A 1,101,683-nucleotide genomic window follows, 5' to 3' on the forward strand; every position below is an offset into this window, starting at 1 on the left:
TTTGTGATGTAATGCTAAGTTAAAAAAAGCAGGACATTAGTGTCATGGTTTTTCTCACCCATCTTACTTGAACATTTTCCAATGATATTAATCATTCTACAAATATTTTTAAAATCATAATAATTAGCTCATCTAGGTAAAATGAATTGTGTGAAGGAGAAAAGTCCCCCCCCACCCAGTTGTTTAAATTTAGCCTGGCAATGGGGCAAAATATACCCTCCCCAAAAGTTTACCTTTGAGAATGATTTAGCTTTGGTCATATGCTGGTAGTAGCTCTGGTCTGCTTTATGTGTAAGAGGTTAGACTCCTGAAGTCATGTATTTAATGCTTATTTTTTAAAGTATCTGAACCCCTTCTCCCCTAAAATGGTTTTCTTTTTCTGGGATTCTCTGTGTTTCATAGGATGTTTCCGTTTTATGAAACCTCAGGTATCATTTGGCTTAAATTCCTCATAATGTAGATGAAGAAACTGAAGTTTAGAGTAATAAAGGGGAAATAGAGAATTATCACTTATTGTAAATTAAATACGTGCTGGACATTATGCTCTGCTCCATGCATATATTATCTGTTTTATAATTTCAAGTTAACCTTCATTTGTAAATGAACATCTAGTTAACCTTTTACTCCCCTGGCCAAGAAGAAAATACTTTAAAACTTATTAACGTACATTAATTGAGAATTATTTTAATCACCAGAGGGATTAATATACCTTTTTCAGAAACCAGATAAAAATTAATGGTGATTAAAAGCCAATTAAAAGAGTTAAGATTTTGATTGTCATACTATTCTTTTCCCAGTTTCCTTGATCTACGAGGCAGCCTTAACGTTCCTTTTACTCGTAAAACACAATGACATTTAAAAATTACCATGTGGAAGGTGATTGCCTAGCATAATCTATTCTCTCCTTCCACAGTAACAGAACTCTTACTTAATTCCAGGAAGAAACACATCCAATTAAAAAGTTACATTTCTCAACCACCTCCGTGTCTAGGGATGAATACTGAGATGTTAACAGAAGATGCTCGGTGAGGCTTAGCAGAAAGCAATTTTTTCCCCTTGCCGTCCCCTATAGTTTTCTGTCTGGATCATGAATATTATGAGTAGAGCTCCAGAGGACAGAAATAGCGTGGTTTCCTGGTGGCATTGGAGAGCTACCATACTAGTCTCAGCTGCCCACTGCTGAACTTCTAGATGAGAGAATACATTTGTATGTGTTTAAACCGCTGTTGTCAGATTTCTGTGACTAGTCACAATTCCCAACTGATACACAGCTTATGACAGATTTGGAAGAAACCATTAGTGTTTTTAAACTGTGCTCCTTCGTTTTGTTGTTTCTTGGTGTTGTTCAGGGCGTTACCTGGGAAGGGTTGGAAAGAAGGAAGGCATGATCCTCAACTTCTCTGTGCTGGTCTGTGAAAACATCTCTAATAACATCTGTTTTATTATTTGGATATCCATGTGGCATTTCATTTGAACTGGGGTCCCAGAGCTTAAAGTAATTTGAAAACCGCTGAGTTCTAGTTCAAAGTTCTCATCATATAATTGCTAAAACAGTCACCATGTTTCAGGCATTCTTCTAAGTGGTTAACATATAATAAATCATTTAACTCTCTCAATAACCCTGTAAAGTAAGTGCTATTACTATTCCCATCCTGCACACAAGGAAACCAAGGCACAGAAATATTAACTTGTGCAGGATTACAAATCTTGTATGTGGCACAGCTGAGATTCAAATGTGGGGCAGCTTGCTCCACGATCCAAGCTTTGAACCACCATCCTGTCTCTGCACATGATTCTTAAATTAATGCTCATGGAATGTAAGTGATTTTCTCAAGTTCAAGCAACAAGTTTGTGGGACACCTGAAGAAGCTCTCAGATCATTTAACTCTAATGTTCTTTCCAGAACACCAAGCAGAATCCTCCTTCTCTTCTTAACAGTTTTTTCCATGTGACACAATAAATTGTAAGTCGCTTTTCTAGGGGCTGCAGTTGCAAATGAATGACACCCATCACAGATAAATTTAACTTTCAGCTTCTAGCTTCTTTGTAAAAAACAGTTCTCCTGAATAGCGTAACAGTGACACCATACTTGACTGAAATCTCTTCTACCCCAGAGCTTTCTTTTGAACGTTAATATCATCTTTCTTCATATACTTCAAACCTTCTATTAATCACAAACTTTGAAAAGTTTTAAGAATTCTGGAGTGCAAGTTGTCTAGTCTCAAATAGCTGGTAAAATCTTTCTTCAAACCTTGCTGTATTAGTCCTACTTAAATCAAATAAGCATCAACTAAATATGGCTCCATTGCTACCATTGCTTCTGCTGACACATTAAAAAAAAATCTAGCCTCATGACTGTTTCCTTATAAGCCACCAATGCACAATATTATAGATATGTTAAACCTTTTTTTAGTCATATATGATACAATTACTTTCCTAGTGGTTTCTTTTTTACTTTTTAAATATTCTTTTCTTTACTATATATATTTCATTCTTATGTGGTTGTATTTACTATTCTTTATGGCTTCTGCTTTTGCTTTTGCTCCCTGTTCATGCCAAGATGAAATATATTCACTGTATACTTTTTAAGCCTTTTGTTGTTGTTGTTGTATATATTACATATGACTTCTAATTACCTGAAATTGATTTTGGAGTATAGTTTGAGGTATGGTTCTAATCATATTTTGTTCCCAGATAGTTTGCACTTGGCTCAACATTTTCTGTTGAATAATATATGTTTTTCCCCACTGATACAATATGACAACTTTAGGGGAAAGTATAAGTCATTAGAAAGCAACTCCAGCATGCAATCGCAACTATTTTTGTTCGTTTCCGCCTCCAGTACTACGGAGGCAGCGTCCATGTTCCTATCGCAGTGTCATCTCCTCTGGGAGATGCCTGTAGCATCACTCTCATATCCCCGCAACACAGAGTAGCGATGCTTTCTTCAGCTCCCGTTCCTCCATGTATCTTCAATCTGTCAGCTTCTCTGCTCTGTCACCTTGTCATACAAGCCAGCAACATTTCTTGCTTAGACTACTATAAAACCTCCTAATTGATCTTATACCTGTAATTGTCTCTTTCTCCAAATCATTCTCTACATACATCTCTATTGCACTATATATATATATATATATATATATATATATATATATATATATATATATGAAGGTTTGTACTTTGATTCTACTAGTCACCTTTATACTGCCACCTTTTAAAAAATATCCTTAATCCCCTTGTTTTTTGCTATCGTCTATTGGTGTCCGACTAAGAGCATTGCTGAAGTTAGCTAGTATCATCTTATTCTCCCTTCAACATCACCTCACTTAGAATCTGATATGAAGTAAGACTAAGTGGTGATAGGTCTCAGACACTTCCAAATATTTACTTCCAGAATGAGAATTATCCCTTCCTAAGTTGGAACTTCTGTGAACAGAATTGGAATTACTTAGGTCACGAGTACTTGGGAAAGCAGAGAAAGAGTGTAACGGAAGTCCATAGAAACATCCCAAAATGGCAGATCTCAGAGAGCACCTCCTTTTAGAAGAAAATGAATACCTTTGAAAGGAAGTTGTATCCCTTCATGATTTCATCCAGGGATGGTACCAGGGAAGCCAGTGATGAGATAAGCCCTGTGAACTAGGTTAGGTTCTTGGATGTAAAAGTGGCATGACGTGACTACACAGAAAATATATAATATTTATATGTTAAAAATGTATATAGCAAAAATATGGCAAATATATATTTAAACGATATAAATAAAGACATATTTTTAAATTAAAAAACCTTTTAATTGTGGTAAAATACACGTAGTATTTACAATCGTTACCATTTTTTAGTGTACTGTTCAGTAGTGCTAGGCATATTCACACTGTTGCACAAACAGTCCTCAGAACTCTTTCCATCTTGCAAAACTGGAACTCCATACCCATTAAACAACTCCCCATTCTGCACCCCTTACAGCCCCAGAGGGGTTATATTTTAAGGAAACTAAAGAGAGATCCCACAATCAATGAAACCTGGGCAGGTACCTTGGCTTTTTCCCTCTGTTCCAGGAAATTCTTTCTTTCTTTCTTTCTTTCTTTCTTTCTTTCTTTCTTTCTTTCTTTCTTTCTTTCTTTCTTTCTTTCTTTCTTTCTTTCTTTCTTTTCTTTCTTTCTTTCCCACACTGTGTGGCATGCAGGATCTTAGTTCCTTGACCAGGGATTGAACCCAGGCCCTCAGCAGTGAGCCCAGAGTCCTAACCACTGGACTGCCAGAGAATTCCCAGGAACTTCTTGCTAACGGCTGGCTTAAAAGAATTCAACTCCTTCAAAGATGAATTATGTGAAGGGATAAATCCAATTTTTGTAAGCTGAAACTATGAACAAATAGTATGTAGAAAAACTTTGTATGTGAAAAAAAAATGCCAGAAAAATATTGCCACAAGGTAGGAGAAAATAATAACCTAATTCTAACTTGAAAAGAAAAATGTAATGAAGTAATTGCAGCTATGAAGGCAGACTGAAAGAAATAATACAAGAATTTGGTGGACGATATGGCCAGGCCATGGGAACCAAGACCAGAAAACAGGAGAAGGAAAAATGGGAAGTGTCAGAATTCAGGAAAGAAATAGAAGAAAATGAGATCATTTCAGGAATGGAGACTAAATTGCAAGGACATAAGAGTGAATAGACATTACAGAAAGCATGGCAAGAATGAGATGGGTTAGTGGTAAAAGCAAACAAAATGAGGCAGAAAATAAGAAAGATTTCAACAGATTAGAGGGAAATTTTATCCTTAGGAGACTGACAAAAGCGATTTAACATGTACATATTGGAAATTCCTGAAGAAGAAAACCAAAACATGGACCAGAACAAATATTTTAAAACATAAATCCAAAGACTACTTCTGAATAAGGAAAAATAACAATTTATATTAAAAAACACTAGAAGAAAGTACAGGAACTAAGGAGAGTGGTAACTAATGGGAATAAATTAGAAGAATGGGGAAGATGCGGACAGGGGTGGGAGCAAGATTTCCCTGCTTCTATCTTTTTACATGGTTTTGATTTTGAAACATTTGAATATATCATCTATTAAAAATATGAAAAAATTTAAAAATGCCTGTCACATGGTAGGTCCCTTAGATTATAAAGCATTTTCATAGACCTCATATTTGTTTTCTTTTTTAAATTTTTATATGAGGAAAGGTTTTTCCAGGCCTGATCTGTAAACTGACTGTGTGGCTTGGCCTTGGCTCCTCACCAAACAGTTATTTTCTACTATGTGCCAGTCATCATGCTAGTAATTGGGCTACATCACTGAAAACATAAAAAAGACAGATCTCCCATCCTCATGGAATTTATATTCTTGTTGCAGAGGAAGGGGAAAGAGAATCAAATACACATCAGTAAAAGGCATAGTATGCTAGACGATGCTAAATATTCTGGGAAAAAATGCAGAACATGATGGTATAGGGAGTAGGGGGGCTGTGAAGGTGCTTGTAATTTCTGACAAGGTCTTTAGGAAAGGCCTGCTGGGAAAAGAGATTCCTCCATTATTTTAACCTGTAGTGCCCCTAACTAGATTTCTGCTATTCTGAAGGTATTTAATTTGAATATTTTAGGCAGAAGGAGGAATTCCTGGTTTTATTTCTTGAGCTTATTTTGGTGAGAAATTTTATTTTAAAAATATTCTTAAGCTTTTTGTGATTCTTTATTAGAAATGGTGAATTAAAACAAACTAACTCCCCAAACAAACCAAATTGTAATTTCTCAAGTCCCTCATTCCATGGATCTTCTTGGGTCAGCCAGATACCCACATGTAAGTACCTTTTAGAGCAAGTATATTACCAGGAAAATTATTTCCAGAATTTGTGCCCAAAAAGTTATTACAGGGAAGGATGGGGAGGAGGTTATTAGAAGAGCTGTGATTCTACTAAAAAGCAGCTCTCATACCCTAGGTTGGAGGCTTCTCTCTTTCTGATAAGTGAAGGGAATCTGTGTCCAAAATGTGGAAGATCTGCTCTGTGTTCTCTACTCCTACATCCTTCCCCACCCCCAGGGGATTCTTCCAAGATTTTACTAATTCCATTACTATCTGACTTTGTGATAATGGGTGGCATTTACAGATTAAGTGTCCACTACTTTTGAAATTTTCAATCTTAAAAAAACTGCTTTCATAACTAAATGAGAAGGTGAGGGTAGATGAATTAGATTCTGTCAGATTCTAATTGACAGAATCAGATTCTGTCAAGAGAACCTAGAGGCTTCTTTATCTTTTATTTTAAATTTAATCTAATTTCATTCCAAGTATTTTGTTATATAATTTAAAAAGTCAAATAGTTCTTCAAGAATTATAATGAGAAATGAGAGCCCTCTGCTTTATTCTGCCACAATCTGATCATTATATCCCAGTGGAAATCATTTTCAGTATTTTAGCTCTTTATTTGTGTTTTCACCTCTACATTTCTAAATGGCATGCTCAGATTGCTGTTTTTGACCTTTGAACTTCAGATACTATACATAGATTCCTACTGTGAAAGATGAGTATTTAGCTCTCTTATATCTGCTACCCCACTACAAAGTTTTTTACATTTTTATAACATTATTAATATTATTTATAATTGACACATCCATTGTACATTGCTTTGCTTGGTCATCTTTTTATTTTTTGAGTTGATAAGTGATTCATTTTTCTTCTGCCCTGTTTTCTTCTACACACCTATTATTAATTTATCTCCAGATTCTTGCCAGAAATAGGAATCTCTTCTCAAAGAGGCCAAGCATATCAGGTAATATATCAGTTTTATTTATTTATTTTTTGAGATATCACTTCTGGGAGCCTTCCGTCCCCTCAATTTGGTTTTTTGCTTATTGGCTTTGCAACAGTGTGGTCCAGAGCTACCCCTTCATCATCATCAATGTGAAAATTTCATAAGACTCTTTTGTCTGGATCCCATGATTCTTGAATTTCTATTCTGGATTTAGTCCCTTGATTTCATGGGGAACATATTCCAGTAATATAAAAAACTGGTCATTGGAGTCAAATTGTTTGAGACTTTGCACATCTGAAAATATCTTTATTTTCACACTTGGGTGCAGAATTCTAGATTGGAAATCATTTCCCATCAGACTTGTGAAGACTTTGCTAAGTTAGTTCATTGTCTTCTAGCTTTCAGTATTGCTGTTGAAGTGTCTGACGCTATTTTTAAAACTTTTTACTTTGAAATAACTATATTCTCACAGGAAGTTGAAAAAATTGTACAGAGTCACATGTGTCCTTCTCTCAACTTACCCCAATATTGGGAAGTTGATCCATCCCAGTGGGAACAACTATATAGCTGTAGTATAATATTAAATGATGCTATTTTTATTCCCATTCCTTTGCAAATGACATATTGGTTTTTTTCTGAAAATTTTTGAACTTATAGGTACCACCCTTCAGATATTCTGAAATTTTATGATAATGTACCTTGGTATGAATTTTCTTTTTTTCCCATTCAATGTGCTGTGTATTCAGTGGGTCTTTTCTTCCTGGAAATTTTATGTAGTTTCTCATAGTTTTTTTTCTTCCACTTCCATTTTATCTGCTTTTTTTTCTTGAGTTCTATTGTATGTGTCATAGACTTTTTGAAAAATAATCCACTTAAAAAAATTTTCCCTTCTAGTTTTCTTTATTATTACGAGAGCTCTCCTCAAATTTATCTTCCCATCCTTCTATTTAATTTTCATTTATTTTTTTTAACTTTCCATGAGTGTTTTTGAACATCATCCTCTTCTTTTCTTAAGGATACATTAACTTTCTAAAAATTTCTCTGAAGATATCGATTATATTTCCTTTGAAAATATCTTTACCTCTCTGCCTCCACTTTGTTTTCCCTGGGTCCATTTTCACATTAAAAGTCTGTCTCATGTGCATAGGAGGATGGAGTGGACATACAGGACTTCACCCTTTTTTTTTAAATAGAAATTCTGTTGGACCCATTAATAGCTCCCTCAACGTTAGAAGCACCTGAGGCCTCTAATTCCTGGCTGACCTTAGGGAGTGTCCGGCCTCGTTTCTTGGCTTCTCCTCCCAGACGCACTTTGCTTTTTATCTTTTCTTGACTGGTTCCTTTCTCCTTGAGTCCTAAAATTCTGTGATTTTTCTTTGTCTGCTTCCATTTCTCATTAGTCTCATTCTTTTTGTGCTTGTAAGTTAATGCCCTAAACTTTTAAATTACTGCCATTTTGAGAGAAGGTGGAGGTAAACAAGTATATTTAACTGTGTGATTCATCTGGGAATTTCTGCCATAATGTTTAATAACTAATTATTGTAGTTACATAGAAAGGTTCTGATTTTGTGTATACCTGTTTTATTTCAAATCACCTCATTAAATTCTCTTTGTAAAAATAATTTTAGCCAATTATCTTGGATTTCCTAGATAGGTAATGAATTTTCTCTTTTACAAATTTGAAAAAAAAATTTCTTACTTCATTTGCTGGTGCTTGTAAAAATATTTATATGTAATTTTAACCAATTATTTTTTGTTATCTTCATTGGCTAATACTTTAAAATTATTTAAACTAATTTCTTAGACTTTCTCAGTAGGTGATAATTTGACTACTTTAAATCTGAAAAATTCTCTTGCCCTACTTCACTATCACTTTAAAAAGATATTAAAGTGTGAGCATTCTTTTAGTGTTCCTCAACTTAATGATATAGCCATAATTTTTTTCTCATGTGTACAGTGTGGTTGTTGTTTTTACATAGATATCCTGGGTTGTATTAATAGAATATTCTTCTATCTTTAGTTTAATTCTACTTTTTCTAACTTTGGAAATTTAATTTTTTCAATTAATTTAATAATTTCAATTAATATTTAACTTTTTCAACTCCCACTTTGACGTTCCTGTTTTAATCATGTGATTGTTCTTCTTTATTCAGTAAAGGCTTATTTATTTAATAGGTCCTACTCTTGAATAATATTTATTTCTCAATTCCTTTTTTAATTTTTTTGGCTATGCTGGGTCTTCCTTGCTGTGCGCGGGCTTTCTCAAGTTGCGGTAAGCGGGGGCTACTCTTCGTTGTGCTGCACGGGCTTCTCATCGCGGTGGCTCCTCTTGTTGCAGAGCACGGGCTCTAGGCATGTGGGCTTCAGTAGTTGTGGCTTGTGGGCTCTAGAGTGCAGGCTCAGTAGTTGTGGTGCATGGGCTTAGTTGCTCCATGGCATGTGGGATCTTCCCGGACCAGGGCTCAAACCCGTGTCCCTGCATTGGCAGGCAGACTCTTAACCAATGAGACACCAGGAAAGTCCCTCAATTCCTTTTATAGTTAACATTTCTACATTGCTTTGTTAAACTAAATGGTTTAACTAAATTGCTATATCTGTTGTATGGTTTGAAAGGAATTTAACAGAGAGTTTAAAATTTTCCAGTAAACCCTCAGCTAACTCCCTGAAACACTGCACTGCTTTCTCAAAAATAAAAGTTTTAAATCGCCTTACAGTGTTTTCTTTTCTTTTGGCTCCCTCAGCACTGATGTGTTTCTTGAATTTTGTGATATGAATAGCCCCTTGCCTATTTTCCAGTGCTGGCCCCTTTTTTCTTATTTACATATTCTTTTCATCATTTTGGTCAGAATCCTGGAACAATTAAGTATAGTTACTTGTGTTTACATCTTATTTTATGCCAGATTTGGGATATAAAATCTTCTTATATTATATTTATTTCTATAATCTACCATAAATCCTTTAGAAGAATATAAAATATAAGTATATGCATTTTGAAGAAGTTAGAAAATTACATTATAGATTTAAGAAATAGTCATACTAAACTTAAGAATTATGATAACTCTTTTACAAGAAAGTGGAAAATGGTGGGTAATATTCATCTATTATCAACATTCTAATAAATATTCTCAAATTTTCATTGAATTTCTGGACAACAGGTCAATAAAAATGCATACAGTTTTTATACAACCTGTAGTTCTCCAACTAGGTGGGTTTTCATCTTCACTCCAGTCCTATGTAAAACACTATAAAAGTAACATCTGAAAACAGTAGAAAAGAACTTATATGTTTTGAAAATACCTTTGCTTTCTTGGAAGATTCTTATTCTATCACAAATCTTAATACTCTCTTATGCAAAAGGGACTATTTTCCTTGAGGAAAGATTATGGTTAGCCTAACGATTTTCTTATAAAGATATATTACAGCTGACTTGCTACTCTTTCTTACCTTTGGAGCCACCTGCTTGAGTGAGGGCACGGTGAATAATAATGGCAGAAAATTAGAGAATTTTGCAGTTTTGTTAAAATCTTAATTTTCTTTTTCTCCTCGTAAATTGAAGGCATGATTACCGAGCAGCTATACAGTATTTTAGATATAATTCTTATTTCAAAATGGGTTAGTCATCAGAGAAATGTAAAAGATATGCATCAGACTTGGGTACTTATTTCTACTTGATATATCCCTAGTAGATGAACACAGATAACCATCAATTGATGTGCAGGAATTGTAAGCAAAAAATAAAACGAAACTCTGTCCCTCATTAGTCATAAGAAAATGTTCATGTTGATGTGCTAGGAACAAATGGACAGCTCTGAAGTCTGACAACTGTACAAAAAAACACATTTTCGTGACTCATTCTGCTTTAGCCTATGATAGCCTCTGTCTCTCGGCTCTCTTTATTCTCTGTGAATTGCTCAGATGAGAAAATAGATGGGACATCGGGAGGATACAAAAAGGAAATACATTGGTCAGAAACTGCCTTGTTCTACACGCATTTTCTTTCTCAATAAGGAAATAAATCCTCCAGACTTCTTTAAACAGAAATACTCAGTTTGAAGCGTTCATTTTCTTTTCATTTCCTTCTTGTAACTTTTGTTTTTCTTTTGCATGTTGTGCCAGTGAGTTTCCATGACATGTAGAATTTAGGACTGGACTGGGAATCATAGAGGCAGTGAAGAGAGTACAAATAAACCTAGTATTTCTGAGAAGGCTTTGGGACATCTTGCATGTTACAGAAGGCATAGGAGAGCCGGCAAGCATTAAGTACACTCCTGTATTTAGTGAAACCTTCACTGGCACAGAGCAGGATACTTTGACCACTCTAAACCTCATGTTCTCAATGTGCCAGTGGACCCTCAGCTTTGAGGATGCAGTGTGATCAACAATACGTTAAATTGGGATGCTGCACTCTGCATCCAAAAAGCGTGTGTCTCTTCCAGCCTTCCACAAAACTAAAGAAAACATGGGAAAAGCTGACAATTCCTTACAGAGCTGAAAAGTACAAATAACCTATAGTTGGAAACTATGAAAATCTTTCCTTCCTATAAGGCAGATAGAACTAACTTTTTAAAACCCCAATCTGGCTTAACATCATAGCACACTGAGATTTTTGCCTCACTATTTAAAAAAATCAGAAAGATAATTTATAACATTCCCACTCTGTCAATGGACTGAAAAATTCAAGGTCTGAGCTAACCAAAAGAAAGTATTATTCTTCCTCTACTCTCCTACTTTGATCTGTACGGTGTAAATACTTTCTTGCCTCTGACCCTTGGTTTTTTCCGTCTTCTTTTTCACCATTGACACTGACACAACCATCCAGAGACAGTGACTTTCAGAAAACAATCAGGTAGGAAATAGAGACTAATGGTAACAGGTTATGTTCCCAGCAAAATCAATGAAAATAAATCTATATTTACATTCACCTTGGGAAACATTTAAACAACAAAGATAAAGAAAAAAATACCATAAAATATCTAAGAAAACAAAACAAAACCAACAAAGTTACCTACAGAAGAATAAAACTGAAGCTAGTTTCTTTTCTTCCAACAAAAGGCACTAGACAGTTGTGGCAGAGAATTTACTGCTCGACAAATATCCGTATTCTTCTGTATGTCTCCCAGCCCCCTTGTAGTTAGGTGTGGGCACGTATTTGGACTCCTAGTGGAAGTGACAAAATGTCACTTTTGTATTGAAAATTTTACAAGCTTGATTTCGTCTGCCAAAGGGCCCAGTAGGCCCACAGACCCTCCCTGTAGTTATCTTCTCAGATCCTGAATGCAGAGTTGGAATAAACATTCTTGGCCACTGAAAAATCTCCACGTTGCCTCCCTATGTGTGAAGTGAGAGCTATTATGATAGGAATGCAGGACAAGAGAAACCCCTGGAGCTGCCCCTTACCTCCAAAACAGTAAAACGAAAGGTTATCATAGCCCTTCGTATCATTTTTAATGGCTTCTTCACAAGTCAGACTACGTAGAAAGATGGTGAGAGCAGAAACTTTAAGGCCTCTTGAGACTTAGATTTAGAAGTCTTACAGCATCACTTTATTTCATTCTGTTGGTCAATGCAAGTTACAAGGCCAGTTCACAACTGAGGGGTAGAGAAATATATGCTCCTTCATGTGAAGAATGGCAAAGTCCTATTGCCAAGAAGTGTCATATACGGATGTGAAGAATTATTGCGTCCACGTTTGCAAGAAATCTACCGCATCATAGGAATTGGCAAAATGATGAGAAGTATATCATTTTCACCTGACATGAATAGAAGCGCACCTTTACTGTTTCACCTCAAGGTTATGTCTTTTCAAATCTCTTTCCTCATACAGTCTAGTGGGAAGTTGATCACTGGGAAGGACAGTCTCATATACTCAGTCTTTCGATGCCCCCTCAGCCAAAAGTAGGCCTTGGGCTTGCAGCACTTCCTTACCAAGAGATAAATAGTTCACACAGCCTATGCCAAGATCTTCACCTTGTATAAGAGTATCGTTCCCTGCTTCAGGCTCAAAGAATGCTCTTTTATCTTTTCTTGAAGTCTGTGCTTCAAATAGCACCTGGTCAACCCCACTGTCATATCTGTCCTCCACTGGGAGGGGATGGGGTCTTTCTAGCATGGCACAGACTGCCCTGCATTGGCCACGGGGAGTGACCCGCTGGCCACGGGGGACTGTTGTCCACTGTAGCAGCTGATGTGGCTCTGGCTGTTCCCTATGTAAGTAAAGCATTGTTCCACCCCGTGCTTGACTGGACTGTGTTCTTCTTGGTGATTCTGACACCAAGATGCGATGCACAGAGTCCTCCCCTGGGATTGGTAACCAGTGCATGGTAACCGGCTCCAACACTGAGCATTTGAACATCTTTCCGAACATCATGGTATGGAGCACTATATTGATGACATCGTGCAGATTGGAGTTTTGAGAAATAACAAGTGTACTAGATACTTTGGTTGGAGGCATATGTGCTAGAGTTTAAGAAATCAGTCCCATCTGGGGGCCTGCCAGTACAGTAAGTTTTGGGGAGTCCAAAGTCTTAAGCACTTTGTGATATATTTTCCCAAGTAAGAAGGTAAGATGTTGTGCTTTGTACCGACTATCATTAAAAAAATAGTACAACACTTGGAAGACTCCTATAGAGGCCTTCTGGGAGTGAAGCTCTGATCCATTTATTGAGTGATTCATAATACTTCAGGTTTTGAGTGAGAACACAACAAAAGAAGACTCTGCAGCAGGTTCAGGCTATTGGAAGTGCCCTGTCGTCTGTAAGATTAAATGGTGCTCCAAGTATCAGTGATACATAAAAATGCCATAATATAACCTCTGGCAACGACATTAAAAGATGCATGACACAGTTCCCTAGTGTTTGGGGGAAGTCTTCTGCTGATAACTATTTCATTTTGAGAATCCACTCCTGACTTGCCATTGAGACCTGGTAGAGGCCGAGTGCTAGAACACTGGACACCAAGACACTGAGATGTCTGCCATGCATTAGGGGTTATCAGATTTATCCATAAGATTGTGCAGGATCAGTCATGATGAACTTGAAATATTATGGTCTGTATTAGACTCATGAAGGCATGGAAAGAACAAGAAAACTGTATGGACAAGTGGCTCAGGCTCTCATGACACCTACTCATGCTGCATTGTCACGATTTCTTCTACCCACACTTATGGCCTCATAGAGAGTTTCTTGCAAATAGCTGACATATAAGGAAACAAAAACTCAGGTCTTGTTTACAGAGAGTTCTGCAGGATAAGCTGGCACCAGCTGGAAATGGTCTATTGCTGTTTTGCTTGAGCACTCAGAGGAGGCTGTCTGGTGAATGGAAAAAATCAGGCAATATATAAACTTTTCCACTTTGCCTGGAAGGAGGCATGGCCTAAGGATCTTACTCATGGGTAGCAACTAATGGCTTGACTTGGTGATGAACTTGGAAAAACAGGATTGGATGATTGATCTAGAGGGCTCTAGAGAAGATGTTTGTGAATGTTCCTGTTGTAATGGGTACAGAGAGGGATGATATTGTGTCCCATGTGATTTCCCATAAAAATATAGCCACTGCAGAGGAGGCTTTCAAAAGTCATTTGAACAAGTTGGCTCATCTTATGAATGTTGGCTAGTCTCTTTCCCCAGGCAGCCTATAACTTTGTATAAAGTGACTATGGTGCCGGGATGGAAACTTTGCATGGATTCAACAACATGGCCTCCCTCTCATCAAGGCTGATATGGCTATTGCGCCTGCTTGCTGCCCAACTTACCAATAGCAGAGACCAATCCTAGGGACCGGATGTGGCTCCATTTCCCAAGGAGACCAGCTAACCACTTAGGGGTAAGTTAATAACATTGCTCTCTTCCATCATGAAGAAGGCAGTGATTTGTTCTCAATGGAATAGATACTTATTCTCAGTTTTGATTTTCCTTCCTTATTCACAATACTACTCCTGCAAACAACAACTGAGGACTTAGAGAAAGCTTTATTCATCATAATGGTATTCTACACATTGCTTTTATCCAAGGAACTAATTTCACCACAAGAGTCATGTAGCAGTAAGTTCTTTATTCCCATGGTGGAATGTTTGTAGTAGAAGAAGAAATAGCGGTCCTATCAAACTAGAGGTTCAGACTACCACCTAGGTATTTGGGGCCTTTTCAACCACAAAATTAACAGATAGAGAAGGAATCTAGGTGATTGATCTCAATTACAAAGGCGACAACTGGATTGCTTTTACAAATGGAAGCAGTTGATATTATTTCTGCAAACCCAGGAATTAACTGAATTACCTCTTAGTAATTCCGTGTCTGATAGTAAATGTCAGTGGAAGCATAGAGCAGCCCAATAAGGGCAGGAACCCTAAGGACTCAGACACATCAGGAATTAAGGCTTAGATTATCCCATTGTTAAAAACACCAACCACCTGAGGCATTGTTGGGAGCAAGAGAAACAAAATAGCAAGAGGAAGAAAAGTCTTATGAATATGGCCTTGGAACTAGGTACAGACTCTAGAATTATAGCAGTTATGAATATATCCTTAACGTGTATATTTCTCAGTGACTGTCCCCCTTTTCCTTCCACTATTATTTTGTATGAGATGTGATGTTGACACTTAAATTTATTTAAGTCGTGGCCATAAGGAAACATATGTAAGTCTTCATGGTAAGAACCGGTTATCTTGGAGATCCTGAACTTGAATTTGATTCAATGACTAATAGTCCTTAGTGTCTCCCTTTTTTAGGGGGAAGAGGGTGATATTATCTATATTTGTACAATGGATAGGCATTTGATGTTAGGTGAAAACATTTAGTTATTAAATATGAGAAGAATAATGAGAAGAGATGCTGAGTAATAGAAGTAAGTGGACAGTGGAAGCCCTGGGTCTCTCAGTCCTCAGATCCATTCCTTGCCCTCTCCTTGCTCTACCATATATCATGGGTCTAATTCTTGTCAATATCCCTTGTCGGCCCACTTCCGGTTGAGGTTTAGCCAATGATAGGCCCTAGAGGAAAATTAAATGAATGAAGGAAAAGTAGCTTCCTCTGCGTCCTCTGCAGTATAACTGGCAGATGCTGCATTTCCTTGATGATTCCAGTCCTTTCTGGACAGGCCTACCATGGTTACCACGGGTGACCTAGGCCAGTGTCACTGCCTCTTCCTCTTGTTCCTCCAGTCTGGGGACAATAGTGGCTCCTAGCTTTTGCTGATCTCTGCATTACTTCACTGTCTTTTACTTGGCTTCTCAGCCTGCCCTTCATCTGTGCAGCCAGTTCTCTAAAGATGCGTTCTTTGTGTCTTAAGGCAAAGTGGTTCCTACTTTTCTTTGTTGTTGTTGGACTCTGACTGATAAACTAAATCAATAAAACTCAAATTGCTATGAATCTGTTTAAACAGTGAATAAAGTGAACAAAATTATTCTCGAAATAAAAATAAATACAAAGAAAAGATGATAGAACATTTACCTGGATTTAAAACCCTAGTTTAATCTAACACAGATCAGGAGGAGATTGGTGGAAAACCGTTTGGTCACATGTAGTCAGACAGAAATTTAACACATTAGAAGGAAGAAGGCAATATACAAATTATGCCGTTTCATTCTTGACTCTGATTTTAATTGCAATACAAATTTAATGCAGCCTTTCAAAGCCTTAAGGTCAATAAATAAAGAATGGAAATGAGATACACACTTCACAGAAACAAAACATAGAGGCAAAAAATATATATTTCTATACAGAAACACTGGCAACAAAAATAACATCAAGGCAGCATTCAAAACATATGTAAAATTATATGTCAGATATAAGTAAGGCCAGATGAATCACTTATTTTAAAAAAGATAAATGAATTAAGCCAGCATGTGAACAGAAAAAAAAAAGTCTCAGTTTGAGTCAAAAGCAAATATACTTATGTGCATATATATATATTTATGAAATATATTCAAGTAAAAATAGACCAGAAGATGTAGCAGTGTTCTGAGACTAAGATTTTACATAAAAAGCAGCTTGTAGTTCTCAGCACTCGTGGTGTAAACACATATAGTCCTCCTGCTTCCTCAGCAATACCTGCTATTTCCTGGTGTAGAGGCCTTCTGCCCTACTCTCCAGAGAATAATCCTTCAGTCTTTACTGGAGGCCCTGGTGGGAGAGAAAAAGGTGAGAGGCAGGCAGAAGCCGGGGCGTTTACTTGGTGAGGGAGCAGTTGCCCACTGCGTGAAGCGAAGTAAGAGATGGTTCAGTCTGTTGTTTCCTAAACTGACTTTAAAAGAATCTTCCATTTTAACTCCATCTTCAGCCTCAGCTCCTGAGCTACCTTCAGCTGCCATTCTTAAGCCTCCCGGGAGGGTTTGCAGCCAAAATAGTGATGTGTTTCAATTTCCCCCACTGCTCACTTAGGATTCAGTTTACTTAGGATTTCTTTACCACTGTCCCTGGCTTTCCAGCTTCCAAGGTACTGTTGCTGGACTCTTCTCCTGATCCTGTTGCCTTTGTGAGCTGAACCTTTTTTCCCTCTTTTTTGAATCCCGTCACTCTTGTTTATTTGATATTATGGGCAGTGAAGGGAGGACTGGGAGGGGAATTCACTGGTAATTCATGAGTTCAATTGGCCATCTCTAGCCAGAAGAACCCCGTTATTCTACTGAGTTGTTCTTTCTTTATGTTTTTTACTTTTAAAAACTCTCTGTGGATTCTGGATATTAATGTTTTGTCTAGTATGAGTAGACAGCTGTGATTCAGTTCTATAATTGAAGAAGGGAGGAAGGGAAATTAGTGGACAACTAGCTGTCACTGCCCCAGCCTGCTCTACTTGGCTCCCACATACCCAGGCCTGTCCTTTCCAACCTGGAACATACTCAAGCCTCCCCAAGGTAAACAACGCCAAGTCCTATACACTGATTGTGTCCAGATCAAAGAATTGCTCCCTGTGGTCCTGTGATTGATGTGTTATCTGCAGCCCTTCTAACACACCTTATGCACAGTGGTGAGTTTGAACTAGTTAACTTAAAATAATTCTTATATAGAAGAGAGAAGAACAGGAAGCACACACTTCCTGCACGATAGCAATAAAGAATTCTTGCAGGGAAGGACTTGCTCTGACTCCCTGCTCTGGTCACAGAGATTTCTTCCTTTAGACATTGATTCTGCTCCTTGGGCAGAACTCCCTAAGTCCATTATTCAGTGTGGCCTCTGGATGTGCCCTCTGAGGGCAAACATTACTCCATTTCCTTTTGTAGCCACGTCAGAAGTAGTACTGGAAGTTGAACAGCTTTCACCACCTGCTTCCTACTGACGTGGCTTGGCTCTAGTGGGATTATTTCAGGGAATGAAACAGTCACATGCTTTTGAGTGTCAAGTATATGATTTTTTGGTAATATAATTGGCTTCTCTGACTTAGTAAGGTCCTAGTTTGTATGTTCAAAGATGTCCTTTAGAAAAATTAAAACCTCCAGGTTTCCTCTTTTATTACATCAGGACTTTTGCCTGACCCATTGTTTTTACCTCAGTTTTATTTTGGCTACCTTAATGCCACGTGAAAACTTACGCTTCGGGAGGAGCTTCAAGATGGCGGAAGAGTAAGACGCGGAGATCACCTTCCTTCCCACAGATACATTAGAAATACATCTACATGTGGAACAACTCCTACAGAACACCTACTGAATGCTGGCAGAAGACCTCCCAAAAGGCAAGAAACTCCCCACGTGTTGGGTAGGGCAAAAGAAAAAAGAAATAACAGAGACAAAAGAATAGGGACGGGACCTGCACCAGAGGGAGGGAGCTGTGAAGGAGGAAAGGTTTCCACACACTAGGAGCCCCTTCGCGGGTGGAGACTGCGGGTGGCAGAAGGGGGAAGCTTCGGAGCCACGGAGGAGAGCGCAGCCACAGGGGTGCGGAGGGCAAAGCGGAGAGACTCCCGCCCAGAGGCTCGGCGCCGAGCAGCGCTCACCAGCCCGAGAGGCTTGTCTGCTCACCCGCCAGGGTGGGCGGGGCTGGGAGCTGAGGCTCGGGCTTCGGTCGGATCGCAGGGAGAGGACTGGGGTTGGCGGCGTGAACACAGCCTGAAGGGGTTAGTGCACCACGGCTAGCCGGGAGGGAGTCTGGGAAAAGGTCTGCAGCTGCCGAAGAGGCAAGAGACTTTTTCTTGCCTCTTTGTTTCCTCGTGCGTGAGGAGAGGGGAGTCAGAGCGCCGCTTAAAGGAGCCCCAGAGACAGGCGCGAACCGCGGCCATCAGCGCGGACCCCAGAGACGGGCAGGAGACGCTAAGGCTGCTGCTGCCGCCACCAAGAAGCCTGTGTGCAGGCACAGGTCACTCTCCACACCGCCCCTCCCAGGAGCCGGTGCAGCCCGCCATGGCCAGGCTCCCGTGATCCCGGGACAACTTCCCTGGGAGAACGCACGGCGCGCCTCAGGCTGGTGCAACGTCACCACGCCTCTGACGCCACAGGCTCGCCCCGCCTCCTCCGTACCGCTCCCTCCCCCCGGCCTGAGTGAGCCAGAGCCCCCGAAGCAGCTGCTCCTTTAACCCCGTCCTGTCTGAGCGGGAACAGACGCCCTCAGGCGACCTACACGCAGAGGCGGATCCAAATCCAAAGCTGAACCCCGGGAGCTGTGCGAACAAAGAAGAGAAAGGGAAATCTCTCCCAGCAGCCTCAGAAGCAGCGGATTACAGCTCCACAAACAACTTGATATGCCCTGCATCTGTGGAATACCTGAATAGACAACAAATCATCCCAAATTGAGGTGGACTTTGGGAACAACGATATATATATATTTTTTTCCCCTTTTTCTCTTTTTGTGTGTGTATGTGTATGCTTCTGTGTGTGATTTTGTCTGTATAGCTTTGCTTTTACCATTTGTCCTAGGGATCTGACTGGTTTTTCTTTTATTACTTTAAAAAATTTTTTACTTAATAATTATTTTTTATTTTAATAACTTTATTTTATATTATTTTACTTTATTTTATTTTATCTTCTTTCTTCTTTCTTTCTTTTTTTCCTCCCTTTTATTCTGAGCTGTGTGGATGAAAGGCTCTTGGTGCTCCAGCCAGGTGTCAGGGCTGTGCCTCTGAGGTGGGAGAGCCAAGTTCAGGACACTGGTGCACAAGAGACCTCCCAGCTCCCAGCTCCACGTAATATCAAATGGCAAAAATCTCCCACAGATCTTCATCTCAATGCCAAGACTCAGCTTCACTCAATGACCAGCAAGCTACAGTGCTGGACACCCTATGCCAAACAACTAGCAAGACAGGAACACAACCCCACCCATCAGCAGAGAGGCTGCCTAAAATCATAATAAGGCCACAGACACCCCAAAAAACACCACCAGACGTCGACTTACCCACCAGAAAGACAAGATCCAGCCTCATCCACCAGAACACAGGCAATAGTCCCCTCCACCAGGAAGCCTACACAACCCACTGAACCAACCTTAGCCACTGGGGACAGACACCAGCAACAACGGGAACTATGAGCCTGCAAAAAGGAGACCCCAAACGCAGTAAGTTAAGCAAAATGAGAAGACAGAGAAACACACAGCAGATGAAGGCGCAAGGCAAATACCCACCAGACCTAACAAATGAAGAAGAAATAGACAGTCTCCCTGAAAAAGAATTCACAGTAATGACAGTAAAGATGATCCAAAATCTTGGAAATAGAATGGAGAAAATACAAGAAACGTTTAACAAGGACCTAGAAGAACTAAAGAGCAAACAAACAGTGATGAAAAACACAATAAATGATATTAAAAATTCTCTAGAAGGAATCAATAGCAGAATAACTGAGGCAGAAGAATGGATAAGTGACCTGGAAGATAAAATAGTGGAAATAACTACTGCAGAGCAGAATCAAGACAAAAGAAAAGAATTGAGGACAGTCTCAGAGGCCTCTGGGACAACATTAAACACACCAACATTTGAATTATAGGGGTCCCAGAAGAAGAAGAGAAAAAGAAAGGGACTGAGAACATATTTGAAGAGATTATAGCTGAAAACTTCCCTAATATGGGAAAGGAAATAGTCAGTCAAGTCCAGGAAGCACAGAGAGTCCCATACAGGATAAATCCAAGGAGAAAATCTCTAAGACACATATTAATCAAACTGTCAAAAATTAAAAACAAAGAAAAAATATTAAAAGCAGCAACAAATAAAACACAAGGGAATCCCCATAAGGTTAGCAGGTGATCTTTCAGCAGAAACTGTGCAAGCCAGAAGGGAGTGGCAGGACATATTTAAAGTGATGAAAGGGAAAAGCCTACAACCAAGATTACTCTACCCAGCAAGAATCTCATTCAGATTTGATGGAGAAATGAAAACCTTTACAGACAAGCAAAAGCTAAGAGAATTCAGCACCACCAAACCAGCATTACAACAAATGCTAAAGGAAATTTTATAGGCAGGAAACACAAGAGAAGGAAAAGACCTACAATAACAAACCCAAAACAATTGAGAAAATGGGAATAGGAACATACATATCCATAATTACCTTAAATGTAAATGGATTAAATGCTCCAACCAAAAGACATAGACTGGCTGAATGGATACAAAAACAAGACCCATATATATGCTGTCTACAAGAGATCCATTTCAGACCTAGGGACACATACAGACTGAAAGTGAGGGAATGGAAAAAGATATTCCATGCAAAAGGAAATCAAAAGATAGCTGGAGTAGCAATACTCATATCAGACAAAATAGACTTTAAAATAAAGACTATTACAAGAGACAAAGAAGGACACTACATAATGATCGAGGGATCAATCCAAGAAGAAGATATAACAATTGTAAATATTTATGCACCCAACATAGGAGCACCTCAATACATAAGGCAAATACTAACAGCCATAAAAGGGGAAATCGACAGTAACACAATCATAGTAGGGGACTTTAACACCCCACTTTCAACAATGGACAGATCATCCAAAATGAAAATAAATAAGGAAACACAAGTTTTAAATGATACATTAAACAAGATGGACTTAATTGATATTTATAGGACATTCCATCCAAAAACAACAGAATACACATTCTTCTCAAGTGCTCATGGAAGATTCTCCAGGATAGATCATATCTTGGGTCACAAATCAAGCCTTGGTAAATTTAAGAATATTGAAATCGTATCAAGTATCTTTTCTGACCACAACGCTATGAGACTAGATATCAATTACAGGAAAAAATCTGTAAAAAATACAAACACATGGAGGCTAAACAATACACTACCTAATAACCAAGAGATCACTGAAGAAATCAAAGAGGAAATCAAAAAATACCTAGAAGCAAATGACAATGAAAACACGATGACCCAAAACCTATGGGATACAGCAAAAGCAGTTCTAAGAGGGAAGTTTATAGCAATACAATCCTACCTTAAGAAACAAGAAACATCTCAAATAAACAACCTAACCTTACACCTAAAGCAATTAGAGAAAGAAGAACAAAAAACTCCCAAAGTTAGCAGAAGGAAAGAAATCATAAAGACCAGATCAGAAATAAATGAAAAAGAAATGAAGGAAACAATAGCAAAGATCAATAAAACTAAAAGCAAGTTCTTTGAGAAGATAAACAAAATTGATAAACCATTAGCCAGACTCATTAAGGAAAAAAGGGAGAAGACTCAAATCAATAGAATTAGAAATGAAAAAGGAGAAGTGACAACTGACACTGCAGAAATACAGAGGATCATGAGAGATTACTACAAGCAACTCTATGCCAATAAAATGGACAACCTGGAAGAAATGGACAAATTCTTAGAAATGTACAATCTTCCAAGACTGAACCAGGAAGAAATAGAAAATATGAACAGTCTGATCACAAGCACTGAAATTGAAACTGTGATTAAAAATTTTCCAACAAACAAAAGCCCAGGACCAGATGGCTTCACACGCGAATTCTATCAGACATTTAGAGAAGAGCTAACACCTCTCCTTCTCAAACTCTTCCAAAATATAGCAGAGGGAGGAACACCCCCAAACTCATTTTATGAGGCCACCATCACCCTGATACCAAAACCAAACAAAGATGTCACAAAGAAAGAGAACTACAGGTCAATAACACTGAGGAACACAGATGCAAAAATCCTCAACAAAATACTGGCAAACAGAATCCAACAGCACATTAAAAGGATCATACACCATGATCAAGTGGGGTTTATCCCAGGAAGGCAAGGATTCTTCAATATATGCAAATCGATCAATATGATACACCACATTAAGAAATTGAAGGAGAAAACCATATGATCATCTCAATCGATGCAGAAAAACCTTTCGACAAAATTCAACACCCATTTATGATAAAAACCCTGCAGAAAGTAGGCATAGAGGGAACTTTGCTCAACATAATAAAGGCCATATATGACAAACCCACAGCCAACATCATCCTCAATGGTGAAAAACTGAAACCATTTCCACTAAGATCAGGAACAAGACAAGGTTGCCCACTCTCACTACTGTTATTCAAGATAGTTTTGGAAGTTTTAGCCACAGCAGTCAGAGAAGAAAAAGAAATAAAAGGAATCCAAATTGGAAAAGAAGAAGTTAAGCTGTCACTGTTTGCAGATGACATGATACTATACATAGAGAATCCTAAAGATGCTACCAGAGAACTACTAGAGCTAATCAATGAATTTGGTAAAGTAGCAGGATAAAAAATTAATGCACAGAAATCTCTAGCATTCCTATACACTAATGATGAAAAATCTGAAAGTGAAATTAAGAAAATACTCCCATTTACGATTGCAACAAAATGAATAAAATATCTAGGAATAAACCTACCTAAGGAGACAAACGACCTGTATGCAGAAAATTATAAGACATTGATGAAAGAAATTAAAGATGATACCAACAGATGGAGAGATATACCATGTTCTTAGATTGGAAGAATCAACATTGTGAAAATGACTCTACTACCCAAAGCAATCTACAGATTCAGTGCAATGCCTATCAAACTACCACTGGCATTTTTCACAGAACTAGAACAAAAAATTTCACAATTTGTATGGAAACACAAAAGACCGTGAATAGCCAAAGCAATATTGAGAAAGAAAAACGGAGCTGGAGGAAATCAGGCTCCCTGACTTCAGCCTATACTACAAAGCTACAGTAATCAAGACAGTATTGTACTGGCACAAAAACAGAAATATAGATCAATGGAACAGGATAGAAAGCCCAGAGATAAACCCACGCACATATGGTCACCTTATCTTTGATAAAGGAGGCAAGAATATACAGTGGAGAAAAGACAGCCTCTTCAATAGGTGGTGCTGGGAAAACTGGACAGCTACATGTAAATGTATGAAATTAGAACACTCCCTAACACCATACACAAAAATAAACCCAAAATGGATTAAAGACCTAAATGTAAGGGCAGACACTATCACACTCTTAGAGGAAAACATAGGCAGAACCCTCTATGACATAAATCACAGCAAGATCCTTTTTGACCCACCTCCTAGAGAAATGGAAATAAAAACAAAAAGAAACAAATGGGACCTAATGAAACTTAAAAGCTTTTGCACAGCAAAGAAAACCATAAACAAGACCAAAAGACAACCCTCAGAATGGGAGAAAATATTTGCCAATGAAGCAACTGTCCAAGGATTAATCTCCAAAATTGACAAGCAGCTCATGCAGCTCAATATCAAAAAAACAAGCAACCCAATCCAAAAATGGGCAGAAGACCTAAATAGACTTTTCTCCAAAGAAGATATACAGATTGCCAACAAACACATGAAACAGTGCTCAACATCATTAATTATTAGAGAAATGCAAATCAAAACTACAATGAGGTATCACTTCACACCAGTTAGAATGGCCATCATCAAAAAATCTACAAACAATAAATGCTAGAGAGGGTGTGGAGAAAAGGGAACCCTCTTGCATTGTTGGTGGGAATGTCAATGGATACAGCCACTATGGAGAACAGTATGGAGGTTCCTTAAAAAACTAAAAATAGAACTACCATACAACCCAGCAATCCCACTCCTGGGCATATACCCTGAGAAAACCATAATTCAGAAGTAGTCATGTACCAAAATGTTCGTTGCAGCTCTACTTACAATAGCCAGGACATGGAAGCAACCTAAGTGTCCATCAATAGATTAATGGATAAAGAAGATGTGGCACATATATACAATGGAGTATTACTCAGCCATAAAAAAGAATGAAACTGAGTTATTTGTAGTGAGGTGGATGGAGCTAGAGACTGTCATACAGAGTGAAGTAAGTCAGAAAGAGAAAAACAAATACCGTATGCTAACACATATATATGGAATCTAAAAAAGAAAAAAAAAAAAGGTCATGAAGAACCTAGGGACAAGACGGGAATAAAGACACAGACCTACTAGAGAATGGACTTGAGGATATGGGGAGGGGGAAGGGTAAGCTGTGACAAAGTGAGAGAGTGGCTTGGACATATATACACTACCAAACGTAAAATAGATAGCTAGAGGCAAGCAGCCACATAGCACAGGGAGATCAGCTCTGTGCTTTGTGACCACCTAGAGGGGTGGGATAGGGAGGGTTGGTGGGAGGGAGATGCAAGAGGTAAGAGATATGGGAACATATGTATATGGATAACTGATTCACTTTGTTATGAAGCAGAAAATAACACACCATTGTAAAGCAATTATACTCCAATAAAGATGTTATAAAAAAAAGAAAGAAAAAACAAAAATAACCTTAAGCTTCAGTGGGAACACAGCACTCTTCAGTGGATTTTCAATGCTGGCTTGCCTCCCATTGCCTCTCACTGTCTCGTAGAAAACTCTAATTTGAGGTTCTTTTTTACAATGGTGCAATAGAAACATGTATTTTTTTTAAAAAATTATATTTGACATACAATGTTGTTTTACTTTGAGGTGTGCAGTATAGTGATTTGACATTTAGATACATTATGAAATGATCACCATGTTAAGTCTAGTAACCCTTTGTCATCATACAAAGTTATTATGGCATTATTGAACCATATTCTTTTTGCTGTGTATTACATCCCCATGATTTATTCATCTTATAACTTGAAGTTTTTAATCTCTTAATCTCCTTTACCTATTTAGTCCAGTTCCCCATCCTTTTCTCCTCTGGCAACCACCAGTTTGTTCTCTGTATCTATGAATCTATTTCTGTTTCGTTTATTCATTTGTTCTGTTTTTTAGATTCCACATAGAAATGAAATCATATGATGTTCATCTTTCTCTGTCTGACTTATTTCACTTAGCATAATGTCTTCTAGATCCATCCATTTGCTGGAAATGGCAAGATTTAATTCCTTTTTATGGCTGAGTAATATTTCATTGTGTATATATATCACATCTTCTTTATGCATTCATCTATTGATAGATGCTTAGGTTGTTTCTATATCTTTGCTGTTGTAAATAGTGCTGCAATGAATGTAGGAGTGCATATATCTTTTTGAATTAGTGTTTTTGTTTTCTTCAGAAAAATGGTCATAAGAAGTGGAATTGCTAGATCACATGGTAGTTCTATTTTTAATTTTTTGAGGAACCTCTACTGTTTTTCAAAATTGCTGCATCAATTTATGTTCCCACCAATAGTGCATGAGGGTTCCATTTTTCCCACATCCCTGCCAACACTTTTTATTTGTTGTAATTTTAATGATAGCCATTCTGACAGGTGAGAGGTGGTATCTCATTGTGGTTTTATATTTCCCTGATGATTAGTGATGTTGAGCCTCTCTTCATGTGTCTGTTGGCCATCTGTATGTCTTGGAAAAAATATCTCTGCCTATGTTTTAATCTGATTTTTATTTCTGTGATTTTGAGTTGTAGGAGTTCTTTATATATTTTGGATATTAGCCCCTTATTGGGTATATCATTTGCAAATATCTTCTCCCATTCAGTAGGTTGCTTTTATTTTTGTTGCTAATGGTTTCCTTCACTGTGCAAAAGATTTTAGTTTAATGTAGTCCCATTTATGTTTCCTTTTGTTGCCCTTGCCTGAGGAGACAGATCCAACAAAAATATTACTAAGACCAATGTCTTAGAGTTTACGGCCTATGTTTTCTTCTAGGAATTTTATGGTTTCAGGTCTTAAATTTAGGTCTTTAATCCATTTTGAGTTCATTTTTATACATGGTGTAAGAAATTGATCCAGTTTGATTCTTTTGCATTGTAGCTTTTCAGTTTTCCCAACACCATTTATTGAAGAGGCTGTCTTTTCCCCATTGTATATTCTTGCCTCCTTTGTCATAGATTTATTGACCATATAATTGTTGGTTTATTTCTGTGCTCTCTATTCTGTTTCACTGATCTATGTGTCTGCTTATGGTACGATTGTCAAAACAGTATCGTACTCTTTTGATTACTATAGCTTGTAGATAAGTTTGAAATCAAGGAACATGGTGCCACCAGCTTTGTTTTTCTTTCTCAGGATTTCTTTGGCTCTTTGGGGTCTTTTTTGGTTCCATACAAATTTTAGGATTACTTGTTCTAGCTCTGTGAAAAATGCCATTGGTATTTTGATAGAGATTGCATTGAATCTGTAGATTGCTTTGGGCAGTAGAGACATTTAACAGTATTAATTTTTCCAATCCATGAGCAAGATATAGCTTTCCATTTATTTGTGTAGTCTTCAACTTCTTTCATCAGTGTCTTATAGTTTTCCAAGTACAGGTCTTTCACGTTCTTGATCAAATTTATTCCTAGGAATTTTATTCTTTTTTATCAATTGCAGATATTATGGGGGGCTTGTCTTCAGGCACAGGCCCCTTGGGGCTGGGGTGCTCAAGGTGGGGTTTGAACCCCTCACTCCCCAGTAAGGCTCTCCATAGTTGTGATATCCCTCCAGCCTGTGGGTCACTGAGCTGGGACGGTGGGTCCCGGCTAGACTGCCCCTCCAGTTCTCCCACTGGTCTCAGTGTGGTTTTTTCCTTTTTCTTTTTAGTTGTGGAAAATCTTTTCTGCTGTTCTTCAGGTCATGGTCAGACATGGTTGCTTTATGTGTTGTTGTAGTTCTGGTGTAGTCCTGTAGTTCTGTGTCTGTGGGAAGAGGCAAGCCCAGGATCTTCCTACTCCACCATTCTTGTCCCTGTCCTTCAGCTAATCTGAGGTTCTGAAGGCTGAGACTTTGCCTCCAACTGTGCCTTTTTTTTTTTTTTTTTTCCAGAGCCATGTCTTTTAATTAGCCTGAGTAGAAATTTGTTGAAAGTATTAAGCTGTTTCCAACACACACTAATAAGTTCTGCTAAAATTATAGAACTCTGTGGGCATATAGTCCAACTTTCAGTCTATAGAACATGACAGTTTATCATAGCACAATAAATATGATCACCTTTCCATCCGATACCTTTGCCATCACTATCTACAAATTGATAGCTAATCTAATGTTCTTAGGTTTACATGTTGACATCACTATACTTTCATGTACTTATTTTGTGTTACTTAGGTAGTGGCTAAGTAGCTATAACTAAGACAGCCTGAAATACAGTGGCTTATGCCTGTGACTTGAGGGTGGCAGAGCTGAAGACAGCTGAGCTGCTTACCTCAGGACTACTACAACTCTGAGTCTAAAGTTTTCATCCTCTCCCAGCCAGTGGAGTACCTAAACATTGAAAGGCTTGATCAGTATGTGACAATAAACTCTTTTATTTTTATTCCATTGGCCAGAACTTAGTTATATGTCCCCATCACCTTGCAAGGAAGACTTTGGAAATATAGTGTCTAGTTGGATATCCATCTACCCAGTAAAACTAAAGTTTAAAAAAAATTTTTATTATTAAAAAAGGGAGTATGAATATGTGGGACGATTAGAAGTCTCTGCCAAATGGAGGCCCAATTACTAGCATATCACCACTGACCTTCTTCTACCCTTCTTACTCATTCTTTTCTTGGGGAGCAACTTCAGTAACTGTTGATTTAGGGATGAACTGGACATGCACAGTTCTGTTTCTTCTTTCCTTTTTTCATCACTGCCCTTTCTGTAGAGACAGTGTGTGCTCAATTGCTCATGGATATGTGATGAACTTAGTGGTAAAGAACCTTCCCTTACAGAGTAGACCTCCAGAGTCTAATGATACTGGTGATTGATTTGATGTGAGTGTCTACTATCAGGATTCACTCACCTATGTGTCCATAGAAAAAAATCCATTTCCCCCAATATCAGCTTTGCTAATTTAGTCTCATTTGTCTGATGCTTCTTCTATTTCTGAATTGGTTAAGAACATGTAAAGAGAAGAAAGGTGCTATCAACTGAGCATTATTGAACCTTAACAAGTTGGTCCAAAGAGAGCAGAACTCATATGTTCTCACCAAAAAAAAAACAACAAAAAAAAAAGTTGGCCCATACAATTAAATATTATTATTACTGCTATTATTATTTTAGTAGACGCTACTTATCCTTCAATGTACAATTGCTCTCTTGCTTTTTTGATTATCTTTTTAAATTGAATTCTATTTTGTTTTCTTAATCTTAGTATTTTTGTGGTATATCCATTTACTTAAAATTTTTCTTTGTCATGTTGTTTTAAATATATCTCTTATAAATGATATAAAAATATATTTCCCCCCAACTTAACATGTGATTACTGGCTTGCCTAAAATTATTAATGTCATATTTTTTATATTTTTTTTTACCTGATTTCTTTTTACTCCTCTCTATTATTTCTTGTTGGATTTATAAACTTTTTTCCTTCCAGCCCTGGGGATTTGTAGATTTCTACTTTATTTCTTTTTTAAAAATTAACTTAAAATTTTTCAACATTTTTATTGTATAACATATATATAAAACGCATAAATCATATTTTACTACTCAATAAATTTTTACAAAGTGAATTACTGCTTACAGCTGTATAACCAGCACATAGATTGAAAAACAGAATATTATCCCAGAAACTATCCTCATACCTATTACTGTTGCTATCCACCCTCACCCCCAAGATATAATGACTATCCTGACTTCTGTCACATCTGTGTCTTTTTGTGACTTGATAGCTCATTTCTTTTCATTGCACATTGCCTGACTTATAAAATATTTTTGCTGATTTTTGTGGGTATATATTTATATTCACTGTGGTTTTAATTAGCATTTCCTTGATTACATAGATGAAGTTTGCATGGATTACATTAAGTGAGGTTTAGAATCTATTACATATGTTAATTGACCATCGAATTTTGTTTGTTTATGAAATATCTATTTATGTCTTTGCTCATTTTTCTGTCAGATTTTTTGCCATTTCCCCATTGATTCCTTGATATTCTTCATGTATTTTGGATGGCAATCTTTTGTCAATTATTTGTATTAGACATACTTTCCTCCAATTTGTTATTTTCTTTTGAGTCTGTTTATGATGACTTTTGATAAGCAAAAATTCTTAAATTTAATGTGGTTGCATTTTCCAGTCTCTCACTATATGACTTCCACTTTGCTATGGACTGAATTGTGTCTCACCCAGCCTCAAATTCATTTGTCGAGTCCCCAATCTCCAATGTGATGGTATTTGGAGAGGGGGCCTTTGGAAGATAATTAGGTTTAGAGGAGGTCACAGTGTGGGGCCCTCGTGATGGGATTAGTGCCTTATAGGAAGAGACACCAGAGAGTTTCTGTCTCTCTCTCTGTCATGTGAGGCCACAGTAAGAAGGCATCTACTTACAAGCCAGGAAGAGAGCCCTCACCAGAACCTCACCATGATGGTCCCCTAATCTTGGATTTACAAACTACAGAACTGTGAAAAAAATTAATTTTTGTTATTTAAGCCAAATGGCCTATAGTTATGGCAGCCTGAGAAGACAAATAATAGAATTTTCTAAAGAAAGTCTTGCTACAGAAAATCTTCTATATCCTAAATTCAAACAGAGGATCACCTGTATTTCCTTCTAAATATTTTAGATTTTTTCATTTAAATTAAGCTGAAGAAATCTAGGAGTTTTAGGCTCCCTGGGATAATGGTAGCCACCTACATTGGAATTACCTGAAACCTCCTACTAAAATCGACATATAGTAAAAGGAGAGGGAATTAAAACTCTTACAATTACGTCTGCATTGTAACTGGGAGACCTAGAAGACTAAAAACTTCAATTTGCATGTAATTAGGGAAAAGCACACAAGACAGGCAGAGTTGTTGCCAGAACCCCTAATATTGCATAGAACCCAGAAAAAGATTGCACAGAAAAATTTTAAGTCCAGAGGCATGCTGGCAGTGGCAGAGGCCAAATAACATCAGTACAAAGATGACCTTGCTGTATGAAGTAGGGAATCCCATCCTAAGGGAACTGCTGAAAGCAAAAGTGAGATGGAGTAGTTCAGAGGACTCACATGGAGGAGCTGAATGGAACAGGCTTCAAAGTGCATGGACTGGAATCAATAGTCCTAGGAAGGCACCAATTCTTGGGTAGAAAGAGAGGAACAACCTGGAAATTGGAGGTGTCCTTTGAAAGCAGCAGCCAGTGATTAAAAAGTAGGCTTTTAATCACTGATAATCAAGAATGAAGAACCATAAAACGACTGGCCACAAAATGGTACCATGTATTGAAACAACTTCTCTTTGTTGTAGCAACAAAAGAGGGAAACCTTGAGCTGAGAAACCAGAAAAGCCACTTCAATCACCTCCTGTACCTCACTCCGTCGAATCCCCCTTCTGACTAAAATACTAGGAATATCTAACATCTTTAAAAATAAAAAACAACAAGCCAAAACTAATATTCAAGTCCCACAGATATACTATAAGGAAAGAGTAGATAATAAACTTTAAAATTGTTTTGCAAATAAAAGTACATAAGAGGCCTGAACCAAGATGGTGGAGTAGAAGGACATGCTCTCACTCCCTCTTGAGAGAACACCAGAATCACAACTAGGTGCTGGACAGTCATTGACAGGAAGACACTGGAACTCACCAAAAAAGATACCCCACATCCAAAGACAAAGGAGAAGCTACAATGAGACAGTAGGAGGGGTGCAATCACAGCAAAATCAAATCCCATAACTGCTGGGTGGGTGACTCACAGACTGGAGAACATTTATACCACAGAAGTCCACCCACTGGAGTGAAGGTTCTGAGCCCCACGTCAGGCTTCCCAACCTGGGGGTCCGGCAATGGGAGGAGGAATTCCTAGAGAATCAGACTTTGAAGGCTAGTGGGATTTGATTGCAGGACTTCGACAGGACTGGGGGAAACAGAGACTCCACTCTTGGAGGGCACACTCAAAGTAGTGTGTGCATTGGGACCCAGGTGAAGGAGCAGTGAACCCAGGGGATACTGAACCAGACCTACCTGCTAGTGTTGGAGGGTCTCCTGCAGAGGCAGGGGGTGGCTGTGGCTCACTGTGGGGACAAGGACACTGGCAGCAGAAGTTCTGGGAAGTACTCCTTGGCGTGAGCTCTCCCAGAGTCTGCCATTGGAATCCTGCAGCCTGTGGAACAAAAACCACATTCACAGAAAGATAGACAAGATGAAAAGGCAGAGGGCTATGTACCAGATGAAGGAACAAGATAAAACCCAAGAGAAACATCTAAATGAAGTGGAGATAGGAAACCTTCCAGAAAAAGAATTCAGAATAATGATAGTGAAGATGATCCAGGACCTCAGAAAAAGAATGGAGGTAAAGATCGAGAAGATGCAAGAAATGTTTAACAAAGACCTAGAAGAATTAAAGAACAAACAAGCAGAGGTGAACAATACAATAACTGAAATGAAAACTACACTAGAAGGAATCAATAGCAGAATAACTGAGGCAGAAGAACGGATAAGTGACTCGGAAGACAGAATGGTGGAATTCAATGCTGCGGAACAGAATAAAGAAAAAAGAATGAAAAGAAATGAAGACAGCCTAAGAGACCTCTGGGACAACATTAAACACAACATTCACATTATAGGGGTCACAGAAGGAGAAGAGAGAGAGAAAGCACCTGAGAAAATATTTGAAGAGATTATAGTTGAAAACTTCCCTAACATGGGAAAGGAAATAGCCACCCAAGTCCAGGAAGTGCAGTGAGTCCCATACAGGATAAACCCAAGGAGAAACACACTGAGGCACATAGTAATCAAATTGGCAAAAATTAAAGACGAAGAAAAAATTTTGAAAGCAGCAAGGGAAGAACGACAAATAACATACAAGGGAACTCCCATAAGGTTAACAGCTGATTTCTCAGCAGAAACTCTACAAGCCAGAAGGGAGTGGCATGATATACTTAAAGTGATGAAAAGGAAGAACGTACAACCAAGATTACTCTACCCAGCAAGGATCTCATTCAGATTCAATGGAGAAATCAAAAGCTTTACAGACAAGCAAAACCTAAGAGAATTCAGCACCACCAAACCAGCTTTACAAAAAATGCTAAGGGAACTTCTCTAAGTGGGAAACACAAGAGAAGAAAAGGACCTACAAAAACAATTAAGAAAATGGGAATAGGGACACACATATCGATAATTACCTTAAACGTGAATGGATTAAATGCTCCAACCAAAAGACACAAGCTTGATGAATGGATACAAAAACAAGACCCATATATATGCTGTCTACAAGAGACCCACTTCACATCCAGGGACACATACAGACTGAAAGTGAGGGGATGGAAAAAGACATTCCATGCAAATGGAAATCAAAAGAAAGCTGGAGTAGCAATACTCATATCACATAAAATAGATTTTAAAATAAAGAATGTTACAAGAGACGAGGAAGGACACTAATAATGATCAAGGAATCAATCCAAGAAGAAGATATAACAACTATAAATATATATGCACCCAACATAGGAGCACCTCAATACATAAGGCAACTGCTAACAGCTCAAAAAGAGGAAATCGACAGTAACACAATAAGAGTGGGGGACTTTAACACCTCATTTACACCAATGGAGAGATCATCCAAAATGAAAATAAATAAGGAAACAGAAGCTTTAAATGACACAGTAGATCAGATAGGTTTAATTGATATTTATAGGACATTACATCCAAAAACAGCAGATTACACTTTCTTCTCAAGTGCACATGGAACATTCTCCAGGATAGATCACATCTTGGGTCACAAATCAAGCCTCAGTAAATTTAAGAAAATTGATATCATATCAAGCATCTTTTCTGACCACACGCTATGAGATTAGAAATGAATTATAGGGGAAAAAACGTAAAAAACAATAACACATGGAGGCTAAACACTACGTTCCTAAATAACAAAGAGATCACTGAAGAAATCAAAGAGGAAATCAAAAAATACCTAAAGACAAATGACAATGAAAACACAACAATCCAAAACCTATGGGATGCAGCAAAAGCAGTTTTAAGAGGGAAGTTTTTAGCTATACAAGCCTACTTCAAGAAACAAGAAAAATCTCAAATAATCTAACCTTACACCTAAAGGAACTAGAGAAAGAAGAGTAAACAAAACCCAAAGTTAGCAGAAGGAAATAAATCATAAAGATCAGAGAAGAAATAAATGAAATAGAAACAAAGGAAACAATAGCAAAGGTCAATAAACCTAAAAGCTGGTTCTTTGAGAAGATAAAAAAAATTGATAAACCATTAGCCAGATTCATCAAGAAAAAGAGGGAGAGGACTCAAATCAATAAAATTTAGAAATGAAAATGGAGAAGTTACAACAGACACCACAGAAATACAAAGCATCCTAAGAGACTACTACAAGCAACTCTGTGCCAATAAAATGGACAACCTGGAAGAAATGGACAAATTCTTAGAAAGGTGTAACCTTCCAAGACTGAACCAGGAAGAAATAGAAAATATGAACAGACCCATCACAAGTAATGAAATTGAAACCATGATTAAAAATCTTCCAACAAACAAAAGTCCAGGACCAGACGGCTTCACAGGTGAATTCTATCAAACATTTAGAGAAGAGCTAACACCCAACCTTCTCAAACTCTTCCAAAGAATTGCAGAGGAAGGAACACTCCCAAACTCATTCTATGAGGCCACCATCACCCTGATACCAAAACCAGACAAAGATACTGCAAAAAAAGAAAATGACAGACCAATATCACTGATGAATATAGATGCAAACATCTTCAACAAAATACTAGCAAACAGAATCCAACAACACATTAAAAGGATCATACACCACAATCAAGTGAGATTTATCCCAGGGATGCAAGGACTCTTCAGTATACACAAATCAATCAATGTGATACACCATATTAACAAATTGAAGTATAAAAACCATATGATCATCTCAATAGAAGCAGAAAAAGCTTTTGACAAAATTCAACACCCATTTATGATAAAAACTCTCCAGAAAGTGGGCATAGAGGGAACCTCCCTCAACATAATAAAGGCCATATACAACAAACCCATGGCAAACATCATTCTCAATGGTGAAAAACTGAAAGCATTTCCTCTGAGATCAGGAATAAGACAAGGATATCCACTCTCACCGCTGTTATTCAACATAGTTTTGGAAGTCCTAGCCTCAGCAATCAGAGAAGAAAAAGAAATAAAAGGAGTACAAATTGGAAAAGAAGAAGTAAAACTGTCACTGTTTGTGGATGACATGATAGTATACATAGAGAATCCTAAAAATGCTACCAGAAAACTACTAGAGCTAATCAATGAATTTGGTAAACTTGCAGGATACAAAATTAATGCACAGAAATCTCTTGCATTCCTATACACTAATGATGAAAAATCTGAAAGAGAAATTAAGGAAACACTCCCATTTACCACTGCAACAAAAAGAATAAAATACCTCAGAATAAACCTTCCTAGGAAGACTAAAGACCTGTATGCAGACAACTGTAAGACACTGATGAAAGAAATTAAAGGTGATACCAACAGATGGAGAGATATACCAAGTTCTTGGATTGGAAGAATCAACATTGTGAAAATGACTATACTACCCAAAGCAAGCTACAGATTCAATGCAATCCCTATCAAACTACCAATGGCATTTTTTACGGAACTAGAACAAAAAATCTTAAAATTTTTATGGAGACACAAAAGTTCCCGAATAGCCAAAGCAGTCTTGAGGTAAAAAAACGGAGCTGGAGGAATCGGACTCCCTGATTTCAGACTGTACTACAAAGCTACAGTAATCAAGACAATATGGTACTGGCACAAAAACAGAAATATAGATCAATGGAACAAGATAGAAACCCCAGAGGTAAACCCACGCACCTATGGTCAACTAATCTATGACAAAGGAAGTAAGGATACACAATGGAGAAAAGACAGTCTCTTCAATAAGTGGTGCTAGGAAAACTGGACAGCTACATGTAAAAGAATGAAGTTAGAACACTCCCTAACACCATACACAAAATTAAACTCAAAATGGATTCGAGACCTAAATGTAAGACCGGACACTATAAAACTTTTAGAGGAAAACATAGGCAGAACCCTCTATGACATAAATCACAGCAAGATCCTTTTTGATCCACCTCCTAGAGTAATGGAAATAAATAAAAAATAAACAAATGGGACCTAATGAAACTTCAAAGGTTTTGCACAACAAAGGAAACCATAAACAAGATGAAAAGACAACAGTCAGAATGGGCGAAAATATTTGCAAACGAATCAATGGACAAAGGATTAATCTCCAAAATATATAGACAGCTCATGCAGCTCAATATCAAAAAAACAAACAACCCAATCCAAAAATGGGCAGAAGACCTAAATAGACATTTCTCCAAAGAAGAAATACAAGAAGCACATGAAAAGCTGCTCAACATCACTAATTATTAGAGAAATGCAAATCAAAACTACAATGAGGTATCACCTCACATCAGTTAGAATGGGCTTCATCAGAAAATCTACAAACAACAAATGCTGGAGAGGGTGTGGAGAAAAGGGAACCCTCTTGCACTGTTGGTGGGAATGTAAATTGATACAGCCACTATGAAGAACAGTATAGAGGTTCCTTAAAAAACTAAAAATAGAATTACCATATGATCCAGCAATCCCACTACTGGGCATATACCCAGAGAAAACCATAATTCAAAAAGACACATGCACCCCAATGTTCATTGCAGCAGTATTTACAATAGCCAGGTCATGGAAGCAGCCTAAATGCCCCTCAACAGACGAATGGATAAAGAAGATGTGGTACATATATACAATGGAATATTATTCAGCCATAAAAAGGAACGAAATTGGGTCATTTGTTGAGACGTGGATGGATCTAGAGACTGTCATACAGAGTGAAGTAAATCAGAAAGAGAAAAACAAATACCGTATATTAACACATGTATGTGGAACCTAGAAAAATGGTACAGATGAACCAGTTTGCAGGGCAGAAATTGAGACACAGATGTAGAGAACAAATGTATGGACACCAAGGGGGGAAAGTCACGGGGGGTTGAGGGGGTGGTGTGATGAACTGGGTAATTAGGATTGACATGTATACACTGATGTGTATAAAATTGATGACTAATAAGAACCTGCTGTATAAAAAAAATAGAAAAATACCTATTTATTAGGTTTATAGACGTGTGCAATTTAAAAAGAAAAAACACACTACTGTTACCTTGAAAAAAAAATTAAAAAAAAAAGTAATGCTGCTGCAAAGTGTAAGAAAATTGAAACAAATTGAAACAAAAATAAAACACAGAAATAAAAATGAAGCATTCAAAAATGGAAAAATCCATTATATAGCCTAATTGCAAAAATTCAGAAGAAATGGTTTAAACAGAAAGGAGATATAAAAGGATATCTGAGAGAATTCAAAAAAATTTTCAAAAAGGACAAAATCACCTTTTGTCCTTTTGACAGAAAGGACACAAATGGAGATGAATTATTGACACAGAAATGGAGAAATGGAAACGATTGGAGACGAATTATTGATACACAGGGATCAAAATATGAGTGTATAATACAGGGGCATAGATGACAGAAATGAGGAAGGTCAAGAAAACTATGCAGATATAAGGAAAAAGAGAGCCAAAAAAATCTGAGAAAAATTGACAGGTATAGAAGAAAGATAAAGTAAACCTAATAAATATAAAAAGACCACCCCAAAAAAAGAAAAAAATTGGAACAAAACTAATATTTCAAAATATAATTCAAGGAAATTCTCCTGAAATTATAGAAACCTGAATCTACACACTGAATTGTCAACTTGGAGCATATCCTGGCATTAATTAGACACTAAAGATAAATTTCTCTGGGTTTCTGACAAAAGGATCAAGTTCTTTCAAAGGAAATGAAAGCAGGTTGGCCTCTGACCTCTCACCAACAGTATTTTATCAGAAAATAGTATAGCAATGTCTATAAGATGTGCAAGGAAATAATGAGCCAGTGATATAATATCTAGCTAAGCTATCCTTCAGGGATCAAGACCAGAGAAAAACTGTTTGAACATGCAGGATTTAAGGGAATATTATGCTTGTGAGATTTTCCTGAGAAATCTGCCAGAGTGATAATTGGGGAAAGTTTGATGAAAGAATTAGTGTTGAACAGTGGATATATAATTAATGGTCTAAACAACTATTGACATAATGTGTGAAGTATTCTTCTGATAGTGTAAAAATAACAACTTATGAAGGAAAGAGAGAAGACAGAGCTTGAAGGAGAAAAGTAGGATAAATAATTGATTAAGATAATTACATTGCCTCATAGGTAAGAAGTGGAAATCAACAGGTATTATTTAAAACTGACAAATTAAACAGAAGAAGCCTAAGTGTATTTCAGAGTGCAAAAAAAAAAAAAAAAAAAAATCAAAACGATGTTATTGTTTCAAATGGGATGTTTCATGTTAGATGATAGGGAAAAGGAAGGTAAATAATAGAATAAGTTTGTAAGCCGGTAATTTGTTGCTCATAGTAGGGAACTAATAAATATTGTGTGAAGAAAAATGGGGCTAAGGGTAATGTATAAGGGCATAGTTGCAAAAATAACTTTTCATTATACATTCTTAGTGGGATATAGTCTAAGAACAAAAAAAATACTCTAAAAGTTTTCAACTTTTAAAAATAGTTTTATTATTTGTAGTAAAACTAGTATTACTTTTTGAAATTACTTTATGTATTTTGTAGATAAGGCAAGAAAGTCGTTGTGTTGATATCATTACAAAGTAAATAAAACAAATATTTTTGGTATAAAAGAAAAATTATTTAAGTATAAAAACAAAATGTTAGATTTGAATTGGAAATATCAATATAAACTCATGATTTTAAATATATAGATTATTTAGTTCTATGCACTGAAAAGACCTAGAGAAATGACACCTCAATATCAATAAACTCTTCAAGTGCCCAGATTCTGATCTCTAAATGCCATTCCTTGCAAAGGAAGTAGAACCTTTTGATAATTGACTGATTTCAAGTTTGGGCTAGGAAATGTAGACAAGGCATCTTTTTGGCCAGGAAACAAGGAAACTTGCCAAGATCAAAGGGTTTCCATCAAAAAGGATGCAGGAACAACCTTGAAGGGGTTCAATTTGAGTATGAAAATAATATAGACAAAACAACAGGTATACAGTAATCCATTAATCTACAAGGAAAAATGTGAAAACAATAGCAAATAAACAACAAAATTCAAATTAACAAAATGTACTTTAAAAATCATTATAGATTACTATTACATTAATTCTGTAGTAAAAATAAAATTGTCATTAGAGGGACATAAATAAGCAGCAATTCAGTCTTTCTAATAGGAGCTTACTTTTAGACTTACCAAATAACCCTGGTTCATGAGAGTAAGCTCTTCTGAACAGAAAAAGGTCAGCTAAGAAATGATAGTCAAACAATCACCATTTTATAACCCTATTGTTTAAATGGTTTAGGCAAGAATCATCAGTGGATGCAAAGACCATCAGGTGAAGCAATGATGGAGAACTGAATAATTTCATGTTTCCAAGGTAGCAACCTACGTATTTTAGCTGCATACTTGAGGAAAAATAATTTTACAGTGAAAGGATTCATCACCACCTTAACCCTGTGATCAAGTGAGACAAGCTGACGTTAGGAGTATCATTATGTGATACAAAATGAAGTTCACAGCATCACTTATGAGGTATTTTTGCAAAAATAATCTGAATCAAATTAATCTTTAAATCTAACTTCCATTTTACAGAAAACAAAGACAATGGAGGAAGAAGTTAAAATGATTTATGATTCAATCAGTCAGATTTTGAATGTGGGAAATCCTACAGGAGTAGGATCAGTGAGAAACATGAGATGGGCTGGGAGACTTTCTAAATTAAAGGAGGTTGAAGAGACATAACAACTGAATTCAGTGTGTGGTTTTTAATTGGATCTTGGTTTGAACAAACCAAATATAAACATCACTTTAAGACAATTGGGGAAAACTGAATCTTGACTTGGAATTAGATGTTACATGTGAATTATTGATAATTTTGTTAGTTATAATAATGTTAGTGTGGTTATTACGGAGGATAATGTCCTTCATTTTTATAAAGGCATGCTGAAGTATATAGGATGAAATATTGTGATGTCTGTAAATTTACTTTAAAACAAGCAAAAAAAAAAAATGAAGCAAAAATGGCAAAATATTAACAGTTTTAAATTTATTCAATAGATTATGGCTACAGTGATGATAACTTTAGGTGTCAACTTGCACTGATATTTGGTCAAACATTATTCTGGACGTTTCAGTGAAGGTATTTTTGGATGTGATTAATGTTTAAATAGGTGGACTCTGAGAAAAGCAGATTACCCTTCATAATGTGGGTGGATCTCATCCAATCAGTTGAAAGTCTTAACAGAACAAAGACTGACTTCCCCTGAACAAGAAGGCATTTGGACTCAAACTGCAACTCTTCCCTGAGTCTCCAGTCTTCTGGCACCCCCCATCCTATTTTGGACTCACTTTTTCTGGAGAATCATCACTAATACAGGGATAAAGGTAATCATTTTACTATTTAAAATTTTTCTGTATGTTTAAACATTTTAATAATAAAATAATTTTACAATTCAAAGTACAGGCATCCGCTCTCCTTGTTATTGAATAACCCATCCCTTTTGCATTGATCTGCAATGCCAGTTTTGTTCATAAACCAAGTTTACATGTATGCATGACACCGTTTCTTCCTTATTCTGCCCTTTCACTTATTATTTGCCATGTTCCAATACTACACTGTCTCATGTAAAATAATTTGAAAACAGACCCTCATATCTGGAAAGACAAGTCCCCTCAGATTATGCTTCCTTTTTTAATGAGCTTTTTGTTATTCTTGGATAATCTTTTACATTAATTTTAATATTTAAAATTTTCAAGTTTGCCTAAGCCCTGTTGAAATTTTAACTGTATCTTTAGATCAGTTTGGGAAGAATTGACTTCTTTAAGATATAGACCTTTTCTATCTTACTGTATGTTATGCTGTTGCATTTTATAGTGCCTTCTTTAATGTGTTTTAACAAAGTTTTATAATTGTCTCCATGATAAGCCTGAATATGTTTTTGGTAAATTTATTTTTTATTACTTTTTATTTTGTGCTATTTAAAAAATGTCATCTTTTTAAAACGCTATTTTCTAAGTGATTTTTAAAGTTATATAAATATGTAATTGGATTATGTACATGAACTTAATGTCTAAGAAACTTATAAATCTCTTTTTTATTCAAATATTTTTTGAGTTTCTTTTGGGTTTTTATATTACTGGTTATATCTACTGAAAATATTAACATTTTTTCTTTATAATCTTTCTACTTTTATTTCTTCTTCTGTTTCTACATTTCTAGCCAGGACCTCCAGGACAATTATGAAAAGAGCAGTGATATGCTTAATGCATTCCTAATATTAAAGAAAATTCTTGTTGTTTTAAAAATTTTATTATTAATTATGATATTCACTATGGGAGTTTTATAAATTTACTTTTATATTAGGAAGCTTTTCTTCCTAATTCTTAGATTATGCAAAGTTTCTATCATTAATATATGCTGAATTTCATCACTTTTTTCCTGCACAGTTGAGATTGCCAAGTTTTTCTCCTCTAATTTGTTAATGTGTGAATTAAATTAATCAGTTTCTGATATCAAGCCAGTGTTAAATTATTGGGATAAAGTTATGTTGGTCATGATATATTTTCTTTTATATAGAATCTTGGATTTGGTTTAGGATATTTTGGTCTGGATTCTTATATTTATGTTCATTAAAGTCAAGTGCTTGTAATTTTTCTTTGTTGTGCTTTGCTTTTCAAATTTGGAGTATCAGTAAAATAGGTTGAGATGTTTTGCTCTTTTTACTAGTTTCTGTAAAAATTGTAAGATTGGGATTACCTGTTCCTGAAATATTTCCTATAGTTTGTTTTGTAAACTTGTCTAAGTGTGGTGTTTTCTTTGTGAAAACATTTCAATTACTCACTCAGTTTTTTATCTGTTTTTTCTATTTATTATTTAATCAGTTTACAAATTTGCTTTTATTGGTGGGGGGAATAAAATGTTTTATCTGAGTACAAAAGTAGGCAAAACTGTAGTCTTAGCATCAGGATATTGATTTCTCTTGATGAGAGTAGTATTGGAAGGGAACTTGGAGGAGTTCTCTAATATAGGGAATGTTCTCTTTCTTGATTTGGGTGCTGGTTACAAAGCTGATGCAATCTATGGAAATTCATTGAACTGTACACTTACGAATCGTGCACTTCTACGTTCATAGATTACATTTTATTATATATTTTAAAAATATTTAATCCAACAATGTAGTTAAAGAAAAATAAGTAATTACAAAGTGAGATTGGTTTTAAGATATGTAAGAATTATTAAATAATAGGATCTGTATTAATATAACTTATTACTTTAATAGGTTCAATAAAAATATATTATTTTCATATATGCCAAAGGCATTAGATAAAATTCAATAGTGATGCCTACTAAGCTCCAAAAAGTAGAATATTTCTTTAACATGATAAAGACAAAATCCATTTCAGAATAGGTTTATTTGGCTACATAAAACTTAAAATTCTTTTCATAATAAGTAAATCAAAGGGCAAATGATAAATTGTGAAAAATACTTGCTGCTGTAATGTCAGATAATGGATCAATATCATTATGATAAATAGACCTTTTACAAGTCAAAGAGAAAAAGTTGGTACTCCTAAGTGATCCACAAGAGAAAAATTTGAGTATTTTCCATAGTTTTATTATTTATAATTTTTATATTTATATTTTATATTGTTTTGATCAAAGAATTAAGGCTTAAAAGTAGCCTATTAAAATTTATCATTTGTGGGAAATACAATTCTTATGCACTATCTGTGGGTATATGGAGCAGCATAAACTTTTTGGAGGGTAATTCAGCAATATAAGTATATAAATTGTTTAAAAATGGATTTATTTCTGATTTAGCAATTCTATGAATAAAGCCTAAGTAAATAGTCATTAATGTATAGTGACATCTGTCAATTGCTTTGTTATATTATTTTTACACAGCAAAAATTTGGACTCCAATTACATGTCAACAACACAGGATTGATAAAGTTATTCAAATTACAATCATAAATTTGGAATATAACTAGACATTAAGATTATGTTATTGATGAAGTAAATTTCTATTTTATTGTTAAGTGAAAGAACAGGTTAGCAATTAGATTTGTATATGTATACATATACATATACTCATTCATATATATATGATATATACATCTATGTGATATATACATATGGATATATATACATGTAATATATATAGATTATATATCCATGGATATATTCTTATCAAGTTTTTAACAGCAGTGGTTGTCTCTGTGTGATAGAATTATAGGCTATGACTTTTACTCACCTGTAAATTATATATTTTCTAAAACGAATATGTATTGATATTTTTATTTGTAATGAAAGGAAGCACAAAGTTATTACCTACATGCCATAAGAGACTATTTTTAAATTTGCAGAAAGTAACAAGGAATGAAACCTATTTCTTAGATTTTTTAAAAAAATTTTATTGGAGTACAGTTGATTTACAATGTTGTAAATTGTAAAGTTTACAATTTACAATTGTAAAGTTTCAGGTGTACAGCAAAGTGAATCAGTTATACATATACCTATATCCACTCTTTCTAAGATTCTTTCCCCATATAGGCCATTACAGAGTACTGAGTAGAGTTCTCTGCTGTACAGTAGGTCCTTATTAGTTATCTATTTTACATTATATATAGTAGTGTGTATATGTCAACCCCAATCTCCCAGTTCATCCATCCCCACCCACACCCTGGGAACCATAAGTTTGTTTTCTACATCTGTAACTTGATTTCTGTTTTGTAGAAGTTCATTTGTACTCTTTTTTTTTTGGATTCCACATATAAGCGATATCATATGATATTTGGCTTTCTCTGTCTGACTTCACTCCGTATGACAGTCTCTAGGTCCATCCATGTGGCTACAAATGGCATTATTTCGTTTTTTTAGATTTTTGTATTGGGCACAGCGGTCCCAGGGCCGCCATGTCTGGCAGCCTTCTCTGCCTGACGATGCACCTCACCTCCATGTCTCAGCGAAGCCATGCTGTTTCACGTGCGCATGAATAGGCAATGATTGGACTGGAAATGCACCTGTCCAAATGTGCTCAATGCAGGCTGGTGGGACTCCATAACTTGTCATAGCACAAAGGATTTTTCCTAAGGGAGTCGCTGGTAACTAGCTCTCTTAATCATTGTAGTTCTCTGTGGAATTTACTCAGAATGTGGTGGGTGAATGGCTGTTTTTGTTTTTTTTTTTTCTTTTTGAGAAGACAGATCGTATACTCAACAGGAGGCAGAGAGGCTAAAAAATAAAGATTAGATGAGAATAAGGGAGAAAGGGAAGAAGGGAGAGAGAGGGAGAGGCTTGAGTTCATCTCCAGCAACGTCTTGCCCTGACAACTTGCCAGCCCTAATGTACATATACCCTCAAGTTGGCCTGTGTGAATCATTGCATCCTTACAGCCAAAAATTGCCTAGTCTTTACCCTCAGTGATGAGGAGGAAAGTTGATGATGCAGTCACTCCTTGGATACTACATTTACTTCATTCTTGTTTAGTCACATGTTACTAAATGCTGCCTGTGGACATTATAGCAGAGGAAATTGTCTTTTAGACATTTTGCTTTACATTCTCGTGTGTGTGTGTGTGTGTGTGTGTGTGTGTGTGTGTGTGCGTGACCTAAATATTTCACTAAAGGAGAAGTTATAATATTTTGAAAGTGTAGGAATCAAAAGGAATTGGGAGTTTCTAGTATTTCCTGATTCTATATTTTTTATCCCTCGTCCAAATAAATAAGCTCAGATTAAAAGCAACCATGAAAAAAATATACATTGAACTCATTAAATATACTGTAAGGAGGCTTGCTAAATAGAGATGTATTGATGCTGTCAGGAAAGGTCTCTAAAATTTGGAAACAAGCAAAAGAGATTGCTGAGTGTGCTTTTAGGGCAGTGCCGGCTGGACTGTCTAGCAGCTGGGTTCTCTTACAGCTCTGTGGGGTTGAGGTTAACTTGTAGATTTTTGTCTGGTAGGGATGCAAATCATTTCTTTCCTAAAGAAGAGACAACCCCAAATCGTATGGTTAACTACTCTGTAAGACATAAATCTGTTTTCTTTCTTTTTTTAAAAATAATTAATTAATTTATTTATTATTGGCTGTGTTGGGTCTTCGTTGCTGCACGCGGGCTTTCTTTAGTTGCGGCGAGCGGGGGCTACTCTTTGTTGTGGTGTGCGGGCTTCTCATTGCAGTGACTTCTCTTGTTGTGGAGCATGGGCTCTAGGCGAGTGGGCTCAGTAGTTGTGGCTCGTGGGCTCAGTAGTTGTGGCTCGTGGTCTCAGTAGTTGTGGCTCACGGGCTGTAGAGCGCAGGCTCAGTAGTTGTGGCTCACGGGCTTAGTTGCTCCGCGGCATGTGGGATCTTCCCAGACCACGACCCGTGTCCCCTGCGTTGGCAGGCAGATTCTTAACCTCTGCACCACCAGGGAAGTCCTTGGTTTTATTTCTAACCTAGCTATTTTATCCTCACAGTTCTATATTTTATTGCACATATGACTAGCTTCTCAAATGTTCTTTGACCTGGTTATAACAGTTTATTGGTTCCCCCGTTAATTAATGAATTGAATAAAATCCTTGATGTTTTCATTTCATATTTTCATGAAAATACTGATTTTACCTTTTTTTAAAAAAATTATACTTTTACAATGCTCTTCCTCTAAATCTTTTTTTTTTTTTCTTTTGGAGAAAATATTCTGTATGGTGTAAGCTAACTGTTGTAATTCCTAAGTGGGAGGTTTAATGGGTTGTAAGATTATTTATCCTTAAAAATTAAACAAAATAATAAATGCCCCAGAATTCTTCCTTAATCCCAGATTTACCAATTTCTTCCTTACTATGACTACTTTTATATTTAAATAGAAATATTTTATAAAGTTTTCTGTTGTATTTTACATGTTATTTTTTTAAGTATTTTGTTTGACACAAAGCATCCAGTTCTTCTGAGCTTCTTTTCACATATGCTTTAAAAACAATAGGTGGTAAATAAATGCTTATCAATACAAGCATTTAAGAGTCAATATCTCCTTGATGTTTACTCCTTCAAAATGTCTTTTAAAAATTCATTTTAATCTACAGGCCACTCTATATCATCTACTTTTAGTCACCTGTAGTAATGAGTAATTTCACTGAGTTTTTCTCATTTTTTTACTTAGTCTTCCCACATGAGAAATGGTGACATGTCAGATGAGGCCACTTTTAATATACTCTTTTATTCCTTTTTCCTGTCAACAAATATTTGTTGAGAACCCTTCTGTGCTATGCACAGTTCTAGGAGTTGAATATGTAGATGAATTCAGGAAATCAAATAATAACTAGGAAGGACTATTTGCTAAGTATAGATTTGAAGCAAAGGGACTTACCTGCTAAATTTCCCATTTCTATTCTAAGATTATTTTTGTCTAAGAATCAGGACTAAGAGTTTAGAATAAAAACATCTTCCTCCTCGAACGGTTCTCTTGAAAAATTAACAAATTCCTTGTAATTCTTCTATTTCATAGATTATATGAAGACTTGTGCCTTATGGTTTACTACCTCCACTCCGACTTAATAATAAACTTCACAATTCCTCTACTCAAGGTAAATACTCTTAGTTAATTTCCATTGCCATTTCTCAAAGGAATGCCTCTACCAGAACTAATCTTTGTTATTCTTAAATAAAATCAACCAAAAAAATTTAAAAAGCTATTTATACTAATTTTTATAAAAGACAGTAAAAGTTTAAGCCAAGAGAAAGCTGGGGGTGAGAACTTGAAGGGAAATATTTCACTTTACATTATTATTCTGCTGTAAACAATGGAATTGGTCATTCACTATAGATGAAACACAGTGTGAAAAAGAATGCAAATAAAAAGTAAAGTAAAATCATCCAATATTATGGTTGACGCACTGATCATTCCTTTCAATCCACAAACTGACAAAGGGGTATTCATATAAACTGACGGGACATGATGAGTCATGGACCAAAAAATGTCAGTTAACTTGCATGAGTTCATACAGCAGATTAAGCTGCGCCTACATACAGCCTCTGACTCAAAGATTTTGGGCAGAAATGTCCTTTGGCAACCATGTAGGAGAGGGTAAAAAATATTTTCAAAGTTAGGCAAACACTGTGGGTGGATCCATCTACATGCCAAAAATATTGAAGTCAGTAGTCATATTTCCATTGGCTTTGTGTGATTTCTGGGGCTAACTGGAGGGCAGGGGGTAGGGAATATTGTGGGGTAAAATGGCAGGGACTTTGGAAATGAAACCTGGAAAGGAAGCCCAGAATATCCCTGAGTATTGAGAGAGTATTTTTCTGATAGTAGTTAATCTGGAAGTTGTGCTCTTCCTACTAAAATCCTGAGTGGTCTAAAAATAAATAATACTTACTGATGCACAAGATATAGAGCAATTGTGGCAAGCAATTCTGTGTAGTTTACATTGACAGAATATCCTCATTCCATGCAAATAGGGCGATCTATGGATTATGAAATGGTTAGAGCTTTCCAAGTGCTGTTTAATTAAACTCTTCCTTTAGAAGTCTGAACTATGAGCAAAAGAGTGTCAGTTCTGGTGTGAGAGAGTAACCGTTGTTCCAGGCTGGTGTGTAATGCTGACCAGATGAAAGCACACAGGATGGTGATGATGAAAGAGATCACAAAATAAGGGGCTCCAGCATAAAGGGAGAGTCTATTTCTCTTATCACATTTAATCTTTACAATAAATCTTTCTGTTAGGTATTAGGCCCATTTTCCAGATGAGGAAATTGAGGCTTAAAGAGAGTAAAATATTTATTCAAAACTTAAGGACTATTACCATCTTCTTTTTTCATGGCTGAATCCCATTTGGCTACTTTTTCATCATTTGTCTAGTGAGGAGGGACTATATTTGCCAACAAAGCTATTCTGTGATGACAGCCATACATAGTATAGGCATCTATGCATGTATGTGGATACATGGCTCTGTTGAGGAGTTCTGTTCACAAGCAACAAACTGACTCTAACTCACTTAAGGAAACCACAAAATATATAGGCAGAATGCTAGGATTTGTCCAGAACGGGTAGACAAGCTGGAGAAGCCAGTGGAGGAATTAGGCCTGCTCTGGGGAATTCAGCATCAGAGGCTTACGTATTTCTCATTAGACTTTCAGTCACTTGAATTTCCATTCAAATTTTCACATTCCCTAGTGAGAAATTCTTAGTAGCTTCAGGGTTGTATGTGAAGGTCAAGCAGATTATGAGGTATGTGAGAGGTGGTATTAGCAGCACTGATGATAACTGAGGGGATGGTTGTTACTTCTCTATGTGACATACATGTATGTATGTATGTATACATGTTTTCTCTATGTGACATACATGTATGTATGTATGTATGTGTGTATACATGTTTATATACAGAGGGTATATTTGTATTTGATTTTGGTAAACTATAGAGACAATTACAATGGATAGGTCTGATTATTCTTGGCTTAAGGTTTTTTTTTTAAACTAGGGTTTATTCCTTTAGATATTATTAAGAAGTGTATGAACTAGATGGGCGAACAATAATATTTTACAGTAAAGGCTTTTCTGCTCAGAGTGAGCGAATCTAGTCCCTAAGACATGAGCTTGAATCTTAAACGTGAACAAGACCTAGTGTTTTTCAGGGAATTTATACTTAACTATACAAAGTGCTAGACAGACTGTTAATATCCTTCATATCCATTCATCACCTTTTCCTCGTAAAACGAGCAGAGGAGCTTAGCCCAGGAGAAAACAAAGGAGCAGTACTAATGCTTCTAATTTAATGAGGCTGGATTTTTCAGTAAAAAGGTTTTGGGCATATCAACAACCACTGGAGACTTTGCTACATGTTTCACTTTTTAAATACTTAAGAGTTATGTCATAGGCACAAATTTAGTTGCTTCCTCAGACCTATTACTTACGTGACCCTTCTAATCTCTAGGAACAACTTCTCACATTTTCTAGAAAGGAGAATGTAGAGTCATTGACATTGAGAGGATCAATTTGGCTACCCACTGTGAGGGACCACGTTTACTAATTTCACCATCTTCTATCCTTCTAGTTGCTTCTTCCTGTAGCTTCTTGTAGAAATGATAGGTGCAAAACCAAAAAAGTCTGCTCATAGTAAATACTGTGAATTTTCCCCAAACACGAAATTATTTGAAAACAACTTAAGAAAGGAGTAGAAATGAGTTAGTGTTCATTACATTTTGAGGAGTTTAAGAATGGAATCCTGTGGAAGGATTTTCTTTTTTCCTCATGGGCAAGAACACATGGCTGTACTCCTCTGAGCTCTGAGAGGAGAAATAATTAGGAGCTGGTTTCTCATCATTTGCATATGCTCTGCTGATTATCACAACAACCCTCACAAGGAAGTGAGCAAGAATTATGATCTGTCAATTTCATGTTAAGGAACCTGGAAACACAGAATTCTGTGCCCCAGACATTTTTATCCAGTGTGCCAAGCAAATGCCTAGAACTTGAAGCCCGTAGGCAGATTTCCCTAGATACAGCTCCTGCTCTTTCCTTCTTGCAGTTCCGGAAAACTGCAAGAAAGCAAGATGCCAATCACATGGTAACTGCCCTTTGAGATACCATGTCCCTTGAGGCTCTACTTTCCTTTCTAGGCTGTGCTTCTGATGAAGGTTGCTGCATTTTCTGAGGACTTCTGAGTTCGTTACTAGTAAAAAATAAGTACTAGTTAAGTCAAACTTTAATTGAATACACTCGATTTCTGAGAGCTGTGTGTACGGGGCGTAAGGGAGGAGGTGACTTCCTTAGCCAAGTTTTACAATTGTCACATGTGGGAGTCTCCAGCGTCTTAGAAGGCAGTGAAGGCATCCTCTATGTAAACTGTGTTTTAAGTAGGTGAAGACTACTTCATCCATGAAGGGAAAAGGAAGAAAATATTCATGTTCTTTCTATCTCAGTTGAAACTGCAAAATATTCAGCAGCCCAGGAGCTTCCCACTTGATACACTCTTGCCAGGAGTACTGGCCCGGGATCGTGTCTTCCTTCCCCAGACAGCATCCCCAGGAGGAGAGCTATTCCTGCAAATGGCTCAGCACGCTGCCTCACCGAAGGGAGAACAGACAGTGTCTCAATTACGCACAGTCCTTTTGTCCTTCCAGATGGATGTGGTTTATGATCTAAGTCCCACATGTAAAAATAGTATATTTATGATGGAATTTTACATAATCTGGCTTTTCACCTGCCAAGGGGTGGGAGTGCAAACATTTCCACTCTCAGAAGAACTTCTCCGTGGAAAGGGACTCTGTCCATCTGTTCCCTATAGGATGGCCTGAGGAATACAAGGGCACCTCTGAACCCACTATACCATCGTCCCTGTGGCACAGGGAAGAAGACATATAAATAAATGCAAAACAAATGTAGCTGCTCTACAGACTCCAATAATATAAAGTAGCTTTTAAGAATTCAAACATGTTCATCCAGCAAAGTCTGGGCTGTCACCTACTAGCTAGCTTTGCAATGCTAGGCAATTAATTTAGCCTCTCTAAATCTTAGTTTCCCCAAGTATAAAGATGATATCATGTATTACATAGGTATTTGGGAGAAAAAATACATAAAACAAATAGTGTTATGTCTAACATAAAATAATATTAACTAGATTATTGTTGTTGTTACCAGCATGACTATGTTAAAATTAGAAGTCTGAATCTAATGGCCCACTCTATTGGTCACCCTTATTATACCCACACACACATGGTCTTTGTGTGCATTGTACAACAATGACACTTTCCACTTTCTAAGTAATTTGTCTAACCATGATCACTATTGATTCTACTATGTATATGTTCTTATCTGGTTTCAACTGAGCATATCATTAGACTGTTTTATAAATTAGCTTGTGGCTCTATTGATTTCTGTCCTTAAAAGTTTAGAGAAAACTGTATGAAACTTTGACCTGTTAGTTCATACTATTTTTTAAATTAATTTTGATTGGAGTATAGTTGATTTACAATGTTGTGTTAGTTTCTGCTGTACAGCAAAGTGAATAGGTTGTACATTTACATATATCCACTCTTTTGAAAATTCTTTTCCCATGTAGGTCATTACAGAGTACTGAGAAGAGTTCCCTGTGCTATACAGTAGGTCCTTATTAGTTATCTATTTTATATATAGTAGTGTGTATATGTCAATCCTGGTCTCCCAATCTATCCCTCCTCCCCTTTCCCCCCAGGTAACCATAAGGTTTGTTTCCTACATCTGTGACTCTATTTCTGTTTTGTAAACAGGTTCATTTGTAACACTTTTTTAGATCCCACATATAAACAATATCACATGATATTTGTTTTTCTCTGTCTGACTTACTTCACTCAGTATGACAATCTCTAGGTCCATCCATGTTGATGCAAATGCTGTTATTTCACTCTTTTTTATGGCTGAGTAATATTCCATTGTATATATGTACCACATCTTCTTTATCCATTCCTCTATCTATGGACATTTATACTGCTTCCATGTCCTGGCTATTGTAGATAGTGAAAATTGGGGGGCCTGTAGTGCTGCAGTGAAAATTGGGTTGCATGTATCTTCTAGAATTATGGTTTTCTCTGGGTATATGCCCAGGAGTGGGATTGCAGGATCATATGATGATAACTCTATTTTTAGTTTTCTAAGGAACCTCCATACTGTTCTCCATAATGGTTGTATCAATTTACATTCCCACCAACAGTGTAGGAGTGTTTCCTTTTCTCCACACCCTCTCCAGCATTTACTATTTGTAGATTTTTTGATGATGCCATTCTGACCAGTGTGAGGTGATACCTCATTGTAGCTTTGATTTGCATTTCTCTAGTAATTAGTGATGTTGAGCATCTTTTCATGTGCTTTTGTCCATCATGTCTTCTTTGGAGAAATGTCTATTTAGACATTCCACCCATTCATACTATTTTTTAAATTTAAAACTTTTTGGCTTCATATTACATTTTATGTTAGTCCTTTGTGAAAACTTAGCTTATTGAATATTACAACTTCCTGTGAAATAAAGAGGACAAATTGCCATCTCTGTAGGGAGAATAGGTGTTGTAGCTGTGGGTCAATGTACATGTCCAAAAAATAAGAATTGGAAACAGAATTAGTAATAGTTCTTAAGGCCTCAGACTGGGTTCAGTTTTCAATGCAATGAAACAATGATCACCCAATTTTTTCTTCCAGGATCTCTTTCTGTATTTTAACTAGATTCAGTGTAGCAACTTTCACTAAACATTCAGCTTCTCTTTCTCAGATCTTTCCGCTAAGTCCTAGGAATTAGGGCTTTGTTTCTTCCTCAAAATTCTTCAGTTGCCTTTATTGAAGCAATGCTCCTCGAACCTTCCCTAACCTTTGGCCTGGAAAATTACTAAAACCTACAGGATGGGGATGGGAAACAGATGGCAAGAAAAGATATGAATTGACCAGGAAATATTGGAGTAAAGATATTCACAAGTCAGAATAAGAGGAAGAGGAGGAACGCAGATATCAAACATAGTAACATGATACCAAATTCAAAAGCTACCAAAAAAAAGTGCATAGTAAAAATTCTGTGTCCTCTCTCTGTCTAGCCACCTAGATTTTTTCCCCCAGAAGTGAACAGGGTGATTAGTTTCTTATATACTTATATATTCTTCCATATCTATGTCTTTTTCTATACTATTTTAACAAGCGGTAACATACTATATACACTCTGCACTGCACCTTGCCTCTTTCACTCAAGATACGTAACTTGGAGATTATGTAGTATTAATACCTGAAAATCCCTCTGTTTCTCTGTATGCTTCAGTGCTATCTGCTTAACCAATCTCTACTTATTGATATTCAGCTTTTTGCCATTGCTAACAGCACTGCACTGAACAACCTTGAACACATCTCTTTGCACATATGTTAGTGTGCATTACTCAGGACTCAGTTCTGAAAACAGAAACCACTCCATTTTAGGGAGACAGGAGTTTCATACAGCCAGTCTGGTACTTACAGATCATTAAAGGGTTGTTGGCACAGTTGGAAAAATGGGCTCTTAGGCTGATGTTCAAGGAATGTCTCAGAATTGATGGGCCATGGAACTTTTCTGCAACCTCTGTGGCTACTCCTGCAATACTGAGTTTAAAAGCATATCTCATAGCTGTGATTCAGGGAGCAGGAAGCCAAAATAGAGAAAAATTGCCTCCATTGAGACTGCCTATTCATCAAACAGTCAAAAGAGGTAAAAATGGCTTCATTTTTACTTTGGCTGTCTAAATCTTACTTGATTACATTGAATTAATGGAACCTAATTTGCTCTTAGAACCTTGATTCCATAAGAGTCTGGAAAATATAGATTTTTATTTTCTAGACCCTGTGGCTCTGTAAAAAAGGCATTCTAGAAAAAGGCAGAAAAGAGGGTATGTGAGACAATCCAACAGAGAAAACAACTGTTGCTTTAATTGACTATATTGTTCTAAAGAATTATAAAATCTTTTACATTGAAGGTAAAACATTGAAGGTAAACATTGAAGGTAAAACATTGAAGGTAAAAGTCCCATTAATGGGAATAATTGAAATGAATGATTTTTACTGACAGGTCGTGTTTGACTGCCTTCCATCACTTCCACTCTTCCCAATCCCCACCTCCTCAACATATTCTTCTTGGCCAAAGAAAATTGTCCCAGAGGAGCAGAGTTTCCTCCAGAGCAGAGGAGCCTACACATACACATCTAGCTCAAGCCATGGTTATTCACACAGAAAGGTAAAGAGGCAGTGAGATTCAGGAGTGACATCAAGGCCACATGCTCCAAGTGGGGGAAAAACAGTGGGAAAAAAAAGGAGAAAGCAATACCAGAAGGCGAGTTAGGTGATAAAATGTTCGGTTGTTGGAAGTAATAATATTAAGAGGATTTTCTTATAAAAGTTGACAGGAGTCACTATAATGGGCAGAAGTTACAATGCAGTGTAAGCAAGAGGGCATTGTAAGCAGTTGTTTGGAATAGACGATAATGGCCATGCTGTTCATAAGCCATCAAAATGTAGAAATAAAGCAGAGTGGGTGCTGTTATGCATTGGTAGGTATTAAGAATTGCATTATGCTGATATTAAATTAGCACGGATTAGAGAGCATATATTTACTCGCTGTTTCCACGTAGAAGACAACAAAGCATGGTATGAACAGGAGCACTGCGGGAGAACTCCCAGAAAGAAGATATGTTAAACTCTCTTCTTAGAGGAAACTTCAACTATAAGTAACAAAACTACAGCTTTAATGGAAAATAAACATTCCTTGGATGGTAGAGAATTGTGGTCCGATTTTTTGAGGCTTTCTTAGAGGGGTAAGTACTATCACCTGAGCTAGGTTTTAATCTAAGGCTGGCAACTCCATTCTTTCCTTTATTCAGACCAAAATACTTGGAGTCATCTTTGACTTAATTTCTTTCCTTTCTGAAATTAAAAAAAAAAAAAATTCTTAATTTGGGTAAAATACACATATTCTAAAAGCTACCATCTTAACCATTTTTAAGTGTACATTTCAGTAGTCCTAAGCACCTTCACACTGTTGTGCAACCGATCTCCAGAACTCTTTTCATCTTGCAAAACCAAAACTCTACATCGCTTAAGTAACAATTCCCTATTTCACTCTGCCCTGGCTAGGTCACAGCAACACCGTTCTACTTTCTGTTTCTGTGAATCTGACTACTGCAGGTGCCTCAGATAATTGGAATCATACACTATTTGTCTTTTTGTGACTGGCTTGTTTCACTTAGCATATGGTTCATCCATGTTGTAGCATATGCCAGAATTTCCTTTTTAAGGCTGCTCGTTTGCTTTCTTTGGGGCTTTCTTCTCTTGCAGTCTACATCTAATTATTATGAAATCCTTTGAATCTGCCTTCAAAGTGAATGCAGAGCCTGACCACTTCTCACTACTGCACACTGCGACCACTGTCGCAGCCACCATCGCTTCTCCCCTGCATGTCTGCAACTTGGTCCCTATCTTCTCTTTTCAACCCAGCATCTACAGCCATCTCTTAAAAATCAGGTCACCCCTTTGCTCAAAATCCTGCAGTCTCTCCTCATTTTGCTTAGAGAGGAAACCAAAATCCACGCCTCAGCCTGCCAGGCCCAGGAAGCCTGCTAGCTCCCCAGCTTTTCCTCCTACTGCTCTCCCTGCCTCCCCACCCTCCACCCACATCATGCTTGCTTCCTTGCTCTTCCTTGAACTGGCAGGCAAGATCTAACAGCAGTGCCTGTGCCCTGACATTTCTCTTCCAGATATCTCTGTATGCTAACTCTATTATTTTCTTTAAGCGTTTTGTCAAATGTAAGCTTAAAACACTCTAACCTGATCACGTTGTTGAAAATACAGCCCACCCTACCACACACACTTCCTTATCCCCTTCACCACTCCTTTTCCCCCCTGACAATTAGTGGCTTCTAAACTGTTATATAACATACTTATCTATGTTGTAATAGATTATTGTCTGTCTCCCCCTGCTAGATATATACCTTTACCAGCTTTGTTCAGGGATGTATCCCAAACATTGAGAGCCATGCCTGGCACAGAGGGAGCATTCAACATGTGCATGAGAGGAAAGGTCACCTCTGTGCACTGAGAGCAGGTTGGGTACGTGCTTCCATAGGTCATCTGAGACTGTAACAGTGTGTGAGTAAAGAAGGAAGCAACCAAAGGATCCTGATTTCTAGTCCATCTCCCCCTTCCCCCCACGTTTTCACACCAACAGAGCTTGTTTCTAAGAGTCCACCAGGAAGAAGTGTGGTGCAAGCTAGGAGCCTGGAGTCGAACACTCTCCAAATTCAAACCCCATTATCTACTGACTGAATGGCTTGGGGGGAAGTTAGTCTTTTTACTCTTCAGTTTCCTCATCTATGAGATGGGGATACTATTAATTGGGTATTCCTCATAGGTTATGAGCATGAAATGAGATAATTCATATAAAATGCTGAGCGCTTGATAAATTACTTGTTGGTAAATATAATTATAAAGCACTTAAAGACAATGCATTTACGATGTTATGCATTCCTCTGTAATCTCACTTATTATTTTAATTTGCTTAATAAAATTCTCTTTATATAAGTAGTATAAAGATAAAGTTTGAGTTCAGTACTGAATTATCAAGAACTCTGAGATACCAGTATATGAATTATTTTACCGTATTGTGAATTCTCAGAAGTTAAGTCCATATTCAAGTGAAAGTACACAACAGCATATGATAAAATATAAGAGAGTTTTGATTGTTTATTTAGCTTTTCCACAGTACTGATTATCATGATATGACTCACTATATCTCTAATTCAATGGTATTTTCTCAAAAAAATTATTACAAATAGATACTGAGCTTTTCATAGTTTCACCTTTCAAATAATACTTTATTACTTGACATTTATATTCTATTTTTAACAAAGCTTTTCTCTTTGTTAGGTTATCTGGACTATACCAGTTAAAATTTTAAAATTGGATACTTCCAATTAGTTTCAATTTGTCAGTTACACATCTGAATTAAGACTTGTACTGGATTTTAATTGCCTTTTGGGAACAAATATTTGAATAGTTGATTAATAACTCTTGATATGTGGTAATTTCTTAAAGAACATCTTTTCATTAAATGTGGAGGTTTAAGCCAATTAGAAATCACCCTTTTTGTTATATAAATCTGGCTTCAATTTTTGAACCCGTTACCCTAATATTCAGTGCTATTTCCCATTTTGAAAACTCATTTTGTGTGTGAGTATTTGAAATGATCAGAGATATTACCAAGAAAATGACCAATAAGCCATAAAACTGCTCAACTCATTACTAGTATACTTTATTTGTTACCGGGAAAGTTTCATTTTAGATTACTTTGGAAGAGAGTATGAGTGTATGTGTAGCAGTTCCCTGGATGTATGGTCCTATTGTCCTGTTCTTAATTTATTTAGTTTCTGCACTTGCTGTTGAGCAAGTGTGAAATTAAGGCCACTGTGTTTAAAAATGTAGTACAGGAAGCTGAGCTTTCAATGAAATCAGATAAGAAACCTGAGAAAAGTACAAAAGAGCAAAGTGTTTATTTCATTCTCCTTACTTGCGCGTAAGAAAGCAGTCCACCTCCAAGTAAGGCATTCACATCTACAACTTCACCAGCATGTGGAACTGGCAAGGAAAAAGACCCAAGGGAAGCATTCTGTCAACAGCCTTCCCCAAACTGGATACACTACCTCACTCTACCAAGGCTGAATGAATTGAACCCAAACCAAGAACTTAACAAATTTTGTCTGCCCAGAGCGATTTTAACTTGAATTTGAACTTTTCATCATTCTCTGACACCTCCAGAGGATTTTAAATCAGTTACAGGAGATCTTGATTAAACTCTTCTATCTAAAACATCTTTTTAAACTTGTTAAACAAAGGCAAAAGAGTCACATGGTAGAGTGGACTCCATGACCTTCTGTTGGCTATAAAGACAGGCCTTGTCTCTTAGTCTTTGGAAGGCTTTGGGTAATCAAGGAAGCAGATTTTGGGTACACTTCAGAGGACATTTACTTTTCACCTTTGGTGAAAAGTGGTGTGATAGTACAGCCTATTTTTCTTTGGTTTTCAGTGGGATTAAAAGCCCTCCTTGAATGTTTCTAACACTTGTAAGAAGAAGGTGCTTTAGAGGAGCTAGTAAGATTTATAAGACTATAGAAAAGCTTAGTTAGCTGTCTTTTATAAACACTTAAAGATCTTCGGATCAAAGGAGCATTCATAGAAAACATTTTTATTTGCTAAAGTAAAGTATATGTTCATATTTGGATTTTTCCAAATATGCATTCCTATTTTTATTTTAGTTCATAAAAACTCTTTGTGGTAAATAAGGGAAAAACAGAAGATGAATGTAAGATGTTCTCTTCCTAGAAAACAAGTGTTGAGGATGGGAACAGTTTCTAGAAATGAATAAGGTAAGGTGGGAGCACCAAGCCTTTGAGTCATTTAAACCCTAAGCTAATGATAGCTGTGATTGTTTATTGTGAACTCACTGGGCCCATGCAAATGGGATGTGACTCTAGATTTTGTAAGAAAAGGTGTTAATGGATGATAAAAACTCAACTCATTATGCTCACAAAAGAGGACATGAAATAGTTGTCTCCAGGGAAGTTTCACAGTGCTACCTAGGGAGTAGCAGTGCATCCAAATGTCCCCTAATATAAGAACATACTTTTTGCCCAATCAGTAAATTATTCTTCCTGACAAAATTGATGGAATATAATCCCTTCCCTTACTGTGGTGCAGATAGAATAATACAATAGAAAAGATACAGGAAGTAGAATTATCAGTTCATGGTGGAGAGACACAAAAACACAACACCATGGTAGAAACCAAGAGATAAAGCATTTCCCAGCATAGGCTGCAGATTTGCTTGAAAGAAGGAGGACAATAGAAGGGTTAAGAACAATGATTTTATGATCAGTAGAGACGTATTTTCATTCCAATTTGTAGATTTAGGCAGGAACCCGAAGCCTCCATTTCTTCTTCTATACCTGGGAAAAATAAAAAGATAATAAACTAACTTATACAGTTGTTGTGAGAGTTAAGTATGGTAATGCATGTAGAGCAGGGGTCCCTAACTCCCAGACCACAGACCAGTACTGGCCCACTGCCTGTTAGGAACCAGGCCTCACAGCAGGAGGTGAGCAGCTGGTGAGCAAGCGAAGCTTCATCTGTATTTACAGCCGCTCCCCATCGCTCGCATTACCGCCTGAGCTCTGCCTCCTGTCAGCATTAGGGTGAGTTGTATAATTATTTCATTATATATTATAATGTAATAATAATAGAAATAAAGTGCACAGTAAATGTAATGTGCTTGAATCATCCCAGAACCATCCCCCCACCCTCACCCCCAGTCCGTGGAAAAATTGTCTTCCACAAAACCAGTCCCTGGTGCCAAAAAGTCTGGGGACTGCTGATGTAGAGAGATGAATGAAATGCCAGGTATGTAAGTGCCCAGGAGTTTGTGGCTGCTGTCATTAGTCCCCAGCTCTTTGTCCCTCACTGTTAAATAAAGGCTGTAGTTAGATTTTGAGCAAGCAAGTGTACAGTACCTGAAAGCAAAAACCTTTCTATCAGGAAACAACACTGAAGTGTGAGCCAATAAGAGAAAAGAAATGTGTGGTAAACAAGAATGTCATCAGATTTAGAAAGAAAAACAACATGGCCTGAACTAGAGACAGGGTTAAAGGTTTTCAGTTTTCCTAAAAATTAATATAAGATTTGTCCTTACTTTGTTGTCAAGATTTGTGACAAAATTAACTACAGAGTGACCTACAGATGGTTCTTATTCTTAAGTGTGTATTCATTTATTTTCAGTCCTTACTTTTCACCTTTCTTGAGTTAATAAAACATCTCCAGTCTGGAAGATCATTCTGGTTGGTTTCTGTACACTTACTGCAGTCTAGATTTTGGAGCCCAGAAAGAAGAGCTAAAAAGGACGACCCCTGTATAGGAATTTTGCCTTAACAAATCTCTATTCTCTCTCTCTGAGTCCGTGTTATATACATACATTTAAATGTATGGTCTTATAATACTATATTCTTAAATATGGCTACATATGTTATTTCAGACTTCTCATGAACTTTCATTCAACATCATGGGTCTTCAGGGAAACAAAAGAAAAAAATTCCCTCTCTCTGTTCAGCTCTCATCATCTTTCTGACCAGAGAAACTGGAGAAAGAAGTGTTGGATTTGTTTCTCTCCGATCGCTTACTTCTTGGCTATAGAACCCCTTTTAAGGGAGGTAGTGTTCTTGGATCAGTCAGGTTTGATTGGGGACGCAGAAGCCACTGTCGGTATATTTAGGGGAAAGAAAATTAATATATGCAAAGTATTTGAGGCTTAGATAATTATTGGAAGAGCTGCAAAAGCAAAGATCCAAAAGGCCCTTTACAGGAAATCTAGAAGTATAGGCTTTCATGGAAGCCTATACTACATTGATATACCCAATAGCAATGATTCTAGTTGCTAGCAGAGCTGAAATAGGAGCGTAGCAGAATGTCCATAATACAAGTGAGCCAGACCTCATCTATTTTCCTCTCCAGATCTTGTCTTCATTTCTCTGCTTTTATCCCCAGGAGTCTGACTTGAATGAACTGGTGGTCCTCCTTTGTCTTCTAGCTTCCAGTTGGGTTTGGCCAGCAAGGAGTACCGATAGGAGATCAGATAGAGGAGAAGAATAAGGTTAGGGTAATTATTCTCCTTCCTCCCTTCCTTCAAGGTAGTTCAGGAAGTCCGTGTCTCTTGCAGCTGCTTTCAAGTTAGCCTCCTCTCCCAACATACTCCTTCCAGGTTTTGGTAACTGTTCCTTCCTCATCTTTTCTGGCTGAGGAATGATAATATCTCTTACTAACCCTTGGATCCTGCGTTCTTCCTTGTGGTTCCATTACATCCTGCAACATTTTTGTAAATAATCCTTTAGTAAATAAACACCCCGTGAGTTATTCTAACATGAGCGTGCCAACTGTTTCCTATTGGGAACCTGACTGATATAACAGTTTATACCATAAGTGTTTCCAAGAAAGCCACCTTAAAGATGGGTGTCTGGAATTGAGAGATTTATATTTAAAGGAGGTCAGGGATAACATCCTTGCTGGGATGAAAGGGACATGGGTAATCCATGGCATGTGGTAAAATCTCCCTTTCTCACCTTGTCATGCTTGTGAGCATAAGATACAGTACAAGTGACAGGCGAGACATAGTTCGACTGGCTGAGGAATTTGGCTATTTTGTAAACAATGAAGATTATAAGGGATATGGAATCACCCATTTTTCTCTTTGGGCCTCAGAGAACATATACAGAAATTAAGAATCATAAGCATATAATTAAAAGGAAGGATTGGAAGTCTCCACGACAGCTGTGAAGGCTTTCTTCCTCTCCAGAGGTTGCAATCTAGAAGTGTGAGGGTAAGGACTGCAGAGTTGCAGCTCCAATTAAAAGCTCAGTCTTGTCCGATCTCTCACTCTAAAAGCAAGGACACTGCTGCTGGAAAGCAGCGGGTCCTTGAGATCTGGGTTGAGGACATTTGAGAAAATGTGGGCTGAGACTGAGATCTTTAATCTCAGCTTGCCCTGAAATTCCCTTTCTTGTGGAGGGAAGGGTCTCCTCTCTCCATCATCCCTCCTCTTTAGTCTTTACATGACAGACAGCTGCTTCAAGAGCTAATACTGATTCTCCTCCAGGCCCACCCTGACTACGTCTCACTGATTTTGATTTGCCTTATTAATTATATACGAACAAAGCCCTAAAAAATTAAAAATTATCAACAGCTGTTAAGTAAAATATTTTGAGATGTTTGATGAAAGTGAAATAAAATTAATAAAAAATGTTTTTGTAAAACTACTAAGATGTCATTTACGCCTGTACTATCTTTGAGTTTCCCAAAATGGCCATTAGGTAACACAAAGGTTTCATCCTTCACCCTACAAAAGAAAGGATCATAGGAATAACTAGGGTTTTTCTAAAAATTCAGCAAATTTTAATTTATTCAAAACTGTTATGAAAGCTTTCGTCTACCAAACTTAATATGTATTTTTAAAACCCCCCAAAATCAATGAACGTTTGTCTCCCTAGTAAATATGTGAATATAAATGATCTAATGATTGAATATTTTTCAAATAAAAAAATGTATTCCTATTTCAGTTCAAAGATGGGTACAATAACTTTGACCAAAGTGATTTGTTTCCAAGATTCTAGATTCATAAAACTTTTTTTTTCATTCACTTAAAGTCTGGACAAGTCTTAGAGTATGACTCAATAACAAGTAAATTGTCAGAGGCTTATTGATTATTTCAGTCTTTCTTTAGGTTCAATAGCCAACACATATCCCCTTGACTAAGAGTGATACAGCAGTAGAGAACCTTATGAAAACTTCAGTTGGTATAGTTATAAAGTACCAAGTAAGCTTCATGGTTTCCCATATTATACAAACTCTTCCATTGACAGAATAACCTTAGAGCTTTTCGGCCAGTTGTCAAACTATGAAATAGGGTTTTTTTTCCCCATTCACATACAGCTGTCCATCACTGCAGTACTCTAAAGCCAGCCACCTCTTTCCTTCACTGGAGGAAGGAGAATTCCATGATATTTAACCTTTCTAAGGGAACTATCCATCCCTTGTACAGAGCTCTTAGACAGAGACTCCCTTGGATAATTCTGATTTAAATACTTATATTTATGGATCATTTCATTCTTAAAAAGAAAAAATTAAAATTTTCCAATAGGTTGTGCTATCACAGATGTGAATTCATCCTTAAAATTTAAGCTTCTCACAGAATTTAATCAATTCAGATGGCTAAATTAATTGCTATTGTTCAGACCCTTCTTCTGAAAAAAGGTAAAAGACTGAATATTTATACTGATAGGAGATATATGGTTTTGGGTTAGTCCATGACTTTGAAATGCTTGGATTATAGAGATTTCCCAGCCTCCACAGGAACCCCTAGAAAATGGATGGCAAGTTATAGAAATTGGAGCTTTTTTGCTGTTACCTAAGGAGATTGACATAATAAAAGTGGAATTTCCCAAAAATCCTTCGTAATATTAACCTCAATAGCAAAAATAAATTTACCATGATACTGAACCAACTTTGTGAATATTTTTAAAATACTGGTGAGGAGTTTTCCAAGGCATGTCCTACCTGCTAATAACAATCTCAGTGAGTTCTTAGATGTAGGATACGGACAGGAATGTATCAGGACCCTTTTGAATATCTCCAAATATGCTATGAATAAGTTCTAATTAGTGTTATTTATTTTTTGGGTAGTTTGAAGCTTCACCTTGATAGAGAGCTATGTTGTAATGGTAGAAAAAAAAATAATGTGGTTTTATACTCCCAGCTTGGGGAATTCCAACTTCTCTCTCTAATAATAGGGACACACATTTCACAGGTACTGTTGTTTAAGAATTCTGTAACTTATAATTACTCAGAATCTCCACAGTCCTTTTCATCCCAAATGTCAAGAAAGATAAAGAGAAGCAAGGGAATTCCAAAACTATAATGAACAAAGCTCTCAGGAATCTCAGACTATTAAGGCCCAAAGTACTGCCAATAGCCTTGAGGACAATAAATCAATCCTCTCTAGTATCTATAAGTTATCTCCTTTTGAATTAATAACCGGCCTGTCTAATATTTTTGAGAGTTACTTTCTATCCTAGATTGTACTCTTTCAGAAGCTGCTATGACTAATTATTACAGGAGACTCAAATGATACCTCTAGCTTTATCACCAACCGGTAAAAGGGAGATTTCCAAAATGCCTACCCAAGCAACCTTTACATAAGCTGAAACCTGGAGATCTGGGTTTCAGAAAAAGGCATCAGGAAAAAAAAAAAAAAAAAACCAACAACAAAAAAAACTGCCCTCAAGCTTCAATTAAAAAAAGCTTTATAAGGTACTGTCATAACTGACACAGCATAAAACTCCAAGGTGTTAATTCTTGAGTTCATGTTTCCCAAGTTAAAAAAAATATACAGCAATTCCTACTGACTACTGGACTTCTGTTCCATCAGGAGACCTTGAATTGATGATGTTTAGGAATTCTCCGAAGATGCTGAATATATAAGTGGACAACTTCTACCCAGAATGACAGAACAATCTGCTGACCACAGAAGTAAACAGCTTCTGCTCAAGATGATGAAACAAGATTAATTATATGATTTTCCAGCATTTTTTCCCTTTACCACTAATCTTGCCTATTGTTCTTTTTTTGTTATTCACCATTAACTAAAGGTTCTCAATATGATCCCCTTTATCTTTATCCTGCTACTTTGGACCCCCCTCTTCTGCCACTTAGGAAAAAGCAAAACTCTCTGGAGTGTTTTTCTCAGACTATAGCTATTGCTCTGATTACTGACAACATTTAATAACTGTTCTTTTAGACACTTCAGAAGTAGATTCATTATTATAGGAACCTCTCAGTAACTTATGTTTACTTCATATATCACACACTTCAGTGTGATAAAAATTAGACTTCGACCTCATGTCAATGAATGCTTCAGCTAAGGTTATTACAACCCTATCAGTAAAACCTAGCTCATCAGGAGGGGGTTCTAATTGGGGGCCATTCTTGCTACAATCATCAGTTTGTTTTCTTGAGAGACCTGTTTTGTGGGAACTCTTTAACTCTAGTCAAGGAATCTGTCCCTCTTGAGGGACAAAATTGGTTTACTTCTGGTGCTAAGTGATATCACTACTCCCAATGCAGTCTGCGTCCCACTAGATTACCAGTTCTCATGTGGACATTGAGTTTACCCTCACCTGTCACAGGCTAACTTATCCTAAGTATTCAGGATACCTGCTAGAGACTTTTAGATGGTTATAGTTGCCAGCCTCCAGTGGATCATGTTTCTCTGAAAAGAATACTCATAAACCTTCCAAAAGAGGCCAACACAGGCTGCTTAGGAACACTTCTAGGAGGGATCCCTGACTCTCTATGCATACTATAGGATGATACAACTGGAAAAAGTATTCTGACCCTAGAAGACATGCTAAATGACAAATTCTGTCTGGAAGCCCCCCCAAATCATTTAAAATTATTCAGAGCTATCATGGTTGATCACACAGGCCTTAATTTCTATGCAGCTATCCAAAGAAAACATTTATTCTATACCAAACACTTCTTGTGGCTCCTATGATGCAATAGGTCAAGGAGAATAGTGCAGGACTAGCCTAAAAAGAAAGATAAATAAATAAAGCCACCTGGTTCTCTAAAACAGACTCAGCTGAATTCTGGAAAATGCTTTTACTGTCTGGGTTTTATAATCTTGCCCCTGACTTTGAAGTTTTTTACTAGTAATAGCACTGAATTTAACAATTGGGGGGAGGGGAGGTAACCATAACGTAACTGAAGCTGATGGAGTAAGCCATACGAAATCCAACTATATTGAAAAATAAGAATTTATCATGAAGACACTTTAGTTTGATACGGTGAGAGCAGAAGCTAAATTACAGTGGTTTGAAGAGTCAGAAAGTAGAAATCAAGATAACTTTCTAAATTTCAAAAAACCCAAATCATCGCTTTTTCTAAAAGTGTGATTTTGAAGGAATGTGAGAGATACAGAGAAATCTAGAGATGTGTGTTGTGGAGATGGAGATGCTATCCCGTGCCCAACCCAGGGATGAGCCATCCACAGGAGAGAACCACATCTGATAACACATGAGGAAAGTGGGCTAAAGGATGGGTGATGAGGTAGGCAGGTTGTAGGAAGGACAGACAGGGAGAAAGTAGTTATTGTATGACCTCACTGTTTTCTCTGTGAAGTAGGTATTGAGACTACATTGAGACTAGGTGTTGGGACTAAAGATGAAAGTGAAATGAGAGAAGATTTGAAGGGTCAATGGAAAACAGATGTTGAGGGACCGAAAGAGGTAAATGAGGGCACACAGCAGGTTTTTCTGAGGAGCCTCAAGTACTACCTTATATTGGAAACTATGAATTTATAAGGGAACCAACCTGCAGGATTCTGTAATCCTCTCCAGTAGGACTTAGAAGCAGGTATCGTTTAGAAACAGAAAAAGTGAGCTGTTGGATTGATACAGCTGAGATTACTTTTTATACATCTGTGTGGTGAAATGACAATGGACAGGGAAAGTAATCAAGTAGACAAGAGTGTATTTAGAGAGGTGGGCCATAGGATCAGGGGTGTCAGTGGCACAGTGTGGAGAACTTGATAACTCACCTAGGGAGTTATGCTATCTTTGTCAGGCCTCCAGCAGAAATTCTCCGTGACTGAAGGAATGAAAACATGAAGTGAAGCAGAGTTGAACTATCCTGTGTTTGAGAAAGTCAAGGAATTTTGAATCCATTCTAAAAGGCAGCAATGCATACATAAAGAACAAGGGAGGAGAGGAGGGAAGGAAAACAGAATTTGTGGGAGAGTAACATTTCAGTTAAGGCAGAGAGGTGTTAATAAGTTACATGGTAAATTGTATTCTATGAGACATAAACATTAAAACCCATTTAGAAAAACTAGGAAGATGTCTAGAAAATAAATTGTTTTACCAAGATTATTTTTAAGCATCTTGTCCACACGTTGTGACTTTTAGAAAGTTAAATAATTTCCCTAGACCTCAGTTTCCCTATTTGTAAAGTGGTGGCAACAGTATCCTCCTTGAAAGTTTTAGGGAGAGGATTAAAAAAAAAATTGTAGGAAAGTGTATAGCATAATGCCAGGCACAAAACTAATGTTAAATTTGCTTTAGGGAATTCCCTGGTGGTCCAGTGGTTAGGACTCCACACTGTCACTGCCCAGGGCCCAGGTTCAATCCCTGGTTGGGGAACTAAAATCCCACAAGCCACATGGCGTGGCCACAAAAAAAATTGCTTTATTTTTTCCATTGTTAATACTTAAGTAGTGCTGGTTTAGTGTTTTAAAAAGCAGTTGGCCCTAAATTAGAAAATATCCAGGATCATCTTTTCAATTTGTTACCATCAGGAGAACCTTAAACTTAAGTGTATGATTGTTGATCTGGGAATTTTATAACCAAAAATGTAAATGCCAATAGCAAGAATAATTTATTTAAATATGGAATTTGGCTTTGCCTGAAATAAGCAGGGATCAAACCACTCCCTGAATCTCTGTAACTTCCTTGTACCTCCCTTCCACTAGGCAAAGAGGTTGTGTGATTATGTCAGAGCTTTGGAGGGCTTGGGTTGAACTGTTATGACATAGATTGATAACTCCCAAGATGTACATCCAGGCCCGATCGCACTTCAGAACTGCTTGCTGCACTTCTCCACCTGGGTGTGTCTCTCCATATATATGACATTGTGCAGAAATACACTCAAACCCCAAACATGCTTCTCAGCCTATGTTTCCTATTGTTTTGGGGGGCAACACCATATATTCAGGCACCCCAAGCTAAAAAAAACCCCTCAATTTCATCTTGAATATTTTTTTTTCCTCTCCAAGTATCCAATTACCTAAGGCCTCCTAAATCTTTCTCAGTCGATTCCCCCCTTTCATCCCTACCACCAATACCTGACTCTCCCTCAGAATCTCCTACACGGACCACTGCCTATCATTGCTACTCACAGAGCCTCACCCTTAACCCATATCTGCGGCTGTGTCCTTCTCCCCCATCACACTATAAACTTTTCTATGCAGGTCCTGATAAAGTGCCTGGTACATGGTGAGCACTCAGGAAACATCTGTTGAACTAAACAGAATTGAGGGAGAATTGATAGTCTATCTGAGGAGACTGAGGGCTACCATTGCAGATAAAAACTCTTCTTGAGAGGCTGAGCCCAGCCTACATTTCCACCCTTAGCTTTCACTCTTCTCTTATAACTCATTCTGATTGGATTTGTGACCAATCCTCATGTCAGACATTCTCACCTCTGGTATAGCAGAATGGGATGATTAATGCCTTTTTTAAAGAACGAGACACACGTGGATTATGAGCCAATGACTATCTTCGTGCTTAAAAAACTCTCTGCAAACCAGATTGTTTAGTGAAAATGGGGGTAATAATAACTACCTCATGGTGTGAATGTGAAGATTAAGTGAGATGATATACACAGAACAACTGGCAAAAAAATTACTGCTCAATAAATGTTAGCTATTATTAGTGTTATATGGTCCGGCCCTACCTGCTCTTCTCTTTCTCTCTGAATCCTATCTACTCTTTTACTTCTTTCTGGATAGCTCATTCCCACCTTCATAATAAAGCCTTTCCTGTTGGGAATTAATTTTCTTCCCCCATTCTGTTAATCACTCCGTTGATGATATTAGCTACTTAATGTATTAAGAATACTTTATGTATTATTTTATTTAAAGAAGTAGATATTATCATCTATATTTGACACATAACAAGACTGAGAAATAGTGTAGTAAACTTGTTTGCCCAAAATCACATGAGAAGGAACGGGCAGAGTGATAGTATGAATCCAACCAGTGCTATCTATATTCTTTTCCAAAGCCAAAGAGACTCCATTGCCTGAAATTATTCTGCTTATTTTAAACTTATAAACTCTATAGTATTTTCCATTATACAGATCTTCCTCAACTTATGATGGAGTTAGTCCTGATAAACCCATCATAAGTCAAAAATGTAAGTTGAAAAATGCATTTAATATACCTAACCTACCAAACATTATAGCTTAGCCTGGCCTACCTTAAATGTGCTCAGACACAGTAGCCTACCATTGGGCAAAATCATCTAACACAAAGCCTATTTTTAAATAGCTTGTTGTAATTTATTGAACACTGTGCTGACAATGAAAAACAGAATGGCTGTGTGGGTACAGAATGGTTGTAAGTGCATCAGTGTCTACCCTCATGCTCGCATGGCTGACTGGGAGCTTTGGTTCACTGCCCCTGCCCAGCATCGTGAGAGGGTATCGTGTCACATATCACTAGCCCAGAAAAATATCAAAATTCAAAATTTTAAAGTATGGTTTCTACTGAATGCATATCACTTTTGCATCATTGTTAAAGCTGAAAAATCCTAAGTCGAAGACTACATGTAGAGTGTGACAGGTTAAATATGTCCACAAATTTTTTGCAGCTCCTCCCATCAAGAGTTTATTTCTGTATGTATCTTGAATCTGAATTGGCCTTGAGACTTGCCTGATCAGTAGAATATGGTGGAAGTAAAGATGTGTGAGTGTGAAGCCTGGGTCTCGAGAGGCCTTGAAGCTTCTGGATTTGCTTTCTTGTACTGCTCCCACCACTATCTAAGGAAACCCAGGATAGCCTACTGAACGGTGAGAGACCACGTGAAGAGAGCAGCCCAGCTGACAGCCAGCACCAGTTCCCAGACATGTGAGAGGGCCACCGTATACCCTCTACTCCAGGCAAGGTACCAGCATACTCAGTCACATGAGAGCCTGGCAGAGAACCTCCTACCCCATCCAAGAATCATGAGCAATAATAAGTTGCCATTTTATGCCTCCAGTCTTGGGGTGATTTTTTTATGCACAAATAATTAACTGAGACCAAAATTGGCACCTAAATGTGGATTGGAGCGATGACATAGACCTGCAAAAGTAGCATTGGCTTTGAGCCCAGTGGTAGGTTAATGAGAGAGAGTGAACCACACGGCTATTAGAGGAGCTGGAAGATCAGTGAGGAAATTGCTGCTGGAGGCTGGAGAAGGGACTCCTGTGCTATATAATTCCAGGACAAGCAGCATAACTATTGCCTGTGGTAAACTGGAAGATAGAGAATATACCTAATGTACTTGTGCACTTGGCAAAAGAGATCTAGAGACAGAATGGTGAATGGGCCAGGCTGCCTCTCTTAGTAAAGTATGACAAGATACAGGAAGAAAGATATAAGCTACAGGAGACTGGTCAGTTTGTACGAAGAAATTAGGGGAAATACAGAAGACCCAGGACTTTCTGGGTTGGAATATAAACTACCTCCCACCCTGTCTCTCAGCTGGTAAAAAAATTCTCAAACGAGGCCTGTGGATAAAAATCAAACTGTGTATGTGGTTGTGCAACCCTTTGCTAAAGGGAATTGCTAAGCCAATGCCTAATAGATTCTCTCATCTGGAAAAAAGAGGGCATCTAAGAATCTTAAAAGTGCCCTCTCCACAGCAGTCACCCACACACACTAAAGTAGAAATTTGGGAGCTATCAGCAGGTAGATAGAATGTCAAGCCACAGAACTGGATGAACTTCATAGGGAAAAAGTTATGGGGTCAATGAATAAGAGGAATCAACACAATCAAAGTGTTACAGCAGTTGGGATTTTATAATAAGCAGGTAAATACAAGATGGTAATCAGTACTGACTTGCCATTGAGATTTCAGAGGTGCTACTCTAGTTATTGGTGATGATAATGAAAGTCTGTGGCAAAGGAGGGGTTAGAGGAAAACACGGGTGGATTGAGAAGCCACAGTGCTTGATGACTTCTTTGGGGCAGTTGACATCACCAAGAATGAAAGCAGGTTTAGTGGGGAATCCCACGCTCTTCTGTTTTCATCCCCTGTTATAGCAAGATTCAGGTGTTTTGTTTTTCTCTTTCGAATGTTTTAGATTCTTTAGAGAAATAGAATAGATTGAAGAAAGCAAGTTCCTAAACTATAGCAACCCATGACGGGTTATTTTGGAAGAAAATAAGCCCAGAGTTTTGGTGATCAGAGGGATTTGATCTAAGGAATCAGGTGGCAGATCTCTCACTTCATCAAGTATGCCCTTAGAGTGTGAGCTCTTCTGGAGAAGGGGAATCTGAAAGCAAATATTGGAAAATATCAACAAGTGATTTTGTATATGGACAGTATTCTCTCTGCCTGATGCATGAATTTTGAGACTTAGCATATTTTCCAGAAACAATGGTATAAACTAACAAAAGAGGTAAAATAAGGTATTGTCTATTCAGCTCTTTGTTGCTAGAAAAAAGGTTTTTCTAGGGTCACTGAGAATTCATATTTCCCACCGTGATCATTCAAATTCAGTAGCAGAAGCAGTTCAGGTAGCAATGTATCTGTGGCATAGTTCCATACTTAATATTATATGGTTCTACATCTTTATGCTGAATAGACATTAAAAATGATCTGACCGCTATTATGCAAGAAGATCCGTTTTTAACATCGCCTAATTTCAAAGGTCTCCACAGAATTGCTCCATTTATTGAGAAAATACAAAATGTATAAAAGCTACTTAAAATTTAGATGCTTTCAAATAAATCTGTATTTAATAGCCATGACAGCCACCTATATTTAAATATATACCAAATACTTATTATATATAAATAATATATATTATTAGTAGTAATATGCATAGATTTAATTCAAGTACTTTTATTTACCCGACATAAAATATTGCCGGTTATTTGGATTTGAAGAGTTTCCACGGTTGTCCAGGAAAATTTGGACATGTCTAAGAAAAATTGCACAGGACAAAGTTAAACAGGCAAGTAAGACTTTATTCAATCCTATTGCAATAGGGAAGAGAGATTGAAATCAAGTCCACAGAAACAAAAGGCAGGAGGGATTTTAGGCGTTGGGGTGAGTTGACAGAAAAGTACTAAAGGATGTTGGCGGAGAGGTTGACACATGGGAGGTGCCAAGCACATGGAATCATTCCTGAATTTGCAAGTGTTCTTCTCTGTGATCTGGCCATCTGTATTCGCTAATTAATGGCACAGTAGCCTCCTACCCTCCCACAGAGATGGGGATGTAGGGTACTCTCTTCCTTGATGATTATATTTCAAAGAGATGGTTGTTGGTCCTTGAGAAAGATATTCCTGGGTTGTAAAACTGGAAAGAGGCTGGGCAAAGATTTATATACATTTCAAAGGGGCAGAGAAAGAATTTTCAGCTACACATTTTATAAAGTAACTCATCTAAGAAAAGTGAGATCAGAGGCCTGTCATCAAGAAGAAGCCTATCTAGAGTTTGGTCAAGCTAAGGGGAACTTTAAGCTCATCTTGGTCAATCTCCAGGTTGGAAAACACCAATTTCAAGACCACTTGTTAAAAGAAGCCCGCTGGACCAGAACCAAAAGTCCTGAGTGTTAGCCCTGGCTTTTCCACGGCTAGCTATAGCTCTTAGACAGATCAATTAACCTCTCTAACTTTAAAACAAACCTTGTTTTTAGTTTGTTTGTGTGTGTGTGTGTGTGTTTAGGACACTTAAGATCTACTCTTAGGGAATTTCAAGTATACAATACAGTACTGTTAACTATTTTTTTAAATTATGTTAACATTGTTGTACATTGGATCACCAGAACTTTTTTATTTTGCATAACTGAAACTTTGTACCCCTCAACCAACATCTCCCCATTTCACTGCATGTGGTGATAGATATGTTGATTAGCTTGATTGTGGCCATAATTTTAAGATGTATATGTTTATCGAAACATCAAGTCATATACCTTAAAAATATACAATTTTTATTTGTCAATTATACCTCAATAAGGATGAGAAAAAAGAAATTAAAAAAAACCCCAAACATCAAATTTAGGCTCTGAAATATGAGGGAGAAGAAGGAGGTCTTGGCTGGGTGTCCATGGATTCATGTTCTAATCCCAGCTCTACCACTTGTTTCTCCAAAGAAGGTGTTGGATAAGATCAAGTAGCTGATCTAATACCAGTTGCATTTGCACCTGGGAATTTTGCTAACCATTTTTTGGAATTCATTCCATTTACTTCCATATCCTTCTCTGCATGAGGTGACTTCCTCTTCTGACTTTACTGGTCATAGTTTATTTGTGACTTTGGCAAGTGGACACCTAGGACATAGGATGTTCCCATTATTATTTTATTGATCTTTGCCTCCCTGCTTATGTCTTTCTTTATGTCTGTTAAGCCCATCTTCCAGGATGCTCAAATTTCATCCCTCAGTTAAGAGTTATTTGTGAAGACATGGCCCCGAACTTTAGATGAACTTGAAGTCACCTACAATTTTATTTTTCTATAACTCTAAGTTTTCTATATCATGATGAATATAAAACAGTTGCTTTTTTCTTTGTTGAATGTTATGAGAATTTATTTTGGGGCTATAAAAACTCTTCCTACACCTCATGGATAATGTGCACAAAATTACTGCCTCCTCAGTTCTCCTGCCTAAGTCTTCTTCAGGTTCTACCTTTAAAAAATATTCCCCTAACCTTGTCCTATTTGCTCCTCAGTTTTGACTTTAAAGAGAAGAAAGCAAAACAAGTTTTTGTATGGCTATAAATAATAAAGAGAGGTCATAGGAGAGATTAGTTTTCAGTGTAAAAATGGCTGGATTGTTGTATGTAGAGAAATGGAGACATTGAAGAAGCTTGGTGTTTCAGCTTCACGTGACACACTTCTGCGGAAGTTGGCTCCATCTCACTCCAAATGGTCAGCATCACTAAGGTAAAGATGAGTGCTCAGTGATGACTAGACCATTCTATCGTTCTGTATTTCTCCCTCTTCTACCCTCCCTCCCCCTCCCCTCTTCCCTTTCCCTCTACATCCTCCTCCTCCTTCCTTTTCTTCCTCTCTCATTTTCTCTCCCTTTTTTTTTTCACTGCTCAAGGTTTATTTGGTGTTTTAGTTGGTATGACACTTGGATACTTGGTTGCATTGTTTTTATGTACGTTTTTCTTTTTACATTATGTGGCAATGTACATTACCCTGATATTGATACATATAGTACACAACATAAGATCCTTTAGAACAGTTATGCACAAAGCATGCAATATTGGGTGTCTCTCCCTCTCTCTTTCTCCCACACACATATATCTCATACTAGTGTTTTAGAGATTTCAAATGAGGACTGCTAAGAAAAACATTTGCTGAATAATATCCTCTTTTAGTTGATGCTTGAAATTCCACTATCGGAGAATTATTCTTCCATGTTGGGCAATTTTTACTCTAAGTTCTTCCTTTAAATTAACAAAATTTTATGCACTATTATAAGAAAAATAAAAATTAGCTGAGTTACTGCCACTCTGAGAGAACAAATGATTTCTCTGTCAATAAGAGAATTAAATTTGTGATTAACTCTGCATTATTGGATTATAGTTTCTTTCTTGAGATAGCCCCAGGAGAGAGAAATTTTTCCTATGAGATTGTGAACATTTCTTATGCTGATAATACTGAATGTTTGTTGCTTTCAAATAAGTCAGTATCTTCTTTATATTTGGGGGGACCATTTTCTTGATTTTCTAACTTCAAGAAGACATGAAATACCTCGTATTTGTTTTACAACCAGAATTGAGTGTTCTGCTTTATAACCAAAATTGATCAAACATAACTCCGGCACCCATTACCAACATGACAACGTTTGTGAAAGTTAGAGAGGGGATAGCTTCCTTTTCACACTATCAAATCTTTCACCCTTATTCTGTTCATTTATGTATGTATACATATTTATCTTCCTTTTATTTATTATTCCTTTATTTCCTTATTATCCTTCAGACTACACACCATTAGAGGAAAGGAGTCATGTCTGTCTTGCTATGTACCTGTATGTCCAGGACTGCAAAGTAAAGAAAGAACGATGTAAATGCCTCAATGCTGTGCACATATGTATGTACATATGTAATATACATACATATATATAACATATACCTTTTCCATATACATATATCTTACACATATACATATATACACACATATATGTACACACGTATATTTGTTTGCTTATTCCAACTACACACTTAATTTTTAGGAGTTTCTCTTATGGGGGAGATGACAGAGGGTAAATGTATGGAGATAGAAAATAATTCAGGGCTAAGAAAATAGTTCAGGTTTAATAAAATTTACAGATATTCCCCAAATCTCACTGTAAGCAATAGTTTAAGCATCATTTAATCCCTAAATCTTCATTTAGACTATTTTAAAAACAGCATAGTTTCTAAATATTTCCATATTTTGTCTTTGAGCCTAGGGCAATCAGTTTACATATACTGCCAGTAGATCAGGGCAGGGGAAGCAAGAACAAATAACTGTCTGTGTATAGCATACACTAGATTATCATCCCCCCAGTGAACGTTAGCCAGGTGGAGAGGGAAGTGCACAGGCTTTGGAGTCAGTGAGATTCAGATTTAGATGCTGGCCAAATCACATTTTTCAGATGAAAAGCCTTGGTCAAGTAACTCTGAGCTTCAATTTCCTCTTTGGTAAAAGAACGATGAGAAAAACCTAATTCAAGGGATGTTGCAGGGATTAAATGGGATGAAGTACAAAAAGCACCCACCCAGCATATTACATAACATATGGTAGAAGGTCAATAATTGTTCCCTTTGTCTTTTTTACTCTTGTCAAGGAGGAAGTGCTTTTCTAAATAGACTCAGTTACATTGTTCATATGTCCTGATGGATCTTTGAACACAGAAGGTGACTGTATTTAGCAGCTTCCTAATATCTCTGTTAAGTGTACACCACTTTCTGTTGTACTTGTTCATTGAGGGCCTGCTGCAGGTCTACACTCTGAACATCTCTAGGGGTATACTATCTCCTTTCATCTCTATATCCCACTAGCTCCATGCCTAGCATATGGTGGGTACTTGATAAAAGTTCTTTGAGCAAATTTATTATAAACAGAACACTGAGGATATAATAGGACTGAACTGACATCATTACAGAATTTATTAAGGTTCCATAGGCAGTGATTCCCAAATATATATATATATATATATATAAAACTGAGTCATTTTACTATACACCAGAAACTAACACAACATTGTAAAGCAACTGTACTTCAATTAAAAAAAAAGAGTTGGCCATTGTATTCTATTGCTGCTGTGAAAAGTCACAAACTTAGTGGCTTAAAACAGCACAAAATTATTATCTTACAGTTCTGGAGGTCTAAAACACAAAGTGGATATCACTGGGCTAAGTCAAGGTATTGTCAGGCCTGCATTCTTTCTAGAAGCTCTAAGGGAGACACTTTCATGACGTTTCTAGCTTCTAGGGCCACCTGCATTCATTGGCTCATGGCCCCTTCCTCCATCTTCAAAGCCAGCAACATAGCATCTTCAAATCTCTCTTTGACTCCAACTCTTCTGCCTCCCTCTCCCACTTATAAAGACCACTAGTATTACATTGGGCTCACTTAGATAATCCAGGATAATCTCCCCCCTCAAGATCCTGAACTTAATCGCACTTGCCAAATCTCTTTTTGTCATGTGACCTAATATAATCGCAGTTTTGGCGGTTGAATATCTTCTGTGGTGGGATGGGCATTATTCTGCCTACTGTAGTTGCACTTCTGTGAGCCTCTTCCTGGTTTCTCTATTCTGTTCCATTGATGTATGTGTCTTTCCATCTGCTAATACCACATATCCAGATTACTGTAGCTAGAAGTCCTGAAATCAGGTAGACTGATTTTTCCCACTTTATTCTTCTGTTTCAAAGTTATTTGAGCTCTTCTGATTCCTTTGACATTCTCTATAAATTTTAGAATAATCTTGTCTATATCTATGAAAAATTTCACTGAGATTTTTTCTTTTAAATTAATTAATTAATTTATTTATTTTTAGCTGTGTCGGGTCTTCGTTTCTGTGCAAGGGTTTTCTCCAGTTGCGGCAAGCGGGGGCCACTCTTCATCGCGGTGCGCTGGCCTCTCACTATCGCGGCCTCTCTTGTTGCGGAGCATGGGCTCCAGACGCGCAGGCTCAGTAGTTGTGGCTCATGGGCCTAGTTGCTCCGCGGCATGTGGGTTCTTCCCAGACCAGGGCTCGAACCCGGTCCCCTGCATTGGTAGGCAGATTCTCAACCACTGCGCCACCAGGGAAGCCCTCACTGAGGTTTTAAAATAAATTGTGCTAAACATCTATATCAAACTGGAGTAGAATTGACATTTTAGTATGTTGAGTCTTCCAATCCATGAACAGAGTGTCTCTCTGTTTATTTAGATTATCTTTGATTTCTTTCCCTCAACATTTTGCAGTTTAGCATTCAAGCCTTTTATGCATTTTGTTAGATTTACCTAAGTATTTCATTCTTTTTGAGCAACCTTAAATGGTATTATATTTAAAATTTTGATTTTCACATATACGTTGCTTGTATATAGAAATAAAATTATTTTTATATGTTAATCTTGTATCCTGTGACCTTGGTGAACTTGCTTTTTAGTTTTAAGAGTTTTTGTTATTGATTCCTTGGAATTTGTATGCCATCTGTAAATAGGGATAGACCTTTCCTGATCTGTATGCCTTTTGTTTCTTTTTCTTGCCTTTTTGTACTAGCAAGAATTTCTAGTACTATGTTGAACTAAAGTAGTGAGAGGGGAAATCCATGCCTTCTTCCTGATCTTAGGAGGAAAATTCCCCTCTATTTCCAGTTTTCTGAGAGTTTTTATCATGAATAGGTGTTGAATCTTGTAAAATGCTTTTTCTGTACCAGTTCATATGGTTATGTGACTTTTCTTCGTAAGCTGTTAATGTGATGTAATATATCAATTGATTTTTGAGTGTTGAACCAGTTTTGCTTTCCGAGGACTTGGTCCATTTCAAGTAGATTGTCTAATTTATGTACGTAAAGTTGTTGGTGGTATTCCTTTACATCCTCATTTTATAGTTACCTATGACATTTTATATATTTACTAGGAATATATTATTGTATCATAAATATCTCCTTGGAGTACCTGAAACATGCATAACTATGTGATCATCCCCAAACCTTTGTCATGCAGCACTAGTGATGAATAGGAAAACAAAAACCATTTTATTCTGTCTTTGGTGTAGACAGTACAATTAAAGACAGCAAAAAATTTGTTATAAGTCCTGACAGCCAGAAATATTTTGCAAAGACTTTTACTAGATTACATTCTAATCCTTTATACAAAAAGCAACCAAATGCTTTTTATAATATATAGTACATTAATATTTACTTACCTTTGTATTCCAAATATATCAAATATATCAATATCTCCCTCCAAAAAGTTATATCTCATCTTGTTAAAGATGAAAATATTTTTTGTATTAACAACCATTAGGTGTAGCTGTATTTTTCGGCTCTACAGAAATTCTATTTCATAACAAATCACAGGGTGACATAGTTTCATGTTCTGCAGAATTTTGATTTCTTATTATCATTTATAGTTATTTTCAGTGTTGCCTAAGGCCAAATTGTTGCCTTGGTAGCACAAAAAATGTACACTTTTATTCTAGGCCAGAAAAGCTGAAAGCCTTGTAGGTTTATACCATGCCTATTTCAGAGTATCTCGGGATGAAGATGGTAGATACAGAGCATGCATGTCCCCACTCCCCATTTCTACACCCATAAAGACAGCATTAATCAGCCAGGGCAGTCTATTCCAGAGATTAAGGCAAAAGATTCCTCTTCTTTTTAACATAATCTTGCAGGCAACTATTTCCTATTCTGCAGCATTACATACAAGATGAAGCCCACCAGCCTTCTCTATTCTAGATGTTTTATGAGGAAATTATTTTAAAATAATACTTAAAAAAAGAGTGATCTAATAGTTTCTTGACACCTATAGCTGGTCATTTATAGGCAGCCTTTAAATGAGAGATTATTTGGAAATGAAAGCTTCTTTAAAGTATAAAAGTATTATTTCAACACCATTATTTTTAATAGCCATATTGTATAAAATATGCTGAAAATCAATGTCACCAGCTTTCTGTGGTTCTCTTTGGTTCATAATTTGTTTATTTATTTTTTTGCCCTTCTAAATTTTTTAAATAGTGAAAACATTTAAAATAGTGCAAGTGGTTTTTTAAATTACACTGTAACTTTATAAAGGTTTATTTTAAATTGGATAAGGTAGTAATCATTAGATTCATTCATTCACTCATTGCACAGATATTTATTAAATGCCTAGTAAATGTCAGACACTGTTCTTACCCCTAAAGGTAAGTAGGGAACAGGAAAGCCAAAGTTCTGCTCCTACAGAGGTAGGATGCAGACGGACAGCTAGAAATGTACAAGCATTCCTACATAACTTTATGCAGAGTACTTGGTGACTAATTTTGATTGGTGGGTGAGGGGAGGCTTCTCAAAGAAGCTGACATGAATCAGCTTTCTGAAGCTGGGGACAGGGGAAGAACACTCCATGCCAGCAGAGCTGACTACAGAATTTGCAGGGTCCATTGCAAAAAGAAAATGTATGATCCCTTGTTCTAAAAACAGAAAAAAAATACCATTAAGAGTACTAAAATATAAAGCTTTCTCATTTTTTCTGTGGTGTTTCTCTTCACTTATCCTATTATTTTTTAATTTGTTATATTAATATTATTAATGTTATTTTAAGCAGGGAGAATTAAAATGTCAAATTATTAGCGTGAACCTTACCATTCATCTTTGTATTGTGCAGTACTAGTTTTCGGTGCAAAAATAAGAGCATTGAACTCATAGGTGGCATCCCCAAAATTACAGTTTTTAATTTCATAGCTTGTACATACCTATGTTTTTCATTTTTACCAGAAACATTGTACAAAACTGACCCAGTGTCTTAAATTTCACTTCTCCATAGGCATACATTCTATCAACACTCTCTACCTTGAGCTTCTTTATGAGTAAGGAAGGACTAAATGAAAATGCGAAAATGAATTCTGGTTGCCCTATCTTTCTCTGTCTATGTCATCATTTTCAGTGTAGGTGGTTAGCTAATACTGAGAAGTTACATGAACAAGAAGGGTTATGTTAGGGCTCTTTGATCATTCATGTTTCTTAGAACAGCATTGCTTCCTTTCTATGTTTGAAGCGAGTTCTGGTTCTCAATAGAAGGTGTGGCCTCTCAGAGTTGTCGGTGCCCCTTCTTACTCAGTTCTGGACATAAAATGCTCACTTTGTACTCACTCTGAGTCACAAGGAACTCCTACACATAGTAGGTCCACCAGAATTCTTTGCTCATGGGACATTGCAAACGCCATATGCAAATGAGGTGGTGATGAGTGATGGAAATATTGCATGTATTTTCTCTGCTCACCCAAGTGCTCCACTGTCCCATTGGATTTCACTTATAAAACACAAGTTAAAAATTGAAATTATTAAAAAATATTTGAGATGGCAACAGCAGAGCATCAAACCAACAGTGGGGCCCTTCTGATGTCAGGGCTCCGTGTGACTGCAAGGGCCATACACCTGTGAAGCTGGCCCTCCATGCAGACTAAGAATTCGCTGTAAGGGCCTTAAAGCAGAAATAAACTTGGCACTTTTTAGAACGAGAAAGAAGACCACTGAAGCTTGGTTGGGGGGTGGGGAAGAGGATGGAGATGAGGTCAGTGAGGAAGGAAGGAGCAGATGACTTAGGGCTTTGAAGGCCATGGTGAGAAGTCTGACGTTTATTCTAATTTTGATGGGAAGCTATTGAAATGTTAGAAACTAAGAGCAGCATGATCTGATTTACATTTTTTAAATATCACTTTTATGTGGGGTATGAACTAGAGAGTGGGGTGGTTGGAATTATTTTGGAAATAGTATAGATGGAGAGATGTACAAGATTCAGGATACATTTTATAAATTGAATGGACACAGCCTCTGTTGCAGTGGATGTATAGTGTGATAGAAAGAGAGCAAGAAGAGATAATTAGGGATTTTTTTTTTCCTTGTTCAGTGAAGTGAGGAGGACTTATAGCAGGGCAGGTTTGGTGGAGACAGAATATCAATAGTTCTCTTTTGGCCAAGGTGGGTCTGAGTTGCCTGCTAAGCTTCCAAGTGATTTTGCCAAGTTGGCTATTTAGAATTAAAGGCCTCGATGAATAAATAAAAGTAAATTGAAGCAACATGTAGAGCAAACTTATGAATTACAGGTCATTTGCCATTTTTCTCTGCATGAGAGGTGACTGGCTCTTCTTCAGATGGTCACTTTCAGTGCATAAACTAACAAGATCACAAATGTCATCTTTCTTTTTTTCCTCCTCTTAATGATGGGTCACTGTACATCCCTAGGAAGGTCTGTAGGTTCATCCATTAAAGAAGAAACAAAATCTTATTAGTTGCAAATGACATAGATACTTGAATTCATGAAGGTGCTATAACATTTTATTTTAATAACTACTAGCAGCTCACATATTAATCCAACAGAAATGGCCTCAGATGAGGTTTAAAAGGTCCTTTACTTTTGTTGGTCTTCTCTGTTCTTTGCATTTTATTTCTCTGCTTTTTGGTTCTTATTTAAATGGTCAAAGTAAATGGGTCAGAGCTGACCCTGGGAGGTACCAATCAGAAGACTAGTACCCTGACTTCATCTTTAGCCCCTCATGTTATGGTTACTCATGCTTAGTGAGAGTTTGCTTGGGCTGTTTGGAATTCTCAGGAGTCACTTATAGAGCAGTAATGTACCATTCCTTTACTAATATCCATCACTTCTCATCTCACAGCATCTATGAACTCTTATGCAAAGACCCACTTTGCTACCACAGGTGAAGGTATGAAAGAACGGAGGGGTGATGGAGAAGAGTGCTCTGTTATACCCCAGAGCACTACAATTATTGAGCATCTATTATATGCTAGCAGTTTCCACATGCTGCTTCTAAAGCTTATGACACCTATGCAGGATAAATGTTTATTTCTTCATTTTACAGCTGAGGTCAAGATCAAATAGCTAGTACATTTCAATTTTGGAAATCAAATTCATATTGTTAAGTGACAAATCAATGTTCTTTCCATTATACAATACTGCCTTGCCAAAGAAAACTGTAGTTTGAAAATTTTCTTTTCACATTCCAAATATCCATTTGCTTTTGAGTTCTACCTGGGATCACTAGAATGTCACTTTTATAGACTAATTCAATAACTAATTTTATAGGGGAGAAAACCAAAGCACAGAGAGGTTAGCTGACCTGTCCAATATCACACAATAAACACATTTAATTACAGTAGCTTAATAGTGTTATATGCCAATTATTTCATAAGGTTTGCAATTTGTCCAGCTTAATCAGAAGTGAAGTGTCTCAGAGTTGTAAGAAGCGAACAAAAGTTAAACTTAACTTTTCCCTAAGCCTCTGTGTGAAATACAAATATTTTATTTTGCATGGTTTAAGTGAATCCTGATAGATAAATGCAATCATAGGTAGGACTAGATTGTACTGTCTTCTACTTCACCTGATTCTACGTCTTGGGACAAGTACAGTTTGGTCTTATTATTTATGAAAATTAGTGCAAATGCAATCTCATTATGTTTTTTCTCAAATGGGAAACAAACATCAGAAAGTACACATCCAACATGCAAAAGGCATTTTCTTTTTGAACACAAAACAAGAAAAGGAGACCATAGAACTCTCCTGTAATGCAAATTAAACTGACACAATTTACTTGGGACCATAGCAGGATCCACAAGGATTTGGATATGCTTTAGCCTGGGCATTTAGATATAACGTTAGCCACTGGGTGAATGAGGCTAGATAGGAGGGTTTTTCAGATGTTACACAGCCGAGAACAAAATTAGAATCTGTTTCATTAAGGAAACAGGTTAAAAAATTACTCTCTCATTTTTTTCCAGTCTCCAAAGATTTCTGAGACCTAGATAAGTGAACACTGCTTCAAGATTCGTAATACTTAGGTATAAACTCTACAGGATGCGGACTACTTGGTTAGAAAATCAGGAGGAAGAGGCAATATTTTGCAGCATTATGAAATTCATCCAGGACCAAAGTGGCCTAATGCAGCTAAGCATAATACTGTTTTAGTGGCTTATGTAAAATATATTGCTAATTTGTCCAGAGCTTAATTGGAAAAATCTATTCTTCTCTGAGAATAATGATACCGTTTAAGCCAAAATGCAGGAGGTAGATGGAACATCAAGTGATGACGCCCATTCTGTATGCCAAGGGAGCTGTGTGACGACTGAAGAGTAAGTAAAAAATTGGAAGAGAGAAAATGTGCTCATACTGCACTCTTCTGTGAATAAAGGTAATACATATGCTTCCATAAGGAGAGCTGTGCATAAAGTAGTTGAGACCACCATTCAAGGTCTTTCAATAGGCAGTTAGCCAACAAATATATCACAAGAATCTGTGTGCTCACAGTAGGGCCAGTGGGGAATACACTGGTCCATGTATGCTTCCCGCCTTCAAGGAGTGCCCCGAGTACTCACAAGTAAAAGATGCTACACTAGTAAGCTGTCAAAGGCTTTTGTGGTGGTAGAGCCAACATATACAGTGATGTCTTTCCACTAGAGGTCAAATGTGATTTAAGGAGCCCCTGTTGTATTCAGCTTTGTAATCTTTACATGGTCGCTTCTTTAGAAAATGCTCTGATGAATGTCTAGAGCACATTGTATGGACGTGATAGCTGCGTTGGGGCAAATACTTAATCTCTCTGTGTTTCACACGTGTAAAATGGGGATTATAACAATACTTGCCTGTACTGTTGTGACACTTAAAAAAAGGTATGGACCAAAAATACTTAGCCTGGAAATAACAAATCCTCAGTCAATGTTAGCTGTTATCATCGTCATCATCATCATTATCTAGGGAACCTTCCAAAGAGATTTTCTTAATGGCTAGAGTTGAATGGGAATAAAAATAGACTTTTGTCTCCTTTTTTGCAGTAGTATTTCTTCTGGGGAAAACTGCGACTATTTTAATATCTTAAAAGAGAGCACAAGTACCCAACATTGTAATTGCATTCCCTCCAAATAAAAAAACCCCTCTAATTCAGTTCAATAAATAATCACTGAGCATGAGAATATGTTAGGTATATTCAGTGTTAAGCATGGGCATGCGAGATAAATAAACTACATCCCACTCTCAAGGATTTTAGAGTATAGATGGGGAATTCAACAAGTAAAGACATTCAGTAGCTGGTGACCAGTGTTCTGATAGAGCCATCACTGGACACTATGGGAGCAGATTGGAAGTAGGCCTATCCCAGTCTGGAAGGGAAGGGGAGCATCTGTGAAGTCTTCTTGGAAGAATTATGCATGAGTTTGAGTCCTCAAAGATGAGTTATATTTAGATAAAGCAGGGGTTGTAAGAACAAAGCAGGGAGGCTTGCGTGGGTATTGTGTTTGGAGGGAACTATAAGTAGTTTTGAGTGTCTGGACTAAAGTATGGTGTGGCAGACTTGGAAGGAAAAGTCTGCAATAAATGTAAGCAGGTTCTAGGTCATCAAAGATCTTCGATCAACTAGAAAGGGCTAGCCTGGATTTGATGATTGATGAGAATCACCATTCAGATCATGTTCAAATTTGCTTTTACTTCAATAGACGATCAATATCAGCAAATGATTCATGCAAAGTGCACATTATGAGGAAACAAGTGAGTAACTAGCCTCTGGTCCCCGACCTACGGAAAATTGATGGGCAGTGTGGGCCTTGGAATAAAACATCAGAGTGGCAGGGAAACTATAGAGGCTGCTAGCTTTTATCACATTGGGCTGCAGGGGAGAAGAAGTCACCACTCAAGGGTTTATTTCCTCCCATGTAATGCAATCCTAGCTGAAACTTGATGACACTCTTTGGGTTTCCTTTTCTTATTGAGTTATCAGAGTTAAAGACTGGTCACGGCCTAGCACAGCCTTCTATGCCAAGTCAAGGAATTTGGACTTGATCTAAAAAGTAATTTGGAGTAATCAGCAGTTTTAAGTATAAACACAATATGATTCCTTACATTTTAGAAATCGCCCCATCAGCATGTTTTCCAGATACCATTCTAACGTACAGAAGGTCACAATAGGAAGACGTTGAAGGCTACAAGTACAGTGGAAAGACTTGTCCAAGTCTTGCGAGAGAAAATGAGAACCTGAAGTAAGTCAGCTGCAATGGGTGTGGATTGTAGGTGATCCTGAGAAAGATATGTCTGAGACAAATTGTCACGACTCATGACTGAGGAACTGTATAGAGAGCAAAAGATAAAGGACAGGTTTTATGTGTTTTGGGTTATTTCTAAGCTTTGGAATGTACTGGAAATTCCAATCCCAATTGGCTTAATCATTAAGGATCAGTTCTACCTTTTCAGTGTGGAAGTAGATCCTACAGCTCTCTTTGAACTGTATCATGTTTCTCTTAAGGATGCTCCAGCAGCAGGTCATAGGGATTATACCAGTTTTACATCTCACTGTCTTGGACTATGAGAAATCAGTATTATAATATCTGATTATATTCTATATTTTATATCACTCTTTCTCTGTACCGGTCTCCTTTCTCCATTCTCTTTTATCAGTGTCCTTGATCATAAGGCAGAACAGATCTTTTTGTGTATATATATATACATATGTGTATATGTATGTATGAATATGACATAAACTCATAATAAAGACTTGAGCAGACTTGAAAATCATCAAAAAGTACAAATAAATATAGAATAATTATATTCACCAATATCTAAGTGCTGAAAAGACCTCAATCAAACACATAATTATTGATCAACTAAGATGCTTAAACAGCAATATGTTTCCATATAATTCATGTTCAGCATGAAATTTCATTACAGGACTTTCAAAATTAGTAAACTTTTTCTATTTTTATTTTAATATCAACTTCTGTTCCAGTGAGATGTGGCAAACAATGGGAGTTCAGGCCTGGATTAAGAAAAAGCAGAGCAGCCTTCTCTGTAAATATTCTGATTTTATAGGTCTGGAATAGGAGTTGGAAAAAATTCTATTAACAAAAGAAAACTTCTCAGACGGTTTTGATGTGCCTCCAGATTTGGAAAGACTGTTTTCTAGATAAAGTCCAAATTCTTGTTATGACATATATGGTCCTCTATCCTTTGACCCTTGCCTGCTCCCCTAGCTCCATTTCCCTATTACAGCCCACTTTCCACCTGTACCAAATAGCCTGCAGTTCTCCAGACATGTCAGACTGAGTTGTGTCTACCTGCCATGTCTGCTGGCATAATTCAAGAATCCAGGTTACAAATGATTATTAACCCCTCTTGGTTTCTCTTCTCTTCTGTAAGGACTGGAATAACAGCATGTGAATGCTTTGTATCAGGATCAGAAATATGCTCTTTGAAAGTTGCCTGCAGGCTGCACCTATTGCACCAAGACTATTGGCAAAATTTAGTACTCAGGAAAACTGTTCCTTCGTTTAAGGAAAAATATTTTAGTAGGACTTCTGCTTATACAAAGGAAAGATCCAAATCCCACCCCGAAGGGGAACTGTTGAGAAAGAGGGGAGCTAAAAGCCTCAGTATAATAGGGCTGTAAGAACTCTTGGTTTTATGGGGGAAGAGATATTCTGACCAGGCAAGGATAGCTCCAGATTGATAGGATGCAGAGTCCTGGATTTCAGAGAGTTCTTAGAGGGTCTTGAAGCAGCAGACTGAATTCTGGTCCTGGAGCAGAGGCTCTTAGCCCTATCTACAGCTTGTTTTGGTGCTGACTTCTTGGTCTAAGTCCACAGAGGTTTATTGAAGAAAGAAAATTAGGGACTTCCAGGTGCCCCTTGCTTCTTGAGTCATAAACAGCAGCACTAGAAAATGTTCAAATAACCATCCACTCTCTGAAAAAACTGTAAAAGGTGTTTATTATCAATGTATCCAAAACCTCTAAAAATCCCTGAGCTGGAAGGTGGAGTAGGATATGTTACCACACAATGAATTGGAAGTAGAAGCATATCATAGGGTGGGTTTGGTTGTGTTAATAACTGATAACTTTTATTGAGTGTTGACTATGTATACTAAGGGCTTGATGTGTCTTGGCTCATGTAATCCTCACTACAGCCTATAAAATTAGTCCTATCCTGGAGGGAAGTAAGGATGTGGAAATAGAGACACAAAGAATTTAGGGTCAAAACATCCGGCAAGTGGCACGCTGAGTTTTGACCCTTGCTCTGAGTCTAGCTAGAGCCCACTCTTTTAAACACCATGCAACTTAAGACAGTGTAGTCCACAATGACAAAGGCAAGGAAAACGTATCGAAAATGCTTATTATGAATAGGAAGGAAAAGGAAATTAGAATAGAAATTTTACCAAGTATACATTTAAGTACACCACGAGACACTAAAAAAAACACATACGTGATACAAAACAAAAACAAAAAAAACTTTTTCAGGACCTATTCCAAAGTAATAGCAACATCTTGTTCTCTTTGTGGCTAATTTGTTTTTGCAGTAATACATTTTTCAGCGAAGTCAAAGTTCCTAGTGCTTTACCTGTATCATTATAGATTTTTATTGTGTTGAAATGTGTCTTCTTCCTTGTTCCATTTTGTTCCACTTAATGATTTTTTTTTTATAACATCTTTATTGGAGTATAATTGCTTTACAATGGTGTGTTAGTTTCTGCTTTATAACAAAGTGAATCAGTTATACATATACATATGTTCCCATATCTCTTCCCTCTTGTGTCTCCCTCCCTCCCACCCTCCCTATCCCACCCCTCTAGATGGTCACAAAGCACCGAGCTGATCTCCCTGTGCTATGCGGCTGCTTCCCACTAGCTATCTATTTTACATTTGGTAGTGTATATATGTCCATGATACTCTCTCACCCTATCACATCTCACCCCTCCCCCTCCCCATATCCTCAAGTCCATTCTTTAGTAGGTTTGTGTCTTTTTTCCCATCTTGCCACTAGGTTCTTCGTGTCCTTTTTTTTTTTTCCTTAGATTCCATATATATGTGTTAGCATACTGTATTTGTTTTTCTCTTTCTGACTTACTTCACTCTGTATGACAGACTCTAACTCCATCCACCTCATTACAAATACCTCCATTTCATTTCTTTTTATGGCTGAGTAATATTCCATTGTATATATGTGCCACATCTTCTTTATCCGTTCATCTGATGATGGACACTTTGGTTGCTTCCATGTCCTGGCTATTGTAAATAGAGCTGCAATGAACATTTTGGTACATGACTCTTTTGAATTATGGCTTTCTCAGGGTATATGCCCAGTAGTGGGATTGCTGGGTCGTATGGTAGTTCTATTTTTAGTTTTTTAAGGAACCTCCATACTGTTCTCCATAGTGGCTGTATCAGTTTACCTTCCCACCAACAGTGCAAGAGTGTTCCCTTTTCTCCACACCCTCTCCAGCATTTATTGTTTCTAGATTTTTTGATGATGGCCATTCTGACCGGTGTGAGATGATACCTCATTGTAGTTTTGATTTGCATTTCTCTAAAGATTAAGGATGTTGAGCATTCTTTCATGTGTCTGTAGGCCATCTGTCTATCTTCTTTGGAGAAATGTCTATTTAGGTCTTCTGCCCATTTTTGGATTGGGTTGTTCGTTTTTTTGTTATTGAGCTGCATGAGCTGCTTGTAAATCTTGGAGATTAATCCTTTGTCAGTTGCTTCATTTGCTAATATTTTCTCCCATTCTGAGGGTTGTCTTTTGGTCTTGTTTATGGTTTCCTTTGCTGTGCAAAAGCTTTTAAGTTTCATTAGGTCCCATTTGTTTATTTGTGTTTTTATTTCCATTTCTCTAGGAGCTGGGTCAAAAAGGATCTTGCTGCGATTTATGTCATAGAGTGTTCTGCCTATGTTTTCCTCTAAGAGTTTGATAGTGTCTGGCCTTACACTTAGGTCTTTAATCCATTTTGAGTTTATTTTTGTGTATGGTGTCAGGGAGTGTTCTAATTTCATTCTTTTACATGTAGCTGTCCAGTTTTCCCAGCACCACTTATTGAAGAGGCTGTCTTTTCTCCACTGTATATGCTTGCCTCCTTTATCAAAGATAAGGTGACCATATGTGCGTGGGTTTATCTCTGGGCTTTCTATCCTGTTCCATTGATCTATGTTTCTGTTTTTGTGCCAGTACCAAACTGTCTTGATTACTGTAGCTTTGTAATATAGTCTGAAGTCAGGGAGCCTGATTCCTCCAGCTCCATTTTTCGTTCTCAAGACTGCTTTGGCTATTCGGGGTCTTTTGTGTTTCCATACAAATTGTGAAATTTTTTCTTATAGTTCTGTGAAAAATGCCATTGGTAGTTTGATAGGGATTGCATTGAATCTGTAGATTGCTTTGGGTAGTAGAGTCATTTTCACAATGTTGATTCTTCCAATCCAAGATCATGGTATATCTCTCCATCTATTTGTATCATCTTTAATTTCTTTCATCAGTGTCCTATAATTTTCTGCATACAGGTCTTTTGTCTCCTTAGGTAGGTTTATTCCTAGATATTTTATTCTTTTTGTTGCAATGGTAAACGGGAGTGTTTTCTTAATTTCATTTTCAGATTTTTCATCATTAGTGTATAGGAATGCAAGAGATTTCTGTGCATTAATTTTGTATCCTGCTACTTTACCAAATTCATTGATTAGCTCTAGTAGTTTTCTGGTAGCATCTTTAGGATTCTCTATGTATAGTATCATGTCATCTGCAAACAGTGACAGCTTTACTTCTTCTTTTCTGATTTGGATTCCTTTTATTTCTTTTTCTTCTCTGATTGCTGTGGCTAACACTTCCAAAACTCTGTTGAATAATAATGGTGAGAGTGGGCAACCTTGTCTTGTTCCTCATCTTAGTGGAAATGGTTTCAGTTTTTCACCATTGAGGACAATGTTGGCTGTGGGTTTGTCATAGGTGGCCTTTATTGTGTTGAGGAAAGTTCCCTCTATTCCTAGTTTCTGCAGGGCTTTTATCATAAATGGGTGTTGAATTTTGTCGAAAGCTTTCTCTGCATCTATTGAGACGATCATATGGTTTTTCTCCTTCAATTTGTTAATACGATGTATCACTTTGATTGATTTGCGTATATTGAAGAATCCTTGCATTCCTGGAATAAACCCCACTTGATCATGGTGTATGATCCTTTTAATGTGCTGTTGGATTCTGTTTGCTAGTATTTTGTTGAGGATTTTTGCATCTATGTTCATCAGTGATATTGGCCTGTAGTTTTCTTTCTTTGTGACATCTTTGTCTGGTTTTGGTATCAAGGTGATGGTGGCCTCGTAGAATGAGCTGGGGAGTGTTCCTCCCTCTGCTATATTTTGGAAGAGTTTGAGAAGGATAGGTGTTAGCTCTTCTGTAAATGTTTGATAGAATTCGCCAGTGAAGCCATCTGGTCCTGGGCTTTTGTTTGTTGGAAGATATTTAATCACAGTTTCAATTTCAGTGCTTGTGATTTGGTCTGTTCATATTTTCTATTTCTTTCTGGTTCAGTCTCAGCAGGTTGTGCATTTCTAAGAATCTGTCCATTTCTTCCAGGTTGTCCATTTTATTGGCATAGAGTTGCTTGTAGTAATCTCTCATGATCTTTTGTATTTCTGCAGTGTCAGTGGTTACTTCTCCTTTTTCATTTCTAATTCTATTGATTTGAGTCTTCTCCCTTTTTCTCTTGATGAGTCTGGCTAATGGTTTATCAATTTTGTTCATCTTCTCGAAGAACCAGCTTTTAGTTTCATTGATTTTTTTTTTTTAATTTATTTATTTTATTTTTGGCTATGTTGGGTCTTCGTTTCTGTGCGAGGGCTTTCTCTAGTTGCGGCAAATGGGGGCCACTCTTCATCACGGTGCGTGGGCCTCTCACTGTCATGGCCTCTCTTGTTGCGGAGCACAGGCTCCAGACGCGCAGGCTCAGTAGTTGTGGCTCACGGGCCTAGCTGCTCCGCGGCATGTGGGGTCCTCCCAGACCAGGGCTCGAACCCGCGTCCCCTGCATTGGCAGGCAGACTCCCAGCCACTGCGCCACCAGGGAAGCCCCAGTTTCATTGATTTTTGCTATTGTTTCCTTCATGTCTTTTTCATTTATTTCTGATCTGATCTTTATGATTTCTTTCCTTCTGCTAGCTTTGGGGTATTTTGTTCTTCTTTCTCTAATTGCTTTAGGTGCGAGGTTAGGTTGTTTATTCGAGATGTTTCCTGTTTCTTGATGTAGGCTTGTATTGCTATAAACTTCCCTCTTAGAACTGCTTTTGCTGCATCCCATAGGTTTTGGGTCGTTGTGTCTCCATTGTCATTTGTTTCTAAGTATTTTTTGATTTCCCCTTTGATCTCTTCAGCGATCACTTCGTTATTAAGTAGTGTATTGTGTAGCCTCCATGTGTTTGTATTTTTTACAGATCTTTTCCTGTAATTGATATCTAGGCTCATAGCTTTGTGGTCAGAAAAGATACTTGATACGATTTCAATTTTCTTAAATTTACCAAGGCTTGATTTGTGACCCAAGATATGATCTATCCTGGAGAATGTTCCATGAGCACTTGAGAAAAATGTGTATTCTGTTGTTTTTGGGTGGAATGTCCTATAAATATCTATTAAGTCCATCTTGTTTAATGTATCATTTAAAGCTTGTGTTTCCTTATTTATTTTCGTTTTGGATGATCTGTCCATTGGTGAAAGTGGGATGTTAATGTCCCCTACTATGATTGTGTTACTGTCGATTTCCCCTTTTATGGTTGTTAGTATTTTCCTTATGTATTGAGGTGCTCCTATGTTGGGTGCATAAATATTTACAATTGTTATATCTTCTTCTTGGATCGATCCCTTGATCATTATATAGTGTCCTTCTTTGTCTCTTGTAATAGTCTTTATTTTAAAGTCTATTTTGTCTGATATGAGAATTGCTACTCCAGCTTTGTTTTGATTTCCATTTGCATGGAATATCTTTTTCCATCCCCTCACTATCAGTCTGTGTGTGTCCCTAGGTCTGAAGTGGGTCTCTTGTAGACAGCATATATATGGGTCTTGTTTTTGTATCCATTCAGCCAGTCTGTGTCTTTTGGTGGGAGCATTTAATCCATTTACATTCAAGCTAATTATCGATATGTATGTTCCTATTCCCATTTTCTTAAATGTTTTGGGTTTGTTATTATAGGTGTTTTCCTTCTCTTTTGCTTCTTGCCTAGAGAAGTTCCTTTAGCATTTGTTGTAAAGCTGGTTTGGTGGTGCTGAACTCTCTCAGCTTTTGCTTGTCTGTTAAAGTTTTAATTTCTCCATCAAATCTGAATGAGATCCTTGCTGGGTAGAGTAACCTTGGTTGTAGGTTTTTCTCCTTCATCACTTTAAGTATATCCTGCCACTCCCTTCTGGCTTGCAGAGTTTCTGCTGAAAGATCAGCTGTTAACCTTATGGGGATCCCCTTGTGTGTTATTTGTTGTTTTTCCCTTGCTGCTTCTAATATGTTTTCTTCATATTTAACTTTTGATAGTTTGATTAATATGTGTCTTTGCATGTTTCTCCTTGGATTTATCCTGTATGGGACTCTCTGTGCTTCCAGGACTTGATTAACTATTTCCTTTCCCATATTAGGGAAGTTTTCAACTATAATCTCTTCAAATATTTTCTCAGTCCCTTTCTTTTTCTCTTCTTCTTCTGGGACCCCTATAATTCGAATGTTGGTGCGTTTAATGTTGTCCCAGAGGTCTCTGAGACTGTCCTCAGTTCTTTTCATTCTTTTTTCTTTATCCTGCTCTGCAGTAGTTATTTCCACTATTTTATCTTCCACTTACCCATTCTTCTGCCTCAGTTATTCTGCTATTGATCCCATCTAGAGTATTTTTAATTTCATTTATTGTGTTTTTCATCGTTGCTTGGTTCCTCCTTAGTTCTTCTATGTCCTTGTTAAATGTTTCTTGCATTTTGTCTATTCTGTTTCCAAGATTTTGGATCATCTTTACTATCATTATTCTGAATTCTTTTTCAGGTAGACTGCCTATTTCCTCTTCATTTGTTAGGTCTGGTGTGTTTTGACCCTGCTCCTTCATCTGCTGTGTGTCTTTCTGTCTTCTCATTTTGCTTATCTTACTGTGTTTGGGGTCTCCTTTTCACAGGCTGCAGGTTCATAGGTCCCGTTGTTTTTGGTATCTGTCCCCAGTGGCTGAGGTTGGTTTAGTGGGTTGTGTAGGCTTCCTGGTGGAGGGGACTAGTGCCTGTGTTCTGGTGGATGAGGCTGGATCTTGTCTTTCTGGTGGGCACGTCCACGTCTGGTAGTGTGTTTTGGGGTGTCTGTGGCCTTATTATGATTTTAGGCAGCCTCTCTGCTAATGGATGGGGCTGTGTTCCTGTCTTGCTAGTTGTTTGGCATAGGGTGTCCAGCATTGTAGCTTGCTGGTCGTTGAGTGAAGCTGGGTCTTGATGTTGAGATGGAGATCTCTGAGAGATTTTCACCATTTGGTATTATATGGAGCTGGGAGGTCTCTTGTGGACCAGTGTCCTGAAGTTGGCTCTCCCACCTCAGAGGCACAGCCCTGATGCCTGGCTGGAGCACCAAGAGCCTTTCATCCACACGGCTCAGAATAAAAGGGAGAAAAAATAGAAAGAAAGAAAGAAAGAAAGGGGATAAAATAAAATAAAGCTATTATAATAAAAAATAAGAAAAAAATTATTAAGAAAAAATTAAGAAAAACAATTTTTATTTTTTTAAATACGTTTATTAATTTTTTATAATAAAAAATAAGAAAATTATTAAGAAGAAAATTTATTAAGAAAAAAATTTTAATTTTTTAAAATAAAAAATAAGGAAAAAATTATTCAGAAAGAATTTTTTTAAAATAAAAAATAAGGAAATAGGGCTTCCCTGGTGGGCAGTGGTTGAAAATCTGCCTGCCAATGCAGGGGACGCGGGTTCGGGCCCTGGTCTGGGAGGATCCCACATGCCGCGGAGCAACTCGGCCCATGAGCCACAATTACTGAGCCTGCGCGTCTGGAGCTTGTGCTCCGCAGCAAGAGAGGCCGCGATGGTGAGAGGCCCGCGCACCGAGATGAAGAGTGGCCCCCGCTTGCTGCGGCTAGGGAAAGCCCTTGCACGGGAACAAGGACCCAACACAGCCATAAAATAATTAATTAATTAATTAATTAATTAAAAAAAAAACAGGATACCCAGTTAAACTTCTGGATATGTTTTAAAAAAATACGGAAATAATTATTAAGAAAATATTTATTAAGAAAAAAAAAAAAGAAAAAAAAAATGGACGGACTGAACCCTAGGACAAATGGTGAAAGCAAAGCTATACAGACAAAATCTCACCCAGAAGCATACACATATACACTCACAAAAAAGGAAAAGGTGAAAAATTAATATATCCTGCTCCCAAAGTCCACCTCCTGAATTTGGGATGATTCGTTGTCTATTCGGGTATTCAACAGATGCAGGTACATCAGGTTGTTTGTGGAGCTTTAATTCGCTGCTTCTGAGGCTGCTGGGAGAAATTTCCCTTTCTCTTCTTTGTTCCTACAGCTCCCGGGGTTCAGCTTTGGATTTGGACCCTCCTCTGCATGTAGGTCGCCTGAGGGCGTGTGTTCTTCGCTCAGACAGGACGGGGTTAAAGGAGCAGCTGCTTCGGGGGCTCTGGCTCACTCAGGCCGGGGGGAGGGAGCGTTACGGAGGAGGCGGGGCGAGCCTGCGGCGTCAGAGGCGTCGTGACGTTGCAGCAGCCCGAGGCGTGCCGTGCGTTCTCCCGGGGAAGTTGTGCCCGGATCACGGGACGCTGGCAGTGGCGGGCTGCACAGGCTCCCGGGAGGGGCGGTGTGAAGAGTGACCTGTGCTCGCACACAGGCTTCTTGGTGGCGGCAGCAGCAGCCTTAGTGTCTCATGCCCGTCTCTGGGGTCCATGCTGACAGCTGCGGCTCGCGCCCGTTTCTGGAGCTCGTTTAGGTGGCGCTCTGAATCCCCTCCCCTCGCGTACCAGGAAACAAAGAGGTAAGAAAAAGTCTCTTGCCTCTTCGGCAGCTGCAGACTTTTCCCGGACTCCCTCCCGGCTAGCCGTGGCGCACTAACCCCTTCAGGCTGTGTTCATGCCGCCAACCCCAGTCCTTTCCCTGCGAGCCGACCGAAGCCGGAGCCTCAGCTCCCAGCCCCGCCCGCCCCGGCGGGTGAGCAGACAAGCCTCTCGGGCTGGTGAGTGCTGCTCGGCGCCAAGCCTCTGTGCGGGAATCTCTCCGCTTTGCCCTCCGCACCCCTGTGGCTGCGCTCTCCTCCGTGGCTCCGAAGCTTCCCCCCTCCGCCACCCGCAGTCTCCGCCCGCGAAGGGGCTCCTAGTGTGGAAACCTTTCCTCCTTCACGGCTCCCTCCCACTGGTGCAGGTCCCGTCCCTATTCTTTTGTCTCTGTTATTTCTTTTTTCTTTTGCCCTACCCGGGTACGTGGGGAGTTTCTTGCCTTTTGGGAGGTCTGAGGTCTTCTGCCAGCGTTCAGTAGGTGTTCTGTAGGAGCAGTTCCACGTGTAGATGTATTTCTACTGTATCTTTGGGAAGGAAGGTGATCTCCGCGTCTTACTCTTCCGCCATCTTGTCCAGACCCCCCTTAATGATATTTTATAGCTTTAATTATATTAAAAAACCTCCTCCACCCAATTAAGTCAAACATGTGAGTTCACAGAGGAAATCCAAACCCCTCTTTGATGCTAAGTAATTCATTTTTCCTATTTTTAGGGAAAGAAATATTTCAGCAACACTTTTGAAAAGAATTGGCAGTGGGATAGAATTTCTTCTAATTTTAAAAAAGGTAAGTACTTTTCCCACTGAAAATACAGATTCTTATAAATATGAGATATAACTGTTGGAACCACATTATGTAAAGCCATGTACATAAGTACAGACACCAAACTCACATTAATAACCCTTTAAGAGATATTCTTTATGTAATATTCATAAAATGACCTATCTGAAGAATAAGGGGCTTTTGCTTTTGGGGTTATATGATTCAAATTAAATTTGAATAACATCCTATTATGTTTACCCAGAAGTTTCAGTAGCTGCCAGTAAGCCCATATTCATTTTGACAGAGCAGTACAACTGTAGCCTCCATCTGGTGGTTTTGGTGAAGAAAAACTATTAGAAGGTACAGTGCTATCAATGGATTTCAACTGATAAAATCAATAAGAAGTTATTTTTGGCTAACTCAGAACTACTGGAAAATGGTGTGTAGAGTCCTAAAGAGTAGGAAAAGGATGAAGAAGTTTTCCTATTTCCTTACAGATCCAGATGTGAGGAAGCATTCTTTGGCCAGTACAATACTCCAAGGGTTAGTTTTGGTAATTAAAACCATTCACCCTTATTATGAATGTTTATCTATATTTAAAATCTGAAGTCAGCCAGCATGAAGAGCTCGAATCAGAATTAGTTTAATAAAACCATCCAGGGAGGCTATGTGATCTTGTAGAAAACACTAACAGTCAACGAGACGGGTCTTAGTCACAGCTTTGTAACTGAGATCTATGCCTTACTCAGTGCCTCAGCCTACCCTCTGTAAAATGAGAACAATAAAGTTCCCTTCATCACAGGGTGGGCAAGACACCAACAATTCAGTACTGATGCCTTCGCTGCTGTTGTCTGACCTACAGTGTGCTATGGCGGTGTGTTTGTGTATTTCTTCTGCTTGCTCTAATGCAACTGGTCTTCCAGTTTTCCCCATGGATACATCAGCTCCAGACTCCCCTGCTACTCCCATTTTCCATGTGGGTCTAACTCAAACGGCTCTGACGTGAATAACTTTACTTTTGGAAAAAAAAGTTTGATTTCCCTTTAAAGATTTTTGGATTGTTAATATGTTGTGTGCTTACATCACAGAGCCTGCCATATATTAATGCTTTCTGAGAAGGTGAACATTCTCAGGCACTGATATTTAGTTAACTATTTCATTTTATTTTTATTTAGCCTTCCTAAATATGTATGCTCAGATTAGTATTAAAGTAGGCTTGTGAGAGATTACATTTCCAAATACCCAATTGCTGGACAGATACAGAAGTCAGCTAAGTAAAGAAGTGACAAATTTAAGGCTGATATAAATCAAGTGGATGACTGAGGATAGATTTCAATTCTCAGATCAGTAAATAAGGTATCAGTAAAAAAAAAAAAATCTTTTGTTTATTTATTTATTTCAGTTTTTCTTTTAACAGACTTGGCTATTAAGTATCCATAAGCCCTAATTAGTGGAAAGAGCACTGATTTTTGGAGTCAGACAGATTTGAGTTTGCATCTAAGTTTTGCTATTTATTAGCTAGGAGACCTGGACAATCTACATTTATTAATTATCATTCCCATGATTGGTGAAAGAAGTGTAATAGAAGGTTGTGAAATATAGTGTTGACATCTGCCCCCAACTTATCTTGACTTTCTCCTCTCCTAATTCACTTTCTCCCCCTCATTCGCTCATTCCAGCACACTGGCTTTCTTGCAGTTTCACAAAAACATCAGGAATGTTCTCAATTAGGGATTTTGTGTTGACTGTTCCATTTGTCTTAGATTCTCATTCTTTAGATATCCACATGGCTTTCACCTTCACTGCCTTCATGTCTTTGTTCAAAGGTCTTTTTGTGTTTGGAGTCAGCCTTGATTCAAACCTATTTGCACTTGCAAACCCTGTAGCTCTATTTACACTCTTAAATCTTTCTCCTTGGCACTTTCCACTACCCTTTTTTTCTTTTTTTTCTTCCATTTTTATTGAGATATAATTAATAAACAGCACTGGGTAAGTTTAAGGTGTACAGCATAATGATTTGACCTATGTGCATTATGAAATTATTACCACAGTAAGTTTAGTGAACCTCTATCATCTCATATGGATACAAAATTAAAGACAAAGAAAAAAAGTTTCTCCTTGTGACGAGAACTCAGGATTTACTCTTGACAACTTTCATATGTATCGTACAGCAGTGTTAATTATATTTATCCTGTTGTTCATCATATTCCTAATACTTATTTATCTTATAATTTGAAGTTTGTACTTTTTGACTATCTTCCTCTAATTCCCCCTCTGCCTCTGGAAACCACAAATCTGATATCTATTTCTATGAGTTTGTTTGTTTTTGAAGTATAAATGATCTACAACACTATGTTAGTTCCTGGTACACAACATAGTGATTTGAATTTCTATACATTTCAAAATGATCACCACAATAGGTACAGTTACCACCTGTCACCATAGATATTACATAATTATTGACTATATTCCCCACACTCTACATTTAATGTCTGTGACTCATTTATTTTATCACTGAAAGTTTGTATCTCTTAATCTCCCTCACCTATTTCTCTCCTCCTTCAATCCCCTCCTCCCTGGCAACAACCTGTTTGTTCTCTGTTTCTGTTTAGTTATATTTATTCATTTGTTTTTTTTTTTTAGATGCCACATATAAGTGAAAATGTATAGTATTTGCCTTTCTCTGACTTATTTCACTTAGCATAATATCTTGTAGATCTAACCATGCTGACACAAATGGCAAGATTTCATTCTTTTTATGGATGAGTAATATTCCATTGTATATACATATATACCACATCTTATTCATCCATTCATCTATTGATGAGCACTTAGGTTTCTTCTGTCTATTGGCTATTGTAAGTAATGGTGCAATGAACACATGAGTACATATATCTTTTTGAATTAGTGTTTTTTTTCTCTTCAGATAAATACACAGGAGGGGAATTGCTGGATGATATAGTAGTTCTATTTCTAATTTTTTGATAAATCTCCATATTGTTTTCCATACTGGCTGCACCAGTTTACATTCCCACCAACAGTGCATGAGCGTTCCATTTTTTCCACATCCTTGTCAACACTTGTGATTTGTTACCTTTTGAGAATAGCCATTCTGACAGGTGTAAAGTGATATCTCATTGTGGTTTTGATTTGCATTTCCCTGATGATAAATGATATAGAGCATCTGTTCATGTGCCTGTTGGCCATGTGTAAGTCTGCTTAGGAAAACTGTCTATTCAGTTCCTCTGACTATTTTTCAATTGGATTGCTTGTTTTTATTGATGTTGAGTGGTATGAGTTCTTTGTATATTTTGGATATTAACCCCTTATCAGATATATCATTTGCAAATATATTCTCCCACTCAGTAGGCTGCTTTTTCATTTTGTTGATAGTATCCTTCACTATGAAGAGGCTTTTTAGTTTGATGTATTTATTTTTGATTTTGGTCCTCTTGCCTGAGGAAGGGAAATATCAAAAAAAAAATATTGATAAGACCGATGTCAAAGAGAATACTGAATATGATTTCTTCTAGAACTTTTAAGTTTTCAGGTATTTCATTTAAGTCTTTAATCCATTTTGAGTTTATTTTTGTATCTGGTGTGATGAAGTAGCCCAGCTTGATTATTTTGCATGTAATTGTCCAGTTTTTCCAACACCATTTTTTGAAGAGGCTGTATTTTCCCCATTGTATATTCTTGTCTCCTTTGTTGTAGATTAATGGCCCATGTAAGTGTAGGTTCATTTCTGGGCTCTCTATTCTGTTCCATTGATTTATGTGTCTGTTTTTGTGCCAGTACCATACTGTTTTGATTACTGTAACTTTGTAGTATGCTTTAAATCAGGGAGAATGATACCTCAGCTTTGTTCTTCTCTCTTAAGATTGTTTTGGCTATTTGGGGTCTTTTATGTTTCCATACAAATTTCAAAATTATTTGTTCTAGTTTTGTAAAAAATACCATTGGTATTTTGATAGGGATTGTATTGAATCTATAGATTGTCTTGGGTAGTATGGTCATTTAAACAATGTTAATTCTTCTAATCCATGAACACAGTATATCTTTCCATCTTGTGTGTCATCTTCAATTTCTTTCCTCAGTGTCTTACAGTTACAGGTCTTTTACCTCCTTGTTAGATTTATTCCTAGGTATTTTATTCTTTCTAGTGCAGTTGTAAATGGGATTTTTCCCTTAACTTCTCTTTCTGATAGTTCACTGTTAGTGATAGAAATGCAACAGATATCTGTATATTACTTTTATTTCCTGCAACATTACCAAATTAATTGATGAGTTCTAGCAGTTTTTTGGTGGTATATTTAGTATTTTCTATGTATAGTATCATGTCATCTGCCAACAGTGAGTTTTAATTCTTCCTTTCCAATTTGGATGACTTTTTTTTTTTTCTTGTCTGATTGCTGGGTTTAGGACTTCCAATACTATATGGAATAAAAGTGGCAAGAATGGGCATCTCTGTCTTGCTCCTGATCTTAGAGGAAAAGCTTTAAGCTTTTCACCATTGAGTATGATGGTAGCTGTGGGCTTATTGTATATGGCTTTTATGTTAAGGTATGTTCTCTCTATATCCAGGTTGTTGAATTTTGTTGAAAGCTTTCTCTGCAACTATTGAGATGATCATATGATTTTTATTCTTCAATTTGTTAATGTGCTGTATCACATTGATTTGTGGATATTGAACCATCCTTTCACCCCTGGGATAAATCCCTTTTACTCATGAAGGATGATTAATGTATTGTTGAATTCAGTCTGCTAATATTTTGTTGAGGATTTTTGCATCTATTTTCATCAAAGATATTGGCCTGTAATTTTTATTTTTTTGTGATATCTTTGTCTGGTTTTGGTATCAGGGTGATGCTGGCCTCATAGAATGAGTTCAGAAGTGTTCCTTCCTCTGCAATTCTTTGGAATCGTTTGAGAAGGATGGGGGAACTCTTCTCTAAGTGTTTGGTAGGATTCTCCTGTGAAGCCTACTGGTCTGGAACTTTTGTTTGTTATTGTTGAGAGGTTTTTTTAAAATTAATGATTCAATTTCATTATTGGTAATTGGTCTGTTCATATTTTCTCTTTCTTCCTGATTCAGTCTTGGGAGATTGTATACTTCTAGAATTTTATCCATTTCTTCTAGGTTGTCCATTTTATTGGCATATAATTGTTCACAGTAATCTCTTTTGATCCTTTGTATTTCTGTCGTGTTGGTTGTAACTTCTTTTTCATTTCTGATTTTATTTAATTCTGCCTGCTCTGTTTTTTCCTTTGAGTCTGGGTAAAGATTTACCAATTTTGTTTATCTATTGTTTTTTTTTTTTCTTTTTAGTCTTTATTTCATTTGTTTCTTCTTTGATCTTTCTATGTGGATAGAAATGGTTTTACTACTTATATGTGAATATAAATGATTTCAGTACTTTTGACTTTTAACCTTTCTGCTAGCTTTATATGTGGTTGATCGATTACCTTTACTGTATATTTGCATTTACCAATGGGAGTTTTCCTTTTGTAATTTTTATATTTCAAGTTGTAACCTTTTCTTTTCTGCTTAGAGAAGTCCCTTTAATATTTCTTGTAAAGTTGGTTTCTTGGTGCTGAACTCTTTTAGCTTTTGCTTGTCTGTAAAACTCTTGATATCTCCTTCAAATCTGAATGATAGCCTTTCCAGGTAGAGTGTTCTTCATTGTAGGTTTTCCCTTTTTTCACTTTAAATATATCTTATAACTCCTTCAGGCCTGAAGAGTTTCTGCTGAAAAGTCAGCTAATAGCCTTATTGAAGTTCTATTGTATTTAACTTGTTGGTTTTCCCTTGCTGTTTTTAATATTCTCTCTTTATTTTTAATTTTTGTCATTTTAATTACAACGTGTCTTTGTGTGCTTCTCTTAGGGTTGATCCTGTTTGGGACTCTCTGTGCTACTGGACCTGGATGTCTGTTTCCTAGGTTAAGAAAGTTTTTAGCTATTACATCTTCAAATATGTTCTCTGCCCCTTTCTCTCTCTCTTCTCCTCCTGGGACCCCTAAAAGGTGAATGTTAGTATGCTTGATGTTGTCCTAGAGGTTTCTAATACTGTCCTCATTTTTTAAATTCTTTTTTCTTTTTCTGTTCTGCCCTAGTGATTTCCACTATTCTGTCTTCCAGTTTGTTGTTCCATTCCTCTCTATAATCTAATATATTGTTGATTACTTCTAGTGTATTTTTAAAATTTCATTTATTGTATTATTGAGGTGTATTTGGTTCGTCTTTATGTTTTCTAACTCTTTGTTAGATACTTCTAACTTCTCACTGTGTTCATCCATTCTTCTCCCAAATTTTTTGAGCATCTTTATGATTATTACCTTGAACTCTTTATCAGGTAGATTGTTTATCTCAATTTCACTTAGTTCTTCTTCTAGGGTTTTATCTTGTTCCTTTGTTTGGAACATGTTCCTCTGTTTGGAACATGTTCCTCTGTCCCCTCATTTTGCCTAATTTACTGTTTCTATTTCTATGTATTTGGTAGGTTGGTTATGTTCCCTGATTTTCAAGCAGTGGCCTTATATAGGAAACGTGCTATGGCATCCAGCAGCACACTCCCCTCTGGTCACCAGAGCTATATGCTTTAAGGGTGCCCTCCATGCAAGCTGCATGGGCCCTTCTTTTGTGGCAAGCTGACTACTGTGTGTAGTCTGGTAGGCATGGCTGAATCCAAGTCTGGTTGGTTGCCAGGCCCTGCCTTGGCCAGAAGCTACCAGCCACTGGTGGGTGGGGCCAGGTCATGAGTTGGCTGGCTATGGAGCCCTGGGGGGGCATGTCTCAAATCTTGTGTTGGTCTGTTAGTGGATAGGGCCATGTCCTGGGGTGCCCCGGGTCTGAAGTCCACCTGCTGGTGGATAGGGCTGGTTCCTGACATGGCTGGCTGTGGGTCCAGGGTGTCTTGGAGCTGGTGTCAGCCCACTGGTGACCAAGGCTGGAGCCCAGGTCATCCTGAGGTGGTGCCTTACAGCTGGTGGATAAGCTGTGTCTTGACACAGCTGGCTGTAGGTCCACAGTGGTCCAGGGCTTGTAACTATTCCCTGGTGGGCTTGGCTGGGGCCAGGTGTTCCTGGAGCTGGTGCTTGCCCACTGGTGGGCAGAGCTGGGTCTTAGGGTCTCTGGCTGCAGGATCCATGTGTCCCAGAGCTGGTGTTAACCTGCTGGTTGATGGGTCCAAGTCCAAGGGCTGGCTGTGGAGCCCCGGATGTCCTGGGGCTAGTACTGGCCACTGGTGGGTAGTGCTGGGTCCTGGGCCCTCTTGTAGGAAGGACTGGGTCCTGGGGCTCATGGGGGCTCAAGGATTCCTATGGCAGCTGGCCTGCTGGTTGGTGGGGCTGCGTCTGCACCCAGCTGGCTGTTTGGTTTCGGGTGCCCCAGGACTGATGCTGACGAGCTGGTGGGTGGGGCCGGGCTCCAGCACTAATAAGCTAGAGGGAGGATTTCAAAATGGCGCTTGCCAGCACAAGTGTCTTCATGGCAAAATGAGCTCCCCAAAATGTCTGCTGCCAGCATCTATATCCCCAGGGTGAGGATCCTAGTTCCCTCCTGCCTTTCTGGGAGGCTCTCCAAGATCAAGCAAGTGGATCTGACCCAGACATCTTTAAAATTGCTGCTTCTGCCCTGGGTCTTAGAGCATGTGAGATTTTGTGTGTTCCCTTTAAGAGTGGAGTCTCTAGTTCCCACAGCTATGGGAACACTGGCCTTCAAAGCCAAACGTTCTGGGGCTTATTTTCCTGGTACAGGACCCCTGGCCTGAGGCATCTGATGTGGACCACGCTCCTCGGGGAGAACCTTTGCAATTGTAATTATCCTTTTGTTTGTGGGTCACCTATCTGGGGGTGCGGGTCTTGACTATACTGTATCTCCATCTCTCTTACCCATCTTGTTGTGGCTCCTTCTTTATATCTTTATTCATAGAAGATCTTTTCTGCTAGTCTTCAGATCATTTTCATTGATAGTTGCTCTGTAAATAGTTGTAATTTTGGTGTACCTATGGGAGGAGGTGAGTTCAGGGTCTTCCTACTCTGCCATCTTGGCCACTATTCTGCTTTTTTATTTTCATAAGATTTATCACCTTCTAAAAAACAAAACTTATTTTATATATTATGATTATTATTTGTGTCCCTTTAATCAGATGTAAGTTCAATGAGGGCAGGACTTTGCTCACTACTGAATCTTTACAGACTGCAATAGTTCCTGGCACATAGTAGGTGATCAATACATATTTTTAAACGAATGAATGGATATTTTAATATTACAGATGGACATAATAAAGTCCATATTGTGAGATGCCAATAATTAAAGAAAAGACTGCATACTTCTTACCAATTATATGAAATAATAAGTGCAAAAAGATCTAGAGAAAGAAGTCAGTGTAATATCCCTTGTAGATCATACACTCTACAAGGACTTTTGTTTGTTTACTGCTCAGAGATTGAACATACAAATGGTTAATGGTCAGACCATATATGAAAAAAGAACTTTGACCTACAACCTGCAGCAAACTGCCTATGAAACCAATCTTATCTATAATAAACAACCCAGGAAGCCCACCTGCAATAAGTCACACTTGCAGAAAGCCTGATTGTTACCTCTAGTGACAGTCTAGGAAGCTAAACAATAACTTCTGCAACAATCAGCCCAACATGGCCAGGACCTGATTAATAATTGACAGCTTCCCTAATTTTTGTCCCTGCTTCCAACTTAAAATCAACCATAGAAAGTCAAATATGTACCCCTAACCAATCGCAGAGGATGCCCTGCTTCTAGTTGGCCCACCTGTAGCTTCCCCATGCCAACAGCTTCCAATCAGGGCACACCTGAAGCCTTCCCCTTTAACATGATAAAACTTTTCCATTTGTCTTTGAATCTCTGCCAAAGTGCAGGTGACAGGTGACAGTGGCTGACTCCCTTACTCTAGCAAGCTCTGAATAAGCAGCCGTTGCTTTACTCCTTTGGTTGGTCTTTGTTTATTTCCACACTAGTATATCCTGAACTCCTAGAACAAAGCCGAACACATAGTAGGTACTCAATGAACATTTGTTAAACGAATACATGGATGGAAGACTAATATCTTGATGAAAATTTCATATAATGTGGTAACTTTTTTTTTAACTTGCCTTCAAAGGGAAAATAGGAATTGTTGCTATACACTTTTTTTCTTAGGTTGTTCAAGGCTGTCTTACCTCTCTCGAAGAAAAAGAGAAAACTGTGCCATAGTAGTAGAAGATAGAGCTTTTGATGTGACTCAAGAAAGTATGATAAAGTATAGCATCTGAGGGCAAGTTTTCCTTTCCTTTGCATTCTGCTCATTGATTTATCTTTGAGATTCTGAGCTTTAAAGTGTATGTGGTGAAAAAGTATCTCCTTCTCTCCATTCCTTCCTTATCCTATCTCTCAGAGTTCTCATGATCCGTATGTGGTCCCAGGAAGCTAGGGGTTTGGAGTCAAAATCCCAGTTAGTAAAAGAATGTGACTGTCTGTAGTCTCTGTGTACTGACTAGACAAGTGTAAAGAAAGGGTGTCTGTGGCCATAGTAGGTGGCAGGTAGGAAATTCAGGGACTGTGGAATATTGGTTATCTTTTTATTATTTTCTACTGCAAATACTTTCTCTGCTTTTTCCAGTAAAACTTATGGAGAGGTACGGGGCTAGAAATGAAAAAGGTGACTGGGTTGAACACTGGGAATCATTGAAAACTATGGTCTGTAGATGGCAATCAGATTTTTAAAAGGAGTTTGTATATGATATATGTGCACTAGGAAGCAGGGAAACAAGTTCTTAAGAAAGAAAAGACTACAGTATAGTGGTGTTTTAGGAAGTCTTATCTGGCAGCCAGTGGCATTTGCTTTAGCGCTCATGATTTCAGTAAAATTAAACAGAATAGGTGGCATTACCTCAATTTAATTTATCTTAAATAACTTTCTGGTGACTGTTTTGGATCAAATGCAAGGAGAGAAATTCAGAGAAGATAAAAATAAGTCAATCTTTTACTTTCAACATCAATCTTTTCTCATAAAATATTATGAATTCATTTTATATTACAATGTAGTTTAATTTTTTGGCAATGAATTAGGGCAGGCAACTCAGGTTGTATCCCTAGGAAAGAGGTTAATGTGTATTTCAGACTATTAGGGAGTTTATGCAGTGCACAAAGTGAGTTTTTCAAATATTAATTGTGTGTGTATGTGTGTGTGTGTGTGTGTGTGTGTGAGAGAGAGAGAGAGAGGGAGAAAGAGAAAGGGAGAAGAGGGTGAAAAATGCATCACTGTATTTCTTCTGAAAATTCAGTTAGAGATAGTTAATGGCTTAACAGGGAATAGAGTTTCAGATTTGAGAAAACCAGTATAGCTCACCCACCATATCCTTTTATATACATTTAGTAAATGTCTATATAACTGAATTTTAGGATCTTTGTTCGTATTTTTGAGACACATTCAATGGCAAAGTAGAGAGAGGAGCTTGCTGAATGACTTAGCAAATCTAATTGCATTAAAATTTGTAGTTAGTATCAAAAGATAATTCTCCTTTCACAGGTAGTGTTTAACAACTTTTTTCATAGGCACACCAGAAACTCAACCCAGATAACTTTCATTATAGATGTTTTCTGGAGATACCATTATAAAAAGGAACATTTGATCTACTATAGTTGGTTTTCAGATATTAAATTGCTGCTCTGAGGTTTTGGGCTCCTGGTAATCAAAATACTAAGAACTGCAAACAACAGCATTCTTTGCCCAGAACCCCCCAGCAGCTATTCTATACTGAGAAGAGCATTGAAGACTCATTTATCAGTATTCATAGTTGGGTTGAGTTAGGTATAAACATTTTAATGATATTAGAGATTATATTGTAATAAGAATTTCTTGGGAAACCTGAAGTTAGGTGTGGCATAAGGCTTGTTTGAAAAGTATATAGAATGGCTGTAATATCATCTAAATTTTATTTTTTGTTCAACATTTATGCTACACATCTCTGGGAACTTGTGATCAAAAGAACTAGGTTTAAACTAAACCATCTCACCTTCTAGCTGTGTGAACCCTGATTATATTTCCTCCCCTTTTTGAGTTTGTGTGCTCCTTACTCCTTAAGGGTAAGACCTGTGGCCTAGGGCAATGGTAAGCATGGAATAAAGCAGTTTTTTAAGTACTAAAGTAGTATCTGATATGTAATAGCATCTTAGTAAATGAATTAAATAGAGTAAATAATGTGAACATCTGAATAAAAGAATGAATCAGCAAAATAAGTCTCTTGTAATGAATACTGGTAAAGTGCCAGGTTCCCTTACTTCATTACTGTGCTTCTGACACCACTTAAGAGGCTCACAGAGTTTAAAAGAGCACAATGTTTTGGGAAGACCTGGATTCTCCGAAGTTTTTAATCCCACTTTTGTGATTGAATTAACATGCATTTATATCACTTATCAAATACTGTATATATTTGTTTATGTTATTTGCCTCTCCCATTAAAATACCAAGCAAAAGTGTTAATAACTATTTGTGGAGTAAAATATTTTATGGTTCTCATCATTGAGCACAGTTTGAATCATATAGTAGGAACTAACCGAATACTTATTGGAGTAACATCTCGCAGGCAAATAGTAATTAACTGAATGAATAAAGTTTTTGTTTGTGCATTTAACTCAGGTGTGTTAACTCATAATATGAACAACAAAAACCTCCAGCTTTGTCTAATGGATATGTACAGAAACTTAAATCTGCAGAATATATGGAACTTCTGCAAAATTATTTCATTAATTTCAAATGATTAGGAGTAACCAAACCACATTATATGACCACATTGACATTAATTTTAAAAAAACAACAAAAACCAGAAAAAAACATTTATCTTTCAATTAAAAAAAGCTTTATCTTATGAGTAAAAACCATAAAGTGAGTTAGAAAATATTTTTAAGAATAATGTAAAAGCTATATATTCAAGTGTTTGGTATACAACCAAAGCAATACTTAGAGTGGAATATAAAACCTTAATATTTTTATTATAAAAGAAGAAAGTTTGAAATTAATTAGGTAAGCATCTTACCTAAGGAGTTTAAAATTAATAGAATAAAAAGAAGAAAAGAAATAATAAATATAAAATCTGATACTAATGAAGGAGAAAATAAATATCTGAATGGTCTATAACCTTTAAAGAACTTAAATCACCAGTTAAAAAAGCTTCTCCCATAGCAAATTCAAGGATGAGCTTGGTTTTTTTTTTTTAATTTTTTTTAAAAATTAATTAATTAATTTATTTATGGCTGTGTTGGGTCTTCGTTTCTGTGCGAGGACTTTCTCCAGCTGCGGCAAGCGGGGGCCACTCTTCATCACGGTGCATGGGCCTCTCACTATCGCGGCCTCTCTTGTTGCGGAGCACAGGCTTCAGACGCGCAAGCTCAGTAATTGTGGCTCACGGGCCCAGTTGCTCCGCGGCATGTGGGATCTTCCCAGACCGGGGCTCGAACCCGTGTCCCCTGCATTGGCAGGCAGATTCTCAACCACTGCGCCACGAGGGAAGCCCCATGAAGGCCATTTTAACTTGGTGAAATACTGGCATTCTTATGTTCACTAGTTTAGTCCTCTGGATAATAGAGTTATAACATTCCTCCACCTCATAAAGATGTTGACAAAGTAAATTAACTTATTTCATCTTAGAAATACATATTAAAATATCAGTTCTTAAAATTGTTATAAGAAAATCAATCTCTGTTGCAAACAGACAAAAAGATAGATTTTCCTGCATCTCTTGACAGTGATTTTGGGGTTTTCATTAATTTTGAAAGCTTATGAATAAAGAAAAGGGTGTAATCCCAGCAGTGAGTAGGAAGTTTATGATGACATATGGATGGATGTCAGCAAGAATCAAGAACATTCATGCAGAGATAAGGGAAGGCATCGTGTGGGAGGAACTCACTCAGCTGTCTCAGGGTGCTGTGGATAGACCATCTTGAGTATCACCGAAGTTCTGGATTCTGCCATATATTTTTCATATACTAACCATGATAAAAAGCCCCTTGGGGACTTTAATTTTTAAGTGTCTTTCATTCTGATAAATTAAAACTCCTCCCTTCAAGTAGAAGAGTTTTTGTACTACTATGAATGGTAATAAAAGCAACAGCAGCAAAAATAACAATAAAAATGATATCAGCTTAATACATTGCCCTCCTGTGTCAGGCCCTAGTCATCTCATTGTGTCTCAGAAAATTTGTGAAGAAGATATTATTATCCTTATCTTAACGTATGTGGAAATGGGGGCTCAGGAAGTTAAGAAATCTCACCACAGTCACATAGGTTGGAAAGGATAGGACTAGGATTCAAACACAGATTTACCGCTTTTCAAAGCTGAATTTTTAATCCCTGTACAATGCCATAAACAACTGGTTTATAGTTTCCATTTCTTCATAAAACAATAATCTTAAAGTGCTTTTTATAGTTAACATTCGGGATTGTCTATCAGCAATAAGAATAATGGACATAAAACTTATGGATTCTATTGGCTTCAGTTGCTACTCACTGTTTATCCTTTTGGAAATGTTCCAAGAAAATACACCAAGAAAGCCAAGTTGCACAGAAATAACAATAGAATATTGGTTAAATATGATTACAAAGCACTTCTCTTTTATGATAAACAAATCACATTTTTTAAGATGGTACAAATTATAAACGTTTTTGAAAAGAAATTGCTTGCTTTTAGTGTTTCCTGAAATATACTTAAGTTTCAAAAATTCTGATACAAACCCCTGAATCTTTAATTAGAAGACAGAAGATATGCTGACATGACATATACAGGTTAAATTATGAATTATCTTTTAATTCTTCCTTGTTTTCCTCTTAGCCCCCAAAACATCCTTTTTTACATACTTTCATTTTAGACTTTAATTTCTAAAATGCTTGGCTGAGACTTTTCTTGATGTACAGAAAAGCAGGTTTATAATGGCAAGATCCTCAGTTTAGAGTCTCAAATATGTCAAGTACATAAAATCATATGCAAGGTGAGTGAGAAATTTTCATAAATAATTATGGTGTCTTATTATCAGTCTCAGAAATCCTTCTTACTTGTAAGAACACTTAAGATACAGAAAGAACCAAATTAGTTAATGCACGCTTCACTTATTTAACTCACAAAGACATATGAACAAAGATTATGAACACTGATTCATTCTTAATTGAAAATTTAAACCTAACAGAGAATAGCTTGCTTGATATCTTTTAATTTTACTTTTTAATATTAAGCAAGATCATTATCACCATAACCATGTATGCAGAATAACACCCCACCCACCTTTAAAGAACTACTTTTCAAAATATTCAGATTTTTTGGCCTGTGTCAGTTTTTCTGCTAATATCTCAGAAGAGATGTTCCTTTACGTAGTTATTTTCTCTTAAAATGCTTTAAAAATGATCTCAATGAGCTTTAACAAGTTTATTTTCATTTGTTGAACCACCTAGTCAACCTACCTCAGAATGCAAGTGAAGTAAAAAGTGAAATAAATTTGAATAGCAGCATGTAAGGCTACGCTTAAAGTAATAGTCTTTAAGGTAAAAATTACATGTTCAGGCTATGTTTTTATTGTTCATGGAGGCCAACAAATTTTATTAGGTGAAAAGAGGCAAGACAACAACCCATGCTATGTTATATGCTAATCCATAGCCATAGAAAAACTTAGTTACTGGCTAAAAGTGAGGATTGACTATACCAGCTTCAAAAATGACATGTTTTATTGACGATTTTGCCCCAAAATTCTAGGCAAATCATATGCATTTTTTGACCATAATAATTCATGAATGTAAACATGGATGTTAAGCAGTGGTTCTCACCTGGGGTCAATTTAACCCCGCAGGAGTCATTTTTGTTGTCATGACTTGGAGACTTCTGTTGGTATCTACTGGGTAGAGGCCAAGGTTGCTGCTAAACATCCTCTAGCGCACAGCTCCACACAAAACAGAATTATCCAGTCCAAAGTGTCAGTGGTGCCACTGTCACAGTTACTGTGATAGGGTATGAAAAGCATCAATAAGCAGGGATCTAGAGTTCAAAATTCAGTTAGTGTATTTTGGGAGGATTAGAGTATAAGAAGGTATGTAAGAGTAAGGAGGAAGAACAATAAAGCATTGAATATGCAAACATCATAATCAGAAACTGAATGCAGTGAAAAATTAACTGAGCCAAGTTATCTGAATAATAGTTATCCAGTTACATAAAAACTAGAGAAAAGAAGGAAAGCATTAATTATACACAAGTATTGCAACTTTAAGGTGATGGGATAATTCAGGGGGAAAAGGAAAGTCTTTTTAATAAAAGTGATTTATTAAAAAGTGGTTTAATAAAAACTAGATATCTGTATGAATAAAACTGAATGTAAATACTGACTTCACAGCACACTCGAAAATTAACTTGAAGTAGATCAGACTTAAATGGCAACCTAAAACTATAAAAATTCTGGAGGAGAACCTAGGAGAAAATCTTTGTAACTTTGGTATGTGCAGAAGTCTCTTAAATAAAATACAGAAAACAAGAAGCAAAACAGATTTTTTGTTGTTGTTGTTAAATTCAAGTTCATCAAAAGTAGGAATTTTGCTCTTTGAAAGACATCATTAAAGAAACAAAAGATAAACCACAAGTTGGGAGAAAATACTGACAAAATTTATATCACTGTGTAAACCTTTAAAACAAAAAGATCAGCGTTTAGTCAGCAAAATTGAGTTTATGTGGGAGTAGCAGAGGAATTGCAATTTGGAACATGCATAATAAGGTGAACCACAGGAAAGTCCAGAGAACAAAGAAGAGGAGCATTCTTTGATAGAGGAAGGGAGAAAGTTGAGAGGGGCTGGTTTGAATGAAAGTTTATTGAAGGAGACTGAGGGTTGCGGGTTGTGGGGTTGTGGTGGCTTCTCATTGGCTACTTTGTAGCGATTTATCATTGGCTGAGCTGTTGCTGGGCCGAAAGAAAATCTTCCTTCTTTTTGCTGGGGTATGTAAATTAAGCTGTGGCAGGCAGTACAGGTGTAAGGGCTCCCTCTTCACTTTATTTATTTATTTATTTTTTTAAACATCTTTATTGAAGTATAATTGCTTTACAATGGTGTGTTAGTTTCTGCTTTATAACAAAGTGAATCAGTTATACATATACATATGTTCCCATATCTCTTACCTCTTGCATCTCCCTCCCTCCCACCCTCCCTATCCCACCCCTCTAGGTGGTCACAAAGCACCGAGCTGATCTCCCTGTGCTATGCAGCTGCTTCCCACTAGCTATCTATTTTACATTTGGTAGTGTATATATGTCCATGCCACTCTCTCTCCCTGTCACATCTCACCCCTCCCCCTCCCCATATCCTCAAGTCCATTCTCTAGGAGGTCTGTGTCTTTATTCCTGTCTTGCCACTAGGTTCGTCATGACCTTTTTTTTTTTTTTTCCTTAGATTCCATATATATGTGTTAGCATACTGTATTTGTTTTTCTCTTTCTGACTTACTTCACTCTGTATGACAGACTCTAACTCCATCCACCTCATTACAAATACCTCCATTTCATTTCTTTTTATGGCTGAGTAATGTTCCATTGTATATATGTGCCACATCTTCTTTATCCATTCATCCGATGATGGACACTTAGGTTGCTTCCATGTCCTGGCTATTGTAAATAGAGCTGCAATGAACATTTTGGTACATGACTCTTTTTGAATTATGGTTTTCTCAGGGTATATGCCCAGTAGTGGGATTGCTGGGTCGTATGGTAGTTCTATTTTTAGTTTTTTAAGGAACCTCCATACTGTTCTCCATAGTGGCTGTATCAATTTACCTTCCCACCAACAGTGCAAGAGTGTTCCCTTTTCTCCACACCCTCTCCAGCATTTATTGTTTGTAGATTTTTTGATAATGGCCATTCTGACCGGTGTGAGATGATACCTCATTGTAGTTTTGATTTGCATTTCTCTAATGATTAAGGATGTTGAGCATTCTTTCATGTGTCTGTTGGCCATCTGTATATCTTCTTTGGAGAAATGTCTGTTTAGGTCTTCTGCCCATTTTTGGATTGGGTTGTTTGTTTTTTTGTTACTGAGCTGCATGAGCTGCTTGTAAATCTTAGAGATTAATCCTTTGTCAGTTGCTTCATTTGCAAATATTTTCTCCCATTCTGAGGGTTATCTTTTGGTCTTGTTTATGGTTTCCTTTGCTGTGCAAAAGCTTTTAAGTTTCATTAGGTCCCATTTGTTTATTTGTGTTTTTATTTCCATTTCTCTAGGAGGTGGTTCAAAAAGGATCTTGCTGTGATTTATGTCATAGAGGGTTCTGCCTATGTTTTCCTCTAAGAGTTTGATAGTGTCTGGCCTTACACTTAGGTCTTTAATCCATTTTGAGTTTATTTTTGTGTATGGTGTCAGGGAGTGTTCTAATTTCATACTTTTACATGTACCTGTCCAATTTTCCCAGCACCACTTATTGAAGAGGCTGTCTTTTCTCCACTGTATATGCCTCTTCACTTTAAATGAGGTTTTCCTTTATTTATTTTCACATTTCCCCTTTTAATTAATATCTTTCCATGAAAACACTGCTAATCAAGAATTGGGTTTTTCATATTTAGTGGTTTGGTCCCTCGGTGTTAGGAAGGACCTTTTCTGGTTGTCATGGCCCACATCAGAGGAAAAGTATACAGACTGGAACTGTTGAAGGCACATCTGAGTAACAAGGAAGGGTAGGAAGGAGAACTCTCAGCCATTTCCCATTTAAAGTCTGTATCTTATGAAGGTCATAAGCATTGGAGATCATCTCAAAGCATTGAGCTAGCATCCCCTTATTGGGTACATCATTTCCATAAGGGTTTGGCAGGCAGTAGGTACAAAGCTTAAAAAATAATTACACAAAACAGGATTAAAAGTAATATGACAAATCCAGTTTGTGTGATGGTTCTAAACCAGGATCCTAGACTTGAAGGTAGCCAACTGAACAAATCGAAGGACCGTGGATAATCAGGTGAAATTTGTTATAACCAGTGTGCTTGTTCCCTGATCTTGTGTAATTGAATTTCTACTTCTCCAGAGGCATTTATCCATGTACAACAGGTGATATTTACTATTGCATAAATGCCTCCTTGTTCAGCAGGTAAGTAATCAAGGGCTATGTAGTTGTCCAAAACTACTTTAACCAATGAGTCAAGTGATTGTTTTTGGGCTGCTGTTGCTTTGGCTGTGGCCTTGACCAGCTCTCCTAATATTAGGGAAAGATTTCTGATCACATGTTCATTGGCACTTGATCTGACGCAAGGGAGAAAGACTCTCCCTATGGAGGCAAGCCCAGAGTCATGTATGTCTCTGAGTTGTTCTTGTCTGAATCTATGCCTCAGGATTGGAAAGGTAACAGTCATGGAGGCCAGTATAATTTTAAGGGTCTGTAGGTCACACAGGCAGTTTTATTCTGGTTACTCTTACCTTGTATCCCTTTCTTTAATAAAGCCTGGAGACAAAATTTCTCAAGTTTGGGTGTTAATCAGAGACAGGGAAATGGACCAGGGAGTCTCTAGCATCATGGACAGATCAGTTTTTGATGACAATTCGAGCAGTCTGAAAGGTTATCCCTCCCTCCCCTTAGCAATGGCCTGAGAGATACAGATGATGACATCTTTCCAGGTCAATGCCAGAGTAAAGGAAAGAAAGGGAAGAAAAAAGTGTTTTATGTTTAGCCAAAGTATGAAGTCTTGATCTAGCATTTTGAGAGGAAGTAGTCTACCTCAATATCAGCTACTTCTCTTCCTACTCAGCTTTATTTGGAGGTCTCCGGCTTTTGTACACGAGGTCAAATGTAGCCTTTTTCAGCTGTAAGATGTGTATCTAAGGTTCAAGTCCCTGAAGTTTGGTTGCTATCTGAGTAGTGAGGAGGACCTAATACGGTCCCTTCCAAGGATATTCAAGAACAATCTTTGTTCTTAGTGGTTGAAATGTTAGTTTGGAGATTTGTAACCAGATATTTGAGGAAACTAGAAGAATTCAGGATCTAGTACAGTTTACAGGTAGATAACAAAACCTCAAGGACAATTAACAGGGTTAGAATCTAACATAGACAAAGGTGTGAAAATAATTTTTCTCTCCAAAATTGCCCCCATTTTTATCAAAGATAGTGACAGTAAAACTAATTTATTTTCATTGAACTTGGCCTGTTTATTTACTTAAGTGCACCAATAATAGTGATGGGCCATATAAGCTCTTTTTATGACTGCTTTGTTAGAACTTTTTATAAGGAATCTCAGATTGAGCTCTTAACAACCTCTCAAGACCAGGAAGCCAAGTCCAAGTCCAAGCCTAAGTAGTTCCTTAAAGCTATCTGGTTATATCTGAGTCTATGCATGCCTCTCTCATATGTGATATTCCAGTCAAAGCGTTGGTAATATAGCCAATATTTCTAATTGCCTTGTTACAAGGAGAATAGATTCTTATGGAATTCATGTAAATAACTATATTGTTGTGAAAAGAATGCTCCAAATTTCCAAATTTTGAAGGGATCAGGAAGAGAAAAAAAAAAAAACAAATGTTTTATCTTTGTCTACATAATGTCTACCTAAGTCATAGATAGCTTAAGAGAAAAGTTTTCCTTAAATCTGAAAAAATAAACCATTAAGAAGCCAGCATTCTTTCAAACAAAAAAATGATAAAAAGTTATAATCCTCCTCCTCAGTTCACTTAGTCCCATGTAATTAATATTTGTTCTGTTGAATTCAGTTTTTCCATTAGTTGTGGAAATTCTTACTCAGTTCAGTTTTATGATCTGAAAGTTTTCAGAAGTCTATACTTGTCAAAAGTCCTGTCCTTAAATTTCCTTGACATTAAAGTACTTTTGCGAGAATGCTTTTGTAAAAGCGCCAGAATAAAACGATACCTGTCTGTAAATGACAAAAGACTAAAAATGGCAATGGTTAAAGATCTGATGAGAGTTCATTATATGGCAATTGGCAAGGAAATTTGGTTATTTCTGTGACATGCATTTAAGATAGTAACTAAAATTAAGACTGATAATGTCACACGAGGACATATCAGAATTTTAGGAATTTTATACAATTTCTAGAACACATATTAACATTCACCCATTCACCAATGCTTTCTCACAGAAAAAATTCTCACCATGACACAAAACCTGTACTAATAGAATCAAAAATCTTCAGTTTCTCTGTAAAAGCTTGCCAAAGTGGATAAACTTATGTTCAGTATTTAATGTTTCAGTGCTTTACCTTATTTGGAAATCATTCAGATACTCAGTGAATTTAGCTCATGATTTAACTGAACATAACAAAACTTTAATAAATGTATTATTATTATTTTTATTGAGGTAACCTTGGTTTATAACATTATATAAGCTTCATGTTTACAACATTGTATTTCTACTTCTGTGTACTCTATAGTGTGCTCATCACCAAAAATTTAGTTTCCATTTGTCACCATTCAGCTGACCCATTTACCGCCCCCCCCAACCCCATCCGGTATTCACTACTCTATTCTCTATATCTACGTGTTTATCGTTGTTTGGTTTGGTTTGTTAATTTATTTTGTTTGTTTCTTTGCTTTTTATATTTCACATGAGTAAAAGCCAACAGTATTTGTCTTTCTCCAACTGATTTATTTCTCTTAGCATAATACTGTCAAGGTCCATCTATTTTGTTGCAAATGGCAAGATTTCATACTTTTTATGGCTGAGTAGTATTCCACTGTATATATACCACATCCTCTTTATCCCTCTTCAGGGCTTCCTGATTTCATTTGAAATGAAATTTTCTTTTATTCATTTTCACAAGACAAAAACTTATATTCATAATATATGAAAAAGCCCTTTAATTACAGGAAGACAAAAAACCTAATTAAAATACTGACAAAATATTTGAATAGACATGTAATCAAAGTAGAATAACTAATAAGCACATGAAAGGATGTTTAGCATCTGTAGCTATTTGAAGAATTCAACTTAAAACTATAATGAAATAACATTACACATCCATTAGAATGGCTAAAATGAAAAAGGGTGACAATACCAACTGTTAGCAGGATATGGAACAATTGGAATTCTCATACGCTGCTAGTAAAATGTAAAATGGTATAACCACTTTGGAAAACGAGTTAACATTTTCTTAAAAAGTTAAACACATATCTAATGTACAAACCAAGAGAAATAAAAAGTATATGTCTCTGCAATGATTCATATTTGAATATTCATAGCAGCTTTATTTGTAATAGCCCCATGCTAGAAACAATTCAAATGTCCATAGACAAAAGAATGGATAACAAGATATAAGATAGCTAAATAATGTAATACCACTTAATTAAAAGGAAAATAAACTCTTAATATGTGCAACAAAAATGATGTATCTGAAAATAGTTATGCTTAGTGAAGGAAGCTAGAGAAAAGCAGTGTATACTCTATGATTCAATTTGTATTAAATTCTAGAAAATACAAGTAAACCATATGGACCTAAATAAGTCAGTGGTTGTCTGGTGATACAAGTAGAGGGAAGGATGATTTGAAAACAGGTATGACGAAATTTTTGCAGCAATGGAAATGTTTGAAGTAATGATTGTGGGTGAAATTTCATGAGTATGTATGTGTGTATATATATATATTTATATATATATACACACATACATACATTATCCTGCACAGATTTCAAGTATATAATTTGATATCTATCTATCTATATATATCTACTTGTATCACCAGGCAACCACTGACTTATATATATATCAAATTATATACTTAAAATCTGTGCAGGATAATGTATATACATTCTCTTTCAGTAAAGTAGTAAAATCTAAAAACATGTATTTTATGGAGTAACTATTGACTAATGTGGTAGAAGAGGTGGTGAATAGATGCCCCCAATTCAAACCATAGGACAGAAAATTCTGAAGCACTTCTGCATAGTGAGAATTTTGGGGATGCTGGCCCAGGGAGTACATCCACAGCATCTTCCAAGTTTGCTCCAAGCTGGTGTGCTTCTCCTGGGATGGACCTGACTCATTTACAGGGAATATCTGGCCCAATCCTGGGTCAACCCTTTCACCCTTTACCTGCCACTAGTCACCCTCTCCTAAACCCTCGTCCTGGGACGCCTCTGCATCTGGCAATGAGGCAACAGCAGCTACAGCGCTCACTTCTTCATCCTCCGGGCTCTGGTCCCCAGGCAGCTGCTGTCAGCGTTCAGACGCCGACTCAGAATGTGCCCGGTCAGGCCTGCCTCAGGTGCACCCCCAGCTAGAGCACCGCCCCAGCCAGAGGAGCAGCTCCCCCGTGGGCCTTGCCAAACGGCGTGGCTCAGATGTGCGACAGAAGCCCCTGCCCTCCACGCCCGCCAAAGTCATCAGTGTAGCTGAACTGGAGTACCGACAGTGAGCAGGGCAGCAGGCTTGCCTAAGCCTGGACCTTATGGTGGCACCCTGGTCAGGACGCTGCTTCCTCATCTCATGTTGGTTTGTGGGCTTTTACTTTGTAGCAGTCTGTGCGAAGCTGTTTAAGGGCACCCAGGCACCTGGTGTTGTCTGCATTATGACGGAAGGAATTTATTAACCAATCGAGTGGAGCCTACATGGTCTGAATACAGGATGCAGTGTTGTCAGTCCTGAATACAGGGAACAGTCTTTTTTTGTAAGACATGTGAATGAAGTGTTGGTGCCTTCACCAAGAGGTGGCACCTTAAGGGTTCTGAGGAAATAAATGTATAGACCCTTATGTACAGACCTGTGTATAAACAACTTTTGTACATACATATAGGATAGCATTTCTGGACTTACACAGCTGTACATGAAAGTAGCTGATATTAGTTAAGCCTGTGTCAACAGTTTCAATTTTTTTTCACTTGTACATTTGGGACTTTTTCTTTTGGTTGATTAAAGTTGCATATGCTAAATGTGTGAATGAAAAAAAAAAAAAGTTGCCTAAAGCATTGGTCAGCTTGATAACATGCCCCAATATTGGTTTCCTTCTTTCTCTGTTACATTATTTCCCATCCTCTGCTCTTGTGCCCTGGAATCACTCCTGGAAATAAACTACTATATGTAAGCCTTTTTCTCATAGGCTGCTTTCTGCTGGCTACTCAAGGTAGGGTATATGTCTTTTCTTCAAAGTCTCTCTGTACTATAAATATGGCTGATGATATAAATGGTGAAGGTCTGGTAATATCTTTCAATACAGAAGGTATTTTTGAGTGATGCCTTCAGGAAAGGAAGAACTGTCTTCTGTAGAGTTCTAAATATGTTCAATTGAATTATTCATCTGAAACTTCTCCAACTTTAAGTTGTTCCCCAACTTTACTTTGTGTAAATGTAGCATGTTAGATATATTTCCAGCCCATATGAGTGAAAGGAGTCACTTGAGCTCCTGTGTTAAATGAGAATTTGCAAACTTGCAACCTACTTTAGTGCTAAGTGAAACAGATGTGTTTTGTGCATTTCATTTAAGGATATTAGCTTGCACATTTATTTCCCCAAGGTCAAAACAAATGGGTACTGTGTATCTTTTCATCTGAATAGGAGAATGTTACCCAGGAAAGCTTTGGTTTGGTTTGTTATTAAGGCATCATTTTAAATTGATAATGGGTACTTCTCATCTACAGCTTGAGACTAGCTTTAGATCTGGAGAATGGAGTCATTTGTGTGCTGGAACCTGCTTGTACCAGTTCCCGAGAGCTAAATATGCCCATTTCTTCTCAACTTTGTGTTCAGTGTCATCACATAGACAGCTTGAAATTGACAACGGTGGGAATATTTACACCACGGAAATTGGCAAATGCTGTAAATCAGGGTTTCCTTCATCCCCTTGCCTACTCAGTTTATCAGGCCATCACTGATAAAATCAGCTAAAAGGCACATGGTACACTGTGACAATCACCCTCAAGTTATTTCCTCCAACTTGCTTCTCACTAAGCTACCTATACAAGGTAACCATAATTTTGAGAGAAAAGGGAATGAAGACCTCCTTTAAACCTTTCTTACTTTGCAGATGAGAGAATGGATGTCTAGAGAGGTTAGTTGATTTACTCAGCATCACACAGTTGGTTTCAGGGTTGGGGCTAGAATCAGCCTCTTGACTCTAGCTACTTGGTAGGAAAATGATTTTCTAATTATTCAGATTTGAAAGGTGCTCCTACAGTTGTGTGGACTCAACTTGACTGTAGGATCCCAATCAAAGCCTTAAACATATTTGGGTCCAAAACCTGTATTCAACCTATTCATTGTGGAAAATCCTAAACAAGCCTGTTGAGATTTTTTGGTTGTTTGTTTCATTGGCAATTTTAAGCCTTTTAAGAGCAGAAGAGTTCCAAGTGAACTTTTTTTTTTTTTTAATTGCATGATTACCTTTATCAGTGTTCTTTATTTCTTTTTTTTAAAAATTTTTATTTATTTATTTTTGGCTGTGTTGGGTCTTCGTTTCTGTGCTAGGGCTTTCTCTAGTTGTGGCAAGCGAGGACTACTCTTCATCGCGGTGCGCGGGCCTCTCACTGTCGTGGCCTCTCCCGTTGCGGAGCACAGGCTCCAGACGCGCAGGCTCAGTAATTGTGGCTCACGGGCCTAGTTGCTCCACGGCACGTGGGATCTTCCCAGACCAGGGCTCGAACCCATGTTCCCTGCATTGGCAGGCGGATTCTCAACCACTGCACCACCAGGGAAGGGAAGCCCCCAAGTTAACTTTTTATAAGCACTTATATACATATACAGACTCGGATGAAAATTGATGTGCTGCTCCATATATGTCTCTTGGATTTAGGTGTTTTTAAACTCACGTGATTTATTGGATCTAATGATAAGAGAGAACTATGAAGTTGATCTGATCGTTGACCATCTTAATGCTTAAACAAATGATTTAAAAGATACAATATAAAATATCTAAGACCAGAAAGACACATTTGTAAATATATATAAAAATAAAGGCAAAATATAAACAACATACTTTCAGAATCTTGGACTCAGTGCTAAAAGAATTTTGAGAATGCCTTTAGTACAACTTAATTAGTGATTTGCAAATTGGTAATTATTGAATTTAATTGAATGTCAGGATATTCTTTAACTTAATGTAGCAACTTTGTTAGCACATTTCAGTTTCACTGAAACACATTTCAGTGTTTCTAAGTGTTTTACAGACTGTGGGGACCACTTTCAGTGTGGAATGAGAATGTTAATTCTCATAACAGGTATATGCAAAGCATCGCATTAGTTGAGGGAAGGTTTCCTGAAAGGAGTAGTTTGTTCCTCCTCCTTATCTGTGGATGGGTTTGGGAAGTCTGTTTCCTACCCTTCCACGGTAAAGTTTTGAGATGCAAATACTTCTAGGTATGTTTTGGGAAGAATATTCACACTGTTCACTGGCTTTACAAAGAATTCTATGAATCCTCTGAAGATAAAGGTAAGGGAAAAGTTAATTCATTTTTATGTGGCATCTACTATGTGCAACACTGTACCATGCATTTAAATACCTGGTTGCATTTATTTAGTCTTCACAGTTTGAAGAAATAATGTTACCTGGCTCTGATCTGTCTGACTTACCTTCCTGATCTGCTCCAGCAAGTTCTTAACCTCTTAACCCTCAGAGTTATTGCTAGTGGATTCTAGAGTTAATCTGGTAAATCTATGTATTAGATGGTAGGTAGTTATTTTATTTATTTTACAAATCCTTATTGTTCACTTTGCTTCCTTGGATTTATCATTGTTTACCCACAGTGTTCTATAGGATATTGCCATTTTCTATCAGGAGCTCCCTTGGGCAAAAACATATAGTCACCTAAATAAGTGAAGCATCTATCTGTATATGAAGGTAAAATATCATGCAAACTTTTTGTAACTGGCCTATGAAATGAACATGTAGAATTCTATATGAAAATGGCCAGTTTTCCCTTTGAGTGTTCAGATTTTGGATTTCTTTTTTTTAATGGGTGAAATATGTGGCTGTAGTTTTCCAACAGTCATTTGAAGGCTTTTGTCTGGACACAAAAATCAGTAAAAACATTTATTGTAGTTTGACTTGAAGTTTTCATCAAGTGAGCTGATGAGAAGGCAGGTGGTTACAACGAAGCAAGACAAGCCTTAGATTGCTACAGGCATGACTCACTATGAAATACAAGTGAGCGATATATGAAAGCAGCAAAGGATTGAAAGGATGGAATAATTTCATATTTCAACACAAAAGATTGCCTGGGATTTTTTCCTATTCAAAAGGGGAAATATGACCTTCTGTCCTGGCTTATAAACAAATCTATTCAACAATTTTTAGCATGCCTGCTCTTTCCTACATTGTTGAAAATGTATCCCACAGCCTCCAGAGAACCCAGCAAGCTTAAACCTGGCAAATACATTAATCCCTCCCTAGCCATTTGAGAAGAACCTGAGATCCCAAATTTCTACTCTTGTTACTGAAGCAGTTTTCAAAACCCAACTGAAAGCAACTGAATTTTTTTACAAGAAAAATAGAAGGTGAACTGAGTGAGATATGGGCACAGAGGTGGATTTTCGTGCTCTTAATATGCCTAAGAAACTGTGAGGCAGAGAGTAGGAATATAAGTACCCGTGGTGAATTGAGTTACATCTTTGAAAGTCAGGCCATTGAATTCTTTGTGGTGTTTAAGTCCCTTCATAATGAGTTAGGTCATTAGGGAAATATGCTATCCTAATTACCTTTATAATCTTATTGACCTTTACAGATTTATGGGTGCATCATCTTTATTCTGTAGAAATTCTCATGTGATATGGCATAGGATAGTGTTTCAAGGCAAGGGCTTTGGAGCTAGAAGATCTAAATTCCCATGTGGCTCTACTACTTGCTAGTTGTGACACCTTGGGAAAATTTGGTAACTTGTAATTTCCTTGTGTCCCAGTTTCTTCATGGATAAGATTAGAATTGTAACAGCAATTGCCTTTTTAAGGTTATTTGCCAGGATTGCATGAATTAATGGATGTAAAGTTCCCAGCACAGGACCTTGCATCTAGGAAGCACTCTGCATGTTAGTTCTTGTTAGGAGGCTGTTCTGTTAGTTATAGGAAGAGGCCAGTACTGGGACAAGTCCTGGCATCCTGATTCTGCCAGATGCTGCCCAAGTTGTCAAGGCAATTAACCTCTCTCAATTTAGAATTTTCATGTGGCACAGTGAAGGGAGTGACTGGCTATAGCTTATATGACCAATAAGGAAGGGTTTAATGAATTGTAGGATAATAATCACTAACATTTATTGGTTACTGTTTTAAGTGATTCACATACATCAATTCATTTAATTCTTATAATAACCCTATGAGATAAGGACTATTTTTTCACTTCCCATTTTATAGATGAAGAAATTAAAATACAGAGAGATTAGGTAATTTAACACACAGCTAGTAAGTGGCAGATCCGGGATTAAGTGTGTTAAAAAATTGTGTATATAATATTATCCCATTTTGGGGAAAAGCATTATATATATAAACTGTATTATAAACTGTATTATATATACAAACTATTTTTAATATATAAACTGTATTATATATGTATATATTTATATATGTGTGTATATATACACACACACATACACACACATATGCATACACACATGCACACCATGTCTAAAAGAAAATTAAGAGAGTTTCACATGATATGAATATTTTATTGGGTGAGAAACATATTGCTGGTGAACAGGGAGACTTCAAACCTGAAAGTGGTATGAAGCTCAGAGGCATGATATTATAAGGTGTCTTATAAAGAAAGAAGGAGGAAGTTGTTTAACCTTTGCAGTGATTGATTATTACAGTGGGGGTTTCGAGACAAAAGAGAAGTGGTTAAAAGAGATTATCTTGTACCATGTTAAGAAGACAACTTAGGTTTTATTTATGACTATCAGAGGCATTTATAAGAAATAACCTAAGTTAAATTTCACTTACATTCATGGAATACGCAAGATTAAATTTTGCTTATGTGGCATAACTGGTTTTGTCTGCTCAGGAGTCTTCAAGCCTGTTCTCCTTTTTATTTTATTTTAACAATTCCCTCCTTCTGGTCACTCTCTCAGCGAGCTGTTACTCTTGGATACCACTGTTGAGGTAGTCGCTCGGATGGATGGGTGGTCATATAGTCACTATTACCAAGGGATATTCTCCGGATTGTTAAAATGTTAAAAGGAAATATACCTAGGAGGTGAAATTTAGGGCAACCTTACGTTTCTTCATTTTGCTGATGATGTTTTTAATCCTTGTATAATTGTATTCCTTGAACAATAAAATAAATTTTATGCAAAAATAAATATGTGGGTTGGACTAGATGAACTTTCAGGTCCTGCCTGAAAATTATATTCTGTGATTCTACATACCAAATTAACGCAGCAGCAGGGAGTTTTTGCTGTAGGAAGGTGGACAGTACCTCACCTGCCACTTGTTTTCGAGAGATTCCAGGGATACACCTATGTGGGGAGTGTCACCATTGCCCATGCTGCTGGCGTCAGGAGAATTGCTGATATGGAAAGCCTAGTACTCTGTTGTGATTAAAGCAACCAGAGGCTCACTCTTGCCTCCTCTTTACTGGTTTCCAAAGCAGCAGTGGAGTGACAGAAAGACCTAGGGGAAGCAGTATGTGTGGTGTGTATGGAACAGTCATTATTTAGTGACACACAGTTCCTTTCCATCTGAATGGCAAAGTATGCTTATATTAGGTAATTCAAATGTTTCTGTTAAAATGATTGCTAATTAAAATATTCAAGAAGATGGGGAAAGATGAGATATAGATTAACTGCTAGGGTCTGGTTCTACTGCAGTGTTAATGTTTGAGACATTGTCACTCTGAGACACCCAAGAGGCAGGTCAAGGTTGTGTGTAGGGCTCAGCAAACAAAAACACCAAATCTGTTCTCAAAATAATTTTATATATGATATTTTAAAAAACAAAGTAACTGGGAAAAATCAGAAACTTGTTGCAATTTCTAAGACTTATTTTATGGTTCTGTACTAGTCATTGTTTAAATGTGTATGAGCTGTGTTCTCTGAACAGTATTTAGTGTCTCTAAAGGTCTTAAACTAGCCTTAGCATTGTCACACCATGTGATTAAAATGACTCTTGGAGACAGAGAAGACAGAATAATGACTGGATGAGCAAAATATGGGCAGTTGCAAATAATTCTAAGCTGATGGCTGGGATGTTTACTCAAGCATAAGTCACTGATTACTGTTCACTGCATATAACTCTTTACCAAAGGTCAATGCCCTTTTCCTACGGGCTTCACTCTTTGTTTCTGGAACGGGAAAGATAAATGTACCTGAAAGTAAGATTTTTTTATATATAACTGAATAAATCTTAAAGTTTCTCTCCTTCAGACCTGAGTAAAGAGGGAAGATATATCTCGTAGGGATTAAAGTTATTTGACTATTCAATTACCATTTTAAGCTCTCCTGTGATCCTCTTCTTTACCATCAGAGGATAATCTAACCTAGAAGAGGCAAAGGGGGTTGTCTTAGGTTGTTTTTGAGAAAAACGTATCTTTCCTAATTATGTACTTGAAACACAGACCATTCCTCTTTATTAACTAAATACATTAATTTTCAATTTGGTATGCAAAAATTAAATTTTTCCCATCTGAATGATGGTTGGTCTCTGCATAATATGTACCATCTGCTCCAATTGTTTAACAAAATAAGCATGAGATATCTATTTCTTTTTTAGAAGAAAAAGAAGGCTTAAGAGTCAAGAGACATTTTGAAGCAGGATTCTATGGAAGAACAGGATCCTTAGTTTAGAAGAAAAGGAGTTGGATTCAGTTTTCCTATTTCCTTCCTCTTGTCTAATATGTAGGAAGCCAAAAATCAAGGAGCAAGTATGTGCTAGGAGAAACGGGCTTGATCTAGAAGATCTAGATTATGAATAGCTGGTGAAACACTCGACGAATGTTTAAGGGTTAATAAATAATGACAGAAATGGAAATCAATTAACTTTGTTTTAATTTGTACCTTGATGAATGATTTGCATACACTTTGGAGCAAGAGACTCAGCTCAGCATTCCCCTGGGCTCCTTTTCATTTTCACTCCTTGGAACGGCAGCTGAGTCAAGTCGGGAAGCATAGAAGTCTTGCTTGCTGGAGAGAGTGCCCTCTAATCACTGTATCCTAACCCTACCAGGATTTAGAAAGAATAAATTTAAAACTGCTTAGAGGGAGATTTAAAGAGTTGCCAGAGCAAAGCCAATTAAGGTAAATGGACTTGCTCTGTCAGTGATGCTTGTGATTGTTTATTTCATAATGGAACTAAGCCCTAGCATGGCAATACCAGAGCACCAGACCTTTATGTTGGTAGATAAAGAGTATCGAGGTCTCAGTCTCTGGTTGTTAGCAAATCATTGGCACTCCCCAAGTGAAAACGCAGCTTCTTAAAATTTTGAAAAAATATCAGCATATAACTCATTCATTCGATAAGTGTTTGTGGGTACTTCCTATATGCCAGGTAAACCGGTTTTCTCTAATAAAGGATCAGGAAAAAATTAGTGAGATTAGTAAGTCTCCAGATATGGGGACCTAAGTCATTCCTTCTCTCTAATTTTGAGAACCATCTCTGATTGGACTTTTTAAAATTTGCCCGATTGATTCCTGCCCAATTAAATTATAAAGATACAACAATCTTTCTCAATTCTTGACTCTGATATAACACAGGAATCTCTAAGCCTCAAGTTTTTTCATTATCGATTGAATATGATTGTGATTTTCTTCTAAGAAACTGAAAAATTCACTGAATAAGTAAGTGTCCCAGAAATGGGGTGCTCTGCAGTTGGTTCACAAAGTAAGATTAATGACAGCATGTAGTTGGTGATGCCAAGGCCATGTGGAGCAGTCATGGGAGATTAGGTTGTAACCATCTGTTTCCCATGTGATGTCTTAATAAACACCACCACCTGCACTGACGTGTTATTACAGTTGGCCCCCTGGGTATTTGTAGATCTGCGTACTTGGGCACAAGGAAGGAATTGTTGCATCTCCTTGAGTTACCACATGGAATGTTTGTGGCGTATATTAAAACAGTGGTCCCATTTTAAGGTTTTTGTCTTTCTCTGTCTGACTTAACTTCACTTATGATAATCTCTAGGTCCATCCATGTTGCTGCAGATGGTGTTTTCTTAAATACAGACAGCATTATGACAGCTTTGATCAGATGCAGATTAGAAGGGAAAAGCTCAGGGGGAAGAAAAGGAAAGGAGACAGAGTGAGAGCAGTAAGCGAGAGCAAACAGACTGACAAAAGGAAGAGAAAATGATTAAAATAGTCACAATAAAGAAAAAGAAATCAATCTTGACCCATTTAGTTTAGGCGTAAAGATCTTGCCTACCTCAAGTGTAGTAGTATTTTTTTTCAGTAGCAATATTTTTTTTAGCAGCTATATTATAACTGCTGCTTTTTTAAGAAATAAATTTATTTATTTATTTATTTATTTTTGGCTGTGTTGGGTCTTCGTTGCTGCACGCAGGCTTTCTCTAGTTGTGACGAGCAGGGGCTACTCTGGTGCATGGGCTTCTCATTGTGGTGGTTTGTCTTGCTGCGGAGCATGGGCTCTAGGTACACGGACTTCACTAGTTGTGGCATGCAGGCTCAGTAGTTGTGGCTCGCGGGCTCTAGAGCTCAGGCTCAGTAGTTGTGGCCCACGTGCTTAGTTGCTCCATGGCATGTGGGATCTTCCCAGACCAGGAATCGAACCCGTGTCCCCTGCATTGGCAGGCAGATTCTTAACCACTGTGCCACCAGGGAAACCCCATAACTGCTGCTTTTAATAATGAATTTTAGCTACAACAAATGTTGTTAGGTTTATTTGTTTAGTAAGACAGGATATGTGTAATCATTTTAGCTATATTTCCAGCTAAAATTGTGAAGAAAAATTAAAAGCTTGGCTCGAAAACTATTTGTGAAATTTGCTTTTTGAGAAAATCTTATCTTTGACTATGCAAGGTAAATGAGTTTTTACTATGCAATAATTGATCTTTAAAGCAAACTCAAAAACTGTTCTTCTGTAGCCTGTCTTATTCTTTCAGATTAAATGACTTTTAGGTGCCATGAATTCAGACTTGATTTTGCTAGTACACAAAAGGCAGGTCTCCTTTTGGAGATTATTGTAAGAAAATTCTGTTTGTGAGATCCTAGTGTGGACAAAAAAGTATTGCCTGCTTTTTCAGTAAACAAAGAATGTTGCCTGCCATCAAGCCCTCAGCTGCTGCAGCTGCCCCCTATGATGCTCCCTGAGGGGAATTCAGGATAGAGGAAAAGAGGATACTGGCCCTAGATAGTTAAGATACATATCAAAGGAATACTTTCAATGAGCCCAGACTCTTGCATCTTCCCATACATAGAAAAGCACTAAAATTATTAGCTTGAGATGTCTGTTTTTTGTGATGAGCAGTAATCTTTTGATGTTCAACTACTTGTTTTTTTTTCTTTTTCTTTTTTTTTTTTTTCTTTTCCCTTTCAAAAAAATCCTATGTATCATGGCTCCTCCCTTCCCTCTTTGGAACAGCCCTTAGAGCTCTCTGAGAGGCTGTCTCCCAGGCTATAGTCCTCAGTAAGTTCCCCAAATAAAACATAACTTGCAGTTTTAGGTTGAGCATTTTTTTTTTTTTCAGTCAACACTGAATTTGGAGATGCTGCAGTGTCATGCAAGTGGCCAATGACATTTACCACTTTCTGTTCTAAAAGTCCAATTCAAATGGGGAGGGCAAGGCGAGGCCAGTGAGAAGCAGAAATTTTGCTGCATCACTACCTGTGTTTACAGACATCCTCTACTCCTTGTAAGCCACCTTGCTTTGAGCAACTTCATACTTATACACCTCCCTGCCATTTTTCTACTCAATTTGATATCATTTGGTCTTTGCTCTAACTCAGTACAGTGCTCTTAAAATGCTTCAGGTCCATTGTTTTAAAGGACACACTAAAGTAACTCATGTCCCAATAAGAAAATGCTAAATTCTTTGCTGCCTTTCTGGGCATTGCATTCCACATTTCTTTGCAAGCAAGAAAACAGAGCCTAAAGCCTAAAGCTCATTTAGGGGATTGAGAGAATGAAATTTCCTTCTTGATTAACAGTTGACTAATTATGAGTTCCTGTTTTGCCTGGAAGGATATAGCCACTGTTTGAGCTTTTATAAACTCTTAAGTATCTATGTTCCTTTTCGAAAAACCTCATCTAAATTCCAATGAAATCTCCTCCTCTGTTAGTTCACTGCCCAGATTTTTTAAGTGGGAAAAGGCAAAAGCAAAAGCAAACCAACCAACTGGAAAAAAATTCAGTGAGTGCCTTGAGGCTTTGAGATAAGCTAGAAATAGATCCACACCCTGCTATCCATGTGCATGATACACAGGAAAAATTAGAACAATTAAAATTTTTTTGAGTCTTTTTCCTTTGAAAATTTGATGTGTATTCTAAGTTCATAAGGCATGATAAATACTGGGAAGGGAAGTTCTCTGTGTGGTGTGTGTGTGTGTGTATGTGTACGTGTGGGTGTTTTCTTTTTCCATGTAGTTTCCTGAAAGGCTCTGGAAGTAAACTAGCTTGCTTTGCTGTTTGTGTTGTCACAACTGCTTTCTTGGAAAGATAAGCCACAGGTCCTTTTGAGAAATGGGTAACCATGTTATTGGCATTTACACAGAGGCTTCTGCAAGGATGTTGGCAACCTCAGCTGAAAATCTGACTTCTGTGCTGAAAGTGGTGCTATCAAGGCCTATGGAATTGCCGCAGCCTTTGCTAAGATTTTAGTTCCTTTTGTTTATTATTTTCACCCTTTTCTACTGGAATACAATTCATGGTACTTGTAAAGCATTAGAATATTAACCCTCTCTAAAAAGACAGAAAGAGACCTGATCCTATTAAAAATATTTCTCAAATTCAAAATGCCAGGAAAGGCTACTTGTCCTTCTCCGTATGAAGTTATTTCAATAAATAAAACTCATTGTGCTTTCCGATATATAATTCAAAGTACCTCATTTATGGTATTTTTTAAACAACGTGTTTGGGCATATTGTGAAGCAAAGATATTAACGGCTCAGCATCTCTAAAATCTGAAATCATTTCCAAAATAAAGTTTGAAATATTCCTACTGGTTTGGTGTTCTAAGAAATAGCAAATGAGAACTACCATTCCAATTTTATTTTAAAATTATTGGGATTTGTTAGAAATAATTGTGTGGTGTTGATTACCAAAAACTATAAAACATCTTGATTTTTTTCATTATAATAATTTGTAATAAAATGCCATGAGTTTTATTTTTCAATGCACCGTATGGTTTTTAGTTCTGAAGTTTTAGCAAGACATAATTCAACAGCAAGTAGTAAAAACAGGCCATTTTAATGACTATTTCAAACAAGTTACTTACTTTCAAAAATGATTGGCCCTGAAATGTTCTCCCTTGAATATTATACACATAAAATGTAAGCAGAACTTTATATTTTAAAAAAGTGAGCAAAAGTAGATCAATAGTGATGAAAATCATGAAAAATAAAATATTTGGCTTTATTGTGTTATTGCAAACTTTAGAGAATATCCCAAGTTCTGAGTCAATTGCTTATTAAAACAATTATAATTGTCATGAAGTATTTAAGTAGGTATTATGTGTATGGCTTGTAATAGAAACTTTGTATCTATGCCTCTGAGCTCACATTGTAGTAGAAAAAAGAACACATCGAAGATCACCATTTATTTTCCCCCAAATGTTATATTGAACCCAGTCCTGTAGACTGTTAAAGGTTATAAAAATAAAGAGTTCTGTGGTGAAGTACACTTTGGAAATTCTGTGTAACATTTAAACTTGTCCTCTAATATAAAGCTTCTCAGTTCCATTGCTATGCTAATGTGAACTCTGGGTCTACAACAGAATGATCATTTATCAAATTTGTTTGACAATTGTATTAGTCAGGGTTCTCCAGAGTAACAGAGCCAGTAGGAGATATCTGTCTATATATCTGTCAATCAATGAATTTATTCTGAGGGATTGGCTCACCTGAATGTGGAGCCTGAGAAGTCCCACCATCTGCTCTTTGCAAGTTGGAGGTGCAGGAAAGCTGGTGATGTTGCTCCAGTCCAAACCCAAAGGCTTGAGGACTAGGGGAGCCAATAGTGGGAATCATTAAAAATAATCGTGGAGTATCCCAGGGCCCACGAACCAGAGGGCCTATGGTGTAGATACTGGTCTGAATCTGAAGGCCTGAGAACCAGGAGTGCCAACGTCTGAGGGCAGGAGAAGGTGGATGCTCTGCTCAAGTAGAGAGCAAATTTGCCCTTCCTGTGCCATTTTGTTCTGTTCAGCCTCTCATTGGATTGGATGATGCCCACCTGCGTTGGTGACTGGACATCTTTTTTTACTCAGTTTACTGATTCAAATGCTGATCTCTTCCCGAAACACCCTCACAGACATACCCAAAAATAATGTTTTACCAGCTATCTGGCATCTCTCAGCCCAGTCAGGATGACACATAAAATTAACCATAACAACTCTGGAACTCTTTTCTCATGACATATTCATGGGATTCCCTGGATGTTCTTTATAAGCTGCTGACATATACCATATATATATATATATATATATATATATATATATATATATATATATATATATATATATAAAGTTGATCCTTGAACAATGCAGAGGTTAGGGGCACCAACCCTCACGCAGTCTAAAGTCTGAGTATAACTTTATAGTCAGCCCTCCATATCTTCAGTTTCACAGCCATGGAGTCAACCAACTGTGGAACATGTAGTACTATAGTATGCAGTTATTGAAAAAAATTCATGTGTAACTGAATTCATGTGTAACTGGACCTGCACAGTTCAAACTTGGGTTGTTCAAGGGTCAACTGTATGAAGGAGCTAAGCTTTGCCATTAAAATGGTAGAAGTATTTCAAGGATGAAATTTTTAGATAACTAAATTAAAAAAATATATAGCTCCCTCATTTTTAATAGCATATTTTTATTTTATTTTATTTCATAAGATGTCTTTTCTTTCAACAATTGTTGATCATTTATCTAAACTTAGACCATTTAAACTTGACCTAAGGGTCAAAGTATATTTTCCTATAATAGTGTAACTCATGAAACCAATAGAATAATGTATTGAACTGGCAAAAGACCTATTGCTGTTAGGGAGAATACCAATTTGACTGAGTCTTAGAAAGGAGACCATCTACAGCAACAAGACAGAGCTATTAGCACTAAGAACTAAATGATCTGTGCCAGCCTGACTTCATTCCAATAAATATTTGCTCTGAAAAGATAAGATTGCAAACCAGTAAATACTTTCACTGTTTGCTTTAGGAAATTCGTGTAAATCATTTTTATCTGAGATAACAATCTGCTTATCTGGGTAAATAGCTCATTTATCAAATAGCAATTTACTTATGAAGACTTACTTCAAGACCTTCATCTCACTGTATTCACCAACACCAAACTATTAGGAACTTTGCCCATTCCCATTTTATTCCTCTCCCTAGAAAACCTTGAAAGACCCACCTTAAAACCACTTGAGCTCAGAAACCAAAACTCTATAAATCTCTCCCTCTGGCTTCTCTCTTCTGAGACACTAACATGGTATTCTGCTTTACTGTAGTGAGTTCTAATAACTTTAGCTTTATTGATTCTTTGCTTGGTGATATTTTGAAGAATTCAACAGTGGGATCTCAAAATAGGGGAAATTAAGAATATTTTTAGGGTTTTAGATTCTGAGTAGGGTGATTTGAGGGACTGGGCAGAGTTTACATGTAATAACTTTGTATTGGTAATGATAGCAAAGCAAGGTTTTGAAGCAAATCTTGATAAGCAAACTATAACACTAGTCTTAATACATATGCTCTTTTCATTGGCTTATAAGAGCAAATACATTTCACTGAGCAGGCAGATAATTGTTTTTAACTTGGTCTCAGCATTGTTTAATATAGGGACAGAAAAGTATGCCTCATCCTTGTGTTTAACAAAAGGACTGAAAATTATGTTTGTTTTAGTTCTCACTGATGCAGATAGAGAATGAACATGTATTTGTTCATTGAAATAACTCATCACAAAAGCATTTAAAGATTGAATTAAAATAAGGTAGCTAAGTTAGCTATAAACAATTGCTAATATCCTATGGGACTATAACACTATAACCTTTCAGATTATCTTTTCTACTGAACAGAAATCATGTAACTTGTGTCAACTGAAAGAAAAATGCACAATATAAGAGCTGTAAGTTGAGTTTTAAGTGTCTTACTGAGGACTATAGCCTGGGAGACAGCCTCTCAGATAGCTCTGAGAAACTGCTCTGAAGAGGTAGGGGGAGGCCAGTATTTATGTGATTTTGGCTAAGGAGTATGTGCCATCCAGCATACATTGCAGTAGAAGGTTACTGCTAGTTAGAAGAGCAGATATCTTAGTTAATGATTTCAGTTAATGAATTTTTTTTTTCTAATAGGGAGATGCAAGAACCTGGGTTCATGTAATTTTTTTTTGAAATATAAGTATCTGAGGGCCTATTTTGCCTGTTTACCCAAAGCACAGAGTGCGTCAGCCTGCTCTCCACCCTGAATTCCTTTCGGGTGTCCTGTAGGTCAGCGACTGCTGTGGCTAGTGACTTAATCCTTGTAGAACTGGATATCAGCAACATTCTTTGTTTTATGCTTCACAATAACTGAATTTTTATCCATATAAAAATAGCAATTTAAACAAAGATACGTTCGCCTAGATAACCTAATAGTCCTTGGCTGGGCCTTTTTAAAAAATGCTTCAGTATGACATTAAAAGAGTATGCTACCATTACTTGACTTATTTCAAGTTTTAGATAATTTTTAAAATATTGATGATGTGTCATTGCAAAAAAAATAAATCCCCTTATTTAACTACCCACTCCACAAAGCCAAGGGCTGTGTCTCGTTAAAAGTTTTAGACTACTGCACATAGCACATGCTCAAGGAATTCCTGCCGAATTGCCTTCCCTTCAGTCTCTAAAATTCTGTGGTCCTATGTATTTAAATGTAGCCTTATTGATTTTGAGCTTTATGATTCAAAGTATTTACTATATACTATCTCATTTTGTGCCTTGCTTTTCCTCTTCCCAGTGACTGCCATTATAGTTAAGCAGAATGCTTTAGCATCAACAAGTTAAAGAGAGATGAATGAATCCTAATGGTGCCTAAATGAAGTAATTTTCATAATTTCATCTGAATAACTAAAATATAATTTTAAATAGGGAAGACTGCAAACTAAGTGGATAGTTATCTAAATATTTTAAATCGAGAAGAAACACTCATAGTTTTATTTTTTTCAGGGTATAGCCATCCCTGGGACGGGTACAAAGTTTAAGGTATGGCTAACAACTGTTAAACAAACTAGGAAGAGAGTGAAGCAATAGAGGTGAAAATGGTTTCAAGCCAGAGATATTTGTTTTGGATTGGATTTTGATATGTGATTTTAGTCTGAAGAAAACAATTATAAAAAACTTGAAGACAACATTGAGCATGGGATGTTTGTGTACGATGGTGGTAGGAGGGGAATATTGGGCAAAAACTGGGGGGAAGTGGTGAGAAAACATAACTGGAGAGAATTTTATGTTTCAAAACAATGAAAGTTTGGAGAAGTAAGTGAAACTGCTTTTTCATAAACTAAAAAGCCAGAATGAGAAATTTGATTTGATTTTACAATATAACTGTTGAAAATAGGACTGTCATATATTAGAAAAGTAAACTGAACACAGTATTCAGGACATAGAAGGAAAGAGATCCTTCTTTGACCAGTTGAGAAGCCACGGCAATAACTCAGACAAGAAGCTATGAGAGTTTGGGTTAAAATTAAAGGACACATCTTAGACATTTTGATGGATATGTTTTCAGAATTTGATGACTGATTGGATATAAGGAATGAAGAGAAGATAAGAATCAAAAATAAATCTAGGAGTTTAAATATCCATCTCTGAAATGAGCAGTTTGGGCTGTGGAATGGGGACAGAATTGTAAATCCAATTTAGACATAGTAGGTTCATAGTTTGGGGCATTCATGTTGTGAGATGGATGCTGGGGGTGGGGGGAAGGCTCAAATTTCACATAGAAATCAGAGCTTAAGATAGAGATTTGAGAATCAGGCATCATTCAACCTGTGAATGTGGGTGATGTTTCTCATGGAAATAATAAATAGCATAGAAAAATAAGAGCAAATGGCAAAGTTTGAGGCCACAAGAAAAGATGGAGGATCAAGAACAGACATTAGTTTATTATAAGGAAGAACAGAAGAACAGGTACTGAAGAAAGAATATTAGATTTTGTGAGAAGAAAACCATTCTTGGCCTTAGAAGTTTCACTTAGAGAAAGTAGCTTGCAAATGAGTTCCCTCAGCAGTAAGGAAAGAGTAGGACCTGGATAATAGAATTAATTTTAGAGAAAACATATTATTTCTCAAGCTAGATGGAAAGATGAGGATCAATACAAACTTATACATTGATGATATATACCATGTATATGGTATCTGAGAAAAAATTATGTAGATTGCGCTTAGGTAAGACAGGGTGTACACTTTGGTGTTATGCCATATTAGGGAGATGAAAGGAAGTGTGAAGGAAAGAGTTTTTTTTAATAGCGAGAGTGTATTTGAATATATTTAGTAAATCAGCATGGAGAGGTGACCCGATGCCCTTTCTTCCTGCTCATTGCTATGGGGAGCTGGTAGTTCTTGGTGAAAAGCTACAAAGCTTTGTTTTATGAGCATAGAGGTCTTGGGACAGGAAGGGGTCAAGACCTGAAGTACTTTGTTGTAAAGTGAAAAGTTATCAAAAAGTTTTGAATAGATCAGGAGTCTTTTAACAAGGTTGTATGGTGAAGAAAGTAATAAGACAGAGGAACACTGGGCTGGTGCCTGAACTGAAAGCTGGAAGGCTGAGGGTCTCTTAGGTGGTTACAGTGGAACCTGCTTTGACCCACTGTCCTGCTGGCCACCTAATGTGCTAAGGAGGAACCATGCAAATAAGTAAGTAAAAATTCAAGTTATAAAGACTATAACTCTGGGGCTAGATCTATGGGACACTTGTTGCTGAGCATAACATTGAAGAGAGGTGTATCCTCCTTAGCACCTGAGAGAACACTGCAAGACCAGCAGTTGCACTGAAAGGGCCTCACACCAAACTGCTGGACTATCCTAGGTTTAGCAATGACACCAGCCCTACTCCTTACAAGTATTAGAGCTCCATTGTGAGAAACTGAGGTAGGCCAGCAGGGGGCACTGGTCTAAATGTCAGGTCTGACAGAGAATGGTCGCAATGGGTACATCTGATTTAGTGCAATAGGTAATAAGCCCTAGAAGAATATGTTCAAATGATTAATTGGGGAGGAGGGGTGTCTTTATGAATCCTTGGAGAGGAACTCAGCAAAAGATTGTTCTTCCTGCCAGTTTGGGCATATAAAGCAGAGTTTTTATAAATTCAACATCAGAACACTTGTGACCTCATTTTGTATCTCATCCTGGAGAAGTGGAACAATGGTACAGGAGTTTGTACTGTTACAACAAAAAGCTTGTATATATGCCTGATGTTTAGAACACAGGCTTTGTTTTGACAGATTATACTTAAATTCTGGCTCTACTGTAAACTAAAAAGTTGTGTGCTTTTATGTGAATTATTTAAACTCTATGAGAGATTACATGAGAAAAATAATACCTGCTCTGAGATATTTTACTAAGTAATATAGATAGAGGATACAGGTCAACGCCTGACTCAGTGTCTGGAAGTGTGATTGTCATGATGGCGATTATTGTTATGGTTAATTCTAACCAGGTCAATCATCTACCATACTGAGTAAATTTCTATTTCTCATAGCGTGCAAATTTTGGAGTTGAATAGGTAATTTTTTTTTGGTAACTTGTCTATGTTCATTAACTAAAATATGTGTCCCAATCAGGGGTTAGTACGTTTGTCAGTTTTGGGTGAGGGAGTATTTCTTTCCTACCCTTGATGGTCTCCTTTAATGTGGAGAGATCTTTAACAGTGGAATTCTCCTGATCTCTGTCCACTCCCTCGCACGCTTTTCTTTATAGAGGATGATTTAATGACTTAATTTGATGGGTGAGTTTGATAGCAGGAATTGTTTATGCGTACCTTCCCCATTTCTGCTCACTGGCATGTGAACTGCATGCAAGGATCATGCATTTCCCTCTCCTCACCCATGCTGTGTGTACATTCTGTGGATAGCCCTGCAGGTGAGGAGGTCAGGACCAGTGTCGGGGGGACTGAGTGGTCAGTCTATCCGATTCTGGAGGTCCATTTTACATAGCCCACTTGCCCACACATTGAAACCAGATTTTTCACTTTTTCTTGCTCATAGAAATGTTAATTTCCTCTTGGAAATATTCACCATCACATGAAACAGGTGGTTAGTTATCAAAGATTCACATATTTTGGAAATTAGGAAAATTTGAAAAAGCTACCAGTGAGAGAGAAACCAAGGATTTTGAAAGCAGCCCAGCCGTAAATATTTCTCCCAAAGGAAAGCACTTTAGACCTAATCATGTGTCTCATGTAATAGCAGCTAAAACTCCAGCCAAGGGCAAGCTTATGCTGCTATCATTGCTAGCATTTTAGAATTTGCAAAGTAGGTCCATAACAGCTTATGTCTTTGGAGATTAACCATATTAGTTTTGAAGAGGCAAAAGTAATGAAAACGATAAGTGACTTGTTAGCTATTGTTTTACATGCAATATCTCTAATTTCCATAAAAATTCTGCGAGTTAAATAGTATGGATCCCATTTTGCAGATGTGGAAGCTAAGGCTTGGAAAGGTTAAGTAACCTCATTAAGATAACAGATTAGTAGGTGTTCAGGTGAGGATGTTTTCAGCTCAAACCAGGCTTGTGTTCCAAAGCTCATGTTCTTTCTACTGTATCATACTTTCTCTTTAAAACTAATATATTGTGAATTCAAGTCCTGTTCTACTTTCATTATTTTGCTTAAGGTATTGAATTGGTTTTCATATTAGTGACATGTGTTTACTTTAATCTGATAGTACCTACGGAGTTATTGCAATTCTTTTTCTAATTTTAACCTCAAAGAATGGAAACAAGAAATGCTCAAATATCTTCATTTCCTCAGCTAATAAGTTTGTGTTGCATAGACCACAATGCTGAGCACACCAAATCTGAGGACCAAAAGAATTTTAAATCCTACGTTCTTTAAAAGTATGCTTTATTTTAAACTCCTAGTGCCATTCGTGTGGTTAGCAGCATGACTAAGTGCAGAGGGCTGTTTTAATGGCTACAACTGGTCCTTACTGAGGTGGGAAATGCGTGCAAGAGAGAGAAATTATTTTCTAAGAGAATTATCAAAAGAGGAGTATGAACTAATAGCCCAAATAAAATTTGGGATGAATCTGGGTCTGCATGGGGTTAGTTTCGTAAAAGGACTGTAGAGACTACACACAACATTGTTCTGAGCCCTAAACGTAAACTGCACACGAGAATAAACAAAAATGATATTTAACCTTTTTTTTTTTTAATTTTATTTAGTTATTTATTTTTGACTGTGTTGGGTCTTCGTTTCGGTGTGAGGGCTTTCTCTAGTTGCGGCGAGCGGGGGCCACTCTTCATCGCGGTGCGCGGGCCTCTCACTATTGCGGCCTCTCTTGTTGCGGAGCACAGGCTCCAGACGCGCAGGCTCAGTAGTTGTGGCGCACGGGCCTAGTCGCTCCGCGGCATGTGGGATCTTCCCAGACCAGGGCTCGAACCCGTGTTTCCTGCATTGGCAGGCAGGTTCTGAACCACTGCGCCACCAGGGAAGCCCTTAACCATTTTTTAAAACTTTTCAGAACACTGTCACTTTTACTATCACTGTCACTTTCTACTATCTAACAAGAAATGAATGAAATTTTAACTCTCCGGGTTTGGTGAAATATTTTGAAAAATTTTCCAAGGAGAAATCTGATAGGTTGATTATCCTTGCTCTTATAAAACTGGCTATTCCCTTGCAAATAGTAACTTTTACTGTTTAGTTCGGATAGCTTCGCCTGGGGGAGATGGTCTTGAATAGCTTATGAAACAAGTTTATAGAATAAGGATGATTTTTCATAAAATGGGCATGATTGTTTCCTTTTCTTGAGAAACAGAACTACATCTTGAATGAGACGAGTTGAACACAAGCAGGGAGGCATTGGAGCATTGTTTCTGAGAGGACAGGCCGTGGCTCAGTTCAGGTGCCAGCTCTCTTGCTAGTGACTGTACAACCTCGGACACTGTACAACCTCAACAAATTCCTTCTGATCTGTGAATCTTGTTCCTCACCTGTAAAATGAAAACAATGATATTACCTATTTGTTATATATATAGCTATTATCAAGAATAAATTAAACAGTGTTTTTAACACCTCAGGCACATGGGAATGACTCAAAACATGTTGGATATTATGATAGTGCTATTGGCTATATTGTTTAACATTGCTATTAAAACTATGTTATAATTTATCAAGCTTTTAGGAAAACTGAAAAAACTGGGTATCGCTCAAAGTAATCATTTACTTACTGTAGGGCTAACTAAGTAGCTTACACAGCCTATTCTACATCCTTCAGCTATTTTAAATTTAAAAAAAATTAACTCTTTATTGTTAGAAATTCCATTTCTCTATTGTTTTAACAATTTAGCTCTCTTAGAGGTTAATTTGACAGTTGTCTAAGATAAATTTTGAAATTTGGTTTTACTATTTAATTGGAATGTATTGTTAGTTTTAAAATGAAGTATTTTAAATAAAAAATGTATTTCAAAGAAAAAAGTAATCATTAACTTTTACCAATTTATCATGATTGCCATTCTTATGTATAATCCTCAATTAGAATTGACTTTTTAAAATTTTTATTTTTAAATTTTCTTTAGTTTTTTATTGAAGTACAGTTGATTTACAATATCGTGTTAGTTTGAGGTGTACAGCACAGCAATTCAGTTATATATATATATATATATATACATACATACACAAACACACATATATATAAATATATATCCTTTTTCTGATTCTTTTCCCTTACAGGTTATTACAAAATATTGACTAGAGTTCCCTGTGCTATACAGTAGATGCTTGTTGGTTATCTATTTTATATATAGTAGTATGTATATGTTAATCCTAACCTCCTAGTTTATCCCTTCCCCCAACCCCCTTTCCCTTTTGGTAACCGTAAGTTTGTTTCCTATGTCTGTGAGTATCTTTCTGTTTTGGAAATAAGTTCATTTGTATTTTTTTTTTTTTTTAGATTCCACATATAAGTGATAATCATATGGTATTTCTTTCTCTGTCTGACTTACTCGGTTTAGTATGATAATCTGTAGGTCCATCCACGTTGCTGCAAATGACATTGTTTCATTCTTTTTATGGTTGAGTAATATTCCATTATATATATATATATATATATATATATACCACATCTTTATCCATTCATCTGTCGAAGGACTTTTTGGTTGCTTCCATGTCTTGGCTATTGTAAATAGTGCTGCAACGAACATTGGGGTGCATGTATCTTTTCGAATTATGATTTTCTCTGGATATAAGCCCAGGAGTGGGATTGCTGGATCATATGGTAGCTCTATTTTTAGTTTTTTAAGGAACCCCCATACTGTTCTCCATAGTGGTTGTTCCAATTCACATTCCCACCAACAGTGTAGGAGGTTCCCTTTTCTCCACACCCTCTCCAGCATTTATTGTTTGTAGATTTTTTATGATGGCCATTCTGACCAGTGTGAGGTGATAAGTCATTGTAGTTTTGATTTGCATTTCTCTAATAATTAGCAATGTTGAGCATCTTTTCATGTGCTTTTTGGCCATCCATATGTCTTCTTTGGAGAGATGTCTATTTAGATCTTCTGCCCATTTTTTGATTGAGTTGTTTGTTTTTTTATTATCAAGTTGTATGAACTGTTTGTATATTTTAGAGATTAATGCCTTGTCAGTTGCATCATTTGCAAATATTTTCTCCCATTCTGTAGGTTGTCTCTTCATTTTGTTTATGGTTTCCTTTGCTGTTCAAATGCTTTTAAGTTTAATTAGGTCCCATTTGTTTATTTTTGTTTTTATTTCCATTACTCTAGGAGACAGATCCAAAAAGATACTGCTGCGATTTATGTGAAAGAATGTCCTGCCTATGTTTTCCTCTAGGAGTTTTATAGTATCCAGTCTTACATTTTGGACTTTAGTCCATTTTGAGTTTATTTTTGTGTATGGTGTTAGAGAATGTTTTAATTTAATTCTTTACAATAGAATTTACTTTTATTAACCACAGGATGTGTCTGTTATTTGGGTGTTTCTACGCAACAGAGGAAGTACTTTCATTTGAATCAACTTCACAGCTTTCTGCTTTTTTCTTTCCCAAGGGTGTAAAAGACCTTGTGGTGGCATATAGTGATGCTACTGAAAAGACAAAATTCTAGGACCATTTTCCCCAGCACAGATTTCTTGGCTTCTTTTCTTGCTGGAAGATAAGTGAGAGACATTACTGTGTTCCCACCTTAGCTTTGTCTTCTTTAGCTTGAAATTTGCAATGGAGAAACTCACTGGAACTGGCTCATTTGTCCAGCTGCCCTCAATGTCGGGATCCGAATGAAGGCCTGGGACTCTAAGAGGCTTTGCCAAGTTCATACAGCCAGTTGGGGCAGAGCTAAGATGCAGCTCTCCTGACTCTCAATCTAGTGCAAGTCTCACTAATTCCCTGAGGCATCTCAGCTGGCTTCCCAGCTGTCATTCTTCTCCCAGTTTTGGCCTAGGTGCAAACTTTTCTGTTAAAATGAAACAAGCCAAAAATGAAACTTTGACTTTTTCACAAACAGTATTTTTCCTAGCCATCCCCTCTCTCTTTATACCACTGCTTACTGGATGAGAACGTGAGTGGAGATGTAGATGTAGATGTAGATGTAGATGTAGATCTTGAAAGTAGATGTAGATCTTGAAAGATCTACTAGCTGCTCTTCCAAAAACCTGTAAATTAGGAATTTTAGGGATGCAAATATAAGTGCATGCTATGGCTCTGAGAAAGTTGTTGGATAGATTAGGTTCTCCTCTTTCTCTGATAAGATCCCTTAGAGTCTTGGCTTTCATCCTCCTTTTCTTTGCTATAAGAATCTTTTAAGTCATTGATCAGGAGAAATTCTCCCAACCTAGTCCAATTAATTAAGAGAAATTCCTGCACATGTATTTGGAATGAAAGGAAAGTTTGATGTTCAAATAATACATTTGGGGGCTTTGGATCCAAATGTATTTTTTAAGGAAAAATATTTTATGAAAAGGACCTCTGGTCATCCTAGCCTTAACCTTTTTTTTTTTTTTTTTTTTTTTTTGGAAATTTTAGTTCTCTATAGTCTAGTCTGTGTAAAAATGAATTAGCAAAAACAGATTGCTCAAAGTTAATGAAATTTTGAACTCAACTTTGAAATATTGGTATGGGTAGTTAAATTTCCTAAACCAACTTTCTGAGTCAAAGGTGAAGGGCATCATTTCCCAATTCTGGTTTATAAAGTGTCATCCTCATAATGTCTTCCTTCAAAAAGGGAAGCTACTCAAAATGAAAAGGAGGGAGGAGTATTGAGTGGAAATGATGATTCATTACCACAACTCCCAGCAATAGAGTAATCCATTCACACAGTTCATGGTCATCTGTTTTTCTACGTCATTATGCTAATGAATCACTGCTGTTTACTGTTTGGGGAGTAGCACCTTTCAACACCTGTAAGAAAGAAACACTGTTTGAAAGCTGGCTTCTTGGTTAGAATGCCAAAAAGTTTTGTGACATGCTCTAGTTCCAAAAACCTAGTAGTAGAAAGGACTACATTCATATTCTAAATGTGAAGAAACTGTGCTTCTCTTAGCGAGGGACCAGGTCCTTCCTGCAAGTGTCTCACTGGAATGAGATCTGAACGTGCTTGCATCACTGTCACTGTCAGCAAAACAGACTTAATCTGTAATTTGTCCATGTTGACCCTGGCTTATTTAAAATACGCAAGGACAAATAAGGAGCTATAATGCTGTTTTTGCATCTTAAAGAGTATTTGTTATGTTTTGAATTTACTCTCTTGGCTTTAAACTTTCCAAGAAGTTTTGGGTCAAGATAGTAGTTACCTTTTCTCCCAGTTAATTTTGGTCTGCAAATTCAGACTTTTGAAATTAACTCTAAAAGCAGTTGATTTTAAAAACATGTTGGAAAATAAAATAATTTAATCTCTGGGGATATCACATTTAACTGTACTAACCTAGAATTGTTTTGCTCAGATGTTTTGTTCAATCATTTTTTTTCTAATGCTGGTATGATGAGGAATAACATTCTCCATGTTCAGGTCCTTTGGAGCTTATGGATGAGGTACTTTGCCTCACTACTTTGAATGTTTATGAGTATGGTAATTCACTTTTTGTTTCTCTAATAACGTATATTATTATCGCCTCAGCTGAGCTTCCTGGTCTATTATCTTTCAGTCTATTGTCATTTAGAGATTTGAAAATTCCATCTATATGAAGGTACCTTTGAGTGATGGGATTCACTTTGAGAGTAGGATGCAGTCTTTGCAAAAGAAATAAAGAGGATTAGACTATAAAATGGGAGACTAGAACAACCATTGTGTTTCTCTAACAATGCTGGCATAGCTGAGTAGTCCTAGAATTCTGGCTTCCCAAGTCCCACAACCAGCAGAAACAATTCCCCAGAGAGAATCACTGTTTCCAGTCGGAACTGTAAAAGCGTAAGTAATACAATGAAATTGTTAGGGATTAAATGGCAGCTCAGATAATCTCTTTCCTTTTAGGTTGAGTACATTTGTTTTCTCAACAAATGGAAAATGGGTCTTAGACATATTATTTTAGTTAGTGTGGCATTTTTACTTAAAAACCACTTTAAGCCTAGGCATAGTTCCAGATGGTCAGAATGAAAATCACTCAACTCACTATAGAGGTTAAACTAAGATCGATAGCCGTGAATTTACCAGGATGTTGCTGTATTCTAGAAATTCAGAACGTTTTAGAACCTCTTATATGTCTGAATACGGGGCAAAGATATAGTAAGTAGGCCTGATATGGCTATACTATGACAAAAGCTATTTTATGTAAGACATTCATTGTCAAGTGACATAAGTATGAAAGATGTCAGCCACATCAACACTTGGTCACCCATAATTCAAGTGGATTCTGTGGCAACATAAATTTTTCATTCATGCTTGCTGGGGTAGATTCATTCTTTCGGAGAGTATTTGTAACAGAGTAACAAAAGGTAGAAATATTGACCATTTCCATGGGGATATTACTTCCTAATCTATTGCTGTGGACTGTTGCTCCAGGGCTGATAAAAATATATGGAATTTTGTGGTTCTTGCTGTTTGCTGAAAATCAGTACGACATGGCGACACATCTCAAATTGCAATAGTCTATATAAATCTTTTTCTTGGGGATTGACGTGTGTCTAAATTTCCCATAATTACTTATCATTCCAAGATATATTAAGGCATCTAATGAATTACCTTGTGGGTTGCTTTCAGTCCAAATATAATGTTCCTGCACAGGATGAACTTTGATTTCATTGAATTGAATAAATATTTATGTAGCGGTAAATACATAGCAGGTATTTTCCAGGTGCTGAAGACACCACCTAGGTCTCAGTAGTCCTTGTGAACTTACTAGAGCATAGAAATGAGGGAGGACAAAAGGCTTTTGTGTCTTCAGAATAGATGTCTTCATGGGGGTTAAAGGGACGCACAAAGTCTCTGAAATATCTTTGAACTATGGGATTTTTTAGCTTTGTAAACTATGGAACATTATGTTCCTTCTCTGAGCCTCATGTCTATGTGAAAGTGGAGGTAACACCTACATTAAATGGTGGTTCTGAGGATTAAACTGAAAATATATAAAGCACTCTGTACTAACTGGCAGAGAGGATACTCCGTGAAAGGCATTTATTCTTATTATTACTCTAATGTTCTTAGGAGGACCATGTTCATATAAGAAACACTAGGAATTTAGAAAAGAGCATCATGGTTTTAATTTGCTTAGAAATCTTCGTGCTAACTGAGTCAGATTATGAAAGATCTGGGTGGCAGAAAGGACGCTGGCACCAGCCCAAATCTCTTACAAAAAGAAAGGGGGATGAAGTTTTCCTAAATTCTTTTGGAGGTTGAATCACTGAATAGGGAGACCCCTGCTGAGGTAGAGAAGATGCAAAGCGCTGTGCTTCCCTTTGGAGGATTCAGTGAAGAAGCTCTGCTGATACCAAATGGGAGAGTGCATTCTTTGCTTCTCAGCCAACTCCTGAAGAATCATGCATCAAGCATCCATTCTACGAATACATATTTATTGCATGAGTACTGTGTACTGGACACTGTTCTGAGTGCTGGAAATAGAGAAGTGAAAAGGTAATTGATAAAAATCACTGTTCTCATCATGGAACTTACCTTGTTGTAAAGGGAAGAAGGCAATAAACATGGTCTATGAATAATGTATGAGGTATGTTAGAAGGTGATAAGTGCTAGTGAGAAGAATAAGTCTGAGAAGAGGGTAAGGAGTGCTGGCAGCGGTTGCAGCTGTCAGTGGAGTGGCCAAAGTAGGCTTCAGTGAGAATGTCTCCTCTGAGCAAGTTTTTGGAAGAAATACAGGAATGAGCGAGGCAGAAAATCAAAGTGAAGAGTATTGGAGGGAAGGGGGCAGGCCTGGTGTGAAGACTCTAGGGTGGGAGCATGTTAGTGTGTTCAGCATCAGGGTCTCAGACAAAGAGATTAGAGCAGAGTAAGCAAACAAGAAGAACATTGGGAGGGATAGTAAGAAACCTGATCCCACAGGACTGTGCAGACCTTCCTAAGAAAGTGGCTTTCATTCCCACTCATGCGCGGAGCCAGTGGGGGACTTTGAGCAGATGAACATCATGCTTTGACTTAATTGTTTTAAAGTCTTACACAAACTACTGGATGACAGTAGACTTTGGGGGCGGGAGGCAGGTACACAGCGGGGTAATGAGCAATAGTAAGGCACACTCTTGGGAAGCGCTTTCTGTTGAGGCAATTGAACACCATAATAGTTGGGTTATCTTGATGATCAGCATCTTATAGGTCAGGCCATTCAAGGTCAGCAGGAAACCTATTCTTCTTGAGCAAGGGAGTGGTGACTTGGAGGAAACACGACAGCCATCCTGTTTGGAGTTCTGATGGGCCATGGTGAGCAACAATGGTAGCGGTGCTTCCAGAGCTGAATAGTCACTGTTCACTTGGTACTGGGGAGCAGAGCAGTGGTAGCTGCAGGAAGCAGAAGCACTGCTACAGCCCCTGTGGAATTGTGCATCATTCAGCAGGAAGTTGGGGGGTGATGTCTAAAGGAAAGCATGTCTAGAAGTGCTCACCGGGTAGCCCCAGTACCAGAGTAGCCTCATGTTCGGATGTATCACTATGGATGGTTTTAGAGTCAATGGGAACAGGCATTATGGCAGGGTGATATCTTTTGTAATATTAACCAGTAATTTAGGCATCTAGAATATGCAGCATGTGTCAATACCACTCTCTCACTTTGTCCCAGCTTACCCTTCCCCCTCTTTGTGTCCTCAAGTCCATTCTCTACATCTGCATCTTTATTCCTGTCCTACCCCTAGGTTCTTCAGAAACTTTTCTTTCTTTTTTTTTTTTTAATTCCATGTATAAGTGTTAGCATACGGTATTTGTTTTTCTCTTTCTCACTTACTTCACTCTGTATGACAGATTCTAGGTTCATCCACCACACTACAAATAACTCAATTTCGTTTCTTTTTATGGCTGAGTAATATTCCATCGTATATATGTGGCACATCTTCTTTATGCATTCATCTGTTGATGGATACTTAGGTTGCTTCCATGTCCTGGCTATTGTAAATAGTACTGCAATGAACATTGTGGTACATGACTCTTTTTGAATTACGGTTTTCTAAGGGTATATGCCCAGTAGTGGAATTGCTGGGTCATATGGTAGTTCTATTTTTAGTTTCTTAAGGAACCTCTATACTGTTCTCCATAGTGGCTGTATCAATTTACATTCCCACCAACAGTGTAGGAGGGTTCCCTTTTCTCCACACCATCTCCAGCATTTACTATTTGTAGATTTTTGGATGATGGCCATTCTGACCAGTGTGAGGTAATACCTCATTGTAGTTTTGATTTGCATTTCTCTAATGATTAGTGATGTTGAGCATCCATTCATGTGTTTGTTGGCAATCTGTATAGCTTCTTTAGGAGAAATGTCTATTTAGGTGTTCTGTCCATTTTTGGATTGGGTTGTTTGCTTTTTGATGTTGAGCTGCATGAGCTGCTTGTATATTTTGGAGATTAATCCTTTGTCAGTTGCTTCGTTTGCAAATATTTTCTCCCATTCTGAGGGTTGTCTTTTCATCTTGTTTATGGTTTCCTTTGCTGTGCAAAAGCTTTTAAGTTTCATTAGGTCCCATTTGTTTATTTTTGTTTTTATTTCCATTTCTCTAGGAGGTGGTTCAAAAAGGATCTTGCTGTGATTTATGTCATAGAGGGTTCTGCCTATGTTTTCCTCTAAGAGTGTGATAGTGTCTGGCCTTACATTTAGGTCTTTAATCCATTTTGGGTTTATTTTTGTGTATGGTGTTAGGGAGTGTTCTAATTTCATTCTTTTACATGTAGCTGTCCAGTTTTCCCAGCACCGCTTATTGAAGAGGCTGTCTTTTCTCCCTTGTATATTCTTGCCTCCTTTGTCAAAGATAAGGTGACCATATGTGCATGGGTTTATCTCTGGGCTTTCTATCCTGTTCCATTGTTCTATATTTCTGTTTTTGTGCCAGCCCAATACTGTTTTGATTATTGTAGCTCTGTAGTATTGTCCGAAGTCCAGGACCCTGATTCCTCCAGCTCCATTTTTCGTTCTCAAGACTGCTTTGGCTATTCGGGGTCTTTTGTGTTTCCATACAAATTGTGAAATTTTTTGTTCTAGTTCTGTGAAAAATGCCAGTGGTAGTTTGATAGGGATTGCACTGAATCTGTAGATTGCTTTGGGTAGTAGAGTCATTTTCACAATGTTGATTCTTCCAATCCAAGAACATGGTATATCTCTCCATCTATTTGTATCATCTTTGATTTCTTTCATCAGTGTCTTATAATTTTCTGCATACAGGTCTTTTGTCTCCTTAGATAGGTTTATTCCTAGGTATTTATTCTTTTTGTTGCAATGGTAAATGGGAGTATTTCCTTAATTTCTCTTTCAGATTTTTCATCATTAGTGTATAGGAATGAATGAGATTTCTGTGCATTTGTTTTGTATCCTGCTACTTTACCAAATTCATTGATTAGCTCTAGTAGTTTTCTGACAGCATCTTTAGGATTCTCTATGTATAGTATCATGACTTCTGAAAACAGTGACAGCTTTACTTCTTTTCTTCCAATTTGGATTCCTTTTATTTCTTTTTCTTCTCTGATTGCTGTGGCTAAAACTTCCAAAACTATGTTGAATAATAGCGGTGAGAGTGGACAACCTTGTCTTGTTCCTCATCTTAGTGGAAATGGTTTCTGTTTTTCACCACTGAGAAAGATGTTGGCTGTGGGTTTGTCATATATGGCTTTTATTATGTTGAAGTAGGTTCCCTCTATGCCTACTTTCTGGAGAGTTTTTATCATAAATGGGTGTTGAATTTTGTTGAAAGCTTTCTCTGTATCTATTGAGATTATCATATGGTTTTTATCCTTCAATTTGTTAATATGGTGTATCACATTGATTAATTTGCGTATATTGAAGAACCCTTGCATTCCTGGAATAAACCTCACTTGATCATGGTGTATGATCCTTTAAATGTGCTGTTGGATTCTGTTTGCTAGTATTTCGTTGAGGATTTTTGCATCTATGTTCATCAGTGATACTGGCCTGTAGTTTTCTTTCTTTGTGACATCTTTGTCTGCCTTTGGTATCAGGGTGATGGTGGCCTCGTAGAATGAATTTGGCAGTGTTCCTCCCTCTGCTGTATTTTGGAAGAGTTTGAGAAGGGTAGGTGTTAGCTCTTCTCTAAATGTGTGATAGAATTTGCTTGTGAAGCCATCAGGTCCTGGGCTTTTGTTTGTTGGAAGATTTTTAATCACAGTTTCAATTTCAGTGCTTGTGATATGTCTGTTTATATTTTCTATTTCTTCTTGTAGTCTCAGAAGGTTGTGCTTTTCTAAGAATTTGTCCATTTCTTCCAGGTTGTCCATTTATTGGCATATAGTTGCTTGTAGGAATCTCTCATGATCCTTTGTGTTTCTGCAGTGTCAGTTGTTACTTCTTTTTTCATTTCTGATTCTGTTGATTTGAGTCTTCTCCATTTTTTCCTGATGAGTCTGGCTAATGGTTTATCAATTTTGTTTATCTTCTCAAAGAACCAGCTTTTAGTTTTATTGATCTTTGCTATCATTTCCTTCATTTCTTTTTCATTTATTTCTGATCTGATCCTTATTATTTCTTTCCTTATGCTAACTTTGGGGTTTTTTTGTTTTTCTTTCTCTAATTGCTTTAAGTGTAAGGTTAGATTGTTTATTTGGGACATTTGTTGTTTCTTGAAGTAGGATAGTATTGCTATAAACTTCCCTCTTAGAACTGCTTTTGCCTCATCCCATATGTTTCGGGTCGTCGTGTTTTCATTGTCATTTCTGTCTAGGTATTTTTTGATTTCCTTTTTGATTTCTTCAGTGATCTCTTGGTTATTTAGTCGCATATTGTTTAGCCTCCATGTGTTTGTATTTTAAGCAGTTTTTTCCCTGTAATTGATATCTAGTCTCATAGCGTTGTGGTCAGAAAAGATACTTGATATGATTTCAATTTTCTTAAATTTACCTAGGCTTGATTTGTGACCGAAGATATGATCTATCCTGGAGAATGTTCCATGAGCACTTGAGAAGAACTGTATTCTGTTGTTTTTAGATGGAATGTCCTATAAATATCAATTAAGTCCATCTTGTCTAATGTATCACTTAAAGCTTGTGTTTCCTTATTTATTTTCATTTTGGTTGATCTGTCCATTGGTGAAAGTGGGGTGTTATGTCCCCTACTATGATTGTGTTACTGTCGATTTCCCCTTTTATGGCTGTTAGCATTTGCCTTATGTATTGAGGTGTTCCTATGTTGGGTGCATAAATATTTACAATTGTTATATCTTCTTCTTGGATTGATCCCTTGATCATTACGTAGTGTCCTTCTTTGTCTCTTGTAATAGTCTTTGTTTTAAATTCTATTTTCTCTGATATGAGAATTGCTACTCCAGTTGTCTTTTGATTTCCATTTGCATGGAATATCTTTTTCCAACCCCTCACTTGCAGTCTGTATGTGTCCCTAGGTCTGAAGTGGGTCTCCTGTAGACAGCATATATATGGGTCTTGTTTCTGTATCCATTCAGCCAGTCTATTTCTTTTGGTTGGAGTATTTAATCTGTTTACACTGAAGGTAATTATCGATATGTATGTTCCTATTCCCATTTTCTTAATTGTTTTGGGTTTGTTATTGAAGGTCTTTTCCTTCTCTTGTGTTTCCTGCCTAGAGAAGTTCCTTTGCCATTTGTTGTAAAGCTGTTTTGGTGGTGCTGAATTCTCTTAGCTTTTGCTTGTCTGTAAAGGTTTTAATTTCTCTGTCAAATCTTAATGAGATCCTTGCTGGGTAAAGTAATCTTGGTTGTAGGTTTTCCCCTTTCATCACTTTAAATACGTCCTGCCGCTCTCTTCTGGCTTGCAGAGTTTCTGCTGAAAGATCAGCTGTTAACCTTATGGGGATTCCCTTGTATGTTATTTGTTGCTTTTCTCTTGCTGCTTTCAATATTTTTTCTTTGTGCTTAAGTTTTGATAGTTTGATTAATATGTGTCTTGGCATGTTTCTCCTTAGATTTATCCTGTATGGGACTCTCTGTGCTTCCTGGACTTGATTGACTATTTCCTTTCCCATATTAGGGAAGTTTTCAGCTATAATCTCTTCAAATATTTTCTCAGTCCCTTTCTTTTTCTCTTCTTCTTCTGGGACCCCTATAATTCAAATGTTGGTGCATTTAATGTTGTCCCAGAGGTCTCTGAGACTGTCCTCAATTCTTTTCATTCTTTTTTCTTTATTCTGCTCTGCAGTAGTTATGTCCACTATTTTATCTTCCAGGTCACTTATCCGTTCTTCTCCCTCAGTTATTCTGCTACTGATTCCTTCTAGAGAATTTTTAATTTCATTTATTGTGTTGTTCATAATTGTTTGTTTGCTCTTTAGTTCTTCTAGGTCCTTGTTAAACGTTTCTTGTATTTTCTCCATTCTATTTCCAAGATTTTGGATCATCTTTACTATCATTATTCTGAATTCTTTTTCAGGTAGACTGCTTATTTCCTCTTCATTTGTTTGGTCTGGTGTGTTTTTACCTTGCTCCTTCATCTGTTGTGTTTTTCTCTGTCTTCTTATTTTGCTTAACTTACTGTGTTTGGGGTCTCCTTTTCGCAGGCTGCAGGTTCATAGTTCCTATTGTTTTTGGTGTCTGCCCCCAGTTGCTAAGGTTGGTTCAGTGAGTTGTGTAGGCTTCTTGGTGGAGGGGACTGGTGCCTGTGTTCTGGTGGATGAGGCTGGATCTTGTCTTTCTGGTGGGCAGGACTGTGTCCGGTGGTGTGTTTTGGGGCGTCTGTGAACTTATTGTAATTTTAGGCAGCCTCTCTGCTAATGGGTGGGGTTGTGTTCCTATCTTGCTAGTTGTTTGGCATGGGGTGTCCAGCACTGGAGCTTGCTGGTCATTGCGTGGAGCTGGGTCTTAGCATTGAGACAGAGATCTCTGCGAGAGCTCTCACCGGTTGATATTATGTGGGGCCCGGAGGTCTCTGGTGGTCCAATACCCTGAACTCATGTATCCCACCTCAGAGGCTCAGGCCTGACCCCCAGCCGGAGCACCAAGACCCTTTCAGCCACATGGCCAGGTACGTGAGGAGTTTCTTGCCTTTTGGGAAGTCTGAGGTCTTCTGCCAGTATTCAGTAGTGTTGTGTAGGAGTTATTCCACATTTAGATGTATTTTTGATGTGTTTTTGGGGAGAAAGTTGATCTCCACGTCTTACTCCTCTGCCATCTTGAAAGTCGTCTTCAGAGAATGTTTGATGAATCAGAACAAGCCTTCCAACCCCCTGAGGCTTCAGGATTGGGGGTTGGTGAGGAGAAGAGGCAAAGGCAAAGCAAGAAGGGTCGTTGCTGTGGGTGTCTGAGAGAAGAGAGACCTAGTCCCTGCTCCACACAAGCTGAGGTGCAGCAGTGATGATCAAACCCTGGAGAAATTTGGGGATATGTGATAGCAGAAGTTACTTGTGCCTCTTTGGCCGTGTAGACCCAAGGAGAGGACAAGACCCCTGAGAGGAAAGGCCTGCTTAGTTTTTCTAGGCAGATATGTGTGCCATAGTCACGAGTTGTCTGTACTGCAGCATGGGGCAGGAGCAGAATGAATGTCAGAGTTTCAAGGGAACCAGCAGATACAGAATTGGTGGGACGACTGTGTGGAGAGCCCTGATGAGTTCTAGTGAGGCTTATTGGGCCCTTTAGATTGGCATGAGGAAGAATGCATCTGTGACCCACATAAGATAATCACCGAGGTCCATTTTGGATGGTGGACATCTCAGAAAGTGGTAACTAATGATCTGATTTCCCCCACTCCTTAAAACTCAGAAATAACACCGCTAAAAATGGAACTGCATGGGGCTGGGGTGAATGTCAGGGATTTGTTGAACTAGACATAGAATTTCTTGAACAATTCAATTTTTGAATTGAGGCTTGTATTTGTGATATATTTGTAGAACCCACCTTCATTTTGACCCTCAGGGTTAAGAAATATGGAAGTAGGGAATTTATTTTTCCCAGTTGTTTATATCCACTCCACAAAATCCCAAAGTGGCTTCTATTAAAAATAAACAAACAGCATACAACAATATTGGGTGGATGCTTTAGGCAAAAGATTTCTTAGATTATAACTTAGGCTCTTGATAGTTTCTTTTTTTCAGAAGTGAAAAAAGAGAGTAGAGGGATGTGGGAAGAAAGTATGACTCTATTAAAGACGGAGGTGCAGGAAGCACTTGGATAAGGGAAGATGAAGATGCCAGTGAGGGGAGTGAAATGAAGGCACAGAATGACCCAAGTTAGGGAGGAGCTGGCTGAGTAGAATTAGAGTGATGGAGTGAGGAGAGCAAATGAGGGAATTTGTGATGGATGCACCCTTCTATTTGGTGAAGCAGGAGTCAAACCATCTGCTGTGGGAGGGGGTGGAGAGAGGTGGACCGGGAAGAGTGGGACGGGGACCTAAGGAAAGCAGAAGGGTTAAAACAGCCATTCTGGAGAATGTATTATGAAGTCAACAAGGAAACATGATTTGCCAAGAAGCAGCAGTGAAACCTCCGTTGAAATTAGATGACATGAGTTTGTAATATGCCAAGGTAGATGTTTGTCTCTTTATTTCCTAAATTAAATTTTGCTTTATTCTAATGGTAGTTCTTTAACTTGTTTTACCACATGAGGAAAAGATTGGTCATTTGTTTCTTTTTAAAATATACTTTTTTGTTCTGTAAGAATCTTAAAACCAAATTATGTTTTAATTCATGGAAAGAGTGTAAACTATAAGCCTTAGGAACTTTTCATGTAGGTTTATTGGCTTTTGTGTATAATAGATTTACATAGATCCCTTTTATCTTTTAAATATATTAGTCATGTTATCTATGTTAGTAGTGCTGCAGGAGCCTGGGACAAGAAAGAAGGAAAGACAGAAAAAGAAAGAAAGGAAGGAAGGAAGGAAGGAAGGAAGGAAGGAAGGAAGGAAGAAAGAAAGAAGAAAGAACGAAAGAAAGAAAGAAAGAAAGGAAGGAAGGAAGGAAGGAAGAAAGAAGGGAGGGAGGGAGGGAAGGAAGGAAGGAAGGAAGAAAAAGGAAGGAAGGAAGGAAGAAAGAAAGAAAGAGAGGGAGGAGGGAGGGACGGAGAGAGAAGGAGAGAGGAGGGAAGAAGGGAAGGAGGGAGAGAGGGAAGGAGGCAGGAAAGGAAAAGAAGAGGAAGGGAAGGAGGGGAGAAAAAGGGGGGGAAAAAACAAAGGGAAGGATGGAGAAGTAGCATGGTCTAGGAATTTGGGGCATCCTCCTCACAACTTTTCTCTTGGATATACAAATATTCATCCACAGTTTAAATGGGTGAAGAATTCTTGAGTGAAGGAGTGTCTTTAATTTTATACTGCTCCTATACAGGTTTACAGGTTAAACCTATAACCTGTAAGAAAATATTAACCAAAAATAGCATATGCTGTTCAAGAGCAAGAGCAGGGCATTTGGACTTGGATGGACCTGAGATTGGCATATAACAAGCTCTCAATATATAACGATTATTAGTAATTTTTAACAGTTTTTCAGGCCCTCTCGTTTGAGGCCAATTCTTGTATATAGTAGGAGTGGAGGTGAAGGGGAGGAATAGGAAGAGGTTGTTGAATATTTAGTGGTCTGAGTTCCACTCTGTGACTACTAGGACATATCAGGGGCCGGTCCCTCTTCCTGTAAGAGCGACAAGTGGATGCACTAGCTAGAGCTGTGGGATGAGAAAGGTGAGTGGGTGCTCAGATCAATGCTAGGCAAAATAATGAAGAAAACAGAATGTATTACTGATAGATTTTTTGTCACAACAAAACCTCTCTGCCAAAAAAACACATCTTTTCATCCTTAACCACTCTTCTATTGTTGCCTTCACCCCATCCTACACACAGAATCCATGTACTCTTGCCTTTCACTTCTTCAATTTCTGGCCAGACTAACTCAACGGCAACTAAGATTTTCATGTCATAGCAGCATATTGACAGGGAGCACCAGCCTGTAGCTTGGACTGCTTTCCTCCCTCACCTTGCCCAGGGCATCACTTTTATTTTGTTTCCAGGGCCTGATTTAGGAAAATTTGGCTTATCTTTACTCATGGTTTTAAGGATGGAGGGAGAGAGGCTTAACGCCATTTTACAACCTTCCTCTTTGAATCATATTTACTTTAGAAAGATAGGAAGGTGGCCTAGAAGGCCGATCCTTAAACGTATGAGTTCAATATTCCCTATTTCTTTGTGCTCAGCCCTCCTCTGCTCACTTCACAGTCCAGCCACGTCCTGTGTCTTCATGCAACATGCTTTCGTTTGAAGGCAAAATAGATCCTGCAGCTCAGTTTCTAGCAACTCATGACTAGGCAAAGGAGGCCGTTGGCCTGGGAAATCCATCACCCCCATTTGGTTTCTAAAAGTCGCTGGAAACTTGACAGGGAAGAGTACAGGCCAGTAGAAACTTTACTGGAAACAAAATTCAATTTCTTACTAGAACCTTCTTTTGTGAAAAGAAGTCTGAAAAACACCTTGTGAGCACACACTAATGCCGAGTATGTAAATAAAGTATACATAATAAGTTCTCAGAAGGCTATTAGCTTCTCTCCAATCCAATAAAAGATGCCTCATTCTTGCACTGGGCACAAAAGATGATGTTCCTTGGAAATTTTCCAGGTAAACTAGTTTGGAATTATGGGAAGGGCTTTCATGGCGTTAATAATACCTTCTGTTAATTCCAGGAAAAACACATTTCCCAGCTACTTCTCACCTGGCTCATTTCAAGAACATTTTTTTTCCTGAATGTCTAATTTAATATCTTTCAAATAGCAGCACATACAAATGCTTATGATAGGGACTTCCCTGGTGGTCCAGCGGTTAAGACTCTACGCTCCCAATGCAGGGAGCCCAGGTTCGATTCCTGGTCAGGGAACTAGGTCCTGCATCCCACAACTAAGAGCCTGCATGCTGCAACTAAAGATCCTGTGTGCCGCATCTAAAACCCAGCACAGCCAAATAAATAAATAAATAAATATATTTTTTAAAATGCTTATGATATAGTAGTGAAAGAAAAATAAAATTCAGTCTCTGCTATGATTTCAAACTATTTATAATTCTGCCTGAATAAGGATTAAAAGGACTAAAAGACAGCATGGCAAGTCCCCTGGGATATAGAAGGTTATCAATAAACATTGATGAGTGAACTATTAATGCACACAAAAAAAGAAACAATGGTAAATTGACTATACTTCAATAAACTATATATATATATATACACATAATGGTTAGAGTGGTGATATTGTTGATAAAATTATTCAATTTTCTTTTAAATATTATATTTATAAAATAAGTTAAAAATCAACTGGTTGGATGACACCATTATTAAAACCCTTTATCTTCTTTATAACTTCACCCTTTTCCACACCGGAGCTGTTTTTATCCCTTTTATGGACAGTCTCTAGTGATAGAAAAGCAGATCCAAGCACTGGAAATGTGAGAGGTGTTCAGCTGATGGACAGAATACCACATATATATCACTGCATTCTCAAATTCAATATTGGCCAATAGGATGGCCTAATTAAGGGATTATGTGATATGTTTCCAAAGAATTTTAATCCCCCCAAATACCTGTAATTTAATACTGATGCTTAAATTTTATAGATGTGTTCTATTATTTAAGGCTTGGCCCCAAATGAATGCAAATACCTAGAGAAATAATACTTCAAGAATTCTTGGTCTTTGGAACGTTAGTGCAAATCATTTGGGTAAAGGAGAGAAAGAGAACATGAGAATTCTGGGGGTGGAAGTGGGTTTAAGAGAGGACATGTTGAAGGGAGAAAGTGGTGAAGGAAGGAGAGGAGAGAAGGCTAAGTGCTACTTCCCAGGTTCTTCCCAGAGTTCGCTCTGCTTCCAAGAGTGAGTTTTATGGCTGGGTTGCTGCTGGGACCTGGAAAGGTGTTGCCACCATAGTTCAGTTGGTGAGAATATGATCAGGGGTTTACAGTTTGGATGCAGCTGTGATTGGGGTTGAAAACGGTCATGTCCAAAATGCCTCGTGGTCTGTGAGATTCCTGAACCAGTAGTGAGTCCATCGAGGGATTAGGACTTTATACATTTTCAGATGGGATTTGCAGTCATAATATGAAGGCAGGATCACAGCACAGCTATTAAGAGAGTAGTAGGAGAATATTAAGATCAAATGTCAGGGCTTTTAATACCATTTTCTGCTACAGATTATGAATCTACAAATTCCTAACCCTTCATTCTCAATAACAAAAGAAATATCTTTGGTATTAATTGCAAGGTTTTTTTTGTTTTTGTTTTTTTTTATAAATGTATTCATTTATTTTTGGCTGCATTGGGTCTTCTTTGCTTCGCGCGGGCTTTCTCTGGTTGCTGCGAGCGGGGGCTGCTCTTCATTGCAATGCGCGGGCTTCTCATTGCGGTCGCTTCTCTTGTTGCGGAGCATGGGCTCTAGGCGCGTGGGCTTCAGTAGTTGTGGCACATGGGCTCAGTAGTTGTGGCTCGCGGGCTCTAGAGCGCAGGCTCAGTAGTTGTGGTGCACGGGCTTAGTTGCTCCGTGGTATGTGGGATCTTCCCAGACCAGGGCTCGAACCTGTGTCCACTGCATTGGCAGGCAGATTCTTAACCACTGCACCACCAGGGAAGCCCAATTGCAAGGTTTTGATTGTGCATTACTACACAGTCTCAAAGCAATCCAAATTGTTTTCTTCCGGTGATCATTAATCTGGACTTCCTTTTTAATGATAAACATTTTAGTATTAAACAGAAACAGTATGTTGGCTTTACTTGTGAGAAGTTTATACTTACCTGCTTAATTAATTATGTAACTGACCCTTGTTTGAAGTAATCAAAAATGAGACACAGACAGAACTCACACATCAAGGAGGCTGTAATAGTTGTGTTCCTGGGTTTAAAGAAAGTGAGTGAATGTGTGTGTGTGTGGGAGAGAGAGAGAGAGAGCATGCATACACATATGCATGCATAAGTGTGCTACTAGGGTGAGAAAACAAGACAGGTGTAATATATAGTAACATTTTTAAGTGTTTACCATGTGCCAGACATTGTTAGGTAAGCACCGTTATTTTTTCTATTTCATAGCTTATGAAACTGAACAGTTAAATCACATGAATATGTTTTTTTTTAAACTATAGAAAATGAGAGATTAAAACACGAGAAATAAGAAGGGAAAGGGAGCAGCAATTCTGTCATGTCCTGTCTTTTTCAGAACTGTGTTTAAGCATGATAAAATGAAAGCAGACAGATTTTCTGGGAGCAGTAACCCTTCCCATGGTCAATATTGGAAAATTAGGTGAGCTATAAATGGATTTTGAATTGCAGGTTGACTTCTTTATCCATTTTATTTGAATCTCACAAATTGTTTGATGGTTGTTTATTTTCTTTGTAGTAGATGGTATTGTTATGACATGACGTTGAAATCCATACCAACTGAGAATGTTGTTTATAATCATGATATTTTTTAATAGAAATAGCCCAGAAAGGGTCTGAAATAAGGGACATATTGCTTTTATAGGCAAAAGAGCACCATGTATTAACGTAGAGCTACATTAAAAAATTACACCCCCAGACTTTGTGTCAGGTCCAAAAATGGGGCATTCAGTGAATAAGTTTTGCTATTCATTATCAAACAAGCAAGTACATAATCAGTTTGATTCCATTTCACATGCACAACACATAGCATACACCCCCCCCCACACATCTGCAAAAAAGACTACACCAAAAAATACTAAGTGGTTATTGCTGAGTGGTGAATTGATTTCTTTTCCTCTTTTTGATTGACTTTTTAAAACTGTCTGAAAAAAAACAGGCCCCCATTTGCAATAAGAAAACTAATAGAAGTAAGTTTTAACCAATGTTTATCACACTGCTATCAAATAAATGGTATTGTACTCGGATCTTTGTAGAAGATACAATAATGTATTAGGGAGCCTCCTGACCTCTAGAAATTATTTATTGTGGAGATAGGCATAAAAAATGAAGACAGTATGCTAGTGTCACAGATACTGATTTCTTAATAGAAAAGCAATCCCTAAGAGTTGTGTTGTTCAGGGGAGACTGAAAAGAGAAATAAACAGATCAGACTGGCATTAAAAGCTAGGTCCAGTCCAAGGGGACATGTGAATAGGAGACCAGAAATGCCTGCAGAATGTAATGGCTTCCATAAAAACATAGAGATTAGAAAGTACTATATTTATTTGAAGCTCAGAGATGAGATTAGTGGTGAAGATAAACAGTAAGATTGGTCCCCATATGGTAGCCCTTGAACGTCAGATTAATATGTTCTCAGGGCAACCTCTTTACGTGCTTCTAACAAGCCCTTTTCAGAGGGCACAGAAACCAGGTAAGGCAATCCCAAAGTCTCAGAAAAGATTCCATGCTCCATTCCCCCATTCATTGTGAATTTTGTCCTTCATACTATCTTTTTGCCATGCCTGTTTGATATTAACGTCTTGATTTCAAATTGTCTGATTTGTTTTCATCTATAACTTCTTCAAGATACTGTTTCTTGAAACCTAAAGGCACCACAGGTTAGCAATGCCATGCCCTCAGGGCTATAACATACTGTGCACCAGCCGAAGCCTCATTTCGTCCTGGCATGCGCTTGCCAAAGGAAGAAGATAAGAAAATTTGTTATTTTTTGCTATGTAATAAAACACCCCAAGGCTTAGAAGCTTAAAACAACAAATATTTATTATGACACCAGTTTCTAGGGGTCAGGAATCTGGGAGTGTCTCGGGTGGGTCGTTGTGGCTCAGGTCTCTTAGGCTGCAGGTGTTGACTGCATTCTCTGAGGACTTCGACGAGGGCTGAAGGATCTGCTTTCAAGGGCATTCAAGTGGCCGTTGGCAGGAGCTTCATTTCCTTGCTATGTGAGCCTCTTTCTAAGGCTGCTCACAAGTTGATGTCCCCCAAAACAAATGATCCAAGAGCGAGAGAAAAAAAGCCACCAAGGTGAAAGCCGCAATGTCTTTTACAACCTAATCTCAAAATTGACATACTATCACTTCTACCTTTTTCTATGGGTCACAAATCCCTGGAACAACATAGGAGGGAACTACACAAGACTGTGAATACCCGGAGGTGAGGATCATTGGGGACCATCATGGAGTCTGGCTACTATGGATAGTTAGGTAATTTTTCTGAATCATATTATGGTATAAACAGATCATTTATGAAGATGAGTTTGACAGCTACGTGCACCATATTTGTGGATTTAACATGATGAAATGGGATCTTTAAAAAAAACAGATCTGGTCTCTTTGGCATTATTTAGTTACACTGAGAGACACATACTTCCTTGAAATACCCATTGCCAAAAGAATGGCACAATGCTATAGGCAGAAATGCCAATTATGAAGCAAGACCTACATTGTGAAGTCTTTGTGAGCAGAGAGCTCTTCAGTGCCCCTGAGGTTGGGCAGACTTTCTGGGGAACATGGAGCAGGAGAAGTGTGGGTTACCGCATAGCCCCTGGAGGCATGCCGCACTGCTTCAGAGCCCCACGCCAGGGGTCCAGACTCTCTACTGTCGTGCGACTCTAAGTCACACTTTCTGGCTATCTGATAAGTAACTTGAGTGCTTTAGAGTAGATAAAACATTTTAATTCTCTAACAACTTGGGATCTCTTCCCTCTTTTCTCATCTAATGGCCTTTGAGGCAGAAGATTGGTCCCTGCAGAGTTTTGGCGACACAATAATGCACGCTGGAGGGCTGATACTGGTGATTAGCCTGCCCTCGTTATTCTTTTTGGCTGATGAGTTTAATCATGGAAGTGGAAACTGAAAATTGAAGAAATAAGAAATTGAGGCTCAGGAAGATTCAAATAAGGCAACCTTTGAATTTCAAAATTTTAAAGCAAAAAAGGACTACAGATAGTTTACACGCAAAGAAATAAGTCTATTCGATCATAAGTAACCAGGAAGTTATTTCTAGTGAATTTTTGAAAGCTCAGAATCCACTTGCATAAATAATATATATTTTTCAATATAATTCCCATAAGAAATAATGATGTCATAATAATTTCTACCACATATTTATAACCTAGAATTCTTTGATCAAAATGAGTCACCATATGGGGTCAAGTTTTTCTTTAATATTTGCAAAAATATCATTAATGGTCCTATTCCATACCTCATTGGAAAGCCACTATCTTTTCTATGATTTCTGGAAATTTTCAAGGATGTATGCATCCCAATCCAATTCCCAATTCCCACCTCAGTCCGATTAGCATGTTCTTCTGTGACTGGGTTTATCCCTCCATCCAAGATCAGCACAAACATGGACCACAGGTTCTTTTCTGTGATTCCCCCAAAGCCTACAGGACAAGCAGTATGCAACATGTAGTTTTCAGGAGGTTATTTAATGGGGCAGGGGAACAGGTGCTACTGTCAGCCATCACATAGCAAAGAAGACAACTTAAGATGTAAAATTTTTCTTAAAGAATTCTGCAGGGATTTCTACTACTAAGGATCCTCTGACCGCAGTCTCCTACCATGTTGCTGGGCTTATTTTCTTTCCAACTGTGGCACCATTCTCACTTCTGCTTTACCTGTTGTTATTATTCTAAAGTTCTAGATGCTTCACCCCTCCCCTCTCCCCCGCCCCACATTCATCTTACTTTTATTCTATATTCTCCTTCAAGACAATACAAGGAAGACTTCTTTCATACCCAAAGCAGCCACCAAGGTTTTTTTTCCTAAACAAAAGGCCCTTTCTTCTCATATGAACTAGAGCATTCCCTAGTATGCAGAAATCCAATACAATCCACACTTGTATTACAGATCAAAGTTTCTTCATTCCCAAATGCAATATAAAAGCATGAAATTACGGGCAAAATATTAAGATAAATATGGTTATTGCTCCGTTATTTCTGACACTGGTACTTAAATGCTATTATTTTATTAATAATAATGTATTTAAACTACTCAAGTTCATTGGAGGTATAACACTTTAAACATTGTACCTGGTTTGTTTGATAAAAATAAGCCTTTCTAACAGTTGACAACTCATGTAACTGCAAGTACCTAACAACTTATTCCTGTTTTGAATAATCATGCATTATTACTTTAAATACAGTGAAAGTCACTCAAAAGGAGGTAATTGGCAGTGAAATGTCATAGTACAGGTTTTTATTATTTGTTACAATAATTCTTTTAAATGTGCAGTCACCTGTTAATATATAACATTTATTCAGTACATTTCATTTTCAAAATACTTCATCCATATGAATTAATTTATTTCCATAAGCACTTCAGTGAAACAGATGAGAAATATCCTCTTTTCCAAGTGGGAGTTATGAAACAGAGATAAAGTGCCTAACATCATACAAAGAGAGAATTAGGACAAAGATATAAGACTTTCTACTGTATTCTAACCTCGCTTATTATAATATCTATGTAGTTTTCTTTTGAAAGAAAAGGGACGTTGAGTCTGGAGATTACAGCTTTTCTCAGAGACAGTGACGTTGGCTTCACTCTGTGGTACTTCCTTGGATCTTTTTGGTGATATTGCTTATCCCTAACCTTCACTTTGCTCTGTTTTATTAATGTGGAAGAGAGTGACAGTTTTAGATTCTCATGCCAAAATATCTGTACAGATAAACGTAAAAAAGCAAAAGCCAAGTTTAGTTATATTTTAAAGCTTCAAAAAGCATCATGGAGACTCGCCGTGCATCAAGAACTCATCAAACCAGATGAGCCCCAAACCAGAGGGGCCCTAAAGTCCAGGCTTTCATAGCTGTGTTTCTACAGAGTATGTTTTGGGTCACTGAAAATTCTCTCTTTATTTAAATGTAGATAATTCTCCAAGTATCAAAATTTAATTTTTATTGTGTAAGTAAGTGACTTGAGTGAGACGAAAACTTACAATTGTTTTTTACTCAGGTAGCTAATAATTGATGATTGTTTTGAACATTTGATATATTTTTTATATTTTAAGTCAGATTACCTCACTCTTCTCTTCAAAATCCTCTGATGACTTTCCGTTCCACCCAGAATAAAATGTAGGCTTTTATCACAGCCTGTGAAGCCCTCCTACAGCTCTCCCTCTGCCTCTGCCTTTATTCCAGCCACTCAGGCCTTCCTGCCCTTTCGTAGAAATGGGAGCACACCTCTCCTCCCCATCCTGCTTAGGGCCTGCATACTTGTTTTCCCCTCTGCTGTGATTCTCCAGAGGCTGGCTGGCTTTTGGGTACTGTGAACTCTCCAAAGTGAGCCTGCTTTAAATACACATTGAGCCTTGTTTCTTGACAAAAACTTCTAATACATAGTCCTTACTTTCACAATTACACTCATGTCTGAATGTCTAAAGGTAAGGCTATGGGTTCTTAGTGTGAACATTCATCTGGAAAGGATAGCATTCCCATCTAGCACTGAAAATTATATCCTTCTTAAAATTGAAAAAAGACACCCAAATTCTATAAACAATTTTCTGTGTAAAACATCTTTTGACACTTTTGCCATAAAAATACTCTAAGGGGTTTCCTAGTTTGTCTCCAAATTCCATGAAACCTTTGCAACTGGATCAATCAATCTCCAGCTACAAATCAGAATATTTATTGAGCTACTACTTATGTTCAGAGTGAAGAAATAAAAGCTGCAGGTCTGACTTCAATGTCTATCCTCGTTTCAAGTTACTGTCTCTTTGGAGACATAACATAATGAAAACATAAACAATTAAGAAAACTTCTACTTTTCCCAATGATAAATAATGTCCCAATATTCTTAAAGGTTGACTTTATCTCTGAATACCTATTAGGAATAAAGTTTACCTATGCTTATGCATTCAAGTGTTTGGGGCTAAAACTATTTGATACAGATTTACTGACCTTTAATAAAAATGTATTTAATCTGAATGTTTGCTTCCAGATATGGTGGTTACATTCTATCAGTGTATAAATGTATGATATTCTGAAAATGGGAATGCAACATGGTAAAAATAGGAATATCAATTAGCACATGCTCTAACTACACAACACATGGTATGTGGACAAATGACTAGCACAGGTACTTATAAAATTTGAGTTTGCAATAGTGATAGCTTCTTATTCAGTCTTGCAAATCCCTAGGGATGCTGTAGCTGAAAACCATCTCAAGTAATGTAATGCTGCTCCGCACTTTCCTCGAAATGACTGCTGCAATAGACCCATTTAACGCTACAGGTGTTTATATACTGCTTTTCAAAGAACAGGCTCAGGAGATTTGTGCCAAGACCTCACTGAATGAAATTCTACTGAGCAGCATCTTCCAGGAACTTTGAGGATGTCCATTGCAGTGTGATGGATTTAATTGTTCAGCAAAGTGGAAATGCTTGCTTGGTTAATGATGTCTCTTTAAAGCAGGGTCAGATTATTGTGGAATATTTCCAGGAAACCCACCTTTAGAAACAGAAGGAAAATTCTGATGCTATTAATTAACGAGAGGTGGAGTATTCAGCTTTAATGTCTTGAGAAATTAATCCATTACAGTTAGATCTCTCAACCTTTGTTTTTCCCACTGGGACCTCTAATCAGATCCTAGATATATCAGTAAACTGGGATTAAGAAGATAGGCTCGGACAGCCAGACTCAGTGATAACTCTGTTATGGTCTTCTCTGAAGAGCTGAAAAATGGAAATATTGGTATTTATTGGGTCATGCAGATAATAATGTCAGGGATCTGTTCTATAATTCATAGGTTACAAATTAAATAAACTTATGTCTGAAACACTAGAGCACAGCATTTGCAAATATGACAGTGGTAACCAAATTCCTCTTCTCTGGGAATCTAGAAATCTGGTTTTCTTAGGCTTTTCTTTTGAACGAAGTTTTTCTCTAAAACCAAAGGAATGATTCTTTTTCTAGTAAATAGTTGTAGTTGATTTTAATAGTACTGCCTATATTTATTTTATAAAGACATTTGCTTAATAAATCAAAATGAAATGGACTTAACAATGAGTTTTGCATTGAAGACCTGCATCTGATAGGATTTCTGCTACTTCAGAATATAGTAAGACAACTGTCTGTGATTTGATATGACCCTGGCATGAGAATATCACGGAGATTGTGGCGGTCTTATGATTGTGCTGAATGGCCATGGGGAAGAGACGACAGTTAGGTAATTGAATGGCAAATCCAATTGGAGGGATGTCTGCAGCATAGTTTCACCATCATTCCTAGGCATTAGTTGATGCACAGCACGAGTGAAGTTTAGCAATGTGATGACAGAGATGGGAGAGTGAAACGAAAGGCTCAGGAAAAGTCCTAGAGCTATTTCTGTGAAATTTTATCATTTGCTCCCAGGTTCCATTTATGTGGTCCTCATGTCATTCATTGAGTTGGGCCTCTTAAAGAGAATGGCCAGTGTAGGCAAATCCATATCTTGTGGGGGCATCTCACGCAGTCTAGGAGAGAGCAAAGTTTCTTAGGTTTTTCCTAGTGAGGCATGCTATGGTGACTCGGGATCCCAATTGAGCTTCAACCCATAGCTGCCACTCAATCAGATATTTCATTTGAATTCTACAATACCAAGAAAATAAATAATATTTAGTATTCCAACTTTGTTTCCTTGAAAGACAGAATGGGCCATAGGCATGTATTAGGATGCTTTCAGCTTCAAGTAACAGGAAATATATGGAACAATAAGGAAACTATAAGGAAACTCTATTATGACATGGAAGGTTTGGGGTATGGCATTTTTAACGTTGGTTAAGCTAGTAGCTTAATGACAATATCAAAGATCCAGGATTTTCCCCCCATTTTGCCTTTTCTGCTCTGTCACTTTCGTGTGTCATCTACTTCCTTCATGGGTGCAGGGCAGTTCCACCAGCTCAGGAACGACACCCTGCACAATATTGACAGGCCAGAAGAGAACACGGTGCCTCCCTTTGTTTTTTTTTCAAGAGTAAGGGAGGTTTCCCCAGAAGCCTCTCAGCATTTATATTGACATATCTCATTTGACAGAATTGCACTTTTCTTCTAGTCATAAACTACAGCAAGAGAAAAAAAAAAAAATGGGTATAACTTGCTTAGACTAATCAACGGGCCCAGAACCTGCTTAAGCTGGTCTGAGGGATGAATGGATATTGTGTAGGCTGACAGGTGGCAGTTTCGTTGTACTCAGCTTAACAAAGAATACAGTGAAGGGTTTCTCAATACTGGCACTTACTGACATTTTGGGCCAGATCGTTCTTTATTGTGGGAGCTGTCCCGTGCATTGGGGGATATTTTACCGTACCCCTGGCCTCTACTCAATAGATGTCAATAGCAACACCCCCCCCCCCAACTTGTGACAACCAGATTGTATCCTCAGTCAGATGGGAGGAGGGGGTCAAGATAACCTCTCACTGAGAATGTAAATTGGTGCAGCCACTATGAGGAACAGTATGGAGGTTCCTTAAAAAAATTAAAAATAGAATTGCCATATGATCCAGCAATCCCACTCCTGTACAAATATCTGGAAAAAATGAAAACTCTGATTTGAAAAGCTACATGCACCCCAATGTTCATAGCACCATTATTTACAATAGTCAAGACATGGACGCAACCTAAATGTCCATGAAGTCATAAAGAAGATGTAAGATATATAATCTTATATATGTGTGTATGTGTGTGTGTATATATATATATATATATATATATATATACACACATATAAAATAGAATATTACTCAGCCATAGAAAAGAATGAAATATTGCCATTTGCAGTGATATGGATGGACCTAGAGATTTTCATACTAAGTGAAGTAAGTCAGACAGAGAAAGACAGATATCATATGATATCACTTATAAGTGGAATCTAAAAAATGATACGAATTAACTTACTTACAAAACAGAAATAGACTCACAGACATAGAAAACAAACTGATGGTTATCAAAGGGGAATGGGGCGGAGGGATAGGTTAGGCGTATGTGATTAACAGATACACACTACTATATGAATATAACAGATAAACAACAAGGACCTACTGTATAGCACAGGGAACTATATTCAATATCCTGTAATAACCTAGAATGGAAAAGAATGTGAAAAAGAAGTTATACACACACACACACACACACACACACACACACACACACACCAGAATCACTTTTCTTTATACCTGAAAATCAACTGTATGCCTGAGAATTGTAAATCAACTATATTTCAATTAAAAAAAGTGAAAAAAAATCACCTCCCACTGAGATGCACTGCTATAGTGGGTGGGCATGAGAGAGGAAAATTGCCAATCAGTAGGCTATCGAGTGATGATTTTTGGCTTGACCATGGGTCTGTGAGCCTGATCGCATGCTGGGCTAGGTTTTGCATGAGTGACTTGAGGCCAAGTATGCCTTATGTCTCCTCCTGAAGGCTTCTGCCTGATGTATGGAGCTTGCTGGTCACAGATTTGAAGCTTCCCTTGACTCTCCGTAAGATGACCTGTGAGCCCTCTGGTGTATGGAAATCCTCCAGGTAGTGGTCAAAGGCAGGGAAGGTGCTGGTTCAGGGTTCAGTGGGGAAAAAGCAGAGGCTGAAATCATGATTTCAGTGAGAAAAACATACTCTGCGTGGGAATGTGGAGTTGATAGGATGTAATTTCATTTGGCCTGCTTACCATACAAATGTCCTAGTACTTGATGAATTCTCCTTAACAGCTGATTTAAATGCTGTGGAAGGGGTGCACCTGAACTACGGAACTTGAAAAATGGTCCTCCAAAATCAGGGCACGATCTAGAGCCCTTGGTTTGAGATACACTTAACTGGAATTGGTAGAGTTTAAAAGTTCACATTTCTTGAGCCTGAAGGTGAAAATAGTCTCCATATTAGATAAACTGAATAGCTAAAATTAGCCAGTTTAGAGAGTGTTACTTCAAACTAAAGTAATTCTGTCTGCTTAGGATCCTCTCTCCCTTTATTTATTATATTTTCTCTCTCATTTCCATAAAGGAAAGCAATTTAAACTTTACAAAATTATGGCAAATTCAAAAGAGAGACAATTTGGGGATAGAAATAAGCAAAGATATCCCTGGAGGGGAAATAAAATGATGAAAAGGAAGTGAGGCACAAAAAATGAATAGTCGGAAGGAAGGAGAGAAGATATATGGACAGAGAGATACACAGCAGAATACCAATGGTACCATCCTGTGCATGATTTTTTCAGTTAATTCACAGATTTTTTTAAATGTTGGTATTTATATTTTACAAATGATAATCCACTACATGTTTTGTACATTGACAGTTCGGTTGATTGCTCTGTGATTTTAACATTCAGTTCCGTATGGCATAGTGGGTAAGAGTAGGAGTGTGAAGCAGTAACATCGTCACTTAACAACTGTGTGACGTTGGGAAATTATCAAATTACAGAACATCTCTGTGCCTCAAATCCTGAAAAGTGAGGCTGCTAACAGAACCTAGTCCACGGGGCAGTTGTGGGCATTTTCCGAGTTATTTCAGGGTAAATTACTTATCATTCTGGCTGGCATAGAGAAAATGTTTAACAACTGTTGTTGCTGTTTTTAAAATAATTTTCTTTTTTTTTTTTTTCCTATTTTATTTTTGGTATGCGTTGGGTCTTCTTTGCTGTGCGCGGGCTTTCTCTAGTTGCAGCTAGTGGGGGCTACTCTTCATTGCAGTGTGTAGGCTTCTCATTGCGGTGGCCTCTCTTCCTGTGGAGCACAGGGTCTAGGCGCGTGGGCTTCAGTAGTTGCAGCACGCTGGCTCAACTGTTGCGTCAGGCGGGCCCTAGAGCACAGGCTCAGTAGTTGGCGGCGCACGAGCTTAGTTCCTCCGCGGCATGTGGGATCTTCCCAGACCAGAGATCAAACCCGTGTCCCCTGAATTGGCAGGCAGATTCTTCACCACTGCACCACCAGGGAAGTCCCCTAAAATATTTTCTTGATTTCTCTCTATCCAACTGATCTTGGTACTTTTCTCAATTTAACCACTAAATTGAACCAGCTAAAGGTGTCAATTCCCCACTAATTGAACACATGCTTAGTGCTTCTCATTCTAATTCAACACAGTGGAGAGCAATATTGTAGTGAAAATGTCTAGATGGGAAACACTGAAAAGTTACAGAATCTACAATGATTAAATTTTGGGGTATTCAGATGTGAAGAGATGACAGAAGCTCAAGAAGAAAAACAAAATTCTGCTAATTATTTTGATAATTGAAACTGACTTTGTTCAATTATAAAAGAGTTCATATATAAAAATTATATAATGAATGAATACATATATATATTCATAAAGCCTAGTAAAACAAGTATCCATGCACTCATGATACCTTAAAAAAAAAATAAAACATGCAGTGTTGTTCAAGACCCCTCTGTGCCTCTTACTAAATTTTGTGTTTATCATTCTGTTGTTTTGCTTTATAAATTTACAATATATTAGTAATCCCTAAGCAACACAGTTGTTTGGTTGTACTTTTATTTGAACTTCCTACAATAGTATCTGCCCTCTATATTTTTCCGAGACTTGCTTTTTGTTAAAAATCAGCATTGTGAGCATTATGTTTTTGACATTCATCCAGGTGGGCATACAGAGATGTAGTTCATTTATTATCTTTGCTGTAAATATTTTATTGTATGACTTACCATTTCCTATTTGTTTACCATTCAATGGTCATTTGGGTTCTTTCTAGCTGTTTGCTTTCACAAAGATGCTGCAATGTACGTGTCTTTTGGAGCACATGGGCAAGAATTTTTGGAGTAGAATTACTCGGTCAAAGAATTTAAATATCTTTGTGGTTACTAGATAATGTCAATTGTTTTCCAAAGTGAGTACACTAATTTATATTCCCACCAGTAGTGTATAAAACTTTCACTTGCTCTGTATTCTTACCAACCCTTGATATTGTGAGACTTTTTAAGTTTTACAAATATGAGGTGTGACGTGCTGTCTTATTTTAGGTTTCTCTGCAGCAAATTTGAGCATTTCTAATTCTTAATTGCACTTTCATCCTTTTTTTCCTGTAAAATTCCTCTTCCTATGTTTTGCCCATTTTAAATCACATCATTAGTCTTCTTATTGGTTTGTATGATATGTTTTTATATTTGGGAGGCTAATGCATTGCCAGTTATATGTGGATAACTAGATATCGTCACCCAAATTTTGATTTGCTTTTAATATGGCTTAAGATATTTGTGGTTGATAGGAATATTGGTGCCAGTTCTTCACTCACCTGTAATAGGGTGATATGTTCACAGCCTTTGTCCTGTAGCCATGGTTTCCCACTCCAGTGGGATTATGACACCCAATGAGATAGGAGTAGATATGATACAAGCAGAGGCATTAAATGTGCCTGTGTGGTTCAGCCTCTTGCCATCTTGTGTTCCTGCCATTCTCAACAAGAAGAGCATGCCCTGGTTTAGCTACTGGTCCAAGGAAGATACCTGGAGCAAACGCAACCCAATCCCAAGTCTGGAACCAAGCCCAAGTGATATGTAGCTTACCTGCAGACCCACATACAAGAAAAAGAATGCTTGTAGTTATGAAATTTGATTTGACATGATTTATTACACCTCATTACTACAACAACAGCTGAGTCAGAACTAATGGTCAAAGTCATTAATTTAATATTGCTGAATTGATCATTCCTTTCCTTTAGAGTTTGCATATTTTATGTCTTGTTTAAATCTCATTTCTTCCAGTCATAAACATGTTCTTTGTATGTTGCTCAGAAACATCTTTGCTGTCCCAAGTTTATCAAGATAATCTATTACATGTGCATTTAAGCCTATTTATAGTGGGGAATTGATTTTGTGTTATGTGTGAAGTAGGGCTCAAATTTACTTATTTTTTAACCTGAATACCACAGTTGCTTTGGCACAATTTATCCATTCTCCACGATATACAATGCTGTCTTGTTTCCACATAGAGTTATTTATAACTGTGCCTATATCACACTGTCTTGATACCTGGAGCTCTTTAGTATGTCTTGACATCAGGTAGGGCAAGTCTTACCTTCCTATTATAGGAAGTTTTAGCTATATTTCTTCCTTCATTTATCATATACATATTATAATCAGCTTGTCAAATTCCTTGAAAACCAGATTCATATTGGATCTATAGATAAATTTGGAAACATTGGACAGGTTTTTTTTAAACTAATTAATTTATTTTTTGGCTGTGTTGGGTCTTCGTTTCTGTGCGAGGGCTTTCTCTAGTTGCGGCGAGCGGGGGCCACTCTTCATCGCGGTGCGCGGGGCTCTCACCGTCGCGGCCTCTCCCGTTGCAGAGCACAGGCTCCAGACGCGCAGGCTCAGTAATTGTGGCTCACGGGCCCAGGTGCTCCGCGGCATGTGGGATCCTCCCAGACCAGGGCTCGAACCCGTATCCCCTGCATTGGCAGGCAGATTTTCAACCACTGCGCCACCAGGGAAGCCCCAACATTGGACAATTTTGCAACATTGTTTCATTATCCAAAAAACCATTTTTAAATCTATATCTATTTTATTTAATGTCTCGTAAAGTTTTATTATTTAATTCGTGAAGGTCTTGCACATTTTTAAAAAGAATTATTCTTGGTTGCTTTTAATTTTGTCACTATTTTGCAGGTATTTTTAAAAAACTACATTTTCTAAGTGTTTGTAGCTATTGTATAGAAATGCAACTGAGTTGTGTATAAAGAATTTTTTACTCAACAACCAGATTAAAATCCATGATTAAATCTAATAATTTATCTGTATAATACTTTGTTTTCTAGCTAGAAAATTATATCATCTGGGATAATGATTGGATTTTTAAATTCTTTTCCAATATTCACAACGTTTCTTTTCATTTTTTCTCCATTATTGCCCTCAAGGGGACCTCTAGTACAATGTTGAACAGCAGTAAGATAGTGGACTTCTTCCTTATTCATGAATTTAAATGAAATGATTTTAATCTTTCACCACTTAGTATGTTTGCTTTATGTTTTTTGATTTTGTATTTCTATCAGATTAAATACATTCCCTTTGAAGGCTCCCTACATGGTTGATGAATTTTGTTAAATGCTTTTCCTGCATCAACTGAGATGATGATATAGTTCTTCTCCTTTGATTTGTTAATGTGGTGAAGTACATTAATAGATTTTTTAAAAATGTTAATCTAACCTTTCACTCCTGGAATAAACTTAATTTGGTCATGACATAGTGTATATTATACAGACATTTATACATACAGATATGTGGCCAAAGTTTGTTTTGTTTTATCTTGTTTGCAAAATTGGTTTATATTTTTTCTTCCTTATCCTGTCCTCTAGCTTTTTAATCACAGTTATGTTAGCCTAACCAAATAAGTGGGGTGTTTTTCCTGTTTCAGACTCCAAGAAGAATTGGTGTAAAATCAGGATTATTTGTTCCTTGAATGTGAGGTAAAATACATTTGCAGAAGTCATTTGGATGTGCTGTTTCTTTTATGAAAAAATTTTAAAATATCGATTTAATATCTTTAAATGTAATAGTGTTACTCAGGTTTTCTTTTTTTTTTCTTTTAGTAAATAATACTTTTCTGAGCATCTGTCCATATCATGCTAGTTTTCAAATCAATTGCCTTAAAGCATTTTAAAAAATCTCTGCTCATTTGCAATTATATCCTCTATTTATTCACCAAATTTTGTTTGTTTTTACCTACTTCAGTGTTTCCCCTAGAATAACTTTTGACTTATTTGATATTGTAATTTTTAAATTTTATTTTATGTATTTTATATTTGTTTTCTCTCTCATTAATTTCCCCTAGGAGTTGCTTTACATATGTCTGCTATAAATATCATTTAGCTGATATTTATAGTTTGTGTGAATGTCTGAAAATCTTAGTTCCTTACCTGAAATATTCAGGCCATTCACATTTGATTGTGATCTCTTATGTGTTTGGACTTATTTCTATCATCTCAGTTTAGGCTTTCTATTTTTTATTACATGCTCTATTTTTTCCCCAGTTTTTTCTTACAAAACTTATTTTGCATTAACAATGTTTTCCACATTATTACATTTTTTTCTTTCTATTTGTTTGGAAGTTACACAGTATCTTAAATATTTTTTATAGATTATAGGAATTATGATGCTCAAACTTAACTTTGTGAAGTCTAAAATTAATCAATATGTTTACCTTTTCTTTCAGAGTGCTTTAGCTACACACAACTTACCCAGTTTTATAACCTTTAGATTTGTAAAAGTTCAATCCTGTCTTTTTTTTAATCCTGTCTTTTTAATACTCACAAATTTTATATTATTATTATTATTGCTTTATACTGTGAACCTTCCATTAGATTTAACCACATCCATACTTTCCTTAACTCACCATTTCATCTTGAATTACAAACCTGTGTCCTGGGATCATATTCCTTCTTCCTGAAGTACGTCTCTTAGAATTTACTTTAGAAAGGCTTTTGATGGTAAAAGCTCAGATTTTGTATTGATTACAAATATCTTTTGTTGAGTATAGAATGCTAGGTTGACAGTTATTTTTTCTCAATGCTTTAAAGAAAGTTTTGCATTCCTTTCTGGTTTTCAACAAGTTAAGTAATCAGCTGTCACTTAAATTGTGATTTTGTTCTACATAATCTCTTTTTTCTTTGGTTGGTTATAAAACCTTTCCTTTGTCATTTGTGTTCTGCAGTGGTGTTGCATTATGTCTAGGTGAAGATGTTTTTAAAATTTACTTATCCTGCTAGGGATTTGGTGAGCTTTCTAAATTCAAAAGTGTATTAATTAATCAATTATGGAGAACTGTAAGACATAGGTTACAATTTCCCAAGTTTCTGCATTACCACTTTCCAGAACCCTAGACAGAGATTTATTACATCATTTTCTACACTTTCCCCACATCACCTAACCTCTCTTTCAAACTTACTGTTGCTTATCTCTCTGTTTTACATTCTAGCTTCTTTCTCTTTTTTTAACATCTTTATTGGAGTATAATTGCTTTGCAATGTTGTGTTAGTTTCTACTGTATAACAAAGTGAATCAGCTATACGTATACATATATCTCCATATCCCCTCTCTCTGTGTCTCCCTCCCACCCTCCCTATCCCACCCCTCTAGGTGGTCACAAAGCACCCAGCTGATCTCCCTGTGCTATGCAGCTGCTTCCCACTAGCTATCTATTTAACATTTGGTAGTGTATATATGTCCATGCCCCTCTCTCACTTCGTCCCAGCTTACCCTTCCCCCTCCCCATGTCCTCAAGTCCATTCTCTACGTCTCTGTCTTTAAACCTGTCCTGCCCCTAGGTTCTTCAGAACCTTTTTTTTTAAAATTTTATTCCATATATATGTGTTAGCATATGGTATTTGTTTTTCTCTTTCTGACTTACTTCACTCTGTATGACAGTCTCTAGGTCCATCCACCTCACTACAAATAACGCAATTTTGTTTCTTTTTTTGGCTGAGTAATATTCTATTGTATATATGTACCACATCTTCTTTATCCATTCATCTGTCGATGGACACTTAGGTTGCTTCCGAGTCCTGGCTATTGTAAATAGAGCTGCAATGAACACGGTGGTACATGTCTCTTTTTGAATTATGGTTTTCTCAGGGTACATGCCCAGTAGTGGGATTGCTGGGCTGTATAATAGCTCTATTCTTAGTTTTCTAAGGAACCTTCATATTGTTCTCAATAGTGGCTGTATCAATTTACATTCCCACCAACACTGCAAAAGGGTTCCCTTTTCTCCACACCCTCTCCAGCATTTATTGTTTGTAAATTTTTGATGATGGCCATTCTGACTGGTGTGAGGTGATACCTCATTGTAGTTTTGATTTGCATTTCTCTAATGATTAATGATGTTTGTTTCTTTTTGTTTTTATTTCCATTTCTCTAGGAGGTGGGTCAAAAACTATCTTGCTGTGATTTATGTCACAAAGTGTTCTGCCTAAGTTTTCCTCTAAGAGTTTGATAGTATCTGGCCTTACATTTAGGTCTTTAATCCATTTTAAGTTTATTTTTGTGTATGGTGTTAGGGAGTGTTCTAATTTCATCCTTTTACATGTAGCTGTCCAGTTTTCCCAGCACCACTTATTGAAGAGGCTGTCTTTTCTCTATAGTATATTATTGCCTCCTTTATCAAAAATAAGGTGACCATATGTGCATAGGTTTATCTCTGGGCTTTCTATCCTGTTCCATTGATCTATATTTCTGTTTTTGTGCCAGCACCATACTGTTTTGATTACTGTAGCTCTGTAGCATAGTCTGAAGTCCAGGAGACTGATTCCTCCAGCTCCATTTTTCTTTCTCAAGATTGCTTTGGCTATTCGGGGTCTTTTGTGTTTCCATACAAATTGTGAAATTATTTGTTCTAGTTCTGTGAAAAATGCCATTGGTAGTTTGATAGGGATTGCATTGAATCTGTAGATTGCTTTGGGTAGTAGAGTCATTTTCACAATGTTGATTCTTCCAATCCAAGAACATGGTATATCGATCTATTTGTATCATCTTTAATTTCTTTCATCAGTGTCTTATAGTTTTCTGCATACAGGTCTTTTGTCTCCTTAGGTAGGTTTATTCCTAGGTATTTTATTCTTTTGGTTGCAATGGTAAATGGGAGTATTTCCTTAATTTCTCTTTCAGATTTTTCATCATTAGTATATAGAAATGCAAGAGATTTCTGTGCATTAGTTTTGTATCCTGCTACTTTACCAAATTCATTGATTAGCTCTAGTAGTTTTCTGGTAGCATCTTTAGGATTCTTTATGTATAGTATCATGTCATCTGCAAACAGTGACCGCTTTACTTCTTCTTTTCTGATTTGGATTCCTTTTATTTCTTTTTCTTCTCTGATTGCTGTGGCTAACACTTCCAAAACTATGTTGAATAATAGTGGTGAGACTGGACAACCTTGTCCTGTTCCTGATCTTAGTGGAAATGGTTTCAGTTTTTCACCATTGAGAATGATATTGGCTGTGGGTTTGTCATATATGGCCTTTAATATGTTGAGGTAAGTTCCCTCTATGCCTACTTTCTGAAGGGTTTTTATCATAAATGGATGTTGAATATTGTCAAAAGCTTTCTCTGCATCTATTGAGATGATCATATGGTTTTTCTCCTTCAATTGGTTAGTATGGTGTATCACATTGATTGATTTGCGTATATTGAAGAATCCTTGCATTCCTGGGATAAACCCCACTTGATCATGGTGTATGATCCTTTGAATGTGCTGTTGGATTCTGTTTGCTAGTATTTTGTTGAGTATTTTTGCATCTGTGTTCCTCAGTGTTATTGACCTGTAGTTTTCTTTCTTTGTGACATCTTTGTCTGGTTTTGGTATCAGGGTGATGGTGGCCTCGTAGAATGAGTTTGGCAGTGTTCCTCCCTTGCTATATTTTGAAAGAGTTTGAGAAGGATAGGTGTTAGCTCTTCTCTAAATGTTTGATAGAATTCGCCTGTGAAGCCATCTGGTCCTGGGCTTTTGTTTGTTGGAAGATTTTTAATCACAGTTTCAATTTCAGTGCTTGTGATTGGTCTGTTCATATTTTCTACTTCTTCCTGGTTCAGTCTCAGAAGGTTGTGCTTTTTTAAGAATTTGTCCATTTCTTCCAGGTTGTCCATTTTATTGGCATAGAGTTGCTTGTAGTAATCTCTCATGATCGTTTGTATTTCTGCAGTGTCAGTTGTTACTTCTCCTTTTTCATTTCTAATTCTGTTGATTTGAGTCTTCTCCCTTTTTTTCCTGATGAGTCTGGCTAATGGTTTATCAATTTTGCTTATCTTCTCAAAGAACCAGCTTTTAGTTTTATTGGTCTTTGCTATCGTTTCCTTCATTTCTTTTTCAGTTACTTCTGATCTGATCTTTATGATTTCTTTCCTTCTGCTAACTTTGGGGTTTTTTTGTTCTTCTTTCTCTAATTGCTTTAGGTGTAAGGTTAGGTTGTTTATTTGAGATGTTTCTTGTTTCTTGAGGTAGCCTTGTATAGCTATAAACTTCCCTCTTAGAACTGCTTTTGCTGCATACCATAGGTTTTCGGTCATTTTGTTTTTTAGCTTATTTCTTTAAATCCAATTTTCTGTTTACTTATATATTTTTAACCTGATATTTAAGATTCTTATTAAGACACATGTTCAAGGAAATGTACCAATTATGCATATTCATTTCAAGAAATCATCCAATCCAAGAAATATTTTCTTAAATAGACTTTATTTTTTAGAGGAGTTTTAGGTTCACTGCAAAACTGAGTGGAAGGTACAGAGATATTCCATATATGCCTATACACAGAGACACACACACACATATAACCTCCCCACTGTTGACCTTCCTCACCACAGTGGTATATTTATTACAGTTGGTGAACCTGAATGACACATCATAATCACCCAAAGTCCACAGTTTACATTATGGTTTATTCTTGGTGTTTGTATGTTCTATAGGTTTGGCCAAATAAATAATGATATGTATCCAGCATTATGGTATCATACAGAACAGTGTCACTGACTTAAAAGCCTTTTCGAAATTGTTTTTTACTTACTAATATGCATTTCAGTTTCCTCCATGTCTTTTCATGGTTTGATAGCTATTTCTTCTTAGCACTGAATAACATTTCATTGTCTGATATACCACAGTTAATTTATCCATTCACCTACTGAAGGACATCTTGGTTGCTTCTAAGTTTTGGCAATAATGAATACAGCTGCTATAAATACTTTTTGTGCAGATTTTTGTGTTGACAAAGTTTTTAACTCATTTGAGTAAATACCAAGTAGTGTGATTGCTGGATCATATGGTAAAAGTATGTTTAGTTTTGTAAGAAATTACCAAACTGTCTTCCAAAGTGTCTCACTCTTTTGAATTTCCACCAGCAATGAATGGGAGTTCGTGTTGCTCCACATGCTCAGCAGCATGTTCTCAGTGTTTTGGATTTCGGCCATTCTAATAGTGTGTAGTGGTATCTCACTGTTGTTTTAACTTGCATTGTCCTGATGACATAGCATGTGAAGCATCTTTTCATATGCTTATTTGCCATCTGTATGTCTTCTTCGATGAGGTGTCTGTTCAGGTCTTTAGCCCATTTTTTAATTGATTTGTTCATTTTCTTATTGTTGGGTTTAAGAGTTCTTTTTATATTTTGAATAAGACTCCTTTATCAAATATGTCTTTTGCAAATATTTTCTCCCAGTCTATGGCTTGTCTTCTCATCCTATGGATGCTGTATTTTGGACAGCAGAGGTTTTTCATTTTAATGAAGTCCAGAGTATCAATTATTTCTTTCATGGATTGTGCCTTTGATGCAGTACTTTAAAAAGTCATCACCATAACCAAGGTCACCTAGATTTTCATCTATGTTATCGTCTAAGAGTTTTACATTTTATGTTTATGTCTTTCATCTATTTTGAATTAATTTTTGTGAAGGGTGTAAGGTCCGTGTCTAGATTCATTTTTTTTTTTACGTGTGGATATCCAGTTGTTCCAGCATCATTTGTTGAAAATACAGTCTTTGCTCTACTGTAATTCTTTTGCTCCTTTGTCAAAGATCAGTTGACTATATGTATGTGGTTCTATTTCTGGGTTCTCTGTTCTTTTCCATAGACCTATTTGTCTATTCTTTTGCCAATACCACACTGTCTTGATTACTTTTGCTTTATAGTGAGTCTTGAAGTTGGGTAGTGTGAGTCCTCTGACGTTCTTCTTCAATATTGTGTTAGCTATTCTGGGTATTTTCCCTCTCTATATAAACTTTAGAATTAGTATTTTTGCTATCCATAAAATGACTTGCTGAGATTTTGATTAGGATTGCATTGAATTTAGAGATCAAGTTGGGAAGAACGGACATCTTGACAATATTGAGTCTTCCTATCCATGAATATGGAGTATCTCTCCATTTACTTACTTTAATTTCTTTCATCTGAGTTTTGTAGTTTTCTATATATAGATCTTATACATATTTTTTTAGATTTATACCTAACTGTTTATTTTGGGGGGGTGCTAATATAAATGATATTGTGTTTTGAATTTCAAATTCTTGTTAATTGTGGTATATAGGAAAGCAATTGACTTTCCTATATTACCTTTGTATCCTGCAACCTTTCTATAATCCTTGCTAATTCCAAGAGTTTTTATTTTGGATTTTTTATGTAGATGATGATGTCTTCTATGAACAAAGAAAGTTTTATTTCTTCCTTCCCAGGTTCCAATCTGTATACATTCCCACCCCCCCCCCCTTTTTTTTTCTGGTCTTATTGCATTAACTAGAACTTCCAATATGATGTTTAAAAGGAGTGGTGAAAAAGAGCATCCATTCTTTGTTCCTGATGTTAATGGGAAAGCTTCAGATTTCTCACCATTAAGTAGTGATGTTAGCTGTTAACTGTGGGTTTCTTGTAGATGTTGTTTATCAAGATGAAGAAGCTCCCCTCTATTCCTACTTTGCTGAGGGTTTTTATTGTGAATGAATGTTGGATTTTGTCAAATGCCTTTTCTGTATCTATTGATAGAATCATGTGATTTTTCTTCTTTGGCCTGTTGATGTGATGGATAAATTAACTGATTTTTGAATGTTGAACCAGCCTTGCCTACATGAAATAAATTTCTCTTCGTCATGGTGTATAAAAATTCTTTTTATACATTGCTAGATTTGATTTGCTAATATTTTTTGAGAATTTTTGCATCTTTATTCCTGAGATATATTGGTCTGCAGTTTTCCTGTAATATTTTATCTGGTTTTGGTATAAGAGTAATGCTGGCCTCATAGAATGATTTAGGAAGTATTCCCTCTCTTCTCTCTCCTGGAAGAGATTATAGAGAATTGGTATAATTTATTTCTTAAATGTTTGGTAGAATTCACCAGTGAACCCAACTGGACATGATGCTATCTGTTTTTGAAGGATATTAATTTTTGGTTCAATGTCTTTAACAGATATAGGCCTATTCAAGTGGTTTTTTCTTCTTATGTGAGTTCTGGGAAATTGTGTCTTTCGAGGAATTGCTTCATTTCAACTTGTGTATCAAACTTGTGTGCATAGAGTTGTTCATAAGATTCCTCTTTTATCCATTTAATGTGATGTCCCCTCTTTCATTTCTGATATTAGTAGCTTTTGTCTTCTCTCTTTTTTTTTTTTTTTTCTTAGTTAACCTGGCTAGTGCTATCAATTTTATTGATCTTTATAAAGAAACAGGTTTGATTTGATTGATTTTCTTGATTGATTCCCTGTTTCCAATTTCATTGATTTCTGCTCTAATTTTTATTATTTTTTTTCTTCTGCTTACTTTGGATTTAATTTGATCTCCTTTTTCTAGTTTTATAAGGTGAAAACTTAGACTACTGATTTGAGATCTTTCTTCTTCTCTAATATGTGCATTCAATGCTGTACATTTCCCTCTAAGCACTGCTTTCACTGCATCCCACACATCTTCATAAGTTGGGTTCTCATTTTCATTAAGTTCAAAGTATGTTTTAATTTCTCTTGAGACTTTTTTCTTTGACCCATGGGATATTTAGAAGTGTGTTGTTTGATCTCCAAATATTTTGGGATTTTCAAGCAATCTTTCTGTTGTTGATTTCTAGTTTAATTCCATTGTGGTCTGAGAAGAGACATTGTTCCATTTCTAGTTTTTAAATTTGTTAAGTTGTATCCCTCCATTCATTTATTTTTAATATATATGTGTCTTTATATTTATAGTGGGTTTCTTGTGGACAAAATATAGTTGGGTCATGTTTTTTGATCCACTCTGGCAATCTTTCTTTTTTAATTGGTGCATTTAGACCACTGACATTCAAAGAGATTATTGATATAGTTGGATTAGTATCTACCATATTTGTTACTGTTTTCTGTTTGTGGCCCTTGTTCTTTTTTTCCTATTTTTGTTTTCTGCTCTTTTCTACCATTTGTGGTTTTAGCTGAGCATTTTCTATGTTTCCATTTTTTTCCTTTCTTGGCATACTAATTATACTTCATTTTTTAAACCTTTTTTAGTGGTTTCCCTGGAGTTTGCAATATACATTTACAGCTAATACAAGTCCATATTCAGATAACACTATACCATTCACAGGTAGTGCTAGTACCTTATAATAAAATAATCCTAATTCTTCCTCTTTGGTATCATTACTGTCATTCATTTCACTTATATGTAAGTATATATATATACATATATATATACACAAGATATATACATAAGCACACATAATCAAATACATTTTTACTATTATTATTTTGAAAAAACTGTTATACTTAAATTAAGAACAAAAAACCCAGAAGTTTTTATTTTACATTCACTTATTCCTTCTCCAGTGCTCTTCTCTTCTTTATGTAGATCTGAGTTTCTGACATATATTATTATCCTTCTCTCTAAAGAACTTCTTTTAACATTTCTTTCAAGGCTGGTCTGCTGTAAACAAATTATCCTAATTTTTATCCTAACTTTTCTGAGAATTTTGTATATTCCTCCTTCACTTTTGGAGGAAAGTCTGTAGGGACAGAATTCTGGGTTTATTTCTCCTACATTTTAAATATTTCACTTCACTCTTTTTGCTTGCCTTGTTTCTGGTGGAAAATTAGAGATAATTCTTATCTTTGCTCCTCTATATGTAAGATATTTTTTTCCCATGGCTTCTTTCAACATTTTCTCTTTATCTTTGATTTTCTGCAGTTTGAATATGATATACCTAAATGGTTTGTTTGTTTGTTTTTGAATTTACCCTGTTTGGTGTTCCTGGATATTTAATTTGATGTTTGACATTAATTTTGGGAAATGCTGTTATTATTCTTTTCTCTCTTTCATCTTCTTCTGGTATTGCCTTTACATGTATGTTATACCTTTTGTAGTTACCCCACAGTCCTTGGATATTATGTTCTCTTCTTTTCCTCTTTTTTCTTCTGTTTTGAAAGTTTCTATTGATATATCATCAAGGTCAAAGATTCTTTCCATATTCCTGTTCAGTCTACTAATGAGCCCATCAAAGCATTCTTCATTTATCCTCTAGATTTCCTTTTTGCTTCTTTTTTAAAGAAAAAAAGAGATTTCCATCTCTCTGATTACATTTCTCATCTGTTCTTGATGCTGTCTATGCTGTCTATTTTATCCATTAGTACCCATAGCATATTAATCATAGTTTTAAAAAAAAATTTTTTCTCGTCTGATAATTCCAACATCTGTACCATATCTGAGTCTGATTCTGATACATGTTGTGTCTCTTCGAACTCTTGATTTTTGCCTTTTAGTACACTTGTGATTTTTTTCCTGATAGCTCTGCATGATTTATTGGGTAAAAGGAACTGTGATAAATAGGCCTTTAGCAATGTAGTAGTAAGGTGTAGGAGGAAGAGAGTCATTCTATAGTTCTATGATTAGATGGCAATCTGCCAATCTTTTAGTGGGTATGTGTCTCTGAACTGTAAACTACGCAAGTGTCTCTCAGCTCTCCCTGTCCCCCTCCATGGAGCGAGATGACCACAGTGGGCTGGAGTTAAGTATTTCCCTTCCCCTGGTCACTTAGGTCTTCATAAAACCCCAGTAGTATAAGCTCTGGTAAAATTGTTTCTCTTGAGAGCAGTCCTTGTTTAGGAAAATAGAATTCTCTGGTGTATTTCAAAATAGTTCTTTTTCTCTTCCCCTTGCCAGAATCACAAGGGGACTTTTCTCTGATATTCACTAGGAGAATCTGGTTGAGCTCCTGGAGATAAAAATCACAGAGTGCAGGAGCACTTCTCTGTCTGGGTCCCCCTGGAGTTTTTACCTCTCTGACTTGTCTACATGGAGCTTCCATCAGTTCACCAACTATAATTCAGGTTTCCCAAGCACTGGTTCCTATGAGAGATTTTCCTTGGGGTTCTCTGCTCGGGTAAGTTGTGATTATTTGTATTTGCTTGTCAGTTACTCCAGTTTTATTGTAGATGCAGTGGTTTGCCCTGTGACATCGCTTCTATGATGGATCCAAGAAAAGCTATTGATTTTTCAAGTTGTTCACCTTTTTACTTATTATTAGGATGGAGTGACAACTTCCAGGCTTCTTACATGTTGGTCCAGAAGCCTGCAGCTCTCTCCATCTGGTACATTTTACATTTCATATTTTTTTATTTCTAGAATTTCTATTTCCTCTCAACCCAAATTTTCCTGCTGAATGCCTATGATGTTTTTTATTGCCTCTATTATTTTGTTATACATCATAAGTATACTTATATTGTTTTCTACCTTTAATAATTCTGAAAATTTGAAATATTTATGGATCTAATTCTATTTCTTTTTTCTACTTATCCTTGCTCGTGTATTCTTGTCATCTTGTGGTTTTACAAAAATCTCATTGTGAGCCTATGTTTGTTGAAACTTTATTTGTGAGGAGTTGTGAGGCTTAGTTTGAGGGTATATATTCCTGCAGAGATGATTTGCTTTAATTTCTGCCAGCCACACGGAATCCCTTCGATAACTGAGCCACCGTAATTTCTTTTCTTAGTGTTTTCGTTTTCATTGTACAAGTACTGTAATTTCAGACCTACAATTACTACATAATGACTGACTTCTACTTATAATTTTCAGGGACTATTTCAGCCATCCAACCCCCACTCTCCCCTCACATACCAAGAGGCAAGATTACACTAGACAACTTCCCTTGCTGAGTTCTCTTGCAAAGCAGTTTTCTTCTAGTTCATCATTTCCCGGGGGATATAGCACATTAGGGCTGCTAGATTCATGCGTGGGTGTCCAAAACAACAACTATCCAAATGCCCTGTCTTTTATCTCCCATGTGGTTTTGGAAGTTACAACTCCATGTTGCTGGAGATTGGCAGATACTACCTGGAAGCTTCTGGCTTTAGCCCCTCTTTTCCTCTCTAGAGTCATAGAGCTGCCTCATGTTTGGCCTTAGTGAAGGAGTTTCTTCATTTTCTTTCACATATATAGTTCAGATATGTACCCAAAATAATTTTAAGTATATTTTGTATACCAATTTTAGATATTTTGTAGTGAACTGCTTTTTAGGTATGTAACTACGTATTTAACTGGAAAGGAAAGCTCCTTGACAATTTAATTTTGATATTGTGTATTTCTTTTTCATTTTTTTCCCCTTCACATTAAAAATTAAATCATTCTGTAAAGCAGGTATTTTAACTGAGTCACACTCCCTATGTACCAATAGTTTGGGGTTATTTTTTATTTCCTTTTCATTTACTTCCTGTGTATTTAACTGATTGTATCTTTCCTGCAAAACACACACACACACACACACACACACACACACACACACAAACACACTTGTTTTGTGATTGAGTTAAGGCACAGTACTACTGAACTGCATAGAGTCAGCTTTTTGACCTGCATGTGTATTGCACAATAGTGCTGCTGCTTTCATATCCTTATATCTCTAGTGCAAAATTAGAAACTTTGAAAAACATTATGTACTAAATACTCACTTAAATGTGTTGAACAGTTGAACTAAAAGCCTTTAGTGTTGAACACAGGAAAAACGATGGATATGGAGTACTCGTATGCCTCTAAAAATTTAAATAAAATAAGTAGATCACCTAAAATATAGGTATGTAATATTTTGTCTAACATTTTTTTTGGTCTTAATTAGTTTGATGTTTATCAGGTTTAATGTGTGTGGGAGGAAGTCTGTGGATATTTGTTGTAGAAGCAACAGCACAAAACAGCAATATTTAGGAGGGAAAGGGAGGGATTAACCCTGGTTAATGTAGAAGCAAGTAGTAAAATTTTCATGGAAATATAATTGTAAAAGAGCAGAAACTGTCCCTTCCTTAAAATTCATTAAAAGTTCTGTAATATATATGATCAAGGACTATCAAGGAATTTTTTTTAAAGAAACTATTTTCAATGCAGGCAAGGTTAGTGACATCCTGTTTAAAAAATCTGCATTTTGCACATTTTTAAGAAATCCACTACATTGACCATTCAGTATTTGATCATGTGTTAGGCATTCACCAATGTCAATTTCTCTTCTATTTCCTTGCCCTGGGAGATTTTACTTCCTCATCCTCTTAAATTTATGCCAGGCAGCCGTGACTTGCTTTGGCCAGTTAAACGTGAGCAGGAGTGATATGTGTCACTTCCAGGCAGAAGGATTTCATGGTAAGTCTTTTGGTCTTCGAGCCTCTTCTCTGTCCTGGTGCTCATAGGAGCATGGGGTGATTTGCAGCTATCTTGAGTCTGATGCAGCCCAGAAATCCAAATCAACACAACACAGCTGCCCCAAGAGTTGCCCAGATCTGCAGATTTGCATGTGAAAAAATTGAACTTTTGTTATGTAACAGCACTAAGATTTGGAGTTGTTTTTAATTGCTCTATAACCTAACCTACTCTGGCTAATACAGGTGGTAAAATATGAAGTACTTTAAACAAATACAAAGAGAACACTTAACAAATGCAAGCAAAAAGAGAACAATTGAGATGACATATTTTATATTAGGAAGCACTACCCCTGTTTTAAAACACACCAAGATTTTCAGGTAAAATTAAGTTTTTAAGAGTGCTTATAAAAACAAGTTGAAATCTAATTCACCCCATTTTCTCAAATTTTTGAGCTTAAAATATGTTTTTGTATATTGTAGTATTTTATCCTGAGGGAAGACCTTTGAGTATGTACTAAATATTTTAGTATGCTAGTATTCTTTGCTAAGTACAATCATTAATTACTGAATTTTATTCGTTTGGTCTGTTACTTGTATCTTAGTCTTCCCAGCCCTGGGGTTGGCGCTGGAACAAGCTTCACCTGAAATTTTGGAGGGGGTATGATCGGGAACAATATGATTTCGTAATTATAAGTGGAGAAGACCTTCATTTTTGTTTTGTTTTGTTTGTTTTATATTTGCTTGTTTGGCTGGCTGGCATTCGAACTCCCTGTCCATGTTGGAAACTTTTTTACTGTTTATGTCTTGCTGGGGGAGATTTATTTGCTGATGTAGCCCAGTGCTGGCCGTGGATTCCAGTGGCTAACAGTGGGACAATAGGGTTCTCTCCAGACCTTTCCCATAGTAGGAAGTTGGCCATTGTTTCCCAGTTTTGCTGCCTTGACTTCATTTGCCACTTATTTTTCAAGCCAGGTTCTCCAGACATGTAAATGGTTTTGGAAGGCTGTAAATCCCTAATTTAAGGAATTTAAATAAATTCCTCTTCATAAATTAGTCAATCAGTGTCTGTCTCTTTTAACTAAGAACACTGATAAAAAACTTTGGCTATAGATGCTGCATCTTTTTTTTCAGGCACACATTTCCTAGCTCATTTATTCATTCATCTATGTATTCATTAAAGAACTATGCATTAAATGCCTTATAAATATCTTTTTACTGAGATTAAAATTGTGAGCAAGATAGATAGGCAGGAATGTATGAGTTCTTTCACATTCTTAAATCTGCTATTTTCTGTCCTGTATCAGAGCCTGTTCAGATGCCGCTCCTTCTATTTGACTGTCTCTGCACACCACTGCTATTCTTACATGTAGGCCTGTAATGCTTTCTGGCCACTGCTTCTGTTCTTGTACATACCTAGTAAACTCCTTTTCATCCATCAAATCTTAGCGCTAAAGGAAACCATCCCTAATGGTTCATGACGCTCTGTAAATTTCATTCATGCATTTTATACATTCCTTAGTTCTGTACATGTGGACTCTTTTCTGTTCCTCTCCATGTTTCCTTTTGCTCATAATGTTATCCTCCCGACCTAGTAAAACTATCCCTTTCATGCCATAGGTACTCAAAACATATTTGCCCAGAGAATGAAGGAAGTAGACAATCAAAATACAGTGTGCTACATGGTACAATTGGATTAACTACAGAGTGCTATGAGCTGATGAGGTGGGTGATCTAACCCAGCCTTGGGGGACCAGTGATGTGTAAACTGAGATCTAAATGTAAATCAGCTAGGTGAAGCTGTTGGGGGTGAGAAGAGGGAGAAAAGGGGAACTGAAAGTGTGCTCTAGGTAAAAGAAACAACACATAGGAAAGCCAGGAAGCAAGATATCTGGAATTCCATGGAACCCCACAGAACATACCACATTTGGTCACCTGGGACACACTCAGGGCACATGCTCAGTGGGAGAGGGTGAGCTCACATGCCCGACATAGAGTTCACATTCAGTCTCAGTGCAGAGTGAAAACAAGTATCCTAGGTTAATCCCAGCAAAGTTTCTGTGGTTTTCTCCTTGCAATGGTTGGTTTTCCTTTTCTCTGATCTTTCCATCCCATCAAGAAGAGGCAGCTATGAAATTGGTATCATAAGTGCACACCTGGCTAGTCCTCTTCTAAGTGAATAGGGGATTCTTGCTCTAACCCTCCAGGGTTACATGATGATTAAGCTGACATATGTTTCATCCTGCAGCTCTTCACTCACTCGGAGGCAGGCCCAAACGCCCGGGTGTGCAGGCTACGCACATGAACCATGGTTGATCCTGGTCTCAATCACCTCTTCTGTTGGAAATTCTGCATTTATTTTCAGTTTAATTTCTTCCATGTATCTATATAAGGTGTTTCAGTTGTGTATCAATATTTGTGGCTCACATATTAATAGTGACTTTTCACTTTGAATATCTTTTTTCTAAATTGAAGTATTACATATATAGTACTGATAGTACGATTTCTTTCTTTCTTCCTTCTTTTCTCTCTTTCTTTCTCTCTCTCTTCCTTCCTTCCTTCCTTTCTTTCTTTTCTTTCTTTCTCTCTTTCTCTCTTTCTTTCTTTCTCTCTGTCTCTTACATCTTTCCTGTTAACTTATTAACCGTAATAAACGTCCATGCTACAAATCAGAAAGCTGGGAATTGATTCAGAGTGTGCAGACAGTGGTTTCCTAGTGAAGAAGAGGCAGCTGGGTTTTCAATGTGGGAAGCCAAATCCTTTACCTATTGACATCCTTTACCTGGTGTTCTGAAGTTTATTAATGCCCTCCAGATGCATGTTGAATTTTTCATTTTATTTTATATATTTGGAGACAGTGTTGGACGGCAGAATGAATAGTGAGAAGACTTGTTTTAAAATCTTACTCATGCAGAGACAATGCAATTGCTGGAGGGTATCTGCTAGGAGCCTCAGTGGCCTTCTCGGCAGAAGGGGACTAACAGTCCTCACCCCATGGGTGTCATAAGGATTAAATGAGATACTAGCTCAAAATACGGGTTTTAATTCATAGTAGGTACGTAGCTAACTTGTTGCTTTCTTTATCTCAGTTATTAACATCATGCTGATTAATTCATATATATGGTTTACCAATATGGGCATTCATTTTTGTAGAAAATTTTGATAAATTCACCATGAAATATATTTCCAGACTTTCACACTTTGATTATGAAGTTCCTGAGGCTTATAAGTAGGAGATTTATTGTTTAAAAATAGGCTCGCTTGATCTCAATTTCCCTGGAATAAGGTTCTGCTACTTTGGGTATTATTTTTTTACTCTCCCACTTTTTTTTTGCACTGTTTTCTATCATTCATTTTCATTACTTTAAAGGCCAAATATTCAAAGAAAGAATATACACTTCTGTGCCACTTTTACCCTTATATTTCTTTAAACCTGATCCTGATTGGCAAATACCTGTGAGAGTGAAAATGTGCATTCTCCCTGAGAAAGGACACCTCATTTTAATCAGTTATTCTTCTGCAAATAATAGCAAATGGAAAAGAGTTTGAGGGTCAGAAGATGTTTGTTTTAGCTCTCTCTGAACTTCATTTTTCTTCTCTGTATATTTAGAACTCATACAATTATTTTTAATCAAAATAATATATGTCAGAACTTTATAACTTAGAAATGACTACATAAATGTTATTTTTTTTGTTACAAAAATAAGAATTGGCCCATGTTGCTAGGATAAAATGAAAGTAGAAAAAGACCTAATTAGTCTTTTGTTTGATTAGGATGCTCTTCCAATCAGAATTGAGAAAGCAAGCCCACTGAGTAATTTATTGCCTACTTTGCTTTTCCTCTATTTATTTAATTTGATTTTTTATTTAGTTTTAACAGAACCTGGATATTGTATTTTGGAGAGGACAAGGTCAACCTTAATACCTCTGTTAAGACTGAAAAAGTTTAAGACCAGGCCTTCAATCTCTGTTTCCTTTTAGTTTGTCTGCCTTGGAGTGCTAGTATTTTTAGTGCACTTTGGACCATCAGGGTTTTCCACTCTGGCACTTTAACTGAAACAATGTAGTTTCTCTCCTCCTTAAGCCAATCAAAGTTAACCTTTTTATTTGCGAATTGAGAACTGGTGCAGAAAATTATTCTGTTGAATGTCAAGGTGTTAAGACAGTCTCAGGCTAGGGATATAGGAAGAACAGCATTGGATACAGAAAGTTAAGTCCTATAGGAGGGTAGATGTGACTAATATTGGTAAATATGATTAAGGTTCATGGGGGATATGTTGAGACCTAGCATTTTTAAAGGTAGAATTGTATTTGAAAATAATTTAACATTCTTAATATTAAATGTTAAACTTGCCAGTTGTGAGGATGTTGAAAAAAGCTATTTTCTTGGTAGAAAGTATCAGACAGTATTATTTTTTTGTTTGTTTGTTTTTGTTTGTTTTTGTTTGTTTTTTATACTGCAGGTTCTTATTAGTCATCAATTTTATACACATCAGTGTATACATGTCAATCCCAATCACCCAATTCAGCACACCACCATCCCCACCCCACCGCGGTTTTCCCCCCTTGGTGTCCATACATTTGTTCTCTACATCTGTGTCTCAACTTCTGCCCTGCAAACCGTTTCATCTGTACCATTTTTCTAGGTTCCACATACATGCGTTAATATACGATATTTGTTTTTCTCTTTCTGACTTACTTCACTCTGTATGACAGTCTCTAGATCCATCCACGTCTCAACAAATGACTCAATTTCGTTCCTTTTTATGGCTGAGTAATATTCCATTGTATATATGTACCACATCTTCTTTATCCATTCGCCAGACAGTATTATTGAGACTACAGCATCATTGAGAAGATGCTTTGCTAATCCCCCCTCAGGGTAGAAGCTGAACCTGCAGAGTTTTAATATAGACTGAACTCTTTTGCTTGAGCCCAGGGTAATGGTTTACTTGCTATCTGGAAGAAAGAAGAGAAAAGCTGAAAAAAGTGGGAAGGGAGCTAGTGAAGTAGTAAAAGGCCACACTCTACATCAGGTTATATCAAGTTACTAAAGTCACAGAAAGTAATTTTTTGAGAGTAAGAGTAAACATAGAGCCTGGACTGATATGAGGCATCATGTCCTGAGGAAAAATGTGATTCAGAGAGGAAGGAAGTGGCTGAGAACTCACAGAAATCAAAGGCCAAGCTCTAGACCAGTAAGAGCCCATGCTAAGTTTCACCAGGCCATAGGGAGCTAGGGGACACCTAGATAGTATCTAAGCTAATAGTAGAAGTTATTTCTGCTTATCCCTTTCTGAGTTCCCTTTCATGGGAAAGCAGTGTTCCTATATACTAAAACTCTTCACCGGATACTTTTTTCCATCTCTTGCCTTGACTGACTACTCATTTCCCTTATACTTTTCAATCCACTACAACTTGGCTTCTACCCCTAATAATTCTGCTGGAACCATTCTTACAGGAACGGGAGGATTTGCAATATAAACTCACAACAATTCTGTGATTTAGGTACCATTATTATTCTCATCTGTATCATGGGGATAATAATAGAACTGACTACATAGAGTTAGTTGACCCTCAAATATGCAGTTAGTTTCCAACAGACACTTGCTATTGTTATTATTATGTTGTTGTTGTCATCGTCTATTCCCTTCTTCTGGAAATGCTATTTTTCTTAGTTGCTGGGACAAGCTTCTTTCTGGATTTTCAGTCTTCTTGCCTGGACACTTCCTATGTCTCCCTTGCAGCTCCTCTTCCTTTACCAATCCTTGAAAAATTAGTGTTCTTTGAGGCTCTTCCTGAGTGATAAGCCATAAGCGGTAGCTTATCTTCCCACCATTTCAACTATATCTACTTGTCATTTTTTTTCAAATCTTTACCTCCATGCTAACTCCACAAGATCTAGAATCATGAGTGCAATCACTATGTTTATTTTCCCAGCTCAGTGAATGGCAATGCCTGCTAGTTGCCCAAGCTAAAAACTGGGTGTCATCAGTGAGTCTCCTCCATATTCAATCAATAATTGGACTGGCCAATTCTGTCTTCTAAATATTTCTGGAATCTGTCTACCTTGCTTCAACCTCTGTGTCACTAACATTTCAGGATTGCATAGTCTCCTAATTGGTCTCCCTTTCTCCAGTAAAGAGCCTTTTAAATCCATTCTCTGTGTCACAATGAACTTATCACAAATTGACCCCAGATTAATCTCCTACCACCTTCTCCTTAAATGGGTCCAGCCCTGTTAAACTATTCTAAGTTCCTTCAAGATGTCCGATTCCCAGTTTAGCTCAGGGCTTTGCACATTCTTTTCCTTCTGCCTGGAAAACCACTTCCTTTCCCTGTACCCTTCATTTGGTTGATTCCTTCTCATTCTTCAGGTTTTAGCTCAGATGTTATTTCCTCTAGAAACCCTTTCCTGCATCACTCAAACTCTGAATGAGATCTTTCTGCTCTATGCACCTAGAGTGCCTGTTGCAGCTCTCACCACAGTGCCGTGTGATTGCCAAGATACCTGTCTCTCCCACTAGCCTATAAGCACCCTTCAGTACAGAAATTGTATTTTATTATTGTATCTCTAGAAACCAGTGCAGCATCCAGCATATAATAAGTACTTAAGGAATGTGTGTCAAAAGAATAAGAATGGGGAATAAAAGCTCATTTAACATTTAAATGCATTTTCTAATAATGCATCCCCATAATGGTAGCACATCCTAATTAAAGTATATAGAAGTATATAGTGTAACAAGTCACTCTGTTTCTCAAGTTGCCCGATCTGTAAAATAAAGAGGCTGGATAAGTGTATATATATATATATAATACACCCTTTTCAGCTCTAACATTGTATTATTTTCTAAAGACTCCTCAATGAGAAACTACCAATAATACCACCAAAGAAACCCATTAAATGCTACCTTCCTAGATACTGAATGTAGAACAACTGTCTAATTCCAGATATTCTAGGGTACTTTCAAGTCAAAGATCTATAAGGAACATTCTAGACTGAAGTCTAGATCTTTCTAAAATAACCAGGACCATGTGCATTTTTGAATCCTGGTTTTACACTATTAGTGGTTTAATGCTGAACCAATATTACAAGTTTTGTGTCTTTACTTGAAAGTTACAGCAGATGTAGCATAGAGCAGTGAGTTGAGAGTCAGCCTGCCTGGACACAAATCACTGCTCCTCCAGTTATGCCGCGACTTTGGCAAATCTCAGTTTTCTCATTTGCAAATTAGAATAACAGTGGTAACTAACATGGTATTTTGTGAAGATTAATGCATTAAGACATGCAAAATTATTAAAACAGTGTTTGGTGTATAGAATATGAAGTCAGCGAATGTTATCTATGACTGTATTATTAACTTACCATTATTTCAATTACTTTTGTTTATTTAGCTTTCAGTTAAGGGGATTTTCAAGATGAGAGGGTCTTCTGCTCTCTGTGATCTCTTTCCACCTGCCTTTGCAGGACAACCCCCTCACTGGACCACCAGATGTCACTGTTTCTGACAGTTTCCAACTTCTTGGCCATCATAAGATGTTATGCTATTTCAAAGGAGAGATGTGTGAAGTTTCGAAGAGAGAAAAAGTTTTGATATTATGGAACTTTTAATAAAAGTTCCCTAAAACCGTATATAACCATCTTTAAAGCATTTTTTTCATGTATTATTCAAGGAGTTCATATTACACTCGCCACAGCTGAGATGATGTTGATGATCATGAGAGCCTGAGAATGACTTCTAAATGGATCACTTGGGGTTTATTCATTATTAAACCATTCAACAAAAAACATTTTCATGAGTAGTTATGTTTAAGATAACTTGATAGAAAACGAAATTAAATTGGACATGGATACCACCACTAGATAGAGGCTAATAACAGAGACAAGAGTTACAAATAGCTTAAACCAGGTTAAGAGTGATAAATGCTATTTAAACAAGGAGAAATATTATGCTAGGAAAGGGCAACAAAGGAAAAGATGTCTCTTGGTAGGGCATTAGGGACAATTATATGGAGGAGAAGTATTTGAGTGAGATCTTAAAGAACAATTAGGATTTGACCTAGGGAAATGGGCTGGGGATGATTTGTATGTGCAAAGATATGAATATAGGAAAGTACAGAAAATATATGTAGAACAGTAAGAGGTTCATTTAATCTCACAGGTAGGGCATATAATAGAGAGTGATAAGAAAAAAATAGTGAAAATATACATTGGGATCAGATTGTGAAGGCCCCTGAGTAGGAGGAAATAAGATTTAGAAGTGCAGCAAAATAAAGTAGAGCACTGGGGACGTACATAGTGAGTTTGAATCCTGGTTTAGGCTCTTAACTATTTAAGCTCAGACCAGAGAACCTCCCAGCCCCACACTGAAGAGGGGGGAGAGATAGAAAGAGAAAGGGAGAGAAAGGTATCGGGGTAGGGGCTCCCTGAACTGCAGTCAGTTTCTTGACTGGTAAATCTGGGCAAATAACACAGTTGGGAAGTTGGGAAGATTGAGGAGAACGCACTGCAGGCACTTGGAACCTGTAAGCTGTTACTCTAATACTTTGTAGATGATGGTTCCTCTGTTATCAGAAAGAGCATTTCTATATTTAGTGGATAGTAAGAGATAATTGAAGTAAAGGTGCCTAAGAACAGATTCTCCCCTCTTCCCTGACAGCATGTAGAGACCTGCCTTGGGACACCCTGTGTCTGTGGTTGAACGAGGTATTTGTATAAATGGAACAAGTGGCCCTGTGACTCTTGATATATTCTCAGAGGTGCTTAAGGATTTGTTGAGATGCTTAACCTGCAATGGTCGGGCTTAAGCCACAGGCACCCCTACCGTGTTTCCACAGAGGGTGTTAGAACTCTGCTAGGCTCCCAAAGACACTGCTCCTGTGACAGTTATTAGGCTCTTTACCACTTTCACAAGCTCAGAAAATGGGCCCTGTTTTGAGAGTTTGCAGAAGTCTGCTTATTTTGTTTTTAAGAATGAAAACCAGTTCATTATTATTTGCTTTCCTTTAGAGAGATCCTATGGTTACATGTTTTGTCTTTTCAATTAAAAAGATAATTATTACAGATCATGTGAACCAAACAGTCATACCAATTAGAGGCTGGAAAAGAGAAAATCTTCACCCTCCTTTTGGAATAGTATGGCTGCTCTAATATTGCCTTTAATGTTTTTGTTTTTTTTTTAAACATCTTTATTGGAGTATAATTGCTTTACAATGGTGTGTTAGCCTTTAATGTTTTGCAATGATTCACTTTTCCATTGCCCTGAAGGACAGAGTTTTGCCTGACTTCTTTTCAGAGACTATTCTGGAATATTGTAACTGAACTACTAACTCATTTTTTCTCTCTCTGGGATATTTCTCCTGACAGACTAAATTTTCTTTTCTGAATTTCAAATCTACCTCTCTTCCCTTGAACCCAGTTAAACAATTCATTTCTTCCCCATTTTGGCCTTTTATAACACATAACCTGTTATACTACTCCCAGTTTCCTCTGCTTTAACCAAACTGCCCACATTTAGGGGCTTGAATCTTCCCTTATTTCCTTCATCATTTTACTCTTAATTTTGTTACTTGTGCCACTGGAATATCTACAGTAAAAAAGGCACAAAGAGTTCTCTGAGTTCGAAAATTACTTTTGTAGCTATTGTTGCCAAGGAAACCACTTCCACTGTATCTTAGTTTTACTTAGCACATTGAGTCCTTTATGCGCTAGATTTTGAGGAATCACTGTTAGATTTCTTTGTCTCCCTATCTTTTTCTGTTAGAAAGCTGGACATCAGTTTCAAAAAGAAGTAGAGGAAAACGGTAACTGTCCTAAGCATCAACTTTGAATACACAGAGCTTACGAAATACCCAGAGGTAGGCGAAGACACTTGCTGGTGAAATATTTGGAATAAGAGCTGGGGGACTCATATTTCTCACTGAATTTCTGAGTGAGCCTGAAGGATTTAACCTTTATTAATATTATTTAAGTTTCATTTTTCAACATGGCCTATCTCACCAAATTATTCTTCATAATGCTATCCATTCTTTGGCATGATAGCAGAATATTCTTCCCCATAAATACATGCTTTATGTTACTGTATCTTAGGAAATGTTATACAATTATGAAAATACTATGCAATTGTATATTTGCATATTTATATTAACTTTCTACACACATTCATTTTTTTAATATATGTATTGGAGTATAATTGCTTTACAATGTTGTGTTAGTTTCTGCTGTATAACAAAGTGAATCAGCTATACATATACATATATCCCCATATCTCCTCCCTCTTGCGTTTCCTTCCCACCCTCCCTATCCCACCCCTCTAGGTGGTCACAAAGCACTGAGATGATCTCCCTGTGCTATGCGGCTGCTTCCCACTAGCTATCTATTTTACATTTAGTAGTGTATATATGTCCATGCCACTCTCTCACTTTGTCCCAGCTTACCCTTCCCCCTCCTTGTGTCCTCAAGTCCATTCTCTGTATCTGTGTCTTTATTCCTGCCCTGCCACTAGGTTCATCAGTACCGTTTTTTTTAGATTCCATATATGTACACACATTCATTTAAAATTTACCTTGTTTGGTTTTCAGTTAATTCAGTTCACTGACCAGATGCTAGGTTTCTTTTGTTTGGTTTTTTTTTTTTTCTGTCAAATTCTTTAGGAGAAAACTACAGAAACCTAAGAAGTATATCTAACACTTGAAAAAAATAGATATTTGTTGATTGCAGTGCCTTCTTATGAAACAAATCACTACTCTCAGCCTTTAGCTGCCCAGATTTTTAATATATCTGCTTCAAATAGCCAGAGGCAGACGAGATTAAAAACAAATGAAATAAGCCTTCTTCGGTTATCACCAAGCACGAGTAGGTGTTCACCATGGGCAGGCCGCTACGTGCAGGGCGGAAGTTGGAAGTTCCTTCTGGCATTCTCATCGCACTTCCCACCCTTTATTATTCCTGTCTGTAGGCCTGCATGCTCAGCGGGCAGGGGTGTGGTATTTCTGCTCACAGGATCTGTTTGTTTTCGCACGGATGAGTATTTAGATAAACTGGCAGGCCCTTGTTAAAACTGCAAAGGAGTAGAGAGCGGTCCATTTTAACCCTGCTCCGACTCATCTGGGCACACCCATCCACGCTCTTTAGATGGCCTGCTGCCAACCTCTCCCCGCCCCAAACACCTCACGTTGTGCTTGTCATGGAACCACACAGTACCGTACACTTACACTAGCGTGTATTTGCCCTCATTTACATTTTTACTTTTCAATTCCAGAAAAATTCCATTTCACTTGCTGCTTTGAATTTCATTCTGTCTGAGTCTTTCGTGTCCATTAACATAGCGGTGAGATTATGAAAAAAATGGTTTATCTACATGAAAAAAAATCACTTTTCTGAAATCTTTTTCAGAGGCTAGCATATGTGTGCACCCAGAGAAACAGTTTTCTCCTTCTCTCCCCACCCCGACTCTGAAATGTGAGACTCTAAAGCTTTGGGTGGTTTGTGGGAAAGGGCACCTTCTAACTACTTTTGCTTTAGTTTTCTTTGAAGTTGCACAGGGGTGAATAATGTTCTCTCAGCCCCGCCCCACTCCTGATCCCTCCCTAACCGTACCCAGGGAATGAGAAACCCCAGATGTGGTTGTGTATGGCTCATTTCCCAGAGCTGATAGATACATAGGAATATGTCTCAGCATCTAGTCTTTAAGTGTTTTACCTGGCCTGGCCCTTCTGTTATCTCTTAAACTCCCTGTTCCCTATTCTACACCAGCTCCCCTTCTTTCCATCCTCTCTGCAGACATCTAGCAGCACTTACTACAATCTTGCTTCAGGCACCATGCTGAGCATTGGCATAAGGACAAAAAAGAAAATTGGGTCCCATCCCTTATGAAAGTGACAGGATAGTTGGAGACAGGGACATAAATAGGTATTTGCAATGTGCTGTACAACAATAGTACTAAGTTCAGAGTGTTATGGAAGCTGACTTGAAATGAGTCATGGAGAGTAAATTAGAGCTAGCCAGAAAAAGTGGGGACTTGGTCAGGAATGACCTGTGAAGAGGGAACAGCAAGTGCAAAGGCCCAGGGGTGAGCCAGTGGGAGCCAATGGGCAAATTGGTCAGGAGCTAGAGGTATTTCACTATGACCAGGCTTTTCTGTTCACCGTGAGAAATGCTTATTATTAACTTAGTTGCATTATAATTTTGTTACAGTTATAAACTCTACATTCACACTTATTTTCAAGATGGAGTATTTATGGGACACAGTTACTTGTTCACCCTCAATTACTCCTTTTCTCCAATTGAAGTGGTTATAAAATAATCATCAGTTATAGAGCTTCTTTTATTTTGGGTTGTTCCTATTCCAGTGTTGTGCATGTAATTTGGATAGCTGAAATAATGCTCCCAAGTTTGCAGTGAGATGTGGACCATGAGTTATCAAAATGAATCTGTACAAGTAGAGTGAGAATCCATAAAATGCAATTCTGAAATTAATCAGTCCATTGGAGGGCTTTATAATGATAGAAGCAGCGTTTGCATTATTTAAGCATTATTGTTGGCAGATGCACCACACTGTGTTTTAAACAGGACTCACCCTAATAGAGAATAAGATTAACCATTTAGTGAAATAGTAAGGATTGCACTAGAGCAGAGCAAATGGAAAAAAATCTCAAGAGAAACCAAATGGGTATTATATGGGCCAATACCACAAGTTAATCCTCCCCCTTTTCAATCCTCAAATGCAAATGGCAAGTTGTTTTAAGGCAGAGTCTAATCTCTTTTGCATCTGTTCTCTAAAGCCTTGTGTTAGACAGATATTTCGCTACAGAGCTGGCATCCAAACAGGTTCAGGAAAATGAAAATCTAGCAGTAGAATTAAACCAAAGAATTGTGAAACTTGTTAATCATTTTTTTCCCCATTTTTGTATTTCTGATTGCAATTTCCTGAATTGAGGAAGCAAGACTGCAGTAAAGCCACCCGTTGTCATTAATGGGCAACGTTTCATTCTTGCAAGGCCTTTTTCTCAGTAAAAATATATTGGAAAGCTATGGAGAGGAACACAGATCCTGAAATACAGACTACCTGAGTGGCAGGTCCATATCCTTGACTAACCACAGACCACAGTGTGCAGTCCCAAAGTCAAAAAATATATACACAAGGTGAAGGAAGACAGGAGTAATATTTAACACTCCATTGCTAGATGGGGCATTACTCCAAACCCTAATTTAGTTTCCTAGAAAGCTAGGCTGAACCACGTGAAAACTTCTCTTTGCTTTGACATAGATGCCTTTTACCTAAAACTAAATTTCTTCAAAGGGACTTTGTATCTCACTTAAGCTCATTCTGAATCTTGGCTCTTCACATTCTAACTGTGAGGAAAAGCTGGCCTAGAAAGATGAAATCAGTAGGAAGAGGAAGCCGGAAGAAGTGCAAAGGAGCTGGGACAGAGATGCTAGGACTTGTCTCAAGTGTTAATTTCCTGTAAGATACCAGGGCTCTACCCTTCTGGAAGGAAGAGCATTCAATGAGCCAGAAAGACACATTTATCCTCATGCAGGTTTGCTTATATCTATAGTACTTTTGTCAACAAAGTACCCTTAGCCCCTAACCGGGACCACCCTCAGGGCAAGAAGCAGAGCAAATCCTTGATCTCTCTCCCCTCAAGACTATTGGAGTACAAGATGAGGATAGCAAGCTAGGATTAGTGGTTATCAAAATCTCAGTGCCATGCTTAGGTTTGCGTAAAAGCTAGCATTGACTCAGCATCTGGTGTGCGGGCCTGTGAACCACTCTTACCCACCTACTTACTTCTGGAATTAGAATCATAGGTTCACAGCATGTCAGAGTTGGAAGGGACCCTACAAGGTAGTCTAGCTAATGAAATGCTTGGATCCCTTTTACTCCATGCTTGCAAGTTATCATTTCTCCTTGAATACTTCTTGAAGAGTGAATGAAGACAGGAAAGATGGAAGGAAAAGGACATTACCTGGTACTAGATAGCAGGCTCTGTGCTGAATGTTGTATATATTTTACCATTTAAAACGTGTATCATTTCTGTGAGTCATTGTTGTAGGCGATAAAAATCAACATGTATGAAAAACTCAGCTTGCCAAGAGGTACAAGTATAAGCAGTCATGCTGGGATTAGATATCCAGTATCTCTGGACCCCAAATCTCATCCTTTGTACACAGCAACTTTTACATTTTAATCCATGGAGCACTCATACTTGACATATTTAAAGGTATTACTGAAAAGGGGTGGTAAGGCAATTTGGGCAAACACTGAGGTGAATAATGTGAATACATTCTTTTTACTGCAGGAATTCAGTCTTTAATGTGGTGATGTGCTCTGTTTCTCTCAAGTGTGATAAAAACATTCTGAATTTATTGCCTTTTTATTTAACATTCACAACGGCCCTGTGATCAGGTAGTGTTATCCCCATTTTACATATACAGGAACAAGGGGAGATTGCTTTGCCTAGAGTCACCAGTTGGTAATGGTAAAGCTGTGATTTTGAACCTGGAGAGTGAGACTCAGGAATCTGAACTCTTATCCAGTACATGGAACTAGTCTTCTCTATGGCATTTGATGTGTCCTTAGTTTACTTATCACAAACATCACGAGGACCCACCATTCCTTACGACAGCTCAGTGCCCAGTGCAATTCCAGAGAAATCTTGAAGGATAGGAAAGGTACCAGTGTATTCAATAAATTCCATATAGGCGAACAGAGACTGTGTGGTAGATACTCATTATTTAATCTTTTATCAAGTAGCTGACCATTTTGGCCATAAAGTATGTTAATAGTTACATTTTCAGAAGATAAAAAAAATATTATGATAAACATTAAAGAGAGAAAGTTTAATGTAATGATTGTTTAAGGAAGCAAATATTTCACTAATAGCCTGTTCTTCTTCCTGTGATTAAGAACTTTTAATTTTAATAAAAGTGGAGGCAAGTCCTGATTTAATTGAAACTTTTAAAACTTTATTTTTTTCAGTAAAAAGTGATAGAAGTTCATTTTATAAAGTTAAAAAAAAAACGTTCCTACTTCTACAATCTAAAGGCATCTGTTTCAAATCTACTTGTATTTAAAACATAATTAATAACATTATTAGAGCAGCAATTATATATGTATATAACTACATGACAATTATTATTGAGCTCTTGCTAGGTACAAAGCACAATGGAAGCAGCTTTCAGAGAATCTCTAGGAAGTTGATGTTTTATGTCTGTTTTGCAGATGAGGTACCAGGCCAAAGATTTCTTTGTTTTGTTTTTAAAAATAAGAAAGAAGAAGAACTGGGAATCAAATCTAGATTTCTTTGAGAGAACGCTGAAATTTGTCTACCTAAGGAAAACTCACGGCCTAAATGAAGTCATAATAGTAGGTGAAGTGTATGTATGTGTATGTGTATACATATATGTGTGTGTGTATATATATATGTAAACACACATATATACCTAATATATATGTATATGTACACACATACATACCCATATATGTATATGTATACAAATATATAAAAGAACATATATGTAAAGAACATATATATGTGTGTACATATATGACAGCTTACAAGATCATCACTAGGATCTATTAATAGACTTGGTGAATTGGGATGAGGAGAGAAAGGAGTTTAACTTAACTGGGGATAAGCTTTAGGAGTGGAGGGTGCTAAATTTAGTTCTAAATACAGTGTGTTTGTGGTTTCTATGAAATTTACTGATGGAGATGTTTGGTGGGCAACTGAAATGTGAATCTTGGTTTAGAGGTTGCTTGTGCAGTGCTCAGCATGTAGACAATGGCTAAAACCATAAATTTAATTGCATCATGAGAAGTGAGGAAAGAGGAATGAAGATCGGACACTAGCAAGAAAGAACTCATTAGATATTATAATTTCTTATGGAATTATTGACACATAGTACTGCATATAGATAGTGCACAATCAAAGGGATATTTGTTACAGTATGCAATTCATGTTACATAAATATGCTAACATAATTTTTTATTCACAGTAAAAATATGCTAAGGAAAGAAATCATATGGGGTTTTTATCCTCACATCCAATAAATCTTCAATGAAAGCATAAAATGATAAAACCTCAATATCTTTAATTCATTCACAACAAAATATATATAATCAAAGTAAGAACTTAGGTCTAGTTACAGCAACCATGAACAGGAAATATGACTTTTTAAAAAAATTTCCCACCAACACTGGAGTGAGATGAACCGAAAGAAAGAGGAACCTAACATACAATATTTTTAGTGTTAAATGCAAATGATAAAATAGTAGCAGAACCTCTGCTTGAGTGTAGCCTAATCTCAACACAGTAGCCAAGAGTGACGCATTAAAACTTAAGTAAGCTTTTCTCGCTCATCTCAGATCCTTTAGTGGCTCTTCTGGCTTTATCCAGAATAAAAGCCAAAGTCTTTACATGCACCTCTAAGGCCTCCCCTGAGCAGACTCCCATTAATCCACTGCCTTCCACTCTTTCTCTCCTTCTTGCTAGGTGTGCTCCAGCCACAGGGGCCGGGGAGCTACTATGGAAAATGCCAGGCATGTTTCTTCTTTTTTTTTTTTTTTTAACATCTTTATTGGAGTATAATTGCTTTACAAAGGTGTGTTAGTTTCTGCTTTATAATAAAGTGAATCAGTTATACATATACATATATCCCCATATCTCTTCCGTCTTGCGTCTCCCTCCCTCCCACCCTCCCTGTCCCACCCCTCTAGGTGGTCACAAAGCACAGAGCTGATCTCCCTGTGCTATGCGGTTGCTTCTCACTAGCTATCTGTTTTACGTTTGGTAGTGTATATATGTCCATGCCACTCTCTAACTTTGTCACATCTTACCCTTCCCCCTCCCCGTATGCTCAAGTCCATTCTCTAGTAGGTCTGTGTCTTTATTCCCGTCTTGCCACTAGGTTCTTCATGACCTTTTTTTTTTTTTTTCCCTTAGATTCCATATATATGTGTTAGCATACTGTATTTGTTTTTCTCTTTCTGACTTACTTCACTCTGTATGACAGACTCTAACTCCATCCACCTCACTACAAATAACTCCATTTCGTTTCTTTTTATGGCTGAGTAATATTCCATTGTATATATGTGCCACATCTTCTTTATCCATTCATCTGTTGATGGACACAGGTTGCTTCCATGTCCTGGTTATTGTAAATAGAGCTGCAATGAACACTGTGGTACATGACTCTTTTTGAATTATGGTTTTCTCAGGGTATATGCCCAGTAGTGGGATCGCTGGGTCGTATGGTAGTTCTACTTTTAGTTTTTTAAGGAACCTCCGTACTGTTCTCCATAGTGGCTGTATCAATTTACATTCCCACCAACAGTGTAGGAGGGTTCCCTTTTCTCCACACTCTCTCCAGCATTTGTTGTTTGTAGATTTTTTGATGATGGCCATTCTGACCGGTGTGAGGTAATACCTCATTGTAGTTTTGATTTGCATTTCTCTAATGATTAATGATGTTGAGCATTCTTTCATGTGTTTGTTGGCAATCTGTCTTTCTTCTTTGGAGAAATGTCTATTTTGGTCTTCTGCCCATTTTTGGACTGGGTTGTTTGTTTTTTTGATATTGAGCTGCATGAGCTGCTTGTAAATTTTGGAGATTAACCCTTTGTCAGTTGCTTCATTTGCTAATATTTTCTCCCATTCTGAGGGTTGTCTTTTCGTTTTGTTTATGGTTTCCTTTGCTGTGCAAAAGCTTTTAAGTTGCATTAGGTCCCATTTGTTTATTTTTGGTTTTACTTCCATTTCTCTAGGGGGTGGGTCAAAAAGGATCTTGCTGTGATTTATGTCATAGAGTGTTCTGCCTATGTTTTCCTCTAAGAGTTTGATAGTGTCTGGCCTTACATTTAGGTCTTTAATCCATTTGGAGTTTATTTTTGTGTATGGTGTTAGGGAGTGTTCTAATTTCATTCTTTTACATGTAGCTGTCCAGTTTTCCCAGCACCACTTATTGAAGAGGCTGTCTTTTTTCCCTTGTATATTCTTGCCTCCTTTATCAAAGATAAGGTGACCATATGTGCGTGGGTTTATCTCTGGGCTTTCTATCCTGGTCCATTGAAATATCACCATTTTAATAAGTCAGGGCAAGGCCTGCCCAGACCATTCTAGTTAATATTGCCGTCTGCTCCCTCCCACCTACCCCCAGCCTGGATCCCCCTTACTTTACCAGCGTTTTTCCCCCAAACCATTTATGTCTTCCAATACGCTATATAATTTTTATAATGAGCAAATCTAAGAATCAACAACATTAAGATGTACCATTTTTTAATGTATAACTAAGAAGGAAGAAACGCTGCCAATCAAACCATGATAGATATGTCAACTGTTAGATGTACCCAGATATTACAGTTGCTAAAAATGTGAAAAAATTTCTATCTCAGACTTAATGAAATGCATATTTATTATGTCTAGTTTGGTTTTTTTTCTTTCCATCTCCCTATGTCAGGATACAAGGTTATAGCAGCAAAGATCTTTATATGGTTTCTTCACTGATATACTCCAGGTGCTTAGAACAATGCTTGGCAAGTAATAGGGTCTCAATAAATGTTTGTTAAATCAATTGTTAAGTTTATCACTTAGAGAACGGTCACCCTGGACTAGGTAAAGATTAAATCAGAGGTATAATGGATGTCACCCAGAGATTATAAACTGGCAGCAAAGTAGCTCAAATATATTATCTCTGGATGAAGAATCAGTTCATGACTTCAGATGGTCACCTTATAAGTTTGGGGATGAGCATATTTGCAGTTGTAGATGGGATAAGTAGATCATATTATGTACATTAGTTATTGCTGTGTACCAGCTTGCCTCCAAACTTAACAACTTAAGATCACACACATCTATTGTCTCATAACTTCTGTGAGTTAGGAATCTGAGCACAGCTTAGCTGGGCCTCTGTTTCAGGATCTCTCACAGGCTGCAGTCAAGGTATTGCCTGACCGTAGTCATCTCAGAGTTTGACTGGGGAAGGATCTGCTCTCAAGCTCATGTGACTGTTGGCAGGATTCAGTTTCTCATGGATCATTGGACCGAGAGCCTCAGTTCCTTGCTGGTTATTGGCCAGAGGTTACCCCTCAGTTTCTCACCAATTGGGCCTCTCCAATATTGCACCTTGCTTCATCAAAGTGTGCAAATCAAGAAGGCAGTAGAAAGAACCTCCTGGCAATACTGAAGTCAAAATCTTTTGTAATTTAATCACAGAAGTGAGATACCATCACCTTTGCCATATTCTATTGGTTAGAAGAAAGTCACTACACTCAAGGGGGATGGATTATACAAGGACAAGAATATCAGGAGGTGAAAATCACTGGGGACCATCTTAGAAGTCTGCCTACAACATTATGTGAAGGCATCTTTGGAATTGCTTGTCTAGGAAGAATGGTGTTTTTGCCTATGAAGGAACTGAGGAGGATGCTTTAGTAGACACATTCCAGAGTGTATATTAAAAGATGTTTTTAAGTGGGCTTCCCCTCCCTCACTTTCCATCGTAGTGATGGGTTTCTGATAATAATACCTCTCTGACCATAGCTGATTGGTTAAAGGGTAGATACCTGACTCAAGCCAATTAAATTCTACTCTGTAATTTTTGATTTTGGGCTAACGGACTCTAGTTCAGTGTTGCTTTGAGAGATTGTATAATCTTGGGAACTGTGACTTGATCATCATATATCACATGAAATGGGCAGCCAGAAAAAAGATCTGCAGAGAAGAAAGGACACAGATGTTTAGAGAACCACCGAGACAAAAACAGAGTGTCTGATGGTTTTCTGTTCACATTTCCAGGCATTTCTATAATAACCTTTCATGAGCCTCTTCTATATTGTTATAAATTTCCACTTTTTTTTTAACTAAAGCAAGCTCAAGTTGGTTTTGCAACTTACAACCAGAGTTCTTACTAATTATCTCTTCATGAAGACCTTCAAAGTACCTTTGTTACTGTGACTACGAATATGACATATTGTGATGACATTTTCTAACAAAGACATAGGAAAAACTTGAAGAGAAGGAAAGAAGTCCTTGAGCCTTCAGTCCAAATTACAACACAATTTAAATTTTTGGCAAAGTGGTTATTATTTCACTACTTCAATCTTTATAAGATTTTAAAAGAATACATGTCAAGTAGGGATAGGTTTATAAGACCCCCTGTGGAACTAAAGAGGCAGGAGTCTGAATGGTGAGCGTTGTCTCAAAGCACATCTAAAGCATAATGGCTTCTGTCTAGTCATCTCTTATTCATGGTAATACATTTGTTTACTCAAAAACCTGAAACAAAAGAAAAATAGCAAGGTATAACACTAGGTTCTTAAAATATTGGCTGAAACTAACAAAATAATATTATTATGGTTGAATGCTAACTTTATCTGTTACTATGTTTTTGTAAAGGTTTTTCAGTTTTGCTGCAATGCAGAAGAAAAAAATCACAGCATGTTCTAGGAATCTGGAAATACTTAGACTATAAAAGAATGAGTCATAGATGAAGTGTTGTCTGTATTACCACTTCCTCCATTTGAGTTGTTTAATCAGCCTCTAATCTTATTTTGAGACACCATTAGACACCCAGTCATCTCTTAAAGCAATGCTGAGCCAAGGGCTGAGTTTGGACCCTTTTTGGTGACGTGTCGGTTCTCTTTCTTTTCGTTCTTGTCTTGGCTTGAACAGGGTTTATATGTGTGGCTCCTGTTTCATGCTCCGTTCTCTAACGCACAGTGAGTACCTAGATCCACAGGCAGTAATCTTCCAGGTCTTTAGTCAGTGACTTCTCAGTGGATGGTCGCTGCATAGAATTGACTTGTTTTCCTATTGTTGGCTCAAAGTAGACCTCAACAGGTGAGACCACATGCCAAGCTAAAGTAAAATATTAAAAGAAGGAATAAAACCCCCAAATGGAACTCTTTCAGAACTCAGTGAGTTAGTTATGTTAGAGAGCTTTTCCCTTTGTTCACATTCTCAGCTAGAACAAATGTGTTGTCCTTGTTTGCTGGAAGGGCTCTGCCAGGCCAAGAGCGCAAGTTTCGGTTAACAGATCTTGCACTAACTGTGTGTTCCTGAGCAAGTCAGTTCAGGACAAAGGTTTCCTAAGAAAAAGCTCTGGGCTTCATTCACTGATGATTGACATAATCACATTTGTGTGGAAAACTGGCCATCTGTGAGTGGCATCCGCTGGGATGTGTAGGTGTGAGTGGGTTGCACACGAGCCTCCTGGGCAAATTTCTGCCAAGCTGTCCTCAGCTCAGAGGCTAAATAAAGATGAAAAGCTGCCATGCAATATTGAGATAGAGCCATTGCAAGACCAGGAAATATTGTTAGCTTCATCATAAATCAGAATTGTTATGGAACATGGCAATAACACTTTAATACAGTAATGTCTTGAAGCAAAGTCTGCTAATTCACAATTTTCTCTCAACTTCCAATGCTACCACCTTAGTTTCAGATAATTTCATGTGTCCATCACTATAGACATTCTAGTGGTTGTACCCAACTGCAGTTTCTAGTATTTCTAACTCAGATTGCAAGGTTCTGCCAGATTAGTCTACATTTATGAAAGCTATTGCGCAATTCGGGGCCACAGTTTACTTCCAAAGAATGTTGATGGCATCACACACAGGGCTCTTCTGTGTCAACCCCACTGCCCTCTTCCTCCTTCCCATTTATTTCACTTTCTTTTTCTTCACTGCTCATTTTGCCCCTCCCCTCCCTAGTAGGTAAACACCCTATTACCTTTATAAAATCTGGGGGAAAAAAATCTGAGTTCTAAAAGACATCTGGCCTGGAGGGTTTTGGATGATAGATTTGAGACCTGTACAGCTTTTACTATTATTACTTCTATTTCTAAAGCTGCCACTGCTTTCTCTTTTCCATTAACATGTTACATTTTTTTCCAAATGTCCTTCTCAAAAACTCTTTGCGCTTTCTTTTCAGAAAAGTTTTATGTTTGGAAATTAATAGCATCTCCCCACAAACATAAAGGGAAAACCACCTATAATCCTACATTTTAACAAAATAAGAAATAAAAAGACAAGTCTCTGTCCCCTCTATCCAGTGCTATTCACCAGAATAATTACTATAAGAATTTTGGGTGTAGCATTCTATTTTCTTCATATTTACATAAACATGTGTCTATGCATTATAAATACTCTAAAATATACGTATATTTATGAAAATTAAAACATAACTTTGCTACTTACCTTTTTGATTTGATATTCTATTATGATCATCTTTTCAGTTTACCACCAACAAATCTACTCAATTCTTTTTCATGACTGCCCAATATTCCAATATTGCATTTGTGGCATAATTTATTTCATTGTTTTCCCACAGATAAACAAAATAAGCTGTGTAAACAACCTTAAACATGTATTTTTAACTGATAAGGATAGATTTATAAATGTAAAACTGCTTTGTCAAAAATATGTAAATTTTAAATGTTAATTAAATGTTAACTTAAAATTACATTTCAAGAGATTATATCAATTTGCATTCTCACAAATAATATATTAGAGGGCCTACCTCCTTGCCAGAACTTGATGTTATAAAACTTTTTATCCCTTGCCAATCTGATAAGTGGAAGAAGATGTCTCATCCTTGTTTATATTTTCATTTTCCTAATTAGTGCTCTGGCAGACCATATTTTTTTTTTCTGCTCCTATCTTGTTCCTCCTCCTCCTCTTCCTTTTTCTTGAATTTCTGGTTTCTCCTTTAAGGAGTTCACTTTTCATTTCTTTTTCTTATTAATTTTTAGGAACACACTGTAAAGTACTAACATCAACTCTCCTATCTTTTGTAAAGTAAAATTCCTGTAGATTTTCCATTGGCCTCTTAACATTCTTTATGTTCACCACAGACACTTTCTTGTGACTAACATAGTCAACTCTCTCTATTTTCCACTATTTATGGCATATGGATAGCCTGTTTTATTTAGGAAAGCCACTTCTATTCAGAGCATGTGTAATTATTCTCCTATATTTTATTCAAATAATTTTAGTTTTATTTTTTTAATTTAGGTTTTTGATTTGTCTTGAATTTAACTTTTTCAAATAGTGCAAGGATTTAGTTTTTAACAGCAGCATAAGGTGTCAACCAGTAGTGCTGGAACAACTGGACATCCACACATGAATTAATCTAGATACAGACTTTACACCCTTCACAAAAATTACCTCAAAATGAATCATAGACCTAAATGTAAAACACTAAACTATAAAATTCCTAGAAGATACCATCGGAGAAAATCTAGATGACTTTGTGTACGGTGATGACTTCTTAGATACACCATCAAGACACGACCCATGAAATAAATAATGATAAGCTGAACTTCATTAAAATTAAAAACTTTTGATCTGTGAAAGACAATGTCAAGAGAATGAGAAGATAAGTCACAGACTGGGAAAACATATTTGCAAAAGATACATCTGATAAAGGACTGCTGTCTGAAATACAGTAAGAGCTCTTAAAACTCAACATAAAACAGCCCAATTAAAAATAGAAAAAAGATCTGAACAGACACCTTTCCAAAGAAGATATAGAGCTGGCAAACAAGCATACGTAAAGATGCTTCACATCCTATGTCATCAGGAAAATGCAAATTAAAACAACAATGAGATACCACTACACACCTATTAGAATGGCCAAAATCTAAAACATTTAAAATACCAAATGCTGGTGAGGATGTGGAACAACAGAAAGTCTCATTGCTGGTGGGAATGCAAAATGGTACAGCCACTTTGGAAGACAGTTTAGCAGATTCTTAGAAAACTAAACATACTCTTACCAAACAATCCAGCAATCACATCCCGTGGTATGTATTCAAAGGAGTCGAAAACTATGTCCACACAGAACCTACCATGGATGTTTACAGCAGTTTCAGTCATAATTACCAAAACTTGGAAGCAACCAAGATGTCCTTCAGTATGTGAACGGATAAATTCCAGACAAGGGAATATTATTCAGTGCTAACAAGAAATGAGTTATTAAGTAATGAAAAGACATGGATGAATCTTAAGTGCATATTACTAAGTGAAAGAAGCCAATCTGAAAAGGCTACATTCTATATGATATCAACTATGTGACATTCTGGAAAATGCAAAACTATAGAGACAGTAAAAATGTCAGTGGTTGCCAGGGGTTAGGGGAGGGATAAGTAGATGCATCACAAAGGATTTTTAAGGCAGTGAAAATACTCTATATGATACCATAATGACAGATACATGTCATTTTAGATTTGTTCAAATTCATGGAATGCACAGCACCAAAACAAACCTTAATGTAAACTATGGACTTCGGGTGACTCTGATGTGTCAATGTAGGTTCATCAATTGTAACAAATGTATCAGTCTTGTGGGGGGATGTTGATAATGGGGAGACTATGCTTACATGGGAACAGAGGATATATGGGAAATCTCTGTACTTTCCTCTTAATTTTGCTGTGAACCTAAAACAGCTCTTTAAAATGTCCTGAACAAAACAAGTATGCTATGAAAAGGGGAACCTTGGACATTCATTTATTTATTCAGCATATAAACATTAGATGAACGCATACTGTGTGTCAGACACAGAGAATAAGGTGCATAATAACAATCTTTGCTATAAAACATCTTACCATCTAACAGGGTTTAGAAAATTAGTGCTCCAAAATAAAGTAGTATGGTTCAACACACATACAGAACTGATATAGTACAATGAGTGCTATTCCCATCAAAGGTGAAATCTGGGGAAATTACAAATTTATTGCTGAGATGCTGCTATTTCCACAAAGCATTTTGAGAAATCTTCTGGAACTTCCTTCAGAGCCTTTGACACATTGTAAACATTTTCAGTGGGATAAATTTACAGCTTTAGAATGAATGAATGATATGACTTTTCAAAATAGTCATGTGGATCTATTAGTTCAAATACTTCCCTCCTCTATTGCTATTAATTTTCCTTTAGAGACAGTGTTAAATTTCTATGCTATGACTGTAGATGCTTTCTGTTTATTTTCCCTTTATATATTCCCAGACTATGTTATTGGTACCATGCAACTTCATGTTTACTACAGATTCTTGAAGAGTTAAATCATCATATTGTATACCTGAACTTACACAGTGTTACATGTCAGTTATATCTCAATAAAGCTGAGAAAAAATTATTGATGGATTATCTCATTTATTGCTGTGAAATATCCCTCTGTCTCCCTTTTAAGGCTTAACTTGTTTTGTATTTATTAATTAGTATTGTATGCCCACAACCATGGATTCAAACAACTGCAGATCAAAAATATTTGGAAAAAAATTTCCAGAAAGTTCCAAAAAGCAAAACTTGAATTTGCTGAGTGCCAGCAACTATTTATGTAACATTTACATTATATTAGGTATTATAAGCGATCTAGAGATGATTTAAAATGTAAAGAAGAAACAAGGTAGAAATTGTTGCCTTAAAAATACTGCCTAGATAATAATATAAGATGTTAACAATAGGGGAAACTGGGTAAGAGATATATGGGAACTTTTTGTACTGTCTTTGCAAGTTTTTTGTCAATGTGAAACTACTCTAAAATTAAAGTTTATTTAAATAAAACAGAAAAATAATAAAGTATATGGGAGGATGTGTATAGGTTATATGCAAATACTACACCATTTTATATAAAGGACTTGACCATCCACAAATTTTGACATCTGTAGGGGATCCTGGAACCAATCCCCCATGGATACCGAGGGATGACTGTATATATATAATTATAATCCCTTGTTTTATATTTGCCTTTTACAAATAGCCATAGCTGGATTTTACACTTTTTATTTAGCTGTAGAGTTGCCATCTTTTAACTGGGGGTTTTAGCCCATGTGATTTTAATGTTTTTTATCTATTTATCTTTTGAACTTATTATCTACAATTTTATTTTGTGCTTTATATTTGCCGTATTTTCTCTCGTATTTTTTTCTTTATTCTCTTTTTTTCTCCTCTTACCGTCGCGTTAATTATACAGAATATTATCATTCTTTTACTAGTTACCCCTAACTTTCATAGTATAAATATTTAAATTGATATTTTCCTACCCAAATCTAAAGTTTTGAAATATAAAGTTTAGAAATAAAAATATAAAGTTCAGAAATAATACACCTTAGCAATAAAGTTTTGGGATTTTAAATTGAGACATCTCTGAAGAATCATCTCAGCTTCCAAGTTTTTGGGCATTGACTGAATTTGCATGGCAGCTGCAATTGCATCTCAGCCCAGCTTCCTCCTCTGCTCAGTCCTGCTTCCATTGCTTCCTCATAGCACTCCGCAAAAACCTTCCAGAACACAAATCTTAGCAACTCAGAATGTGCTCCTGGAGAAGCCAACCCACAACACTCAGGTTGTCCTCACTCGGAGCAGTTTTATACTGTCTTATAATGGTTTGCACCTATTTTAGCATTTGCGTGGAGTCTTTACATAATTGACCGTCCCTCAGTTTAATTTGACATAAATTCTCCCTTCAGACTTGATGGTCTTACAACATGAACCCAAAACAATAAAAGTCCAATTTTAAATGCCTAGATTTCCAAGAGATTGTTTAAAGATTAAGTGATTTTTTTTTTTTTTAATTTATTTATTTTTTTATTTATGGCTGTTTTGGGTCTTCGTTTCTGTGCGAGGGCTTTCTCTAGTTGTGGCAAGCGGGGGCCACTCTTCATCGCGGTGCGCAGGCCTCTCACTATCGCGGCCTCTCTTGTTGCAGAGCACAGGCTCCAGTTGCACAGGCTCAGTAATTGTGGCTCACGGGCCCAGTTGCTCCGCGGCATGTGGGATCTTCCCAGACCAGGGCTCGAACCCGTGTCCCCTGCACTGGCAGGCAGATTCTCAACCACTGCGCCACCAGGGAAGCCCTAAGTTCATTTTTGTGTTTAACATTATTTACAAAGATTTCATGCTCTGCATAAAGTACACATAGCAAGGGCAAATCAGCAAGGATGCAGAATGAAATAATTTGATTTACAATAATAACAGACGGTGACCACCGGCTGTTTGTGTTAAATATGGATCATGTTCAGTAATGCCATCATTTATGAAAGTAGAGATAGTCTCCTATTTTCTACTTCTAATACGCAGAATAGGCATAAATGGATAAAGACATGACCGGTTTGGTGATTAAAACAGTGGCAAAGTTCCAAATTCACCACCTTAGTGAGTTCATTATAAGTTGTTACTTTGTAGCCTAGTGATACAAGGACAGTCAATATGGATTAAACATGGATATGTACAGTTACCATCCTTTTGACATAAGGGCTACCTAGTGGGCTAACACCTGCTTGACTTTACTAAAGAAAGTGTAAGGGAAACATAAAAGAATAGGCATAGAAACATATTGAAAACTAAAAAGTAGATTAAATATTATTTTAAGCTACATTACTTGGTCAAGCACCAAGAGGTGATTATTGTAACTAAGATGTCAGAGTAATGGATGCTAAACCTAAAAAGTCTTCTAAACATAAGTAAATTATTTCTGTTATAAGCCTGATTTTATTGTGCAAATATAAAGTGAATCTGAATTAATTCCAAAGGAAGCTATGGATTTAGTGCCAAGAGTGCTGGGCCTTGAGATTCTGTTCACCAAGGAAATAGTTCTGTTCCATAAGCAAGTTACTTAACATCCCCGACACTGAATTTCTTCACTGTAAAATATATGATACCTAAATTACAACAACATTTTAGTGGATAAGATAGGATAGTAAAAATCATTCTTCCTAGAACAAACTGGGGGCCTACCGAATATTTGTTTAAATAGCAACATTATTTAAAATAAAGGAATATTTATTATGAATTTCCTTTCAAAACAAGATTATACTTTAAAGTGATGCATAAAATATGACAAAAGAGAATACACTGCAACTGAGGAGAGAGAAATTTAAAACAACAACAACAACAGGGTGGAGAAAAAAGGAGCCAAGATAAGACTACAATGACAACTACAAGGGCCCATACACAGCTCAAGTGGAGGCCTCAATTTAGCTCGAACTTTCTGGAACTCACATGCAAAAGTAAATCTCGTTTGTTACACAGCCCTTTGGTCAGGACCGGTAACAATGATCTGTTTTTGGTACTAAGAGCTGACAACGATTTCTCCTGAGGTTCTTCATAAAGAGGACAGTGTTGGAAGTAATAAACAGCATCCTCAATGGTATCCTTAAAATCGATGCAGTGACAACAACTTTATAGAATTGTTTCTTGGGTTCCTTGCATCATTCCAAGGAGTAACTCAGTCAACATACTTCTGTGGATAGCAAGGCGAGGGCAAGACTGTTAAGTCTTGCTTATTTTCTGAAGGGTACTGAGAAATATAGGGGCAAAAAAGCAATTGCATTCTAGGTAACTAGCTTAACATAGCGTTATATTTTAGGAGATCTGAAAGAGCGAAGGGCTTGTGCCCCTCATGTCAGTCATCTTGACCACTGTTTCTCTCATGAAGAAATTTTAAACAAGTAAAAAGAGCAGTCAGCTTAAATTGTAATCCTTGGAATACTCAAAATGAGAAGCTATTCTATTTTACTTGTTCTGTTCATTTAACAAATGTTTGAGCATTGACTCTGAGCCAGGTACTGTGCTGGGGGTATACACCTCAGTACTGTAGTTTTGAAAACTATATTTATGTATATGTATACGTATATCTCTATAGCTGTCTCTGTACCTAACATTTATACTTGTATCTATTTCTATATCTATACACCCCCCCAAACACATAGATATGAAGAAGCATCAGGTGTTGGTGTCTGTCATCATCAAATTTGATACAGACATGTAAAGAGGCAACGGTAGGTGAGTTTCACAAACCATATGAAACTATCAATCTGCAGGCTGTATTATCATTCTTTTAAGGACATGTGAATAGCTTGACAAGATTTGTACGTGAATGGAAAGCCATTGTATCTGGGGCAAAGAAGGGAGATGACTACTTTTTGCTTCCCTTGTAGTATCAAAATGCACCCCACCATTCTAGACTGATACCTCTGTTAAGGTCAGTTAAACATGCAATATTTTAAGAAGTAATTTCCTAGTAAGTGAAGCTTATCCCTTTAATTGATAATAACATTTAATCCCCTTAGATATAAACCTTTATAAAATTGAATAGATGTATTATATGGACAACATTAAACGTTGTGAAAATCTCTAATCACGTGATTCAGTAAAATTTGCCAAGACGACTGAGGTGGGTTGGCGTTTTGCCCATGCCTGTGTTGTCCAAAAATGATGAAATTTTGTATACTTTGTCTACTATAAGTCTGTTGTCTCATTTTTCACTCCTGTCATATGCGTCTGATTATAGCCTCTATTAGTTGGGAAGCAGTCCAACCTTTTAAAAACCATACAGAAAGCGTTAAGAAGATCTGAAAAGTGTGTGGAAGAGGCTTTCCTATGAAGACTATATGGGTTTAGGGCATAGATCCAATTGCATCAATATTAACTGTTTGAAAAATTCTGTATCTTCTCACTTGAGGGGCTTCGCACGGATAGGCAGATGTATTGGGTAAAGGACATTTGGATACATATCATAGTCATAATTGCACATTTTTCTTATTTAACTTAGAGCTTTGCCACTTATTTTGCTAAGGAATAAAAGAACTAAACTAATTCAACCTTTTAAGGAATAGAAGTTGCTAAGGGAGAGAAATATTCTTACTTAAGATAGTAATAATAATAATGATAATAATAGTAATTATCATAATCATAATGAAGTCAGTAATGGTGGCTTGGTGGCTGGCCAGTGCCAGGCACTATGTTAGGCACTTTAAGAATTCATTCAGTCCTCTACAAACACACAAAGTTGACACCATTTGTCTAAAAAATGTCTTTATAATGCTCTCATTCTTAAAGAATGAGACAGTTTTACTCAGTGTTAAATTCTAGGGGAAAGCTGTTACAACACAGTTTTACTGAATGTAAATATATATATCACTGTAAAAATGGCTGATGCGTCCTGTTATCCATTTAAAAGAATGCATACACCTGTCTTCTTTCATTTGGTATTATGTTGTGAGATCTTATTGCATGCATCAGTAATTGACTTCTATTGATGAGTAATGTTTCATAATAAGAATATGCCACAATTCGTTTACTCATTCTCTTGCTTGATAGGCATTTGGGTTGGTTTTAGTGTCTAGCTAATATGAATAAAATTTCTATGAGCATTCTCATGCAACTCCGTTAATGGGTGTATATTTTCATTTCTCTAAGTAATACAGTTGATGGGTTCTAGGTTAGGTATATGTTTAACATTAATAAAACAAACTGTTAAAACTTTTCCCGAAGAGATTGTACCATTTTACACTCCTGTCAATGTATGAGTTTCAGCTGCCTTATATCCTCACCAATATTTGGAACTGTCAGTCTTTAATTTTAACCATTCTACTAAATATGTATTAATGTTTCAGTGTTTTATTTTTTTGTTTCTCTGATACATTTTCATGTGCTTATTACTGATTTTTAATATCTCTTTTGTGAGGTTTGTTCAGGTGTCTTGACCACTTTTAGTTTTCTTGATTGTTTCTTTTTTATTATTGAATGGTAAAAATTTTTTCTTAATGGTGTCTGTTCATTGGCAGAAGTTTTTAATTTGGATGAAAGTTATCTATCATTTTTTTCTCCTTAGAATTGCTGCTTTCTGTGTCCCTTTTAAGAATTTGCCTACACTCGTGTCATGAAGATAGTCTCTGATTTCTGTCTTCTAGTAGGTTTATAGTTTAGCTTTATGTTTAGATTTTTAAGTCTAGGCCCATAATCCATTTCAAATTATTTTTTGTATAGTGTAAGGTAGACACTGAAGTTCACTTTTTTTTTTTAATATAAATTTATTTATTTATTTATTTATTTTTGGCTGTGTTGGGTCTTCATTTCTGTGCGAGGGCTTTCTCTAGTTGCGGCGAGCGGGGGCCACTCTTCATCGCGGTGCACGGGCCTCTCACTATCGTGGCCTCTCTTGTTGCGGAGCACAGGCACCAGACGCGCAGACTCAGTAGTTGTGGCTCACGGGCCCAGTTGCTCCGTGGCATGTGGGATCTTCCCAGACCAGGGCTCGAACCCGTGTCCCCTGCATTGGCAGGCAGATTCTCAACCACTGTGCCACCAGGGAAGCCCTGAAGTTCACTTCTTTTCACATGGATATCCAGTTGTAACAGCAACATTTATTGAAAAGACTTTCTTTCAGTTGCTTGGTATCTGTCAAAAGTCAGTTGACCATATAAGTGAGGGTCTATTTCTGGAGTCTCTCTTCTATTTTATTTATCATATTTTCAGTTCTTATGCCAATATCATCATGAAGTTTTGATTATTGTAAATTTATACTAAGCCACAGTCTACCTAGAGTCAATATGCCACTTCACATAACATGTAATACTCTTTCAACAATAAAACTCCATTTACCTCTTTCCTTTGTGCTACTGTTGTCATATATATTATTTACGTATTAAGCCCCACAATTCAATACCATAATCTTTATTTTAAAGGGTCAGGTGTTCTCTAATAAATAGTGAAAAGAAAAAATAGTTTAGTGCCCTGTATTTTCTTAGATACCATTTCTTGTGCTCTTTATTCCTTCCTATAAATGCAACTTGCTGTCTTGCATCATTTTCTTTCATCCTGAAGAAATTTCCTTGACATTTTTTAAATAGGGAATATATTCTGGCAATGAATTCCCCCAATTTTTATCTAAAAATATCTTTATTTTACCATTATTTTCAAAATATATTTTGCTAGGTATGTAATTCTGGATCAACAGGTATTTTCTGTTTTTGTTTTGTTTTGTTTTTTGCTTTAAGCATGTTAAATTATTCTATTATTATCACTGTTCCCATTTATGTAATGTGTCATTATTTGCTGAGTGCTATCATAATTATCTTTTTGTCTGGATTTTAGTAGTTTAAAAAAAAATTTTATTGGAGTATAGTTGATTTACAATGTTGTGTTAGTTTCAGGTGTACAGCAAAGTTAATCAGTTATACATATACATATATCCACTCTTTTTTTAGATTCTTTTCCCATATAGGCCATAGTGGTCCATTGGTTTTTAGTAGTTTTATTGTGGTGTGCCCATGTGTGATTAGTTTTATATTTATTCTTCTTGGAGTTCACTTTGTTTCTTGGGTATTTAAGATTATATTTCTTTGACTAAATTTGAGAAATTTAAATCATTATTCTTTTGATATTTTTTCTACTTATTTTCTTTCTCTTCCTTTTTCTGAGATTCCAGTTAAACATAAATTAGTGTGCTTGATGTTATATATATATCACTGAGGATCTGTTATTTTTGATTTTAGTATTTTTCTCTCGGTTCTTTAGATTGGATATTGTCTATTGATCATTCTTCTGATGATTTATTATGCTACCTTCATCTGCCAGTAAGTCGTTCATTATACTTTTTATTTCAATGTTGTACATTTTAGTTCTTTGATTTTCACTTAGTTGTTTTTTATTGTTGCCGTTTTCTGCTCATAGATCTCATTCATCCTTTTCATTATGAAAATATTATCTTGAACATATAACGGCTGCTAATTCCAACACCTGGATAATCTCTAGGTTGTTTTTCCAACGATTGTTTTTACCTTAATGGTGTGTCTTATTTTCCTATTTTATTCACATTTCCCTCAAAAAAATTAAACTTAACATTCTAGAAATTGAGGATATGCTACACAGACACTGGATTTTGTTATCTTCCTCTGAAGAGTGTTTATTTTTGCTCTAGCAGGGAAATATCTTAACTGGACTCAAATTCCAAACTGAATCTCTTCTGCAGAGGGAAACAGAAGAAATTTGTACTGTTCTTTCAGTCTTCTAGCTAATGCTTTTCCCTATGATCCCTAGATTCTCTCTGTCTCCCTCAAGTGCATTTCGGGTGTCAGCCAAGGATTTTGCAAAAGTGTATATGAAGAGTTTGGGTCTTCCTCATCTGTGGTTTATTTATTTCAAAACTTTTTCTCTCACTTTACGTTAATTCGCACAACTTTGAACCCCACCCTCCGACTCCTTGAGACAGTAAAGCTGTGGGTCTCTGCTCTTGTATTCTAGCTACTCCATGCCACACATACTGATATACCCTAATGAGAAAAGTATTTTTAAAAATATATATAATATATACTCCAGAGTTTATAATTGTTATCTGTGAGAGGGTCAGTCCAATACAACATCTCTGCCTTATTTGAAGGAGAAAGTCTGACTTTGATTGTGGCCTCTGAATGTATCTAGTTATTTATTCTTTTCCTATTCAGCAATAAATTTTTTAAATACTCATTTTTATATTGGCAGAAATTTTATAATGTCCAGACTACTCTGAAAATAAAAGTTACTAAACTACTTTTAGCTTGATAATATGGTGAGGCATTATTATAATGCATTTACCTCAGGAAAAAAAATAAAATTTCTATAAAGCATTCCTATAACTTGATTTGAGAATTACTATGTTCTGGAGTGTGCACCAAGCTAAACTATTTGTGAAATGGACATCAAGATAATTAAATGAGAAAGCTTGGTTATGGAATTTTCCTGGCTCTGTCATTTACTAACATTTTGACCTTGGGCAATTTAATTACCATCTATACCCCAGTTCCCCATCTGAAAAACAGAATAGTAATGCCGAACTTGGAAACTTTTGTGAAAATAAAATGAGTGAATATGTGGAAACTATGATGTGTGCATAGCACATAGTAAATATTATATAAGTTATAGATCAGTTATAAATTGGGGAACACCTACAAAAATAATTTTACTTTTAGAATAATTGATTTCTAGTTATTCATTCTAGGTGTAGGAAATGAGCAGTGTCAGTTGGTGAATATTCAGGCCACTTTTATTTGTAGTAATAGGACAATGGTGTCCTGTTAATTCGAAGTATACTTTTCAATTTCTCATGGTTTATGGGTATATATATCTGGCTTATCCTGTAGTGATCATTAAAGAAGAATTTTGAAAGAAGAGAGAACTGAACACACCTTCTTTCTTCCTGTGAGAAATTTTTATTTCTCTGGAGATATTTTCTATGGGATCTGACTACTGAGAAAATATTACCTATTGGAATCTATATGATACTTAATAAGTAAGGGTTACTTGTAATCAACTATGCTTTGGGTCCAGTCAAGCAGATCCCTGCCCAAAAAGTAAGCAAAGGTTAACATACATCGACATCATAAAATCAACATCAACATACATCACTTGAATGGTCCAATATCAGTTCTAAGGGGAACAAATTTTTTTCATTGTTTATTCAATTTTTTCTCTTCTCAGTTGCATTGCGTGAGGGACTCTTACTGGGAATTAGCTGGGAATTTACAAAATTGCCTTAGTTTACAGAACTTGGAGTGCCGAGTCTATCAGTATCAGTGGCCTCTAGACTCTATCATTTCACTCACCAGATTCATGCTCTGAGTCACTATGACTCCAAATCTGCTTTTATTGCCTAATCAATTGGCTACAAATTCTATCTCCACATGATATGATTGTAGCTAAGCTTTGGCTTTATTGCTTTTGAGAAATAGAGAAACCTATAGTAATATACTTTAAAAAGTATAGCCTTCAGTAACTTCTACTGACTTTTGTTTCAAATGGAATCACACTCAAGTTTTTGGTTGTTTGTATTTTTGTTTTAACTGACATAGAAACCTTTTCACATCAGGCCCTAGAAAAGTGAGACTGGTATTTTTAGTGACATTTGGAGCTCAAACGAAATAATATATATCTCTCATCTGCTGGAGAAACAGAGGAAAACTCTCCTTGAAACCTGGATTTTAAAAAGGGGAGGAGGGGGAACATGAGAATTAATAGTATAAAACTCAGATTTCTTACAAGCATTTAATGTTAACTTTCTTCAAATAGCCCAAACTTTAGATCCTTAACTCTCTGGCCAAAATTGATCACATTTTAGTAGAGAAATCCTAATCATTGTGGAAAATATGCAGTGATGGGTATCTCGTCATTTTCCAACTCCTCCGTTGTGCAGACTCTCACCCCTTGTTCCTTTCGATCCCATCCTTCTTTGCACACGGGATCCCAATTTTGTTCATGTACTGTAGGCCTGGTTCCTTCAGGGGATAAGGACCAGTCCTTGAGGTGTGAATCTACATGAAGTCTAACAATCACAGCTATTCCACAGTAGTGGCAGTAGTCCCACAGTAGTCATCTTCTCCTTTCCAGTGACTGGTTTAAGAGTAGAAAAATGAATACAATGCAGTTCTGTCCAACGTGAAGAGAAGCTTGTTGAGAGGCTACTGGGAGATATTCTTTACTCTTAAAAAGGGTCTAAAGCAGGGGTCCCCAAGCCCTGGGCCGCAGACCGCTACCAGTCTGCAGCCTGTTAGGAAACGGGCCGCACAGCAGGAGGTGAGCGGCTGGTGAGCTAGGGAAGCTTCATCTGCCGCTTCCCGTCGCACCCCATCACAAGCATTACCGCCTGAACCATCATCCCCCCACCCCCCGTCTGTGGAAAAACTGTCTTCCATGAAACCAGTCCCAAGTGCCAAAAAGGTTGGAGAACAATGGTCTAAACGAAAATATATCCTTTCTTCTGCCCTTGAGAAATTATTGTGCAAGGAACTTATACCTCAAATTGCTGCAGCCTTCTTACAACCACAAAGGAATTAGATATTAAGTTCAAGGTGGCAGAGCAGAAAGGTCAAATGATGATATTGGGTCTCATTACATTAATGAATCCATCAATTGCCTTACCTCTGGACTTCTTGTTATGTTTATGTTATGTTTTTATGTTTAAGTATTTCCTTGGGTTTTTTGCTATTTGAAACCAACTGCATTCTAAATAACACAAAAATAACAAAATAACTCTGTATCTTATATACTTACTGGAGGGAGAGCTTTTTCAGTGAAAGACCTTTAAAAAAAAGTAAGATATTGGACAGGTCTTGAAAATTAGCACGAACTATTTACTTCTGAACTTTTTGAATCTGGCATACTGAAACATTCATGAGTCTGAAAAGCATCATTAATAAATATTAACCTAAAGCATTTTATTCAGGAAAGGATGGAAGGCAAATGGAGATTTTATTACTCATCAAAGTTTTTAAAAAGTTATTTTTTAATTCCATGACAGCTAAAATGTTTAGAGACAATTTTTTTGAATCCCCGAACTTGAAGTTTTTGGATGAAACTTGGACCTCTTTCTTTCCAAGAACTTTTCAATACATATGGGATTCTTATGGGCTTTTTGTGATCGGTTTTAGGACTTTCTTCAAGTCTTACTTGAGGTTAAGGGCCACATCAGATCATCAGAGTTGCATGTTATATTAGGCAAAATCAGTAACTTCACTGTCTTACTTCATAATCTTGCTACACTTCAAACACACCTCCGCATCATGCTTCTGCACCTGCTGCCCTGCCATCCTCATTTACACAGATTAAAGTTGTTCCCAATGAAAGGTAAGCCACTCATTCCACTGTGTTTTCAGGAAATACAAATTGTAACTGATTTTCCATATGCAAAATTATATAGAGAGTTTAGAGGCACCAGAAGAGAGAAACAGTGTTGAGAAAATTGCCGTTATTAGGCAGCCAAAAGAGATTCTTTCATAATAATAAAACAATTTTATTTATGAATAATTGATTACTAAGATTTTTCTATTTGTAGTTACTCCTGTATTCTGAACTTAGCCTTTCAGAGGATGGAATCATGATTTTTCTTTCTAAATAAAATGAGAAAGAATTTAATGAAGAAGAAAGTTTTGGTGCTCAGTGAGTTATTGATCTTACATACATATACTATGTACTAGGAACGTGCTAAAGATTTATAAAACAGTCTCTTTGCCATTTGAGAGTTAGACTACATTGCTTTACTTCTTACATGACTAAACATATTTAAAATCCGGGAGAGTATAACTATATGTTGAGGTGTTTTAGAGTAAGCCCTCCCTAACATTACAGTTCCTACTTGTATTCCCTTCATGATTTAGGGACAAAATAAAAAAGCTTTCCCCATATACTGACTAACAGTAATAATGGAAACCTTGAATTTGTAAAGTGGTAGGCATTTGTGGAAATGTTTACCTTCCACTTACATTTAGATATTTGAGCAAAATATAATGTGTACTTATTCACAAATGAGTTTAACATTGAATTTCCGAAACTTGAAGCCAAGTTTTATTTTAAAGTAGCTTGTAGGAACAAATTTAAGAGATATCAATAGTTAATAATTGAAAAGATCAAATCCTTTGAGTGCCACTTTAATCCCAGATCAAACGAGGCCTACTGGTCCAAGAACTAAAATCTATTTCATTACACATATCAGAGCAGGCTCGTGGTTATTTCCACACTTGGTGGAAGGAAGATGCTATATGTAGGAGATAAATATTCTTCTTAGAGCTAATTTTACCATGCCAAGACTGAATCAGCATTTCCAACAATTTCTGTATTTCTTATTCACGGTTTTAAATGCCCTTTGCCCCTCAAGGCTAGAGTCACCCCATATAAGTCTTTTTACTTTAATGGAAGGATACATCCAGAGTTGCATAGGAAAAGATTTCTCCTCACAACAGTGTTATTCATTTATATGCTACCTTGTTCCAGGAAGAGGTTTTTTTTTTTTTAAATTTTATTTTATTTATTTTTTATACAGCAGGTTCTTATTAGTTATCCATTTTATACATATTAGTGTATATATGTCAATCCCAATCTCCCAATTCATACCACCACCACCCATCCCCCCTACCGCTTTCCCCCCTTGGTGTCCATACATTTGTTCTCTACATCTGTGTCTCAATTTCTGCCCTGCAAACCAGTTCAATCTGTACCATTTTTCTAGGTTCCACATATATGCGTTAATATATGCTATTTGTTTTTCTCTTTCTGACTTACTTCACTCTGTATGACAGTCTCTAGATTCATCCACGTCTCTACAAATGACCCAATTTCGTTCCTTTTTATGGCTGAGTAATATTCCATTATATATATGTACCACATCTTCCAGGAAGAGTTTTATAGCAGCTTTGTATTAAGGAGGCATTGCAGCCATGTCACTGGGGCCCTGGGTAAAGTGACACAATCTGGGTTACACAGACATCAGAACCTATGGGGTGGGAGGGTGCTGAGTGATGACAGAACAACACTGGAAGGGGACAGTATACCTCCTCCCTCTCCCCTTTTCCTGAAGCTCTGCAAGAGTGACAATGGGGCTATGAAAGTCAAGGCACTGTTCGTGGGTCTAAGGGAAGAGCACCAGTGCAGTGTTGTCAGGAGAACCGAGCTGTCTCTTCAGGCGCTAACTCGAACACTATAAGCTTCTTTAGAAAATGAAAGCTTAACTCTCACCTGTCATTCAGGAAGAACAGTTTCTTCAAATTCTGTCAGTAAGAAGTGATGTCAGGAATGCAGGCTCGGCTCTTTCTCTGCCCAGCATGGTTATGCGGCAGCAATGGAGGGATGTCTGTGAACAGAGGTAGCTCTGTGCAAAGTTGTGAATTAGAAGCTTATCTTCAGGACAGTTTCCTCAAGTTCCTAATGCTGTGTGTTTCAGTGTTCTCCCTTGCAAAGCCCCACTCAGGCTTACTTTCCATCCAGTAAAAACTGACCTTTATCATTCCCCAATTCCTGGAGCCCCCCTGTTCTCTACATTAGGCTGGTTAACCTGTTTAGAAAATTATTAATGAAGATTTATATTCATGGTTATATAAGCGCTGGAAGGGAACTGAGAGCCTCTTTAGTCCCACAGTCTCACTTCACAGGTAAGAGACTTGGTCTGCAAGTGACCACATAATTACATGACAGGGGAGGGCAGTGGGTTATGCTTATTACCACTAGTATGATATCATATGTAATTAAACAACTTGTTGAAATCGAGAGATGGCAGGTAGTGAGATAGAGTTGTCACCAGGGAAGGTTGATAGATTGACTTCGCAGAGACTTCCCTCATACCCGATATATTTTCTTTCTTTTTTTTTGTTTGTTTTGTTTTGATTTTTTAAAATTTTATTGGGGTATAGCTGATTTACAATGTTGTGTTAGTTTCAGGTGTATAGCAAAGTGATTCAGTTATACATATATATATATTCATTCTTTTTTAGATTCTTTTCTCATATAGGTCAGAACAGGATATTGGGTAGAGCTCCCTTGCTATGCAGTAGGTCCCCGTCGGTCATCTATCTTATATATAGTAGCATGCGTGTGTTCATCCCAAGCTCCTGATTTACCTTTCCTCCCCACGTTTCCCCTTTGTTAACCATAGGTTTGTTTTTGATATGTCTGCTTCTGTTTTGTAAATAAGTTCATTTGTATCTTTTTTAAAAATTAGATTCCACATGTAAGTGATATCATGTGTATTTGTCTTTCTCTGTCTTATTTCACTTAGTCTGATAATCTCCAGGTCCATCCATGTTGCTGCAAATGACATTATTTCATTCTTTTCTATGGCTGAGTAGTATTCCATTGTATATATATACCACATCTTTATCCAGTCCTCTGCTGATGGACATTTAGGTTGCTTCCATGTCTTGACTACTGTAATTTATGGCAATATGGAGTGTTCTTCTCAGCTTGCAGAGTCTCATTGCTGCAAGTGTCAAACAGTTGACTAAATTCAGGGTTTCTGGCTTACACAAGCCAAAATTACAGAAGAGTCAAGTAGAAAGCTGAGTGTCACTGTATTATTTAACAGAGAGGAATATAACTGTCAAGTAGACTGGGAAGAATCATTGATGTTTTAAAGAGTATAAGTTAAATTAATAATAACAATTAATTAAAATAATAAAACATTATGTGCCAGGCACTGATTGATGTGCTTTACAAAAGTAGTCATCTAAGCTTCTCAACAACAAGTAGATACTATCTTTGTCCCCAGTTTAGAAATAAGGAAGCTGAAGCACAGAGAAGTCAAGAAGCTTGACCGTGACCATGTAACTAATAAATGGTACAGTTGGATTGTGACCCCAGGTAATCTGGTTTTACCCACTCTTTAGTAGTGCCTCAGTAATGGTTTGGTAAGCACAAAAGCAGAACATGTTTAGATACCTTTTTGGTGGTTGGTATAAGGAACCAACCAATCCCAGTTGGTTCTCCACCGGGAGATATTTTGCCCCCCTCCCCTCCAGGGAGCATTTGACAACATCTGGAGGCATTTTGTGTTGTCACAACTGGAAGCGGGGTTACTACTGGATTCTAGTAGAGAGAGTCCTGGAATGCTGTTAAACATCTTACAATGCACAGGGTATCTGCCAACAACAAAGAATTACTCGGTCTAAAATGCCAGTAGTCCTGAGGCTGAGAAACCCTTGTATAAGGCAGTGAGAGCTGCATCCACCTCCACAATGGAGATCATGTCCCATTAGGCCGTTTGTGAGGGGTTCTTGGGTCAGGGTGCCCTGTTATTTGCACAGTGATTGGATGTGCATTCCAAATTTACCCTTCTGACTTGTATTTTTCCATATTCTAAAATGGTTAATTCACAGTATAGTTAATAATTTATCTCATTAGATATTATAAAACAATGGTGTGCCCTTTCCATTCCCTCCCAAAGTTATTTGCAACTCTAATACTAAACTATCAAAATTAGTTACAAATATTGAATTCATCTACATGTACTGTGTGATTTAAGCGAGAGCTATTTTTTCATAGGCAAAAATCACATTTTTTTCTTCAGGACTGAAAACAAAACTAAGAATGATAATGAGCACCTTAATAACATTCAACCTAGGATATTTCACTCATGTAATCTATACCATGCTACTATTTTCCCCTCCAGACTGCAAATAGGCCTTCCTGATTAACTTAGAGCTAAATCCCAGACTGTGTTTGAAAATCATTTGTTGAAATGGGAAGAGTCTCTAGCATGAAGCAGAGCTATCATGGACTGGGAATTTCTGCCTCTGACCCAGAACTGTGACATGAAAAAGAAATACAGATTTGAGGGTTATTTTTTTTTATGCTTTTAGCTATCAAAGTATGAGTTCTACTGATTAAAGCTGCTAACTTTCACCAGTAAATACAAACTTGTTACCCACGTTTATAATGTGTTATGTTTAAGTAGAACTCAAGTGTCAAGGATGTTTGGCTTATATACCAGCTTAAAATATCAAAGCCTTACGTTTGTATATTATTCTTATGTTTCATAAATGCTATTTTATTTAATTTCTACCATAATCCTTGGAAATAGGTATGGATCAGCATCTATATTTTAATATGTTTTCATTATACAAATATTTAAAGAACTCAGAAATCTAAGAAGTAAAACATACCACCAATCAGACATATCACATTAGCAACTAGTTACATATGCAATACTTTTGACTGCATTTTTGACAAAAGTAAAGTGCATGCAATTAATTGTAACATATCTTTACTTAACAATATACAGTATTTCCCATGTTAATATTAATTTTCTATTCAACTTATTGAATAGATACTTAGTATTTTTTATTTAAATTTATTTAGCTAAACCCTTAATGAAGGACATTTGATTTTTTTGTACTTTTCGTTCATTTAAAGAAATGTAATTATAAACCAATAGTTTGTTTTCTTTTAAATTTTTATTGGAGTATAGTTGCGTTATAATATTGTGTTAGTTTCTACTGTACAGCAAAGTGAATCAGCTATACATATACATATATCCCCTCTGTTTTGGATTTCCTTCCCATTTAGGTCACCACAGAGCACTGAGCAGAGTTCTCTGAGCTATACAGTAGGTTCTCATTACCTATCTATTTTATACATAGTATCAATAGTGTATATATGTCAATCCCAATAGCTTTATATATACATCTTTATGTACTTTATTGTTTCTTCAGTCTATCACAATATTGTTGGGTCAAATGGTATGTTTTTGTTTTTATTTATTTATTTATCTATCTATTTACTTTTTATTTATTAATTTTTGGCTTTGTTGGGTCTTCATTGCTGTACGTGGGCTTTCTCTAGTTGCAGCGAGCGGGGGCTACTCTTCATTGTGGTGCGCAGGCTTCTCATTGCGGTGGCTTCTCTTGTTGCGGAGCACGGGCTCTAGGCGCATGGGCTTCAGTAGTTGTGGCTCGTGGGCGCTAGAGCGCAGGCTCAGCAGTTGTGGTGCACAGGCTTAGTTGCTCCGCGGCACATGGGATCTTCCCAGACCAGGGATCAAACCCGTGTCCTCTTCATTGGCAGGCAGATTCTTAACCACTGCGCCACCAGGGAAGTCCCAAATGCTATGCTTAAAATTGTGATGCATATTGCCAAATTGCCCTGAGAAGGCACTAATCAAGAGTCCTGACTGTATTTGGTATATTCCTTTATTCTCTTTCTAATACTAGGGACTATTAATCGCTTAAATATTGGGCAATTGATATTTCATATTATTTATTTTTTCCTTTGCATTTTTTATTAATAATGTTGAGCATCACTTCCTTTTTACAGGCAGTCTATAATTACACTTTTTTAAAATTAGTTTTCTAATCATTTCCAAATTTCTTCAAATTTTTTTCTTTTCTATTAATTTTATTTGTTTTCTTGATTGCTTTATAGGAGTTCTTTATATTTTAGGGATAGTAAAGTCTTTCTTTTCACATATTGCTAATGACACCTTTGGCTTATAGAAAACAAGAAAGTAAGGCTTGAAGGAGTTAATGGATGTGTCCAAGGTACAAGTGGCAAAATTATGACTAGTTGCTAGGTCTTCTGATGCAAATTTTTTTTTTTTAAATTCACCTTCATCATTGCCTTTCTTAAATGAAACAATTAGAAATTCAAAAGTAGATGCAAGAATAATTGCATTTTCAGGATGCATTCGTCCTGAAATATTTTTAGAGTGCTTACTAGAGTAGATTATATGCTGCCCTATAGGAAATTAATATTTCTTGCTTTCTCCTAAAGATCATGTGCCTGATCATTCTTGGCACATAGTAGGCATCCTATAAATATTTGTGAATGGATGAATTAGCATCCTGTATCCTGTGGTTAGAGAGAAAAGACACAGTCTCAGCATTCAAAGAACTCTTAATCTTGTGGAGGTGACAAATGAAAGATAGACAAAATAACCCAAAATGGGATGAATGTTATCATGGAAATGCACATAGAATCAATCTGATATCTAAGTAAATGTTAGAAATAATTGACAACGACTCTCAAATCCTCTTCCTCGAATATATTCGCTAGGAGCACATCATCTTATAATGTGGCATTTTTCTTTAGCGAGAAGTTATGACGTAATGAAAAACACAGTGGCTTTGGAGTCAGATATATCTGGGTTTAAGGTCCAGCTTTACTACTTTCTATCTGAATAATTCTGAATGAGGTAGCTTCTGTGAACCTGAACTTTTTACCTGTTGGTATCAATGACAGTGTCTATATTCTAGGCCATTAGGAAGACTAAATGACAATATATTCAAAGTGCTTAGCTCTTAGATGGTGCTCTAGAGACATCAGTTCTTTTCCATGTTCCTCAAACAAATTATGTTAAAAATTACCCATTTGAAAGATTACTTGCCACTTTATGTCCATGATTATACCTTTTTAAAAAACTATTAATAGTTTATTATCTTATCTGGACCTTCCTTCTTAGCAGAGCTTTGGACAGTCAGCAGCAGACATTTACCATGAGACTGTATATTTCTGTCTCACACAGAACAATTTAGAGACAGAAAGTATGTACTAAGGGTTTAAATTCTTCAAAAAGATATATAGTCCATGACTTTGATGTTCCCAAGATAGAAAACATTAAATAATAATATAAAATATCAAAATGCTATTTCATGGAAGTTATGTAAATGCTGAAGAAATGGATTTCAATAAAGGTTACGTGGTGTTACACAGCCTGTTCTTAAAATCATAATCTGACTTTCCAAGTGGGTGTTGGAGACATATTCTTGACTTGGGTATACTACGCATAATACGTAACCAGTGGCAATTCACTGAAGCTTGTTTGTGTTGAAATCTCATGTTTGTCCTGCTGTGGGAGTATGACAAGACAGCCCTTGGAGGCCAATGTTCACATTTCCCACGATGTAACTATTCTAACTTTACAAGGAACTGGTCTCCCCTCCTCCTTTGGTACTCCATAGTAACTGATACTATAACTAATAAGATCTCTTCTTACTTCTGTTACTTTTCCAGGAAATTTTGGACAACCCTGATTTATGTTATCAATTACTTATGGTTCATGTTGCCAAACTAAAGAAGAATTTTAATAGTTTACTAATTTTGTGGTGGAATAAATGAAGATGATTTTTAGAGAAAAATATAATCCTTTTTTTTAAACTGAACTGGTCTTATCAAATATCCTATAGTCAACATTTTGTTGAACTTTAGAAACCATAATTTTCAGATTATTTTCTTCTTTACTAAAGGAGAATTGTTTTGGATTTCTTTCCCTAATATGGTGTGATTACAAGAGTTACAACAGTATCTAGAGCTAAAGATATATTTCTACAATTGTATTTATAAATATAAAAATATGGCAGGCTATCTTTTCATATCTTTGAAATATTTTTCCTCAGGAAATTCCATTTTATGGTTCAAACTAATTTAATTGACAATAGCCTCAATGCCTCAAATTTATGAAGACTATGCTGATATTTTTGAAACAAGATAATATTATGAAACTTTCCTTCAAAAACAAGTTAGAAATTTCTTATGATTCCTTTATTTGAAGACAGCAAACTGCATTCCTCTAATGATATAAAATGAAAAAACTCAATTACTGAAGCAAATGACAAGGTTTTTCTCTTCCTTCTGGTAGAGAGAGAGTATCAGAAATATAAAAAGAATATAACATTTCTTTTTCTTGAACTATTACTAACAAACAGTACAAAGAAATATAAACAAGTAATAAATCATAATGCAATCAATCAGAACAATACAGAGACCATTTATCCATATGTAAATTTTTCCTCTCTTATCTAGAATAAGAAACTCATCCGATTTTCTCTATAAGAATTGTCTTTTCCTCACTTTCTATTTGTCTTTCTTGCATCTAACCTTGAGTGCCTTTTTCATGATTTAAAAAGGGTAGATAAGTACTGAAAAGAGCCAAATAAATCTCAGTACACAGCAGTTGTATTGTCCTGGGTACTACCAAGAGGGGTTGGAAAAACTTCTGAAAACTTTGCAAGAGAAACTATCAAAAGTCAAGTCCAAAGAGAAATATAACCAAAAATTAAGTTGAGAGTCTCAATGACCTGGAGGATAATATCAATTGGTCTACCATATATGTAATTTGAGTCCCAGAAGAAGGGGTGGGAGAAAGAGAGTCAGAAAAATGTATTTTTAGAAATAATGAAAAGCTGGGAAATTTCCAAATTTTATTAAATCTATAAATCCACAGATCCAAGAAATTCAATAAAACTCAAGAAGGATGAATAGAACAAAAGTCACACAAGACAAATTATAATCAAATTCACTTTATCTTTTAGTGATAAAAGAAAATATTTAAAGCATCCAGGAAAAAATGGTATATTACATACAGAAACTCAAAGAAAATGATGACCACAGACTTCACATCAGAAACCATGCAAGCCAGAAACATAATGATATCATTCAAGCTCTGAAAGAAACTGTCAACCCATAATTCTATTTCCTACAGTTTCTTACAAAGCTTAGCAGTTTTACCACATGATTCATCAGTCATGATGCTAGCTATTTACCCAATTGAGTTGAACATTTATATCTACATAAGAAACTGCTCACCAGTACTTATAGCTGCTTTATTTATAAGCACCAAAACCTGGAAGCAACCAAGATGTACTTTAATAGATGAATGGGTAAGCAAACTGTGGTACATACATGCAAGGGAATATTATTTAGTGATAAAAGGAAATGAGTTATCAAGCCATGAAAAGACATGGAGGAACTTTAAATGCGTATTGCTAAGTGAAAAAAGCCAATCTGAAAGGCTACATACTGAATTATTGCAACTATATGATATTCTGGAAACGGCAGAACTATAAAGACAGTAAAAAGATCAGTGGTTGCTAGGTGTTTCATGAGTAGGGGAGAGTAGACTAAGATGAACAGGTAAAGAAGCATAAAGGATTTTTAGGATGGGGAAACTCTTCTGTATGACACTATAATGGCAGATACAAAACACTATGCATTTTTTAAAACCCATAAAACTGTACAGCACAGAAAGTGATCCTTAATGTAAATTATGGACTTTAGTAGTGATAGCGCATCAAAATTTGTTTATTAGTTGTAACAAATGTGCCGCACTAATGCAAACTGTTAATATTAGAGAAAGCTATGTATTTTGTGGGAGGAATATATGGGAATTCTCCATACAATCTGCTTTTACTTTAAGTACATTTTAAAAATACATGGAAATGAAACTTTCAGGTTCACTGCACTAGAATGGAGAATGACTTCCTTTAAATTTTAATAAAACTTTTCCATAAATCCACCAGAGTTTGATTTCTTATGTATAGTTTGATTATAGATTCAAGATCTTTGAAAATCATTTATCTGTTAGAGTTTTCTATTACAAAAATTTTTGGTGATCTATACTTCGAAAAAACAAACAAAACAAACAAAAGATAACAATGCAAAACAAGAAACTTCTATTCTTTGAAAGATTCCATAAAGAAAATGAACTGCAAGCTTTAAAAGATTTTTTAATCTGATAGGAATATAAAAGGAATAGTCTCAGACTTAAAAGTGCTGGCCGGATGAAAACACAAAGGCCAGCTCATGAAGCTTTAACCTTCAAGTTTGGAAAGTAAGGGCACTCTAGCTATTAGAAAGTTGTGATGATTTCTATAGATATAGATTCAGACTTAGGAAAAAATTACCCAGCATTCCATCATCCTTTTGATTAAACTGAATTCTGACTTTTCATAAATAATAATAATAAATTTTAAAATATAAATCATAAACAATAAATAATAGTTAAACTGTATAGTTACTTGAAACAGGCACTAATGCTAACTGATTTAAATGTAAGGTTGCCTTAACTCATTTTATTCCTACAATTTTATAAAATACCTACTATATTATTATAACTATTTTGTGAATGAGAAATGGAACTTTATTTTAAATTAGGAGGTTGGGATTAACATATACACACTACTATATATTAAATAGATAACCAACAAGGACCTACTGTACAGCACAGGGAACTATACTCAATATTTTGTAATAACCTACAAGGGAAAAGAATCTGAATCACTGTGCTGTACACCTGAAACTAACATGATACTGTAAATCAACTACACTTCAATTAAAAAAAAAGAAATGGAACTTTAGAGAGGTTCTATAATGTGTCTAAGAAAACACATTTATAAACATAGTAGAGCTGTCATTCAAGACTAGGATGGCTGAGCCCAAAGACACTGTCCCTAAATGACAGTGCATTGCTACCATTTCTTATCTTAAATGACTAGGCTTGCTCACTTGAGAGGCAAAATGGTTGAAATAGAGAGGTTTTTTTTTTTTTTATATTTTAATTTATATTGGAGTATAGTTGATTTACAATGTTGTGTTAGTTTCAGGTGTACAGCAAAGTGATTCAGTTATACATATACATGTATCTATTCTTTTTCAAATTCTTTTCCCATTTAGGTTATTACAGAGTATTGAGCACAGTTCCCTGTGCTATACAGTAGGTCCTTGTTGTTTATCTATTCTAAATATAGCAGTGTGTACATGTCAATTGCAAATTCCCAATCTATCCCTCCCCCTCCCCCTTCCCCCTCCAGTAACCATAAGTTTGTTGTCTAAGACTGTGAGTCTGTTTCTGTTTTGTAAATAAGTTTATTTGTATCATTTTTTAAGATTCCACATAAAGGCAATAGCATGTGATATTTGTCTTTCTCTGACTTACTTCACTTAGTATGATGATCCCCAGGTCCATCCATGTTGCTGCAAATGGCATTATTTCATTCTTTTTAATGGCTGAGTAATATTCCATTGTATATATGTACCACATCTTCTTTATCCATTCATCTGTTGATGGACATTTAGGTCGCATCTGTGTCTTGGCTATTGTAAACAGTGCTGCAATGAACATAATGGGGCAGGTATCTTTTTGGATTAGAGTTTTGTCTAGATATATGCCAAGGAGTGAGATTGCTGGATCATATGGTAGCTCTATTTTTAGTTTTTTAATGAACCTCCATACTGTTCTCCATAGTGGCTGTACCAATTTACATTCCCACCAAGAGGGTAGGAGGGTAACCTTTTCTCCAAACCCTCTCCAGCATTTATTGTTTGTAGATTTTTTGATGATGGACATTCTGACTGGTGTGAGATGATAACTCACTGTAGTTCTGATTTGCATTTCTCTAAGAATTAGCGATGTTGAGCATATTTTCACGTGCCTCTTGGCCATCTGTATGTCTTCTTTGGAGAAATGTCTACTTAGATCTACCCATTTTTTGATTGGGTTTGTTTTTTTGATATTGAGCCACATGAGCTGTTTGTAAATTTTGAAGACTAATCCCTTGTCAGTCGCATCGTTTGCAAATATTTTCTCTCATTGTGTGCGTTGTCTTTTTGTTTTGTTTATGGTTTCCTTTGCTGTGCAAAAGCTTTTGTGTTTATTAGGTCCAATTTGTTTATTTTTGTTTTATTTCCATTACCCTAGGAGATGGATTGAAAAAGATATTACTGCGATTTATGTCAAAGAGTGTTCTGCCTATATAGTAAACTTTTATAGTATCCAGTCTTACATTTAGGTCTTTAATCCATTTTGAGTTTATTCTTGTGTATAGTGTTAAAGAATGTTCTAATTTCATTTTTTTACATGTAGCTGTCCAGTTTTTCCAGCACCATTTATTGAAGAGACTGTCTTTTCTCCATTGCACATTCTTGCCTCCTTTGTCACAGATCAATTGACCATAGGTGTGTGGGTTTATTTCTGGGTTTTCTGTCCTGTTCCATTGATGTATGTTTCTGTTTTTGTGCCAGTACCATCATGTCATCTCTAAACAGTGACAGTTTTCCCTCTTCTTTTCCAATTTGGATTACCTTTATTTCTTTTTCTTCTCTGATTGCTGTGGCGAGGACTTCCAAAATTATGTTGAATAAAAGTGGTGAGAGTGGACATCCTTGTCTTTTTCCTGATCTTACAGGAAATGCTTTCAGCTTTTCACCATTGAGTATGATGTTAGCTGTAGGCTTGTCATATATGGCCTTTATTATGTTGAGGTATGTTCCCTCTATGCCCACTTTCTGGAGAGTTTTTATCAGAAATCGGTGTTGAATTTTGTCAAAAGCTTTTTCTGCATCTATGGAGATGATCACTTGGTTTTTATTCTTCAATTTGTTGATGTGGTGTATCACACTGATTGATTTGCAGATATTGAAAAATCCTTGCATCCCTGGAATAAGTCCCACTTCATCACGGTGTATGATCCTTTTAATGTATTGTAAGATTTGGTTTGCTAGTATTTTGTTGAAGATTTTTGTGTCTATGTTCATGAGTGATATTGACCTGTAATTTTCTTTGTTTGTGTTATCTTTGTCTGGTTTTGGTATCATGGTGATGGTGGCCTCATAGAATGAGTTTGGGAGTGTTCCTTCCTCTGCCATGTTTTGGAATAGTTTCAGAAGGAAAGGTGTTAACTCTTCTCTAAATGTTTGATAGAATTTGCCTTTGAAGCCATCTGAGATAGAGAGTTAATGAGTCTTGGCATTAGGGACAACAGGTGTTGTAAAATTTTAACTTGCAGTGGGTGAAGCCATATTGTATATACCTAAGATTTAATATGGGAATGAACACAACAAACACACATTAATTGTTTGGGGAAATTGTGTTCAGAATTGCTTTTGGTTTTCCTTCTTAATGTTCTTAACCTAAGATTTCCTCTAAACTGTCATTGGTTAAAAGTGTTAACTCATACTTCTAGATGAAGCCCTAGCTCCAAAGGTATAAAACTAGTTGACTTTGGCAGATACTAAAATAAAACTTAGTATTGACATACATGTAAATTAAACACACTGTATTCAAGGTCTGTTTCAATTGTCTTTGATTGTTCTGGCTCTATAATCTGTTATCCATAATTTCATGGTATATTATGATAATTCATAACACAAAGGGTCCCAAAGTAGATGGTAATCCATTTTGCCACTAATGAAGATTTAATGTATTTACATGCTCTTCTCCAGACTGATAATAAGAAGTAGAATAATAACTACTGAGAATAAGCTGCTAATAAACAAAGGACTTGGTAACTTTCTGTGCAAGTAGTTGAATTTTAAAATTATTTTTCTGCAGTGTTTAACAAATAATTAGATTTTATTTGATTCATCAGAACCTTGATTGCCAAGAAGGATTATTGGATGAACTTGCATATTCTTTACTTTGTAAAGAATATTTTATCTGTTTTTTAATTAGAAAAAGTAACAATTTCAATAAACTTTTCAGTTCAGATGTAATGAAATACTTCATTTTAAAAATCCTTTGATTTAAAAAATGGTGTGTTTCTCCCATAAAAATTACTTTTTCCTCAACTTTCATTGCTTCTAATTATGCTGAAAGTGAAATTTCCTATTCCTCATGTCTTCACTAAGAGTTATCTTTTCAGATAACATTTTCAGGTAGCTTAGATATCAAATAAGATGTATAAAAACTGATAAGATGTTAGAAAACCCAGGCAAATGTAGTCTATATAATTCTAATCATTTCGAAACTGTTAGATTTCTGGATTCTTATGAGCCCTGGCATTAACTTCCTCTCTCTTCTTTGTTGACCTCTGTCCGGGAGCAGATAAACGAGGTGAAACCCAAATCCATCCATTTTTTTCAGGATTTTCTTTTCCTTACCATTTCATTGTCTTTTCCAGCCATGTGTAGCTACTTACCTGTTTTTATCTGTAAAATCTGGGTAGTTAACTCCTCACAGAAAGTACGTTACCTTTACTGAGGTCTTATCACCATGGGTTTCTTTGTCTGCCCTGACTTGGTGCCTTCATTCTGATATCTGGTGCCCTCAGCATGGGTTTACTGTTCTTTTTGATTCCTGCTTCCTATCTGTCTACAACTCGACTTTCCCCCTTGCTTCCCCCTTGCCTGTTGGGTCCTCATAGTTATTGACTACATGGATGCTTCTGACTTTCTCTACTCCTCTGAACATAGTACTGTGTCTGTGTTTGCCCAAATTCTGGACCTTTGCTTCTGTTTTGACCATTGAGCTTCTGGCTCTTTCCTGCCAGTTTCCTTTCTTAGATGCTCCCTTTGCCCTTACTCACTATCTGTTTGCTCTTAAAAATTACATTTTTGGAGAAATCCTAGCAAAAGTTTTAGTGAGAAAAAGGAGGGTTGAAAGTAAGAGTTATCACAGATAAAAGAACTGTCTAGTTTTAACAAGTGAAACTGTGACTCTGGATGCCAAATGATGCCAGTTGAAATTGTAGTCATTTCCACCCTACCAGGAAGTACTAGATTCCTGAAAATACCCCATGGTAGCAAAACACATAGTTGGGAAATACAACAATTTATGGGGGGAAAATCAACAGTAAGGGATTAGATGTCACATATGAAAACTTGCAGAATATTAAAATATTTGTATTTATTAAAAGATAACATGATAAATAATGTTGGTGACATTTTACACATATCAGAAGACAAAAACTGCAAAATTACTTTCCATTGATAATCTCTTGCCTTCTAGAAAATGTAAAGATCTATTCTCCTGAAGTCTACATATGTTCTTCATAAAAGTGTTTTATTCTTAAGTCATTTTCTAAGATATTGGAAGATTCCATTATGTTTTTCCTTATGTCTTTTGTCCAGATATTCAGTACTTGTACTAGCTCTGATTTCATCCGTGGGCACTTAAAGTGCCATTATGAATAGTCCAGTGATTCAGTCTTAAGCCAATTTTACTGTTTCTTATTATGAATTTATCCTCCAATTCAACAGTACAATTCTTACCTTAATTCTGTGATCATACCCTCAAATAATATCCTAGTAGATGGATCGACTTCCTAGCTTATTTCACTTCTGCATGATTCTGGACTGTAATAACCTACTTGTAGACTATTATTTTCAAAATGTGGTCTTATCTTGCTTTCTCCAGACACTCCCCGTAATCATTGTAATTACTTATTGAAAGATTATTGAACAGAGGCTTTTCAGAAAGTGTTATACAGTAAACATCTTGCATTTCCACTACAAAATTAAGAGGAAGCCTTATTTTGATTGAGACATTTCCAATGAGTAAGCTCTTCTTTTAACACTGTCTCTACAATACCAAACATCAAATCGAAAATGGAAGCATTCAATTAGTTATTCAGACATTTCTTAGATTCAAGTCAACTACAAGAGCAATAGTTTCCTTCATTATTTTCAGTCATAGTGGAGCAGTTGGTAAATTACTTTTTGGGTTGTTGAAGAAGCCCTAAATGATATTAAACAAAATAAAGACTTTTTTTTCACATGTATTTCCTTTTTTATTTGTTTATTTTTCTATATGATCAGAGAGTGAGTTAGCCTTCTGATGTTTCATAGGGAAAAATTGTCTTTTTAAAAAATACCCTTATGTTTAAAATTTGTGCCATTTCTTTCTTTGAGTGGATCTTAATCTATATTTAAATTATTCAATCAAAATAACATTTACCCTTAATTACTGAAGTAATATGTGTTCAAATCAGAAAATTTGGAAAATACTGAAACTCAGAGAAGAAGAGAAAACTCTGAATGTCTCATAAACAGTGTTAGAAGTTTTGGTGTGTGTCTTTTTTTCTATTACACTTTTTGTCATATTGCATATGTAATTTCATATTATATCATATAGCATGTATAGTTTCAAACTCTTTCTAGTTTGCTTTTTTCCTTTTTCCTTAGCAATCACAAACATCTTACTATGTCAATAAATATTCATCTATTTGTAGCATTTAGATTTTTCCAGAAGTATAAAAATGCATTGAAATGTGTAAAAATACTGTAGATACTTCTATTTTCTAAGCATAAATTACTGAAATTGGGAGTTGTGGACAAATGGTATGTTCAGCGTAAAGGTTTTGTGTGTGTGTGTGCAATTTTTCCCATGATGTGGCTTTGAGTAATTTTTTTCTTTGTTTTTCATGATTGGTTTTATAGAAGTTCTTGAATTTGTGGTTTGATATCTTTCATTTGTTTTGGAAAATTCTCAACCATCATTATCTTCTCAAATATTATATCTTTTCTTTCCTCTTTTGTCATTTCCTGGGACTCCATTGGCTTTTAGGAAGTTTTATCATCACTATGTCTCCACTGCCCCTTTTTTCTGTCTATTTTTCAATCAGTTTTATATAAACCTATTTTCTTTCTATTTGCTGAAACCTTAATCTGTAGTTAAATCTATTTAATTATTAATTTCAGATAATTTTTGAGCTTTAAGGTTTAACATTTTTCAGCTTTAAGATTTTTATTTTATTTATTTTATTTTACAGAGATGCAGTTATTCTGAGGAAAATTTTTATTGATTAATTTTTTAAACATATTAATTATAGGTACTTAAAGGTCCAAGTCTATAACTCAAAAAACGAGATTAACCTAGCATGTTTTCCTATTGCCTTGCATGTGTGTGTTTTCTCTTGGTTTTGGACATTTGTTCCTATTTCTTGATAAGACTGTTAAACTTTATTACATACTGGATATTGCTTACAAAAACTTGTAGAGGTTCTGGTTGACACTATCTTCCAATGGGTAGAATTTAGGGTTTTTTTTTTTTTTTTTTTTTAGTAGTCAAACTGAGTAAGGTCAGTGTACCTTGAACTAGTTAAGGCTATTTCCAAGCTGCATTTAGTTAAAAGAAATAGCTTTTCTGGATTCTCAGTGTAAAGCCTGAGGTGTTTCTCATGGCTTCTTTTCTCCTGCAGACCCAGAACTCTAATTTTTATCTCCTCAGTACTTGGAGACCATGAGAATTCCTGCTTGAAGTTTTGCCACTTAGCAGCCACTTTCTGCTTGGTTTCTGAACATAAAGTTCTGTGCATTCAGTTTAGGAATTTGTAAATGTATCTAGGAAAAACTGTGATCTGTGATCTGTCTGTTGGATTCGTTTTTCTGTGACTTCATTTTTCTGAAATTTTAGCCATCAGTCTCAGTAAACTTGATAATCTTGAACTTTGAATTCTGTTTCCCAGGCCCAGTGAGATGGTTGCAAGCTCTAACTTACTTCCTGCTCTTCTGTACCTATACTGTATGGTGAAAAAAGGCAAGTCCCCAAAAGGGTGTGTGGCATCTAATATAGAGCTTACTGCTCTCCTACTATTCTATTCTCCTAAGGATTTGGTTCCTCATGTACATATTGTCTTATTCTCCAATGTCCTGAAAAAAAACAAAACCAACCAACCAAACAAAAAACAGCGTTTAAAGTACTTATTTAGATTTGCAGTTGTAATTAGTAGGGGTGTAGGGGGTTAGTCTGATTCAGCTACTATGTCATGGCCAGAGGTGGTATTCCTACCTCAGTAATTTTTACTTTAATTTTAAACTTCATCACTTCTGCTTTTTGAGGTTCATTTTCTTGCTCTTTTTCTGACTCATTACCTTGAAAGCTCTCTTCATCTATTTGCATTCTTTCTTGTATTTTTTTTTAAGACTGCGCCTCTTCTTCTCAGCTTCACTTTAGCTGTATTCCACAGGTTGTGGTTTCTGGTTTGCACCACCCCCTCCACCTCCCCCACAACCTTCCTGAATGTTCTGGAATTTCCCTTTGGGTTTCTTATTTAAACCAAGATAAGAAAAGTTGTATTGTTTCAAAACATCTAGATGCTAGACTGTTTTTGATTTCTGGTTTTGTTAATAATTTCCAATTTTATTATATCCCAGATAATGAATACATTATTTACATTCTGGAATTTGTTGAGGCTTCTTTTTCAGTCTAAGATAGGAATTTTAATGAGTGTTTTCATGGCACTTGAAAAGAAAGTGTATTCTCTGTTTTCAAATTACTAACCTGCCACCTCCCAACCCCATCTCTCTCTCTCTGTCTCTGTCTGTTTCTCTGTCTGTCTCATTGACTGTTTTCTGGCTTGAATTCAACATTGTTATGATCCTTACTTTCATTTTGTTTGTCTTTGTACTTTGCCCAGTATTTTATTTTTAATCTTTCCAAATCAGATTTTTTTCATTGCTTCTTGTATATAGCTCACAATTTTATTTTTCATTGTATTACAATATTTTACTTTAAAGAAGTTAGGCCACTTACTTTCATTGATATTTTAGAGAAATTTGAGTTTAATTTGGCATATTATTTTATACTATGCTTTCTGCTTATATAACTTTGCTTTTTAAAAATCTTTCACTCTGTAGTGATTTACATTGTTTCCTCTGAAAAAAGATTTTTTATTGTATCTATAAGTTTATATATTACTTTTATACACTGCATATTTAGATTGCATTACTTCTGTATTAGTAACAATGATAACATTTCCATGTCCTCCCTTCTTAACCCTCTCCCAATCTAACAAATTGAGTTTACTATATTATTTTTGGTTTTAGCTACCTTTGTATTACTATATTTACATTTTTAAAATCAACATTAAGTGATATTATTTGACTTCCAGGTACTATAAGTTAGGAAATAATTGCATGTACATACATGCCAAGAACAAACGTGCTACTCCTTGCCTGTGGACTTTTTCTGATCTGTTGGCAAAATCTGGCTGCCAGAAGTGAGTGCTTTTATTTTGAAAAATATTTGTTTATTGCATTTATATTAAAGGACAGTTTGGCTGTGTATGACATTCTTGGGTGAAAATTAAATATATAACACCCTTGTCTTCTTGTGTTTAATATTGCTGAGGAAAAATGTGAAGGCAGCCTGATATTTCCACCTCCCCTTTTACATGTATTAAACTTTAAAGGAATACTTTCTATCTTTGAAGTTTAGAAACTTTATTCCAATATATCTAGTGTTTTTTTAAATTTAAGTAGAGTTGATTTACAATGTGTTAATTTCTGCTGTACAGCAAAGTGATTCAGTTATACATGTATATACATTATTTTTTAATATTCTTTTCCATTATGGTTTATCATAGGATACTGAATGTAGTTCTCTGTGCTATACAGTGGACCTTGCTGTTTATCCATCCCATATATAATAGCTTACATCTGCTCCTCCAACCCCTCTCCCTTGGCAACCACAAGTCTGTTCTCTATGTCCATGAGTCTGTTTCTGTTTTGTAGTTAGGTTCATTTGTGTCACATTTTAGATTCCGCATATAAGTGATATCATATGGTATTTGTCTTTTCTTTCTGGCTTACTTCACTTAGTATGATAATAAACAAATGAGACCTATGTATGATACCTAGTACAATAATAAACAAATGGGACCTTAGTATGATAATAAACAAATGAGACCTAATCAAACTTACAAGCTTTTGCACAGCAAAGGAAACCATTAAAAAAAAAAAAAAAGAAAAGACAACCTACAGAATGGGAGAAAATACTTGCAAATGATGTGACCAACAAGGGCTTAATTTCCAAAATACACAAACAGCTCATAGAACTCAACAACAAAAAAGCAAACAACCCAATCGATAAATGTGCAGAAGACCTAAATAGACATTTCTCCAGAGAAGAAATGCAAATGGCCAATAGGCACATGAAAAGATGTTCAACATCACTAATTATTAGAGAAATGCAAATCACAACTACAATGAGGTACCACCTCACGCTGATCAGAATGGCCATAATCAAAAACTCTACAAATAACAAATGCTGGAGAGGATGTGGAGAAAAGGGAACACTTTTACACTGTTGGTGGGAATGTAAGTTGGTGCAGCCACTGTGGAAAACAGTATGGAGGTTCCTCAGAAAACGAAAAACAGAACTTCTGTATGATCCAGCAATCCCACTCCTGGGCATATATCCAGACTACACTGTAATCCAAAAAGACACACACACCCTTATATTCATATCAGCACTATTCACAACAGCCAAGACATGGAAACAACCTAAATGTCTATTGACAGATGAATGGATAAAGAAGATGTTATATATATATACACATATACACAATGGAATACTACTCAGCCATAGAAAAGAAAAAATAATGCCATTTGCAGGAACATGTATACAACTATAATATATCTAGTTTTGATTATTCTCAGATATGGTATGCCATTTCAACATGTAGTTCCAATACTTCTTTGATATCTGGAAATTTTTCTTCAATGGAATCTTTAAATATTTATTTGTTCATTTACTTTGGGACTCTAATTATTCCTATATTGAATATTTTTCTTCTGGCTTTCCTAACTAAAGTTTTCCTTCTGTATTTTAACTCTTCATTTCCATTCTTTTCAGTTTGTTTTACTTATTCCTGTTCTCTATGTACCTTACATATTTTCAGCAGCTTTTATTTTTTATATTGCTTCCAGTTTTACTTTTATTTCAATTATGATTTAAGTTTTTCCTTTTACTTCTTTCCTTAACATAGATAATCTATGTTATATCTTTTCCTCATATCTTAATATCTTTTCTGAAGTCTTGTGTCCATGTTTTATATTCCTAATTAACAAGAGGATTACTACATTAAGATTCTGGAATATTAATTCCAAGATATTTTGTTTCAATTTTCATTGTTTCTTGGCAATATTTTTCTGGTGAGTTTTCATTATCTGTCTTGCTTTCTATTCCTTTTCTCCTGTTTTACTCATTATTTTTGTATGTATGCATCCTTATGTGAGGTGATTTTTCTTGTTCATATATTTGAGGAATTTCACCTGGGAAGGGACCTGTGATTTGATCTGGATTAATGATTACTTTACATATGATACAAAAGTAGTCTTTATTTCTCCCAATCCAATACACAGGAGATATTTTGGCAGATCTTTTTATAGTGCAAAAGTCTTATCTGCCCCTTCTCCTATTTACCCTGTGGACAGACTGTTTCTTCTCAGTGGGGCTTTCTAACTAATTCTTTGTTTGACCCTGTGTTCTCTGCTTCTCAAATATATGACATATTCATGTCAGGGAAAATTTTCTTGCCAACCTTTTCTCCTATGCCCAACAGTTGCAAACAAGAGTAGTTTATATTCAGTGTGCTCTTTTTACCATAAAAATATCATCTTATGGTTTTTTTGGTGACCAACTGCTGTAAATACCCTACCTCTACTTTTTTCTCCACAGCTTATTTGTGGTTTTGGGTTTTGCTGACACATAATTTATTTGAAGCTGGGCTTTGCCTGTTTCTTACTTTCTTTGATGCATTGGTTGATATCTAACTGGAGAAGGGGAAACTGTTAACTTTTCATCATCAATTTCAAATTGGATGTCTGACCTACATTTCACTCTTTAAGAACATAAAGGAAGCATAGAAAACTCCTGGTCCAAGCATCTCATTTTGCAGAAGGTGAAATTCAGGCTAAAGTAAAATGATTCCAAAGGCCAATACCAAACTTATTATAAATAGCAAAATAAAAATCCCTCCCAGATCTCTTAATTGTCAATCCAATGCCATTTAAGCTACACAAACTATTGCATTTCAAAACTTCTAGTGAAACATGTCTCAAAGCAAGTAACTTGCTAGCAAGTTAGGAAAACATTTGCAAACATTGGAAATATGGATGAATTTTCTCAATAAGCAAGAGCCAACTTTCATCTAACATTTCCACTAGAATAAAAAAAAGGTATTCTGAGGGTCCAAATTAAATATTAAAGTAGTTTTAGGGATTAATGGTGTGATGATCTGAGGTTTTGGAAATGATGGTGGGATTGTTACTATTGAACACTGTGCTAGTCAGTGGACGGAGAATGCCTGATTCTGTACTGCCTGCTTTATCACTCTTCCTCAGGAGTTATCTGAAGGAAGCAAAATCAAGGGCATTTAATTATTATCTGACACTTTGCTCAAGATACCCATGGATTTATTCTGGACTTCTGGGCTACTGTGTGTTTTAGAATAAAACCTCGTTTTTCTCTCTGAACCCAAATTTTAATATATTAATTCATCAGTCTACATTTGTGCTAGATGCAGTTCTATGCACTGGGTAGGGAGTGATTGAAAAAAAAAGAAAAAATCTCTGCCTTCATAGAGCTAATGCTTTGATATGGGAGACAGACAATAATCATATTCATAGGTAAATAGATTGATAGACAAATAACTGATTGTTGCCATAAAAAAATGAAATGAAGTAGTGAGTGAATGTTTCTCCTTCATGTTCCTCCTGTTACTAAGAGGTGTGCCGATGTTTGAAGAGCTCTGGAGGCCCTAAGGGAATAGGTTTAAGGATTGTAGAACTGCAGGCTCACCTATATACCATTTCAGGTTGGAGGTAGGTGGTATTTTAGCACTTAAAGGTCTACCTTATTAGCATAACCTGAACTTCATCTTGCCTTACGGTTATATATTTTAAAATTTATTTCATAACGTATTTCTGTGCCATTGGGTCCGATTAAGGTACCAGTTCAATTAGACTTCCCATGAGGTACTACAGAGAGTGACAGGGGTGGGAACAACAATATAATGGAAAAAAAGAAACTTCTGTAGTGACATTTGAGTTGAAATTTAATTGATGAGAAAATGAAGGCTTGCAAAGACTTCAGTGTAGAGCGTAGGAATAACAGGCTTGACATGTTTGAGGCATAGAAAGGAGGATAGTGTAGCCGGAGTGTTAAAAGGGAAACAGAGAGTGTTGAAAGATTACATTTTGGTGATGGGCAGGACTCAAATCTCAGAGGTCCTTGAAAGCCTGGAAGGTCTATGGACCTTTTACTTTCTCTATAATAGGAAGCCGTTGGTGGTTTTTCATTTGTTTGCTTGCTTAGTAAAAGAGAAACAGGATTGGTTATGTTTAGCTAATGTGTAGAGAATTAATTGTAAAGGACAGGATGGAAGCAGCAAGATCAGTTACAAGCCTTTCGTAATAATCCAGGCTTGTGCTCACGGGATAGCAGTGGATATGGAGCAATGTAGATATACACAGGATATTCAGAGATTTCAAAATATCTGAAAACATAGGGGAAGCATTTCATTATTTTTATTACACATTTTCCAGGTTAGTCGTTGTATTTATGACTTTAAGTTAAGAAGTTTTTCACCTGAAGATTTCTCTAGAGGTTGAAGGAAACTGTTCCCTGATGAGGGAAATTTGGCTCTGGCTTGAATTCTTCCACAGGCCCCCACCCTTAGCTCCTGCCACAGATGGTCCACCCCATAGACTTTTATTACTGGGGTCTATCATTTCATGGGCATCTCTCCTGAGGAATACTGGAAAGATGGTTCAGTGTTACCCAGGTCTATGGTGACCACCCAACTTCTGCAAAATTTTAGATACATTTGTATGAAAAACATAGGGAGTTCAGGATGCTTTCCTGCCACCTCTTCTCCACTCTGCCATCATTCTTTTTTTTTTTAATTAATTAATTAATTAATTAATTATTTTTATTGGGGTATAGTTGTTTTACAATGTTGTGTTCGTATCTACGGTACAGCAAAGTGAAGTAGAGTTCCCTGTGCTATACAGCAGGTTCTCATTAGCTATCTATTTCATACATATTTGTGTATATATGTCAATCCCAATCTCCCAATTCATCCCCTCCCCTCCCCTCCCCCTTTCCCCCTTTGGTTTCCATATGTTTGTTCTCTACAACTGTGTCTCTATTTCTGCCTTTCAAACTGGTTCATCTGTGCTATTTTTCTAGATTCCACATATACGCATTAATATACCACATTTGTCTTTCTCTTTCTGCCTTACTTCACTCTGTATGACAGTGTCTAGGTCCATCTACATCTCTACAAATGACCCAATTTTGTTCCTTTTTATGGCTGAATAATATTCCATTGTGTGTGTGTATATGTGTGTGTGTGTATATATATATATATATACATATATATACCACATCTTCTTTATCCATGCATCTGTCAATGGACATTTAGGTTGCTTCCATGACCTGGCTATTGTAAATAGTGCTGCAATGAATATTGGGGTGCATGTGTCTTTTTGAATTATGGTTTTCTCAGGGTATATGTCCAGTAGTGGGATTGCTGGCTCGTATGGAAGTTCTATTTTTAGTTTTTTAAGGAACCTCCATACTGCTCTCCATAGTGGCTGCTGTCATTCTGATGCCTCTTTATCTACAGCACAGCTTAGCAGCATAAGTTCCTCTGCAGGTTGAATGGTGAGCCAAATTTCAGAGGTGAGATAGACATTTGCCTTGACCTAGTAGAGGATGAAAATGATCAGGGTTTTCACTTAATTTCTGGTAGGAGATGCACCCCATGGGAAAAAGTAAGGGGAGGAAAAACAGCTATGTTCTCTATCTCTCTCAGCTCTCTTTTATTGACTGAAGTAGTAGTGAGGTGGTAATGAGGATGATTTTTGGTGGTGGGGCCAGTTCTCTGCCCAAGCACACATCAGAAAGCCCAACAGGGCCTCTTTCTCAATGTTCAATTATTAATTCAACAAATATTTATTGAATATCTACTTTATTTTAGATACTACAGGAGGTGCTAAGGCCACAGAAATGGAAACACAACCATAGTCCCTACCCTCAATGTCTGAAAACATCAACTGCTTTAGTTTATAGTATAAACTTTCATTTCTTATTGTTTCTACCGGAAATCAAATGTTTTAACTTTTTAATGATTGTATATGCTTATGTGGGTTAAATAATTGGAATATGAAAGTGAATTATTTCTTTTTCTATGATTCTATTTTCTTGTTATCTATAATCATATTTACCCTATTTATTCAGTTTAACTCCTCCTCTTTTATCCCAATTCCTTGGCCAATACAAATTTTATCATCTTTTTAATGGAATTTTAACTCAGGACATTGAATAAATGATGGCTGTGATCTTCTTATACATGGGAACTTGCTCATTTTATAGCTCAGATCCCTGGAAGCCTATGCTATATTTTAAATTAGACTGGGAATTAAGTACTATGCTTAAATGACTCCAGTCTGTCAATAACCAACTATGTTATTTTCTGTGCCTGCACTATCCACAGATCTTTATAAAAGTGTTTGAATTATTTATTGCTGCATAAACAAACAACCTCAAATCTTAGTGGCTTAAAATTTGTTATTTCTCACTATTCTGCAATCTGAGCTGGGCTTAGGTGGGTGGTTCTTCTGTTCCAAATGGTGACTACTGTTGCTTGAATATCCAGAATGGCTTCTTTACTCATGTCTCACTCCTTAGCTGTGATGGATGGAATAACTAGGGATTGGCTGGATATTTCTCTTTATCACATGGTCTATCTATCAGGGTAGCTGGATCTCTTTAAGTAGTAGCTCAGGGTTCTAAGGGAGAGCATTACAGTACAAACCCCAATATGCAAGCCTTTATTAAGCCTCTGCTTGTATTTAGTTTGTTAATGTTCCATTGGTCAAAGATAGTTAAATGGCCAACCCCTGAGTCAATGTTGAAAAGAACTAAATGAGGGCATGTATACCAGGAGGGCTGGTGCATTAGTGGGCCACCAATATAACAGCTACCATAGGTGTCCCTCTGGCCTCTGATGATTCATATTCCCCTAACATGAAAAATATATTCAGCCCTTCCTAAGATCCGCAATGTCATTCCATGACAGCCTCAGACATAGGCTTGAAACTTAGGCTTAATGTTCAGAATATCATCAACTAAACTGAGTCCAAGTATGGCTGAGGCTCCTGGTGTGACATCCCTCAGATAACTTTTTAAGTTCCTTACCTTGATTACAGAGCACTGTAAACTAAAAATTATCGGCTCCCTCCACCCACCCCAACCCCAATGCAAACATACAATCATGAGATAGGAGCAGGTTAATTTAAATTAGTACTTCTATTCAAGGGTGGTGGTGGTGTGTGTACAGCATAGCAGTCATTCGTTCATAGCAATTCTGAAATCCACCTGGGCAAATATTTTCAGTTCCCCATCCTCTGAGATTTAGGGGAAAATCTACTCTCATATCCAAGGAAGAAATCCCATTTAGCTTCTGATGAACACATGTAATGTTTAAATCAGTGGTGGTCTGCATTGCCTGTGAGTTCAGTAGAACACTCAAGAATTTCTCCAGCACACAATACCTACGTAAATGGCTATAGGATAATTTGGACAAGGACTAGGGGAATCATTACCATGAAAACTTGATTTGATGATACAGGGTTCTTCCTTCTAGGTATCTCTTTCATTCAGTGGTTTCCAAATCTGTGAAATGGCTCAGGTCTGAAAGCTATTTTTCTTCAATATAGTTTGAGCAATCTATAGATTGAACAGTATCTTTGTTGGCTGCCAAGTTTTTTCGTCCCAGGAGCTCTATGTGCTATTAGTCATCTCCATAGGTCTCTGAAGGTCAGGCTCCCCCATTTGTCATGCCAGTTTTGCTGCTAATTACATTTATTGTGTCCATTTTGTTTCTGGTGGTTAAAATATTGGATTGATTATTTGGGGATTTTTTTAAAAATTATTTATTTATTTATTTATTTATTTTTGGCTGTGTTGGGTCTTTGTTTCTGTGCGAGGGCTTTCTCTAGTTGTGGCAAGCGGGGGCCACTCTTCATCGCGGTGCGTGGGCCTTTCACTATTGTGGCCTCTCTTGTTGCGGAGCACAGGCTCCAGACGCGCAGGCTCAGTAGTTGTGGCTCACGGGCCTAGTTGCTTCGCGGCATGTGAGATCTTCCCAGACCAGGGCTCAAACCCGTGTCCCCTGCATTGGCAGGCAGATTCTCAACCACTGAGCCACCAGGGAAGCCCCTATTTTGGGATTTTATCATCCCCTTTACTTCCTGGGATCCTCCTTATGTAAAAGCCCAGGCCTTTGGAGGACAACTGCTACTAAGCTTCTTAACAATTCTGGTTCCCCCCTCAGTAACGCATTCTTTATCACTCTGATAAACAGAGTGTCCCCTGGGCCTCTCTATAAAACATAGTCCGCTCTTGAGTTTCTGTCTGCTGTAATATATTCTCTCTAGCAAGCCTATCTGAACTTTTAAGCCTCTTGTTCTACCATTTGCCATAGCAGTTCTACTTCATGTAATAAGAGCCATCAATTTTTCCAAGCTTCAAAGTTCCAACTAAGCAGTGTAGTAGCACCATCTCCATCTCCCGAGGCTTTCCAGAATGTTAAATACTATATCACAAGAAGATGAACCCATATTGAAACACCCTCCATTATCCAGCTTTATGTTTCACTTGACTTCATTCATCTCCTTTAGGATCCAGTCCTGAATCTTGCTGGTATATGTTGGCTAGGTCTTCCAACTCCTTTGACTTATAGACCCTTTCTTCCTTTAGGGGGCCCACCTCTTCCTTTACCTGGTTATGTTGTAGCTAGACCCTGCTTATTAATATGGTGGCCAAGAGAGGAGTGGAGATGAAACATGAGAAGGCATCTTACCTTCTAAGGCACAAGCTTGTGTATTATTGTCAAGCAAGGAGGAAGTGCTGGCCTTTATCCTGAGAAGTGGTGTACTTCTCTGAGCACAGAGAGTTCAGAGGAATCCAGAGGTTAAAATTTTCTAGGTGCATCAACCCAGAGACTCAGATATCATCATCTCAAGTTTCAGGGTCCATTCATTCCCAATTAGAGCCCTGATCTTGGCATAGCAGACTTGTTGGGATTGAGAATTCAAACTTCTCTGGAGTTCTGCTACTCATAAAATTTAAGTGTTGGCCCTGATCCTAAGCCTTCTTTGACCTTCAGGTACAGGAGATGAGAATCTCTTTATTCTTTATATGCTGCCTAGGAGGCCCTCTGTCTTTCACAATTTGTTTTATATTGGTGATTAATCACCCTCAGCCTTTGTTTTCTTCTTTCAATGCACCAATGGCTCTTTCTACAGCTATCCGATTTCATAGTCCTTATCATTACTATTTTTCCTGAACCTCTCATGTGCCTGAGGTATTGTACTCATCAATTCATCCTTTCCACTGGCATCCCATCCCAGTTCACCACTGAAAAAAAAAAATGAGCAATTACACTGAAACCACATGCCAGGAGCTCTCGGTGCCAGTGATGATGTCCTCAGGCCTGGAGTGAGATCCAGCTCCAAATTTTACTTTTAGGTCTACTTCCTAGGGCCATTCCTGGTACCAACTGTCACAGGTTCTCTGGGGAATACATTCTGATATTTACATGCAGGAGGTTTGTTGAGAAATAGTCTTAGGAACAATACATGCAAGTGGGAAGGGAAGTACGACTGGGCAAAAGAAGAAGCTGAACAAAGAAGCAGTTGCAACAGAGACCTCAGGCCATACTTTGGGGAGTTCTCATGCTAGATGACCCTTCAAAGTTTTCCCACTTGGGTAAGGAGTCTAGCCCTTGCACTTCCACACTGAACTTCCAATGGAGCTATTGTACTCCTGGATACAGGTTGTCTTGTAGGCAAGATGAGTAACCTTGAGCAAGGCAACTTCTTTTTGCCAAGGACAATTCCTGGAGAGAACACAGTTGTGAGTTGGCCTTAGCCCATACTCCCAGGAGTTGAGAGGTGAGTGCCATAGAATTAAGAAGTGTATGTATGCTACAGCATGCAGTAACTGGGCCAACTGCTAAAGTCACTGGGTTTTTCAAGCTGATCTTTTATAGTAGACATTTATTTTTTAATCTACCCACATCCCTTCTTTCCTCCTTCTGGGACTAATGTCTACCTTCTCCTGGGAAATGGTTTTCTCTGATCCAACCATGTGCTCTGAATTTGTGTGACCCTCTTTTAACATATCCTAACTCCTCCTCCAACTATTGTGGATGGTCTCAAAGACAAGCACCTGACCTCAGCAAGATGAATCAGCATGTTCCATACCTCCCTCCCTAACTGCAAAGATTAGCTCTGGAATTAATTTAGGTCTTGAATTAATTTAATTAAATTAAAGCCCTTCTTTATGAATTTTTTATAATAGTTTTATTGAGATATAATTCACATACCATAAAATTCACCCTTTTAAAGAGTATAATCCAGTCATTATTAGTATACTCACAGAGTCCCACAATCACTTCCAATATCTAATTTTAGAATAATTTACATCACCCTGAAAAAAAACCCTGGACTCAGCATTCACTCTCCATCTGCCCCTAAGCCCTACCCCTTGGCAATCACTAATCTACTTTTTGTCCCTAAGGACTTGCCTATTCTGGACATTCCGTATAAATAGAATGATAACAGCATGTGGTCTTTGGCGAGTGGGTTCTTCAACTTGACATAATGATTCCCTGTTATAGTAGGTATCAGTACTTCATTCTTTATATTGCAGGGTAATATTCCATTGTATGTTATACCACATTTTTCTAATCCATTCATCAGTTGATGGACATTTGGGTTGTTTCCACTTTTTGACTCTTATGGATAATGCTGCTGTGAACATTTGTGCCTCATGATTTTCTAAACTTGATACCAGAGAGCAACTCTCAATCCTACTCATTTTGCCTCAGCTGGGCAGGTTTTCAACATTTCGAGGCAGCTATTCTAGAATAAGAGAAAAGAAGTAGAGGGAGAGAGAACAGTCCCTTATTTCAGTTTTCCACAAGGCCCAGGTACACCACTCCTCCTCCCACAGTTTGGTCACATGATCTGTTAAAATGTCCCATTTTACATAACCTGATTTGGGCTGGGATTCTATCATGTGCATACAAAAGAGTTCAGGCTAATACATGACTTCTGATAAAACCTTAAACCGTGCTACCAGCAGTGAAGCTGTTTAAATAATAAAAGTCCAAAGTTTAGAAATAACTCACAGCTTCTCCCTCATTGTACCCCTCTCATCTCTGTGGAAATAAGCTGCCTGTGGAAATAAACCCCAATCTTACTGCGCCAAACTCCAAAACTTACTTTGCTCAGAAGTCTCCCTAATGATATTTAATCACCTCTTCCATTTCAGGCTTAAACAATTTGTTTGCACCTTTATTTAGGGTTTACTTCTATGTGAATTAAATTATCATTAGTTTACATATCTGCCTTCTTCATTAGGCTGTAAGCTCTTTGAGACCTGGGGCTCTTCTTGTTCAACTATGTGTTTCTAATAGTTCTCACAGTAATTAATTCAGCAAACACATGAATTTTTACATTATCAGTCACCTATTCTATGCTTAGAACTATGATAGTCCTGGGGATAGAAAAATGAATAAGATCCTTTGAGGGGCTTACATTTTATTATAGGAAGGCTATATTAAAATCAGTAAGAATAAGCTATATGAGTGTTGTTATGGTAAAAATTAGAATAAGCACGGGGGATAGGATGTCACAGGAAGGTGTAGTCCATTCTGTCAGATCCTATAATCAGGTTTATAGGCAAATCCACTCTTTTCTTTTTTTTTTTTTTTGACTGCACAACAATGTGAGTATGTTTATTGCCACTGAAGTGTACATTTAAAGATGGGTAAAATGATTAAGTGGTACAAGCTACTATGTATAAAATAAATAAGCTGTAAGGATACATTGTACAGCACAGGAAATAGGGCCAATATTTTATAATAACTATAAATGGAGTATAACCTTTAAAAATTGGGAATCACTAGGTTGAAAACCTGAAACATATAATATTATAAATCAACTATACCTCAGTTTTTTTTAAAAAAGGGAAAAAAAGACCCAAAAAATGGGTAAAATGGTAAATTTCATGTCATGGGTATTTTAGCACAATTAAAAATAAATAAATAATTTTTTTAAAAAAAGGGAACCAGGGTCTAAGTGGCACAGGTTTGCCCTTAGCCATTTTTCCCAATACCTAGTGTCACCCTTTCGAGATCACTGTCATTTTACATGGTGGTGAATCCACTCTTAAGCCCAAGGAGGGAATCCCCTTTAGCTTCTGACAAACAGATGTAATGGTTAAATCAGGGTTAATCTGTACCGTAGGTGAGTTCACTAATGAGCCTATTTCAGGGTCACGAAGTGGCCACAAGTCTTCCACTGATCTGTACTGTGATTTCTAGTGCAGTGGGACACATGTCGGAGAGTGGATCTCTTCTCCCCTTGTGTCTGAATAGGAATTAGGTAGCTAGGCCTCCTCCAGGGAATAGAAAGCATCCTAAGAGACTCCTACTAGACCATTCTCAGTGGTTTTCTTGTGTGGGAGGGAACCACCATACCCTTGTGTAATATGTACTTCTGCAAAGGGTGAAAAAAAAATAACTCGCTTACCTCATATGTAACTTCACTCTTTCTTCTTTAAGGCAGTATTTTTGATGAAAAAAGAAGTTGGTAGCAAGATAAATTGCATTCTACCAGTTAGTCACTGAAATCAGATCCCATTTTACTAAGTACGAAAGGTATAAAAGGGGAAACTATCAACCCTGTTGGTACCTGTCCACTTTATTCAGTTTCAAGAGAAGACTGAAAAAAAATTACCACTTGCTAAAGGTATCATAATAATGAAAAAGTTACAGTAGATTTAGAAAAAAAGTGACATATTTAGCTCTATAGTACAGTAGCTTTACTGATCTGTTATAATTGTTTGTTTGTTTTGGTGTAGGTTGGAATTCACTTGTGAAAATAGTTTCATTGCACCAAGGAGCACTTGCCTTTTCCTGAACTGAGCTTACCTTTGAGATTATATGTAATTATTTTAAATTGGTCAGGCATGGGGATAATTGATCCTCAGGGAGAGTTTTCCTCACTATAATGCTAAGCTAACCTTCCTATGCATGCCCTAATCTTCTAAATATCCCAAATAACCCAGTGCCTGCTCTATAATAATATTATATTTTCTCTATTATAATGTTGGAATACTCTATACTTTATTATAATTTCTATTATTTGTCTTATGGAACACACTCTAAGAATAGAAATTATGACATATAGTAGGTACTCAATATATAGTTGCTGACTGACTGGATAATAATCCATTATAATTGTTTTGAATATTCACTTTATTTTTCAAATTCCTTAGTGCTATTTCATGACAAGTATTCACTGTGCCTATAAAACAAAATTCTTTTATTTTTAAGTTGAATTTTTGTTAACTTAATTATTATACTAATAGGATAATTTTATGAATTATATACTTTAGCATATGAAATGTCCATCATTTATATATCATTATTAGAATATTATACACATAGAAGATGCTCAGTATGTATTTATAGAGTGAAAAATAACTTTTATTTTTAATCTTAAATTTTTAAATTTATTTTCTTCTATTTGAGTTACTTTCAATATTACTTTCAGTAATTTCCAAAATAAAAGGCAGATTTTTTTTTTTCAGTAGGAAACAAATGTAAGAAAACTTATGCAAAATATTTGCAGTGGCACAAGACTAAATATATTTCTTAGATCCCTCAGCAAAATTTTTCAGAGTGCTCTCCCATTCACATCTCTAGCCATTAGACAAATTTATCATACCCCTAACTTCCTCTGTTTCTGTGGCTATTCAAGCAGCCTCCAGGGAGGTAGCTATACCCGTGACTTAAACTCTTATCTATCTTTTCTCAATATAGTTTTCAACATCCCTCTCCTATGTATATTTGACCTAGAGTCACAAAGAAATCACCCCTTAATAATGTCTTCTCTTTCCTTCAAAAGCATACATGATGTTTTGGATTCCAGGAGATCTTAATGAAGAAATATTTTCCATTGATCCCAATAAGGATGGCCTGAGATTTCCCATAGCTATTCTCAAAGGCTTGGGATCCATGAACTCTACTTGAGGTCTAGCAAGAGAATGTAGAGCCTGTGACATTGAGAGCCCTCTGTCCTGAAATCTCAGATGACTCATGAGGGCAGAAGTCCTCCATGGCTGTCCTCTTAAAAAGATGAATTGGGAACACACAGCTGGTCTCTCGGGAGGTGGGGAATGCACTAGCCACAGGAAAGGAGCAAAATGAACTCTCAGAAGATCTACAATTCTCTTGGTATTGGTTTCATGGCACCAACATTTCTGTTATTTGCTTTTGGAAAATGAAAACTCAATATTTTGGTGAGAATTCTCACCATAAAATGCCATTTTCTATTCTGATATCCCTTTTTAGCTCTTTGTAGAGTCAGTTATGTTAACTGCTTTTTCTTCTCTGAATGAGTGTTTCAGACATTGATTGCAATGACTTACTTTTCACATCATAATCCAAGATGATAGGGACTTTAGCAGGAAACTTACTTCACTTCCCTCAAATAAATGTCTGCATTATCTTCTCTTCTAAACTGTTAACAGGCTATTCACTGCCCTCTGAAATTGTGTGGTAGATGTGGGAAATACCTTCTATATGCTCTTCTAATTTTTGGACGGTGTCAGGGGGCACAATTCTTAGAACCTGCCCTAAGCACACTAATAGCTAGTTACACCATTGGCTGAAACATTATCTTTGCTTCTTTCCCTGTTGAAATTTGCTTCCAAACCACCTCCTGTTGTTGTCTTCTAGTTCCAAACTCCCAAATTCAATGTTTCTTTACTATGATTTATTTATAACAGAAACTGCCCCAATAATCACATTACTTACAAGAATATCCTTGACCCATCCAATTGTCCAAAGGTATTTTTCAATTACTATAGAACCATTTAGTATTACTTTATCCGATACAACTCTCCACACAATATCTAGAAGCACAGTATCTAGAAGGCAGACTTTTTGAAAGCAAGGGCTGTATCTTTTCATCACTGTATGTCCAGTGTCCAGCACTGTATCTTGGATATGGTAAGCACTTACAAAAATCTCTTTGAATGACTTAATAAATGAATAAATAAATGAATAATGAAAATGTGAAGAACAATATCTCCTTTTATCAATCCTGTAGATTGAAGCTAACAGGTTCAGCTATTGAGAGACCTGTGGTGAGTTAGGTGCTAAGGAAAACATAAGTAGGGTACGGAGTGGGACTGAAAACCTTATCTAATCAATAATTATAGGGTAAACACAGAAGCAAATTATCAGAGTTCTCAAAGAAAGCCAAAACAACCAAAAAGAGAAATAGAGAATTTTAGAATTTTTTACTTTTAAACATTTTATAGTATTGTTTCTTAAAACTCAGATATAGTAATCAAGCTCCATTCCAGCAAACTCACTTTCACTTGTTAGCACAGGCAGGGGTGAGGATGGGCGGGGGTGGGTGTGGTGGTATCAGCCAAGGTATAAGCAGAAAACAACTTGGTTAGTTCCACAAGTCATCCTCAATTGAACAGAAAAGTGAAGATTCAGCACATCTACTCAACCAAGAAAAGAAACAAGCACATGATGCAAACAGCCCTGAAGGAAGGCATATCAAAGAGCTACCACATCCACCAATTAACAGTGAAATATTACTCCATAGGGACTTAGTAAATTAATGCTAAAGGGAATTGAATATTCTTTAATATATGTTCATTTAGAAGAATGTAAAATTCCTTATTAATGAATATCTCCAAACACTCAATTTATCACCGTAGGTTGGTGTCAGTTTTCTTTTGCTACTCTAACAAATTACCACAAACTTAGTAGCTTAAAACAACACTAATTTATTATCCTACAGTTTGGGAGGTCAGAAGTTCAAATTCAGTCTCACTGGGCTAAAAGACAGGCGTCAGCAGAGCTGGTTCCTTTTGGAGGTTCTGTAGGGGAATCTATTTCCTTGCCTTTTCCAGCTTCTAGAGGAGACGTACATTCCTTGGCTTGTGGCCCCTTCCTCACATTATTCAAAGCACATTACTCCAATCTCTGCTTCCTCATCCTGTCTCTTCTCTGACTTTCCTGCCTCCATCTTATAAGTGCTCTTGTAATTACATTGGCTCACCTGGGTAATCCAGGCTACTGTTCCCATCTCAGTATCCTTAACTTAATTCCACCTTCCATGGAATGTAAGGTAATAAATACACAGGTTCTGGGGATTAATATGTGGACATCTTTAGGGGGCCCATCACACAATTAGATTAGTATGAAAGAAGTCGGTTAAATGTGAGGAAGGATAAGAAAATGAAGAAAGCCTCCCAGTAACAACAACAAAGAAAGTATTATTGCTAGGAAATTCCTTCATACCTTCCTAGTATTTGGTCTAGTTTTGAACTAGAAAATAAGACGTATAATAACACTCTATAAGAATAATATAATTCAGTGTCTAAAGATATGGACATGTCCTTCAAGAGGAAAATTCTCCAATAATAAATAGCCATGAAGAAGCAAAGTACTCTTTCACTCTTTCACTTTTACAATAGTTTGCTGCATTAGGAAAGAACCCGTTTTGTTCTTTAAAGGGATCCAGAATCTAAAAGTAGAAATGAAACCAGCAGAATTAGCAAAAGCATCCAGTCTGCAAGGGCACGAGAAATCAGCCACGGCAATTGCAACAGGGCAACAGCCAAAACAGCTGTTATTGTTATTATCAGATATCCAGTTATTGGAACATAGCATCAGCGTGAGACCCTTGTAATTTCTACCGAGTAGAGCAATAATACTGAGGCTGTCAATATGCTGCTAGAGAAAAAGAATGCAAGGGAAGAAAATCAATGGATCCAAGAGTTTGATATATTGAGAAACTAGAAACCAACTGTGGCTAGCATTTTTTGTCATTCTGTAACAGAGGAAAAATCAGAAACCTGCGATTACACGCTGCTGGTAGCATTCTGCCTGAAAAAGCATCTCAGTGTGAGAATTACTAAGTGCCTCTTCCCTGAGAACAAGTGTGAACCAAGAGATAACCCAGCATTTCAGACAGTATCATTTCCTTAGGGGAGAAAGTAGGGGGAAAATAAAGTCAACTGTGACTAAAGATGTGTTTGACACTAAGAAACAAGACCAAAATGAGTGAAAACATTTCTAAAATATCTTTTCGTAAATGCATAGGCAAAGTTAGAATACATGTAAGACTTAGGTCACGGCCTCTGTGTGTGTGATCTCCACACATTTTCTTTTCTTTGTGAAAACAATGTCTACATAGTCTCAACCAATAGTGCCAATATTGTAATGAATTATGAGTACGGTTCATGCCTATTTTTAAGGAGATAGATGTTCATTTCTATGAGATTTTTGCTCTGTGGGAAAGTGAGTAGGAAAACAAAAGCAATTTTTTGATATGTATATGTATAACCTTGCCTATGATGTCCATGTAATTTTTAGCAATAACTTTATGTGACCTTAAAAGGAAGAGAAGGCTTGTAACTAAGAGGGAAGGCTATAGGGTCAGATCTGGGATTGAATTCCAGCTCTGTCACTTAAAACTTTTAAAACCCAGATTCCTCATTTGTAAAATATAGTTAAAGCTACATTGTTTTGAGAACCAACTGACATGAACACTGTGAAACGCTTACATAATGCTTGGCACATAGAATACTTAAAACAGAGTAGCTGTTAACAGCAACATTAATAAAACAAGAGTGAACGAATAAGTAAAGGGGCTAAGCTGTTACCTCATACCTTTTGAACAAGAGCTATGTTCTCATTCCGTACCTGAAACAAAAACAAACCTAGAATAATTTTTGAACTTTAGTAGAAGATTTTTAAAGATTTTCTAGCACAAAGTCTTAACCAATGAAGTAGTTTTAAAAAACAGCCCATAATTTTAAACACATTTTTGTTTTCATTTTTCCATTTACCAGGATCATATGGATATAAATTGTGGAAGTGAGCATCTGAAAACGTACTTAATTATCCTATGTACTGTAAGTCTTCTATGTGTATTAGAGGAGATGGCGTCATAAAATTGTATAGCTGGCAGAGACTCGAATATAATTATTCCAATTTCCTCATTTAGCTGAGATTATGCAAGGCTCAGAAATATTGAGAATTGCCCCGCTTGTCCAGATAGCGAGGTGGAGAGTCAAGATGGCATCCGCAGCCTTCTGACTTCCAGTCGGGGGTTCTTCAGACATGTGACAGATACAGTTTGCTATCTAAAGACTATCCTTCTTTGCAAATCCTTGTGTGCAGGGAGGGAATAAGCATTGTGTATTTCCGTAGAACAAACTGGGATGCCTTTGAAGATGTGGAGCGTAACAGGGGAGCAGGAGCTGGAATGTGTGTATCACTTTCTCCTCAAAATCTTTGTCAAAGTATCTTTTGTGAAGAAGATACATCACTTAGGGCATTGTCTCCCCAATGGATTGGTTTAAGGAGACTTATGCTTTCCTGAGAACTGAATTCCTGGAACTATTGACCAAGAGTTTATATGCACCCTGCAATCCAAACCCTCTCTGTCTTTACCTTATTGTACTGCGGTCTGTTGGTAAACAGGCATTTGTAGAAGACAGTAAACAGGTCAATATGATATTATTTCATAAATTAGCTAAAATCTTTTGCTCCATTGTTTCAAATACAGGAAATCAACTTAAAGTTAATAATGAGGTTAAAGGAACAATTGGAAAGCGGATAAAGATACCTATAATAGTTTTCAAAATTTGCTGACACTTCTCCAAGTTTACTTCATTATGGTATAAAATGTAAAAAAGTACAGTTATGTGAAAAAAAAGTTTAACATTTTGATACTTTGATAGTTGATTTTATAAAAAAGACTTTGTGAGATAAATAATTGCTCGCAAGCCTCCCTCCTAGGTTTCTTTTCTAAAAAAGAGGGAGAGGGACATTTAGGCATGAACGATTACCAAAACTTCAAATTGATCTTCAAAAATATTTTTAACTTCAGAACGTAAATTACTAATTTAGAGATCCTTGAGAGAAGAAGGGACATTTATTTTAAGGCTCTGGGGGAAACTCTTGAGTATTTCACAGTCTTTAAAGCAAACAAGCAAACAAACAAAGGACCTATTTAGATCCATAACTTATTATTTTTTTTTTTTACTAGGCCCGGTTCTGACTTGGAGCAGGAGTAGGAAATAAATTTTACATAGGATTTAAAAATCATTTTATAATTTATGGCTCTAGCTTAAAATTTCTGGGCAAAATGCAATATCAGAAACAAACAGTAAACCAACCAAAAAAACCCTCCAAACAAACAAAAAAAAACCCAACTATGTATCTACATCTACATCTTTATACCTTTACTGATACATCCATATCTGTATGTCTGTATCTCTTAGTCCCCTTTTCCAGCAAGTGTCTACTTCTGGTATCCCTGTTCCTGGAAGTGGGAGCATCGTGGAAGCCCTTGAATGGCACAAGAAGGGCTACAGGAACAGGTAACCTAGCTCTAAAAACGCCCTGAGTGAAAAGATGAGGCGGGAACAGGACCAGAGAATGTTAGGAGAAACCAGAGCGGCCTAAAAAGGAGGCCCGAGCAAGCCCTTGAGCAGTTTCACTTCCGCGGGGCGCCCAGCGTCGCGGGCCCTCGCCCTGCGGCCCGCGCCCCGGGGCTGCGTTTCCGGGACCTCGGCCGCAGCCGCCGCGGTGGGAAGCGGGCTGAGGACGGTCGGGGGCCCAGAGACCAGCTCGCGGAGAACCTCAGACCGGGAGAGGCCGGGCTCGGCGGGCACCTGTCCAGGCGCGCGGGCTTCAGCGGCCGCGATGCTGCCAGCAGCGCCGGGCCGGGCGGGCGGGAGTCGGGAATGGCCCGCAGGCGGCCCAGCGCCCCGAGGTGGGTGTGCGCGCGGCCGGGCGGCCGGAGGGAGGCCAGCCCGCCCCGGGGTCGCGCGGAGACTGTGCGCCTCGCGGCCGCGGGACCACAGCTGCCACTCCGCCGCGCAGCCGGCTTCTGTCGCGGGCTCCTTGCCGGGGGAACCGGGACGCGACGCGGTGGGAGCGCTCCTTGAGTCTGGGCGGCGTGCCACCGCCGGTGCCGCATTTTCTGAGTAGCTGAAACTTTCCAGAGCACCCGGGACAGGCTCCTCTAGTTTCTAAAATCAGCTTGGAACGTGTTTTAGAGTTATGCATCAGCCTAAAAATTCTGTCAACATGGCAAAACTGCCCTTTGGTAGCATCGCCCGTTTACCTGCCGGGTCTCCCAAAATCCAATCCGGTAAATTTGGCCTGTGACCTGCTAATCAGACAGGTTACTTTCTGTAAAAACTCCTCGAAACACAGATTTTCTTAACTTGTTGAAAGGAAAAGCAGTCCGTTCGGTTGAATACATAAATGCATTTACGGGTCAAACGGAAGTTAAGGCACTTGTTTTCATTCCTTTTTGAAGTAATTCAAATGCATTTGTGAATTGTATAATGATTATAAAAAGTGTTCAGTTTTGAAAATTAAAAAGAAAAGGCTTCACTTGGATATTAAGATTACTGGAGATGTTCACACTGAGATATGCGATAAGAAAATCTGAGTGAAATTCCGTTAATTTGCTGAATGGAGTTTCTCATAGCTTATTAGCATTTTGTTAAGTAATGACATTATGGCTTTAGCTGTTTCTCTTGGCAAGTGTTTTTTTTCATATATAAATTTTAAAAGACTGCTTTTCAGTTAAAATGGGGGTATTTGTGGCAATGGAAATGACAAGAAAGGAATTACATCTTAATCCTTCAGTAAATAAACCAGCCATGTCTTTTGAACCTTGAGCAGGTTAGCTCTTTTGTAATTTCAATTGAACAATTTAGTTAAATAGAATCAGCTACAATTTGTTTCAAACTTCTAGATTGAGCACTTTAGCCAGAACATGACTATTATTTCACTTAATACTCAAGTAATACTTTGAGGTATTTGCTATTGTGAATAATGCTGGAGTGATGTGAACCAACTTTTGTCTCATCCTGAGTATTCCTTTTCCTCCCATGCATTTCTCCCCATCTCCTTTGGTTCTTCCAATATGGTATTTATTACTTGCTTCATTTGCCTCCTCATTTGGCTCAGGTAATGACACTTTTCTTATACTGAGCTATCTCTTTGTTATTAACCCATGCCATTCCTAGATGTGAATAGTATTCTAAAAGAACTAGTTCTGATTAATCCTTTTTTTTTTTAAAATGGATACCTTTCCGTGTGACCTCTGTCTCTGCTTTGGGCAAGTGTCTCCACAGAATCTTAGACTTTGGCTTGATGTGACACATTAAGGGTCAGTTAGTCCAACTGCCTCATTTTAGACATGAGAAAACTGAGACTCAGGGAGTGATTTGCCCACAGTCCCATAACCAGTAACTATTTGAAGATCCCATTCATCATTTCACCGACAATCTTTACCTACCCACCCCCAAGACTTGTGTAGTAATATGAGTGTAAACTGGGCAAACACAGTTTAAAGTGGTAAATACACTTTCATGCCTATGAAGATTATATTTCTAGCATTAGGTGTATTGTGTATTTGTAATGACAATATCTTGTGTTTACTGCCATCAGAGAAATCTATGAGTGTCCAACTTGTCCTTTAATGGAAGCAGAAAAGATACGATACCCAGAACTAAGACAGTGTGAAAATGATGCACAGTGGTGAAAATTCCATTTAGACTTTATTTTCTGGCTTATGTTTAACTAGATACTGTCCACTAATGTCCAAAAGAGAAATTCCTTCTTTGTTTTATTTCAAAATTAATGATTGTTTAAATTTAAACTGCTACCTTCAATAAGGACTGTTTATTATAAAGCACAGATTGCTCCCTACCCTGTAGTTTTTGTATTTTTTATTAATATTATTTGATGCCTCTGATGAAGAGAGAGATCAGTTGTTAGGTTAAAAGCAGAAAGCATCTGTCCTGTCTCACATCTTAATATGTTAACTTTCTAAATGTTGAACATTAACATTCTGAAAACTGTGGTCTGATGGACTGCATCTTTGCTTGTGAGAAACATGGTTTGTCTAAGTCTTTCCTTTGTGTCCTAAAGTTCTTGAAGATTTGAAGCTTTTTACTCTGACTACAGTCTTCCAACATAGCCAACAACCTAGATTTCTCCTACCAGGGAAATACCCTTATTTAACTCTAATGGCTGGTAAAACTTGCTTTCTTCAGACCAGTGAGAAAGGTTCTGATAAGCTTACTTATGCTGAGATTTTAAAGAGAGGTAGCTCTCTCAGGGCCTTTTTACTTTAATATGGGATAATTCTGTAATATTTACTTGCTTAGGATTTCAGGCATACACAACAGCATACTGGGCGTCGTACTTGGGGTAGCAGAGGGACCTTTTTTTCCACATGTATCTGAACACGTGCTATAGGTGATCATGCCCTACTTATGATGGCCTCTGGGCTCAGACTGCTTCAAATCCAGTCCAACTTCATTGCATATCTGCTTTGTCATCTTGGATAAATAAATAAATCTGTCATTATCCCAACTGGTCCATTAAAAAAGCAAAAGTGGGTACAAAGCAACATTTATTTGAAAGAATGTTTTTGAGGATTAAAGGAGAAAATGCATGTGAAGTGCTTTTCAGGGTGCCATAGCAAAGAGTAATTGCTTGATACGTGTTAGTTATTGTTTTACTTCCTTGGTCATTGATCAATAGTGTCATATTTACATGTAAAAGATAGAGTTCTTATTGAGAAACTGCCTCATGCTGACTTGGGGAAAAACTTAAAAGAATGAAGCCATCAAACTCCCACACCAAAAAAGTTTGGGAGTGTGACTTCCTGTAGTAAGATAGTGTCATAATCTTGGGGAAATAGTGTGGTTAATAGTTCTGAGAGGAGAAAAAAAAGGAATCCACAATGAGAATAGCTAAGGATAGATGGATTAAAAGGGTTTAAACTAGGGCAGTTACAGGAAAGAATAAAATGGGAATTTAAGAGGACAAAATGAGAGTGTGTTTTATTTCCCCATATCACAGAGTACCAATTGTGACCCAATTAAAAAAAAAAAAATGTATGTGAAAAAAATAAGCATCAAACATAAAATTGTGGGATACCTCATCAAATTATAAGAAGATGGAAGATCTATTTTACCAAAATATTTACTGTTGGGTTAAAAAAAAATCCAATGTAAAGAATATCATTCCTGCCAAATATAAATCACATGTTTTGAGAAGGTAAATGGCTGTTACCCGATCATCTAAGTTACAGTTGCTATTTTATTACTTTCTTTATAAATTATAGAATATCTTATAGTAATTTTGGAGACAACTATGAAATAAGAATAGGAAGGATAAACATTCTGGAAGTTATTATTTAAAAATAAGTTATTATATGGCCTTGTAATTCTTTCCTGTTTTAAATATAAAGAATGGTATCTAAGTTTTACTGCAGACACTGAAATAGTCCAGGTGGTGAAAATAACAGATATTGTATGGAATTATACCCTCCTGTATTTATTTTTGACTCAGAGAAAAATAATGAGCCTTTTAGACCTTTACCACTGAACAGAAATATCTTTGTTGCTTCCAAGTGCTCCAAATTGAGATAATCCAGAAAGACCACTTCCCTTTGTAATCATGAGAAGTAATTCATCATTGCCTTGTGGTCTTTTATAAGATTTTCTTTGCTCCAGGTTATTAAAGTAAGTTTTGTTTTATCATATTAACTATGTGCCATATTTTCCTTTCTTTTAAGCTCCTGTACCTCTTTTCCATATTAGTAATTCTCATTGCTTCATGTTTTATGTGTTCCATTTTATAAGGAAGACATACTGAAAAGTGTAAGAACAGTTCCTGACTTAGAATTTCATTTGCCTGATTTCGTTTGGTCATGATCTATGCTGAGGTGTAAACCTCATCCTTTGGTCAGGATCAATATCCTCATTCCCTTTTTGTTTGAATTTATCCGTAGGATCATGTCTAACTTTCAGAAGAAAACATAGTGTCAGACCACTTGAAATTTTGGCCTTCTTTTAATAGCTACCATTTATTACGTTTCTACTTTGAATTCATATTATATGGATATCCCATTACCTTGATAGGTGAGAGCATCAGAGGATTAGCACCTGCTTTGGACAAGAAGTTATATTGTTCCATATAATCATATGAAAACATTTAATAATTCATTGTGTTCTTTCATGTCCTAAAAAAACTTTTCTAAACTTTTAATTTTTTTTTTAGGGGCTGGGGTGGAGGGTGAAACACCAACATCAAAGATACGGAGAAACAAATCATATCAAAGTGGTAGGATTCTATAAAATCATGGAACTGGAATGACGCATTGTAGAGCGGGGGCCCCAACCCCCAGGCCGTGGGCCACTAGTGGTCCACAGCCTGTTAGGAACTGGGCCACACAGCAGGAGGTGAGCGACAGGCGAGCAAGGGAAACTTCACCTGCCTCCCCATCACTCGCATTACCGCCTGGACCACCCTGCCCCCCGCCCAGCCAGTGGAAAAATTGCCTTCCACGAAACCGGTTCCCTGGTGCCAAAAAGGTTGGGGACCACTGTTGTAGAGTATTTCTTGTGACTGTATGAAGAATCCCTAAAATTTATACATTTTCTACATTGGCCAATCACATTTTATTTAGATTTAGTAGAGCCATGTAATTAAAAAATCTCAGGAGACAACTACAGGTTTAATACAGTTCGTGAACTATTGGGTCACAATTGGGAAAGTGAGTGAGGTAAAACTGAAGCAAAAATCTACTTTGATTTCAATTAAGGAGATAATTTCCTTTATTTCCTCATTACTTTTCAGTAAGAGTTTAGAACTTTCACTACTCCAGGCACTTCTCTGTAGACCAGAGGACCAGAAACCCTTCCTTTATCATATCCTGTCCATCCATACCTATGTAAAATGGGTAGAACCATGGATAGCCCAGATTCCAGAAGCAGTTACTTTGGCCAAGAATAGGCACTTGATTCAAAGGCAGACAGTCCCTGGACTGCTTAATGACCAGTGATGTGTGTTGTCTGGCACACACATTTAAAGATCTGTTGGACTCAACAAAACCCTTCTTTCAAACAAGAGATAATGAGACTGTTGTCAGTGGAAGGTCGATGTTTGATGATATACAGTAGAGGATGACAGCTAGTTGACTCATGTGCAAGGTGGATAATTAGAAAGAAGACGAGAAGAGATAATTAAGGAGGACTGAAAGACAGAGGGAGGAGTCTTAGTTTCTGATTTTCCATTTCCAGGCCAAGTTAAGACCCAGCTGCACTTGTTGTTCTGATATTGTCTGTTCATGAAATGCCTGTGGTGTCCTTGCAATGACCTTCTCTTTACATGGACTAATTTGAATGAGTTTCTCTTCTTTGGAGGAAAAAAAGAGTTTGGCTTAGAATACCTTTATTTCTCAAACACTGCCACTCCTGTTCACATAAGCTTCTCCTCTTTTAGAAAGTTGTTACTATTGTTAAAGTGATGTCTTCTATGCATCTTCCACTGAAAGTTAAACAATCTGAGAATTAGGTCTATTCCTTTTATGTGCTGAAAGTAGGGTGCCTTATGAGTAAGTCTTGTGGTCCTCTAGATAAGAATATTTGGAGTTTTCTAGCTTTATTGTTGATATTTGAAGAAACTGCATGCAGTTATTTTTGTCTCTAAATTGTCTTTCAGTCGCTATAGTTGGTGAGGAAATACTTCATTCAAAGGTTAATATTATAAGAGTTAAGCACTGTTAAGAAGTCTAGAGTTTTGCATTATGTACTATCGTTACAGAATTATGTTAATTATAAAATTTAGCATAGACTTATTATATCTTGTTAATTCTGTGTTTTGATTTATCTGAAAAATTTACAGCATACTGTTTCTGACATTTTTAAAATGTATTTAAATTGAGGCACACAGAGAGGACGCTTATGACATTTATCTTTGTAAAAAAGGAAGAGAAGACACAAAAGCAGCATAATTTACTGGCTATTATTGCAATCTCCCAGCATATGATGAAAAATAGCATCACTGACAGGCAATTGTGAAAACTTTATACACACTATCAGTGGATTAATATCAATCTGAAGCAGTGTAATCAGCATTGTACTTCAGAGATTGGTCCTTGATTAAGATGTTTTTTAGTAATAGAGTAGAAAGTTTAGTATCCTCATTAAGTTACAGATGATATGTTAATAATGGGGTTAATTATCATCTTGGAAAACAAGATTAAATTCAGTGTGCCCTTACCAAACTGGGGAGATAGGCACAAATTAATGAAGTTCAGGTGTGATCAATTAAGTGTAGTGATGTAGATGAAGGAATTAGGCTCAGAATGATAAGAGATTTTCAAGTTTTGACAAGGGTACATTCACAGTCTTATAATGAGCAACGGGGAGAGTTGCAGAAGAAGAAGCTGGAAAAGTAAACGGAAACTAAATTACATAAATCTGTGAGAAAAGTCCCCTAAGTAAATATAATGAGTAGCTATTGAAGAGTTTTAAAACAGAAGCATGACATCACTAGATTTTGGTTTTTAGAAGATCACATGAAAGGTTATTCTTCTTCTGAATCACCTTCTAAATCAATAAAGGTGAAAATAAAAAGAGAATTTATAACCTAAAAAAAAAAAGATCATGTAAGCTGCTTTTGGTACAACGAATTGGAAGAGGTCAACAATGGAAAGGTTTTGAACAATTAGGAGTTTATCAACCAGTTAAATACAGGGAGAAGTGGACATGTTTGTTAAGAACTATTACTTACATACTTTTTGTGGTATAGTAGGAGATATAGAGCCTGAGGGGAAAGAGATGTGAAGAATCAATCTTAGGTTTGTGGCATGGAAAAGTTGGAGGGTCATAAAGCTGTCATTTACTCCAATGGAAAAGATTGAAAGAGCAGGAGGAAACGGTAAGGGCATGAGAACATCCAATTTCAATTTTGTGTATGTTATATTTGGGATATCTGGGAAATATTCAAGTAGCCATGTCAAGTAAACATTTGATATTATGATCTGGAGCTCAGAAAGGCAGTTCAGGCTGGAGATATAAAATTGGGGAAAATACAGTCTTTAAAACTGCATCAGTAAATAAGATAACCGAATAAAAGACTTTAGAGTAGAAAGAAAAGATGACCCAGGATAAAGAACCATGTAAAGCAAACATTTAAAGCATTGATAGAGCGAGAGGAGTTACCCAATATGATTGAGGAGAGGCTAAAAAGAAAAGGAGGAAAATAAGAGTAAAATGGCAAGAATTCAAGAATAAAATGTTCGGGGAAGGCAAGAGTGGTGAACTGACTCAAATTCTTTGAATAGGTCAGGTAAATTGAGGACTGAAATTTAGCCAATGGATCTGGCACCATGAAACTTAAGATGACCTTAGAGAGAGAAGTAAGTAGCTTTAGTACAGGGGATGTGAGTTGAAGGGTGAAGGTAGATGAGGATGTGGACGCCATGTAGACAACTTTTTAAAGCGCGGCTGCCAGAGTGTAGAAAGAAAGTAGCCACTGCAGGAGATGTGGGTCAAGGAAAGAATTTTATTTATGTATTTATTTTTTGTTTTAAGATCTGTGCTGCTATAATGATTTATTTGTACTCAAAAGCTGATAGCACTACACCAAAGGGGATTTTCTCCTGTGAAAACTTTCAAAGACAAGTTCCATAAATTCCATTAGGAACACATTTTAATGTACAGATTTTCTTATGTGTTTAAATATTCTGTTTCATTTTTTCCCTTACTTCTTTCCTTCTTTTTTTCCATGTTTCCAGCGTTCTTCTTCCTCCTCCTCTCCTCCGCTTCCTTCTCCTCCTTCATTCCTTTTCCCTCTCCCCACCTCCTTCTCTCCCTAAGCATCAATGTTAATGGAAAATAACTTATATTCCTTTTTACAGAAACTTTGTTTCAATGCTAGATTATTCCATAGCTTTATTTTTTATTGATCATCCCGTCCTTTTTATCCAAATTGGAATCAATGCATCACTATTACAATCATATCTTTGCATATGCTTCAACTCCCACCCACCTCTTTTTGTCATACCCGCTTGATAAAACAGCAGCCCTACATAAGTCTATCCAATTGTATTCTTCTTGTCTGAATCCATGTAACTGAATGTTGCTAAATAAAAGCACATTCAAGCAGGTTGGTATAGTTATAAATTTGGACAGTTCTTGTTACATGTTAGTTGTGTCATAGAAGATTTTGATAATAAATGACAGTGAGCTCAAAATTGCATTCCCTGACAAGGGTGTAGAATGCAGATTCGTTCTGTGATGTCAGATCAGTGAAATCTTACATACTTTCTGTCTGCTGATGGGCAAAAAACACTGTACCATGCTGCCTAACACTGTATACACTAGATAATGTGACTCTTGAGCACTTGAAATACAGCTGGTTCAAACTGAGACGTGCTGTAAATCTAAAAACACACACTAGTTTTCAAAGATTTAGTACAAAAAAGTAGAATATAAAATCTCTCAGTCATTTTTATATGGATTACATGTTGAAAAATATATTGAATTTATTGGATTAAATTAAATATATTACTATAATTAATTTTACCTGTTTTTACTTTTGAAATGTAGCTGTTACAAAATTAAAATTACATATGTGGTTAGCATTTGTGACTTGTATTGTATTTTCTGTTGGATAGCAGTGCTCTAAGCTTTCAAAAAAAACCCCAGTGACATCCATTAAAGGTTTGATTTCTCCCTTATAAAATATTGTTATATAAATATTACCAGATAACTGTCATAAAAATGGTAACATAATTCACAGTTCCTCCAGCAGTTTAAAGAGACCCTCTTCCCATTCATGCCCACCCACAGAAGGTATTTTAATAGTGACATTTCATTATTATTTTAATGCTAGGTAAAATTTAACTAGCATTTTTCATATCATTTACTCATATTTCTATTATGTCTTCTGTCTTAATAATTTGTAAGAGCACATTGTAAGATCATACTGTAAGATCATATTATATACTTTATCTTATGGATCACAGATACTTTTCTTAATCTATCTTAGTCTTTCTAAATGATTTAGATTATGGGGTTTGTTGCCACTGAATATATTTTAATGCTCATTGGTTCAAATATGCTTATATTTTCTTTCCTAGTTCTGTTTCCTGTCTTGGCTGGAGGAGTCTTGTAAACCCCTAAATGACCAAAGTCACTTTCTACATTTTTTTTCTAGGATTTAAATTTTTATAGTTGCGTGTAGTATGCTTGGGATTTATTTTTGTTTATAGCATGAGGCTGAAATCCAACTTAAGTTTTTCATTTTTTTTAAAATAAGGGCAGCCAATTGAGAAATCAACATTTATTAAAGGAACCCTACTCTTCCAAATGAACTGAAATACCACCATTGCCATACAGCAAATTTTCATATATCTTGGAATTTGCATTCGGAGTGTTCTGTTCCACTAATGTATTTGTTTATTCCCAAGCCAATATCTGCTAAGGAAAATTCTCCCAAGAAATCTCCTTTTCCTTTATTTTCTTGGCTATTAATAGATATTTATTCTTCTATTTTTCCACTTGCATTTAAAGATTATTTTGTCCACTTCTCCTTCCCATGAAACAATTGGGATGCTGTGTAACACGTAGTTTAGAAGCATTTGATAGAAAATAATCTAGGAGTTTTAAGCAGAAAGAACTTTAAGATAGGGAATTGAGTTTTTACATAATTGATGTAAGGAGTTTGGAAATAGGCTTGGACAATTTTCCTAAGTGTCCTGCTTGGGGGGGGGGGCTGGAGTGGGGGGTAGGGGCGAATGGGGTGGTGACTGCTTTCTTATCACCATCAGGAAGCTAGGGAATCTGGAAGGCACTGAACCAGATGTTGGCACCTGAAACGCACTGGCGTCAGGACCCTAAGAATTTCTGGCTTATAAGCCGTCTCCTGGTTGCTGGATCTGCACTAACAAAAACAGATGCCTTTCATTTCTTTGGAATTGCATTATATGTATATACTGATTTGGGGAGAAGCAACTTTAAATTCTATTAAATATTCTATTGGATTAATTTGGGAAGAAAATTCTGTGTGAAAAAGGTCCTAGGTTTCAGAAGTATATAGTAACTTGGGTTACTTAAATCAATTGACAAAGTTGGAAACTTTCCACTCACTCATGTTACAACCACATGAAGGTTGAACTTTCCTTATGTGCTTCTGTGAACAAATGTAACAAGACATTACTTTCTATATTTGAAATGTCTTTCCAGGTAATATTTTATCACAAAATTAGTTCCTTGAATCATTAATTGGAAAAATGTGACCTCTGCATTGAAATTATGAGAAGGAAAATATCTGAAATTTTATTAGTATTAAACTGTATAAGATATTAAAATTTTAAAAAGACACACAATGCCTTTTTAAAAGGAATTTAAGATAGATCTTTGGATATGCCTATAGAATATTAGTTTACAATTTATCAAAAATTTTATTTGTATTATAGATGAAACTGATTTCCTAATCTCTCACCTGTTTCCTATACATTTTTCCAATTTAACATTGATAAATGTTATTTTACATGATAACTAAGGCTACAAGTTGTGTTCACCTTTGTGGGTTGATTATCTGTACTGATATCTATGTCTTATCTATATCAACTCAGATATGGGATCTGTCACTTACTTGTGTGACTTTGAACAGATTACTTATCTAGGGTCCAATTCTTTTATATCTGGAATGGGTAACACCCTATTTTATAGGATCATGATGATTAAATATAATTCTGTGTGTAAAGTGCCTGGAGCATTCATAACAGGTGCTTAGCAAAAGGCAAATATTATTACATTCAGCATAAGCTGGTATTCAACTTTCACTTTTTTTTTTTTTTTTTTAATTTTTATTTATTTATTTATGGCTGTGTTGGGTCTTCGTTTCTGTGCGAGGGCTTTCTCTAGTTGTGGCAAGCGGGGGTCACTCTTCATCGCGGTGCGCGGGCCTCTCACCATCGTGGCCTCTCGTTGTGGAGCACAGGCTCCAGACGCGCAGGCTCAGTAATTGTGGCTCACGGGCCTAATTGCTCTGCGGCATGTGGGATCTTCCCGGACCAGGGCTCGAACCCGTGTCCCCTGCATTGGCAGGCAGATTCTCAACCACTGCGCCACCAGGGAAGCCCCAACTTTCACTTTTGTTAGAAGAAATGTGTTTACATGGCTCATTCCCTGCACTTCTGGTGTCACATACATATGAATCTCAGGATTGAGAGCCTCATATAAATGTTCTTTCAGTTCTCCTGTTTAATTTTTCTCAACACTACATTAAACACTGTAATATCTCAAACACATGATTCTCTGGGTATTCACTACAAACTGAACTTGATGAAACCTGTGATCTGTTATGAAAACAAATGCTGTGTTTCTATATGTGAATTGTGTGTTGTCTTCAGGAAAAATAGTTAATGGGTAAAGAACATTTTTCTCATTTTGAGAATTTAATTCTGTTTAAGCATCATATTTTCAAAAATAAAAATGTAGTTAATGTTCATTGCTTTATTCTTGGAGGAGACTTGGTCCACAACTATATCGCAGATTATACCTCCCCCTCCCCGGCCCCATGAAGAAAAAACAACACACAGAAAAACTGGATCATAGTGTAGTTGACTCATAGGGTAATTGACCCAGATCATAGTGTAGTTGACTCTTAACTTTTGTGATAAAGGCATTTCTAATATCATCATATAGTTAAATAATAGTTGATATAGTTGTATAGGTAAAGCTTTAGTGATATATTTGAAATTGTTTAAATTATGTCTGAGCAGTGTATTCCTTATAGGGTATAAATCTATACAGTGTTTCACCTAGACCTCTAAGGGTGAGGAGAATAACAGAAAGGGGCCCCTAAGCAAATTTCTAGTTTTAAGTAACCTACAGTTCCTATAATTACGGAAAGAAAGGGACAGCTTTTCTATTTTTTTTTATGAGAGCCAGTCTTCCGAGAAGTTAGCAATTAACACACATTTCATTTCTGCCTCTCCTTGGGAAAATATAGAAGATTTGTTAGAAAGTATGCTCATATGTAGTATTTTATTATATGACCTCTGAGAATAATTTTCTGATCTGGTGCATATGAAAATCTAGGCTTAGGTTCCTCATTCTGAGTTTAAAGCCTACCTGAATCACCTAGTAGTTAGTCATATGACCTTAGGTAACTGTTACAGGACCTCTCTGTACCTCACCAAGAAATGAGGAAGGAACATTTAGTAATACTTGCAGCAGAGTGGGTGCTCTGTAATTGATGGCCATCATGGCTGCTGCGAGGTGAGTAGGTGAGTGGCCATGTGAGACATTATGAAGGGTGACTCATACTTCTCTTACCTGATGGTCAATACCTCGAAAACCTGAGTTCATACTTCCAGGGCTTTATTCCTTTAATACTGTGTTGCCCATATTGCTCTATAGCAAAAAGTTTTGAATATACATATTAGAACATTAAAATGGCCTGAGAAATTCTGCAATAAACAATGTCTCAATTTCCTTGAAGCTATTGTTTCACAAATATATTTAACCGTGGGATGCTTTGTCACCTCAACACTGGTAGAGAAGTCAGTCCTTCTGCACAAAGTTATCACCCCTGTTACATGGCAAAGAGTTCTTGAGAGGATGACTCTTTCAACCAGAGATTGGTTGCACCCCTTTTAGCTGTCTTCCTCGGTCCCTTCATTCCATTGTGTAAATAAAGTTCTGACCCTTTGCTGATGACCACATTTTGAATGAGTGGGAGGGAGGGAGGCTTATAATAGAAATAAAAGCAGAAGGAGCTATACAGTAGGGAAATGACATTGGTAGACTGAGCAGGGCACACACAATTTGCCGATTTCTTTCATTCTCTTATTTTTAATTCTGACCATTCAGGTGGGACCTTTGATTACGGGATGTGCTAGAGAAAATGGGAGGAAAATCAGAAGGTGATTCTCTGTTAGGGAAAGGGAAGTGTATGAATGAAATGGAACTGGGAAAGTACACAGGGAATTCTAACATAATAATATTTTGGAATGTATTTATGAGGTTGATCTTTAAATAACGTGTGCATCTTAACTGAGCAAATGATTTTACAGATATTTTCACATGTTATATCTGTAAACCTACCACTATCTCAGTAATCATGTAAGCTATGTAAATGCCTTCACATTGTTTAACTATTGGGATTTCATTCATCAGAACATTCTAAAGTTAAGAGCATCTCGACTACATTGGCATAAACAGATTACTTCATGTTAGAAATGTCTGTCAATGAAACACATGTTTGATGCAAACGTATGGGCTATTAAGAGTCACCCAAATAAATTTTTGCTGAAATATTTTTCAACCTAAAACAACAGAAACTGATATAAATGCAAATAATTTAGACAGAGAATGAATTTTATGTCTTGGAGATTGACTAACTTAACAGCCCACATAGAAAACATTGTTAATATGACAATGACTTTTATTACTGAAATAGATTGGATGCTATCTAAAGGAAGGGGTAACCTCTGGCATCCATTCAGCAGAGAAAAACACATTAATAGATGCTTCCTGATTTGCTAGTACAAAGTGTGACATTAGAGTAGCCAATTAAGTTTATGAAAAAGGATAAATAAAGGTGAAGCCATTTCTGAATGCCCTGTTTCTGAATATCCTCGGAGTCCTATATCTATCCTTAGATAACCACCCTGGTTTCCAAATTCTTTCTCAATTGTTTGGTTTGCGTATGAGCTGCCTTTGATTGTGAAAAAATGTCTTAAAAATTCACAGAACTATTTTTTTATTTTTTATAAATTTTTCAATTAAAAAAGAATTTTTTTGCTACATTGGGTCTTCATTGCTGCATGTGGGCTTTCTCTAGTTGTGGCGAGCAGGGGCTACTCTTCGTTGTGGTGTGCGGGCTTCTCATTGTGGTGGCTTCTCTTGTTGGGGAGCACAGGCTCTAGGGCGCACAGGCTTCAGTAGTTGTGGCACGCAGGCTCAGTAGTTGTGGCTCACGGGCTCTAGAACGCAGGCTCAGTAATTGTGGCGCATGGGCTTAGTTGCTTCGCGGCATGTGGGCTCTTCCTGGACCAGGGCTCGAACCTGTGTCCCCTGCATTGGCAGGCGGATTCTTAACCACTGTGCCGCCAGGGAAGTCCTCACAGAATTTTTTACACAAAGATAATTTTAAGGCATTTCTCAATATTATATTAACTTTTAAAATCTGGTAACTAATAGTTTAGTTATTTTTACTAAGATTTCTATAACCGTTTAATATAACTAAGAATATTTAATTAAAATATATTCTGGGGCAAATAGAAAGAGTATGATTATGGTCTAAAAGCAAATGAAATTTAATATCCTCCATGTATGTCTAGAAGATTAAATCATTGTGCTTCATTATTTTTTCTAAAATAATACATGCACATAATTGAAAATATGTAACAAAGACTGAAAAAGTAGAAAAAAGCAGTGTATGTACTTCTAGTTTTTATTTTTCTATGTTTACTTTTAATAGTTTTACTCGTTTAGCATTGTAGCTTAATATATTTGCTATTTGTATATGCACTTTAAAATTACATTTGTATGGCTATTTGGTGACATGACATTTGTAAATATGTCAGCTGTGCTCTCTCCTCATATAAATCTGTTGCACAATGTTTTAAAACAAAAGAAAACAGAATAAAAAGAAGAAAATCCACAATGATTTATTGGATAGAAGAATAGATCATTGTCCATACAAGATTATTTTAATTAATTTAAAGAAAGACTGAGAAAGACAAATTTGGTATGATTTCACTTTTATAAAAAACAGAACAAATTAAGCAGCATAACAAAACCGAAACAGAGTCATAGATACAGAGAACAAACAGGTGGTTGCCATAGAGAAGGCGGGTGAGGGGATGAGTGATTGGTGAGAGAGATTAAGAGGTACAGACTTTCAGTTACAAAATAAATGAGTCATAGGGGTGAAATGTACAGCAAGGGGAATATAGTCAATAATATTGTAATATGTTTGTATGGTGACAGATGGTAACTAGACTTATGGTGATCATTTTGTAATGTACAGAAGTATCAAATCACTATGTTGTGCACCTGGAACTAACATAGTGTTGTAGGTCAATTATATTTCAATTAAAAAAGATGTATACTCTCTTAGTCAGTTTTAAGTATACAATATGGTATTGTTCCCTATAGTCACCATGTTACCTTTAGTCACCATGCTGTACATTGCTGAAGTTTTAACTCTCATTTAAGTTATGATTATAAATGAGAATTATAATTTAACCTTCATTTAAATCATGATTCTCTTTCCCAGACATTTTTCTTAGGATTTCTTAAGTTATATTGCCAGTGTTCTCAGACATTTTCCAATGCTTATGTCACTTTAGTCCCTTGAATGTATCATGATACAGTGGAAAGAGCACAGTTTTAATATTTGCAAAGGGTTTTATAGCCAAGCATGTCCCTAGTGTTGTCAGCCATATTGTTTTTTAAACATTGACAATGTAAATTAACACTTCCAAGATGCTTATGGGCCCTGCAACAACAACAAAAAAATTTGACTTTATTAACTCTTCTAAAACATATTGGGGATGGTTTTGATTGTAGAAAATTTGGGAAATATAAGGAAGAAACATAAAATTCCATTTCAGTGTACTGCCCAGACTTCATCCTGTTTACATATTGGTACATATTTTTTAACCTGTATGTATATAACATTTTTAAAAACAAAATTGGACCTAAAAATAATAAAGAAATAAAACAATAGTTTTTAGGAACATAGGAAATTTTTTTTTATAGCACTTGATTTGAAGTCAAATAAGCACAGGATCAAATCCTGGCTCTGTCACTGATGGGCCTTCCTCTTTTGCAAGCTATTCAACCTCTCTGATGCCCAGGAGGCATCATGTATATTGATGATGACATCAATTATTCAGGAGAATGATTGGCTCATAACAGTAATTCAATTAGTATCTCTTATCTTGAAAGAAAAACACTACAGAAATTAAAGTTGCTTTCTCTAGGCACTTGGGAGTGAGGATATTTGTCAAGGAAGAGTGGACTAATGCCTCTATATTCTTGTGTAGGAGGAATTATCCTTCATTTATTCTGCATCTCCTGTGCTAGGGTCCAGGGATACACACAAAGTTGGCTCCAGCCCTCAGGGACTGTATTTAAGTGAAATAGGATGGGACAAGCTGAATAGCTCTATTTCTTTTTATCTTCACTCTAATTCAACATCAGGTGACTCAGAACCCTTCAGCCTGCATAGATCTGAATAATTCAGTCATGAGAACCAGTTAGCAGGCCGAGCAACGGCTAAGAGTGTTTTCTCTGACTACTCAGGGTGACTCCTGATGCATACCTGATATTCCAGAAAGTCACCACTCATTTTAGAATGCAGTCATGAGTACAGTCTCTAGGGACAGAGTTTTGCAAATTTCAGTCATTCTCATAAGACCTTCCCCAATTTTTGGCTATACTACCAATCTTCTTCCCTTTTAAGAAAAAACTTTTCTTTAGGCTAAATTTTTTTAGCTTAAATATGATATATTTTAAAAAATTATATCACTACCGTAAATGAAAAATCATTATCACTTGCCGTAAGTAGAAGGTGACCATCCAAATAAACAGATTGAAAATCAAATAATTTTGAAAAAATCGTAGCTAAGGATAAGCTCTGGGCACATGGGTCACTCTGTCTTTGATCGTGTTGGAGTTCATGAAGTCACAGGAGCTCCAAACTGAGACATAGCCCTTGAAGGGATCGGGATTGGAGAAGTACTCTAAAGGGAATGACTTGCCCTCTATGACTTCCTGTCACAGTGTCCCAGGAGTTTGCATCCCACCCACTGGCAAATGCTGTCTCGAAAGACAGATTTCACCTTCCAGTAGATTGAAAGGAAGTTGTATTTAGAGCCAACAGGTGTCAGGCACTATGATAAATGCTCCACATACTTCATCTCATTTAATTCTCACAACAACCAATTTCGTAAGTGGTATTATCCAAATGTTACAAGTGGGGAATCCAAGCTCAGAGATGTTAATTATTTGCCAAATTTGGACTCATGACAGCCTTACCCCAAAGCTTGGTCTCTTGACCACTGTATGCCTCTCTGAAGTAAACTCATTTCATTCTCACACAAACCCATATATACATCCATGTCAGGCAGATATTCCTCCCATTTGAGCATTTCCCATTTTTTAATCAGTAAAGTAGCCATGTATGTAGAATGTCATCTTAATAGAAACATGTACAACATAGAAGATGATATCGTTACTTATTAGTAGATCCACTTAGAAACATTCTTTACAAGAGATAGAATAGATAACCACAGTTTCCAACCGATAATCATAAAAATTTAGAAAGTTTTGCTACTTTCAAGGTCCTTGGAGATGAATGAAGTAATAGGAAGTGAAATATCTACAATGAAATGCTAGAAAAAATGTCTTTAATGAAGGCCGTCAGGGTATTTAAAATAATGAAAGCTGTAATACATATGTGATTAAAATATATTGTAAAATGCCTGCAGTAGAGTACTTTAAGAATGCAAGGCTAATAATTTGCATCTGCCTAATGCTTTGCACCCTCAAAGGAATTTTCAAACCCCTGCTAATTGACTCTTAGAAAATTCTTCTAATGTATCATTTGCTTTGACTCAATAAGAAATTTAAGCAATGATCTTTTAAGCTTTTAAATCAAGGTTATCCTACAAACACTGTGTGAGGAGAAGCAGAAAGTATACTTGCACATATTATCTATCTGTTTTACTTCAGAAGGCTTTGGGAAAGGGAGAGATGGAACCAGAGCTGAAAGCAGTATTCAGATGTTGTGGTGGACAGAATAATGGGACCCCAAAGATATTTACATCCTAATCCTCGAACCTGTGAATATGTTATTCACCTGGCAAAAAAGGATTAAGATTGAAGATGAAATTAAGATTACTAATCAGTTTACCTTGAGAGGGGGAGAGTATCATGGATTATCCAGGTGGGTTCAATATATTCACTAGGGTCCTTATAAGTGAAAGAGCAAGGCAGCATGTCTCTTGCTGCTGGAGACACGTACTGTATTCCGTAACATCTTACGGAAAAACTCGAACGAACTTTTTGGGCAACCCAATAGCATGAGAAGGACTCAGCCCAATGTTGCTGGTTTGAAGATGGAGGAATGGGGCAAGAGCCAAGAACTGTGGATTGCTTCTAGAAGCTGAAAAATGCAAAAGAATGGATTCTTCTCTGGGCCTCCAGAAGGAACATAGCCCTGCCTATGTCTTGATTTTAGCCTAGTGAGACCCATTTCAGACTTCTAACTTCCAGTACTGTAAGATAATAAATTTCTGTGGCTTTTAAGTCACTAAGTCTGTGGTAATTTTTTACAGCAACAATAGGAAACTAATACAGATTTCTAAACACATGTGGACTCAACAGGAGCAAAGAATTGCATTCTTTGCATGAATACCACAGATAAGACCCTATCCATCAAACATTCATACACCATCAGCCTAGTTAAAACACTGGATGTAACCATGAAAAAATTAACTATTATAGAACATGATATCAGTGTAACCCTTTAGTAGTTATCCTTGGTAAGATAGATACTTATTCATTATTGAAACATCTCTCTGGAATTCACTGTTGTTTTAATAGAGAAGCAAAAAAAGAAAGCCCCATTATTATTTGTTCCCATTCGATGGTTTTACCAGTTTAATAATCCTTGTTGTTAATGCTACTGGCTACTGCTGCTATTACAGTTTTTACTAGTACAGATATGTGAACTTCTGCAAGGTGTTTACTTTTTCAGTGCCTCAGTCACCTCAAGTGCAAAATGAGGTAAGAAGAGTACTTGTTCACAGGGGTGCAATGAGGTTAAAAGAAATCAGTGCTTGTAAAACACCAGAACAGTCGTTGGCACGTATTAGGCACTCACTACATTTTGGTAGCCTTAATTATAATTATCATCATCGTCGTCATCATCCACTGCCATGCATATCAATGACTGCTGGATGCCAGGCCTGAACCCGGCATTCAGATTTAGCATTTTATCTCTAGGAATTTGGGATCAGTATCTCCACGTTTTCAGGTAAAGAAACGGAAATAACTTACCCAAGAAACAACCTAACCAGGTTGAAGAACTTTAAAATGACGGAGTGAGGACTGTTCCTGAAATATTTGCCTAAACTTCTGCTAGGCTTGGTGCTAGATGCCTTCTGCTTTCAATACGTAAAGCTCTATTCCCTCTCAAACCCTCAGAGGACAAATATAGACTGAAAGACAACTGATTTAGATGGGCACTCCTTGTAAAAGGTCACTAATGTTATTCTATGCTGCCACTTTGTTTTAATATCTGAGAACATGAACCTTTTTTTTTTTTTTTTGAACATCTTTATTGGAATATAATTGCTTTACAATGGTGTGTTAGTTTCTACTTTATAACAAAGTGAATCAGTTATACATACACATATGTTCCCATATCTCTTCCCTCTTGCATTTCCCGCCCTCCCACCCTCCCTATCCCACCCCTCTAGGTGGTCACAAAGCACCGAGCTGATCTCCCTATGCTATGCAGCTGCTTCCCACTAGCTATCTGTTTTACATTTGGTAGTGTATATATGTCCATGACACTCTCTCACCCTGTCAAATCTCACCCCTCCCCGTCCCCATATCCTCAAGTCCATTCTCTAGTAGGTCTGTGTCTTTATTCCCGTCTTGCCACTAGGTTCTTCATGACCTTTTTTTTTTTTCCCTTAGATTCCATATATATGTGTTAGCATACTGTATTTGTTTTTCTCTTTCTGACTTACTTCACTCTGTATGACAGACTCTAACTCCATCCACCTCATTACAAATACCTCCATTTCATTTCTTTTTATGGCTGAGTAATATTCCATTGTATATATGTGCCACATCTTCTTTATCCATTCATCCGATGATGGACACTTAGGTTGCTTCCATGTCCTGGCTATTGTAAATAGAGCTGCAATGAACATTTTGGCACATGACTCTTTTTGAATTATGGTTTTCTCAGGGTATATGCCCAGTAGTGGGATTGCTGGGTCATATGGTAGTTCTATTTTTAGTTTTTTAAGGAACCTCCATGCTGTTCTCCATAGTGGCTGTATCAATTTACATTCCCACCAACAGTGCAAGAGTGTTCCCTTTTCTCCACACCCTCTCCAGCATTTATTGTTTGTAGATATTTTGAGAGTGGCCATTCTGACCGGTGTGAGATGATACCTCATTGTAGTTTTGATTTGCATTTCTCTAATGATTAATGATGTTGAGCACTCTTTCATGTGTCTGTTGGCCATCTGTGTATCTTCTTTGGAGAAATGTCTGTTTAGGTCTTCTGCCCATTTTTGGATTGGGTTGTTTGCTTTTTGGTATTGAGCTGCATGAGCTGCTTGTAAATCTTGGAGATTAATCCTTTGTCAGTTGCTTCATTTGCAAATATTTTCTCCCATTCTGAGGGTTGTCTTTTGGTCTTGTTTATGGTTTCCTTTGCTGTGCAAAAGCTTTTAAGTTTCATTAGGTCCCATTTGTTTATTTGTGTTTTTATTTCCATTTCTCTGGGAGCTGGGTCAAAAAGAATCTTGCTGTGATGTATGTCATAGAGTGTTCTGCCTATGTTTTCCTCTAAGAGTTTGATAGTGTCTGGCCTTACATTTAGGTCTTTAATCCATTTTGAGTTTATTTTTGTGTATGGTGTCAGGGAGTGTTCTAATTTCATACTTTTACATGTACCTGTCCAGTTTTCCCAGCACCACTTATTGAAGAGGCTGTCTTTTCTCTACTGTATATGCTTGCCTCCTTTATCAAAGATAAGGTGACCATATGTGTGTGGGTTTATCTCTGGGCTTTCTATCCCGTTCCATTGATATATATTTCTGTTTTTGTGCCAGTACCAAACTGTCTTGATTACTGTAGCTTTGTAATATAGTCTGAAGTCAGGGAGCCTGATTCCTCCAGCTCCATTTTTCGTTCTCAAGATTGCTTTGGCTATTCGGGGTCTTTTGTGTCTCCATACAAATTGTGAAATTTTTTGTTCTAGTTCTGTGAAAAATGACAGTGGTAGTTTGATAGGGATTGCGTTGAATCTGTAGATTGCTTTGGGTAGTAGAGTCATTTTCACAATGTTGATTCTTCCAATCCAAGATCATGGTATATCTCTCCATCTATTTGTATCATCTTTAATTTCTTTCATCAGTGTCCTATAATTTTCTGCATACAGGTCTTTTGTCTCCTTAGGTAGATTTATTCCTAGATATTTTATTCTTTTTGTTGCAATGGTAAACGGGAGTGTTTTCTTAATTTCACTTTCAGATTTTTCATCATTAGTGTATAGGAATGCAAGAGATTTCTGTGCATTAATTTTGTATCCTGCTACTTTACCAAATTCATTGATTAGCTCTAGTAGTTTTCTGGTAGCATCTTTAGGATTCTCTGTGTATAGTATCATGTCATCTGCAAACAGTGACAGCTTTACTTCTTCTTTTCCGATTTGGATTCCTTTTATTTCTTTCTCTTCTCTGATTGCTGTGGCTAACACTTCCAAAACTATGTTGAATAATAGTGGTGAGAGTGGGCAACCTTGTCTTGTTCCTGATCTTAGTGGAAATGGTTTCAGTTTTTCACCATTGAGGACAATGTTGGCTGTGGGTTTGTCATAGGTGGCCTTTATTATGTTGAGGAAAGTTCCCTCTATGCCTACTTTCTGCAGGGCTTTTATCATAAATGGGTGTTGAATTTTGTCGAAAGCTTTCTCTGCATCTATTGAGACGATCATATGGTTTTTCTCCTTCAATTTGTTAATATGATGTATCACGTTGATTGATTTGCGTATATTGAAGAATCCTTGCATTCCTGGAATAAACCCCACTTGATCATGGTGTATGATCCTTTTAATGTGCTGTTAGATTCTGTTTGCTAGTATTTTGTTGAGGATTTTTGCATCTATGTTCATCAGTGATATTGGTCTGTAGTTTTCTTTCTTTTTGACATCTTTGTCTGGTTTTGGTATCAGGGTGATGGTGGCCTTGTAGAATGAGTTGGGGAGTGTTCCTCCCTCTGCTATATTTTGGAAGAGTTTGAGAAGGATAGGTGTTAGCTCTTCTCTAAATGTTTGATAGAATTCGCCTGTGAAGCCATCTGGTCCTGGGCTTTTGTTTGTTGGAAGATTTTAAATCACAGTTTCAATTTCAGTGCTTGTGATTGGTCTGTTCATATTTTCTATTTCTTCCTGGTTCAGTCTCGGCAGGTTGTGCATTTCTAAGAATCTGTCCATTTCTTCCAGGTTGTCCATTTTATTGGCATAGAGTTGCTTGTAGTAATCTCTCATTATCGTTTGTATTTCTGCAGTGTCAGTGGTTACTTCTCCTTTTCCATTTCTAATTCTATTGATTTGAGTCTTCTCCCTTTTTCTCTTGATGAGTCTGGCTAATGGTTTATCAATTTTGTTCATCTTCTCGAAGAACCAGCTTTTAGTTTCATTGATTTTTGCTATTGTTTCCTTCATTTCTTTTTCATTTATTTCTGATCTGATCTTTATGATTTCTTTCCTTCTGCTAGCTTTGGGGTTTTTTTGCTCTTCTTTCTCTAATTGATTTAGGTGCAAGGTTAGGTTGTTTATTCGAGATGTTTCCTGTTTCTTGAAGTAGGCTTGTATTGCTATAAACTTCCCTCTTAGAACTGCTTTTGCTGCATCCCATAGGTTTTGGGTCGTCGTGTCTCCATTGTCATTTGTTTCTAGGTATGTTTTGATTTCCCCTTTGATTTCTTCAGTGATCACTTCGTTATTAAGTAGTGTATTGTGTAGCCTCCATGTGTTTGTATTTTTTACAGATCTTTTCCTGTAATTGATATCTAGTCTCATAGCGTTGTGGTCGGAAAAGATACTTGATACGATTTCAATTTTCTTAAATTTACCAAGGCTTGATTTGTGACCCAAGATATGATCTATCCTGGAGAATGTTCCATGAGCACTTGAGAAAAATGTGTATTCTGTTGTTTTTGGGTGGAATGTCCTATAAATATCAATTAAGTTCATCTTGTTTAATGTATCATTTAAAGCTTGTGTTTCCTTATTTATTTTCATTTTGGATGATCTGTCCATTGGTGAAAGTGGGGTGTTAAAGTCCCCTACTATGATTGTGTTACTGTCGATTTCTCCTTTTATGGCTGTTAGTATTTGCCTTATGTATTGAGGTACTCCTATGTTGGGTGCATAAATATTTACAATTGTTATACCTTCCTCTTGGATCGATCCCTTGATCATTATATAGTGTCCTTCTTTGTCTCTTGTAATAGTCTTTATTTTAAAGTCTATTTTATCTGATATGAGAATTGCTACTCCAGCTTTCTTTTGATTTCCATTTGCATGGAATATCTTTTTCCATCCCCTCACTTTCAGTCTATATGTGTCCCTAGGTCTGAAGTGGGTCTCTTGTAGACAGCATATATATGGGTCTTGTTTTTGTATCCATTCAGCCAGTCCGTGTCTTTTGGTGGGAGCATTTAATCCATTTACATTTAAGGTAATTATTGATATGTATGTTCCTATTCCCATTTTCTTAAATATTTTGGGTTTGTTCTTGTAGGTGTTTTCCTTCTCTTGTGTTTCTTGCCTAGAGAAGTTCCTTTAGCATTTGTTGTAAAGCTGGTTTGGTGGTGCTGAACTCTCTCAGCTTTTGCTTGTCTGTAAAGGTTTTAATTTCTCCATCAAATCTGAATGAGATCCTTGCTGGGTAGAGTAACCTTGGTTGTAGGTTTTTCTCCTTCATCACTTTAAGTATATCCTGCCACTCCCTTCTGGCTTGCAGAGTTTCTGCTGAAAGATCAGCTGTTAACCTTATGGGGATTCCCTTGTGTGTTATTTGTTGTTTTTCCCTTGCTGCTTTTAATATGTTTTCTTTATATTTAATATTTGACAGTTTGATTAATGTGTCTTGGCGTGTTTCTCCTTGGATTTATCCTGTATGGGACTCTCTGTGCTTCCAGGACTTGATTAACTATTTCCTTTCCCATATTAGGGAAGTTTTCAACTATAATCTCTTCAAATATTTTCTCAGTCCCTTTCTTTTTCTCTTCTTCTTCTGGGACCCCTATAATTCGAATGTTGGTGCGTTTAATGTTGTCCCAGAGGTCTCTGAGACTGTCCTCAGTTCTTTTCATTCTTTTTTCTTTATTCTGCTCTGCAGTAGTTATTTCCACTATTTTATCTTCCAGGTCATTTATCCATTCTTCTGCCTCAGTTATTCTGCTATTGATCCCATCTAGAGTATTTTTAATTTCATTTATTGTGTTTTTCATCGTTGCTTGGTTCCTCTTTAGTTCTTCTACATCCTTGTTAAATGTTTCTTGCATTTTGTCTATTCTATTTCCAAGATTTTGGATCATCTTTACTATCATTATTCTGAATTCTTTTTCAGGTAGACTGCCTATTTCCTCTTCATTTGTTAGGTTTGGTGTGTTTTGACCCTGCTCCTTCATCTGCTGTGTGTTTTTCTGTCTTCTCATTTTGCTTATCTTACTGTGTTTGGGGTCTCCTTTTCACAGGCTGCAGGTTCATAGGTCCCGTTGTTTTTGGTATCTGTCCCCAGTGGCTAAGGTTCGTTCAGTGGGTTGTGTAGGGTTCCTGGTGGAGGGGACTGGTGCCTGTGTTCTGGTGGATGAGGTTGGATCTTGTCTTTCTGGTGGGCACATCCACGTCTGGTCGTGTGTTTTGGGGTGTCTGTGACCTTATTATGATTTTAGGCAGCCTCTCTGCTAATGGATGGGGCTGTGTTCCTGTCTTGCTAGTTGTTTGGCATAGGGTGTCCAGCACTGTAGCTTGCTGGTCGTTGAATGAAGCTGGGTCTTGATGTTGAGATGGAGATCTCTGAGAGATTTTCGCCGTTTGGTATTACGTGGAGCTGGGAGGTCTCTTGTGGACCAGTGTTCTGAAGTTGGCTCTCCCACCTCAGAGGCACAGCCCTGATGCCTGGCTGGAGCACCAAGAGCCCTTCATCCACACCGCTCAGAATAAAAGGGAGAAAAAAAATAGAAAGAAAGAAAAAAAGAAGATAAAATAAAATAAAATAAAACTATTATAATAAAAAATAAGCAAAAAAAATTAAGAATAAATTTATTAAGAAAAATTTTTTTTTAATTTTTAAAAATAGATTTATTAATTTTTTATAATAAAAATAAGAAAAAATTAAGAAAAAATTTATTAAGAAAAAAATTTTAATTTTTAAAAATAAAAAATATGAAAATACTTATTAAAAATTTTTTTTAATTTCTAAAAATAGGAAATAAGAAAAAAATTATTTAGAAAACATTTATTAGGAAAAAAATTTTTTTAAGTGAAAAAAAGAAAAAAACCAATTAAAAAAAAAACGGACGGACCTAACCCGAGGACTAATGGTGAAAGCAAAGCTATACAGACAAAATCTCACCCAGAAGCGTACACATATACACTCACAAAAAACGGAAAAGGGGAAAAATTAATATATCCTGCTCCCAAACTCCACCTCCTGAGTTTGGGATGATTCGTTGTCTATTCAGGTATTCAACAGATGCAGGCACATCAAGTTGTTTGTGGAGCTTTAATCCGCTGCTTCTGAGGCTGCTGAGAGAGATTTCCCTTTCTCTTCTTTGTTCATACAGCTCCCAGGGTTCAGCTTTGTATTTGGACCCGCCTCTGCATGTAGGTCGCCTGAGGGCCTCTGTTCCCCGCCCAGACAGAACGGGGTTAAAGGAGCAGCTGCTCCGGGGGCTCTGGCTCACTCAGGACGGTGGGAGGGAGGGGTACAGATGTGGGGCGATCCTGCGGCGGCAGAAGCCGGCGTGACGTGGCACCAGCCTGAGGCGCGCCGTGCGTTCTCCCGGGGAAGTTGTCCCCGGATCACGGGAGCCTGGCAGTGGCGGGCTGCTTCGGCTCCCGGGAGGGGTGGTGTGGAGAGTGACCTGTGCTCGCACACAGGCTTCTTGGTGGTGGCAGCAGCAGCCTTAGCGTCTCCTGCCCGTTTCTGGGGTCCGCGCTGATAGCTGCGGCTCGTGCCCGTCTCCGGAGCTCGTTTAGGCGGCGCTCTGAATCCCCTCTCCTTGCGCGCCACGAAACAAAGAGGTAAGAAAAAGTCTCTTGCCTCTTCGGCAGCTGCAGACTTTTTCCCGGACTCCCTCCCGGCTGGCACCGAAGCCGGAGCCTCAGCTCCCAGCCCCGCCCGCCCCGGCGGCTGAGCAGACTAGCCTCTCGGGCTGGTGAGTGCTGGTCGGCCCCGAGCCTCCGTGCGGGAATCTCTCCGCTTTGCCCTCCGCACCCCTGTGGCTGTGCTCTCCTCCGTGACTCTGAAGCTTCCCCCCTCTGCCACCCGCAGTCTCCGCCCGCGAAGGGGCTTCCTAGCGTGTGGAAACCTTTCCTCCTTCACAGCTCCCTCCCTCTGGTGCAGGTCCCGTCCCTATTCTTTTGTCTCTGTTATTTCTTTTTTCTTTTGCCCTACCCAAGTACGTGGGGATTTTCTTGCCTTTTGGGAGGTCTGACGTCTTCTGCCAGCGTTCAGTGGGTGTTCTGTAGGAGCAGTTCCACGTGTAGATGTATTTCTAATGTATCTGTGGGAAGGAAGGTGATCTCCGCGTCTTACTCTTCCGCCATCTTGCCTCGTCCCTCTGAACCGTTTTTTAACACTAGTAGGGAATTATTTTGACGCCATTTTCTCCTAATGATAAAAATTGGGTTGGTGTCAGGCTACTTTGCCATGAAAGGAACCATATGGAATAGTTTTAGGGGTATTCTCTTATAAAAGTAAATTGTAGAACATTTGAAAAATAGAGAATAAGATAAGAATAAAATTATAGTATACCACGCCCTTCACTAAGAAATAAGTATTGACAATATTTGCCTGGAATTGTAAGTTCATGTGTACATATGTGAAAGAGCTCACATTTTATGTATGGTTTTATACTGTTCACAGTGGTTTGCATATTGATTCATGATACATTTTCAGATTTTTTTTTATGTCAAACAGAGACTTTGTAAAATTTAGATCTTTTTTTGGATGTGTAAATTGTTCAATTCTGCATTTTATGATACTTAAGGATTTATTGGCACTTTGTTTCCAAGACTGTGTTTCTAATTAACCCTAGGACAAATAAGAAGATTCTTCAGCCACAGGTCTTAATGAAATACTAAAATAAACTACCTTGTATTAAGGTAACTTGTCAAAATCCATTTCCTTTTTTTAGTACATAAATCCCATTAAGGGTAGGAATTGTGCTTCATAATCTTTATATTTCTTAAAGTCTGAACAATTGTTTTTTATAATAATCATTAAATGATTTTTAAGTAAACATATAAAAAGTATAAATGATTAGGGAATTGATATTGAGGCATTTTAAATCAGCATTATGGTACTTATGGATAATTGTGGTAAATTATCCTGTTGAATTTCAAAATAGCCGATCTGAAAATCCAAGTGATGAGAGAGAACTATAAAATGTTCGAGTAGTGAGGATCAGGATCATTGAAGGGTAAGGATGATGTCTTGTTAAATATGACTATCCAGAAGTACTAAGAACTCCCAATGAAAGAACTGTACCCTCCAACTGTGTCTATATTTTCAAGTATCTGTTGCTGATTTTCAACTTTGCTTACAGTTTTAAGCTATATTAATATATAGGAATTCCTCAAGTTCAAGTGGTAAAATTTTTAAATACTAATATTATCTTACTCTAACAAGCTCAGAGAAAAAATATAAGGGACAATTCAGTATTTGAATAGCTTTTTCTCTACACTATATTTAAGTGTAAGTAATTAAGCAACCAGATTCAATACATAAAATAGATTACTAAAATTGTTTAAGAATAAATGTAAAACATTTATTTTCATATATTCTTGACATAGCTCTGTGTTTAAAACTTTTATATGACATAGAACTTCAGTTTTTGATGGACAGTATCCTTATACATTTTAATAAGAGAGAAGAAATATAGAAAAAATTGTAATAATTCTTCCCAGTTCTTCATTTTCTAAAATCATCTTTCCTTGTCTAGTAGTTTACATTTTTATAAGAATTTATACATAGATCTTATTATATTATACACTTCCAAATGTCGAATATTAATGAAAGCAGTTCCATTAGGAATTCTCAAAGCTTCATTATTTCAATTCAGAAAAGAGTTTAGAATTCAATCTTGTACAAAATGTTAGCCATAGGTAAAGTAATTGAACATTAATTTTTTAAACGTTAGCTTTTGTAACCTGGTTAGTGCCTGAGTTCTAGGCTGTTAATTTTCCTAATATGACACGTGGTACATGAGAATAACAGTAAAATAGCAATTTTTATAAAAGTATGCAGTAGAATACTCTTAAAATTACTTTTACTTAACCACACATTATATTATAAAATCTGCCCCCATCACTATCTATAGTACTTTTTATAGTTTTGGATAAACATCATAAAATGTTCATTTCAGAATTGCAATCTAAATTTTAGATACGTAATTTCAAATATTGTGTTCTTTGTATGGAAATAAGTGATTTGGCCCTCATATGACAAAAATCATTTTGGTAAAATAAGACAGATTTTGAGCAAACAAGTTAATGATTTTAGTGAATTGAAATACGCACATGCATTTAGTTCCTTAGTAAATAACATTGTAAGCCACTTGGAAATTTTTTTTTTCCTCATTAGGAAAGACTAAAATCTTCATTTTCTTTTTTTACATCAGCAAAACTCGAGTTGTCATTATCAAGTATGGTACTAGAAATACTAACAGCATAAAAAAGACTCTAGAGCAGTTTTCAAAGTTGAGTGGACATAAGAATTTCCCCAGTGTTTAACTGCACAATGGGTGATTCTTTCCTGGGTACCAATCCCAGGAAATAATGATTTTATCAAACTCCCAAAGTGGTTCTGAGACAAGTATGCCCTTGACCACATGATGAGAAAAGAATGAAGTTGCAGTGGGGCAGTGTGGCTGTTACTAAGTGCTGTAATGGAGTTGAGGACTTTTATAGAGGCACCCAGTATTTTGATCATTTGCAATTGTTTGATCGCTACACAGAACTCATGTTTACTGTGAGCATATGCCCCAAGAGACCTTGGGTTGCTTCCGCAAGTGGCAGGAGACATACTTTGCTCTGTCTGCTATTTCCCTTCTGGTCAAGAATGGTCACAGGAGGATGCAGACATCAGGAAGGGGTGGGGAATTACATGCTTGCTGGTATTGCTTTCAACGAATGAGCAGAAATTCATTCTCTTCTTTGTTTCAGTATGTCCATGTATTCTAGTTTTCTAGCCATTTCTAAGATATTTTACAATGCCCACAGAAGAATGTGAATTTTAAGATAAACTTTCCACAGAGGGTTTTGCTAAAGGTATGTTCTTACTCAGTTATATTCTTATACTGTGACCTCATATGTAATTCTGCACATAACAAAACTGTTGAAAGACATTAGTGTCTTTCTGATAAACACTTGCCAGTATAATTAAGTTGCACGATTCCACTAAAGATTGAGGACATGGAGTGTATTTACTGTGGCCTTGGTTTATATACTTCAGTAATAGCGACTAAAACGCATTCATTTTCATGAAAGGGATTCAGAAAGAAAATTATAAACTATTTGGTCATTGCTCTCAAGCCATGATTAGCCATGGCTAATTAATCATGGTTCTTTTTTCCTACCATTGCCACCATCTTGTGTTTTGTAAAGAAGAGGTAGAGATGGGAAGTGAGGGAGACAAAGAAACAAGGGAATGCCAACACAGTTTTCTCCTGCTCAGAACTAGGACAGCAAAATTAGATTTGCCAGTGAAACTGAAGTCAATTCTCTTTTTAATCTGATGAACTGATCATGTGCTTCTGTCCACTGAAAAGCCCAAGGAAAGGACTGCAGTTTTATTTCATTTTCTCAATAACATTGCCTGCAGTGTGCTTTGATACCCAAACCAGAGTTGGCAGTAGATGATGTGAATTTAAGGCCGCCTCTGTGACCTACCATTGGTGTGACCTTGGGCAACTCTCTCAAACTTTCTAACTTGTGTCTTCTCAAGTTTAAAATTTTGTTTTTGACTTAAATTGAGTTAAAATACTTTTCTTAAAACTGTAACACTATGAATAGCAAAAAACACATCGTAATATTCATGTGGATGCACTTTGTATATTATTACAATTGAATGGAATTTCAGTGTATGTTACTTTGAAATGTGGCACATTTACAATCAAGTGCTGTTACCTGATTAGATGCGAGGCTCCCCTGTATCTGCATTGAAGCCCCTCTGGCTTGGGTCAGCGAATTCTTTCCTGCTCGGGCTCCAGCTGCCGATAACGAAACTGAGTTTGGTGCGAGCAAGACAAGCCTTTATTCAATGGCTTGAATGGGAATGGAGAAGGGGAGCTCATCCTCTAAAGGCACCTTCTCCCGTTTAGAGAGAGGGGAGGGGAGTCGGGTACTTTTAAGGGGTAGGAGGCAGACAGGTCATCAGGGCTTTAGAAAAGGGGCGGAGATTTCCTGGGGGTAGCTGGGGGCCGCTGGGCACACACCGGCTTCCAAGTTACTTCCGTGTGTAAACACGGCATCCATTGTGCCTGGCAGAGCACAGATCCCTCCTTTGGGCAGAGATTGTAGCATGGTAATGAAGCAAAGGTAACTTTCAGACACCTTCAGGTTCCACCTGCGCAGGCACGGTCCTGTGGTCAAGTCAGAGCTTGTTCCAGGCGGTTGACCACTGTGTATCTCTCAAAGCATATATCTCTCAAAGTACAGCTGCAAAACATCTCTGCCAAACACCATGTACTTTTGAAACAAACACAGAGGTAAATCAGGGAAAGTGTCCTTTAGCTCTCAGGGGTTGGTATGGAAACACAGAGATAAATCAAGGCTAGGAAAGCAGTGACTTTCAGCCTGCTTTGCCCACTATATTGAATCTAGCCAGTTCAGTATGGTTTTGTCACTGGTCTTTGTGGCATCCTGTTGATAAAACACAACTAGACTGTATGGTTAAAAACAATTTCTGCGCTTGGGGGCTGGGCTGCTTAGCATGGGTGACAAAGCCACTTTTCAGTAAACAACGTCAGGGACTTGCATTAAGGATGGAGGTGGGGATGGAACAATAAATAGCCTTCTTCAATGCTTAAGTTATTACACAACTGAAAAAATAAGACAAAAGAATAAAGCAGAGGGGAAATCGTATATTGTCTTTATTATTGATAAAATTTGCATTGGCTAATGTGGTGTATATCTAACTTGCTTTTGTATAAGCCACAAAGAATATAAGGATATCACTGCATGGAAAAAAAAGTAACTTGTAGTCTCATGTTTCCAAGGTATATTTTCTTAATTAGTAACCTAATTAGGGTTAATAAAATGAGCATATTCTTTTCTACTCTTTCTTCTTTTACTCAAAGTAGATCCATAGTTCAGGCCTTTTCTTCAAAGCAAGTGGACAGTTAGAGATACTGCCCAAAGTTCTGCCACCTGGGAGACTTTCCTTTCACCATTCTCTTCCAGGGACGACCATGGGTTCCAGGGTTGTAATGCAGCAACCATTCACTTTGGACTAGTGCCAATATATTTTCAGACCCAAGGCACGTAGTATTTGGTTTAGTTTGCTATTTTGGGGTTGAACAGTTCCAGAGACATATTTTCTCCCTTCCTCCCAAAATATCCTCATTCTCTGCAAGGAAGGATTCTGCCATTTGCTATGTATATGTATTGCCACATACATTCCGGGCTTTAAAAACCCACAGGATATCTCTGTGGGCCCACTGGAACAATGATTAGATACACCCCCAAGGCAAGAAGTTACTTATCATTACACCTGACTTCCATAAACTCCCTTTTACCAACGTGCTATTGGGCATTTTGGGTCCACGAAAATGGTAGTATACATGGCTGCAAGTCTCTGGGGAATGCTTGGGAAAAGATTTGTTGTATACATGTTTAGCAGCACAGAAGAAGAAGAATCCTTTCTCAAAGGGACTTGGTCTTCCCTAAGTTAAAGGGCTCTGAGTCTATAAACCAGATAGGAGGCTGTGAATCTCCACTATTGCAACTTAAGTCAGTTTCTGCACTCAAACCTAGAATTGTTTTGTTTATAAAAGTGAAATCGAACCTTCATAGGCTATGCAGATATTTCATTCCTAAGGACCCTCAGATCAATTAGTTACCATAACAGATCCCTGCAGTGAAAAACACTTTGATTACTTAAATTGCCTGTAATAATGAAGTGCTGCCATTTATTCTCTGCCAATCCAGACTTCATTATTCCCCCACTGACATCAAAAAGTTCAATTTGGAGGTCCAGTTCTCATCATTGTCTCCAGGCTACAGAGGACAGACAGTACAGAGCTTCTTGTGATTGAATTTCTTAATGCTTAGTGAAGGGAATGTCAGAATACTCTAGAGCAAGGGTCAGCAAACTATAGCCAACAAGCAGAATCCAGCTGGTGGCATATTTGTGTACAGCCTGTAAGCTAAGAATAGTTTTTACATTTTAAAGAGTTATAAGAAAAGGAAAAAGAAGAGGAGGAGAAGAAAAAGAATGAAGAAAAGAAGGAAGGAAGGAAGAAAGGAAGAGAGGGAGAAAGAAAGATAGAATAGGTGAAAGAAGAAAGGAAGGAAGGAATGAAGAAAGAAAGAAAGAAAAAAAAAGAGGGACAAAGAAAGAAAGTGAAGATATCCTATGTGGCCCACAAAGCCTAAAGTATTTATTATCTAGCCCTTTACAGAAAAAATTTGCCTGCTTGACCTCTTTTCACCATCATGGTAGGCAAGTTCTAGCATTGTAATCACATTGATTGTAGGCCATTACAGAGTCCAAGCTTTAATTATACATTCTATCGACTGTTAATGCCACTCAGGTACTGGAGATAACACATTACATTCTGACTGCTGTATGAATATAACCATATTGATGAGTTCAGTTGGCTTCAATCCTCTGTTTTGCCCTCCTTGGTCTAATAACTCTTAAAATCCATTCCGTACATACTTTCCAGACTTATGCTGATATATATTGGCAAGGCCCTGTAATAATTTCTGTGTTTGAAATAGTTTCTCTAGAATATTCCTTTCACTTATGGGACCTAATTTTAGTTATTGATATTAAAGGCAATCAGTGAGGGATGCTGGCATGGTTACTGAGAAAAGTTGACATAGCTTGTAAGGCAATCGCCTCAAGTGAAGTTCCTGAAAACTTTTAATTTTATTTTGTTTTTGTTTATTTGTTTTTACAAGGAGTACAGGTTCACTTGGTTAAAAAAGATCCAGGGACATTTGGAGGGTTTTGCCTGCTACTGGAATTGTAGCTCTGTCTTTGTATGATTGCATGCTCTCTAGGACAGAGAAACCAAATACCAACCCCCTCCATATCTGTAATCCCTATTGCCACCACAGACACTCAATCTCCTAAAACTTTCCCCTCCATTGACACTCCATCCAATTATACCATTATGCCGTTATGGTGCTTCTGCATGCCATAAATTGCCAGTGTACTATTTTCCCTTGATGAGGGCTTGCTTGTGTTCTCCACAACTATGAGAGCAACCCAATTCCAAAATCCATCTTATAGAGTCTATTTCCTGTGGTCACTCCTAGTACCTGTATTTATTAGGATCCCAGCAAGAAACAGTGCCACCATCAAAGATTTTTAACTGAAAAAATTTAATAAAGTGATTATTTATTAAGATGTGCAGGGCTGAAGAACCCAAAGAGGGATAGTGAAGCATTTGAAGAATAAGCAGGAGTCCTTTACTCTGCCAGTGAGGGAAGTGGAGGAAAGATGGTTGCTAGAGATGCATGAAAATTGGAACCACGGAAGAAAGACCACGGAAGAGCCACAAAAGAAAACGGCCACTGCTAAAATTAGAATGGGGGAGTGAGTGACAGGACCGATAAATAACCCTATCATTCCTTTCTTTCACCTTCTGGTGTTCTGATGGTGCTTTCCATTGGAGTGGGCATGGGAGCCTGGGTGATGTAATCCATAGGGAAGAAATCAGTCTGGAGAGATCACAAAAAATATTCAGGTCCTAAGGAGATCATTCTTTTTTTTTTAATATTTTTAAAATAAATTTATTTATTTTTGGCTGCGTTGGGTCTTCGTTGCTGCATGCGGGCTTTCTCCAGTTGCGGTGAGAGGGGCCCACTCTTCACTGCGGTGTGTGCGGGCCTCTCATTGCAGTGGCTCCTCTTGTTGCGGAGCACGGGCTCTAGGCGTGCAGGCTTCAGTAGTTGTGGCATGCAGGCCTCAGCAGTCGTGGCTCGCGGGCTCCAGAGCGCAGGCTCAGTAGTTGTGGCTCACGGGCCTAGTTGTTCTGCAGCATGTGGGATCCTCCCAGACCAGGGCTTGAACCCGTGTCCTCTGCATTGGCAGGTGGATTCCTAACCACTGAGCCACCAGGGAAGTCCCAGGAGATCATTCTTGAGTGTGAATTGGAGAAATGAGAAGCGCCTAAGATACTGTGTGAGATGATACTACTCCCATATTTAATTGATTCTGATAATGTTTTTTTGTTTCAGGCTAGTCAAATTCTCTGAAATCAGAATTCATCTTAAAATTTGTAATATATCATAGTTTATTTGATCACAGTATTCTTTTCTTAGAGGAATATCAAATAATAGGCTGTCTTATGGTCAGTGTTGTCCAATTCAGTAATCTATAGAGTAATGGCAATAAAAGGAGGGAGAGGGTATGGACACTGCAGAAATAGAATTCCATAAATTTGAACTAAGTAAGTTTGAAACATATTAAAACCTCCTTACAGATCTAGTATCTTTTATGTTTTTAATTCTTTAAATGAACTATCAACAATTTGTATTAGTGATAAAAAGTGATAGAGGTGAGAGCTGAACATCTGTAGTTTATATATGAAGGGGTAGGAGGTCTTTGCAAAATAATCCTGTAACAATTAACACCATGCTTTCTTTACAGAAAAGAAGAAAAAATTCTCTTTCAAGGTTGTTCTGTGAAGCATAGAAGCATTTATTTGCATCTTAAAAGGAAAAAGAAAGGGGAAGGTCTGCATTTGTATAAAAATAATTTTTGCTGGTCGTTGTTCTTCACCATAGCTGAAAAGTGTAATCTTAAAATGTGTCGGTACCTTCCTGTATTTGAAAAGAAGAACTAAGTTAATTAACATATATGTTTATAGAGATTTCCCCTGAAGAAGACCCTAAGAAATGGACATGAGTACAAGCAATTTATTTAAAGATGAGTCCATGAAGCACTAGTGAGAGAATTGGGAATGTGAGACAAGAAAGGGAGAAAAGCCGATACTGTGTATATTAATAAGCAGAATAATATGATGAGCAGTTATAATTCAGTACCACTGGGAATCCTCTAATTACTGTGTAGAACAAACCTCAGAACTGTCCCACTGAAGGATGGGGAAGCTGACCTGTTTACACCTTGACTTCCATCCCTCACTGACTGAGGGTTGCCTCCCAGCCCTCCGTGCACTAAATCCCCAGCACTTCTGAGCTGCCAGGCAGGCACACGGGCTGAGGAAGCTCCCTCAGCTCCAGAGAAAGTCCTCAGGCAGCAGAGCAGAGGTTGGAAGTGGTCAGTGTGCTTAAGAGCTGAGCATCAAGGTGAAGCTAGTGGGCCAGGAAGATGTGGGTTGTGTATCAGCAGTATCTGCTACACGGAAATATACAGAAAACACCTGGTACTTTTTGCCACTATGAATAAGTGAAATTAATCAACTTTTCTGGAGGAGAAATATGAGTTATAGTGTATTTTGCTACCTTAATACCTTTGGAAAATCCTCAGTTTTGTTCCCCTGTTGTACTAGTTAGAGTACAAATTAGAGTATAAGACCAATTCAGTTATACTTACTATATAATTTGAGTAATGATATATATTTGTGTGTGATTAGATCAAGATTAATGTTCATGTTATCACTACTGACTCCATTATGGCTATAACTCATTTCTTTGTAATTTTGTTTTTTCTGCACTTTGGTTACCAGTTAGAAAAATACAATGTTGAAAACGTGCATCATGCCATTTTTCTCCATTATGCACAAACATGGGTAAGAGGTGGGATCTTATTCAAAAAGAAGAAAATCTGCCATTTCGAGCTGTGCATGTATAATAGGAAGGATTTGGATTTATGGCCAGTCTCATTCTTTTGGCAATATGTAGTATAATTTATTCTCATAACAAAAACAATTATTGATATCAATTATTAATACACATTTTCTTCAAGCTTGGAGACTTGTTCAGTATTTTGTAAGATAAATAAATAAGGCATCATTATGGAATCTGAAAGAACACTTTATAGTAGTTAGATCTATTTTGCTCCTACCATTGTAGTATAAGCTGTCCTTTATGTTGCTAGACTTGAGATTTACATTTTAAATAATTTATTTGCAGACCTTAATGGCATCTTCAATAGCAATTTCCCTTTATCTTGATGACGCTTTCCAGGAATGAACATTTTGTGCTTCTATATTTCAGGTTCATCCTTTATTGTTTCCTTTCACAGCCTGTAAAATCTGGCCAACATTAATGACAGTAACCCTCCTTAAACAAGTAGAATAATGATTTAGGTTTGATTTAGTTCAAGTGTATAAAACAAGTGCATTGCAAGGCCAGTAGGCTCCTCTTGAGAAATCATAGAGAACTACTGTTGAGTCTACAATGTAAATGTTACTCAAGGACAAGCTATTTTCTAGAATAAGGCCCCTTTATTAACTTTTTGTGTTTTGACTCAACATGGTTTCATACAACAAGATTGGAAGGTTAACATAAAGACCAATTACTATCTTCATAACCGTGACAAGTTAATCAATGTGATCATCAGTAAAATAAAAATAACAAGGCCAACTCCGTACAGTTTTATGAATATTAAACGAAGTAATGCATGTTAAATGCTTAGGAACATACCTGGTACATGGAACATCTCAATAAATAATATTTGAGAAAATTAAAGAGTAAAAACCTGAGATCATTTAATCCATAGAAAAGAAAGGGCTAACATTTAATGCTAGTCTTAGTTTCTGAAAACTGTCAAACAGGAGTTTACTAAGTACAAGTCAAATATAAATTTTAAAGGAAGGCACAATTTCAGCACAAGAAAAAATGGCCATAGAGTATTGCGAGAGACTTCCTGTCTAATTTTCTTGGGAAGTTTTGAAAGATGGGTTATGATTGTCTTTAGAATTGATTTCCTGTGGTTGTCTTCCTATGGTAGTGTGATATCCAACCATGTAATGTGGCGGTATTCATTCTGTACTTCAACACATCCTCGTAGCCTAATGTATAGTTTTATTGATTTAGGTTTCAGAGTCAGGAAGGAAGTTCTGTGAGTTCTTCATAGACAACGATACTCTTGGAGTATATGGTTTATTTCCTCTTTTTTCCTTGATGGGAAACCAGAGTCCTAGTGAGCTTTCACATACTTTGCATACTTGATTTTAACTCGTAGGCTGCTTAATAGAGACTAATCTAGTTCATATCACTGCAAAGAATCTATTTTAATCTTTTAGATAATGTTATTGTGTCCTCTACTGTTAGAGGTTAAAAGTACAGACTGTAGGGTCAGACTGCCTGCATTGGAGTCCTAATCCCGGTACTGATTCAGTTTTCCCATCTGTAAAATAAGAGTAACATTAGTACCTTAAAAGGGTAAATTTTGAGAATTAAGTGAAATAATATGTATAAAACAGCAAGAGTCCTAGTTTATTTTAAGCACTCAATAGTTTATTATTAGTTTTATATTTACCCTAATTATTCTATAATTAAACAGCAGCTTACTCTGGCTATATGTAATATAAGGAAAACTCTTCCTCTGCTGTTCCTCAAACATAAAAATATTGCATTATGATACTATGTTTGTGTTTGTTCAATAACTATTTATTTATCATTGAGGCTAGGTGAAACACTACATAGAGAATAGCAGAAATATGCCGATGATTCCTACACAACTTGTGTATGATTCCCATATGTTTTCTGCCAGATATTTTTTCTCATTCTGTATATGTAAATCTATTTTTAAATTTTTGTTGAATATCTGTTCAAAAATTGTGCTAGGCATTGTGTAGGAATCAGTGAGTTGAAAGAGGAAACATCTTCCTTGGGGATACTATTTATATCATGAGAAAAGATATAGATAATTCAATAAAAATGCAAAAGCTCTCAAAATCATTGTGGCGTTAATTGCTACATCAGTGGTATAGAAAATACATGCTCTATATCCAGAGTGAGAAAGATAAGTGTGGAATGTAAGAGTTTTGGTGTTTTGTTCTTTGTACTCATGATAATACCTTACAAACTAAATTTTTAAGAATGGTTACTTTGTTTTATACAGTAATACAATTTTACAACAAAAATATAAGCTATATGGAAGAGTAAGAAAAAAGGAAATCATACCTCTCTCAAAATTTTATCTCTCACAAACAACTGTTGCTAACAGTCAATGGAACTATGGTGTATTTTGAGTAGATGGGCAGGATTATTTAAAAGTGAGAATTACTCTATGTGCTCTTTTTTAAATAAAATAAAGTAATGTAAAGTAAAACCAAAGGACATTCATTTTCAGATAAAAATTTTTTTACTCAGAATACTTTCCAAGTTTATTATTGCTTAAGAAAGATGATGATACAAAAAATAGTAGAAGAATTGAGTCACTTTTTATTCAAATTTAGGCAGTGTTAAATAGCTGAATTCTATGAAAGATGGTGTTAGTGCTTTATACTTTCTCCTCCGCAAATACTCAGTTTTCCCATTCTATGGATACTTTCATTTCCTCAAGATTTTTAACATTTGCATTTTGTAGTGCCATCATAATCCCCTTGATACTTAGTCTTTGATCCATATGTATATGTATTCAACTTACCATGTGTTCTTTTTTCCAAAGTTTTTACATTTTCATTTTGCTTACTTTGGTTCTTCTATTTGCTGACTGGTTTTTTTTCTTTATTTAAATTTTGATTATAGTTACACAGGCATATTGAACAATGATAAAACACCTATAATGAAAATCAGCAGTTCTCTGCTCTCCCCCTCCCCAAACACAATTCCATTCCCTCTGGGAAACTTAAGAACCTTCATTATTTCAAATTTTGTTGTTGTTGTTCTAGTCCATGTTTCTAAAAGATACATTTATACTACTATTTCTTGATTTACTAATTCTAACTATTATCTATTGTCTTCTGTAATATGCTGGATAAGGATTTCAATCTATTAGTCTATCAGACTCTTTCCTTGTTCTCCAGTATATTTAAGTCTCAACTTGTAGTTAAGTCATTAATCATATTTTACATTATTATGATTGTCTTAGTTCATTTAGGCTGCTTTAACAGGATACCATAGACTTGGTGGCCTAAACAATAAAATATTTATTTCTCACAGTTCTGGAAGCTGAGGTCACGGTGCCAGCAGGTCAAATTCTGGTGAGGTCCCTCTTCTGGGTTGCAGATGGCTGACTTCTTTCTGTGACCTCACGTGGCAGGAAGTGCAAGGGAGCTCTCTGGAGCGTCTTTTATAGGGGCACTAATTCCATTCACGAGGGCTCCACCTTCATGACCTCATCACCTCCCATTGGCCCACCTCCTAATACCATCACACTGGAGGTTATGATTTCAACATATGGAATTTGGGGGAGGACATAAATATCCAGTCCATACAATGTACACATTTACACTGTTGATCCAAATAGTATATAATGATCCTGCTTTCTTTTTTGTTTTGCTTTGCTTTGTTTTTCTGCAATTAATTTTTCTTCTTTCTTTTGTAATTTACATGTAAAAGATTATAATGTACCTATCTTTAAGTTTTTTCAAAATGTCCAGTCAGAACTGTCAAACTTCTGTTAGCATTTTTTCTCAAGTTTTCAAATATATGATACAATCTTACGATTGTTTTATTTTCTTTGGATCTCCCTCCCAAAATGCTCCATTCATCTATTATAAGTCCCTATGCCTCCTGAATAGCTACCATCCTGAAACTTCCTTTTTTCTTTTGATATTTTAATTTACTTTTTAATTGCCATATAATTTACATGCACAATCTAAGATATACAGCTGAACAGATTTTTATATATGTATACTTTGTGTAACAACCACTCAGATCAAGATATAGAACATTTTCAGAACCCCAGCAGGCTCCCTTTTATCTGCTTCCATTCATTAATCCCACTCCCAAATATTCTGATCTGTATTGCCATGAATTTTTTTTTCTATTTTTGAACATTTTATAAATACAATCCTTCAGTATATACTTTTTCTTCTTTCAGTCAACATTACATCTTTGGATTCATCCATGTTGCATGTAGCAGTGGTTCATTCTTTTTTATTGCTGTGCAATATTCTGTAGTATGAATACACTATAAAATTATTTTTGTAAGATCTGTTTTATAATTTATTATAATATGCCTTTGAAATTGCTCTGAAAAAATCTACCAACCTAATATTTTTCTCCTCTTGAATGACTTGCTTTTCTTTCCTAGATATATGAAGAGGTTTTATAATAATCGTTAAACCAAGTGAAATTTAATCAAGATGTTTTCTCTAACATTTTTTCCATAGAATTGGTTCATTTTTCATCCATATTTTAAGGATTTAAAAAATTATATTTTAAAACTTTTAATGCATCTTTTGTTCTCTTCTACTTCAGGTTTTTGGATTATCTTTATATTGAATCTTTTCCTTTTTTGGCTCTTATCCATATATATCAGATTTTTCACCAATTGCTTTAATTTTGTTCTCTCTTTTTGTGTTTACTATGAAAATATGAAGCTTTACTTTGAGGCCAGAAATGAAAATATTATCTGTGTCTAATCTAGTCATTGCTTTTTCTAATTTTTTATCTGGGCAATGGTATTGCTTTGGCTCTCAACTTGTCTTTTTATCTATTTATTGTACCCTTTCAAATGATTCTTTTAAAAATATCAAATCAACATGTCTTTAAACTTTGGTTTTATTTAATCAATGGTTTTTTAATACTGTGTGGGACTTTTCTTGTGTTTTTCTTCCCTGCTTATGATTTCTGCTAGTCTTTTCATGCTGTGTTACTTTCATTATTATGATGATCATATTATTACTGTTAATTTTGTTGTCATCGTCTCTTTCAATAACTATGAATTTGTATTGCTAATCCTTTCATCTTGCTCATGATTCTCTTAGCTCAGTCTAGGCTTTCTATTTGCTTAATATTGTGTGGGTAAATTATTCCTTAAATTCCCCTCCCTAATTGCTACTTTTTATTTTCCCTCCAAGTTGTAGTTTGAGAGACAAAATCTACATTCTAGTCAGTTGTTATGGCCTGAGAGAAAAGAGGAGGAGAAGGAAGATCTGTGAGTGTGACTCTCAAGTTGGAGGTGGTGGACTGTAGTCTCTAATGGGACCTTGTCTGCAAGGCCCCTCTCCAATGCCCAGGGATGCTCTTGAGTTCCTGTGCAATTTGACTGGCTTTACTGACTCAGCCTTGAGCCTTGGCTTGTTTAGGATTCAGCCTTTCCCGCTTCTGCAGACACCCCCGATCAGTTTCCAGCTGGGGAAGAGATTCATGACCACCCTGGCGGTTTTGGTGGTTTAAAAGTTTTTTCATCAGTGCTGGTTTAGGGTAGGAGATAGGTTTAGGATTAGTACTGCCTCACCAGAACCTCCGATTTATTTCATCAACAACAACTTTTTAGTTTATGGCATGAGATAATACCCCCTTAATTTGGTTTTTGCTATTGAATTTTGTTCTTTTAAAAAATTTTTATTTTGTTGGTTTTCTGGACATGGAGTTATGTAATCTGTCTTGATGTACCCATCTTTACCTGGAAGAAGGATTTTAAAATCCTTTAATGTAAATTGTCTTATTTCTTCTCAGAATAATCTGATTCATTAGGTAGGGCTTATTTTTTTTTTTAAACCTTCATTTAGTTGGTGAAGAAACGATGGCTGAAAGGAATTAAGTGCCATAATCTAGGTAAAATTTTGTGGTTACTGGCAGAGCCATGCCTAGTAGCCCAGCATCCCTAATCCCACAGAATATTCTTTCCATTCTGTCTCAAGGCCTCTCATTTATTTCCATTGAGCTTCCTAGATTAACATTTGTGCAGTGAGTACCGTGTACCCTTGCACAGAGCATGAACTCTGTGTTGCATCTGAAGGATTACTTTACTCCCATAGGATTCTGATGGGGATAATATGAATTATATTATTGGTCTCTGGTATAAGCAAATTAATATATTCCCTAAAGAGTACATTTAATTCTTTGAAAAATAATAATATAACCTGCTGTTAGCATGTCAAATATATGAAAATTAATTTATTATTTTCTCCTTTCCAGAAAATGCAAAAGACATCATCATGATATATGAAGAAGATGCTGAAGAATGGGCTCTGTACTTGAGAGAAGTTTTTTCACATGTTGTGAAAAGGGAAGCAATCCTGTTATATCGCTTGGAGAATTATTCTCTTCGGGATTTGGAATTGCTAAATTTAAACTCTTACAAGTGTAAACTTTTGATATTATCAAATAGCCTGCTTCAAAACCTATCTTCAAAGAAATGTCAGTTTCTAGAAAACATACTGCATTCGCCAGAAAGTGTGGTTACTCTGCTGTGTGGGATGAAGAGTTCAGATCATCTTTACAAATTATTAAATATCTCCGGAGGCGGATGGGAGATCTCAACTGAGCAGGAGCCTGAAGACTACATCTCTGTAATCAAGAGTATCGTATTCAGAGGTAGTGTTGCCAAACTTTATTTGTTTGTTTTTATTTACTTATTTTTATAATAAAAAATCGGAAGTTTTTTTGAATCAATGAATATCTGATGTTGGGATTAAAAAAAAGAAAAATGAAAGCCAACTTTATTTAATGGTATGTTACACTTTCCTTGAAATGCATGAAGGTTCTTAATTTTTAGCTTTATTCCAGCCAAGGCTTATCAGTTGTTCAAAAAATGGTTTAAAATTATATTTCTTAGGGCAGCCTGTATGAGATCATACTTGGTAGAACAAATATGGTATGCTAGGTTATATGTCAGTTTGGTTCTGGAAACTGATTTCTTAGTTAAGTAGTGAGGCTTGAGTTAATGTTGTCTACCCTAGTATTGGTACCAGTCAGTAGCAGTCCAAGGTTTGAAGGTCTGAGTTATTATAGAACTGTAGAATTTCCCTTGTGCCGATAATTGTATGATATCATTACTGTGGTATGATATACTGTTATTTTCATTAATTTTAAATAACAAATTTCGTTTTAATCATTGAAGCATTACGTTAAAGGGCAGAACACAGGGACCTGTTCATTAATTAATTACAGTTTCATGTCATAGTCAAAACTCTGAAGCTTCCTAGTGTTAAAGCTTCTCCCTCCCCCAGGGCTTCAGCCTTGGTGTGGGAGGGGTGCTGTGCTCAGCTGCTTGCCTGGTTTTCTCACCTTGCCTCTTGCCTTTAACTTCCAGGGTTCCAGCTACGGTTTCCTCTCCCACAGAAAAGAGGTGGGGTTCTTATCTTCTCCTGGCCATGTCACATATGAAGTGCTGGCTCTTTTTCTTGGAGCATGTTTCTGGGCTCTGTGGAAATCCCCTCATTCCCTGGGGGTGTCTCACCTGCAGTTCCTTAATGAGACAAACGTTTCCTCCTCTAAGCTCCTAGCTGTGGTGGTCCACCCCATATAGAGTCTTAATATTAATATTAACAGCTTCTTCATGTGTCTCTTTTGATCAAAGTCACTCAGATATCTCCCTTCTGGCCCTTTCTCACACCTGGCCTACATCTGTCTGTAAAATCATTCGTTTTTCTTCTGTCGTGACAAACTCGGGGCACACAAGCCATTCCCAATAGAGCCACCACCATCCTGCCCTCAGAGCAGCAATGCACCACAGCCTCTTGCCTTTAGTCATTTCCAAGCATGGGTCTAGCATGAGTCTTGGTGTCCTGTAAAGCCAGAGAACACCTGTCAGTCCCAAAGGCTCTGCTGGAAACCCTTGTCCCTCTGCTTGAGGATGATGATATCCCTCAGTCTTCCCTGTGGAGGATGGTGGGACTCACAGCACATCAGCAACTCTCTTTAAAAAATCTTCTCCCTATTCTCCAGCATTCCAGCCTCTTCAAATTCAATACTTCTTAAGCCTTGTTTTGGTTCTCTATTGTTACATAGCAAGTTACCTTAAACTTTAGCACCTTCAGACAATGATGCTATCACAGTGTCTATGGCCGAGGAATCTAGGAGCAGCTTAGCTGGGAGGTTCTGGATCAGGGTATCTCCAGAGGTTGTGGTCAAGCTGTCTGGAGCTATAATCCGCTGAAGCTTCCAGTGTTCACTTGGGGAAGATTTGCTTCCAACAGGAGCTTACATTGTTGTCAAGTTTGTTATTGTTTTTTAACCAACTCTTGGATGAAAGTCGCCTCTAGTAGATTCCTGAGGAAAAGCAATGTTTCTGAAATCTTGCATCTTCCAAAGTGTTTGTCTCTTGTCTTATACTTGAAGTGCAGTTTGACCGAGGACCATGTTGCTCTTCTTTCTTCTAGCATTGTAGAATTTAGGGAATTCTTATTTGCCTGGCAGACTGAAGGATTCTTCATTTATATGTGAAGTCTAGTGACTTCACTAGAGTGTTATCCTTGTGCTGACTGTTCAGGACTGTGTTGCCCAGGGATGTGGTTACTTTTTTGTTTTTATTTTCCTTTCTTTTGGGGGGTCTTTTCCCCAAGATGTAGATTCAGTATTCTTTTATTTCAGGAACAATTTCTTGACTCATATCTTTAAATGTTTGCTCTTTCTTATTATTATGGTTTTCTTTTTCAGGGATTCCTTTTACATGTATGTTGGATTTATTTTTGTCTGTAATACGCTCTACAATTTCTCTCTAATTCTTTTTGATTCTTTATCAATATCCATTTACTTAGCTTGTATTTATCATTTCAATCCTTGCTACTTTCTTGTGCTTTCAGTACTCTCTCTTCCCCTGTATTATTTCAAATTTCTCCTTCATTTTTATGTTGCTTTTACTTTTTTGTGTTGTAACATTTGGTTGAGCCCTGGAAGCTTACAATGCATTTCTTGTTCTTGTCTTACCAACCTCACCTTGACACCCTGTATTTCTGCAGTACATAATTGCTTCAAAAAGGTAATTGCAATGCATTACATTTAAAAAATTCACAGTGAAATGTTTGGTCACAATTTTTCACTTCTTTTATGGCAATATGTTTTTAGTATGTGATTCTTTATGTGTAATTGGTTTTCTCTCTTTCTCTCTCCTAGCATCTTTATATAGATCCTGTGCTGGTCCAGTTTTTCTTTTGTATCGCTGAACAAAGTGAGTTTTTCTTGGTCTAGCTAAGGGAGTTAGAAAATGTGGGTTTTGTTGTTTGTTCTTTTTTTTTCTCCCCCCACAATGAAAGACTTTACTTCTCTGTTTGTTTTCACAGATAATAGACTACTTTCTACACATATGTCTTCTCTATATAGTTCCTCATTTAGCCTCACTTTTTCTGCTTTTTGGAACCAAACCACTTCCATAGATGCTTCTACCTGAAACTATTGCATCATGTCTACGGTATAAAAAGGCATGGCCCCTAGCCTTAGTGAAAGCTATGTTTGTTAGTTCTTTTTGAAATCTGATTTTGGAACCATTCTTTTGACCTGGAGGTCTAAGAGTTCACTGTTTACCATTTTCAATAAATAGGACATTTGCATAATTGTTTCTCATTCTCTATGTTTTGGGATGATTTGCAGGAATAAAAAAGGGGAAATGTTGACTCTACACTATAATTTTCAAACTGGCAGTCGTCTAGTTTCCAATCATCTCTGTTATTTTTTATTTTTGTTTAGTATTCCACAAGTACATTGAGTTAGTTTTTTTGGTTGCAAATGAAAAATGTTACAATTGGAAATTATAGACAATTTATTACAGTAAAATGCACATAAGATACAAGTAATTTCATGTTAATTGTCTCCCCTGAAACAGAGGAGCACTAAAAATTTGTGGCAAAATTTTGAGTGATTCTCCACAGCCATCATTTTTATTTCCTTGAAGAATTCAAATTTTATTGGCCATTTAAATTATGATATCACTATTGTGTAAAAATATTGAGGAAATACATTTTATCTTCAAATTGTATTCCTATTGATATTTGATAGGAGAAAATCTTATACATTATGAACAACATGGGACTACTTATGAAGACACTCTTAGCTCTCATCTTCCCATATTCAATTTTTAGACTCTGATTTCTTATAATAATTTAGATGCACCTACAAAATAGAAAATATAACAGTGTTGTGTGGAAAAAAAATCCAAAGATGATAAATCTGTCTGAGCTACAAGCATGCAACCAAAATGTAGACCTATAAGCAATTTGTAAACCATGCATAAAATAACTTTTATGTATAGGTTGTGTCCCTTGACAAAATTGGTATTAATTGCTGTGGTCTATGCAATGATAATTTGTTTTCATAAACAGCTTAAATGTTGTGCTACATTATTTTATGTTTCATATTGCCATTTGTGTTGAATACATTAAGTCTGGGGTTTTAAAAAAATGGGTGAATTAGTATGAAAGATGTGAAATTCAATTTTACTGTCCTTTTCCTACTTCCCCTCTATCCCACAGAGAAATTATTCAAGGAAGAAAGGAAACTTATTATTCAGGAGCATTATATGATATAGGGAATAATAAAAATGCCAGAGAAGTCATGGAAATAATTAAATGTTCTAATATATTCACATAAGAAAGGCAAATCAGAGGAAATTTTATAAAACTTAATGAAAGAGAAAGATATTTTATAATTAATCAAGGCTACAGGAAACTTTTTAATGTTAAAAAATATGAAAAAGATACAGTAATTCATGTTTATTATGAGTATTTTATTTCCTTTGAAGGAATGAAGCTAAATTTCCTGTCTCCTTAATTTGCAGATTGGGAATAATACTAACCTGTATCTGTTTTCACCTTTCTGTGTGTAGAATGGGCAATTTGACCATATTTCTTCCCTTTTTTTGTCTTCTATTTATTTCTTTAATTTTGGATCTTTACCTTGTTTTCTCCTTCTAATCTTTTCACATGTATAGGTTTCATACAGCATAGTTTATATGTAATATAAATTAATCTGATCTCAAATGTATATAAAATCAGCTAACATTTCTGAGTGCTGCCATTGTGTATTTTGTTGTTTATAAATCCTTCCCTTAAAAACAATGTGTACCAGTTCCTGTGATCCCAGCACATCTACTGGGTCTCCTTCCTCCCTTTCTCCTGCTTTCTTCTTATATCTTTTGCCGTTGGACCCTTTCAAGCTCTCTGGTTTATTCTCAACAGTTAACTCAGCTCTCTCCAAGCTTTATTTTATCATATTTTATATGTATATGAAAATATAATATTCATATTTGTCATACTTTCTTCATTGTCAAATTGTAGATGCAGTGGTGTTGGGAAAGCTGCTAATACTTTCATGAAAAACTTTAACATTTTAATTTTGTTTTCGTATTATCAAACCAAGGCTTTGAAATTTTTAACTTCATTAAACCTAAAATAAGAATCCTTAAATTAAGAACAGCAATATAACAGTAGAGTTGTTGGAAAAACAAAACAAGAAAAACACCAGCACCACAATGCACTGAAATAAACCACACAGAAGCATTTGTTTTTCTTTCCTCTCATCTGAGCTATGTATTGTTGTAAAAGCTCTGGTTTGTTGGTCAATGAGGTCTCATGGCTTTTCAAATGAAGTCCATCGATTTTACATGGCCTTTCAGCTCCTCAAAAGTATGGCTCTAGCATAGATGTCAAGGCCATTTCTTTTTTTTTTTTCCTTTTTATTTTTAATATTTATTTATTTATTTAGTTTTGACTGGGTTGGGTCTTCGTTGCTGCGTGCGGGTTTTCCCTAGTTGCAGTGAGCAGGGGCTACTGTTCATTGCGATGCGCAGGCTTCTCATTGTGGTGGCTTCTCTTGTTGTGGAGCATGGGCTCTAGGCACACAGGCTCAGTAGTTGTGGCATGTAGGCTTCAGTAGTTGTGTCTCGCAGGCTCTAGAGCGCAGGCTCAGTAGTTGGGGTACTTGGGCTTAGTTGCTCTGCGGCACGTGGGATCTTCACGCACCAGGGCTCAAACCCATGTCCCCTGCATTGGCCGGTGGATTCTTAACCACTGCACCTCCAGGAAAGTCCCAGGCCATTTCTGTCATTACCATTAGTATAGGCATGTGCTGTACACTAAGGTAATTGTGTCACCTCCCATTGAACACAATCTCCCATTTCTGCCATTGTTCTTATGCTGCCTTCTTTATGTGGAGTACCTTTACCCATATTTTTAATTGAAATCCTGGCCATCCTTCAAGGTCAGTTGAAAGTCTGCTTTATCAATGAATTCATCTCAGATCCTTTCTGGTTGAAAATATTCTCCTCATCTCCAATTCTATTAAACTTTTATTATTGCTTATTTATGACTCTCCTTATATTCTTTGTAATTATTTTTGACAATTTCTTTTCTTCTCCTTATTACTTCTGTTTCAAAATTTAATGCTGGTAACTTTCTTTCTAAAATATTTCAGCACTTTAAACATCCAAAAAATAACAGAAGAGTACAAATTGTGTTTTTAAGTTCAGGTTTATAAATGTTTACTGGTGCAGTTGGGTTTTCACTTTGTTAATGATGCAAAGGTTTACTGTGGTATTCTTGTCAAGATTACATAATCTGAAATTTGGGAGGGTTCAAGATAGCAGTGTAGGAATATCCTAAACTCATTTTTCCCATGAACCCAACAAATCTACAACTATATATGGAATAATTCCATAAGAAAGGGACCTGAAAACTGGATGAACAGAGCCTCTACAACAAAGGGTAAAAGGACAGTACACTTGGCTCAACAGGGACTATGTCCAAGAAAACTGTTGAACTGTAAGAAACAGAAAACCTGCTCATAAAGGGCTCCCAAACAATGCACTCGACATGAAAACCATTGCAAAAATACCAGATTGAAAAGCCCACTTACTAATGGAGAGGCCATTAGTGGAGTGGAGAGGGTACCCACTTACTAATCTTAAAGCATCTGAAGCATTTGCCAGAGAGGCAGGAGCCAGTTCGGATGCTCCACAGAGACTAAGACACTGGCAGGAGGCTTTTTTTTTTTATCTCAGGCTACCTTTCTAATGCTGGCACTGGTAGGTGCCATTTTTGAATTCTCCTGACCTGTTACCACCAGTGGGCACACCCTGCTGAGAGCCACACCTACCCCTGTGCCTCAGCTTGACCTTAAAGTCAGGCCAGGGCTAGCCCTGCCCACCAGTGTGCTGTAGCAGTGTGGCTCTGCCACAACAAGAAGGTGCACAAAGCCCACATGGGGGCATCCCTTGAGCACCTGGCTCTCTTGGCAAAGAAAGACTGTGTCTAAGCCCCACAGGACGTCTCCTCAATAAGGCCACTCCTTCTAGACTGGGAGAGATAGCTAATTTACCTACTACATAGAAACACAGAGAATTAGACAAAATGAGGAAAAAGAGGAGTATGTTCCAATCAAAAGGACGAGACAAACTTCAAAAAAAGATCTAAATGAGATGAAGATAATGAGATGAAGATAATATTTTATAACGAGCTCAAAGTTATGGTCATAAAGATGCTTACTGAACTGAGGGGAAGATAGGATGAACACAGTGAGAACTTCAACAAAGAGAGAGAAAATACAAGAAAGTACCAAAAAGAAGTTATAACTGAACTGAAAAATAAACTGGAAGGGTTCAACAGTAGACTGGATGAGGTAGAAGAGTGAATCAGCGAGCTGGAAGACAAAACAATGACATTCACCCAGGTAGGGCAGCAAAATGAAAAAAGAATTTTAAAAAGTGAAGATACCTTAAGGGACCTTTGGGACAACATCAAGAAGATTAATATTGATATTTGCATTATAGGAAACCCAGAAGGAGAAGAGAGAGAGAAAGGGCCCAAAAATTTATTTGAAGAAATGGTGGCTGAAACACTTCCCTAATCTGGAGAAGGAAACAGACAACCAGGCCCAGGAAATCCAGAGAGTTTCAAATAAGGGAAATACAAAGGAACTCATACCAAAAGACACATTATAATTAAAATGGTAAAAATTAAGGGTAAAGAGAGAATTCTAAAAGCAGCAAGAGAAAAACAACTTGTTTCATACAAGGGAATCCCATTAGGCTATCAGCAGACTTTTCAGCACAAACTTTACAGGACAGAAGGGAGAATGGCATGACATTCAAAGTGCTGAAAGGAGAAAACTCCCATCCAAGAATTCTCTACCTAGCAATGTTATCATTCAGAATGGAAGGAAAGGTTAAGAGTTTCCCAGATAAACAAAAGCTAAAGGAGTTCATCACCACTAAATGAACCCTATAAGAAATATTAAAGAGACTTCTTTAGGCTGACAAGAAATGGCATTAATTAATAATAAGAAAACATACAAAAATAAAATTCTCACTGGAAAAGGTAAATATAAAATAAAGGTAGTGGATCAATCACATACAAAAAAAAGAATGAGGGTTAAAAGACAAAAGTAGGAAAATTAACTAAATTTACAATAATTAGTTAAGGGATGCATAAAATAAGATGTAAAATGTGTCATCAAAAGTATTAAGTGTGTTGGGATTTGGAAGGCCATTTTTCTTTCAGTAATAAACCATTATCTTGTCACAGTGGGAAAAAAAAGTATTAAGTGTGTGTTGGGGGGGTGGATAAAGAGATAGAGCTTCAGAATGTGTTCAAATTGCAGTTGCTAGCAACTTAAAAAGGCAACTACTTACTTAGAATTTTATACGTGTACCTCACAGTAATAGCAAGGAAAAAACAGTAAATACACAAAAGAAATGACAAAGGAATCTAAGCATAACACTAAAGAAAACTACCAAACACAAGGAAAGAGAGAAAGAGGAGCAGAAAGGAAGTTAGAGGAACTACACAAACATACAGAAAACAATGAACAAAATGGCAATAAGTACATGCCTATCAATAATTATTTTAAATGTAAATAGACTAAATTTGCCAATCAAAAGACATAGAGTGCTTGAATGGATATAAAAACAAAATTCACCTATATGTTGCCTACACGAGGCTCACTTCAGAAGAAAGGACAGACACATACTAAAAGTGAAGGAATGGAATAAGATAATCCATGCAAATGGAAATGAAAAGAAATCTGCAGTAGCTATATTCACATCAGACAAAATAGACTTTAAAACAGACTGCGATAAAAGATAAAGAAGGGCATTGCATAATGCTAAAGGCATCAATCCAGCAAGAAGATATAATGTTTGTAAATGTATATGCATCCAACAGAGGAGTAGCAAGATATATAAAGCAAATATTAATGGACTTAAAGAGAGAAATTGAAAGAAATACAGTAACAGTAGGGGACTTTCACACTGCACTTACATCAATGGATAGATCATCTAGACAGAAAAAGAAATAAGGAAACACTTTCCTTAAATGACCCATTAGACCAGATTGACTTGATAGATATATATTGAACATTACATTCAAAAGCAGCAGAATTAACATTTTTTTTCAAGAGCACATGGAACATTCTCCAGGATGGATTACATGTTAGGTCACAAAATAAGTTTCAGTAAGTTCAAGAAGAATGAAACCATATCAAGCAGCTTCTCCAATCATAATAGTATGAAACTAGAAATCAATCACAAGAAAAAAAAATGAGAAAAAAACCCCCAAAACCTGGAGATTAAACAACATGCTATTGAACAATCAATGGGTCATCAAAGAAATCAAAGGAGAGATAAAAAATACCTAGAGATAAATGAAAACAGAAATAGAATGTATCAAAATCTGTGGGATACAGCAAAAATGCTTCTAAGAAGGAAGTTTATAGCAATATAGGCCTACATCAGGAAACAAGAAAAATCCCCAATAAACAAGCTAACTTTACACCTAAAAGGAACTAGAAAAGGAGGAACAAATAAAGCCCAAAATTAGTAAAGGGAAGGAAATAATAAATATCAGAGAAATATATTAGAGACAAAAAACAATAGAAAAGATCAACGAAAGTAAGAACTGTTCTTTGAAACAATAAAATCAAAAAATTTTAGGTAGACTAACCAAGAAAAAAAGAGAGAGGACTCAAATAAATAAGATCAGAAATGAAAGAGAAGTTACAGGTGATACCACAGAAATACAAAGGATCATGGGACTACCACAAAAAATTATATGCCAACAAATTGGGCAACCTAAAAGAAATGGATAAATTCCTAGAAACATAAAATCTTTCAAGACTAAGTCATAAAGAATAGAAAATCTGAATAGACTGATTAGTAGTAAGGAGATTGAAACTATTAAAAACAAAAACAAAACAAAAAAAAAACCCCAGGACCAGACAACTCCACTGGTGAATTCTACAGAACATTCAAAGAAGATTTAATACCTATCCTTTTCAAGCTCTTACAAAAAATTATAGAGGTGAGAAACCTTCAAACCATATTTTACAAAGCCAGCATTACCCTGATACCAAAACCAGACAAGGACACCACAAAAAAAAGAGAAAATTACAGGCCAATATCCTTGATGAACATAGATGCAAAAATTCTCAACAAAACGTTAGCAAGATTAATCCAACAATAAATTAAAAGGATGATACACCATGATCAGAGGGATTTATTCTAGGAATGCAAGGATGGTCCAATATCTGCAAATTAATCAACATGGTACATCACATTAACAAAATGAAGGATAAAATTCATATGATCATTTCAATGTGTACAGAAAAAAATTGACAAAATTCAAAATATATTTATGATAAAAACTCTAAACAAAGTGGGTAGAGAGAGAGCATACCTCAACATAATAAAGGCCATATATGATAAACTTGTAGCTAGCATCATACTCAACAGTGAAAATCTGAAATCTTTTCCTCTAAGATTAGGAACAAGACAGATATGCCTCTTTTGCCACTTTTATTCAACATAGTACTGGAAATTCTAGCCACATATTTAGGCAAGAAAAAGAAATAAAAGTTTTCCAAATCAGAAAGGGAGAAGTAAAACTGTCACTATTTGCAGATGACATAATGCTATATATAGAAAACCCTAAAAACTCCACCAAAAAAATTCTAGAACTAATAAATTAATTCAGTAAATTTGCAGGATACTAAATCAATATACATAGATCTGTGGTGTTTCTATTGACTAATAAAGAAATATCAGAAATAGAAATTAAGAAAGCAATCCCATTTACAGTTGCATCAAAAAGAATAAAATTCCTAGTAATAAATTTAACCAAGAAGGTGAAATACCTGTACACTGAAAACTATAAGACACTGATGAAAGAAATTGGGGAGGACACAAATATATGGAAAAATGTTCTGTACTCATGGATTGAAAGAATTAATATTGTAAAAATGTCCATACTACGCAAAGCAATCTACAGATTCATTGTAATCCCTATCAAAATACCAATGACATATTTCACAGAACTAGAACAAATAATTCGAAAATTTGAATGGAACAACCAAACAACCCAAATAGCTAAAACAATACTGAGAAAGAAGAACAAAGATAGAGGTATCACACTTCCTGATTTCAAGCTATACTACAAAGCTATAGTAATCAAACCAGTGTGATACTGGCACAAAATAGGCACAGATCAATAAAACAGAATTGAGAGCTCAGAAATGAACCTACATATATATGGACAATTAACTTATGATAAGGAGCAAAGAACATACAATGGAGAAAGATATTATCTTCAATAATTGGTATTGGTAAAACTGGATAACCACATGCAAAAGAATGAAACTATCAATAGATCACTATCTTACACCATACACAAAAGTTAAATAAAATGGATTGGAAACTTGAATATAAGACATGAAACCATAAAATTCCTAGAAGAAAACATAGGCAGTAACATCATTGACATCTGTCTAGACAATGTTTTTTTTCCATTTTTTTTAACAGATTTATTGGAGTATAATTGCTTTACAATGTTGTGTTAGTTTCTGCTGTATAACAAAGTGAATCAGCTATACATATACATATATCCCCATATCCCCTCCCTCTTGCGTCTCCCTCCCACCCTCCCTATCCCACCCCTCTAGGTGGTCACAAAGCACCAAGCTGATCTCCCTGTGCCATGTGGCTGCTTCCCACTAGCTATGTTTTATGCATCTGACTCTATAAAGGCAAGGGAAACAAAAGCAAAAATAAGTAGGATTACATCAAATTAAAACACTTCTGCACAGTGAAGGAAACCATCATCAGAACTAAAAGGCAGCCTATTAAATGGGATAAGATAATTGTAAATTATATATCCAAAGAGGGATTAATATCCAAAATATATAAAGTAACCATACAAGTCAATAAAAATACAAATAACTCAATTAAAAATGGGCAGAGGATCTGGATAGACGTTATTCCCAAAAAGACATACTGATGGCCAACAGGCACTTGAAAAGTTGTTCAACATCCCTAACTATTTGGAAAATGCAAATCAAAACCACAATGATATATTACCTAACACCTGTTAGAATGTCTATTATCAAAAAGACAAGAAATAACAAATGTTGTAGATGTGGAGAAAATGGAACTCTTGTACACTGTTGGTGGGACTGTTAATTGGTGCAGCCAGTATAAAAAACAGTATAGAGATTCCTCAAAAAGTTAACAACAGAACTGCCATCTGACCCACCTGTTCCACTTCTGGATTTTTATCCAAAAAATACAGAAACACTAATTGAAAGATACATTCACCCATATGTTCATTAAAGCATTTTTTACAATAGCTAAGATATGGAAACAACCTAAGTGTCCATCTGTGCATGAGTGGATAAAGAAGATGTGGTATATTCACAATGGAATACTACTCAGCCATAAAAAGGAGTGAAATTCTGCCATTTGTAACAACATGGGTGGACTTGAAGGTGTTAAGCTAAGTGAAATCAATCAAACAGAGAAAAACAAATACCACATGATCTCAATCATATGGAATCTAAAATAAAAACCTAACAAAATAAATCCAAAACAAACTTGTAGATACAGAGATCAGATTAGTGGTTACCAAAGGGGAAGAGAGGGTTGGAGGTAGGTGAAAGTCAACTGTATGGTGGTGGATGGTAACTGGACTTGCTGTGGTGATCACTTTGTGGTGTATACACATCATGTTATAATGCTGTACACCCGGAACTTATATAATAATAAAAAAACTGAATCTAATCATAAGGAAATATCAGACAAGCTCAAACTAAAGGGAATTCCACAAGATTATTTCTTTGTACTCTTAAAAATATTAAGTTCAAGTACCTAGGAATAAACCTACCTAAGGAGGCAAAAGACCTGTACTAAGGAAACTATAAGATACTGATGAAAGAAATCAAAGATGACACAAACAGATGGAGAGATATACCATGTTCTTGGGTTGGAAGAATCAATATTGTCAAAATGATTATACTACCCAAAGTAATCTACAGAGTCAATGCAATCCTTATCTAATTACCAAAACCATTTTTCACAGAATTAGAGCAAAAAATTTTACAATTAGTGTGGAAACACGAAAGACCCCAAATAGCCAAAGCAATCTTGAGAAAGAAAAGCAGAGCTGGAGGAACCAGGCTTCCTGACTTCAGACTATACTAGAAAGCTACAGTAATCAAAACAGTATGGTACTGGCACAAAAACAGAAATATAGATCAATGGAACACGATAGAAACTCCAGAGATAAACCCATGTAATTATGGTCACCTAATCTATGACAAAGGAGGCAAGGATATACAATGGAGAAAAGACAGTCTCTTCAATAAGTTGTGCTGAGAAAACTGGAGAGCTACATGTTAAAGAATGAAATTAGAACATTCTCTAACACTGTACACAAAAATAAACTCAAAATGTATTAAAGATCTAAATGAAGGACCAGACACCGTAAAACTCTTAGAGGAAAACATAGGCAGAACATTCTTTGACAAAAATCGCAGCAAGATCTTTTTTGATCCGCTTCCTAGAGTAATGAAAACAGAAACAAAAATAAACAAATGGGACCTAATTAAACTTAAAAGCTTTTGCACAGCAAAGGAAACCATAAACAAAATGAAAAGACAACCCACAGAATGGGAGAAAATACTTGCAAATGAAACAACCAACAAGGGATTAATCTCCAAAATATATAATGCAAACAGCTCATGCAGCTCAATATCAAAAAAACAAACAACCCAATCAAAAACTGGGTGGAAGATCTAAATAGACATTTCTCCAAAGAAGACATACAGATGGCCAAAAGCACATGAAAAGATGCTCAATATCACTAATTATCAGAGAAATGCAAATCTAAACTACAATAAGGTATCAGCTCACCCGAGTCAGAATGACCATCATCAAAAGGTCTACAAACAGTAAGTGTTGGAGAGAGTGTGGAGAAAAGGGAACCCTCCTACACTGTTGGTGGGAATGTAAGTTGGTACAGCCACTATGGGGAACAGTATGGAGGTTCCTTAAAAAACTAAAAACAGAGCTACCATATGATCCGGCAATCCCATTCCTGAGTGTATAGCTGGAGAAAACCATAATTCTAAAAGATACATGCACCCCAATGTTCGTTGCAGCACTATTTACAATATCCAAGACATGGAAGCAACCTAAATGTCCATCGACAGAGGAACGGCTAAAGAAGATGTGGTACATATATACAGTGGAATATTACTCAGCTATAAAAAATAACGAAATAATGCCATTTGCAGTAATGTGAATGGACCTAGAGATTGTCTTAGTGAAGTAAGTAAGTCAGACAGAGAAAGACAAATCATATGCTATCGCTTATATGTGAAATCTAAAAAAATGGTACAAATGAACTTATTTACAAAACAGAAATAGAGCCACAGATGTAGAAAACAAACTTATGATTACCAAGGGGGAAAGAGGGGAGAGGGATAAATTGGGAGATTGGGACTGACATATACACACTACTATAAATAAAATAGATAACTAATAACCTACTGTATAACTTAGGGAACTCTACTCAATACACTGTAATGACCTATATGGGAAAAGAATCTAAAAAAGAGTGGATATATGTATATGTATAACTGATTCACTTTGCTGTACAGCAGAAACTAACAAATCATTGTAAATCAACCATTCTCCAATGAAAATGAATTAAAAAAAACCTAAAGGATGAGTTATTGTTCCAGATGAAAGGAATCTAAAGTTACATGAAAACTATATACAGTGCATAATCCTGACTTGAATGCCGAACTAGGAAATAAGGAAATTAATAAGACAATTGATGAAATTTGATTATGGACTATATATTAGATAGCAGCATTGCACAATGTTCAATTCTCAGAGTTTTAAATTGTTAGATGATATGCAAGAGAATATCCCTGTTTTTAGGAAATACACATTGAAATGTTTAGGAGTAATGGGGTGTGATGTCAACTGTCATGCATACACACAACACACACACACATACATACACACATAGACAAAAACATCTATTTACAAGGACATGTATGTATACAAATGTGTGTGTATGATTATTGGCTAAATATCCTGAGTTATCTCCTACACATACCTGTAGCTCTAAGAGATGAACAAAAAGCAAAGTAAGCACATGCTTGTGATATGTGCTGATAGTTGTGCGTATTTGAGAGGTGGTGGCTTTTGAAGGAGGACGTAGTTCAGTGCATGCACTGTGACGCTAGACCTAATACCCTGTGGCTGGCATTCATGGAGCCTCCAAATGTCTATTTTGTATGTAATAATATAGCCATTCTTACCGTGGGATGGGGGAGGGGGGTCACTGGCATGAGAAGTCATGTTCACTCTGTATTGTTTACTGATTTTTTTCTTCCACATAATATTTTAGCCCTTTATGTCAAGTACCATGTCTTATGTCTCATACTCTGGTTTATTGTGTATTGTGTTTCTTAGTTGAGTAGTTCAAAATCATAAGATGAAGATTAAGAATCATAAACTCATACTGAGTTTCTCCCCCAGATTTCCTGCGTTAGGGTGAATGTTTAAAGGAAAAACTTATTATTTTCCATTAAACAAATGTTAAATAAATATATTTCCCACAGAAACCCTATTACTTGCCTTTGAGCCTAGAATAGTAGGCATAGCTAAGAGCTGACTTAATTAATAATACTTTCCACCTGATATTATTGTGATGCTTCAATTATTTAATACATTTAAAGCACTTACAAGAGTTCCTCGCAGAGAATCCATGCTCAATAAATATAAGCTAGTTTTATTACTTTTCTGTCTATACATTAATTTAGAGGAAGGGAGGGAGGGAGGGAGAAATGGAGGGAGAAAGGACAAAAGAGGAGAGGGGAAATAAGGGAGGAGGAGGAGAGGGGAGGAAGCATCTGAGAGTGGGGGAGAGATGCAGAAGGAGAGAGACGGGTACTCTAGGACTGCAGATAGAGGCCAAGGTGTTATTGATTGGGCAAGTAAGAGAAATCAGAGCTGTGAATGGAAAGCTCAAGGTTGAAAGAATATCAAGGAAAGAAGTGAGTCAAATACCAGGTAAACAGTAAAAAATCTAGGAGAGGTTAGAGTTCAGGAAACAGAAAACAGGTGGGAATTGAAGTAGGATGAAATAGGAAAAAGAGAATTGATTTAAGTCACCAAAGCTGATAACAAAGAATAGCTTCATTTATTTTGGAATTTACACCTACTCCTTGGGTAGGCCCAAGCCAATCAGCAGGTGAGGGCCTGAAGGCTTTGGACCTGCTCAGAAAAATTACCTTCAGGGAGTAGGAAGGAGGAGATTGGAGAGAAATGACGTTTCTGTTTCTGTAACTGGTCAGTTAGATAACAGCTTGTTTTTCTCACTAGCTAGATGCGGTAAATATGGACAAAAAGATATATACGTTAAAAGCAAGCAGGAAGTCTGTTTTCTAGTGGTTCTAGTTGTTCATTTTCACAATTTGATGTGTTTGGGCTTTCTGTAATAAGATGAACGGATTAGAACCACACTCCTCCTAGTTTATATTGTTTGTAGTTTTCAAAGTTTAACTTTTTTTGGTAAGAACTTACAAATGTTAAATTAAGTGTACTGGTTTTATGAAGTAAAGGAAGTCTTCTCAAATTGTTGCATTAAGTGAAGGGAGCCTTCCTACCTTGTTCCAACTTTGTGTACTAGCAAGAGAAATAAATACGCATCATTATTCACTGTGTGGGTCTCTGTACATCTCCATCATATTCTTCAGAGTAGTGGGGAGGGGGCTGGCCAAAACTTCAGATACCTGGGTCCCTCTAGTTCTAGTGAGTAAAATCTCTGGGAGTGAGTTGTGAAGAGCAAGTAGCAGAGGCCATGGAAATAAACAGTAAATGAGTGCCCCTGTGGCTAGTGCACTCCGAAGCTTAAGAACGACTGATCTGGACTAATTGTCTCATGAATATAATCCTTGTTGATGGATAATTAAGTATCACTCAAAGAATTAGAAATAGTGGCTTTGTGGATTTTAAATCAGTAACTCTCCTCTGTTGTTTGAAATAGTTGGAATGCACCTTAATTTATCTATCAGTTTTATTATCCACATAAATTGTGACTATAGAGGTTTTTGGTTTTGGTTTTGTTCAATTAATGTGATTGCAAGTGTTGTTCTATGAACATTTTTTGCACAGGTGTTAGCTTGGGGGCATAGGTCCAGGAAGAAAGTTGTGGTCACAGGGTTTGTGCATATAAAAGTTAATGCAAATTGTCTCCCCAAGGCAGTTGTACCAACTTACTTGATAGCAGTATAAGTCCTCGATGCTTCCCATCCTCTTCAATATTTGGTACGCTCAGAATTTTTAGTTTCCAATTTAGTGGATGTGAAAGTGTATTTTATCATAGATTTAACTTGCATTTCCTGGTTACTAGTGAGCATTTTCTCATATATTTACACATTTATATTTTCATATACTTCAGTCTCTAATTTTGTTCTATGAAATGCTTCCTCATGTCTTTTACTCACTTTGTCTTTTGGTTTATTGGATACTTTGAAAATATTTGGTTATATAGCTTACGAATATCTTCTCAGAGTTTGAGTTTGTGGCTTAAGTTTTTAACTTTAATAGTTTTGATAAACAAGTTCTTAATATAGTTAAGTGTATAAATATTTTTCTTTTAGCATACTATTTATTATATCCTAAGAAATCTTTGCCTCTTAGATCATACAGATATCTTCTAAAAATTGGAAACTTTTGACTTTCTCATTAAATCTGACATCCATCTCCATCTGGAATTAATTCTGTGTGCAATGTGAGGTTGGACTCCAGATTATTTTTTCCATTGTGAATTAATTACCTGTTCTTTGAATGTTTCAGTTGAATATATTTAAGAGTATTGCAGTCATTCAGGTTTTCTATTTGAGTCATTTTTGTTGTTTTATTTTTGTAAGAATTTGCTGATTTCACTTGTTTTCAAACTTTACCATTATAAAATTGTTCATAACATTCCTTTATTTTTAGTGTCTGCTCTATATAAAATTGTGTGCTCTCTTTATTTCGAAGATCATTTATTTCTGTCTCCTTTTGTTTTATATCAGTTAATCTTCCCAGAAGTTTGTCAATTTCATTTGTTCTTTCAAAGGACAACCTTTTAAATTTAAAATATTATTTTCTATTATATATTTTTCTATTTTAGTTATTTTTTATATTATATTTAATATTTCTTTTTTCTACTTTCTCTCAATTTTTAGAATACTTAGCTCATGGATGTGTAACCTTTATGTTTTTCTATGATAAACATTTAAGGCTATAATTTCTCTCCAAGTACTTCTTCATCTATACCCAACAAGTTCTTACAATGCTTTTCATTACTATTCAGTTCCATATGTTTTCTAATTTTATTTTGATTTCTTCTTTAGAAGTATTATAAATAAACAGAAGTACGAGCTTTAATTTATCTTCTTGTCATTTATTTCTAAATTTTGTTGTGTGATCAGAGAATGTGGTCTCTATTATTCAGGTAGTTTGAAATTTATTGAGTTCTGTTTATGGCCTGGTATTTGACTAATTTTTTAAAAAGTTCCATGTGTGCTTGAAAAGAATGCTTATCTCTATATTTGGTATGCACTGTAATTTATGGCCATTAGACCAAACTTGTTATCTATATGGTATAGCTTCTTACATTCTTTTATTTTGTGCTATCTTTATACCTGTGCTCTGTCTTTATATATTAGGTGTATATTTTATAAATGGTGCCTAGCTGGATTTTAAAAATTCAGTCTTAGAATCTTAGTCTTTTAATGTATAACAATAAATTTATATTTATTGTGATACCTAATGATATGGATTCAATTCTACCATCTTATTCATTGCTTTCTATTTGTTCCATTTTTTCATGTTTCTCTTTTCTTTCATCTTTTTTTGCCCTTTTTTGGCTTGAGTCCCTCCCCATTCCATTTGCATGCTACTTTATTCTTTCAGTGATATTCTAGAAATTTAAAGATGTATACTTTACAATTAAGTTATTTTTTTAAATTAATTTTTATTGGAGTATAGTTGCTTTACAGTGTTGTGTTAGTTTCTGCTGTACAGCAAAGTGAATCAACTATATGTATACATATATCCCCTCTTTTTTGGATTTCCTTACCATTTAGGTCACCACAGAGAATTAAGTTATTATTAATAATTATTTTTAACTACTAACTATTGTCTTTATTATCTTTCTTTTCCACTGAAAAATAAAAGCACCATTTGTAATGTTCTAACTGTAATCATCTCCATTTCCAGCTTTTCAGGATAATTATTCTTTCTTAGTTTTTTCCACATTTTTGATGTTTATAGAATCAATATTTGTCTAACTTGAACCATCGATTTACAATTTTCTTTCTATGCCATTATTTCTTGCATCTTAAACTATCTTCCTGGTATCATTTTTCCCCCCATAAAGTATATCTTTAAAGCTTCTCTTTAGTGAGCTCTGTTGGCAATAAACCATCTCAATTTCAATTTGTGCAAAAATGTCAGATTTGCATCATTATTGAAGATAGTCTCACTGGATATAGAAGTTCAATTATTTTCTGTCAGTTCCTGAAAATATTATTCTACTCTCATTTCACATCCATTTTGCTGTTAAGAAGTTGGTTAACAACTGTTCTTCTGTAGGCAATCTATTTTTCTTAATAGCCAACTGTTAAAACCTTCTTGTTGTATTTGGGTTTCTTCAGTTTTATACTGATGTGTCTAGATAATACCATTTTTATTTATCCTGTATGTACTTATTTGAGCTTCTTAGATCTGAGATTCTCTGTCTCATCATAATCTGATAAAGCCTTTACACCTTCAAGTATCTTCCCTCTTCTCCATTCCTCCAGTTATCTCCTGCAACCTGATTAAGCACACGTATGACCTTCTCATTCTCTGTGTGTCTCTTCACCACCCTTTCACATCTGCCCTCACTCTGTTCCTCTTGCTTCATTCTACTTAATTTCTTCAAATTTATCCTTTGGATAACAGATTCTTCAGCTGTTTCTCATCTGCCTTTGAAAATCTTCATTGAGTTTTTAATTTCAGTTATTATATGCCATTACATTTTTCATTTCTTAGAGTTCCATTTGGGTGTTTGATCACAGCCTGGCCCATATTAATAGTCTTTGATTTCTTTACAGCCTCATTTTCTTTTTAAAATTTCTTTTATTAACACTTTTTTTTTTTTCTAAAAATAGTAATATGTGGATTGCTGGCCTGGTTCCCTAAGACTTTTCTTCTTTAAATATTTTTTTCATTGTAATTGTTGTAACATGGAACTTTATCTATATAAATCCACTGAGCCCTGATTTTAATGTATTTTGCTAAAAAAAAAAAAAAGATTTAGGTCTGTTTCTGCCAGGAAGTTGTATTTCCACCTGGGATTACTTTAAACTAAATTTTTGGCTTGCAGTTTTTTGGCAGTTTTTAAGGTAGACTCTATCCAGGTCCTAAACCCACGTGAATGCTCTTAGTTTGGAAAATTTCAAGAAACAATATTTCTACTTTTCTATTCCACCCAGGACCAAGGCTGAAAAAGAAAATTGAGTGTCTCAATTTACAAGAAGATTCCTGGTCTGATCTCTTTCTTTCCTCATGCCTTGACTTTGTCTCCTTTGCAATGAGTATGGTGCTCCTTAGAACACAGTACCGCAGGGATCAGCAGAAAAACTCAGAGAAAATATGGGTTCCTGTGTATTCCCTTAACACTATGAATTTGTGCCTATTTATTGTTTTGGCCTCTGAGAAATTTTCTTATCTTACATTCCGCCATTCATGAATGAAAGATTGTTATTATTAATATTATTACTTGAAGTATTTGAAGTAGGTTTGGCATACAGGGGTTGATAGAGAATGAATCTCTAATCTGTTATATCTCTGTAAACAGATTACTAGAAACACTATTTAAAATTGGAAAAAAAATTATCAGTTACAAGTATAACAAGGAGTGTGAACAATTAGAAATTTCAACTAAGATTTCTGCCATGCATCTTGAGACATGGCCTCCAGGAGCCTTTGAACCAAACCCCTAAAACTGCCTTTTTTCCTTGGTTTACCTTTACATGTTTCATTTTCATTGTCAAAATCCACCCATGAAATAAAAAATCTGTAAAGCTTCAGTGGATCAGTAGTGAGAAAATTTTAGACATTCCAATTTAAGTGGAAAAACATGTTCTTAGTGATTCTAAAAGGCTGTAAATAAAAATTATTTTTAAAAACTCCAGTGAAACAGGAAGTTATACTTAAATATGTGAGATAGGGATTCCTTAGAAACAGTTGAGATTTAATCAGTTTTCAAAATAAACCATACAAGGTTCTTTAACTGAAAAGTAAAAAAATATTTTAATAAATAATGACTGTGTTCTACTTTTCCCATCATATGCCAGTTACCAAAGATAATAAGTAGGCACATATCATTATAGAAAAGATGTGATTTAATTAATTTTCATGTTTTGTTGGCATGCATGACCCTGGATTAGGTGTTTGAATTCAGAGTCATATCAAAGAAAAGACTAATTTTTTATAGTGGACTTCATGGTGTAAGAAAACTTACTGATTTATGTTTACAATAACAGCAAATTAGAAATAAGTTTGGTATGGAACATTAATTAAATTGAAACATTTGAATTATGGTTCCTTTGCAAATTCATACTCTGGGGATACCTTTTGTGGGAGCTTCTTTTATTAGAAACTATGGTGTTCTGTATTCCCAGTAATAAACCCCCTGGAAAAGATGTCCATTAACTGTGCTTCTGTGTGCTGGCCTTTGGTCAGATGTGGTTAGGGAAAATGTGGCATAAAATCTACTTTTGGCTTTACTGGATGTTCTTCCTTCTAATGCCTTCTCCTTCAATTTAGTGAGTCATAAAGGGGTTGGGACAGGAGAGGCCATATTATGGAATAAAAGCATAGCCGAAAAAGAATGTTGTAGATAAATCCATCAACCTTAGATTATGTTGGTTACATAAATAGTAACAATGAAGTTCATTACCTCAGTCCATTACAACTTTTCAGTCAATTGCAATGATCAGAAAATGTAAACCTTATATAGGGTGATTGTTTTTCAGCCATTTAATCGCCCCATTCAGATCATTTCTGATCAGGTTTATTGTTGTATAATTGCTTACTAGCTTAGAAAGAAAGCCTTTGAGTAACTCTTGCTACTCACATATGTATAATAATGTCTGTTACTCATAAATATGGGGTGATAAAAATGACTCGAGAAAAGCCCAATTACTTGTTTTTATTTATTTAAACTCTTCCATTTGGGGAGTATGTGACAAGATGGACAAGTACTTTGAGGCTAGTGAAAATCTATTTCACTGAGAAAACTCCATGTAGCTCTGAATGACAATAATTCATGTGTCTGTGTTCTTGTGTAATGAGGCTGGAGAGACAGCCTGAGCTAGATGCAGTCTGAACGGCTTTCTCATGCTTCTGTGGAGTTTGAATTTTAACTGCTAGGCACTGTTTTCAAATCCCTTTCAAATGTGGATAAGATATAACCAGACTAGGGTGTTAGAAGAATTATTCTGGCAGTGTGGTATACAGATAATAGCTACAATGACTAGACAAGAAGATACTGTTATGGTATAGGAGAGAAATGATGAGGGCCTGAATTAAGGAATTAATGGGGATATGGATCCGAGAGGACAAATTAAGACGCTACTTAAAGGATAAAATAAACATGTCTTAAGGACAAATTGGATGTACAGACATTTGAGCGACAGTAGGAAGGTGAGGGTATTGCTCAGATTTCTGTCCTTGGCCCTTTTAGCTCTCCCCAAATGTGGCTTAAAACATTTTCTCTAAGCTAAGGACATATATGTATGTATGTATATATATATATATATATATATATATAAAATTCTAGGCTAGAGATTGTTAAACTTTTAGTTCTCAAGAAACTTTATATTCTTTATATTCTTTGATAACCCCAAAGAGCTTTTGTTTATGTAAGTTAAATTCATTGAGTTTTATTATGTCAGAAATTAAAATGTAGAATTAAGAATACAGATTCATTTTAAAATAATAAATTCATTACATGTTAACATAAATAACATTTCTATGTAAAATATTTTGAAAAAAATTAATGAGAGAAGTGGCATTGCTTTACATTTTTGCAAAATTCTAATGTCTAGTTTAATAGAAGTCATTTAGTTTATCATGCTGGCTTTGGCAACGTGCCGTATTTGAAAAAAATTGACTCACTCCAATTTTTAGTTAGAAAAGAGAGGAGTTATTATTCTTTAATACTACACTCAAACTTGGCAAGTGATAGTTTCTTAAAGCTTAGTTGCAATGTGGAATCTAAAAATCTTATCAGTGGACTTTTGTACTCTGTTGAATGTACTCAGTTCTTTGGCCTGCCTTGCACCTTAAATGCCTCTTGTATCCATGCATGATTTTGTAACATTATACACTGGTCACGTAGAAAATATTGATTTACTTAGCTACAGATCTTCTAAGTATTGGCATATTTCATTATAAAGTATCCCTAAATCACATCCATTAATATCACCATTGATCTAATCAGAAGAGTATTAAGTATTGGGAAGCTCTCAAGTTCATGGTGTGGACATAAGTTTGCTAATGTTCAATTTTTTGCTTGAAGTACAAATTTTTTGCTCGAAGTACAAATTTCTCATTGCCAACCATATTGTCAATGAGTTTTCCTTGAAGTGACAAGTTCACTTCGTTCACTTTCAAAAAAATGTCTGCTAGTGGTCAAGTCTGGATAACCATTGTTTGTCTGTTAGTTGTTCTTTCAAGTACAACCGTTGTTTCATTGGGAAGAAGGAGGAGCCTATTGACTTTTTTAGCAGCAAATCAAATCACACAGACACTTTTCCTTGAGATAACTACTGAACTTCAATATGTAGCAGTATACATTTTGCCGCACAGAATTTTAAAAAGACATGTACTGGACTTTCCCTTCTCACCAAATGGAGTAATTAGGATCCAGTATGGCTAAACAAAATGGACAACATATATGAAACAACCATTTTCAGATATTGGATGTGAGGCCGTTCCGGAATATCAACGCTGAGACGGGAAACAGGAAGGTGAGTCCTATAATTGCTCCAGCTTACTACCTGGAGAAAGTTTCCAGGCCACAACAGGGGAAGGGGTAACCCAGGTGGAGTCACTGGTTTCCTAGAGTTCAGGAGATGGAGGTGGGAGTACAGGTAGGCTGAGGCATCTCGAGTTCACCAGGCAGGGTACTGAAGTGTAGAGAGCTGCGCAGAGAGGAGCTTTGGAGAGCTGCAGAGGACAGAAGCTGCTTGAGTCTTCAGCTGAATACTAATCAGGCCATGCCTGCAAGGAAACTACTCAAGACTGAAGAAAGAACCATCCTGAGGAAGCAGAGGAACCTCTCAGGAGTTCACTCAGATCTGGGAATTGCTTGTGTATCCACCACCAAGAGTGGAAAAACCTTATAGTCCAAGAAACATCAGGGAGGACACTTAGCAAGGTATTGCCTGGCCAGTGAGGGCAAAATCAGCCCTAAATGAAAGACTGTTCTGGTCATGCCTAACAAAATTTAAAAGCAAATCTTAAAATATCAAACTGTTTTCAAGTAATGTAGCTGCATCCTAGAACAAAGTTCAAGTATATCTATAGGAATACAGCACCCAAGAAGATAAAGTTCATAATGTCCAAGAGCAAATGAAAAATTATCTGGCATGCAAGGAAGCAGGGAAGCTTTATGCGTAATCAGTAGACAAATCAATCATAAAGGACTTCTATGTAGAATATATAGAGAACTCTTAAAACACAGTAATGAGAAAACAAACAATCCAGTGGAAAAACTGGGCAAAAGATTTAAGTGGATACTTGACTAAAAGAGATATCAGGATTGCAAGCAAGCACATTAAAAGATATTCAATGTCATTAGTCACTGTGGCACAAACCACACAACTATTTTCCAAAGTGGTTTTACCATTTTCCGTTCCCGCCAGCGGTGCTGAGGGTTCCAGTTGCTCACCACCCTTACCAACGCTTAGTCAGTCTTTTCAATTTCAGCCATTCTGATCGTTGTGTTGTGGTATCTTACTGTTTTTTTTTTTCTTATACAAAATGAACATTTATTGTAAGAACAAGTGCATGGTGGTTAATAGCACCATTTGGTGCCACTGCCTTTATTATTCATGCTTAGGCAACAGTTGTCTTACTCTCCATTACTTTTGCACCATCTTAGGCAAACTGTATCTTAGTATTATTATGAAAATTGTTTTGACCTCATGGACCCCTTGAATCACGGTTCTAGTCTGCACTTTTCACCCAGACTTCACATTGTTAATATATGCTCCATCTTCAGATTTGCTAAAATCAATATTTTCTTCTGCCTTCTCAACAACAACAAAAACTTTAGCCCTATTCATGTGTTTCCTATCCTAGTTAAAAGCATCACTACTACCCCTAACACCCCAGGGCTATCACAGAGCCCTCTCTTTCTCCCACATTCAATGAACTTCTCTGTCTCAGAAATGTCTTTGCTTTCCCATTCTCCATCCCCATTGGCCTGGATGATCATCTTCTCTTTTACAGTCTGCTGCTGCTGGTGGCCTGTCTCCTCACTGTCTTTCTAGATTTCACACTTCATTATGGGGCTCTACAATGCCTATAGAATAAAGTCAGAATGCCTTAGAGTAGCTGACAAGGTTGCTCAAAATCCTATATTACGTAAATTTTTAAAAATTAACAGCATGATTTAAAACAGCGACACTGGCCACTAATTTAGACAATAATTAATTCTAACAGTAAATGTGTAATGATAACAGTACGTTTAGGACAAAGACCAGTAGAACTGTTTTTGTACTTCTAGAATGTATTAAAGTTTGAAAAATTATTAGCTGCCAACCTTTAGATTCAAGGATTGGATAGCTGCTTTTTTTCTTTCTCTAAGAAACTAATAATTCATTATAACTTCAGAATTCCAATTAAAATGATGGATTGTTTGAAAAGTACACTACTCAAAAAGTCTGAATTATAAATGTGAGTTCAGGTATGTGATGCTTTACACAAAGGTTTTATTTTGTCCCAAAGAGCTTCTGTGACTTGCATGATTTAATAAAGCAGCTCAAATTATTTCTGAGGCTGCAGAGACTAAGGTCTCAAAGTGTTTTCCTCAATTTATGATACATATTGAACTTCTCTTTGAAGAAGTTAATCTTTTTTATTTTAATCAATTTATCTTTTTGAATTCTATTTTTCATTATTATATTATACTTTGTTTGCTAAATATCATTTTTTGTCATTCTTATATATATTGAAGAATGAAGCTCAAACAGCAAATTGTTAGTAGAAGCTTATTAGTCTTAGACCCTAGAGTGTAATTACAAGTTATTTATTGCTAATGAGATAAGATAAAGGCATTTGGTCAGGATATTTTTAGTTGTACTGGTAATGGCATTTTGAGTAGCTTTTTACCGTATTCATATTATGAGTGTAATGCCCCCATTCCAGATTTTTGCCACGTCCCTTTTTGTATCAAAACTAAGGTGTGCTGTTCCGTATTACTCAGGATCATTATGCTGCTAACCACATAATAGCTAGCTTATGTCATTCCTTGCTGCTCCAAAATATCCCACCTCCCCTTAGATGATTTTCTCTTCATTTTTGCTAAAAGCTGGTCTTCTTTTTCATGTTTCAATTCCTCATGGGAAATGGTCATCCGCTGCATTGACAGCACCATTCGAAGGCATCTCTGAACATTAACTCTAGTGTTAAAAGGAAGAAACTATGTAAAGAGCCCATGAAAAAAGCAAAATACCACTGTGTCTTATTGAATAAAATATCTAGCTCTGAAATCTATGTCAATACAATCAATATCCTGAAACCTATGTATCTGAGGTCCATAGAACTCCATCCTCAAGTGATCTTCATCAAATTTGGAAGGAAATGTTACATATGAGCTGTGTTTGACTTAAACACCCCTTACTCTAGCTAGTAACCAAACATTTCCTAGTCTCAATAATTATTTTTCTAGACAGACACTTGAAATTTTATTTTCTTAACATCAGTAACATTTTCTCATTCATACTCAGGTTTATGCTAGAAGATAATAAAACATAAGCTCATATCAGATCAACAAACAGCTTGATAAAAAATGATGCCTCTAACACTAATTTACCATATGTTTATATTTCACATAGAGAATAGAGCAAGATGCCCTTATATTTTAATTCTTAATTCTTCTCTGAGAAACACAATAGGCAGTTTAAATTATATGGAGAAACAAGTAAAGATTTAAAAAGTCAGACATTTTATGTTACCACCAAATGGGAATTCACTTACATTCATATATTTAGGATATATAATTTTCACTTTAAGTTTGCATAAGACATTTCAAATTACTTTTACTAGTGTCTTAATATACCTATATATTGGGAGAGTTGAATTTTTTTTTTAATTAATTAATTAATTTATTTTTTATTTTATAGCTGTGTTGGGTCTTCGTTTCTGTGCGAGGGCTTTCTGTAGTTGTGGCAAGCGGGGGCCACTCTTCATCACGGTGCACGCGCCTCTCACTATCGCGGCCTTTCTTGTTGTGGAGCACAGGCTCCAGACGCGCAGGCTCAGTAATTGTGGCTCACGGGCCCAGTTGCTCTGCGGCACGTGGGATCTTCCCAGTCCAGCGCCCGAACCCGTGTCCCCTGCATTGGCAGGCAGACTCTCAACCACTGCACCACCAGGGAAGCCCGAGTTGAATTTTTTTAAATCCCCATTTACAAATTGCATAATAGCAGAGTTGGAAGTACATTTGTTCCCAGGAACTATATTTATTCGTTAAATTTTTATGATTGTACAATTTACTAGGCAGTTATGGTTTTCTTTTGAACTGTAATAGGAATGCTGGGAGCAGGTGGAAATTGACACAAGTTCATCTTGTATCTGTATTTTTTTTTTTTATTCTTAATAGTATCATAGTGCTGTAAAATTTATTTGTAGGGATATAAATAATGCTCATCAATTTCTTTAGTAGCTTCCCATATGAAGAAGCTTAGCTTTTATTCAACTTTTTGTTAATTCAACTTTTCCTTTTATTCAGGTACCTCAACAGGAATTCTCTTTGACTAATGTTATGGTAATTGAGAACATTAAATTTTCAGCTCTACTAGAATGCCACCCAATACCCTAACAAATACTTTATCATTCCTTCCTCTAGTCTGGAGCTTCTTAAGCAAGGGGAATTTTCTCAATCATTGTTCCATTAGTCAAAATGACTAGAACCATACACAATAATTTTCTTATTCAGTTGGCCAAGTTCTTTACAACGCATTGAAATTCTTTTAAAATATGAGAAAATGTGGTTTATATCTAATCTGTAATTCTTTGTTAGTCTTTCAAAGATGTTTAGAAGCTAGGAAAAAGGAGCTATACAATTTTTTTTCCTACTTTCTTTCTTAAGAAAGATACTATATGATTTCAAATATTTAATTTTATAGATTATTTGATCTCAACGAATATATGAAACCAACTTTGAATTATGGATAAGAATTTTTAAATCCAATGAAAAATATTTTTTAAATTAAAATTTTTTCTCTAATTATGAAAATAAGATATGCTCATTATAAAAAGTCTAAATTGTACAGAAAATATAAAAGAAGCTAGAAAAATATGTCACTCAGAATGACAATACCTGGAGGTAATCACTGTTGACATTTTTTTTTTCTTTTTGATTGCTTTTAATCTTAGATAGCATTTGAAATTGTAAAATTTTTAAAAATTAATTTTTATTGGAGTATAGTTCCTTTACAATGTTGTGTTAGTTTCTACTGTAAAGCAAAGTGAATCAGCCATACATATACATATGTCCCCTTTTTTTTTGGATTTCCTTCCCATTTAGGTCACCACAGAGCACTGAGTAGAGTTCCCTGAGCTATACAGTAGGTTCTCATTAGTTATCTATTTTATTGTTAACATTTTGACATTTTCATTCCAAAGATAAATTCTTATAAGTGTAGAATACAGGCTGTTTAATAGTTGAGAGAGTACTTGCCAAATATGTATGTAGAATCACTTTAAAACAAAATCATAGTTTATGTTAGAGGAAAAGGCGAAGTGTAAGTGGCAAGTATCTGACTATACTGCTGAATGAATGTGGGAATAAAATTTCTTAAAACTCTGAAATGATAAGCCAGGATGTCAAATTTTGTCTTTGGCTCAGGAATGATATGTTAACGACTGTTCCATGAGAAAATGAAAATCTCGCCAAAATCAATGTCACACTCTAATGAAAGATTCTAGTATGGGCCAAATACCTCAAAACAATCACACAAAATATTAATATATGGAAGCATAGATTTAAATGGTAATGATAATCTTAGTTACACAGAATTGGGCAAAATATTGATGTAGGGAGAAGCAAAAATAAGCTATAAACAGATGAACTATTAGAAAAATGGAAGAAGATACAAATTTATAATGAAGATTTTTCTGGTACTTCCTATAAAGAATTCTTTTAAAAATCCTCTTTTATAAAGAAATCATAGACTAGTTCTAGAGTTAAAAATGGTCTCAATATCTTGTCCAACATTGTTATTTGACAGATGATATAATTGAGACCTTGAGACATTGCGTTGTTTATGTAGTACCCATAATATGCAAGTGGGCAGGAGTCTGGGAACATCTGTGCTGACTCAGGGTGCTGACTCCTTCCCTCTGAATTCCAGTTCTCCAATGGCACTAGTGCTTGCACAGAAAGCGTATTACTTCTCTTCCATTATTTGTTCATGACTGATCCAGTCCTTTACGCCTTACATTTTAAAAGTACTTATTTTCTAATATTCAATGAATTTCTATGAGTTATGGACTTCTTTGAGTCAAGCACTGTTATAAGAACTTTGTGCACATTTTTAATTTAACCTACACAAAAACAGTGAGGTCTGCATACTAGTACCATTCTGATTGTTAAGTAAAAATACAAACATGGGAGGGTAGGCAACTAGGAAATGACAGAGCGGGAACGTGGATCAGATACATCCAGCACCCAATTTTAAATAAATAACTACTGAACAAATTTTTGTTTGATTTGTAAAAATTATTTTTAGGGTCTTTTGGGGGTACCAGCCCATTTTTAACTTCTTAGATGGTTACATAGTCTCAAGTCTAATCAACGTGTTCTTAAAATTGTCAAGGATTTTCTATTTCAGAGTCTGAGATGAAAACCTGAGGTGGCAATAATTGGAGTGAGCTTTGCTGAGGATAATGCTGCCACAGGCAGTGAATCCTCTTCTTCTCCATCATCTATAGCTTCAGTTGTAGAAAGATTTTAGGCTTTCATAAAACACCTCCACATTCTAGATTTAACAGGAGGGTCACACTTGAACATATTTTACATCTTAGGCCATGTGTCTTAATTTACATGTACAAATTTACAATATATTTTATTTGAAGACAATATTATACAGTCTTTCCATTCCGTTACTTTCTCATGCTAAATGAAATTCCAGAGTTTTCCTCTCTGGAATAGTGTAGCAATACTTAAAAACTTAAAACTTTTAAAGTAAATAAGTTTCTGAGTTTTCCATTTGAAACATTTCCTTTTTTATCCAAAATGTATTCTTTTTCATTTTCGGCATCATATTTCAAAATTGCAACCAAAAATCATTATTCTCTTGTCCTGATCTATCATCTTTCCAGTATGCATACCTCTTTTATTGGAGTTTGTTTTCATGTTTCCTTGTCAATATTACCTCCCTATTTTGTGCTTTTTATGATAAATATTCTATGATATTACCTTGATTTAATAACATAAACTGATACCCCATAGTGTCTTCTTCATCAGCATTTTAGTCATACCAGATTACTCTGATCTTCATGAATGTAGACACTTTTTTCATATTAGCCTTTTGATCGCTAGGACATATTTTCACGTTGTTAATTGAAGCATTTTTTTTTTAAAGATTTATTGATTGATTGATTGATTGCTATGTTGGGTCTTCGTTTCTGTGCTAGGGCTTTCTCTAGCTGTGGCAAGCGGGGGCCACTCTTCATCGCGGTGCGCGGGCCTCTCACTATCGCGGCCTCTCTTGTTACGGAGCACAGGCTCCAGACGCGCAGGCTCAGCAGTTGTGGTTCACGGGCCCAGTTGCTCCACGGCATGTGGGATCCTCCCAGACCAGGGCTCGAACCCGTGTCCCCTGCATTAGCAGGCAGATTCTCAACCACTGCGCTACCAGGGAAGCCCCTGAAGCATTTTATCATTTTCCTCCTTTACTGTTACATTCAGATATTAGGAATGCTTTTTTTCCCCACAGTCCTGAAACATTTAGATATTAGGAGTGCTTTTTCCATAACCCCCCAAATTCATATACTCCATGTCTAATATGTTTCCCCAGTTCCCATGCTAGTTAGTGCCATATCTGTATAATTTATTTTTCCTCATTATTCAACTTCGCATAATTTTCTTTTGAAATATATGTATTGGATATAAGGAACAATTACCTTCCTTTGGAATACATGGTTTTTCCTTTGTCTTGGTTCAGTTTCCACTAAATAATGGTTTTAGCCAACTGACATTTATTGAGCTTCTACTTTGCGGCAGGCTTAGAGTTGAGGTGGAAACAAAGATCATCAGCTTCTGCTATCAAGAGCTCACTATCTAATGAAAGAGAGAGGAAAACAAATAACTTGTAAATAATATGATCCATGTGACACTTTCTAATGAAGTATAGTACATCCAAAAAGCTATGATCATAGGTGAGTTGGAAAAGGTCTTCCACCAGAAGCAACTGTATGATAGGAGTGTTGAAAATTAATTAGGAGGAAAAATGGGACTAGGCACAGCAGGCAAAGGAAAAGAGCATACATGAACGAATCTGAAAGACGATGGTTACGTTCAGGGGCTGGGAGATTGGAATGGCTACAATGGGAGTGGAGCATCCTCACAGATGAAGCAAACAAAGTGAGTCATTAGCGCTCTTCTCCACTCTTAGCAGAAGTGGGTCTGCTGATGAGGCAAACTTGCTAGAATTTTTTGTGTGTGAGACTGGGGACCAGCGAGATATATGTGGACCAGCCAAAGGTCTTTTACCTTCAGTGAAAAGTATACCTCTGTGGCAAGAGCGCAGGGTTTGGAGTTGGATACTCCTGGATTTGAGCCCGGCTCTGTGACCTATGGCAATTTATTTAACTTTTTAAAAACTCCATTTCTTTATCAGTGAAATGAGAAAATAAGAGTATGCGTTTTAGGACAATTGTGAGGATTAAATGCGATTATGTGTAGAAATCTCTACCTAGGGCACTTGAGACTTAGTCTGAACTAAATACATATTACCTCTTATTTTTACCCCAACCCAAAAAGCTTCTTTTAGGGTCTTATCTATCAATAAGGTGAGCCCCAAGGCAAACTTTCCTAGGCTTAACTGCAGAGTCCTCTCATATTAGTAGGTCTCACTGAATAAAAGGGGAAAAAAAAAAAAACCCAAACCTACTTTGGCCCCAAAGGTGTACAGACTCAGTTTCTATAATTTTTATTCAAGTTGAAAAAAAGTTATGCTTATATACACTATTTCTGAGAGAGTGAAAGAAAATGAAAGTATCCTTTAAAAGGTTGCTTTTATATGGAAGCAGGCAATTTCAAAGTCATTTTGTCTAGTCACATGAAAATATGACACTAAAAACTATAATACATACTAAAATTATTTACATTTTATTTAATTTGGAAATTAAAATAAAATCCTCACGTACAGAGTCCTTGGTATTTTATGGAAATAGTCTTGGATATCAGTTTAAGTGCTGATTACTATTTAAAATATGTAAAACGCTGGTGGACATTTTTTTAAAAAAACATACCGAAGAAAGTCTGCTGTCAAAGTTCATGTTCTACTCTAGATGATTGTAAAGAACTTGAAGATACTTGAAGGAAAGAAAAATCAGAACTGTATCTGCTCCTTCAAATCCAATTTGGAGAAGAATCATCATTACCTACTGATAATGATTCCACATGTTTGGCACTATAAAAAGAGTCATTTTCTCTTGCAGTGAGAGTCAATCCAACAACATACAAACAACCCCTGGGAATTCTTTGTAATATAAAACATTCTTGTGAGATAGTTCAGTGAGCAACAAGACTGGTAAACATATACACTCACATATAAATTGCCCTTTCTATGTAAATTAAGGATCCTTACCAGAACATCAATTTAATGTCAAATGGAGTATAATCTTACAGTATCATAGGAATTAATGCCTTAGACATTTTCACTGGAGTTTTGGGCCATATGTTGTTTTTAACAGCTCTGAAAATTGTGTGTCTTTGATTCTATCAGATCATTCCCGTGATAAACTGACTGTCTTATGCAGGGATTTAACTGTGGGTGGCGAAACAATATAGTGTAGTGATTATGGGTCTTGGAAGTCTGACTAGCTATTCCTCTTTAACTTCAGCAATAACTAGCTGTGTGGCCTTGGAAGAGTTCATTTATTGCTCAGAACCTTATTTTCCTCATTTAAAACATCTCCTCCCTCCCTATCTCCCTGAACTCCCTACCAGCCTTCCTGGCTTTAATTACCTTCCCAGCACTTGCCAGCATTGCTACACTCCATATTTTATACCTGTATTTTTTGCCTCCACCCCTTTAGCTTGCAAGTGCGTGGAAGGAAGGCTCACCTTAGCTCCCTGTATATCATCTGGTACTTAGTTGGTGCTTCATAAATATCTATTCAAAGAATAAATGAATTAATCTATAAAATGAGGATAATATTAGCACCTACCTCATGGAATCTTAGACATTAGAACACATTAATTGTGTGTTAATGTATGCAAAGCACCAACAACAGTACTTAGCACCTAGTAAATGTTCAGTAGTTTTAGCTGTTATTAATTAATATTCCCGAGGAAGTTTGTTAATAAAATCATGGGTATTCATTTCAGAACAAATCTGTATTTGAAATTCTTTTCCTTTTAGCCAATGAATTGATTATAGCATCCCTTTTCATTTGCTAACCTAGAAGACATCATCACTAAAAACTTTTCAGCTTCCTGATGGTAACTTGCGGCTGACTTTGCTACATTGGGAGTGGAAAGGTCAGGAGTTAGATCCACTTGTTAAAATAATGTAGTCACTCACTGAGGACTGAACAGAAACTCAAGTCCAGTGGCAAGGGCAAGGGATTTGAAGTGAAGGGTAGTCTTTCATGCTTTTATTATTTAATTAAATTATTCATTCACAGGAGTTGAAAAGCTATCCTATTGTTATTTAAATTTAGGTAATTCAAATATGAAGCCTCTTTTTCTTATTCTTTCCAAGGGCAGAGGTCTCTCATTAGGCATTCTGGGATCCTGCTCTCATCCTTCTAGTATCTTCCCTCCTTTCCTTTCAGCCATTGAGTCATTCACCAAGTCTAGCTACTCCATTAGCTGATGCCCTTCTCCACTGAGCCGTTGAGGAGATTAGAATAGACGCATATGCCTTGTTCTTGCTTCCCTGTACTTACCACTCTGAATTCTCCTGAAACACTAGGATCTGTAGCCACGTCTAAGTACCTGTACTGAGGGCAACACCAAAAACAGAAACTTTAAAATTGTCATCAATATGGATGGTTCCCTGAGTCTTAAAGGGAAGACAATTACAGTTCCTTTACAAAGAGAGGTTGTCACTTTGCCACTGTTAATCCACTTCCCCTAATCACATTTCCTTCAAGCATCTCCAATTGAAATATATTAATTCATTCATTTTACAAATAATTTTTGAGCACCTATCATGTGTTCAACAATGAACCAGATAGTCAATTCCTCAGTCTCATGGGGATTGAAGAAAAGACTGATCGAGCATTGTTTCCAATGACTAGAATGTTCTCTCTCTCTCCTCTTCACCATTTTACATTTAAAGCGCACTTCTGAGAAGGCCAACCTGAATGCCTGACCCTCACAGTGGTCTTTATCTAACAACTAACCTGTGGTGTTGGTGGCAGTGTTCTTGGCTAGGTAATGGAGCTTTATATACACAAAGAAAGTAATGTCTCCTTAATTAAATTAAAGCTTCTTAGGAGGAAAATAAAATCCATTCATTCTCTAAACAATATTGAAATTTTATTTTCTATCCAAGAACCAGAAATTCCTCATCATTTACTTTGCAAAATTTAAGATTTTGCTGTTGAATTTACTACTTAGGGATCTACTACGTTATTCATTGGTTAACTGTATCTACATTTAATTTTTTTAACCTTGTTTGATAAAAAGTAATGTATTGTCTTCACAGCTTTGAAACACATTAGAAGAGGAATAGAAGATTCTATTTGGCTAAGCAGTTTATGGGGGAGGAATAGAAATGACTCACAGAATTTTAAAACTATCTGCAAATGATTTTAAATGGTTGACAGAAATTCAGTAATCCAGCTTTGAAAAGGGATTATAATTTTAAGTGTGTATTCAAAGTAAAATACAGTGTATCTGAAAATCTTGATTGCAAAGAGCCATTAGAATATAAAGCATTCTTATTGCACCTAATAGTATAAATACATATAAGATTATCCCATTTTAGTTTTTTTCAAAAATATGCATTTGTATTCTTCAAACAAAGACTATAAGGTATATGTCAAAAAGTTAGCTAGGGTTATCTCTAGGAAATAATATTATAGGTGATTTTATTTTCTTCTTTTTCTTTATGTGTGTGTTCTAAATTATAATGAATATTTATTATGTATAAATACATAAATTTGATTATGAAAAATGGAATTGGTGCTGTCCTGTCACCCACTGAAAATGATGAATAATTTTTTGTTGATGTTCATTTTTGTCTGATTGATTGGATAAGTAATATTTATGGGTTGTTAAAAGTTTAGTTTATATTATAAAAAATGAAGAAAAAAATGTTGAAAATGACTTTTATTCCTACCTCTCAGAAATAATCACTGTTAAAATAATAATATATATATATTTTTAATCTTTTTTCAATTTTTTTTTTTTAATTAACTTATTTATTTATATATGGCTGTGTTGGGTCTTCGTTTCTGTGCGAGGGCTCTCTCTAGTTGTGGCAAGCGGGGGCCACTCTTCATCGCGGTGCGCAGGCCTCTCACTATCGCGGCCTCTCTTGTTGCGGGGCACAGGCTCCAGACGCGCAGGCTCAGTAGTTGTGGCTCACGGGCCCAGTTGCTCCGCGGCATGTGGGGTCTTCCCAGACCAGGGCTCGAACCCGTGTCCCCTGCATTGGCAGGCAGATTCTCAACCACTGCGCCACCAGGGAAGCCCAATAATAGTTTTTTTATCCCATATTATATATACACATATATACCAGTATATTTATAGATACATATGACTTACGTATATGTGTGATACATATATATGTGCATATATCTACACACATGTACATATATATGCTTTTTTAGTCAGCTAACATTATAACAAAAATTGTCTCATTCATCTGGAACACTGCTCAAACCATACATTTCATGAATCTCTATTCAGATTAATCTATGCTTTTTCTTAATTGTAAGAAAAGATACAGAAAAAGAGACTTGTAAATTGCTGAATTTAGCTGGGTTGAGTGTACATTATCATGCTCTAGGTATTTCAATGGAATATTTTATAAGACCACAAGAAGTCATTTCCCTACTCCTGAATTATAGGTCCCATGAATAATTTAGCACTCAAACTTGGAATGATCAATTCATACACAAATTTTTGCTTGTAGCCTAGACTTTAAAAATACAGCAACCAGAATGGATTCAAAACTTTAGTGTCTTTCATTAAAGGAATAATCAAAAGTCTGAGGGTCAGTTTTTGTTTGCAATTTTATTCAATAGATATTGATTTTATTTCACTCTGGATAATCTGTTGAAAGTGATTATCATCGATACATCTTGAACTTCTTTAGAGAGGATGTAATTAGGGTTTGTTTCATTAAGTGACATTTCAATTCTTTCATCTAAGTGCTTTGTGTATGCAGTTGCAGGAAATAACTGTCCACAGCATAGGTAATGCTAATATTGCCTTAGCAACTCTCAGAAAAAGTAAACAATGAAAATGTGTAGGAGAGCAAGAGGCAAGCTTCGTGCTTTCTAAGCTTTGGTGATTTTCTCTAGTTTAGTTCTTTGTTCTGTCTTTAGGGTTATACTGATGGAAGTACAGATGTACTTCCTTAAGACAGTCAGGCAAAGACTGTGGTAGATAGAACAAATTACTGTCCTTCAGATAAAAGCCACTCCTTCCCCCGCCAAAAAAAAAGAAGCTAGGTAAGGATTTATTCAATCATTAAGTCAGGCAGCAAACATTTACATCTGAGATGTATATGAATACACAACATATTATTATGTGTACTCACATAAATATTGAGCATCTACTATGTTAAAAGCCCTGTTGTATGCATCAGAGATAGAGGGGGAAAAAAGAACTAATTACTTGACCTCAAAAACTTGCATTCTAGATGGATGGACAAGAAACAAGGAAACAGATAAATATTTACATGATATGATTTCAGTTAATGGCTTATGCTGTGATAATGTTATGGAAAGTTAATCATATCAAGGTACACATTGTTACTGCACACTGTTTCTCAAACTTCAGCATGCACTCAAATCACTTGGGATCCTTTTAAAAAGCAGATTCTGATTCAGTGGGTCTAGTGTGGTGGCTAATAGTGTGCATTTCTAATAAGCTGCTGGTCTGAAGACAACTTGAGTTGCAAGATATAGTACCATTTCTGTGTAGCAATTTTGACTGAGAGGTTGGTAGGAAAAAGTAGCTTAAAGAGTGGGTAATGGGTGATGGAATAGAAGGGGAAAGGGTAGGAAAAAGGAGAAAATATAATAAACAGAATAGAAATGGAAATGCAGGTAAAAATGGAACACACAGGCCACCAAAAACAGCATCTCCTTACATATACTCTGCCTTGGAACTATTCCTGCATGTTATGAACTAAAATTAAAAGACTAAAGTACCAAGAGTAAAATATAAATATACATTGATGCTAACGTTTGAGAGAACTTTAGCTGGTAGAGTTTGTGCAGTTACAGTGCTAGGATGAATGTGGGTGTTTCAAACAAAGAGGATTTATCTTATTATTGGAAACCAACATTTGCTTGGCTATATTGAGTATGTTCATTTTTATATATATTTGTTAGGTAAGAAGTTTTATTATGACCATTATTATTTTTCTTTGGATGTAGCCTTAAATGAAATATTCCTTATTTTGTGCCCCTTATACCACAGACAACAAAGGTTGTTTAAGAAAGTTGAGGACTAGACTAAACAGTTGGTAAAAATTACATCTTTTTGTACAGTTTGTTTTCTTTACCTCTTGGAGAAATACCTGTTTAACTTACCTGAGTGGTGCAGAGTGCTGTAGTCTTTGGTATGACATTAAAACTCCAGGAAAGCATGCTAGAATCTGTACTGCCTTAAGCATACTTAATAAAATCAGTTACATTGTGATTATAGAATCATTTACTAAATTATAAATTTGACAAAAAGATGTTCACTGTTGAAATTCCAGGGGTATGTTGCAGTCCTTTCTGAATCATAGTTGGCTATACAAACTGAGAAAGATGGATTTATGATCTTTTGAAAATAAACAAACATTGCTTTTATTCAATTTGATATCAGAAATTAGAAAAGAGAAGGAAACTAATATTGAGTGCCTGTCCTAGGCCTGACACATTATACATATTATTAAATGTAATCAAAACAATCCAACAAGGAAGTCATATTTACCCCATTAAATAATTGAGGAGATTGAAGCTTAGAGTGCACAGTACTTTTTCCAAGGTTGCATGAGAAGACAGGAAGTTTCTCTTTTACCAGGAGACATGTATCTTCTAGATTATTATTTGTCTATCTCTCTTTCTCTGTTTCCAATTCATTTATGATGAAAGCTGAAACCTGCTTTGTCTGTTAACTATTGATAGGTTTGAAGGGTCATTGGGCATTGAGGAATAACTTCTTTTTTCATCAAATCACTATAATGAAAGCAGTTCAAGTGTGATAGCAATAAAAGATTCTACCTTTTTGCAGTCTTCACCTAGTTTTGTTAATTATCAGAAAACCTGTCCTCATGCCAAATGAGGATTTAATCAATTGAAAAACAAATAAAAACAAAGTATAAAAAAATCTACACTAAAATTATATTTTTTTGAAAAAACAGTATTAAAAAGTTTTGATTTTGAAAAGCGTATGGCATGCTTTAAAAAATATATAACAGATTTTGCAACTTAATTCATAAAGGAAAATTTATTTTCTAATGCTTAACTATTTTATTATTTTACTCAGCTTACAATGTAATTTGATTGGTTGCTAAGAAAATTACACAAAATTATCTTACCTTAGGATATCTATGATTTTTTCCCCTAACATTATATTTATTTTACAAGAGGAGAGACACCTTTATTCCGGGTGATATTTTTGGAGATTGCTTAGATCACCTGAACATGAGGTGATTTGTGATAAGCTGGTTTATTTCACATATTATCTGCAGAGCAGTGCTTCCTAACGATTTTTACATCATGATACATAAAGAAAATAATAAAGAAAATAATCTTTTCTGTAATTTCATTTGCATGTTGTAGAGGAGGGGTAAAGACACATGTGCTCAGTCTGTAAACTTGATCAGTTCATTCCTCTATTTGAGAAATGTATATAGTTCAATCTGTAAAACAAATATATTTTCATTATAGAAAACCAGCATAAATATATGTATATTATATATTAATAATAACTGATATTATTAGTAATAAATATAGATATAATAAAATTACTCATAACTCCACCAGCCAGAAATAACCACTCTTGCTATTTTGGGTTTATATAGCTAGTCTGTTCTTATGCATTTAGTAATGTGTCTTGAATTTCTACCGCATAGTTCTGTATACGTATACTTTTTAAAAGACTGTATTTTAGAGCAGTTTTAGGTTGACAACAAAACTGAGAGGGAGATAACAGAGATTTCCCATACACTCCCTCCCTCCCGCCCCCAACAGTATGTGTAGCCACCCCAACTATCAACATCACTCATCACAATGGTACATTATTTTTTTACCGTTTAGGGATAAACCTACTTTGACACGTCATAATCCCCCAAAGTCCATAGTTTACCTTAGGGTACACTCTTGCTATTGTATAATCTATGGGTTTGGACAAATGTATAATGACATGTACCCATCATTAATGGTATCATACAGAGTATTTTCACTGCCCCCCAAATTATCTGTGCTCTGCCTTTTCATCCATCCCCCTTCCACCCCAGACCTCAGCAACACCAGACGTTTTCACTGTCTCTACAGTTTTGCCTTTTCCAGAATGTCATGTAGTTGGAATCATACAATGTGTAGCCTTTTCAGATTGGCTTCTTTCACTTAGTAATATGCATTTAAGTTTTTTCCATGTCTTTTCATTGTTTAATATCATATTGCATTTTAGTGCTGAATAATATTTCATTGTATAGATGTACCGCAGTTTGTTCATTCACCTGCTGAAGGACATTTTGATTGCTCCCAAGTTTTTATGAATTATGAATAAAACTGCTCTAAATATCTATGTGTAGATTCTTGTGTGGACATAAGTTTTCAGCTCATTTGGATAAATACCAAGGAGTGCATTTGTTGGATTGAATGTTAAGAGTATGTTTAGTTTTGTCAGAAACCACCAAACTGTCTTCCAAAATAGCTGTACCATTTGTATTTCCACCAGTAATTGTTGAGAGTTCTTGTTGCTCCACATCCTTGGTAACATTCAGTATTGTCAGTGTTCCAGATTTTGGCCATTCTGATAGGTGTGTAGTACTATTTCATTGTTGTTTTAATTTGCATTTCCCTGATAACATACAATGTGGAGCATCTCTTCATATGCCTATTTGCTACCTGTATATCTTCTTTGGTGAGGTATTTGTTAAGAACTTTGGCTGATTGTTAAATTGATTTGGTCATTTTCTTATTGTTGAGTTTGAGTTCTTTATAAATTTTGGAAAACAGTCCTTTACTAAAAGTGTCTTTTGCAAATATTTTCTCCCAATCTATGGCTTATCTTCTAATTCTCTAGATATTGTCTTTTGCATACATAAGTTTTTGATTTTAATGAAGTCCAGCATATCATTTATTTCTTTCATGGATCATGACTTTGGTGTTGTGTCTAAAAATGTATCATCATACCCACGGTCATCTATGTTTTTCCCTTACGTTATCTTCTAGGAGTTTTATAGTTTTGTATTATACATTTAGGACTATGATCCATTTTCAGTTAATTTTTGTGATGGTTGTAAGGTTTTGTGGTGGTTGTAAGGTATCTAGACGCATTTTTTGCATGTGAATGTTTAGTTGTTCCATCACTATTTGTTGAAGAGACTGTTTTTGCCCCATTGTATTGTTTTTGCTCCTTGGTCAAATATTAATTAACTATGTTTATGTGATTCTGTTTCTTGGCTCTTACTCTCTTCCATTGACCTATTTGATTATTCTTTTGCCAAGACCTCACTGTCTTGATTACTGCAGCTTTATAGTAGGTATTAAAGTAGGGTAGTGTCAGTCCTCCAACTTAGTTCTTCACCTTCAATATTAAGCTGCCTACTCTGGGTCTCTTGCCTCTCAATATAAACTTTAGAATCAGTTTGTCCATATCTGTAAAGTAACTTGCTGAGATTTTGATTGTGATTGCATTGAATCTATAGATCAAGTTGGGAAGAACAGACTTCTTGACACTATTGAGTTTTTCTATCCATGAACATAGAATATCTTTCCATTTATTTAGTTCTTATTTGATTTTGTTTATCAGAGTTTTGTGGTTTTCATCATATAGATATTGTACATATTTTGTTAGATTTATACCTAAGTATTTCATTTTGAGGGGGTACTATTGTAAATGGTATTCCATTTTTAATTTCCAATTCCATGTATTTATTGTTAGTATATAGGAAAGCAGTTGCCTTTTGTATATTCACCTTATATCCTGCAATTTAGCTATAGTCGCTTCCAGGAATTTCTTTGTTGATGCCTTTGGATTTACTAGACAATCACGTCATCCCAACAAAGTCAGGTTTATTTCTTCCTTCCCAGTATGTGTAACTTTTCTTTTTCTTGCGTTAATTGCATTAATAAGGACTTCCAGTATGATAATGAAAAGGGATGGTGAGAGTTACATCCTCGCCTTGAACATGATCCTAGTGGGACAGCTTTAAGTTTTTCACATTAACAATGATGTTAGCTGAAGGGTTTTGGTAGATAGTGTTTATCAAGCTGAGAAAATTCCCCTTTATTCCTAGTTTACTAAGAGTTTTTATTATGACTTTGTGTTGGATTTTGTCAAATGCTTTTTCTGCATCTATTGATATGATGATATTATTGTTTTTATTCTTTTTTGGCTTTGATTTGCTAAAATTTTGTGAGGATTTTTGCATGTATTTTTATGAGTGATATTGTTCTGTAGTTTTCTTGTAATATCTTTGTCTGGATTTGGTGTTAGGGTAATGCTGGCCTCATAGAATGAGTTAGGAAATATTCCCTCTGCTTCTATCCTCTGAAAGAGATTATAGAGAATTGGTATAATTTCTTCCTTAAATGTTTGGTATAATTCACCAGTGAACCCATCTGGGCCTGGTGCTTTCTGTTTTGGAAGGTTATTAATTCTTGATTCAATCTTTAATAGAAATAGGCTTTAGGCCTATTCATATTGTCTATTTCTTCCTGTATGAGTTTTGGCAGATTGTGTCTTTCAAGGAATTGGTCCATTTTATTTAGGTTATCAAATTTGTGGCATTGGCTTGTTCATAGTATTCCTTTATTATCCATTTAACATCCATGGGATCTAGAGATCTAGAGTGATGTCCCCCTCTTTCATTTCTCATGTTATTAATTTGTGTCTTCTGCTTGTTCACATGCTTACTTGCTCTCTGTCTCTCTCCCTCTCTCTCTCTTCCCCTTCTGTTAGCTTGGCTAGAGGCTTATGAATTTTACTGATCATTTCGGAGAACCAGCTTTTGGTTTCATTGTTTTTTTTCTTTTATCTCCAATTTTCAATTTCATTGATTTCTGTTCTAATTCTTATTTCTTTTCTTCTGCTTACTTTGAATTTAATTGGCTCTTCATTTTTAGTTACCTAAGGTGGAAACTTAAATTTGGTTTTAGATCTTGCTTCTTTTCTAATACATGCACTCAATGCTAACAATTTCCCTCTAAGCACTGCTTTTGCTGCATCTCACACATTTTGCTGTTATATTTTTATTTTCATTCAGTTCAAAATATTTTTTTAATTTCTTTTGAGATTTCTTCTTTGACCCATGTATTATTTAGAAGTATGTTGTTTAATCTCCACATATTTGGGGATTTCTCAGTTATCTTTCTGTTGTTGATTTCTAGTTTAATTTTATTGTGGTCTGAGAGCAGACATTGTTCAATTTCTATTCTTTTAAATTTGTTAAGGTGTGTTTTATGGCTCAGAATGAGTTCTGTCTTAGCGAATGTTCCATGTAAGCTTGCAAAAAAATGTATATTCTGTTTTTGTTGGATGAAGTAGTCTGTAAATGTCAATTATATGCAGTTTATTAATGGTGTTGTTGAGTTCAATTACATCCTTACTGATTTTCTGCCTGCTGTTTCTGTCCATTTCTGAGACAGAGGTGTTGAGGTTTCTAACTGTAATAGTGGATTCATCTATTTCTTTTTGAAGTTCTACTAGTTTTTGCATCGCATAGTTTCACACTCTGTTGCTAGGTGTACGCACATTAAGAATTGTCATGTTTTCTTGGAGAATTGACCCCTTTATCATCATGTAATGTCCTTCTTTATCCCTGATAACTTTTCTTACTTTAATGTCTGCTCTGTCTGAAATTAATATAGCTACTGTTGCTTTCCTTTGTTTGGTGTTAGCATGGTGTATTTTTCCATCCATTTACTTTTAATCATTATATGTTTCTATATTTAAAGTGGGTTTCTTGTAAACAACATATAGGTGGGTCTTGTTTTTTGATCCACTGTGATAATCTCTGTTTTTTAATTGGTACATTTAGACCTTGACATTCAAAATGATTACTGATATAGTTGGATGAATATCTACCATATTCATTACTGTTTTCTGTTTTGTTCCCCTTGTTCTTTATTCCTATTTTTGTCTTCTACTCTTTTTCTGCCATTTGTGATTTTAATTGAGCATTTTATATGATTCCATTTTTCTACTTTTTTAGCATATCGGTTATACTTAAAAAATAATTTTTTTTTAGGGTTTATCCTAGAGTTTGCAATACGCATTTACAACTAACGCAAGTCTACTGTCAAGTAACACTGTATCACTTCATAGGTAGTATTATTACCTTATAATAATAAAATGATCCTAATTCTTCCTTTCTATACTTTATATCATTGCTTTCATTTATTTTATTTATATATAAACATACACAAGCATATATATGTAAATATTTATATAAGATATGTACATAAGCATACATTATCGAATATATTGTTGCTATTATTATCTTGAACAAACTGTTATCTTCTAGATCAATCACAAATAAGAAAAATATTTATTTTACCTTCAGTTATTCCTTCTTTGATGCTCTCCCTTCATTATGCAGATCTGAATTTCTGATCTATATTATTTTTCTTCTCACTAAAGAACTTCTTTTTTCTTTCAGGCAGGTCCACTGATAATAAATTATCTCAATATTTGTTTGTCTGAGAAAATCTCTATTTTTCCTTCAGCTTTAAAAGATAATTTCACAGGGTACGGAATTCTGGGTGGGCAGTTTATTTCTGTTACACTTTTAAGTATTTCACTCCACTCTCTTGCTTGCATGGTTTCTGAGAATAAGTCAGATGTAATTCTTCTCTTTGTTCCTCTATAGGTAAGGAATTTTTTCCTCTAGGTTTTTCTCAAATTTTGTTTATTTTTGATTTTCTGCAGTTTGAAGATGATATCCCTAGGTATATCTCATTTTGGGGAGGATTTTCCTAGTTGGTGTTCTCTGAACTTCCTGGATCTGTGATTTAGTGTCTGACATTAATTTGGGGAGATTCTCAGACATTATTTTTTGAAATATTTCTTCTGTTCCTTTCTCTCTTTCTTCTACTTCTGGTATTCCCGTTATGCATATGTTACACTTTTCGTAGTTGTTCCACAGTCCTTGGATATTCTGTCAGTTTTTTTCTTTAGTCTTTGTTCTCTTTGCTCTTCAGTTTTCAAGGAGTCTATTGATATATCCTCTAGCTCAGAGATTCTTTCCTCAGTCATGTCCAGTCTTTACTAATAAATCCACCAAAGACATTTTCTACTTCTGTTACAGTGTTTTTAATCTCTAGCACTTTTTTATGCCTCTTCTTAGGATTTCCATCTCTGTGCTTACATTGCCTATCTGTTCTTGCATTCTAATTTTTTTTTTTAAACATCTTTATTGGAGTATAATTGCTTTACAATGGTGTGTTAGTTTCTGCTGTATAACAAAGTGAATCAGCTATACATAAACATATATCCCCATATCTCCTCCCTCTGGCATCTCCCTCCCACCCTCCCTATCCCACCCCTCTAGGTGGTCACAAAGCACCGAGCTGATCTCCCTGTGCTATGCGGCTGCTTCCCACTAGCTATCTATTTTACATTTGGTAGTGTATATATGTCCATGCCACATTATAGCTCTTAGCATTCTAATCAGAGTTGTTTTAAATTCCCAGTCTGATAATTCCAACATCCCTGCCATGTCTGATTCTAGTGCTTTCCCTGGTCTCTTCAAATTGTATTTTCTACCTTTTGGTATGCCTTGTAATTTTTCTTGATAACTAGACATAATATACTCTATACAAAGAACTGCTGTAAATAGGCCTTTAGTAATGCGGTGGTGAGGTGTTGGCGGAGAGGAGGCTTTCTAGAGTTCTGTGATTAGGTTTCAGTCCTTTAGTGAGCCTATGCCTCTGGACTGTGAACCTCACAAGAGTTTCTCAGTTTTTTTTCTCCCCTTTAGGTGAGAGAGGATTATTCCAGTGGGCTGCAGTTGGGTATTTCTCTTCCTCTGGTCAATTAGAATGTCCTAATACCCCAGTAGATTTGGCTCTGATTAACTAGTTTCCACCCAGGGCAGGCCTTGTTAAGAAGATCAGTGTCCTGGAGTATTTAAAGATGTTTCCGGTTCCACTGAAGCAGGAGGGCATGTTCCCCAGTATTTGCTGTGGGAATCTTGTCAAGCTCCTAGAGGTAAATTTCAAAATAATGTGTTCCCCCCACCTTTTGGCTGAATTGCCCTGGAGTTTTTAACTCTCAGACTTGTCCTCACTGAGTGTCCAGCAATTTTTCAATTACAGTTCCCGTTTCTCTACCCTGGCACTGGCTGCTGGGGCCGTTTCCACTCCTGAGTCTCTGCTCTGGTAAGCTGAGACTCTCTCTCCACCTGCCTGTCTCTCCAGCCTTGGGGGCAGCAGTTTGTGCTGTGTCCACGCCTCTCTTAAGAATCAAAGAGAAGTTATTGATTTTTTAGTCTGTTCAATTTTTTGTTTGTTAGGTTGGAGTGGCAACTTCCAAAGCTCCTTAAATATGGAACCTGCAGGAAGTCCTATACTTCTTATTTTACTAAAATGGGAACCTACAAAATTGACTATTTTGTAACTTGATTTTTTTTCATTTATATCATAAACTTGTTCCTTGTTGTTAAATATTCTTTGATGGAATTTTAATTAGTGACAGTATCTTTTATCACATTACACATTTTTTAATCTGGTCCCTTATTGCTTAAACTGCTCCCAGTTTTCTGCATTATAAACAGTGCTTCTGCGAACATTGATAGAGGTAAATCTTTTGTACATCCATGATTGTGTCCTCAGGGTAAAGAAAATAGCTCTTCTTAACCTAATACCACAGATGAATTAGCAGAAAACATCCTAGATACTGCTGCAGTGGAACAACTTACACCTTTTAAGATATATAAAATGAAATCAGTTTCCTTGTTCTTTCATCAGTTCACAAAGTGATTGAGCCAGTTCTATACAACCTTTCACTAATTTGGGGTGTGTGTGTGTGTATGTGTGTGTGTGTGTGTGTGCGTATGAGAGAGAGAGAGAGAATGAGACTGCTTATGGAAGTGTTTAAAATTGTTAGAGAAATAAAGGCTGTTTTTCATTTCATTTCAAGCAAGACTAGTACTGGGAGAATCTGGAAATCCCAGGTGCTTTTGTACTTTTATTCTGTAACTTTCATAAGACAGGAAAAAAAAACCCCAAAACAAAACTCTCTCCTTCTTAGATGTGGCATGGAGACAGCCCCTCTCCAGAGGACATCACTTTTGTTACTCTGCTTTTCTGATAGAATTACCTATATGAAACTGCTGACTTAACTTTCTGGATGCAGTGAAACCAGAATTCTAGCCAACTTCATCTGTATTGCCTTGACACTTCTTCCTTTTTATCCTGTCAATTCCCTTTTGCCAAAGACCACTAGGACACACCTGTCCTTGAACTATTTTTTTTTGCTAGTTGCAATGAAGAGAAGGCCACCATGGAGAACCATGGGACACCTCAGGAAGACTGTATAAAGAAAAGACTTATTGTAGGATTTAGGGTTGCATTAAATGATTTGAGGAAGGGTTCATGGAAGCAGGGCTTTGCTATAGTTTGCTTGCTGTCGAAAAGCACATGTAATTTTATGGTTTTGTGTATTAATGACTTATTGGGAAGCAGGTTAACCAGCTATACCAGTATACTTGAAACTGAGGGGGTTTCTGGGACACAGCGTTTTCAGTGCCCAAACCAAAAATATCCCAAGCAAACTGGGAGGAGCTGGTTACCCTACCTGGAAGGCGAGAGAAATGAAAAGAGGCTGAGACAGGAATTGGTAAAGAAGCAACATCACTCACAGGAGCCAGGATTCAGGATGTTTGGTTATTTTGTGGTTTGGACAGTATTCATGTTTTTGCCTGGATTCAGACATGATTACAAAGTGGTCTGATCTCTGACTTGATCCATCATGGTGACAGGTGGCCTTGTCCAATGGTGACGTTCTGCAAAATTGTTGACGTTCAGTAGGAGAACAGGAAGCCACCTCCTAGCAACACCAAGGCCTTCACACAGTATCAGGCCAGTATCTAGCTGTCAGGAGCTGCTTTCCTTTTCTCCAATCCCCTTCTTTGAGGATTTGAGAGATACATTTGAGGTTGGCCTAAGATGACAGTTGTGAGAGTCTCTAGTGGTGAGAGCCTTGGTTCCAGTCATATTGGTTCTGTGCCCTAGTAAAATGCTCTGGGCTTTGAAACATTGAGTAATAAAAGTATTATCCATCTCTCTTAACACAGCTCTTCTTCAATAGAGAAAAGTGTCTTAATGATTGAGACGATGCTAAGTTAATAAATGTTAAATGTTTTAAAAATCAAATACTCTTTTCCCTTCTCTGAGATTCAAAATTCACATTAGAATATTTTAGTGTTCTTAGTAATACTGCCATAAAGAAACCCAACTTATTTAATTTAGGACACTTTTTTCACAGAACACATTAACATTTTGATGAACACTAATATTTCACTATTAAACTAGTGTTTCATAGAAATATGAGTTTATTTAGTGATTGTCTCCTAGTTATGCTTTTTGTTTTTAAAATTAGAAATATATGTGAAGGGTAAATAATTGTTCTGATTTAAAATGAATAAATTTTCTTAATTATAGGCATTGAAAAGAAATAGTTTCATGTTTTTCAGATTTATTGTTTTAATATTAAGAGACAATATTAAATGGTGGTTGTATTTTTTTGGGGAAAATACTTAACTAGTGGATGAAAATATTATTATGTATTTGATTTAGTTTAGTAGCTTAAGGTTATAATACTGGTTAAATTATGAAGCATTATTTTAATTATTAACATTGGTTCATTTACTTTAGCTGTCTTAAACTCAGTTTGGTTGTCCCACATATTAATTGTTTAGCAATTATAAATAAATCAATTGTTTAGCAATTGTTTTTATAACAATGGAGGAAATAATACGGCCTTAGCTATATTGTAATCTGCATTCATGAACTTTCCTCTAGGTTCTGAGGACTACCTTGAGGTCATTATTCCAACAGACCTAAGAGTGGAACATTCTGGGCAAATAAGTGAGAGAAAGGAAATTGAAGAATTATCAGAAGCTTCCAGAAGCACCATATCACAGGCAGTGGTGCTTCCTGCTGAGATTCCATGTGAGGTCAGTAAAGACACCTTGTTATTTAAGTGACTGCATTATTTTAACGGATACTGCATTTGACTAGAATGTAACTAACACTAGAAGCTACAACACAGAGGCATTTTTGTCTACTCTGTTCATGGCCATGTCCTCAGAACCCAGAACAATATCTGGTAGTTAGTAGGCATTTGATACATATTTGTTGAATAGTAAAGTATTGAAACATATATGAAAGCATCATTTTATTAAATGTTACTTGACGTGTTACAAACAGATTTACAATTGCTATATATATCAAGCTATTTAAAAGAAAGTTGGATTCATATTAACCATATCAAGGATTTTATTTTCATAAAAGGAAATACATTCTTGAATAGAATTTGAAAACACTTATTTTTTATGACCACTGATTTTTAAATTATAAAACATATATCAAAGGCCTACATTATGAAGTGGGACTATCATAGAGCTAGAAGAGCTGGTCCTTTGGGGAATAAAAGTATAATGTTAGAGGGAGTGGATTTCTCAGGAGGTGACTGTATGAACACATGTTGCCAATATTTCTTCCTTCTAAGTCTTCATCGGACTGAACCACTATAATAAGCCTACTGCTGGAGCTTGACCAAAACTTGGACTACGTAATCTCCAGACAATAAAAAGATGCTGGTCCTCAATGTCTATGGTGTGCTTGAGCAGGAAGAGCAAAAGATACAGGACGACCTTGAGAGTTGCATGAGAGGGTCCTTCAGGTGGACGCCAGTAGGTTAATGTGACAGGAGCTGCACTTGTCTGCTTACTGGGAGGCATGTTTTGGGAGAGAATCCACTGATCCTGATGGTACCAGCAGCACTGGGAGAAGCAGAACGTTCTGCGCAGTTTGGGAAAGCTTAATTCCCTCACCTCCAGACCCCATCCCCAAGCAGGAGAATCGCCGTTTTATTATGTTATCAGTTCCAGAGGAACAAAAACTTCTTTGACACTCCCTTAAAGACCCCAGGAACTGAAACTGTACAGGTTTGAGGGAACTGAGATAGAGGATCAGGCAAAGAACAATTACAACCTACTTGAGGAAGGGCGATCAGTCCAAACAGTCAGAACCAGTGGCTCCTATTGAGTCAGAAATAATGGAAGAGACAGAAATAAATAGAAGAGACGATAAAATGGAAATCAGAACTGTTCTCAAGTAGGTAAAGTCAAAGCAAAAAAAGCAAAACAAAAAACAAAAAAATCCTCTGGAACTAAAAATTGCTCACCAGGAATTATGCAATGAGTCTAAATAGCTGCTTTCAAAAATATCTGCAAGAGTAAAATTTGAACGATATAAAACCTTTCCATTATTAAATTGCAGAGAAATCAAAATCCAAAAATTAAACCCCACTGCCCTCCAAGCAGAGATAGCTCACTCAGATGGCTGAGTAGGATGAGGGTTCTTTCAGTAACAGAACTGTGGGCTTTTACGGACATGGATACAATTCATTCAGACCCTCTGCAGTTAAATTATTTCAATTCCAAATCTCTCTTGGGTACCCCACTTTTTAAACAGTCCTAAGAGTTGAAAGGTCATATAAGATTATTTTAGCATCAGACCTACACATTAAAAAATTGAAATAAACAAATCCCTGGACCAAAAATAGTCATCCCAGTCAAAACCTTGTATTCTCAGAACCTAGATCTTAGTATAGTCTGAATCCAAGTCCCAATTTCCAAGCACCACAGGAAAGATTATTTGTATCCAAATGAGTGAAAATCATGTTTCAGATTTGCCAGGATAACTAACGTTCAGTCTATGCCAATTGTCTGAAAGCACAACCTTTGAACATTTCTGAGAAGTCTTTGAATTACTGGGTAAGTAGAGTCCACTTAAGGATACAGCCTCCTTTCTCTGGAAGTGATGTTTTGAGACTTCCCTGCCATCGTATAAAAATCTAGAAATTTACAAGGCTATCCTTGCCAGTCACCAGGTCATATTTGAGATGTGCCTCTTTCCCACCCAGTATCTTCAAAATCTATGAATTTCCCCTTATGGTTTTATGTTTCCAGCATGCCAGGGCTGAGTTGACTGGTTCAATCTAATGGCATCGTCTTCATTCTCTCTGATGACCAGAGAATTAGTTTTAATCTCACCTGTTGCCTCTTGCTGCAGAACTGCTTGGGTCTGTGGACCTGCTCCTGGAGAAGTGCCCTCCCCATTCCCTCCTCTGCTCTGGAGAAGCAGCATAAGTAGATAGTTTAACTGAGGCAGCAGGTAAGGCTGCTGTTGCTTTTGACCCCAGGAGCTCGGCAGTATTGATTCCTCTGCTGAGTCATCTTTCCCAGCATTGTTCCTTTCCAAGGATTTCGGATTTCCTGGACCTTGAAATTTTGTGCCCCTTCAAAAACTGCAGAAAAAAGGTTTTTTTCTTCAACAGATTTTTTTCATGCCCTAGTGAAGATGTGCCTCCAGTGTTCTATTTATGTAAGTTATTCCCTATCTTTTTAAGAAATACCTAAATGAGTTTTAACAGTTTAATTCTGCTGCTTAATTTTGCCTCTTTCCTAGGATTAGCAATATTTGTTCTATTTTAGTATGTGTTAACCTTTTTTTTTTTGGTTGGTATGGGCCAGGATATTTGCTTTTCTAGCATATTCTTCCTGATTTTGTCTTGTATAGGGTAACTGATCATGAGAGATATGAAATCAGTGAATTCTAAGCCTGCTAATAATAAGCACATCCATTGTTCAAATGAATCTTATCCAGTTTTTGGTCCTTGATGAATAATCCACCTGGGAGGCATTCTTCCATTGGAATAACATCTAAACCAGAACTGGACCTGGTCTGTTATTTGCTAACTTCTTTTCCCTTTGCTGTGTATTTACTCCAAAGTCCTAATTTCATTAATTTCTCAGGCAGATTCCCTCAGAGCAGTGGTTCTTATCTGGGACTGATTTGGCCGTCTCTCCCAAAGGGATATTTGGCAAAGTCTGCAGTCAGATTTGTTGTCATAACGGGGGGGGCTGCTACTGGCATCTGGTGGGTAGAAGCCAGGGGTGCTACTAGACATCCTGCAACGCACAGGGCAGTCCCCACAGCAATGACTTCTCTGGTTCAAACATGTCAGTACTGCCCAGGTGAAATCCTGCCCCAGAGGATAGGAAATACATTCATGCCTCTTGATAATAGGTCACCTTCAAATCACCTAGTAATGGCATCAAGGAGGCAGTGCTCTTCTTCAGAGGCTTGTCTGCAGTCCTGCCAGTTCTATGATCACTTGTTAGAGCTGCATCATCTCTAAAAAGTGATTCAGTCACTGGATATTTTTTTTTAATGGATTTGACCTGAATCTTTAAGAGAGAGCCTATGAATGTTTTCCTCAATGGCCCTCTGGGAAGTACTGTGGTTTGCTCCCGGGTGCCTCTTGCCTCTCCTGTGATTTCTCTGAGCCCCAGTCACGGGTCAGGAATGACCTCTCTATTGCTTCTTCAGTAGCACCATCCTAAAGAGTAGTCAAGAGTGAGCTTATTTTTTCTATCTTGTTTTATCTGTGTAGGCAGGACTTCAATATGTCCTTCTCCCTTTTGATAGAATCTGCTGCAATCACAGCTTTTCTCCACCCCAAACCTCTTACTTCCTTTGGTATAATTAACTGATATTTCTTTATATTTATGTTATTCTCCCACTGCTGCTGTTCTGATAAGACTGAAATATGCTTTTAAAAGTAGTCTGGTCACTTGTTGATTTCTTGAGCAAATTTAGTTCTGAAAGTTATAGCATAACCAGAAAAGGCCTTTTAAGGGGCCTTATCAGCATTTGAATCTATATTAATTTCATTGAATCATTTTTCTATCTGAATCCTAGAACATGGCATATTCCCTAATAAAGACCTTCATTTCATTTGACCTTCACTGATGTTTAGCTTTGTGGCTGCAACCATAATATGAGACTCCAAACCTAAATCTGTATAGACCACAGCTTATATAACCAGTGAATCTAGAGAAACCCCGAGAATATATAAAGGGGTGTGACTTGTAGAAGGGCCCACAGGCAAACTACAAAAACCTCAGAGATTAGCTCCTATCTGTTCACTCCTTGGCACTGAATACAGTTTAAAACAATACACAGAAGCTAACAGCACTGCCCACTTATTTCTGACACCAAGTCACACACTAGTCCTTGGTAGCCAACCTTAACTTAAAGTCAAGTCCTGTGATTTAATTGAAAAATACAGTTAAAGCAGCAAAAGATTATTGTGTGTATCAATGCCTAAAATGTCTATGTTGTGAAGTATTACCCCTTTCGAGATAAGGTTTTACGATGACAGATGTTTTTTCCCTGTAACCAAGTGGTTCTTAAACTAAGCAGCATATAGAGATTACTAGGGGAGGTTTGAAAAAGTAATAATGTCTGAATCCTACCCCCAGAGATTCAGATGTAAATGGTCTGAGTTATGGCCTGGAGATTGGGAGTTTTAAAAGCTTCCCAGGTGATTCTGAAGGGGAGAATTAGCAGCCAAATTTGGAACCATTGCCATAACCTAATCCTTGCTGTGCTGTCACGGGGCAGATCAGGGTCAGCTGCAGGGACTTGCACAGTGCTGGCTTAATGAGGCCCATGCACCTGTGCTTGTAGAGCTAGTGCCTATTAATTATGAATATGAAAAGAGCCATTTGTCTGTGTGCAAGTCATAGTAAGCTGATATGATCCACTAAGATCAAAATCCTTTGTTACCGGTACTTAATGATTCATTAAAACCTAAAGACACCCATCCTGACAGTCTAGAAACTCCACTACCTGTGTTGTATTGTAGACAGAGTTCCAGCCCTTTTGGTGAGGTCTCAAGGGTTGTGACCATTGCAGCGAATCTGTAGAGTTTGGAAGTGATAATTATTATAACTCTTTCTCTTTCTGAATGGTCAGAGCCAAATAAGGGATAAACAGAGAAGTCAGAAAGATTGAGAGCAAAATAACAGCTTCATAACTGATAACACTAAATTTATGACCACTTGAGTATCCTAATATTTCCTCCTTTGAATTAAATGTGCCCAAATAATTATATCTTTAATTAAGATGCCCATAATAATTAAGGACAGGGCTGGACGAGTACAGGCCTTCCCTCCTCCGAAGCCCCCTTCGTGCATGGAGATGCAGGAAGCAGATGAAGCTGGAGTCCTGAGGGGGATAAGGAGTAGAGCTTGCTCAATGGAAAAAATGTCATATTTTTATAGAGGTATTCTATCTGAATTGAAAAATATATACAGATTATCTCTTATGTACCTAATTCTTGCAAGATGCCGCAACGATATGAAAAAGTAAAAATACCTTCGGGATGTTTAAAATCTATCTGGGAAGCCTAGACACAGGCATGAAAAGCGTATTAAGACCAGAGGGCATGGCTTAGAAAGGGTCAAATGAGGAGTACAGGTGCGAAATGTTTCATGATTCCTTCAGAAGTTGTGCGCGAAACCTGAGTTGGACCTCGATGGAGAGGATACACATGGGGAGATGGAGGGAGAGGAGGAACTCAAGGGCATGCCAACATATGTACAAACAGGAACAGCTACCTACTCAGCAGGGCCCGGTACAAAATGAAAAGGTAGGGACCCCTGTTCAAATTATTAAGCATTTCAAGCTGCAACAGCAGAACATTAAGACAAGTGCAGCGCTCTTCCAAGTGCAGGGCCTGTGAAGCTGCAGAGGTTACATGCCCATGAAGCTGGTCCCGGGTACAAATGAGGTGTCAGTGCCTCCTTGGGGGTGGTCTGTATGCTTGTGTTTTGTTGAGAACTCTTCTCTGGAAATGGTTGAAAGGTGGAGTCCTGCCCTCTATTAGGGAGAGAATCTGACGCGTAAGAAGCAGCCTGTGTGAGCCCCCGTGAATGAGAATGAGTTCTCTAGGTGAATAAACACTGGGACAGGATGCTGAGGCTCACTAAGTTTGGAAAGCGAGAGGTCAAAGTTATACAGGAAGAGAAGTACTCAGGGAAGAGAACTCCGAAGAAGTTTGAAGCCGAGGATCTTGGGGATCTGAGCCAAAGTGAAGTGGGAAGTCATTAAAGCTTCGAAGAAAGGAGTGAGATGTGAGCGATGGAGGAACTGAAGCACTGCGCTGGCAGTGAGGTCCTGTGAAGAGGAGGTGGCAGATGTGAGCACCAGGAGGGGCTCCCATTCCTGACCTCAGCTCTCAGATGAAGCAGTGCGTGGGGAGGCACAAGCAAAGAAACCGAGAAGTGTTTCCGACATGTAGGGTGTGTGAGGCCAGAGCAATGGGTGGAACTGTGGGATCTTTTCTCGATGAGCAACTTACTTGGTGTGGAGAAGTTTAGTTCAAAATAATCTGTGGACAAATATTGGAGAGTGCTAGACTCCGATGGAGAAATGCCTGAAGTGGATGTGTATCCGCTGAAATGATTTTTTTAACATCAACATATTTGTAGAAACTCTTTTTTTTCAGAGCTTTAAAAATGTAAGTTTTATTGGTGGGATTTATGCTTAGGGAGATAATATTTAATAAGAGAACTTTGAAATTAATGACTTTTGGGTAAACAGAATTTTATAAGAGCATGTAAATGAGGTTTCTGTTTATTTTGTGAAGGACTGATACTTAGTTTGACTTTGAAGAAAGCCTCTGAAAGGTGATAGCTGAGATAATCATAAAAATATATTTCATTTTAGTTATTTTGAAGGGTTAAACAGCAAGATGTAAAGAGTAGTACAGATTTTAAATTTAGATAGTTCTGGTTGATCTTCAGAATGTAACTCACTGTATTAGTTACCCTATTTGTAAAAGAGAAAAATGATAGCCTTCCATTTTGGTTTTGGGGTATGTGTGTATGTTTGTGTGTATATGTATGTGTGTGTTTGTTTTGGTTAGGATTAAAGGAAATGACTTTATATAAAAAGCATAATTCCTGGTATAAAATAGATGCTCAATAAATGTTTATTCCTTCTTTTTTTCTATATTAATTCTAATCTTCTTATCCTTAATTTTCTTTCTGGATTGTTTTTAATAACTCTTTATATCTTATGTATATAGATTTAGCTTTTCCACCTTAATAAAATCTTGAAATTTTTAGATTTATAACCTTTGTCAACTCAATAGCCTTCACTGATACTCATCGTAAAGAGTAACCAGAGAACCTCTATTAGGTAAGATTAAAACTACACTTGACCCTTGAACAACAGGGGTTTTGAACTGCATGGGTCCACTTAAACATGGATTTTTTTTTTAACATCTTTATTGGAGTATAATTGCTTTACAATGGTGTGTAAGTTTCTGCTTTATAACAAAGTGAATCATCTATACATATACATATATCCCATATTTCCTCCCTCTTGCATCTCCCTCCCACCCCTCTAGGTGGTCACAAAGCACCGAGCTGATCTCTTTGTGCTATGCAGCTGCTTCCCACTAGCTATCTATTTTACATTTGGTAGTATATACAAGTCCATACCACTCTCTTACTTCATCCCAGCTTACCCTTCCCCCTCCCCCTGTCCTCAAGTCCATTCTCTACGTCTGCGTCTTTATTCCTGTCCTGCCCCTAGGTTCTTCAGAACCATTTTTTTTTTTTTTTTTTTAGATTCCATATATATGTGTTAGCATACAGTATTTATTTTGAACAGGGGTTTTGAACTGCATGGGTCCACTTAAACATGGATTTTTTTCAATAGTAAATACCCCAGTACAACATGATCTGTAGTTGGTTGAATTGTGGAGGGCCTAATATCAATTATACATGGATTTTCTACTGTGCATAGGGTCGGTGCTCCTATGTTGTTCAAGGGTCAACTGTATTAGACATATAAAACAATTCATCATAATTAAATTATAAGAGGTCTTAAAGCTAAACCTGTTCAGTCCTCTCATTTATAGATAAATACACCAAATTCTGGAAAGGTAAAGGAAAGGGATTTGGGAAAAAAAGGCTTTGGTTAGCAACTGAATTACATTCCTTGGAGGTCTGTGAACTGGTGCTCATCACCCTCAGATAGAACCTCACACACAGGGATGAGATGAGAGGAAAAGGGAGCAGCTCTGTCCTCACTGTCTTTTCAGTTGCAAAATCTGGTGTTGGGAAAAAAAAAACTGAGTATTCAATAGACATCAAGTTGATACACTTAAATGCTGTGAGAATCCCCTTTATATATTTCATTTCTGAATATGGCTGAAACTACGGACACAATGGAGATATATAATTATCATGTGTGACCTTTATCATTAATAAATGCACTGGGTTCTTTGGTTAATGAAAACTTTCAAAAATGCCTAATTGGGTTATATTTTTCATCTTATAGAATCCTGGTGAAATATTTATTATTTTGAGAGATGAAGTAATTGGTGATTCTGTGGAGGTTGAATTTACGTCAAATAGTAAATGCATTAGAACACGGCCAGCTCTCTGGAATAAGACAGTCTGGTGTATGAAAGCTTTAGGTAAGAAATTTTTTTATGCTTTAATAAATATAAAACACCATTCTGAGTTTCTTTCAATAAATTTATGGTAAATGGTTTCACTTCCCTACAGAAACTAATATTGTTCTGCAGGTGTTTCCTGTGTTTAGCTTTCACATACCCAAGGCTGTTATAATTAATCTGGATTCGCAAAAGCATGAATGTGTAAATTATGAGAAATTAGTTTGTGTACCATGTGGTAAAATGACAGCCAGTAACATCCCATACTTTATGTCAGCAGAGAGCACTTTAATATGTCAGCTATTAAATATGGAACTAAAATTATTTGCTTTATTATAACAGGATTAGCAGACTTTTGGATTTTTATTCATGATTTTCTTTTTTCTTCTTTAATTTTTTGCCATGCAAAAAAAGTATATTTTTTGAGTATATTTTTGTTTTGGAAAGCATAGTTCTTTTTCACTATTTTATCATCATGGTACCATTTCTATATACAATCTTCCCTCTTTTCCTTATTTAAATTATGAACCTAACCATTTTATTATCCAACTTTGCTTCAGCATGATAAATTGCATTGGATTTAAAATTCCAGTTGGAATAGACACACTTGCTGTGATAACTGTACTAAAATCAAAATTTAATATATTAATTTCTGAATGTTTTGATATAAATGTAGGACTACTTGGTTTTTGAATTTATGGTGTCCTTTTATAATTAGAGAATAAAATTACCTAACTTTATAAATGTGAACTTCATAAAATATTTTAAAGTGCAAAGATATTCAATCTTATTATAAATTTGGAAATGTAGTAAAAAATATTTAAAATTGAAGAGTATATCAAATGCATCCTGAGATTTTTTGTTTTCTTTTTAGATTGTAGCTATAATGAAATCCATTTACAGGGCATTTACAAATCTTTTCTGTTGTGTTGTGTAACGCATGTGTCCCCTCTATGGATTTCCTTGCACAGCTTAGGTCAGAGTTGGATTATAGAAAGGAAAGACTTTACACCAATCATTTATAAACATCTTAGACACTGCTTCCTGTCATGGACAAGGATATGCAGAAGTGAGATGAGAAAGAATTCTTTCTGTTTCTTTTCCTTTTCTTCCAAAGCCCCTTAGTTCCTTATGCCACATTTTTAAATGATTTAATGAGCAATAATTTCTAACTAATTAGTTTAGAAGTTAAACTAAATCTAGTTAGACTAAAATCACTACAGAAAAATCAATATTGCAAATTAAGAAGTACTTAGATAATACTTCCCAAATAGCAAATCAAAATGTCAAATAAAATTGTTCACATTAAGATTTTATGTTCAGTTTACCTAGTAGCTAAGAGCAGCACAAAGAATAAAATGTTAAAGTTCAGATGTTTTTCAGAAAAGGAGGAAACTGTAATTCCAAGTTTTCCAATATATACCAGACCATAATATTATCCATGTGGTTGAACAGCAAATTTGTAGTAAAAATCAACCAACCAACCAACCATTATTTACCAGTTATGCTAATTAAACCTTTCCAACTCTTTTTTTTCAACTGGTGTATTCTCTAAGTTAATGATAGATTGTCTTACAAAATGTTGGCTGCTATGTAGTAATATACAGGATAGTTCCATGAATAATTATGGGAATATGTATGGGACATGCCTCAGAAGAATTGGTCTTACTTTCCCAAATGGGGTTTGGGTTATTCCAAACCCCAGATATTTGCATGACAATTTTCCAGGAGAATTTGGGAAGTATCTCTGTGACAAAGAGTGAAAGTTTTTAAAGTGTGTTCTGTGAATGAATTTAAAGAGCTCAATTTTGTTTAATTTTGTTTATTTTGTTACCTTTTCATTGAAGTGATTATTTAGTGTTATTCTTTCATAGAGAGCACAACAGTCTCTGGTAACTTTAACTTTGTTGATGTGTTACAGCAAAATTTACAATGAGGTGTATCAGTCACCTTGAACAACTTGTTCACAAAAAAGATGAATGGATGGGGTAAATAGTACTTAAATAACAGGGCATTAAACCTTGCCTTCCTAAGGGTTTTTCATTGTTATCAATTGAATAAAAGTTCTATAATTTCAATCAACTCTACTCTTTCTTTTTCCAATTTTAAGAAACTTTCCTGTAATTAATGGGAACTTTCTTCCTCAGATTAATAACAAATACTTAACTTTTAATGAATGACTTTACTGTTGTAAATTCAAAGTATTACGTAGAGATGATTATACATTACTACAAAAAATGGAGGTTAGAAGATAAGGAGAAAAGATTTAGTGTTTTGCTTTTATTATAATTTTAACATATGTTTTAATCCTTTAAGTTTTTTTAGACAATTAAGTGCAAAATTACATATTCTATTTTGTGGTTTCTAACTACTAAGGATAAAAAAAGAAAACAATTAAGTGTTAAAAGCTAGTAAAATTGTTATGAATTCTTAAAGCCTGACTTCATATTCTCTAAGAGATATAATACTGTGGTACATGCATTTGTAGACTCAGCTCCTAACTCTCTCTTTGTTTTATAAGATTTCCCTGCTGGCTCTGTCAATGTCAGTGTCTACTGTGATGGAATCATTAAGGCCACAGCAGAGATTACATACTATTCAACCCCAAAGGCTATGAAATGCCTATTGGGAGCGGCAGGTCCAGGAGATGGTGTGTACCAGGTAAGTCGATCTTTCCATGAAGTCGATAATAAGCTAAAGAGCTAATGTGGAATAAACGAATGCGTACTTTGGTATAAAGTCTGAATGTTGGTTGAATAAGAATGAATTACTGATCATTAGGAAAGGAAGAAATTGACCTATGTGTTGCAGAGATGTAGATGAATTAGTTTGTGTAAGTCAAGTCATTCCAAATGTCGTCACTGGGAGACAGGTTATCCATTACAAAATAGCTGTTGTCATGGGTTCATTTTCAAGCTGTTGCAGACCAGATAAAGAAAGACAGAAGGATTAAAGAGAACTCTTAAACAATGAATTTCCTCTTTATCCAGATGTGGGCAATACAAGATAAAAGAAGGTTTGAGGTTAAGGACTCAGAAAAAAACAAGAATACCACCACCAAAAAGGAAGTGTGTGGTGTTAATCTAGAAATTGTTATTTTCATGAGGAAATTTCCAAGCTCAGTGTATGTTTTTCGTCGTTTCATTTACCATTGTTGTCTGACAGTGAAAGTTATTCCTTTAAATTAACAACATTTATTTGGAATTCCAGAAATGCTAAACTTTTCTGGGAACTCTGCAAAGTGGCCTTGCAGGTTTTTTTCTCTAGTGTGACAAAGTATACTCAGCAAGGATGACTTGGTGAGAAGTTTCTAGTCCTCTCCAAGGCCCTTAGTTTGGACATTCTCCAGTGAGTGATAGATGATGTGAGTGCCCTGCCCTAAGGGACTCATGGACTTAGAATGTAAAAAGTGCATTTTGATTGACTGTAAGCCATTAGTTTAATTTCTGAATTCTGTTTTATTTTTTGTAACCTGACCTACTTTCAGTGGAGAGAAAGCTTGCTTAATGTGGAACTTCTTTATGTGCTTATTACATCAGATTTTCAGAGTAAAATAAATGTCATTTCTTTTAATAGCTGCTTGATAATTAGAATTATAACTTTGCTTAATTGCCTTAGTTTTTCTGTGGGCAGGGAAGGAGACCAGAGGAGAGGCGAAGAAAGAGGTAGTTGAATTGAACATGCAATCTTCAGATTTACCACAAAACACTCCATAAGACTTGTAACAAAACCATCAATGATAGGAATGTTGACAGGTTGTCGTGAAGCCTTATTGTTTAAACCAGTTTGGAATTGGAGGTGTTGTTATTTATTTTGTGTGACACATTTTTCTATTAGAGTTCTCCTTTATGAATGATACATTTTAGAACAATGGAAAAGGTAAAAATGTTTTAGAGAAGGACAGGGAGTAAAATACCATTTGTCAAACTGAGGAGTCTGAGGACATTTGACAAAATATCTATATTGTAACTGCAAAGCAAGAATAAAAGTAACAGCTTGAAATACAGATCGTTTCATTTTCCTGTGACACATCTACCTTATCCTCTACTTAAAAAACTTTATTCATTACAAAAAGACTAATAACAGCATTATATTGCATTATCAGTATTCAGTCAGCATAGAAGTAAAGTAGTCCCCAAAACACATTTTTGTGTTGGTTTTGCCTTTGGGGAGGAAAAAAAATCTTTGTATATAGTGAAAATTAAATGTAATTTTTGACTCGAACAGTTTTTCAGAATGTTGTAACATGCAAGTCATGATTTCTTCTACAGCTTTGAATGAATAAAAACTTTTTTGAGTAGTTTTTAGATAACTATGAAATACTCTGTTTCATTTTTACCCTCAGTGTCAGAAATGAGAGGTGAGGAAGGGTTTCTCCCCTCCACTGAGCCTTGGTGCCTATAGTGAAAGGAAGATTGTTGGACAGTCACAGCTTGATTCAGGCTTTTACTCTCAGGAAAGAGGCACTTTAAACCTGAGGTTTGAGTATGGAGAGGTAGAATTATTCTAAGTTGGTGACAGCAGACCACAGCTTGGTAAGATGCATTAAGAGATTTGGTTTAATATATACAATTTAAGATGGGTTTAGAGGTTTTGCTATTGTCATGAGGGGACCTACACATGTTGTGGAATTAGATTAAACAAATTCTGAGTCTGAGATCTCAGACCCGGCAGAGCTACACTATCACAATCCTGACACATGGAAAAGGCTGCAATTCACTCAGTCTCCATCACATCTTGGACTAGGTATGACACGGGGTTCGTCTCATCCACTGGCATCTGGACCACATGAGGTATCCCTACCTTGAATTTACCAAGATGGTGAAAGTTGGACTCCACCCTTGATTAAAAAGAAGGATCTGCAGGGACACAAAGGAACCTTGTTGTGTTTTAGGGTTACTTGGCCTCAACGGTGGTGCCCCAGCCCATGCTGTGCTTCTCCTTGTTGGCATTTGGTTGTTCCTTTGACATTTGGCTTTGCTCTCGTGTACATTACATTTTAAAAGTTGGGTAAAAAGCTGTGCTTTTCCTCTCCAGCATACAACACTGCAGTAATTGTTTCCTTCATGTGCTTCTCTACTACTTTAATTGGGCGATTTGGATATGTTGCACATAGGCCGCTGAACATCTCTATTCAAAGAACAGTGTACGTTGTAATTTTATTCGCCATAGTTATTGTGTATTTGTCAGGACATATACCAGCAGATTTAAGGTTGTGTTTTTTTTAATATTCCACTTACTTAGCTGAAATGGTATACTATAAGAGCTATTCTGAGTTTTCCTGTAAATTTTAATGGCAGATATGATTTAAGTAATCCTTAAAATTAGTAATCAGATACTTCCTATAATCATTTAAAAGCTATTGGGCATATAATAACATGAACAGTCTGTAAATTTGAGGAAATAATAATGAGAAATCTATGGATTTTATTTTTCAATAATCCTCAAACCTGTGATGAGACTTTCTATTATCATTTAAAAGCTGTAGGGCATAGAGCAAAATGACTATTCTGTGAATTTGAGAAAAGAAATGATAATGAGAAATTTGGTTTTCTTAGTTTATTTTTAATGATGTCTATTAGGTTTTAGAAGACTTTACCTAAACCAGCTTAATTATCTAACTGCTTCCTAAATTATTTCGTCTTTTTTGGATAAATACTAAATCCCAGCTCATAACCTCAAAAAGGTAAAATTTCCAAAGCCTCACCTAGAACAGTGAATTCAAATGAAAAAATACAAAGCCCAATTTAGGAAGATATTAGAATTCAAGTACTAGTGTTAGAAAAACTAGTAACTCCTATTTGACTGAGATAATTAAAACCTTTGAGACTTCCATCTTATTTACAAAAGAGTCTAGGGGCAACAATAAAGTTAACTTTGTATAGGAAAAACTAGATACAATATAAAAACCAAATTAGGTCAGAATGCTAAAAGAACATAGCAATTATTGATCAGAGCATTAGGATCCTATTTATTCAAAGAGTTTTTGAAATGGTACCAAATAATTTTTATTAGTTGTATTTTGTGTTAGTAAAAAGGTATATTCTGTTGCATGTATTTATCATCTTGCATATTTTACTCTATACCTGTTGAAATCTTATTTTCATCTTCATGTTAGGTGCACATCATTGCCAGTTTTCACTAAATTGTATGAATTATTCAATCTTTGGTTTACTGCCTGCGAATATTTAATACAATGTGAAACCAGATGGGGTTGAGGTGAGGGAAGGTATGGACTAAGGGAACTCTCACATCATGAGGAATTTCCCAGTTTTTTATTAATTCCCTTAAAGGTTAGTTTCTTCATTAAGTTAAAGCTCAGGCATTAGAGGTTATCTCCCTAAAAGAGTTCTTCAGAAGATTCTTCCTGAGAGATGCTGGGAACTCCCCAGCCTTTCAGCAGTTTTTTTCAGGTCCTTGCCTCGCTCAAAAGGTTGATGGACACACAAAGCTTCAGGTCAATCTTTTCCAACACTGACTCCCTACCATAGCATGCCTCCTTGTCTCCTTAACTCTCTCCATGGTTTCTATGTTCTAGCTATCCAGGACTGCTCCTTCTTTTATCAGTAGAACATGTTAAGCCGTTTACTCCCTGCTGCCCCATCTAGAAGGCATGGGCATTGTGTTTTTCGTCTTTGCATACCCAGTTTCTTCACATAGTTATCGTTCCCGATACATACGACCCAACTGATAATTATTGTTTAAAAAATGGGAAAACAGTGATTGCTGGTTTTTTTCCAGTGCTATTTGAAAAAATAAGTGAAAAACTATAGTATAAGTATATAAATAAGAGAAAAATGAAAACTGCCCTTTTAAAATACACTGTTACTTATTTATAAAATTGAATAAATGAATCTGATGCTTATGATAGTAAGGAACTCTCAGAGGTTCATGATACTAGAAAAATGAAGAATTTGTGCTATAACTTGATTCTTCATACCCTACCTCAGTCATGAACTCCATGTTAATATACTTCATTACCAACTTTTAACAGCTGTAAAGAGCTGTTAAAGGTAAGATTCCAGTCTTACCTTTCTTTAGAATATTAAAGAAATGTTTAGTACTCGAATATGCTTAAGATCTTACCTCTCTTTCAAAAGCCTGCTTATTATCTTTCCTTTTTCTTACTGGGAAGTGGCAGTGTAGCATAAGGGAAATAGTTAGAAATAGAAATAGTCTGGATAGGGCAGGAGCAGGAGTTGGATTCTTTTATTGAGTTAGCTGCCACTTCATGAGAGCCCATTTTCCTTAGTGCTAAAGGAATTTCCTCATGTGAACAATGAAGAAGCTAGAGTATATAATCTCCAAGGTCATTTCCAACTCAAGTATTCCATAATTGTAAGCCAAGAGAAAAAAAGTACTTAGATTATGAATTATGACCTTTCTTATTTAGAGGACTGACATGCAAATACATGGGCTCTCCATGTAGCCTTTATTTCCATTTTATTTGTGCTTACTCTTAATTCTTCCCCCAGAGAAGAAGAAAGTGATTTGAGTTTCGTGTACCTTTGATTGGTTTTTTTTACTTGTTTTATATTTCTGATCAAAGATTTGTAATCAGACAAAGAACAGTCTAATAAGATGCAATCTTGAGATTTATTTCTGGATTCATTTTTCATATTGCTTGTGCTCCTAATTAGGATGGACCAATAAGAATAAGGCAAATCTATTGAAGCTTGTATTTTACTGATAAAACAAGCAACATTTCCTTTGTGCTGTGTCTCCTTTATGCTAGGTCAAGCAACAGTTAATGATGCCTGATTAGGATAGTTGAGACTTAATGATTATACTCACCACAGTTACAAATCATTGAATCAAACAGGAACACACAACTTAGTACACTCATCCATTTATTTAGAGAAAAACAAATAAATTAGTTAACTTTAACAGCAGATATAACAGCTTTTATGAGAAAAAAATAAATATTTCTGAGTGCGGAAATAGCCATTAACTTAGCCATTGACATAACTATACTGTTGTTTCTCTACAATTCTTATCTTATAAGCCATCTCAGTCCATTTTCATAGTTATTGGTCCCATATGTTTTCATTTATGTTTAGCTACTGCTTAGAGTGTATTTTATTAATGATTTCTTAATTTATAGTTTCTGCTCACTTGATGGAAATAAATACTTCCTTCATTTTTTTATTTCTCCCAAACTGAAGCATCTCTCTTGCTTCTTACATTTCCCTCTCTTCCTGTTCCTGGGGCTGGCTTTGACTGCCCTTTGCGGAGGTTGTCTGTGTGCTGGTGTGAGTACTACGTATAACCACCCCCATCCAAGAGCAGCCTTGTGCTTTTACTATCCAGTTCTTTAGAGCATCCAGATCTTCAACCATAAGGAATATTTTTAAACAATCCTGAAAAGCAAAGCACAAGTCAAACACAGTTAACAATGCTCACTCCTAAGAAGGTAGGAACAAACCCCAAATCATCAATAACCCTTTGGAAATTAGAAGACTAAAAAACCTTGTGGCAAAATGTGTTTGTTTGCATTTTCTAAAAGTCATTATGCATTCTTGTGGGTCTCTTTACTAAATAGTATCAACAATAAGATAAAGAAATAAAGTGGAATAGAATTTGGGAAGTCTAAATTGTGTTTAGCATTCATGAAATGTGCTTGTACACTAAACTGTATCAAGACAAAGGACATGAAGTAAAGTAAATCTTTGACAAGTAAAATTCAATTTCTGAGAATTTATTATTTTTTTCCAAAGATCAGCCATTTAGTGTCATCAACCTTATTAAGTAGCAACACACAAATATATGTCAATTATGCTCAAGTCCCTTCCAACAAATCCAATGAACAATTTTTCATTCAATTTAACTTGACTTTTCAGCAGCAATTAACGCCATTGACCAAACTCACTTTCTTGATATAATCTTTTTCCTTAGCTTCTAGGAACACATATGTTCTTGGTTTTCTTCCTACATCCTTCACCTTTCCTCCTCAATATCCTCTGCAATCTCTTCTTTCTAGATCTAGAAAATAAAAATTTAAATCGATTCAGTTTTGGTTCTTCGATACCCTTCTTTTGTTGATAGACATTTCCTCTGCAGGTTATCTCATTGACCTATGAGGTATACTCCAAATGAGGATTTCCTTTAAGCCCATCTCTCACTGTTCTCTTAACTCATGAAATGCATCGTCATCAATCTAGTTTAAAAGCCAGAAACACAACTGTCTCCTCATACCTTGTACTCTCTTGCCCTATAAATTCAATCCATTACTAAGCCGTATCAGTTTTACTTACTAAATATTGCTCACTTCTCTCCACATCTCTCCAGTTCTGACACTTTAGTCTACATTTTCCTCTTGCCTACACTGCTAGGCTAGCCTCCTAACTGGTCCCCTACTGTAGGTTTTTGCACACACCCTAAAGTCCCTGGTCTGTGAGGTTATTTTAAAAAGAAAGACCTCAGCATGTAATTCTCCTGCTCAGATACTTCAATAGATTCCAGTTGTTTTATGGATTAAAAATCTTTAACATGAACAATATGACCTTGCTGTCACTGTCCCCTCTCTTTCTCCAGCTTAATCTTAATCCTCTGCCTCACCTCTGCATTCCAGGAATGCTGGTCTGCTTTACTTCCTGAACTTTTCCTTCCTAATCTCCTACCCCAGGGCCTTTATATGTGCTCCTCTCTCTAACTGAAACACTCTTCCTGTCCGCCTTCCCTAGCATGATCTTCATCTAATTAATTCTAACTCCAAGTTTTAATCCAGCATCTCTACCTCAGTGGAGCCTGCCCTGCTCCGTACTTCTCCCTGCATATCTCGTTGTGATACCAATCACATTCTAATTTGACATCTCTGTGTGTGATATTTCTCAAATTACCTCTCATTATCTGCCTCTCATTAGACTCCAGGGTCAATAAGGGCAGAGATGCTATCTATTTAGTTCCCCGTTTCATGTCCAGAACCAAGAACACTGCCAGACACATCGGCTACTCAGTACGTATTTTGTTGGGTGAAAGCATATCACACATTAAGTTTCCCACCCAACCTCAAGTGATCCATCTGTCAGAGACCCTTGTTCCAACAGACACTGGCTTCCTGATAGCATAGGCACAGCCCTTTTGGAGAAGCTTATTGGGCTATTGGATAAAGCAGTGCTGCTTTTGACTGAAGTAGAAAGAGCTGGGCAAAGAAGGGAAGGACAACAAAAGAAAAAAAAACAAACGAATATAAAACGATGAGACTAATTCTGTTGTCTGTCTTGGAAACTAGCATCTAAAACAACCCAAAAGAATAATTTCCAAAAATTTTCAGAAAATCATTGCATCATTTAGAGAAGGCTTCTTTGAATATGCTAGTACACTATTTGTTTTAAAACTGCCTTATTTTATTACATATTAACAGTAAGTTGTTACAAAATAGTTGTTAGAGGGAGGTAAGGGTAAGAAAAGACATGCTTCTTATGGTTGCTCTATCTAATGCCTGCCATAGAAAAGCTTTGCTTTTTGTTTGTTTGTCTGTTTGTTTCATCATTAATGTCATTAAATATCTCCATTAAAGAGTCTGTTCAAGTTTGGTCAAATTAAATTTTTGAGACTTTTTGACATTTTGTGAGGGGGGTGCAGGTGGGGTCCAGTTGAAAATTTCAGCACAGTCAAGCTTCAGTCAGTGATCTAGAAGAGTGTTTTGCTTTTTTTTAACTTTTATCAATTGCCTTTGCATAATTATGATGTTTATGCATTTTGCATTGTTGATGGAGATGGCAGAAACTGCTAATTGTTCCCTAGTATTTCTTTTTCCTTTCTTACATGTCGATATAACTTTTATCTGGGCACATGACCACCCAGGTAATTATTGCACTTCCTGACTCCCTTGCAGCTAGGTGTAGTCGTATAACTAACTAATAGCCAATGGCATGCCAGTGGAAGTGATTTGTACAAATTTCTGATCATGTCCTTAAAAGAAGGGCGCAGTCATGCTCTCCCCCTCACTGACTTTTTCCTTTGACTGGCTGCAGTGCTAACAAGGGAATGATGGATGAACCATCCAGAACCACGAAAATGGTATATACTGGTAAAACAAAATAGAGCCTGGATCCCGTGATCAGGGAGCCATGACGTCAGCCCTGAACTGCCTCATTCCAGATTTTTATGTTAAAGAGAAATGGGCATCTATCTTTCTTAAGCCTCTGGCATTTTGCATCCCTGTATTACAATATAAAACCTACATTCTAACTGGTTTTAAAGATGTGTTACTTAATTTAAAAACTTAGAAAGAAAAAACAAACTAAATTATTTGTTCAGTCAGTGCAAAGGCTAGTTTGGGGAGTGATTCTCCTCATGAATAGATATGCACTTTTCTAAATCACAATGATTACATTTCGTGAGTTATATCTGAGGGCTCACATCAAAGTATTCTGAGAAAAGGGAATTAAGATTTACTGGCGATTTTACATATTTACTCATTTAAACTCCTAAGTAATTCTGTCAGGTAAGTATTATTAAGGTCCACAGCTAATGATTCCTGAGCAGGCATGTCAACACAGGTTTCTCAGATCTCAAAACATATTTTCTTCCTGTTATAATTATTTTCAAGTTGTTTAAAGAGATTCTACAACTATATGAATACCTAATCAATAATAAATATAAACTATTTGAAGGAAGTGTTAAATTGCATTGCTTTATATTCTTACATTTATTTTTGCAAATGTAGTCACAGACATGTTGAAATTCTAAGAAATGACTCACTCAAAACTTAGAAAAATTAATTTGACAAAGGAAAATATCCCTTTTATCTTAGCCCAATTTACTTACTTAGATTATTCTTTTACATTAACTGCTTGGAGTTGAATACTCATAAAGTAAAAAAGAAAGGCTTTTTGTAACCCTAGAAAGTATTTGCTCTGCTCTCTGACCTATCATTCTCTTTACAAGCTGCAGGAGAAAATTGTGTTTAAGATAGGTTATGTAAACTATATATAAAATTCTCCTTTAAATGGCTATTTTGGCTCGCTTTCATAGCACACATTATGAACAATGGAACAGATGAAGTTATTTTCTTATTTTTCTTTTACTGGTGAAACTTAAACAAGCATAGCAATTCATTATAATAAGAAAAACAAGATGTTTTTAGCTCAACCATTGGCTTTCCTTTTAGATACCTGAAGGTAAAGAGTAAAATGCTATTTGATGGATTTTTGTCTCCTATTACGAACATTTCACAACCCTCCTGTGGTTATTTCACTGAAATCATTTCTCTTGTTAATCAAGATTCTTTACTATTATTGTATTTCTCTACCAGATTAAAAAAAATAACTTAGTATTCTGTGGTCATCCCTATAGGTTTCTTCACCCAACATCAATATTTAAAAGCCCTTTTCCTTGCCTCATTCTACTATTGAAGCTGAGAAAGCCAGATTCTCACAACATTTTTAACCACCTGTGCAGCTAGAGATGGTCATGTGAGACAGTTTTAGACAGTGAGACCAAGGGGACATCTTTAGAGCTGTGGCTCACAATAGCCACCTTCCCCCATTTTCCCTCCATCTATGCCCCTTTTCTCCCTCTTTTGGCTAAATATGAATATGATGTTTGGAACTACAGTGTCCATTTTGAAACCATGGGACCACAATTTATTCTTTATTTTACTTAAATTCTATTTCAGATTTTATTCTTTCCTCCATGACTAGAAAGTAGTATTGTGAAACGTAGTGTGTTTAGAATGTGAAGCCATAAGTTAAGATCTACTACTTGTCAGCTCTGCAATTTTGGCTGTAACTGATTTTTTGTACCATGATTATAACATCTAAAAAAATAGGCATTTAAAAAAATCTACCATTCAGGAATGTTGTAAGAGATAAACTATATAAAACCTAACACATTATAAGTGCTTAACATGTGATAGTTATTATTATTACTTAAGATTCTTTGAGTCTATTTCATTGTATACATTTATCCTACACCTAAGATATACACCCTTTCACATCACCCCATGCATCTTAAATATCTCCCAACTGCTTACATTACAGTGCTCTAAAATCCTTTTAAGGACAATCTCTCGATTCTGTCATGCTCAAAAGGTGTCCACACCCCTCATCCAAGAAAGAGCAAATCAAACTTTGAAGGAGTGCTCCTATGTAAACAGCTATTCACCTCAAGAAATTCAGCTTTGTGTAATGAATATCTTCTGTTTTTTTTCTGGTTTGTTTGTATTTAATTAAACTTTTAATTACTAGAAATTTCAGATTCACGTGTATTTGTGAAATTTGTAGAAATAATAGAGAGAGATTGTACATTTGGTAGTACGTTTTTACAAGGAATTTGTCCATTTCATCTAACGTGTCGAATTTATGTGTTTGGGGTTGTTCATAGTACTCCCTTATTATCCTTTTGATGTCTGCAGGGTCTCTAGTGGTATCTTTTATTTCATTCATGAGATTTGTCATTTGTATGTTCTCTCTTTTTTCTTTGTTAGTCTTTCTGGAAGTTTGTCAATTTTATTGATCTTTCAAAAAAATCAACTCTTTGTTATATTGATTTTTTCCTATTTTAATATTTTCAAGTTAATTGATTTCTACACTGTATTTATTATTTTCTTCGTTCTGCTTGCTTAGAATTTATTGTAATATTTTTCTAGATTCTTGAAGTGCAAGCCTAGATAATTGGTTTGAGAATTTTTTCTCTTTTTTAATATATGTATTTTGTGCTATAAAATTTTCTCTCAGCCCTGCTTCAGCTGTGTTTCACAAATTTTTATATGTTATATTTCACTTTCATTGAGTTTAATCTATTTTTTCATTTCCCATGAGATTTATTCTTTGATTCTGGATTATTTAGAAGTATTGTTTGCCATCCAAATGTTTGGAGACTTTCCCATTATCTTTATGTTATGGATTTCTACTTTGATTTCATGTAGTCAGAAAACATTTATGATTTAAATTATTTTATAAATTTATTTATTTATTTTTGGCTGTGTTGGGTCTTCGTTTCTGTGCGAGGGCCTTCTCCAGCTGTGGTGAGCGGAGGCCACTCTTCATCGCGGTGCGTGGGCCTCTCACTGTCGTGGCCTCTCTCGTTGCGGAGCACAGGCTCCAGACGCGCAGGCTCAGTAGTTGTGGCTCACGGGCCTAGTTGCTCCATGGCATGTGGGATCCTCCCAGACCAGGGCTCGAACCCGTGTCCTCTGCACTGGCAGGCAGACTCCCAACCACTGCGCCACCAGGGAAGCCCTGATTTAAATTATTTTAAATTTGTTGAGATTTGTTTATATCCCAGGAGATGCTCTATTATCATTTATGTTCCACAGGCACTTGAAGAGAATGTGTATTCTGCTACTGTTGGATGGAATGTTCTAAAAATGTTGTTTAGTTCCTTGTTGGTTAGATCACTGGATGATAGTGTATTGAGTTTGTTGAGTTTTTCTATACTCTTGCTGATTTTCTGTCCATGTGTTCTATCCATTTTTGAAAGACATATTTATGTCTCCAACTATAGTTATAAATTTGTCTATTTCTCCTATCAGTTCTGTCAGTTTTTACCTCACATATTTTTGCAGCTTTGGTGCATACACATTTAGGATTATTATGTCTTCTTGGTGGATTGATCCTTTTATCAGTATATAATGTCTCTTTCTGTTTTTGGTAACCTTATTTGCTACAATGTCTACTTTATCTAAAATTTATATAGCTACTCATGCTTTCCTTTGTAATGATTCCATGATATATATATATATATATATATATTTTTTTTTTATCCTTTCACTTTTATCTGTCCATACTGGTGATTTGAAGTCAGTTTCTTAAAGAGAGCATGTAACTAGATCATGTTTTTAATCCACTCTACAAATCGCTGTCTTAATTGATATGTTTAGACCATTTACATTTAATGTAATAATTGGTATGTTAGGGCTTTAGTCTGCCATTTTATTTTTTGGTTTTAGTTTGCTCTCTGCTTTTTATTTATCTGGGGTTTTTCTTGCCTTACTGTGTCTTACTTAAAATTTTTTTTAAGATTTCTATTTTGATTTTTCTCTTGTGTTTTGAGTACATCTCTGCACATCTCTTTTAGTGGTTGCTCTAGACAGTGTCATATATTCATAACGTGTCACAGTCTACCTATGTCCTCATTTTACCTGTTTGGGTGAAGTATTGAAATCTCATCTCCCTTTCTTTCCCTCTACCCCTACCCCATTTATGATATAAATGCCTTAGATATTCCATCTACATACATTTAGAACCACATCAGACAGTATTTTAGTTTTTGCTTCAAACACCAAACATAATTTAGAAAACTCAAGAGGAGGAGGAAAGCCTATTGTACTTACCTATTTTTTTAATTTACTGTGTTCTTTCTTCCTTACCCCTGTTCCACGATTCTTTTTTTTATCATACCCTTACTGTTTAGAGAACTTGTTTATTCCTTGTTTCAGGGTATATCCGCTGGCAACAAATTTCCTAAGTTTCCCTTCATCTGAGAATGTCCTAATTTCCCCTTCATTACTGAAGGATGTTTTTGCTAGGCATAAGACTCTTGGTTGAGACTTCTTTTTCTTTTAGCACTTGACAAATACTGTGCCTCTTCTTTCCTACATCTATGGTTACTACTATGTTTCTAATTGTTTTTACCCTGTAAGTAAGGTTTTGTTTCTCTCTCCCTTATTTCAGATTTTTTTCTTTGTCCTTAATTGTTGAAGTAACTTATGATGTCTCTCAGCATGTAATTCTTTGGGTTTAACCTGTTTGTGGTTTGCTCAGTTTCTTGAATCTGTATGTCTGTCTCTTGCTAAATTCAGGATGTCTTCAGTCATTATTTCTTTGTGTACTTTTTCATCCCTACCCACTTTCTCCTCTCCTCCTGGGACTCTAAATTACATGGATGTTAAATTTTTTGTTATACTCTCACAAGTACCTCACACTCTATTTATTTTTCTCAGTCTATTTTCTCTCTGTTGTACAGGTTGAGTATTTTTTATTGTTCTAGCTTTAAGTTTACTGATTCTGTCCTCTATCCTTTCCATTCTGCTGTTGAGCCCATCCACTGAGGTGTTATTTTGATTATTACATTTTTCAGTTCTAAAATTTCCAATTGGTTATTTTTTATACCTTCTATTTCCTTGTTGAGGCTTTCTTTTTCCTTGCTGAGACCTTCTATTTTTTATTTATTTATTTCAAGAATGAGTGTTATTGCTTGTTGAAACATTTTTATCATGGCTGTTTTAAAATCTTTGCCAGATAATTACAAAATTCTTCTCATCTGGTGTTGGCATTTATTGATTGTCTCTTTTCATTCAGTTAAGAGATCTTTCTGATTCTTGTTTCTTGTATGATAATTGATTTTCTATTGAAATCTGACCATTTCCATTGTATTTAAGGAAAAGAAAAGGAGAAAGTGTAACTCTTCCATCTTCCCAGAAGTAAAAGTCCATAATTCTAATATCTTTTAAAATAGATATTTTATATATTTTTCTCTTTTAGGAAGAAATACTCATTATAATAAAGTTGCTTATAGAAATAAGTATATATGTATATAACATCTTCATATTCAAATAGAATTGTGATCTATAGATATATATGCAAATTACTTTTTAAGTACATTCATCAATCCCACATTCCATCACAGAGCACTGAAAAAATTCCCTTGGAAAAAGTCATATGTTTACTTCATTATTTTATAATTATTCTTCTGTCTATTTAATTTTTTTGTCTATTTTGTATATTAGTTTTTCTGCTTTCTTTTTCTCATATTCTTGATAAATAGAGATCTATGTGTGCATGCTTATGTATATATGTTTATATTATTTATGTATGTTTAATTTTTTCCTAAAACCAAACACTATTGTCAATATAATTTTATCATTTTATTCTGCTCTTATTTTCATATCAAGTTGCTCATTTATAACTAATGTCTTAGGTTGGTTGTGAATTTTGCTGAACAAATATTAAACTACTCCATTTTAATTTTTCTGCTTGGAGAACAGTTGTGCCAGCCTCATCAAGTATTCTTAGGGTTGCACAATTTATTTTAAGGAGAGAAAAATTTATGGCATTTTCCAATTTCGATGCCAGTGTTTAGAAATGATGCCTATTTTCATCCTTGAAATTTAAAAAGAAGCATAACTACTCAAATCAGGTTTTCTAGTTAGGGTATCTTCTGGTGAGAAATTCTTTGGGGATTATGTTAGTAACCATTTCTGTGATTTTTCACACCTTTGTTTTGTGTTCTATACAGTTTATTTATATGCAAGTATAATACTAGTAGCATGATTATGAAATTGAAAACAGAAGTGATTCAGCTAGTTATCATAGGCTAGAATATTAAAGGGTATCTGCACTCTTTCTTAATTAATTAAATATCCTTTTCTGCATAGTGAGAGCTTTTGTTCTGATTCTAAGAACGCTGCTACTTCATTTTAAAAGTTCAATGAGACAAGCTGTAGCATTTCTCACATTAAAGTGTCGTAGTGCCTCTGTGTGAGAAATTGTACTTCTAAGATTCCTCCTGGGAACTCATGCTCTTTTGAATTCTCTATGTCTCAGAATTTCCGAGCTGAAGGAACCCCAGAGGTTGTCTTATGCCTAACTTATACAAGAGTGTAGTAACTCTATGACACACTAATCTCTACTCATTAAATCTTGTACACTTTGTGGAAGAAATAGTAAGTTTATCTCTTTATTTAAAAATGTCAAGGACGAGATAATAGCCTATGCAGAACTCTCATGGCCATTGACACAAGTTTTTAAGAAACTATAAACTAATGTTAGGGTTTTTATAACTTCTTAATTCCTTTTATCAAGTCCTATAGCTAAAACATATTCTTTTTGAGCTTTAGCATAAAGAATGTGCAAATATATTGCCAGTAATGTTTTGCCCCACCGTTCCTATCAAAGACTTCCTGAAAAGACTGAGTAATAATTACTCTAATATAAAGTTTTCACAACATTATTTACAGAATAGTTCCCGCTCAATAGCAGTATTCAACCACATAAGCAGTCATAGTTACACTGATACTTAAATAAGCTTAATTTACTCCACATAACAAACATATCCATGTTACGTATTGTAGGCCTTAAATAACTCCTTGTTGCTTGATGAATTAAAATCTTTTTGTCAGACATACAAGGCACTTTTTGAAATGTCCACTTCCTCTCTCTCATTCTTCTGCAGTCTTATGGAAGTTCCTGAAATCCTTAACCAGGTCATGCTCCGTGACACCTCCCTGACTATATGCAATTTGTGCCTTTAGTCCAGAGCTCCTTATTTGCATAGCAATCTCTACTTAGGTCATCTCCTCCATAGAGCCTTTCCTGACCGTTTCTTCCTCTGTGGAATTGAGCCACTTCCCTTTTTGTCTGCTGTGTACCTGACCCATAGAGATTTTGTATAATAGTACCTAGAACTCAGTTCATTGCCCAAAAACAATAACAAGTCCCTGAATGTCTTGATGGCAGAGCTTGTTGTCTCATCTCCCCTCCATCTGCTTTTTTTTTTTTTTTTAATAAATGATCCAGAGCAAAGGGCTTCACATAGTTCATAGCATTAAGTCGGTTAATGTTGGGTTTTGCTTTGCATTCCATAGCTATAGGTTAAGAAAAAGACTTTCATCCTTTCTCTCCACTTCTAGGTAGGACTTTTAGAAAATCCAGACAGGCCTGAACCACTTTATTATTTGAGGTGCCCAGATTATTGATAAATGAAGAAATAGAGTAACATCTTTTTTTTTTTTTAATCCAGTCATTTAATTTCTGTGACTCCATATTGGCAATATGTATAATTTATTTGGAAATCATTTCAAATGTCTTTATTGGACACTTTTGTTCCACAGTTCTCTCTCCACCCCATGGCTTTGTTGATTGGCCCACTTCCTCAGCTTTAATCAACTATGTCGCACGTCGATTTGGTCCCAGTCATTGCTTCACAAAACTCAGTTCAAAAGAACGGTGACCTTTGCAATAGGTTATGTCATTGGTAGTAGAACACTTGGATTCTGCATGGCTCCTCCCAAAATGTTCAGATTAGGGAAATAAAATTGATATATAGTTATTTTATATTTAAAGGGGAAAAATAGGCCAAGATGAATATTCTCCCTCACTTTGACACAGAAATAAAATAATCTATTTAAGACTATTCCATTGCTAACCCTTAAGGTGAAGAATCAGACTCATCATTTTATTATTTCATTTATTAAAATGTAACATGTATTTTAACAGAATTTATTATTGAAACAAATTTCAGTGTTATCATTGACCTCCTGTTATACTCTTCTAAAATTAGTGAGTATTTAAGTACATTAACTCATCCAAAAGCAAAGACTTATTTCTTGCATCCGTTCTTCAGTTATTCTAATAATTGGCTTTTAGGCAAGTCCCTAATGTTTTATATTAGTCTTTAAAAAAAAGGTGTAAGTATTATTAAAGATTACCCTGTATTTACTCCAGTCAATAATTTTCTATTATATTACACTTAGATGAGTTTCTCTGTATATAACTGAACTAAGAAAAAATTTCCTTTTCATTTGAAAACAGAATGACATTGACAAACTTGATCATATTCTCACATCAACATTCAAACAGGAGATACCATATTATGAGTTCCGATCACTCCAAACTGAAATCTACCCTCAAAAAGGATGTGAGTATTTTCCAAATGCATCAGTTATTCTATTTGTCACATTTCAGTGTATGTAACTACTTAATAAATATTATAGCAAAGGATATAGCATTGCTGATGAAATGTTTTGACAATTCCCATCCCCTCGTGAGAGAAGTGGTTTTTATTCTAAGGAAATATTTGGATAATGTGTGATGAAAATTGTTCATCATAGCATTATTTATCATTACCAAAAATGGAAATAACTTCCAAAGATAGGTAACTGATCAAATAAATTTTGGTGCATCTGTTAATGCAACTGTCATAAACAAATTTTATCATAAATTGATTTGCTGGCTGGAGTGATGCTTTGATATATACTTAATCGAATAAAAGCAGGGTATATAGCAGTAGATAGAGTGTGATCCTCTGTTTGAAAAAGTACATATGTTTAATAGCATATGTTTATATATATGTATATATATACATATATATAAATTGATGGTCTGGACAGATATGCATTTGCTAAAAGTTATGTTTGGGTTGTGCAATTTCGGAGATTACATTTTTTCAGTTTGCTTTATCTGTGTTTTGTACAATGACTACATATTATTTTTATCATATAAATATATATATACATATATAAAGAAAAGCATATATAGGAGATACTATAAAAAAATCATACTTCTAAATGTTATCACGAGCTCAGTAGCATACTTTCTATATTAGTTTGTTCCTGCGTAGTTGGTTGACACATTGTTTATAATACGTTTATATGCCCAGTATGTGCCAAACACTATGATGGAGATGTAATGGTGAGTAAGACAGGCATGGAGCAAAAGGATATTAGAGGTCTCCTGTAGGCATACTGTAGGACTAATGAGCAGAGATTTTTTTCTGTATATTTTCTGTGCTATTTGAAGCAGTTTTATCATCAGGCTGGCAGGCCTGAGGGAAGCGGGAAGAAAAGAATAGGAGCCTTAAGGCACAGCCGACTGTGATTCACCCAGATGTGCTAGAACCTGCATTATGTATGGTGAGGTTACATTATGGGGAAAGGTCAATGGTAGGCTAGTTTTGAATAATAATTTGTGATAGTAGTGCAAACTTATTTTTATTTCCCATATACATTTTAACAACACAATTCACTTACAAAGGTTAGACATTAGGTTGGGATAGAAAAGGAACATGACATGATCTCTCACTTAAGACACTCATCATTTAACTGGAGAAACAAGATAATATATATGTAATAATAGAAAGAAACAAGGTGCTACACTTCGTGGAATTCATTATACTGCCAAAAGAATTTTAGAGAAAAGCTGGATTATTCTTCAGGATATGCTTCCTAAAGGAAGTGGGATTTTACCTAGGTCTTGAATTATGTGTCTCAGTGAGAAAAGAGAAAGGAAACAGGAATTCTAAGGAAGAGAAAGTGTATCCAAAGGTATGAAGATGGAATTATTACACAACTTTACAAATTCCCTCAGCATTATATTTGTTTAGGGTTGTGGAATGAGAATTGGGGGGTTGGAGAGGAGAGGATGGCTGTGGTCTCTCATTTTATAGATAAAGAATTCAAGGTGGGTTTGAAAGTGCTTCTCAGTGTCTCATTTAGGTTGTAGGATATGAATTTTAGAGTTGGAAAGGATGGAATAGACTTGGTCCTTTATTTTTATAGAAAAAGAATTCTGGATTGGTTAAATTGGAGCACCTGATCATGTGGATCTGATTCAATAGGTATGGGGTACAGTCAAGCTTCTGCTTTTGAAACAAGCTTCCAGGTAAAGCTGATGCCATTAGTCCTCAGACCTTTCACTGAGCATCAAGGGTTTAGAGCAGTGGTTCTCAAACTTGGTGCATATTATAATTAGCTGCAGAGCCTTGAGAATATCCCATGCCTAAGCCACACCCCCCAAATTAATGAAGAATCTGGGAGTGGGTTCCAGCTATCAGTACTTTTTAAAGTTTCCCAGATGATTCCAGTGGGCAGCCAAGTTTATCGATCCCTAATGGCTTCATATTACTCTCTCTTTACAAAGGTTAGAAAGTTAATAGCATATGAAAATTTTGAACCATTCTTAGAATGTAATGATTATTCTGTATTTGAAAAAATATTTTTATAAAAAATTGCGTTTTTAAAAAGAAGCTAAAAATGGAAAGTTCAATATAATCTAGGTAATTCATTCAGAAACCATATTGCTGGCTATTGCTAGATGGCAGATGCTATTAAACCCATAACAAGCAAATAACATAACATTAGGTTCTAATTCGTAGTGGAAGTGCAAAATAACATAATACAGATTACATAATAAAATATGCAAGATAGACATGAATATGGCTGAACTCATGTTTCGCTTGCCTCCTTGGCCCTATAATCTTAGATCATTGTCAGCCTCAGAATATCTGGTCTTTAAGACCTTGCACCTATATTTTCATAATGTTTAAGTTGAATTGATGATAAGATTTGAGAAGCCTTTATACATAAAGTGGAATTAATGGTAGGTTGTTGAAGAACTTCTCTAGAAACACCACTAGAGATATTCTGAGAGGTAAAGTCAGCAAACAATGAATTGGGTGTATTTCCGAATGTCTATCTCTGGAGACAGTTCTCCAATTATTTGGTGAAATGTGTCATTTATTAAACATTTATTTATTACTCTATATTTTAGCTGAAATAAATTGGAGGTTAGGACATTGTGAGGGGAAATAATCATAAGGAACTGACAGAGCATACTTGAGTATTGACCTATCCTAAGGAGGAGACATGGAACTACCCACAGATACCTATGGTTCTTTAAAAATATGAAATTAAATGCTATGTTAATCAAAACTATTTATCTTATTATTATTCCACCCTCTTTTCTTTTCCAAGTTGATTCTGGTAAATTCTGGATTTAGTCCCTGTCACTTCATTTATAATAAGTAAATTGCTATTCTGTGCCACTATGTCTTGGTCATTTTCACTTCTGTCTAGCCAATAAACTTCCTCATTTACTTTTTTTCCCTTAGTCAGGCAAAATTGAGGGGGGTGGGAGTGTTGCAGAGATAAGATAGAAAGTGTACAGGAAATCAAATCTGCTTTAATGTTCTCTTACCCTGTAATGCTTCATTATTGAATTAAAAATACCATTTTCCATTGATAAGAATTTTCCACTGAAAAAGTTCTCCCTGGAAGTAGAATATAATAAAAGGTTTCCAAATGAACTTGATATATTAATGCAATTGTATCATACATGCATTTTGAACATAACAGTCAGAGAAATAATTCATAACAACTTTCTAGTGTGTGAATCATCAGGGCTTCTGAAATCAATATAGGAGATCATAACAGACAATGTTTCTGATATGTAAGATACTAGAATAGAAAATATCAGAGTGCATCCCTTAAAATAAGAGTATCACTGTGAGCAGCTTCCCTTTTGGTTGTAGTTGTCTGTATACACACACACGGTCTGAGCCACCATGAAATCAGTTTGAATGACTTGACTTGGTGTAGTAGTGAGGTAGAACAGCACACCTGGACTAACACAGTTGCTTTAGTCCTTCTGTAGCTCTCCCCTACCCTGAGTTTCAAGCCATATTCCAGAGTCTTATAAGTCTTAAACTGCAGCAGGTATGTGAATTTCCCTAACTTCTCTTCTGAACCCTTTCAAAGGCTGGGTAATGCTGAGGATCTCTTGTTATTGATAGGAAAAAATAAGTAGTATAGCTTGTTTTTAAAAGTGGCTGGAGTTGCAGGTTAAATCTCTGGAAGTAGCAGTCTGGGGAAAAGGAAACTAGGTTACTTTGAGGCAGATCATGTACCTTCACCTAGAAAGGAGAATGGTTTAATAAAGCCCATGCCAGTTTCTAGAAAAGCATGTCAAAATGTTTAACCATTTACAAAAGGTAGTAATATCTTAATCTGAAACAGGGCAGCGTATGATCACCAGCGACATGTGGAAATATTAATTCAGTATATTATCTCCTAAAATGTCTGTGAAATGAGGAGCATGTAAGTGGATATTCAGTACACATGTAGTAGTCACTGTGGCCCTAGGATTTATCTTGGACTTGTAATATCTTTAGGTTCACAGAAAATAGCTCATTTGCTATCTGAGTAGAGGAGAACTGAATGTCACTGAGTTGTTTCTTTTTATATCATCAAATAATTTAAACATGCAGAAAAATACAGAAAATAATATAAAAAACACCTGTACCTGTCATTTAGGATTGCCAGATCTTAACATTTTGTCACATTTGCTTCAGATCTTTTTTTATAAGAAGCAAAATTCTACAGATATAGTCGAATATCTCTGTTTCCCTTTGTGATTCCATACACTTGAAAAGTAACCATTACTTTAATTAAACTTCTTGATGACCATTCCCTTGCAGTTCTTCATTCTTTTACTACATACATTTGTTTCCTTAATTCATATACAGTCATGTGCAATTTTGTAGATTTTGTGTAAACGATAATCACACTTTTTCTTCAATGTACTATTTTTGCCCAGTATTAATTTTTTTTATATTTATACATGTCTTTATGTAGATCTAGGTCATTCATTTGAAATATTCTATAACATTGAATTGTTTGACTATACCACAGTATGTATCTGTTCTCCATTATTACCCATTATTATTAATGGGTAATAATGGTTTCAAATGTTTTGTTGTTGCAATTAATTCTATGATGAACATTCTTGCATATGGATTCCTATGCATATATGTTATAATTCCTCAGGAGATACAATTACCAATAGAATTTCTGAGTTAAACAGGTATGTACTTATTCTGTAGTGCTAGATATTTTCAAATTTCTGTGAAAAATACTTTTACTAATTTATAAATAATTCTACCAGCAGTATTGTGCCATTGTTCCATATCTTTTCTATGTTAAGAATTGTGAGTTAAATATATTTTTTGCAATCTAACAGGTGTGAAGTGGTATCTCACTTTTTAATTGACATTGTCATTACAGATATAGTTGAGCATTTTTCCTCTGTTTATTTACATTTCATTTTTCCTCAGTGAATTTACATTTAATAGTCTTCATTTATTTATGTTGGTTATTGTTTTCTTACTGAATTTTGGGAGATTTCTCTTTCTCTCTTCGTGTATGTATATATATATATATATATATATTCTGGATAGTAACATTTGTCAGTTTTATACATTGCAAATGTCTATTTAATTGATGGCTTGTCTTTTAATTTATATGTTATATTATGAAGCATATAATTAAATTCATCATAAAACTTGGTATCAGAGCTGATCCCCACCTCATTCTTGAAATTATTTGTGCTCTCCTTATTCCTTTTTTGCTCTCCTTATTCCTTTAGTTGTCCTAAAGTTTAGTTGTCCTTTAATTGTCCTATATTTAGGATCAATTTGTCAGATTCCATGAAATACTCTAATAAAATTGAAAGAACATTGTAGATTAATTTAGTAAAAACTGTCATTTTTATTATACTTAACTCTCTCTGTCGTAAGCATGATACTTTATTTATTTGGGTTTTTTTACATCTTTCCAAAAAATATATTTTTTGAAATTCTTAAAAACCTTTGTTAGATTTATTTCTGTTTATTTCATGGTTTTGTTAACATCAAAAATATTATTTTAAAATTATTTGTGACTACTCCTTTTCTTGATACCTATGGGATTCAGCCAGGGATCTTCTAAATGTAACATTGTTCTACATGGAAAGAAAAGTTTTTGAAAATGAGGAATTACTAATCTTATTCCCTGAAACGAAAATTAGGAACAGATGGAAGCTATATCAAGGATATTTTACAAACAAAATTTTTCAATGTCTTCCCAAAATATGAATTTCACAATGCATGAAGTTGTATGGACCTTTCTAGTTTTCATTTTAAACCACTGGAGAAGAAAATTGGGGCAATGAAGAAATCAATGCAAAAGAAAAGAAATGGTGAAGATTATTTCACATTCTGACATGAGAAGTAATAGATGATCGGAAAAAATGTAGTCATGTAAATTCACTTCAAATTAGTAACAAACGCATCACTGTTGGGTAAATACACAAAATTAGGAACAGATTTACACATAACACATTATCAAAACTTGTAGAGCTTGAGTGAATTGGAGCTTTGGCATGTAAATTGATTGTAAAATGATGGATTCTTCCACTTCATTTTTTTTGATAACACAACCTACCAGTACAGATTTTCACATATCCTACCAAGGATATTTTTAGCATATTTTCAAGTTAATTTTATGAATTGATGGTTTAATTTGTATCAAATAATAATAAAATTAAACAACCACTTTGAATTCTGCAAAATGAGTTTTTACTTGATTAACCAAAAAAAAAAAAAGAAAGCGAAAAAACATTTTTTTCAGTATTATACTGCTATTATTCACTTTTACAGTGTTTCTTCAAGGAGTCTGTATTTCTCCAGATGTGATGTTTGAAAATGAGTGCTTATAAACATGACTATGGTTTAAGGATGTAAGTAAAAATTAGGAACAAAGGAAGAAGGGAGGTGGGGGGAAAGGAAGAAAAATTTATGTTGGGGCTAGAACTTGGCCTTCTCCATACTTGAGTTATTCCCCAGACCAGGAAGCACCTCTGACCTTGAGTCTACTGGGAACATAGGGAAGACAGAACAATATGTCTTGCAAGAATCAAAGAAACTTCCCTGGTCTCAGGCTGCATTGTAACACTGTAGAGATAGGCCATGTGCCATCCTGAGTCCAACAGGCATTGAGGCCAACCCTTCACCAGTTTGACCAATGAGTGGTTAACCATCTCCAACTCTCAACAACATTCATAATTCGTTTCGCATTCTGCTCATTGCCGTCACTGTAACATCACATAATTGTGTTGTTACAATAAGGGAACAGGTGTGTCATAATTGAGGACTCTGTAGTTATAGATGAAGAAGGTGAGTCTGCAAATGTAATATTTTCTCTCAATTAAGAAAACTTTGATCAAAAAGATTCTGTTAAGCAGTCTTATTTATTCATTTATATTACAAGTGTAAGCAAAGTGTCAGACACTCTTCTAGGCACTCCAGACACAGGAGACCATTATAGAAAAATCTGTTTTTATGGAGTTTTATTTTAGTGAGGGCAGCAGAAAAACAATAACAAAATAAGCAGTTTTATTTCAAAAGGGATACTGGTAATGACAAAAATACAGTAAAGTGAGAGTATAGGGAGTTGGGAGGCGATGAAAAGTCATGCAAAGATTTTTAAATGGTTTGGTATCATCTAATTTACATTTTAAAAGATTGTTGCTATAGAGAACAGATTACAGGTGTATAAGAATGGAAGCAGAGAAACCAGATAGGGGGCCATAGTGGTCTCAGGGAGACATGATGGTGGCTGTCACCTGGTGTTGGCAGTGGAGGTGTTGACACTTGCTCTTACTTGGTAGATATTTGAAAGTGACGATGGTGAGACTTGCTGACATATTGTCAAAAGCCCAGGAAGGAGGTCCTACGTGGTATTCACAGCCATGGCCTGGATGAGATCATTCAATAGAATGTATAGTTCAGAGCAAAGGTCTGAGTCCTGGGAAATGCAATATTTAGAGATCTGGAAGAAAAGTGTCCATAAAAGGAGACTGACAACAGGAATGCCGGCTGAAGTTGGAGTATGGTGTCTTAAGAGACAAGTGAAGAAAATGCTTCTGAGGGAAGAAAGTGATCAACCATGTCACATCCTACTTCAGAGAGTAAGAGTGGAAAATGCCACAAAATAATTTGTGATTTACAAAACTATTCATTAATACCAAAAATGCCCCCCAGTGGATCCAGGTGTTCCCCAAATCTTTGTACCAAGAATACCATGTAGATCTTTTGGTTTCTCCTTAAGGTCTGTATCAGTGGATAGTGTCTCTAAAGCAAATACTGGGAAGATGAAGCAGAATAGTTCTGATTAACTGCTCCCCAAGACCCCCCAGATTCTGTAAAATATCTAAAAGTAATTGAATATTCAGACCGATTGAGAGAATGCAAGATGTTAACAAGTGAAAAAAAAAAGCACTATCCAGAAGAAACAGAGGAGAGGATTATGTCAAGTTTCTATTAACTGCCATTTGGACTCATTTTCTTTGTAGTGAACCTAAATTTCATTTGGTATATACCTTCCTTCATTTTAAGCATCTCCAAAGTTGAAGACTGAGTTTAGGTATATAGATATTGGGATAAGGAATGAATAGAAGCCTACAGGACAGATTATGAACAGGACAGTATAATATACAAGGACCAGGATAGCAGATGAGGAAAAAAAATGTAATAAATTAGGCTGAGAATCCAAAGTGTGTGATAACAGTAGGGTTAACAGCACACAATAAAGAACAAGCTTTCAAGCTCAAGCACTTTGCTTCATTGTCTCAGTTACTTTCACATCATTCCTATCTACCTGAGAACCAGTTTCTGACTTGAGTCATCCTGGAAGCCAGAAAAATGAGCTTTCTCACAGAAAGTTGAGAATTGCACTTTTACAGAAGAAATTCTTGGCAATAATGGCAATCTGGGAAATAAGCATGACCTCTACCCATGATATTTGACTGACTATAAGAAATTGTATCCTCCATGATCATTATCAACAGAATCCAAATGGAGATTACTTCTGTAAGAATATAATGTGTGATATTTGGTTGAAATATTGTTTCTAACAATGCTTTATTTCTCACAGTGCTGTAAGATTGTGTTTCTCTAAGAAATAATTAAGGGAAATATCTTTTAGCATTAAACTTTCTCTTCTATTTGAGTCTTTTCTGTTTACTACCCATGAGAAGATATTTTTAAAAATGTAAACCATGACAAAAGAGGGACACCCTTAGAGAAACTGAATAGAATGGAGAGAAAGTCTACTCCAGACATACTTTGCATCCTTTGCAGTTTTATTTCACTCTCTATTAGGTTAATCTCAATTTTATTGGCTATCTACTCTTGCTTATTTATGCAAACCAAGCCCCATTCTTTTTTGTATTGATACTTTTGCTCTCAAACTTTAGTGGGCATCAGAATCACTTGGAAGGTTTGTTAAAACTCGGATTGCTGGGCCCCATTTAGAATTTCTGATACCACAGATCTGGGGTGGGCCAAAGAATTTTACATTTTTCACAAATTCGTAGATGATGCAGATGCTATCGGTCTGTGAATCACCAGGAAACCATTGATTGAACACAGCAGTAATGGGTGGTACAATTTCTTTTCTGTTCTTTCCTTTCCTTTTCTTTTCTTTTCTTTTCCTTTCTTTTCTTTTCTTTGATAAGTTAAGTACCTGAATAAAATTGACATGAATAAAATTAAAGTCAAGATAGCAGATTTTTTTTTATTCGATCACTCCATGTCCCAGGACTAAAAATCATGGATACAGAATGAAATAGTCTTAGAGTGATTGTTTATCTCAAAAATGCTTTTTTTTGAGTATCATTATTAAAAATAAAAATAAACCCTCATGAATTCTTAGAAGTTTAACACACTTGGCTTCAAACTAGGTATCTTCTAGATACTGAGGGAAGATAGAGGAATGTGAGATAAATAAATAAAACCCATACACTCAGCAGGCACCCAAGAAGAGGGAAGAGAAAATAAAATCACAAAGATAAGTGTCACTAATGTAGTGTGTTCTGTACTAATAAGAACCAACACTTGCGTTTTGTGTACTCTGTGTCAAGAATAGTTCTAAGCACCTTACTTACTTTATCTCATTTACTTCCTCTCAACAAACCCATGGTAGGTGATATTTTAAACTCTGATCTACAGATGAGGCATTGAGAGTTTATATCATTTGCTCAAATGGTGGCAGGCCTGGGACTTGGATCCAGTCAGCCCAGCTGAGATTATTAACCACTCCTCGGCCACTGCAGCCCTATACACCGTAAGGAGCTATAGCTCCAGGGGTCACAGGAGCCCAGAGGAAGAGGGACAGTTGGAGGAAGCTTCCCAGGAAGATGACCTTACATTTAGAGGAAAGGTTATGAATTATTTCTGCTAAGTTATTTAAAATTACTACTTTAATGAATAATTTATAAAGGAAAGTTTGAAATTATCCCAGATACTCTTTATGTTATTTTTTGCAGTCCCAGAAACATGGTGATTTTTGTTTCACAGTGCGTGATTTCCTTCAAATCACCACTTTTGCTTCTATGGGCAAATACTATCCTTCAGGAAGGAGCCCTGTCTCTTTTGTTCATGGATCTATTCCTAGCGCCTAGAAGAGTTTCTAGCACTCAATAAATATTTACCACATTAACTTGATAATGGCAACAAAGTTAACCATAGACTAAAATTACTGAAACCCTGGTAAGCATTAGGTATTAGACTAGTATTATTTGAGCTCCAAAAATAAAAGAGCTCTTCTTTGTAGGAATATAAGGCAGCTATATATAATGTCGCTTTCTTTTCTTTTCTTTTTCTTTCCCTTCTTTTCTTTCTACCTCTTATCTATGGCATCTGCCATTAACAGAATGAAACATTGGCATATGAGCCTTCTGAATGTGCTACACTGAACTGTGTGCAGTGAGTGAGACACAGATGCTCATCTCCTCTGGGTTGACACAAAAAAATGTAGGTTTTTCAAGGTCAAAAGTAATAAGTTTAAATCTATAAGTTTATCGTAGGGTTAGGGAAAAAAACATAAATAGTGTCCATTAGTAACTGATAACAGGAAATAGTCTCTGTAATATTCACTCATTTTTTAAAGAAAAATGCAAGCAAGGGTTAGCTTCAATTACACACACACACACACACACACACACACACACACACAGCAACTTGCTTTTTTTTATTGTAAATTGAACAAATTGATCCTTAAGGAACTCCCTCTTACTTTTGCAGCTGTTGTGCAATGATAATTTTCAAACCTAGAGTGTCTATCCTCTGAAACTCTTGACAGGTCCAGAACCTCCCCCCGCCCCCATACTACCCAATCACTAACCTGCCTGCAAGCCATCTCCCTGTGCTTCCTAAAGGGACTCCTTTGCTCTCTGGATTATACCATTACCAAATAGTTACAGAATATCTTTTTAGTGTCACTGCAGGTGTAAAGATTCACTGCATGACTCTGAGAAGAATAGCAACTCAAAAATATAGAAGAACTTGGTTTTTTATGTCTTGTTATGGTTTACCAAAACCACCACAGTCATTTTCCTCACTGAATTAGTCAAGATTCTCCAGAGAAATGGAATGAAGAGAATGGACTGAGAGAGAAAGACAGAGAGAGGTTTACTTTAAGGAACTGGCTCACGGGATTGTGAGGCTGGCAATTCTGAAGTCTGCAGGGTGGGCCGACAAGCTGACAGGTCCAGCAGAAGTTGATGTTACAGCCTTGAGTCCAAAGGCAGTCTGGAAACTGAATTCCTTCCTCTTTGGTGAACCTCAGTCTTTTCTCCTAGGGCCTTCAACTGATTGGGTGAGGCTTGCCCACATTATGGAGGGTAATTGGGTTGGTCAAATTCTACTTACTTAAATATTAATCACATCTAAAAAAAATGTTTTCACAGTAACATCCAGGCTGGTGTTTGACCAAACAACTGGGCACCATAACCAAGACAGTTGACACATAAAATTAACCATCACACTCCCCATCATCCTATCGTTCAGATGTCAGCAGCTCTAAACAACTGTAATCCACCCACACACATTTTGGGATCCCCAACAATCAGTTTGAAAAATGCTGGTCAATAGATTTGCAAAGCAAATGTAACCCAGTGGATAGAAAAATCTCTCAAAACAGCCTATCCTGGTTTACAGACTTGAGGATGTGTTGATGGTGTGGTAACAGCTGCAATTTGGGTCATGTACATAACGTAAACTCTTGGTCAAGGAACAGTAGATATTGCTTACAGTGTTAAGATATGTTGAATTGTAGCGCTATTACCACTTTCCTGTTTCATGAGAGTGCCTTTCCTGTTTCCTGAGAGTGAGGTTACCACGTTTTGCTTAGTGTAGTAAACTAAATAATTGCCTCCTAAAGATATATATTCACATCCTAGTTCCTAGATCTATGAATTTGTTACTTATATGGCAAAAGGAACTCGGCAGCCCTATTTCAGAATACTTCCTCTTCCACAAAACAAGTGTTCTGTGGTGATTATTAATGTTTAGTGATACAGGAGCTAAGTTCATAACTAATATGCTCTACTCGAAGACACATATGTCTAATCTGATTTAGCGCTATATAATCGTATTGCCAGCAGCTACCCCATCAATACCCCCACCTGTACTTCTCCATGACAAGGATCTGTCCCCTTCTCTAATGAATACTCTTTCTCTTCTACCTTGTAACTTTGTAGCCATAAACCTGAATGGTATCTTAAATCAACTCTTTCCTTCAGAGCATATAAAGTCAATCCTCTAGTCCCGTTAACTTTTCTTTGGAAATGTCTGGCATCTCTGTCCTTGTCCATTTTTACTGCCACCACTCTAATTCAGGCCATCAGTTATTTCTCCTTCCTCCTGAAAAAGCTTTCTAGGAGGTTTCCCTAACATGCTTCACCTTTCTTTCCAACCATCCTACACTTAGGTGCTTCCCAAATCATTCTCAGATTCCATTTATATTCCATCCCTATATTACATATGCTGGTGTTCCCAAAGCTCTCTATCCAGCCCCTTTATTGCCCAAAAAATTTTCCCAGATTTTTTCCTGCCTTAGTTCACTTTTATTATCAAAGTTATATAATATTTTTTAAAGAATAAATCAGGTTCTCAAGACTCCAAGAAGTCCTCAAAAAATGCCAAATACTCCTTACTAATGAAATCACGCATCTTTGCCAGATAAGTTGATTTACTGCTTGGTAGTATTACATTCCTTGGCTTTCCATGTGAAACCCATACAAGGACAGTGGGTAGCTTTCTACCTGTAAGGCCTGGCCTGGTGGTAGTCAGCCATCTGATCCCAACCCAGCCCAAGTTGTTTCCACACTCTTGCTGTTCCAGGTTTCCTGGATCTTTCTAGGCTCTTTCCTGGCTTCTTTCTAGGTTCTTGGTCCCTTTGCTGTTAAGAATCAGAAGAGACAAAATTGGTAATTTTCAAAAGGTATTTTTTAAATGAACACAGAGGAACACAGTACAATCACGCATGGATATACATAAGGTTTCTAGAGATTTCTTATTTTAACCAGAGGTTAGCCACAGATTGGGCTGGTTAAACGTGGATCAGCTCCACTCTTTTTATTGCCTCATCACTGTCTGGGTTCAGTAGTGGAAAGTGGACTATAAACAACCCTATTCAAATGCTGTGAGATTTAATTTTAATTAATACCAATTCCAAGAACTGCTAATTAGAAATGCACTTGCCTCTTTGCTTCCTCACATTACCTCCAGACATGGACTCCAAGCTTCCCACTCTTATATTTTTTGTAATATGAGAGATAACAAATTGCACCAAAGGCCTTTAATGGACCATTATTTCCCATGTGCATTTAATTTACAGTATCAAGATTTTAGAAATATGATAATCTTGGTAGTATTTTTGGTTGCTTGAAATTCTAAATAGGATTAAATGTCTACTCTTTCAACAGACGGGAAGAGTGACACCTCACATGTTGCATATGTGCTTCTCCTGTCACAGAGCAATCAGATTCATAAACCCAGCAATGCTCTGTCTTACAGATCCACAGAAATACTAACACTTCATCAGACTCCAAATCCTGTGATGAAAGGAATGAAAATCATTACCCTTCTTCAACCTTCACAAATATCATCCTTACTCCTTTAGTTGGTATCTGATTAGCATCAGGGAAAATTACCCCAAAACCATCTGTGGCATGGCCTCTAGCTCAGAAGAATGTCCTAAATCCTACAATTCTGACCCCAACCTTATAAATGAAGAAACTGAGGTGCAGGGAAATGAAGAACTTTCATAAGCACCATGTAGTTGAGCTGGGATTAGAATGCAGATCTCCTGACTTTTTATCTTCTCTTTTTTTGTGTTCATCATTGTTTTGTCCTATAGTGGCCACCTGGTCATCACACATTGAGTGAATAAAGATTTACTATTCCAGATAGTGATTTAAGAGAACAATGGATTACATGGTCATGCACTTCCAGTCTGCATACTCATCTTACCTTAAAATTTTTAAAGCTAACCCAGGACATATTCCCATTTTATTATTCTGGTGAGCCAGGTTAACCTTTTGGAAACTTGGTTTGATAACTTCAATCTAATTATTGGCCATCGTTTATAGGGATTATGTGGAACTGTTGGAAATGGCTCAGCCTAAACAAACATTTCTTTACTAGGTTCTAGCTCATCTATTTATTTTTATTTGCAAAAACTAATGAAACTGGATTTTCATTGAAAAATTCCCCTGCCAGACACTTAATTCTGTTCCCCTGAAATTACCATTTGACAGACATTGGCTGAAACAACTGAAAACTGAAAATTTATTTTGTCCGGAAAAAAAGTCGAAAGCAAATTGGTCACACCTTAGTGTGAGTTATGACTTCTTTATTCACACCTTGATAATAGAAACAGATATAAAAAATCTTCATTAATTAAATGAAAATTGCCGTGAAATGAAGCAGATGTTATACTGCAGATTAAACACATTCTAAAAAGTTGTTTTTTAAATATCTTCTTAAGCAATCTATTATTTTAATCTAATAGGTAAGATTAACAAACTTTGCAAAACAAATGCTGTGGGTTTAAGAAAATAACTAAATGGTCTTTAGGTCTCATAGGACTTCTGCTTCTGATTAAGATGTACAACATCATAAGAGTCTGTTGTTCTTATTGTAATAGTAAGAACAAGCAAGATGATCTTCAAAATCACAGTTTCTTTTTTAAATACAGCAGAAAATGAATGACAAAAGAAATCTAAATGAACTAAATTACAGAAAGGGACAAGTCCTTCACAAAAGAGAAGAAACTCATGACTTCCTTCATCCCTTACAAAGCAGGAGGGTAAGAACTCACTATAGATGAGGAGTAAAGAGAACCCACCTGAACATTTAGCAAACATTTAATGGCTATACTTAGGCTACTGTGATGGATGAAAATCCCAAAGAGTCCCTGCTACAGAGTGGGTCTGCATCATCCACTAACTCTCTTTTGTAGGTTGTCATAAGTGCACAGAGCTAGTATACCAATGGCTGGACGAGGGCAGTAAGGTTGAGAGATATCCTTAAAATCCCTGAGGACCACTAGTGGCTGCTAAAGAGTGAGAGTGGGACAGCGTTGCTGAGACAAATCCCATCAAAGCTTTCGCCATATGGAAAGCAGCAACAGACAGATTCTAAATACAGAGAGGCATAAAAGTGGAAAAAACACCTCCAAGCTTTTGGGATAATAAGGAGTCTGCTACTGGGATAGTAAGGAGTCTGCCTTAACTGAGTGTATCCAGAGGACTCCCAAAATCTGAGCAAGATACTCTTTTTTTAAATTTAATTTTATTTTTATTTTTAACATCTTTATTGGAGTATAATTGCTTTACAATGATGTGTTAGTTTCTGCTTTATAACAAAGTGAATCAGCTATACATATACATATAATTCCATATTTCCTACCTCTTGCATCTCCCTCCCACCCTCCCTATCCCACCCCTCTAGGTGGTCACAAAGCACCGAGCTGATCTCCCTGTGCTATGTGGCTGCTTCCCACTAGCTATCTATTTTACATTTGGTAGTGTATATATGTCCATGCCACTCTCTCACTTTGTCACAGCTTACCCTTCCCCCTCCCTGTGTCCTCAAGTCCATTCTCTAGTAGGTCTGTGTCTTTATTCCCATCTTGAGCAAGATTTTCTGATGTGAAAAATTCTGGAGGCAGAACTGGAGAGAAAAAAAGAACCATCCTGTGACCCAAAGGCTGGCAGCCAGTCTGTAGAGCAACAGAGATTTCTTGAGTCTCACCAAAGCTCAGATCCCAAGCTGTGCTAAAGAAAGTTATGATTCTGCCCTCAAAATATTTGAAGCCAGTGGTTAACTAAATCGAAGTAAAGCCTCAGAAAATGACCAAGTTCTGCTCACTTACAGATTAACTTGAATCAGCTTCCAAGTCTAGTTGTCTGACTGAAGAAAGGGTATGCCTTATTCTGGGGGTAAATATTATTTATTTCAGTCCTTTAGTACAATGTTCAGCATGCAATATAAAATTACAAGGAACACAAAGAAGGAATGAAAGATGACCTGTGGTCAAGAAAAGAGACAGTCATTAGAGGCAAACACAGAAATGCTCCAGATGTTGAAATAATTCAGATAGGAACATTAAAATAACTATGATAAATATGTTACAGAATCTGTTGTACAAGTTGCACAACATGCATAAAGAGATGGAAATTTCATCAGAGCATTGGAAATTATAATAAAAAACAAAAGGAAATTCTAGAAATATAAAATATCAGAAAATTTTTAGATATTTGATGGGCCTAATTGTAGAAAAAACAGAAGACAAAAGAATCAGTTTACTTGAAGACAGTCAAATTTTTCAAGCTGATAAAGAGAGGAAAAATCCAGAGTCTAAGTAAAGCCTTAAAAAAAGAATAAGCTCAGCTCATGTACGTATTTATTTGGCTCAGTTTTGACTCAAGGTCTATGAGATAATACTACATGATCAAACACGTATAATTGAATTCTCAGAGTAAAGATGAGAGAGAATGAGGCAGAAAAATATTTGAAGAAATAATGGCTGAGAATGATCCAAAATTGAGGAATGACATTAACCCACAGATTTAATAAGCGCTGCAACCCCCTAGTAGAATATATACAAAAATATTATACCTACACATACCATAGTTAAAGGTGTGTGTAGGTATAATATTTTTGTATATATTCTACTAGGGGGTGAAAATCAAAGATAAAGAGAAAATTTTAAAAGTGCCTGTGGTAGGGGTGGGGAAGAGGATGCGTGTGTGGAGGAAAGCACATGCCATACAGAAAGCAATTATAAGAATTACGTCTGATTTCTCATTAGAAATAGAGGGCAGAGGACAATGGAATACAAGAGTATATACTGTATGCTTCCATTTGTATGAAATACAAGATGAAATAAAATTTATCTGTGTTGATAGAAATTACACAGTAGTTGCCTCTGAAGTGGAGAATTGACTTGAATGGAGCAGGAGGGAACTTGTGGTGGTGATAGAAGTTTCTTTAGCTTGGTTTGGGTGATGGTTACATGGGTGTATACAACTGTCAAAATGCATGGAACCCATTTTCAGTGTATTTTTAAATATAAATTACACTTCTATATTTTTTTCAGAAGCCAATTGAAACATCAATATCTTTTAGCAAAAACATGAGTGATCATGTGATCTAGAATGAAATTAAGCACTGAAGAATAGCAAGGGACAGCATGTAATACTCCCCTGGGTCACAGACACATTGTTTGATCAGCACTCCTTCTCTGACACTGAGTCAATGCCCATAAGAGAGTATAGCCTCCCCCAGCAAGCTTTTATTTTTTAAGATAAAGAACTTCCTCATCTTATGCTGTTACAAACATGCTTGTTCCCCGCACAGAGCAATCCATTCATATCTCAAATTCTCATAATAATCCAATCAAGGCTAAAATATAAAAAGTATGATTTTATAAAAAGCAGGATACTGTAAAACCCAAACTATTTCTTAGCATAATCATACCTCTATTGATATGAATACCTTTATTCATGTATAAATATCATACGTATAGTAATATAATAATATATGCACATACTGAGTGTATTTAATTTGATGTTCTGGAAAAAATAGTGCTAGAGATCATGATCTAATTAGTATTAAAATAATTAATACAGCTCCTATGAATCATTTAATTTTTTGAAATGTTAACTCTGTCACATACTAATTTAAAAAATACCTTAAATTAGAAATTTTCTAGTTATTGGTCATGTATATTAGCAAGCTGAGCATCTCCTACATAATGAAGATAAGCAGGCAAAATAACCTCATCCAATAAAATGAAAGGTACTGCTGTAGTGATGACATTGGGGCAGGTTTGAAATGGATTCATCGTTTTGTAAAGGACCAACTATTCCAGGGTCAGTCTCTCAGGATGGTAACTACTTTGGAATAATGAAAAGAATGAGTGATCATAAGGTTGGGGCAAAGGTGAGTTAGGACAAGGATGCTTTAAACTATTTGATGCAGAAGAAGGAGAAGGAAACTAACAATTTATTGAATACCTGTTATGTTTCAGACACCTTTCTGGGCACTTTTTATATGTTGTCATTTAATTATCTCAGTAGCCATACAAATTTGGATGAGAAAGCTGGGCTCACATACTGAGTGGCTTGCTGAAACTTCACGTAGTGAATATATGGCAAAGCCAACTAACTCTAAGCCCATGCTTTTGTAACTGTCATATTCTGTATTGCCCAAAGGATATAAAGATATGGTAATTTAGAGGAAATTTCACCTCAACAGAAGTAATAATGTCTAATGATCAGTGTTGTCAAAGCAAGAAACCGGCTGCTTTAGGAAGTAAAAAACACTCTATCATTAGAGCTATGCAAGCAGTAACTAGAAGATCATCTTTCATAGACTCTAGGAATGCAATTCTGTTACTGGGTAGGAAACTGGAAAATTGTCCTCCAAAACTCTTTCATGTCTCTAACTTCACAAAGCATTCTAGAAGATTAATGGCTTTTCAGCTACAACTAAAAATGAAATAAAGAAATGGAAAATAAAGGAGCCAGACTTCAAACCTGTACTCCCTTTTAGTATCAGCAGCATAATCTTAAATCAGCAGAACTTCTTGATTTTGTGTGCCGGAAAGCATGGTTCAAAACTGTTAAGAAATGAGCCCTGGAAAACCATGTCCACTTGGTCCTTTTTATTCTTCCTGGTGTCCAAAAATAGACTTTTAATGAAGTTTATTGTAGTTGTTTCTAGTATTATATTACCTTAAACTTGAGGAATTTACTGACAGGGGAAGTCGGTGAGGTTAAAAGGTGAATGTATTCCTGTAATGATTAAACACTTATTTAATGAAAATATATTTTAAGCTGCATTAACAGTGATTTTAAAATACAACAGAATAACAATGTGCAAGAACAATGCATAAAGCATTTATTGGCAGGTGATGATGTGTTTTGTATATTGCATGGTATGACAAAGAGAAAGATGACCAAGGGCATGTAAAAATCTGACATTATCATGCAAATATTTTTCTTTATTAACTTTGGTTTGGTTTAATTATAGCAGAAGTTATTTTATAATTCATTTAAATGAAAATAAATAGAAAATTATATCTTAATTCCTTGTGGAGAAAATACATTATTTTTATTTTGAAAATTGGTACCTACCTTGAACAGTTTCAGCTTTTATACGCTCATCTTCATAAAATATTTGATAATTTTTTAGTCACTGCACACCATATAAGAAGGGACAAGTGCATTTATCATTGAAATACTATCCTAGATTTACCTACAGCCATTTTAGTTCTAACACATTTTGAAGGATAAAATATTTCCTTACTGTAAGTACTGAACATGTCCTGAAGGTTTTTGTTTTGTTTTGTTATGTTTCCTGTTAAAACATACAAACTAACAAACTAGATAATTTATTCAGCCCTGAAACACCCAAGTGAATTGAAAACTCCAGGTTTAAATCCCCTCTCTTTTCCTTTTTTTTTTTTTTCCTTGGTCTACAAAACAGCAAAGAAGCAAATGAGGCCAGATTCACAGTTTTCCCAAACATTGCTTTAGAATTTTGCTGGAAGACAGTTGACTTTTGCTTTGATGCCTTTGTTTCTGTTGCTATAAGTCTTCACGTTGCTTGCTTCTAATAATGCCATAGCTATTAAAGTAAGCTGGTGTGTAATTTCTATAACACAATTTTTCTAGCTAGATGTGAAAGTGTAGAATAATAACAAACCATCACTCATCAGCATGTGTGTGTGTTTGTGTGTGTGTGTGTGTGTGTGTGTGTTTTGGCATTGTGATAGCGGTATACATTCATCATTTTATAGTTAAGCATAATTAATATGTGTCCTCTAACTAATAGCTAACATGTAATTAGGAAATTCAAATTCCAGAACATTGATATGAAACCTGTAAAATCCTGATGGAAATTTCCATATTGAAGATTTCTATAAAAGTGCCTATTTGCTGTTGCGGTTACTTTTTTTTTTTTTTTTTTTCACACACACACACACTGTATTTTATTTTTACAAGAGATAAATAGACTGACACCAAGCATTGTACATGGATGACCACAACAAAAGCAACAATGATTGCAATTACCAAACATGAAACACACTCATACTATGTCATAATATTGACATTCAGTCCAGTAATCCTCCACTGTAACAGCTCCTTTACTTTGCAGTGAAAATTGATTTGTATATTCTTTGCCTCTAAGTCCTTGTGGGATTTTTTTTTTTTTTAATTCAGACAGAAAGTCACAAAAATTATACTCATCCTCGTCAGTTCACTCAGTCCCATGTAATTCATTTTTTTTTCATCTTGATATTTTGTTAGCACTTTTATGAGTTCATCAGTTTTTCATTAGAGTTCTGAAAATGCTTATTCATTCAGTTCAGCAGTACAGTCAGTTACCAGAAACCTGTACTTGTCAGAGTCTTTTCCATGAATTTCTTGAAGATGAAACCCTTTTATAGGAACATATTTGCAAAATCATCAGAGTACACCCAGAACTGTCTGTAAATGACAAAAGACTTAAAAATGACCACGGTTAAAGATTTGATGAAAGTTCATAATAATGCAGTTGACAAGAAAATTAGTTATTTCTGAGATATACATTTTAAAGTAATAACTAGGATTATTACTTATAACATTATACCAGAACATATAAGATTTTTAGAAATTTCATGTAATGTCTGAAACATTTATATTAACATATTTCCATACATATTTCCATACAAATACAAATATAAGATTTTTAGAAATTTCATGTAATGTCTGAAACATTTATATTAACATATTTCCATACAAATAACCCAATGAAAGTTTAGTATTAGTTGTTTTGTTTGTTTTTTTATACTGCAGGTTCATGCTGAATTGGGCGGTTACTTTTTGAAAGAAAAATTTCACATAGAAATCTAACATAACGCCCCCACCCCCAGGAATTTCATGTTCATTTCAACTTCAAAAAGAAGCGAACTAGGCATGGCAGTAGAAAACACAAAAAGTATTATAGATGAATTTATTTGTTATTTAGTGTTTGGTTAATGTTGCAGTACATTGAAAAAGGAGTTATTACAATGTAATGTTTTTGTTTTGTTTTACATTTAGGAGGTCCATATGCCTTTCTAAATTAAACTTACCCAACAAATAAGGGGGAGGCACTAATGCTAGTGAGAATATTAGTTTATATTTGTTTTAAGATGAGAAATAGAAAGAGGGAGAGTCTACATTGCTAAAACTACTGACAGTTTCTTATTTGCAAAATCACACTAAAAGTCTGCTCTGCTTTGTGGGAATTACTCTTAGGAGTAGACTGTGTTTGACTTTTTCTTATGTGGTTCGAGATATGATAAAAAATTATCCTATTTTTATGCTTATAGATTCTTATTTCAAAGAACTTCCAACTCTTCTCCACTGTGCAGCAAAATTTGGCTTAAAGAACTTGGCTATTCATTTGCTTCAATGTTCAGGAGCAACTTGGGCATCTAAGATAAAAAATTTGGAGGGTTCAGATCCAGCACATATTGCTGAAAGGCATGGTCACAAAGAACTCAAGAAAATCTTGGAAGACTTTTCAGTAAGTTTTTTTCCATTTTATCTCTAAAACTCTTTTTATAAAATTAATATGTTTGTATGTGTGTGTGGGTACATGCACATTGCTCTTGAAAATGACGCTACTGTACAGCTAGTTTTTAGCGTCTCTGGGTCCGAAGTCATTCATTGTCTTAAGCATTTTGCAAGATTATTCACCTTGTTTTCATATGCCATAAACCAGCTCTGACTCCACACTCCCACCCCTAAATAGCCCCTTTGAAACTTATCTGGTCTTTCTGGCTTCTAAATAGCTTATTCAGTATTGGAAAGGACATGGTAGGAAGGAAATGAAAACCTATTACTTTTCATCTTTTGTTCAAAAGTCTAAGTAAGGCGCTGTTAGGCACGTAAAATGAGATAAATATTTATTAGGTTAAAGGAATATATTTTGATAATTATTCAAAAAGTCTACCCAACAAAAAGCTAATTCATGTTGCTTAACTTTGTTTCTGATATGTGATTGATTCCCTTTCTCTCTCTGTTAAGTCCCAGTTCTTTATTGTGTGGGTTGAAACTCCAAATTTCAGAACACCCTTTGTATGATATTAGTTCTGTAAGAATGCAACCAAGGGACGATTGAAGGAGGGGATACTACCTTAGTACATAAAACACACTTTGTGTTTCCATAATCGACCTTAGAAAAGCAATTATTTTCTGTTTGTAACAAAGGTATGCACCTTTTGCTCGAGAAAGTGAATCATACTTCTGATGGCTCTTAGGAACATATAATAGGCAATTATTGTGTTGGTGAATATGTCAGAATTGGTCTTTGGATTCTCAGAAGATAATTTTATTGCCATTGAACAGTTACTATAGAACATTGAAATGCTTCTGGTCATTTTAGCATATATTCCGATTATTAGGTTAAGTAAATGTAATATTGGACTTCTAAAAACCATCGGTATTTCTGATTTCCAGAGAGTCAAATGACAACCAATCTAACTTTTTTCTCCACTTTTAAGAAATAGCAAATAGTTATCAGAAGAGCATGGGTATCATCCACCATCTGGAATTACTTGTATTTGAAATACAAGTATTTATTTTATTTAAAATAAATATAGAAATTAAGTTTTGTAATAAAATTAGTAAACTACTTTTTTATATTCTATGTCCTTCAAATGAGGAATAAGCATACTTTTTATTCATGGAAAGGTTGTAGATAGTGATTGTCGTATTGATGAATGCATTTATTTTAGTTATTACCCACTGTACGTAGTCATTGACCAGTGCAACATGGCATCTATCTCAGGTAAGTCAGTGAATCAATTCAGCCTTGTAAATTGGCCCACAATAGTCCTATTATTCCTACATCCTGGGTACTCAATTCTCTACAACTTTATTCTCCAATTTTTTTTAAAAGATTTATTGATTGATTGATTGCTATGTTGGGTCTTCATTTCTGTGCGAGGGCTTTCTCTAGTTGCGGCAAGCGGGGACCACTCTTCATCGCGGTGCGCGGGCCTCTCACTATCGTGGCCTCTCTTGTTGCGGAGCACAGGCTCCAGACGCGCAGGCTCAGTAGTTGTGGCTCACGGGCCTTGTTGCTCCGCGGCATGTGGGATCTTCCCAGACCAGGGCTCGAACCCGTGTCCCCTGCATTAGCAGGCAGATTCTCAACCACTGCGCCACCAGGGAAGCCCTATTCTCGAATTTTTAACCACTGGTGGACTTAAGTTAAAATTTCCCCTAGAAGTCTTCAACATCCAGGGTTACTTTCCAAGATGATCCCTGATTTTCAAAGAGTGACGCTTCCACTTATGGTTCTCCAATGAGGACTCAGCTTTTAACAGATGCAGCCCCATGCAAAACTGCACATACTTCATAAATAACATAGTACTAAATAATAATGACAGTAGATACGAAAGCAACTATGAGAGTAGGATTTGATGGATGTGAGAAATGATTTTTTTTCTCTTATCCTCTGGGTAGTTATACCTTTACTCCTGCAATATAGCATTGATACAAGTAGATTGGTATCACTGTCTTTAGGTGACTATTTATTCTTTCATAGTGGTTCCATTCTAATTTTGCGGAGTTATATACTTGATAATTATTCTATGAAATTTGTTAAATTATTTCATGTATTCTGTCTCTTTGTGAGCTGTTACATTTTGCCAGCATGTCTATAGTAGACATTGACATTATAGGTAGGACAGATCAATTATTTTGCAGATGTTCTGCTGTCACTAAGGAAGTGACTATGGAAGTGTGTCAGATAAACACATGTTGAGATTTTATACTATAAATTATAGTAGCTATGTCTTTTTTAAATTATATCTAAACTTAATAGAGAAAATATGTGCGATCTATTTGCATTGCTAAAATACTTTATTGTGTCTTTCATAACATTTACATAGCTTTAATGTTATAACCACATTCTGATAAATCTCAGATTTGTCACATATGCATTCAAATTTTCCATGAACTATTTTTCAGAATTGTTGAAAGGAATAGATATTCTTTCAGTTTGCAGTTTATAATCCACCAATTGACCATACTTCTGTACTGAAGAAATATATATTTTTAAATTCAAACATACCCCCCAACTGATTTACTGATTTCTTCAATTCTTCCCAATCCTCCATCAGTGAAACATTGTTCATTTTAGAATCTCACAGGGAGTTACAACACAGTGAGTTTGGTCATTGCTGAGTAAAATGGGTAGGTAGAAGGTAAAAGTCACTCATGACTTTTACAAATAAAGGTAAAAAGAGAATCATTAGCAAGCATTCATAAACGAACAAGTGCCATCCATATCTCAGTGTTAGCTAGATGAATAAGGAGGAAGAGGGAGGAGCCTCAAATCACATTATTGACATTTCTTTATGGCGTTTTTTACTTTGAAAGGTTAATAATTTATGTACAATCTATGAATAGAGACTTTTCATTATGAATGAGTAGCTTTCATGTTTTGATAGTTATCTAATTAACAACTACACTTGTTTCATGTTTTCAGTACTGTTATAGATAATAATACCATATATTTCTATAACCATAAAATATTTCAAATAAACTACTCAATTTTCAGTTTCTGACAATGCCTTCCAGAAGAATTAATATGAAAGGCGTATAGACAAAGAGCCACAGGATTGGTGTTTAAATCCACAATTGAGTGTGAACCACAGTTTGCTTCATAGAATTCTTGAGGAAATCTCAGACTATTTCAAATAACAAGTAGCAATACTGACAACTAATTCAGTCCTCTAAAAACTTACCTTTTAAGTCAGAAATACCTGAGAATTTGAAACTAAACTGGAACTTGGCCACAGACTACAAGATACTTTGTGATTTAAGATAAAGTGTACAGCAAAAATTAGAATGTGTTTTAAGCAAAATAATATATGATATTTCTTTGTGTTATCTTGAGTATGTCACCCCATTTATCTCCATCAGTTTTAAACACTTCAGAGAATGATTAGATCACGTGTAAGTAGACAGGGAAATACATCCTCCTCTGTGGGCCGGCTATGGAATTGGAGAACCTACAGATGTTTACTAGGAACAATATCCATTTAGTATCTTTTCTCTTCCACCACAGTGTTCACTCGTATAGTCTGGTGTATATATTAATAAGATCTTAATCATACATAATCTTCATGAAAATTTCAGAATAGAAAGTCACTTTCTCTAGCTGACTTTTCAGGAGGACTCCTAACTGGGAATGTTTCTGTTGTTCACGTCTGTGATGGGATTCTTGTGACAGCCTGCTCTCATTGACTTAGCCTGACATTGCTGTTTGTCCCTGTGGACGGTGGGCTAGTGTGGGCTAGTGAGTGAGTGTGTGTGTGTGTGTGTGTGTGTGTGTGTGCACGTGCGCACCAGAGAGAGAGAGAGAGAGCGAGCATGAGATTGATTCTGTCGCCCTCTAGTGTCTGCCTAATAGACAGTGACCCTGATCTTTTTCCGAGGGTCAAGGGTTTGGAATGACAGTACAGAAGAGGTAGATGTTAAAGCACCTGGAGTATCCCTAATATAGAGCAAAGACTGACTGATTGGTGTAGGAACCCATTACTTGGAAGTTAGGCTTCATGCTTAGGCCAGTGAACATTCACCTTTCTTGGCCCATTATTTCTCTCAGTCTTGGCTTTGCTCATTTGGTACTTTATATACTGTTTTGTTCTCTAGTGCAGCGGTGCCCAACCTTTTTGGCCCCAGGGACTGGTTTCGAAGACAGTTTTTCCATGGACGGGGTGCGGGGGAGGGAGGGGGGACGGCGGAAGGTTCAGGCAGTGATGTGAGCGGCAGACGAAGCTGCGCTGGCTCTCCTCCTGCTGTGCGGCCCGGCTCCTAACACGCCTGGTCTGGTACCGGTCCACAGCCCGGGGGTTGGGGAGCCCTGCTCCAGTGGATTATTCCATTTAATTTAGTAAATATTAGTAGATGCTAATTCCCTCTATATGGCAGCATACCCTGCTTTGCTTATGTAGTTTTTCTTTCTCGTAAGTCTAGACGCTAATGATGAGTAATGGGCTCCCTTCCCCTCCCACCATCAGGTGCCCAAGAGGTGCTCAGCATGTATTTACTCATTGATGGGACAGAAGGCAAGTGTCAAATGTAAGGACTTGTTTGATCTCACTTACCCAGTAATATCCTTAACTGGATCCCATGTTTTAAAAAAATATTGCTCATATTCTTTCTATATTCAGGATATTTTTTAAGTTTAGGTTTAGTATATTCATAGACAAATAACACAACTGCTATCTTCAGCATTTATTTTTAATAGGCCAGCCTACAGTGAATTTTAGAATTCTGGCCTTTGTTCAATACTGATGTTCTGTTAGAACTGAAGAAACTGGAACAAGTCACATAACTGCACTTGAGTGCATGCATTACAAATTCATGTCTCAGTTATGCTTTTGGAGCTACTTAGCAGTCTCTTTCTAAAATCCCATTAAATGCACCATAGCGGTGAATGACAGAATTTTATTCTTCCCCAAGTCCTCAAACTCAGCTTTGATGCCCTAACTCTGCATCTGTAAACATCCTGTTAAAACTCCCTCAACTCCTTCCTCTTCTTTGTCAAATTTTTATTTTTCCTCTAGTCATGGGGTCTTGGGATTCAGCCAGGTTGGATTTGAATCCTAACTTCATCAAATACCATATTTGCATCCTTGGGCAACCTCTTTGTTTTCTCTCAGCTTCAGTTTCTTTATTTGCAAATAGGAAAAATAATTCCTTACAGGATGTTTTTAGGACTTGATGGCATAAGTATGAAAACATTAAAAGTATAGTAGATCCATAATAAATGATATTGCATTCACCTTATTTTCTTTTGATTTATTGTTATTCATATCAACTTGAGACCTCACCATCAATCATATCCTCTCTTTCTCCTGCATCATTAATCTCTCCCATTATACTGACTCTTTCCTGAACAAGCATGTTCAAACACACACACATGCACACACAGTCGCTCCCAACAACCCTGACTTCTCTTTGATCTCTTTTTCAGTACCAGAACTAACTGAAAGAATGACTTTTCATTTCACTGATTTCTTTCCTCCTAACAATCCAAGCTTTGCATTCAGCCCACTACTGAAGCTGCTCTGTCAAAGGCCATTAATAAGCTACCTAGAGGGGTGGGATAGGGAGGGTGGGAGGGAGGGAGATGCAAGAGGGAAGAGATATGGGAACATATGTATATGTATAACTGATTCACTTTGTTATAAAGCAGAAACTAACACACCATTGTAAAGCAATTATACTCCAATAAAGATGTTTAAAAAAAAAAAAATAATAAGCTACCATAGATCAGACCCATTGGATTCCTCTCAGATGTTCTTTGGCTCAAGCTTTGGCAGTGGATTCCCTGACCCTGTCCTCTTCCTAAATCTCCACTCACCCTTTGTGACTTCCTTCTCTTACCCCATCAGTTAAGGTTCTTTCTACATAGTCTTCTCTGGTGATTGATAGCTAAATCATTGTCTTTAACCTGGACCTTCCTCCTGAATTAAAGTTCCAGTTTTAGTTGCAAGCTGAATGTGTCCACATGGATATGTTACAGGCCTCTAGAGCTCAACAGACCCAAATGATCTTTTTCTTTTCTCCCGGCTAATGGCATAATTATCTGCAATATTTTCTTGGCCAAAATTTGCAAGTCATTTTCAACTCCTGACTAGGTAGCCACAAATGCATATACTATTTCCCATTTTTCAGATGAGGAAACAGATTTATAGAGATAAAGTACCTTGCCCAAAGTCACCCTGCTAAAAATATGTCTGACTTAACCCCAAATCCATTCTCATAGCCTCCCTCTCCCTCATACAAGCCTGATCCACACCATCCATTCAGTTACCGTATCTTAACAGTTGTACGTACACATCATCTATCACATCTGCTCCCTCTTTTTCCTTCTCTCTGTGGCTCTTGGTTTGTACCTTCATTATCTCTCTTCTGGTCGGCTGCGCTAAAAAGCCCCCTAGGAGGTCTTTCCTTCCCAGTCTTTTTGGCCTCAGACCATCCCGTATCAGGCTGCATACTGAGGACCCACCACAGCATAGCCCAGCTTACTATTTTAGCCTCATCCTTGCTTGCACATCTCAGCTGCCAAAGTCCATTTGTCCTCCCTTCATTTCATTATTTCAAGCTATTCCCTTTACCTAGAAATCCCTTCCTCCTAAATAAAATATCCTGATCTCTTAACCATGCCCAAATCTCAGCTCAAACTCTACCTATTCCAGGAAACTTTCATAGAAAGAGGCTGTAGGTGTGTACTTCCACTGTCTAACTTTAATCTGCATCACAAATTTTAGCCTGATCTAGGAACATTATGTGCTAGAGTCTGAGAGCATGTGCTCTGGAGCCGCCTATCTGAGTCTAAGTACTGACTCTGCTCCTTTCCAGCCATGTGCCCTGAGTAAATCACTTAATCTCTCCTTGCTTCAGTTTCCTCATCTCTAAAATGGAGATGAACACCTTTTTTGGTACCCTTGTTACGATAAATAAATATAAATACGTGTAAAACATGTACAAGAATACCTGACAAGTAATAAGCACTCTAAAAGTTATATGTAATTATGTACTCGTCTCCTGTTATTCTGTTTCTGGGGACCCATTCTTTTGTGGGACTTTTTATAGTTTAAAGTATTAATAAGTGCTGGTGAACGGTTATTTTTATTTACTTGATTGTTTTTCATGTCTGTCTCTCCAATAGATTATGAATTACATGAGGGCAAGGACAGTTTTATCTCTTTTACCACAGTTTCCCTAATATCTAACACAATTTTTGGCCAACACTATGGGTTCACTACATAAGTGTTGAATGAATTAATTAATCAATCAGTGTTGATTACATTAACGTTCCAGTTCCTGGAGGCAAGTGTCATGCTCTGTTTATTCCATATTCCCCACAACATCTAATATAGTGTCTTCCAGGTTGTAGATAATAAATATTTATTGAATAATAACAATAGTAAATGCTCTTACCCTAAGGAGAATTTTTTAAAGTGTTATTTGGATAAATTTATCCAAGATGAGAAATAAATATTATTTTCTTGTAGTTCTTTAAGACAAGTGACTATGGGGGGAAAAAATTTGGATAGAAAAAAAATAAACCAAAAAAAAAAAAAATTCTTGTAGCTTCCAGGAACTTACCATTAGTGAAAGAGACATTTAAAGCTGTTCATTATCACAGTACAAGTGGTTTTGATCTTGGCAAATATTCCAGTGTTTTAGTGTCAATACCCACACTTAATCTTCTTGAGTCTCTCTTCAAATCCTACACAAACAACTTCTGTCCTTTAAGAACTAGATTCAGGCCAATGCAATACATTAAAACATTATCCACCACATTTATCATCTTTTATCTAAACAGCTAGAGGTATTTTGTGATTTTATTTCTATATTGTTCTTACTAAAATTTATTTTCTTAGGAATAGAATATCTAGATATTCCAGTTTTCTAATTTGTAAAATATCAGTCCTAGCAACAGTAGGCATTTACATGGCAAGGACCACTTGATAAGTTATGTGATTGTTATTTTATTGCAAATGACAAGAGAGGGAAAGAGATCAAATGCTTCTCTTGTGAATATGAGAGAAGTAAGCAGTTTCATTTTATATTTGTTATTGTCAGTTCAATGAAGTAGGTAGTTAATGAACAATTACTAAGCATGAGGATACTATTCATTGCATTTGTTGACTAGTAGCATAATTATTGTGAATGACTTTAATGAATGCTTTTTGAATAATGGAATTATAAATACCATTGGTCTGGGGGAAGTCTTAAAGAACATTCACATGAGAATACACAACTATGAAAATACACAAGATCAGAATGGAGGTCGTTTTGACTTTTCTTGATTGTGAACATTTGCCATGAAATTACGAATTGGCTGTTCATATTAAGTGTACTGATTTAAGATGCATGAGATTAGTGACCTCGTTCCTATAACATAACCTGAAATGTGTCTTAAAGTTCATTCGGTGCAAGCTCATTCTTTTTGTTCCATATAGATCTGACTCAAGAAAGGAAGGGAAAGAGAAAACAAGCTAACCTTTATTGAGTACTTCTGTGTCAAGCATTATGCTTGGTGCTTCTGCATTAGATCAGTATACTAATCTGTGTGAATTAGACATTTTTACTTCCGTTTTACAGATCAGGAAATTAAACTAAGACTGTTGATTGGGGATGTCTAGTTATCTGGCAGAGCTGTATTTCTCATCTAAGCCCAACTAAGTTCCATTTAATGATTTTTTAAACTACTGCTTATCTCTTTCTTCCTTAAAATCAAATACTACCAATGTATTATCTTTTATTTTTCATCCTTAGTACTTATATTCTGGTAATACACAAGTAGACTGATAACTCTGTTGAACTTTATGTGAAAAAAAAAAAAAATGATGGTAAGCATTGGAGCCTAGGAACCAAAGAGGAGAGAAAACTGTCCCTACGGGAAAGGGATTAAATTCAATTGGGAAATTATTTAAATTGTGGTTTTAAACGTTTTTGTTTAACTATTTCGATTTTTAAAAGTGACTTTTTTTAAACAAATATTAAGACTTTTTCCCTCAAAACAATTATGTAAGAAGTAAGTTGATGTTTATCCTGTGTTATAGCATATTGTATTTAAGTGAAAACAATGTCTAATGGAGCAGCGCGTAGGCATTTCTGTTTGGAGTTAGAAGATTTGTCTGGAAAGGAGCAATTATGGGATTTGTAGGGAAACATACAAATTCAACTCCTGATTATAATTGCATTTTCATTTAACAGGAAAAGGATATTTCTTTGTAAAAGGAAAAATTGTGCAATAATCTCACTCCCTAAATCATGAATGCTTAAGGCTGAAGCCCCTTGGTGGCAGGGTGCTCAATGAGCAAAGTACCTCAGGCAAAAAAAAGTCTCACTGGTGCTAAAATTGCTCATGACAAATAAAGTGATAGCTAGTGTCCCAGAACATGATGAAATAGATGAACATAAAAATGTCCAAAACATCTTCATAAATATTAAAAGACCCTGAAATGGCAGGATGGTAATTGGAACAGTTGAAATCACATGGAATTTTTCCTAAGAAGATAAATCATGAACAGAATTTTAAATAGGGAGCATTTAATGGAGAAACATGAAGGATGCATCTGGGTGAAAGGAATGGAATGTACAATTGTGGGGAGAAGGCAGAGCACATGTAACCTCTGAGTTCTTGGATCAGAAAACAGTCATTTTATGTGATTTTTTTCATGGAATACATATTCTCCTTTGCCTTGTGTACAATAATGACCTAGGTAGGACCATAGATCTATTTTTTTTAAAAAACTTTAACATTTAATATGGGATTTTAATAAAATATATATAAGGAATCCTGTTTTTAGAGCCTAAAAGAGCTTATACACACATTCATGGTAGGTATTTAAAAATCCAGACAATAGGTTTTCTGTTTTTTGGGTTTTGTCTCTTTTTTTTTTACTAAAAATAAAAGTGAAAAATGCAATGAAATAAATCAAGATATTTTTCATTCCTTTAGTCTACTCTTTTTGTGGAAAGATTTTCTTTTCTAAATGTTTGTCATTATTCATCACTTCAAGGGAGAGAAAAAAATAACACAGAATAGGAAGAAAAAAAAAGATTGCCATTTAGTGGTACCTTTGATTTGATCAGAATATCATAAAATAAAGCACCTTGTGATACATACAGACACACACTCCAACTGAGAGAGAGAGAGAGAGAAAAACAGCAGTTGCCATTTAAAGGAATTTTTAAGAGAATTCCCTGGCGGTCCAGAGGTTAGGACTCGGTACTTTCACTGCCAGGGCCTGGGTTCAATCCCTGGTCTGGTCGGGGAACTAAGATCCCACAAGCCACAAGGTGTGGCCAAAAAAAAGGAATTATCATTATCGTCCAAATTATTATTGGTAATAATAAAAGTAAAATTTTTGAAAATAGATTTGTTGAATTTTATAACTTGTATCTAGTAGCAATCAAGGTAACTGAACATCTGCTAAAGATCTATTTTGTTTCTCCTACCATATGTTATATGTATATTTCTAAGAATTTAATGTGGTACTTATTCTTTATTCAGTTCTTATTCTTTATTTATATATTAAACTTCAGTATATGAACAAGTTGTTGATATTTTAAGAACAAAATATGTGACTATACATCCATTTTAATTTCTGAGAAATGACAGATTTTGTTTTCCTTTCTTAAAATGATTAGGTTATGAATGCCACATAAATCAACATCTACATTTTTAAGCTCTCACTAGATCAGAAATTTCTTTTTAGTGGATCACTTATCTATGCCAGCTGAGATTTTCCTTTATAGACTGCAACCTGATTATACAGAGATCCTGTCCACTGTTTTATAAACTATGTCTGGGCATGAAATCTGAATAAAGAATACAGAAGACAAAATTCCATGATAAGTATTTAAAACTGAATACCTACTTTCTTTTATGTAGCATTCATAAACCAACAGTAATACAGAAATAAATAAATTTTATATTTGATATCTTCCAATGAGAAAATGCATCTATTTACATTTTCCTTTTAATTTAAAAATAACACATGGTTATTTTAGAATATTTGGAAAATACAGAGAAATATAGAGGTTATTTATAATTCCACTTTCTACAAATAACCACTTTAAACATGCATTTCCTTACATTCATGTTTGGAAATTTAAATAAATTTCAATGACTCAAAACCTATTATTTAGCTAAAAGCTTCTCATATTCTAATTATCCCTAGAACTTTTAGAGTAAGAGATTTCTTATGTCTTTCCTAATAGTGAATAACTCCATGCTCTGGCTTCTTTTTTATACTTCCATGTTCTGGGTGTAGCATCCTCTTCCAGTTCTCCCAGATCCCAGACAATGTTGACCTTTTCCCTAGATTCCCACACAAACAGCATTCACAGAGACCTCTGTGTCAATAGCAAATTTTAGTGAAGGTTTAGAGGCACAGAGGGAGTTTCTCTGTAGCAATGACCCTGGCACTAATCTTGACCCATAATAATTAGCCTTTTTGCCTCCAAATACTGCCCCACACAGGCCTTACTTCTCTGCTTTTGCAGACTCTCAGGAGTTTGGTCATCTTCTTTCATTCTTGTCCATTTAGGTCTTTAAAATATCACTTTCCTTCTTCAAACAATTTATCAAGGAACTCGAAGAAAGTCCTCTTTATCCTCAAGAAGGATCCTGGTGTCAGCTGTTAGGAGACATATATTTGCTCCATTTTATTCTTACAAATTTGTTGTATTGCAAAAACGTTTTATGTTCTGCTGTTTTAATTTAAAATTATATTCAACTCCTTTATTTATTATTATATACTTCTTGTAAACATGATAGCCTAGTTTTTAGTAGAAATATAATATGAGATGAATCCTTTTGGAGATAAACCCAGGAGGTTACTGCTTGCATTGTTTGCCTTCACTTGCTCAAAATGGTCATCAGAGAAGAATCAATCGAAACTCCAACATCTGTGCCAAAAAGTAGGCATGGCCCTACCTGAAATGTGTAAGAGGTTTTGAACAAGTTAGAAACCCCAAATGATGCTCATCACGTGCAAAATAATAAATTTTGATATATCAGGGCCACAGCACCAAGCACAGCCCCAAGACTGGCTCTGAGTGCTGAGCTTATGCAAGTGGGAAGTGGCTGAATTTCCCTCCCTAAGGACAGAAAAATCACTACATCCAAGTCGAGCAGCTTTGCTTTGGACCTCTTAGAATTCTGACTTTAGGACTAGAAGCGGATTTCCTTGATAAAAATTTGCTACCCTAGTTTGGATTTAATACCCTTCTTATAAGACTGATATTTACTTCTAGGGAGGAATCCCTGACTGATTTGAGGAAAGGAAAGAGAAATCATGCCATTTAAGAGCACTTAGCAGTCATATTTATTTAATCACACAATGTGCGGCTCTGATAACGTTTGAGCCTAGACAAGCATCACCATAAAGAGGAGAGAGATTTTATCTAATACTTACTTGTTATTGATTCAATATGAAAATTGATTCAAAAGTGAAAAATCCAGTCTATCGGTGAGTTGCTTGATATGCATGATACCAAAGTTTACTAGTTATTCGTTAAAATTTTGTATAAGTGCCTTAGGTTTTAGAAATTGAAATTACACAAGAACAAAAATTCTCATCGTTTTGATTTTGGCATTTGCCAGAAACATGCCCATTAAACTCTAAAATCAGATGAAACATGTATGGGGAAAACAGAAGAGGAATAGAGGGGCAGGTGAGAGAAAGAAACAGACATCTGTAGAACAGAAGAAATGGGTAAGGCAGCTGTCTGTGGTATTTCTGCCTACTCTGTTACTCTGAGAAAATATTGACTTTTAATTAGTATTTTTTTACACGTTTTTCAGGAAAGACATTTCTCCTGGCCACTAAGCCCAGTGTATGTCACTGCTTAAAATAGACTTTCCCTGAAATGGTGTTAGTTTGACTTAACAGAGTCAAGCAAAAATCCCATTTGTAATTCTCGGTAAGAACTATTTACAGATGCCACAGCTGCTGTTTTTTCACTGTGTTGCTACATAATAAATGATTCATATTTTCATAAATTCCTAGAAAAGCTAACAGTATCTGTATACTTTCTCTTTATATATGCACAGGTTATAACCCTAAAAAAGTTTTCTCGAGTTTTTATCCCTTATCCTGCTTCCCATACAGAAGGAGACAGAGTCACAAGGGTCAGGACCATACCCAGATAGTCTCCATGGCAATATGATTTTGGGAGGGTGGTGGGAAATTGGGGCAAATGCCCTGGGGAAAGCAAGATGAGTAAAGTATGTGAATAGTCTTTGAGTGTTTTACTTCCAACTCAAACAAGTTATTTCATTATCAGTTTGTGTTACCCCAAATGAAATGAGCTCTCGTTAAACTCCAAGGAAGCAAAGATTTTGTAATGCAAATATAGTACACATTTTATATTTCCAACTTTTTGAAAAGGCACAATGTATTATTTCCATGATTTGGGTTTTCTATATCAGATATGCTATATTTTCATTAAAAAAGTGTATACACACTTTTCTCAGAATATCAAAATTTTCATCCTCCTTATTCCAAGGTCTGTTTTGTCTCCTCTGTTTCATAATTGTGAAATAAATTTTTTACTTCAGTTGTATAATCAGTATTTATTAAAATGTTTTATTGTTTAAAAAATTGTTTTCAGAATTAATGATTCTTTTGATAAACACTAAATGGCACTTTGTTCTAGCAACAGCTGAACCCTGAGAAGTCACACCTCGTCATCCCAGGCAGAGAAAAATCTTACCCTTTTGAGATGTCATAATACCATTCCTGAATGAGATTGATCTTGCAATATTTGGTTTGAATATCTATGTATCCTCATTTTTTGGAAAGTATTCTTTATATCCATGGTAAGCCCCTCAGTCTACAATTTAAGCCCATTTCCCATTGTCCTAATGTCATACTTTATGGAAAACAGCTGGGCGGCAAATTCAGCCACAGCAAATGCATATTTTGGAAGAACTTATATATCTCTTCTCTCATCTTCATTGTTCCAAATACCATAGCTGCTTAGAATCAGTCATGGTCTATGAGAACAAACAGCAATATTATTTTGATTACCTATTGACTCAGTACATAGTGATTTTAATGCTTATTAAGTTAAAAGTAATTGAATACCCACAGGTAACAAGGAAATCCATGAAAGTAATAGAGGGAAGCAGTGTATATGTGCTTACAGTTCTTCTTGAATAGGGATAATTAATATGTCATTAACATTTTTTTTCAAGGTTGAAACAATATCTCATTCTGAACAGATAATTCATTATCTTTAACGTATTTGCTTCAGACACTGGTGGTCTTCAATACGCTACCAAGGGTCACACTCCTGCATGTGTTGTCTAAACGGTCTTTAAAGTCCCGTGGACCCCTATGTTTTTATAATCCTTAGACTTCCAATTTCTTAGAAACCTTCTGTACTTAAGTTCTTTTGTTTTTCTCCGGCTTCTTTCAAACCAATTAGCTTGTGTAGAACGGAGTAGTCTAGAGCTGTCACTTGTACACCTGCTGGTCAAAAGGAAATGCAATTTCAGTGAGGACAGAATTAATCATAAATGTTCATTAGAACAATCAGTATTGACATTGTAGCTTTAGAGAGTGGAATAAACTCATGAAATAAACACATAAAATCATGAAATAAACACAATGGCATTGTGCTTTCAGAATAAAAGTAAGCAAAGGCAAATTAATTAAAATTTCATTGGAAAAATATCCCTTGGAATTTCTTCTCTGTTAATTGGCTTGAATTTCATTCATTCTTGATGCTTGAGGATAGAAAAGGGTGTTTAATATAATTCAGTGTAGATTGGGTATGTACTTTTCTACTGGTATCATGGCATGGTTTCTACTATAAATTTATATAAAGGTCTTTCCAAGGTCAGATTACTTATGAGAAAAGTGCAGAACTAAATATATAAATATTTTTAAAGGAATATTCAAAAAATATCATAGCTCTGAGCCAAGCTATATGATTTCTTCTTCATCTCTCCTGTGTAGCAACACCTTCCTTGTGATATATATGGATGTGAGAAATTAAAGATTATGTCTGACTTATTTTGCCTCCAAAAATATAATATAAAAGGAAAATAGGTGGTACCAGATGAAAGCTAAATTTTTGGATTTGTTTTTTAAGTAAATTAATCAGCTCTCACTTGAGCCAAAAAATCAATAGGCTCTCCAATTTTAGTTTGGCAAGTCAATGTATTGATTGATTTAACAAATATTTGAGTACCTATTAAATTCCAGGTATTGTTCTAAACACAAGGATTTCAAAATGAACTAAAACTCCTGCCATCATGGAACTCAAATTCTAATGGGAAAAAAGACAGATTGTAAGCAAATAAAATTTAAAATTTAAGACATACAATGTATCAGATGGACATTACTGTTTAAGGCCCAGAAGAAATAAGAAAGACCATCTAGTGTAGGGTGGTGTTTGGGAGGAGTTGGGGAGAGGGCAATTTTGAAATGAGTAGTCAGAGGAATCCTCACTGAGAAGGCAGCCTTTGGTAACACCCTGAAAACCATGAAAGCCATGCAGATATCTGGGAGAAAACTGTCCCAGCAAGAGAAAAGAGCACGAGAAACGCAAAAGCCCTGAGGTGAATGTACCTAACATGTCCAGAACAGAGCAAGTTGGCCAATGTTACTGCAGCAGAGTGAATGAGAGAGAAAGAGAATAGTTGGGGTCAGAAATGTAACAGAAGTGTAGGGCCTTATAGGCAATGTTGAGGATCTTGGAGAAAGAAAGCCATTCGAGAATTCTGAAGAGAGATGTGTTCTGATTTGACACTTTGGCTGCTGTTTTGACAACAGACTGTGGAGGGCAAGGGCAGGAAGGATGAGACCTGATTGGAGACTATTCCAGTATTCCAGAGAATAGATGATGAAATGATAATAGCTTAGACTAGGATGACAGTGGCAGAGATGGTGCGAAGTGGTCGATTTGAAATATACTGCTGTTTTATAGGAGAGCCAACAGATCTACTGATTCTTTGGCAGTGGGATGTAAAAGAAATTGAGTAGTTACTGACATCTCCAAGGATTTTGGTAGAAGCAGTGGAAGGAATAAATTGCTGTTGTATTGAGATGAGGAAGATTGTGTGAAAAGCTGGTTTGCTGGGGAAGATTGGTAGTTTGGTTTGGGGCATAATAAATTTAAAATGCCTATAGATATTCCAAAGTTTAGAAGTTAAGGTGATAGGAGACACCAGCAGAAAAGACCAAGAATGAGCAGCCTTTGAGGTGGGAAGAGACATCAGGAAATCTATTGTCCTGAAATTCAAGTGAAAAAATAACTTGACAGAGGAGACAGTAGTCAACTGGGTCACATGCTACTGATGGGTCAACTAAGATAGGGACAGAGAATCAGCCTTTGTATTTAACAGTGTACCTGTCAAGAGCAGTTTGTGTGAAGTGCATTGAGGGAGGGGGCGTGAGAGGTTTGGGAGAAGTGGGAAAGCCTTAACATGACCCTTAGAGGCTCAAGTGAGGAAAGAAGGAGTGGAATCAGGGACTAATGAGGATAGAACAATTCTTTGGGGTGTAAAGATAAAGCACAGAAAAGATACTGTAGCTAGTAGGGAACATGGGGTCAATAGAGGTCTTTGTTTTTCAAAAAATCAGAGTGTTTTCATCTGTCAGACATTAATATCCACTCACATTGACAAATCTTATACTCGAATCCTAGATTTGAGCCTATGGCTGAGACTTCAGCCTAAGCAAGCACATTTCTCCCTTTATTAGTGTTTAATTTGCTTTTCTCAGGACTGTGGAGTCCACTTATTGAAATCTGGCTCTCACTAAAACATCAGTAAGCCAATTAATCCATTTCCTTAATGAGAACTCTCTTACAAAATGGGTAACTGCATAGATTTCTATTGAATCTATCAATCTTGCATTTGGTGGGGAGAATGCCAATTATCCAAGCAATCTGGTTCATTACTGCAGTATCGGACTGCGTTGCTGAACAAGCCTGCAGCTCGATTACAATAGCACTGCGGGGTGGAGGGCTTGGGGTTGATTATTTGTTGAGGACCTATTATATAATAGGTTGGGCTGGAAACTTTGTGCACATTCCCTTGTTCGTCGTTTACCACTAGTCTCTGAGGAACTGCTACTTATTTTACATTTTGGGAAACTGAGACTCACAAGTTGGAAAGTTAGTCACCTCTGGGGCCAGAATTTTCATCCAGTGGCCTGGAGAAAAGATGTCTAGCTGTAAAAATAATAAGAACCTACTAACTTCAGGGTCCCACTGCCTGAATTCTGTAATGATTAAAATGATTCTTTCCAAGTTTAACAGAGACTTTGAGTGGATCAGCACAAAGGGAGGCAGGGTGATCTAAATTTAATAATAAATACTCAGAGAGTGAACCGGGTTCTTACCTCCCATCTTCTTAGACATTCTTTCCTTGACATTCCAACCTTATGTCTAGACCGTGCTCCTAAATAGAATGTCAACCTCATCATTATATTATTATCATCATAATCATTCCCAATTATTTACTGAGCACTCATTCTGTATCTAATATGATAGGATTGTTAGAGAGGGAAGGAGAAAAGAGAAAACTTCGTACCTTTATTTCTCTCTGAAATCTACTTCATCAAATATCAGAATGTTGTAAGGTTCAAAATATATATATGAATGGTCTTTGGAATTTGTAAAGCTTTAACGATGTTTTTCGTATTACTGTATTATCATCATTTTTAAATTTCCCCATGAATATATTTTAATATTTCAATCACTTCGTGAGAGAATTATTTTAACACTTAGGCTTTTCTAACTAAAAAAATATATATATGACACATGAATATTCCATATTTTGAATTTTTTTCTTTCCTGCTTAAGATATATATAGCTCCTGAAGTAAATATAGAAAATAACATTCATCAAATTTCTTCTTAAACAGGTTAAATTGTAACATCCCCTCAGATATAATAAAATGAATATGTTTATCATGTTTTATTTTAGTCTGTCTCTTACTTATTAAGTCAATAGAGGTCTTCCATTCCCAGAAAAATTTAAGTGACAATAATTTGCATAATGGCGATTGGCATTTAGCAACATTTAACTACCATTAAAAGCCCTTCTTGTTGCTTAAAAGCTAGTTGGTTGTGGAGAGATAGTAAATGAATAAATAAGCAATGTAATTTCAGAAAGTGTTAAGTTCTGTGAACATTTTTAATTAAGGAATAAAATTCAGTTGAACTCGAGTTATAAAAAAGAATGGAAATTTGTTAAACCATGCTCAATATCATGTGTTATAAATGTAAACCTCCACTTAATATTAGGTTTCATGGCATCTTCATAACAAAATCATTTATTAATATAACTAATATATTAATAAGTGCAAGCCTAGAATCCATTTCCTTTATCACATTATATATTTGATGAGAGTATATCAGAGTTTATAATTACCTATTAATGTATGTGGATATTTGTTTAATATCTCTCCCACCAAAGCATATGTTCCACAGAAGTGGATGTTTGTTCACCATTGTATCTGCCATGCCCAGTACAGTGATGGTCTCAGGGCAGAAGCTGTCTCTCTCTCATACACACACACATATGTACATATATGTATATTATATATATGTTGCATAGAAGAATGAATTCTTTCTACAAATATTAAGTGTGTACTATGTGTTGGATATTGTTACATTTATAGTAATATAAGACCGACAAATCATTCCTCTCATGAATTCCCATTTAAACAGGGAGATAGACAATAAACAAGGGAACAAGTGTTCTTTATTATCTGTCCTTCTTCAAAGTTCTACTGTAAACTTTACCTCCCATATTCAATCTCTAGCAAGCAATTAAGTACTTTGGAAAAAAAGAACAGGTTAGTATAAGAATCAGAAATAATAAAATTAGCAAAAAGTTATACAGAACTGGTAGCGATTTTTACTGCTTTATGATAACAGCTCTGTTTTATTATCCCCACTCACAGATGAGGAAATGAAGCTCAGAGTGGTTAAGTGACTGCCCAAAGTCACACAGCTGGTAGGAGGTAGAGCTTAGAGCTAGGCTGTGAACCCAGGCAGTATAGTTCTAGCTTTCATACTTTAACACTGCACTAGACTACATCACAGTACTTAGGAAATGCACACTTAACCTTTTTTTAGTGTGTTCTCTGATAACTTATCCCACTCTAGATCTGACAGAAGATCTTTCTGCAGAAAATTATTGCTGTATATCACATAGGATTCAATTCAGATGGGTCCAAATTCAGTTTTACCTGTATTCTATGCAGATAGACTAAGGTGCCTCTAAGAATACAGAAAAAGAAAACACCAAATTCTAGTTTTAGTAGGTCAAATTAAATTAGCTAATGGCTGTTATATGCTTAACTTTCTACCACTATCCTTTGCTCTTTTCTTGAACTATTTTATCACTATAGTTTTACTGACTCTCAAGAGTATTGTGATGGTTAACTTGACTGGACCGTGGGGTGCCTAGATATTTGATCAAACAGCAAATGGGTGTTTTTGGGTGAGATTAACATTCGAATGAACAGGCTGAGTAAAGTAGGTTGCTCTCCCTGATGTGGGGCAGGAGGCCTCATCCAATCAGTTGAAGGCCTGAGTAGAACAGAAAGACTGACTTTCCTTTTAACTGAGACATCAGCTTTTTCCTGCCATTGGACTCAGATTGAAACATCAGTTCTATCTGGGCCTCAAGCCTGTTGGCATCCAAACTGGAACCACACCATCAGCTCTCCTGGTTTTCATGCCTTTGGAATCCAACTGGAACTACATCATTGGCTCACCTGGGTTTCCAACTTGCTGACTCACCTACAGATCTTGAGGTTGCCAGCCTCCATTATCATGTGAGCCAATTCCTTGTAATCAGTATCTTTCTCTATAGATGTCCATCCTATTGATTCTGTTCTCTGGAGAACCCTGACTAGTACAAGTATTAATTTTATTTTAACTCTTTATATAATCTTTTTTTTCTGAATCCCTCAATGGTACAAATCAAGATGAAGAAATAATATGAGTGCTAGATTAGTCCTATCACATTATAGTTTGCTGTTGAGGCTGTAACCAGGTGCTGAGCCCTTCACGTGGTAAGAAAGGGCTAGAGGGCTAGAGATGCAATGAGGGATATACAGAGCCCAGAAGGCAGAAAGAGAGAAGGAGACAGGCGGGCCACAGGAGAAGCAATAAAAATCCATAACAATTCAAAAGTAGCTAACTAGAATTTTCTAGGAAAAGATCATGGAAAACGGTTAGAATGTTCCCTTAAAAGAAGATGTAATTTAAGATCTTCATAGAGGTTTTCAGGTACCTCCTAGGAGGTGTTTGAGAAAGTAGGGGAACCTATTTTAATGCCCAGAGAGCTTTACTGACCATCAGTAGATGGATGAAGACTGAGCCTGTCTAAAATACCAAGGGAACTTTTAAGAAATAATAACAAAGGATTTTCAGCTGATCGCACTCTAACCTCAGTAAACATAGAATTCAACTTTTTTCCATATTCTCTATGATTTCCTTAACCCTTTGGTAAGTAGATATATCAAATGGAATTGAAACAGTGGCCATATCACATATGTTTTTATGTGTGTGTGAATATGTCTGTGTATCTTTATAAGTGTGTGAATATGTCTGTATATCTTTATAAGTGTGTGAATATGTCTGTATATCTTTATAAGTGTATGAATATGTCTGTATATCTTTCTTGTTAAAAGATAAAGTGGGGCACGATCAAAAGTCAGTTCCAATCAGGCGGCACCAAAGCAGGAGTGGTTAGGAACACTCCAGTGACAGGAGCTGGAGGAGACACTATTACAGAGAAAAGGCAAAAGGGAATTATTGATTGGCTATAACTTAATGACCAGTTGGCTGTGACTGGTTGTCCTTTTTGATTCCGTACCCTCGAGGCATTTACAGACTTAGGGTTTGATTTGCTACAGTGGCCCTGGAGCCACCTCAGTGTAATGGCCTCCTCGTTTACTTACTTAAACAAATTATACGTGTTCATAAAATTTCTCTCAGGTCCTCTGACAGTGAAGTCAGAATTTGGACTTTTATACAGGCACTTTTTTTTTTATGGTTTCAGATTAGTTGTCCTGTTGTAATTCCATGTCCTTAAATATTTATATATTAAATGTTTTAACAAATTGTAGTATGTCAGAAGGTGGAGGGCTGTCATTTTGCAAGATACAACTACCACCACCATCATTGCCATAAAGCACAGCTTCACCAGCTTCTGAATGTAAAACTGAACATGAAATTACAGCTGATGTTGTAAATACTTGTCATCCACTAAATGGCCATTTCCTACTTTAATGAGCCGTCTCTCCTCCATGCCAGTAACGTTTTTATATTTCTGAAAGAAGAAACAAGGTGAGCCCACCCATTCTTCCAGGAAATATATACATGTACTAGAGGACATAGAATATAAAGGTGTTTCTTTTCAAAGAGAGTTAAGCCCACCCCTCAAATATAGATAAGAAGCAAAACAAGAGACTTAGTGGATAGGCAAAACTTCTAAGATAAGATTCTGAAGCTATGTGATAAGAATAATCATTAACATAGGTCTGGTAATGGTATTTCTGTAGGGCTATCTGATATTATTGTCTTTTTCCTGTGATTTTGAACTGACCTATGATGTGGAGCTACCATAATATAATCTGGAGAATGTACACTTGCCTCCATAATTTATGCTGTGAATTAGTTATACTGTAAACTCTATTCCCCTCAAATGTAAGCATGGGTTCTAGACATACTGATCCCATGAATAATTGGCAAATGGCTATTGTGAAATTTATCAAAAACAATGGTCCATGGTGGGGATAGGGCTATAGAAAGCGAGATTACTTGGAGAAACTAGTGGAAACAATGTTTAGAGTTTTATTTATGTTGGAGCAATAGGTAGCATATTCAGTGATCAGAGGAGAGTCAGGTAAGGAAAAATAAAAAAGAGTTAAGCATGAGAGCACCCACTGGGAGTAATTTCTTTTTCAGAGAAAACAAGTCAATAGAAGAAAAACATATTAAAAAGGTGCAAGGTTTTATATGGCTGTAGCATCAGCACCTCTGGCCTAATACAAAAGGTTGTTAACCTTAATAAGAAAGGTGCGTGTTTCCCAAGGCAGCAGTTCTAACTGCTGTGTTGCAGTCTCTTCACAAGGATATCATCAAATTTTGAGCCACGTGTATTTTAAAAAATAATTTAGTATATGTGGTGTTACAGTGATGACTGTCAAAGAGAATGCTGAGCCAGGTAGCACAATGTAATGTAGAGGCAGAAACAACTTCCTGCAAAAGTAAGAGTAAAGGAAGTAACATCAAGACTGTACTAATGGAAGGTCGAATATTTATTGAAAGAGTGACAATTCTTCCCCATTAGTTTAGTGGGGAGCTGGTCAGGGCAGGAAACGGTTCCACTCAGACCTCATGACAGTGCTGAAAGGCCACCAAATGGATAGCTCCACGACCGTGGCCACTTTTATAAACTCTGTGAGACACTCTCATTCTGCAGTCAGGATTCTCCTGTAAGTATTGCTGGCTTGTTTAGAGCGAGTTGGGTCTTTTTATCTATTTCAGTTTGCTGCCAAAAAAGCTGGTGTCTGAAAGTGTGTTTCACTGAAACCACATAAATACTGTGGATCCTGCCTCAGGGCCTGGATGCCACCAGCAGGCTGCCCAGTGTATATGTGAAGCTAAAAGGCAAGGGCAAAGCCATGGACACGGAGATGGAGTCTCTTATTGCTAGAAAGAAGGCCAAGCATGTGTTAGCATGAACTATGGTAGAGCTTCCAGAATGAATTATAAAAACCTTTAAGAGTCTACTGAACACGGCTTTAGAGTCACCAAAGGAGACTGTCACCTGCAACTTACTTGTTTAAAGTGGGTCTTCTCATATCTCTCTACCCAGTAGTAACTAGATGAGTAAACTGAGTTGTGTATGTGACATGCTAAGAGGCTGTAACAGGAAATAGACAAATGGGAGGAGTAAAGGGGAAATGACTTGATGGCTGTACTCTTTGAAAGAGAAACTCTTGATCTCTTTGATGGAAATGAAAGAAAGTTATGAGCAGTGAGAGCCTCCATCACCTGTATTCCAAGTGAACCTTAGAAATCAGAGCTACTCCTTTGTTGTAGGTTTATGAAGAGATTTTTAAATGTCATTTCTGTCAAAACAAGACAATCAAAGTTTAAGAAGCCTTCTTGATTGCTGTGATCAGTGGCCTTATGGCCATAGCTTAAAAACAACCAAATGAAATCTAAAAAATAAAAAACCACTAACTCACCTACACACTTTAGAACAATTCACTGATACGTTGAAGATTGTGTATGTAGCACTGTAACAGGCACTACTGTGACTGCACCGATATTATAAGGCCACTTTAAAGCAACTTTGCTGGGGGACCCTCTTCCAAATTTCATATATATTCACCAATACCACAATTCTTCATTGACCACTTATTTTATGAGCACGTTTACCTACCCTTTTCATAATCAGGACCATGGTTAACTCCCTCACCTTCTTTGGGAACTTGCTAAAATATCATCTCAGTGAAGGCTACTCTGATCACTCTTACTTAAAATTGCCAACCCCACTCGCCCTTCACCTGGTACTCCAGTTCCCCTTTATTCTTCTCAGCTTGCCCCCTTTCTATGGCACTTATCACTTTCTGAAATACTACATAGCAGTATTTATTATCTGCTTCCATCATTCTCCTTCCCCTACTGAGAATATAAGTACTATGAGGACAGGGAGCTTTGTTTTCTTTCATTGAATTAAAAAAAAAAATCTTTCTAAAGTTGAAGAAAGCAGATTATCTAAATTAGCGTCATAAAATTGAACACCCACGCTGAAATTCTAAAAGCAAAGCAATGAAAAACTTATAAGCAAAGTTCTTAAGGAGTCAACCAGGAAAACAGCTGTGTCAGAAAATTGCCTTGTGGATGTAAATTGAAACGTAAATCTTTTGTGAGCTGTTAATTTTCTGAAAAATACATTTGGCTCATTAGTGGGGCAGTGGGACCACTCATTAGCTGAGTGGAGAGAAATATGCCATCAGTGCCCTAACCCAAGGCCCATAATCTACTTTTTGAAAATTAAATCTACTATTTTAATTTTTAAAATAATTTATGAAGATAAAAGAGTGGGGGAGGGTTGAGAGAAAAGGGTTCTTCCTTGAATTCAACACATTTATTATTCAATTTATCATCACATGCTGTTGAAAATTTCATATATATGAAACAATTGATAGAACCTGTCATAATTCCCTCAAGTAATTAGTTTATGGAGGGCCTTAGGTTATAAATGAAATGTGGAACAAACCCACTCACTACAGTCATATTAAGAAGTTTAATTACCAGGAAAAAAACTGACAACACTTGTAATCAGGCATGATTAAGTGAATGGCAGATAGCTCTTGGGGAACTTTTGTCTATAAAACCCATTCCCTGTATTGACTAATGACTAATGACACTGTATTCCAAAACTGGTCTGTGAGGCCTTTGCGTGCAGAGTGTGAATATGCTCTCTGTTCATACTCCCATGCTTTTTAAAAATTACACATGGCATCTAATAGTCAGTCCCCAAGATACAACACCCATCTCTCCTACTTCCTGGGCAACATGGCCTAAGTTTCCTTACGTCGTGTTCCTGAAAATCAGACCAAGCAGTAGGTACTTCTTACCCACCCTTCTGCCTGAGATGTATTCTTTCCTGAAATACTATGGAATGAAATCTTAAATCTTTTGCTGAAATCTTCATTCTTTCAAGATTTTGAATTGATGTAGTTTTTGTGCCTTGACAAGAGCCACTTTCCTTCCCAAAAAGGTTCTACAAAAGTCTCTGTCCCTACTCAGAATCTCTATACCTGCTGTCTTTTAAATTTTCCAATATTCCTTTGTGGTATAAGGCACTGTGATTTGGGGGTCTGTGGCAGTAAACCTTACAGTAATCTCAAAAGCAACTTCTGACTACCTATAACAAGATAGCCTAAAAAGTAATAATGATTTCTTAAAATATAAGCAGTTTTCCTTACTAGTTGTAACAGGGTACTTAACACTAATTATAGCAACAGACAAACTCCAATGTCTTATGGCATAATACTGTATGTGATACATATCACTTGTTCAACATAGGCTGGCGGGGTTTGGGGAGAAGGAGCTGCTCCACGCAATAACTCAGAAACCTAGGCTAATGGATGCTACACCATCTTATACCAGCAGCACGTGGACACATGGCTTCTGAAATTGCAATGGCAGGAGAATAGAGAGATGGAGGTTTAGAGACCTGGGCTCTTAACCTCCTCTGCCCGGAAGTGACTGACATCACTTCCTCTCACAAATCATTGGCCTAAACCAGTCACATGGCCCCAACCCAACTATAAGGGATTCTGAGAAATGTAGTTGAAATCATGGAATATTTGGTGAGAACTATCTCTGCCACAGATGTTTTGCCCATCAGCTATGGGCACAAACTTAGGATAAAGCAAACTTCAAGCTTAACATAATTTTAATAAAAATGCATATCAAATGTGTCCAGAAATTGTGAAGGCATAATCAAAGATAAAATAAAATACATCAATAAGAAAGAAATTTTCAAAAGTAACTCTAAAACTACTGAAACCACTCTCCTCTGACAAGTTAGTTTCTCTGGTGCTACTCAGATATACTCTAAATGACACAATTAAATGAGCAAGAGCAAATTCAACTCCCAGTTTCCCTATTGACCATTGGACACGTCTGTAAACCAAACTGCACAGAGCTCATTTATCTGTTGTCAACTCATTCTAATTTATTTTTTCGATTATTGCCCCTAAGAGATATATTCTTTCAACTTTCCTTCCTCTGCACATCATTATGAGGCATTTACTTATTTCTCTAGATAAATGAATGTAATTGGAGCGATTAATGATTTGTACATTAAATATTACAATAGAAGGGATTTTTCCCTTTACTTTTTCAGATAGAAAAAAACTTGATTTGTAAAGTAATTTTATTAATTAAAAAATAACCTTTATATTTTAGAATACTTTTAGATTTAAAAGTTATGAAGATAGTACAGAGTTTCCATATACTCCCCATCCAGTGGTTCTCTGTTATTAGCATTCTATATTAGTATGGTACTTTTGTCCCAATTAATAAACCAATATGGATATATTACCATTCACTAAAGGACATACTTTATTCAGACTTTCAGATTCCCTTAGTTTTTACCTAATGCCCTTTTTCTGTCCCAAGATCTCATTCAGGATATTAATAATATTAATATTATTAATATTCTTATTAATGTGTTTAGTTGTCATGCCTCCTTAGACTCGTCTTGGCTGTGACAGTTTCTCAGGCATTCCTTGTTTTTGATGACTTCTCAGTGTTAGGGATTCCTGGTCAGGTGTTTTGTAGGTCAAGTCCCTCTGTCCTTCAAGAGGGACTTGACCAATGTTTGTCTCAGGATTAGACAGAGGATATGGGTTTGGGGAAGGAAGACAAAGGTGCAGTGCCAGGCTCATCACATCACATCACATCGATGGTGCAGACTGCCAATAGGACTCACCGCTATTGTTACCGTTGATCACTGGGGCAGTGTTTGTCAGGATTCTCCACTGTCACTATGCACAGCCCCCAATAAGGGGTGGAGATTGATGCTTCACCTTCTTGCTTTCCAAACCGAGTCCTCACCAAGGCCTTCCACCCCAGTCAGGGTCACAGTGCGGTGGTGACTCACCCCAGGGGCATGGCCATGTGTCTACACTCTACCTCCTTGAGGGTGCAGTGTTTATCTAGAGTATCAGAATCCTTCTGCACAGGAGGACTGCCTGTTCTCCCCCATTTGGTTATTTTATACAATCATTTATATCAGTCTGGACTCATGGATGTTTATTTTATACTTTGGGTTATAATCCAGTACTACTTTATTTTGTGTTCAAATTGTTCTGCCTTTGGCCATTGGGAGCTATTTCAGTTGGTTTCTTTGTTCCTTTGATATACCCATCATTATGCCGTTGTTTTTTTTTTTTTTAACATTTCTTTACTTTCTGGCATTATATTTTGTATATTGTCCTGTGTGTTTCCTGTCCCTGTCCTAGTATCAGCCATTTCTCAAGGTGCTATGGTTTCTTATATTAGAGAATGGTACTAGAAATTGAGATCTGGGTACAGCCCATTACTCCTGGGTTAGCGTTCCTTCTAGGCCCTCTCAGCTGATAAAGCAAAGAAAGATATATTCATTTAGTTTTGACTGAGGTCGCCCTCAGGTTTACTGGGATTCCCAACAATTCTTGTCTAGAATAAAAGACTTTTCCTTATCTGAGTTACTTCGACATTTGTGGAAACCCACAAGAGGATAAAAAAGAACTGCCGGTTCTGAAAAATATCTGTGGGAATCTTGTCCTAGAGGACGGTATCCTTCATTCATCAGAAGTATAAAGTGGGACTATGGGACTATATATAAAGCCAGCATTCAAAATGTGAAAAGTGTGATAACCATATATATGTATTTATATAGTAATATATGTATATATTACAATGTATGTATGCTGTATATATATCAATATATATTTTATAAAGGAGATAAAGATATATATACAGCTTATATATCTTAAATGTATATTTAATTTATATATATTTGATGAAGGTGATAATGAGAAATTTTCTTATAGATAACAATAGGAAGGTTTAAATTTTATTACAGATTTTTCTTTTTTTGACAATTGAATTAATACTGCTATTATTTCCCTGGTATTTCTTTGGAGTTGTTTTTCCTCCTTATTCTTTTGTGTTATTGCTATGGCCCCTCCTGATGAGCCACTCGTGGGATGGCTGAGACTCCTGAGCCATGAAAATGGAACAGTGGAGTATGGTTTTTACTGTACTATTTTGAGCCCCTCCAGCAACTGGCTTCATGTGAGAGTAAGAGAAGTACTTATTTATATCATGAGGTATGCCCAAGAACCAAAGAGAGATCAGGAAGAATGAACGCTGATGTGCCAGTCAGCAGGGCGGAAACATCTGGGTGACTACCCGCCTCAGCATTTTCATTTTTCTGGTATTACTAAAATTGGCAACCGGGGACTCTATTCAGTCTAATTGACTGTGCAGCTGCATCACCCAAAGCCAAAGTCATACCATAAAAGTTTTCTCCCTTCATAGCCTCAGAGCCTGCTTTTAGCGCCATCAGGCAGTCCTCTCCATCACCATCGTGGGAAATACCTCTAATAAACCACACAAGAGGATGTAGCCTGTGGTGGGCATCTTGAGCCTGTTCTTCTTCAGAGAGTTCAAGAGGCCCAACGTTCTCTGTAGACTCTTACATGCTGAGGGTTGAGCTAGAACTGAGAAAATAACATAAATTAGTGAAACAATCATGCACACATCTCGACATTGCTGTCTTATGCAAAATAAATGTGTGCAAGCTGAAAGGAATTCTGAAATTGTTTTACATTCTAAAGTTGTCACTGTATGGAGAAAAGTTGAGCTCTTTCTTTAAAAATATGAGTCCTAAATAATGTATAATTCTCCTTCTTATAATTCCATAATTTAGGGTAAGCGTTAGTATAAAATCAGACTTTGTAACTAATTCTGTACATAGACCTGGGACATAGCATGCAGGGAGGTAAAAGGGGGAAAAGGCAGAAAAAAAATGGAAATGTGTCATTTTTTAAGCATTTGAGATTCTTTCTATTAAAAAGAAATTATTTCATTCAACAAATATTTATTGAATATCAATCAGGGTGCCTTAAGGATACAAATATTAATGAAATGGGCTCTGTCTTGAGTGATATGACAACCTGGTATGTTTATAATACGTGTGATAAGTATTGGTAATAAGGATATCATCCAAACACTCTCAGGTGTCATCCAGCCTCTAAATTGTTTTCTGATGAACCAATAGGAACAGGCCAAGAAAAGAAGTAAAGCATGGACATTCCAGGCACAACAAGTAGGATAAGCAGAGGCTAGAAGTGAGAGAGAATATGATTTCTTTGAAAAACTGAAAGTGTCTTTAATAACAAGGTAAATACGTAGCATGTGACAGGAGAATTTGCAAGAAAAAAGGCTAGAGAGGTGAGCTTAAAGTCAGTCTTACCAACAAGTGAATACTTAGTCCTTGGGACAGTGGAGACTGTTAAGGGGGTTTGGGGAGGAGAGTGATAGATAGTCATCAAGATGTAGAAAGAACATTCTGGCCACACTGTGGAGAATGTGTTGTAAGGGAAAGCAGATGCAAAGGGACCAGTTAGGTGAATGATGAGGAGGCTGAACTGAGATAGCTACAGAAGGGAAGATGGGAAGTGATCCAATTAGCAGGGCCTTAAGGTGCCAGGACAAGAGGTCATGGTGGCTGCATTGATATGGGGGGTTGAGGGGCAGAAAGTTTCTGGCGTAAGTGCCTGGGTAAATGGTGGGGTAGAGTGAATAAAGGGGAAAGAGAAGATCTGAGAGGGAAGTATGGGCTCAATTTGGGACGGGGACAGGTTGGGTTGAAGTGCCTGTTCAAATTTAGACCCTAGTGGGACGTCTGATACCGAGATCTAGATCTAGATTTCAGGTGAAAGGTCTAGACTGCAGGTAGTGGTATATTGCAGATAGTGGAGAATTTAGTGGGAATCCGAAAGGTGACCTTGACAAAGCACGCTCGAAAACAACGAATAGAGAACACATAAAATACTTCATAGCACAGTGATTAAATGCTCAAGCTCTGAAGCTTTACTGCCTGGTTTTTTAGTTATTAAATACTATTTAGTAGATTTTCTGTTTGAGAAAATTAATTTCTTTGAGCTTTAGTGTCCTCTGTAAAATGAGGATAATAGTTAAGAGGATTAAATTATTTAATATATGCAATTTGCTTTAATTTGTGCCTGGTATTTGTTGATAAGCAGTAAATGTGTATGTGTGCATAGACCCTAACATATTTGAGACGTCTCAATATACTGATTTTCTTTATATAGGCAATGTGTCAGTTAACAAATTTTAGTGTATGGAATATTGGTAAAAACTGCATGAGGAGTGTAAGACATGGTACTTGCCAGGAAATTCAATATTTTCAAGGGTTGCAAAACAGTAAAACCCTGGTGGATAATGATACATTTTTCCCCAATCTCCCTTCTTCCCCTCAACTTCAGCCACATCAGACTTCCCTTGGCTCCTGCAGTGCCGTGGTCTCCCCTTCCTTAGGAAGGGCCTTAGGACCTTTACACCTGTTTCTTAAGACATTTAACAACCCTGTACACTTGGCCAACTTCCACCATCCATATCTCAGCTTAAGCATCACTTTGTCAGACTCTAGACTGAATTAGGTTCCCTGTTATGTTTCCCAGAGTCTCTTATTCTCCTCAGAGCACTTTAGTTATTCATAGCTATTCAAGAACTCTAGGAAAGGAAAAGAAATCTGTGTGTATGAGAGGGACCAGGAAGAAGCCAGTGTGGACAAAACAATGAAAGCATTTCCAATGAGTAGTAGTACGCAGGTCCCAGACATTTTCTAAAAAGATGCTTCAGTTTTCCAAAGGATGTGGCAAACTTGTAGATGGAAAGAATCTTATCAGAGTTCCCAGAAGGCTGCTTTATTATACCTCTCCTCTAGCTTTTGAGGTCGAGGTTCTGTGCTGTTGATATATGTACTAAGGGCCTTTCACATGCTGATTAAGTCAAAACCACTTGGAAAGTTTAAATACGTATAATACTATGATGGATCATGCCTAAGCTTGCTTCATTCATAGTTTAAAATGATTTTTATTATGGCCACATGGATTTAACTTGAGTTGACTTTGGGAAGTTCATGTCTGTCGCTGATAGTAATTATTTTTTCCTTCTATCATTGTGCAGATTATTATCCCAAATTTTCATTTGTTTTAGGGGCAGGAGAGGCGAATATTTCTCGCATCCCTACTGTGTCTCAGGTGCTGTGTCATGTACTAAGTATATGCCATTTTATTCACCATTCAAAACAAACTGATGAGGTTTTATTATCTCAATTTTACAGGTAAAACTCACTCTTTACTTAAACGATATAGCATTTATGCTGAAAAATTAATTCTTTCAAGTCAAAAATGACTTAGTGAACCATGAATCAACAGAATTCATGAATCAACAACAACAAAAAACACAGCTAGAAATCTAATACCAGAATGAGTTGTATGGGCTAATGTTCTAAATCAACTCAAAAGAAAACTCTGTGTCAATATGTTTAAGGCTCTTTTTCAGTTTTTGAGGATCCTCCATAACTTCTATGCTCTGGCATTGTACTAGGTCTCATGAGGAATATAAAGTAGCAGCAATAAGGAGACGTGTAGGTTTTGCTTGTAGCACCTCATACTTTCAGAAACTTCTCATTTGATAGTTCATCATTCGGAGGGGAGCAGAACAGCATTTTATTATCTGCATGTAATTCTTTATTCTAACAAGAAACAGAAGCATTTGGGAACAGAAGCATTTGGAAGCCTGTGTGTTATTTCTGTCTTTCCCCCAAGTTGATGTTTGTGACTTTGGAAAAGAAATAAAGCATATATGAGAAGTGAACAGATAAATACACTAAAGCCTTCAAAGAACAGACTTCAGTTTTCTTGGCCTGCTGCATGATAACATAATGCTTGTCTGCTGCGGAGGGATGAAGTATCTCATGGAGACTAAGAAAAAAACATTTAAAGCGGGTACATCCAGTGTCAACTCAAAACTACTGTAATCTGGTATTTGTTGGGGAGGGGGTGGAGGAAAAAAAGGAAGGTGAAACAGTAAAACTGAACCTTTGAGATGTTAAGGGCCAGTACATTTTGGATATTTCAGGACAAGAATATTCTGAGCAAGAATACAGCACTTAGTAGTCAAATAAGTGACTGCTTCCCTGTGTTTGTCTCCTTTACCTTTCCTGTTCTCAGGGCGTCCCATCCTTAGTGGATATCTTTGTGTTTGGCTGCTCCCATTATCTGCCAAACTCTGCCATCCGGTGTGACAAGGAGGACACTAGGTGTGATGTTTATTTCTCACAGTAAACATCAGTGGTAGAAGGGAGCCCCGGTGATTTTCAAGAGAGACAGTCCAATGGCCATGTTCATAGAATGTGTAAAACAGAGGTTTTAATAATGTAAAATCAAAGCTATATGTAAAATTCTGCCACATCAGGTGAAAACAGTGAAAAAGATTTTACCAGATAGGATGCACAAGTGGAATATGGCAGTGGACGAAGGGCAGGTAATGAGAGGTGATATAAATGACATACCTAAATGGAACATTTAATATTGCACTGTCCTCTCCACTACACTTGTACTCCTGACCCCTCTTACTCTGCTGGGGTTTTTTTCTCCTCTATGCCTATTACCTATTAACATACTAGACAGTTTTCTTATTTATGTTGATCATTCCCCTCCGTTAACCTATAAGATCCACAAGCACAGAAATTCTGCTCTATTGTATTCACTGTTATATCCAAGTATGTAGAATAGTGCCTGGGACAAAGGAGACTCACTGTGTATTTGTTGAATGAATGAATGAAGGTGAGAAAGCTGAGAGTAGCAGCCTATTGAAACATATTTGGGCAAGCACAAGAGAGGACAGAGATACAATGACATCGACACATGGCCTCCATACCACCCAGCCAGAAGAATGTGGAATACCCTCTCCTAATGAGTATTTAAAACTGGCAAAAACACAAGGTATATTAGTGAGAGGGGACTTCATTTATCCAGATAGCGTAGGACCCTGTTCCTTTAAAAGTAAAACAGGATACATTCGTCCCTTACCCTGCAGGAAAATTCATCCCTCAGAAGTTTGAACTAACAACAATAATAAGCAAATTTAATTTCAGATTATTAAATAGTAACAATAATCACAAGCAGATAATAAACATAATCCAATAATTAACACAAAACAATGAAATGTTAACCTTCCAATCACAATGAGAAAACATAGAGAAGAAATTTTGTAAATAAGTAATAAATGAAGTTTTATAGTAAGTTCTCCAATGAGCTCATATTTTAAAAGAATGTGTAGAGAAGATCAAAGGAGAGGTGACCAGGCCAATAAGGCCAAGTTTTAATAAAGATTAGTGGAATTGGGAGATTGGGATTGACATATATACACTACTGGTACTATGTATAAAATAGATAACTAATGAGAACCTACTGTAAAAAAAAAATTAATTAATTAATTTAAAAAGAAACTAGTGGCACGAGTCTATGCATGTACCGCCTTGTGTTTGGCACCTAGCAGATGCTTTGAAGGATTTGTTAAGTTGCATTAATTAAGCCTATAATTGAGGAAAATATTAAAGCCAAGCAGAGGAAGTTCTTTACCTATGTTTTGACATAGAAAAATAAAGGAAGGCCAGGTACTCTACTTGGAGTAGTTGCTCTGATATTAGCAGATGACAAAATACAGAGACTTTTGTTTCCATCTCCACTGACACGGTGAGGCATATTCACACTAAAAAAGCCAGAGCAACATGAAGGATTTAAATACCTAGAAGGAATTAAAAACCATCTCACTCTTTTAAATGAATCCAAGTCTGCAGTCAGTCGGATTACATGCCAGGTCATCAAGACAAAGAGATCACTCCTGGTAATCTTTGAGAAAACATGGAAATTGGAGAGGTGCCAAGTTTGGCAAATATCTTGACTTTCCAAAAGTAGCCTCAGACCTATGGAATATCAAATACAATATCAATCCCCAGTGATATTTTAGCGGGCCATGTGATTTATGAATATTTAGGAGAGAAAAGGCATTTACTAATAAAGTCGTTATTCTCAATAATACCAGGAATGCAAAGTAATGAACATTCTTTTTATGACAAGCTTAATAGTTTAGTCGAAATTCTCTAAGTTGGGCAGTTTTTCTTCCATGGTTACATCCTGGACAAGATAGAGAAGCAAGCGCTGAGAAATGAAACAGGTAGATTGTTCACTTGCCAAATAACATTCTCGAGTGTGGATGAATGGATTGATATCAGCTTGGAGATCTTGTAGTGGGTTGTTAGACATCTTGGTACTTACCTCTGCCCTAGTCAACCTTTCTTTCTTCCTTGACTTCAATAGATACCCAAACTTCTGAATATCAGTTTCTCAGCTGGCAAAAAGCTAAGAATGAAAAAAAGAATCCACATTTACAAGGAACGATGCTTTGGAGGCCGTTTACCCAAAGAAATTTACTTCTTAGTATATTACAAGTTTACTGTCATATTTAAAATATTCTATGTGGGGCAACTTATTCTCTTCTTACACTCAAAAACAATTTTAAAAAAGGAAGGTCAGGAGACTTTTAACCTTTTTTCATTCCAAATGCTTTTCCAGGTAAATGAAGGTAAATCTGGCCCAACCCTTTACAGGACAGATATGAAATACCACACTCCAGCTGAGGACTGAGAATTCATCCAATGTGTTGTTAATTTGACAGGTATTTGCCTTTGGTGAAATGTGTCCTAAACTCGGGATCTCAGTAACTTCTCAATATTCGTTAGGGTTTTACTGTTCATTCAAAGTAGGTATATTCTAATGTGAAACCTACAAAAAACAGTAGTCAGGGGCAGTGAGAGGGAGGTTTGCAGTTGAAGATGCTGTAAATATTTAACATGTATTCTATTCCTCAACTGAATCAGGAGTGACGCCCTCCATCTCATAGGAGATTAATCAATGGGTGAACCCTTGGGTGCCCATGAGAGTCTGGAAATAGAAAACTTAACTGAAGTGTACATTTAATTGAATTTATTAAAGAGTCTGCCAGGTTCAAAAAGAAGCACAGATGCTTTGAAGTCTGATTCATGAAAGCTCCAGGTGGCATTATTTTACATTATCTTTCCATGTACATTTTAGATTTAGTGTTTACAAATTTGTTCCTTATGATTCATTAATTCAGCCCATGGACCATGAAAATGTAAATTATGAAATTAAATCCATGCATACACGAGAAAAGACATATAATTGTGCTTAACGTCTATTCCTCTGAATAATTCCACTGAACTTTGGTCTCACAAATCTTTTTCTTTTACCCCTACCAAATAACTTGATATTGCTATAAGAATTCCAAGTTTTCTCATGTTTGCTTATCATTTTCCTCCATTACAACAAAAGAATCAATGATATAAAGTATTTTTGAAGACTGTTTTTCCTCCCTTTCAGTAAGTCATTGAAAATCTCCTGGGACTGATGTAAATTCACAGTCAGTTGTTCTTCTAAGCAACAGTTCTTTCCTTCTCAGGATTATTCATTCATTTCTAAACATTAATATATATTTGCTCTATGCTAGACACTAGAAATAATCATTACTGTTATAGTTTTGTTATTAATTGGACACTGCAATTTGGTACATTAAATAAAGCAGTGAATGTGTATTATTTATGACTTGCATAAAAATATAGTAAGTTTTTTAAGCATTCCTGTTACTGGTGTTTTGCAGGGAAAAAGAGCAGAGTATGAGCATAGCCCTAGAAAAGAAGATGGCAAAAATCTTAAAGTTACAGTAAATTAGGGAACTACCGCCAGATTGACACCCAAAGCTACTTGAGCCTGTACAGTGGATGCCGCTGGTGCCCTGCCCACATAGGCTTTCTCTGGCCCTTGCACCACCCTCAGCAGAATTGGCCTGCATATGGGAACTTCCTTTCTCTCAAGGTTATGTACGCATATAACAGGTTGCAAAGCTTGACAGCCGACACTCAGATGTGCAAATAAAACATTTTATTTAGATTTTATCTTCTTCACAATGCCCTCCTCTCAAAGGGTGAAGAGGGGAGTGATTTATTATGATCTAGTAAATTCAGTAAAGCAATCATTTTAGGAAACTCAGTCTCTATTGGATGACTGTCTTTCATATTTTCCCCTCACCCCTTACTTCTACCTATAATGGCCTCAGTAAGTGAGGCTGCATCAGACTCCTCTATCGAGAAGCCTCACCGCCACCACTGTGCCACTGTTCCCAAGGCACCATGGACATGGTGTCAGAAAGAAGGTTGAGGTTATCCTAGTGGTCTTGATGTTTGGGGCTTCTCCATACCAGGATGCTACATCCAACCCTACAAAGGGTAGTGGCTCCAAGAGGAGCCGGGAAGGTGGCAACTTACCCACCTATGCCCTCTGTAGCTGTCTTCCTACCGCAACCCACCACGTCTGGGAAAGCATGCTTTCCTGTTTCTCTTTAAGTCTAAATGGTATTTATATATTTATGTAATACTCCATGATCAATCCACCAGACCTGGCTTCAGATATAATAATAGGAGCCAACGAATTTTAGAAAAGTGTTTTTTTCTGTTTCAATGAAATACATCTTTGAAAATGAAGGCTAAACTATAACCTTGTTCTGCCCTCACCTTTACTTTCTCTGTTAGGATAAGCCTCAGAGCAGTTTAGGCTTGAAAGTAGAGGGTATAAGGAACATAATTTAAATGGGCAATGGAAGAACATGCTATTAATATGTTTGAAACAAAATAACATTTATTTAGCACTTTCTGCATATTAGATTCAAAATTGTATTAAACCTTATAATATGAAATTCTCGTGTAATTCAAAGAAAAATTATGGCATAAAATTTACTATTTATATTTTCAAGATGGGGATACAAGTAATTTTCCAAGATAACGTAGCTGATAGACTGAAAGCTTGGATTCAAATCCAGATCCATCTGACTTCAAAGTTCTTACTATTAACCACAACAATGCTTACTCATTGTCAAACCTCTCTAGATCAGAATTTTTTTCTATGAAATGTTTTTATGTGAAATAATATATATTTCATATATATTTTTATATGTTACATATAAAAATATATATGAATATGTATCTGGTTAATGTAAGGATGAGAAAGTGAGCTTTGTAGTCAAGTTGCTCTTATTTGAATATAGGCTCCCCAAATATTATCTATGTGACCTCGAAATTAATCCCTATCAGTATATGTTATTGATGTGTAAGAAACAACCCTCCAAATGTAGTAGCTTAAAGTAATAATTATCTGTTATTTTTCATAATTCTTTGGGTTGGCTGGGTGGTTCTGATGAACAGTGCTTTGCCATGCTGTACTGGCACCTGAGGCAAAAGGAAAACCAGTAATATTGATCCTGTTTTTATTTAACATGTTGATATTTTGTTCATCATGGATTTTTTGCGTTATTTTTAATTTTCGAACTATGGTATTAAAATATTATTTATTTTTATTAATATTTCTGAGGTTTGTGGTGCCCCCTTAAATTCTGCACTCAAGGCAAGTGCCTCACTCACGTCACCCCAGTCCTGGCCCTGTCACTGAGACTCGGGCTCACTCTTGTGACTGTCAGAAGGGAGCTGCCTTATTCAGGACTGGGATGGCTTGGCCGTGCTCCATGTCAGCATATGCCTGGTCTCTGGGATCCTCCCAGCAAACTAGATCAGCCGTACTCTCAGGCTCACCTGGGCTTATCCTGCTGATGAACACAGAGAAGTGACAGAAAATTCAGAGACATGCAAGCTCTTTTTCAAGTCTCTGCTCACATTAAGTTGGCCACTGGCCCGTGACCAAACCAAGTCACAAGGGCAGAGTTAGTGTGGGACGGAACTACAAAGTTAAAAGTTAGAAGGCAAGAGACATGCATACAGGTAGGCCATTAATTAGAGCCATAATGTAATTAATCTAGCACGCTCTCTAAGGCTCGGTTTCCTCAAATACATTCTTTACCGGTGGAAGCTACCGCATAAAATTGTTTGGGGCGCTGAATGAGATAGTTCATGTAAAGCTCTTAGTATAGTTCCTGGCACGTGGTAAGCTTTCAATAGCAGCTATTATTTTATTATGCCTTTGACTATACGTTAAACTCTGAATTAACATTTTAAACAATAGAGAATAGAACTATCCCTTGGTATGGGGGAAAGAACACATTATTCTCTTTCCTTGTCTAATTAATGGAAGCAAGGCCAGTATGTAGATTTTAAAATATAGCATAAATGAATATGTCTATCAGAGTGTGTTCCATACCCAAACACTCAACACTATTTGAAATTGAGCCTGCGTTTCTTTATCAAGAAGTACACACGGCTTACCAAAGTGAAATGCTGGGGGGAAATAAAAAGCAATAATATGCCACGTGACTTACCTGGGATCAACTTGTCTCTAGAGCATCTTATTAATTTAACCATGGACAGGAACACCTATAAAATAAATTTAGTTTAAGGAAGTAAAGTGTATGTGTGTGTGCCTGCACAGGTGAGAACCTAAGAAATATTTTTCCCAGTGTTGCGGGGATTGCAGGGTTCCTTGCCTCTGGATGAGCTGACTGATGAAGAAAGGTGATAAAAGTTGTGACTGGTTGGACCCACTGGTGGAGATTTTTCATTATTACTCTGTTCCTAGTTTCTTTCAGTAATAACTCTAAAATACAGAAGCCACACAAGAGAGGCAATGAGTATTAAATTTCAGGAAGGTGATTTTTATAATGTGCACTGTGGGTGAATATTTGAAGAGTAGAGTAATAGGTACCGGATGCACATTAAAAACGATGTGAGTTCCTGAGTTTCTGCAAGTTTAAAGAGAAACTGAGACCTAAACAGATAAAAGTATTGAGACTGGAAATTGTCCAGTGACTCCTGTCATCATCTGGCGTATCACCCCCAGCTGTGCTCCATTAAGGGAGGACACCTTTGTCCTGCGCATAAATGTTCTAGCTCTTTCTGTGAAAACCAGCTATTTCAAATGTACTTAATTACAGCATCATAGTGGGAAACGTTGAAGTCAAATTTAAAGTTTAAAAAAAATACTAAATCTGCACCCCTAGTGTGGGCTGCACATAGTATAGTGAATTCCTTCTAAAAACTACAGAATGAAATAGGGGTGTGGAGTGCCTTTTACAGTGGAGAAACCTGGTAAACACCCAGTCAGATGATCAAGGATAACACCGACCTTGGTGAGTCGTGCTGATGGTCTGCATCATTGATGCGATGTGATGTGCTGAGGTTGGCACCGCACCTCTGTGGTCTTCCTCCCCCAGACCTATAACCTCTGTCTGTCTAATCATGAGAAAAACATCAGACAAGTCCCTCTTGAGGATCATGGTACAAACCACCTGACCGGTAATTCTTATCACTGAGGAGTATATACACTACCAAACGTAAAATAGATAGCTAGTGGGAAGCAGCCGCATAGCACAGGGAGATCAGCTCGGTGCTTTGTGACCACCTAGAGGGGTGGGATGGGGGGGTGGGAGGGAGACGCAAGAGAGAGGGGATATGGGGATATATGTATACATATAGCTGATTCACTTTGTTATACAGCAGAAACTAACACACCATTGTAAAGCAATTATACTCCAATAAAGATGTTAAAAAACAAAAACAAAACAAGTAAAGTTTGAGAAATGGTTTCAGCCAGGAGGAGCCTTAGGAGACATGACAACGAAATGTAATGTAGTATCCTGCATGGGATCTTGGGAGAGAAAAAGAACATTAGGTAAAAACTAAGGAAATCTGAATAAAATATGGACTTTAGTTAATAGTAATGTATCAATATGGGTTCACTAGTCAAGACAAATATACCATACTAACATCAGATCTCAGTAATGGGAAACTGGGTGTAGAATACATGGCAACTCTCTCCTACCTTCACATTTTTTTCTTTAAATCTAAAACTGTTTAAAAATGAAGAGATTATTTTAAAAGACCGATTCTAACTTGCACTTTGGTTAAGAACTCAGACGGTTTTTTTTTTTTTTAAGTGGGAATTTTTTTTTAAATTAATTAATTTATTTATGGCTGTGCTGGGTCTTCGTTTCTGTGCGAGGGCTTTCTCTAGTTGTGGCAAGTGGGAGCCACTCTTCATCGCGGTGCGCAGGCCTCTCATTATCGCGGCCTCTCTTGTTGCGGAGCACAGGCTCCAGACGCGCAGGCTCAGTAATTGTGGATCACGGGCTTAGTTGCTCCGCGGCATGTGGGATCTTCCCAGACCAGGGCTCGAACCCGTGTCCCCTGCATTGGCAGGCAGACTCTCAACCAGTGCACCACCAGGGAAGCCCTCCGACGGTTTTTTTAAACAAAACATAGAAAATGAGATTTTAGAACAATGTGGCTAATTTTTTATTTGATAATTATGTTATTTTTCTATTTACCAAGGACTGTTTTCATAAACTTCAGCCCAAACACCAATGTACAGGGAGAAGTTAGAGATAATTAGAAGCATTTGCTTTAACAATTAACACCTCAAGTTGAAGTATTTTATAACTTTTTTCTCATTTTTGCATTATTATTCTACAGTTCCTTGAACAAAATCTAAAATATTTTTATTTTTACCATTTGAAATTCAAAAGGTCTTAGCTTAGAATATCCCTTTGTAAGAAACACAAATCCTTAGATTCACTCACTTATTTAATATAGACATAGACTATGCGGAGAAATCAAAGAAAGAAAAATGCTGGTTTTGACATTTTTTTACATATTGTTTTTGCTGTGATTAAACTCAAGTCCAAGAGGATACCTGGAATTGTTCCTCCACTCTTTCAATGTGGAGACTAAGGATAATTATTAAATTGCTACAAAGCAACAGAAAAAACCCTAAAAATATTTGTTGGGATTTTCCTTTGACAATCTAGCCAAAATTAAATAACTGTCAATACAAATGATTTGTTTTTGTTTTTAGTTTTTATACTCCGAGCCTGTTCAGACTTATAATAGAATCATAAATTCATGCTCATCAATAGAAGAATGTAGAACTTCTTCTATTCTGAGCTCAGCTATAGCAAGCGGATGGCCATGTGTTCGTTTAGCATATTTCCCTCTAGAACAAAGTGAGTACCTGATGGATGCTTCTTATCTGTGTAGTTTCTAGGCCATCTACTTGTGGCTTTACTCTATTACAAAAATAAATAAATGATCCAAAGTACTACAGTACATTATATCTAAGTATGCATGCCTTTGTATGGGCTCTAGTAGAATAACAGTAATTCTAATTACTGTGATTATCTGTGTTTATCTTCAGAGTGAAGTTTCCTGAGAACAAGAACCATCTCGTATATACAGTATATTCCCAGGAACTGCTCTTAATAAAAAAATAAGACTTTAGCAAAAAGGACATTTATATTTAGTAATTCTATAGTAGTTATCATGAAAATGGTAATAACAATAGAAATAAGTATCATTTATTGAGTGCTTAGTATATGCTTATAGTTTGGTAAAACATCCAAAATATTGTAAGGTCTGAAGACAGAAATCTGTCTATTTGGGTTACTGCCCTGTCTCCAGCATCTAAAACATTAGCACATAAATATTTGTCAGTAAATATTTGCCAGATAAATGAATGTCAGGCCTTGGTTACAGCAAATTAATGAGGCAGGTGTTTTGTGTTGGACATATCAGTGAAAGTGGGATAAGAGCTGTTAATAAACCTTTTCACAGTTAAAGCAGATCCAAATCCATGGCTTGATGATGTCAATCCTGTACTCTTCCCACTTTCTTGCATTGCCATGTCCCATTCATGAGAGGTGATTTTTGAATATAATTAAAATTAAGTCAATCATTTCCCTAGCTTATTATTTTAGTTTTTAATGAACTGACAACCAAAGAAAAAGAACAAAAATCCCTATACTAAGAATTAATGATCAGTGAGTGGCTAGGAAAGGCCTTTTGCCTACATCTGCAGCAATAGGGCACCTCAAATCTATTTAAACAGGTGAAATGGAGAGGTTGGAGGTGAGTTAGGGTTAGTCAAGGTTAGTTCCTACACCAAGGCTTAGATGACAGAAATGAAATGAAATGAAACAAATTTTGTTACCTGAAGCTTTACTATGTGTAAGAACCCTGGGGGTAATACAGTAATGTTCTTTCATCCATAAAGTTGATGTTATTAAGATGAGAACAAAGGTAGCATAAAATATTAGGTGAGTAGGGATTGAAATGTTCCCATCTGTTTTTTCCCATCTCTTGTCGTATTTATAGAAAATGCCTTGTGCAGAACACTTAATCTTGAAAGCGTGAACAATGAGAAACCTGCCCACAATTACAGCATCTCTGTTCTTGCTCAGTGACTATCAAGATCACAATATGGCAGGATTGCTGGGAGAGAATACACTGATTAAGAGATTTGTAGAGCAAATGATCATAGCATTTTGATCAGACTTGATCAAATTTTGCAGCAGACTTGCTAGCCTGCATTATTACTTGTTTTCTGAATCCATTTAGCAAAAAAAGCCAAGTGTTCTGAACTGGAGCAGATTAAGTATGCCACCAACTGCCCTTCTCCTAATACACCTCCCTCCCTCCCATCTTGATTGTGGACACTCGATATCTAATAATTCATTTTCATATGAATTTGTAAGTTCTGACTTTTAAAAAGTAGACAGATTGCCTTATGTTTTTTGAATGACAATATGGTACATTTGTTGAGCCTCATATTTCTCTGCTATCTTGTACCTCCTGCCTTCTATATTTGTGTCCTATGGCTGTTACAACAAATTACCACAAACTGTGTAGCTTAAAACAACAGAAATTTATTCTCTCATGGTCCTGGAGGCTAGATGTGTGAAATTAAGCTATCGGCAAGGTTGATTCCTTCTTAAGGCTCTGAGGGATAATCTATTCCGTGCCTCTCCGAGCTTCTGGTGGGTGTGGGCAATTCTTGGTGTTCCTTAGTGTCCCATGATGTTCTCCTTGTGTGTATCTCTGTGTGTCTTTGTTGTCATGTGACCCTCTTAAAAGGACATCAGTCATTGAACGTAGGACACACCCTAATCCAGCATAAACTCATCTTAACTCTATTACATCTGCAAAGACCCCATTTCTAAACATGGTCACGTTCACCATGGAGTTAGGTCAAGTACCAGGAGTTAGGACTGAAACATGTCTTTTGGCGGGGAGATAATTCAACTCACAGCACCCTCCCCGTGAAACCTCACTTTGAGGAAATAATGAAGGTGATTTTTACATTCTGGCAAATTTAAGGCTCGTTTGTGGGGTCTTGCTCTTCTTATTTCTACACAGAGTGAGAATGTCAAGTTCAAACGAAGCCCTTGGTAAACATCATTATGCCTGGAAAAGGTGATGGTGAACTCCAAGGTTGCAGAACTCTTTTGTCAAGGGGGCAAACTAGGAAGGATTGAGAGTGGGAAGAAGCTGAGTAAGGACTTGGAGGGCTGGCATGTTGACAAAGGAAATACCAAGATGGTAGTAGAGAGAAAGAGATACCCATGAACATAAATCCACTGAGTTTTGTGAATTTTTCTAAGTTGATTGTCACCACAATTCACCAAACATGTGATCAGTTTTCTGAGAAGAATGTTTAAAAACCACATGCAATTACTTGAAATAGAATCGAAGCATTTCATTTAATGCCACACACATTAAAATCACAAAGGGAGGGAATCTTGCGTTTCATCAAAAAGTAATCTCCTACCACCAGATGAGACAGCAGTTTTGAGCACCAGGAAAAAAAAAAGATTCTAAATTTGTGTTTGTTTTTCATGGAGAGCAGTGTATGGTTTATAGAGCCTAACATTCAGAATGTAAAGGTCGGTGGTGGGTAGGCATGAGTTGAATGAATTAATGAAAAGAAAAAAAAGAAACCTTTCTTAACGAGGGATTATGTTAATATGTTGGCTCCATGGGTATAAGCTGTGCGGTCTCATTTACAGCTCATAAATGCTACAGTGGCAGGTACTCTAGAAAGGAGGGTGACAAATGAGCTACTGCACACGCGGGCGCCGGTGCAGCAAGGGAGAGCATGTTAGAAATTAGACCAGCCAGAAACGGCAGCGAAGTCATTACCAAGAGAGACTCTGTAGTTAACACAGGAATACGTATCTTTCTGAGACAGCCATTGTATTTACTGATGGACCACACTTTGAAATGGACTGTTCAAAAGATCTGTTCTAGATCTATACAGAAAAAAAATTTTATCGGGTCTAGGACTAGGTCTCTTCCTGTTTCTCGGTGTTACTGACATAAACTTGATTTTCATTTCCTAGTACAGTTTAGGTGTCCTCCTCTCTATCTGTAATTCCAGCACGTAACTAGAGCCATGGTTTCTTTTCCTTTCATATCATGTATTTTGCCACTTCAGTTTTTATTCCTTTATATGAAACAAGAAAAACGGTGCCCTGTGTGTTGTCCTAACATCAACCTCTTGAAAGATGATGCAGTATGGTTATGTAACAGGAATTTGATATTTGGTTTCTTATTGAGGAGAAACTTGTCTCTTTCCAGGCCCTTTCCTTAGTTAAAGTTATGTAAGATCATTGACATTTTTGAGTTCTAAAACGTCTCCTCTTAGAAGTGACATATAAGAATCTATATATAAGGCAAAATGAGCTAGAAAATTATTGAATAATAGCTTTATAATTAAGAGTCTGTGTTTATATCTCAGTTCCGCAAATTAACCATAAGTGTTTCCTGAGACAAAGCACAAAGTAACTTAATCTACAAAATGGACATAACAGTGCCTATTTCATATCTCACTGTGTAAATTAAATGAGATCATTGATGTAAATTGTTTACCACAGTGTCTGTATAGTGAGTGTTCTATAACTGTTAAGCCAAAAAGAAAACTAGAATATTTCCAAGATAAGCATTTTTAAAATAATTTCTATGGGATTTTAAAAATGCTTTCCATTTCATTAAAAATAACATTAAACATTTTAAAATATAATTTTCTATATGATATTTTGGGAATAAAACAAAATATAACCTGGGGGCTCAAAATAAGCAACACTTTTCTAATAACCAAAGTGATACAACTGGAAATGGTTTTCTTTGCAAGGAACATGTTGCTTGTCACTGGAACGTTTGTGCAAAAGTGGAAGGGCCCACGTGCGACCCCCTTGTAGATGGAAGGCAGAACTAAATGACCTCTGCTTCCCCTGCTGCTTCTGTCCTGTATTCCATGGAAACCAGGCCTATCATCTTGACTCTATCATCTTTGCCTTCAGAACATCCTAAATATTCAGGCAATTTTAATACCACCTTATTTTTGCTTTAGTTTTTTATTCTTCTTTTTAATTACAATTTGAAAACCCAGAGCAGAGGACTAAAACAAATGGTCCTCACTCACATCTAGGAAGTCCTAGACATCATCTATTTCAGGCATTTTAGACAATCCCCTTGGTAACACCACCACCAGTAAAAGTGCATCTAGCTGGTCACAACCTGGAAAGTAGCACTTTTTAAAGACCAAGTCTAGCCCTGGAGAAGTGCCATGCTAACTCAGAAGCTTAACTTCTCTACTTATCTGGAGAGCAAACCAAAAAACATTCCAGCATTCATCACTCCTGCTCAGTCTCCGCCTTGCTCTGCCTAATTCCTACCATAGAACAAAGAGAATGATGAAATATGCCCACTTGAACTTTGCAGGAAAAACGCTCAATATTTCTTTATCCTCTTGGGAGAAGAATCATGTAGAAAGGAGAAACCTCAGAGTCCTCATAGTACAGATGGAAGTTGACAATTATAGGGGATGCATGTGAGTTGCTTGATTTAACAGCGAGGTCTTTGCAAGAACCCAGTTCTTCTGACATCTTGATCTTTCCAGACCCCGTTGCTGCTCAGTAAGAAAGAACATTGCCCATTATCTCCTTCCAAAGGTCCCATGGCCATTTTTTTTTCCCTATGATGACATGGCTAGTGAGTTCATTCCCTCCCATCAGTTATAAGCTTAATTTTACCAGAAACCGTATCTGTTAATGAGACGATAAATACAGAATCTCCTTTAGCTCTGTATTGTTTTACTCAAAGTAAGAAATGTCTTTGATGAACTGAACTGTTTGAGCTGTATGTCTGCATTTTACCTTTCTTTATTAAGCAGTATAACTACCTTGGTCTATTGGGTTCATCCTCTTCCTCCTTCAGTCTCATAGCCACTCTTTCAGGGTTCCCTTGATTGGAAGGATTACCGCATTGAAATTAGCTGTATTCCTGTGGTCCCTGAGTCCTGCTACCAACCATTAAAACAGCTTTACTCTTCTAAAAAATAATAAGAAGTAAGCTTTACTTATGTGATTATTCAGGGCCTAACAGACACTAACTGCGTGTCCTTTCTCCAAGGACGACACCACTATTTGGGCAATGCACAGCCCTTTCTCCATTGAGTTGTGGTTTGTGAGTCTCCCATGACTCACTGGCTGAAGGCTAGTTTACACATCAGGAAGAAAATGTTGGCAGAACTCACCCTAGGAACTTAGAAGGGAAGCTATTGTGATATTGTCCTTCTAGTTTCTCAACATTTCGAGATCATGTGGAAAATGTGAAAGTATTCCAGTTTTCCACTTAAAGTGAAAATCTTTTTTTTTTTTTGCATTTTACTTAATGTGTTGATCTTTGTGTTTGAAGATCTTGGTGCTATAAGTGCAATTAGAAACACAGACTTTGAAACCAAAATTCCTTTCTCCACTTCGGGGACATGGAAACTATCCTTAGGTTTGCTATATAGGCATTGATGTTTGTTTATTCTTACCAGTTATTTTTTATCTGATAGGTGCTGGGCACTAGGCTATGTATTTGATTTATTGAATCCTCACAGTAACCTACAAAAAATCCACTGCTAGCCCTATTTTTTATAGAGTCTTTCAAATTAAGAAAGAAACACAGTTGCTAGGTAGTTTCCTAAAATAGGCTTGCAAGTTAAATAGCAGAGATTTAAAAACAAGTCTCAGATTAAAACCAAGACCCTTTTTACTAACTGATGCTAAAAACACTCACCGTCTTTTTCTCTTTGCTTTGCAGAATGCCCCAATACTTTTTTTTGCTTAAAATAATTCTTGCTGTTTCTGATAGTTGTATGCCAGCTTGGCCCATCTGGTGCTATTTTCCCAGAATTTCACAGTACTGCCTTTCTATTCAAGATATACTTTAACATTCCCTTAAAACATTTCTTATGCTCACCTTGCAGTGGTCACTCTACCATGGTCACCTTGCTGCAAACTGAATTCTGACAAGCTGACCATGTGGGCATGGGGATGTCAGCAGGAACCCGAGCAATTGTGTGGGTAATGGATACTGACATCCATCCTCTACACATGCTGGGCTCGGCAGAGTTCTGATGCAGCAAGCGCTGCTTCGCCGCTAGCACGGTGGCTGCATTCCAGAACTCTAGTGGTAGACTGAATGGCAGTGCAGGTATTTTGAGAAACTCTTACACCTCAGCTAGCTGAGAATATGTACCATCAGAGAGTCCTTGAGAGGAATAAGTGATGTGTTGATAATTTCCTTTTGCTGTATAAAAACTCATGGATTATCTTATAAAATGAGCATTCTCCTATGGATTCATGATTAGGGCACATTAAGTTGAAGGCACACCCTGTACAAAAGAGAAACATTATGCCCAACTACAGAGGTTTACTTTCCATACTAAGAGCTATTATTATTCTGCTTCCTAGAGAGTAGATTTCTGATGTTCTGATTTACGCAGACAAGGAAAATTGAGATAAGGCATCTTTTTAGAATTTGAGAAATCAACTATAACATGAAAATGGCCATAATGCCAAGGCAAGACTAAAAGTGTAACGAGTAACAGCAATACCCATCACAAGATCATAAACATATCTCAAGGCCTTTCTCCAATATATTCCCCCATACTACCTGCAAGCACCCTTAGCATTAACAGGAAGGGCATTTTTTTTTTTTTTTTTTTTTTAGGAAGGGCATTCTTGTTGGCTAGTTAGTCAGATGTGGTCAGTCAGTCCACCAGAACGGAAGGGATGCTTGCTCCCTCACAGCTTCTCTGATCAAGGCTGCAGACGCAAAAGTCTATCCATCGTGAACCAAGTAACAAGAAAAATCTTATGTGGGGAAACTGCTGCACAATTTTAAAAAACAGCATACAAATCATGGTGTAAGTAGCAGAGATTTTAAAGTGGAGTACCCCGCCCCCCTCCCATAGCAGCACTCGTGTCACTTTTAGAAAATGTATGCATTACCATTTCTGATCTCGTCCTCAAGAATCAAGATTCTGACATCGACCCATTCATTATATGTTAGAACAGGAAGGAACCGTAGAAATGGGTAAGTGTACTCCCTCACTTTATAGATGAAAAGCACGAAGTCCAGATGAACAATTACAGGCAGACCTAGCAGTAAAACCTCTCATTCTCCTTCATTGTTCATTTTAGAAAGGAAAATAGGAAGACGTTTTTACTGGAAATTGCTAAATCACCATAGTCTAAAAATGCAAGCAGACTTTATTAAGAAGTGTCTGAATCCCTTACTACGCTGCAGTATGTTGACTTGCAAGAAAAATGGATGACAAAAATTGGGTCATCATGGTCCTTCTGCTTGAAGACCTTAGAATAAGGTCAAGGTCTACTCAAGGATACATGTAGATAATTTACAAAGCAGTACATAAGCAAATACCAATTGATATGGTGAGACTGAAGGCCACAAACAGTAAGAACCTCTGGTCACTGAGAGCTTGTCTTTTGGTTAAGAATGCTGGCAGTTGCATTGAATTCCTTATTTATGCATGTTCACAGCCCACAAGTATGGTGCTGACCATGCAGATGATTATGCAGTGGGTAGTGGAGAAGCGGCAAAGGTCTGAGGGGCTACAGACTGCCCTGGAAAAATCAGTAAAGGTAAAGCAGAGGAAAAGGGAAATTTCTTCTACCTGTGGTGGAGGAAAGTGGAGGTGATGGGCAGAATCTGCCTTCCCTGTCTGATTCTAAGCTATCCTTTGATTGCTCTGTCCACCTTTGCTCAAACATACCAAGTTTTCAGGAATAATGACTCTATAAGCATTTTTAAAGGCATAAGTATGTCCCATTAACCATCAACAAGCCAAGTCCTTGTTGAATTTATCATGTATGTAGGGAACAGGGCCTGAGAGTAAAGAGACAGAAGTTGAGTTCTGCCTCTTCTACTAGCAAGCCCTTTGACCCCAGGCACCTCTCAGAGACTCAGTTTCTTCACCTATAAAATGGAAAGATTTAACTGGATGATCACTAAAGACGTTTTTACCGTCTTATCTCTGTCTTTCTGACTTGACAAGGAAGAGGAGGTAACATTGATCAAATGCTAAATATATATGGAGGGTAAATAGTGATGCTTCTTCTTAAATCCCTTCCCCCCGTCTTTGGTCACCTGTGTAGGATTATATGGAAAAAAAATTATTTGCCAGTAAATGTAAATAAAAGCATTGAGTGGAGGAGATCCATAATGGAGTTAATATCTTTCATTATTAACAGCAGTATCTTGAGCATTCTATATTCAGGATACAATATTTAATGAGCTTGGTTAGGTGGACGTATGTATTTAATAAAATGGTGACAGGGACATTGCTTTGAGAGCACAAAGTTAGCATTGCAGCGTCCAGACTCTCATGTTGCCACATCACCTGTTATGATGAGGGTCTTCTTATTCAGCTACTCAGGGGAAGTCTCCCACACATCCAGGCATTAAGTACCAACCCTGAGAGGACTGACAGGTTCATTTCTCTGGTGAGTTAAATCATATTTGTTTTAGTCACTCCCTTTATTCAACTAAGAAAATTTCTCCTCTTCTGAGAGTCTCCTTAATCCCCTTCATAGTCACAATCTCCCTGCTTTTTCTGTGATCACATTAATCTCACTGTCAAACGCTTATTCTGAATTAGATTATGTTGAAGAAAATCTAAAGCAAATAAATGATTTTTTTAAGTCAGTTTGCTTTAGGTGAAAACGGAAACCAAAGGCTTCAGATAGATTAGAGAAATGTGTCTCGTTTCATTTATGTTCTTTACTAGAGAGAGAAGGTAGTAAATACAGCCCCTGCAGTGCAATTTAAAATATCATCATCCCCTGCCTTCTCCTCCATCTCTCAGCTCCATCCAACTGGGTCCCTTAAGAATGGGAAACAGTTTATCCTGCTTAGTGGTATATTGAAATGTCTCCTGAACAAATTGGACAATTGTATAGGCAGGCCTACAGGTGCCTCTTTATGTAAGTTCAGTCACCAGAAATAATTTTACTATCATTGCTGTTTCATCCTTTTAATTCCAATTCACTGCTGATGCCTCACTGATGAAATAATTAGAATGGTTACAGGGCAAGTGGAGATATAAGTCAAATATATAATTGGGGGGCTATCACCCACTCCCTTGTAATCTGTCTTAACACTCATTCCCCTCGATTGTCCCCTCAGAGGTTATCAGTAAGTCCAGTGTCAATCACCTTCGCTCAGGTTTGCCTCAAGTGGCCTTCTCTGTAGCATGTGACATGGCTGACGTTCCCTAGACTCTCTTATGTCAGCCCAGTAGTGGCAAGTTTTCCTCCATTGTCTCTGCTTCTCCTACTCTGCGTTCTTTCCTGCCTCTCTCTTCTTGCCTAAACACACATGTATTGCCACTGTTTGCCTTTGGACAATATTTCTTTTCTGCTTGTTCCACCACTACAGGAATACTGCCCACTATGATTCAACTCTCATCTTTAGGCAGATGACCCCAAGTATTTGTCTCTCTCAAACTCTCTGGTGACCTTGTCTTCCAGTCGCCTGCTTAATGAATTCATCAATCTGATCAGGTTACATTTAAAAAATTAGTTCACTGTCTCCACCAAACCATCTCCTCACTCCTGTTTCCCTCTTTCTTTTAATGACTCCACCATTTCCCAGTCATCTGAAGTTGAATGGATACTTTTGAACTGTCTTTGATTCTTGCTTTTTTTTACAACAGCTTTGACCAATTAAAACCATGCTGTAAACAACATTCTGCAATTTGCCTTTTTCGATTTGAATATATGGTCAACATTTGCCTTGCCAATATTTTCTTTTTTGATGAATGTATAGTATTCCAGAGCGTCAGTATACGGTCATGTTTCTTTAATCTCCTGTTGGTTATGTTGTTTCCCATCTTTTTTATAAGTAATGCTACAATTAAACCATAATTGATATATTTATATGGAACTGCTGTGTCTAAAGATATTAACAGTTCAGTTATGAGAAAATTGTCAAATTTACCCTCAAAGCCTACAAATTTTCCCTGTTCCAGCAGTGGCTTTGTCATACATACTGTCTCTAGTGATCTGAAATATCATTTTGCTTTCCAGTGTACATGTTAGTCTTTTTTGGACTTACAATATGCATTCACCGATCTTTGTTGAGACTTTTGCTAGTGCCATACAATCCTACTTACTATAGTTTTATAGCATTTCCACATCTGCCAAGGAGTGTAGTCCCGTATTAGTCTTTCTTTTCAAAATCTCCATAGCTTTTTTCTAAGAATTATAAGGCCTCCTGCAGTTACAACTATTAACTGATATTTTGACTTACCTGCATTAAATTTACACATTTTTGGATGTCCACGGTATTGAATCTTTCCATTCAGAAGTAGGATATATATTTTTCCAATTATTTGATTTTTCGTAACATCCTTCATTAAAGCTTTGTAATTTTCTCCACTTAGGCCATGGACTCTTGTTATTAGACTCCTATCTAGCAACATTGTTGTTTACACAATGCAATTTTTATTATATTTTCTAACTTGGTATTATTGACCTATAGGGTGGTTTTTGATGCTGTTAGTTTAATCATGGATTTGCCACCCAACCTACTCTCTTGTTTATTCACTAACTCTTGGGCTTCCATATTTTTCATCAAAAGATTCTGTGTCTTTTAATTTATTTTACTATGAGATCTATTACTTCTCAAACCATAAACACAATAGCGGCACCAATGATTTTCATTTTGGGAAAATCAAATCTTCAACCAAACCAATTATCTGAGGCCTGTTTTCGTCCCCTGTACTGAATCGACTCTCCCATGTGCTTCCATTCACCTGCAGCGCTCTTGTCCTCACTTCTCCATTTCAGTCTGCCAAAAGTCTGTCCATCTTTCAAGTTCTTTCTCTCCCATAATGCTTTCCTAATATTCTTAACATCACTTCAGTTTTTCCTCCTCTGAAACCTCATCCTACATTGACAGCTCCCATAGCTGTGTAGGAGTTGGAGAAAGGGGCTATCTTTTGTCATCTCCGCATCTTCTGCAGCATCTAATGCTGCTTTCTTATATGTTGTTAGAGAGCTCAATAGACATGCTTTTATTCAGTCTAATACATCAAGTGTTCGGAACCTAGAATCTTAGCCGGGGGGTTCCATTATCTATTCATTCCATTGCTGTACCATAAATCATGGATGGACCAAAGTTTGTTTGGCCATCCATCACTGATGGGGTGATTAGATGATGAGGTCAACAGAACACAGGCTTCTTATATGCTCATAAAAAATGCTATTTGATTTCTTCCTGGTGAATAGTCCTTTCACTTTACCTGAAAAATACACCCTCACAGCCCCACAGAAACAAAAAATTCTCAAAAAATCTTGACTGATCTATAGAACTGGAGTTGAAATTGCTTTCTCTTCTGGCTATTAAAATGTTCTGCTTTGGAGAAAAACAAAATGTTCATTTTATTTTTACAATTTAATTTTATATTTTATAGGTACATAATGTTATTGTATATTGCAAGTTTAGCTAGTATGTATCTTGGAGTTCAATTATGAAACTTACAAAATCCATTTATATTAAAAGCTATAACAGGGTATCATTTTTCACAAAGACTCTGCATTAAATGACTTCTTTACTGAAACAATTTTTTCCCTCTTCCTTAGGGATGGAGAAGCTCAACTATTTTTTATTAGCTCAACTAAATAACTATTTCATTTAGCTCAACTAAATAACAACCATTTTTTTATTAGAGATGAGGTTAAGTTAAAATAAATATAAATATTCTAAAGAAGGAATAGATAGACAAAATGCTGACTTAGTTCTATTTATAATATTTGAAGCCGTCTACCTTTTAATCTGCTTTTTTTACTCAGAAACATAGGGAAAACATTTTCAGCCTAAAACAACAGGCTCTTTGAAATCCAGAAGGAACTAATAGCTTTTGCCACTCTCCATTGCAGTGTTTCTGCATTGCATAACCATCTAAACAAAAAGCAGTGCCACAAAGTATACAAACAACTAGGTCTGGATTCAAGCAAATGTGTCAGGTAGTGTTATAACCCCGGGTGATGGCAAAGCCTGTTTCTTCTCAATTAAATGGCACAATACCACAAGTATAAGGTTTTCTTGAGACCTCAAGAGGGTTTCAGACTAGTTTTATATGCCAACCTATTCTTCATTTAAAACAAGCCCCTGGCTAAGACACTGAAAAACACTAGACACATTTCCCAATGAAGCCACATAGAGTGCCTGTGAAGCAACAATCTTTATGGTCTATGAACCTCGAGTCTCAGCAAGTGGTTCCTATCATACCATAACATTGTGGAATTTCTCTGCAAAAACCGCAGCTCATCATTTTGATTGGACACTCATGGAGATAGACCTAGAGGGTTGGGCGCCCACTGAGCTTTCTGATTATCTGCCAGGGTTGTCATATAAGTTCCAATAATTTCCAGCTGTTATATGAAACTGATATGACCTTTCTTCAGAATTTTTCATTTTATAATAGTGTAAGACATGCTGGAATAATGCACTTTAAACTAATTATAGCCTTATGATCTTTGGGAAGGTTTGGTAGCCCTCTTACTGCAAAGGTTCACGTCTCTTTGTTTTGTGGCATGCTGTTTAATCAAACCCAAGTGAAAGGATAAACAAAAAATACCAAGAGACAATTTGCTTTTCCTAACATAAGTTGATTTTTCTTACCCTTTCGTTCTTCTATTAGAGTGGCAATAAGATTAAAATTCATTAGATGTTGAATTTTGTCAATTTGTGAATTTTCAACTTTTGTCTTGTCATTAATTTCTAGTTTCATACAATTTTAGTCAGGAAAGATACTTGGCATAATTTCTACCTTCCTAAATATGTTCAGACTTGTTTTTTAGGCTAATATATGCCTATCCTGGAGAATGTTCCGTGTGTGCTTGAGAGGAATGTGTGTTCTGCTGATGTTGAATGGAATGTTCTGTATGTGTCTGTTGGGTTCATTTGGTCTACAGTGTTCAAATCCACTGTTTCCTTATTGATTCTCTGGATGATCTATCCATTTTTGAGAGTGGAATACTAAAGACCCCAACTATTATTGTAAAAAAAAAAAAAACAAAACAAAAAAGATTAAAATTCATACTTCCTGAAAATTATGAGATACCAATCAAGAAGCAATTTTATTTTTAGTCAACCACTTCAAGGAGGCTGTTCAAATATAGTACCTGTAAACATTCACTGAGTAATTTACTCTACTTTCCCTTTTTTCTAACAATCTTTTTCTCTTCCTTTTCTTTTTTACAAAACAGTCATGATATAGGGAAATTTTTAAATGAGCACTTGATTTTGGTTTAGGAAATGCTTATTAGTCTTCCTTTTAATTCCAGGAATCAAAGCAAGAGCTTGTTACTTAGGAAAGTAATAAATGAACCACAAGAGTATAATTTTAATAATAATAATAAGAATGACAGATTATTTAATCTTGCTATGATAGACATCATGGAAAGTGGTTAATGTATCAATAGAATGTGGTTAATGCAATTCTTTGACTTTTTAAACGTTCTAAAAGGGTCGATAGGAGGAACAGCAAGTAGTTTTCCATTTGTGTATCAAGGGCTTATTTATTTTTATTCAATGATATTTCATTAGGTCTTTGGTTTAGAAGTAGATTGGAACCTCACGTGATCTCAGACATACTTTGGACCGCCAATCACAGCTCACCTTGTGCCTTGGCTCACAAAGCCAAAATAAATCACATGAAAACATCTTCAAAGATAAGAAGTATTGACCATTAGCCAAGATGTGAGACTTGAAAGATGGGGGCTCAAGACTCAGAATCAGCTCCGGAAACAGTGTAGCTTAGCCTGACATTGAGAACATCTGGGTTTCAGTGCGCTTGCATTCCACTTAATGGGCTACAAAATACACACAGCTTTTCTATGACAAACGTTCTCCAAATCAGGATAAGAGAACTTGTTATAAACTTGTCACAAGGAAAATAAACATTTTTCAAGTCCCAGACATGAACCACAGAACAGTCTAGATGCTTTGACTCAATTTGTCCAATTCATTAAACATAATTGAGCACATATTATATTCTAGACAATATGCTTGCTGCTAGGAAGAACTAAGTGGGTGGGACTGAAATGTTGCCATCAAAGAGATTACAGTTGAAATGAGAATCATAATTTTAACTAAGCACTTACTATGTGCCATGCACTATGTTGTCCTTTACACGCATTAAAAAATAATTTATTCTTACAATAGTCATATGATATAGGTGCTATTACATTCCTCATTTTATAATTGAGAAGACTGAGACACAGAGAGGCCAAGGAAATTACAAAGGGTATTCAACAATTTAGAACCAGGATTCATGCCCAACATTATGGCTTAAGAATTCACATTCATAATCACTTCACTGTCTCTAGAGAAATAGTTACAATTCAATGGTGTCTCTCAGTGTGGTTCTAGAAAACTTAAGAGGCACAGAGCTGCACAGAGGAGAGAGTGATAGATTTAATCAAACTGAGGCTGGGGTATGGAGGAGGTATTCAGAGAAAATAACATTAAATTCAATAAACCCACAAGATCTTTATAATTACCCTTACTTTGTTGTTTTACTGAACAAGATGTTGTTACTCTGAAAGTTTTACAGTCACATAGCTCACATACAACAGAACCAAGCCTCAGATCCCAGGCTGTATGAATTCCATTCTCATGTCTTTTGGTTTAAAACTTAACTCAATTGTTGCTCATGAGGAAAGGACCGAGCTGAGGTAGTAAGCATGAAAAGTAACTGGGGGAATAGAAGGAAGAGCATTGTTGGGAGAAGTGAAGGTAAAATTAAGCAGTCCTTTGTTTCTACACTTTTAGAAACAAAGGACTTTTAGGATGAGTCAGAATAAGATACAAAAGCATAAAACTTAGCTGTTTTCAAGCAACCGATTGCAGAGACATAGCATTTTGAGAAAGCAGGAAATGGGAGGAAGCTGGCAGTGGCCTGGCCTGGAAGGAAGGGGAACGCTGGTAAGCAGGGGAAAGCATATGAGTCTCTGGAGGAGAAAAGAAATTCACACAACCTTTGAAACAACAATTGCGTGTCAGTGTGAGGTACATAGATAATAAGAAGACATCCCCACACAAGACTACGTGGGAGCGGGTGGCGGCATTAATAATTCATTGGGAATTATGTCAAAAGACACATTTACTGCAATTCAAACTGCCGGCAAAAAACAATTTGATTTAACTTTTGGGGATGGAATGATACATGACAAATGTTAAAATAAGTATATAAGGAAGCCACAAGTTTGCTGGGAGGCATTTGCAGAGAAACTGTTAAACAGACACAGGATGAAAACGGCATATTCAATTTAGGCACAAGAAGTAATGAACATTGAGCTGTGACTACAGAAATGGCACTCTAATGTTACAGACTCTCCCAAGGAGGGCTTGAATGGATTTGGGTTTATGTAGAAAAGCTCAGGGGTGAAGTGGAAATGTACAGAAAAGTTGCTTTTTTTTTTTTTTAAAGTGGACAAAATGTAGTATCAAAAGTAGACTGCAGAGTGTAGCATCAGACAGAAAGGAGCTTTCAGGCTGAGGTCGGGTGCTCTGCAGCTTTGCAGAGTCGAGTGTGACAGGATGCCCCACTGAAAAGTAACCAGAGAAGTAGTAACAGGCTGAGGGGTAGCGGGGCTCTGTGCTTCCGGGAAACAAGAGTTCAGGGCATTGCTGAAGAAGGAAATGAGAACAATTAGAATATGAAAGGGAAACTTTTTAAATGGCAGAAAATTACAGAGAAAAGAAATAAAAGTCCATAAGGATTCTTCCCTCGCATAGCGTGAAAATGCTAGACAATTTCTTATGTAGGAGTCAGAGAGAGGAACATCCAAATAGATAAAGCTCTCACCTATGAGAAAGAGAAAAACTGACTGCAAAATAATGAAAGACTCTTCTGAAAAGGACGTGATGCTAAAATGTTACTGAGAATGGGAACACCCAAAGGTGACGGCAGCGATACAGAGTAGACGAGAACTCACGCCCCTTTCCCAGACGTGTGTGACTGTTGAAGGTTTCTGACAGCAAAGACACCTGTTCTGAGATAATGTCTGAGATTTGAGCTCATCAGAAGGAGAGTGGCCTCTACCACAGACTGTTCTCAGTATGCTTAGGAATGACTTGGATTTTATCTTTATCTTGTATTTGATAAAGATTAGATACCCCGCCTCCTCTGGGAATTGGATCAAAATACAAAAAGCAGGGTAGGACCAGGGTCTTAAACTATATCCTTCTCTATACTTGACCTCGAAGAAGTGGAAATGCAAAGACCTGGGGGGGAGGGGGGGAATCAAACTAGAAAGTTAAGTCATCTGAAATATATATGGAGTTTGTATTTTATCATTTGCTAATATAAGTGAAATTGGAAGGAAATTGTATCTTTGGCTAATGAAAATGCTTAGACGACTAGTTACGAATTAATTTAAAAGTTGGCATAATGAAAAGTATATTGATAAAAATGAAGTTTCAGACATCATTTGATTAGTGTAAATAGCTAACTGTATCATGATAAATATTCTGTGAACTAAGAAAATTATATTAGGTTATTAAAAGTTAGCAATTTTATAACAACACACTACCTTCCATTCCAGATACTGTAAGATATGTTCAAATTCCTAAAGTTTTTCTCTTAACAACATTTCACTGAGGCAAATAGCCAGTTGAATAGGAAACAATCCCTCTCACTAAATTTGGTGTCCAAATTTATTTGAGCTAAGCATACAAGAGTAGGTAGAGTCTAAAGAATTATATTATTGAGTGAAATAGACACCCTGTTGTTACTATGGATGACTGGAAACAAATCTTCCTTAGTGGGTAGATTAAGCAGGGAGAGAGTGGTAGTGTTTCCCCCTTTCCACATCAGCAAAACTGTAGGTAGGGACCATGTCAGACTTCCTCTATCATGCTAATGTTCACATAAATATAATCAGAGGTCAGCAAAATTCATCATTTCTCTAACTAAGCCATCATGAAAGTAGTGTGTATTTAGGGCCAGTTATTTGCATAGAATAGTTTTAGATGCTAAGCTAAAATAGCTTCAATAAGATGCCTTCTTTGCCTTGGCACTACTCTAGGTCTGGAGTAGAAACAGAGAAGGGTGATTTTAAGTAAGATTGTACAGGAATATATTGTTGCATTAGAGAGGGAGAGTACTGAACCCTGTCTTTTAAGTCAGAGAGTGTTGAGTTTTAAAGGATTATGCTAGCTATGTGACCTTGGGTAAATTTCATCCCTCTCAGCCTCCATTCCTCTGCTCAGTTCCTATCATTCCCCCTGACTGGCCTTCCCATTGAATCCCTGCTGCGGTCAGGCACTGTCACCCCACAGAACTATTGTGAGGATTGGAGGAGCTGGCACATATGAGGAATTCAATAAATAGCTACTTGATATTGTCACAGAAAAGTAATAGAGACTGGAGTTTTAGGATTATGGAGTTTTAGGGTTATGGAGATGGTTTTAGAATAGTTGAGGAAAGGAAGTTTGGCAGCTGTGTAGTGAAATATGGCTAAAATATTCAGGAATTACCTATAAGAGTCAGGAGTGGGAAAATTAAAAGAAGTTAGCATGGAAAAGTTTCAGAAATGATCAGTCCCCAACCTTATCATTTTATCATATCTTTGTCCCATTGCCACCATGAACTCTCAGGCAGGGGAAGACAGCGACAACCAAACAAACAAACCTGGAAATGAAACCTTGTTTGCCTCATTTTAGATGAATATTGACTTTGAGAAAGTCATCTTGGCCTGTGCAGCTTGACATTTTAATTAATTAGAGAATGGGAAAGGAAGGCTAGAGGTCAGCACATTCATTGTATTGAATTTCCACCGAATGTGTTTGCATAGCCTTTCAGCCAGTCTCCACAGTCCTCACTTGGGGAGTCTCTTGGGACCCCACCTTATTCCCCAGACAGATCATGTTGGCTTAGAGAAAAGCAAACTGCTAGCAAGGGAAAAATCAGTAAAATCTGGTTGTCCCTTCCTTAGGTTCAACCTAGAGTGAGATATGATAAGGAAATGTGATTTTCTTAAACCTTTGTTTTGTCTATGATTAGTTAAAAATTTTCTGCCTAATAGTATTCTGAACATCAGCCCCCAGTAACTGGCTCCCAGCTTGCCCCACGTGTGCCCAGCATGCAGGTGTGTAGTGAAGCTGCCACACGATGGATGACCAGAGGGAATGTTGAGGTGAACAGGTCCTGCCATGTGACATAGACTGTGCTGTACAGTGTAAAAAGAAAGTGGCAAGAAACACAGTATAACTGAACAGTGTTACCCAAGAAACCCGAGCTTTCTCAGTATTCAGGGGACTACTCTCTGGGCCATAAATAATGGTGAAGGACAATCAAGTAAATTAAAACTTTATGGGACACTGAGACAGTTGGTATCTTTTACAAAAAATGCAAATGTGCCTCCAAATATTCTATTAAGCAAAATGTCTCAAAAACAGAAAAAAAAAAATTTAAATAACAGATCTATTTTGTAGAAACTCTAATGCAGCACACAGACATGGAAAACTTCTGAATCAGCCAAAAATCAGGTTATTAAAAACAATAAGACCAGCTTGCTTAGTATCTTCTCATCTAAAATTCTCTTAGATTTTTACTTTATTTATAGAAATACTTAATCTTCAAAAAATTCACAGAGCAAATTTCATTATGATCTCCATTTCACAGAATAGGAAACCAGTTTATATTAAGTGACTTGCTCAAAGCTATATGGTTAATAAGTTGCATAGTTGAAATTTAAACACGACTAAGTCCAGAGCTTGCTTAACCACTAAAATCTACTGCCATAGTTGCTGGGCTCTTCTGCCTGAGATATTTTTCAAGGGAATAGATAATCAGTAAATAGAGTGTTTCATGTTGTGGAAATTCTAGGGAGTGTTAAATTCTCCTCTAGTGAAGGAATGTAGTCATTATGCATTACTTTCATTAAGTTTGAGTTCACTCGCTCTTTTTCATATTATGTAAAAATCCCCAGGGTGACATATAACCTAGCTCATTTTGGGGTGATTGTTACTATGAAATATTATTGATATTCACAAAGGGAAACAAAAGTAATATCTTTTGTATGTAAAACATTTTCACACAGTCTGTGGGCTGGAAAAGACAATATTATTATATTAGTTGCATTTTAAATATGGCAAAACTGAGTCACAGGGAAGCTCATTGACTTCCCTAATTCTAACTAGTCATTCAGCTTAAGCTCACTATGCTCTTAAAGAGTTATATTCCAGTTATTATAAATTATTTAACAATGAAGGGTTTTAATAACATAGCTTTTTTACTTTTCCTTCGTATTAACAAATATTGCTTTGCTAATTGAACTCAGTGCCTGGTATAGGGTAGGTGTTCAGTAATGCTTATTTTCTTAATGAGAGAAAGAATACATATATTAAACGAATTTAAATAATAAATATCCCTACTTATAGGTGTTTAAATACTTTGCTTCCTTTCCATGTAATAATCCTGGTTTATGTCAAAAGACCTGAATTTAACTGAAACAAACTAAACAAACTATTTGCTTACTCTTCTATTTATCATGGGGACAGAATTAGCTGTTAGCTCCTTTCACTTCTTTCTACTTTAAATATTCCTCTCTTGAAAGTACAAATATATTTCTAAACATCTTACCCAAACAACAACAAATGTCTAACATACTGGATAAGAAGCAGGGGAATGAGTTAAATGTTCATGATACCCCCTGCTTTTTCATCAGTTTAGTCACTATAGACTGTGTAAGTTTATCTCATTTCATCACTGAATTCTGAGCTTGAAATTAGGTTTGCCGACAATGGACAGATAATAGTAAACTTCCACTGCAGCAAATAATTCTGTGGTCTCAAATAGTTTGTGGCACAGTAATGGATTTTGTCAGTAATGTTATGTGATCCTACATCTAATACTTTAAACTGTATACCTCATGTTACATCTTATCAAGATTCTAGACTACCCCTGATGGTGCTGACTTTTTCATTTATGACAACTTTACCTCGAGAACATAACTCTCTAAAAACTGAAACATTTAGGTATAATACCTGAAACATTTCAGGTCTCTTTCATAGCCTAGAGACCTGAAAGGATAAACATGGCTCCCTAATTGTTTAATATAAGTGAGAGATACTAGGGTGGAGTTTGGGGGGAAATCTGCTTCATTCTAAACTCACTTTTAGGGATGTGAATGAAAAATTCTCCAAAATACATATAAGGAAATGCTGACCTCACAAGCAGTTACTTCCATAACAATGGGAGTGTCCATCTAAGATGATTTTAAATGAAGTGTATAAGTGGTTTTGGAGATAACGTTTAGATTGGCATGAAACATGTTTAGCTGCTTTCCCTTTTATTCAAATTGGGAACAAGTGATATAAAATACTCATCTGGCGAAGTCCATCAGATCCCAGATTTAAGACGAGTTCTTCATGAAAGTTTAGACTAAGTCATGCTTGCCATGACTGACCCCTATGTTTGCTCTGGTATTGCAATCATTACAGTTGATTAGAGAACATTAGAGCATGAGATGTGAAGGCAGACTGCTTTTGTTCAGAACTTGACTCTGCCTCTTACTAGTTATTTGTCCAGAGGCAGTTCTGTGTCTCATTTTCTCATCCATAAAATGGCAGTGCTAATAATAGGACCTGCTTCATAAAATTACTGTGAGGATTAAATAAGTGAATACATTAAAAGTTCTTCTACTAGTGGCTGGCAGTAACACTCAAATGTTAGATATAATTGTTGTCATTTCTTTTATTTACTGTCTTTTCTGATAGGCTCTGAGCTCCTTGAAGACCATTTCTCTTTCTGCCTTTATCCTTAGAAATGAGCACAGGTCTAGATGTAGCAAATGATTAATCACTATTTATTAAATTAATTAATAAATGCACAAGCCTTGTTATAATGAGAGTGGAACCAATGACTGATTATAACCACTAATGGTGTTTGATAACGTCTTTTCTTTTTCTCTGCCCATTTCCTTGTTTAGATATGCTATTCTTTCTTGTAGGCCTTTTTCCAGAAAGTCTTTTCTCAAAGACATTTGTACACAATATATCTTCCCCCAAAAAGGGAAAGAATCAGGGTAGACGTTAATTTATTCAGTAAATAATTTTTCAGCCCCTGGTATGTATATAAACTAGCACTGAAGGGCATTTAAAGAAACATCTCAGGTACTCAGTGTGTCCAAAGGTCTCAGGTATCTGTGGTCATAACAGTGAATTAGAGGTATTGCTCTTTGCTGCTTCTTTTCAGTATTCTAAGTACAGCGTGGCTGTCTGTGGATTTACACTTCAGTGCCATAGAGAAAATCAATAGTAATAACGCAAGATGCTGAGAGTAGGGGTTAGGTTTCTCCATTTTCTAAACTAATCTTCTGAGACTTTCCTGTGAACTGGGAAAATATTGAATTATCCAGGATTCAGATTAATGCTGGCAAAGAATATACAAAAATAATACGTAAAAAGATGGCTGAAGGTATTTTATTTTAGTCAGTTTAGTGGAATATATAATTTAGTGAGTACATGTAGATTTGGCATCCTAACATTTTCTTTAATTTTCCAACCAAAGTAAAGTGTTGATTTGGCAATTTTCTCCTTTGAGTGTTAATATTTCTAAAATGGAAAATTTGGATAAGAAAGAATCCAGGTTTATTCCCTTCACATGCCAAATAAATATCACATCTTAATTGTCAGCTACAGATTTCATTTGATTCTCACTAGAATGCCATATGCTTTGTATGAATATCATCAAATTTTATCTCTGAGTTTTATTTAATTTTATAACTAATGCTTTTGAGAAGCTTATTCTTTAAGAGTAATGGTGTTAATCAAATAAACTGTCTACAAGCTTAGTAAAAACAGACTTTTTTCATAGGTGCAATTTTTTAAAGGTTTAGTAGTGTCAGAGTTTTTCTATGCAACCTGAATCTTGCACACTGGAATATTCAGGGTAGGATTATATTACATGATGCAATATTCAACTTATTTCTACTGTAACAATAAAATTAATCCTGAGTCAGGAAATACTATGAATCAGAAAGTCAAATTATTTTAGTGTTGTGAAAATCATCAGGACTTTGTACACTTAATCAAGCTTGGTGCCTATAGTCAAAGATGGAGAGAGTCTTTGAGTTCCAAGAAGTGCTGTATCAGTCAAGATGGGCTAGCTACAATAAGAGACAACACCAGATTCTCAATGGCTTAAAACCACACTCGTTTACACTGCACGTTGAGTGTAGTTTAGGCTGCTGGGGCCCTCTGCTCAGCAAAGTCACTAAGGAACCCAGGCTGGCAGACTCCATCACAATTCATATCTCCACACTTCCTGCCTCTCAGGGTAATTGAATGTGGTGAATCACACGCTGGCTCTTAACGCTTCCTGACAAAGCAAGCCACATAGCCAAGCCTAACTCGAAGAGGAAGGAGAAGCATAGTCCTGCTTTATCATGTGCCCGAAAGGAGCAGCATCAAAATTTTGAACAGCTCTTATGACACAAATTAGCCCTAAAATTGTCCTTGTCACTGTGGTGATTAAGTACTGTCATTTGCATCCTTTGATCATATACTCTGTTGTTACTTATAAAACTAAGATATTTCTGTGCTATGGCTTATTCTTCTACATTATTGGTTGTTCAGTTAATTTGAGGAGCAGGATCACAATTCTTAAGAATCTAGTGATTTTCAAACAAATGAAATAGTTCCTCTAATTTCTTTTTTTCATGTATTTTCTGACCTTATATCAATAAGCTCACATGAATTCCCATACTGAGTCAGACCCATGGTCATTTCAGCCAAAAATCTCATCCTTGGCAAAAAATGAGTCACTTCTATTGTTTCTCCATTGTTCTTAAAGAAAAAGGATAGAGCTATTATAAGATTTGCTACTTTAAAAATTAATGATTCTGTTTAATGTTCATAAAGATGAATAGGCCCTTACCAAAAGATCGTATTTCTTTCTTAAATTCCAATGAATTCCAATGAAAAATACAAAGTATTTTAAAGAAATATTTAAAGAAAAATACAAAGTATTTTAAAGAAATATTTCTAAAACAGTTTTGAAAGTTATAATATAAAAATATAAAATAGGTACTTTTGAACAAAAGTAAAACAATACTTTTACTTATCCATTTATCCAGTTGACTCAATTTATCTAGTGACTCCATTTATCCAGTTTTGTAATTCCAGCCAAAAAAATGATGGACTTTTTTTTTCTTTAACATCTTTATTGGAGTATAATTGCTTTACAATGGTGTGTTAGTTTCTGCTTTATAACAAAGTGAATCAGCTATAGATATACATATATCCCCATATCCCCTCCCTCTTGCGTCTCCCTCCCACCCTCCCTATCCCACCCCTCTAGGTGGTCACAAAGCACCAAGCTGATCTCCCTGTGCTATGTGTCTGCTTCCCACTATGGTCTTTGTTTTTAGGATCACAACATTTTAAAACAGAGAATCCCTCTAAGGCCACACAACTCAGCCCAATAATTTTACAAATGTGAAAACTGAGACCCAAGAAGTATTCTGGTGAACAGGATAGAACAAATCCCTGCCTTCCTAATGTTAAATTCTAGGGAGGAAAGATATCAAACTATGAATTCTACAATTTTGAATACATACAATAATATATATGATGTGCCTGGAGTATAGTAAGTGCTCAATATTATTGTTACTCCTTATACATAGTCCTCTATTCTAACTTTTCTCCTAATATTTTTGTTCCCAAGTATACTTGACATATAGACGTTTAGCCCCTGATTAGATACTTCCAGGTCTATAGAGCTTTCAAGGCTGTTAGAAGGCTTTTTGGTTATATTTTTTAAATATGCTGAAAGAACTTAGATATTAGTGAACATAATTTGTCACAGTTTATTCTATTTTTTTCTAATTTAATAAAAGGTATAATGGCTTGACCATAATAAAAATGTCATTATGTTTCATTAATTTTCTTATTTAATGACCCAGGACACATAATTCTGCTTAAAATATCTTTCTATTGAAATACAGACTTAGATTCAATATGTTCCTTGGAAACACTAAAATTAATGTCACATCTAACTGACATCACCAGATTTCAAAAATTGAGGTACTGTGACATTTGTTTTTATCAGCATGATGAATCACTGTTCCTTTAATGTTTAGCTTTCTTACTTAATGCAGACTTGGTAGCTATCCTTGGGGAAGAGGCTGGTGGATATTTATGTTTGGAATAACACATGTCTTTTGCATCTAATTATCTTTTTGGTGAACTGTCAAAGAGTATAGGACATGCAAAAAGAATCAGTAATGAAAATATTGGGCACAATCAATCTTGTAAAATAGAAACTCAATATACCTGTGAAATATCAGACAAGAAGAAATACATTAAGTAAATGTTTGCAAGATAATAGCCAATGTAAAATCCTATTATTTGAAAAGAATTGTAGCATTGTTATATCTCTCTGCAGCAAAGGTTTTTTTTAAGGGGGGAAAAAAAAAGACTGCCTGTGGTAGCATTTAAAATTGTATAGCATTGGTTTTTGGTTATATAAAATTAATTTGTATAAATGATTTCAAAGGAAACCAATAAAGCTATGGATATAATCCAGAAAGAGAAAAGAACAGTAACACCCTTTATTGTTCTGAGTAGAAAAACTACCTGGCTCTTATTAAAATGCTCCAGGTGATTCACACTGCTATTAAATGTTTACTTTTCATAGAGTCAGTTATCAGCATTTTTAAAGAATAAGTTGTTTACAAAAAGACCTACAAACCAAGAGAAAATTATAAAGAAAGTCTTAATAAATGATGTGAAATTTGCTATTTTAGTTAGGTCATTAAAACAAAATCTCAACTGTCTGATTTTGACTGCCACCTTCTTAGAGGCTTCTAATTTATATATTTACATATAAGTGTAAATATAGATTATGTAAATGTATAAATAAATACATTTATTTTGATAGAGATTGCCAGATTGCCCTCTGTACATGGTGAAGTACTTTACTCCTTTACAGGTCAGTGTAGAAGAGTAGCTAATTTCCTTACTATCACTTATCAAACTTTTAGAATTTTGCCATTTTCTAGAGGTAGAGGGATATCTCACTTCTCTTATTATGAATGAGATTAAACATCTTTTCATATGTTATCAAACAATTTGCATGAAATTTTCTGTAAACACTATTAATATTCTTTGCCCTTTTTGCTGTTGTTGCTAGACTGTTAGTCTTTTCCTTCTCCATTTTGAGGAGTCATCTAGATTTTGGGGAAACTAGCACTTTGTCTATAATATAAATTGTAAAAGTTTTTCCCAGTTTCTCCTTTGTCATTTAACTTTACTAGCATTTTGGTCTATGAAGTAATTTATCATTTTTTGGCTTGCTAAGTTCATCAGTCATTTCATTTTGTTGTTTATAGGTTTTTGTGTCAATGTTAGATTATTGAAGAGATTATTAAAATAATTCTGCCATTTTTCCTTCATAACTTTTATGTTTATGTTTAAATCATTTATTCACTTGGAATTAATTTATCTCGGTTTAATGAGTGAAGCTGGGATCTATTAGATTTTTTTTGCAAATGGATATCTAATAGTCGCAACAATCCCTAGTTCATTTTTCCCTACTGATTTGCTATGCCACCATTTCACATAATGTTATAAATATCCATGTGTATTTTGGTAGATTTCTGTAATTTTTGTTGTTCTGTTCTGTTGCTCTTTCTCTTCTTGAACCACTCATTAGAAATGTGTTTTAATCTCCCTCCAACCACTGCTCTTTTTCTTCTCAAAATTTTGTTATATATTCTTATTTAATTTTTCTTCCAAACTTTAGAGAAACCTTGTGTGGTTCTGAAAAATAAAATACCATTGGGATTACTTCGATTTATAAATTAACCTATTTTTAGATTGACATAATTGACACCCTTATGATGTTAAGTCTTCTCCAAAACCACAGTGTCATTCCATTTATCCTCGTGGGGTTTTTTTCATGTCATTAAGAATAGTCTTATATTTTTCTTTGTTTTCCTCATTCTTGTTAAGTTTATTCCTCAGCAGTTGTTTGTTTTTTGCAATTACAAATCACGTCTTCATCTGTATCTTGTGACAAGTTATCATTGATATATAATAGAGGCAATTGATTTATGTGTATTGATACTGGTACCTTACTAATTTATTTTCAGCTTTATTGAGGTACAGTTGACAAAATTGTAATATATTTAAAGTGTACAAAGCGATGATTTGATATATACTTACATTGTGAAAGGATTCCCACAATCCAGCTAATTAACACACCCATTACATCACATATTTACCTTTTGTGTGTGTGAGAACACTTAAGGTCTACTCTCTTAGCAAATTTAAATTGTACAATACAGTATTAGCAACTGTAGTCACCATGTCATACATTAGATCCTCAGACGTTATTTATCTTATAACTGAAAGTTTGTACGCTTTTACAATCTCTCCCCATTCTCCCTCCAACTACTGGCCCTGGCAACCACTGTTCTACTCTCTGTTTCTTTGAAATCACTTTTTTTTTTTTTAAGATTCCATATAAGTGATACCATGCAGCATTTGCCTTTATCTGTCTGGTTTATTTCACTTAGAATAATGCCTTCCAGGTTCATTCGTGTTGTCACAAATGACAGGATTTTCTTCTTTTTTAAGACTAAATAATATTGCATATTTTATATATATATATATAAAACATATATCACATCTAGATTGTTTCATGTCTTGGCTATCGTGAATAATGTAATGAACATTGGAGTGCAGATAATGATTTCATTTTCTTTGGATATATATACCCAAAAGGAGATTACTGGATCACATAATAGTTCTACTTTTAATTTCTCGAGGAACCTCCATACTGTTTACCATAGTGGCCGTGCCAGTTTACATTTTCAACAGTGCGCAAGGGTTCCCTTTCCTCTACATCCTTGCCAGCGTTGGCTACTTTTTGTCTTTTTAATAATCAACATTCTAATAGATGCAAGGTGATATGTTGTGGTTTTGGTTTGCACTCCCTGATGATTGGTAATGTTGAGGTAATGTTTCATGTACCTATTCACCATTTGTATGTCTTCTTTGGAAAAATGTCTATTAAGGTTCCTTGCCATTTTTAAATTGAGTTATTTGGTTCTGTTGCTATTGAGTTGTATGAATTCATTGAATATTTTGGATATTAACCCTTTATTGGATATGTAGTTTGCAAATATTTTCTTCTGTTCCATAGGTGACCTTTTCATTTTGTTGACTGTTTCCTTTGCTATGCAGAAGCTTTTTAATTTGATGTACTTCCATTTTTTTAATGCTTTTGTTACCTTTGCTTTTGGTGTCAAATTCAAAAAATCATTGCCAAGACCAATGTCAAGAAGCTTACTCTCTATGTTTCCTTCTAGGAGTTTCATGGCTTCAGGTCTTACATTCAAGTCTTTGATCCATTTAGAAATGATTTTTGTGTATAGTATAAGACAAGTATTCAGTTTCATTCTTCTAAATTTAGAGATCCAGTTTTCCCAACACCATTTATTAAAAAGACTATCCTTTCCCCCATTGTGTATTCTTTGCACCTTTGTCAAAAATTAATTGACCATATATTCATGAACTTATTTCTGGGCTCTCTCTTTGATTACATTGACCTATGTATCTGATTTTATGCCAATACCATACTGTTTTGATTACTATAGCTTTGTAATATATTTTGAAATCAAAACTGTGATGTCTCCAGCTTTGTTCTTTTTCAAGATTGCTTTAGCCATTCAGGGTATCTTGTGGTTCATACAAATTTTAGAATTGTTCTTCTATTTCTGTGAAAAATGCATTAGAATTTTTATAGGTATTGCAGTGAATCTGTGGATCACTGAAGGTAGTATGGACATTTTAATACGATTAATTCTTCCAATCCATGAACACGTAATATCTTTCAATTTATTTGTGTCATCTTCAACTTTTTTCATCAGTGTTTTAGAGTTTTCAGTGTAGAGATCTTTCACCTCCTTGGTTATATTTATTCCTAAATATTTTATTCTTTTTGATACTATTGTAAATGGGATTGTTTTCTCCATTTCTCTTTCTGATGGCTTGTTATTAGTGTACAGAAATGCAACAGTTTTTTTGTATATTGATTTTGTATCCTGCAACTTTAGCTGAATTCATTGATTGCTCCTAAATATTTGGTACAATTTTTTGGTGGAGTCTTTAGGTTTTTCTATACATAATATATCATCTGCAAATAGTGACAGTTTTACTTCTTCCTTTCCAATATGGATGTATTTTATTTCTTTTTCTTGCCTAATTGCTCTGGCTGGGCATTCCAGTACTATGTTGAGTAAAAATGGTGAGAGTGGGCATCCTTGTCTTGTTTCTGATCTAAAGGAAAAATTTTCAGCTTTTTACCATTGAGCATGGTGTTAGCTGTGGGCTTGCCATGAATGGCCTTTATTATGTTGAGGTTCATTCCATCTATATCTAATTTGTTGGGCATTTTTATCCTGAAAGCATGTTGAATTTTTTCTAATGCTTTTTCTGTATTTATTGAGATGATCATTGGTTTTTATCCTTCATTTTTTTAATGTGGTATATCATCTTTGTTGATTTATGGATGTTGAACTATCCTTACATCCCAGGAATAAATCCCGCTGGAAAACCAATAAACATTAGATTTAGACTACATGTTAGATCAGGTGGACTTAGACATATATAGAACATTCTGAACAACAACAGCAGAATACACTTTCTTCTCAACTTCACATAGAACATTCTTCAGGCTAGATCATATGTTAAATCACAAAACAAGCCTTCACAAATTTAAGAAGATTGAAATCATGTTGAGCATCTTTTCTGACCACAGTGGTATGAAATCAGTAATCAATAACAAGAGGAAAACTGGAAAGTTTACAAATATCTGGAGATTAAATACCACACTCTTAAACAACCAATGGATCAAAGAAGAAATCAAAAGGGAAATCAAAAAATATATTTAGACAAATGAAAATGGAAACACAACATACCAAAACTTGTGGGATACAGCAAACGCAGTTCTAAGAGGGAATTTTATAGTAATAAATACCTACATTAAGAAAAAAGAAAGATCTCAAATAGACAACCTAACTTTACACCTCAAAGAACTAGAAAAAGAACAACAAATTCAGCCCAAAGTTAATGGAAAGAAAGAGTTCACATAGATCCAGTGGAAATAATTGAAATAGAACAAGAAAGACAATAGAAAAGATCAATGAAGCTAAGCTTTTTTTTTTTAAAGATAAACAAATTGACAATCTTTTTAGCTAGATTAACAAAAAAGAAATAAAACTCAAGTAAATAAAATCAGAAATAAAAGAGGAGACATTACAACTGACATCACAGAAGTATAGGGATAATAAGGAAGCCAGTATGAACAATTATACACCAACAATTTAAATAGCCTAGAAAAAAATGGATAAATTTCTGAAAATATACACCCTACCAACACTGAATCATGAAGAAATAGAAAATCCAAATAGACCAGCTACTAGTGAGGAGATTGAATCAGCAATCAAAAATTAGTCCAGGACAGATGGCTTTACTGGTGAATTGTACCAAATATTTAAAAAATTAGTACCACTTCTTCTCAAACTCTTCCCAAAAATAGACAAGGAAGAATCACTTCCAAACTCATTTTATGAGGCCAGCATTACCCTGATACCAAAGGCAGACAAGGACACTACAAGAAAAAAAGTTATAGGCCAATGTCCCAGATAAGCACAGATGCAAAAACCCTCAATAAAATATTAGCAAACTAAATTCAACAGTACATTAAAAGGACTTTACTAAATTATTTTTATGTTTGTTTTATACGGTACTTGATCTTCATGAATTTTTCAAAGATACAATACATCATTTGTAAATGGTGATAGTTTCCACCCTTCTTTCCAATTTTTGTATATTCAATTTTATTCTCATTAATTGTAACTATTAATTCAATGCACTGTTATTTAACAGTTGTGATTGTAGGTATCCTTGCCTTATTTCCAACTTTAGTGAAAATACCTTTATTATTTTCCCAGTGAACCTGATACTGTCTTTGGGACTTAAATAAATACGTTTATCCTGTTGTGTAAGTTTTTATTGGTTTTTATCTTGGAGTGTTTCATCAAAAATGCATATTCAATTTTGTCAGACACCTTTTTAGTATCAATGGAGAGAAGCATATTATTTTTCTCTTTAGACTAATTAGTCTAGTAAAAGAATGGATTTAATATCATTGAACTACTTTTGTGTTCCTGGATTAAGTCTCTCTTGGTCATGATATATTTTTCTTATAAGGTGCTGATGGAGTCTAACTGAGAAATTGTATTATTTTAATATTGAAATTCATGAGTATAAATGTTCCATAGCATATTTTTGTGTAGTCATTGTTGGGTTTTGGTACTCAGTATTTAAATAGAATTTGGAAATATTTCCTTTTTTCATATGCTCTGGCACATTTTAGTAACACTGGCATTGTACAATACTTTTAAATATTTATCCTGATCTATGGCAGAGGGTTTTTGGTGAGAGCTTCTTCATATGTTAAAAAGTTCTGCTTTCTTCATCATTTTTTCTTCTGATGTATTTTCTTAGCTACTATATTAGTTCTTTTGTTAAAACTTGACATTCAATGAGTCCAATTTTCCCATAAAACTTTCATCTAATTACAAAGAGACCATAGTTGTTTTACAGACTATTCAAGTTTCAGCTGCCACAAACTAAGACTGATAGAATGTCTATTCTTTGCACTTCTGGGTGTACTCCTGCCTGCCCCACTTCTGCTTTTCTAAACTAGGTATAGTCTAGTGGGAAGGAGGAATGTGGTTCTGCTACTTCTCAGTTCCCCAGTGTACCTCCTATTATAGGAAAGGCATTTGGCCCTCAAGGTGGGCCCCTCATCTCAAAGAACTATGCTTGTGTGGTTTCTCCCTGGGATCTGCTGCAACTGAAGTCTCTCCAAACAGTCTCTCCTCCACTTCCCTCACCTTCCTTTGATGGCATCTATAAGAACTCAGTAGCTTTTAGCTACCTTTTATATTTTTGGTGTCTTTCTTGTAGTTTCATTAACAATAGAGGTAATTAATTTTGTTTTTCTTTCTTGTTATTTTTGGATGATTTCCAGGAAGACAGGGAAAATGATGAGTTACACAGCCATGAACCAGAAGACCTAGCTGTATTTTTTTAAAGATAGGATTTTTAACAACCCATGTGGCACTGATGGTCTATGACACTGACCAATTTTCTTTTAAAAATAAAAATGATTAGACTTCTTGGCTACTTGAAATTCCTACCATTTGTGAAGTCTAATTAAGAATTGCTTTTTTATCTATTGTGCTATATATCACACCTAAGGAATACTTTAGCCAAATAGGTACACCTTTACTCTGTGATTAACAAATATGATTTATTTAAATGCTAGATTCCTTTTAACAGAAATTGTGAGTGATCAATAACTTTATAAAGCAATTCTTCATTCAACAGAAGTACTTACTACATATTCATGAAATATGGAGCTTCTATCACACATTTGGATTATCATATGTTTTACTATACCTGATTTACTTGTAATGTTTCAAAAACATCATTACTACGTAAAGAGAGAAGCAGTTGTATTATATTGCATATATTGACAAATATATTCAATGAATATAATCATGAAGTGTGATTTTTAAAACACCTCCCAAACAATGCCACAAATTAAATAGATTTTATATAGTCGATAAACTTACTCTAACATTACTTATATATGCAGGCACAGAATTTCATCAAAATTATGTAGAGGCTTTCCCCCAAAATTAATTTTCTTAAATAATGAAAACTTGTGATTGGATCATTCTGTGAGTGATTTCTAAAGATTTCATTTCACTTTACTTTTATTCTAATTCTCTTTCAAGGCACACTGTAGATATTCTGTAACAAATTGTGATCTGGCTCCACATTTTAGGATGTATTTTTCTTCTTATTCCTAACCAGTAATGGGAATATAATTACTATTTTTCTTCTTATTCCTAACCAGTAATGGGAATATCAAATTTTATCTATCTTAAAGTTTTCTGCACATCAAGTGCAAAACCAATTTATAGATAATCTGAAGTTAGAACTGATTTTTTTTATTTTAAAATACACATTTACCAACTATTCTCAAATATGGTATTTATATTTAACCATGTTATATGTTAGGGAAAACTACATAAAATGTGTGTAAATCTTTTAGAAGTTATTAGCAAATTAGCATTATGTTGAAAAGATTGGACTTGTCAGCCATACTGCCTGGATTTAAATATTGTCTCTACCACTTAGTAGCTGTTGTGACTTTGTAAATTATTAAATCTCTGTATCTTAATTTCCTTGTACATAAAATGATACCTTCCACAATTTATTCAAAACAAATTTAGAGAAGGATAAAGTGAGTTCAAATATATGAAGTACTTGCAACAGTGCCTGGCACAGTGGTAGTTATTACAATTTCAGGACACCACCTCCAGATAATTAGAGGCCTCCTGTTGTAGCAAGACCAAATTATGAATACCTGATTTATCTGAAGCATAGCATAATCTTCACAGATATTTAAAAGCTAGCCATGAGATTAAAGGAAATAGGTAGATCTGATTAAAGACTTCCCACCAAAAGGAATTTTTGGAAGAAGGAAAGAAAAAAAGCTCTAGATATTTAACACAGAAGGGAATCATTTAGCTTGAAACATTAGATTTGTCAGTGCTTCAAAGCCTCCCCAAATTATCTTATTCACTTTCAACATTATTTTAATTCATTTGCCGTCAAGTAACCCAAATATCATATTGGACATAATTATTGTTTTGGCATAGGCATAAGAGAAGAGAAGTACTCAGAGGATAATATAAAAGCCCAAAGTACTTGAGAATTAAAATTACACAGCCAATCATAATATGTTTCCAGTGTATTAAATCACAGTTATGTTTACAATAGATAAGAAAGGGGAACATTTAGTTACATCAAGCCATCCTGACATCAGATATGAAGTACATCCAGTTGGAGTGAGCAGAGAATTTCATTTCCATTACAAAAAAACTAAATATTTATTAGTCATAATTTTACTGAAATGTGTCCAGCTTAAAGTGCCAAATTCCAAAAGGATACAAAAGACCTGAGACAGCTGAAAAAAATAGGAATAAAAAATTAATAAATCTTTAGAAAAGAGGTCCTAAGATGAAAGTTAAGGATTATGGTGGTTAGCCTACAAAGTAGAAATCACAAGCAATATCATCCTTCTTTTAAAAATATGGTAGAATTTTATGAAAATGATACCAAGCAATTGTTCTCTTTGTATATAAGACAGCTAATCCCAGCTTCACGGCCACTAGCTTACCATGAAAGACTCTGTGATGAAATTTCCTTATCCAGAAAACAGGGATAATTTTTAGTTTACCGCTGACCTCAAAGAATTATTGTACACCTAGCATGCAATTTGAAGAAAAAGTACTGTATAACTATGGGATGTTATTATTACTTCCATTGGTAGTTTTATAGAATAACAATAATTCTTAAGAAACCAATAATTAAAGACAGAATTTCAAATAGATCTAAGATGCTGATTATCCCTGTGCTAAACATGAAAAGGAGATTCTGGTGTGAGGAATAAATGCCATTTCATTCTCAGAGACCTTTAAAAACAGAAAGAAACTATCCTCCTAAGTTATTTTAAATATCTCTCTACATAAGAAATGGGAGGGTGGAACAAGATCCTTTGAGTATCTTAACAGCTATGAAATCATATGATCATGAATGTGGCCTGAAGTGACAACTACTAGGACAGATGACATCCTATACCATCATTGATCTGATGAAGATTTGCCGATATACACAAGCCAACATTTTATTTTGTTTTTTGAAAGTTATTACCACTTAATACTATTGAATTCCCACAGCAGAAATTCATGCTGTTGGAGAAAGAGTGTTAAATTTTAACTTGTGAGCTGGAAATGAGTGTTGCTTGTTAGTGTTACTGTTTTCATCACTGCTGGATTAGTTGACTTTGCCGTATACCACAAAAATATTTTTAAACTGTTGCAGGTCAGAATATTGGCATGTGAAATCATGTGTTTCCATTAATGTTTATTATCAGTACAAAATATCTTCCAATATGAAAATGAAATTAAGTAATTTTTAAAGTAGAAAACTGTGTTCAACAAACAGTAGAAGATTTCATGGTCCTGACATTAATTATAATAGCATTTACCCCTAGCAAAATAAGTCTTTGTATGTTTTCTGCATTTCTTAAAGATGTATATCTTATCAGATTTCAAAGGACTTGAGACAGCTTGCTAAAAGTCAAGGAAGTATTCAAGCATCAAAGAGTATATCTAAAAGCATTAATTCATTTATTCCTTCATTCACTCGCTCATTCAACAAATATTTGTTTAATATCTACCAATCACTGTGGTGGGAAGTTAAGGATAGGAAGGTGAATGAAGTATGATTCCTCCCTTCAAGAAACTTGAAACTCTGTGTATTACAGACCCATAAACAAATAATTTAAGATGTTTCAATAAATGTATTTATAAGAGGTGAGGTATATGAGAAGGCCTTAAATAAATGTATGTATAGGGTGCTATGGGACCACTGAGGCAGGTGTTTCAGACATTCAAGATGCACGTATTCTCCGAATAGCCAAAGCAATCCTGAGAAAGAAAAACAGAGCTGGAGGAATCAGGCTTTCTGACTTCAGACTATACTACAAAGCTACATTAATCAAAGCAGTATGTTTCTGGTGCAAAAACAGAAATATAGATCATTGGAACAAGATAGAAAGCCCAGAGATAAACCCAAGCACCTGTGGTCACCTAATCTATGATAAAGGAGGCAAGAATATACAATGGAGAAAAGACAGCCTCTTCAATTAGTGGTGCTGGGAAAACTGGACAGCTGCATGTAAAAGAATGAAATCAGGACACTTCCTAACACCATACACAAAAATAAACTCAAAATGGATTAAAGACCTAAATGTAAGACCAGACACTATAAACCTTAGAGGAAACATAGGCAGAACATTTTTTGACATAAATCGCAGAATATCTTTTTTGATCCATCTCCTAGAGTAATGAAAATAAACAAATGAGACCTAATTAAACTTAAAAGCTTTTGCACAGCAAAGGAAGCCATAAACAAAATGAAAAGACAACCCACAAAATAGGAGAAAATATTTGCAAACAAAGCAACCAACAAGGGATTAATTTCCAAAATATACAAACAGTTCATGCAGCTGTATGTCGAAAAAGCAAACAACCCAATCAAAAAATTGGCAAAAAATCTAAATAGACATTTCTCCAAAGAAGACATACAAAAGGCCGAAAAGCACATGAAAAGATGCTTAACATCACTAATTATCAGAGAAATGCAAATCTAAACTACAGTAAGGTATCACCTCACACTGGTCAGAATGACCATCATCAAAAAGTCTACAAACAATAAGTGCTGGCGAGGGTGTGGAGAAAAGGGAACCCTCCTACACTGCTGGTAGGAATGTAAATTGGTACAACCACTATGGAGAACAGTATGGAGGTTCCTTAAAAAACTAAAAATAGAGCTACCATATGATCCAGCAATCTCACTCCTGGGCATATATCTGGAGAAAACCATAATTTGAAAAGATACCTGCACCCCAATGTTCATTGCAGCACTATGTACAATAGCCAAGACATGGAAGCAAGCTAAATGTCCATCAACAGAGAAATGGATAAAGAAGATGTGATACATATATACAATGGAATATTACTCAGCCATGAAAAAGAATGAAATAATGCCATTTGCAGCAACATGGATGGACCTAGAGATTATTATACTAAATGAAGTAAGTCAGACAGAGAAAGACAAATATCATACAATATCACTCATACGTGGAATCTAATTTTAAAAATGATATAAATGAACATATTTACAAAACAGAAACAAACTCCCAGATTTTGAAAGCAAACTTATAGTTAAAAAAGGGGAAATGTTGGGGGCAGGGATAAATTAGGAGCTTGGGATTAACATACACACACTACTATATATAAAATAGATAACCAACAAGGTTCTACTATATAGCACAGGGAACTCTACTCAATATTCTGTAATAACCTATATGGGAAAAGAATCTGAAAAAAAATCAATATATGTATATGTATAACTGAGTCACTGTGCTGTACACCTGAAACTAACACAACATTGTAAATCAACTATACTCCAATAAATTTTTTTTAAATGCACATATTCTTATAATTGAACTTAAGTTTTAGACAACAGAAACAGTTTTAATGTGTGGAATAGACATTTCTAATTGCATTCCTGCTAATTCCCTAAATAAACCAAATGACCTAGGCAAACACAATTGCTCCCTATTTCCTGATCCTGCCCCTTACTTTTTCTTGTCTTCATGGAATAACATAAATGAAAGAAATCACTAGCTTCTGAGGTCAGACAAATCAAGATTCAAGTTACATGGATCTTGCTGAGCATTGGTTTCCTTATTTTTAAAATGTGGATAATAAATTCACCTCTGTAAGTTGTTTTGAGGACAAGAAATAATAAAAGTAAATGTACTTGGCATCTTGTAAGCATTCAATAAATGGTAGATACTGATATTATTGAGATGTTGTCATGCTGTACTCTCTGTACTGGAATACCTCATCACCATCTACTTGATAAATTTTTTTTTCTGACTCTGAAGGTCTACATTTCCTGTCAAATTTGCTTCTCATTTACACATTCTTCTCTTGTGATTACTGCTCTGCAGCATAGTAAACTTTTCACATTTTATACACTGTAAGATCCCTAGTACATATATTTTCAGTTGAATTAAGCGCACCTAGCCTAGAAATAACAAAATTAAGAGAGGAAAGAAAAGAGATGCCAAGAAAATGTTCAATGATCTACTAAAGTCACACAACTAGTTAGGGGCACAAGTGGGGCTAGAGCCAAGCTTCCTGATGCTTGGTCTAAATGACACTGTCTCTTAGGAAGCATGGCTATTTATCTTCAGAGACCAAATTTGTCCTCAACCCTCACTTATCCAGCCCTTGTAAAGAATTAGTCAAATGGCTAATCAATCCAATTAACTATAGCAAATACTTATAGCATTTACTAATATTTACAAAGTGATGTGTGTATATTATATATATAATATATATACTTAATCTATAATATATACTTATTTATATATATACTTAATCTATATACTATATATATACTTAATCTATAACATATATATATACTTAATCCTCATAAAACTATGAAGAGGGCATTAATATTATGTCCCCACTTATAAATGAGGAAACTGAGTCACAGAGAGGATAAATTACTCCTTCAAGGTCATGCTGCTAGTGAGTGGCAGAGCCAGGATTCAAACCCAGACTCCATGGTCTCCACCAGAGTCTACTGACTCACGGTTTTCATATTATCTTACATACTGATTTAAAAGTCTACAAATACTAAAACATTTCATACCAATAAAGCTTATCTCTTGTGAATTATTCTCTCTCAGTGACCTTGGGGTCTTTGTACGATCAGTCCCTGTTACTTTTCCAAGTAATTCTTAGCACTTCCTAAGTGCAAGGAAGCCTTTCTGATCACTACAAATATTAAAAACAGAGCAGAAACCATATTCTACCCCTATTGCTCTTACTTTAATTTGAATCTGATACAGGTTAATGGGAGTCATCAGACCTCTTCCAAAAATTTACATTCCTTCTTCTGGACAGATGGTAGTATTTTTTTTTTACCCACCCCTTTGAAGTCAGGTATAGACGCCAAGTTTGGATGATCAATGAAGTGTGAGTAGTAGTGATGTGTATTGCCTCTGGAGGGAAGCCTGAAGACCCAGTGCAAGATTCCCCACACTTCTTTCCCACTGTGGAGGTGATCATAGAGGCAGACGTTGAGATAAGCCTGAGTCCCAAAATGAGTAGGTAGAGCAGAGGTCACCTGGCAACTCACAGTGAACACATGGAGTGAAAAACAAATAAATATTTCTTGAGTTAAGCTCCTGAGATGTTTGTGGTTACTACCCAGACTAGTTTATCCTGACTCTTTCAAGGTTTAATTACCATTAGAAACGCTTTATATAGTTTATGTATTTATCTAAAACAGTTGTAGAATAGTTAGCAAATTACATGACATCGTTTGACTCAAATTTTATGATTTGTGCGTTTTCACAACATATGTTTTCTATACATGTAAAGCATCAAAACACTTCCTAGGAGTTAAGACAGCTTTCAAAGACCTAATTAGAACTGAAATAGCCTATACTTTCACTTTCAAGGATGTTCCCTGAGATACGAAGTTATGCATAATTACACATATGATTGTGCCATTAATGTTGTATTTTTGTTATTGTGGTTATTTTTGAGTTGCTCTGAATGTTTTGTTCACTCCTCTCCTTTATCTGCAGACTGCTAGGCATAAGGTGCTACACAAAAGCATTTTTCAGAGTGTTTCTTTTTTTTTTTTAACATCTTTATTGGAGTATAATTGCTTTACAATGGTGTGTTAGTTTCTTCTTTATAACAAAGTGAATCAGCTATACACATACATATATCCCCATATCTCCTCCCTCTTGCCTCTCCTTCCCACCCTCCCTATCCCACCCCTCTAGGTGGTCACAACGCACCAAGCTGATCTCCCTGTGCTCTGTGGCTGCTTCCCACTAGCTATCTATTTTACACTTGGTAGTATATATAAGTCCATGCCACTCTCTCACTTCGTCCCAGCTTACCCTTCCCCTCCCCATGTCCTCAAGTCCATTCTCTACATCTGCGTCTTTATTCCTGTCCTGCCCCTAGGTTCTTCATAACAACTTTTTTTTTTTAGATTCCATATATATGTGTTAGCATACAGTATTTGTTTTTCTCTTTCTGACTTGCTTCACTCTGTATGACAGACTCTAGGTCCATCCACCTCACTACAAATAACTCAATTTCGTTTCATTTTATGGCTGAGTAATATTCCATTGTATATATGTGCCACATCTTCTTTATCCATTCATCTGTCGATGGACACTTAAGTTGCTTCCATGTCCTGGCTATTGTAAATAGAGCTGCAATGAACACTGTGGTACATGACTCTTTTTGAATTATGGTTTTCTCAGGGTATATGCCCAGCAGTGGGATTGCTGGGTCGTATGGTAGTTCTATCTGTAGTTTTTTAAGGGACCTCCATACTGTTCTCCATAGTGGCTGTATCAATTTACATTCCCACCAACAGTGCAAGAGGGTTCCCTTTTCTCCACACCCTCTCCAGCATTTATTGTTTGTAGATTTTTTGATGATGGCGTTCTGACTGGTGTGAGGTTTTCAGAGTGTTTTAATACAACTTGATGACGTTTTCAACTACATTTCCTTCCCACTATTATACTAGCTGTTGACTATAGATGTGACACATAATGTGTGTACGTTCATCTCAGCCTCCAAGAACTGTATTTTGACAAGTCTTTAGAGGACTCTTTCAGGGACTGCATCAGTTGTTGACTCATTCCAGCTTGGATCATTCTTGAACTTCGTTTTTATAATGGTCAAGCCCTTGATTATTCAAACTCATTGAAGGAAACAGCACTAGCCATAAATTCAAAACCAGAACTGATCCAAAAGGCATTAATATTGGCTCTGGAGATCATTATATAACATTTTATGAAGGCAACATCTTTATCTCCCTAGTTTTATAGCTCCTGGCCTTCCCTGGACATATATTAAGTGAGCGTGGAGTGGGACCCACCAATATCCTGGCGGCGGGAAAGGCCACCTGCCTCTGACATTTGCCACCTCATTTTGTCTCCAAGTTGATGTGTCTATTAAGAGGGTATCTAATTCCTCCTTCTCTGCTCTGTATATATTTATCCAGAAGCTTCATCTTCTGGAAAGACCATCCTTTCCAGTTCTCAGAAACATCCTATGTGCCAGGAAGAAGCCATTCTAAATTCAGATTTTGCTATCAGGTTTTATTATGTTTCCATCAAATTTATCCTAAGTCAGGGAATTTCTTAAATGATCAACTCTCTTTCTCCTTTTCTAAACTGTGGTGCTTTATACCAAGTCACACAGTGTTTTTAAACTGATGGGTAGTTGAATGCAATAGCATTTAATGAACATTATAATAAGCATTAGAGTAGAATGTTATGTGAACACCCTAAAGTAGTGATTCTCAACTCTTGGCTGCACATTTGAATCATGTAAGAAGCTTTTAAAACATAGATTCCTGGGCCTCATTTACAGAGATTCTAGTTAAATTGGTCCAACATGGTCCCTGGGAAATCAGTATTTTTAAAACCCCTTAAATAATTCTCATGGGCAGCCAAGGTTGAGAGCCATTGTTCAGATCATCTCTAGGACAGAATTGCTCTTCATTCCTCACATTAATAGAGTGTTATGGATGTGTTTTGGATCCTCACAGTTTCCAACATGGGAGATTTTATTCTATTTCTTGTGTAACATAGGTACTCATTTTCCTCTTGTCTCTGTGCTTAACTGTTTTTCAAGGCATTGGGCAGCCTGAAGAAACTCATTGCTTACAGCTCCTAAAATTACAGAATAAAATTCTGCTGATTAAAATGACTCTCTAAAATAACATTTACCAATGCCTCTCAGGTAAAGAATTCCAGAAACACATCAGTAGACAATAAAGTTAGGTTTATTACTTGCTGTAGCCGGAGAGACTGCGCCTCACAGGTAACAGTGAAGAAGGCATCTCAAAAGGGATAGTGTAGGAAAAGAATACTTACAGGATTCAGTCCTGGCAGAATTCTGACAATGTTGGTCAGAATTTGCAAACTGGGGAGTTGCTAGAACTGTCAGTGGCCTTATCTTTGGAACTCATCTTTGGGATGAGTTATCATGAGATCAGTTTGTCGATAATCTTATCTTGTGACACGAACATTTGGATGAACTGTTGTTAAGAGTTTGAGCTACAGTAGTTTATGATGGACATCAATGTTCTGATTTGGTCCAGTTTATCCTTTTTGAAAATTGTGAGTTTTCAGACTCAGCTCAGCTGAACTATTTTTCACATTGTAAGATTCATGGGAAAAAATAGTTTTCCATCATAAATCGAGTAATTAATGTTTAGCTATCTATAGCAATAAAGCAGTCGATGTTATATTCTAGGTAAAAATAAAATACATCAGTCATTCAAATCTGTTTAATAGAGTTTTAAATCTTACTGATTTTTATACCAAGCAAAATATTGTTTGCTCAAATACAAAATCAGCAAGGTAAGTCACCTTACCTTGTTATTTCTAACTTGAATGTTGATAAATTCTGTGTGCCATCAAGGGTTGGGGTTTGCAATCCTCAAGACACTTAGAGAAAAATATCAAGGGGATTGTGCCTCATTGAGAGTGTTTTTCCTACTAATTTACCCTAAAATGCAGAGAAATGGTATAGATTTAGAAGAAAAAAATTGTAATAAATAATTATTTTGTTTTTGGAAATTCAGTATGGCAATTCAGGCCATATCCCTACATATAAAATGATAGGGCCAAATTTAGGAGTCATTTCAAATAAATGGTTAGTACCATTTCCTACTGACCATGGTGTCTTTTATATAAAATGATAAACATGGTGTTTGATGTAGTACTATAATATAAAACCTTAAGTGTGAAACACACCGCAGTTGCTTTTTTCCGTGTTCTCAGCAGCATGACTTTGGAAGTCAGGGTGGAGCTCTGAATGGGACACCACTTAGCACTGTGTGATCTTAGCACAGGTCCAATGACCTGTGGTTTTAAATTTGCATTTTTTATTTTTAAAAATTTCAGATTGAAATCATTTCAGACTTACAAAATGTCACAAAAATAGTACAACACTTCATAGCTTCCCAAAATGTTAACGTCATACATAACAACATTAAAATGTTCAAAATCAGGAAATGTTGATATAATACTATTAATTAACCTAAAGAACTTCTTCCATTTTTGTCAGTTGCTATCAATATACTTTTTCTGGGCCAGGATCCAACCCGGAATCACAGAGTACATTTAGTTGTTATGTGAGGCTCCTTAATTTGCGACAATTTTCCTTTCCTTTTCATGACTGACACTCTTGAAAAGTGCAGTTGTTTCATATAAAATCTCTTTGTTTGGGGTTGTCTGATTTTTTTCCCTCACGATTAAATTTAGATTATTTATTTTGGGTAGGAGTGCCGGAGCAGTGACTTTGTGCCTTCCTCAGTATGTTGTACCAAGAGACCTGATGTTGCTTATTCTCATTACTGTTGATGCTAACTTTGATCAGCCGAACAAAGTGGTGTCTGCTGGATTTCTCCACTGTAATGCTGTTATTTTTTCCGACAAAGAAGTATTTTTAAATGATCGTACATCCTCTCTCTCCTTTCTTTTTTCTCCAAATGTGATGTGAAGTGGTGATAGTGGAAAAATTTGAGCCACTAATAAGCTAGTGAATTCCCTTTATTATTTTTCCTGCCTATTCTATATCTTTTCAAACAGTGAATTATTCTGAATAAAAGACTCTATTTTATAGGAAAGTCTGTATGAATATGGTCTTCTACAAATTGTCCTGGGTAATTTGGCCTGAGGACACATTAGTGCCTTAAAATTTTGGTCCTAAATAAATCCCAGCCCCGGCAGCAGCCAGCATGAAAGAAAAAATAATTGCATTCTGCTCCATTCTGAAACTTAAAGCCTTCAGAATAAAACTGAAATATTTCTTTCTAGCTATTTTATTACAAAAAAATAATTAAATAAAGAAAATTGCATGCCGTGCAGCATAGAAATTCATTATAAATTCCTTGTATTTACTTAAATAACCCTTTCCCCTGGTTTTCTTTTTCAACTAAAGCAACACATGCTTAGTCTCAACCCATCCTACAATTCTTGAATAATTTAAAGAAAATACCTTGAAAGCAGAATCACTTAGAATCCAATATACATTTGGCAGTGCAGACGAAGGATTCAGGCTTTATACTTGGACAACTTGAGTATGACTGAACCTCATCCAAGGTTCACAGAGGCCAGAGCAGTGATTTGACACTGTCAGAAAATGGGCAATTAATGGCACTTAGGCTGACTGCAACCACAATACAGTCTGACAAGAGGAAAAGCCGTGTGCTTTGCAGCTATGAAGCGAGTTGTAGAAGAATGCCTGCAGGGAATGGGATGGGCTGGAACACTCCCTTATAGCCAGCATCATGGGCAAGGAGCAGGAGAGGGATAGGGGAGCCACAAACGTGTCAGACAGTCAGCATGTGGGGTGCTGAGCCTGGAGCTCCCTCTGCTTAATTAACAAGGGGAAAAGATGGTCAGTGGATTCTGCACACAGAGACTAAAGGTTGCCTGAAATCTTCCTATAAGTCATTCCGTTTAAGTAAGTTATGTCTTAATACATTATTTGGGGCTAAAAAGGTAGTTAAATTTAGGAGTTTTGATTTAAATATTTCAAAACAATAATGAATTATGTTGCCTTCATGCTTAATGTTTTCACAGTGCTTTCATACTTAATATCTCGCTTAATCCTCTAGCCCCCATGTGAGTTAAGTATACCCACACCCCCTCCGTTTTAAAGATGAGGAGCTCCCTTGGAAAGAACTTAAGTGGCTTACATCAGGTGACATAACCAAAATATCAGTGTCAGGAAAAATGAAGATTATCATGAATTTTACTCATATTTTAGCATTGAAGGTTTTTTTTTTTAACTAAAGGAGGTTAGAAATACTGAGGTCTGTCGACCAGTAAATTTTGACATACATTTGGGGTTTATTTTGAAAGCTTAAACACTGACTCAAGATATCTCATCCCATAAAAAGGAAAGAAAAGAAAATTAACAATTTCATTTATACCAGAAACTATCAGTCTGTGGATAACAAAATTTGGCTAACTCCTTTGTCAAGAAATTGAATCGTCTGTACAATTCAAAAACAAACTTTTATTAAGTCATCAAAGAGATGCAGTCAAAACAGCATTTTCCTTAAGTATGAACAAATCGAAACATTAACGTAACTAGAAGCAAATGAGTACTAGTTCAGCTCCCTCATTTTGGAGATAAGGAAGCTGAAGCACGGGCAATTTAAATAGTTCTTCGCTGAGGCCACACAACCAATGAACTGGACTGGATCTCAGTCCCCTCTGATTGCAAGTTCAGTATTATTTGCCTCCTAACACGGTAGCTTTGCCCATGTATGTTAGCTATGTTAGCTGTAGAGAAGGTCTTCTGAACATAGCATGTGACTCTACTAAGAGTCTCAAACGACAAAGGAATATAAATATAAAGATGCATGACTTTCCAAAAATACTAAATAGGTGGCATTAAAATAGGAAGATCTAATAGCACATTGACCAATTTACAACACACTTAATTATACTCTAGGCACTGGAGTAAGAAAGCTGAACAAGGTAAGGTCCTTTCTTTTGAAAAGTTCAGCTTCTAATAGGACAGACATATAAACAAATAACACCAACATAATGTAATAATAAATACAAATTGAAGTTACCCAGACTGTTAATGAGCTAGGGTGCATTAGGAATCTGACAGTAGTGGTGCAATGAGAAGCCCGCACACTGCAACGAAGAGTAGCCCCCTCTCTCCGCAACTAGAGAAAGCCCGCGCGCAGCAACAGAGACCCAACGCAGCCAAAAAATAAAGAAATAAAATAAATTTTTTAAAAAAAGGTCAATTAAAAAAAAAAAAAGTGTTCTGAAGCTCTAAGCTTTTGAGTTTAAAAACCAAAAATACACTGTGTGCTTGTCACAAAATAGAATGGTGATGTGATGGGCAGAAAGAAACCAAAAGACATGATTAAAATCTACATAATTTGTTTATTAAAAAAATATGAAAGCAAACACAAAATTTGCACAAAACAATAGGCAATGAGATGGTAACCAATTCCCCACATCTCCTCAAAGGGCAAAATACTACTGATAACGTCATCTACACAGCCCGAGGATCGTACCAGTTAAAGAAGTTTGTCTTTTCTATATTTGTTATGGAGTTTAAATTACCTCTAGCCCGTCCTCCATCTAATTGTAATTGATGATTAGAAAGACTGAATACATTCCTGCCTAGGAACTAGATGCAGGAAAACAACCCAGAACGTTTCTGAGTTCTTACCATGAGACTGGATAAATCAAAGGTCAACTTCCGTGGCATAACTATCATTTAACAAACTCATATTTCAGGTCTGCCTGAAGTCCATTTCACATATGCATACATCAGTTCTCACAATTATGCAATTTTTTCCCTTTAGTGCCAACCAGTCTGTGCAAGGCTATCCTATTTTAATTTCATGGGGCAAGATGACTTTAAGCTGTAACTTGAGATAACAGAGAAGCAAAACCTATAGGTGAGCTAAGGTTAGCTTCTGAGAGTCCATGGGTAGGATGCAAAATCTAACTTAGAAATCTAGAAAACATAAAACGGGTTAAGAGTATGTGTGATGTGGTTGTCAGGCACGAGGATAAGCCAGAAGTAAGTGTCAAGTCTAGTGTATAGAAGCATTAGAAGCAGCGCAAGACAAACCATCTGAGTTTGATGTTGACAGGCCAACTTTGGAAACTGAAGCAGGTACCCAGCCCATCCAGACGACTTCATCAGTACATAACTTGTTTAGGAAGAGCTTCATCTCTAGACTTATATCTGGAGGTCCATCTCCACGAATAATGAAGGCATGGCCTTCTGAGGCTGGCAAAGAAAAGCAGTGATCAGATTGGCACTAAACTGCTTAGTGGTTGAGCAAGCACGGGGAAAGACAAGGAAATCTGGATTTAAGGGTGCTGAGAAAGACAAGTAGAAGTGATTGACCTTGGGGTCTGCATTGTTTGATGATTGCAGTTTAAGCCATCGTAAGACCAGCAAAATGGAGGGAAAAAAAGAAATTGAGAGATCAAATTTTTAAATGAGATTAAAGTACAGGAAAGACAGAAAGTGTTCAAAATTATGGAGACAGTAAAAGGATCAGGGTGCCAGGAGTTAGGAAGGAAGGAGGGATGAATAGGTGGATTTTTAGGATGGTAAAATTACTTTGTAGGATACTATAATGATGGATACCTGTCATCACACGTTTATTCACATCCATAGAATGTAAGAGTGAACCTTAATGTAAACTATAGACTATGGGTGATAATGATGTGTCCGTATAGGTTCATCAGTTGTAACAAATGCACCACTCTGGTGAGGGATGTTGATAATGGGGCAAGCTATGCATGTGTGGAGGGAGGGGATATATGGGAGATCTTGTACCTTATGCTCAATATTGCTGTGAACCTAAAACTGCTCTAAAAAATGAAGTCGATTTTTTTAAAAGCAAGAGTTAAAAGAGGATGAGAGGATAGGGCTTGAAAATGGGATTTCAGAGTTTCAGATGAAGGGTAAGGATGCAGAACACAGGCAGAGATGGGCAGAAGAGACATGGTTAACCAAACTGTTATCATAATTTTAGTATAATGTGGTTGTGGATTGAATAGCCCACCCCTACCCTGCCGCTTCTAACCCTTCCCGATCTTCAGAGTGATTGCTTTAAAAGGCAAAGCCAGCAGAGCATCCAAAAGAACAACACCACTACGTACCACTTTACTTGGGCTATATGATTTTCAGATTACAGATCCCTGGGAAAGCTTCCAGAAGAAGATCCGTGTACTCTTTAGCCCCAGACCATAGTAATTAACAACTGCATTAGTGAAAAAGCAAAATGTTAGACTCTAACTTTAGAGGATATCAGCATATAATCAAAGAGTATCCTAGGCACTGCTTGGGTTTACAAGAGAAATTCAATTATTTTTCTTGTTCAGCTCATAAATAAGAAAACAAGCAAAGCAACAAACAAAAGTGGTATTCTTTGGCTCTGAACGAACATGAAAGACTTTATAATTTTTTCTCACATAAATAATTTCTATTTTGATGTCCTTAAATGCTTCAAAATATATTGCATTCTGTGGGTACTCTACAAATCTAATAAATATGTACCCTTTCCCCCATGAGTTCTGAGATACTTCTCTTAATTTTCACCTTGTTTATGTTAAAACTTACTGCTATTGTATTTTCACAGAACAAGCGTTGTCATTTGCAAACTTTCCAGAAAAATAATTGTCATTTGCAAACTGTTTGACATGTAAAAGGTGGAATACATTTTCCATCCAAATCTTTTTACTCTTAGGAGAAACATAGGCTCTCCAGAAACATTAAGCAAAGAACATCTAGATCCAAACATCCCATGTTTGAATCCTGGCCTCACTTATAAAGTGTGGTTACACCTCTTTTAGTTTTTACAAAGTAGATTACAGAATGCAGTATGTTTTGAAACATTGAAGATCATCAAAATACAAATTCTTTATGCAAGAAAATTTAGGCAAGATATTTAATTTATCCTTGCCCCCATTTTCTCATTTATAAAAGTGAGATGATAATGGTATTTAATTCACAAGGTTCTTGTGAAGATAATGAGTTAAATCATGTAATGGGCTTTGAACAGCACTTGGCATATAGTAAGTATTCAATAAAATTAACTAAAAATGCCTTCTTAATAGTGGCTTTCATGTACTGAACACTCAGTACAAGGTAAGTACCAGGATTTTTCATATATTAGGCTGTTAATCTGTATTTCAACCATTAGGTAAACAATATCCTCATTTTGTATATGAGAAAATAAAGGCTTAGGATGGTCGTGTAACTTGCCAAAGTCTACCAACTGGCGAGGGTCCAAGCTGGGCTTTGAATCCTGCTGCCTAGGCCCCAAAGCCCATCTCCTTAGTCCCTTTGCTAATCTGCCTTCCTTAGGCTTGTGCCTGTGAAAGCCTTCTCATTTGCCTCTTGAACAAAAACAAATTTGGAGTGAGTGATTACAACAGCTTTTGCAACTGTGGTCACTTAACAGTTTAAACTGAATGACTTTGAAGACTGCTGGCAGGCATGCCCATGCACAGTGTCCCAAACAAGCCCTTTGTTTTCCTAGTCAGGTAAATTGTTTTTTTGGTTTAGTTTTGTTTTGATAGTTTTTTACCTTGTACATTTTTAGATCTCATGTCTAAGGGTTAAAGAGAGACAGACAGAGAAGCTGAAAGTGTCTTCTACTCTATCCCACAGGAGTATCATGTTCTTGACACTGTTTTTAAAAATGAGCCCAGGAAATGGCTTTATTGGCCCATGGACAAGTGATCTTATGAAACTAACTCATACAAGCTTCAACCATGCTCTAAGACCTCTTGAGACTTTCCAAGCATTCCACAAGTGCTTTACACAAACCAGTTCCATGTATACCTGGAAAAAAGAAAAAAATACCCACCAAGTAGGACTTTTCAAAGATAAACAAAGACGATGCATTTGTTTGTGTACATGTGCATGTATGTGTCGAGTTGGGTCATCTCTTTCTATTTAACAGACCCAGTCTTTAAAGGCTATACAGAGAATAGGTTGGCACAAAATCCTCACCAACACCTATGAGTGTGCAAAACTCTGTCTGAAGTCGGAGAGCAGTTGAACAAGACCCTTCTCGGCACATAGATGCATAAGATATAAGCAATGCTTTCAGCCCAGATTGGTGAAATCCTTCAATTTACAGATGAAAAATTAGAGGCTCAGGGACATTTAGGGGTTGTTAAAAATTATGTGGCTGGTAGATGGTCAAGAGAGGAATTGAACTCAGGTCTTATTCCAGGCATGTGCTTTTCTTACTGAACCATGTTGCCATTTTAGTTCAATGAGAAAACAAACAAAAAACAATAACAAAAAAATCCCCACAGGGCAACAGGAAAAGTTTGGGAGTCATATACCGACCACCATATGCAATGGACTCTCAAAATAAACTAATTATAACTGAAAAAGAAGGGTTACAAAATAATGTAGATATTTATCAGTAAATCCTCCCCCCCACAAAACTGTAAAAGTGATGACATAGGAAATATGGGCACAAGTATTTCGTTCGTTCAACTAAGAATATCTTAGATTTCATGATTTTAAATTCAAAGTTTTTACCATTATCTTATTAGTCTTTTTACAGAGCTTGTGTTTAAAGACATACGCATGACAGGCATAGCAATTCTTAGAAACTATATTAGAAGAGAACCTAGCAGCATTATTCAGGATTTGTTTTTCTTTATACATGTCTCTTTTGAGGATGACTCATTCTGCACATCACCCCACCTGGCTTCTGGTGAAACATTTAAATTGCAAATAAATAAAGAGCAAGATGGTACATTTCCCAAAGTCCATAGCATATGCAGAATGACCTGCTAGACATCGAAAGGTTATGAAAGTTAATCTCTATTACTTAACATTGCAGCACTATTTACAATAGCCAGGACATGGAACCAACCTAAATGTCCATCGACAGATGAATGTATAAAGAAGATGTGGCACATATATACAATGGAATATTATGCAGCCATAAAAAGAAATAAAATTGAGTTATTTGTAGTGAGGTAGATGGACCCAGAGTCTGTCATACAGAGTGAAGTAAGTCAGAAAGAGAAAAATACCGTATGCTAACACATATATGTGGAATCTAAAAAAAAAATGGTACTGATGAACCTAGTTGCAGGGCAGGAATAAAGTGGTAGACATAAAGATTGGACTTGGTGACATGGGGTGGGAGGGCTAAGCTGGGGTGAAGTGAGAGAGTAACATCGACATATATACACTACCGAATGTAAAGTAGTTGGCTGGTGGGAAGCAGCAGCATAGCACAGGGAGATCGCCTCGGTGTTTTGAGATGATCTAGAGGGGTGGGTTAGGGAGGATGGGAGGGAGGCTCAAGAGGGAGGGGATATGGGGACATGTGTATGCATATGGCTGATTCGCTTTGTTGTGCAACAGAAACTAACATGGTATTGTGAAGCAATTATACTCCAATAAAGATCTATTAAAAATTTTAGAAATATAAAAAGATTCAAGCATGTCTTTTATTTTATGACAAAATATAATCCTATGATTTTCCTCAACTACTTGGATACCTAAAAAATTGTATTTAGGGAAATAACAACACTTTATACAATGGAGAACCAATTGCCCCAGTTTGCCTGGAAATGAGGTGTGCCCTGGGATTCAGGACTTTCGGTGCTAAAATCTGGACAAGCTCAGGTTGATCACCCTATAGTCAGCCCAAATCTGTATGGAGGTGTAAATCCACAATCCCTCAGAAAGTATTGTTCATTCCTCCAGACAGCTAATCTGAACCACTTGCAAAGGCACAGTTAGTTTTCATGGAGTCTTGTAGATTATTTTCTATCTTTCTAGATCACAATTTTTATGGAATCTGTTATCTGAGAATCTAGTCATTGATTCTGCAAAGGACCTGCCTGTATAAGCAGCATGCATTTTTTTTTTAATTTTTATTTATTTATTTTATTTTTGGCTGTGTTGGGTCTTCGTTTCTGTGCCAGGGCTTTCTCTAGTTGCGGCAAGTGGGGGCCACTCTTCATCGCGGTGCGCTGGCCTCTCACTATCGTGGCCTCGCTTGTTGCGGAGCTCAGGCTCCAGACGCGCAGGCTCAGTAGTTGTAGCTCACGGGCCCAGTTGCTCCGTGGCATGTGGGATCTTCCCAGACCAGGGCTCGAACCCGTGTCCCCTGCATTAGCAGGCGGACTCTCAACCACTGCGCCACCAGGGAAGCCCCAGTAGTATGCATTTTTGAATGCTCTGGGTTTGAAAGAATATGGAAGTAACTCTGAAACAGGACAGACCCTAAAACAATTGGGGAAAGTTTGATATAGTCTTCTAATACTTTTTGGTTAGGCTTTCACCAGTGGTAGCAATCATGATTTCTTTCAGGCAATTTACTTTATTTGCTCTTAAATTACTAGCTTAGTGAATCCCTATAAAACCCTTCCAGTTTTCTGATTCTAGAGTTCTCTATTACAGAAAGCAATAGGAAGAGAGAAATACAGCTGAGAGAGTAAGTGTGGTAAATTGGGGCATGGGGCTGTAGAGATTTCAGGGCCTGAGACTTTTAAATGCATTGCCAAAGCTGATCCAGCATATTCCGTTCCCGGCGTTAATAATTATTTGGCACTAAAGAAACACTTGCTGATAGAGCATTTTATGGTATGGTGTTTTATTATCTCTGTCTTGGAAAATGGTAGCCACTGATAATCTAATAAAGAGGAGAAACTCACTTCATTAATTTATTATAGCCCAGAATCCTAGGCAGGGTATTTGATTTCAGGGAATATCCTTTATTTCTGCCAAATTAAAAAGCTGGCACAACCCAGTAGATGATGTAAAGCTTTTGGTTAAATGCCTTCCAGATTCTGTTTTCTAACAGATCCACCAAGAACTTGCAGCCTAAGCTTAAGTTGTTTCTTCCATTTTTATATTTACTTTGTTTCTCCCAATTTATTGTACTTTAGTAACAAACTCATACTGGTTGTATTAGGTGGTTTTGTGTTGACCAACATGGTGCCATAGAGTCGGAGACCGGGCCCTTATGCGGGCAATGCTGCTAATCACTGAGCCTGACCTTGGGCACAGCAGTTACTCATCCCAGGCCCCTGATTTCTTCATCTGTGAGATGGAAAGTTTGGACTAAGGTCTCCTCCAGCTTTAGTATTTGATGGTTCCTGTTTAGATGAAAAGGTTGTGGATAACTAAGTATGAAAGAAAATGCCTTTCAAAAATATCAGAAAAAGGAATATTTTTTAATTTTGTTAAATTCCAATTAAAGATTGAGTTACTTGATTTTAGTTTGCCACGTATGTATATAAAGCCTAGGGGCTGTTGTGATATATGCTGCAGAAATGCTTATTGCAGTTTACTATTCCTGAGGGAAACCTCTGGTGGATTTCTGTAAAAGCTGGGATTCGCTCATAACAGGACCTTTTGCTTTTGGATGGGGTTGTATATTATCCCAACTGCTCTGCTTTGTCCTCTGTGAGAATTTTGCCATCTGCCTGTTAGCAATTATTTGTTTTCTTAATTAATTGATAGATTCTATGATTTTTTTAAATGGTTCACATCAGTTTTTTAAAAAAAAGCAAAAGGATGTGAGCTACATACTGTTGCACACTATTCATGACAATGGAATCAGAGAAACAGCATGTTACAGCTCAGAGAGGCTTTCGACAGCAGTTAATCCAACTCCCGCATTTTGTAGATGAGGAAAAATTTGCTCGTTGTTGGCAAAGCAGAGAACCTGTACCTACTTTGTTTTTTCATTATATCACCAGTAAAGTATATCTTTCTTATTCTCAGGAGTATGTGTCTTCTGATATTTTTTAATTCCTTTGATTTCATAACGATAGTGAAACTAGAAGAAGCAAAACTTTTAAATTATTTTGTTGTATGAAAGTTTTTTTGTGTGGACACAGTTGAAAAGCCGAATAGTCCTACAAGGTTTATAACAAAAAAAAAATAGATGTGCATTCTACACTTTCCACTTGGAATTGTGATGCCCCAGAGGCACCACATTCATTTCTTTGAGCTATTCTTTTTTATGTTTGCATTCATATTTCTAAATAAATATTTTATACTATTAGCTCTTGATTATTAGCTATCCTCTATTGACTTGCTGTTGTAGAATATGAGAATTTAACTCTTTTCATGCACGTCTCCTTCCAAACTTACCTTTCTCCCCACTCCACCCCCTCCCCATCTTCTCAATACAGTTATAGCATTCATTTTGGTTAGATTATGTTCCATGTTTACATCTTATAATTATTTAAATAATATTTGTAGCTGACACATCCAGAGAGCAATGATTACATTTCCTATCTGTTCAACATTTTTCTCCCTGGAATTAGTATGACCTAGTTTTTATTGCCATTATTTGCTTGCTCACTTACTATCCTGCATCACCATCACTAATTCATGCCCAAACCCTCTGACACAAATGTAAATTTCAACTCAATATATTCAAAATCATCAGATAATCCATCAGTTTTATCTGTTCCTGAGCCATTCTGTTCTAATATACACAGATAGCCTTCCAAGCCCACTCGCGTCTCCCAGCTTTGCTATCCTTTGGTCACTCATTAGCTGTCTCGCATTTGAATTCTCTTTTTCCTTGATCCCATATCTTCTTGTTTCCTTGTTTACATCTGTATTTTGAGAAGTACATTCATAGCATCCTGAGAAAGGATGCATGGAACATACAGTATTTTGACGATCATAGGGCTGAAAATATCTATATTTCAGGAACATCCTTACTTAATAAATTGGCTGGATATAAAAATCTAGTTTGCAAATTATTTTCCCTTAGAAATTTTAAGAACTTGCCCCATTATCTTCTAGTTTCCAGTGTTGTCCCAAATTTCTTTGTGAAATGCCATGATTTAGATCTTTATCCATCACTTTTACCAGACACTCAGTGGAACGCTCTCAATATCAAAACTCTTGACTTCCAGTTTAGAGCTATTTTGGTAAATTATTTTTTGTAAAGTTACTAACTGACTAACCAGAACTTCATCTCACGGCACTGGCACACATGTACTTTTTCAAGCCTCTGCATGTGTCAGTCTGCTTATACACTAAATTAATTTCCTATGGATGCTATAACAAATTACCGCAAACTTGGTGGTTCCAAACAACATAGATTTATCTTCTTATTGTTCTGAAGGTCAGAAGTCTGAAATAAGTTTCACTGGGCTAAAGTCAAGATTTTGGTAAGTCTGGTTTTTTTCTGTGGGCTCTAGAGGATGATCTGTTTCCTTGCCTTTTCCAGCTTCTAGAGGCTGCCTCCATTCTTGCTTTTCTTGGTTCATGGTCCCTTTCTCCATCTTCAAGCCAACAGTGCAGCATCTTCAAATCTTACTCTGCTTCCACCTTCATATCACCTTCCATCTTATAAGGACCTTTTTGATTATATCATGCCTCCCCAGATAATCCAGGAGAATCTCCCAATCTCCAGATCTCTAATTTAATCATATCTGCAAAGTCCCTTTTGCCATAAAAAGTAACAATATTCACAAGTTCTGGGGATTAGGACATGGAGATCATTGGGAAACCAATAATCAACCTACTATGCACACCACTGGCTACAACAGATCCCATTCCTGAACTTAGTATCAACTGGTTGTGAAACAGACATTACCTCTATAGTGAGAGGAACTGAAGAATAAAATGGCAAAGGGCATCGATATAACATGGAGTGAAGAAATGGGACCACTTGTGTAATTAATCAATGACATATGTTGAGTATGTCTACATTTATTTAGACCTTTTATGATATATTTAAATAAAGATTTATAATTTTTACCATAAAGTTCCTGCACATGTTTTGTTAGATTCATTCCTAAATACTCAATATTTTGATGGTTTTTAAATGGTATTTAAAATTTTTTTTCATTTTTTCTTTATCGATGGCGTATAGAAATGCAATTGATTATTTTACCAATTTTGTATCCAGTAATTTTCTAAGCATTCTTATTAATCCCAGTGGTTGTTTTTTTTGTTTGTTTGTTTGTTTTACTGTTTTTCCCTTGTTTTGCTGACTAAGATCAAGAGACAGTCTTGAATGAAACAGTGGTAGCAAGAAGCCTTGTTTTGTGCCATTGTATTTCAAAATTAAGTATGATGTTTTGTACAGGGTCTTTGTTAGTACTGTTATCTTTTATCAGTTTATGACCATTTTCTCCTGTTCCTAATTTTCTAAGGAAAAGTATTTCTTTTAAGATTAGATTCATTTGAGATATAGAAACTAATGTTTATATTTCGATAAGTAAATGCATCAAATGGTAATAAGTTCTTACTACAAGCTACCTCAGCTCTTAATATCTTACACATATATCTTGAGGTTTATTTAATTTTGTTTTAAATCACAGTCTTCCAAGAACTTATATGAATCACTCACTAAATGTTCTCTTTAGTTAAAGTGAGGCTCAAAATGGATTGTTAACTGTGTCTACCATTGACAAATAGAAAATAACAACTTCTAATAATATCCTTACTCCATTTACCAACTAAAAAGAACTGCATCATGAAAGAGTCTTGGAATTTTTTGGTTCCCATTTAGAATATTCACAGCAGAGGACTGCCAAGGCTGAAGTTTCCTAATGAAGTTAACGCAAAAGACTGTGAATATGTTGTATTCCAGATTTAGAAAGGAACAGAATCTTATCTAATTCAAGTGAGCTTCCCCTCTTTCAGAGAAGTTGGAAGTCAATAAAGCATTAATGCTTCAGCAAACAATTTTTAAATTCCCTGAATATACAGCTACTCCATAGTAACTCTTCTTTACTAGAGTTTCAATTTGTTCATTTATTCATTGTTCAGTCATTTAGGAACTATCTTTCAGAAACCTACTGTGTATTATGGACTGTGTATGCTCTGGGATTTAACAGCAAGCCTGACATTATCTGAACATTAAGCAGTTTACAATTTAGTTGGTGAAACAAACAAATACAAAAACAACTACAATATAGAACAAGTGCTACTATAGAACTGGATATGGAATGTTATGGAAACACAAAGGAGACCCAGTATCTCAGTCTTGGGAGAGAAGAAAAGGTTTTTTAATTTTCCTAGGACACCTAAAGAATAAATAGGAGTCAGCCAGACAAAAGGCAGGAGAAGCCATTTATACAGAGGAAATAGAATGTGCAAAGACCCAGAAGTGAAAGAAGGAATAGTATTTTTAGGGAAATTACTCATATAATCTGAGGTTTAGACAAGTGGAAATAATCCCGGAGAGGCAAAATAATGAAGGACCTTATAAATTGGGTGATCACAGAATGTATTATCCAAACCCATACACTTTTGAAAGTGAAAGAGATGATACTAATAATTATGCCATAAATAAATAAATTGGAAATTGCAACAAATTGGTACTATTCCAGGCAAACCAAGGCCTAACAAAGCCATCCTTATAAGTGATGTAAAATTCTCTTCTTTATCCTGAGGCTATTGAAGAATCATAGAAGGGTCTTGAAGTAAGAGGGTAGGGATGTGACAAGTTAGATATTCATTTGACAAAAATTGCTCTTTCTGTAGTAGGGATTACATGTGCGTTAGGGAAGCAGAGGGATGCAAAAGAGAAATGGAGAAGGGGAAACAGATGCATGTGTTGCAATCATTCAGGTAAGTGATGAGGTTGCCTCTGGATGTAATCATGGAGGTGGTGAAAAGTTGATAAATTTTGTAGATATTTAGGAAGTAAAGTTAACAGGAGTTCTGATTGAGTGTTTGAAGGATTAAGTAGTGAAAGAGGAGGTTGGAAACACAAAGCACAATGTCCATGTTTCTGCCCTGTGCAAACTGATTGGACTATAGGACCTAAAACACAAGGGAACAGCCACTGAAGATGTTGTTTATAAGGACCTGCACTGTGTTTCGTGTAGAAATGTTGTGGACCAGGGTACTTTGGTGGGTGGGCGGGATTTGTTACAAAGTGTTAGACTAAGACCTAAATGATCTTCTGAGCTGTCCCAGTGAATGGCTACAGTTGATGCTGGAACAGAAAGACCAAAACCAGTAGGTGGAACGCCAAGCCCATGAAGAACATCAAAGAAAGGCACACAGGAGCCAAGGAGTGTGTGATTAGAGGCTGATTTCTAGAATATCAAAGGAGCAACCCTGAAGTCTGTGTGAATAAAGCAACATGTCCATTCCCTAGGCACAGACAAAGGACAGGTCACATAATCTGAGTGAGAGTTTGGACAACGTGTAGAGAAGTCCCTTAAAAAAAAACCAAGGTTTTTTCTTTTGTTGCCTCTTCTTCTCTTAAAGGCTCCAGATAATACAGAGGTGCAAGATGAGAGAATGGGTTTTAAGAAACCATAACAACAAGAAAGAATTAAAGGTCAGAGTGAGGATGGCAATCAACCACAGTTGATCATTGTCAGTCTCCAGGGAGAAGGGGACAGACTATAAAGAGTTTAAAAATCATAAACAGAAGAACTATGGCCAGAGTGGCTTGGAAGCCAGGATCTGGAAGGAAAAACAGGAACCAGCAGGGATGAAAATTGGGCCGAATTCCTCATGAAATCAAACTAGGTGACAGGATGTCACTGGCTGAGTCTATCACAAAACCCTGGAAACAAAATTTGGAAGCTCAACAATGTTATGAGTAATGGATACAGGACACCAAAACCAAGAGAAAAGCCCCTTGTTTCATTCTTTTATGTTTGCTCTCTAACCCATATCTTGGAAGCCCTACTCTTCAGAGCAAAAATATGGCATTTGGGCTGCCTATCTTCCAACTCTTCCTTTTTGTTTTGTTTTTTTTTTTTGGCTTCACACCTTATAAAGGTGTGGGCAGTGCCAGCAGCATCTAACCTTTCCAAAATTCTTTCTCAATTCATTTCCTGTAGCACTTCTGCTTTTTCTCTGTGTACAAATCCTATCCTGCGTCTTTGTTCACCTACATGTTTTCTGAACTTTATATCTTTCATGAATATGGTCTTACTTGATATGCTGCATAGTGGCTAAAGACCTGATTCTGCTAGCTGAGAGACTTGGTTTTTTTCTCTTTTCTTGTTTTTTGGAGTTGTTTTTGGTTTTGTGGTTTTGTTTGTTTTTTTAACAATGGCAGGTGGACAGAATTAGTGTGCATGAAAGACTTAGTTTTTAAATCCCACTCCAATACTTATATTTGATCTTGGGCTAGTTACTTAATCTCTCAGTAACTTGGTTTCTTCCTCTGTGAAAAAGGAGGTAACAATAATACCTAAGAAGTTGAACAGTTTTAAGGATACAAGTGATGATGTATGAAAAGCACATGGTACAGTGTCTACCACATAATTTAGACCCAAAATATTAGCATTTATTATTACTATTGTTACCTTTGCAAACTTATGTGATAGTATTAATACAAATACATATTTTTATTATGTATATATTTATACACACACACACACACACACACATACACATAAAGAGATTTTAAAGGTTAAATGACTTGTTCAGGGTTATACATCTCTAACTTGCAGAGCTTCAGTACACAACTTTTGACCTCAGGTTCAGTACCTCACTGGGCAAACCTGAACACAACACTCAAAGCAATTTCAGGGAAAATGTCCAGACCTTCTCTCAGAATTCAACCTGAGGGTGAAACCCTACTAACAAGGGCCATGCTCTTGCTTTTACTGGCAGTGGTGGGCAGGACAGTGGGCCCTTTCTTGTCACCCAAGTTATTTTCAAGTTCTCTTATTTGCCATCTAATCCTTAAAATTGGAAAGAACACACTCAGTTGACCAATTATGCATATGTATGTGTTGTCCTGGCTATACATTATTGTAAAACAAACTACCCCAAAACTTAGTGGATTAAGACCATAATGATGACTGATTTTGGTCATAAATCTGAAACTTGGGCAAGGTTCAGTAGGGGAAGTTCATCTTTGCTCCAATGACTTCAGTTGGAATAGCTCAAAACAGGGTTGGAGAATATACTTTGAAAAATGGTTCATTCATCTGTCCAGCAATAGGAGCTCTGGGCTGAGAGCTCAGCTGGGCTGTGAGCTGAGGTCTGTTCCTTTCCATGTGGGTGAAGATTGCCATGTTGCCCAGACCACCTCATAGCCTGGTCACTGGGTTTAAGAGTGAACATCCTGAGAGAAAGTCAGGCAAGAGCTGTATCACTCTCATGGCCTAGCTTCAGAAGTCACATAGAGGCACTTCTGTGCTACTCTTTACTCAAGGAGATCACAAATGCCCACCCCTTTTTAAGGAGAGACAACATAAGCACTTACTCTTGGTGAGAGAGTGACAAGGTTTTGCAAGAGCATGCGGAGTGGGAAAAATAGGGGAGGGGAAATATATATGCACACACACACATATATAAATATGTATTTATGTATACATTTTCATATTCAAATATATATACATATTTACATATATAGTTATGTATTAATAAGTATGTTTCATATTCAAATAAGTATGTATTTCATAGTCATATACATACAAATTTATGTGAACTATTTGAGCTATTAGAATAAACAGTCCCATTCTGACACTACCTATGTCCCTTTTTAAAAATAATTTATGTTTATTTGTTTATTATTTGTCCGGCCTCCACTAGAATGAAGTTCCACAGAATCAGGAACTTCATAATTTATTTACTGCTATATCCTTATTATTCAGAATACTGCCTGGCACATAGTAGGCACTCAACTTATTTGTTGAATGAATGAATACATGAATGGATACCGTCTCCAATGTACAGGGCCATAAATTCACCAGCATAGATGCTGGCTCTCAGGCTGGCCACTGGGACACATCTGTTAAAAGAAAGGTTGGTGGTAGTCTCTTCCACAGAAAACAAACTTGGCAAATGACAGAGAAAGAATGTTACTGAAGCTCTTGACACCTGCATTTGCAACCCCATGGGAAATATAACTCTGTAATCACTTTTGCTCTGCATTTTATTTCTCTTTCATAGACCAGCCATTGCTAGAAGCTTCAGCAGAGGGATATTTTTCGATGGCAGCTGTGAAGTATTAAGAAAAAAGTAGTGACATATATAAGGGTTTTATTTGCCTTCCACAAGATGCAAGGTGTGACGCCTCATAAAGTCATAGTTAATAAGTGGCCTGTTTTGCCTTGAGGGGTTTTCAGTAACTCATAATAGTATTTATTTCAGAAAGTATATCTTTTGGCACATTAAGGGTCAAGTAAAAGTAATGTGAAAAAAGCTTGTTTGGCTTTTGAAAAATTAAAGCCCTCAAAGCATGGAAAGCAATAAAAGATTATTATGTGCCTTTGTCAGATATGAGATACGTTATGATGAATCCCTTATGACAAGTACCTCATAGCTTTGGTTGTAAACACTTATATCTCCTGCTATTTACGATCTCCAGTTGGATCCCTGACACTATGAGGCGCATCCTCTATAGGCATTTTGGTTGTGATGAAACACTACCTAATAGTTACAGTGGCGGGGGACAAAGATTAAATTCATGAATTGCATAATGTTTCTCTGGTACAGCATTTTTAAAAATCTTAAATTTTGATTAAAAGTGCAAAAAGAATAACATAAAATGCTAAAATATGATATTTAACACTATCTGAGAATATCAAATGTCTCTTTGCTCAAGGTCTCTAAAGATGCCATGAAGAATATTTTTTATTAAATCCCCCAAAAGAAACTTTCATTGAGAACTGCAACATAGCAATAATTTATGGATTCTCTTAGTTTTTTTCCATTAATATCAACATCAGTGTGATCACATATAACCATATGATAGATGACCAGGACACATTTATAAAATAAATGCATATGGAAAGAAGATACTACTTGTTAACCAGTATTAGAACATGATCTTTCAGACCATTTTCAAGAAGTGGTTGTGGATTTGAATTATCACTTCCAAAAATTCTGTGAACTGGTAGATAAAGAAGAGAGACGTGAACCTTATCCTTGAAAACTTTATTTTCTAACTTGGTTCTAGTGGACATGGTATGGGAGAACAGCTAAGAATAATGGAAAGATCTAGTTGGCACAGTGTTAGATTTTGGAAAATAGACACCTTTGGTTGAAACATCAGTAAAGGAGTTCACTACTAACATCAACAACATTATCATCACCATGATAGATAACATTTATTGAGTATTTTACAATGTGCTGGGAACATACTAAATGCTATCTGTATTGTGTATATTAATGCATTTACTCATCACAACATTCCTCTAGGCAGGTACTGTTAGTAGCCCATTTTACAGATGAGCAAATTGAGGGACAGAGAAGTTAAGTGTTTGACCAATGTCACAGGGCTACGAGAAGATGCAGTCAGTCTTTGAACTTAGCTGATGGCTCCTGAGTTCATGCTCTTAATCACGTTGCTCTATTGCTTCAAGAAGGCACACCACTGCCTCTAAAGAAAAATATAAAGTTCTAATTCAGGAGGTGATATGATAGTGAAAATTTGGAATGCCATCAGGGATTGGGGTACAGGAAATAAATTACAATTTCAGACTTGGCACCTGCTATCACGCTTCACCTGCACATGAGGTGGCTTTTCCCCCATTGCATAATAGTAACAGTATTTAATCTATGACAAGAATTAGCTCAGGTAACCCTTGAAACAACCCTAAGTAGTAGGTATGTGATTTATAGATGAAAACTAGTTCTGAGAAAGGTTAAATAACTTGTTCATAGTCGATAGTCAGGAGCCATTTTGAATTTAGGTCATCTCACTCCATATCTGTGCTTGTAATCATTATCCTCATGGGTCTCCCTCCTGGAGGCAGAATAGAATCCTCAGCAGAGCCTTTCAGAAATACCATTGGCTGAGTTCCACCTGTAAATACTCTAATTAGTTGATGTTGAGTGGGGCAAGGAAATAGGTAGTTTATGAAAGCTCGGCATGGGAATTTGATGTGCATCCAAAGCCAAGATCACTACACTATTTGATACCGTTCCTCATCTTAAAGTTATCTTTGGTCTCAACCTCCTAAAATGCAACAATCTACATTATTCTTTCCAGGGTGGGTTAAGGTATGAACAGAACACTTAAGTGGTTGAAAATCTCCAGTGCTTTCTTATATGGGTTTTATCATATAAGACATGAACATTAGATGTGAAATGGTATTCTTTACCCAGCCACATATGACAAGGTAGTTCTGAGTAGGATGTCATAATTTTAACTTCAATTTTTTTCTGATCTTCCTGACAGGTAATCTTTCCATAATATATGATCTATTTAAATTGCCTTCTTAACTGTATTTTTATCTTTAGTACACGTGGCCCACACATTTTTAGTTAGTGCAGCTCTGATTCACAAAAGGATAACGTAGGGGTCACCTGAGTCATGCTGTATTACATTTGGCTAAAGAAAGTGTCTCATCAAACTACAGCTAGCAGTAGAGACTTGTTAACTCATATAAAAGCCCATCTTTCTGTGGTTTATATTTATTTCTTTTTAAAAGTGAAAGGAAAAGAAAGAAAACATTGAGCTAATGGGCAAGTCTGAAAATAAGTTAATTTAAGGATGAAAAAATACAATGCCTAAATTATAATACCTGACATCTGGATTATCGTGTGTTAAGTATTTGATGAAGTGGAAATGCGTATCTGGATAGCTTATTTGACCAGAGAAAAATAATTGGAAGAAACAAGCACAAATCCAACATCTCTGTTTCAGCAAATGACCTGTCTATAGGCTTTGCACTGGAAAAGTTGATAATAATTACAGAGGCTGTCAAACAAAAGTGGGTACTGTGTTCTGGAGACAAATCAGTGCTAAATGGCTAAGTGCTTTGGCTTATCTTTGAAACGTTGGCTGAAGATTCAGGAGGTAAAAAAGAAAGCATGGATATAAAATTTGCTGTGGTAATGGGGGTCAGTGAAGCAAGGTAATCTGAAACCACAATTTTATTTTATTTTATTTTATTTTATTTTATTTTATTTTTTTAAATTTATTTATTTATGGCTGTGTTGGGTCTTCGTTTCTGTGCGAGGACTTTCTCTAGTTGTGGCAAGCGGGGGCCACTCTTCATCGCGGTGCGCGGGCCTCTCACTATCGCGGTGCGCGGGCCTCTCACTATCGCAGCCTCTCTTGTTGCGGAGCACAGGCTCCAGACGCGCAGGCTCAGTAATTGTGGCTCACGGGCCTAGTTGCTCCGCGGCATGTGGGATCTTCCCGGACCAGGGCTCGAACCCGTGTCCCCTGCATCGGCAGGCAGACTCTCAACCACTGCGCCACCAGGGAAGGCCGAAACCACAATTTTAAATTAATTAATCTTCCTGTCACAAAATGTCCCACCATAAAACAAATGTAAATATAATGTGCAGAATTTTACTTATATTACTCTTTTTATTACATCTATCAAAAGATAGATAAAGTCTACCTGACAAAAATGTTTCTCCCCAGGAAAGGGTTACACTTTCTGGAAAATTCAATTGCTGGTAAATAAATAGACAGTAAAATACAGACTTTTCTATCATCAGGAATATTCAGAGCTATCTTTTAATGACTTTGAAGTCATAGAGGTCATCCTTCATCCTAAACTGTAGAGCAGAATTTTAATTGATTACTAGATTTTTTTGAATTAATGCCATAATTTTCTCTCTTACTCAAATTCTCTAGAAAATAGACTATTAGTCAAAGATAGAGGATGTGAATTTCAACTTCATTTTTACCACCAACATAAATTTTTAAAACTTTACTATCATTTATAGAACTTTGATCTGTAGTCAGACATGATTTCTTCATTGAGTAAAAAGTTTCATTTCTGAATATCTGTTATTTTCACTAGGTCTCTTTTAATGTCATATGTACCTGATACAGATAGTTTTAACAAAAAGCACCATATTTGTAGTATAAAGAACACTGGACTTGGATCCACTAGATACAAACCCCAAAATCCTGGGTTATCCTGGATTTGAATCTTTGCTTTATATACTGTGAGTCAGGGACAAGCTACCATCTCTTCATCTATCTTCATTTAAGTCTCCTCCTGCCTGAATTGCAGGGTTGGTATTAGGATGGTGATACGTGTGAAACTGCTTTGAAAATCATTAATTACTTTATAAGTGTGGAGAACTGTAATCAAGACCTTCCTAAATCATGGAATCTGCATCTCTCATTATTTGACAGCAAGACAGAGAGAAGTGCTTCCAGCCACATATCACATATATCTCAGAAAGGAATTGTGGATAAAACCCATGATTAGAAGACACTGGCTTCATCTAGTGACCTTGAACAATCATTTAAAAACTTCCCTGCTTCTGTTGTCCCATTTGTGATATGAGTATAGTAACAGGTAACTGTATATATTCCTTGATTTAGAAGGAATAAGAGCCACACACATTTAGTTCTGTGCTACCAAGGAGACACAGCCCATTAAGTTATCAAATGACAAGGGCAGGGGGGAACCTTCAAGATGGCAGAGGAGTAAGACGTGGAGATCACCTTCCTCCCCACAGTTACATCAGAAATACATCTACATGTGGGAAAACTCCTACAGAACACCTACTGAATGCTGGCAGAAGACCTCAGACTTCCTAAAAGGGTCTTGCTGCTCCGGCCGGGTGTCAGGCCTGAGCCTCTGAGGTGGGAGAGCCAAGTTCAGGACATTGGTCCAACAGAGACCTCCCAGCTCCACGTAATATCAAACAGCAAAAGCTCTCCCAGAGATCTCCATCTCAACGCTAAGACCCAGCTCCACGCAACAACCAGCAAGCTACAGTGCTGGACACCCTATGCCAAACAACTAGCAAGACAGGAACACAACCCCACCCATTAGCAGAGAGGCTGCCTAAAATCATAATAAGGTCACAGACACCCCAAAGCACTACACTGGACGTGGTCCTGCCCACCAGAAAGACAAGATCCAGCTTCATCCACCAGAACACAGGCACTAGTCCCCACCACCAGGAAGCCTGCACAACCCACTGAACCTACCTTAGCCACTGGGGGCAGACACCAAAAACAATGGGAACTACGAACCTGCAGCCTGAGAAAAGGAGACCCAAAACACAGTAAGTTAAGCAAAATGGGAAGACAGAGAAATACACAGCAGATGAAGGAGCAAGGTAAAAACCCACCACACCAAACAAATGAAGAGGAAATGGCAGTTTACCTGAAAAAGAATTCAGAGTAATGATAGTAAAGATGATCCAAAATCTTGGAAATAGAATGGAGAAAATAAAAGAAACGTTTAACAAGGACCTAGAAGAACTAAAGAGCAAACAAACAATGATGAACAACATGATAAATGAATTTAAAATTCTCTAGAAGGAATCAATAGCAGAATAACTGAGGCAGAAGAACAGATAAGTGACCTGGAAGACAAAATAGTGGAAATAACTACCACAGAGCAGAATAAAGAGAAAAGAATGAAAAGAATTGAGGACAGTCTCAGAGACCTCTGGGAAAACATGCACCAACATTCGAATTATAGGGGTCCCAGGAGAAGAAGAGAAAAAGAAAGGGACTGAGAAAACATTTGAGGAGATCATACTTGAAAACTTCCCTAATATGGAAAAGGAAATAGTCAATCAAGTCCAGGAAGCACAGAGAGTCCCATACAGTATAAATCCAAGGAGAAACACGCCAAGAAACATATTAATCAAACTATCAAAAATTAAATACAAAGAAAAAATATTAGAAGCAGCAAAGGAAAAGCAATAACATACAAGGGAATCCCTATAAGGTTAACCGCAGATCTTTCAGCAGAAACTCTGCAAGCCAGAAGGGAGTGGCTGGACATATTTAAAGTGATGAAAGGGAGAAACCTACAACCAAGATTACTCTACCCAGCAAGAATCTTATTCAGATTCGATGGAGAAATTAAAACCTTTCCAGGCAAGCAAAAGCTAAGAGGATTCAGCACCACCAAATCAGCTTTACAACAAATTCTAAAGGAACTTTTCTAAGCAGGAAACAAGAGATAAAGAAAAGACCTACAAAAACAAACGCAAAACAATTAAGGAAATGGCAATAGGAACATACATATCGATAACTACCTTAAATGTAAATGGATTAAATGCTCCAACTGGAAGACATAGCCTGGCTGAATGGATACAAAAACAAGACCCATATGTATTCTGTGTACAACAGACCCACTTCAGATCTAGGGACACATACCAACTGAAAGTGAGGGGATGGAAGAAGATATTCCATGCAAGTGGAAATCAAAAGAAAGCTGGAGTAGCAATTCTCATATCAGACAAAACAGACTTTAAAATAAAGACTATTACAAGAGACAAGGAAGGACACTACATAATGATCAAGGGATCAATCCAAGAAGAAGATATAACAATTGTAAATATTTATGCAACCAACATAGGAGTATCTCAATACATAAGGCAAATGCTAACAGCCATAAAAGGGGAAATTGACAATAACACAATCATAGTAGGGGACATTAACATCCCACTTTCACCAATGGACAGATCATCCAAAAGGAAAATATATAAGGAAACACAAGCTTTAAATGATACATTAAACAAGATGGACTTAATTGATATTTATAGGACATTCCATCCAAAAACAACAGTATACATTTTCTTCTCAAGTGTTTATGGAACATTCTCCAGGATAGATCATATCTTGGGTCACAAATCAAGCCCTGGTAAATTTAAGAAAATTGAAATCGTATCAAGTATCTTTTCCAACCACAATGCTGTGAGACTAGATATCAATTACAGGAAAAAATCTGTAAAAAATGCAAACACCTGGAGGCTAAACAATACACTACTAAATGACCAAGAGACCACTGAAGAAATCAAAGAGGAAATCAAAAAATACCTAGAAACAAATGAAAATGAAAACACAATGACCCAAAACCTATGGGATGCAGCAAAAGCAGTTCTAAGAGGGAAGTTTATAGCAATACAATCCTACCTCAAGAAACAAGAAACATCTCAAATAAACAACCTAACCTTACACCTAAAGCAATTAAAGAAAGCAGAACAAAAAAAACCCAAAGTTAACAGAAGGAAAGAAATCGTAAAGATCAGATCAGAAATAAATGAAAAAGAAATTAAGGAAATGATAACAAAGATCAATAAAACCAAAAGCTGGTTCTTTGAGAAAATAGACAAAATTGATAAACCATTAGCCAGACTCATCAGGAAAAAAAGGGAGAAGTCTCAAATCAAAGAATTAGAAATGAAAAAGGAGAAGTAACAACTGACACTGCAGAAATACAAAGGATCATGAGAGATTACTACAAGCAACTATATGCCAATAAAATGGACAACCTGGAAGAAATGGAACAATTCTTAGAAAAGCACAACCTTCTAAGACTGAACCAGGAGAAAACAGACAATATAAATTGACCAGTAACAAGCACTAAAATTGAAACTGTGATTTAAAATCTTCCAACAAACAAAAGCCCAGGACCAGATGGCTTCACAGGTATATTCTATCAAACATTTAGAGAAGAGCTAACACCTATCCTTCTCAAACTCTTCCAAAATATAGCAGAGGGAGGAACATTCCCAAACTCATTCTACAAGGCCACCATCACCCTGATATCAAAACCAGACAAAGATGTCACAAAAAGAAAACTACAGTCCAATATCACTGATGAACATAGATGCAAAAATCCTCAACAAAATACTAGCAAACAGAATCCAGCAGCACATTAAAAGGATCATACACCACGATGAAGTGGGGTTTATCCCAGGAATGCAAGGATTCTTCAATATATGCAAATCAATCAACGTGATACACCATATTAACAAAATGAAGGATAAAAACCATATAATCATCTCAATAGATGCAGAAAAAGCTTTCAACAAAATTCAACACTGATTTATGATAAAAACCCTCCAGAAAGTAGGCATCGAGGGAACTTACCGCAACATAATAAAGGCCATATATGACAAACCCACAGCCAACATCGTTCTCAATGGTGAAAAATTGAAACCATTTCCGCTAAGATCAGAAACAAGACAAGGTTGCCCACTCTCACCACTATTATTCAACATAGTTTTGGAAGTTTTGGAAGCCACAGCAGTCAGAGAAGAACAAGAAATACATGGAATCCAAATCGGAAAAGAAGAAGTAAAACTGTCACTGTTTGCAGATGACATGATACTATACATAGAGAATCCTAAAGATGCTACCAGAAAACTACTAGAGCTAATCAATGAATTTGGTAAAGTAGCAGGATACAAAATTAATGCACAGAAATCTCTTGCATTCCTATACACTCATGATGAAAAATCTGAAAGAGAAATTGAGAAAACACTCCCATTTACCATTGCAACAAAAAGAATAAAATATCTAGGAATAAACCTACCTAAGGAGACAAAAGACCTGTATGCAGAAAACTAGAAGACACTGATGAAAGAAATTAAAGATGATATAAACAGATGGAGAGATATACCATGTTCTTGGATTGGAAGAATCAACATTGTGAAAATGACTATACTACCCAAAGCAATCTACAGATTCAATGCAATCCCTATCAAACTACCACTGGCATTTTTCACAAAACTAGAACAAAAAATTTCACAATTGTATGGAAACACAAAAGGCCCTAAATAGCCAAAGCAATCTTGGGAAAGAAAAATGGAGCTGGAGGAATCAGGCTCCCTGACTTCAGACCATACTACAAAGCTACAGTAATCATGACAGTGTGGTACTGGCACAAAAACAGAAATATAGATCAATGGAACAGGATAGAAAACCCAGAGATAAACCCACGCACATATGGTCACCTTATTTTTGATAAAGGAGGCAAGAATATACAATGGAGAAAAGACAGCCTCTTCAATAAGTGGTGCTGGGAAAACTGGACAGCTACATGTAAAAGAATGAAATTAGAACACTCCCTAACACCATACACAAAAATAAACTCAAAATGGATTAAAGACCTAAATGTAAGGCCAGACATTATAAAACTCTTAGAGGAAAACATAGGCAGAACACTCTATGACATAAATCACAGGAAGATCCTTTTTTACCCACCTCCTAGAGAAATGAAAATAAAAACAAAGAAAAACAAATGGGACCTAATGAAACTTAAAAGCTTTTGCACAGCAAAGGAAACCATAAACAAGATGAAAAGACAACCCTTGGAATGGGAGAAAATATTTGCAAACGAAGCAACTGACAAAGGATTAATTTCCAAATTTTGCAAGCAGCTCATGCAGCTGAATATCAAAAAAACAAACAACCCGTTCCAAAAATGGGCAGGTGACCTAAATAGACATTTCCCCAAAGGATATGTACAGATTGCCAACAAACACATGAAAGGATGCTCAACATCACTAATCATTAGAGAAATGCAAATCAAAACTACAGTGAGGTATCACCTCACACCGGTCAGAATGGCCACTCTCAAAATATCTACAAACAATAAATGCTGGAGAGGGTGTGGAGAAAAGGGAACCTTCTTGCACTGTTGGTGGGAATGTAAATTGATACAGCCACTATGGAGAACAGTATGGAGGTTCCTTAGAAAAGTAAAAATAGAACTACCTTATGACCCAGCAATCCCACTACTGGGCATATAACCTGAGAAAACCAGAATTCAAAGCGAGTCATGTACCACAGTGTTCATTGCAGCTCTATTTACAATAGCCAGGACATGGAAGCAACCTAAGTGTCCATCGACAGATGAATGGATAAAGAAGATGTGGCACATATACACAATGGAATATTACTCAGCCATAAAAAGAAGCAAAATTGAATTATTTGTAATGAGGTGGATGGACCTAGAGATTGTCATACAGAGTGAAGTCAGAAAGAGAAAAACAAATACGTTATGCTAACACATATATATGGAATCTAAAAAAAAAAAAAATTGGTTCTGAAGAACCTAGGGGCAGGACAGGAATAAAGACACAGACATAGAGAATAGACTTGAGGACACGGGGAGGGGGAAGGATAAGCTGGGACGAAGTGAGAGAGTGGCATGGACATATATACACTACCAAACGTAAAATAGCTAGTGGGAAGCAGCCGCATAGCACAGGGAGATCGGCTCGGTGCTTTGTGACCACCTAGAGGGGTGGGATAGGGAGGGTGGGAGGGAGATGCGAGAGGGAGGGTATATGGGGATATATGTATATGTATAGCTGATTCACTTTGTTATAAAGCAGAAACTAACACACCATTGTAAAGCAGTTATACTCCAATAAAGATGTTAAAAAAAATAAAAAATAAAAATAAAAAAAGAATGCAGGGCAGGAAAAGAAAAGTTATCAAACAATATTACTGTGAAACCCTTATGTTCTTACCTGTAACATGTTCATCTTACAACAGATTTTTTCTCTGAAAGATTGGGCCTAAAGCAAGATTCTCTGATTCTAACATATCTCCATTCATCCCATTTTTTATTTCTCAGAATACAAGAAATGTTTATAAGTTATTTTCTCTGTACTTGTATCAAAGCCAAACGTGAGGACATAGCTATCTCCTGCTTCTCAAAGGCAGCAGAGAAAATGAAAAGGGAAGCCTGCAGTCATCGTTGCTGAATCTCACCTGTTTTCTCTGCCCCGACCTCACTGTCTCCGTTAGCACTCCTCTGTCGGCATCCATACAGCTATGATATGGTTTTACGATGTCTTGTCTGTGCTTTCAAAGGCCGTTGGTGCAGTTTTGCCCATCTCTTCCTTGGGGACTGAGAGTGGGCCTTCTGTTTCCTCGTAACTTGGACAATAGCCAATACAGTACAGGCCAACTTGACAGACAGCCTCGCTCCCTGCGACCCGACCTGAGGGCCAGAAACACTGAGGAGACACAACTGGGCAAGTGGGGATTCGTGCACCCCATCAACAGACACCTGCTGCTCCTACCCTCTAGTCAAGCTGGACGATCCAGTGTTTCCCAAACACAGCCTGTGCTTTCCCACGTCCACATTTAATTATGCTACTTTGCCTATGATGCCCTGCCCCTGCTTGTCAATATTTTATCATCTTTCAAAGATGTCTCCAGTGCCAGCCACCACCCTGAGATTTGTGCGTTTCTTGCAAAATTCTGTCAGCTGTCTCCTCTATGAATCTCTATGGCTCTTGATTCATTGCCCTCTTAGGTAACTTGACACATTCTTTCTTGTATACACTTGTTTACTTATTTCCCTATTGTTTGGGCCCTCTAGTAAGAGACATTAGCTGTATAACCTTGGACAACTTATTTAACCCCACTAACTTTTTTTTGGCTCATTAAATGAGGATTACAATAGTAAACCTATCTCATAAAATCGTTTTGAGGGTAAAATAAATTAACTTAAGTACAGAACTTAGACCGGTATCTAGTACATTGTAAATGTTATGTTAAGTTATTATTTTTAATAATAATATCAATACTATTGTACCTATCATATGTATTATAAATATGTATGTGGATGTCTGTGTTTTTTAAGAGAAACTTAACTTATCCTTCATTATATTCCCATTGCCTAATCTAGTTTCTGATGTTCAGTAAGCTCTGAATTAATGTTTTTAAATAAGTAAATGAAAAAATAAAGCCCCATTGCCATTGTTGCAATTCTCTAGAGATTGAATTTTGCCTAAATTGAGATGACATTGCTTTAGTATGATGAATTTCTAAGCAATTCAATGTTTTAGTGAGGAACATATCTTTTTAAAACTTCAAAATGTCCTCAAACACAGGGTATAATATGTAATTTTTTATTCATTCACTTAGCTCAGCTGTTAATTTTTTATTCATTCACCTAGCTCAACTGTTAATAAATAAATGCAAATCTCAGATAAAGTAACTCAATCCTTAACTTACTGTTTTAACTACATGATCCATAACAATGTAAAGTGGTTCAAATATCTAAACAGAATGCTAATATGTAACGCTAGAAAGCTAGTTGACCTAGTGATTCAATAATTATATTTGTATGTGCTAACTCGTTGTTGGTTTCTATAGATTTTTATTCTAAATAGTTTCAGTGGCACTTGCAAACAAAATGAGTAACATTAAATCCACTATCTATTTGCATATGAATTTCTTTTAAATTTTTAATGGACTTATTTTTTAGAGCAGTTTTAGGTTTACAACAAAACTGAGAGCAAGGTACAGAAATATTCCATATATCCCTGCTTCTACACATACATACTCTCCCCCATTATCAACATCACTCACCAAAATGGTACCTTTTTTTAACCAAGGGTGAACCTAATTTGATACATCATAATCACCCAGAATCCATAGTGTACCTTAGGTTTCCTACACTCTTGGGGTTGTACATTCCATGGGTTTGGACAAAAGTATAATAACCTATATCCAAGATGAGAATATAATACCAAGTATTTTCATTGCCCTAAAAATCTCTGTGTTCTGATTATTCATCTCTCTCCCCACCCCACCCTTGGCAACCACTGATCTTTTTATTGTCTCCATAGTTTTGCTTTTTCCAGAATGTCATATAGTTAGAATCATACAGAATGTAACCCTTTCAGATTGGCTTCTTTCAATAATATGCATATAAGGTTCCTCCATGTCTTTTCATGGCTTAATAGCTCATGTCTTTTTAGCACTGAGTAATATTCTATTTTCTGGATGTACCACATTTTATTTACTCATGCACCTACTGAAGGACATCTTGGTTGCTTCCAAGTTTTGGCAATAATGAATAAAACTGCTATAAACATCATGTGCAGGTTTTTGTGTGGACATAAGTTTTCAACTTCCTTGGGCAAATACCAATGAGTGACATTGCTGAATTGTATGGTAGGAGTATGTTTAGCTCTGTAAGAAGCTGCCAAACTGTCTTCCAAAGTGGCTGTACCATTTTGCATTCCTATCAGCAAAGACACAGTTCTTGTTTCTCCACATAGTTGTCAGCATTTGGTGTTGCTAGTGTTCCAGATTTTGGCCATTCTAATAGGTGTGTAGTATTATCTCATTGTTGTTTTAATTTGCATTTCCTGGATAACATATAGAAAAGATGTGAACCATTTTCTCATGTGCCTGTTTCCCACCTGCGTATCTTCTTTGGTGAGGTGTCTGTTAAAATCTTTGGCCCATTTTTTAATTGGTTTATTTTCTTATTTAATTTTAAGAGTTCTTTGTATATTTTGGATAACAGACCTTTATCAGATGTATCTTTCGCAAATATTTTCTCCCAGTCTGTGGCTTGTCTTCTGTTTCTCTTGATTTTGTCTTTTGCAAAGCAGAAGTTTTTAATTTTAATGAAGTTCAGGTTATCAACTATTTTTTTCATGGATCACGCCTTTGGTGTTATATCTAAAAGGTATCACCATGCCCAAAATCATCTAAGTTTTTCCTGTTATCTTCTATGAGTTTTATAATTTTGCATTTTACTTTTAGGTCTGTGATCCATTTGGGGTTAACTTTTGTGAAGGGTATAAAGTCTGTGTCTAGACTCATGCTCTGCGTGTGGATGCCCATTTGTTCCAGTACCGTTGGTTGAAGAGACTCTGTTTGCTCCATTGTATTGCCTTTGTTGCTTTGTCAAAGATGAGTTGACCATATGTATAGGGAAATTTATTTTTAATTTAAGGAGCTATTTTAAACTTTATATATTCTACTGTGAAACCATTCTTCAGGCAAATGTCACGGCCTGCTATTTGGAAATGAAAACTGTCTACATTTAGAACCAGAAAAATCTTTCTCAAAAGATACGTAAAGCTGAAGATAAACTGCATTAGACAAATTTATCTAAACTTCATGTAAGGTTACACACTCATGGAGTTACTTCTAGTGAAAATAGATATTAGACACATCCTGATTTCCATTAGACTAGCTCTGATTTCCTTTAGACTATGAATTTGAAGATTAGGAATTATTTTCACAAGTGACTGAAATCTGCCAAGTAAATCACTGGAAGCTTGAAAATGCTAAGCTACTACCTCACAAGACAGTTTGCAATTCTCAGTGGCAGAATGAAGTGGGATGAGGCTCTTTTTACAGTAATTATAGAATATAATCAGCAGCACCCTTAGTGTTTTGGTTGGGGACCCCACAAAATAAAATTTATTTCAAGTTAAAAGCTTTCAGATTTCTGGGCTAAAGAAAATGACGTTTTTCTCCCAAAGTGAACTTACTGGTTTTATTGATTCTCGTCTATTTTGATTTTACATGCTGGTGTAGGGGAAATACGTTTAATATATAACAGTGTTGTTTTTCCTACCACAGAAGTTTTCCATTTTATTTTACCTTAAATGCATGGCAAATTTACTTTCAACAGGTTTGTTCTACTTTTAACTTATCAAATCTATTCTACTACAGCTTTGGGTTGTTTTCGGTACATAAAAATATTTTTTTGTCTAATTTTCCTTAAATAGATTTATATTTAGGTAAGATCTAAGTGTCCATCCTGCCAATGTACTCATCAAAATTAAGAGGAATGATAAAGGTCTTCTGATAAATGATTCAAATGGAATCTAGTAAATTTAGAGGGGTGAAAATGGCTTTTAATAAGCAAAATTATTTATTGAGGGTACATATGTGTCTCCCAGGTTTCTCTGATTATGAGATACTGCTCTGCTACTAGATAATATTGATAGTGTTGCTAGTTCAATTCCACAATTTAAGTGTAAAATTGTAAAATGGGGATACTTAAGAGTATTATGGTGTGTTGCCATATATCAAAAATAATATTAAATCCACATATATAAAATAAGTATTAACACTTTTATCTCTAGTGACTTTTCCCCATAAGAACAGCCTCTTCTGAATTGTAACCTGCCTTTTATTTGCCATCCCACCATGTCTTCATTAATTTATGATTCACCTTTTCTGACTGTTGATCTTTCATGTTTTAAATTCTCTGATCAATAGAATTGACTCTTCTAATTCTGCATTTTAAGCTAGAGATTATTCCAGCCATATAAATTCCTACTGGGGATAGATTTGCAACAGTATAAGCTTTAAGAATCTTTATATTTAACTTGTTCAAAAAACACTTATTTTGTGATAGTAATAATATAAACTAAAAGGGTCTTTTGTCTCATTTGTCAAATAACACTTATTATCTAGCAACTGAAGAGTATAATCTTTGTGGGAAATTGCTGGGTCTCTAAGTGGTGTTTTACGTTTGCTTCTGGCTTAGAGTTCAGAAACCACTTGCTTTTCTGTTTTTAGATAAATGACACGTGCAACAACTGTGATGATGGCAATGCTAACCTTCTATTACCCAGACTGGATTTTTCCATTTCGTTCTCTTTGACCCTCACTCAAGTTATCAAAGGCTCAGAAAAAAAGAAAAAAAAGGTGGCTCTTAGTAATAGTCAACATAAATGTAAAATAAACCCAGCTACCTCTTCACTGACTCCTATCTGCCAACTTAGAAACATGCAAATGTATCAATTATTTAGTTTCTATTTAGTTTTGCTCCAAATGAAAGCATTTTTTTAATGTGATTTAATTGGAGTATTTAAAACACCATAAGGATTTATAATTTTAACATAGTGGTATTTTGCGTTTCCTCTACAGAATTTTACCTTTTTTTATCTTATGATTTTGAAACTAAAACCAATTTCAAGATTTTAGAAATGTCAGTAGCAAAGCTTTACACCAGTGTCTGGTATATGCTATTGTTCTTATTATAGGAATAGAAGATCAGAGTTAAGGTAATTAATGCAGCAGTCAGGTTCAGGGTTCACTAAAGCCAAGTTCTTCAATCAGTTCTTGACTACTCAACTTTGTACTGTGTATCTCATCCATGGCCACTTTCTCCTTCCCTACTCTTGGTACAACCAGGAAGAAACACCCTTCTGAATTAGCACCTGTCCTCCCTCACATCATTTTATGCTGAAAGAAGGCAAACTAGTTTTAACATTAGTCTAAAAAAGTCTTCATTGTAATATGAACATTGTAAAATCAAATAAAAGTCGTTTGGGAATTAAACACCATAGAATCATTTGAGAGACCCCTCTCCTCACCGACCCAGCTCTTAGGGTGTATTACATATCATAGTCTGTGGAAATGCTGCCCCAGGAGAATTTCAATCTACAGCTTACACAACCATACCCAGAAGCCTTGATTAGTCTCCTTTAGCTTAATTGGTCGGCTATTGATCCATCATCACATCCATCTTGTGATTCCTCACACTTGAAAACAGAGGTAATTTCTTAAATCATTATAAGCTACAAAGACCACTATTTAGAGGTCTTTATTTTCATTCTTTACATTCCAGCTTGAACACAACTGACCTTTATTCAATATTAGAATTGAACATAAAGTTTGATGCAAACATAATTTAGTAATATGAAAAAATAGGGCAACACAAAAATTCATCCTGTACTAAAATAATGATCTTAATGAAGATGATACAAATACCAGTTGTTGAGTACTTTCTATGTGCCAAGTTCTATAATAAGTATTTGATATGTATTTTCTCATTTAATTTTCACAATAACCCTGAGAGGTAAGGTACTTTTATGCTTATTTTTACATCTAGAGAGACCAAGAGAGAAGACTATGCTTAAACTCATGTAAATAGTAAATACAAGAGTAACATTTGAATCCAGATCTGTGTGACAATACATCTGGACTCAAAATCTTAACCTATATAACCTACATGTATTTTTAGATGTACTGGTTAACAGCAATATCAATCATCATCATCACCATCATCTGGAGATATCTCCAACACACCATAATTGTAGTAAAATAAACAAACGTTGACTCCACTCTTTCTATCGAACTTCACATGTTCTCCCAAAAATTCACCTATTTCTTTAATTGGGCAGCTTTGCTCTTTTGCCTTCTGCATATGGCTTAATCAATCTTGCTTTTGCTTGCACCATTCTCTTTACCAGAAACATCCACATCTTTCTTCTTCCATCAATTCATTTATTGTTTATCCATCTATGAGCTCAACCAGCACACATTAGCTGCTTAGGACTAGATTCAAAGTTTACCTCTCAAAGTCTACCCATCCTTCAAATTCTAGCTCAAGTTATTCCACCTAGAACGATTTCATTCCTTTCATCTCCTATTACACCCTTTAGTCAAACCAAATACTTCAGGGACTACAATTGTTTCAAGCATTTTACTTTTATTTTCCTTGCTAAATATCCTGGGAACATATTATATGTTACATATTTTGTATACCCCCGGAAACTTGCATAGCATTAGGCACATAGCAAACATTTAATAAATTTTGATTGACCAAGGTTAGCAATAGTTCTACATGCTTGAAAATGTTAGATGACGTGTCTAGACTACACAGTAGGAATTTGCCAGGGCTGAGTTGTTGCACATTTTCATAAAGTCAACTGTACCAGAAACTCATTCCTCTTCAAAAATGTTTCAGTTGAGCTCTGAATACCATTCTGAAATTGAGGAAGGTTAATTAAGAATGATTCTCTGCCTCTTACCTTTGACCTTCGATTTGTGTGATTAAACCCTCCTAATTTGCTCTGACATTTTTCTCTCTCTGTTTTTCTTTCTTGTACCAAACTTCTTCTTTCTGCTGTCTCTTCTCCATCTAACTTCATTTCTAAATAGTGGACAAGAGTATATGGTTTTTGTTTTCAGAGTATTGTTCAGAAGCACCTAATACCCAATTAATCCATTTGACTTCATGGAAACTTGTTTTAAATCTTTTCAATTGAGAAAAGAATATTGTAAAATTTGATTAAATGTAATTTATAGTTTGACATTCAATTGCTTATATCTAATCACTTTTTTTGTTATAAAGTTAATTTGGACTTTGTACTTAGTTATTCCAAAATTCAATTCTATCAACCTGTTTGTTTTTGTTTTTCTTTCTTTTCTTTTTTTTTTTTTAACATCTTTATTGGAGTATAATTGCTTTACAATGGTGTGTTAGTTTCTGCTTTATAACAAAGTGAATCAGTTATATATATACATATATCCCCATATCTCTTCCCTCTTGCGTCTCCCTTCCTATCCCACCCCTCTAGGTGGTCACAAAGCACCGAGCTGATCTCCCTGTGCTATGCGGCTGCTTCCCACTAGCTATCTGTTTTACATTTCGTAGTGTATATATGTCCATGCCACTCTCTCACTTTGTCCCAGCTTACCTGTTCCCCTCCCCATATCCTCAAGTCCATTCTCTAGTAGGTCTGCGTCTTTATTCCCGTCTTGCCCCTAGGTTCTTCATGACCATTTTTTTTTTCTTTCTCAGATTCCATATATATGTGTTAGCATACGGTATTTGTTTTTCTCTTTCTGACTTACTTCACTCTGTATGACAGACTCTAGGTCCATCCACCTCACTACAGATAACTCAATTTCGTTTCTTTCTATGGCTGAGTAATATTCCATTGTATATATGTGCCACATCTTCTTTATCCATTCATGTGTCAGTGGAAACGTAGGTTGCTTCCATGTCCTGGCTATTGTAAATACAGCTGCAATGAACATTGTGGTACATGACTCTTTTTGAATTATGGTTTTCTCAGGGTATATGCCCAGTAGTGGGATCGCTGGGTCGTATGGTAGTTCTATTTTTAGTTCTTTAAGGAACCTCCATACTGTTCTCCATAGTGGCTGTATCAATTTACATTCCCACCAACAGTGCAAGAGGGTTCCTTTTTCTCCACACCCTCTCCAGCACTTATTGTTTGTAGATTTTTTGATGATAGCCATTCTGACTGGTGTGAGATGATATCTCATTATAGTTTTGATTTGCATTTCTCTAATGATTAATGATGTTGAGCGTTCTTTCATGTGTTTGTTGGCAATCTGTATGTCTTCTTTGGAGAAATGTCTATTTAGGTCTTCTGCCCATTTTTGGATTGGGTTGTTTGTTTTTTTGATATTGAGCTCATGAACTGCTTGTAAATTTTGGAGAGAAAAACCATATTATCATCTCAATAGATGCAAAGAAAGCTTTTGACAAAATTCAACACCCATTTATGATTAAAAAAACCCTCCAGAAAGTAGGCATAGAGGGAACTTACCTCAATATAATAAAGGCCATATATGACAAACCCACAGCCAACATCAGCCTCAATGGTAAAAAACTGAAAGCATTTCCACTAAGATCAGGAACAAGACAAGGTTGCCCACTCTCACCATTATTATTCAACATAGTTTTGGAAGTTTTAGCCACAGCAATCAGAGAAGAACAAGAAATTAAAGGAATCCAAATCAGGAAAGAAGAAGTGAAGCTGTCACTGTTTGCAGATGACATGATACTATACATAGAGAATCCTAAAGATGCTACCAGAAAACTACTAGAACTAATCAATGAATTTGGTAAAGTAGCAGGATACAAAATTAATGCACAGAAATCTCTGGCATTCCTATACACTAATGATGAAAAATCTGAAAATGAAATTAAGAAAACACTCCCATTTACCACTGCAACAAAAAGAATAAAATATCTAGGAATAAACCTACCTAAGGAGAAAAAAGACCTGTATGCAGAAAATTATAAGACATTGATGAAAGAAATTAAAGATGATACAAATAGATGGAGAGATATACCATGTTCTTGGATTGGAAGAATCAACATTGTGAAAATGACTATACCACCCAAAGCAATCTACAGATTCAATGCAATCCCTATCAAACTACCACTGGCATTTTTCAGAACTAGAACAAAAAATCTCACAATTTGTATGGAAACACAGAAGACCCCAAATAGCCAAAGCAATCTTGAGAAAGAAAAACGGAGCTGGAGGATTCAGGCTCCCTGACTTCAGACTATACTACAAAGCTACAGTAATCAAAACAGTATGGTACTGGCACAAGAACAGAAATATAGATCAATGGAACAGGACAGAAAGCCCAGAGATAAGCCCACGCACCTACGGTCACCTCATCTATGACAAAGGAGGCAAGAATATACAATGGAGAAAAGACAGTCTGTTCAATAAGTGGTGCTGGGAAAACTGGACAGCTCCAAGTAAAAGAATGAAATTAGAACACTCCCTAACACCATACACAGAAATAAACTCAAAATGGATTAAAGACCTAAATGTAAGGCCGGACACTATAAAACTCTTGGAGGAAAATATAGACAGCATACTCCATAACATAAGTCACAGCAAGATCTTTTTTGATCCACCTCCTAGAGAAATGGAAATAAAAACAAAAACAAATGGGACCTAATGAAACTTAAAAGCTTTTGCACAACAAAGGAAACCATAAACAAGACGAAAAGACAACCTTCAGAATGGGGGAAAATATTTGCAAATGAAGCAACTGACAAAGTATCAACCTGTTTTCATAGTTAAAAGTCTTGTTGATCAAGTTAATAGTTTATTTGGACATCATACAATTAACTACTTCTGTTTTCTCAAGTTGGTAAACTTCTTAACTTCATAAAGATGTTGGAAGACTCACCATTTAATAGCCATGTGCCCAAATATACTTTCAAGTGTTACATGAAGCAATGCAAGGGATATTCAAGATGTTGATGTTATATCTTGACCCCAAAGTCTCATCTTAAATTGCATAGAAAAGGTGTTTTTAATGAGTGTACTCATCTTTAAATGGCAAGAGTTTTTTGGGGGAGTGTCCTGAAAAAGAGCACTGTAGGCAGTAGATCTGGTTACCAAATATCACTGAGTTGAACAAAAACTTACATGGTCATATTTGAACCCTTTCCTCCATCCTATGTTATTGAAGCTGTAAAAAAAAAAAAAAAAATAGCATCGATATTTATTAAATCTGCTTTCTCCATTAAATATTTTCTTTCACTGGTTTTCATTACCCTTCACTTTGACTATTAAAATACTCCCCTTTCCCTCATACCCACTGTTCCAGAATTATTTTTCTTTTTTAATCTATTTTATTTTTAATTGTTATTGGAGTATAGTTGATTTACAATGTTGTGTTAGTTTCAGGTGTACAGCAAAGTGAACCAGTTATACGCATACATATATCCACTCTTTTTTTTTTAGACTCTTTTCCCATATAGGCCATTACAGAGTATTGAGTAGAGTTCCCTGTGCTATACAGCAGGTTCTTACTAGTTATCTATTTTATATATAGTAGTGTATATATGTCAATCACAGTCTCCCAATATATCCCTCCCCTTCTTATCCCCTGGTAACCATAAGTTTGTTTTCTACATCCGTGACTCTACTTCTGTTTTGTAAATAAGTTCATTTGTACCCTTTTTATTAGATTCCACGTATAAGTCATGTCATATGATATTTATCTCTCTGTGTCTGACTTACTTCACTCAGTATGACAATCTGCTCTAGGTCCATCCATGTTGCCGCAAATGGCATTATTTCATTCTTTTTTACGGCTGAGTAATATTCTATTGTATATATGTACCACATCTTCTTTATCCATTCCTCCATTGATGGACATTTAGGTTGCTTCCATGTCCTGGCTATTGTAAATAGTGCTGCAATGAATATTGGGGTGCATGTATCCCGTTAAAACATAGTTTTTTCAGGGTATATGCCAAGGAATGGGATTACTGGGTCGTCTGGTAGTTCTATTTTTAGTTTTTTAAGGAACGTCCATACTGTTCTCCATAGTGGTTGTACCAATTTACATTCCCACCAACAGTGCAGGAAGGTTCCCTTTTCTCCACACCCTCTCCAGCATTTATTGTTTGTAGATTTTTTGATGATGGCCATTCTGACCGGTGTGAGGTGATACTTCATTGTAGTTTTGATTTGAATTTCTCTAATAATTTGTGAAGTTGAGCATCTTTTCATGGGCTTTTTGGCCATCTGTATGTCTTCTTTGGAGAAGTATCTATTTAGATCTTCTGCCCATTTTTGATTGGGTTATTTGTTTTTTTGATATTGAACTGCATGAGCTGTTTTTGTATTTTGGAGATTAATCCCTTGTTGGTTGCTTTGTTTGCAAATATTTTCTCCCATTCTGAGGGTTGTCTTTTCATTTTGTTTATGGTTTCCTTTGCTGTGCAAAAGCTTTTAAATTTAATTAGATCCCATTTGTTTATTTTTGTTTTTATTTCCATTGCTCTAGGAGGTGGATCAAAAAAGATATTTCTGCGAATTATGTCAAAGAGTGTCCTGCCTATGTTTCCTCTAAGAGTTTTATAGTGTCCGGCCTTATATTTAGGTCTTTAATCCATTTTGAGTTTATTTTTGTGTATGGTGTTAGGGAGTGTTCTAATTTCATTCTTTTACTTGGAGCTGTCCAGTTTTCCCAGCACCACTTATTGAACAGACTGTCTTTTCTCCATTGTATATTCTTGCCTCCTTTGTCATAGATGAGGTGACCGTAGGTGCGTGGGTTTATCTCTGGGCTTTCTGTCCTGTTCCATTGATCTATATTTCTGTTTTTGTGCCAGTACCATACTGTTTTGATTACTGTAGCTTTGTAGTATAGTCTGAAGTCAGGGAGCCTGACTCCTCCAACTCTGTGTTTCTTTCTCAAGATTCCTTTGGTTATTCAGGGTCTTTTGTGCTTCCATACAAATTGTAAAATGTTTTGTTCTAATTCTGTGAAAAATGCCATTGGTAATTTGATAGGGATTGTGTTAAATCTGTAGATTGCTTTGGGTACTATAGTCATTTTCACAATATTGATTCTTCCAATCCAAGAACATGGTATATCTCTCCATCTGTTTGTGCCATCTTTGATTTCTTTCATCAGTATCTTATAGTTTTCTGAGTACAGGTCTTTTGCCTCCTTAGGTAGGTTTATTACTAGGTATTTTATTCTTTTTGTTGCAGTGGTGAATGGGATTGTTTCCTTAATTTCTCTTTCTGATCTTTCATTGTTAGTGTATAGGAATGCAAGAGATTTGTGTGCATTAATTTTGTATCCTGCAACTTTACCAGATTCACTCATTAGCTCTAGTAGTTTTCTGGTGGCATCTATAGGATTCTCTAAGTATAGTATCATGTCATCTGCAAACAGTGACAGTTTTACTTCTTCTCTTCGAATTTGGATTCCTTTTATTTCTTTTTCTTCTCTGATTGTCATGGCTAGGAGTTCCTAAACTATGTTGAAAAGTAGTGGTGAGAGCGGACATCCTTGTCTTATTCCTGATCTTAGAGGAAATGCTTTCAGTTTTTCACCATTGAGAATGATGTTTGCTGTGGGTTTGTCATATATGGCCTTTATTATGTTGAGGTGTGTTCCCTCTATGCCCACTATCTCGAGAGTTTTTATCATAAATTGGTGTTGAATTTTGTCAAAAGCTTTTTCTGCATTTATTGAGATGATCATATGGTTTTTCTTCTTCAATTTGTTAATATGGTGTATCACATTGATTAACTTGCATATATTAAAGAATCCTTGCATCCCTGCGATAAATCCCACTTGATCATGGTGTATGATCCTTTTAATGTGTTGTTGGATTTTGTTTGCTAGTATTTTGTTGAGGATTTTTGTGTCTATGTTCATCAGTGATCTTGGTCTGTAATTTTCTTTTTTTTGTGATACCTCTGTCTGGTTTTGGTTTCAGGGTGATGGCAGCCTCATAGAGTGAGCTTGGGAGTGTTTCTTCCTGTGCAATTTTTTTAAGAGTCTGAGAAAGATAGGTGTTAGCTCTTCTCTAAATGTTTGATAGAATTTGCCTGTGAAGCCATCTGGTCCTGGGCTTTTGTTTGTTGGAAGATTTTTAATCACAGTTTCAATTTCAGTGCTTGTAACTGGTCTGTTCATATTTTCTATTTCTTCCTGGTTCAGTCTTGGAAGATTGTACCTTTCTAAGCATTTGTCCATTTCTTCCAGGTTGTCCATTTTATTGGCATATAGTTGCTTGTAGTAATCTCTCATGATCCTTTGTATTTCTGCAGTGTCAGTTGTAACTTCTCCTTTTTCATTTCTAATTTTATTGATTTGAGTCTTCTCCCTCTTTTTCTTGATGAGTCTAGCTCAAGGTTTATCAATTTTGTTTATCTTCTCAAAGAACCAGCTTTTAGTTTTATTGACCTTTGCTATTGTTTTCTTCGTTTCTATTTCTTTTAGTTATGCTCTGATCTTTGTGATTTCTTTCCTTCTACTAACTGGGTTTTGTTTGTTCTTCTTTCTCTAGGTGCTTTAGGTATAAGTTTAGGTTGTTTATTGAGATTTTTCTTGTTTCTTGAGGTAAGATTGTATTGCTATAAACTTCCCTTTTAGAACTGCCTTTGTTGCATCCCATAGGTTTTAGGTCATTGTGTTTTCGTTGTCATTTGTTTCTAGGTATTTTTTATTTCCTCTTTGATTTCTTCAGTGATCCATTGGTTATTTAGTAACATATTGTTTAGCCTCCATGAGTTTGTGTTTTTTATAGTTTTTTTCCTGTAATTGATTTCTTTTTTTTAATATTTATGTATTTTCTTTATTTATTTTTTGGCTGCGTTGGGTCTTAGTTGTGGCATGCAGCATCTTCGCTGAGGCATGTGAGATCTTTCGTTGCAGCATGCAGTCTTTTTGTAGTGGTGCTCGGGCTTCTCTTTAGTTGTGGCACACACAGGCTTTTCTCTAGTTGTGGCATGCAGGCTCCAGGGCACATGGGTTCTGTAGTTGTGGCGCATGGGCTTCAGAGCACGTGGGCTCTGTAGTGGCGACATGTCGGCTCTCTCATTGAGGTGCGAGAGCTCAGTAGTTGTGGCGGATGGGCTTAGTTGCCCTGTGGCATGTGAGATCTTAGCTCCCCAACCAGGGGTCGAACCTGCGTTCCCGCACTGGAAGGTGGATTCTCTACCACTGGACCACCAGGGAAGTCCCTCCTGTAATTGATTTCTAATCTCATAACGTTGTGGTCAGAAAAGATGCTTGATGCTACATTTTAAAACTAACTTGCTTGGAGAACTATCTAAATTATTACATTTTTATTGTGGCACATGCTTTTAGCATTATATCAGTGTATGAACAAGAAAATAAACTAGACATCCACAGATTCCTTTCAGATTTTGGATTCCATAATTTTAAATGAAGATAACTGTTTTTTTACTTTTACAACTACAACCTTAACAGAGAAATGGATTTTAATTTTATCATTCACATTTTAGTGAAAGATGGCTGAATTTAAACCAAGCATATGGCCCAATAAAGGTGTTAGTGCCTCAGAAGTGCAACCACAACTGTGATGGATTAAAAACAAACATTATCAAAATAGGACTAGAGTGTAGTTAAAAGGGTCAGGTGCCCAAGCTTGAAGTTCACAACTCTAGTTAGAGCTGATGGACAGAGACTAAGACCAGAAGCTGTCAGCACCAGGACTGGAGCCGTATGTGTCACCACTCAGGGAGATTGGCTTGAGGGTGGCCTCAGGTTGAGAGAAGAGCTGGGTGAACACACTGAATGAGTCGAGGTCAGAACAAGAGATGTGCCAGCTACAGAAGCCAACCCTCAAGAATCTTTTTGAAAGCTAAATTTTTTCAGATTTGTTTTCCTAAGTTTGAGGAAATAGGTTTCAATATTCCTGCTGGTTTTTTTCTCCCTTTTTACTAACTTTCAGATGAAACCATCACCTGTCCCCTTGGCACCTCTTCTTTTCACTGCACCAGATTGTTTTGTTGGTTACAATTAAAAAATTGAATTTCTCATTGTGTAGAATGAGACTTCTAACCTTTGTACACCTGGTCAAATTATCTTTTCATCACTTAATTTTTTATATTCAGATTCTGTCTTAAAAAATAGAGCATATATCCTCGGGTTATTCTAACAAAATTTTGGTCCATGCTAAGGAAAATGTCCACTTTTTCCCCATCTGAGTTTAACTGCTCCACAACTATTTGGTTCTTCCTCATTCCTCTTTCAGTCACAGACAGAGTTCCTATTTAGTTTTTACATTCAGGATTCCATTTCCCATAATATAAACAGAAACTTTCATGAGGAATTATATAAGTCTGCTTCTAGGCCATATTCCTGGATGGCCTAAGGAAAAACAAATTCTCTTAAAAGATGTCATGAAATCTAAGATATACTTTTACAATATGACCTTGAAAATTTTTTTGAGACTTGTTTGTTTGCTGTCATGCACAGCTTTTGTATAACTTTGTTCATTCTTAACATTTACTAGTAAAAATCTTTACTATTTCAATTGGAATGTTATTGCAGATTCTGAAGCCTAGTGCATTCATTTTGGGTAATGAATAAAATATTACAAGGTCAATTTGTTACTCTTCAGAGACATATATATATATGGCTCTGAACAGACTGTCATGTGCTTTAAAGCTGGTAAAATCATTTATAATCAACACTGTGGAAAGTTGGACAAAAGTTGGGCTAATTACAATATCTTCAGAAGCTCATAAAAACATTTAGAAACCAACTTCCATGTGAAGATTGTTTTTATTCACTCCCTTAAAATCAGAATATTGTGATTAATTTGTACTGTACTAGATGCCAAAGCCATGTGGAGCTTTATATACCTCAGTCAACAAGAAGTTCTTTTATCTTTGATAAGGAATGATTTAAATTTTATCAAACATTGTGTGCTACAAGGACTATCTACGGCCTAGAATATTACTCTGAGCATGTTCAGCTAATAGATTTTATTGTTTAAGCTGGATTTTTTTCATTTAGAGAAGTGGCAATCATGGCAAGTGTCAAGATAATTTTTTAATCCAATCTCCTCACCCAAAAAGCAAATGAATAAAACTTTTCCCTGATTATCTGGTTATTTCTTAATTTTACATTTCACCTGTAAGGACTGAGTTTATGGTAATGAAATAAATAAAATATTGTATTCTAATCATTTTATGATTTATTTCCCCTCCCAATAAAAATGGGATATTTTTGGAGAGTGCGAATTGTGTATCTTTTAAACTTTTAACTATTTACCTTAATTACTAATAGAGTATTTAGCACATCGTAGGCCTGCATAAATATTTGATAAATTAATGAATAAAGTCAGACTCTAGCCGCAGATAAAGAAACTTATTAAAGAATTAAATATTTCTTCCTCTGATTCTTATCATCTCTATTAGCTTGTAAATTATAGAGATGTTTTTAATAATAAAATCATACTGCCACACTTCGATCAGAAAGTATATATTCCAGTTCTTTTTCTGTCACAGCAGAACGTCCAAAGGCACACCGTTCAGAAGAATTAAGTTAAATATTATTGGCTCATTATTGATGATTCCCGCATCAAATCAGTGTGGTCACCGTGTTTGCTTAAGTGTGAATGACGAAAGGAAAATCTAACATATGCAGATTACATTTATTGAGCACTCACTATGTGGTAGACGTAATAATGTGTTTTGCTTACATTTTCTAATTTAACCTTCCCAGCAAATTGATAGTATAGATATTACTATCCATATTTTGCAGGATAGAATATTGAAATTTAGAGTAAAGTGCCCAATGTCACGCAGCTAATAAATAATAGAACTATGATTTGTTCTTAGACTGACTTCAAAATCCATTCTCTGTCCACTGTACCACACAACAAAGTATTAAAGTGATTAGATGTCAGAGTGCCATCATACTTTTAAGCCATCATTGGTTTCACCAGTTATTAATATATCATTAGATATAACACATTTTTCCAAAATAAATATGATTGTAAGTGTAAGGAATTCTAGTAAGACACAATTGTTTTTGAGTGTAAATATGTCAAAAGATCCTTTCATTCCTGAGAAAACAATTACTTTCTATATAGCCTGATTATACAAAATATCAGTTTTACATAATATTTATGAAAGTGCCCAAATCAAATTTGGCTATTTTTTAAATTTGGAAGCCATTTCCTTCAAGACATTTTTAGGCTTGTGTGTTTGTTTGCACAAATGTCATAAAGCTTAAGTTATAACATAAAAATGATTCCATTATGTTTCAACCTCAGTATGTGACACACACACACCCCTACATACTTGCCCACAGACTCTTTATTAAGAGACTGATTTTGAACTCATAGTGTCTAGGCTTGTGAATAGTATAGAGGAAATTTTCACATAATTCCTGAAATCTTTGTAAAGCATTCCTGTTATTCAACTAGTAGAAACTTCCTTGATGTGATTTTAAGAGTATTATGGATTTTTTTTAATGTATTCTTGATCTACCTTGTGAAATATAGAGGTCAGGCTAACTGAAAACAAAAAATGACCATATCAACAATGCTTTTAATACCAAAGCATACAAATACCAAGCATATAAATACCAACCATCAATATCAAGCATACAAATATCAACCAAATATCAATCAATCTCCCTAGTAAAGTTACATGATTTTTTACATTAGCATTTAATTGAGTCCACAAAGGGGAAAATATAATTTAAATAGAAAATAATATGAAAAAGAATATATATATTCTGTTATATAGATTATATATATATTCTTTGATTTCCACTGGAATCTTGAAAATAAAAATCTCTTTAATATTTTTATAGTGAGCCTGATGCAGAAGCTCATTTTCTTTTTTTTAATTGAAGTATAGTTGATTTACAATGTCGTGTTAGTTCCTGGTGTACAGAAAAGTAATTTAAAGGGACATTCCAAACGTAGAGCCAATGGACTAATCATTTCAATTTTATTAAGAACAAAAGCATAAATCATTTGAATAATCACTTGGAGTTCATGGTAACGAAATGTGACCTATGTTAATGCAACCAAGCTCCGTCTCTTTCTCTGCATGCTTTTGTACAAATAGAGCTGTCACTGGAGTTACTTAGCTTTCTCAACAAACACCAATATGTTCCACTACTTTAGACCCCATGCCTCCTTCAGAGATTATAAGCAAACACTAGCAATTCCAGAGGAAAAAAAGCGGGTTTCTATGCTTTCTCAGTAATTCTCCCTTCTAAGTGTAGTGGAACTGATTTCAGAAAGACAAACATAAATTCCCTTACTCAGTTTCCTTTTTCTTTTTAAAGATGGAAAATAAACCACTTTAAAATTTCACTGTCTTATACTGTGTTATAATCCTTGATGTAATTAAGAATATCTTTTGAACTGGTAAAAGATACCAGAAATGTTCAAAGGAAGCAAAGCTCATGGTTTTTAAAAGAAATAGTTGCCTTCATTTTTATTCAGGAGTTATTTATTGTAAAAATTTCATGATTATTGCTGTGAATCTTAAAGTAATTTCAAAAAAGTTCCATTTAAAAAGCTCTTTATTGTAAATGTTATATTGTTCCAGTTACACTTTTAATACCGTGTCATTGAAAAAATTATAGATGGCCCAAATGTAATAGCTAAGATATGTAAGGTATTAGCTGTCAATTTGGTATGTGTGAAAATGCAGATTTATTAAGATTAATACATATTATTGAAAATTACATTCCTTTTTGTCCTCAGATCCAAGAAGTTAGCAGAAATAATGAGGAAGAAAATGACTATGAAGAGGATATTACCTCATTTTCTACATGTTCTCCTAGTAAGTGTTCCAATATGTTATGTACATAAGCAACATTTGTATTAAGGTATGCGTGACTGATAAAGTAAAACTGAAGAGAGCATAGAAAAGCATGGAGAGCATGGAAAGACATTTAATTAACTGAATGACTTTTAGTGTATCATCTGGTAGAGATATTACTACATTATCTTGCTAATTTAAATATTTCTAATAAGTTCAGTGTTTAATCATCAAACCAGCAGTTTTTCCCACCCAAAGATAATACACAAGTCAGGTTGATATAAATATTCTATTTGACAACTATATTTTTTCAGTTTTTTTTTAAACAAAGTCACATGCTTTTCAGACCTTGGTTTTCTCAGCTAGGAAATGAGAAGTTTGTATTAGGACTCTCTACGCTCCCTGCTGGCTGTAATAGAATGTAATTCTATATTCTAGAAAACTAATTGAGAGCCTTCCTCCATGTACATAACGCTGCCTATCATGCCTGTTTCCACTGGTATACAGCAGCTTGCTCACCATCTTCACCAGCAAGTCTGACAGGCATCTCCCACCCAACATTTCCAAATCTGAAAACCCTAATTCCCACCACTGCCAAATCTGCTCTACCCACTGTCCTCCCCATCTCAGTAAATGAAGACTCCTTCCTTGTTCAGTTCAGTCCAAAAACTTCAGTCACCCTTTTGTACTTTCTGTCCTACCCCATATCCAATTTGTCAGATAATACTGTGGACTGTGCCTTCTCAAAACAGCCAGACTCTCCTCACCCTTTCATTGTTACTTATCCTCGTCTGTGCTGTCATCTGCTGTCCCCTGGATTATTGCAATAGCACAGTGGCTCTCAATGAAGCACTATTTTCTAACCCCAACAGAGGATATTTGTCAATGAATGGAGAGATTTTTTTTTGTCATTATTTTGAGAAGGGAGTTTTGCTAGAAATACTGCTAAATATCCTAATGCACAGGATGTGCCCCCATGAAACACAGGATTATCTTGTCCAAAATGCCAGTAATATGCTGTTAAGAAACCCTGCAATAGCTTCCTCCCAATTTGCCCCTAATAGTCTATGCTTCAAAAAGGAACTAATCACTCTTCGGCTCCAGATTCTCCAATACCTTCCCATGGTCCTTGTAATCCTTACCATCACCTATAAGGCCCTAGATAATCTTGATGGCCCCATCTCTGACCGCTCTCTCGCTTGTTCACAGCCACAGTGACATCTCACACATCAAGCAGGCTCTTGCCTCAGGTCATCTGCACTTTGAACAGTTCGCAGTTGATGCTCCACTAAACATTATTGACCGCCAGGCGCATAACATTAAACACAATGCCTTAACTAGCATACTTTGGCAAAATCGGTAAACTCTTCAAACACCATTGCAGAGCACAAAATTAGGCTAAATATTAATGTAATAAATTGATGCACTGTTTTAAAGTTATACATTTTATTATCTTTTTAATGACTTAATGATTTGTTATACTTTTTAATGATAATGAAAGTGATGATAAAGGCCATCATTGATAATGACCATACATTTATCATGCCATTTAATCCTCTGAAGTACTACCTATAATAAGAAGCCATTATTTCAGTTATTGGTACAGCACAACCTCATTTCTACAGACAGTTTGGACCTGGAACTGTCTCATATACGAAACTCTGTGCGACTGGACTCAGGCCTCTGACTCTTTCGTTGGAGTGAGGGTGAAGCATAGAACACCCTAAGTCAGCAGATTTCCATTGGTGTCACCATTGCTATGAAGCTTGCTAAAACTCACTGACCAACCACATCTGACTCTCCAGGGCTATCTTCCAGGTTTGGGCATATTTGACAAGGACCAAGGAGACTCTGTTGCTTGCTTAGACAGTGTTTATGTAAAATATAAACACCGAATACATAAACATTAAGAGTGGCTACAAGTAATTGCCTGTAGCATGAATGTAATTCTAAGCTGATGATCGATCTTCCCAGATTGAAATAGCGAAGCCCCTTTGCAAGCACCAGCAATGATTTCTTTTCAGCCACTCCATCATTTACTCCATCAACATTTCTAGAGACTACTGTGTTTCAGGCTGTGTTTGGGGTTACAGCCAGAAAGCTGAATGAGGTCTGGGCAGAGATCTGTGCAAGAATGAAAGTCCACCTGCTTTACCCAGGCTGGTAATTAAAGACTCTTGGTTTGCAGTTCTAATACTGGCAGCTAGACGTTTCTTCTTTCTCACATGAAAGAAAGAGAGCAATTAAAAATAAAATTCCTGTAGAAATATGTAGTACTGTCATGGGCATGATTTTCCCACGTGACTAACTTTTCCCTCATTGCTGAAAAATGTCTACATTGTAACTCTTCAATTAAAAAAAGATTCCTCTTTGTACTCTGCCATTTGCCTTCTTTAGCTATATTTTAGTTTAGCGACACTTTAAAACAACAATTATTTGCTTTTCTATTGCACTCATGACAGCAATTCACATTTTCCCTCCAGTACAGAGATTCCAAAGTTCATTTTAAATTTGTATGATTACTTTATTTAGAGCAGAATTTCTATAAAGAAAATATAAAGAAAAAAGTTTTAAGATTTAAAGTTATTGCATTATAATATATTTTTTCTATTTTCTTCCTGAGTGGTTAGAGAACATTTTACTGTGTACAGTATAAACACAAATAATGGAATCATGATTCTTAGAATGGAGGAAATTTGACTGAATCATTTGGTTAAGTTTCAGGATAGAAAAGATTTTTTGGTGAGAGAGCTGAGCCTTAGAAATATTTACTTACTATTGGTGATTTGGATGCCTTCCCCATCAAAAAATATTAACACTTTTCTCAAGTAATATTTTCAAGAATTAAGATGTCATCTGGTGATAAATACGTTAAAATAATAACTAAATAAAAATCACAGATTCATTTTATTGCATTATTTACAGGCAAGTTAAGATTTTTGTTCCTTGCCTTTACCTTTTCCATCACTTACTTATTACGTATTAGGTTAGTTATATTGTTTTCTAATAAAAATATGGTAATGCAGTCATATATTGAATCTGCTTAAATAATAACTCTAGAGAATCAGAATATTTTTATATACATGTAGTATCAGAATATTATATATCATTATGTGTATGAGAGTGTCAAAAACTGAGGTAGCAAGATATAATGGAGCTTTCTGTGGTAAATATTATAAAAGCCCAAGAATGACTATTCACCCAAATTACGCATTTGTCAGCTTTCCCCTGTATCAGATCATAAAAGTTTAACTAACATTACCACCACTTCTGTACAAAGTTAGAAAATATGAAATGCCTCCAGACGGTGTGTTTACATGAAATCATACAATCTTCATCATAAGCAGCCATACAGAACCCAGCTCTCCATTATGAAAGCTGGCGGCCGTACAGGCAGAGGGCCGAAGGAGCAGAGGTGAATGAAACGGCAGAGGGAGAAAAAGAGCGTGAATCAGGCGCGGAGGCCAAGCACCGCCCACCAGAGGTCGACAGTGGGCATGAGAACCAGTATGATGACTTGTACACGTTCATTCCTGGAGACAACCCAGAAAATAATTCCCGAGAGCCCCTCGTGAGCAGCAGACCACCTCTCCCTCCACCGCGACCTGTAACAGCTGCCTTCCAACTGGAAAAACCTCACTTCACATTACAAGGTAAGGTTAAGGTTAAAACAACAACTACAAAACTTTGACACGCTGACATAGCATATAGTGGCGAAGCCATACAAAGATCAACTTTTAAAACCCAGAGAAGCTTTCCTCCTGTTCTTTAACAACTAGGGCCTCAGAAATCAGGTAAGAGATACCTCCCACTAACTCCCTTCCTCCCTTCCTTTCTTCCTTCCTTCCTTCCTTCTTTCCTCCTTTCCTCTCTCTCTCTCTGAGCGCCCCCCCCCCTTCACTATTCCTCGCTCCCATTCTTCCTCTCTCCCTCTCTCTTTTTCTTTCTTTTTTCTTCCAGGAAAAAAGTCTCATTACAAAACTTTCTGTAAGTAAAGAAATAAAACTTGGAAGGAGTCTGTAATTCTTCACATAAAACGAACCTCAAGCATCATGTGGAAAAGTAAGCAACAACTTTGCTTTTAAAAAATACTCTCAGTTTTCTGACAAAAGAGAAAGGCTAATGTGTTACAGATTTGAAAATGACCTTGGACACTTCACTCAGTTGGTAGCTGCAGGGGAAGCAAGTGGTAAAGGGTCTATCACACGCTGCATTGAGACCAAAGTCAAAAAAATCTGTCTTGCTAAAGTGGAAGAACAACCGTTAAATGGCTGTGACAGCATTTGTTCCCAGATGCAGGAAGTAAGGTGTGTAATGGGGGTGGGGGGTGGGAGTGGAAGGCAGGGATCATCCAGAGGACCTTCCATATGAGGCTTATGTGCCTAGAATGTTCAACAGACTTCCATGCTCACTGCTGGAGTCACCAATTACCACCCACTTTATTGATCACTATTTCATGTTTACTTTCCAAATTCATAAAATGGTCTTACAAAGAAAATTTAATAAGAAGGATGAAAGAAATATCTGTTACTAAAACCCCATTTGTCACTCTAGTTGTCAAGTCCTAAAAGGCTATATCAAGTCTATAAAGACTGTTTTAAAAGTGAATTTTGAAGCTATGAAATTTAGCATTTGCGTCCTTGAAGGCCTTATCTCTATAAAAGTTCAAGTTGATTAACGTGAAACTTTGCTAAGATTATGCACTATATTTAGAGATGGAAAGTACCGCTTAATGGAAAGGATGGGAAGCCTAATGGTACTTCTCTGATTCATTCACTCATTCAGCAAACATTTATTGATCACCTACTGTGCCAAGCTCTTACAGACTGTTGAGATAGAGCAAGGAAGTAGGGTTATCAATACTGGGAGCGAGGGAGAGATGTAGCTTAGTAGTACACTGACAACAAAATTCTAGTATATTTTTCTCACTTTTACAGATGTGGATAATTTTATATAATTATTAAAATTAATTATTAAGAAATTATTAAGAGAGCAAACTTGTCTTATATCAGGTTAAAGCTCTTAAAGGAGCTAATATTAATATATTTTTTCTAGTGTCAATTTCCATATATGGTATGTTGGTTAGGAGGTCTAAAATTACTCCACAGAGAGTAATTTTCACCAGATACCTAGGACCAGAAGTATAATGTTGGCTAATACATCTTCTGAGAAGTACCAAATATAAAAAGCAAAATAATACAAAATCCCCTTCCTTTTATTTAAAAACTGTATTTTTACATTTTCAATGCAGCATTACTTTTAATATTGGGGCCACCTCATCAATGCCCTAAGCATCAAATTCCTTATGATGGATTTATGGACATAGTCATTGGAGAAAACAATAATATAGAACATTATAGAACACTTTTCAGTTTATAAAGAACATCCAGTCTTTTTATCTTCATAACAAACTTTCAAGGCAACAATCATTATAATGTTCTTTTGACTAAGACCCAAGACCCTAGGGCCCGTAATTAGAATGTGTCAAATAATTCCATGAACAGGTTTCCAGGGCTTTTGGGATTCTTATCTTTCTTACACATTCTTTCCCAATTATTTCAAAAATTGGAATTATAGAAGTGATATAGTTTAATCGTTATTCATTAATGTACAACCTGAGTTGAGAAAACTCAGGTCCAACTCCAACATGAAAAGTACAATCTTATACACTGGGGAGTGAAAAGTGAAATGTATTATTTCTAGTGCAAGCCCAACTTTAGAAAGAGTTGGGGAAGGACGTGGGTAGAGGAACAAAGAGAGTTAACAGCTCAGGAAGTCAGTTCATAAAAGTAAGATAGTTGACACATTCCACTAAAAATGAAACATTGTGCAAGTGTTTCCCACACACTTCATCTGGTTTCACCTGGGATGCTGTCAGTGAAACAGAAATCATGAAGTCAGAATCTCAAAACCATTTTATTCATAAGGGAAAAGGCAAGTCGTAGAGATTTTAAAGTTAGTGCCAGGCATGTTGGCGTTCATACTTCTTGGGTTAAACCAACTGAAACAAGCTAAGACTCTGTTGAGAGATGATCTTGGACTCTCCTCTGGTCTCTCCTCATAAGCCTACCCAAAACAATTGCTGAATCTTCTTGTAATAATATCCTTTTATTCTGCTATAACAGCTTGTCTTTCTCCCTATCTCCTAAGTTTTTCCACTAAAATATCCATTAAGTAAACTAAAGTTTTTGGTCAGATTCTCACCGAAGAGAAGGGAGACTAGTTCTCCTTTAGTTCATGGGCATGAATCTCAGAACAACACAGAAAATTAATGATTTTTCAGTCAATAACTGAAATCCTTTCCATTTTTATTGTTCTCAATAATACTTTAAGCAATACACTTGTCAAAAGGGCACATTTTAAAAAAAAATTTCTCATTGATCTGGCAGAGAGAGCCATCCAAATTCTCTTCAACTTATTTATTGACACATTATACAATATCTTTGTCTTCTAAATAAACTGCTGCTAGAATATTTTAATACATTTCTATAAAAATATGTAAAGATTTTATTGAATATAAAAACCATGAAAGACTGTTCTTTTCATATGAATTAATCTTCAGGCCATTGATTTTCCACGCCTTCTTTTATGTCATGAACCCTACTTTCAGTGTCCTTTATCAAAGAATGAGGTATAAGTTGGCTTATAGAAATCAAGAGAGCCAGAGTGAGACGTAGTGTAAGAAACCAAACAATGGTGGTTTTGGCTATTCCCCTCTGTCATTTTCAGAGAAATTGAATTTTAGGCAAAATACCCAGTTTAATCCCTATAAAAGGTAATATGACTTCAAATTAAAAAAAAAAAAATCTGAGAGCATTACGCTTGAAAAACACAAGCTTTCAAAGCATTTGGAATTTGAGGTTTAGTTTTATAATTTGATTTCCTGATATTAAATCATTCATAAACTATGTGGAAACTATTTATATGCTTATTTATATATTTTCAAAGAAATCCAGGTCTTTAACAAACTTTTTCTGACAAATTAACAGTTACAAACTGCCAGAGGATATGTTAGTAAATTACATGGTTCACTTTTCTCTTTTTGGAATTTATAGGATAATATATAAATTGTTTGGGGGTGTGGTTCAAGCAAGTGACAGATGGACACCAATAATGCTTAAGGTATGAGTAACCACCGTCTAAATGTTTCATAAGCAGGGAAAACGTTGGAACACCAAATGGAAAGAAGCCAAAGTTGGTGTGATTCCAGTGCAAGACATGAAACAGGAGGTGAACCCAGAGGAGAGGAAGAACAGAAAGAAGATGAAAAAGATCAGGAAGAGGAGGAAGACCCGTACACTTTTGCTGAGATTGATGACAATGAATATGACACGATACTGGCCAAGAGGAGTACAAAGAAAAAGCTTGGAAGTCGGTCATTCATTATGAACAGACCTCCTGCTCCCACACCACGACCCACAAACATCCCTCCAAAAGAGGAAACTACACCTTATATAGCGCAAGGTAATTTGTTTTGTTGCTGCTGTTACTGTTTGTGTGTGTGTTTTTTGGGGGGTGGCCTCTTTTTGGGTGGGATCTAAAGTCCCAAAGATGAAAAGCATCTTTTCGAGTCATAGGTAAGCTGTATTGGACCATTTTAAAATTTAAAAATACGATGAATAAAGAAAATAAGAACAATATGTAGGGCTCTGGTTTGTAATTGTTGATTAAGGAGGATAATTTTGACAAACCATCCAAAAAGCATGAAACCATAATATGTGTGGAGAAATACTGTTTGATGCTTCTTCCATAATTCTGTAAGAGGGAAGCTCAACACCTGTGAATAATGTGCAACACAAGAAGAGAAGGTAGGTACTTTACTTTTTGCCCCTCATTCCATTTAAGATAACTTTAAAACCCTAAACAGTTTTGAGTACTAGAATCTTAGATATGCAACCCCAGTTCCTCTGATAATTGCACTTCACCCCAATGATTAAGATTCACTTCATCCATGATAGAATTTCTACTTCATTTTAAATTTATTTATTTATTTATTTTTGCCTGTGTTGGGTCTTCGTTTTTTTGCGAGGGCTTTCTCTAGTTGCGGCGAGCGGGGGGCCACTCTTCATCGCGGTGCGCGGGCCTCTCATTGTCGTAGCCTCTCCCATTGCGGAGCACAGGCTCCAGACGCGCAGGCTCAGTAGTTGTGGCTCACGGGCTTAGTTGCTCCGCGGCATGTGGGATCTTCCCAGACCAGGGCTCGAACCCGTGTCCCCTGCATTGGCAGACAGATTCTCAACCACTGCGCCACCAGGGAAGCCCCTCTACTTCATTTTAGACTTCAGTTCTCCTTTCTCATCTCAGTTAAATCTAAATAAAAAACTAGCAAATCCCTAAAGCTTTTTTATATCTGTAACCCCAGCAGGATATACTGACTTGGCTGTTCTTTCCTAACACTCTTGTATTCTCTGGTTTGGTGCACTCCATGAGTCCCTAGTGTCTAAGACATGACTTTTATTCATCAGTGTATCACAGGCACGTGCACTGAGTGTCTTTGGGGGTTAAGGTACCAACCTAGAGACTGAGAATGTGGAATAAAACAATGTCTGCATCCTTGAGGAGTTCTAGGCAACAGCTATGCAAATAAATATACAGTACAATTTGACCCTATATTAGAGATTTTTGAACAAAATGTTTGGAATCAAACAAATTTTGGGGCGACAACTAAAGCTGAGAGGCAATATATTATACATTCAAATAGCCTAAACCGGGTACCCAAACAGAGTATTTAAATATATACCACAAATCCACTCAAAAAGAACACAGTTACTCATCTGTGCTTAACATGTTCAAAAGAAACCATTCTATTGTTTAAGCAGTATGTGTTGAGAGGTTTGTATAATAACATTTAGCAAGTTTTTTACCAATGTACTAGATACCTACTTAACAGTGATCTACTGCTGATAATGTTCAAGACACTATTATAAAAAAGGAAACAATAACAAATTAATAAAGGTTTCAGCTAAAATAAAATGTCAGCTGCAACAATTATCTAGATTATTAAGGGAGGGAATAAGCTGTAATTAGAACTTCTCAGATTGTCTACCATAGTGGCTCTAGGATATTACAGTCAGGCCTTCATATCCGTGGATTCCACATCTGAGGATTCAACCAACTGCACATAGAAAATATTCAATAAAAGAAAATTCCAGAAAGTACCACAAAGCAAATCTGCCTCCAGGGCAACTGCTTACATAACATTTATATTGTATTTACAACTATTTTTATAGCATTTACATTGCATTAAGTATTATAAGTAATCTAGAGTGATTTAAAGTATACGAGAGGATGTGCAGAGGTTATTGGCAAATACTATACCATTTTAGAAAAGAGACTTGAGCATCTGCAGATTTTGGTATGGGGGAGGGGTGTCCTGGAACCAATTCCCTGCAGATGCCAAGGGACACCTGTACTGGCTCTTTGACAAGTTTACTAAATCCCAATAAATAATTTTGAAGAGGGAAGTTAGATATATAACTCAATAAAAGAATTTAGTTATATTCTGGAAATTTTTGAAGAGGTACATCACCTTCTGTATCTCAATCTCTAGGGAGTTCTCAGGACCACAATATAGACTCCCATGTTGCGTTTCTCTGCTTTTCGCTCTTTATCTTGTCATCCTTCTATCAACTGTCATATTCTTATTTTCCACGAGTGCATTCTTGTTTTCCGTTTGTTCTTGTTCTATATCATTCTTTTCTCTTTCTTTAGTGGTGGTGCAGGCAATGAAGTTCAATATCTTTGTCATGGCTTTTGTTTCATTTTGCTTTGATTTGAGTTTTTAAATTTCTGCGATTTTAAATTTTCTTTAGTTCTCATATTGTCTCTATTATCTTTGCTTGTTGTTTGTTTGTTTCGTCTGGAATGCTTGATACCCCCATAAAATATCTGACTATTCTTAGCGATGCTTTCATGCTTAAGAATGAAGCACCAAAAATCTGAATGGAAACGCTACTTGCTAACTTGTGGATTGCACTGTAGGGTAATGAGGTAACCAGCTTTTTCATTGAATTACCCTGAAGTGTTAGTTTAGAAAGATCTATTCTCTACGTTTTTCAATATTTCTAGAATAAATTCCAACTAACTCTAACCTACATTTGTATATCTGGTTGCCAGCACACTGATATCAGAGTGTGGGAAAAAGACTGGGAAATTTCACCACTCAGAGTGCACTATTTAACTTGTTCTCCCTGTGTTCAGTCCAGTGTGTAACTCCTTCCACCCACTGTGCCTTGTGTGCCATGGTCAGAACTACTTCTATTCAATTTCTCCAAGGACAAACTGTCCATCATAGATGATTGCCTCATTTCATTAGAGAAGGAATTAGAGACAATGACTGCTTTAGACTGTCAACCAAGCCCCACATTAAATAAGAGAATTGAGATGGTTTTCCTCCTCATTCATTTATTTATTAATTACATAAAGATTTATTGAGTACCAAATGATAAAGTCTTTCTGTGTGTTAATTATGTAAATCCCCTACATAACAGTGGTACAATTTGTCATTTACACACACACACACACACACACACACACACACACAGGAACTTTAAAGAATCTTAGAAATCTTGAGTTTCTAAGAACTTTTAAAGGCTATTTATCTCATCCCAAGCCCAACACCCTTCAACATTTACAAGAAATCTTTCATTCAATTACACAATCTAATTTGTTCTCACAACATCTGTGTTATATGCAGACAGGAATCAGTGTTACATTCTGTGATTTTGTTTTTGTTTTTGTTTTTGTTTTGCACCTAAGTATATAAAAGCACATATGGTTATTTTCTCCATATTTCAGATTAGTAGCAAAAACTGAACTGTAAATGAGGTCATCAAAGTCCCTTTCCATTATTTCTTCCTTTTCTCTTTCACTGGAATATACTTGCTTGCTTCTTCCTTTTATGCTATTGATTGTTGATCATTCTGTTCTCACATTAGGAAAACATTACCTCATCAGCCAATTCTTTTGTGATGTTCTTTGCATTTCACAGGGTAAATGTCTTTCATCACGGCTTCCTTTTTTCTTTCCTAGCTCAGGCAAATCTATTAAATAGAATATCCACCATTTCCAAGAAAGCCATCCATTCAATTAGAAGAACATTAATTTACCCCAATTCTTGCCAGAGCACAGAAGTTGTAGCAGAATGCTGGCACATCCAGGGTGTGTTAAAGTAGCCAGAAGAGAAGGATGTGGAGTAGGGGATGGAAAAAGAATGAAGGATGCATAATCCCAACTTACTATTTCAGAAACTCAAGAAAGTTATAGCAAAGTGACTAGGCAAATAAACCAGAGAGATACGGGAAAATCATGTTGGCTTTTGTGAGATAATGGGATATATATATATATACACACACACACATATATATATATATTCCAAACCTATATATATATATATATATATATATATATATATATATAGGTTTCTACCCTCAGTTCCTGACACAGAGGTCCTGAAACCCTTTTAATTTCCTGGGTGGTAGGAGTGTTTTTGTTCTAATGAGGTGGCTCTGAGTGGACTCCTGGATGGCTCCTGGAGGAGGGTTAGTATGGGAAAGTCCAAGCAGTGATTAGAAGCTTGGAATTTTCAACACTAACCCTATTCTCTAGAGAAAGGCAAAGGGCTAAAGATGGAGTTAATGATCAATCATGCCTATGTGAGGAAGCCTCAATAAGACCCTGATATTAAGGGTTTCCAGGAGCTTCCAGGTTGGCAAACAGGTCCACATAGGAATGGTGACACACCCAAGCTCCATGGGTACAGATTTACCTGTACTGGGGACTCCCAGACCTTGCCCTATATATCTCTTTATCTGGCTGTTCATCTGTATCCTTTATCATATTCTTTAAAACAAGTGTTTCCCTGAGTCCTATGAGCTGCTCTAGCAAATTAATCAAACCTGAGGAGGGGGTTGTGAGAATCTCCAATTTGTAACACAATCAGACAGAAATTGTGGGTAACCTGGGAATCTACCACTTGGGATTGGCATCTGAAGTAGAGAGGAAGCAGGCTTGTGGGACTGAGCTCTTAGTCTGTGGAATCTGACACTACCTCCAGGTAGATATTCTCAGAATTGAATGAAATTAAATTCAATTGGAGGATATCCAAATGGTGTTGAAGGGCTGCTTGGTGGGGGAAAATCCACACACATTTGATGACCAGAAGCGTCTGAAATGAAGTGTGAGAGTAGAGGAGACACACGGGAAAGAAAGGCCCAGGAGGAAAAGTGGGTTTTCCCAATGCTGCTTCACAAGGACGATTCAGATTTGCTGATATTACCTAAGCAAATAACGTCATATATCTGAGATGCAAATTCCTCATTGTAAGTTGGGAATAGAAATAACATCTACTTTAAGGATTGTTGTCATCTTTAAGTGAGATAAAATTAACAACTACTCAGGACAATACTTGGTATGTGATATACACTCAATAGATAATAATTAAAAGCAATTCTACTTTGTCTTTCCTCAGTTTCTGGGCAGACGGTGACTTTGATTAACTTCAAATTCTAGAAGAAGTGTGTGCTTCCTAGATTCTGGGGAGTTAGAAGTTAAGGAAACTATTACAGATGGAATTGGGGTCAGGATAGCCTTTCCTCTAAAGGAACAAGTTGGCTTAGTCTACTCCTTATGATAATAATTATTAGGCAACTTTCATGATAATTTCTAATTCATGAAATAATCCTGCATATTTGGCATTAATAGGCTCATTTTAGAGATACGGAGGGAATTCCCTGGTGGTCCAGTGGTTAGGACTCCGTGCTTTCACTGCCGAGGGCCCTGGTTGGGGAACAAAGATCCCACAAGCTGCACGGCGTGGCCAAAAAAAAAAAAAAAAAAAAAAAAGAGGTACTTTTCCTAAAAAGCAAGGTATGCAATAAATAAATAAATAAATAAATAATTTTAAAATAGAGATACGGAAACTGATGTTCAGTGAGTTTCAGTGTCTTGCCTATGATGATAAAACAAGGAAGGGGAAGATGTGTGATTTGGACCCGACCCAGCTCAATCTGGCTACCACATTTGTACACATGGTAGGACAAATTTTCTTCCTTGATGTATTTATTTCTGGGTCATTAGTTAATATTTATTTCTTCCTTCTAACCCATAAGATCCATAAAAGAAGAGACCAATCATTTGTTTTTGCCCTTCAAAACCTCATCTGTTTTTGTATCTTTGGTGCCAAGCTCAGTGCTAAATTCATAGCAGAAACCATGAATATTTGATGAATATTAATTGAATGAATACAAGGATGAATAAATGATAAAAGTAACAAGAACTACATCAATGTGGGTAGAATAGGAGACTTCACTAACACTACAGAGGATGGTGAGAAGAATATATCAATCTAGTAATTCCTAAATTTCCCCTCTTTTAAACCATCTAAGTACTCCTAATTTGAAGAGGGGATCCTGTACCTAAGGGGACAAAGTTCTAGGATATTCACTTATAGCTAAGCATTGTAACAGCTTTCACACAGCATAACATATCAGAGAGAAGCTCTATTTCCACCATCACCACCATCTCCTATCCCCAGAAATGTGACTTATTAATACAAAATTGAATCCATGGTTCATTTTATTTTATTTATTTATTTATTTTCACACACACACACTGTATTTTATTTTTACAAGAGATAAATAGACTGACACCAAGCATTGTACATGGATGACCACAACAAAAGCAACAATGATTGCAATTACCAAACATGAAACACACTCATACTATGTCATAATATTGACATTCAGTCCAGTAATCCTCCACTGTAACAGCTCCTTTACTTTGCAGTGAAAATTGATTTGTATATTCTTTGCCTCTGAGTCCTTGTGGGATTTTTTTTTTTTTTAATTCAGACAGAAAGTCACAAAAATTATACTCATCCTCATCAGTTCACTCAGTCCCATGTAATTAATTTCTTTTTTCATCTTGATCTTTTGTTAGCACTTTTATGAGTTCATCAGTTTTTCATTAGAGTTCTGAAAATGCTTATTCATTCAGTTCAGCAGTACAGTCAGTTACCAGAAACCTGTACTTGTCAGAGTCTTTTCCATGAATTTCTTGAAGATGAAACCCTTTTATAGGAACATATTTGCAAAAGCATCAGAGTACACCCAGAACTGTCTGTAAATGACAAAAGACTTAAAAATGACCACAGTTAAAGATTTGATGAAAGTTCATAATAATACAGTTGACAAGAAAATTAGTTATTTCTGAGATATACATTTTAAAGTAATAACTAGGATTATTACTTATAACATTATACCAGAACATATAAGATTTTTAGAAATTTCATGTAATGTCTGAAACATTTATATTAACATATTTCCATACATATTTCCATACAAATACAAATATAAGATTTTTAGAAATTTCATGTAATGTCTGAAACATTTATATTAACATATTTCCATACAAATAACCCAATGAAAGTTTAGTATTAGTTGTTTTGTTTGTTTGTTTTTTTATACTGCAGGTTCTTATTAGGCATCAATTTTATACACATCAGTGTATACATGTCAATCCCAATCGCCCAATTCAGCACACCACCATCCCCACCCCACCTCAGTTTTCCCCCCTTGGTGTCCATATGTCCGTTCTCTACATCTGTGTCTCAACTTCTGCCCTGCAAACCGGCTCATCTGTACCATTTTTCTAGGTTCCACATACATGCATTAATATACGATATTTGTTTTTCTCTTTCTGACTTACTTCACTCTGTATGACAGTCTCTAGATCCATCCACTTCTCAACAAATGACTCAATTTCGTTCCTTTTTATGGCTGAGTAATATTCCATTGTATATATGTACCACATCTTCCTTATCCATTCGTCTGTCAACAGGCATTTAGGTGGCTTCCATGACCTGGCTATTGTAAATAGTTATGCAATGAACATTCGGGTGCATGTGTCTTTTTGAATTACGGTTTTCTCTGGGTATATGCCCAGTCGTGGGATTGCTGGGTCATATGGTAATTCTATTTTTAGTTTTTTAAGGAACCTCCATATTGTTCTCCATAGTGGCTGTATCAGTTTACATTCCCACCAACAGTGCAAGAGGGTTCCCTTTTCTCCACACCCTCTCCAGCATTTGTTGTTTGTAGATTTTCTGATGATGCCCATTTTAACAGGAGTGAGGTGATACCTCATTGTAGTTTTGATTTGCATTTCTCTAATAATTAGTGATGTTGAGCATCTTTTCATGTGCTTCGTGGCCGTCTGTATGTCTTCTTTGGAGAAATGTCTATTTAGGTCTTCTGCCCATTTTTGGATTGGGGTGTTTGTTTCTTTAATATTGAGCTGAATGAGCTGTTTATATATTTTGGAGATTAATCCTTTGTCCGTTGATTCGCTTGCAAATATTTTCTCCCATTCTGAGGGTTGTCTTTTCGTCTTGTTTATGGTTTCCTTTGCTGTGCAAAAGCTTTGAAGTTTCATTAGGTCCCATTTGTTTATTTTTGTTTTTATTTCCATTTCTCTAGGAGGTGGATCAAAAAAGATCTTGCTGTGATTTATGTCAAAGAGTGTTCTTCCTATGTTTTCTTCTAAGAGTTTTATAGTGTCCAGTCTTATATTTAGGTCTCTAATCCATTTTGAGTTTATTTTTGTGTATGGTGTTAGGGAGTATTCTAATTTCATTCTTTTACATGTAGCTGTCCAGTTTTCCCAGCACCACTTATTGAAGAGACTGTCTTTTCTCCATTGTATATCTTTGCCTCCTTTGTCATAGATTAGTTGACCATAGGTGTGTGGGTTAATCTCTGGGCTTTCTATCTTGTTCCATTGATCTATGTTTCTGTTTTTGTGCCAGTACCATATTGTCTTGATTACTGTAGCTTTGTAGTATAGTCTGAAGTCAGGGAGTCTGATTCCTCCAGATTGGTTTTTTTCCCTCAAGACTGCTTTGGCTATTCGGGGTCTTTTGTGTCTCCATACAAATTTTAAGATGATTTGTTCTAGCTCTGTAAAAAATGCCATTGGTAATTTGATAGGGATTGCATTGAATCTGTAGATTGCTTTGGGTAGTATACTGATTTTCACAATGTTGATTCTTCCAATCCAAGAACATGGAATATCTCTCCATCTGTTGGTATCATCTTTAATTTCTTTCATCAGTGTCTTATAGTTTTCTGCATACAGGTCTTTTGTCTCCCTAGGTAGGTTTATTCCTAGGTATTTTATTCTTTTTGTTGCAATGGTAAATGGGAGTGTTTCCATAATTTCTCTTTCAGATTTTTCATCATTAGTGTATAGGAATGCAAGATATTTCTGTGCATTAATTTTGTATCCTGCAACTTTACCATATTCATTAATTAGCTCTAGCAGTTTTCTGGTGGCAGTTTTAGGATTCTCTATGTATAGTATCATGTCATCTGCAAACAGTGACAGTTTTACTTCTTCTTTTCCAATTTGGATTCCTTTTATTTCTTTTTCTTCTCTGATTACCATAGCTAGGACTTCCAAAACTGTGTTGAATAATAGTGGCAAGAGTGGACATCCTTGTCTTTTTCCTGATCTTAGAGGAAATGCTTTCAGTTTTTCTCCATTGAGAATGATGTTTGCTGTGGGTTTGTCATATATGGCCTTTATTATGTTGAGGTAGGTTCCCTCTATGCCCACTTTCTGGAGAGTTTTTATCATAAATGGGTGTTGAATTTTGTCAAAAGCTTTTTCTGCATCTATTGAGATGATCATATGGTTTTTCTCCTTCAATTTGTTAATATGGTGTATCACATTGATTGATTTGCGTGTATTGAAGAATCCTTGCATCCCTGGGATAAATCCCACTTGATCGTGGTGTATGATCCTTTTAATGTGTTGTTGGATTCTGTTTGCTAGTATTTTGTTGAGGATTTTTGCATCTATATTCATCAGTGATATTGGTCTGTAATTTTCTTTTTTTGTAGTGTCTTTGTCTGGTTTTGGTATCAGGGTGATGGTGGCCTCATAGAATGAGCTTGGGAGTGTTCCTTCCTCTGCAATTTTTTGGAAGAGTTTGAGAAGGATAGGTGTTAGCTCTTCTCTAAATGTTTGATAGAATTCACCTGTGAAGCCATCTGGTCCTGGACTTTTGTTTGTTGGAAGATTTTTAATCACAGTTTCAATTTCATTACTTGTGATTGGTCTGTTCATATTTTTCTGTTTCTTCTTGGTTCAGTCTTGGAAGGTTATACCTTTCTAAAAATTTGTCCATTTCTTCCAGGTTGTCCATTTTATTGGCATAAAGTTGCTTGTAGTAGTCTCTTAGGATGCTTTGTATTTCTGTGGTGTCTGTTGTAACTTCTCCTTTTTCATTTCTGATTTTATTGATTTGAGTCCTCTCCCTCTTTTTCTTGATGAGTCTGGCTAATGGCTTATCAATTTTGTTTATCTTCTCAAAGAACATGGTTCATTTTATTAAGAGATATGTTTCTGGATTTTTTATTCCATTCTTGGTATACTAAACCTAATTTTATGTTAATAACCGTAAAAAGAATAACTCATTTTTCTTAAATGAAAAGTTTTTGAAGTCTGCCTGCTTTCAAAAATCATATTCTCTCCATCTTTTTCTCCCTATAATATTGGAAAGGATCAGGTTCATTAAGCTTCAAGAATATAGAGGAATTAACATGGATTTACAGTCCTTCTTAGTGACAAAATTCTTGATTTAAGACAAATCAAAGAAAGAAATGAGCACTTTTCATAGTATAGATAGATGGGTAGTAAAACTATATCCATAAATCATGCAAAGAGATGACTGTCTGTTTGGGAAAATTTTTCAAATTTTTTTTAAATCAAAGGACAATTTCCCATTTTCCCGTCACACAATTAATAAAACCAAGATCCTTCTTCAGAGTTCATGTTGCTGATTTGGGATAGAATATAATTTCCCTTTCAATTTTCAATTGCTACTGAGTTGCCCTTGGCATTTTACAGTGCAACAAAGTTGTGTGCGACCTTTTTGAGAGCTACTCAGCTACTGGGACCCCAAAATGTCAAGTACAACTCAGTTGCTCTCAGAAATTTTCCACTTGCAATTCACTTGTACTTGACATTGATCACATACAATGCAATGGAAATGCAAACAGAAAAAAAAAAAACCTTGTAGAATCTCTTAGGAAAATTAATCCATATCATTATAAATGGGGCAGAATGGATTGGCCTCTATCCTCATTAGTGAAGAAATATTGTCAAATGGATTAAAGTAAGCCTTAGATCAAGTGCCCTAGGTTCTACTCTCTGGCCCGGTGACCTTGTCCAAACCATGAGCTTTAGGACTTTGTATATATATCACAGGTAGTCTCAGGATAGAGGACATATTTATCATCTATTTGTAAGCCCAGTGTCCCTGCCTTCCCCGTCATCCTCTGCGTCCCTCCTTTTCCTGATAGAGTACTGGCACAGCTCTGACAAGAAGCAGTTGTTCAGACGTGTGCTCACATTGGGAATTCTGGTCTTTTTCCCGTTAACATACGTTGCTCCTAGAGTCTCTGTTAAATTTGTCTTTTAGTAGAAGCCCAATTGGCCTAGAGTAGCAGTTCTTAACGGGTGGTGATTTGCCTCCCAGGAGACATTTGGAGACATTTGGCAATGTTTAGGGACATTTTGATTGTCATGGCTAAGACAGTACTACTGGCATCTATGCTAGGCCACAAAACCTGTCTCACCAAATTTAAGAGGATAGAAATTATATCAAGCATTTTTTCCAACCACAACGGTATGAAACTAGAAATCAGTTACAGGGGAGAGATGGGAACAACACAAACATGTGGAGACTAAGCAACATGCTACTAAAAAAAACAATGGGTCAGTGAAGAAATCAAAGAGGAAGTCAGAAAATAAAATGAAATGAAAATAAAAACACAACTTTCCAAAATCTATGGGACACAGCAAAAGCAATGCTGAGAGGGAAGTTTATAGCAAAACAGGTCCACCTCAAGAAACAAGAAAATCTCAAATAAGCAGCCCTGTCCTTTTGAAATTTTCAATCTGCATTTTTGTAGTTTGAGTCTTATTGGCAGAACTAGTATTTAATATTTGTTCAACGTGAACGTGACCAGATCCTACTGGTTACTTCTTAGGACAGCAATATTTCCTGATATAAGAGAAAAGAAAAAGGCCAGAGAAATTACTTTTGGTAATCACTAAGCATGAACCAAAAGGTGAACTCATCGCGGCTTCTAGAGTGTTGCAGTGACTTCCTAACAACCCAAACCACTTCTCTTTGTAACAAAAGGAAAATTACCAGGGATGTTACTGGAGGAATGTCTACACTGATATCATTTTTTATTGACTACAAGTGTTCAAGAAGTAAAATCAAGCAGTGAGCACACATGAAATCATATGGGAGGAAACGAGCCCCTAGTCCAGTGCTCTGCAAGCAGTAGTTGTTCAATACATGTTGCCTGCCTGGTAGCAAAATGAAGAAAGACCTGCCTACCCAGTGGTGGAGTAGAGACTTTGCTAATAAACTCATTACAATGGCCTCAAGCTCTAATTACACAGAATTCCATAAACTGATTGCTCTCTTTCTCTCAATGTCCCAACTTCCTGGATAAGAAACATTTCAAGAATAGCAATATTCTTATTTGCATCAAAGAGGATAAAAATGCAAATAAAAACAGTCTGTATTCTACTCTAATGAAAATTCAGTTCCTTAGAAGTAGAAAAAGTAATTTATAGTGAGATTTCCTGGTTTGGGAGAGGATTTTTATGGGAACACGTCTATCAGACTTAAAGTTTCCATTACAAACTGGAAAGAAAATTAATGTTTTCTCCTTAGGAAACCAAAGCATTCATTGATATTTCCACTGAATTAGAATTTCTCTGCTATTTTCCTTCATGCAGATATGTACTTTCCAACTTCCCATTGCCACCAATCTCCCGAGTACACTAACCACATCCGTGACCTCATATGTGCTGGCTGATCATTTGTAGATTCTCCCCTCCCACTCCCCAAAAAGAAGCCGCAACTCCTGACTATATGTCTGCAGTCAGTAAACTACTTTCAGGTGAAAGACCTTCATGTTATGTGTCTGATGTGACTATTTCTGTCTGTGACCATGACACCTCTAGCATGCTTATTCAAATGTGGTGACCTGTGTTTGATAAATGTGTTGAAATTGGCAACCCATAACTATTGCTAACAGAATGAAATGGTGCTTTTAAGCTGACTGGAGTGCTCAGTCTAACTTGATCCATTTGCAAAGAGGCTACATCTCTTCTCTGAGCTTGGACTTGATTAGTCAGTATGACTACTCATAGGGTTAGAACATTCTGTTCCCTGCCTTCACTGGCTAGACAAAGGGCTTGTTTACACTGCTTTCCTTTACCTCACTCTGCCTTTTTGTAATTACCATTCACAGGGTGCAAATTGGGGGAACAAGGTAGGAAGAGTAAGGCTACAGAGGTTGCGTTATGACCCTTGCCCTTCCTGATTGTTTCTTATCTCTGCCCTCTCTCATGAGTAGGCCCTAATGACACATTTGACTTTTGCTTAAAATAATACACCAAAGTGGAGGACAGTATGGAAACTGACCGCATTTTATTGACCTTTGCATCCTTAGGACCTAGCACAGCACTTAGCTACATAGTTAGCAATCTAATGAAAGTTTGCTGAGTGTTTAGTAAACATACTGCTGCCACCTATACTGAGGACCTGAGGCACAATACAGATTTGTATATTTCATTTTATGCCAAATCCCTAGTTTCAAGAATCATCATCAGTGATAGGTATGCAGCTCTAAACAGCATTTCACTTCACACTTCTAATGGGCATGGAACATCAAGGGGTTTGTGGTTTGTAATTCATATCTTTATGAACGCATTTGGCTACGTATTACACAGACTTTCCATTAGCTTAGCCACTTATAAAATAATTCCAAATAAGCTTTATCAGATTTTCAAAGAAAGGCAGCCCTGGAAGAATCTGTTTGCTTGAAATAGGCCACTAATGAGGTTGACGTGAAGAACGTTCTTGCAGAAGCAACCTGGAAAGACAAATAGTGCAAGTGAATTCGTTATATTTCCCCTTTTCCTCCTCCTCTGCTCTTCTGATTGTTCTGCTTTGCTTAACATTTTGAACATTTAATACTATGCTAATTTTTTCCATTCAGTGTCATTTCTATTCTAGAGAAAATTTTATAGAAGTCATTCCACCAAATATTTAAAATAAATGGGGGTGATATTTGGGGCATTTGCATTGTTTGAGATTATTTTGAACCTCAAAAATTGTTTTTCTTTCTTTATGGACTTTTTTAATGTTTAAAGGTAGTGGCAGCTACTAATAATGCATTCATTAGCCTTTCTCCTCAAATTCCAATTTTAGGTAGGAAGAGAAAAATAAGGTTTCACTAGGACAGAGTCATCAAAACTAATGTTATGTCATAATTGCCTTCATAGCATCATTTGAACGTTGACGCAATAAAATGCGGTCAAAAATAATATTCTCCAGGAATTCAAACACAGAGGGACAGGACTGTCTCCGTATATTATGAAAAACTAACATTGGTCTGTGATTTAACTGGCTAGTGTTTCTGTTAGTCTAAGCCCCCAGTAAAAAGAATCTCCCCCTCAAAGCATAGCATTCTATTTAAATTCATGTTCATTGGAGAATTCATCCAGGAACCATTTGGCCTGGAATGACTTGGGAAAAAAGAATTGGTAGCGTTTTGGAATATCAGAACTGAGTAAGACACTAGAGATCATCTCATCTAAGCCTTAACTTTATTGGCAAAGGAAATAAAGGCCCAGAAGGAGAAAGCCATTTTCCCATGTCATGCACGTTGATAATGTTAAGGCAAAACTATACCCCTTCCACTGTGCCAAGCAGGTTAGCATTCTAGTATATAGATTGTTCTTCAGTTGCTATATGTTTAGAACAGAGTCTCATCTTACCAAAAATCCTGTTGTATAAAGATATATACCTTCCATATATAAATCTGAATGATCCATATACCCAGTGCTTGGTTCTCCCTATATCATGGATTTTATAGTTACCTCTCATAAACGTTGTGTGGGTGAGATGGTAAACATAAAATGTATAAAGCTTTCTAGAACAAAGATTTCGCTGGTAGAAGCAATTTAAATGTTTCAGCTAATATTCACTGCAAAAAGAAAGATTAACAAAGTCTGGAATTTTATATCTATGTATTCTTTTCCTAAGGCTAACAGAACATGTGTCCTTGGTATGCATATTTGCATTGGTGATCATTTGGACGGGCTAGCTCTTTCTTCAAGAAACACGTTAATATAGGTGTCTTCCCAAGGTTAACTTATATTCAAAAACACCTCCCAGCTTTCATAACAATGAGAAACAGTGTGTTTGGCAATATGCTAATTGCTAATTGAGTTCTTGTAAGGAAATGAGGCTTGTCTATAGGTGAAAGGAGGGGAACAGTTGTAGTGGGTGGAGCTGGAGGTGAGTTAGGAGGGAATTTCAAGGGAGGTTATTGTGGTAGAGAGGATTTTTGTACGATGGGGCATGATTTAGTGCCCCTCCTGCTCTTAATGAGTTCTGTTATCGGCACTTTCATCCTCATTCTACTCAGAGCCTCCTACTCTCCCACCCCAATCCTCCACCCCATCCCAGGCTGTTCTAGCTACAAACACTGCTGAAATGTCAACAATAAAGAAATATGCTGCTCTCACTTCTTAATCTAGAAACTGAGCATGTTTACCTGTTTAATATTTACTGTATTTCACAAAGTCTGGACATGTGTTGTCAACAAATGTATTTCAATAAAATGTAAGGTGTAAAATGATTTTTAACAAATGAATGCCAAAAAGCTGGAAAAAAACTCTAGTACTCCATAGCTTGAAAATTTATCAGAGTTCTTAAAACTTATCAATTAATATACTTTTTATTGGAAGAATTTATTTTCTGAATTTATCTTTGGATTCAGATTATTTCCCATAGTAATGATGCCAGATTACAGCTTCTTTGTCTGAGACAGTCTCAGTTACTATCTTAACAATATTGGCGAAAAAGCACAGAGTGTCTGCATGTTATTAAAATTTCAAAAGTGTCTTATTCTTTCAAGACTTTCAGAACCGGCCAATGAAAAAAGTCAAGCACCACTTATAAAAATGCTTTTATTATCCTAAAATATATTCACATACCATATATCCATCAGTATATTTTATTTGAGAAAAAAATGTAAGCCACAAACCCAGAACTTGCCAATAAGTTATATTTAGCATGTTTTCCAAATACTAACTTGAAGCAGAAACTTGATTTTCAACCAAAAATGTTATTTCATGTGTATAATTTCTCTTAAACACATCATACTTTGAAAGTACATTCGCTTCTCCTGTTTGAAGGACAGAGCAGAGTACCCTTTTTCTTGATAACAGCTGGCAGAGTATATGTGCTTAATAAATAATTATTGATTTGATATGGCTTAGGGAACTTTCTTAAATTTGAAAAAAATGCTATCTGGATTCATCACAGATATGACCTTGATATTAGATTGGTTTAAAGAATACTAAGACCAAAGGCAGAGATCCAAAATAACTGCTGGGCTGCATCTCCCAGGCAGGGTGCTGAAGCGCCGTCCACACTCCCACTCTGGCGTGCCTCCGCCAGGCTGTCCCAGCAACACCTGGGGAGCTGCTAAAAAGAACAGGAGACCCAAGCATGTTGGAAATGCCCTAAAGTTCTTTTTTAACCCCCTCTCTATAGCTCCTTCTTTATCTTTTTTTTTTCTTTTGACAGAGCATACTTATTTTACAGTTTCTTTCAGATTGTTTTATTACATCTAGTTCTTGGTATGCTGTTTTGCTAGGTTTGTCTCATTGAGGTTTGTCTCCTCATATGATTTGTAATTTTTTTGATTGAAGTGTAGTTGATATATACAATATTCTATAAGTCACAGTTGAGATGTACAATATTCTGTAAATTACAGTACAATATAGTGATTCACAATTTTTGAGTTAGACTCCATTTATAGTTATTATAAAATATTGGCTCTATTCCCCGTGTTGTACAATATGTCCACAGTTATGGACGAGAAGAGCAGCAGTGCTGTGAAGAACCAAAGCAACAGTATGAAGTGCAAGGCTTGAGGGTGCAACTCAACATCTCCACCAACATCTCCACTATCGTTGCAAAATTACGTAGCCCTTTTATATGTTAGTTACTTCCACCTCTCTCATCTATAAACATATGACATCGGACTAAATCTCCAAGGCCTCTTTCAGTTCCCAAACCCTATAGTTTAGACTACCCATAAAAAATAAATGGAAGTCTGGGATGTTCAGTTTCTAAAGTCAAGCTCTAAAGGCTATAGACTTCCTCGTTAACAAATACCAGAAGGCATACGGAACTTTGTGGGTGCTCAATAAATATTAAACAATCAATTTTATCTTTCATCTGCTGAATGGGGTAATGCTGACTTGTCTCACAGAATTCCATGTAAGAAATAATAAATGAGAACAAAGTACTTTTCAGATAATGAAGTAATTCGAATAAGCTGCTTTAATAGGTCTGAGGTCTAGCTAGATGATGCAAGAATAAAGTGTCTTTTTTATTATTACATCTGGGAATACAGCAGTCTTTTCATCTGTTTAAGAAGCAACAGTCTTTATCCTTGCTTATCACCAAAAAGTCAGCATGAGTAATTTCTGTGCAAATGGAATTTTTCATGTGATTTTAGCATTTATCACTTTTAACAAAATGCAGCTTTTATGTTTACCTGATATCAAAATGGAATCATATCTTGATTTAAACAGTTTAATGAGGCGTTCCATCAGCATTATACTACTCTGTGCAAAGAAAATGCTTTTTGAAATGACTGATAAGCTGCACAAATGAGAAAACTGTAAATTTAATAATCCTCCTACTCAAAAAATAATACAATTCAGGAATTGTTACTAAGGAAAATGAAGTATTGCATTTTAATTTCCTACAGTCTTCCAGAGTATGTTGTTTTTTATGTGTATGTTCAATAAATAATCTGTGTTCTATTTTTTACAGTGTTTCAACAAAAGACTGCCAGAAGACAATCTGATGGTGACAAGTTCCATGGGCCTAAGAAACAAGGTACTAACATGAACTTCAGTTTATTTAATAATCTCTAAGTAAGAGTTAAAGAAATCTTATGAACACTGAATAAAGTCTCCTGCGATAGAAGTAAGTAATTGTGTACTTGGCTAATTTTACTGTTAAGTCAGTCAGTGTCTTACCCAAATATAATTTTTCCATAGTAAGATTAATGCAAGAAAATTATTTTAATTAACAAAGCCAAATTATTTTAATTAACAAAGGCAGGAATTTAACAGAGGCCTTACTAGGATATTTGTGGTGATGTTGATGATGTTGTTTGTTATCAGAGCTCCAGGAGGGTCAAGTAAGACGAATTCTCTAACATGCCTCAGAGACCTTTAGAGAGAAGCCTCTGGAACCTAACTTGGTAGGAAGGGCAGATGATTGATGCCCCCATGAAGGGGACCAGCATGGGTTTTCTGTGCTCTGCATTGAACTCCAGTCAAAGATTGTCTCACTATTCTCTTGCCTTAGGTACTGGACCCACCATTTTTTGGAACAATTATTTGTCATGCAGAAAAGAGCTGAACATTTTAGCGCAGAGGCATCTCACACAGGAGGAATATTTTCCTCTTGCTCCATAAGGAGGCAGCTGCCTCCAGCCTTTCCTGACACACTTGGTTCCTATTGAAAAGAGGTCCTCTGGCAGGTTATTTATTATGATTTTTTTCTGATAATAAATCTTTGGTAAAAGTTCAAATATGAGAAACATAAAAGGTGGCAGAGGTGGAGGTAACACTGGATGACTCTGATAATCAATGAGCATGCACAGATGCTTTTAACCTCAACCCACTTTTGAAATAACATCACTCCAAAGTAATATTACCTTGAAATTGTTACTCATAAATCATTGAGAGAGACATTAAAATAAAACAGGGAAGTTATTTCACCAGCAGCCACTGACCACTTCCATAGTCTCTTTGTGTGCTATTGTGAAAATAGCAAAGTGCTGATTGCACCAACTTCTGACAGACACCCACTGACCTATCAAATACGGAACCTCCCGGACTTGCTCCTGGGATGCTATGGATCATCCTCCAAACAAAGGTGTGTCCGTAAATGAGTGGTCACCACCCATCACTTCAAGTGGCATTTCTCACGGCAGCGAGGTTGTACTTAGATCATTCTTCCAATGAAGTATGTGGTGTTTGAATGCAGCACATGATGGACCTGAACTTCCAGTCTCCTACAAATCACTTGGATAGACTACTTACAAATTTGTATGCAAAAAACTCTCCTTATTGGACAATTTTTCATTTCTAGTGATTTCTTAGTTTGAAGGGAAAGATATATCTTTTTAAGTCTACTATTAGCCTCCCACTGTGCCTTTAGCTCTCTCAAGAAATAAATGTGGAACTCCATGTGAGATCATTGTACAATTAGGATCAAACAGTTATTGAAGAATTAAAGTAGAGAAGATTATTCCTATCTGGACTCTTCCACATACCTCACAGAGCTTTGAAAAGAATAAAGAGAGGGGACGCTTTGAGCTCTTTGGGAGAAAGTTTCCCTAAAGCATTTTTAACAAATTATTCAATTATTATATTTTAATTAAATTACATTAGAATTAAGAGGATGATGTGAAGAAGGCCACAGGAGATGAAAGAAGGGGACAAGTAACAAGTGTAATGAAGGGATCCTCAGAATGCCTGATCTGTCATCCTCTGGTTGTCCCACAGAGAGCAATATAAGAAAAGGCTGCTAATGTTTTTGAAGCTTAGAAGAAACCTATTAGTATTCTAATATATGTATAGAAAAAATAGTCCCTTCTGTACTCAGAATAAAAGGGGAGGAGAGAATGGTGAAAGGAAACAAGAACCTAAGTTATAAAATATTTTACTGGATTAACATCTGTCCATATCTTGTTACTTAATTTGCTTCATCAAGATCAATGATGACCAGATTTTTTTAATTCTTGGGGGTTAGGATACTGAAAATTTTAATCAAATTTTTGTGTGAATTTTTCACTCTCTAGATCTTTCAATCCAATTATTGATGATATTTTTGATTAGTCACCTTAGAGCAGTTCCCCTAGATTCCTTTAACTGTGGACATTAGTAATTCAGCAGAATGGAAAAGAATATTGTTCTGTTTTCAAGGAGTAGAGGAACATTGAAATGTTAGGGGAAAAAAAAACCTTCCTGATAACTGCAGTCTGCAGGGAAATCAGAATCTGGCATGAGAAAAAAAATAATTAAGAATAATGGGGAAGGTTTTGAAATTAAAGAATTAAGTACCTAATGGACTTCCTCTGTCCAGCCATTTTTCTCTAAACCTTTTCAGATATTTATGACCATCCAGACCATGGGACATACTAGACAATCAAAACTACTTATTCCTAAATTAATGAATACTCTTCAAATACCCTGGGATTTCATGATGTAATAGGAAAAACAGTGCATGCTTCACCGATGATAATCTCTTTATTTGATAGAGAACAAAAAGACCCTTTTGTGAAGTGTTTGTCAGAGTCAAGATTTTTTAAAGGGACTGGACAGGTTCTCTAAAGGTTAAAGAAATTATTCAGTTATTTCACTATATGCTGGAAGGAAAAGGGATTATGAGAGCCAACTATTTTCCCACTGAAAGTATAGGCATTTCATATGCCCTTTGTTGAAGACTGCCAAGGGATTGCCAGGAAGTTACATTATTGCTAAGTCAAGGAATTTTCCTGAGGAACAGAAAAAAATTAATTGGCACCATTTCCATGGAAACTCAACAGATTTCTTCAACTCAATTTTCACATCCTGGAAAAAATATAAGAAAAATGCTGAGGACTTTGGATCACAGATAAAAGTTTCCATCAAAATACATTTTTAAAATCAGTTTTTCCAAGTTGGTTTTAAAATTAGAAAAATTTTAAATCAGTGCCAGAGTGTTGTCCCCAGAATGTGCTGCTACCACACCTCCACCCACTTCCCAAAATTGAGCCTCACAGAGCAGTCAAGGGTTTGTTCTTCAACGTGGCAAACCAGAGAACTGAATTTGTCAGTGGGTTTGGAATCAATTAGAGTTTTGATGTCTGAGTCCTGTTAACTAAGCTCATGGAGGACTGATTTATAACTCCCAATCCCAATCGATTAAATCTGTTTTATGGGAAGAGTTCTTCCCAGTGATGAGAATGCTTGTATTCATTAGACCCTTGCCAAATATTAATAATAAAGTTTTTATAAAATATAATTAGTAATTAGAAGACTACTAGGTGAACATGATCAAGTCAAAGGGTGCTGGAGGAATGTAAGGGCTTTGAGGAATTTAGTTGCCTAAGACCTACCTTAGACATGGACTACAAGTGGAACACATGAGAAAATAATATGCTATAATAATAATAATGTCAAACCAACAAACAAAAAACAAAATCTAGCCAAAAGAAACTGTTTGAAAGGCCATATTATGGACAGATTTGGCCTTTAAATATGTTATATTTCAAAAATAATGTGCACAATATAATTTCAAATTTTTGCCATGTTTAACCCATGCTTAAATCCATGTCTCATGTAACAATTCAAATCTCCAACCACTCCCTATTGTATTATAGTATCATTTGCTACAAATTACTTTTGATATTTTCATTTGTTATCATGCTTCCCATATTGTCTTCTTATATTTGAGGCACATTTCTCTAAACTCATAATTCTATCAGAACTGGGAAAATAAAAGACGTATCAAGAGAATCATGCTATGCATAAAAACACACAAGAGAAAATAATTATTTTTGATAATGAAGACTATTCAGATGTGTTTAATAAGCAGGCACTGAATCTTATCTGCTCAGTAATTCCATCTTTCTGGCCCCTGTAGGCTTCCAAGTTTGCAATCTCTGATATAGTCTCTGGCCACTAATTCCTCAATGCAGACTGCAAAATCGTTATCAGCTGGTCTTTTCAGGGGGTGTGCATGCTCTTGGGAAAGATATAGTCAGGGAACACATCTTGTATGAGCTCTGTAAGTTCCCAGTGCTGCAGCAGTGTGATGAATGTTAAATAACAGAATTTTCTATAAGTAGGAGACCTGGAGAAATGCAGATGGTATTACCCTTATGTGGGCAAAAGAGAATGCTGGTCCCTGAGGTATTTTCATCTGGCTACTTTTGCCAGTAATTGATATATTAAAAAGAAAAGAGGGGAAATTATCAAAATGTAGTTATTTGTACTCCATAGAAGAATAATGGCTTCAATTCTCTTTTTCAGTGTAACTGACATTTCCATTTGTCATGTTCATAGGAGTTTTTTGTTTGTTTGGTTTCTGTTTTTGTTAAAGTCATACCTGGAAAAACTTGTGTAATAGCTGAGCTCTTGTCTAAAATGGTGATGTGTCAACAGCCAGAAGTGGCCTCTCAGAAATGCTTGTGAAGGAAAGGCATCAAAAACATGGAATTCTTAAGAGTAGTGGAAACAAAGACTGGAAAAAAGCTAATGCTGGACTATGGGACTAATTCCAATTAATTCTAAGGTTGAAAAAAGGGGATTGAAACAAATAAAATCAGTAGTCCACCTGCTGACCCCTAGCTATCACTCTACTACACAAATGCTAATTTTTTAAAGTTCTCACCACTGCAGCTCTGGTCTTTCTATACACATGCAGAAAAAGTAGTTCTCCCAGTAGAAAGCATCCTGAGACCCTGCAGTAAAGCTCTGTGAAGGAAAGATGGGATGGGCAAGAAAAATTACTGTTTATTCAGGGAGTTAGTTGCTTGCAGACCTATCAGTACATAGTGCCAAAGAATCATGTTCCACCTATTTGTGACAAAGCTGCACTAGACAAAGCTGCTAAGTCCTGGGATCTTGAGTTATGAATTGCACCAAAGTCCTCTGTAGTCCTAGAGCAGAGAACAAAATTTGATCTGAACACAAGGAATAGAAGCAAAGGATAAACAATCACCAAATCTCTTGTCAAACATGATTCTTTAGATGCGTTCTCTTTTAAGAAGATTGAAGGAGAGAACAAATAAATGATACGAGAACTTCAAAAACCATGTCAAAGGAAAGGAAGGAGAATTTCATCATGAAGACTCAGGATAATTATACTTCTGTAAATGACTTACTTAATGAGTAAGGTTGTCATATATCTTCCCAAGAAGCACCAAGCTATCAGTATGGAGATAGTGGGAAATATGCAAGTGTGCCCTCCCCCAACACACACACACAAAATAAGAACATCTCAACTAATGATGTGTAATTGTTTTTAGAAAATAACTGTAAAGAAGTATGAATTATCTTTAATTTTCATTTATGAAATTAAGCTGAACCATTCAGCTTTCAGGATCAGTGCTAGATACCCACTGACAATATACAGGAGCCAAAAAAGAAAATTTCAGAAAACTGCAAACTCATAAACAAATTGAAAACATAGAGAGGAAACATCAACAGAAAGTCAGGGGTCGAGGTCAGACTGAGATGAAAGCAAAACATATGAAAGACATTTTAGCTGAGATGGCAGGATGAGGTGAAACATGTGACATGAAGAAAATGGATCAAATGACTAGAGGACATATGGCAAAAATAAAATAAACTTGGAAATTAAAATTTCAATAGCAAATTAAAATCCATGTTGGTTATAACAAAAAGGAGTGACAGTGGGTAAAATCAATTATTGAAGTTGAGAACATAATTGGAAAAGGATTTGTTCCCAATACATGGAAATACTAAAAGCAGTCAAAAGACATGGAGGACAGAAATCCAACTCATGTATAATAGGTGTTTTTAAAAATAGGCTAGAAAATACAATCAATGACATAGTTTAACAAAGCTTCAGAGTACAGAAGAGTGGGGGAATGAATATGCAGATTGTATGGACTCGCTGTGATCTAGCAAAAAATAAGGAAATATACCCACATTTAAAAGCATCTTAGCAAACCGTTTTAGTTATAAAGATGAAGAAACAACCCTAAAGTATTGAGGAAATATGTTAACTTAGATTTTCTGTTAAAAAATCAAAATCAGTTTTACAATTTAGAAAATGATGTAACAAAAATTTGAGATAATGGACTACATGATTTATTGGGAAAACGTTGCAACTTATATTTAGTCAGCTAATGTGTTTGTGTAAGAAGAAAACAACAAATATATTTTTTGAATGTCCAAGATTTTAGAAAAGATAGCATTTCTATGTCATCATGAAAGTATTCCCCAAAATATCTTCTAAATAAGTGAGAGATACTTAGCAACAGAAAGAGACTTGCAGACACAGAAAACAAACTTACGGCTACCACAGGGGAAAAGGGGGTGGGGGAGGGATAAATTAGGAGGCTGGGATTAACATATACACACTACTAGGTATAAAATAGATAACCAACAGGACCTACTGTATAGCACAGGGAACCATACTCAATATTATGTAATAACCTATAAGAGAAAAGAATCTGAAAAAAAATGTATATACATCATATATAACTAAATCACTGTGCTGTACACCTGAAACTTATATGATATTATAAATCAACTATACTTCAAAAAGTTTTAAAAAAAGAAGTTATGGCATTAAAGAATTTGTGCTGAATAATGAATTCAATAAAACATGGAATTAAATTTAAATAATTATTATAAATTTATTTATAAAACATCTGAATGTAAAATATCGGTGATAAAAATAGGCAATGCAAGAGATCATAATTTTATTGCAATAATCTAGGTCCAGTGCTCAAATAATATGAAAATGTCTAGGAACTAGAAAATAATTTAAAAATAAAATGATGCCCTATCAAGTCTTTACTAATCAAAAAACATAAGGTAAAAAATCTCTGAAATTTAAAAAAGTAATCATTATTTTAAAACAAACAAAATATATACCTTCTAAATCACTTAATATTATATAATTATATAATATATATACTCTATATCTATCTACCTAATCTTTCTAGCAAAAGACAAAAACTAAAAAAAAAGACAAAAAAAAGATTCAAAATAAGGTTATAATTAGAACAGCAGTTATGAAAATACATGTGTCAGTTAAACATCCTCAAAGAGCAGTCACAATCACTGAAGGCAAATGGCACTGTGTGAAGCGTTTATATACCATAGATCAAGTCCTCACAGCTATCTTATGAGGTAGATATTATTTTCCTTTTTAAGATGGATTGGTTATCTGTAATTAAGGTCACAGAACTAATAAGTGGTAGAGGTGGAATTTCAGTTTAATTCTTTTTTTTTTTAAAGCATTATTCATTTTAATTAATTAATTAATTTATTTATATTTAGCTGTGTTGGGTCTTCGTTTCTGTGCGAGGGCTTTCCCTAGTTGTGGCAAGCGGGGGCCACTCTTCATCGCAGTGCGCGGGCCTCTCACTATTGCGGCCTCTCTTGCTGCGGAGCACAGGCTCCAGACGCGCAGGCTCAGTAGTTGTGGCTCACGGGCCCAGTCGCTCCGCGGCATGTGGGATCCTCCCAGACCAGGGCTCGAACCCGTGTCCCCTGCATTAGCAGGCAGATTCTCAACCACTGCGCCACCAGGGAAGCTCCTGATTTTTTTAAAGTCCTATTACTTTCAAGTTTGTCCCAGTTGCTCACAAAATAATTTGGTAAGCTAGTACAGTATGGTATGGCATGGTATAGTATATCTGGCACAACTTGGAAGGGTGTATTCCATGGAGAAACCTATTTGCAAAGTGGGAGAAATTTCTTATTGTAAAAGCAACATAGTATTATTTCAGAAAGTTGGAAATTAGAAAAAGGTAATCACTTCTGATACCATCACAGTAGAACGACCTATATCATCTTTAAAACTGTCCCTGCCTGCTTTATTATATGCACAACATTTTTATGGTTAAAATTTTACTATATATACAATTTTGCATCCTGCTTTTGTACTTGTCCTTGTATAATAAGCACACTCTTCGTTGCACATGGTCTTTTAAATTATTATTATTTCAATGACCAGCTAATATTTACTAAGTAGATATTTCACATTTTAAGTTCCTTGGTGTTGGCCAATCAAGTTGCTGACTTTCAGTTTTTCAGGAAAAATGTTCTTCTAGCCAGTCACTTGGTAGTAGAAAGAACTTTTATGAAAAGCTCAATTTGCTTTCTTACCTAATCTCTAGATTCATATGTCCACCAGACAGGTTGCTTGATGTTAATTTGACCAAAACTTGATCAAATGGAAAATCTTGTAAAGAAAAATTGATCTGAAAGGAACTAAAACTTTAGAAACTGTAGTTTGTCTTGAAGCTTTTACGATAAAAGAACAAGAGTCTGCCGTGTGGGCAAATAGCAGTCTGACAAATGCTTTTCAATGAAAATTATGTTAAACTCATACTAACTCTTACGAAAATAAACTAATAATAAATACAAATTTGAGGAGCAAGGAAAAACCCTTCCACCCCCCATAAAATAGTCATCTAAATGCAATAAAGAAATTTTGCACAGCCTTCCAAAAATTACAGGTTGCATGTTTTGGTTTGATTAGTCTGCCCTTAGGAAGAAAGGAGGTAAAAGGCCAAATCATTTTTCTTTGCAGCTTGTCATGCCTAATAGTAATTTATCAAGACAATTGGTTTTAATGTTTTTAGTATGGGGGAAAAAAAAAAAAGAAGAAAAAGCAGATGTATGTAAAATTAGTCTAGTTGTAAACAACTCACTTTCGGGACTCAATCTGTCTACAACTTCTGCCACTCCTGAATTTTGTTCTTTTGTTGTCTCTGCACAACCATGCAAAACTGAACCCTGCCTCCCCCCAAAAAGTCATCTTACTTATATTTTCATAGCTAAAATTTGAACTATGAAGGGATAATTGAAATGAATATTATTAAAAGAATTCAATGTTTTTTTTTTAATTCAGCTAAACGTGCACATATAGCAAAACTGAAGTTGGTACCGTTTTCTGGTAAGGCTTGGCTTGAGATAACTTCTGTAAAAGCAGAAAATCCAGCTGCATGGGTATTTGCGATAAAAATGGATTCACACTTAGGCAAAGGGATGACAGAAGTGAGGTGCTAGTTAAATGGCATAGCTGTTAAATGACGATGCTAAACCTCCACACTCTGGCAGGAATGGCACATAGAATTCTACTGCAAACAGCATCTTACGAATTGAATTGGATTGTGGAGACCTATAGAAAGCAAGTGGTGTAAGAAGCAAGATCTCAATTGTTACCTGTGCTTTTGGTTGCTGAACCACTGAGCGCTCTGGCTGACTTCTGCTTCTCCAATTCTCCTGGGATTTTGTGTTCTGTCATCCCTGAAGGAAAAGATTTAGAGTATAGAATCTGTTGACATCTTGTTAGTTCTGGGGGAATAGGACTTCTGAAGGGAAAAGACAAGCCAAGAAAGCCCCCGTGGGAATCAGAATGATTGGCCATGGAGCAGTTTTATGTGCATGTGAACCTTTACAAAACAGGAATCCTCTCTGTGCCCCTGTTCCAAGATTCACTGCTGGAATCTCAAAACTGAAAGGGACCTGAGAGGTCATGCCAAGACTGCCCCAAGGCTCAAGTTCCCATCAGATACTTAAAACTGCTATCAAGTACTTGAACTTCATTTCCAGACTAACCAATCCTATCAATGAATCTTTATTATGATAGAATTTGAATGCCCTCCCCATTTCGCAAATCCCGTCAATCAGGTCTAGATACAGTCTAATTGATCTACTTCTTTCTTGAAAAAGAGTTCCCAGTCATGAGCAATTTCTGCAGCGATGTGCCCAATTTACTACCAACCTGCCTACGGCTTGGTGGGACTACCTCTTCTCTCCTTCTAGACTCTGGGCGTATTTGGATTTGAGAGTGCATACAACGTGTGCCGCTGCTGAGGTATCCAATCCCTGCTGAGATAATGCAAGAAGTATGTTGGACTTAGGAGAAATATGTAAATGAGAACGCAAATGAGTTCTGCAGCCAGGCAGGCGGTACACGTGTGAAGTCATCCAGAGACTTATAGGGAGTAACAGAGATTGGGGTAGCCTGGAGAGTACTGAGAGTCCCTAAAAGCAAACAGCTTCATTTATGTCTTTAAGCGCCGTCAGAACACTGACTCACCCGTGGTCTGCAATTTGCTCTCACTGTTCCTCAGGCCAGTGTCTGGTGTGGCATTAGCAGCCGCACAGGAGACATCAGACCATCGAATGTTCTCATCGAGCCGAGCAGATAATACATAGCATGTTCCAAAATAAACTCTTCTGAAAAGGATGCAGTTCACTACAAAAGGACCGGCAATTATTTACCTTAAATCTTTCAGGAATCAATTCTCAAATGATCCTGCACCTCTTGTGACATTTGGGTGTTGGTTGAGATCTTTTTTCCCAAAGCTGGAGAGATTGTGTTTATTCCATAAATATTTATTAGTAATGATAGTGTTAACTTTTTCGTATTTAGCTTACTATGCAGCAGGCCCTATGCTAAGTATTTTGTGGACCTAATTAAAAGTAATTCTCACAAAAGAACATGAAATTAGCACTGCCCACCACCAGCCTAGTGCAGAACTTTTGCTGTTCTTTCTCTCCTCATCCCTTTATGTTTTTCAGTGATGAGACACATTCTTTTCACCCATAACACTAGGTCTGAGTCATGACCATCCTTAGAAAGAAACTCATTTAAAAAATTGTACTGATTTATTCTGTAACTGCTTATAGACTAGCTAGAACAAGGAATTCAAACTGCTTATTTTTTAGAGTGCTTTTTTTTTTCCAGTTGTCACATGCAGACTTCTCATTAAAACACCCTTCCCTCATATTGTAGACAGATCTCGGATGGAGAGTCAAGCCTTTTCCACCATAACGGACTGCCTTGCTGCTGGGCAGGAGGAACTCATCCTCCTGCAAGAGAAAGTCAAGAATGGGAAACTCTCTGTGGACGAAGCCCTGGAGAAATTTAAATACTGGCAGATGGGAAAGACTGGCCTGGAAATAATTCAGCAGGTAATACAGACCCCAATCCCTTCTGGAACATTCCCTCAGGTGCAGAGCTCCAGCATTTTTGTAAGCCTCTTTCTCTTAACAAGAAATACATGTAACTGTTCTTTTGTTTTTAACTAACCACACACAAAAAAGAGGTTTTAAACTACCAATTAAAAGTTCGACAGTACCCAGATTTCATGTTTACAAACCATCGATGAACTCAGTGCTGAGACCATGTGTATCAGAGCTAATACCTAATCAACTTATAAGGCTGTCCTTAGTACAGTGCATGTTTTATGAATCTCATTGCTGAAATTACAGTGAAGCATCTTTACACTAACGTGCTCAGAATTCTGAAGAATGTATTATGTAGACCAGACTTAAAGGGAACAAGAAAATGATTGAAATCATATCAGACAATAGTCCTAAGTAAAATTTAATAAGGTTTATCTTCTCTTCTCCTTAACCTTTGGAAAAATAAATATATATATACATATATATCAGGATTTGCATGTATATAAATATATACATACATACATATATATATATCAGGATTTGCATATATATGAATATATATATCGGTCAGGATTTACAGAAATTATGCCAAGAGTATTAACTTCAGATAAGCTTGTCTTCTTTAAACATAATTTACATCCTGAGAGGGGACTGCAGTAGGTGGTTCTAAGAGGAGAATGAAAACAAAATATACTCTGTGTAATATAATATACACCCCATGACATTCCTCAGTGAGGGGTATCAGGACCATATTCTAGCTATCCAATAGGCCTTCCCACTCCCAAAATATTTTACCAGTTTCTTCTCATCATATAAAACCCCAGTACCTTAAAAGCCAGTTCTCAGGCAGCTGTTTGATTAAACACATTTCATTAGCTACATTAGGCCTAAGTGTAAATAATCATTAATAGCATAATATGCTACCTTTCCCAAGGATCATTTTTATTTAAAAATAATGCTTAAGAAAACATTTTTAAACAACAGGGAAATGAATCACAATGGTGATTCAAGCAATATGGCATATAGATGGGATATAGTTTAGGCAAGGGACTTTTCCAATACATCTGAGATCACAAGCCTTGTCAGAAATCACCTGTCTCTATGGATAGCTCTTGTTGTGGTTAGGTGACTGGACCTGGTCAAGATTTTGCAGTGTTAAGCAAGGGCAGTTCTTTTGCCAAACAAATGCTAAGAATGCTGATTGTAGAGTTCTGTAACGGATCGTTGTTCATGGTCAGAACTACAGTATTGCTTTCAATCCACACCACTGCCATCACCATCAAGCATCCTTCTTATGCCGAAATGGGTAAAATGTGCCTAAGTGCAGACCTACAAATCACTTTCCTAGCAATGCTAGAAAATAAGTTATATACGTTTTGTTAAGTCAATTATACTTCATCCTTCTTAGACCCTTCAATAATAAAGTTTACAATTTAAAGTGATCCAACCTAAATACCTTCTTGGTAAGGATTTCACTAGTTGCTTTATTAAACCCTTGGTTGTTTATATGTTATTTGTGTATTTATATTCAATACTGTTTTAGAAAGAATTTAAGGTGGTCTGTACTCAACTACTCTGAGACCAATGTGACTTATCTACTATATAGGGATAATGGGATAATGAATACAGTAAGTAAAACAAAACAAAACAAAAAAATTTAACCTGTAAATGCAAGAACAAACCCTAAGATTACTTTCCATTAGAGTCCAAAGTTTGTGACTCTGACTGAGGACTGTGGGAGGAATCAGTCAGTTCTTTTCCATTTCTTTCCCAAATTTATTGAGATATCATTGACTTTGTCTAAATTTAAAGTGTATAACGGGCTGATGTGATATATTGCAAAATGATGACCACCATAGCATTAGCTAACACCTCCATCATGTCACAAAATTACCATTTTTGTGTGACGAGAACAAATAATGCTAACTCTCTTAGCAACTTTCAAGTTGCTAAGTATAATATATATATAATACAGTACTGTTAAATATAATCATCCTGCTGTACATTAGATCCCCAGAACCTTTTTATTTTATAACTGGAAGTTGGTACCCTTTGACCAACATCACCATCTCCCCATTTCATCCACTCCTCAGCCCCTGATAACGATCATTCAACTCTGTTTCTATGAATTTGGCTTTTTTAGAGTTCACATATGTGAGATCACACAGTATTTGTCTTTCTCTATATGACTTATTTCACTTAACATAATGCCCTCAAGGTCCATCCATGTTGCCGCAAATGGTAGGATTTCCTTCTTTCTCCTTGCTGAATAATATTCCATTGTGTGTGTGTGTGTGTGTGTGTGTGTGTGTGTGTGTGTGTGTGTGCGTGTGTATATATACACACACACATATATATATACATATATAACACATCTTCTTTATCCATTCATCTGTTGATAGACACTTAGGTGGTTTCCATATCTTGGCTATTGCAATAAACATGGAAATGCAGCTATTTCTTTGAGATCCTGATTTCATTTCCTTTGGATAAATACCCAGAAGTAGGATTGCTGACTCATATGGTGGTACTATTTTTAATGTTTTGAGGAACCTCCATACTGATTTCCATAATGGCTGTACCAATTTACATTTCCACCAACACTGCACAAGGCTTCCCTTTTCTCCATAACCTTATCTCTTACCTCTTGTCCTTTTGATGATAATCATTCTAACAGTTCTGAGGTAAGATCCTATTGTGGCTTTGATTTGCATTTCCCTGATGATTAGTGATGTTGAGAATTTTTTCACGTATCTGTTGGCCATTTTTATGTCTTCTTTGAGAGATGTCTATTCAGTTCCTCTGCCCATTTTTTAATCAGATTATATGGGACTTTTTGCTACTGAGTTGTGTGAGTTCTTTATATATTTTGGATATTAACTCCTTCTCAGATACATGATTTGCAAATATTTTCCCTCAGTCCATAGTGTGCCTTTTCATTTTGTTAATTGCCTCTTTCGCCATGCAGAAGCTTTTTAGTCTGATGTAGTCCCTGTTGTTTATTTTTGCTTTTGGTGCTTGTGCTTTTTCAGTCATATTCAGAACATCATTGCCAAGACCGATGTCAAAGAGCTTTCTCCCTGTGTTTTTTTAGTCAGTCCTTAACATAAGGGCCTGAACAAAAGTCAGAACAACAAAAAATGAATGTTCTCCCTGTTTTCCCAACACACACTCATCCCCATATACTTTTCAGTATTACTCTTGTAGTTTACAAAAATGTTCATTTGTATCCTGAGGATGAATCTATCAGAGGTAGCTGTGAAGTTATATTATTCTTGACAGAGATATTATCCTAGGAAAATAGGAGAAAAAATGGCACAAATACAGAGTTAATAGTAGAAGAGCTTCTAGACTAATGAAGACCCACGTAGAATCCCTGGAGTCAAAGGTGAGATGGCTGAGAAAACCTTGCCTTTAGCTCTCCTCACTCCTGCTCACAGCCAGTGGGTCCCTTGCTCCACTCATAGGAAGGGATCTTTAAGGCAATGAAAACAACTCTAGGAAAAGTGGTTTCTAGGCTTCAGGGGCAACCCTTAGGAAAAGTGCTACTCTAGGTTCTCTTCTAAAAGCAGATTTTTTGAATGTTAGCTTGCTTTACCTTTCAGTTAAATAGTTAATAGATGTTCAATGTAGAATGTTTGGAAAGTAAAGAAAGGTCACAGATGAGTTAAAAAGGGAATCCAGTTTGTGTATCATTTGCTACCATGTCCCTGGTTCTTAGAAGGAATTTCTAGTAAGGCAGGTACCCTACAGAGGCTGGAGATGGTCTCAGACAGCAGGAGACCATCATTGTGCTGGCCTCCTGCTTTTGGACACCAAATAGCCAATGTAGATGCCTCAGGTGTTCGATTGGGAAAACAGCTCCCAAAAGAATTGGGCTCTGGGTTTCTACCTTAATTCTACCACTTATAACTGTGTGATTTGGGAAAGTTACTTAATCTCTCTGTAGCTCAGTTTCCTTATCTGTAAAATGAGATGATGACGTTCTTTATCCACTGCATGAAGTTGTGAGGATTAAGTAAAATAATGCATGTAAAGTATCAAGGACGGTGATTGGGACACTGTAAGTACCAAATTAACACTAAGTAGTAGTGGTGGTACTGGTGATAGTAGTTCAAGTTTTCATCTTAATCCATGACAAATTTGTGAATCTTGACTTCTGTTTCCTGGTTGCTCCCTCATTAAGGAAAAACTACGCCAACTACGAGATTGCATTATTGGGAAAAGGCCAGAAGAAGAAAATGTCTATAGTAAGTAAAATTTGCCTGCTATTCAAAAATAATAGAATGGAAAATGCAAGGACAGTGGAGTCAAACAGGCCCGAGTTCAAATCTATACTCTATCACTTCCCAGCTGCTTAAACTGGACAGTCTTAATCCTTGGTATTCAGGGTCCTTGTCTGCGAAACAGGAATGATTTTACATATATCTGGAAGTGGTTGTCCAAGTTAACAGATAAAATACTTTTCACCTTCTCTGGCCCATAATGGACCTTCAATAAATGCTAGTTACTTCCTTTCCTTTGACTTCTATGTAAATTGCAAATAAGATAATTCTGCTCCAGTTGTTTGGTGTTTTTTTGTTGTTTTTTTTTTTGTATGAGTCATTATATAGGGTATTAAATTATTAAGGAGTCACACTTTTTTTTAATAAGGTAGAATATTCTCAATATAGTCAATTCTCACAACTGTCCACATGTGGATCATTTTAAATTATAAATTTTGTGTTGCCTTGTCCTGAAGCTATCATGCTTCTTTGCAACGCAGATTCTCCTTGCTAATAATTAACAGTTGCTCCCAGGGGGGAAAAGCATTCGTTTGAATGTTAACACAAACCAAACATTATTAAGACGGTAAATCTTCTCCAAAGATAAACAACACATTCCAAAACTGAAAATAAATTACATTGTCACTCTCTGATCACTCTGTCCCCAAGTCCCTACCCCTGCACAGATAATTAAAAACTAACAGCCACTAGCAAAGCTTGAAAGCTTCCATCTCTTCCATTTTCAATAATATTGCATAGCTAGTACTTCATGCTGAAATTCACCGTGTTAAAATTCATTTTCTTTTTTACATTATTGGGTTGTTATCTACTTTTCCATAGAGAATTCTTTAAGCTCTCTTAGAAATGTTTTCTAAAACAGAAATATACTTTCTAAAATAATTAATAATAATAATTAATAATAATTATTATTATACTATATTATATATAATAATAATATTATTATATATAATATATTATAATATAATATATTATATAATAATATATATAATTATATATAATATATATTATAATATATTATATAATAATATATATAATTATATATATTATATTATAATACATATTATATATAATATATATAATTCTAATATATATTATAATATAATATAATATTATTAATAATTAATAATAAATAATAGAAAATGTTTTCTAAAACAGAAATATACTTTCTAAAATAATTAATAATAATTAATAATTATTATTATTATATATAATATAATATATTATATATAATAATTATATATAATTAATAATAATATTATTAATATTATTATTATATATAATATATTATATAATAATATATGTATAATTATATATTATATTATAATATGTTATATATATTATAATATATATTATAATATAATATAATATTATTATTATTAATTATTAATAATTAATAATAGAAAATGTTTTCTAAAACAGAAATATACTTTCTAAAATAATTAAAGTCATATACACAAGACTAATTTACAAATAACTGAGTTCTACGGACCTCCATTGTAATGTGGAATAAGAGTAAAATTTTAACAATGTATAAAATTACAAAAAACATAAATAATTTTACTAAGAAACATTAAGTAGTAGTAGTAGCTAATATTTATTAGCTATCTACTATACACTTAATATTACCTTATTAACAACCCTTTGAGATAGGTATTAGTCCCAATTTATAAGTAAGGAAACTGAGAATCTGAGAAACTAAGAAGCCCCTAAACACACAGATTACAGACTACAACCTACGGCTATTGGAATCCAAAGTTAATACTCTTAATCATTAGGAATTAACTAGTTCCCCTTCCAGCCAAAATGGAATAAGTAGTACCAGACACATCCTCCCAATGTAAGAATACAAATACTGGGCAGAAAAATGAGGCAGCTGATTTCAGGGAGTAGACAATAGGCAGCCTAAGACTATAATCTCAGAGAAAAACAAAATGTATGAGATATCTCTCATGATTGCCCAGGAGACTGATTTTCTGGCTACAATCTGTGCAAAGCAAGCAAGCAGTCCTGTCAAACTGAGGGGTGCAAAGATCAGAGTTCAGGGCAGCCAGAGCTGCGGGGATGTGCATGGTGGGTCATTGAAGAGGAGGTAGCTGCGTAGAGAGGTAACCTCAGAGGGAGTGAGGGACTCCAAAAGTCTGTGGCTGAGAGACGAGCTGTACATGTGCAGGGCAAGACCACTCAAGGCGTACAAGATAACTGCTTTTAACACTTGGAAGGCAGAACAGAGACACTGTAGATGGAGCAGAGCCAGGAAAAAGCCAAACTGGGGATGTTTGAGTTCTGCCCTGCCAGAGAGGAAAGGTCTCTTTAACACTTTGTTAAAACACCTGGCATCCTGCTGTGACACCCAAGAGGTAAAATGAGTAAGGACTATGACTTAGAGTAAGACCTCCTCTAGACATGCCCCAACAAAGCCTAAAACCAAGCCCCTACAGGAGCCCCACAGAAGACAGTTTGTAGGCTTAGTCCTACTGAGAGCCTTAGAAAACACCTTGGGCTAACTATAGGTCAACACTGAAAAAAGCAGAAAACCAAGCTTACCACAAGTTCTTGCCAGTAATCAAACTGCCTGCTAAAACAAGAACCTACACTCATCGAAGGAATATTACAGAATCCAGAATATACAACAGATTATCTTTAAAGTCCAGTGTTCAGGGCTTTTTTTTAATAAAAGAAGAGGTATAAATAAAAAGAAAAATGTAATTCATAGAAAAGAAAAAAGAAAGCCATCAATAAAAACTGAACCTGAGATGATCCTGTTGACCTTAGCAGACAAAACTTTAAATTATGAACATATTTAAATTAATGAAAAATATGGTTTTAAGGAGTGTATAAATATGAAATCTCAGCAGGAAAATTGAAGCTATATAAAAGAACCAAATGGAAATTTGTAGAAATTAAAATTACAATAAGAAAAATGAAAAATTTATCAGAAGAACTTATCAGCAGATTGGATATAGCAAAAGTAAGTAAGAGTTAATGAACTTGAAGACAGATCAACAGAAATTATCCAATATGATGAACAGGGAGATAAAAAGACTTTAAAAATGAACGGAGCCTCAGAGACATGTAGTACAATATAGGACAGTCTAGCATACATGTAATGAGAATCCCAGAGGAAAAAAGAATGAGTTGGGGCCAAAACATTTTAAAAGAAACAGTGGTCAAATACTTTCCAAATTTAATGTAAACTACCTCCATACTGTTCCAAGAACTTCAAAAAATTCCAGTTAGCATAACTGTTAAGAAAACTACATCTGGGCAACTTGTAGTCAAACTACTTCAAGTCAAGATAAAGAGAAATTCTTGAAAGCAGCCAGAGAAAAAAGACACATTACATATAGAGGGAAAAGGATAAGCATATTCCATATTCACTAATTGCTTATCAGAAACATGGAGGACTAAAGACAGTGCAATAATATCTCTAAAGTGCTAAAAGAAAAACAAATGACCACTTAGAACTGTATATCCAGGGAAAATAACCTTCAAAAATTTGTTGAAATAGAGACGTTTTCAGATAATCGAAATCAGAGAATTCATAGACAGCAAAACTGCAATGTAAGAAATGCTAAAGAATGTCATACAAGGTGAAGGGGTTATTAACAAACAAAAACTCAGATCCACACTAAGGAATAAAGAACACTGAAAATTTTACAAAGCAGATAGAAATAAAATATTATGTTTTCTTTTTTCTCATAAATTATTTCAAAAACAACTGTTTAAAGCAAAATAGTAACACTTAAATTAGGGATTATAGCATATGAAGAAGGAAAAGATGTGAAAACAATTATGCAAATACAGAGGGTGCAGATAAGTGGAATTATATGGTTGCAAAATTTTTGTAACATGTAGTTCCAAGTATGGAATATAAAGAATCAGTTATAAAGAAGAGGAAAGATTAAGGTAAGAAAGATGAAGTGTCAAGTGTAAGACATGAAGCATGAAGAAGTACACTATTGTCTCTAAATAGACTGTAAGTTAATGGTACATATCTTAGTTATAAAGTAGGTAGATAGATAGATAGATAAAGAAACTAATAGAGGAAATAAAATGTAACACTACAAAGCTATTTGATTCGCCAAAAAGTAAAGCAGGAAAGTAGCAAAAACATAAACAAAATGGATTAGTAAATAACCAAGAACAAGATGTTAGTATTAAACTGAGTCATATCAATAATTGTGTTAAATGTAAATAGATTAAATGTATCATCTAAAAGGTAGACATTTTCCAACCTGATAAAAAGGTAATACCCAACTTTGTGCTATCTAAAGGACATGCATTTTAAGTATGACACAGATAGGTTAAAAGTAAAGATGGTGAAAGATCTACCATGCCAATAGTAAGCATAAGAAAGCTGGCATGGCTATATCAATACAAGACAAGATGAATTTCAATACAAAGAGTTTTACAAGAGACAAAAGAAGATATTACAAACTGACAAAAGGGCAGTTCACTAGGAAGATATAAAAATCCTAAATATTTGTGTACCTTAAACTGTATATGTATTTATGAGTTTTATCAAAACTCATGAAGCAAAATTTGATAGTACTCAGAGATGTTTTCACCTATTTCTTAGTAATTGATAGAAGAAATAGAAAAAAATCAGTAACAATATAGAAGATCTAAGCAACACTGTCAACAAACTTGACCTAATTGACTTTACAGAACAGGGCATCAAAAAAATTCAGAATACATGTTTGTTTAAGGTGTACATGGAAAGTTCAGCAAGACAGAACACATACTGGACTATCGAAAATTTTCAATAAATTTAAAAAGATTGAAATCTTCAGAGTATGTTCTCTGAAAGATTTCAGTCTTTTGAAATCTTTTATCTCTTACCACAACAGAAATAAACTAGAATTTAATTAAGAAATTAGAAAAAAATCTCTCCAAAGAGTTAAGAATTAAATACAACATTTCAAAATAACCCATGGGGTCAAATAAGAAATCACAAGGAAATATTTCAACCTGAATGATAAAGAAAACACAACATTACAAAATTGTGGAATGCAATCAAAACAGTACTTACAGGGAAATATATGGCTATAAATGTGAAAGTAGAAAAGATGAAAAATTTAAGATCAATGATCTAAGATTCCATCTTAGGAAACTAGAAAATGAAAAGCAACTAAATCCAAAAAGAGCTGAGAGGAAAAAATAATAATAAGATCAAAAATCAATGAAACAGAGAAATAATAGAGAAAATTAACAAAACCAAAAATTAGTTATTTAAAAATGTTAATGAACTTGATAAGCCCATGGCAAAAATGATCATGCAAAAAAGAGAAAACAAGAGTTACCTATATCAGGAGTTAAAATGAGGCTATCACAACAGATCCTACAGACATTAAAAAGATTCTAAGGAGATATAATTAAGTTTTTGCCAATACATTAAACAACTCAGACAAAAAGAGCAAATTAATTAAAAATAAAACTCACCAAACCTGACTCCAAAGGGGAAAGAAAAGAAAAACCCTACACTTCTGTGAGTAAATCTCTTTGTAGTCTGACTTTTAGAACTTTGTTAATATTTTACATATTCAACAAACTAGGATGGGACAGAGAAGGGGTCAAGATGGAATATAAGCAGAGGAAAACGAACCTAGCAGTATTACAAATAAACAACATATCCACACTAAAGGGGGATAGAAAAAAACAAAACAAATAAATTTAGAAAACAGCATATTCTAAGACTAAAAAGAAAAAAAACAGTACATAAACATTGTATTCTATACTCCAGTTAGTAGGTCTTATTTCTCTACAGGGGTATAGTTTAGCAATTTCAAAACTACTTTATGTATATTCTAGCATTGAGTAAATAAATAAATGCACTATTGATAATGAGAGCCAGGTTCCCTATTGTCAGAGAAAGGAGTTACAACTAAGGAAAGAAGGAAGCCCAGAATGAATCTTGTAGTATCGGATTGGAATTGGAGGTAAAAGCGTAACAACTCATGGCTGTTAATATTGGGTTGGCCAAAACGTTCGTTCAGGTTTTTCCATAAGATCATATGGAAAAACCTGAATGAACGTTTTGGCCAACCCAATATATATGTTACACATAAATATAGAAATATAGTTGTATATATATTTCCTTAGCTCTGTCTGCTGAGAGCACCTAGAAACAATGACAGCCCAGCAACAGTGCGCACATCTAGTACCTAGATCTTAGTTCACAAAAAGAAAAATGGCTAATAAGCATGTGAAAAGATGCTCAGCATCATTAATCATCAGGAAAAAGTAAATTGAATTACACCGCGGTACCAATACACAACAAATATAACTAAAATTTTTTAATATTGTCAAGGTTAAGCAGTTAAAATGTGGAAGAACTGGACATGAACTGCATGCATTGCTGTTGGGAGTATAAAGTGTTGTGATGACTTTAGAAATGTTAAATATGCACTTACTATCGACAGATGACCTAGCTATTCAAGAGAAAGAAAAGATGGAAAATATGTTCCTTCAAAAACATGTTCATGAAAGTTCATAGCAGTTTCATTCATAGTAGCCAAACTGGAAACAATCCAAATGTCCAATAGGAGACTAGGTAAGTATACTGTGATATATTCACACAATGGAATACTACTCAGCAGTAAAGAGGGATACCTACTATCACACACACAACCAGAATGCATCTCATGGATATTATGCTGAGTGAAAGATACGAGACACAGAAGAACACCTGCTGTAAGATCCCATTTATCCGGACTTCTAGATAAAACAGATCTATAGAGATAGAAATCAGCTCAGGGGCCATCAGGGGTAATGGTGGGTGAGAATTGAGGTAAGGGGGCACAAGGGAGTTTTCTGTGGAGATGAAATGTTCTCTGTGCTAATGGGGGTGATGGGTATATGCTGTATAGATTTGTCAAGAGTCATCAACCTATACACTTAAAAATGTATGACTTGTATGTAAGTAGTTCTGAATAAGGTTAATTTTTAAAAATACTTGAATAGCTCAGGCTAAAAGAATATCAGAGCAGAGTAGGAGTAGCGTCGACATATATATACTACTAAATGTAAAATGGATGGCCAGTGGGAAGCAGCTGCATAGCACAGGGAGATCAGCTCGGTGCTTTGCGAGGACCTAGAGGGGTGGGATAGGGAAGGTGGGAGGGAGACGCAAGAGGGAGGGGATATGGGGATATATGTATGCATATGGCTGATTCACTTTGTTGTACAACAGAAACTAACACAGTATTGTGAAGCAATTATACTCCAATAAAGATCTATTGGGGCTAATAGAATAGAGCCCCAATAGAATCTGCCTGCTAATGCAGGGGACACGGGTTTGCGCCCTGGTCTGGGATGATCCCACATGCCGTGGAGCAACTATGCCCGTGAGCCACAACTACTGAGCCTGCATGTCTGGAACCTGTGCTCCGCAACAAGAGAGGCTGCGATAGTGAGAGGCCCGCGCACCGCGATGAAGAGTGGCCCCTGCTTGCCGCAACTAGAGAAAGCCCTAGCACAGAAACGAAGACCCAACATAGCAATCAATCAATCAATCAATCTTTAAAAAAAACAACGATCTATTAAAAAAAAGAATTCATCAACGAAAAAAAGAAAAAGGCAGAGTAGGAAGCTTTTATTATTGTCAGATATCTAAAATCATAATAATGTGGGACAAGTGTCAGAAGGAAAAAAGACAAAAATTTAAAAAGACATAGTTTCACACTTAGTGGCTGGAGGTTAGTATTTTTTAAATCACGTTGTGAAACTACATAGTCACTTCAAGGACAAAAGTAGTCAAACAATAAGAAGAAGCAACCTTAAGATAAATATTGAGTGAAACTCAGTAGAATGTGCTTTTTTTGTCTTGTAGATAAGCTCACCATTGTGCACCATCCAAATGGTAAGTGTTTGGTGTTTATAGAAGGATTTAGGACTAAAACAAAGCTCATAGTAAACCAACTTTTATATTAATGTAAACCTAATGTGATTAAGCTGGTCACTGTAAAAAACTCACAGAGATTTTATATTTATAAGCAAAACCACTTGACATCCAAAATAAATGTGAGATGATTCTAGAATAGCAATGCTAGAGGCGTTGTGATATAGTAAAAGAAGCACGTACTTTGAACTCTGACCTGGCTCTTCACGACTTACTAGCTGTGACCTTTGGCTTAAACTCTTTAAGCCCCAGTTTCCTCATTTGTAAAATGCAGATAAGAATTCTATCAACTCGGTGCTTTGTGTCCACCTACAGGGGTAGGATAGGGAGGGTGGGAGGGAGACGCAAGAGGGAGGAGATATGGGGATATATGTATATGTATAGCTGATTCACTTAGTTATACAGCAGAAACTAACACACCATTGTATACTCCAATAAAGATGTTTAAAAAAAAAAGAATTCTATCACGGAGAATTATTATAAAACAGATGATGATTTGTGTAAATGGAGCTAACGCTTGATAAGTGGGAGATGTTGATAGAACAAATGAAATTGGAATGGCACGCAATAGCTGAGGGGTTCCCTTCAGTGTGATGGGGGAGGATGGGTGCAGAAGGTAGGGAGGGTAGAGGGGAGCTGCCGGCCAGCTGGGGGCTGTCCCATGAGCTCCAAGCACTGCCTGCAGCCTGAAGCACAGGGCTGACTGCAGGAATGGAGAGGCACATGGCTGGGATGGAAAGTGAGACACCTGTGAGAAAAGCAGGAAGTAGCATGGGCCAAGGTGGAACAGTAGAAACAAACTTTTATAAAAAAAAAAAAAAAAGTGTGCTTTGCAATTGCCTGATTCTGGTAAATGGGGAAGAGAAAAAGAAGAAAAAGGCATACTCAAGTGGAGCTTGTTATTCGAAGATGTTGGATTGTTTCTGAGCTGAAGCAACTCCTTGAGTACCCTATTCTAGTCAATCCCTATGTGTAGGAGAAATTAATACATACTTGTCAAGCATACTATTTAAATGTGCCCTTTTTGATCTCTTTAATATTTTTTCTCCTTACCCATATCCTATTCTTTGCATATATATTTTTTAAGTGCTGAATAAAGGAATTATTAAATGTGTGAACAAGTGAAGAGATAGTAACAGAGTTTGTATTTCTAGGTAATGAAAATGCCCACAATGAAAATGTGTCATATAACATACCCTTTGGCAATAAGGTGGGTTGTATATCTCTTCATTTTTATAAAATGCAAAAAAGAATTCTTTGTTGAGAAAGAATATGAAAGCCTTCTATGCTGACTATGCTTTGAAACATTCCAACAAATGTGAACTAAACAGGTCACATAAGCATTTGTGTGCAAAATCCATGAGCAATAATTTAAAGAAATTAACTGTTCTGAAAAAAGCAAAGAAAGAACTCAAAGGAAAAAGGCACTGAGGCCAAAGTGTGGCTGAATTCAGCTGACCAAATAAATCTTAGAGGAGTTATAAACACATCTTCTTTAGCAAAAGGAACATGATGAGCCTATTTGAACCACGATTTATACAATCCTTAAAGTCTAGTTTTAAGAAAAAATGTAATGCCAAAATATTGTTCATATAAATATGCATTACTTCACATTGTAGAGTTAACTGAAAGTAAATTGCTAACAAGAAGCCAGAAATAACACTAAGGAAAGACAGCAGCAGTGGAAAGCCAAGACCAGTTCAAGACAACACCACTGATGTCCTGTCCACAAATTTTTCTTCATAAAAAATCATGCTATTCCAACTATCTACATATGTGATGTAGGACATTTGCACTGTTACCCAGAGTCATCTGGCAGCTGGATTTCTTGCTAAAATCCAGAATTAGGGCCCATAACAAACCCGTTTTAGTTTACCAAATTTTAATAACCCTTTAAGCTCTCTTATGCTTCAAATAAATCATATGTAATTATAAAAGTCATTCACCCTTAAGAACTGCTTGAAGTATTTGCGTTTCTGGATCATTCTATGGCCCACCAATGAGCTATAGACCTAATGGGTCTACAGCACATATGGACCTAATGGGTCTACAGCACATAAACTCATGAGACTCATTTGACTGTAGCAGAATTGTGAGGTACCACCTAGCCCAGGAGTTTATGAAAATATCTTTGTTAAACAAAGATTATTCTACAAGATCTGGAGGACGATCTTGAGAGCAAGATTTTGGATAAGAGGAAAAGAATACAAATTCCCAACGCTTAAGCTATTCTCCCTCAAAAAGAAAATAAAATTTGAACTCAAGGACTTTGATGTAGTTGAGCTTTACAATGACTCTTTCCTTTAAAGATGGAGGACTGTCTTGCCAGTTGCCTCTACAAAGCTGTTTTTCTGTGACTGTGAAAGGCAACTATGACTTTATCATATTTCTTTGTTCAGCCTTAAAATGGAGAAATGCTAACTCTGTCTATTTTTTTTTCCTTAGCTTCCTGCTCGACTCCAAGTTGAAAAGGAATTTGGTTTCTGTTGCAGGAAAGATCACTAAAGAAGGTAATATATCAGCTATATATTTTTAGAAAACCTAAAGCAGGCTTATTAGGAACTTGAAGGAATCATTTGTCTAGCAAACAGAATACCTTAAATATTTCATTGTCTTCTCCTGAAACGATAAACATGTGTATTTTTCAAGCTAAAGGTGATTGTTCCTTAGAAAGATTTATTATAGGGGTGATTTTATGCTAGGTAATCAATTTCAGGTGACGATCCATTTTTCACTAATACATTTCCTGTGATCTTATTTTCAGGTTATTATAATAAAACTCAAGAATCTGCAGACACTTCTGGGTGAAGCAAGCTTGCATTTGGATTGCCTGCTGTCTTCAGGACAAATCTATACTATGAAAGCAGAAGCAAGCTTTTGAATTTCAGAATTTGTTATTGACACAATTTATTGGCATTATACCTGCTTCAGATGAGTATATCAACATTAAAATTGAATGTGTAGAGCAATTGCATTCTTTGAAACTTCTTGCGTTTTACAATGCATTTTGCCACTGAAGCAGCTATTTCCCATTTTTAAAATTAAAGAAAAACAAGAGCAGAGAAGTTAAATGCTCTGTAGCAAAGTTACTGGGCCTGTTTAATGGGCTAACCTTAATCGTTTACTCCCCGCTACACTTAGAATAAGCATAAAAAATACAAATTTGTTTTGTACATATTTGCTTTTCCAGTGGATGGTCTATTTTCTGAATTTCTCACATACAAAGCTCTAATTATTATTGTCACATCATGTTTGCAGCAACCTTCCATTTTTTAGAGCTTGTTTGCTTATAACCTTGAGAACATTATTTTTTTAACTTTCTGTGTCTCAAATTAATATACATTTTCACAACCTATATTCTCTATTAAAAGGCTTATAATTTCATCATCCCATTTCTTAGAAGCAATTTATGAGCTTAGAATAGAATGCGGTTTTATCATTCTATGATTTCTACCCACAGTTGCTGCAAAGTAAATAAATGTTTAAAGCTATGTCTGACTTTTCAAAATAAATGTATGAGAATTAACCACTAAGTTCTTCTGCTTACCAGTTTACAGAGAGAAGTCTACCAAATATTTTTTAATTTCACTGTGTAGGGCCCATAAAGTAAACACACAAATGATTTTTTTCTAGCTTCTAAACAGTGATTTATAGGGATATATATTTTAAGTGATTCTGCAAAACATTGCCCATAAGTTTCTCATGACCATTAACACTCTTAAGCTCAAGTTTTAAAAAATAACATAGTAGTTTGATCAATCCCTAGTAGAAGGTACTTCTTGATTATGACATTTGGAAATTTGGTCCATAGTTTCACATCTAAGCTTTCAAGAAATGGAATGCCCTTCCACATACTGAGCCCCCATTTCTATGGATTGTTCCACCCAAAGAGTCATGAAAAGCAATAGGAAAACCAACTGCTTTCCTATAATTTTCTTCATCTATAAAATTCAAATGGGTCTATTATCTCTAAAGTAAGAATTTCCATATAGGCCTGTGACTGGTGCCTACAATTCCACTGTCAACTTCATTCTTAATAAAAACATGAAATCCAGTAACAGGTAAAATGTCAACTTTTCTAATTACAAAGCAATTAGATCATTTCTTACCTGAGACCCAATTCAGGGTGGAAGTGGGAGATAAAGCATGAATGTTATTCAGTTTTTTAACATGGAAAGAAATCTAAAGTCAGCACCTCTAAGTTCTATCCTTCTGAACTGGGCTAGTTTAGAATAAAACCGTGGCAAAAAGCCCCTTTAATAGTCTCTTTCCCTAGATACTCTGGTCCTTGAAATCTTATTACTTTGTCATCACAAAGAAAGGGAGGAAAAGAAACCAAAAATAACTGAGGTCCTCCCTATGACTCCTGAACCATGGTCCCTCCCCTCCTTGACTTATTAGGCTTGTCCAGAGCATAGAAGACAGATAGAGAAGTTTGGAGTTGGGGGATCAGAGAAGCTCACATCATGCCTGTTGCACTGAAGGAAGAGATGAAAAGTAGAGAAATGCAAAAGTGGAGGAAGGGTAATCCAAATTTAGGAATGATCCCAGATAAGAATATCCAGAAGGAAGCAATATTTTTTAATCTCTGGGCTTTATTCTTAACATACAGAATACTGTCTATCAAATTTGAGCCACACTACAGAAGTTTTTTTTTAGTGATGGAAGAGATCATATGTCAGAATCTTGACTAGTAGACTAGGAAGATGTGAACTTTCCTTGGAGATTTGGGGCATTTGTCTAAGAGCCCTAGTCACTGCCAGAAAGGAAACACCTGTATGGGAACTCTTCTGGAGATTCAGTGCTGATTCTGGAAGCCTGAGCAACCAGTAGGTAATAAAATACCTTATCTTTCCTATCTTCCCTTACTCAATTTGGATTTGTTCCCAAGCCATTACTCTTAATGTACACAAGAACCAGCCCCCTTCCTCTTAAACTTACTTGACTCTGACTTCTAGAGAAATTTGGACTGGTATTAAATGTTATCGAAAGAATTTTATGTTTAAAATTAATTCCCTTCTTTTCTACTTAGTTTTCTAGGATAAAGAAGAAGAAGCATCTAGACCAGTGGTTCTCAACTAGGGCATCTGGCAATATCTGAAGGCACTTTTTATTGTCATGACTTCAGAGAAGGTGCTCTTGGCATCTAGTGTGTAGAGACGAGGGGCGCTAATGAACATCCTATAAACTACAAGACAAAAGAAATGTCTTGTCCAGAATGTCAACACTTCGAGGTTGGGAAACTCTGATCTACACTATAAAGTAAAATGGGATTAACACATAAAAGAATGTTCTTAAAATAAAAACAGTTAACTTTATATGGAATTTTCTGGAAGTGGAAACCTGTGTGGTAGCATAAATCAGTGTTTTTATTTTGAAGTGCATATGGCGTAACTTAAATGGACCATTAAGTACTCAAAAGAATGGATGACTCATACATTTTTGTAAATCAAACATTAGATTATTCTACCAGTGGAGACTCCAATTTTTAGAAAATGAGACTGTTCTCAGTATTGTTCTAATGAAAATGACCTTGTAACTTAAGTCATTATTATATCCTATTCATGCTCTAAGCACGTGCTCATCTGAGTTCCTTCTTGTAATGCTCAGGGGGTCTGATTTTAATAACTTGGACTTACCTGAATTTTACTGCATATTGCTTTTCTAAATGGGTAAATATTTAGGAAAGAGGTCTGCTCATGAGCCTGATCTAGTCACTCCCAGCTAATTAGCACAGGGTTAGTATGAGGCCCCCCTTGCAATACTTTCTGTAACTGTACCTGACAACCATACTTGTTGGCCTTCCTTATTTTGTGGGGCTGACCTTTAAAGGCAGGGACTGCCACACAAAAGACGGCAAAAACAAGATTCTAAATACAATAGACCTGGGACTTCCCTGGCTGTCCAGTGGTTAGGACTCCGTGCTTCCACTGAACGGGGCACACGTTTGATCCCTGGTCGGGGAGATCCTGGAGATCCTGCAAGCTGTGAGGCTTGGCCAAAACAAACAATAAATAAATAAATAAAATAGCCCTCAAATTTATAAATTACAGTATATGATTTCCTCAATATTCTCATCTTCAAAATGCAGATTCTTACATAATTTTACAGGTATTAAATGACATCATGTGCTTACATGAGAAGTGCAGTATTGCATTCAAGGGCATGAACTTTGAGGAAAGACCAACGTAGTTTGAATATTGGCCCACCTATATCCTAGCTAGGTAAAGTAAGCCAGTTTTTCAGTTTCCCTGAGCCCTATGTAATCATTAGTAAAGTGGGCTTATCAATACCAACATCAGCATAGGTGGTTTGAGAATTAAAAGTAAAAATATTATTTAATTAATTTTTCATCCCAAGAGGACACTTTTCATGGTAAAATGGAGTACTGCTAATGATTGTGATAAAAAAAAAAAGGCAGGCATACCTCCAGCATAAGCTGAGATACACGGTCATTCCACTTAAATGAGACATAGGTGCTTAGTATATTTTTTGGTTCCAAGTAAATGCTCAGTGAAGGTAGTTGGCAAAAAATAATCCTCTTTGAAATGTGAATACAGTGTGATACGCTAGGCTGACTTGTTATCTGACTGGCTCTTAGGCACAGCCTTATAGCATATGATTCAAATCCACATCATTATTTAAAAAACCAATGTTTACAAAATGTTGAATGACCACCTGGATCACCCATAAACATCAGAAGCTTCAAGGAGAAAAATCCATCAGTGGTAAAGTACAGTATTTCCTAAATTGTGTTACAAGGAACTCACGCATATTCAATTTAAAAGGGTTTCTGTGATCAAGTGAGATGAGAAAGTGCTATGTATTTTAGTCCCTTTTAGAAGAGCATTTTAGACATCCAAGTATTGAAGACTAACTAATCCTGCAATAAAGAAATCTATACTGTTTGAAAAACACTGACTTACATTTTATGTATATGTAATCTGGTCTCATTTTCCACTTAATGGGAGAAGAAAAACTGGATAAAGGATGCCTGCTGTGATATGTTGAGACGGAGTCTGAAACCTGGGTTCAGTGGGAAACAGTGTCAAAATCAGTCAGTGATGTTTGCCATGAAGAATGATGGGGGAGGGTAAGGGGAGTGGTGGCATGCATGAGACTTATTTGGCATTCTTATTTGCCCTTGGCTAGCATAAAGTGAAAGATTAAGTTCTGAATTTTGCAAATAATAAAATTTGGTTTCAGTCAGAATAAAGATGGCTTGTCTTCAAACAAATGAATTAGTGAACAGGTCTCTGAGTACAACACTGTAATTTCTGTTGTATGGTTTTTTGTATATCTTCGAATCAACATCAAATTTGGTTCCACTCAGAAGTAATGTAAGACCATCCAGAGATGCTGTGCAGTGAAGTGTATCAAACACTAAAGGAATTTCTGAATCCATGGAAATAAGTGGGATAGTTTTGCTCAAATTGCCTTTTTGCTTCTATTGCAATAGGTGACCCTCAGAGAGAGAAATTAGCCTTCAGCAAGCTAACCAGCAATGTCTGATGGATTATTTCTTTCTTTCTCAAGGTAGGGATGGACATGTAATATCAACTATGATAAAAGTGCTATGGTTTTGCCCCTAGCACTTTCTCTTTTCCTCACTTGAGAAAAAGAAAGGCAAGGGGTTCGGGGAAGTGTAAGCTGAGGCCGTTTTGGCATTCATGCCTGGCACTCGGTGAGAGCATCTGCAGTCACCCTCAGGAGTCTTAAGCATCCTTGCAAGACATTGGCATTTGTCATAATGTTGCAAAATGAGATGTTTTGTAACTCAGACATGGCAAGTCATGCCCAGTACCTCCCAGATCTTCTGCATCAGCAGACTCAGGGAATCCCAGCAGATGACTTGTCATTAACACTGTTGAAGAGCGTAAGAACCTTACTTACGATCACCATATGTTCTCTTCACCCTGATTTCCGTATATTATAGTACTGTGACTGAGATATTTTATTTATTTTATTTCATCTTATTTTATTTTATAAGAACACTTACATTAGGTCTACCCCCTTAACAAATTCTTAAGTGTACAATATATTATTGTTAACTAGGTACAATGTTGTACAGCAGATCTCTAGGGCTTATTTTGAGTGAGATGTTTATACACCTTCACAATTGGATTTTGGTCTCAAGCGATATTTTAGGATTTAACAAAAGAAACCATCTGTGACTATAAGAGCTATCTGCTTCCTCACCTTCTTGAAAAAGATAATAGAGAAACAAACATTATGCTTTCCTGAAGAATAAGCCTGTTCTTCAGCCAGAAAAGCAAATGTCTGTGAAGGTTCTGCTCATGTTTCAGCCTCTGAAATGGAAATGGGAGAAATAGCAACATTCTTCCCAATATGGCAGAAAAATTATTTTGAAAAAAAATTTTTTTTAAACCACAAAAGAATAGCAATAGTTTTAAGACCAGAGAAAATAGCAAGTGCAAAAGCCCTGTGGCACAAAGAAACAAAGAACATCTGAGAACCTAAATATAGCCAGTATGACCACAGCACAGAGGGCAAAGGGAAACATAGAATGTGATAAGAATAGATCATGCAGGGCAATGTTAAGGATTCTGTTTCTTCCAGAAAACAATGGAAATCATAAATGAGGTTTTAGCAAAGAGAATGTCACATTTGCATTTTGAAATGAACACTTCAGCTGCACTCGGGACAACAAACTGGAGAGAATATAACAAACCAGAGAGGAATCAATTGTCCAAGTACAAAGCCTCATATTTGTTCTTAGTTTTGAAGCTACATGTGTTCTATGCTCTATAACAACCTGCCACAAACTTGGCAGCTTAAAATAACATTTATGATCTCAAAGTTTCGATGTGTCATGAATCTGGGCATAGCTTAGCTGGGTCCTCTGCTCAGGGTCTCACAGGGCTACAAACAAGAAGTCAACCAGGCTGAATTTTCATCTGGAGGCTCAAATGGGGAATAATCTGCTTTCAGGTTGTTAACAGAATAATGCGTTTCCTTGTGGCTGTATGACTGAGGGCACCTTATTTTTCTGGCTGGAGGCCACTCTCATGTCATAGAGGCCTCACGTGAGAACTTACCACATGGGTGTCATCAACATCTTACTCCATCAAGCCCACAAGAGTCTCTCATCTCAAGGGGGCCCAAGCCCTCATTTAGGGCTTTTACCTGAAAGAGATAGGCTCACCCAAGATATGTCTTTTTATTATCTCAAATTCAACTGATTTGAGACCTTAATTATATCTGAGAAACCCTTCACTTTCCCATATTCTGTCACAAGTCAAACGTCCTACCTACACACAGTGGGGGAAATGGTTAATGCCAAGTGTGGACACCAGGGGGTAGGAATCACGGTGCCACCTTAGAATTATGTCCACCACACCACCAAACACTTAAATTTTAATATCACAAACTATTGAAAACTAGTTCCAGGAACCAGTGGGACCTTCCCACACAGTTCTTATCTTTACACGCTAATAAGAACATTACTGAGAGAAGATTCCCTTCCTTGAGATATCCACAGTGCTTCTCCATAGTACAGATTTATTCTATTTCTTATAGTTACCCACCAAGAAATGTGAATGCCCTGTGTTCCTTTGATATGTTTCAGTAAATTGTAATATCTCCCTTAGTATTTTCTGTTTCTGTTTTCACCTGCATCTGCTTTTACGTTTGTGTTTAGCTAAGTGTTTTTCTCCAATATCACAATCCCTCAGTATAGATACACATCTGGCATTGAAAACACAGAAATGGGAACCAAAAGGGTGGTGTGAATAATAAGCTATCTGTATGACTTTCTTGAACTTAGTAAGTTTTCAATACATTTGCCTATGTGGGATTCTTCTGAATTATGCAGACCCAACATGGGATCCAACACTGCTAGCAATGATACCCAAAACAAGCAAAAAATTCAGAAAACTAAAATTTCATCCTCTAACTTTTAAATCACTCACTACTCCCTTGGTAATCAAAGTGGTACTTTAAATTCTATTTAATACTCGGAGCACATTTTTAAAGCAGCAGTGAAAAGCCATTGAAATATTTTAAGCAGAAAAATTCATTCTGACTGCAGAACAAAGAATGGATTGTAAATAGGCAAGAGCAGAAAGTCAGGGGGCTAGTGTGGTATTCACAAGATACTGGCGGCTTGGATTAGAGTGATAATTGAGGTGATTAGAGTGATAATTGAGGTGATAAAGAGGGGGCATATTTTAGACACATTTTGGTGGTAGTGTCAATAGTGCTTGGTGTGGGTTTGATGTGGAGGTAAGAAAAAAGAATATGAATAAGGCTGGAATTTTTTGACTTGAACAGTTTGGTGGATGATGGTATCATTCGCCAAGATGGAGAAGACAGAGGAGGGTAAAGTTTGGTGGGTTGTATTACATTGGTCAAGTCAATTAATCTAATTCTCAGTTTCCTCATGGGTAAAATGGAACTGATAGTAGTAGCATTTCATTGGGTAGTTTTGAAGATTAAATAAATAATGCTTATGAAACACCTGAAACTTGGTAAATATTCAGTAAACATTGAATTATCATCATCTTTAGTCAGTACTTATCTTGAAGTACAATAAACAAGTAAAGCTGGATTCAGTATCATTAGGGACATTACAATTGAGGTGGTAATAGTTCTCTTTGTGCTAAATATGGAAGTTAAAATTTTATTTTAAGATAATTTTTGGATCATATGTCTAAAGTCCTTCAATGCATGGGGATCTGTATCACATTTTGACATTTAAGCTTTCGCCACTTGTGAGTTTTACCTGTGAATGTAGAATAGTTCGGGGAAAATTTCCTGATATTTTTGTTCATCTCCTAAAAAACTTACTGGAGGCTATCGTGAGTCTTCAAAATAGACCAAAAGTACAGGATGTGCATTTAGCATCCATTTTCATCCCCTTCTATGAAGACCCTGTACTTAAGGTTCTGGGAGGCTAATGCAGACATTTGTCAGGCTCTCCAGCAGGAAGGGGCTCCATGTGATATACGTTCCACCAGCGAGATGGTCTCATGGGAGATATGGAAGATGCAGGTGAGAGAGAGAGAGCACCTCCCTGCTGCTGTGGAGGCTGGCCAGGAGGTCGGACTCATGTTGGTGTTGGTGTTGGTGGCCAATGTGATCCACATCTGAGGGTCTGGTCACCAGCTTCACAGGTTTGAGGCAGTTGTAGTGCCAGTGATGGTGGTAATAAGCACAACTGCTTCCTGACTTCTGGATCTTGGCGACAGTAGTGTTAACCTAAGCCAACTCCTCTAGCTCTTTGAAAGATTTTATAAGTTCTTTATTCCTTGTATTAAATTCCTTTTTGATTGAAATATCTAGAATGGTTTCTGTTTCTTAGATGGAACTCTGACTAGTACACTGAGTCACATCAAGGGTCTAATTTAACTCTGTTTTTCACTAGTTTTTATCCGATAACATTTTTCTTGACTGAAATTTCCAATCTATTTACCCTACTGCCCAATTTTCACTTCAGGCACTCAATTCACATTTCAGGTGCTTACTTGGTGTTTGTTAAATGAATAAATGTTATGAGGTCATCATCTGGGTTATCTGCTTCATAAAATAGTAACTTATTCCTCCTCCAACTTTCAAATCAATCTAATACAATATTATCAGATTACTCAGATATTTATAATCAGAATAAAATCCTTTTGAACTTTATATAATCTAAGCATATATATAATACCTTACAGAATAACTTTAGTAAACTTAAATGCCAGTATTACCAAAGGTACAGCCAAACCTTTCTTTATTCACGGACTACCTAGTTATGGAATTTATATTCTCTTTAAGTTATCTCTTAAGAATATTTAGTTAAAGCAAATGACCTTCATTAAACTCACTTTTTCATCAAAATCTAAAGATACCAAGTTACAAATTCAGGAAGAATTACACTTACGTCTATAATCAAGGCAACAGCATTAAATTATTCATTGATTAGTTCTTCTTTTGTTAGCTCTCTTCTTGACATAAAATTTTTAGATTCTGTTGAATATGATTACTTCCTCTTTAAATATGTTCAAACCCTCATTATTCATAACCTTATAATCTGACTTTAACCATACTTTGAAGGTCCAGATTGCAGAAAAACAAACTTTACAAAGCCTGGCACCAAATGAAACATTTATCAGATCTGTGGCTGGATTATAAAACTTTTTTAGCTTTAAAATATAGTGGATACCCAAAGGTTAAAAAAAAAAAAAGTTTTTAAAAAAGTCAATGAATTAAATACTAATGGGTGACCCAGGTCAGTTTGAGTCACAATATCATTTGCTCAAACCTATTTTCCTTCCTAGACTTTGAGGCTGAGCAGAGTAAAGCATCCCTGACACTAGCACTTAAAGGAGAGTCCCGTCCATCAAATGTAGTGGTCCACTGAGGAAACTTGGTATAGCCTTCCAATCCATTTTATTTACCTCTGGACTAAATACTAAGATTTTCTTAAGATCAAGGGCCATTATGGGTTTGATGAAGAAACAATAGACAGCTGGGAATAAGCTCTTCTTGAAATGATGAGTTACCTGACAGTCCCTGAGCCCGGGTTTGATGTCCTCAGGGGAAAGGGCATGACCTTATCAGTGTTGCCAGAAAAATATGACACTGACCTTTTAGCACAACACTGTTACATCTTTGTTCTCTGCAGAGAGGGGATAATAGCAGACTGGGCACTGTATTTGTCATCTCTTATTGAAAATACATTTAACTTTTGCCTTTAAGATGTCTGTATTCTTCTTTAGCCAGCAATCTCCTCTCTCATACAGATTTACCACACGAAGAATCCTTTGATTCTCACTAAATCAGTCCATCATGGAATATTTTTTTGTACTGTTCTCATTTTTATCCATACAAATTTACCCACCCGGTGCATGCTAGGGCATGGCGATACAACGGAATGTTAATATTTGACCAACATTGGCATTAGATTTTACCATATTTTTAAAAACAGTTTCCTTCCACTAATATCAGCCACCAACATGGGGCACAAATAACACAATCATAGTTGGTGATTTTAAAATGGAGACTTTATCAATTGCCTATTCTACAAACAGGCTGCATAGAAAACAACATTAAAACCCCCTTCTTATACACTATGAACCTTAGTTAACACAAAAGTATGTGAGGGCTTGCTGCTGTTGATTGAACTCCCGCCCATGACTGCACTCATCTTTGGGTTATGTAGGTGGCTCCGCTGATCTTACTTGGCTTTGCTCACATATCTGGGGGTCAGCTGGCTGTGCTAATCTAGGATGGCCTGGGCTAGCACTTCACAACTTGGCTCTGCACTGTTTCCCATCCACCTGCAGCATAGCCCTAGCACAGTCTTATAGCAACTGAAGAGAGCAGGAGAGAGACGACAATTGCACAAGTACTTTTCCTGTTGTTTCAAGCCTCTGTTGTTGCCACTGTTACTGCATGCCACTGCCCAAAGTAAGTCACGTGGCTGACCCAGAGTCAATGTGGGAGAGAATAAAAAGTTATATGGTAAAGGATGTGGCTACACGAAGGAAGAAAACGAAAACACTAATTAGAAAAGATATATGCACTCCAATGTTCAATGCAGCATTATTTACAATAGCCAAGATGTGGAAGCAACCTAAGCGTCCATCAACAGATGAATGGATAAAGAAGATGTGAATGGATAAAGAAGATATATATATAGTGGTATATTAGCCATGAAAAAAAGAATGAAATTTTGCCATTTGCAACAACATGGATGGACCTGGAGGGTATTATGCTTAGTGAAATAAGTCAGAGAAAGACAAATACTGTATAATATTACTTATATGTGGAAGCTAAAAACTAAAGCAAACAAATGAATATAACAAAACAGAAACATACTCACAGATATAGAGAACAAACCAGTGGTTACCAGTGGGGAGAGGGAAGGGGGAGGGACAAGATAGGGATAGGGCATTAAGAGGTATAAACTATTATGTATAAAATAAATAAAGCTACAAGGATATATTGTACAGCACAGCAAATATAGCCAATATAACTTTAAATGGAGTATAATCTATAAAAATATTGAATCATTATGTTGTACACCTGAAACTAATATTGTAAATCAACTATAATTTTTTTAAAAAGGATTAATTTTTTAATTTTTTAATCAACTATAATTTTTCACGGAGGGGTGAAAAAAAAATCAGGCTTCTTAATACAATAAATCTACCACAGATCCTTCTTAATATCAGTTTACTGTATTAAAATGCATATAAAACCAAAAAGAAAAGCTATATTATGAAAAGTAGCAGAACCTAAATTAAAATGATACGGACACATTGGAAGAAATACTTGCATCTCTAATGTATAAAGATCACATTCAAATTCATAAGAAAAGCATCAAGATTCCAATGGTAAGTTCCCAAAGGACAGCAACAAAGAGTTCATTTAAGAAGTAATGCAAGTACTGAACAAATATACAGGCTAATGTTTATACTCATTTGTGGTCAAAGACGTCAGTTAAAGCTAACCTGAGATAGAATTTACAACTAGTATATTGGCCAAAAAAAGCCTAATCTTTCTTATTTATGAACTTGAGGATCTTTGTAATCCCTGAGAAACTGAATATTTTAGTTTGGTGCCACAGACCTTTCCTCCTGGCAACAAACATTTGTCATATTTAGCTATCCAGTATCTGAATATCCCTCCCCTCTTGCTATTAGCACTGCCATCATCCTTTTGAGAAAATTCCCAACTATGATTTTGAAATCACTCCCAATGATTATCAGAAGAAAATCATTCCAATTTACTCACTCCCACTGCAGCCTCCCTCTTCATAAGCTGAGGGTGGTATATTATTCAATTGCCCTTGACAGAGTTTCCTAAATTCTGTCCACCACTCATTCCTGGGATGCTGATTCAACAGTTGAGGTCAAATTAATCATCATACAGGGACAGGATAGAGGTCAGACTGTTCTTGTGGCATGACCTTGGCTGCAGTTCTGCCTGCTTATCCCTCAGAGGACCCCTATTTCCTGTCCATTCTCCTAGTTCAGTCCTCCAGGGTCCCATTTATTATGTCATTTCCCAATATCTTCACAATAAATTCCCATTTGCTCAGATGGTCAGGTTTGTTTCTGTGCTCGTAACAAACACTCTAGACTGGAGAAATCAAAACACAGAGATTCTGGTTTCGATGTATCCCCCTAAAAGATATGAAGTCCTAATCCCCAGGACCTGTGAAGGTGACCCTATTTGGAAAGAGTCTTTGCAGATGTTATCAAGATAAGATGAGGTCATACTGGTGTAGGGTGGGCCCTTAATCCAATAAGATTGGTGTCCTTTTAGGAAGAGGAGACAGAGGTGCACAGGGAGAGAACACCATGTAAAGACACAGACTCTCGAGGGAAGAACATGACGTGCTGCAAGCCAAGGGCCACCAAGACAGGAAGAGCCAAAGAAGGATCTCCCAGAGAGGTTTCCGAGGGAACATGGCCCTGGCAACATCTTACTTTCAAACTTCTGACCTTCAGAATTGTGAGACAATATGTTTCTGTTGTTTTAAGCCCCCAGTTTATGGTACTGAGTTACAGCAGCCCTAGGAAATATATAATTTAATTTATTACTAATGATAATTATGAACCACTTATCATATAAGAAGCTCATTATATATCTGTAACTCAAATCCTCTCCTAGATAACTGCTCATATGACATTTTCACCCACCCAACCCAAGCTTTTGCATATAGAAAGCATATAAATAAGAACCCAGTTAGTAGATAGAAGCATGCAAATGAACAGAAAGCACGGGGCAGAGTGAGATTACCCTAAGAAGCTAAGTATTTTCTATCTTATCCTCTTCTCCCCAACACTTTACTTATCTTGTTATCAACTCATGAGTAAAATGTCCCTCCTACCATCAACCAGGCCACTTTTTGAATACTCTATAAATATTTACCAAAATAAATTGAGTCCTTGACAAACCAAGAATTAGGTACTACGTAGTAACACAAGAGTTTTTAGGAGATCTGGATTTTCACCATAACAACACCATCACCAACCCTGAAATGTATATAAATAGGAAAAGCAGGTGTGACATGTCTTCAGTTCTATTCATGTTCAATGTCCTGTAAAACAACTAAGATAAGTTAAATGGAAGGACATTAAAACAGAAAAGACATAGAGATACTCTCTAAAATGAGTTTGTCCAGAGAGACTTGAACACTGTGTGCAACTGTCTTATCAGTTGAGTAGACAGCAATCAGTGTAATTATAGTGGGCAATGATAAGATTTTTAAACTTCCTTAAAGTTTTATTATATTTGACAGTCCAATTTGCCTGTAGGTCACTGGGCAAACAAAAATGTGTGTTATAGGTATTATGCTGGCTTTTTTATTTTCTACTGGGATTTTCATTATATATTAGCTTCTCAGTCATTTCAAAATTCCTCGAATTTCTTTCTGATACTGTCATTTGATTTAGCAACTGGATAGAAGCAGCTGAAAGCATTTCTTGGTCTTAAATTAGAGTTGGCCATGACAAATGTTCCTGCAAAAATATAGGATGGATCCCACACATTTATCACGGCATCTGGGCCATGTTTGTTTCTGTAGGACAGAGGAGAGGGTAGAAAGGATTCTTATGTTGGTAAACTGAAAGTCTAAGAATTACACTTGCCATCTGGGATTGCTTTGACGAGAATACTGGCCTGTTCCTCCCACTTAATTACCAAAATGAAGTATCATCATGCAAAGACAATGATCTTCGTGATCGAGACTTAAGGAAAACCAAAAGAGTAAATACTTTGATTTAAATATGGTTGGGTTTATTTACTGTGACATTCAACAAACTTCTCAAGTTTTTAGCAAAAATTTCATGCACACATTTAGCCTATACAAACAAGAAGTTACATAAACCCAACATAATTAAAGCAATTTATATAGGGCATAAACTTCATGATGTTTTACAGTCAACTTGTAAGTAAAGAAAGCAACTAACAGAAATAACTTCTCCCAGCAAAAACACTTATGTGGTTTGCAGAGTTCCAAAATACCAGTCTTTAAATATGTACTATTCCACCAAGTGCCAAAAGGAGAATAGCAAACTAAACAGAGCAAAATATGGCCTCAATTTAGAGATTTGGTAAGGAAGTAAAATGAAGACCTGCTTTTATGTGTGCTGTCGTAAAGAATCAACTTAATTTCTCCAGCATTATAGTTTCATTAACTCCATTAGGGAATACAATTTCAAACAAAAAGCTTAGGTTCACCTATAACTGTTGAACAGTTAACTCAATGGTAATACTTCTGGTATTAAATCTACCGAGTTCCAGAAATACTCAAACTTTTCCACTGCAGAATCTTCCTTGTTTCATAATAGAAATGGTGTATTTCTAAGGCCAGATGGGCAATTCAGAAGCATGCTAAATGGCTGCCTGAGGTCATAATCAAAACAGGGACTCAGAAACGCTGCCCTTTATGGAAATAATACTAATTCAGGTTTCTTCCTATTAGCCGTGTGTCTGAGTAAACCTTAGCACTAGACCCACACTAGAGCCCCTTATTGAGCTGATGCCCACCAGCAATATTTCAAGGAATGAGCTGTCAGGCCCCAAACTTGCTTTGACAGAATTGTTACAATGGTAAACATTTGCCCTGGGCACCAACCTGACACAATCCTTTGACAAGCGGTTTCACTCATGCAGTGAAGAGAACAGATAGGTATGATTCTCACCTAATAGACTTAGTGGTAGCTTAATTTAGAAATGATACAGATAAAAACTAGTAGTAGTATCAATTAATTTTCTGATTCTGCATCCCATAACAGAATAACCAATTGCTTTTCAGAATCAAGTCTCAAAACCATTTTTTTAATTAACTGTACTCTTTTCAATACCGGTTGTAAGGGCACTAATCATCTTAAGGTTCTTAGTAATTTACTTTTACTCCAGGAATTTTCATCTTTGGAAAGCATCCTTACCCATTCAGAGGGGATTGGCCAAGTTATTTGGAAGAAACCCTGGGTCTACACAAATAAGTATTGTGTAGTACACATGTCCAGATTCGATTCTGGGATGAAGGATGGAAGGGCTGGCTTTAGTGGGCATGAGGCTAAATTCTAAAGCAACCTACGTTGGAGTGGGAGACTTGTTCAAAGCAGCCATCCCAATGTCAGCGTTTTACGCTCTTGTCTTCAAACCACCCAAAATAGGCATATTTTACAAAATCTAGAAAGGTATCATTTCAATGCTAAAAGCTGCCTTCCTGATCCTTCTTCACAGTTCTTTCCTCCCAGAGTGAAAATATTCCGTCCTGGTGAGCCCTAATAGGAAGACGTGAGCAAAGCCCAGGAGTCACTTCAGGGCAACTTAAATCTGCCTTGCTATCCAGCTTTACTGATTCACTCCTTTTTAGAAGCAGATGAAACACTGTAGTTGTCTGCAGGCTGAGCATTCCTCTCAGACATGCTGGCCCAGTGGTGCGCTTGGGTTGAGAGTGGAGTCTGAGGTCTCAGATGCTTCCTCTTGATGGGACTGTATTAGAATTAGAATGTTGTTACCACCATCTTGGGAAGAAGAACCAGGTTTATGGGCAGAAAAGCCACTGATATTCTTCCTACCCAGAGTCAGCATTCCCTCCCTTGTCCCCACCACTGTGTCCTCTCAAAAAGGCTCCAATTTGGGGGTTTGGGGGGAGGGTCGTCCTTCCTAACAACTGTCCTTGATCTTAGAGATGAGGATAGACTTACATGGTAAAGGGTGTGTGATTATGTGCTAGCGAAAATTATTATCAGAAGGAGCCGTAATTTGCACGGCATCGGCTGTGGGACAGAGCATAGTCACGACTCAGGCAAATTTTCTTTAAGTCATACATCTCATGGAAACGGCCCAAATGAGCAGAGCAATTTGGGTACAGATGAAATATTAATGAAATATTTACTAAAACTCTCAGGCCTCAACATAGGAACTTAAAGTCTAAAACTAGCAAATATGCATGAGAAAGGACATGAAATTGCTAGACTTTAAACAGGAGTCAGACATGGGGGTGTGGGGAAGGGGAGGCTGGGATGTAGTGAGAGAGTAGCCTTGACATATATACGCTACCAAATGTAAACTATTTAGCTAGTGGGAAGCAGCCGCATAGCACGGGGAGATCAGCTCGGTGCTGTGTGACCACCTAGAGGGGTGGGATAGGGAGGGTGGGAGGGAGTCACAAGACGGAGGGGATACGGGGATATATGTATGCATATAGCTGACTCACTTTGTTGTACAGCAGAAACTAACACAACCTTGTAAAGCAGTTATACTCTAATAAAGATATATTTTTTAAAAAGAAATGAAAACCAAAAACTAAATAAATAAGAGTCAAACATAAAATTACAGTGTGTTAGCCACAGGAGGGCACGGCTCAGTGAGTCCTTCAAGAGAGAAACTGCTGCGAAGAGCCTGGGATGCTGACAGCTCAGGTCCCAGGCTTCCGGATCAGCTCGGGCGCTCACACGGAGGCCACGCCCCCCCAAACATGCATGAGAAGGGACTCCTTTAATAATCAGCTTTGGCTTTGAGAGGCCCATCGTCCTCACCAAGACTCTCTGGGAGTGGCACTGCCTTCCACTCTTCCAACCTAAGGATTCTTCCTTCTCCCTGTTTTTTCACAGGTATTGGGCATGCAGCGCAGTCTAAGACCTCTCCTTGCTCACCTGTCCCCCTCCCCTTTATTTGTCACAGGCAATGCCCCCGCTAAATCGCTTGCACTTCTGATTCCATCACGGTGTCCACTTACTGGAGGACTTGAACAGATGCCAACAAATATATAAATCAGTGTAGTTCTGGCTTGTCTTGCTGAGAGACGGAACAATAGCTGAAAATTTTTATTGAATTGTAACCATGGAGGAAAAAAAATAAATCAGCCACCTCTCTTCTCTACTGAAGCATACACCATTTCCAAAGTCTCATTTCTTTTTTAAGCAGTTGCTTCCCCTTAACCATTTCAAATAGAATCTTCTCTTTTCTTGGCCTTCCTACTGTATCCATTATTCCATCTCTCTCTCTCTAGCTCAAAGTAAAATATATTCTGTTGATATTGATGCAGAAGTTATATGGACGAGGAGCAAATTTGTAATAGACTTAAGCATTATCTAAGAATAGGTATTACTTAAGAACAGCTATTTATACTAGATTCACACTAGATACACGCTAGATACTAAACTGCCATGCTTTTGTGTTTTGTGTTTTTCAGAATCTGGTGAAAGAGGTAAGTGCACATTTAGAAGTTAATTTAACCTAAATAACTTTGGCTTCTGAGATGGGTAATGCTCCAAAGCTTGTAATTCATTTGATCTCAACTATCAAATAATGTCTGCATTAGGACTCATTCAGGATTGTAAATTTGCTCTTGGAAAGGACATTTGGAGGCAGTTCCATACTATCTTTTTTTTAAACATCTTTATTGGAGTATAATTGCTTTACAATGGTGTGTTAGTTTCTGCTTTATAACAAAGTGAATCAGCTATACATATACATATATCATCATATCTCCTCCCTCTTGCGTCTCCCTCCCACCCTCCCTATCCCACCCCTCTAGGTGGTCACAAAGCACTGAGCTGATCTCCCTGTGCTATATGGCTGCTTCCCACTAGCTATCTATTTTACATTTAATAGTGTATATATATCAATGCTACTCTCTCACTTCGTCCCAGCTTACCCTTCCCCCTCCCCGTGTCCTCAAGTCCATTCTCTACGTCTGCGTCTTTATTCCTGTCCTGCCCCTAGGTTCTTCAGAACCTTTTTTTTTTTTTTAGATTCCATATATATGTGTTAGCATATGGTATTTGTTTTTCTCTTTCTGACTTACTTCACTCTGTATGATAGACTCTATGTCCATCCACCTAACTGCAAATAACTCAATTTTGTTTCTTTTTATGGCTGAGTAATACTGCATTGTATATATAAGCCACATCTTCTTTAGCCATTCATCTGTCGATGGACACTGAGGTTGCTTCCATGTCCTGGCTATTGTAAATAGAGCTGCAGTGAACATTGTGGTACGTGACTCTTTTTGAATTATGGTTTCCTCAGGGTATATGCCCAGTAGTGGGATTGCTGGGTCATTTTTTTTGTTTTTTTGCTTTGGTTTTTTCCCATACTTCTTTAGCAATCATTTTTCAAGCTTCCATTCATTCCAGGTTTGTCTACATCATCAACCTCCCTTTCCTGCATGGTTCATGACTCTAAATTATCCATTTGCATCACTTCCGTATAAACTTTATTTTCTTTGTAAACAGAGAGAATGGAACCCGTAGGCTAATCAACCTCCCCATGTCTGTGCTGCAGACACCAAGGATGAGTCTTTATTACAGAGCAGAGTGGGAGGACAGCAAAAAAGCGCCTGCTCCATCCCCTGAGCGCCATCTGCCTTCGAGGGCACAGACAGTGCCCACCCAGAGGGCTCTCCTGCCCACAGATAAGCCCACACTCTGCAGCACTGACAGCTGTGTGAGGAAGAGGCACTAAAGCTGAGAAGAACATGGAACTGCACATATCGGTCATCAAAAGTTGCACAATAAGCCCCAAAGGAACAGAAATATGAGGCTCATTTTAGGTTTTAAAATCAGCTAACTCTTCTAGCAAAAATGAGAGTTTTTCTTTTTTAAAGCCTATAGAATCTCTAGTTCTCAATATGTTCAGAGACTTACCTCCCTTTACAAACTCACAAAAATAGATATGCAACCAACCTCTGAAACTCAGCATAAGAAATAGATATTACTGCTTTAAGATTTCTTTGCAAATCAACATCTTAAATTAGATATGAGGATGCAAGTCACCTTCTCTATCCTTTAAGAAAGGTGCAAAAACAAGATGCTGTCTGGAGTTGATACGAGAAATCCCACTTTTCCTGACTCTAATGCAGGAAGGGTATCACTGACAGATAAATGAAAAGCCTGAAGGAAATTGACTGAAGAAGAGGGGGGAGGGGCGGGGCGGGGGGATACCAAAAAAAGAAAGAAAGAAAAGAGAAAGGAATGGTAAACTAGTGTAAGATCCATGCTACTACTCCTAAAATGACACAAAAACACATTTAGACCATGTTGAAAAACCACATTATTAATAAAATGATTTCACCATTCTAACAATATATAACAGATTTATCTGTGCCTTTAAATTTTAGACTGCCTACTCTTGTTTTGATCATTATGTTATCTAGTTTTTATTTCTTCAGAAGATTACTTAAATGTATACCAGAAAGATATTCTCTTCATCTTGGGGGGAAAAAGTTCCAGAAATAAAGTCAGTGTCCAAGTCTTTATTCTGAGTCAATAGCAGATCTGCAACTAGAGCTCAGAACTACCTCTTGTTGGACTCAGACGTAGCCATAGGATGACTGAATAGAAAGCCAAACATTAGTGACAATCAGGAGCTACTTTGTTAATAGAGCAATTTTGCCGTATGTGTTTCCTCAGTCCCTCATGCAAGTTGACTTCTGATGGCTGCTCTTCCTATTCATTACCTCTATCTGGGCATCAGCAGTGGAGACAGTTGGTCCCTAGCTAAGATCTCTGCCACCTAAGATAGTACAGAGATGAATTTTGATGCAAAGCTAAAAGCTCTATAGAAATTATCATTGCCAGTGTTCAGTTGTTTTTTCTAAATATTGACATATCAGAACTAAAAACTATCCCCTTCACTAAATTTGATTCTATGTGAGACAATCATAACATGAATTGCTTTCTGGAAAAATCATGCATGGGAAGATGCTGAGCAATCACTTTCTATTTGGGAGAATCAGAGGTGTAGTTCAGGCTCTCATATGGATTCTTCCCACCTGTTTTGTAAGTCCTAACTCTTCTTACCACCTACGGCCTGGCCAATTCTCCATATAAGTTGATGACTACATCCTTAATAAGATCTGGATTGCTATACCACAAGACCACTGTCAAGCATTCAATAAATAACTTTGAGTATCAGTACTACCAAATAGACAATCAGAAGGCTGGGAGAAGCCACGTGTGTTAACTGGGTGGCAGACTTCAGACCCTTTCTCATTAGTACATTAGCCCAGTAGCAAAAAGTTGATTTATCAAAGTAATTATTAATATCTAAATTATCTGAACAGTTACAAATTAGTGATTATCTGAATTACCATATTTGAAAATTATTATTAATATTATTAACAGTTGTAATTTATTGTCATCAATTCTCTAGATTCTAAAAGAGATTCCAGCAGAGAAACGTCAAGAGAAATGGAGATGTGAACGATATAGAAGCCATAAACTTTGAGAAACAAGCCACCAGAAATGGGGCATCTGAAGTACGGAAGAAACCTAAATATAGGGAGGATGTTAGAGAGAATCCACGTCCACTTCACATTTCTGCCTGACTCTCATTCTATCGCTAATCTTCCGTGCTCATGGCCAGTTTTAAGGTCAAGTGTTTCAAGTATATTTTTCTGAAATGGGCTGATATAGAACCACTTTGTATTCTTTGCCTTTTGTTTTAAGGAGATTCTAGATTGAAAAGTAAAAAGTCTTTGTCCTTGATTTTAAATGGATTGAACTGCATGTGAGAATAGAGTGCACTGTTTCCTCCTCCTCTAATGTTTTCATAATTGGTGACCTGAAAACAAAATAGAAATGGTGACATATTCAAAGGACAAGTTGATATATTGAGTTCAGAATTCTTGCTGTAACACAAAGTGACAGATGACAAAAAAATATTGACAGATTTGTTAAATAGAAACCTAACAGAAGTCAATGTTAAATTATTCTACTCTTCTCATCAAGTAATTCAATTGAAATTCACTCCTAGTCTAGGGGAGACCTTCAAGATGGCAGAGGAGTAAGACGTGATCACCTTCCTCCCCAAAAATACATCAGAAATATATCTGCATGTGGAACAACTCCTACAGAACACCTACTGAACACTGGCAGAAGACCTCAGACTTCCCAAAAGACAAGAAACTCCCCCACGTACCTGGGTAGGGCAAAAGAAAAAAGAAAAAACAGAGACAAAAGAATAGGGATGGGACCTGCACCTCTGGGAGGGAGCTGTGAAGGAGGAAAAGTTTCCACACACTAGGAGCCCCTTCACTGGTGGAGACGGGATGGCAGGGGGGAAGCTTCAGAGCCACGGAGGAGAGCACAGCAACAGGGGTGCGGAGGGCAAAGTGGAGAGATTCCCGCACAGAGGATTGGTGCCGACCAGCATTCACCGGCCCGAGAGGCTTGTCTGCTCACCCGTTGGGGCGGCTGGGGGGTGGGAGCTGAGGCTCAGGCTTCGGAGGTCATATCCCAAGGAGAGGACTGGGATTGGCTGTGTGAACACAGCCTGAAGGGGGCTAGTACACCACAGCTACCCAGGAGGGAGTCCGGGAAAAAGTCTGGACCTGCCTAAGAGGCAAGAGACCATTGTTTCAGGGTGCATGAGGAGAGGGGATTCAGAACACTGCCTAAATGAGCTCCAGAGATGGGCACAAGCCACGGCTATCAGCACGGACCCCAGAGATGGGCATGAGACAATAAGGCTGCTGCTGCCGCCACCAAGAAGCCTGTGTGCGAGCACAGGTCACTCTCCACACCGCCCCTCCCGGGAGCCTGTGCAGCCTGCCACTGCCAGGATCCCATGATCCAGGGACAACTTCCCCAGGAGAACACACGGCGCGCCTCAGGCTGGTGCAACGTCACGCCAGCCTCTGCCGCCACAGGCTCACCCCGCATTCTATACCCCTCCCTCCCTCCCCCCGGCCTGAGTGAGCCAGAGCCCCCTAATCACTTACTCCTTTAACCCCATCCTGTCTGAGCAAAGAACAGATGCCTTCAGGTGACCTACACGCAGAGGCGGGTCCAAATCCAAAGCTGAACCCCAGGAGCTGTGCGAACAAAGAAGAGAAAGGGAAATCTCTCCCAGCAGCCTCAGGAGCAGCAGATTAAATCTCCACAGTCAACTTGATGCACCCTGCATCTGTGGAATACCTGAATAGACAACGAATCATCCCAAAATTGAGGCGGTGGATTTGGGAGCAACTGTAGACTTAAGGTTTGCTTTCTGCATCTAATTTGTTTCTGGTTTTATGTTTATCGTAGTTTACTATTTAGAGTTTATTATCATTAGTAGATTTGTTTATTGATTTGATTGCTCTCTTCCTGTTTTTTTATATATAGATATATATTTTTTTTTCCTTTTTCTCTTTTTGTCAGTGTGTATGTGTATGCTTCTTTGTTTGATTTTGTCTGTATAGCTTTGCTTTTACCATTTGTCCTAGGGTTCTCTCTGTTCTTTTTTTTTTTTTTTTAGTATAGTTTTTAGCGCTTGTTATCATTGGTGGATTTGTATTTTGGTTTGGTTGCTCTCTTCTTTCTTCCTTCCTCTTTTTTTCTTTTTTTGAATTACTTTTTAATTTTTTAATTTTTAATAATTTTTTTAAATTTTTATTTTAATAACTTTATTATTTTTTTCTTTCTTTCTTTTTATCTCCCTTTTCTTCTGAGCCATGGGGCTGACAGTGTTTTGTGCTCCGGCTGGGTGTCAGGCCTGTGCCTCTGAGATGGGAGAGCCGAGTTCAGGACATTGGTCCACCAGAGACTTCCTGGCTCCATGTAATATCAAATGGCAAAAGCTCTCCCAGAGATCTCCATCTCAACGCTAAGACCCAGCTCCACTCAATGACCAGCAAGCTAAAGTGATGGACTCCCTATGCCAAACGACTAGCAAGACAGGAGCACAACCCCGCCCATAAGCACAGAGGCTGCCTAAAATCCTAATAAAGTCACAGACACCCCAAAACACACCACCAGACGTGGACCTGCCCACCAGAAAGACAAGATCCAGCGTCATCCACCAGAACACAGGCACCAGTCCCCTCCACCAGGAAGCCTACACAACCCCCTGAACCAACCTTAGCCACTGCAGACAGACACCAAAAACAATGGGAACTACGAACCTGCAGCCTGCAAAAAAGAGACCCCAAACACAGTAAGTTAAGCAAAATGAGAAGACAGAGAAACATACAGCAGATGAAAGAGCAAGATAAAAACCCACCAGACTAAACAAATGGAGAGGAAATAGTCAGTCTACCTAAAAACGAATTCAGGGTAATAAGAGTAAAGATGATCCAAAATCATGGAAATAGAATGGAGAAAATACAAGAAATGTTTAACAAGGACCTAGAAGAGCTAAAGAGCAAACAAACAATGGTGAACAACACAATAAATGAAATTTAAAATTCTCTAGAAGGAATCAATAGCAGAATAACTGAGGCAGAACAGATAAGTGACCTGGAAGATAAAATAGTGGAAATAACTACCACAGAGCAGAATAAAGAAAAAAGAATGAAAAGAATTGAGGACAGTCTCAGAGACCTCTGGAACAACATTAAACACACCAACATTCAAATTATAGGGGTCCCAGAAGAAGAAGAGAAAAAGAAAGGGACTGAGAAAATATTTGAAGAGATTATAGTTGAAAACTTACCTAATATGGGAAAGGAAACAGTCAATCAAGTCAAGGAAGCCCACAGAATCCCATACAGGAAATATCCAAGGAGAAACACACCAAGACACATATTAATCAAACTATCAAAAATTAAATACAAAGAAAAAATATTAAAAGCAGCAAAGGAAAAACAACAAATAACATACAAGGGAATCCCCATAAGGTTAACAGCTGATCTTTCAGCAGAAACTCTGCAAGCCAGAAGGGAGGGGCAGGACATATTTAAAGTGACAAAAGGGAAAAACCCACAACCAAGATTACTCTACCCAGCAAGGATCTCATTCAGATTTGATAGAGAAATTAAAACCTTTACAGACAAGCAAAAGCTAAGAGAATTCAGCACCACCAAACCAGCTTTACAACAAACGCTAAAGGAACTTCTCTAGTCGGGAAACACAAGAGAAGGAAAGACCTACACTAACAAACCCAAAACAATTACGAAAATGGTAATAGGAACATACATATCGATAATTACCTTCAATGTAATAGATTAAATGCTCCAACCACAAGACATAAACCACCTGAATGGATACAAAAGCAAGACCCATATATATCCTGTCTACAGGAGACCCACTTCATACCTAGAGACACATACAAACTGAAAGTGAGGGGATGAAGAAACATATTGCATGCAAATGGAAATCAAAAGAAAGCTGGGTTAGCAATTCTCATATCAGACAAAATAAACTTTAAAATAAAGACTATTACAAGAGACAAAGAAGGACACTACATAATGATCAAGGGATCAACCCAAAAAGAAGTTATAACAATTGTAAATATTTATGCACCCAACATAGGAGCAGCTCAATCCATAAGGCAAATGGGAACAGCCATAAAAGGGGAAATCGACAGCAACACAATCATAGTAGGGGACTTTAACACCCCACTTTCACCAATGGACAGATCACCCCAAATGAAAATAAGTAAGGAAACACAAGCTTTAAATGATACATTAAACAAGATGGACTTAATTGGTATTTATAGGACATTCCATCCAAAAACAACAGAATACACTTTCTTCTCAAGTGCTCAGGGAAACAGTCTCCAGGATAGATCATATCTTGGGTCACAAATCAAACCTTGGTAAATTTAAGAAATTTGAAATCGTATCAAGTATCTTTTCTGACCACAACACTATGAGACTAGATATCAATTACAGGGAAAAATCTGTAAAAAATACAAACACATGGAGGCTAAACAACACACTACTAAATAACCAAGAGATCACTGAAGAAATCAAAGAGGAAATCAAAAAATACCTAGAAACAAATGACAATGGAAACACAACGACCCAAAACCTATGGGATGCAGCAAAATTAGTTCTAACAGGGAAATTTATAGCAATACAATGCTACCTCAAGAAACAAGAAACATCTCGAATAAACAACCTAACCTTACACCTAAAACAATTAGAGAAAGAAGAACAAAAAAACCCCAAAGTTAGCAGAAGGAAAGAAATCAAAACGATCAGATCAGAAATAAATGTAAAAGAAATGAAGGAAACAATAGTAAAGATCAATAAACTAAAAGCTGGTTCTTTGAGAAGATAAACAAAATTGATAAACCATTAACCAGCCTCATCAAGAAAAAAGGGAGAAGACTCAAATCAATAGAATTAGAAATGAAAAAGGAGACATAACAACTGACACTGCAGAAATACAAAGAATCATGAGAGATTACTGCAAGCAACTATATGCCAACAAAATGGACATCTTGCTAGAAATGGACACATTCTTAGAAAAGCACAACCTTCCGAGACTGAACCAGGAAGAAATAGAAAATATACACAGACCAATCACAAGCACTGAAATTGAGACTGTGATTAAAAATCTTCCAACAAACAAAAGCCCAAGACCAGATGGCTTCACAGGGAAATTCTATCACATTTAAAGAAAGCTAATACCTATCCTTCTCAAACTCTTCCAAAATATAACAGAGGGAGGAACACTCCCAAACTCATTCTACAAGGCTACCATCACCCTGATACAAAAACCAGACAAAGATGTCACAAAGAAAGAAAACTACAGGCTAATATCACTGATGAACATAGATGCAAAAATCCTCAACAAAATACTAGCAAACAGAATCCAACAACACATTAAAAGGATCATACACCAGGATCAAGTGGGGTTTATCCCAGGAATGCAAGGATTCTTCAATATACACAAATCAATCAATGTGATACACCAATTGAAGAATAAAAATCATATGATCATCTCAATAGATGCAGAAAAAGCTTTCGACAATATTCAACACCCATTTATGATTAAAAAAACCCTCCAGAAAGTAGGCATTGAAGGAACTTACCTCAACATAATAAAGGCCATATATAACAAACCCACAGCCAACATCGTTCTCTATGGTGAAAAACTGAAACCGTTTCCACTAAGATCAGGACAAGAAAAGGTTGTCCACTCTAACCACTATTATTCAACATAGTTTTGGAAGTTTTAGCCACAGCAATCAGAGAAGAAAAAGAAATAAAAGGAATCCAAATTGGAAAATAAGAAGTAAAACTGTCACTCTTGGAGATGACATGATACTATACATAAAGAATCCTAAAGATGCTACCAGAAAACTACTGGAGCTAATCAATGAATTTGGTAAAGTAGCAGGATACAAAATTAATGCACAGAAATCTCTTGCATTCCTATACACAACTGATGAAAAATCTGAAAGAGAAATTAAGAAAACACTCCCATTTACCATTGCAACAAAAAGAATAAAATATCTAGGAATAAACCTACCTAAGGAGACAAAAGACCTGTATGCAGAAAACTAGAAGACACTGATGTAAGAAATTAAAGATGATACAAACGGATGGAGAGATATACCATGTTATTGGACTGGAAGAATCAACATTGTGAAAATGACTCTACTACCCAAAGCAATCTACGGATTCAGTGCAATCCCTATCAAACTACCACTGGCATTTTTCACAGAACTAGAACAAAAAATTTCACAATTTGTATGGAAACACAAAAGACCCCGAATAGCCAAAGCAGTCTTGAGAAACAAAAATGGAGCTGGAGGATTCAGGATCCCAGACTTCAGACTATACTACAAAGTTACAGTAATCATGACAGTGTGGTACTGGCACAAAAACAGAAATATAGATCAATGGAACAGGATAGAAAGCCCAGAGATAAACCACGCACATATGGTCACCTTATTTTTGATAAAGGAGGCAAGAATATACAAGGGAGAAAAGACAGCCTCTTCAATAAGTGGTGCTGGGAAAACTGGACAGCTACATGTAAAAGAATGAAATTAGAACACTCCCTAACATCATACACAAAAATAAACTCAAAATGGATTAAAGACCTAAATGTAAGGTCAGACACTATCAAACTCTTAGAGGAAAACATAGGCAGAACACTCTATGACATAAATCACAGCAAGATCCTTTTTGACCAACCTCCTAGAGAAATGGAAATAAAAACAAAAACAAATGAGACCTAATGAAACTTAAATGCTTTTGCACAGCAAAGGAAAACATAAACAAGACCAAAAGACAACCCTCAGAATGGGAGAAAATATTTGCAAATGAAGCAACTGTCAAAGGATTAATCTCCTAAATTTACAAGCAGCTCATGCAGCTCAATGTCAAAAAAACAAACAACCCAATCCCAAAATGGACAGGAGACCTAAATAGATCTTTCTCCAAAGAAGATATACAGATTGCCAACAAACACATGAAAGGATGCTCAACATCACTAATCATTAGAGAAATGCAAATCAAAACTGCAATGAGGTATCACCTCACAGCAGTCAGAATGGCCATCATCAAAAAATCTACAAACAACAAATGCTGGAGAGGATGTGGGTAAAAGGGAACCCTCTTGCACTATTGATGGGAATGTAAAGTGATACAGCCACTATGGAGAACAGCATGGAGATTCCTTAAAAACCAAAAGTAAAACTACCATACAACCCAGCAATCCCACTACTGGGCATATACCCTGAGAAAATCATAATTCAACAAGAGTCATGTACCACAATGTTCATTGCAGCTCTATTTACAATAGCCAGGACATGGAAGCAACCTAAGTGTCCAGCGACAGATGAATGGATAAAGAAGATGTGGCACATATATACAATGGAATATTACTCAGCCATAAAAAGAAACAAAATTGAGTTATTTGTAGTGAGGTGGATGGACCTAGAGACTGTCATACAGAGTGAAATAAGTCAGAAAGAGAAAAACAAATATATATGCTAACACATATATATGGAATCTAAAAAAAAAAAAAATGGTTCTGAAGAACCTAGGGGCAGGATGGTAGTAAAGACCCAGATCTACTAGAGAATGGACTTGAGGACATGGGGAGGGGGAAGGGTAAGCTGGGACGAAGTGAGAGAGTGTCATGGACATATATACACTACCAAATGTAAAATCGATAGCTAGTGGGAAGCAGCCACATAGCACAGGGAGATCAGCTTGGTGCTTTGTGACCACCTAGAGGGGTGGGGTAGGGAGGGTGGGAGGGAGACGCAAGAGGGAGGAGATATGATGATATATGTATATGTATAGCTGATTCACTTTGTTATAAAGCAGAAATTAACACATGATTGTAAAGCAATTATACTCCAATAAAGATGTTAAAAATAAAAAATTCACTCCTAGTCTAATATTGTACATTTGTAAATTTAATGTGTTTTTCAGGTAATGTCTTGTACTACCTAGTGCAAATGTAATGCATCTCCTGATGCAAATGTAAAATCTGTTTACAATTTTATTTTTCCTGTTTATTTATGCAACATGTATTTATTGAGAAGTTACTGTGTTCCAGGCACTGTTCCAGGATTAAGTATGTAGTAGTGGACCAAATTGACAAATCCCTTGCCCTTGTAGATCCTTACATTCTTCTAGGGGGGGATAGACAATTAAAAAAATAAATCTATAATAACTTTATGCCTAGTGGAGGTAAGAACTATGAAGAAACACAAATCAGAGGAAGGAAATAGAAATGACAGAGCTGCCATTTCATATATCGTGGTCAGGGGAGGAAAGATGATCAAAAAGTGAATAGAATGAAGAACCAAGCCCTCCACTGATATGGAGGGAGAGCTTTCCAGGCGCAGGAAATAGCATGTCCAAAGGTCTAAAGTTGGAAATATGCTTAATATGTTTGATGAAAATCAAGTGTGCTTAAAGTAGGGTGAGTGAGGGGGAGATTGTAGAAATGTCGTCAGACAAATATTTGAAGGACAAATTACCTAGAGCCTTAAAAGTCATGATTTAAGGAATAGGATAATCATTAATCCTATATGTTTTAGAAGAAGGCACACAGGGCAAATTTCCATGAGGACTTTTAGCTGCTACAGTGATCAATGGTCCTTGCACTTCAAGAGTTGACATTTGGCTCCTAATAACATTTTGTAATGAGCTACAAGCAGAAAGGAAGGGGAGTAGAATGGAAAATTTAGGAGAGGAAATATGTTTGGATTCATGGTAGAATACACTTTCCTCACCGCTGTGAAGAGTAACCCACCTCATTATTAGGAAAGGTGTTCCTATGACAGATTTTCTTTACGTGCTAGAATTGCTCTTACAGAGTTCAGGTCCTGGGGGGCTTTTTCTACTAAGCTAGCAACCTGGTCCTCTCCCACAATAGAGTTTTACGATCTAGTCAGCACAGGTTGAAATCATCAGCTGTGTTCTGTTCTATATATAATTATATTATAGACAATTATATCTTAATGGTGCCAGGAATTACACCATTGGTTAAAGCAGAAAGTGCATTGAAATCTCCTTCTTACATGATGAATGAAGATGATGATTTAGAATCTAGTCTTTGAATGAAGGAGAAGAAAATGCGTTTCCCTACTCTACAATACTTCTCAGGCTCTGGTCATTTCTTCTGCAGGTGATCACTGCTCCTTAATCCAATTTGGATCACCCAATCATTTTCCTCATTAATCTATTGTGGAGAGCTTCAGTAACAACAATTAAATGCTCATGACCCATAATAACACATTTACCAGAGACTGAGGAATCTCGTTTGCAAGTTACTTAAGATATAGACTTTTGCTTAAGGAAAATAAGAATTTGTTCCATACACAATCCAATCTATACATTGAAATTGAAAGAGAAGCCTGAGACCAATAATTTGCCCATCTGATTCAGAAAGCCAGCACATTAGTTGAAACCAACTTTTATCTGCCAACAATAGGTGTTTGCCAGTTATCAAGTATAAATATCTATCACCTTAATAATGTGCTTTCTTTGGACAATGCTCTCCCTAAACCAAGTTCCAAATGGACATACAGTTGCAAGAGCTAATGAAGGCACTCCCTTGAGGACATGCTAAGTCGGGAGGTATTAATTTCAGACTGAGTGGACCCGAGACACATTCTCAGATCAGCAGTGTCAGTTTTCCACACATCTTAGGGGGTGCCACACATTTCCATTCTGGCCACACATTTCCACATTTCCTCTGAATGTTGCTCTCCCACAGATAGTGGATGCTTAAGTTAGCCATGTTTGCATTGCATGACCCTGCCCCACCCCTGGCCACAATTTATTGGACAAAATTATCACCTGACCCAAGACAGACAACTTACTGACTCCACAGAGGCCAGTTAAAATGTCTTCGGATCTCTGAACTGAGACACAGAGTTGGAATGTGGTCCCAGCACCAGAATGAAAGTCCAGGAGCCTCTTAGATCTACCCTGAATTCTTCCTGTGGCTTTATTCTTCAGTATTACCTTGTGTTCCACAAGCTACTCTAGGAGTCTTGCTTCAATTTGTTTAATTCTGAGAGGAATTGTTGTGATTCGAAGCAACAAAGCTTGATAATAATGTCACCATACAAAAAGCTATGGAAATCCTTGACTCTGGTTGTCTCACTGATTGATTCAGCAGTGTAAACCTAGCACATACTGAGTACCAAGCACTATTCCACGTACTGATGATACAGGGGAAAACTAGACAGAACAATTAATTGCTTTCATGGAGTTTATGTTCTAGAATTCTTGCACAGAAACTCTTTTCCTGACATTTGGTCCAGATGACTACATAAAAGCCTGATTCTTTTTTTCGTGGTGTTTATGCCTAAATATCAAGGATGACAAAATATCATCAAGCAGATGTGTTTGTCTTCCTTAATATTCTCCATAATACCTAGTTGGATACTCACTAATTTAGCAGGCAGCTTATGAGCATGTGTTTTGATGTCAAACTAGACTCGACTTCATGTCCCAGCTCGATATTTACAAACAATGTGACCTGTGTTTAAGTCTCAATTTCCTCATATACACAAATGGAGCTCATAATGACAACATTAATTCAGCCTGTAAGAGTGAAATAAATTAACCTCCGTGAAGCACTTACCATGCGCTTGACACAAATTAAGTAATCAGTAATTTGTAGCTAATACAAAATAGAAAGTACATAGTAAATGATTCTTGAAGTAAAGGGAGGCATGCTAGATAGCCCCTCACGTATTAATCCCTCGTTCATGGCGAGAGAAAGTACAGCTCCTCTTGAGCACATTCTCCCAGGGTTGAAACGCTCCAGACAAGGAGGCAAGTCTTAGGGAGACAGTCATCACAGGATAGCTGATTTTCCAAGTGCTCACTTCTCCTGCCGGCTGAGCTTCTGCAGCCCCCTGTTGCCTTTGCACTCTTGCTTCCATGTGAATGGGTCATCTGGGCAGAGGAATGGCCCACGTGGTCTGTCATCATCATACAGTGTAACACAGGTTTCTCACCCTCAGCACTGTAGACATTGTGAGCCAGATGATGTGGTGAGGCCTGTCCTACACATTTCAGGATATTCAGCAGCATCTCTAACTGGCCTCTACTTACTACATGCCCATAGCACCCCCAAGTTCTGACAACCAGAAAGTGTTTCTCGACATTGCCAAATGTCCCCTTGGGGGATAAAATCACCCCCAGATGAGAATAACTGTGTAGCCCGATCATCAGGGTGAAGGATCATCTCACCAGCCAGTTCACCTAGAGTCTAAACATTATATGGATGCTTCAAAGTTGAGAAATGCAGCTCTTTTCAGGGCAGGGGGAGGGAAAGGTGGTCCATTTATATGGCTGGTTCTAGAAGCAATGAGGTCCAAAGGTACAACATTTTTAACATACTTGTGTCTACAGACAATTGTCAAGACTAAAGAGAGGGACTCAGAGTGCCTGGATTCCCTAACATACCTATGAAAATTGCTCAGAACAGCACTAAGGAAACCTCTCAGCTGTTGACATAGCTCTGGAAGTATTTCTCCAAAAGGGTGCATCTTTTTTGGGTTTTTTTCTAATTCCTTTTTTTTTTTTCTAAATAGTTTTACCATCCTATGGAGAATACCAAACTTAGCCAGGTGCCTGAAAAACCTTTCATTGATTGAAGAAGTGATTTGCTTTACCTACAGAGGCTTGCACTGGCTTGCAATGTTGACTTAAAGGATAAGACTTAAATGGTTAGAGACCTGTGCTCTCTGACAGCAGCTGATTTGGTACCTCAAAGCTGGTGCCATTGACCTGTTATACTCAGGCTTCTTTTCACACAGACCCTGAACTCTTTTGCTGTCAGAATATATAGATTTAGGCAGCTGCCGAAGAGGCAAGAGACTTTTTCTTGCCTCTTTGTTTCGCTGCGCGCAAGGAGAGGGGATTCAGAGCACCGCCTAAACGAACTCCAGAGACGGGCGCGAGCCGTGGCTATCAGCGCAGATCGCACAGCAACAGGGGCACAGAGGGAAAAACAGAGAGATTCCCGCACAGAGGCTCGGCGCCAAGCAGTGCTCACCAGCCCGAGAGGCTTGTCTGCTCATCCGCCGGGGCAGGCGTGGGCTGGGAGCTGAGGCTTGGGCTTCGGTCGGATCCCAGGGAGAGGACTGGGGTTGGCGGCGTGAACACAGCCTGAAGGGGTTAGTGCGCCACAGCTAGCCGGGAGGGAGTCCGGGAAAAGGTCTGCAGCCTCAGAAGAGGCAAGAGACTTTTCTTACCTCTTTGTTTCCTGGTGCGCGAGGAGAGGGGATACAGAGCGCCGCCTAAATGAGCTCCAGAGACGGGCGTGAGCCGCGGCTGTCAGCACGGACCCCAGAGACGGGCATGAGACGCTAAGGCTGCTGCTGCCGCCTCCAAAAAGCCTGTGTGCGAGCACAGGTCACTCTCCACACCGCCCCTCCCGGGAGCTGGTGCAGACCACCACTGCCAGGCTCCCGTGATCCCGGGACAACTTCCCCGGGAGAACGCACGGCGCGCCTCAGGCTGCTGCAACGTCACACCGGCCTCTGCCGCCGCAGGCTCGCCCCGCCTCCTCCGTACCCCTCCCTCCCCCCAGCCTGAGTGAGCCAGAGCCCCCGAAGCAGCTGCTCCTTTAACCCCGTCTTATCTGGACGAAGAAGAGACGCGCTCAGGCAACCTACATGCAGAGGTGGGTCCAAATCCAAAGCTGAACCCTGGGAGCTGTGCGAACAAAGAAGAGAAAGGGAAATCTCTCCCAGCAGCCTCAGAAGCAGCGGATTAAAGCCCCACAAACAACTTGATGTGCCTGCATCTGTTGAATACCTGAATAGACAACGAATCATCCCAAATTCAAGAGGTGGACTTTGGGAGCAGGATATATTAATTTTTCCCCTTTTCCTTTTTTTGTGAGTGTATATCTGTATGCTTCTGGGTGAGATTTTCTATGTATAGCTTTGCTTTCACCATTAGTCCTAGGGTTAGGTCCGTCCGTTTTTTGTTTTTTTTTTACTTAAAAAATTTTTTTTTCCTAATATATGTTTTCTTAATAATTTTTTCCTTATTTTCTATTTTTAGAAATTAAAAAAAAATTAATAACTTTTTTCATATTTTTTATTTTAAAAAATTAAAAATTTTTTTTTCTTAATAAATTTTTCTCTTAATAAATTTTTTCTTGATATTTTTTCTTATTTTTTATTATAAAAAAATTAATAAATCTATTTTTAAAAATTAAAAAAAAATTTTTTCTGAATACATTTACTCTTAATAATTTTTTTTCTTATTTTTTATTATAATAGCTTTATTTTATTTTATTTCATCCTCTTTCTTTCTTTCTTTCTATTTTTTTCTCCCTTATATTCTGAGCTGTGTGGATGAAAGGCTCTGGGTGCTCCAGCCAGGCATCAGGGCTGTGCCTCTGAGGTGGGAGAGCCAACTTCAGGACCCTGGTCCACAAGAGACCTCCCACCTCCACGTAATACCAAATGGCGAAAATCTCTCAGAGATCTCCATCTCAACATAAAGACCCAACTTCACTCAATGACCAGCAAGCTACAGTGCTGGACACCCTATGCCAAACAACTAGCAAGACAGGAACATGGCCCCATCCATTAGCAAAGAGGCTGCCTAAAATCATAATTACGCCACAGACACCCCAAAACACACCACCAGACATGGACGTGCCCACCAGAAAGACAAGATCCAACCTCATCCACAGAACACAGGCACTAGTCCCCTCCACCAGGAAGCCTACACAACCCACTGAACCAACCTTAGCCACTGGGGACAGATACCAAAAACAACGGGAACTACGAACCTGCAGCCTGTGAAAAGGAGACCCCAAACACAGTAAGATAAGCATAATGAGAAGACAAAAAAACACACAGCAGGTGAAGGAGCAGGGTCAAAACACACCAGACCTAACAAATGAAGAGGAAATAGGCAGTCTACCTGAAAAAGAATTCAGAATAATGATAGTAAAGATTATCCAAAATCTTGGAAATAGAATAGACAAAATGCAAGAAACATTTAACAAGGATGTAGGAGAACTAAAGAGAAACCAAGCAATGATGAAAAACACAATAAATGAAATTAAAAATACTCTAGATGGGATCAATAGCAGAATAACTGAGGCAGAAGAACGGATAAGTGACCTGGAAGATAAAATAGTGGAAATAACTACTACAGAGCAGAATAAAGAAAAAAGAATGAAAAGAACTGAGGACAGTCTCAGAGACCTCTGGGACAACATTAAATGCACCAACATTCGAATTATAGGGGTCCCAGAAGAAGAAGAGAAAAAGAAAGGGACTGAGAAAATATTTGAAGAGATTATAGTTGAAAACTTCCCTAATATGGGAAAGGAAATAGTTAATCAAGTCCTGGAAGCACAGAGAGTCCCATACAGGATAAATCCAAGGAGAAACACGCCAAGACACATATTAATCAAACTGTCAAAAATTAATTATAAAGAAAACATATTAGAAGCAGCAAGGGAAAAACAACAAAAAACACATAAGGGAATCCCCATAAGGTTAACAGCTGATCTTTCAGCAGAAACTCTGCAAGCCAGAAGGGAGTGGCAGGATATACTTAAAGTCATGAAGGAGAAAAACCTACAACCAAGGTTACTCTACCCAGCAAGGATCTCATTCAGATTTGATGGAGAAAGTAAAATCTTTACAGACAAGCAAAAGCTGAAAGACTTCAGCACCACCAAACCAGCTTTACAACAAATGCTAAAGGAACTTCTCTAGGCAAGAAACACAAGAGAAGGAAAACACCTACAATAACAAACCCAAGACATTTAAGAAAATGGGAATAGGAACACACATATTGATAATTACCTTAAATGTAAATGGATTAAATGCTCCCACAAAAAGACACAGAGTGGCTGAGTGGATACAGAAACAAGACCCATATATATGCTGTCTACAAGAGACCCACTTCAGACCTAGAGACACATACAGACTGAAAGTGAGGGGATGGAAAAAGATATTCCATGCAAATGGAAATCAAAAGAAAGCTGGAGTAGCAATTCTCATATCAGACAAAATAGGCTTTAAAATAAAGACTATTACAAGAGACAAAGAAGGACACTATATAATGATCAAGGGATCGATCCAAGAGGAAGGTATAACAATTGTAAATATTTAGGCACCCAACATAGGAGCACCTCAATACATAAGGCAAATACTAACAGCCATAAAAGGGGAAATCAACAGCAACACAATCATAGTAGGGGACTTTAACACCCCACTTTCACCAATGGATAGATCATCCAAAATGAAAATAAATAAGGAAACACAAGCTTTAAATGATACATTAAACAAGATGGACCGAATTGATATTTATAGGACATTCCACCCAAAAACAACAGAATACACATTTTTCTCAAGTGCTCATGGAACATTCTCCAGGATAGATCATATCTTGGGTCACAAATCAAGCCTTGGTAAATTTAAGAAAATTGAAATCATATCAAGTAACTTTTCCAACCAGAATGCTATGAGGCTAAATATAAATTACAGGAAAAGATCTGTAAAAAATACAAACACATGGAGGCTACACAATACACTACTTAATAAGGAAGTGATCACTGAAGAAATCAAGGGGGAAATCAAAAAATACCTAGAAACAAATGATAATGGAGACACGACGACCCAAATCCTGTGGGACGCAGCAAAAGCAGTTCTAAGAGGGAAGTTTATAGCAATACAAGCCTACATCAAGAAACAGGAAACATCTCAAATAAACAACCTAACCTTGCACCTAAAGCAATTAGAGAAAGAAGAGCAAAAAAACCCCAAAGCTAGCAAAAGGAAAGAAATCATAAAGATCAGATCAGGAATAAATGAAAAAGAAATGAAGGAAACAATAGCAAAAATCAATGAAACTAAAAGCTGGTTCTTTGAGAAGATAAACAAAATTGATAAACCATTAGCCAGACTCATCAAGAGAAAAAGGAAGAAGACTCAAATCAATAGAATTAGAAATGAAAAAGGAGAAGTAACCACTGACACTGCAGAAATACAAATGATCATGAGAGATTACTACAAGCAACTCTATGCCAATAAAATGGACAACTTGGAAGAAATGGACAGATTCTTAGAAATGCACAACCTACCGAGACTGAACCAGGAAGAAATAGAAAATATGAACAGACCAATCACAAGCACTGAAATTGAAACTGTGATTAAAAATCTTCCAACAAACAAAAGCCCAGGACCAGATGGCTTCACAGGCGAATTCTATCAAACATTTAGAGAAGAGCTAACACCTATCCTTCTCAAACTCTTCCAAAATATTGCAGAGGGAGGAACACTCCCCAACTCATTCTATGAGGCCACCATCACCCTGATACCAAAACCAGACAAAGATGTCACAAAGAAAGAAAACTACAGGCCAATATCACTGATGAACATAGAGGCAAAAATCCTCAACAAAATACTAGCAAACAGAATCCAACAGCACATTAAAAGGATCATACACCATGATCAAGTGGGGTTTATCCCAGGAATGCAAGGATTCTTCAATATATGTAAATCAATCAACGTGATACACCATATTAACAAATTGAAGGAGAAAAACCATATGATCGTCTCAATAGATGCAGAGAAAGCTTTCGACAAAATTCAACACCCATTTATGATAAAAGCCCTGCAGAAAGTAGGCATAGAGGGAACTTTCCTCAACATAATAAAGACCATATATGACAAACCCACAGCCAACATTGTCCTCAATGGTGAAAAACTGAAACCATTTCCACTAAGATCAGGAACAAGACAAGGTTGCCCACTCTCACCACTATTATTCAACATAGTTCTGGAAGTGTTAGCCACAGCAATCAGAGAAGAAAAAGAAATAAAAGGAATCCAAATCAGAAAAGAAGAAGTAAAGCTGTCACTGTTTGCTGATGACATGATACTATACATAGAGAATCCTAAAACTGCCACCAGAAAACTCCTAGAGCTAATCAATGAATTTGGTAAAGTAGCAGGATACAAAACTAATGCACAGAAATCTCTTGCATTCCTATATACTAATGATGAAAAATCTGAAAGTGAAATTAAGAAAACACTCCCGTTTACCATTGCAACCAAAAGAATAAAATATCTAGGAATAAACCTACCTAAGGAGACAAAAGACCTGTGTGCAGAAAATTATAGGACACTGATGAAAGAAATTAAAGATGATACAAATAGATGGAGAGATATACCATGTTCTTGGATTGGAAGAATCAACACTGTGAAAATGACTCTACTACCCAAAGTAATCTACAGATTCAATGCAATCCCTATCAAACTACCACAGGCATTTTTCACAGAACTAGAACAAAAAATTTCACAATTTGTATGGAGACACAAAAGACCCCGAATAGCCAAAGCAATCTTGAGAACGAAAAATGGAGCTGGGGGAATCAGGCTCCCTGACTTCAGACTATATTACAAAGCTACAGTAATCAAGACAGTTTGGTACTGGCACAAAAACAGAAATATAGATCAATGGAACAGGATAGAAAGCCCAGAGATAAACCCACACACATATGGTCACCTTATCTTCAATAAAGGAGGCAAGCATATACAGTGGAGAAAAGACAGCCTCTTCAATAAGTGGTGCTGGGAAAATTGGACAGGTACATGTAAAAGTATGAAATTAGAACACTCCCTGACACCATACACAAAAATAAACTCAAAATGGATTAAAGACCTAAGTGTAAAGCCAGACACTATCAAACTCTTAGAGGAAAACATAGGCAGAACACTCTATGACATAAATCGCAGCAAGATCCTTTTTGACCCAGCTCCTAGAGAAATGGAAATAAAAACACAAATAAACAAATGGGACCTAATGAAACTTAAAAGCTTTTGCACAGCAAAGGAAACCATCAACAAGACCAAAAGACAACCCTCAGAATGGGAGAAAATATTTGCGAATGAAGCAACTGACAACGGATTAATCTCCAAGATTTACAAGCAGCTCATGCAGCTCAATAACAAAGAAACAAACAACCCAATCCAAAAATGGGCAGAAGACCTAAATAGACATTTCTCCAAAGAAGATAGACAGATGGCCAACAGACACATGAAAGAATGCTCTACATCCTTAATCATTAGAGAAATGCAAATAAAAACTACAATGAGGTATCATCTCACACCGGTCAGAATGGCCATCATCAAAAAATCTAGAAATAATAAATGCTGGAGAGGGTGTGGAGAAAAGGAGACACTCTTGCACTGTTGGTGGGAATGTAAATTGATACAGCCACTATGGAGAACAGTATGGAGGTTCCTTAAAAAACTAAAAATAGAACAACATACGACCCAGCAAACCCAGTACTGGGCATATACCCTGAGAAAACCATAATTCAAAAAGAGTCATGTACCAAAATGTTCATTGCAGCTCTATTTACAATAGCCAGGACATGGAAGCAACCAAAGTGTCCATCATCGGATGAATGGATAAAGAAGATGTGGCACATATATACAATGGAATATTACTCAGCCATAAAAAGAAATGAAATGGAGGTATTTGTAATGAGGTGGATGGAGTTAGAGTCTGTCATACAGAGTGAAGTAAGTCAGAAAGAGAAAAACAAATACAGTATGCTAACACATATATATGGAATCTAAGGGAAAAAAAAAAAAAAAGGTCATGAAGAACCTAGTGGCAAGATGGGAATAAAGACACAGACCTACTTAAGAATGGACTTGAGGATATGGGGAGGGGGGAGGGGGGAGATGTGACAGGGTGAGAGAGTGTCATGGACATATATACACTACCAAATGTAAAATAGATAGCTAGTGGGAAGCAGCCGCATAGCACAGGGAGATCAGCTCGGTGCTTTGTGACCACCTAGAGGGGTGGGATAGGGAGGGTGGGAGGGAGGGAGATGCAAGAGGGAAGAGATATGGGAACATATGTATATGTATAACTGATTCACTTTGTTTTAAAGCAGAAACTAACACACCATTGTAAAGCAATTATACTTCAATAAAGATTTAAAAAAAAAAAAAGAATATATAGATTTAAATGTATTAGAGAAAACTCATCACAAAACTAAATTAAAAGTGTTCCGTAAATGGCTCCCTGTTTTAAAATGGGATATTAGTGCTGTTCTGAGAGTGGCAAGTACCCTCTCACACCTGCCAGGACAAGAGAATTACCTGCTCTAGAAAGGCATTGATCTGAGCATGACTGTAAAACTTTAAACAATCGCTCCCCCAGACCTCCAGGTCTATGATGGAGTTTGACGTATTCCAGCCATGTCATAAATACTTTAAGGTCCCTTCTGAATCAGAGCTTCCTGGCTGAGTTTTCTGGGGCTGTCTGCCAGAGTGCATCTCAGCTAACATCCTCAGGACACACTTGGAGCTCTTGACAATGCAGCCTCCATAGGAAGAGAGGATATTGTATGCTGCCAGGAGGTGAAGGAGAGAAAACCATTCTTTTGCCCATCTCTGACATACCAAGTCAGGCAAGTGGCCAAAGCTTGCTTAAATTGGGTTCAATAACCTAGTGTTATTCTTTAGATTTTTTTTATAGCTCAGAAGCTTGACATATTTTTCCCGACTCCTAGCTTAGTATCTGTTTTTCATTAAAACAAAGGGAAATATATCTTTTGATTTTGCAAGTTCCCAACAATGCTAACTCCAAATATTTCCTACTATGTGTGGGATGGCAGGACAAGCTGTGTTCCAGTTCTTTATTATTCCTGACTCCCAAGGAGCTGAAAGTGGTTTGGAGTCTCTTTTTTTATACGACTGGCAGGTGGGGCAGGGTTGCAAGGAGAAACATTATTTGTTATAGAAAAGGAAGAGAAAAAGTATGTGAAGGAATAAGAAAGAATGAAATTGTAAAATGAGCACTTTATCACTATTCTAACATATCTAATCATGTGGATAGCCAAGTACTTCCTTCCAATCAGCTTGACATTAAACGGTGTTCCTACGGTATAAAAAGATTTACTTTTCCCTGGAATTCCACAGAGCTATAGAGTACTTAGAGAAAAAGATAAGGTACTTAGATTAAAAAACTATAACCAGAAATTATTTTTAAACGAACAATTGGCAGATTAATTTCCTTGCATTTTCCATCTCTCTTTCTTGTGTATATTTGAGGGAATAGAGTTTCAGGAAACCTGGAGCCAGCACCTTCCAGGCCCTATATCTAACTTCAAGATGTTGGAGACCATAGCAAAACAATATCGCTATGTTCTCGTCTCAGGCCACCCTCCCTGCCACACTCACAGGTGAAGTTTATATCATCAGCCTAAGGAACATGACTTTGACTACCTATTCTTCTCAGTTGCTGAGAGCATCCAGTTAAGGAAATCAAAATTAGAAGTCAAGTCTAATCCATGTTGGGAGCAGGTGTCCCCATTCTGTACTACAGCAGTGCTATAGCTGTAGGTTGCTAAATAGGAAATGTTTGTCCAGGTAAAATGAGGACCATGTGAGTAGATGCACAAAACTTCTCCACTCTCAGTAGAAGAACAACTCCAGAGCATGTCCACAGACAGGGGTCAGCGGATGCAGCTCTGGGCAGAGAAAAAATTGTGCTGTGACACCATGGAATGACTTAGCCACTGAGAAGAATACAATCCATAGAACACAAATATCACTTACATTGTGAGGTGATTACACACGTTTTTAGCTGTTGTTTTTCTAACTGACCATATGAAACATTGCCTGTCATAAGATACGTGGTAAATCATAGGCAAGAGAAATGTCAACTGAATTCAATTCTATTCTACCGTGCCAAATGGAATCTTATGACTTCATATCCCACACTTCACTAGCTGTGTCAACAACAAAATTTAAAAATCATTTGTTCTGAAATTGCAACCACAATTGTAATTCATTCTCTTTATTTACATGTAATACACTTACTAAATATGTGATATATGAAAAGAAAGACACAGCAGCACCATATTTTGCTGTAATCTAACACACTGCTTTATTTTTCAAAGGCATAATGATTCCCTTATCATGGCTTTCTCATAACCTAAATGATAAATCTTCTGTAAATGACTTTCCAATCACTTCTCCAATCTTATTCCTGACTTAGCTCTAGAAGAGGAAATAAATTAAAATACTTTTGATTAAAAAAGTGATTTCCTTTTCAGAGTCCCATTCAACTAGAAGAAGCAAAAGGTCCTACCATGACTTGGCAGCCACTCTATCCAAATCAGAGTCAACTGGACTTGACAATCTATTAAGCTCTGGCTTTTTTCTTTTCTGGTGACACGTGGCTTTAGGCTTTGGAGTCTGGACAACTGTTATCTCTTCTACATTGAAACACTCCTTGATCAACTATTCCATTTCAAAGGCTGACATACTTCAGGTTGGAAAAAATGGCTATTTTTATTTATACTGCCCAAATAGTCACTCTATAACCTCCAAGAATTCTTCTTAATTCATCTTATTTTCTTGATCTCATTCACAGGGAATTGAACAAATATTTACTGAGCCCCTGGGAGTCAATCGCTGTGTTACATGACAGGGATACCATACACACAAGACTGAATTCCTTCTTCCCAATAGATATCTAGAAAGACAGATAAATACAGAGGGAATTGCAATGCATCATGACCCTTTATATTCTATAACTCAGGTAATGCTAGCCAGCATGCTCTGTGAAGTGATTATGTTTAACTTCATTTCTGTCTTCTTTATAAGTTAGCACTGCCCAACAGAAATTTCTGCAGTGATGGAAATGTTATATAGCTTCAATGTCCAGTACAGTAGCCACTAGCCACATGTGGCTATTAAGCACTTGAAATGTGATTAGCGTGACAGAGGAATTCATTTTTAATTTTATTTCATTTTAAATGATTTAAATTTTAATGTAAATAGTCTCCTATGGCAAGTGACTACCATGTTGGACAGTACATGAATAGACAGAGATCCTTGGTGCTATAAACCATATTATCTGATTTAGCTATAAATTAGCCTTTGAACTGTAGACATCCCAGGGAACTAATCATTACAGGCACTGTGTAGTACCAGGGGAAAAGTGCATCAGATGATTCAGCCAGATCAAAGTCAGCTTCCTATCTGGATTGAATCTATAGATGTCTTTCTGGCAGCAATCCATCAGTGGGTTACGTAAGACTGAAGGCATAATTCTTTTACTAGATTAGCTATGTCAAGGAAAAAGAACCTGGAAAATACAAAAGTAAATGAATAGTCTTGCTTTATGTTTGCACATGATTCCTGCCCTCCCACCTCCAATCCAACAGTAAATTGATACAAGTCTGAATTCACTCCAAATTACTGAGCAAGGAAATGTTTTACTTAGAGAACTATTGAATGTTAAATGTGCTCTGAAAATAAAAACACAGATTTTAGTACAGGACGTCAACATTTAAACTACTCATAACCAAGGCACTGACTGACAGGGTACCAAGGGATAAAGACAAAAGGGACTATTATAAAGGCAATGAATCAGCACAAGAAAGACAGGTAAAGATGCATTATATTGTGGGTGAGGTGATGAGAGGCACTGAAGGTAGGTCTCGATTTGAATCCTAGCTTTGATGTTTATAGCTGAGTGCCCTTGGGATATTTCCTTCTGTGTGTTCATCCTCTGTAAAGTGAGGATAATAATATCTACCTCACAGATTGTTGAGAGAACAATAAGTAATGTGCTCTAAATTCTTGGTGCATCTCAAGAACCAGTAGTTATTATTATGATGACAGGTATATAACTATAAGAGTTACAGTCACAACAGCCAGTATCATTTGAATGCCATCAAGCCACTATTAAGTTTAGGACACAAGAGCCTCTTTTTCATAAGTGAACAACTATAAATAAAATGAAGTTCTGTCTCAAGACAATAGGAGATTCACAAATGTACAGTTAAAAGAATACTGAAGAAGTAGCTCCCTCGTCCATGAGTTTTACCTGTTATGGTCAATATTCCTTTCCCCTGCATTAATACTCTCTCAAATTCAATACAGAATGTGTAAGACGTTAAAGAGAGAAGTGGGAAAAGTGACTGGCTAATCAAAGAACTGGAACAGTCCTTGTTTTTATTTGAAACTCGAATCAAATATTATTTGGAAAGTATAATTTAACCTCAGAGAAATTATCTAAGAAAAGAGTTATCCTAGAATCAGCATTTGAACTCCTCCCACTTCTGCCCCAGCATTTTACCCGTTTGACTCTAATACTACAGGCCGCCTTTCTAGCTTGTTATCAAACATTGAGGAGCAATATTGGAAAAGCAGTTAACAGGACATACGGATGACAAATGCATACTCCTACTGACAAAGACAGAGAGGCTTAGAACCCTGCCTACAGCTCTTAGTTAGCAATCTTTCTTCTTTCAAGTGTGGCTCTTACATTTCTTTTACTAAGATTCTTTTAGCAGTAACCAGGAGATGACAATTTGCAGGGGAAAGAGTAATGAGCAAATAGTGCCTCTAAACTATGTCATTTGCACAGCCATTCTGCACTCTAACACACGGCAATTAACAACACAATTGTGCCAAATTATTAAATTATTCTCAAAGTTTGCATTAAAACTCTCTTTTCCCATCTCTCTCCCTCTCTCTCTCTTTACCTACACACGTATAAATACAAGGAATTATGCAATTTTTTGAAAGTCGTAGGTAAATGAAATTCCTTCTTAAACAAACAAATTTTAAAACTAAACCCTACATGTTGAGAGTACTGATCAATTAAGTAGGAAAATTTGTCACAATGTTTATATAAATAGAAATACAGGGTAACAAGGTAATGTGAGAAAGATCTTGAGTTAAACAACCTGGAATTAGATCCTGCCTTAGCTTCACCATTTCTTAGCTAAGCCATCTTGGGCGAGTTATGCAAGTGTTTTAAACTTCAATTCCTTCATCTTCTAAAAATGGAAATAACAATAGTATCTATTTCATAAACCTGTTCTAATGGTTAAAAAAACAATGTATGTAACTATTATATATTGAATGTATAAACAACAAGGTCCTACCATACAGCACAGGGAACTTGATTCAATATCCTGTGATACACCATAATGGAAAAGAATATGAAAAAGAAAATGTACATGTATATGTGTGTATATATATATATGTATAACTGAATGACTTTGCTGTACAGCAGAAATTAACACAACATTGTAAATCAACTATACTTCAATAAAATAATTTTTTTAAAAAAACAATGCGTGTAAAACCCTTTGCACAAGCCTAACATAATAAGGATCAACAAACGGATAGATATCATTGTTAATATATCTGGCATTATGTTTATGCAGCCAAACACATCTTGTTTTATTTTTCCAATATCTAAAATAAAAAGTACCAAACCGAATCGATAATTTTTAAAAATCCACATCTAAATAATCATAAATTACAAGAACATCAGAAACAAGGTGAAAATTATATAAGCTATACCCTAGAGAGAAAGAGCAGATGACCATAAAAAGAACAATAATAAATTGATATCACATGTCCAGGACACTGGAAGCAAGGAGACAGCGAAGTAACATTTTCACACTATAAAAAACTGAATACTTGTACTTAAAATATATCCTGCTAAAATATTAATTTTTAAATGAAAGTGAAATAAAGATATGCTCAGACATAGAATAACTCAGAAAATTTACTGCACAAAAATCCACTTTTAAAATGTTCTTGAAGGAAGCACTCATGTAAAAAAGAGAAATCAATGTAAAAGTACTTTCCTAAGATATGAGAAACAAGTATGATAAAACAAATTAATACCTTTTTTGAGGTGCGATATATATAAGCAATTACCAAACAAGAAGCAGAAGACCAAAACATAGCCCAAAAAAGAAGAAGAAATATCCGTAAAATCCAGAAAGTCAATGTCTAAATGGGGAATTCCCTGGCGGTCCAGTGGTTAAGACTTCCTGCCTTCACTGCTGTGGGCCCAGGTTCGATCCCTGGTCGGGGAGCTGAGATCCCACAAGCCCCGCGGAGTGGCAAAAAAATTTAAAAACAAAAACAAACAAACAAAAAACCCTGAGGATGGAAACAGAGCAAAGGCAGTAAGAACATTTCAAGGACATGCCTCCTTTGGGGAAAAAAATAAACATATGTATTGACCTTCAACCTTAGGAAAAACCACTCAAAGAATAAACAGAATATACAACTTTCAACTTATACTAAGAAAAATTCACCTATTCAATGAATCGTAGGGACAAAAAACAGAAAAAAGATAAATATACAATTATCAAATAAGATATCAGAAATAAGAACTAATTAAAATAAGTGAACTGAATTCACAAATTAGTGACACAAATTAAAAAATAAGAAGCAGTAATATGTTATCTATAATACATCAATTTTAAAGGAAAAGAATATTAAAAGGTTTAAAGTATAGAGAGGATATTTCAGGCAAATTTGAACCAAAGGACAGCTATGGAAGCAATATTAAAAACAGACAGAAGACATAAAAAACATACAGCACCAGAAGGACCATTATATACTTGAAGAAGTAAGAGTAAATCTAAAATATTATATATAACATATATAATTATATGTTTTATATATCATATAATTATATAAATATATTAATAATATTTTATGTTATATACTATATAATAAACATATAACATGTAATATTATTAGATATTATATATAAGTATATACTCATATATAACTATATAATAGATGATAATGTATGATATATTTATGATAGTTACAGACGTGTGTGTGAAGTAAAACAAAAGCAGACAGAATTATGGGGAGAAATAGATGAATTGATACCACTTGAGCAATCTTATTGCTAACATCATAATTTATTCCCTCTCTACTGAACCATTTCCATTAGCACACAAAATCTTTTTTTATATTGTTATTCTTTTTATTGAAGTATAGTTGATTTACAATGTTGTATTAGTTTCTGGTATATAGCAAAGTGATTCAGTTATACATATATATACATATTCTTTTTCACATTCTTTTCCATTTTTCCATTATGGTTTATCACAGGATGTTGAATATAGTCCCGTGTATATAGTAGGACCTTGTGGTTCGTCTGTCTTACATACAGTAGTTTGAGCATACAAAACCTCTTGATGCCACTTCCCTCCTTAGCTACCTCTCCTCTCTGCTCCCATCTATAGTAAAATTCCTCAAAACAGTGTCTATACTCCCTGCCTCCCTTCCCTTTTTTCCAGTCACTCTTGAACCTTCTCCAGTCAGCTGTTTATCCCCACCCCTCACCCAGACTGCTCATGTCAACATCCCCAGTTACTCTGACAGTGCTGTGTCAGGTGAACCAGATCCGATTCATCTTCCCATTTGGCCAAAGCTCATCACTCTTTCCTCCTTGAAACGATTATGTCACTTGGCTTCCAGGACACCACTCTCTCTCCTAGTTTTCCTGCCGCAACCTTGGCTGTTCCTCTCCATATCCTTTGCCGGTTCTTCCGCTTCCCTCTATGATCTAAACATTGGAGAGCCTAGAGCCAAGTACTGGGCTCTTCCTTATCTACACTAGTTCCCAAGCTGACCTCATCTAGTCTTCATGACTTTACAAACCACCTATTTGCTAAAAACTTCGGATTCCTATTTCTACCTCAGACCTCTCCCGGGAGCTCCATACTCATATATCTGACCTCCTATACAACATCTTTACTTGCATATCTAAAAGGCACCTCACAGCAACACATCCAAAATTAAACTCCTTTATCTACAGCTTCAAAACCTTCTCCTCCAGGAGCCTTTCCCTTCTCAGTAAATGTCACCTATGTTCTTCCACTAGCTCAGGCCAAAACTCTGGTTTGCTTCCTTTACTCTCCTCTTTCTCTCACAGCACACTCAATGCATTGGCACAACCTGTTTTCTTAGCTTAAATATATATCCTGATTCCGTTCACTTCCACTCTCCTCTAAGAAGCCATCTTACCTCTTGTCTGAAGTCTTACACCCTGACTTGCTCCCCTAAAATCTACTCTCATCACAACAGCTGCTGTAATCCTTTTAAAATTTAATTTAGATCATGTCACTCTTCCCCTGAAAAAATTCCCAATAGTTTCCTGTATCTCTCAGAGTAAACTTCAAAGTCCTTGCAATGTTCTCTGGGATTCACTTCTCCATATCTATTCTGAGGTTGGCTTGTGTTCCTGCTCTTCCACACACGTTCCTCCTGCCTCGGGGCCTTTGCACTTGCTGTTTCCTCTGCCTGGAATGATTTTCCACTGATTATCCATATACTGGGTTGGCCAAAAAGTGCCTTCAGTTTTTAAGTAAAAATAAAAGACACACTTTTCTTTTTCACCAAGAACTTTATTGAACAATGTATTCACCCTTTTGTTCCACTACCTTCTGCCATTTTTTCAGGCAACTTCATAATTCCATCTTCCCAAAACTTATCTTTTTGAGCAAAGAACTGTTCCAGGTGCCTTTTACAGTCTTCCAGGGAATTGAAATTTTTTCCACTAAGAGAATTTTGTAAAGACCTAAATAAATGGAAATCCAAAGGTGCAATGTCTGGTGAATATGGCGGATGAATCAGAACTTCCCAACCAAGCTGTAACAGTTTTTGCCTGGTCATCAAAGAAACATGCGGCCTTGTGTTATCCTGATGGAAGATTATGCGTTTTCTGTTGACTAATTCTAGACACTTTTCGTCAAATGCTGCTTTCAGTGGGTCTACTGGGAGCAGTACTTGTTGGAATTCATTGCTGGGTTTTCCGGAAGGAGCTCATAATAGAGGACTCTCTTCCAATCCCACCATATACACAATATCACCTTCTTTGGATGAAGACTGGCCTTTGATGTGGTTGGTGGTAGTTCATTTCACTTGCCCCATGATCTCTTCCATTTCATCACACGTCACAATTTGTTTTAAAAATGGACCGTTTTCATTATGTTCAAGTACAGAATCGCATGCAGAAATATGGGCAAGAAGGTTTTTTTCACTTAACTTATGTGGAACCCAAACATCAAAGCAATTAACATAACCAAGCTGGTGCAAATGATTTTCAACGCTTGATTTGGATATTTTGAGTATGTCGGCTATCTCCCGGATGGTATAACATTGATTGTTCTCAATTAATGTCTCAATTTGATCACTATCAACTTCAACTGGTCTACCCAAACTTGGAGCATCGTCCAGCGAGAAATCTCCAGCATGAAACTGCACAAACCACTTTTGACATGTTCGATCAGTCACAGCACCTTCTCCAAACACTGCACAAATCCCTTCTTGCGTTTCAGTTGAGTTTTTACCTTTTTTGAAAAATAAAGCATAATATGCCGAAAATGTTGCTTTTTTCCTTCCATCTTCAATATTAAAATGGCTACACAAAAATTCACCAATTTTGATGTCTTTTTTTTAAATGCACGCTGATATGACAGCTGTCACATACAATCTAACAAAATTGTTTCGAATGAAGTTAAAGACAACTAAGTGCTACTAGAGCCATCTTACGGGAAAAAACGAACGAAACTTTTGGCCAACCCAATATCTTTACGGTCTTCTGGTCTTTGCTCAAATGTCATCTTCTCAGTGGGCAGTTTGCCTACAGATCAATTTACTGGAGACAGTGCCCTCACCTGAGTAAACAGCTTGCTCATCAAACCACAGTTGACTTCACAAGACTCACTTCACGGTGTCCACCAAACCTAACAATATCACAAACCCTGTGCAATCCCAGTGTTTCTCTCCTTTGAAGACCCATCTGAAACCACTTCAGCCCAGACCCTCAAACCCTATATATATATCCCATTCTGACTTATCTGAAACATTAAAACTCTGTCAAAGTGGCATTCTCCCTTACTGCAGTGAGTTCAGATTAACTTAGTGGTTTTTTAATAACAGTTTGTCTGGTGATATTTTGGAGAATTCAACAAGGGACTAGGTAGTTTGTATCCTGTTCAAGTTGTTCCAAGAAGCAGAAAAAGAGGGAAAGCCACCCATTAATTTAAGAGGCTAGTTCAACCTTGGTTCCAGAACCAAGTGGGAATCTATAAGAGAAAAGAAATATACAACTAAATTGCTTATTAACATTGATATGAAAATTTTAAATAAAATATTATCTAAACATATCCAAGTTGAAATTAATAAAAAGGAAAGATCAAATAGGGTTTACCCCAAACTCCTTCATTTTCATTTACATATTAAATCTACATGTTAAATATGATTTAACAAAAGAAAATCTATCAGTGGAGTCATCACATCTCCAAAAGGAGAAAACTCACGTATAACTTAATTGATCAGAACTGTTCAATGATTTTAAAAGAAAACAAAAATATAAAATTAAGAATTCATCCTTAACTCGATTATTCCTGTTGACCCCAAATTATGTAAAATATCCCCTTGAGATTTATTTCCTCTCAGATGAGGAAACAAGAATGTTCACTGTCACCTCCACTGTTGAACACTGGTCTGGAGAAAAAGTAAAAAGAGGTATTAGAATTGGAAAGGAAGAGACAAAACTGTAAGTATTTGCAGATGATATTATCATTTATAAAGAAAAGCAAACAAAATCCAAAAACTACTAGACATAGTTAAGGTTGACAAACAAGGTTGTTTGGTACAAGGTCAACTTAGAAAACAACTTTCTTCACACCAGCAATAACAAAACAGGAAACAAAATCAGAATAAAAGACCATTTAAATAACAACAAAGATTATAAAGTAATCAGAAATTAACCTAATAAAGAAGGCACATGGCTTTTATGAAGAAAAAGCAAATATCTTTATTACGCAACATGAAAGAACATCTGAATAAATGGAGAAACTCTCCATTGACCTTGGTTGAAAAAAGTTATTGTTAAGATATCTTATTTCCCTCAAACTTTAAACACGTTGCACTGAAAATAAAATTCTGGCAGCCTATTTTGTAGAATTTGACAAGTTGAGTCTAAAATTTATTGGGAAGAACAAAGGCCCATGAATAGATAAACAATTTTGAAAAAGAAGCACAGAGAAAAAGGATTCCTCGGTTTAGGAGACAGACCATAGGATTTTGAGACCTGGCTCTGCCTTCCTGGTTCTATGTCTTCAAGCAAATTGTTTAACTTCCTAAGCCTTCGTTTTCTCATATGTATGAGAAAGTGTCTGAAATGTGGTAAGCACTCAATAAATTTAAGCTATTGTTAATATTATATTAACGTATAGCTATTTGTGTGTCTTACCTTCCTTGCAACATCAGCATTGTTTAGCATGAGCATTGGGCACTTATGCATTTTTTTCTTCTGTAGCGAATAGCCCTTACATATGTCTTTTTTTTTTTTTTTTTTCATAAAAGGAGAAAAAGAGGATGACTGTTTCTTCTTTATTTAAGGTAAGAAAATGAGAGTCAGGGGCATTCTATTCTTTTCTAGCCTTTAGAATATAATCTCAAAAAAACAAAAAACAAAGAAAACAAAGCATGCAAGTAGAGGCTTTACTGGGACTGGGTGATGTATGGCAGAAATATTGAACCCAAACTCTAAATATACTGCCCCTCTTAGAATCTGGTATGCTGATTTAGAAAGAGACAGCACAATTCAGTCAATAGGAAAATTCAATAAGCTTAATAACAAACCGGAAACTTTAAGGCCTAATAACTTACTAAAATATTTATAACAAGTTATTTCCCTTTTGTCTCTCACTTTCTGTATCTGTAAAATGGGAATAACAGTTCTTGCTTTCCCGGCACAACTCCTGAAGAGATTAATGAAGATGACAGTGCTATACAAATGCTTATTTTAAAACAGAGATAAGTGGTGGTGGAACAAAAGTCTGGCAGAATTCCCAGTGCTCTCAGGGGTCAATTGGATTGCATATTGAAAAATTATCATCAGTGTTTCAAAGAATAGCACCATCAGCAATTAACATCAAAAATATCACAGATTTTTGTTCTTCCCTCATTGGTCAACTTGATCATTCCTACCTGTTGCCAGAAACTGCTAATGTCTTGAATGATAATTTTTCATTACTTACAGATTGACCCAGGAGAAAACAGAGTATGCCTCTGAAAAATAGAAATCATATTGAAATAAGTGGCTCTCACCTGCTAAAAAATAAATATCGTGGAAAAAAAATGAAACTGTACTCATATGAATAACCACCAGGCATCATGGAAATTAAACAATATAATCCAGCTTGATCTTTTTAGTGATTTCCTTAACAGCCTGCATTTCATGATGTTTTGGGGATTTTTGTAAAATGTGTAATTAAGGAGTGGTGGCACAGGGGGTAGAAGCAGGCACTGAAACTGTGCAGGAGGGCTGTGCCAAGGTTTCACAACATTAACACTCACAGTGACATTCAAGAAGCACTGCTAATAGGCATTCAGGGTTCTCAGAGCCAAGTGTTCCCGTTTTTGCTCCCGTGAATAAGGTGATAACCAAGGGAAGCACACGGTGCCAGAGTAGAGCAAGCAAGAGGCAGAATTAAAGGGCAGCAACTGAGAGTAAAGGCTTTCAATGAAGGATGGAGCATTGGTCCTCTGCTTGGACAAGTCTAATCATTAGGAGGGTAAGGAGATCCAAAGATGCAAATGAGCTCGTGAATTGCAGCCACAAAGACTATTATAGCTAGAGAAGACTTCCTGGATATCGAGGTGGTCCTAGCTCCTTAGCAGAGCATGTACAGTTTCTCTGATCCTCTCCGGCTCCAGCCTGAACCACAGCCCAAACCCCAGCCCTGACCCTGTGGAGCCATCTCTTGTTCTACCAACCAGCCTCTCTCTTGTGTCTGGGGCTCTGTGCCTGCTCTTACTTCTGCTTGGAATTGCCCTTCTCACTCCATCTCCCAACCCTTCCATCTCTGGCCAACTTCTACTTGTTCTTTTGCTCTCAACTGAACACTAATTTCCAGGCAGCCTTCCCTGCCCCTTGCCCATCCCTCACCAGCAGAGCCTTTCTATCTACTTCGGCAACGCCATGTGCAACCTCTGCACGGTATACTCAGCACTCTTTATTACCTATTCATGTGATTTCCCCCAGGTGATCTGCATGATCTGAGAGCTTGAAGGTCAAGCTGTTCTTCCCAAAGTATCTCCGACATCTCACACATAATAAATGCTCAATAAATAACTGTTGAACATTAAATGCTAATAGGAGAAGAAGGCATGCTCAAGTTCTGGAATTGGATAAACTGTCTTGGAATGCTCACTATGACACTTAAAAATTGTGTGACCCTGATCAAGATAGTCCTCTTTCCTATCAAATGAGACATAATTTGTGTTGTTGCACAGTTTGTGGTGCGCATTAGTAGAAGGTAATAGATGGAAACCATTTAGTTCACACATGGTTAACTGATGCATGGTAGCTTTTTGATAGGAATATTATTAGAGATAGCTAAAGTTGGATTTAAGGGTATTTCTCTACTTTATGAGCAATGTCCATTTAACTCATAAAGTACAGAGGTTACTATAAGTACATGGTCCTTCTTTAAATTTTCCTTAAGGAGGTTCATTCAGCAGGTTTGTGCTTTTTAATTTCATAACAATTATCTCTTCTCTGGTTTCAAACAACAACAAGCTACAAGGAGTCTTGGTTAAAGCAAAAACATACAAAATATGGGGTAAGGTGGAGTAGAGGTAGGATAAACAGAGAAATTGAATTCTCCATAAGGAGAGAAACCCAAAGAAATCTAGATTTTGAAGTATATGTCCCTGCTCACAGTACCTGATGTCTTCAAACTCCTTTTCAAAGGTTTAAAGAGACCATTTTTTATCATGTGATAATAGTGGCAGCTTCTTAGCATAGAATTTAAGCTTAAATTTAGAAATGGGAAGAGGTGTGTAACAAAGACAGCAATTTTAAATGACAGCCTCAAGGAAGGTCAAAGTGGAATTCTCTTGGCATTTTCTGCCCAAGTTAGAACAGCTACCACCTGACTTAAAAGCTCTTTCTCTATCGATATTCAAGGAAGGGAAATACACTTTCCAAGGACAAGTTTCCTGGCTGGTTTGTTTGCAAAGTTATATGTTGGGACTTGCAGTTGAGAACGCTTTTGAGGAGGGTTTCGCTTAAATTCACCCTGGCTTTTGTTGTTATTGTTTTATTTTTATTTTGTTTTGTTTTGTTTTAAGAAAAGCTCTCTGCCCTAACCTGTCTTGACCGTGGTAAATTATCTTCTATCAGAAAGTCTGTAATTATATCAAGAATACCATGTGGAGCTCAGTGGCAGAAACATGAGCAATTTCTTAATAGGTGTGATTTTTCCATTACAATGATTATAAATGATAGGCTCAAAGACTAAAAATACAGACTATAAACATATACAGGGTTTGTCATCAAGGTTGGAGGCACTCAGCATACAGGAGAGCCAAACCATCCTGGCTCGTTGGATCTGCAAGACCACATTTGTCCTGTGCCCCGCAGAGTCCCCATTCATAGCTCTGCGCCTGGCACAGGGTTTATGCTCAATGAACATTTATGGAATTGATCAAACGTGGTGTGTTGAGCTGGTTCTAAACCTGACTCCACAACTTGCTAAGAGTTCTTGTCCAAGTGATTCAACTCCTCCGAGCTTCAGTTTCTTTCTAGGTAAAGTTAAAATAATACCATCTACTCTATATCATCTTAGTGAGAATTAAAATAAGATGGCACATAAAGCAGTTAGTGCAGTGTCTGGTATCACAGGTGTGCAATAATTGGTGCTATTTTTATTTTGATTCTTTCAGATATCAAGAATTGATTGTGTGTATGGACACCAAGGGGGGAAAACCGTGGTGGGGTGGGGATGGTGGTGTGCTGAATTGGGCGATTGGGATTGACATGTATACACTGATGTGTATAAAATTGGTGACTGATTAAAACAAAAATTATAAATGACAAAAAAAAAAAAGAATTGATTGTGGAACATTTTAGAGCTTGTTTTCAAATCATCACAACAGGCAAATGAAACATATTAACAGGTATAGACATGAAATTATAACCACCTCAATCAGCTAAAATGGATAATCCTGGAATAAAATAAGAAGTGCAGTAGTCAGCCTCCATTATATTTGATGACTGGTGGAGTTCTCTGAGGCTTGCACAGAAATAGACCATAACCTCAACTCTGTAAGTCCTCCTTTGCACATACTCAGCAGTCATCTCAGAGTTTCGGTAAAGCTGCCTAATACACTGATAATTCTCCTTTTTGTGGAACATTATTTTACTGGTAACACCCCTTAGGAAAAAGAGAAACAACAAAAACACCTCATGCATAATAGAATGAGATTATGAGCTTTGAAATAACAGACCAGTGTTCCACTCCTAACTCCACTACTAAATTATGGGATACTATTAGGCAGGTTAGTCTTTCTAAACCTCAAGTTTCTCATCTTTAAATTGGGAGTAATTGTTACCCCAGATTGTTGAGAGCAGTAGACGAAATAGTGTATGTAATACATACATGTAATAGAGTGTCTTTGTGCTTATCAGATAGTAAGTGCCCAATAAATATTCTCTGTCATCAACATCAACACTGAGGAAATATGAGTAGGTCTTGATTGGCAAGACACTTCCATGTTACTTGTTTTTAGCTGAATCTAGACTGTGTTTAAAAGTACTCATATTCATTGATCTGGTAGAAAAAGGAGACAAGAAGAGAAGAGAAAGTGTGAGAGTGTCTAGATCTTGGTACATTCTAGTGAGTTTTGTCTGAAAACTTAACCTTTATAATCCAAAAATGGAACAGAGTCCATCAGAAGTTTGCCCATGGCTTGGAAGTCTTCTCCAGAATTGTCCAGAAGTGTCCAAGCAACAAGAATAAAGCTTGATCTTAGACATGTACATGAGAGCCAATCCCAGCATGTTGCTACAAATTGTCTACTTTTTTCACACTGGAAGTGTTTCTCCATTATAAAATAGTCACAAATCAAAATACTACCACCTCAAAGCTGAAATGGTAAAACAAATGGAAAAGGAAACCACCACCACCAATAAAATGACCCCTTGTAACCCCACCATTTCCATAGAATGAAGCTCTGACCTCCACAGCTCCTCTCTGCCAGTTCTCCATGACCTACCCACCACCCCAAATCCTGCTGCTTCCAAGTCTGTTCAATCAGTCTTTCATCCTCCCTCCATCATTATGCACTCCTTTTCGCTGACAGCCAGGCTACCCATATGAATGAGGAATCACATGGTAACTATCTTTTGAGATTTATCTTGATATCCAAAACAGAAAGAAAAAAAAAACCAGAAGCATAGAGAAAAGATAATATGGGAATGGGAGCCAAGATGCTGACAATATCATCGGGATACGGGACCTGATTGGCCAAGAATGAAGAAAACTAAAGGTCCTTAGAGGAATGAACTTTCAGCTCTAGAAAGAATTTTGGTTTAATGAAGTCTGAAGAATGAAGGCCATATAGCATATACAGGGCAAAAGTCTGAAGTTATATGTTATCATCCGAAAAGGGATATCACAGGGGAAATTGTTGGCAGTCCACTTTATGTTTGGCTGAAAAAGTTCAAAGCCATTTGTTGCTGCCATTGCTGTATTTTTCCAAAGTCATTTCCTATTGATTCAGCACACCAGGAAATCATGGCTGGGTTTGCTTTGCCAAATATGAGTTCTACTTTGCTGACTGGACAGCATCCAAGAGCCACATTATATTGGAGACAATAAGCACCTTGCCTTTGAAAGGAAACATTTGTGTAGGCAAGTAGGGTATGTCTCACAGATTTCTCATCAGTTCTGGGGCTGAGTTATCATTTTCCATCCTACTCTGCAATTTAGGCTGTTGGTTGCCTTATCTCGGAGACAAGTTCTCTACTCTGGGATGGGATGACCCACTTGCTTACTCCCCTTCCCCACAGGTTCCCCTAAGGGATCCCAGGATCTTGGCAAACAAGTTTGCCAAAAACTATATACTTTATAAATAGACTCTGGATGGGAGAATAACACAGAGGTAGATGCAATATTCAGACATCCCTTTTGTATAATAGGATGTTTGACAGCACAGTAGGGCAGGAGGTTAATAAAACAGAGGAATTGAATTTGACCTTAAAATGATTTCTGAGTTTCAGGATATTTATCTGTAACGTGAGGACAATAATGCTTGTCTTTTTCACAGTGTTGTTGTGAAGAAAAAAGAAAAATGTGTACAAAATCACTATGCAAAATAGACAAATGAAGGAGATTATTTTGTTAGCCTGAAAAGAATTGCAAGTTTCAATTTTGTCAACAGGAAATTTGTCCTTTAGAGACTGAATATTAGAGAGTAAACAGTTTGTTCAAATGCATTTCCCCAGCTTGCTGCTTTTACAGGTAGAAAAAGGAATTGCATAACTGTTTTCACTTTACTTTTATAAAACCAGGCACATAGAGCTGAGTAGACAATTAATTATCCTGCTGGGAAGTGTAGCAGAGCCATATCAATCATTTGGAAGCTCCCAGATGACAAGGCCAGACTAAATGACTCAACTTATTTGACAACTGGCAAATGACAGGCTGGCCAAAACCAAGACCTTGAAACATCGGAGAGGGTCCAAAGTAAATCTTTGAGATAGCTCCAAATCCAATTCCATACATTACCAATCACACCTGCCTGCAGCTAAGGTATCTGCATTATGCCATTGTTGTTGGAGTGCTATGCTAGGAAAAGAAGGACAAATTACAGAGAAAATATACTGGAATGATGCGGAATGGTTGATGTTTTCCAAGGCAAGTTGATCAGCAATTACAGAACCCAACTCTACAATAACCCTCAAACCCCACCTCAATCGTGTCTCTAGAAAAGCACTTTCATTTTCATATAGAGTTGACAATTAAGTATGTAATCTCCATCCACAAACTTTACTAAGAAGACCTGTGTACTAAATATCACTTAGTCCCAGGGTTACAAAGGTGACTTCACATCCTCGTGATGGAGATAGACCTTTCTTTGCCAACCACAAGATTATGGGCATTATGGGCAAGGTGCTGTAGGAACCAAACTGTAGAATTTATTTCTCCCAGGACATGAAAGGAAGTCCAAGAAAGGCTTCATAAAGGAAGTGCCATGAGCTGAGTCTTGAAAGATGAGCAGAAATTTGGCAACAAACTAAGGGGAAAATGAATTGTAGAGACGGGATGTGGAAAGTGCAAAGGCAGGAGAGAGCAGCTAAGCCCAGGGAGTTAAGGTGGTGGGTGTAGTGTGCAAAGGCTAGTTTAGCCCCATATTTTCAGTCATGCCTGTCAAGTTTCTCAGGAAGAAAAATTATTTTCTGGAATGCTGGCAGTGGTTGTGGTGGGAGTTGGGGGAGAGGTGGTGAAAGATTTGATAGAAGTAGTACAAACATTAAGAATAATTGAACTAAGTTTTTCTGAAAGTGAAGTTTCTAAATCTAGAGCATCTGTGGTGACAGTTAGAAAAGGCAGGGCTGTTAGAAATGCCCCTTAGTTGGAGAGGACAAGACAGAGTTAACTGGTGCTGGAAATGAGTTGCTTACTCCTTTGAAACTTGCATGAAATACATCTCTTCTATGACATTCCTTGTACCTCAGCTTCTACCTATGTCTGCTCCTGCATTTGGACTGGGCCTCCCATTATATTTATATTCATCCTCTGGTCAGCACCACCTAAATCATTGTCAAAAATGAAAGCAAGTGATCCATCCAAGCAACAAGGCCATCCAAGTCGAGGGACTTCTAGAACTACGAATGATCTCTGTATATTTGATGGTAAGAAGAGCAATCTGTCCTTTTTTTTTCAGGTTGCCTATGGATCACTGAGAGAGCAGTGATATTAGACCTAGAAATATTTCTTAGAAAAATGGTAAGAATAAAATAAAAAATTTTAAATACGTTTAGTTGTTGTGTGTGACTTTTGTCCCACCAAGTTTTTGTAAAAATAATGAAATACATTATAAAGAGGAAATGAATTCCTCCATGTACACCACTAGAGCTATCTGATCCAAGTTTCTAAAACATAAAATTATTTGAACACAGTGGCCAAATAATTTATTTCTAAGTGATTTGTACCAAGATTCTTGGTCCCACTACATATGATCCTTATTAAGACTCCACTGAATAAAAAGGTACAGATGAACACTACATAACTAGTTAAAAACTAGCATCAGCATAAATGAGGGCTTTTTTACTTCTCACAAAAATAAGATAGTTTGAAAGTTTTTTATATCAAAGGAACATAAAGTTAAAATGAGTTCATTGCCTAAATCATGCTTTTGTACACGCATAAAACCTTTAAAATTTTCCTAGGGAAAATAAACTTCTAGTTCAAAAAAGACCAGCTTTGGAATCTGAAAAAATAAGGCTACTTCCATGTGACATTCATCCAATCCTGATAAGCAAAACTGACCACAAGATTTTATCTCCAGCTAAGGGGTGACAATTTGGAATGCCAAAGTGGTAGTTGTAGATTAACAAGAGAATTACGTTGAAAGAATTATAAAGCTGTATGTGGGCCCGGCAATGACTCCCATGGGCTCAGGGAAGGGCCATGGGAACACATTTGCCCGCCCTAAGCTGGCCCTAAGCTAAGCCATCCCTGAGCTGACATTTCCCCTTGCCCATCCGTCTTCCAATGAATTCATTCTTTGGTTTCTTTCTCTTTCTGAGTTTGGCTGCTCATCAAATGCTACATCGACATTGTTCAATCAGGTAACTCCCCAAATAAAGTGAAAGCTCCCAAGGGCAAAGATGCTGAAGATATTTCAGAATTTGGTACAGTGTATGCCATTTAGCAGGCACTAAAAGACAATTTTGCCTTACACCAAAAGTCAACCATCCAACTCTGGAATATCATAGTAAGTATGTTACTCTGCTATAACAACGATTACAAGTAGGATACAGACTGCAATGCACATGCCAATGGTTTATGACATAGAAGTGACATTAACAGGGATCTGCACTAAAAAAAAAAAAATTAAATGCAAGAAATAATTTGGTAAATATACAAGAAACGGAGAAAAGGAACTGATGGTTGTTGAATACCCTCAGCAATTTCAAGTATAGTATCTCATTTACCCTTGCATCAGTCCTGTGAGTAATAATAGCTAACATTTGCTGAGAGCTTAACTATGTGCCGCCTGGCTGTTTTAAGTGCTTTATTGTCATTAAGTCATTTAATAGTCATTTAGTTTTCACAGCTCTGTGCAATAGTTCTATTACTATCCCATTTTACAGCTGACAAAACTGAGTCACAGAAAAACTAAATGTATCACCCAAGATTGCTCAGCTAAGTGACAAAGCTGGAATACGAATGCAGGCAATCCAAGGTCAGAGCCCACACTCTTTTTTTTTCTTTCTTTCTTTTTCTTTTTTTTTCTTTTTTTTTCAGTGCCACGCGGCTTGCAGGATCTCAGTTCCCCGACCAGGGATCGAACCCGGGCCCTCAGCAGTGAAAGCACAGAGTCCTAACCACTGGGCCACTGGGGAATTCCCAGATCCCACACTCTTAAGCACCCACAGAGCTTATTTTTCCAATGAGGACACTGAAGCTTAGAACAGGGAAGGCACTTGGAGAGTTAGTAAGAAGAGTGCTCAGAATTAAAACTCAGATCTGCCTAACTCTAACCTCCACATTCAGTGGACCACTCCACACTACCAACCACAGAAATACAATTTTTTCGAGTTATTTAAATTATATTATGCTTAAAGAAGGTGAAAACATCAATCCCTTCTGTTAGATTTTTTTTTCTAATTAAGCTTAATTCTACAACTAATCAGATATAAAACAAGTAAAGGAAACTCTCTTCTAGTTCACTAGACACTAGGCTTTTACCAGCTGGACGCCAAACCCTAAGTGGATTTCTTTGTGACCGGAATCAATTAAGTGTGCTTCAGACAATAAAATGCTTAAGAAAGAAACAGTTTCAAGAAAAATAAATAAACACAATTGTTTTCCTAAAAAGATGGAGATGCTGAGCAGAGGATAAGGGAACAGTGAAAGAGGCATAGTGGAGCCCCTGATGGCTTTATTATTTCACCTTCCATTCAGGGGATGGAAGGACATTTTCAACTCAGTCTTGCAAACATAAGTAAATACTAACTAGAATCTGAAAATAAGTGGAAGCAATAGAACAAACTAGAAATAAGCAGGCAAAATGGGCAGAACTGGAGAAAGAAGGACTATTTAAGTAAATTGAATATGTTCGCATTCACATAATAGCATCCTGATGTATAATTTTCATATTCAGAAGTGTTTTTCCAGTAGCTGCAATATAAAGGAAAGTGTATTATTCTCCTACCGAATAAGGCCAAGTCTCTATCATCAGGTTAAATCCTTCCTCATTGTGTCTGGGTCCTCCAGAATCCCAATGCAAGGACATTTCAACATCCCCAAGCTATCATTTCTTTACTGTATAATCAATCTGTAGTTCTTCCAAAATTTTATTTTCATAAACAATCAATAAACTAACAACAACATAACCACCAGTGGTCAACTCTGAATTGCTAAGTATTGCAACACTGGATTTTGTTAATCATATGTTGTGAGTGGAGAAATCAAGATTAAGTGTTTCAGCAGCCCCCCTTTCTAAGCGGAGCCTGTCATGTTTCAGGACTCAAGAACTATTCATAAAAGCAGAAAAGCCAACGCTGTCCAGAAAAGAAGTGTCTGTTATGTCTCCCAGCATTTTCACTGTCTATCAGGATTCAGAAATGACCATGATCAAACAATTATTTTAAAAATAAGAATACCTCCCAATCAAAATCACTGAATGTAACTGATCTTTCTCTCCGTGCATTTTAAAATGAAGATGTTATGAGGTCTGATACATTGACTGTCATCCAAATATGCTCTTGGGGAAATACTTCCAGCTTGCCCCTCTGCCCTGGTCTCTTGCTGGCAATTAACTTTCTCGGCCCATTTAGTTGGTTGACTCCTGGATCATTTCGGCCTGCAAGCCGTATCATGCATGCACTGTGCTTTCAGCTAAAGCAAACCTCTGCTGACTTAGAGTGTCTCTCCATGTCTCTTAGCTCAGATTCCTGAGTGACAGAAAATAATGGATTCGACACCCTCAGGCCCAACCCTATATGCTAGGCCTATATCCTGCCTCTGGAAAAGCCAAGGATACAGCTTCTTTTTAGTAGAATAGTTTCATCCTCTCTTTCTTTACCACTGATATCATTAAGAACTGAAAAACAATATATTCTGTTCCTGCTTTGCTTCCGTGAAACTCAGGGAGAAGTTAAAGGCCTAGATTATGATCACAGGAAAACTATAGCAAATTCCCACATTAAAAAGTTTTTCTGATACCAAAGTATTCTGTATTAAAGGTAATCCAATGCAGACTGTGATAAAATGGTTAAAATGTTCTGGTATGCTTCTTGGATTTGGTAGTAAGAACATATGTATATTTTATAGATACACAGACAAGTGGGTTATTTCAAAATGTGCTACTCATTTATTCTTTCAGTTTTGTCATTCATTAATATTTATTAATCCCTTCTAGGGATTACACTTTTCTAGGTGTAGGGTTCAGCAACAGACAAAACATATTCCTTGGCCCTGTGAAGCTTACATTTTAATGGGGGAAGACGGAAGATAGCAAGATAAATAAGGAAATGATATAGTATGCTGGACTAATTTCTAAGAAAAAAATAAAAGAAGGAAAGAGATATGGAGTATTGGGGGGGGATGATTTTAAACAGGAGTATGTTTTCTTCTAAGCATTTACTAATTACATAAATTTATAGCATGATATTAAAAAAAAAAAAATCTTCTAACAAACTGGCCATATAGTCTTTCTCTCTCCATGACATATGCCGTGGGAAACTTCGAAATACCACAGGGATCTAAGATGCAAAATAACTCCACGGTTATAAACTGAAAGTTTATAAGCAGAAAATTATGTGTTCCTTATTGCTGAGGAATTATGAGACTACTTAAAAATTAAAGGTTTTTTCTATTCAGTTGATCCCTGGATTCTACTAGAAGACAGTCTGTTGAAGCAATATAAAATGTCAGTTTGCAAGAGATGAACAACTAAGCCTAACCTTTTAAAGTTTTCAGACTTCTGGTTAAGTTTATCTGCTTAACCGGAAGCAGATAAAACCAGATTTTTTTTGATTGAAGTATAGTTGGTTAACAATGTTGTACCAATCTCTGCTGTACAGCAAAGTGACTCAGTTATACACATACATACATTCTTTTTTTATATTTCTTTCCATTATGGTTTATCGCAGGAGATTGAATATAGTTCCCTGTGCTATACATTAGGACCTTGTTGTTTATCCATTCTAAATGTATTAGTTTGCATCTACCAACCCCAAACTCCCAGTCCATTCCTCTCCCTCCCCCTCTCCCTTGGCAATCACAAGTCTGTTCTCTATGTCTAGGAATCTGTTTCTGTTTTGTAGATAGGTTCATTTGTGCCATATTTTAGATTCCACATTTAGGTGATGATATCATATGGTATTTGCCTTTCTCTTTCTGACTTACTTCACTTAGTATAAAAATGTCTAGTTGTATCCATGTTGCTGCAAATGGCATTATTTTGTTCTTTTTTATGGCTGAGTAGTATTCCATTGTATATATGTACCACATCTTCTTTACCCATTCAACTGTCGATGGACATTTAGGTTGTTCCCATGTTTGGGCTATTGTGAATATCTGCTCAAGGAATTTCACCCCTAAGTTCTCAACTCTTCTCTCCTTTGATAGCTAAAATTGTAATCGGAGTCTCTCTCTATACGTACTGCAAAAATCTGAAGAAATTCACTCTAAATGTAGCCAGATTCCTTTAATACAAGTGTTGTAGCAGATTATTGGTTGGAACTTTCCTTTTTGTCCTTGAATTGCAGCTAAGTCCTAGAAATGAAAACAGGGTGTTGTGTACCACATTTTATAAAGAGAACCACCAAAATGGGGGCCAGGGAGCCACCCTCAGGATTTTCTAAGAGATCACAGAACTGCTGAATATAGTCACCCAACTCTTCAACTCTCCTCTCCCAAGTCTATAAAATCAACCGGCTGGGAAAGGGAGGAAAGACCTGGGGGTCCTCAGAGGCCGGCCAGTTCTGTTGCCTAGTGAAGAACAATTCTCTTTCTTCTCCCATAAGCTTCCTTCTTCTCCCTAAGGCTAAAACGGTAAAGACCCTGAGCGATTCCATCAGAGTGAAACTGTCATCTCACTCCTCTGCTGGCTGTCTGCTAAGGCAGGAAGACACCCTGATCTGCTCCGGAACCTCCCCTAGCCAAAGAAAAGAGAGTCGGAAAGAGGGGCAGCAGCAGAGCAGCCCGTACCTCCGCTTGAACTCTGGAAAGGGTGGCTGGGCTTGAGAAGTCTTGTCGGGGCCTTCACCGAAGAGGCCCAGCTATGCAGTGAGGTGATCTCAGCAACAAGAGGCTGTGGGGTGGGCCACCTATGGCAGGAGCTGAGAGAGGGTGGAAGAGGTTGGCCAGACTGGAATCCCCAGGCCAGGAACTGTGCATTGGGAAAAGCCTGAAGGATCCTCCAATAACCCACATCTGTCCCTCATGAGTGAGCCTGGCTTTGGATCCTTGCCGCACCGAAAGCGCCAGTTCTCAGGTCGTATTAATCATAGGAGCAGGGGGTGGGGAGAGAAGATGGCGGAAGAGTAAGACGCGGAGATCACCTTCCTTCCCACAGATACAGTAGAAATACATCTACACGTGGAACTGCTCCACAGAACACCCACTGAGCACTGACAGAAAACGTCCGACCTCCAAACAGGCAAGAAACTCCCCCAGTACTTGGGTAGGGCAAAAGAAAAAAGAAATAACAGAGACAAAAGAATAGGGACGGGCCCTGCACCAGTGGGAGGGAGCTGTGAAGGAGGAAAGATTTCCACGCACTAGGAAGCCCCTTCTCGGGCAGAGACGGCGGGTGGCGGAGGGGGAAGCTTCGGAGCCACGGAGGAGAGCGCAGACACAGGGGTGCGGAGGGCAAAGCGGAGAGATTCCCGCACAGAGGCTCGGCGCCGAGCAGCACTCACCAGCCCGAGAGGCTTGTCTGCTCACCCGCCGGGGCGGGCGGGGCTGGGAGCTGAGGCTCGGGCTTCGGTCGGATCGCAGGGAGAGGACTGGGGTTGGCGGCGTGAGCACAGCCTGAAGGGGTTAGTGCACCACAGCTAGCCGGGAGGGAGTCCGGGAAAAGGTCTGCAGCTGCCAAACAGGCAAGAGACTTTTTCTTACCTCTTTGTTTCCTGGTGAGCGAGGAGAGGGGATTCAGAGCGCCGCCTAAACGAGCTCCACAGACGGGCGCGAGCCGCGGCTATCAGCGTGGACCCCAGAGACGGGCGTGAGACGCTGGGGCTGCTGCTGCCGCCTCCAAAAAGCCTGTGTGCGAGCACAGGTCACTCTCCACACCGCCCCTCCCGGGAGCCGGTGCAGCCTGCCACGGCCAGGCTCCCATGATCCGGGCACAACTTCCCCAGGAGAACGCACGACGCGCCTCGGGCTGCTGCAACGTCACGCCAGCCTCTGACGCCGCAGGCTCGCCCCGCCTCCTCCGTACCGCTCCCTCCCCCCGGCCTGAGTGAGCCAGAGCCCCCGAAGCAGCTGCTCCTTTAACCCCGTCCTGGCTGGGCGGGGAACAGACGCCCTCAGGCGACCTACACGCAGAGGCGGGTCCAAATCCAAAGCTGAACCCCGGGAGCTGTGCGAACAGAGAAGAGAAGGGGAAATCTCTCCCAGCAGCCTCAGAAGAAGCTGATTAAAACTCCACAAACAACTTGATGTGCCTGCATCTGTTGAATACCTGAATAGACAACGAATCATCCCAAATTCAGGAAGTAGACTTTGGGAGCAGGATATATTAATTTTTCCCCTTTTCCTTTTTTTTGTGAGTGTATATGTATATGCTTCTGGGTGAGATTTTGTCTGTATAGCTCTGCTTTATAATAGCTTTATTTTACTTCACTATATTATAGCCTCTTTCTTTCTTTCTTTCTATTTTTTCTCCCTTTTACTCTGAGCCGTGTGGACGAAAGGCTCTTGGTGCTCCAGCCAGGCATCAGGGCCGTGCCTCTGAGGTGGGAAAGCCAACTTCAGGACACTGGTCCACAAGAGACCTCCCAGCTCCACATAATACCAAATGGCGAAAATCTCTCAGAGATCTCCATCTCAACATCAAGACCCAGCTTCACTCAACGACCAGCAAGCTACAGTGCTGGACACCCTATGCCAAACAACTAGCAAGACAGGAACACAGCCCCATCCATTAGCAGAGAGGCTGCCTAAAATCATAATAAGGCCACAGACACCCCAAAATACACCACCAGACGTGGACGTGCCCACCAGAAAGACAAGATCCAGCCTCATCCACCAGAACTCAGGCACTAGTTCCCTCCACCAGGAAGCCTACACAACCCACTGAACCAACCTTAGCCACTGGGGACAGATACCAAAAACAACGGGAACTACGAACCTGCAGCCTGTGAAAAGGAGACCCCAAACACAGTAAGATAAGCAAAATGAGACGACAGAAAAACACACAGCAGATGAAGGAGCAGGGTCAAAACACACCAGACTTAACAAATGAAGAGGAAATAGGTAGTCTACCTGAAAAAGAATTCAGAATAATGATAGTAAGGATGATCCAAAATCTGGGAAATAGAATAGACAAAATGAAAGAAACATTTAACAAGGACGTAGAAGAACTAAAGAGGAATCAAGCAATGATGAAAAACACAATAAATGAAATTAAAAATACTCTAGATGGGATCAATAGCAGAATAACTGAGGCAGAAGAAAGGATAAGTGACCTGGAAGATAAAATGGTGGAAATAACTACTGCAGAGCAGGATAAAGAAAAAAGAATGAAAAGAACTGAGGACAGTCTCAGAGACCTCTGGGACAACATTAAACGCACCAACATTCGAATTATAGGGGTCCCAGAAGAAGAAGAGAAAAAGAAAGGGACTGAGAAAATATTTGAAGAGATTATAGTTGAAAACTTCCCTAACATGGGAAAGGAAATAGTTAATCAAGTCCTGGAAGCACAGAGAGTCCCATACAGGATAAACCCAAGGAGAAACACGCCAAGACACATATTAATCAAACTGTCAAAAATTAAATATAAGGAAAACATATTAAAGGCAGCAAGGGAAAAACAGCAAATAACACACAAGGGAATCCCCATAAGGTTAACATCTGATCTTTCAGCAGAAACTCTGCAAGCCAGAAGGGAGTGGCAGGATATACTTAAAGTGATGAAGGAGAAAAACCTACAACCAAGATTACTCTACCCAGCAAGGATCTCATTCAGATGTGATGGAGAAATTAAAACCTTTACAGACAAGCAAAAGCTGAGAGAGTTCAGCACCACCAAACCAGCTTTACAACAAATACTAAAGGAACTTCTCTAGGCAAGAAACACAACAGAAGGAAAACACCTACAAGAACAAACCCAAAACATTTAAGAAAATGGGAATAGGAACATACATATCGATAATTACCTTGAATGTAAATGGATTAAATGCTCCCACCAAAAGACACAGGCTGGCTGAATGGATACAAAAACAAGACCCATATATATCCTGTCTACAAGAGAACCACTTCAGACCTAGAGACACATATAGACTGAAAGTGAGGGGATGGAAAAAGATATTCCATGCAAATGGAAATCAAAACAAAGCTGGAGTAGCAATTCTCATATCAGACAAAATAGACTTTAAAATAAAGACTATTACAAGAGACAAAGAAGGACACTATATAATGATCAAGGGATCGATCCAAGAAGAAGGTATAACAATTGTAAATATTTAGGCACCCAACATAGGAGCACCTCAATACATAAGGCAAATATTAACAGCCATAAAAGGGGAAATCGACAGCAACACAATCATAGTAGGGGACTTTAACACCCCACTTTCACCAATGGACAGATCATCCAAAATGAAAATAAATAAGGAAACACAAGCTTTAAATGATACATTAAACAAGATGGACTTAATGGATATTTATAGGACATTCCACCCAAAAACAACAGAATACACATTTTTCTCAAGTGCTCATGGAACATTCTCCAGGATAGATCATATCTTGAGTCACAAATCAAGCCTTGGTAAATTTAAGAAAATTGAAATTGTATCAAGTATCTTTTCCGACCACAACGCTATGAGACTAGATATCAATTACAGGAAAAGATCTGTAAAAAATACAAACACATGGAGGCTACACAATACACTACTTAATAACGAAGTGATCACTGAAGAAATCAAGGGGGAAATCAAAAAATACCTAGAAACAAATGACAATGGAGACACGACCATCCAAAACCTAAGGGATGCAGCAAAAGCAGTTCTAAGAGGGAAGTTTATACCAATACAAGCCTACATCAAGAAACAGGAAACATCTCGAATAAACAACCTAACCTTGCACCTAAAGCAATTAGAGAAAGAAGAACAAAAAAACCCCAAAGCCAGCAGAAGGAAAGACATTATAAAGATCAGGTCAGAAATAAATGAAAAAGAAATGAAGGAAACAATAGCAAAAATCAATGAAACTAAAAGCTGGTTCTTTGAGAAGATAAACAAAATTGATAAACCATTAGCCAGACTCATCAAGAGAAAAAGGGAGAAGACTCAAATCAATAGAATTAGAAATGAAAAAGGAGAAGTAACCACTGACACTGCAGAAATACAAAAGATCATGAGAGATTACTACAAGCAACTCTATGCCAATAAAATGGACAACCTGGAAGAAATGGACAGATTCTTAGAAATGCACAAACTGCCAAGACTGAACCAGGAAGAAATAGAAAATATGAACAGACCAATCACAAGCACTGAAATTGAAACTGTGATTAAAAACCTTCCAACAAACAAAAGCCCAGGACCAGATGGCTTCACAGGCGAATTCTATCAAACATTTAGAGAAGAGCTAACACCTATCCTTCTCAAACTCTTCCAAAATATTGCAGAGGGAGGAACACTCCCCAACTCATTCTACGAGGCCACCATCACCCTGATACCAAAACCAGACAAAGATGTCACAAAGAAAGAAAACTACAGGCCAATATCACTGATGAACATAGAGGCAAAAATCCTCAACAAAATACTAGCAAACAGAATCCAACAGCACATTAAAAGGATCATACACCATGATCAAGTGGGGTTTATCCCAGGAATGCAAGGATTCTTCAATATATGCAAATCAATCAATGTGATACACCATATTAACAAATTGAAGGAGAAAAACCATATGATCGTCTCAATAGATGCAGAGAAAGCTTTCGACAAAATTCAACACCCATTTATGATAAAAGCCCTGCAGAAAGTAGGCATAGAGGGAACTTTCCTCAACATAATAAAGACCATATATGACAAACCCACAGCCAACATTGTCCTCAATGGTGAAAAACTGAAACCATTTCCACTAAGATCAGGAACAAGACAAGGTTGCCCACTCTCACCACTATTATTCAACATAGTTTTGGAAGTGTTAGCCACAGCAATCAGAGAAGACAAAGAAATAAAAGGAATCCAAATCGGAAAAGAAGAAGTAAAGCTGTCACTGTTTGCAGATGACATGATACTATACATAGAGAATCCTAAAGATGCTACCAGAAAACTCCTAGAGCTAATCAATGAATTTGGTAAAGTAGCAGGATACAAAATTAATGCACAGAAATCTCTTGCATTTCTATACACTAATGACGAAAAATCTGAAAGTGAAATTAAGAAAACACTCCCATTTACCATTGCAACAAAAAGAATAAAATATCTAGGAATAAACCTACCTAAGGAGACAAAAGACCTGTATGCAGAAAATTATAAGACACTGATGAAAGAAATTAAAGATGATACAAATAGATGGAGAGATATACCATGTTCCTGGATTGGAAGAATCAACATTGTGAAAATGACTCTACTACCCAAAGCAATCTACAGATTCAATGCAATCCCTATCAAACTACCACTGGCATTTTTCACAGAACTAGAACAAAAAATTTCACAATTTGTATGGAGACACAAAAGACCCCGAATAGCCAAAGCAATCTTGAGAACAAAAAATGGAGCTGGGGGAATCAGGCTCCCTGACTTCAGACTATATTACAAAGCTACAGTAATCAAGACAGTTTGGTACTGGCACAAAAACAGAAATATAGATCAATGGAACAGGATAGAAAGCCCAGAGATAAACCCACACACATATGGTCACCTTATCTTTGATAAAGGAGGCAAGAATATACAGTGGAGAAAAGACAGCCTCTTCAATAAGTGGTGCTGGGAAAATTGGACAGATACATGTAAAAGTATGAAATTAGAACACTCCCTGACACCATGCACAAAAATAAACTCAAAATGGATTAAAGACCTAAGTGTAAGGCCAGACACTATCAAACTCTTAGAGGAAAACATAGGCAGAACACTCTATGACATACATCACAGCAAGATTCTTTTTGACCCAGCTCCCAGAGAAATGGAAATAAGAACACAAATAAACAAATGGGACCTAATGAAACTTAAAAGCTTTTGCACAGCAAAGGAAACCATCAACAAGACCAAAAGACAACCCTCAGAATGGGAGAAAATATTTGCAAATGAAGCAACTGACAAAGGATTAATCTCCAAGATTTACAAGCAGCTCATGCAGCTCAATAACAAAAAAACGAGCAACCCAATCCAAAAATGGGCAGAAGACCTAAATAGACATTTCTCCAAAGAAGATATACAGATTGCCAACAGACACATGAAAGAATGCTCAACATCATTAATCATTAGAGAAATGCAAATCAAAACTACAATGAGGTATCATCTCACACCAATCAGAATGGCCATCATCAAAAAATCTAGAAACAATAAATGCTGGAGAGGATGTGGAGGAAAGGGAACACTCTTGCACTGTTGGTGGGAATGTAAATTGATACAGCCACTATGGAGAAAAGTATGGAGGTTCCTTAAAAAACTACAAATAGAACTACCATACGACCCAGCAATTCCACTACTGGGCATATACCCTGAGAAAACCATAGTTCAAAAAGAGTCATGTACCAAAATGTTCATTGCAGCTCTATTTACAATAGCCAGGACATGGAAGCAACCTCAATGTCCATCGACAGATGAATGGATAAAGAAGATGTGGCACATATATACAATGGAATATTACTCAGCCATGAAAAGAAATGAAATGGAGGTATTTGTAATGAGGTGGATGGAGTTAGAGTCTGTCATACAGAATGAAGTAAGTCAGAAAGAGAAAAACAAATACAGTATGCTAACACATATATACGGAATCTAAGGGAAAAAAAAAAAAGCCATGAAGAACCTAGTGACAAGACGGGAATAAAGACACAGACCTACTAGAGAATGGACTTGAGGATATGGGGAGGGGGTGGGGTGACATGTGACAGGGTAAGAGAGTGTCATGGACATATATACACTACCAAATGTAAAATAGATAGCTAGTGGGAAGCAGCCACATAGCACAGGGAGATCAGCTCGGTGCTTTGTGACCACCTAGAGGGGTGGGATGGGGAGGGTGGGAGGGAGGGAGATGCAAGAGGGAAGAGATATGGGAACATATTGTATGTGTATAACTGATTCACTTTGTTATAAAGCAGAAGCTAACACACCATTGTAAGGCAATTATACTTCAATAAAGATGTTTAAAAAAAAAATCATAGGAGCTGTGATTGTTGAAGAATGGGGAAAGTTGGATTATGAGATGCTCACCCTGTCACGTCTCCCTTCTCCCCGCTCCACCACAGTAAAGGAAGCCTAGAAGAAGCAAACGTACGGAGGTTTAAATCGACATATGGGTTGTGGCACTGGACTGAGCTTTAACGACAAAAAATAACTGAAGAATTGTAAAATCTGCCCAAGATGCCAATAAAGAACTCATTATTCAGTGGGGAAAAGGGATTCAACCTTTCACAGTTGAAGTGGAGGCTGGGAAAAAAAATAAAACACATTCACCAATAAAAGTATGGTGCATAAAACTGGTCATGTAAAAGTATGAAATAAAAGCATGCCTTTGGGTTCAAAAACCAAGACAACATAAATGCCTGGCTCAATAATGTTTGTGGTTGAATGAATCCATGAATAAGTTGATTTAGATTCAGTATGAAATCATTAATAATTAAACAGCTGTAGTTGAATAAACGAACTATAGTCTCTCCAATTTATATCTCTACAGTCTGATCCTTCCATCCATGGTTCCAATAAATTGCAAAGGCTGGCTGAGAAGTCACAGCTTTCCTTTTAATTGATGAATCTGGTATTTAAAGCATACCTCTCTAAGTATGGCTGTTAGTAGCTGAAGAATATTGGTGGAATAAATCATCCCTTCCAATCAACCCCCAAATCATAACCAGCCCTCTTTCTCATACAATAACCAGTTTACTGGTTATTGGTTTGGTTTTTTCTAGTTTGGTTGGTTTGTTTTTTGTTTGGTTTTTTCTAGTCAAATGCAGAGGAGTAGCTCTTGATTAGTGTAAAGATGACTGCGAGATCCTTCAGAGTTTTATGAAATACTCTTTAATCCCCCTCCTCTTTTCAGTAGGCCACCTGCATTAGGTGACAACTTGCTTATATAACACTATCTCTATAAAGGAACTTACATTAGGTATAAGCTAACTCTCTACTCATTATTTGATAATTCCAAACTCTGACATACAGAGATTTAATTGATTTGCCCAAGATCACATAGCTGAGCAGTGATAAAATTGGGACTAGATTGCAACTGGTCGCCTCCCCACTTCACTACTGCCTGCAACTCAGACCAGTCCTTTACAATATACTCAGCCAAGGTAAACCTGCTAAGTCAAACAGCTTATGCTAAAGCTGCTAGATAAATTCCCACCCTGTTGAGTCTCTTTAAACTCATTTACATTAAAAATCATTACAGCTTTCTCAAGAGACATTAATCACAGATGTTCATATAGATTAAATGGCATAAAGAAGAATGAATTTTCTAGTACCCCATTTCCAATTTTAATCAAAATAAATTGTAGATGTCTTGTAGGCAACTACGCCTCACGTCTCTCTTTAGTTTTCACTCCATAATCTAATATTCCAGGATGGAAAATGCTCCCCAAAAGATTTAAATTATTGCAATTTTTCTTGACTACAACAAAAACAAGTAATTGAGGCAACTGTGCCCTTTTTTAAGTGTGCAAAGAGGACTCAGGGAGTGCAGAGTTTTGAAAGCTACTTGTCATGCTGCCATTACTATACCGATTAGTGGAATAAAAGCCCAGCACGGAGTCATCTTCTGGCTTCTCATACACAAAATCATCAGGTTGCTTTCACCTTGTTTTTCTAAGACTTTAAAACCAGATTTTGTCAAGCTCTATGTAGTCCCACATCCTCTACAGCAGGTACCAAAATATATTCATAAACTCCTGCAGATACACACCGCTAAAGAAGAGAAAGGTTTGAATTAGGACTTTGCCTTAAATCAAAGGCTGCCTTGCTGTAATTACCACCACAACTGAGATAAGAAAGTGCATCAACAGCTCTGCTAATATAAGGTCTATACTTCCACTGACTGCTAACATGCCTGTCTAATTTCTCCTGAATTAAGACTGTTCCAGATTTCTCTGCAAAAGACTTGCATTTACTGGAGTTGCCATATACAGTATAGTGCAGACTTCATTGACAGAAAACCCTAATCAAAAGGAGCAGTTGAGGAAATTTTAGGCAGGAATATAGAATTGTAATTAAGTCAGAAATATAGACGGGAATCCTTCAGAAGCAGCTTTGGCCAAAGACAATGGCTTTGTAAAAGAAAAAACAATTTATGAAACTATGGTTGCTATAGCACTAACTCAATGAGGCTTACTTTTCTAGTAAAGGATCTAATAGTTTAATAAGCTCAAAAATTACCTTTAGACCCTAAAGGTAAAAATTAAGGTCAGAAGAGTTTAAAATTTAACACTGGTAAAGGCCTTAATAACAATTTACTCAGAAATCTTTTTGAGACTAAATTCAATACTGAAAATAACAGCCAGTTAAGTAAGAAACAATGGTATTAAGCAAGAATATGGGTGTGCTTGGGAAAGCATGAACAAACAGTCTGGAAGAAGTCTTTCAACTTTCTGTAATCAATCTCAAGAAGGACTTGTACAAACTGTAGAGGAAAGATCAGATCATAGCAAATATAAGGCTGAAGCAAAATTCTAGAGCTGGAATACCTTTAACGTAAAGGTAAGAGTAAGAGCATCATCATAGATTTCACAAATCTACTTAGAAACCAGTAAGCAGAAAACGTTAAGTGCCCAGTGTAATACAACACCATGGGATTCATTATGGAAAGACTACAGAGTAATAAAAAAAAAAAAAAAGTCACTTGCCTAAGGGAAATTTTAATTTATGAGTTGGGAAATAAGGGAAGAATAAATATAAAACTGAATGTAGCTACACAAGTGCTGGAAACATGGAAACATACTTTCAATTACACTGTAGGTTGATGCCTACTGGAGAAATCACATGGGAGAAATTCCGTCTTTCTTACTCTTTCTGTCTTTCTTATTCTTAGTTTTATATAACAACATTATTTGTATAAATGAGGGGAAAATGAGTGTCAGAGTGATATGCTTGTGTTACATATTCTCATTAGGGACGGCAGACTAAACTTATTAGCATGTGTTCAAAAACTGGAGATCTCAAAAGACATATGGTAAAAGGGCACTCTGTTATCTTATTCCTAAAGGTCTCTTTTAAAGATATCAACAAAAACCTAAGAACCTATGGAAACATGTTCCAAGACTCTCAACTTTTTGATCCAGGAACAGGAGCTGAAAATGATGTCATTTGGCCCACTGATAAGATTCTGATTTGGTATAGTTCATTTTCAATTTGGGGGAAGGCCATATTTTTTTAAATTTTAAAGCCCTTAGGTGGAAAATGCTCTCTCCAGATTGCTATAGACACTACCACTCCCAATTATTTACAGCTGGCCTAATTCTCTCATTTATTTTTCACCTGCCAGCCCCATGTCTATATATGAAATTATGATTCCCATATTACAGTTAACAACTTCCTGGGCTCCAATTTTTCAAGCCTATACACACACACATACATACATACATACACATACATGCACATACATACAAAAGATTTAGGAAAATTGGCTGATTAAAGTTTTGTATGATCTGACCTTGTAATATGCTCTTTAAAAAAAAAAAAGCCAATAAAATCTCAAGTTGCACTAAGAAATGTCCGATAGCCATATTTCTAAACTTGAATGGACCATCATTTTCGATTCTGAACTACAGATATTAAAAAAAGAACTTTGAAAAATTGGAATATGACTTGGATGTAGAAGGTCTGTAAATCATGTTTTAAGTGAACATTTGACCAAATTATGGATAGGTAACCTTCAGAAAAAAGTGTAGGAAAAACTGCAATAAATTGTCATAAGGAGGAATATAGAGATTTGTTTTACTTTACTATATAGAAAGCAGAACCAGAACCAAAAGTTGGTTATGAGAGTATTAGGTTTAAGAAGGTTAAAACTTTATTTAATGTAGCTATGAATTTTTGAGCATTATAGCCATTCCAATAATAAAATTGGTAATCCTAGAGATGATGCATTTTCTCCCCATACAGATATTTGGATGAGTGGATGAGAGGTTACACTAATTCAGTACTTCACAGTTTGGTCCATCAGAATCATCTGGGAATCCATTTTTTAAAAATTAGATACTACTGGCCCCATTCCACTAAATTAGAATAGTTGGGAATAAAACCTAGGGGTCTCTATTTTTAAAAATCTCACCAGTATATATCTGATAGTGCTGGTCAAATTAGTGTTTGGGTCTCCAACAGCAATGCAACACATCTGTACTGCATGACTTCTGTCATTCTGTTAAAGTATAAAAATCTAGAATCATATAAAAGTCATTTTTTTCAAGATCTGTAGTTCAAGGTCATACAGCTTCTTCTGTATGTTTATTTGGATGACCTAGAAAGTTATACCATCCCTCTGTAACCTCAGCTGCAGTATTAAACTGTTGCTATACATATTTATAAAACACTATCTTTCAGCAAGTCTTTCCCCTACCAACAGAGTAAATTCAATATCCTTACGAACATACTTTGAAAGAATGAATGAATTGAATAAGACCATACTTCTCTGTGCACATATAAATGCTGAAAAACCATTGTGTCTCCGTTATACAATTCTAATCTTTTAATAATATTGCTTACATTTTATGAAGAGTGAGAACCAGCCTGCATGCAAAAATGTAGGCATCCATATTTAAGGTAATAGTCATGGGCCGTTGGGAAAGAGTTTCCTTCTCTGCATTTTTATGAGGCTTAAATACTTATTTTGATGGAGATTAATGTTCCCTCTACAATTAAGTACAAACCAAGAATTCACTGTACCTCCCCAATTATCAGTCTGTACTTAACTCATCACCAACTTTAGATGAGCATGCTGATAAAGTGTCTTCTGAATTAAGATTTCGTTTTCACAGTGCTCTTAATTATGTGTTTCTGCTTACTGTTTACTTCTTGTGAATTGTAACTTGACTACTTGAAATTTTTTTCATGTAGTTAACTTGTGCCAAACTGACTAGTTATTACAGACATGGAAGAGTCTTCAGTTGTGACAAATAGTAAAAGAAGGAAAACAAAAGTTCAATAAATCTTTGAACCAGATTATAGCTAACATACCTTCTTGCTCTAAAAGTCTAAGACCCAGTGATATCTAAATAAACATATTGATTCTAACAATATAGCTTTTGGTAACTGACATAAAGAGCAAGTAAAGAGGAAAAATAAGCTTATGTTTGAGAGACAATAACCGTGGCCACCAAACTGAATGTCTGGTCAGCTGAAAGATAGAGAGAGTATATGTGCAAATAAAAGGAGACAGGCCCTGGGACTTCCTTTGTGGAAGACCCTGACTATTCAATCCTAATCTCTTCGTTAGATGATTTATCTGAGTGTTGCTCCAAACCATGGAAACTAGAGGTATTTGGAGTCTACATGCATATTAATTCAACCAAGTGGGTCCCACGGACATAAATAAAATTGCCACAAACTGGCAAATACATTACTTGCAGAAGAGAAATATGATAAAGGATATTTATCTTTTGCTGTATTTCACAGACAAAAAAAGGGGAAATTATCTTCTAGTAGTACTTCATTTTGAGGCACTTTGCTCTAAACATGTTAGGGTTTCAAGGCTTGAGGGTGGCATGTGAGAAAGGATTAAGGTAGTAATTAGAATTAAGTTTGTCTATGAATGACAAAAAGCGCAAAATAATATTAACTTTAAAAACAAAGTTTCTTTCTCTCTCAAGTAAAGTACAATAAGATCCTTCTAGTTTGTGGCCCACTGGTTTGGTTTCCATTGTCAAATTCACCTCATGGTCCAAGATGGTTACTCCAACTCCAGCCATCATATCCCATTCCAGTAAACAGGGGTAAGAAAAAGGAAGGAGAAAGGCATATCCTCACCCATAAAAACACTAAAAATTTTCATAAGTTCTTTAAAGTTTTCGTCACAAAAAGAATTTTTTCTAAATATGTATGGTGATGGATGTCAACTAGACTTACCGTGGTGATCATTTCACAATATATACAAACACGGAATCATTATGTTGTACACCTGAAACTATATAGCGTTTTATTATCAATCATACCTAAATGTTTTAAAAAGGAAAAATAGATAAGTTGGACTTCATCAAAATTAAAAGTTTTTGTGTTTCAAAGTACACTGTCAAGAAAGTGAAAATACAATCCATAGAATGGGAGAAAATATCTTCAAATCAGATACCTGATAATGGTCTAGTGTCCAGAATATATAAAGAATTCTTACAACTCAACAATAAAGAGACTACACAATAAAAATTTGGGCAAAAGATTAGAATCCAAATCTTTGGATTCTGCAAACAATATCTTGTCAATAAACACAAGAAAAGCTGAGCAACAACCTTAGCCATCAGGAAAACAATCAAAACCACTGTGAGATACCAGTTAACACCCACTAAGTTGACTATAAGCAAAATGATGGATGGTCACAAGTGTTGGAGAGAGAGAATTTAAAATGTGATGCATTGTTTACATTTGAGTGAGACTCTGGATGAAGAGCATACAGGACTTCTTATTTATTTGTATAAAACACTTCATGACTTTCAAAAAAACACTTCCCAAAAGTTTCTCTACGGTTCTCTACTTACATCTCATTGGCCAAAATTTAGTCAAATGACTACTGGGCTACAAAGGAAAAAATAGCCTTTATTCTGATTGGAATAACCCAACACCTACTGGAAATTTGGAAATTCCATTACTGAGGAAGAAGGGGAAACCTGTGGTGACCATGAAATTTATCTTCCAAACTGAAACTCTATTGAGTTGCAAGAGGGCACCATTAATAATTATTCTAGGACAATACATATAGACAGGGACATATGGTCACCTTAGGGAGATCAGATATCAGGGACCAGTAAGCAGTTTCTGCTACTGTTAATTATACTGGTACCATGTATGAGTCATGTAGTTAGCAGACATTTGGCTTTTTACTTATTAATTTATTAAATATTTACATTTACAACATTAATCCTCACAATAACACTCTGAAGTCAGTATTTCTGCCCCCATTTTAATGGTTAAAAAACTAATGTTCAGAGAGGTTATTTAACTTGCCCACAACCACACAGATAGTAAATGTCAAATCTTGGAATCAAAGTCACCGTTTTCTGAGTTCAGAGCTCCTGTTCTTTCACAACCCTGGTTCCAGCTGCTACCGACCTACGTAAAACAAAGTTCTCTGGGCTCAAATGCATCATGCCAGGTTAAAGATGCCAAACATAAAAGAATGTATACAATATGATTCTATGTGTATAAAATTCTATCAATACAAAAAGCAAAACTAGAGTGATAGAAGGCAGACCAGTGGTTGTGGAGGGAGGAATCAGTGAGGGGATTATCTGCAAAGAGGCAGGAGGGCAGGGCAGTTTTAGGGGTGATGGCAATGCTCTGTCATGATTGTACTGGTAGTTACCTGGTTGAGTTCATTTATTAAAACTCATTGAACTGTACACCTAATGTTGATAAGTTTGATTGTATATAAATTATACTTCAATAAAACTGACAAGAAATAGATACAGAGGTGATGATGATGATAGATAGATAGATAGATAGATAGATAGATAGATAGATAGATAGATGATAGATTCATCAGCTGATCTTTGATATGGCCCCCAAAAATGGTGGTCAAATGTATCAGAGGTGTGGGTGGTATGAGTTTACAGCTCCCTACTCACAGCGCAATATTCGCATTTGTCTTACTAGAAGTGCAGACTGAATAGGATATCCTCCATTTCACTAGCCCTTGTGTGTTTCCGTGGCCTCTCAAATGAGCTAGAGTTCTTGGTTGAGTCTCTTCTTCCGGAAACCCCAAGAGATCTCCTCTCTCATAATACGACTCTTCTTCTAGGTTCCACTTGCTTCTACCCAACCTGATCACATGGTTACATTCTTCATTGTTTTTCTTTCTCCACCTGTTTATTTGATTATCTGTGTGTATATAATTACTGAATGATCAAAACTATAGATCCTCTAGGAGCAAAGGAACAAGCCTCGTAGTAACTGTAATGCTTCCAAGAAAATACCTGGACCTTCGGCAGCAGAGTTGCTACAGTCTTGTGTTGCTAAGGTCTTGGGAAGCACCCTGCATGCTGGAGAGAGGAGATTTTTACCCAATTTGGTCACCAAATGAGAGCTCTTTGCAGGGATTTCTATAGATATTGTGCAGGGGAGATGCCATGAAAACCAGCTTCAGTAAGATGAATCTGGAAAAGTTTTACAGGATGAATTAGAGGAGGGAGAGATTGTAGGAGGTAAAATCAATTGGGAAGCCTTCACAATGGCCCGAGTAAGAGAAAATGAGGGCCTCAACGAAGTGGGACAGTGGGCGCAGACAGGCAGGGTGAAGTGAGAAGAAGGAGAGCGGGGAGGAGGCTGCAAAAGATGCTTCTCCCTCCACCCACTGCCCTCTGGACCAGACCCAGGAGTGCAAGGAGGAGGAAAAACGGCGCAGTCTGACAAATAAAGGTGTGGGTGGGCCCGGAACAACCTATTGAGATACTGAAATTGTGGTTCTCTCCCTATAATTTACATTTTTTTCCATCCTACTCACAGTATTTAGGTATTTGTTTTTGTTTTTATTTTTTTTGCAACCATGTACATTTCTGTCACAGCAAGGTAGCATTGAAATTAAATACCTTGCAAATTCTTCTTTGTCAAACTAGGTTCTAATATAACTGGCTACCATCAAGAAAGTTATTATTATCCTGTTGTCCTCTTTCTGTAAGTCCAACTTCTCTCTTTAACTTTCTGATTATTTTATGTGTGCTGTTTCCATTGCGTATACAGCTGACAACATATATTTTTCTTTTTCTTTTCTTTCTTTTTTTTTTTTTTTTTGATTAGCCAAATTTAGTAGCAGGTTTATAAAATTTAACTCCCTCTATAACTCAGATGTGAAGAGAAAATGAAAGTTCTTTAGGGTTCTCTACTTAATCTGGTTCTCTGTTTTAGCCCCCTCCCCACTGGGTAGCTAGACAACAAATTAACTAAATTCAGTTAAAACTTAATCTCATCCAGTAGTGTTGACTCCCCCTATAAAATATTCAGTGTTTCAAAAAAAATCATTTAGTCCCTGAGCTAGCCCAGCGCCCTGCACTTCCCCCTGTGATGACATGTGAAACATGGTGGTGGGTATGAGGAAGAAAGATTTTGAGTCGTCCTGGAAAAATAAAGAGTCAGAGTCATCAGTGCAATGTTCTCTGCTCCCCCAGGTCTCCATGGCAACACCCCTGGCTCCTGGGTGCTGTTTGCCCTGCTGCTAAGCTGCATAGCTTCACTCTGTATCAGTGGGACTCTGGTTTCAGTCTCCCCTAGCTTTGACAACCCCTCGTACTATATATATAGAACCTATATCCTGGTTCACCCTGTCTCACCCCTGCTCCCACTGGCCACAGTTTTCTGCATGAGACCTACAGCCCCCTTCCAGTCTATGGGCCAGGTGGTCCCAGCCCCGCTCTGCCTGCAGAACCACCTGGTGGGCCCCTGCCTGGCTCTCGGGTTACTTTCTCACTGCAGGCCCCTGAAGGCAGTTCAGGAAGATCATACTGTAAGGTCTCCCTCTTCTGACCACCGCACTGTGTAGCTAAAGTGCTTCAGCCAGGCCCAAGGTTATTGCAAGACGAAGCTCAGAGGTGATTTCCTAGTCCTGAATAGGTATCAGAGAGAAAAGCTGCCTGCCCTCTTTGCCTTTGGCATTATCCTCAATAACCCATCTCCTGAGGAGTTAGCGGGGTAGACAGCCCAGTGTCACTCTGCCACTCATGAGAGGCGTGATCTTGGGTGAGTTATGTACTGGCTCTGTGTCCCAGTTTCCTCAACAGTAAAATGGGAATTAAATAGTAATTTACCTCACAGTGTCATTGTGAGGACTGAATTAACTGATACATATTTATATACATAGAAGTACTTAGAACAGAACCAAATGCATAGATGCTATTTAATAAGTTAACACTTTTTTTTCCTTCTCACGAATTTTTGTGATTAAAAAAAGAGGAAGGGTTTTATTTCCTTCTTTACTGATAGCCTCTTCTGGACTCCAGCCAATCCTAATGGCAGCTGTTATATCTCCTCTATGCCACCGGAGAGCTCGACCGACAGACTGAATCCTCCACACTTGTTTGTGGGAATGCTGAAGAGGAGATAGGGGAACCTGGAAAGGTCTCTCTCAAGGCAAAAGTCTAGAACTACGATGCTGCTGCATGATCGTATGATGGCATAATGGAGACTGAACATTCTCTTGGTCTCTCCTTGGAGTTCCTTCCCTTACAAATTATTGGGATGGCCAAAAAGTTCATTTGGGTTCACCATAACATGTTACAGAAAAAACCCGAACGAACTTTTTGGCCAACCCCATATACTCTCTGCCCACCTACCCACACCCATCCTCCAGGTAATTAGATTCCCAGGCAAATTAGGTCAGAGGTCTCTGGAAAGCAAAAGAGAACAGCACATTTGAAATTTTAAATGCTAGTTCTTTTCATTTATATTCCCGGCCTCTCCCTCTATACCTTAAAAGCTGACCAAATAATCAGAATTATCTTCAAATTTCTCCAACCTACCAAATTTAGCATTGGTACAGCACACCCTTCAATTTAAAATTCAGAAAATGCAATCTCATCTGTTGCCAATAATATGTGCCAAAATATGTATATATTATAAACTATCTCTTACTTTTTTCCCCCAAGATATTCTCTGTATGATTAGATGTTTCATTAAAAGTGATCTATTCTGGACAAATTATCAAAGAATAGCAAAAGAGCTCAACAGATACCATATAATGTGACTATTTAACTCTTGCTGAAAGCAATAAGGCTAATTGTGGTATTCAATAGAAAGGAAACAGTAAAAAATCCGCAAATCCTTAATGTAACTCAAAACTCAGGAGTAAGTTGTAATAGGCAGTGAACATAACCACATACCAACCACCACTATTAATTTATAGTGATAAGGATTGACCATATATAACAGCAGCCCTCTAAATTGAATAATGTTTTAATATGCAAGTGGAAAGCTCTTGCCGTAGAGGTCAACAGAATATTGGTAATGCAGGCTCAATTCTGATAAACCAAGTCTTGTGTAGGCTGAGTTACACTGAATCACTGCTCTTCCAACAGGATTATGGACATGGAGTGTAGAATTTCTGAAAGCAAGTGCTCCCTTGAGAGTGTGTACCACTTAAAATACCTTCCGTCACATGCATCCCAACGTTCATAGCAGCGCCATTTACAATAGCCAAGCAACCTAAATGTCCATCGACAGAGAAGATGTGGTTTATATACACAATGGAATATTACTCAGCCATAAAAAAGAATGAAATAATGCCATTTGCAGCAACATGGATGGACCTAGAGATTATCATACTAAGTGAAGTCAGACAGAGAAAGACAAATATCATATGATATTGCTTATATGTGGAATCTAAAAACATAATACAAATGAATTTATTTACAAAACATTTCTAGACTCACAGACGTAGAAAACAAACTTATGGTTACCAAAGGGGAAAAGGGGAGAAGGATAAATTAGGAGTTTGGGATTAACAGATACACACTACTATATATAAAACAGGTAAACAACAAGGACCTACTGTATAGCACAGGGAACTATATTCGATATCTTGTAATAACTTATAATGGAAAAGCACCTGAAAAAGAATACACATATATATGTATAACTGAATCACTTTGCTGATTTGCTGTACACCTGAAACTAACACCACGTTGTAAATCAACTATACTTCAATAAAAAAAGAAAGAAAAATTCAATAAATAAATAAATTGAACAATGTTTGTCTAGAACACCGAAGGTTGAACAGCAATTTGTGAGGGCTAAATGTTAATTATAGGAGGTGCATCATTGTATTACAGTACGTTCAGCATCTCTTTTGGAAAAGACAGGCTATGAAGAGTAGCTGGCCTACTTAGGTGCAGCTTATCCATCCATGAACCCTCAGGGTGCATTAAGCTACATCATAACAGCCTATGCCAACCCCTGCCAACAGTCCCAGGTTCCATTTACTCAGGGTCAGTAGGCTTAATTAGAATAGCTGGACATAATTGTGACAGTAATTGTCACCAGGGAGCAAATTTGGATTTATTTATTCAACACTGTAGTGTGGAAACAAGGAGTGACATAGGGAGTTTGGGGAGAAAAAATGATCCAACAAAATCTTGAATTTGATGAAATGTTTGGAAAATAAAAATTTAAAAGAGATGTTATTCAGTCTAGAGAAAAGGACCCTGAGGGGATATTTATCAGCTATAAATTTCAGAGTAATTTCAACCATTAGCTTTGGAACCACAAAAACCCAAACTTAAATTCTGACAGTTCTGCTTACCAGTTTTATGGATTTGGGCATACTGCATAAAGTTGGTGATCCTTAACTTCCTCATCTGTAAAATAGAAATACCTATGTCACTGGAAGATTAAATATAATAATTTCAGTGTAACAATGTTTGTGCTGCCCCTATTACCCCAGCTTGGGGAGCTCCTCTCAGCACCTGCTAGACATATGAGGTTCTTTCTGATCGTCCTGGGCTGCTATATGCCAGTTAGCCTCATGGGACAGCTGGGTGGTGAAGCAACAAAGAATGGTGGCACTGGCCGGGTGCTGCTCTCTTTTCCAAGGAAAAGTGAGTTAGCTGGAAAGGGCTCTTAGTCACTAGGGAAATAGAAATTAAAACCACAATGAGATACCACTTCATACCTAAGTGATGGGTAAAATTTTTTTCAAAAACTGACAATACCAAGAGATACCAAGAATGCAAAGCAACCAGAATTCTCATACACTGGTGGTAGAGTAAAATAGTATGTTTTTGGAAAACAATTTGGAATTTTCTTATAAAACTGAACTTATCCTTACTGTATGATACACAAGTTCTGTTTATGGATATTTACCTAAGATTACTTAAACTACAGGTCAACGAATGACCTGTCTGCTAATGATTATAGCAGCTTTATTCATAACAGCCCAGAACTGAAAAGTACTCAAATGCCCATCAATTGGAGAAAGGATAAAAATATTGTGGTGTATCCATATGGTGCAATACTATTCCTCAAGAAAAAAGAACTAGTGATACACGCAATGACATCGATGAATCTTGAAAGCACAGTAAACAAAGGAAACCAGAGACAAATGTTACATGCTATATGATTCCATGTATGTGACATTCAAAAAATTGCAAAGTCTTAGAGACAGAAATCAGGTAATAGTTACCACAGTCTGGAGGACTGGAGAAGGGATTGACTGCAGTGGGGCACAAGGCATCTACTAGGTATGATGGAAATGTTCTATATCACAGTTGTGGTAAGATTAATATACCACAATTATATGGTGGTACAATTAATATTCATTTGTCACAATGCACCAAACTCAAATTTTAAATTGTACAGTTTTGCCATATATAACTTCCCTATAAACCTGACTTTTTAAAAAGATCTCATACCAAAAGAAGACAAGTAAAAGAAATATGAGAGCTAGAAAGAAATTAGTTAAGTTGTAGATTTAAACCCAAATTTTTATTAAAATCTCAGTTATGTGATATTTATGAAAGACAAATCTAAAACATAATCCTATAGAAACTTGAAAAGGAAAAAGGAAAAAAATACATATATATGTATATGTATATATATATATATATATATATATATATATATATATATATACACACACATATATATATCTTTCAAACACTGGAAAGAGCATAAATTTTAAAATAAAATAAAAAGAGAAAATAAAGGTCAGCATAGCCAATAATTGATTCTTGGGAAAAAAAGGAAAACTCATAAATGTCAAATGAGACTAAGCAAGGAAAAATGAAAGAAGGCACAAATAACCACTGTCAGAAATGAAAGAGTAGACATGACTACAGACCCTGCAATACCAAAATAGGATACTGTAAACAGGTTTAAGCTAATAAATTTAAACATGTAGATAGAAAGATCAAGTTTCTTGAAAAGTAGAACTTACCAAAACTGGGCAAAAAATAAATGTAATATTCCTTTACCCATTAAAGAAATTGAATACAAATCTCCCCACAATTTAAGAATATTAAAATTAAATTCATTTGTACCAGATAACTGGAAATACATAGGAAGAAATACACAAATTTTACACAAAAATTTCCAGAGATTAGAAAACAATGGTGTGTTAGGAGGCTTCTGAAATGACTCTCAAGAATCCCTGCCTCCTGGTATTGTCACCTTGAGTAATCCTATCCCCTTGAGTGTGGACTGGACCAAGTGACTTGCTTCTAATGAGCAAAATATAGTAAAATGATGGGCTATCATTTCTGAGATTAGGTTACCAAGACTGTGACTTCCATCATTCTAGTTTCTCTTGCTGGCACTCTCTCTCTCCTTACTCAATTCAACAAAGCCAGCTGTCCTTTCGTGAGCTGCTCTATGGAGAGGCTCACATAAGAGGAACTGAGAGTGGGCCAACAGCTTATGAGAAACTGAGACCTTAATCCAACAACCAGCAAGGAACTGAATCTTGCCAACAGCCATGTGAGTGAGCCTGAAGTGGACCTTTCCCAGTCAAGGCTTGAGATGTTTATAGACTTGTGAGAGTCTGAGAATCAGAAGATTCACCTAAGCCTTTCTTGGTCCACAGAAACTATGAGATAATACACGTTGTTGTTGTAACTCACTATCTTTCGGACTTATTTGTTACACAGCAACAGATGACTATTACAGAGGGAAACATCTGCAGTTTTATTTGGAGGCCTACCAGGCTTTTAATCTCATATCAAACAATCATGGAATGTAGGTTGCCCCCAGAAGGGAGCATGACCTTAGGCCAGGCAGCTCTCTTCAGCTGAGGGGAAGTTCTAAGGAGACTCAGCTGAGTGCCATCAACCTCTAACATCCCCAGCAACTAAGAAACAAGTGCTCCAGTCCCACAGGGAGGAGCTGGGTGGTGTATCATGGCACCCACTGCTGATGAGATGTGTATTAACATCATAAATCTAACAAAACATGTAGAAGCTCTCAACTCAGGAAATTATAAAATGTTATTAAAAGAAATCAAAAAATACCTCAGTCAATGGGAAAATATGCCATGGATATGAATTAAAGGCTCAACGTCATAAAGATGTTAAATCTACCCAATTTGATCTATAGATTTAATACAATCCCGTAAAAATTCCAATGCTCTATATGTGGAACATGACAAACCAGTAGTAAAACATATACAGAAATGTAAAAAGGTGAAGGGCTAAACTTAGCCAAGACATTCTTAAAGAAGAAATGGATGGGAGCATTTGCTCCATTGAATATTAGGTATAGTAATTAAAGCAGTAAGGTATTGGCATAAGAATAAAAACAAAAGCTCAAAAGAATATAATAGAAATGCTAGAATTTATCACAAATGGGCATGTGATTTCTGCAAACATAGCACTTCACAACAGTGGAGAAAAAACATGTCTTTCCAAAAATGGTTCTGAAACAAATAGATAGCCATATGGATAGCTATAGGAATAAAAATGTTACTAGACCCTTACCTCATGTCAAACACAAAAATCAATTGCAAGTAGATTATGTAGCTAAGTGTAAAAGACAAAAAACAGTAAAATTTCTAAAAATTAATAAGAGAATATCTTTACCACCTTAACTTAGGATGAGACTTCTCAAACAGGACACAAAAATCTTGAACCACAGAAAATATTGATAAATCTGACTATATCAAAGTTCTTTTTCAAATGTCACCACTAACAGAGCAGAAAGGCAAACCACAGACAGTGAAAAAGTATTTGAAACACATACAGCCAAAAGAAGGCTCATATCTTGAATTTATATCTTTTTCAACATTTCTGAAAATCAAAAGAGAAACTCAAACAATTCAGTAGGAAAAATGCTCTTGAGATTGAACAAGCAATTCATCAGAGGTTATTCAAATAGCCAGTAAACAACCTCACTCATAATGATGTAAATACAAATTAAAATCACAAAGTGATATCCCTATACTCCCATTATTAGACATTGGGAAAAGAATTTAATGACAATACCAAGTGTTGGAAAGGCTATGAAGCTAAACGGACACTACTGTTAGTAGGAGTAAAACAGTTTGTCATCATCTTGACTTGAAACTACACAAACCCTAATACTCAGCAATTCAACTACTAGAAATGTACTCAACAGAAATACATGCACATGGCCACCAAGAACTATGTATGAGAATGTTCATAGCAGTATTATTCATGACAATCCACAATTAGACATAAACCAAATGTCCATTAATAGTAAAAGGACAAATGAATTTTGGTATATTTATATACAGAGTACTATATAAAAATAAACTGCCTCCTTTAGGTTATAAAATGAATAAGATCTTGACTCAAAGCAGGACCCTGCAAGCCTTCCCAGGGACAGAACCCCTGCCCCTTGTGTCCCCTGCCTCTTGTTTGTAGAAAAACTTTAACCTCCTAGGCCTTCCCCAAGTTCCAAAGAGCAAATTCAGTCAGAGAAGTGAAAAAATACAGAAACAAAGGAAAGTAGTCAAGCAAGAAAAAAATAATAATAGTTTAGTCATAAGACAAAGTCAAGGATCTTTATTTCCTCCTCAAGGGCTACAGATCATATCCAGAGCTTTATCCTTGAGCTGCTTTGCAGATACTAAAACCCTCACCATGTTGTAGGAGTTAACTGCATGCTGACCACAAGCACAGAGACCCCAGACCAGTTGGAGCCAGAAGGTTGATGATGCTGACTCCAAAAATACCATCCAGTTACCTCACCACCAACCAATCAGAAGAATGTGCATGAGCTGATCAGGCACCCTGTGACCCTCTCCCTCACCTCGCCTTTAAAAACCCTTCCCTGAAAGCCAACAGGGAGTTCAAGTCTTTGGAACATGAGCTTCCCATCCTTCTTGCTTGGCCCTGCAATAAACACTGTACTTTCCTTCACCACAATCTGGTGCTGTAGATTGGCTTTTCTGCTCATCAGGTGAGCGGACCCAAGTTTGGTTTGATAACAGTCTGAGGATCTAATGTATAACATAGTGACTATAGTTGACAACACTGTATTATATAATTGAAATTTGCTAAGAGAGTATAACCTAAATGTTCTCACCAAAAAAAAAAGGTAAATTAAAAAAATTTCCACATCCTGCAATACAGATGAATTTTACATTGAACAAAAGAAGTCAGCACAACAGAATTCATATTGGATTATGCTATTTATATGAAGTTCACAAACAGGCAGGACAATACTACAATGTGTGAAAATGCATGTGTGCGTGGCAAACTCTAAAGAAAAGCATGGATGTAGTGACAATAAAAGTCATGATAGTTTTTAACTTTGGAACAGAAGAGGGAGCACAAGGGGAGATTACAGAGTTTGGCAATTTTGTACTTCTTGATCTAAGTGGTGGTACTTAATGTTGATTTGAGACTAAATCCACCTCTACTTCAAGGTTTGTTCACTTTTATTTATCTATGTTATGTTTTACAAGAAAAATTTATTTTTTTTAATTGAAGCATAGTTAACTTACAATATAATACTAGTTTCAGGTGTATTACATAGTGATTCAATATTTTTCTAGATTATGCATCATCACACAAAGTTATTATATTATTGACTATATTCCCTGTGCTGTACATTACATCCCTCTGATTTATTTATTTTCTAGTACAAGTAGTTCATACAAGAAAAAGTTTAAAGAAAGCTATATGTCTAGGAAAATAAATGAAAGTTTCTCCTTACCTAAAGAAGTGAAAGTTCCTCTTTACATAACAGCCTTGCCAGGTCCAACTCCTGGGAACCTCTGTTGGGTACTTCTTTCTTTATGCATATACCGTATGTATATCTCTGTGTATATCACACCTTTTTAATTTTTAAAATAAATTTTACTATTCATATTAATATGTGAATATTATCTCTTCACTTAATATATTGTAAATATATTCCCTGGTGAGTATATGTTTATTAACCTTATTTTTAAAGCCTGCATTGCATTCCATTGTATGGATATGCCATAATTTATTTAATCTTTCACTTATTGAAGGATATTTAAATTGGTTCTGATGTTTGCTTTTCCAGGTGCTACTTCATTGAATATTCTTGGATATATATTCCTACTACTTTTTTTTTTTAATGAATCACTCTATTACTCTCACTGAGTCCTTGAGGTTTTTAGCTTTTCACTCACCGTTTCTCTCTCCAGCACAACTTGGTCATAATTTTTGGAGATTCCAGTATCAGTGCATATGAACCTAGCAACACCCTGCCTTGCCTCTTGCTTCCTCCATCCTTCTCTCCTCCAAAGACCACATCTTCCTAGCCTGGCCATTCTTTCCCACTGTCATGCCTTAGAGTCCATACCTTGTCTTAGCCAGTACTAAGCATCACGCTCTCCGACCATCACACCTACCTCCAACACTTTCCGGCTTCAGCAAGATCTAAAAGTCATGAATCAAACACATTTTGTACTGCCCCTTTCCTTCATGTCTCACTTCCCTACTTGCCCTTGTTAAATTCCATAACCCATCATCAGAGCCCTCCCTTGCTTATATATACTTCTTTCTCATTTCTTTCTCACTGTATCATACTCATCTGGCAAAACCCTAAATCTGAAAACAGCCATATCTCCACCCATACTGTGCCTGTTCCCATGTACATAATGGAAACTGAGGAAATACAGAAAACAAGGCTGATTTGCCTCATTTTAAATTATCTAATAGAAATTATCTGATAGAAAACAGGTCTTCCGTATGACAGGTTGGCAACAGCAAGCAAGTTGTCAGCCCTTAATGTGGACCAATTATCCTCCTGTATTTCTCCAGTCCATTCACGCTTCCAGCCTCCTAGAAAACTACATCCCACTTTCCTTTCTCTCTCAAACCTCCATGGCTTCCTCCTCCATCCTCACCCTCAGCTGAATAATGTGCTTCCTATTTCACTGAGAAAATTAATCAGAAAGGAATCTCCAGAGGTGCCCACACTACAATTATTCCACTACCAGCACCTGCACCCACATAGTCTGCCTTCCCACCCACTACTTCAGATAGATTGCCCCTGCTCCTGTCCAAAGGCAATCCCTCTTGTGCTCTAGATTCCATTGCCTCTCGCCTACACAATCTCATCTGTTCAGCAATTCCTCCATCTCTCTTCCATCATCAGTTTTCTGCTTTCCACTGTGACACGCCCACCAGTGTACAAACAAAAACTGCTATAATTTCTACCATCTAAAAACCATGGAAAAATATCTCTCCTTGACCTCACATCCCCTTCTAGTTATCCCTCATGTAGTTGCTCCTATATTATTACAAAGCTTCTTTAAAATTTTCCTCTACCTGCCGTCTCCAATTTATTCCCATTTTGTCTTGAACCCACTATAATATAATAAGACTTAAACCCTCTATCACCACTCCACTCAGAACACCTCTCATCAAAGACACCAATGAACTCCTCTTTGACCAACTCACTGGCCAACTCCTTGACCAGTCAGCCATGCTCCCTTGGAAAACCTCCACCCTTTGGTTTCTGGAATAACATACTCTTATGATTTTCCTCCAGCTTCACTGGCCATTTATCTTTTCTGTTTCATGCATACTCCCCAGATCTAAACTTTGGAGTCCCTTAGGTCTCAATCTTTAACCATGCTCACTTCCTAGATTTTTGTATATATGTATGTGTGTGTGTGTGTGTGTGTGTGTGTGTGTATATACGTATACATATTGTATATATACACACATATTGTTTATATATATACATATACATACATATATGTATATATATAGTTCTACTTCCCAAATTTATATAAATAACCAAGATCTCTCTCCCAAACTCCATATTCATATATCAACTGCCTACAAGACAGATCCACGTGAATGTCTAATGTATAATACATGTCCAAAGCAGAACTTCCTTTTAAGCTGCCCTTCCCACAGCTTGCCCCATTTCAGTAAATAGCACTTCATGTTTCCAGTTCCTCGGACCAAAAACCTTGGAGTCATCCTTAAGTCCTCTCTTGTTTCTGATTTCTCAGCCAATGCATGAGCAAATCTTACTGGATCTATCTTCAAAATATAACCACTTCTCCCTACCTCAACTGCGACCACACTGCTCTGAGCCATCATTGTCTTTTATCTGGATAATTGTCATCGCATCTTAACTGGTCTTCTTTCACCCCACAGACAGTCTATTCTCAACCCAGAAACCAGAGTGATCCTTTCAAAACTGTAGACAAATTCATGCAGCTACTCAAAACCTTCCAATGCCTTTCATTCCACTCAGTAAAAGCCTCGTTCCTTACAATGTCCTGTGAGGTCCTGTGTAATCTACATCCTGCAACCTCTCTGTTCTCATCTATAACCACTCTCCTTCTTTCTCTCCTCCAGCCATACTGGCTTCTTTAATATCTACCAAACAGAACATGTACTTGCTTCTCCCTCTGCCTAGAAACCTCTTCCACTAGTTATTGCCATGTTTCACTTCCTTCAGCTATTTACTCATTTGCCTAACTGATAAGGAATTTCGGAACTACCCTTTTAAAATAGCTCTTTTTTCCTTCCTTTCACTTCCTTCATTATATGTACTCCATAGAATGTATCACTATATGTGCGTGTGTGTGTGTGTACTTGTAAATATACAATACATATACATAAAATTTATTATATATATTATCTATCTCTGCACTCTGGAATGTAAACCATGTGAATAGTTTGTACATCTCGTTCATATTCCCATAATCTACAACAATGCCGAGCAGTAGGTGAGTCCCCAAAATCATTAGTTGAACGATATAATGTACACATTCATATTTTTAACAGACACATATCCTTCATCATTTAAAAGACTGCCTCTGTCACAGATGTAGAAAACAAACTTATGGTTACCAGGGGATGGGGGGGGAGGGATAAACTGGGAGATTGGGATTGACATATACACACTACTATATATAAAATAGATAACTAATGAGAACCTGCTGTATAGCACAGGGAACTCTACTCAGTGCTCTGTAATGGCCTGTATGGGAAAAGAATCTTAAAAAAACAAAGAAGAGTGGATGTATATGTATAACTGATTCACTTTGCTGTATACCTGAAATTAACACAACATTGTAAATCACCTATACTCCAATAAAAATTTTTTAAAAAAAGACTGACCCTGCTTTACTTTGGCATTTCAATACAGCCTCCTCTTGCATTTTGATTCTTTACACTTAGATTTAAGAAGGAAAAACTCTTTTATTATTTTCTAGAGTTGGCGGTTTAATGAATGTCCTCTGTAGTTGATTCATTTCAAAGCCATGTATTTCCTTGTCTAATTATTGACAGGGACAGGAAGTGGAATTAATGGCTAATCTTTCAGGATTCCCCTGAGGCATGATTGCATGAGGCAATAGAGGTTTTTCCTTACTAGGACACGTTTTCATGTTCTAGTGTATATTTAGACACTGAACCCCTTTTAAACTAATGGGAGGTCTGTGGGCCAAACATTTATAGGAAACGAAAGGAAATGGCATGGTAAAAGCAAGCTGTGAAAAAAGGTCTTCTAGCTTGCTGTTACCTAATCTGTCACATGAAAGACTTATTTTAACATTTCTATTAGATAAGATGAACAGAAAAATACCACGCACAATATTCTTTCCATATTTTTGCTCTTTTTTCTACGAATGCTGCCTCTTCATTTGAGTCATGTATTGGGGTAAGAAAAAGAAGTGTGGAATATGATTTTCTCAACTAAATCAGAAATGCCATCCTACACTTAATGACTAATTGCAAAAGAACCAAAAAAAATTTTTTTAATTGCTAACACAATTTTGGTAAAGCTTAGAGGTGTAAATTTGTCAGTAAATAACTAACCATGTTACTCAAATTTTCGATGAAAAATAGCATTTGGTCACATTGGTTGTAATTTGATTTGGTTTATTGTTTCGCTTTGCTTTTTTAGGAGACCTAGAGATTTATTCTAATATTGAGAATTCTCTTAACTTCCAATGTACTTAGTGGATCTAATCCATATCCCTGCCATAGCCACAATTTTTTTCTTCTCTGTTCTTCTCTGCCACCTTCTTACCTGCATAGCAGATTATCAAAGGGAGTAAAACTTCTTTACTTCTTTCTCCAGCCATTGCTAACCAGTACTCTCTGCTGCAAGCTCCCTTCACTGCTCCAAGATAATAATCCCAAGCATATCCCATACCTTTCCAATCTATTTCAGCCTCAAAAACAATTTCACTTAAGTAATTGTGATTCACTTTCAGAGGATAAAAAAATCCCATCCAGTCTAAATTAGGACGTCAATCTGACTTTCATTCCAAAGCTTCACCCCTTCCCACGGTTCAGACTTGACCATTGGATGAGGTAACTGTAATCACAAAGTGATCTTTCTCTGTTTCCTCCTTCCTTCCTGCATCTGCACTATCTTCCACTGCAGGTTCTCCCTGGGTGAAGGTAGTAGACAGGGAAGATTATGAAAATAAGAATGTCTTATATAACAGGTGTAATATAATTAGCCATAGTAATGCCCTCATGGGGCACATTTGTGCTCTCTTTGGGGACCCCACTAAAGGACCCCCAGCACGTAAATTTTCACCATATGAGTGACACATGTAGCTGACTTGTTGTAACTGCCCTCAGTTCCTGCCCTCTTTGCTGTACCTCTTGGCCTCTTTCCCTGGGATTCCGTCTCCCCAGAACCCTTCTTTCTTAGATAAGGGCTCAGTGAGACAGCAGGAATCCTTCCATGGCAGGCACATGGACCATGGGAGATTAGTGCATTTTTAACCCATCAAATCGTAGGATACCATTTGTTAGGCCTTTCTCTCTTTTTTTTTTTTTTCTTTTCTTTTCTCTGTTTGTTCTATTATTGCAAGTTGTTCCAGCCAGCTTCATGGCTTAAGAATTCTCCAGGCTGGAAGCAGGCAGAAAGCAAACACCATTTTCTTAGTTTATGTATGTCTCTGCTCTAGGGAACCTGTCAAGGTCTCTAAAGAATTTTCCTGCCAGATTCCAGTCTGGTGGGAACATTAGGAAAGCTTTAAATTTTCTACAGCTACATAAGCATTCAGCCAGGAAGTAAGATTCTAGTCTTCTCTACTTCCTGGCATCTCCAGTCTCTAAGACTTATTCAATTGGCTTGAGATAAGTGCCAGAGTCCCATTCCCCACTTCCTTGGGAGGGGAGAGAAAATGCCATAGTACTCTTAACTCTGTGACACACCTATTTTTACTACTTTCTCTCCAATCACTCTTCAAAGTTCCTATTCTTTTATGCAAGATAGAAATTAATCGTTGTATTAATAGTCCCTAGAGAGGTTCTGTTATCTTTCAGTAATTTAGTTATGGATGTTGTAAAGCATCTCTCTTTAACCTGTGAATATACTTACCTTTCTCAGGTTTATGTCCTCAGTTGAAATTCTAAGACACCAGAAAAAAATCCTAGTTAACATCCTGTGTCACCTATCTCGCTGTTGCAGAATCTGTCATTCTGTCTTAAAGTCAAAAGCATTGTGTAGTAGGCTGAATAATGGCTCTCAAAGGTATCCAAATCATAACCCTAGAACCTGTGAATATGTTGCCTTAAAAGGCAAAGAAAACTTTGCTGGTGTGATTAAATTGAGGATCTTGACTGGAAAAATTATCCTGCATTATCCGAGTAAGCCCTAAACATAATCACAAATGTCTTTATAACAGGGAAGCAGAGGGAGATTTGACTTCAGAAGTAGCAGTTGTTATGGTAGATGCCAGAGTTGGAGTGATGCAAGAAAGGGTCAGGAACCAAGAAATGCAGGCGGCCTCCAGAACCTAAAATATGCAAGGAAACAGATTTTCCCCTAGAGCCGCCGGAAGGAATCAGTCTTGCCTACACCTTGACTTTAGGCCAGTGAAACTGGTTTCAGACTTCTGGCTTCTGGAACTATAAGAGAATACGATGTTGCTGTTTTAAGCCACCAAGTTGTGTTAAGTTGTCACAGCAACCATAGTATATGAGTACACGTTATCTCTCTAAGGATGCACTTCACTATAAGTTATTAAAATCTCAGACTCAAATGGACTGAAACAATAAGAAAATATCATTTCACATGTCAAATCTAGAGTTAGGGCAGATTTTAGGCTTCGGCTTCTTCCCATTTCTCGGTGTTATGCCCACTCTGTGTGAAGTTTTATTCCTGAGCCTGCTTGTGTAAGGTTCCCAAGACGGCTTCCAGCAACAATGAGACAATATACTATCTCATTCATTGAGAAAAAAAAAAAAAAAACTATCACTCAGTCATAGTCTGTAAATCCTGCCTTTTAACATGAATTGGCCAGATTAGAGCATGTACTCACTCCTGGGCTCATAACTACTCAGGAAAGCTATTCTCTAATTAACTCGAGCAAGTGTTCTTGAACCAATCACAAGCAAGGGGTGAGATTAGCATAATTGGCATTAACAAATAAGAATCTACCCCTGAAGCTGGGGGGTAGGATGAATACCTGGGCAAAACTGGCATTAAGAAGAGGGCAAAAGGTAAGGATATGATTTATCATACAACTGGAACACTGTTGAGAAAGAAAGGGTGTGACATCAGAATTCGACTAAGACAACAGATGCAGATTAGTACTGTCCCACTCACCCTGGGACTTAGGGTTACCCTATGGGCAGCGGGCCAATAGTGTCATCTATAAGCATTTTGTTTAGGGCTGATTAGGGCACTCTTTTGGCTTAAGATCAAATCCTGAGAATAGATTACAAAAATGAGGAAACACTTGGTCTGGCAAGGTTAGATGACTTACTAAAGTCTTATAACTGGAAAGTGACAAAACCAAGTACATAAATAAATTTTCTTAATACAATTCAGTGTTCTTTCCACACACCACTTCATGTAATGTAGGGTCAAATACAGAAGCCACCCTTACCTGTAATAGTCATCTATAGCTGCCATAACAAATTTATGGCTTAAACAACAGAAATGTATTGTCTCACAGTTCTGGAGACTGGAAGTCTGAAATCAGGGTATTGGTAGAGTTGATTCCTTCTGAGGCCTGTGAAGGAAGGTCCTATTCCAGGCTTTGCTCCTTTGTTTGTGGATGACCATCTTTTCCCTATGTCTCTTCACATCATCTTCCCTCTCTGTGTGTCTCTGTGTCCAAATTTCTTCTTTTATAAGGACATCAGTCATGTTGGATTAGGGCCCACCCTAATGACGTCCATTTACCTTTATTACCTCTGTTAAAATCCCACCTCCAAATAAAGTCATATTCTGATGTACTGGGGGTTAGGACTACAACATATAAATTTGGGAAGGGAACACAATTCAATTTAAAACACGCCCCTAAGGGAAGTTCACAGGGGAAGGGGCTTTTTATCAAGGTAAGCATTATGTGTACATAAATACATACATATATAGAGACAGAGACAGAGACAAAGAGAGAGAGCATGTATAAGCACACGTGGGTATGTGTAAAATCAGCCCCTTATTTTTATTTTGAAATATCATATTCATATTTTTATAATAAAACGTTTCCTTTGAAGAAATGAATAAGCATATACCAGAATCTTGAATAAGCATAAAAATAATAAGTGGTGGTTCCATTACAATAATGTAGACATTAGGATGCATTTCTGCCAGTGTGAATCAATTAAGTTAGAACTGAGATCAAAAGATACCATATTATATTTCTTTATTTTTCTCTCATTTTCCTCACTATAGTTTAATTATATAAAGTAGAATTCCAAGAAGATGACTGCCAGGAAAGTTTTATTATCAACCTTTCTTGATGTCCTTTTGCTAAATAGCTTCTAACATGAAATCCTTAGTCATTATCTAGATTCTATTTTAAAGATTGATTTTGAAAAAGGTTTCATATTCTTATAACTTTCCGTCTTTGGTAATTTCATGTGCATTTGACATTTTATTAAAAAGAAATCATTCCATTTCTTGATGATTCACTGAGTTCCTCAGATCAAACATTCCTTTGTAAGGATCTGTTTATTATATGAACACATGGCCCCATATAACCATACACACCCAAATACATGCAAAAAATTAATAAATAAAAATAGTCTCCCTGGCCATCCTCTCTCAGTATACTCCCTCTGGGCCTATGGGCAAGTCTGGCAAAAGGCAAAACACTAATGTAGAGCTCACACCACTCCTGTGCTCCTACTTGTTTTTCTCCCATTTTCTCCACCCACTTCACCCATCCATTCTGACTTCCCACCAGAAAGATGCTATATCTTCTTTTTGCATCTCTCTCTGCTCAGCTAAATGCAGTACTCAGCACTCCAAAACCATATGATATAGATTCCTAGCATTACCAACATTTGAATTGCGAGCTCTTAAAGAATAATAAAATCTGAACCCAAAGTTATTAGACCTCCAAAAGTAGCACTCAGGCAATGTGACAAAAACATTGCAGGGCCCTTAAATTACTGGCATAGAGCTCTCTGCCTTCTCATCTACCCATAAAGCTGACTCTTCCTATTGTACCTGGAGGAATAGTAGAACAAAACACCATATCCAATACCCAATTTCCCCAGAGAATGAAGGGAAAATAGGACTATTACCTTCTTCTCTATTCTCTCAAATGCAATAATCCCTGCCACCCACAGTCTTACCTGTACATATCAAAAAGTCTACTTCCATGACCCTTTTTAAGGATGCAGGATTTAGATCAACATCCTTAAAAATGTACATACAATGCACAACCATCAAAAGAACAGAGATAGATTTATGCTTTTCAACATAGAATGGAAGACCAAGCCTGGAAAAAGTACCCATGATGATAATTTGTGAAAAATTCTGGCAGCTACATTAGCTTTTGCTGAGAATTGCAAAATTGAATCAAGATAGATTGCAAGGGCAAAAGAAAATTTAAATGTCAAGCCAGGAAGGGCTGGTCTGACAACTTTTAACATAAAGTTTGTGGGAGAATTTGCCTCAGCAGACCATAACAACCAGCAAAGCTTCCTGAATAAATAAAGCAGGATATTAAGGTGAGCATTGCCTACTTGACTTATTTTTTAACGTGAATGAATCTAGTTTGTTTTGGAAGCAGGAGCCTCCAGAATGTTTATATCCTGCATTAGAAGTATATACTGAATTCATTTTTCACTGCTCTTTCCTTCATTCTGTATTTTACAGAAAATTTTGATGTTAAAAACCAGTTTCATCATTCACAATGATGAAAAGCTGAAAGCATTTCCTCTAAGATCAGGAAAAAGACAAGGATGTCCACTCTTGCCACTATTATTCAACACAGTTTTGGAAGTCCTAGCTATGGCAATCAGAGAAGAAAAAGAAATAAAAGGAATCCAAATTGGAAAAGAAGAAGTAAAACTGTCACTGTTTGCAGATGACATGATACTATACATAGAGAATCCTAAAGATGCCACCAGAAAACTACTAGAGCTAATGAGTGAATCTGGTAAAGTTGCAGGATACAAAATTAATGCACATAAATCTCTTGCATTCCTAAAGAAAGATCAGAAAGAGAAATTAAGGAAACAATCCCATTCACCATTGCAACAAAAAGAATAAAATACCTAGGAATAAACCTACCTAAGGAGGTAAATGACCTGTACTCGGAAAACTATAAGACACTGATGAAAGAAATCAAAGATGACACAAACAGATGGAGAGATATACCATGTTCTTGGATTGGAAGAATCAATATTGTGAAAATGACTATACTACCCAAAGCAACCTACAGATTCAGTGCAATCCCTATCAAATTACCAGTGGCATTTTTTAGAGAACTAGAACAAAAAATCTTAAAATTTGTGTGGAGACACAAAAGACCCCGAATAGCCAAAGCAGTCTTGAGGGAAAAAAACCAGTCTGGAGGAATCAGACTTCCTGACTTCAGACTATACTACAAAGCTACAGTAATCAAGACAGTATGGTCCTGGCACAAAAACAGAAACATAGATCAATGGAACAAGATAGAAAGCCCAGAGATAAACCCACACACCTATGGTCAACTCATCTATGACAAAGGAGGCAAAGATATACAATGGAGAAAAGACAGTCTCTTCAATAAGTGGTGCTGGGAAAACTGGACAGCTACATGTAAAAGAATGAAATTAAAACACTCCCTAACACCATACACAAAAATAAACTCAAAATAGATTAGAAACCTAAATGTAAGCCTGGACACTGTAAAACCCTTAGAGGAAAACATAGGAATAGGAAAAACACTCTTTGACATAAATCACAGCAAGATCTTTTTTGACCCACCTCCTAGAGTAATAGACATAAAAACAAAAATAAACAAATGGGACCTAATGGAACAAAACCTTTTGCAAAACAAAGGAAACTACAAACAAACGAAAAGACAACCCTCAGAATGAGAGGAAATATTTACAAATGAATCAACGGACAAAGGATTAATCTCCAAAATATATAAACAGCTCATGCAGCTCAATGTTAAAAAAAGAAAACAATCCAATCATAAAATGGGCAAAAGACCTAAATAGACATCTCTCCAAAGAAGACATACAGATGGCCAAGAGGCACACAAAAAGCTGCTCAACATCACTAATTATTAGAGAAATGCAAATCAAAGCTACAATGAAGTATCACCTCACACCAGTTAGAATGGGCATCATCAGAAAATCTACAAACAACAAATGCTGGAGAGGGTGTGGAGAAAAGGGAACCCTCTTGCACTGTTGGTGGGAATGTAAATTGATACAGCCACTATGGAGAACAGTATGGAGGTTCCTCAAAAAACTAAAAATAGAATTACCATATGACCCAGCAATCCCCCTATGGGGCATATACCCAGAGAAAACCATAATTCAAAAAGTCACATGCACCCCAATGTTCACTGCAGCACTATTTACAATAGCCAGGTCATGGAAGCCACCTAAATGCCTGTTGACAGACGAATGGATAAGGAAGATGTGGTACATATATACAATGGAATATTACTCAGCCATAAAAAGGAACGAAATTGGGTCATTTGTAGAGACGTGGATGGACCCAGAGACTGTCCTACAGAGTGAAGTAAGTCAGAAAGAGAAAAACAAATATCGTATATTAACGCATATATGTGGAATCTAGAAAAATGGTACAGATGAACCAGTTTGCAAGGCAGAAATAGAGACACAGATGTAGACAACAAACGTATGGACACCAATGGGGGAAAGTGGTGATGGGGTGGTGGTGGGATGAATTGGGAGATTGGGATTGACATATATACACTAATATGTATAAAATAGATAGCTAATAAAAACCTGCTGTATTAAAAATAAATTAATTAAATAAATATCAGAAATTCAGAAAAAAAACAAATAGAGGCCACAAGAGAAGGCTTCAGAACATTAAAAAAAAAAAAAAAAGCCAGTTTCATTCTACTTACCACTGTTGCAGAATCAAATACAACTATAGTTGCTAAAGAACTACCAAAGTACCAGAAAGATCTTCTAAGACAGAACCAAGGAAATGGGTTCTTACTTCATTCCAAAAACTGGGCTTTTTCAAGGGGTCTGGGAATCCAAACTCCTCAAGAATTCTTGTAGACTGAATATAGATGTTTCCCATCTACATACTACTAATATTTTACAAATATTTGTAGCAGCTTTGTTAACACACATCCTGGTCACCATCTCCCATATCCCAGTTTTGAAAGTTTTTACCTCTTGGCTCATTTTCTCTTATCATTATTTTCTACCCACATCTATCAGTGGTTCTCAACTTTAACTGCAAACCAAATCTCATAAGAAACATTTAAAAGCACAAATATATAAGTCCCACTTCCAGAAATTCTGGTTTAATTGGTCTGAGATGGAACCTAGACTTTATATTTTTTAAAGCTCTCCAGGTGATTTTAATGTGCACTCAGACTTGAGAATTGCTGAGGTAGACAGTTCTGTCTACACTGGACTCCCCATTCCTAATCTGCCCTCCTCCTGGTATGATATCCTCCACCTCACTTCAGCCACCAACACTAATGGTTACACAAAAGATCTTACCAATATATTCAATCCTCCATAATGTCAATTTTAAGCATGCCACTTCTTCTTCAATTTCTTTTTTCAAATGTTCTCTGAGCCCACTTTGACCTTCACTCCATTGACCACCTTTAAACTAAAATTCACCTCCTCATATCCTCACTTCCCTTCATTCCCACCTTGAATTTCATGGTCCATCATTATAATCACTCTTCTGCATAAGCCATAACTCTTTTGTCCCTTTCTTGTTTATGCCTGAAAATACCCTAGTACTGGATAAATGCAATCTCCCACATTACCCTGTACCTGGTGTGTTAGACAAAAACACAACCATAATGACTGGTCTCACTTCAAATTCTTGACTACTAACCACGATTGAGTCCCTAGACCTTTGTAACAATCTAATCATATTTCCCTTCCTAACACACTCTTCTAGTCTCCAAGTGACTGTTTTATACTTTCTACTCTCCTCAAACTTCTAACACCATTTTCATTTTCTTCACTCTCAGGTAATGACCTTGCTTCTTATTTTATTAGAAAGTTAGAAACCAACAGAAAAAGAACTTCCACAAGCTTCTATCACAAAATCCTCATACACCCGTACCTTGCCTACATACATTACATTGATAATACAGCATCAAAACCATAATAATGCTCAAGATAAGTCTACACAGATTTTTGAGGAAAGTTTAGGAAGAAAACAGGGCAATCAAGTAAAGGAAAAGACAGTCTCTATAATAGAAATAAACAAGGATGTATATACCACATTCATTGACTTAACAAATATTTACTGATCAGCTCTCATGTGCCAATCAATAGTCGATGTTCTGCTACAACAATAAACAAAACAAAGCCTTTTAACACCCCAGATGTTCTCTTATCTTAGAGCTTTTGCACTTTCTTTATGGAAAAGTCTCCCCAGGTATCTGAATGGCTAATTCCTCACCTACAAATCTTGGCTCAAATATCACTTTCTAAATAAAGCCTACCCTTTCCACACTACTGCAAATTTCAACCTTATTTCCCACACACTCATATACACACTCCCATATCACTTATCCTACTTTATTATTTTTTTCTGTTACACACTTGCTATTTAATATATTCTATAATTTATGTATTTATTATGTATGTATATATTTTTTTCAATATTCTGTGCCAGAATGTGAGCAACATGAGTGTAAGTACCCTTATTTGCTTTGTTTACTGGTATATCCTAAGCACCTAGAATAATCCTTGAACAGAGAAAGGAGGATCTCAATATTTCTTGAATCCTTTTCTCTCATTCTCTCAATTTTCTGTCTAGAGCTCCTCTTAGATGTATGTTTGGTCTTCCTGAAATATCTGCCACATTGCTCAACCTCTGCTTCATATTTCCTGTCTCTTTAACCCTTTGTTTTGCCTCTCTCTAATTTCCTCATATCTATTTTCCAATTTACTAATTCACTCTTCAGCTGTGTCTGTTTAACCTCTCCATTGTATTTTTAATAGCTCTTTTTCCTTTTCATTTTTGGAAGTTCAATTTTGTTCCTTATAAACATACTTTTTATTCACAATGCTCTCCTTTGTTACAATTTTGATTCATTTTTACATCTCCTTAAACATACATATTTCATCACATACAAACCTATTTCATAGTGTCTACTAATAATTCTTGTATCTATAATAAGTCCTTAGAAATCTAATCCTACTGTTTGTGTGTCTATTAACACTAACCATAAGTAGATTTCCCCTGTGTCTTTTGGATTTTGGACTGTGAGGGGTTCTATCTGTGACAATCTTGTGCAGACTGAATTTAGGGTGGACCCATCCAAAAGAGTTTGTATTTCCTTCTGCCAGCCACTCTTGGACTAGCTGAGCATCTTTTTAATGTTACACTTTTCAGCTTGATGACTTCTATACCATGCAGTTAGTGTAAATTCAAACTTCACACACGTGGCCAAAACATGATTACAAATTTTTTTCCACAAAAGGACTAAATAGAAATATATAAGCTTCCTCATTGTCTCCTATATTTACAAGTAGATTTTTTTCTTGTTCATACTTTTACCAGGGATTCAGCTTTTGGAGAGGTCTCAGGTCCTACTCTGTGTTGTTAAAGTCAAAGCTCCATTTACCTACCTCATACAACCATTAAATCCAAGTCTTCTAATCACTTTGGCACCACAATATTAGCTCTATGTTAGTTCATTCTTTGTTTTGGCCATACAGTTGTCACTAAATTTCCTATAAATTCAGCTATGAAACATTCAAAAGGATGTTTGTTACATCTTAATCATAATTTCTAATTGTTTGTTGTAGGCAGGTTTTCAAGTTATACATAAAAATAAAATTGAAAATAAAATTAATGATGATATATGTATGATTGCACATTATAAGTATCTTCCTTCCAATTTTCTCCAATATCCTTTCATTTCCATTTTCTAAATATAATACTGTTTGTGCTGTTTGGTGTGTGGTTTATGTAAGTTCATATTAGTTAAATGTGTGATCATTTTTAGTTTTCACTGTAATTCAAGAAAAGATAATAACCCACTTTTCAATTCTAATTCAACCGAGTGAAATGAACGATGTGCATAAAGGCACTTTCCTAAGAATATTTACATATTATTAACACCTTAAATTCTCATAACTCTATGAGATGAGTAGTGTTACTAACCTCCATTGTATTTTTTTTTAATTTTTGAGTTTTATTTTATTTATTTTTTTATATAGCAGGTTCTTATTAGTTATCTATTTTACACATATTAGTATATATATGTCAATCTCAATCTCCCAATTCATCCCACCACCACCACAGCCACCACCAATTTCCCCCGTTGGTGTCCATACGTTTGTTGTCTACATCTGTGTCTCTATTTCTGCCTTGCAAACTGGTTCATCTGTACCATTTTTCTAGATTCCACATATATGCGTTAATATACGATATTTGTTTTTCTCTTTCTGACTTACTTCACTCTGTAGGACAGTCTCTGGGTCCATCCACGTCTCTACAAATGACCCAATTTCGTTCCTTTTTATGGCTGAGTAATATTCCATTGTATATATGTACCACATCTTCCTTATCCATTCGTCTGTCAACAGGCATTTAGGTGGCTTCCATGACCTGGCTATTGTAAATAGTGCTGCAGTGAACATTGGGGTGCATGTGACTTTTTGAATTATGGTTTTCTCTGGGTATATGCCCCATAGGGGGATTGCTGGGTCATATGGTAATTCTATTTTTAGTTTTTTGAGGAACCTCCATACTGTTCTCCATAGTGGCTGTATCAATTTACATTCCCACCAACAGTGCAAGAGGGTTCCCTTTTCTCCACACCCTCTCCAGCATTTGTTGTTTGTAGATTTTCTGATGATGCCCATTCTAACTGGTGTGAGGTGATACTTCATTGTAGCTTTGATTTGCATTTCTCTAATAATTAGTGATGTTGAGCAGCTTTTTGTGTGCCTCTTGGCCATCTGTATGTCTTCTTTGGAGAGATGTCTATAGGTCTTTTGCCCATTTTATGATTGGATTGTTTTCTTTTTTTAACATTGAGCTGCATGAGCTGTTTATATATTTTGGAGATTAATCCTTTGTCCGTTGATTCATTTGTAAATATTTCCTCTCATTCTGAGGGTTGTCTTTTCGTTTGTTTGTAGTTTCCTTTGTTTTGCAAAAGGTTTTGTTCCATTAGGTCCCATTTGTTTATTTTTGTTTTTATGTCTATTACTCTAGGAGGTGGGTCAAAAAAGATCTTGCTGTGATTTATGTCAAAGAGTGTTTTTCCTATTCCTATGTTTTCCTCTAAGGGTTTTACAGTGTCCAGGCTTACATTTAGGTTTCTAATCCATTTTGAGTTTATTTTTGTGTATGGTGTTAGGGAGTGTTTTAATTTCATTCTTTTACATGTAGCTGTCCAGTTTTCCCAGCACCACTTATTGAAGAGACTGTCTTTTCTCCATTGTATATCTTTGCCTCCTTTGTCATAGATGAGTTGACCATAGGTGTGTGGGTTTATCTCTGGGCTTTCTATCTTGTTCCATTGATCTATGTTTCTGTTTTTGTGCCAGGACCATACTGTCTTGATTACTGTAGCTTTGTAGTATAGTCTGAAGTCAGGAAGTCTGATTCCTCCAGATTGGTTTTTTTCCCTCAAGACTGCTTTGGCTATTCGGGGTCTTTTGTGTCTCCACACAAATTTTAAGATTTTTTGTTCTAGTTCTCTAAAAAATGCCACTGGTAATTTGATAGGGATTGCACTGAATCTGTAGGTTGCTTTGGGTAGTATAGTCATTTTCACAATATTGATTCTTCCAATCCAAGAACATGGTATATCTCTCCATCTGTTTGTGTCATCTTTGATTTCTTTCATCAGTGTCTTATAGTTTTCCGAGTACAGGTCATTTACCTCCTTAGGTAGGTTTATTCCTAGGTATTTTATTCTTTTTGTTGCAATGGTGAATGGGATTGTTTCCTTAATTTCTCTTTCTGATCTTTCTTTAGGAATGCAAGAGATTTATGTGCATTAATTTTGTATCCTGCAACTTTACCAGATTCACTCATTAGCTCTAGTAGTTTTCTGGTGGCATCTTTAGGATTCTCTATGTATAGTATCATGTCATCTGCAAACAGTGACAGTTTTACTTCTTCTTTTCCAATTTGGATTCCTTTTATTTCTTTTTCTTCTCTGATTGCCATAGCTAGGACTTCCAAAACTGTGTTGAATAATAGTGGCAAGAGTGGACATCCTTGTCTTTTTCCTGATCTTAGAGGAAATGCTTTCAGTTTTTCTCCATTGAGAATGATGTTTGCTGTGGGTTTGTCGTATATGGCCTTTATTATGTTGAGGTAGGTTCCCTCTATGCCCACTTTCTGGAGAGTTTTTATCATAAATGGGTGTTGAATTTTGTCAAAAGCTTTTTTTGCATCTATTGAGATGATCATATGGTTTTTCTTCTTCAATTTGTTAATATGGTGTATCACATTGACTAATTTGCATATATTGAAGAATCCTTGCATCCCTGGGATAAATCCCACTTGATCTTGGTGTATGATCCTTTTAATGTGTTGTTGGATTCTGTTTGCTAGTATTTTGTTGAGGATTTTTGCATCTATATTCATCAGTGATATTCGTCTGTAATTTTCTATTTTTGTAGTGTCTTTGTCTGGTTTTGGTATCAGGGTGATGGTGGCCTCATAGAATGAGTTTGGGAGTGTTCCTTCCTCTGCAATTTTTTGGAAGAGTTTGAGAAAGATAGGTGTTAGCTCTTCTCTAAATGTTTGATAGAATTCACCTGTGAAGCCATCTGGTCCTGGGCTTTTGTTTGTTGGAAGATTTTTAATCACAGTTTCAATTTCATTACTTGTGATTGGTCTGTTCATATTTTCTGTTTCTTTCTGGTTCAGTCTTGGAAGGTTATACCTTTCTAAGAATTTGTCCATTTCTTCCAGGTTGTCCGTTTTTTTGGCATAAAGTTGCTTGTAGTAGTCTCTTAGGATGCTTTGTATTTCTGCAGTGTCTGTTGTAACTTCCCCTTTTTCATTTCTGATTTTATTGATTTGAGTCCTCTCCCTCTTTTTCTTGATGAGTCTGGCTAATGGCTTATCAATTTTGTTTATTTTCTCAAAGAACCAGCTTTTAGTTTTATTGATCTTTGCTATTGTTTTCTTTGTTTCTATTTCATTTATTTCTGCTCTGATCTTTATGATTTCTTGCCTTCTGCTAACTTTGGGTTTTGTTTGGTCTTCTTTCTCTAGTTTCTTTAGGTGTAAGGTTAGATTGTTTACTTGAGATTTTTCTTGTTTCTTTAGGTAGGCTTGTATAGCTATAAACTTCCCTCTTAGCACTGCTTTTGCTGCATCCCATAGGTTTTGGTCGTCGTGTTTTCATTGTCATTTGTCTCTAGGTATTTTTTGATTTCCCCTTTGATTTCTTTAGTGATCTCTTGGTTATTTAGTAACGTATTATTTAGCCTCCATGTGTTTGTGTTTTTTACATTTTTTTTCCCTGTAATTCATTTCTAATCTCATAGCGTTGTGGTCAGAAAAGATGCTTGATATGATTTCAATTTTCTTAAATTTACTGAGGCTTGATTTGTGACCCAAGATGTGATCTATCCTGGAGAATGTTCTGTGTGCACTTGAGAAGAACGTATAATCTGCTGTTTTTGGATGGAATGTCCTATAAATATCAATTAAATCTATCTGGTCTATTGTGTCATTTAAAGCTTCTGTTTCCTTATTAATTTTCAATTTGGATAATCTGTCCATTGGTGTAAGTGAGGTATTAAAGTCCCCCACTATTATTGTTTTACTGTCGATTTCCTCTTTTATAGCTGTTTGCATTTGCCTTATGTATTCAGGTGCTCCTATGTTGGGTGCATATATATTTATAATTGTTATATCTTCTCAGATTGATCCCTTGATCATTATGTAGTGTCCTTCCTTGTCTCTTGTAACATTCTTTATTTTTAAATCTATTTTATCTGATAAGAGTATTGTTACTCCTGCTTTCTTTTGATTTCCATTTGCATGGAATATTTTTTTCCATCCCCTCACTTTCAGTCTGTATGTGTCCCTAGGTCTGAAGTGTGTCTCTTGTAGACAGCATACATATGGGTTTTGTTTTTGTATCCTTCCAGTGAGCCTGTGTCTTTTGGTTGGAGCATTTAATCCATTCACATTTAAGGTAATTATTGATATGTATGTTCCTATTACATTTTTCTTAATTGTTATGGGTTTGTTTTTGTAGGTCCTTTTCTTCTCTTGTGTTTCCCACTTAGAGAAGTTCCTTTAGCATTTGTTGTAGAGCTGGTTTGGTGGTGCTGAATTCTCTTGGCTCTTGCCTGTCTGTAAAGTTTTTGATTTCTCCATCGAATCTGAATGCGATCCTTGCCGGGTAGAGTAATCTTGGTTGTAGGTTCTTCCCTTTCATCACTTTAAATATATCATGCCATTCCCTTCTGGCTTGTAGAGTTTCTGCTGAGAAATCAGCTGTTAACTTTATGGGAGTTCCCTTGTATGTTATTTGTCATTTTACCCTTGTTGCTTTCAATAATCTTTCATTGTCTTTAATTTTTGTCCATTTGATTACTATGTGTCTTGGAGTGTTTCTCCTTGGATTTATCCTACCTGGGACTCTCTGTGATTCCTGGACTTGGCTGGGTCTTTCCTTTCCCATGTTAGGGAAGTTTTTTACTATAATCTCTGTAAATATTTTCTCAGGTCCTTTCTCTCTTCTCCTTTTGGGACCCCTATAATGAGAATGTTGTTGCATTTAATGTTGTCCCAGAGGTCTCTTGGGCTGTCTTCATTTCTTTTCATTCTTTTTTCTTTATTCTGTTTCATAGCAGTGAATTCTACCATTCTGTTTTCCAGGTCACTTACTTACACGTTCTTCTGCCTCAGTTATTCTATTTATTCCTTCTAGTGTATTTTCATTTCAGTTATTGTATTGTTCATCTATGTTTGTTTGTTCTTTAATTCTTCTAGGTGTTTGTTCTTTTATTCTTCTCGGTCTTTGTTAAACATTTCTTACATCTTCTCGATCTTTGCCTCCATTTTTTTCCATGGTCCTGGATCATCTTCACTATCATTATTCTGAATTGTTTTTCTGGAAGGTTGCCTATCTCCACTTCATTTAGTTGTTTTTCTGGGCTTTTATCTTGTTCCTTCATCTAGGACAAAGTCCTCTGACTTTTCATTTTGTCTATCTTTCTGTGAATGTGGTTTTCCTTCCACAAGCTGCAGAATTGTAGTTCTTATTGCTTCTACTGTCTGCCCTCTGCTGGCTGAGGCTATCTAAGAGGCTTGTGCAAGCTTCCTGACTGGAGGGACTGGTGGTGGGTAGAGCTGAGTGTTGCTCTGGTGGGCAGAGCTCAGTAAAACTTTAATCCACTTGTCTGCTGATGGATGGGGCTGTGTTCCCTCCCTGTTGGTTGTTTGGCCTGAGGCGACCCAGCACTGGAGTCTACCCAGCTCTTTGGTGGGGCTAATGGTGGACTCTGGGAGGGCTCACACCAAGGAGTACTTCTGAGAACTTCTGCTGCCAGTGTCCTTGTCCCCACAGTGAGCCACAGCCACCCCACACCTCTGCAGCAGACCCTCCAACACCAGCAGGTAGGTCTGGTTCAGTCTCCTGTGGGGTCATTGCTCCTTCCCCTGAGTCCCAATGCACACACTACTTTGTGTGTGCCCTCCAAGAGTGGAGTCTCTGTTCCCCGCAGTCCTGTTGAAGTCCTGCAATCAAATCCTGCTAGCCTTCAAAGTCTGATTCTCTAGGATTTCCTCCTCCCTTTGCCAGACCCCCAGGTTGGGAAGCCTGATATGGGGTTCAGAACCTTCACTCCAGTGGGTGGACTTCTGTGGTATAAGTGTTCTCCAGTTTGTGAGTCACCCACCCAGCAGTTATGGGATTTGATTTTATTGTGATTGCGCCCCTCCTACCATCTCATTGCAGCTTCTCCTTTGTCTTTGGATGTGGCGTATCTTTTTTGGTGAGTTCCAGTGTCTTCCTATAGATGATTGTTCAGCAGTTAGTTGTGATTTCAGTGCTCTCGCAAGAGGGAGTGAGCCCATGTCCTTCTACTCCGCCATCTTGAACCTAACCTCCATTTTAAATACAAGGAAACTGGCACTCAAAAATGATTAGATGATCTGTTCAAGGTTACATGGTAAGGGTTTTAGCTGAGAATTTTTCCTAATAATTCTGATTTCAGACACTGACTTAAGAACAACGATTCAATTTTGCAAATTAAGTAACTAAAAACAAACATAGGTCTTGATGAGTTAAGTAAGAAAAAAGTTCATTGGGATTTCAGAGGAGGAAGCAATCACTTTAAGTTAGAGGAGAGGACCAGGGACAGAAAATCTCCATATGATAGCACTTATAAAAGAACTTAACAGAATATTTCAGATTCATTGAATCACTGACATCAGATACCGGAAATTGTTATAACATCAAGCATGTCATATTATGCACTATATAGACTAAGCTTCCTGTGTAGTGTCAGCTCTAAACAAATATTTGTTAATGAATGTATTTGTCTCTCTATTTGTCTCTTCTTGGTATTTCTTCTTAGTCCTTGGCACTAACTTTGCACATGGTAGGTGTTTAATAATCTTTTGAAATCAATTCAATCGAAACAAACTGAACAACAGTTTCTTCTCCTTGAGAACATACTGCTTGGGCACTAAGGTGAGAGCAATCCACTGAATAGAAACTGAGTTTCTAGGGACACTCATGGGAATGCAACCAAGGGCTTAACGTTCTTAATTGCCATGAACAATCGAAAACATGGATCATTGTGTTCTGTGTTTGTTGATTTTGTGGCTGTCAACATTATATTTTGGAACAAACACACAATGCTATCCTAGTTACCTATTAGTAATAGGAGCTCAAATTCAAAATAACATGTGCTTTTTTTTATTGTTCCTGGCAATTAAAAATTTCAAGCTCTTAAACATCAGTATTACATGATAGACTTATACAAAACTTATTTCGATGTTAGTTTTGGGCTTCAGAACTTTCTCCAGGGAAAAATACTGTGATTACCCTATGAAAGTCTCAGCATCTATTTCTGAACGTCAGGATCCCTTCTCACAACAGGGTTTATTTCAATATTGGTAAAATTTTTCAATTTAGTATTCTTCAGAACTCTGGATGTTAAAATAGGCTATGTCCCTCAAAATGTCTCCTTCTTATTTTAGAGAAGATAATCGGGCTTTAACCTTTATTTAAAATTTTCATTGCTAAAATTTGAACTACTCATCCCAATGATATTAGCCAACATTTATTTGCGGGTGCTGTTTTAATCCTTTTAACAACCTTATGACGCAGATATCAACACTATTACTATCATTATTCCCATATTATAGGTAAGGAAGTTGAGAAACAGAGAAGTTATCTAATGTGTCCAAGTTTATACAACCAGTAATTGGTGAGCCTGCAGATAAACCCAGATAGTTTAGCTCCAGAGATACCACACTTAATGTCTATGTGCAGCCCAGCATCAACTCTTGGAATATGATTGTGCCCTCCCTTATCCATTTTCTGCCTTCTGCAGTTTCAGTTACCTGCTATCAACTTTGGTCTGAAAATATTAAATGGAAAATTCCAGAAATAAACAATTCATAAGTTTTAGATTGCACGCCATTCTGAGTAGTGTAATGAAATCTTGCACCATCTGGCTCCTTCCTGCTCAGATCATGAATCATCCCTCTGTCCAGCATATCCCATAGGTTAGTCATTCAGCAGCCATCTCAGTTATCAGATCATCTGTTGTGGTACCACAGTGCTTTTGATCAAGTCACCCTTATTTTACTTGATAGTGGCAGCAAAGACCCAGAGCAGTGATGTGGGCAATTCGAATATGCCAAAGAGAAACCACAAAGTGCTTTTTTGAACTGAAAATGCGAACGTTCTCAACCTAATAAGGAAAGGAAAAAACATTGTATGCTGAGGTTGCTAAGTTCTATGGTAAGAACAAATCTTTAGTCCATGAAATTGTGAAGAAGAAAAAAGAAATCCATGCTAATCTTGCTGTCGTACCTCAGACTGCAAAAGTTAAAGCCACGGTGTGATGAGTGCTTAGTTAAAATGGAAAAGGCATTACATTTGTGCAATAAGATATTTGAGAGAGAGAGAGAGACCCCACTCATATAACGTTTATTAGAGTATATTGTTATCATTGTTCTATTTTGTTATTGATTTTGTTGTTAATTTCTTATATCATAAGTATGTATGTATAGGAAAAAACATAATTTATATAGGATTCAGTACTATCCGTGGTGTCAGGCATCCCCTGCGGATCTTGGAATATATCCCCCATAGATAAGGGGGGCACTACTGTAACGTGTACCAGAGGCCAATTGGTACCTGCACCTTTGGTATTTTAAAAGATGAGATGAAAGTAGCTGTGGAAAGCCTCTTTTAGAAATGCCACCTGCCACTTTACTCAAGTATCTAGAAAAACATTGTCATCTATTTTATGGAGATGCTAAATCTGGCTGAGCAGTTGCTGTCTTCAATTCCAAGTAAGCCTCCGAAGATGACTTTGAGTTGGAGAGTCGGATCCCAAATGAAAAGGGGATATTGCAGCCTGTGCTGAGTGAGCAGGACAGCCACTGGGATACATACACTGAAGAGCTGAGATCATAATGTCTGCCTTTGCTGTGGGTTCATCAGACCTACCTTGCTTACAAATGCATAGAAAATCCTAAACTGAAGGAATAGCAATGCATGTGCCTAAGAAGAGTCGTTTTTCTCTCCCCCTTCTAATTGCTCTTTCAAACCTATCATCCTAAAAATTAAGACCTTCTGTACTTCACTTTTATTTGTTTATTTATGTATGTATTTATTTCTTGCTGCCTCTATTCCTAAAAATCTTCTTAGTGGCGTTCTCTTTAGAGAGCTCAAGGGATCTTCTTTCTCTCCTTCGATGGATATTTTTGGAGAATAGTCAAAATATAGTTTAGTACCATCACTGAGGACAAGCTGTGCATTCTCATCCATATTCTGAGAAACATTAGGGTTGGTATGGGAAATTCCAGTGTGCAAGCCATAGCAATTAATTTTAAGTATTTCTGTTAAAAAAAAAAAAAACCATGAAGGAAGTTTTTTGAAAGATAGCTAAAGAATAGCAAAGAAAATTTTTTCCAGAATATTTATCTCAAACAGACATCCTCAGGAGGATGCAGTAGGAAGGAAAAAATCAGAACCAGCAACTAGAAATAAAAAACTTTGTAGTACTAAAGAAAACCTCAAGACACAGTTCATATCAACTGAAGCAGGAACTTTGACACAATCACTACCTGGGCTGCAAATTTCATTTTTCTCTATCTGCATGGGAGATCAGGTTGATAATGAAGTCAAAAGCAGTCTTCTCTGTAATTAAAAGTGATTTCAGTGTATCAGATGTAACCTAATGCTATTACTCTGGTCAGGAATTATCTAGCTATTTGGGAGGAATATGAAGGAGTACATAAAATTTTGTGGGTTGGTGTTTGCCTGCCTACATAATCAGGATCTAGTACTTTAAATTTCTTATTCAAATCACTAGAGATGTATTGATATAGTCTGATAAAGGTTGAAGTAAATACAATCTAAATCCACGCATATCAGCATCTACCTTGGCCAGAAACACATCCAGGGCTTTTCTGGATTTGGCCAGCCATGGAAAACAATGAAATGCTGCTATAATTTTCAAAGGCAGGTGACTTTCCTTTCTTCTTAAAAAATGAAACATCTTAGAAAATGGAATTGAAGAAAGTTTTTTACTTTAAAGTGCATTTATCCAAGAGTCTGTAAGGTATATAAAGGATATGATAAAAGTATTAAGATTTTGCCTGCGTGAAGATCAGCAAGTTCTTCAGATTTGTGGTTACCAAGGGAAGGAGAGGTGCGGGAGGGATGGAGTAGGAGTTTGGAGTTAGAAGATGCAAACTATTATATATACGATGGATAAACAACAAGGTCCTACTGTATAGGACAGGGAACTATATTCAATACCCTGTGATAAACCATAATGGAAAAGAATATTTTTTAAAAGTGTATATATATATATATATATATATATATATATATATATATATATATACTTATATAAAGTTATATATATATATATAACTTTACTGTACAGCAGAAATTAACACAACACTGTAAATCAACTATACTTCAATAAAAAATAAAATAAAAGATAAAAACAAAGAATAGCAAGTTCGGGCTTCCCTGGTGGCGCAGTGGTTGAGAATCTGCCTGCCAATGCAGGGGACACGGGTTCGAGCCCTGGTCTGGGAAGATCCCACATGCCACGGAGCAACTAGGCCCGTGAGCCACACCTACTGAGCCTGCGCGTCTGGAGCTTGTGCTCCACAACAAGAGAGGCCGCGATAGTGAGAGGCCCGCGCACCGCGATGAAGAGTGGCCCCCGCTTGCCGCAACTAGAGAAAGCCCTCGCACAGAAACGAAGACCCAACACAGCCATAAATTAATTAATTAATTAATTTTAAAAAAAAAATATACGTCACATTTAAAAAAAAAAAAAAAAAGAATAGCAAGTTCCTCAATTTGTATACATCATGCTTCTGAGTATGGTGTTTCTTACTGCAAAACAACTTTCATCAGTATTGTCTGGATCATGAGGTCCTGAAAATAGTTTATAGACCAAGGTGATAGCAGTTAAGGTGTTGAGAAACAATGAATTTTGAATATATTTTAAAGGCAGAGCCACAGGAGTTCCTGACAGAGCAGATATGAGATATAAAGATAAGAAAGAATTCAAGGGCAACTACAAGATTTTTGTCCTAAGGACCTGGAATTATGGAGTTGACATCAACTGAGATAGGAAAAACCAGAAATGGGACAGGTTTGGATGGGAAGCGCAGGACTTCAGTTTTTAATATGTTGACTTTGAAATACTTATTAGATTTTGAAGTGAAGATGTAGTGGAGGCAGCTGAATATACAAGTCTGGAATTTGAGAGGTCTAGGCGTGGAGATAAAAGTATGAAAATTGTCAGCATGCGAGTGATATTTAAAGCCTTAAGAGTCAATGACGTTGTCAAGGAAGTGAGTACAGATGCTGAAAAGAAAAGGACAAAGAACTCTCAGGGACATTCTAATATTACATGCTCAGGGAAAACAGGAACACCCAGCAAGGGAGACTGAGAAGAGGTAGTCCATGAGACAGAGGGAAATCATGAGGGTGTAATGGCTTGAAAAACAAGTGGAAAATGGGCATTAAGGAGAAGTAAATCATTCATGAGTCCAAGCTGCTTTTAGGTCACGTTAAGAACTGAGAACTCGTGGGAGGGAGACACAAGAGGGAGGGGATATGGGGATATATGTATACGTATAACTGATTCACTTTGTTGTTCAGCAGCAACTAACACAACAATGTAAAGCAATTATACTCCAATAAAGATGTTAAAAAAAAAAAACTGAGAACTCTCTATTGCACTTTGCAGTGTGAAGTTATTGATGACCTTGATGATACTAAATTCAAAAAACAGGAGAAAAACCTTAACAATTAAAACACTGTATAATTGCATTTGGTAAGTGTGGTAGGCAGAATAATGATTCCCTCCTCCCCACCCTTCCCCCAAAGATCTCCTGTCCTAATCCCTGGAATCTGTGGATATGTTCTGTAACATGGCAAATGGGAATTAAACTGGCAGATGGGAATTAAATTTGCAAATGGAATTAAGGTTACAAATCAGCTGACCTTAAAATAGGGAGGTTATCATGGACTATTCAGTGGGCCCAGTGTAACCACAAGGGTCCTCAAAAGTGGGAAGAGAGGCAGAAGAGGAGATCAGAGTGATGCAATGGGCTCGACCCACCCTTGATGGCTTTGAAGACAGAGGAAGGAAGCCATGAGTCAAAAAATGCCGGTGGCTTCCAGCAGCTGGAAAAGGCAAAAACAAATGGATTCCCTCTTAGAGCCCTTGAAAAAAGAATACAGCCCTGCCAACACCTTGATTTTAGCCCAGTCAAGGCTCTTGTCAGACTTCAGACCTACAGAATGGTAAAATAATAAACTTGTGTTGTGTTAAGCCACTAAGTCTGTGGTAATTTTTTGTAGTAGCTCTAGAAAACTAATACAATGAGAAAGCTGTTCATTGTACCTTCTCTTAGGTTTCAGGCTTTAAGGCCTCATGGCTGTCACAGTTAAACTTTAAAGGTATTTGTGGTTTAGTGTGGCTGATGCTAATTTTTCACAATCAACCTAAAAACAAGTTACAAATTTCCAAGCAACTGATGCATAATGACGGTAAAAAGCCCCGTATGAAGACAATTATTGCCAGGCCTCTCAAAGTCCTAACTGAATTAGAAATGTTAATTCAAAGTAGAGATTTGAGAGACAGAGAGAGCAGTTAATAATAGTTTTCTCATGTTCTTGGGGCATCTGAAATCTTACAGAATTGTGCCTAACAACAAAAGGAGTTTGGACCAGCGATATACTTCATTGGAATAAAAGCAAAACACATCACAATGCGAGAAAGGGAAAATGAATAAATAATGGCAGAAGTCTTGAAATAACCAAACTGTATAATGTGAAGGAGGAACAGAGAATCCTTGAAACAGAAGGCAATTCAGGCACAAGGCAAGCATAAAATTCTATGTAAGTACTTGCATGAGATTATAGTCTCCTTTGGATTTTCCCTGTATCAGAGAATCATATCATCATCCACCAGTGGCCCAAATCATCAACTCTGGCATCAGCTTTATTTTCTCCCTCTTCTCTTATAGTATCGGATCCATCATCAACTCTGGTAACCCTAACTCCCTCATCTCTCTCTATTCTCTCAGGTGTTCATCTGAATTGGACCACCTCCATCTCTTACCTAGTTTACTCCAAAGCTTCCTGACTTCTTTCCTGGCCCCTAGGCTTCCCCTTTCCAGGTCATTCTTCAGACTTCTTCTGAAGTGATCTTCTTAAAGCACAAATAGAACCACATATTCCCTAGTTAAATCCTCCAGGGGCTTCTGGAGCCTTTGTCATGAAGTTCAAACTCCTTAGCATAGATTATAGAGGAGTTCTAATAATGTCCTCTTTTTTTTCTCCTTCCTCTAACCTGCTACCCTTTTCCTGAATTATAACAAATTCCATATCTTTGCTGGGATCCACCACAATTTTTCTAGCCACCGATCCTTGCATAGACAGTTTTCTCTGCTCGGACTACACTTCTACACCCTCTAACTTCCCCTAATGGCCTTCACCTGGCTAATTTTATGCATGCTTCAGATCTCAGCGAACAACAGCAGTTTTTCCAGATAGCCTTCCTAGATCTTAGAAATCAAGTTGAATGACACTCCTATGGGCTCCCCAAACATCCTATAACCATATATCATATTGTAATTGCGTTTTTGTTTTCCTGTCTCCACACTAAAATGTTAACTCCTTGAATGAAAGGACTTTATTCTAATCAAAGTTAACTATTGCACCAAGCAAAATGCCTGACATATAGTTGGTTTTTGATAAATGTTTTTCAAATGAGAAGTAAAAAATATATAACAGGGCTTCCCTGGTGGTGCAGTGGTTGAGAATCTGCCTGCCAATGCAGGGGACACGGGTTCAAGCCCTGGTCTGGGAAGATCCCACATGCCGCGGAGCAACTGGGCCCGTGAGCCACAATTACTGAGCCTGCGCGTCTGGAGCCTGTGCTCCACAACAAGAGAGGCCGCGATAATGAGAGGCCCGCGCACCGCGATGAAGAGTGGCCCCCACTTGCCACAACTAGAGAAAGCCCTCGCACAGAAACGAAGACCCAGCACAGCCAAAAATAAATTAATTAATAAAAAAAAATATACATATATATATATATATATATATATATATATATATATATATATATATCATATTTGGAAAGAAAAAAGTACAGAATTCACTCTAATTGTTTCCATCTCTGACTAAATGCTGATATTGTTTGCTAGAATAAGGTAACCAAAATTTAGCCTAAGAAGCCAGCACTGTTAGAAATTTTGTAGTTATTTATCCTCAGCCAAATGTCAAATAAGTGTACAGCACTTAATGCTACCTTTTTCAAATGGGCCTCAGCAATATTAACCAATAATCATAAGATTTCCTGCTGTTTCCTCAGTAAACAATGCTAAGTGCTAGTCATATCACTAAGAGGACTTCACAATTTCTTCCCTCTTCCCAGTTCTGCTGAGGGTTTAACTCACCAGATGCTCTGCCCTCACCAACCAGGCTTTCTACAATAAATTTCCTCTCTCCGGTCCCACCATTTCCCTAGGCTTAATCGAACTCATGATCAGACACAAGATGTTGACTATATATCTAACAGGTTTGGCTTCTAAATTCTTCTGTAGTCACAGATAATATGACTTGTCTTTTACCATCTTGACTGTATTAACCAATAGGAATAGCTTGATCCGGCTTCTAGTTAAATGTCCTTTGTAAAGTCACAAAACTAGTTTTTTTCATTTCTCTAGCTATAAATTTTCATGACATTGGGATATTTGGAAGTTTAATAATTTGACTGTAGAAAACATTTGCAGATGAACAGGATACTGAAATAATGTGACTATTCCCTGAATGCAATCTTTCCCTCCCATTACCAGTACAGGTACAGCAAAGCAGTGGAAATTTTGCAGTTCTGCAGTGTAAACATTCTTAGATATTAGACAACATTGTGAAGGACCAAAGTGGTGATCAATCTCAGTAAGTACTGTTTAGAATGGCTTTTGTTTCACCAGCTCCGAAAAACAGAATGTGCCCTCTGTATGACTTTACATTTTAGCACCAAGAAACTAAGTGCTTATTGCTACTGGAAGTTAATAATTATTCTCCAATCATATATTGCGCATTGTGTGTTCTCATTCTTTTCTATGTGGTTTTTAATCATAGAAACAGGGGAAGTTTACAGTTCCTGCTGTCTGGAGCAAAACTACATCATATTCAGTAGTTTGCAACTTAATAACAAAAAATTAAGCAGAATAAAATCAAGTTTATAAAAGAAATCTACCAATATTTTAAACAAGCAGTCATGTAATAAAGGACTCATTGAATTACAGTTTCTCTGTTCTCTGTAAGGAACTAGTCAACTTTTCTGCAAAATAGGTGAGACTGAATTTCTCTGTGACTCAACACACATTTTAATCATCCTTGTATCACAGCTGACAGCTCTTTTCCGAAAAATTTGGTTCTGAGCAAGTTAATCAAAATTCCACTTCCAGAATTATGATATTTGGTATTGTGTCATTAAGTTTTATTTTTAGTAAGGCAGAAATTTTCACATGTAGAAGGCGCTTGAAAATTACCCTTTGAGTTCTCTTTTCTACCACTAAGTCATATTAAGGCTTTGCTAAGCAGAGTCACTGCTGGAGCAAATCATTAATTGAAAGGTAAAACCTTAGGATGTCTACCTCTGACTCCAGGATATTTGATATTGCTTTGATTCTAAATAATTATCTCAACACAGAAAAAAAAAGCACAGTAATAACTATCACTTGACAACTACCGTGTCGTGTCTATGTTTCCATGGAGATAGAGTTATTTGATTCTCTCGCCTAATAATCATCATTTTAAAATCTAACCTGAGCATCTATGTCTTTGGATCAATCAGTTTTATGCATTTATATTTATTGTAATTACTGTTACGTTTGGATTTATTCCTGACAGACTATTTTACACCCCTATTTACCATATTTTCTTTTTTCCGCCTTCTCCTTTCCTATATCCCATTGGATGAATGAACTATCCTTTTGCTGGTTTATTTCTATACTTCTGGTGGTTACCACTAATTTTTTTGATAGCACATATATGTTTACTTTCTCTTATCACTTTTAAACCTATCCATAGCTAAATTTTTCCCTTTTAAAATGTCAAGAGCTAGCTCACAGGGCAGATTTGTGTGAATTAGAGAAAGGCAACCCTCCCTGAGGAAAAAAATCATTTTAAGTTAGCCTGGGGATTTTTCTGGAGCCCTGGAGGGCAAGCAGCCCTGCCTCCCTATATGCACACATGTACTTCTCTTGGCGGCTCAAGTGACCCATTCAACTCAGGTCTCATCTCCATCCCACCTATTAGCTAGTAGGACAAAGATGTGAGGGCCAGAACTCCGGCCCTAATTATCTCTCTGAGATGTCTCTGTAATGTAAATGACGCCTCTGGTGTGATGCCATTAAAGCAGCACAGACCTGAAGCTCCCTGTGCTGTAGGGTTGCCTGAACAAGGCAAAAGCTTCAGCATACACTTATCACCTCTGGCCTCTCCACAACAGTGCGGTCATCATATAAAATGCTTTAGGTCTGGATTGCTTGGCATATATTTTAGCTTGTTTTCATCCTTCATTGTTTAAACAGTGAACCTTACCAAGTAAGTTACTCATGCTAACTTCCCTTATCTCAAAGTATCTTAGATTTATTTCTCTTCTTGTTTGAGTACTTTGTCCTAGAGCAGGAGTTGGCAAACTTTTCTGTAAAGGACCAGGTAGCAAATATCTTTGTAGACCATACGTTCTGTCGTAACTACTCAGCTCTGCCATCATGGCAGGAAAGAAGCCATAGATTATACACAAGCGAATGAGTGGCACTGTGTTCTAATAAAACGTATTTACGAAAACATGTGATGGACCAGTTTTGACCCATAACCCATAGTTTTCTGACTCTTGTCCTAGAGTATGTTCAGAAAGGCTCATTGTGTGGTAAATATTCTGAAGCATTGTATATGTCATGATTCTTTCTGTGCATTTAAATAATCCAGCTGGGAAAAATTCTAGATTCAAATGTCTTTTTATTCAACACTCTAAAAATAGTATTCCATTATCCAACATTGCTGTTGCACAATCTGATAACAATGAAATCCTTGTTAGATGGAGAGGATCTGCTTTTAATCTCTGGAAGCTATTAGAATTTTTCTCTTAGACTTAGTTTTTCTTACGTTTCACCATCATATGCATGGGTATAAGTTATCATTTTTCTATTCTGTTTCCCACTGCATAAAATCTGTCAAATCATTGCATGAATATCTTTCCTTTGTTTAAGGAAAACTTATTCATTGTTTTTAAATTATTTCCTTCTATTCACTGTTTGTCTTGCCACCTGAAACACCTCTCAACAAATATCGATGCTACTTCTATTTTCCTTAATTCTTAATTTTTCGTCATGTGGTCCTTCTCGTTATCCCTTTCTGATGCCTTTGGAGTAAGGTCCTGGACCTCATCTTCCAACTCTCTCATTTATCTCCCATTGTATCCATTTAGCTTCTCAATCCCTCTATTGAGTCCTTGATTTAAGCTATCATATTTTTCATACTAAGCCTTTCCAGTTGAATTGTATACATGACTGTTTTCTCCTTCATATGTCCAATTTCCTATCTGCATTTTAGGGGAATTACTCTACCTATGTGTAACATAAAATCTGATTAAGCAGGGCTTAAACAAATTAAGCTGTTTACTTTTCACAAATAGCAAGAGGTTTAGAAGTAAATGGTTGCTAGAAGTTCAAAGTGTTAGGGTCAAGATCTCTTCTTCCCACTGTCTTTCCCTCATGGTGGCTAGATGGTGAATGCCTCCAGACATCTTCCGGCTGCAGGTAGCTGGAAGAAGGGAGGGCAAGGGGAAGGAAGAAGAAGCAATACCTTTATCAGGCAAAGACTTTCCCAGAATTCCTCAGCGGACTTATTCTATCTGATTAGCTACCACTGTGTTGCATATCCAACTCAAGCTGCAAGGCCATCTTGATGTTAGGTTTTTGGCTTCCCATACTCTAATAGTAGAGGAAGGTAAGACAAAAGCTGGTCAGAAAGGATACTGAGTGAGCCTACAATGTACAGTATCTGCCACAATCCTTATTTCTCTGAGATTTTGTTTGCTTATTGTAAATTCTTTGTTTGGTCCGTGTATCTGTTCATCTGGTGTAGTTTTTAAATTTGTGGTATTTTTTAATGATGTTTTCAAACTTAAAAATGTCTTAGAAAGACATCCCTTAGAAGAAAGAGGTGTTAGAGACCTCATCTAGCAATGGATGCCTCAGAGGAGAGGTGTGAGTCCAGGGCCTTTATTTAATGGGAAGGAGGAAGACACCCTCACGGTGTTGTTCTGGACTGTACTTCTGCCCTGGCACTGTTCCTTTGCATTTGCAGTCTCCCACAGTTAAAGGGATCTGCACCTACTGTTCATCTCTCTCTATCCCAGCTAGGCGTGGTGTTACCCAACTACCTATTGTTAATGCTGGCCTGGCAGCTGGAAAGCAAGCTAAAGACAGGTCACATAGTGACAATTCTCCGGAATTGTTGAAAACCAGCAACCTTGCAACCAGAGAGAGGGCTAGAGAGAGGGGGGGATAGGATAGGGCAAATTAAAAATCCACAAAGCTCACTGTTCTTACCAAGTTTCATTATTCAAGTTTCAAGAATAAATGCCCTTCAAATTGTGCCAAGCCTTTAGTTAATTTTCAGAGTTCTGAAGCAGTTGACTTTGATCATTCTTTTCCAGTGTTCTTGTCGCTTTTTATAAGGAACGGGGTTTTGGCAATTCTTATTCCATATTTCTGGAAGTGCTTCTCACCCAGTACATCATTTTCAGAATTTCCTTATATAAAAATACATGTAGATGCTACAGGTGTAGAAATAATATATGATAAACCTGTTTTTCTTCATGTCAAATATTATTAGCTTCATGAATTGAAAATAGTAAGACAAAATATAGTAACACCTATATTCAACAGTAGGCATAAAAGGAAAGCAAACAAGAAAAACTACATGAATAAATACATTAGTCTAGAGTGCAATTGCCATCTTTTGACTTTTGTTTTCTTAAAACCTTTCACTTTGGTTTTACTGGTGTAAAAAATTAATAATAAGAAACCTTAATTAAACAGAGTCAGGAGACTATAAGTGTAGCTCTCACACCCTACAATGATAGCAGAGCCCAAGAGGAAGAATAAAAACTCCTTCCTGGCAAGGACTCAGCCACTGAGAAGCCATAGATGCTGTTTTCTATAGCCCTCCCAACTTCCCTTTCCTCTCTATCAAAGAGCTCTCCTTCCCTTGCCCTGCAGGGAATTGCATGTGGCTCACCATGGTTACAGACCCCAAATGCAATTCTCTGCTGATACCAAGTAAACCCATTTTTGCTAGAGAAATAAATGGCAGTCTATTTGGTTTAGGTCAACACTAGTATACAAGTGATTTTAGAATTATTCAGATTTCATTCAAGATGATTACAGCTTTGAGGCAAAAACAAATTTCATATTAGATTCTGAATACTTAATATGATAAATATGAAATGTATTTTCTAAAAACTCTACTTCCATCCTAAAAAGTATGGAGTTTTAAAAAATATTAGTATTATTCTGAAGCCCAAAAAAGCAGGTACTTTATTAATATTTCTTATACTTTTCTGAGTCAGAGTTTTATTAAATTGGTAAAATATTTTATACACTTAAAAGTGAGCAGTCTAAAATACAGAAAAATCAGATAAATTTGCATTTTTAATACATGAAACAGAAAAACTAAGAACAAAGCAAGAACTAACAGGCAATAATATTTTTAAAAAATAAGATTGACCGGTAAGTTAATCAGAAAGAGAAATCTCATTATAGGGAAAGAGGAAAGGCATCAACTTTAACTAGAAAGAACAGAATAAGTTAAATTATTAAATTCAGGTAACTATACTGGCCAGCCATAATTTGGAGTGGGAGAGAAACACTGTGAGGAGAAAACCTGTAGAACTGTGAAATTGTTTCTATTCTTGCCTTCTTTTAACGCTGAGAGTGAGAAAAAAAAGGAACACAAAGGGAATCTGACCAAGTACAGCTAAGACTGCATTGTACAGACTCCATTGCTTAACAACAGGAAATTCCCAAGCTTACAGCATTATAATGAGAAAATCCACAAGAAAATGTAGTTAGCAATAAATAGGTGCTAAGTATTATTATACGGTCTAGTGAGCTCTCCCTCAGTGAAAACTCTGGGGAGGCAGTGGAGAGATTTGTGCCCCAGGCATAGAATGACAAAACAAAAGAATGTGATTCGTCTGTAAGGTGATCACGTATCCTGGCTTACTAGAAAGGGTTTAAAACTGTTGTCTTGACTTAATTATTAATAGTTCCTCTTTTCACTTTCAGATATGTCCCAGTTTGGACAATAAATCATACGGGCCATATATGCAGTCACTCTACTTACATGTGACAACTTGAGCCTGTCACCTAGAGAGGGAGCTTTTTGACCCCCTGGCTTCTCTCACTGACTGCCCTCAGAATCAGTGTGGCTGATAAGTCATATCAATTCCCATCATCAGCGTCACAACTGGTCTGATTAAGTTTGCTTGGAAGGAATTCCCAGATGCTCAGGGAGCCCAGCCTTGCTTTGAACAGGGGTTCAGAACAATCGGGAAGCCCACAGCTGGACTTTGCTCTCTCTTCCCAGCCATTCCCATCACCCTGAGGAAAGGGAACAGGAGGGAGGGGAGTTGACTGGAAGTCAATCAACGAATTCTGTACAAACGCAATGCTTCACGTTTTTAACCTTCTGGAAGGTATTATAAATGTGGACACATTTTGTTCTAAACAGAATACTTTTTTTTTTTTAACATCTTTATTGGACTATAATTGCTTTACAATGGTGTGTTAGTTTCTGCTTTATAACAATGTGAATCAGCTATACATATACCTATATCCCCATATCTCCTCCCTCTTGCGTCTCCCTCTCACCCTCTCTATCCCACCCCTCTAGGTGGTCACAAAGCACCCAGTTGATCTCCCTGTGCTATGCGGCTGCTTCCCACTAGCTATCTATTTTACATTTGGTAGTGTATATATGTCCATGCCACTCTCTCACTTCGTCCCAGCTTACCCTTCCCCCTCCCCGTGTGCTCAAGTACATTCTCTACAACTGCGTCTTTATTCCTGTCCTGCCCCTAGGTTCTTCAGAACCTTTTTTTGTTTGTTTTTAGATTCCATTTATATGTGTTAGCATACTGTTCTCAGGTTTCAGTATACATGTGGATTAAATGCTAATTAAACGATTTCTTCTTTCTGTCTATTTAGCTCTCCCAGGAACCCATAAAATCCTTTCTTTCTCTCCTTGACCTACTGTTAAAAACCTGTCCACACACTCTCTCATAAGAACTTAGATATAGGTATTTAATTTTCAATAAGTCACTTGAAGTCGTACATAATTACCCCAAAATTGTTTTACTATCTCATCCCCATTGGCCCTCCTAGAGGCTTCTGTCAAAGTTACTTCGATCTACTTTATCTTCCTCCTCTGTTGCTTGTTAAAGGGCAGCAAACAACACATGGCTCATCGCAGTACAGAATAACTCTGCCGCACACCCAGTAATGAGGACCATCAATGGATGGGTCAACAAAATAGAGCCTTGTATTTGAAATGTAACAAGCACCTAGAAAGATGGAAACCTGGAGGACTCAGGAATTCTATGAGCACAGGCACGTTTTCTCAGAACACATACCACAATATTATCAATTTTAACTACAAAATAATAAATATTATTATATATTATAATAATAATTGTCCAAATTTACAGTCATTCTACTTACAACATGTATAACTTGAGCGAGACATGTAGTTATAGTTTTATAGATAAGTCATTGCAGTTACTCAGCAGTGTAACTGCACACCAGTAGGTACGATTTTTTGAGTAGAAGGAATGTCACTCTGACTCCTCCTTCAAAAGAAAGACTTCAGGGGAATGATCAACCAAAAGATCTGAGACCAACTGGTTTTTAAACCTCTGAATGCATTCTAACCAATATGGAAGAGAAACTACCAAAGAAATTCAAAGCTCCCTTGAAAAGAAAAGGCAGGGAATAAATAAAGACAAAAATTTAATGAATGAATGAACAAAGAAATGTTCATTCTAATTTTAGTGAAAGGGAAAGAAGTTTTTTTCTTAATTTTTAGCACACTAGTATTATGAAGATCAATATTTTTGTCATTATTTACAACATGTAAAATCTGTCATCTTCAAGTTCTTTGGATTAGATTATCTTCTTTCCAAAATGGTTTTAAAGGAGCAAATAAATGAATGCAGTGAATTAACACAATCTATTCTGGGCCTGGGATTCTATCTGTTTTTCATAAAACGCAATTTAATTTTCACACGGTGAGTATGCACAGCTCTTAGTAACACTGGACGCAGTACCTGCCCAGCAGGGTGCATCTCCTACAGGAGTAAAACCTAAGCATCAGAAGTTAAGATTTTCATAAATATCTGGTCCAATCTACTATTAAAGCCAAAAAAAAAAAAAGATAACACAAATTTTGGAAAAGTCTAGGAGGCTTAAATTATCTAATCAATCAAGGTTTTTTCCTACATAACCTCTTTTATTTTTTTTTAAATAAATTTATTTATTTATTTTTGGCTGTGTTGGGTCTTCATTGCTGCGCACGGGCTTTCTCTAGTTACAGCGAGCGGGGGCTACTCTTAGTTGCGGTGCGCGGGCTTCTCATTGTGGTGGCTTCTCTTGCTGCGGAGCACGGGCTTTAGGCACACGGGCTCAGGAGTTGTGGCTCACAGATTCTAGAGCGCAGGCTCAGTAGTTGTGGCGCAGGGGCTTAGTTGCTCCGCGGCATGTGGGATCTTCCCAGACCAGGGCTCAAACCCGTGTCCCTTGCATTGGCAGGCAGATTCTTAACCACTGCGCCACCAGGGAAGTCCCTTACATACCTCCTTCATTTTCAAGTGTTTCTTTTCTAGAATTCCTTAGCAAAAGATAGGTCAAAACCTAAATTCAGAATAGAATTTTCTCCACTGAAAGGCAAAGCTAAAAAAGGGTTTTAAATGGGAATTCCCTGGTGGTCCAGTGGTTAGGACTGTAAGCTTCCAATGCTGGGGGCTCAGGTTCGATCCTTGGTCAGGGGACTAAGATCCAGCAAACCGCGTGGCAAGGCCAAGAAAATAAAATAATTAATTAATTTAATCTAGATTGTGGTAATGGTTGCAAAACTTTTTTTAAAAAAGGGGGGGGGCGTCACATCCTGCCTGCCTGCCATTAGCTGCACGGGGTGGAGTGTCACTCCAGGACCTTGCTTCAGACGTCTAAGCTCGCCCTATCCATGAGACCATTGATGTCTCTGTTGCTGACTCTGGGCTCTTTCTTGGGTCTCGAAGCTGGGCCGGTACAGGCCTTGTAGGCCTGCGGGGTGCAGCCCAACAACTGGTGGAGCAGCCAGGGGACCGAGGAAACTCCGATATAGGAAGCCCATCCCCTCAAGTTGGTTATGACTTAAAGCAATTTGGCAAACTATACCTGCCTGTAGAGCTGAAACATATTTATTTTCTCTCTGCCTGGTCCATCCAGAAATTGGAGACTCTTGGGTTCCAGGTAGCCTTATCAGATTTCTACCTTGAGTACTGAAAATTAAGAAAGGAGGTTTTTTTTGGAGCTGGGCAAGATGGCGGAAGAGTAAGACGCGGAGATCACCTTCCTTCCCACAGATACAGTAGAAATACATCTACACGTGGAACTGCTCCTACAGAACACCCACTGAACGCTGGCAGAAGACATCAGAACTCCCAAAAGGCAAGAAAATCCCCACGTACTTGGGTAGGGCAAAAGAAAAAAGAAATAACAGAGACAAGAGAATACGGACGGGACCTGCACCAGTGGGAGGGAGCTGTGAAGGAGGAAAGGTGTCCACACACTAGGAGCCCCTTCGCGGGCGGAGACTGCGGGTGGCGGAGGGGGAAGCTTCGGAGCCATGGAGGAGAGCGCAGCCACAGGGGTGCGGAGGGCAAAGCGGAGAGATTCCCGCACGGAGGAGCGGCGCCGAGCAGCCCTCACCAGCCCGAGAGGCTTGTCTGCTCACCCGCCGGGGCGGGCGGGGCTGGGAGCTGAGGCTCGGGCTTCGGTCGGATCGCAGGGATAGGACTGGGGTTGGCGGCGTGAGCACAGCCTGAAGGGGTTAGTGCGCCACGGCTAGCTGGGAGGGAGTCCGGGAAAAAGTCTGGAGCTGCCGAAGAGGCAAGAGACTTTTTCTTACCTCTTTGTTTCCTGGTGCGCGAGGGGAGGGGATTCAGAGCGCCGCCTAAACGAGCTCCAGAGACGGGCTTGAGCCGCGGCTGTCAGCACGGACCCCAGAGACGGGCATGAGACGCTAAGGCTGCTGCTGCCGCCACCAAGAAGCCTGTGTGCGAGCACAGGTCACTCTCCACACCGCCCCTTCCGGGAGCCGGTGCAGCCCGCCATGGCCAGGCTCCCGTAATCCCGGGACAACTTCCCTGGGAGAACACACAGCGCGCCTCGGGCTGCTGCAACGTCACGACGCCTCTGACGCCGCAGGCTCGCCCCGCCTCCTCCGTACCGCTCCCTCCCCCCGGCCTGAGTGAGCCAGAGCCCCCGAAGCAGCTGCTCCTTTAACCCCGTCCTGTCTGGGCGGGGAATAGACGCCCTCAGGCGACCTACACGCAGAGGCGGGTCCAGATCCAAAGCTGAACCCTGGGAGCTGTGTGAACAAGGAAGAGAAAGGGAAATCTCTCCCAGCAGCCTCAGAAGCAGCGGATTAAAGCTCCACAAACAACTTGATGTGCCTGCATCTGTTGAACACCTGAATAGACAACGAATCATCCCAAATTCAGGAGGTGGACTTTGGGAGCAGGATATATTAATTTTTCCCCTTTTCCTTTTTTTGTGAGTGTATATGTGTATGCTTCTGGGTGAGATTTTGTCTGCATAGCTTTGCTTTCACCGTTAGTCCTCGGGTTAGGTCCGTCCGTTTTTTTTTTTTTTTTTCTTTTTTTACTTAAAAAAATTTTTTTTCCTAATAAATGTTTTCTTAATAATTTTTTCCTTAATTTCTATTTTTAGAAACTAAAAAAAATTTTTTTAATAAGTTTTTTCATATTTTTTATTTTAAAAAATAAAAAATTTTTTTTCTTAATAAATATTTTCTTATTTTTTATTATAAAAAATTAATAAATCTATTTTTAAAAATTAAAAAAAATTTTTTCTTAATAAATTTATTCTTAATAATTTTTTTCTTATTTTTTATTATAATAGCTTTATTTTATTTTATTTTATCCTCTTTCTTTCTTTCTTTCTATTTTTTTCTCCCTTTTATTCTGAGCCGGGTGGATGACAGGCTCTTGGTGCTCCAGCCAGGCATCAGGGCTGTGCCTCTGAGGTGGGAGAGCCAACTTCAGGACCCTGGTCCACAAGAGACCTCCCAGCTCCACGTAATACCAAATGGCGAAAATCTCTCAGAGATCTCCATCTCAACATCAAGACCCAGCTTCATTCAACGACCAGCAAGCTACAGTGCTGGACACTCTATGCAAAACAACTAGCAAGACAGGAACACAGCCCCATCCATTAGCAGAGAGGCTGCCTAAAATCATAATAAGGCCACAGACACCCCAAAACACACCACCAGATGTGGACGTGCCCACCAGAAAGACAAGATCCAACCTCATCCACCAGAACTCAGGCACTAGTCCCCTCCACCAGGAAGCCTACACAACCCACTGAACGAACCTTAGCCAGGGGACAGATACCAAAAACAACAGGAACTACAAACCTGCAGCCTGTGAAAAGGAGACCCCAAACACAGTAAGATAAGCATAATGAGAAGACAAAAAAACACACAGCAGGTGAAGGAGCAGGGTCAAAACACACAAGACCTAATAAATGAAGAGGAAATAGGCAGTCTACCTGAAAAAGAATTCAGAATAATGATAGTAAAGATGATCCAAAATCTTGGAAATAGAATAGACAAAATGCAAGAAACATTTAACAAGGACGTAGAAGAACTAAAGAGGAACCAAGCAACGATGAAAAACACAATAAATGAAATTAAAAATACTCTAGATGGGATCAATAGCAGAATAACTGAGGCAGAAGAACGGATAAGTGGCCTGGAAGATAAACTAGTGGAAATAACTACTGCAGAGCAGAATAAAGAAAAAAGAATGAAAAGAACTGAGGACAGTCTCAGAGACCTCTGGGACAACATTAAATGCACCAACATTCGAATTATAGGGGTCCCAGAAGAAGAAGAGAAAAAGAAAGGGACTGAGAAAATATTTGAAGAGACTATAGTTGAAAACTTCCCTAATATGGGAAAGGAAATAGTTAATCAAGTCCTGGAAGCACAGAGAGTCCCATACAGGATAAATCCAAGGAGAAACACGCCAAGACACATATTAATCAAACTATCAAAAATTAAATATAAAGAAAACATATTAAAAGAAGCAAGGGAAAAACAACAAATAACACACAAGGGAATCCCCATAAGGTTAACAGCTGATTTTTCAGCAGAAACTCTGCAAGCAAGAAGGGAGTGGCAGGATATACTTAAAGTCATGAAGGAGAAAAACCTACAACCAAGGTTACTCTACCCAGCAAGGATCTCATTCAGATTTGATGGAGAAAGTAAAACCTTTACAGACAAGCAAAAGCTGAGAGAGTTCAGCACCACCAAACCAGGTTTACAACAAATGCTAAAGGAACTTCTCTAGGCAAGAAACACAAGAGAAGGAAAACACCTACAATAACAAACCCAAAATATTTAAGAAAATGGGAATAGGAACATACATATCGATAATTACCTTAAATGTAAATGGACTAAATGCTCCCACCAAAAGACACAGACTGGCTGAATGGATACAAAAACAAGACCCATATATATGCTGTCTACAAGAGACCCACTTCAGACCTAGAGACACATACAGACTGAAAGTGAGGGGATGGAAAAAGATATTCCATGCAAATGGAAATCAAAACAAAGCTGGAGTAGCAATTCTCATATCAGATAAAATAGACTTTAAAATAAAGACTATTACAAGAGACAAAGAAGGACACTATATAATGATCAAGGGATCGATCCAAGAGGAAGGTATAACAATTGTAAATATTTATGCACCCAACATAGGAGCACCTCAATACATAAGGCAAATACTAACAGCCATAAAAGGAGAAATCGACAGTAACACAATCATAGTAGGGGACTTTAACACCCCACTTTCACCAATGGACAGATCATCCAAAATGAAAATAAATAAGGAAACACAAGCTTTAAATGATACATTAAACAAGATTGACTTAATGTATATTTATAGGACATTCCACCCAAAAACAACAGAATGCACATTTTTCTCAAGTGCTCATGGAACATTCTCCAGGATAGATCATATCTTGAGTCACAAATCAAGCCTTGGTAAATTTAAGAAAATTGAAATTGTATCAAGTATCTTTTCCGACCACAATGCTATGAGACTAGATATCAATTACAGGAAAAGATCTGTAAAAAATACAAACACATGGAGGCTACACAATACACTACTTAATAACGAAGTGATCACTGAAGAAATCAAGGGGGAAATCAAAAAATACCTAGAAACAAATGACAATGGAGACACGACCATCCAAAACCTAAGGGATGCAGCAAAAGCAGTTCTAAGAGGGAAGTTTATACCAATACAAGCCTACATCAAGAAACAGGAAACATCTCGAATAAACAACCTAACCTTGCACCTAAAGCAATTAGAGAAAGAAGAACAAAAAATCCCCAAAGCTAGCAGAAGGAAAGAAATCATAAAGATCAGATCAGAAATAAATGAAAAAAAAAATGAAGGAAACAATAGCAAAAATCAATGAAACTAAAAGCTGGTTCTTCGAGAAGATAAACAAAATTGATAAACCATTAGCCAGACTCATCAAGAGAAAAAGGGAGAAGATTCAAATCAATAGAATTAGAAATGAAAAAGGAGAAGTAATCACTGACACTGCAGAAATACAAACGATCATGAGAGATTACTACAAGCAACTCTATGCCAATAAAATGGACAACTTGGAAGAAATGGACAGATTCTTAGAAATGTACAACCTACTGAGACTAAACCAGGAAGAAATAGAAAATATGAACAGACCAATCACAAGCACTGAAATTGAAACTGTGATTAAAAATCTTCCAACAAACAAAAGTCCAGGACCAGATGGCTTCACAGGTGAATTCTATCAAACATTTAGAGAAGAGCTAACACCTATCCTTCTCAAACTCTTCCAAAATATTGCAGAGGGAGGAACACTCCCCAACTCATTCTACAAGGCCACCATCACCCTGATACCAAAACCAGACAAAGACACTACAAAAATAGAATCTTCTTCTCCAAAGAAGATATACAGATGGCCAACAGACACATGAAAGAATGCTCTACATCATTAATCATTAGAGAAATGCAAATCAAAACTACAATGAGATATCTCACACCGGTCAGAATGGCCATCATCAAGAAATCTAGAAACAATAAATGCTGGAGAGGGTGTGGAGAAAAGGGAACCCTCTTGCACTGTTGGTGGGAATGTAAATTGATACAGCCACTATGGAGAACAGTATGGAGTTTCCTTAAAAAACTAAAAATAGAACTACCATACGACCCAGCAATCCCACTACTGGGCATATACCCTGAGAAAACCATAATTCAAAAAGAGTCATGTACCAAAATGTTCATTGCAGCTCTATTTACAATAGCCAGGACACGGAAGCAACCTAAGTGTCCATCATCGGATGAATGGATAAAGAAGATGTGGCACATATATACAATGGAATATTACTCAGCCATAAAAAGAAATGAAATGGAGGTATTTGTAATGAGGTGGATGGAGTTAGAGTCTGTCATACAGAGTGAAGTAGGTCAGAAAGAGAAAAACAAATACAGTATGCTAACACATATATTTGGAATCTAAGAAAAAAAAAAAAAAAAGGTCATGAAGAACCTAGTGGCCAGACGGGAATAAAGACACAGACCTACTAGAGAATGGACTTGAGTATATGGGGAGGGGGGAGGAGGGAGATGTGACAGGGTGAGAGAGTGTCATGGACATATATACACTACCAAATGTAAAATAGATAGCTAGTGGGAAGCAGCCGCATAGCACAGGGAGATCAGCTCGGTGCTTTGTGACCACCTAGAGGGGTGGGATAGGGAGGGTGGGAGGGAGGGAGACACAAGAGGGAAGAGATATGGGAACATATGTATATGTATAACTGATTCACTTTGTTATAAAGCAGAAACTAACACACCATTGTAAAGCAATTATACTCCAATAAAGATGTTTTAAAAAAAAAAAAAAGGGGGTGTGATTTTAAACTAAGGGAAGGTATTTGACCTCATTTCAATGAATGTCTATAGTACACTTATCATGCCTAAGACTCCAGGCAAGCCGTCATGAAAGGTAAAAATAAGTACAATATATGCACCTGTCTTCTAGAAACCCTTGTCTGAGAGGAACAGAGTCATGTTTAAAAACTCCATTGCATACATAAAATATTGACAAAATATTATGAGTATAATAAAGAAAGAAATAAAAGATTGTTGGAAGTGGTAGTAGTCCAAGTGAAGTTAAAGGATGAGCCAGATTTCATCAATCAAATGTGCCCCTGACAATTCAATTAAAACACAGGTATGGCACACACGGGTCACCAAAAATAAGACTAAGACATGTTGGTATTTTCCAGCATAAGATTCTATAGGCAGGATTTTTTTCCTAACACCTAGGCCAATACTATCCATAGATATGAAGTTAAGAAGTTACTTAGATAATAATCATTTTATTCATTTTGATCAAATAACCCCACTTCCTATTTTATACTTTCAATCGGTAGGTAAGAGCAAATGGAAAGTATTTTAAAGTGTGAGTCCTAAGGATGAAGCAACCTGGTACAATGTTTAAACCAATAGGATTTGGACTTAAAATGGAGGTCAAATCCTTTCTATAACACCAGCTATTTGATCTTGGAAAGGTGACTTAGTACATTTTATGTCCCAATTTCCCCGCCTACTAAAAAAGTAAGATGATATCTGTGTCATAGCCTTGTTGTAAATATAAAAGTAATAATACATCCAATATTCTCATCCCTACTTTACAATTAAGGAATTGTTACGTTTCTCCAAGCACATGTTTTATTACAATTTTTACCGAGTTACCTGTTTGTGTTCATATACTGATTGTATCTGCTATTTACTTTCCAGTTTATTGTTTCCTAATGCCATGGACAAAGGCCAAATATATATGAGAAATATATGTTGGTCAGCTCAATGCCCAAATATGTATTTCTTGGAGATCACAACACAGTACATTATCCGTTAACTCTGAGAATAAGTAATGTGGGAATTGAAGAGAGTTATATATGTGGGTATAAGTTAACTTCAGAAAGGTTTAATGGAGAAGAAACTGTGCTGCAGAAGAAGAATTTGGTCTTGATTAGGGCAGAAACGGAAGTCCGGATGGAGAAGAGGTGGACCCACGAACAGCACTTCAATCTTACCTCCCAAAGTACCAGCAGGAATTTTCCAAGTTCCAGAGAAACTTACAGCAAGGTCTTTTATCCTCTTCCAGTCTATCTTTGGGCTATGCCTTAGCAGAAAGGAAAAAGTTACACAGAGGGTTCAGGACTCCAATCCCGTTTTAACTACTTATCATTTGTATGACCTTGAACAAATCCCCCTGTGCCTCAGTGTTCTCCTCTGTGATACTGGGATAGCAAGACCAAGGCTGCCTGTCATACAGGATCAAATGAGTCAATGAACATAAAACCCCTTGGAAGTGTGGGAAGAGGAACACACGTCAGTTATTATTGCCATCCCCACTGTCTCTCTTGTTATTTGCAAAAGCAGAGGGAACTGAAGCCTAGATATCTTCTATTATCTTCGAAGCCGTAGAGCTCTGTGTGCAAGATAAGCTTTCTTTTACTGACGACATAGATTTGGGCTTGCATAGTGGACACAGAGCACCAGCTTACCAGCTGTGGTTATGCAGTTCACTTATATAGTCAGATAGCCTTTAGGGGCAATTTGAAAAGCTTCCTGGATGAACACGTATCTTTTCACTGATTGGCTGTACCACCTGTTTCCATGGCAATTCTGGAGCCATTCCACACTCACCCACCTTCCATTCCCATTCACTGTAACACCCCTTTAACAGCAAGGGACAGAAAGTTTAATAAAGTAGAAGCATTTTAATAAATGGAGGTATAATTTAAATGGAAACTTTTGGCATTTTTTGAGTCTCCAGAGTTTTCTATATGTTGCAGTAAACTCATAGTTCTTTCCTCTAAGGGTAATGGAGGAAGGCAGACACTTTTTATAAAATTCCTTATGAGAATATTGAGAAAACATTGCCCCATACATCCTCTGCCATATTTTATGAATAGAGATCACTAGCCAACATTCAGTTCACCTTGTTCTCCCAAAAGAGAAATGGATGTTCTGAGTTCTCGTTTGCCACACACACACATCTTCATGTCCATTTCACACTCTTCCTTCTACACATCTTAGCGTCAACCAAGATGTGTCTTGAAGGGAGGGGAGTCTAGAAGTCGGGCAAGGATCACAGCCACACCAAGACTGGTATGTCAGGGTTCTGGGCAAGCTCCTAGCAATCCTATGAGGTAGTAGTATTTTTCCCATTTTTCCATTTGACATTACTGAGGCTCAGAATATTTGGTTAACTGACAGTGTTGTACGGTATGAGCCAGGATCCAAACACACACAAGTGTGTCTTGACCACACAGACTTGACCACATCCTTGGTGGCTGTACTCCCAGTACTGTGTGATCATCACAATTTTGAAGGCTGCTAAATGACCCTGGTTCTTAGTTTGGGATCCCCCAGAAATCAGAACCTGAGACAAAGGCTTGGGAGCAGGTAGTTTATTTAGGAACTGATCCCAGGAAGAAGGAGCAGAAGTGGAGAGAGTAAGACAGGTGAGAGGAAAAACCACTCTAAGTTGTTTTTCGAGGTCACAGATGGATTCCTCCAGAAAGGAGTCTCGATTCTACCCGGGCCTCTGAGAAGCATATGGAATGCCTTCTAGAATTATCCAGCTGACAATGGGAGGCTGGAGCGTTTATGCACTACTCTCCCTCCCCCACCCTCATTGGCTGAGAGTTGCCCCTAGGCAGCTAACTGTCCCACAATTCCTGGCTGCTCGTGTGCACAACATAAGAAGCTCCTAGAGTGTCAGAGAAGACCCTGGCGTAACGCACAGAAAGACCCATAACTGGCCTCCAGGTGGAGATTGGCGGTGTTGAGTTGAGACTGAACTTCTGGAGATCTGCCACCACAGCTGCTGCTAAAATCAGAGCTGCACTTAGAGACTGTGGGGCAGACACCAGGGGTGTCAGCTGCACCCGAATTCTAGGATATTTTACAACTTGCTGAAATAACTACTGGTTTAGCCTTGTGACTCACACACTCACATCTGACATGAACATGACCTGAATTATAGTTATAGAGCTGCACTGTCACAGTACACACAGCTGATTCAGCAGTAGCTTCTCTGGAGCGGTGATCGTGTGTCAAGTGTGAGCTCTGTGTTCCAGGATCCACGCCTAGTTTCATCACTAGAAGGTCTGCATGCACAAGTCACTTAAACTCAATGTGTTTCAGTTTTCTCACCCATAAAATGGACATAACAAAATCCACCTCATAGTTTGATGTAACACTACATGAAATAATACATGTAAAGCACTTTGAAGAGTGCCTGGATAAAGCAGGTGCTCAAAGGGGTGGATAGAATTTTATGAATAATTTGCAATTACCAACATTTCCATCTCCTCTCATAGCAGGAGGTTAGTGCATTAAAAGCACTCTATGTCTTCCCACTCATGATTATAATATGCTAACCAAAAGCTTAAAACAAAATAACTACAAGTCCAAAAACCAAACACCATGGTGACAGGAAATTTCACGACCCCAAGCCCAACATTTTCTTAGCACTTTGTCTCAGACTAATGAAAAGTGTTTGGTGGCATTCCTTTCGCACACAAACTAGAGCTAAAAGGAAAGATTTCGGGCTTCCCTGGTGGCGCAGTGGTTAAGAATCTGCCTGCCAATGCAGGGGACACGGGTTCGAGCCCTGGTCTGGGAAGATCCCACATGCCGCGGAGCAACTGGGCCCGTGAGCCACAACTACTGAGCCTGCGCGTCTGGAGCCTGTGCTCCGCAACAAGAGAGGCCGCGACAGTGAGAGGCCCGCGCACCGCGATGAAGAGTGGCCCCCACTCGCCGCAACTAGAGAAAGCCCTCGCACAGAAACGAAGACCCAACACAGCCAAAAATAAAAAATAAATAAAAAATAAAAAAATAAAAAACTTAGGTCAGAGTAAGATCTGTGAATCACACTGAATATAAATTAAAAAAAAAAAAAAAAGGAAAGATTTCAAAGGCTCATATTTCCACATGGTAAAAATCCTTTACTCTGGTGGAATAACAGCTGGTTAGAGAGGGGGGGAAAAAAACAGCCCGTACAGGAGCTGAGTAGCTTCTGGTCTCCACGGTAGCAGTGTATCATACTCTGATCCTTTTAATCACCTAATTCCCTTAGGATGAAGAAAGGAGCAAGGAGACAAAAGCGTTAAGACAAAAAAAAGTCGCAATTTGTGGAATGGATGATGGTAAGTCAGCAAACACGGCCAGGAGGTGATTCTAACCACCTACAGTTACGTGACATTTCCTTAGAATTATCTTTTCACTGAGGGTGATAGGTTACTATTGATCAAGCAGAGGTTAGTTGAAATTACTCATTCCCCCCCACCTTGTATGCCACAGCACGTATGAAAGATGGCACCCTGGGGATGGGGGGCAGTTTGCAGACAAGCCACAGTTCATAGCAGGATGACTGGTCTCCACAGGAGTGAAACTCACGATACTTTTCTTCTTACTGTAAGCCTTCGTTTGATTTCTAGGAAAGATGCTGAACAACTTTCGAATGATCAGAATAGCATCTCAAAGCCAGACCCATGGAGCTCTGCCTCAGGACCCCTGGGGGCATTGTTACAGCACAGATTCCCAGGGCCGATCATCAGAGATTCTAGCAGAGCGAGCCTGGAGTGGAGCCAAGGAAGCCGAATTGAACAAGCAGCCTCAGGGGGTCCTTATGCACCCTACACTTGGAAACCACTCATGTAGATCTTGGGAGTTACTCAAAAATCTAACTTTAGCTAACTTTCCTTCCCTCTGCTGTTTGTGTTGGCATTCAAAAGATCATTTATAAATGTGACAGATTCTACTTTTCTATAGATGACCTACAGAGATAATCCATTTTTGAGACCAAAAAAAAAACCCAACAACATAGGGAAGCATTCAAAACCACTGAAGTGAAAGAGAACAAAAATCTACTTCGGAAAAAATAGCCATAAATTCACAATGAAAAGCGTAAACTTTGGCTTCACTAATTTTATTTAATTCCCTATATCACCACACCAATTATAGTAATCCCCATCTAATTAGCGTACAGAATATCTTTTCCTTTTTATAAGACAGAATTCTTATGTTAAAATACAGAAACCTAGTGCTGTAAATCACTAACTTATTTCAGACCTTCTGAAAAATTATACAAGTTACATTTAGATGCCCATCCAATTGTATTCATATATTCAGAAAATCAAAGGTTTACCAAGTACCTTTTAAATGCAAGGCAGTGCTCAGTGTGCTGGAGTTAAAGGAAGTCAAAAACCCCTGCCATCATAGAGCTTACATTCTAGGAAGAAAGACAATAAAAGTTAAGTAAAATAGCTGCCATGTCAGATGGTGAAAAGTGCTACCAAAAAATATAAAGCCAGGAATGATATGGTTGCAGGTTTTAATAATTGGTACGAAAAACCTTAAAAAAGAAGATGACAATTGAGTAAAAATCGGAACACGATGAGGGAGCAAGTCTTACAAATACTGGGGGGAAATGTTCAAGGCAGAAGAAATAGCAAGGGCAAAAGCCCTGAGGCAGAAGCATACTTGGCCTCTCAGGAACATCCCCAAGGCCAGTGTGGCTGGAAGGGAGTGAATGAGGGAAGAGCAGTAGAAGATGAGGTGAAACATAATATCGTTCAAGCAGAAGAGGCATATATCATGACCTTTGACTTTTATTCCAAATGAGATGGGAAGAAGCTACAGGAAGATTTTGCACAGAGAAATTACATGAGCTGACTTAGGTTTAAAAGGATCATTCTGGCATCTGATTTGAGGATAGACTGTAGGAGAGACAATGACAGAAAAAAGGAAACCAGGTAGAAGGTATTCCAGGGGTGAAATGATGCTGGATAAGACTAGAATGGAAGTTGTGGTGGTAAAAGAAATGGTAAGATTCTGGAAAATTTTCAAGGCAGAGCCAAAAGGATTTATGGAAGAATCAGATGTGGGCTTAAGAAAGAGAAGGGTCATGGTTTTTCATCTGAGAAACTGAAAAAAATGGAGCTGCCTTTTACTGGATGTGGAAGACTGGGAGAAGCAGGTGTTGGGACATGGTAATATTAAATCATCTGTTAGACATCCAGGTGGCAATGTCAAGTAGACAGTTGGATCAATGAATCTGAAGTTCAGAAGAGATATCTGGGCTGTAGGTATAAATGTGTGACTCTCCAATCTGGATGATATATCCTACGTAGTAAGTGTAAATAGAAAAGGGAAGTTCAGTGTCAAATACTGCTGCACTTCAACATCTAAAGATCAGAACTGAATAGAAACCACCAAAGGGACAGAGAAGGAGTGACCAGTGAGGTAGTAGAAGTGTCCTTGAAGCCAAGTGATGAACACATTTCAAAAAGGTAGGAATGACCAGCAATGTCAAATGCTTAGGGACCAGTAACATGAGGACGGTATTGACCATCAGTATTCACAACAGGGACATGAATGCTAATCTTCACTAGAGCAGTTAGATGTACTTGTGGGGTTAAAATCCTGATTTTATTGAATTTGGGAGAGAAGAGGAGAAGAGGAGTTGGACAGAACCAATATAAAAAATTCATTTCAAGGTCTTACATCATGTGAGGTCATGAAATGTGACCTTTTCCTTTTCTTTCTTCCTTTCTCTTTTAGAATATGAGACTTTAAAGAATATTTGCAGTCTGAGAGAAGATTCAAGTAGAAAGGGTCAATATGGTTACAAAGGAGAGGAGGGAAGAATTGCTGAGCAATGTCCTTGAATAGAGGAGAAGGGATGAGATCTGGCGAGTAAGTGGAGGCATTGGAATTTTCTTTCTTTGGTAACAAATTGTTCATCAATAACATTAGGAGAGAAAGCAGACGTGTATAGCTGTGTACAAGCGGTTGCAGCAGCTTATCAGAGTCCTCGCTGTTTGATTTTTTCCTCAGTGAAACGGGAAATAAGCTCATTCGTAAGAAGGGGGATGGTGAACGGGTTTTGGAGGTTTGAGCAGACAGAGAAGGCCGAGAACCTGTTTGTGGTCCTGGAGCCTGGGAAGGGAATGGACTTGGGAAATATGATATGACTGCCAGCAACATAAGGGGTCATTTTGATGAAAGTAAAGGGAGACTAGTCAGCCATTGTGGCCTGAATATCTAAAGAAAGTGTAAGTTTAAGTGTCCAATCCAAAAAAAAAAAAAACAATCTGAACTAGCCATCATAAAAAGCTTTCCAATTCAGTTAAGAAATTTCTCCTTTTAATCTTGACCAAAATCAGTTTGCGTATTTCTCACTCTTCCTCAGCAGTGCTCAGTCATGACTGTTACCCCTGCCTGATGTGAATTTCGGAGGGTTTGTTGCTGAATCTATCAGTCTTTCACTTTATAAGACAGTGAGGAATATTTTTTAAATACCTCACTCGATCCAACCTCCATCCTTTATTCTATGGTATAAAAATCTCTATGGTGTGATTTAGACTAACATACTTTCTAAGTTTATTCCTACCAATACTATGCTAAATGCAAATCAAAAGAAATCACTCTCAGTCTTGAGCTTTTGAAGTCTTAGATAGTTATACCAAAGGATGATGTAAAATTTCCCAAAGCTGAATTAATTTTAGTTCAAAACCATATGGCATATTACATATAATTTACTAATGGCAAAAGAAATCAAACTCAGATTAACCAAGAAAGGATTTTACAGCTCAAAAAGTCAGGATATTTTATATGAATCACAGGAATTCCTATAGTCAGTCCTGCTTCTGAATTCTTCACAAATCATGAGTTTCCATTCATTGCTTCTAATTAACACTCTGCTTCACACCTTGCTGAGTTTCCCATTCACCCATTGGTTGCTGGGCAGTGACTCAAGTAAGCTGTGAGAGAGGTATAGTTGGCATTTAGAAAAAAAAAATCGAGACTTATAGCCGCTTTGTGATTTCATAGACACCACCTGCCATCACCAGGAACAACTGGAACTTCCTCGTCTTATCCACAGTGATACCTCAGGTGCCTAATATCACTTTATTGAAACATAAAATTGGCAAGAGAGGGAATAATATCAATGCCCACCTTACAGGAGTTCAATATATATATTTTTTTCATTTTAAGATATCTTACAAGTTTATATTCAAGTGAATATGCTTGTTTGTGGCATATTTTGATCACATGTGTAGTTATTTGATAATGGGTATTTATTGTTCGAGCCCTAATTATAGCGTATCCTTATGGAAAAGGGGAATTCGCCTTGCCACTCTGCTAATATGATGCCGTTTCAGGGACTGCCTGTGTCTCTTTTGTTGATCCTTTAGTTGACTGGCTAATTGATTAAAAGACTGGCCTATGTCTATGGTGATGTGCTATAACAAGAAATAAATATTTCCAAGCATATACTAGTTTCTTAATAAATATTACTTCATATTTGCATTTTTTAAATCTCTTCAAGATCCATTCACCAATTAACGTATCATCGAGTTTATATTTCTCCTCTATTGTGGGTGCTCTGTGTCGCTTTGACTTTAATTTTCCATTCATAAACCTTTCTTTCTGATGATCCATTCAAACAGAAAGTAGCTTAGATGCTGGAGAGAGTATGCTCTAGAGTCGGATTATCCAAGCTTCAGTCCTGACTCCAGCACTTGGTACCTGCGTGATCCTAGGAAATTGACTCAAAGTCTATGAGCCTTATTTGTTACATGGAATAATAATAATGCACACATCATAATGTGATGGTAAGGATTAAACACACTAATTCATGTAACATGCTTAGCACTGTATGCCTAACAAATAGGAAGAATTCAATAAGTTTTATATGTTTTTATATATTTATAAATGTACTTTATACATGCACATATTATATATAATACAATTATATATATGTGTGTATATATATATTTTATATATATATTATATATATATAATATATATATATTATATATATATAATATATATATATAGAAGTTACTTTATCCAGACTGCATATGTATATGGGAAGTACTTAGAATGGGTTGATTCCAATTCTTCCATTTACAAGTTGTTTAAGCTCTTTGAGATAAAATGGGATAATTCTTACCTCAGGTAATTCATAAAGACCTCCTAATATAGTCCCTCACACTTCATAGGTATTCATTAAAAGGTGGTACTAATTACTATCTATATTCGTTTGCTAGATCTGCCATAACAAAATACCACAGACTGGTTTGGTTTCTTCTGAGGTCTCTGTGCTTGGCTTGCTGATGGCCATCTTCTCACTGTGTCCTCACATGGTCTTTCTTCTGTGCACACACCATCCTGGGGACTCTTTGTGTGTCCTAATCTCTTTTTATAAGGACACCAGTGAGATTGGATTAGGGTCCACCTTAATGGCCTCATTTTAACTTAACTACTTCTTTTAAGGCTCTATCTCCAAATACAGTCTCATTCATACACTTACGTGTATGTGTGTGTGTGTGTGTGTGTGTGTGTGTGTGTATTTGAATCTCTTTGTTGTACACCTGAAACTAACACAATATTTTAAATAAACTATATCTCAATTAAAAAAAAAGAATCAGAATACTGTGAAGTGAGAAAAATTTTTAACAGATATAAGAGGAAAAAAATTTTATCGGAATTGATAACATTAACTTGCCAAAACCAACTTTGGCACACACCATAGCTTGCCTACTCAACAGTCATTTGCTCACCTTTGTGCCAATGAAACTAAATTGTGTCCATCCTCTTCAAGAAACCATGGCCACAGAGGAAGCTGAACTCTCCAGACCCTGGGGGTGAATCATGATTGGCTTAAAGCCAAACAGTTATTTCACTCCCTTTTGCAGTGACTGGCCTAGGTGTAGACCAAAGAACCTGAAGGTGAGTCTACAAAGAGCTGTGGAAAAAGGAATACATACAGGAAAGAAGTCATTTCTTTCAAATACTGTTATATGAGGATATGATTCTTGGAGCTCCTGCAGCCATCTTGTTCTCCAGAGTAAATTCCTTTCCTTTCTCCCCTCTGAGACTGTGCACAAAATAAGAGAACAAAGCTTCTGAAATCAGAGACTAATTGTTCTTAATACAGAAATTAATGTAAAAGAATTGTTGAAAGACAAACAACCTAGATCATTTTGACACTCAGCTACAAGAAGATGAAGAGCAAATTACTGGGGAAAATATATGATTCCAGACCAGGATTCTTGAAGAATTGATAAAGGAAATGTTCATATTAGTGAGAAAGGTTAAGAAATTGTTCTTAATTCCTTTTAAAAGCATTATCTTTGAAAATTATTCTTCTATTTAATGCTATTTGTATAATAAGATGAATATACTGAATTGGAAAAATTATCTGTTTACACAAAAAGAATTCAAACAGTAAGTCACTATAATCTCTTGCAAAACCAGCAGAGACAGGATAGCCCTACTGTTGTCGACAGCACCTTGCCATCATTTGGCACCATTTTATTTGAGAATTAAAACTCCAGTTTAAAAATATTATGAAAAGATAGTAATTATTAGACTAGTATTCCCCTTTAGTCTGAACCAGTCACATTGGGGTATTTTTAAAATATGAATTAATCTAAATTTTACACGGCTAGAAAAGTCAACTTTTTTCACTGCTCTCTCCCTTTCATTTTCAAATTCACCATGACTATGTGTCTATGTAAGTGAGAGGTGGGACAGCTATACGTTCTCATGATATGTGGAAGACATGCACTACAAGAATCTTAGCATCCACCTGGGAAACTCTAGGCCCCATGGGAACAGAGATTGGGTCTGTCCTGCTTACCTCTGTGTCCTCATTGCCTTGAGAACGCAATAAATATTTTCTAATGGATGAACGAATGGGATGAATGAATGGGAACTAAAAAGAAATCAGAGCTACCATTAAATACTAGTTCCCTCTATCCCTCACCCCACACCCAATTATTGTACTTAACTATTTATTAATCTTCACTGTACAACCTGATTTTTGCCTACTCCAAAAAGATTCTGTCAATCATGACCATTAAATCCCAATTCAATACCTAGATTTATACTTACAATCACTTTTACCAGTGTTTCAAAATTTTTCATGTGTTTCTTGAAATAACTTTACATGCCCTACCTGTCTATCTGTGATCTGGCATCATTTTACAACAGGCCATTTTAACTACATTCAATAAATAAGACTATGGTTCTTCACAACTTCTAAGAAAGATGAATTTACCCATCATGCTGTTTTCAAGGAGCTGGGAACAAAAGATGTGACAAAACAGGTCAGAAAAAAAATTGATCACGTTGACAGTGCTCGTATCACAGTAATCACACAAACCAAAGTGGCAAGATGATCACAGGCCTTTGGCGACAGGACTGATTATCTTAAAGAGCAATTTAGCAAGACAGAACAGTTCATCTTGTTCAGTGAATGGAAACTGTCGGAGTTTACAAGCCATCATTTTTATAGCATCTGTAGCCTAGCATACAGAAAAAAAAATCATGAAGTTTAAATCCAGGTGATAATTTATTTCTGGTAAACACATTATTAAATAAGCACTTAATTTTAATTTGAATAAGTTAACACTCCCCTCTTGGACCCATACTATCCCTGTTCCCTTTTGAAGGAATGTTGTAAAGAGTGAGGGCAGGGAATAGTGGGGAAGTAAGAGAAAGGCTCTTGGTCACCAACTGATAAACTACTCCCACTTTTGGCACTGATTCTAAAAAGCTCTTAGAGTCAGATTGTCTCTTGGAGCAAAGGAATTTAACTAAAATATGGAAGATTATTCTTCACCTTGGAGGAAAACAAGTATTTCTTGGCTAGGTTATAGACTTAGAGGCAACTGGAATGCCCATTCTTTGCAGTAGCCTGGATTAATGACTTCTGCCCTTCCAAATCTTCATGGAAGCCCATCTGGGCCAGTAGAAAGAACAGGCAGAATCAGCAGTAATGGAACAAGAAACGGTTAAACCTTCTACATGGCAATTCAGTGTTTTTAATGTAATTACACCCAATGATCTCATCTTCAACTTTCTTAAAAAAACACCCGCTGGCATTTCAGAGCAAGATTAGAAATATAAATTAGCACGGAGAAAAGAAGAGAGTCAGTATGGCACGTGAGACAGCAGTGCAAATTCTGAAATGAGACCCATTTGAGTACAAAACCCAGGCTCCCCATTTTTGCTGTGTCTCCTGGGGAAGCTACTTAATGTTCTCCAAGCCTCAGCGCTCCCTGTATGTTAGCGGAGATAAGCCTTCCTATTTCACAGCATTGATCTAAAGATCACGTGAGATTATGTACATAAAGCATTCCCAGAGTGCCTGCAGTCGGTAAGCAGTCAAGAAATAGTACTTACGATTACGCTACTACCAATAATGACCTATATTCCCATCTCACAAAGAAGCACTGTCAACATTTTAGCATGTAGTCTTTCATTTAGTTTTCTATGTGTAAGCTCCCCATATTTTTTATTCAGTAATGGAGATCATATATGCTTAATGTCTGCAGCTTGCTTTTTTAAAACAATCTTTCCATGTCAATAAAGTTTCACAATACAGTTTCCAGTGGCTTCATAATAATCTCTTTTGTGTATCTGCAATCATTTATTTCACTGATCCCCTTAATGCTAAGCATTTAGTATGCACCCAAATTTTTGCCATGATAAACAATCCCATGATTGTTGCTCATAAATACCTCAATATAATCCTCACTGGGTTAAATTCCTAGAAGTGAAATCACTGGGTCAAACAAAGTGTACGTGCACTGTTTCAGATTTTTTGACACATTTTGACAAATTCTCTCCCAGAAAAGCCTCTCACTGAGAATACATGAAATTCACTTTTTCTGAAACTGTCCACAGCACTGGGTATTGTAATTTTACTTTCAAAGAGAAAAAGCACTGCCAATATCGTAGCAATGAGAAAGTGGTTCATTGCTGTCACTAAAAAACAAAAGCTCTTTAAATATTAATTGAAATCTCCTAATTACTATTTTCCAATTGAAGTTTATTCTAGAGGAGGAATCGACAAACTATGGCCCACAGACCAAATCTAACCCACAATCTATTTTTGTACATCCCACAAGCTAAGACCTGTTTTTACAGATGAGCATTTACAATTGATTTGATGACAGGAAATGCTACCTTGAACTCCAATTAAGCAAAATGTTACTGAAAAAAATTCAATTCTTCTCATTAGCCAACCTGTATTACAAAACCTTGTATGTACTCAATAACCCTTATCATTATATTTTGAATTTTGTAAAAAAAAAAAAAAAGATATTTTGTGGAGATTTGTTTTCTCTCATGTTATATAAGTATGTAATAGTCTCAATTTTGTATCTTGGCCCACAAAGTGCAAAATATTTACTCTCTGGCCGTTTACAGAAAAATTTGTCAACCCCTCGTCTAGAGTGTTCATTAAAAATACAAAAGTTTAAATATATTTTTAAGTATTTCACCTAATATACTAGAGTGACAAATTTAACAAGGGCATTTGTTTATTCTGCATGTCAGTACTTTCCAAACCTGCAGTTCTCAGGTGTCCCAGAGACGATCTCAGGAGGAAAATGAGGGCAACAGAAGCCAAGTCCCCATACTTGAACCATTTCTATTGCCTTTTCTTTCACATCTGGGTCCCAAATAACATTTCATGTAAAAATTAATCTCACTATTTAAAAACAGAGTCTGAAAGCTGCTTCCAAATACAGAACAGGGCTTCGCTTAAGCCACAGGCTGCTTCTGTATATTCTCATCTAGGGCCTGTTGACAGGAGACAGTTCCCAGCAGGCCCAGCCCACCTGCTTTCAAATCAAACTGCTCCACTTCTTAAGAGGTTATATTTCTGATTGATGAAAATAACCAATGATCAATGCAAATAAATCTAAATTAGTACTAGTCACATTTTCTCCTTTCAGAAGGAAACTAATCTTGATTCATGCAAACTATTTCACACTTAAAACTGTTAAGCAACTATTCCCACAGCAAGGGAGGCAAGATAGAATGTACAAGGAGCGAATAAGCACAGAACAGAAAACATAAGCCTAACTTTCTTTCAGTTTTCTGAGCCATTTATTTAGGCTGTGAGAATAAACTTACACTGACGCTGTTCCTCCTCTCTGTGGCAAAATGTAATGCAATGGTTAGGAGAGAAAAAATAAACACAGGAATAAGGACTGGCTTGTTTTTCCATTAACTGTGACTTTCTTGATGATTGTGCATTTCCAGAAGGTTTAACATAATTGCCTCTTCTCCCTTCCTGAAGCTCTTTTAGATACATCCTGACACATTCCCACACGCATAGCTCTTCTACCCTCTGGGTTCAGTTTGGCAGAGAAATTCTTTCAACTAAGCAAGAAAGAAAATAATCTGTTCTTTACTGGGTTCACGCTATTGAAAGTCAACAACAAAATCGCGTATCAGTTCCATAACAGGAACGCTGGGTACTAGAATTTAAATTTCTGTAATCAGTTTATATCAAATATCTTCATTCTGGAATCAGGTAAATCAAGACAATGAGAATATAATCAATAAAACCGTCAAAAGAGTAACATGATAATGGCAATAATAACTAATGTTTGGGTGCTTACTGTATAGCAGGCCATGAACAAGTCATGAGAACCAGATTCGACTGACTTTCAATAATAATAACACTCACTTGTTATAACCATGCCCTGTTCTAACTCCACTGTGTGCATTAACTGCTTCAAGGTAATGGCACCAATGAGGTAGGCGCCATTATTATCACCATTTTACAGATGCGGTTTAGCAGATCGCCATGCTTATGGAGCTAGTCACGGTGGACCTGGCTTTGAGCCTGGGCCTCTTAATCCCAGAGCCATCCACGATGGTGCTCATCCATGACATTCTTTTGCCTCTCAAACCTGCCTGATGATGGAAGGTGAGATTATAGTAAGATAAGCTCTAGTCTTAGCTGTCACTGAAATACTGAAAAGAACAGCTAAAAAAAAAATGAAATAGAAACTGCTGAGAATGAAATAGGAGGTAACTACTACAAAGGGTGCATTTGACCTCTGTCTAGTATCTTCAAAAGCTTCTAGAATAAAAACCAGAAAGCTGAGCTCGATATCAGTCTCAATACATTGGACCAGCAGATGAAGAGGGCAAGAGTCCTCAGATCTGGCCTACATGGAAGGGATGACCACGAGAAGGGCAACAGCTAAGGACCTAGCAGTTCCTCCCAAATGCTGATGCAACCACAGCACTGTCAATACGCACCAGGATAAGTAGCAGATGTTGTAAGAATCACAAAAAAAATGAATGAAAGTAGTCACCATTTCCAAAAGTGTATTCTAAGTGATCCTAATAAGAATTATCCAAATATGGGGAAAAAAAAAAAAAGGCTATGTGGTTTGATAATATGGGGAGACACTGGATCAGAAAGAGTTACACTGGCTTCTTTACTGCAGGACTTCTAGAGTCTTTGATATACTCAAGTGAAGCTCCATGGGATGACTACAATATGCAACATTTCTTAAACCTTTTGAACACAGAATTCTTTCTTCTTAGAAAAAGATGTTAACATTTTGTAGCTTACCCTTTTCTCCATGGAACACAGTTTGAATGATTAATCAACCTTTATTCTTTCTCTGTGGTGGAATTATCAGAGTGCATTGCTGGGGGAAGGCTTTGTGCTGTGTGTCCCAGGTGTTCACATCCACACACCCTTGACATGTAAATTAGTGTTATAAATCAGCAAAACCAGGCTGCCTTATCAGGTGCACTGCAATGTGATCCATAAACAGTACTGTTGAAACTAGAGGTTCTCTTAACTAGCTGAGTTGGGAAGGGGAGATTAACTGTAGACAATGTGTGTACCTATTATTTCTGCTGTATATGGAGAGTGGTACCCTCACGTTCATCAGAAATTCAAAGAATTCCAGGATCCAAGAAAGTTTAAGAACCAACCGTACTTTACACAGTAAAAATAATCTTTGCAAAGGTGATATTAACACTGAATCCCAGGAGGGTGGAAATCAAGATGGCGGAGCAGGAGGACACTGGCCTCACCTCCCCTCACAAACATGAAAAACCACAACTTGCATATCTAGCAACTCCCACTAAAATCAACTTGGGGACTACCAAGGCGGTAAAGAAAGATCCATATGGAGTCAGATAGTCATGGAGGAGAAGCAATCTGGCCAAACCCACACCCCTACCAGGGGACCCAGAAGAGACGGGGGATACCATAGGCTTGGGCATCCTCTCTGGGGAGCAAGGGGTTCGAGCATCCCACTCGAATGCCACTTGTTAGGCATCCCAGCCCTGGGGTCCGACACTGGGAAGACGAGTGCCCTCAGCCGGTTTGAAACCCAGTGGGGCTTACTAGAGAGCCGTAAGTACCCGAGACGCGGCTCTTAAAGCGTGCACACGTAGACTTGCTTCCTCCCAACCACAACATAGAAGCAGAAGATAAAAGACTACCTGGGGCTCTGCTGGCTTGTCAGGACTGCCACAGTGTGCCCCGCCCCCAGCCCACACAGGGCTCCTGCTCCAGCCCCTGTAGCACCGGCACTGCACCCCACGGAGGCTGGGACCGCCATTGCCAAAGACACTGCGCACGCTTGCAGAGAACAGAGCCGGCTCAGACCCCAGCCCTGCCTCTGATCACGGTAGAGGCAGCCATTGTCAGCGTGCACGTCACTGCGCACAATGGGGAGGAGCAGAATTAGCTCCGGGGCGGAGACGACCATCGCAGGTGAGTGCCTCCCCGTGCACATTTGGGAGGAAGTGAAGACAGCCCCTCTGACTCCAGCCCCGCCTCTAACTAAGGCACGCACACTGCGGGGAAAGTGAAACCTGCGCAGAAGTGCAGCCCCAAAACCTCAGGCCCCCATCTCTTCCCCAGTAGGGCTGAGACAACCACTGAGCATGGGAGAAGCCCTAGCTTACACCTGGCTCTGGCCTCAGCCCCTCCAGTTCCAGCCGTGACTTCCACCAAGGTGGTAGCTGCCAGCGCACCCCAGGGGAAGACACAGCCCATGCCCACTTCACATGCAGCTCGCCCACCACAGTCGCTGGGCGCACCCAGACTGCATAGGGACACTCCCACGCAAGGACACAGCGTCAAGACTGGGATAGGTAACTGTTTCAGGTAATTTCATAGAGACGGAGAAAGTTAAACAAAATGAGAAGACACAGGAATATGTTTCAAACTTTGATGAGCGTAAAGTGCTTATTATTATTATTATTGTAACATTGAATCATATTTCCTCTATCAGAGGCAGTATAGGAAAGGAAAACAATCTGTAGCATTTTGAGTAATGTGCGTCTGAAAACCACTGCAAACTACAAAGAAATAGGAAATTATCAGAGAAGAATTAAAACCAAAGCAAAGTTCTCTATCAGTCAAAGTCAACATGACAATTAAGTCATTTCATGAATCCATCTGAATCCAGGCAGGAATTCCACTGATCTTAAATACCTATTACAAAACACCAACGTTTTAAGTGAAAATAACATTTAAGTATTTATCTTCTAAAATAATATTAGTAATATTCCTGCTACACGTATATACTTTCAAAGGAAACAAATCTAGGGTAATAGCTAAACCTTAAAAACACCCTCAGTTAAAATTCTTTGTAAACAATAATAAGCTCTATGGTCTTGTTACCATGAAATAGAAACTATTTGTTATCTCTAGGTGATATTCGGAAAATGAAGAAGCTGATAAAATAATACAAGTTGAGTGTTTACCACTTACCAGACATATTTCATGCATGGTCACTTTTAACCCTGCAAGACAGAAATTATTATCCCTGTTTTGCAGATAAGGAAACTGAAGTTCAGAGAGGTATAACCAAGCTCACATAGGAAGTAGATATCAGATGTAAGATTAAAAGTCCGATCTCTCTGATTCCAAAATCCTTTCCCCTTCAACACATCTGTTCCTTCTATGATTTTTTAAAAGCTAAATAATTATAATTAATAAACTATAAAACAACTGTAGAGAAATATTTTTAGTGATATAAGATCAAATCTAAAAACTTAAGTACCTGAAATAAGCTCACAGTAAATTTTTAATAGGAAATATTTCTATAGTTATCCCAGAAAGTTATTTTTATAATTACATCCATAGGAGAAACTTCAACAGGAAAATTACTTTTAACAGAAGTACCACTTAGTAAGTGGCAGTATAAGTGGTAAATGAAAGAAATAATATAACATAATTTAAACTAGCAGAAGCACTTAATGGCTAGTATTGATTGATTGATTGGCAATAGACCAGCACTGAAAAAAATACAAGTGTTATATTTAATAAAATGTTCTCTGCTCAATATTACCTATTTTTATACAGATCTTGAAATAGCAATGGCAAGTTCTGTATTTTAAAACCAGGTTGAAGGATAATCTAGTTTCTTTGCACCCTCTGAGTCCTTCTTAAGAAAGTTTTTTACCTTCACTAGTTCTGTGAGGGTAGCTCACAAATCATTTATTTCAGTTTGATAAACAAACCATTCAAGGAAGACACTTCCCATTCTTTATTTGTCAGCAGAGAAATACCACCTGCAAAAACACCTTTCCCTGAATATCCATCCACCACCATTTCTTCAATGAATGAGTAAATGAGATTCCATACCAGCAGCCCAGGTTGGAAACTCCAAAGTGTTGTCAGGAGATCATTCAAGCCCATGACTCACAATGCAAATGGAAGCAGGACAGCCAATTGGGATTTCCACCTGGAAATTAAGAGCTAGGTAGTTTATGTGAGTATAATGAATTATCCTCTCCCTCCAAGTCCATAACCCATTCCCCAGTGGAGGTGTGAGTTAGTTTAACAGCTTAAAGACACAGGGAAGCCCCATGAAGATGAAGGAATCCTAGGAATCTTAACCCCATCAGCAGAAGGCAGGGGGATGCAGCACCTGCACAGGGACAACTCTGTGGGCAGTGGGGCAGTTCAAGGACAGGAATTTCCACAGGGCCAGCTTTCACACCCACTGCCCACCTCCAAGTCCAGGAAATCCCACCCTCTTTGATTTCCCAGGCCTCCTGGTGTTAAGCATCTTCCTTTTCTCTCTTCCTCTTGGAGATGATTCCAACCTCTCAACCTCACCGAAGCTTCTCCCCACCAAAGCAGAGATTGGAAATGGCAATGTTTCTTTGGTTCCAGATTCCAGTCCCAAAAGCCAACTCCAAAAAGTGAGGAGCCAGAGCATCGGCCAGAAACTGCTTCTTCTTCTTCTTCTACCCTGCAACAATCAGGCAATCCCTGAAGCACCATTAAGTAAAGACCGTAAACCTATGAAAACTAACAGACCGGTCTGTCTGTTTGGCTTTTCTCATAAAATTTAGCTATTTAAATGTCATGACAGGGGTCATGGCTGGCTGGGCTCCTACGGGTGACAAGAGTTGGATAACACACTTCCTTCTGGTTTTCACAGAAATAGGAAATCTTGGGAGAAAAAAAATGAGTTAGTCTTCTTTTCCTCTTGACTTCGTGTGTGTGTGTGTGTGGTAAGAACCGTGAACATGAGATCTACCCTCTCAACAAATTTTTAAGTGTACAGTATTGTTAACTCTAGATACAATGTTGTACGGCAGTTCCCTTGAACTTATTCCTCTTGCTTAACTGAAACTTTATGCCCATTGATAAACAATTCCTATTTCCCCCGCCCCCTAGCCCCTGGCAACCACCACTCCACTCTTTGATTCTACAATTTTGACTATTTTAGATGCCTCTAGATAAGATACTTTTAGATAAATGGAATCATGCAGAAACAAAAGACACCAAGTGTGGGCAAGCGTGTGGAGAAATTGGGGCCTTTGTACACTGTTGTTGGGAATGCAAAATGGTGTGGCCATTTTGGAAAGCAGTATGGAACTTCTTCAAAAAATTAAAAATATTGGGATCGACATATATACACTAATACGTATAAAATAGGTAACTAATAAGAACCTGTTGTATAAAACAAATTTTAAATAGAACTACTGTGATCTAGCAATCCCACTTCTAGGTATTTATCAAAAAGAATTGAAATCAAGATCTTGAAGAGATATTAGCACTGCCATTTTCATAGCAGCATTATTCACAATAGCCAAGATATGAGAACAACGTAAATGTCCATTGATGGGTGACTGGATAAAGAAAATGCACTATATACATACAATGAAATATTATTCAGCCTTGAAAAATGAAGGAAATTCTGCAATCTGTGACAACGTGGATGAACCTGGAGGACACTATGCTTGGTGAAATCATCCTGTCACAGAAGACAAGTGCTACACGATTCCTCTTGAGTTTAGACATATAGAGAGGCATCTGGGGACTAATGAAGGAGGGTGGCCGGCAAGCAGAGTTGGACATCAGAATTTGGATTACATAAGGGAACACGCAGGAGGGCTGAATCAGTTCGTTTGTTTTAATTGTTAGTAGCCGAAAGCAACTCAAAAGGGTTTTCATGACTAGGAAAAGTGATTGTTACACATGTCAGGAAGTCCCAAGGAAATGGGACTCCAAGGAGGAGGTCTGTTAATTCAGCTGCTAAGGATGTCATCCTAGACCAGAGTTCCATATTCTATCCTGCATCCTCAGCACATCACCTGTGTCCTCATGTTATTACCTCTCAAGGTAACTGTTTTCATTTGCTGGGGCTGCCATAACAAAGTACCACCCACTAGGGGGCTTCAACAACAGAAATGTATGGTCTCACAGTTCTTAAGGCTAGAAGTCCAAGATCAAGGTGTGCATAGCCTTAGTTCTTTCTAAGGGCTGTGAGGGAAAATCTGTTTCACATCTCTTTCCTAGCTTCTGGTGGTTTGATGGCAATTGTTAGCATTCCTTGGCTTGTAGAAGCATCACCCCAATCTCTGCCTTCATCTTCTCTTGGCATTCTTCCTGTCGGCGGACCTGTGCCCAAATTTCCCCTTTTCATAAGAACACTAGTCAGAGTGGATTAGGGACACACGCTTCTCCCGTATGACCTCATTTTAACTAATTACACCTGCAATGACCCTATTTTTAAATAAGATCACATTCTGAGGTACTGAAGATTAGGATTCCAACATATCTTTTTTTGTGGGGACACAATTCAACTTGTAACAGTAGTAAAACAGCTGCTCCAGACATCACATCTACACACAATGTCTCAAAGAAGTAAAGGGTATCTCTTCTTTTTAAGAAACTTCCCAGCACACACTGTCCTGTCTCAGGGATCAGAAACTGTGTCATATGCCTAACCAGTCACTGGTGAAGTGGTTGGAATTGCTGGGATTTGGAGGTGGGTTGCTCCAGAGAATACAATGACCACTTTGACTGATAGCCAAAGGGAAGTAACATCACAAGATATTAAGCATGTCAGTTATTATGTTCTCCTAAATTTTTCTGTCCTCTAAGTTATGAACTTTTCTCCTTTTTTTCTAGTTGCATTTATTAGGTTTTTTTTAGAATAAATGTTCACTGAAGAAAATTGAGAAAGTATTAAAAAAAAAAAAGTTTTTAATGATTCATATCCCATCAGCTGAGATTTCTTCTTCTAAAACACTGGTATACATATGCATGTTTATTGAAGAAAATTGAGAAAATGTTAATATTTTACCAAGGACCAATTAAATAGCTCATAATCCCACAAACAGAGATACCCCCTACTAATGCATTAGAAAATATCTTTCCCATCTGTATATACTATACACACATCCATATATAAAGAAAAATTGGGATTACAGAGGGCATACTGCTGAGTAGCCTGCTTTTTTTCAGTTAATATTAAATTGTTTACATTGCCTTTCTCAGTGTATTAGAAGTAATCGTATTATCTAGAAACATCCCACCTCCATTATATTTACACTCTACAGTGGTGTAAATGATACCGAAATATATGCACTTGGGATCAAGGGAAATCCATTAAATAGATACAGTGTAAATGACAGCAGTGTATTGATATCAAAAGTATCATTCTGGTGATCCCAAAAGCATCATTTAGTATCATTAATTGCAAAAGTGTTCCATCTCAAGTTAAGTCACGGAGGGAAGTTCTTGATTCTAGAGATGGGAAGGGAAAAAAGGTCTAGTAAAAAGGAATTAGACTTATTCACTAAAACCAAAGTCAAATAGTCAAACACAACCTCCTCTGTGAAGAATTGCCTGACTGATTCCCACTCCAACCTAAAGAGAATTCTCCCACTTGTGCTCAACTACTATTTGCTGCAGGTCTATCTGTCTGATTGCTGGTGTCCTCTATCGTAACACCTATGAGTTGTGGTATCATTGGGTTTTATGTGACTATTCCCTCACGATCCTCCTGAGAGCAAACATAAGCTGATTCATCTTTGTATCCTCTGGGCCTCGAATGTATGTTTTATTGAACAAATGAACGAATTCTTTCATTCACAGAACAAGCTCAGAAATTTTTTTCTCCTTCCCTGCAGTGGTCTACCTTATTTTTAAAAAACAGTTAAAGTTTGAACGGTTAACTTTTAAAGTTTTATTTGGAAAAAAGTGAAATGTAATTATTCCAACACTAACCTGGATATTATGCTTAAGTATTAGTGATGCATGTGCCTAAAAAAGCCAGGTGTCTATAAAAATCAAGTAATAACTTGACAACCAGGTGATGGTTGCTAAGAAACTGCATTTTTCTGCGAACACATGGTGTATGAAGTGTGGCCTAGATTCATATCCTACATAAAACATCTTCCTTGGAGTTATCTAAAGAGTCTGATTTTGCATGGCTTGTCAAGGCATATAAGTGGCTCTTTCTGCTGTCCTGCTCCTGCTATTAAAAATCATGATTCTATACATAGAATATTATTTCATCACCATGACCTGTTCTGGACTCCAGGTTGTTTAGATTACAGACTAAGGCCCTCTTCAGCTCCAAACATTTCAGTGGCATCAAATGTTACCCTCTCCTTTGGTCACCACTGAGGAACAACCACAGCTTCTGACAGACTAGCAGTGCTAAACACAAAAATTAAAATATCTACAATATTTCTGTATTCCAAAGTAAAATAATAATGAACTGGAGGTTATCTGCAAGTTTTGAAGGACTTTTGTTCACCACTAGAAGAACATAATGGAGATTTTGCTATACTCTGCCCCAAATAGGAAGTTGACTCCAAATCTTGATGGCAGGGGGAAGGGGGGGATGTTGTCCAAAAAGTACTTAGGGACTGTGCTAAATTTAAGTGCTAGAAACTGTGTTTAAAATAAATATCTCTGTATTTAACTGCTGTATTAGTTAGAAAGTTTTCTAAAGCACAAGGAACTACATTCAATATCCTGTTATAAACCATAATGGAAAAGAGTATGAAAAAGAATCTATATCAATAACCGAATCACTTTGCTGTATGCCAGAAACTAACACAACATTGTAAATCAAGTATGCTTCAATAAAAAAAGAAAGTTTTCATTTCGAGTAACACAAACTCAAATTATCTAAAGCCAAAAGAAAAAAGGACTTAATATTGAAATAACTTGGATAACTCACAAAATTGAAGGAACTGCAGGAAAAATCGAAACATACTGAGGATGTCAGAGACTACAACCATGGACAACTTAATGATAACTCTCTCTCTCTACCCCAGTCTCTACCCTGTCATCTTCTCTCTGAGCTTCAGTCTCATTTTCCCAGGTTTCTCCTCATGCCAAGGAACACTGGAACCACATCCAAAGGCAAGAGCTTTGGCTGTTCCCCTCCAATGTGGGAAGTTCTGTGGAAAGATTATGATTGACCTAGCCTGGGTGACTTCCTAGCTCGTGCGGGGCACGGCAGTGGTGGGGGGACAGTGGTTGGAAGGCCCTCTGGAACCACTGAGGATGGAGCAGCCAGATTCTGTGAGGAAGAATGAAGCCATTACAAGAAAGGCAGAGTCAACATGAGCAGGAAAATCAACAGAAGTCCCTTACTCCAAACATGTTGGTAATTTAATATCACTTTCACCAGTTTTGTCACTGCAAGGGTATAGGGCAACTCAACCCTTATTTTATAAATATTGTCTCTAATATTCACTATTCTAGAATGTTTTGAACATTTTTCACCCTAAAACACCAAGGAATCGTTATGATAGCACAGATGATTGTTCTCCCATGTGTCCTTCTATAAAGTGCTTACATAAAATTCTGAGGTTTAGTTTTTGCAAATTAAAAGACTTTTTATTGAAAGACAAAAAGCAAAGGTGGAGAAAGGAGAAAAATGTATATGACGTACCTTCCCAACAATTTCTGAGATTTCCAAAATCAGTGTTTCTAAGTTCATTAACAATCCAACATTTAATTATAAGGATAAGAACATTAAGGCTAACAAATAGAAATGACTCCCAAAGGAAAAATATTATTCAGAGGTGTCTGCTGCAAACAGGAGGGGCCTCCCCTCAGCTCTGTGGTTATAAGCTGGGTCCCTGCTTTTATCACTCAGATGTGCCTCATAATAATTCAGAGTACATTTTAAGGGAAGGAATATGTTACATCTACATGGGAAAAAATCTCATAAGTCACAAACTGTTTATTCAGTGAGCATTTATAGAAATATATCCACTCTTCCCCACCTAGAATCTATGTCTTTGTTTTATAAGAAGTGATATTTAAGGAATTGTTGCCTCATAAATAGTTGGAATCTTTTATCAATTTTAAAGATATATATCTGCCAGATGTATAAATCTACTTCATAGCTAGTCTCTCAAAAATCCTAGATATGTTTCTTTGTTTGAATAGTTACTCATACAAATTAATCTAACCTAATTCCATCCAGTTAACCTAAGAGCATTTAATGCATATTTTCCAATCATCTTTAGTTCCTACAAATTTCCAGTTTGCTCTCAAATCATACTAACTCTACTTCCATTTACCCACTTTAGTGTCTTACTCTCTCCCCCAAATTCACAATAAGACATCTACTGCTGATCAATCAGTCACAACAAAAACAAATGGCCCACTCAAACTAGGCTAAGGTGAGACAGGTCCATTTACTTACAAATGATCTAATTATAAAAAATTCAAGTGGGACTTGGGGAAACCCCAGCATGAAACTAGGGCAAACTGCAGCAGAACGGTTACTACCCCTGGGTCAAAGGGACAGAGAGAGCGTGATTGCCAGAAGCAAAGGAAAGGAGCCATAGGCTGGTGTTGGTCCAGCAACTATTGGTTAGATGAGCTAGGTATAGCAATTGAGTAAGCATTTATAATTTTCACTAGCAATTCAATAAAATAATTGTATGTCTGATTATTTCTAATATGTCTGATGTATGTCCTTTCCATTTTCCAAAAATGGTTTTGATTATGTCTTTATTTTAAATTTTATTTCATTTTTCTAGTAATTCCTTTGCATTCTATTTACAAAAGTACCAACCTGTGGCAAATTGGAAATAAGAAAGTGGCCTTTCACCACAGAGAGTAGAAGATCTGGATCTCCAGAACCAAAGATAGTCCTGGAGAAGGCTTTCTGGAGAGGAGCTGCCCTTCAGTTGAGCAATAGACAGCCCAAGGGAACCCAGTGGAAAGATAGTCAAGGAAATTGATGCCCTATCCTCACTTTCCTCTCTCCCTCCAATCTCCTGTTAAGCTCCCCATTGTCTAAACCCTTTGAGGTCCATATAGGTCAGTCCTCTGGGACAAAGAGCAGGATACAGAAGGGCGGAGAGTGAATCTCTTTTCTGTGCAATTGAAAAGTTTATGGCCCAAACATAGCAAATGCACAAAGTCCCATCATCACAGAGAATGCCATTTTGGTCACACTCCCTGTGCCACTTATCAATGTATTGCCTCTCAGCTCCAGATTCACCCTTCAATACATCCTCTGTCCTAACAGAATTCTCTTAGCATCTCTCCTGTACAGTGAGCAGCACATCGAACTTTCTCACCAGAGAGCCCTGGGGAATATAGCAGAAGGAAGGGGCTCTCCTTTTGTTGGCAGGCGCTGCATGGGGTCAGCGGTGAGAGTGGGAGGACTTTGGTCACACTCTGCCCCAACCACACACCCAGAGCATGTGGTCCCTCTGCAAGCGCTCAGCCCCAGCCGTGCCTGGTATTAAAACTAGAACCAATTTCACAGGGTTGTTGTGAGTACTGATTTTAAAAGTGCATGTGTAATCCGTATATTGACCTGCAGTTCTCTCAGGGTGAACCACAAACAACTTTGATTTTATTCCCCACCTGCTTGGGGGATGGGACCAGGTAGCCCTTCTACCCCTGAATGAAACTTGACCTGGAACAAGGACTGTTCTGACACAAAACTCTGGAGGAATATAAAGTCCTACAATCGCTTTAATATAGTCTCATCATAAAATATACACAGTACTCGATATAAAATAGATAACCAATAAAGACCTACAGTACAACACAGGGAACTATACCCAATATCTTGTAATAACCTATAATGGAGGAGAATGTATGTATGTATATATATATATACTGAACCACTTTGCTGTACACCTGAAACTAACACAACACTGTAAATCAATTATAGTTCAATAAAAAATTTTTAATTAAAAAACATATATAGTCTCAGGTCGATTATTGAAAGTATCCAGTCCGATATACCAATCAGTACTTCAATCTTTATTCAAAGATAAGACTTTTAAGAAGGAATACTTTTCTTTCATCTCTCTTACTCCCTGTTTGCTAACGTGGCATCTAGCGCCACAAGGGTTAAGTGCTTTGATGGAGGAGGGGAAAGGAGGCACAGAAAAGTTCTTATTTGATGGGTACAGTCAAAATATGACTCCGTGCCATCTGGTTTGACTTAAAGCTGTCTGAGTACTTAAAGCTAACCCTTTTTCTTATTGGCACTTTTAGGATTCTTCAGAGGGGCTCCTCCCCAATGATGTATCCTAATTCTCCAGTTGTCCCACGAAATTCAGTCCTTGGCTTTTCCAGAAGTCCACTCAGTACCGACCTTCTCTGTCCTCAACATGGCACCCTTCTTACACACGATTTTAAATTGTTCCAGACCAGATCTCTCATCCCCCATTAGATCACACTAGACCAAGGGGATATTCATGCGTCCTTTGTCCCAACAAACTCTAGGGGTGAAGTTCAAGCTGAATGCACCAACAACTTTCTCACCTGAGAGAGTGGCCTCCAAAGCCACCTGCCAGCCTCCTCTCAGTCTCTGTGTTTCCAGGAAGGGAGTCAGACACCAGTCCACTGCGTCCATAACTGCAGTGGCCCCTACTGGGCTGTCTGCAGGGCCTTCTGGTGGAGTTGCCACGAAATCCAGAATGAGACACGTTTGTTTGTTTGTTTTTTAATTTATTTTTATTTATTTATGGCTGTGTTGGGTCTTCGTTTCTGTGCGAGGGCTTTCTCTAGTTGTGGCAAGCGGGGGCCACTCTTCATCGTGGTGCGCGGGCCTCTCACTATCGCGGCCTCACTTGTTGCGGAGCACAGGCTGCAGACGCGCAGGCTCAGTAGTTGTGGCTCACGGGCCCAGTTGCTCCGCGGCATGTGGGATCCTCCCAGGCCAGGGCTCGAACCCGTGTCCCCTGCATTGGCAGGCAGATTCTCAACCACTGCACCACCAGGGAAGCCCGAGACACGTTTTGTAAACTTCCTCAGCTTTGTGAGGGAGGGAAATAGTTCTGATTTGAATTCTTCCTATGAGACCCGCCCCTGTAATTCAAAATATTTCATCTTTATCTTTCTCTTCCATGACCCCTGATCAAACATCCCTTTGGTGACCACAAGCATGGTCATAAATTATCCACGTGTTGCCCTATTGGGGTTTTCCCACAGATAGGTGTATACAGTTGTTGGGCTCCCATACACAACCACTGCAACAGGAATTAAACCATTATATAAAGTTTAAAACATGCAAGCCCTACCCATGAAAAATATTCTTTGGTAATCTTGCTGTATATATCCAAACTAAGCGATATAAGATTTGGTGCCACCAGTAGTTCATTTAATTATCTACAAAAATCAGATAACATTTCTGATCCAACTTAGCTTATGCTACATAGCTGTAATGACCCATAACGAGAGAGGAAAAAAACAAATGATTTTTTAAATTTATTTTTTCCAATTTCTACTGACAGTACTTAGTTTTACAGTTCTGGGTTTGAGCCCCATAATCAGAAGAGTTTCAAATAGAAAGATGAATGTCCATAGAAAAAGAGAGGTTTCTTTTTTGTTTTGGGGTTTCTGGTTTTCCGTTTGTTTATTTCCTTAGAAGGTAGACTGTCCTGTGAAAAACACAGGATGTCTTCAAGGTAAATAAATAATACAACAGGCTAAGACAGAGAAACTAGAAAGTACAAGTGTGTATGAACAATACTGTTTGTAAGGTAAGATTGGTCAGGTGGCCCAGTATAATTAAAATGGTCAAAGTGTCAAGGAATTAATCTGAAAGAAGTCATGAGAATCCCTAAAAGAAGCAGGTCCCTGAGCTGGCTGTGTCAGAACCACCTAGAATGATAAGTTCCCCAAGTGAACCAGATGCAAGCCTGTCTTTACCTGACACAGTCACTCTACTACCCAATACCCATTCTTTGCTTCTTCTTAGAAACAGAACCCTGACTTTATTGGTGGTAGTATAACCAGTTAAAAGCACCATTTCCCAGCTTCCCCTGCAAGTTGGTGTGGCCTGCGACTAAATCTGATACGTGACTATAAGTAGAGATTGTTGTATATTACTTCTGAGAAAGCTCCTTAAAGGGGGATGAAGAGCTAGGTGTGAATTTTTTGCCTTTCTACCCTTTCCTCCTTCCTGCTATGTGGAATTTAGGTGGGATCTCTCTAGCAAACATTTTAGCATATAAAGTAATCTTAAAGTCAGAAGCCAAAGGTTACAAGTCAAAGGAGCCGGGATTCCCAATGACCAGGGACCCACAATGCCAGCCCTGCACTGCTTCTTCCACACTCCTTTTATAGGAAGGAAAGTAAACCTAACATGTTTACACGCCTGTTATTCTATGCTAGCGAATCCTAAATGCAATGATGTTGGCATTTTCTTGGCCTTACCAGATTCCAACAGACGATTTTCCTTTTCACACAACTATAAGTTCCTCAACAGTGTCTCAGAATTAATGGAACAGGAATTTGGAGTTTTCAGTTTATCCCGCTGCCTTAGCTTACCCGAAATTTTACTAGTAAAGTCCCTGATTGGGAGCCTCCAGTATAAGGAGTTAAATGACCATGAGAGAAGGCTCTGTGAACACTCAGCACAGAAAGGAAGTTAAGGGCAATGCAATCTTAAACAGGTATTTCAACCCACAGTTGGGGGAAGGCAGAGTGTCAGTGAGAAAGCAGATGTAGCAACATCAGTGCTAAGGAATTTATTTATCACAGAATTAGAACCTCTTGTATTGTCAACCTCTTGTATTGTGATGGACCTTAAATAAAACAGAGGGAGTCTGGAAATCACGGTAGCCTACTGCTAAGAACCAAAGTGAAGACAATGCCAATCAGAGCATGGAGGACAGATTGGTAGTTAATGTTCCCCTGGCACAGACCATCGATAATTAGTTCTGTTAATACGCCTACACTAATTACCTGGTAAACCAGAGTGTTCTTTGGTTCTTCGCAATTAATTCATTTTTCAAAAATTTAAGCTCCTAGGTAAAGAAATCCTCTTAGATGTTGGGTTGGTAGGTTGGAAATACTAAACATCTAGAGGTCATTATGAAATGCTATTCAGGGGCTATTATACAACTGGACTCTCATGTTGGCACCGCTAAGCAACTGCTATAGAAGTGAACCTCGCAGGGTCAGACTTGCAAACTGAAGAAACACAGATTATCCTGACAGAGCAAACCAGTGTGACATCCATACATCTACACACAATAACTTACACTGGTAAGGGAAAGAAAATAATATTCTCATAAAAAGGAATTGGTATTAAATACTAAGTTCAAACATGAAAGTAGTTCTGGAAACTTTGGGTGAATTTGTATTAGATATTTTCTAAGGAAAATGAAATAATAAATCTACATAGGGTAGATTGAACCCATTTGCACTCTTCACTCTCCTCCTGCATTAGAATTGCATGTCTATTTGCCACTTGACTCTGCAGCACCTCTTACTACACTGGCCCAACCTAGATGGCCCACAGCCTGAAGTGGAGCGACCCAGCAGAGCCCAGGCTGGATCTGCTCACCAGACCCGTGAGCATGACAGTAACCTGTCGCTGTGAGCCTGGGGTCTTCAGATAATTCGGTTGGTTGTTACTCCACATGAGTATGATAATAGAGGTCTCCTATGGTCTGAATGTTTACGTCCCCCCAAAACTCATATGTTGAAATCCTAACCCCCAAAAGATGATGATATTAGGAGGTAAGGGCTTTGGGAAATACTTAGATCAAAAGGGTGGCGCCCTCATGAATGGGATTAGTGCTCTTATAAAAGAGGCTCCAGAGAGATCCCTTGCCCTTCCACCACCTGAGCACAGAGCAAGAAGGCGCCATCTACAAACCAGACACCAAATCTGCCTGTGCCTTGAGCTTAGACTTCCAGCCTCCAGAACTGTAAGAAATATATTTCGGTTGTTTATAACCTATTCAGTCTCTGGTATTTTGCTATAGCAGCCTAAACAGACTAAGACAGGGCCTGATTCAGTACTCAAAAAATGCCAAATTAGTAATCACTGTTATAAAGTTCAATAATGCAAAAATAAAAGTATACACGCCCATATAACGCACTGAAATCATTTTTGGTTTGCCATACTAGCATCTTTAAAGCCTGAAATTATAGAATATTCAACTGGTATAATGAATGTCTCAGGATAAGGTATGTTGACTGATAGGTTTACATTTTGTTATCTAGGATAATTTAAATTTAAGCATGGCTTCCCATAGCCTACCTTCTACCTGGAACCATAGCCTCTAATAAGTAGCAATTTTCTGTTTTGCTTTTTGGGTCTTCATACCCTATTGCCTCTGTTCTCCTCAGAGTTGAGGAAAATGGCCAAAAGATCAATACATGGACAGAGTAACATGAAGCACCCAGAAAGTCCACATATACGCTGATCTCCACCAAATGAGAGTTTGTTAAACTATCTTGTTTTAATACCATGTTGTAAATAGCTTCTTAACCCAGACATACAATCTGTGCTTTAAAGAGGTAAAGATTATTTCTTAAGATTGAATGTAAACAGGTGAAATGATAAAAATAGATTCTCCGTTTACTGATTTTAATGAACAATGATTCATCTTTACAGTATTTATTTGCTGAATATCTTTGAAATAAACATAGCTATTTCTCTCCCTCATAATACCGAGGACATGGAAGTCACACAAAAAATACATATTAAAATGAATAATGAATGACACAATACATGGATTCAAAGGTGTTTACTGTTTGGTCAAACAATATTCTTTAATTGTCAGTCATAGAGTGAAATGTACATTAACATACATGTTAAATATTCATCCCATCTGCATTATTGCCATGTGACATCATTTTATGGTCTGTAGAAAAATATAATTCCTGAGATCATTGTTGGCTTCTTTCAATCATTTTCCTCACTGACAAATCATCTTTCCTTAAATGACTTGGGAGTGTGAATTGGGGTTAGGATGTTCAATTATATACCAACTTTTTGTATCTGCTAAATGAATAAACAGGCTCTATCTTTTATAAAGGGTAGAAAAATAACCATGGTGTGTGGAATTATTTTGCAAGGTATACAATATAGGAAAAATGTAGGCTGAACACAAAAGAAGTATTTTCTGAATGTCTCTCAATCACCCATAAGGAACATATATTTCCTAGCCAGTCTTTGGCATACAGCCGTCCAGCTGTTATTTTGCATTTACTTAAAATATCCTCTGCTAAATAGTTGTGTTCATCTTTAAAAGTAAATTGCTTAAAATTACATTCAATTTCTTTCTATAAACCAACATTTTCTTCACCTTCACAAGCAAACACATTGGATACCGAAACATTGTTGTCACCAGCTTTACGTACTATTCTGCCATTTGCCATGGTACAACCACAACATAAGTCATAAGAAAGCAATTCTGGCTTTTTACGGAATCTGGTGGAGTTTACACTGAGTCTGGACTTAGTAGGGCTAACAAAACTTTACTGATTTCATAATTCATACTATTTCAGGATGGTTTTCAAAACAATCCTAGAAGTCCCTAACTGAAATAGAAAACAAAACAAAAGCTATGAGCAATCTTTCTCTCCTGGGTTCACTAAGGCCTTGGAATCATTTGTATCTGTGTACTTGCTTGTGAAAGCACTAAAACAAATTAATTCAAAGAAAACCACTCTGAAACTACTTGAACATTTGATACAACCATAGAGGTTCAAAGGCTTATACGGCCTAGTCTGTATTTTTCTCCAAGTCTTGGTGTCAAAATGATTATAGAATGAGTTGGTTCTTGCTCTGTGATGATTTTTAGTGTGCATGAAACATAAAAGAAGTGAGTATTTAACAAATATCTCATGTTATCAGGCTTCTCAGGCTGGAACTGAAAAGCTTTTTGAAGGATTTTTAACAACAAATAATGGCCTATTTCACAGATCAGAAAACCAACAGTCAGTTTTCTTGACCTACAGCTGAAAACAAAATTATCTTTTAACTAAATAGGAGCTGTTTTATTTATTAAATGCCTTCGTTAACAACACCATCTTTCACTTCCAGTTACTCCAATTCAATTTCTCCTGCATACATAGTAATGAGCAGAATGGCTGTGAATCCAGTTAACATTCCAGCATTCTGAATCATGAAGAAGGTGAAATCGGTTTTTCTTCCAGTTACCTTTTCTCTCAGCATATCATTCATCTCTGGAAACTAGAGGAAAGATATATTGTTAGATAACTGTTGCCATCTTGTGGGAGAACATAAAACTGTCACTTACAGATTCCTGTGGAGGTGGGAGGGGACGAGCATTTCTCTGAGTTGTTTAAATGTTTTAGTATAAAGAACGTAACAGTGATATCCAGCCCTACTAGACATCAACAAGAAGAAAAGTACGAAAATAGTGTTCCGCAAGTGAGTCAATACAGTGGGATGGGATTTACCTCATTTTATGTCTCTCTCTCTCTCTCTCCCCCGCCCCCAGCTCTCTTCTTTGCTCTCTCTGCTCCATTCACACCATTCTTTTAGGACCTCAAATGCATCCAGCCTCTTTCCATCCTCAAAACCTTCACACCCACTAAAACCTCTGTCTGAACTCTTTTCCCTCAAAATTTTCAATGAGCTAAATCTTTGAGGTTTCAGCTTAAATCATACTTTCCTCGGAAGGCTTCTCTTAGGTCCTCCTAATTTAGGTTCCCTTATTATCATCTTTCATCATATATATTGTTTTTCCTTTCATTTCACAGTTTTTTATTTGTAATTATGTAATCATGTGTGTGATTTTGTTTGTTTGTTGAATTTCAGGTTCCCCTCTTTGTAGACAGAAGCCCCAGGAACACGGGGACTGTGCCTTTTTGCTCCCTCCAGGGTCCACAATTTCCAAGCCTGATACAAAAATATCAATCAATAGTAGCTGATTCAATACATTTTTAGAAATCACTATATATTTAATTCCTGTTCTCTTCAATTTGTTTCCTTTTGCTTGTTCTGTCCCTCGCAAAATCATAAGGTTTTTAAATAAACTGTGCTCTGTTCTTGAAATGAAGACTGTAACAATCTTATTGCAGTGAAAGCAATTAAAACCCCAAGTTCTGTACTTAAAAGCTATCCTTTCTCAGCATACAACTTCTACTGAAAAGGCTTCATGAGGCAATCTGTAAATGCCATCGTTTCAAAACATTTTTCAAAGTGATTTGCTATACATACAGTGGTGCATTGCACCAAAGCATCCAAGAGGTCTCCGGAATCCACTGTCAATCCACCTGCCTGATTTCAGAAAACTTACTGGGATAAAATGGATGAAACTTAGGAAACCGTTCTGAAAGAAGCAAGTATGCTTTCTGAAAAAAGCAAGTAAGTATATACAGCATCATTTATTAGTATTATTTCTTTAAATTGAATAACTCTAATAGATTCTGTTCTTACATTATGTAAAGGAGAAGTGATGACCTAGCATAAAATATGCTATGAGGCATTAATTCTGTGAAGAAAAACATAAATGCAGTGATGGTTCTAAGAGATGAAATCCTTGCACTTATAAGGTCCCGCATAGAACAATGAACAGAGCTAGACAGTTATCATTTGGAACTAAGAATGCAGATGAAGGAAATTAAATTATTAAATTATGTATGTAATACATCCTCAGTTCCAAATGCAAAAGAAACATTCCTTGAGTTGCATCCACTTAGCACATTTTCATTTTCTAGAAAGCTGTCCATGATTTATTTGAAAATGCACAAGACCATTGGTATTCTCTCTCTTACACACACACAGACATAAAGACAGACACAGCATAGACATAAACATAGATACAAATATATACCGTCCCAAGTAAATACCGTTCAAATTTAATTTTAAATTTAATTTCAAATTTAATTTCAATTTTAATTTTAATACCAGTTTTAGTTTAACTCAAAAGACTCTCACTGTTCAGAACTTTGAAATAACAAAATGCTCTTTACTTTAACAAGTTATTCCCTTCTGAATGTGACATCCTCACAAAAGAAGAGAGAAAAGTCCTATGGAGACATACTATAGAATACAAGCTTTACCCACAAGGCAAAACACCTGGGAAGATATCTCTCCTTCAGCAAAAATAAGTCATTTCATCCTCTGTCAATGAGATCCTAGATCAAACAATCAATGAGAATCACTTGCAAATCACTATTAGTACAAACTACAGAAAAAGAGTTATCTGTTGGACCGGGAATATTTTAAACTACAACAGAAAGGCCTTCCACACTGTGGAAAGCAAAAGGTCACCCTTAGTCAATTCATAACCCAGATGTGTCATTCCAAATTTAAGTTAAAACAAGATAAAAATCTTAAAATTTCTTACCATATCCGCCAGAGATATATAGAGGAACATGCCTCCAGCAAGGGCAAATATAATATTTGGAGCAAAATTATTGCCCACCAAGATGCCAAAAGCTAGCCCAACATAGCAGGAACACGCAGAAAGGAAATTGAATAACAAGGCTTGTCGAGTACTCATTCCTGCATTGAGTAGGATCACAAAGTCCCCTAAAAGAAGAAGAACATATCAAGTGAGTAGGGTTACTTTCTTATTTGGGGATGAAATAAAAGAAAATCATCATCGTCTAAAAAAGGGCTCCATCTTTTTGAGGCATCAGCAGGATTTTTAAGAGTGTGTCACCTGAAACGTCTCCCTCCCCTGAAACCAAGAAGCACCGGACTTGGAGAACAAGAGCAGAGTCCCTTGCCTAACTCATGAGGGAACTCCTCGCACAGGATGGCGATGGAAGTGCTGAGTCCCTGCAGAAGAGACAAGGTGCAGGAGGCCCCGATGGCCAGGCCGTCGATGAAATTGTGCAGGGCATCACTAAGTGTTATCATCCAAGCAATGGTCCCTATTTCTGAGAGCTTCGGCCCCTTCAAACAGGTACATGAGCTTGACTCTTTGTTTCCATCCTGTAAAAGAACAGAAAATCAGTCAACAGGATACCACCAATATTTCTTGAAAGTCTAAACGATACACAGAAGTGGATGTGTTAACGTGTTGAGAGAGACAGATGTTTCCACCAGAAAAGTCTTTCATAGTAGATAGGAACCCCTAATCATATAAAACAGAGAAAAAAAAACTTATGGGAGGGAGAAAAGAAAGGAAGAGATTGACAGGCCTTGAACAAACCACTTAAAAAACATTTCGGTTTGGTTTCACCTTCAAACAATCCTTTCGACTTGTATGAACAGATTCTTACTACTGCCTTCCTAAAGTGTAACTGATATTAACCAAGAATTTGATTTATTCACAGTCTTTAAAGTAAAAGAAGTTTGTCAAAGACTAAATTTAAAGTCTCTTCCATGTCACAATTTAAACGTGAGATCCACATTTAAAGCATGATGATATCAAGGAACATTTATTTTAATCTATCTTCTGCCACTGTGTGACTGTGGGCAAGGAATCTGGGCCTCAGTTTCTTCAATTGTGAAGTGAAGAGAGTGTACTCAATGGCTCATTTATTTTTCAATGACTTATTAAGTTTCCACGGTATTCAGGTAGTGTGCTGCGTGTTTAGGCTGTAACAACGTGGTCCCTACAAGCTCTAAATTTCAATGATTCTCTTAACAAATTCCATGAAGTGTGATTGGAACAGGCTTGCCTTTACACAGCACTTCTTTCCACTTTGAAACAATAATAAAAATCGAAAACTCTACTACGACAGACCCTTTGCAAGAATTTAAATTTCCATCAAATTTACAAAATTGTATAAAATCAAATGACAAATGCCAACTGAAGCATTTTCCAGAAACTGTGGAAAAAGATAATAAAAGGCAAATTCATTCTTAAGCAGGCAAGCAATTTGCAATTAACTGGAGAACATTTTATTCCTAATTCTCCTTCCTGCAACTCTACCTCAGCAGCTAATCAACATATTTATTGAACACCTGCAACTGTACAACAGTGTGCCGGATGCTATGGGAAGTGCACAGAAGTGGGAAATAAAGCTTCTTTCTTCGAGAAGCGTATTTATCTTGGAGAAACAAGATGGAAAGTATACGACTGACTCTTTTAAAAATGTGCAACATATATCAGCTGAAAAGGGCTTCCTTCAGAGCAATCATCTGCGCGGTTGTGCGTGTACTCTGACGTGACTTCATTGCTCAAAACACTTTGGGGACCTCCTTTCAGAATTGAAGGTAGATCCTGCCACACATCTTTTCACTGTTTCATTAGTGGCAAATTTTCAGCTTTGAGGGATGTTTTTTGTTTGTAGACACAGCCAGAAGTCATTTGGAGCCAATAAATTCTTAAATTAATATGAAAGGAGGGAGGATTGTTAGTAGTAGTTGCTAGCTGTTAGTAGTGGTAGAAACAGTAATAGCAAAGGCATATGGTGTTTATTATGTGCCAGGCACTGTACTAAGCGATTTAGGTATTTAATTCCTTTAGAACCATTCTATGAGTTAAGTACTGCTATTATCCATCATTTTATGGTTGAGGACACTAAAACAAAGAAAGGCTGGTGAACTTACTAGCGATACAAAAGAAAGAAGTGTGCTTTTTCTAGTAACTGTTCTACTACTCCAAACTTATGGTGGGGAGGTAGGGAACACCTCTTGTTTGTGGTAAAGTCTGAAGACAATTTGCAAGGAGAATACCCCTTTCTCTCAAAAACACCTGAAGCAACGTTGGAATAAGTATTTAATCTCCTTTTACTTTAAAAGGCAATTTTCATCAGCATAAAAAGAATTCCATCTGGTTTTAAAATGTGGTCTTTTTACTGTATAGTGTTAAAACATAAACTGAGCCAAATTAAAAAATTTAAGATCTTATTTGAGCAAGAATGGATTCCAATCTGGCAGTGTCAAACCAGAAGTGGTTAGGAGCATTCCATGGACAGGCGCAGGGAGACACTTTTACTCAGAAAAGACGGAAGCAGAGCAAGGAAATTATTGACTGGCTACACCTTAAAGCCTAGATGGCTGTTTGCGATGGATTGTCCTTAGGTTTTGATTTTGTAACACTGAGGCATTTACAGGCTTAGATTTTGGATTGTTTATATATGACATTAGAGCCACCTCAGCCTAATTGCCTCCCTGTTTAATTAATTTAATAATTGATATATCTTCAATGCACAATATAATAAACAACAGTGACTTAGTTCATGTCAAATGGGTAGCTTGGATAAGAAATGCTCCGGATCAGGAAGCAATTACTGCCAAAAGAGAAACAAAGGCAGTCATGAGAAAAACCCACAGAGGAAGTGACCTTGGCTTTGCAAAAACCTACTGCCAAGATACATTTAATAAGACCAGTTGTTTTCCTCTTCCAACTTGGTTTACCTAATCACATATTTATAATTTCCTTATTTACTTGTGATGATTTAGGGGAAAGATTATAAGACCAAGTCTTGAGTACCTGATATTTTGTACAGAGTCTGTATACAAACTCCATTAATTCTGAAAAAGAAATTAAATTAATATATCAGGCATGGTTCTCTTACCTCTGATTACAGATATTATTCACTCTATTTATTATGCTTCCTTTTAGCCTTATAATCTTAGGTCTCAAGTGACACTGTTGGGTAGGTTAACAGTTATACATTTTTAATAGTCTTAGAACAAATGAAAGAGGCAAACATTCACAAACAGTACTTTTTTAACTCACCTGGAACAAAGTCACTGAGCAGAGAGACAATTAAGTCAAGTCCCTTTAGTTAAATCAGGGAGTATTCTTCTCTTTCCCTTTATTTTTTATTTTTCTTTGCTCTTGTTTCTTGCTTGCTTTCTTCCTTGTTTGACTTATATACTAAATGTGAGGCTCTTTCTAACCTCAGCCATGATAAAGCAACTCAATCTAGTGAAAAGACCATCACTAGATGGTCCAGGAGAACCAAGTTCTCGCTCGGCTCTGACAAGAATTAGTGTGTAATCATCAGCAAGGCTCTTAACATTGCTCACCTTAATAATTAATGAAAATGAAAATCAAAGCAAAGTGCAGACTAATCAGAATAGGGGGAGAAAGAATAGCATGGACCAAAGTTATGAGAGGAGAGGGGACACTGAGTAGAATCCCAACGTAAGTATGGAGAGGAAGAAGCAGAAAGTAAAAGAAAAAAAAGTACTAAGAAATCAAAATGAAGAAAGCAAGTATGCTTATTGCAGAACAGTCTAAGTTTAAGCAAGGAGGAAGAAGACTGAAAAGGAACACAAGGAGAGGAGGAGTGGCATGAGTTGGGAGGAAAAGGAAGAGGAATCAAAAGAGGAAGATAAAAAGGATGAGGAAAAGGAGAAGGTGAAGAAGAACAAGAAGGAGGAGGAAGATGAGGAAAGAAAAAGAAAGAACTTAGCTATCCTGCATAGGACACAGATCATATAAATATGGCTTACACCTGCAGTGAAATACTATGCAGAGTAGTGGAGATGATGAATATTTTATTTTTCCACATGTAAAGATGTCCAAAACATAGCATTGAAGTTTATATATATATATAAAACAACATGTCTAGTGGGCACCTTTTTGTAAAAATTATTATTATAACTTCATGATGGTCTAAGCGCAAACATACTTGGAAAGATATATACAAAAATGCTAATCAGGGGCTTCCCTGGTGGCGCAGTGGTTGAGAGTCTGCCTGCCAATGCAGGGGACACGGGTTCGAGCCCTGGTCTGGGAAGATCCCACATGCTGCGGAGCAACTGTGCCCATGCGCCACAACTACTGAGCCTGTGCATCTGGAGCCTGTGCTCCGCAACAGGAGAGGCCGCAGCAGTGAGAGGCCCGTGCACTGCGATGAAGAATGGCCCCCGCTCGCCACAACTAGAGAAAGCCCTCGCACAGAAACGAAGACCCAACACAGCCAAAAATAAAATAAAATAAAATAAAAACAAAAAACAAAAAAAAACTAAATGGAAGAATTATGTGCACAGTAAATAATCTGAAGTTTAAAAAAAAAAAAAAAATGCTAGTCATGGTTCTCCCTAGGAGATAATACTGTGGATAATCCTTGGGTTTTTTCTTTTATCTTTTATGGGTGTTCTGGATTTTTTTTTCTTTGCACTTATTATATATTATTTCAATACTCAGAAAACAAAACATTAAAGCCATGGGGTGAGAACCTCACGAGAGGGAAAAGTGAACCTGTGATGACTCAGGAGTTATCATCATGGAACAAGGTAAAGCTGGAGAAGCAAGCTGCCTGCCAGGTTTGGTCTGCATTAAAAAGAGGGTGTATTGTCCCACTAAGTGAGACTTTTTTTGTTAAGTTAATGGCATGCGCACTGTCGGACCTCACTATGCATTGGAGGAGGCAAGGTGAGTCATGATTAATAAAAATTTTTTTGTGGTTTATTGTCTATATGTTTTATTGATAAGAAGGTAAAAGCGAGCAACCACTGCAGGTGAAAGTTAAATTTCAAATTCTACATCCCATGCTGAAAGAATTTTGCAGAGCAAGAACTCTGGTAAAAAATAAAAGTCAAAAAGGAAAGTAGAAACACTTCAAAAAACATAACAAAGATGGCAAAAGGAAGTATAAATAAACAAACAAAAGCTGAAAATTGTATGCAAAGGAACATAAAATCTATGCCCATAAAAGAGAAGTTAATGTAATATAAATAAAAACAATAAAATATCATTTTAAGAGGCTGCAAATAAAGAGAGGTGAGAGTTAAATAAACGGGCACTGAATGCAAGCTAGCTTAATGATTAAAGGGTATGGGCTTTGGCACAAAATGGGTGTGAGATTAACTAATGGCTCTGCTACTTAACAGCTCTGTGCCATTTGGAAAGTTACTTGGGTCCTAGCTAACATAAGACAAGAAAAGGAAATAAAAGGTATACACACATAGGGAAGAAATAAATAAAACTGTTTTTGTTGGCATATGTCTATGTAGAAAATGCAAAAGAATCAAAAAAAAAAGCTCCTAGAATATAATAAGCAAGTATAGCAAGGTTGCAGGACACAGGTTAATATATAATAGTTGCTTTCCAATATACCAGCAATGAACAAGTGGAATCTGAAATTAAAATCATAATACCATTTACATCAGCACCCCCTAAAAATGAAATACTTAGGTATAAATCTAACAAAATATGTGGAAGACCTATATGAGGAAAAGCACAAAACTATAATGAAAGAAACCAAAGAAAAACTATTCTGTTCATGCATTAGAGGACTCAACATAGAATTGTCAAGATGTCAGTCCTTCCCAATTTGATCTAGATTCAGTACAATTCCAGTCAAAATCCCAGCAAGTTATTTTGTGGATATTTTGTGATTCTAAAGTTTACATGAAAACACAAAATACCTAGAATAGCTAACACAACATTGAAGGAAAGAAACAAATTTGGAGAACTGACACTATCTGACTTCCAGACTTACTATAAACCTACAGTAATCAAGGTGGTGTGGTACTGATGAAAGAGTAGACAAACAGATCAATGGAACAGAATAGAGAGCCCAGAAGTAGACTCATATAAATAAGGTCAACTTATCTTTGACAAAGAAGCAAAAGCAATACAATGGAGAAAGACAGTCTTTTCAACAAATAGTACTGGAAGAAGTGGACATCCACATGAAAAAAAAAAAAAAGAACCTAGACACAGGCTTGACACCCTTCACAAAAATGAACTCAAAATGGATCATAGACCTAAATGCAAATGCAAAACTCTAAAACTCCTAGAAGATAACACAGGAGAAAACCTAGATGACCCTGAGTATGGCCATGACTCTCTTCCCGGGTTCTAGTAACTGCTCCTTCTTCGCCATCCTTTGGGCCCAGGGATGGTAACAACTTTACCATTACTGGTGCCTGGTTCATGCACTACTCTTATAACCCACTCACACCTTATGAATAAATCTTCCTCAAATTATTCTAATCTGAGTAGTCCATCTGTTTCCCATTGGGATCCTGATAGAATCACTGGTACTGGAAGTGGCCATAAAAAACAGACTCCCCAAAAATGGAGTTTAATTGGGTTTTTCATATATTCAAAGTATGGAGAAATGGGACATTGATTACCCATGGGTGGGCTTCAATTTTCAATGAAGGCCAGAACATGAAGGGACTCTGCAAGCTCTAGGCTATATTGCAAGCTTTCCTGCCAGTTGGCTCTTAGGACCCAGCAGAGCCAGTGGAATTGGAATAATCTGTGGCAGACAGAGATGCTGAAAGGAGCCTTCTGGCAATCCCTGATCAGAGAATTACAGTGCAGACCCTTAAGATGTTAGGTTAAAGCCATGACCTCTTTTGCCATTAACTATTCTTTATCTCAAAAGCAGTTCCTTGCTTGTTCCTAGGTTCTTCTAGAGACTTACCTTGTGCCCATGGAACATCTAGTGGCCCTGAGATCATTCCCAGCAAGCCATAAAATCAGCTGTTCACACCAGCATTCCATCATTAAATTGTATATACAAGTACAAGCCCACACCAGTCTTGAAGACACAGATGGCAATGGCAGTTGATTCAGACTCTCATAATCTAAACCTAATACTTCATCTCTTTTCCCTTAACAACAATAAAGCTACATGGGGCATTTCCTATAGCCAGTTAACTGTGAATAGTGAGTGTTTCAGCACCAACCAGCTATACAATCTTACTCACAATGAACTTAAAATAAAACAATAAAGATAAATCCTCCAAGTGGGCAGAACTTTTGAGTGTTGTGTTGAACTTCGTGTAGAAGTAATGGCCTGAGATATACATCTACACTAACTCATGGGTGGGTGCTAAAAGAGTTGGCCAAGTGATCAGAGACTTTCAAAAAACAAAATTGGAAACTGGTGGCAGAGATCTGGAAAAAATACATAGATGGACCTCTTGTAAAAGGCACAGAATATGAAGACAATTCTATTCCATTAAATCTCATAAGAGGCTATCACTGAGGATGGTCTCAGTAATAAAATGAGCAAGAAGACCTGACTATAAATGTCACTTGGTATCTTTCATTGTCCATCCCAATGTTTGCTTAATTTATCCCCCAGGCTCCCTCCTTGAGGGGCAACCTAGGCTGGCTATGTCCCTAATTAAAGATCACTGCTCCACCGAACAGTGGCTTTCTGTACAAGATTAGTTCCCTCCCAGTTCTAGTAGCTTCTTCCTTCCCCTTTCCCTTTGGACATAAGATTGCTAACAGCTCCACCATTTCAAGCCCCAGGTTTACTGCACTCTCCCCTGTGGTTCACCCACAACTTGCCCAGAGCTTTGTAAACTGCTCTTTTTCTATTTTTTATTTATCCTTACTTGAAAGTGCCATCTCTTTCTGGAAAGGACACGACTGATTCAAAGTCAAATGCTCATTCCACATACAACATTCACAGACTCTTTATATACTATTATATATATTTGAACAGAAAAACTTACGAAAAGGATTAAATAGGCACAAAGATATAAAGAGTTAAAGGCACTATACAAATATAAAATTTCGATGGGCTTTGCTTTTATGGCTATATTTTCAAGAGATTTCAATGGACTTTATAGCTGATGGTTCCTTTGTCCTTCCTCTAGCCCTGAAGAGTCAGTCTCAGCTCACTATAACCAAAATCAAACTTCATATGAGAAAAGAGAAATTAATTTTATCTTTAGTGCATATAACCAAATATAATTCAAATGCACTTAGTCTAGTCATTTGGTTTCAAGACAAACCTCATAACTATTTTCAAAACTCTCTTTGCCAATGAAAATAACCATTAACGAGAAAATAATAATTTCCCGAAAGCTTGAAAATTGTTTCCTTTCCCTCCATCCGTTCTGTGAGATGTGATTGAAGTTATTTAGCTCTTTAGGAGTTGAAATAATTGTCTTTCATTTGCAGTTGGGACCATATCATTTTACTGTCCTGATAAAAATAACTTAGGAGAAATCTGAGGGGTTTTCAAGAAATTATGCTACTATTTTGCCAATGGAACTTAGAGTATATACTAATTAAGTATTTACAGTTACCCTAATGGACTACTTACGCCTCTCTAAAAGGATGCCTACTGTTACTACAGATGGAGGAGGGCATTAATGCTCTGATACATTCGAGAAGCAGGATACCGTTTCTTAGAAAAAGCTTGCATGATGTACTCCCCAGCCCACGCAACTCTCATTGTTACCGAGAAGCCTTAAAGGAAGTCAGGGCACCAGGAAATTGGTTATATTTTCATTTAAGTTGGAGAAATTTGTTGCGGGGCTCCTGAAAAATGGGGTTCCCCAAAGGCAGGGATATCTACATTGCTCAGCATCAAGTCTTCCAGAATAATTCAGAGGAGGAAACAGGAGTAGGGTGGGATGTGGTAGAGGAACCGGCCCCATGCAGCAGCTGCCTGTGTTGTAATTACCATTTGACATGAATTATGTGAAAAGAACTGAAATAAAGAAGATCCCACCCAGTGTACTACAAGTGATTGACTATCGAGCCCCGCAAAAGATGAGGGCAGGCTGATTGGCAGAGATCTAGAAATGCAAGCCTCTCAGAGCAAGAAGTTTGGGAAAGCAATGAGAGGCAAGGGGTGACAGGTGACAAGAGGGACAAGAGCAAGTGCCAACCGCAGTCACCGCGACAGAAGAGGCGATGGAGACCACAGGGGGGGCACTAAGAAACAGGCAGTCTGCCAGTAGAGAAGAAAGTGAGCAACAGGGGGTTAGAAATAACCCTGTTCTCTGAGGAGGCAACCGGAACCGGTCTATATTCCAACAGTTTAGAAAAACAGAGCATCTCTACTTAGTATGTGGAGAGTGAGGGGTGAGAACTACACAGGGAATAAGAGTACCAGGACCTCATTCCCTCTTAAAGATGCAAATGGATACTCTGAATATTTGCTCACCAGTTTAAGAAAAGAAATTTGTATTGAGGTATAGTTGATTTACAATGTTGTGTTAATTTCTGCTGTACGGCAAAGTGATTCAGTTATACATATATATACATTCTTTTTTTATATTCAGGAAAAGAAATTTGATAGTGAGGAATTGAGCATGAAAGACACAGGATGTACTCAGGGAGCTCAGAACAGTAAAATGATAATAGTAGTAGCACAAGTCATTAGTAGTAAAGTCATTTAATCCTCACAATAACCCCATGAGGTTATGAGTTCCATTTTATAGATGAGGAAATTGAGTTATAAAGAGGTTAATTAAGTAACTTGCCCAAAGTCACACCTCTAGAAAGGCGCAGAGACAGGATTTAAACTTCTATGCCAAACAAGCTACGCCTGTGATCTCCAGAAAATACAGGGTTTTATTTTCTCTTATTCACTCCTGTTCATCCAGTATCTAGCACTGCAGGCACCCTGAACATCTGTTGTCTGAATAAATGGTCAAGTAATAGTAAAAGTACATTTTATCTCATGACAGGTTCAAAAATCATTGTCACATGAAGCATCTATTCCAGTCTTTCCAAAGAACAAACATAAGGGCAGTGACACAACATGGGTAAAGAGTACATAGAAAAATGTTCATTAATCAATTCCAAATTGGTTCATCTACATTAAAAAAAACACTCTGAAAGTGCAGAAGTGTTTTTGTTGTTCTTTGCTTGTTTTGTCACCAATTCTTTAACGTCGTGGAGCCACATCAAAAGCTCCTTGTGGACAAGGATTTTTTTGTTTTTCATTTCAGCCCAAAGTTTAATATTAGTAGGTGTTCAGTAAATTTTTCTTTTAAATAAATCAAGGGGAGAGGGGTCTTGTTTTGCTGAACTGGGTGGAGTAATGGAATGCCAAATCACATCCCACTCAGCAGATATCAGTGCCTCCACATCCGTCCCGGTGACCTCCAAAGGGCAGAAGACCTTTACCAGCAGCCGCCTTGCATCTAACTCGAGGATGCTTACGCGTTTTTCAGAAGATGGTTGGAGGAAGGGGGCAAAAAATCATAGTAGCAACAAAGGCGACTAACACTGTTGAGTGCTTACCATGTGCAAGGTACTCTGCTAAACGCCGTGAGCTGAGCACCTCTAACATCCAATCGCAGATGCAGTAATGCAGGTAGTAGAGGTAAGGGCTGGACCCAAACCACACAGCCAGAGATGGAAAAGCCATTGAACCCCGATGATTTGACTCCTAAGCCCATGCAATAAAAGGCACAGAAGACTGCTCAAAAGGACTGAGTTCTTCCAGATAAGAAATTCTGCATTCAGTAATTTATTCCTATGATAATGGGTTATTTTATTGCTGTTGCCAGTCTCCATCATGGAAGGTGCTAGTAATTCAAGTACCTCTGGTTTTGAGTAGAATACACTAAGCTGATGTTTTGGGGTTTGCTAACACTTCAGACACACTTAAAATAATACCTCCAATCACTGAGGGAATAAAACACCATCTCGGGCTTTCAAATCTACTCCATATAATCTGTTGTTTACAGACTGCAGTATGGATAGGAAATATACAGTTGTTTTTTGACTGTCCCTTCCTGAGTCTGTTACATTTAATTTAATAAAATGTAATTTTAGAACCAGAGGCTTATTTGAGATTATCGATACTTATTTAAACGTTAAAACACAGTAACACTTACTTTGAAGGAGTTCCATCTAAAATTTTCTCCAATGCCATTTCATGCCAGCATCCCTTGTGCCTTCGCTACTCTGATCTTCTTTCGATTCCTAAAACCCACCAAACTCTTTCCCACCCTGGAGACTTTGTGCTGGCTGTTTCCACAGCCATGACCGACTTCTCCCTGATCTTTGCATAGAGAGCTGCTTCCTACAGTTCAGATTTTAGCTTAAATATGTTCCTGACCACCCAAACTAGCTGCCCAGACATCATCACATCACCACATTTCAATTCCCTGCACAGCAACTGTAACCCTAAAATGTTGGGCTATGTACCCACTGGAACAAAAACAGTGCCAGAGATCAGAGACATTTTCTGTCTAATTTGCCACAATATCTCCAGGGGGTGGAAGAGAGACTGGCATTAGGCATGTGATCACAGGATACATGACAATTGAATGAATGACAGAATGAAAAACTAAATACCATACTTCTGCCCATTAATACAGCTTTACTGATTTGACCTACAGACCAGGATGTCATTCAGAATGTGAAATGTTACCACAAAAGAAGGCTCAGTTTAAGATTGCCTTTATTGTTTTAATACATAAGTTGCATGACTGAAATTTTGGTCCAAGTCAGAAGAACTACAAAGAATCCAGAGAAATTTTCTGCAAAATGATGCCCTCCCAGTAAAGGATCGTTGCAATTTTACTTTCCAAATGTAAAACAATCTCTAGATTTGTTTGTTTTGCAGCCTAGAAAACTATTGATGATCCCTCACTTCAGTTTTTCTGGTATGTATTTTATAACCTAGTAATAAAAGTAGATAAACTAGAAAGCATCAAACCAGAGACATGCACGGTTTACTGAAACTTCAAAGGTGATCTTTATTGGTGCTTTCTCAGCCATTGCATTTTTTTCTTTAATCTGCCTTCACTGAGTTGCTATAAAGGTTTAATAAAGTCATGCTCATTAAGCAATCTGATAATTCTCAGTAGAAGAAGATCCAATAAAGTTTGTTCTTTTTTTGACTTTTAATGCTCTGATACCTGATATCAGAAATAAGAAGCAAAAAGAACCACTTTTAAAAGAAATGGGGGCTCACACATTGAGGTTTCTCCTTTTGACGGATAAGAACTCAAGCTTACAATAGATCTGAATAAATTGGGCCATTGATCAACACGGTGAGCAAAGTTAAAGACAGGAGAAAGTCACCACTTAATTAACAAAAAGGAAGAGTCATTAACTTAATTGCAGTGAGATCCTCAAAAAGGGACTGAAATCCCCTATCTAAAAAGCAAGCACACGGTAAAATCAAATTCCACCACCCAATCAATGATCTGACTGTAACCTGACGGTACATTTATTAAGAGTGAACACCTAATTTGGTCTTTAAACACCTTCAATTATTTTTTATTCACTAAGATAATCAGTGAAGTATTTCTAGTTATAGAAGTGCTTTGTGTGATCTGGACATTTGCCTCAGACATAAAACTGAATAGATAGGAATATATAGGCAGATAAACATCTGTGTGTGTGTGTGTGTGAGAGAGAGAGAGAGAGAGAGAGAGAGACAATCTGCTAATGCTCTACTACAGGGTGTAGTAGTGTTAAACTCAAAAAACATCTTGGCAAGACCACACTTCATGTGCAAGATACTTTAGCTTTGTGATCTTTCTAATTTAGGATTCCTATTTTTGAAATATATAGAATAAATATAATACGGAATACTAGAATATAGAATAAATTCTACCTCCCCAATAGCCTCTCCTTGGGACATGAATTTTACTTATTACAATAAAACATCTCATGCTTTGGCAAATTTTCCATCATGCAATCCACTGAGTAAAAATTACTCACCGGGTCTTGATCCAGTATTCCCAAACTGCAAGATGCAGCATGTAAAAAATATAGCACCATATAAATATTTTCAAATGAGCAAACAGCAAAAATTTTTCTAAAAAGAGACCAATTTTGGCAAGCCCAGTGTTTATGACATGGACATCTTTTATAAGTCAACCTTTAAAAAAGCCTGAAAAAGCTGATGTTAAAGACACACCAGCAATACAATATATATTTACATTTTTCCATTGCTTATGCTAGTTTGCATAATAAAATTAAGCAACTATTTCTGATGCCCAGAATAACTTACTTGAACCTTGTAATTTTTTTCCTCATTTTTCAAAAGAAAAATGTATTGGCATTCATCCTCAATTTTTTTTTATCAATCAGCATGCACAACAAAGCAACACAGCAATTCTTCATTATACTAATGGTGGAAAAATTAACTTGACATCAAGCCTAATTGAGTAAAACTTCACTAATTCTAAATAGGGATAAGTCCTGCTTGATTAGTGAAAGCAATTTAGTATAGAACATGTTTAGATAAATACACTTTTATAGCTTTCCAGAATTCACACCCACAAATAGCTTCCACAGCAAGCACGGGGTGTAGTAGAGGGCCTTCAGAAAATCTGCCACGTTGTATGGATAAGATTAATGTAGCATCTCAATTACAAATAGCAACTTGGTGTTTCTTGAGATAACTTGAAAACTTTAGGTGCATCTTCCTAACAAATTATTTCAAAAGCAATTTTTATAGAGGATGCCAAAGTACTCTACAGCCCAGTCTATAAGCAAAATGTAACAAATCATACGTTATTAGCTATGACAGGTTAGCAGAGTCAAATTTAATGAGGTTTCACTCTGCAGGCAATCCTCAAGTTGCATTGCAAAAGTTCATTTGTAAGTTCATGGTTAGAAATCAGAACTGATTAGAGCAATGTTCCCGTTAGGAAGGTCGTGTCATGCCTATATACGGAAGGAACATGGGGTTGGAACTCAAGACCCCAGGAGGGGATCTCATCGTAACTTTGCCATTTATTATCTGTGTGAACCTGTGTGAGTTATTTAACTTAACTGAGTCTTAATTAAATCTGTAAATAGACTTAATACCTATTTTCCAGGACTTTTGTAGGAATTAAACATAGTATCTGTAAGGCACCTACTACAGTGCTCTCTACTCCCACCCCTGGGCATTTATTTTCTTTTATCAAGTATCTCTCTACATCAGAGACGATTAGCTGGGAGGTTGTAAGGGTGTTTCAGTTGTAGGGGCGTACATACTTTAAATTGTATGTAACAATTGGTGTGTCTGTATATTCTTCTGTTGCAAAAGTTCATGCATTTCATCAAACAGCTTCCTAAGGGGGATTCTTAAGACCTGCTCTACAGGGGTACTTGCTTAAATTTTTAAAAATTAGAAATGGCCAAATGCTTACAAATAATAATTGGAAGTATCCTCTGCACCTAGGTTACCATTTCATCCTATCTTATTTACTTAGCAACCTCACACCTATCCTTCACGATTGGTACAAGCATCATCTTCTCAGGAAAGCATCTGGGACCACTTCATCTGCATCACTTCTCACCCCAACATGTGCCACATCTTTCTCAGCACAGCAACTTGTGTATAAATCTACTAAAGTACTCATCACACCACGCTATAACTATTTTTACATGGATATACGTACCTTTAAGGAATTCCAAGTACATGGTAGATTCTTAATAAGTGGATAGAATTTTTTCCCACAAAAAATGTATTTATATTTGGTTTTCATTAAAAGTAGTCAAAAACACTAATTCAAAAAGATAAATGTACCACAATGTTCATAGCAGCACTATTTACAATAGCCAAGACATGGAAGCAACCTAAATGTCTATCGACAGATGAATGGATAAAGAATATGTGAGATAAGATGACAGATAGATACATACATACATACATACATACATACATACACACGATGGAATATTACTCAGCCATAAAAAATAATGAAATTTTGCCATTTGCAGCAAAATGGAAGGATTTGGAAGGCATTATGCTAAGTGAAATAAGTCAGACAGAGAAAGACAAATGCTGTATGAGATCACTTATATGAGAAATCTAAAAAATACAACAAACTAGTGAAAATAACAAAAAAGAAGCAGACTCACAGATACAGAGAACAAACTAGCGGTTACCAGTGGGGAGAGGGAATGGGTAGAGGGGCAATATAATAGGGGTAAGAGACCAAAAAAAGGGTTATTATGGGATTATATGAAGACATCTGTGTGAAACTTTTGAAAATTATAAAGCACTATAGAATTTAAAGAACCTTTCATTCAACAAAAAAATTGTTCTTAAAAAGTAGTCATTTTAACTGATGAGAAACATGCACATCAGAAAGCAACTTGGCTTTGGTAAAAGAACTTTGAGTTTGACAGATCTAATTTCAAACAAATCTTAACCTCTCTGAAATTCAGTTTCCTCATCTGTGAAATGGAGATAATCACACCTACCAATTGAGGTTGTACATGAATAACATTTGTCTAGTACTGAGTATATTCCCTGCACAAGATCTATACCACCAACATCACACCACTAACTACCGCCATCACAATTATTGCTGTTAATTATTCAGGAGTGACAGGTAACAGAAATCTAACATGCCTATTGATGGATTGCTCTACCTGACACTGACTATGGCTCACAGACCAGAGAAAAGAAAATCTGTGCAGGGACAGCTTTCAGGAGGCAGAGCGCAAAACGATATTTCTGGAGCTTCGTACACAGGAGCAGGCTACTTTCATATGTGACCCCCGGGTTCCCAGAACCCTCCAAAGGTTGCAGGCATGCTGTTCTCGGGGTCTGCAACAGTGTGGGAGTCTACCCAGGTGGAGTATCACCGTCTCTGCCTTGCACCCATGCAGAGTATTGCTTGAGTTTGTGAGCCCAGGATGTAAAGGTCAACATTTCCACTCCTGAAAGTAAGGACACAGGCTCAGGGTTGAGAAATCTGCCTTTCTGCCCAGCAATCTGTTATCCTCTCTAATCACCTCTTAACTACATTAACAGAGAACCTATTCCAAGCTTTTCCTCTCTTCGCCAACCCCACGCTCCTTACTGCTACTTCCCACCTGCCTGAGATGGAGGCATCTGACACACACCCTCCCCTCCGCCCACAAACACATTCTCCACCTTCCACTAGATCTCCGAATAAAAACCCTTCTCCTTTTGAAGATCAGCAGTTCCACTCGTGTTCTAATTCCCTTTTAGTTTCTTCTCTAAGAATCTGCTGCATCAGACCTTCTGGCCACGACTTCGATTGTTCTCTGCTTCCCAACCTCTCCTCTCTGTCTGCAATCTCCTTTAGATTAACGAACTCCTGAATCCGGATCCTCCCCTGAACTGCTGTTCTCCCTCATTCTTCTTCCCTTCAATGACAGACTCCTTGAAATAATTCACTTCTCTAGTCTTTTTCTGCATCTATTTATTAAATCCGGCATTTCCTCTCCTTATAGACTACTGCAGCAAAGTAATCCCTAAAAAGCAGCTATATCTGACTTCAGAAGCATTGAAAATTTATAAATTCTTTACTAAGAACTTTTTGAAAACATTGAGGAAAGACTTATTCAGTACACACAGCACCATTCTAAATACCCTTCAGACCTCTCCTCCTGGCCATAGTTTCAGCTGTCAGGGCAGAACCTCCAATCTCTACTTTCTTGAAAATTCTTCCAAATTTTTCTCTCCCCCCGCCCCACACACACAGCAGTTCTCCATCTTCAGATAAACTTATTATTATGGAAGCTGATTGATTATTCTCAATCATTACTCTGCGCTGGGGCAATGCGAACAAAGACATATTATCAAGGAGAGTCTGCAGTATACTGAAGGTCTATGAGGTTTCTTCTCTTTACTGCTGGAAACGTAGCACCACTCCATCCCACCCCAGCCCCTGGCCATTTTCTTCTACATTCCTCTCCAATGGTCCTGAGGACAGCATTGCCTACCGCATGGGACTTTGTGCACCAAAGTGTCTTCTAATGAACTTTGACGCTGAGAAGTTTTGGTCTAAAGGGAAAGCAAATCAACCTCAAAATTCAACTGCCTTCCTATCCTTTATTCAAACTTGCTATTTGGTTTTATTCTCTGCAAACTTCCATGAAAACCCTGTTCTCAACTCTTGTGGAAACCTTCATTAATATAACTCTTGACTATAAATTGCTCCTGCACTGAAGTAATCCATCTATTTTTGAACCTTCAAAATGTACCCCACCATATTTTCACAGAAAACCCATTCATAAAATGCTTTCCTCCTTCCAGTTGACTTGTGCTTATAAACCTGACATATGAGCCCACAACTTTGTACCAAGCTCCCTACTCGAAATCAAGAGCTGCCCAATCAATATTCTGCCATTGAAATAGAGAACGTTGTGGCTTTGAGGCCACACACAAGGTTGGCTGTTGTTGCTCTCACTTAATCCCCATAACTTCTCAGGAAGATGGTCATGTTTGGTAATACGGACGTGGTAGTAATAAGATTTAATATTTACTTCATAGCTGTACTCTTTCATTACTTTTAAAATATTTCATTTCATTTGTAATAATCCTGATTGGTAGAGACTTTTGCCAATTTAAAGATGAAAAGAAATCGTTCTAGAAAAGTAAAGTAACCTGATTAGTGGTAAAGTATAGTTGATTTACAATAATGTGTTAGTTTCAGGTGTACAGCAAAGTGATATATGTGTGTGTAAACATATATGTATATTCTTTTTCAAAGTCGTTTCCATTATAGGTTATTACAAGATATTGAATATAGTTCCCTATGCTATACAGTAGGCCCTTGTTGCTTATCTATTTTATATATAGTAGTTTGTGCCTGTTAATCCCAAACTCCCAATTTATCCCTCCCCCTTAGCAACCATAAGTTTGTTTTCTATGTTTCTGAGTCTATTTCTGTTTTGTAAATAAGTTCATTTGTATCATTTTTTGGATTCCACATATAAGCGATATATGATATTTGTCGTTCTCGGTCTGACTTACTTCACTTAGTATGATAATCTCTAGGTCCATCCATGTTGTTGCAAATGGCATTATTTTGGCTCAAGTTCTTTTGACAAAACAAAGTTGCTCTAACTTTCATGTTACTAATCAATTAACACCTACTGAATAATACTGTAGTTCAGAAATGACACAATTTTGCCAGAAAATATTCTTATTTATTCATTTAGTCTTTCACTCTGCTTTAAGAGTCCTCAATTCTAAAAGTAAAAAAAAAATTCTTCTCAGAAAGAGAGAAGCATTGCAGATTCTTAATAGAGATACATTTTTCCTCGTGGATTTCTAAAATTTTTAAATAACAAACATTTTTTAAAGTTTTTAATTAAAATTTATAAAATGAAAAAATTAAAGTAAAAAAATTAACTAAGGGGGCTTCCTTGGTGGCGCAGTGGTTGAGAATCTACCTGCCAATGCAGGGGACATGGGTTCGAGCCCTGGTCTGGGAAGATCCCACATGCCGCGGAGCAACTAGGCCCGTGCGCCACAACTACTGAGCCTGCGCGTCTGGAGCCTGTGCTCCGCAACGAGAGAGGCCGCGATAGTGAGAGGCCTGCGCACCGCGATGAAGAGTGGCCCCCGCTCGCCATAACTGGAGAAAGCCCTCGCACAGAAACGAAGACCCAACACAGCCAAAAATAAATAAATAAATAAATAATTTAAAATTAAAAAAAAATTAAGTATAGATTATCCATACTTTATAGTACAGAAAAAGAAAAAAATTCCAATAAAATTCAACACTGAGAAAAACTCTTAGTAAATTCTGAATATGAGAGAACTTTCTTGATCTAATTAATGGTATCTATTGAAAAAAAAACAAACTAAAGCCAGCAACCTACTGAACTTAGAAGTGTACCCATCAAAGTCAGGAACAAGACGAAACACCAGCTATCACTACTTCTACTCAGCATTACCCTGTGAATCCTTGCCATCGTAATAAGAAAAAAAGAGTTATAACAATTGTAAAAGAAGAAAAAATTTGTTTCTTTGCTCATTGACATCTACGCAGAAAATCCCAAAGAGTAAATAAATAAAATACAAAGAATTGCAGGAGAGTTCAGCAATACTGCAGGTTTAAAATCAATATACCGAATTCAATGTACTCCTATATAATAACTAATTAGAAAATGGAATTGGAAACAATACCATGTATAATACTTGCAGAGCTACAAAGTAATTAGGAATAAATCTAACAGAACACTCTAAAGACATTTTTATAGAAAATTACAAAACAAAGAAAATCTGAAATCTCATAAAGATGTTAGCTGCCCCTCAACTGATCTCTAGGTTCAATGCAATGTCAATAAAAATCCCCAAAATATTGATAGGGAAGAACAAAGATAACTTTCAGTGAAAACAACAAGGTGAAGAGCCTTGTCTTGGGGCATTCTATGTTCACTACAAATTATAATAATTAAGGTACTGTGGTAATAAGGCAGAAATTTTTTAATAGACAAATGAAAGACAATAAAAAGTCTAGCTATAAACACATTGATATATAGAAACTTGACATATGGCAGAGATAAGATGATCTATTCAATAAAAGAAGCTAGGTTAACTGCTTATCTATACAGAAAGCAAAAAGTGTCTCTTTTTTTATATACAAAAATAAATTCCACATGGAATATTAAACCTTTTGGAAAAAATACAGAAGAATATCTTCTTTACTTTGGCAAAGGGAAGCTATCTTAAACAAAACACAGAAAGTAGAAAGCTTGAATAAAACTACATTACAATTAAAACTTTTAAAAAATAAAATATAAACAAAGTGGAAAGAGAAGTCAGAGACTTTGAGAATATATTTGTAATCCATTTAATCAATGAAGATTAGCATCCAGAATATATACAAAACTCCTACAAATGACAAAGAGTATCCTTGACTAAACTTTAGTCAGGATCCTCTGAGCCCTGTTCTCAACTAGACCTCATTCATGGGCTTCTTTGCCCCTCCTTCCAGAGTCCAGTTGTAGCAAGAATCCTGCTAAGTCAATTTAGTAAGAATCCCCATATTCTTGATATCTGATCATCTTGGCCTGCCTTTAGCAAGAATGCTGTCAAGTTGGTTTAACAAGGATCCCTCTTACTCTTGATGTCTCCTCTTAGTAATTCTCTATCCACTGACACCCTCACTCTGCTTGTTAGCCATAAATCCTCAGCTGTCTTTGCTATATTCCGAGTTGAGCCCCATCTCTCTACTCTGTTGTAATAGAGTTGACCCCTATCTCTATAATCTTGAATAAAGTCTTCCTCGCCATTTTAACAAGACTCAGAATAAATTTTCTTTAATAAATAAATAAATTTTCTTTCAGATCAATAAGAAAAAAGATAAGCAACTCAACTAAAAATGTGTGACATAGATGAACAGGAAACACAGAAGTAAAATGGCCAATAAGCATATGAAGAGATGCTCAACTTCACTAGTAATCAGAAACATACAAAGGTTAATCACAGAAAGATACCGTTCCAAATTCATTAAATAAGCAATAGATTTTTTGAAGTCTAAAATTTCCAACAATTGCTAAAGATGTGGAGAAAATGTGAATTGTGCTGCTGCTGAGAGTGTAAAAAAGCATAACAGTTTAGAGAGCAATTTGTTGTTCTTCGATAAAATTACATATGTGCGTACTGTATGACCCATTTCTTACAAGTCTAGCTATGTACCCCAACCTTTCTCACAGAGTTTCTGCGAGACAATTAAGCCCTAGTGCCTTAAGGCATCCATAGTATATAATAAATTATTTTCTTTTCTGTGCACTTTTCCATACATATGTTTTGCCTCCATAAAAATGTTTTCATTTAGAGAAAAAGTAATCATCTTTCCTCCTCCCCTCCTTCTTCCAGAGTTCTCTTTCCAACTGCTTCATTTCTGTTAATCACACTATAATTTTTTCTGAAACACAGGCTCATGCACTCATTTTTGGTCTTTCCATCCCAGAAGACCAACTCTTGCCAAGACAGGCCAATACTATCTGGAACTCTTATCAAATATGTCTTTCTTTTTTCCCCACCAACATCAAACAGATCTTCTGTTTTCTCTCTTATGCTGCATTTTGTAAATCAAGTTGGAAACTAAGCAGTTTTTGGCATCTTATCCTGATAACACAAAAGGTTTCCGTCCACTATGAGTAGTACTCTTTTTGAGTGAATTTTTAATGATTCTTTGGCAAACAATATGTGGGACAGAAATCAGTCAGGATTTCTCTGGCAATTTCTAGGGAGGTTGAGAAGACTTCTCTGGGAAAGTCTCGTTTTTGAACGCCTTTTCTTTCTTTTCTTTTTTTTACTTTAAGATATTCATTATTTAATAGAAATTAAATTGTGTGTGTGGTCTATTTACAAAGGCAAAAGAAAACCCTAAAACTCTATAAGGTATACCCAGAACTCAAAATTTCATAACATTTTAATTATGTCTGCATACAAATGGATTAAAATTATAAACTCTACAAAAAAGTATTAACCGTATAAATGTTTATGAGTAACTAAAATATTCCCTTTTCTTTTGGATATCATAGCAGTCCCTGACTGAGACCCTTAAGCAACTGTTTGTCCTTCAAATAGATTAAATAGTACGGATTTGGGTACATTTCAAAGCACTTTCACATACTGTACATTACCTTATTCGATTCTCCCAGCTGACCTAAGAGTCAGTACTACAAACTCTTTCTTTATGAATTTTCTGTGTCAGTGGTGACGCTACCAGCCTCCCTGTGTGAAAACAGGGATGTCTTAGCTGGAAAAATGACTGGCTAATTTAAGGAACAACAGATAACCCTAAATCCCTCCTCACACTTGGTATCAACTAAAATGTTTCTGCCAAATTTACGTATTTGGGACATGGTCTTATCTGGAAGAGCAAACGTGGTACTTAATGGATAGTTCCCCTTTCTGGCAAGTTGCTCTGGTTGACATTCCAAACCTCTCCACTTTAGTTCTGATTTCATTTAGATTGCAGGTACTATCTCTAGTCGTGTGACTTGATTCACTGGTGCTCTACCTCATCTTTCAAATTACCATTTTTACATTTTGTATCACTAAATTTTTCACCTTTAGAATTTATCTGTATAAAATGTCCGTATCCAGAGTTTAAAAGTTAACAGCACTAACTACAACTCTTAATTCAATTTTAAAAGGTTTTATGCAGCCCAATTATTTCAATAACACGACAATCAAATATCTTCCCTGCATAATTAAGGTGCCATTATTTTCATGTCCTTTCAAATGAACTGAATGTGTCAGAGTGTGACAGATACAACTGGATGGATGAGTGTGTAGCTGAACAACTCGGATAGAGAATCTGCAACGCAAAAACTGATAATATCGTTCAAGTGGCAAGTTACGCTGGACTTTAAAGTTTTATTCCAGGGTGAGTAAATGTTTCAAGTTCTCTTAGTCTATCTGACAGAAGTCAAGGGCAGGCTTGCAGGCATTTGCATTCAGAAAGTTGTCTTTACTACCAAATAGCCTTCAAGTTTTAAAAATCAAACTCTAATTTCTAGGAAAGGCACTCAAATGTTTTAAAGGGTAAATAATAAAGATGAGAAAGCATGGAATTCTATATGTTTTTATCCTTTCATTGTGGTACTGTATCCCACTGAAAAAAACACAAATCAATTCAAAAGCCTTTATGGCTTAGTATAAGAAGCCCTCTTCTAAATGATGATCTGTAAATAATTATGCACATAGATTTAAAAGTGAATCCCACAGGAATGAAAAGTGAAGCGATAGGATTTGATGAGATCACTATGATTAAAAATGAAGGAAAGCGAAGAAAAAAATTTGGTGAACGGAAGAGGGAGGGAAATATATATTGATTGCATGCATTTAATGTCAGACACATTGTTACATAGTTGGCCCTTAGTAAATAATTTTCACAAAAACTTATTAATTTAAGGATTTTTGCTCCTCATTTTACAGATGAGTGAACAAAGACTCAGACATGTTAACTAATGTTCCCTAAATCACGCAACATATTTTATTGCCGAGACGTTAACACTGGCCCCATGTGACTCCAAAACCCTTGCTTCCTCCTCCCAGTTGTCCTGCAAAGAAAAGGAGATTCTGAGAAAGCACCAAGAAAATGGTAGCTAAAATGGCAGGAGAAAAATAGTATCATGTCACAGAAACTATCTAATGAGTAATTCCAAGTGGGAGGAAGTAAGTTCCAGTAAAAAAATCTGCCTTTATATTCCTAGCATTTAGCCAATAATAGGTACTCAAATGTATGCTAAACTACAGGAATGCTTCAGAAAGGATGAGAATGAGTGTTAAGAATACAGCCTGCTGCCTAGAAAAATCACTTGTATCGTTCCAGAGAGAAATTTCAGAGAATAGGTAGTGAATTTTTAAATTACAACAATTAAACATTTGAGGAGATGATGAATAAGAGGAGGGAGCACGTGAAGACTAGTCAGCAAATGGAAATAATAGGCAGTGCAGTCAGGGTAATGGTTAACCATCCCAGGAACCAGGAAGCCTGGGCTTAAATCCTAACTTGGTACCCATGTGACCTTGGCTAAGTTACTCAACTTCTCTGTATATCAGTTTCACATCCTTAAGATGGAGATAATTACTGTACTCACTTCATACAGTTGTTACTCCGAGCAGTAAATGAGTTAATATACGTAAAGCACTTAAGACAATGTCTGACACATATTCTTATTTCAGTATTAGCTGATGTTTCAAGAAATTGGACAGTGTAGAGAAGATTTGAGAAATCTTAGGGAGAAGCAGAGTCAGGAAAAAAGAATAGTTTAAGGAAGAACAGACTTTCAGTGTTTGTAGACATGGGGAGAAGGAAAGATTCAGGAAAGATAAATGAAACAGGAAGAGGCCATGGGAAAGATGAGCACATGTGGAGGAACTGGCCTTAAAAAAAGAGAAAGGATACAAGTTCTGACACAAAAGGGAAGGTAGAGAGCAGATGCACAGAGCACTTTTCAGGAAGTAACAGATGGGGTGAGACAGCAAAGTTCACAGAGATTCCAAATAATCTTCGCAGTCTCCTCATTAAAGGAAGAAAAGGTTGTAGTGAGAATTTTGTGGAGTAATGAAAAATTTTTTGGAACAGTTATTCTTGAAAATGTGAAAAGGTGTTCACTAAAAATGAATAAAAGTGGACTTAGTAAAGCGTGGGCTAAACTCAGAGCAGATTCAAGTACAAACTTTTATGACTTTCAAACCCCCCAGACTGCAGCCTGATAAAATAGTCTGTGGGGTGCAAGGAATCATGGAGATGGATCCAGTGAGAAAACAAAGGCCACCAACAACCAAGGTGTACTCAGAATTCCTCCTCATGATTGTGTAGGGGCAGTGTTTGCTTCTAATTCAACCAGCTTTTTTGTAAGCATCTGTCAATCAAGACCAATGAAAACCACTTCTTATATAATTTATTACATGTATCATTTTCAATTTTAACTAATTGTTAGTATAACCCCATAAAAGGAAGTAACTGATTTCTGTTTTTAAATCTTGTGATATTCAAAAACTACTAAATGTAAAACAGATAGCTAGTGGGAAGCATCAGCATAGCACAGGGAGATCAGCTCGGTGCTTTGCGATGACCTAGAGGGGTGGGATAGGGAGGGTGGGAGGGAGACGCAAGAGGGAAGGGATATGGGGATATATGTATGCAAATGGCTGACTCACTTCGTTGTACAACAGAAACTAACACAGTATTGTGAAGCAATTATACTCCAATAAAGATGTATTAAAAAAAAAATTATATGATTTAAAGTAGTGAATAGGTCTTTGGTGAAATATGGCACACTAGACATACATATTTTTCTCTAGTCCCTCCTGAGACTTCCTAAAATTAAAGACTAAAAATGACATAAGTCACAAGGACAGAAAGAATGGAAGATGAGAGCGCTGAGATATTTATTTTGGAGGATGAAAAGAGGAGGATGAGTTCTGACTCCACAGAGGAAAAAAGTCAAAAGAAACAAAGTGATGCAGGGCCCAGAACGTCAGAAAAGTTTAGAGAATGGAGGCGCCAACTGCCTCTGAAGAGAAAGAGTGGAACTAAAAAAAGGAAATCAGTTGTAAATTTATTTAGGGAGCAATAAAAACCCCAGATTATTGCTCCCAAACCAATTCAGCAAGGCAGGCACTCAAAATGATGACTAGAGATTTACCCACTGGGGAAACTGAACCAGAAGAGGCCCTCGATTCAAGGACACAAAGCGAACTGAAGGCTAGAGTGAAATACAGTACTGAAGACAAGGGTATCAAGTCAGATATTCACAGTGCTTTGACCCCTTCCTCTCCCACCCTCCTTCCCAACATGGGCAGCCAGGAATGGACACCATCCTTCCCACCTCTGGGCAAGAATGGAGAAAAACCCATCACGCAAGAGAAAAGAGCAGTAAAAAAAAAAAATTAAAAAAAAAAAAAAAAAAAAGAGCAGTAGACAAGCCCCACACATATACACAGAGCTTCTGATTTGGTTTTTTTGGACTTAAAAAAAGGATGCTTTCCACTTTTGTGTATAATATTTCAGTATATTATACAATACTTCAGTTATGCTATGGAAGGGCAGAAAGTTTGTTCCGTCCCACTGATGAATTCTCAGTACTTAGAATAATGCCAAGTACATATTAGGTACTCAATAAATACTTGAATGAATGAAATGTTTTTAAAATCTCTTGGACTCTCATGGATACCCCCAAGCACCTCAAAAATGTTATCTTTATATTTGTAGAGCATCACTTCCTTTCAGTTATTGACAAAGTAATAACATCACCACACTTTGCAGTTAAATTCCACTTCATTGCAGCTCGATTTTAAACATAAAATTCACAATAGTCAGTTTCTAAAAATGGCTGATATTAATTGTTCTTCTGTTAGGAAGAATAAGTGGCTCATATCACTTCATATTTAATAGCATTCATTCTTAAATGAAAGCACAGGAGGTTTCATTTAGAAAAAGATACTGATTTTGTACTACTGGAGGAATGAGCTAGATGGGCCCTCTAGTGGCCTTGAAGAGCTAACACTCCCCGAAGTACCTGACATTTCCTGAGGAATCAACGTCTAATAAACACAGTCTTTCTGAAGCTGTAGACTCAGGGGAAAAAGACCCACCTGTCTGCAGAGTTACTGCAATGACTTCTCCCTGTGTTTGCGTAGTAGTCAGAGAGAGAAAGGAACAGAGCAAGTGTCACAGGGTGAGATGTGAATCGTTACTTAGAGGCAATAACGGGATAACTGGAGAAATGGAATCCTGAGCTCCTGTTTGTCCCTCATAACTGCTTCCTTATTATGCCTCTGTCACTGCTACCTTTCCCCCAGAACATGAATGCTCCTACATGCCCACAGCAACGCGCACACACGTGCCACACAGGCTGCGGTGCAAACATTTACTGAGACTGGAACAAGGGTACTAAGGAAGTTTCACACCATTTGTCTAAATATTTAAAAGTTATAATCAAGCTAACAAACTGTTAAATAAAATATCTTCTATCCTCATACTGTGATAAATTCGCTGCCATGGCAATAAAATTTTTAAAAATACATGTAAAACTACAGTTTTTATATGAGTGAATATAGACAAAATACCAAAGGCAACTAAACTTAAACATTATTGCATTTCTGAGTATTCGGTGATGAACCAAAATGGTCTGGATGAATATTGATAAAGACATCCCTAAGTTATGCATTTTAATTATTCTATAACATTTCTTTTGTTCTTCCTATATTCCAGAAAAACCAAGAATCATGCTGTTATAATCCAGATTGTCATATAATTTGTGTTCTTTTGATAGCAATGTCCAATTAAACTACTTTTCTTAACTCACTCTTAGATGGTTTCTTATTATCTTCAATTTGGAAAAACGTCACTGTGTCAAAACAGTAAAAACAGGAATCGTCAACAAAATTCTCAGGGCAATGCTTGGGCTTCGAAAGAAAACCATGAATTTTACACGTCATGTTCAATCATTGTAATGGGGTCACCAGATTAAATATATTCTCATCATAGAAAATACTAGAAAATATTCTAATTTTATTATTAAAATCAGTATCACTCATATTTCTCTACCTATTGTCTCTTAAAGCAATATCTGGACCCTGATAGTATTTCTTAAATGTCTCTTCTTTCCTTTGTTTTTAATGCGATGTGAAGAGAAAACTGAAAATAACAGTGTGTTGCTCAATTTGTTTAAATCTCTCTCTTCACTAGAGATTATACCTACAACCAAAACGGCCAGAAAATAGTCCCCAGAGGAAATTAGCATCAGGACTTTTTATGTGGCTCATGTCAAGGCCTGGTTCATGGCTGTCATCCTGGCACACACCTTCTCTACTTCAGGCGGACTTCTCGTTCCTAGAAGCAGATTTCAAGACTCCTAGCTTCATTCTGCTCTCTCACTAGATTGGTAGTTTACCCAGGTTTACAATTCCACAGTTGCCTCTGTTCAGAATATTGAAGGTACTGTGCCACTGGTCTCCAGCATTGATGTCAGGAAATCCAACGCCATTCAGCTTCCAGCTCCCTTGTATGGGACCCATTTGATTCTTCTCAAAGCTTTTGGAACATTATTTTCCCAGATATTTTCATGGCTGGTTCTTCTTTCTCATTAGCCAATTCTCCGCTGACCTCTTAAGGGACCATTCTTGATAGATCAAAGAAGCCTCCACATGTCACTGCCACATCACCATGTTTTATTTTCGTCAAAATAGTTAATGCTACCTGATATTTTCTTGTTTTACTCTTTTCTATATTGTCTGTTTCTGCTGAATAAACTATAAGCTTCACAAGAATTTGTTTGCTTCTGAGTCCCCAGTGCCTACGACAGTGAGCAGGTACTCAATAAATGTTTATTAAATAAGTGAATGAAAGCCTGTATATTAGCACTACTACCAGAAGCAGAGAAAGAAGGGCCGTTTGATTGATATTTCTAAATTATGTAAAACAGGATCATGTCTAGGACCCCATCTTTGCCACAGTGTCTGTCTTTACTGCAAACATGTCTTCTGGCCACTGTGAATCGGAAACCAGGAGTCCTAAAACTTTAAAACTGAAGTCAAACTGTTGAGCAGATCAATTTTATTTGTTCTCAGAAAGCACTGACCATGAGCCAAAATTATCTTCTTCCCTCTACAAAACTTAACATTTATTAAGAGTTAATGTTATCATCTTGATCCTAGCAGAGCACTGACATGATGAAGGCAATCCAGCAAGGCGTATAAGAGTGCAGGCTTCCGCATCAGATGGCCTCAGTCCTGAGAGAAGCTTCGTCCTTAGGAGATGTGTGTCCTTGGGTTTATTTAACCTCTCTAAGCCACAATCTCCTAATTATAAGAGTGCTTGTCTCCTAGGCTATTATGAGGATCAAATGAGATCATCCATCTAAAGTTCTAGGCATAGTCCTTGAACATTTAATAAAGGTTAGCTGTAATCATTATAGGAAATTATCTATTTGAACATTTACATATTCTTTGCAAAGTCTTGCCTAAAAGCATCATTCATTATATTGCATGAAATAATTTCCTCTCTTAACTTAGTGCTCACATAAAACTGCCTTTTCAATCCCTCCTGAGATTTTCCTTAATCGGGTGGGAAGAAGTATAGGACCAATCATATTTTCTTTCCAGAAGGAAACTCAGATCATTTGCATTAATAACCTCTTCCAAATATCTTTTTTCTGCTTTTTTTTTCTTAACTGACTTCCTTCTGATTCTATTTTTAATTATCATCTTTTATATTGTATTTGTAGCTTTGTAGCTTTTGGGTTTGTCATTTATGAGCTGAGAGACCCTGGAGAGGTTATTTAGCATCGAAAGCTCCACTTTCTTAATCTGTCAAATGAGACGTGTGTGGACACCAATGACACTAGCATGCCAGGCTCCCTTTTAATAACCACTCTTCTACCGCATCCATATTCCCTTGGGGCCATCCAAAGGGCCCAACCCTCTAAGCACTTAGATTAGTCTAGAAGTGGACATCTAATTCAAGCTGGACCAAGAAGACACTCGCCAGAAATTTTGGATTTAGGACTTAAAGAGGCAGGTCAATTTCCTTCTAGTAGCCGAAATTATAAAACATAAATCCCAGGAGTTGCTAGTGGCTATGTTTCCCATTTATGAAGAAGCCCGTCCACAGTGAAAAAAGAGAATGACTCTAAGATGCAGAGAGGAGAAGGGAGTGGGAGTCCTAATAATTCTAATGGTTCCAGGGTAGTTGATCTTCCTATAGCTTGGCTATCCCATTACATAGCCATTATCTTTCCAATAAATTCTCATTTTTGCATACATAATTTGGGTTTGATTTCCAAATAATCCTAATACATAGAAAACAATCCCTACTTTTAGTTCTAATAGTTCTAATATGTAGTTCTAATATGTAGAAAAGAATCCCTACTTTTGGGCTTCCCTGGTGGTGCAGTGGTTGAGAGTCTGCCTGCCGATGCAGGGGACACGGGTTCCAGCCCTGGTCTGGGAAGATCCCACATGCCGTGGAGCAACTGGGCCCGTGAGCCACAACTGCTGAGCCTGCGCGTCTGGAGCCTGTGCTCCGCAGCGAGAGAGGCCGCGATGGTGAGAGGCCCGCGCATCGCGATGAAGAGTGGCCCCCGCTCGCCGCAACTGGAGAAAGCCCTCGCACAGAAACGAAGACCCAACACAGCAAAAAATAAATAAATAAATAAATAAATAAATAAATAAATAAATAAATACATAATTAATTAAAAATGAATATCTGCTTAAAAAAAAATTAAAAAAAAAAAAAAGAATCCCTACTTTTAATAGTTGTTATAAAAAGTAAATGAGGGTTTCCCTGGTGGCGCAGTGGTTGAGAATCTGCCTGCCAATGCAGGGGACACGGGTTCAAGCCCTGGTCTGGGAAGACCCCACATGCCGCGGAGCAACTAGGCCCGTGAGCCACAACTACTGAGCCTGCGCGTCTGGAGCCTGTGCTCTGCAACAAGAGAGGCCATGATAGTGAGAGGCCCACGCACCGCGATGAAGAGTGGCCCCCACTTGCTGCAACTAGAGAAAGCCCTCGCACAGAAACGAAGACCCAACACAGCCAAAAATAAATAAATAAATAAATAAATAAATAAAAAGTAAATGAGATAAAATAAGTGCTGGCTTATTACCTGACATATAATACTTGCTCAAGAAATAATACCTATTAACATTATTTAGAAAATGGGAATGAAAATTCTAAATCAATTAATTAATGAACACAATTTTAATAGCTTACAAGTCTTCTTTCAGTTTCAAAATCACTCAAAGGGATTCTTTGGTTTTTGTATCGCTAAAGAATTGCAAAATAAGAGAAATGCTCTCAATTAATTTTGCAACATATCATTGTATAAATCTTAGTAACTCTTACATAGTTAAACAATCTTAGAGAATACTAAAGGCTCCAACCCAGCAACCTACAATTTACTGCTTAACTCGCATATTTGCAGTAAATTGACAGAGGGAAAGTGGAAAAAGAAACAAACTTACATTCCACTTAACCCACACATGCAGGAATAAGCCTGATACAATTAAGTGTGCAAACTACTGACTGGGTGCATGCGCAGCAGTGTGCACATAGCCTGAAGGATGCAGTAAAGAGAATTACAATACCTGTAGAGATACCACACTGACATTATCAAAATGCATGTGTCCATTAGGCTCTGTGACAGCTGGATTTGCATAACATGTCACACCATTGATGGCAGGTAACGTTTTAGGTTGATGAGTTTTTTCTTGAGAAGAACCAAAGTCATCATTTCCAAAATGGGTGTGACCATCCTACAAGAAAAATAAGGGAGGAAAACGTTATAAGAAGAAACAAAGATGGCTCATACGGGCAAGAAAATAGAGAATTTAATGGCTTTTATTTATAAGAGAAAAATTTTATATCTATTCCGTATGAAGTATAATCTTTTTAGATTTATAAAATTTCTCTTCCTTTAAATGTATCTTCATTTATTAGATTCTCCTGTTTTTGTTTTTTCATGTTAGGGTGCATATACCTTCTTATGTTGATGGATATGAATGGAATACAAATTATGTGCATCTGTTATTGGACATTAAATTGTTAGTATTTACTCCAAATTCTACAATAAGAATCAAGTGTTCCTCTTATACTTATCAATATATTGATCCTTTTCTTTCTCCCCTCACATTCACAAGTCTAATAACTGAACTGTTCACATAATTGTAAGAATAAAATTCCTGCCTTTATTTGCCTATATAAAGTAGCTTTAGTGGGTAAAACATCAAACATTTTAAATAAAGTCCATTTACCTGACCATACGTCTTCAATAATATCTTAAGTGTTCTTTCAAAAAAGAAAAGTATGTAAAATCCACCAAACACAGCAACTGCCTTCTCAACATAGTTGTCAATTTTGGGATTGAATCCAAATGCCTAAGAGAGAAAAAAAGGCAATTCAGGTAAGACCAAGTAATTTAATTTGATTCAGTAAATAATTTTCACCACAGTCCTAAGTCCATCCTTCACATCCAGGTATTATTGGGAATTTACCTGCCAAAATCATAAAACAAAAACTCTGAAACCTGAGTAATCAAACTGTAAGAGATAGCACTGAAGTCTTATAACCAGAGAAAGTCCTATTAAATAAAGCCCCCAGAGTACCTTATAGTTTCCTAGCTATAACACCTTCAGCGATACTTGCCTTGAGAAAGTAAACTTTTAGCAGTAAAAAAGCAGCACTGATTCCTACATTTATAAGATAATATTAGACATGGGTAATTAAGACAAATGAGACATTGATTATCCACCTTTTCTAAAAGTAATATATTTGCCCATAATATCCAGAGTCAACTTTTTAAAGTAAATATGGCAGGTCACTTGGATTACTGTTTTCCCAAGAGAGAGCCCCTTGAACTTAGAGGATCCTAATAAGTCCTAAAGAGATAAATAAATCGAGGACTGAGCCCCAGAATAAAGAAGAAAAGATATAAGATACCAGGCACTCACACACACACACTCACAAATGATGAGAATGAAATAATTCAGTGTTTAAAGGACACAGGACAAGAGCCGGAGTTTGAAATTATAGAGTCAAGATGTTCTAGGCAGACAAGAAACACAAACTTAAAATAAGTAAAATAGCAGGGGAGCATAACATGTGAAAGGCCACAGCTTTATACCACTCCACACATTGTAAATTTCCCCTCTGAACAGCAGTCTAGTATAGAAAATGCCTGGGTTCTTGTTCTACATCTGTCTCTGGGGAGACCATGCCACATCTTCTTTTCAGTGACTTCTCCGGACCTATTTACACAGTGCAAAAATGGCATAAAAATACCTACTCTATACAACTAACACAGTGGTTATGAAAATAAAATAGCAAAGGGGAAATAATTTTGCCACAAAAGAAATAACTATCAGGACTTCCCTGGTGGTGCAGTGGTTAAGAATCCGCCTACCAATGCAGGGGACGCGGGTTTGAGCCCTGGTCCGGGAAGATCCCACATGCTGCGGAGCAACTAAGCCCATGCACCACAACTACTGAGCCCACGTGCCACAACTACTGAAGCCCACGCACCTAGAGCCTGTGCTCCGCAACAAGAGAAGTCACCGCAGTGAGAAGCCCGCGCACCCCAACGAAGAGTGGCCCCCGCTTGCTGCAACTAGAGAAAGCCCGTGCACAGCAGCGAAGACCCAACACAGCCAAAAATAAAAAATAAATAAATTTTTTTAAAAAAATTTTTTTAAAGAAATAACTATGTAAATTGGGGGTATTATTAAAAAGATAGATTCTCTAGTGTTTACATAATTCTCTGCTCATATCCATAATTCCCTAATTATCACAGAAAGGCAAAAGAACCTCTATAAATGCTGTTGAAGAAGTTTCTTATTTCCCTAATAGACATTTTAATGTACTATTACATTTTCAATAAAACAGGAAACTTCAAAATCATAAATGTACAATCCTCAGTCCACATAACAAGTCAGTTTGTTTAATTTAATTTGACTCACCACAAATCAGGTGAGTTAATATATATAATACTATATCAAATATATTACATATAATTTTTAAAATCAGAAAATCTGTTTTGTCATCCTAGCTTTGTTACTAGCTGATTATATGGCTGTAATCAAGTCATTTAATCCCCTTGGATTTTAATTTTTTCATCTCTACAATTGAGGCTTTGAAGTAGATGTTCCCCTAGGTTCTTTCTAGATATAATAATAATTAAAAAAACTATGACTTTAAGAAGTTACATCCCCACTTTCATATATAGCTGCGAAAACTAAAAGGAGCTTTAGTTATAATTTTCTAAAACTTATGAGCTGAAGGTGATACTGTATATTTTCTTTTTGTTCAGAGCTTGCCTCTCCATCTTTGTGTGTGCATGAGTGGGGAGATACTGTCCACGTGTATATGTATTTCTCCAGTTGCCCTTTGTGACGCCCTCCTGTTAATGTCTCTTTCTCCTGCCTGTCTCTTTTCCTCTCACTTATTCTCCTCACTCCATCTCTCTTCCTTATACGGCCACATTATAGATTTGAAATAAAACATATATATCATGTGCTGATGAACTGAATAGCACACTCTAGTCAATGGCAGATCAATAATACGTTTTACCGAAGGAAAAAATAAGCTGCTGTTTATTTATCGGCCCTCGATTGATTTTTATCCACAGTCAAAAAGAATGAAAAGGTTTGTCAACCATGTTCTAATTTACCCTCTAGTCTTCTTTAGCTGTAGTAAATACATGGAGGATTTTTTTTTTAACATCTTTATTGGAGAATAATTGCTTTACAATGGTTAGTTTCTGCTTTATAGCAAAGTGAATCAGCTATACATATACATATATCCCCATATCTCCTCCCTCTTGCGTTTCCTTCCCACCCTCCTTATCCCACCCCTCTAGGTGGTCACAAAACACCGAACTGATCCATGGAGGAATTCTGTTATATATCTTAGTAAATTTGACACTGCATGCACTTCAGAAATAAATAAGTAAATAATAAAAAGAGTGTAGAAAAATTAAATTTGCCAAATGTGAGACAGAATAGAGTTGTAAGGCCTTCCGAGGTGTCCCAGAGCTGTCTGAGCACGTCCTGGTGCCTGGCCTCCCAGAATATTAATTTTCTCTCTGACGCTGACTTCCCCTGCAGCTTGGGACAAGCTTTTTCATTTGCTGTGATTCAGCTTTCTCTTACCCAAAACACTATAAACCAGACCATAAAATGCTGCAAGAATTATGGAGGCTTAAAATGTACAAAGTGCTGAAACATTTAAAAGAACCAATTATTCACAGACACAAACAGCCAACCTCCTTACCTCTGGTATAAGTTGGAAAATTGCATTTGAAAATAGAGTCCCAATAGCCAGCCCCACAAAATAGGTCAAAATCTTAGGGAAATAAGATTTCTTTATCAACGGAGTCAAAACCAGTCCGAGGAGAGATGCCAGATTAATAACTGTCACTGACAGGAAGCCATATCCCCAAACTGTGGATCAGAGGGAAAAGAGTAGAAATTAATTAGAGCAAAGGAGCCAAATGACATCTTACTGTACATTCAGTCTGAAACACATTTCATCTTTAAAAGCTTGAAACAGGTATCTTCTTTAAAACAACGAAAACTCCTCACTGAAAATTATATAGAAAATTACTGAGAATATAAATATTAATAGTAACACTGCCTATGCTTTCCTCAGTCCTAAGTCATCATTATGGGATTACAGACTTTTACAGCTTGCAGGGAATTTGAAGAACATCTAGCAGAGTGACCATCCGAGGCCCACAGGCTCCAAGCTACCGAGCTGCATCTGTGGCTCAAAGTCCAGTTTAAAACTAGGCCTTTCAGAGGACTGACAGAGGCAGTGTGGGTTGCGGGGAGAAGGTATGGGGTGACGAGGGCAAGGAGATGGGCGGGGTGGTTAGCTTCAAGATGACCATAGTTGCTGCTGACACTGAGCTGGTCATAATCACTTGTCTGCAGGCCCTGTGGACAGCACCTCCTCGGGGAAGACAGCACCTCAGCCCCCTGCCTGGGCCTCCCGGGAGCCCCAGTGCAGTGAACACTCAAGAAGGGAGCACATGGCAGCAGCAGAGAGCGGATACGTTGCACAACTCACCCTACCGGGCTCGGACGAAGGCAACAATATCCCACAGAGTGGAGACCGTGGTGAAAAGGGACGTGGAGCATTCTTCATGTCTCCATCCTAGGGCCTGGCCCCCTAGTGGTGCTTAATAAATGTTCCTTAAAATGAAATGAACGGATGGCATCCTAAGGTCAATATCTCCCCGGTTATCCTAGAGGGGATGGTTTAAAAACAACATGGGAATGCGAGTGAAACAGACTGTGCGAACCGTGCAGGGGCAGGGGGTAGTGCAGGCTGAGATACAAACTGCCCCCGGAACTGTGCGACGTTGGCTTTGCCTGCAGCCCCACTGACTGTGCGCTAAGGACACTGTGAAAGATTAGAAAGCTGCCTCTGCGTTGTCACTTCTTTAAAATGCCCAGGAAACATTTATAAATGTCGGGGCACTTTCCTCATTGACATACTCAGTGGCGTACGCAGTAACACCAAATGCTTGGAGAGTGTTTGCCATGTGCCGGGCACCATACTAAGTGACTAACCTGTATTAATTCATTTGATCTTCACAAAACCCTGCGAAGCAAGTACGACTACTGCCTCCTTCATGCAGTTGAGGAAACCAAGGTACGTGGAGTTCAAATCAGCTGCCCGAGTCATGTGAATAGAATGCAAGATTTTGAACCCAGTCTGGCTCCAGGGCCCACATTCATTAGCAATATGCTTCATTACCCCTTAGAGGTAATCTAATTTTTAAAAAGCTCAAGGGACTCAACAAAACTGTGAACATCTTATATTGTGCTTCATGAATACAGGATTGCTCACCATTATTCTAGTGATTCTAACTATAAATAAGCCATCTTAGCAAACGTTTATGGAGCCTATGTTGTAGACCAAACCGTGCTTCCTGCCAACAAGGAGCTTGGACCTTTGGCTTGGGGACGTTAGAGGGCACACACATACACAAAGCAAAACAAGGTAGCTTGTGCTGAGTACCACATGAAAAGGACAGATAATAAACATTACAATGTTACCACAAGAACCATCGCAGCACTGACCATGCCTTTATCTTCTGCAGATACTTTCCTATCAGTTCCAGACTCCTAACCATGCCCCAGAGTCATCTCATCGGACTCACAAAGGTCCACCTCATTCCCATTTCTTACCTTATCACCTAAAGCAATACTACCCACTCCCCTCAGCATTTCCACTTCGAAGAAGTTCTCAATCCCACCTCTTCCTCCATGGTATAATCTATGTGTAGTTGCCCTTAACACAAACAGCCTTCTATCCCATCACTAGCCTACATGTGTTCATTCATTCAACAAATATTTATAATCTAATTAGTAGACAAGATATATACAAGTTGGAAACTAAAATCAAAATGCAAAGAACTTTTTGAGTACCAAACAGAGGCAAAGCCACTACGCATATTAAGCTCATCAGCTTCCCCTGAGAAATCCTATTTCACTACCCTTGTCCACTGTCTCCATAAATAGCAGAAACATCAGGATCCATTTCAATTTCTCACTCTCCACAGTCAATGCCAAAGACAATTAGTGACCAAACTCTACGAATTTTCCTTGAGATATCTCACTCCGTGTTCTCCATTCCATCACCTCTCACTCCTCATCTGGTGCATTATGACAGCTTTCTGTCTGGTCTTCCTCCCCCTACTTGACATGGCCACTAATCTTATTACCCTAAAACACAATTCTGATCATCTCGTGCCCCTATTTGCAACTGCCCTTCATCAACGGACTGCCACACAACCTCTCCAATGTTATCTACCCCCTTATCAACATGGCCTTTATGCAGACACAATGTTTTCCAAATATAGAATTACCTTTGCACTGTGGTTCTTTATCTGAAAACACCTTTTCTATCTTCATTGCCTGACAAACTCACACACGGCTCTCCAAGCCAATGCAAAGACCTCCGCCATGAAACTTCCCTGGATTTTCCAGGCAGCAATCCCTTGCTCATCAAGTTTCCCATAGTTCTTTGAAGGTATCTGGGCCACTTACCATTTCTTGTGTGCTACCATCATTTTATCACTTATATATTCGTTTACATGATACAAATTATAAGATTTTCAAGGACAGGGGCTATGTTTTATTCTTCCTCAGAGCCTAGAATGTTGCCCAGCAAATAGCACACATATCTTGATGAATGAATGAATGAATGAATGAATGCCATATTTTCAAGGTGCAGCCCCGAACTCTGTCAAAAAAATACCAACTCATTTGCTTGTCCCACATTTCTAACCTTCCTTCCTATTACTGTGCACATCAGAACCACTTGGGGAACTGTGGGAGGGGGAACCATCATGCTCCAGGCACACAGCATAGTCTCCCCTTCTTGCATTGTTAGCACATTATTCAGGAAAAAACGATTCATTCATCCACTCAATCTGAGCACCAAAGAATGAAGTAGTATAAAAATACTCCTTGAAAAAAAAAAAAAAAAATACTCCTTGGACCTCTCCATATACACACAGGACTCCCTCTAATGATCTGTTTCAGAGAAAATCCTTTCTCTCTGCTTCTTAGTGAACTCTGAAGAATTTTAATACATTTTCAAGGAATATTAGTAACAATAGCGAACATTTATTGAATGCCCACAATGTGTTAAGATTCTTCTAAGAACTTCACCTTTTTAAACTCATTTAATTCTCCTATTTCACAGAGTTTTTACAAGAATTGAAATAAAACCAGTTAATTCAGACCCTGTAATATAGTAAGTCTTCAATAAATGCTATTTGTTTTTTTAAGTTAGTAAGTAGACATCATGTATATTTTAGTTCATTTGGCTCGCTGTTATACAATGAAAGATCAGCAAACCAGGAGTCAGGAGGCCTGGGCTCTCATGCCCCCTCAGGTATGTACCTAGAGGAAGCCATTTAACCTCTCTGGAACATAGACTTATGTCATCAACTGTATTACAGAGTTGGACAGTGTGATTTTCAGGGATACTATTAAGGATAAGATACTATTATTCTTATCTGTTATTTGAACTGAATGGTATTGTGTGATCTTAAAAAAAAAAAATGAGGCAACTTTGGACCATTAACTTATTGCTAAAATGTAATTAATCTCCTAGAGAATTTAATTTACCATCAGTTTATTGCAGTCATCAATATGAGTTTATAAAGTACCTGAGAGGCAATTTCAAAATCACAAACTGTAAGGTCTCAGGTAAGTGAGATTCTTTTATCTGCCCATTGAAATATCAGAGTTTGGCTTGCTTTTATTTTGGTTTTTCATTCCCTTGAATGAGCTCAAAATTGACTCTATATTAAGTGAACTATTATATAAAGAATCCAGGGCATTTCATTGTTTAAAATATCATTTCTTTGTTAGAAAAGAACAGGCTTACACAGGGGCCAGGGAATAGAGTCAACCTATAAGCATATGTATAAGAAGAGCGAAGACATATTTTTCCTACTCTGTCGCAGGCACTGTTCTAGGTACTTGCGTATATTAACTCATTTGATATCCCCAACAATTCTATAAGGAAAGTACAACCATTATCTCCATTTTTCAGATGAGGCACAGACACATTAGACAAGTCACCCAAGATTACACAGCTGCACAAAAATAAAACAAGATATTACACCAAGTAATGGCCATATGCAGTCAATCATCTTAGACTAGTAATGAATACTCTACTAGTATCTCTAATTCTCCGGAAACTTTTCTATATCTTCTCTCACTCCATCCCACTCATTCTAGCCTTATTTCAATTCCTAAGATAATGTGCACCCTAAGAGGCATTTCTCTCTGGGTCCTGCATCCAAATACTTGGTGCTTTCCTGACCTTGTAACTCAGGAGTGTTGATTTTTCCATGTTATGGCTTTGCAGTATTGATCCTAGAATTCTTCCCCTTATTGCTTCCCACTTCCCTGTTCCTACTTCCTGGTTCCTGAGAGGGTAACCCGGGAATTAATTGGGGTTAAAACAGTTTTGAATATCAGTAATTAACCTGCACAGAGTAGAGGATTTGCTTTCTCTGAAGCCTCACCTCCTGTCCCCAGAATTATGTACGTGTCAGATATATTTCATGTAACAGATATATATATATATATATATATATATATATAGTACCTGTGTGCCAGATAATATTCTAAATGCTCTACAAACATTAAGTTATTTAATCCTTATAGCAACCCTATGAGAAATGAACTATTTTACATGAGAAAATTAAGGCAGAAAGACAAAGTCAAGTGCCCAACATAGCTGGAAAGTTATAGAGCTGGGATTTGAGCCTAGGGTGGCTGACTTCAGAATCTATGCTTTTACTACACTATATTATTAGTAAATGTTAGTACAGAAAGCATTTGCTGAATTTAGTTTTGAATATAAAGTGCAAACTATATTAAATAAACTTGTAGAAATATAAACATATTCCCATTTAGTACATCCTCTAGAAAAAATATTTGTTTGAACAATGAGCTCTGAAACTATTGTTACTCACAAAATCGCTAATTATATTGATAAATTATGGTTGGTAATTTCTATTCTTTGTATATGTAAATATAGAATACAAAGGAGAACATGGGTTCTGAAGCTGAGACAGCCTGGGTTTGAACCTGGCTCTACCATGTACAAGCTGTATAAATCTTGAGCAAATGACTTTGAACTCTCTGCACCTCAGTTTCCTTGGCTGTAAAATGGGAATAGTTGTTCCTTCATCATATAGTTGTGCAAAGATTAATTGAGTTAACATATGAAAGAACTTGGAAAAGTATCGGTTATAGTAAGGACTACATAAAAGTTGGCTGTTTTCATTATTTTTGTCTTTGTTGTTATCCCTTTTATTCATATATAGTGAGATTAAAATGCTCATATATGCACAAAGGAATCCAAAAGTTAATATCGGCTTGGCCAAAAAGTTCGTTCAGGTTTTTCATGTTACGGAAAAACCCAAACAAACTTTTTGGCCGGCCCAATAAATTAGGTACTCCCTTTGTTGAGGCTTTCCTTTTCTTCATCTTTCCTCTCTTTATATTCTCCATCTATATTCACGTTAGATGTGCTCACTCAGACCAGTGGCTCCAAACACCATCTCTGAGATGACAAATCTCCTTCCTCGACTATTCTCTGAAATCCAAATATGTGTGTGCCACTGCCTACTGGACCTCTCCCCTTGTCGGTCTACATCAATGTCTCGGACTAACCATGTCAAAAATTGTACTCTTGGTCCTCACCACTCGCTTCCTCCACAACAAAGTGCTCCTCCCCAGTCTTGCCCATCCCAGGATACGGGGCAACCATCTATGCAGTTTCTCTGGCTTAAACTGGGATTCATCTTTCCCTCCCACACATCCAGCGCAGAGGCGAACCACATTAGCACAGTCTCCAAAATCCATCCTGAATCTGACCAGATCTCCTTACTTCTCCACTCCCACCTTAAACCAAGCCCCCATCAAGCTGAGCACCAACCCTGGCAATAGCCCCCTGACCCATCTCCTTGCTTCTACTCTTCCCCCTTAACAATTTATTCTTCAAACTGCAGGTAGAATAATCTTTTACAAATCCAAATAAAATCACATCACTCCCCTGTTTAGAACCCTACAGTGTCTTCATACCACATTCAGAATAAAATTCAATCAGTTTACCACACCCTACAAGCCCTCGCTATCTGGCCCCTGGCTACCATCTCCTACTCTCCTTCCCGCTCGCTGTGCTCCAGACACACACGCTTTCTCGCTGTCCCTTACACACGTCAAGCTCACCCCCAAGCTTATGTTGCTGTTCCCGGGACCAAGAAAGCTGTCCCCCAGAGAAGATCTAGCCATGGCCCTCTCCCTCTCCTCAGTCAGGACTCTGTTCAAAGGTAATCTCATCAGAGAGGCCTCCCTTGACCCATCTAAAATCACACTCACCCACCATATCCTATTCTTTACCTACTTTATTTTCTTCATAGCATTTATCACTCTGAAATGATATAATTTATTTGCTTGTTTGTATAAATGTTTCCTATTTCTTTTCTTCACTACATTGTAAGCCCTAAGAGGGCAGGGAATTTTTCTTCTTGTTCACTACTGAATGCTTAATACACAGAAAATAAAGGAACCAAAAAAATGAGAATTAAAATACTCATGTGGGGCCGGTAACAATTTGGGAATACCAAGAAATTGCCCCTCAGCAACTGGTTTATCTCATTGGTGAAAGAACTCTTCTACCTGTTTAATTAAGTATGTGGACTATACAGTAAGAATACACTTACTTTCTTATGTTTAAAAATTTCTTTACGATATCTATGGCAACACCGCTGTAGGCACTTAAAAGAGTCACTGGCACTTCTTTTATTTATGAAAATTAAAGCAGTAATAACTCAGTACCTTAAGATTTAATCTAGAACCACACTAGTTCCCTTATCTCTTTACTGACAATGACAGATAAATTGACAGGTTTTAAAATTATATGATAAGTACAACGTAATGGAAATTGATCAATTATGACCCAAATAGTGAATGTGCCATCCAATATATACAACATAAAACATGTATTGCTTAAAATCAAGAACTGAATTTTATAAAATTTTCCATTGGTACCAAGTAAAATTTTGACTCCATAAATAAAAGAGCATAACTTCTGAAGCTTAAATGAGTTCTAATTATGCTTATTCTAAAGACTTCCAGAATATAAGTATTTTTTTACCAAGGGATTCTATGTAGATTAATTAAGAGCAATAAAGCAGAAAAAGAAGCATGTTAATTTCATTTTAGACTAGCTCACAGAGTTTTCAAACAAATGGGAGAAAAAGCTTGCAACATACCCTCTGAATGACTTGGTTTTGTTTTCTGTTTGGGCCGATCCTCGCAAGGGTGAAAGTTCAATTGCTGTAAGACTGCTGGACAGATGACAGAGAAGTCTGAGCTGGTGATCTGCGTAGCATTTGAAAAGCCATGAAGGGAAAAGATCTCTTCCGCTGATAAACACTGAAATAGAAGAAACAAAGTAACCATATATGTGTCAACATAGTAAAAGGCTGCAAGCAAAGATACTGTAAAGAGGCACGGACTATTTCCTCTAGACACACAACACTACCTCTTTTTTTTTTTTTAATTTATTTATTTTTGGCTGCGTTGGGTCTTTGTTGCTGCGCATAGGCTTTCTCTAGTTGCAGCGAGCGGGGGCTACTCTTCGTTGCAGTGTGCAGGCTTCTCATTGCAGTGGCTTCTCCTGTTGCAGAGCACGGGCTCTAGGCGTGTGGGCTCAGTAGTTGTGGCATGCGGGCTTCAGTAGTTGTGGCTCACAGGCTCTAGAGCACAGGCTCAATAGTTGTGGCGCACAGGCTTAGTTGCTCCGCAGCATGTGGGATCTTCCCAGACCAGGGCTGGAACCCGTGTCCCCTGCATTGGCAGGCAGATTCTTAACCACTGAGCCAACAGGGAAGCCCAACACTACCTCTTCTACAAAAAGTCACTATAAAAATGTATCAACAGATGAATGGATAAAGAAGATGTGGCACATATACACAATGGAATATTACTCAGACATAAAAAGAAACGAAATTGAGTTATTTGTAGTGAGGTGGATGGACCTAGAGTATGTCATACAGAGTAAAGTAAGTCAGGAAGAGAAAAATAAATACAGTATGCTAACACATATATATGGAATCTAAAAAAAAAAAAAAAGGTTCTGAAGAACCTAGCGGCAGGACAGGAATAAAGATGCAGATGCAGAGAACGGACTTGAGGACACAGGGAGGGGGAAGGGTCAGCTGGGACGAAGTGACAGAGTGGCATGGACATATATACACTACCAAATGTAAAATAGATAGTTAGTGGGAAGCAGCTGCATAGCACAGGGAGATCAGCTCCGTGCTCTGTGACCACCTAGAAGGGTGGGATAGGGAGGGTCGGAGGGAGACGCAAGAGGGAGGAGATATGGGGATGTATGTATATGTATAGTTGATTCACTTTGCTATAAAGCAGAAACTAACACACCATTGTAAAGCAATTATACTCCAATAAAAATGTTAAAAAATATATATTATCAGTGGACCAACAGCAATCCACACAAAGAGCTTTAAAACAATTGTATATCCTCAATCTCCCATCTCTGTTTTTCCTCAGTTTGAATAGGTATTTTGTGGAGGCTATTGGAGTAGCTCTGTATAGCGTTTCTTGTAAACAAACACACCTGGTTCCCTTACAATTTCATGGTTAAGAAATTCATCCATCCTGGACTGCAATAATAATCTCAATACGTAAAAGTTGTTTTAAAATATCTCTTTAGAACAAATTGTTGCTTGCTAAAATATCTATTATTCTCAATGTTGGCGGGTAGCTTTCCTATATTACAATATTTCTATATTATAATGGTGCTTGCTAGGCTATTTAGAAGTTCATTTAACTGTTAATAAGGAATAGAATCTGCATTAGAAAAAAGTTCTCTGCAGAAATAACTTTTTAAAAGTATCGTTTTACTCTTGGGCATATTTTAACTGTAAACTTTCTTCTATATACTTGCATTATTAAGAAGACTATAAAAGAAATTAAATGTCTTACTATTGCTAATAAATGTTATAAGAATTATAGAGTATGAAAAATACCCATTCACTCAAAGAAAAAAGTCTATCTTTAATAACTGCAAAGAACGTTTCTTTGCGTACTTCAGCCAATATTTAAACCCCACTAAGACCTTAGCTTTGTACTCTGGACTGGATTGTGTCCTCCGCAAATGTATATATTGAAGTCCTAACCCCCAATGTGATGATATTTGGTTATGGGGCCTTTGGAAGGTAATTAGGGTCAGATAAAGTCATGAGGATGAAGCCCTGCTCCAACTGGATTAGTGACTTCATAAGAAGAGACACCTTGTCTTAAGCAGCCATCTGCAATCCAAGGGGAGAGCTCTTATCAGACACCAACCCTTCTGGCACCTTGATCTTGGACTTGCAGTCTCCAGTCTGTGAGAAAATAAATTTCTCTTGTGTGAGCCACCCAGGCTATTTTGTTACGGCAGCCCAAGGTCACTGATACACTATGAACCGTACCAAGAACTCAAAAGTTGTTGTTGTTAACTGTTTCATCATAAAGTGCTGTAATTCCCCTCACAACAGAAACAATCAAATTAAAAATGTAAGATTTGGTAAAAGGAGATCACTACTGATTATGAAGGAAAGATGAAAAAACATCAAATACATCAAATTGTATGGAGTTGTCAAAAGGTAAGACTTCAATTGCCTTAAAGAAAATGCACATGTACACATCTTTTTTGTAATGTCTAAGAATGTGCCTAAAACTGTTCTTTACTGAACCTAAACTCTCCTTCGGGTTCGGGACAATGATAGCTGTGTGCCATCCCTAGAAGAGGAGACAACACTCAACGCTCTGTTAACAGTCTTCCCTAAGACCAAGAATAAGGGATAATGAACCAATGGAGGGAGAAAACAGCTCGACAGCCAACGGGGGGAGAGAAAGTGGGTATAGTTTATTCATTACTATGAAGACACCCAGGAGCATAAATACTAGGCTCAAAAATTACGGAGTCCGGGGAATTCCCTGGCGGTCCAGTGGTTAGGACTCCGCGCTTTCACTGCCGAGGGCCCAGGTTCAATCTCTGGTTGGGGAACTAAGATTCCCACAAGCTGTGCAGTGTGGCCAAAAAAAAAAAAAAACATTACAGAGTGCATGTGGCTCAACTGCCCCACTGCATGATTCCAGGAATAAATAGGTGTAGAAGTGAAAATACAAAGCAGCACTGTTTCCCTGCAAGGAAGTTCCTCCAACTCCAAAATAGGAGGAAAAGGGATGCTGCCCACAGATAATTTGCAAAAGTCTTCTCAGAATGAACAGTCTAAGACTTCCTAAAACTTGATGACTGTTAAGCAGTTCCTTTTAGACTCTAATTGTGACCCATTAGTGGATCGGAAAATCCACTTACAACATCACAGAGAGCATTTTGTAAGTAAGTAAAAACCAGTATAATAGGAACCACAGAGTGTATCACACATAACAGGAGTAAGTACTGCTTAGTCAAACTTTTGCTTCAGTTACACTTTATACATACCATGCACACGTATACTGGACCACAATATAAAGTTCATTTTTTACTATAAATGGCAGTCAAGAGTTTTAAAGTCACTATCCTTAAGGATGCTCAGACTGCCCATTGTACATCATTAAAGACACTGTCCTACATACAGTTAGGGGAAAAAACCCAATGCAATCAAGGAATATATACTCAATATTGAAAGATAGCTGAGAGTCTTGATGATCTGTTCAGAAAGAACAAAAAGGTAGAGAGATGACAAAACTCTAGGCCTTGCTTTATGATTTTAGAATGAGGATGGACTACTAACAGTGTGACAAAGCCGAATTAATGACAGGCCTGCCTTATTTAAATTAGCTACCTACCTTCAGAAAACAAACAGTGGTTGCCAGAAAGGGGGTTGGGGGGGGCGTGAATTAGGTGTAGGGGATTAAGAGGTACAAACCTCCAGTTATGAAATAAATTAGCCATGGGTTTGTAATATACAACATAAGGAACACTGTTAATAATATTGTAATAACTTTGTGTGGGGACAGATGGTTACTACTTATCACGGTGATCATTTTACAATGTCTACAAATGTCAAATCACTACACAGGACACCTAAAACTAACATAATATTGTACGTCAACTACATTTTAATTTAAAAAATAAATAAAAATAAAGGAGTGAAGTTATGAGTGAAAATTAATGAATTAGTTTAATTAAATAGCTATCTACCAGCAAGTAGAATGCAAATAGTTTTATACTGCACCCTATTTGGCTTTAAACAATATTGATTTTTATTATGCTTTGATTCAACAGAGTTGAACCTGACGCAAAGAAAGCGGTTGTCTAAGAAAGGGCAGTGCTTCCCAGAGCAGAGACAAACAGGATGAGCGCCCAGGACCTGAACAGTGAGGGTGGCAACAAAACCAGCAGAACCACTGAGGAAGTTCAAACATCCTCTCAAACATACCCCTTCTGCTCCAAAACAAACAATGAATGAACTGTGAAACTGGTGTGACCCACAGGGGCTCCTCAGAAAACAGCTCAGGGTGATTAACCTGAAGAGTATGTGCCTCCGTGTGTTTTCACTGGCTCCTTCACGTTTCCGTACTGGCTTTTCTTCTTTCCATCTGTTTGTTCTTACAACACTGCTGTTCTCAAGAGCAACCCCCTGATGTTTGCTGTGGCCCTGTGAGCTTTGTGCTGGGAGAGGCAAACTCCAGCCAGCAAACGCGCTAATGCACAGTGGGTTGACTTCTTCCTAAAGACATTTTCTAAATGTTGAGTTAATCTCCTATTTGCTAGTCTCTTACACATTAAGATGATCTTGAATGGGCCTCATACACACAAAGTACCAAAGTAAAGTAGTGGTAGAGGTAAGGGGATGTAGATGCATCTGATTAATGAGGCCTCAAATTATATTCAAAATCATTTTATCAGATACTTCCATACATTTGTTCTTCTACTTCCCCTACTCTACCTTCCACCAGTGCTGACTACTCAGAAGTTTTTTTGCTTCTCTTCCAGACATTTCTTTGTGGAGGTGCTGGAGGCCAGTGCAAAGAGAGGACGGGGGAAGGTTGAATGATTAGGGCAAATTCCTCCCTCAACATTTTATACAGTGGAAATCTGCTTATAATAAATGCCAAGGAGTTAGGCAAGATTTGAGATTACACCGTGTAGATAATTACACAGGCTCTCTTACTTGACTAAACTTTAGTCAGGTTCTTCTAAGTCCTCTAGCCTTCAGCCTTGCGTCCATCCTTGTAGGGCTGGCACTGCCCAGTTTTAGCAAGAATCCTGCCAAGTCTGTTTAGAGAGAATCCCCTAGCCTTAATATGTGATATTATCTTAATATCCTCAATATCTGGTCAAATTCTTCATTCCTCACCCTGATATCTGATTACCCTGGCTTCAGCAGGAATCCTGTTAGGTCTATTTAACCAAAATCCCTCCCTACCCCTGATGTTTCCTCTTAGTAATTTCCCATCCACTGACCCTGACTCTGTTCCTTGGCTATAAATCCCCACTTGTCCGTGATGTATTCAGAACTGAGCCCAGTTCTATACTGAGGTCCCTTTTCCCCTATTGCAATAGTTCTTGAATAAAATCTGTTTTTATTACCTTACTGTCAGATTCTGGTTTTCTTTAACAATACCAAGTATAATAACCATGTAATTATACTACACATCACATAAATTCTTTCCTTCATTCAACAAGTATTTACTGCATCATAAAATTCTGTGTATGACATTCATGGAAGAAGTGGAAGGTGGAAGGTGCCAACAAAGAAAGAAATAGTACAAAGATAAATAAGTCGTCATACCTTCCATCAAGAAACCAAAATAATTTCAGCAGAAAGAAATCAGATACACCAGTATCTATAAAACCAGAGAGAAAGTGATAAAGTAATTATAAAGAACTATGAGAGTTCATATAAAGCAGAAATAATATGCAGAGGAAATAGTCAAAAACGACTTTGAGGTTAGAATTCCGGGAAAGTAGAAAGAGGATATTGCTACTGGTGTGATTAGAGAACCTAGGAAAAGAAAGGCATTTCGGAGGATGGTGGCAAGTTTCATTTTAGACATTTAAAGTTGCAGTGCTGCCTGTGGGGCACCGGATGGAAATGATGAGTGAGCTTTCTCTGAGAAAGCTAGAGGCCAGAGATAAGGATGTAGCTGTCTTCTGTAAGGAGATAACAGTTAAGTGGGAGTGGAGGAGATCATCAGGAGAGAGAGTATAGAAAGAGGAGAAAAACTTTGGGAATACACATATAATTTGTGCAAAAGCAGGAAAGGGAGCCAGAAAATAAGACAGAGCGAGATAAGCCCAAAACATTAAGAAATAATTAAGGCCAGTGAATGCTTATCATTTTTGCCTGCCTGAGACTCCTTCCCCATCATCCAGTAACAGACCACCTCCCTGCAATGGGAGCCCCCCTCTATGTGATTTAGTTGGGGCTGACCAGGGAACATTGGACCCATACTTGTCCACTCTCTGGTGGAGCTACTGAAGAAATCTTCTTCCACTAGGATTGCCAGAAGTCTATGGGCTCCTTAGGCCACTTTTCCACCATGTGAAAGAAGGTGAACTAATAAGCAGAGAAAGGCAGGAATCCAATACCATCACTCATCCCCTGGATACATCTGTGCCTAAAGCTGCTTCTGCCCCTTGAATCTTCAGTTACCTGAGCCAATGAATTTCCTTTTTGACTTAAGCTAATTTCACTTAAGTTTCTTTTACTTACAAATGAAAGAGTCCTAATTGATATATAAGGTAATTATTTTAAAGACATTTTTAAAGCTAGCAAAGGAATGTTACGTCCAGAACCTGTGTGAAAACAAAAAGATAAGCTTCTCTACCCTTCTTCCTTTTCCCAACACATGGGCTGTCTTCTCTACTTGGCTGTCTAGTCAAATGGCATCCACTAAATAATACAAAGCAATAAGACCATCTGATCCTGTACCCATTAAGCCTAGGCCTTCACACTATGCCACAAATGAAATATCACCCCACTCAAAGGTCACCCCAGAGATGGTTTCAGATTCTGTTTTGCACGGACTGTGGTTCTGTGGAAGATGAGCAGCCCACATTCCTAATCAGGCCGCTGCTACAGGTATGGCTGAGCTCTCAAGGCAGGGAGAGAGAGTCCTCCTGATGCATTTAGACTCAGGGACGATCAAAACTAGAATGAAATATCAAGTCCTGTCAGTTTTTCTGGGTTGTTAAGTAATTGAGCCACACAAACTTTTTTAAACCCAGTATTCTTGCATTTCAAGCAGAGAAGCCAACATGTTGCTTCATCCTTCTAAGCTACCATCATATAACCATACAACTACGAGGCCAGGAACTGGTCTCAGATTGTTAAGAGTGTATTAGGAAGAGGAAAAGATGAAGATCCAAAATCATTATGTAGTGGGAAAGAAACTTCTGGAATCCTTGCGCTCATATCCACCTTAGTATTTACTAATGCTAATACTAACAATATAATAGTGTATGCTGGCACACAGCAGGGCTTAGTAAATACTTGTTGAATGAACAAATTAGTAAATGAATGAATGAACCCCTCACTTGTCTTCACAGTAATTTTTAAAACCAGTTGCAAAACCTGTTTAAGTTCATAGTAGTAACCTAAACAAAATGATATAAAAGCAAAAAAAGTATAAAAGCAAAAGAAGATGAAGTGTACACAAGAATGTTTCAAATATGGCAAGAGAACAATTTAAATATTTAAAGCTTAAAAGGGTGGTTTGAGTTTAACAATTGGGAGGCCATTTCTGACTCTGAAACCAGTGAACAGTCCCATTAATTTTCCCCTTCAGGGGTGACTGCACAACGTCAAGGAATTGGTGATTTAAATGCTCCACACTGGCAGCAGGAGCGGCAAAGTGGGAGTGACCATGGGCATCACTTCCAGGATTGTTACTGACACAACAATGGAACTACCCAACCACAGTTGCAAGGAACTCACATACCACTTCCAAACAGCCTGGCTCTTGCACAACATATATGTGTGCTCAATCACCCTCTACCAACTTCCTCTTGAACTTTTTCCCAATTAATTTCCTCTTTAAAGTTTACTCATGATTACTTCACCATGATAAAAGAGTTTTCTAAGGTTTGAGCAAAGAACATTCCAGAAAGATGATCTTCTAAGGTGTAAAAGGTGGCTAATCAAGCGATCCCAGCTCTGTTTCCCCAAGATTTGTTCTTCCATTTTTCCCGCAGATTTCCTTACAGTTCTTACTGAAGCCACTATGGTGCTGACGCAGTCCTCCCACAGTGTACACAGGCGTGCACACACACACACGTGCTTATACACATTCTCAAAGCTCTTCCTTAACAGCAGACAAAAAGAGCCTTTCCTGGATATATTATTTAAAGGAGAAAGATGCTTTATTTTATGATACATTGATAAGGGAAAAAACAGATTATTACAAAACAATATGTATAGAATCATACCACTGCTCTAAATAAGGTTAAATAAAATCTGGAGATACGGTGCAAGAGGGCTCCCTTTTCTCCACACCCTCTCCAGCACTTACTGTTTGTAGATTTTTTGATGATGGCCATTCTGATCGGTGTGAGGTGATACATCATTGTAGTTTTGATTTGTATTTCTCTAATGATTAGTGATGTTGAGCATCCTTTCATGTGTTTGTTGGCAATCTGTATGTCTTCTTTGGAGAAATGTCTATTTAGGTCTTCTGCCCATTTTTGGATTGGGTTGTTTGTTTTTTTCACATTGAGCTGCATGAGCTTCTTGTAAATTTTAGAGATTAATCCTTTGTCAGTTGCTTCATTTGCAAATATTTTTTTCATTGCAGCTCTATTTACAATAGCCAGGACATGGAAGCAACTTAAGTGTCCATCGACAGACGAATGGATAAAGAAGATGTGGCACATATACACAATGGAATATTACTCAGCCATAAAAAGAAACAAAATTGAGTTATTTGTAGTGAGGTGGATGGACCTGGAGTCTGTCATACGGAGGGAAGTAAGTCAGAAAGAGAAAAACATATACAGTATGCTAACACATATATATGGAATCTAAAAAAAAAAAAAAAAAACAATGGTTCTGAAGAACTTAGGGGCAGGACAGGAATAAAGATGTAGACGTAGAGAATGGGCTTGAGGACACGGGGAGGGGGAAGGGTAAGCTGGGACAAAGTGAGAGAGTGGCATGGACATATATACACTACCAAATGTAAACTAGATAGCTAGTGGGAAGCAGCCACATAGCATAGGGAGATCAGCTCGGTGCTTTGTGTCCACCTAGAAGGGTGGGACAGGGAGGGTAGGAGGGAGACGCAAGAGGGAGGAGATATGGGGTATATGTATATGTATAACTGATTCACTTTGTTATACAGCAGAAACTAACACACCATTGTAAAGCAATTATACTCCAATAAAGATGTTAAAAAAAAAAAAATCTGGAGATAACATGCTTCAATTTACCTCTGGTGGTGAAATTATGGACGATTTTTTGTTTTTTCCTTTCTGCTTCTCTATATCTGCCAAAGTTTTAGACAACATGCATGTATTCCTATTTTAATTAGGAAAATAAAGTTAAATCATGAGGGTTTTCCAATCTTTTCACAGGTTCCTCCAAACACAATTAAGACAGGCTGGAATTTTTTTTAATTTTTACTAAAGAAAAAGAAATTTTAAAAGCTGTGATACACTCTTTAAAAGAGGTTTACAAAATTTTCTGATGACCACAGCTACTGACAAGGTTCTCAGCCCTTTCCCCCCTCTACGTGCAGTTTCCAAGGCTCTCTCACCCCCAGAAGCCTGGTGTGGTGTCAGAGCACAAATAATCTGGATTTTTGACTTCATGATCCTGACCTGGCTCCAGGGGCTGGGGCCACCCTGCTTTCCATCACCAGCAAGATAGTCCCCTAGGCCTCCTCCCATTTGCTGCCAAGACCAAAAGGTCTTTTGGACTTGCTTCTCGCCAAGGGCTCCCCACTAAGTCCCCTGGGAGATAAAGTGTGGAAGGCTTGCTTGCCCCTTCTCCAACTCAAGGCTGGGGCAGATGCCACAAGAAGTGAGCTCATCCTCAAAGTCATCTAACCTCTGCATACGTGAAATGACCTTGTCCATCACAGACCCAATCATATCACAACCATTTAGCACAGTGGTTCTCAAAGTGCGGTCCAGGGACCCCCCCCCCCACCCCGCCCAGGGGTTACCAAGACCCTGCCAGAGAAAATGCAAGGTCAAAATGATTTTCATAATAATGCTAAAACTGCATTTTCCTTTTTCACTCTCATTCTTTCATGAGTGAACAATGGATATTCCAGAGGCTAAATAACATGTCACAACAGATTGACTACAGAAGCACATATGAGAATTCAACTATCTTCTACTAAGCCAGACATTAGAGATTTGCAAAAATGTAAGACAATGCCATTCTTCTAATTTTTTGTCATGGTAAATACAGTTATTTTTCATTTAAAAAACAATGTTAACATGGTATGGCCTTATTACTGTTATTTTTTTGTATGTTAAATAAATATTTTAAATTTTCCTTAACATTAATTTCCATAATGGTAGATATCAATAGATATAAACCACATGTACTTTAGTATATTGGGGTCCTCAATAATTTTTAAGAGTACAAAAGGGTCCTGAGACCAACAGGTTTGGCCTAGAGCATAAGAATGACAGATGGGCCCTTACATTTAACTGACAAGTTGGGAACTTCTAACTAACCTTACCCAATACATGTCTCATCTTGTTTATCCTTACTCACCCCACACACAAGACTATTTCTATTGAAATATTGCCGTTGTCACTCTTCTGTTCAAACTGGCCCCCAACACACACACCAAAAAAAAACTTTCCTTCTGCCAAGAGTCTGAAGACCTAACACTGAAGAATTATCTGTCCCCAACCTTCCTTCCTCCTTTTGCCCTCCACCAAAAGCATCCTTAAACTCTCTGTTTTAACCAAGCAGTTCTAATGCCTTGTATTTTACCTTCACTGTGACTTTGCATGCCCCATGAGCCCTACTTAGAATTCTGAGATACCTCCTCTCAAAGTATCCAACTTCTATCTGTCTTATATTTGGTCCCCACTGCCTCTACTTAATATTACTATGCTCTCCAGACGCCCCTACCCATAGGATTTATATGTTTAGCACTTACTGTGTGCTTCCTCGTATTACCATCTGCTCTTGAAAATGGGTATCTCTTTAATAAGATCATGAACATCTAGAGAGGAAGGATGTATTATTTCATATCTTCCTCAACTCCTAGCAAAGCTTCAGACATGTAAGTCACTCAACTTATAACAATCACTAACATGATAGATTAAGGAAAGGGCAGGGAATGAAAGAAGATTAGAAACTAGCACATAGTGTCTGAATATAATTCTGAGAAATACAAATTGATAACCTGAGACTTATTTACTAGGAACTCTGAAGAATCAAATTTTCTAGTCACAAGTTGCCTTGCTCATTCTATAAAACTTACCCGGCATCAACTCAGTAGAGCCCTGATACTACAAATAAACTAATACTGACACCAATGTTTCCAAGTTGCCATAAAAATTACAGCTATGGGCTATGGAGAAAATCTGAGTCTAAATTATGACCAAAGAACTCTAAAAATTTCAGAAATTAGAAGGAATAAAAACTTAATTATTTCCTTCTACTGATATGACACACAGGTTCAATTTTAACATATTATTCCTTTTCTACTATTTTTTTATTAGTGTGTCTGCGTCAAATAAATGGATTGCTGGCTTACTTTGAACTAAATGAGACATCTAGGTTGACTGAAATAATTTTAAAAGTTATATTGGTGTAAAATTTATTGTAAAAGTTTGAAGTTATTCATTCATTTAACAAATATTTCCTGAACACCTACTATATGCTAGACACTATGCTAGTTACAGGAATAAAGAAGGTGACTGAGATAAACCCAATCCCTAACCTCACAATAGATATCACAGACTAGTACAGGGTTCAGATAAAAAAAAAAAGTAATTACAGTATGTCCCGGTAAGTGCTAGGGTAGGATCCATGAATGTTGAAGAAGACAGAATAACTAACCTACCCTAACGTAATGGGATTGTCCAAGGATTCCTGGAGAAAACAACATCTAAGATGAGATGTGATGAAAAAAGGAGAAATAAAGTTGGAGAAACATGGGGGATAAGGGTAGGTACTGCAGGGCCTTAAATACCAGGCAAGAAGTTTAGATTTTATTCTAACAGTAATTAGAAGCCATTTGAAGATGGTGAAATGATCAGATTCGCGTACTTGGGATATAAATCCGGCAGCAACGTGAAAGATAGGACATGGGGCAGCAAGGAAGGCCGTGGGCAGCATAATGCCAGGCACAAACAGAATGCAAGATCTGTGTCTAATTAAATCTCACAACAATCCCATAAAGTAGATAAAATTATCCCCCTTACACTAAAGAGAACACTGGAATTTAGAGATATTAAGTAAGCAGTATTTAAGCTATTGTGACACGACTTATGCGCGTTTGACATGGGAAGTAGAGAGACAGAGGACTCAAGAATAACATCCAATTTTTCAGCTTAGTCAGCGGAGTGGATGTTGACACTGATCACCGAGACTGACAAGACAGGATTACAGTAAGTCCTCTACATACGAACCTTCAAGTTGCGAACTTTCAAAGATGCGAAAGTGCATTCGCATGTCCAATCACATTAAGTTAGTTCACGTGTCTGGTGTACATTGTCATGTGTGTGCATCCTCTACAAGTGGTTGTGCTTTTGTGTACCTTACTGTACAGTACTGTATAGAGTACAGTAGTACAGTATCCTTATTTCAAGCCCAGGATGTCCAGAAGCAAGCGTAAAAGCAGCAGTGATGTAGCTGGTACTGCTAAGAAGCGCCAAGCGATGATGATGGAAACAAAAGTGAAAATAATTGCGAGAGCGGAGCAAGGCTAAAAGATGGTAGGCATTGTTCATTCTAATAACACTGAACTCCCTACTGTGCAACACGAGGAGCTTACTAATGAAGACCTGACGGAATTGGAGGCCCAGAGAAAGGACAAAGAGAGATGAGAGGAAGAAGAAGTAACTGAAGAACCGAAGAGATTCACAACGCGGGAAATGGCAAGGGGATTTTCTTTATTTGAGGAGGCACTGTTAGTTTTTAAGGCACAGGACCCAAACTTAGAACGGTGCACGAAGGTTGCAGCAGCCGTTCAAAATGCAATCCAGTGCTACCGTGTCATCAATGACGAGAAAAAAAGAGCTACTATCCAGACATCACTGGATCGCTTTTTCAAGAGGGTAGATAGAATTGAATCCAGCAAGGAACCAGAACCTGTGGCCTCAGTGTCAGGCGTGAGTGAAACTGCAGCTTGCCCTCCATCTCCTATTGCTGACGGTCCTTCAGCTCTACCATCTCCCATCTCCTCTCCCTCCTCCAGTCAGTAACTCTTCTTGCCTGTTCACTCGATGCCAGCCCCTGATGCCAGCAGTTGTACTGTACTACTGTACTTTTCAAGGTACTGTAAGATTAAAAATGTTTTCTTTATTTTTTATGTTTGTTGGGTTTTTTATGTATTATTTGTATGAAAAGTATTATAAACCTATTACAGTACTGTACTATACAGCCGATCGTGTTACTTGGGTACCTAGGCTAACTCTGTTGGACTTACGAACAAATGGGACTTACAAACGTGCTCCTGGAACAGTACTCATTCGTATGTAGGGGACTTACTGTACCAGAAGGTGTTGATGGAGAAAGGATGGAGTTGACGAGTTCCATTTGGGACAGGTTTAGACCTGCTGAGTTGGGGAGGGGAGAGAGTTAGACATCAATCGGCAACCAGGATGTGCATGGCTGAACCTCAGGAGAGAAATGTGAACCAAGCCAACCTAAGCAGAAAGCACCCACAGACAGGTGATAACTGCAGCCAGAGGAGTGACTGAGGTTGCACAGACAGAGTGTGCAAAATCAAAAGGAAGAGTGCTTAGGATAGAACCCCAAGGAACACCGATGTTTAAAGGATGAGCAAAAGACACTGAAATTGAAAAGAAGCAGCCAGAGAGGAAAGAAAACCAAACCAAGGTAGACACAGCTGTGGGCAAGGAGAGGATGTGTTTCAAGTAGGATGTGTTCAACACTGTCAAAATTAAGACAGAGGTAAAGCCTGAGAATCTCTCATTGTATTTAGCAATAAGAAGGTCGGGGTGACGTCCTATAGAGCAATTTGAAGGAAGTATTGGGGACAGAGCCATACCGCAATGTGCTGAGGAGTGTCTGGAAGGTGAGAAAATGGAATAGACTTCATACGTGTCCACCACCCAGTTATATAAAGAAAGTAAGGCACGAAGACCATGGGATATTCAGGGGATTCATAGCACAGGGGCCATGCTAAGGCAGCACCTGCCTAAAACCAGCACAATGGAGAAGAACTGAGGATTCAGTGTTGGCACCTCTGTTCTCCCAGTCAAATTTGGGCCCTTGGTGACTTCTGCCAAAGACTTCTTTGGGCCTCAGTTTCTGGGGAAACTGCTATGTCCCAATTCTCTCACAACACTGTTTGGAGTATCAAATGTCAATGATCAGGAAATAACATTGCAAGGTTGAAAAATAGCTTGTGAAGGAATTGATAATCTTGTTTTAGAGCTAGACCTGACTATTGCGGAGACAGCTCCAGCAGGAAGAATAGTAATAATAATTTTTTTTTCTTGTTTTACTGAAACAAAAGAAATCTCAGCAGAAAATACCTTCCTGCTTTAAATGACTGTACTGTTCCCAGTGGCTTCAAGAAACTAGCATCAGTTCTACTTTGACACTGAGGCACTTGGATGACATATCAGGCGCTAAGATTTTTGGAAAATAAACCAGCCCCTCCGTGGGATGATATTCTTCAGTATATGTGGAGCAACAGTGGAGAGAGAGCATGGACTTTGAAGTCTAGTCACTCTGGATTGGAACCCTCACTCTGCCACTTCTGAGCTATGACTCTGAGGGAGGTATCCAACCTCGCTGAGACTGGGTCTCCTCATGGGAAAACCTAGAGTACTTAGCCTGTGAGATGAAGAGGCTTAATGGGATGGTATATAAGAAGGTACTGGGCACAATGCCTGGCACATGACAAGTACTCCATAAATGTTAACTATTACTTCTATTAGGGTAGGACCTGCTCCCTCTGCTGGAGTGAAGGTCCTACCTGAACATTTACTTAAATGGCATTCATCCCAAGATTAGGGACAGAGCCAGTGTCTAGACTTTCTCAAAAGATGTGTAGGTAAAGTAACCAAAGAATATACATGAATTCTGAGATCCCTGCTCCTAAAGAAAACTGCAGAGCATCATGATTTGATATTCAAACTCAAGTACCTGGTATCATCAGTAGGGTGCATCCCTTAACAGAAGGGTCCATGTGTTTTCTAGCATATGTGTTCAATATTCATTTAAAGCAGGATCTGTTACCCAACTCAGAATCGTCTTACTGATTTTACCTCTCGTTTGAAGTTTGGACTAACTTCTCTTTCCCTGTCCCTGAAGAGACACATCCCTGACTTATCATAGTCAGACCAAAGTGACGCCTGTTCTCTTACCTGCTTCCCAACTAATAAGGTCAGCTGAAGGTGGAGGACCCTGGATTCTTTTGGCTTGCAAAACCCATACAGAGGTCCTGAGGTAAATCTAAATTTAAAAGCACAATTACATCAATTTCTACAAGTATAATATGGATTTCCAATCATTCACATTTCAGTATTGATGTAAAATTTGGACAAAAATAATCAAACAAAGCCAACTCCTAAATATAGCCTCAGAAGTCCTCTGGGAGGACCTAAGGTTTACATTTTCAGGAGTTTACATTTTTCAGGAGTTTATTACTAGTGTTTGTTTGATGAAAGGGAAGAAGAGGCAAATGGTAAAAGCCTTTCTCAAGATGAGAGTCACCACTGAAACTAACACTGAAACCGAAGTCATTGGACTGATGTATTTCTCACTGAACTTTTTATTTCATTAATCCTTGCTGTCTTTTTATAGCACTGCTTTCCTCTAAGTTGAGTGACCCTAAGGTGCTCAGGCCTCCAGTGAAAGACAATTTTGTTAAGGGTAGTTAAGCTATTGTTAAGCTATATCAACTAATACAGTATTATAATATAATAACTATGCATTGAGCATATAATTTGAGCCAGGCATGATGCTAAGTAGTTTACATGCATTGTCTTTTTTGTTATTTATTTTTTTAAGTAATACAGGTAATGGGAAAAAATAGATTGTTTGAGTTACTACACGTAATACACATAGTAGTAAATATAGAAGTGCCGAAAATACAGTGATACTCAGTAATTATTATTATTGCTCTTATATTTTTGTTCACAACCATCCTATGAGTAAGGTTCATTTTTTCAATTCACAGATGTGAAAACTGAGTATTAAAGAGGTTAAGTCATTTGCCTGTGATTCCCAGCTAATAAGTGATTCGAATTTCAGCCCATGTCTGTTTAAACCCCAAGGACAAATTGTTAACCATTATGTTGTATTCCTACCACAATTAGAGACCCAAGAAGCCCATTGAATATACCGATGACAAGTGTATTATTTTTGAATACGTTCAAAAATAGAACTAAAACAGAACTAAAGCCTTAGAGGCCTTATCAATGCTCACTTGGTTTTTTTATTTCTCTAACTATTTAGTTAAGTATAAAAAAAGTCAAGGTATTAAATATTTGGACTTCAAAGGCATAATACTACTTTTCAGGTTAACACCTTTGATCTAGATTCACAGATTTTTGTTTTTGTTCTCCTTAAGCTTCAGGCCAAGAAAAACAACAGAGGACCTTTGGAAGGAGACAGAAACCAAATTAAACAAGGCTCCATTCTGAAGATTTTCTATGTTCCCACATCCCATCATCACAAAGGTAACTCAGGGATAGTTTCATTTCTTTACAAAATAAACCTCAAGACTCGGCAAACCCATCTGGCTCCTGAAACAGACAACTGGGAATAGTTTGAGATAAATTAATTAGTTTCAATTACAAACAGGAATCCTACCATCACCTGAAGTTGGAAATGGGAACACTCTCTGAAAACTACAAGTTTCTTAGGTTGTCTAGAGTTTAGTAACATTCTTTTTTTTTAATAAATTGCATTTTAAATGATCCTAATATTAACTGTGCGCACTTAGTAATATGGACAGTCCCTTGAGGACATGCCACTCTGAATCCAAGTAACTGGCAAACTCTTGTTACCAATCACATGAGGCTACCCTCCTTATGGGGTTGCTTTTCTTTTCCCTGAGGAATGCCAATCCTTCTCAACTTCAGGCCTGTTTTCCATGCCTATTTATATTCCTATTTTTCTCCCCCGACCCCTACTACCACCAAAAGAAATTTAACATAGAGGATTCAAATGTATATTGATTTTAACATAGAGGATTCAAATGTATATTGATTTTAAAGAAAAAACTCTTAAACTGCAGTCATAGTTGAGAAGCAATGGGTTTTTATGACTGGGAAATGAAGTCCCTGACCATCAACATCTCCCAATGTGGGCATCACCTGGAAACAGAAAGATGGTGTGAACCATGGAAAGCACAGAGGCTGAAAATCTCCCACCCAGCTACTCTACTTTGAATATCTCTAGAGAGAAATAAAGATCTATCTCAATTAAGGGAAAAAGTTTACCACTCCCTCTCCTGGTAACTGTGTGAGAGCTCAAACTCCCATCTAGCAGCAATGAGATTCTAAGAGTTAGTAATTCTGTTAGAGTTAGTACCTCTGTTAGGGTTAGTAATTCTGTTAGAGTTAGTACCTCTGTTAGGGTTAGTAATTCTGTTAGAGTTAGTACCTCTGTTAGGGTTAGTAATTCTGTTAAAGTACTCTGCTCACCTACTCTTCCCTCATTGCTTCAACTCATTCCCTAGCACCGATGCACAGTCCTCTTTCTCCAGTGTTGTGCAGTCAGCAATGCAGCTGCTTCACAGGCATGAAAAAGGAGGACTTAACAGGATTAAGAGGAACAAACTATTATGTATAAAATAAGCTACAAGGATGTATTGTACAACACAGGAAATACAGCCAATATTTTATAACTATAAATGGAGTATAATATTTAAAAGTTGTGAATCACTGTATTGTACACCTGTAACTTATATAATATTGCACATCAACTATACGTCAGTTAAAAAAGAAAAAAGATAATTAACATGTAAAAAAAAAAAAAAAAAAAAGGATTATCTGCCAGAGAGAAGATGGCACAATTTTTTTTTTAAAATAGGAGGACTTACATTCTAAACTGCCTGAAGAGAGAGTGAATTCATTGGCAGAATTCTTCTAGAGTAAAAGTGAGAACAGGACTGAAAAATTTAACACTAGACACGGATGTTTCTCCCCTTATCTGCAGTCTATCCATAGAAGAAAGAAGAAGCTGATAAATATGCCTTTCTCCAGGAAAACTTCTGAAACTCAGAATTAGGAAAACTATTGTTGCCAAAATATTTTCTCCAAGAAAAATTCATTATATAAGAAAGAATGAAAGAAACTTTCATTCTATAAAAGAGAATTCATGTAACCCACAAGAAGATCCATCTTGTGATTAATAGCACAGACACATTTGGCACAAGCAGATGTTCATCCAGTAAGGATTTTAAAAACCAAAACAAACAAGCAAAATCCTCCAAAAGGAGAATTGACTGACTTGTAACTCCTCCACAAGGTGTTTCCCAGAAGGCTCCCACAGAACATGGTTCCCAAAAGTATTTGTTTGGCAGTTAATCTCACACAGCCTAGTGATACGTCTTGTAATATTTCTTTCAGTGATTACTTAACTACTGCAGTTTTGCCTTGCATACTTTTCAAAAGTTTCCACCTTATTTCTTAATTAGATTATAAGCTCTCTGAGGACAAGGACCTGTCATCCTCATTGTAGTTTCTGTAGTCTTAATACTGTTCCCTTAACGTGACTAAACAATGGAGCTACATAAGCGACTGGTGATTTGTAACTTCTACCCATAGATCAAAATCTGAGATTAACAGTTGCCCTGGCTAGGGAGAGTATGATTTTCTAAACTATAATTCAAAAAATCCACTATAGGATTTAGGATTGCCTGAGGTTCTACCACTTACTGTGTGATTTTGGTCAAGTACTTAATCTCTCAGCACCACATATTTCTCATGTGTAAAATTAAGTTAATAATGGTATCTGTATCACAGGATTGTTGTGATTTTGAAAGGCGTTAATACAGATAAAGTGGTTAAGAGTTATGTCACACAGGAAAAAACCAATAAATCCTAGATATAATTATTTATGTTATGTACAAAAGGGTCTATGTGACTCCTAGGGTAGTGGGTAAAGATGCAAGTTTGGGAGTCAGAGATAGAAAGAATGAAGGGTATTTTCTCATATGGATCCCAATCATCCCTGGCACGAAAGCAAACTAAGCTCTTGACATCACAGTCAAATGAATTACGAGTGTCTCTCATTTTCCTAAAACCTTTTGGAAACAGTGATCACACTGTACACAGTCAACTTAAATGAGAGTGATATATCAAAATAGGTCCATTGTCTTGAAGGAAAAGCCACCGGAGACCTAAGCACAACCTGGCCCTTCCTGCCAGTTTCTCACCTGAACAAGCAGGTTGGAAGGCATTCCTAGAAGATTTACGCCCTCATTTCTCAGAATATAAAGGAAAAAAAAAAAAAAAAGAGGGAGAGAGATGCTCTTTCTCCCCTCCATCCATGATCAGTGCTTCCCAGAACCTCCCTCATGTAATGCACCATTACCCTCCATCCCAAGAAAAAGTACACTAAGCAACAACAAGCTATGCATACAACATGTATGTAATGACCACACACATACACCCCTTCTGTTTGCTACAGACCGCTAGCCTGGCCATCCATTGAAATAAGCCAAGAGTTACCTCACTGCCTCTCCCTCTGGCATCCTTGTGCCATAAACTAATGAAAGGAAAGATCTAACAATAGTTAAATGACTGCTACAGGCAAAAGACTTGAAGTAGAAAATATCTACCTTTGGGGCTTTTGCCTACTCTTCAGTCACGGCTGCTCTTCCAGAAGAAGGCAGAGCCTTTATGTACCTCCTGACGGCCTCCAGGATCAAGCAATCATTACATCTCCTACAAACCACTGCAGTTTCCTCCTTAGCTCCTGTCTCGACCCACTCCGACACACTCCACGCTCTCAAGCAGATGAATTTTCCAAAAACACAAGTCTGATCCCATTCCACTTTTTCTGAAATTCTTTAATCAGACGTATCGTTCTATCATGCATTATAGTTACGTGTGCACATGTCATACGTCTACCTATTAACTGTAAAGTCATGTGAGGGCTCAAATTGCCTTACTCATATTAAACCATCTTCACTCATTCATTCAAAAATATATATAATGAATACATGTTATGTACCAGGCACTACACTAGCCCCTAGAGAGATGAGTCAGATCAGTCCCTTCAATCTGTTCAAAATACTATGGGTGTGTGTGTTGGGGTCGAGGAGAAGCCATATAAACAGAAATTTATAATATGTATAAAATTATGTCCATATTATAATTGCAATATATAATATGCTATGATTTCATAGGCACCAATTAATATAGGGTCACATAAAAGGGGGCTCCTACTAAACCCCTGAGCAGGCTAAGAAAGGCTTCTCGGAAGAAGTAATGTCTAAACTGATACCTAAAACATAAGCACACGTATATGGCGAACCAGGAACTACCGGCAGTCCATGAAGACTGGAATAGTAGCAAAGGATAAAGCTTGAGAAATATACAGGAAGCAGATCATAAAAAGGCTTAAGCCACATTAAAGTGTTTAAAGTTTAACTTGAAGGCATTTAATTGTTTTAATAAAATGAGCAATATGATTAGATTTGTACTTTTAAGGGACCACCCTAATTAGAGTATAGTAGTTATTTGAAATATTTGTTGAACACATGAATAGCTAAGTGTCGTTAGCATAATAAAAAATTTCAAGAATTCAAAAAGACAGCAAATCAGTGGTGGCTGTGATGCCCCAGAAAGGTTTTATGGCGTTTAGCTGGGTTTTTTAAAATTTAAGATTTTGATAGGGCAATTCAAGGAAAAGAAGGACATTGCAGTTGGAAACAGGAAGGGTGCAAGGAAGATAATGAGGTAAAAAAGTGGTTGAGTAGAAGCATACGTTGATTTCAGAGAAGAATGAATAATTTAATTTAGTGAGTGCTAGGTCTGGGCAGGCATGTTAACATCTCAGGGTCAACCTTGTGGTGCAGAGCCTTAAATGCCAGTCTTCAGATTTAGACTTCACCAGCCAAGAGACAGTTCACGGAGGAGATCTGAAAGAAGAGAGGCATACTCCAAGTATTGCTTTAGGAAGATTGAAGGTGAATTGAAAGGGATTTAAAAACAAGGTTCAGGCAACCTGTGAAAGAAAAAAAGAAGATGTGCTGCAGGATAACGTATCAAATGAAAAAATAAAGTTAGGAGAGAGAAGTAAAAGCCTAAGGTTGAGTGATGGTGGGAAACAAAGGTTGCCTCACATGCCAACCTGCCACACCCACACCCACATCTCCATCACCCCCACTAAGCCTCCTCAGGAGACTGAGTTATTTAAATGGAGACATTTCCTGCAGCTTAGTGTGATAATTCAGAGGTGAGGTGTTCTGAAGGAGATAGGAAGAGAAAAGACCACTTGGAGAATGAGAAAGGAACATCTGAACAAACAAAAAGTGGCACTGAGCCCATTCTTAAATCCCCTAAATTAATCACCCAGGGTATTCACTCAGCTGGGGCTTCCCTTTGTATTTTAGAAACTCCCTGAGATAGAGCAGACTCACACTCAGTCATGGGCCCCAGCGACCCATTTAGATAAAAGAGCTCCCTCCTCTCACTTGTCTGGGTTGCTTCTTCTACCTGTTCTTTGTACCCTCAGAAACCATAAGAAGCAAAACAGTAAACTCAATTATTCTATTGTTTCCAGCTTGAACTCTGGTCACTTTGATCTCCCAAAGCAACAAGTTCTTTTAATAGTACTTAAGGACACTGAAAAAATATTAGAAGACCTTCCAAAATTGTCTAAATTTTTAGTACAGTAGTCCTATTACATGGGAAAAGCTGACCTAAGCCCTCATCCAAAGGAACAATGTCATCTGTAAACAGATCTCATAGAAGATTCAATAAATCCCTGGCCCAAAGAAATAAATTCTATCTTTTCAACCTTCTTCAAAGTCAGAAAATCAAACTTTTCACATATATTATTATTCTACTTTGCTGCAGGTAAGGAAACTAAAATTGCATTCTTTAAGGTATGGAGCTATTAACAGCCCTAAATTTTGCTCCAAACTGGACGATTTCCTGCTGGAGCAGATATAAATGTCAGCAAATTAACAGATTCTTCTGGAATGGCATTTCATTCGACATCATTTAACTGATGATTGTTGTTTTCATTAGGACTTTTTAGAACATCCAACAGATGTTCGCTAGGTCTGATTAAGTGATAAATTTTCCATGGCTTCCCTTTATTTCCAAAGTAACTATGGGCTTCTTCGCATCACTTTTTGATGCCCACAGAGGCCATAATGAGGGTAGTTAAATATGCAAACAGAAGAATGAGAAACAAGGTGTCAACATACTTATAATCTACCTATTGAGGTGTCCTACTTACTCGTAAACTGGGACTCATACTGCTAATAAACTTAAGCAATTTTCCTAAATTATTTAAGTATATTTTCCAGTGTCTTTGCCAAGGCGTGGCTCAGCAGTCTTTTGTCCCTTTATAATTCATCAACACCTCCAGACATTGCAAGATAAGGAGATAATTTAAGTCAAAACAATGTGTGGGCTACAGATAGGCAGCTGCAAGTCAAGTCCCCAAGCTTCCTTCCAAGCATATGACCCCCCTACTCCTACCTAGAAATGCTTTAGTCAGGTCAGCTGTTTCCCCCACTTGAAGAGACTGCAACTAGACAGAAAATACTTAGGAAATTGTTTACTTATTTTCTAAAATATCAGTATAGCATGGGGTCATTTCAGTTTTTCCAATGTATCATTTCTTAGACATTGAACCAACTGTAGTGCCATGCCAGAACTGGATCTATAGATAGTTTACTAAAGAACATGCATAAGAGGACCACAAAACCCTTCTAGATCAAAGGAAGGTCACTTTGATCCCTCATGGCATCAGAACCTTATACTTCTTGAATATTGCATGTTTTAAATGAGGTAAGATATTTCTAACAAAAAGAATGCCAAACTATAATGTTATTAGCAAGGAATTTATCTGATTAAAGTTTCCCTAACTGTAATCTAAGGTCAAATACATCAGGAAATGCTAGATTTCCAAGAGTGGAGTATAGTATGCAACATTTCCCAAGCATCTTGGACCACAAAAACTTTTTGTAACACAAACTAACATCACGCAGAAGTGACAAACAATACGGAAAATACTGAACACTGCCATTCATCACCAGTTGTCACTGGAACCAGAGCAGAAGGGGAAAAAAATCAAAGCACTGAGTAAACAGAGTTTTTAAAAGTAGAGAGAAGTTTGGGGGAGGACGCCAAAAGCACACTTCGCTTACTTCACAATTTTAAGAAATAATCATAGAATATTGATGACGGAAATAACGAAGAATCTATAATATCCTCCTTTTTGAAGTTTACTAGCAGGTATGGTCTTAATTGCTCCTAGGTAACTCATGGTGACCCTTAAATTTTAGGAATTACCATATGCCTGTATAATACTGTGAATATGTCCTAAGATAGGTTTGTTTGTTTGTTTGTTTTTGAATGAATGAATGAACATTCGAATCAAACCCTTGACCTGACAGATGACTAAAAACTGTGGCTTTAAACCCAGTTCGACCCACCGACTGGATGCTTGATCTTGGTCTCAGGGCCCCCCTCGGCCTCCCTATCTCTATACAGTAGGCCCTTCGGCCCTAAATGCCTCGGGTAACGTACACCGGAAAGACAGAACTACATTACGTCTCGATAGCAGTCGTCACCCACCGAGCTACTGTTAACGAGGATGGCCTGTGAGTCACTCTCTCTGCCGGGAAGACTTCAGCACGCCATTCCTGACTAAAACGCATCTCCTAAGATGCTTCCCGCTCTCAACTACTTCATAAACTTTTGCATAAAATCTTATAACCACCAGCGTCTGAGGACTCAGTTCATCGGGCATAAAACTGCAATTTCTGGCTCCCTGGTCACCGCCAGCCCTTTAACCCCGGCCAGAAAGCCAGGTCTAGTGAAGAGCAGGACCCGCCTCACCCTGGAGAAACGTAACGAAATCCTTTCTCCGGCACTTTTCCCCATTAAACAGCGTTCCTGGGCAAATGGACGTCTCCGGACACGCCGGCGGGGAAGGGCGGCCGGGCCCGCGCCCTACCTGGTTGAAGTGCAGCTGCCCGGGCTCGGGGTCGCCCTCCAGAGGGGCGGCTCCCAGCTGCTCCAACAAGCGCCCGAGCTGCGCCGCCGACAGGCTCAGGTTCGCGCCGAACACGCTCAGCACATCCTCGCTGAAGGCGAGCGCGGGCCCCGCCGCCTCCCCTCCGAGGCCGGCGGCCGCCAGGAGCAAGAGCCCAGCCACCGCCCGGCCCGGGGCCATCCTGGCCGGGGCTGCCCCTCGCGGGCCCGAAACGGACTGGAGCGCACAGGGAAGCGCCGGGCGCACCCGCGTCGGTGCCCAAGGGCGCGGGTCAGGCGTCGGCGCCGGTCCGAGTCAGCGGTGGCGCGGGGCGCCCCTGGTCCTCCGCCGCCTTCCAAAGAGCAGCAGCCCGCGACCTGCCGGGCATTGAAGTGGCGCTGCCGCCGGGGGTGGGGAGCGATAGACAGAGCGGGCCCCCGGGCCTCCTGGAGAGCCTGAGATAAAGAGGACAAAGGGGGACAGAGATAAAGGCCACCCGGCTACCGCCGGCCGGCCCCGGGAGCACTGCGAGGCCGGAGCCCTCGAACGCCCGGCGCCCTCGAACGCCCGGCCGGGCATGGGGCCAACTGCCCCGGAGCCGGGTTTGCAAACGTCCCAGGATTAGCGTGCAGTGTGATGACACATGCTCCTTCCGGACTGAAAGCCCTACACCGCGCCACTTCTTAGGAAGAACTAAAAGCACATGGGCTGTAGAACCCCACCTCCTCTTCTTCCTTTCTGCTTAATTCCCTCACAGCAAGCTTAGAAGGGGTGAGACGTGCAGCCCCCAGGAAGCTGCAGGAAATGGCCCCTCCGGCGTCCTGGGGTTTGAGCGTCTAAACGGGACCCTCCCTCTCCCAGATCTCTTCTCTGCAATGGCAAGCTAGTAGGTTAGCTAGCCTGCTAAGCTCTCACCTCGTCTGTTTCTCCGTCTGTCTGTTTATGTCCACGTGAGTCAGTCCCTCTCTCTCTTTCTCTCTCTCTCTCTCTCTCAACACTATCCCAGGCAAGTCCGCTGTGAAACTCCGAGATCCTGCCCTGCGCTCTTTACTTATAACTGGAGGAGAGGGCCCTGTCCCCGCCTCCCTGCAGCACGTGGCGACACATTCCCCAGCCTGAACTCCCGCGCGCGTCCACGCCGGGGCGCACAGCCGCTGGCCCTCCCTCCTGGCTGGCGCGGCGCACTCCCACCCCCGGCAGAGCCGGCTCCCCGCCGGCCCCCCTGGGGGTTACCTGAACGCTACCTCCTGGTCCGTATTCCTAGCCTCCTTTCTGGTCTCCGTGGTCTCTTTGTTAGCTTGTTGAAACCAACTTCCTGGAATAGAGTCTGGAACCCTTTGCATTGTCTAAGAGAGTAGCAGGAATTGGGTTTTTGTCTTACTTAATTAACATCAGGAGAAAAAGGAAACCAAATCTGTAGCGGTGGTGGCGAGCTCTCTGAGCCGGCACTGCTCAAGCCGGCCCTTCCTGACGCCGCAAGGGATATCCGCAGATCAGAATGAATGTTTGTTTGTTCAGATGAGGGTTCAAGAAAAGCTGACTTAGGTGTGAGGTCAACAAGCTTGTGCAAAGTGAATGCGGTGTTTGAGGGCAAAGGTTGTGTCTAGTGGCTACAACTGTCCAGAAATAAAGTGAAACCACGAATCACTGTTACATGGCTGAGGACAATAAGAGGAACTCAAAGCGTTGTTCTTGTCTGTCATGGGGGAGAGTGCAGAGCCTCCTAAAATAGCACATTTTAACAGGGGCGCTTAATGCATGTGCTCTTACTGTAAAGTATCAAGGAAAACTGATGTAAGTCAGAGCCCTTGAAGGGGCATTGTCTTCTTGTTTTTGCACTGAATCAAGTCTAACTCCAGCAACTCCAGCCTTCTCCTACACCCAGACTTCTTATCTCAGGAGGTGGGAGTAGGGGGTGGTCAGAAGGAAAAGTAAGTGGGCATCTCTGTGTAAACCATAACCTGCATGTGCTGTATATGATCTCCACCCAAGGGACGGATTCACAGTGGTCGCAAGAGCCACTTTTAGGAGCTCTTCTCATCCAGTAGTGGGAAGCTTCCAGTTGGCATAGAAAGAGGACCCAGCTTCAGACCTCCGTCCCCATGGATGGGAAACTGGGGTATCTGTTGTTAACCCTGAAGGTTTTTTTTGTTTTGTTTTTATACGTCTGAATAAAAATGCCAACGTTTTGCAGCTAAAAAAAAAGAGGCACTTAGTCCAGACAAAGGGCGGGGGAAAGAATCTCATTTCCCATGAGGAACTTAGATGATGGAAGAAAGAGACAGGGAGAGAAAATTCCGGAAGGATGAACATCCAGGGGGACATAACTGCAGGGCTGTCATATGGAGAGGGTTTAACTGTGTTCTAACTACAGAGGGCCGAAGGCAGCAGTAACAGGGCAAAGTTACCAAGAGGAAAGTTTCTGCAGAAAATAAGGCACAACTTCTTTGGGAGGTAGTGATTTCCCCATGATTGAAAGTGATTCAAACTCAGGGGTATGTAGGATTCCTACCTTGGAGGGAGATCAACAAAATGATCTTGATAGTGTGTCCTTTCCAACTATAAAATCTGTGTGTTTGTTGATACTAATTTACAGAATTACATTGGTACAAAAAGGGTAAATATTTCACCCAAGGGCCAGAAATAAGTTCATGTCACACTTAAGCTCTTAAATTACACAACTGATGGGGACACTTCAAGGTTTTTCTTGGATCCTTAAATATAGTTTGTTGCCTATTTTTCCTTTGACCCCAGCAACTCAAGGTGATCTTGGAAATCAATGAACACTCTAGATGGTTCACCTACACCCAACAAGCTATTCTTTCCCAGGTTGAACTGCAACATTGATAAGATGTTGGACCTTCCACAAATGTAAATGGGTTTCAAATAATACAAATAATACAAATTTTATATTGTGGATTTTCAAAATAAAATTTTATTTATCAGCTATTTGTACCTATATATATACATTTTGCCAGTCCATCAACCCCACAAGATGATAAATAGTAAAATAAATAATAATCTTCTTGCTTGGCATCTTTACCAAAAACAGTTAACATAATGAAAGCATGCAATTAAAAGAGAGTATTCAGAAAATTACAAGTTACTAACTACCAAATTGGTGAGGCTAATTTCTTCCACTCTAGTGAGATATAATCACCAAAGTACTACTTAGATAAGGTTTCAGGGCCAAAAAAATATAGCATTCTACCAGCAGTATCATTACTGAAGAAAAGGACTTCCAATTAAAAACATAAGGTGTAATGTAAAAACTAATTTTTCTCAGAAGTTTGCCTTAAAGGTCAACTAATTTTAAATGATCATAATGAAGGGAGAGTGCCAAGAACACTGGCCAGGATGTAGAAACATGTCCTTTTCCTTTCTGACTATGTCACCTGGGAAACCTGGGAAAGTCATTTGACCTAACCAAGACTCAATTCCCTCATCTATGAAACAAAAAAATTGGGATAGAAGCACAAATATTCATTCCAGCCTTTTCATTTCTAAATGTCTAATTTAGAAGTCATCTATCAGAACAAAACATGAAACACCTAGAAGATAAATAGAAGTTCAATTCTCCAGTGGAAAGGGCATTTAACATCAAATCTTATTTTTCTAATCTCTTCAAATTTTTCTAAGTCCAAATCTTTTTGTACTATTGCAAATAAGGAGCAAATTGGCCACTTTTAAACTTTTCCATGCATTCATTTTCCTCTGGAAGGACTAAAAAGTAAACCTAGGAAATGGTATGTCTTTTCCTTTCTTCCCCTTCCTTTCTCTTTCTCTCTCTCCCAGTCCTAAAGCCATCAGGGGGGGAGCATAGCATAATAAATAGTATCTGTGTGGTGGGCAGTCACAGTGGCCCAAAGAAGGGTGTTGGAACCTGAACAAGGGAAGAAGGGTATCCAAGTGGGAGGGAAATTTAGCGTGGGCAGTTAGAGCCCAAGCAGGGTGACGAAGGTGTCAAGATTGGGGGAGGAAACTTTGGAAATCAGAGGGTGCATCCCTAATGAGGTAAGAGTGTATTCATGCACCCTAGCACAGAATGTCAGCACCCAAGTATGATGAGTGAAGCTTCCTTCCCGGTACGGTTTGTCAGAGCCCAAGCTGGAAAGGAGGGCATCTACACAAAGCAGTGCCCTGATGTGGGGTGTCAAGAGTCAGAGCAAGGATTGGAGGGCATCCTTGGGTCAGAGGAGAGAAAGAGAAGCAGCCGATGGTGAAGTCAGAGGCTGGATGGGTGAGGAGGGCCTCGGTGCTTGACGGTGGCCCTGCACAGAATGTCCGAGATGGACAGAGTGAGGTGGCGGACCCTGCCAAGCAGCAACACGAGGTACCAGGGTCTGTGCAGTGAGGAGGGCAGCCTGACATGGGGTGTGTGCTAGTGTGATTTATAATAAGAAAAAGATATTTGGTCTTCATCTCTGTTTCTGGCACAGAGCTCCTAAAACCCTTGGAATTTCCTAAGTGATGCAAGTGTTAAAGGTAACTTTTGGACCCCCACCTAAGGATGGGGCTGGTTGCCAAGGAAACCAACCATGTGATAAGAAGTTTAGAACTTTCAATCCCACCCTCTTGACCTCTGGGGAGAGGAGAGCAGCTGGAGGTTGAATCAACCACTAACAGTCAATGGTTTAATCAATCATGCCTCTGTAATGAAGCCTTCATAAAAACCCAAATGGACTGGGTTGGGAGAGAGCACAGGTTGGTGAACATGTGGAGATTCTTGGAGAGTGGTGTGTTCAGAGAGGAAAGAAGCTCCGCCCCCTTTCCCCAAACCTTACCCCTTGCATCTCTTCCATCTGGCTACTCCTGAGTTATTTTTTATAATAAACTGGGGATGGAGTAAGTAAAACATTTCTCTTGAGTTCTGTGAGTCATTGGAATCTCAGATCTATAGCCAGTTTATCAGAAGCACGGGTGGCAACCTGGACTTTGTGACTGACATGGGTGGGGGGACCGTCTTTTAGGAATGAGCCCTTAAACTGTGAGCTCTGACACTATATCCAGGTAGATAGTGTTAGCACTGAGTTGAATTGTAGGACACCCAGCTGGTGTCTGAGAATGGCTTCGGTGTGTGTGGAAACCCATCTCCCATACTGAAATTTGGAATTTCAGAATTATAGAAGGAGGACCCAAGGAGGAGAAGGAGGGAGTCAGGAGGGAAGGAGATGGCATCAGAAATAGAAGATTAGTCATGTATAAAGGGATCCATTAAATAAGTAAATATATTAAAGATAATAGTAGCCAGTTTTCTCACTGTCAGAGAAGGGAGTTGCAAACATCAAGAGGGAGAAAACTAGAATGAGCCCATGATTAGGTGTTGGAGATACCAGTGTTAGCTCATGGTTTTCAGCATATAAACAAATGAAAATAGATATTGCTGTAAATAACCCCTAGCTCTGTCCACCAGGAGGGGCTGGAAATGGCGATGCCCTAATAGCAATAAGCATATCCAGGGCCCTGAACTTGGCTTCTAAAAACTATTCTCCACTAGTAGGGAATCAGAGCTCCTTAGAAAAAGGGTTGATTCCAGGACTGAGCAGGCCAAGACCAAGATGAACCTGGAATCTCTTGCTGTGCCTAAAAACAAGGAAGTGGTCAAAAAATGTAGGAAATACATGTAAAGTATTCCAAGATAATGGAGCATCAGAGCAGCAACTTACACTCAAATGGTTTGCAGGGGAAAGGTCTTTGTACTGTGCTTGCAACTTCTCTGTAAGCTTGTAAATGCATCAAATCTTTAAAAATAAAATATTGAGTATGAATAAGGAAAGGAGAACGTTCCTGCAACAAATTACACAGAAATTAATACTAAAATTTTGCTAAAATCCCAACTGGATAATATTCCATAAAATTAATTGACTCATTCGAGACATATTTTTGGTACCCGCATCATAGTTCATAATGTCCGGGAAAACAAAAATGAAAACACGCATTTTGTTTTACCTTTAAGAAGCCTGTAGTTAAAGTTAGACAAAAGGGAGATGGTTGCTATTATGGAGATTTTAAAGGTTGCAGTGGAGAGAGATTGGAGAACTTACGTCTGCAGAAGATGCTGAGCAAATAATTCACAGAGCAATAACCCTTGAGCTTGAAAGACAAGTAGAAGTTTGACAGAAAGACGGGAGGAAGCACATTCCAGGACAAAGAAATGCAAAGTAAAAAGCCCTGAGAGCCCTGAAAGAGCAAGGAGAACTACAGAGGGTCTTTGGAACTGGAGAGTCTGGGGCAGGAACACAAGTTCCAATGGGTCAAAGAGGTCTTCCTCTAGGGATGCTCCAAAACATTCCTTCTGATCATCTGTGGCAAAACTCTCCTGAGCGAATTTAAACCTCCTTTTTCCCCGTATTACGAGTATCAAATAATATTCATTCATTATTATTACAAACATGCCACACATAAAATTCTCAAATGGGAGCAAGATAATGACTCTATCCAGATTGTATGACTCTTCAGCCACCAATGTTACAAACAACGTAGGTAGGAATCGGATTTCTGCAAGTCCTCTCTGAATTTAACTCTTAGTCTATAAACTGTGGATTAGAGTCCTATCTGCTCAATCTATGTCACTGAATAACTGTGAAAATCAGATATGGTAAGGTGTGTGAAAACTCTTTATAAACTATAAAACAGAGTGTCAGTATTATTATAAGCTTTTTAAAATGGTAAGGTAATGTGACCTGTGTAATCAGCCTAGTGAACTGCTTTTGGAAAATGGACAAAAACAACCCAGAACCTTGGAACAAAGACTACTTTATATCTAACTAAATTCTTGAGGTTTTTTTCCAGGAAATTAAAGTGCTAATCAGAAATGGAAAGAACCATAGATATCATTGACGCTAATCTGGTCATTTTTGAGTGAGGAAAGGAAAACTCAGGAGAGTTGAGTGACATGGTTAAGTAATGCTAGGCCTAAATCTGCCTCTTTCCATTTTACCACCAAAAGTAAACACCTGTCAATGTTTGGAGAGAATTACACATGTGACTTTAATTTGATTGAGTAAATGAAACTGAAAATTATATCAGCCTATGTTCTTCCTAGCTCTTCTTCCTCGTAATGGACCAATACCCCTGATATTGGTCTTTTGCTCCCAATTCAGCTCAGCTCACTCACCATGACCTCACCATGTTTTCTGTGCTTTATAATACCTATAATACCATACAATTTTTTAAAGATATTCTTAGAATTTTTGGAAAATGTATATGCACGCTCACGGAAAGATGTTGAATAAATTAATGAAAAAAGTAGAAGCAGAATATGTTACAAAACAATATAAACAACGTGTGTGTGTGCGTGTGTGTGTGTGTGTGTGTTTGTACTTACAATATCAAATGTCTGGGGGTTTATGCACCAAGCTGTTTACAACGTCTTCCTCCTAAAGAGTAGGTTTGGGGAGCAGGGATCCCGAGGGAAGAATAATACCTTTCTGTGGAGGGAAGAATGAGAAAAATGTTTCTTTTTCTTTATACACTTCTATGGAGTTTGAATTTCTCAAAAGGTGTGTGTTACTTTAAAAGAATGAAAAATTGTCAAAATGTAGATGGTGGTAGAACTCCAGGCAACCTCTAAAGTGGACCCTCGAGGCATTAGAATCAAGGTGCTTCCATGGGCCCAGGGAGGAGAGTCCTGAGCGGCACAGAGATGCCCTGCTGTGGGGTTGACGTGCTTCTTCATCACAGAAAGCTAACAAAAATAGCATGGGTTTATAAAAATAGCCCTTAAAGGCATCCAACTCCTTTCACTCTGTGAATCCGGAACAGCCCCAAGTCTTTGATGGGGGATGGGGTCAGCTGAACCGTAGGCATGAATAATTCTCCTTGGAATAAGGGCTTCCCGTATCTCAACTCTCCCAACACTTGAGGGTCAGAGGCCCAAAGCTGGAGTGAAATGGAGCTGCTAGGAAATTGCATCATGTGAGAACAGTTAAGAATTTTATTTTCAAGATAAGATCTTAGTACAAAGCCTAGCCTCCGGCAAATTTATGAAATGAAACTGTGATCAGGAACTCTTTTCTCCTCTGGAAAAGACCTCGTAACACCTGGACCCACATCCTCTTCCCTTGCCTTCCCTTCCTGCAAATCTTTTATTTTCCACTCACATTAAATATCTCCATTCACATTAAAATATAAAAGATGAAGAATTAAAAAGTGATAACTGACCCAGGCGCTATTTGCAATATTTTGATGCCAATGTTATCACTGGCATAAAGCAGTGATAGTTCACAAAGCACTTTTAACTTAAGAGTTTAAATGAGACTACTGGAAGTAAAAAAGCAAACAGAGCAAGTGTTCTCTCTACAGTGTATGTGTGCTCTATGAGGAGCTTAAATCTACCTAAGAATCCTCTTGACCAGCTTCACATCTAGTCTTTTCTCTGAGGCTCATTCCTACCACATTCTTGCTGCAGAAAAACTCTCATTATATGAAGCATTCATCTATGACTTGTTTGAAAGATGTGTGTGATCTCTAAGCGTGGCACCATGGACTAACCAACCCAAGGTCTGGCGGCGCAGTACTGAGGAAAGAACAATGGAATAAGAATCAGAAGACTTGGGCTTCCCTGGTGGCGCAGTGGTTAAGAATCCGCCTGTCAATGCAGGGGACACGGGTTCGAACCCTGGTCTGGGAAGATCCCACATGCCGCGGAGCAACTGGGCCCTTGAGCCACAACTACTGAGCCTGCGCATCTGGAGCTTGTGCTCCGCAACAGGAGAGGCCACAATAGTGAGAGACCCGTGTACCGCGATGAAGAGTGGCCCCCGCTTGCGGCAACTAGAGAAAGCCGTCGCACAGAAACGAAGACACAGCACAGCCATTAATTAATTAATTAATTAATTAATTTAAATAAAAAAAAAAAAGAATCGGAAGACTTGAGTTCTCATTCCAACGGAAACCGTGTGAACAGTTTTGTAGTCGTGTAGTTTGAGCCCCTTAGCTCTTTGCATACCTCACAGGGTTGTTTTGATAGTTCATTAAGATAAACAAATTAAAGTATTTTGTAATCTACAAAGCCAAGGAGGACTAAAGTTTCAAACTAGCCAAACCAGATTGAGATATCCTTCTGAGCACAGCTGACAGCACTGTGACAACTACTTGTCTGTCTGACACATGTAACAACATCAAACAGGCCAGGCAGCTCATCCTTTCTAGACTGGAAAATTACTGGTCTGTAGGGCCACAGCATGGTCCAGAGAGCCCATTTTCGAAAACACTGCTTTTTTTTTTTTAACTTGGATGGAATTTGTCATTTAATCATAGAAACTTTAATGTTTTTTAGTTTGATTTCTTATTCTGATGCCTTTGTTTGGTATGTTTCAGAAGGACAAAAATTATTCTTGGCATACACAAATGAAAAATCAAGCTTTGGTACCTGCAGCTTTACACTTAAATATGATCCATTCTTATGGGAAAGTCTTAACATAGATAAATGTACCTGGAATAAAAATATACACAAATATAAAGTAAAAGCAGGATAGATGTTACAGGGAAAGATATTAATTTGAAAACACAGGAAACTAAATGTTCAAAAAAAAAAAAATCCTAATATCCTAGGAACTGTAGGGAAATGTTCAACTTGTATTTGTGAAAGAAGAAATATTCCTCAGACATAAAGTGTGATGCCACTGAGAAAATGATGGATTTACTAATGTCCAGGTTTTTTATGTTCCAGGCACAATCTCTAGAAATGCCTCATCTGGTACATGTGTATTTCTTAAAGTCTATGGACAACTAATAGATCTTGGGTGTCTTCTAGGAACCCAGCCTAATTCTTAATTCAAGTTACCCAAAACATGTTTGTTCTCACAAGTGAAAAATCTATTTTGCACTGCAGTTTGGAAACTAAATTAGATATGAAAAAAATTCGTGTTAAAAGAAGCCTAAATATTTGCTCAAACAAAAACACTATGAGTCTTTTTAAGGTTGATACAGGAATAAGTAATAAGGAGGAATAAGTAGTTGCTTTATTCCAAACTCCCAGGACTATCGCTTAGGTTTCTCTCATCTAAAAAATAGAAAAGAATTGGTACAATGGAGTTATATTAATTGGAGTTAATTCCGGGAAAATACAGAGTTCAGATGGATTTTTTTTTTTCATTTCTTTATTATCTATCATTTGTGAACTTGAGGGAAGGAAAAAGAAAGAAGGAGGGTAGAAGGAAATGTTCTATAATGGTATGAATTTGATAATATGTTTCATATACTGAATTAAGTTCATATTTCCTTTGACATTTCCCAGTTAGTTTTATTATTAAAAATGAAATTATGTCTCCAAACTGTAATTTCCAAACTAACTTGAGGGTTTCTTATATATTTGAGCTCTCACTCTCCCACTGTAGTTGTTCTTTAAATACAGTTTTCATTGTTTTAAATGTCATGAAGAAACGTTGCTGATAAAGTCATAATTTTTTAAAGTGAGGTTGAATTCATTTTTGTAAGAAATAAAATAAAGATGCATAAAGAAAAGAATTTAATGAACAAAATCATCAACTTGATCATCTCCGGATGGTTGTAATATGAAATTTTTATAATTTTTTTATATTTTCTAAATCTTCTGAAAAATGATTTCACAATTAAGTTTTTACTATTAATTTTAAACTAGCAACAACAACAAAATTAAAAGTTAGAGAGTTAAGTAGAATGAGGATATAAACAGCTCTTCATTAAAAAAGCCAATGGTTAAGTGTGGTCAAAATTTCCTCTGAATTTCATGCCTGTGAGATTTCCTTTAATTTGAGGAAAGAACCCTGCTTTCTCCTTGTCTATGTGGTTAATTACAGACTCACGGCAAGAACAAGAATTGAGTCGGCAAACTCGATATTTAATAGGGAAAAAAGTCCCCCAACACCAGAATTTTTATGCTCCATGACACTTTCCAACTGCAATTATACCCTCGTACATAAAAGGTAGACTAAAACTTTAAAATCCAAATGATTCAGATAGAATAAATGGTGCAATGCATTCTGGGTAGCTACCACTTGGCAAGTTTTCATCTAAAACATTGCATAGGACTAATAATTATTTTAGAGATTTTTAATCTAAAATATTACTAAATAAATACTAAAACATCTAAATAAAACTAAAAATTTAATCTAAAATAAAATAATCTAAAGTACCTAAAATAGGAACAAGTAACCTCTCAAGTTGTTTCTTCCTGCTTAATCCACTGAAAGTTAATACAAAGCAAGTTTTTGCCAATGTTACATTTAAATTTTCAATCTTTGTAATGCAAAATTATTTCTATTAGGCCCTTGCCTATTTTATTCTTCACCATTTTGTGATTCTAGGATATGAATTTTTAAAGAAGGCGTAGAATAATCTTGGAACAAACTTTGAGCCAAAATAAATTTGTCATTCAGAAAGTTCAGACAGAAAGTTGAAGCTCAAAGTTGTAGCCTAGTGTCCTTTCTGCTCTTTTATCTTGAGAGAGATTTGTAATGCTCTGTTTTGGCCATCGCTGGAGAGCGAGATTAGCAAAGTGACCGGTATTAGAAAAGAAGGAGGTGTGCATAGCATTACCATCAGCATACTCTGCGCCTGGCTGTGCCATGGATTTAAGAACTAAAGAATGGGGTTGGGAGTCATCACAGATCAGATCATATCAAAACACTTTCTAGAGTAGGTTCAAAGATGCCTGGGTTTTAAGATAATTAGAGAACATTTATATCACTGTCATTTTTTTTTACTCATCTATGACTCTGCTGACACTATAGAATTCAATATTTATAACTGTAGCTCCAGTGCCATCAACAAAACTAATATCTGTAATTACTCTCTCCAATCCACAGTGAGTACGAAGACATGATCTCTCCGGGACGATTTGGTCTATGCAGTAGGTCTGGGGAAAGCCTAGAATGAAGAAAACAGCATTCTTACTATATCATCCAGATTAATGTGTAGTTGTTTAAATGCCATCATTTTCTTACAGATGTTATTTTCCTTATATAACCTTGGCTTGAATTTTAATTCTAGTGTGTGAACATTTGGAATATTAATTTATTGCCTTAATCAGACAAGAACGCTTCACATATAGTTTATATTCTTAAATATTAGGAGTGAATATAAATCAAAGGTAGGTTAAATACAGAAAAGTAAACTGGTTTTTAAGTATTGACTCATTCGAAACAAAAGCTAACACTAAAACTCATAAACAGTATACATTTTAAATTTGTAATCTTCTTTTGATATAAATACTGATAAGGATGGTAAAGACCGCTACCTACTAACAAATGGATCTATGTTTGAGAAACTAAAACAGAAAGAGAATGCCTCCCGGACTGGGCTTCTGGCCAAGAAGCCAGGTTAAAGTACAAAGAGGCTTCGGTGTTTGATCGGCCCATGAAATCGGTTATGAGGAGCCTACGTGTGCTTGTTCACAGTGCGTTTCTACTTGCAACCCTTTTACAGCTGTTAACATGGGTTTGGTTTATTTCGTTTTGTTTGTTTTTTGTCTTGGGGGATTCTTCTAATGGCTGGATTCTTCTAATGGTTTTCTCAGCCTGGATTCTTCTAACGGCTAATTATTATCCCAAATACATGACAAACAAGCAATATAGAGTTCCCTAAAAGTTTTAAATGACAAGAGACTTGGTTTGGTTTGGTTTTAGGTCTCTTGGTCCTGTTACTGCTAACACAAAACTGATTATTGATAAACAGTGATATTAATAAAATGATTTAGTTTTGGGTAAATATTCACTAATTGATCTTTAATCTATACCCCATATTTTAATCTATTAAAAATCTATATTTTAATCTATTGAATTTTTTTAACTATTCTTCTGAACTTTGTACTGATTACATTTCAAACTTCAAAGGACCTATCGACAATGTGCTCTTAGCTAACCTCTGAACTACTATGGAAGCATATTTAATGCTTTAAACCTTTATGGTATGTAGATAAAGAAGTTCTTTTGCCAGAAAATTCCTTTGTCAAATGTTGTGAGGATTAAAGTAAATAACATATGTAAAGTATCTAGCATAAAGACATAAGAATGTGTGTGTGTGTGTGTGTGTGTGTGTGTGTGTGTGTGTGTGTGTGTTTGTCTCAAGCACTGCACTGTACTTTCACATGGACCACAATTCCCGAAAACAATACTAATTGCGATTATTATATTGATCCAAAGTTCAAGTCAGAAACATTTGTTTCTTTTTCACTGGGAAAATACAAACACCCAGAAAAGAAATTTCTTTTCCCACCAACAAATCTACAGTCCACCCTTACCTGAATCCCTAAGCTCTGCTTTCTCTTCTGTTAGAGACAATGAACTTCCCATCCTTTTCTCCAAGACCAGCCCTCCACTGGTACAATGGTCCCATCCTCTCTTGCCTACTCAAGGTCTTTGTTCCCACAATTATACCTTCTCTCTCCTACAATATCATCAGTTTTTCCCTCGGTACTACATCATTCCCAAGAACAAAAACATTATCTCTTATGTCTGAAAAGTTCCTTTCCCACGATGTACCTCTCAAGCTATCACTCTATTTGATGTAGGTTGAATTGTGTTTCTCAAAAGAAGATATGTTGAAGTCCTAATCCTCAGTAACTCAGAACATGACATTGTTTGGAAATAAGATCACTGCAGATGGAATTAGCTGGAGTTGGGTGGGCCCCGATCCAATATGATTGGCGTCCTTATAAGAAGATGGACACGTGAAGACACAGAGAAGAACACCTTGGGATGATGAAGGCTGATATTGGAGATATGCAACAGGAAGCCAAGGAATGTCAGAGATTACCCACAAACCACCCGAAGCTAGGAAGGTGCAAGAAAAGTTCCCTAAGGGTTTCAGAGGGAGTGTAGCCCTGCCAACAACTTGTTTTCAGACTTCTAGCTTCCAGAACTGCACACGAGACAATAAATTTCTGTTGTTCTAAGCCACCGCATTTGTGGTACTTTGTTATGGCAGCCCTAGAAACTAATACATCATTTCCACTTCATACTAAATTATTCCCAATGAGCAGAAAACATTATCTTATCACTTAAAAATTCCCTTGACCCTAAAACTCCCTTAAGCTAGCATCCTATCCCTTTGCTTCCTTTTAATAGCAAATATTTTTAAGAGTTAATTTTAATTGCTGTCCTCACTTACCGCCCCCGCATTTTCTAACACATTTATTCTGGTCAGGATCCCCACCTCTTCCACCACTCCTCAAAACCACTTTTGTCAAAGTAACTTATTGTACTTTGTTTTTCTTCAAAACAAATAATATTGTATGTTTATTTCTTAATTTTGCTATTGTCTATCTGCCTCATTGGACTCTAAGTTCCAAAAAGACAGGGAATTGATGTATTTTTCCACTACCATGCTCCAGGCCCTGGCACTCAGTAGGTTCTTAGTGAAATTTTGTGGAACAGTGCAATGCATTTGCTTTTAGATTATTAATTACATGTGATACATAAAATTTCCTTTTGGATTTAAAGCACTCTTTATTTATGGATGCAATAAATTTTGCAAGTATTTTGTAATAACTTTTCAAGAACTTGAAGGTTACTAATAAAAAGAGTTTTTATGTTTTGCAAGCATATGTTACCACTAATATTTTACCCTAAGGTAAACTGTTATGTCTTTATTTTATATTATAACTTCCAAAGCTATTAGCAGATATTAATCTTCATATTCATCCTATGTATTAAGGAAAGGACTTTTTTTAACTTTTATCTTACAGATTTGGAAACTAAATGATTTAAGAACCAAAAGGCCATCCTGTGACATCTAAGTGGATAAATGATAAAATGCAAACTTGGATAAAAGCTTTTCACTATCAGTTTAATTTCCACTAAAATCCCTCATTACTAACCCCACCTTATAATTTCATTGTCATTTAAGATTATTATCTCAATTATATTAAATGAGAAAAAATAACTTCCTCCTGGATATTAAGGCAATTTATAGATGAGGAATATGAAATCAGAGATATTATGCAAATAAATGAAATCAGTGAAGATTCCTTGCGCAGTTCAATGCTCTGAAGAGAAGCAGAAGTTTTGCCCAATGAACTGAGTTAAAACAGAAAATTAAGGAGCACTGTTAAATGTATTCATAAAATGCATTATCTAAAATGTGAACAGGACTATCATCACATTAGTCCATGATGTGATAGCTCACAGTAATCAACCATCTATATCCACATAAACGTGTCTTTCCATTTTTCCACTGCCCTCGTTATCAGTAGTAAAGAGTAGCTCAACAGCAAGATAAGGCGGCACATTAAACATACTGAAACTTTGCTAACTGCCGACATCAGGGCTACATTGTTTCACTTCCTATCAAGGCCTCCCTAGAAGAAGAGCCCTATGTATTTTATTCAAGCTATTTTTTGGAATAGAGTAATATAACAATACCATTTAATCATCCATGTATACACACAATAACAAAAATTCTATGAATACTGCGTTTCGCATTTGTGTTAATGTCATCTTTGACAAAATACATCTACGTTCTGATTTCATGAAGAAAACGGACTCCAGAAATTTCAAGACCAAAAGCGATACTAGATTGAACAACATAAAAATATTTATAAAAATACACTTGCATGCTATTTTATGAAACCTTACTTCAACTCATTGTTTAACTCAAACTATCTTCTCTCCCCCAAAACTCTGCCTTCATAACCACTCCTTACTTTCCAATCATTTTTCCCATCACTTACTCCTTCCCCCCTGGACAAAGAGAAGAGGTGTCCCTACACTTACCTAAGGCCAGTCCTGTAACTGAGCTATGAATCCTTTTCTCTTCCTCCACCTCAGGCATGACTCACCTCTCTCTCCTCCACCCGCAGCCCTTTCCTCCCTGGTGGTTCTTCCCAGTAGTAGCACTCAAACCCTGCCACCTACTCCACACTCCACTGAAGCCACCGCACTATCTCACTCTTCTTCTCTCAGCCAAAGTTTTGCAACTTCTTTTCAATGATCACCCCACGGGCTCAGCAACCTCCTGGCTTCCCTCCTCTGCTATGTCTCTCAGCAGCCTTTGGCATCAGCTGCCTACTCTCTTCTTCTTGAAACAATCCGGCCCTGTCCTTCATGAAGCCACACTCTCCTGGTTTTCTCCTACTTTCCTAAACTCCTTTTCAGTCTGTTTTGTTAGTGCTAAAGGTTAGTCCTGTTAGTGTTTGTGTTAATCCTGTTCAATGATGGTTTCCCTCCAAACCCTGTTCAAGGCCCTTTTTTTCTCATTCATATTTCTTGAAGAAGCTTATCTGTTCCACCTCGTGTCGATTACTACCTGTCATGGGCTGAACTGTGTCCCATCAAAATCCATATGTTGAAGTCCTAACCCCCAGTACCTCAGAACGAGACTTCATCTGGAGCTAGGGTCTTTGAAGAGGTAATTAAATTAAAATGAAATCATAGAGGTGGGCCTAATCCAATATAACTGCTGTTGTTATAAGAAGAGGAGATTCGGGCCCAGATGGACACAGAGAAAAGACCAGGTGATGACACAGGGAGAAGACGGCCAAAGAGAGAAGCCTCACAAGAAATCATCCCTCTCAACACTGTGGTCTTGGACTTCTAGCTTCCAGAACTCTGAGAAAATAATTCCTGTTGTTTCAACCCCTCAGTCTGGGGAACTTTGCTTTGGCAGCCCTAGCAAACTAATACACGACCTGTGATTAGGCTATGGCTCCTCAACTCATCACTGTGGTGTCAAGTCTAATCACCAAATCACATCCCACTGCCTACTGGGTCTCACCACACGGATGTCTCAAAAACATTTCAAGAATTCTACATACACCAGTGCATCTAGTTGCCTGAACCAAAAATATGGTCACTGTAGTAGACCCTACTTGAGCCCCATGTCAGATCCCCTCAGCCCATCTCTAACTCCAGTTTCACCTCAAGTAGTTCTCTCAGATTTTCTGCCTCGGGGTTTTCTCCAGAGTTCTAAGAACTTGCTCAGCAGCTAGGAGTTAATGTCCCTGGAGGCAACAAACCAAAGAGACAGGAGAGTTGGGGAATAAAGACCCGGTATGCAGTCTTCCAGAGAGACCCTTCTGAGAGATTTCAGTATGGTTCCTCAGAAGATCCCCGAAAAGACTGTGCTCCAGTTTCTGCAGCAATAAAGAGCTCAGTAGTGCACACTTGATTGGCTTTCCTCCTTCGCAGAACTGGCTTTTCTCCTTTCCTGACTCACTCTCTCCATTTCCTCAGTCTTACTTCCTGGGATTGCCTCTAAAATAAACTTCCTGAACCCCAGTCCTTGTCTCAGACTTGCATGTAAGGGGATCCCACACTAAGACTGTCAATGTCATTCCCTTAGCTTTCTCCTTTATCCATTTTATCTGGCCATCAGTTATTAAGTTCTGGTGATTCTACCATGGCTTTCAAATTAATCTACTCTCTCCAAGCCCACTGCCTTTATCCTGGGTTCAAGCCACCATCAACTATGACCTGGACAATACTACAATCTCTAACTAATCTCTTTGCCTTGTGAATTGCCCCTCACCAAATTGTTCTCCACAGGGAAGTCAGTGTGTGCTTTCTAAATGGACTATTTGATCCTACTTACTCATAAAAACCTTCAAATAGTTCTCATTGTCTCTAGCATCATGTCCTTAACATGATTTGCCAGGTCTTTTAGACCTAGTTTTCCTCCCCAGTCTCATCTATCACTTTTCATTTAGACTAGTTCGATTAAGCTATTGTTAGGTCTCTGACCAGCCATGCAATCTCTCACCTCAGGGCCTTTGCACATGCGGCTCCTGCCTCTTGAAATGTCCTTCTCCACTCCTCATCACCACTACCACTCATCTTTACCCTTCCTAGTTTAGGTGGCACTTACCCTTGGAAAGCTCTGATGTTAATTTTTTGATTAGGTGCCTCTCCTATGTGTTCTTAAAACATATTATGCTATATTTTAATTGCCTGTTTATTTGTTCAGGTCATACAATCAATATACTTTCTGAGGGTTTTTATTTCCCACTGTGTCTAAAGAACTTCACGTATTTTAGGTATTCAATAAATATTGGTAAAATAAATGAATTAATGAATACAAGTAAAATTGTTAAATAATGTTACTAAAGATTTTTAATAACAAAAAAACTGGCAAACAAGTTTTCAAATCATATAGAAAGTGTTGAAGCAAACCAGAAGGAAGATTAATAAATAGACTCTATAAAAATCTAGGACAAAAATGCCATCTTCAGAAATCTTTGATACCATTTCTGCTGTAACCATGGATACATGCCTACTCAGACTCTTTTAATCTATTACTTAGAAAGCAATTTTAAAAGTTTGTAATACAAAGCAGGAATTTTCAAATGGAAAATTAAGTCAATCCATAAATTAGTGAATTTTTAAATGACTCTTAATGACACAGCTTTAATGTATGACCTCACCCAATGAAACAATGAGGTGCTGAACAGAATTAGCCTCTCAGTAAGTCTGAGAAGTAAAATCTGTTCCAGGCCTTTGACTCCATGATTTCTCCTCTTGCTGCTTCCACCTCAAGTCCTTGCTCTGAAATCAGAAGCCTTCTATGCCTGTTCACTGCCCTACCCCTTGGTAAATCTAAGAATATTGCCAGGATATCCCGGTGAACTGCCCTTTCTAGCTATCAATTATCTAAACAACGTGTAATCACTGCCACTCCCCGCCTCTTGGCCTTGTTGGACAAGCAAATGCCAACACTTGAGAACGTGAGTAAGAATTTCCGATCAGCTAAAATGGAGAGGTTGGTTTCCTGGGCAATCTACAGGAATATGTGTAACCTCACCAATCACTCTGGGTAAGTGGTTCCCATCCAGGAAGTATCAAGAAGCACTTCCTAGCTGAGACCCTATCATCAGGGCATCACTGCAACCAAGTAAGAGTTGCTTCCAGCATAATCCAGGTAGAGTTGCTCTGCTCAAGACAAAGCTTTATTTCTTACCAGTCTCTTAACAATAATGTTTAACTGTTCTCAAGAGAAGGGATAGGGCATCACTGAAAAACCCTCAGTTGTAGATATAGTGTCATCACTAACTATATGAAAAAGCCACTATAGTAAACCATTCCTTAAAAACACTATATTTGAGACTGCACAATTATTTTGATCCTCAATTTAGGAGGCAATAACTTTCACCAAAACCAAGTGCTGGGTTGATTCGAAGGAGTAGTTAATGAAATCATACAAATTTCAAAAACACAATTCTTTCATTTATTCAATAAAAGTTTTTTTTAGAGTGCCTTTTATGTGCCTGCCAGACACTCTTCTATGTACTGAAGGATTGCCTATAAACAAAACAGACTAAAATCCTTACCTCCTTAGAGTTCATATTTTACTAGGAGAAGAATGAAATAACACATATAGTTCATTTTTAAAAACACTTATCATATAATGAGTCACTGTGTAGTTATTAAATATCATCTTCCCCCAAAATAAAATTTAAAGATCTGAAAATATGTACACATAATGTTAAGTGGGAAAAAACTAAGATACAAAACTATATATATGCTATATATAGTAACATACATATATATAATGTATATGTATGATACCAAAGTTGTTAAAGAATTAATAGAGGCATATGTAGACATAGATATAGATATAGGTTCTAGATATAGCTAGATATAGATTTAGGTTAAAAAAAAGAGTATGGATACACACTAACAGTTACTAGTGTTATCTTTGGCATGAGATTACCAATAATACTTTTCTTTTTTATATTGCTTGTACTTTCTAAAATCTCCTAAAGAATACTCTTTTAATAGTAGCAAATGAATATAACATTATGTATTTTTAAATGCAAAAAATAGGCTACGATGAAACTTTATTCATAATTGTCAAAAGTTGAAGGCAGCCAAGATGTCCTTCAGTATGTGAATGGATAAACAAACTGTGGTCCATCCAGACAATGGAATATTATCCAATAATAAAAAGAAATGAGCTGTCAAGCCATAAAAGTCATGGAAAAATATTAAAGCATACTGATAAGTGAAAGAGGTCCCAATCTGAAAAGGCTACATATTATACGATTCCAACTACACAATATTCTGGAAAGCGTAAAATAGTCTGGAAACAGTAAAAAGATCAGTGGTTGCCAGTGGCTCAGGTAGAGGGAAGGATGAATAGGCAGAGCACAGAGGAATTTTAAGGCAGTGAAACTGTACTGTATGATACTATAATGGTGGATACATGTCATTATATAGTGTCAAAACCCACAGAATTTGCAACACAAGTAGTGAACCCTAATGTAAACTATGGACTTTAGCGAATAATAATGTATCAATATTGACTCATCTATTATAAGAAATGCACCCCACTAATGTAAGATGTTAATGATAGAGGAAACTGGGGGAATGGGAGGGGACTTATAGAAACTCTCTGTATTTTCCATTCATTCTTCTGTAAAACTAAAACTGCTTTAAAATAAATCTATTAATTTTTTTAAGCAATAGGCTATAATGAACTCCATCTTTGACCTTCCAGTGTACAAAACACTGTACAAAATTGTGGCTCCCAGACCTTGGAACTTCAGAGACCAGTACAATTTCCCCGAGAGTCAGGAAGAAACAAAGAGTTTTCCACTTTCCTTTGCCAAGTAAGCATATTAAATCTATATGTGTGTGTGCACATACACACACATTCACTCTTTCCATAATAGCCCTTAAAAAGGAAGGACATTTTATCACCCAGAATGTAAAAGCATAATCTTAAAGTAAGAAAAATTCCATTAAATGCAATAAACTTGGTCTTATGAAAAACCCACTCCATTTTGCAACTTTTCTCATTTCACCATGCCCTTGTGCACACCTGACCCACATGGGTTGGGAATCCCCGGTCTATGGCCCAATGTTTTACCCAACTGCAATCCAGGAATGGAGAGGGACGTGCTCTAAAAATCAAGACTCTTCTGCCTGGACTTCCTGAGGATGGAGCGTCCATCTCCTGAAGTCAGCCATTCTCGAGCCGTTGGCTGGTGGCATATTCCACACTGCTCTTCGTCATTTATCATGATTGTGAAATCATGTGAAATGTTCAAATGCTAATGTCTTGAAGACAGTGAATTAGTCTTCCAAGGTGGTCATTTGACTTATTCATGCCCTTAAAGTTCTCACATCTGTTCCTGTGAAACAGAACTAAAAGTGTATGTTCACAGAGCAAATCTCCCGATAAAACCTTTAGATTACGGTTCACTGCAGAATCAATGAAGTGATGATAGCGTAGTGCCGGAGGAGGCAGATGTCGTGACTCCCCAATGATCTCAAGTATGTACTCACTGCTCCTCGACAAGAAGAGGCTCAGAACTTCTAGATCCATCCCATGGTCCACTACTTCCTCTGCAGGCTCTCATCTCTGCCCCAGGCCAGTAGCAGCACAAGGTGTGGCTTAGCTAGAATTTCCCTCTATCTGAGAGGGAGTAGAGAGTGAGGAGCGTCTGCATTGAGGGGCAGCGGTCACATCCATCTGTTAGTTCTGAGTTATTTTACACTATTACCGGAAATGGCAAAGTTTTCCTCAGGGCACGACATCCAGGGACATTCCTGATCCCACCATCCAGCCAAATTCTCTTGCTTCTAGTGTAGGGCAAGTGGGGACTCCTGGAATAATGCAAGGCTTTAATATCAAAGTCACACACAACCTTCCCCTCCTCTTCAGTTTCAAGGAGGTGAGGACAGATCCACTTGCTTCCTCTCACGCAACAGAGATTGAGCTGGGCTTCTCCTCAGCACTTGAGTGATTGTTATTGTGGGAAGAAAGGAGTGTGGCCATACCTGTTCATCTGACTCCTTCTCTATAAGCTGACAAAGAGAAAATGGATGAACTCATCTGGTTATTCCAGTTCCACAGACTTGACTCCAAATTAAGGAGAACGTTTCAGTAACAAATTTTGAGGATTGAGTTGCAAATAATACTTCATGCCTCTATTAAATAAGAGAAAATTGATCTTTCTTTTAAAGGTATTGGTCCGTTCAGAGAAAAGTAGTCTCATGCAACTGGTAAAAGAGATCAGGTGGGCTACGACACAATTTAATGCAGCCATTGTGCCCTATTTAGATTATTTGACTTCACTCACTGACTACTGTTTGTGCTTAATTAACATCTCAGGTTTGAGCGTGAAATTGCCATATTCTACATACTGACAAAGTGACCTGGTACAAAACAACCCTGCAGTGTTAATAAATAACCCCTCAGCCCAGACAAAATCATGGAGGTGCAGAACATACCAACACATTGAAATTCCAGCTGTCAACCTGGCACTCTCACAACAAACTAGAAAGAGTCCTTCTCCACACCCACTAATTTAGGCATGTGCCCTAAGCCACTTTTCTGATATGATCTCTTTTTTCGATCTTTAGAATCACCAGGAAAACATCAGCTGCCTGAACTCTTCTGTCCTCCTAACAATACCACTGATGACCTTTGAGCCAGTTTTCTTAATTCCCTCTGCATTGATTTGTTTGGACAGATAATTCTAGTGGGACTGAGGTTTGGCAACAAAAGATAGAAGACCCAGACCAGGCATCTTGCCTAAACCTGAGGACCTGAGTCATTTTTATTATGGGCCATTGTCACACCTTGCTTAAAAAAAGGTAAACCCCACACTCTCTTGCCTTTCCTCTTCCGGTAATTCCACCGGAATTTCCCTTTCCAGTCTTCCACCTTCCAGATATACTGGTTAATATCTTCTCTACAGAGTTAAGATATGATGCATTACTCTCCTTTTTGCCAGTCCTGGCTTAACCTCCTTTCCAGATTCTTCTTCTTCATTCTGGGAATGAACTACTAAGGTCTTATCTTAGCAATAAATATTAATCTTATTTTGTACTTATTGTGGTATCCTCTAGGTAGAATGGTAAAGGTAAGATTTCTTTCTCAGAAATCTCTCTCACCTTTGGTCCCTTTCAGGCACACATTTCAGGCTTCTATGTTTCCTCTACTCTTCCCTCTAATATAACTGACTTTCCAGAAAAATTAATAAATCATTCACTCTAAGATATAAGGTTGGCAATATTTAGCCCCTTTCCAAAGATGTTTGCTTTAACAGAGAACCAAAATCTCAACTTCCAATTCTAGAAATGCAACATCCATAAGAGGTTTTAGGAAAAGATACCTTTAAATCATACCCCTTAGGACATAGTGTTCAAATTGGTCATAACAGCACACTTTGTGGGTTAATACCAATTTATTTTTTTATACAGTAAAAGAGAAGTAAATAGAAATATCAAGGCAAGAATCATTTAGACTAAAGGTAAATATTTCTTAGGAGCTTCATTTCTGTTTTACATAGGTATGTATAACATATGTATGTGTACTTACATATGAAACATATAAAGGCATTTTTTATGATGTTCATTATCAAAAAGTTTGAACTAACATGTCTGACTTACACCTTTAACTGGTGCTTCTGAAACTATCAGTGGCATAGAACCAATATTTTTAAATTTCCAGTCTGTCTCAGACCAATACTTTTAAAAAATACAATAAAAATAAATAACTAGCAGAATGATATCAACACACATAAAATTAATCTGTTAAATTTCTGTCATCTTTCTTAAATGTTTTCTCTCAATTGCTGTACTTATTTCATAATTGACTAGGTAAGAAACAGTTTGCGGGCTGGGACTGGTCTATGGCCCACACTTTGGGTAACACTGCTTTAGGATATATGTTCTTCAAGGATGGGGGCATGTTTTGTTCACCTTTGTACCTCCTCAGGTAGCACAGAGTGGCCACAGCTAGCACAGATTGATTGCTGATTAAGTTGGGTCAATCAACCTACTTACAGATGGCAGCTTCAGCAATACATGATTCAAACAACCAGTGAAAAGACTAGTGGATTCAGAACTCAGGCAATAGAAACTGGCTAAAATCAGCTCAGCCTAATCAGTAGTCTACAGGGGGGCCTTGGCTCATAATGGCACTCTTAATTATTCCTCTACATTAAATAGCAACTATGTTGTTTTCCATTTCACCAGTTTACACCTTAACCCCATTAATAGAATGACATCATTTACAAAATAAATAACTTAATCAAAACAAAGCCAGCGTTAGAGACAGAACCATTTTAGCTCAGAAATGACCAAGAACTGCAGTGTTAAACTTTGATACACAATTCATAGATGATTTACAGAACGTACTTCCTAGTGTTGCTTAAGCATAGTCCTATTTTTAAGGGGGAGGGGAATTTGAAAAATATTTTTTAAAGTTCCCTTCCCTGAAATGCAAGCAATTATGCAAGTTGCCACTAGAAGTCCTTATAAGGAAGAGAATGAGAGATATCTGAGAAATGAAGTCTAAAACTGGGCTAGGGCGCCACTGGAGATTTCATAATACCTTTTAATTATTGCACAGGACATATAGAATAATGATTTTAAATCTCAATAGACCCATCAGCTAGCCTAAAGAGAGGACATCAGCTGAAAAAGCCCTGGGGACAGGATTTTCCAGACTTAGGTGTGTTCCCAATTCTATCTGAGGCTTGAAAAAAAATATGCAGCATTTACTTAATTGCCTTTTCACTGCGGGAGAGTAAACAAAGACACCTTATGGTTGTCCCTCTTTAAAGACATGGAGCGGTGATATACTGAGTGCAAAGGAGTCACCCAACCTGAACGGGAGCCACAGACACTGTGCCCAGACTAGGGCTACGATCCCATGTCCCAAAATGTCTGACCACCAAAGGACAGCCTTTTCATGGAAGTGTGGCCCTTCTCTTTTATTTTTTGGAGGCGAAGTTATCCTACTTCCTGCATGAAAGAAATAAAGTGAGATTATATAAGTCAGATCAACTTTAGATCTTCCCATATTAACTCTTAATCAGGTAACTCTATGATTCCTAACTTTCCTTTATCCTGCAATACAATACTTTTGTGAGAAAGAATGTGTGAAGTAAGATGGCTACTTAAAATTTTTTATATAAATATAAGGACAGAAACTTCCATACAGATGGTGATTTAATGCAGTGTGTTATGTCATAGTACAAACAGTGGTAATTTGTATTGCTTTACAGAAAACTTTCTGTGTAGCAAATGAGGAGTGCTAGCTGTATTAGCCAAAATACAATTATTCATCAACATTTTTATTGTGCCCGTTGTTTCTCCCATCACACACACACACACAATTACATTCACACAATATAAAACTTGACAAAACAGTCATTCCTTTTGAATGCTAGCACAATTGCTAGCATTCCAGGTAAGAGAATTTTTCAAAATCTTTTTCAAACTCCCTCACCCTATACATCTATAAAACTGATCACTCACCTTCAGAGGATGTTATGAAACCAATTCCAATTTTTTACTTAAAAACAGGTGAGTAAAAGCACTAATCAAAAATTTAACCTGCCTTTCCTGTATAAATCGTACTACTAGGTAACCCAACAGTAGGTGAAAGAGTCATCTCTAATAAACGTATTTCAGCTAATAATTGAAAACCAAATTAGAGCATCACCCTTTTTGTGATCCCCAATGAATGATTTGAGGCAATGAGTGTCAATGTCTGCTAACATCAGAAAAACACTCAGACATATGGGTCCATGGAAGTAATCTGAGTCTGACCAAGCTCCTGGATCCAGCTGCTAATGTTCAGGAAATATGGAGGATAAAACCGCGTGTTGAACTTCACCATGAGGATGTGATCGACAAAGTCCAGGCTGCGAAACACTTTAGTGAAATGGCCGAGGTTCTTCAACAAACTGTAAGGCAGAGACTAGAATGGAGGATAAGCCCATAGATCAAAAAGAGACATACAAGATATCGATTTTTTAATAGGCACAATCAACTGTACTCTCAAATGATGCATACTTAAGTGATAAAATCACAAAGAAGAAAGTGATTACCTTTGGAGAGAAGGGCAGGTCTGTGGGACAGGTCACCTGGAGGGGCTTCTGGAATGATTGGCAAAACTTTATATTTTGGTCTGAGTGGTAGTTAAGTGTTCAGCTTATAAAAATTCAGAGCTATATAATTCCTTTGTGTGGTTTTTCTGGATCTGCTTTTATTTTGTAATAAAAAAGAAAAAATATATAAGCCTTCTGATGGGAAGAAAAAAAACAACTAATACAGCTTTATTTGACACCTCATCGCTCACCTGGAAAATGGCACAGAGGCTCACAGGAGTATCTTCCCTGCGTGATTTATGAGGATTACCATCTCTAAAATGAAGGACTCTTTGCCGTAAGTAGAACTTGAGTTTTAAATTCCTCACATATTTCCAAAGTACACAGCTGAGACTGGCCCTGTGGTTAGTTATCACATTCTGAGTCTGATATCAGCTTTACTAACAATTAAAAATCATACAAATATTTTACAGAAATTCTGTGTAAAACCTACACCTAGGTTCTGGCTATCAGCTATGACAATATACTAGCTTCCCAGCTTCTATTCCTGTACTCTTACAATCCTCTCCACATTGCAACCAGTGTGGTCATTTTTTAAAACTAAATGAGAATGGTATGAGCACTTAAGAAAGAGGTCTGCTAGTGTCTTGTAAAGCAAAACATACCTGGTCTGAGACCCATCAATTCCATTTCCAGGGATTTGCACAAGAGAAATGAAAGTACAGTCAGCCCTCCACACCCATGGCTGTGGGACCTGCAGGTGCAGAGGATTGACTGTTCTACACCATTGTCTATAAGGGTCTTGAGAATCTGCAGATTTTGGAATCCACAGGAGTCCTAGATCCAATCTCCTGGGATACGAAGGGACAGCTGTATATGATTATAAAAACATTTGTACATGAATTCTCTTCACAACTTTATTCGTAATTGTTAAACACTGCAGACAGCCCAAATGTCCATCATAAACTGTGGTATGTTTATATAATAGAATATGACTCCAAAATAAAAAGGAATAAGTTACTGATACATGTAACCACATGGGTGAATTTCATAGAGTATCTTGAATGAAAAGACACTTTACACAAAAGAGCACATACTGTATGAATATATTTATGGGAACTTCTACAACAGGCTACTTTAATCTATGGTGGGAAAAAATGCATATAGTAGTGTTCTCTGGGACAGTGGGTATGAATATTAATTGGAAAAGAGCACAAGGTTTCTGGTGTGATGATAAAGGTCTATATTTCAATAGGGATTTGAGTTGCACAGGCAGAAGTATTTTTCAAAGTCAGCAATTTATGCATTTCATTTTACGTAAAATTTTCATTAAAATAAAAAGAACTAAAAACTCTGTCATCTAGGTAGATTTCCTTTGTCTTCTATTGCTAACTGATTTAATTGTGCTTAATGTTCTTGTAATGCAGTAAAAGGCTGAGAAGTTCTTCAACATTGTGTTCAATACTGCATGTAATCCTACCTTTTTGCAAGATATGGAATTTACTTTGCAATTGACTTGGCTTTTATCCTGGCATCCAAAAATCAGTCAGGGGCTGATAGAGAAGGCACTCTGTAGGCTTCATAATCTCTAGTGGTGTGTTAAAGGGAAGGGATGCGTAAGTGGAGATTAATTTTGTAAATAGAAGTTCATTAGTAAACATTTTCATGTTATGAGGACTTTTGCTTCTCTATGCACATAACTGTACTTTGGGGACTCCCTTAATGGAAACTTGGAGAGCAAATAAGGACTCCCTACATGCTTATCTCAAGCTCCTTCAGCGAGTGTTATTAAGACTAATTGATCCACTTGGCGGAATGTTGAACTGTGACTCTACTTGAGCAACAAAAGTATTAACCTCCTTTAATACATGTGTCTTTTATTATCAAATAATTGAAACTCTTTACTCAAAGTCTACTGATTTACATGTTAATCTCATCTAAAAAACACCTTCACAGAAACTTTTAGAAAAATGTTTGACCAAATATCTGGGTATAGTGCCTTACCCAAGTTGACACATAAAATTAACCATCATCACTATCACATGAAATTTAGTGAAATTTAGTACTGTTTGGAGGATCAAAGGAACTTACCTTTGAGAGTCAGGTAAACTTCAGTAGAAATCCACCTCTTATAACTGTGTGATTTTGGACACCAGGTTACTGATTTCTTAACCTCTAAAAATAGGAATAAAATTTGCTCAGCTTAGTGGGATTATTGTGAGCATTAAATGAGTTAATTAATAAAGTCTAACATATCATAGGTGCTGAATAAATATTCTCATCATTTATTTACTTAAAATATATTAAGCTTTCTTTATCTATATTTTATAATTGAGATATTAAACAATAGTTGTCTAAATGGGAAGGAAACTGAAAAATGAAGGGATATATGTATATATATGGCTTGCTGTACAGCAGAAACTGACACAGCAGTGTAAAGCAACTATACTCCAATAAAAAAAAATTTAAATTTAAATTAAAAAAAAATAAATATATAAACAATAGTTGTAACTGTATGTTTTATAATCAAATCACATTAACAAATGAGCATGCATTCTTTAAACTATTTTACTAGAAGAAATGTTATAATATATAAAACTATCTCATAAGTTGGCTGCCTGGTTTCTTTTAGGACCCAGGCTTCTATTAATAAGCAAACTTGGAGTATAATTGGTTTTATATGTGTCACTCCACCATTAACATCCTACCCATGTTTCCCTGAAGCAGCTACCTAGTTTGGAATAACTTTAAGGAGGATGAACAGCCTGAAAATTGAACAGTCCATCAACCATTCCTGTTAAGAATATTTCTATTTTAAACTGAGGTAAATGAACCACCATTATTTCACAATAGCAATCATATGTCTAGAGAGGCTAACTATTAAAAGCAAAGATAAATTCTGTTGAAAAATGATGTGGTTTACACTGGTGATCTATGTGGTTAAGTAATAATCTTCACCACTTAGGAACTTCAAATAGGTGAAATTGGGGTTATTTAACTAAGCAAAGGAGACTGGTTTTCTTCCTGATAGACCAGGCACTCAACAAATACTTCTCATTCCTTTCTCCTGTATCAAAGTATCAAGGAATAAACTTCCTGACATCAATTTAACAGAAAATAAATTTAGCTATGCTTTTACTGCTTCACAGATTTAGAAATTAAGATTTTAAGGGGAACATATTACTCTTTTGGTTTCAAGTAACAGAAGCCCAATTCAAATTGCCTTAGACAAACAAAAAAATTTACTAGACCACACAACAGTGAAGTTCAGGGATGCAACGTGGTTTCACGCACAAATTGATCCAGGGCTTAAGGATGTCCTCAGGAAACTCTTCATGTCTTGGCTACATTAATAGTCAGACTTTTCCTAAACTGTAATCAAGCCCATCTTTGGGCTGTATTTGCCCACAGCAGTGTCAGGCTTACCTCCTACTAGTCTAACAGTCCCAGCAGAGACTAAGACTCCTTCTTGATGGCTCCACATATGCCCCAGGGACTCTCATTAGCCAGTTGTGAGGCCATGACCACCCCTGGAGCCAGAGAGTAGAGCTGGTCCCACACTTGGTGATGGCTGAGGGTGAACTAAGAGTGACAATGGGATGTCTCCCAAAAGGAAGAAATGGTATACTGAGGAGGCAAAAGTAACAAATCTCCACTGTAATATGGAAATTCAATTTGATACTTTAAAAAATAAACCATTTTCTAATGCACCAGAAAGACCCAGTGAAGACAGAACCTTCCAGGGACACAGATCTCTTGACTTCTTGTTCAGACTGTGGCTTCTGATTAATTACGTGACCTTTCCAAGCAACTTATCCTCTGGATATCTATTGCATATGTGTGAAATGAGAGAATGTGATTAGAGACTCTTTAACTTTTCCTTCAGCCTTCAATGCAATGATTCTATCATAATGGCTATAAAGCAATGTGATCTATAGCTTGAGTTTTCAAAAAGACAATTACTATATAAGTATTTCTTCAGATTGATTCCTTTCTTTCTTCTTTCTTTCTTCTTTCTTTTCTTCCTTCCTTGATGGCAGCCCAGTTGTGGCCATGGCCCACATGAGGTTCCCAGAGGACAAGAAAGCATCCCAGCATAAGTTAGAATCCAAATAAGAAGGGTGGCTGAGTGAGTCAGGTTGCATGCAAGGAGGGTGTACAAATGGGGTAGAAACCTAGAGAGGTCAAGAGATTAATGACATTCAGAGATTTTAAAAAATAAGTAAATATGTTGAGGATAATGACAGCAATACTTCTCAGTGTCAGAGAAATGAGGTACAAACATAGCAAGGAGAGAAGCTAGAATGTATCTTGTGGTGCTGAACTGGAATAGGAGGCATAAATGTGAACTCACATATTTCAATATATGTAGATAGACATAGAAATAAATACAGATATTAATGAGTGTATAGATATATTTTTTTATAATTCTGTTCACTGAAAGGGTGTGGAACATCAATATCTCAGTAGCAATAAGCACACTTATCACACAGGTCTTTGACTTCTAAATATCACTCTACATTAAATGCAACCAAGGCACTTGGAAATAGTGCCTAATTCCAGGACTTGAATAGGGAGAGAACAAGATGAACCTAGAATATTTCCAAAAAAATGATAGTGACATGTCAAACAAACTCAGTAACCGGTTTGAAAGAGCTCTTACTGGCTGAATCTGGAGCAATTTGAGTATCAAAATAAGTAATAATAGTAAAAAATTATAACCCATTTGATAAAATAAGGATCCAAGGGACCATGAATATAAATAAATATATGAATAAATAAATGGGAGAAAAGAAAATTCTTTCCTAGCATAGAATGCCAACTAATAAGTGTAGAATGAATGATGAAATTAGAAAAATCACAATTTGTCAATCATCATGGTAATAATAAATTTGCACAAGTATTATCAATAGATGCTAAAATTGATGGGTAAAGGTGGGATAAGGAACAAGGTTTTACCTGATCTCAAGGTGTCTCCCCACAAATATTTATTAATTAAAATGAAAAAGCAACATTACAATAGAAAACCCAGGCAGACACATCTTGATAAAGTGATCAATGTTAACTCCACCAGTAAAGGGACAATTAGCCATGGTGTGTCACCTGATAGGATACAATGAGAATTACTTGCAATAGATTTATTGTTTTGGGGACTTCCCTAGTTGTCCAGTGGTAAAGAATCTGCCTTACAATGCAGGGGACATGGGTTTGATCCCTGGTCAGGGAACTAAGATCCCACATGCCGCAGGGCAACTAAGCCTGCGTGCCACAACTACTGAGCTAGTGCGCCTCAACTAGAAAGCCTGCGAGCCGCAAACTACAGAGCCCAAGCGCTCTGGAACCTGCGTGCCACAACTAGAGAAGAGAAAACCCACACACCACAGCTAGAGAGAAGCCTGCACGCTGAAACGAAGATCCCGTGTGCTGCAACTAAGACCCGACACAGACAAAAATAAATAAAATAAATAATAAATCTTAAAAAAAAAAGAATTACTGTTTTGCCTTGTTTATGTACACAATGTTTCTATACACGAGTAGTATCAATTACAAATTTGTCCAAGTATCATTGAGCATTTTAGAGGTAAAAAGATAAATTAATGAGTGACACTTTCATATGAATTTTTCTTATTTTAAAATTAATGTGTGGTTATTACAGAAAATTAAGAAAATACAGATAAGCATAAAGGAGAAAATAAGAATCACCAAATCTGTCTCTACCCTCCATTCCCATACCCCAGAACCTTAAATTGGAAGTTGCAACTAGAAGACCCAAGGTATCAAATATATCAGGTATAAAATTGAGTTATGAGACAGACCACCAAGAAGCAAATTTCAAAGGAAATATTCAAGAATTACATATACAACACTTGGCCTCCTTCCTGGATCAGAAAGAGTAGAAGTTGAGAGAAATGTGTGAGGAAGGTTCCTTTGGGGAGAGCTTCTCAGACAAGAGGCCATAGTGAGTCCAGGAGCAAAGGTCCAGAGCCCTGGACCTGCATCAGTCACTGTATCTTCAGACACGTTGAAAGCCCACAAGTAATTATGATCCATAATTAGATCCCAACACCAAATCCCTGGATTTAGTACCTTCTTCAATCGAACAGCATGTCTGGGCCAGACTAAAAAATGGTAACAACCTCACAGTGACAGCTAATCAGACACTCACTATTTCATGAGTTCAGCTTCTGTAATGTTTAATCCCCATGGAGGTAAATCATGTATTGTCTGGTATGGGATTTTGCTTTTGTTTGTTGTGTTTTATTTGGTTTGGTTTTCGTTTTTGTAGTGTGTGATGTGGGAAAAAGAGAAACATGTTAAGCCAAACTTCTTTCCCTGATTAAGCAGGACTGACAGACCTCTGACAAAACTCTGAGCTGGGGTCCACGCTAGTGTGCTGGCCTACAGCAGGGAAATGTGTGTGATACTTTGTGCTTTACATAACTCAAGTGTCACTCTGACTATCTTTGTCTGCTCATGCACTATTTTTTCCATCCTGTAAAAAGGGGAATTGAAATAGTCTCCTGCAAGAACCAAAGAAAGAAGCAAGAGTCTTTATTGAAATCTTCTCCGGGAAAGTTCAGCTTCCAATTCACTCCGCAGTGTAAATTCCTGGCATATATTTGCAGTACATTTAACTACTCAACACCTAAACCAGGGTTCATTACCTGCCTTGCTTTTCTTTAACTATTGATTACTTTTTCTTTCTAGTTTGAAACTATAGTTCAAAGTTCTCTTCAAAGAGAATATCAGTCAGCACACCCCATCAGAATTATCAGAGCTAGACTATTAGGTAGGTATGGTCAAAGACCTTTCAGAGATTAGATGCCCATCAACATTAATGGGCTGCTAAGTCACCCCACTGACCCTGAGGAATCTTGCCTTATTACCATTTCCCTACAAAGTATGCCCTTTCTTCAAATCAAAAATCTTGCCACATCAATAAGACTATGGCCTCCAAGTCCAAGGACTATGGTCCTTATGATGAAACTTTCATCTCACAGCAGCCTGTTGAGGCCTTGTCCTGCAACACCCAGCTTATTTTGAACTCCCCAATGAAGAGGCTTTTCACATCAGCCACTTTCTGCCTCTCTTTGAACCCCACGAAAGAAGCCCTTGGCCTGCCCCTTTATATATTGGACATGGTGCCACAGTTTCCATTTTACATATGTTTCTTCCCCTAACCCCCCGATTTTTAGGCTTCCCGTTATATCTATGCCCAAAGTACAATAAAAAATAGAAACTTATTGTCCCTTAAATAAATGAAAACAAAATGATCCAGAGCTGAGCATCTTTTTCAAGGCTGATTAATCATTGGGGGTACTGCACCAACACGTGCATTTTATTAAGAACACCCCCATCTCATATATGCGTATACATACACACACACACACACACACGCACACGCACACATCTTGAAGATGGAAATAATTTTGATAAGGGCAGGGTTTTGGCACTTGAAGTTAAGGGAAAGGGAACTAACATTTGAAAAATACCTACACTGTGCCAACTTTACAAATGGCATGCCACTCTTGAATCCTCATGCCAGCACTAGGAGACAGCGCAGCATTATCGAGCCCAGGACAGTGGAACAAGAACAGGCTGTCAAATCCTATAAGTCTGCTTTGAATCTTTACACCCTTTCCAGAAGTTTGTAACCCAGTCATGACTACAGTACTTTGCCCTTAGCTACCTGTCAATTCATTTCCCTAGAGTCTCTCAAACCACTTCTATATTACCTATATTTTAAATCTATCACTGGATATGGATATGGATAAACATTGTCCATTGAACAAAATATCACTCTAATAAAAAGAATGAATCTGTATTCCACAGCTGGGTAGGGCAGGGAGAGAAAAGCTCTAAGTCACTACTGGGCATTACGGATGATCCTTGAATAAAAGAGCATTTACTGAAAGTGTTAGGATAAAATAACTTCTCTGTCCTTTGATAAATTAGTTCGTTCTTCTCATTAGGTGTTTCCTCTTTTTTTCTTCAACCATTTCAGTTTTGAGAAATGTAAAAGATGTTTAGTAAAAATGCCTGGACCATTTTCAGAACTTGTGCAAGTCTCAAAATATTTAGTCTATTTGGTATGTGGCTCTTCCACTATTGCTTAATTGCCACACCCTTTTCAAATTCCTCAGAGATCTGCAAATCTGAAACCAATCAGAGGTGGTTAATTTATTTTGTTCAGTCCCAAGTGCCCCCTCCCAAAATTTTTTTTCCTTCTTGGAACATTCAAGCTCTCCTGTAATCTAGACCAGGTCAACACAATAATCAACACCCAACACACACATGCTTGACGGTCACCCATGGCCTGCCCACCTGCTTTACCAGATGGGCCTTCTGCTTCCTCCTCTAGTTCCCAGAAGTCTGTGCATTAACTGTGACCTCTGTCTCCTCAAAACACAAAAAGCACCACTTGTAAAAGATAATAGAAGCCTGACTTTACTTAGTGGGAAATTAACGTAAAAGATTTATCCATTTTAGAGCTAGATCCCAATTTGGGAACAGCTGTGGCAATTAAAACACAAAGACTGGCACAAATGCCACTTGTCCTCACAGTTCTCAGTACTCCTCCCTCTCCCTCGCCACCACTCCTCTCTTCCCTCCCTTGTACCCACAGCCCCTGCACTTCATGCCCATGCAGAGGAAGCAACCAAATCTGAAGTATCAGACCGACTTGTAGAGCACTGAGGCTCATGGATGTAAAATGCTCAAGGTCAAATATGTAGGTAGTTGCAGAATCAAGATTTAAACCCTGATCAGTCTACCTTCAAATCTTATGCTCTTTCCATAACACATTGATAAGAAGTGGGCCGAGAAGGAAGGAAGGAACAGGAAGTCTGCTCTGTGTCTGGACACACTTGGGACCATATCGTTCCAAGTCAGAGAAGCAAGTGCTGGTTACTTACAAGACTCCAGCAAATTACCTATGCTCTTTTTATATTCTACCTGTATTAGATTTGGACCCTGGGGTGTTAAAAACTTCACCCATCCACCAGTCAACAATTATGATAAAGAAAAATAATGGCTCACACTGGAGGTGATAATTTAGTCTGGGTCTTAAAAATGAGTCAACATTTACCAGGCAGTTGGGGAAAGGACATTTCAGACATAGCACCTTCTGTTGGTAAAGCACTTTCTGAATTTTATTGCATTGAATACCGAGAAGAGGAAAAGAAAAAAAATCCCATTGTGAGATAGGTGGGACTGTTATTCTTACCCCCATTTTAAAGATTAGGAAACTGAGGATCAGGTAGGCTGAGTTGTCACATTTCACGTTCTCACGACACACTCAGGCAATAGTGTACGTGGAAGACATTGGAGAGAAAAAACTCTTTTTTGTAGTGTTAAAAATGATTGAAGAAAATTTAGGTGATACAAACTTTATTTAACATTTCATGAAGCAGGCAGTCTCCATTCCCAAGTGTCCAGAGAACTGCAAAATGGAGCAGAAGGCAAGAAAGTTTTATAGGATAAAGAAGAAGGAACAAGGGAGAGAAAAATAGAAAATGAATAAGAAATGAGGAAATAAGTGTAGAGCCCAGAGATGGCTTGGCGTTTGGGGATTGGCTGGCTGGATATACTGTGTTTCTGGTCAGACAGAGGGTTTACAGGGACACGGACGTTTTCTAAGTTTCGATGTGCTGACTTGGCACCCCAGGCAGGAGCAGTTCCATCTTGAGCCTAAAAATTTATTTCGACAATGAGGTCCTATGGGTGGACGTCTTAACTTGGTAGGACAGGTGTCCTTATAAGAAGAGAGAGAGGCACCAGGGTTGCAAGGCACAGAGAAAAGGCCATATAAAGACACAGCAAGAATGCAGCCATCTACAAGCCAGGAAGAGAGGTCTCACCAGAAACCAACCCTGACAGCATCTTGATCTTGGACTCCCAGCCTCTATAACTGTGAGCAAATAAATTTCTGTTGTTTAAGCCACCCAGTCTATGGTATTTTGTTGTGGCAGCCCTAGAAGACTAAAACCCTGTCTAACAGTAACCAAAGCTAGCCTAGGATATGGAGCATCAGATCAATTACAGATACATGATCCAAGGAGAAACCAGAGAAACTTCCCAATGGAAAGTAAATGAACAAATAAACTATGGAAACAAATAACATTTGTGCAAAAGTCTTCTCTTGCAGTCAGCTTGTATATTTACGTTTGATGAGGAAAGAGAAAATTCTTACCACTTCCTTGGGGAGGACATTTTTAGAACAATTTGAAGTATTTTCCAGCATAAAATTGCATAACATGCCAACTCAAAAACATCTCCAGGGACTTCCCTGGTGGTGCAGTGGTGAAGAATCCACCTGCCAATGCAGGGGACACGGGTTCAAGCCCTGGTCCGGGAAAATCCCACATGCCGCGGAGCAACTAAGCCCGTGTGCCACAACTCCTGAGCCTACACTCTAGAGCCCGCGAGCCACAACTACTGAGCCCGTGCACCTAGAGCCCGTGCTCTGCAACAAAGAGAAGCCACCGCAATGAGAAGCCCACACACCACAACGAAGAGTAGCCCCCGCTCGCCGCAACTAGAGAATGCCTGCGTGCAGCAACGAAGACCCAACGCAGCCAAAAAAATAAAAATTAAAAAAAAAAAATCTCTAGTACAATAAAAAACAATAGTGATATTCAACCAAATGCATCGGGCAGATGAAATTCAGGCACAGAAATGGAGAAGCTGGTTTAGAGTTAAAGCTAAAGTGCTCTTATCTATCTCCCAAGAGGCAGATTATATCTCCCATGTTTTTCAACTTTTGGAAAGTAGTGTACCCAGTTTCTAGGATGCTCTTCTTCTCGGGAGTGAGACCAGCCTGGGAAGTGTTCTAACTCTATTCTGACTCCTGACTGGCAAGAACCAAGAGGGAGGGCCCAAAACCACATAGGATATTACCTTTGGTACAACCATCAGTGGCAACGTCCTAAGCAGCGGAGCCAACAACTGTTCCTTATTACTGTTCCTTCATCATCACATGTGCCAACACTTGACCCAGGCAGCCAAAGAACTTTGGTCAAGCAACACCAATCATCTATCTGACTTTTCCTCCCTTCCAGGAGGCTAATCTTTGCTGCTTCTCCTCCTTATTCACTGATTCCACAATCTTTGTTGACTTTTTTTCTCCTTTCTCAAATATTTGTTTAACTTTCTGTTCATTTGCCTCTCTTACAGCCTCCAAAAAACTGGGTCTCCAGCCCATCTTCTCTCCCTCCTCAGATTCAGATCAAAGTCTCCAGCTGCCTCCCGAACATCTTCACTTGAATAGCCAAGTATCCAAAACAAAACTTGGTGTTACCTTACATACCAAATCTGCTCCTCTTCCCTCTTTTTCTGTCCTAGACTCATGATCTTACCATCCATCAAGTGTTCTAATGAGTTGCCAAGTGGTCTTGATTCCACCTTAAAACCCGATTGCAGAATTAACCTCTGCCCCCTCTTTTGATCTCTTCACTCAGGCGCTCACACGTTCTCATCTAGGCTAATACAATAATCTCCTAACTGGTCTTCCTACTACTTGTCTTTTTTCCACTCTTGCAACCATCCTGCTGGGTTTATCGTCTTAAAGAACAACAAATATAATTTTGTCATGATCCTGCTTCTAAATGTTTGCTGACTCTCCCTTTCCTACAGGATTAAATCCAAATTGAACCAGAAGGGCCATTCAAGGCCTTTCCCAATATGACCCCAACCTACTTCTCTAGCTTCAATCTCTGATATGCTTCACTACACCCTCAAATGAATTTCTCTTTATCTCCCAAATTGACCATGCCCTTCCTGTTTTTTATGTGTTATGCCCTCTGCGTGAAATGTCTGGCCTTCCCCTACTCTACCTCTACCTCAACCTGGAAAACTTCTATTTTTTTCATTAGAAAATAATAATAATAATAGATCAAATGTCACCTGGCTAGAAAGGTTTCCCTGAGCTTCTCCGGGTCTAACCCACCCCACATTTGACTAGCCCGGACTCCTAATTCCAAGAGTCTAGGAGGCATCCTACTAGAAGTAAGCTCCTTGCAACAGACAGGATCTCTAAGTGGCTGGCCACTGTATCCCCAGCTTCTAACATTTTGCCCAGCATAGAATCACTGTTCAACTTATATATTTTAATGAATGAATCTCTTACCTTCAGCCTTTAGAGCACAGAGACCAAAAAAACAGGGTTGAGACAAAGTATTGCAGGGAGGAGGAATATTAGGACAAGAGACAAATATCCAAGTCAGTCATGTAAGCAAAAAATCTAGGCAGAGGGAAAAACCAGGTTTGAAGTCTACCAAAGTGACATCCTCGTAGGCCAGGTAAGAGAGAAGGTTCAAAGGCTCAGGTGTGGACAGAGATGGAGTGGTTATAGGTGCTAATCCAGTGTGAACACCCAGGCAGGTAGATCTTCTCCCTCTGAGATCACATGGTTCATTTACAAGTAATGTCTTATGGTGCAATTTATCTGTTTACGTGCCTGAAACACCCACCAGACTGTGTGTTCTTTGAAGTCAGCCACCCTACCTTATTCATTGTTATATCTGGGCACCTAGTACCATGGCCACCACTTAGTCATGGTTTTACTATAAATTTTTGCTGCACTATAAAACCTTAGGTATAATAAATGACTGTGCAGGGCCTGAGTTTCACTGTTGGAACCACTAATGAAGGCAGACTTGGAGATGGAAAATCCAATAGTATTATTGTGTTGGGTGAGATCATGGAAGTCACACATGACACCTGAGAAGCTTGCTTTTCTCAGCTCTAAACTTTGTGACCCAGGCCTATTTCTAACTCACTCTCAGGAAAGTTTGCACCTTTAGAAGAGTTGATTAACAGCTTAAGCTAAATAAAGTATCTAATAAAGAATTCTTGCCATGATTTAGTCAAGGTCTTCTCCGACAGGCTGACTTGACACTTATAATCTCTATTGGCAGTCTATTGGTCTTGCCTGGTTAGACTCAGAATACAGTCAGGCCTATTTTTAAAACAGCAACTTTTAAAGGAGCAAAACAAATTATCAGCCTATTAGCTTTTCCATATTCTACTTTGATACAATGTAAATATGAGCTTCTCAGATAAATATTTCACAGGATAACTCATTGGGAGTGGCCACAAATTTTGTACCCATCATCCCATCAAGAGGTAAGCACATGTGCCCATCCCCTGGATCTCATTGGGCTTGTGACTCTGTCCACCAATAGGGTACAGAGGAGGCAATACCATATGATTTCTTTCTTTTTTCTTTTTGGTAATTGAAAAATGCTTTATTTTTAGAGATGTCATCTTTGGAATTTAAAATAAGCAGTACATTCACTAAAGAAATTGTTTTACAATACAGGTAGTTTAAAAATTTTTTGTCTGTGATATGTTTTTTATTTAAAAATATTTTAATAATTCTAAAAAATAATTTTGGAAGGCATGGGGAAAAGATGGAGGAGCTGAATTATTTCAGGATCTCTGATTAGTGCTTTTTGTCCAGCCCAGTCAGATAAGTAAAGATTTATAAGAATATAAAAATATATATATATAATATATAAAACTGAATCACTTTGCTGTACACCTGAAACTAACACAGTATTGAAAATCAACTGTACTTCAATTTAAATTTTTTTAATTAAAAAACCAAAAGATTTATAAGAGAAATTATGTTTTAGGAAATCAAGGTGATAAAAATAACATTCAGCCTGGGATTATACCATTCAAGAAAAAGAAAGATTGAGAAAACCGCTTGTAAAAGTCAAGATGATATAATCAAATTCTATTCATATGATCCTACTCTTAGTAGCAGAAATACTTAGTATAAGCATTATAAAAATAATTCTTACCACTTATTCAACACTTATCATTTGCCAGGCACAGTGCTAGGTGCTTTAAAGTCATGATTTCTAATTCTAAACACTATTCTTAGGAAGACGGTTAAGCTGTTTTTTTAAACAGAAGAAGGAAATGAAAATTATTAAAGTTTAATGACTCATCTAAGGCCATACAGCTGGTAGATGTGAGAACTGGTGTTTGAATCCAAGTTTTTCTTCCACACCCACAGCACCTACCATATAGAAAATCAGCAGAATAAACTTATCTTACTATTTTATCCAAATTTCATTTGTAAAATCCCAGACATGGCCTACTACTCTGATATGGCAAGATCTATCTTTCATAGTATTAATAAATAATTAAGAAAATCCATTATGTTCTTATCATGTGTTTGGAAAACAGTGTGACCACAGATAACAATAAAAAGATATTCTTTTTCTCCGTTCCAACAATTTAGACTGTTACTCAAAACAAGAAGCCCTCTGATTCAAATATAAAACACAGTATTCTATTTAGCCACAATCACAACGATCTGAAACTCCATTTTTGAGCCATTTCTGCATTATAAGAATCTAGCCTACATTTGTCCGTAATAGAGAGAATATTAAAATAAGAAGTCCCTGAAGAGGTCACAGTGTTGACAAAATTCAACATGACGGTGGAGCCTACACAGACAAAGGAAACAAAGCTAGGCCCTTCCACACAGCCCTAAGTCCTCGCAATGATTTTGTTTTAAATCAATGTCTCCTCGTGCCGCACATATTCCCCAGTGCTTGCTTGATGAAATACCCCAATCGCCATGGGGTCTATTTTCCTGAAGTCTTGTGTAGACTTTGCTGCCACCCCAAAGCCCAAAGGGATGTCTGTCATGGAGTACACCATGACTCCCTGGTACTGAGAAGTATTTTCAATGATTCGACCAAGTCCAGATTTCAGCACATGGTTAGCATACAAGAAGGGCTGCTCTGCTCCAGGCTTTATCCACACTTTATACTTGGCATAGGGTGCTAGGTAATCCAGAGCTGTGATGTACAACCAAAACTTGTGGGTCTGAGTGAATTTTCCAAAGCACGTTCCCAAAGACAGCAGCTTGTCACCGATGATATTGGCGGTCAACTTCAAGATCTTCTCACTCACGTTAATACAGCCGGTCGTTGTGCAGCCTGAAACAGTAGGTGTCATCGGGCTTGTCGACCAGCAGCTGAAGATTTTGGTATCATCTCAAACATTACACGGGTCTCCTCTTCAGTCAGAGGCCGCGTTTTCCCGCTCGGTTGCAACACGGGATCCTCGTGCCTCAGTCACTGGGAACAGAAGGTCAGCCGCCAGCCGCTCCTTGGCAACTTCAGACCCTGCCTCTCTAGCCGCTTTCCAGTCATTCCCCACGCTAACACTCTGTAGCCTGGAGGACCATTGGGGAAAGAAAGCCGGCCTAGCGAGAACCATAGAGACCGGAAGGTCACCCCGGATGCTTTCGATCTGAGATTCGGAGCTGGTTCCCTGGGTGAGCAGGAGGGGAAGAGCTGCTGTTGCTGAGAAGGTGGCGGCGAGGGTCACAGCCGCGTCTCAGCTACGGCCTCAGGCACAGTGACGGCCACCACCGCTGCTCTTGGGGAGGTGCAGAATGAAGGGCTCCTGGCGTAGCTGTTCCGGGACCGCTTCCCAGAGGCCCAGTGGCGTGAGCGGCCCGACATGGGCCGCTACCTCAGGGAGTTGAGCTGCTTGGGGCTGCAACGCGAGCCGGAGCACCTGGCCAAGGAGCGAGCGCAGCTCGCCATGTGATTTTTAAGTTGAGGTCATAAAGAGCCGTGGAGCTTCTGCTATGCTTATCCTTGAAACCACCTGAGCCACCACAGAAGTCTGACTACCCTGAGACCGCCGTGCCGTAGCGGCACACACAGACACTCCACCAACAATCGCAACTGAGCCGGTTCTTCAGCCATCTCCACCTAGGAGACGTGTGCAGAAGCTGTCCTAGAATTACCTCTCCAGCCCCAGTCAGTCAAGTCATCCGCAGCCATCTTAGTCATACTAGCTGAGCTCCCAGAGCCATCTGTGTTGCGCTCTTTGACGTTTCTTAACACACCTCATTTCATAACCCAGGCTGTAAGAGCAACCGCTTGGTGTCCAGAAGGAAACACAGAGTCCAAGACCAGATCCGTGGAGAGAATGGAGCAGCTGAATTCAAGACCCATGGAATTTAATATGTACCAGTCGTTTTGTGAATGAATCAGCATGTAGAAATGTGTGAAGGGATATACGCCAGGTTGGTGGCAGAGAGAGGAGGTAAGAAAAAATGTTAATCACTCATTTTTTTCTTTGTTTATCTTTATTCTATTTCACTCTCACTAAACTCATATTATTTTTGCAATTTTTGAAGAGAAATTAAAGGGAAAATGTTATTTTTTAAAAGCCTTAGAACATGCCAACTTTCTTTTTCCTTCCTCCATACCCCTAGCCTCCACGGTGATGTCTGTTGATCTTCTCCTAGAATTCTACATGCTATATAGCACATGAGTTAAATTAGAAATGTTAATAAAGGAGGTGTGAGGTCATTGGTAGAGAAAAGGAGCCATTTTGTGTGACCGAGTATGATATATACATAAGTTCAGTCACTGAGAGCACCTCTAAAACGTAAAGTTTTGGTGCATGGTAGTAAGTGGAAATTCAGAAGGCCTCTGAGTAGTTATTTTAATTATCCACCTTTCTTGGCAGTTGTGTGGAAAATTGTGACATTTACAGTTTAACTCGTAGACAAATACCCAGTTAACAGCAGGCTTATTAAGACTGTTAGAAATTGAAAGAAACCACGCTCAATTTTATAACCCGAGTATAATTCCCCTTGGGGGTGGGGGGGACTAAAAAGAGAAATACTCTGTGGTAGTACTAGGCTCAATACACAATATTCCTACAATGTAATAGAATGAGTTCATTTAAGGTCAGTTATCTGTAAACTCAAATTCATATTTCTGGCAGATGTCCTCCAAGGTTTAACTAGTTTATGTCCAACAACTCTAAACAGCATGTCAATCATTTTTATTAGTATGGGGTACATTTCACAAGTCATTTTCCCCAGAAGGATCACTAGAAAGCTGTCAAACTGAGACATTTCACAAATGGATTTCTGAAATTTTTCTATGGGTAATTCTGCTTTGAAAATTTTCCAGGCTAAAATTGTCAAAGCCATGGTCTAGAGCGTAGAACTTTGGAACTTTGTTTATTGATTTGCCCTTATCCTGGAGCAGACTCAGAATTGTTTTCTGAGAAAAATCTTCATACTGTCTACAGTCCTCCAAGACCTCCTCTATGCAGAGGTAGACCAATTCAAGACAAAGTCTAAGTTAGGCATCTTAATTTTCATAAGGTGACATTCACTTGTATGTCTTTGCTCAGTTGATTTTTAAAATATATACTTTTTGAAGTATATGAGTTTTAAAAATACATGTATTTCAATTAGTAAAACCAAATAATTATTCCAAAACATTTGTCAAATAATCAGTTGTCCATCACTGGCCAACTTTTATCAAAAGTCAAAGTGCAAGATAAGTGAAGTAAGTCAGAAAGAGAAAGACAAATACCATATGATATCACTTATATGTGGAATCTAAAATATGACAGAAATGAACCTATTTACAAAGCAGAAACAGACTCACAGACAAAGAGAACAGACTTCTGGTTGCCAAAGGGGAGGGCGGTGGGGAGGGATGGACTGGGGGTTTGGGTTGGTAGATGCAAATTATTACATATAGAATGGATGGACAAGAGGGTCCTACTGTATAGCACAGGAAACTGTATTCAACGTCATGGGATAAACCATAATGGAAAAGAATATAAAAAAGAATATATATATATATATATATATATATATATATACACACACACACACACACACACACACACACACACACCATACACACATATATATGAATAACTGAGTCTCTTTGCTCTACACCAGAAATTAACACAACATTGTAAATCAACTATACTTCAATTTTTTTAAAAAGTCAAAGTGCAAGAAATAATATTCATGAAGGACTAATTAAAGGGCATAAAATTCACCCAGCCTAATAAATAGTTTTGATATTTATCCCTGGACGAATGTAGACATTAAGAAATCTTATTTCATAGTTTTGGTTTTTTGTACTACCTACTGATAGAGAATTGCATTTACTGCATTGTGCTTTGGCCTTAGGCTCTCAATTTACATTGAAGTATACTATAGGCAACAGCTATACAAAACTAGTTGTTTTGATCTTAAGAATATTGTTGATAATATTTCCACTCCATGATTCTATGTCCTATTCTTAAGGATGCCATGTCCTACTCTTAAGCATACAAAATACTAAATTTGAGGAGAAAATTTTCTCAAATTTCATAACCAGAAAAATATTAGCTTATTTAGTTTTATCTACATTTGTTAATATTTTTGTTACTATTACTGTGCTACTATTATTATTACTGTTATTGTTAGGACAGTATTTCTCTTTATGTGATAATATTGTCCTTTTAGCTTTGGCTTATCAGAAGTTTAGAACTAAGTATAAATATGTTGTCTTCAAAGTTGTCTTTGAAGAGTTGTGTGGGACCTTGTGGCATATATTTATGTGTATTAACTTTTTTCTTCAGTTATATCTCAACATTCTAAATTTCTTTTCCCTGTAAATAAGTGTCTTTAATTTTCATGTTATGATATGTGTGCAATCCAGTAAGATATCTCAAATCTTTTTTGAAAGGAGATAGGTTATAATTTAATAAATAATCATAATCCTGTGATAAGAAATCTTTCTAAGTATATGTGTGGTAGGTAGGATTTGGTAAGAAGCAGAATAGAGAAAGCTGGTAAAGAACTGCTGGGTTGTTCATAATAGAAATCCCTGAAGGTATCACATATTTTTAAATAAATGAAAAATTACTAAAAGCCATGATCTGATTTATATAAAAACAATAATATAAGATCGTAAAAGGAAGCCAACTTACAGTCTTAAAAAAATGTTTCTATTGAAACATTTATTCTGAATAATAATCATAAAAAATCCTGAAAACTCTAGGATTTCTTGCTCAGAATTGTTAAGTTGCATTAGCAGAAATGTGACAAAGAAACATTAATCCTAAATGAGTTTCTAAGCTGTAAAAAGTAGAAATGGAGAGGTATAGTCAAATTTCAAATTTCATTCACACTATAGTGTATCTCAGTTATTTTGCCTCAATTTAAAATGGTCTTGTTTCCCAGTGCCACTGAAGATGATACAAACAAATGGAAAGATATTCTGTGCTGATAAGTTGGAAAAATGAATATTGTTAAAATGACCATAATACCCAAGGCAATGTACAGATTCAGTGCAATCCCTATCAAAACACCAATGGCATTTTTTACAGAACTAGGACATATAATCCTAAAAATTGTATGATAACACAGAAGACCCCAAAGATTAAAAACAATCTTGAGAAAGAAGAACAAAGCTGAAGGTATCATGCTCCTTGATTCTAAACTGTACTGCAGAGTTACAGTTATCAAAAACAGCATGCTACTGGCACAAAAACAGACATAGATCAATGAAATGGAATAGAGGGTCCAGAAATGAACCCACACTTACATGGTCAATTAGTCTACAACAAAGGAGGCGAGACTATACAATGGGGAAAAGACTGCCTCTTCAGTAAATCGTGTTGGGAAAACTGGACAACTACATGCAAAAAAATCAAACTGGGCTACTTTCTCATACCATATATAAAAGTTAATTCAGAATGTTTTAAAGACCTAAATATAGGGACTTCCCTGGTGGCACAGTGGTTAAGAATCTTTCTGCCAATGCAGGGGACACGGGTTCGATCCCTCGTCCAGGAAGATTCCACATGCCATGGAGTAACGAAGCCCATGTGCCACAACTACTGAGCCTGGGCTCTAGAGCCCATGAGCCACAACTTCTGAACCAGCGTGCCACAGCTACTGAAGCCCGTACGCCTAGAGCCCGTGCTCCGCAACAAGAGAAGCCACCGCAATGAGAAGCCTGCACACCGCAACAAAGAGTAGCCCCTGCTCTCCACAACTAGAGAAAGCTTGCACACAGCAACGAAGACCCAACACAACCAAAAATAAATAAATAAATAAAATTGATTCTTAAAAAAAAACAAAAAAAGACCTAAATGTAAGACCTGCAATCATGAAACTCCTAGAAGAAAACAGAGGCAGAACACTCTTTGACATAAATTGTACCAATATTTTTTTTTAATGTCTCCTCAGGCAAGAGAAACAAAAGCAAAAATAAACAAATGCTACCTCATCAAACTTAAAAGCTTTTGCACAGCAAAGGAGACCATAAACAAAATGAAAAGGCAACCAACTGAATGAGAGAAGATATTTGCAAATCATAATTTTGATAAGGGGTTAGTATCCAAAATATACAAAGAACTCACACAATAACAAAAAATAAACCAGATTTTTAAATGCGCAGAGGACCTGAACAGGCATTTTTCCAAAGAAGACATACAGATAGCCAACAGACGCACAAAAAAAATGCTCATCACTAATCATCAGAGAAATGCAAATCAAAACTACTGTGAGATGTCACTTCACGCCTGTCAGAATCAAAGAGACAAGAAATAACAAGTGTTGGTGAGGATGTGGAGAAAAGGAAACCTTTGTGCATTACTGGTGGGAATGTAAATTGGTATAGCCACTATGGAAAACATTATGGAGGTTCATCAAAAAATTGAAAATAGAACTACCGTATGATCCAGCAATTCCACTCCTGGGTACTTTCCCAAAGAAAACAAAAACAGTAGCTCAGAAAGATGTATGCACCCTTATGTTCATTGCAGCATTATTTACAATAACCAAGGTATGGAGGCAACCAAAGTGCCCGTCTATAGATCAGTGGATTAAAAAGATGTGAGTGTTGCTCAGTCATGAAAAGAATGAAATTTTGCCATTTGCAACAACATGGATGTACCAGGAGGATATTATGCTTAGTAAGTCAGACAAAGGAAGATAAATACTGTATTTTTCACATATATGTGGAATCTAAAAAATAAAACAAATGAACAAACATAACAAAAGAGACTCATAGTACAAACAGGTGGCTGCCAGAGGGGAGGGGGTTGGTGGGATGAGTGAAATAAGTGAGGGAAATTAAGAGGTACAAACTTCCAGTTACAAAATAAATGAGTCACAAGGGTGAAACGTACAGCAAGGGTAATATAGTCAATAATAACGTAATAACTTTGTATGGTGCCAGATGGTAACTAGACTTATGATGATCATTTGTAGTGTATAAAAATATTGAATCACTACATTGTACACCTGAAACTAATATAATAACATAAGTCAATTAAACTTCAATTTAAAATTTTAATAAAATCCAGGAAATAGGGGGAAAAAAGTTTTTTTCTACCTTGGAGACCCTATCATAAAAATAAAACCTGCACCAAAATCCACCAAACTTTTCATATCTGTACATGATTTCAATTGTCTAAAAGTGATGCTCAAGCAATCTTTTCTGAAATTTTAGAAGAAAACAATGAAAAGGAAAATAAGAGACAACAAATGCTTCTTATTATATAATAATAATACAACACTACCAACTTTTATCAATACTAAATTAATACTGAGATGGCAAATATTATGTTGTTTTTTTTTAACCACGTTGATTTTTAAAGCCATTTAACTTTTTGTTAATAACAAAATGCCATAGAATGATACAATGTATGAACTGAAACTTCAGAAAAACATAATCATGTAGAAGTGGAAGTACTTATGACTAGGTTGCTGAAATCAATTTTAAGGATGAAATCCTCCTCAGAAAATAAATAACACTTAGAAAAACTAGTAAAGCTTTAAGAAATGCATCATGTCACATCTCCTTAAACTAGATGTAATGGATTTTTAATGCTTTGAGTATCAGTTGGTGCTCATATCTTATTCAGTGAAAGAAATATTTTTAAATTTCCATTAACAAGACACTCCATATTACAATATTCTATAATCTTCTGATCCCAAAGTTTAATAAGAATTTAAAATTAGAGGGAAAAACAATTAAGTGCCTGGGAAGGAGCCCATTATATGATATCAGACTGGCCAAGATCATTAAGCTTAGGCAGCTATTTATGCCTTATCCTGGGTTAACCTGTGGAGTGATGTGATAGCACATCACAGCTGCATTCTATTTAAGCCTTTCAATCACTTAAACACAGATTATCTTATTTGATTCTTATAATAACCCTGTTAGATAATCAAGGTAAAGATTAATATCCCCATTTTTCAGATGTGAAAACTGATATATGTGGTAATTAAATCTCTGGAATCCAAATTAAAGGAGTGATTTAAGCAATCGAGTTAAAGCAGAAGAATACATATAACAATATTTATTGAGCAGCCTTCATGGTTACAGTTTTTCTGCTTTTCTGTTGGAGCTAAAAGGCAGCCTAAAATCTTAGCCAAAAGGTGAAAAAGTAATTTGCTGCCTGTAAAGTTTAGCTCCCTATCTAGTAAGAGATAATAGAAAAAGCAGCTTTTCTTCACCTATAAAATAATGTTGAACTACTTGATCAGAGGTTATGACCTGTCAGGATAATAAACAGATTCAGGACAAATTTCATCTGACCTGCAGAATCTTGGCTCACAGAAACTCTTACATTAAAAAAGCCAAAGATTTCCAGCTTCTCTTGAAATCAGAAAACTTGGCTGCCTTTGACCCACGTTTGTGCATGGGAGCAATCAAATGGAGTTAAGTCCAGGTTTCCCCCTTTCGCCAAAGCATGTACTTTTCAATTTCCCATGATCTGTACCACTCCCTATTACTTACACTGAAGATGCTTCCTGCATTATTGCTTGAGTCCTGTAGATATTTGAATTGGTGACCTCTGTTTAATATCACCCATTTTAGCTCATCCATCCATTCATTCATTTTACTCAAAAAGCATTTACTAAGCAAAGCTTATACATGCAATATTATACAAGGTACTTAAAAGGAAAAGGTAACTAAAACAGCCCAGGAGCACCACGACCTCATTTGGTGGGGATACATACCATAAACAGATTACTACTACACAGATGCCTTGGGACTCAGTCTTTGGATCTATTCTCCTCTGTCTTTGTTCATTCCCTTGGTACTCTCACTCAGTCTCATGACTTTAAGTACCATCTCTATGCTGATGTACATCTCAGTCTGGCCCTGAATTCCAGTCTCATCTAGCTGAATGTCTAATCAATAACTTCACTCAGAAATCTGTCATTCAAACTCCAAATGTCCAAAACCAGATCATGATTTTAGCCCATAAAGCCTCAGTCTTTCCTGTCTCAAAGAATGACAATCCCATTTTTATAGTTGCTGTGGCCAAAACCTTGAAGTCATCCTCATTTCTTTTCCTTCTCATCCATTCTGTCAGCAAATCATGTTAGCCCAGGGAAGGAGGCCTTCAAGTCTTCATGAAGTGACACCTGAGGATGAATAGGACTTAGCTGGATGAAAAAGGAAGTGAAGTGCATTCCAGACAGAGGAGACAACATGAGCACAGGCATACAAGTGAGAAATAACAGGACAGCTAGGAGGAACACCAAGTAATTCAGTGTAACTGAAGGGTAACTTATGGGAAGGGAGAGGCTGGAGATGGTTGTAGAGAGGTAGATAGGGTTTGCATCGTAGGAGGCCTTGTATCCCATTTATCCTGTCACCACACGATGCTATGTCATCAAAGCATTTTAGGCAGGTAGGACACTGATACATAAAGCCAGATGATCGGGACCTGAACTGAAGCAGCAATAATTTCCATTTAAGTTCTGTAGGATTGAAGATTGGTCCAATGTAGGAGAGCAAAGGAAACAATGAAGATGACTCCCTAACATGGCCCCTGAATGGAGAATACAGGAGAAATGGATCAGGGAAAGAAGATAATAATTCAGTGTCAGAAATGTTGAGCTTGACAGCCCATGGAGCATCCACAGAAATGACTTAATGACTTATCTGAAGCTTGGGAGATGTGTAGGGTGGAAATGTGAGTTTGAAAATCATCAGCAAATAAATGGGAGTTAAAACCATGACAACTACCTACTAACTGTGTCTCCTTAGTCTGTAAAGTGGGGATTATCACACCTACTTTATACAACTGTTTTGAAAGTAACTTAAGAGGATTACTATACTTGCATTTAGTTAGGACTTCGTGTATATTAGTTGTTTAAAAACTAAATTAATTGCTAGGATTACCTTGGAAAACCATGTAGAATGGTGGTTACTAACCTTTTGGAGAGACATGAATGCCTTTGAGAAAGCTTTCTCACTAAAAAGTTACACATAACCAAACACCCCAAATTCTGCACACCATTTCAGGAGGTCTGTGGACCCCTAAAGAACCCTAGGCTTAAAAATTCTTGATGCAGAGTTAGAAGAGAGAAAATTTGAGAATCAAACAAAGGAAAATCAACATTTAAGGAATGATCAGGGTAAGAGAAGACCAAGAAGGGATTACAGAAAAGCAACAAAGAGAACATGGGATAGTTTCAAGAAGAAGGCTGTGATAAATTCTCTCAAATTTGGCAAATAGGTCCAATAAGAGTTAAAATGATCACTGGCAACTTTCAAAAATCACAAGGCTAGTGGTGGGAGAAGAAACAAGAATTAGTAAGTTGAGTGAAATGAAGGCGAAAAAGTGGAGAAAACTTCTGGACAAAGAAGGGAGGGACAGGAGACCTTCAAGATGGCAGAGAAGTAAGACGTGGAGATCACCTTCCTCCCCAAATACATCAGAAATACATCTACATGTGGAACAACTGAAATACATCAGAAATACATCTACATGTGGAACAACTCCTACAGAACACCTATTGAATGCTGGCAGAAGACCCCAGACTTCCCAAAAGGCAAGAAACTCCCCAGGTACCTGGGTAGGGCAAAAAGAAAAAAGAAAAAACAGACAAAAGAATACGGACGGGACCTGCACCAGTGGGAGGGAGCTGTGAAGGAGGAAAGGTTTCCACACTAGGAAGCCCCTTTGTGGGCGGAGACTGCGGGTGGCGGAGGGGGGAAGCTTCGGAGCCGTGGAGGAGAGCGCAGCCACAGGGGTGCGGAGGGCAAAGCGGAGAGATTCCCGCACAGAGGCTCGGCGCCAACCAGCACTCACCAGCCCGAGAGGCTTGTCTGCTCCCCCGCCAGGGCGGGCGGGGCTGGGAGCTGAGGCTCGGGCTTCGGTGGGATCCCAGGGAGAGGACTGGGGTTGGCGGCGTGAACACAGCCTGAAGGGGTTAGTGCACCACAGTGAGCCGGGAGGGAGTCTGGGAAAAGGTCTGGAGCTGCTGGAGGCAAGAGACTTTTTCTTACCTCTTTGTTTCCTGGTGCGCGAGGAGAGGGGATTAAGAGCGCCGCTTAAAGGAGCTCCAGAGACGGGCGCAAGCCGCGGCTATCAGCATGGCCCCCAGAGACCGGCATGAGATGCTAAGGCTGCTGCTGCCGCCACCAAAAAGCTTGTGTGCGAGCACAGGTCACTCTCCACACCGCCCCTCCCGGGAGCCTGTGCAGCCCGCCACTGCCAGGGTCCTGTGATCCAGGGGCAACTTTCCCGGGAGAACGCACGGCGCGCCTCAGGCTGGCACAACGTCACGCTGGCTTCTGCCGCCGCAGGCTCGCCCCACATCCGTACCCCTCCCTCCCCCCGGCCTGAGTGAGCCAGAGCCCCCGAAGCAGCTGCTCCTTTAACCCCGTCCTCTCTGAGCAAAGAACAGACGCCCTCAGGGGACCTACATGCAGAGGCGGGTGCAAATCCAAAGCTGAACGCCGGGAGCTGTGTGAACAAAGAAGAGAAAGGGAAATTTCTCCCAGCAGCCTCAGGAGCAACGGATTAAATCTCCACGGTCAACTTCATGTACCCTGCATCTATGGAATACCTGAATAGACAACAAATCATCCCAAATTGAGGAGGTGGACTTTGGGAGCAAAGATATATATATTTTTTTCCCCTTTTTCTCTTTTTGTGAGTGTGTATGTGTATGCTTCTGTGTGTGATTTTGTCTGTATAGCTTTGTTTTTACCATTTTTCCTAGGAATATGTCTGTCCATTTTTTTGTTTCTTTGTTTTTTTCGGTTTTTTTCTTACTTAAAAAAATTGTTTTTCTTCATATTTTTTATTTTAATAACTTTTTCTTTTCTTTTCCTTTCTCTTCTTCTTTCTTTCTTTCTTTTTTTTCTTCCCTTTTATTCTGAGCCATGTGGAGGACAGGCTCTCGGTGCTCCAGTCAGGCATCAGGGCTGTGCCACTGAGGTGGGAGAGCCAAGTTCAGGACGCTGGTCCACAAGAGACCTCCCAGCTCCATGTAATATCAGACAGCAAAAATCTCACAGAGATCTCCATTTCAACACCAAGACCCAGCTCCACTCAACAACCAGCAAGCTACAGTGCTAGACACCCTATGCCAAACAACTAGCAACACAGGAACACAACCCCATCCATTAGCAGAGAGGCTGCCTAAAATCATAATAAGGCCACAGACACCCCAAAACACACCACCAGACGTGGACCTGCCCACCAGAAAGACAAGATCCAGCCTCATCCACCAGAACACAGGCACTAGTCCCCTCCACCAGGAAGCCTACACAACCCACTAAACCAACCTTAGCCACTGGGGACAGGCACCAAAACAATGGAAACTACGAACCTGCAGCCTGCGAAAAGGAGACCCCAAATACAGTAATTTGAGCAAAATGAGAAGACAGAAAAACACACAGCAGAAGAAGGAGCAAGGCAAAAACCAACGAGACCTAACAAATGAATAGGAAATAGGCAGTCTACCTGAAAAAGAATTCAGAATAATGATAGTAAAGATGATCCAAAATCTTGGAAATAGAATGGAGAAAACACAAGAAATGTTTAACAAGGACCTAGAAGAACTGAAGAGCGAGCAAACAAACAGTGATAAAAAACACAATAAATGAAATTAAAAATTCTCTAGAAGGGATCAATCGCAGAATAACTGAGGCAGAAGAACGGATAAGTGACCTGGAAGATAAAATAGTGGAAATAACTACTGCAGAGCAGAATAAAGAAAAAAGAATGAAAAGAACTGAGGACAGTCTCAGAGACCTCTGGGACAACATTAAATGCACCAACATTCGAATTATAGGGGTCCCAGAAGAAGAAGAGAAAAAGAAAGGGACTGAGAAAATATTTGAAGAGATTATAGATGAAATTTTCCCTAATATGGGAAAGGAAATAGTTAATCAAGTCCAGGAAGCACAGAGAGTCCCATACAGGATAAATCCAAGGAGAAACACGCCAAGACACATATTAATCAAACTATCAAAAATTAAATACATAGAACAAATATTAAAAGCAGCAAGGGAAAAACAACAAATTATACATAAGGGAATCCCCATAAGGTTAACAGCTGATCTTTCAACAGAAACTCTGCAAGCCAGAAGGGAGTGGCAGGATATATTTAAAGTGATGAAGAAGAAAAACCTACAACCAAGATTACTCTATCTAGCAAAGATCTCCTTCAGATTTGATGGAGAAATTAAAAGCTTTACAGACAAGGAAAAGATAAGAGAATTCAGCACCACCAAACCAGCTTTACAACAAATGCTAAAGGAACTTCTCTAGGCAGGAAACACAAGAGAAGGAAAAGACCTAAAATAACAAACCCAAAACAATTAAGAAAATGGTAATAGGAACATACATATCGATAACTACCTTAAATGTAAATGGATTAAATGCTCCAACCAAAAGACATAGACTGGCTGAATAGATATAAAAACAAGACCCGTATATATGCTGTCTACAAGAGACCCACTTCAGACCTAGGGACACATACAGACTGAAAGTGAGGGGATGGAAAAAGATATTCCATGCAAATGGAAATCAAAACAAAGCTGGAGTAGCAATTCTCATATCAGACAAAATAGACCTTAAAATAAAGACTATTACAAGAGACAAAGAAGGACACTACATAATGATCAAGGGATTGATCCAAGAAGAAGATATAACAATTGTAAATATTTATGCACCCAACATAGGAGCACCTCAATACATAAGGCAAATGCTAACATCCATAAAAGGGGAAATTGACAGTAACACAATCATAGTAGGGGACTTTAACACCCCACTTTCACCAATGGACAGATCACCCAAAATGAAAATAAATAAGGAAACAGAAGCTTTAAATGATACATTAAACAAGATGGACTTAATTGATATGTATAGGACATTCCATCAAAAAACAACAGAATACACATTCTTCTCAAGTGCTCATGGAACATTCTCCAGGATAGATCATATCTTGGGTCACAAATCAAGCCTTGGTAAATTTAAGAAAAGTGAAATCAAGTATCTTTTCCGACCACAACGCTATGAGACTAGATATCAATTACAGGAAAAAATTTGTAAGATATACAAACACATGGAGGCTAAACAACACACTACTTAATAACCAAGAGATCACTGAAGAAATCAAAGAGGAAATCAAAAAATACCTAGAAATAAATGACAATGAAAACACGACGACCCAAAACTTATGGGATGCAGCAAAAGCAGTTTTAAGAGGGAAGTTTATAGCAATACAATCCTACCTTAAGAAACAAGAAACATCTCAAATAAACAACCTAACCTTACACCTAAAGCAATTAGAGAAAGAAGAACAAAAAAAACCCCCAAAGTTAGCAGAAGGAAAGAAATCAGAAAGATCAGATCAGAAATAAATGAAAAAGAAATGAAGGAAACGATAGCAAAGATCAATAAAACTAAAAGCTCGTTCTTTGAGACGGTAAACGAAATTGATAAACCATTAGCCAGACTTATCAAGAAAAAAAGGGAGAAGACTCAAACCAATAGAATTAGAAATGAAAAAGGAGAGGTAACAACTGACATTGCAGAAATACAAAGGATCATGAGAGATTACTACAAGCAACTCTATGCCAATAAAATGGACAACCTGGAAGAAATGAACAAATTCTTAGAAATGCACAACTTCCGAGACTGAACCAGGAAGAAAGAGAAAATATGAGCCGACGAATCACAAGCACTGAAATTGAAACTGTGATTAAAAATCTTCCAACAAACAAAAGCCCAGACCAGATGGCTTCACAGGCAAATTCTATCAAACATTTAGAGAAGAGCTAACACCTATCCTTCTCAAACTCTTCCAAAATATAGCAGAGGAAGGAACACTCCCAAACTCATTCTATGAGGCCACCATCACCCTGATACCAAAACTGGACAAAGATGTCACGAAGAAAGAAAACTACAGGCCAATATCACTGATGAACATAGAGGCAAAAATCCTCAACAAAATACTACCAAACAGAATCCAACAGCACGTTAAAAGGATCATACACTATGATCAAGTGGGGTTTATCCCAGGAATGCAAGGATTCTTCAATATATGCAAATCAAATAATGTGATACACCATATTAACAAATTGAAGGAGAAAAACCATATGATCATCTCAATAGATGCAGAGAAAGCTTTCAACAAAATTCAGCACCCATTTATGAGAAAAACCCTCCAGAAAGTAGGCATAGAGGGAATTTACCTCAACATATTAAAGGCCATATATGAAAAACCCACAAGCAACATCGTTCTCCATGGTAAAAACCTGAAACCATTTCCACTAAGATCAGGAACAAGACAAGGTTGCCCACTCTCACCACTCTTATTCAACATAGTTTTGGAAGTCCTAGCCATGGCAATCAGAGAAGAAAAAGAAATAAAAGTAATCCAAGTTGGCAAAGAAGAAGTAAAGCTGTCACTGTTTGCAGGTGACATGATACTATGCATAGAGAATCCTAAAGATGCTACCAGAAAACTACTAGAGCTAATGAATGAATTTGGTAAAGTAGCAGGATACAAAATTAATGCACAGAAATCTCTTGCATTCCTATATACTAATGATGAAAAATCTGAAAGTGAAATTAAGGAAGCACTCCCATTTACCACTGCAACAAAAAGAATAAAATATCTAGGAATAAACCTACCTAAGGAGACAAAATACCTGTATGCAGAAAATCATAAGACACTGATGAAAGAAATTAAAGATGCTACAAATAGATGGAGAGATATACCATGTTCTTGGATTGGAAGAATCAACACTGTGAAAATGACTTTACTACCCAAAGCAATCTACAGATTCAATGCAATCCCTATCAAACTACCACTGGCATTTTTCACAGAACTAGAACAAAAAATTTCACAATTTGTGCAGAAACACAAAAGACCCCGAATAGCCAAAGCAATCTTGAGAAAGAAAAATGAAGCTGGAAGAATCAGGCTCCCTGACTTCAGACTATACTACAAAGCTACAGTAATCAAGACAGTATGGTACTGGCACAAAAACAGAAATATAGATCAATGAAACAGAATAGAAAGCCCAGAGATATCAAAACCTTATCTTTGATAAAGGAGGCAAGAATATACAGTGGCGATAAGACAGCCTCTTCAATAAGTGGTGCTGGGAAAACTGGACAGCTACATGTAAAAGAATGAAATTAGAATACTCTCTAACAGCATACACAAAAATAAACTCAAAATGGATTAAAGACCTAAATGTAAGGCCAGACACTATAAAACTCTTAGAGGAAAACGTAAGCAGAACACTCTATGACATAAATCACAGCCAGATTCTTTTTGACCCACCTCCTAGAGAAATGGAAATAAAAACAAAAATAAACAAATGGGACCTAATGAAACTTAAAAGCTTTTGCACAGCAAAGGAAACCATAAAGAAAAGAAAAGACAACCCTCAGAATGGGAGAAAATATTTGCAAATGAAGCAACTGACAAAGGATTCATCTCCAAAATTTACAAGCAGCTCATGCAGCTCAATTTCAAAAAAACAAACAACCCAATCCAAAAATGGGCAGAAGACCTAAATAGACATTTCTCCAAAGAAGACATACAGATTGCCAACAAACACATGGAAGGATGCTCAACATCATTAATCATTAGACAAATGCAAATCAAAACTACAATGAGGTATCACCTCACACCAGTCAGAATGGCCATCATCAAAAATCTACAAACAGTAAATGCTGGAGAGGGTGTGGAGAAAAGGAAACCCTCTTGCACTGTTGGTGGGAATGTAAATTGTTACAGCCACTATGGAGAACAGTATGGAGGTTCCTTAGAAAACTAAAAATAGAACTACCATATGACTCAGCAATCCCACTACTGGGCACATACCCTGAGAAAACCATAATTCAATAAGAGTCATGTACCACAGTGTTCATTGCAGCTCTGTTTACAATAGGCAGGACATGGAAGCAACCTAAGTGTCCATTGACAGATGAATTGATAAAGATGTGGCACATATATACAATGGAATATTATTCAGCCATAAAAAGAAACAAAATTGAGTTAGTTTTAGTGAGGTGGATGGACCTAGAGTCTGTCATACAGAGTGAAGTAAGTCAGAAAGAGAAAAGCAAATACCATATGCTGACACATATATATGGAATCTAAAAAAAGAAAATGGTTATGAAAAACCTAGGGGCAAGACAGGTATAAAGACGCAGACGTAGAGAATGTACTTGAGGACACGGGGAGTAGGAAGGGTAAGCTGAGTCGAAGTGAGGGAGTGGCATGGACATATATACACTACCAAATATAAAATAGATAGCTAGTGGGAAGCAGCCACATAGCACAGGGAGATCAGCTTGGTGCTTTGTGACCACCTAGAGGGGTGGGATAGGGAGGGTCAGAGGGAGACGCAAGAGGGAGGAGATATGGGGATATATGTATATGTATAGCTGATTCACTTTGACATAAAGTGGAACTAACACACACAGACACAAAAAAAGAAAGGGAGGGAAAAGATGGAATGCAAGGTAAAGGGGAATTTCAGGTCACAAAAGGGTAGTTTTTTATTGTTGTTGTTTGTAGTGTCTATTTTGTTTTTTGTTCCTGAGAATTTTTTATTATTATTTTGGTGATTTTTTTTGGTCTTTCTTTTTGAAGGAAGAGGAAGACTTTGGGTTTGTTGTGGGCCCAGGATCAGAGCCAATAGAAAGATTAAGGTGGAAGATGGGGAACAGTGTGGGAATGATTAAAGAAGCAATGTTCACCCAATGGAGATGGGGAAGGAAAAAGAGACTGAGGGCTCCAAGAGAGGGTTTGGTTTTGGGCAGGAAGAGGAGTACATTGTCCTCAGTGTATGAAGAAAGGAAGGAGGGAAATGCTTTACATATTAGTAAGTGTGAGGTAGGGCTGACAATTGACAGGTGATCACAACTTTCTCAGTTAAGTAACAGACAAGGCTTGGAGAACACTGTGAATTAAATGTTGAGGAGAATGATGGTGATTTAGAATAGAGACCAAAAGGGATGATAAAGAAATCTAATCAAACAAGTAGAAGGCTCTTGCTCTGTGATAAGCTATGAGAACTCATTTCTCATAAGCCTTAAAAATCTTAATAATCATTATTACCAGAACATACCGAAAAAGTATGTTGGCAGTTAGTCTTCCTGTTTCACTAGTAACAGTATTTAGATGGGATCATTGTAATTATATCTTTACCCGTAATATATTAGACTTACAAAATTGCAAAAGCAACAGTAGACCTTATGGATGTATGTTATATCTATATGATGGATAGATACATGAATACATATATATTACGTGATACTAAGTACCAAAATTTTATTTGATGTTTTCATGTGCTTGAGGTACAATGTTTATTTTAACTAGGTGTTATGTTTTCAAACATTGATTTGTTTTATCCTTCTCTTCCTTGTGTAACCATGAAGAAAGCTTATTAGACTAATTTCTTCAAGAATCTGCCTATTATAGGAAATGGAATTAATTTCATTTCCCATTGCTACTACTACCAAATTTGATGGCATCAAAAAAAAAAAAAAATAAGACGGGAAGTATGCTCACATAATAAATTACAAAAATTTTCATGGTAGAATTCTTGATTTTTCTGCATCCAAGCTGTGTGTCACCTTATAATGAATCATCATCTCAGGCAGATGTTCTTGTTAGGAAGTAAATTTTTCCCACTAGATTTAATGCTTAAAACAGAAGTTATCCCCACACCCACCAACACACTTTCTAAATACAAAGAGCCCTTGTTATCAAATAGTTTCATTTGAGTTGTTTTTCTTTCTTCTTTTGGATTATCTGGGAAATTTCTTTCATATTTTCATTTATATTTGCACAAATGTTTTAAACCTCTCTCCCTGTGTTAAAATTGGTTCGTACTACATTTGTACGGCTAAAAGGGGAGAACAGAGAGGAAAAGAAAATCTAGTCTCAACTATTTAAAGCCTTAAATCTTCGAAAATCAAAAATTAAATCTGAGACTTCCCTGGTGGTCCAGTGGTTAAGACTTCGCCTTCCAATGCAGAGGGTGCATTTTCGATCCCTGGTTGGGGAGCTAAGATCCCACATGCCTTGTGGCCAAAAAACAAAAAAACGTAAAACAGAAGCAATGTTGTAACAAAAATTCAATGAAGACTTAAAAAATGGTCCACATCAAAAAAAATCTTTAAAAAAATTAAATCTGAAGATGTTCAGGTTTCTCATCACTTATAAGGGTTTAGTTCCAAAGATATGCCAGATTTTCTTAGAAAATATACCACTGATAATCTGAAAAAGAAGGCAATGTATTTGTCACATTTAACCAACTCTTATTAACAGAGATAGAACAACTAGTCCATAAATTGGAAGTTGTACCTTTAATGTACTTGTCCATAGTGCCACCAAGCGGTTCTATCAATTTTAAAAAATACTTCTAAGCAGAGTAATTCAGTTATTCTAGGAGTTAGACACTAGGTGGCAGTGGATTTCCCTTTAAAGAGGCTTTGAGAACTTTGATGAGTTAGAAATGGTTTACTCTCATTCGAGGGCAATTATTCATCCATTTAAAAAAAGTTAGAATAGCTATAACCTACTCCAAAAGAAAGGAAAATATACTGCAGAGTTGGGTTTTTTTTTTTTACAATACTCTGTGCAACCTAGGTTGATCACATTAAAAAATGACCCGTTTATTTTTTTAAATTACAATTTTATTGAGATAAATTCACAGAGCATAAAAGTCTTCCTTTAAAGTGTATAATTCAGTGTTTTTAGTATATTCACATAGATGGGCCACCATCACATGACCTAATTCCAGAGTCTATGGACCACTACACAAAGAAACCTCATATCCATTTGCAGTCAGTTCTTATTCCCTCCTCTCCCTAATTCCTGGCAACCATGAATCAACTTTCCATATGTATTTCCCTATTCGGGAAATTTCAAATAAATGGAATTGTACAATCGTGTGCTTTGGTAATTGGCTTCTTTAACTTAACATAATGTTTTCAAAGTTCATCCATGATGTAGCATTTATTAGTACTTCATTTTTATTGTCAAATAATATTCCATTGTACGGCTATGCCACTTCATTTATCCATTCATCAGCTGAGGGACATTTGGGTTGTACAGTATCTTCTTTTGTACCGTTATGAATAATAGTGCTGCCATGAACATCCTTGTAAAAGTTGTCCTTGTAAAAGCTGTTGTGCAAGTGTATGCTCTAATTTCTCTTGGGTTTATACCTAGGAGTAGAATTGCTGGGTCATGTAGTAAAGCTATGCTTAACATTTTGAGGAACTGCCAAACTTTCCCAAGGTGGCTGCATCATTTTACATCTAATTAACAATTTTGAATGTTCTGATTTCTCTGCTTTCTCCATAATGCTTCTTCATCCTTTTCTCCTTCTGTTCCTCAGACTGGCTATCACAGTGACCTATCTCCAAGTTCGCCAATTCTTTATTTTGGGCAGCTCAAATCATTTCAGTTATGGTAGTTTTCAACTCCAGAATTTTTTTTGCTTTTTTTTTTTTTTTTAATAAATTTATTTATTTATATTTGTCTGCATTGGGTCTTCATTGCTGTGCATGGGCTTTCTCTAGTTGTGGCAAGCGGGGGCTACTCTTCGTTGCGGTGCGTGGGCTTCTCATTGCGGTGGCTTCTCTTGTTGCGGAGCACGGGCTCTAGGCGCGCGGGCTTCAGTAGTTGTGGCTCGTGGTCTCTAGAGCGCAGGCTCAGTAGTTGTGGCACGCGGGCTTAGTTGCTCCGCAACATGTGGGATCTTCCCAGACCAGGGCTCAAACCGTGTCCCCTGCATTGGCAGGCGTATTCTTAACCACTGCACCACCAGGGAAGCCCCTCCTTGTTTTTTTAAAATAATTTTTATCTCTTTACTGATGTTCTTTATTTGTGAGACGTTCTCATATTTTCCGTTTATTCTTTCAGATGTCGTTTTCTTAGTTCTTTAGACAAATTTTTAATATCTGCTTTAAAGTCTTTAGTTAATTTCTATATACTTTCTTATATTTTAATCATTTCATTCTCAAAAAGAGGCAAAGTATTAAAATAACTGTTTGTTTCCTATATTAATATGCCCAGCCTAGTCAACAGAATCTCACCAGTTTTCTCTCTGCTTCTACTTATGATTGGCACACACACAAAAATCTTTATATATAGTCACTAATTAACAAAACTTTACTAAGTCAAGATTTAGAGGCAGAAAACCAATGAGAAATTTGTGCAGCTGACTTACGTTCATTTATATACTGTCTTGACAAGTAAAAAAAGAAATGGGGGCTGGAAAGGGGCATGGAACCCTGTGATTATCACTCCATTTCCCGTCCATCCTGCTTCTGAGGCTAAGAATTCTTCCTAATTTCTCCTGCCAATCAGAAAGAAACACTATGCCACCTTGGAACACAGTCCCAAGATGCATGGTTTAGGAGGTTCCCTAGTTGCAAACAGTAAGTGCCGCATAATGCATAGGAATCCAACACAGCTGTAGCTTTTTGTATAGAAATGTTTCTTCTCATTAATATACATAAAATCCAGATCTTCTTAAACTGTCAAGGGATTTCACACAAGAAAAGGATAGCAGGGGTATGAAGCCCCATCTCTAGTTGACAGATTAATTTCTCCTTAGGTATCTTACTTCTGACAACTACTAGGTTGGTTTAAGATGAGGAAAAATGGAGTGACCTTTCACGTTTAACCTCCTGGCCTATTTTTGGACACAGAGCCTTTCTTCAATGCCAACAAGTAAAACTACAAAAGGGCTAACATATTAATCAAGACTTGACTAAATAAAAAGAAATAACTAAAGGGAGCTTGATGGAGACAAAATTATACTAGCTCCATCAGGGTAAATAGGGGAAAGTATTTAACTAATCCCTTGGTTTTTGAATAGTCAACAGGAGAAAATTAAACCAAACCATCATTGTCCCTTCCCCCCCTTATTTTAATTCTCCAGAAGAAAAAACTAGACCTTGGTAATCTTGGGGCCGGAAGAAATCCTAATGGATTCCCTTGGAGATAGCATTGGTGGGTGGAGTGTAGCAAGGAACTGACCTATTTGTGTTTTGGAACTAAAAAGAAGTAGACCTGATCCTCACTAATAACCCTCCCCTAACCACCCTCCCCCGCCCCCGCCAAAAAAAAAGTCAGGCCTTTATTTGGAAGGTGTATCAGGTAATTAGGCTAAATTGCTCAAAAAGAATGCTGCCACTCTGGGTAGAAAGAAAAATGGGCTGAGCCCTGGTGGGTGAGTCCCCCGAGAGCAAGAGGGAGGGCCAGGCTGCATGTTCCCACAGAACCCTGCACAGCTGGGGACCAAGACCCCACCCAGACGCAGCCCCCCAGATGTGGCAGAGCCTCATATACAGCACATGCTGCGGGAGCCTGGGCCCTGTTATTGGGCCTTGGAGGTCTCAGCAGAGGTACCTGTCACTGAGTTAAGCACGAGAGGAAATCACAGGTAGAGCCTCCCCACTTTGAATGCACTGTAGGACCAGGCACTGAAAAGGGATTGCGACAACAGTGCAGATTGAAACTGCAGCCTTCCGTGAATTTCCGGACTGAATAAAGCCCAGGATTCCTACGCAATGCAAAGCATGTCCTGACAAGTTATTAGTATCGATTTTCTTGTCCACACTCAGGAATGGAGGGATGAACCAGATAGAAAGTGGGAAAATACAGCATTTTTAAATACCAAGTGGGGGACTTCCCTGGCGCTCCAGTGGTTAAGAATATGTGCATGTCCGATGCAGCGGGCATGGGTTCGATCCCTGGTCAGGGAACTAATATCCCACATGCCACAGGGCAGTAAATAAATAAATAACCAAGTGGAAGCAGAGCAAAGTCAATCCTCTACATAGATTATAAAGCTTGCAAGCTATGATGTGCACTTCTGAAGCCTGGCTTGACCTAGATTCCAGGGTCTAAGTGCCTGTGCACTGTCTCAGAACCCGCCACCTACAAGCACAGACCAGTGTCTCCTAATTTATTTAGACTAAGAGATGAAGACCTAGAAGAGGAGGAGAATCCTTTCCTCCAACCAATATCAGTCCAGTTCCAGTCTGAAAGCCTCCTCTACCCATAGGGACTGACCTCAGTGATTACCACCTCTTTGACAGGAGATCAAGTCCGCCCACAGCATGTGGCCTGCCAGCCTCAACAAAACCTCACAATAAAACAGACTAACCACCTTTGTTCACCTTTATTCACACAGAAGACATACAAAACCAATATGCAAATGTGTGCTTTGTTACATTAGAAAATCACATTGGTACTGTGTGACACAGCATGATGATGACAAAATGTCTTTCTTTTAATATGAACACTTCTGTTCCTAATCTTTAGTTCATCTGACAGTGATGTCGAGGAACAGCGGTGGAAAGAGGAAATAAAGTTTCTGTCCCCCTCTCCAGCACTATTAAAAACTGTGTTTACGGATTTGTCAATTTCTGGAGGTGTGTTCTCAACACAGTTTCACAACGTGCTCTTTTTTCAGATCTTGGAATCAGTACTTCTTGAATTTAACACAGAAACACAGGCAAGTATCCTGGAAATACAACAGCCCCGGATGACTGACTAAGCCTTGGAAGCTTATGACAAAGCACTTTGATCTCCTCATGCATACCAGGGCTTCCCAGAGAGTGGCCTTCCCACAGATCGAGTTTGGTTACTATTTCCTTTGGATAATTTGAACACTGCACTATAAAAGATGCCCTGTTCTCCTCATAAGAGGCAGGTCCTAAAGCCTTTTGTATACGTGGGGAGTGATTTATTACTTTTGTGAGTTCTGGCTTAATTATAACAATTATTTGTTCACCTATATAAAACGTCAAATGTCATCTATCCGCTGAATCAGAATTTCAGGAAGTAAAAAGCCATTGCCTGTGTCAGAAAGACTGACCTGATGAAATATCTTGGAGACATTCCTCAGTACTAATTAAAATAATACACATTGTTACACGGTGCAATTATTTTCCAGAAAACAGCTGATGTGTACACACTATGCTTGGCAAAAATCCTGGCCAGTTTCGCAAGAATGTTTATTCCAGACTGAGATCATCTTTAAAAAAAAGAAAAAGAAAGAGACAGACAGACGGACAGACAGAGGAAGTGGGGAGGAAAGAAGGATGGAAGGAAGGAAGAGAGGAAGGAGGAAGATTTCTTAATCAAGAGAGGATTTTAGATTTTAAAGTTGCCTTTTCACATTCTGACTAGATACCTACATAATTCTATAATAAAACCTTATTACAGAAAGGGCATTTTAGCACAAATAAACTTTATTAACAGCTTGAAAAATCTGTAAAGTAGTTCAAAGAGTTATCAATATATCATTTATTTTACTTTATTTTATTTATTTTTTATTGAAGTATAGTTGATTTACAATATTATATTAGTTTCAGGTGTACAACATAATGATTCAATATTTTTACAGATTATACTCCATTTAAAGGTATTATAAAATATTGACAATATTCCCTGTGCTGTACATTACATCCTTGTATCTTATTTATTTATTTATTTATTTATTTTTTTAAAATATTTATTTATTTATTTATTCATTCTTGGCTGTGTTGGGTCTTCGCCTGTGCGCGAGGGCCCTCTGTAGTTGCGGCGAGCGGGGACCACTCTTCAACGCGGTGCGCGGGCCTCTCACCATCGCGGCCTCTCTTGCTGCGGAGCACGGGCTCCAGACGCGCAGGCTCAGTAATTGTGGCTCACGGGCCCAGTTGCTCCGCAGCATGTGGGATCTTCCCAGACCAGGGCTCGAACCCGTGTCCCCTGCATTGGCAGGCAGATTCTCAACCACTGCGCCACCAGGGAAGCCCCCTTATTTATTTTATACATAGTAGTTTTTACCTCTTAATCCCATACCTTGCCCCTCCCCCATCTCTCTCCCCACTGTTAACCACTAGTTTGTTCTCTATATCTATGAACTTGTTTCTGTTTTGTTATATTAATTCATTTGCTTTCTAATATGTCATTTATTTTAAACTCAAAATAGAATGTTTTGCTATTTATATTTAAACAACTATTTTTAAAGCTTTAACAATCTCAGGAAGAATAACATGAAATCATGAAAATAATTACCTATAGAACAAATGGTCTGGGAGGTGAAATATTTCATTTTTACCAGAGAGATTCATTAACTTAAAATATTCTAAGCTCAAATTCACATTGAAGAACCATAGCATTGTATTTTTTTCAGATTTTAATAATTTCTACAGTTAACATAAGTGACTTTAAGGAAAATTAATCAAGATGAAGCTATATTCAAAAGGTTCATGGAAGGGAAAACGTAGAGTGAACATTTGCAAATAAAGACAAGCATTATGGAAATGCAGAGTCATGATTTACTCATTCCAATTTTGCAGATGGCTAGAATACATCTGTGAATCATTTGCTTAGCCTTCAGACTGACCACATACACCAACACGGCCACTCACACACTCAGAAAGAACTGGGCATTGTCAAGTTTCGAGGAAGCCAGTGCTGACATGTTGATCCCTTATCTGGAAAGAAGGAATTATAAAGTTCTCTTTCTATCAGACTTAATTTAATCCTGATTTCTGAATCGTACTAAAAGGCAAGGAGGATGAATTTTTTTCCCTTCCCTTTTGATTCAGTCTAGAATTTTGACTGAAAAAGAAATTTTTTTTTATTCTTGCCATTAGTCTAGGAGGGAAGGTTTATTTCGGGATTAAAATTTATTAGCAGCTAATGGTTTGGCTTAATGAAAATATTGAGACTTGGGGTTCTAAAGGGAGAGAATTTGTAGCTTGCTTCAAAATTTATTGTGGTCCCTCATAATATCATTATTAACATATATCCTTTTTGTTTATCTGCATTGTTTTTCTGAATGTTGGCTTGTAGAGAACTATGTTTGAATAGCACTTGATACTTCCGTGAGTTTCTTACCAACAGTACAGTTATATAGTGAAAATCCCATATAGTGGCTTCACAGTTTGATTTGGAAGAGCATATATAATTTTAAGATTTCATGTAAAGATCGCTTTAAATTCTCATTCAGCAGGCCATGTGCAAGAAATTCAGAGAGAATGATGAATAGCTAGATAAAATCGTGGGCTTCCTGAATTTCCCACTTTATAGATTCTCTTTCAGAAAACTTTTAAATTGACAGGAAAGAGTTAATACTGTCCCTATAAGGGAACTTAGTAGGTTATAAAATAAGCTTTTCTTTTGTGAGTTTCTACTCAATAGGATCATAATTGCTCATGGGAACTCTCTTTTAGGACTAAGCAAAATAAAATATTATCAACATCATGGCATTTTCTCTTTGCCATATTTTCATTTAACATAGAAATTTTGCCCTTACCAAAAAACAAGCAGAAAAAAAATCTTTCCATTATGTTACAGTTTAAATCAATCAATTGTAACTAGACCTTTATTAATCTTTTAGCTCTATTATAGTTAAAAAGAAAAAAATGGTCTGAGAAGATGTACTTTTGATGGAATAGTTTTAAACAATGTGAATTCCTCCATCTAACCATCCTTTTCTTTCTGGGTGAATCTCTTTCATCATATTTGCTTGTAAATTTTCATCTGTTTTTCTTCTCTTCATTTATATTCTTTAAGAAAGCATTAATGAGGGGTAGGAGAAATGGGTGAAGGAGGTCAAAAAGAAAAAAGAAAAAAAAATTTAATACTAAAAACCTATTTGAAACCACAGCTCTATGGCTCATCTTGATGGATATAAAATAAAATTATTGCTTGTATGAAATAATATTAAAGAGAAAAAATAGAATATAAAATTGTATTTTTAAGACAAAGCAATAGATTGATTATAACTATGCAGAATGCTTATATGCACATTAGTAGATAATTTTAAATAATAAAAATGGTTTAATATTTTTTAAAAAGCATTGCTTAAACTAGAAAGGATCAATATTACAGATGCAAAATTAATATTACAGATATATTACTTCAATCCAGCATGTCCTGAACTTCTCCTATATGCCAGGTGCTCTCTTAGGTGCTGGAGATACAAGTAGAATAAGATGCATGGGCCCTGACCTCAGAAGGTGACAACCTATGGGAGAACACACAAACAAGCAACCAAAATACAATGTGATCTCTGTTATTGTGAATTACAGCAGTTGGAACTCTTTAACTGCAAGTGACAGAAAACATGATTCAAACTGGCTTAAGCCATAAGTTAATTGGTTCACATAACCAAAATTGAAGGAGGTAAAGTGGTCCATAGAGCTGACACATAGCACATTCCAATCAGGGATGGAGTGATGTCACCACAAGTGGTGTGTGTTCCTCTCTTAGCTCTACCCTCCTCTGCCTTGCATTTGTTCTCAAGGTCCAGTGATGGCTCCTGCCAACTCCCAGCTCATTTCTTACTATGCATTATTTAGATAAATTGCTCTTTTATTACCCGTTATTAACGAAAGAGTAATTGGGGATTTAATAATACACCCATATTTTGTCTTTTTCTCCTTCCCTATTGGTCCTATATTCTTGCTTTCTGGGGTCATATTTCTGAGTAAACTTCATGTACATAAATCTTTGTCTTAGGCTCTGCTTTGGAGAGACCCAGGCTATCAGCCCAGCACACACTGACACTAATTGCCTCTGACTCATTACAGCAGACTTCCAATCACTATGCTTCCTTCTATCAGTACTACGTAGTCATGGTCCGTTGGTCACAGTTGATAAAACTAGGGACAGAAACCTGACAGACAAGCTGGGCCACTAAGAATTTCCCCAGGAGTTTGGAAGTGGACTGAGAGAAAGTTGTTCCCTTGATGTGGCAAATCGTATCTGGTGAAGCTTGATGGCTTCCTTCCTTCCTGGGGTGCGCTGGAGTACACTTGTAAGAGCTGATAGTTAAACATTCAGGAATTTTGCCTAACAGCCCATTGGGAGCTGGAAATATGCCATGGTGAGCGCATTGCATTATAAAAGTCAACAATTCCTATAATCTGGCCTTCTTCCCCCCAGAGAGCCAGTTTACCAGCACACCACCGCTTCCTTCCCTCTGTTTTCTAAAACCTAAGAAATATTCATAAGGATCCAATTAGAGAAAAAAAGTACAGACCAAGCATTAGAGGCCAGGCAAAAGCAAATAATCCCAAAACAAAGAATTTTGATAACTTGTGTTGGGAAACACAATTTTCAGCTGAGGGCTCTCCTGGAATGAAGACCCCTGGTCCCACAGAGCAGCTCCACTTGATATTCTCACCCATTAGCATGCTTACAAGTAAACTGGGCCTGCCAGAGACAACCCTTAGTCTGGCCCAGTTGCTACCAGGAGACAAAGGACAGGTGGCAACACAGGCCCACCAATTAACAATCTACAATAGAGACAGGCGACTGTGCTGCCCACATTCTGAAGCCGTGACCTCACCGCTGGTTTAGTGTGTACATGTCATTGCCCAGTGTTACCAGTAAGATAAGCCAGTCCTCCTTCTGTGAGGAGGAACATGCCACAGGAATAGAACGAAGGATAGAACTGTTTCCTCCAATATTACTCCCTTCTAGGGAGAAAAGGACAGGGGTCTGCTCCACAACAAGAAGGTGAGCAGTGGTGCGGAAGCCATGGTTTCTGCCATGAGGTCTAAGGAGCAGAGGAAGCCACTGAAGAGAAGAATGGAGCAAAGAATGGAGAAGCTGCACCCTTAGGCTCCTGCTGACTCAGTTCCTTTTGGAAGTCTGACAGAGAAAACACCTATACAGAGCAGATAACAGTACCATGTTAATGTTGGCCACTATTTATTTATTAATGCCAGCGTGCTATTTCAAAGATTATGTTTTAAAATTTATTTAAAACAACCCCCTACTCATAAATATTTAGGCTGTTTTCAATTCTCTACTCTAGCAAAGATGGACAGACAGAGTTAAAGAAAAATTATCTGACACTTGTTAAAGCAGTAAGGAAAAATTTATCCAAGACTGTTGCAGTAGGGAAGACATACTGTGCTCAACTCTGAATACAATAAGGACAAGTGGGGATTTATGGCCAAGAAGCAGGGTGAGGGGTCAATGGATGGAAAAATTGCTAAGAGGAGACTTCAAGGGTAGGGGGATTCTTGCTAAACTCATCTCACAGATTTTTCCCTCAAGGCAGATCAAGGACTTATACATCAAAGGTGAGGAATACGGAACTTGATCAGATATCAAGAATGATTAGATATCAAGGGTGAGGGGATTCTTGCTAAACTAGGCTATGCAGGCCCAGCGAGGACAGGACAGACATGGAAGGCCAAGGTCAAAGCCTAGTTGAAAAGAGGGCTCAGAGGAGCCTGACTAAAGTTTGATCAAAAAGGGAGTATTTGGCAGGGGAACTTTTTGATTAAAACAAATTCCCAATAATGGACTTCAGTCAAAATGCATGAATTTTTTTATGGTTCTTGTTACACAGTATCAATGGCTCTTTGAAAAAATTGAACCCACTTACAACACAACTACATGAGTGTTCAAGTTTCTCAAATTTTTTAACAGCGTTTTCTTTTGACCAATTCTTAATATGTGTAATTATCTAAAATCCTTCAGTCATCCTGAAAAACAAATACCTATGCACAATCATCTAATTTTGTGTTTTATTACCAAAACTGAATGTTTTCCTTGTTCAACCTGCCTGTTTTGGGATTGTGGCTGGCATCTCTATGGCAGAGGTCACACTTGTACTTTCAAGTGTGTACTTTCTTTCTGAAATACACACTGGAATTTATTGCAGATGAGATGGTTTCTACTTTCTAATCACTTGTTCCATTAAAAGCTAGACCACCGCTACACGAAAAAGAATTAGTCTCCTAGTATCAGTATTTGTATGACTTTTTTTCTCTCTGAGTCAAGGAACAAGGTAACTTCTCAGCCACAGTCCACTGTTCATGGGACTTTTCTGCCCACTTATTGAACCATTCACTAGGTATTTACCTGGTCATTTTCTTCATTGAGCTCCCTTCCCACATGCCTTATATATAATCAACTTGAAGCAGCACAGAAGATTCAGGTTTAATAAGAGAGTTCTTAGTATTTTTGTGAGACATAATGTCTTCGAATCTTCTCTGTTAGAAAATACAAACAGTTGGGAACAGTAGTGACAATGCACTCTACCCTACACAGACGAATCCAGCATACCCCTAGAGGGTTCCACAGTGAAGTTCTGCAGTGTGGGAGAATAATATATCCTGTTCTTTTACTGAAATACCTCTGCATTATCTCCTTACAACTGAGAACTACTGACTGGGACAAAGAGCAGGTAATTCATCATAAAAGCTAATGACATTAGCTAACATTTATTGAACCTTGTCACTATACCAGTCTCTGTTTTATTTTACTGTTTTTTAACTTTTTTTTTTACATCTTTATTGGAGTATAATTGCTTTACAATGTTGTGTTAGTTTCTGCTGTACAACAAAGTGAATCAGCTACATACTGTATACATATATCCCCATATCCCCTCCCTCTTGAGCCTCCCTCCCACCCTCCCTATCCTACCCCTCTAGGTGGTCACAAAGCACCGAGCTGATCTCCCAGTCTCTGTTTTAAGTCCTTTTCATGTGTTTAAATTCAATGAGTTTACTGCAATTCAAAATTAAATCAATTAATGATCTCTAAACCTATGAAGTGAGGATCATTAGTGTCCCACTGTACAAATATGGAAACTGAGGAACCAAGAGGTTTAAAATATTGCCCAAGGTCACATAACAAGTAAGAGGCAGAATTGAGATTCAAGCCCCGGCCTGTGTGATTCCAGACGCCAATATCTTGGATGTCTAACTCAAGGATAATAGATAATAAAGCCAGATTTTCCTCAATGCCATGTTAGGAATATATGTCCACTGACTTATTTAAACCTTTAAAAGCACATTCATATATTCATCCAAATTGGTTTAGGTACTTCCTTTAGTTTAGAATCCAATGTCTAATAAAACTTTTTATTTAGACTAAACGCTAAAAATTTTAATTCCTTAAGCTTCAGTGGTATCTTAGGATTTGTTTTAAAATTCAGTCAGGGACTTCCCTGATGGCGCAGTGGTTAAGAATCGGCCTGCCAATGCAGGGGACATGGGTTCGAGCCCTGGTCCAGGAAGATCCCACATGCCGTGGAGCATCTAAGGCCGTGCGCCACAAGTACTGAGCCTGCGCTCTAGAGCCCGCGAGCCACAACTACTGAAGCCCATGCTCCGCAACAAGAGAAGCCACTGCGATGAGAAGCCCCCACACTGCAACGAAGAGTAGCCCCTGCTCGCCACAACTAGAGAAAGCCCGTGCGCAGCAACGAAGACCCAACGCAGCCAAAAATAAAAATTAATTAATTTAAAAAAATTCAGTCATATGTTTTATAATTCTTAGATGTCAGGCAAATCCATTGTCAGTTTTGTTTTCCTAGATTGAAGCACCCTCCTTTCCTAATATGCACTCACACAGAAGTTCTGCCATCCCTTTTCTATGTAATCCTTTGACTTTCCCCAACATCTTTACATATTTTTCTTAAAATATATTGACTAGAGCCACAAAGAATATTACAGGTTTATACCTAAAAGGGCTTTGTTGAAATGCAGAGAAGTTTTGTTTTTACTGTGCCTCTTATTATGAACCTTTTTGACCTTTTTGGCAATGGGAATACATATTAGCTCTTCTTGGAAATCCCTGTCTCCAGGGTCATAATGAAACATCTAGAATTGTGTTGTAGTGGAAAGAACCCTAGCCTATAGGTAGGCAACTCACATCCAACTCCCTGCTTTGGTAATTTCTAGAAGTGCAATTAGGGGGTAACTAGGTACAGTTGACCCTCAATGCAGGGAGTTAGGGGTGCTGACCCTCCACGCAGTCAGAAATTGATGAATAATTTATAGCCTGCCCTGCCCTCCCTATCCTCTGTTCAACCATCTCCGTGTTTCCACATCAGCGGATTCAACCAACATCAGATTGTGTAGTGCTGTGTATTTATTGTTGAAAAACATCCGTGTATAAGTGGACCCACGCTGTTAAAACCCATGTTGTTCCTGGGTGAGCTATATTATAATCTCAACTTCCTCACTCACAAAATGGGACAATCGATGAGCAACTTTATTTTGGTGGTTAAGAGCACAGATATTGGAGCCAAGCCACCTGGTTCAAAACCTAGATTGGTTCTCTATGAGCGTGACCTTGGGCAACTTACTTCACCCTTCTGTTGTCTGAGTTTTCTCATAGGGAAATGAAAATTATAACAGTAATACCTACTTTCAAGTATCAAATGGTTGTCACAAACATCAGATGAGAGAATGAATGTAAAGAACTTTGATCCTAGAACATTGTCTAGGCTAATATATGCTAGTTACTGTTACATCACAAGGATATCGTAAGGGTTAAGTGAGAAAATATGAATGGGTAGTGCCTGAACTGTTCGCAAGCACCTAGACACTATTTCATTCCTGCCCTCACTTGTATTGAGCACTTACTAGGTGCAAGGCATCATATGAAGCCGAGGCATACAGACCAGCGAAAAAATCAAGGCACTGCCCTTACTAACCATGTTCCATGAGAAAATGAAACAATAAACCAGTAAATACATACACCACAAGATGAAAACAAACATTTATTGGACACCTGCTGTGTGCTGGCCCTTCTAAGCCAGGGAAATATACACTTTAAAGACCAGTTGCTGCCCTCAAGGAGCTCTCAATCTAGGAGAGCAAAGAGCACATTCTTTCCATTAAACTAGAGCTCAAACCTAGCACTTAACTTTTTAAAAAAAGTGATCCAGAGGTCTGAGGAGACCCGTGATGTCACAGGACTTGAGTCTGTCTGACTCCACAAAGTTCCAGCCCCAGGCTCTTTCTAGGATCCTATACAAACTGCTAATAAACGGATCTTTTTTTTTTTTTTTGGCTGCCCAGCGCGGCTTGTGGCATCTTAGTTCCCAGACCGGGGACCAAACCCAGGCCCGTGGCAATGAAAGCACGGAGTCTTAACCACTGGACCACCAGGGAATTCCCCAAACAGATCATTTCTACAAAGAGTGATTCCCACCGCGATGAGACCTGAACATGGACCTCTTCTCAAGCAAAGGATGGCCTCACCCCAAGCATTTCTGCAGCTGGCCCAGGCTGCTTTGTATGCTGAAACTGACTCTGAAACTACACACTTAAGCATCTCATTAAATTGAAAAGTAAAATAACCACTATTGTAACTGCTTTTCTATACTGAAAATCTTAATAACTTTAAGCAAGCTAAAAACGGCCAAAGTTGTCTTCTAATAAAAACTAAGCTGTTGAGTTAATTAAGTGAAAAGCAAATAACAATTAAATTAACAAGTAAGTTATCCAACCCCGTCTATAAATTCATACATGGGCAATCTTAGAGAAAAAAAAACAAACTTTAAAATAAAGACCTGACTTGTGATAATTAGTTTCTCTTTCAGGAGCTGTTACAAATATTTTGTGGTAGGAAGTCTTCCCTTAAATCCGTGCCGGTCTGCAGCACACTGAACCATTCTTTTAAAAGAAGAAAACTGTGTAAGTAGCTCTATCTTAATAGCCAACCATCAGTTCATTAAGTTAAAATTTTCAATCAGATGGCCCTAGAAGGGAGTTTCCCTTATAGAAAGCCCCCCTGATTCACAGTTCAGGAGAAGGACTTCACACAGTTTCTAAGCTTGAGCAACGCTTAGAAAAGAAAGAGGGAAACAAAGATGTGAAAACTTATTTTGCATAAGACTCAATTAGAAAGCAGTGCAAAGTCTAGTCATAGAATAATTTTATTTAGGAAAACAGAAATCTATGGAAGAAAATGGATTCTATCGCTACATGGAAATAATAATGGCAACTAAAATGCTTTGAAACGGTGCTTCTCAGACTCTAATGTACCTCTCAAGCACCTGGGGAATCTTGTTTAAATGCAGATTCTGATTCCTCGGGTCTGGGGTGGAGTCTGATACTCAGCATTTCTCACAAGCTCCTTGGTGATGCCCTCAGTGCTAATCTCCGAAGCACGCTTCGACCAGCAACATATACAGAGTATGAATCTGCTTATTGTAAAGGCCATATCCGCTGTTAAGTTTAAACAGAATCTCATAAATTAATCTGAAGAATTCAGGCACTTGTACAAATAAAAAGGCTAGGCATTAATCATTTATTCAATCAGCATTATTGAGCTTTCTATGTCCTAGGCCTTATGGTAGGTCCTAGGCATTCAACAGTAACTAAATCAAGTGCCTTTGAAACAATATATTTTCAGCAGATTGACTGCAAAAGCAGATATAAGCATCCAGTCATCCGCATTAAGCAAGACATTAAAGAAACAGCAAGGGCTTCCCTGGTGGCGCAGTGGTTAACAATCTGCTTGCCAATGCAGAGGACACGGGTTCGAGCCCTGGTCTGGGAAGATCCCACATGCCGCGGAGCAACTGGGCCCGTGAGCCACAACTACTGAGCCTGCGCGTCTGGAGCCTGTGCTCCGCAACAAGAGAGGCCGTGACAGTGAGAGGCCCGCGCACCGCGATGAAGAGTGACACCCACTCGCCGCAACCAGAGAAAGCCCTCGCATAGAAACGAAGACCCAACACAGCCAAAAATAAATTAAAAAAAAAAAAAAAAGCATTGGTGAAATAAAGGGAGTTTATTTAAAAAAAAAAAAAAAGAAACAGCAAACCTGTAAACTAATGCCACTTTTCTCACTAAATGTTGTTTCGTTTGGAAAAATATGTGTTTGGAAAATATAGTTATTTTACATAAATATGTTATTTATGTTATCGTGTAATGGGTTCATTTTTTTAATAAATAAATATATTTTTAAAATTGTAAGCGTCTTTGATAAATCTGCTTTTGACTGTTCCCCCGAAATAACAATAGGAACATGGATTAAAATGACCTTTCATAATTCACAAATCAAAACGAATCCATCATGGTCCTTGTGTTAACTTTTCCTTGACATAATATTTTTAGGAATCCTGCCGGTCAGATTGTTTAGGTGTCAGATGTTGAAAATAATTGGCAGTTTAATCCCATGAACTAGCATTGCTCTGTTTCGTATGAACTAGTAACAAAAATTTAAAGATTTTTGTATGCATGGCACAGTTTACTAGCAACAACATTATTACAAGCGTTGGTGGATCATATCCATCAAAATTAAAGCAAATATGTATAGTTATGTGGCAAGAAAGTTTTCACCTAATTTTGGGTTAATATGCTCCAGTGCCCCAGGGTAAAGTCCTGGCGTCTACCTCAAACTTCTATGTATAGTATAAACAGTAGGAAGGCTTGTACTCATCAAAGATTTTACCGTTTTTTCATGAGCATCAAGTATTGTCCCTGATGCATGTTAAGTGGCAAAATAGAATCACCAAGTAGGTTTTCAAATTCCATCAGGTTGAACATATTAGAAGAGATGACCTACCCAAGCTCTTTCTGTTCTCTCACAAGCAGCCAAAACTGGATGGCTCTAAGCAATAAGACAATGAATGTGTAAAGAGCCATGTCTGAGGAGGGGAGTGGCAAATAGCATGGGAACCAAGGGCAAGTCTTTGCTTACCAGGTTTCACCTCTTCAAAAGCTGCCAGGAGGTGGCAGCATTGGTTACAGCTGGTTGGATTGCATGAATTAAAGCATAATATCTCAGAGGGAACCTATTCTACTGCATTCGATTGGAAGGGGCAGGGTGGTGACAAGGATAAGGTGGCAGCGGTCTGTTTAGATTGAACAGGCATTGGGACAGGACGATAACGTAATTTCATACTTGAAAGTGAAACAAACCCGGTGTCATGGGGTGTTTTTTCTTTAACTGAAGTATAGTTGGTTTACAATGTTGAAGGTGTACAGCAAAGTGATTCAGTTATACATCTACATATATATATATACTTTTTCAGATTCTTTACCATTATAGGTTATTACAAATATTGAATATGGTTCCCTGTGCTATACAGTAGGTCCTTGTTGTTTACCTAGTTTATATATACTAGTGTGTATCTGTTAATCCCAAATTCCTAATTTATCCCTCCCCGCTACACTTTCCCTTTGGTAACCATAAGTTTGTTTTCTATGACTGAGTCTATTTCTGTTTTGTAAGTAAGTTCATTTATATCATTTTTTAGATTCCACATATAAGTGATATCACATGATATTTGTCTTTCACAGGGTGTTCTTTAGCAAAAATCTTGGCTGGTGGGAATAAACAGAAGTTACTGCAATTTTCAAAGGACAGGAAGAGGGACCCAGGGAGAGAATAGATTTCAACTGAAAGACATATGACTAAAGTGTAGTCCCAGTACTGTCTCCATGAACAATTTGCTTCACACATTATATCTGTGGAGGATTTGGCATGGTGCCAAAGTACAGACTAAAAAAACTCAGTAAATATTCATTTCCTTTTCCTAATCCATTCTCACTACTGCAGGAGATTTGTCCCAGGATACTGTTCCTTCACCACCCCTTAGGAGCTCTATTTTTGTTTCTCATACTTTTCCCATAGGAAAATCATCACAAATATAATAGCCATGAATGTCTGGCAAATAGTAGCAGACAAATCTGGCAGACAGATAGTCAGAAATGAAGTGCTTCTTTCTGAGCAAGGTTTCAGGCCAACAATAATTGTACAGAATAATCACATTTATAACATCATAAATGTGATTATTCTAGCTGCCACAGCCCCAGATTGATGCTCAGTTTTAAAGGCCTCCCTTCTTATCGCTAATTGGCCTCTTAAACTATGCTTCTACGCAGAAAGATATTCACCATATGTATCATTGCTTTCATCTATAAACAGAATAACTTAGAAAAAAGAAATTCTTTCTTAGCTTAGAAAAGCAACCTGTGTTTATCTTGTTGAGATACACTCTTAAGACTTGAGAATATGTTAGATTAAAGGCCCTACTATTCTTCTTTCCCTACAAAATTCTACCTTATCATCAATGTGTAATATTTTTATTCTAATAAAACAGACATCAAAACTTTAAAGACTAAAATTTATTCTGGGGTAATGTCTCCCTTTTTTTGCAACTTGTGAATCCTTCATCTAGAGTGAACTAAAAATGAACAAACAAGTGAATCATGCATGGTTTGGAATGACTCAAAATTCTAAAGAATAGACAGGTTAATTCTTTTTTTGTGTGTGTGTGTGATTTAAGACAGAGAATATTTTACTCAAACCTATCAGAGAAATGGATAGCTTGTGTCTATAACAAAGTGTCGTGTTTTAAAGCATAGGTCAGTAATTGTACACGAGAGTATACACTGCTACATACCAATTAACTGATCAGACCACAACTTTTCTATGTTTAAAACAGAATAAGCTTCCCTGTAAAAGCAGTACCTTTGTGACGTTTTAACTTTTGTGTTCCTCTCCTTCTTCCTCTCCCTCTCCTTCAACAGAATCCACACCAAGCTCCTCATAATCCTTCTCAAGGGCAGCCATGTCCTCACGGGCCTCAGAAAACTCTCCTTCCTCCATGCCCTCACCCACGTACCAGTGAACAAAAGCACGCTTGGCATACATCAGGTCAAACTTGTGGTCCAGGCGAGCCCAGGCCTCAGCGATGGCTGTGATGTTGCCCAGCATGCACACAGCTCGCTGTACTTTGGCCAGGTCTCCACCAGGTACCACAGTGGGAAGCTGGTAATTAATGCCAACTTTGAAGCCAGTGGGGCACCAGTCCACAAACTGGGTGGTACGCTTGGTCTTGATGGTGGCAATGGCAGCATTGACATCTTTGGGAACCACATTACCATGGTACAACAGGCAGCAAGCCATGTATTTTCAGGATAATTCTTATATATTAATATATATATAATGTTAGGTTAATTCTTATATATTATTTCCCAGAACAAAAATGTGCAAGTTTGTGACCCAAGCTGTTCTTATTTATTTATTTGTTTGTTTATTTATTTATTTTTGGCTGCGTTGGGTCTTCGTTGCTGTGCACGGGCTTTCTCTAGTTGCCACGAGTGGGGGCTACTCTTCGTTGCAGTGCACAGACTTCTCATTGCAGTGGCTTCTCTTGTTGCAAAGCACGGGCTTTAGGTGCTTGGGCTTCAGTAGTTGTGGCTCGTGGGCTCTAGAGCTCAGGCTCAGTAGTTGTGGCACACGGGCCCAGTTGCTCCACGGCATGTGGGAACTTCCCGGACCAGGGATCGAACCCGTGTCCCCTGTATTGGCAGGCGGATTCTTAACCACTGTGCCACCACGAAAGTCCCCCCAAACTGTTTTATAAAAATCCACCAAATTCTACTTAACACTAAGGTTTCAAAAGGGAACTTTTGAGCTAGAGGGGATACGTAGAGATAATGCAATCCAACATTTTTACATGCAGATGAGACATTTAAAAAACTGTAATCAAGAATATTTATATTTTTAAATTTTAACAATGTTATTTTCAAATAGTCATGACTATGTATATATGAAATTAAACTATTTGGTTTTGAAGACTTCCTTCTTTTTAGGAAAAAAACCTTTATTGCTAATCATGTAAACTATGAATTGCAAGCAGCCATATGTTTCGTTACACGAAACGGCTGTTTCATGAGATTCTATCTAGCTCAGCCTGGCATACACTTAACAATAACAAGCTTAAAAAGAGATAATACTAACATCTATGTACCTGTGTAGTTTGAAAAGAGGATAAAATGCTTAGAGTGGCACAAATATTTGGAAAAGCAAGAAGAAAAGAAATGAAGATAGAATAATACATTTTTTTATGGCAACATGAAATGCAAACAAAACCCTCCTATGTCACTTATTAGAAATTAGAATACCAATTCTAGATATTAGAATATTCAATATTAGAAATGCCAATGGCATTTTTTGCAGAACTAGAACAAATAATTCTAAAATTTGTATAGAAACACAAAAGACCCCAAATAGCCAAAACAATCTTGAGAAAGAACAACAAAGCTGGAGGTATCATTCTCCCTGATTTCAAACTATACTACATCAGTGTGGTACTGGCACAAAACCAGACACATGGATCAATGGAACAGAATAGAGAGCCCAGAAATGAACCCACACTTATATGGACAACTAATCTATGACAAAGGAGGCAAGAATGTACAGTGGGGAAAAGAGAGCCTCTTCAGTAAATGGTATTGGGAAAACTGGGCAGCTACACACAAGAAAATCAAACTGGACTACTTTCTCACACTATATACAAAAATAAACCAAAATGGATTAAAAACTTAAATGTAAGACTTGAAACCATAAAACTCCTATAAGAAAACATAAGCAGTATGCTCTTTGACATCAGTCTTAGCAATATTTTTTTGGATCTGTATCCCCAGGCAATGGAAAGAAAAACAAAAATAAACAAATGAGACCACATCAAACTAAAAAGCTTTTTCACAGTGAAGGAAACCATCACCAAAATGAAAAAGCAGCCTGCTGAATGGGAGAAGATATTTGCAAATGACACATCTGATAAGAAGTTAATATCCAAAATATAGGAAGAACTCATACAACTCAACAAGAAAAAAAACAAACAGTCTGATTAAAAAATGGGCACAGGACCTGAACAGAACTTTTTCCAAAGAAGACATGCAGATGGCCAACCGACACGTGAAAAGATGCTCAACATCACTAATCATCAGAGAAATGCAAATCAAAACTACACTGAGTCCCTCCTCCGGCACCCCACTCCCTCCCGGAAGGCCTCGGGGAAGAGCTGTCCCACCCCCTGCGCCCAGAATGGAGCCCGTGTATCCACAGAGCTGGAACTCCTGGCTCAGGGTCTCTTCCTTCTGCCGTCACTGAACTTCCCTGGAGGCCGAGGGGAGGATGGCCTCACTGAGGCTGCTGGATCTGGAGGGGCCCCACCAGCCGAAGCCGTGACAGTCCTGGGGACTGTGGGCTGGCTGTGTTAATGAAAGGCTCTTGGTGCTCCAGACAGGCATCAGGGCTGTGCCTCTGAGGTGGGAGAGCCAAGTTCAGGACACTAGTCCACAAGAGACCTCCCAGCTCCACATAATATCAAATGCGAAAATCTCCCAGAGATCTCCATCTCAACGCCAAGACCCAGCTTCACTCAACGACCAGCAAGATACAGTGCTGGACACCCTATGCCACACAATTAACAACACAGGAACACAACACCATCCATTAGCACAGAGGCTGCCTAAAATCATAATAAGGCCACAGACACCCCCAAACACACCACCAGACGTGGACGTGCCCACCAGAAAGACAAGATCCAGCCTCATCCACCAGAACACAGGCACTAGTCCCCTCCACCAGGAAGCCTACACAACCCACTGAACCCACCTTAACCATTGGGGACAGACACCAAAAACAACGGGAACTACGAACATGCAGCCTGCGAAAAGGAGACCCCAAACACAGTAAGTTAAGCAAAATGAGAAGACAGAAAAACACACAGCACATAAAGGAGCAAGGCAAAAACCAACCAGACCTAACAAATGAAGAGGAAATAGGCAGTCTACCTGAAAAAGAATTCAGAATAATGATAATAAAGATGATCCAAAATCTTGGAAATAGAATAGAGAAAATACAAGAAATGATTAACAAGAACCTAGAAGAGCTAAACAGCAAACAAACAATGCTGAACAACACAATAAATGAAATTAAAAGTTCTCTAGAAGGGATCAATAGCAGAATAACTGAGGCAGAAAAACGGATAAGTGACCTGGAAGATAAAATAGTGGAAATAACTACTGCAGAGCAGAATAAAGAAAAAAGAATGAAAAGAATTGAGGATAGTCTCAGAGACCTCTGGGACAACATTAAACACACCAACATTCAAATTATAGGGGTCCCAGGAGAAGAAGAGAAAAGAAAGGGACTGAGAAAATATTTGAAGAGATTATAGTTGAAAATTTCCCTAATATGGGAAAGGGAATAGTTAATCAAGTCCAGGAAGCACAGAGAGTCCCATACAGGATAAATCCAAGGAGAAACACGCCAAGACACATACTAATCAAACTATCAAAAATTAAATACAAAGAAAAAATATTAAAGCAGCAAGGGAAAAACAACAAATAACATACAAGGGAATCCCCATAAGGTTAACAGCTGATCTTTCAGCAGAAACTCTGCAAGCCAGAAGGGAGTGGCAGGACATATTTAAAGTGATGGAGGAGAAAAACCTACAACCAAGATTACTCTACCCAGCAAGGATCTCATTCAGATTTGATGGAGAAATTAAAACCTTTACAGACAAGCAAAAGCTAAGAGAATTCAGCACCACCAAACCAGCATTACAACAAATGCTAAAGGAACTTCTCTAGGCAGGAAACACAAGAGAAGGAAAAGACCTAAAATAACAAACCCAAAACAATTAAGAAAATGGTAATAGGAACATACATATCGATAATTACCTTAAATGTAAATGGATTAAATGCTCAAACCAAAAGACAAAGACTGGCTAAATGGATACAAAAACAAGACCAGTATATATGTTGTCTACAAGAGACCCACTTCAGACCTAGGGACACATACAGACTGAAAGTGAGGGGATGGAAAAAGATATTCCATGCAAATGGAAATCAAAAGAAAGCTGGAGTAGCAATACTCATATCAGACAAAATAGGCTTTAAAATAAAGACTATTACAAGAGACAAAGAAGGACACTACATAATGATCAAGGGATCGATCCAAGAAAAATATAACAATTGTAAATATTTATGCACCCAACATAGGAACACCTCAATACATAAGGCAAATGGTAACAGCCATAAAAGGGGAAATCGACAGTAACACAATCATAGTAGGGGACTTCAACACCTCACTTTCACCAATGGACAGATCATCCAAAATGAAAATAAATAAGGAAACACAAGCTTTAAATGATACATTAAACAAGATGGACTTAGTTGATATTTATAGGACATTCCATCCAAAAACAACAGAATACACTTTCTTCTCAAGTGCTCATGGAACATTCTCCAGGATAGATCATATCTTGGGTCACAAATCAAGCCTTGGTAAATTTAAGAAAATTGAAATCATATCAAGTATCTTTTCCAACCACAATGCTATGAGACTAGATATCAATTACAGGAAAAAATCTCTAAAAAATACAAACACATGGAGGCTAAACAATACACTACTTAATAACCAAGAGATCACTGAAGAAATCAAAGAGGAAATCAAAAAATACCTAGAAACAAATGACAATGAAAACTTGACGACCCAAAACCTATGGGATGCAGCAAAAGCAGTTTTAAGAGGGAAGTTTATAGCAATACAACCCTACCTTAAGAAACAAGAAACATCTCAAATAAACAACCTAACCTTACACATAAAGCAATTAGAGAAAGAAGAACAAAAAACCCCCAAAGCTAGCAGAAGGAAAGAAATCATAAAGATCAGATCAGAAATAAATGAAAAATAAAGGAGACAATAGCAAAGATCAATAAAACTAAAAGCTGGTTCTTTGAGATGATAAACGAAATTGATAAACCATTAGCCAGACTTATCAAGAAAAAAAGGGAGAAGATTCAAATCAATAGAATTAGAAATGAAAAAGGAGAAGTAACAACTGACACTGCAGAAATACAAAGGATCATGAGAGGTTACTACAAGCAACTCTATGCCAATAAAATGGACAACCTGGAAGAAATGGACAATTTCTTAGAAATGCACAACCTTCCGAGACTGAACCAGGAAGAAATAGAAAATATGAACAGTCCAATCACAAGCACTGTAATTGAAACCGTGATTAAAAATCTTCCAACAAACAAAAGCCCAGGACCAGATGGCTTCACAGGCGAATTCTATCAAACATTTAGAGAAGAGCTAACACCTATCCTTCTCAAACTCTTCCAAAATATTGCAGAGGGAGGAACACTCCCCAACTCATTCTACGAGGCCACCATCACCCTGATACCAAAACCAGACAAAGATGTCACAAAGAAAGAAAACTACATGCCAATATCACTGATGAACATAGATGCAAAGTTCCTCAACAAAATACTAGCAAACAGAATCCAACAGCACATGCAAAGGATCATACACCATGATCAAGTGGGGTTTATCCCAGGAATGCAAGGATTCTTCAATATATGCAAATCAATCAGTGTGATACACCATATTAACAAATTGAAGGAGAAAAACCCTATGATCATCTCAATAGATGCAGAGAAAGCTTTCGACAAAATTCAACACCCATTTATGATAAAAACCCTCCAGAAAGTAGGCATGGAGGGAACTTTCCTCAACAAAATAAAGGCCATTTATGACAAACACACAGCCAACATCGTCCTCAATCGTGAAAAATTGAAACCATTTCCACTAAGATCAGGAACAAGACAAGGTTGCCCACTCTCACCACTCTTATTCAACATAGTTTTGGAGTTTTAGCCACAGCAATCAGAGAAGAAATAGAAATAAAAGGAATCCAAATCGGAAAAGAAGAAGTAAAGTTGTCACTGTTTGCAGATGACATGACACTCTACATAGAGAATCGTAAAGATGCTACCAGAAAACTACTAGAGCTAATCAATGAATTTGGTAAAGTAGCAGGATACAAAATTAATGCACAGAAATCTCTAGCATTCCTATACACTATTGATGAAAAATCTGAAAGTGAAATTAAGGAAACACTCCCATTTACCATTGCAACAAAAAGAATAAAATATCTAGGAATAAACCTACCTAAGGAGACAAAAGATCTGTATGCAGAAAATCATGAGACACTGATGAAAGAAATTAAAGGTGATACAAATAGATGGAGAGATCTCCATCTAGATCTCCATCTAGTACCATGTTACTGGATTGGAAGAATCAACATTGTGAAAATGACTCCACTACCCAAAGCAATCTACAGATTCAATGCAATCCCTATCAAGCTACCACTGGCCTTTTTCAAACAACTAGAACAAAAAATTTCACAATTTGTATGGAAATACAAAACACCCCGAATAGCCAAAGCAATCTTGAGGAAGAAAAACGGAGCTGGAGGAATCAGGCTCCCGGACTTCAGACTAGACTACAAAGCTACAGTAATCAAGACAGTATGGTACTGGCACAAAAACAGAAATATACATAAATGGAACAGGATAGAAAACCCAGACATAAACCCACGCACATATGGTCACCTTATCTTTGATAAAGGAGGCAAGAATATACAGTGGAGAAAAGACAGCCTCTTCAATAAGTGGTGCTGGGAAAACTGGACAGCTACATGTAAAAGTATGAAATTAGAACATTCCCTAACAGCATACACAAAAATAAACTCAAAATGGATTAAAGACCTAAATGTAAGGCCAGACACTATAAAACTTTTAGAGGAAAACATAGGCAGAACACTCTATGACATAAATCACAGCAAGATCCTTTTTGACCCACCTCCTAGAGAAATGGAAATAAAAACAAAAATAAACAAATGGGACCTAATGAAACTTAAAAGCTTTTGCACAGCAAAGGAAACCATAAACAAGACCAAAAGACAACCCTCAGAATGGGAGAAAATATTTGCAAATGAAGCAACTGACAAAGGATTAATCTCCAGAGTTTACAAGCAGCTCATGCAGCTCAATATCCAAACAACCCAATCCAAAAATGGGCAGAAGACCTAAATAGACATTTCTCCAAAGAAGATATACAGATTGCCAACGAACACATGAAAGAATGCTCAACATCATTAATCATTAGAGAAATGCAAATCAAAACTACAACGAGATATCATCTCGCACCTGTCAGAACGGCCATAATCAAAAAATCTACAAACAATAAATGCTGGAGAGGGTGTGGAGAAAAGGGAACCCTCTTACACTGTTGGTGGGAATGTAAATTGATACAGCCACTATGGAGAAGAGTATGGAGGTTCCTTAAAAAACTAAAAATAGAACTACCATATGACCCAGCAATCCCACTACTGGGCATATACCCTGAGGAGACCATAATTCAATAAGAGTCATATACCACAATGTTCACTGCAGCTCTATTTACAATAGCCAGGACATGGAAGCAACCTAAGTGTCCATCAACAGATGAATGGATAAAGAAGATGTGGCACATATAGACAATGGAATATACTCAGCCATAAAAAGAAACGAAATTGAGTTATTTGTAGTGAGGTGGATGGACCTAGGGTCTGTCATACAGAGTGAAGTAAGTCAGAAAGAGAAAAACAAATACCCTATGCTAACACATATATATATGGAATCTAAGGAAAAAAATGGTCTTGAAGAACCTAGGGGCAAGACGGGAATAAAGGCACAGACCTACTAGAGAATGGACTTGAGGATATGGGGAGGGGGAAGGGTAAGCTGTGACAAAGTGAGAGAGTGGCATGGACATATATACACTACCAAACGTAAAATAGATAGCTAGTGGGAAGCAGCCGCATAGCACAGGGAGATCAGCCTGGTGCTTTGTGACCACCTAGAGGGGTGGGATAGGGAGGGTGGGAGGGAGGGAGACATAAGAGGGAAGAGATATGGGAACATATGTATATATATAACTGTTTCACTTTGTTATAAAGCAGAAACTAACACAGCATTGTAAAGCAATTATACTCCAAAAAAGATGTTAAAAAAAAAAACTACAATGAGAAATTATTTCACACCTGTTAGAATGGTTATTATAAAAAAGACAAGAAACATCAAGTGTTGGCAAGGATGTGGAAAAAAGGGAACATTTGTGTAGTGTTGGTAGGAATGTAAATTGATACAGCCACTATGGAAAACAGTATGGAGGGTCCTTAAAAAATTAAAAATAGAACTACCATACTATCCAGCAATTACAATCCTGGGTATTTATCCAAAGAAAACAAAAACACTAATTAGAAAAGATATATGCACCCCTACGTTTATTGCAGCATTATTTACAATAGCCAAGATATGGGAACAAACTAAGTGCCCATCGATAGCTGAATGGATAAAGGAGATATGGTATGTATTTATATACAATGAAATATTACTCAGCCATAAAAGAGAATGAAATCTTGCCACTGCAACAATATGGATGGACCTAGAGGGTATTATGCAAAGTGAAATAAGTCAGACAAATAAAGACAAATACCATATGATTTCACTTACATGTGGAATCTAAAAATCAAAACAAATGAATAAACATAACAAGAACCAAAAAAACAGTCATAGAGGGCTTCCCTGGTGGCGCAGTGGTTGGGAGTCTGCCTGCCAATGCAGGGGACACGGGTTCGAGCCCTGGTCTGGGAAGATCCCACATGCCACGGAGCAACGGGGCCCGTGAGCCACAGCTGCTGAGCCTGCGCGTCTGGAGCCTGTGCTCCGCAACGGGAGAGGCCGCGATAGTGAGAGGCCCGCGCACCGCGATGAAGAATGGCCCCCGCTTGCCGCAACTGGAGAAAGCCCTCGCACAGAAACGAAGACTCAACACAGCCATAAATAAATAAATAAATAAAATTAAAAATAAATTTAAAAAAAAACAGTCATAGATACAGAGAACAAGCATGTGGTCTCCAGGGGTGGGGGAAGAAGAGAGATACAGGTGAGGGAGATTAAGAGATGCAAACTTCCAGTTACAAAATAAATGAGTCACGGGGATAAAACGTACAGTGTGGAGAATATAGTCAATAATAATGTAATATATTTTTATGGTGACCCATGATAACTAGACTTATAGTGGTGATCATTTTGTGATATATAGAAATAGCAAATCACTATGTTGTGTACCAGGAGGTAACATAGTGTTGTAGTTCAATTATACTTCAAAAACCAACCAACCAACCAACCAACTCATAGAAAAAGAGATCAGATTTGTGATGACCAGAGGAGGGAGTGGGGGGATGGGGAATGGGATGAAGGCAGTCAAAAGGTATTGATACAAACTCCCAGTTAAGGTAAATAAGCACTAGGGATATAAGGGACAACATGACAAATGTAGTGAACACTGCTGTATGTTACATATGAAAGTTGTTAAGAGAGTTAAGTCCTAAGAGTTCTCATCACAAGAAAATTTTTTTTCTTTTATTTTGTATCTATATGAGAGGATGGATGTTCACTAAACTTATCAAGGTCATTTCATAATGTATGTAAGTCAAATCATTATGCTGTACACCTGAACATCCAGTGCTGTATGTCAATTATATCTCAATAAAAGTAGAAGGAAAAAAGAAATGAGAGGGAGAAAAGTACCTCTGTGTTTTGTGGGTCACCAAAAAGAAATTAAAGACAGAATTTTCAGGACTTTAGGGGGAGTTTCAATTTGTCTAATATGCTTCTTCCCAACTTTCCATTACCATACCCGTGAATATAGTTGATTTTGTTTATAAACTCAAAATAGTTCTGTAAACGCAGAAGATCTTATGCCAAATCAGGGGTGAAATTTTTTTTCACTGAAGATAGTGTCAAGGGAGATGGTTGCACTAGATATCAAACTCTCCCACCCTCTGAACTAAAACCAAACAGTCCTGAAGCAGATGGAGATGGGTACTTCAACTCACCTTCTGTTTCATACTTCAGCTGACTTCACCTCTTTTCAAAATGTAGTAGCAGAACACATGCACATTCCCCAAATCCATAAACACAGAGTTGTCTGACACCTTCCACCACACTCTAGACCACAAGTGAGGGAGTGGACCCCAAAGTGGGATATAAAAATACATATATTTAAGACAAAATGTATTTTTACATTTCAAGATATAATTTCTGTAAAAGGGCAATTAGCATTTTCAAATTATCAGTTTTCTCTTTCTCTTTTGAGATACAGAAAAGCCTTTCACCTTAGCCTTTCCTAAGGAACTGTTGTCCTGGGTTACAAAAAAATGCAAAAAGAATGACTGGAGTAATATCAACAGTTTCGTACCAACATAGAATTTTGTGGTAAGACAATAAATAGCTTTGTAAGTCAGTTAGATCATAAGATTTTACATCAAAAAAAGCAAAAGTTCTGAGCCTGGGGAAAAAGGAGGAGAGAGAAAGGCAAAAGGAGCAAGGTTATATTAGAAATATTATTGTAATAAGTTGTAATATTTTTGTAATATGTAATATATTATTGTTGTAACTAAATTGAATGCAAAAGCAAAAAGAACCCTGGGGGAAAAAAAGAATGAAAAAGCAAAAAGAACCCTGGAAATCAAAACTGGTGTATTTCTAAAGATAAAAATAAATATTAAACTAGCTCTATGAGCCCCAGTTATATGAACAAAGACTGAATTTGTGGTTGGGGGACTGGAGTTGTAGAAGTGAAGTTCTGCTTTCCCAAGCTCCTTTGACCACATCCCACAAGTGTTAACAGGAAGTGTAGTGAGTTTAAATTTTAGTCACAAACTCAAATGTATCAGAAATCCAACCTGCTTTATATTTCCACAAATCAAATCCCATTCCACCAGGAGCCAGGTTGTTTATCGTAGCACCAAGGTGAGAGGCAGGGCATCTGCTCTTCATTGTCAACCATCCACATGGGTACCAGCTGAGACGCCCATCATCCAATCTGGTCCTCAGGGCTTGACTGTCATCAGTCCAAACAAGATGACCCTGAGATGTGACACCACGCTAAGGTGAGGGTGCTCTGCTCACTTTCTATGATTCCTGTCATTCTGGACTCACTAGTCAGTCTTTCCTTTTCTAAGCAGATGCCATTTCCCAGAGCTCTGCTTATGAGGCAAGATCCAAGGGCCCTGTACAGAGCTCCAGTGATGAAGGCTCCTCCACTCGTGCTTACTCTCTTTCCAACTTTAGAAATATTTTTCTGTCCTTTGGGTGTAGTAGGAGAAAATATCTTACCATCAGTGCTCAAACATTTTCTCTATACCTTAATATTTCCCTAGTTTTTCAAAGACAAATTACAGGACTATAAGAAAAAATTATTTCTTTCTACCCTGAGTCAAGGAATGCAGAGTGGCCTAGATGTTTGAATATTGAACCAATGAAGGAGAATGAAAGGAAGTATAGGTCAGAAGGAGGAACTGTCTCTAAAATCATATCCCCTTAGTACTAACATTTTCATTTTTTGTTAACTTTAGATTCTTTTTTTATCCCATAGTTATTGGAGAAAGATTTCTAATTTCCATATGGACCATTGTATTTCCTTAATCTTTTAAAATTAATTTCTAGGATGGCTACTTTTTAGAGAATGTGTTCTTTAGAAGTTATGTTCTGAGGAATAAAGTGAGGTTGTTTTTTAACTAGTAAATTCTTTATTTTTAAAGATGTACAGTCCAACTCATTTCCAGAGATTATGCATTATTAATCCATTATTAATTATATTATTCAAATTCTCTGAAACCTTATTATTTTTTCCTGCTTGAACTATGTTGTTAAGAACAATTTTCATTGCAAATAACAGAAACCCAAGTCAAACCAGCATAAATCATTAAAAGAACTTGTGAGCTAATATAACTGGGATTTCTAAAATATAAACTTCTTCAGCAAAGGCTGGGTCTAGGGGTTGAAATGATGGAATTGGTACTGTCTTTCTTCATCCCTTAGCTTTGCTTGCCTGTTTTCATTTCTCAGGCAGGCTCTATCCACATGGCAACAAGATAGTGCCTGGGAATCCAGGCTTATTGGTCTTTGCATGCTGTAATCACAGAAATAGACTACTCTTTCTCCCAGCATCATGTCAAGTCATAATAAAGGACTCTGATCCAGTTTAGGTAAGTTACCCACTTAGGCCCAATCCTTGGGTCACACAGATAAGCCACTCTGATCTGTCAGTTTAGGTCACACGCCATCTCAGCTGGGATTTCACAGAGGCAAATCTGAGTCAAGAACTGCTTTGAGAGCAATTTATTAAGGACATGCTTCAGGAGAAAACAGTAAGAGAGTGGGGAAAGCCGTATGGGAAGGGGAAGAAGCCTCCAATTCCCAAAGCCTAGTAACGGAGCTCGAGATAAATTACACCTCCAAGCTTGTCTTCCTCCAATAAAGGAGCCAGGGTCTGGAGAGATTGGAGGCCATGAAATGTCCAGACACTTTCAGCTCTCCATGTGGACAAGGCAGCACCAGTGCCCACGGGTCCTTCTCTGAAGGGCTAAGGTGTAAAGCCTTAACAGCTAAGGTCACAAAAGCTGGGGAAGGGCTCACAGAACTGGTAAAAAGGGAGCCAAAGGAATCTGAGTGGGGCATCAAGCATCTGCTAAATGTTCCCAGTCCTGTGATAGCCAAGAAACAGCCTCTTGACTGACCCCGCCAAAAGGCTCTGACCAGTGTGGGGAGGCCAGTTCCCAAAGGAAATGACATGGGGCAGACAAAGTAAGTCACCAGTCTACCTTACAAAGCCCGAGATAATGTTAAATTTTCCTGCAACTATAATATTTCTGTACATTTCTTTTTCTCCTAATAAATTTTGACTATGTATGTTGATGCTGTTTTAGTCAGCACATAAAGGGTTATGATTGTTATAAATTGGTTGTGCAGTATAGTGCACATGATAAAAATGACCTTCTTTTTAACCTTTTAATATTTTGACCCTTGATAGCTACATTGTCTGAAATTATTAATTCCATCTCTTTTTTCAACTCGCCTTATAAATCTTTGTCCATCCTCTTATTAAAATGTGTGCTTTGTTTTAGAAATACCCCTTGAGAATAGCATAGAGATACTGTTTTCATATTCCTTATTTAGCAAACTTTATAACTCATTTAAGTTTATTATCAGAACTGATATATTTCATATATCATTTCACACTATCTTGGGTTGTGCTTTTTCTATTTAGGCTTTTATGCCACTTCCTCTGTTTTCTGTCATTTGCTGATTGGGTTGATTTTATCTTCTACAATTAGAAGATTTCAATCCTGTTGCAAGTTCTATTGATTCACTATCTAAAAGTCCTTGTTTTCCATTCCTTACTCACTTTCACATAAATTTTTTTTATTAGCTATGTTTTTAACTTTCTCTAAGTTCACATTCTTCTAACTAACACAGTTTTTATTCATATTATCTGGACATTTAGACTCACATTATTGTGATTTATTTTTATATGTAAGTTTTACATTATTCTCTTTTAAGAACAATTTCTGACATTTGCATTCATTTTTTTAATCACCAAACATACAACAATTATTTAAACTTAGTGTGATGGTTTATTTTATGTGTCAACTTGACTGGATAACAGGGTGCCCACATATTTAGTTAAACATTATTCTGGGTGGATTTGTGAAGGTGTTTCTGGATAAAATTAACATTTGAATCAGTAGACTGAGTAAAGCAGGGTATCCTCACCAATGCAGATAAGCCTCATCCAATCCACTGAAGGCCTGAACAGAGCAAAAAGATTAAGGGAAAATTCACTCTCTCTGTCTGACTGCCTTCAAACGGGGATCAGTCTTCTCCTGCCTTAGGACTCAGACATGGATTGTGATTTACACCATCAGCCCTCCTGTTTCTCAGGCCTTCAGGCTCAGACTGGAACTATACGATTGGCTTTCCAGGGTCTCCAGCTCTGACTGCAGGTCTTGGGACTTCTCAGCCTTCAAAACTGCATGAGCCAATTCCTCATTATACATATATACGTATATATACGTATATATACTACTGGCTTTTCCTCTCCTTTGGAGAATTCTAATACACCTACTTTTATGTTTGAATTATTTCAATGCACACTGTAAGTCTTTTTATAGCATAACAACACGTTTTAAGATTTTGATTAAATTCATAGTCATCTGAAATATGTCAAGTAATTTTTTTTAACAAAAAGCATGTGGATGGTGTGTTTTCTTAGCCATTATATATTTTTAAGTGTCCTCATATTGGCTCTGCAGATAAAAACTTAAGTGGATGAGAATTCTTGGGGCACAGTTTTATCCCTTTAAATTTCTGTAGAAAAGATTACATTGTAAACTGATATTTACTACTCTGAAAGAAAATTCTCAAGTCTGCCAACTTTTGTTTTATTGGTAACATGCTTTATTTCAAAATGATTATAGTAAAGATTTAAAGATTATTTTTCTTTATCCTTAACATTGAAATTTTTACCATGCTTCTCTCTCTGCTAATGTTCTTTGCAACATGGTAAGTATTTTAAACCAACGTAGCACAGCATTAGGGTTTCTTTTTTCTGCTCAGAAAAGTGTTGGTTGCTTGGTTTTTTCTCATTTTTAGCCTTTGATTTTTGCTTCTGATTTCTTACTCTGAAAACCTATAATTTAAAATGTGGATCATTGTTCTCTATCCTTTTTACCTACCATTTTCTCCTCTATATTTTCTATTCTTCTCTTACATTCTGGAAAAATTTTTTCAAGCAATTCTGCCAAATCACTGATTAAATTTTCTGTTAAATCAAGTCTGCCTTTTCTAACTGCATTGTTGCTTTTAATTCCATTGGATTTTTCATTTTCTTGACAATTTCCTATCATAGGCAGCTGATTTTATCTCCAGCATGTTTCTCTAGCAGATATCATGCTGCTATCTCTTAGACTAATTTGCATTCTCTTCTTCAGTTTTATGTTGCTGTTTCATAAAAACTATCTTTCCTGGCATTTTAATGACTCTATCAGAAAATTTTCCAAAACATTCTCTGGGTTCTAGTAGTAAATCATTTTGAAAATATGCAATATTTCTGAATCCAGGGGAAAAAATGGCTTCTTATTGTCTTTATTTTCTTCTTAAAAGCACATATTAATTCTTTTTTATTTTCGCTCTCTAATTCCATTGAACAAGGAAATTTTCTTCCCTGGTCATTATAAATGCCAACTGTCAGAGTCCTACTTGTTCATAGCTCTACTTCAGTCTCTTCTTTGCGGTTAAGAGAAGTCCCCTCTTGTGCTATTTCTGGGAAGCTACTTGATATGCAAATGTACTATTTTTATTTTCTTATTTTATGAGTTTGAGTGGGACTACCATCAGACTACCAATTTCATTGACCCTCTAATCCCATAGAATATACATAATCCACAGGCCACTGCTCTCCCAATATCTACCCTAACTACAGTCATTTCCTTTCAGGATTACATTTCTCTGTATACAATGAGCCACTATTTTTCTCACAACTCCTCGGCCTATAACAATCACCAGAACTCCATATATCCTGTCTTGTTGTTTCTAAATGGATATGTAAAGGTTGCAGTTTCAAATTGGTTATATAAAGACAGGTACCAATGGAACAGGAAGGAGGCTGGGATCAGGGTAGGATCAAGGCTCTGAATGCCTCAAAAACAATGCCTGGGTCATGGAGAAACACTCCTCCCCACCTTTTATCTATTGATACAGAACATAATTTTTTTTGAGAGTGGAGCAAATGGTAGGTTTCTCCAACTACTTTCAAGACACTAGGTTTATTCCATTTCAAGGAGAAAAAGAATAAAAAACAAACAAAACAAAACCACTCACTTGGCCATGAATTCTGAGCATGACTAAGTTGTGATTGTTCTTTGAATAACCTAAAAAAAGCTGTCAGTTTTAATTTTCATTGTTACGAGTTTTCGTCCTTTTTCTGGATCTTCTTAAATATTTTTGTCAGGAATTGAGAGAATTACTGAAACAGTACCTGCTAGCCAGATGTCATTTAAATTTAAAACCCTAGTTCAAAATTTAAAGCACTACTGAAAAATTAATTTACTGTATTTCTTTTTCTTCTTCTTATCATTATTATTGTTGTTTTTGTTGAGGAGCAATTTTAATAGCTACCGCTTATTGAATGTTATTATCAGGCAGACACTGTGGTGGGCGCTTTATATAAGCACTTCCTAGGTCTCATGACACCGTAAGATAATTACTACTAATCTCACTTTTGGTAAAGAAATTGAAATTCATTGAGTTTAAGTAAGTTGCCCAAATCATACTGTTAACAACTTGTAGCACAAAGTTTCATAATCAGATGGCTTTGACTCCAAGCTCGATCCTCTTTCTTTCATCATGATGCCTCATCTAGCAAAGGATCCTACGGTTATATGAACACGGCCACCACGACAACTAGACTTTTCCTGCAGGTAAATTTTAGTATAACAAGCATTTTTACAGTTGGCCCACACAAATTGCCAACGAATCTCACTAGTAATATGTATGGGAGAAAAAGAGAAAGCAATTGATAGTCTAACCAATTCAGGTAAATCAACACAAAGTTTGTGATCTGGCATTAGTGGCTGCACAGAGAAATGCTTGATCAAAGTCTGTGATGCTGGGTCTGATGGTAGAGATAGTATTTTTCAATGCATCACGTCCTTAAATGAGTTATTTCCTGTATTCAACTTCCTTCCTTCGGCAGGATTTAAGCTTGTTCAGAAAAAGATGCTAATTGTTTGAGGGAGTGCAGCTTACTATTCACGTCCTTTCGGTTAAAGCCTGGATTTAGAGTTACTGGGAATAAATTATTGAGTCATCTCAATAAAACTGTAAAATAGATTATTCTGTAAAATAACTGTTTTTAAAAGAAGCCTTTCCCTGGTGGCGCAGTGGTTAAGAATCCGCCTGCCAATGCAGGGGACACGGGTTCGAGCCCTGGTCCAGGAAGATCCCACATGCCGTGGAGCAACTAAGCCCGTGCGCCACAACTACTGATCCTGTGCTCTAGAACCCATGTGCTACAACTACTGAAGCCTGTGTGCCTAGAGCCCGTGCTCGGCAACAAGAGAAGCCACCGCGATGAGAAGCCCACACACCACGATGAAGAGCAGCCCCCACTCACCGCAGCTAGAGAAAGCCCGCACGCAGCAACGAAGACCCAATGCAGCCAAAAATAAAATAAATTAAAAATAAATAAATTTTTTTAAAAAATCCCCCTTCATTATCCATAAAAAAAAGAAGCCTTTAAACTCTTTAGCGCTTCTTTATTAAAATCTAAACTCTAAAGGACCTCTAAAGTTTTGTTGTAAAACTTTGAATTCCAACTTCAAATACGTCATTTGTGCTCTGTAAGAGGGAGCCTAGAAACAAATATTCCACTTAAAATGAGTATAAGCATATGTTGTTCTGAGTCACAGTTGCTTACAATATGGTAGGTCTTTAGAGATAAAGGGATCTGAACTTGTTAAAGCCTCTCATTTTACCCATGGCAAAACTGTAATCCAAAGGAGTCAAATAGATTCATCAGGAATAAAATAGAGATATCATTACAGACCCTGAAGACATAGAAAGGTAATAAGGAAACAACTCTACATACATAAATTTGACAACTTAGATGGGATAGATTAACTCCTCGAAAAATGCAAATTACCACAATTCACCTACTATGAAATAGTTTGAATAGCCATATCATTATTAATGACATTGAATTAATAATTTTAAAACTTCCAAAAAAGAAATCGCCAAGCCCAGAGAATTTCTCTGGAGAATTCTACCAAAGGTGAAAGAACAATTAATATCAATTCTACACATTTTTTTTCCAGAAAATAGAAGAGAAAGGAATACTTTTTCTTTTTACAGTCATTTAATTCAACTTTAAAAAAAAATTTTTTTTATTGTGGTAAAAGTCACATAATATAAAACATACTGTTTTAACTATATTTAACTGTACAGTTCAGAGGCACTAAGTACATTCACATTTTTGTGCAACTCTCACCATCAACCATTTCTCGAATTTTTCACCTTCCTAAACTGAAACTCTGTCCCCTTTATATACTAACTCCCCATTCCTCCCTCCCCCCTCCCCACCTCCCGGCCCCTGGCAACTACCAATGTACTTTCTGACTCTATGAATTTGACTATTCTAGGTACCTCATATAAGTGGAATCAAACAGTATTTGTCTGCACCTACTGTATACTGGAATGCATTTTTAAGGTTAACTTAATATATGTCCTGCAAACAGATTGTACCTCTTTTTTTTTTCCCCTGTGCTCTACAGAAGGCACTCACTAGCCATCTACTTCATACATAGTAGTGTACATACATCAATCCCAATCTCCCGATCCATCCCACCCCCCTCCACCCTTGGTGTCCATACATTTGTTCTCTACGTCTATGTCTCTACTTCTGCTTTGCAAATAGGTTCATCTGTAGCATTTTTTCTAAATTCCACATATATGCATTAATATACGATAATTGTTTTTCTCTTCCTGACTTACTTCACTCTGTATGACAATCTCTAGGTCCATCCAAGTCTCTGCGAATGGCACAATTTCATTCCTTTGTATGGCTGAGTAATATTCCATTGTATATATGTACTATATCTTCTTTATCCATTCCTCTGCTGATGGACATTTAGGTTGCTTCCATGTCCTGGCTATTGTAAATAGTGCTGCAATGAACATTGGGGTGCATGTGTCTTTTTGAATTATGGTTTTCTCAGGGTATATGCCTAGTGTGGGATTGCTGGGTCGTATGGTAGTTCTATTTGTAGTTTTTTAAGGAACCTCCATACTGTTCTCCATAGTGGCTGTATCAATTTGCATTCCCACCAACAGTGCAAGAGGGTTCCCTTTTCTCCACACCCTCCCTAGCATTTGTTGTTTGTACATTTTCTGATGATGCCCATTCTAACTGGTGTGAGGTGATAACCTCATTCTAGTTTTGATTTGTATTTCTCTAATAATTAGGGATGTTGAGCAGCTTTTCATGCGCCTCTTGGCCATCTGTATGTCTTCTTTGGAGAAATGTCTATTTAGGTCTTCTGCCCATTTTTTGATTGGGTTATTTGCTTTTTTAATATCGAGCTGCATGAGCTGTTTATATATTTAGGAGATTAATCCTTTGTCCATTGATTTGTTTGCAAAAATTTTCTCCCATGCTGAGGGTTGACTTTTCATCTTGTTTATAGTTTCCTTTGCTATGCAAAAGCTTTTAAGTTTCATTAGGTCCCATTTGTTTATTTTTGTTTTTATTTGTATTACTCTAGGAGGTGAGTCAAAAAAGATCTTGCTGTGATTTATATCAAAGAGTGTTCTTCCTATGTTTTCCTCTAAGAGTTTTATAGTGTCTGGTCTTATATTTAGGTCTTTGATCCATTTTGAGTTTATTTTTGTGTATGGTGTTAGAGAGCATTCTAGTTTCATTCTTTTACATGTAGCTGTCCAGTTTTCCCAGCACTGCTTATTGAAGAGACTGTCTTTTCTCCATTGTATATTCTTGCCTCCTTTGTCATAGATTAGGTGACCATAGGTGCATGGGTTTATCTCTGGGCTTTCCCTCCTGTTCCATTGATCTGTATTTCTGTTTTTGTACCAGTACCATACTGTCTTGATTACTGTAGCTTTGTAGTCAGGGAGCCTGATTCCTCCAGCTCCATTTTTCTTTCTCAAGATTGCTTTGGCTATTTGGGTCTTTTGTGTTTTCATACAAATTGTAAAATTTTTTGTTCTAGTTCTGTGAAAAATGCCATTTGTTGTTTGATAGGGATTGCACTGAATCTGTAGATTGCTTTGGGTAGTATAGTCATTTTCACAATATTGATTCTTCCAGTCCAAGAACATGGTATATCTCTCGATCTGTTTGTGCCATCTTTGATTTCTTTCATCAGTGTCTTATAGTTTTCTGAGTACAGGTCTTTTTGCTTCCTTCGGTAGGTTTATTCCTAGGTATTTTATTCTTTTTGTTGCAATGGTGAATGGGAGTGTTTCCTTAATTTCTCTTTCTGATCTTTCATTGTTTGTGTGTACTAATGCAAGAGATTTCTGTGCATTAGTTTTGTATCCTGCAACTTTACCAAATTCATTGATTAGCTCTAGTAGTTTTCTGGTAGCATCTTTAGGATTCTCTATGTATAGTATCATGTCATCTGCAAACAGTGACAGTTTTACTTCTTCTTTTCCAATTTGGATTTCTTTTATTTCTTTTTCTTCTCTGATTGCCATGGCTAGGACTTCCAAAACTATGTTGAATAAGAGTGTTGAGAGTAGACATCCTTGTCTTGTTCCTGATCTTAGAGGAAATGCTTTCAGTTTTTCACCATTGAGAATGATGTTTGCTGTGGGTTTGTCATATATGGCCTTTACTATGTTGAGGTAAGTTCCCTCTATGACTACTTTCTGTAGAGTTTTTATCATAAATGGGTGTTGAAATTTGTCAAAAGCTTTTTCTGTATCTATTGAGATGATCATATGGTTTTTATTCTTTAATTTGTTAATATTGTGTATCACACTGATTTATCTGTGGATATTGAAGAATCCATGCATCCCTGGGATAAATCCCCCTTGATCATAGTGTATGAACATTTTAATGTGTTGTTGGATTCTGTTTGCTAGTATTTTGTTGAGGATTTTTGCATCTGTGTTTATCAGTGATATTGGCCTGTAATTTTCTGTTTTTTGTGATATCTTTGTCTGATTCTGGTATCAGGGTGATGGTGGACTTGTAGAATGAGTTTGGGAGTGTTCATTCCTCTGCAATTTTTTGGAAGAGCTTGAGAAGGACAGGTGTTAGCTCTTCTCTAAATGTTTGATAGTATTCACCTGTTCCAGGGAGGAATCTGGACTTCCACACAGAGACTTTCCTCTCAGAGTTCACATCCAGCTCAGAAAAGGCCAGGAACGGCTCTCCAACATGTAGAAGAAGGGGAGAATGAGCTGTATTTTAAATACCTTGACAACTCCTCTATGCTGAAAATAGAGATCCATGCAGCTTCACTCTCCCCACTCTTCTCCTCCCCCACACAGGTGTGTCAGGCACCATTTCTGTGGCACCATTTCACCCAAAACTGCTCTAAGTGGCAACCACTTCCCCTACCCAGATTCCCTATCCTTGTCTCTCTTTATTCCTGGTGTTTTTGCATTCTTTCAAACAAAGAACTATATTTTTTAAAAGAAGTTTGCTATTTGCCATTTAATTCTTGTATGCATGTATAATGTATTTGTTGGATTGTATGAGAGTTTATAAATTGTGAGTGGTCAAATCTATCAGTTGGTCATATTTCTCCTGCCTCTCATTGCTTTTCAAACAGAAAATTCTTCTGTATCCTTAGTAATAATAAACCGTCATTTATATTAAAAAAAAAAAAAGAATTTGCCTGTGAAGCCATCTGGTCCTGGACTTTTGTTTGTTGGAAGATTTTTTTTTTTATAACTTACAACCACCAGGGGTTTTTTTGTTTTTCGATTTTTTGTTGTTTTGGTTTTTTTGGCTGCGTTGGGTCTTTGTTGCTGCACATGGGCTTTCTCTAGTTGCGGCGAGCAGGAGCTACTCTTTGTTGCGGTGTGTGGGCTTCTTATCGCAGTGACTTCTCTTGTTACGGAGCATGGGGCTCTAGGTGCATGGGCTTCTGTAGTTGTGGCATGTGGGCTCTAGAGTGCAGGCTCAGTAGTTGTGGTGCACAGGCTTAGTTGCTCCGTGGCATGTGGGATCTTCCCGGACCAGGGATCGAACCCATGTCCCCTGCATTGACAGGTGGATTCCCAACCACTGCGCCACAAGGGAAGTCCCTATTGGAAGATTTTAAATCACAGTTTTAACTTCATTGCTTGTGATTGGTCTGTTCATATTTTCTGTTTCTTCCCAGTTCAGTCTTGGAAGGTTGTATCTTTCTAAGAATTTGTCCATTTCTTCCAGGTTGTTCATTTTATTGGCATAGAGTTGCTTACAGTCTCTTATGATCCTTTGTATTTCTGCAGTGTCAGTTGTAATTCCTCGTTTTTCTTTTTGAATTTTATTGATTTGAGCCCTCTCCCTCTTTTTCTTGATGAGTCTGGCTAATGGCTTATCAATTTTGTTTATCTTCTCAAAGAACCAGCTTTTAGTTTCATTGATCTTTTCTATTGTTTTCTTTGTTTCTATTTCATTTATTTCTGCTCTGATCTTTATGATTTCTTTCCTTGTACTAACTTTGGGTTTTGCTTGTTTTCTTTCTCTAGTTGCTTTAGGTGTAAGGTTAGGCTGTTTATTTGAGATTTTTCTTGTTTCCTGAGGTGAGATTGTATTGCTATAAACTTTCCTCTCAGAACTGCTTTCTCTGCATCCCATAGATTTTGGGTTGTTGTGTTTTTGTTATCATTTGTTTCTATTTGATTTCCTCTTTGATTTCTTCAGTGATCTCTTGGTTATTTAGTAGCATATTGTTTAGCCTCCATGTCTTTGAGTTTTTTTAGTTTTTTTTCCTGTAATTGATTTCTAATCTCATAGTGTTGTGGTTGGAAAACATGCTTGATACAATTTCAATTTTCTTAACTTTACCAAGGCTTGATTTGTGTCCCAAGATGTGATCTATCCCAGAGAATGTTCCATGTGCACTTGAGAAGAAAGTGTATTCTGCTGCTTTCAGATGGAATGTCCTATAAATATCAGTCAAGTCTATCTGGTCTAACGTGTCATTTAAAACCTGGGTTTCCGTATTAATTTTCTGTCTGGATGATCTGTCCATTGGTGTAAGTGGGGTGTTAAAGTCCCCCACTATTACTGTGTTACTGTCGGTTTCCCCTTTTATGGCTGTTAGCATTTGCCTTATATATTGAGGTGTTCCTATGTTGGGTGCATAAATGTTTATAAATGTTATATCTTCTTCTTGGATTGCTCCCTTTATCATTATGTAGTGTACTTCCTTGTCTCTCATAACATTCTTTATTTTAAAGTCTATTTTATCTGACATGAGTATTGCTACTCCAGCTTTCTTTTGATTTCTATTCACATGGAATATCTTCCTCCACCCTTAACTTTCAGTCTGTATGTATCCCTAGGTGTGAAGTGGGTCTCTTGTAGACAGCATAAAGGTCTTGTTTTCGTATCCATTCAGCCAGTCTGTGTCTTTTGGTTGGAGCACTTAATCCATTTACATTTAAGGTAGTTATTGATATGTATGTTCCTATTACCATTTTCTTTATTGTCTTGGGTTTGTTTTTGTAGGTCTTTTTCTTCTCTTGTGTTTCCTGCCTAGAAAAGTTCCTTTAGCATTTGTTGTAAAGTTGGTTTGGTGGTGCTGAATTCTCTTAGCTTTTGCTTGTCTGTAAAGCTTTTGATTTCTCTGTCGAATCTGAATGAGATCCTTGCTGGGTAGAGTAATCTTGGTTGTAGGTTTTTCCCTTTCATCACTTTAAGTGTATCCTGCCACTCCCTTGTGGCCTGAAGAGCTTCTGCTGAAAAATCAGCTGATAACCTTATGGGGATTCCCTTGTATGTTATGTGTTGCTTTTCTCTTGCTGATTTTAATATTTTTTCTTTGAATTTAATTTTTGTTAATTTGATTAATATGTGTCTTGGTGTGTTTCTCTTTGGGCTTTTCATGTATGGGACTCTCCGAGCTTCCTGCAAGTGGGTGGCTATTTCCTTTCCCTTGTTAGGGAAGTTTTCAACTGTAATCTCTTCAAATATTTTCTCAGACCCTTTCTCTTTCTCTTCTTTTTCTGGGAATATTGGTGTATTTAATGTTGTTCCAGAGGTCTCTGAGACTGTCCTCATTTCTTTTCATTCTTTTTTCTTTATTCTTCTCCTCAGCAGTTATTTCCACCATTCTATTTTCCAACTCACTTATTCGTTCTTCTGCCTCAGTTATTCTGCTATTGAGTCCTTCTAGTGTATTTTTCATTTCACTTATTGTGTTGTTCCTCACTGTTTGTTTGTTCTTTAGTTATTCTAGGTCCTTGTTAAACATTTCTTGTATTATTTTGATCCATGTCTCCATTCTATTTCTAAGATTTTGGATCATCCTTACTGTCATTACTCTGAATTCTTTTTCAGGTAGATTGCATATTTCCTCTTCATTTATTTGGTCTCTTAGGTTGTTACCTTGCTCCTTCATCTGTAACATATTTCTCTGTCATCTTATTTTTGTTGGTGGGTGGGCCTGTGTTCCTGTCTTCCTGGTTGTTTGGCCTGAGGTGTCCAGCACTGGAGTTTGCAGGCAGTTGGGTGGAGCCGGGTCTTGGTGGTGAGATGAGGACCTCCAGGAGACCTCACACCAATTAATATTCCCTGGGACCTGAAGTTCTCTGTTAGTGCAGCAGCCTGGACTCACCACTCCCACCACAGGAGCTCAGGCCCAACCCCTGGCCTGTGAGGAGATGTGAACTCCACATCCTCTTACTCTGCCACTTTGACTCTACCCCCCATTCCCCGAGAAAGGAATACTTTGTAATCCATTTTATGAAGCTAGTATTACCGTGGTACCAAAACCAGACAAAGACGGTACAAAAAGAGAAAACTACTTTTTATGAATATAGACGTGAAAATTTTACCAAAAAGATTCAGCAATATCTAAAAAGAGTTATATACCATCACCAAATAAAAGTGGTTTTTATTCCTGGGATCCAAATCTGCTTCAATATTTAAAAATCAATCAATGTAATCCACCATATAAAAGGCTAAATAAAAAAATCACATGAATATCAATTGATGCGGCGAAAGCATTTGGCAAAATTCAACACCCATTAATGGTTTTTTTAAAACTCTCAGGAAAATAGGAATAGAGAGAACTTCCTCACCTTGATCAAGAGCATCAATAAGAAACCTACAACTACTATTATACTTGAGGAAAGACTGACTTCTTTCCTCCTAATATTGGGAGCAAGGCAAAGATCCCACTCTCAGCACTATTATTCAACATAGTGCTTCAAGTTCTAGGTGCTGCAGTAAAGTTAGAAAACAAATAAAAGGCAGGACAAAAAGGAAGAAATAAAACTGTCCCTATTTGCAGGTGGCAGGATTGTTTACATAGAGAATTCAAATGAATCTTCAAAGAACTCCAAGCACGAATAAATGGGTTTAGCAAAGTCACAGTCATATATATATACACTAGCAACGAACACATGGACACTGAATTTAAAAATATAATACCTTTTACAATCACTCAAAAAAATGAAATACTTAGGTGTAAATATAATAAAACACATACAGGGCATATATGCCTAATACTACAAAATGCTGATGAAAGAAATCAAAGGAAAGCTAATAAATGGAGAGATACATCATGCGCATGGATTGGAAGCCATAGTAAATATGTCAATTCTCCCAAAATTAATATACAAGCTTAATGCAATTCCTATCAAAATGTCAGCAAAACTTTTAGTAGATAAAAACAAAATTATCCTAAAATATAATGGAAAGACAAGGAACTAAAATAGCAAAAATAAAAGGACAAAAATATTCTAAAAATATATATGGAAAGGCAAAGGAATTAGAATAGTTAAGGCAATTTTGAAAAAGAACAACAAAGTGGGGGAACCAGTCTACACAATTTCAAGACATTTTATAGCTAAAGCAATTTAGATTGTGAGTTGTTGGCAATAGGATAAATATACTAATCCATGGAACAGAGTAGAGAACCCAGAAATAAACTCACAGAAATATGTCCAGCTGATTTTTGACAAAGGTGCACAAGCAATTCAATAGAGGAAAGATAGCCTTTTCAATAAATGGTGCTGGAACAATTAGACATCCATAAGCAAAAAAAATGAACCTAGTCTTAAGTTTAAAATTAACTCAAAATGGATCATGGACTTAAATGTAAAATGTAAACTATAAACTTTTTTTAAACATAGGAGAAAATCTTTTGCAATCTAAGTCTAGGCAAAGAGGTCTTAGACTTGACACCAAAAGCATAGTCTATGAAAGGAAAAAATAATACATTGGACTTCATCAGAATTAAAAACTTTCACTCTGTAAAAGACTCAGTTAAGAGGATGAAAATATCAAGCTACTGCCTGGAAGAATATATTTTCAAACCACACAGGCAACAAAGGACGAGTGTCTAGAATATATAAAGAACATTCAAAACTCTAAGTAAACAAACAAACAAATTAGAAAATGGACAAAAACATGAACAGAAACTCAATTGAAGAGGGTAAACAGATGGCAAGTAAGTATATGTTGAAAATATGTTCAAATTCATTAGCCCTTAAAAATGTATAAACTAAAACCACAATGAAATAACACAATACACCTATGAAAATGGCTAAAATTAAAAATAGTGACAACACCAAATGTTGGTGAGGGTGTGAAGAAATTGGATCACTCAGGTATTACTGGTTGGAATGTAAAATGTACAGCCACTCTGGAAAGCAGTTGAGCAGTTTCTTAAAAAATTAAACATGCAACTACCAGATGACCTAGTAATTACATTTATGGGCATTTATCCCAGAGAAATGAAAATTTATATTTACACAAATACTCAAACAAGAATGTTTATAGAAGCTTTATCTGCAACAATCAAAAAGTAGAAACAGTGTCTTTCAATGGGTAAACAAACTGGAACATCCATGCTATGGAATACTACTCAGCAATATAAAGGAATGAACTACTGATACACACAACCACCTGAATAAATCTCCAGGAAATAGGCTGAGTAGAAAAAAATAATTCCAAAAGGTTACATACTGTGTGATTTCATTTATATAACATCCTTGATATAACAAGTTATAGAAATGGAGAACAGATTAGTAGTTGCCAGGGGTTAAGAAGAGATGGAGGAAGGAGAGAAGTGGATGTGGCTTTTAAAGAGTGATATGAGGGATTCTGTGGTGATGGAAATGTTCCATATCTTGACTGTATCAATGTCAATATCCTAGCTGCAGTATATTACCATTGGGAGAAACCAGTTTAAAAAGTACACAAGAGGACTTCCCTGGTGGCACAGTGGTTAAGAATCCACGTACCAATGCAGAGGACATGGGTTCGAGCTCTGGACTGGGAAGATCGCACATGCTGCGGAGCAACTAATCCTGTGCGCCACAACTACTGAGCCCGCGTGCCACAGCCACTGAGTCTGCACGCCTAGAGCTGGTGCTCCACAGCAAGAGAAGCCACCGTAATGAGAAGCCTGTGCACTGCACAAAGAGTAGCCCACACTCGCCGCAACTAGAGAGAGCCCACACACAGCAACAAAGACCCAACACAGCCAAAAATATATTAATTAATTAATTAATTTTTTAAAAGAGCTATGTGCAAACACATAGCTAAAAAAAAAAAGTACACAAGATCTCCATGTATTCTTTTTCACAACTCTATGTGAATCTAGCTCCCTCAAAATAGAAACTATAATTTTTAAAAGAAAGATAATAAGGAAATATTATGAACAAGTTTATGATTATAAATTCGACAGCTTAGGTGAAATGGCAAAATCTTTGCAAGACACCAACTACCAAAGAGTAATAAATAACCTGAAGAATTCTCTATCAATTAAAGAAATTGAATATGTTGCTTAAAACCCTTTTTTTTTCTTCTTTGAATTTTATTTTACTTATTTTTTTATACAGCTGGTTCTTATTAGTTATCTATTTTATGCATATTAGTGTATATATGTCAATCCCAATCTCCCACTTCATCCCATCACCACCACCCCCTCTTGCCGCTTTCCCCCCTTGGTGTCTATACGTTTGTTCTCTACATCTGTGTCTCTATTTCTGCCTTGCAAACCAGTTCATCTGTACCATTTTTCTAGATTCCACATATATGCGTTAATATATGAATTTGTTTTTCTCTTTCTGACTTACTTCATCCTGTATGACAGTCTCCAGATCCATCCACGTCTCTACAAATGACCCAATTTTGTTCCTTTTTATGGCTGAGTAAAATTCCATTGTATATATGTACCACATCTTCTTTATCCATTCGCCTCTCGATGGGCATTTAGGTTGCTTCCATGAACTGGCTATTGTAAATAGTGCTGGAATGAACATTGGGGTGCATGTGTCTTTTTGAATTATGGTTTTCTATGGGTATATGCCCCATAGGGGGATTTCTGGTTCATATGGTAGTTCTATTTTTAGTTTTTTAAGGAACCTCCATACTGTTCTCCATAGTGGCTGTATCAATTTGCATTCCCACCAACAGTGCAAGAGGGTTCCCTTTTCTTCACACGCTCTCCAGCATTTGTTGTTTGTACATTTTCTGATGATGATGATGCCCATTCTAACCGGTGTGAGGTGATATCTCATTCTAGTTTTGATTTGTATTTCTCTAATAATTAGGGATGTTGAGCAGATTTTCATGTGCCTCTTAGCCATCTGTATGTATTCTTTGGAGAAATGTCTATTTAGGTCTTCTGCCCATTTTTTGATTGGGTTGTTTGTTTTTTTAATATTGAGCTGCATGAGCTGTTTATATATTTAGGAGATTAATCTTTTGTCCATTGATTGTTTGCAAATATTTTCTCCCATGCTGAGAGTTGTCTTTTCGTCTTGTTTATAGTTTCCTTCGTTGTGCAAAAGCTTTTAAGTTTCATTAGGTCCCATTTGTTTATTTTTGTTTTTATTTCTATTACTCTAGGAGGTGGATCAAAAAGGATCTTGCTGTGATTTATGTCAGAGTGTTCTTCCTATGTTTTCCTCTAAGAGTTTTATAGTGTCCGGCCTTACATTTAGGTCTTTGATCCATTTTGAGTTTATTTTTGTGTATGGTGTTAGAGAGCGTTCTAACTTCATTCTTTTACATGTAGCTGTCCAGTTTTCCCAGCACCACTTACTGAAGAGACTGTCTTTTCTCCATTGTATATCCTTGCCTCCTTTGTCATAGATTAGTAGACCATAGGTGTGTGGATTTATCTCTGGGCTTTCTATCCCATTCCATTGATCTGTATTTCTGTTTTTGTGCCAGTACCATATTGTCTTGATTACTGTAGCTTTGTAGTATAGTCTGAAGTCAGGGAGCCTGATTCCTCCAGCTCCGTTTTTTCCCTCAAGAGTGCTTTGGCTATTTGGGGTCTTTTGTGTCTCCATACAAATTTTAAGATATTTTGTCCTAGTTCTGTAAAAAAACGCCATTGATAATTTGATAGGGATTGCATTGAATCTGTAGATTGTTTTGGGTAGTATAGTCATTTTCACAATATTGAGTTTTCCAATCCAAAAACATGGTATATCTCTCGATCTGTTTGTGCAATCTTTGATTTCTCTCATCAGTGTCTTATAGTTTTCTGAGTACAGGTCTTTTACCTCCTTTGGTAGGTTTATTCCTAGGTATTTTATTCCTTTTTTGCAATGGTGAATGGGATTGTGTCCTTAATTTCTCTTTCTGTTCTTTCTTTGTTAGTGTACAGGAATGCAAGAAATTTCTGTGCATTAATTTTGTAACCTGCTACTTTACCAGATTCATTGATTAGCTCTAGTAGTTTTCTGGTGGCATCTTTAGGATTCTCTATGTATAGTATCATGTCATCTGCAAACAGTGACAGTTTTACTTCTTCTTTTCCAATTTGGATTCCTTTTATTTCTTTTTCTTCTCTGATTGCCGTGGCTAGGACTTCCAAAACTATGTTGAATAATAGTGGCGAGAGTGAACATCCTTGTCTTGTTCCTGATCTTAGAGGAAATGCTTTCAATTTTTCACCATTGAGAATGACGTTTGCTGTAGGTTTGTCATATATGGTCTTTATTATGTTGAGGTAGGTTCCCTCTATCCCCACGTCCTGGAGAGTTTTTATAATAAATGGGTATTGAATTTTGTCAAAAGCTTTTGCTGCATCTATTTAGATGATCATATGGTTTTTATTCTTTAATTTGTTAATATGGTGTATCACATTGATTTATTTGCATATATTGAAGAATCCTTGCATGCCTGGGATAAATTGCCCTTGATCATGGTGTATGATGCTTTTAATGTGTTGTTGGATTCTGTCTGCTAGTATTTTGTTGAGGATTTTTGCATCTATATTCATCAGTGATATTGGTCTCTCGTTTTCTTTTTTTGTAGTATCTTTTTCAGGTTTTGGTATCAGAGTGATAGTAGCCTCATAGAATGAGTTTGGGAGTGTTCCTTCCTCTGCAATTTTTTGGAAGAGTTTGAGACGGATGGGTGTTAGCTCTTCTCTAATGTTTGATAGAATTCCCCTGTGATGCCATCTGGTCCTGGACTTTTGTTTGCTGGAAGATTTTTTTTTTAATATTTGAATTTTACTTTATTTACTTTTTGTAGAGTAGCTTCTTATTTAGTCATCAATTTTATACACATCAGTGTATACATGTCAATCCCAAGTGCCCAATTCATCACACCACCATCCCCACCCCCACCCCCATGGCTTTCCCCCCTTGGTGTCTATACGTTTGTTCTCTACATCTGTGTCTCAACTTCTGCCCTGCAAACCAGTTCATCTGTAACATTTTTCTAGGTTCCATACATGTGTTAATATACGATATTTGTTTTTCTGTTTCTGACTTACTTCACTCTGTATGACAGTCTGTAGATCCATCCACGTATCAACAAATGACCCAATTTCGTTCCTTTTATGGCTAATATTCCATTGTATATATGTACCACATCTTCTTTATCCATTTTTCTGTCGATGGGCACTTAGGCTGCTTCCATGACCTCGCTATTGTAAATAGTGCTGCAATGAACATTGGGGTGCATGTGTCTTTTTGAATTATGGTTTTCTATGGGTATATGCCCCATAGGGGGATTTCTGGTTCATATGGTAGTTCTATTTTTAGTTTTTTAAGGAACCTCCATACTGTTCTCCATAGTGGCTGTATCAATTTGCATTCCCACCAACAGTGCAAGAGGGTTCCCTTTTCTTCACACGCTCTCCAGCATTTGTTGTTTGTACATTTTCTGATGATGATGATGCCCATTCTAACCGGTGTGAGGTGATACCTCATTGTAGCTTTGATTTGTATTTCTCTAATAATTAGGGATGTTGAGCAGCTTTGCACGTGCCTCTTAGGCATCTGTATGTCTCCTATGGAAAAATGTCTATTTAGGTCTTTTGCCCATTTTTGGATTGGGTTGTTTGTTTCTTTAATATTGAGCTGCATGAGCTGTTTATATATTTTGGAGATTAATCCTTTGCCCGTTGATTCATTTGCAAATACTTTTTCCCATGCTGAGAGTTGTCTTTTCATCTTGTTTATGGTTTCCTTTGCTGTGCAAAAGCTTTTAAGTTTCATTAGGTCCCATTTGTTTATTTTTGTTTTTATTTCCATTACTCTAGGAGGTGGATCAAAAAAGATCTTGCTGTGATTTATGTCAAAGTGTGTTCTTCCTATGTTTTCCTCTAAGAGTTTCATAGTGTCCAGTCTTATATTTAGGTCTTTGATCCATTTTGAATTTATTTCTGTGTTTCGTGTTAGGGAGTGTTCTAATTTCATTCTTTTACATGTAGCTGTCCAGTTTTCCCAGCACCACTTATTGAAGAGACTGTCTCATCTCCATTGTATATCCTTGCCTCCTTTCTCATAGATTAGTTGACCATAGGTATGTGCGTTTATCTCTGGGCTTTCTGTCTTGTTCCACTGACCTATGTTTCTGTTTTTGTGGCAGTACCATATTGTCTTGATTACTGTAGCTTTGTAGTATAGTCTGAAGTCAGGGAGTCTGATTCCTCCAGCTCCATTTTTTTCCCTCAAGACTGCTTTGGCTATTCGGGGTCTTTTGTGTCTCCATACAAAGTTTAAGATTTTTTGTTCTAGTTCTGTAAAAAATGCCATTGGTAATTTGATAGGGATTGCATTGAATCTGTAGATTGCTTTGGGTAGTATAGTCATTTTCACAATATTGATTCTTCCAATCCAAGAACATGGTATATCTCTCCGTCTGTTGGTATCATCTTTAATTTCTTTCATCAGTGTCTTATAGTTTTCTGCATACAGGTCTTTAGTCTACCTAGGCAGGTTTATTCCTAGGTATTTAGTGTATAGGAATGCAAGAAATTTCTGTGCATTAATTTTGTATCCCACTACTTTACCAAATTCATTCATTAGCTCTAGTAGTTTTCTGGTGGCATCTTTAGGATTCTCTATGTATAGTATCATGTCATTGGCAAACAGTGACAGTTTTACTTCTTCTTTTCCAAGTTGTATTCCTTTTATTTCTTTTTCTTCTCTGATTGCTGTGGCTAGGACTTCCAAAACTATGTTGAATAATAGTGGTGAGAGTGGACATCCTTGTCTTGTTCCTGATCTTAGAGGTAATGCTTTCAGTTTTTCACCATTGAGAATGATGTTTGCTGTGGGTTTGTCATATATGTCCTTTATTATGTTGAGGTAGCTTCCCTCTATGCCCAGTTTCTGGAGAGTTTTTATCATAAATTGGTCTTGAGTTCTGTCAAAAGCTTTTTCTGCATCTATTGAGATGATCATATGGTTTTTATCCTTCAATTTGTTAATATGGTGTATCACATTGATTGATTTGCGTATATTGAAGAATCCTTGCATGCCTGGGATAAATTGCCCTTGATCATGGTGTATGATGCTTTTAATGTGTTGTTGGATTCTGTCTGCTAGTATTTTGTTGAGGATTTTTGCATCTATATCCATCAGTGATATTGGTCTGTTGTTTTCTTTTTTTGTAGTATCTTTGTCAGGTTTTGGTATCACAGTGATAGTAGCCTCGTAGAATGAGTTTGGGAGTGTTCCTTCCTCTGCAATTTTTTGGAAGAGTTTGAGAAGGATGGGTGTTAGCTCTTCGCTAAATGTTTGATAGAATTCCCCTGTGAAGCCATCTGGTCCTGGACTTTTGTTTGCTGGGCGATTTTTAATCACAGTTTCCATTTCATTACATGTGATTGGTCTGTTCATATTTTCTATTTCTTCCTGGTTCAGTCTTGGAAGGGTATACCTTTCTAAGAATTTGTCCATTTCTTCCAGGTTGTCCATTTTATTGGCATAGAGTTGCTTGTAGTACTCTCTTAGGATGCTTTGTATTTCTGCAGTGTCTGTTGTAACTTCTCCTTTTTCATTTCTAATTTTTTTGATTTGAGTCCTCTCCCTCTTTTTCTTGATGCGTCTGGCTAAAGGTTTATCAATTTTGTTTATCTTCTCAAAGAACTAGCTTTTAGTAGTATTGATCTTTGTTATTGTTTTCTTTGTTTCTATTTCATTTATTTCTGCTCTGATCTTTATGATTTCTTTCCTTCTAGTAACTTTGGGTTTTGTTTGTTCTTCTCTAGTTCCTTTAGGTGTAAGGTTAAATTGTTCATTTGAGATTTTTCTTGTTTCTTGAGGTAGGATTGTATTGCTATAAACTTCCCTCTTAGAACTGCTTTTGCTGCCTCCCATAGGTTTTGGATCATCGTGTTTTCATTGTCATTTGTCTCTAGGTATTTTTTGATTTCCTGTTTGATTTCTTCAGTGATCGCTTGGTTATTTAGTAACGTATTGTTTAGCCTCCATGTTTTTGTGTTTTTTTGGGTTTTTTTCTTGTAATTGATTTCTAATCTCATAGTGTTGTGGTCAGAAAAGATGCTTGATATGATTTCAGTTTTCTTAAATTTACTGAGGCTTGATTTGTGACCCAACACTGGAGCCTACTCAGCTCTTTGGTGGAGCTAATGGTGGACTCCAGGAGGGCTCATGCCAAGGAGTACCTCCCAGAACTTCTGCTGCCAGTGTCCTTGTCCCCACAGTGAGCCACAGCTGCCCCCCCCTCTGCAGGAGACCCTCCAACACTAGCCGGTAGATCTGGTTCATTCTCCTATAGGGTCACTGCTCCTTCCCCCTGGGTCCTGATGCACACACTACTTTGTGTGTGCCCTCCAAGAGTGGAGTCTCTGTTTCCCGCAGTCCTGTCGAAGTCCTGCAGTCAAATCCTGCTAGCCTTCAAAGTCTGATTCTCTGGGAATTCCTCCTCCCATTGCCAGACCCCCAGGTTGGGAAGCCTGACGTGGGGCTCAGACCCTTCACTCCAGTGTGTGGAATCCTGTGGTATAATTTTTCTCCAGTTTGTAAGTCACCCACCCAGCAGTTATGGGATTTGATTTTATGGTGAATGCGCCCCTCCTACCATCTCATTGCAGCTTCTCCTTTGTCTTTGGGTGTGGGTATCTTTTTTGTTGAGTTCCAGTGCCTTAATGTTGATGATTGTTCAGCAGTTAGTTGTGATTCCAGTGCTCTTGCAAGAGGGAGGGAGCACACGTCCTTCTACTCCGCCATCTTGAACCAATCTCTAAAATCTTCTTAAAAGAGAACTCCAGATCCAGAAGGCTTGACTGATAAAGTCAATTAACCATTTTTTTTAAAGTACCAATTCTACACAAACACACAAAAAAGAGGAGGGGTTGTTTTTCAACTCATTCTAAACTGATATCATTACCCTGAGGCCAAAACCAGACAAGAAGACACTATAAGAAAAGAAGACTACAGACCAATATCTCTAATGAGCATAGATGCAAACATTCTATATAAAATTTTAGCAAATTGAATTCAACAATATATAACAAAGATGATATATAATAAGTGAAATTTATCCCAGGAATGCAGGGCTCATTTAACATTCAAAAATCAATCAATGTATTTCAATATATTAATAAACTAAAAAACAAAAACCATATGACCATCTCAATTGATGCAGAGAAAGCATTTGATAAAATCAGATACTTATTCATGATATATAAACAAATTCTCCGCAAAGTTGGAATAGAAGAGAACTTTCTTAAGGTGTATTAGAGGACATCTACAAAACACACAGCAAACGTCATAGTTAATTGTGAAAATCCAGATGTTTTTCCCTTAAAATCAGGAACAAAACAATGATGTCTGCCCTCACCACTTCTATTCAACACTCTACTGGTGATTCTAGGCAGTGCAATCAGGCAAGAACAGTAAATAAAAGAAATGCAGGTTTAAAGAAAAAAGTAAAACTTTTTATTCACAGAGGACATGACAACCTATATAGAAAAACAATGAATCTATTAAAAAAATACTACTAGAGCTAAAAAGTAAGTTTAACGAGTAGCAGAATACAAGATCAATAAATAAAAACTCAATTGTATTTCTATATACTAATAATGAAAAATTGAAATTAAACATTAAAATTTATTAAATACTGTCCCATTTAACTAGCATTAAAAATATAAATACTTAGGGATAACTCTGACCAAAAATGTTAAAGTCCTAAACACTGAAAACTATAAAACACTGGTGAGAGATATTAAAGATTGTCTAAATAAATGGAGATATATACCTTATTTATGGGACAAAAAACTCGTTATTATTAAGATGCCAATTCTCTCCAAACTGTCCTGTAGATTTAATGTAATCCAGAATCCTAGAGTACTTATTCTAGAAATTGACAAGCTGCTTCTAAAATTCATACCAAAATGCAAAGAACCTAGAATAGCCAAAACAACTTTGAAAAAGTAGAAGAAAATCAGAAGGTTAACCCTACCTAAGTTCACGATTTAATATAAAGCTACAGTAATTCAAAAAATTTAAGTGTGCTATTATCATAGAGTTAGAAAAAAGATCGATGGGAAAAAAATAGAGTCTAGAAGTAGACTCACACACACAGAGACAATTGTTTTTTGAGAAGCTGTAAAGGCAGTTCAGTGGAGAAAGTAGTCTTTTCAATAAATAATCCTGGAAAAATTGGATATACATATTTTTTCAAATCAAAACGTATCATAGATCTAAACTTAAAGCCTCAAACTACGAAAGTTCTAGAAGAAAACATAGGAGAAAATCTTTGTAAGTCTAAATTAAGCAGAGAGTTCTTGGGTATAACACTGAAACCACAATACAGTAAATAAATAAATAAGACTTCACCAAAATTATAAACTTCTGTTCTTCAAAAGAGGATGAAAGATAAGCTTCACAAACTAGAAGGAAATTACAACAAATTCAAAATTCAATAATAAAAAGCAACACACTGAAAATGGACAAAATGTTTGAGCATACATTACATCAAATGAAAAATAAGCATATGATAAGATTAACATTATCATTAGACATTAGGATAATGTGAAGTAAATCACAATGAGATACCACCACACATATCATTTAGAATGATTAAAATTAAAAAGACTGTTTATACCAAGTGTTGCAAGAATATGATTGAGGGACTTCCCTGGTGTCACAATGGTTAAGAATCAGCTTCCCAGGGACTTCCCTGGTGGCGCAGTGGTTAGCAATTCACCTGACAATGCAGGGGACACAGGTTCAATCCCTGGTCCGGGAAGATCCCACATGCCACGGAGCAACTAAGCCCGTGCACCACAACTACTGAGCCTGCACCCTAGAGCCCGCGAGCCACAACTACTGAAGCCTGCATGCCACAAGTACTGAAGCCCGCACACTCAGAACCCATGCTCCACAACAAGAGAAGCCACTGCAATGAGAAGCCACTGCAACGAGAAGCCCACGCACCGCAAAGAAGAGTAGCCCCTGATAACCACAACAAGAGAAAGCCCGCGCGCAGCAACGAAGACCCAACACAGCTAAAAATTTTTAAATTAATTAATTAATTAATTAATTAAAAAAAGAATATGATTGAACTAGAATTCTCATAAGCTTATGGGAAGATAAAATAATGTAACCTGTTTGGGAGAACAGATGGCAGTTTCTTAAAATGTTATACATATGCCAAACATATGCTCCAGCCATTTCACTCCTGGTACTTACCCATGAGTAAACAAAGTATATATCTATACACACAGTTATACACAAATGTTTTAGCAACTTTATTTGTATAGCACCAAACTGGAAACAACCCAAATGTCCATCAGCAGAGGAGTGAATAAGTAAGTCATGGTATATCCATACAACAAAATCCTACTCAACTATAAAGAGAAATGAACTTTTGATATACACTACAACATGGATAAATCTCAAGAAAATCATGCTGAATGAAAGAAACCAGATTTTAAAATGTGTACATACTGAATTATCCCATGTATATAAAACTCTAGGAAATGCAAACAAATCTATAGTAGTAGAAAGTAGTGATTGCTTAGAGATGGCGGGAGCTGGGAATGAAGGACCACAGAAGGTCATTGAAGAAACGTTTGGGAGTGATGCATATGGTCCCTATCTTGGTAGTGGTGATGACTGCATAGTGTATACATATGTCAAAGTTTATCAAATTGTATACTTTAAATATATGTGGTTTATCGTACGTCAATTATAAATCAATAAAGCTATTAAAAAAGAAATTTTTGTATTACCCAATTCTGGCCAATGAAAATTAAAGAAAAAGTTGCTGAAAGCTTCTGAGAAAATTCTTTGATCTTAAAGAGCCATAAGATCTTTCTCTTTCTCTCTCCTCCTCCCCATCCCCACCTCAATGTCTCAATGTGAAAAAGAAAGTATGTTGTCCATGTTATAGCTGGAAGCCATATTTTGACCAAGAAGAAAGTCAGCATGAGGAAATTGCTAACACAGAGACAGAAAAGCAGAAACAAATGCCTCTGAGAGGAACAGAGCCAAAATCGTGATTGTGTTAAATCTGAAGTCCTCCTTATCTAAGGATTTTCAACTACATGACCTAATAATATTCCATAGTAGGTAAACCATTTTTCATTAGGATTCTATACCTTGCAGTGAAAAACATCCTAAGACAAGCATATTCTTATTTGAGAACCATATTAACAATTTACAATATTTGACCAGATGGAATTCTATTCTTGGTATTTAATTAAATTACATATTTTTTAATAATCCTCAATCTATGTATATCTACTGTGTGTAAGGCTTATAGGTCCTACAATATAGGAGATATCAGATGTTTATACCCGCCCATCATATGTGTTTCCTCCTTTTGATAACAGCACTCTAATTTTCCCTTAGCAAACCACCTCTCTGGCACTCTTAGTTCAAGTCTTTCAGATAAGACAAATCCTCCTTGTCGCTAACAGTAGACATGTGATTCAAAAGGCATTGTGAGAAAGATGGGCAACTGAGCCCAAGTCCCCAAACAGCCCCTCTCAACCCCCTCTCTCAACTACTTCTCCAAACAAGAAAAAAGTTGGAGCAGGTAAGTGGAAGCACCTGCATAGGGTCCTTGAGGTTGCAGGCTCCAGGTTCTCTGACAGGAAAGGCACTGTCTTTCTCCTGTTTTGAGCATGCATAAAGCAAAGTTCCCAGTTTCAGGGTTCCCAGTGAAAGACTGTACTGGGAAACCTATGAATCCCTTTAGGAAAGAGCTACGTGTACTTGTTTATGTGTGTGTTTGTTTGCTTGCTTTTGCGAGGGTTGAATTAATCCAGCTGATGACAAATAACGTGGAGGAGACTTTCACCCATGAGATGAGTTGCTCCTAGCCCCTGAGGCTAGGAAAGAGTCCTGGCTTTTACCCAGGCAGATCTGGGAGAAGAGAGACTTACTTCCAAGCTTCAGCTAGATGTTGACAGATTGCCAGTTGGTCACCACCAGCCCACAAGAGTGGAATCTTTCCGCCTAGTAGATTTGCCACTGTACAAGAGACCCTAATCACTTGACCTGTAATTATAGGTTAGTGCATGCAGAGCCTGAGGTCTGAGCAGGAAATGGAAAATAAGATCTTGCCTTAGTAATACCAGCAAGCCAGAGAAGAAAAACCAAGATAACACTTCAAACAGGTGTTTCATTGAAATAGAACTGTTGGAAGAGTCAGATGAAAACTTTTTTAACTAATAAATTATTCAAGAAGGTATAATTGAAAGTTAAAAGATTAACAGTTAAATATATGATAGATGCCATAACGAGAGGGAAAAAAATCATTTAAAAATATGTAATAACTGCATGTGTTTCTCATATTGTTCTGTTCCGGACTGAAGTAACTAAAGTGAAATAAGTGATGGAGATAACATTGATATGCTGGCTAACATATTTTCAAAATTAACACATTGCTGATGTTGCATGAAAGTCAGGAATTCCCAAACCTGAAAGCAGGAGAGAACAGCTGAGGAACTGCCTGTCTAGTCTTTGTCACTGTGTAAAAAGAGAATAAATTGTCTCCTGAGAATTCATAACCACTCACACTATATGTGGTGGGTGGTCAAGAACACTTGAGTAGGAAATTTAATTTAAAGCGTTACCAAGTTAATAATGCACCCAGAGTACGGGCAAAAAGAAACAAATATTCTTTGGAGTACTCAGCTTCAACTCAAGCTTCAAAGAATTTCTAAAAATAAAGCTTCAAGAAATACAATTTATTATTGAAAACTCAGTTGATGTATTTAACAGCATATGAGACGTAATTGAAGAGAGAATTTGTGAACTCAAAGAAAAATTTAAAGAAATTATCCAGAATTCAATCCGAAGAGATAAAGAGATATTAAGAGCTATAGAAGTTAGAGTAATAAGATCTAACACATGCCTAATTAAAATTCCAGAAGAAGAGACTAGAGAAAATGGGGGAGAGACAATGTTGCAAAAAATAATGGACTCAGAATTTTCCAGAATTACAGAAAGATATTAAATCCTGAGGTCCAGGAAGCCCTATTTAAAAAACAAACAACAAAATCCAAGTGGGGCATATAAAAGTAAACCACACTGGGCTTCCCTGGTGGCGCAGTGGTTGAGAATCTGCCTGCCAATGCAGGGGACACGGGTTCGAGCCCTGGTCTGGGAAGATCCTACATGCCGCGGAGCAACTGGGCCCGTGAGCCACAACTACTGAGCCTGCGCGTCTGGAGCCTGTGCTCCGCAACAGGAGAGGCCACGATAGTGAGAGGCAAGCGCACCGCGATGAAGAATGGCCCCCGCTTGCCCCAACTAGAGAAAGCCCTCGCACAGAAACGAAGACCCAACACAGCCAAAAATAAATAAATAATTTAAAAAAGTAGACCACATCTACATTCACCACAAGGACATTGGGAAAAAAAGAAAGAAAGAAATCAGAAAAGATCCAGGCTGACTTCTTAAAAAGCAACACTGAATATTAAAGACAGTGGAATAAAATCTTCAATGTGCAAAGAGAAAGTAACTCCTAATCTAAGTTACATATTCAACCAAACAACATCTTAAGACACTGACAAAATACAGATACTTACAATCAAATGATACTAAAGGAAATTCTGAACTATATAAGATTTGCTACTTGAATATAGCCAGATGGCACAACGAGAAAAAGAGTGACTCGAATTGACAGTGGTACGTAGATATAATTGTACCTCTATTCCAGAGATTGAAGGGCTAGTGTTGCTATTTTATAAGGTGACATTTTAGCAGAGACTTGAAAGAAGTGAGGGAGTGAACCATGTGGATATTCCAAGGGTGTTCCAAGCATGGAAGACGGCACGTGCATAAGCTCCGGGGCAGTGGGTGAGTCTGCTTGAGGTGTAAAAGGAGCAGGAAGGCCACCTTTCCTGGAACAGCGAGAGTAACCAGCACAGTGGTAGGAGGTGAAATCAGAGTCAGCAGACAGCCAAACTAGGAAGGGCCTTTTTTGATCACTGTAAGGACTTTGGTATTTGTGCTGAGTGACCAAAAAGACACTGGAAGATTTTCAACTGAGACGTGACTTCATCTAAGCAGGTAAATAAAATGCTTTAGAAATAATTTAGGTTCAAATCACCAAAAATTGTGCTTCCATGGACAAATGTAATCTGGTACTTAGGAGGCTTTCTGCTGATCCAGTTTGATCTAAGAATAGAATTTATTTATTTATTTATTTATTTGTGAAATCTGAATAATTTATTTGATTCCTTCTCAAGACCCTGACAGCACCTGGGTCCTGGGTTCTGAGGGATCACAAAGGGGCCCTTGAAAAGGGCAGGAAAATGGCAAAGGCATGAAGAAGGCATATTTCAACAACTTAAAAAAATTTTTTATAAGTTTGTTTTCTATGTCTGTGAGTCTTTCTGTTAGGATGAACATTTTTTAATTTTAATTTTAATTTTATTTATTTTTGGCTGTGTTGGGTCTTCATTACTGTGCACAAGCTTTCTCTAGTTGCAGCGGGCGGGGGCTACTCTTCCTGGTGGTGTGCCAACTTCTCATTTTGGTGTCTTCATTGCAGTGTCTTCTCTTGTTGCCTAGCACCGGCTCTAGGCCCATGGGCTTCAGTAGTTGCAGCACGTGGGCTCAGTAGTTGTGGCCCACAGGCTTAGCTGCTCTGCCGCATGTGGGATCTTCCCAGACCAGGGATCCAACCCGTGTCCCCTGCACTGGCAGGCATTTTCTTAACCACTGTGCCACCAGGGAAGTCCGAACTTTAAACTTTTGCCAAACCTCCAGAACTTGATTCAAAAATATATTCTCTTTCCCAGGGACAGGAGTCATTTAAAGGCTACTCGGGTAATGATTGGTATGTAACCTAATTAAGAACACTAGAGAGTACCTCCAAACTGGAGGGCAATGTCTACAGAGCAGACTCCCACATCACCTTGAACATCGACGGCCCTGGCTTACTCAGGCCCGTCTTGTTGCCAGCCTTTGAAATCAGAGGCCTGTGACAGAAGGCAAGTAAAGAAGAGAAGGAAACACGCTGGCTGGTCCTGGCGCCGATTCTCCATTATCACCCTCACCTGGATGTAGCGCCTGGACTTAAGGCCGGCTTCTAACACTTCCAGGGGTAGATGTTCTGGGTACTCTCTCCCGTGGCTCTACTGACTCTCATTCTCTCTTTCTCGTCGAGACTGAAGGACAGACTCACAAAGTTCGTGGGCGGCCTTTAAATCAGGCCAAAAATTGTCCAGGTAATTCAGCTGGAAATACCTTGAAGGAAATCACAAACACTCCTGTTTCACTTCCATACTGCTGAGTTGCCTCTTCACCTTCTGTCACCATACGGATTGGCACCCCGTCCTGGCAGTGGTGACAGCACCACGCGGCTGCACTGTCGACGCTCCTGCCCTGCCACTTCTCCATGGACTCCCCGCTTTCCTGAGGGAGCGCTCAGGACCGCTGGAATTCATTAGCGAAGAGAACGCGGTCATGACGCGCATCCTTCAGGAGATTTCGCAATGTGTTATACTGTCTCCGGCCTCTTTGATGCTGCACAGCTTGACAAGCCGTTTGCATGAAAATAATTCCCTTCAATTCAGGAAACTCAAGGATCTCGAGGTAATCTTGAACGACTTTCCAATCCGGGATCATGTAATGAGTCACGTCGCGAGACAAGAGTTTCCCCTCGTCGGGGCGGACGGCGGGCTGCGGGCGGAGCGGGCCGCTGCAGGGCACGCGGGGCCGCAGGCAACGCTCCCGCACGGTCCGCAGCGTCCGGCCCTGGAAGGGTCTCAGGAGCAGCACCGTCCCCCGCTTCGGCAGCACGCTGGCGGCGCTCCCCGGGCAGAGCTCCGGCCCCGCGAGGCCGCCGGCAGCGGGCGGCCGGGAAGAGGCGGGCGGAGGCGAGGCCGAGGCTTCGGGCCCGCCCCCTCGGCCTGGTCTCCGCGGTGCTCGCGGCCGGCCGGCCCTCCTGGCTGCGGCCTGAGCGCTCCCGGCTCCGCCAAGAATAGAATTGGAAATGGAGTAAACAGCACCCATGTCCTGTTCGGTAGACTCTCTTCCCTGTTTACGACTTCCTTCTAACAGGCTTTTAAAAGGACCTGGATGGCTGAGTGTTTAAGGCCACACTCTGTGACAAGGAGAGCAACGTGTTCTCTGTAGCACTTGCATCCTATGAAGATGTTTCCAGGCGTTATACCATGCTTAGGCCCTACAGCCTCTGTCCCTGTCAGCGTGGAGTAGCTACGCAGTGAGCCTGCATGTACCACTAGAAATTGACCAGTTCAGTTCTTTTTAAATAGTGGTTATTTCGGATTTGCATTTTGTTCTGGATACTCTGTGTTTGCTCCTCCAGATCCACTCTCCATCCTGCTTTGTGCCTCTGGCTTCCAATGGGGTCCTCTTAATGGGAAACACTGGAGACGTGCATGGTGGAGGGAGAGGTTAGGTAATGTATTCTATTGGCTCCCTTCTGGCCATGTGGTGACTTGTCCATGGCTTGTTTCTCTAGTGAAGTGCCCCGCTCTTTTCTAAAACTTCACCTATAGCTACAAGCTCTTCCTTGGTTCCAGGCACCATTCTCCCTCCTTGCCCTTTCAGGCCTAGGAGTGGTAAAGGTTCCCTGTTCTTATCTCTAGGGTGCTTTGCCATCCCTCATTGATTTCCCTTAACTCTGCTCCCACCCCTGAAAATAATTCCTTCATCAAAGTCTTGTTAATGACTTGTTGATGGTGCCATCTGTTTTCTGTCCACACAGATCGCTCTACAGAGTAAGTTCAACTACTTATATTTGTCAACGTTGCTTTTCTTTTTATGTACTTTACTTTTTTATTTATTTTGAAATTTTCACATATTTGTTAATTTAAAATTAATCAAACACTGACTCAACAACCATTTACTCGTATCATACAATTCAATACAATAAGCTAAATCAATTGCAATGGCTCAGGAACTAGAGAAGCAAATAAGAGGAGGATCTTAGGCAAATTTGGGGTTCAGAAAAGACTCCACTGAGAAGGTGAGTAGGGCTTGGCGCCTCACAGTCTAGGGAAGCCCCTTTCTCCTCAAGAACTGTGGGTCTCACTGCGCTACAGCCTCAGGACCACCAGGGTTAGTTGCTCACACAGTCTCACTGCAAACTCTCTTCAGGGCTCCCCTACTTCAGCAGGTCTAATGACATCTGCCTGCAGCCATGTGGGGTGTGGGCGCGTACACTCGCACACTCAGAAAAGGTTATCTGTTAAAACTATGTAAGTGCTGTTAAAACAATTTCTTTACATGAAATGAGTGTAATTCTAAAGCATCCTGAATCTGAAGTTTTAAAAAATTGTTGAAACAGTGAAATCGTCAACAGAGAAGTAGCATTGTTTGAATTTGCAATTCAGTAAGTCCTGACACTTTTTTTTTCAGTCTTGCTGCCAATATGATGAATGGAGATCTATTATAATGGGTATTATTATGATGATGTCTTTCAGGTTTCTGTAAAAGCTTGTCAGGATATATGTATGCAAAGGCACATTTATCCAATTAAAGATATACATATATATATGTCTTTATATATATAAAGACATATATATATATCAATATATAAGTATCAGACCATCACTTATGAATAGCTTTGACAGCCAGATATAGAACCTTTCAGAAGACAGAAACCCCCTCCATAAAAACAAGTAATTGGCAGCTGTCTCAAATCAACCAGTCTGATTTCACTCAAACCAATTTTGTTGGCTTCAAGTAGCCTGACCAATCATCCTGGTTAACTGGGGACTGAGGGTTTCCTGGACGAAGAGCTTTCTGTGCTAAAACCAAGACGGTACTGGGAAAACTGGGGTGAGTTGTTCCTCTAACTCCATGTCTCGTGCAGATCAGTAGAAGATATTTCTGTTGTGGCCTGAATTGTGTCCCCTGACCCGCCCCACACACAATTTATATGTTTAAGTCTTAACTTCCAGTTGCTCAGAATGTGACTGTGTTTGGAGATAGAGTCTTTCAAGAGCTAAGTTAAAATGAGGTCGTTGGAGTGGACCCTGACCCAATATGACTGGTGTCCTTACAAAAAAGGAGAGATTAGAACACAGACATTCTGAGGGACCCATGTGAAGACACAGGGAAAAGACAGTTATCTATAAAACAAGGAGGGAAGCCTCAGAAAGAACCAATGCAGCTGACACCTTATTCTTGGATTTGTAGCCTCCAAAATCATGAGAAAAATTCATTTCTATTGTTTAAGGAACCCAGCCTGTGGTATTTTTGGTATGGCAGCGCTAACAAAAAAAAAATACATTCTCTAATAGTTATTTTTGATTGTGTGCATTTCAGCTGATGAGCCTAATCTCCTCTTTCTGCGAGCTTCTCTTTCCGCTTCCTCCTCACTGCTCACCCGGAAAGACCTGTCCCCTGCAATTCCTTCACCTAGACTGTGACCTCCACACATCCCACTAACCTTTTCTTCTGGCACCTTGCTCCTTCATGAATTTTCTTTCTTTTATTAACTCTATAACTCATTAAACTATTTCCCAACCCTTCCAAACTTCCTTTAACCCTGGAACTCCATAAATGTTAGATGAATGAAGAATGACACTAATTTCTCTCTCCTTCCTTCCTTCTTCTCACTCCAAACTCTTTTACATTTATTGCCTTCCTGTCTCCATTTCCCACTCACTTGTCAGCCCCTTGTCATATGGTTCCTGGCTCCCATCATTATATTGAAACTGCTCGATGAAGTAACCAGAGCCACTGGTATCAGTGGCATTTTGAGAATTTATAGTAAAGTCCCCTTTTCTTCTGAACAGAGTGAGCAGGGTGAACAGAGTACAAAGTGGTTTCTTTCCTTAGCTGCACACCCATCCCCCAGAAGCCATGCTTGGGATTTCATAATTCCCCAATTCAACTGTTTCTTCTCATTCTGACCTTTTAGGAACTGTCTGCAGTATTTGACACTGTTGAGCACTCTCGGACCCTTGAAACTTTCTCTTCTCTGGTTTTCCAACGTTTCTTCCTACCTTCAATGGCACCTGAGCAGTCTTTAAGCATCTCTCTCTTTCTCTCCCCTCCCCTGCTACACACACACACACACACACACACACACACCAATTCCAGAAATAGTTACTCATCAAATTTCTGTTCTTGCTTCTCTTCTCTTCCAGCTCTTTGGTCGCTAATGTTTTAGAAACACTCTCATGACAACCACCACATCTTTGCAGTTACCTCTTGATTTAGATCACCAATCCTATGTCTCTCAGAGCATCAGGCTTGAATTTCCAGCTGAACATTAGTCACTTCCACGTGCTCTCCTTGAGCCTATCATGATTAACACGATGAAAACTGAATTCATCATATTTCCACAGATTCTTTCTCGGTTATGATGTTACCATTCTAAGTACGCAGACTAGAAAACTCAGAGCCCTCTCTCACTCTTCCTCTCTCTCGAACTGCATGTGTTATCGGTAAGCAGGTCCTATTGACCCTATCTTCTAAAATCTCTTACATCCTTCTCCTTTTCATTACATTGGATAAATAGTTTAGTGTAGTGATTAAGAGCATGGACAGCGGAGGCAAATCAACTGGGTTCAGATCCTGATTCCCCTGCTATTTACTAGTTATGAAACCTTAGGAAAATTATTTGACTTTTCATCTGTAAAAATGGGGATAATGACAACCTATTTTATATGATTGTCTGAGGGTTGACTAAGTTAATACATGTGTAACAGTTATTAATTTTGTGCTCACCCAACCTATTTCTTCTTCCTAAACACCCAGCAGAGCTGTCTTTCCTGGGTCCCTTGCATCTGAGCGGGGCCTGGAATGTTGTGTCACTTTCAGTCAAAGGGAGTTGAAGGAAGACGTACACCTCCTATGCTCTCTCCCTTCCTTTGCTGAGGCAACACTGGAAGCAACACATAATGATGGAGAAGTTGTATTCTGGAGGGATTCTGAATGGCTGAGTTACTACCTGGAGGAGAGCTGCCCCTGTATGCCACCACCCAGGAGCTTCTGCAGTGAATTCTGAGTGAGAGAGAAGTAAACTTTTAAACTTTTATTGTGTTGAATCGCTGAGATTTAAGTTTTTAGAAGATAGCTGCTAGTCTTATTTATCCCAAACATCATGTAAATACACTGGAAACTGTGCCACAAATAATAAGTATTTGATAAATGACAGAGATGATTATTCTACTGCTACTATATTGAGTCCAAATCATCCTTCACTTAGATTATGAGAAGATAACATAAAATGTCAACTCTTTCTAGCCTGAGTAGTTCATTTATTTAAGGTACATTGTACCATAAAAGTTTTGTTTTGCCCAGTTATATTGTTGGTAAATTCCAAATGATTATTGTATAGAAGCAGCAAAAGACTATTACTTTGTGATTCCCGTAAAGAGGAAAACAGATACTCTATTCCTTTCTTTACTGCCTCAAAAAAAGGATAAATGATGCCAGGACTTCTACACCCTCACCTTCCACAAACTTTAACTTTCCTTCCACTACCTGCATCTTAGCCTCCTGAAAGCAGATGTCAAGTTGACTTGGGTCCAAATCCTGGCTCTCCCACACCTTCTTCTTCCTGAGTCTCTTCGTGTATGGGATATATTTTTATGGCCCATTCTTTGGTGAAACAATGTGTATAACATTTTAAGTGAAAGAATAATCTTTTAAAACATTTCTTTATTATGTATTGAACATATTTTAAGTGCAGTGAATGTGCTTTAGAGAGGTGATATTAGACCAAAAAAAAATGTCGACAAGTGGGTGTCTGGGAAAAAATCTAATTTTTTTACGTTAATTATTACAACATACAATTCCACTTCCAAAGTCCTTTTGTTACAAACTGTGTTTTAAACCCAGACCTCATGTCTTTAAGTCTCACTTTCCCTCATTCGTTTTCTTTCTCCTGATCAATTCACCATCATATCTTATCCACCATGCATGGCATCCACTAAGGGCCATCTTCATCAAGTTGTTCCTCTGAGAATCAGCAGTACTACTAATAATAACCGACATAAATATGAGTTTTCTGAGCATCTGGCAACTCGGTCAGTGCTTCACACACCTTATCTCATTTGACCCTTACAATACCACTATGAGGTGGGGCGTTATTATCATCCTATCTTACAGGTGAGAAAAAGGAGGCTTGAAACAATTATATCTAGGGTCACACAGCTACTCAGGGAAGAACAAGAGTGAATTATTTTCTGTAAAGGGCACAATCAGATACTGGCTTCAAATTTGAAGGTAGCACCTGATTCCATAGCTTGAGAGCTTAACCACCAGGCAATACTGCAAGCACCATTATATCTCTCCCTACCTATGCCTAAGTATTTGACTATACCTCCATGAAAGCATTTACTGTACTCTGCCTAGCACTATCATTACAAGCACTTCTTTGAGTTTTGCGAACTCTTTGATGGCAGTGATGGTACTGCATAAATATCATTTGAACTGATAGAAAAGATGCTAGTATCTCTAAGACCAGTGACATTCTCCTTTGAAATTTCTTGTCTCCATTGTCAAGGGAATACAATTCTGGATTCTCTATACAGTCTTAAGAGGAAGATGATTTCTTTGCCCTCTCTTGTTAGTTTTACTCTTGGTGATATAATCCATTATACAAATCACTTTTGTCCTGGCTATTATATAAGAGGTCATTCTTCCCAGCTTTATCTTCTTTTTCTTTTGTACCCACTTTTATAGGCTAATGGAGTGCTTTTCCAATAAGACCTGCTAACTGTGCAAGCACAAGATAGAACATGACAAGTACTTTAATAGAGGTGTAATGCAATACTTCGCTATCAATAGGGAGAGATGCCACAAGGATGAGTGTCTGTCTGCCCCAGTGGTCAACAGTGTGAGCATTTATGTCACTTAAGCCTATGAGGAAATTAATTTCAAGTCCTTTTTCTTAGAATAACTATTGACATTTGCATAGGCCTTTTACATTCTTTATCTCCCCTTTGTCTCTAGAGCTTCGTGAGGTAGACTTGTCATAATGTAACATACATGTTATTATTGTATATATACATAATACAACACATATGTTGTTACATGTATATTATATAGCCATGTCTCAGTTTGTTAATTTGGGCTGCTATAACAAAATACCACAGACTGGGTGGCGGATAAACAACAGAAATTTATTTCTCACAGTTCTGGAGGCTGAAAGTCTGAGATCAGAGTGCCAGCATGGTCTGGTGAGGGCCCTCTTCCCAGCTGCAGACTTTTTGTTGTATCCTCACATGGCAGAAGGGAGGAGCTAGGTCTCTGGAGTCTCTTTTATAAAGACACTTATCCAAATTATGAGGGCTCTGCCCTCATGACCTATTCAGCTCCTAAAGGACCACCCTCGTAACACCATCACTTTGGGGATTAGGATTTAAAAATATGACTTTGAGGGGGATGCAAACATTCAGACCGTAGCAACACAACATATATAATGTAAAGCATTATATAAAGCTATTATACAGCTTATTATATAGTATACACTATAATGTTATGCTTATTGTATAGGTGACAAGACTGAAATCGATATAAACTTGGCAAAAGTTACACAGATAATTCAAGGCAAAGCCAGGACTCTAAGTCAAGTATGATTTCAAGTCTAGTGAAGTCTTTCCATTTCATCTTGGCTCCCAGAGCCAAGAGCTGTGACCTGGGTGTTTCTAAGCATGTTGAACTGAAGCAAGTTGTGCCCTTTACAGAAATACAGTTCACTCCTGTTCTATCCCCAAGATAGGCCTTAGAGTTTGTAAGGCTCAGATGTATGAGTCTGTATTTGTGAATACTCTTTACACACTATATAACTTCTCATTGTTGATGTATACACTATATAGATCTCAACCTCACAATTCTCTGGACGCCAACATTTCCAATACGCAGCTTTATGAGAAGAGAAATTCAGGTGATTTCAAAGATTTAGTGACACATACAACACAACTTGCCCTTTCCACAATCTTGATGACTGAAATTCCACAGGCATTTTTTCCGTTGTGTTCTGATAGTGGCAAATGCCCTCTGACACCTGAGGGTAGGTGAATTTGTAAGAAACATTCCTGAAAGCAGGTATGTATAGGGTGTAGAAGAAGTACTGGGAAACAAAGCGGGAGTACAGGAAGGATAACTGGTGAGCCAAAAAGAGTAGATGGAGGGCTTTTATAGTTTTGTCTACTGTAGTGCATTGAATTGTGTCCCCCAAAATGATATGTTCAAGTCCTTACCCCAGATACCTATGAACATGACCTTATTTGGAAATAGGTTCTTTACAGATGTAGTCAAGCTAAGATGAGCTCATACTGGATTATGGTGGGCTCTAAATCCAAAGACTCCTGTCTTTAAAATGGAGAAAGGAGAGGGGGATTTGGATACAGAGACACAGAGGAGACACAGGAAGGAAGGCCACGTGAAGACACAGGCAGAAATTGGAGTGATGCAGCTAAAGCAAAGGAACACCAAGGATTGCCAGGAGTCACCAGAAGCTAGGAAGAGGCAAGGAAGGAGTCTTCCCTAGAACCCTCAGAGGGAGCATGGCCCTGCCAACAACTTGATCTCTGACTTCTGGCCTCCAGAACTGTAAGAGAATAAATTCCAGTTGTTTTAAGCCACCCAGTTTGTGGTAATTTCTAGCAGCAGCCCTAGAAAACTAAAACACCTGCTTAATAGACCACCCCCTCCGCCCACCTCAATTTTAAGTTCAATGTACGGGATAACTTTGAATTTGAAATTTAATCCTTTTAAGTAATTAACACTTTAATTTTTGTTCCCATAATATGTCACACTGACTCTTCTCTTCTAACAATACTGTCTATTGATTCTTTCAGCAATGGGCTACCACCCCATGCAGAATGAACTGTGTGAATATTCACTTACCCCATAAGGAAAAAGAAAACTATTCCCCTAACACTTTGTTGTTTCATGACAGAGGCAGAAATCACTTTTTATAAACTATATATTAATCTACTAAAAACACAATATTGGCACAATTTCTAATAATGTCCCATAAATAATAACACAGGGTTTCTAAAAAGTCATTGTCTTTAGTCTTTGTAAATCCCCTGAATTCCAGCTGTTCAACCGGCCCCTGGGAGCTAAATGAAATGGCTTGAAGGAAGATTGTTCGTTGGTCCCAAGGTCACTGCAGAGATTCACCCCAGACCCAAACAAATGGATCTCGACTCCTCTGCTGAACACTCCACCAAGAAGATTCTTATAACCCGAGGAGGGAGGGGGCATGGCAAGGAGTGGGCACGAAGGGAATATTGCTATGGGCAGTCTAATGCCATAGCAACCCTGCCTGGTGAATCGGTGATTCCTGATGTTTTAAAGTTCAATTTACACAGTTATCACTGAATTCAGTAGTGAGATAATTAGCACTAAAATATCTATTTCAGCTCTGGTTTCTTGTTTGGGGAACTAATCTACCCTAAGGTATTCCCTGCCCCGCCTAGCACGGTGCCTGGCATGTAAAGAAGCTCAAACGCTAGTGAACGGTGATCACCGGGAGGCCCGTCTGCGGGTTCTAGCAGCGGTCTCTCCAGAAGAAAACAAATTCCCACCTGCCGGATCAGTGTTTCTTCATGAGCTGTGAACCAAAACCATTGCTACCAGCATCTCTCTAATTCCACCCACAGTAATTCTCATAAAGGCCTGACAATGCCCTGTAAATGAAAATTCTGAAGAACTGTCAAAACCAGGAGATTTGAGACCTCACCCCAAACCGGCAGACGTTCAGACTTCCCTGGACAGAAGTCAGTTATGCTATAGACATTCCAGTTTAATCTGTAAAGAGATCTGAGAGTAACTGAGAGCACTTAAATGGAATATACAGATGAGACTTATTTTTATACACAGCATGCCTGGCTCCACGCCGAGCCGTCAGCCCCTCTGGATGCCTGGGCCTGTCCTTCGGGGCTCTGGACTGGCTGACTCTCCCAGCCGCACGGCCGACGCCTCCGCGCCGCCCGCTTCCCAGCAAGAGTCGGCCCCGCGGGCGCTTCCAGGGGGCGTCCCCGTCCGCCGCTGCCCTCGGGGCTCCCGGAGCGGCGGCGGGGGGACGCCGGCGTCCAGGGCGCCGAACGCGCGCCCCTCGCCTGCGCCCCGCAGCGGCTCCGAGGGGCGTGTGCGGAGCGGGCGGGCGAGGCCGGGCCGGGGGCGCAAGGCCCCCCCCCGCAGGAGTGCGGGCTTCCCCCACCCCCGGCGGCGACCCCACCTCCCGCCCCCGCTGCGTGCGCGCGTGTGTCCGTCTGTCTGTCTTCTCTCTCGACGTCAGTGGGAATTTCCAGCCAGGAAGTGAGAGAGTGAGCGAGAGAGAAAGAGAGAGAAGTGCACCAGCGAGCTGGGGCAGGAAGAGGAGGTTTCGCCACCGGAGCGGCCCGGCGACGCGCCGACAGCTTCCCCTGCCCTTCCCGTCGGTCGGGCCTCTCGCCGCTGCCCTCGGCCAGCGTCCCGCCGCCAGCCTCACTCGAGAGCCCGGGGCAGCCCAGGCCGGAGCCGCCGCGGCCGGGAAGGCGGCGACGCCGCGGTCCCGCAGCCGCGCGCCCGGCGTTCCCTCCGCCCGCGCTGCGGCCATGGCGCGGCGCTGACTGGCCCGGCGAGACCGCGCGCCCGCCCGGACCCGAGCCGACCCGCTCCGGCTCCGGCCGGCCGCCGCCTCTTCCTTCCCCGGACCCCAGGCCCGCGCCGCCCCGGAGCGGGAGCCACAGGCGCAGGGAGGCCGAGCGCGGACCCGCCAGCAGGGTAAGCCAGACTCGGGCAAGCGGGGGCCGCGCCGGCGACGTGCGGCCCGACTCCCGCCACCCACCCGCCCCGCACCCCGTCCGGCCCCGCTCGGACTTCCTCATTCCTGCGCTAACCGCTCGGCTGGACCGGAGGAGGAGGTTGACAGTAGTGGAGGGACGCATGGGCTCTGAGCGAGGGGGGAAAGGCACCTCCGGACTAAGCACGGGCCGGTCGGCCGGAGGGCCGCGGCTGCTCGCCCGGGCCGTTCTTTCTCCCCAGTCCCTCCGCCGGGCGGGAACGCGGAGCGGAGGGGAACTCGCGCAAACTTTTTTTATCCCCACCTCCCCTCCCCCTGCCGGGGGGTCGGGGCTTGAGGGCTGAGGGGCGCTTGGGCGCGGAGGAGTGAGGGGAAGGTGGTTGGTGCAGTGCAGAAGCAGATTTCACCTAAGGGCGTTCCACGAAATGAAAGCAGAAGTGCATGTCAGTCCTCTGGGCTGGGAAAGCCCTCCCCAGCTCCCCAAGATTGAACCGGACAGCCTTATTCCCGGTCTCCTACCTCCAAAAGAAGCCCCCCACTTCACACACACACACACACACACACACACCCCAACGCGCACACACACACACACACACACACACACTCTCTCTCTCTCTCTCCAACCAACCAGGACAGGATATGCTCACCTACCATAGGACCTGTACCTTAGTTTTCAAAAGATAAGGAGGGCCTGGTGCTGATCCTACAGGGCCGGGCATTTGAGAGCGAAATTACCCACTTAGAACACTTTTTAGACACCCTGCTTATGTAAAACACTTGGACAACGGTACCATGTGTTGTGCATGACCTCTAAAACAAAAATGATGTAAACAAAGCTTATCGTGACATTTTAAAATAATAAATTTAAAAAATATCTGAGCTTCCATGTACATTTTTGATAAAGTAGTCAAAATATCATCTTTTGCTTCTTCAGAACTTGTTGGTAGACGTGCTGTTCTGAGCAGAGAGATGACTGCAGTAGAAAGTGTATCTGGAAATGCAGGGTAGTTTAACCAATAGAGTAAATATTCAGATTATGCTCTTCTGGTGTGTAGGTTGAACAGGAATCACATTATCAGGAGTGGTATGTAAGAATCAATGGCTACATAAAATTTCTCATTAATTTACCGTAGTAAATTAGGAAATTTGTACGAAGATTGGTTGGCTGCTTGGCTTTGATTATCAAGATTTAAGAGGTTTTCATGGACTTTGCTAAGTAGGGTTTTTCAGCATTGCAGGTAACTAAATAACTATATTTAACTTAAAGATTTTGTTATAAAGCCCATAATCTGAGAAAATGACTGTGGTATTACTAAAACATTTAATGGCTGTGGCATAGAAATGTTGTTCTGCAGACTGGTGATCTTTGGTAAACACTAAAGCTTAGGATCAAGATGTTCAGTGCTTATTTTTCTAACAGAATGCCTCAATTGAATATTCCTGAGTAGTTTAAATTGCATTCCTGTTGCTAAAACTTTAAGTGGGAATTTGATTAAAATAAAGCCCTCAGCTGAAGCATGCTGTTTTCCTGATTTTAATATTGTGCTTTCTAGAGATGAATCCTTTTACTGTTTGATGCACTAAAGAAGTTATGTAAATAACTTAAAGCAGAGTATTTTTTTGAGCTTCTGAACTTGAGAAGACAGGAAATAAAAAGAGATTGATTTATCATGTAATTAAATTGCTAAAGTGAGAAGAACATATATGATAAATGGAAATATGAGATCTCCTGAACTTACTCATCCACATTGATACCTGCAACTCCTCAAAGTCCTCTGGAGCTTATTTAGATAAAATGTCTTCCTGGGCCACAGCCTACTGGACTGAAATACTGCTTGCCGTGAATAGAAAACCACTTCTAACCTTGTTTGAAAGACTTTTTAAAGAAAGTTCTATATAATCCAATTAGGGATTGGTGGTGATTTGAAAATCTGTTTGTTTTGAACTTTCAATTTTATCTTGTGTTCTGCAGTTGGCATTCACGTGGGCTGAATAAACGCCCGTTTTTCAAACCCCATTAGTAAATACTGGAGTATAGGTACAAAAATAGTTGTTCCCCTTTGTAAGCACTCCTTTGATCTTTGCACTTCCTTCTTACTTCTACCTTTTAAACAAGATCATCTGTAATGACTGAGTTGCACTTGGTAAAAGCTCAATTAGTCTGAAATAGACAGAATTTTAGATTTAGTGATCACCGTCCTCACATTTCTCTTGTCATGTTCCTTGGAACAAATTGACTCTAGTTGAGAAACTAATATTTATGCAGGCTGTGTTTACCACTGCTTTCAGACTCCCAGATAACTGATGAAGTAAGTTACTACCTGGACTTTCAGGGATTGCTCACTGTGGTAGATGGAAGGTCTTTGTAAGGAATTAGCAGCCACAGGAATCTTGGACTATCATTCAATCAGCAAGCCCTTATTTTTTACCTAATTTATGAGAGGTATTCCCCTGTTCAGAAGAGGTGAAAGTTCTGGCTTCTGGGGGAAGTGGTTACTTCATAACCTTCAATTAGTTTGAACTTGGGAGAAGTAAGAACAGTAGTTGACATTTTAAAACAATAAATTTAAAAAATGATATCTGAGTTTCTATATAGATTTCTGATAAAGTAGTCAAAATATCTTTTTCTTTTTCAGAACCTATTAGAAGTGCTGTTCTGAGCATAGAAATGACTCCAGCAGAAAATGTATCTGGAAATGCAGAGTAGTTTAAGCAATAAGAATAGATATTCAGGTTATGCTCTTCTAGTCTACAGATTGAACAGCAATCACATCAACAGGAGTGGATATATAAGAATCAATGGCTATGCAAAATTTCTCATTAATTTCCCTTACTTTTAGTAGGAAGGTTGTTTCGTTTGGCTGATTGGTTTTCTGTTTATAATGTGAATCATACAAGGTGGCATGATTGTTTTATGTTTTAAGAAGAGAAGGAGGAGAAGGAACAGAATTTTTGTGCTGGGGAACACTTTTAAATGTGCTGCTCCTACATCTACATTTATGTCTGATCAGAGTTAATTGACAACTGCTTCTTGGTGACCAGCAAACCATACTGAAGCAATTGACCCTGCTTTCTGAGAATGACTTCTCATTTGCTCTCTTGTATCTCCCATAAATACTGAGTTCTCCTACAGTGTTCTTGGAGGTGAGCAGGTAAATCATCAGAAGCATACATACCCCTTTGAGTTGACCCTGTCACTGCTTAGGAGACTTAAGGGTTTTAAAGATGGAGGCATTCATTCATCTTCAGAGAGGAAAGTTGGGACTTGTGACATAGTTTAGCAAGTCAGTTTGGCTCCTTGAACATTTTTTTTTTTTAATCAAAAAAGATTAATATTTGCAACCAGATAATCTGGTAGAGTTAATAGTTAGGGTAATATTACCAAGACACTTATCTTTGCAATATTTCATTAATGAGTATCCAGCGCTTCACTGTTAGATGAAGAAAAGTAGCATTCTTTTCTCAATGATGACTTTGTTTCATACCTTTGGTCTCTGTTGTTTTAGAGAGGGTTCCTGGGTGCAAATTAATATGCTTTCATATTTTCAGGTGAGGCTGGTAGACCTACCCTTGAATATCAGCTAATAGTTTAGAAAATAAGTTGTGAAGTGAAATCTCATTGCTTCACTATAAAAATATTTAAACCCTAACAGTTTTACACAAAAGTGATATAAAGTGTGATTTGTTAAAGAGTATAGACTCTTCAAGAGTGTAGATCATGGATGAAAATATTTGTTAAATTTACAATATTAATCTTAAAAATATCATTGTATTTAAAAATTTTATCATCGTATTTTAAAATTTAAAAAGAAATCAATTCATTGTTATTCTTTTATATTTTTGCAGTAATAGATTTAATTATCAGTAGTACAAGTTTCATCTGCTTTAATTTGTTGCCTGTTTTTGAAATTAGAATAATGAAACGGATGGCTTAATTCCCTATTACAAATTAGCTTATTACTGTTCATTTACATTTCACCATTAGGCCAAAAATCTTATAACCAGCTTTTATTCTGACCCATACTTTTGACAGATATTAATGAATTTAATCTATAGATGATTTCTTTAAGCTGTGAAAAAAATTCTGACTGATGGAGGCTGACTGATGCTGCAAGCACTGCTTTGTAATCCAAAGATTGTTAAAGCCTATCTAAATTAATCAATCAAAAAGTAAAAACAAAATATTTTACGACATCCGGAATAAAATACTTATGACCTATAAAAAACTGGGGGGAAAAGGTTATATCTGGAAAACCTCAGGAACCAGCAGGCATCCACAAGGTTTACTATACTTTCCACTTTCATACTTTAATGATTTTGCAACACTATAAAACCTGGGGCCTCATCACAGGAGGGTTTTGTTCGTTATTTCTTACTTGTAGCATTTTTCAGAAAATTTTCCTTGGAACTCTGAATCTAACCATTTATTCTCTGTGGACACAATTTATGAAATGAAATATACCATCCACACTAGAAAAGGGTACAATGCCAACACTCCCAGGCCTGGTGTCATACCCTCAGGGAGGGTCAGAACCATTTTACTGAAAACTCCTAACTTCAGTCCACTCAGCTTTGGACTAAATTAATTATGATTCTGACCCTGACCTCTCTTCAAATCACTTAACAAACACACATTCAAGTTTTAAAAATTAATTTTAAAAGTTGTTTACAAATACATATATGTATAATCATTTTTGTTGTTGCCAACAAACTGAGGAAGAAAATAAATGTTTACTTATATAACAGGTACATTGTAAAGCTGTCATTGTTGAAAAGTACCCTGAAAAGTGAATAGCAGCAGTGTTTGTTAGTTAGAATGATAAAATAATCCAAGTACTCTGCGTATAGCTTCCCTGTGAGAAGATTTGGAGAGAACGATAAATTTTGCTGTGTTCCATTACATAATCAGCTCCGTCTACAGCTTCTGGGCATAAACAAAAACACAGAGCTCTAATGTTGCCCCAGTCGTCACTGTGTGAGTCAAAAAATGTATGGACCATTCAAACATTTCATACTGGAAAATAAAGCTTTGGATTTTTCTTAGATTTAAGCCTTTTGATATATGAGGCTCACCAGCATTTGTACATGAGATTTTCTTTTTTTGCTAACTTGAACTAAAAAAATACAAAAGCTACATAAAGTTAAGCACACCTCTATGGAGAGAGCTTAATTAACATTAAATAACTTGATTGCTATAATGAATTTTGTTTGTCAAAATAGCAGTTATTTTACAAAATTATTTATCATTTTTATTATTCATTATTATTGTGTCGTTTTACTAAATATATCACAGTATATTTCAGTGTCAGGGCATACGTATCCTTCATTTTTATCTCCAGAAATCAATTCTAATAATATTAAGCTTGAAAAAAGAAAAATTAAAAGTGATGACAAATTCCCTAATCAATCTACCTATTCATCGGTTCTGGGTTCAAGCCTACAATTCATTTAAATAATGAAAGTAAATTGCTTAATTGTCTTAGAAAATATGCCTTCCACGACAAGAATTTTAGGAATGGAGAGAATGACTATTTTTTTTTTTAGCGTTTTAACATGAATCCCTGACTTATGTTTTATTGATGTTTGAAGAACTTCTTTATCTACCAGTTCTTAACTTAGATATAGGTTTGTTTTTTAAGATATAACCATTTATTGGTGTTTGATCATTAAGACTTGATTTATATATAAAGTGTATTTTTCTTTTAAATGGGGCCTAGGTGTGGTTGTGAGGTCAGAGGAAAAGAATCCCTAAAAATTTACAGCACCTACTATAATGCTCTCTGAATAATATAAGCACCTGTATGATTTATAAAGTTAAAGACAATGTGGAAGGATGGAAGGAGTATGAATTCCCTCTGTTCATATAGAGGACATTTAAAGTAGAAAGGAAGAAACATGAAGGTAAAAAATAAAAGTTAAATTTAATGTTGAAAACTTTGGCCAAAACAAAGGATAATGAAAGCATAGATAAAGTTTTAGGGGAGAGTCCTCTATAAAATCAGATCTTGAACTTTATTTTTGACTTAAATGTGGAAAAGAAAAATAATCTAGAAAGTGAATCAGAATTCCAGAGAAAAGGATAAATTCTGTATATCATGGATGAGAAGAGGAGGGTCATAATGAAAGGAGTGAGAGGTTGTCCTTGAATAGAACTGTTTTGTAGACATTTCACTGTGGCTTATCCTACTTTTGATTAATTGAAATCAATAGTCATTTCCCCCACATTCTTAAGTCAGTTGTGTTAAGCAGACCTCAATACACTTGGGAAATTATAAAATCAAAAGCATGGTATCTGATAACAGTTAAATGCACTTCCTTGCTCTCTTGCTATATCATAGCATTTATTGGATATAATGTCTTTATGGTTTCTCCATGTGTTTACCCAGTTTCCTGTTTTAGACATTTAACTAAATTTAACAAGCACACCTTGGAAGATTTTAATACTTCCTATTTTAAAACATTGCCTTATCAGTCATTTAGTTTGAAGTGCTTTTTTATGATGGACAGGGAAAGTATCCTGTTTCTCTTGAAAAGTCTAACATAATAGCCAAATAGGAATTAGTCCAAGTTAAAATAGGTGGGTGACTGGGGAGGGGGGGGCAGTTTTGCTGTATGTACTAAATATGTGTTAAACTGAAGGAGTCCATTCATTCAAGGCAAGCCACAGAAAACAGTAATTTTATTGCTGAGGCACTTAAGTATCATTACATGGATATCCCCGTCAGTATGCCAATATCAAATTTATCATCATTCCCACCCACCAAATTGCTCCTCCCAGCACATTTAGGGGATACAGTTGTTAGCCCACTGTGGTCCATTCAGTAGGTTTCCCATGTCAGAAATCTAGAAACCCATTCTTCATGCATACTCACTTATCTCCTCCAATCCATCACCAAATTCTATCAATTCAGCCTCCTCTCATCTCCAGAATTCATCCCTTCCTCATTGAATTTCTAGCTTTCATTTTTTTCATTCGCTCCTGATGCATAATCTCCTGCTTCTGTTCCATCCTTCATTCCAGCATAAAAGTCAGCTTTCTAAAGTGCAGATCTGATCATATCACGATCTTTATATTTCTGAAATGTCTCCATTGTCTTTGCAAGCTGATTCCTGCACACCTCACCTCCCACCCTTGCTCCTCACCCATCCCCTATTTCTCAAGTCATCCATATCAATTTTCAGTTCCTATCTGCCATCTTTTCTCACTTTGAATGCCTCTGCATCTGCATTCGCTGTGTGAGGAGTGCGCTCTCCTTCCTAGCCGTTGTGCTGACTACTCAACCTTCAGGCATGGTGTGCACATCGCCATGTCTCTGTCCCTCCTCTACCCATTCTCCTGACCTCCCCATAAAGATTTATGTGCTCCCAGTTCATGGGCTCTTGACTTCTTATGCTTTCTAGACAGAAAATACCTTGAGGGAAGGGATTTTATCTTACTTTTTATCAGCACAGCACCCAGTAAGTTTGCCAAATGAATAAGTAAATAACTCGACAAAATATTGATAGACTGCTCTTGATTAAGTTGTGTGACTCTGGGCAAGTTAATTAACTTCTCTGGGTCTCATGTTCTCTCTTAAAAAAAAAAATGAGACAGACTAAATGAGCTTCTCCCTCTAAAATTATTTGTTTCTTTGATATAATAGTGTTATTTGGAAGACTTCAGATTGTCTTGCCATATTCAGATAGGTCAACTTAAGGAAAATTCGTGTAAGAAAGTACAAAGACAGTTCTTGATTATCAATATGATAATATGAGGAACTGTCCATTTTTGAATTATGAGTTATCATTTATATATCATTTATAGTCCCAGTCTAACTTCTTTCTGACATCCAGGTGTTTCTGGGGTTGCATGTTTTCATTATTAATTATTCTCTACTATGAACTCATGTTCATATCTCCAAAGCAATTTAAGGCACACATGATATAGAAATTGAATATAAAATTCAGTATTTTGATTGTAAATTGCTTCAAGGTCTCACTAATTATAACTATATTTGGAGGAAGAAGATAGGGAAGTGGTAGTGGTATGACCTGAATCCTCATCTGTCTTAGCAAGAACACAATGTCTAAAATTGATCAATTAAGAAAAAAAGATATAAACATAGTATTTAGGGATATGAAAAGAACCCCCAGGAAAACCAAAAAGAGAAAGTTAAGAGTGTTAAAAAGTTGATCACTCGGAAAAGCAGGATTGGAGTTGGGAGGTGGTGTGGGGAAACTTTGCTCTTTATATAAGCTCTTCTACTTTTGCATAGTAGGATTTTTTTTTTTAACCGTTAATTTATTTGAATATATGTTGAGTCCTTCCTGTGTGCCAGGTTCTAGGCACTGGGAATACAGTGCTGAACAAGACAGAAATCCAGAATTTCATGGAGCTTATTAGATCATTTAGTGTTTTCAGTTTAAGATTTTTTCTTTTTATATTAGCCTTTTTAAAATTGAAGAATCACATAACCAAAAAAGGACACAAATCGTTAAGATTACAGCTTTAATGAATTATCTCAAAGTGAACACACTTAACATTAAATAGTATGTAACCAGCACACCAAAAGCCCCCTTTCTGCCCCTTCTTAGTCAAGATTCCTACACTTCAGTCTCATTTAAAAGGTTTCACTAATGACTTTTGGATTACGTAAATGTTGATTCTGTGACTCATATTCGTCCGCATAACAATCAAGAGTTGACTGAATGAATTCATTACTTCAAGGTGCTAATAATGAGCTTTACACAAGTAGGAATTAACTCTCCTATTGTTAAAAGCCCTAAGGGCAGCTTATTTCAGATTTTCCTCACCGAACAAAATATGTAAGTGAAAATATTTTAAAAATCAAATTTTTACATTAATTTGTCATTTATGAGTTTGAGTAGATATTTTGTTTATTGCCGAGCGGTTAAGATCAGTGACAAAGAGACATGGGAGAAAGAAGTATTCGCATCAGACCTTATCAGACATAGAAGAGAGGGTGGTTCACCTTTTTTCCTGCTCACTTTATTTTGGGTTGGCCAGAAGTTTCATTCGTTTTTTTCTGTAAGATGGCTCTAGTAGCACTTAGTTGTCTTTAGCTTCATTTGAAACAGTTTTGTTAGATTGTATGTGACAGCTGTCATATCAGCGTGCATGTAAAAAAAGACATCAAAATTGGTGAATTTTTTTTTAATATAAATTTATTTATTTATTTTTGGCTGCATTGGGTCTTCGTTGCTGTGCGCGGTCTTCTCATTGTGGTGGCTTCCCTTGTTGTGGAGCACAGGCTCTAGAACACAGGCTCAGCAGTTGTGGCGCACAGGCTTAGTTGCTCCGTGGCATGTGGGACCTTCCTGGACCAGGGATCGAACCCGTGTCCCCTGCATTGGCAGGCGGATTCTTAACCACTGCGCCTCCAGGGAAGCCCAAAATTGGTGAATTTTTGTGTAGCCCTTTTAATATTGAAGATGGAAAGAAAAAAGGAACATTTTCGGCCTATTATGCTTTATTATTTCAAGAAAGGTAAAAAGGCAATTGAAACAAAAAAAAGATTTGTGCAGTATATGGACAAGGTGCTGTGACTGATCGAACATGTCAAAAGTGGTTTGCGAAGTTTCGTGCTGGAGATTTCTTGCTGGACAATGCTCTGTGGTCGGGTAGACCAGTTGAAGTTGATAGCGATCAAATCGAGACATTAATTGAGAACAATCAACGTTATACCACGCGGAAGATAGCCGACATACTCAAAATATCCAAATCAAGTGTTGAAAATCATTTGCACCATCTTGGTTATGTTAATAATCACTTTGATGTTTGGGTTCCACGTAAGTTAAGCGGAAAAAAACCTTCTTGACCATATTTCCGCATGCGATTCTCTTCTTAAATGTAATGAAAATGTTCCATTTTTAAAACAAATTGTGACGGGTGATGAAAAGTGGATACTGTACAACAATGTGGAACAGAAGAGATCGTGGGGCAAGCGAAATGAACCACCACCATCCACACCAAAGGCAGGTCTTCATCCAGAGAAGGTGATGTTGTGTATATGGTGGGATTGGAAGGGAGTCCTCTATTATGAGCTCCTTCTGGAAAACCAAACGATTAATTCCAACAAGTACTGCACCCAATTAGACCAACTGAAAGCAGCACTTGACAAAAAGCATCTGGAATTAGTCAACAGAAAACACATAATCTTCCATCAGGATAACGCAAGACCGCATGTTTCTTTGATGACCAGGCAAAAACTGTTACAGCTTGGCTGGGAAGTTCTGATTCATCCGTTGTATTCACCAGACATTACACCTTCGGATTTCCATTTATTTCGGTCTTTACAAAATTCTCTTAATGGAAAAAATTTCAATTCCCTGGAAGACTGTAAAAGGCACTGGAACAGTTCTTTGCTCAAAAAGAGAAAAAGTTTTGGGAAGATGGAATTAAGAAGCTGCCTGAAAAATGGCAGAAGATAGTGGAACAGAAGGGTGAATACATTGCTCGGTAAAGTTCTTGGTGCAAATGAAAAATGTGTCTTTTGTTTTTACTTAAAAACCGAAGGCACTTTTTGGCCAACCCAATACATTGACATCTGCGTATATTGAAGGGTTTACCTATAGGCGTGGTCATTGTGAAAAGGCCTTCATATCTAGATTAAGGACTGAACGGTTCTCTGTATAAGGCCTAATTTTGATGCTTGCAGATTATTATTTATGTGTGTGTGTAATCGGAAGGTGGTTGTGATTCTTTCTTCAAGGAAACCATTTTCTCCCTCCAGGCCAGTTGTCACCACATACATAGAACCAAGTATTGCTGGTCCACATGATGAATCTTTTTCTCTTAAGACATAAAGGATATATTTTTATTGATATTGTAGAATTAATAAAAATGAAAATCCATACTAAAGTCATCATATTCAAATTTAAGAGAATGTGATCAGTTTCTCTATGTTTGATCAAAAGAATATTAATCTCTTGGGAAATCCCTGGCTGTCCAGTAGTTAGGGCTCCACGCTTCCATTGCAAGGGGCACGGGTTCAATCCCTGGTGGGGGAACTAAGATCCTGCGTGCCATGCAGCACGGCCAAAAAAAAAAAAAGGAATATTAATCTCTAATTCATAATCCACGAGGTCTCCTCCTCCTCAATCTGAAAATACAGATACTCCAAATTGGTCCTCAAGACAAAGGTCAGACATGAAATTAAAATTTGGTCATACTCTATTTTTATATTATGACTTTATTGTTTTAGAGCAGTTTAAGGTTCACAGCAAAATTGAGGGGAAAGTACAGAGATTTACCGTATACTCCCTGCCCCACACATGCATAGTCTCCCCCGTTATCAGTGTTCCCCGACCACAACAGTGTGTTTGTTGCAGTGGATGAACCGACATTGACACATCATAATCACCCAAAATCCAGAGTTTACACTGCAGTTCATTCTTGGTGGTGTGCATTCTGTGGGTTTAGACAAATGTATAATTACATGTATCCATCGTTATGGTTATCATACAAGAGTATATATTTAACTGCCCTAAAAAGCCTCTGTGCTGTGACTATTCATACATCCTCCCCCACCATCGTACTCTAGTTTTAGGGAGGAAGAAATCTGTGGAAGTAGAAATGTGGAAGCAAAAAGTTCAGAACAAGGTCCAGTAAGTCAAATCCCTTTTAAAAGCCACCTTAGTGAAAGACCTCAAACTTTGAGTAGGTGTATTGAATTGGTTTTTATATGGAAATGGAAGGCAGCAATCTCCCACAAGTGACATCAGTTCTAACATGTAAGGGTTTAGCTAATTTACTATAAATCTTTAGAGAACTTCTCTAGCTATACAAATTTATATTCACCAGATATTATCCTACTATAGTGTAAACAAAAAGAAATGTTACTGGGCCTCCCTGGTGTCACAGTGGTTGAGAATCTGCCTGCTAATGCAAGGGACACGGGTTCGAGCCCTGGTCTGGGAAGATCCCACATGCCGCGGAGCAACTAGGCCTGTGAGCCACAACTACTGAGCCTGCGCGTCTGGAGCCTGTGCTCCGCAACAAGAGAGGCCACGATAGTGAGAGGCCCGTGCACCGCGATGAAGAGTGGCCCCCGCTTGCCGCAACTAGAGAAAGCCCTCGCACAGAAACGAAGACCCAACACAGCCAAAAATAAATAAAAATAAATTAATTAATTTAAAAAAAAGCAAATAGATGGGGAAATATTAAAAAGAAAAAAAAGAAATGTTACTTAGAATGGAATCTGCCATTTGATGTACATGACAATTATAATGTGATTAGAAAATGTCCAAAACATTTTTTGATCCTATAAATTTCCATCATCTGTGATTAAGAAGACACCATAGGCAAAGATTTGTTTCTTATAGAAAGCATTAGAATGCATTCTAATCACTTCTCTTAAAAAATCCTTGTCCCCCATGGTTACAATGGACAAGATACAGCAAGAATTTAGATGCTTCTTTCATACAGGGTAATGAAGTTATATTTACTACGTTTATTGATTCTAAGAGGCACACACCCAGTTTAATACCTGACTTAATCATATATGTTTGAGGATTTTCTAGGTATCTTTCTAGTCTTGGTTTTTAATTTCATTGTGTTTGGATAATACATTTTATATGTTTTCACTTCTTTGAAATTTATTGAGACTTGTTTTGTGGTCCAACATATAGTCTATCTTGGTGAATGTTCCATGTGCATTTGAAAAGAATGTGTAGTCTGCAGTCATTGGTGGAATGTTCTGTATATGCACTTAGGTTAATTTGGTTGATGGTATTGTTCATAATTTTCTATGAAAATTACTGATGTTCTCTTGATTTGCTTTTATCAATTATGGAGAGAAGAGTGTTAAAAATCTTAACTATAATTGTGGATATTTCTACTTCCTTTAGTTCTGCCACTTTTTACTTCATGCATCTTGAAGCTCTGTTAATATGTACCTACACATTATGATCATTATTTCTCCATGATGATTTGACCCTTCATTCTTACGAAATGTTCCTCTTTGTCCCTGGTAATCGTTCTTCTCTTGAAGTCTACTGTATATGATATTTTAGTATAGCCTGCTTTCTTATATTTAGTATTTCCATGGTGTAACTGGTATAACTTTCCATCTTTATACTTTCAGACTATCTCAGTCTTTAATATTGAAGTGTAATTCTTATGAAAAGCATATACCTGAGTCTTGCTTTTGTGTCCAGTCTGACCATCTCTACTTTTTTATGGGTGACTTTAGTCTATTTAATGTAATTATTGATATGGTTGGGTTTAAGCCTACTATCTTGGTAATTGTTATCCATTTGTGCCCTCTGTTCTTTATTCATTTTTTCCTCCTTTCCTGCCATCTTTTGAATAAGCCAAGTTTACTTTTTAAATTCCACTTTATGTCCTTCATCGGCTATTTTTTTAAGTGGTTGCTTTAGGGATTATAATAGGCATCCTTGAGTCTACCATGAATTAATACCGTAACATGTCATATATAATGTAAGAACTTGATAGTGTTTTACTTCCATTTGTCCTCTTCCCTTCCTCTGTGTTGTTATTGTTATACAGTTTACTTCTGCATAGGTTATAAACCCCAAAATTTATTGTAATGTTTCTCTTGAATAACAAACAAGAAAAAAGTCTTATAGTTACCCACATATTCATCACCTCTGGTGTTTCTTATTCTTTCACGTAGGTCCAAGTTTCTATCTAGTACCATTTCCCTTCAGCATGGAGAACTTTCTTTAACATATCTTTTAGCAGACCTGCTGACTACACGTTCTCTCAGCTCTTGTCTATTTGAAAAATGTCAATTTCGCTTTTTATTTTTAAAGGATATTTTTGCTGAATATAGAATTGTTCACTGATTCAGTTTTTTCCTTTCAGCACTTTCATCATTGTTTCTGATGAGAAGTCAGCCATCATACTTGTCATTGTTTCCCCTTGTCCCTGGATGCTTTTAGGATTTTTTTTTTTTTTTCTTATCATTAGTTTTTCACAGTATGGCTGTAATATGACTAACTGTGGTTTTATTTGTGTTTATCCAACATGGGGTTCTTTGAGATTCTTGGGTCATTGGCTGATTTTTTTTTTTTTTTTTAAATCAAGTTTGGAAAATTCTCCACCATTATTTCTTCAAATATTTTTTCTCTCTTCTCTCTCTTTCTGGGATTCTAAATTATACATATGTCAGACCACTTCATGTTGTCTCATAAGTCACTGAAAGTGTCTTAATTTCTTTCTGCCTTTTTTCTCTGTGCTTCACTTGAATAGTTTTTATTGGCCATTATTCAAGTTTATTGATCCTTTCTTCTACATTGCTCAATATGTTAATAAGTACACCTAGTGAAATTTCATTTTAGTCTAGAATTTTCCATTGGTTATTTTTCTTTTTTAATAGTTTTCATTTCTCTGCTGAGATCTTCTGTCTGTTTATCCATTATATCCATATTCCTTTTACATTCTTGAACATATTACTATTGGCAGTTTTAAAGGCATTGGCTGCTAATTTCATCATTTGTGTCATATTTTTTCTTTTGAGTCATATTTTCTTACTTCTTTGCATGTTTTGTCACTTTTTGTTGTACATTGTGAATACCCCATTGTAGAGAGTATGGACCTTTGTTTTCTGTTAAAGACTGTTGAGTTTTGTTGTAACGGGCAATAAATTTATTGGTGGATCACCTGGTTTTATTAAGAAGAGTTTAGAGTAGCCCTTATTCTAGGGTATATCCTTTACTCCCATTGTATGGTCTTCTGAGGTCACAACTGAATGTTAGGATTGTTAAGTGATGTCTCTTCACCCTAGATGATTAGAACTTCAGTGTCTCTCAGAAGTTCCAGGAACTTCTGGAATCTCAATTCAGCTTATCATTGTTCCCCCTTGTCCCTGGATTTGGATCCCCAGCAGCTATTTTCTAGCAGGCTTTGCAGAATCTTGTCCTGCACTAGCACAGTTTCATATTTGGCCAATGCCCAGAAGTGACCCCTATGGAGATTTACGAGCCTCTTTCTCTGTGTATCTCTCCTTTCTGATTCTCTCCCCTGTGAGATTGCTGCTCTCTATTTGGGCTCTGCGCCCTTGTGTCATAGTTTGGAACGTGCCCTCAGTCAAAAAGTGAATTTGGAACACACCTTAAGTATTTCCATTCTCTTACGGTATACAGCTTTATACTGTCTCTTGTCCAGGGTCTTAAATTATTGCTTCAAGTGTTTTGTATAGCTTTACATTTGAGTACGGCAATGGGGCAAGTTCAATAATTGTTACTGTCATGACTGAAACCAAAAGTCCACATTTGGACAAATCTGGAATTGCACTGTTTCTTACCATTAATGCAAAGGTAATTTTTTTAAAGTACTTATTTACTAATTTGGCGATTCAAAGAAGTAAAACTCTATTTTTAGGCATCTATATCCAGTTAAAAAGATGATAAATATATAAAGTTAAATAGCAGTAGAACAGTATGTTGTTGAGTGTGCAGTCATCAATACACAGAAGTATTATAACCCTTACGTGGACTATAAAGCTGTAGGTTACAGAGGAAATATAGGGTTTCTTGGCAAATGTTGGATTTCAGTAGAAGCTTGAGGACTGGGTAATATTTAAGTAGGAAAGACGGCATTTTAGGATGCAGGGCATACTGTGAACAAATATACAAGATGCAAATGAGCAAAGCGTTTTTGAATGATCAGTCTGCCTGTTGTAGAAGGTTTTGGTTAGGACGTAGTATTAGGACATAGTGGAAAGCCCTCAACCACTCAACATATTATATGATAAGCATCACCTGTTAAGCATTAAGAGCCCATTAAGGTGATGCTTATAGTATAATATGGTGAATGGGTGAGGGCTTTCGACTTTGTCTTGTAAGTAATGTGGCAATAATGTGAAAGAGGCTTAAGGAAGAAGAAATACCACAGTAAAGGAGAACCGTATGGAGGCTATTATTGTTATTCAGAGGTAAGGCAATGAATGTTTAACTAGGGTGTAACAGTGAAAGGAAAGTGCAAAGGAGGGGAAGATACAAGAAATAATACAAAGAAAAAATCAGCAGAAATTGATTATTGACTGGATGGGTGTGAAATAAGCAGAGGGAAAAGGAGAAAAAGTTGACTGAATTTTTGGCTCTGAGTACATGAGAGAATGATATATTGGCAAAACCTGGAAAGTCGGAATGGGGCCCATTGCCATAGGAATGATGAATTTGGTGTTAGATAGTAGGGAGTTGAAAGGATTAAAAACATTATTGTTTTATAATGGTATCACTGCTTAAAGCTAGCAGCAATTTATTAATATTTATATTTTGATGGTTTTAACAGTACTAATTTTATTTCTGTTTATACCATGGTGGTTTTTGCCTCTTGTCCTTGTTTCTTTTGTTCAGTTGGAAACTGAATAGGCCAATAAAGTAAAAATGAGTACAAAGGGTGTTCTAAATAGGACCCTAACAAAGAAAATGTAGTTTTTGAATCACCAGGATATCTAACCCATGCCCCACATACCTGCCATTTCCCATGATACTTACGGTGTTGCACTGTTTTTGCCTGTCTTCCTACTTACTAAACTGTTGCATTAGTTAACTAGCTTTTGCTACATAAAAAATCACCACAGAGCTAACTAAGAAACAAACATTTGTTATTTCTCCCAGTTCGGGAGGCTATCTAGGTCATCTGGTCTCACCTGGCTCTGGGGATCTCTGAAGTCTTTTGGCTGCTCAGCTGGTGCTGTGTGGTCCAGGGGACCCTCAGCTAGGACTTCCCCTCACTGCTCCATGTGGCCTCTCATCCTCCAGTGGGCTGGCCCAGGCTTATTCACATGGCAGCTGTGTTCCAAGAGAACAGAATGGTTGGTCATTGCAAGGCCTCTTGAAGCCTGCATTTAAAACTCACCCTTCTATCTCAACTCTGTTGGTCAGAGTAAGTTACAGCCCTGCCGAGATTCAAGGGATGGAGAAATAGATTTTTCCTCTTGTCAGGTGGAGTTGCGAAGAATTTTTGGCCATTGCTTTCAGTCTACCACAACTGTTAGCTCTGTGAGTACAGGTAGTGCTTCACTCTTGTGTACTTTGGTATCTTTGGTAACTGACACACAGTAGTTACAATATTTTTTTAATGAATGACTAAGTTAATGAAAGCATTCAAGGACCATTTCAATATACCTTAATTTTAAATATGTACTACGTACTTTTGTCATACCATTAGTGAGTGTGGTGTTTTCTATGGGCAGCTTTTAGAGAGAATCTCTTTATTCTCTTTCTGTCCTTTGAACTTGATCAATGGAGACATTTAAAACAAAACAAAACAAAAAGCAACTACCACTTGCATTGACGTTGTTTCGTATTTTTAACTTCACATTTGATTGTCTCAGGAAGAACTCCCTTAAGTTTTGTGTATTGTCACAGTGATGTTCTGCTTTTCAGGCTGTGCTATGGGTAGACTACCTCCCGCCTGAACGTTCAGGAGACCTAGAGCAAAGATGCTGTATTAAAATAAAGTTGTGGGTCCAGAAGGAAAATCAATTCTGCCCCTTAGACAAGTGATATTCGAATCATAGTCACTGGAGTCAGAGTAGCCAGCATTACTCTGTCAACCTGAGCGAATGGCTTCTTCTCTCTAAGCCTCAGTGTTCTCAGGATTATTGTGAGAATTAACTGAAATAATATGAAGCACTATCTCTAATTCTTACTCATGGGAGGTAGTAAAGTTTAGTTCTTTATCCAAGTGAACCAGCATACTATCATGACGCGATGGCATGCATCCAGGTTTCTCATCCTTGGCACTATTGACATTTGGGGTCGGATATTTCTTTATTGTGAGGGGCCATCCTGTGCGTTATAGGATGTTTAGCAGCATTTCTGATCTCTACACACTAGATGCCAGTAGGACCACCTGCCAGTTGTGACAGATGAAAATGTCTCCAGACATTGCCAAATGTCCCTGGAGGCAAAATGCAAACATTTTATTCAGCAGTGATAAGGATTAGGATAGGGAGGGAATGTGGCAGTGTATCAGTAAATGTGTAGGATGGGAAAGAAAGAAAAATACTTGATTCTTCTCAGAGTGCCTAAACTTTTACTGCCTATTATTCCCGTCATGTATTATAAACATAATATTTACTGTGCTACCTAATAAAATGGCTAACATTTGCTATGTATCACTAACTGTGCTAGTAAGCTTTGCATGCCGTAATAGTTGAATGTTGTTAGATTGGTATTCCATTGTAAACAGGGACCTTATCTTACACCAGCTCCAAGCACAACGCATTTGTACTTACTAGGTAGCTATTCTACATGTTAATTGGCCATACTGTACCCAACTCAAAAAATAGGGAGCTGAAAATGGATGGAGGAGTGGAAAAACATAGAAAATGAGTTTATACAAATCTAAACATGGTAGGACACAAATATTCGTTCTTTTTCAAAAACTTTAAAAAATCAGCTATTCTGAGAAAAGTAACTAAACTCACCATTAACTTTTCTTTCATCATCACTAAGTCAACATATCATCAGAAAGATGTAAATAAATAGCCACTTTAAAGTTAAATTTTTTTCTATTTATTACGAAGAGGATTCCAGTAGTGCTTAGAGGTTTTTGATTCATTCATACTTTGTTTTCTTCACTGTATATCATTAATCATTAAAGATGTCAGAGTTAAACTTTAAATTCAGGACAGGGTTTGATTTTCTCTTTTTTTCTATTAAAAATATATTTCCAATTACATAATTAAGTTAGAAAATTAAAACATAGAAATTATAACTTAGGGAGTAAAAGTCCCCATGTTACTATATATGGATGTGAATTACTATTTTTAGCAGTTACATAACATATAACTGTATGAATGTAGCATAATTATAATTAAACAGTCTCCTATCAAAGGACTTTTAGACTCTTTCCAGTTTTTTGCTGCAGTGAATATTCTTGTACTTATTTTTTTGCACACTTGCTCATGTAATTCTTTAGTACAAATTCCTGGAAGTGGAATTGCAGAGTCAATAGACACTCTTTATTTGAATGTTTCATATTATATGTAGTACACATATAATGTTTCACATATGTAGTGCATAAACCTTACAGCATGTTTCCTCCAAAAAATTCCTCCGTGGAAAGAAACTCCAGTATATTCTTTCTCTTTATTAATTTATTATCCAACAGAGAGATGGTAAAAAAATCACTCTTTTTCTTGTAATTTCATCCAAGATGAGGTACTAAAATTAGACCTAAGTGATGTCTGTTGTGGCTGAAAATAAACTTGAAAATGGAGACACTTTATCTCTCTGATTCCCAGCTCTATCCTCTAGATGGCACCTAAAATTCTGTTTTTCAAACTGCAGATCATGACCCATTAGTGGCTCATGAAATCATTTTAATGGATTTTAATGGTGGTGGTTTTTTTTAATGAAATCTAATAGAATATATTTTCTTACAGTGGGCCCTGGTCAAAAAGTGTGAATATTTCTGATCCTAGAAAATTTCCCCAGTTACAAGGAGGGGAGTGCCACCAATTCTACCCTTAATCATCCAACCCTGTGGCCTTGCTTTTGCTGCCCTCACCAAGAACTACTTATGCTGGCCTTTGATGTCAGTGGTGGAATTGTCACAGACGTGTGGAAAATAATCCATTAGGCGTTTCATGCAGAACTCATTATATATTCAGAACTTAGCCAGTTACAACATTATGCCTTTCATGTGAGAAATACAAACAATTCACTCAGGGAGATATCTTAGTTATTGCTAGCTAGCTGTATTTTCTGTTTCCCTTTCAATGGTGTGAAAATTTTTCTGGAAGCCTCACTGTTGGGGGAGAGAGATGCAGAGCTTAGGCCCATCTTCTCACCCGTAAACCCAGTGTCTCCCTTTCTGTTTCAAGGTCCTTCCTCAAAAGCACAGAACTGTGTGCAAAGGGAAAGTGAGGGGAAGGGCTGGGGGAGCAAGGGGGCAGTAGAGGCTTTCCCTGGTCTTTCCTAATCCTTCAGTTCCAAAGGCTTAGTTGGTATTTCAAAATTTTGAAATAAAACCTGCTCTTACAATTAATGCAAATATTACTGTGATTCATCCTTTCCAAGTAATTCTTGGTTTCGTTTGACGTTTTATTTTTAAATCATGAATTAACATTGACATCACTGTCAGCGTACTGTTACCTCAGCTCTTCACAGTGAACTCTCTGTCTTACAAAAGCTGTAGAAGTTCAGATTTTAACCGTCACCCAGTATCTCTTGGGCTGCTGTCAGGCTTTTAAAACTGTGATCTTTTGGCGCTCATTCGTGCATAAATCATGGGGAGGATATTGGAGGGAGGACTGTATTTAATTTGGTGTTTTGTCCTGTGCTTATGATTTAGAGATCTTCATTGAGATTCGCTGTACAGTGGTGATCATGATAATAACCCTGCATCAGTTCTAATAAAGTAGATTTAGTTAGTAGATTAGGGTCAGGGCCACCTTACATTAAATCAAAGGTCAGGAAACCATCCCCAGGTTTAAATATATACATAAAATCAGTGTAATAGAGGTTCTGAACAGGTTCTGTCAGTTTAACAAATCAGCAGTCTCCCTTTGCCTTTAAAGACTGTGGGCTAAGATTGAGAGGATTCAAATGATCAACCCACATTAAAGGCAAAAAAAAAAAAAAAATGGTCTTAATATTTTTCTTGGAAGCTTGGGCTTCTGTATTGTTCTAAGAATAAGAACTTTTCACATGGAATGTTGTAACTGGTGTTAACACTGTATTTCAGTGTAACACTATTTACTGGTATCCTTCATATAAGTGAAAATTATGCTAATGATTCTTTAATATGGATATATACTTAAGTCCGTATAAAAATCCAAGTTTACAAAAAGAGTTATGATTTAGGAGATTTTTTTCTTTGAATAAGTATTTATTAGCTAACATATTCCGAGCACAACAAAATTCTATTCCTTTCAAAGGTCCAGCCCCTATCAAGGTCTCTGATTTGCAGATGAGGAAACAGAGGCCACAGTGGGTTAGTTATATATCCAAAGTCACACGCCCAGCAGTGGAAGAACTCTTGAATTTCTAATGATTTAATTCTTCTTCACTAAAAGGTCTGTTTTCCTTTTATTTTTAGCTGTTTGTCTTAACTACAGCTGTTTGTAAATCTTCAATCAATAGTTTCTTGTCTTAGACGAATATTTTCTTGCAAATCTGCATGGCGTTCTTGTTCTGTAGAACTCAGAGCCGCTCTTTTCCCTTTTGTTGAAATTCAGCACTACTCTGCGTTCCACTAGGAACCCTCCGATGCTCTTTCCCTCCTCCCCAGTCACAGAGGGCACTAGCGGGAGAGGATTTCATTGGAAACTGGAATCCTCTTTGGAGGACTTTGGAATGTTAAATGATATATTCATTAGAGTGAGGGCTAAACTGTTTTAACAAAGAGACCCAACAATGCACCTGGTTAAAGAACACAGTCGTTGATTTCTTTCTCACATCACCATCCGTCTTAGCTGCCATTCATCATCATGTAAGTGCCAGGTCTTCTCCATGCCTAGGTTTTAATCCAGTGGGACAGAGAAGAAACAAAAACACGGAGGAAGGATGTCAAGGGCCTTAAGCCCAGACCTGGAAATGGCACACAATAAATAGTTCTGACATTCCACTGGCAAGCATTTCTTCAAATGACCATCCCTAACTCCACAAGAGTGTAGGTGGGGTATACTCTGGCTGAGTGTGTTTCCAGCTACAACTCTATTACTGTGGAAAAGGAGAGAACAGATTTTGGTGGGCAGCTAACACTTTGGGACAGGCCCAGTCTCAAGTGCCGTTGAATGCTTTATAGACTTCATGAGAAAAAAAGAAAGAGAGAAAAATTGGCTTCAGATCTTTTCAGCTCTGTTTTTTTTCTTTATCTTCCAATTTTTCAGGCAATATGTCTAAACTTTGATCTAAGTAAATTTAACTAAAATTGTCCTATACATATTTAAAATAATGATAAGGATATTTCTTAAGTAAATCCAAAATGGTATGTGATTTTAGATACTATTTTTATCTGGTCATGTGTCTCTTAATTTTTGTCAAGGCCTCTGGGTAACAGAAGATTGCTAGGGCCTGTGATGTTTTAATATCTGGCTGGGGTTGAGTAAATCTGAGACTGTAGGCTTGATAGTAAGGGCTCTTATTTTTGTGCCGTTTGCTTGCATGTTTAATGTTACAGTGTTTCTGGACCACTCTGACAGAGGAAGTGGCCTGCAGCAGCGGAGTGCTCTAGGGGACAGAGCACGGCACACTGCAGCCGTCCCACCGTGTGCTATGCAAAGCACTGATCAGGCCCTCTCACAGCAACATGACCCCCTCTGAGCTTCTCAACTCAAGTGGCATGTAGAAAGTGGGGAGATAGTTCTAGGACTATCACAGAATTCATGAAGGGTTGGAAAATAACCTACACAAAGAGCTAAGTGAATCTTTGAAGTCTCGATGGTGACAAAAAGAAATGGCCTCTAAGGAATCTAGTGGCATGATTTTTATACAGAGGATGAAGACTAGTTGTACCAAACTCCAGGACACTACTGTGAGGTTGACATAAGTGTTGTGGGTTATATGTAAGTGGTAATTCCTTGATTATGCAATATTTCTACTGTTAGATTTAGATTCCAAAGAGGAACTACACCATATCCTCCTCCTAAGGGCTTTAAAAAACGGTTACATTTGGTCTTACTGGAATAATACAGTTTACTCCTGCATAGCGGAATTTTTAAGGTTCCTTCCAGTTTTACAGTTCGGTTTTGTATTCTTTTGATGTACAGCTCCAGAATGGCAGAAGACGACCCGTATTTGGGAGGGCATGAACAAGTAAGTATTTTAATAATCTCACTAATAATTTTTTGTAAATGTATTCATATTTTAAAATATACAGAGGCAACAATAGTAACTATCAGGAAAACTCTAAAAGTGGTAAAAATTTCTTTTAAATTGTTTTTCCTGTCCCCCTATGTAAGGTCTGAGAGGACATGTCATGTAAAACGAGTAACTTAAACCCTGCTGTCACACATATTGTTGCGTAAAAGTTGTATATGCTTCAGGTCAAATGATAACTACTGTATTAGTTTCTTAGGGCTGCTGTAACAAATTACAACAAACTGGGTAGCTTAAAACAACAGAGATATGTTCTCTCTCAGTTCTGGAGCCTAGAAGTCCAAAATCAAGGTGATGACAGGGTTAGTTACTTCTGGAAGATCTGAAGGAGAACCTCTTCTGTGGTTCTCCCCTGGCTTCTGGTGGTTACTGGCAGTCCTTGGCATTCCTTGGCTTATAGCTGCTTGGCTTGTAGCTGCATCACTCCAGCACGTTGGCCTTCTTCCCTTTGTCTCCTCTGTGTTTCTGTATCCAAACCTCCTGTATTCTCTTGTAAAAGTACCAGGCATTGGATTGAGGGCCCATTCTTCAGTATGACCTCATCTTAACTTGATTACATCTGCAAAGACCCTATTTTTAAGTAAAGTCACATTCAGAGGTATTAGGAGTTAGGACTTGAACATATCATTTTGGGGGAGAAGACAAAGTATTTATTGAACACCCATCTAATAAGGCAGATTGGTGTAGTAAAAAGGACTTAGAATTCAAAGATCTTAACCAAGTGCTGGCTGCCCTTAAAACCTGAGGAATTACTTAGCACCCCCCTCCCCTCTTCACTCACAGGGATCTTTAAAAGACTTAATGGGCAGTGAATGTGCTTTGGGAATATAAAACTGTTCATTATAATTATATTTGCAATTATAAAGGGATACCAGTGTCCTTTTTTTTTTCTCCTAACTTTGTACTTGAAAATTTTCAATTTCAAGCATATAGAAATAATGGCTAGTCCAACAAATCTTTGTTGGTTGTTAATATTTTGCCCTATACATATATATGTATATTTATATATATAGAGAGAGAAATAGATTTATTTATATAATGTATATATATTTAATGAACCATTTGCAAGCAATTTTCAGATGCTAGGGTAATTAAATATTAAGGGTATTTAAAATACAGATATTTATTCATTCATGAGCTGTTTATTGAGGCATTACTATGTACCAGAACATTGGCTAAGGAGGGGTACAAAAATGTGACACATTTCAGGCAGCTGCCATTCTAATAGGAGGGACAGAGACATGAATAGTTTCCATGTGGTGATAAACGCTGTAGTAGTAGTCTGCACACTGTGGGACAGAAATGTTGAGGAGGGTCACTCCGTGCTGCCTGGGAAGAAGAGTAGGGTTATGCAGACTTTCCAAAAGAAGTCTATGTAAGCTGAGATTTGAAAGATGTAATTTGCTAGGTCAGACAGAGAGAGGGAACACTAGGTACCCGGACACCCTGGTCCACATTTTGTAATTATTTCACACTTAAACTTTAGCCGCCTAAAAAATGTATTTCCCAAATTTATGCATGCAAAGAATCAGAAACCAAAAGTGAAATATTGGTTTGGCCAAAAAGTTCGTTCGGGTTTTTCGTACCATCTTACAGAAAACCCAAACCAACCTTTTGGCCAACCCAATACTTTTAAAGGGATTTAGTATTACTTCCTTAAATAAAATAGACTTATATAGCATTCATTACTCTTGATAATGTTCTGATTGGTTTAGAAAGAAGGAGTATGCATTGCTTTTCACATTAAGATACTTCTTTTGAATTTTATTGTACAAATGATGGTATAGGATAAACCTAAGAGCATTTTCTTTGATTACAGCATGAAAAACATTTGGCTACTCATATTATAAAAAACCTGTGTTTTACCTTTCGCTTTTAATATGCTATCTCTAACAATTAAAGGCAGACTCTAACCAGCATTAGGGTTGGTCAGCTTAGTTTTAAACCATGTTTTCCTGTCTATAGGCAGGAAATCCTATCAGCAAGAGATAGTCCTTTATGCCACACAAGAGTAAAACCTGCTGAAAACATTCATTTCGAAAGCTTTTCTTATGTGGGCATTTTTGTGATCATCAGCAACAGAGGTTGGGCATGTTCTGATATTTCCATTTTTGAAGGGAGAGGTCCTTGAAGTTGTTTTGTTTCCTTGTCTCAAGATTAATGGTATATATTTCCTGAAATGTGCATGTCCTCAGTGTTCTAATGTATTCTGGAATTTACTCCCCACCGCTGACCTAATGCACAGTGCAAGCTGCAGCTCACAACACAGCTTCCCTCTTCTTGTCTGAAGTGGGGCACGTGTCTCTCCTAAGATCAGAGTTTTGGCCATCTAACCACTCGTTTTAGCCGCCTGCAGGACCATAGGAAAGATTTTTTTCTGCTAGGTCATCTTTTCTGCTCTGAGACTGATGAATTCTCTCTGTAAGGTGGGGCCCATTTTTATAATAACATGTTTTTTCATTCCTTTATTTCCTTTTTAGCAAATGGTGAATAGTGTAGATGAACTTCACTCTGAAGCATTGAAGTGGAGTACATTTATTGTTCCTCAATTGAAAATTTGCATACCTCACAACTGGATCTGAAGCCTTCTTTATTTAAACACTGCATTTCTTAGTCTTGATTTAACTAGGCATACAGATTCTTAGGTACCCAAGAATGTCCAATAATATGCTAGTAAAGAAAAGAAGTAAAATATTTGTGTTTTTTAAAAAAATGTCAGCTCCAGCATATTTACTAACTAGCGTATCATAAAAAAATGAAACATGTTTGGTTTCTGTGCTGTCCACAGACATTTCACAGATGACTTATTTAGGTTGAAATAAATACCAAACTCAGAAGTATGAATTTTAAATCCTGAGTGAACTAAGTGGGAAGAAAATGTTTCTCTTGGGATAAGTAATTATTAGTAACTTATTGTTAGATTATAATTCAATCAAAATATATTGTTTGCCCACTGTATTAGTTTTCTGGTGCTACTATAACAAATTACCACAAGTTTAGTAGCTTAAAAAATACAAATTTATTCTCTTACAGTCTGGAGGTCAGAAGTCTATAATCAAGGTGTTGGTAGGGCTGCATTCCTTGCGAACGCTTTCCTTACCTTTTTGAACTTCTAGAGGCTGTTTGCATTTCTTGGCTTGCTACCCCTTCCATCATTCCAGCTTCCTGCTTCCATTGTTGCGTCTCCTACAGTTCACTTTGATCTCCTGCATCCCTCCTATAGGGCCCACCTGGATAATTCAGGATAATCTCCCCATCTCTATATTCTTACCCTAATAACATGTGCGAAATCCCTTTTGCTATATGAGATAGCATTCACAGATTCTGGGGATTGGGATGTGGATGTCCATGGAGGAGCCATTATTCAGCCTGCCACACCCCCTAAATTCCAGGTATTTTGTGTCGTGCTAGGTAAATAAAGGTGGAAGAAAAAAGCGAGGGAGCTCAGTGCTCAGTTATTTGCTCTTTGGACTAGGTTGTATTTTCAGTTTTTCTGTAAGTTGTTCTAGGGCTGCTGCCTAATTCTTTCAGGCCTTGAAGTTGGATGGCTAGAGTAGAGGAGGAGTTTATTTACCATCATAAAAGAAATACAGATTTCTAGGATTATCTTCTCATGCTTATATTTCTAAGGGAGTATAAGCTTTAAATCATAAATTCAACAAATATTTATATATTTATATTCTGATAAATGTACACTGGGTCCTACAGATATACCAGTAAGCAAGCTACACCATGTCCTTACCTCTGTGGACTTTACAGCTGGGTCATTCTTCTGAAATCCCTTTGTCACATAGCTCCCTGTAAAGTTCCATACATATGAGAACTTAGCTAGGTCTCCTGAGTGTATTTTTTAAATTCTGATTTGAAGTGTTTTCAGGTTTTTGTTTTTGGCTTTAGTTTTTGTTCCTATAGTTAAGTTTTAGGTGTTTCAAGTTCAAATTTTTAATACAATGTTGGAAAAATAATGACTGAAATATTTAAATTTTCCTTTTTATAGATGTTTCATTTGGATCCTTTGAATCATACAATATTTAATCCAGAATTATTTCAACCAGAGATACCACTGCCAACAGGTAAGAAAATTCCTCATCTCTGTTGCCCTGTCATTTTGCTTTGGTTTTTTTTAAATTCAAGATTTTCTGTACATTCTTTTAGAAAGTCAGTGAGGTACTTGGAAAGGAAATGGTGATTTATGTTTTAAAAACCTATCTTTTGGGACTTCCCTGGTGGCTCAGTGGTTAAGAATCTGCCTGCCAGTGCAGGGGACACGGGTTCGATCCCTGGTCCGGGAAGATCCCACATGCTGCGGAGCACCTAAGCCTGTGCCACGACTACTGAGCCTGTGTTCTGGAGCCCGTGAGCCACAACTACTGAGCCCGTGTGCCACAACTACTGAAGCCCACGTGCCTAGAGCCCGTGCTCCACAACAAGAGAAGTCACCAAAATGAGAAGCCCTTGCACCGCAACAAAGAGCAGCCCTCGCTTGCTGCAACTAGAGAAAGCCCGCGTGTAGCAACAAAGACCCAACGCAGCCAAAAATGAAAATAATATAAATAAAAAATAAATTTATTTTAAAAAAACCAATCTTTCAGTGTACTTTTTTGGACTATGTTTGCACAAGCATGTTTGACTCCAGTTACCCATTGTATGACTGACAATTGTTGCTGATATCTGCTAGCACAGCTCAAAAGGAATTTCTTTACTCCATGTAGGATTTTTCCTTTCACCCAATCTTGTTATCTCTGATGTCTTTATAACTTCTGTTTCCTTTGTCCCAGGCACACATGAGGCAGTCTCAACTCCTCAAATCTATTCCAAAAACACTTTTTAGTACCTATTGTGTGCCAGCCAGTATACCAGACACTGGGAACATAAACTGTACAAAAATCATAAAAGTCATCTCAGTAGAAAAATCACCTTTTTAAAAAGCTTTTTGCTTTATGTTCTGACCAGTTGGATAAACTCATGAGAATCATCCTTCCTCCTAACATGACTCTTAATTATCCCCATCAACAAATTGTTTAATCTCATATGGGCGATTAAAAAAAATCAACTTAGTCTCTGTTTTTATTTATTGATTTTTACGTAAGCTTGTTGTGATAGCTCTTTTTATGTGCTCCTCACGTCACCAGGGGACTCAACAGATGTTCACAAGCTATGTGAGTCAATTTTGGAAGTTGTATGTAACAGAGTTTTGTAATCACTGAAGTGGGCGTCAGCTATTCTGTTTACCATGGATTTGCTTGTCCTCAATGGGAGACTTTATCCAATTTGTATCATCGTCATTTAAAATTAGTGTTGTTACTCTGGCACTTTTCATTTTTTAGATCAGATGTTTTTCTGCATTTTTATATCTGTTATTTCTAGAAGTTCATGGGAAGGGAAAAAAATAAATCTGCTGTACCTTCACCTTCATTAGCTTCACTAAGTGTGCTGCTGAGCCCTTTCTCTCTTTACCCCACAAAACATATTTTGTAGGCTACTGTACCTGAGATCTCCTCAAGTGCTGTCCAATATAAGCTCTAGGTCAGCTTCCCGTGAACAAGTAAATGTCTTGGTAGCTTCTGTGTTTCCTGTGAACTTCTTATTCTGAGGATCAAAGTCTTTTTCTTGGTACTGATACTTTATTGAAAACATGAAAGGTTCTGCCCTCAGGAAGCATATACATTTCCATTTAATTAATGCCTGTAGATGCCAAACAATATCCTGATGCAAATGCTTTCTTAATGTTTTTATTTCATCAAGTTTATGGAGATAGAAATAAGATTATCAAAAGAACTATCTCAGTAAATATTCTGTAGTCAGAGCTTCATGTTGTAGGAATTATTTAGCCCATAACATTAGAAGAACTTTCATAATTATACCTCAAAATCATATTTTCCAGTTATTACCTGATCATTTTTATTGTCACATACTTTCCCTCTGCATTACAGTGGCATAGTTCAGTTTTTATAAACCAAGATGTATGGATGTTTTATTCACATTTTAAAGGGATAGAGAGGTAATATAAACCAGAATTAATTTGTAATATTCATGTAGACTGTTTTATCTTTTATATTTCTTGAAATCTAAAACCATTAGTAGTTTTGCTACTTGTTGAAAACTGTATGGGATATGGCATGACTGCTAGGTCTGTAACATTATGCTGTAGGATGTCAGTTCATGGCATAGAAATGCGGCCAAAGAAAATTGGCATTAAAACAAATATATGCATATCAAATCTAATTTTCTAGTTGATTTAATGTTTGAGTGTGTTCCCTGAAACAGAAAAAATGGCCCCATTTCACTAACAAAATTCCCAAACCTTAAAATTTCACATATTTAAAGGAAATTAAATCATACAGCAAAAATAATAGCAAAACTTAAAGTATTTTTAGAAGAGTTAATAAGAAGTGAGAGACTTGAAGTTTGATGTAAATGTGTTCCAGCTCCTCTATATTTTCCATGACATCCAAATGTTGCCTTCTTTTTTTTAACTGAAGTATTGTCGATTTACAGTGTTGTGTTAATTTCTGCTGTACAGCAAAGTGATTCAGTTACACATATGTATACATTTTTTTATATTCTTTTCCATTATGGTTTATCACAGGATATTGAATATAGTTCCCTGTGCTATACAGTAGGACCTTGCTGTCAAATGTTGCTTTCTTAAAGACTTCTCTTCTTCATAAGTTCATTTAGCTTTCTAGAGGGAATGTTAATGAATAGATTTATTATACTGTTGTACAGGCTTTATATTAGCAGTGTGAAAATATTTCCTTTTCTAATCAGTTTTATCTCCTTATCAGAAATGAAATTCTAGCCATTTTTTTGAATTTTAAAATTCTAACAGTTTCTTTTCTAAAAGTAGTTAAATACATCCAGGAATTAATTTCATACAGACAAGAGAAGATAATTTACCTTAATTATACTACATTGGTCAGTCCCTACCCTTTTTTCTTTTCTTGTGTATGTTTCAGTTCAGATTCAGTCATTTTTCAACTGACTTCCTTGTAAATTTCTTGAATAATAATAGGAAATAATTATACCTTAGTTTCCTACAGTTTTCTAGCCTTATCCTGACTGATCATAATACTGAAAAGGTAAAAATAAATCCTCTCTCAAGTTAAAGTTTATTTTTAATTTCAACCTAAAAGTTTAGCTTTCTTAATAAATATACTTATCTAAAATAAGTCTTGAACTTCTGGCCTAGGGACAGTGAAGGTTGAAATGGACACCAAAGCATTCTAGAATTTTTTTAGTACCATTTTAATTTACATTCAAACAGTGAGAAACACCATGAGCCTTTATGTATTGCAGAGCTATGGATTTTTATACTGTTGACATAAAAACCAGCTGGGAAGCTTAGGGACTTTTCTCATATTGAACAAATTTGTATTTATACCGTCAGAGGTTCTGATTTTCCTTTGAGTTTCCATAGTCAGGTATAGTCAGGCTATGGATTAAGCTTCTAGTATTCTTTGTTTTTATAACAATTAATTGGTATGCACCTATCTAAATTATTTTCAGAATTTTATAAAATGCTTGTTTTAGAACAGAGTCTATATGAGAGCACAGTATTCAAAAGTTGTATACAAACATCAGAAGCTATGAGTTAATAAGAAGAATCTACCATGTCTGATAGACCAAATTAAATTTGGGAGGGAGGAGGAACAAGCTAGCCAGTTAAGGAATGAGGGCAGTACTTACGGATTCGAGTATTGGAAAGGAACCAAAAACTTAGTGTAAGGAAAAGCAGATAGCCTGAAATCATTATCTGTGTGTTTCACATGTAGGCACTAGCTCAGTCTCTTGTAATTTCACGTTAAGCACATTCTCTTTGAAGAATGGAAATCAGTGTCTAATGATATGACGGCAAAAGAAAATTTCATAGTGCCCAGGAAGTGGTTGCTGCTTTTAATTGGTATTTGTGTCATTTAAAAAATGCTTTGTTAGTGGACATGATTGTGAAGGCTATTGACGCCTTAATCCTTGCCAGACATCATGCCTTTTGTTGGGTTGTACAATGCGCCATCACCATTCAACAAGACGTTTATATAGTGTGGTTCTCTCTAACGGTGTAAAACTGTTGTTAAAATAAGGATAAATTTAATATTCAAACAAGGAAGATATATTATATCCTTGTGGAATTTTAGCTAACACATTTATTTGAAGCCTATATTTAAAAACATAATTTGAGTTTTTTTACTTCTTTTGTATGTATATATTTTTCTTTTTACCAAATTTGAGAAGCCTCACAGTTTCTTTTGGTTTCTGTTTGTTGTTTTGTTTTTAGCAGATGGCCCATACCTTCAAATATTAGAGCAACCTAAACAGGTAAGAAGATGAAAGGGGTGGGACTTTCTCTTTAATTGTTAGATCCATAAGTCTAATATTAATATCTCAAGCACCAAATAAAATAATAAACGAATTTTACAAAGGAAGTACCTTATCTAGAAGATCAACAACCTGACAAATTATGTGACAACTTTATTCATCCACTTTACATTTCTCTTAGTCATTCTTCACACTGTCCTGAGCCTCAGTATGTAGTTCTATAAAACTTAATTAGAGATCCTTGATATCCCACGATCTCCACTAACTTTGCTTACCAGCCACTCCTAGGAGAGACATAGGTTATCTACACTCATTTTCATTTATAAGGGAATACACATGCATGCAGTTCACGTACGCTGAGTTACGTCCATCAACATGTCCCTGCACATGCAGTACTTCTTAGCCTTCCTCTTTCCTTCGGAGCTCCAGCCTTCTCTGTTCTGTCTTTGAAACGTGGAGCCTAAGATACTAAAGGTATCAGTAGGGTGTAGAGAAAGTATTAGACTGGACAGTTGAGTTCTCTTCTCTCTGGTGTTAGCTTTGGACTCAGTCTCTTTGGAGTCAGGAGAGGAGCATTTTATTTTATCAGGCTCTTCCTCTTACTACTAGATTCTATAGAGGATACCTGGGAATTGAAGTGGCCTCCTCACCATGCCCCCATGGGTAAATATTTATTAGAAATTGGAATGGACCAGAGCTATCAAAGAGGAGGGAAGAGACTCTCTAATATTTGCCTGTATGAGATTTCAGTCATTGAGGGATGGAAATAATGCTATAGTCTTCTGCAAAATGAGGACCAAGTCAGTAAATCTCCAAATGGATGTGCTTATTATCACATCTGTGTGAGACTGAGGATGAGTGTACCTGCTCTCTTGCAGTTATATCATCCAGTACCTTTCCTAAATGTTTTTAGTAGCTCAGGCAAGTAAGTGTAACACTTTTGCACTGTGTAACACTTAACAAATGCTAACTAGGTCAAGAACTTAAAGCATCTGTTGTGGTTACTCTAATCGTGGCCTTATATATGTATTTGGATTTTGGTCAAGATATAAAGGATGTAAATATCTTAACTATGACCGAATAGACTATCCTTAGGAGGTTGAACTTGGGTTAACATTTTTAGTGCAGGGACAGGAATGCCATGTGAGACTTGAGGCCGTTGTTTTAGTCGCTTGCAGGTGGCACACCCTGACCCCACAGGCTGCTGACATGACTTTGTTTTACCTCCACGTCCAATTCCATAGTGGTGAGTTCCCACAGGAGGCCACCGACTCTCTCAAAGACCCTCCCAGTGGAAGGTTATCCCTTAACATTCTAGGCAGTGGTCTGGCCTCCTGGAAAATTATCTGAGTAGTCTATGAAACTGAGAAATCAACTAAACTTTATTTGCATACTAGGTAAAATGTTTTTCACATATCCATTTTCATAAGCATAGCACTACAATAAGAATTTTTAAATGCAGTTTCTTACTGTGGGTCCAGTAGTCATAAGGAAAAATTGATACTTATGATTTATTTGAAGGGTGGGTTACATAGGTCCAAAATTCAAAATTTAATTCGCTGTTTGTGGATGTGTAAAAGCTTATCTGAGTAAATCAGTGTGTTTGCTTACCAAACTGATAATATTTTGATGTCTGACTCCAGTGAAAGTAAGAAGATTGTATTTAAGTCAGACTTTCTGACCGGATGGTTATAGCCTTGCCTTTGAGGTTGATGACTCATTTTAAGCAAATGGAGTTACTGAGATGAATGGCTGTGGACTGGCAAACCTTTAATCTCAAAAATTTAGAATCTGAAATGCATCCAGACTATGCATTTGAAGACATCCTAGCTTCCTTAAAAAAAAAAAAAAACAGTAATAAATTTCTATCCTCAGGTTAGAAATTCCTTTGCATGGAAGTTTAGATACTTTTATCCAACCATGAATAATGTCTATTGTTTTTTAAATGATAAGCAAGCTATTAAGACATGTCTTTTTACTCATATTCTATTTGAAACCACTCCCAGTAAGATATAAAAGTATATGTATAAGTACTTATTTTTCCAACTGTCCTGAAGGAATTTTGTGATTAAAGATAATGAATTAATTTATTAAGTTTTAAAAATAAAATCTAGAAAAATGTTCTTTTGTCTTTGGGGTCTCTGCCACAGTTTTCCCCAGCTCTGACAGAGATGAGTCACAGCACAGACTACTAATCTTTAGCGTATCCAGTTCTGTTGCATATTATTAAGTGCTAATTATCTAATATTATTTAAAAACTGAACTTGTATTTAAATTGATTACCCGTCAGGTAAATCCCTATTTTATGGCTAGCCAATTCTGGAGGCTGTTACGCACACTGTTGCTTTTTCATGCTTTTAGAAATTTCACTTAATTATTAAAAATAAGTCAACAGCCTTTCTCTATAAAAGGTATAGGTCTGAATTTGTAACTTTTTTTTTAGTTTGAATTTTGTGAGAAGCAAAACAGAGGATAATTGCCTCCAAATGACTATCCTCAAAAAGCTTCCCAGGTGTTTAGGTTTGGGATCTCCTGAGGAGCCATTTGCAAGAGTTGTTTTAGGTGCCACTTTGATGAGTTGATCATACACCCCAGACCCATGTGTAACTTGAAGCAGTTTCCCCGACTAAGGAATTTACTTCAGGCCTTATTCGTCCCATGAAATATGCTTTAGACTGATCCTCTTTGGAAATTAGAAAATTCTCACAATTTAGAAACAATTTCAGGTGCTTTCATTAGTTCAGGGTTCCTGGACCTCTCAGACTGCTTTTCAAGACCCTGTGAGGCATAGTGAAACGCAGTGCAATCTAAGGAGGGCAGAAATTTTGCATTGGTCCGTGAGCTCAAAGCCGTCAAAACCTTCGTGTTTGCTGGGCTCCACTGTCCAGTGTGCAAGGGAGAAAGCCCTCACCACCAAGTAGTGGGTGTTCAGAGCTTCTGATGCCTAGGGATCCAGTGCTGTTTATATGAAGTCAGCCCCACAATAACATAAATGAAAGGTGAGGATGTTCCTTAAAGTGTATTAACATATTCTTTTCACTAAAGGGTGAATTTGAAAACAGGAAAAACATCCGGTCAAGTAACTGCGTAATTATAAACTACTAACACTACCACAAATTGTTTGACATCATTATAAAGTTGAGTCTTTCAGGGAAAATGTTGAAAGCTCCCTTAATATGATGATGAGAGCCATTCTCATAAGTGCTCTTGTTTTATTCTTTGTGTACAAATATGCACAGTTATAATTGTTAGCTTTGTAAATCATAATATGTTAGAACTGGAATAGACCTTGAGTATGGTCTAGTCTAACCTTATTTGTATAGATAAAAAAACAGAGAACTTAGGTGTTTATCAGCCCACATAGTAAAGGCTTCTAGCTAATTCTTAATCGATTTACTATGCCTGTAAAATTCTTGAGTTAATATATAAAGGGACTGTCTAGTTTTGGATTTATTCAAGTCAGTTAACGTGTCCAGCTGGAGCTGTTAATAGCGATAATCTTAAATCAAAACTCTTCTCTTCTGAGCTGTTGAGAGTTGCTGACCAGATGTGAGATCTAGCGTAGGGTGTGTTCTACAACGCTGATGCAGCATATTTAACAAGACATTTCTGTATGCCCTCCTGGACCAGCTGTCATCGGAGTCGATAAAGGAATTCCTTCAAGTAAGAGTCAGAGAAGCTTAACTTTGAGTCATATGGCCAGTTTCAGAGCTTGGCAGCCGCAATTCGAGATGAGGAAGCTCTGATGCGAACAAGCCGTAGCGCGTTGAGTCCAGGGCTTAAACTCTGCAGCAGGTCACCGTCCGCAGAGCACAGCAGGAGGGGCTCTGCAGGGCCAGGGGCCTGGCTTCTAAGCCGCAGCTCAGGGCACAAATACCAGTTCCCATCAGTGTTCCTAATGAGGTTATGGGAAAAGTGGTTCTCATCGACAGTCCTTCACAGTTTATGTTTTTCCTTTAATACACCAAGCATTTAAAATTTGTATCACTTTGTCCCTGTAATTTTTAGTAAGTATCTCTCAAACTTGTTCACCTTGTGTTTACCTTTGCAGAGAGGATTTCGTTTCCGTTATGTGTGTGAAGGCCCCTCCCATGGAGGACTCCCTGGTGCATCTAGTGAAAAGAACAAGAAGTCCTATCCTCAGGTCAAAGTAAGTTCATGGTATCTTTCCATGTGAATTCTGGAAGATTTGATGTCCTAGGAGCAAAAGAAAGGAACCCTTTAAATATAACTACCATTTGCCTGTGTGCCTAAGCTGAAGTGTTCACGTGATTATTATAATATTTAAATAGAAATGTGTCTCTTAGCAATAGAGGTGACAGATTTTAAAACTCTGTTAATATTTCCATTTAGTACAAATTGTCTCAACATTAACTAACAGAACTTTTATTATTTCTTGATAATCTTCAAGGGTTTTTTAGTTGTATACTTCCTAAAACTTTGATAAGTCTTTGAGAGAGTGCTTGATTTCAGCTCTTTGGAGTTCTAGTGAAAAACAAAACTCAGTTGAAGAACAAAACTGCAGCTCATGAATTCAGATCCAGACTCTGTTACTAGCTGTGTGCCTTTGACTGGGTTATCCAACACTATTAAACCTCAGTACCTGAATGTGCAAAATGCAGACATGTTAATGGTCTCTACTTCATAAAGTCTCCTAGAGATTGAATGAGAAAATGTATGTAAGTGGTCCACAGAGAGCCTGGCAGTACCACAGGGCCTGAGCAACTGCGCGTCCACATGTGGTGGTCCTTGGAATGTAGTACTTCATGACATGCCGTGGTGGGCTTGGCCGAGCCTTTTCTATACCTTCCGGTTCTTTTTTCTCTCTTTTTATTTAATTGGGAATATCTTCCGCTGAGGTAATTTGAGTTTTTTATTTTCATAATGTGATGTCTTGTTTCATAGACTGATTGCTAACAGTTTTGCAGATAAACCAGTCCATAATTGCAATTTCATAATTTATAAACATTTTCATTTGTTCAGTGACTCAAGGCTTTGGCAAAGGTTATCAACTCAGTTCCCACTAAGGTGTGAGTGCCCCTTAGGATATAACGTTCTTTTGGCCTCAGTCTTCTTATTGGTTTGTTGTTGTGAATAGGTGAAGGGCAACAAGACAGACCTCCAGTAAAATCGTGATGTCAAGGAAATTGGTGTTTGGTTTTCAGCCTTGCGTTTTATTCCCTCCCTCTCCTCATATCCCACTGCTAGGTCCAGCCCTTTTCTATTTTCTTATCCCTGATCTAAAACAAAATCCTGTGATTCTTTACCTCTTGAGAATATTATGTAGTATTGGTCCTGCCAATTGTATTAGCATTTTAAGTCTCCTGTCCAGCTCTCCTGTGGAATGAAAGATGTTTTTCCTGTTCAGGGTCATTAGGCAGGGTAAATATGATGTGTTTAGCCACAGTCTTATGGTCTCAAGTCCTTTAGAATCTGAATGAGGAAAGAGGAGCAGCAATAAAACAAGGGAATTAGCATTTATTAAGCACCAAAGATTTGCAAAGTGCTTTACATACATTATCTCTTCTATCCTCAAAACAACCCTGGTAGGTAAAAAGTGTAAAACCTGTGAGGAAACTGCGGTTCTTAGAGAGGAGCCTTGCTGTCCTCAAAGGACCCGTGGCTCATTATCCTACAGCAGGCTCTTGCTCATTGAACGTGTGCATTTGGGGTGCTGGGAGCTGGGACCCAGGGGACAGGACACGGGAGGACAACGGAGAGATAAGGCGCAGAGAATTACAACTCTGGACAACATGGGAGAGGAGCTCAGGGGTAAAGGGTACTCAGATGTTAGGGAGTCAGATCCAGCACTTATCTTCTTAACACCTGTGTCTGTGTGTCCTATATATAAATATTGTTTGTGTCTATACGTGTGTACTTGTAATAAGGATAATTGAAAGATACATGTTATCTGCATTGACACTGATTATAATTACTGAAGAATTAGCATTAAGAGAAAAACTGGGAGTTTTTTTCTAGACCGTCTCTGTACAAAAAAATATAAATGACAGTATTTTCAAGAACTGCTTACTCCTATTGCTCCAGTCTTTTGTGGCTAAGTGACAGTTCTTGATACTAAAAAATACATGGCATTAGCTTTGTTATAAATTTGTTACCTAATAAAAAAACTATATATCCATTTATACTCAGTCTTCATACATCCTTCTCATGTAGTGGTTGCTGCCTCACATTTACAGAACAGTCTAGAAATAAAACCACCTAATGGACATTAGATGTTCTTCTCAAATCAAAGTTTCTGTATCAAGGAGTTTAATACTTAGTGGGAAATCTAGGTATATAAACAACTAATAATAAAGGAAGTCAGAATATACATGTGTAAGATTAGTTGTTATTGAACTTCAGCTACAGCTTCACTATTTCACCCAATTATATTTTTATTCACGAATTCAACATATATTTATTAAGCATTTAATCCAGTTGTAAGAAAATGAAGAATAGTTTAGAGAGTCTATTACAAACTGTCATTGTTCTCTTAGCCTGTCATCATTCACTCAGAGATTAAGTGACTCTGCTCTTTGTAATAGTTAAAGGAAGTAATTTTATTTATCTTTGAAGCTCTTAATCAGAGGGATGGGGAGGAGGGAAAGAGTCAATCATGAGGTATTTTTTCCAGAGCTCTTCCAGTATCACTTTTAATATATAGTCTTTTTCACAAAGGATAGTTGAGGGTGACCTTTTGGTTTACAAATGGATTTTTAAGTCTCTCTTGCCGGTGAAAAATCCTTGCACTACTGGGATAAACCCCACTTAATCATGGTGTATGATCCTTTTTATTTGTTGTTGGATTCTGTTTGCCAGTATTTTGCTGAGGAAGGAATTGCTCTCAGTGTGTATCTTTATCGGGAGGATCTTCACAGCTGTACATGTCTGTGGCAGTAGTTCAGTAAGCACCCGCTACTTGTGAGGCTGCAAGACAAGCGGTGGGACAGACACCACTGGCCAGGGATTTGGGTGAGAAAACTTCACGCTTTGGAGGGTTTTCCAGTTCATCGTAGGATATCTAGCAGCATCGCTAACTCACACCCACAGACGCAGTAACATTCTTACAGTCGTGACAACCAAAACGTGTCTCCAGACATTCCCATATGTCCTGGGGGAGGGGAGGGCAAAAGCACCTTGCTCCAGAACCACTGATCTAGGTGCAGTGTCTAATCAACCTTAACCTTTCTCCTTTGCGTACTTCTCTGCTATATAAAGCTGTAGTGCGTAGGTTATATAGAATTGCCTGAGTATATTATTTTGCAAACGTGTGTACTTTTCCTGATTATTAGATACTTATTTTCGAGTTGATGATCATGGCGACTCTATAACTTCTTATAGAATCTCTGAGTTATTGTACCTGGATATTAAGGAGAAAGATAGAAAAGAGAAGAAAAAAGATATCCTAAACATTCCATATTCTATGATAACTGCATACCTAAAAGTTAACGTAGGAGTTCTGTTGGTTCTCCGTTATAAACTGTTACAGAAGAGAAAGTGAAAGTGGAGATGGATTCAGTCAAGGCTGTAAACCTGCACAGCCCCTGGGCATGAGCAACAGAGGCATCTGTGGAGTGGTCGTCGTGCCCCCTTGCAGTAGAGGGAAGTGTAACAGCCAGTGCCCCACGCCCTCGCCGAATGCCATCTCCACAGGAACTTCAGAGGGAGAGCATTTACATCTACTGGAAGGAAATGATATTTCTGAGATTTACGTATGCTCCCTATTTATTAAAGTACATTTGTTCAGGCTTAAGAGTAAAATGTTCCAGGCTCCGTCTTTTCCTCACCTGCAGCCTCTTACCCTCCTCTCCCTCCTCCGGCCTCACTCTTTCTCTTCTCATCATGCCTCTGGGAGGGCGCACCACGCCCCGGAGCGGCCCCTGGAAGGCTAGTGGTTCAGCATGCGCTCGGTCACGCACAGGCAGCAGCAAAGTGTTGAGGGCCAGCCCCAGAGCTGTAGGGGCTGGCTGTGGTTTGGGGCCTGCAGACCTCTAGCTGGGCTTTATGGAGGTTGTAAACATATAACCCTGCTTGGGTTTCTCTCTTGCTGATTGTCCAAATATGATACCTCAAGTTAAATCATTTTAAAACCAACTCTAAGGGCCTACCCCAGTTCTCCTTTTGCTACTGGAATTTTGTCCTATGCTTAATACGCTATTTCTGATAAACTGGATGTAGGCTAGGCTTAGACACACTCTTACAATATTGAGATTATTTCTAGAATTAGGACTATTGAACCATCTGGTGTTCTGCATGTTTCTTTCATGTCAAAGAATCCATTAGCTTTCACGGGTCTTGCCGTGGAAGTCTTCACATTCTTTTTCAAAAATTGTTTTAATTATAAAATATTTCATGTGTACGGGCCATTTAAAAATTGATGCAAAGAACACCATATACCACCATCTGATTTGACAGGTACAGTCATCCCTCAGTATCCTGGGGGATTGTTTCTGGGATCCCCGCAGATAGCAAAATTCATGGATGCTCAAGTCCCTTGTATAAAATGGGGCAGTCTTTGCATATAACCTTTGCACAATCCTTCTGTATACTTTAAATCATCTCCAGATTACTTTTAACACCTAGTACAATGTAAATGCCATATAAATAGTTGCCGGTGCGCAGCAAATTTAAGTTTCACTTTTTGGAACTTTCTGGAATTAAAAAAATATATTTTCCTTCTGTGGTTGGTTGAATCACGGATGTGGAACCTGAGGATACAGAGGGCCAACTGTATCAGCATTTTACCATATTTGCTTCTGATCTCTTTCTAAAATAAAAGATACAACTAAAGCCCCACCCATTGTTCACTTTTTTCTTCTTCTTCATAGGTAAACCACTGCTCTGAATTTTCAATCTCTGATATATTTAATATTTTTACTATACAAGTATGATTCCATGAATACTGGCATTTTCAAGAAAATTAATTTTTACTGGTTTCAACTCAAATTTTCTATTATACATGATGGCTTTTTTTCAGGGCAAATAAGAGTTAAAATTGGGCTAAAACACTTGAAGATGAGTGTTCACTTTGATTCTATTGATTCCTCTTTATCATCTAGATACAATTTCTTCATTCCTAATGTGGAGTTTATTCTGACTCCTACAGGAAAAAATAATAATATTCAAAAATCTAGGGAAAGTAAATATGCAGCCTAACTCTTACATCTTGCCCTTTTTAAAGAAAAGCTTTCCTGTTGTTCAGCATTTAAGAATCTATTATACTGTCCTACAAAGTTTCCCTTGAAAGTTTCCTCAGTTCTAATTTCATCATGGATCTCCTAATGGGAGAGGCTGGCAGAAAAGCACAAGTACCTTCCTCGAGGCGAAGCTTGTCCCTGCCTGTTTTTGACTCAGTAAGGAGTGCCAGGGAAGGCTCATTTCCCTCTTTCCCGAAAGTTAATCATGAGATTTTTATATTAGTCAAACTACCTTCCTCTTCACAGAGGTGGAAAGGTGCCCAAGAGGAACAGCCCCATGCGGCTTCAGAAACCCTCACCGATTCTCTTCCAGAGCAGCCAGAAAGCACATATCCTCAGCTGCTGTGACATCCTCCCGCGTGGCCCGCTCCGTGCCAACCAGAAAGCTGTCAGTGACCTTGACTCTAAAATACAAATAGCTGACCAGTTGGTATTCTTATTTTCTCTTTAGTTATAAATACCAAATGCAATGGGCTACAACTTGAAACACAGCTGATGTAGTGTAACTATTTTTAATCAGATGTTTTCCGAAAGCTGATTCTCACATATGTTTTCTTTCCTTAGTGTTTTATATTGAACAGAAGGTATGTGTTGAAATGTTTGGGTCAAAAACAGCTTTTTTATTGTCCCTACCCCCCACAATTGGGTTGTTTTTTTTCTTTCTTAAGTCTCCACTCTTGGTGCCTCTCACTTAAAAATCCTAAATGTTAAGTTTCTGTCAAGGTCAAATAAAGACTGGCTGATCTGCTGTGGCATTTAGGGATATCACATGTCCTTGTGTAATCTCCCTTTCCTTTGTATGGACTTGTCTGGTTTGGGAGGTTTGCCATTTTAAGGATCTAGTTATAATACTAGTTTTGAATAATTTAATCTGACTCAATTACTAAAAACGGGGAAGAAGATCACCAATAATCAATTAGGCATGCACATGAAACCTACTTCATGGCATTTTTAAAAATTTTTATCAATACCCCTAAGCTGTTCACAATTTACGTAAGTTAAAAAGGGAAAATAACCACATCCCCTAAATCCAGAGCTCTGCGCTATATTGAAGAGAAGGGCTTTGTAACCTGGATCACTTTTACCGGTTTCAGAGGGATTTTGGACTTCTAAATTTATATGCAGAATTTTATGTGTACGTATATACATATTTCTGGGGGGATAAGTATAACTTTTTATCGGATTTTCAAAGGGAAGGACTCACACATGGTTAAGAACCAGTGCTGCAGAGTACATGTCACTTTAGCTTTCTAACAGCAGCTGATTTTAAAAACTGCTAATAAAAAGCAGCTAATAAAAAAAGATATATAAAATGTCTTAAAAAAATTTTTTTATTTTTGTAATTTTTAATTTTATATTTCCATTTTTCCATTTTTTTAAAATCCATTTTCAGTGAGTTGAAATAATTAAGATTGCTCAACACAAGGCCCAGGAAAACCTCCCTTCACTTGGGTTGTAGGGTGGAAAGGTGGGGAGACTTAGTATCAACAGCCCAAAAAGGCAAATAGGCTTCACTGCATTTTCTTCCTTGCTCTTCCATAGGGATGCTGATTAAATATGAAGTTAACCATTAGTAGTTGAAGCCAAAAGAGAGAAAATGTATTTAACATATATTCATTGGGTACTATGTGTCAGGTCCTGCTCTCTTGGCAAGCAGACAAAACTCCTTTCCATGTGTAACCGCAATCTAGACTTCTAGGTATTTTTCTTTCACGTAGTTCAGAAGTTTTTCATTTGGCCCCTAGAACAAAATATTACCTTGTAGAATGTTTTTAAAAACAGCCCTCTAAATTTACTGTATGTATTCATAGTCTGCATTATGAACTAGAGAAAGCTACTCATTAGAGGAGACTTCTATCGTGGATCATAGCTGTGAAATGTAACCCTTGGAAATTATTAGGAGAACCATAGGCTTCTTGAATTTACAGATTGTCTGAATTTTAAGCTTCATTTTTGTTCATCCTGGCTTGGCGACCTTCCTCTGTTGGCTATTCCCATTTTTCTTCCATCTGTTTTTCCTTAAATACATGATTGTTCCTGGGACTATTATTTAATCAGAAGCAAATCTCTGATGGCTTCTTCTAACCCCAGTGGTCTCAGTTTGAAGATTATATAGCCTTTCCTCATTCCATTGAGGAATTCGGGTCTCATAAAGTCACATACTGGTTATTCTTCTTGATAAGGTAAGAATATACAGGAGAACTGATTTCAGACGCATGCAGCAGCGAGCGGTAGCTGGAAGCAAGATCTTAGTTCCCGGACCGGAAGTCCTGACCACTAGACCGCAGGGGCCGGTGGCTAGGGCCTGGATCCCTACTTCTTGCCTGCCTTGTCAGGAAGGAATTCAGGCGAGGAGGCAGAAGGTAAAGAGAAAAGTAAAAAGTTTGTTGGGAAAACAAAGTACATGCAGAAAGACGCACGGGCGAACTCAGAGAGAGAGTCACGCCTTTGGGAAGTTTAAATTCTTTATAAAGGGGCAGTTTTCTGGGTCTTTGTCTTCCTTCTGGCCGATCATCTTGTTTTGTCCCCCCTGGCTAATTTGTCTCGGGACCCTCCCCTTAGGTGCCCACGCACCTCTCAGCCAAGATGGATCCCGACGTGAAGGCATCTGGGAGAAGCAAGAGTCACCACGGCCTGGAGTTGTCCCCTGACTTTTGACCCCCAAGGAGCCTTTTTTTTTTTTTTTTAATTTTTACACTTTATTTATTTATTTATTTATTTATTTTTGGCTGTGTTGGGTCTTCGTTTCTGTGCGAGGGCTTTCTCTAGTTGCGGCAAGCGGGGGCCACTCTTCATCGCGGTGCGCGGGCCTCTCACTGTCGCGGCCTCTCTTGTTGCGGAGCACAGGCTCCAGACGCGCAGGCTCAGCAGTTGTGGCTCACGGGCCCAGTTGCTCCGCGGCATGTGGGATCTTCCCAGACCAGGGCTCGAACCCGTGCCCCCTGCATTAGCAGGCAGACTCCCAACCACTGCGCCACCAGGGAAGCCCCCCCAAGGAGCCTTTCTGCACATGTGTAGTGTCTCCCTTGCCCCAAGGAGGGGGGAAGCAGAGATCCCCTGATCCTTTACTCAAACGAGGTTTTGCCCCTCTCTGTTCCTGCCATGACTGTCGTCTTAAGGTGTCCACAGAAGACAAAGCCTGGCTATTTACCCCGTCTCTGTCATTGCTTCCATTTCGGAGAGCAAACAGGAGGCTGACTGTAAGTGCCTAACCTGGAGCCCACCTACCTCTTGTCTCAGGAAATGCAAACAGGAGGCTGGTTGTAAGTGTCTGGCCTGAAGCCCACTTTTTTCCTGCCGCAGTAGTACGGCCTCCAAAGGTGTAACACCTCCTCCACAGACAAGCTGTTTTTCCACTTGTCAGCAGATCTAGAGCCGAGGCTGTAAACTACCCTGCAGTCTCAATCTCCTCCCCCCACCCTCCAGGTGGATTCGAGACCAGAATCCTCTAGTCTCCATTCACCCCTCTGAACTGTCGTGAGGGTGGGCTGGGAGGTGCAAGCAGGCTTCCCCAGACGATGCCTCTCGCCTTTAGGTCCCCATCCACCCGGCAGAACGGTTATAAGGACGGCTTGCTGTGCTTATGTATATCATCTCACTTAGTCATCGCAGCCCGCTGAAATAGGTTCTGTGGTCCTCATTTGATAAATGAGGAAACCGAAGTCCAGAGAAGTTAAGAAGCTTACCCCCGGGTCTCGCAGTCTTTCAGGGACGGAGCCCAAGATTTCAGTTCAGGCAGTGTGATTTAAGAGTGCACACTCTTAACCACCATGGGATACTGTTAATTATTGTAACGTTAAGGGTCTGTCTCTACTTTGGGGGTTCTTTAAGTCGATGCTTCTCAACCACGGATGTGCATCAGAATCACCCAAGAATATTTTAACTGCAGAGGTGCCGGGGCCCACTCCACACATGCTAAATCACAGTGGGTCTTTTAGTATGATAATCCTTTGATAATTTCTAAGGACTCATGTCATATAATGGCAAGATATAACAGGAGAATGAGTAGGTAAATCATGGTGTAACCATGGAATAGAATATTATGCTACTGTTTAATTATGAAGACTGTACAGCATGGAAAATGCTTATGACCAAATGTTAAGAAAAAAAGCAGGATTTCAGATTTAAAATATAATCACTGAAGTGATTTAACTCAGTGAATGAGTTAAAATCAAGCTTAGAGATGGAAGAATTACCAAATTTAAAAATAGATCTGAAGTAATTTCCTGGAATGTAGCACAGAGAGAAGGAAAACTTGAAAGAAAGGGTGAGATACAGGTTACAAGAGAAAGAGTAACAGGAGTCTATATTGAAGTCCTGGAAGGAGATAATAAAGCTACAGATTTCTGGTTTTACTCTTAGAGGTTCTAGTCTAGGGTGAGGTCCAGGTGGCTTGTGGACCACACTTTTAGATTTTAAAACATTGGCTCTGAAGGCAGTTAGTTCATGGCTGAAATGATGTTGATGCCTAGCTTTGCCACTTACTGGTAGTGTTATTTAACTTGGCCAAGCCTCAGTTTCTTCATTTGTAAAGTTGAGATAAATAATACCTGCTTCATAGGATATAGGTATAAGTTGAGTTGTTCAGTGCATGGCACATAGTAAGCACTTAAAAATGGTAGTTGCTTCTATTTTTATATTCCAAAATACACTAATTTGAGTACTGAATGGCAGTTTTATTGATTGGTTTATGGAATCATGGAGCTACACAAAAGCTTCACCAGTCTAGTAATTTATTTTCGGCACAACTTCACTAGTTAGTACTGCTTCCACTCTATTTACACCATGTCCTTCCTCCTATCTGGGGTTATTAAGGTAGGAGATGGAAAACAGATGCCATGTCAAAAGCTTACTTTTAGATGTAACACTTGATTTCTTATGAAAATCTTATAGGTAGCAAGAGGCCAGAAAGGAATCTATTAAATTCTTTTTAAACTCCTTAACTGTGTTCCCTTAGGCGTTATGCATATGATAATTTGCACAAGTATTGTATTACTTTCCTAGGGCTGCATAACAAATTACCACAAATTAGGTGGTTTAAAGCAACAGAAATTTATTCTCTCACAGTCCTGGAAGCTAAAAGTCCAAAATCAAGTTGTCAGCAGGGCCATGGTCCCTCTGAAGGCTCTAGGGAAGAATCCTTCCTTGCCTCTTTCTAGCTTCTGGCGGTTGCTGGCAGTCCTTGACATTCTTTGGCTTGTAGCTGTGTCACTCCAATTTCTGCCTCTGTCTTCCAAAGACTGTCTTCCCTCTGCCTTTCTATGTCTAAATCTCCCTTTCTCTTATAAAGACACCAGTCATTGGGTTTAGGGCCCATCATAATCCAGTCTGACTTCATCTTAATTAATTACATCTGCAAAGACCCCATTTCCAAATAAGACCACATTCTGAGGTTCTGGGTAGACATGAATTTTGGGGGGGCAATATTCAACCCATTACAATTGTATTATGGTATTAAGCTTATAAATCAGTGGTTCTGAAAGTCTGTGATAATGACCATTTTAGCCCCATTATGCACCGGGAAAGATATTTACATGTATCCATGGTATCTCCTATATATCATTATTATAGACTTAGGGAATAGTAGAAAATCTTTCAGGTTGGAAAGTTTACCAGTATTTTGAATAATTTATTTCATAAAGTAATTCCTGTGACATTTCTCCATTGAGTAGATGGTGGGCCTTAAATACAGTAGTGTGCCACTGTAAATTGCACAATCTCGAGTAAAATCTAGCGTTTACTTTCAAGTGTGGTATTTTGCTCACTAAACCACAGCCCTATTTAACTTCTATAGAACAGATGTCTCCACTTTAGCAACTTAATGGGTTTACTCAGATCCTGCGAAGTCCCTTACATGAAGCAATTTATTGGTAGTAGATGTTCAGCACCTGGAATAATATGTAGTATTGGGTTGGCCAGAAAGTTCATGCTATAGTAGGTAACCAGTAATTGTTTGTACAGTGGTCAACGTGCAGGTGTTGCTAGAATTATCTTCCCCAAATGAGCACTAGTACTATCATGATGTAGCTAAAGAAGAGACAGATAACATGACATAATAATAATAGGCTATTATTGGAAACAGAGAGTCTTGAACAAGCCGTCACAGCTCCCCTCCACCTGCTGCTACGTCTCGTCCCTCCCATCTCACCAGCCTTCTTCTCCTTTTCCTCCCCTGCTCACCTGACTACTAGTCAGGTGACCCAAGTCCTAGTCAATGAGTTGGGACACTATTACTTAGACCCTAGGTATGTCACCAAACTTTTCCAGGTTGAAATAGGCTTTTTCTGCCTCAGTTTCTCTATCTGTTGGAATCTTTCCATGTCAAGTGAGAGAAAAACCAACTAAAACTAAGCAAAAAATGGGAACTTATTTGATTAAAAAGCTGAAAAGTCCAAAGGAAAAGCTAGCTAGCTTCAAACTCCACTGGATTCAGAGCTGACACTCTCATTTGGCTTCTCTCTGCCTCTCAGCTCTGACTTCTCTTATGTAGGCTCCCGTCTTCAGCTCCGGAAGGTGGCCCCTGCAGCAGCCTCAGGCTCACTCTGTTAGGGCACCAAGTCCTGCAGCAGCAAGTCTGCTTTCCTGGAAGCTGAAACCGGTTAAAGGGGTCGCAGATTGAGGGTTCTGGGCCCTCAGTGGTCTGCGTTGTTTCACAGCCCATTCCTGGAGGTGTAACACTGGGGACAGGGAATGGAAGACAGAGTGATAATCTTAACAGCCATTCCCAGGCTCCACTCCTGGAGCTGGTAGTGGGTTAGCTGCACCTCAAACATGTAGACCGAATGGGGGAGGTGGATCGCCAAGCGAAAAATATGAGTACTGGTAAAATTCAAAGAGGGAGCAAAAATAACAAATATCCGTTAATTTCTCCACCCATGAGCAAATAAGACTTCTCAACCCCCTTCATTACTGAAATTGTGTGATCTTGTGTGCTCCCTCGTTAGAGAATTAGTCTGTGTGCCATTCCCATTGTTTTATTTTTTAAGTAAGAACTAGTTTTTTATTTATTTAAAAGTGTGACAAAGAAATTCATAGAAATGGAAATAATACAAAGACATTGAAAAGTAAATTTCCCTTCTAAGATCCCCCTCCTCCCCAGAGAGAAGCACTGTTATGAATGTGTATGTTTATGTGTATAAGCACATGTGTATCCAAACACATATAAACTATAGAGCATAGTCATTTATATACACACACATATTCTGTTAATCTATGAAACACTCTGCCCCTTGCCTTTTTTGTTTGTTTATTTGTTTTTTAATTAATTAATTTTTTTTTTTTTTTTGGCTGTGCTGGGTCTTCGTTTCTGTGCGAGGGCTTTCTCTAGTTGTGGCAAGCGGGGGCCACTCTTCATCGCGGTGCGCGGGCCTCTCACTGTCGCAGCCTCTCTTGTTGCGGGGCACAGGCTCCAGACGCGCAGGCTCAGTAGTTGTGGCTCACGGGCCTCGTTGCTCCGCGGCATGTGGGATCCTCCCAGACCAGGGCTGGAACCCGTGTCCCCTGCATCAGCAGGCAGACTCTCAACCACTGCGCCACCAGGGAAGCCCTGCCCCTTGCCTTTTTCACTTAATGAACTTAATGAAGATTCCTCAGCAGCTTATAGACCTCTAGGGAAGTGATATAGCAAAATAATTAGTAGCAGACTCTAGAGCACATTACCCTGGGTTCAAATCCATCTCTGCTTCTTATTAGTTGTTTAACCTTGAACAAGTTGGTTAACCTCTCTGCGTCTGTAAAAGGAGAAGGAAAACAGTCCCCACCTCCCAGAGTTGTTGGGAAGATTCAAATGAGTTAGTATATGTCAAGGGCAGTGCCCAGCACGTGGTAAGTGCTCTGAGAATGTCAGCTTTGGGTATCTACCTTATTCTTTGTAAGGCATTTCGTTAATCATATGCAGCTTCTCACTGCTGCTTTTGTACACATACCATCTTTCGTAGCCTCTGAATCCAACTACTTTCCTTTGTTTTGTCAAAGACAAGCTCAAAAAGCCTACCCTGATAATCCTACTTGATCCTTAATGACAAAATATATTTTGTCATTAAGTTGCCTTTTAATAGCCATGAAGTTTTTTTTCTATAAATGTTCTTTATGAATTGTGGGGATGCTTTATCCTGAATTTATTTTTAGCTCTTTGGAATGTCATTTCAGCTCCTTGTCACAGAATTTATTTCCTATGTAGTTTTCTGACGTATTTATCAGAGTAATAACTCCTTCAGAAAGTCTGCCCTCATCCTTAAACACTCACGCCATGGTGACCGCCTGCTTTCCTTTGCATCTGCGGACACAAAATGTCACCAGCCTCTTCAGTAAACAAAGGTTGTCGCCCTGCCATCAGCCCTCAGACACTGCAGCTTCCCCCAAGGGTGGCCCCCGAGGGCCATTCAGGATAGAGAAAAGCAGGATACCAGCCCTGGAAAGTTCAGATGCACATCTAGGAATGATTTCAATGGACCAAGTCTCTTGCATCTTCCCATACTTAGAAAAGCGCTCAAATCTCTGACTTGAGATGTCTGGGTGAGGTTCTGTTGTTGGTGGTGGTGGTGGTGGTGGCGGTGCTGGTTGTGGTGGTGCTCTGTTTATTTCATTGTTTAGTTTTTTTGTCTTTGTGATTATCAGCAATCTTTTGATATTCCCCAACATATTTCTATTTTTTCCTCTTTTATTCAACAAAAACTCCTAAATAGCCTGGCTCCTTCCTCCCTTACTTCTTCAGAACCTTTCCACAGCGCTTTGTGAGTGGCTGTCGCCGTGTCTGTAGTCCTCAGTAAGGTCCCTGAATAAAATGTTCCTCTCAGCAAAAAAAAAAAAAAAAAAAAGAAAGTCTGCCCTGATTTGCCCTCATTTCTCCAACCGACTAGGTTGACCTCTGAGTGTCCCTCCTTAATAGGCCCATGATATCTTTGCCTGCGTTTATTACTGTTCCTCATGTTATTTCAGTTACTCGCTTATGTGCCTGTCTCCCCACCTCTAGACTTTGTTTCTTGAGGACAGGCGCCATGTCTTACTCTTCATGATATTCTTCTGCTGGGAGATGTACAAAAAAGATTTGCTGAATTAAACTGAATTCTTTTTATTCTTTGGACACTTGATTGTTGCTCACCAATTAGAAGCTTAACTAGAAATGGAAACTTAAATAGAACGTTAGCTTGTTTTGTTAAAAAGGGTTTAGTTAAAACTTGACCCAGAAGAGTTTCTCTTTCTCCATTTCCTCCCTCTTAGAGTTTTATGTAACATAGATATCCTGATGGCTCCAAATTCTTCTCTCTAGCCTAGACTTCTACTCTGAAATCTAGGCTCCAGGCTTAGCCGCTTGATTGACGTCATTTGGTTGTCTGTTGACTTAGCAAACTGAATTCCGAATCTTCCCTACCAATCTGCTCCTCCTAATATCTTCCCTTTCTCGGGAAATGGCAGCTTCATCCTTCCAGCTCAGGCCGGAAACCTTGGAGTTATCCTGAACTCCTCTCTTTCTCTCATACCCCACATCTAAACCATTGGGTCATCCTCTTGGCTGTGCCTTCAAAACTTATCCAGAATCTAGTCACTTGTCACCACTGCTGCCACCCTGGTACATGCCACCATCCTTAACATCTTTTTCCAGTGGTTTTAGCTTCCATGGATGATTCTGTCCTGAATCAATTATTATCAGTAGTTGATGATTATAAATTTGTGATTTTCTGTTTCTATTACTCCTTTTATTTTTGTTAGTTGAAATTCTCTGTTTAAAAAAAACACTCTCTGTTCTTTACATTCCTTTAAAAACTTTTTTTAATATCATTAGGAACTCATGGATTTTTTTGTTATTCAGTTTCTTATAAGCCATTTCTGTCATTATTTATTTTGATGCTAAAATTGTCCAAGTATTGGCCAGTAGGAGTCTTTCGTGCTAGCTCCTATGTCTTTTTGACATGTCCCCACTAGATTTTAAATACTTTCTTATTTCTGAAATAATATGATACTTAGGTTCACCCTATAGTTTCCCTACCCCAGTCCTGTAATCATCCATCTCTCCAAGAAGCCCTGGTTCCTTTTATTGGAGAAATTTCTTCTGGTCTCTTTCACTAGGCAGAGCTAGAAAATTGATTTTTTTTTTTAAATCTTGAATTCATACTGATACCTTTAATTCCAGTCCAATGTCACAGGCTTCTTCCTTCCTTCCCTTGTTCCGTATTTGTATTGCCTTTCTCCAATAATGAAAACCCTAGTTGCCAATGATATCAGCATACTTACTCATTTTTCTCAGTCCTTTGCTACATACAGAATAGTTTCACTAATATCAATACTAGCTACGAACTTACTAAATATAGTTCCAAATTTCTTTGCAGTTCTTCTGACCTCCAGATATATTCAATAGAGGGTATTCAGTCAGAGTAATGTGTTCAAAAATTCTTAGAATAAATTTTTTCCTTACATTAGAAATATAGTCAAATTTTTTATGTGTATTCAGTTTCAGGGGTTTCCCATCCTTACTGATTTAATTTTATTTTTTGAATATCAATATTTATCAGTCTCATAATATTTCATTTATATGAGATTAACTAGGCCCTTTAGAAGTCGTTATAAAGTCAAGTTATTTTATTACTTTTAAAAATAATAACAGAAAAGGAATCAGTCAGAGCCTTGATTTCAGTTGTGTTCTGGATTGTTAGTTCAGAAACCAGAATCCATCTAAGGCTAGAACATTCCATTTGTAGATGTCAGAGTCTTCTTGGCCTTCCTCCTTTCCTCAACGTTTATGTAGCGCATGTCTATCTAGCGCACACCACACGCCAGGCACGGTTCTGAGCTCTGTGGTCACACGTGTGACTGTGATCATCTCTGACCCCAGGGTTATATGGAACAGCCAGGAAACAGTGTATACAGGTACATACAGGATGATAATCGGGGTATTACCCAGGATTTCCTGGAGGAATGCCTCTTCAAAAGATGCTCTGCAGTGTGTGTAGGACTGGGCGGGGGGCTGGGGGATACACCCTTACCCTGAGATCACCTCTTGGCTAGGTAGTCCCAGCGCCCTCTATTTTTGACAGAGTGCTCATGGCATTTGAAAGGTGCATTTTCAAACCAGAGACTAGAGAGTTGGGTATCCATTTCAGGCACCTTAGTAAGAACAAATCACACCAAACATACCTCACTGTCTTCTTTGGCAGGGTTTCTAGGATTGTGGAATACTGAGATGTTGGAGATCTCTGGTTTTATACTTCAGGGGTTAACAGTATTTCTCATGCTGGTGATGTCAACCTGGAGGGATATTTCCCGCCCCAGGGATCTTTCCCCAACTACTTCAATATATTTTATCAGTGTCTTCAATGGAGGCTGTATCACATTTGCAATGACATAAAGTGATAGATAACAAATAATTTATGTTCAAGTTAATTTTGAAAAGCTGGGGCAAAGGGCTAAATTCTTTTTTTAATGTAAAATCTGTTTATTACTTTTGGATTTTAAAATTCAGAAATAGACTTGAACAACCATATCTTCATCAGAACCAAGGGCTACATTCTTAAGCGATGATATTTAAAAGAGTTGAATGCATCCAGAAAACAAAGTACAGGGTAGGAGGGGTATGCATGCAAAGAGCTCTAGAAGTTTTAGTTAATAATGGACTCAACATGAGCCAACAATGCGATGTGACAACCAAACAAGCAATTCCACACTGGGCTCCCTTAATAGAAGTAGTATATAAGAGCAGAAAAGTACAGGGTAGGAGGGGTATGCATGCAAAGAGCTCTAGAAGTTTTAGTTAATAATGGACTCAACATGAGCCAACAATGCGATGTGACAACCAAACAAGCAATTCCACACTGGGCTCCCTTAATAGAAGTAGTATATAAGAGCAGACGGTGGTCTCACTCTCACACCAGGAAAAGTGTGTACAGTGCTGGGCACCCTGTTTGTAGAGAAATAGAAACTTGAGTGTGTTCAAACCAGGACAGTGACAGAACTCGAACCTTCCTCAGAGGGCCATTGAGCATGAGAATATTTATAGCCTGGAGAATTTGGTTGTGTTCAAATATTTGGATGGCTGTCATAGGGAAGAAGGACGAGGTGTGTCCTGCCATCAAAAGAAGATGAAATAAAAAGAACTGAGTGGAAGCCCCAGGAGGCAGAGGTTTCAGCTGTCACTGAGAGTCAGAGCTGCCTAAGGATGGAATGTATAGCCCCAGGATGAAGTTCATTGTCACTGGACTGGTTCAAAAAATAAACTGGAAGACTACAGGGCAGGGAAGCTAACTTGTGTTAAGATCCTTTGCGATAAGTAAATTCTTTTTTTTTTTTTATGCCTTTAAAAAGATTTTTTGCTTAGTAAGTTGTACCTTCATAATAAGGGAAAATCAAGATTTGGTTATAGGGCAGTTATAGTTTTCTGGCAAAGCCCTAAAACTAACAGAAATTAATAGCTTGCAGAACATTTTATCCAAGCATCAAAGTGTATGATTTATTTCTAATACTTTGTTTTAGTCTGTATAGGCTGCACAATATAAAGTTATCACATTGTAGGGTTTTTTGCAGGTTTAAAGTACTATTGTTTTTCCAGATTACTGGCTGATGTTATCCTAGACCATGTTAGAAATTTTGGTGTTTCTCCCTTCCTCCTTTTGCTTACATAATAGTATGTAGATGGTACAATATGTTGGTTAACCTCAGTCTGACACTTAGATCATGTTTTCTCTTTTGCCCTATCAGTGTCTGGGATGTAAATTAACCAGTAAAGTGGCAACAAGAAATCAGACAAAGAAAATTTCCCATTTCTACTCACTTGTAATTCTCCTAATTTTGTAGGGGTTTTCCACAGGAAATCACAGAAGAATAGTTGAAATGCTTTATCTTATGTACTTTCCTTCTGAGGAAAGGAACAGTTAATTGTCTTCTTCCCAGAGTGGTCCAAATTCTTGTATAGGCAGCTGTGTTTACTATAGTACAAATTAAATTCTATATTAAGTGATGTCTGTAAGTACTTTCAGTCATTAAAAGCCAAAGTATTTACTTACTTCTCTAACCAGTGGATTTCGGTGAAGGTGATAGGATGGGTTTTCTAAGCAAGAAAAATATATCATGAGGATGATTAGTATGCCTTTAAACAGAAAGAAATCAATGACATTTAATCCCAAGTAAATTTGAATATCACAGAGTCAGAAGATACTCTTAATTATCTCACATTAGGTTTTCATCAAACACAATGTGTTGAGAGACTTTAAAACTATTTTAAAAGAATGTTTAAAACTTATATTAATAATTTCTATTTTCAAAGAATAAATAAATCCAAAACCTAAAGTTTTTATTTTGCACATACTTCAGTCATACCTTACATGTGATCTAATCCTCCTAGTTACTTTTATGTAGTTTGTAAGGATTTAAAAAAAAAAAGCTTTGTAGATTAAAAGTTTTCATTCTGTTTTTGGTTTGCTTGTATGTTTCTCTCCCACCCCCCTACTTGTATAATTGAAGCATTTTTGACATATCCCCAGAAAAGTTGGTTCTTTATTATCAGGATTTAACTTACCCAGGGCAGGACCCTTCTTGGATTTACTGAAAATAAACACTTTGGTTACTCAATTTCAGTTTGAATGAGAAAAGTTGAAATCTTTGCCTAACATAAAGGTTTTTCTTTGTCTCTAAATTTTGATTTTCCATGCTATCAGAAGCCCCATTGCAACAGGTAATTTGAGTGTTGATTGTATGTTTTCTCAGTTTGTAATTGTGTTAAATGTATTTAAAATGTTCACAATTTTAAAAATAAGTTTACTGTTAGGATCCTTCCAACTCAGAAATTCTGTGATTTTAAACTGTTTTTTTTTTTTAGTTTGAAAATGTGATCTTTGGGGTGTTGTCCTGTGTGTCATATGTATATATATATATATATATATATATATATATATATACATATGACTAGGAATCATAGAATTTCAGAGCTGGAAGACATATAGTTGTTATCCAGTGATTCTACACATGAAGAATTCGGAAGCCCAAAGAGATTAGGGGCCTAACACAAGATCATAGCAGTAACTGGCAACTGGAACTCTGGCCGTTACTGGAGCACTAAAAATCTGCTCTAAAAATTAACCCAAATTATCTGAAAATGTGCAGACTTCAGGAGAATGTTCCTCTACAAATTTAAGAATGTTGAGGCATTTATATTAAGCACCATGTATTTAAATCCTATAAACTGTGCTCTCATCCCTGTTGTTTTCTCCAAACTTGGAATCACACTTGAAAATAAATTACAACTTGGGGTAGGTTAAAGTGTCTTGATTTCGCACTCCTGGGGTATTTTTCAGTAATTTAGAAGTGTGAACTGACTCTGTGAAGTTAGGCCTGTTTTCAGGCGGGACGTGCCCGCGCATCTCTGGGATGCTGGTGAGGAAAGCCCTCCTCGTGTAGCTGCCCCGGCAGAGTCTAGCTGGGATGATGAATGTGAGATCACCTCTCCGGATTACACGGGGCTTGCGGCCAAGGCAGCGCTTCTCGTCCTCCCAGTCTCACTTCTGTTTTATCTGGAACCAGCCCTTGATGAGTGTCTTCCGCCCATCCTGCCACCTTGGCCAAACTCCAGCACCATGGGGAAATTGTATGTCAGGGTTAAATTCTCCCTGAGAATTGAATTTATAAAAATTAAAGATGTTTTAGCACCTCTACAGCCAGTCTGTCTGTAAATGGAAGTTATTTTCTCAGTGGAAAAGCCTAAGGGAGGACAAGTACTTCAAAAAATCCTCTTAGAAATAAAAATGGTGCCAGGGTTAGGTCTTCCTAAATGTGATTTCAAGCCAAGGAGTCAGTAGCATTTCACAAGTTAATTGGCTTCATGCACTCACCTTTTGCTAGGGCTTTTCAGAAACTTCTCAGGGTAATCCCTCATAGTTATAGTAGAGAGATGAACCACGTCACGTGACTATAACCCTTCAACAGATCTTAAGGCAAGATGGCCTGATGGGCCCTGCTGTCAGCATTCTTTCCTAACACTGCCTGGGAGCTGTTACCTACTTGGCTGCTCCCTGGAGCCAGTGATTTATTCAGTCATTAGTTCTTTGAACAGCTATTAATTAAATACTACTGGTTCCATCCTGGGGGTTGGGGAAATAGAAAGAATTAAACAATGCCTTCGTCCTCAAAGACCAGTCAGTTTAATAGAGGAACTAAGATACGTCCTTAAATATCTGAAATATGATAATATTGTTTGTTTTATTCACCACTGTAGAACCAGCACCTATAGCTGCCAGGTAGGAATTGCAGAATAAAGTAGTATTTTTCAAATGAAAGAGTGAATGACCTAATGGCCCCAAGGTAAAAGATCCAGCTAGTTGGGGTGGGCAGAGAAGACTTCGAGGCAGAGATTGCATTTGGGACTGGATCTTGAGGGAGAGGTAGCAATTTGAAAGCATGAATCTAACTAGAGAAAATAGCACAAGCAGAAAAGTCAGCAGCAAAGGCTCAAAAATAGAAATCTCTGAGGTTGGATGGGAAAAGTGAATAATTCTGCTGGAATGAAGAGTACATGAAAGAGAAAGGTGGGAATGAGGCTAGAGAGGTATGATAGGGCCAAATTGTGCAAGCCTCGGGAATTTAGACCACATTTTGTAGAAAGTGGATAGATTCTATAAGTTTTAATATAGGAATGATATGCTATAATGAGCATTGTGCTTTAGGAATATAAATCTGGTAGCCATCTGCTGAGGGATTAGAAGGGAAAAGCACAGGGACACCAAGTGGGAAGAATTGCAGTGATTCCTCATGAGTTAAACTCTGGTTCAGGCTGAGATAGATAAACTAAGGGAGTGAGAATAGAGGGAAGGGACAGGTGCCAGAGATTTTGGGGAGTGCCACCTGGCTGAATCAGTGAATTCAGCAATTGATTACTTGTAGAGGACGACAGAGGAATCCCAGATGATAGGAGAATTTTGGTGCAGTTGCTTAGAAGGTGGTGGTTTCACTTACTAGGAGGTGGAGTAGGTTTCAGAGGAAGGCCATTCATGGGCCTTCAGTCGTGGGCAAATTGAGTCATAAGTTATGGACAGGAAGTGCCCTGCAAGCAGCTGGAAGGGTTACAGATTCTTAAGAGGAAGGTAAGCACATGAGACTTAATTGAGGAGTCATCCTGCATGGACTAGATAATTAAATCCAGGAGACTACATAAAAGTGTCAAGAGAGTGATTACGGTAATGGTTAGAGAGAGACCAAGGACTGATCTCCGGCAAGACTTCTTTTGAGGAGGAAGAGTGCTTTAGCAGAACTGTCTAATGAAGTGGGAGGGGACCATTTTGAGGAGGGAATGTAACACATCCTAGGCTACAGAGAGGTTAAGTGGGATGAAGAATAAGAAATGGCTGGTCAGTTTGGAAACATGGAGTAAATCATGACCTTGAAGCACGTATTTCTTTGGGACATAGAGGGATTAGTTAATTTGCAAAGGTACTACAGATTAAGTTGGGGTTTCAGCATTGGTGATTAGAACTTTTCTTGCATACTTGATAAGGAAAAAAGAGAATGGCACTCAAGCAGGTATAAGTGCCTTTTAAGAATGTTTCTTACTGAATTATAGAGACAATCAAATGAAAGAATGGTTCTGTATTTCTTACTGTAGTGCCTGGCTCATAGGTTTCAATAAATGCTAACCTGTACCGTTGTTATCATCATTATCAGAGAAAGAGTTGTTCCGAATAAGGGAGAAGAGTGTACGTGATTTGTGGGTTAAGGGGAAGCGTCCTTTGGAGAGGGAGGGAGGAGAGTAATTTGAGGAGATCTGGAATAAGTCTGGCAGTAAGCGCAAAAACAGAGTGGTTGGACCTAGAAGAGGGAACAGACCTCCATTTCTCTGAATTGGCAGCGGATATGCAAAGTAATGGGGATGTTTTGAGCCTGGGTGACAGTAAGAAGAGAGGTTGAAGAGCCTGGCACGTAGTGCACTTTCACCTTCTCATTACAGTCAGAGGAAATCCCAACTGCAGATGCCTGCTTAAAACATGAAGAGACAAAACAGAATCACTGTCATCTATTCTGCCCCTGCTATGAATCGAGCACTGTGTTAGACACTTTAAATTGCCTCCTTTAATCCTGGTGAAAATTCAGACATTATGTATTGGTATTCACATTTTACAGATGAGAAGACACGTCAGAAAGGCTGAGTAACCTGCCCAGGATGGCACAGCTAGTAATGGGAGGAGCCAGGATTCAGAGCCGGGTCCATCTGACTCCAGAGCCTGTGCTCTTTATTGAAAGGGAGCCCAGTAGTTTGAGATCTTGGAGGTGTAGGCCTGCACTGCTTTATGGTAAGGTCCTGTGGAGTGGTTATTCCTGTCAGTCACCAGGGTGAATGTCAAAGAAGGGCCCTCTCATTTGGGGAGTACACGACTGTGAAACTGGGGTGAACCAGAAATGTGAATTCTGGATCCCTGAGGGCAGTAGTAAGGCAAGGAATAGAGAAAATGTTCTGAGTCAAGTCCCTAGCCTCTTCAGTGCAGCAGGAGAATGCCTTACAGGTAACAGCAGCTGGGGCGGGAAGGGGGAAGTTCAAGGGGGTGTCTTGGACTTTCGGGAGCGCTGTAACCTTGATTTTCCAACAAGATGATGATTCAAGAGTCACCTTCCCTTCACTTTCCCACAGCTGCCCGAGTTCCTGACCCTCAGCAGTTAGATTCCTCTAACCATACTGCAGGTCCAGACAGAGCCCACACCCAGATGCCCTTCAATCAACTTACGCTAATGTTCTGCTCTGGTGTAAATAATCACTTTCTAATTTAAATAGCCTGTTGAGAGGCTGCACTAGGATCTAGCCTTTTTTTTTTTTTTTGAAAAGGCAAAATAACAAAAGAAAGAATATAATTTCCTAATTTCCATCCCCTACCTACCACAGCTCTTTATATTTTAATAAATCGCCTTCCATAGATAACATTTTAGTCATCTTATTTAATCATGCATTTGCTACAGGATTAATTATTGAATGCGCACAGTATAACAAACATTATTGCAGGCATTTGGGATATGACAGGGAAGAAACCATTGTCCCCACTCTTACAGAGCCTCTGTTCTAATGGGGAAGTTAGGCAATAATCAAAATAAGTAAGATATGTAGTATATTAAGTGGTAACTAATGCAGGGAGAAAAATAAAGCAGGGGAAAGTAGCAAGGAATTCGGGGATGGGAGTGTTAAAAATTTAGATAGGCGGTAGGGAAACCCATGAAAGCTCCCCTGAGAAAACGGCATTTCTGCAGATCCTGAAGGGAGGTAAGAGAACATGCAGGCGTCCAGGGAAAGAGTGTTCTAGGCAGGAGCTCTCAGGTAGGAGCTGAGCTGGCAAGGAGGCTGATGTGGCTCCAGAAGGAGTAAGAAACAAGATCAAAGAGGAAGTGGGGTCAGAGGGCCCAGGGCCTGTGTGCTGTTGTAAAGACTTTGGCTTTTAAGATGGAAAGCCATTAGAGGTTCTGAGGGTTTTTTTAACTTCTTACCATGGAAAAATGTAATCATATATACCCAAAACACTACAATGAGTCCCCTTGACGAGTCATCCATCTTCAACAGCTTTCACTTTTGGAGGACTTTGATCAGAGGAGTGTCCACATTTGGCATGACCTGACTTGAACAGGATCGCCTAGGAGAACAGGCCATGGGGAAGTGGGGGAGGCATAGGAAACATAGGAGCAAAAACTCAGGAAACTAATCACGGCGGCTTGAAACCAGGGAGTAGCAGTAGAGACGATAAGAAGTGGTTAGTTTGGGGATATCTTTTAAAGGTCTGACTAAATACTATATATTTTATGCTTTATTCAAAAAAAAGAATTTGAGAATGCATGTAGTGCAGCAACGAGGGTAAGGAGATGTAGAAAAGAAATTCAGTAGAAAAGAATACTACTGTTTTAAGTTTTATTTTCTATTTAAGAATAAACCAGGTTTAGGGGCTTCCCTGGTGGCACAGTGGTTAAGAATCCACCTGCCAACGCAGGGGACATGGGTTCGAGCCCTGGTCCAGGAAGATCCCACATGCTGCAGAGCAACTAAGCCCGTGTGCCACAACTACTGAGCCCTCGTGCCACAACTGCTGAAGCCCACGTGCCTAGAGCCCGTGCTCCGCAACAAGAGAAGCCACCGCAATAAAAAAGAGCCCGTGCACTGCAACGAAGAGTAGCCCCCGCTCACCGCAACTAGAGAAAGCCTGCGCATAGCAAGGAAGACCCAATGCAGCCAAAAATAAATAAATTTATTTTTAAAAATAAATAAATAAATTTATTTTAAAAAATAAATAAATAAATTTATTTTTAAAAATAAATAAATAAATTTATTTTTAAAAATAAATAAATTTATTTTAAAAAGTAAATAAGTAAAAGAATAAACCAGGTTTATAAGCCAGGTTCCAAAAAAAACTGGCCTATAAATGAACATTTGCAACACAGTTCATCCGTAAGTTACATATTATTTTGTAACCATGACCAATTGGGCCATGCAAAGGGTAAACATTTATTTTTAATTTATTAATTAGATAATGGCACCTATTGAGGTGCAAGTCCCCAGCAGTCCCCAGAGTTAGCAATAGTGTGTTACTTGATTTTCTGAAAGAAGTATGATTTATAAGTGGCTATATTTGATGTAATGAAACTGAAAATTCAAATAAAACAAAAACTAGGGGTCAAAGTATGACAAAAAACACAAAACTCGCAAAGTGGAGTTTTACATAGATAGTGATTTTATTCCACTTCTCTACATAGTTGATGAAGCCCTCTTTGTCTGTTTTGTTGTGTTTAATGGCCCAGTTTGCCCTTCCAATCCCAGGCAAACATCTGAGCCATATGTGCTATTGGTCAAATAAGTAGGGCAATAAAAAAGACGAAAGAATGTGAATGAATCAACGCAAGTCCAGGAGCATTACTGGAAAAACAACCATGTTGTCAACAGTGAGTGGGCCAGAGAGGATATTTTCATGTCATCCCATCTTATAAGAACACCGCACCTACATTCAGAAGACTCAGGATGAATTCCAACATCCTCCGGATCTTGACTGTCTGACCTTGGGTTATGTCATTTGTTAATCTGTCTAAACTTCTGTTTTCTTATCTGCAAAATGGGGATGATAGTACCAAGTCTGTCTGCTTCACAGAGTCATTGGGAAATCCAGGAGGGAAACAGCCCCTTTTTATAAAAGAGAAGGAAAGAAACTGGTGCTTCCATAGTACATGCCGTGTGCCAGACACTGTGTGGTTCTCACAACAGCCCTCTGAGGTCCCATTATTGTCCCATTTTGTAGGTATAGAGCGTGCAGCTCAGAGAGGTTATTTAACTTGTGTAAGCCCACAGAGCTGGAAGAAGAAGGAGCTGGGATTTGGTCCCAGATCGGATCAGCTTGAAATCTGCTGGCTTAAAAAGAAGGAACTAACTTTACCAAGCGTCTTCCTACCCTGTGCCAGAAACTATTAGATATGGTTCTGTACTATCTTGTTTGATGAAGGTTATTCAGTACTTCCTGTGTACTCAACAAATCATAAAGAATAAAGAACACTAAAGTCTCTTTTGCATCACTGAGAGGAGGTATATTATGAAAATAGTGTTCTTTTCTTTCCTTCTCCTTCTCCTCTCCCTCCCCCCCTTCCCTTGTCTTCCTCCTTCTCCTTTTTCTTCATTTTGTAATATGACTTGCACCGTAACAGAGGAGAATCAATGCACAGTTTAATAATGTCTGTGGCACGATTTTGTTTAGAAAGAAGCCTTACAAAGGGACAAGTGCACTTCTGCCATCTCACACCTCTCACTGAGACCTTCTTCCCCACAACACACACCAACAAAACCAAACAAACAGGTTTTTCAGGGATAACTGTCATGAACACTGTGCTAGGCAGAGGAGAGCCATAAAACACCGCGCACACTGGACATACACAGAAGAAAAAGTGGTTAAGCCAGGTGGTAGCCAGTGTAATGGAAAATGTGAACGGGCTTTGAAGTGGTTAGTGAACCACTAACGGTGGTCATTGGGAAATCCAGGAGGGAAACAGCCCCTTTTTATAAAAGAGAAGGTGGACAGACCCAAGTTCAAAGGGCTGCCCAATCACTCCAATTACAGGAATGATGGCAGTTTAATTCATCGTAATGTGCCTCAGTTCCCTTGGCTGTGGAATGGGGTGGCACTACTGACCCCGCAGGGCTGATGTGAAGATGGGCTGAGTTAACAAGTCCCCTTCCCTTCCATAAAAACAGAAAGTGAGGAAGTATAGGTAGATGTGCTCTGGGACTTTAACAAGCAAGAGAGGTAAGACAGTAACCCTTCAGTTGCCAGTTGGTTTTACCGTCTTCCTGTTGCAATGAACTCTGTATAATTTTCCTGCCCTCTTCCTATCACATTCCCCAAAAAAGGGACAGTGGTGGAGTTTTGTGGGCTAAAGTGGTGAAGGGAGTGTCATGGAAGATTCAGATTTAGGTTGTACCCTTGAAGAATGGATGGTTCTACACAGGGAAGAGAAGGAAGGGACACCCCCAGGTGGTAGGAACCACGGGAAGGAAACCCTGAGAGGTGGCAGTAAGTACGACTGAGGAGACGATGAGTCGGACTGTCACTGCAGAGCTTTCGTTTGTGCTGCTCTCCCTGCCAGCAATACTCTTCGCAACCCCTACCCACCCCCTTGTCCCTTGTTACATTCTTACTCTTCTTTGAGAGCTCAGCCCTCATTACTCCCTCAAGGAGCTTTCTCTGACTTCCTGACCAGGTCAAATCCCTGTTCTGTATGTCCTGTGTAAGTGCTTCATAGTTATGCACTTAGGTTTATTTGTTGATATTTTTGATTAGTATCGGTCCTACTCCTTCATTCCCATAAGAACAGGAGTTATGTCTGTTTTCTACTCAGCTGTGTATCCCTCCACTCCCTGACCTACTGCAGTGCATGGGACATAGAAGGGGCTTAATAAGTACTCACTGAATAAATGGATACATTTTGGTTTGTCAGTGAGGTAAGAGCCTGGATAAGAGAGAGGGTTTATATTTGAGATTGCTAATCCTGTTAGGTGCGCAGCACTTAACTCATTTAATCCTTAAAAACAACCCTATGAAAGCAAATGTATTATTGCTTTCATTTTAAAGGTGGAGAAGCTGATGTCCAGTGATATTAACCATCCTTCCCTGCTGGCCCAGCTATTAAGTGACAACAGAGGGATTTGAGCGCAGCAGCCTGGCGTCAGAGCTCTTGAATTTAACCACATCCCTCTGCTGCTTTAGCAGTAGAGGTCAAAGTTAGATACACAAGTGAAGTTAGGGTAGATTTCTGTTTGAAAAGTGTGGATTTTTCCCTCCTCCTCCTCTTCTTCAAGTATCATCATCATCACTTCATGAGGAAAAACTCAGCAGAAAAGAACTACTTCATGTGTCACGTCTCATATTCATGTTGACTCTACCTTCTGCCAAAGTGATAGGTCCAAATTAACTCAGCAAGTAAAGTGGACCTTTCAAAATCTGATTCTTAGAAAATTCTAGATTACTTCTCTTAATCACCTTTAAAGAACCAGTATGCACTTTTCCAGAGCATGACAGAGTTAGTTGCTTTAAATAAAAGGAGGTGATTTGACTAAGTTTGGTATTATCTGAGATACTTGGTTTCTGTTTCTTACTCAAAAAGCAGATGTAGCCTGTGGTCATCCGTAGGTATTGAGTCATAAAGCTCCTGGAAGAAAGGCTTGATTTCATCAAGGAAGCCAAGGAATCCTGAGCACCTCCAAGAATGATAGCTGTTACTACAATAACATAATTATTACTAAAATAAATAAATAAATAAATAACAAAGCCCAGTAAAATATGTCACTCTAGAAAAAAGGCTTACCCTAGGAATAGAAGTGGCCTGAATTGGTCATTTATTCCAGCCACCTGCCTTTAAACGGGATTTATAAACATTCCCCTCAGGGCAGTTGTATTATTTAAAGGTCTCTAGGTAGAGGAATGTATTACAGTAATAAGATAGTGGTTAACACTGTGTATTGCTGTTATTTACTGGGCAGTGGTCTTCAAGACTTCACATGCATTAATGTATTTACTCCTCATAACAAACCTGTGAGGTCCTGTTATTATCCCCATCTTACAGATGAGGAGCTGAACACTGCCCGAGGTCACAGAACTAGTAAATGGTGGAACTGTCTTCAAACCTAGCTAGTCTGTCTGTCAAGTACCTGCTGTTCCTGTGTCCCTTGGTAGCTTATGGTCACCTTTGTCTCCTTGGCTCTAAGTGATAGCTTAACTTGTATTTAAGCCATTAGTGTTTATTAAAAGCTTGCTATGCTCAGACTCTTTAAAAAATAAACCCACCCTTTCTGGCAGATACAGTTGCTTTCTATAAACTTAATTTTCAAGGGAACCACTATGCAAAGAAGTAAAAGGGAGGCTGAATAAAAATAATCTGATTCTCCATAGAACAAATGAATTTCTGAGTCAGTTGCAAATAGCTCTCAGTCATTGGTGGCATTTTATGAAGTATTCCCTCCCCTAAGGTAGAATTCCACTGTCTTCATTAGCCATAGAGCCTGAAAATAGAAAATAGTATTTTTTTGTGTGTCCCTATGCCTCAGCTTTCTTCCTTCAGTCAGTATTTTGGAAAGTCCACAAAACCCAGGGGCCTCCCTGTCGTTGCCCTGTGGCCTATGTGAAAAACCAGATGATGCCATGCTGACTTGAACTCTTTCAAATGGATCAAACAGCACATTAGTCACTGGCACATTTCTCAGGTCCTTTTACCTCAGAGACTACCCAGTTCCTCATTCTTGCCACCCTTCGATCGTGAAGTAATAGCAAGAAAAAGATGTGAGTACTTTTTGAGGAGACCTCCCGCCTCTTTCCTTCAGTGCCTGTGACTGATTCCTTCATAGTGGTAACGTTGAAGGGTCCAGATACCCAAAGGGATTGGGCTTTAATGGATGGATTCCTTCTGGTGTCCTGCTTAAGTGGAAAGCCTACCTGATTTCACCCAAGTGAAGCATTTCGTCATGCCTTACACTGTTGCATTCCTATGCTCAGTGCACTTAAAAGTGAAATTACATGGTCTATTTTATGCTTTTTCACTGTTTATTTACTGTTGAAGAAATCCCTGTGAAATATGTCATCATAACAAAGGCTGATTTCAGATGTTGACACCAAGACACAGAACTGACATCAGCAATCCAGGGAGTATGTAGGGACAACAGCCAACTTTGGAGCAAACCCAGAACTTTTCATTCCCTGTCCTACCCTGAAGGGCAAAGGCTTTCTACCTGTTATAAAAGGGAAAGCACTAAGTTCATGATTGGTTTTATGCCCAGGGGGCTTTTTAAGTGCTTTACCTGTTTAAGAAAGTATTTATTTGTGCTCTGAGGTGGTCAGAACCTAATTTAATCCTAAGCATTCTTTGTGATTAGCTTGCTCTGCAAGGACTGGAGGACATTCCCGCAAGTGGCCCTGCTCCTTGGGAAGGGGTGTTAGTGGGCTGGGAAGCAAACTTTTGCAGCGGTTCTGAGCCTGGGTTCAGGCAGAGAGGCCCTAAGGTTTCCAGTGGAGCTACACTGTGGACAGAGGGAGTCTATCCTTTGTTCAGGAGAGGAAACTTCTCTCCCCCAAAAGCCTCTGGGGCATAATCCCAGTTCTCATCAACTTCTCCTCAACTCTTGCGGTGGGAGATTGGATTGGGAAAAAAATCCATACCGAAAACATCCTAACAAAACCATGCCTCAATGGAATATAAATTCATTTGATGGTATTTATAGTAGAAGTAGATTGGTGGAAAGGAATTCTGTCTGTTTCCAAGCAATTTTACTGGCAAGCGTAGGTTCTTCCTCAAGTATATATCAGAAAGACATCCATCAAGGATCCATTGCTACGTGAGATTTCTATCTACTTTCTTTTTCTTCTGAGCTAAGGGTTGCTTGTGCAGATTAAAATATTTCTAACGATTGTATAGTTGGGAGGTCCTGGATTTAGGTCATATACTTCCTCAAAAAGAGACAATATGAGCTAAGGAGATAGGGTGACCAACTCTTCTCGTTGTTAGCCCTGAAAGTCCTGCATCCCAGGAAACCCTCTCATTCCCGGGCAAACGAGGATGGCCGGCCACCCTTTGAGGAGATACAGTGCATTTCCAACAGTTTGGCTGAATTTATCACAGGTTTCTGACTTATAATATTCAGGAAGTTTAAAAATAAGGCCGTTGGTCTTTTCTGTGAGTATGATTTTAGTGTTGGGGCTTTCTCAAGGAAGGAATCTGTGGTCTCCTGTAGAGGGCTGGAGAACCAACTAGAGGAGAAAGAGTGTCCAAGCTCTCTTTACTTAAAATGTCATTATCTCCTTGCAGTTTTCTTTTTATTGCTCTTGTCATCATTTTAAAGGTATAACAATAAAAAATATAAATTACTTTAAATGGAAAAATCTTATAAAACAAGAGCTAAACAGGTGTCAGATCTAAGGGTTTGCACTTAGGTAGTACACTGATTTGAATTAAAGAAACCAGTCACTGCAGGCCAAGTCCATGGGCTTAGGTGTCCATGGCCAACCTTCATAGCGGGGTCCCTGGGCAAGACTCTCTCTCCTGCCTCATCTCACAGCAGAACGACACTTTCTGCTCACCTCTTTCCTTCTCTTGATTTCCATCAATCAGTCAACCCCCATACCCTTCTCACTGATCTTTTACCCACCTTTTATGACCAAAAGTGCAATGAAGGTGCAGCTGAAAATGTGTTCTTGGTTAGTAGGAAGGGGATACAGCATCCTCCAAGATGTGCTCTTCCTTCCAATTTTAACAATACGTGCTGTATTTTAAATGGTCTGCTTCCTGCGGAATATCTTTCACGCCCAAAACAACCGCCATTAGCATTTTAATTTATTTCCATCTCATCATTTGTTCATCACATATTTTTCAAAACCGAGCTGTGGTCGTATATGTACAGATATGCTTAAATTTTATATCATACTTTTTATACTTAACTGGCTTGTCTTAAGCATTTTCCCATGTTTTAATGTAGTCAGATGTGCTAACTTTGAAATGTGCTTCTTGTATAGATCTGCAACTATGTGGGACCTGCAAAGGTTATTGTTCAGTTGGTCACAAATGGAAAAAACATCCACCTGCATGCGCACAGCCTGGTGGGAAAACACTGTGAGGACGGCATCTGCACTGTAACTGCTGGACCCAAGGACATGGTGGTCGGGTAAGTGAGGGTGTGTGATGTTGTGGAAGGGAGGTGCAGATCGAACCGGGCAGCCAGGGAGCAGGCCCTTTTTATTCAGGGTCTTTCCAAGACCCTCCGAGAGCCCCAGAAAATGAAGATTTGAGCTCTCGCTTGGACTCCGAGGACGCCGAAGAGTAAGGCGCCCACTTGTCTGGATTTCCCTGATACAACCCACTTTGTACCTGTGGTCCTGGCCTAATTATTTATAGCACCCTCTTCCACTCTCAAAAGTGGCCCAGTTTGGATGATAAATTATACAGTCACTTGACCTATGAGGCATTTGTGCCACTTTTAGCAATATTTTCCTTCTGGAAATAAGGATAAGGACAAATTAGAAGAAAACTGGCTATAGCAGAAATCAACACTTTATGGATGATTTCATACCTTTGGTGATTCCCTTAATGAACTATTGATTCTCGATTTACAGTGTGAACATGTTGAGCATGAAGTGGATAGGTAAATATTATTTCAGTTCTGTGCTGCTTAGAAAGTGTGCACAGAAATGATAAGACCGATAAGGGCTTAATTTCCAAAATATACAAACAGCTCATTCAACTCAACATCAAAATAACAAACAACCGGATTAAAAAATGGGCAGAGGACCTGATTAGACACTTCTCCAGAGAGGACTTGCAGGTGGCCAACAGGCATATGAAAAGATTCTTGATCTCGCTAATCATCAGGGAAATGCAAATCAAAACCACAATGAGGTACCACCTCACACCTCTCAGAATGGCTGTCATCAAAAAGAACACAAAGAACAAACGTTGGTGAGGATGTGGAGAAAAGGGAACTCTCAAACACTGTTTGTGGGGATGTAGATTGGTACAGCCACTGTGGAAAACAGTGTGGAGGTTTCTCAAAAAACTAAAACTAGAACTACCATATGACCCAGCAATTCCACTCTTGGGTATATATCCAAAAAAACCAAAACACTAATTCAAAAAGATACATGCACCCCAGTGTTCATAGCAGCATTATTTATAATTGCCAAAATATGGAAGCAACCTAAGTGTCTGTCAACAGATGAATGGATAAAGAAGATGTGTTATATATGTATATATATATGATGAAGATGTGTGTATATACATATACACAATAGAATACTACTCAGCCATAAAAAAGAATGAAATTTTGCAGCAACATGGATGGACCTGGAAGGTATTATGCTAAGTGAAGTAAGTCAGACAAAGACAAATACTGTATGGTATCACTCATGTATGGAATCTAAAAAATAAACTAGTAAGTATAACAAAAAGGAAACAGACTCACAGATATAGAGAACAAATGAGTGGGGAGAGAGGGAAGGGGGGAGGGGCAATATAGGAGTAGGGCATTAAGACGTACAAACTACTAGGTATAAAATAAGCTACAAGGATATATTGTACAGCATGGGGAATACAGCCAATATTTTATAATAACTAAAAATAGAGTATAACCTTTAAAAATTTCAAATCACTATATTGTACACCTGTAACATATAATATTGTACAGCAGCCATACTTCAATTTTTTTTTAAAGTGTGCACAGCCAAGGATTACAAATTTGTTTAGGCATTCATTAGACTGGAAATGTAAATACAAAGAGATATATTCATTTAAGTGTTGGTCAGAGAGATAAAACAAGCCATTTTTACTGAATGAAGTATTATAGAAATAAATTCAATTCAAAAGAAATTTTTAATTAAATTTGTCTAATTTTCAGGAATATCTTTCAGGGCTTCCTAATACTGGTTTATATAGTTTACGGTAAAAATCCCAGTTAATCTAGACTGTTCACTCAAAAGAAAGGAATTGTTTAAATCAACTATAATTAAGCTGATGGTAACATTTCAGGCTTTGAATTCCGATCAGGTTTCAAGTTGGTTGTTATTGGGGAGGTTGAACTTTCACGTTCCTTGGTATTTCTTTGTTTGACTGTTAAAATTTTCAAGTGTGAAAAACCTAGAGAGCTTTCTTTTAAGTCACTAAAATCTGATTCTTTTGATGTCAGAGGAAAAAAAAAAACTCTAGATTGGAGGAAGAAGCCTAAATTGATTTGAAAAATTCAACTATGCTTTAAATGAACTTGTTTCAACATCCTCTTGAAAGGCTGACCTGTTTCCTCTTGTGTGTCACAGTTGGTTCATCGTTTGTTTTGGAATACCCTTACAGTTCCTGACTGACCTATGAGAGCTTTGAAATGCAGGGTAATTGTCAAAGAGTTTCGGCCTAATTGATCACTTAGTGTCTCTGCAGATTTACTCGAGTAGGCTACTGTCAGTACGAAGTGTATATTCTCTTTGGTCCTGTTTAATGTGTGTGATAATCATATCCTTCAGAGGGAATTATACATGAAGTTCCCTACTAACAATATTTGTTATTATAAACATTCCAGTATGTTATCTGTAATTTGGTGTTTCTGTGGTTTGCCTTAGTAGTCTTTGAGGATTTGGGGAGGAACTAATGGTTATTTAATTTGGGACCTACAGCAGGAGTAAAAGTAAATTCCCTGTCTCCAAGGAAAGTGAGGAAATCTGTTACTCTCTTTTAGTGCTGGCGTGAGGGGTTCGGTAGTTGGAAGAATTCATTCATTCAACAGTTTGAGCATCTAAACTTGTAAATGTGATCATCAAGACGTCTGGTCATAGCTCTGTGGGATTTTCTAATACTATGCAGTTTCACCAAGAAATGTAATGAAGAGGATGCCACCTAAGAGTTACAGTAGACTCAATAGCCTCTCCCATTCAGAGTGCTCTATGAAACCTTGGTACTCCTTTTACAATTTTATTTTTAACTGAGAAACTTTTGCCTACAGTGTTTCCCAAAATGCAGTATTTCCTTCATGATTTCGTTTGTCTCTCATTTTTTTTTAAGTTTCTAATACCAGAACCTGTTGCATTTTAGTAGAAAGAGTCTCATGCTGGTGGTCTGGAAACCAGAATTCTATTTCCAGTTCTGTCACTCACAACAGTAGGACTGGGGGCAATTTGCATGACTTCTTGGGGACTTTAATTTCTTCCCTTATAAAATCTGAATGTTAGGCTACAGAATCGACCTCCAGGCCCTTTACATCCAAATCCTACACTGAACTAACATTAGCTAATGTTATGAAATAACATGAGCCAACTTGCCTCATGTGTATTTACAGGATGTCAATGATTATTCTTATTTAGTTCTAACTTGTAGGTAAGAATAGCATATAGAGAAATTTAGGAAGATAGCCAGAGTTATTCCTTAGACTTGTCAATACTAGAAACAGAACCATGATAAGCAGTTTTCAATACAGTTTAGGTTAAGAGTATAGATTCATAATCAGGGCATCAATCTAACACATCAAAAAAGATATATGGAGGGACTTCCCTGGTGGTCCAGTGGTTAAGACGCTGCACTCCCAATGCAGGGGCCAAGCGTTCGATCCCTGGTTGGGGAACTAAGATGGTGCATGCTGGACTTGGCGTGGCCAAAAAAAAAAAAAAAGGTATATGGAAAATGACGCTGAGAAGATAAATAACTTCTAAATTATCAAAACCAAAAGAATGACCTTTCTTTGGAGTGTTTCTCTTCACTTTGCTCTCAGCATGAGTTCTCAGTAAAATTTAATTTCTATTTTCAAAGGTATTTTGTTATCTATATTAAACTATTCATGTTTTAGATAAAACTAAGTCATGATTGTAAGTTTGATTGGTTTAATTTGGGGGGGGTTGTCCTTTTAGCTTCTTTTAGTTAGCTTTAGTTTTGACTTTTTATTTCCTACTCACTTATTTAGTTAGTCCTTAGTGCCCGTCCTCATAAAAAATAATCTTTGTTTGGTGTTTTATTTTCTATCCTGAATATCGGCAGTTTGTTTCAACAGCGTTTCAGCTCTCTGAAATTTGCATTCGATGGAAACTGTTGCTTGGCTTTGCTCTAAGCCACCTTCCTCACCAACAATCGCCACAGCCTCTGCTTGCTTCCTGGCGGCCCTGATTTAGAGAGATGTGAAGTTTTTCTTTTTTTTAAACTAATATTTCCAGCATATACCAATGGTAAGCACTCGAAGTAGATATATAAATATAAAAATGCAAAACAGAAACAAGTCTTCCCTCAATGAACTAATACAGACTATTAAACTGCTATTTTTGTAGATCCATAAACAGCTACTGGCAGTTTCATATGGTTCAACCTTAGTGCCCAGAAAAGGAGCTGTTTGGAGAAAATGGACAAGGTCTGGACTGAGATTGGAAGTATCCAACTTCCAAACCTAGGGTGTGTATTGTGAGTCAAGGGCTGCTTTTAAATCTCAGGCCAGCCGTGAAGTCAATATGTGAGTCTGGAGAGGAAGAAAGGCCAGATGGAGGAGGCACTTTAGAACCCCAACCCAAGGACCTGGGGATTTGAACCTAGCCAGAGGGCAGAGGCAGTTCCCAGACGATCATAATGATGGCAGCATCTGGCACAGTGTATAAGATTTCAAACCTGGCTGCTAATTAAAGTCACCTTTGGTCACTTTGTAAAAATACTGATGCCAGGCCCTACTTCCAGAGATTCTGATCTCATTGGCCTGTCTCATCATGTAGAGCAGTGGTTCACAAACTTTAGGGGCCATCAGAATCACCTGGAGGGCTTGTTGAAACACGGATGGCTGAGCGCCACCTTCAGAGTTTCTGATTCAGTAGGTCTGGGATAAGGCCCAAGAATTTGCATTTTAATAAATTCTTGGGTGATGCTGATGCTGCTGGTCTGGAGAGTGTACTTTGAAAACCACTGACGTGTAAGAATACGGCATTTAGAGTAAGAAACAGGACTGTAGTACCAGTCCCGCTACTAACCCATTATTAACTGTGATAAACTTTCTTTCTAAAAATTTTTGAAATTAATTTAAATACTGTAACATTCACCCTTTAAAGTATACAGTTCTATGAGTTTTGATAAATACTCATATAATCACCACCATTAAGGTGTAGAATAGTTTCATTCCCTCCCCCCACCCCCATCCTTAAAATCCCTGTGTGACCCTTTGGAGTCAGGTTCCCCCCCAACTCTAGGCCGTGGCAACCTCTGATCTGTTCTACCCCCATAGTTTTGCCTTTTCCAGAATGATATGCAAATGCAATCATACAATATGTAGCCTTTTTGGGTCTGGCTTGTTTCACTTAGCATAATGTATTTCAGATTCCTCCAGATTGCTGAGTCTATTCGTTAATAAGTAGTGTTGCACTGTTGCATTGTGTTGATATATCACAGTTTATCCACCTGTTGAAGGACATTTGGTTTCTTTCCAGTTTTTCAGAACAAAGCCACCTTTTGTGTGAATATAAGTTTTCATTTTTCTTGGCTTGGGTAAATACTGAGGAGTGGAATTGTAGGGATGTGTGCTAAGAGTACGTTTATCTTGATAAGAAACTGCCAAATAGTTGGACTTCCCCGGCGGTCCAGCGGTTAAGACTGCAGGCTTGCACTGCAGGGGGCACGGGTTCGATGCCTGGTCGGGGAAGTTCCGCATGCCGCGTGGTGTGGCAAAAAAAAAAAAGAAACTGCCAAGTTTTCCAAAGTGGCTGCACCATTTTGCATTCTCATATGTTAACATTTATAATCCTTGTTTTTTTCTGTTTTTTATGCTAATAATGTCTGCTCTCATTTTTCTTTTGCATTTTATTATAGAAATTTCCAAACATATACAAAAGTAGAAAGAATAGCATAATGAGCCTTCATTGTACCCATCACCCACCTTCAACAATTAATTATTACGTGGCCAGTCTTGATTTAAATATACTCCTACCTAGGTAACTTTGTTATTGATATCTGATTTAGTTCCATTGTGGTAAGAGAATATTTGGTATCATTTGATTCCTTTTAAATGTATTGAGGCTTGTTTTATGGAGGGAATATGGTCTGTCTTGGTAAATGTTCCTGGTGCACTTAAAAAAGAATGTTTAGTCTGATCAGGTTGAACGCATGTTCTGTAAATGTCAGTTGGGTCAGGTTGTTTGTTCAAAGCTTTTGTCTCCTTACTAATTTTCTCTCTACTTGTTCTATTAATTATTGAGAGAAGAGTATTGAAATCTGACAATATTCATAAATACATCTATTTCTCTTTTCAGTTCTATAAGATTTTGCTTCTTGTATTGTGAAGCTCTTTTATTAGATGCATAAAAATTTAGGATTCTTATGTCCTCTTAATTAATTGATCCCTTTATCATTATGAAATGACCTTCTTTTTTATTCCTGGTAATATTCTTTGCTCTGGAGTTTACCTTGACTGAAACTAATATAGTTACTTCATCTTTCTTTTGAATAATGTTAGCTTGGAACATTTTTTTCCCCATCTTCTTAGTTTTAACCTTTTTGTGTGTTTACATTCAAAGTAAATATGCACTGCATATAGTTGGGTCTTACTTTGTATTCCGTCTCACATACTCTGTCTTTTAGTGGGGTGTTTAGGTGATTTTTATTTAATATGATTACTGTTACGGCTGTGTTTAAATCTGCCATCTTGCTGTTTGTTTTCTGCTTGTCCTATCTATTCTTCGTTCCCCCTTTTCCTCTTTTTCTGCCTTCTTTTAGATTAATTGATTATTTGTTATTTCATTTATCTCCTTTTAGATTTATACCTCTTTGTATTTTTTAGCCATTGTTTTAGGTTTATACTATACATCTTTAACTTATCATAGTCTACCTTCAAGGAGCATTATACCTCTTTATAGCATGTTAACAGTATATTTTCATTTCCCCTCTCTTGACCTTTTATGCTATTATGTCATATATTTTACATCTGCATATATTGTAAATCCCACCATATATTGTTTTTTATTTTTGCTTTAAATCGTCAATTATCTTTTAAAGAAACTTTTAAATAAGGGGAAAAAAGTATTTTTTACTTACCCATGTGTTGACTTCCTTTAATTTTTCTTATACCACTGGTGTGCTGCTGATAAATTCTTTCAGTTGTTGTACATCTTAAAGTCTTTATTTTGTTTTTGTTTTTCAAAGACATTTTTGAGGAGTATAGAAATACAGGTTGAAAGGGTTTTTCTTTCATGTCCTTAAAATATGCTGCTTCACTGTCTTCTGGCTTGCCTTGTTTCCAAAAAGAAGTCTCCTGTCATTCTTATCTTTATTCCTCTGTACATAGTGGGTCAGTTTTTTTCTGTATCAGCTTTTCAGATTTTCTCTTCGTCACTAGTTTTCAGCAGTTTGATTATGATAAGCTTTAGTGTTGTATTCTTCATGTTTCTTGTGCTTTGTGGTTCATTAAGATTCTTGGATCTCTGGGTTTACAGTTTTTATTAAATTTTAAAACTTTCCGGCCATTATTTTTTAAATATTTTTTCCATCCACTCCTCTCTTTTCTCTTCTGAAACATCAACCTCATGTATATTTGGCCGTTTGTTCACTAATCTTTTTATCTATACTGTCTGATATGTTCTTAATCCCATCTGGTGTGTTTTTCTTCCCAGACGTTGTAGTTTTCATCTCTGTGGGTTTTTTGGGGGGGGGGTCTTTTTTATATCTTCCGTGCCTCTCCTTCACATACTAATGCTTTCTTCTCAACCATATGGAGTATATCTCTCATAGCTTTTCCGTGTACTTATCTACAAATTCTGTTTTCTGTCTCATTTCATTTCTGTATCTGTTTCTATTGAATGATTTTTATCCTCATTATGAGTTATATTTTCCTGTTTCTTTGTATGCCTGGTAATTTTTGATTGGATGGTAGACATTTTGAAGTTTGGATTATGGGTAGTTGGACTTTTTATTGTCTATGCTTCTAAATATTTTTGAGCATTGGGATGAAGTTAAATTTGGGAATAGCTTGATCCTTTCTAGACTTACTTTTTTTTTTTTTTTAAACATCTTTATTGAAGTATAATTGCCTTACAATGGTGTGTTAGCTTCTGCTTTATAACAAAGTGAATCAGTTATACATATACAATATGTTCCCATATCTCTTCCCTCTTGCATCTCCCTCCCTCCCACCCTCCCCATCCCACCCCTCTAGGTGGTCACAAAGCACCGAGCTGATCTCCCTGTGCTATGCGGCTGCTTCCCACTAGCTATCTATTTTACATTTGGTAGTGTATATATGTCCATGACACTCTCTCACCCTGTCACATCTCACCCCACCCCCTCCCCATATCCTCAAGTCCATTCTCTAGTAGGTCTGTGTCTTTATTCCCGTCTTGCCATTAGGTTCTTCATGGCCTTTTTTTTTTTTTTTCCCTTAGATTCCGTATATATGTGTTAGCATACTGTATTTGTTTTTCTCTTTCTGACTTACTTCACTCTGTATGACAGACTCTAACTCCATCCACCTCATTACAAATACCTCCATTTCATTTCTTTTTATGGCTGAGTAATATTCCATTGTATATATGTGCCACATCTTCTTTATCCATTCATCTGTCGATGGACATTTAGGTTGCTTCCATGTCCTGGTTATTGTAAATAGAGCTGCAATGAACATTTTGGTACATGACTCTTTTTTTTTTTTTTTAAACTACAGTGGAATTTTTTTTTTTAAATATTAATTTATTTATTTTATTTATTTTGGTTGTGTTGGGTCTTCGTTTCTGTGCGAGGGCTTTCTCTAGTTGCGGCAAGTGGGGGCCACTCTTCATCGCGGTGCGCAGGCCTCTCACTATCGCGGCCCCTCCTGTTGCGGAGCACAGGCTCCAGACGCGCAGGCTCAGCAATTGTGGCTCACGGGCCCAGCCGCTCCACGGCATGTGGGATCTTCCCAGACCGGGACACGAACCCGTGTCCCCTGCATTGGCAGGCAGACTCTCAACCACTGCGCCACCAGAGAAGCCCCCATGACTCTTTTTGAACTATGGTTTTCTCAGGGTATATGCCCAGTAGTGGGATTGCTGGGTCGTATGGTAGTTCTATTTGTAGTTTTTTAAGGAACCTCCATACTGTTCTCCATAGTGGCTGTATCAATTTACATTCCCACCAACAGTGCAAGAGTGTTCCCTTTCCTCCACACCCTCTCCAGCATTTATTGTTTCTAGATTTTTTGATGATGGCCATTCTGACCGGTGTGAGATGATATCTCATTGTAGTTTTGATTTGCATTTCTCTAATGATTAATGATGTTGAGCATTCTTTCATGTGTCTAGACTTACTTTTAAGCCTTTTTAGGGAGACCAGAGCAGCCTTTAGTCTAGGGTTAACTTGATGCCATTACAAAGGCAATACCTTTCTGACTGTACACCCTAATAGTTCGTGTATCACAAGATTTCTTGAACTATTCTAGCCGTGTGTGTGCTCCAGGGACTGTTTTGCCTGTGCTTCTGATTGTTCTTTTCCCAGCCTTGGGTCATTTCCTCACACACATGCTCTGAGTGTCTCTCGGTATGTGGTTCTTTCTTCTCTGGTATCGGCCTGTGAATTCTACCCTTGTTGACCTCCTTTGTCTCCTAAACTCAGGGAGATCAGCAGGCCCTGTTTGGGCTCCCCCTTCCTTACTGCAGCCTGGAAGCTCTCTCTAGATATTAAGGCAGCATAATTTTAGGATTCACCTTATTTGTTTTCCTTTCCTTAAGGCTCACTGTCCTACGCCACCTATTGTCCAGTGTCTGAAAACTATTTTTTCATATGTTTTTTGTTGTTTAAAATGCGAGGTTCAATCGGTCTGTGTTGCTCTATCATTACCTAAGGTGGAAGACTGACTTCTGTATTGTTTCATTTATTTCCAGAGTAAATCCATTATTCACATAATGAAAAATACAGATGATGACTTTTCACAGAGATTAAATTAGATAATATACATGAAAAGCACTTTCTAGGTGGTAAAGTGCTGCACACATGTTTATCATTGCTGTTACCTAGAAGATCAGCCTCGTTTTCCTGTAGTTATGGGTGTCTGTATAGGAGTAAAGCCTAAAAGGCCAAAATATGGAGGTGTTGTTTCTGAAAATCCCCGTGTGCCTCCATGCATATCAATGTGTCATATTGCGTGTTTTTCTGTGCTGGATTAATTCATGCATTTATTTAGCCAGTAGACATTTATTAAGCACCCAGGTCTCTAGTCACTGGATATCTCTGCTCTCAAGGGGCTTATAGTCTGTATTTTCTTTTCGGTGTCTGTCTCAGCTGTCCTACTTTTTTTCATCACTGTCTGTACACCTGTATCATTTCATCTCTGGGCCTCTGTATGAGTGCTCATCTCATTCTGCCTTCACCTCCTATGTTTTCTTTCCCTAGTTTATCTAGTCTTCCAACATTATCTTATTCTTTATTTCATTTGATCCAGTTATAATATTTTTATCTTTCCTCTGATATTCCTGCTAATACTTTTTTTTCTTTCTGAGTAAAAGCCAGAGGAAAAGAAGAGGCCTTACAAAAGCTTACAAGGCTTTAAAAGAACTGTGCCCCACTTATCTCTTTGAACTCCTTACTCACTACTGACCCCTTGTTCATCTCACTCCAGCCACACTGGCCTGTTTGCCATTGTTGTCTTGTGGACACCAGGCATGATCCTACCTCAGGGTCTTTGTACTTGCTGTTCCTTCCACCTCAAATGTTCTTTTTCCATATATCCATGTCTCAACCCCTACTTCCTTCAAGTCTTTGTTCAGTTGACATCTTTTCAATGAGGCCCTGTCTGGCCTCTTCCTATTTTTAAGTGTCGTGCCTTCTACTACTGCCTTTCCTCTTCCCCATTCCTACTTTATTTTTCTTGGTAACACTTTTTACCTTTTAAATTATAAAATTTACTTGTTTGTTTCCTCCCTGTTGTTGCACTAGCATATAAACTCCATGAATGTAGGGATTCCTTTACTGTTGACAGAAGCACCCAGGACGCTGCCTGGTACTAAGGAGCAAAATAAATATTTGTTGAACGAATGAGTCTCCTTGGTAAAGTGCTTTTTTGTTTGTTTGTTGTATTACATTTATTGAATACACGTCTTTGTTTCATGTACTTGATTTTAAAAAATGAATGGCTGGAGCATTTTATATATTTAAAAATTGCTTTAATTAGCATATTAACATATTTTGTTTTATGGATATGTAGGCGTCACAATATAAAAGGTTCTCCATCCCTGATTGAAGGTATACCTCAAGACTGAGTACATGTAGAGTTGGACATTCGAGTGGTCATAAATAATTCCAACCTTAGAGATAGCCCAGGAGGAGATGGGATTCCTGGTAGACTTTAAATCCCGTCTAGAAACCCAGGGATGAGCCAAAAGAAAAAAAATCTCCTAAATATAGTATTTTGCGTATTCTTTTTTAAAAAGTTAGAAAAGTTAGTATAGTTGGAATTAAAATTTCTTTTTATACAACTCTCCTAGAAAAATACTTTAAAATGAGTCTAGGTAAGACTTTCTTATTAAGATATGTATACCCCACTCCCTATTCATAATTTGCAAGTCTAATAAGCTTTGAAAACGAAAAGATTTTTCTAAGTTTACCACAGACTGATTTGGTGGCAAAACCCAGCCTGACATGATGTGCAGCTGGTTACGGTCTTTATTATTCCATTTGGTGAGTCTGCTTTGTATGTTTCACTGCAGAAATAGTCACGTGTTTGAGGGCCAGTGATTGAGGGCCTGTGCATTTTTTCTCAGTCCACTTAGCTAAGGTAAAACCGGACTCTCTGGTCACTGACTGCCTAATTCTGGTTGTTGCTGTTACTGTTTTTTCTCCAGCTTTGCAAACCTGGGTATACTTCATGTGACAAAGAAAAAAGTATTTGAAACACTGGAAGCACGAATGACAGATGCATGTATAAGGGGCTATAATCCCGGACTTCTGGTGCATCCTGATCTTGCCTATTTACAAGCAGAAGGGGGAGGAGACCGGCAGCTCACAGGTGAGTATCGCTCTCCCAGCCTTGCTCCTTTGAGGGCTCTGGCTCTCCTTGTCCTGTGTGTAGACCATGTGCTCATCTTATGCCCCAGGTTTCTCCTTCTCCTGGTCTGTACCCCAAGCTGCTCTCACCCTTTCCCTGCTCAGAAACCTTTGATGGCATCCTGCTACTTCTAGAATAAAATCTGTACCTCAGTAGCCTGGCATACAAAGCCGGGCCTCAGCTCCCTTTCCAGCTTTATCTGAGGTCCCACCTGTACCCACCTCTCCCCATCACTGCCCCCTGAACACTGATGCATACTCATACCTTTCTATGTGTCTTCCTCTACCAAAAACACCCCACCCTTCCCTTCTCAACCTGTCAGAACTAATTGAGAATTCAAGACATGGTTCAAAGAACACCTGCTCTCTTATACCTCCCCCAGCTCACCTTATTATAAGGAATCTTTCTTTCTTTGGGCTCTTCAGGCACATTGTAAGCTATCCTCTTTATCATAAAAATGCTATGATTTTATGTTTTCCTGCCTTCACTTATATTTTTTTCTTTCAACCCTAATCCTTGTTCCACCACATGTGCCATTTCTGCTTTTATGTGTTGTCCTTTCATCTGGCCATCCTGTCACCAGCTCATACTCAGGCAGTCCAAAGACAATCATTTTCCCATTAGACATGTTCTGTCTTCTGATATTCATCCTCAAAACCTTCACATCATCTTTGAGTCCTCCTTCTCGCCTCTGCTGCATCTCCAGTTCGTGGTCCAGCGATTCTGTGCTCTCTGGGGTTCCCCTCCTCACTCCATTTTCTGATGCTCTGTCTCTGTCCCTCCCCACTTCTAATTTAGTTTACACCCTATGGCCAGATGGATCTTACTGAAGCCTACAGGTCACCACTACTCAGTGTCTCCCTGTTGCGTCCAGAATCCAAATTCCATACCCTGGCATTTTAGGCCTCCCAAGAGCTGGCCCCAATCTGCATTTCCAACTTTGTTTCCCACTACACCCCTTTTTGTTAAACCGAACTACACCATAGAAGCACCACAATTTCTCACTTTCTCTCTTTGGCACAGTCTTTCCATTCCTGCTCTTTCCTCTTCCTGGGATGCCTTTTTTCATTCTCCTCCTAAGTTCAAGTTCTACCATCCTTTCGAGATTTAGAGCAATGCCTCTTCTGCTCCAAAGCCTCTGGATTCTCCCCTCCTTTGAAGTTTCATATCACTTCAACTGTAGCTCTTTTATAGTACTTATCACTTGAATTATCACCCCTTATGATATTATAAGTTACGTACGATTATGCCCATCAGCATGAAAGCTCCATCAGGAGGGAAGGAGCCAAGTGCAGTGGAGTCATTCGGCTCCTTCAAAGCACTTTTTGAGTTGTACTTGCGTAGTGCCAGGTGCTGTGCCGGGCACTGTGGGATGAATACAGTCCCTGCGCTCAGAGAGCTGTTGGAATACTTAATTTTCACATTCCTCCACACAGCTGAGGCATAGTCAGGCTACTGCATTCCATTCCATCACATCCTTTGTGTCTTGGGACAGGGCAGGGGAAGACAGGAGAGAGGCAGTTTGACACATGCAGGACAGTTTTTACTGTGATCCAGAGAAAATGCAGGCCTTTTTTTGATGCCTTTACGTTTGGATGACATACATAGATAATTCTTAAAATTGTATTAGCAATATGAAGAATTTCAAAAGAAAAAAAAAATAGACTTTTATTTTAAGTTGATGTTCTTTATTTGGGCTTTATAAAAGCATCCTATCTAAAACGTTCACGCTTTACTCTTTCCCTGGGCATGAATACCCTATGTTGTCTGGTCCTAGATCGGGAAAAGGAGATCATCCGCCAGGCAGCTCTTCAGCAGACAAAGGAGATGGACCTCAGCGTGGTGCGGCTTATGTTTACAGCTTTCCTTCCAGACAGCACCGGCAGCTTCACGAGGCGCCTGGAACCCGTGGTATCGGACGCCATCTACGATAGCAGTGAGTACCTGACTTCTGACAGGAGGCAGCTTGCTGTAAAGTCAAGAACAGACTTCCAGCCTGGCCCCGGCAGTTACTGACTAGCTCTGATTCCTGGGGCAAGTAACTTAATCACTTGGAGCCTCACATTTATCATCTTACAAAATGAGGACACTGAAATTTAGCTTAAAATTTGATGTCGAGATTAAAAGTGAAATATTGTGAGGTGCTCAATAAATCTTCCTCAGATCATCGTTGTAGTCTTCTACGTGCAATGCCAAATCTCTTATTATTTATGAATTCCTTACTATGAGGATATATTGTTGGTGCTCTTAGATGAGAAAAGTATCTCAATTGGGGCTCTCAAGAGAAGTTAATAAAAGACAACTCTTATTCTTATCCATTTTCATTCTTGCATGTTATACCTTTATCAAGTTAGGAACTTCAGGTTAACTAAGTGAGCAGTACAGATGTTTCGTAGCTTCAAAATTCTATTTCAGTCTATAGTTCCTGGAGTTTTTGAAAGAGTTTTACAGTGGTCTTCAGCATTTACCATGCTAATTTCTTATTTGGTATGCATGGGATTTATTAAACAGATATTTCCAAAAAGTCTACAAGGGCAGTATTTAGGCTCCTTGAAAGGTTATAGAGTTTGGTCTAAGTAGAAAACGCCATGCCCCAAGTACAACAACTAACTGATTTCTCTAATTTAAACATGTTTGAAGGGAAGTGAAAGCTTTATAAACTGATGTAGACTCGTATACCAAAGATCACTTTAAAATGCAGCTGTTGGAGCCAAAAAAAAAAAAGGAAGCCTTATACTATTACCACACAAAACTTTTACCCCTTAACCACACAGAATTCTAATTTCGTTTGGGGAAAAGAAATATAACATCTTCATTTTTCTTTTCTGTAGAATAAAAATTAATAAATAGTTTTAGAAAACTCTGCTTTTCCTAAATTTCTAGGACTCTTGTTAATGGTATATCAGTATCATGGACATAAGTTTGGGGTTGAAGTCTTGACCTTATTGAAATTCCACACATCCATTAGCTTGGAACTTCCTGAAACATCAGAAAATTTCTTTCTCTTTGTCTATTAATCTCTCTTACTGTGTTAGTGGGAGAAACAAATACTGCTCCTTTGTGTCTCATCTGTTTTGGTGATAATGAATGAGCCATGCCCAAGAAGTGCTCTGAGGGTTTCAGAAGGCAATTTTGTTTTATTTATATCCTTGTTAAAGCAGGATGAGTGAAAGCATCTATTTAAACTTTCTTTTGGTTAATGTATGCTTTGGTTAAGGTCCCTCATAGGAGGTTAGCCTGTGAAGCTGAGGATAAATCATGAAGTTTGTTGTTTTTCTCCTGTGGACAGAAGCCCCCAATGCCTCCAACTTGAAAATAGTAAGGATGGACAGGACAGCTGGATGCGTAACTGGAGGGGAAGAGATTTATCTTCTCTGTGACAAGGTTCAGAAAGGTAAATATATGCTCTGATCTCCAGATGTGAAGTATAATTCTGAGTGTGTTTGTAAGTCACTTTTTGTCAGTGGGCGCAGTAATATCCCTCCTTGCCATAGAACTCCTTTTAAAAATTTATACATTTCATCTCTTCCAAATTTAAGTTGTCCATGTTATTTTGTTAACCCAACTAATTCATTTTAAAATTTTCAACGGAAGTAAAGATAAATACGAAAACAGTGATCATTGGAATCAGTGATGTTTCAGGGTTTTTATACTTTAAATTTTGGTAGCTGAACTTTAAATAAATGAGTAATAGCCCATGCTTCACACACACACACACACACAGAATAAATGTTTTACATAGTGTAAAATTGTTTATTTTGTTTATCTTACCATGCTTCATTGCAACACTGAGAGAGCTTCTCTGGATGTCTTCACATGACACTATGATGTCATTTAAGAAAAAGAAAGAGAATAAGGACTATAGGGAAATTCTCAGAGCATATTTCTCTCATAATTTTCACTTTCAGAAAGGTTCTTGGCATTTGGCTCTCATTAAATATAGCGCAAGATTGATAAGACAGCAAAAGCTGAAGGAGATTGTGTTATTTTCTCAAGCTTCACTCATTTTTTAAATAAAATGATAGAAGGTATAGTATAATAAAGATACACTCACTTCCACAACGGCAGCAGCAGGGCTCGTGGCAAGAATCACAGCTTGCACGCGGCCCCGGGCAGTCTCGTCTTTCTGCAGCTTGTAGACCCTCAGGCGTAGGAGCTGTTTAAAGCACACAGCCTTGAGAGAGTAAGGTGTTCTTGAGACCACCTGTACCAGATCCGTGACTGAACCCAGCGAAGACCTCTATATAAACGTTCAAGATTCTGGCAGCGCATGGGAAGACCTACTCTTTCAGCCACGGGCTGCTGGAGATAGCCTCGTAGACAGAGTGCTCCCAAGTCAGCCTGTTCTAGCTGATCAGCTACTGTAGACCCTCGTAATCTGAGTTCATAACGGAGACCGCCACATTCACTGCTGTGCGGCTGACAGGGTCTTGGTGCTCTGGCCGGGTGTCAGGCCTGAGCCTCTGAGGTGGGAGAGCTGAGTCCAGCACATTGGACCACCAGAGACCTCCCAGCCTCATGTAATATCAATCGGCGAGAGCTCTCCCAGAGACCTCCGTCTCACCCTAAGACCCAGCTCCACTCAACGACCAGCAAGCTCCAGTGCTGGATGCCCAGTGCCAATCAACTAGCAAGACAGGAACACAACCCCACCCATTAGCAGAGAGGCTGCCTGAAATCATACTGAGTTCACAGACACCCCAAAACACACCACTAGACGTGGTCCTGCCCACCAGAAAGACAAGATCGAGCCCCATCCACCAGAACACAGGCACCAGTCCCCTCCACCAGGAAGCCTACGCAAGCCACTGAACCAACCTCACCCACTGGCGGCAGACAGCAAAAACTACGGGAACTACGAACCTGCAGCCTGCAAAAAGGAGACCCCAAACACAGTAAGTTAAACAAAATGAGAAGACAGAGAAATATGCAGCAGATCAAGGAGCAAGGTAAAAACCCACCAGACCAAACAAATGAAGAGGAAATAGGCAGTCTACCTGAAAAAGAATTCAGAGTAATGATAGTAAAAATGATCCAAAATCTTGGAAATAGAATAGAGAAAATAAAAGAAACGTTTAACAAGGACCTAGAAGAACTAAAGAGCAAACTAACAATGATGAACAACACAATAAATGAAATTTAAAATTCGCTAGAAGGAATCAGTAACAGAATAACTGAGGCAGAAGAACAGATGAGTGACCTGGAAGATAAAATAGTGGAAATAAATACTGCAGAGAAGAATAAAGAAAAAAGAATGAAAAGAATTGAGGACAGCCTCAGAGATCTCTGGGACAACATTAAACGCACCAACATTCGAATTATAGGAGTTGCAGAAGGAGAAGAGAAAAAGAAAGGGACTGAGAAAATATTTGAAGAGATTATAGTTGAAAACTTCGCTAACATGGGAAAGAAAATAGCCATGCAAGTCCAGGAAGCAGAGAGTCCCATACAGGATAAATCCAAGGAGAAACATGCCAAGACACATATTAAACAAACTGTCAAAAATTAAATACAAAGAAAAAATATTAAAAGCAGCAAGGGAAAAGCAACAAATAACATACAAGGGAATCCCCATGAGGTTAACAGCTGATCTTCCAGCAGAAACTCTGCAAGCCAGAAGGGGTGGCAGGACATACTTAAAGTGATGAAAGGGAAAAACTTACAACCAAGATTACTCTACCCAGCAAGGATCTCATTCAGATTCAGTGGAGACATTAAAACCTTTACAGACAAGCAAAAGCTAAGAGAATTCAGCACCACCAAACCAGCTTTACAACAAATGCTAAAGGAACTTCTCTAGGCAGGAAACACAAGAAAAGGAAAAGAGCTACAAAAACAATTTAGAAAATGGTAATAGGAACATACATATTGATAATTACTTTAAATGTGAATGGATTAAATGCTCCAACCAAAAGACACAGGCTCGCTAAATGGATACAAAAACAAGACCCATATATATGCTGTCTACAAGAGACCCCCTTCAGACCTAGGGACACATACAGACTGAAAGTGAGGGGATGGAAAAAGATATGCAAATGGAAATCAAAACAAAGCTGGAGTAGCAGTTCTCATATCAGACAAAATAGACTTTAAAATAAAGACTATTACAAGAGACAAAGAAGGGAACTACATAATGATCAATCCAAAAAGAATATATAACAGTTGTAAATATTTATGCACCCAACATAGGAGCACCTCAATAACATAAAGCAAATGCTGACACCCATAAAAGGGGAAATCGGCAGTAACACAATAATGGTCAGGGACTATAACACCCCACTTTCAGCAATGGACAGATCATCCGAAATGAAAATAAACAAACACAAGCTTTAAATGACACATTAAACAAGATGGACTTAATTGATATTTATAGGACATTCCATCCAAAAACAACAGAGTACACTTTCTTCTCAAGTGCTCATGGAACAGTCTCCAGGATAGATCATATCTTGGGTCACAAATCAAGCCTTGGTAAATTTAAGAAAATTGAAATCGTATCAAGTATCTTTTCCAACCACAATGCTATGAGACTAGATATCAATTACAGGAAGAAAATCTCTAAAACACATGGAGGCTAAACAATACTAAATAACCAAGAGATTACTGAAGAAACCAAAGAGGAAATCAGAAAATACCTAGAAACAAATGACAATGAAAACACGACGACCCAAAACCTATGGGATGCAGCAAAAGCAGTTCTAAGAGGGAAGTTTATAGCAATAAAATCCTACCTCAAGAAACAAGAAACATCTCAAATAAACAACCTAACCTGACACATAAAGCAATTAGAGAAAGAAGAACAGAAAAAACACAAAGTTAGCAGGGGGAAAGAAATCATAAAGATCAGATCAGAAATAAATGAAAAAGAAATGAAGGAAACAATAGCAAAGATCTATAAAACTAAAAGCTGGTTCTTTGGGACAATAAACAAAATTGATAAACCATTAGCCAGACTCATCAAGAAAAAAAGGGAGAAGACTCAAATCAATAAAATTAGAAATGAAAAAGGAGAAGTAACAACGGACACTGCAGAAATACAAAGTATCATGAGAGATTACTACAAGCAACTATATGCCAATAAAATGGACAACCTCGAAGAAATGGACAAATTCTTAGAAAAGCACAACCTTCCGAGACTGAACCAGGAAGAAATAGAAAATATAAACAGACCAATCACAAGCACTGAAATTGAAACTGTGATTAAAAATCTTCCAACAAACAAAAGCCCAGGACCAGATGGCTTCACAGGCGAATTCTATCAAACATTTAGAGAAGAGCTAACACCTATCCTTCTCAAACTCTTCCAAAATATAGCAGAGGGAGGAATACTCCCCAACTCATTTTATGAGGCCACCATCACCCTGATACCAAAACTGGATAAAGATGTCGCAATAAAAGAAAACTACAGGCCAATATCACTGATGAACATAGATGCAAAAATCCTCAACAAAATACTAGCAAACAGAATCCAACAGCACATTAAAAGGATCATACACCATGATCAAGTGGGGTTTATCCCAGGAATGCAAGGATTCTTCAATATACACAAATCAATCAACGTGATACCCCATATTAACAAATTGAAGGATAAAAACTATATGATCATCTCAATAGATTCAGAAAAAGCTTTTGACAAAATTCAACACCTATTTATGATAAAAACTCTCCAGAAGTAGGCGTAGAGGGAAGCTACCTCAACATAATGAAGCCCGTATATGACAAATCCACAGCCAACATCATTCTCTATGGTAAAAAACTGAAACCATTTCCACTAAGATCAGGAACAAGGCAAGGTTGCCCACTCTTGCTGCTGTTATTCAACACAATTTTGGGAGTTTTAGCCACAGCAGTCAGAGAAGAAAAAGAAATGAATTCAAACTGGAAAAGAAGAAGTAAAACCGTCACTGTTTGCAGATGACATGATACTATACATAGAGAATCCTATAGATGCTACCAGAAAACTACTAGAGCTAATGAATGAATTTGGTAAAGTAGCAGGATACAAAATTAATGCACAGAAATCTCTTGCATTCCTATACACTAATGATGAAAAATCTGAAAGAGAAATCAAGGAAACACTCCCATTTACCACTGCAACAAGAAGAATAAAATACCTAGTAATAAACCTACCTAAGAAGACAAAAGACCTGTATGCAGAAAACTATAAGACACTGATGAAAGAAATTAAAGATGACAAACAGATGGAGAGATATACCATGTTCTTGGATTGGAAGAATCAACATTGTGAAAATGACTCTACTACCCAAAGCAATCTACAGATTCAATGCAATCCCTATCAAACTACCAATGGCATTTTTCACAGAACTAGAACAAAAAAAATCACAATTTGTATGGAAACACAGAAGACCCCAAATAGCCAAAGCAATCTTGAGGAAGAAAAATGGAGCTGGAGGAATCAGGCTCCCTGACTTCAGACTATACTACAAAGCTACAGTAATCAAGACAGTATGGTAGTGGCACAAAAATAGAAATATAGGTCAGTGGAACAGGATAGAAAGCCCAGAGATAAACCCACACACATATGGTCACCTTATCTTTGATAAAGGAGGCAAGAATATACAGTGGAGAAAAGACAGCCTCTTCAAAAAGTGGTGCTGGGAAAACTGGCCAGCTACATGTAAAAGAATGAAATTAGAACACTCCCTAACACCGTATACAACAACAAACTCAAAATGGATTAAAGACCTAAATGTAAAGCCAGACATTATAAAGAGGGAAACATAGGCTGAACACTCTTTGACATAAATCACAACAAGATCCTTTTTGACCCACCTCCTAGAGAAATGGAAATGAAAACAAAAATAAACAAATGGGACATAATGAAACTTGCAAGCTTTTGCACAGCAAACGAAACCATAAACAAGACGAAAAGACAACCCTCAGAATGGGAGAAAATATTTGCAAACGGAGCAACTGGGAAAGGATTAATCTCCAAAATTTACAAGCAGCTCATGCAGCTCAATATCAAAAAAGTAAACAACCCAATCCAAAAATGGGCAGAAGACCTAAAAAGACATTTCTCCAAAGAAGATATACAGATTGCCAAGAAACACATGAAAGGATGCTCAACATCACTTATCATCAGAAAAATGCAAATAAAAACTACAATGAGGTATCACCTCACACCGGTCAGAATGGCCATCATCAAAAAATCTACAAACAATAAATGCTGGAGAGGGTGTGGAGAAAAGGGAACCCTCTTACACTGGTGGTGGGAATGTAAATTGATACAGCCAGTATGGAGAACAGTGTGGAACTTCCTTAAAAACTAAAAATAGAACTACCATATGACCCAGAAATCCCACTACTGGGCATATACCCTGAGAAAACCATAATTCAAAAAGAGACATGTACCACAGTGTTCATTGTAGGACTATTTACAATAGGCAGGACATGGAAGCAACTTAAGTGTCCATCGACAGATGAATGGATAAAGGAGATGTGGCAGATATATACAATGCAATATTACTCAGCCATAAAAAGAAATGCAGTTGAACTATTTGTAGTGAGGTGGTTGGACCTAGAGTCTGTCATACAGAGTGAAGTAAGTCAGAAAGAGAAAAACAAATACCATATGCTAACACATATATATGGAATCTTAAAAAAAAAAAAAAAAAAAAAGGTTCTCATGAACCTAGGGGCAGGACAGGAATAAAGACGCAGATGTAGACAATGGACTTGAGGCCACGGGGAGGGGGAAGGGTAAGCTGTGACAAAGTGAGAGAGTGGCATGGACATATATACACTACCAAATGTAAAACAGATAGCTAGTGGGAAGCAGCCGCATAGCACAGGGAGATCACCTTGGTGCTTTGTGTCCTCCTAGAGGGGTGGGTTAGGGAGGGTGGGAGGGATGTGAAAGAGGGAGGGGATATGGGGATATATGTATACGTATAGCTGATTCACTTTGTTATACAGCAGAAACTAACACACTATTGTAAAGCAATTATACTCCAATAAAGATGTTAAAAAATAATAATAATGCAAAAAATATAATATTTCACTTTCACATTTTTCAATAAAAATAATTGTAGTTTCTTCACTAAAAAGAAAAAAGAAAAGAAAGAAAGATATACTCACTACAAGGATGAGCAGTTTCAAAGTAAGCAACTGCATAGCTGGAAATATAGCCCCTATTAAAAAAACTATGGCTTAAAACAAAGAAAATTCTCCTTTGAGGCTAAATGCTCTGAGATAAAAAGTCAGAAAAAATGAGATCAGATTTTAAGGTAAAGGTATCAATATATATCTGTATCCCAAAAATGTTTACACTTTCTCTGCAGGTTTTGGTATCAGTATTCTTTCAACCCATTCTATCCAAGTAATATGCATTTCCAGATTTCTGGTTGTGCATACTATGAGTAAACACAATCTGAGTACCTTTATTTGTAAATGTGACTCTTAATCATTATCATTACATTGGAATGGCTTATTAAGAGAAGTCTTGAACCTAGCTTAAAGAATCTGAATAACTAGGTCCAGGGTAGTCCTACCTGAAGGCAGAGGTATTAACCAGGATATAATATGTCTTATCCAACCCTAATATTCCTAAAATTCTATGTAAATAGGAATATAAATTTAGTTTTTGCAAGTCAATAGTGTACACCTTCCTATGAAATAGGAAGTGAAGCCAGGGAGATGGCAACTCTGAGTTATACTGTCATATTTCTGCAGGAGTAGAACCCATGACTGAAGTGTGAAATTTAGATGTTCTAATTTAACCCGAAGGGACTAGACCAACATGATATTTTTAGCAGTTTCTCAATATGGACTAATAAAATATTATAGGGAGGTAGCATAGTAGAATGTGTAAGAGCCTGGAATCTGAAACTTCACTGTGTTCAAATCCTGGCCTCTCCATTTACTAGCTGTTCAGCCTTAGATAAGTTACTTAACCTCTCTGACCTCCAGTTTCTCTTCTGCAGAACGAGGATATTAATAGTAGACCTGCATCACAAAGTTGTTGTGAGGATTAAATCAGTTAATATATACATATAAAATCACTCAGAACAGTGTCTGCCATATAGTAAACTTTATATTAGTTTAATATTATGTAAATCTGTATCAAGTGAACCACCTTTTGGGATTCTGATATTCCTCACTATCCTTCGTGTTTCTCAGGAGTGAATTGGTTTAGGGATGAAGAAGTGGGAAAGACTGATTAAGAGAAAACTCAGATTGAATAGGTAAATCTAGTATTCTGTCATTGTAAATGAATCTTGGGGCCCATTACTATGGTAACTAATAGAAAATGTTCACTAAAAATTTTAAATAATTCAAAAGTATATATTATATTAATTACTTTTGAAAAAGGTTAAGTACATAGTATTTATAGGTAGAATCTTGAACCAGCTTTATTTTTCATGTTTTTGAATATTATTATACTATGTGAAATTATACATCTGGACGTGACTGTTTGCAGATGACATCCAGATTCGATTTTATGAGGAGGAGGAAAATGGTGGAATCTGGGAAGGATTCGGAGATTTTTCCCCCACAGATGTTCATAGACAAGTAAGTGGATGATGATGACGGTGGTGATGAAGATGATTCTACATTTTCTGCCTTGTTGAAATTCACTAGTTTCCATGTATAAAACAAGGAAAAACCATAAATATTTATTTAACTTTCATAAAAGAGCACTGTTTCTTGCAGGTGTTCCAGAAAAGTTACCTACCATAGAATTATGGGCAAGGCTGTATTAGACCTTGCAAGGCATTTCATTTGGGTGTCTGATCACCTAGCCACAAGGCAGTGGCCCTTAGGTCCTTTAGTAGAAATGTTTTAAGTGTTGTATTCATCTGTTCAGGCTTCCATAACAAAATATCATAGACTGGGTGGATGAAACAAAAGAAATTTGTTGCTCATGGTTCTGGAGACTAGAAGTCCCAGATCAGGGTCTGACAGTGTCAGTTCCTTGTGAGGGCTCTCTTCCTGGCTTGCAGACAGGCACCTTCTTGTTGTGTCCTAACAGGGCAGAGAGAGAGTAAGCTCTCTGCTGTCTCTTCTTTTAAAAACAGTAATCCTATCCAGTCAGGGCTTTGCCCTTATGACCTCATTTAACCTTAATTCTTCCCGTAAAAGCTCTATCTCCAAATACAGCCACACTGTTAGGGCTTCAACATATGAATTTTGGGGGAACACAATTAGTCCATAACAATGTTCTACCAGTGTAATATGCGGAGACCTGTTAAAAGGGTATTCTAATGAAAAGTGTTGAAAGGAGGAGTCTTCTAGTTGAGGCTGATGTCACTATGATAAATCAAGATCTCCTGGTGACAACTGAGTATATGACCAAGAGATGAAAATGCTGAATCCTCATCTTAATGATTACACTGAGCGATTGAGGAATACGGTTTTCACAAAAAATTGGAAACAATCCAAAGGTCTATCAGTAAGTGGCCAGTTAAATAAATTATGGTGTATCTATGTGATGGAATATTGTGCAGTTATTAAAAAGAATGAGTACTCTATGGACTAATATGGAAAAGTCTCAAAGATACAACATTAAAATTTTTTAAAAGATAGATATAAAGCAAAGTGTATATAAAAAAGAGTCTATGTTTATGTTTACATACGCTTAAAGAAACTCTGGAAGAATACAACAGAAACTAATAGCTCCTCTGTGTTTATTTCTGGGGGTGGGGGGCAGGCACACAGTAGGAACTGTCTGGATGAGGGACAGGAATGGCAAGGAGAATTCTCAGTGTGCACCACTGTATACCTTTTTATATTTTACGAAGCTTGATCCATGGGAATATATTACATAGTCAAAAAATCCAGCTAAAACATCTTTGAGGTGGGGTGTTAAATGCTGACAGTGTGTGGCTGCTCAAAGCAGTGGGCCCCTCAGCGCTGGTGATTCTGCCCCAAGCATAGTTTAATGAAAAAAATAAGTTTTGTTACAAATGCATCACAGCTGTAAGCTGAGATCACATTTTGATAGCATAATGCTTTTATTATTGTTTGGTTCTTATTTTATCATTTCTATCATGATTCTCGTTTAAATTTTTTGTCTAGGAGTCCGTTTTTAAGTTTCCAAACATTTAAAAGATGTTTTGTTGATGATTTCAACATTGTGGTCATAGAAGGTAGTCTTAGATATGAGTTCTTTGAAATTTTTTTGTCTTTCTCTGTGACTCTATGATCAGTTTTTTAAAAATGTTCCATGTGTACTTGAAAATAATTATATCCTTTTTTTTTTTGTTTGGTGGAAGGTTCTGTATATAACTGTTAGCTTAAACTTACTAATTTTGTGGATCAAGTAAAAAAAAATCCAGCTAAAAAATGTGAAAATGCCTGACTCTTCTGGCACTGCCAGATATCAGTGAGGAGGCTGCCTTATGGGTGCTACAGAATGCCCTGTGTATGCCTAGAGCCTTGGCCATCCTCACCTCACAACACACTGGCCCTGTCATGATGTCTGTCTTACAGGGTTTAGTTTTTTGTCTTCATTGGCTGGCCGGCAGGCTGGTAGTAGTACCACCTTCCTCACTCTCTCTTTCCACGACTAGCCTTTCTGATATTGCTGTAAATAATCTTGGAGGCTTTTAAGGCTACTTTGGAAAAGGAGAAGATGTATGCAACGTATTTTATTCACGTGATTATTTATACTGAAAGACATTTGAAATTTTAGAGAAGTGAACTAATGAAGTTCTGCAATACATTGGCATAATCTTATACTTCATTTTCACATTGGCAATTTAATTAAAATGTATGGGTATAGAATTCTAAGGTTGTAAGTTTCTCTAAGGTGTTGTATATTTTTTAGTACCTTGTGTCTAAACATTGGGCATAAAGAATGTGTTTAATGAGTAGCGTTGCTGGAAAAGAAATGTAGTCCTACTCCAACATTTGGATCTTTGTATCCTGCAGTTTGCCATCGTCTTCAAAACTCCAAAGTATAAAGATATCAACATTACAAAACCAGCCTCTGTGTTCGTCCAGCTTCGGAGGAAATCTGATTTGGAAACCAGTGAACCAAAACCTTTTCTCTACTATCCTGAAATTAAAGGTAACTTGGTTGTTTAAACACTTGTGCTTGTTCCAACAAGAGGATGGTCTGATTAGAAAAGATCAGGTAGTCTCCTCCTTTGAACAGCTTCCTAGTAACTGGTTTCTGGGTCCATGGTGCTTCTTTTTAGAGAAGAAAGAAGTAATATATGATTTTGGGGTCATAGAATTAAGTCTATAGCCTTTTAAAATAATGTTATTTCCATTGAGTTTTATATGAGATTTAGACATTTGAAAATTTCTCTTTGAATTTGAGAATCTGTCATTGATTGACCACCTCAGGGTGCAGGTAGTTGAGATGAAAAGCTAAGGCTTGTTGTAGGAGAATCAGCCACTCTGTCAACTGGCCTCAGGCAGCTGAACGGAAGACCCAGCCACCATGCAGTGCAGAGCTATAAAAATGAGTAAGGCAGCATTCTCTTCCTCACAAAGGACACACCGAGAAGGGGAGATCATAAGTCTCCTTAAATTGTTATAATGCGAATTATTACTTTGGTAAGTTCCAAAAGTGAGGCATCCACAAAAACGTAGAAGAATGCAAGGAGAACGAACCCTAGATTCTGAAGAAGCCACCAAGAAGAAGGCTTCTTCAAGGTCCTGAAAATTGGGGATGTATTTCAGTAGTTGAGTGTGCAACAGAGAAGGAAAGGGTTTCCTCGACTTAGGAAACGTGAGGAGCTAAAACAGTTAGCGTTTACTCAGAGAAAAGTGAGCATTATGGGCACTGAGGTGCACTCCCAAAGGCCACAGCAGGCGAGGAGGCCAGGGCCAGGCTCTGTGGTGCTGTGTGATTGGCACCTAGAGAATTTTGCATTGATTCTGGAAAGGGGAATGACCAGGCCAGTTTGGATTTGGAATGATGCCTCTGACCTCTCTCTGTAGACACTGAAGAGACTATCTGGGCAGCAGACAATGAGTCAGAAGAAGAATGCAAGAATCCAAGTGAGAAATGGTGAAGTTAGTGAGGGTCTTAGTGCAGTGGAGTGAAAGGAGAAGGTGGATTCAGGAGGCAGTGCAGGGATGGTGTCAAGAGGACCCAGGTGCTGGTTGGCGTAGCGGGTGAAAAGAGAGAATCAGGAGGCCTAGACGGTTCTAGGAATCCCAGCCTGGGCAGGCTGTGATGTGGTTGAACTGATGAAGAGTCACGGGAGCAGAAGCAGACGTGGGTGGGCGAAGACAGGGTTCAGTTTAAAACATGCTGCATTTTAGGTTCCTCTGGCAGGTTCCTAACGGGCCATTCCAAAGGCAGGACTGGAACTCAAGGGAGGGCGGGGTGGGAAGTTCACACGGAGAATCCTCTCGGAATGAGGGTGACAGGCCTCAGAGGTTATTTGTTAACCTGGAGTCCACTCACCCCTGGGGCTCCATGGCTAGAAGTGTACTTTGAAACAATCAGGTTTTTCTGTAATCCTGTTTTGCATTTTACATACTAAAAACTGTGATTCTAAGAAGAGATCCATAGACTTCACTAGACTGCAAAAGAGGCCGTGGCACAAACATAATTAGAAACCCCTGGACTAGAGGGAAGTGAGACTGGGGAGGTACAGGGCACCCAGGTCCTGGCCGAGGCTGGAACCCACAAAGGTGCCGCAGCAACGGTCCACACGGCTGCTAATCCTGTGATAGCGACATGTGATGGGGGATCTTTGAGGAGGGCTTTCTTTTCCTAGAATTCACGTTGTGGCAGCAGCATTTAGAAAATGGTTCCGTGAGTTCTTGTTTCTTTTCTGAGCTTGTGGCCCCTCCACTGATGGGTCAGATGTACAGTGCATTCCGTTACTGGTGGTTTGGAAACACCGTCAGCAGAGGAGGCTTTCTTTTCTCTCCACATGGCATTTCGTGCGAAATCCCAGTATATAAACCTGAGAGGCTCGACGTGGAGGTGGCGAGCCCCGCCCTCTTGGCTCCTCCAGGAAGGAGCCTCACCTCTCCTCACTTCCCTCCCTGCCCAGGAACTGCCTGAGGGCTTCCGAATGGGCCGTCGGCGTGAAGTTTGAAAATCACTGCTTTGGATTAAGCACCCTTCTTTAAAAGTAGACCCAGAAGAGAAAGAGAGCAAAATTTTTTTGGACTTTCTGAGGGGGAAAAAAAAAAAGATTTCTTCTCCTAAAATGTGTGTTCAAAATAATGTCAATTTTTCTAACACAGAGAATCAGATAAAAAAAGGAAACCCAGATTACCTACACATGTGTAAGCCTAGAAATCCTCAAAGCTGAGCTTGGTTTCTAGGCTGCCTGTGTCCCTTTCCCAGTGGTATCTGTGCCTGAAAAGAGTCAGATACAGCAGGGGCAAGTTCAGACTATTACTTTCATTGCTACCCTCTTATGGTAGGAGCTATCCGGGGCTGGAGTTAGAGAATGGGGTTTCCTGAAAGTTCAAAATCTCACCTTTATGTGTCAGGCACTTACCTTCCAGGTTAGCATTGACTAAAAGCTCCATCTATAAGAACAATGTAGAAAACCATCTGGAAAAATAAGAGTTTGTAGTTGAGCTCCACAGAAAGAATGGCCAGCATGTATTGTGGTTGAGTTGTTGTGAGATTAGAACAATTTTATTGAAGATAACAAATCACCTTAGTCTAGAGAACCTTCTGGATTATAAAATCCCAAGTTGAAATAGTCACAAGGAAAAATGATCACACCAGGCATGTGTGACTGGCCAGAAAAGTAGCAGGCCATTTAGCATCAGAGTAACTATGTGAAGATGAATCTAAACTATACAACCCAAGGAATCACTGTGCTCATTTCTCAGAAGTCATTGAATATACCTTCCACTGCCCCCAGCCCCTGCAGTCACTCCCAAACTCACTGCCTCATTTTATATTCTTCACTTATTTTTATCAATATGTAAAATTATCTTACCTATTAATTTATGTGTCTATTGTCTTCTTCCTACCTGTGTTCTTTAGGTCACAGATTTGGTCTTTCATATTTATTGCTACATCTGGAACAATGTATGTCACATAGTAGATGCTTGTTAAATATCTGAGAGCTAAGTTATTGTTTGACCGACCAAGTTGCCATCCTCACCCGAAAGACTAGTTACTTGTTGGGTGCCACCAATTAAGACATTAGACAAAGAAATACATCATATTCCTCTTGTTGTACAGAATCATGCAGCCCTGAACTCTGCATCCTTTATGGTCATTGATGTTGTGTCTCATGAAAACGTCATGGAGATGGTTGGGTCCAGGGAGACAATCAAAATAATCAGGAGAGGGATGGTTGGCAAGGGAAGAAGATAGTTGAGGAACTGTTATACAAAAGCAAAGAAAGACCATAATGACTTTTCAGTCTGAAAAGATGGAGATTAGGAAGAAACCGAATCATAATCTTTAAATTATGAAAGGTATGGTCAGGATAAATGCAGGCGTCTTTACTGGCAAACTACAACCCAGAAAGTGAGAATGAGGTACTTTTAAGGCACGTGCACAGCATAAGGTGGTAGAGGCTAAAAGCTTTATCAACATTTGTGAACTAAGCTGTTATCTTAAATCATCAGTTATTAAAGGAAGCAAAGATACGTTGGAGTGTTTCCCCCAAAATGGTGCCCTAATATAATGGAATGCTCGTTAGACCTTGTATCTGATCTTCACTCGGCCTTGACCTCGTACAAGTCCCTCAACATCCTAGCTTCGGTTTCCTCTTCTGTAAAAGGAGGACTTGTAGTGAGTGGCCACTTAGGTCCCTTTTAGAATAGGTTGATGTTTCATAGTACATCACATGGTCCACTGTCAAAAGCAGACCACAAGGGTAAGTAAACCCAGTGTGAGAATCCCCATGTTCAATTCCATGGAAATTCAGACTGCAGGTTCTTCTATTTAAAAAAAAAAAAAAAGCTTGTCACATGGAATTTTCTATATCAGTTTCTTGTCATTAACATCTTAATGGCTGTAGGATAGTTAATATTTTTTAAATTGAGTCTTAAAAATTCCCATTTTACAATGAAATATAACCAGTGAATGTCCCTGTTTTATAAGTCAAAAGGAGTACATAGCAAATACCAAATGATCTCTTTGCTAGAAAGCGTGTCAGTAGATAACATTTATTTCTGAAGATGAACATGTTGTCTGCCTTGCTCTTGTATTTCATATTTCTGATGAACTAATATCCCATGTGAGATGAACAGTTTATAGGGTGAGTAATAATTGTGACTTAGTTATGATACAACTGATGGAGAAACTTTATAAATCTGTCCAAAACCTTTGATAAGGAAATTGCTCAAGTTTCTCCACTTCGAGGTCACCCCTTTCTGGTGGAAGCATGTTTTCTTCAGAGTTGACCCATGCTGGCTTTTTTCTTCCTAGCGAGTCTGGACAGGATCCGTTTTTAAAAGATTATTTTTTAAGGGTACTTTGCTACCCTACTTCAAACTGCACTTAGATGATCATGAGATAATCAGTACACAACAGCATTCTTTCTAGCCCTGAGATGACTGAAACAACGACAGAATTAGAAATAAGTGAAGATCTTTCTGAACATAAACAGTGACCAGAACTGACGTGAAGAATCAGAAATAGGCCAGTTGTCAAGTATTGGGCTGCTGATTGAAAAAAAGAACACCATATTGACTGTTGATTTAATTTAAACAAAAACCAAAAACTTCTTTCAGTGCTTTATTTCAGAAGAGAGAAGGGAGAAAAAATATATAGGGTGGGAAAATCAGAGAAGGGAGAGAAAGGGAAACAGAAAGAAGAAACAAGAAAGGAACAATAGACCACAAAGTCACTGGCAGAACTCAGAGGGGCAGTGGGGCTGGTGAGAAGCAAAAGAAAAACAGAGCAACCACATGGGGAGTGAGGGGGGAAAGTCTAAATAGTATCTAGACTTGGCCAATCGAAAATCTCAGAGGGCATCACTGTATTTTAGTCAAGTAGTGGTCTTAGACTTGTAGCCTCATATCTCATGAGTTACCAATGACTGCAGATCCATCTTTTATTGTCTTTCTGGGATGCACGCATTTTTATTATTGTGGTGACCACCAAGGAACAGCCTCCAACACCTTATGTCTGCACTGTCTCCGCCTCTCACTTTGACTCTTTATTTTATCCTGTGCACCAGTGACAGATGAATCTTTCTAAAATACCACCATGTACATGGCATTCCCCAGTTCAAAAACATTCCATGGCTCTCCTGCCTGTAAATTAAATCCCTTAGGTTCATAATCCAGGTGCTTGCCAGTGTGGTCCCAATCAGCCCCATTTCTCAAGAATTCCTCATACTAAACTTTCCCTTCAGCTAAGCTGACCCACTGCTGTTCTCATAAGTATGCTGTGCACATTGGTTCCTTTGTTACTTTCCCTCTACATCCCCTTCCCACAGCGTCCTCCCTTTGTCCTCTCCTGATACAGAGTTGATTCTGGGAAGCCTTTTCCTGAATTTTCCAGCCCACAGAGACTCCCTAGAAGTCCTTCCTTGAACTCCTGGAACCCTAGCTGGCACCATGAATTTAACATATATAGCATTATAGTGCTTTGTCTTTAAGTCTTTCCCCCAGAACCTTAAAATTATATTGGAGGGTTCTTGACAGCAAAGATATGATGTCATACTTCTCTTTATCCTCAGCACTTAGGTCGTTGTAGACGCATAATAAATGTTAGCTGATTAGTAACAGTTGTTTTGTATGACCAAGTGAAAATGCTCAGTAATGTTGTTTTCATTCAGTATTTTCAGTCTCTTCATCTTTGATGGGCAGTCTAGTCTCTCACTAACTTGAATGACATGGGGGACTTAAGAAACAATTGCAGAGAGAATTTGGGTGTGTACTGTTCTGTGGTCCCTCTGAGGCTGGTTCTTGGTCTTCGTGCTCATTGGAATAAATATAATGCTTCTTGACATTTGGCATCTCTTCCTCCTTGGGTGCTTTCTATTTCCCTTTAAGATGTTTAAAAATACCATCAGAATCAGTATTCTTTCTGTGGCTAGTAGTGGAGCTGAATCAATCTTTTCTCCTCTGGTTTCTCTTCCTTTAAATACAGATAAAGAGGAAGTGCAGAGGAAACGGCAGAAGCTCATGCCCAATTTCTCGGATAGTTTCGGTGGCGGCAGTGGGGCGGGAGCTGGAGGTGGAGGCATGTTCGGCAGCAGCGGTGGAGGCGGCGGCGCTGGAAGTACCGGCCCAGGTACGAACCAAGCCTGTTCTTTCACATCTGAAAGGGCATATTTTCTTCTCCTAGATTTCCTTGTCTGTGGGTTGAGTGTTGTGACATTATTGAACATGATATATTACATTACTTAAAATTTCCCAGCAAACTTTTTTCCAAAGAAATGCATGTTCATCTTATAACATGTGGATAGATTAATACCAAAAACTGTAAGAAGGAAAAAAGTCACGAAGGCCAGTTACCCAAAGGATACCTCTTAACATTTTGGTATATTCCCCCCTCCTTTTTTTTTTTTTTTTTGGTACAGTTGTCTTGGTATTCTTTGGAAACATTGGAAAGGTTTCATACTATATTTGCGCTATGTTGTAGATACATAAAATCCTGCCATCAAAGATTAGCTATTGTTTTTTGGCAAGTACATACATTATAATACATATTTATACATTTCTCCAAGCACAGCTGTGATCCTCATTTTGCATAGTGTTTTAATCCATTTACCCGTATGACCTATTTATTATCATGATTGTGTATAGAGTCATGTATGCTGCTTTTTCCTAATGGTTTAACATAAGCATTTCCCCATGGTAATAGAAATTTTACATAAGCATCATTTTTAAGCATCATTTTAATGACTTGTAGTAATTCATCAAGTGAACAAACCGTAGTATAACTTACTTGAAGATTGTTTCCTGTTTCTTATCTAAAATGTTGCAGTGAACTCCTCTATCCACATTGCTTTTCTTTTATTCCAGATAATTTTTGTAAATTAGATTCTTTGAAGTGAAATTACTGTGTCAGAGAGCATGACAGCTAACACTCGCTGCTTCCCAGAGTTTTACCAGCTTGTGCTTCCAGCAGAAACGCATGAGAGTGACCGGCGGGGGCATGTTTCTCTTGAGCCAGTATATGTTTCTGTATTTTGTTTGGTTCAGTTTTTCCCTCCAGGGGTCACTTTACTGTCTTCTGTGTCAGCAAGTCTGAGTCTGGGTGGCAGCCACTCACCATTAGCCTCTCCCCTCCGTGCAGGAGTGGGAGACTTTCTCCAGCATGAGCTCCTCCGTGCTGCCCAGAGCCTGGGCTCTGCCTGGGTTGCCAAAAATGCAACCTTGCCAGAGTCGAATTCTGATCGTCCCAGGACCCCCCAGTGATGTGCCTCGTTACTAAGTCTCAACAGAAGGACCATGTTGGGCACACCAAAGCCTGTTCTCACCAGAGGGAGAACACTAACGTTTGCTGAGTTTCTTTTTATTTAAAAAAGCATCAGGAGGTTTCATTTGTTTTGCTTGCCATTTCAGGGTATGGCTTCCCGCACTATGGATTTCCTACATATGGTGGAATCACCTTCCACCCTGGAACCGCTAAATCTAATGCTGGGATGAAGCATGGTAAGTAACACTTTTCTTTTTTTTTAGTACTGAGAAAAGAACAAAAAAAATGATTTAAAAATTCATTAAAGCCAAAAAGTTTTTTTTTTAAATCATTACTCACCACAACATTATCTTGAAAAAAATTGATGAATGCCAATAAATTAAGAAGATACTTCTTTTCCAAAAAATTATTATTTCCTGTGGAGAGTACAGATTCTATTCCTGATACTATATTTAAATTTATACATTTACTTTGTACGTGGCATGAACAGAGAAAGAAAAGAACATTAAATAGGGATATAGAGAGACTTGACTATGCAAACTTAAAAAAGTCACCAAACTTAGCTGTTCTCTCTCTTTTTCCTCAAATACTACACTTTTGAAGACACTTAGAGTTTTATAGGGATGGTCTTTTCTCATCAAATGTATCTCCTGGGGGCTTCCCTGGTGGCGCAGTGGTTAAGAATCGCCTGCCAATGCAGGGGACACGGGTTCAAGCCCTGGCCCGGGAAGATTCCACAGGCCGCGGAGCAGCTAAGCCCATGCGCCACAACTACTGAGCCTGCGCTCTAGAGCCCATGAGCCACAACTACTGAACCCACGTGCCACGACTACTGAAGCCCACGTGCCTAGAGCCCGTTCTCCGCAACAAGAGAAGCCACCACAATGAGAAGCCCACGCACCGCAATGAGTAGCCCCTGCTCGCCACAACTAGAGAAAGCTCGCGCACAGCAACAAAGACCCAACGTAGCCAAAAATAAATAAATTAAATAAATAAATTTACAAAAAAAAAATGTATCCCCTAATTAGCAGTTGTCACATCATGTGTTCATACTTCTATTACATGTCCATTTTAGTGTACTCATTGAAGAAATAATACAAGGTCTTCTCACGTATTCAACAACTGTTTTACGTCAGGTGCTTTTACATGTTTTAACTGTAATCTTTACGATTCCTCTGTAAGGAAAATATTAGTATCTTCATTTTACAGACAGAGCGCACCAAGGTTCAGAAATGATCATTCACTCACTAAAGGTACATATCTGTTAGTGGCAGAACCAGGATCTGAACCAGGTCTGCCTGTAAAATCTCGGTGTTCTCGTAGTAGCTGTCAGATAGCATAGCAGGACCTGAAAGAGTGTGATCGGAAACAGTGCACTGGATAGCTCCCACAGCAGAGAATGTGAATTGAGATCACATCTTCACAACCTGCTTGAGCATTAGGGAAAAAATTAGCTGCTCTGTTTTCAAGAACTTTAAAAATTCCACTTCCTCGCAATTCCTAGAAGAGCTTTATTTCATTTTTCTCCTTTACAGATAAACAGAATGAGGTGTACATTTTTAGAAATGTAAAAAAAAAATTTTTTTTTAAGGTTTTAAATAAGTTCTCATCACAAGAAAAAAGAATTTGCAACTATATATGCTGATGGGTGTTAACTAGACTTATTGTGGTGATCATTTTGCAGTGTGGACAAGTTCTGAGTCATCATATGGTACACCTGAAATTATTACAATGTTATACCTCAATTTAAAAAACGTTTTTTGAAAGTGACTTTAAAATAGCTCCAAAACATGTTACTTATGACCATTTTAAAAGGAATTTTAAATTGTTGTTTTTCTTTTCCCTTTGCAGTAAACCTGCCTCCTACCTTTATCTGACCTTTGCCGAAACAGTGAATTATAACTTAATTAATAGATTTTACTGAGGGAAAAAAGCTGAATTTTTGCTTTTATCTTAGGAACCATAGACACCCCATCTAAAAATGACCCTGAAGGTTGTGACAAGAGTGATGACAGAGAGGCCGTAAATCTCTCTGGGCAGGCAGCAGAGAGCACCGAGCAGGATAAAGAGTCCTGCCAGCGGGGCGACGCGGCCGATCCGGCGTACTCGGTAGGAGTGGAGGAGGAGGACCGCAGTTCCCAGGGTGAGCGAGCACGCGGGGGACTGCACTGTACTGCTCGGTGAGGGGGTGGGTCGGTTCTAGGTGGACAACCTATTTCCGGAAGACAGGCTTATTTTCTGTTGATCTAAAGACGGTACATCAACGTCTGGTTCAGCGTGCTCTTCAGAGCCCTGTGTGCCTTTTGAAAAGCATGTGCCAGGTTATGTTATTCACACTGGGATTGCCATTTTCCCAGGGTTATCTTTGAATATAAAGTACAGAAATTTACGTATGCGTCTCCAGTCATCGTCATGCAGTTTTAGGGTATCACGAGAGATAATCTAAATCACTTCCACCACAGATAAGAGAGAGCAGTTTGCATAACTTTGACAGTCTCCCTTCTCTCGACTGTCATACTGAAGTGGAATTTCGCCTGAAAATAAGGACTTTTCCCTTTATCCTGATGCCTTCTTTGAAGAATTAGGATTAGGAGGGACAGTGCATATTTGGAACCAGAACCCATTAGAGTATGTGTCATGAGTCTAGGTCATCCTAGATTATGCCTGGAAGACTTTTTCTGTAAGAGAAAGATAGTAAATACGTAGAGTTGGGGGCTACATATGGTTTCTATTGCATATTCTTTTTTTAACACCCCTTCAAAAATGTACAAACCATGCTTAGCTAGGGGGCCGTATAAAAACAGGCCACGCACAGGATTTGACCTGCAAGCCACAATTTTCCTCCCGTTGACCTTCAGGAAGCAAAGTTTACAAAAACACCAATGGCTCTCGGAGAGTGTGTATCTCTGTGGCAGAGACTGATTTGTGACACTTTTTGCCTAACAAGAGAGTCGTTCAAGACTCCCATGAAGGATTATTTCACCAAGAGATTATTTACAATTATGGCAAAACCCAGTTAACGTTATTTGGAGATTGATTGTTCCCCTTAAGATAACAGAAACTTCTGAATTTCTTTTCCCCGAACAAACTGTAGACAGATTTTTTGGAGATCAGCCTCTGTGTTTGTCAGTGAGCCAATGTCCAGCTGTGCTTTTTCTAGTGAACACAACCCAGAAACACCGAAAGGAGCATCTTCCACTAGGTCGACGTGTCTCAGGGTATCAGAACACTGATGCCGAGGGTCTTGGCCTCAAGCATGGCATTCCTGCAGAGCAGGTATGGGAAACTCAGCTGTGATTGGGATCCATTGCCTTGCAGATGACCTCTTCCTGGAGAAGGCCATGCAGCTTGCGAAGCAGCACGCGAACGCCCTTTTTGACTACGCGGTGACAGGAGACGTGAGGGCGCTGCTGGCCGCCCAGCGCCACCTCACTGCGGCGCAGGACGAGAGCGGGGACAGGTGAGTCAGGGCTTCGCAACAAGGGTTGTTGTAAAGGGGCGAAGAGAGATGAGTAGTGTATGCACGCTGGCTAGAAGTGAGAAGAGCTGATCAAAGTTACTGGGTCCTGCAACTGAAACACTCTCTCAAGGAAAATAATGTGTCAGTAAGGTTGACTGGCACAGTCTCCTTCTCCTGTCCTGTGGCTCTCACCTCCTGGGCTCTAAAATAGCCAGAATGCTCATCTAAGAGCACAGCACTCTGGGCACGAAAACTAAGATGGGTGTGGGGAATGGTACTTTTTTTTTTTTTTTTTTTTTTTTTAACATTTTTACTGGAGTATAACTGCTTTACAATGGTGTGTTAGTTTCTGCTTTATAGAAAATTGAATCAGCTGTACATATACATATACCCCCATATCCCCTGCCTCTTGAGCCTCCCTCCCGCCCTCCCTATCCCACTCCTGTAGGTAGTCACAAATCACGGAGCTGATCTCCCTGTGCTATGCGGCTGCTTCCCACTAGCTATCTGTTTTACATTTGGTAGTGTGTATAGGGAATAGTACTTTTTGAAAAGCCCTGCTTTATTTGTTGGAATATGATTTAGAATCATACTTAATAAACACTTGTTTATTGGAATAGTAATATTTGCTTTATTTATTGGAATAATATAATAAAATTTGGTCTTACCAAATCCCTAAAGCGCTTGTTATCCCCACTGCATATTTGTAATAATAATATTCTCAAGGAAAAGCCCAATAGAGACAGCACAACAGCAGCAACAAAATAATTAGGAGGCCGTTGTCATGCTCTCCCAGTTACTGGTTCCTCTTCTACTGCCTCTATTAACGGTCACCAGTCTGCGACTGAATCAGACTCTTGTGACTGTTCTAACCCACATTGTGTGGGAGTCTAACATTCCAAGCACCGTGCTTCCCATTCCTGCTGTTACTGAGCTTGTATTTGCAAAGACACCTGGCTTCTTTCTAAAAACGGTTCTCCTAGTCCTTTCATTGAGACTTCTAAAATGATCTCAAAAGCCTATAAAAATAACGAGTGACAGCAGCCCTCAAATCCAAGTCAAGTGCTTTATCTAAAACCTTCCCAAAATAGGGTCAGCAATGAGAAATCCTTCTCTGTGGAAGAGCTCTTGGGCACTCTGTTTTAAACCTCAGTTTAAACACTGAACCAAATGCTTTAGGAAAGTGCCAACCTCAGGGTTTCAGACAGAGACCTTTGTTCTCATTCCTTGCAGCTTAACCAAGGATGTGGTGTAACCACTGGCCTTGTTAATACAGTATGAGAGGAACCGGTACAGCCTTCTTTGTGTAATGTCATGAACAGCAGAATGTTTTTTACAGGGTTAAATAATCCATTTAGCATTCAATAGCATATAACCACAAGAGAAAGCAGTTAACCAAGACAGGACAGTAGCATTTCAGGTGACATTTTTAGGGGCCTGCTGATGAGCCTGAGAAAGACAAGCATAGGTAAGTTAGGAAGGGACTGCTGGTGCTCGACGGGAGGACTGTGGAAGGGGACACAGGCACGTGCGTTCAGGTGAGGGCACTGAGGGGAAGGTGTAGACGTGTGTAGGGACCTGCTGGTGTTCGAAGGGAGGACTGTGGAAGGGGACACAGGCACGTGCGTTCAGGTGAGGGCACTGAGGGGAACGTATAGACGTGTGTAGGGACCTGCTGGTGTTCGAAGGGAGGACTGTGGAAGGGGACACAGGCACGTGCGTTCAGGTGAGGGCACTGAGGGGAACGTATAGACGTGTGTAGGGACCTGCTGGTGTTCGAAGGGAGGACTGTGGAGGGGACACAGGCACGTGCGTTCAGGTGAGGGCACTGAGGGGAACGTATAGACGTGTGTAGGGACCTGCTGGTGTTCGACGGGAGGACTGTGGAGGGGGTACAGGCACGTGCGTTCAGGTGAGGGCACTGAGGGGAACGTATAGACGTGTGTAGGGACCTGCTGGTGTTCGACGGGAGGACTGTGGAGGGGGTACAGGCACGTGCGTTCAGGTGAGGGCACTGAGGGGAAGGTATAGACGTGTGCAGGGACCTGGATGTATGTGGAGAGGCTGGGGAGGTGGCTTCGCTGCCCAAGCAGGAAATGAATCCTTAGAGTCCCCTCCCTGGACCCCAGACATCCTCCCACAAGCAGGCCCACGGGGCTTGTCGCAGCTGGAGACCAGAGGGGTGAGACTTGGGGAGACCAAAGAGGAGTCCTCATAAGAATATAGACAAGGGATAGCTTTCGGCCTTCACAGCTCAGACCCTTGTTTTCACTGAGTTTATCATATTCGGCTAATAATCTGAATCCTGTGGCCGTTAGTCATCACAGAAAATACAATGAAGAAAAAAATAATAAAAGCTTCTGGTACTGGGGAAATTCCCATGAGGGTGTGAAAACTTATGGGGGAGGGGGAATGTACTTCTGCTACAAAATGCTGAGCTGCACATGGAAATTTTTAGGCAGTTTTTGAAGTACGACCTTTTTCTTGGTATATGTGCATCATGTCTGCGTCAGACTTTGGGCCCTTTTCAGCAGTCTTCTTCCAGCCCTACGGTTCAAAAGACAGTACTGAAACCCTGAAATCATTCATTTAAAAATAGCTCTCAAATAATGAAGTCACAGTTTAGTTTTTCAGGCTCTCCTGAGTCAATGTTAATCCCAAGTAATATACACTTGCTATTTCCAAGAAGGTGGCCTGAATAAAATGACACCTAATATCTTTAGAGAAAATCCAGCCTGTGCCTCAAATCCCGTGTGTCCTGCCACCCTGGGATTCCTAGAGTGCTCTGCATCATAATCTGTCCATACTCTGGAGGATTCGTCCTCCTAGATGTTCCTCTGCAACTCTACAGAGCAGTGCCCACGTGCCCCTGAAGCAGGAGAGCTTAAGGGATTAAGAGATGGCTTTGGGGCAAGACAGTCCTGGACTTAATATATGACCTGGATTGAGTGCTGTTATACCCGTAAGTCTCACTTTCATCACCTGAAAAATAAGGATAATATCACCTACCTCATAAGATTGTTGTTGTGATTAATCAGATAATGTATGTCAAGTGCTTGGTGTGGTCTGGTATTAGAAGCTCTAAACAAAGAGTAGCCACTTTTTATTGTTGAGTCGTTTCCAATTAAGTTTAATTATAACTTTTTTTTAACAATTAAAAAAATTTGTTCCTAGGAGTGATGATTGGCACCTGCCAATGTTTTCAGCCTCATTAGTGTTAGCCCTAAGCTTGTTCAGTCATCCTTATTTCAGCGCCTAAACTGTGTGCTAGGACTATAAGGCTGACCCAGAGGGAACCAGCCTCTGAGAGGGTCACAGGCCAGAGAGGGCGGGAGATGTATAGAAAACTGCAGTCGCTCAACCAAGCAGTAACCTTGAGGGGAGACAGCTCGGTCTGCCTAGGAAGTTGAGGAAGTCTTCTCCGAGGATGTAAGGTTTGCGCTGGCATGTGAAGGATAAACAGGTGCCGCTGAGGCAGAGAAGAGGAGCAGAACCATTCCAGGCAGAGGGACTAATTCGGTGGAGAAATACAGTTACATTGTTCCTTCAGAAGTCTGCGTCTAGAGTCTTCTCCCAATAGTTAAGAGCCCGACTCCATTCTCCCCTCTTGGGATCTAGGAAGATCTTAAAAAGCCACCACACTGTATTTGGGCGGAGGTGGCAGAGCTAGGTGAGATAACTACACTCTTCTGAACAGATCCTAGTGCAGGCATTTTACACACGTCACCTGTGTGTCGGGGTAAGTCAGGGAAAAGTTAGAGAAAGTGCATGGCACAGAGGCAGAGCTGGGATTTGAACATAGGTTTCTCTGTCTCGAAGCCCGGGTTCCTTTACACCTCAGGGGTCCAAACTGAATGCCCCCAGAGACCAGAGAGCAGGCAGGTACTGGAAATGAGTAGGCAATAAAGCATCCCCACCTTGGATACAAGATGTTTCATACATTCAAGACATTTGGGGGCCAAAGAAAACTAGGTATGAGAGCCAGATACAGTCTGCGAGTCTAATCCTACCTTGGGAATCTTTTTTTCTTTTTTTTCCATTAACAGTTTAGTTGATTATTGCCACTATATTTTTGTTCCAGTGTCTTACACTTAGCAATCATCCACCTTCATGCTCAGCTTGTGAGAGATCTGCTAGAAGTCACATCTGGCTTGATTTCTGATGAAATTGTCAACATGAGAAATGATCTCTACCAGGTAAGCAGAAATATCAAGGAGACAACTGAATAAAAATCCATCGTTTGTATGTGCGTGCGTGCGTGCGTGCGTGTGTGTGTGTTTCTTAACAGCATATCACGTTAATAGGATAAATATGTCACATCTGTCAAGAAAAAAATGCAATTGGAAAAAAGTTAAGTTTGAAAAGCTAGTGATTTACAAGAATTTTGAAGTCTGCTGAACATGTTGACAGCATCTAGGTTACATGCATATCAAATGAAGGGCGCTGAATCAGAATACAGAAAGGTAAAAAGGTTGCTAGAGAAGGAAAAAGTGTCTTTCAAAAACAGAAAGCTCAAGGTGAAGAAAACAGGGAACACCAAAGAGATTTGCCCAAATCAGGTTTACATAGAAATTAGGTGGGCTCAAAAACAGCTTGAGGACCTCTGTTACAGAGGTCTTCAAATATTTCAGATCGGGGAGTTGACTGGAGACTCAGTGAGGCTGCCTGTTGGGCACATGCAGATTTCATGTGAGGAAAGGAGATTCAAACTGTTGGACAGAACCAAAGCCTGGAGGCTGGGTGTAGGGAGCAGGCAGAGCCGGGCCAGCCTCTCTGGGTAAGCGACCGCACAAGCAGGAGGCGAGTAGGGTTCCGCTCTCCAGAGCTGCTCCCTCCTCCCTCCTCCCTCCTCCCTCCTCCCTCCTCCCTCCTCCCTCCTCCCTCCTCCCTCCCGGGGCTCTCTCTCTTCCTGCTGCCTTTCCCCGGCCCCATCACTCTTCTCTACAGCCTCCTGGTCTTGCCCCCTTCTCGGCTTTCCTGTTTGCTCCATCCCTTCACACGAACCAAAGTGACTTCCCAGTCTTCCTTGGCCTCTGTGGTATGCTCGGATGCCTGATTCAAGCGTATCCCTTACTCTAAAAATACAGACAACCATCATGCACAATTATTTACACAGTAAAGGTGCCTGTTCCAGTTCTCAATTTTTAAAGCAGGTGATGTGAATCATTTTTATTTTCTCAAAGCAGAAGTCCTGAAATGTTTACATGTATCTCTCAATAGATTTTTATCTGTGGATAGGTGTTTCCCAATAAGGGAAAGTAATGGATGTAAGGCATTAGGCTTCTTCTTTGGCTGTCATGCTTAAGATCAAAGGAAAAATGGAGTTGGGGATTCTTCGCTGACTCATAAAATAACTAGGATGAGGTCTAATTTTAGATATATATTTAAAGGATAGCTTCTTCAAATTTTCATACCATTTTGGGTGTTGCTGGTATTTGGAAAGTCATTTGGCCCTTAGAGCTTGATTCTCGCAGGCTTTTGGACTGATTGTTCCTTTTCACCATCCCAAGTGTACAAATAAAACTAGAAATGGGATGTTGTCACTTCTCAGTCCTCCTTTCAAAGGCAGCTTAACTTCACTGCCTGGAGGTCAGATTGAAGGAATTGCTTGTTTTTCTGTTTATAAATAGGACCTGCAAAGGACACCGCACAACAGGATATTAGTAGTTGTGATTTATTATGTGCCAAACTCCTTACTGTATCATTTGGGTACATATATTGAGACTCTCCAGTGTGCTGGAGACAAAACCTCTCAAACCACCACCTTTGACACTTGTGTGCCTTCTGATTTGGGGACTCTCAGGAGAATACAGGTCCGTTTTCCCCACCTTACCATTGTTCTCATTGATGGGCAAGGATTCGGGATCCCCCTGGTTTGCCTTTTAGGTCTTAAACACACACCCAATGGCAAATTTTATTTGAGAACTAGAAACCCACTAAGATTTAGACTTTCATTTATCCGTTGTAAAGGTTTTCTCTTAGCTATTCTTGATGGGAAATTAGACAGTTCCCTAAGTAATTTGGATTATTTGGCAATTGTCTTAAACATTCTCCCAGAATACCTTTCACTAATCTTAGTACATTTCTGTGGCCATCTGTCACGATCAAATCTCTCTGCCACCCACCCTCTAGAGAAAGACACACTCAAAATAATCCAAGTGCATAGGGTTAAGATTTTTCTGAAAATATTTCTGAAACCTGTTCCCTTTAAACCCTCTTTTCCTCTCCCATTTCCCTCCCCACGACATAAACAACAACTCCAGTGTGTGTGATATCAACTGTTTCATTTGCATATGTTCCTGTAAAACATTAGTGGGGTTTTTACGCATGTATTGTTTAATGTTTCTAATTATTATAAATATAATATGTATTCATAGTTTTTAAAACAGTACGTAAGGAGATACATTAGAGAATCAAGGTTACCCTCCCTGGCAGCATACAAGTCTCCCAGCCCCACTCCCAAATATAACTATTGTGTTTATAAGTATTTTCCCAGGTATTGGTTACATAAAAATATATACTTTAAATAGACATATTTTAGTATATTCTTACACACAGTCCACATATTATACATACTGCTCCTGATTTGCATAAACCTTTTTCTTAAATTTTAAATACAATTATAGATTCATAGGTGGTTACAAAAAAAAAAAAGTGGACCAGGAGTCCCATGTACCCTTCACCCAGTTTCCCCAGTGGTAACTTCTTGCATAACTCTAGTCCAGTATCAAAGCCAGGAAATTGACATTGATACAATCCACAGATCCTATTTGGGTTTCATCAGTTTTACATGCACTCATTTGTGTGTGTCCATATAGTTCTTCATGCACGTATTTTTTAATTGCATAAGTGGCTTTGTGCTACATGTCACTATATTTCTGCCTTCACTGCTTATGGGATTTATCCACGCACCTGTGTGTACAGCTGGTTCCTTGTTTCTGCTCCTGAAGAGGATCCCATAGTTTACATCTTCCACCTGTTATGTACCTGTTCCCCAACAGTGGACACTGAACCAGCTTCTGTCTTCCTACCTCCACAAACAATACTTCAGTGAAGAGTCTCACCCACGTGCCCTTGTGGATTTGTGTCACTCAGATACACACACAGGAGTGGGGTTGCTGGGGCATTTGTGTACTTGGCTCTGCAGAATGTCTGCATAAGTCCATATGCCAGCAGGCATGGCATGAAAAGTTCCTGGATTCCTACACTGTGTAATTGTTTAAGATATAATCCCAGGGTTTAAGATCTAAAGCCTAAAACGTCATAGAAAACCTTCATGGGATCATAGAAAAAAAAACTTAAAAAAAATTTTTTTTACTCATGGTAAGAGATTTTGTATGATATGAAACTTATATTGAAACTACAGATAATTTTAAATCTCTGGTATAATGTGAGTTCAGCTCTTTTTTCCAATATCATTCTCTTTCCTTTTCCCATCTCCCCAAATAACATATCTGATTAATAAACACAGCATTTATTTACTTATTTATTTTTTGAGAGGAAGGCTCTTGGCTATAATGTCTAAAGTTCTGAGGACATGATTCATTTCAAGCCAGGATATAGTTCTAAGGGATGAAAAAAATAAGGGTGAGAGTGGAAATTTAGGAACAAAATCTGTTTCTGTTATATTAAATAAATCACTGTAGCGGCTTCCCTGGTGGCGCAGTGGTTAAGAATCCACCTGCCAATGCAGGGGACACGGGTTCGAGCCCTGGTCTGGGAAGATCCGACATGCCGCGGAGCAACTAAGCCCGTGGGCCACAACTACTGAGCCTGTGCACCTAGAGCCCGTGCTCCGCAACAAGAGAAGCCACTGCAATGAGAAGCCTGCGCACCGCAACGAAGAGTAGACCCCACTCGCCGCAACTAAAGAAAGCCTGCACGCGGCAACAAAGCCCAACACAGCCAAAAATTAATTAATTAATTAAAAAAAAAAAATCACTGTAATGAGACTTAGTCAGCACAAGCATCTTTCATCCTGTTTACACGTGCCGTGCCCCGGCCAGGATGTTGTTGGCCCACCTGTTGTCACTGCTACAGCCACTAACTGCTTACTGAGAAGGAAAGTTGAGGCAAATTGTCACTAAACAGGCTGGATTTCACAGGCTTCTGTGAAATAGACTGATTTGTATAATAATACATTGCTGTTCTGTGTCAGTGGCCTCAGTTCTTTGAAAGATACTTCCATGATTGTGTTTGTCTTACTGATTTTGAGAACACGCAGTTTTCAAAACATCTCATTTGCATTCACTGAGGTACTGCTTCGTGGGCAGGGTAATCCAATGGACTGTTTACACACCTATTAGGTGTCAGCAGCTCAGCTTGTTTGTCCCTCCGAGGCCTCTTGGTGAGCGGTAGTTCTTTGGTCCTAGTATGACTGAGAATCCTCTAAAGGGGGGGCAGAGTTCTAGCGATTGGTCTCCTGGAGCCAGTCCACGGAACAGCGGTTGTTAATTTAGCACATTTTTTTCCATGTCAGTATAGAATGACAGCACCTTTGTTAACTGGTTTCTATTGGGCAGTTTATTTAAACTTCTTCAGTAAAACCACAGCCTTGATTTGATTTGTTAACATATGATTTTTCAGCTGAAGGTAGACTCCTAGAAATTCAAGAAAACTAAATTTACTAATAGATGATGAGTTAACATATCAACAATCATTTGGCTGTAGTGAGAAACAAGAAAGCTATTAAGAATTGTGAATATAAAAAATATTCTTGATAATTGAACGACTAAATGTTAGTCCGGTATACATATTGGATTGGCCAAAAGGTTTGTTCGGTTTTTTCCGTAAGATGGCTCTCGTAGCACTTGGTTGTCTTTAGCTTCATTTGAAACAATTTTGTTAGACTGTATGTGACAGCTGTCATATCAGCATGCATTTAAAAAAAGACTTATCAAAATTGGTGATTTTTTTTGTGTAGCTGTTTTAATATTGAAGATGGAAAGAAAACATTTTCGGCCTGTTATGCTTTATTATTTCAAGAAAGGTAAAAACACAACTGAAACACAAGAAAAGATTTGTGCAGTGTATGGAGAAGGTGCTGTGACTGATTGAACATGGCAAAAGTGGTTTGCTAAGTTTCGTGCTGGAGATTTCTCGCTGGACAATGCTCTGTGGTCCGGTAGACCAGTTGAAGTTGATAGCAATCAAATCGAGACATTAATTGAGAACAATCACCGTTATACCACTATGGAGATAGCCGACATACTCAGAATATCCAAATCAAGCTTTGAAAATCATGTGCACCAGCTAGGTTATGTTAATCACTTTGATGTTTCGGTTCCATGTAAGTTAAGCAGGGAAAAAACCTTCTTGACCGTATTTCCGCATGCGATTCTCTACTTAAACGTAACAAAAACGTTCCATTTTTAAAACAAATTGTGACAGGTGATGAAAAGTGGATACTGTACAATAGTGTGGAACGGAAGAGATCGTGGGGCAAGCGAAAGGAACAACCACCAACCACACCAAAGGCTGGTCTTCATCCAGAGAAGGTGATGTTGTGTATGTGGTGAAATTGGAAGGGAGTTCTCTGTTATGAGCTCCTTCTGGAAAACCAAACAAACAATTAATTCCAACAAGTACTGCTTCCAATTAGACCAACTGAAAGCAGCACTTGATGAAAAGCATCCAGAATTAGTCAACAGAAAACGCATAATCTTCCATCAGGATAACGCAAGACCGCAAGTTTCTCTGATGACCAGGCAAAAACTGTTACAGCTTGGCCGGGAAGTTCTGATTCATTCGCTGTATTCACCAGACATTGCGCCTTCAGATTTCATTTCGGTCTTTACAAAATTCTCTTAATGAAAAAAATTTCAGTTCCCTGGAAGACTGTAAAAGGCATCTGGAACAGTTCTTTGCTCAAAAAGATAAAGTTTTGGGAAGATGGAATTATGCAGTTGCCTGAAAAATGGCAGAAGGTGGTGGAACAAAAGGGTGAATACGTTGTTCAATAAAGTTCTCGGAGAAAATGAAAAATGTGTCTTTTATTTTTACTTTAAAAACCAAAGGCACTTTTTGGCCATCCCAATACTTCATTAGCATATGATGTGGAACAGAGAGTAACTCATTTGCAAAGGTGAGCAGTTAATCTGGGAATGAGAAATGGCCCCTCCGTATGACTCCACCTATTGCAGTCACAGCTAATGAGCCTGTGGGCTACGAGTATGCCGCTGACCAGTGTCATCTCCTGCCTGTTCTCCCCAGACACCGTTGCACTTGGCAGTGATCACCAAGCAGGAGGCTGTGGTGGAGGACTTGCTGAGGGCCGGGGCCGACCTGAGCCTTTTGGACCGCTTGGGTAACTCTGTTTTGCACCTAGCTGCCAAAGAAGGACACGATACAATTCTCAGTATTTTACTCAAGCACAAGAAGGCAGCACAACTTATCAACCACCCCAACGGGGAAGGTAAGAGACAGTCACACATCGTGGTATAACCCTCTCTGTCTGCCTTCTACACAAAAAGTAGCTCTCTGGTAAATGTGTGTTATTTGATTGGCACCCCAAAGTGCTTTCCTTAATCACTTGGAATTCATCATCTCTTATGGAAATTTCCATTGCTGGCTGTAGCTAATTCCTTTAAAGATGATTTGGAATAGTCAGTCAGTAGGAGGGAAAAGCAAAGGCCTGAGCAAACACCAGTCTTGGTATGTAGAAAGCATCCTTTATTCGGAGAATGTTCGTATGCTCTCAGTGTCTCCTGAGAACGTGAAAGGAGTCTGTGGGTTTCCGTGCAGAACAACTGACTGACAGCACCTGTAAAGACTGTCTGGAGGAGAGATTCTGTCAGCACTAGACGTGCTGACCCCCGACGGCCTTCCCTCCCCGTGACCATGCCTGTGCTTGGGCTGCAGGTCTGAACGCCATTCACGTGGCCACGGTGAGCAACAGCTGGCCGTGTCTGCTGCTGCTCATGGCCGCGGGGGCTGACGTCAACGCTCAGGAGCGGAAGTCGGGGCGCACGGCGCTGCACCTGGCCGTGGAGCACGACAACATCTCCTTGGCTGGCTGCCTGCTCCTGGAGGTGAAGGATGCGCTTACCTGCCCTTGCATTCAGTTCCCAAAGGGGATTTGGGGAAATCTTTTCGAAGAATGATGTCGCGAACAGGTTATCTCCCTACATTCCGCTCCACCTTTGTAATATCTACTCAACGCTTCAGAATAGCCGCTCAGGCTTTCCCGGCACCCCTTGCCTGGTTATTTCTAACTGGGGATTTCTTCAAGGGCAGAGCCGGCCCAAAACAGCAACAGGGCTGGTAATACGACCCGGGAGTCATGCGGACAGGGGGAGGCGGGGACAAAAGGGCGGGAGAACCTTGGACTAACCCTTCTCTGTGTGTGGGGATTTTAGGGTGATGCCCATGTAGACAGCACCACCTATGATGGAACTACACCCCTGCACATAGCGGCTGGGAGAGGGTCCACGAGGCTGGCAGCTCTTCTCAAGGCCGCAGGTAAGGCAGCCCGGCAGTCGGTGATGGAAAATGTCATCAGGAATGCAAACCCAGCCTCAATAGAGCAGCCGGGCCACCTTCTTAAGCCACAGGCCCGCTGCGGAAAGGCACAAGGAAATAAAAGTTGTCTGGCAAATCACATCCACCTGCCGTAAAGGCACTGTTTGGACTAGTAATCCTGGGCTTCGTGCTGACAGGTTAGTTTTTCCTCTCCAGGTCACCTGTTTGTTTTGGATGTGGGTTGTCTTCATTGACTCCCGTAACAAGAGATCTTCATAACGTTGAATCGAATTCTTTGTAGAATTCGGAGCAATATCCACCTCAGGTCATGTCACAAGTCCTCAGAAGGAAAACTTTATTGGTATAAGAAATGATTTAAAGACTTCCTTTTGCAAGAAAGGTCCCTGAGAAGCCAAAGTAATGGGAAAAAACAAATGGGCCGTGTGTTGAGTACTGTTGTCATGTGCCAGGCACTAAAAATCGCTAGCTTCTGTTGGGCTAGGCACTTCGCATGCACTGTCTCATTTAGTCTTACTTAATCCACAATAACCCTTTGAGACAAATCCCATTATTAGTCCCATTTCATAGCCAAGGAAACAGACTAGAGAGATTTCTGCATCCCGGTCCCAGGGCCCCAGTAAGGGGCAGAGCTGTGAGTCACACCTTGTCACCCTGAACTTCCAGACTCTATTCTCTCTGCTGTGTTTCTGTCCCCTGTTTTGCTCAAGGATTTGAAGGTGTTATTCCAATTCAATCCTCTCATCCTGTGAAATATAGAAAAATTATTCCTGCTCATCCTTGAATCTCTACTGCCTTGTGTATTTAGAACCTGAAAAAATGTTTAATGGAATTGGTATCTCAAGCCTGTCCTGGCATATGTGATTTACTTCAGAGGTTATTAAAATTTTTTTAGAAAATAAATGCTTCACAAATTCAAGAAAAGAGTAGATTAAATACCTTCTAAAAAAACTGAGGCCAGGGGCTTCCCTGGTGGCGCAGTGGTTGAGAATCTGCCTGCCAATGCAGGGGACACGGGTTCACACCCTGGTCTGGGAAGATCCCACATGCCGCGGAGCAACTAGGCCCGTGAGCCACAACTACTGAGCCTGCGCGTCTGGAGCCTGTGCTCCGCAACAAGAGAGGCCGGGACAGTGAGAGGCCCGTGCACCGTGATGAAGAGTGGCCCCCGCTTGCCGCAACTAGAGAAAGCCCTAGCACAGAAACGAAGACCCAACATAGCAATCAAAAAAAAAACTGAGGCCAGAAAAATACAAGAACCTTTTCTTTGGCAGCACTACATTTTTCTGACATCACATCCCGAATAAGCCAGCAGCCTTTTCTTTCCTCCTTCGTCAAGTTGACGTTCCCGTGAACAAGAGACGATGATTGCAGTGTGTATGAATAGTGTGGGGAGTCACTGGTTATAATTAAGAAATGCCTTCAGACGAGAAGCTCTGACCCTTCCAAGAATGCTTTCTCTCTAATTCTCAGTATCCCATGAAAGGAGTAGCAAGTAGCAGTTTCTCCAGTATATAAATGAAGAAACTCGGAAGAAAAACCTAGTCCTGGGTTTCCCTGGTGGCACAGTGGTTGAGAACCCGCCTGCCAACGCAGGGGACACGGGTTTGAGCCCTGGTCCGGGAAGATCCCACATGCCGTGGAGCAACTAAGCCCGTGCGCCACAACTACTGAGCCTGCGCTCTAGAGCCCGTGAGCCACAACTACTGAAGCCTGTGCACCTAGAGCCCGTGCTCCGCAATAAGAGAAGCCACCGCAATGAGAAGCCCCCGCACTGCAATGAAGAGTAGCCCCCGCTCACCGCAACTAGAGAAAGCCCGCACGCAGCAACGAAGACCCAACGCAGCCAAAAATAAAATAAATAAAATTTAAAAACAAAAACAAAAAAACCTAGTCCTGAGCTCAGAGTCATGAAGAAGATCACTTAAGGAACAGACCTAGTTCAGCTTCTCCATCTTTGGTCCTGCAGATTGTTCATCCTAGTTTCTCTACTGTTTCCGTGGTCAGGTGACACTTACTGCCCCCGAGATCAGGCTGCAGCGGGGAGAGCGGAGTGAGAAGTGGCATGCAGATCCTCTCATTCGGCACTCCCTATCATTGAAGTTGTCAGAAGTCAGACGTCCTCCCAGCAAGATTAAAACAAGGTCCTCTTTCCAAAAGGAGAGCGTGCTAAACTTCCTACTGTTCATCAGGCAGCAAGCCAAACACTCCCTGAATAAAAATAGTCTCTCTAAGCCTTTGAGAAGTTAACTCTAGCCTTAATTTTTGAGTTCCTTCAGGTGTTTCTTGCTGCTGGCTAAGGAACAGACTAGATTTTCCAAGATTGGCCCTAACTTTTTCAACAACTCCACATTCCTACCAGAAGGTTTTCTTGGCATTTTGCGTTTAAGGATCAGTGCCGTACCCAGGAGTAAAATGGAACAGGTTGGCACTAGACAGCAAGCAGCTTTGCTCTTTTGAGCAGGCAGGTGAAGAAGCTGAGAAACGTGCGGCGCTGGGCATCAATTTGAACATTTAGGACCTTAATCCTGAGCGTGCACCCTAGTCCCTGTAAACTGCCGCCGTCAGTCCTCGGGTTAAAGATGCATCGTTCACTTGAAAACTCTCCTATAGCGTTAAATGTGCGAGTCAGCGTGTTCCAGGTCTTTTGTTTTTGAAAGTGTCCTTGGCCATATGGGGTATCTTCATACACCTTTACAGTCAAGATGCATTAGAATTTATTTAAATTTAAATTTTTAAATTTAAAAGCAGGGTTCTGGATATTTCAGTAGAAATGTGTTTTATATGTTTATAAATAAACATGTTTTATCTATTTATAGACTCTGACCCCTGCAGGCAGTTAGAAGTTGACAAGATGTGGGTTTACCTAACGCTGTGTAACTTGACTTCGCAGGAGCAGATCCCCTGGTGGAGAACTTTGAGCCTCTGTACGACCTGGATGACTCTTGGGACGAGGATGGAGAGGATGAAGGAGTCCCGCCAGGAACCACTCCTCTGGATATGGCCACCAGCTGGCAGGTGAGTGTGGCTCCGCCTGTGTGCTGGCTGCTCCCGGGGGAGCTCCAGGGCCGGGGACGTCAGAGCAGGTGGCCTTCCTCGGTCTTTACTCCCCAGAGCACATGCCTGTTATTTTTTAAGAAAGTCTGCTTGTCAAGAGCTGTATGTATCTTGAAAAGCCTATCTGTGAAAGATCTAGGTCAGCAGAGTTCTGAGTGTAAAAGTATATGCCTAATCAGATCAGAGTTAGATGAGAGAAACACAAAACTCACGTTACAGGTTACCCACTCTGAACTTACACCGCAGTCGTTCCCATCTCAGTTTCTGAAGCCAGGATAAATGTTACGGTTAGCGTGAACTTCGGTAAGTGATTTCTGAACATAAAAAGAAACGGGGATTCTTCTGAGGGTCTGCACGAATACAAACAGAGTAAACAGCCTAAAGCTTCCTCGGGACTCTGCTGACCTGCGATCCGAAGGCGAAAGCAGTTACTGGGTCTTTGGGGCCCAGGGAGGGGCGCCAGAGGGAGGAGGCGGGCAGCACACACACCCCCGGCCCAACTGAGTAACCCTCTTAGGGGCAGGTGCTGCGCCCAATCCGGAAGCTGCCCGTCGGCCTCCTCGCGGGCCGTGTGGGTTGAGCTGAGTGACCCTGGCCAAGAGACCACACGGCTCTCTTTACGTTGAACGCCTGGTTTTCCCAGAAGCCTCACCACAGAACACAAAGATAACCCACTTCAGTGACCCCGTGTGGTCCTCGCCCAGGTCAGCCAGCCACCGGGTGACTTGCAGAGAGCGCAGAAAGCCCCCGTAGCTATGGAGTTTTGTGGTTTTTTTCCCTTTTAGCCTAAGACTTTTCTGGCCCCTCAGTTAACATGCGGATGGCGCCAGGAGGCTGACCCCGAGCCCTGTGAGCATTTGTCCGCCTCACTTTGAGCAAGTTCGTAAAGCTCATCCTCGGAAGCCTTTTTACTAGGGGGGAGCGGCAGCCACGGAACCAGCTTCCCAGCCCGGCGTGAGCTCAGCCCCTCCCTAGCTCTCGGGAGGCATCGCGGCCCACGCGTGGCTGACTGGGCGGCCTGCACCGCCTCTGCCCCTCCGAAGGGCCGTGGCCGTGGCGCTCTGTGGGGCCGGGTTGGGTCTTCCTCCCCGCCTCAGGCAGCTGCTGAGGAGCACAGCCTCCCGGGCCCAGAGCCCCGCAGAGGGCACGCGTATTCCCGGGCGACGGAACTGACTCCTCTTCCCGGCCCTCCATCTTCGGGGTCCTAGCCCCTCCTGAGGAGGACATGCCGAGTTCTCTATTACAAAGAAGCAGATTTCCCTCATGGTCCCTGTAATGTGTAACATTTCCCCGTGTTTTTCTTCCCAACAGGTATTTGACATATTAAATGGGAAACCCTATGAGCCAGAGTTTACCTCTGATGATTTACTGGCACAAGGTGAGCTGTGGGAGAAGCAGGTTCTTTGACCCAGTGTCATCTCCACCCTGTCACTGAGAGGGGGGCTTCTTTCAGAATCAGGAGACCCTGGCGGGGTGCCACGGAGAAGGTCCAGCTGTAAATTACGACAGCGTGGGCTGCTGCTGACTTTCAAGGGAAGGAGCGTGGTTGCTTCCACGGGGCGGGAGGGTGGGCTCTGGGGCAGCAGTCAGTCCCTCCGGAGTGCCTCGGGTCGGTTAGGACGGTCGTGTTTCTTCTTTATTTTCTTCAGGAGACATGAAGCAGCTGACTGAAGATGCAAAGTTGCAGCTCTACAAGTTGCTAGAAATTCCTGATCCAGACAAAAACTGGGCTACTCTGGCACAGAAATTAGGTTTGGGGATACTAAATAATGCCTTCCGGCTGAGTCCCGCTCCTTCCAAAACTCTCATGGACAACTATGAGGTAACACGTCATCTTACATCTTTGACTACGTTTATTTGACTTTGCTCTGTTGACATCATTGGCCGGAGCATAATCCCTTTCCTTCTCCCTTAACTCTGAGGAAGAAAATCAGTCATTACCCGTGTCCTGGGAGGGTTGACCCAGGACAGCAGGAAACCCACCTTGGCTGTTTTCAGACACCTTGAGACTTGCTGCAGAAATGCTACTTAGAGTGTCAGGATGGTCACAGAACTTTGAGCTCCCTGAACAAAGACGAAAGACTGTAATCAACCTTCATGCCTTGCCCTCCCCAAGAACATGCCTTGATCCCATGTCAGCACATGGAACCAGTGACGTGACTCCTTGTGGAGCCATTACCTGGTGATGCTTTCATTTCTAAAGCAAAAAGGTAGAAAAACGTGGGGTGAAATCACTTTCTATGGCGAAGTTCATCAGCGGCTCGTTTCTCAGTTCTCAGAGCTTCAGGGGTACGGGGCAGACTTCACTCAGGGTAGAGTTTTACTGCCTCAGCACTCTCTCTCTCTCTGCTTACTATAAAGTGCTTCTCCGTGATTTCCTGAGTGGTCTTTGAGCTGAAACAGGAAACTTGATTCAAAGACGGCGTATTTTTCAGTTGCTCTCTGCCCTGAGAGCAAGCTCCCAGGCCGCCGGCTGTCATCTCAGGGGAAGGGGTGTGCTGTCGCGTCTACAGCCTGCCTGCTTGTCCCTGCACAGCTTTGAACACAGAAGCACCCTCTTTCTTCATTTCTGTCTCGCAGGTCTCTGGGGGGACCATAAAGGAGCTGGTGGAGGCCCTGAGGCAGATGGGCTATACCGAAGCCATTGAAGTGATCCAGGAGGCCTTCTGCACGTCGGGAAGCGCGGCCACCAGCCCGGTGGAGACCACCTCTCAGGCCCACTCGCTGCCCTTCTCGCCCGCCTCCACAGGGCAGCAAATAGGTAAACAAAAAGGCCTGAAAAGGCGGTCGAGACATTTCCCCGCCCCGCCAGGCTGGTGCCTTCAGCCTCTGGGGCTGTGGCCGGTCCTCCCCACCACCGTCTCCCAGACACGCTGTCCACTACATCCGTCTCCCTCGGGGACCATAGGTTGTACTGTCTTCCCCTCCGGACACTACCATTCAGGGGAGGGGCTGTCCCCACAACAGCCACATGGACACACGGGTCGCTCAGGTTCACGGTAAATACCAGAACAGCAGGCTGCGAGTGGTGAAGGTCAGCATTACTTCTCTCGCTTCTTAAATTCACAAAAGAGAGAGAAATGTGCAAATCCGGGTCTGTGGAAGCAGGACTCGCGCCCCAGGCTGTGGACTGACGCCGCGACGTTCCCCACCGCTGCCCAGGCTCCCCCCTGCAGTGGTCCTGTCTCTCCTTCTCCCTTCAGCCTCCTCCCCGCGTTCACAGCGCTGACCCGTCACCCCACCTAAAACACGTGCCCTGATGGCCTCTCAGCACCACAGTCCTCTGTTTCCCTTCAAATGTGTCCTCCCGCTCTAACAACCCTTCTTTCATGCTCTCTCCTCCTAAACTGCCAGCACCCCTTCCCGCCCCTTACTCATCCCGTGTCCTTGCCTCACTCCACCGAGAACATAGAAACAACTAGACTTCTCTCATCTTTGCACCCTCAAACCACCAGGCCACCTGGGCCCGCCTCTTGCCCGGCCAGGTCCTGCTCCTCTAACCCTCGCCTCTCTCTCATGCCTTAGCATTTTCTCCCTCCCGACTAGATCGCCTAGCGAGCGTGCTGTAGTTTCTCTCGTCTTTTCAACATAAAACAAATAAACGGAAACCAACAAACAAACATTCCCTTGATTCCCCCGTCCCCTTTAGCCGCAGCCCGATTTCTCTGTTCTCCTACCCAGCCACGCTTCCCAGAAGAATTTTGTAGAGTTATTCTTTCCACCTCTTCACTTCTCTCCTCGACCCCCTGCCCCTGTGGTCGGCCTCTACCCCACCCCTGCACCAGGCCTCCTCTCCTCACGAGGGCCAGCGTCTGCTCAGATCCGGTCACCAGCCTTCTCAGCTCCTCTGCCTCTCCCGGCGCGTATCACAGGGGACCACTCTTCAGACAGCCTGCCCTCTGGGCTCTTCCCTAGCACGCTCACCTCCACACTCACCTTTTAAAGTTGCAGCCTCCAGAGCCCCATCCTAGGCCCTCCTTACTTGTCCTCACCTGCCCCGGACTCTTGATACCCAAGAGCTTGGCGCTGGCCACAGCGGTCACAAGCGCTGCCATCCTCCAAGAGGTTACGACTGCGTGTGCACGCTCGCCGGTCCTGACCACCCCCATCCAGCCCACCTTCATCTCTTGCCTCGAGTCCTGCGGCAGCTCCTAGCCAGTCTCCCTGTTTCCAATCTATCCGCCCACCTTCAGTCCACTCTCTACACAACAGGCAGTGTGATTCTTTTTAGAAATGACGTTCCTCCCTCCCCTTCACTCAGCCATTCAACAGATCTCTACTGAGCGCATCCCGCGTGCCCACCCAGCAGTGTTGCGGGCGTTGAAGATGGGGCAGTGAGCGGCAAAGACCGTGTCCCTGCTTTATCTGCTCTCTCTTTCAAACATCGCTTTCACCTGCCCTTCCTCCTGGCCCCCTGCCCTGCCGCGTGTTCCTTCTGCCCCCCCCCCCCAGATCACTAGTCCAATCCAGGCTCAGGGTCTTTGAGCTTTCTCGTCCCCTTCCCTGCAAAGGTCCTTACCTGGCAGGCTCCTTCTTGCCGTTCAGTTTCAGCACTGGTGTCACCTTGCTGGGGTGGGAGGGCCCTTCCTAGGGGAGTGAGGACAGGTGTTGTGCACGCTTTAGAAAGGAATAGCGTATCCACCAGAAAACAACCCACGTCTCCTGTCATATGACCTGACGCTCCGTCTACACAAAGAAGTAGATAAATACTTATATTTTAAAAAGCCTTAAGCCCTCAATTTGTAGTTCTTTTTAAAATACCTCACAGTTCCTAGCACATAACAGAAACCCATAAAGATTGATGGGTTGAATAAATCAATCATCAATAACAATTGCCATGCCACTGCCATTAACATTGGAATTTAACATACAAGAAGATAGCTTTTTGATTCGTGTACGGTAGACTTCTGTTTCCTTGGTCACTCTCTCCCTATAGGAAATAATTCACATTGCTCAGATCCCTAAAGACACTTCTCAAAGGAGAATCTGACCTAATTGCCCAGTAGAGACTCATTTTCATCAAAATCATCTTACTTTTTTGGCTAACAGAATATTTTTGAGGCAGTGTATAGTGTCTAATAGCATACGAGGCCCAGAGAGAGATCTCATTTTTATTTCCTACTTCTGTCACCAATTTATTTTGCCTACGTTCAGCAATTTCCCCAGCTATAAAATAGGTGATACAGTGGGTGGGAAAATACATCCAATTTCTAAGGAAAAAAAAAAAGGTACACTTTGAGTCTAGAGAATTCAGAAAGGATTCTGATAAACATGAGGCTAGATTATAAGAAAGAGAGGTGAAAACACTTGGCTGACTTTGACGTTTTCACAGTTTTTATAAAGCCCAGTGTTTTCTGTCCCCACCCCCCCACACCGTGAACAGCAGCAACACCTGGGGCGGCGTAGGTGGGCCCATGGTGACTGGTGGAGGGGAACAGGCAGAATTCTGCAGCCCACGAGCCTTCCAGATGCACGCGGGAGCCCAGCGGGGATGGCAGGTGCGCAGGAGCGAGGGCCGGGCCATGTTCCCGGTGCACCCCCGTGAGTCCGTGCTTTCTCCCCCTAGACGAGTTCCGGGACGACAGCATCTGTGACAGCGGCGTAGAGACATCCTTCCGCAAGCTCAGCTTCACAGAGTCTCTGACCAGCGGCAGCTCGTTGCTAACTATTAACAAAGTGCCCCACGACTACGGGCAGGAAGGACCTCTAGAAGGCAAAATTTAGACTGCCGGCTGCTTCCAACGCCGAAGTAAACCAAAGCTCTGAAATTCCATCGCATTGTCCAGAGGAAGGAAGTGCATCCGAAGGTGCTCCGAGGAATACCGGCCTGCTTGGCTCGCTCTGGGGTGTAATTCAAGGCCTTTTAAACGTGGATTTCTTCTTTAGTTCTGAAATGAATTTTAGTTCAGCTGACTCACCGATAGTATCTATGGTCACAGCCCGCGGCTGGGCTGACGCCTCTTTGGGAGTGCGGTAGCTTGTGGAGCTTTACCAGCTGCTTTCTCTTATCATTGCTGCTGTCCCTCTGCTGCTTTCCCACTGTCATTAAAAGTTGTCACGGTCCCTACTGGGTGTTCCTTCTGGCCGTCCAAAGCACACTTGTGCATTCAGATTAAGGATTATGAAAAGGGATATTTTAAAGTGAGAGTTATTGGTGTGTGATTAAAAAAAAAAAAAAAAAAAGGCTCATTAGGACTTCCCTGGCTGTCCTGTGGTTAGGACTCGGTGCTTCCACTGCAGGGGGCCCGGGTTCCATCCCCAGATCCCTGGGGAACTGAGATCCCGCAAGCCGAGTGGCTGAAAAAAAAAAAAAAAGAAAAAAAAGCTCACTGCTTTTCCTAATGTGGTTCTCTCTGTGATTTGAAAAAAGAATATGTACATGTCAATATTTAAACATGGTTACAATCAGTGCTGAAAATGGTATTTCCCCCCTTTGCTGCATTTTGCTATTGTAAATATGTTTTTTTAGATCAAATACTTTAAAGGAAAAAATGTTGGATTTATAAATGCTATTTTTTATTTTACTTTTATAATAAAAGGAAAAGTAAATTGATGAGCTCATCTTGTTTGATCTCTACAAATATTTTTCTAAGATTATTCCTTATAATCACGGGATCATTCCATAGCCTGGTTCTCACATTCACAGTTCCCTCTAGAATCAATTTTTTGATCCAGAAATGAGCAAAAAAAAATTATCAAAAAAAAAATATTTCAACCTGAGATGAAAGCTTTGGGTTTGTCAAATCCTTGCCAGGCTCATTTCATTTAGGCTGTGTCACTTCATCTTCCTCCTTCATCTCATGCAAAACTGTTTCCTCTTCAACCCTCAATGTGTTCCCAATGCCTCTGTGATGCATAAAGTATTGAAAAGCCTTCCAGCACGAAGCCCTGCTGAACTCTTCACTCAAGAGGTTGAAAATAAGGGAGAGGAGAAATGAAAAGTGTTTGAATGAGGTGCTGTGGTGGACACTGTGAGGTGCAACCCAGATCCTTCTTCCACAAAGGACTTGTCAGCCCGCTGCTGGGGGCACACTAAACCAATCCTTCGTTGTCATTTCAACAGGCTTCACCGGGTATAGATGCCATCTCAAGAAACCACTTTCTTGCCTCATCCATAAGAAGTAACTCTTCATCCCTTTAAGATTTATTATGCGATTGCAGCAATTCAGTCACATCTTCAGGCTCCACCTCTAATTCTACTTCTCTTATTATTTCCACCACATTTGCAGTTCCTTCCTCCACTGAAATCTTGGCCCCCTCAAAGTCATCCATGAGAGCTGGAATCAACTTCTTCCAAACTCCTGTAGGAATGTGGATATTTTGACCTCTTCCCATGAATCATGACTATTCTTCAAGGCATCTAGAATGGTGAATCCTTTCCAAAAGGTTTTCAATTGAATTTGCCCAGATCCAGCAGAGGAATTTCTACCTATAGCCTTACAAAGTGTATTTCTTAAACAATAAGACTTGAAAGTCGAAATTACTCCTTGATCCATGGCTGCAGAATGGGTGTTGTGTTAGGAGGCAAGAAAACGTCATTAATCTTGTTGTACATCTCCATCAGAGCTCTCGGGTAACCAGGTGCGTCGTCAATGAGCAGTCATATTTTGAAAGAAATCTCTTTTTCTGAGCAGTAGGTCTCAACAGTGGGCTTAAAATATTCAGCAAACCATGTTGTAAACAGATGTGCTACCATCTAGGCTTTGTTGTGCCATTTGTAGAGCACAGGCAGAGTAGATTCAGCATAATTCTTAAGGGCTCTAGGGTTTTTAGAATCGTTAAGTAAGCACTGGTTTCAACTTAAAGCCACCAGGTACGTTAGCCCCTAACAACAGAATCAGCCTGTCCTTTGAAGCCAGGCATTGACTTCTGCTCTCTAGCTATGAAAGCCCTAGACGGCATCTTCTTCCAATAGAAGGCTGTTTCATCTACACTGAAAATTTGTTGTTTACTGTAGCCACCTCGTTCAGTTATCTTAGATCTTCTGGATAACTTGCTGTGGCTTCTACATCAGCACTTGCTGCTTCACCTTGCACTTGGATGTTATGGAGATGCCTTCCTTCCTTCAGCCTCTTGACCCAACCTCTGCCAGCTTCAAACATTTCTGCAGCTTCCTCACCTTGCTCAATCTTTACAGAATTGAAAAGACTTCGGGCCTTGCTCTGGAATAGGCTTTGGCTTAAGGGAATGCTGTATCTGGTTTGATCTTCTATCAGCGGTAAGGCTCTTTTGCTTTCTTTGGTGTGTTCACTGGAGGAGCACTTTTCATTCCCTTCAAGAATGGAAGGGAATTGGCTTGGCTGGCTGGTGCGAGAGGCCTAGTTTTCAGCCTTTCTTGGCTTTCGACGTACCTTCCTGAGTTTGATCATTTCTAGCTTTTGATTTAAAGGGAGAGACGCGCAACTTTTTCCTTTCACTTGAACACTTAGAGGACCTTGTAGGGTTATTAACTGGCCTGATTTCAACATTGTTGTGTCTCAGGGAATAGAGAGGCCCGAGGAGAAGGAGAGAGACGGGGAACGGCCGTTCGGTGGAGGGCTCAGAACGCACACATCATTTACCAGTTAGGTTCACCGTCTTGTACGGGCATGGTTTGTGACACCGCAGAACAATTGCAATAGTAACATCAAAGATCACAGATCACCATAACAAATACAATAATAATGAAAAATTCAAAATATTTCAAGAATTACCAAATTGTGACACAGAGACACGAAGTGAGCAAATACTGTTGTAAAAATGGCACTGGTTAACACAGGGTTACGACAAACCTTCAATTGGTAAAAAAACCCAAAACCAACCCAAAAAACCCTGCAATATCTGCAAAGCACAATAAAGAAAGGCGCAATCAAATGAGGTATGCCTGTATTCCAGTTTTTGAAAGTTGTATTTTTAAAGTAAAAAACAGTAGCTCTGAGTCTCCATAATTCTCCAACAGCAAACCCGTGCCTCCGTTCCTCCCCCAGTTCATTCCTCTGTGAGAAACAGTTATTTTCCAGGCGGCCACGACGAGGCCTCCAGTCTTACGGTATCGTGCTGACACTCCTCCTCCTCAGGGGAGGGGCCTACGTTCCTTCCCTGTACGTCTAGCCGGGTGTGTGACAAGGGGAGAAGGGATGCTAAGGGATCTCCAAGGTTAGGTAAGAAAATGCAATACAACTTCAGTCCCCCTGGGCCGGGTCTCTCCCTCCTGGAACCCAGTCACCAGGCATGCTCTGAGGGAGCCAGTGGCCGCGTGGAGAAGCCACATGTAGGTGTTCAACCAACAGCCTTCACCAAGGTCACAGCCAACGCCGGCGTCAACCAGCAGACGTGTGAGGGAGTGAAGCTTTGAGAGGATTCCAGCCAGGGTCACACCTGTCTAGCCTTCACGCTGCCTTAGCTGACACGCGGAGGCCTGCCCCAATGGCACATTCAGGAGTAAATGAAACAACGGCTGATGTTTTCAGCCTTAGGTGTGGGGTGGCTTGTTACCGTCTCCAGGTCTCTAGCCCAACAATTCCCACACCAGGAGGTCACTTTAAAGAGAAGCTGACGGCAGCAGGAACAATGAAGCAACTCATGCCCAGACTAAAAATAACATTCCCCTACTTTAATAAGAAGCCCTGCTTCTGTTCCAGAAACTTCCTCTCTCTCCTCCCAGATCGCAGCGCTGGCCTGAGCCTCTGCATGGTGCTCAGACAAAAAGGCTACCAACGCTGTCTGTGCCTCTGAGGAAGGAGTGTTTTTCATTTTGGACCAGCAGATGGGGAAAAATACCAGAAGGAATGCAGGAGACAGGTGGAAAGCTACAATGGGCCTGAAATAAACCTTCCCAGAAAGCTGTCTCTCAGCAGGAAGCCATTTAAAAATAGCTTCCTGGACTTCCCAGGTGGTGCAGTGGTTAAGAATCCACCCGCCAATGCAGGGGACATGGGTTCGAGCCCTGGCCCGGGAAGATCCCACATGCTGCAGAGCAACTAAGCACGTGCGCCACAACTACTGAGCCTGCGTTCTAGAGCCCATGAGCCACAACTACTGAGCCCGCGTGTCACAACTACTAAAGCCCGCGTGCCACAACTACTGAGCCCGCGTGCCACAACTACTGAAGCCTGCGCACCTAGAGCCCGTGCTCCGCAGCAAGAGAAGCCACCGCAATGAGAAGCCCATGCACCGCAACGAAGAGTAGCCCCTGCTCGCCGCAACTAGAGAAAGCCCACGTGGAGCAACGAAGACCCAACGCAGCCAAAAATAAAAATAAATAAATAAATAAAATAAAAATAGCTTCCTTAGAACCTTCGTCATCTTTTGCGCTTTCTATACCCTGCAAGCACAACCTAGACTTTCTCAGGATTGGCGGTCTTTCTTTTTTGGCTGTAGCAAGCCAGTCTGCTGCTCATTTACCCACCGGCGTCCCCTGCAGTAGTTGGATGTGGCGAGGAGATTGCTGGCACCGTCTCGGAGGGCAGCCCCACAAACCCACAAACCGGACCCTCTGCATCTTAGCAGGAGAAAAGAGGGGAAGGAGCCGAGCAGATTTGAGCATCTGTTATTTGCCAGCCCCTTTGCTTTAATGAATTCTAGTGATGATTCTCATGACATCCCTATGGGGTACATATTTAACCCCAGTTTTACAATGAGGAAACAGATAATCTGAATATTAACTCACCCCACATTCAAATCCAGGTGTGTCTGATTCCACAGGTTGTTCTTTAGCCATACCTGAAGTCCTGTATTGAAGAGAGAAAGAAAAAAATCCATACAAATCTGTATAAGGATGATGGAGTCATAATGTACCCCAGGCAAAATGCAAAGTGAACCCAGAGTATCACTAAAAAGATACGTGGCTTAAATGTTCACATGACTTGATTTTCCCTGTAATAACAGGCTAAGATGCTTAACTATGAATTATTCATAGACTGGAGGTCTCTAGTTGCATCCCTTTCTCCTCCTTATTTTGTGTTTTTGGGGGAATTTTCTTTCTGATTGTGCTTCCGCAGGTAATGGACTTAGGGAGGCACAGAAGTCAAGAGAAGATGAAACTAAAATTCTTTTATTTTCTTAAGGATCACAGAACTTAGGGCTAGACAATACCTTAAAGATCATCTAAACAAATCATCCAAATTGCCATCTTTTTCTAAACACCTACGACGTGAAAACATCTCCTCCCTATAATCCTCAGTATAGCTGCTGCTTTGTTTCACCACCAATCCCAGAGACCACAAGTTCCTGTCCATGGGTTTTCTAGGTTCATCGGTTGGGTTTGGGGTTGAGGGAGGTGCTGAGGAGGGGCGTGAAATTAAATGGATAGCATTCTCCGTTATTATAGATTCCACTGTGTCTACAATAGCCTGCTTCCATTACCCTGGACAAGGGACTAGGTCCACAAATTGTTAAAGTTTCTTAGAATAAGAGGGAGGAAGGGGCTGAGACAGCATTTTCTCACCTCCAACAGTTAGCTTTTCCATGTTGATATCTCTCTCCAAAATGATTATTTCATTAAGATATCACAAAAACCCTCAAGGAACGAAGATATGTATTCAGTCTAGATTTCTTGAGCATCTGTCACCTGCCAGGCACTACAGTGAGTGGTCACTCACTATCCCATATTACTTGTTCAAAAATTCTGTGAAGTAAGAACTCTGTTGCAATTTTACAGATGAGGAGACTGAGGCACACATAAAGCATTTAACCACAGGATCTCCTGACTCCACTAACGTGTTTTAATAAACCACACTTGCAGAAGGGGACAGGGGTGAGTAGGGCGTCTCTCTTCCACATAGTCATGAAGGGATCCAGGCTGACAGTGACTCTCCCTCCAACCCTTGGCTCCTAAGGTCTTGCTGGGGGTAATGGTCCAGTCAGCTGGAAGGGAGAGCACGGAGAAGTACGTGTGGGAGTTTAGAATGGGCCCCTTCCTCCCTCACACTGCACGGGAAAAAAACCTTAGTCCCATGGCCACACCAAGAGCTGGGAGGCTACCTACGTGGGTGATCTACTTTTGTTCCCAATATTAGGAGGGGGGTTGCCTTTGGCGAACAGGTCCCAGTTTCTGGCACAAATCAAAATTCCTTACCTAAAGGATGGAGATTGAACCTGAAGTTCCTTCAAGTTCCAACTTGTGTGCAAACATCCACTCACTCTGAGTCACCTGCAATCATGGTAAATGGCCATCACCAAGGGCAAAATCATTTCCCTGGATTAAGAAGGAAAGATGCATTGTAAGGACAATGTCACAGGTTCTCTTAAGGAAATCCTCAGAGATGACCAAGGGTATTAGATCAGGTAGGATGAGGGGAGTGACAGTTACCGCAGCAAAGTCTTGTTATCCCTGCTCTGACTCAGGAGGACTCCCGCTCTCCAGCCTCCATGGTCTGTAGGCCCTTAAATGCCGTGCAAGAGCCCTTGGGCATGTTGATGCCAAAGTTGAAGGTCTTCAAGTGGCCGTGGTGCTTGGGATCCCACCCAAAGGAGAGGGACAAGCAAGTTCATCTTTCTTGCAGTCTGCAGAGAACTGGCGGCAGACTAGCAGATGAAACTGAATTCTAGCAATCCCATCTCCCAGGCTTCCTTCTTGGGACTCAGGAAGCAGAGCTGGTGCTGAAGATGGTGAGAGGAAACCTCGAATACGATGGCATCAGCTCAGGGAGGGTGACGAGTTGATGCCGGATACCAGATAACCGTGTTGCTAGGTCTATTCTCTGGCCAGAGAGAGATTTTTTCTTTCCAAACCTGTTTTACAGTTTTCCCTCCCTTTCCTAAGGCAAGAATGCACAACTGAAGTTATTTTTGCTTCAAAGCTTTTAAAAGAGAAACTTCATGCCATGAATTTTTTTCTTTTGCAGGACAACCAGTTTGTCACTTTGTTCAAATGTAAATGTTCTCTTTTGCTTTTGAAATAAACTTCCTTTTGTAATTTAAAAAAATAAATAAATAAAAGCAAAACTTGTAAACGTGAATGCTGTCATTTACAAGATATTTTCAAATATTCATTCCCATAACAATCTGAGAAGTAAAAAGCAGGCAGGGGGAGTAATTCCTGCCATTTTCCACAGAAAGAAAACAATGCTGATGTGCCTGGAGGTCCCCAGTCCAGTGTAAGGGGCTGGACTCAGCCATCAGTGCTCACACTGTGCTCCACAGCCAATCACGGAGGGCACAGCTGCTCTGAAAGGGAAGGTGGCAGAGACGTGCCCAAGAGGGGGTAGGCGAAGCCCCCCAAGTGCTGGCACTGAAGGCTGGGAAACCAGCGGGAAACCGGCATCCCATCAACAAAGGACTCGGTAGCTTCAGTACGTGAGGCACTCACACTAGTCTCCGCAAATGAACCCCAGAGGGGCCACAGGAGTCATGCTGGTTTTCTCTCCCTACCCATCCTCCTTCAGCCTCACTCTCCTTCTTTGGCTTTGGAGCCCTCAGAAGCTTCATCTCAACACCCTGCCTGGTTCTGCCCATTCCCTTGTGTCCCTTCCATCCCACCAAAATTCAAGCCAGGGCCTCCAAAATGCCCCCCAAGGGGCACCATGTTAATGCAGAATCCTGTCTCATAGCTGAAGCACAGCCTGGCCCAGAGAGGCCGAAGGATCCGCAATCACATCCCCGTGAAGACCCGCCGCAGCTCCACAGGCAGGTACCGCCACCGGAGCAGTGCTGCCCCAAAGAAACGTTCCCGTCTCCTTCCTAAGTACCACCCCCCGCACCCCTTCCATCACTGCCTGGGCCCCAGCACCAGGGGTGACTTCACCTCTCCCACAGACGGGGACATACATGCTCAGGAAGTATTTATGTGCTCATGGACGACTGGGCAAGTCAGCCTGATGCCAAAGCAGCCCTTAGCCGGCTTCTCCTTCCCAGTGTTGATCTGGGAAGGTCAGAGTCACCATCTGGCCCTGACTGCTTTCCTAGCTCACCAAAAGCACGTCTTGAATGATGATCAACATATGCACACAGCAAATGTGCCAGGGACCGTTTTAGTTCTGAAAGGCAAAGAGACTCCAGGTTTAAAGCTTCAAGAAAGAATGTGTGGCCAGCAAGTCACCCACATGACCACGGGGCCACCCCCTTAGACAGAAGAGGCCATGCCGGAGCAGGAAAGACCCTCCATCGCTCCCTCCATCACCAGAAGTCTGGGCCTTTCTGCAAACCAGGCCGTAACTCACGGTTTCAGTCCTTCTCACTCTCCGTTACCGTGACTTTTAAGAGATCATCTGACTTCTCCCCCATCAAGCAGCTATTCCGGAGGCTTTGTGCCAAGTTTGCATAGCTCCATAGCAGTTAAATTAGGATTAAAAATCATTCAGATGCCTTTTTGCCCAGGTAGCAACAATGAAGGGAAACGAAATAAACTGAAAGGCAGAGAGCAGGAAGTCTCTCTGCAGGTCTGACCCTTGACATCAGCCCTCATGGGTGCCCTGCCTCTGAGCCCTGGAGCTTAAACAAAGCTGCTGCCTTCCTTCCTCCCTCTCTCCCTCCTCCCCGCTTTCTCCCTCTATCCATCCCTCTTTCTTTCTCTCCTTCTCTCTCCCCGTCTCTTTCTTTCAAGAAAGACTCCAGAATTCCAGGACACTGGCATCCAGCTCTCTGAAGCCTGGACAGGAGACAGGGGACGGGGGACAGGGGACGGGGTCAGGGTGGGAGGAGTCCCCACAAGCTCTTCCTTAGACTCCCCTCCCCGCTTTACTCTGGGGGAGCTTCTGGGAAACCAGTGCCCTGGCCCAGGGTCCCCTCCAGCCACCACCAGCCTCATTTCCTGTGCACAAGAGGCCTCTGCTGGAAGAAGCAGAACTTTGCACCATCACCGAACAGCTGGCATGCCTCTTGCTACTCAAATTTTTGCGTCAGTAAAATTGGAAGGAGGCTTACCAAAAGAAAGAAATTTAGAAATTCTTCGGCTTACTGACTGAAAATTTCTCCTCCAACTCAGGTCACAGAAGCCTGACGATTATTTTCCCTTGGAAGAGAAAACTTAAATCATTCTGTTTCTTTTGGCAAGGAAAACGTAAGACCCCGAGGCCTGATCAGCCCAGCCACAGCCAACTGTATTCTTTGAGGAATAATCATCATAAGCCAGCATTTACAACTCACTTACCCATCCTAGGCATTGCACATCCTTTATTTTACGTAATCCTCACAATTCTATGAGATGGTAATTCCTATTAACCTCATCTTAAAGATAAGGAAACTGAGGCTTAGAAGTTAAGTGATTTGTCCAAGTTCAGTACGTGTTAGAGCCAAACTTGCATACTGGAGGTTTAATATCAGAGCAAGAGCCCATACTGCCCTCTCCAAGGCCCGGCTATGTCTCACCTCCAAGCCCTGCCTTTATCCACAGGAATACTTTTGATTACAAAATCAGAACACCTGACTATGAGTGGATTAAACAAATAGAGGCTTTCTTTTTAAAATATCATTGCAAGAAGATCGGAGATAGATCTAGATTTTACATGGAATCTTGCCTTTTAAAAATGTTAATAAGTAATCCAACTTTTAAAAACACTGCTTGGGCCTACAAAATCATCTGCTGGCCAAATATGACTTGTGTAAGACCTGAACCACACTTTCTGCAATCGTACTTTCAAAATGACCAGGCAGGGGACTTCCCTGGTGGCGCAGTGGTTAAGAATCTGCCTGCCAATGCAGGGGACGCACGTTCAATCCCTGGTCCGCAAAGATCCCACATGCCGTGGAGCAACTAAGCCCGTGCGCCACAACTACTGAGCCTGCGCTCTAGAGTCTGCAAGCCACAAATACTGAGCCCGCGTGCCACAACTACTGAAGCCCACATGCCTAGAGCCCATGCTCCACAACAAGAGAAGCCACCACAACGAGAAGCACGTGCTCAGTATCGAAGAGTAGCCCCTGCTCTCCACAACTAGAGAAAGCCCGCATGCAGCAATGAAGACCCAATGCAGCCAAAAATAAAATAAATTAAATAAATTTTTTAAAAAATGACCAGGCAGAGTGATGAGCTGACAGCTCTGAGACGGAATCAAGGTCCTTACCTCTCCCCTTCCAGGTGCCACTGCTGCCCCCTCACTCCTATGGGCTCCCCTGGATAATGCTGTTTCCAACCCTCATCCAATGCCCTGAGCAAGTGCCAGTTCTGCCCACCTCCCTAGGCTTTCTTTGATGACTTAACACAGGTAATGATAATGATAATAACATTTATTGAATACGTATTGTATGCTATCGATATCTATGCATCAACCCATTTAGTCCCCACAGTTAACATATGAGGTATGATTATTATTATCCCACATGTACAGAAAGACCCAGTAACTTATATGCAATGTCAAACAGCCTACTAGTGGTAGATCTGGAACTCAAACATATGTATGTGTGATTTCAAAGCCCATACCTTTAACTGTTGTAGGATGCTTTTGGTTATAAACTCAGAATACCTGACTACAACTGGATTAAACAAATAGGCCTTATTTTTTTATAAGACCAGAGTGAGATGATTACAAGGCTAGTTCAGTAGTTCAACATCTCTGACATCCCCCTATGTCAACAATGTTTCAAGGTCACAAAAAGGCTGCAGCAGCTCCAAGTATCAGGCCTCACACAACAGCCTCTTAACTTCGGCAACAGCATAGGGTTTCTCCTCAAGTCTCTCTCTTATCAGGCAGGAAAACCTTCCCTCAAAACCCCACATTAAGTATCACCTCATGTTTCATTTGCCAGAATTGAGTCACATGCCTAACCCTAGACCAATCACTGGCAAAGGAGAATAGGATTAGTATAACCAACTATGATTCAGTCCCTGGGGCTGGACGCATAGCCACTTCTATTAGCAGAGAACAGAAGGAAATAGCTGTAGGATGGCCTGCCAATAATCTCTGTTCCAACTACAGGGAACATGTGAATTGTCTCCCAGGATCCAGTAAATTTTACAAAAGCTGTGATAAGTAACATTACCGAATAAGAACAAAGGGTTGTTCCCACATACATTATGAGACAGGAATGAGTACCAGTTCTCAACCAGAAATTTCCATGGTCCCAACATCCCATTTCCCCAGATTTCCAGGCCATTTTGGTGTTGCTGTCATGCTTTGTACTCACACACTGCATACATAGCACAACGCGGCACAAGCTGGTGCTCAATAAATCCCGTGCAAAGGCTGAGACCTGACCTAAGGAGTTCAGCTGCATCATTGTTGCATACTTTCTTTTCATGGCAGGATTCAGTAACCTCTGTCTAAAGAAAATGAGAGACAGTTATAAAACATGACACAGTGATGTGATGCCCTTATTTCTGCAAAGCCTGTTCACTGTTTGGCACCTATTCGAGGGCAGGTTAGTCCCCTTCAGCTTATTGATCACAAGCTCAGAGCCCAGCCTAGCTGACCAGACAGTCTTGTGCTTTTCCTTCCTCGTGTATTAATTACAGCGACAGCCTTCTAAGACTCCTTTCTCAACTGACATTTTTTTCATTTATTTTTTTTTTATCATAAACTTTCAAAAACACTTTCCTAAAGTGTTGAACAAGATGGCCTTATCCTACGTTGCTCCCCCAGAGAATATTCTTGTCTCAAATCTGTGTCACTTTAGGAATGCTTGGGAAATATATCTATCTCTCCTGTACTCCAGTTCAGTTTCATTCCAATAGCGAACAAAATCTTCCTGTTTATTTTCCAAAGTCAAGTAAGAGGAAAAATGAGAAGAGTTTTAGTGAATGTGATTGAGAGTATTACCATTTTTGCTGTTTTCTTGATTCTAAACTGGGAAGATGCAATCCTGTGAGCTGACCTCTTTCCATCTCACTCTCTGGAATGTGCTTTGCAGCCACAGAGCAGAAGGACCGGATGCTGGTCTTCCCATTCTATTAATGTTTGCATAACCACTAACAGAAAAGCCTTCTCAGAAATCCAAAGCCAAGAGTGAGTACATCCAATTCTATGCCAGCAAATGTGGCAAAATAAATCTACTAAAATGGCAGAAATTATTAACCTCGGTGCCACATACAAACTGTGAAAGAACGTTTTGGATCTAACTATTCTCTTACAGAAATAATGTATATACAACATTATTTCTCTCCTTTTATAAATTGTTGTCAGCATATATTTATGTCCATTCATTAACTTATTCTTCCTTTATAAATTCATTAGTTTCTGACATCTCCCCCCCTTCACACACACTTTAAAAAAAATTCTTAAAAGACATTTGCCTTGAGGAGGGGAATTAAGATGGTGGAGTAGGAGTACACAGAGCTTACCTCCCCCCCGCCCCCGCACAAACAAATCAAAAATACACCCACTTGTGGAACAATTCTCACAGAAAACTAACTGGGAACTGGCAGAAGAAATCCTATACGACCAAAGCTGCTAGAAAGATCTCCATGTAACTGGGTAGGGCGGGAAAAAAGCATCAGGCCGGGACCTGTGCTCCTGGGAGAGATCTGTAAGGAAAAAAGGTCCGCATGGGTGGACCCTCGCCCAGAGGAGTGAGCCGGTTGACTCGTAATCTGGGCGTCCCAGTCCTGGGGTCCTGCAAGGAGGAGACGAGACCCCTTGCCTATCAGGAAATCTGCTGGGACAGACAGGAGGGCTGGAGAAGCCTAGACTTCACTCGCAGGGAGTGTGCACGCTTGCAGGCATGCTAACGGTCAGGGCAGAAAAGGCCTTGAGCTGGCAGCTGCCACCACCGCACACTTCCCAATACGAAGGGTCAACCAACCAGGTCCTGCCCACTCCTGCCCACTCGCACGCCTGCTGTGAGACCTGGGCGAAGATTCGGTCTAGCTGCACAGAGACAGACTGGGGCGCCTGGGGAGTGACCTAGGTAGAGCCACTGAGACCCCTGTCAGCACGTGCTCTGGGCCGGCGGCCCAGCCGTGACAGACATCGTCAGCACGCGCTCGGGGCGGCACCGCAAGAGCGCGCAGCATCTAAGCTCTGAATCTCGGGCAGACGGGCCCAGGAAGCGTGCAGGAGCAGGCGGCAGCTGTTTCCCAGAGACAGCGCCCTGGCTCTTCCCACCGTGGCTTGGCACCAGACCTGGGCACACAGATCCAGGGAGAAGTCTGCCCCAGAGGCAGCCCAGATCTCAGGCAACAACACAGCCACCTCAGTTCCTGCAGACACAACGCCCCGACCCCCAGTCCCAGCCCACTCCACACCACAGCCTAGCACTAGATCTGGGACAAACACAACAGAGGAAGAGATGTGGCCCTGGGTTGCTTTTAAGCGGAACCGTGGATGCCTACACAGGTGGCACATACATCTCCTTTGGGGCAGGGCACACACCCAAGGGCAAGGGGACCTGACCAAACCCAACCCTCAGGGCTTCTACTCCAACAGCGGGGCAGCAGGCCCTGCCCCTGACAGGGCGGTGACAGCCACAGGGGAAGGAGGAAGCCCCAGCTCACATCCAGCACAGGCCCTAGACATTACAACACCAGCCACTCCCCCTTAGCCAAGGGGCAAACAGCCAGCACACTCTTAGGAAAGGCGTGGCTGGCATCCCTACCAAAACCAGTCCTTGCACCAAAAACAGTGAACACACAGAATACACAGGACACTCCCACATAAAAACACCCCTTTAGAGACTTCCTCTGGTGGCGCAGTGGTTAAGAATCCGCCTGCCAATGCAGGGGACACGGGTACGAGCCCTGGTCCGGGACGATTCCACATGCCGCAGAGCAACTAAGCCTGTGCGCCACAACTACTAAGCCTGCACTCTAGAGCCCGTGAGCCACAACTACCGAGCCCGTGTGCCACAACTACAGAAGCCCGTGCACCTAGAGCCCGTGCTCCGCAACAAGAGAAGCCACTGCAATGAGAAGCCTGTGCACCGCGACGGAGAGTAGCCCCCGCTCGCCGCAACTAGAGAAACTTTTTCCAGAACTATGGCTTTAAGCACTTTTCGTATAAATGCATATTGTTGATTAAAGGTGACTAATCCTAACAATCTTTTATTCATTGAACTGGTGCTATGTTCCATCAAGAGCAATAAAGTTTTCCCCAAATGTCAAAAAAAAAAATGTATTTGAATAAATTATGGCTGAAAACTTCCCAAACCTAAAGAAGGAAACAGATATCCAGGTACAGGAAGCACAGAGAGTCCCAAACAAGATGAACCCAAACGGACCACACCAAGACATACCATGATTCAAATGGCAAAAGTTAAAGGTGAAGAGAAGATTCTAAAGGCAGCAACAGAAAAACAGTCGGTTACAAGGGAACCCCCATAAGGCTGTAGCCAATTTCCCTGCAGAAAATTTGCAGGCTAGAAGGGAGTGGCATGATATATTCAAAGTTCTGAAAGGGAAAACCCTAGAACCTAGGATACTCTACCCAGCAAGATTATCATTTACAATAAGGGAGAGAAAGAATTTCTCAGAAATGCAAAAACTAAAAGAATACAGCAATTTCCTCTTAGATTTCTTCAGTGATCTCTTGGTTATTTAGTAGCATATTGTTTAGCCTCCATGTGTTTATGTTTGTTACAGTTTTTTCCCCTGTAATAGATTTCTAATCTCATAGCATTGTGGTCGGAAAACATGCTTGATAAGACTTCAATTTTCTTAAATTTACTGAGGCTTGATCTGTGACCCAGGATGTGATCTATCCTGGAGAATGTTCCATGTGCACTCTAGAAGAAAGTGTATTCTGCTGCTTTTGGGTGGAATGTTCTATAAATATCAATTAAGTCTATCCAGTCTATTGTGTCATTTAAAGCTTGTGTTTCCTTATTTATTTTCTGTCTGGATGATCTGTCCATTGGTGTTAAGTGGGGTGTTAAAGTCCCCCACTATTATCGTGTTACTGTCAATTTCCCCCTTTATGGCTGTTAGCATTTGCCTTATATATTGAGGTGTTCCTATGTTGGGTGCATAAATATTTATAATTGTTATATCTTCTTCTTGGATTGATCCCTTGATCATTATGGAGTGTCCTTCTTTGCAGCTTATAACAGGCTTTATTTTAAAGTCTAGTTTATCTGATATGAGTATTGCTACTCCAGTTTTCTTTTGATTTCCATTTGCATGGAACATCTTTTTCCATGCCCTCACTCTCAGTCTGTATATGCCTCTTGGTCTGAAGTGGGTCTCTTGTAGACAGTATATATATGGGTCTTGTTTTTGTATCCATTCAGCCAGTCTATGTCTTTTGGTTGGAGCATTTAATCCATTTACACTTAAGGTAATTATCCATATGTATGTTCTTATTACCATTTTCTTTATTGTTTTGGGTTTGTTTTTGTAGGTCTTCTTCTTCTCTTGTGTTTCCCAACTAGAGAAGTTCCTTTAGCATTTGTTGTAGAGCTGGTTTGGTGGTGCTGAATTATCTTAGCTTTTGCTTGTCTATAAGGCTTTTGATTTCTCTGTCGAATCTGAATGAGATCCTTGCTGGGTAGAATAACCTTGGTTGTAGGTTTTTCCCTTTCATCACTTTAAATATGTCCTGCTAGTCCCTTCTGGCTTGCAGAGTTTCTGCTGAATAATCAGCTGATAACCTTATGGGGATTCCTGTGTATGTTATTTTTTGCTTTTCCCTTGTTGCTTTTAATATTTTTTCTTTCAATTTAATTTTTGTTACTTTGAATAATATGTGTCTTGGCATGTTTCTCCTTAGGTTTATCCTGTGTGGAACTCTCTGCGCTTCCTGGACTTGGGTGGCTATTTCCTTTCCCACGTTAGAGAAGTTTTCAACTATGATCTCTTCAAATATATTCTCAGACCCTTTCTCTTTCTCTTCTTCTTCTGGGACCCCTAAAATTTGAATGTTGGTGCATTTAATGTTGCCCCAAAGGTCTCTGAGACTGTCTTCATTTCTTTTCATTCTTTTTTCTTTATTCTGCTCCATGGCAGTTACTTCCACCACGCCATCTTCCAGCTCACTTATCCATTGTTCTGTCTCAGTTATTCTGTTATTGATTCCTTCTAGTGTATTTTTCATTTCAGTTATTGTGTTGTTCATCACTGTTTGTTTGTTCTTTAGTTATTCTAGGTCCTTGTTAAATATTTCTTGTATTTTCTCGATCCATGCCTCCATTCTATTTCCAATATTTTGGATCACCTTTATTATCATTACTCTGAATTCTTTTTCAGGTAGGTTGCCCATTTCCTCTTCATTTATTTGGTCTTACAGGTTGTAACCTTGCTCCTTCATCTGTAACATGCTTTTTTGTCATCTCATTTTTTTTGATGGGTGGGACTGTATTCCTGATTTGCTGGTTGTTTAGCATGAGGCGTCCAGCACTGGAGTTTGGAGGCAGCTGGGTGGAGCCAGGTCTTGGTGCCAAGATGAGGACCTCCAGGAGACCTCACACAGATTAATATTCCCTGGAACCTGAAGTTCTCTGTTAATCCAGCAGCTTGGACTCAGTGCTCCTACCACAGGAGCTCAGGCCTGACCCCTGGACTGGGAACCAAGGCCTGCAAGCCATGCAGTGCGACAAAACAAAAACAAAAACAAAAACAAAACACCATAAAAGCAACTAACAGAAAAGAGCATAACAATAACAAAGAATGAAAACTAAAATAAAATTAGAAAAATAAAAAATATATTAGAAAAAAACAATAAAAATGAAACAACAAAAACAGAACCATAACAGGCAAACAAAAATAAAAAATAAAGAAAATTAAAACATAAAATAAATAAAAAATTAAAAATTCCCTGGTGCCTCCTCTATCAGTGTCCTTGCCCCCATAGTGAGCTACAGTCTACCCCCGCCTCCCCAGTAGGCCTCCAAGACCTCTAGGTAGGTCTCTGGACCAGCTGCATCAGCCCCACCTCTGCATGTGTTCCTCTCACCAGCTGGCCCAGAACACACATGCCCGTGCAGGCCAGCTGGGGCGCAGGCCTCCACAGGCAGAGCCGCAGGGGTCAGCATAGCCAGAGGAGGCCTTGGAGGAGGGTGGTGCTCAGCCAGAGGAGGCTTTTGCAGAGGTGGGGCTCAGGCCCAGGACCCATGTGGCCAGAATAGGTCATGGGGTGGGGCTCAGGCCCAGGATCCCCACGGCCAGAAGAGTCCCTGGGGGGTGGGGAGGACAAATGACAATGAAAACACGATGACCCAAAACATATGGGATGCAGCAAAAGCAGTCCTAAGAAGAAAGTGTACAGCAATTTAATCCTACTTCAAGAAACAAGAAAAATCTCAAATAAACAACCTACCCTAAAACCTAAAGCAACTAGAGAAAGAACAACAAACAAAACCCAAAGTTAGTAGAAGGAAAGAAATCATAAAAATCAGAGCAGAAATAAATGAAATAGAAATGAAGAAAACAACAGTAAAAATCAATGAAACTAAAAGCTAGTTCTTTGAGAAGATAAACAAGACTCATCAAGAAAAAAATGGGAAAGGACTCAAATCAATAAAATTAGAAATGAACAAGGAGAAATTACAACTGACACTGCAGAAATACAAAGGATTATAAGAGACTACGACAAGCAACCATATGGCAATAAAATGGACAACCTGGAAGAAAGGCACAAATTCCTAGAAAGGTACAACCTTCCAAGACTGAACTGGGAAGAAACAGAAAATATAAACAGACCAATCACAAGTAATGAGGGCTTCCCTGGTGGCGCAGTGGTTGAGAATCTGCCTGCCAATGCAGGGGACATGGGTTCGAGCCCTGGTCTGGGAAGATCCCACATGCCGCGGAGCAACTGGGCCCGTGAGCCACAACTGCTGAGCCTGCGCGTCTGGAGCCCGTGCTCTGCAACAAGAGAGGCCGCGATAGTGAGAGGCCCGCGCACCACGATGAAGAGTGGCCCCCGCTTGCCACAACTAGAGAAAGCCCTCGCATAGAAACGAAGACCCAACACAGCCAAAAATTAAAAAAAATAAATAAATTTTTTTTTTTAAAAAACAAAAAACTGTAAAGGCAATTATAACTACAATTAACGGTAAAAGTATAAGAATGAAGATGTAAATAGGACACCAAAATCACAAAATGTGAGGGAGGGGTGGATAAAAATATAGATCTTTTAGAATGCCTTTGAACTTGTATGACTATCATTTTAAAGTAAATAGATAGGGACATCCTTGGTGGTCCAGTGGTAAAGAATCTACCTTACAATGCAGGGGATGCAGGTTTGATCCCTGGTCAGGGAACTGAGATCCCACATGTCATGGGGCAACTAATCCTGGGCGCCACAACTACTGAGCTCACACGCCTCAATGACAGAAGCTGCGTGCCACAAACTACAGAGCCCACGTGCTCTGGAACCCACACACAACTACAGAGCCCACATGCCCTGGAGCCTGTGCACCACAACTAGAGAAGAGAAAACCCACACACCACAACCAGACAGAAGACCGTGCGCCGCAATGAAAGATCCCGCATGCCTCAACGAAGATCCTGTGTGCCACAACTAAGACCCAACACAGCCAAAAATAGAAATAAAATAAATTTAAAAAATAAATTAATTTAAAAAAATAAAGCAAATAGATATAGTTATGGGTCACCATACTTGAACTCCATGGTAACCACAAGTCAAAAACATACAATAGATTCACAAAAACCAGAAAGAAAGTCACTCAAGCATACTATGAAAGAAAATTGTCAAACTACAGAAGGAAAAATGAAAAAGAAGAAATAAACAAGGAAAAAAAATGGTTCTGAAGAACATAGGGGCAGGACAGGAATAAAGACGCAGACGTAGAGAATGGACTTGAGGACATGGGGAGGGGGAAGGGTAAACTGGTACGAAGTGAGAGAGTGGCACGGACTTATATATACTACCCAATGTAAAATAGATAGCTAGTGGGAAGCAGCCGCATAGCACAAGGAGATCAGCTTGGTGCTTTGTGACCACCTAGAGGGGTGGGATAGGGAGGGTGGGAGGGAGACGCAAGAGGGAGGGGATATGGGGATGTATTTATACATATAGCTGACTCACTTTGTTATAAAGCAGAAACTAACACACCATTGTAAAGCAATTATACTCCAATAAAGACGTTAAAAAAAACAAAAAGAACTACAAAAACAACTGGAAAACAGGATTAAAATGTCAATAAGCACATACTTATCAATAATTATTTCAAATGTCAATAGACTATATGCTCCAATCAACAGACACAGAGTGGCAGACTGGATATAAAAAACAAAAACCTACAATATACTGCCTACAAGAAACTCACTTCAGGGTAAAAGACACACATGGATTGAAAGTGAAGGGATGGAAAAAGATATTTCATGCAAATGGAAACAAGAAAGCAGGGTCACAATAGACTTTAAAACAATGGCCATAGGGGCTTCCCTGGTGGCGCAGTGGTTGAGAATCTGCCTGCCAATGCAGGGGACACGGGTTCGAGCCCTGGTCTGGGAAGATCCCACATGCCGCGGAGCAACTGGGCCCGTGAGCCACAATTACTGAGCCTGCGTGTCTGGAGCCTGTGCTCCGCAACAAGAGAGGCCGTGAGAGTGAGAGGCCCGCACACCGCGATGAAGAGTGGCCCCCACTTGCCACAACTAGAGAAAGCCCTCGCACAGAAACGAAGACCCAACACAGCCATAAAATAAAAAATAATAATGATTTAAAAAACAAACAAACAAACAAAAAACAATATCTTTAAAAAAAAAAAAACAATGGCCATAAAGAAAGACAAAGAAGGGCATTATATAATGATATAGGGATCAATACAAGAAGAGGATAGTACACTCATTAACATATATGCACCCAATATAGAAGCACCTAAATACAGAAAGCAAATACTAACAGACATAAAGGAAGAAACTGATAGTAATATAATAATACTAGAAGACTTTAACATCCCACTGACATCAATGGACAGATCATCCAGACAGAAAATCAATAAGGCAACAGAGGTCCTAAATGACACAACAGACCAATTGGGCTTAATTGATATCTACAGGATACTACATCCAAAAAAGAAAGAAAAAAACCCAGAACACATATTCTTTTCAAGCCCATATGGAACAGTCTCTAGGATAGACCACATACTAGGTCACAAAACAAGCCACAATAAGTTTAGAGGACAGAAATTTTTCAAGCATCTTTTCTGCCCACAAGAGTATGAAACTAGAAATCAACCACAGAAAGAAAAATGGGAAAAGAATGAACACACGAAAACTAAACAACATGCTACTAAAAACCAATGGGTCAATGATGAACTGAAAGAAGAAATCAGAAACACCTAAAGACAAATAAAAATGAAAACACAGGGCTTCCCTGGTGACACAGTGGTTAAGAATCTGCCTGCCAAGGCAGGGGACACGGGTTCGAGCCCTGGTCCAGGAAGATTCCACATGCCGCAGAGCAACTAAGCCTGTGCGCCACAACTACTGAGCCTGAGCTCTAGAGCCTGCAAGCCACAACTACTGAGCCCACACGCCACAACTACTGAAGCCCATGCACCTAGAGCCCGTGCTCCGCAACAAGAGAAGCCACTGCAATAAGTAACCTGCGCACCACAACGAAGAGTAGCCCCCACTCACTGCAACTAGAGAAATCCTACATGCAGCAACGAAGACCCAACACAGCCAAAAATGAAAATAAATTAAAATAAATAAATTTATTAAAAAAATGAAAACACAACCATACAAAATCTATGAGATGCAGCAAAAGCAATGTTAAGAGGGAAGTTCATTGCAATATAGGCCTTCCTCAAGACACAAGAAAAGTCTCAAATAAGCAGCCTGACCTACCAGCTAACAGAAATAGAAAAAGAACAAAACCCAAAGTCAGCAGAAGGAAGAAAATAATAAAGATCAGAGAGGAAATAAAATAGAGATTAAAAACAATAGGAAAGATCAATAAAACCAAGAGCTGGTTTTTTGAAAAGATAAACTAAATCAACAAACCTCTATCTAGGCTCACCAAGAAGAAAAGAGAGAGGACCCAAAATAAATAAGAAATGAAAGAGGAGAAATAACAACTGATATCACAGAAGTACAAAAAAATCATAAGAGAATATTATGAACAGTTATATGCCAACAAATTGAACAACCTAGAAGAAATGGACAAGGTTCTAGATACATACAGCCTGCCAAAACTGAGTCAAAAAGAAACAGATAATTTGAACAGACTGATTACTAGAAGTGAAATAGAATCTGTAATTTAAAAAAACAAAAACAAACAAAAACCAAAAAACAAACAAACAAAAAAACTCCCTCCAAACAAAAGTCCAGGACCAGACAGCTTCACTGGGATATTCTACCAAACATACAAAGAAAAACTTATACCTATCCTGATCAAACTGTTCCAAAGATTTGAAGAGGAGGGAATACTCCCAAATTCATTCTATGAAGCTACCATGGCCATGATACCAAAACCAAAGACATTACAAAAAAGAAAATTACAGCCAATATCTTTGATGAATATAGATGCAAAAATCCTCCACAAAATATTAGGAAACTGAATCCAACAATACATAAAAAGGATCATAGACCACGATCAAGTTGGATTCATTCCAGGGCAAGGATGGTTCAACATATGCAAATCAATGTGATATGCCACATTAACAAAAGAAAAGACAAAAATCATAAGATCATCTCAATAGACATAGAAAAAGCATTTGACAAAATTCAACATCCATTCATGATAAAAACTCTCATCAAAGTGGATATAGAGGGAACAAATCTCAACATAATAAAAGCCATTTACAATAACCCCAGAGCCAACATAATACTTAACAGGGAAAAGCTGAAAGCCTTCCCACTAATTTCAGGAACAACACAAGGATGCCCACTCTCACCACTACTATTCAAAAAAATATCGGAAGTCCTAGCCACAGCAATCAGACAAGAAATAAAAGGCTTCCAAATTGGAAGGGAAGAGGTAATAAAACTGTCACTATTTGTAGATGACATGATGCTCTATATAGAGAACCTTAAAGTCTCCACACAAAAACTATTAGAACTAATAAATGAATTCATCAAGGTAGCAGGATACAAGATTAATATACAGAAATCTGTTGCATGTCTTTACACTAATAATGTAATATTCGAAATAGAAAGTAAAAAGTAATCCCATTTAATATTGTGTCCAAAAAATACCTAGGGGGCTTCCCTGGTGGCACAGTGGTTGAGAATCTGCCTGCCAATGCAGGGGACACGGGTTCGAGCCCTGGTCTGGGAAGATCCCACATGCCGCGGAGCAACTGGGCCCGTGAGCCACAATTACTGAGCCTGCGCGTCTGGAGCCTGTGCTCCACAACAAGAGAGGCCACGATAGTGAGAGGCCCGCCCACCGCGATGAAGAGTGGCTCCCACTTGCCACAACTGGAGAAAGCCCTCGCACAGAAACAAAGACCCAACACAGCCAAAAATTTAATAATTAATTAATTAATTAATTTTTAAAAAATACCTAGGAATAAACTTAATCAAGGAAGTGAAAGACCTATACACTGAAAACTATAAAACATTGATAAAGAAAACTGATGGTGATTCAAAGAAATGGAAAGATAACCCATGCTCTTGGATTGGAAGAATGTAATACTGTTAAAATGGCATCATACCACCCAAAGCAATCTAAAATTTAATGCAATCACTATCAAAATACCCATGATATTTTTCACAGAACTAGAACAAATAATCCTAAAATTTATATGGAACCACAAGAGACCCTGAATTGCCAAAGCAATCCTGAAGAAAAAAACAAAGCTGGAGGCATAACCCTTCCAGACTTCAGACTATACCACAAAGCTACACAAATCACAGTAATCAAAGCAGCATGTATTTGGCACAAAAACAGACAAACAGCTCAATGGAACAGAATAGAGAGCCCAGAAATAAACCCATGCACCTATGGCCAGCTAATCTACGTCAAAGGGAGCAATAATAGTCAATGGAGAAAAGACAACCTCTTCAAAAAGTGGTATTGGAGAGCTGGACAGCTACATGTAAATCCATTAAACTAGAACACTCCCTCACACCATACACAAAAATAAACTCACAATTGTTTAAAGACCTAAATATAAGACAGGACACCATAAAACTCCTAGAAGAGAACATAGACAAAATATTCTCTGACGTAAATCATTGTAATCTTTTCTTAGCTCTATCTCCCAAGGCAAAAGAAATAAAAGCAAAAATAAACAAATTGAACCTAGTCAAACTTTAAAGCTCTTGCACAGTAAAGGAAACCATCAACAAAATGAAAAAACAACCCATGTACTGGGAGAAAATATTTGCAAACAATATGACCAATAAGAAGTTAATATACAAAATACATAAACAGTCCATGCACCTTAATATCAAAAAACAAACAACCTAATCAAAAAACAGGCAGAAGGGGCTTCCCTGGTGGCACAGTGGTTGAGAATCTGCCTGCCAATGCAGGGGACACGGGTTCGAGCCCTGGTCCGGGAAGATCCCACATGCCGCGGAGCAACTGGGCCTGTGAGCCACAACTACTGAGCCTGCGCGTCTGGAGCCTGTGCTCCGCAACAAGAGAGGCCGCGATAGTGAGAGGCCCACGCACCGTGATGAAGAGTGGCCCCCGCTTGCCGCAACTAGAGAAAGCCCTCGCACAGAAACGAAGACCCAACACAGCCAAAAATAAATATAAATTAATTAATTAATTAAAAAAAAAAAAAAAAAAAACAGGCAGAAGACCTAAACAGACATTTTTCCAAAAAAGACATACAGACATACAGATGGCCAAAGTCACATGAAAAGATGTTCCACATCACTAATTATTAGAGAAATGCAAATCAAAACTACAGTGAGGTATCACCTCACACCAGTCAAAATGGCTATCACTAAAAAGTCTATAAATAACAAATGCTGGAGAGGGTGTGGAGAAAAGGGAACCCTCCTACACTGTTGGTGGGAATATAAGTTGGTGCAGCCACTATGGAGGTTCCTTAAAAAACTAAAAATAGAGTTACCATATGATCCAACAATTCCACTCCTGGGCATATGTCTGGAGAAAACTCTAATTCGAAAAGATACATTCACCCCAATGTTCACAGCAGCACTATTTACAATAGTCGAGACATGGAAGCAACCTAAATGTTCACTGACAGATGAATGGATAAAGAAGATGTGGTATGCATATGTATATGTGTGTATGTGTATATATGGAATATTACTCGACCATAAAAAAGAATGAAATAATGCCATTTGCAGCAACATGGATGGGCCTAGAGATTATCATACTAAGTCAAGTAAGTCAGACAGAGAAAGACAAATGCCTTATGATATCACTTATATGTGGGATCCAAAATATGACACAGATGAACTTATTTACAAAACAGAAACAGACTCACAGATGTCGAAAACAAACTTATAGTTACCAAAGGGGAAAGAAGGTGGGAGAGGGATAAATTAGGAGCTTGGGACTAGCAGATACAAACTACTATATATAAAATAGATAAACAACAAGGTCCTACTGTATACCAGCTGGTATACTGAATCACATTGCTGTATACCACACACTAACACAACATTAAAAATCAACTATAATTCAATTAAAAATTTTTTTAATTAATAAAATAAAAAGTAAAAAAAAATTGAAGTGGATCTCTTGTCTACAGTACTAAAAAAAAGATGTTATATACATATATACAATGGAATATTACTCAGCCTTAAAAAATGAAATATTGGGACTTCCCTGGTGGTCCAGTGGTTAAGAATCTGTCTTGCAATGCAGGGGACACTGGTTCAATCCCTGGTTGGGAAACTAAGATCCCACACGCCGCAGGGCAACTAAACCCATGTGCCGCAACTACAGAGCCCACATGCTCTGGAGCCCACGCACCACAACTAGAGAGCCCGCGTGCCACAACTACTGAGACCACTGAGCCCACACACTCTGGAGTCCACACGCCACAACTAGAGAGAAGCCTGCCCACCGCAAAGAAGAGCCCGCGTGCCTCAACGAAGGATCCTGCATGCTGCAACTAAGACCCAATGCAGCCAAAAAATAAATAAATAAATATTTTAAAAAATGAAATACTGCCATTTACAGCAACATGGATGAACCTAGAGAATATCACACTTAGTGAAGCAAGTCAGAGAAAGACAAATATTATACGCTATTACTTACATGTGGAATCTAAAAAAATAATGCAAATGAATCTATATACAAAACAGGAGGGACTTCCCTGGTGGTCCAGTGGTTAAGACTTTGCCTTCCAATGCAGGGGGTGCGGGTTCGACCCTTGGTTGGGGAGCTAAGATCCCACATGCCTTGCGGCCAAAAAAATCAAAACATTAAAAAAACAGAAGTAATATTGTAACAAATTCAATAAAGACTTTAAAAATGGTCCACATCAAAAAATATTTAAAAAAAAAAACAAAAAAACAGGACCAGGAACAGACTCACAGACAGAGAAAACAAACTTATGGTTACCAAAGGGGAGGAGAGCGGAGGGCAAAGCAGGAGTATAGGATTAACAGATACACACTACTATATGTAAAATAGATAAACAATAGGGATTTACTGTATAGCACAAGGAATTATATTCAATATACTGTAATAACCTATAGTGGTAAATAATCTGAAAATACATATATATAAGTGAATTACCTTGTGGTACACCTGAAACTAATGCAATATTGTATTAGCTATACTGTAATTTTAAAAAAAGAAAGAAAAAAGGCATCTGCCTTTATTTGCTTCATTTATACCCTTGCTTCATGTACTGAGTGATAATGATGTTAAAAAAGTATGACTAGCATTTATTTTGTTCCAGACCCTATTTGTTTAATTTTTACCACTACCTTTGAAGGTTAGAGATTACTATCTCCATTTTACAGATGAGAAAACTAAAATCTAGAAGATCAACTGGTTGCCCAAGGTCACACAGCCAATAAGCCTCAGAACTTGGGTTCTGACTCAGGTCAGTGTGGCTGGAAGCCCTGCCCTCTCTAGACAAGAGGGTCACACCACAGAATGGTGCCTCCATTTACAGAGCCTTCACTAAGTGTCAGTACTGGGCCGAGCCCATGAACCACATTTTTAATTTATTCTTCAAAGCACACTTACAGGGACCTCCCTGGTGGCGCAGTGGTTAAGAATCCGCCTGCCAGTGCAGGGGACATGGGTTCGATCCCTGGTTCGGGAAGATCCCACATGCCGCGGAGCAACAAAGCCTGTGCGCTACTGAGCCTGTGCTCTAGAGCTTGCGAACCGCAACTACTGAGCCCATGTGCCACAACTACTGAAGCCCATGCGCCTAGAGCCTGTGCTCCACAACAAGAGAAACCACCGCAACGAGAAGCTCGCGCACCACAACGAAGAGTAGTCCCCGCCCGCCGCAACTAGAGAAAAGCCCATGTGCAGCAATGAAGAGCAAACGCAGCCAAAATAAATAAATTAATTATAAAAAAACCCCACACTTACAAGGTGAGTGTAATTATTCCCATTGTACTACAAGAAAACTGAACGTAGAAGTTAAATAACTTGATTAAGGTTACAGAGCTAGTAAGGGCAGAATTGCAATGTATTGGGTCGTTACAGAAAGATATTAGGGAAAAACCCAAACAAACTTTTTGGGTTTGGCCAACCCAATAAATTCTGGCCCATCAACTTCAAAGCCCACCTCACAGGGTACCTAGCACAGAAAAATGCTCTAGTGAATGGAGAGGTGTGTCCTCCCTGCCCCCAGCAACAGTGACAAGAAAGCGATTTAATATTTATCAGGTAGGAATCTTCTGGGTTACATCCCTAAGTCACAGCCTTTCATAAGGCTGTTATATATATTTTGAAATAACACATAAAATGAGGGAACTCATAGATACTGAAGGAGAGGCCTGGGTTGGCTGCATTTATTTTCTTTTTAGTCTCTGAACCATGGCCAAAAGTTTCTCAGCTTTAAAACCAAAACTATTATCTATTTAGTCTTGATTCTAAAGCCAGACTCTCACTGCCAGTCCATTCTATAACCAATTCCCTGATTCTTCTTAGAGAAGACCCCTCAAATATCCTGGATTAGATTCTTCAAACTCTTCAAGTTTATCAAACAGACTAAAAATTTGACCAGAGCTAAAAGGAAGTTAATGCCCAGCATGTTACTGGGCAAAACTGAGTGTTCGGGCTTCCCTGGTGGCGCAGTGGTTGAGAATCTGCCTGCCAATGCAGGGGACATGGGTTCGAGCCCTGGTCTGGGAAGATCCCACATGCCGCGGAGCGACTAGGCCCATGAGCCACAATTGCTGAGCCTGCGCATCTGGAGCCTGTGCTCTGCAACAAGAGAGGCCGCGATAGTGAGAGGCCCACGCACCGCGATGAAGAGTGGCCCCCGCTTGCCGCAACTAGAGAAAGCCCTTGCACAGAAACGAAGACCCAACACAGCCATAAATAAATAAATAAATAAAATTTTTAAAAAACTGAGTGTTCATGGAATGAGGAAATAATCCACAAATGAAACACCAAGTTGTCAATGCAATTTATATAACTTTAAAATTTTAACATAATTTCAAACTTACAGAAAAGTCGCAAAAGCAGAACAAAAAATTCCTACCCACCTTTACCCAAACTGGCTACTTATTAACATTTTGCCCCCTTTGCTTCATTACCAATGTAATTTTATAAACATGATAATGCAGAATAAAATGATTTCATAGCAATTATAATTAATCAATATTTTTTAAGATGGTTCAAACTCAAGTTAAAGGGAACACCGCTTTGCTGCCAGGATCACCAAGTACAAATCTAACCACAGCCTTGAATTGGAAAGCTCACTGGATTCAACCAAATCTGAAGCCCATACATAACGATGGGTGACCTATGTCAGGACACCCGAAAGTTTCCAAAGTGACCATGGTGATGTCCATTTCAATATGAGCTTTTTTTCCAAAGGAGAATCATTCTAATGGCCTTTGAAAAAATAAACTATTATTGTTAAAACAATATTTTTAAAAAAACGTTGCAAATGAAAAAAGGACTCCTGCCCAAAAAGTAACTGCATGACAACAATCAACCCCCCAAACTTTCCGGCAATAGCAACCAATATGGCTACCACCCAGAAATCTCTTTCTGTTGTGACATTTGAATCTCCATTTCCTCTGGAAATAACAACAAAGCAGTTTCATTCTGATTATTTGGTATTTCTCAAAGCTAACCACGAGAGCCTACATGACCTCACGACCTTCCACATTTGATTCCACAGATACCGCAATAATCACGTACCTGTGATTCCCTTAAAGGGCTGCATGTGGACAGACCTCCTTCTGGGGCTTGGAGAGGCAGTTGGGTTATAACTGGTTCATGTGGTGCAAAAGCTGTGGGGGAATGGGCTAAAACCACAGTCCTGGTGCAGACTGGACGGCACCTAGGCACAGCTTTGTTGGAGGAGGACATCACCTGAGTACACAGCCTTCCCTGGGAGAATGCACCGTACAAAGTGCATTCTTCACCAAGTGGTTATGCAGACACCTGACAGCAAGCAGACGCATTTCCTGGCTTCTTCAACTTGGTTCTGGTTGCCTTCAGCTTCTGCAAATACAACCTGGATTCCCTCAGTAAATATCGGCCAGTGAGGTCACATGAAAAGCTCGCTCCAATTCACTCTCGTTGGTGGGTTTCCAAGGGTAAAAGAATACAGTCCGTGTCTTCTCAGTCATGAGAAAACCATTGTCACTGAATCTCCCTGGGATGCTCCCTACATCCAACCAAACAAAGGGAGCAACAGCTGAGGTTTTCAGATGAAAAACAAATGTGTCCCCTTGCTGAGAGATGGCGGCCTGAAAGAAGAAGATAAATGAAGTGAAGGAGGAGGGCAGAGCTCTCTATTCTATATACAGCGCCCATCAGAACATGGACGTGGCTAACGAGTGCATTTCCTACTTTGCAGAACCTTGGTTCTGCAACTGCTAAAGTCATACATTCCATGCACTGTGTCAGATGCTAAAAAATACGTGGAAATGTGTTGAAGGCTGTGGAAAATTACCAAATTGTAATCTCAAACCGGGGGGGGGGGTGGAATATGTAGTCTCCAATTATTAAGGAGAATATTTCACATGAATCTCAAAGCCTTGTAGCTTTTACAGCTTTATAGCTTTTTCTCAGGGTCTCATCAAGAGAGGCACATTTCTGCACCAGGGCTGGGTGGTTTAAATGACTTTCTCAGAATCTGTGTGGAGCTGGGTACAGAGCACGGCCACGGTGCTCACCTGCTAGTCTTCCGAGGAGATCCTGCAATCTAGACAGCAGCCGGCCGGGCATCTCCAAAAGCTCTACCACTAGAGCTCTCTCTCTCTTATTGCATCGTCAGTAAAGTCACATTATTAGCACTTTTTTCTTATTCAGCTCAAATTAATTTGCTTTTCATATTACTCTTGACAGATTTACTAATGTTCATTCTTAGGTATCTATCACATTACTTATTTAGAATTTTTCAAGTATTCGTTTTATTTAATCTGAACCATCTAAATGAAATTATTTTCCTATTCATTTGGATATAAGTCCATCCAACTTTGAAATATTTGAAAAAATCTTCATAATGTGAATTCTCAGCTTTGTAATCTGACCCTTAACTTTCTTACTTTAATTTTTTTTCCTTCTTTTCTTAAATTAATTTTTATTGGAGTATAGTTGCTTTACGTTAGCACTTTTAACATGTGTGAATCCCACACGATATCAGCAAAGGAGAGCACAGTTTAAATCTTGTCACTCATTAGCCTCTTAGCACAGGCAGAGAGTGAGGCAGAGCTGCTTCCTGGAGGCTGGGGGTTTGTGAGCCTCTCTTACTGTGAGTACACAGTTGAGTGTGACCTGGTATTCAAGCCGTGCATCTGTCATGAAACATGACTCTTCAACACACATACATGCCACGCCATAGGTTTGACATTATAGGTTATGTGTGACATAAAGAATTTCCAAGGGCAATTTTTACTATATATAACTTAACCCGAGACAGCATACAGGGTTCTGAGTTATTAACAAGAAACCCTACTTTGGTAGAAGCAAAAGAGAAACAAAATGTATTAGGTAGCTCTCAGAGGGTCAGAGATGCAGGCTTGAAGTTAGATGCCAAATTCCCAAATCATGCCACCCACCTATTCTGATGAAGACCCTAAAGCAGTTGCAGGCACACAGTTTACATGTGTAAACCACCACCAAGCCTGCAGGGAAGCCTCAGCTACTCTGTCCCAAGGCCAAGGCCAGAAGGGACACTGGCACCTGCTCACTCTTGTTGTTGCCTTCTTCTGATTGGAAACCTCATCTCTGCATGTCTGACTGCAGAGCCCAGAGCTCAAGCTTGTTCTCTGGCTTCAGGGACACAGGGAGGAAAACCCAGTCCCCAGCATTGCCCTGAGGATAGTACATCCAAGTGCTTGGCCTACGTTAAGCCCACAATAACGTTAACTATCGTTACTATTATGATTGTTATTGTTATTATATCCCTTTAGGATAGGCAAAGTCTCATTGAAATCCAACTGACGTAGGACAAAGGAAGAAGTCCTACCTCTCCCCCAGACCAGTTACCTCAAAGTAATGGAGGCCCAGGTGAGGAAAGAAAGATTTTGAAATCCTGTCTAGAGACTGCAAATTTGTCTACTACATAGTTTTGTGCTTTTTTTCTGGAAAGAAGCTATGTAAATGTATGTCATTTCCTTCATATTTGCCCTATATCAGTTGTTACAGATAGATTTCATTATGGGAATATTTCATTATTAGTTGGGAAGGAAGCTATGCTTTCATTTCAAGGACTGAGTTTCGATATGATTTCCAAAGCAAACGTAAAAAATCCTCTCACTTAAGTCTTTTCAATGAAATCTAAAACAAACTTAAAATTGATTAAAAATAGAGAATGAAAATATTTTTCTAGAAAGTTTCAATCACTACATGGAGAGGGGGAAAGGGAAGGAAAGGTTTTCAATCAACTAGACAGATTCCAAATTTTCTAGCTACACAATTTTTATAACAACACATCCTATCCCAATCATCCCTTTTTTTCCCTTGGCAGTGATAAAGAGATCTAGTGACTGAGCAACATGGAAGCAATAAATCAGAGAGCAGAGTGAAAATTTTTTAAATGAACAGACTCTCCTTAAAAATGCAAAATTAAGAGTGCTTCTACCGGGCTCCAATGTTTCCTGGCCACGGACTTTAAACACATTACTCGGTCCCTCGTTTGCTCACTTGTATATGCAGATGATACTACTTCACGGTTGATGCAGGAAAGGCCCCAGGACAGACAGAGCCTGGAACCTAGAGGAGGAGCAGTCAGTGGTGATGACTCCTGCTGCCTCGCCCTCCACTGCACCAGCCTGACTACGGAGATGTGATGGGACAGCAGGGGTGGCAGGAACCTCAAGCTTTGACAAATGCTGAATTAGAAATAAAAAGTATTTGCTCTTTGCTTCCAGTGGGAAGGGGCCAATCTCCCCCGGGTCCCAGCTAAGCTCAGTACCGAGGAGAAATTTTGCAAAAAAGCAGGACAGCTCCACAAAGCCACGGTGACCCCAGACCACTGGTGCTTACGGTGATATTTGCCTTGTGGAGCCCCTTGGCCTCCTTTGGTGAGGACAGGAAGTGATAGTTGGTTGGGCTCAAGGGCTCCCTGTCACTTGACAGGTAAAAGGAAACCACACAGCTCTGTCGTGTACAATTTGTACATCCTCTTAATAACTCAGCTACTGGCTTATCATAGAGAAGAGCAGACCCCCCTGCTTTCATCACAAAAGGCTTCGTCGTCTCAGAGCACACGGGCTCCAGGGAACTCCATGTGTGGACTCTCACCTGGGGAGAAACAAGACAGAAAAAAACCAAACATTCTTAGTTACTATTCTTTTTTAGAGAATAATAGTAGTAATAATAGATGAAAGTCAGAAGAGCAGAACTGGTTAAGAGACTGTGAAACTTGGGTTTAACCTCAGCCCCACCAAGTACTTGTCATGTAACCAAGAAGTTAAAACTCCTCAAAGTATCCATTTCTTCAAACGTAACATGAGAATAATAACAGCACTAACTCCACAGGCTGTTGTGAGAATTAAGCAATTTATGGAAGGCACAGGACCTGGCGCATTATAGTTAATTCATAGACTTGACCTGTTCTCAATGTCCTCCTAACTGTAGCCACCCAAGACTTCTTTGAGTTTCTATCCTTTCTTTTACCTAAAATTGTTTTAAATACAAGTTCATTTTGCCACATATATATTCTGAATAATTTTACTGATTTCCACCTTAACATACTGTTTTAAAGGATTTCTTTTGGTAAAGTTTAGCCTATTTCCAGCTTCTCATGATTATAAATAACCTTAGATTTAACTGGCATTTTACAGTTTACAATGCACGGTCATCTAATGACTGTATTTACTATCCATAGAAATCCTTTAAGAAGGCAGGCTGGTGTCATTTTACAGACGAGGAAACTGAACCAAGACATTAAGGTCATAGAATAAATGGCAGAATTTTCCCCTGAATATAGGTTTTCCAATTCCAAGAACAGCTCATTTTCTGCTGCAAGCACTAGAGATATTTTGATACAAATTAATTTCTCTTTTCTTTTTTCCAAAAAAGAATAGAACCAAATAACTAAAGAAATCTAAAATTCGCCCTCCACCACAGAGAGAAAAAAATCCAAGCAACTTACGGTAAGCATCATCTTGTGGTCTGAGTGAAGGTCTGACACACCATAGATGAAAAACACACCTTCATTCTCAAAACCCACTGGCAACAGCGGAGCGAAGAAATGCCGAGCAAAATAATGAAGCATTTTCCACTTTCCTCCATACTCTAAAAGTAATCAGTTGGGTTAGGAAACAAGGGTCAAGCAGTCGGAGCCATCATCCACATGGCCCAGCTGTGTAACCTGTCGTAATTCAGGGCACTGAACACAGAAGGGAGAGCTGACAGTGGAGGGAACCCATGTTTGTTGAGGGCAAGTAGCATTTTTGGACATCACCTCATGTCAGCCTCAAATCTGAGTGAGGCAGCCATTAACATCGCTCTTTTCAAATGAGGAAACGGAGCTCCAGCAGTTAAGTCAAACATGCCACTGGCAGTATTTTGAGCCCAGACCTGATTCCTAGCTAGCACTTTCTCATATGCAATTCTGCTTCCAGAAGCCCAATGTACCGATGTTCCTTTTCTCTACATACACATGAAAAAGGGAGTCAGTAGCATTGGCAGTGAACATCTGTTACAAATATTCATTTCGCTAGTATTACTTGGCGAAAATACTATTATAGAGGCTGGCCAAGATGGTGGAGTAGCAAGACCCTGAGCTCACCTCCTCTCATGAGCACACCAAAATCACAACTATTTACAGAGCAACTATTTATGAGAAAGACCAAAATCTAGCAGAAAAGATCATCTACAACTAAAGATCTAAAGAAGGAACCACAACAAGATGGGTAGGAGAGGCAGAGCTGCACACAGTCGAGACCCACACCCCAGGAGTGGGTGACCCACACATGTAAGAATAATTACAACTGCAGAGGTACTCCTCAAGGAACGAGGGGTCTGAGCCCCATATTGGGCTCCCCAGCCCAGGGATCCTGCACCAGGAAGACAAGCCCCCAGCCCCCAGAATGTTTGGCTTTGAAGGCCTGCAGGGATTAACTTCAGGAGTCCCAGAGGGCTGGGGGAAGTAGAGATTCCCCCTCTTAAAGGGCGCACACAAAATCTCACACACTCCAGGAACCAGGGCGGAAGCAGTAATTTGAAAGGAGCCTAAGTCAGACTCATCTGTTGATCTTGGAGAGTCTGCCAAAGAGGCAGCAAGCAACTGGAGCTCACCCTGGAGACACAGACACTGGCAAGCACCATTTTGGAATCCTCCCTCTAGCTGATTGGCAACAGGACCCAGCCTCACTCACCAGCCTGTTCACACCAGTACTGGAACGCCTCAGGCCAAGCAATTAGCTGGACAACCATCAGCAGACAGGCTGCCTTAAGACCTCCTGAGCCCAAGGCACCTCAGGACATGGTCCTGTCCGCCAGAGGGCCCAGGACCCAGCACCATACAACAGTGTGCAAGCACTAGCCTCAGGACCCCCAGGGCCTGGCAGCCAGAAATCCTGGGACCCAGCTCCAGCCACCAGCCAGCCAGCACTAGCCCCAGAACATCCTGGGCCTTGGCTTCACCCACCAACAATTCAAAATCAGCTCTGGGACACTGGGCCCTGCAGCCAGTGACCCTAGGAGTCAGCTCTGCCCACCAGTGGGCCAGCACTAGCCCCAGGACCCAGATTCACCTACTGGCTCCAGGATCCCCTGGATACCAACTCCACCCACCAATGGGCAGACACCAGCCCCAGGACCACTGCAGTCCTACAGCCTACCTTGTTGGACACAGCCAACACAGCAGATTGGCACCAGCCCCAGGACCCCTGGGCCTGGGCCCCACCCACCAGCAGACCAACACCAGCTCTGAGGAACCTTGGATGCCTCAGCCAGCTGCCCTGGGATCCAGCCCCACTCACCAATGGGCCAGCACCAGCTTTGGAATACCCCAGAACCTGCAGCCAGCCATATCAGGAACTGGCCCCACCCACCAGCAGGCCAACACTAGATCCAGGAACCCCAGCCCTGTAACCACCCACCCCAGAACCTGGCTCTGCCCACAAGTGAACCAGCAGTAGCCCTGGGACCCTCCAGGGTTCTGCAACCAGCAGCCTCATGACCCAGCCCCACCAACCAGTGGCTGGCAGGGTCCACACAAGGCAGGGCCTGGAAACCAATTGGGCCAAAGGCCAGCCATGCCTACCAGACCAACGACATCAGTAAGCCCGCCACACAGAAGGACCCATGCACCCCACATAGGGGGCACCCTTAGAGCATATAGCTCTGATGACCGGAGGGGAGTGAGCTGCTGGGACGCACAGTGTATCTCCTACAAAAGGCCACTTCTCCAAGATCAGGATACATTACCAACCTACCAGATACATAGAAATAAAAAAAGAGCAAGTTAGACAAAATGAGGCAACAGAGGAACATGTTCCAAACAAAGGAAGAAGATAAAACCCCAGATGAAGAACTAAGTGAAGTGGAGATAGGCAATCTACCTAAGAAAGAGTTCAGGGTGATGATCATAAAGATGATCAAAGAATGCAGGAGAAGAATGGAGGAACACAGTGAGAAGTTTAACAAAGAGTTAGAAGATATAAAGAACTAAACAGAGAAGAAAACTACAACAATTGAAATGAAAAATACACTAAAAGAAATCAACAGTAGATGAAATGATACAGAGGAATGGATCAGGCAGATGGAAGACAGAGTAGTGGAAATCACTGAAGCTGAACAGAAAAAAGAATAAAAAGAAAAGAGAACAGTTTAAGAGACCTCTGATACAAAATCAAGTGCACTAATATTCACATTATAGGGTCTCAGAAGGAGAAGAGAGAGAGAAATGGGCAGAGAACATATTTGAGGACACAATAGGCTGAAAACTTCCCTAACCTGGGAAAAGAAACAGACATGCAGGTCCTAGAACACAAATAAGATCAACCCAAAGAGGTCCACACCAAGATACACTGAATTAAAATGGCAGAAGTTAAAGAAAGAATATTGAAAAGGGAAAAGCAACAAGTTACATACAAAGGAACTCCCATAACACCATCAGTGGACTTTTCAGCAGCTCTGCAGGCCAGATGGGAGTGGCACAATAAATTTAAAGTGATGAAGGGAAAATCTACAAACAAGAATACTCTACTCAGCAAGACTTTCATTCAGATTTGATGGAGAAATCAAAAGTTTTACAGACAAGCAAAATCTAAGAGTTGGGCACCACCAAACCAGCTTTACAAGAAATGGTAAAGGGATTTCTCTAAGTGAAAAAGAAAAAGCTACAAATAGAAACATGAAAATTATGAAAGGAAAAAACTCATTGGTAAAGGCAAATATTAGGTAGTAAATCAACCATGTACAAAGCTAGCAGGAAGGTTAAAAGACAAAAATCATCTATATCTACAATAATTAGTTAAGGGATACACAAAACAAAAAGATGTAAAATATATCAAAAACAATGATCAGGACTTCCCTGGTGGTCCAGTGGTTGGGACTTCACCTTCCAATGCGGGAGGTGTGGGTTCGATCCCTGGTCAGGGAGCTGAGATCCCACATGACTTGTAGCCAAAAAACCAAAACATAAAATAGAAGCAATATTGTGGCAAATTCAATAAAGAGTTTAAAAAAAACCCAATAATCATGGTGAGGGTGGGGGAGTAAAAATGCAGGGTTGTTAAAATGTGTTTGAAATTAAGAGATCAGTGACTTAAAATAATCATATATATTATATTACATTACATTATATTATATATAGATTGCTATATATAAGCCTCATGGTAACCACAAACCAAAAATCTACAATAGATAAACACCAAAAAAGAGAAGGGAATCCAAACATAACTAAAGATAGTCATCAAATCAAAAGGGGAGAGAAGAAGAAGACAGGAACATCAAATCAAATCAAAAGGGGAAAGAAGACAGGAACAAAAAAAGAACTACAAAAAACAACCCCCAAACAATTAACAAAATGGGAGTATATACCTATCAATAATTAAATGTAAATAGACTAAATGCTCCAATCAAAAG

At 37.7% G+C, this 1,101,683-nt stretch overlaps 5 protein-coding genes, 4 long non-coding RNA genes and 3 pseudogenes across 39 annotated transcripts in view; 5 read left to right on the plus strand and 7 right to left on the minus strand.

Annotated features, from left to right (window-relative positions):
* Positions 1–76,250, plus strand: part of LOC309628229 (60 kDa heat shock protein, mitochondrial pseudogene) — a 173,951-nt pseudogene extending 97,701 nt beyond the window's left edge. Inside the window, exons 4-6 of the transcript XR_014249450.1 lie at positions 46,580–46,658; positions 51,135–51,174; positions 53,625–76,250. The product of XR_014249450.1 is annotated as a 60 kDa heat shock protein, mitochondrial pseudogene (transcript). The remainder of the gene's footprint in view (positions 1–46,579; positions 46,659–51,134; positions 51,175–53,624) is intronic.
* Positions 76,251–94,299: 18,049 nt separating this feature from the next.
* Positions 94,300–579,806, plus strand: BANK1 (B cell scaffold protein with ankyrin repeats 1). Of its 8 annotated transcripts, none has more exons than XM_082390995.1 (17): positions 94,300–94,720; positions 300,888–301,286; positions 349,894–350,048; positions 358,300–358,438; positions 360,939–361,078; positions 377,896–378,001; positions 399,387–399,583; positions 528,737–528,815; positions 532,139–532,447; positions 535,950–536,258; positions 553,744–553,809; positions 564,481–564,659; positions 568,840–568,903; positions 576,771–576,800; positions 577,994–578,049; positions 579,285–579,349; positions 579,604–579,806. In XM_082390995.1, the coding sequence occupies exons 2-16, from the start codon at positions 300,908–300,910 to the stop codon at positions 579,342–579,344; spliced, it is 2,268 nt and encodes a 755-aa protein (XP_082247121.1). In that variant the 5' UTR covers positions 94,300–94,720; positions 300,888–300,907; the 3' UTR covers positions 579,345–579,349; positions 579,604–579,806. The 8 variants fall into 8 exon arrangements, with proteins under 8 accessions (XP_082247121.1, XP_082247122.1, XP_082247115.1 ...); XM_082390996.1 differs by lacking the exon at positions 94,300–94,720 and adding an exon at positions 174,550–181,172; XM_082390989.1 differs by lacking the exon at positions 94,300–94,720 and adding an exon at positions 218,533–258,202.
* Positions 135,239–139,018, minus strand: LOC309628248. Its single transcript, XR_014244293.1, has 2 exons — positions 137,439–139,018; positions 135,239–137,134 (listed from the first exon to the last, which is right to left on the minus strand). It is a non-coding gene; the product is annotated as an uncharacterized lncRNA (long non-coding RNA).
* A 163,188-nt stretch (positions 579,807–742,994) lies between the features above and the next one.
* SLC39A8 (solute carrier family 39 member 8) lies at positions 742,995–813,501 on the minus strand. 2 transcript variants are annotated; one of them, XM_082391000.1, is made up of 9 exons: positions 813,369–813,501; positions 812,436–812,908; positions 788,367–788,529; positions 780,824–780,993; positions 777,811–777,933; positions 777,145–777,312; positions 746,971–747,178; positions 746,586–746,770; positions 742,995–744,460 (listed from the first exon to the last, which is right to left on the minus strand). In XM_082391000.1, exons 2-9 carry the CDS (start codon positions 812,652–812,654, stop codon positions 744,311–744,313), a joined length of 1,386 nt encoding a protein of 461 aa, XP_082247126.1. In that variant the 5' UTR covers positions 812,655–812,908; positions 813,369–813,501; the 3' UTR covers positions 742,995–744,310. The 2 variants fall into 2 exon arrangements, with proteins under 2 accessions (XP_082247126.1, XP_082247127.1); XM_082391001.1 differs by lacking the exon at positions 813,369–813,501 and having other exon boundaries at positions 812,436–813,062.
* Positions 813,502–837,186: 23,685 nt separating this feature from the next.
* On the minus strand, positions 837,187–853,709 carry LOC309628514 (60S ribosome subunit biogenesis protein NIP7 homolog pseudogene; annotated as a pseudogene). The gene is made up of 2 exons: positions 853,573–853,709; positions 837,187–853,284 (listed from the first exon to the last, which is right to left on the minus strand). The product of its transcript is annotated as a 60S ribosome subunit biogenesis protein NIP7 homolog pseudogene (transcript).
* A 14,498-nt stretch (positions 853,710–868,207) lies between these two features.
* Positions 868,208–883,599, plus strand: LOC309628251. Its single transcript, XR_014244296.1, has 2 exons — positions 868,208–876,797; positions 877,123–883,599. It is a non-coding gene; the product is annotated as an uncharacterized lncRNA (long non-coding RNA).
* On the minus strand, positions 881,377–933,526 carry LOC309628240 (DIS3-like exonuclease 1 pseudogene; annotated as a pseudogene). 2 transcript variants are annotated; one of them, XR_014249451.1, is made up of 2 exons: positions 931,258–933,526; positions 881,377–886,305 (listed from the first exon to the last, which is right to left on the minus strand). The product of XR_014249451.1 is annotated as a DIS3-like exonuclease 1 pseudogene (transcript). The 2 variants fall into 2 exon arrangements; XR_014249452.1 differs by having other exon boundaries at positions 931,068–933,526.
* LOC309628515 (tubulin alpha chain) lies at positions 889,574–889,999 on the minus strand (the record flags this gene model as incomplete). Its single annotated transcript, XM_082391607.1, has 1 exon — positions 889,574–889,999. One exon carries the CDS (start codon positions 889,997–889,999, stop codon positions 889,574–889,576), a length of 426 nt encoding a protein of 141 aa, XP_082247733.1.
* A 7,319-nt stretch (positions 933,527–940,845) lies between the features above and the next one.
* Positions 940,846–1,065,850, plus strand: NFKB1 (nuclear factor kappa B subunit 1). 5 transcript variants are annotated; one of them, XM_082390974.1, is made up of 24 exons: positions 940,855–941,715; positions 964,429–964,474; positions 968,535–968,610; positions 972,813–972,853; positions 976,905–977,003; positions 1,008,030–1,008,178; positions 1,019,814–1,019,977; positions 1,021,794–1,021,952; positions 1,023,306–1,023,410; positions 1,031,460–1,031,551; positions 1,033,913–1,034,051; positions 1,040,028–1,040,171; positions 1,041,449–1,041,538; positions 1,043,260–1,043,445; positions 1,044,621–1,044,762; positions 1,048,844–1,048,958; positions 1,054,975–1,055,176; positions 1,055,623–1,055,792; positions 1,056,120–1,056,222; positions 1,059,134–1,059,258; positions 1,060,609–1,060,675; positions 1,060,947–1,061,119; positions 1,061,878–1,062,058; positions 1,064,864–1,065,850. In XM_082390974.1, exons 2-24 carry the CDS (start codon positions 964,436–964,438, stop codon positions 1,065,019–1,065,021), a joined length of 2,919 nt encoding a protein of 972 aa, XP_082247100.1. In that variant the 5' UTR covers positions 940,855–941,715; positions 964,429–964,435; the 3' UTR covers positions 1,065,022–1,065,850. The 5 variants fall into 5 exon arrangements, with proteins under 5 accessions (XP_082247102.1, XP_082247103.1, XP_082247100.1 ...); XM_082390975.1 differs by having other exon boundaries at positions 972,816–972,853; XM_082390976.1 differs by lacking the exons at positions 1,061,878–1,062,058; positions 1,064,864–1,065,850 and adding an exon at positions 1,061,224–1,061,539 and having other exon boundaries at positions 940,846–941,715.
* LOC309628245 lies at positions 1,049,647–1,077,059 on the minus strand. 10 transcript variants are annotated; one of them, XR_014244282.1, is made up of 4 exons: positions 1,069,946–1,070,003; positions 1,063,817–1,063,884; positions 1,059,537–1,059,611; positions 1,059,269–1,059,363 (listed from the first exon to the last, which is right to left on the minus strand). It is a non-coding gene; the product is annotated as an uncharacterized lncRNA (long non-coding RNA). The 10 variants fall into 10 exon arrangements; XR_014244279.1 differs by lacking the exons at positions 1,059,269–1,059,363; positions 1,059,537–1,059,611 and adding an exon at positions 1,049,647–1,053,362 and having other exon boundaries at positions 1,069,946–1,070,009; XR_014244280.1 differs by lacking the exons at positions 1,059,269–1,059,363; positions 1,059,537–1,059,611 and adding an exon at positions 1,056,229–1,056,626 and having other exon boundaries at positions 1,069,946–1,070,009.
* Positions 1,077,060–1,087,254: 10,195 nt separating this feature from the next.
* LOC309627749 lies at positions 1,087,255–1,089,708 on the plus strand. Its single transcript, XR_014243939.1, has 2 exons — positions 1,087,255–1,088,479; positions 1,088,801–1,089,708. It is a non-coding gene; the product is annotated as an uncharacterized lncRNA (long non-coding RNA).
* A 2,868-nt stretch (positions 1,089,709–1,092,576) lies between these two features.
* MANBA (mannosidase beta) overlaps positions 1,092,577–1,101,683 on the minus strand; it is a 119,481-nt gene continuing 110,374 nt past the window's right edge. For all 6 annotated transcript variants that reach the window (XM_082390988.1, XM_082390984.1, XM_082390983.1 and 3 more), the window contains 3 exons: positions 1,097,740–1,097,882; positions 1,096,629–1,096,886; positions 1,092,577–1,093,885 (listed from right to left, as the gene is read on the minus strand). In XM_082390988.1, coding sequence (XP_082247114.1) covers positions 1,093,661–1,093,885; positions 1,096,629–1,096,886; positions 1,097,740–1,097,882 — 626 coding nt within the window. In that variant the 3' untranslated portion in view covers positions 1,092,577–1,093,660. The remainder of the gene's footprint in view (positions 1,093,886–1,096,628; positions 1,096,887–1,097,739; positions 1,097,883–1,101,683) is intronic.

The sequence above is a fragment of the Balaenoptera borealis genome, assembly GCF_965194805.1.
Source record: "Balaenoptera borealis genome assembly, chromosome: 4".
NCBI classification, from domain to species: Eukaryota; Metazoa; Chordata; class Mammalia; order Artiodactyla; family Balaenopteridae; genus Balaenoptera; species Balaenoptera borealis.

What these genes read in the sequence shown, in the direction of transcription:
- BANK1 (XM_082390989.1), top strand. Translation starts at nt 257,968, where the DNA reads ATGCAATATCAGAAACAAACAGTAAACCAACCAAAAAAACCCTCCAAA. An exon ending in CTGGTGTATGAAAGCTTTAG is followed by an intron (nt 358,439 to 360,938) that starts GTAAGAAATTTT and finishes TTGTTTTATAAG; the next exon opens with ATTTCCCTGCTGGCTCTGTC. An exon ending in CATTGTGCACCATCCAAATG is followed by an intron (nt 576,801 to 577,993) that starts GTAAGTGTTTGG and finishes TTGTATTTCTAG; the next exon opens with GTAATGAAAATGCCCACAAT.
- SLC39A8 (XM_082391000.1), bottom strand. Translation starts at nt 812,654, where the DNA reads ATGGCCCCGGGCCGGGCGGTGGCTGGGCTCTTGCTCCTGGCGGCCGCC. An exon ending in GGCAGCTGCACTTCAACCAG is followed by an intron (nt 788,530 to 812,435) that starts GTAGGGCGCGGG and finishes CTTCTATTTCAG; the next exon opens with TGTTTATCAGCGGAAGAGAT. An exon ending in AAAACCAAGTCATTCAGAGG is followed by an intron (nt 780,994 to 788,366) that starts GTATGTTGCAAG and finishes TCTGATCCACAG; the next exon opens with TTTGGGGATATGGCTTCCTG.
- NFKB1 (XM_082390974.1), top strand. Translation starts at nt 964,436, where the DNA reads ATGGCAGAAGACGACCCGTATTTGGGAGGGCATGAACAA. An exon ending in TATTAGAGCAACCTAAACAG is followed by an intron (nt 972,854 to 976,904) that starts GTAAGAAGATGA and finishes TTACCTTTGCAG; the next exon opens with AGAGGATTTCGTTTCCGTTA. An exon ending in CTCTCATGGACAACTATGAG is followed by an intron (nt 1,061,120 to 1,061,877) that starts GTAACACGTCAT and finishes TCTGTCTCGCAG; the next exon opens with GTCTCTGGGGGGACCATAAA.